The sequence below is a fragment of the Hemitrygon akajei genome, chromosome 11 (assembly GCF_048418815.1).
Source record: "Hemitrygon akajei chromosome 11, sHemAka1.3, whole genome shotgun sequence".
Lineage (NCBI taxonomy): Eukaryota > Metazoa > Chordata > Chondrichthyes > Myliobatiformes > Dasyatidae > Hemitrygon > Hemitrygon akajei.
Genome location: NC_133134.1, coordinates 132,662,662 through 133,816,094, shown reverse-complemented (window position 1 = coordinate 133,816,094; position 1,153,433 = coordinate 132,662,662). Strand labels below are relative to the sequence as shown.

The 1,153,433-nt window shown below is 40.4% G+C and overlaps 1 protein-coding gene, 1 long non-coding RNA gene and 1 other non-coding gene across 4 annotated transcripts; 1 reads left to right on the top strand and 2 right to left on the bottom strand.

Annotated features, from left to right (window-relative positions):
* Positions 1-282,201: 282,201 nt before the first annotated feature.
* LOC140736017 (cadherin-4-like) lies at positions 282,202-975,709 on the bottom strand. Of its 2 annotated transcripts, XM_073061696.1 has the most exons (16): positions 975,510-975,709; positions 975,129-975,243; positions 550,890-551,119; positions 541,245-541,418; positions 415,554-415,709; positions 379,691-379,835; positions 367,137-367,309; positions 355,622-355,759; positions 339,612-339,797; positions 335,312-335,565; positions 328,243-328,385; positions 327,208-327,441; positions 314,043-314,276; positions 313,825-313,964; positions 285,085-285,249; positions 282,202-283,550 (listed from the first exon to the last, which is right to left on the bottom strand). In XM_073061696.1, exons 1-16 carry the CDS (start codon positions 975,561-975,563, stop codon positions 283,344-283,346), a joined length of 2,748 nt encoding a protein of 915 aa, XP_072917797.1. In that variant the 5' UTR covers positions 975,564-975,709; the 3' UTR covers positions 282,202-283,343. The 2 variants fall into 2 exon arrangements, with proteins under 2 accessions (XP_072917797.1, XP_072917798.1); XM_073061697.1 differs by lacking the exons at positions 975,129-975,243; positions 975,510-975,709 and adding an exon at positions 618,418-618,460.
* Positions 416,499-455,324, top strand: LOC140736018 (uncharacterized). The gene is made up of 3 exons (XR_012100862.1): positions 416,499-416,807; positions 447,762-447,910; positions 454,264-455,324. It is a non-coding gene; the product is annotated as an uncharacterized lncRNA (long non-coding RNA).
* On the bottom strand, positions 963,957-964,063 carry LOC140736399 (U6 spliceosomal RNA). The gene has a single exon (XR_012100934.1). It is a non-coding gene; the product is annotated as a U6 spliceosomal RNA (small nuclear RNA).
* Positions 975,710-1,153,433: the final 177,724 nt, after the last annotated feature.

Here is a 1,153,433-nt window from a genome sequence, read left to right as displayed (position 1 = left end):
AGAAGGGCAAATCAAAATCCCCATTTGACTGCAAAAGGCCTTCAGGAAGATTTAGCAGACTCTGGAGTGGTGGTGCACTGTTCTACTGTGCAGTGACACCTGCACAAATATAACCTTCATGGAAAGGTCATCAGAAGAAAAGCTTTCCTGTGTCCTCACCACAGAATTCAGCATCAGATGTTTGCAAAGGAACATCTAAACAAGCCTGGTGCATTTTGGAAACAAGTCCAGTGGACCAATGAAGTTAAAATAGAACTTTTTGGCCACAATGAGCAAAGGTATGTTTGCAGAAAAAAGGTGCATAATTTCATGAAAAGAACACCTCTCCCACTGTTAAGCACGGGGGTGGATCAATCATGCTTTGGGCTTATGTTGCAGCCAGCGGCACAGGGAACATTTCACTGGTAGAGAAGAATGAATTCAATTAAATACCAGCAAATTCTGGAAGCAAACATCACACCGTCTGTAAAAAAGCTGAAGATGAAAAGAGGATGGCTTCTACAACAGGATAATGATCCTAAACACACCTCAAAATCCACAATGGACTACCTCAAGAGGTGCAAGCTGAAGGTTTTGCCATGGTCCTCACAGTCCCCCGACCGAAACATCATCGAAAATCTGTGGTCAGACCTCAAAAGCGCAGTGCATGCAAGACGGCCCAAGAATCTCACAGAATTAGAAGCCTTTTGCAAGGAAGAATGGGTGAAAATCCCCCAAACAAGAATTAAAAGACTTAGCTGGTTACAGAAAGTGTTTACAAGGTGTGATACTCGCCAAAGAGGGTATTACTAAGTACTGACCATGCAGGGTACCCAAACTTTTGCTTCAGCCCCTTTTCCTTTTTTGTTACTTTGAAACTGTAAAAGATGGAAATAAAAAAGTAATCTTGCTTAAAATATTAAAAAAATGAGTCATCTTTAACTTTATGCCTTTTGGAAATCAGGTCATTTTTTACTCGCTTAGCTATTCACAGTAAAAGAAATTTTGACCAGGGGTGCCCAAACTTTTGCATGCCACTGTATATTTCCAATACAGGTTTTTACATGAAGGTGTTATCACCTGCCAAATTCCCTTACAGTTCAAGAGGCAGAAACCATTGGCAATGGACATACCATTGAAGGGCCTTGAATGAATTTCTGTTGTACTGTATATCTTGCAGATGGAACATGCCAGAATTATGTTCCCAACAACAAAGGCATATGATGGTTCAACCACAAGTGACATCAAGGAAAAGGGCCTTTTATTTTATAGGTTGGACTATATCAGGTGTGGTGTCAGTAATTACACATGCCTGAGTACAATCCCACAGGGGACCAACAAAGCAAGGGAAAACATTAAGCAATTCCCCATGGGAAGGGATCCAGACTGCAATGTGAATCATCCTGATATTGCAGTTCCCAGCAGGAAGATACTGACCAATTTCTGCACAGACCAGGAAAGAAAGATCTGCTGGTCATGTGGTTAAGCAATAAATCTGAGCAGATTGAGACACCTTAACCCAAGGAAACATTTTAAATTACCAACTTTTGTATCTTGTTCCTGTGTACCTGATTTCATGGCAATTCTGATAATGTCTATTATCTTTGATAGACTCAACCATCATAATGAACAAGAGGATTATTACAATAAAACATAGTTTTACTGTATTAAATTCAGTTAATAGCCAATCACTAGTAGTGTAATCTGTTATTAGAGACTACTGAAGGCATACAGTATTTTGCCATACGAAGTGTTTTATGAAAAGTCAGTCTCAAAACTTGACGCAGAATACCTGAAGAGAGATAATCAAAGGGTCTACTTTAATATTGTGCCAGACAGGTCAAGGCAAAGAGTCTTTCTGTCTTGGGCCATTAGCAGTAAAATAACTGGCAGTTGGAACAGATCTACCAGCTGGAGAACAGCTAGCCAGGGACCTGAGAGAGCCCAATACAAGCAGGCAGCAACCTGGAATATGTCAAAATAAATAGGGTAATGAATCACCTCAAAGTTGGTGAAGGAGCAGAGGTGCTTCATCAATCAGCTCTGCTCCACTGTCCAAAAGCAGAACTTCCTGATGGCCAAATATTTTAATTCCAATTCCCAACATGTTGGTCCATGGCCTCCTCTTGTGCCAGGATGAGGCCACCCTCAAGCTGTACTAACAACAGCTTATATTCTGTTTGGGTAGCCTCCAACTGGATGACATGAATGTCGATTTCTCCTTCTGGTAAAAAAAATCCCTCCTTCTCCACTCTTCCTCTACCTCCCACTCTGGCCTGTTATCTCTTCTCACCTGCCTATCTCTTCCACCAGGACCCCTCCACCTTTCCTTTTTTCTATGGTCCTCTCTCCTCCCCTATCAGATTCCTTCTTTTCCAGCCCATTATTTTTCCGACCCATCTGTCTTCATCTATCACCTTCCTGCTAGACTCCTTCCCCTCCCAACCACACCCCTTCTTTTTATTCTGGCCTGTTCCCCCTTCCTTTTCAGTCCTGAAGAAGGGTCTCAGCCGGAAAAGTCAGTGTTTATTCATTTCCATACATCCTCCCTGACCTGTTGCGTTCCTCCAGCCTTTTTGTGTGTTGCTTTGGATTTCCATCATCTGCAGACTTTCTTGTCTTAATCCCTTGAACTGATAATGGATTGAACCTAGAAGGTAGACAATGACAAAATGTGGCAGCAAAATCACACTATATCCCAAAATTTCTTCAGTGATATTTATCATCAGAAATGATGGCAACAATTGAATCAGCTGACATAATCAATGTGTAGAATATCAGAGGGCATAGATGTGTTGTCATGTTTATTATTGATCTTAAATGAAAAATAAAAAATAAAACAAAAAAGAACTACAATTCCACCTCTATTTGTGGTAAACCACTTTAACCCTAAATTTCAACATGAAGCTGTGACTTTGAGGTAAACCAGCATTCAGTGGGCTCTCTGCTAATCAAAAGCTGTCAGAAGGTGGAAATGGGAAATAAAAACAAAAAATTCTGGCAATACTTGACTGATCAGGAGATACCCTGCAATGAAAAAGTGTTAATATTTTCTGGATTCCTGACTTACAATTATATAATCCAGAATGAGGCACTGATGAACCAGCACCATCATACAGTAACCATTAAGGTACTAAGTGAACATATTTCCAGGATGGGTTTTACATTGCCCCTCAAAGAAAATGTAAAATCAACCTTGGCCTGGTTGATAAAGCTAAGAGAATGCTGACCAGGGTATAGGGGAGCAAGCTAACACATGCAAGCAGAATAACTGCACAGGGAGATTATTATCCAGACCCTTCAGTAATCTTTGCAGTTGAACGTGGGACAGCTTGAGTTATTTTTATGCTTCATGAACAGCATGAACAGTAGCTAGTAAAGTCTGGTTTATTGCTTCATTGTGGCTAATTAGGAAAGTAATTGACTTTTATACTGAGCTAACTGGCAGATTACATATTCAGGGCATAGGAGTACAGAGAAGAGAACATGGAGGAATAATAAGGATAGATTTCATATGTGCAAGCATAGGCTCGCAACAGGCTGTGGGTCTTATTTTTTTAACTGAGGAGGGAGTGCTTTTCCAATTAGAACTTAACACTAAGAGAAAAAGATGTTTGTGGCCTTTGGGTGAATTTGCCATTCATGCTCCTATTTAAGATTTGCGTATTTAAACAGGTTTGTCAGAGACTTGCATTGAGTTGGCCAAGTATCTTATGCTCCATGATGCTCTTCCACTCCCCACCCATTTTTTCCCAAGCAACAGACAGGAGAAAAGATGGTTAAAAAATGAATCCTATTTCAACCCAATGATTAGAGCCTGAATTGCATCACTGTTCATCCTATTTACCTACATCTTACAAGAATAGTGAGGGTTTCTTACTTGTAGACAACTAACTTTTAATTTGTACTTAAGACTGTCCAACATAATAAGAGAGAATTAATACTGCTTGGAGGTTCAATATATATGGTAAATCTATTTAATCAGTTTATCTCTGCATTCTTCCTCTGTGCCATTGAACTGTTAGTTGTCAACATTCACTTTCATCAGTTGTCCCTCTCACTGATGTAGAATGACAGGTTAGACGGTCACTTATCTTCACTACACTCTGGCAAGTCAACACAGCATTATAAATGTGAAGACTAGTGAAAATTTGATGAGCAGTATATCACCTCTACAACAAAGTATATTTAACTTCTGCTGAATGTAACTGATAGGATCTATCCCTGGTTGAGAGGCAAGAGCAGAGATTTTTGGGGTTTTGACAGCGATTGTTGCATGTACCCTCTTCTGCCATAAATGAATCACAGAGAAATTGGAGAATAGCCAAAGTTATTCCTTTGTTTAAGAAAGGCAATCGGAGCAAGTCAAGAAATTATAGGTCAGTAAGCTTTACATCAATGATAGGGAAATTGGTGGAGAAATCAAATCTTCTCACATCTGGAAAAAAAAACATAGATTTATCAGGGAAAGTCAGTGTGGCATTGTATGGGGAAAGTCAGGTGTTACAACCTTGACAGAATCTTTTTAGGAGGTGGTAAAGAGGATTGAAGAGAACATGTTAGTGGATTTTGTCTACATGAACTTTAGTAAAGCATTCAACAAAGTCTCCCATGATAGGCTGATTCAGAAGATTAAGGTATATGGGATCCATGGTGACACAGTAAATTGGATTCAAAGTTGGTTTGGCCGTAAAATACAGAGGGCAGATTTGGAGAAATGTCTTTCTGAGTGGAGGCTTATGACTGGTGATGTTCTGCATTTGTTAGGCACTTTGTTGTTTGTGATAGATATAAATGATTTAGACAAAATGCAAATGGGCTGATTATTAGGTTTACTGACAACATAAAATTACAGAACTGTGGATATGAAGAGGGTTGTCAAAGCATTCAAGAGGATATAGACCAACTGAAAATATGGGCAGAGAAGTAGCAGATGGTGTTTATTCTGGACAAGTATGAGGTGTTGCACTTTGAGGAGTCAAATGTAAGAGGGAAGAATATAATAGATGGCAAGACTAAACAGAGTAGGATATTCATAATGAACAGTAGGGCCCTGGGAAGTGTCATAGAACAGAAGACCGTGGAGTACAAGTACATAGTTATCTGAAAGTGGTCTCATAGTTAGAAGACAGCTTTTGCACACTGGCCTTCATCAGTAAGGGTACTGAATGTAGAAACTGAAATATTATGTAGTTATACAAGACACTGCGTTGAGGGAAGGTGGTGGAAGCAGATGCGATTACAAAGTTTAAGAGGCATTTAGACAAGCACATGGACAGACCTTATGCAGGTGATCTGCAGTTTAAATTGGTATCATGGTCAGCGAAGATAACAAGGGATGAAAGGCCTGTTCCTGTGTTATTTTGTATTACCTACAGTCGTGCAAATATTGTTTCATTTGAGGACATTTTTGGCAAGGTATTCTTAACTATAACTTTTCTTTATCCACACAAAACTCTTCTACCACTTTTCTTCTTATAACAATCTTCATCTTAATTTTGTACAGAGCAGGTCTGTGCAAAATCTGGCCTTCCCCAATTTGCATTCACTCCTTATCCGGATGCTGTTCCTTCACCTAGATTAAAATACCCTGGTTTGTAAATATTTCTGCCTAAACTGCATTGCTCAGCCTCTTTACAGAAAGAGTGGACACCACAGCTTTAACCATCTTTTGGCATTTGCTTCAATTTATTACATAAACAGCTGCTTGGGAGGTGAAAAAGTATCTTGTAACATACAATGTGATTAGGCTTCTCTCATCTCCATCCCATTTTTCCAAATTAAGCTGCACTCTTTCACTATTTTGTTTGCAGATTACAAAGAGCAACACAGAAAAATATTTAATCAACTTTTAGATTAAAGGGAAACATATGCCCTTTTGCAGCTTGATGTCTCAAGATTTAATCACTTAACTACCATTAATGACAATTATGAGCATCCATTATACTTAGTTGCTTTTTGGTTCTGCACCCCAGAAACACAATTTTAGATTATAAAATTACACAAAGAAGACTCCTCTATTGACAAGGTGTAAAAACTGTTGTATGTCTTTACACATTGTGATCATCAGCTATTCCTGTCTAATACAGCCCAATATCCGACACACTTAGTACTAATGAAATATCACTGCACACATTCTTTCACATACTAGAAAAGTAAAACATCTAAGCTAATGAAACTTGATCAGTAACATTATCAGGACCATGGCTGTGGCAGTCTGTGAGATCAAGGCTTGTGGGAGGGGAGGAGTAATGGGTTGGCTAGTAATTGTTGTCTTGTACTTCAGATGAGAAGCAAGTCAGAAATATGTGTTAATCTAAGCAGATTGGTGGAAGAGGATGAGACAACAGTCTGGTGGGGGATGTGGGAGATATGGACAGAGGAAAATAGTAACATAATGGGAACAGCTCTAAGTGTAATAAAATGTATGGAATGTATTTGTTTTCCTTTCAGAATATATGTATTTTATCTTAAAATAAAGCAAATTTTTGTATTCATCAACACAACTGTCATAATACTGACTGCATTAATGCACGGTAATGGTTTGAAAGGAGAAAAAAAACAATTAATTTATCTTCTGAGAATATTGACACACCAGCTCCACCTGCAGGGATAACAATAGTGTCACTTCCTAAAACCATTTTGCTTTAAGACTTCACTGCTGCTGTGTAGGATCTGGAGACAATTATTGTAGGTGTCTTCGCATTATGGGATGTTCATAGATGAATGTTTGACACACCACCTACCACAGCCCAAGCTATAAAGTAAAAGAAAAGAGAATTATTTTGGAAACCAGCCAAAACCTGCTGAAGAATACTTTAGCTATTCACCTTTTAGAAGGTGAGCATTCTGAGAAGGGACAGTTTTGATGTCCATCAGCATAGTTTAACCATAATTATTTCTTATTAAAAACATTACAGTGCAGTTATCAACCAAAGAAATTTCAGTGATTACAGTATTTAAGCAAGTAAATGAGATCTATATTTTAAACCATATTTTAACCACTCATTAAAAAATGTCTACAGTGGTGAGATCAGTGATTATATGTCACAGATTTTGCCGTTTCAGACTCTAAAGTTATCTTTCTAAGTTACTCCAAAATGTGCTACATTTTTCTGTTTAGAAAAAACCACACAGCATAAATTCAAATGGTTTTGCATACTATGCCATATCATGATTATTCTAGTCACCTTCACTTAATGCCGTTGGCTTATAACCTACAAAACAGTGAATAATTTTAACTCAATTGTATTTTCATCAGAATTATGCACTTTCTGTACTTATGTGTAAAAGATCAACAATAACAACAAACCAAAGAGAGTGATTACATATTCACTTTTTCTGTACATATATAATTAAATAATTTTTTAAAAAATGCTTTTGTTTCCTTGTGTTTCAGAAAATGAAAACCTGATTTCAAATTCCACTGTTCAGTTGTCACCTGTAATGGACCCTTAATATCGAGGAAAAAATTATTATTTTAAAATACTTCTGTTTTACACAAAAGAAGAAATTCAACCATTGTTTCAAATAGATTTTATCAACAAAATACAAAGTGAATATTACTTTTAAAATGGCAGACACTGATTAAAAACAGAAGATCAGAATGTAATCATTAAGACAGATAATGTGTAGAAATAAAAACATATCTTTCAACCATTACCATGAATTAATGCAGCCACTATGATGACAGCTATATTGATGAATTCAAAAATTAGCTTGTTTTATGTTAATGAATTTCAAACTGCATTTGAAACCAAAGATTACAAAGGGGTAGTATTTATTAGTTTGTCCAGCACTTATTCCTTTGCTCCTATACTTTAAAATCTAATTTAACTAAATTAGATTAAATGTAGACCAACACAGGCTACATTTTTCAATAATATGTCCTAACACTTCCAACAAACCTGAAGCTTACTATCTGGATTTCAATTAAACTAGACATCTACTACCTATAACATTGATGGAAAATATTTATAGGGTATGAGTGGAGAAGTTGGCAGAAAGAAAAGTAAGGGTAGATGGATGGAATAAATGATTTAGATAAGAGAAGCAGATACGGCAACCCCACAGAGCAACCTTATCTTCACTATCAACAATCGTGCTCCAATTAATTCCAAGCAAAAGTAAACTGTCTTTTCATTAAGACACTAACGATTTTAGTTTATCTGTAACGGAAAAACGAGGAAACCTAATAACAAGGAGGAACCTGTCACAACCACCTGCCTTCCCTATATTTCCATAATTTCTGGAAGGATCAGCAGGATCTTGAAGAAATACCGGATTAATACCATCCACAAACCTGTAAAGGGCTCAAATCACAGCTTATGCGGGTCAAAGGTGACCTGGGATTCAGGTCAGCTGGCGTTTAGAGGATTCTCTATGAATATGGAGCAGCTTTTATCGGCCAGACGGGATGCATAGTAGAAACCTGCTTCATGGAGCACAGGAGGTGTATCCGTTTGGGTTACCTGAAGAAATTGGCGGTAGCAGAACATTGTATTCACTAAGGGCGTAGGATTGACTTCAACAGCACAAAACTGCTGCGCCGCTTTTGGGACCACTTGGCGAAGGACACCATTGAAACAAAACTAGAGGGAATTTTTTTTTACAAAGATGAAGCTCTCGCTCTAAGTAAGAACTGGAATTGATTGTAAAAATAGTAGGACAATGGAAACTTGATTGGATGAGGACTAACCAATCAGGAGGGACAGACAATGGGGTATAAATACTACCGGACTAGACATGCCCAGGCATCATCACTGATCGAGATGGTAGAGTTGTCATCAAAATGTCAGTCAAGATCCATACCTGAACTTGGCTGGAAGCCCAAGAAGAGTTTACTCATCATGTACGCCAGGAAAGCACTAGATCCTTTTTCAGGATTTATGACATTAAAAAGTCCCGCAACTTCAGATACCTATACCAGCATTTGCTACACTCTCAAGACAAGTTTCACCATGCCAATTGCCTCTGCATCTAATGTATAACAACTACACCCTTCACAGATTTACCATGACATCAGCGAAAGTGGAACATTTGGTTATCATGATATCCAGTCATTGTGAAATAAACATAACAAGAAACATCACAATTGAGTAGACAAGCACATTAAATTTAATAGACCAATTTAATAGGCACAGTTAAAAGGAGAATCAGCAGCTTTGAGCCAATACATATAGTAAATGGTAACTTTAGTCATTGTGTGGACGAGAGTGGTTCAGTGAGTCTGAGGTTTACTGCTGATAATGGATGAGAATGAAATATATAGTTCAAGGCTAGACTCACCTATTATTCATTCCAATGAAAGCCTATTTGAGTAGTATGGGTACTGTAACTCAACAATTTCACCTGTTTCCATAGAGACCAGCTTAATCTTTGCATCCTCTATTCAGAGGCTATAAAATTCTTGACTGTAATTATCCAGCATTGAGGGCCCTTGACATTAGCTCAATTAGTAACAGCTCTTTCTTCTCTTACATATTTCACATATTCACAGTAGCACAGCAAAATTTCACTTTTAGTGCCTATAGAAGGTAAAAGGAATATCAGATTTTCTCCTACTCATTATGTTTTCTTTGTCCAATTCATTGGGCTTTTGCACTACAGTTTGGAAAAATATGTTACATATGTATTGATATGAACTTCTTGATTTTGGGCAGGTATTTATTCTTGACTGTCTTGACAGCTTTAATTTAGCTAAACAAATTCAGAAAGCAACATGTTAATTACAACCAAGGTTTGATAAGAAACATGATTCAGAAAAAAGAAAGCTGTATCTGAAGCTCTAAGGACAATTGAAAGTTGTCAAAAGAGGTAAGTGGATATTGCATATGATGCTAGCACACTGATTTTCTGTTACTTGGATAAACGTAAGAATAATTTAAAGGCACATTCTGGTCTGGGTTACATTTAGAGTCAAAGAGTCATAGAAAAGTACAGGGCAGAAACAGGCCCTGTGGCCGATCTAGTCCATGCCAAACCATTTAAACTGCTTAGTCCCATCAACCTGCACTCAGACCGTGGCCCTCCGTACTGTTACCATCCATGTACTCATCCAAACTTACCTTAAGCGTTGAAATCAAGTTCACATACACAACTTTACTGGCAGCTCATTCCATACTCTCAGGACGTTATGAATGAAGAGGTTTCCCCTCATGTTAAGCTTTTCACTTTTCACCATTAACCTATGACCTCTGGTTGTTGTCCCATCCAACTTCAGTACAAAAAGCCTGCTTGCATCTACCCTATCTATACCCTTCATAATTTTGTATACATCTATCAAATCTCCTCTCAATCTTTAATGTTCCAAGGAATAAAGTCTTAACCTATTCAATCCTTCCTTATAACTCAGATCCTCCAGATCTAGCAATATTTTATCTGTATTCTTTCAACTTTATTTACATTTTTTGTGTAGATGGATGACCAAAATTGCACGCAATGTTCCAAATTAGGCCTCAGCAACATCTTATACAACTTCAACTTAACATTCCATCTCCTGTACTCAATACTTTGATTTATGAAAGCCAATATGCCAAAAGCTTTCTTTATGACTCTATATATCTGTGATGCCACTTTGAATGAATTATGGACCTGTATTCACAGATCCCTTTGTTCTACCACACTCTTCAGTGCCCTACTGTTCACTATGCAGGTCCTGTCCTAGTTAGTCCTCCCAAAGTGCAACACCTTGCACTTGTCTGCATATTTTAGCCTTTTTTTTTCAGCTGTTCAGCATCTGCTACAAGCTCAGATGGTCTTCATCACTGTCCACTTCACCCCAAATCTTTGTATCAACCACCACAAATTTGCTGATCCAGTAAACCACATTATCATCCAGATCATTGATATAGATGATGACAATGGACCCAGCGCCAATCCCTGCAGAACTCCACTAGTCACAGGTCTCCAGTAAGAAAGGCAACCATCTATTACCACTCTCTGGCATCTCCCACAAAGCCAAGGTCTAATCAAACTTACTACCTCATCTTGAATGCCGAGAGACTGAAACTTCTTGACCAACATCCCATGCGGAACCTTATCAAATTCCTTATGAAAGTCCATGTAGATTAGACAACTTCAACTCTCTTGTTTTCTTCAACTTTCCTGGTGACTTCCTCAAATAACTCCATAAGATTGGTTAGATACAACCTACAATGCACAAAGTAGTAATGCACAGATGCAATAGAAGTGTTCCCATGCAGGTTTGATGAAGAGCTTTAAACAGCGGGAAGTTTTTCAATAGGAGTCACTTATTGGAGTACTGCGCAGACACAACTCAAGTGTTCCCGCGCGGGTCCGGTGAAGAGCTTTAAACAGTGGGAAACTTTTCGAAAGGAGTCGTTGATTGGAGTACTGTGCAAACACAACAGAAGCATTCCCACTCAGATCCGGTGAAGAGCTTTAAAAACCCAGTCACTATAAAGGGAGGTACCGCCTAACAGAGCAGTCATCATGGGAGTGGTCATAGTTGAAGTAGTCTGAGCAACAGTAGGCTATGGGTCAACAAAGTAACAGAGTGAACAGGAGCAGGCAAGGTAAGTAGGTAAGTTCATTCCTTATTTCTTATTTAAATCTTGAGAAAATAGGAGGAATGCCTACAGAGTCAGTGTTCTTTTCTGGGTGTCAGATATGGGATTTCCAGGAGACTTCCATTCTCTCCGATAGTGACATCTGCACCAGGTACGTCAAGATGCAACTCCTTAGAGACTGCACTCAGGAACTGGAGCTGCAGCTCGATGACCTTCGGCTTGTTAGGGAAAGTGAAGATAGACAGGAGCTACAGGGAGGTAGTCACTCCAAGGCTACAGGACACAGATAAATGGGTGAATGTCAAGGGAGGGAAGAGAAAACGTCAGATAGTGGAGAGCACCCCTTTGGCTGTCCCTCTCAACAATAAGTACTCCATTTTGAATTCTGTGGGGGGGGGGAGAACAATGTAACTGGGGGAAGCAACAGCAGCTGAAGAGGATGGCAGCAGTAATAGGGGACTGATAGGTGATTCTGTGGATGCAAAAAAGTAACAAGTTGATAGTTTGCCTTCCAGGTGCCAGGGTCTGTGATGTTTTTGAACACGTCCACAATATCCTGAATAGGGAGAGTTAGCAGCCAGAAGTCATAGTACATATTGGTACCAATGACATAGTAGAAAAAGGGAGGAGTCCTGAACAAAGAATACAGGGAGTTAGGAAGGAAGCTGAGAAGCAGGACCTCAAGGGTAGTAATCTCGGGATTACTGCCTGTGCCAGGGAACAGTGAAAATAGGAATAGAATGAAGCGGCAGATAAATGTGTGGCTGTAGAATTGGAGCTGGGGGCAGGGATTCAGATTTCTGGATAATTGGGACTTCTTCTGGGGTAGGTGGGACCTACACAAAAGGGACAGGTTGCATCCAAATCTGAAGGGGACCAATACACTCACAGGCAGATTTATGAGAGCTGTTAGGAGTGCTTTAAACTAATATGGCAAGGGGATGGAACCAGTATGATAGAGCTCAGGAGGAGCTAGCAGATTTACAAGTAGACAATGGATGTAACATGAATGTAAGGAAAGACAAACCAATGATTGGGTACAAATGCAGATAAAGCAAACAGTTAAATTGTACCACGGAAGCAAAATTCAAAAGGGTGAAGATTGCAGGACTGAAGGTGTTGTATTTAAATGCACGTAGCATTTGGAATAAGGTGGATAAACTTGTGGCACAATTAGAGATTGGTCAGTATAACATTGTGGGCATCACTGAGTCGTGCCTGAAAGAAGACCATTGTTGGGAACTTAAAAGCAAAGGCTATACTTTGTATTGAAAGGACAGGCAGGAAGGCATAGGCAGTGGTGTGGCTCTGTTAGTAAGAGAAAGAATTACATCTTTAGAAAGAGATGACATAGGGTCAGAGAATGTTGAATCTTTGTGGGTGGAGTTAAGAAACTGCAAGGTTGAAAAAAAAATTATGGGAATCATATATAGGCCTCCAAATAGTAGCCAAGATGTGGGGTTGAGATTGCAAAAAGAGCTGGAAAAGGCATGTAGTAAGAGTAATGACACAATTGTAATGGGGGAAATTCAATATGCAAGGGGATTGGGAAAATCAGGCTGGTGTCAGATTGCAAAAGAAAGAATTTGTTAAAGACCTACAATATGGCTTTTTAGAGCAGCTTGTGCTTGAGCCCACCCAGGGAAAGGCTATTGGGTGTTGTTTAATAACCCGGATCTTATTAGTCAGTTTAATGTAAAGGAACCCTTAGAAGGCAGTGATCATAAAATGATTGAATTCATACTGCAATTTGAGAGGGAGAAGGGTAAGTCATATGTATCAGTATCACAATGGAATAAAGGGAATTACAGAGATGTGAAAGAGGAACTTGCCCAGTTGGATTGGAAGAGGATACTGTTGGGGATGATGACAGAACAGAGATGGGTGAAGTTTCTAGGAATAGTTCACAAGGCGCAGGACAGATGTGCCTCATGGAGGGAGAAGTTCTCAAATGGCAGGGTTAGGCAACAATGGCTGACAAGGAAAGTTAAGGACTGTGTAAATGCCAAGGAAAGGGCATATAAGGTAGCAAATGCGAGTGGGAAGTTGGATGATTGGGAAGATTTTCAAATCCAACAAAAGGTGACTAAAAAAGCCATAAGATGGGAAAAGATGAAATATGAGGACAAACTGATCAATATATAGCAGGATACCAAAAGATTTTTCAGTTAAATAAAGAGTAAAAGGGAAGTGAGAGTTGATATTGAACTACTGGAAAATGATGCTGGTGAGTTAGTAATGGGGAACAAAGAAATGACGATGAACTTAATGGGTACCTTGCATTTGTCTTCACTGTGGAAAACACTATCAGTCTCAGAGAGCAGGAGGGAGTGTCATAGCTATACAAAGGAAAAAGTGCCAGGCAAACTCAAAGGTCTTAATGTGGATAAGTCATCTGGACCAGATGGACTACATCTCAATGTCCTGAAAGAGATTGCTGAAGACACAACAGATGTATTGGTCATGATCTTTCAAGAATCACTTGATTCCAGCATGTACCCAGAGTACTGGAAGATTACAAATGTTACCCCACTCTTTAAGAAGAGAGGAAAGCAAAATAAAGGAAATTATAGGACTGTTGGCTTAACCTCAGTGATTGAAAAAGTGTTGGAGTCTATTATTAAGGAAGAGGTTTCGAGGTACTTGGAGACTAATGATAAAATAAGTCAAAGTAAGCAATGATCTGTAAAGGGAAATCTTGACTGACCAATCTGTTAGAGTTCTTCGAGGAAGTAACAAGTAGGGTGGACAAAGGAGATGCTGTGGATGTCATTTATTTGGATTTTCAGAAGGCATTTGTAAGTACCACACATGAGGCTGCATAACAAGATAAAATCCCATGGCTTTACAGGAAAGATACTGGCATGGATAGAGGAATGGCTGACAGTCAGGAGGCAACGAGTGGGAGTAAAAGGGGCCTTTTGTGGTTGGCTGCTGATGACTAGAGATGTTCCTCAGGGGTCAGTATTGGGAGCACTACTTTTCACATTGTTTGTCAATGATTTGTATAATGGATTTGATGTTTGTGGCAAAGTTTGCGGATCATAAAAAAAATAGGTGGATGTGGTAGGTAGTGCTGAGGAAGCAATGCGATTGCAGCAGGACTTAGACAAATTGGAAGAATGGGCAAAAAAGTGGCAGGTGGAATACAGTGTTAGGAAATGTATAACAATGCATTTTGGGAAAAGGAACAATAGTGTGGGCTATTATCTAAATGGGAAAAGGTTCAAACCTCAGAGGTGCAGAAAGACTTTGTAGTCCTTGTGCAAGACTCCATATTGCTTGTCTATTTTTAGTTTTCACATTGTAAGTCTCAAGGCTCCACAGTACAGTGTCACTCCTATGATCATCAGATTTTCATCAACATGCATGCTAGTGCTCTTTTTGAAATTGCAACTTGACTTTTTATCTTTTGCTCTTCCCTGTGCAGTCCGTTTATTTTTGTTTGCCCAACGTGGTCATTGCATGTGTCCTATTTTGTTGCATTTTTTGCAAGTTTCAACTTTAAACCTTTATTGGTCTGGTGTTTGTGATCCCTGCTACAAAGTAACATGACTCGTTCTGCCAGACCAGTTTCTGTTTTTTCACACTCTCTTTCATTCATGACTGCAACTCAATTACACATCTGTCTGCTATTTTAAATATAAATCTTGCCTCATTTGGGATCCATTTTGAATGCTTATTTGTAAGATTCTACAAACTAAAAGATATTTCAGTGCATTATTAAGTCCATCATTCAAACTGGGAATGCTCAATGTCTTCAATTCAGCCACATAAATTGAATTGGACTCTGCTTCTGAAACCTAAAACATCCTGCAATTAGTAATGGCTTTGGCTCTAAGTGTTCTTGCATTACTTTCATGATATCAACAAAGCTCACTTCTGCTGGTTTGGTTGGAGCAATCAAACTCCTAAGCAAACTGTATCCCTTTAAACACTAAACACTCAGCAAAACTGACGTTCACTTTTCATTGGCTATTTCATTTGCTTTAAAATACTGCTCAATCTGTTCAGTATACAAAATCGAGTTACCTATCATGTAATCAAACATCAGTCTTTGCGACACACACAAAATGCTGGTGGAACGCAGTAGGTCAGGCAGCATCTATAGGGAGAAGCGCTGTCGACGTATCGGGCCAAGACCCTTTGTCAGGACTAACTGAAAGGAAAGATAGTAAGAGATTTGAAAGTAGGAGGGGGAGGGGAAAATGCAAAATGATAGGAGAAGACCGGAGGGGGTGGGGTGAAGCTAAGAGCCGGAAAAGTGATTGGCAAAAGTGATACAGAGCTAGAGAAGGGACAGTATCATGGGACGGGAGGCCTAGGGAGAAAGAAATGGGGAGGGGAGCACCAGAGGGAATTGGAGAACAGGCAGAGTGATGGGCAGAAAGAGAGAAAAAAAAGGAGGGGGGAAAAAAGCTAAATATATCAGGGATGGGGTAAGAAGGGGAGGAGGGGCATTAACGGAAGTTAGAGAAGTCAATGTTCATGCCATCAGGTTGGAGGCTACCCAGCCAGTATATAAGGTGTTGTTCCTCCAACCTGAGTGTGGTTTCATGTTGACAACAGAGGAGGCCATGGATAGACATATCAGAATGGGAATGGGACGTGGAATTAAAATGTGTGGCCACTGGGAGATCCTGCTTTCTCTGGCGGACAAAGCGTAGGTGTTCAGTGAAACGGTCTCCCAGTCTGCGTCGGGTCTCACCAATATATAAAAGGCCACACCGGGAGCACCAGACGCAGTATACCACACCAGCCGACTGACAGGTGAAGTGTCGCCTCACCTGGAAGGACTGTCTGGGGCCCTGAATGGCGGTGATACGTCGACAGTGCTTCTCCCTATAGATGCTGCCTGACCTGCTGCGTTCCACCAGCATTTTGTGTGTGTTGTTTGAATTTCCAGCATCTGCAGATTTCCTCGTGTTCGCCTTTTAAAATCAATCTTTGAAATGTAGCCAGCCATTTCTGCTCTTTTTTATGATTATAATCACCCAGTACTTACTGTTTATGAACCCATGAATTCTTCCATGTCTTGCCTATTTCTTAATCTAATGTCTTTCTTTTAGTGAAGAAAGTATGCTGCACTATTTTTTAATTTGCCCATTTCTCACTACAATTTGTTTTTAACTTGAACATCTCTCTGCACTTCAACAGGTCTCAGGTTTATTTTTTAAAATACCTCATTGCCACTGTTATGTTTTGTAACTGCAAAGCATAAAACTAATTCAAAGAAGAAGATGGGAGCCTAACAGATGTGATTCTTAGTTTGTGTTTACTTTAAGCAAGGCGCATTCATATCATGTGGTAGCATTGTGGGGTATGCAATTAACATATTTTTATATATATTATAAACAATAAAGAATGTTGAATCAAACAACACATTTCAATTATTACTGAAATATTAAACACATAAAACACCAGAATCCTGGAAAGGTACTGAGACATGGTAAGTGTTGCATTCATAGCTAGTGGTAGAGTGTGGTCACCTGGCTTAGCATTAATTTTCATTTGATAACATATACAAATCATGAGCTGTTTTGCTGCCTCAAATAAGCTACCGGTATATAAACATTGCTGTTGTTATTCAAGGATGTCAGAACATGATGGAAAGCCTGCAATAACTAAATCATTCTTGTTTCTACAAGAGGAGAGGCAAAATGGTACAAAAGCACCAGGCAATTGGCATATGATGTAATAATAACTAAATTTCCTTTGACTTCTGCAGGAGAATGGTGGAGATGGTTATAAGTGTGACATGTATTTCAGAAAACCCAAGGTAATGTTAATTTAAGTTCAGGGGCTCCTTGAATGCAATTTTCCAAAATTTTACTATTCAGGATAAAAACACCTTAACCACACCTTTATGAGCATTCAACATTACTTGGCAGTATTGTGAATACTGAGGATCTTGACATAGATTCAGAAATGTCAATTGCAAGCATTCTTTGTCTTTCCCTTCCTCTCCTTATATATAAATCTGTTTCATGTCTTCATCATTTTTCATCTTCAGAAACTTTTTTTCAAGCTTAGTTAGAGGAATAAAAAGATGGTATACATTTCTGTACTCCTGTCTGAATCTTTCTACATGACAATGGGTCTATCCCCAAGGTGTTAGCACTGTTTCTCTTTCCACTGGTCCTGCCCAATCTGCTGAGTTTTTCCAATAGTTTGCATATTATTTCATTTTAACTGTTACTTTTCCGAAATGCAGGCTTGAGTTTTCTCTTCAGCGTTTTTTGCTGGGCGTGCTTCGCGTTGAAACATAAGGTGAAGGGAATCTAGAATTAATTTTTTTAATTCCTAATGAAGCTGCCTGAATATAAAACATAATTATAAAACCACAATTGTAAACTTTCAGCATGTTTAACAAGATAATGGTGAGAATCAGTTGGGCTTTTTATGGTGTTTATTTTGTGGAATAAATGAAAATATATTACTTTTCTGGAACAGCCTGATGGAAGCTGTTTTGGTGTGGAGGTTGCAGCAGTTAAGGGTTTACCAGCAGCTGTGCAGAGGAAAATAGGAATGGGCAATGAACACCAGAATTGGCAGTGATGGCCATACTTTTAGAAAGACTCAATAAATATTGTACTTTCTGAAGGTTGACCATTTTTGTTGGTTTCTGCTGGCCATTGCTTCAAGCTGACATCACCAATGAAGTCAATGTCTTTATCATAAAAGTTCTTGTTCAGCTTAGCAAGGAATTAGTTTATTTCAATTTTTGAAAGGTTAACTTTTAAAACTTTGTTTCCTTTTAACTAATCATAAAGCAAAATGCATTGGTAATCTTCATGCGATATATTTTTCACATTGAGGGTGGGTGAGTCCTGGGCTGAACGTCCTGCTCACTTAAGGAAGGTGAAGCATCTCCCATTGCCTTTCCTTTCCAGGTGTAGTGATCACTGCAGGATCAGTTTGGCTTGCCATACAGGAGGTCACATGCATGTAGCCTCTTCTACACTACTGTGCACATAGCAACGCCTTCACCTGGTGTCCCTGTTCTCACTGAGTTTGCTATGTCATGGTGCAACTGTGTGTCCAGCAGTATAACTGGGTGGGAAGGCTGGGCTCATCAGTCTTGGCTGGCACCCAGCGTAGGTGAAGGACAATATTGGAAAGCGTATGGTCATGCACTTTGGTGGAAGAAGTAAATGGGCAGACTATTATTTAGATGGAGAGAAAATTCAAAAAGTAGAGATGCAAAGGGACTTGGGAGTCTTTGTGCAGGATACCATAAAAGTTAACCTCCAGGTTGAGTCGGTGGTGAAGAAGGAGAATGCAATTTTGATATTCATTTCTGGAGGTCTAGAGTATAAGAGCACAGATCTGATGTTGAGGCTCTATAAGGCATATGTAAGACCACACTTGGAGTATTGTGTGCAGTTTTGGGCTCCTTATTTTAGAAAGAATATACTGACATTGGAGAGGAGTCGAAGAAGATTCATGAGAATGATTCTGAGGAACGTCTGGCAGCTTTTGGGCTGTATTCCCTGGAGTTCAGGAGAATGGGGTGGGGGGATCTCATAGAAACATTCTAAATATTAAATGCCTGAACAGATTAGATATGATGAAGTTATTTCCCATGGTAGTGGAGTCTAGGAAAAGAAGGCACAACTTCAGGATTGAAGGACGTCCATTTAGAACAGAGATGTAGAGAAAATATTTCAGTCAGAGGGTGGTAAATGTATGGAATTTGTTGCCACTAGCAGTTGTGGAGGACAAGTCATTGGGTGTGTTTAAGGCAGAGATGGATAGGCTCTTGTTTGCTGAGGCATCAAAGGGTATGAGGAGAAGGGAGGCAAGTTTGGATGACTGGAAGAATTGGATCAGCCATGATTGAAAGGCAGAACAGACTCAATGGGCCAAATAGCCTACTTCTGCTCTTATATCTTATGGTCTGATGGACAACTCTGATTCCAAACCCGGGTAGATGGGACATGTTAGCCTTGCCAGGGAGTCTGTCTAGGAGAAGGAGAACTCTGATACTCAATCCACAGCTTTGTGGTCGTTGCATTCAACATAGCTCACTGTGCCCTTGTGGTATGTCCCCTGGCCTAAAGATTGGAGCTATAAACCTACGCAGTGCAGGCAGGAAAAGAGGTCCTAAAGTGATGGAGAAGGAGTAAAATGACCGGTATTAGATGACACTGGATGGTGTAGTCTCAATTCTGCATGCAGCTGACTCAGAGCCATGGATCGTCTGTCTGTTGACCTAAAGCAACAACAGCATCTGGCAGCCCTCTAAGTGACCGAACAGCCCTCTTCAGGGATAACACTGCACGGGATGGAGACAGACCTCGAAAAGGGGGTCCAAAAAAATCTTGCCTCACCACCATCTGGCTGCTTTGCCGCAGCCTATGGGCATCTCACTCATTCGGTAAGAAAAAGGAGAATAAATCAAAGAAATCAACATACTCTATCTCAAAATCGCATTCTGGAATGTACGCACAATGCAAGACTCTACAAAAGATAACTGACCTCAAAGATGCTCAGCACTTATGGCACTGAACTAGCTCGGCTGGACATTTACATCATTGCTATAAACCAAGTACAATTTGCAGGTCAAGGATCTTTGATAGAGCATGGTGCAGGCTACACTCTCTTCTGGTCAGGGAGAAGCAGTAATGAGAACAGACTCTCAGGGGTGGGCTTCATCATCCAGAATACCATCATTAATAAGTTTCAAAGCCTACCAGTCAGACAGTCAGATCAACTTATGTCCTTGCGACTCCCAGTGCAAGATAACCAATTTGTCACCCTTATATGCGTCTATGCCTCTACACTGCAAAAGCAGACCCTGCTGACGGAGAGGCATTCTGTGGAGTGCTGAAGTCCCTCCTATTGGAAATATACAAGGCAGATGAGATCCTTGTCCTAGGTGACTTCAGTGCCAAGGTGGGTAGAGATGTCAAGGTATGGCTAGGTGTCTTAGGTCATCATGGTGTCAGAAACCACAATGACAACAGGAGGATGCTCCTGGAGCCCTGCACAGAATTAGGCCTGGTGACAACAAATACGCTGTTTCAACAGAAAACCAGTGTTCAATTTGACCTGGAGGCACGCTGATCCAAACACTGGCATCTTCTGGACTACATCCTGGTGTGCCAAAAGGATTCTACACATCAGGCTCATGCCGAGCCCAAACTATACACAGACTGGCTGTCAAGCCAGCAATAAGGAAAAGGGGACCACGGTTGAAGAGACCCCAGGTGGATAAGCTCTTTAGCCTCCCAGCTGTATTTCAGATCAAGCTAAGGGAGAAACCAGACAACAAAGGCACCCAAGCACAGACTCTGACATTGGAAAGAGATGGGAACACCTGAAGACTGTCATCAAAGATACAGCTGTCAATGTAGTTGGTACTCCTCAACAAGAAAGAAGGATGGTTTGATGAAAATGACATTGAAATCTGGAACCTGCTCCAGAAGAAACACTCCTTCCAACAAGTGGTACTGTCTAGACCCGATGACCAAGTGCCCAAGGCAGAATACGCTACACCCTCCAAGCCAAACTGAGACAGATGTAAAACGATTGGTGGACTGCCCTATTAGAATGAACGCAGCACTATGCAGACACCGGCAACACTCGAGTCTTCTATAAATCTCTGCACGTAGTGTATGGTCCAACTCGTCAGATTCAAGCCCCTGTATGCTCATCCAATGGCCCCAGCCTGCTGACAGACAAAGCAACTATCATGAGGTGATGGACAGAGCACTACCAGAGCCTTTTCAGGGATAATTGTCAAGTATAAGAAACATCCATGAAATGATCCCCCAGCATAAGGTCAGGCTTAAGTCTGATTGTCTGGCAACTCTGGACGAGGTCAAAGCTGCTGTTTCCAAGCTGAAATGCCATAAAGCCCGAGGCATTGAAGGGATCCCAGCAGAAGCATACAAAATGGGTGGAGACATTCTCCTGAGCAAACTCACAAACCTGTTCACACTTTGTTGGGAGAAAGGTTCAGTCCCAAATGGTCTACGCGACGCTGTAGTTGTCTCCCTGTACAAGAACAAAAGGGAGAAATCGGATTGCTCAAACTACAGAGGAGTTACCCTGCTGTCCACCACTGGGAGGATCCTTGCCAGAAGCATCCCTACCATTGCTGAAGGCAACCTTTCAGAGAATCAGTGTGGTTTCAGAGTGAACACAGGCACATCCGACATGATCTTTGTCCTGCGCCAGATACAGGAGATGTGTTGTGAACAGAATATTGAACTGTACCTGGCATACAGTCATCCATGATGGTCTCTGGAAGATTCTGTTGAAGCTCAGCTGACCCCCTAAATTCCTTAGCATCCTGCAACAGCCCCATGAAAGTCAATGCGGTCAGGTAAAACCCAACAGTGACCTGTCTGACCCATTCACCATCAATACCAGCGTGAAACAAGGCTGTGTTTTGCCATTTTTTCCACATGAGGCTACTGTAAGTGGAAGAGACCACCTCGGAGAGCATCTACATTTGGTTCCTCACTGACAGAAATATCGTCAACATCCCCCACCTTCTCGCCTGTACAAAAACCATGCAAGAGCCCATTCTCGAGCTACTATATGTGGATGACTGTGGTCTTCTCAAGCGCACAGAGGATGCACTACAGGCTGCAGTCACTCAGTTTGCCAAGGCCACAAGGGCTTGCAAGGTAACGGCCAGTCTGAAGAAAACATTGATGCTCCATCAGAAGCCCCTTCGTGGTGTTTACAACCCAGCTCATATCATTATTGATGGCCACTCTCAGCATGGTTGAGCAGTTCACCTAGCTGGGTAGCTTCATCTCCAACGACGCTGTGGTAGCAAGGGCCATTGACAATTGACTCGCCAGAGCCAGCAGTGCCTTCAAGCACCTCCAGATGTGTGTGTGGAAGAACCTCCAACTGCGTCTGTCCACAAAAACCCAGGGGTACAGGGCTGCTGTCGACACAACACTTTGCGGCTCCAAGGCCTGCGTCTTGTACCACAAGCAAATCCGTTTGCTTGAGCACTGTCATCAGTGCTGTCTCCACTCAATCATGGGTATCACTGGCAGGATCATGTCGCCAACAACGAGGTCCTGGAGAAGGCTCAGCTTCCAAGCATTGAATCCACTAAAGCAGCTCTGCTGGTCAGGCCATGGGTCTCGCATGGGTAACTCCAGGTTACCAAAAGCAGTATTTAATGGAGAACTCTCTCAGGGCAAAAGAGATCTTGGTGCCACACATAAGAGGTACAAAGAACAACTTAAGCAGCAGCTCTGTCAGTCAGATCTTGAGGCAGCAGCTGGCTTGTGACAGAGACTGCTGAAGAATGCTGATCTACAGGGCAGCCAAGAATTTTGAGGAATCCAGAACAGTGACTACTGAAGAGAAGAGGAGACACAGGAAGGATCCTACTACCCCAGTGCTGGCATCCCAGCTGTTCCCGTGTTCCCACTGCTCCAGAGGCTGCAGATCCAGAATTGGCCTCTACAGTCATCAACAATCATTCTGTCACTCCTGATGATTCTTCTTCCCTCCTGATCTCTGCAAGCGAAGAACCAGCCATCATCATTTGTAACATGCAATGTTAAAAATATCTCACATTGATTTCTTGTTTTTTTTAAAAGAATGTGTTGACAGTTATATTTCCCTGTATAACTTTACAACTTCCTTGCAAATATGGATGTTCCAAAGTTGACAATACTGTAGATCCTCTCATATTCTGCAGAGTGCCCTCTGATGTTGTACTCCTCTGTAATATAAACATGATTTAAAGATCATATTTAATGACCAAGGGCTATGTATAATGAACAACCTCTTCTCACTGTTAATGGTGAAAAAGCCCACTTTGTGTGAACATGTTGAAGGTGCTAGAAAGCTTAGCTGAGGTGAGAAATATAAGTACATTAGGCTTCCAATTGGGAGACTAAAATTAGCCTTGCCTACAAAAATCAGGAAAAAAGTTTTCACTACTTCCTCAGCATCCACTGGAATACTATTGATTACAAACCTTTCAGACACTCTGAATGTCAGAAATACACTCAGTGACCACCTTATTAAATACCTCCTGTACCTAATAAAGTGGCCTATAAGTGTATGGTTGTGGTCTTCTTCTGCTGTAGCTCATCCACTTCAAGCAGTGACGTATTGTGCATTCAGAGATACTCTTCTACACTCCATTGATATAGCTCATGGTTATTTAAGTTGCTATCACCTTCCTGTCAGCTTGAACCTGTTGGCCATTCTCTTCTGACCGCTCTCATTAACAAGGCATTCTTGCCCAGAAAACTGCCACTCACTGGCTGTTTTTATCCATTTCACACCATTCTCTGTAAGCTATAGAGACTGTTGTGCATGAAAATCCCAGGAAATCAGCAGCTTCTGAGATATTCAAACCACCCCATCTGTCATCAACAAACATTCCATTGCCAAAGTCACTTAGATCATATTTCTTCCCCATTCTGATGTTTGTCCTTAACAAAAACTGAAACTCTTGACTACATCTAGATGCTTTTATGCATTGAATTGTGGCCCTATGATTGGCTGATTAGATATTTATATTAACAAGCGAGTGTACCTAATAAAGTGGCCACTGAGTGTACTTAGTGGCATCCAAACTCTTTCATAAACTAAAGAACCAAAAACACTTCAAATATCTAAATTAAGAAGACATTAAGAGTAAGTTAAAAATATCAGTAAGATTTTAGAATTTTTTAAATTAACAATGATTACCTAAGTCTCTCATTGCTGTGACTTTATCATAAAATCACCCAGTAAACATTTCTTACATCTTAAATTTGACAGAGAATCTTTTGGCAAAGTTGCCCGATAAACACTGGGAATATTGCCCAGTTGTCATTCATTCTTTGAACTTCCAACACGACTAAAAGGCCAAGATGAAGCAGTGGCTTGTGCTAAGTCACTGATAATAAATTCTATGGTTTTACGTTCAAATGTGTACACTGTATGCATGCAGAAAATGCAAAGCTGTTGTTTGCTTCACTGAGTAAAGAGTGCAAATGCCTTCATTGCCATTAATATTGCAAAATTTGGCATAATCTTTAATTAATTCTGCTTTAATGTGAACCAAAGGATGCAGATCAAATGAAGGCAATAATCTGCTCACTGATTACGTTCACTTCATACAAATTAAAATACTAATGAAGAGTTACTAAGTACATTATTTCACTTCTAAGCAGTTTTATTCTAATTATTAGAGTAACTATTCTTGTTTACGCAGGACTTTTTCAAACAAAAATTACAGCATAAGACAAAATTTTATTGATTAACCAATGACAATAGATTAGCAAAGTTAATATATTTATTTTAAATTCTCAAAATGACTTTCCATAATCTAATATTTTAAAACCTTTCCTAATTACAATCAGTGAGTTCAATATTTCAACTATCAATCAAGAAAAAAAGGAGCAATTTTCAATCAACTGATACCGATGATTAGGTTAGCTGATGAAAGCCTGAAGTAATAGAACTCTTTACTTCATCCCTGCTCCCCCCTCCCGGTTTCACCTTGTATTTCTTCCTCCCCACCCCCCAACTTCTAGCTCTGACTCCTCATCTTTTTTTTCTCCAATCCTGATGAAGGATCTCAGCCCAAAATGTCAACTGTAGTCTTTTCCATAGATTCTTCCTGGCCTGCTGAGTTCTTCCAGCATTTTATGTGTGCTGCTTGGATTTCCAGCCTCTGCAGATTTTCTCTTGTTAGAAATAGAGATTAACATCTTTTTTTCATTTATGTGCATCATTAATTCTTTTCTCTTATTTTCTTGAGTTTATTTCCATATCTTTTTTCTAACTGTAAAAGGACCTCAGAATAAAGGTCAATCATATCCACATTCAATAGGTGCGCAGAGTTTAGCAGATGTCAGCCAGAGTCAGAAATATCAGCTTATTTGCCTTCCTGTAACTCTAGGGTCAATTGTAAAAAATTACATTCCACTCTCCTAATTGCTGCTAATTAAACTCAGAGAAAACCAGGCTATCATCATCAACATTACTAGTCTAAATTGCTTTAAATTGAGAAAAACTATGAATCATTGGATGATTCAACCCTTGCTTGATTGCAAACTTCAACAGATGTTACAAGTGTCACAGTCAACTATTGGAGACAACCAACAAGCCTTACCTGCCATTGAAAACTCTTCAACTAGAGTTGTATTACAATTTACTCATTTACTTGTGCCAACTGTTAGTAACTTCCAGAGATGACATTTTGATTGTGTAAAATAAGCTCTCTGATGATAGTGATTTCATCTTCAGGTTAAAGTGCAAATAATATCCTGAATAATAGCTCCATAGGTTCATTATTATATAATCATGTGATTGAGTTCCTATTGGCCCAGTGAGCTCATGATAATTGCATCCCTTTTCAAGTTCCTTGTACTCTTAGGGTGTTTGCAATTTGAGCATTATGAATCACTATGGATTTGCATCATGGCAGCAGTAAAACTTAAGTATTGTTCTCTTGCTGAATGGAATTCAAAACTCCAAGAGAAGTGGAACAGGGAGAAAGAGGGCTCTAAAATTCTTCATCAGTGGGCTCTTCTCACAGAATTATACCACAATAGTGATATCCCACAAGAGAATGTTGAATTAACTTCTGGAGCGGTAGGATGTGTGATTACTTCAGTGATTTCCCCTCAGCCCCCCCCCCCCCTCCATACCATAAAAGGGGTAGTGCTGTCTTTAATAGCACCACCTGTTGGTCATCCTAAGTGCAGCGATTCAATTATTACACGGTTTAGAGTATGTAGGAGAGGTTTTGCATAGCCAGGAAGTTAGATAAGCAAGTGGGGAGTGGGGGATCCTGCATGTCCTGTAAGGAAATGCTTTTAGCATTGCTTAATGCTGGCATTCCAGAGGAGCAGATAAATGGGACCCTATCCCCGCCCGCTATGCAATCAGTAGAAACTGTTAAGAGGGAAGGGTCATTCTTCAAGTCCATGCAGATCAGGGTTCCAATTGTCCTCTGCCAGATTCCTCGCATTCCATTCAGGGTTCCCTGCTAAGGATATTGGTTAAAGTTCACCAGCAGAGGGGATCGAGGAGTGGTTAGCACCTCATTGTTGCAGGGATGGGGTAATTCGACCTGCATCCATCTTCCCTGTAAATAGTATGAATAATTTGAATGTGGTGAAATGTGAGGAGTGGCTACACATGTCAACTTGTGTGTGCGTGTGTGGTCTTGGCCACACCCAGTTTGTCTTTACTTATCAGTTGTTCTCTGATAAGTGCTATTTCTCTGTGAGAAATTAACTGTCTGTTTTAAGTTTTTGTATTTCCATACAAAGTTTTAAAAGAAATACAGCCTAGGATTTGTGGTTTGTGTTTTGTGTTCTAATGTGCATAATAAAATGATGAGGGGCATTGATTGTGTGGATAGCCAAAGGCTTCTTCCCAGTGCTGAAATGGCGAACATGAGGGGGCATTGTTTTAAGGTGCTTGGAAGTAGGTACAAGGGGAATGTCAGGGGTAAGTTTTTCACACAGAGTGGTGGGTTCATGGAATGCACTACCAGCAGCGGTGGTGTAAGTGGATACAACAGGGTCTTTTAAGAGACTCTTAGGTAGGTACACGGAGCTTTGAAAAATAGAGGGCTATGCGGTAAGGAATTCTAGGCAGTCTCTAGTGTAGGTTAGATGGTCAGCATAACATTGTGGGCCAAAGGGCTTGTAATGTGCTGTAGATTTCTATGTTCTAATCTGTTTAGTTCCATTGTTTTCATTCTTTCTAAATATCCAGTGACTGATCAGGACGAGTGCATTTGTATCTCTCTGCATAACAGAATGTCAAACTGGTGAATGCTGATTTGTGATAAGTGATAAGTCACCTGGACCAGATGGACTACACCCCAGGGTCCTGAAGAGGGTGGCTGAAGAGACTGTGGAGGCATTAGTGGAGGCATCTTTCAAGAATCACTAGATTCAGGAATGGTTCCAGAGGACTGGTAAAAGTACAAAAGTCACTCCACTCTTTAAGAAGGGAACGAGGCAGAAGAAAGGGAATTATAGGACAGTTAGCCTTACTTCAGTAGCTGGGAAAACAGCAGATGAGCTTTCGGAGAAATTAGAGGCACATGATAAAATAGGCCAAAGTAAGCATGATTTTCTTCAGGGGAAATTTTGTCTGGCAAATCTATTGGAATTTTTTGAGGAAGTATCAGGCAGGATAGGCAAAGGAGAGTTGTGTACTTGGATTTTTCAGAAGGACTTTGTCAAGGTGCTGCACATGAGGCTGTTTAACAAGATAAGAGCCCATGGTATTTCAGGAAAGATACAAGAATGAATAGAGGATTTGCTGATTGTCAGGAGACGAAGAGTGGGAAGAGAGGGGTCTTTCAGGTTCGCTGCTGATCATCATTATGTTCCACAGGGTTAGTGTTGGGATCGCTTCTTTTGAGTTATATTTCAATGATTTGGAGGATGGAATTGATGACTTAGTGGCCATTTGAAGATAGTTGGAAAGCAGGTAGAGTTGCTGAAGCAGAGAGTCTGCAGAAAGCCTCAAACAGATTAGGAGAATGGGTAAAGAAGTGGCAGATGGAATGTGGGGAAGGGAGGTATATAGTCATGCACTCTGGCAGAACAAATAGACATAGATTCTACCCTATACATCACAAGCATATCCCTCCCCACCATGGAGGTGTTGCCTCAAGAAGTCAACAGGAGAACTTGCCCCAAGAAGACGACATCTATTATCCCCACCATTCAGGTCATGCCATCTTCTTGCAGCTATCATCAAACAGGAGGTTCAAAAGCCTGAATAATAAGCCCTGGATCACTAGTCACATCAAAGGCCTCCTAAACCAGAAGAAGAGGGCCTTTAAAGATGGTGATCGGTTGGAGCTTAAAAGAGTTCAGAAGGAACTCAGAGTACAGATAAGGGAGGCAAAGGAGCAGTATAGGAGGAAGCTAGAACAAAAGCTGCAGAAAAAAAGCATGAAAGAGGTGTGGGATGGGATGAAGATCATCACCGGATGCGGTGCAAAGCGGGGGGCGAACATAAGTGGAGATGTGGAGAAAGCGAACCAGCTGAACAACTTCTTCAACAGGTTCGACAGCTCAATCTCATCCTCACCACAGAAATCCACACCAGGCTTACTTCCCTCACAGGAAAATAGCCACTCACAGGAGACCTTGCCCACGCCCAGGATTACAGCTGCACAGGTGGAAGGTCAACTGAGGAAGATCTGTACCAGCAAGGCGGCTGGACCGGATGGAGTTTCCCCACGATTACTGAGGGCCTGTGCGACTGAGCTGGGAGAACCACTACAGCGCATCTTCAACATGAGCCTGGAGCAGAGAAGAGTACCCAGACAGTGGAAAACATCCTGTATTGTCCCGGTACCGAAGAAACCACAACCAAAGGAGTTGAATGACTTCAGACCTGTTGCCTTGACGTCGCACGTTATGAAGACCATGGAGCGGCTGATAATACAGAATCTGAGGCCACAAACCAGGCACGCCCAGGATCCTCTTCAGTTTGCGTATAAGGAGAAGGTGGGAGTGGAGGATGCTATCACGTATTTGCTGCACAAATCACTCTCTCACCTAGAGGGGGTCAGTTGTGCTGTGAGGATTACATTCCTTGACTTCTCTAGTGCCTTTAACACCATCCAGCCCAAGATCTTAAGGCACAAACTAACGGAGATGGGAGTAGACTCTCACATGGTGGATTGGATAGTGGACTACTTGACAGATAGACCTCAGTATGTGCGGTTGGGAGACTGTAGGTCTGACACGGTGGTCAGCAGCACAGGAGCGCCGCAGGGAACCGTACTCTCTCCGGTCCTGTTCACCCTGTACACATCAGACTTCCAATATAACTCGGTGTCCTGCCATGTGCAGAAGTTCGCTGATGACACGGCCATAGTGGGGTGTGTCAGGAATGGACAGGAGGAGGAGTATAGGAAACTGATACAGGACTTTGTGATATGGTGCAACTCAAACTACCTGCGTCTCAATATCACCAAGACCAAGGAGATGGTGGTGGACTTTAGGAGATCTAGGCCTCATATGGAGCCAGTGATCATTAATGGAGAATGTGTGGAGCAGGTTAAGACCTACAAGTATCTGGGAGTACAGTTAGACGAGAAGCTAGACTGGACTGCCAACACAGATGCCTTGTGCAGGAAGGCACAGAGTCGACTGTACTTCCTAAGAAGGTTGGCGTCATTCAATGTCTGTAGTGAGATGCTGAAGATGTTCTATAGGTCAGTTGTGGAGAGCGCCCTCTTCTTTGTGGTGGCGTGTTGGGGAGGAAGCATTAAGAAGAGGGACGCCTCACGTCTTAATAAGCTGGTAAGGAAGGCGGGCTCTGTCGTGGGCAAAGTACTGGAGAGTTTAACATCGGTAGCTGAGCGAAGGGCGCTGAGTAGGCTACGGTCAATTATGGATAACTCTGAACATCCTCTACATAGCACCATCCAGAGACAGAGAAGCAGTTTCAGCGACAGGTTACTATCGATGCAATGCTCCTCAGACAGGATGAAGAGGTCAATACTCCCCAATGCCATTAGGCTTTACAATTCTACCGCCAGGACTTAAGAACTTTTTAAAAGCTATTATTAATGCTTTTTGAGATAGTGATTTAGATGCATATCATATTTTTTACTGAGTTAAGTATTGTATGTAATTAGTTTTGCTACAACAAGTGTATGGGACATTGGAAAAAAAGTTGAATTTCCCCATGGGGATGAATAAAGTATCTATCTATCTATCTATCTATCTATCTATCTATCTATCTATCTATCTATCTATCTATCTATCTATCTATCTATCTATCTATCTATCTATCTATCTATCTATCTATCTATCTATCTATCTATCTATCTATCTATAGAACCAACCTACCAGGTTCAAGATCAGCTACTTTACTTTAACCATTTGGCTTTTGAACCAACAGCAAAATCCTAATTATTACAGTTAAGCAACATAATGTCCACTTAGACAAAGTACACTAAAATAGACTTTGTTTCTTTCTGTTCTAATTGTGTTTTATTGTAAAAATTGTACACAATGTATATTTAATTTGTGAATGCTGCTCATCTGATGTTATGTGCCAGTAATGCTGCCACAAGTAGGTTTTTCATTGCACCTGGGCATATGACAATAAGCTGAACTTTGACTTTGAATGTCTCTCTGAAAATGAGAAACTTAGAACAAGATAAACAACAAAATAAGTAATTAATATAAAATGATTATGATGAAAAATAAAACACTTAAAGGTTAAAGACAAATGAAACATAAGATTAAAATACAATATTCCTTAAAAAGGTACGTAAATTAACTCCACGTTTGCCTCCACATCCATTGAAAATAATGGACTGCACTTGAGGCAGGATCAATAAGGTAAGACAGCACTGGCTCTCTGATCGAGAACAAATTCATGGATTGGATCTTCCATGTTTGTACAGTAAATCCTATTCTTCCACTTGACAGCTTGACAGCAGAATCTATGCCATGAGGAAAAGCTGACACCAGCAATTTGAAAAGGCGAACATTATTAGCAAATGAAATTCAGCCTGGAGTTTGCTGGAAACACACAACAATATGCACTGATCACACTCAGATTTGGGTTAGAATGCTGTCACGTAGCCCAGTGTGCAATAAAATCGCTTGCTGGTGTGAAGCTTACAGAGTGAACCATATATATGATCATAATAAATACAACAACAAGCACAACGCAGCATAAGGATGGAAAGATTCTAGTGTGATCTGAAGTCGTGCAAAACAAATGTTAAAGTGACAATAATGGAATAACCAAGAGAGATAGAATTAAGAATATGAGAATGTGGTACCGGGAAAGAGGTGCCTAAAATGATTCGTATTCTGAGCAATATCTTTATCCTTAAGTTAAGCTTATTGAGAAATAAGGAGGGGTCCAGAATTAAGTGTGCTCTTCTTCAAACTAAAGCAAAGTTTTGATTTATGCCTACATGAGACAACAGAGGAGTTAATGTTAAATATCTCATCCAAAAGAGAGCAAGACCCTTGGTGATCTGGTAGAGGTGTCGAACTGGATATTTGCCCAGTTCTCTCGTCTGGGTTTTTTATTCACCATCTGGTTGCAGGGTGCTGTTAACACAAAAACCTGATGTGGTACAGCCAAACCTGAACTCTGACACCAGGCTGTGGATTTACACCGCAGCCCTACCGAGGTGGCATTTATTTATGCGAGGGCATTGCTGAACAGGCTAGCCATCCTCCCGTGCCAGGGTGGATAGCCGTCCATTCGCAGCCCGTTGCCCTAGGACCCCCAACCTCCCATGTGACTCACTTGTCCATACATCCCTCCTGGCACTTATCCCTGAAAGCGGAACAAGTGCTGCATCTCCTCCTCCCTCACTACCATCCAGGGCCCTAAACGGTCCTTCCAGGTGAGGCGACACTTCACCTGTGCGTCTGTTGGGATAATTTACTGTGTCCGGTGCTCCTGCTGTGGCCTTCTGTACATTGGTGAGATCCAGCGTAGATTGGGAGACTGCTTTGCCAAATATCTACGCTCCATCTGCCAGAACAAGCAGGATCTCCCTGTGGCCACTCATTTTAATTCCACTTCTCATTCCCATTCCAATATCTCCACCCATGACCTCCATCTGTCATGATGAAGCCACACTTAGGATGGAGGAGCAACACCTTATATTCCGTTTGGGTAGCCTCCAACCTGATGGAATGAACATCAATTTCTCAAACTTCTGAGAATGCCTCTCCCCCACCCCTCCCCCTTCACTTTTTCCCACCCCCTTTCCCCACCCTCACTTCATCTCACTAATCAACTTCACAGCTCTATACTCCTGCCCTCCCCCTCCAGGTTTCACCTATCACCTGCTGGTTCTCTCCCCCCTCCCTCCACCTTTTAAATCTACTCCTCAGATAATAAACTGTGCCATCAACCAGCTCAGTGCCAAGGAGTTCTCTGCTCACCCCCATCCGATTCATGACCTACTGACCCGCTGTGGCTCTCCCACAACTTCCTAAAGCTGACTGACACCCACCGGCTCATTTCCCTTTGCAAACCTGCACTGGCTCCAAAGATGCACCGAGGGAACTTCCCGCAAAACAGATACGGAAGCAAAGCTGATACCTGTGAGGCGGACACTGGGATATGTAACTGCACATTCCAAATATTATCATGCAGCCACGTTCCCCTCTGAGTTGTGATGTTGTAGGGTAACAGAGGTAAAACGCAGAAACAGGATATTCAGCCCACTATACCCATGCCTATCAATGGGACCCATCGGTACTCCTCCCTTCTCCCAGAACTTAGCCCAAACTCAGCTGTGCCAAAGCTGTTCATCCTGGCACTTGATCAACGTCAGCTACCCTGGTACCAACCACTCCCTCAGACAGTGCAGTCCAAGAATTCACCAGTCTCTGATTCTCTGGACAAAGAAGGTCCCATTCAGATCCCCTCTTAACCTCTCCCTCCTTAGCCTAAATGTATCTCTCCTGTAGCCTACCTCATCTATTGCTCTCTGATAGCCCTACGTTGGGGTCAACCATGGATGTTGCATCCTAGCTATGATACACAAGCCAGGGCGGTACCATCTGCAGAGCAAGCCATTGCCCCTGCAGCAGGCTCCTCCTCTCCATGTAGCTGATAAATCTTAAGGAATGGCAGACACTGTTACAATTTGGCACCAAGAGTGTCACATGAGTAGCCAGTCAACATTGAAGTAAACGTAGGGACTTCAGGGACTCCAGCTCAGATTTTTCCTCAGGGTTTACTGCCCAAAACTTCCCCATGAGTGGGTATATCCAGAGTATTCCTTCTCCTAGATGAGCTTCCATGGTTGGCAATCCCGGTCTGCCTGAAGTAACCAGTAACCCAACCCTCCCCGTGATGACAACCTTAAGGAACCTACCATATTCATAACTTCATAAACTTCAGTCATGGCCCCTCTGAATGTTCTTTTCTCCATGGATAGAGAACTAGCTTCTCCAGTCTCTCAATATAATTGAACTATTCCATGCCAGGCAAAATCCTTCAGCACTTTCTTGAGATAGCACATCCTTCCTGTATCACTGCAACCAGAACTGCTTACAGACTAACCAAAGATTAATAAAATTGGAGCATAACATCTGCTCTTGAATTCAGTTTCTCAACCGATAGAGGATAGTGTGCTTTCCTAATTGCATGATATATTTATATTGCCATGTTCCAGTAACTTTCAAAAGTCCTTTCCTTCATCAATGCATCCACAAACCCTATATGACTGAGCTCTATTAATATTCCCAAAATGCATCACCTCACGTTTCTTCCGAGTGAACACTCTCTGCCATTTTAGTCCATTTCTTGAATGCATCATATCATTCTGAAGCTTAAGACTTCTGTACACTATCCACAACTCTGCTGATCTTTGTGTTATCTGTAACTTTTCTGATCTTGCCTTCTTTATTAACATCCGACCCATTCACATGTCTAAGACAAAGAGCAAAGATCGCAACACATGAGGAAGAATATAAGGAAGAGGCTTCCAATCACTAATCATATCACCCTGTTTCCTATCACACTTTCAACATTGTTTCCAAATTCAGAAATACAAACATGAGCAACACAAGTTGTTCCAGGGGCATTACATTCCAATAGACTTACAGAAGGTGGTACCACACAGCCTCAGTAGCAGGAATGAAATGGTGGGAGTCTCACACTCAGTAGTGGGCAAGACTGCTGCATATTTTGGGACAAACACCGCAGAGAAAATGTATAGCAATGGTCATAAAGACAACACTGAACATGCCCATATCTAACCCTGCTTTTTTTATCCCCTCACTCATCATCCCACAATCATGGGGTCTAGTATTTGAAAGGGTTTAACTTGGCACTCTGACTTGTACCCTTCTTTCATCATTCCCATGTTCTTCTGCTTTACACTTTTTTCAGTGGCCCGCAAACTTACAACTCTACAGGCTCACGAAGCACGTCAACCCAACTCTGGCGACATCCATTGACAGTATAATTTGCTAAATGCAAGTTCGATTGTTCTGCTTTAATTGCAATCATAAAATTCTGCCTAAGTTTGGAGCCTATGCACTCAAAAGAATAATGCTACGATCCTGGTTTGGCAGCCAAGTTTAAAATTCACATTTAGACTGTTCAGAAATGCTGTGGTTTGCCATCTGGATTGGCAGGTGATGTACTGGTGAGCCCTTGTGCCCATGCTTCCTTGCCTGTGGGGAAGGTGGGCCACATTTCGTGTTCCCTTTAAACTTGCCTGTTTCACGGGAATATTTATAATATTACAATGTAGCATCTAAAAAAGTGATAACAGTGTTTTGGGGCATTAATAGAAATAACACCCGAAAGTCAAGAAAGTGCTTTGTCCTGAGCATACCAGATGTGTTGCACGTTCATGTGTTGCGTGCTCCACCATAATCCGTGCATTTTTAGAACTGTACCAAAGATTTTTGCTAGTGAAATTTTGAAATCAATCAGGATCTGGTCTATTTGTCTCCATTATAAATCCGAGACACAGACTACCTTTCTTGTATACCCAGGAGAGTACAGCAGCATTGCAAAAGTTGTATCATGATATCAATCCTAATCATTTGATTAGACAGCATGCATTGGCAGTCAGAGAGGAGACACAAGGCACGATGTCAGGCAGAGGTGTTTTTTTTTTGTACTTGTATTAATGAACCACATTGTATAAGTTAGTTACCAGAAGACTGAAATGAGACAGCAGGCTAGAACAATGTCCCATTATGGAGTCCCACGATGTTAAGCAAAAGTGCTAAAGGTGGAATTGTGGAAGGCATACTTTTTCCATAATGAGCAAGCTTACAACTGAAAAATACCAATTATCTTTATTTGTCTAATGATCAGGATTTTCAATAATATCACAGGTGACTTGTTTGCAGAACTTCATACTGTTTCTATCAGCAAACAAAAAGGACCTCTATGAATAGACTTTGAACCAATATATACTTTGTTATCTGTGATCTGTGGAAGAGGGCAGTAAAATTCACAAATTTTAAAGGACAGTGTCACTATCATTATTGTGCTTTTAGCATAATTGTTTTTGAGGATGATATGGGGAAGAGGCATGTCTGCATGTGAGCATTGGTTATTGTGCAAGATCAGGGTTATTGTGAACACTGGTTATTATTTTGTATGGCTTGTGTTTCAGAACGCTTCAGGGCAGAGATTAGCCTTATGTTGCTATGGTTACAGTTGGTTCTCATTGATCATAAGAGCAAACACAGAGTTTTCCTTAACATTTACAATGAATGCAGCTTAGAGTAAAGTTTAGCTCAGTTTGTTATCTCATGTACAGATTTATTTGTGTTTCTGATGTACATTCAGTAAGTGTTGCTTCGTATCGATTTAATACAATTACCTTTTTAATATCATTGATATTTCCAAATAACACAAGGTTACCCAACTGACATGACGACTCCAGTATGATGCACTTACTTATAAATATGTAAAGCATTACGATGCTGATTTTAAGTTCTCTTTATGAGTCTGCTTAACAAGATAAACTCCTGTGGTGTTACAGGAAAGGTACTGGCATGGATAGTGGAATGGCTGACAGGCAGGTCGCAGTGAGAGGCAATAAAAGGGACCTTTTCTGCTTGGCTGCTGGTGACTAGTGGTGATCCTCAGGGGTCAGTATTGGGACTGCTACTTTTCACATTGTTTGTCAATGACTTAAATAATGGAATTGATAGCTTTCAGGCAAAGTTTGCAGATGATACAAAGATAGGTGGAGGGGTAGGTAGTGCTGAGGAAGCAATGTGATTGCATCAGGACTTAGACACTCTGTAAGAATGGGGGAATAAGTGGCAGATGGAATACAGTGTTAGGAAATGTATGATAATGCATTATGGTAAGGAACAATAGTGCTGACTATTATCTTAGTGGGGAGAAGGTTCAAACATCAAACATGCAGAGGGACTTGGAGTCCTCATGCAAGACTCCCAGAAGGTTAATTTACAGGTTGAGTCTGTGGTAAAGAAGGCAAATGCAATGTTGGCATTCATTTCAAGGGGAATAGAACATAAAAGCAAGGAGATAATACTGAGTCTTTATAAGACACTAGTCAGGCCGCAAAGAGTATTATCAACATTTTTGGGCCCCATATCTCGGAAAGGATGTATTGTCATTGAAGAGAGTTCAGAGGAGGTTCCTGAAATGAAGGAGTTAACATCTGAGGAGCATTTGGCAGCTTTATGCCTGTACTCACTATAATTTAGAAGAATGAAGGGGATCTGATTGAAACCTACACAATATTGAATGGACTAGAGAGGGTGGATGTGCAGAGAATGTTTCCTGTGGTGGGGTATCCAGAACTAAAGGGCACAGCCTTAAAACTGAGGGATGATCATTTAGAGCAAAGGGAAGGAGGATTTTTTGTTGCCAGAGAGTAGTAAATTTGTGGAATGCTGTACCACGGACTGCGGTGGAGGCCAAGTCCATGGGTATATTTAAGGCGGAAGTTGATCGTTGCTTGATTGGACAGAACATCAAAGGATATGGCAAGAAGGCAGGTGTATGGATTGAGCAAGACCCAGGATCAGCCATGAAAGAATGGGGGGGCAGACTCAATGGGCTGAATGGCCTAATCCTGCTCCTATGTCTTATGGTCTTATGACATGAGCTGTTCCTTGATGGTTTTATAAATGACTGCAATGGATCCAGCATCTTGTAAAGCCACAATTGATAGCTCTTATCCATTTGAGGTAAGGGGAGTGAGAAAAGAAACACGAGGATTTTATTTCAGATAGTTTTAAGTTAGAAGCCTAAAATATATGATCAGTTATATTCAAATTCTGTCTTAAATTAAGGTCCCTAAATAATGAGATTGATTTGAAATTTAAATTGTGCTCTACTTGCCCGGTGTTTCTTAATGAACTGCATTAGTATGTCTTGTTGATAGATATATAAGGTATCTAAGTATGTTTAATGAAATCCCATTTTGGCCCAGTAATGAAAGTGTTGGTAATGATATCTATAGTACAAACTGTCATTCCAGTGCAATTGTGTCAACAATGCATTTTTAAATAACAAACTAAGATCCCACTTACACTTCATTTTGATGTTAAAATAACCAATAATACTAGCTACAACAACTGCGCTGCTTCAAAGAATGCTATATGAGGTCATTCTTACCCTTGGCAATCAGGCTTCATGAGTCAATTTATAGTTACTATGATAATACATAGTTACTTGATAACAAACTTACTTTGAACTCTGAATCTTGTGATCTTGAATCTTTGACTTGTATATCTCGTACATCTTATTTTTAAGGTACTTGTAATGCTACTGTAGCACTGTTATTTCTTCTGCGATCAATAAAGAACCTATCTATCTACTGTTCTCGATGCACTATAAAGTGATGCATTTTTGGACATTCAGACCAGGGTAGGACCTAAAAAGTCAATTCAAAGTTCAAAGTAAGTTTGTATTAGAGGTGAATTTGTGGAACTTGTTGCCATGTGTTGCTGCGGAGGCCAGGTCATTATTTGAGGCAGAGATTGATAGGTCCTTGATTGGACATGGCATCAAAAATTACAGGGAGAAGGCCAGGAACTGGGGTTGAGGAGGAGAAAAAAAAGGATCTGCCATGATTGAATGTCAGAGCAGACTCGATGGGCCAGATGGCCTAATTTTGCTCCTATGTCTTATGGTCTTATTACCATAGTAAATATGTAGTTACAGGGAAAAAACAAGAAATAGAGTGGTGGTTGTGCATCATGTCCGATGTTAACAGGAGACCCGTGCAGGAGAGTTTTTAATGTAGAACAACTCTTGCACTGGGGAAGTTGCACTGTTTCAACCCCAGAAATCTGGGTCCAGTGGTATGAACAAGCATCACAAACTGGGGTCTTCCTTGATTGCAGTAGATGACCATCATATCTTCTGTGCTTTATCATGCCCTTTGCCCACCATGGAGCACTGCAGAACCGCCTTCCAGGCTGTTGGATCTCATTCAGCCGGTCTGTCAGAGCTGACTTTGATAACTAGGACTGGCATGTGCTTATCTCACCAGGGTACAGGGCTCACTGGCTACCTTCACCTTGTTCAGCCTGCCCATCGAAGCGGTGTGTCACAGTGTGGCTGCTGTCGCATGCAGACAGCTATTAGGAGCCACAGGTGAGAGCTGAGTGTCCGGTGGCCTTCAAAGGTGAATGAGCTGCCCCTTATTGGACATGACAAGCCCCTTCGCCCGAAGAGCTACCCCTCCCTGCACACCCTGTTCACCCCAGTTATACTATAGAATTTATTAAAAAGTACACATTAACAGACTAACTGCCAATGTTCAAAAGAAGATGAACTGTGGAAATGAAGAAAATAATATTAGGAACATGAGTTAAAGAGCATCTTTGAAAGTGAGTGTATAGGCTGTGGAATCAGTTCAGAATAGTGGTGATTGAAGTTATTCACGGCAATTCAGGAGATGATGGTTGTGGGTTAATAACTGTTCCTGAACCTCATGGTGTAGGACCTAAGGTTTCTGTACCTCCTGTGTGATGGTAGTAGAGAGCAGAGGGCACGGCTCTATGATGGGTGTCTTTGATGAATGGCGGGGCACTGACAAATATTGTGGAGCAGACGCTACTAGGAGTACAAGGCTGAAGGTGACTGTGTAAATGGACAGGATGCTGAAGAAGCATGTCAGCCTTTATCAGTCAGAGCGTCCAGCTTAGGAGTAAGGACTTTATGTCGCATTTATAGGTCGTTGGTGAGGCGGCACTTGGAGCATATTTAGTGCAGTATTGGTCACCCTGCTACATTGACAGGTTGGAGAAGGTCCAAAAGGGATTTACGAGGCTGCTGCCTGGACTAGAGGGCCTGAGTTATAGGGATAGGTTGCCATGCTGGAGCATAGGAAGATGCAAAGTAACCTCGAATAGTTTACAAAATCAAGAGGGCTGTGGATAAGATGGACAGTCACAATCTTTTCCCCAGGTTTCATCATCAACAACACTATGTGCTGCATCATGTGACATGGGCAGCCATGGTCTTCTGACCATGATTGTTCTTGGCAAATTCTTCTGTGGAAATGGTTCACCCTTGTCTTCTCCTGGACAGAGTCTTTACAAGACACGTGATCTACTCTTCTGAGATCGCCTGCCTGGTGTCAGTGGTTGCATAACCAGGATTTGAAATATGCACCCTTCACCACCTGTCCCCATGACTTCACGTGACCCCGAATTGGGGGGGGGGGGGTGGTTTGCTAAGCAGGTGTCTGCTTAAGCAAAGGTGACCTGCAAGCTAGTGGAGAGAAGGAGCATATTACACATTCTTTGGTCGAGACGTATCTCCACGGGGGTTGGGGAGTTCAAAACTAGAGAGCAGTATAAGAGCAGGTATTTAAAAGAGTCCTGAAATGTAACGTGTTTACACAGAGGGTAGTGAGTACCTGGAATGTGCTGCCAGAGGAAGTGGTCAGGAGGGGTACAATTGCAACATTTAAGAGGGATTCGGATAGGTACATGGAGGGGAAGGACTTGAGGGGTCATGAGGCAAACATGGGCAATTGGGATTAGCAGGGAGGATGCTGTGGTGAACATGAACCAGTTGGGCTGAAGGGTCTATTTCTGTGCTGTGGAACTCTATGACCAAATATTCTCCATTCAATCACAAGCAGTGAAAAATAGCCCTATTTTTGCTCATCTCTTCAGCAATTAATAATTAGGAATGTGGTTTAAATGTTAGTGGTTGCCCATAAAACTCAGCACTGGCCTGTCTTCCCTTGTTGTACTGCTAGAAACCTGATTCTAATGAGATGCCCATTCAATAACAGCTGGTGATGTCACACTAAAAGAAGTTGCCTCCTTCAATTTTAACGTTCAAATTGCTTTAACTTATGACAACAGAGAGAATGAGAGGAAGTCAAGGGGAATGGAAGTGAGGCACGAGAGGAAGGTTGGAGGAGTGGTTCATGTAAGTTGCTCACTGCCACTGTCTGAAAGATAATTGGGGGTGGGCGATACATCCATCATTCTGTGAATGATTTAGACAATTATATAAAGAGAAAGAGGTAAATAAGGTGACAAAGAAAATGAATGTAAAAAATTACTGAGTGGGAGTGGAGAGACAACATAAAATAGGAAAAGACTGATGAAGGAATAAGGGCAAAAATTAAGGTGATCAAGTTAAAAGATGCAAGTGATGACAGGAGGGCCAGACCTTTGGGATCAGAAGGGAAAGGAAGGTCATTAACAGTGTTGTTCAGCAAGTCATTCCAGAATAGAAGGGCCAAATGTGTCATATGGTGACAGCTGATTTCAAGGGGACAGAGTTTTGAAAAACAGCTGCATTTAATGCTACTGATTGTGATTGATTAGGTAGGCTAATATTATTTTTCAACAAGTCGGTGCTTTAATTATAATCCAATTGAAACTCTTAGTAACTCAAAGTTAAAGGTCTTACTTGTCAGTTAATTATGAAGTCCATTTTAAGTACTCATATCAATGTCATAATAAGCCATTGCTACAAAAACATTTTTGAGATCTGAATGTGTACCCTGCCAGTGAAGGTCTGCAGTAAAGTCAGCATCACAGCACAATCACTTAATGTCTGCTTGACTCAGTTTTGATGTTTTCACAGCTGGCGAAAGTCTTGAAACCAATGAATTGTGTAAATTGCTGAATTAGATTATCTCACTAATATTTTAATTACTTTTTTTATTTCCCTCAGCATGGTTAGTCATTTGAAGAAAACAAATTGCAGATCTTTTGAAATTTACAGACTTCACTTAATATTTCATGTTCTGTTTTAAGAACAAGTTGGTTCCCTTCAGGATGATAAATGTGAAATCATGGAGGAGGCTGACATGACTGTAATAGGCAGCGCTAAAGGCATCTGAAATCATTGAGAGCATTGCCAGGTTACATCCAGAAGTAATTAGATGGAGCTGCAAGCAGCCGGGAGACAGGCAGTCGATTTAACATAACAATGTGTTAATTACTCAGTATCTAACTTCTCTATACTTCCTACATAAATACACATTTACAATAAATTTCAAACTCCCTATGCAGCAGTGTTTTCAGTTGTTTATAAAAAGCTTTTACAAAAATAATTTCAATGATGCCAAACAGCAATTGCTGAAGGAAAGAGGAGCAGGAATGAGGGGAGGCACAGAAAACTTGAAAGAGGAAAAGAAGCTGGTAGGCAACCTAAGGAATTAATGAGGACTTGTTTCCAAGTGGAATTGACTCCCAACTGAACCAATAGTTGTGAGAGTTTAAAGGAATAGCAAAGAATCTGGACACTAGCAATGAGTAGAAGGACAAGGTGGTTGGTGAGAGGAATCCAAATGGGCTAAATGTGGGTGCCAGTCCTGGATTTGTTGGATATTGCTAGGATGAGGAGGACATTCTGTTAAAAGATGCTGAAGTCTGAAAAAGTCCTCATCGGCAACAAGAATGAGGACATAAACAAGAATTCCTGTGGGAGTGGAAACAAATAGTTTTAGTGGCATAAATTGTAAGACAATACGATATAGAAGCTGTATTAGGCCATTCAGCTCATTGAGTCTGCTATACCATTTGACAATGTCTGTTTTTTTTAAATCTCCAACTCAATTCTCCCTGAAATTTAATTTCAGGTTCAAAACTCACTTTTTGTTTAAATAAGATAACAAAACCTTGGTGAAGTAGCCTGGGTGAAATACTTTAATAACTTGTGTAACCCTGAAAACTGTTCTACCATAATATTTGACATTTACTGATTGTAAGAGCTTAAAAAACAGAACTATAATTCATATCCTGTGAGCTCATATCTCCACTTCAAGAATTCTTGAATATCAGGGTTATTCCACATTAAATAGTACAGAACTGCTCCATGGTACAATTACATTTTTAATTACATAATTATTGAGTGTAAAGCTACAGATATTAGAACTGAAGAGATATTGATTACATTATTGATCACAGTAATGTTTAAATCATGGTCCTGGGTTTTACAAGGTCATAAAAACTTCAAAAACGAATGACTTATGTATATTGTCTTCTTTCTCATTTTATCTTCATTCCCATTTAACTCATGCAAACAATTTCATTTATGTTTAAAGATTAACACAGACTTCATGACCGAAGAACACAATTATGAACCATAATGATTTAGAATAGTGGCACTAATTTAAAATGTTCCTTATGATTAATGAGATCATGTATTGATCAGGTATGGTAATTTTGCCACAAAAATGTAAAATGCCTGTTAACCTGTAGTTTATTTCTGTAAACATTAAGTGGAGATAACCACCCCATTGTCTGTATTTAGAAATTATCTGCAATATCCACCCAAGTCTTACATAGTTGTCAGTATTTGCTAGTAGGTGTCTATGTGTGGATAGAAAGTTGCTCCTCAATTCAGGAATTTAAAAAAATGAAATAGAGTTCAAGTTTAATTATCATTCAACCATACATGAATATAGCCAAATGAACAGTGTTCCGCTGGGGCCAAGGTGCAAAGCATACACAGCCCATTGAAGATAGTGAGTACACATACAGTCATGCAAAAAAAACATATAGGCCAAGCTCCTCAGTGACACGTCCCACAAATTGTTGGTGCAGTTCCCGGCAGTCTGCAGACAAACACACGCATGCAATCCAGCTTGTCATTCCACTGATCAAACTCTGGAGGGCAGTACCAATAGGAGAGGCCTGCCCCCAACCGAGCATGGACATCACCCTACACCGCTTCCGGCATCTCCTCTCCTGGACTGCAGCAGCAGGCAAGTCCGCAGCTTGAGGCCTTGTCCTCGCTTTAAAAAAAATTGTTAATTGAGTCACTGCTTAAGTTTATTTGTACTTGCCTTGGATAAGGTTGTGTAGTTCCACTGAAGCAGTTCTTCAACATCCCCCAGTAAGTACAACACAGTGTCAAAATGGCTAGTGCTGCTGCTGAATAGTAACAGCCATCAAGGTTTGATCTTGACATTAGGTGTCAAGTACGTGAACTGCACTCTTTCCCTGTGACTAGATGGTTATCTCTGGGTGCTCCAGTTTCCCTCCCCTATCCCAAAGATGTGCTTGGAGGTTAGTAATTGTTTAAAGTGTAGGTGGGTGGTTGGAGAATTGAGGGGATTGTGAGAGAAAACAGATCATAAGGAAATAAATGGGGAATTTGACTAACATGATTTCTGTCAGTGTCAATGGACTGATTTGCTTCTTAAGAAGCTGTAAGAAAATACAAAAAAATTAGAAATATATGAGAAATGCTCATTGCATAGACTATGAAACATTAGTTCTTTTGTTCAGCCTTAACCAGAAAATTACAATCTTGTCTTTTGTTACAAACTTCAATTTCAAATAAAAGTAATACAAGGAATTTTTCTGAAACCACATTCAGACACTTTACACCATTCTAGATGTGAAAAATGAAAGAATAAAACCAGCCCCAGCTAAATCCATTCAGAGCAGAGGAATATTGCTTCAATTCCTCTATAGTGCTAAATCTCTGACCTTAGCCATTTTGATGTGGGTAAGCTCAGAGTGCTGGAGACCACACCACAAGAAGTTATTGGAGATTTATATCTGTGACACTTATGTATGTCATTTAGCAATTAGTTCAGAGTTGCAGCATGACTATCTCAGCCTTCACTGTTTTGTGCCCCAGGTAGTTTGGGGTATTAAACAGAAGGAGACTTCATTTTTTTCTATAAATTGTCAGCAAGCACTCAGAGCAATGGCTTTTGCTTTGAGTATACTTCTACATAAGTACTGGATATGAGCTGTAATTTTATAGGCTATTCTGAATCATTTATTGAACTGCAGTATCTGTGTGGCCGGAACTTCTGTTTATATCAGTGTTGCAGATGACACATTCATTTAATGTAAAATTTAAATGCATTAGCAGTGAAATGTTTCAAGAAACAAAATACTAATGGAATCCATCTTCTATATGCTAAATCCAAGTGCTGAATGCTAATATAATAAATATACAAAATTATATTGTTGTCAAGATTATTTTCTATACAAAGTTAAAATTAAACAAAAACTGAATACTTTATTTTAATATTAACCTTTTCCAAACAATTTACTTTGTATATTGTATAGGGAAATTAAAGCTATCTTTGAGCAGGAAATTGAACATAAGAGTCAATGTACAAATATTATTTAACATTATATTAAGTTAGCATTCCATGTGAAAATATATACAAAATGCTGCAGGATTTCACCAGGTCAGGTAACATCTACAGGGAGCCATTAACGGTCGGGGAGAAGCCAGAATAAGAAGATGGGTGGGAGGGGAAGGATTACAAGCCTAGAGATGATAGATGAATCCAGGTGAAGTTGGGTGGGAGAGGAGTATGAAATGAAATGCTGGGATGTGATATTTGGAAGAGGTAAAGGGCTGAAGAAGAAGGAATCTGATGGTAGAGGAGAGCGGACCATAGGAGAAAGGGAAGGAGGAGAGGGACAGAGGGAAGTAAAGAGCAGTGAGAAGAAGAAAAAAGGGGAACAAGGGAGCTAGAATGGGGACCAGAAAAAGAGAGAAGGAAGGTGGAAGAAATTACCAGAAGTTAGAGAAATCTATATTCCTGTTGTCAAGTTAGAGGCTATCCAGATAAAATCTGTGGCATTCTCCTTTAATCTGAGGGTGGCTTTATCCTGGTAGTACAGGAGGCCATGGGCCAACAAACTGGAATGGGAATGGGAAGTAGAATTAAAATGAGTGACCATTGGAAAAGCCCGCCTTTTGTGATGAACAAAGAAAAGGTACTCAACGAAGGGTCCCCAAATTTGTTAGGTCTCAGAGATATAGAGGAGGCTGCACCAGGAGTACTGGATATAGTGGACAACCCTGAGAATCATGCAGGTGAAGTGTCACCTCACCTGGAAGGACTGCTTGGGGAAGTGAATGGTGATGAGGGAGGAGGTGTAGGGGTAGCAACTCTTCATTCCTCTCCATAGATGCTGCTGAGTTCCTCCAGCATTTTGTGTGCATTGCTCTGAATGTCCAGCACCTAGAGAATCTCTGGCGTTGCTGGTTGTGTTCATCTACTTTTACTGGTAATCTATAAATAAATTAACATGTAAAAATCAGGATTAGTCAATAGCTCAAGTCATAACAGTAAATCCTGAGCTGGAATTATGCCTTAGTTTTCTGATCATATTCACTCTTAACTTTATCCAGGTGTTCAAAAGTGATTTGATGCGTGTGGCATCTTTTGTACCAGATATGCACCTGGGCATTTGTGTTATTGAATGTAGTAGCAAACATTTTGACAGAATGAGGAGGACCGAGTTTTAAGCAGACATTGATGATTTATTAAAAAGATATTTGCATTTTTAAATGACAATAGAGGTATCACAGAGGTGAGAAATTGGACCAAGTCATGCTCGACCTTGCTCCTGTCATGTGGCTGCTTCCATTCCCAGCAGAGATAATTCGATGACTGCACTGATGCTACAATGGCTCTTACAGTGGTGCCAATATTAATGCCTTCGTTATTCTGTGAAGCACCACGGGTCACAAGTGACGAATAGGCTGAAAGACCATAGGACCGTAAGACATAGGAGCAGAATTAGGCCATTCAGCCCATCAAGTATGCTCCGCATATGGAACTGGAGGCTTTCAGACAACCAGTCCTATTCCCAAAGTTCAAGCACTGATAGATGATTCTGATGTGGTTACTACTACTCCCAATCACAACTTTACATTAATAGAAAGGGACTGCAACCTCTTTGTATCCAGCTGGCAGTTGACCACTAACCATCCTTTCTGATGGTTAATCCTTGGTAAGATGGCAGAAGAGACATCAGTCGGCACTCATTCTCAGAGGGCACAGGAATCTGCTGGGGTTACCTGCTGCTCAGATAACTCCTCACTCCACTCACAGCTCCAAACACATGGGCTATGAAGTTCTATAATGGCAGCCACACCTCTACCTGATGCCACAAAGGCACAACTGGAATGCCATTTCACAGCCTGCAATACCCCAGCAGTTCTTCAAAGCATTCAGCAGCCAGGATGCTTTGACTTCTTGTGAACTGCTGTCCACTGCATAATTTGACCAGTTAATATGAAAATGGATATGGAGTGAGAAGAGAACCAGCAACCAAGACAGTAGGGGTGCCTGAGCAATGCTCCCTCTAAGGTATGGGTGTGCACATATCTTTGCTTATGAGCACACAAAGGAATTTAAAATGCACACAAAAGGTTGTCACCCTCTACATCACTGGCATGTTAAGTATATTTCACAATGATGCGGACAGTGTTGACAACGTGGAGTTTGTGATGATTTGTCCGCAGATTTTAGAACTGGCTTATTTATACTATTTTTATTGAAGAAATTATTCAGTGTGCACATGTTGTTATCACTGGGCAAAAAATTGCACAGCACAAGATTTTTGTGCACACTGGTCATTACAAATTAGAGGGAACATTTGTGCCTGAGTGAAGACGATCAAAGGATCATCTGGAGGAGCTAGTAAGAGAACAATACAACAAAAGGGAAGAGCCACTCAGTCCAGACCTTCAATGACAGGAACCCCACCTTAATGAAAATGTGACATGAGCCAGTGTTTGATCTTGGATGCCTCCCCTACACCCATCCTCGCATCGCTTACAAAGTTGCAGGGTTATTTAGTCTACCACATGACTTTACACTCCACTTTGGTAATACAATCAATTACAGCCACATTTACAATGCAGTAATCCTGCAACTATCAAGTATTTCCAGGAAGTTATAGCTTTAAATGGATATTGGCTTTTGCTCCCATATCAGCTCTCAGTCTCACCCAAACGTTGCATCAGACCCTTAATTAGCATGCATGAACATGATTGAATGTCCATTTACTTTTACCATCGTCATGCCTTACAAAAATATTATGTATGCTGCCTTCACTTTACAAGTCAATACCCAGGAATTAATCTAATTGGAGTGAATATTGTCATGGCAAGTAGCTCTTCCTTCTTGAAGACTTGGCAGTGCTCATCACTGGTCTATTTAAAGACTTGCAGTTATGTATATAAAGATTATAAGACCATAAGACTTAGGAAAAGAATTAGATAATTCAGTCCAACACAGCTGCTCCACCATTCCAACATGGACGAACTATTTATTATCCCTCTCAATCCCATTCTCCTGCCTTCTCTACGTAACCTTTGACATCTGTCTAATCAAGGACTTATCAATCTCTGCTTTAAATATACTCAATGACTTCACTTTCACAGCTGTCTGTGGCAATGAATTCCACAGATACACTACCCCCTGGTTAAATAAATTCTCCCTTATCTTTGTTCTAAATGAACATCCGTCTATTCTGAGGCTGTACCCACTGTACTTAGACTTACCCACTATAGGAAACTTCCCACTCACATTCACTTTGTCTGGGCCATTCAATATTTGAATGGTTTCAATGGAATCCCCATCATTCTACTAAACTTCAGTGAGGACATGCCCAGAGTCATCAAATGCTCCTCATATGTTAACCATTCAATTCATGGAATCACTGTTGTGAACATCCTCCGGACCCTCTCCAATATCAGCACAGCTTTTCATGAATATCTTCCCCAAAACTGCACACAATACTCCAAGTATGGTCTGACCAATACCTTATAAAGCCTCAGTATTACATTCCAGCTCTTATATTCTAGTCCTGTTGAAATGAATGCTAACGTGGCATTTGCCTTCCTTACCACCGACTCAACCTTCAACTTAACCTTTAAGGAATTCTACTTGAGGACTTTCAAGTCCCTTTGCACCTCTCACTTTTGAACTTCCTTTGCATTCAGAAAAGAGTTTATGCCTTTATTTCTTCTACCAAAGCACATGACCATACATCTCCTTTCACTGTATTGCATCTGCCACTTCTATTGCCCATTCTCCCAATCTATCTAAATCCTCCTGCAGACTCCCTGATCCAGAACACTACCTGCCCCTCCACCTATCTTCATGTTGTCCACAAACTTGGCCACAAAACCATCAATTCCATCATCTCCTGTCTGCTCTGTGTATGTAATCCCCTATCACTACTGCACTTGTCTTTGCCCCTTCTCCTTCTGAGCCACAGAGAAACAGTCTGTGCTGCTTCTATCAGCAGGTCATTCCCACCTCCCTCCAACAGTATCCAAAATGGTATGCTTACAATTGAGTGGAAGAGCCACAGGGTACTCTACACTGGCTGTCTGTTCCCTTTCCCTCTCCAAACAGACACATAGGGACCCACATCCTGTAACTTAACAGTGGCTATCTTCCTATCTGTCACCTCTTTCTCCCGTATAAGCTGAAGGTCATCAAGCTGTAGCTCTATTTCCTTAATATGCTCTCTAAAGAGCTGCTGCTCCATGCATTTTGCGTGGATATAGTTAACAGGGAGACATGAGCCCCCACCCCCACCCCCAGCACTCCCATGTCTCACACAAAGAACATCTGCTAGCACTAGACCCATTTTCAGTGCATTAGACAAAGAAAGGGAAAAGTTCTCTCATTCCAACACTGGCTGCTCCAACAGTGGCCGCTCCACTCACATCTCCTTTCTTTTAATCGGCTCAATTAAATCTCATTCTGGGCAAGATTTGCTCTTTTCAACTGGCTCCTACCTTGCAATGATGTCTCCCTCTCACTCACTACTTCAAATTATGACTCACTCCAAAACATGGCTGGATATTCAGAATCAGGATAATATTAAGTACCAGCATTACTTTGTGAGATCGTAAGAACAGCTAATTACCTGGTTCTGATTCAATTAAATACTTGAACTGCAAGTTCAAGTAGTCACTGTTTCACTGACTGTGGAGATACATGCAGTTATCTCCACAGCTTCATTTAAAATTGTGGAGACATCTCCAATGATACATCCCATTTAGCAAATCACCTTAGACCAGACTTTTCAATTTGACAGCCATCCTTAGATTCCTGCACTCCCACAAAGCCTCTGTGAAAAAAAATGCATTGGAACTGTGAGGCAACACACTTCAAACAGATCTATCTTTCTCAATCCTTCAGAAATTCTTCAAAAATTTTTACAATGACAGACAGTTAAAGAGCAGGAGGGATGACACATTCTTTTGATGTTTGGCATCTGTCCTTGTAAATGCTAATCTGACACCATCCTCATTTCTGCAAAGGCCTCTCAACTCATGGCTACTGCTTCTGCTTAAGGAATTGCACTTGTCACAGTGGCACTTTGTATTAATGTAAAGGTTCTGAGGAAAGCCTGCTTGAATGATAAGTCACTCTTACATGACATTACATGAGCCTTTCAACCATCTGTATGAGTCCATTATTATTGTTAATACAAAAACATCATGCTGAAGGGAGCCTGACAGACAAAAATTAGCCAAAAGTGGCAACATTAATTTCTCAGTGGCCAGTCTCCATAAAGTAAGCTGATCTTGCAACATGGTGCCTTAAGTGGGCTTGACTGAAGAATGGACAAACACCACACACAAGAAGCGGCTCTGTGCTTTTGCAGAGCATAACAATAAAGAGCAACTTAATATCAATTTATTTTGGCTTTCACCTTGTTCTTTCTGAAACAATTGTACAAGAAATCAATGGTGTCAGCTAACTTAGAGGTAGGCATTGAGAGATGAAGTGCTTTCACAGAATAAGCTCCAAACGTAGATTCACAACAAAAGGTTTCAGCTGTTGCACCTGTGTTTGGGGGAAGCGGGCTTGGATGGGCTGCAAGGCTGAGAGCAGTACATGAGAGAGGTCGCGGGGAGATGCTGACACCTGAGAAAGGATGTTCCCACTATGCCAACAGTACCCTCATGGTACCGGACAGTCAATACTAAACCCATCTGAGCCGTGGCCACCAGAGCTTCCAGAACTCTCCCAAGACTGGCATGTAAACTTTGAATCAGTTACCTGCTTGCCGACGGTAGCACTGAAGATCTACTGGTTCACCTGACTACTTCCCTTGGAAATCTCCTACTACTGATTCAGGGTCTGTTTGGGAGTGAGCCCTCAGTGGAGGCAGAAACCTAACCTCCTCAGCTACCAAGATTCCTCAGTATTGTCACTGTTGGATACAGGAGATGGAATCATTTTCAAATGCATCTGCTAATCACTGTGCAGGGCTATGGGGTGCTTTTTGCCAGCTTCCTAACACAGCATCTGGCACTTCCAGGAATCAGAGTCATTTTTAATTAAGTTAAGCTCCCAACCAATTTTTTTTGCTCAGCTTCTTGTCGTAAACAGTAACCAGTCTTTAGTTCTTAATCTAAATTTCAAGCAACAGCCAATCTGAAGTTTAAAGGACAGCTTTGCAAGCAAACTGTGTATCTATAGAGCATAGATTGTTGGCCTACAGCACGGGGCTGGCTACACAAGAGATGCAGTGTAAAACAATGGGGTTATGTTAGTTGGACCTGTAGCGAGCTAGACAACAATGGCTAAATCATTTAGTTCAAGAAAGTTTGCAGACCGGACTGATACTATCACTTACCCCAACAACTCACTAATCTATCGATATTTGGGAGATTTGTGTACTCAGAGAGTCAGCATTCACAACATTAATTTTGGGTGTCCTGGATCTCTGTCCCCAGGAGATTTTAGATCAGGTGTATGAAGTCACCAGGTAGCAAAAAACAGAATAAGAGTAGTCAAGAGACTAGTCAGAGTAGTCAAGCTTATTAGGAATGGTCAAGGAACAATAAGAATGGCAAAAATACAGAGTTACTAGAATTCATTCCTCTGCCTTTGATTTCTGTGACAGAAAACTAATTTGTCTGCAACTCATCAGTATACAGTTTCTTATTAGCTTATAGGAATTGTACCTATGTTTTGGAAATCCTTCATGTTTTAGAAAGTTTCTAATTTGGAAATCTTTTATAAAATAGAAAGCCTCTGTGTGTTTTAAATGTGTTCTAAGAATTTTATGCATCACTAAAAATAAATTGACTGTGTTTAATCTTCTTGGAAGTATCTCCACCTTGGTAGGGAGGTGGGACTCTGCTCAAATAGTGAGCATCAGCAGCTAAATTCACAATGGAGGATAACCAGGGAGGTGATCTGGCCTTTAAAGAGAAGGTGTTACAGTATGACAGTGAGGATACCCTTAGGATAGGACTTAAGATCTTCACTTGAGTTCAGAACTTCACGGACAGCAAAACCAATATCATCGCAAAAATTCGAGGTGACACATTCTTGTCTAAGAGTCTGGTCCTACTCCAAGCTTTTGGGAGTGTCCACTTACAAGCTGCTTTTAGACATATAGTGCAGAAATAGGCCCTTCTGGCTCATATCATCCATGCTGACTGACAAGCAAATCTGCTAATCCTGCTTGCCCGCATTCGAACTTGTCTGCTTTTCCTATCTCAGTACCTGTCAAAATACCTTTTAATCATTGTAATTGTACCTTTAACATGTACTACATTTCTAAATATCTTCTTACTGTAAAACTCAACCAATCCTTCTAAATCAGCATTATTGATGTTCTCAACCTCCATAGAGTCAAGATAGTCTGACAATAGCGCACTAGAGCCATGTGTCTCTCCTCATGAAATGCCATGGCTCCTCTGGGGTAGCAGCTCACTATCTTCACTGCTTTCGTTATGAAAATCAGAAAGGAAATGGAGTACAGGTTAGATCATCCTGCAGCAAATAGAGTGGAAAACATTATATCATTATTAAGCACTGCTCAAAACTGCAGTCGGATTGCTTGCAGTGTTTGCAACCTGCTTCTTCTTACAAATATTGACTTTTGGATATATTTGAAAGCGCTTGTTAAGTGTGTCAGAATAATGAGCTCCTGCTGACAGTAATGGCTCAGGGTTAACTGGCATGGTTCAAGCCAAGAATTTTCACTGAAATCACTTATGAATGTCTTAGGTTATGAGCATGTGCCTGATAACAAGCTTTAACCATCCATCCATAATGCAGTCATAGCAAGGATATTCACAGCATTCGAGCTTTGTTCTTTCTGTCAGCATGTCACAAGTTCCCTTGGTTATTGCTTCCCCATGATACTTGTATAGGAATAGTATCTGAGCAAGCACAGTGCTGCTGTTTATATTGGATTATTTACATGTTGCTCTCAAACCCAAGACATTGGAGGAATTCAGCATTTCAGGCAGCACCTGTGGAGAGAAAGGGACAGTCGGCATTTCAGGTGGGGTTCCTCATTTACCCACATTGATCCTGGATGCTCCATGATATTGATATTTGCTATTGTTTGCGATAGGCTATGGCTCAGATTTAATAATCCATTGAATGTTTCTTAACTTGTCAATGACTGGAGATGAGCTCTTTGGTTATAGTTGCATTCCCTGCCTCTGAAGACATGTGTATCAATGAGTGAGGTTGTGCTAAGCTACGATGCACAACAGCGCCTGGACAAGTACTTTTTCTCCTGGTGCCTGGAAATCACCAACTCAGCACTTCATCTAGCAAGGAGTCAACCTTCTCCACTGAGCCATGGAGGCATCTCATCATGGTGGCCTATGCCCACAATGAATTGGTGGTGCAAATGTGACATTGTGGTCTTTGCATGACTGTGGGATAGTCATGGAGGAGTGGGATTAGTGGGATGATGGTCAAAGTGACAGTTGAGAAGAATGCCTGTACTACATTGAGGTTGATGTATGTGCACATTCCGTCAAGGTGGAGTAAATTGGCAAAGAAAGTGAGGGAGGAAATCAGACATTTTGAGTGAAGCTGTTAAGGTGCTGAGAACAGTGTGACTGAAGGAGGTTCATGCTCAACATGCAGTATGAGATTCATTGTTATGAAAGTGGTGGCCAAGAACCATATGTACAGTACAAGAAGATATCTAGTGAAGTTCTGCTCGCTGGGTCAGAACTGCAGCCCACAGCTGCCTATGGCAAATTCAGGGGTGACTGGTTCATAATGCTCAGCAGCTGCATGCTGACATTTTTCAACTAGAAACTGCCTTCTGCTAGCTGATACCCTGTGGTGAACTACATATACCTGTCTGGACTGCTCCTGTGACTCCTCCCACAGACCCCTGTATAAAGGCGATTGAGGCCCGAGCTCGGCCTCATTCTCCAGGATGTAGTGTAGTTCATTCTTCCAGTCAATAAAAGCCGATACCTCGCTTCTTACGTCTCAGAGTGAGTTATTGATGGTGCATCATACCCATTCAATGTCATCTGTAGTACAGAACATAGGCGTTGCCATCTATGATCTCCCTGAGGAACTGCTTTCTAACAACAGCCCACAAACAGGTTGGCGATACTTCACTCTAATCAAACCTGGCCTAGCTTACATCCAGAATTTAAGAACATAGAACAGTATAGCATCATACGGGCCCTTTGCCCCATCATGCTGTCCCAAACAAACATTTATTGGGGAAGTGGGAGCAAACTGAAAGATAAAGGGAAATGAACTTAGTATTATTAACGAAGGAGTCCAATAGCCCATGAGACACTGGCTGGCATGGCTTTGCCTTATATACAGGTCAACAACAACACCACCCATCCTATTTCCCCCCCATCCCTGCTTTGTACCAACCCCACCATCACCACCAAACACACACAAACACAGGGGAAAGTATAGGATAAGAGAGTGTAGTGTAGTGTAGTGTAATATAGGATAGTATAAACAATGGCTTGTCAGGGTTGTCAGCATTCATGAATAGACTGAAAATACTTTTTTAAGGAAAAACTAATTTAACACAAAACTGAAATTATTCTACATTAAAAGGAATTAGTGATCTGCATCATAGTTATTCAGTTGCAGGTATACCTCATAATTGTGGAAGAAGGAATATTTAACCCTGTAAGTCCGTGGACAGTTTTAGAAATGTGTACCCAGCTGTTTCACTGTAGTATCTATAAATCACAGGGTATCCTTTACACATAAATGCTGGAGTTGGAATTTTCTGTTCTATAAATGGGTTTACTCATTTTTTATTTTATTTATATATATCTTCTTGTAGTAACAGTATTAGATCACTATGAGAATAAAGTTCACACTTTTCAAATAGTCAATGCAAGTTCATATATTAAACAAGCTGACAATGTTGCTGCTCTAGAATAGAAGCTCAGATACTTGCTACATCTGTTGAGGATATTAGAGAGTATATTCATTTCTGAATAAATCAGAACAGATCGATAGAGTGACCTAGCTAACAGTGAACTAATAGGGTTCCTTTAATTTTTTTTAGCCTATCTGACACACACTCTAATTCTCATATTCCTAAATCATTCATTCAGGATGTTGCCAAACTTAATTAGTTTATTATTTCTAAACATGGGTATCAGTCATATGGTAAAATGAATACAAATGTATATTTATATATTTTATAAAAATATATTTTAATGGACAGATTTTTCTATTATATTTACGTTTGAGTTGCTTGTTTGGCTGAGACAGTGTGAGATTTAAAAAGAGCTTGGGGCCTTCCAGGACTTTTTGGCGGTGTTCTATCATCGTGAGAGTTGCTTGTTTGGCTGAGGTGGCGCAAAGTTTAAAAAGAGATCAGTGCCTTTCAGGGCTTTTCAGAGGGCTGCAATCATAATAATCCATTAAGCACTCGGCAAAGGCTAATAAAAAGAAGCAAAGTGTAAGTGGAGTGGCAATTGCTGGAGTTGACAGTGTTGGAGTGGTCAGGCTTTGGGTCATCTGACTTAGGCAAGGACAGAATCAGAATCAGGTATATTATCATCGGCAAATGTCGTGAAATTTGTTAATTTAGCAGCAGCAGTTCAATGCAATACATAATATAGAAGAAGAAAGAAAAAATAAAATAATAATAAATAAATAAATAAATAAAGCGATTACGGTATACTGAATAAATTAAAAATCATGCAAAAAAACAGAAATAATACATATTTAAAAAGTGAGGTGGTGTTCACGGGTTCAATGTCCATTTAGGAATCAGATGGCAGAGGGGAAGCAGCTGTTCCTGAATTGCTGAGTGTGTGTCTTCAGGCTTTTGTACCTCCTACCTAATGGTAACAGTGAGAAAAGGGCATGACCTGGGTGCCTAATAATGGACACTGCCTTTCTGAGACACCACTCCTTGAAGATGTCCTGGGTGCTTTGTAGGCTAGTACCCAAGATGGAGCTGACTAGATTTACAACCCTCTGCAGCTTCTTTCAGTCCTGTGCAGTTGTCCCCCCCCACCCCCCCCCCCCACATCAGGCAGTGATGCAGCCTGTCAGAATGCTCTCCATTGTACATCTATAGAAGTTTTTGAATGTATTTGTTGACATACCAAATCTCTTCAAACTCCTAATAAAGTATAGTTGCTGTCTTGCCTTCTTTATAACTGCATTGATATGTTGGGACCAGGTTAGGTCCTCAGAGATCTTGACACCCAGGAACTTGAAATTGCTCGCTCTCTCCACTTCTGATCCCTCTTTGAGGATTGGTATGTGTTCCTTCATCTTACCCTTCCTGCAATCCACAATCAGCTCTTTCATCTTACTGACATTGAGTGCCAGGTTGTTGCTGTGGCACCATTCTATTAGTTGGCATATCTCACTCCTGTACACCCTCTCGTCTCCATCTGAGATTCTACCAACAACGGTTGTATCATCAGCAGATTTATAGATGGTATTTGAGCTATGCCTAGCCACACAGTCATGGATGTAGAGAGAGTAGAGCAGTGGGCTAAGCACACACCCCTGGGGTGCACCAGTGTTGATCGTCAGCGAGGAGAAGATGTCATCACTAATCCACACAGATTTTGGACTTCCAGTTAGGAAGTCGAGGATCCAAATGAAGAAGAAGGTAAAGAAGCCCAGGTTCTGTAACTTCTCAATCTGGATTGTGGGAACGATGGTGATAAATGCTGAGCTATAGTCAATGAACCACATTCTGACATAGGTGTTTGTATTCTCTGGATGGTCTATGGCCATGTGAAGAGCCATTGAGATTGCATCTGCTGTTGATCTATTGTGGCAATAAACAAATTGTAATGGTCCAGGTCCCTGCTGAGGCAGGAGTTCAGTCTAGTCATGACCAACCTCTCAAAACATTTCATCATTGTAGATGTAAGTGCTACCGGGCAATAGTCATTAAGGCAGCTCACATTATTCTACTTAGGCACTTGTATAATTGTTGCCTTTTTGAAGCAAGTGGGAGCTTCCAACCATAGCAGTGAGAGACTGAAAATGTCCTTGAATACTCCCGCCAGTTGGTTGGCACAGGTTTTCAGAGCCTTACCAGGTACACCATTGGGACCTTCCGCCTTGCAAGAGTTCACCCTCTTTAAAGACTTGCAAACCCTGCCAGAGTTCTCGTACATCCGATGTTGCCTCCAACCTGGTTTGAAATTGTCTCTTCACCCTTGAAATAGCCCTCTGCAAATCATACCTGGTTTTCTGGTACAGACCTGGGTCACCAGACTTGAATGCCACAGATCTAGCCTTCAGCAGACAATGTGCCTCGTGGTTCATCCATGGCTTTTGGTTTGGGAATGTACAGTAAGTCTTTGCAGGCACACACCCATCCACACAGGTTTTAATGAAGTCAGTAACAACTGCAGCATACTCATCCAGGTTCGAAGATGAAACCCTGAATACAGTCCAGTCCATCGATTCAAAGCAGTCCTGTAAGCGGTCCTGTGTTTCTCTTGTTGAGGGGGAGGTTTTAAATAAGCTTCTAGTAAGCAGAAAAGCAGGATCTCCAGACTAGTAATCTCTGGATTTCTGCCTGTGCCACAAGTCAGTGAAAGTAAGAATAGGATGATTTGGCAGATGAATATGTGGCTGAGGAAGTGGTGCAGGGGGCAAGGTTTTAGATTTCTGTATCATTGGGATCTCTTCTAGGGAATGTGTGACCTATACAAAAAGAACAGGTTACACTTCAACCTGAGGGGGACCAACATGCTTGTGAGGAGGGTTTTTAGAGCTGCTGGTGAAGTTTTAAACTAATTTGGCAGGGGAATGAGAGCTGGAGTGAGAAGGCTGAGGATGGGGAAGTTGGTATAGATATGGATACAGCATGCAGTGAGACCATGAGAAAGGACAGGCAGATGATAAGGGAAAATTGCAATCAATCAATTAAGTTGAAGTTCAATATAGGGGCAAAATCAAAAAGGGTGATGAATACAGGACTGAAGATGTTGTTTTTGAATGCACACAGTATATGGAATAAGACAGATGATCTTGTAGTGCAGTTAGAGTTTGCCAGGTATGCCATTGTGTGCATTACTGAGTTGTGGCTGAAAGATCATATTTGAGAGCTTAACATCAAAGGATATGTTTTATATCTAAAGGACAGCCAGGTAGGCAGAAGGGGTGGAGCTGCTCTCTTGGTAAAGAAAAATAAAAATCAAATCCTTAGAAGGAGGCAACATGGGATTGGAAGATGTAGAATCCTTGTGGTTAGAGTTAAAAAACTGCAAGGGTAAAGAAGACCCTGATGGGAGTTATACACAGACCTCCAAACAGTAGCCAGGATGTGAGATACAAATTACAATGGGAGACAGAAAAGGCATGTAAAAAGGGCAATGTTAAGACAGACATGGAGGATTTCAATATGCAAGTAGATTGAGGAAATTAGGTTGGTGCTTGATCTTAAGAGAGGGAACTTGTAGACTCCCTATGAGATGGCTTTCAATAGCAGCTTGTAGCTGAGCATTCTAGGGTTGTTGTGTAATGAAACAGATTTGATTAGGGAGCTTATGATAAAGTAAACCTTGGGAGTCAGTAATTATACATGATAGATTTCATCCTGCTGTTTGAGAAGGAGAAGATAAAGTCAGATGTATTAGTATTCCAGTGGAGTAAAGGGAATGATGGCGACATGAGAGAGGACCGATTACAAACAAGAGAAGATCTGCAGATGTTGGAAATCTACAGTGTGTGTTTCATGAGAGAAGAGCTGGCCAAAGTTAATTGGAAGGGAACACCAATAGGGTTGTTGGTAAAACAGCAATGGCTGGAGTTTCTGGGAGAAATTTGGAAGGCAGGGGATAGATACATCCCAAAGACAAAGTTTTATTCTAATGGGAGGATGGCATAAATATTGCTAAAGGAAGTCAAAGACAACTTAAAAGGAAAAGAGAGGGCATATAATATAGCAAAATTAATGGGAAGTTAGAGGACTGGGAAACTTTTAAAGATCAAGAGAAAGCACCTGAAAAAGCCATAAGGACAGAAAACATGAAATATGAAGGGAAGATAACGAATAATATGAAAGGGATACCAGAAGTTTTTTTTTCAGATACATAAAGAGTGAAAGAGAAGTGGGGGGTATATTAGAAAGCTGAAATATGATGTTGGAGAGGTAGTAATGAGGGACAAAGAAATGATGGACAACTTATTAAGTATTTTGCATCCATCTCCACAGTGGAAGACACTAGCAGTATGCCAGGACTTTGAAACTGCTAGGGGGCAAAAGTGAATGTATTTGCTAGTAATAAGGAGGAGGTGCTCAGGAAGCTGAAAGGTCTGAAGGTAGGTAAGTCACCTGGACCAGATGGACTACACCCCAGGATTCTGAAGTTGGTAGCTAAAGGGATTGTAGAGGCATTAGTAATGATCTTACAAGAATCACTGGTTTCTGAATGGTTCCAGAGGACTGAAAATTGAAAATGTCACTCTATTATTTAAGAAGGAAGGGGGGTAGAAAAAAAGGAAATTATAGGAAGTTAGTCTGACTTCAGTGCTTGAGAAGGTGTTGGAGTCCATTATTAAGGATGAGGTGTTGAAGTAATTGGAGGCACATGATTAAATAGGTCCAAGTCAACATGTTTTTCTTCAGGCAAATTCTTACCTGACAAACTATTGGAATTCATTGAGGAGATAACAAGCAGAATAGACAAAGAGCGGTCATTGGATGTGTTTACTTGAATTTTCAGAAAGCCTTTGATAAGGTGCCACACACAAGACCACTTAACAAGATTAGAACCCATTGTATTACAGGAAAGATACTAACATTGGCTGATTGGTAGGAGGCAGAGTGGGAATAAAGGGCCTTTTCTGGTAGGCTGCCAGTGACTAGTGTTATTCCACAAGGACCATTTATTTTCATGTTAGATGTCAATGATTTGGATGAAGGAATTGGTGGCTTAGTGTCCAAGTTTGTAAATGATACAAAGAGGTTCGGGTAGTGTTGAGGAAGCAGGGAGTCTGCAGAAGAACTTATACAGATTAAGAGAATGAGCAAAGAGGTGGCAGATGGAATACACTGTTGGGGATTGTATGGTCATGCACTTTGGTAGAGGAATAAAGGCATAAAGATAGAAGGCAGAAGGAAGAAGTATTTTCTAAACAGACTGATAATTCAAAAATCAGAGGTACAAAGGGACTTGGGAGTCCTTGGTCAAGTTTCCCCAAAGGTTAACTTGCAGGTTGAGTCATGGTAAGGAAGGTAAATGCAACGTTAGCATTCATTTCAAGAGGACTAGAATACAAGAGCAAGGATGTGCTGAGGCATTATAAGGAGTTGGTCAGATAGCACTTAGAGTATTGCGAACAGTTTTGAGCCCCTTATCAAAGAAAAGATGTGTTGGCATCAGAGTAGGTCCAGAGGAGGTTCACAAGAATGGTTCCAGGAATGAATAGGTTAATATAGTGTATGAGGAGTGTTTGATGGCTCTGGATCTGGACTTGCTGGAGTTTCAAATAATGAGATGAATTCTTTTAGAAATGTATCGAATATTGAAACGCCTAGTTAGAGTGAATGTGGAGAGGATTCTTCCTTTACTTGCCGGGTCTAGGACCAGAATAGAGGGACATTCATTTAAAACAGAAATGAGGAGGTATTTCTTTAGCTAGAAGGTAGTGAATCTGTGGAATTCATTGCCACAGACCGCTGGGATGGCCAAGTCACTGGGTATATTTAAAGCAAAGGAAGATAGGCTCCTGATTAGTCTGGCTGGGCATCAAAGATTACAGGGAGAAGGTAGGAAGATTGCGTTGAGAGGGATAATCTATCAGCTATGATGGGATGGCGATGCAAACTCATTCAGCTGAATGGCCTAATACTGCACCTATGTCTTATGATTTTTATACCAGTTCTATTGTAAAGTCAGTTTTAAATGAGATGTAAATTTTTTTAGAACACAAAATGCACAACTAAGGTAACCTTTCACAGAAAATATTTCAGAATTTCACTCTCTGGGTTATATATATCTTCTCAAATATGGCAACGTTGAAAAGGATAGCACGGTAGGGTAGTGGTTAGCAGAAAACTTACAGTACAGGAAACTCAGGTTCAATTCCCGCCACTACAGGGGACCTGTTCTTCTGGGAGCTCCACTTTCCAGAACAGTCCGAAGATGTACTGATGGGTAGGTTAATTAGTCATTGTAAATTTTCCCATGATTAGGCTAGGACTAAATCAGGGGATTGCTGGGCGACGAGGCTCAAATGGCTAGAAGGGCCTATTCCACCCTGCATTTCAGACAACAATCAGCTTTAGTCCATGACAGTACGTTACCATAATCCCAAGTCCTCTAATTTTACACACCAATCTCTTATGTATGTTCTTATTAAAAGTCTTCTGAAAGATTAAATATTTCACCCTCCAATACTTAGGAGTGGATTCAGAATCCAGAGAGTGTCAGAATATGATCATTATTGCATCCACTGTTTAAGTATCAACTCAATGAGCTATGAGCCTGTTAGGCCTAAAGTATTTATAAGACCTCAATCCTATCAATTTCCCTAACACCATTTCCCTACCAATGCTGAACTCCCTCTGTCTCTTACTCTCACCCTGCTTTAGGTTCTTTAACATTACTTGTATTATTTGTATTCATTGAGAATAAAGACCCAAAAGAGTTGTTCAATTGGACTACTATTTTTTTCATTCCTCATTATTAGTTCCCCTGTTTCAATATTTGTCTTTAACAATATTTATATCATCAGATACTATGAACATTTTTTAGTTGGTTTTAATGTTTCCTACAAGCTTATTTTCTTATTCTCCTTCTCTGTTAAATAATCTCGGTCTGTCTTTGCAAAGATTTGAACAGTTCACAATTCTAAATGTTTACTTCTTTTTCAGGGAAATTTATATGCTTTCTCCATGGATATAATACTATGTCTATTTTCCCTTATTTGCATGATAGAACCAACTTTGCGTGTTCCATTTTGACAGGAATGAACCATTGTAATAATTTTCTATGTATTCTCTAAATGTTCTTCATTGATGATCCACACATCAATTCTATAAGTAATGTTCCCCAATCTATCTTACCCAATTCTCAACACATAATCCACCACTTAAATTATGATTCTCATCTCAGAATCTTAAACACAAGAGATTCTGCAAAAGCTCTGTATCCAGGGCAACCCACACAAAATGCTGGAGGAAATCAGCAGGTCAGGCACCATCTATGGAGAAAAATAAAGAATCACTTTTTTGGCTTCTTCCTCCTTCTTTCTCAGTCCTGATCAAGGGTGTCAGCTGGAAAACCTATCTCTTCATTCCTCTCGAGGGATGCTGCCTGACTTGTTGAATTCCTCCAGCAATTTGTGTGTGCATCTCAGAATCTACTACCGGTATGTCACTCACTAACTTAACCTAAGATTCAATCATATTTTGGCCACTCTTCCTCAAAGGGCTTTGCACAACAAGACTGATAACTCTTTCTCATTATACATTACCCAGTCTAGAATGTTCTGCTCTCTAGTTGGTAGTCAGTGTTGATCAGGATATGATTCAATATGTACTCTGGATTCTTCTTCTACAGGATAGCACTAACTTGACTTGCCCAGTCTATGATATGTGTAAAATAAAGTCATCAATGATATTCCAACTATATAAGTCTTAAATATTAATACATTTGCAAATGACAACACTGTTGTTGGTGAAATTTGAGATGACAATGAGGAAACGTACGAGAGTAAGCTATATTGCTTGGTTGAGTGGTGCTACAACAGCTTTGCACTCAGCATCAACAACACTATGGAATTGTTTGTTGACATCAGCAAGGGGAAGACAGGAGGACACACATTAGTCATCATTGAGGGGTCAGTGATGGAAAACAAACAGCTTTAACTTCCTGAGTGTCAACCTCAGCAAGATCCTGGCCCAGATTCAACACATTGATGCAATCATGGAGAAGACACATCAGTGGCTTTAATTCATTAGGAGCTTAAGCAGATTTGGTATGCTACCAAAGACTCTTGCAAATTTCTATACTACACAATGGAGAGTATTCTAAATGGTTGTATGCAATGTCGTCTCCAGTGCACAGATATACAAGTGGTTGCAGAGGGTTATAAATTCAGCCAACTCCATCATGAGCACAAACCTCCCTGGCATCAAAGACATCTTCAAGAGGCGATACCTCAAGAAGGCAACATCCTTCATTAAACACCTGCACCAGACACAATAGATGACCCCAGAAGGTTCACAGGTTTTTTTGCGGCCCTGTCTTGAGGTGGGGGAGGAGGTAAATGGGCAGGTGTAGCACTTTGGCCAATTGCTGGGATAAGTGCTACATCTGCCCACTCACCTCCCCCTTCCCACCTCCATTCAGGGCTCCAAAGAGTTCTTCCTGGTGAGGCAACATTTTGCCTGCAAATCTGCTGGAGTTGTCTATCGTATCCGGTGCTTCCGATGCAGCCTCCTCTACGTTGGTGAGACCCATTGTAAATTGGGACACTAGTTCATTGAGCACCTCCACTCTATTGGCCAAAAGCAGAAGTTCCCAGTGGCCAAGCATATTTAATCCAATTTCCATTCCAATTCCGACATAGCCTTCTCTTGTGCTGCAATGAGGCCACCCTCAGGGTGCAGGAGCAATACCTTATATTCCACTGGGTAGCCTCCAACCTGATGACAAGTAAAACAAATTTCCTTCCCCCTCCCCTCCTCTTCTATTCCCCATTCTGACCTATTACCTCTTCTCAACTGCTTATCACATCCTCCTGGACCACCCCCTTCCTCTTTCCCTTTCTCCCATGGTCAACTCTCCTTTCCTAACAGATTTCTTCCTCTCCAGCTCTTTCCCTTTCCTACCCATCTGGATTCACCTATCCTCCTTCCCTTCTCCCCACCTTTTTATTGTATCACCTTTCCTTTTCCTTTCCAATTCTGAAAAAGGGTCTCAGCCCAAAAACATCAGCTGTTAATTCATTTCCGTAGGTGCTGTCTGACCTGCTGATTTCCTCCAGCATTTTGTGTGTGTTGCTTTGCATTTCCAGCATCTGCAAAATTTGTCATGTTTATGATCATCTCATCCAGCCTATCCTATAACCATATAACAATTACAGAACGGAAACAGGCCATCTTGGCCCTTCTAGTCCATGCTGATGTTGGAAGTAGGTTTGAAATTCCTACCTTTGATATTCTGCTTTTTAACTTATTCTCTAACTCCTTAAGTTCATCTTTCATCTTAGGAGACACCTGTACCCAGCCTCATAGCTACAATGATACGGTTTCAATCATCAGCTCCGGTTCTGTCTACATTCACCTTATGACCACATAGGTCTTCCCTGGGTGTCCCATTTCCTTCCCACATCACATCCCACTGATCAAATAAACAATCTCTTCTCATATTTTCCATATAAATGCTCTCAGAAAATAGTTACTTTACATCATGTCACTTGATATACAGATTGTGTTCCAGAGTTTGTTTTTGGGCTAGACCCAGTGCCAGATCCAAGGGGTTGGAGAAGATATTCATTGATAAGCAGGGGCATTAGCCCATCGAGTAATTTACTCTATGACATCTTGGATATCTTTGCTGTGCACATTCCACCCTAACCTTAAGTATGCATAAGCATGCTCCCCTGAAAGAGATCAAAATTAAATTATTCCAATAAGCCCTTGTCTGAACATTAACAATTCAATTTTAGAATGACTACATCATGATTTGCTGAAGCTCAATGCAGCCAGCACAAAGGATTTGAAGGAAGGACTCGATTCTAAGGTCCTGCTGCCATGAAACAGCCTTTGAGACACCTTATGAATGCACTGTTGAATGAAGAAACATGAATGACAATGTAAATAGAATGCATTGGTTTGATGGAACATGGAATATATTTATTCGAATGCACATTGAATATAAAGAAAGTCATGAATTGCTTGTACTTGTATATATTTCTATAAATAAAGTTTATATTTAAAATTAACAAATGTAAGTTAATGTACTAGACTAATTATGTACCATAAACAGGCTAAATATATCCGATCAGATGGCGCTGAGCTGAAACATCCGTCATAGTTGTTACTCAGACTTAGCTGTCTTTTAAGTTTGTAGGGACGGTTCTGGAGGCAGCAGGGGGTGGTAGGGATCAAGTTATGGTTTGGGGAAAGAGACAGTGATGCATTCCTAGAAAACATTTTATTAAACAAAATTTTATAAATTGAAAATCGGAGTTAAACCTGCTGTCGGCATTTTGATACAGTGAATTTCTATATGTAGAGCGTAGCACTCTAGTCATTAAAGTGAAAAATAGATTCTTAAATTGAAGAGACGTACCCCAAAATTCAGTGGAAATTTGGCAAAATATCATAAATCAAAATTAATGAAGTGGGAAAACCTGCATTATGTTATCTCATACGTGAAGCAGATAAAAACATTCCGTATACCCTTTGATAACCACCACTAGAGGGCATATGGCACCTATTTGTCTTTCAGAATCCAGACATCATCTGGTTCAGTCATTCCTTGTGGCTCAGACCACTGTAGTTGACATAAGTGGTAATTGAATCAACATTTGCAACTTCATATTTAAACAAAATTAAAATTCCATGCTATATTTCCCATTTGTGAATATGATGGCTGGTTTTTCACTTGTGAAGATCAGGAGGGAAGAAGGGCCCTCAGGAGTGGATGGCACAATCGTTGGTGACTGGAGAGGCCAATTCCAAATCTGAGGGCTCTTGGAAGAGAAGGGACGTAGAAACAGCTGGGACATGGATGCTCAAGTAGTAGGATCCTTCCTTCGTCTCCTCTTCTCTTCAACAATCACTCTTCTGGATTCCTCAAAATTCTTGGCTGCTCCGTAGATCCATGTTCTCCAACAGTCTCTGTCACAAGCCAGCTGCTGCCACTCATTGACCTCGATATTTGACTGAGAGAGCTGCTGTTTAAGTTGGTCTTTGTACCTCTTGCACAGGGCACCACAATCTCACTTGCCCTGAGAGAGTTGTCCGTAGAGTACTGCTTTCGGTAACCTGGAGTTGTTCAAGCGAGACATGTGGCCTGACCATACTAATACTAAGGAGCATGGATGTTGGGACTTAGCTCTGGAGTGTCTACACTTTGGTTGTTACGAGAGACAAAGATTCTGCTTAGGATTTATGGCACATGTGTGTATATATGGTATTAAATAGCCATTGAGGACAATAATTTATACTAAGCTATTGATTGTTCAAGTTGGGCAGAATAAGCAGTTCATATAAATTTGAATTAAAATTGGTGGATAAACTGAATGGCCAGTTTATTAGCTACCTCCTGTACCTAATAAAATGCCCACTGACAGTATGTTCATGGTCTTCTGCTGCTGTAGCCCATCCGCTTCAAGGTTCAATATATTGTATATTCAGATATGCTCTTTTACATACCGCTGTTGCAATGCGTGGTTATTTGAGTTACTGTCACCTTCCTGTCAGCTTGAACATTCTCTTCGAGATCTCTCATTAACAAAACGTTTTGCCCATAGAAATGCCACTCACTAGACTTTTTTTTAGTTTTCACACCTTTCTCTGCAAACTCTAGAGACTGGTGTGTGTGAAAATCCCAAGAAATCAGTCATTTCTAAGATGTCAAACCACCCCATCTGGCACCATCAATGAAAGTAACTTAGATTACATTTCTTCCCCATTCTGATGTTGTTCTGAACAACAGCTGAACCTCTTGACCCTTATACTTTTATGTATTGAGTTGTTGCCATAAGATTGGCTGATTAAATATGTTCATTAACAAGTAGACATACAGGTGTATCTATTAAAATGGCCACTGAGTTTATTTTAAAGCTCAAAGCACCAATTAATTGATGTTTAGATTGTCAAATGTGGCATGTCAGAATTTCAATTTTGGCCTATAAAGATAACAAAAGGGACTCCATCACTACTGATGTGTGATAGAAGCATTGAATATCACAGACCTTACATCCATTTTCAAGGGCTATCAAATGTTTTAAAAACTTTTTTGAACCTGTGGAATCAAAGGTGGAAACATTTAACTTTTTTATTACTATACATTGTGGAAAATATTTACACCTCAATGCCAAACATCTATTGGCAGTGAATGGATAGTAATATTATTCAATTTGTAGAAAAATTCCAATGTAAGGAAAGAAATCTTTTCTTCAAATACGTTTTATTTTTAAAATTGCTTTTTTGGAATTGGGCCGCAGATAAAAGCAGATATTTTGTTTTTAATAATTACCTTGAAAAGTTAAAGATGATCTTTCTGCTTAAACTTGAGTCCTTTGCACTGATGCCTCTCCCATGATTATACTTGGTTTGCTGTCCCAGGACCTTTCTCAATGACAGTGAAGGAACATGATAGATGTCAGGTCAGGAGGAGAGTGTGAATGTGAGCTTGTTATTCTTTTCCTTTGTTGGAATAGCTAAGAGGTTTGCAGGAGCAAGCTATTTATTGCGTGACATTAATACATTTCGTATCAAGAACATGTTTACATCGATATACAGAGATCAATGTGATTGTAAGTTAGCAACCTATTCAATGGCATCATACATTGCACCATGAATCACAAGTAAAATTCATAAGATCTGATAATCATTCAAACTTGCAGAATGTAATCTCCTATTCCAGTATGGCTAATAAATATATATCCATATATGTAGATATATTTAATAAGAAAAACTTCTCAGAAAGTGCTGTATCTCTTGGGTATATCAAAATGGAGCAGAATTTCACAGCATGACAGGTTCCTTCAGGTGGAGAATTGTAAGGAATTAATTACTTTCAGATAAATAAAATGAAACCTGAAGGAAACTGGCTTTGCACTTGACATTGTTGCTTATCTGTAAGTAAACCTTACAAGACACACTTGAATAAATTTATATTCCATATGTGGAGCAATGAAAAATATCAAGAAATCCCAAAATCAACCACCTAGAATGATTGCATTAGCTGCTGGCTGTTGTACTGAAGACCTGCACTCAAGTACTAGCCATGCCTCTTACCAAGATGTTCCAGTACAGTTACTGTACACACTTAACACTGTGTAATGTTGTTCACAAAAATAACAGGAATAATCTAGTTATTGTCCAATCAGTAAAGTAATAGGAGCTATTTTTTAATTTATTGAAATACAGCGTGCAGTAGGCCCTTCTGGTTCTTCAAGCCACAGAGGTATAGCAACCTATGATTTAACCCTAGCTTCATCATGGGATAATTTACAATGAATAATTAATCTACCAAATTGTATTTCTTTGGACTCTGGGAGAAAATCAGAGCACCCGAAGGAAACCCATGTGGTTACGGGGAGAACTTACATTCAGCAGTGGGAATGGAACCCAGGTTGCTAATACTGCAAAGCGATGTGCTAACCGCTATGCTACCTGTATTGTTAACAGTGCTACACAAAAATCTCCTCACGAGTGCTCAGTTCGGGTTTAGTCAAGATTATTTTCATTCAAATCTCATGAGAGAAAATGGATAAAGGAAATGAATTGTAGAGATGAGGGGAGAGTGACTACCCTTGACATCATGGCAACATTTAACCAAGTGCAGCATAAAAGAGCCCTGTTAAAATCAAAGTCCTCAAGACAAAACAATACAATAATTGGAGTCATCCCTTGCACAGTTGAAGTCAATCATCTTAGTCCCAGGGCATCACAGTAGGATCTTTTCAGGATCATGTCCAGCCCCATATTACCTTCAGCAATGACCTTCTTTCCATTATAGGGCAAGAAGAGGAAAGTATTGCACAATATTTAGTTTCAAACATGAGTCCTTAGCAAATGAAGCAGTCTGTAGCAGAACCAGATAACATTCAATATTGGCAAAACATTCAGACATGGGTTGATCAATCACACATAACATTGCTGCACAGACAGAGGGGACAGCCAGCACGTTTTCCTCTGGTGATCAATATCCATTAATAGTTCAATAGTTCCACCTAATATTCAAGAAATGTATGCAGTATACATCCTGAAATTCTTTTTCTTTGCAGCCATCCACAGAAACAGTAGAATGGCCCAAAGTATGAGTAACAGTTAAAATGTTAGAACCCCAATGCCCTCTTGACTCCCTCCTCCCATGCACAAAGCAACGACCCTCCCCAACCCCTACCTCTTCAACAAAAAAGCATCAGCACCCTCCACCCACCAAGCATGCAATAGTAAGACCATGATCTGCAGAACAACAAAAACAAATCATTCACCCAACAACTTGACATGCCACATACTCTCTCTCTCTCTCTCTCCCTAATAAAGGGAAAAAGAGGTGTTCCCTTTCACAGCAAGACAAAGTAACTCACTGATTTACAGGGTTAAAAGTCTGTTGCATCGCTTTTTTTCTGAGTTCTGTGACCCAAGAATCAGCAACAATATTTCACCCACCAACAGGAGAGAGCACAATTCACCAAGTAAACAGTTTCCGACAGTTGATCCATTGTTCCCAATGTTCCGTTCTCTGCCATGACGCTTCAGTTGCCAACACCGACCCATTATCAGCCAGTCCACAGGCTTGTGAAACCTTATAATCCTGGAGGTGCACTCGTTTTCTAGGCTACATCCTTGGGATATCGAAAAGCAGCTGGCCGTGAGCAGGTCCCTCCATGGCGACGAACCAAAGCCTGACTGTAACTCCAGGTCAGGGTCTTCCACCGAAACCCTTCCACCCTGAAAAGGAAAAGGAGAGACGTCAAAGATAGAAACTAAAATGTTTTAGTAGATGAGCATGAAGGAGTTGCAATTTAACATAGTTAACATTGGAACATAGCTGATCAAGGAGCATTTGTGGAGGCAGTTCAGTTCAAGGTCTCTGCATAAGCACTGATTGTGTAGAGGGGAGACAGTCAGTATAAAGAGATGAGAGAGAGGAGTGAGGAAGGGGTTGGTAGATGTTAGGTAGCAACAAATAAGGAGAAAAGGAAAGTAGGCAGAGTCAGCACTAGACTGTTTTTCTAACATAAGTAATATTAGCAGCACTTGAGATACATTTGCCATAGCTCTGAAGTGTTAACATAAGGCAGTTTATCTTTATTTGGGTCAGTTCAGTAACAGAATTTTAGTAGATGTTGGCACACAATTTCATGGACTACAGAGAGAAACTTCTTTAAATGCTATTAACATGTAGCATCAACTGTAAATCTGTCTTCCTCTATAGTGTTTGAATTATATGGCATTCAGTTGAAAATTGTTTCCCCCTTAGCCTGTAGCCAGGCAGACAGAATATCATCCTTATCTGTATTATCTGCAGACATGAAAGCTCCTTTTTTAGATCAATAGACATTTGTGAATAATCTTGTGAATTGACTGATAGTGTCAGACAGTTCAAGAATAATTATTTCATGAGCAATTCTCAGCATAATTGATTCAGTAATAGAGGTTTACTTGTGCAGACTGACCAGGTTAATTCTTAAGATATTACTTTCTCCAAGGTAGTTATATAAATTCATATTAGAAGTCCCTTGTTTCCTATAGTTAAAATGGTTGCTTCATCCTGCAATTTTGCAATCAAGAAACACCACATTTCAGTTAAACCAGTGTGTTGATATGAACCACAGTTTCAGCTTTTACTATTACTGTATAACTCCCATTAGCACGGGGAATAGTGCAAATATTAGCAGATGAACAAGTCACTCCTTTGTACAATTGCTAAATGTTATTTTAATCCAAATATTGGCCAGTTTATTTTAAATGAGATATGAAAATAGGAGTAATGGCACTGAGATGTACTAAACATTCATCTGAAGTCAGCAGCACGTAAGCTGGATACAAGTTAAAGGAGATCCACTTCAAGTCAGGTGGTAGAATGGAAAATTGGCCCCTGTAGGAGAAGAAGCAAATTCTAGATCATATCAAATGTCTTTAGATTATGTATAACGTGCTTTATTCCAACAAGTACTCAGGGTTGAATTCTGCATTGATTTGCAAAAGCAGCTTCTGCTGAGATCTGAAGTGGTAGCGAGAAGCACTCAATTCCTCAGCTCTGCTGTTTCTGTAGAATGTCAGATATATTGGGTGGAACATGTTAAATTCTGATCAATATCCCACTAATTCACCAGGGTGTTCGATGCTTAGAGCAAAAGGAGTTAACTTTCTCTGTGACATGCAGGGACAGGAGCAGGGGCAAAAAACAATATCAAGTCAGTGATTAGTTTAACACTGAATCCTCATTAAATATCCCAGACATCTCCTCCCCATCAGTGGCAGAGAAGAGGTTGTGACTGGGCCAGCTGGACATAGCTGATACTGAGAAACTACCAGTCCATAAAGATTTAAATAAATACAAAGCTGAAAGACCTGCATATAAATTCTGATCTCTCAGAATGTTTCAATTGAAAAACCCTGGTGCACTGAAATGATTTTGATTCAGGAATACAATAGAAATAAACCTCGTTTACATGGATATTTGGGCAACATTACATTTAATTTTAGTAAAATGGTCAAACCAGTCCCACACGTAAAGAATACTGAAGGCAGTCATTTTTGTGTTGTAATCATTGAAGCAGATGACATATTAACATTGATTTTCCCCTTGTATGTTACAGCATAACACTGCTACTTAATGAACTAAATTATTATAAAATTTTGGCATTCAAGCAGCAAAGCATTATTCAACATGGTTTGGCTCTGATTTTGTAACAACACAATTACTGCCCTTCATTATTTTGTCACAACACATTCAGAATAAGTAAGGTTAACTGGAATATGTAAATAAAAGTAAGCATAAAGGCTAATAAGTACAACAATAATTGCATAAATCTATTGTCATGATGCTGAACATACATTTTTCATAAGGCAGCACATAAACTGTTATTTGCCGCAATACCTAAGATAATTTCTGAAGCCAAATCACAATGTGCCCATTCAGCATAATTGAACAGTTTGTGTTTATTGAATGCCAATGAAGTAAAAATGCAAAGTATGACCCAAACTGACAAACATTGGAAATACTCAGCAGGTCAGACACCAATGTGTAACAAAAATCTGAATTAACTTTTTAAGTCAAATATATATTCCCAGAATGGCAGAAGAGAGATAGTTTTAAATTGCAAAGAGGATTGGGGAGGAATTCTCTATCATTAACCTATCAGCCCGGATGCATTGATCAATAGGTTATTGCCATAACAACACTTGTCTCACTTTATCGGAGGTATTCCTTTTTCCTATCATTTCTTTTGCCATACACTTTACAACCTAAAACTAACTTGTTTCCTCCCTTTTCCAGACATAATGGTGCCTTTAATCCAACAAATGTTCTGATTTGAAACATAATCTCTATTTTTCTTCCCACAGATGCTATCTGTCTTATTGAGTATTTCCAGAATGTTCTGATTTATATCTGCACTATTTCTATTTAACGTGGTTTTTAACCAGAGACATTTGCAATCGACATGGTACCATCCGATTACCAGTTGCACTGCAAAAATATACTTAAGTAGGAAAATTGGAGTTGCCAGTGATGATGCTATGGATATACATTTAAAACACAAAATAACAGAGGTTCTTTCTAGCCCAACTCTACTTAGTGAAAACCAGTGCAAGGAGAAGATTTTGAGTGAGGGACACACATGCAAATATTTCTGTTTGAGAATTATTGTGCATTTTGGATTTTCTTAGGATTTTGATTCTCATTTGTTCAAGCTTAGCATAGAAAAAATGGTCACAGCCTGAAACGTCGACAATACTCTTTTCCATAAATGCTGCCTGGCCTGCTGAGTTCCTCCAGCGTTTTGTGTGTGTTACGTGACAAAGCTGACTATTTTGCCCATTCCCAACTACTCCCAAGCTGTAGAGACCATTAAGGAAAAACCTAGCTGGGGTATCTGGTGTGGGCTCGGAGGACAGGTTTGTTTTCCTGAAAGATATTAGTGAAGTAGATACAACAAGCCTCTGGCCTCCATTATGGTGGAAAGTTTTAAATACAGATTGATTTTTTAAAAACTTGAATTTTAACTCCCTAGATGCCATGGTGTGATATACACGTTTCTCTTCAGATCAGTAGTCCAGAATGCTGAGTGCTGGTTTGATATTTAACCTCTACTGTATTGAAATTGGAGAATTGTTGTTGATCTTGTCATCTTAATCTTTGTTCATCCTGAGTACTGTAAACCATTTTTATCATGGAGGTAATTGTTACTTGATTCCTTGAAGTTTTTATAGCAGGGGGTGGTAATAGGGACAGGCTCCCACTACCTATTAAATGGCATGTGCCTCAAATAGCCCAGAAGAACCAACTTCACCTCCTGACCTTCACATGTGGCTTAGTGAAGAAGCCAGGCAGAACTGTTTTTACTGACAGGAGAAGGGGCAAAGGGGTGATGAGATTGCAAAGGGAGTTGGAAAAGGCATGTAGTAAGGTAATGTCACAATTGTAATGAGGGACTTCAAATATGCAAAGGGATTGGGAAAATCAGGCTGGTGTCGGATCACAGGAGAGGGAATTTGTTGAATACCTATGAAATGGCTTTTTAGGGGACCGTGTGCTTGAGCCTGCTCGGGGAAAAGCTATCTAAGAATGGGTGTTGTGTAATAATCCAGATCTTGTTAGCTTAATGTGAAGGAACCTTTAGGAGGCAACAATCAACATGATTGAATTCATACTTCAATTTGAGAGGGAGAAGCATAACTCACATGTATCATTATTGCAATGGAATAAAGGGATTAGAAGCACAAGAGAGGAGTTTGCCCAGTTGGATTGAAGGAGGATACTGGCGGGGATGACAGCCAAGCAGAAATGGCTGAAGTTTCTACGAATAGTTCCCAAGGAGCAGGATAGATATGTTCCCCAGAGGAAGAAGTTCTCAAGTGACAGGGGTAGGCAACCGTAGCTGACAAAGGAAGTTAAGGACTGTGTAAATGCCACATAAAGGGCATAAAAAGTAGCAAAAGCAAATGGGAAGTTGGATGATTGGGAAGCCTTTACAATCCAACAAAAGGCAACTAAGAAGCTATAAGAAAGGAAAAGATGAGATATGAGGACAGACAAGCCAATGATATAAAGCTGGATACCAGAAGTTTTTTCAGTTATACGAAGAGCGAAAGGGAGGTGAGAGTTGATGTTAGACCACTGGAAAATGATGCTGCTGAGATAGTAATGGGGGACAAAGAAATGGCAGATGAACTTGATGGGTAATTTGCATCAGTCTTCACTGTGGAAGACATTAGCAGTGTGTAAGAGGTCCAGGAGTGTCAGGCAGCAAGAGTGATTGCCATTACTATTACAGAGGAAAAAGTTGTAGGCATACTCAAAGTTCTTAAGGTGGATAAGTCACCTGCACCAGATGGTCTACAACCCAGAGCCCTGAGACAGGTTGCTGAAGAGAGGATTCATTGTCATGATGTTTCAAGATTCACTTGATTCTGGCATGGTCCCAGAGGACTGGAAGATTGCAAATGTCACTTCACTCTTTAAGAAGGGAGGAAGGCAAAATAAAGGAAATTATGGGGAAATTAGCCTATCCTCAGTTGTTGGGAAAGTGTGCAGTCAGTTATTAAGATGAGATTTCAAGGCATTTGGAGATTAGTAACAAAATAAGACAAAGTCAGCATGGTTTCAGTAAAGGGAAATTTTGTCCGACATATCTGTTAAGTGTTCTTCGAGGAAGTAACAGAAAGGGTGAACAAAGGAGAGGCAGTGAAACATAGAAACATAGAAAGCATACAGCACAATACAGGCCCTTTGGCCCACAAAGCTGTACCGAACATGTCCCTACCTTAGAACTGCCTAGACTTTACCCATAGCCCTCTATTTTTCTAAGCTCCATATACCTACCCAAAAGTCCCTTAAAAGATCCTATTACATCGGCCTCCACCACCACTGCCGGCAGACAATTCCACGCACTCACCACTCTCAGCGTAAAAAAACTTACCCCTGATATCTCCTCTGTACCAGCATCCAAGCTCTTTAAAACTATGCCCTCTCATGCTAGCCATTTTCAACCCTGGGGAAAAGCCTCTGACTATCCTCTCATTATCTTGTATACCTCTGTCAAGTCACCTCTCATCATCCATCTCTCCAAGGAGAAAAGGCCAACCTATTCTCATAAGGCATACTCCCCAATCCAGGCAACATCCTTTTAAATCTCCGCTGCACTCTTTCCATGGTTTCCACGTCCTTCAATGTCAGTGGATGACATTTACTTGGATTTTCAGAAGGCATTTGATAAGGTGCCACACATGAGGCTGCTTAGCAAGATAAAATCCTATGCCATTACAAGAATGATATTAGCACGGTACAGGACAGGCTGACAGGCAGGAGGCAGTAAGTGGGAACAAAAGGGACCTTTTCTGGCTAGTTGCCGGTGACTGGCGTGTTCCTCAGGGGTCAGCATCGGGAATGCTGCTTTTCACATTGTTTGGCAATGATTTGGATAATAGAATTGCTGGCTTTGTGGCAACGTTTGCAGATGATATGAAGAGAGGTGGAGGGGTAGGTAGTGCTGAGGAAGCATTGCGATTGCAGCAGGGCTTAGACACACTGGAAGAATGGGCAAATAAGTGGCAGATGGAATACAGTGTTGGGAACTGTAAAATAATATATTTTGGTAAAAGGAACAATAGAGCAGACTATTATCTAAATAGGGAGACGGTTCAAACATCACCTGTTCAGTTGGACTTAGGGGTCCTCATGCAAGACTCCCAGAAGGTTAACTTACAGGTTGAGTCTGTGGTAAAAAAGGCAAATGCAATGTTGGCATTTATTTCAAGGGGAATAGAATATAAAAGCAAGGAAATAATGCTAGGTCTTTATAAAACACTAGTCAGGCTGTACTTGGAGTATTGCCAAAAGTTTTGGGACACAAATCTCAGAATGCACGTGTTGTCATTGAAGAGAGTCCAGAGGTGTTTCATGAGGATAATTCTGGGAATGAAGGGGTTAACATATGAGGAGCATTTGGCAGCTTTGGGCCTGTACTCACTACAATTTAGAAAAATGTGAGGAGATCTCATTGAAACCTACCGAATGTGGAAAGGACTAGATAGGGTGGATGTGGAGAGAATGTTTCCTATAGTGGGGGTATCTTGAACTAGAGGGAACAGCCTCAGAATTGAGGGGGCTTTCAGAAGAAAGCAAGGAAGAGCTTTAAAGATGGTGCTGTTTTGGAGGGGGTTGGCTGGGAGAAGGTGGACGAAGTACAACTATAGATTTTGTTATGATCCTGCAGGAAGAGAGAAGGAGGAAGGAGAGCGTCTAAGACAACACAATTTCTATACTAAAGAATCAAGATGTGAGTCCTGGGGAAAAAAAATGTATATACATTATCAGTCAACCAGAAAGCAGCAATTGTGCAGAAAGAAAAAATAAATGAAAACAGGACCAGATATTCTGTTCTGAAGATGTATGTCGTTTTCAATCTGAAATTGTCTAGTGATACGCGAGAATGATGAGCACATTGTCTTAAATGGTGAATAAATATGCAGAATTAATGCAGAAATCACATGCCAGCTCCTCCCTTATAGCTTAAGTATGTTATCAACACCCATCTCTCCCTTCCACTCGGCAAGCTTGATCATATTCCAAGGGGTTGCTTCAGGCATTTGCATAGATAATTATTTATAGATGACAGGGCAGGAAATATGGAAATATTCTTGGTACTGACACAGAGGGTTGGTATTGGACCTGTATAGTAAAGACTAAATAGTATCTATTTCCTCTTACTCTGAAGCAAAGGAATTATTAAAGGATACAATGGTATAGTATCTTGCAATTCTTATCTATTTACATCTACACCGGCACCATATTTGAATCTTTTACAGTGATATCCTTGCTGTTGTTGTATGCACGATCAAGTGAGCAGCAGATTGATTAAACAAAGTGCCTAATCAGCTATCAGTAATTTTCCTTTAAGCAGAACGGACACTTTCCTCTCCAGTGTTCTTCACGCAAAGTTTTAAATTTGGTAGGTTCTCATTAACTATCTGGGTGCACATTATCCATGCCTGTCTGCTCATTTACTGGGTGTTACTGATTAAAAGTCCTAGTACGCACTCTGAGCCCTGCAGCTAAGCAGAAAACTTCTATCACTCTATTCTGGCTTCAGAATCAGAATCAGAATTAAGTATATATCATGACATTTGTTGTTTTGCAGCAGCAGGAGAAAGCAATACATAATAATAATGTAAAACTATAAGTTGCAATAAGAAATATATATAAAAATAAATTGAGTAGTAATGCAAAAGAGAGCAAAACAGAAAAATAAATAGTGAGGTAATGTACGTGGGTTCATTGTCCATTCAGAAATTCATAGTGGAGAGGAAGAAAATGTTCCTGAAATGTTGATGTACATTTTCAGGCTTCTCTACCTCCTCCTTGATGATAGCAATAAGTAGAGGGTACGTCCTGGGAGATGGTGCTCCTTAATAATGGATGCTGCCAATTTGAAGCAATGTCTTTTGAAGATACCCTGAATGGTGGCAAAGCTGGTGCCCATTATGGAGCTGGCTGAGTTTACAACTTTCTGCAGCTTTTTCCAATTCTGTGAGTGGCCCCTCCATACCATATGGTGATGCAACCTGTTAGAATGCTCTCCACGGTACATCTGTAGAAAGTTGCGAGTGTCCTTAATGACATTCCAATCTCCTCAAACACCTGATGAAATATATCTGCTGTCATGTCTTCCTTGTAATCGCATCAATATGTTGGACCCAGGATAGATCCTCAAAGATGCTGACATGCAGAAACTTGAAAATACTCAACCTTTCCACCACTGATACCTCAATGAGGACTGCTGTATGTTCACTTGACTTCCCTGTCCTGAAGTCCACAATCAATTCCTTGGTCTCACTGACACTGGGGGCAAAGTGGTTGCTGTGACACAACTCAACCAGCTGACCTCTCTCTCTCCTGTATGGCACCTTGCCACCATCTGCGATTCTGCCAACATAGCTGTGTCATTGGCAAATTTATAGATGGTGTTTGAGCTGTGCCTACCACACATTCATGGGTGTAGAGAAGTACCCATTGAAAACTATCGTTTCAATAATTTCAAATTATGCTCTTGATCTTTTCAATTATTTCAAGCTCCCTGGCCCTGAGCATCTTATTTTCATGACAGGTGCCCAGTCCCTATACATGTCCATACCCCACCAGGAAGGCCTCAACGCTGTAGTTTCTTTCTGGACATCAGATCCAAACAGTTCCCCTCTACCACCACTCTCCTCCATCCAGCAGAACTTGTCCTCACTGTCAATAATTTCTTCTTTGGTTCCTCCCACCTCTTTCAAACAAAAGTTGTAGCCATGGGCACTCGCATGGATGCCCGCTCTGCCTGTCTTTTTGTCAGTTATGTGGAACAGTCTATGTTCCAAGCCTACAATAGTGTCACTCCCCAAATTCTCCTATGCTACATTCATGACTGCATTGGTGCTGCTTCTTGCACCCATGCTGAGCTCGTTGACTTCATCAACTTTGCCTCCAACTTCCACCCTGCCTTCAGATTTACTTGGTCCAATTTTGACACGTCACTCCCCTTTCTTGATCTCTCTGCTTCTATTTCTGAAGACAGCTTATCTACTGATATCTATTATAAACCCACTGACCCTCACAGCTACCTGAACTATACCTCTTCTATACTCTGTTACTTGAAAAAAGTGCCATCCTCTTCTCTCATTTCCTACATCTCCATTGCATCTGCACTCAGGATGAGGCTATTCATTCCAGAACTAATAAGATGTTCTCCTTCTTCAAAGAAAGGGATGTTTCAGCTGTTTCAGAAAGGACAGGGAGGGAGGCAGAAGAGGTGGGGGGGGGGTGGCACTGTTGATCAGAGATAGTGTCATGGCTGCAGAAAAGGTGGACGTCATGGAGGGATTGTCTATGGAGTCTCTATAGGTGGAGGTTAGGAATAGGAAGGGGTCAATAAATCTACCGGGTGTTTTTTATAGGCTGCCAAATAGTAACAAGCATATCGAGGAGCAGATAGGGAAACAGATCCTGGAAAGGTGTGATAATAACAAAGTTGTTGTGGTGGGAGATTTTAATTTCCCAAGTATCGATTGGCATCTCCCTAGAGCAAGTGAAGTTTGTTAGGTGTGTTCAGGAAGGTTTCTTGACAGAATATGTAGATAAGCCTACAAGAGGAGAGACTGTAATTGATTTGGAATTGAGAAATGAACTTGGTCAGTTTTCATATCTCTCAGTCGGAGAGCATTTTGGAGATAGTGATCATAATTCTGTCTCCTTTACAATAGCACTGGAGAGAGATAGGAACAGACAAGTTAGAAAAGCATTTAATTGGAGTAAGGGGATTTATGGGGCTACCAGGCAGGAACTTGGAAGCTTAAATTGAGATGTTCTCAGGGAAAGGTACGGAAGAAATGTGCCAAATGTTCAGGGGATATTTGTGTGGAGTTCTGCGTAGGTATATTCCAATGAGACAGAGAAGTTATCGTAGGGTACCGGAACCATGGTGTACAAAGGCTGTAATAAATCTAGTCAAGAAGAAAAGAAAAGCTTACAAAAGGTTCAGAAAGCTATGTAATGTTAGAGATCTAGAAGATTATAAGGCTAACAGGAAGGAGCTTAAGAAGGAAATCAGGAGAGCCAGAAGGGGCCATGAGAAGGCCTTGGTGGACAGGATTAAGGAAAATCACATGGCATTCTACAAGTATGTGAACAGCAAGAGGATAAGCCATGAAAGAATAGGATCTATCAAGTGTGACAGTGGGAAAGTGTGTATGGAACCAGAGGAAAGAAAAGAGGTACTTAATGAATACTTTACTTCAATATTCACTATGGGAAAGGATCTTGGTGATTGTAGTGATGACTTGCAGCAGACTGAAAAGCTTGAGCATGTATATATTAAGAAAAAGGATGTGCTGGAGCTTTTGGAAAGCATCAAGTTGGATAAGTCACCAGGACTGGAAGAGATGTACCCCAGGCTACTGTGGGAGGCGAGGGAGGAGATTGCTGAGCCTCTGGCAATGATCTTTGCATCATCAATGGGGATGGGAGAGGTTCTGGAGGATTGGAGGGCTGCGGATGTTGTTCCCTTATTCAACAAAGGGAGTAGAGATAGCCCAGGAAATTATAGACCAGTAAGTCTTACTTCAGTGGTTGGTTAAGTTGATGGAGAAAATCCTGAGAGGCAGGATTTATGAACATTTGGAGAGGTATAATATGATTAGCAATAGTCAGCATAGCTTTGTCAAGGGCAGGTCGTGCCTTACGAGCCAGATTGAATTCATCCTTCCCCATTGATCTCCCTCCTGGCACATCCTTGCAAGTGGAACGTGTGCCACTCCTGCCCCTACACCTCCCTCTCTACTATTCAGGGCCCCAACCAGTCCTTTCAGTGAGGCAACACTTCACCTGTGAATCTGTTGGAGTCATCTACTATATCCAGGGCTCCCAGTGTGGCTTCCTGAATATCGGTGAGACTAGATGTACAAAGATCACTTGGTCAAGCACCTACACTCCATCTGTCAGAAAAAGTGGGATCTCCCAGTGGCCACCCATTTTAATTCCACCCCCTATTACCATTCCAATATGTCAGTCAATAGCCTCTACTGTCACAATGAGGTCAGAGGAGCAACACTTTATATTCAGTCTGGTTAGCCTCCAACCTAATGGCATGAACATCGATTTCTCGAACTTCCATTAATGCCCCCCCCCCAACATTCCTCATTATCTTATCCCTCTCTCACTTTATGTCCTTACCTGACGATCACTTCCCTCAGGTGGTCCTCCCCCTTTTCTTTCTTCCATGGCTTCCTGTCCTCTCCTATCAGATTTCTCCATCTCCAGCCCTGTATCTCTTTCACCAATCAGCTTTCCAACTCTTAACTTTATCCCCCCTGGATTCACCTATCATCCTGTGTTTCTTCCTACCCTCCCCCACCTTTTAACTATGACTCCTCATCTTCTTTTCTCCAGTCCTGCTGAAGGATCTTGGCCCAAAACGTCGACTGTACTCTTTTCCATGGATGCTACCTGGCCTGCTGAGTTCCTCCAGCATTTTGTGTGTTGCTTGGATTTCCAGTATCTGCAGATGTTCTCTTGACCATAATGAGCAATCATTCCTTACACACACTCCTCTAATGTTGGTTCTGTTGTGGGATGATGCTTTATGAATTCTTTGCTAAGATTATATCTTTAAGAAATACTACAAATTTGGGAAATATGATATTTAATTACTTTAGTGCCCAAAGAAGAACAGTGTTAACTGAGCAACTGATATCACACTTTGGAATAAGCATTGATGAACTTGGAGCTTGTTAATTATTAAAAAAGTATTAGGGAGATTGCAAGTCCTTGTAAATATTGAAGTCATAAATATTAATAAACTTTTGAGGAAGCTTTCTGTTGATTGGTCCATTGCTTTACGGAATTGCCTCCACCTAAAATCATCAGACTCACTACTTTAACAAGTTAGGGACTATGAAGAATTAGAAGGTATCAGAAATAATTTTGAATATTACAATGAAAATAAAGATTTGGAGGATGCAATCGTCGATGGCACCGTATGAAGGCAGTCCATTATCTGTGCCGATTTTGTTAAATGCATACACTGGATGAATTCCTCTATAGATTATTATTAGGAATTAATAAACAGCTTTGTAGTACTGTAGTAGTATTGATAGTGTTCTAATTTGTTCCTTATTTTATTTAAATATATAATTTGTTACTCTTCCGGTTTAACTCCTGGATTAAGATGGCGCCACCGAAGAATTGCAACAGCTTCCTTGTGATTCGGAAGCAAAGGAATTCAATTTAAAATATTATTAATGACATCTTTTTTAGTAAAGTATGGTAAACTTTCACCACAAACAATGAAGACGCAAGTGAGGGCAAAGCAAATTTGAGAGATATGCCCTGCTGGTGCGCTGCAAAATCAACACAGTTGGAGTTGGAGCCGTGCTGGTTGGAGTGGACGATTCAGAGGGGTGGAGGAGTTCTGGTGCCAGTCTGACTTACCTGGGTGCGAGGGTGGATCGCTCTAAGTTGCAAGCCAATTTGGAGAGGTCAAGTACGGCTTCTTCAGTAGCAAAATCCAGGACCAAAGCAAATCGCTGGGTGACATCTCTAGGATCAGAACGATGCACTGTGGTGAGGCCCGGGTCCTAATGTGAAGTACAATAAGCTGTTTGGTTAATCTAAATGTTGGCCCATATAGACTGTCAAGGCAGAGTATTGAGAGTCGGGTGAGGTTGGATTGCTGCAAGTGCCGAACCAATTTGGAGAGTTTGAGAACAAATGCTCCAGCAGCGAAACCTAAGTCCGGAGAGGTTTGCCGTGGTGGAGCCTGGTTCCGAGTGTGAGGTTCGGACAATTTAAGTACTGGCCCAGATAGTCTGGGGGCTCTTCTCTCTGTGATGCTAATGCTGTGAGACTACTTCCATCTACTGTGCTTCATGTCTGCAAACTTTGCAGCAATGCGCTCTGCCAATATGACGAACTGAATACCAAGGCTTCGGGCCTACTTCAAGCTGGTCCCAGAATTTGGATCTGAGTACTCAGTTTGGTTCAGATTGCTGATGTTGTTGGTCACTTCTATTGTTTGCATGCTTTACTATGTTTTTTTTTCTTTCTCTGTGGGCACTGGGGTTTGGTCATTTTTTTACATTGAGTTCTTTCAGATTCCTTGCTTTGTGACCGCCTGCTAAGCAAAGAAATCTCAAGATTGTATAATTTAAACATTTGTTGATAATAAATGCACTTCGAATCTTCCGATCTCAGTTTATCTTTTTTATACCTCGTTAACTATTTCTGTGAAATTTCGGCTAATTGGGCCAAAATGTACTGGTCCCAATGTGCCCAATTAATTAGAATCCACTGCGTACAATAATTCACATTCCTTTTAGTTTCCAATCTACTGTATTCAAACATATATAATAGACCTGTAATACCAGTAAATTCAATTTGAAATGCTTGGTAACAATAATATAATTAAATGACATTGCATCATAGAAAGGACCAGGTTATTGCTGCATCATCTGTTGACTCCATTCCTGATGTATGTCAATCAGAGGGGGAAATTGTGCATGGATTGGACGCTGCTTTGGTCATTACAGTGTAAACTATTGCAAGCAAAGAGAAGGGCATAGATATCATAAATAAAATGACTTCATTTTCATTTCAGCATGAGCCCACTGGAGAAAATTGAGTGCAATTAAAAATAATTTATTAACTATCTCATGAATCTAAATGGAAAGGTTGGTGCTAATTTGGCAGCCAAAGAGAAGAAAAAATTTCTAGGATTTTGAGCATTTGGATGGACTAATTATGAACTGACAGTATAACTGCCAAGATTGTGAGAATTTATAGCAAAGCAGAGAAACCTTAGTATGCATGTACACAAATCCTTAAAGGTGGCAGGGTGTGTTGATTAAGTGGTTATTGAACTACATAGATTATGAGTTTATAAATATAAAATATGAAAGCAAGGAGATCATAGGTGAACTCTATAAATCACTGATTATGTCTCAGCCACAATTTTTGGATATTCCAGGACACCTCACTTCAGGATAAATGTAATTGTCATTGAAATGCTATATCAGAAGTACCTTAGAATGGAAACACCTGAAAAATGTCCCAATAGATGGTGAGAGGTTTCAATAGAGTGGACAAAGGAAAATTGTTTATTTTGATGAATGCATCAATAAGCAATCATTATCGATTTCAAATTATTGTCAAAAGATATAGAAGGGAATTCTGAACAATTATTTTTCCTCAAAGGTTTGTTGGAATCTCAAGTGTTGTGCTTGAAAATATAATGGAATCTGCTGATATGAATTTAAATGGCATTTGCTGAGGTGCATGGCAATGAGGACATTAGAGGGCTACAGTGAAAAGATTGGGGTGAGGAAGGATATGAATGAACTAAGTGTAAGCTTGTGGTGTTTCAACGTCACATCAAAACAAAAGGCTGAACAGTTTTCTGCTCTGCAAAGTTCAACAATTTCACAGTGATGAGCATGAAGGTCACCTATTACATGAAATGTGCAGGTGATTTAACTGCCTTCTGGTCCACTGTCAAACCCTGGAAATACGTAAGCAGATTTTTGAGGAATTTTCACTTAAGATTCTGTTTGGGGCCGTCAAGGTAGTGTAGCAGTTAGCGTAACACTATTACAACACCAGCAACCCACGTTTAATTCCCACCATTTCCTGTAAGGACTTTGTATGTTCTCCTCGTGACTGTGTGGATTTCCTTCAGGTGATCCGGGTTGCTTCCACATTCCAAAGATGTATGAGTTAGGAGGTTGTTTGATCTCATGGATGTAACTGGGAGGCGTCAGGCCATTGGATGGGAAAGAGCTGCTACCACACTGAAAGTCTTTGAGTCTCCAAAAATCTAAAGTGAATTTGAGGAAGAGCAGTAAGAGATACAAGAAAAACTACCACACACCTGATCTCATGAAGACTTTGTAATGAACACAAATGTTTCCATGAAATAAAGCAGATTCAACAGTCAATTACATATGTCTATCTGATGGCTTACATCAGATGCTTGATGGGTGAACAAGAATAATTTTGAGAGTGGGAAATAATTCTCCTTATCATATAATACACAATTAACATAAAGATGTAAAATACCATGGAGTGCCTTAGACGTTTTCTGATTTGTAAAGTATAATATCAAGCTTTTTATGAACCACATTTACATTTTAGTGTGCAATTTTGCATGGAGAATGATAACATTTAAAATCTTGAACTCATGATTCAAATGAAACTTTTTGAATGCCATATTTTATTTGTAGCAACTAAGTACAAACTGGTGACTGGGTCTCCAGACAGTTTGCATGGAAGCAAAATAATTCTGCTTATTTCATCATTGTGTGAAGAAGTCAGCAAAAAAGATATTGCCAATTACTGAAAAAATATTGGAGAAAAATCTATTTATAAATTTTATATTTATTTGAAACATAAGCTAAAAACACCTTCACTGTGCAATAGTCACAACCTATTAATCCAAAGGCTTGGGCAACTTAAAGATGTTCAAATCATATTACGATAGTTATGATACTTAGTTTAACATTATTATTCTAGATTTTTTTCTAATCTTGCTAATGATGACCAAAGGCTACAGGGAAGTCATAAAGCAACACACACAAAATGCTGGAAGAACTCAGCAGGTCAGGCAGCATCCATGGAAATGAAAAAAAACAGTTGTAATTTTGGGACCCTTTGTCAGGACTGGAAAGGAAGGGGGAAGATGCCAGAATAAAAAGGTGGGGCGAAGGGAAGGAGGAGGAAGGTGAATCAGATGGGTTGGAAAAGTAAAGGGCTGGAGAGGATGAATCTGATAGGAGGGGAGATTTGACCATAGGAGAAAGGGAAGGAGGAGGGGACCCAGGAGGAGGTGAGAAGAGGTAACAGGCCAGAATGAGGAATAGAAGCAGAGGAAAAGGTGAGGGAAACTGTTTTTAAACCGGATGGAGAAATCGATATTCATGCTAATGGGTTGGAGGCTACTCAAACTGTATATAAGGTGTTGCTCCTCCACCCTAAGGGTGACTTCATCTTGGCACAAGAAACCATGGAACGTAAATGGGAATAGGAAATAAAATGTTGGGCCACCAGGAAGTTCTGCTTTTGGTGGATGGAGCAGGGGTGCTTGCCGAAGTGGTCTTCCAATTTACAACAGGTTTCACCGGTGCGGAGGAGGCTGCAGTGGGAGAACCAAACACAATAGGTGACCCCAGCAGATTCAGTGAAGTGTTGCCTCACCTGGAAGGTCTGGGGCCCTGAAAGGAAGAAAGGGAGAAGGTGTATGGGCAGGTGTAGCAATTAGGCCACATGCAGGGATTCCTACCCAGAATATGTAATTCTATATCTGAAGCAATATATTTGACTCCTAAACATCCCCTGAAGTGGCCAAGCAAGCTCATCATCAACTATACCATAGAAACCAAATAAAGCTAAGGTTTATTTAAGCAGAACGGTAAAACCAGAATTACAAATATTGTTTAATAGATATACTGTTTAAAAGAACTGCTGAAAATTTCTTATATTTCACCATTTTTTAGTTTAATGAAAATGAGAACACGAGAGTTTTGAAATGAGAATAATCCTGTGCATGAATGATGAGCACCATTTAATGTCAATATGTTAGCTAATATGCTGTGAAGCTGAACGGTGATGGGGTACAGAAAAAAACAGATGCATTGTTCTGTTCACCACTGAATTCAGTAAAACATATTGAAATAATGACCAAAACAAACCCCTGTATTGACCTCAGTGAACAGCTATCAATTCCTTATTGAGATTTGCTGATTTGCCTTAATCCACTGTTGTAGAGAAGCAAAAGTATGTCATTATTCCATTTGTGCTCTTCCCTTACGTTATAGCAAGTGCCTCAGTGTTTGGTTCCTCTTTTCAAAGTGTTACAGAACATTTGGTGATCAAACTAAATAAACAAAAAAATCTTTACGTGTACAAACTAACATGTTTCAACGAATTCTTGCACTTTGTATAGGACCATTGGTGAAACTAATCTGAAAAACTGTTAAACCATTTCTTGTCAGGTGGGTAGATCCAGTTATGCAAATTGTACACAGCGGCCATTTGCACATGCTCAGATACTCCTGCCGTTATTTCTGGGTGGTTAGTGACCACCAGGAAGTTGGTTTTGGCAAGGTGGTTATTTAGCTGGTGTTGATTGCAAACCTGACGATGCTATAGGTCACACAGATTTTGTTTCTTCCATAACCAGCAGAAATTGAAATTTGTCGGGGAAAGCCCATGATCTTTGGTGTTCACTCACACAAAAAAAAAGCAAGGATCACATTGTATCACAATGTATTGTCTCATTGATATTCTGCACACAACACCATTCTCATTGGCTGGAATCCTGCATGATATTTCACTGAACCCTCCTGCACTGATTACAGATCTTAAACCCTCAGGACTAAATTGCTTGCTGTTATTACTAGCCCTTTGATCAGCCTAACAGTGTCTTGGGGCTACTGGAGTCAGTTGGGACAGTTCAGTGATGGAGTTCAACTAAAAACAACAGGAAGTATGATGTCCCACTTCCCTAAATTTTCACTCACCTACGCAGCAACATTTTCTGTTTCTGTACTGTGCTTATGAGAGGAAGAACTCTTGTAGTTATGACTCGCGTCCCAGCAGTCAGAATGACATTGATACAGTTGGCTATAAACCTATCATACATCCCCTGTCGTGTGTTGCCAAGGTTCTATCTTTGTACATGATCTCATGTGATGATTGCTATAGGTGCTAAGTTTCACTTATTTTTGTCCAACTTTGCCAAGTTTTTCGGACAATTAGATTGAGTGTTAATTAACTTAGTGTGCCAAAGGATTGTGAAATTTAATTTCTTAGCAATAATTCTTTCGAATGTCCGCACCTTAGTCACTGGAACTAAGTTGTTGAGGAGAGTAGAACAGTCACCCCCTACTATACAATTTGTCTAGCCAGGCTGGTCATAGGTGAATTTTTGGACAGTGCTATCTTTTTCAACGACCTTTAATAGAAAGAAGAATCTGTTAACACAGAGCTTTTTGGAAGTTGGGAGATTGGAACTGAGTACTTTGACTTGTGGATAGTAGTCACCTTTGTAAAGTAGGAAATACGGCAGCCCCTGAAAGATTAACATTATTCAGGTGACTTGACCTAACCCACCAGCTCTTCCCTGAGAGATCTTTTATAACTTTCTGAGAGAGAATATAAGCTACAATTTAATGAGAAATGAAACAACAGATGGCAACACTGAGAGTGCCGTATTGACTGTGTACACTGTTGAATTATCTGCCTGGATTTTTCAACTAAATCTTTGAAGTAAATCCTGAACTTAGAACCTTCTGAAATATAGAAAAGGTAGTTAGTAGTTGGCACTCAGAGTTGTCATGTTAAGTTTAATGTTCATTATTTCCTAAAGACATTGGGGGAGGGCAATTAGTCCGTTGTTGTTGCAGGCATTTATAAGAAAAGCACAGAAATATAATAGAATATACAAAAACACATATATAAACACTGTCGAACAACCCATGTGCAAAAAAAGTCTGTAAATCATAGAACCAATTCAGAGTTGTGGTGAGTGAGGTTATCCAAGCCATTTCTGGAGGGTAGTGTTACGTACCCCATAACTGGGTCACTTACCAGCAAAGATAGAGAAGTCCGTTGAAGTCTGATGGTACTATTTTTAACAGTATTTATTGATGAAATACACAAAAATAATATCAATGCAAACATACAGATAATATACGTCGTCAATACTAAATCTAAAAGCGCGGGTATAATAATAATCAATAAGAAATAGCACTATCATTGTCTAGGGGATAATGTATTGTCCGATGGAAATATAAAAGTCACTTTAGTTCATTCAAGCTGCCGGCTGCAGCCTTTGGTTGGAGTCAAGAGAGAGTTAAACTTGCCCATTCCTTTTATGATGTCAATCCTTCGAGAGTTGGTGGGGGCTGATTTCTCCTTTGGGTTAGCTAAAGCCGTTCTTCCATGGCAAAACCCACCAATTCCGAGGCAAATGGAAAAGGACGCTCGTGGACCTTCCACCGGCTTTCGCTATTTCGCTGTTACAGGATTTCTAGCATTTCTTCTGGTGCGTCTAAAGGGGCTGTTCCCCAGACCCTCTTTTATCCTGACTCACAGGGTCTCAGATGTCAATCAGGTTGGGATGATGCAATCCCTCCACCAACCCCCCCTCGGTTCATTGCCTGGGGGCTTCGATGAATCGTACAGTACTCAATACACAATTCCGTCTCCAAGAGGTAATGGCCGTTATCCGTGGCTTTGTCTCTCGGAGGCCCAGGACACATTCCAAACATTGAGGAATCTGCGTGTCTCTCTCGCATTTCCTGGGTCTCCTGACCCGAATCAATAGCGATCCTGCGATTCTCAGAAAGGAGGGGGCCACAGGCGTAACAGTAGTAAGTGATGGTATAGGACTTCAGGCTTCTATACCTTCTTCTCAGTTGGTAGTAGCGAGAAGAGAACATGGCTGGAGGCCTTTGATGATGGATGCTGCTTTCTTGTGGCAGCACTTCATGTAAATATACTCAATGGGAGGGAGTGCGGTTGCCACATTCTTGGATCATTCTTTGTTTGGAATCTCTCCCTTAGCCTTACCACCATGGTGGTACTATATGAGTGGAAGCTTAGAGCAGCATTCACTCTTGAGTTCATTTGAACATTCAAGCCTCTCCACTAAGATAAGGCAATAATCTCTGGAGAGGCCAAGGAGTGATGGGACAACACACATACCAAACTTATTGTACAAGCCTTTGAAATCAGTACTGTGATATGAAGGCATAGTGGCCCAGAAGGTGTTCCAGTTTCTCCTGTATTCCTCCCTAAAGAGTTTTGTATAGGGTCTGATCTGAGTCCTAGATGTAAAAGTCATATCAGAATCTCAAGGTTGACAAATGTTCGATTGAAAATGCAGACCAAGATAAACAGGGTTATGCAATTGAATTTAGATGTTAGTATATTGTAATTAGTATACTTCTTTCTTATTGCAGTAAACAAGCAATGTTATGTGCTACATTTTCTGCCCATTGACTACGAATGGGTAGAAAATCAGAACATATCACAATCATCAAAAGCCATCATTGTTCATTGCATGAAAATCTGATTGCATTTCAGTTTGACTCTGTGGGAGATATTTGGTTATTGCAATATTCCATCTGCTTGGAGACAGAAACAAAGATTAAAGAAAGAATAATGTGAGTACTTGCTGTATTTTCACAATTATTGCAAGAAATCCATTTGTTCCAACATTTTTGTTTAAAAGAAGCAAGATGTCATGTGGGAGATGGAAAAAAGAAAGAGACAAGCACTCCATTCTCTTTAGAAAATCTCAGTGAACCACTGATAAGGCAATACTTCTAAAAGTCATTTTCTCTTCTTTTGTACATTTAATTAAACCTGAAAGAAATTATTGTCATGTGGTGCATTTATCTGGAGAAGGATATTTTTCAGCATAATTCCCACAACTCAAAATCAGAAATACTAATATAAGCAGGCACAGCCACACTTTGCAATGTTATCCATAGTACATGAGCAGCTGCAGAAGGTAACCTAATGGTGAACTGCTGTTCTAACGATAAATATCAGGATTCTGGGAATTATCATAGAATTATAATTAAAAGTTTGTCATACATGCATATAAAAATAGAAATAATAAATTATAGATTTTCCAACAAATAGCTAATTAGAAATTCACATATGCCTAATTGTACTTTTTGATTAATAAATAACAGACATTAATGCAAATCACAGAGAGTCTGAATCTGTTTATGCAAAGCCAAAAAAAAAATGGTGCTATCTTGTTGAAGATGGGCTTAAACCATAACAGATCAACCCAATATACTTTTGTAGGTGCCAGTACTTAACTGAAAATTTGCCACTGCATTTCTTAGTAGGAATTTTATTCTCCATAGCACTTATTAACTCTTGTAACTCTCCACATAATGATGTCAATTTTGGTGCAATATGTAAAATTCCTCTACAGTGAGATTTTCAACCATACCAGACCAATGCAAAAGTTCTTTCTTAATACCTACTTTTTTCCCTGTAAGTACGCTATGGAAAGGACCAGCACTCAAACTGCATTCACTGAGATGAATAACATCTTAATAAAAATAAAAACCTGCAATTATGCCTTGACTGCTTTGCCCATGGAGTCTTCTAGGTTTCCTAGCCTCAAGATCATTCTAGACTGCTACTGATTTTTCCTGCCAATCTGATAGTTTTCAGCTCATTACCAAATTAGGAAGGTCATTAAAGTCAAGTCAAGTAAAGTTAAGTCAAATTTATTTGTAAAGCACATTTAAAACCAACCCATGTTGACCAAAGTGCTGTACAAACCATAACAGGTAGCTAAAATCACAAATACAAGAAACACAGATATAAACAAGGCACTCAGCTTACAGGCACAAAATAAACAACAATGAGCCTAGGCACAAGCCAAAAATCAAATATTCAAACGCTCCAGACCGAATATCTACTTTCCCTTCATCCCAAAGTTACAGTCATATTATTCACTATGGCAATTGCATACATTATGAGCTTCCCCAAAGTGTAACATTCATTGACTGCACATGTCCCTCACAAAGGCATTCCCTAGCACTCTCTTCTTAGAAAAACATGACCATAACTTTAGAGGGACCCCACTGTACCCTTGCACAAAGAACATGCCTCCTGTGGACACTGTCGCTCAGTAGCCTGTTCATGTTCTTTCAATACTCTCAGCATAGTCTTTCCCCATCAATCTCCTATCATTCTTTATTTTTGTAATTTATTTTTTATTGAAGTTTATCATCAAACAAACATTTCCATAAGATGTATTTCAGATACTGTACGTATATATCATATATTCATATTTGCATTAAATCTCCACATAATAATTATCTGAGGTATACACTTATAGAAAGGAGAGGAGAGAAAGAACAACCAAAGTAAGAAAACTATGTACAAAATAGGGAGTGATCTTTTTTTTTTACAACATATTCATTGACTTGTGAGAATAAAATCAGGCCTATGAGGTGTTATGTAGTTAAACCATTTTTTCCCAATATGAATCAAATTGTTCCAGCTTATGATTAACAGATGCTGTTATCCTCTCCATTTTGTAAATGTCCATTGTAATTTCCATCCATGTATTTAAAGTTGGGCTCTCCTGTAATAACAATTTCCTGGTAAGGGCCTTTTTACCAGCCACCAGCAGTATATTTATTAAACATTTATCTCTTTTCAACCATTCTTGAGGTATATACCCTCCTGAATGGATGTCAGTTACTGTTGGTGTATATTCTTTTAAGACTTAGCTTCAAAGAATGAAGTTGCGGGGGCATATTCTGGCAAGTGCAGGAACCTATGACATCAATTAGGGAACATTGCATTTAAATTGATTGTGTCACTTCCAGCATAATGTTACATGAAGAAACCTGACAATATTGTTTCATTAATCTAGGAACTGAAGCTCTTACACTTTTTACGTTTTCACAAACATTAGGATGAATGACAATTTTGTCTTAATGACAAAAAACAGTGTGAAGCTAATTCTTAATAGTTGTCCCATGGTAAGGCAAAATACATATCAGCACTTTTGGCTACAGGGAAGTGTTGCTACTGAAGGATAGATGTTGAAATTATGGGGGGAAAAAAAGCGGAAGGAGGATTGCACCCAGAGCATTGAAAGACCATGAGCAGGCAAGTGAAGGGTAGTGCCTGGAAGAGACACGTCCTTTGTGCAATTGTTAGAATGTATCACTGCAGCTGCTAATTGTTTGAAGGTTATTAATTGTGCTTTACCTACTTGGTTACTGCTTATTGATGTTCTGTGAAAAGACCCAATTGAAACTTCATCAACATCAAGGGAAAAGCAAAGATGTCAGAATGGTCAGTTTCACAAATCAAATGGTCACTGCACCGAAGAAAATGAGCCTAGCCAATGAAAAGCAACCATGTAACCATAACATTAGCGAAGAACAGGCGTAGACCCAGAGCATCAAAATGGAGGGCTCATCATGTTTAACAATTACAATGATCAGAATAAAGGGCCACTTACAACTGCTAGACAAAATGTAGAAACTGCTCAAGGATGTTGTATGCCTGTGAACCTCAAGCCCGAATGCGAATTTAAGCAGAAGTAAGCACTGTGCTGTGTTACACTAAATGGTGCAAGATCTTTTTTTAAGTAAATGCAGACATAAACTATGTTTACCTTTGTTCTAGGTTAGCTATTTTTTGCTAAGATTTATGAATAGGAACAGAGTAGTCATGCCTGTGGCTAGTCAGCACTTTTCCTGGAACAACAGTCACAGGCTATAAATCGTAAAGTCAAATGTAGTGGCCAATGTTATAAATGGGCTATAAATCATATCCCACTGGCTTCAAAGTACATTCTATTTGTACAATTTGTTCAAGTCTACAATTTTTTTGATAAATGTAATGGTGTACTGTGTCCCTTTGTGTTTTGGATCCGAAACACTTGGAGGCAACATGAGCTGAAACAGCGTCCTGAAGATGTCAAGAATTTCAAATGAATTTTAAAAGAAAAATTCAAATCATTGTTGTAATATGCCCACCTAGAATCTGGACCTCACAATGGTGTATTTTTCTGCACTGTGCAGTGAAATTTGATTTTCCTTTTGAGTACATTTGCAGGTTGCAAAAACAGTGTCATTCTCAGCAAAGTAATTGGTCATTTAGATTTGATTCAACATTTAAGGTTACAGTAATTATGACCTTTGCCACTGCGACATGGATGGAGTGACATTGCAGTGATCATTTAGAGTTCCTGCAGCTGAAACTTGGTTTCTGTTTCAGAACAAGTAATGATCACAAAGAATTATGTTTCATGGCATCCTATTCACTAAAGCAGCATTATTTAAATGGCAATGTAGCCACTTGACACTCTCCTCTGTTCTCTGCTGTGGTGCTGAAGTGGCTGATAGGCTATTTATTGTGCTGATTCAATGCCTCAATGACTTCTTGTTCTCCCCTTATTACCCCTTTACCATGAATATCATTGCTGTGGTCTTATTGGGCCCAATGCATGAATTGAGCTATATGGTAGTCATCTAAAGTAGTGCAGGTATGCCAGGAGCAAGGAATGGAAGGTAATTTAACTTCCATTGATATTATCTGTCAAGAGTTATGGATCCCCCATCTCTCTGAATAGCAATGCATCAGAGTCAAAGCTTTTTTTTTGTATCAATGGTGACAGAGTATGGGTTTCATTGGTATTCATCCTAAGGTCCTCTGATTGTTGAGGACTTGCTGTACATCTCCGCTTCGTTGCTGGTGGTCATCTCCCGATTGCAGGTAAGTAGTAAGATTGGCTTTCTGCATCCAAACTAGATTAGCCTAGGAGGCAAACCCAATCCAATTGGATGCAGCCCATTAACGGCTGCCAGTCATTTTCTCAAACGGTGTGATGACCTCTGGAATGTCATAGAGAATGAGAGTCCTGAAGAAGGTTTTAGCCCAAAACATCAACTGTTTACCCTTTTCCATAATGCTGCCTGGCCTGCTGAGCTCCTCAACATTTTGTGTGTGTTACTTTGGATTCCCAGCATCTGCAGATCTTCTCATGTTCATAGACAATTACAGTTTTTTTCCAGCCTGTTTCCCAGCAGTTGGGGCTGGAAATTTTCCAGTCTGCATGGTTATGGCAAATGTCTGTTGTGTGCAATCCTATCCTGTAAAACATGAATTTTCTACCCATTTCCCTTCAGTTCTTGCTGTATCCAAGCAAAGACAGCTTCATTACCCGAGCTGCTGCAAACAGAATCAGATACTGTGTAATTATTACCTCATCTGACCTTACAATAAAGCACTTGAAAATGATTGGGCAGAGAACACTACCCTGAGGATCTTCTGCAGTGAAATCCTTGCACTGACATGATTGATGTTCGACAACAATAACCAGTTTCCTTTGTGCTAGGTAGGAATCCAACCACTGGGGAGTTTTTCTCCTGATTTTTATTGAATTTAGTGTCACTTAGATAATTTGATTCTGCACTCAGTCAAAGGGAGTCGAAGTCAAGTCTTGTCATTCTTATCTCACTTCTGGAGTTTGGTTCCTCTGCCCATGCTTGACCTGCTACTTTAATGACGTCCGGATGTGAGTGGACTTTAATAAACTCAAACTAAGCATCCATGAATAGGTTATTGTTGAGTGACTATTGGTTGATAGGATTGTTTTGGACACCTTTCTCCACTGTCGATGATTGAAAATAGACTGATGAAACAGTAATTAGATTTGCCATAACATGCCTGGATAACTTTGCTGAGTTGATGCCAAATTGTGACTGCTTGACAAGGGATGCATCCAGCTTGGGAGCAGCAGTTCGTAGCACTGCACACAGGGTATTATCAGAGCCTCAAATCTTTGTGGCTTCTAATATTTTTATTCTTTTCTGTATAAAAAGAAAGTGCATTGTATTGCCTGAAGATGGATATCAACGACAGTGGAGCTCTCAAGAAAAGATAAATTCTTCTTCCTAGCTTCTCATTGGCTGTTTTGAATATCTCTCACATTCACTACACTGACCCCCACAGATTTGCTTAATTCCCAAATGCATCAATTAAAAAAAAGCCCTCAGCATAAAACTTCCTATTTCTGTTTCCATGATCTTTACGTGAAGTTGAATTCTAGTGGAGACACAAGAAACCGCAGATGCTGGAATCTGGAGTAACAAGCAAGACGCTGAAGGAATCTCCTCCATGGATGCTGCCTTACATGTCGAATTTCCCCAGCATCTTGTCTGTTGATTGAATTCCAGTGTGTTGGGTAGATATTCCATGTTGAACTAAAAGCAGAATGCTTGAGATCGAAGTTACATTTGAGTACAAATAAAGTACGTTTATTACCAAAGTATGGATACATTATACAACCCCGAGATTCAGCTCCTTACAGGCAGACACAAAACAAGAAACTCAAATAAACCCATTAAAAAACTCAACAAACACCCAGTGTGAAGAGAGGATTAAAAACAAATCGTGGAAACAATAGAAGTAAGCAAATAGCATTTAGAACAAAAGTGAGTCCTCAGGCACAAAGCCTGGAGCAGCTGGAGCAAACCCACAGCCATAGCTGATTGGCTGAAGAAGATCGACAAATCCAGACTTCCCGGTAAATTCAAGAACTCTCTGTACCAATATAGCCTTCTGCTCAGGCTCCTCTGGCTCTTCACACTTTACAAGTTCCCCATGACTGCCGTAGAGGGCTGATGCACCATCAATAACTCTCGGAGACGGGAGGCAAACGATAGGCTTTTATTAGCTGCAGAAGTGACCACAACATCTCGGAGTCTGAGGGAGGAGCAGTGCCTCCAATCGCCTTTATACAGGGGTCTGTGGGAGGAGCCACAGGAGCAGTCAGCAGAGGGGCATCTCCAGACAGGTATACATAGTTTATTGCATTCACCCCCCCTTTGTTTTAAAAGAGAGTCCCCATGGGGTGAAGTTTCTGACAAGTATATTTACAGGTTAAGTCTATCAGGTGGTCGAATCTGTCGCTGCGATCTACGTAGCACCGGTGGTGATTGCACCGGTGACGGTGGTTGTGCTGGCTCCGGCCTGACTTGAGGTGCCAGCCCATTAGACGTCACTAATCCCTCATGCGTGTGTGTGGCGCCCGGTATGGGAGTGTCATGAGGAGTCTGTGTAGGGCTTGGCGTGTACGGTGTCTCGTGGGTATATACATTGGTGGGTACGGGGTTCATAGTCACCATGGAGTGTTCGGGGTAGGGGTCTGGTGCTCCTGTGGGTGCCAGGGTGCAGATGGAGACCGTGTCCTCCCGCCCATCAGGTAAGACCATGTAGGCATACTGGGGGTTCGCATGAAGTAGGTGAACCCTCTCGACCACTGGGGAGTATTTATTGCTCCTCACATGTTTCCGGAGCAGCACTGGCCCTGGGGATGTCAGCCAAGCCGGTAGGGTGATCCCAGTGGCAGACTTCCTGGGAAAAGAAAAGAGTCACTCATGAGGGGTGGCATTGGTGGACGTGCATAACAGGGAGCGGATGGAGTGGAGTGCCTCGGGGAGGACCTTCTGCCAGCGAGAGACCGGCAGTCCCTTTGACTTAAGGGCTAAAAGTGTGGCTTTCCACACAGTGGCATTCTCCCTCTCCACCTGTCCATTCCCCTGGGGATGATAGCTCGTGGTCCTACTAGTAGCAATGCCCCTAGCCAGCAGGTATTGGCGCAGCTCATCACTCATAAAGGAGGACCCTCTATCATTGTGGATATAGCAGGGATATCCGAATAGAGAGAAGAGCTGGCGCAGGGCTTTTATGATGGACGTGGCAGTGGTATCGGGGCAGGGGATGACAAAGGGGAACCGCGAGTACTCGTCGATTATGTTGAGAAAGTAGGCATTGCGGTCGGTGGAGGGAAGGGGACCCTTAAAGTCAACACTCAGTCGCTCAAAGGGGCGGGTGGCCTTGATAAATCATTGTGCCTTTTCAGGACGGTAGAAGTGTGGTTTGCACTCAGCACAGACTTGACAGTCCCTGGTCATCGTCCTGATTTCCTCAAGGGAGTAAGGCAGGTTCTGGGCTTTCACAAAATGGTAAAGTCGGGTGACCCCCGGGTGTCAAAGCTCTGCATGGAGGGTGTATAGCCGGTCGAGCTGTGCGCTGGCACACGCTCCCCGGGATAGGGCATCAGGGGGCTCATTGAGCCTTCCAGGCTGGTACAGGATATCATAGTTGTAGGTGGAGAGTTCTATTCTCCACCTGAAAATATTATCATTTTTGGTTTTGCCCTGCTGTTGGTTGCTGACCATAAATGTAACTGAGCGCTGGTTGGTCAGCAAGGTGAACCTTTTGCCGGCGAGATAGTGCCTCCAGTGCCTAATAGTTTCCACTATGGCCTGGGCTTCTTTCTCCACCGCGGAGTGCCGAATTTCAGGGCCCTGAAGGGTATGAGAGAAGAATGCTACCGGCCTTCCTGCCTGATTGTGGGTAGCAGCCAGCGCAAAGTTGGAGGCGTCACTCTCTACTTGGAAGGGAATGGTCTCGTCCACTGCATGCATCGTTGCTTTGGCAATGTCCCCTTTAATGCGGCTGAAGGCCGCGCGGGCCTCGGATGAGAGGGGAAATGCGGTGGACATGACCAGGAGGGCGGGCCTTGTCTGCGTAGTGAGGGACCCATTGGGCGTAATAGGAAAAGAAGCTCAGGCACCTTTTGAAGGCTCTGAACGTGGTGGGAAGAGGGAGTTCCAACAGGGGGCGCATATGGTCAGGGTCAGGGACAATGACCCCGTTCTCCACGACATACCCAAGGGTAGCGAGTCGGATGGTTCCGAACACACACTTGTCCCTGTTATAGGTGAGGTTAAGAGCTTTGGCCGCTTGGAAAAATCATTGGAGGTTGGTGTCGTGATCCTGCCAGTCGTGACCGCAGATGGTAATGTTATCCAGATATGGGAACGCGGCCTTCAGTTGGCACTGGTCCACCATCCGGTCTATTTCCCTCTGGAAGACAGAGACACCATTCGTGACACTGAAGGGGACGCGCAGGAAGTGATAGAGCCTGCCGCCCACTTCGAAGGCAGTGTAGGGGCGGTCCTCTGGGCGGATGGGGAGCTGATGGTAAGCGGATTTCAGGTCTATGGTCGAGTACACCTTGTACTGAGCTATCTGATTGACCATATCCACGATGCGGGGTAAGGAGTACACGTCAAGCTGCGTGAACCTATTGATGGTCTGGCTATAGACCACGACCATCCTACTTTTCTGCCCGGTCCGAACAACGACCACCAGGGCCCTCCAAGGACTTGTGTTTGGCTCAATGATTCCCTCCCTGAGCAGCCGCTGCACCTCCGACTGAATGAAGGCCCTGTCCCCCGCGCTGTACCTCCTGCTTTTAGTTGCCACAGGTTTACAGTCGGGGGTTAGGTTGGCGAACAGCGGTGGGGGAGGGATCTTGAGGGTGGAGAGACTGCAAGTGGTGTCAGTAGCGCAGCTGTCGGCATGGTGCTGGGTGGGATGTGCGAGTCGGTGTGTGTGTGTGGTCAGTAGCGGGGTTTATGACGAAGTCCTACAAAACTGAGGATTCCTGACAGTGAGTGGTAGGAGGGGCCCGTCATATGCCATAGTCACACTTTCGAGGTGACTCTGGAAGTCCAGCCCCAATAGCACAGGGGCACACAGTTGAGGCATGACCAGTAGAGCAAAGTCCCGATATTCTGTGCCCTGCACCACCAATGTTGCTACACAACCCACCCAGATGTCTGTGGAATGCGATCCAGAAGCCATGGTGACCTTCTGGCTTACTGGCTGTGTCACGAGTCCGCAGCGTTGCACTGTGTCCGGGTGAATAAAACTCTCAGTGCTGCCCATGTCAAACAGGCAGATAGTCCTGTGCCCCTCCACCAGGATGTCCATCATTCACCTTGCAAGCTGGTGTGGAGCGCTTTGCTCGAGGGTCATGGAGGCCAGAGTTGCATCGCCATCTAGGTGCCTGGTAAGCACCCATGGGTCGGAGGCTTGGCAAGGTGGCACCGATAAAGATGGCCGCCCCCATGCTTCGCACGCGGCGGGCAGCCAAGATGGCAGTGACCAAGATGGCCGCCCCCATGCCTCACACATGGCGCTGCTCAACCCCGCTCGTGGTTTGGACTTACAGGCCTTGGCGAAGTGGCCCTTCTTTTCGCAGCTGGAGCAGGTAGCTTCTCGGGCCGGGCAGCGTTTTCGGGGGTGCTATTCGAGTCCGCAGAAGTAACACTGCACGGACTTGCGACTGGCAGCAGCCGTGGTCGATACGCTGGGTAGCGGGGACTTCACGGACTTGCAACTGGCAGCAGCCAAGGTCAATTTGCCGGCGGGTTGCGGGGTCTACAGCGTCCACGGGGTCAGCGGGGATCGCAAGCCTGGACAGCGTCAGCATCGTGCAGAGCGGCCTCCAGCATGTCGGCCAGCTCGATCGCCAAATGTAAGGTAAGATCAGCGTCTTCCAGCAGCCGCTGGTGCACGTACACTGTCCTGATCCCCGTGACGAAGGCGTCTCGTACCAGGAGCTCCGCATGCTGTTCCACCGTCAGTCCCCTGCAGTCGCAGGCCCGCACAAGTGTCTGTAAGGCCCGGACAAACTCAGTGCTCGACTCTCTGGCCTGCTGCCCCCATGTCGCTAAGCGATGTCTTGTGTAGACGGTGTCTTTTGAGGGTGTCCAGTGCCCCTTGGTAAGTCGGCAGGTCCCTGATCAGGGAGTAGACCCGCGGACTGACCCTGGAGAGGAGAATTGTGTGCATTGTTGCCCGCTCGGTTACACGAATCTCCTCCAGGTACGATTGGAAGCATGCAAGCCAGAGTTCAAAAGCGATGCTGGCTTCCGGAGATTGAGGGTCAATATCTAATCTGTCGGGTCGTAAAATGCTCTACATGTTTTAAAATTGCTGCTAATAAAATTGATGCACCATCAATAACTCTCGGAGACGAGAGGCAAACGATAGGCTTTTATTAGCAGCAGAAGTGACCACAACATCTTGGAGACTGAGGGAGGAGCAGTACTTCCAATCGCCTTTATACAGGGCTCTGTGGGAGGAGCCACAGGAGCAGTCAGCAGAGGGGCATGTCCAGACAGGTGTACACATAGTTTACTACAGTAGAGGGCATCAAGAGGAAAACTAACAAGCACCGGCGGAGATGGTTAGGAGCTCCCCCAAGCTTCTCTTCAGTGGGCCTCTGTATTCGATCCGGGCAGCTGCAGCTTCCCCTGTCATCTGTTGTGGAGGAATTCAAGGTGGCTAAATGCAGAGCCTTATTAAGCTTGAGAAATTCCAATGATGACCTGGTAAAGCAAGCAGGCGTTACAACCCGATCTGGGCAGCCAATGCAGCAGTAGAGCAGGCAGTGTTCTCTGAAGCTGCGAGATTTCATCAGTAACCCCTGCATCGAGCGGCAAGGCCTCGGCTCAGTTCACTTCCAGCAGTGGGAAAACGCAAGTATAAGGAACAGGCAGATCCATGAGGAAGAGAAGCAGATGTCAAAGGCAGTGTAACAAGTGTCCCAGGGTGCCTGAACAAAATGGGATCTGTCCAAGGGCAAGGTCTCATGGGCAGAGTTATGGAGACTGGAGCCCTTCCGTATTTCTTTCCTCTTGCACTCTGTGTATGACACCCTTCCTTCGCAATTACATCTGTACACATGGGGGATGAGAGAGGACCCGAACTGTAAGCTCTGTGGTCAGAAGGGGACACTGGCTCATATACTGTCCAGGTGTAAAACAGCTCTAATTCAAGGACGGTGCCATGATAAGGTGCTGCTGGCTCTTGCTGACACACGAGAGCGAGAGAGATGCAAGAAGGGGACGGCCGGCACAGATTTGAGGATGGCCATCACCTTCATCAAAGAGGGAGCCAGGCCTTTCGTAACCAAACAACCAAAGCTAAATCTGCTGCTAACAGCCAGGTCCTGGGAGATGAGGGTCGATGTGGGAAGGAGGCTGCAGTTCCCGGAGGTGGTGCACACAACCCTCTACCCGGACATTGTATTATGGTCAACTGAAGACTGGAAAATAACTCTGGTTGAGCTGACAGTGCCGTGGGAAGAGGGATGGGAAGAGGCCCACGAGAGAAAAGCCTTGAAGTACCAGCCCTTAGTGCAGGAGTGCAAAGACAAGGGATGGCAGGCATGGTTGTTCCCTGTGAAGATTGACTGCAGAGGTTTCCCAGCCAAATCAGCATGGCGGTTGTTGTCTGCTCTGGGCCTGGATGAAAGGAGCAAAAAACAAGCAGCTCGTAGGATGGGGGAAGAGGCAGAACGAGCCTCTTGTTGGATTTGGAGCAGGCGAGAGGAGGGAAGCTGGAAGCCAGGAGCAGATGGGCAGTGACTTGGCCACCACTGCCAGCCCACCAACTGGAGAGTGTTGTGGTTAAGGTTCGAAACACTCTGTGAAGGTTGGGAACCACCTGATGACATCTGCTCCTGGCTGAAGGCTACGGTTACCTCATAAGGTATCTGGAGAATGCGCCCTAACAGGTGTATGTAATAAGCAGTTCAGAACATAGTGGAGTAAGTATCATGGATGCTTCCTCCAATACATCAGATAATGCCAGCTATCAATGGAAAAATGTAGAAAGAGAGCTAATATTTTAGATTGAAGACACTTTGTCTTCATTTTCTGTTTTATTTAAGGCCAGAAGAGCTTATTCTATGCTGTATTTCAATAAATCAATCAATCAATAAGTAGATAGATGGATAGATTTCCAGTGTCTGCAATGCTTTCTGATCTTTATACAGTGCTTTTGGGTTTTCATATTTTACAAGATGGAATTAACAAGCAAGAGAAGAGACACAATTTGTGCAGCAGGTTTAAAAAAATAAGCTTCTGCCTTTTTCCTCTGTTTTGCCAGTTTCAACGTCACAACAGATGGCCAGCTTAATTTCTCATGAGGCTGATGCCTTTAAGCAACGTTGAGCTTGGGCAAAACCTTAAAATGGATGAGCGGCAAGTAAGTTTACAAGTACAAGTCAGTTAAAAATTGCAGTCCAGTGGTACAGTTAGCATAATGCCATGACAGCACCAGCAAACCAGGTTCAATTCTGCTGCTGTCTGTAAGGAGTTTGGACATTTTTCTGTTAACTGCGTGGGTCTCCTGTATGTGATCTGGCTTCCTCCCACATTCCGAAGGTGTGGGGGTAGTAGGTTCATTGAGTACATGGGTGTAATTGGGGATCACATGCTGGCGGTGCTGGAAGCATCTCTGTGCAGCATCTCTCATAAAGCCAATTATGGTTTAGAATTCCAATCACAGCCAATAAATGTAGCTGTTGACTGTATGGAAAAGAGTGAATGAATGCTGAAGTCATTACACAATCATTCCTGTGTCATTTCTCCAGGTCGATTGCATTTTGCATTAAAAGAATTGGAAGAAAATTGCTACTAGGAAATCACTTCCCACAATGAAGACCAGTAAATAAGCTTTATTGTTTTTGTCATTTTGTTGTCAGTTTGACAGCAAGCTCAACATTACTTGAAGTAAAAGGCCAATACCTTTAAGGAAAACAGCGAGCAGCAGGAAACTACTGGAAAAACTTTTTAAAAAGAATAACAAAGCTATCGACCGAGTTCCTAAACCTCTGTACTGTGATTTGTACCCTTGTCATGCCTCTTAGTTGAAACATGTCCAGCATATAATTATCCTGATTCTTCTAGAACTTGCAAGCTAATTGGGCATCAGTGAGACGGGAGTGCAGCTTCATTGCAGCATTCACGTAAGTCACTGGTTGTGGGAGGTGGGGGGGGGGTCTTTGAGGAGAGGTAGATAGTGATGGCCTGCAGGATTGATGTGGGAAAGATAAGGAGAACAGTGTTACAGAAGGACGGTGAATGCTGCAAAGCTAAATTAGTAGTAGTGTCCAGGAGGCACTGCAGACAAATGGTGTGTGTTGTGCTGCGGTGTTTATTTTCTCCTCCAGCTATTGTCATGATATATTTATATCATGCCCTGTTGGCTCTCATGAAAGAGAACTAAGCATGACATCAGCAGGTTTTCTCCTTACAGTGGTGTAAATGATTCATGGAAACATAGAAAACAGACCTTCCGTTGAGTAGTACAATCTTTCATATAGGCTTTATGGCAAAATTCTTTCAGAAAAATGATTACAAAGGTGGACACCTACTGCACACTTCTTTCTAGATGCCTGAAATATTGGTGTTCAAAGGTGTACATTGCATCTCCAGTCTTTGTCACCGTAATTTTCAATGGCACATGAATATCATATGCTATTCATATGCATCCAGAGCTTCATAAAATATGCAAGACCTGCTTTGGCACTCATTAAAAGTGACAAAGGAGTACTGTGGTGAGAACTAGCTTCAGGCAGGTCCACTTTTAGTCAAAAATTTGTCTCTTGTTTCTCTTCAACACCACCATCCTCCAACCCCATCATTATGAACCACAATGTTCTAAATTTGTCTCCAGCAGCCTATCGTGGACACTCCTAATTTCCCAACCGGAACGTGCGGTTTTCCCACATCGCAAATGATACCCTGACGTTCTCCTCTCATCCGCTTCTAGGGTTCTGTGCCCCTATACTCCAGAGTCTATATGTCCATCAACATGCATTCCACAATTACAGAGCTAATAACAGAGATACCTTTGAGGACAGTAAGCACACATGGCCTCTTCTATCGCATGTTACAATTTGGGCATGTGTGTATGAAAAGTTTTGGGGACAGTGATCTTCCTGCAATACCCACTATAGAAGTGTTCACAGGTAGCGAAGAATTTAGGGACCAGAGGAAGTTACTCAACTTAGTAAGTCCATGATAGTGGTTAATCCTACTTTCCAGCCCTTGTTTTCAAGTGTTCATCCATTTGCTTTTTAAATATTATGATGATTTTGTCTTTGCAAACTTTTCATGCATTGAGTTCAAGATTCACACTACTTGTGGAGTGAAATAAAAGATCTCAACTTAACTCTATTCCTACTATGAATCATCTGAGATCAGTGACACTCCTATTCAATCTGCCTATCAGAACCTCAGATCTCCCTCAGCCATTGCTGTTCAAAGAAATTTAACTATTCTCTCTTCATAACATTCTCACATATCTCTCTGACGCAATGACTCATCAAATTTAGGTTGCGTATTTGACATAAAACTCTGCCATGGACAGTCCCAAGCCTGGCCATGAAAGGAGGAGATTTGGGCATGGGGGGGGGGGGGTGAGAGCTAGCAACCCAATCCCTTATAAGCCCAAAGCTACGGAAATGCCGATAGAAGCTCCTAAGACATCATCCCTGGGATAGGCATGATCTTCACCAATATGTATGAGACGATCAAGTCAAGTCAAGTCACTTTTTATTGTCATTTCGACCATAACTGCTGGTACAGTACATAGTAAAAATGAGACAATGTTTTCATGACCATATTGTTACATGACACAGTACAAAAACTAGACTGAACTACGTAAAAAACAACACAGAAAAAAACTGTACTAGACTACAGACCTACCCAGGACTGCATAAAGTGCACAAAACAGTGCAGGCATTACAATAAATAATAAACAAGACAATAGGATCAACCTTCTATTGACCCAGAACAGAGGACTCTGGTGAATGTTGTTGGTGGCCTAAACCGCTGCAGGGATGATAGGCTTAAGAAGAAGTGTTTGATATAGTAATATTCAAAATTAGAAACTTAGGCTATGAACGTGTATATGTTTTCATCTGATTTCTTCACCTTTTTATTCCGCTGCACAAATTGATTTCAATAAGTCAACAAACCATTTAAGGGAATAAATATATTTGTTCATTCCAAACATTTTCCAGCCTTGTTCGAAGTAGTTGCGAAGATTAAAGTGAAGCCCACTTGGTCATTCTCATAAACTGTGTGACCAAGGAAGGCAGCAAGATAGAAAATTGCTATTTCTAAAAAAATAAAAATCCCAATTTAGATGATAAACAGTTTGTTGAAGGACAGAGTTCAACATGGGAACATGAAAAGCAAATAGACTTCAGTCATTTATTTTTATCAAGTCACTGGAAGTCACAGTATGTGCAATTCATTTTCCCCATAGATCTTTGAGTTTTACACATATCATAATCATCCCCATTCATTTAATCAAAGTCTTCCAATCTCAGGCCAAACAATTTTTCTGAAATTTCCATATTTCTGGATTCCCACTGCATGTGGCTTGCATTGTCCTTCACTCCAAGACTCTCTCTAGTTCATTAACGTCTCTACAAGCATAGCAGATGTTGTGCTTCGTCATTTTTAACTGACAACAAATATGTGTTGTAGAGCAACATGGAAGATCATTTCCTTTCAGCAGTCAAGGCATGAAATGACAGAACTATGAGGTGTCAGCTCTGGGCTTAAACTTGTAACAATATACTTGTGAGACAAGAGTACTTGCTTCTGGCCTGCTGTCGGCTAGCATTTTCAAATCCAGGTCAAACATATGAAGAAAGCAGAGACAAAAACACATCCATCCAGTGTATGCGGAGTACACTGCTTAATTGGTCCAAATGGAAGGCGGGTGTTAGAATGTGCAAAGTAGTTGTAAGAAAGGACCACCAAAGGCCAGAGGGCTATGGATTTGGTATGATGGACTCCAAATAGTGTTCTTTCTAAGTGGAGTCGTAGAAGAAATCAGAGGTGGAATGGAGAAGAGGAGGTATGGGTGAAGAGTGATACAACAAATATTGATGGGCTAAATGAGTCAACGTCAAGATTATAGAGGTAAGTGGTGCCACTGATGATTGAAAGAGGAGTGAAGGAGGGCCATGACCCTAGAGGAGATGGCAAACAAAGTTACTGATGATAAGATTTCACTCAGTGTAGATGGTGACAAAGAAAAGCAAGAAAGATAACTCAGTGAGAACCTCAACACTAGACTAAGATAAGGTGACTGTATATCTCACTTTTACCAGAACAGGCCCACATTTAAACTATAATGTGAATGTCCTGACTTTTTACAAGAAGTGGCAAATTGTTCAGTATTTTTGTGATTACTACTGTCTATTGCACTTCACAGTATACTGTAACTTACAAAATTACTATGTTCCTGAAACAAACACAGCAATAAGCATGGGTAGTGCAATACTACGTAAATAATAAAATCCTGTTGGGCTTATAATAAATAATTTTGCTGCATGTCATGAAGCATCTCAACATATAGGTGCCATGATATGTACTGGGAATGCCAGGACTCAAGTATGAAGGTAAAAACAACTCAGATGTAAACATTATGCATAAGAATTCCAACAGAACATCAGTGTTCAAGGAACACCATGAGACATAATATTCTCAAAACTAGGACCCTGCCACTAATGCTAATCAGGTGTCCCCTTAAATAATACAAGTAGCATGGAATTCCCAAGCGTATCAAAATAATCTTAACAAGTTGAAAGAAAAGCACCAGGAGACCACGTTACTGAGAATGAGTCGCTCAACAAAAACACAAGGAAATCTAAACGATTAATGACTCTTCTTAAACTGCATTTAACCAACTCTGGTGCACTAAAACCCTTGGAGCCCAGCACTCTCCAGTTCCCTGTACAGGCCCGAGGAGCTCATTATAGTAGCCTCCTCCTTTGGCTGGCACCTGATGTCCCAGAGAGAACTGAAAACCTAGATCCGGGGACGACTGGACCTGAGGTCAAGGGGAATCTCAAGGGACATGGAGAAGTCTAGAGGGACCTGGAAAACCTCGAGAGGGACTTGGCAAGCTTCAAGAGGAACTTGTAAACTGCAAGTGGGATAGCATTGAAGGAACTTTTAAGCATTGAATAAAGCTTAGAACCATTGAATAAACCTTGGAAATCTGGGGGGCCATGGGAAAGATGGAGTGCTATGGGGAATCTGGAAAATCTTGTTGACTTTGAGAACCTTATGACATTGAGTATGTTGACGACCTTGAAAACCTTGAGAACTTGAATGCTTCAACTTAGATGCTTAGACCTGAAAAAAGCCTGCATATACACTAGAGAAGCTCGGAACATGAGAAACATAAAATGGGGACTTGAGAATGGATTGCATTCAGACCTAAAGCTAACCCACGTCAAAATGCCACTATAAAACCTCCTCTGGGTACATTACTTGGCAGCGTCCTTCTGTCACAATGTGCACTGGCAATCTCAGGACCCAAATGTGAAGGAAAGACAGACTTCAAAGTAGAGACAGTGACCAGAGTTTATTCATAACAATTCCAACAGAACTTTGGGGGCTCAGCCATGCAACACCAATGGACATAACATTCTCAGAACTAGGACCTTGTGATTAGAGCTAATCATGTATTCACTTATGTAACTAGGTGGCCACTGAATATAATCTTTTATTGTTAAAGTGCACTTATGAATTCATCCTAGTAATGCTAAAATAGCTGCCTGTGCCCTTAAGAGAAAGCAGTGACGTCATTATGCATATGTGGAGTCAAAAGAAGTGTTGCAAGGTTCTAGACAGAACATTGAGTATGGTGAAGAAAGGTGAATAGTATTTGATAATATCCATGCAAGTTCATTTATACTGGTTTGTAAATCTGGAATATTAGTAATTTAACATGATTTACACGTGGATGCTTTAGATTTTCATGAGTAAGATATTGACGCTGGATAACGTGGTTGTGCAAATTTCCTTATCAGCCTAGTAGGTTAGTCTTTCTAGTAATTTAACTACAAGGCAATATACTGTGAAAGTTTATTTTTGTATTACGTTGTTGTTTCATGACTGAATGTGAACGTGTTAATCCCTGTTAACATAGCGTGAGCGAGGAGAACTCGTTTCAGGGTCTATCCTATATGTGTTTGGGAGTTACACACGTGTGCCAAAGTGAGTATACCTCTTAGTTACGATGAGATGTATTTCTTTGATATTGTGTATAACACACAGGTTTGGTGGGGTTCTAATGTCATTTGCATTGTTGTTTTTAGAATTGCCGCTACCGTACTGGTTTTGTATATTTTGTTTTATTTATCTTCATACTACATATGTAATAAGTGTGTGGACTGAAAGTAAACTGAGATTATAACAACAGGAACTCTGTCTTTTTTAAGTCCATTTTGTCATTTTTATTTTGATACCCTCTTTCTGCATTAAAACATCTAAAACATTTTAAAGAAGTTAAAGACCCAAAAAAGTATTTGCTGTCCTGCGCGTGTATTTTTTTCCAGACTACAAAACTTATATAACACAAGTGACATTGAATCCTTGTGCCTACCAAAACAAACTAAACAGGTTTAAATAGAGATCACCAGGAGTCGGGTAATCTCTAAAGAACAGGCTTTTGAGCAAAGCACAAGGAACTCTAAATGATAAATGACTCTTATTAAACTACAACTAACCAATACAAGTGTTCTTGAAACCACAGAGCCCAACACTCTCCAGCTCCCTGCACAGGCCCAAAGAGCTCATTGTAATAGAAGAGAGACTGAAAATCTGACTTAGTGGCGCAATATTAAGAATCTCATACTCAATGTCGGCAAGACCAAGGATCTAATTATTGACTTCAGAAAGAGGAGCCAGAGATCCATGAGCCAGTCCTCAGCAAGAGGTCAGAGGTGGAGAGGGTCTGCAATGTAAATTCTTCAGTGTTATTATTACGGAGGATCTGTCCTGGGCCCAGCATGTAAGTGCAATTACAAAGAAATCACAGCAGAGCTTTTACTTCCTTAGGAGTTTGCAAAGATTCGGCTTGACATCTAAAACTTTGACGAACTTCTGTAGATGTGTGATAAAGAGTATACTGACTAACTGCATCACAGCCTGGTATAGAAACACCAATGCCACTGAACAGAAAATCCTCCTAAAAAGTAGTGGATAAAGCCCAGTCAATTATGTGTAAAGCCCACCCTACATGCTTTCTTTTCACTGCTGCCATTAGGAAGAAAGTACAGGAGCCTCAGGACTTATACCATCAGGTTTAGGTACAGTTATTACCTCTCAACCATCAGTGCCTCAAACCAAAGAGGATAGCTTCACTCAGCTTCACTTGCCCCATCACTGAAATGTCCTCCCAACCAATGGATTCACTTTCGAGACTGTTCATTTCTTGCGCTTAATATTTATTGCTTATTTATTTATTATTATTATTATTATTATTATTAATCATATAATTTCTTTCTCTTTGTATTTACCCAGTCTGTTGTCTTTTGCACACTGGTTGAATGCCCAAGTCGGTGCGGTTTTTCATTGATACTGTTATGGTTATCTTTCTATTATGGATTTATAAATATGCCCACAAGAAAATAAATATGTCTGTAAATGGTGATATATATAGATGTACTTCGATAATGAAATTACTTTAAACTTTGAACTTCGAACATTCATTGCACTCAACAATTGTGCTCACACCACATTAAGCTTCAGGCAATGCAAACTTTATTACATTGCAGGCATGTCACGAAAGTGTGCCGCTCCTTTTAACAATAACCTTCAAAAAGAATTCAAGTTTTTGAAGAAAGACCAGTTAGTTGCAGACAACAGTGCAATTTGTTGGCTATGTCAAGGACATATTGCAATCTCTCTAGTGGTAGCTGAAGTGGTGTTGTTCAGCACTTTGAACAAAGAATCATAAGGACACTGAACAAATTGCATACAGTCCCAAGGGATTCATTTTTTTATAAAGAGCAAAATACAGAAGATGATCATGAGTGAGAGGCTATTTTCTCACTATTCTGTGCACCATTATTTAGTGATTTTAAATTGCAGTTCATTAAAAGAACTTCATTGATCGAAATTTTCATTCACGTGGACAAAATTTAAAGTAATCATCTGGAAGATATTGGCACCATAGCTAACTCCATATCTACTGTCTGATTTAACAGAGAGTTCACTTATCATACTTAGTTTGGATGCATTAAATAAAGCAGATTACAAGATGTTTCCAGTTCGGGTGTTTTATTTTTTCCTAATGACCAAGATGAAAACAACAATCATGAATTTTATTGCTCTACAAAGTGAAACATTTGACTTACAATGCAAGTTTCTTCAGTAACTGATTGAGAAAAAATATCTCAGTGAAAAGCTTGTTCGATCTTGTGCAGATATAACAAATAAAAATCATAGTGGTGCTGAGCAAGCTGGTAAAAGCAATGAATAGGCAAAATTGCAATCAAACAAGAAAGAGATGTTTGGCATTGCTTGTGGTCCTCACATTGTTCATAACTGGCTTTGCTGTAAAAGTTTATGTCTTTACTTTTCAATGGTGCTCAGCTTGAGAGTTTCAAGTTCTTAGGAGTGAATATCAAGTAGACAGCATTGCCATGAAAATTCACCAATACTTCTACTTCCTCAGGAAGCTAACGAAATGTGGCATGTCTCCATCAACACTTACAAATTTTTTATCACTGCTCTATACAAAACATATATCTGGATGCATTTTGGCTTGATATGGAAAGCTGCTCTGCCTGTGATCAGAAAAAAATTGCAAAGCATTGTGGACATAGCTCGGCACATCATGGTAATCAGCCTCCCCTCCATGGACTCCATCTATACTTCTCACTGCCTCAGTAAAGCAGCCAGGATAATCAAAGATCCTATTCTCTCAGACATTCTCTCTTTGCTTCTTTCCCATTGGGCTGATGATGCAAAAGCCTGAAAGCACACAGCACTAGACTCAAGGATAGCTTCTACCCCATTGTTATAAGACTATTGAATGGCTCCCTCGTATGATAAGATGGACTCTTGACCTCACAATCTCCCCCATTATGATCTTGCACCTTTTTGTCCTGCCTATGCTGCTCTTTCTCTAGCTGTTCCACTTTATTCTGCATGCTATTATTGTTTACCTTGTTCAAATTCAGTGCATTGTGATGAATTGAATTGATCTCCATGAACAGTATGCAACTCAAGCCTTTCACTGTACCTCAGTACACGGGACAACAATAAACGAATTCCAATAAACTAATTCCAATTACACTGTAAGATTTCTGTCAATTTATGCACCTAGAGCATTGTAAAATCGTTGGTACACTGGAGAACATGAGAGCATGGGTGCCAGCGCTTGGCCCAACGCTGGACGGAATTATTTTTATCTTTGAAGGACTAATAACATATTTTCTATTGGAAGAAAACTGCTCAACAATATTGATAAACATCTTTTACTGCTTTTGTGCCTAACAGAAGCTTAATTTTGCTGACGAATAAATATTTTTTCCAGGAAAACATGGAAAATAACTATTTTTTGACTGTGGGTTCACTGCTAATCCATGCTCTTCAAGTAAGCATGGCAAGAAAGCTAGAGAAAACCTTGTCCCAGCAGATACTAAGATACTCTGGCAACTTCTGCAACAAATAGAGTGTGCTGGATCTACTCAATTTCAGCATTCCAGAGAAGCAAAATTAATATTTTACTTTGGGCACTTTTCATCAGAACAGTTTGAACTGAAGCAATAACTCCATTTGTCTTTCTACAGACACTATGACCTGCTCGCAACATTTTCTATTTTTATTTCAAATTTCCACCACATGCAGATTTTTGATACTCTTGTAATGTTTACTTGGGAATGTGAAAATTAGTGAAGGGCAACTTTGCAATGCAGCAGAGAAGTTTTATTCAGCAGCTGTAAGTTAGCTGGATCTAGCAAAAGCAATCTTTCAGTACAAATGAATTAAGAGAATCTTGCAAAGAAGAATGCAAGAATGGAATGACATCACCTTGCCACTTGCCTCCCAAGCTTTATTAGATCAAGGTAAATCTATCCGATGAATAGAGAAACACCAAACCAATTATCTCCTTGCTAATGTCAGATTATGAAAGTAAAGAAGTCCTGGATTCTGAAAGGTGGCACTATGTTTTACAAGAGCTGCACAGAAATGCTGTGGAATGCTCAATTCTAACACAATCACTTGAGTCCATAACACCTCATTGAATGAGTTTCATCATTAGGTGAACAATCTAGTCACTTGAAAGGTTGCATTTCTCTGCTACTACAAGTAAAAAAATTTTTGTACATGTAAATACATGTCTTGGTTCCAAAATCTTTAGTAATCCATAAAACGGTTAGACATAGGAGCAGAATTAGGCCATTTGGCCCATCAAGTCTGCTCTGCCATTCAATCATGACTGATCCTTTTGGTTTCCTCATCAGCTCCACTGCCCTGTAACCTCTGATGCCATGGCCAATCAAGGACATATCAATCTCTGCCTTTAATACACCCAATGACCTGGTCTCTACAGCTGCCTATGGTAACAAAATCCTCAAATTTACCAGCCTCTGGCTAAAGAAATTTCTATGCACCTCTGTTTTAACTAGATGCCCCTCTATCCTCAGGCTGTGCCTTCTTGTCCTAGACTTCTCTACGATGGGAAATTTCTTTTCCACATCTATTCTGTTTAGCCCTTTCAACATTTGAAAGGTTTCAATGAGATCCCCCTCATCATGAAAAATTCCAGTGAGTATGGCACAGAGATATCAAACGTTCCTCATATGATAACCCTTTCATTCCCAGAACCATCCTCGTGAACCTCCTCTGAACCCTCTCCAATGCCAGCACATATTTTCTTAGATGAGGAGCCCAAAACTGTTCACAATACTCAAGGTGAGGCCTCACCAGTGCCTTATAAAGCCTCAGCATCACATTCTTGCTCTTGTATTCTTGAACCCTTGAAATGAAAGCTAACATCGCATTTGCCTTCCTCATCTCTGACTCAACTTGCAAGTTAAACTTTAGGGTGTTCTGCACAAGAACTCTCAAGTCCCTTTGCATCTCAGACTTTTGGATTTTCTTCCCATTTAGAAAATAGTCGACACATTTATTTCTTCAACTAAAGTGCATGACCATGCATTTTCCACATTGTATTTCAATTGCCACTTTCTTGCTCATTTTCCTAATCTAAGTCCTTCAACAACCTTCCTGTTTCCTCAACACTATTTGCTCCTCCACCAATCTTCATATCATCTGCAAACTTGGCAACAAAGCCATCTATTCCATCATCTAAATCATTGAGATACAGCAGAAAAAGAAGCAGTCCCAACACCGACTCCTGCAGAACAACATGAGTCACTGGCGGCCAACCAGAAAAGGATCCGTTTATTCCCCCTCACTGCCTCCAAACCATCACCAATGCTCTAACAACGCTAGTAACTTTTTTGTAATAACATGGGCTCTTAACTTGGTAGGCAGCCTCATGTGCGGCACCTTGTCTAAGGCCTTCTGAAATCCAAATATACAACATCCACTACAAATTTTCCCTTAAGGAAACCATGCTGAATTTGTTCTATCTTTCCTTGTGTCAGCAAGTACTCCATAACCTCATCCTTAACAATTTACTCCAACATACACTGAGGTCAGCCTAATTAGTCCAAAATTTCCTTTCTGCTGCCTCCCTCCTTTCTTAAACAGTAAAGAGATTTTCCAGTCCTCCCAAACCATGCCAGAGTCCAGTAATTCTTGAGAGATCATTACTAATGTCTCTAAAATCTATAACGCTACCTTTTTCAGAACCCTAGGGTGCAGTTCATCTAGACCAGGTGACAAATGTACCATTAGGTCTTTCTACTTTTTGAGCACCTTCTCTCTTGTAACAGTAACTGCACTCATTTCTCTTCCATAAGACCATAAAATATAGGAGCAAAGTAGGCCATTCGGCCCATTGAGTCTGATCCACCATTCAATCATGGGCTGATCCAATTCTTCCAGTCATTCTCACCCACCTGCCTTCTCCCCATACCCTTTGATGTCCTGGCTAATTAAGAACCAATCCATCACTGCATTAAATGCACCCAATGACTTGGACTCCACAGCCACTCTTGGCAACAAATTCCACAGATTTACCACCCTCTGACTGAAGTGATTTCTCCACATCTCTGTTCTAAATGCACATCCTTCAATCCTGAAGTTGTGCCCTCTTGTCCTGGACTCCCCTACCATGGGAAATAACTTTGCCATATCGATTCTCTTCAGGCATTTTAACATTTGGAATGTTTCAATTAGATCCCCCCTCATTCTCCTGAACTCCAGGGAATACAACCCAAGAGCTGCCAGATGTTCCTCATATAGTAACCCTTTCACTCCTGGAATCATTCTCGTGAACCTTGTGTGCCTAAAACTGCACACAATACTTCAAGTATAGTCTCACGAGTGCCTTATACAGCCTCAACATCACATCCCTGCTCTCATATTCTATACCTCTAGAAATGAATGCCAACATTGCATTCACCTATTGCAGCACCGATTCAACCTGGAGGGTAACCTTTAGGATATCCTGCTCAAGGACTCCCAAGTCCCTTTGCATCTCTGCATTTTGAATTCTCTCCCCATCTAAATAATAGTCTGCCTGTTATTTCTTCCACTAAAGTGCATGACCATACACTTTCCAACGTTGTATTTCATTTGCCTCTCTTTTGTCCATGCCCCAAAACTTTCTAAGTCTCTCTGCAGGCAACACACACAAAATGCTGGTAGAACACAGCAGGTCAGGCAGCATCTATAAGGAGAAGCACTGTCGACATTTCGGGCCGAGACCCTTCGTCAGGACTAACTGAAAGGAAAGATAGTAAGAGATTTGAAAGTAGTGGGGGGCGGGGGAAATGGGAAATGATAGGAGAAGACCGGAGGGGGTGGGATGAAGCTAAGAGCTGGAAAGGTGATTGGTGAAAGTGATACAGAGCTAGAGAAGGGAAAGGATCATGGGACGGGAGGCCTTGGGAGAAAGAAAGGGGGAGGGGGGGGAAGCACCAGAGGGAGACGGAGAACAGGCAAACAACTAAATATGTCAGGGATGGGGTAAGAAGGGGAGGAGGGGCATTAACGGAAGTTAGAGAAGTCAATGTTCATGCCATCAGGTTGGAGGCTACCCAGCCGGTATATAAGTTATTGTTCCTCCAACCTGAGTTTGGATTCATTTTGACAGTAGAGGAGGCCATGAATAGACATATAGAATGGGAATGGGATGTGGAATTAAAATGTGTGGCCACTGGGAGATCCTGCTTTCTCTGGCGGACCGAGCGTAGATGTTCAGCAAAACGATCTCCCAGTCTGCGTCGGGTCTCACCAATATATAAAAGGCCACACCGGGAGCACCGGACACAGTATACCACACCAGCCGACTCACAGGTGAAGTGTCGCCTCACCTGGAAGGACTGTCTGGGGCCCTGAATCACCTTTCTAGCTCTTAGCTTCATCCCACCCCCTCCGGTCTTCTCCTATCATTTTGCATTTCCCCCTCCCCCCCACTACTTTCAAATCTCTTTCTATCTTTCCTTTCAGTTAGTCCTGACGAAGGGTCTTGGCCCGAAACGTCGACAGTGCTTCTCCTCATAGATGCTGCCTGGCCTGCTGTGTTCCACCAGCATTTTGTGTGTGTTGTTTGAATTTCCAGCATCTGCAGATTTCCTTGTGTTCTCTCTGCAGGCTCTCTGTTTCCTCAACACTACCCTCTCCTCCACTTATCTTTGTATCGTCGGCAAAGTTAGCTACAAATCTATTAATCCCATAGTCCAAATCATTGACATACATCGTAAAAAGTAGCGGTCCCAACACCAGCCCCTGTGGAACTCCACTGGTAACCAGCAGCCAGCTGGAATAGGATCCCTTTATCCCCACTCTCTGTTTTTTGCCGATCAACCATTGCTCCACCCATGCTAGTAACTTCCCTATAATTCTATGGGCAGTTATCTTGCTAAGCAGCCTCATGTGCAGTACCTTGTCAAAGGCCTTCTGAAAATCCAAGTACACCACATCTACTGCACCTCCTTTGTCTACCCTGCTTGAAATCTCCTCAAAATATTGCAGTAGGTTAGTCAGGCAAGACTTTCTTTTCAGGAAACCATGCTGGCTCTGGCCTATCTTGTCATGTGCCTCCAGGTACTCTGTAATCTCATCCCTAACAATCAATTCCAACAACTTCCCAACCACTGATGTCAGGCTAACAGGTCTATCGTTTCCTTTCTGCTGCCTCCCACCCTTCTTAAATAGCGGAGTGACATTTGCAGTTTTCCAGTCATCCAGTACAATGCCGGAATCTATCGATTCTTGAAAGATCATCATTAATGCCTCTGCTATCTCTCCAGCTATTTCCTTCAGAACCTGAAGGTACATTCCATCAGGTCCAGGAGATTTATCCACCCTCAGACCATTAAGCTTCCTGAGCACCTTCTCTGTCATAATATTCACTGCACATACTTCACTTCTGACATTCTTGAATATCTGGTGTACTGCAGATGTCTTTGACTGTGAAGACTGATGGAAAATACGCATTCAGATCTTCTGCAATCTCTGTGTCTCTCATTATAATATCTCCAGCGTCATTTTCTATTTGTCCTATATCTACCCTCAACTCTCTTTTACCCATTATATACTTTTAAAAAAGCTTTTAATATCTTCTTTGATATTAGTTGCAGGCTTCCTTTCATAATTCATCTTTTCCTTTTCAATGACCTTCTTAGTTTTCTTCTGCAAGTTTTTAAAAGCTTCCTAGTCCTCTATCGTCCCACTAGCTTTGGCTTCCTTGTATGCCCTCTCTTTTGCTTTTACTTTGGCTCTGACTTCACTTGTCAGCTACGGTAGTGTTCTTCTTCCATTCGAAAATTTCTTCTTATTTGGAATATATTGTCTTGCACTTCCCTCATTTTTCACTGAAACTCCAGCCATTGTTGCTCTGCAGTCCTTCCTGCTACTGTCCCTTTCCAGTCAACCTTGGCCAGTTTCCCTCTCATGCCATTGTAACTTCCTTTATTCCACTGAAATATCGATGCATTGGAATTTAGTTTCTCCTTCCCAAATTTCAAAGTGAACTCGATCATATTGTGATCACTGTTCCCTAAGGGATCTTTAACCTTAAGCTCTCTTATCACCTCTAGATCATTGCACAACACCCAACCCAGCACATCCCGTACCTTGGCACCTGGAAGGCAACACACCAAGTGGGTACCTCTATCAGGCTGACAGAACCCTATGACTACCTCATTCCTCATCATCTTCTCTCCCTTTTGGACCATGGAACTCGGCTCGGTTCCAGAGACCCGATCGCCGTGGTCGTCCTCTGTCAGATCTGCTCCCTCAACAGCATCCAAACGAGATAATGATTACTGAGGTGGATGGCCACGGGGTGCTCTCTACTATCTGAGCTCTTCCCTTTGCTTTCCTAACGGTCACCCACTTGTCTAACTCCTGCAGCCTCGGGGTGACTAACTCCCTGTAGCTCCTATCTATCTCCTGCTCACTCTCCCTAATAAGCTGTAGGTCTTCAAGTGACAGCTCCAAATCAAAAGCATGGTCTTTCAGAATCACCTGGCACAGATGTGGCTATATGGGAGACTGGAAGATTCCCAGGACTCCCATATCTGACACCCAGAGCAAAGCACAAACCCTACAGACATGCTGTCTATTCCTCAAAAAATGAAATTCACTTACTGACTTAACTCGCTGAAGCCTGAATGAGTCAAAGCCCTACCACTCTGACTCAGACCACTTCATCAGTGACCACTCCTTTGATGACCGCTCTGCTAGGCAATGTCTTCCTTTTATGCCTGAACCTTCCTTGTTCCCCAACATGCTGTTGGTGCTCTGGTTATAGCTGAGTTCCAGTGAAGCTTTCCCCTTTTAAACTTCACTCCCAGACCTGTGCACCGCCTCCTCTCTCTTAGCTCTCAAACTCACGATTGGTGTGCTGGTTACAGCCAAGTTCCTGCAAAGCTTTCCCCTTATAAACTTCGTTCCCGGATCTGTGTGCCACCTCCTCTCTCGTAGCTCTCCAACTCACGATTGGTGTGCCGGTTATCTCTTCCCTCAATCCCTTCAACACCTGGCACACAGCTAGTGTCTTCCTAAGTGAAAACTGTTACAAAATGTTCATTTAGTTCATCGTCCATCTCCTTGTCCCCCATTATTATTTCTCCAGCTTCATTTTCTAGTGGTCCTATATCCACTCTTATCTCTCTTTTATTTTTTATATACTTGAAAATGATTTTTTTATCCATCTTGATATTGTCTGCTAGCTTGCTTTCATATTTCATCTATTCTCTCCTAATGATTTTTAAATTGCTTTCTGTAGGTTTTTTAAAGCTTCCCAGTCCTCTATCTGCCCACTAATTTTTGCTTTGAGGTTTTCTCTCTTTTTGGCTTTTTTAAAAAAAAAATTTTTTCTCTACAAACAACAAAAAAAAACAGCACATCCACAAAAATCACGACCATAACAAAATCTCTTTGGCTTTTAAATTAGCTTTGACGTCCCTTGTCAGCCACTGTTGTTCTATTTTGCCGTTTGAATATTTTTTCATTTTTGGAATATATTTATCCTGCACCTTCCTCATTTTTCCCAGAAACTCAAGCCATTGTTGCTCTGCTGTCATGCCTGCCAGCATGTCCTTCCAATTTACTTTGGCAAATTCCTTTCTCATACCACTGTAATTTATTTTACTCCACTGCAGTATTGCTATGTCAGTCTTTACTTTCTCCATAATAAGTTTCAAGTTGAACTCAATCATATTGTGATCATTATTTCCTAAGATTTCCTTTACCTTAAGCTCCCTAATCACCTCCAGTTCACTACATTACAACCAATCCAGTATAACCGATCCCCAAGTAGGCTCAATGACAAATTGCTCTAAAAATCCATCTCATAGACATGCAACAAATTCACTCCCTTGAAATCCATTACCAATCTGATTTTCCCAACCTACGTGCATGTTATCATAACATTGCCCTTTTGACTCGCCTTTTCTATTTCCTGGTGTAATCTGTAGTCCACATCCCAGCTACTGTTTGGAGGCCTGTATATAGCTGCCATCAGGGTCCTTTTACCCTTGTGGTTTCTTATCTCATCCCACGAGGATTCAATGACTTCCAGTCTTATGTCACATCTTTTTAATGATTTGATGCCATTCTTTACCAACAGAGCCACACCAACACCTCTGCCGACCTTCCTATTCCTCCAGTACCATGTATAACCTTTGACATTCACACCAACTACAACCATCCTTCAGCCACGATTCAGTGATGGCCACAACATCATACCTGACAATCTGTAAAAGTGCAACAAGATCATCCACCTTATTTATACTCAGTGCACTGAGATATAACACTGAGTACTGTATTTGCTACTCTTTTTGATTCTGCATTCCTAATGCACTGAAACTCACCCTGTTGGCTGGAGTTTTGTCTTACCATCTGCCTACCTGACAGTCTGGCTGTATGCTATCTTTGCTTTTTTACCATCCATCCCTATTCTGAGTCCCTTCACTCAGATTCCATCCCCCTGCCAAATTGGTTTAAACTCTCCCCAATGGCTCTAAGACTAAAAATGAGCAAATTGGTCCCCCTTGGGTTCAGGTGCAACCCATCCCTTTTGTACAGCTCATACCTCCCCCCACAAGAGATCCCAAATATCCAAGAGCCTGAAGCACTGTCCTCTGCACCAGCTTCAAAGCCACGCATTTATCTGCCTAATCATCCTGTTTCTGCCCTCACTGGTACATGGCACAGGTGGCAATCCAGAAATTACTACCCTGGACGTCATGCTTCTCAGCTCTCCAACTAGCTCTCTAAATTCTCTCTTCCTGACCTCTTTACTTTTCCTTCCTATGTCATTGATACGTGGCTGCTCTCCCTCCGCCTCCAAAATGCTGTGGACATGATCTGAGACATCCCTGACCTTGGCATTTGGGTGGCAACATACCATCCGGGTGTCCTGTTCACATCCACAGAATCTTCTGTCATTTCCTCTGACTATTGAGTCCCCTATCACTACAGCTCCCCTCTTCTCCCCCTTTCCCTTTTGCACCATGGAATGCTGCTCAGTGCAGGTAACCTGGTCTCTGCGGCATTCCCTGGAGATGTCATCTCCACAACGGCATACTTATTCTGAGGCCACAGGGGTGCTAGGACTAACTGCCTATGCACCTTCCATTCCTTCTGCTGACAGTCACCCAGCTATCCACTTCCTGCAACTTAGGGTTGATCAGTTCTCTGTAACCCTGATCGATGACCTCCTCACTCTCCCATACACGCTGAAGGCCATTCTGCTGCTGCTCCAGATCTTCAAGGAGCTGCAGCTGGATGCACTTCATGCAGACCCTGCGAGACTCTGGGTCTCCCATGACTCCAACATCTGGCATGACGAACACACAATGGTCATTTAGGTACCCCTGACACAGTCAGAAAAAAGGGAAACTTAACAGAAACTTCCTGAAGCTCCCTTTGAGTCAAAGCCTGACACTCCCACTCTCACCATTGGTCCACTCCCAACAACAGCCACTCCAACAATCGCCATTCCTCTTGTCCCTTCTGTACTTTTATTTAACCCTCTCTGCCCTGCTCCTGCCACTGACTGGGCCGCTGGAATGGCACTGAACGCCCACAAAGCTCTCCTCTTTAAATGAACATTCTGATCTGCGAGTAACCTCCTCACAGTGCAATGCTCCCATTGCTGATTGGGCCACAGATATATACCTGGACCTCATTAGATAGTTGTTTTAAAAGAAAACTAAATGATGTACAGGAAGCACTGCATGGCAGATGATACAGCCATGAGGGGGCCAGAAATTTCTAAAGAGCCACAGCTGCTTATTTACAATTATTGTTATTTTATACTTGTTATTAGTAAGCATTATTAATGTTGTAATGCATAGTGATAATTGACAGAAATTTTTCAGTTTAGTAGTTTGATGCTGGACTTGTGCTTCTTCATACAGTCACTTAATGGAATTAGGAAGATAATTGGTGGGGTAGGGGAGAAAAGGTTTGGGGTTCAGTGTGTTTCAGTTATCAGAAGGCTATGTCACACGAGAAAATTGTCAGCTGTCACCTAGACTTTGGCAAGTGGTGGGAAGTGAGGATTTTGAAACAAAGCTGAGAGTATTGGAAAAAAATACTGAGATTTTTGAAAGAGGGGGAGGTAGAGAGACAGAGCAAGATTTAAGATTTAAGATTGTTTATTATCATTCTTCAGTACATGAGTATAAAGGAGAATGAAATGATTGTTACTCCGGATCTGATGCAGCACGTAAGACTAGCTTATATACATAAACTGATTGTATGAACATAAGTGAGCTAGGTGTAGAATTATCTAAGTGTAAGGTGACTGACAGAAAATGATAAACTGATGCTCTTGGCAAGGGAAATTATTTTCGGTAGAAGAGGGTATATGAGAACACAGTAAGACAGTAACTATGTCAGTGCCGGTATGAGGAGTGCAATGTTACTGTAAAGTGGCAATGAATGGGGGTAACTCAGTAAAAAGAATAATACCTAACTCATGATAGTCAGGACAATAACCCTAACCCATGGCAGTCTATGCACTTGCCAGTCTCTGTGTAAAAATCCTACCTCTGATATTTTCTCCGATACTTCCCTCTAATCACTTTAAAATATACCCTCTTGTATTAGCCATTTCCATCTGGGAAAAATGTTCCTGGATGTCCACTCTATCTATATCTCCTCATCATTTTGTTCACCTCTATCGTCACCTCGCATCTGCTATTGCTCCAAAGAGAATAGCCCTAGCTTGCTCAACCTATCCTCTTAAAATCTGTTCTCTAATCCAGACAGCATCAACTTTGCACACTCTCTAAAGCTTCCACATCCTTCCTATAATGAGGTGACCAGATATGAACACAATACTCCTAGTGTAGTCTAACAGGAGTTTTATAGAGCTCTAATATTACATCAGTTTCCTTAAACTCATTCCCTTGACTAACAAAGGACTTGACCACCCCATCAACTTGCTTGTCGTGGGATCGATGGACATCTCATCCCATGTCTTGGCATTCCTTAGATTCAAGAATGAAATAAATGCTTATGCAGTTCGAGGAATTTAAGAGCTCACAACAATTCTCCTTTGTTCAATGCATATTGTATCTGGAAATGATACTAACAATGGTCTTGCTGAAGGTTAAATCTTTTACTGTGAATGTCCATCTCTAAAGATTGTGCATTTTAACTAAAGCTTCAACAAACATCAAGTAAAGACACAATGTGGAGATCTGTAAACGATTTACTTTTATCCAGTAAACAAACACATCATTCCACTTCACTGGTGAATTGACCTGATGAAGACATCACAATCTAATCTATATGAGTATCATATTGTTACAATGGACTAAGTTTCACTCATCAATGTTTTTTTAAAATCAGGTTATTACTGTCAGTAGCAATTTAAATGATGACTTGGACTGAATAGTGACTGGAATTATAGCTTCACTTCCCAATGCAGTTAACTGTCGATTCCAGTTTAATACATAGGAGCTGGATGTAAAATCAGCTGTGATTAAATTGTTTGAGATACCTGATGAGTTCTTTGTTATGTAGCATATAGTGGTTTAGGATTAGGCAGTCCCTGATGATTGGTTGTCAAATTACAATCCTTTTACAATGGGAAATGTCAAACAATGTAAGTGCATTGATGTGTGCGGTGTCCAAGTGAACAAATGCATCTTTAGTTGTATTTGTCATGGTAATGTTGTAGGCTACAGAAAATGCAACAAAGTTCTAGTTTCTTAATCAATTTTGCTACCTTTCAGATCCTTAATAATTAAATGATGATTTTAATCCTTTGCTGGTTCATTACACAAGAGAAAAGCTATGAGGAATAATATGGTGAATTTGTTGATGAATATAATGAGCATTGAGTTTCTTTTGTTTAATAACTGAATTTAAATTCATATCTCACTCTGTTGTTAATATTGTTGAATTTGATGAGGGAGCTGTTGAGGTTCAGCAGCATACGTGGCAAATGGAGGAGAATGTTAAATATTTGCATGCAGTACACTAACACAATGGGGATTGGAGTTGGTGGTTGTGGAGGGTAGGGCACCATGTCTCTGTCCACCAATGGGCAAACCCATTTTTGAAGTTTTATTTTGTCTCTAATTGTGATCGTCCTCTACTACATTTATTGAGAATATAACAGTAACAGAGTCTGATTATCTGCAAATTACTGATTCAGATGTAGCGGTAAATAAAAGATCCAAAATCCAACAGAACAATTGCTGCCTGCCCGCGACTGTATAGACTTGTTATAATTGCACAACTCGCCCACAACTCCAATGATTGCTTCAAAGAGTTGAATTCCTTATTCCGATCCTTTATTAGCTATTAACAATCATACATCTGCAAAGATATAAGCTCCGCCGGCCCCAAGCTACAAACTGACACAAAAATAACCATGAATATAAAACTTTTTCTCTTCACGTTTACCATGCCCCCAATAACATGACTAGTTACCGTAATACACATAATAAACACACAACACAGAATGCATGGTTCCTACAACACATATTTGCAGATTCCCGTAATTTATTTATAAGTGATCAATGGTACACAGAAAATCGAGTGTAATTTGAATATGAAGTGCCATAAAATTCTGAAAGTAAATAGTAGATGGGACTTTGTCTTCAACAAGCAAAGTAAGAGTACTGCCTTGGATAGAACAGTATGTACATTCAGGAGTTTATGGGTGAAATAAAAGTACTGGCATAATGACACCAGAAATATCACAGTAATTGGTCTGCATCTTTGAATGTTTGATTAATAATGAGTAATAAACATACTAAATAACACAGAAATAAAATAGTTGCTGCTTCACCCTCAGAGAAGTACCTTGATATATGCCTTGTTAAACTTTCCCTTCACACACAATTTCAAGAAAGCTAGAACAAATAAATATTCTTAACTAATCCATGTTGGCGTATATATTCTTTTCTTTCATGCGTCAGACTTATATGTGAAATGATTGGGTTGTGTTTACTCAGGTTCGTATGCATCACGCAGATGGTTGTTGGCTTTATTACTAGTCTAGATGTCTAATACTTCCAGGATAAAGGCTGCAAATTCTTTGAAAGAGTATTATGATTGAAGACCGGCTAGTTTGATGGTGCTTCCAGATTTGGGAAGATTTAGCTCTACTGTGGATACTCGGATTTCTCATACTTAACAGCTCCCGTTGTTTCTATAAGTCTCTGCTTTATGGGATTCATATGTATATCTGCAAGAAATTGTTTCTTTTAGTAAATCTGTTTTTGAAAACTTGCAGACTTCTTCAATCTTCTGAAAACATGGCAAAGCTTTCATTTGGTAGGAGAAAGCCAGGTATGATGAAATAAGATGTTATTTTTCATAATTATATGTAGGGAATGATAGCTTCAAAATATAAGTAGGAAATGTTAGAAGCACTTCCCACATAAGGGAGTATCTATGAGAGAGAAATAGAATTACGTGATAGATCAAAGACCTGTCGTGGGAACTGGAAACATTTAGAAATAAAACATGATTTAATTTGCAGATAGGGGAGGAAGGCAGAGTGAGGAACAAAAGGAAGGATTTGTGATAGAGTGGAAGGAAGAAAATATTATATGGCACAAAGGATGAGGCTGTAAGATGAAGGGCGGATAATGCAGTAGTTAGGACTGTGAGAATTAATTAAAACAGAACAACTTACCTCAATATATGATCCAAAATAAAAGAACATAACATGGTTTCTCACATTAGTGAATCACCTTACTTGACAATATATCATATCACAATTTAGGTTAAGCAGTTTTAACCTTGGTGGAATCCTTCTCAATTTGAATTTCTGTAGGTATTCGCTTACAGCTCAGGATGTATTTGAACATGGGTCAAATACTTCCCAATATTTTGGATGTAAGGTATTTTTGCAGCAGCATCGTCTTGCTTATTCAAAGACTATGGAAAGCACCAAGAAAACCATTTCTATTCATATAATTAAGTTTATAGTTTCACTCAAATAATAAATTACCTTTTAAGTACATATTTAAATAATTCTTTACTCCAATCAAATCTCATAGAAAAGCATCAAAAAATGTAAATGTTATATTTTTGCATTATTTTTGGTTCAGGAAACTGTTGGAGGATTCAGATAATACGTGTTTGAGATGACTGTCAGTAGCCACATTATTAGGTACACCTGCTCGTTAATACAAACATATAATCAGCCAATTATGTTGCAGCAACTCCATACAAAAATGTATACAGACATGGTCAAACAATTCAGTTATCATTCAGACCAAACACCAGAATGAGGAAGAAATGTGATCTAAGTAACTTTAACTATAGGATCATTGATGATGCCAGACAGGGTGGTCTGAGTATCTAGAAACTGCTGATCTCCTGGGATTTTCTTCAGAGTATACAGCGAAAGGTGCAAAAAAAAAACATCCAGTGGCCACCAGTTCTGTTGGTGCAAGTACCTTGTTGGTGAGAAAGGTCAGAGAAGAATGGCCAGTCTGATTCAAGTGAGCAGGAGACAACAGTAATTCAAATAACACCAGTGGTGTGCAGCAGAACATTGAAGTAGATAGGCTACAACAACTGAAGACCACGAGCGTACAGAAATACCCTCAATGGCCACTCTATTAGGTACCTCCTGTACCTAATAAACTGGCCAATATGTGTATGTCTCCTGTAATCCAGAACAGAGCCCACCTCAAATTCAGCCATTGAGCTGAAGGACACAGATGATGTTTGAATTGACCTCTAAGCCGTCACTTACTGAAACATGAGAGAATTGGCCTCACACTTAACCTTGCAAAAACAAGCATTCACCATCAATTTGTCCCTGCTGTACATGTCCTGATAATGAAGAGCATTGGTGATAGACTGTACACTGAAATTCACCAGTGTCTTCAGTGTAGATACACGTTGTTTAGCCATCAAAGAAAAAGCTTGATGAAGATAAAAACTCAACCTCTTTATAAAGCTCATGGTTTACCAGCTCCTAAATGTTTCTGAATCAAAGGTAACCTATAGCAGGCACCTTAAGTTGCTGGAGGGATATCACTGCCAACTTCAGAAGGAGAAGCAAACTGATGTCAACATCCTCCCCCAGGTCAATATACCAAGCACTGAGGCCACAGTTACAACGTTCGCTTCAACAGACAGGATAATCAAATACCAGACCACCAAAACATTGTTCAGAGCCCTCTCATGGCGAGAGATCACTAGCTGACCAGGAAGAATGATTTAAGGATGTGGTCAACATCCACGTTTAAGAGAATCCCAAGCCTATGAATGGCAAAAGTCCTTTATCAGATGCACACACAAGCCGAGCGTTAATGAAAGAAAAAGCATACGACTGCCCACATCATCTACCATCAAGCAGCATAGCCTCAAATGTAGCAAAGTCTGCAGCCACCTTGGAACCACTTCTTGGGAGGAAATCTTTGACATTGGTCAGGAAAAGGAAAAGTTATTTTGAGGATTTTGATGCACTTCATTTCATTTTTATTTTGTTATATATTTATCGTGGAGTATATTAAGTCCTAAAGAAGGGCCTCGGCCTTAAACGTTGACTGTTCATTCATTCCCATGGATGCTGCCTGACCTGCTGAGGTCTACCACTATTTTGTGTGTGTTGCTCTGGATATACAGCATCTGCAGAATTTCTTGTATTTGTGCAGAATTAGACTATTTGGTTCATCACCTAACCACATGGCTCACTACCAAAGCAACTCCAGTTCCATCCACTGACCCTGAAAAAATTATCCGCAATATATTTATCCAATTCCTCCTTGAAGGCCATAATGGATGTGCCTCCACATCTACAGGCAGTGTATTCCAGATTCCAACCACACGTTGTATTTAGAAGTTTTCCCTTATGTCATTCTAAATTCTGTTTCCCTTTATTCAGCATCAATGATCCCTTTACTGAGAGAAATCCACCACAATTCACTCTAATGCACTTGTCTCACAAAGTATCCATGTATCAAAGCTTCCCTCAGTCATTCTCTTCCCCAAAATAAGATAGTCACAGACTCCCTAATACCCCACCTCAGGAAGCATTCTCAAAAATCTCCAGCACCTACACATCCCAGAGCCGAACACAACACTCTAAATTAGGCTGGACTGATGTTTTATAGAAGTCCAGCAGGACTCCCTGCCTTTATATACACTATTTGATGAAGTTCAGCATTGTGCATGCCTTAACAATTGCATTCACTCCCTTTAGGTAGTATGTGCTCACATTCCCTACATATCTCAACACAATTTAGAAGTCTTTTTTATTCTACATTGATTCTTCTCATTCTTCCTATCAAAGAGCATCGCCTCAAATGTCTCTGCATTAAACTTCACCCCCCAGCTTGTTGTATCTTTCTCTATTCTGTTACAGCCTTCCCCACACTAAACAGTGCTACCAATTTACTTTTGCTATCTGAAAGCTTAGAAATTGTGGCTTTCACCCCCAAGTTCAGACCATTAATATGTATATTAAAGCAAAAATATTTTAAATTTAAACTTTAAAATACTTTCTTTAAAGTTAGGTTTTTGCTATCTTTAAATATCAAGGATGTTTAAAACTTACTAAAATAACACATCTGGAGAAGCCCAATCTCTGCTCCTTCAATGGTTGTCAGTACATTTGCGAATGCAGACTCTACACTCAGCCACCTGGGGGCACGTTATCATCCAAACTAAGCTACTGGACTCTGAGATGTGGAGGGCCAGTGAAAGGCCATCTCCACCTGGCTCATACGTTTTTGACATATAGCTACCCTAGGATGCAACCTGAGGTCCAGCATGAGCCAAAACCATGTTAAAATGATGAAATTCTGCCATGGTAAATTGTGAGTTATTCCATCTTTGCTCTTTATCTCTGTGAATAGATTTTCAAAGAAAGAAACAGATTTAACTCTGAGATATACTTTCATTTATTAACTACTTTTATTTTGGATCAAGGAAATTTTAAGTAAGTTCTGTGTTTTATTTGCCAAACTGAGCAATCTGGACAAATATAAATTCTGGTTACATTTATTTTCCAGTGCCTGCAGTTAATTATAACAGTATCTTGGCATTTTCTCTGGAAAACCAAAGATCACACAGTCATCTCTTGAAAAAACACGTGAAAAAAAAACTTTTCAGGAATGGAACAAATTGTTCTTTGACAGAATTAACCTCTCCTTCAAAGACCATTTTCCATGATAAAAATAGCTCCAAATCATTTTGAAATTGTGAGAAACTAACAGGTGCTGTGCTCTATTATTCTGATTGCAACAGAGATGATGGGCCTCAGCACCATTCATTAGAACAGACTAGCCTCAGTTGGATTACTCGGACAGTAGCCTACCAATCTGTGCACAATGGGTTTTTCCTTTCATCCCATTTCTTTCTCTCCTAAAGGCATGGCCTGTTGCTGAGACAATCCTAGTCACTGGCACCACATTCCAAAGGCTACTTTTAATGGTCAGTGAGGACTGCTGAGCTTTTTAACTGCAGATCATTCGCACCCAGCCCTCATATCCAGCCCACATAATGTTCACACTCAAGAGTATCTGGCTACTGAATAACTGCAGGCAGACTTTTAAAAGAACTCTGAGCTACTGTGTATATAAAATTATAGTTAATAATGTGAAGCACTGAAATTGTGTTAGAACTTGTAAAAAAATGTTTACACAAAAAGGATAATATAGATTTTTATCCCAGGGGCATGATACCATCGTGATATAATTGTGCAGCCTTAGCTACACCAACAGTTCAGGTAGTTAGAGAGATTGTCTAACCCGAGTCACCTATTACAGCAGTCTTTACCCTCCAGCGCCTGACACAGTGTGATGCTGGGCAAAAGGCTCAGCTGGGCCCCTGCCTGCACTCATTCCCTACCCTTGTCTCTGGGCTTTAAGTTAATTGGCACCACAATTAATCTATTGCCACTCTGCAGTGCCACTCCTGCTGGCAGGGCTGTGGTATGAGGAGCAGGTCACTGGTAATGAGGTAAACCTGGGCTTCAGGTCAGTCCTAAGAACTCACAGATGGTTGCTTAACAGCTAGCTATTGAACTATTTTAAAATGCCATTGACAATCAGATAGTTTACAAAAGCCAACTAGACTAAGTTATTAACTAAAACATAAATAAAAAACTTTAAAAAACCAAATTCCTGAAACTACTAGACATTATTGAAGCATAAAGTAAATCAAAGAAGCCTCCTACTTTTATAATGACACAGAGGAACATTCAAACATTCCTCCTCTCCTTCCTTCCAGTGAGTTTTTGAGATAATGGGAGTTGAATGGAGCACCCAAAGAAAATACATGGTCAAAGAGAGAGCAGGCAAACCCCACCCAGGATTAGAACCGAACACATGTCGCTGAAGCATTGAGGGAGCAGCACAAACTAATGCAGACTTGGACTTCACATTTTCAAGGTCAGCAACTCCTTTCTGTGCCTGCATCCCGTCAGACTCAGCACGTCCATGCCCCGTGGCCAAGCTCTGAGCTGAGATCAATACTGGAGCAGAATACCAAACGTGCTGGCCTCTGCCTCTGATTTCAATGGTTCAATGTTCAGGCATGAACTGGGCTGCTCCAAGGACATTGTATGGAACTGGTGGCTCAAAGAGAGTATGCTTCCACCCAGTGCACTTAGTGGTACATAGGTGATTGTCTTTAAACACCAGAATATGACACAGTGATATGACATAGAAATCTATTGATTCAGGGTTTGACTTAGAATCACTCAAACCCATGTCTGTATCCTTAGAGTAAAACGGAGCTGTACACAGGCCAAGGCCCTTACCTTCAAGTTCATCAAGGAACTCAGTGAGCAGAATAGAAAACAAATGTCACAGATGTTCCCATTTTGTTCCACTTTGAGAATAAAACTGTTCAGATCACTGATAACGCTGCAGTTTGCATTTCAATGAGCTTCAGTGTCAGTGTGCTATAAAGCTGTCACATCAGCCAAGGCAAAAGAACTCTGATCAACTGTTATTTACCGTATATTTATGGAATACATCAATATCTTGATGTGAAACTACATTGAAAGGAAATGGCAGATATTAAGTATCTGTAATAATGCTTTTACTTAACCATAAATCCTTATTGTAAACAAGCGGATAAAGATAAGGATTTGTATTTGCAGTGCAAAGTCTCTTCGCCAAGGTGTCACTATTCATCTCCCGTGCAGTTCAGATTAGTGTGTCAGATTGATCAAAATTCTCCTAACTGTGGGCAAACTCAGTGAGCATCTGCACTGATGGAATGGTGTCAGCTTTGTTGCAATGATGGCACTTTCAGATTCAATGCAGGAGACTGTGGTTTCAAGCCCTACTGGACAGTCAAATGGAAAATCTACACAAACACTCCATTGCCATGTTTCCTGCCCTGTTACTGCTAATTTTAGCAAGACTATTAAAATAATTGGTCCGGGTGTCTGCATGAAACTGATAGGAATTCAAATTGCTGTGTGGAACGGGCTCCTACACCATCAAGAACAACCAGACCTAAAATGAATGAGTGACGTAAATTATGTACAAATCAAAGTACTAATGTAAAATAATTTTTAATTTTTTTTCCTCACGGGTGAGAATCACCATTAAACTGAAGGGGGTTTGCAATCCTGCTCCCGGTCTGAGTGTAACAGATAAAGTGTCTCGACTCAAGCAGTCCACTGCTCATTTCCCTCCATAGATGCTGCTTGATCCATTGAACTCATCCAGAATTGTGTGTTTCCGATAAGAGCAACAAGACAGGATTCAGTCATTGGATTCCTTGTGAAATACAGTGTCAGAGTAGACTTACAAAACAGACTGATTCAGAAGCTACATTGGAGAAAAAAAATAACAAATAAATGAAATATATACAATGCAAGAGGACACAGAAAACCTTGCAGAAATTGTGGTGGAGTAAAGATCTAGAATAAATGAAGAGCTCATGGAATTTTCAATCAGTAAAAATACAGTACTGGAAAAATATTGGACTAAATGATAATAAATCCATACAACCTGATGATCCAAGGCTTTGATTATTTATTTTTTGTATTATTAAGAGCAGGAGTCTCCAAACCTGGAGTCCCTGGTCCTGTGTCTGTGCTCAACTACATATGTATTAAATAAGAGCATGGACATGGAAGATGGCTTTAACTGGTGTATTCATTTGCAGCAAGAACGAGAGAACAATGTACATGCATAGGCATCAGTGCATGCACAGACAACAGATCAATACATAGTGCTGGGATGTGGGTCATTGTTCTAAAGGAAATAGATCCATACATTACACTTACTCCCCTTTAGATTAATGCAACATAAAACTGTACGTGTACAAAACATTCGATTTCTCTTTCGTAGACCCATATTCCAAATAAACATGCTTTCACAATAACAGTCCATAACTATCTTCGCTGTTCTATAGTTAAGTTAAAAGTTAAAGTCTGTCCCGAGCCTTATAAGCCGATCAGGCCGGTGCTTATGCCAGTTTCAGTGGTGTGAAGCAACTGAGAGTACAAGACTTTCTCCGCCCCACCCCCCCACCGGATAGGATGTCAGTCTATCGCGAGGTTAACCCCCAGCATTTGCCGGTACCCATTTTCAGCTGGATGGACTGGAGCAGTGTGTGGTTAAGTGCCTTGCTCGAGGACACAACACGTTGCCTCATGACCTTCAGATAGCTAGACCAACGCCTTAACCACTTGGCCACATGCCGCATGGTTCTAAAGGTTCAGTCTTTTGGGTCACACTATGTTTCTTTCAGGATATCGCCTCAGGACCTGTGGAGTGGCATCAGGATTGGTAAGTGTCTTGGGTAAGATAACATTCTCAGATTCTTGTGTCACATTGGTGTCAGTGATATCATTGGTGCCGAGTGACCGCGATGTGTCCGTCTTGTTGGATGCAGTCGACTCAGGTGTGATCTTCGGTTGAGCATCCAGTCTCTGGTCCACATGACGTCTCCGTGTCTGATTTCCAACATCCACTGTGTACGTCAGTGGTCCATTTCCTGTAGCCATCCTATTGGGTGCCCACTTGTCTTCTGGGTAATCATGCACAAGGACTCCTTGTCCAATCTTGAAACTCATTACGGCTTCATTGGTGGAACTGTGCATTCTGCACTTCCCTCCATAGATCTGGGTTCAGGAGATCTATGAGCGATCTCAGATTCCTGTTCATGAAGAGTATCGCAGGTATCACATGAACAGAGTTCCGATACGCAAAAAGGAAGTTGTCCACCTTGTGCTGTAGAGAAATGTCCTCTTTGTTCATCACTTTAATCGACTTCTTGAATGTTTAGATAAACCTTTCAGCTAACCCCTTTGTTGCTGGGTGGTGAGGAGCTGACTTGAAGTTTCTGATGCCATTTTTCTTCATGAACAGTCAGAATTCTTCTGACGTCTATTGTAGTCTGTTGTCACATATAATTTGTTCTGGTAAGCCAATCTCAAAGCCATGTGGTACACGGAGCTTAAAAAAATAGAGGGCTATGTGGTAGGGTAATTCTAAGCAGTTTCTTGAGTAAGTTACATGGTCAGCACAGCATTGTGGGCCGAAGGGCCTGTAATGTGCTGTAGATTTTTATATTCTATGTTCTGTCTTCTAGTGAAGATAGTCCTCAGAACGGAGACAGTCTTTGCTGAGGTAATTGACCTTGTTGGTATAACCTCCAGCCACTTCGAATGAGCATCACACAGCAATCAGAAACATGGAGTCTATGAATGGTCCAGCAAAGTCAATGTGTACTCTTTGCCATGGTGATGACGGCCACTACCATGAGTGTAACGGTGCCTCTGGAGGTGCAATTTGAATTTTTTGACATCCTGAACAGCTTTTGGCCAAGTCTCCAACCTGTTTATTTATTTCCTTCTCAAATATCTTCTGATTAGCATTAAGCAGCTGTGACAGCCTTTGGTTAGTGCTACTCTTTGGGTTACGGTTGCCTGTTGATGCCACACTGAGAGCTTTGATTGAGCATCAGTCTAGTTGGATTTTTCACACCATTCACTTCGAAAAGTATAGGCCCTCCACTTTTCAATACATAAAACACTAACTGCCTCCATATGTCAACGTCACTTTCAGTTTGCCTTTGGGAGACACTTTTTCACCTGTGTAGGTCTTTAGCATCACTGAGGTCTTCTCTAATGGTACCTTAGAAAACAATCTGTTGTAGTCAGCCTCTGGTCTGAATCCAGCTCATTTTTCAGTTTTACACTGGACGCATCTATTGTGATCCAGCTGATTTTGTGATCTGCTTCAGTTATACATGCAGTTCTAGGCATGACAGTTCGCCATTGTCAGGCTCTATGTTGCCTCATTCTGTTTTACATTCGGTGTATGTACTTGCTTAGTTTTGTGTTTGAGACTTTTCACTCAGTTCTACTTTGTCTGCCCTGTACATTCTCTGTGACCTCGTCTGTGACACTTCCTGCAGACATTTTCTTTGAACCAATAGTCGTTTGCATCATGGGAAGATTTGCCACATTGATAACACCTTTGGCTTTTTGCACCATTCAGGGACATTTTGTGCATTTTGCACTCTAACCTCTTTTTCTGTAGATCTGCTGCATCCCTTGCTGCACTCTCTTAACAATATTGCAATGGTCAATGCCTGTTCTAAGATTCAGTCCCTTTCTTCCAGTAGCCTCATTTGACTGCTTTGACTATGCATGCCACATACGAGACTGCTCCTTAATGCATCAGAAGTCCATATCAAAAGTCATAGTACTAGGACATTTTGCACCATTCTGCAATGTATTCAGAAATGCTTTGATCCTTTGACTGGATCCTTTCGTAAAATCAAAATCTCAGCTATTGCCAGTGGCTTAGGGCTCAAGCGATTTTGTAAAATTGTAACAGTTTTGTTGAATGACTTGTTTGCTTGCTTTTCAGGGGTTACAAAAGACAGTACCAGTACCTCCTTGCACTCATTATACCAAGATGTGTAGGAGCTTTCTTTTGTTCCTCTGCATTGCTCACTTTACAATGAAGTTCAAACCTTTTGATATACAACTCCCTGCCTTCATTAGCGCTATCAAATTTGTCAACTTTCCTGACTGAAGCCATCACCACATTGTTTTCACTTTAAATTCAGTGCAACTTTCACTACGCATTTGTTAGCATCTGTGACGATCTTCTCGCGCTGCTTAACTCCCGCTGTATCATCCTGTAACTGTCTGTGCAGTTCATGATGTTCTCTGACATTCAAGTTTGTACTCATCAGCAACTTGTTGTGCCTGTGCACAACTACATCTACATTAAATAAAAGCACAGACGCAGGAGACGGCTTTAACTGGTACATTAACATTGCAGCGAGAGTTTTTGAATAGTAGAATAAATAAAGTATATCTGAACTTTCAGAAGATCAGTAAAAATAAAGCATAGGATGTTATTAAACAACATTATGGTAAATGGTATAGGAGATGATGTACTACCATGGATTAGAACAAAGATAGTGATCCATTATATTCACCTGACCCTCCACCAACCATTGTGTTTAATGTATTATCTTTTACAATTTCAATCAGCTCCAACATGACCCATTACCTGTCGTATCTTTGCTTCCTATCCACTTTCTGAATTTCACAGAGACTCTTCACTCATGACTTCTGTATTTGCTCCTCTTCCATCTCCACTGTCTGCCTCATAACAGCTTCCCTTACACTGGAGAAGACACAGCATTAGTCCATTCACCTCTTCCCTTCCCCCCAACTAGGAACCCAAAACATCATTTCCTGTGAAGCAGCAATTCACTTGTACCTTTCCCAATGTCATTTTATGATTTGGTATTCACAGTGTGATCCTCCTCTACAATGGAGAAAGTAAAAGCAGATTTGATAAATACTCTACAGATCACCTGCTCTCACTCTCATGCTTTCTGTTGCATGTCATTTGAATTCTCAATTCCACTCTCATTCCAATCTATCTATATGTATCCATAGTGAGGCTAAATATAAATTCGAGGAATGGCATCTTACATTCCATCCGTACAATAATTCAAAGATTCAGAGTACAGTTATGATTGAAGCATGTACGTGGCATACAACCCTGTGATTCTGTCTTCCCACCGACAGCCAAGAAAATAAAGAAAGCCAGGGAAATCGTTCAAAGAAAAACATCAAACCCCTAATGAGCAAAAAAGAACAGGTTGAACAAGCAGCAAAAAAAAAAGTGAAAGACAAAGAATATAAACATCAAACCATTAAGTCCAGGGAACTGTCAAGGAATGTTCACATTCAGCTCAGTTCAGTTCAATCTTGCGTTGTGCCATTCATTGACTGTAGGACACAGAGCCAGTCAGCCCTGATCGAATTTGCGCAAAATAGCAATGAAAGCAAAGAGCAATCAGAACCATAAAATCATCATATACTGTGAACTACAGAGTCCCATCCACAGACCGCATCAATTAAACCTTGCCGAAGACCCAAGCGTGTGGCTACAGCAACGAGAGACCAATCAAACACAGGAACCTTCCTCTGGGAGAGGCAAGCAAGAGCAAGGCAGTCCATTTTAATCAGCGAGATCAGTGAGAAATGCACTCAGTCATGGACTCATGTTCAGCCTCCAGGCTTCTTGGCCTCCACACTCTTCTCTCGGACCCTCACCAAACTCCCTCAGGGACAGCAAAGTGCTCAATCTGCCCGAAAACACATCATCAAACTGTATATGATTCAGCTCCAATAGCAGCTGAATCATATTTGAAAGAAGAAGTAAAGGAAGGAAAATAAGTAAGTTTGTGAATTGTCTGAAGGATGTTGCCTTTGGTTGCATTGCTCATTGGTGCCATCTTCTCCAACAGTTCAGTTTACTACTTGTTGCTGAATTATACCCGCAGAATGTTCACACCGGCAACTATTGCATAATTTTATCCTTTATTCTCATTGTCAATGTAAGCTGCAACTATTTTGTCCTTGCTTTTATTGCCACACCTAAGATTTTCAGCTGTGCTCAGAACATTAACGTGGGCATGGAGTGGCCTCACAACGATCATATTACAGGGAGAATACAAAGGGTGAGAACCTAACAACTGATCCATGCAGGTTTCATAAGGAACTACGTTCTCATCCACACTTAAAGTCATAAATGAAGCAATTCCAATGATCAAACATAATGTCCATTAACCTAGCAATCATCACTCTTTTGAGAGGTGGGCATCAAAAGGAAACCCACATTACCACAGCAAGGACAATTAAAAATGTAAACAAATAACACACAGCAGATCAATTGCATAGTTCCTGAAGGTGAGCACACAGCCATGGGGCCAGTTCAGTGATAAGGCAAGTAAAGCTGATCCAGGAAATCGATGGTGGGTGACAGCCACAAAGCCAATTCAGCACTGAGGCAAGTAAACTTTAGAGTAGTGAGTTGAACAAAAGCCCATCCTTTGCCTTTGGCCTTGATGCCTTGATATTTTTAATCTGGCTTGGTGCTTAAATCAGCCAAACATTGGCTCATTTTTCACTTTTGGGCCCAGGGCTCTGCCACTTCGCCAAGTCTGCTCCAGCAATGGGCACCATGGCCCTACCTGGATTCTCACTGAATCCTTCAGGATACCCCAGAAGTTAGTTCAAAAGCACAGCTCTCAAAGGGAAATTACAGGCTGGGATTGCAGTGACCATAGTCCAAACCCCAGAAGAAGTTTAATTAATAGAATAGTTATTAGTTTTAGTTGCCAGTAAAGCATAAGTCATGCCAGCACCATCTTTACCAGATCCATGTAATCCAATACAGTACTTTAATCCACGTGATATTGTCAGTTGGTGCCACCTTAACATGGCAGTCACTCTGTAACCATTATTGATTTCAAGAAAGTTATTCAACTTAAAGTGAGTCCATTCTGTAAAGAGGAGGCAGAAAGTCCAAATTCCTTCTCAGTCTCAGCCAGACTTTGAAACAAAGTCAAATACAGAGGGAAAACGGTCTGAATTAAATGCCAATATAATCAAGCACTGGAACAATATGAATATAGCTCCTTACTCTCCATATATGGCCTTCCGTTTTCAAGGCAAGGCTGCACTTGCTGCATCTTGTACTAATTATCTCAGAGACCGAATACCAACATGGCAGGCATCTCTTTCCATATGTAAACCTGACAGCTACTCAACAAATAGCCCAATTAAATACATGTGCAGTCAAGTACACTAATGTATATTTAGGTTCCAAACAAATTACTTAAAGGATCCTTAAGACCCTTCATCATCTGTTATTGATTCAATGGACTTTCCACATAGTTGGTTCAAACGCTCATCAGTTCACCAGAAACGAAGAAAAAAACTTTGAACCATCATGGCTTTATTTGGCATTGTAGTTATATTTTTAATACAGCTGCCAATTTGTCACACAAATCTCTACAACTGCAAACCCAAAATAATAGCTCAATACACATTCGGATCCAAGTGCACTTTTAACCATTTGGAATAGAAGCACAGCATTAGAGCTTTGAAACAATGTTCTTCTTCAAAGTACAACGAGTTTTGAATGACAGAGCTTTTAAAAGTATAACATGAAATATTAAGATCTCTGGTATAATGCAGACACCTCCCTCCAGAGCCACCTTATCATTCTGGATCCTTTACTTTATCTTTTGTTTCCCCTACTGCCCTCCCTCCCTTCACCTTCACCTTCCTCCCATTATTCCATGATCTACTGTCCTCTCCTATAGATTCCTTTTTTAAGCCTTTGCCTCTTCCATCCAGCTTCTCAAATCATACACTTTACCTCCCCTCCCCTAACTTCACTGTGCACCCCTTGACCAAAGTAAAATTATCATCAAAGTACACATAGGACACCACATACAATCCTGAGGTTCATTTTCTTGTGGGCATACTCAATAAACCAATAATTGAATAATAACCATACAGAATCAGTGAAAGATTGCACCAACTTGGCATTCACCCGCTGTGCAAAGACAACAAACATGGCAAAGGCAAATGAAAGAAATAACAATAATAATAATAATAATAAAAAATAAGCAATAAATATCAAGTAAATGAGATGAGGTGTCCTTCAAAGTGAGTCTGTAGGTTGTGGGAACATTTCCATGATGGGCCAAGTGAAGTTGAGTGAAATTATTCCCTTTGGTTCAAGAGCCTGAAGGTTGAAGGGTAATAACTATTCCTGAATCTGATGGTGTGAGTCCTTAGGCTTCTGTACCTTCTTCCCAATGGCACATGTGGAAAGAGAACATGTCCTGGTTGGTGGGGTCCCTGATTAGGATGCTGCTGTCCTGTGACAGCATTATGAGAAGATATACTCAATGGTGTGATGGACTGGGCTGTATCCAATACATTTTGTAGGATTTTGCATTCTAAGGAAGTAGAGGCACTGCCGTGCTTTCTTTGTAATTGCACTTATGTGCTGGGCACAGTACAGGTCCTCTGAAATGATAACACAGAAGAATTTAAAGTTACTGACCCTCTCTGCCTCTGATCCTCCAATGAGTAGTGGCCATTGGACCTCTGGTTTCCTCTTCCTGAAGTCAATCATCAGCTGCTTGGTCTCACAGATATTGCATAAGATGTGGTGACACCACTCAGCCAGATTTCAAACTCCCTCCTATATGCTGATTCATCACTCACCTTTGATTTGACCTATGACAGTGGTGTTATCAGCAAACTTGAATATGGCATTGGAGCTGTGTTTAGCATACACTTATAAGTGTAAAGCAAGTAGAGTAGGGAGCTAAGCACCCAGCCATGTGGTGCACCTGTGCTGATGGAGATTGTGGAAGAGATATTGTTGCCGACCCAAACTGACTGGTGTCTGCAACTGAGGAAATTGAAGATCCAATTGCACAAGGGATTACTGAGACCAAGGTCTTGAAGTGTATTGATTAGTTATGAGGAGATGATAGTATTGAATTCTGAGCATTAGATGATAAAGAGCACCTTGATGTTTGCATCTTTGTAGTCCTGATATTCCAGAGTTGAGTATAGTTGCTGTGGACCAGTTGCTCTGGTATGCAAATTGGATTGGATCCAAATCACTTCTCAAGCAAGAATTGATATGTTTCATCACCAGCCTCTCAAAACACTTCATCACTGTGGATATCAGAGCAACTAGCTGACTGTGCTTGACGTAGGTTATCACGCTCTTCTCGGGCACTGGTATAACTTAAGCCAGCTTGAAGCAGGTGGGTACCTCAGACTGTCAAAGTGAGAAATTAAAGATCTCAGCGAACACTCCAGCCAATTGACCAGCACTGGTCTCTAGTACTTGGCCAGATACCCCATCTTGAAGTGAAGTCCTGTTGTTGCCAATATCAATTGATTTACCTTCATCAGAGAATTTCAAGCCCTGCACAACTGTTGAGCATCCTTCATTGATTCAAGGTTGGTCCGGAATTGCCACTCCACTCATGAGATAGTTTTCTGGAGATCATACTTCCTTGGTTGCTAGACTTGAATACCTCTGATCTGCTCCTCAGCCAATTGTGGATCTCATGGTTCATTCAGGGCTTCTGGTCAGGGAAGACTCTGGATGATTTTGTGGGGACACACTTGTCTACAACTGTTTTTGTAAAGTCCATGACAACCATGGTGTATTCATTCAGATCCACAGTTGAGTCATTGAACACAACCCAGCCCATTGACTCGAAGCAATCCCCTAACCGCTACTCTGCTTCCCGCAGCCTTCCTTTCATTGTTCTAATCTCTGGAGCTTTGGCCTCGGTCTGTATGCTGGTCAGAGAGGGGCAGCCAAGTGATTAGATTTAACAAAATAAGGTCTGGGCATGGAACGGTAGGCATACCTTATCTTAGTATAACAGTGGTCAAGTAGATTGGGACGTCTCATGCCACAGGTTATATGCTGATTGTAATTAGGTAAGGTTTAATTCAAAAAGCCTGGTTGAAGTTTATGATTTGAAATGTATCCAGATGGACTGTTTCTTGTTTAAAGACAATATCATGCACTATCTCAAGCACTTGATTATAGTCTGCTGTTGGTGGTACGTAAACTGCGGTCATATGTAAGCATGTAGCTACGTACCTCCAAGTAATTAACACCCTTCACTGAACAGATTAATGCTGGTGCTGATGTATACATCTGTCTTTAAAAACTAGTTATCTCAGCTGTGTGGCTAAGCATTGGCTGCTGTGAGAAACAGCATGGAATTATATATGGAAGCTCTATCATTTTAATTTTCAAACTGCTACACAGTACTGTGACCTTTTTACACGTTCTAAAATCTTAACCCCGAGGAAACAATGCTCAGAAATTTCTACCTCACTATCATGTACACCATGTCAATTAACCAACTTTTCTCCATCTTCCCCTTTCGAAACCTCACGCCGTGATGCCTAATCCTTGGAATAATGGTGGTAAATCCTTTTTGTTTTCTCCCTGGATGTACTTCATACCTAATTTTGTGCTCTGACCATATTCATACAATATAATTTCCTCGCTGTGTATTCTGTGTTTTATTCAATAGATCCCAAGGTCCTGTTTGCTTCACTAATCACTCCACAGCATAAACGAAAGTGAAAAACACTGCAAATTCTGAAACTCAGAAATAAAACAAAAGATGCAAAAAAATACCCAGCAGTGCACATCGTACTAATGGAGACAGAAATAGAGTTTACACTTGAGATCACTGAAACTTAATTATAATTTGAGGCAACTTAAGCAGCATTTCTCTTATTAATCCACTGTCACCTCAAGAAAGAAATCAATCAATTTAGTCAAATATGATTTGCCTTTATCAAATCCATTCTGGCTTTCCTTTATGAGCTCCAATGTCTCCAAGTGCTGACCCTGTTTTCCCAAAATATTCTTTCTTAAATCCTCTTCACAACGGAATTTAAGTTCAATAGCCTAAAGTGGTATGTCTGACCTTACAGTCTGATGGTAATGAATCAGCATATAGGAGGGAGATTGAAAATCTGATTCAGTGGGGCCACATCAGCAACTGCTCACTCAATGTCAGCCAAACCAAAGAGCTGATTATTGACTAAAGGAGGAAGAAACTGGGAGGTCTATGAGCCAGTGCTCATTAGAGCATTGGAGGTGGAGGGGGTCAATAACTTAAAATACCTGGGCATTATCAAGTCAAAAGATCATTTTAACGAAAGCACAACAATACTTCTCCTTCCTTAGAAGTTTCCACAGAAAAAGCGTGTCATTTAAAATTTTGACAAGATTCCATAGATGCAGGGAGGAGAGGACCTGACTAGCATCATATCATAGTATTTAAAAGCTGTGATCAAGAGAAGAACCTACAAAAAGTGGTGGATGCAGCACAGTCCCTCACAGGAAAAGCCCTCCCTACCATTCAACACATCAACAAGGAAGTTTGCCACAAGAAAGCAGTATCGTTCTTCAAGGACCTCTGCCCACTCTTCCCCCCCCCCCCACCCACCATCCAGGCCATGCTCTCTTCCCACTGCTACTATCAGGATAGAAGCATGGGAGCCTTAGGTCACACCATCAGATGCAGGAACAGTTATTAACCTTCGAACATCAGGCTCCTGATCCAGCATGGACATCTTTTCTCACTACAATACTGAACTGATCATTGAACATAATCTATGGACTCATTTTCAAGGACTCTGCAACTCATGTTCTCAGTATTATTTATTTACTTATTCATTTCATTACTATTATTATATTTTTTTTTTTCTCAGCTCTAGCTGGTAAAACCGAAGGTACGGTCATAGCCAAGCACACACTTTTCTCAACTGCTAGGAGTTGTTGGACCATTCTAGTGTGTTTACTATTGTGATTTTCTAGAGATTTGCATAAATATTGCTGTGTAGGCCTAATTGTTCAATATTATTGTGTAATGACTTTGGGATGATACCATTTGTAGATATCGTTATTGGGACAATGTTCATGTTCCATAGCATTTCAATTTCCTCTTTTAGTTGAGTATATTTCTTCTGTTTTTCAGTTATTGATTTCTGTATGTTATCAGTGTTTGGAATGACTATATCTATTAAGTAAGTTGTTCCTATTTTTTTTATCTTGTAATATATCTAGACGGTTATTATGCATTGCTCTGACTGTAATAATGAATTGATCATAATATCATTTATAGGACTCTGACTCTAAAATTGGATCTGGCTTGTATTTATTAGAAGGTATGGTATATTTTATGAGTTTCTGTTTTAAAGCAAGAGTTTAGTGAATGATGTTTACCACTTGATTGTGCCTGTGTAAGTAACCAGATTGAGTTAAACTACTACAGGATCCTGTAATGTGTTGGATTGTTTCTGGTTCCTCGTGGCATTTTCTGTGTTTATTGTCTTGAAATTGTTGGTATTTTATTATGCATTTTTGAGAATTTTTTTGTGTTAACCATCCAGTTCTGCATTGCCACAAGGAATCCCGCTGTCTCAGTAGTGCAGCAGTGCAGTACTTTACACCAACAGTGATCTGCAGTCGTGGTTCAATTCCTGCTGCTGTCTGTAAGGGATTCGGACATTCTCCCCATCACTGTGTGCGCTTCCACCAGGTGCTCCAATTTCCTCCCACATTCCTCCCACGTGAGGGTTAGTAATTTGTGGGTATACTATGTTAGCTTCAGAAGCATGGTGACACCTACGGGCTGCCCCCAGCATATCCTTGGACTGTGTTGGTCATTAACACAAACAATGCATTTCATTGCATGCTTCCAAGTTTCGATATACATGTGACAAATAAATCTACTCTCTAACCTCCTGATCAACATGCACCCCATCCTTAATGAACACTACCTTGTCTTCAATTATAGTTTTGGCAGCATTCTCTTCCATGGAAAAATTAATGCAACATCTTCATTTAGTATTCCACCTATGCCTTCTGCTTTTATCTCAAGAACAATCACTTTAATCCCCAAAAGGGCTTTAACCATTTTCTTCCTACCCACTTACTATATCCTGGTTAACCCCATCTGTACCAGATGCAGTAATTCAGATCGATGGGTTTGCTATTCACCGTCAGGATAGATCTATAGAATCTCTCAAAAGCAAAGGTGGAGGAGTACGCCTCATGATCAACTCTTCGTGGTCCAAATATGTTAGTGCAGTCCCAATTCTGCTCACCAGACCTGGAATATCAAGCAGTTAAGTGCCGTCCTTTTTACCCACCACAAAAGATTTCTGGGATCATTTTGGTAGTGGTATGCATTCCCCCTCAGGTCAATGTCAATCAGGCTTTAGATGATCTGAGCAATGGGATCAACATGCACAAAACAGTGCACCCTAATACCTTCACCATCATTTTGGGGGATTTTAACCAGGCCAGTCTGAAAAAATCACTAAGCAATTACTATCATATCACTTGCAAAACCAGATGAAACAATACAATGGACCGCTGTTACACCACCATCAAGAATGCCTACCATGCTATTCCACGGCCTCACTTCGGGAAGTCTGATCACCTGGCTGTTCCTCTACTCCCTGAGCATAGGCAGAGACTGAAGACTGCAGCACCAGCAGTGAGGACCAAGAAGGTATGGACAAGGAAGCACAGGAGCACCAACAGGACTGCTTTGATTTGGTGGACTGGACTGTATTCAGGGATTCATCTTCGAATCTGGTTAAGTATGCTGCAGTTGTTACCAAATTCATTAAAACCTCTGTGGATGAGTGTGTGCCTACAAAGACTTACTATACTTTCCCAAACCAAAGCCACGAATGAACCAAGAGGTATGTCGTATGCTGCAGGACGGATCTGTGGCATCCCAGGCCTGTACCAAAAGCCAGGTATGATTTGCGGAGGGCTATCTCAAGGGCGAACAGCCAGTTTCTAACAAGTCTGGAGGCTACATCAGAAGTACGACAACTCTGACAGGGTTTGCTTCCTACAAAGGGAATCCCAAAAGCATGAATGGCAGCGATGCTTCACTACCAGATGAACTCAGCACCTTCTATGCTGGATTTGAAACAGTGAATGTCACTACAGCTGTGAAGATCCCTGCTGCACCTGATCACCCTGTGATTTCTGTCTCAGAGGTTGATGTTGGGCTGTCTTTAAAGAGGGTGAACCTTTGCAAGGCGGAAGGTCCTGATGGAGTACCTGGTAAGGCTCTGAAAACCTGTGCCAACCAATTGGCAGGAGTATTCAAAGACATTTTCAACCTCTCACTGCTACGGGCGGAAATTCCCACTTGCTTCAAAAAGGCAACAATTATCCCAGTGCCTAAGAAGAATGACGTGAGCTGCTTAATGACTATTGCCCGGTAGCACTCACATCTACAGTGATGAAATGCTTTGAGAGGTTGGTCATGACTAGACTGAACTCCTGCCTCAGCAAGGACCTGGACCCATTGCAATTTGCCTTTCACCACAATAGGTCAATGGCAGATGCAATTTCAATGGCTCTACACACGACTTTAGACCACCTGGACAACACAAACACCTATGTCAGGACGCTGTTCATCGACTATAGCTCAGCATTTAATACCATCATTTCCACAATCCTGATTAAGAAGTTTCAGAATGTAGGCCTCTGTACCTCCCTCTGTAATTGGATCCTCAACATCCCAACTGGAAGACCACAATCTGTGTGGATGGATGATAATATATCCTTGTCACTGATGATCAACACTGGTGCACCACAGGGGCTTGTGCTTAGCCCATGGCTCCGCTATCTATATACTCATGACTGTGTGGCTAGGCTCAGTTCAAATACCATCTATAAATTTCCTGATGATACAACCATTGGTGGTAGAATTTCAGGTGGTGATGAGAGGGTGTACAGGAGTGAGATATACCAACTACTGGAGTGGTGTCACAGCAACAACCTGGCACTCAACATCAGTAAAACAAAAGAGCTGATTGTGGACTTCAGGGAGGATAAGTCGAAGGAACCCATACCAATCCTCATAGAGGGATCAGAAGTGGAGAGAATGAGCAGCTTCAAGTTCCTGGGTGTCAAGATCTCTAAGGATCTAACCTGGTCCCAGTATAGTGATGTAGTCATAAAGAAGGCAAGATAGCAACTATTCTTCATTAGGAGTTTGAAGAGATTTGGCATGTCAACAAATACACTCAAAAACTTCTATAGATGTACCATGGAAAGCATTCTGACAGGCTGCATCACTGTCTGGTATGGGGGGGCTACTGCACAGGACCGATAGAAACTGCAGAGGGTTGTGAATTTAGTTGGCTCTATCTTGGGGGGGAGGGGGGGGAATGTGTGTGTGTGTGTGTGTGTGTGTGCGTGCGTGCGTGTGTGTGTGTGCGCGCGCACCCTTAACTCCTGGTGGAGACATCAGGGTGCCTTCATGACAAGCTTTTTGCACCAATCTTTCTGGTGATTGCTCATTGTACGGCATCTGAAACCTGGCGGAGCCCATCCCTCCAGGTTTTTGGAGCCGGCTGGATTCGGACTCAGAAGCCTTCGCTCCGAAGTCCAGCGCTGATGCCACTACGCCACTAGCCTACAAAGTACCCAGGACATCTTCAAGGAATCATGTCTCAGAGACCTCCAGCACCCAGGGCATGTCCTTTTCTCACTTTTACCATCAGGTAGGAGGTACAGAAGCCTGAAGGCACACACTCAGTGATTCAGGAACAGCTTCTTCCACTCTGCCATACAATTTCTAAATGGACATTGAACCCATCAACATTACCTCACTTTTTTAATATATATTATTTCTGTTTCTTTCACAATCGTTAATCTATATTAATGTACATATACTGCAATTGATTTATTTATTTTATTTTATTTTTTTCTTCTTCTTCTATATTATGCATTGCATTGAACTGCTGCTGCTAAGGTAACAAATTTCTTATGCCGGTGATAATAAACCTGATTCTGATTCAGATTCTGATATATATACAGGAAGACTTGAGGAGTTTTTTTATACCAGCTTCCACAACCTTCTTATATCATCTGTTTGCTCTTCTTATCTTAACTTATTATTATTGATAAATTTATATATTATTATTTCCTAATTTATCAAATTCTGCTTGGTTTAGATTGAAAACATCCACTTTACATGCAAAATACTTTCCTTTTTGTTTTCTTTAATCAGGTTTGCTGAAGCTGTTGCCGTCCAAGGACCTTCAGCTTTGCTTCTCTTCGCATTTTCCCTGTAGTGAACCTACCTAGACTGGCAATGAAATATCTGCTTTTTGAAGGCTCCCATTGTTTCATACCAGTTTTAGCAAATACATTTGGTTTCATTGCATCCTAGCCAGGTTCCTTTTCATCTCATTGAAGTTGCCCTTCTTCCAATTTCGAAATTGTTCCCCAGATTTGTCCTTGGTGTTGCCCGTTATTAATTTGAATCTTAAAGTCTGATTATCTCTCCTCCTTAAATGTTCTCCCTCTGACTTGTGATCTATTTGGTCTATTTCAGTCTCGAACCAGATTCAACAATGCCTACTTCCTCAGTGGGTCTGAAACATGGAGTTAGAGGTCCTTGAACACATTTCAGGAAGGATAGATTCATTTCCTCTATTGCAATGTTTTTTCAATCAAAATTGTGATCATTGGAATCACCTAGTATTACACCTCACAGTTCTTTTATACCTCTGCAATTTGACTAATTTTACCCACTATATCCCTTCTTCTGTCGCTCTTTCATGCACTGCTTCTTGGCCTTAAAAACTAACGATAGCATAATAGCATGTTTTTCAATCACTGACAGCTGTTTTAACCAAATGGAGTCTGTGCTATACTTGTCAAGGATATTCAGTCTCTCTCAACTATATCTTTCTTAAGTAATGTTGCCGCTCCATGTCATTTAATTCCTTACCCACCTTTTATGAATACCTTGGTGCTTGCAGCATTAATTTTGCAGTCCTGTCATTTCTTTTCTTTTTGATCCATGTTTCACTTATCAGAATTACGTTGTAATTCCACAGGACTTGTACTTGCGCTCTCACTGCAGTTTGTACTGCTCTACTCTCTCTATACCCATGACTGTGTGGCTAGGCACAGCTCAAATGCTGTCTATAAATTTGCTGATGATATAACCATTATTGATAGAATCTTACAGAGTGAAGAGAGGGCGTACCGGAGCGAGATATACCAACTAATTGAGTGGTGTCACAGAAATAACCTTGCACTGTACAATAAGACCAAACAACCTATTGCAGACTTCAGAAAGGGTAAGACGAGGGAGCACACACCAGTCCTCAGAGAGGGATCAGAAGTGTAAAGAGCGAGCAGTTTCAAGTTTCTGGGTGTAATTATCTCTGAGGACCTAATCCGGACCCAACATATTGATGCAGCTATAAAAGAGGCAAGACAGCGGCTATATTTCATCAGCAGTTTTAGGAGAATTGGTATGTCACCAAAACACTCGCCAATTTCTATAGATGTAGCATGAAGAGCATTCTAACGGACTGCTTCACCACCTGGTATGGGGTGCTCCTGCGGAGGGTTGTAAACTTCGTTAACTCCATGATGCACCATCAATAACTCTCGGAGACGGGAGGTGAACGATAGGCTTTTATTAGCAGCAAAAAGGGAGCACGAATCTCGGAGACTGAGGGAGGAGCAGTGCCCCAATCGCCTTTATACAGGGGTCTGTGGGAGGAGCCACAGTAACATTCAGCAGAGGGGCGTGTCCAGACAGGTATACATAGTTTACCGCATTCACCCCCCCTTTGTTTTAAAAGAGAATCCCCATGGGGCGAAGTTTCATACAAGTATATTTACAGGTCAAGTCTATCAGGCGGTCGAGTCTGTCTCTGCGATCTACGTAGCACCGGTGGTGATTGCACCGGTGATGGTGGTTGTGCTGGCTCCAGCCTGACTTGAGGTGCCAGCCCGTTAGACGTCAGTAAACCGTCATGCGTGTGCGTGGCGCCCGGTATGGGAGTGTCGTGAGGAGTCTGTGTAGGGCTTGGCGTGCGCGGTGTCTCGTGGGTATATACATCGGTGGGTACGGGGTTCATAGTCACCGTGGAGTGTTCGGAGTAGGGGTCTGGTGCTCCTGCGGGTGCCAGGTCACGGACAGAGACTGTGTCCTCCAGCCCATCAGGTAAGACCACGTAGGCATACTGGGAGTTCACATGAAGTAGGTGAACCCTCTCGACCATCGGGGAGTATTTATTGCTCCTCACATGTCTCCGGAGCAGCACTGGCCCTGGGGATGTCAGCCAAGCCGGTAGGGTGGTCCCAGTGGCAGACTTCCTAGGAAAAGAAAAGAGTCGCTCATGAGGGGTGGCATTGGTGGACGTGCATAACAGGGAGCGGATAGAGTGGAGTGCCTCGGGGAGGACCCCCTGCCAGCGAGAGACCGGCAATCCCTTTGACCTAAGGGCTAAGAGTGTGGCCTTCCGCACAGTGGCATTCTTGCTCTCCACCTGTCCATTTCCCTGGGGTTTATAGCTTGTGGTCCTACTAGTAGCAATACCCTGAGCCAGCAGGTATTGGCGCAGCTCGTCACTCATAAACGAGGACCCTCTATCACTGTGGATATAGCAGGGGTATCCAAACAGAGTGAAGAGCTGGCGCAGGGCTTTTATGACGGATGTGGCAGTGGTATCGGGGCAGGGGATGACAAAGGGGAACTGCGAGTACTCGTCGATTATGTTAAGAAAGTACACATTGCGGTTGGTGGAGGGAAGGGGGCCCTTAAAGTCAACACTCAGTCGCTCAAAGGGGCGGGTGGCCTTGATAAGTTGTGCCTTTTCAGGACGGTAGAAGTGCGGTTTGCACTCAGCGCAGACTTGGCAGTCCCTGGTCATTGTCCTGATGTCCTCCAGGGAGTAAGGCAGGTTCCGGGCTTTCACAAAATGGTAAAGTTGGGTGACCCCTGGGTGGCAAAGCTCTGCATTGAGGGCGTATAGCCGGTCGAGCTGCACGCTGGCACACACTCCCCGTCATAGGGCATCAGGGGGCTCATTGAGCCTTCCAGACCCGTACAGGATGTCATAGTTGTAGGTGGAGAGTTCTATTCTCCACCTCAAAATTTTATCATTTTTGATTTTGCCCCACTGTTGGTTGCTAAACATGAACGCAACTGAGCGCTGGTCGGTCAGCAAGGTGAACCGTTTGCCGGCGAGATAGTGCCTCCAGTGCCTAATAGCTTCCACTATGGCCTGGGCTTCTTTCTCCACCGCGGAGTGCCAAATTTCAGGGCCTTGAAGGGTACGAGAGAAGAATGCTACCGGCCTTCCTGCCTGATTGAGGGTAGCAGCCAGCGCGAAGTCGGAGGCGTCACTCTCTACGTGGAAGGGAATGGTCTCGTCCACCGCATGCATCGTCGCTTTGGCAATGTCCCCTTTAATGCGGCTGAAGGCCGCGTGGGTCTCGGCTGAGAGGGGAAATGTGGTAGACTTGACCAGGGGGCGGGCCTTGTCTGCGTAGTGAGGGATCCATTGGGCGTAATAGGAAAAGAAGCCCAGGCACCATTTGAGGGCTCTGACGGTGTTGGGAAGAGGAAGTTCCAACAGGGGGTGCATACCTGACAGGTCGGTGTCAGGGCCAATGACTCCGTTCTCCACGACATACCCAAGGATAGCAAGTTGGGTGATTCCGAACACACACTTGTCCCTGTTTTAGGTGAGGTTAAGAGCTTTGGCCGCTTGAAAAAATCGTTGGAGGTTGGTGTCGTGATCCTGCCAGTCTTGACCGCAGATGGTGATGTTATCCAGATATGGGAACGTGGCCTTCAGTTGGCACTGGACCATCCGGTCCATTTCCATCTGGAAGACAGAGACACCATTCGTGACACCGAAGGGGACGCGCAGGAAGTGATAGAGCCTGCCGCCCGCCTCCAAGATGTTGTAGGGGCAGTCCTCCGGGCGGATGTGGAGCTGATGGTAAGTGGATTTTAGGTCTATGGTCGAGTACACCTTGTACTGAGCTATCTAATTGACCATATCCGAGATGCGGGGTAGGGGGTACGCGTCAAGCTGCGTGAACCTATTGATGGTCTGGCTATAGTCCATGACCATCCTATTTTTCTGCCCGGTCCGAACAACAACCACCTGGGCCCTCCAAGGACTTGTGCTTGGCTCAATGATCCCCTCCCTGAGTAGCCGCTGCATCTCCGACTTAATGAAGGCCCTGTCCCCCGTGCTGTACCTCCTGCTTTTAGTTGCCACAGGTTTACAGTCGGGGGTCAGATTGGAGAACAGCGGTGGGGGAGGGATCTTGAGGGTGGAGAGACTGCAAGTGGTGTCTGTAGCACGGCTGTAGGTATAGTGTTGGGTGGGATGTGCGGGTTGGTGTGTGTGTGTGGTCAGTAGCGGGGTATATGACGAAGTCCCACAAAACTGAGGATTCCTGACAGTGATTGGTGGGAGGGGCCCGTCATACTCCATTGTCACACTTTTCAGGTGGCTCTGGAAGTCGAGCCTCAATAGCACAGGGGCACACAGTTGAGGTATGACCAGTAACGCAAAGTCCCGATATTCTGTGCTCTGCACCACCAGTGTCGCTACTCAACCCCCCTGGATGTCTGTGGAATGCGACACAGAAGCCATGGTGACCCTCTGGCTTACCAGCTGTGTCACGAGTCCGCAGCGTTGCACTGTGTCCGGGAGAATAAAACTCTCAGTGCTGCCCGTGTCAAACAGGCAGCTAGTCCTGTGCCCCTCCACCAGGATGTCCATCATTGACCTTGCGAGCTAGTGTAAAGCACTTTGGTCGAGGGTCACGGAGGCCAGAGTTGAATCGCCGTCTCGGTGCCCGGTAAGCACCTGTGGGTCGGAGGCGGTGTGAGGTGGCGCCGACAAAGATGGCCGCCCCCCTGTTTCACACACGGCGGGCAGGCAAGATGGCGGCAACCAAGATGGCCGCCCCATGCCTCGCACGCGGCGGGCAGGCAAGATGGCGGCGACCAAGATGGCGACCCCCATGCCTCGCACGCAGCGCTGCTCGACCCCACTCGTGGTTTGGACTTACAGGCCTTGGCGAAGTGGCCCTGCTTGCCACATCTGGAGCAGGTAGGTTCTCAGACCGGGCAGCGTTTTCGGGGGTGCTTTTCGAGTCCGCAGAAGTAACACTGCGCGGACTTGTGACTGGCAGCAGCCGAGGTCGATTCGCCGGCGGTTTGCGGGGTCTGTAGCATCCATAAGGCCGGCGGGAGATCGCGTACCTGTACAGCGTCAGCGTTGTGCAGAGCGGCCTCCAGCGTTTCGGCCAGCTCGATCGCCGAATGTAAGGTAAGATCGGCGTGTTCCAGCAGCCGCTGGCGCATGTACACTGACCTAATCCCCGTTAAGAAGGCATCTCTTACTAGCAGCTCCACATGCTGTTCCGCCGTCAGTCCCCTGCAGTCGCAGGCCTGCACGAGTGTCTGTAGGGCACGGACAAACTAAGCGCTCGACTCTCCGGCCCGCTACCGCCATGTCGCTAAGCAATGTCTTGCGTAGACGGTGTTCACCGGCCGCCAGTTTTGCCTTTTGAGGGCATCCAGCGCACCCCGGTAGTCCGTTTGGTCTCTGATCATGGAGTAGACCCTTGCACTGACTCTGGAGAGGAGAACCCTGCGCTTTGTGGCAGGGTCGGTCACATGAATCTCCTCCAGGTACGATTCGAAGCATGTTAGCCAGAGTTCGAAAGTGTCGCCAGCTTCCTGGGATTGTGGGTCGAGATCCAATCAGCCTGGTCGTAAAATGCTTTCCATGTTTTGAAATTGCTGCTAATAAAATTGATGCACCATCAATAACTCTCGGAGACTGGAAGTGAACGATAGGCTTTTATTAGCAGCAAAAGGGAGCACAGCATCTCGGAGACTGAGGGAGGAGCAGTGCCTCCAATCGCCTTTATACAGGGGTCTGTGGGAGGAGCCACAGGAACAGTCAACAGAGGGGCGTGTCCAGACAGGTGTACATAGTTTACCACACTCCATTATGGGCACTAGCCTCTGAAGTATCTAGGATACCTTCAAGGAGCGGTGCCTCAAAAAAGGTGACGTGCATCACTAAGGACTCATATCTCCCAGGTCATGCCCTCTGTTCATTGCTCCCATCAGAAAGGCACACACTCTGTGATTCAGAACAGCTTCTTTCCCTGATTTATTACCATAATTTTGTTTTTTTCTCTGTATTATTGTGCATTGCATTATACTGCTGCTGTAAATTCAACAAGTTTCATGACATATGCCAGTGAAATTAAACCTGATTCTGATTCTGATTAACATGTATGGATTCTAAACTATTAGATAAAACCCAGGTTAAAGTATTCTTTTCATAACTGACATTACAATATTTGAGTTTTGAACAACATATACAATTGTGTGGTGCCTGAATTATCCAGAGGATTCTCAACTTTGATGCTTAAATAGACCTTAGTCACCTGGAATTTGGATTTTCTTCATATGTATCCAATGAGCAGCATGCACCAAATGAACTCTCCATTATAGTCATCCATGTAACCCAGGAAACTGGTTGGGATGTTGGGTATTGGGTTTCAGTATTTTATGTTGCAAGACAAAGCACTTTTTCTGGTTGCACCAAAGTTCCATTCAGAACATTTTTGCTTCTTTTGTGGTTCAGATTTGTAAATGAAAAATGTAAGTGACAAACAATCCTATTTTATTTCGAAATAGCCTCTGACAGCATCAAGTAACCATGCTTCTTGCCCAGCTGTGGGCCTGCCGGAAAATTGAAGCGGCTATGTACTGTGTGATGAACACTGGCTAATGTCCAACTGTCATCTTCAAACCTTCAGGCAAGCAATGGCCATCTGGCACAAGTAAATCTGTGCGTGCTGATGAAGGAACTCAAAGCTAGGACAAGCATATATATTTGTTTCTTTGTTGATCTCAGAGTGAGTTAGTTATTTAGATCATTAAGCTCCACATCCCACCAGCAGAGGCCACTGTTGCAGTAGTGACAGAAGATTCAGAAAGAAATCAAATCTGACCTACTTCAGGAATTATCCTACAGATATTAGTATTAAACAAGGAATGAAATAAGAGAAGAATTTTTATTTGTGACTTTCATTGAAATTACAACCTGAAAAGACAACGCATGCCAATTTGGGAATTGAGTACACCATTATGTGCCACCTGAAGTTCAAGCACAAAATGTAAGCAGTCAGGAATTATTCTATCATAAAAGCCACCTACAGAGTGGGAGCTGTAGTCTGTCTTTAAGTACAGAACATGCTGTTCTCTCTGACTCTATATATGTATTCAAAATGTGAGTCTATTGGACATGATAGTCATGCTGCATGCCTGTTTTGCAATAATGTAATATTGTTCAAACAATGTTTTATCAGACTAGAGCATTCATTCTGCACCAACAAATAAAATACTCAACGTGTAAGCAGTTTTAAGTGTGCTGCCTTTCAAATAAGCCATTGTCTCTTTTGATTATCTACATACAATATACCTAAACGGCAGTAAATCCTGGAAATACTCCGCAGTTCAGTCAGTACCACTGGAGAGATAAGAGTTGGTTCTTCCAGTCTGAGTCTTCATTAGAGTTGAGGTCTGAGGAGTGGTTATTGATCTGAATTATTGGCTAAGCTTCATGCTGCATAGCTGCTGCCTGCTGTGTACTTCCTGAATTTTGTGTTTTTATGTCATATTTCCAGAATCATCAGACTTCTTGTTTTTCCAACGTATACTCAGTGGCCACTTTATTAGGTACACATCTACACCTGCTTGTTAATACAAGTACTTCATCAACCAATTGTGTAACAGCAACTCAATACATAAAATTAAGGCTTCAGAATGGGGAAGAAATGTGATCTAAGTGACTGTGGCATGGTTGTAGGTGCCAGACAGGGTGGTTTAAGTATCACAGAAACTGCTGATCTCCTGGGATTTTCATGCACACATCTAGAGTTTACAGAGAATGGTGTGAAAAACAAGTCAAAAAATTTAGCGAGTGGCAGCAGCATGGTGAAAACATCTTAATGAGAGTGGTCAAATGAGAATGGTCAGACTGCTTTAAGCTGACAGGAAGTTGACAGTGATTCAACTAACCATATATTGAAAGAGTGGTGTGCAGAGGAGCATCTCTGAATGGACACATCGAACCTTGAAGTGGATTGGCTACTGCAGCAGAAGACCACACACATACACTCAGTGCATTTGTGAACTCATTAAAAGGAGAGAATATCTCAGTACAAGGGACAAAATATTTCCACAGACAATATTACACAGCAATACAAACATCTCATATTGACTAAACCTGGAGCAAGTTTAGTCAACCCTATATTGAAGAAACCTGGATTAAAGTTGACAGGCACTACAGAATAATTAACTAGCCTTTCTGCTGAAAGTATTAACATAAAGAAGAAATACTTTCAGAGCAGGGGTTCCGAACCTTTTTTATGTCATGAACCAGTAACATTAAACAAGGGGTCTATGGACCTCAATTTAGAAACTCTGTGAGGAAAGACATGCTATAAACTTAAGAATAAAAAGTATTTATGAATAATTCAGAAACATAACTTTTGAAATGACATATCTATTATTGAAGTTCTACAAATAACTTACCCTGTAATCAGAACGAGAATGTCTCAGATTGCATTTATATAGCTACTAAGACATTATTATAATTTTAAACTGAAGAATATGGTTGTGAAATCATTAGGATTGGAACTAGCAGTTTTTTAATCCCACCCATGCTTAAGTTATGTCATAGGTACTGCTGCAAGAGCATCATAGTAGAGAGTTAATGCTTGCAGATATTAATTGAATACTCCTTTGTTTTGGGAGTACTCTTAGGTTAATACATCACAAAGCCACCCAAGGGTGAGACACAAAGCATTGCAGTGCATACAATTGTACACCATCGCTCCCCAGATCAGATCAGATCAGATCTGGCACTAAAATTTAAATCCTGTCCCTCACCCACCTCAGCCAGCCATCCTATTCACTCTTGAACATGCTTGGTCAGTTTAGACTTTAAATGACACAAATTTTGCATTGATGATAAAATTACAATGTAAGTCATTGTCCTCTAAGTCACAGAAGTGTCACACAGACAAATTGGCCATTCAACCAATTGTCCTAATCCTGTAGGTCCTTTCCAATTCCATGTACCTTAGCACCCTTTACTTTAATAACCTATTTAAACTGTTCTTAAACTAATTTCATGCTTTCTTTAACACCATGCCTTTAGCCTTCTCCAAAGGGTTCCAATATAGGTCATTTGGACATTGTACACAGAACACATTTTAAAAATGAATGCAGACAGAATGGATGTAATTAAACAGGGAGACATAAGAGTCGTGTACATAGTCGTTGGGAAGTGTGAATACGGGAAGCTAAAGTTATTTTTAAAAAGGTCAAAAGATTAGTATAAGTATCAGGAACAGTGTAAGTAATATTAAATAAAATTATATTGGTTCAGTGTTAGAAAATTCTTGTAAGTTTGGAGTAAATATAAAGCATAATCAACCGAAGTTGTATCACCTAGCAGATTAAAGAATACAAGCTTCCCAACTGCTCATTAATTAGGACTGATTTCACCTTGCCTGGCATCTTTCCCTCATGGAGCCAGGTAGGTTGGCGTCCGTCAAAAATAGAATGGAACATTGGAGACCTGCTGAGCTGAGAAAGTAGAATCAAACCTGCTACAGGCTTGGCTCCAATTTCTGCTTGAAAGGTGTGTATTCTTAATGTAACTCAGCATCAACTTACTATCTCCTCCTGAACAAAAGTAATTAGCTGCTCCATAGACAACTAGTAAACATAGATTTTTAACTGTTGTTAAGAAGGCAGAACAGAACGAGCAGATTTAATATGAGCAAAGGTTGAACCATCTCGTTTCAGATCTGCAATTTAGATAAGTGATTTGCTTAGTACATACAAGATCCTGGAACACCTCGGTAGGATGCATTTGAAGAGAATGCTTCCTCCTTTAGGACAATTGTTTACAGGGCTCTCATTTTAGGTTGAGTGAGACAGAATGTTTTCACTCAGCAGATCAAGAGTTTTGGAAACACAAGGCATGCAGAATGTGGAATCTGGAGCAACAAACAATCTGCCAGAAGCACTCAGCGAGTCGAGTAGCATCTGTGAGAGGAAGGGAACTGCTGATGTTTTGGATTGAAACCCTGCATTAGGACTCCTTACAGTCTTGGAAGTCCATTCCTCAGAGAACAGTATTTTTAATGTCAAATTAGACCACTCAAATAAACTTTACAACTTATCAAGTATCAAAGAATTCACTACTGAGGTAATAAATTAGATCACCTATAATCCTAAATGGCTCAAGACTTTATAAAAACAGTTGTAGATGAGAGTGTTTCCACAAAATCATTCAGAGTGTTCCACAACTAGAAGCCATTGATGTACCATGAGACCTGCAGTGGCATTGAAGTCTGGTGACCAGGAAAGTTACAAGAGGTCCAGGTATAATCTCTGAAAAGCCATCTCATGGGCAGTCTACCAGTTCCAGCCTAAACTTGAATCAACGAAGAATGCTCGACAGTTATGGCAGAGCTTGGATGCTATCACCACTTATGAAGTTGAATCAAGCGACATAGGTGACAACAGGGCTTTGCTTCCAGATGACTTTAATGCCTTCTGTATTCACTTTGACAGTCAAAACATGGAGGAATCATCACGAACTCCCCAGTCACCGATGATCCTATGATCTCAGTCGCTAAGGCTGACATGCAAGCAGACTTTAGGTGGGTGAACTCATGAAAAACATTTAGCCCATATGGAGTACCTGGCCAAGTACTAAAGACCTGTGCTGATCAACTGGCTGGAGGGTTCACTGAGATCATTAACCTCCTGCTTCAAGCAGGCTTTACTTACACCAGTGCCTAAGAAAAATGTGGTAAACTGCCTCATTGATTATCATGCAGTAGCACTTACATCCACAGTCATGAAGTGTTTTGAGATGTTGGTGATGAAACATATCAATTCCTGCTTGAGAAGAGAATTGAATCTGCTCCAATATGCCTACTGGTGCAACAGGTCCACAGCAGATTCCATTTCATTGGCTCTTCACTTAAACCTGGAACATCTATGCAGCAAAGATGCACACAACAGAACTCTGAACTATAAACTACAGTTTGGCATTCAATATCATCATCCCCTCAAAACTAATCAATAAGGTTCAAGACCTTGGCCTCAATACCTCCTTGGTGCAATTGGATCCTTGATTCAGTTCAGATTGGCAGCCACATTTCCTACAGCACAGATACACATAAGGCTGTTTGCTTAGCCCCCTACTCTGTCTACTTTATTCGTGGTTAAGCACAGCTCCAATGTCATATTCAAGTTTGCTGTTGACATCACTGTCATAGGCTGAATCAAAGGTGGTAATGAATCAGCATATAGGAGGAAGATTGAAAATCTGGCTGAGTGGTTTCATAATAACAATCTCTTACTCAATGTCAGCAAAACCAAGGAGCATATTATTGACTTCAGAAGGAGGAAGCCAGAAGTTCACGAGCCAGTCATCATTGGAGGATCAGAGGTGAAGGTCAGCAACTTTAAATTCCTTGGTGTTATAATTTTTGAGGACCTTTTCTGAGTCCAGTACATACAGTAAATACAATTATGGAGAAAGCACAGCGGTGTCTCTACCTCCTTAGGAGTTTCTGAAGGTTTGACTTGATATCAAAAACTTTGGCAAACTTCTATAGATGTGTGGTGGAGAGTATATTGACTGGCTGCATTGCAATTTGGTATGGGAACAACAATGCCCTTGAATGGGAAATGCTACAAAATTAGCAGATACAGCCCAGACCATCAGGGGTAAAGTCCTCCCCACCATTGAGTACATTACATGGAGTGTTATTTCAGGAAAGCAGCATCCATCACCAGGGACACCACCACCCAGATCATGCTCTCTTCTCACTGCTGCCATCCCAAAGAAAGCACAGGGGCCTCAGGACTTACACCACCAAATTCAGGAATAGTTATTATCCCTCAAATAACAGGCTCATGAACCAAAGGGGATAACTTCACTCATTCACTTTCCCCGTCAATGAAATGTTCCCACAACTTATGGACTCACTTTCAAGGACTTTTCAGCTCATGTTCTTGATATTTATTGATTGTTTATTTATTATTAATATTTCTTTCTTCTTTTTTTATTTGCAGAGCTTGTGTCTTTTGCACACTGCTTGAACATCTAAGTTAGCGTGGTCTCTCATTGATTCAATTATGGTTGTGATTCTATTGAGTGGCCTGCAATAAAATGAATCTCAGGTTGTATATGGTGATGTATACAGTATGTATTTTGATAATAAATTTACTTTGAACTTTGAAGTCTTGAATAGCCTACACCTGCTCTTAATACATAAAATAATTCCATATTCTACATTCTGTTGATCTTTGAGTGCAGAGTATGGACACATACTTTCGGTCATAAACTTCTGTAAGTAGCAATTACAAGAGCACAGTATTATTGTGTTTTTCAGCAAGATTACAAAGATAACAATTCTATGTTAGGCAAAGATGACAGTTTTCTCATTCTCACCTTGTGGGCTCAGAATCTTCTGTTAAGACATCTATCTGCAGTCTTGATGAAGAGGTCTAGTCTGCTTAATTGGAAAGTACTATCCACCTTGATAGTTTAAATGTTTCAGCTGAGTCTTGGGTGCAACACTAGGCTTATTTTTCATTAACTACTTTATCCAACTCCCAATGAGAATATGAATGGATCAGGAGAAAAACAAAACAAAAGCAAAGATCTGTTTTACTATCATGATTTTGTATTTTTATCAGGAGAAACAAAGACTTTTTCATTCTAAAAATCAATCATATTTGAATTAAGTGATTCATAATTATTTCAAAAAGGAAATACTGTATTTCTGGAAACCTATTGACCACAGGTTTAATGCAATCAGCCTGAAATGCCTAACCTTGTTTCTGTTTCTGCACTGCAGCCTGACCTGCTATAATTATATGAAAATTTCCTGATGTACTTCATCTTACATATAGAATATTTTTTCTTCCTTTTTGGTCCCTTCTGGAAATCTTTCACCAATCTATATTGTAGAAGCTCCATCAAGATCAAGAGAGGGAACTGGGTGCTTCTCAACACAGGTTAGCCATCCTTTACGTAAAGGCTAAATACACACATTTACAGCAACCAAGTGAACATGAGGTTGAGAGGGAGTGAGGAAGTATGAGTGAGTTAGTGAGAGGGAGAGGGACAGGGAGAAAGGAAGGGAGAAGGAGAGAGAGGGAGGGGAGGGAGTGATAGTGAAAGTGAGAGAGATTGACTTATTAGATATACTTTACATTACTGAAGAGGAATATGAGAAAGTATTTTAGTCAATAATCTCATGACTAATAAACTTAATAGCTCATAGTCAGAAAAGCCAAAACGAGATGAGTTTTACTATGCATAAAAACACATTAAAATGTAATTGTAAATTTCCAAATGTACACTTAAGCCAGATCCAAGAACAAGATTCTATTGAATCAATTTTAAATACTTTGTTAAAATTAATATAAATTAATAATCCAATATTTTAATGTATTAAACTTGAATAGGCTGTTCTGAATTTAAACATATGAAGTAAAGCCATCAGTGTTGCTCCAATTGCTGTAGAGAATGTCCACAGGAACTCTTAATTTTAAAGTGTAACAAATAATTAAAACTGAAACTGACTCATTCATTCACACTTTCTGAATTTTTCAAACCCATTGGAATTTCCACAGAAAAGCATTATGCTCTTTTATTTCCCATAACTGTGCATTTTACTGTAGCCAATGAATTTACGTCTAGGTTTATTTGGAGCCGAGTATCAGTAGCAGATACAAGCAACCCCCCACCCAACTCTCCCATCAAGTTGTTGTCAGCACACAAGGCACTGGGCAAGAATATGGTTTTATTATTTATAAACCTATCTGTTCTGATCCACAGGGGTTACAATATTAATGTACAGCGAAGTGCATCGTTTGAAAGCAGGCATGCAATTTACCAGGCAAGTGTCAATGCCTGGTGCCTGGAGATGGTGTAGTATATAGAAAAGGATTTGAAGGAATTTAATCTTAAATCAGCTTGTACATGACACAGTAGGTGCTCAAATTAACATTGCTGTGAAACCAACCTAAATTCTAATATATCAATTTTAATGAAGGGATTTTATATGAAATCTTAATCTATCTCTTTGATTTCCTAATGTTGACAATCTACTATGTTCCCTGCATGTTTGCTGTTATTTTTGAGACAGGAAATAAGCATTAATTAAAAATATTCTGACTGCCATACAATCAGAAAATTAATATTGCTATGAGCACAAGATCCCATTAATAGATCAGAAATTACAGAATAAAAGATGCTATATCACCCTTCTCCATATTTTTAAATATTTTTCTCTTCATGTTTTTACATGTAATCCACTCTGAAATTCAGTGATGATAGCTTCCAATCATTTACAGAAATGCATTCTGTATTGAATAATTCCTCATATTATTTTCTTAACCGTTTCCTGTATGATTTTAATTTGAGCGCTTCATACTGTTTAATTGGCCAGTGGAAATAACCTTCTACCACATGAAGCCTTTCCAATATTTTGAAATAGAATTTGTTGCTCAAATAACAGTAAGTTTAACAGCTGCATTGCATAGAAATAATTTTAAAATTAAAGAAATGTGACGAGATGTTTTGAGATGACTATTACTCCTAATCTTTGCATCATTCGGCAATATGCAAACTTATCAGTTTGAATTGAGAAGAGGTAACTAAGACCTTCAGCCATCTCAACCAGTTAATAAGATCATGGCTGATTTAATTATAAACTCACCACTGTGTCCTATCTACCCTGGAGTAACCACTCCCATGTTGTTTATCAAGTATTTGTATACTTCTATTTTCAATTATTTCAAAACCTTCCTTTCCACCTCCTTCGAAAAAGAGTGTCCCAAATGCATAATCCTTTAAAAGAAGAAATATCACTACATCTCCACCTTAAAAAGTCAATGCCCTATTTTATAACCCCCTAGTTATAATTCATTTGCAATCGGAAAAAAGTCTCTCTCCATCTACCAAATCAAACCTTCACAGGATTTTATCAGCCCCTTTTAAATCATTAAAGCTCAAGGGAATAATTTTTAAGACTGGCCAACATTCTGTCATAAGACAACCTGTCTATTCCAGGTATTAATCTAGTAAACTTCCTTTGATTCCAATGCACTTACATCCTTTCTAAAATAAAGAAAACCATGCTATACACTCCATATATAGTCCCATCAATTTCCTACATTACTGAAGCTTTACCTCCCTATTTCTGTATTAAATTCAACTAGCATTAAACAATTACATTCTGTTGGCCTTCCATTCCTCAATACTAATTTTGGTGAATCATACATTGGGACAACAGACCCTTCTGCATCTTAGAGCTCTGCAATCTCTCATTATTTATATAAAAAATTTGTTGCCAGAATGTTTAATTACATGATTTAATTGATCATATTCTATTTGATATGTCATTGCCACTTATTTGACATACTAATACCACATTGTAGCTTTCTTATGTCCTCTATCCTTACTCTCTATCACATTCTGTGAGGATCAAGAGATCTCTGAATTTGAGAATGTTAAAAAAAAGCATTGAGCATGCCATGGGTAAAAATTGCTTTTGTTTAGTAACATAAGAAGAGTTAATGTTGAGATTTTTTTCCTGCAATGCTATTCAAATTCTTCTTCAGAGAGAATAACTGAAACTGGAAAATTTAATTCTAGTAGGAAGTAAATTGACCTTGGATATTCCAAGAACTTATCAGTTAACTTATTTTCCACTGTCATATTGATTCCCATCACTCCAATGTGTAATCCAGTCTTTCTTTCCCAGCCTACTCCTTTCCTTCTATGTGATTTAGTTGTCATTGATTCCACTCCATCCTGCACATTAGTAAATCTCACTGATTAAGCAAAACCACTCCTCCATCAATCACAGAGTTCTCAGAACCCTTGTTCATTGTGCTGCTCTGCTTTCAACTCCCACCTTCACCAACTTACAAAACAAAAACAAGAAGAAAAATAAAATATTAATGGGACACACAATATAGCCTGCTCCATGGATTCTGTGTCGTAACTTTCTCTGCTCTGCTGAATATTATCACCATTTTTCAATTCTCTCTTCTCAACCACATCCATGCCTCCTTGGTATTTATGTTGCCAGATTTGTGCCGCAATGAAACTCGTGCTTGCTTTGCCAAGACACAGTTGCTGGCAATAATTCTACTAGGATATGTGTTCATATCTCACTTTGCAGCAGTCTATCTTCCATTAGGAATTCCTTTCATGGCTGCATGAATTGAGATGTGCTGTGCATAAAGCCCGAAGCAGGTTCAAAGTAATTGCTTCTTTCCCACCGTTCACACAATGTAATTCTCAGAACAGAAGGAAACTTCACCAACTTTTCATCACATGAATATGTGGTGACATGGACCGAAACTATTAGATTAGGATTTGCAGACTATTTTTATAAAGATGTTCAACTGGTGAAAAGGAAGCATGAAGGGCTTTGAGTTAGTAGCAAGGCTGCATGCGAATTCGTAACAACCAATAAATGTTCTAAAAAATCTTTTGGAGGAGGGGTGGGTGAGATACAATGAACTTCTCTTACAGCTCTTCTTTAGACTTGAGAATAAGACACTGGATGGACTAAATCAGATAGTATTGAAAAGAAACTTGGAGATTGTGATTAGTGTTTAATTATTACTTGTTAATTGCTATGTAGAAAACATGCCATTGATGTGGTGCAAGTTTATTTGAACTTTTTCTTGTCAGACTAGGACCAACTGCTTTTCTGAAGCATACTAGCAAGGAGCAAATATTATGGGTGACTGACATCCATTAAAGATAGCCTGCACATCTTAAACGGAAAAATATTTACACAAAATATAAGAAGCATCTAGTCAAGTACTTGAACTGACAAGGCAGAGAAATCGATGGGCCCAATGGAATTCAAAACTCAAAATACTGAGTACAGGAAATAGGTTGTTATGTCAAATTTGTATAGGACGTTGGTGAGGCCTAATCTGGAGTATGGTGTGCAATTCTGATTACTTACCTATAAGAAAAATGTTAGTAAGATTGAAAGGGTGCAGAGAAGAGTTACAAGGATGTTGCTGGAACTTGAGGTTTTAAGTTATAGGGAAAGGTTGAATAGATTAGGACTTTATTCCCTAGAGCATAGGAGAATGAAGGGAGATTTGATAGATGCATACAAATTGTGAGATGTATAGCTAGGGTCAAGGCAAGCAGGCATTTTTCTCTGAGGTTAGGTGAGACTAGAACTAGAGGTCATAAGTGAAGGGTGAGAGGTGAAAAGTTTGAGGGGAACATAGGGAGGAAACTTCAATCAATTCTTCACAAAGGGTTTGCTGCAGAGGAATGCAACAGTTGGCATGGATGCAGTGGGTTCATTCTGGTGCTGTAAGACACTCATTGAGAAGTACCATATGGCTGGAGGAGGTGCTAGTAGGTATGGAGTAACTGAATTAGTCCAGTAACAATAAAAAAACTGTTTCCAAGGTAGCTCTGTTGAAACATAGTGCCATTTTGCGTGAAGCAAACACCTGGTGCTCCCATTGTGGCCTCCTGTATATCAGTGAGACCCGACATAGATTTGGAAATCACTTAGCTGAGCACCTACACTCCTTCCGCCAAGAAAAAAAGGATCTGCCAATGGCTACTCATTTTAATTCCACTTCCCATTCCCATTCTGATATGTCTATCCATTGCCTCAGTCCAGGCCACACTTAGGCTGGACGAACATCACCTTATATTCCATAAGGTAGCTTCCAACCTGATGGCATGAACATCGATTTCTTGAGCTTCAATTAATGTCCAATGTCCCCCAAACCCCATCTCCTTCACCATTTCCCATCCCCTTTCCCCTCTCTCACCTTATCACCTTGCCTGTCCATCTCATGCCCACCTCCTCCCTCTGGTGCTTCTCCTCCATTTTCCTTCTCCCATGGCCTTCAATCTCTTTCACCAATCAACTTCCCAGCTCTTTACTTCAACCCTCCCCCTCCAGGTTTCTCCTATCACCTTGACCCCACTCTCCCCTCTCCCTACCTTTATTTCTCCGGTCCTTCTGAAGGGTCTCGGCCCGAAGCATCAACTGTACTCTTTTCCATAGATGCTACCTGGCCTGCTGAGTTCCTCCAGCATTTTGTGTGTGTTTGTCCCTGGTGCTTTTTGGTATCCTGAAGATTTCAGTGAACTGACTCTTGAGAATACATTACGGCAGAGTACTGGCTCTCCTTTCACAGAAGGCGATAGTTAAATCTTGGTATTCCTGTGGAAGTTTGGTGAGGTTAAGAGTTTCCTCCATCTCCAAGGACAGAGGTTGCAACCAGGTGGTCCCCAACTCAGCAATGGCTGCCAGGTGAGGTGAGGGTTGAGAGTGGAGAGACAGGGGTACCATAAGATGAGAGGAGTGCTGAGAGCACAGGCCATTGGTGGGCTCTGACCATCCCAGGCCACAACAGGCAACATGTAGATATGGAAGATGTCATAAATCATCTCTGAGTGTCCACAGGTTGTGCAATGGCCTCACTAAAGTGATCCAAGTTACCAAATGTAGGTTCAAAGACCATATCTCACCATTAGGCACTTTTCATTTCATCATTGGTTTAATGGCATGTGCTAATAAGCATGACTCATACCTAACTTTCACAAGCCCTGCATATTCTGTACGGTTGCAAAGCTCACACTCAAACTGTAGAGCCGCCACACACTGTCACCTGTCCAAGCGTGCTACTTACACCCCCTAATGCATTTCCTCTTCTGCTTCAAGATAAAGCTGCAAATGACTGGAGGATTAAGAATCTAATCTGAGCAGAACACACATACTGCTATGTCCTAATGCCCATCCAGGAGAGAACATGTTCATAAATGGATTAGGAAATGCAAAAACTATGACCAGATGTTGGATAAAATACCAGCCTAATCCTTCCGTTTGCAACTCACTTCCTGCTCAATACATAGTCTTATTTGTTTTACAAACCACGGATGGTGGAAATTTGTTATGGCATAAGTGATTTTTCAATCCTCTCCTTATTAATGCCTTGCCTTCGAATCTCTCTCCTGTCTTAAATCCAGGAACTCCAGCAAGGTTGTGGTGGGGGGGGGGCGGGGTGGAATATAAGAGGATAGTATGTAAAAACACCATGCCTTAATTTTACAGATGTCATCACTGGCTCAGAGGTAGAATTTGAATTTTGTGAATTACAACGGATGAGAGAATAGTGCATCTTATAGTTTACCCTTGATTCAGTCCTTGAATAAGTTCTGGTAGTTCTGGTTCGGACTCAGATAATGATTCCACGGGCAGGGCTATAGAGGAAGAAGATGGTGTGCACATTGTAATGATGCATTGGTAAGCCTTACAAAGACTGAATTCCATCGCAGAGGCGTCTGATATGTGGTTTTGTGCATAATTTGGAACCTATGCCTTCCAGCATGGCAGTAGCAATGCTATTAACACATTAAAGCATCAGTCACCTACTCAGCATTTGAAAACTGCAGGGATGCTTATATTACAGCCACACAAACTCAATTTTTTGTCATGTAAATTCAGTTTCCATCATGACTATGAATTATGATGTTGAAAGGGCTTGTAAAATCTAATGCATTTCAGCTACTATAAAACTGTGGAGGCAATGGCAGAGGCCTGTCACCCTACCTGAAGATAGCATTCCCATTACCATTGACATCACTGTCAGTGTTGTGCTGTTGCTCGTTAGCCCCCACCTCTGACAAAGGTGGTGTATTTCGTAGTTCCTTATTCTAGACCCAGATCTAATCAATGTCAGAAGACAAGCTTTTTGATTATGCTCTGGCATCATTACTTGACTTCAGAAACCAAAAAGTCATGATTTCATTCATCACTTTGGAAATTCCATTCTGCTTCTTCGTCTTCTGTACCTCGGCCACTCATGTTATTGCTGGTGAGCAGAGATGCTCTCATTATTTCACTGCTTCACATCAAGAACTTTGATTGCCATTCTGCTGAGGCTGAGGTGTTTTTAAAGTGGTCCAACTGGCAAAAGCAGTATTTGATAAGGCCAGAGGCTTACTGTTTTATGTTTCATGCAGCAGTATGAAACATATTTTGTTATATTTTGTTATATGCATGCTGTGCACCTGTAGGTTGTACATGATATTGTCAGCATAAATATCCTTGCTGTACTATAACTACCCTTTGGTTAGTCTCTTGGCACAGTTGTATGGATCAAATTTGTGTCATACATTGATCGGCATGATCCCACCTTCTTTGGATATTCACAGCAACATTTGCTGCAATTACTCTCAAAGATATAACATCTGATAACATTTATCCCCAAGTACACATGCCTTCTCTGAGTCCCATGTCAGGTTGTAAGGACATTTGTACATTTAATGATTTCAATGGTCTTAATTTTTTTCCTGTAGTTGACACGCATTGGAAAAGCAGCCGCAGATTACTTGCTGGGATGATTAACAGATTATTTGCGGTTATTTCAGAATTCATATCAGAACTAAGAAATAAATAAGTGGTTAAAACAAATATGGCAACTTGTGAAGAATATACCCAAATTGTATATGAGATATACATTTGTTTGAAATATAATTTTGATGCAAGATTTCTAGTCCTCTGGACATAATTTAACAGAATTTCTTTTAAATGCTTGAGTGATGGCTCAATAGTAATTATAACAATTGAAACTTTCTTGTGTCTATAATTATATCAGCTATCCACATGAGAGATGATATTTGAAGTTACTCTGGATATCGCCTAATGAGATGGATACATATAATCTAAAAAGTAGAAGAGCTTTGATTTCTGCCCAGACTGATAGGAGATCTACTGCAGGTTAAATAGTCAGAGAGAGTGGAAATTCATCAAGCTTTGTCAAGTAGATCAACATGTTTATCAAGGTGAAAGAATGTTGCTTCAAATTCCAGAGAATAAGGACTTACAGTGTATTTGTGAGGCCAGGAGGCAGAAAAAAAAATCAGGCCCAGTGGTTCTAGGCATAATTTATAACAGAAGCATAGTTTATTATTTGGACAATTGGAAAAACATTTTTATTATAATAACAATGTATGGTATTTTCTTTTCATAAAGGAGTCATTTCATTTGCTTTGAGCCATTAACGTGGGTAATTGGAAGCCACTTAATTCTTAATTCACTGCTATTGGAGAGTGGATGATTTTCTTTAAAGATGCATGTGGAAAATTTACATTATTGATGGGCAATACTGAGGTAGTCAGCTGTATTTAGAATCTCTTATTAGTTGTTCAGTCAAGGATGAACAAATCAACCATTGTTCTCATTTTATCACATTTCTTTGTATTGGCAGAATTTAGGAAGTAGACATCGAATCTCCTTTACAGGAAAATATTGCTGTATTAGTATGAATTAATTCTGAGATATCTATGCATCACATGTATTTAATAACACTTTCCCTATGTGTAATAACTTTAAAGATGAACAAGTACTTTTTATGCATGCAAATTTATTTTAAGTTGGTTATTGCCTGTTAATGACTTTTCATCAGAGCTTCTTATTAGGAAGCAAAATATATGCCCAGGCCAATTCTGTCAGTTTCCTGCCACTTGAATTAAGCTAAATTATACTTGGAGAATTTTGTGTGAATAAATTAGCTGTTTGGGATGCCAGCATCGTGCAGCACACATCCAGATACTGCTGTATGTTCAAGAACATTTCAAAAACTTATTTATTTTACATTTCCAATACTCTGCACTTGTCCTTTACATATTGTAGTAAAGTATTATCTTCTTTAAACATATGCTAGTAGCATATTGATAACTTTACTTCCGTTAGCTCTCATAATATAATAAAAATAATGAATTGAAGGATAATAAAATATACCCACGATTCACAATTGATTCTAATGAGAAGTTTGAACAATTGTCTGAAAGAGAAAAGCCTGCAAAATCTCAAAATAAGTATGTACATAAAACTTGCCTAGTCCTATTGAGTTATATTAGATTTTGTAAAACATTGGATGAATGTCTTTAAGGTCAAAATGACAATCTATCTCTTTCTGATCTTGTAGCATGTGGGGGCCTGTTAGTGGGTAATGTCTGTGAGTGTCTTTACAAGGTAAACGCTGTAGGTCTGTTAATGTCTATAGAATGTTTATCGTAGTTGGATTCTTAGCTGGAATCTTTCTTAATCCCAGACACCATTAATGTGAGGATGTCAGTTAATGACTAGATATCTGCTGGTCACTTTGAAAGCTAGTTTGATGGATTATTTCTTAGAGTTTGCATTTGAGCTTATTGTTTATGTGTGTAGACATTAATAATAGGGTATTTCATTAAACAATGTATTTAAATTCTAGTATTTCAAAGAGAAGGTGTGGCTTCCAATCATTCTGATGTTTTCTTTGACGTTTGCCAGCTTCAGTACATTTATGTTTCTCAACCAATTCTAATGCAGGAAATTTCTATTTCCTACTATCAGTTGTTTCCTATTCTTTTGGGTTTGTGCTTGACAAGTTAAAATATTATTCCCAGAAGTCAATTTATACTGGAATTAAACGTACAGGATTAATATCTAGTTGGAAATGCAGCAGCTTATATCATTAATATAAAATACATTTAATGCTCGGCACACACTTTGCACTGTAAAGCAAGAGTCTCATTTAATTATAGGGTTATTTTTGTACCTAAGAATGTAAACTCATGTCAAATGCTTATTAGGAGTATAAAGACTATGTTCCCTCCTCTCTTATTAATTATCGTGTTACACTAATCACAAAATAATACGGTACCTTAAAACTTCATCTTAATCTAGTTCAGTTCTAAATCTATTTTAAACGAAGAGACTATAAATCTGTTTATGCTGGCCTCGTGTAAATGACTATCAATTAGAAATTACAAATAACTGGGGTGATGGAATGATGCAATCATCCCAGTATTTTGTGCCGCAAAGTACCTCACAGATTCTGTATAAGAAAATAACATACATCTTTGCTCACAGACACGGAAAATAAAATTTGTTATTTCGTCAAAACAAAATGAATCTTATATATTGATTATATGACATTAACAACTCAAATTTATGAAGGAAGAGGTACATATTCAGATCAGTGTGAGAGCGATAGGAAAAGAAAGGAAATTAGAAGCATAAAATATTTGTTGAACGCTTTGGTTTATTTTTAATTAATTTTCAAGCTGAATATAAATAGCTTCAAAATATTTTCCATTAGGTAGGATGGTGAAAATAATTTATCAACTTGTAGGCAATCATTTTAATGTATTTTATAGGAATTAATGGAATTTGAAATGAATTATTGAATGTATGCTATACTTCACCAGATTAACATTGGTCTTCCTTGTGCTTTGTGAGTAGGTTTTCAACTGGCTACATTTGTATCTTTTAACTCCAAATGTTAGATCATTCAGCTTTGGACTTCACTTACAATGTAATTCATTTAGTCAGAATGTAAGGCTGTCAAAGAATCCTGAATCAGAGCACCAAAGAGGCCCCCCAAGAGTACTGAATGCATTCAGACCAACGACCTGGTCAATAGACGAACTACAAACTTCATGTAAATCTATGGAAAGGGCTTCACCACAGTCAGCTTAAAGAACTATACATAGGCACTTCTTGCGAGAAAGCTGATAGGCTTTTGCAGGGAAGTTAAGTTTGGAAATAAATACATCAGTGATAAACCCTACAGTGCACAGAACCAAGGAAAGCCACATTTTATACTTCTGCTCAAATTATTTTGCAAGGATGCAAGAGGGATTTTAATGGTTTTGTTTAAAATAGCTATAATAGTCTCCATTTAGCAGGATATTTATTTTTTTAAATCTATGCATATTTTGGGAGAGCGCTATTGAGTAATTTTTATATCCCAATATAAATTGTAATTAAGGAGTAGTATGAAATAATAAATGGGAAAGAAAAAGTGAAAGGGGAAATATTAAGGGATATAATGCCTTTGAAAGTAGATAAACCACCAGGGAAATATGAACTTTATCCAGGCTTTTGAATTATGTATATAAAACAAGGGTGAAAAAATAATGTAAGTTCCGATAATCACTTTGCAATCTTCTTAGGCTACAGAATTGGTGTTGGAAAACAGAGGACCACTAATATTCTACTGTTGTTGATAATGAAAGGAAGAGTTGGAAAACTTGAGTGTAGGTCATTTGGCTTAACTTTCTTGGAAAAAGTTCTGTTTGACAATATTAAATGTCATTCTGGAAGTTAAGCCAGCATGTTAAAGGAAAAGTATGTTTGAATAATGTAATCAGATTATTTTATGAATGTGACAACCATGGTTGACAGGGGCAGTTCTGTGCTGATTAATCAATATGGATTTTCTCACTTGATAGGGTAGATATCAAAGTAGTAACAAAATGGATTAAAGGAATACTGACAATTGGGTCCAAAGCTGGTTCAATGTCAGGAAGCATGAGGTAATAATTTAGTGATGATTGAGTGATGAAAAGGGTATTGAAGTAATATTCTTCAAATTTCAGGTCTGCGGTAGACCATAAAACCATGAGATATAGGAGCAGAATTGGGCCATTTGGCCCATCAAGTCTGCTCTGCCATTCCAGCATGGCTGATTTATTGTCCCGCTCAACCCCATTCTCCTGCATTCTGCCTGTAACCTTTGACTCCCTTACTAATCAAGAATCTATCAACTTCCACTTTATATATACCCAATGACTTGACCACCACAGTTGTCTGTGACAAGGAATTCAACAAACCACCCCCTTCTGTCTATAAAATGCTTCCTCATCATTGTCCTAAAGGGACATCCTTTTATTCTGAAGCTGTACCCTCTGGTCTTTGATTCCTCCAATATAGAAACATCTACTCCATGTCCACTCTATCTACTCCTTCCAATATCCAATAGGTTTCAAAGAGATCTGCCCTCATTCTTCTAAACTCCAAAGCCATCAAACGCTCCTCATATATTAACCCTTTCATTCCTGGTCTCAATGTCATGAACTTTCTCTGCTGAAACCTCTCCAATGCCAGCACATCCTTTCTTAGATAAGGGGCCCAAGACCGCTCACAATACTCCAAGATCAATACCTTAAGAAGCCTCAGCATTATATCCTTACTTTCATATTCTAGTCCCATCAACATGTCACTCCATTTTTCAAGGGAGGGAGGCTGAAGAAGGGAAATTATAGGCAGGTTAGCCTGATCTCAGTAGTTGGGAAGATGTTGGAGCAATTGTTAAGGATGTGGTTTTGGGGTACTTGGAGGTACATGACAAAGTAGGCCAAATAAGCATGGTTTCCTTAAGGGAAAATCTTGCCTCACATTTCTGTTGGGATTTTTTGAAGATATAGCAAGCAAAGAAGAATCAGTGGATGTTGTGTACTTGGATTTTCAGAAGGCTTTTGACAAGGTGTCATATGTGAGGCTGCTAAATGTGATAAGAACACCAAGGAATTACAGAAAAGATAATTGCATGGATAGAACAATGGCTGACTGACGCAAGGCAAAGAGTGGAAATAAAGGGATCCTTTTCAATTTGGCTGCCTATGATTACTGGTGACTCACAGAGATCTTTCTTTTTCACACTGTATGTCAACACTTTGGATGGTGAAATTGATGGCTTAATGTCCATGTTTGTAGATAATCCAAAGAAAGTAGAAAGTGCAGACTGCAGAAGGATTTAGACAGATTAGAAAAATGGGCAAAGAAGTGGCAGATGGAATGCAGTGCTGGAAATGTGTGGTCATGCACTTTGATAGAAGGAATAAAAGCATAGACTATATTCAAAACGGGGAGAAAATTCAAAAATCCAAGGTGTAAAGGGATGTGGGAGTCCTCATGCAGGATTCCCTAAAGTTTAATTTGCAGGTTGAATCGGTGATGAGGACAGCAAATATAATGCTAGCGTTCACTTCGAGAGGATTAGAATATAAAAGCAAGGATGTAATGCTGAGGCTGTAAAAGGCACTGCTGGGGCCTCACTTGCAGTATGGTGAGTAGTTTTGGGAACTTATTTAAGAATGGATGTGCTGACATTGAAGAGGATTCGGAGGAAGTTTACGAGAATGATTCCAAAAAGAATTCTACCATCAGGCAGGAGACAATGATGCATAAAAACAAGAATGGTCAGGATGAGAAACACTTTCTTCCCCCAGGCCATTAGGCTTCTGAACACTCTGCCACATCGTATTTGAAGTGTCACTGGTCAATCTGTTCCATACCTTATAATACTTAATATTAATGCACTTTAGTTTGTTACTTATGTGTGATTCTTCTGTAGATTTTATCCTTACCTTCATAAGTTATCATGTGATTTTTGTACTACTGCGCTTTACACCCTGGTTCGGAGAAATGTTGTCTCGTTTCTATATACATTAGATAGTTATATATGTTATATACATGTATATAGTTAAAGACAATAAACTTAACTTGATTTGAATGGGTTATTATAAGAGCTGCATTTGAAGGCTCTAGGCCTGTACTCACTGGAATTTATGTGAATGAGGGGGGATCTGAATCAAACCTATCAGATGTTGGAAGTCCTATATAGAGTGGATGTGAAGAGGATGTTTTCTTTGGTGGGAGTGTCGAGGACCAGAGGGCACAGCCACAGAAGACCAGAGCAGGGTGGCAATAAAGAGATCCAGAGCAGGCAGAAGACCACCCCGCTCTGGTCTTCTGCCCGCTCTGGATCTCTTTATTGCCACCCCGCTCTGGTCTTCTGCCTGCTCTGGATCTCTTTATTGCCACCCCGCTCTGGTCTTCTGCCCGCTCTGGATCTCTTTATTGCTAATTGCCGACGGGACATCAACCGTCTCGACTTCACCACACCCTGTTCCAATTCCAACCTCACTCCTTCCGAACGCTCTGCTCACCGCTCCCTCCACACCAATCCCAACCTCACTATAAAACCTGCTGATAAGGGGGGAGCTGTTGTTGTCTGGTGTACTGACCTCTACCTGGCCGAGGCACAGCAACAACTCTCTGATACCTCCTCTTATTTAACCCTTGATCATGACCCCACTAAGGAGCACCAGGCCATTGTCTCCTATACCATCACCAACCTTATTAGCTCTGGGGATCTCCCATCCACTGCCACCAACCTCATAGTTCCCACACCCCGCACTTCCCGTTTCTACCTCCTACCCAAGATCCACAAACCTGCCTGTCCAGATAGACCTATTGTCTCAGCTTGCTCCTGCCCCACCGAAAATCATTTCTGCATACCTTGACACTGTCTTATCCCCCCTTGTTCAATCTCTTCCCACCTATGTTTGTATATCTACTATAAGCCTACAGACTCTCACAGCTACCTGGACTATTCCTCTTCCCACCATGTCTCTTGCAAAAAGGCTATCCCCTTCTCACAATTCCTCCATCTCCGCCACATCTGCTCTCAGGATGAGGCTTTTCATTCCAGGACGAAGGAGATGTCTTCCTTTTTTTAAACAAAGGGGCTTCCCTTCGTCCACCATCAAATCTGCTCTCAAACGCATCTCTCCCATTTCCCGCATATCTGCCCTCACCCCATCCACCCGCCACCCCACTTGGGATAGGGGTCCCCTTGTCCTTACCTACCACCCCACCAGCTTCCAGGTCCAACGTATAATTCTCCGTAACTTCCGCCACCTCCAATGGGATCCCACTACCAAACACATTTTTCCCTCCCCCCCCCCTTCTGCTTTTCGCAGGGATCGCAGGGATCGCTCCCTACGCGACTCCCTTGTCCACTCGTCCCCCCCATCCCTTCCCACTGATCTCCCTCCTGGCACTTATCCTTGTAAACGGAACAAGTGCTACACCTGCCCTTACACTTCCTCCCTCACCACCATTCAGGGCCCCAGACAGTCCTTCCAGGTGAGGCAACACTTCACCTGTGAGTCGGCTGGTGTGGTATACTGCGTCCGGTGCTCCCGGTGTGGCCTTTTATATATTGGTGAGACCCGACGCAGACTGGGAGACCGTTTTGCTGAACACCTACGCTCGGTCCACCAGAAAAAGCAGGATCTCCCAGTGGCCACACGTTTTAATTCCACGTCCCATTCCCATTCTGATATGTCTATCCATGGCCTTCTCTATTGTCAAAATGAACCCAAACCCAGGTTGGAGGAACAACAACACCTTGTATACCGGCTGGGTAGCCTCCAACCTGATGGCATGAACATTGACTTCTCTAACTTCTGTTAATGCCCCTCCTCCCCTTCTTACCCCATCCCTGACATATTTAGTTGTTTGCCTGTTCTCCATCTCCCTCTGGTGCTCCCCCCCCCCCTTTCTTTCTCCTGAGGCCTCCTGTCCCATGATCCTTCCCCTTCTCCAGCTCTGTATCACTTTCGCCAATCACCTTTCCAGCTCTTAGCTTCATCCCACCCCCTCCGGTCTTCTCCTATCATTTCGCATTTCCCCCTCCCCCCACTACTTTTAAATCTCTTACTATCTTTCCTTTCAGTTAGTCCTGATGAAGGGTCTCGGCCTGAAACGTCGACAGTGCTTCTCCTTATAGATGCTGCCTGGCCTGCTGTGTTCCACCAGCATTTTGTGTGTGTTGTTGTATAATTTATTTCTAGTTTTTTTCAAACAAATACTGCTTATATGTGCAAATCTGCTGCTGGAAGTAAATTTCTCATTGCACCTATGCATACATGTACCAGTGCATATGACAATAAACCTGACTTCAGGGTTGATCAGTCAAGCCAGCATCCTGAAGGATGAAGAGACAACAGTGTGTTGTGCATGCCAGTATATTATTGCACATTTTATCTACGCTGTCATGGCTAAGGAAATAACCCAGTGATCCTCTTCAGTAAACCAATTATTTCTCCTATTCAACCGCATTTGTGGGCAAAGTCAGAGGAAATACTCTGGCTGAGGGACTTCTTTGTCTTTCCTTAAAATTGTGTCATTTGCATTGACACTGAGGAAAGAGAAAGCTGTCATACATAGGCAGCAGGGAAGGGGAATTGGCATGACAGAAAAGCAAAGCACCTCATCCTCACAAAACTATCTGTTGCAGATCCATTACTCAAATAGAGAATCAGTGTCGATCACCTCACAGACTCTGTGAAAATATTTTGGCTTCACACTAAGAAAATCGTCTTTCGTTGTCCTGCCACTGTTCAATAGTTTTGATTCAGAATAAGTCCCAGAAGCCAAAAACTGGGCATCTGCGAGGAACTGTGAATCATCATCAGAGCAGAATCATAGTCAGAATATTCCTTACCTTTCCATTGCCATACACCAAAAGACTAGCCCCAGTTCAATGTGCAATACAGAATAATATTGAATGAGTGTTAAGTATATCTTCAAGTGCAATGTTAATCTTGAGAAATTTCAACATAGGATTGTTTGCACGAGCCTGCGTGCTTAGCATTGTGCCATAGGCGGAGCTGTGTAAATTCACAGCTAAAGAGCTTGCTCAGAGTTCTTCAGTCCTCTAAAAGGATGTGGTGCAATAGAGAGAGTTTAAAGGAGGTTCATGAAAATGATTCCTGGATTGAAAGGCTTGTCATATGAAGAGTTTGATGCCTCTGGGTCTGTACTCACTGGAATTCATTAGAATGAGGGGGGATCTCATTGAAATCTATTGAATATTGAAAGGCCTCAACAGAATGAATGTGCAGAGGATGTTTCTCATAATGGGGAAATCTAAGACCAGAGGACACAGCCTCAGAATAGAGGAATATCCTTTTAGAATGGAAAAAAGGAGGAACTTCCTTGATTGGTCAGGGCACGAAGGGATATGGGGAGAAGGCAGGAGGTTGGTGTAGAGATGGAACTATATCAGCCATGATGAAAGGCCAGAGCAGAGTTGATGCAACAAGTAGCCTAATTATGTTCCTATATAGAAACATAGAAAACCTTCAGCACAATACAGGCCCTTTGGCCCATAATACAATGCCAAACATGTACTGTTTTTAGAAATTACCTAGGGTTACCCATAGCCCTCGATTTTTCTAAGCTCCATGTACATATCCAGGAGTTTCTTCAAAGACCCTATTGTATCCGCCTCCACCACAGTCACCAGCAGCCCATTCCACACACTCACCACACTCTGAATGAAAGACTTACTCCTGACATCTCCTCTGTACCTACTTCCAAGCAACTTAAAACTGTTCCCTCTCGTGTTAGCCATTTCAGCCCTGGGTCAAAGCCTCTGACTATCCACACGATCAATGCCTCTATTCATCTTATACACCTCTATCAGGTCACTTTTCATCCTCCATTGCTATGGCACAATGGCTCGCAGGCTCGTGCAAACAATCCTATGTTGCAATTTCTCAAGATTAACATTGCACTTGAAGATATACTTAACACTCATTCAATATTATTCTGTATTGCACATTGAACTGGAACTAGTCTTTTGGTGTATGGCAATGGAAAGGTAAGGAATATTCTGACAATGAGAAAGGGCCAAGTTCATTCAACCTATTCTCATAAGGCATGCCCCCCAATCCAGGCAATATCCTTGTAAATCTCCTCTGCACTCCTTCTATAGTTTCCACATCCTTCATGTAATGAAGTGACCAGAACTGAACACACTACTCCAAGTGGGGTCTGACCAGGGTTCTATACAGCTGTAACATTACTTCTTAGTTCTTGAACTCAATTCCACAATTGACGAAGGCCAATGCACCATATGCCTTGTTAACCATGCGGTCAACCTGAGCAGCTGCTTTGAGCATCCTATGGACTCAGACCCCAAGATCCCTCTGATCCTCCACACTGCCAAGAGTCTTACCATTAATACTATATTCTGCCATCATACTTGATCTACCAAAATGAACCACTTCACACTTACCTGGGTTGAACTCAATCTGCCACTTCTCAGCCCAGTTTTGCATCCTATCAATGTCCCACTGTAACCTCTGACAGCCCTCCACACTATCCACAACACCCCCAATCTTAGTGTCATCAGTAAACTTACTAACCCATCCCTCCACTTCCTCATCCAGGTCATTTATAAAAATCACAAAGAGTAAGGGTCCCAGAACAGATCCCTGAGGCACTCCACTGGTGACCGACCTCCATGCAGAATATGACCCGTCTACAACCACTCTTTGCCTTCTGTGGGCAAGCCAGTTCTGGATCCACAAAGCAATGGCCCCTTGGATCCCGTGCCTCCTTACTTTCTCAATAAGCCTTGCATGGGGTACCTTATCAAATGCCTTGCTGAAATCCATATACACAACATCTGCTGCTCTGCCTTCAGCAATGTGTTTAGTCACAGCCACAAAAAATTCAATCAGAATATATCTTATGGTCTGATATTCTTAAATCCAGCCTTAAATAGTAATGAATGAATAACGAGGGCTATTTTAAGAGTGAATAATTATATTGATCTTAACATTTAAAAGCTCAGCATAACATTGAGGGTCAAGAAGGCTGTATTGTGCTGAGCTATAACGTTCTAGGACTGGAAGATTGGAAATATCACTTCATTCTATAAGAATGGTGGAAGACAAAAGAAAGGTAATTATTGGCTGGTTAGCCTAACCTCAGGGGTTGGGAAAATGTTGGAGTTCATCATTAAGGATGAGGTTTCACGGTACTTGGAGGCTAATGATAAAATCATTTGAAGTCAGCCTGGTTTCTCTAAAGGGAAATCTTGCCTGAGAAATCTGTTAAGAGTTCTTTGAGTAAGTTACAAGCAGGCTGGATAAAGGAGTGGCAATGGATGTCACTTACTTGGATTTTCAGGAGGCATTTGATAAGGTGCCAAACATGAGGCTGTTTAACAAGATAAAATCCTATGGTGTTAAAGAAAATATACTGGCACGGATAGAGGAATGGCTGCCTGGCAAGAGGCAGCAAGTGGGAATAAAAGGGACTTTTTCTGGTAGGCTGCCAGTGACTAGTGGTGTTCCTTAGGGGTCAGTATTAGGACTGCTACTTTTCACATTGTTTGTCAGTGATTTAGATAATGGAATTCATGGCTTTGTGGCAAAGTTTGTGGATGATAAGAAGATAGATGGAGGGGTAGGTAGTGCCGAGGAAGCATTGCGATTGTAGAAAAACTTAGACAAATTCAAACAATGGGCAAAAAAGTGGCAGATAGAATACAATGTTGGGAAATGGATGATAAAGCAACAAAAGGAACAAAAGGAACAAAAGTGCAGACTGTTACCTCAGTAGGGAGAAAATTCAAACATCAGAGGTGCAAAGGGACTTAGGAGTCATCGTGCAAGACTCCCGAAAGGTTAATTCACAGGTTGTATCTGTGGTAATGAAGGCAAATGCAATGTTGCCATTCATTTCAAGGGGATAGAATGTAAAAACAAGGAGGTAGTGCTGGGGCTTTACAAGACACTAGTCAGGCCACACTTGGACTATTATCAACAGTTTTGGGCCCCAAGTCTCAGAAAGGTTGTGTTGTCATTGGAGAGAGTCCAGAGGAAGTTCATGAGGATGATTGAAGGAATGATGGGGTTAACATATGAGGAGCGTTTGGCAGCTTTGGGCCTGTACTCACTGGTACTTAGAAGAATTCGGGGGGTGGGAGGGTCTCATTGAAACCTACTGAATGTTGGAAGTTCTAGATAAGGTGGATGTGGAGAGGATATTTCCTATTGTGGGTGTGTCCAGAAATCAAGGGTACAGCCTCAAAATTGAGGGATAACCCCTTAGAACAAAGTTAAGAAGGAATTGGTTTAGTCAGAGAGTAGTGAATCTGTGGAAAGTTCTGCCACAGACTGCTGTGGAGGCCAGTACTAAGAATAGTAGTGTAAAAACAGAAATAAAAAAGTGAGGTAGTGTTCATGGGTTCCAATGTCTATTAAGAAATCAGATGGCATAGAGGAAGATGCTGTTCCTGAATCGCTGAGTGTGTGCCTTCAGGCTTCTGTGCCTCCTTCCTGATGGTAACAGTGAGAAGAGGGCATGTCCTGGATACTGGTGGTCCTTATTAATGGGCACCACCTTTCTGAGGCACTGCTCCTTTAAGATGTCTTGGATACTACGGAGGATAGTGCCCATGTTGGAACTAACTAATTTTACAACTTTCTGTAGCTTTTGTCAATCCTGTGCAGTACCAGGCAGTGATGCAGCCTGTCAGAATGCTTTCCACAATACATCTGTAGAAGTTGAGCATTTTAGCTGAAAAACCAAATCTCTTCAAACTACTGATAAAATATAGCTGCTGTCTTGCCTTCTTTATAGCTGCATTGATATGTTGGGACCAGATATATGGACACCCAGGATCTTGAAGTTGCTCTCTCTTTCCATGTCTGATCTCTGTATGAGGATTGGTTCTTGTTCCTTCGTCTTACCCTTTCTGAAGTCCACAATCATGTCTTTTACCTTATTAATGTTGAATGCTAGGTTGTTCCTGCAACAACACTAAACTAACCGGTATGTCTCACTCCTGTATGCCCTCTAATCTCCTTCTGAAATTCTGCCAACAATGGTTGTATTATCAGCAAATTTATAAATGGCATTTGAGCTATGCCTAGCCACACAGTCCTGGGTGTAGAGAGAGTAGAGCACACTCTTCAATTGCTTTAGTTTACTTCTTATGACATTAAGACTAGATAGAGCATGCTACATGTGCAAAGGCTATGGGACACAATAATATTCTGGCTCAGTGTAGTCTAAAGCCATCTACACAAGCGAGAATAATATTAGCTTTTATGATAACTTCTAAATGCACATCTGGTAAAAAAAAAGGATACATCCAATTTTTGCATTTGCAATCCAATCAATCAAATCTACATAGGCAATATTTCGGAAGTTATTGAAGCACTTGCTAATAACTCCCCATTGAAGTTTAACTTCATTACCAACAGATGTATTTGGCTTCATCTCTCACCATAACTATGTGCAAAATTGGACAAAGGAACTGAATTCCAGAAGTGAGATGAGGTGAAGAAAATCATTACATTATGGCATTTGACTGAATATGGCATTGTAAACATACAATTGAAGTAAGTAGTAATCAAAGAGAAAATTTACCACTGATTCAAGCCATTAGTAGCTCAGAGATTACTTTAGTTATTGAAGACCAATCATTGCAGACTGATGTGAGAGCTCCTGAGAAGATTATACTTGGTCTAAATTCTACAGTTAATTCAGCACCACTCATCTAACCACAGGCCAGAAATCGACACGCTTCCATATAATGGTTCCTGGTGCCACATCTTTACCATATTGGTTGCTCAACTAACTCTGGATCAAAGTTGATGACCTGGAATCTGTCCCTCAAACACAGCAACACAACAGTGAGAGTGAGAGATGCCTTGATGCTCTTTCAAAAGGCAGTCACAACCTTTGGATTAACTTCAGATTCAGTCTGTAGTCAGGGATAAGAGGCATGACCGTGAGTGAGGCAGGTAGGAGGATTCAAGAGATAGTGCTGGAGGAGCCTCAACCCTTGAGCTTCTCCAACGTCTGAGATTCTTGCTCCCTGTGCAGATGGGAATGAGGGATGCAGGAACATTGAGCAACTAAACCATGACACCATGGTTCAAGAAGCCATTCAAGACGTGAGAGAGAAGAGAAATGTAGTTGTAATTGGGGACCGCACAGTTAGAGGAAAAGACACAGTTCTCTGTTGCAAAGAGGATTGAGGGTCTCAAAGGTTGTATTGCCTGCCTGATGCTGAGGTAACTTGAGCAGCTAGGGGCTAAATTAAAGTGCCAAAACAAAAAAGTAATAACCTTTGGATTAACACACAAGAAATTCTAGAAAAAAATTAACAAGTCAGGCAGCACCTATGGAGAGGCAACATTTTGGGACAAGAACCTTCATCAGGACCAGAAGTGTCTCAGCCTTCAACATCTTCTGTTTATTCCTCTCCATAGATGCTGTCTGACTTGCTGAATTCTTGCAACATTTTGCTCAAGATTTGCCGGTATCTGCACAATCTCCAATGTTTATAATAACTGGGTTGTTACCTGAGCCATGTACAACTTAGCACATGGTTTATAATATGAGAGAGCTAAATGAGTGTCTCTAAGTTTAGTGTGGCTGATATCGAGTGACATTGGCACCAGTGTTGGAGAAGGAAGGGTCTGTTCGAATGGGATGGGCTCCACCTGAATCAAGTGGGACTAGGATTCTGGTGAATTGTGTAACTAGGGCTGTGGATAAAGCTTTAAATTAAATAGTGAGGTGGGGGGAAGGGTCAACAACTTGGAAAAGTATGGATAATATAAAAGGGGGGAAGAGTGCAGGAGAAGTTACTGAAGTTCCCAGAAAAAAAACAGAGAAGTTCAGAAAGGGATAAGAATTTAATTTCAAGCAATGTGGAGAGAAAATTGAGAAGGGTGGTGAATACAGGACCAAAAGTGTTATATTTGAATGCACAGAGCATACAGAACACTGTAGATAAGACGAGCTTATTGCACAGCTAGAAATTGGTAGCTATGACATTATGGGCATCACAGAGCTGTGGTTGAAAGAAGCTCACAGCTGGGAGCTACAGATCTTATCAAAATGGCAGGCAGGTGGGCAAAGGTGGTGGGGAGGCTCTGTTGGTAAAAATTGAACAGATGTAGAATCCTTTCAGGTAAAGTTAAGAAACTACAAGGGAAAAAAGACCCTTGTGGGATTATACACAGAAACAATTTGTAGAATGACAACAGATGGCTTTTTAGAGCAGCTTGTGGTTTAGAGCACTAGAGAAAAAGTAATTCTGCTTTTGGTGTTGTGCAATGAACCAGATTTATTTAGGGAGCTTAAGGTTAAGGAACCCTTAGTGATGATAACATGAAACAATTTACCCTGCAGTTTGAGAGAGAGAAGCTAAAGTCAGATGTATTATTACAGTTGGATGAAGGGAATTACAGAGGCATGAGAAAGAAACTTGATTGGAAAGGGACACCAGCACAGATGATGATAGAGAAGCAATGGCTGGAATTTCTGAAGGTAATTCAGAAGACTCTAAATCAGTTTATCTCAATGAAGAAGGAGGAGAATGAGGCAAGTCAGACAGATAAAGGAAGTCAAAGACAGCATAAAAGCAAAAGAGAAGGCATATAATACAACAAAAATGAGTGGGAAGCTCAATGATCGTGAAGCCTTTAAAAATTAACGGAAGGCCACTAAAAAAAAAAATCAGGAGAGAAGGGATGAAATGAAGGTAGGCTAGCCAATAATATAAATATAATAATAATAATATCTGATTCATTGCACAACACCAAAAGCAGAATTGCTTTTTCTCTGGAGGTCTAAACCACAAACTGCTCTAAAAGTGAATATATTAGTCAGATATACTAAGAAAAAAGGAATAGTGAGTGGATGCCAGCCACTGGAAAATAATGCTAGAGAGGTAATAACTGGGAACAATTAAATGGCGGACGAATTGAATATGTAATTTGTATCATTCTTCACTGTGGAGAACACCAGTAATGTGCCAGAAATTCTAGAGAGTCAGGGGTCAGAACTGAGTGTAGTTCTATTACTAAGAACAATCATGGAAAGCTGAAAATTCTGAATATAGATAAGAAATCTAACAATTTCTAGATATCAGAGGAATCAACTTACATAGGGAAAAGGTAAGAAGAGAGAGAGTTTCTGGAGTAAAAGGCCTTTTTTGATCATGGTGAGTGTTGGAGTAGACAGGGGGCTGAATAGCCTAATTTTGCTTGTATTTCTAAGATATTTTGTTATCTTCTCAGATAATGAAACAATGTGTCCATCTAAAGCCAGCTCTAAAAATATTCAGGCATTGATTGACAATTAACAAGCAGAATTTAATCTTTCCAGCAAAGCAGACTGTGGTTGTGGTATGTAACACCTGTAGGATGTTTTGAATTAACTGAGGAAGGCTTATTTGACGGGTGTCTCGTAAGTCTGTCACTTTTGTCACCTGAGTGGATAAAAGCAATATAAGAAGACCACATGTCAGTTTAATTCAGCTGACAGATGACTGAGAAATGTGTCACTGATTATTCAGTGCTGGAGAATCAAAATCCTAAACACCGCCACCCCCCCCACCCCACCCTGGCTGACCGGTTACATCACAGCCTGGTATGAGAGGCTCCAATGCACAAATTCACAAGAGGCCTCAGAAGGTTGTAGACTCCGCCAACCCAATCATGGGGCACATTTCTCACTACCATCAAGGACACCTTCAACAGGCAATGCCTCAAGAAAGTGACATCCATCGTCAAAGATTCTCATCATCCAGGATGTGCCCTCCTCGTATTACTATGAATGAGGAGCAGGTACTGGTGCCAGAAGGGCCACACTCAACAATTCAGACAAAGCTTCTTCCCCTTTGTCATTGGGTTTCTGAATAGTCAATGAAACCATAAACATTACTTTGTTACTCCTTTTTTCACACCATTTACTTATTTGTAATTTTATGTATTTTCTGTATACTGTTGCTGCAAAACCACAAATGTTGTGTCATCTAAAGCAGTAATAATAAGTCTGATTCTGATTCTGTGAGGAGACTTTACCACCAGGATTGGAGGTGTTAAAGTTTGTGATCTGTCACCATTTTTTTTTTGGAAGGTAATTGGATGTTGCCCTGATGTTGTAGTCATTGGTGGTGGATAGAGAGAGTAAAAAAAGAACAAATTCCAATCCGATGTGAAATTACAGCAAAATGGAACCAGCCCGTACAGGATGTCATAGTGTTGCTGCCTCATAGCCACAGGTTCAATCCAGTACTAACCTTTTGGCACTGGAACATTCTTCTTGTGACATGTGAATATTCCAGTTTCCTCTCACTTCCCAAAGGCATTAGTGTTGGTAGTTAATTGGCTAAGTTAAATTATTCTCCGGTTGGTAGAAGGAGTAAGGTGGCAGGAAAGCGACTAGTTTATAGAGAAATAAATGAGGTTTTTGGATTTTTTTGTAGGCTGACAGAGGCTGAATGGATTGAATGACCTGTTTCAGAATCAGAATCAAAATCATGTTTAATATCACTGGCATATTTCGTGAAATTTGTTAGTTTGTGGCAGAAGTACATTGCAATGCTTAAATAAAATCTATTAATGTATATATAAAAATTATATTAAATAGGTAGTGCAAAAATTATGAAGTAGTGTCCATGAGGGCTTACTATCCATTCAGAAATCTGATGGTGGAGGGGAAGAAGCTATTCTGGAAACATTGAGGGTATGTCTTCAGGCTCCTGTACCTCTTCCTTCTTCCAATGAGAAGAGGCCATGTCCTGGGTGAGGGGGCCATTAATGCTGGTTTCCTCCTTTTTGAGGCATTGCCTTTTGAAAATGTCCTTATTGCTGGGGAGGCTAGTGCCCATGGTGGTATTGGCTGAGTTTACAACATTCTGCAGCTTTTTCCTGATCCCGTGCAGTGACCCCTCCATGCCAAATGGTAATGCAACCTGGTAGAATGTTCTCCACGGTAAATTTGTAGAGATTTGCGAGAGGCTTTAGTGACATACCAAGTCTCATATATAGTTACTGTCATTCCTTCTTTGGACCTTTGAAAATATTGATACCCAGGAACTTGAAATTGGTCACCCTTTCCACTTCTGATCCCTCAACGAGGACTGCTGTGTGTTCCCTTGACTTCCCTTCCTGAAGTCCACAATCAATTCCTTGGCCTTACTGATCTTGAGTGCAAGTTGTTGTTGTTGTTGCAGCATCTCTCAGCCAGCTGATCTGTCTCACTCCTGTACACCTTCTTGTCATCATCTGAAATTCTTCCAGCAATAGTTGAGTCATCAGCAAATTTATAGATGGTGTTTAAGCTGTGCCTAGCCATAATGTTGTGGGAGTAGACAGAGTAGAGTGGTAGGCTAAACACGCATCCCGGAGGTGAACCAGTGTTGATTGTCAGTGAGGAGGAGATGTTATTTCCAATCCGCACTGGCTGTGGTCTCCCGATGAGGAAGTTAGGGACCCTGTTGTAGAGGGAGGTACAGAGTCCAGGTTTTAGAGCTTGATGATTAAAACTGAGGGTATACTTGTGTTGAATGCTGAGCTGTAATCAATAAACTGCAGTCTGATGTAGGTATTGGGAATGTCGAGGTGATCCAAGGTCAAGTGAAGAGCCTGTGACATTGCATCTGCTGTTGTCCTATTATGGTAATAGGCAAATTGCAGCTGGTTCAGGTCTTTGCTTAGGCAAGAGTTTGTTATGGCCACGACCAACCTCTTAAAGAACTTCATCGCAGAATATATGAGTGCAACTGGGCGATAATTGTAGAGGGAGATCGGCCTGCTCTTCTTGGCACTGGTGTGATTGTCATCCTTTTGAAACAGATATGAACCTACTGAATGGTTATTGGATCCATGAACATCACCTAACTTTCTGTTTTTGCTCTATTTTCAATTTAACTATTTAATACACCTATATATTTTTACCCTATATTATCATGTATTCCATTGTATTGCTGCCACTAAGTTAACAAATTTCACAACATATGCCGGTGATATTAAACCTGATTCTGATCCTGAACCTCCCACTGCAGCACTGAGATTGAAGATGTCCTTGTGCACTCCTGCCAATTGGTTGGCACTAGTTTTCAGTGTTCTATCAGATACACCATCAGGGCTGATGCCTGGCGAGGGTTCATCCTCTTAAAAGATGTTCTGACGTTGGCTTCTGAGATGGAGATCTCAAGGTCACCAGATGCAGCAGGTTGTCGCACAGGTTCCGATGATGTAACAAGATATGAGAATGTAAGTGTCAACTTCTCTAAAATAACACACACAAGAAATTCTGAAGATGCTCAAAATCTAAAGCAACACACACAAAATGCTGGAGGAAATCAGCAGGTCAGACAGCATCAATAGGAATAAATAAACAGTGTTTCGGGTTCTAAGATGAAAGTTTTAAATATCTATTTGTTAAATATATGGGTTATGGCCAAAGGAAAATTCACTGTGGTTGGTTAGCTCTTTATTACAACAGTGTTTATTAGGTGCATCAAAAACCTAACTTACAAAAATTAGTGAAAATTGGAAAAAAACTGCCAATATTTACAAAAAGATAACACAATGATAGTTCCATTTTTATACTTGGTCAGTGTGAACTCCTGGCAACCCTGAACTTTCTCCCCCAGCTAGGGACTAGGACATACCATCTGTAATTACCGACAAAATTAACTTCAGACATGTCAGAGGCTCTTTCCCAGGGCTGCAATGGCTAGCACGAGGGCATAGTTTTAAGGTGCTTGGAAGCAGGTACAGAGGAGATGTCAGGAGTTAGTTATTTACACAGAGAGTGGTGAGTGTGTGGAATGGGCTGCTGGCGATGGTGGTGGAGGCGGATATGATAGGGTCTTTTAAGAGACTCCTGGATAGGTACATGGAGCTTAGAATAATAGGGGGCTATGGGTAAGCCTTAGCAGTTCTTAGGTAAGAACATGTTCAACACAACTTTGTGGGCTGAAGGGCCTGTATTATGCTGTAGGTTTTCTATGTTTCTATCCCAACAATGAAATTACAATCATATTACAAAATAAACAGAATTATCTACCTTAAATACAGTATTCAAACAAAATATACACATTTACACATCCCCATGTTTGAAGAAATGGAATATTCCATTGTATATGACAGGAAAGGCACCATAAAGCTAACCCAAGTGATTAAGCTTGGCTTAGGACCCATCTTGAGAACATACGAAGTGCGTACACTCCACGCAACAACAGCAGAAGGGTGGCAATGTTTTTGTGTGTGTAAATACACATATAAGAAGGGCATTTACTGAGTGTCCTCTGTCGCACTATTATACAGTACAATTTATTAAAGTTTCATAATGTCCAATTGGACACTGACTTTCTCTATTTGCCTTTTGGCTACCATCATTGACTGAAATATCAGCTGCCTCAATTTCACAGCTGGAATATCCTTGCTTCAGTTCCTTTCCCTATCCATGTCACTGTCTTCATTTAAGACTATCCCTCTTAACGCATCACTCTATGGTCAATTATCCCCTGAATCCTTTTTGAATACTTTCTTACTTCAAGCAATTATAGAAATACAAGATAAAGTTTATCAAAAGTGGAGAAGTATAATAAGCAGTTAAATTTCTAGCAGTAATCGCTGCGACAGATAGCCTAAACTTTTTGTTCCACTCTATCTTGCATCAGCTCAAGTATCATTGATGTTCTTAACATCAGTTCTGGTAAAGTCCTTTGAAGTGAGAAAATGCTTTTACATCTGAGTTTTTGTGAAATTGCAGTTGTCAGCAAAGTTTATGTAGGCGAAAGAATGTTAATTATATTGCAGTAGAAAATAAAGCAGTAATTAAATGCATGTACCAGTAGCTAAGACGTGACAAAAAGAAAATCAATGTTTATAACCAAAACTCAAAACTTCAACATGCTTCGGACAAGCCAACTTCTAAATGCTGAATATAAACACAAGAGATTCTGCAGATGCTGGAAATTTTGAACAACCTGCACACAAAATGCTGGAGGAATTCTGAAAGCCAAACAGCATCTATGGAGGGGAATAAACAGTCAATTTTTTTTGGGCTGAGACTTGATGAACAGTCTTGACTCTAAAAGTTGAATAATTATTCCCCTCCATAGATGCTACCTGATTTGCTGAGTTTCTCCAGTATTCTGTGTGTGTTTCTAAAGGCTGAGCTTGTGTATTTTTATTGCTAAGACATAGGATATAGAAGATGCAAAAAAAAGACTTAATATTCAAATCTCCAAGAGACTCCTAGTGTTTGGGTTTCCCATCAAAACTAAACAAAATCAGATTAACTTAAAGTGAAATGCTGCACGTAAAAAAAAAACAAGTAGTTTTTAATGCATGCATATCCAGCTGTCTCACAGCATGTATTCTGTATGGCAACAAAGTCCTCCATCATCATACAAATTCAGTGGAGTCATTTTCACGGTCCATTTATTGAATTAAATCTGTAGTTGCACCCACGACTGGGTTTGAGTGATTTTCTAAATGTAAAAAAATTGTAATGTTGATAAGATCCAAGAAGTAAAGTATTAATCAAATTTGTAACAAGCTCAAAATGGGAATGTGGGAACTATGTAAATTTTATTCAAGGCCAAGTTGCTTAATTGAGGAGGAAGACTTGCAGCACCAGTAAACATTTGTAATTGTCATTCAATTATAGTTTGAGTATTATCACGCATTGTGTTATGACAGAGGAGTCTTATAAAACTAGAAGATGATTGTCAGGGAAATGTTTGGGTAGATGGACAGTAATTTTTTATATGAAGATCATTGATAATATGTGATAATGTTTTGCTCTAATATCTGCACATTGCCATAACTTAGTGTCTCTGGATTTACAAAGGGAGACCTTAAACCATTGAATTCCTCAAAAATTAATGAAACCCATCAACCAATCAGAGGACAAGGATTTCTGCACTGGAAGAGCAATGCATATTATTGATTTGTTTTACTGGTCTCCCTCCTTTCCATTTATTACAGATTTTGAAAAATTAATCACTGTTAGATGAGGAGCTGTCATTTGTGAGAAGAAAAAAAGACTTCACACTGCTTTGTATTAATTGAGAGCAATGGGCAATCATTTTCTCTGAATGATAACAACAGTCTGCAGAGCAAAAGAAATAAATCAAAAATGGATGCTTACTGGCATATATATGAACTTGCAGAGGTCCCTACCTAAAGACGGTCTAGTTGTTTCCTCTCCCATATCCACACTGCAAATACTCTGAGTCATTCTTTTGTGTTGGTGCTTTTCAAGTTATTGGAATAGACTATTGGAACACTGGCCTGTACTTCTTATTACGATGCAAACATTAACCCAATATTGTACATTATTAAGGAAATCTGTTACATTTCTTAAATTGTATTAATCCTGAGAAGTCCACATCAGCCAATTGTTATTGTCAGCAGTAACAGATATTTTTAATTCTTTATACTAATTTCTTCTTGCAATATATTCTCTGCATCTGCAATCCGTGGCCAAGTCCTGACACCAGCTTTTATTCCAAGGCTGCAATTATCTTTACCAAATGAAAAACAACTACAATGAATCATCATACCGTTTAAGACAGATTGGATGATAATTACTATTTACTGATGAATTCTCTTGAAAACTGTTTGGCACAATGTTTATTCCAAACGGTGGCTGGCTCTGCTGGCAGCTGAGATAAATGTGAGAATTTAAAGAACAATTAAGCTACAACAGTGGAATCTAAATGAAGACACTTCAAGTATGAACAGAAATCTTCTGCTTATAAAATAAATCCCACTTTTTTCTACAGTGCTAAGAAACTAATTTTTCTGAAGCCAGATTGAGGAGGTTCACAGGACAATGATGCATTCCTTCTTTTAGGAACTTAGAACAGGTCTTTTATTCTTAATGCCTATGTTTAAATGTCCATTTGATCCTCAAAAGATATGCAAAATATATAATAATTTATTAAAGCAAGGAAATTAAAATGTTTTGCAATAAACTACACCGTTTTTTTATTTTTGTTATAGACCAAGATTCCATATTAAGCAGCTGTAAAGTAAATGATGCTTGTACAATTCCTTATGACCTACCAGGCAAAATGAAAGAATCAGGAACAAATATAAAACATAGCTTTCAATTAAGATGTGCCTTTGAGTATGATGTGTGCTACTCCATTTTTTATTTTATATGTTAACTTGATGCTATCATAGGAAGCCTTAGGTATTACTTGTTCTGTAGCTACTTACAAAATTGATGAAAAATACACGTTATGAGAGGAAACATATGTTTAAAATTAACCGGGCAATTGTTTGCATAAAGAAATGCTTTTAAATGTCTTATATCTGAAGAAACAGAATCCAAATATTATAAAACTAAACATCAGAGGCTGAGTTATCCAAAAACTGAAAAAATGTTCTTCAATCACAAAACTGTATTGTGTGGGTGCCATATTTTTGATGTGCAAAATTGATTCCCATATTTTGTTACTGTGTTCATGCACATTTATGAATTAATAGACAGAAGTTATTTGTTGAGTAAATTAGTATGGATATAGATATGCCAGACAGAAATAGTGAGAACATTTTGCTCACTCTGATCTTGAAGAATTCAACTAACATTTAATGAGCTGCAAAGAGTGTTAATAAAATGTGATTGAACCGTGAAGTTTGGGAGTACCTGACTCCTGAGCAGAGTTGCTGATTTGAACGAAGGTTTTGAAGATACCTGAGCTTATGGTCACAGAAGACAGAAAACTCAACTTTAAGCTGACACTTTCTTATTGCTTGGTATCTTATATGACCATAATCTGTGGTGATTTGGCAGATTTGGGTGTTGTACCATGGAGAACATTAACATTCTGCCAGGCTGCATCACTGTCTGGTAAGTGGGGGGTGGTGGGCTACTGCACAGGATCAAAAGAAGCTGCAGAAGGTTCTACTTGGGCACTAGCCTACAAAGTACCCATGGCATCTTTAGGGAGCCCTGTCTTAGAAAGGCAGCATCCATTATTAAAGACCTCTAGCACCGAGAAAATGACCTTTTCTCACTGTAAGAGATACAGAAGCCTGAAGGCACACTCAGCTTCTTCACTTCTACCATCCAATTCGTAAATCGACTTTAAAGCTTTGGACACTACCTCAATTTTTTTTAAAATACTGTATTTCTGTTTCTGCACATTTTTAAATAATCTATTCAATATACATAATTGATTTGTTTTTTTATTATTATGTTTTATTTTATTTATTATTATCTTTCTCTCTCTGCTAGATTATGTATCACATTGAACTGCTGCTGAATTAGTTAACAAATTTCACGTCACCTGCTGGTGATAATAAACCTGATTCTGATTTAATTTCTGGCCTTATTAGTACATTAGAAATGGACTATGTAGATTTTTAACTGTTCTATTTGTGTTTTGTCCTTCCACTTTCTCAGGCTGTACAAGCTGTTTTTCAGAAATCCCATGGGTCCTGTTTAACATACCTTCATTCAACTCATAGCACCCATTTAATTTGATAGTATTCTAAACCAGAATCATTGCAATATCCACATTGTCAAACAGTTCAAACTCTGTTAGCATTAAATAAAAATACCTCATTTGCCACATGGAAGTCTCTAAATTGTGTTGAAATTGGTCTATGAAATGATAAACTAAGCTGTATTCAAATCTATTTACTGTTATTGGATGAACATAATTTAATGAAAGGTCAAATGTATCTAAGACACAAGGAGAGGTTGTGGAAAGCTAAGTTTGTCTACCAAAATGAAGATCGACAGCAGATGACTTTGAGGTATTCATGATATCTTTAAAACTAAAAGGGAAACTTTTTACTATTATGGTAATGCAAGTGCTCACAGTTGTTTTTGTGCAAAGTATCCAAACACTGCTTTATAAGATGTATCACTCAACCACTAGATTCAAGGAAATTGCATTTTGTCTGCCATACCAATGATGCGCAGTTGACCTGCTTGAAGTCACTGCATTTGCTTTGTAGGCCTAAGCAAAAATTACATCAGAAAGTTAGAACTCATCTGAGGTGATCCAAGGTAACTGCTTCTTGACATTTAAGGCTCCAACATCATCATTTCATTCTAGATTCAGTCAAAAGACCTTTTTATTTTCACTATCAAAAACCTTTTGTAGAACATTCTGGATCCAGGGGACCAGATTTTTGTTTCCTTTCATGTGACATTAACAGCTGGATAAAAGCCTAAAAGGGCCTATGAGACAGGAGGAGCCGAGCAAAGTTTTTTTACTAAGTATATCACTGTTCAAATATATATTATACATCACAGATGAACCATGACAGGGACATTGAAAAGGGGTCTGACACTGTAAATGAAGTCATAGTGGGCATTGGCTACCCATAAATTGATGGGAGAAAGGGCTAGAATGGAAATGTTTGGACGGGGGTAGAAAACAGTTCAGAGAATTGCAGGGATAGAAATGGATGAGACCATGAGGGGTTTCAAAATGAGAATGCCTATTTTAAATTAGAATTATTCAATTAGAGTTGTTAAATATCAGTGAGAAATATGGTAAGGGGAAATAAACAGTAGCATATTAGAAATAATTTAGGTTGGGTTTAAGAATATAAAAGGTCAAGAAAGACATCAAATATCAAGGATCAAGGATGAACTTTATTCACCATATACATTTGCATGTATTAGGAATTTGCTGCATTTTTCAGGGCGCAACATGCAATAAAAACAACAACATTCAAAATTTATAACGAATACAGAATTAACTTGCATCATACACTGGGGTGCTCTCTTCAATTACCTGATGAGGTAACTTTAGCCTTTGGCCAGGAGCAGATGTCGCCAGGTGGGGCCCAACCTTTTGACCCTTAACCATTATACTCTCTAGTTGGTGGGTCAGCAGTGGTGGCCAAGTCACTGCCCATCTGCTCCTGACTTCCAGCTCAACTCCTCTCACCTGCTCCACATCCAGCAAGAGGCTCTTTCTGCTTCCTCCCCCATCCTGTGAGCTGCTTGGTTCCTGCTCTTTTCATCACAGCTCAGTGCAGACAGCAGCCTCCATGCTGATCCTGCTGGGAACCCTCTACAGCCGATCTCTATGGGGAATAGCCACGTCTGTCATCCTTTGTCTCTGCACTCCTGGACTAAAGACTGGTACTACAGGGCCTTCCTCTCATGAGCCTTCTTGCATCTTCCCTCCCATGGTACTGTGAGCTCCACCAGGCTGACTGTCCTGTTTTTTTTCTGGACCACTGTATGATGTTGGTCAAAGTGTGGTTTGTGCCACCTCTGAGAACTGCAGCTTCCTCCCCACATCGACCCTCATCTCCCATGATTTGGCTGTTTACAGCAGATTGGATATGACTGGCATGGCTTTCTCCTTTATGAAAATAACTGCCCTGTTTGCCTTTCAGCCAGCTAGTCTCTTCTTACACCTCTCCCACTCCAGTGTGTCAGCAAGGGACAGCAGGACCTTTTCGTAGACCACCTATACCATCCTTGGGTTAAAGCTGATTTCTATGCTGACTGTATGTGTGCCAGTGAACTGCACTGACCACAAAGCTTGCAGTTAGGGTCCTTTCTCAGCCCTCATGTATGCAGATGTGATGGTGCAGGGAGAGTGCCATACACGGACCGCAGGAGGAAAGAAATGCAGAAGGGCTCATGTCTTCAAATCTCTGCCCAAGTGATCTTGCACTTGGGAAGATCCCATTTCATCCATGCACCCTGTGACCCCAACTCCACTGGCTTCGATACCCACCTTGTGGTTCCATACCTCTGCTGGGACCATGTCTCGCCTATCCCTTGAACTGGCACTCCCCCATCATTGGAAGTGTGCGGAGCCGGGGCCTTGCCGTTCCAGGCATGGGTTGTTGATGACGTCTCTCAGTTACAGGGAGCTCACTACCAGGTCTATGGCAGAGCTGGCGGCTCACTTTCAGTCTGATCTTGTTGTGCCTCCTGCCAGTTTATTAGCATGTCATTGGAGCCCCTCTGTGTTAAACCAACTCTACACTTTATCACCTCAAAATGCTCCGCAGCCGATGACAATATGAGCTGTAGCTGGCCTGATCTTATGTAGAACCCCACTGAAGAAAAACTTGGGGGAATCCCCAGCTACCTCTGCAGGTCCTTGTTGACTTTCCTCTCAATGCCTTCTACAGTGGCCATGGGGGAACTCACACATCGTGAAACGCCAAAGCAACCTTGGTAGAAGACTATGTTGCTACAGTCATGTCTTAAATTTATCAGAGAGTCCAGTAATCTTCTTCAGCCACTCTTCAGTCTGCTTTACTGTGTCTGTGATGTTGGCAGTGTGGGTCATTGCTGCATTAAACCACTTTCCAAGACACCCTACTGGGTTGTCCTCTGGGAATAGAGTGACTTTTCCTGTACTTGAAGACTGAACTTGCTAGTAGCCTAACCCTCATTGATCACCATGGTTTGAAGATCATCCTACCCCAGGCAGCTATATTGTCCAGGGTTTCCAGTACCTATCTTGCTGGATATGAGTTACAGTGGTAACTGTGATGTCATCCATGAACCCCACATTGCTGGTTGTTAGACACCGGGCTCCAACACTGTCCCTGCACTCCTGGATAAAGGACTGGTACTTCAGGGCCTTCCTCTTGTGAGCCTCCTCGCATCCTTCCTCCCATGGTACTGTGAACTCCACCAGGATGACTTTCTTGTCTTCAGCGGACCACAGTACGTTGTCTGGTTGAAGTGTGGTTTGCACCACCTCCGGGAACTGCAGCTTCCTCCCCACATCAACCCTCATCCCCAGTGATTTAGGGCTCTTTGATATGACTAGAGTGATATTACACCCTTTCGGAAAATGGTGTTAGTAGGATGAGTAGCGTCTGCAATTAATTTTTTCTGCCTGTTTCTTTGCTCTAGACAGATCGAAGTTCTACAGAGATGGCGGAATGCAGCCAATTATCTTTTTTGCTGTCCTGGGAGCTCAGTGTAGTTTTCACATATGTTGCACCAAACCAGACAGTAATGGTGGATATGAGGATGATCTCTATGATGGGAGTGTAGAACTGCTCAGTATGTACCTGGGAAGATGGAAATCTACCAACTGCCACAAGGAGTACTTCCTCTGCCAAGCTTTCTAGTGAATGAAGGAGATATGATTCTCCCACAGGAAGTTCTGTGAAATAGTGATGCCCAGGAACCTGAATGCTGAAATGCTGAACTGTAGAGTTGTTGATAATCAGTGGGGGTGGAGAGGAGACTCATTTTTCCTGAAGGCAACGTGAATTTCCATGGTTTTGAGGTAGCTCAGCTCCAAGCTCCAAGTTCTTGTGATTGCACCACAACTGTGTTTACTTCCTGGTGGGACTTGGATTTGTCGCCTCTGATGATTAGTGCAAAGACAGTGGTATCATCCTCAAACTTTATCAATTTATCTGATGGATCACTGCATTACTCTAACAGTCAGGTAACACTGGAAATGTCCAGTCAGGAAGAGACAACACAAAGAATGAGGGATTCAACAACAATTGAGTTTCTAGAGACGTAGAGAAAGGCAATGAGATACCAGTGTTGCAATCAATACTTTGACACAAGGGCTACAAAAGTTTGAAATCAGAGGCAATACTCAGTACTTTTTGCCAAAGCAATACTTCTGTTCTTGTTTATGGGCAGAAAAATAAACACTATCATTGACAATTTGTACGATAAGGACCCAGCAATGCCAATCAGTGTTTTTGTTTTTGAGTTTACTGTATATCCAAAGTTCAAGAAATTAATCTTTTTAAGATTAAAAAACTCAGGAAAATATGTATACAAGAGATTCTGCGGTTGCTGGAAATCCAGATAAACATACACTAAATGCTGAAGAAACACAGCATCTATGGAAAGGAATGAACAGTCAAAGTTTCGGGCTGAAACTCTTCATTCAGGTCTCCCAGCGACTGTTCATTCTTAACTGACTTGTGGAGTTCCTCAGGAAAATACGTATCTCTTGGTCTCACTTCTCCCTTTAAGATAGTTGAAAAAATGAGTGATAAGTAATGCTAGTAATGAGCTACCTGCTTTTCCACTTGCACATGGAAAGAGTAAAGACTTATCTTTTGCAGGTCTCTAAGTGCTGAGTTGTTGACGTTTACTGTTTCAGTTCTCATTAATGAGGCTATGCACAATGAGAGGGCTTTGAAAATCACTATCTATCCGAAACAAGTCACATCCATTAAACACCTGATTAAAGATAACAGCAATGGTCCTCAGAACTTGAAATATGTCAGGATGCTTTGAATAGTTGTGAATGCCCTGACGTTTGAAAATATTAAAAATATAAATCAAATTAAAAGCAATTGAAACATCTTAAAAGCACTTAAAATGAAGCATCACTTCTTACCAATTAATATTATTAAAACAAATTCAACAAATTGAAAACTTTACTTGGGTAAATTTACTCTCCCCTCCCTTCCAGCCATTTATCTCTATCCAATTGAATATATTTACTATTTCTGAGCAAAATTTTATCAGATTTAGTGAGAAGATTCGATTCTGCAAAGCAAATGCTGGGGGATCTTAGCAAATTAGTACTACATCATCGGTTTCCATGTGAAGCTCAATATCAAAGTGCAGCTGCAAAATCATTTTGGAGCTCAACAGCAAGCTTTGAGCTGCATGTTAGTAATAAACTTCTGATGCCTGCAGTTTTGCGCTAAGCTGCATGCATTCCCTGGTATGGTTCCGCTCAATAAAGATCTTCTACTGATTTACTCTTTAGCTGAAGTTTGAATGCGTAATAGAAGCATAGAAAACCTACAGCACAATGCAGGTCCTTCAGCCCACAATGCTGTGCTGAACATGTACTTACTTTAGAAATTACTCAGAGTTACCCATATCCCCCTATTTTCCTAAGCTCGATGTACCAATCCAACCACCTCGTTAAAGACCCTATTGCATACGCCTCCACCACCATCGCTGGCAGTACATTCCACACACTCACCACTCTCTGCGTAAAAAACTTACCCTGACATCTCCTCTGTACCTATTTCCAAGCACCTTAAAACTGTGCCCTCTCGTGTTAGTCATTTCAGGCCTGGAGAGAAGCCTCTGACTATCCACACGATCAATGCCTCTCAACATCTTATACACCTCTATCAGGTCACCTCTCATCCTTCATCCCTCCAAGGAGAAAAAGCCAAGTTCACTCAACCTATTCTCATAAGGCAAGTGCCTTAGGGACTGGATTAGGGAATTAAAATCTCCCATCACAACAATCCTGTTATTATTGCACTGTTCCAGAATCTGTCTTCCTATCTGCTCCTTGATGTCCCTATTACTATTGGATGGTCTATAAAGAAACACCCCTTCTTTAGAAGGAGTTATTGACCCCTTCTTGTTTCTAACTTCTATCCACAGAGACTCAGTAGACTATTCATCCATGACTTCCCCCTTTTCTGCAGCCGTGACACTATCTCTAATCAGCAGTGCCACGCCCCCATCTCTTTTGACCCCCTCCTTGTCCTTTCTGAAACATCTAAAGCCTAAGGCCTGGCATACTAAGTAGACATTCCTGCCCCTGAACCATCCAAGTTTCTGCAATTGCCACAGCATCATAGCTCCAAGTATTGATCCACGTTCTAAGCTCATCAACTTTGTTCATGTTATTCCTTGCATTAAAATAGACACATCTCAAACCATCAGTCTGAGCGCATCCCTTCTTTATCACCTGCTATCCCCTCCTCACACTGCCAAAAAGCTTTCTCCATTTGTAAGCCAAGTGCCTCTTCCTCTGTTTCTTCCGTTAGGTTCCCACGCCCTAGCAATTCTGGTTTAAACTCTCCCCAATACTCTTAGAAAACCTCCCTGCTAGGATATTGGTCCCCTCAGATTCAAGTGCAACCCATCCTTATTGTACAGGTCACGCCTGGCCCAAAAGAGGTCCCAATGATCCAGAAATCTGAATCCTTGCCTCCTGCTCCAATCTCTCAGCCACACATTTATCCTCCACCTCACTCTATTCCTATACTCACTGTCACATGGCACAGGCAGTAATCCCGAGATTACTACCATTGTGGTCCTGCTTCTCAACTTCCTTCCTAACTCCCTGTAGTCTGCTTTCAGGACCTCCTCCCTTCTCCTACGTATGTTGTTGGTACCAATATGTATCAGGACCTCTGGCTGTTCTCCTTCCCACATATAACCATATAACAATTACAGCACGGATACAAGCCATCTCAGCTCTTCTAGTCCGTGCCGAACGCTTACTCTCACCTAATCCCACTGACCCGCACTCAGCCCATAACCCTCCATTTGTCATGGTCCTGGCTGGCATTTCCCACCTTTTTCCTTTCCTCCCTAATTGGTCCTAAATCCCTACACTTGATTCCCAATCTTTCCCAATTCCTCTCAATCACCAGCACCTGGTTTCCATTAGCCACCCGAGGATAAGACCCCAACAGGCCAGTCAGCCCTTGTCAGATTGTTGGTCGACTTTCAGAAAGAGAGGAACCTTGCTCCAAGTCTTTAACCCCGTATCTGTTCATGAATCAAGCCTCCCTAGTCCTGACTCAGCCTGGTCTCGATTCTATGCTCGCTACGGAGATTCTGCCTCCTGATCCTGCCTCCGTGTCAGCGTCCTGCACTTGGGTTCGTTCTTCCTGCCACATCCCTTGTAACACCATTCCTTTCCTGTCCATATACCTATCCAATTTTGCTTTAAATGACAATACCAAACCTGCCTCTACCACTTCTACTGGAAGCTCGTTCCACACAGCTACTACTCTTTGAGTAAAGAAATTCCCCCCCGTGTCACTCTTAAACTTTTGCCCCCAACTCTCAACTTATGTCCTCTTGGTTGAATCTCCCCTACTTGCAATGTAAAAAGCCAATCCACGTCAACTCTATCTATCCCCCTCATAATTTTAAATACCTCTATCAAGTCCCCCCTCAACCTTCTACACTCCAAAGAATAAAGACCTAACTTGTTCAATCTTTCCCTGTAACTTAGGTGCTGAAACCCAGGTAACATTCTAGTAAATCTTCTCTGTACTCTCTCTATTTTGTTGACATCTTTCCTATAATTCGGTGACCAGAACTGTACACAATACTCCAAATTCGGCCTTACCAATACCTTGTACAATTTTTACATCCCAAGTCCTACACTCAATGCTCTAATTCATAAAGGCCAACATACCAAAAGCTTTCTTCACCACCCTATCCACATGAGATTCCACCTTCAGGGAACTATGCACCATTATTCCTAGATCACTCTGTTCTACTGCATTCTTCAATGCCCTACCATTTACCATGTATGCCCTATTTAGATTATTCCTACCAAAATGTAGCACCTCACATTTATCAGCATTAAACTCCATCTGCCATTGCTCAGCCCACTCTTCTAACTGGCCTAAATCACTCTGCAAACTTTGAAAACCTACTTCATTATCCACAACGCCACCTACCTTAGTAACATCTGCATACTTACTAATCCAATTTACCACGCCATCATCCAGATCATTAATGTATATGACAAACAACATTGGACCCAGTACAGATCCCTGAGGCACACCACTAGTCACCAGCCTCCAACCTGACAAACAGTTATCCACCACTACTCTCTGGCATCTCCCATCCAGCCACTGTTGAATCCATTTTACTACTTCAATATTAATACCTAACGATTGAACCTTCCTAACTAACCTTCCGTGCAGAACCTTGTCAAAGGCCTTACTGAAGTCCATATAGACAACATCCGCTGCTTTACCCTCGTCAACTTTCCTCGTAACATCTTCAAAAAATTCAATAAGATTTGTCAAACATGACCTTCCATGCACAAATCCATGCCGACTATTCCTAATCAGACCCTGTCTATCCAGATAATTATATATACCATCTCTAAGAATACTTTCTATTAATTTACCCACCACTGATGTCAAACTGACAGGCCTATAATTGCTAGGTTTACTCTTAGAACCCTTTTTAAACAATGGAACCAAATGAGCAATGCGCCAGTCCTCCGGCACCAATCCCGTTTCTAATAACATTTGAAATATTTCTGTCAGAGCCCCTGCTATTTCTACACTAACCTCTCTCAAGTTCCTAGGGAATATCCTGTCAGGACCCAGAGATTTATCCACTTTTATATTCCTTAAAAGCCCCAGTACTTCGTCCTCTTCAATTGTCATATTTTCCATAACTTCCCTACTTGTTTCCCTTACCTTACACAATTCAATATCCTTCTCCTTAATGAATACCAAAGAAAAGAAATTGTTCAAAATCTCCCCCATCTCTTTTGGCTCCACACATAGCTGTCCACTCTGATTCTCTAAGGGACCAATTATATCTCTCACTATCCTTTTGCTATTAATATAACTGTAGAAACCCTTTGGATTTATTTTCACCTTACTTGCCAAAGCAACCTCGTATCTTCTTTTAGCTTTTCTAATTTCTTTGTTAAGATTCTTCTTACATTCTTTATATTCCTCGAGCACCTCATTTACTCCATGCTGCCTATATTTATTGTAGATATCTCTCTTTCTCCTAACCAAGTTTCCAATATCCCTTGAAACCATGGCTCTCTCAAACTTTTAACCTTTCCTTTCTAACTAACAGGAACATAAAGATTCTGTACCCTCAAAATTTCACCTTTAAATGACCGCCATTTCTCTATTACATCCTTCCCATAACACAAATTGTCCCAATCCACTCCTTCTAGATCCTTTCGTATCACCTCAAAGTTAGCCTTTCTCCAATCAAAAATCTCAACCCTGGGTCCAGTCCTATCCTTCTCCATAATTATATTGAAACTAATGGCATTGTGATCACTGGACCCGAAGTGTTCCCCAACACATACCTCTGTCACCTGACCTATTTCATTCCCTAACAGAAGATCCAACGCTGCCCCTTCTCTAGTTGGTACCTCTACGTATTGCTGCAAAAAACTATCCTGCATACATTTTACAAACTCCAAACCATCCATCCCTTTTACAGTATGGGCTTCCCAGACTATGTGTGGAAAATTAAAATCTCCTACAATCACAACCCTGTGCTTCCTACAAATATCTGCTATCTCCTTGCAAATTTGCTCCTCCAATTCTCGCTCCCCATTAGGTGGTCTATAATACACCCCTATAAGTGTTACTACACATTTCCCATTCCTCAATTCCACCCAAATAGCCTCCCTAGATAAGCCCTCAAATCTATCCTGCCAGAGCACCACTGTAATATTTTCTTTGACAAGCAACTCAACACTTCCCCTTCTTGTCCCTCCGATTCTATCACACCTGAAGCAATGAAATCCAAGAATATTTAGTTGCCAATCACACCCCTCCTACAACCATGTTTCACTAATAGCTACAACATCATATTTCCAGGTATCAATCCATGCTCTAAGCTCATCCACCTTTCTTACAATGCTCCTAGCATTAAAATAAATGCATTTAAGAAATTCTCCACCTCTTCCTCTCTGTTTATCTCTAACAGCACAAAGAACTTTATTGTCTTCTTTTTCTTCCTTCTCCCATTCATCTGTTCTACACTTTGGTTCCCCCTCCCCCCTCATATCTAGTTTAAATCCACTGGAGCCTCTCTAGCAAACCTACCTGCAATAATATTTGTCCCCCTCCAGTTCAGATGTAAACTGTCCCGCCGGAACAGGTCCCACCTTCCCTGGAAAACTGCCCAATTATCTATAAATCTGAAGCCCTCCCTCCTGCACCATGTCTTCAGCCACATGTTGATCTGCACTATCTTACTATTTCTAAACCCACCTGCACGTGGCATTAGTAGCAATCCTGAGATTGCTATCCTGGAGGTCCTGCCCTTTAACTTGGCACCTAGCTCCCTAAACTCACCTTTCAGGACCTCCTCACTCTTCCTACCCACGTCATTGGACCTTACATGGACCACGACATCCTTCTGCTCACCCTGCTTTCACCCTCTTGAGAATACTGAGAACTCGATCCAAGATATCGGGGACCCTGGCACCAGGGAGGCAACAGACCATCCGGGATTCTCGATCTCTTCCACAGAACCTCCTATCTGTCCCCCTAACTATTGAATCCGCTTTCACTACTGCTCTCCTCTTTTCCCTCCTTCCCTTCTGAGCTGAGGGTCCAGTCTCGGTGCCAGAGATGCAACCACTGCAACTTGTCCCTGGTAGGTCGTCCCCACCAACAGTATCCAAAACGGTATACTTGTTGATGGGAACAGCCACAGGGATGCTCTGCTTTTCCTGTCTATTCCCCTTCCCTCTCCTGACAGTCACGCAACTATCTGTCTCCTGACTCTTAGGGGTGACTATCTCCCTGAAACTCCTGTCTATGTCTGCCTCTGCCTCCCAAATGATCCGAAGTTCATCCAGCTCTAGCTCCCTAACAAGGTTTCTCAGGAGCTGCAGCTGGATGCACCTTTGGCAGGAGTAGTCATATCAGGATATCTTGGACATGATCAGAAACATTCTGGACCCTGGCACCTGGCAGGCAAACTACCGTCTGTGTTTCTTTCCTGCATCCACAGAATTGCCTGTCTGACCCCCTAACTATAGAGTCCCCTATCACTGCTGCCATCCTCTTCCTTTCCCTACCCTTCTGAGCCACAGGGCCAGATTCTGTGCCAGAGGCACGGCCACTGTCGCTTCCCCCAGGTAGGTCATCGCCCCCAACAATACTCAAACAGGAGTACTTATTGCTAAGAGTGACAGTGACAGGAGTACTCTCTAGTATCTGACTCTTGCCCTTCCCTCTCCTGACTGTTACCCACTTATCTGACTCCCAAGGCCTTGGTGTGACTACCTGCCTATAGCTCCTATCTATCACCTCCTCACTTTCCCTGACCAGACGAAGGTCATCGAACTGCCTCTCCAATTCCCTAACCCGGTCCCTATGGAGACGTAGCTCGATGCACCTGAGGCAGATGTGGCTATCCAGGAGGCTGGGAGTCTCCCGGACATCCCACATCTGACAACCAGTACAGAACACCAGCACCCAGTTAATGATACTCTCAACTATGAAGCAGACTGTGTGTGCTCATGGCCAAATCCAGAACCTAACTATAAACAATAGCTTCTGACAATAGGCCTTTCCATGGCCTGGTGCTATCATGCCTTTCTAAACACAACAGCTGCACCTTGTGAAGATCAAACAGATGCAAGCAAACTTCCAACTAGCATTGTGTAGCTTCTGATCATAAACAGAATCCAATCTTCAGTTCACGAAATGAAACTGGAACATTGTAATCAGCTGGAAGTTAAACACACAGCTTTGTAGTATGCCCTATTCATAGAATCCTCTCTTACTGCTCAAGAGGTGCAGTATAAGACAAAGAGTTATTTAACTTGGGTATTGGCTGCTAAACTCACTATGGAGAATAAACAAGGAAGTAAACTGGTCTTTGAAGATTGGGTAGTTACAGTACATTCTCCCTTTAGTGAAAGTGCTTGCGGCTATTGATATCCAATACGGTTTAATGCTTTTGTTTCAGTTTAGAACTTCATGGTCAGCAAACCCAATACCATTACAGTTCCTATCTCATGTAGTCAAGTTATTACAAAAGTATTATTTTAGTAAGAATTATTATTTAGCAGTAGTCCAACTTAGATGACTCTCAACAAATGCTACGGCATCCCAACTAGCACTTCCTAGCTTATAGTAGTGGGGCAGGCAGCTGCTGGTTGATATTATGAATGTGTTAAACAGAAATCTGGGAAAGTGCCCTGATTACTCATCAAAATGAACATGATGAATCTCTTACTCTTCAAGTCAGAGACTGGAACCATGAAGGGATTGAACATAGGGTAAGATGCAGATTAGACAGACCCAACCCTGCTGTACGACCTGCACAATTTGTACCAGATCCCAACAATATGGCAATAATTCATGCCTGGAGACAACAAATAGGCCTTTTTCTAGATGGAAACCAAGCTCCCAGGTGGGGACCACATGTTTGTGTGACAGAACCTGGTGACCGATATATTAATTCCAATGTATGGGGATATCGTGTATTCTTTCCAGGCACATAGGAAGTAGCACCCACACCTGTAAACCTTAGAGGTATTAATGAAGCCCATAGAACAGACGCTTGGTTACATGCACTGGAATTAATAAAAACGATTGGCTGTAGTCAGTAAAGGAAGAAAACTTGGACAGGTTCCTTCATAAAGAACCGCTGCAGCTTCCCCAGTACAAATTCCCATCAAGTTCTTGGACCTTTGATTATTCAGAGTTTATAGGCAGAATGAGCCGTGCTCTAATTAATGCCAAAGGAATTCTGAAGTGGTTGCTTCAGAATGCTGAATTTACTTACGCCTGTTTGATCGAGTGGCAGCTGCTGTGTTTAGAAAGCGAGATTGGCAAAACATGAGACTTCCTGACCCAAGAAGTGCATATCCATCGCAAGTTAACAGTTTTAAAATAGTGTTACTGCTTTGTCAGGATTTACTGATGGTATGTTAAAATGAAACTCTTCTGCTTGCTCAGGATAATCATAAAAAAAGGAGTTTGGATTTCCCTATTCAAAATATGATCCTTGTAAAAGTAGTCAGGCCCTAACCATTAGTTCACATAAATGAATATTCCAACCAGGGATTTTGATCAATTTAACTGAGAATTTTTATTTGTGAATCACATGCTCTTTTTTCACAGTAGAGCCCAAAAACAGGGAAATTGTAAAGCATGAAAAATTAAAAATTAAAAAATTGAAATATCAGCAGTTCAAAAATATGCATCTTCCTTTGCTCAGTATTTATTTGAACCACCTCTCGCAGCTATTATGGCCAGTAGTCTTTTTGGAAAAGTCTCTATAAGCTTTGCACCATGTGATGGAGCAAGGTTTGCCCATTCCTTGCAAAATTGCTCAAGCTATACCAGGTTTGTTGGGGAGCAGCGGTGGACAGCCATCTTGAGGTCTTGCCAGATATGTTTGATTGGGTTAAGGTCAGGACTCTGACTGGGCCACTCAAGGATATCAATTTTCTTTATATGAAGCCACCCCATGGTTGCTCTGTCAGTGTGCATTTGGTCATTGTCCTGCTGAAAGACAAGCTTCCTCCCCAGTTTAAGCTTTCTGGGAGAGGAAAGCAGGTTTTTATCCAGCATCTTTCTGTATTTTGCAGCATTCATCAATCCTTACTTGATTTCATGTCCCTGCTGCTGAAAAGCATCCCCATAGTATGGTGCTACCTCTATCACACTTTACAGCAGGGATGGTGTCACTTGGCTGTTGTTCAATATTAGATATACACCACACATACCACTTAGTGTTGAGGCCAAAATGTTCCATTTTAGTCTCATTCAACCACAAGACCTTCTTCTACATCTTTACTGTATCTTCTAAGTGATGCTTTGCAGTCTTTACAGACAAGGATATGCTTTTTTTTTAGCCAGAGATCCTACCTTGCGACTCTTCCATAGTGCAAGGCTGTAGAGATTGTGGAGCCATGAACTTCATCTCCAGTTGCAGCCATTGACTTGTGCAGCTCCCTCAGAGTGACTGTTGGCATCACAGTAGCCTTTCTAATAAGTGCTATTCTTCTTTGTGCGACTCAGTTTAGAGGGGCAGTCTGACTTGGGCAGTGTGGTTGTGGTTTCACGATGGGCTGCACTGAGCTCTGAGGTAAGTTCAGTCTCTTGCCCACATTTGTGCTTCTCTATTATCAAATCCCTGACTTGCCTTCTTTTGTCTTCATTTCGGATTGGTCTGTTGAAAATCTACCGTACTGTTGGATCTTACAGAGAGAGGAGGCATTTATTCTTAAAAATTAACTGAAAACAGATGATCCTCCAATTTACTACATCGACAAATTGGGTGACTTGGTAAGGTAATATACAATATTGCTTCTGAGGTAAGTTAGCATAGTAACTACAAAGGAGATGAATACTTTTTCAGACTCACAATTTTGATTTTGTCATTTTGATTAAATTGTTCAACAGGTCTTGGAATTTTTCTTTTGATTTGATATGCATAATGTTCTGCAAATTAGCTCAAAAATCCTACTTCAATACCCGGTATCTTCTGATTAGAAAATGAAACAGTAAAATGTGAAAACAGTTGAGGGGATTGAATATATTTTCAAGGCACAGTATGCCCCTCATTCAATCCTGTTAAATGTAGGTTCACATTGTTTTTTTGTTTCAGTTATTTCAGAGAAGTGATTGCCATACTTGCTCTTATAATCACAGTTCCTACATTTCAAAATTAATTAATTGTCGACAAAATGCTTTGAGATTTTTGATGTCCTGTATAAATGAGCCTTCATTTTTGACAGGATCTATTGTCAGGGTACAGCTAAGAAGAATTGGCTTTATAAGAGGAAATTAACTCTTCTTTGTCCATTTGGAACATTGCAAATTATATTTTATTGTGATGACAACAGCACTGATACAATCTGAAGAATTGCAAATGGAGGAGAAAAGGAAAACATTTGCGGGTAAGTAACGGAGGTTTTTAATAAAAATAGCAATTTACTATGTGTGTGCACTCAATCCTCTGGAGGGCAAAGATGTTGCTGCTCAGTACAAATTCATAAACGAGGTTGTGCTGACTTGTCTTTCCTTTGTAATTTGTAAGTAAATACATGGTTTCCTGAAGATACCGGTGATTTATTGCTTATAAGATAACAGTATATCTTTATTTTAAATGAAAGAGCATTTTGCATTTCATGGTAGTATTAGTAACAGCACTGCTGACTATATAAATCATTTCAGTTCTAATGAACTGTCAGCATTAAAACTAGTCTGAAGTACTATGATACCAGCAAAACACTATTTTCCAAAGTAGTACTGTAAATATTGCAGGTATGTATTCAAGTTTATTAAACTATAGTTCTGGAAATGTTATTATGCAGTCAGAAGGATTACTGAGAAGACAATAGCAAATTTTTAAAAAAAGAGACCAGTAAATATTCAAACTGACAGATGCCAATTTTATTCTGGGTCAGTGTCCCATTCAAAATAATGAAGTATGCTATTTTTTTTCAGAGAAGGAAAGTTATTATTCATTAAACAGCAAGATACTACAAATGAACATGTCAAAAAAATGTTCAAGTTGAGAACAGATGGATACATTTGCAGAGAAAATAGGTAAAAAATGCTTTATGTTTGTATTGTATTTTTTTCAAAAAATTGAATATCTGTTTTCTTTGTCCTCAGTTTGTCCCAGCACCAGAACTGTTTTTCTCCTTCATTAACAAAATTGTGACTTATGGAGCATGAAAATGGATTGATGGATCTGTTGTGTAAAATGTTTTGAATCTCAGTGGTAAAAGGTCTGCACTTTCTAAGTTCAAGCACCTGAACACACCGTCCAATATCTAATTTTAATTTGTGACAACTAGGGATTATATATGAGTATGAGTTACATATGCCCTCAAAAGAACCTTCTATTTGAAGATCAAAATACTTGTGAGCACCTTTTTCTTTATTTGTATGGGTTACAAACAACTACTTTGTTTTCCTTTAGAGAGCATATCCAGTTAGATGCTAGAAGTGGAACTGGGGCCAGTTCTGCTCTCTGAGTATCCACACAAAATTAATGAAAATTCTGGAGCACCTTTGGCAAGTTGGGAGTCCCATCAGAATTTTCTTCCTAACGTCAGACAATTCTGCATTTTTTAAGATTATTCCCAGGCATCTGTCAGGAGAATTTTACTGAGAATACAAGAAATGTTTCCACTTATTATGACCAAAAAACTCTGTACATATCTAACAGAAACATTCACAATGATTGTTTTGGAACCCTTTAATGTTAAAAATAAATGTCTTGTCATATATACAATAATCAATGTCAGCAACTGAAGGATGTATTGAATGATGAAATTTCATCTCTCTTTGCTAACAGGAGATCTCAGGAATGACAGAGGAAAGCATGAAGTCATGGGAGCAGTTCCCAGTGCCTGCAGGGAAATGTTGATTGTTAGCCTAGCTCTCAAAGCACAGTCACCTCTGGCACCGACTTACAGCTGAGCCAACAATTGCACCAATTCTTTTACCAGAGGTAGAGATGATTGTACCAATTTGCAGTCAAAGCTTGAAAGGAGATTTCCATGCTGATATTTAATTAGCAATATAACACTGGGAGAAAATGGCAACTTCCATCAACAAAATGAATTTCAATGTGCCAATTTTCAGCTCAGTACTGACAGAATGTCTCCCGGGATAAGTTTTATTTTACAGACTTGGAGGTTTTGTTTCAGCTTTTCAATGCTTTTTTTTCCAAGCATATATATTCTCAAAGGCGTCTCTGAGCTAAAGCATGTTTTTGTGCATTGGGAACGTGTCATTTGATAGAATGCTTCTTTTATTTTGCTGCAATTTCTTTGTTTCCTTCGGCATCTGATAGATAGGGAGTCCAACCTTCTTTGGGGATGTCTTGCAAATCCTTGACAAAGATGACAGTTATTTACATTGTGATCAGTTTATAAGTATTTTACACATCATGCCTATCAATCATTGATAACAGACTTTGACATCTTTTACAATTCTTAAACCCTTTCACAGATTTTCACAAAAGGCATAAAATTAAATATTGATTATAGGTTTTAGCATCCATATTCGGCATTCTTTGAATATTTCTTTTTTTTTGGAAAAGCACCCTAGTGAATTGCAGTGAAAAAAAAATCCATTGTCAAAGGCCCCGTTTTGAGGATAATATTGCTCATAGCTTTTTATGGATCAGCAGATTTACACAAGGTACAGTTATGTGTTTGCATCAGTACCTGGTGTGGTGACTCCAATATGCTGGATTGAAAGAGGCTGCAGAGGATTGCTGACCCAACTAGCCCCATGACGGGCACAGGTCTCCCCATCATCTAGGACAGTGGTGAGGAAGGCAAATGCAATGTTGGCATTCATTTCAAAAGGACTAGAATACAAAAGCAGGGATCTGATGTTGAGACTTTATAAGGCACTGGTGAAGCCTTACCTTGATTATTGTGAACAGTTTTGGGCTCCACATCTAAGAAACAATGTGCTGGTATTGGAGAGGGTTCAGAGGAGGTTCACAAGGATGATTCCAGGAATGAAAGGATTATCATATGAGGAACGTTTGATGACTTTGGGTCTGTACTCACTGGAATCTATGTTTGTAGAAGGATGGGGGATGATCTCATTGAAATCATTCAAATGTTGGAAGGCCAAGACAGAGTAGATGTGGAAAGGTTGTTTCCCATGGTGGGGGAGTCTAGGTTGAGAGGGCACAGCCTCAGGATAGAGGGGTGTCCATTTAAAACAGAGATATGGAGAAATTTCTTTAGCCAGAAGGTGGTGAATTTGTGGTATTTGTTATCACAGACAGCTGTGGAGGCCAGGTCATTGGGTGTATTTAAGGAGGAGGTTGATTGGACATGGCATCGAAGGTTACAGGGAGAAGGCTGGATAATAGAGCTGTGGAGAGGATAGCGTATCAGCCATGATTGAATTGCAGTGCAGACTCGATGGGCCAAATGGCCTAATTCTGCTCCTATGTCTTATGGTCCTATGGTCTTTTCAAGAGGCAGTGACTCAAAAAGGAGACATCCTTTAATGTAATTCACAGTTTTCTTTTTTCCCTCTATTATCATGTATTGCATTGTACTGCTGCTGCGAAGTTAACAAATTTCACGATATCAAACCCGATTCTGATTCTGAACATTACCTCACTATTCCTCTTTTGCACTCTTTATTTATTTAATTTTTGGAACTTCCAACTTTTAGTATATTTGTATGTTTTGCATTGCACTGCTGCTACATAACAACACATTTCATGACATACAGTATGCCGGTGATAATAAACCTGGTTCCGATTCTGATTGCATTGCACATTGCCTAAACAACTTTTCAACAATCAGCTTTACTATTTACAAGCAATGATCTTGTGATATTGCTGTACTTTCAGGATATTTTTGGAAAAACTGAAATAATGGCCAGTTACTTAACAGCTGATGTAAATAGACTAGTTCAAGGCACCAATGGTCCAGATTTTGTAATGATGTATCAAAAATGGTGTAGTGTACAGTTATGATACTGTGAAACAAACATAACTTTGTAATTCACAAAAATGCACACACTAATATCCTGAAATTGCTATCTACCCTCCTCTCCCCTCCACCCTGTGTCAGTTTCCCAATTATCTTGAAGCCAGTTTATTGCCCTTATACCTAGTGAGTTACTTTATGGTATTCATCAGCATGACCTTCAGAAAGCAGGGATTTGAAGAGAATTTCTAGTCTTCACAAACCATTCTTTCTGCAAAATACACTCAAGACATTATAGTTATTGCATTGGGTATAACCTGAGGCTTTACCAGATCATAAAGTTATAATTATTGCTGTACAACCTCTCGAGCACCAAAGTGCTAACTTACTTAGTGGGAATTATAATTCTATTAAAATAATTCAAATAATCTATATTAAAACAATAAGGTAGTTAGTTTATAGCATTTTTAATTTTTTAATGTTATAAGTTATTAAAATTTACACAAGAAATTTATGTCTTTCTTTACAATTATAAAGTTATCCCACCTGTACATGCATAGTCTGTACTTAGAGTCATCAAGATAGGATATTACACAAAGAAGTCACCATGCCACTTATGTGACCTCTTTGAACAACATGCACTTCAAATGTTTGAAGGACTGTTACACAGAACCCCATCCCTCTGCAACAGCATGATCTTAGATTTCAGTCCATTCTCACAAAGTGCTTGCATTGGCAGCACCAAGCAATCAATGCATCCCTCTGCACACACTCCATTGGCTGGAGATGTGCCAGGCAGCAACATTCATTTGCAGACATCTCGTTGTTGCGGAAGATCAATTCTCTGGCATTTTTCACTGAATGAATGATCTTCCAGCAGTACTTGATTATGTCTCAGTGTCTGCCATTGGGAACAGTCTGCAGAGTCTCCTTACCATGGACTGCACTAAATGATATGGCTCATTGTCTGCACACATCACTGAGCTACACAACTGCTCCATTCTTACCTTGTACACATTTATGAAGAAACTTAGGTATAACTCTTCTGGACATGATCAACAAGGTTCTGCATGATGCCAGGGTCACGTAGAAGGGAAGGACAACTCCTTTCCAAGAAAACTGGTGAGAAAGCTACATCATACCTTCTCACATATTAAGCTTTATATTTTTCTCCATTATTCTGAATGATAAGAGTCATAGAGCTATACGACATGAAAACAGGTCATTCTACTCATCAACTAGTCCCATTTGCCTGCACTTGGCCCATATCAGTCTAACTTTACAGTCAATATAACTATCCAAAAGCCTATTAGATGTAATAGTACCCACCTTTATCACGTCATCTGATAGTTCATTTCATATACTCACAATCCACAGGTTTCAGGCAATTTATTCATTTTCTTAAGAAAAGCGAGAGATTATAAATATTTGTAAGTCCACATGTTCTTGTACGTGATGTTTTTTATTTGTATAAAACATTTTTAAATAGATACCTAATCTTAACAATATTAAATATCTATTTGAGTTTCAAAGACACAATGATAGCTTTGACAGCCAATTAGCCTTAGATGTGGCTTAACCAGACGCCAGGACATCTCTGTGAGAACTAAAACTGAAATACATTGCACAGGCTTAAACCCTCTTCAGTCAGGCAGTTTTCGCTGGGGGATTTACTCAAGATAAGTACAGGGTTAGCAGCCAGATGACCAACCAGATGAAGGAGCTGGTTCATTTCTTTCTGGTTATCCTGGGCCTGTCTGTATTTCATCATTCATTTTCATTTTCTGTACACATTTTCTTCGTTACAGCTCTCTGTAAAATGGTTAATATTTTGATTATGGTTTATGGTCTATGCTTTCTGTGAGAATTCTTCAAGGTGGATAACTCAGGTGGCTTGGAGGCATCGCTGATCACTGCCTCCCCAAAAAGTGAAGCCCAGCACCAACCAACAGTGATAAGCAGAAAGTCTATGATCGGATTCAGATAGGCCTTAATGAATTTTTTTTTTTCAGGACAGTGGTAAGTGTAATGGCAATGCTAGAAAGACCAGGCAATGTGCTTATAACACCACTTTCTTTTAGAGTAGTTTCATGGGCTGACTGGCCTCTTTGTGTGCTACAACTCTATGAAATCAGTAGCATGATTGCACATGATCCTATAAAACAAGGAGAAAATCCCTGTCATTTATAGAGGCACTATATTCTAAATTTTAATGTTAACCATCTATTCAGCACTATTCAGTCCAATAGGTATACTGAATAATTTGCAAATGCTATCTGGCCCATTTGATTATTCAATCTCACTCAGGATGCACCTTTTAAATATTCAGAAGGGTGAATCTACAAGTCACCCCAAAAATGATTAAAATATGAATTATTAAATGAACCAAGATTGAGAATCTTCCATTTTATCAACATTTAATCTTTGTATAATTGGAGTTTCATCATAAGCTCAACTAATTTAAAAAAAGGCTAAATTAATCTTGTTGCTTTCCCATTTACAGGTCTCAGCCTTCAATACCTCTTGCTCTCCATCGCGTTCATTCACTACTCCCAAAGCTCTGATCCAGGATTATTTCACTGTTGCTGTTCTCAGGCCCCTTTCCCATCTCCCGCCCTGATCTCTTACTTCCACATTGCATCCTTTACCTTTGATTTTTCTGTCTTACTTCTGATCTCTAGCCATTGATCCTTTCACATCTCTAGATAAAGAAGAGTTAGACTAATGCCAAATGAGGTCAGAATTTTTCATTCTGTGTAAATGAAATTTGTCTTTCATTCTCCACCAAAGCTATTTAGCCTAGTGATTACAAATGATGATAACAAGTTGATAGAGTCCTTGTAGATAATAACAAATAAAAAAAGCAGCAAGGCAAACATTGAGGAGAATTTTAACATGTAGGGATCAGGTAAGTCAAGCTAGTAGCATGTGAAATATTCTGCAGTTCATTTTTTGCCCTTGTTTTACTGACCATTGAGTTCAACAGAAGTGAAGGCTTAATTCTGCCTTCAGGAGTACTCAGTTGAAGAGAAGTATCTCTTAATGCCCTAACGTATCAGCCTCCACCACATCCCCAGCAGTGCTTTCCAGATGCCTACTCTGTGTGACAAACCTACCCATTGCATCTTCTCTAAACTTTCCTCCACTCACCTCAAAATGGCATCCTCTGGAATTAGCTATTGCTGCCTTGGGAAAATGTGCTGGCTGTCCACTTTATCTATACCTGATATTACCTCACATATCGCTATCAAATGACCTCTCATCCCCCTTAACTACTCATTAATGCTTCCTCATAAGACATGCTCTCTTTTCCAGGCAGCTCTCTGTATCTTCCGCAATGTTTCCACATCCTTAACAGTAATGAGGCAATCAGTACTGAATGCAGAACTCCAAGTGTGGTCTAACCAGAATTTTATAGAGTTGTAAGATTACCTCACAGCTCTCAAACTCAATGTGCCTTCCTAACAACTTGCATAACAACTTTAAAGGATCTGTAGACTTGCATCCCAAGATCTTTCTGTTCCTCCACACTGTATTCTGTCTTCAGGTTCAACCATTCAAGGTGCATCAGTTCACACTTTTCCAGATTGAACTCCATCTGCCACTTCTCAGCAGAGCTCTGCATCCTGTTTATATCCCACTGTAACCTACGGCAACTTTCTACACAATCCACAAAAGCAATAACTGATGGAGATGTGCGGTTAAGCCCAAATGCTGAGAAAGAGACAAGATGAAGCAGCTCAACCCATTCACTGGCTTTTACTAGGAACTGTGTAGAAATAAAGGAAAAGCAATAAATGCGAGGCAACAGGGCCACTAATTAAAACTTCCAAACTAAAGCTAACATCGATACAGCGGCTCAGACGTAATAGCTTAATACTAAATAAATGCCACTCTTTAGCAGTGTCAGTCGAAACAGTAGCCTTCTCACCTGGAACCAAGACAACATGAAGGAGGGAAAGTTGATGTTGCTCTTCTTCTGGTCAAGTCTTGACAAGAGTGGAATGAGAAGAATGGAGTGAGATGTAGGCCTCCGTTAGTCTCGATAGACCATGGATTTTCACCTTGGAAAGTTTCCAGGGTGCAAGCCTGGGCAAGGCTTTTTTTTATTGAAGACCAGCAGTTGCCCAAGCTGCAAGTCTCCCCTCTCCATGCTACCAATGTTGTCCAAGGGAAGGGCATTAGGGAGTGGAATACCACCACCATGAAACACCAATTGGCTGGAACATGCAAACTCATGACTGTGATTGCCAAATCCATTCCACAGCCGCCATAGCAAAGTCCTCGATTGTGAGGGGGACCCCTCCCTGGGTGCACCTCCCAAGATACCAGAGACCTGTGCCTGCTAGTAGTCCCAGTTGAGAGATTTGTCCAGGACGTCATGGGCTGAAATCCAAGAACATTCCTCAGGGCCATACCCCTCCTAATCCATGAGATACTGGAGCCTTCCCCACACCTGGTGAGATGGCAGGAGCCACTGTACAGAATAGATCAGGGACCCATCCACCAAGAGGGAATGAGGGGTAAGGGTGATTATAGCAAAGGTGGAAGTAGTCACTGGCTTGAGATGGGAAACAAGGAACACTGGGTGAATCTTCATTGATGATGGTAGGCACAATCTATATGAGACCTTATTGATAGCCTTCTCCACTAGAAATGGTCCCTCATGGCATGGAGCAAACTTGCAGCTCTCAGCTGTCAAGGGAAGATCCCTAGATGCCGACCACACTTTCTCCCCTGATTTGAGAGTCCTCACCTGTCAACGATGCCAATCAGCCTGCTGGGCATGTTGTTTCTGAGCACGGAGCAGGGAACCCTTGGACCATCTCCACGTGCAGTTGTAACTGTTCAGCAGCAGGAAACCCCAAGTCAATCTCATGGTCAGGGAAGAAAGTGGCTGGAATTCCTCTGAAACTCAATATTAGACATGCCAGTGGAGGATGACTGGAGCTTATTGTGGGCAATCTCTGACCAAACCAATTGGGAGCTCAAGGACATGGCGTTAGAAGAGACAAAGATGGCGTAGGGTTGTCTCCTGCTCCAGATTCAGTCTCTCAGTCTTACCATTGGATTGGGTGTGGAAACCAGATGAGAGGATGGCTGTGGCTCCCATAAGAGAACAGAAGGCCTTCCAAAGACGGGATGTGAATTGTAGCCCTTGATCAGACACTATATTTTGAGGGAAGCTATGCAGCCTAAACATGTGCTGAACCATGAGGTTACAGTCTCACAAGCTGACAGGAGATTAAGGAGGGTAATGAACTGAGCACCCTAAGAGAATGGTAGTCTTTCCATCAAACAAGGGCACATACTGATGAAATCCACTGAGAGGTGGGATCAGGGGTAGTGGGGTACTGGCATCAGGCAGAGCAGACCAGCAGAGTTCTGAGGTGCTATCTTGTTCTGGGCACAATTGGGACAGGCAGAGCCAGAGTTGCGGACATCAGGGACATAGATGTCCTTCAAAATTGTGTCTTGATAATTTCCAGGACACTGAATTCCTGGATGGCCAACCAGATGGGAGGAGTGACCCCATTCCAACACTCTGAGGTGCCCCATTGCAGGAATAAGCAAGTGGTTGGGAGTTCCACCACCTGGGCCTGGATTTGACTGTTGGGCATTTCTCACCTTTGTCTCTATTCCACAAATTGCCAGAGCAGCAGAACAAAAATGAGAAAGTATCAGCTTAGGATCGGCATTGTGTTCAGGCATGTTGAACTGCTACAGTCACCTCTGCCAACACAGCTTCAGCCGACTCTAACTTATCTCCTATCTGCCCAATGAATGTCAGGACCAAGGACAGCTGTTCTATCTCTGCTGGGTCTATTTTCTTTGATCAAGGCTTGCCACCAGGGGGTACAGTTATAACACAGCGCTGAGAGAGACAGACACTGAAGTAGATCAACAGTTCACTGACCTTTGATAGGAACTGTGCAGGAATAATAGAAAATCAATAAGCATTACACCAACTGGCCCATTAGCTAAAACTTTCAAACTAAAGCTAATGCCAAAGCAATGGCTTGGCAATAGAAGATTAATGCTAAATAAATATCACTCCTTAACAATGTCAGTATAAATGGTAGTTTCCTCTCCTGGAAGCAGGATAATGGTATGCAGGGAGTGTTGATGTTGCTGTGCTTTCGATTAAGTCTGGATAAGAATGAAACAAGTAGAAGGGAGTTAAATACTACCACAATGAAACACTAATTGGCTGGAACATGCATACTCACAAACGTGATTGTTCCACAGCCTACATGTGAGGGCACGCAGACCCCACAGCAGAGTCTAAGACTGTGACAATACTCTTTATCTTCCTGTGGCTTCTGATAGTTATCATACCCATCCACTGCAGATGAAGCAGCCTCCTTGTGAAGGTAGTCCTAGAGAGAGATGCAAATTACAATTCATAAGTAGCCATCTCCACATCAGAACATTTTAAAACTTAAATTCGCTTCTAGTTTTGCCTCAAAGTTTTCCAAGAGGCTTTCCATGAACAAAGCCGTTTATGGAGTTAAACAAGAAAATCGTTGTGAAATTGATGACTCGATTGACAACTGATTGAAATGTTTGTCGATCCTTCGGCTTCTCAGATCCACTGTATTCCTTCCTTGCTTTCATGGGCACAATCCTAATACCTCAAGAAGTCTGTGATACTAACAGCATTTCTGTTATGGTTAACAAACTATCTATATTGGAATTGGTAGATTTCTGCTCCTGCCTTTGGTTAAAGGCAGATGTCTGAATCGAGAGAGTTGCTTCCCATTGCAACATAACATATGCCACATTTATTTCCAAGTTATTCGTAAACACCACAACTCCTTTAAATTCTGGGCCATAGAATAGATGGACCACCGTTTCTCATTTGTTTGCCAATGACTTAGTCATTATCTCCCACCTCTGTCAAAGTTATAGAAAATCATTGCTTTCAAGGGTAGACTGTGCAATGCAGGACTTTAAGTATTCTTCTCATATTCACTGGGAAAAAAACTTTGCACTTCCTTAGATTAGAGTGGAATAATAACTCAATATTAATGCAGTTTGAAGAAGTAAAGGAGAAGGTAAAGCACTATAGCCTCAAAGAACAAAGAGAATCAGAAACAAAAATAAATTCAATCAATAGCTCCAATGCATCGACACATAGTGTGGCATGCAAAATAAGTTGTAAAATAAATGTCTGGAAATTCAATTATATGGCACATTCTTCTCAGCATCATTTATTTTAAAATAGATGTTTTCAAGAGTCTAACATCACAACTATGATTTCTGGGTTGGTTTGTATCATTGAGAAAATTTGACCAGATAGTTGTTCCCTTACCGTCCAATACAATTCCACATTAGGTGCCATGGGATGAAACATAAACATTCAGAAGTGGCAGAAAGAGTTGGCCATTCAGCCCTTTGTGCCCACCGTGCCACTCAATGTAATTACAGTGGATAATCTCTCCTGTACCCCACGGTATCTTTCATGTGTGGAAGTCTATCTACTTTGCTATTAAACATCGAGAATATGGCCCCCAAAGACTAATACGTTAGAAAATTCGCCACCTTATGACTGAGGAAATTTCTCCTCCTCTCGGTCTTTACGGCCACAGACCAATTATGAAAACAGCTGATGCCCGACTACATCTATACACCTTTAAGGGTACTACAGTCCCTGGGCTAAAGTCTTTCACTTACTAACTAAGAGTTAAAAATATTACAAACATAAATATTTTTAAGACTTTTCAAATAAATGGAAAATATAAACATTTTAAAGCTAAAAACACAAAATGCTGGCAGAACTCAGCAGGCCAGACAGCATCTATGGGAGGAGGTAGTGATGACGTTTCGGGCCGAAACCCTTCATCAGGAGTGAAGTAACCAAGTAACCAAGTTACTTCACTCCTGATGAAGGGTTTCGGCCCGAAACGTCGTCACTACCTCCTCCCATAGATGCTGTCTGGCCTGCTGAGTTCTGCCAGCATTTTGTGTTTTTATTTATTTCCAGCATCTGCAGATTCACTCGTGTTAACATTTTAAGCTAGTTTTCCCATTATTAACCAATGATATTTTTATATTTATACCTACAGTTAAGAAGATACTTTAATGCAAAACTTACCATTTATATTCTGTTTATTCTATTGTTATGTTTTTTAATCTGAAGACAGTAGGAAGGTTAATCAGAAAATTTAACAAATATATCTGTTTTGATAATGCTGCAAAATAGTGGAATAAATGAGGGAAGCTTGGGGAGCTTTTTTTGACATGTCTTCTCTCTTGCATGAACGTGCACAGTCTCGACAATCGTTATTGCTTGTTTTCCTTCAGATTGAAAAAGATCTCTATCTGTATCAGCAAATTCAATGTCCACTAGTAAATATACAGTAACAGTTTTAAGGATTATTGAAATTCTGGGGTATATAGAGAGTGGATTCCTAATGGGAAATGAGCCGGGAGCAACTAGAGCAAGTCAAGCTGTTCAAAGGAGGCAGAGGAATAAAGAGCTCTCAACAGTAGGCCATTTCACCATGGTTAGGAAGCAATTCTCACACCTGATTCTTAACGAGGAGTGAAATGTGAAATATCTATTCCTTCATGCCATTGTAACACCATCATAGCATTTGAAACCTGAAGGAGAAGAAAGGGAGCAACAGAGTGTTAGAAATGTGTGATATAAGGTCGTAATAACCGATTATAAAAATAGTTCAATTCATTGTTAACTCCTGAAAGCTGCAATATGCCAAATCAGAAAATGAGGTGACTTGCTCAAACTGAGGTGACTTGAGAAGTCTTCATAGTTTTGATATGAAGAGGACGTGTGAGAATTTAAATGATGGTCTCTATTTAAAAATAAAAAGACATTGGTCTTAGACAAGACATTTTTTTCCTCTAAAGGTCTTTGGAATTCTACTTCAAAGGATGGTGGAATCAAAGCATTTGAATATTGTTGAAGCAGAGGTAGATAGATACTAGATAAGCAAGTGACTGAAAGGCCACTAAATGCAGAATTAAATCTGCAGTTAGGTTAGTCATGGTTTCATTAAATGCTGGAACAGGGCTGAGTTCCAAGTGACATATTCCTGATCCTAATTCTATTGTATGGTAAGTACACATGATATTGTTTTAATTACAATAATATTAGATCAACAGTCTTAGTGAGTACAGAATGTACAGTGAAACATTCTCTAAATATGCTACAAAATATCTGTTTCTATTTATTAACTTTGTATATGGTTAAAATAACAATGAATCTATTATTACTCTTTAATGGGCTTTCAAAATTTCCTTTTACCTGCGCTTTCTCATTCTTTTAGTTTTTAGTTATTGTCAGATATATATAAAAGAACAATTTGTTTCCACTTCTTCTACCTATTGCTTTATTCAATCTTTCTTCCATGTTATTATTTCATTTTCTATTGTTCATGATGTAATATTGAATCAACAATTCTAATGTGCATTTCCTGATACAGAATCTGAATTGCACAATCGGATTTGTTATGGGGATGAATGGATACAACCTCTCCTCACAGAAGTTTCAGATCCGTGGAGTATTTTTGTCAGTCTATGAAGTGTTCTAGTCACTTGCAGTTCCAATGTAGAACTCACAGAAGACCTGTGGGTCAAACACAAGTATGATAAATGGCTGGCTCCTTTGTTTACAGCTGACTTCAAAAGCAAAGCATTAAGGCTCTGAGTACTGTTGTTCATGAAAACAATTCTTTATGAAGGTAGTTCCAGCCTGACAGACAGCAGATTCTCAAAGAGATGACTGTCTGGACATGGGCATTGAATCAAACATTTATCATAAAATGGTTTGTAATATATATCTCAGTAGTTTGACAACAAAATACTCTCCACAGATTTAAAAATACATTTTCATATGATCACAGTAGATGAAAGTTTATTGTCAACAATTCCAATTTTAATTTTAATTTTTAAAATCAGTTTTTTATTTGTCCAGTTTATAGATGTCTAAAACAATTTGGGATAAGCTAAAAAAAAATGAGTACTGAGGGAACCTTAAAATGTCCTCCTTCGGAAAAAGACCTGAGAAAGGATCAAATTTTCCAATATGATATAAATATTATTGGGAGAAAGGAACACAGTGCAACCAGATGAAATCATCTGGGAGCTGGATCAGGAGGGAAATGATCGATTCATCAGTGGGTGCTGACTACTTCCCACTACTGATGATATTCAGTTAATAGAAGCTGTCTTTAAAGCCTATTACTATTATAGGCTTCAGTTCCTCTGATAGCAATAGTATCTGGAATAATCTTGTCATATCTGACATAGTGAATGTCACTGGCATACAGTGCAACAAAAGAAATCATGATTATAATTATAATTCCTTGACCTTTATTTAACACCTTGTTCTGCATTCTATTATTGTTCTCCCCTGTACTATGTCAATTCACTGGTGTGATGAAATCATCTACATAGATGGCATGCAAAACAGAATTTTCCACTGTACTTCAGTACATGTTAGTGCAATGCTATTACAGCTCGGGGTATCAGAGTATGGAGTTCAATTCCGGCGTACTCCGGAAGGAGCTCCTCTACATCCTCCCTGTGGTTTTCCTGAGTACTCCAGTTTCTTCCCACAGACCAAAGACATAACTAGTAGGATTGCTGGGGCAGTGCACCTCAAAGAGCCATTAGAGCCAGTTCCATGCTGTATCCCTAAATAAAATCAAATAAATATAACAATTTACTTGTCTGTTTTATTTTTCAAAATGCCAGTGCTGTACTGGAAAATGGATCAGCTCCAACTCAGTTTTCTTAGCCTGAAATTATATACCTCTGATGTGCCTCTTCTTTTACCTCTTATATACCTTTCATTATAATGTGCCTCTGAAAACTGCTTTCAATAAACTTTAAGGTAGTTCTTGTAGTGCTGGTGGGTTCTAATGATAATAATCTCTAAGAGGCACCAGGAACAATATATGTGCTGTATTTCAGACTTAAATAACTAACATGCATTTACACCACACATGATAATATCATAATTTGACATACTAAAGCAATTTACTTATATGCTTACATATTAATATACCATGTTAATATATTATCCGAGGAAATATTTTCTCAACAGAGGAAATAACAATTGTCAACTTTACTAAGAGCTCAATATTTGTTTTCTCCTTACATACCCCTACTCTGATTTCAAATAAACGCTGGGCAATTTCCAGTTAATAGAGAAATATATGACCACCCAGCTATTCCAGGTTATGTGTCTATTGGTGATAAAACAAAACACTATAATAATAATAATAATAATAATCCAGGCATTGCTGTTTGAAGGAAATTATCCAATGTGGGCTCTTTATCAAACATAGAAGACATTGATCTGAAGTTGCCGCTTAATTTACAATATTCTACCACAGAATTGTAATTCTAGTTGCCATAGAAATACAAAGAACTAGGAATGCACTGTAGGTTTTTGCCTGGTTAAAAAAATGCACTTAAGATCTTGTGCATAAATCTTAAATAAGTAGCTTTGTGTGAAATTAAATAGAGGGAACTACACAGAAATCTTAACAATTATGTATAGACTAAGCAAATCTAATTTGGAAACAGATTATTTTAATATAAATGTGAAGGATCTGAAAGTGTGCAAAAGGAAAATTGTCCTTGGAATGGGCAAAATTTGCAAAGGAGTGCTCTCACCTTCCAGTCACTTGGGTGACTGGTAGTGTATCAATCAAGTTTTTCGGGAGATCTATTTTGTCCTGCAGGAGTCAGACCACATATTACAGCATACTTAATTCAGTTTCACAATTAAACCATGTGAGATTTGATCTCATGTCATTTGAGCCATTTGTTTATTTCTTTAACCACTACGCCTTCATATTCAAGATGCAAAGGAAAATATCACATTTTTTCTTGGGTTTTCTTGGGTTAGGGTTTGTTGAGGTATCTTTCAGGAGATATGAGATGGGTGAGTGGCCAGTTAAAACAAATGACAACCAGTCTGGAACAAGGATTGCTGCATGAATACACATCATCTTCTGTAGAGAGAGCTATCTCTCAATATTGTTTAGGGTGTCTGAGTTCTCAACATAAGTGTTTCAATATGCAGAAATAGACAATAGACAGTAGGTGCAGGAGTAGGCCATTCGGCCCTTCTAGCCAGCACCGCCATTCACTGTGATCATGGCTGATTATACACAATCAGTACCCCGTTCCTGCCCTCTCCCCATATCCCTTGACCCTGCTATCTATAAGAGCTCTATCTAACTCTCTCTTGAATGCATCCAGAGACTTGGCCTCCATTGCCTTCTGGGGCAGAGCATTCCACATATCCACTACTCTCTGGGTGAAAAAGTTTTTCTGCATCTCGGTTCTAAATGGCCTACCCCTTATTCTTAAACTGTGGCCTCTAGTTCTGGACTCACCCATCAGCGGGAACATGCCTCCTGCCTCCAGTGTGTCCAATCCCTTAATAATCTTATAGGTTTCAATCAGATCCCCTCTCATCCTTCTAAATTCCAGTGTATACAAGCCCAGTCGCTCCAATCTTTCAACATATGACAGTCCCGCCATTCCGGGAATTAACCTTGTGAACCTATGCTGCACTCCCTCAATAGCAAGAATGTCCTTCCTCAAATTTGGAGACCAAAACTGCACACAATACTCCAGGTGGGGTCTCACCAGGGCCCTGTACAGCTGCAGAAGGACCTCTTTACTCCTATACTCAATTCCTCTTGTTATAAAGGCCAGCATGCCATTAGATTTCTTCACTGCCTGCTGTACCTTCATTTGGACACTGCTCCTATTATACAGATATAATCCTAAGCAACACACAAAATGCTAGAGGAACTCAGCAAGTCAGAGATCACCTATGGAAATGAATAAACAGTCATCATTTCAGGTCAAGACATTTCTCCAGGACAGGAACGGAAGGGGGAAGACCAACAGAATAAAAAAAAGGTGGGGGAAGGGGAAAGAGTATAGCTAGACGGTGACAGGAGAAGCCAGGTTGTAGGAAAGGTAAAGGGCTGGAGAGGAAGGAATCTAATAGGAGTGGAAAGGGGACCACAGGAGAAGGGGAACAAGGAGGGGACCCAGGGAGAGGTGATTGGCAGGTGAGAAGAGATAAGGGGCCAGAGCGGGGAACAGAAAAAGAGGGGAGGGAGAGAGAATTTTTTTTACTGGAAGGAGAAATCAATATTCATGCCATCAGGTTGGAGGCTACACAGGTAGAATATAAGATGTTGCTCTTCCACCCTGAGTGTGCCCTCATCATGGCACAAGAGGATGCCATGGACTGATATGTTAGAACAGGAAAGGAGATAGGAATTATAAGGGTTGACGACCATGAAGTTCTGCTTTTGGCAAATGGAGCAGAAGTGCCTGATGAAGCAGATTCCAATTTATGATGTGTTGTGCGGAGTCCGAAGTGAACCTCAGAGTATATTCGGACTCAGTAAGCGGGAGGCTCTCCTGGAAGAACTGTTTGGGACCTGTAATGGATATAAGGGAGGAGGTGAATGGGCACGTGGTTTAGCACTTGGCCACTTGCAGAGTTAATTGCCAGGAGGGTGATTAGTCAGGAGGGATGAATGGACAAGGGGACAAAGGAGGGAGCAACCTCTGCAGAAAGTGGAGAAGGGAGGGAGGTAAAGATATGTTTGGTGGTAGAATCCCTTTGGAGAAGGTGGAAGTTGCAAAGAACTATGTGTTGGATGTGGAGGTCATGGGGTAAGGAATAAGAGGCTGTATCACTGTTACAGTGGTGGGAAGATGGGGTGAGCTTGGATGTTTGGGAAATGAAGGATATGTAGGGTGAGAACAGCAGCAATGATGGAGGAAGGGAAACCCCATTCTTTGAAGAAGGAGGATATCTCTGATGACCTGAAAAGGAAAGCCACATCCTGACAACAGATGCAGTGGAGACAAAGGAACTGAGAAAAGTGAGCAGCATTTTTACAGGAGACAGAGTGGAAAGAGTTAAGATAACTATGGGAATTGGTAGGCTTTTTAAAATGGCGGTTGACCGTTTGTCCCCAGAAATGGAGACAGAGAGATTGAGAAAAAGGAGGGAGGGGTCAGAAAAAGACCAAGTGAATTTAAGGGTAGGGTGGAAGTTGGAGACAAAGTTGATGAAATTGCAGAGCTCAGCATGGGTACATGAAGCAGCAGCAATGTAGCAGAGGAAGAATTGAGGAGGATTACTGGTGAAGGTTTGGAACATGGACTGTTCTATATAGCTAACAAAAAAGCAGGCATAACTGGGGCCCATGTGGATGCCCATGACTATCCCTCAAATCTGGAGAAAGTCATTGGAGCCAAAGGAGAAATTGCTGAGGATGAGGACCAATTCTCCCAGAAGGAGGAGGGTGGTGGTGGAGGGAAACTGATTGGTTCTTTTATTGAGAAAGAATAAGAAAGCTATAAAACCAATTTGATGGGCACAAGAGGTGTATAGGGACTGGACATCCATGGTGAAAAGGAGGTGGTCAAAGCCAGGGAAATGAAAGTTACTGAGAAGATTGAGAGCATGAGAAATGCCATGGTTGTAGATGGGGAAAGACTGAACCAAAGCAGACAGAATGGAATTGAGTTATGATATATTATGACATATATATATTAAAGCCAGCTTCAACTTCAACATCTTGGGTGCTCCATAGAATTATATCTATGGAGCACCCAAGATGTTGAAGTTGAAGCTGGCTTTAATCACCTGCTGATCTCTCTGTGCTTAAAAAGTATAATATTTTGATGTACTTGAGTGCAGTGAGAGTAATCCAAGATTCTTTCTTCCAGAATGACTGCTTGTCAGGCTGAATAATGAACTTTTAAGTCTCCAGCTACAGTCATAATATCAGAATCCACAATTCACACTCAGCAATAAGAAAGGTGGCTAGGATATCTATTGATGCTGCAGAGAACTTTAATATGTTTCCTGTACTAATGAAACAACATCTGAATGAATATTCTATGAATCTGATGTCTAGAGCTATGCCTCTACAATAATTAAACCTGCCCAAACCATATATTAAATGATCCAGTGTTGTAGAGTCAATATTGAAGCAGATCTATGAACCGATGGGAAATGATAATGAAATAACTACCTAATAACATGAAAATAATTACTATTTCAATACAAACTAAATTTCACAAATATGTGTTTAGCCTCTATCAAAATACCTACATGCTGGTAAACCATGATTCTTCATTGCAAACACAAAACAGACCATTTCAAGAATTTTCAGTCAAATTGCTTTATGATTGTTAATAAGCTAAGAATCATAGTAGTATTATGGTAAATGGCTGTCTTCATTCTATTTAATTGCAGAAAGGATGATACAAAACACAACAACATTTATTCCAATAGTGTTGTCATCAACATGAAGATTTTCTGCAAAAAGAAGGAAAAAACTGCAGCAAACAGAGAACTTTCAGAAAAGGTTAAGGAACCAATTGAGGGATCAGATCGAAGTGAAGATTAGTTATAGCACATTTGAAAAGGTGGGAGGAATTTGCAAGACAGAGGCAACTAGAAAGGAAATTGCAAAAACCAGACAGGTGGAGGCTGATATTGCAGATGATGAGAAGTCCAGTGTTGGTATGTATGAAGCAAGTTAAAATCCCATAAATGGCATGAACATCCCGTGTTCTGGATCTTAGGTTTCAATGAGACTGCAATGAAGCTGGAATGAAGCTTGGAACAACTATGAAACACTATGTTGTACAAAAATCACTCTGTCTTCACTCAAAATATATTTACATAAAACCGTTGCAATTTCATATTGGAAAATGTAGAAAACTTGGACTGTCAAAACATCGAGAGATCCAATAGAGATACTCAGAGATTTCCTGCAATGGGTTAAGTATTGTTAGCTGCCAAATTAATATAATTATAGACAAAAAGGTTTCCATACAGCAGTTAACAAATTTCTTCCTTTGCATTTAACAATGACAGATGTTCAAAGTAACACTAACAGATGAAAATGTAGAAAACATTGACAATCTTCATGTAATAAAGTTCCATAAAACTGAATTTTGAAACTTTAAAGGATGATTCAAAAACATGTTTTGGTGCAATTTCAACCCTGTTAGTTACTGTGGATTTATGAATAAAAGATTATGTTTGGTTCTCTACAATGCATTGATTCATAATGATTCAGCCATGAGTGGAGTGTGTGCCTTCAGGCTTCTGGACTTCTTTCCTGATCGTAGTAATGAGAGCAAGGCATCACCTGGGTGGTGGGGATCCTTAATGATGGACACCACCTTGCTGAGGCATTACTTCTTGAAAATATCCTGGATACTATGGAGGCTAGTGCCCATGATTAGCTAAGTTCACAACTCTCTGCAATTTACTTTGATTCTCTACAGTAGTTGCTCCACCCACTACCCCCCCCCCCCCCCCATATCAGAGGGTGATGCAGTCAGCTATGGCACATCTGTAGAAATTTGCAAGTGTCTTTGGTAATATACCAAATCTCCTCAAACTCCTAATGAAGTATAGCCACTGCTGTGCCTTCTTTGCAGCTGCATCAATATGTTGGGCTTAGGATTGGTGCTCAGAGATGGCCTAATTCTGCTCCTATGTCTTATGGTCTTGCGGAGTGGGTGTTAAATCTTTTTTTTCAAACTTGGTTCCTTTGATTTAATGAAACAATATTTCAGAAGGAGGATTCAATTGACATGTTATCATATTGATTTTTTAATTATGTTTCCTTCTGATGTACTAGGTAACATACAGTATAATAATCAAAAGATCAAGTCAATATGAGCCACAAATATTTACTGAGGCCAGGAATGGAAAAATCTTCAGGAAACTCAATAAAGTAAAATAAAATAATTTCATGAAATGTTTCAAAATATTCATGAAATGTTGAATGAGCAATGCCAAGGGAAATATATTGCTTTATATTATGTGCTTGTACCTTTGAGCTGGAAACCAAATATTGCAACAAAAAAAAACTATGAGAGAAACCTACAATGGAAATCAAGAATCAAAAAGCTAAATATTTTCATAAACTTTACACTTTAACTTATTCAGAATCAGTCACACTAAACTTAAAAAAATGTGAAATGATTCATCAGAAGTAACAAAAATTCTGTATACCACTAAAGCAGGGGTTTCCAGTCTGGGTCCCATGGACCCCCTGGTTTACAGTGGGCTCCATGGCATAAGAAAGTTTGAGAACCCTTCAATTATTCTTGAAATACAAGGGGTGATTGATAAATTCATGGCCTATGGTAGAAGGCGTCAATTTTAGAGAACCTAGCACATTTATTTTTCCTACATTTACACACTTAGTCTGGCGGTCGTGGAGCATACTGATGCCTTCTTTGTAGAAGTCGGTGTCTTGGACCTACAGAAGTGGTCCACAGTGTGGGGTGATTGATAAGTTCGTGGCCTAAGGTAGAAGGAGATGAGTTATTAACTTCAAACTTTCTGCATAATCACTCAAAGAGCTGAACTGCACGTGCGTGTAACGAGAGCTGTATAACTCATCTCCTTCTATCTTAGGCCACAAACCTATCAATCACCCTTGCTGTGGACCACCTGGAGGTCCAAGACGCTCTCGTTACAAGCACATGCAGTTCAACTCTTTGAGTGATAATGCAGAAAGTTTGTAGTTAATAGCTCATCTCTTTCTACCTAAGGCCACGAACTTATCAATCACCCCTACTGTGGACCACTTCTACAAGGAAGTGATCCGTATGCTCCACGACCGCTGGACTAAGTGTGTGCATTGGGGGGGGGGGGGAGGAAACTATATTGAAAAATAAATGTGCTAGGTTTTCTAAAATTGCGTCTTTCTACCTCAGGCCACAAACTTATCAATCGCCTCTCGTAATATACAATTAAGTTGTTTTGTGTTTGCAACACACACAAAATGCTGGAGGAACTCAGCAGGCCAGGCAACATCTATGGAAAAAAGTAGTTGATGTTTCAGACTGAAACCCTTCGGCAGGGCTGGAGAAAAAAAGCTGAGGAGTAGATTTAAAAGTTGGGTGTGGGGAGAGAGAAACACAAGGTGATAGGAGAAACCTGGAAGAGGAGGGATGAAGTAAAAGCTGGGAAGTTACTTGGTAAAAGAGACAGAAGGCCATGGAAGAAAGGAAAAGGGGAGATGAGCAGCAAAGGGAGACAATAGGCAGACAAGGCGGTAAGGTGAGAGAGGGAAAGGGAGATGAGAAATGTTGAAGGGAGGGTGGGGGGCATTACCAGAAGTTTGAGAAATCAATGTTCATGCCATCAGGTTGGAGGTTGTGTTTGCAAGACAGTAAAACAAATCAATATTATTAATCAGTAGCTTTTCTACTGTGTAATAAGATGAAAAGGCTTTATTCTTGCTAAACAGACTAATGGTGTTTCTTTATTTCACTTATTCAGTCAATCCATGTTTGATACTTTCGGAACTGATAGACACAGATGTGTAACAGTCTCAGATGTGATGGATGTTTTCTAAGTACGATGCTGTGTATCAAACCATTCTAGATTCAATCAAAACTTTTAATTACAAAGCTACATAATAGCGAGCAATTTGAGAGAAACAATCCTGTCTTAACATTCAAATAATAGTTATAAATTACACGATCCTTAGCCCCATTATCCATGGTATTGTGTAAGAAAATAAAAATGAGTCAGAATTGTAAAACAGATTAATTATGTTGTTTTATTTCCCTCTTGCAAATGTATTTGCATTTTTGATATATTTGGAACTAAATGATATTCCAAAACTGTAAGTTGCTTAAGATATGATATACACTCTCTAAGTTTGATATAGTGCATTAAATCCTCTCTAGATACAATTAAAAGTTCTAATACTATAGTTGGATACTAGCAAGCAATTTTAGAACATAATCCATTCTCAATGTTTAAAAGATTGTAATTGCACAAGCTGTAGTCTCATTATTTATATTGTACCTGAACATTATCATTAGTTTATAACTGTGTAACTCGCTCTTGGATATCTATAAAAGATGCAAACAGGGAAGCAATGGCATACAAAAGCAAACACACACAGCGCTCACAGAAACACTGACAATTATGCAGCAATTGTAACAGATTAACTGAATAGGCTGAAGATTATATAGCTTTCAATGCTTCATTTGTACATTATTCTGGTTATAACAAACATTCCATGCTAATTAAAACATGAGCAGTTGCCAAGTAGTTTGATCAACTCAGAGGTACCTGTTCCAACATAAAATTGATGAGCAGTCATTATAATCATGATAATTGGCCATCTTTGGATTTCTACAAAGTAGTGCAATTCCAATACTGTAATAGGTTAATTATCCTGTTAATAATCTATATTTATTAAAAAGTATCAATACAAAGAAAGAACAGGATTTTGGTTGCAGTCATTAATTTAGCACTGATAGATGGAATTCCTGTCCAGGTTGCCAGAATTCTATTTTGCTTAACATTATTACGCTCAGCACAGTAACAACAGACCAGCTTTGCCTATGCCATTCACATTCAGGTTTGTCATACACCAGTGTGCTTTTGTCTTGATGGAACATAGAAATCACCAATGCCCTGTGTGACCATCAAATCTGCAAAAATGCTTCCTCCTTTATTAAATACTCTGTGGGAAAAACTGATGAATACAAGTAAAATATATGTACTAAATGTAATAAAAATCCTGAGAGTAGTTAAGTAATGGTGTCATTAAATTACTGCCTTTGTCGTGTTGGGAGAGGGATGGTAAAACAGCAGTAAAAACGTATCAAATATTCAATAACCATGTAGGTATGTTCTCACCCCTACTGAAAGGAAAGTAAAAAATATAAAGTGACTATGGGTTTTTGCATGGCACTAAAACCAGAAAACAACATGAATTCATTTTTATTTTATCTTTTTTTTTGGTCTTATAATTGGGTTCTTTTGGGTTTCTTGATTTGTAGCCACCATTGAGCAAGCAAGTCACCAGATTGTATAATTTATACATTCTCTGAAAATAAATGAATCTTGAATTACAGCATAACAATGGTCTGCTCCCATTGTTATAACTGCACATCAGAACAAGCATATTTTATATGAATGGCTAAAATTTCACTAAAATCAACAGAAAGGTTAATTTGATGAAACATAAAAAAAATTCTTGACCCACTACATCTGTTTTATTAAATTATTCACTTTGATTGTGAAACATCCTCAGTGCACTTAATGTCACATCATTCTATGAATTCTAATGTTTTAGATTTACCCAAAACCAAATCTAATATCTTTAATTCTACCTCACAAGCTTGGAGCATGTAGCATAAGAAAGAACAGCTACTCATTTCAATGATGGCATACATCAACATTAATTTATTATGGATTTTGGTGAAAATGTAATTTCCATCCACCAGTTTTAATTTCTGCTTCTAATGCAATCACTGTGTCATGTTTGATCATACCATATTGAAGCTTTTCTGAACACATCCTGCTTAGGATCCCAGAGTAAATTTAATGACTAGTTTGTATCAATTAAAGAGTAGGTGAAATAGTAACAGGGTTGATGAAATGGGGGTAGATACTTCACTTTTACAACAGGGCCATGATTCCCTCACTCCTTCTTCACTTGCCAGCACAAAGGCTCCCACACTCCCTGTCCACTTGATGAGGCCCCAGCCCTGCCTGTCCCTAGTTCAGGCCTTTTTTAAGCCTACATGTTTTTTTTGGCTGTGCTGAACTGAATCTGCAGATACTAGAAACTGGAGCAAAACTTGCCGACCTGCTGAGTCTCCACAGCAGATTGCATGTTGCTCAGTTGAACCTGACCCTGTTCCTTTTCCTATAGCACAAGAAAAGTACTGGAGGAACTTAGACCATAAGACCATAAGACATAGGAGCAGAATTAGACCATTTAGCCCATTGAGTCTGCTCTGCCATTTCATCACGGCTGATCCATTTTCCCTCTCAGCCCCAGTCTCTTGCCTTCTCCCTGTATCCCTTTATGCCCTTACTAATCTAGAATGTATCAACCTCTGCCTTAACTATACCCAATGTTTTGGCCTCCACAGCTATCTGTCGTAATAGGTTGCAAAGATTCACCGCACTCTGGCTGAAGAAATTCCTCTCCATCTCTGTTCTAAGTGAACATCCCTCCATTTTGAGGCTGTATCCTCCGGTCTTAGAATGCTCCGTCATTGGAAACATCCACTTCACATCTACTCTATCATGTCTTTGAATGTATGGTTTCAATGAGACCTCCTTCATTTTTCTGTATTCCAGAGAGAACAGGCCCTGAGCCATCAATCACTCCTCATATGATTGGCCTTTCAATCTCGGAATCATTTTCGTGAACCTCCTTTGAAGCGTCTCCAATCTCAGCATATCCTTGCTTAAATAGGGATCCCAAAACTGTTTACATGATGTTCACCAATGCCTTATAAAGCCTCATCATTATATCCAAGCCTTTCCAGACTTCTCAAAATGAATGCTAACATTGCATTTGCCTTCCTCACCACCGACTCATCCTCAATATTATCTTTCAGGGAATACTTTACAAGGACTCCCAAGTCCCTTTGCTATGAGGGGTGATTGAAAAGTTTGTGGCCTAAGGTAGAAGGAGTTGATTTTAGAAAACCTAGCACATATATTTTTCAACATAGTCCCCTCATACATTTACACACTTAGTCCAGCAGTCATGGAGCATACAGATCTTGGACCTCCAGAAAGTCCACAGCAGGAGTGATTGATAAGTCTGTAGCCTAAGGTAGAAGGAGATGAGTTATTAACTTCAAACTTTCTGCATTATCACTCAAAGAGTTGAACTGCATGTGAATGTAACGAGAGCTGTATAACTCATCTCCTTCTACCTTAGGCCACAAACTTATCAATCAGCCCTCGTACTTAGATTTTTGGATCTCATCTCCTTTTAGAAAATTGTCTATGATTTTATTTCTTCTACCGAAGTGCATAATAATACACTTCCCAACGCTGACTTAGAAAGTCAAGCAGTATCTATTGAACAAAGTAAGCAGTCGTTCTTTTGGTTGGCTGCTTATTTCCCTCCATAGACACTTGTACAACTAAAAATTTCCAGTATCAGCAGAATCTCATGGCTTTCTGTTTCCTGAAACCCTTTTTAAATTTACCAGTTTGAAGGTGTAATATTCAAATAAAAATGAGTATTAAAATCAATCAAAATAGTGTATTAGTAAAATAATTTCTGATAGTCCAGTACAGACTATGATGCTGTTACATGAACAGTTTTCCTGGACCACAGGTCACAATTTGAAGCTATTTATTTTAAACTTGATAATTCCAAACTTCTATAAACATAATTAATGGACACAAATACTTTTGAAAAAAATACTAATGACCATAAAAGGAAATCAAATCTATATTTTGAATCTCTAAACGGGCAGTAGATTTCAACATTTCAATAGGAATTTTTCTCAGGAGACTACCTTATCCATTTTGCTCTATGTTTGCATAATAATTTAGAAAATGTCTGACAATAGGCTGCAAATGATCAAGTATTTCTTAATTCTGATTGTGCCCCACTGATGGAAAAGTACAGAAACATATTGGGGCAGATTTTCACTAAATTTCAATCCACATTCTTAGGTCAGGATCAAGATCAATCTGGGATAAATTGAATACAGTTCCTCCAAGTGCCATGCCAGCTCTCCATGGGATAGCATTGTGTATAATTATTCCGAAAACAGTGCTGATGCATATGTTTCTTCTTGCTTTGTTTAAGAGTACGGAAAAGAAGAGTAAATGAATGGACAGTAAGTCAAAAGAGCAGATGGAACCTTTAATCTGGTGACTGCTTAGATTGCACTGCCTCTAAATAGCTTTCAGAATGATTAACCTCAGCCAGATCTGATTCAGCACTCACATCGCTTTGTTTATATTGGCAATTCGATTAGTTTTAAGCACATTTTGGGTCAGTTCTGACCTCCAATTGACAGCACAAATGGGTTTGCAGCCTTATTATGTGCTTTGCAGTTTTTCACTCAAATTATGTTATGCTTAACTTACAACTTCTTGCTCTGTAAGAGATAGAAACATTGAAGCAATTTTCCTAAGAACCTATAATATCTTAACTTGATTGAGTGAAATTTATATGCATATTTATTTCACATTGACTGATATTCTGGGAGCTAAGAGGTGGAGGGTGAATCTTCATATTTTACAGCGGTTGTGAATTGACTGCCTCTCTCATACCCTCTCCAATTTTCTTTTTGTGTCACAAATGCAAAGGATTCTGAAGCACAGTCTATATTTAACTTGCCACTACCTACACTCAATGGCAACTTTATTGGGTACCTACTATACCTAATAAAGTGGCCACTGACTGCATGTTCATGGGCTTCTACCCATCCACTTCAAAGTTCAATGTATTGTACATTCAGAGATAATCTTCTGCACACATGTGGTTATTTGAGTTCCTGTCAGCTTGGACCAGTCTGGCTATTTTACTCTGACCTTTCGCATTAACAAGGAATTTGCTTGCAAAAAACTGCTGCTCACTGGCTCCTTTTTGTTGCTCACATTATTCTCTGTAAACTCGAGAGACGGTTGTGCATGACAATCTCAGATCAGCAGTTTCTGAGATACTCAAACCACCCAGTCTGGCCCCAACAAAACATCTGTGGAATGCTCTGCCACAGACTGTGATGGAGACCAGGTTTGGGGGTGCGTTTAAGGTGAAAGTTGATAGTTTCCTGATCAGTGAGGGCATCAAAGGATATGGCGAGAAGGCAGGCGTATGGGGTTGAGTGGGATCCGGGATCACCCATGATGGAATTACAGAGCAGAATCAATGGTGTGAATGGCCTAATTTTGCTCCTATGTCTTATGGTCTTACAGTCTTCTTCCATAGTCAAAATCACTTAAAGCATATTTCTTCCCCATCCTGATGCATGATCTGAATGACTGAGCCTCTTGACCATGTCTGCATGCTTTTATGATTTGAGCTGCTGCCCAATGATTGGGAGATTAGGTATTTTCTATTAACAAGCAGGTATACAGGTGCACCAAATAAAGTGACCACTGCGTATATTTTATTCCCTTCCAAAACTTTATTTCATCTTCCTGATGCTTTTAGTGCAAGCTGTCTTGAATCTTGAGTCTGTTCAGAGCAATATGATGTCCACAATTATGTCATTCACATATAATTTGTTACTCCTTCCAGTTATGGCACAGGTGAAACGTTATTTTGTGATGCAGTCCTTGTTGAGCAGCACAAATGCCTAACTAGTAAAGGTACTGCTGCACAGCTCCAGTGATCTAGTGTTGTCTGTGTGGAGTTTACACCTACCCCAAAAGACCATGAGACATAGGAGCAGAATTAGGCCATTTGGCCCATCCAGTCTGCTCCACCATTCAATCATGGCTGATCCTTTTTTCCCCTCCTCAGCCCCACTCCCCGTAATCTTTGATGCCATGTTCAATAAACACCCTATCAAGCTCCTCCCTACGTATACCAAATGACCTGACTTCCATAGCTGCCTGTGGTAACAAATGCCACAAATTCACCACCCTCTGGCTAAAGAAAATTCTCTTTATCAAAAACAAAGTAAATGACACTATTGACCAAAAGAACCTGGAAATGGATGCTTATATGAGAGTGGAGTAGTACCTATTCCAAAGTGGATAAATAACATTTCACCTGTTCTCTCCATATTTTGCAGTAGCCACAACTAGCCTGGATTGCACATATCACATTTCTTTTCTTAGCTACAGTATGATCACTTTATGTTTCAGGTATCTATGTTCAACTTTAAGGTGACTATCTCTGCTGTTCTGATGTTCCCATATTGTGAAGTAGGGAAAACTTTATACTTTGTAAAGTGTATTGGAATGAATTGATAAAATGCTAAAGCATCTCTTTTCCTTTCAGTCTGACCATTATTTTCTTTGCTCACAACCAATTCTTTCCCTCATGCTATTACTGAATTTCACAGGGTATAATTAAAGCCAGACTTAATTAATCTAAAAATGTTTGCATTTCTTCTTCGCAGAACCTCAATGCCCCCTACACTCCACCAACAGCCCCCAAGTGAGTGCACACACGCACCCGCACACACACACACACATTCCAGACAGGTAGGGAACAGCTTGCTTAGCCTTTCTCTGGAGGCTAATTTACAAATCATTGCAAACTTTCTGAATGTAGCAGGAAGAATTAATTAAACTAGAGACTGATTTTACCAGACAGAGATTTACCCATGTGGAACTGCGTTCCTGTTATTTGGCAGCTTCCTTGAAATTTATGTGGATTTCTTTTCATAATGGTGAATTTCTAAAATATGCTCAGCGTGCACTCTGATACTATAGGGATTGACAGACTGCCACATGTGAAGGTGAAAATGAATAAAATGAATGGCTTACACCACAAGGCAGCAATTCAACTACTATCTAAATAAGTGTTGGACACATCTTGCTTTTGGATTTCTAATGAAGAAGATGATCAGGCTTGGATATTTCTTCATGGTTCCATTGTGAAACTTTACAGCATCTGCTGAACTGAGATATGGAAAAAGGTAGTTATAGTGCTGAGCTTTCTACTTCAATGATGTACATTTCTTGCAGTAGATAGTTCATTTGATTAGTAACCCAGAGGTCTGGTCTCATGATCCGGAGACATGAGTATACTTCTCTTTAAAGTAGGCCTTCCATTGGTCAGGGTCAGCCATGGATGTTACGTCCTAGCTGCCTAGCCAGTATACTGCCAGTATGAGTACGTGACTAGACAGTAAGCCAGGGAATTATGATATGGTGAGCAAGCTGTTGCCCATTTAGCTCGCTCCTCCATCTCCACACAAATCATGAATCAAAAGGAACAACAGAGACCAAAACAGTTTGGCACCAGTGGCACCACAGGAGTTGCCAGTCAGCATTACACTCAATATAGGACTGCCTTAGGGACTCCAGCTCTGAATATTTCCTCAGGATTTAATCCTGAAGCCTTTCCCAAGAGTGGGTATAGCTACAAGGCAGCGAAAGTTTGCGATCAGAGTCCTTCTTCTCATCCCAGATGAGCTGTCAGCTACGGCTGATGAGCCCCATCAGCCCAGAGCGACTGGTTTTAAGGCGCCAGCAAACAACCTTTGCCCCTTCTCTTGTCAATAGAACGTGTTTCATTAGGCTTCCTAGCTAAGCTACACATGAAGGTCAGGAGCTGGACTTGGTTGTCAGTGGCTATTTGAGATACACAGCATTAAGAGCATTTAATAGGTAGTGGGAGCTTAATCCCACTACCCCCCCCCCCCCCACCCCACCAGCTATGACAACCTGAAGGAACTTCTTCATATTGTGTACAGTTCTGGTCACCGAATTATAGGAAAGATGTCAACAAAATAGACAGAGTACAGAGAAGATTTACTAGAATGTTACCTGGGTTTCAGCACCTAAGTTACAGGGAAAGACTGAACAAGTCAGGTCTTTATTCTTTGGAGTGTAGGAGATTGAGGGGGGACTTGATAGAGGTATTTAAAATTATGAGGGGGATAGATAGAGTTGACGTGGATTGGCTTTTTCCATTGCGAGTAGGGGAGATTCAAACAAGAGGACATAAGTTGAGAGTTGGGGGCAAAAGTTTAAGAGTGACACGGGGGGGGGGGGGAATTTCTTTACTCAAAGAGTAGTAGCTGTGTGGAACGAGCTTCCAGTAGAAGTGGTAGAGGCAGGTTCGGTATTGTCATTTAAAGTATAATTGGATTGGTACATTGACAGGAAAGGAATGGAGGGTTATGGGCTGAGTGCGGGCCAGTGGGACTAGGTGAGAGTAAGCGTTTGGCACGGACTGGAAGGGCCAAGATGGCCTGTTTCCGTGCTGTAATTGTTATATGGTTATATTACCTCAGGTATTTATATCCAATTTAGCAAATTCATGAAACAAAAAGCTAGATGCTGTTATGGTGACCATAATAATATGGCCTTTTGTGACTACAGTCCCACAGCACATGATTGACTTAAGTCCCCTCCGAGATAGCCAAAGAAACTGCACAGGGTAGCTGAGTCTTCATCAGATTTGCACAGATTTCATGCAGATGAGGCTCTCGAATAGATGGGCCTCACTCAGACAGCTCAATTCAATTTTACTGTCTCATGATGATCACTCTAATCTCTCTGCCATTATCTCCTGAACCATTAATCATCTCCCCATCCTCTGATTGTCTCTCTGAACCATTCCTCAATAGACCTCAGAACTAAACTTCCCTAGCTGCTTCCACCCAAACCTGATCATCTCCTCTTTTTGCCTCGCCCCATCCACAATCCTATTTCCAAATCACTTTTTCAGTGATTTCTACCCTCTGAAATGCAAGAAAATCATGATCACAAGAAAATACTTTTTTTTACTGCTTTTGTTTGGCCTGCAGGCAATTCCTGGCATCTTCTACAGGAATGAATATTCCATTTTGGGAGGCTGTGCATAAAACTGTCATGGATCATCTGTCTAATACCCCTTACACACATTGTTAGATACATACAATTTCTAGACCACAAACTAGTTTAGTGCCCATTTCCTATCACCTGGATCTGTACAAGATAAACAGCCTATCAATCATATTAGACCTATGATTACTTTAGATACCTCAATGATATCTTTTCACAGTTAGTGCTTTTCTAGAGCAAGAAGTCACCATATTATTTTCCTTGGAATGCAGTAGGCCAGGCAGCATCTATAGGAAGAAGTACAGTCGATGTTTCGGGTCGAGACCCTTCGTCAGGACTAACTGAAAGAACAGATAGTAAGAGATTTGAAATTGGGAGGGGGAGGGGGAGATCTGAAATTATAGGAGAAGACAGGAGGGGGAGGGATGAAGCTAAGAGCTGGAAAGTTGATTGGCAAAAGGGATACAGAGCTGGAGAAGGGAGAGGATCATGGGATGGGAGGTCTAGGGAGAAAGTAAGGGGGAGGGGAGCACCAGAGGAAGATGGAGAGCAGGCAGGGAGTGATTGTGAGAGGGACAGAGAGAGAAAAAAGAAAGAAAAAAGGGGAAATAAATAAATAGATAGATAGATAGATGGATAGGTAGATAGATAGATAAATAAGGGATGGGGTAAGAAGGGAAGGAGGGGCATTAACGGAAGTTAGAGAAATCAATGTTCATGCCATCAGGTTGGAGGCTACCCAGCCAGTATATAAGGTGTTGTTCCTCCAACCTGAGTGTGGTTTCATTTTGACAGTAGAGGAGGCCATGGATAGACATATCAGAATGGGAATGAGACATGGAATTAAAATGAGTGGCTACTGGGAGATCCTGCTTCCTCTGGCAGCCCAGCCAAGAGCGTAGGTGTTCAGCGAAATGCTCTCCCAGTCTGCATCGGGTCTCATCAATATATAAAAGGCCGCACCGGGAGCACCGGACACAGTATACCACACCAGCTGACTCACAGGTGAAGTGTCGCCTCGCCTGGAAGGACTGTCTGGGGCCCTGAATGGTGGTGAGGGAGGAAGTGTAAGGGCAGGTGTAGCACTTGTTCCGCTTACAAGGATAAGTGCCAGGAGGGAGATCGGTGGGAAGGGATGGGGGGGACGAATGGACAAGGGAGTTGCATAGGGAGCAATTCCTGTGGAAACCAGAATGGGGGGGGTGGGAGGGAAAGATATGCTTGGTGGTGGGATCCCGTTGGAGGTGGTGGAAGTTACGGAGAATTATATGTTGGACCTGGAGGCTGGTGGGGTGGTAGTTGAGGACAAGGGGTACCCTATCCCTAGTGTTGTGGTGAGCGGATGGGATGAGGGCAGATGTATGGGAAATTGGAGAGATGCGTTTGAGAGCAGAGTTGATGGTGGAAGAAGGGAAGCCCCTTTCTTTAAAAAAGGATGTCATCTCCTTCCTCCTGGAATGAAAAGCCTCATCCTGAGAGCAGATGCAGCGGAGACGGAGGAATTGAGAGAAGGGGATGACATTTTTGCAAGAGACAGGGTGGGAAGAGGAATAGTCCAGATAGCTGTGGGAGTCCATAGTCTTATAGTAGACATCAGTAGATAAGCTGTCTCCAGAGATAGAGACACAAAGATCAAGAAAGGGGAGCGAGGTGTCAGAAATGGACCAGATAAATTTGAGGGCATGGTGAAAGTTGAAGGCAAAGTTAATGAAGTCAATGAGCTCAGCATGCGTGCAGTTGTCGATGTAGCGAAGGAAAAGAGGGGGATGGATACCCTAATAGAGTTGGAACATGGACTGTTCCACAAAGCCAACAAAAAGGCAGGCATAGCTGGGACCCATATGGGTGCTCATGGCTACACCTTTAGTTTGGAGGAAGTGAGAGGAGCCAAAGGAAAAATTATTAAGAGTAAGGATTAATTCCACTAGATGGAGGAGAGTGGTGGTAGAGGGGAACTGGTTAGGTCTGGAATCCAAAAAGAAGTGGAGAGCTTTGGGACCTTTGGGAGATGGAGGTATATAGGGACTGGACATCCATGGTGAAAATAAGGCAGTGGGGGCCAGGGAACTTAAAATCATTGAAAATATTCAGAGCCTGAGAAGTGTCACGAACATAGGTGGGAAGGGATTGAATGAGGGGGAGATAAACTGACGAAGGGTCTTGGCCCGAAACGTCGACTGTACTTCTTCCTATAGAAGCTGCCTGGCCTGCTGCATTCCACCAGCATTTTCTGTGTGTTGCTTGAACTTCCAGCATCTGCAGATTTCCTCATGTTTATATTATTGTCCTTTGGTAGTTTGCAAAGGTTTTTACACTGGCTGTCATATCACACTGTTTTTCTGTGCACCCACCAAATCACGAGATTGAAAATAAACTCAATATGCCATTTGGTTCACCTGAGTATAGCAAGCTTGTTATTTATGCTATCTCATTATCCTAACAATGAATGCATGCATTTTATTTGCTGATCATGACTTTGTAGCAACTTTGTGAGCCTTCATTGATTTAGACACTCTGAAACTTTGATCTTTCTCCCTCTCAAATCCTTGAGACATCAAACCAGCACATAAGCTGTACTCTTTTCCCACCACTGCACTATCTTATTGAAAGGATTTGTTGTATGCAAAAACATCCATTCATCACATACAAATCTGCAGTTAAATACAATTTTCATATCTGAACTCATAACACCCACAGAGAACTCTGTATTATCTACAAATATTTACATAGGAAGGTTTAACTAGGTTGGCAGTGGCATGGGACTCTGAGCAGGAGCAAGTTATGGGATAAAGTCATAGCTAGTGAGACCAAGTTGAATAATCAGAATGGCCAGGGACACAGTAAAAGCAGGAAAGGAATATTCAGTTAAACTGCATTTATTTCAATTCTCTGTGTTCAGCAGATAAAAAAGACAAATGCTAAGTGTGGTTTGGATCTGAGGACTGGGTCGTTATAGCCATACAGACACAAGGCTGTCAGAAGGGTAGGACAAGCAGCCCAGTATTCCAGGATACTGATGCTACAGGTATAATCAAGGTAGAGCTAAGCAAGGAGGGGCTGTAGCCTTTATTATAAGGGAGAACATAACACCGGTACTTAGAGATGATACTCCTGGGGAATCATTCAGTGAAATATTGACCCAAAATGTTAAGGACTGGACGAGGTGGAATTTGTGAACTGTGCCCAGGAAAGATAAATCAAGAGCCCTTCTAGGGAAGAAGAGGGAAGAACCCTCTTCTTAGGGTTTGACATAGGGCAAGTAACTGAGTGGCAGTCAATGAGCACTTTGGTAGGGATGACCATAAATCTAGTAGTTGTAAGATGGAGGTAGGAAAGGATAGGTAAGGACTGCAGGTTAGGCTCCTAAACCAGAGCAGGGTTAACTTTGGGGGAATTAGCAAAAGTAGAATGGGAGAAACTCATCCTGTTAGGAGGAAGAGTAAACTTGGTCTGTTTGGGAATGGATGCTAATGAGAGTCACTGAAGCTCTAGTCAAGAAAAAAAAGAAAGCATATATCAGAATTAGGAGCTCAGGAAAGAGTGAATCATTTGATGACTATAAAATAATTAAGAATATGGTTACATGGGAAATCAGGAGGGCAAAGAGGGGTTATGAAATGGATGTGGGTGGTAAGTTTAAGGACAATCCCTAGAGATTCCATGGCATTATCAACAGTAAAAGATGGCTAGGGAGAGAGTAATTCCCCCTCATGGAAGCCTACAGGGCTGCCCATGCCTTGTGCTTCAAGAAATCGGTGGGATTTTTAATAAACATTTTTCTTTGATGTTTACTAAGGAGAAATTCATGGTTGTTCAAAAGATAAGGGAATCATGTGAAGATGATTTGGAAAACATGCATAATACCATGGAGCACGAGTGAATCTGCAGATGCTGGAAATAAATAAAAACACAAAATGCTGGCAGAACTCAGCAGGCCAGACAGCATCTATGGGAGGAGGTAGTGATGATGTTTTGGGCCGAAACCCTTCATCACCCTGCTGAGTTCTGCCAGCATTTTGTGTTTTTATAATACCATGGAGAAGGGGTTTGCAGCCCATTATGGTGAGAAATTCACAGAGCCTAAATGAGTGAACCCTAAATTCATGAGAGAACAGAGAGGAAACTGAAGACAGTTTCTGAGATACGTGCTTTATCATTAGCCACAGGTGATGTCCCGACCAACTGAAATGTGGATAACGTTGTTTCATTCTTTAAAAAGGACAACCCAGGAAACTACAGTATGGTCAGCCTGGTATCAGTTGTGGGAAAGTAACTATGTAAAAAAGATTTAGAAGGGATAGGAAGGTAAGTAGAGGAGCTGGCATGGCTCTACTGGTAAAGAATGGCATCAAATCATGATAAAGGTGTGACATGGGATCAGAAGTTATTGAATCCTTGTGGGTTGAGTTGAGAAACCGCAAGGGTAAAGGGACCTTGATGGCAGTTATGTACAGGTCTCCAAACAGCAGTTGGGATGTAGACTACAGATTACAACGGGAAATAGAAAAGATGTGTCAAAAGGGCAGTGTTATGACAGTCATGTGAGATTTTAACATGCAGGTAGATTGGGAAAATCAGGTGGGAAATGGATCTCCAAAAGAGTCAATTTGCTGAATGCCTGCGAGGTGGCTTTTTAGAAAAGTTTGTTGAACCTTCTAGGGATTAGCTATACCAGACTGGGTGCTATGTAATGAGCTGGAAGTGATTAAGGAGCTTAAGGTAAAAGAACCAGTAGGAGACAGTGATCACAATATGATTGAGTTCAACTTGAAATTTGATAGGGAGAAAGTAAAGTCTGACATAACAGGTATTTCAGTGGAGTAAAGGAAATTACAGTGGTGTGAGAGGGGAGCTGGCCAAAGTAAATTGGAAGGAGCTGTGGCAGGGATGGCAGCAGAGCAGCAATGGCTTGAGTTTCTTGGGAAAATGAAGATGGTGCAGGCTAGATGTATTCCAAAAACAAAAACTCATATGGAAAAATAGTACAACTGTGAGTGACAAGGGAAGTCCAAGCTAATGTAAAAGCAAAAGAGAAGGCATACAACAAAGCAACAATTAGCGAGATGATAGAGGATTGGCAAGTTTTTAAAAACCTACAGGAAGCAACTAAAAGAATCAACAGGAGGGAAAAGATGAAATATGTAAGCAAACTAGCAAATAATATCAAGGACGATAGGTACAGCTTTTTCAAGTATATAAAAGAGACGAGAGAGGACACAGGACTTACGGATGAGGTTATGGAGTACTTGGTGACACAGAACAAGACAGGACAAAGTCAGCATTGTTTCCCTAAGGGAAAATATTTCCTGATGAACCTGTTAGAATTCTTTGAGGAGATTAAAAGTAGGATAGATAAAGGGGATGTAGTGGATGTTGTATATTTGGATTTCCAGAAGGCCTTTGATAAGGTGCCACATATGAGGCTGTTTACCAAGTTACAGGAAAGTTTTAGCATGGTTAGAACATTGACTGATTTGTAGGAGGCATTGAGTGGGAATAAAAAGATTCTTTTCTGGTTGGCTGCCAGTGTCTAATGGTGTTCCACAAGGGTCGGAGTTGGGACCGCTTCTTTTTATGCTGTATATCAATGATTTAGATGATTGAATTGATGGCTTGGTTGCAGGTTTGCAGATGATATGAAGATTGGTGAAGGGGTAGGTAGTGTTGAGGAAACAGGAAGACTGCAGTGGGATTTAGACAGATTAGGAGAATAGGCAAGAAGGTGGCAAATGAAATACAAAGTTGGAAAATGCATGCTCATACATTTAGAAGAAATAAACATGCAGACTATTTTCAAAATTATTTTCTAATACAAAAACCTGAGAATCAAAGGAACTTGGGAATCCTTTTGTAGGACACTGTAAACAGTATCTTGCAGGTTGAGTCAGTGGTGAGGGCGGCACATGCAATACATGAGGCTTTCCAAGTCACTGGTGAGACCTCACCTTGAATTTGTGAACAGCTTTGGGCTCCTTAGCTAAAAAAGATGTGCTGTCATTGGAGAGGTTCAGAGAAGATTCACAAGATTGATTCTGGGAATGAAAAGGTTTTCATATGAGGAATGTTTGATGGCTCTGTGCCTGTACCCACTGGAGTTTAGAAGGATGAGGGGGATCTCATTGGAACCTTTTGAACATTGAAAGGCCTTGACAGAGTAGATGTGGAAAGGATATTTCCCATGGTGAAGGAGTCTAGCACAAGAGGACAGCTTCGGGATAGAGGGGTGTACATTTAAAACAAAGATGCGGAGAAATTTCTTGAACCAGGTGGTGGTGAATTTGTGGAATATTTTCCCACAGGCAGCTGTGGAGACCAAGTCTTTGGGTATATTTAAGGCAGAGATAGATATGTTCTTGATTGGACATGGTATCAAAGGTTGCAGGGAGAAGGCTGGGGAGTGGGGTGAGGAGGAAAGAAAGGATCAGCCATGATTGAATGGCCTAATTCTGCTCCTGTGGCTTATGGTCTAATGGTCTTATAAACTCTGACTGAGGAGTCAGAATAGCTTTGTACATGGAAAGTCATGCTTAGCCAATCTTTTACATTTTCTATGAAGTAATGAGAAAGGTAGTTGAGAGTAGGGCAGTGGATGATGTCTATTTGGACTTTACAGGGCCTTCACCAAGCTGGTCTGGTTAGGCATGGTTAGGTAGCATGGAACCCAGGGAGAGCCAGTTAGATGGATCAGAGCTTTGTTCAGAGGTAGGCTGTGCTGCAGGAGTTGGTGTTTGGCTATTTGTTCTTTATATTAATGATTTGGATGTGAATGCACAAGGCTTGATCTATAAATTTGCAGATTACACAAAAATTAGAAGGCATTGTTGATAGTGAAGTGTTATGCCCGCAGCCCCCTCCTTTGTGAGAATTGCAAGAGCACTCTTGGGTTGGGTCAGGGGACCCAGGAAATGAGAGAGAGACGTGAAAAATGCCTCGTTCCCCGGCGATGTAAAATCACGGGACATATCCATTGTTTCTTGGAGACACATTTGTGGATTGCGATCCTATGCTACGTGACAGCCTTCGGGCAAAGTGGGCTGGGTGACGGGGAGAGATTGCATCATCACCTCAACCTGATTGACATCTACAACCCTGCAAGTCAGGATAAAAGAGGGGCTGTAGGAACAGCCCCCTCAGACGCACCAGAAGAAACGCTAGTGATCCCGTAATAGCGGGAAGCCATTTGAAGGAAGCCACGTGCGTTTGATTCCTTTGCCTGGGAGCCGGTGGCTGGTACCACGGAAAACGATTTTTGAACTAACAACGGGGAACCAACTACCCCAACTCAACGGATTGGCCTCATACAGGACACAGGCAAGTTTAAGACTGTCTCTCTCTACAACCCAAAAAGCTGCATCTTGAATGACAATTGACTTTTATTTTTCCATCGGACAATACAGTATCCCCTAGACAAACGATAGAGCTATTTCTTATTGATGATTATGATTATACCCGCGCTTTTAGATTGAGTATTGACGACGTATATTATCTGCATGTTTGTATTAATCTTATTTTTGTGCCCCTTTATAAATAAAGACTTTTAAAAATAGTACCATCAGACTTCAACGGACCTCTCTATCTTTGCTGGTAAGTGACCCAGTTACGGGGTACGTAACAACTTGGGGTTCTCATCCTGGATTTGATACCAAATTGGGAGGCCAGTGAATCGGGCTTGTAAGTCCAAACTTGGATCTGGTACGTGGGTAGCCAGATGGGAAACCAGCAAAGATGGACATGGATGAATTTATAGAAAACCCGACTCTGGAGGCGCTAGAGGCGGCCACCAAATCAGACTTGGTAAATTTGGCGAAGGGGTTAAACCTCGCAGAGGTGAGGTTGTCAATGAAAAAGCAGGAGGAGCGAAGGGCCATAACTCAGTATTACATCGAGAAGAATGTGTTTGCAGCTGAGGTATTGGAAAATATCCCCGAAAAGGTACCAGCTAGTGGGACGGCTCAGTTAGAGTTGGAGAAATTAAGGTTGGAACATGAAATTAAGTTAAAGCAGCTGGAAGCAGCTGAGTGAGAGAGAGAGAGAGAGAGAGAGAGAGAGAGAGAGAGAGAGAGAGAGAGAGAGAGAGAGAGAGAGAGAAAGGGCCGACAAACAAAGGGAGCATGCACTCCAGCTAAAGGAGTAAGAGGTGAAACGGGATCATGAGATCCAGCTAAACGCGTTAGAGGTGAAAAGGGAGCAGGAAAGAGCTGAGAAGCAAAGAGAGCATGAACTTCAGTTAAAAGAGCTGGAAGCAGCCGAGAAGGAGAAGCAAAGGGCCGAGAAGGAGAGGGAGGCAGAGAGACAGAGGAAACATGACTTGGAGATGGAGAAGTTAAAGCAAGAGCAATGAGGTCAGGGGTCAGACCGAGAGGAGCGGTTTGATGTTAGTCGGGCGTTGAGGTTAGTACCCCCGTTCGAGGAGACGGATGTTGATAGTTATTTCTTGCTTTTTGAAAAGGTGGCAGTGAATCAGAGGTGGCCCAGAGCACAGTGGGTGGCGTTGTTACAAAGTGTGTTAAAAGGGAAGGCACAGCGGGCATATGCGGCATTGTCCATGGAGGAGGAAGAGGAGGAGAATTATGACAAAGTAAAGGCGGCCATTCTCCGAGGTTACGAGCTAGTACCTGAAGCGTATAGACAAAAGTTCAGAAATTTACGGAAAGGGTGGAATCAGACGTATACCGAGTTTGCCCATGAGAAGGGTGTGCTCTTGGACAGTTGGTGCACCGCAGAAATAGTGGACGAGGATTATGGGCATCTCAGGGAATTAATTTTGATTGAGGAATTTAAAGGTTGTGTTCCGGAGGAGATCCGGATGTATTTGAATGAGAAGCCGAATAAGTCCATCTCAGAATTTGCTAGATTCACAGATGAATATGCCCTAACCCACAAGGCAAAGTTTTCCTTGAATAAAAGTTCCCCGAGAGACCGTGGGAACGATCGAGAAAGTCCGCCGGCTGAGGCAGAGGTCCCGCCGGGAGCTAGTGGAAAGGTTGAGGGGGAAAGGCCAGACGGCCAGAGATTTCCGGGCTTGAACTGTTTTAATTGTGGGAAGAGTGGGCATGTTGCGTCTCGGTGCTTTGCTCCGAGGAGGGAGACAGGAAAAGGGAAAGCAGCAGTCCCTATTGGATGTGCCATGGTAATCAGTAAATCGACAAGAGAGCCCTGGGTAGACAGAGTACGAGAAGGGTCTGAGACTTGTCTGTCACACGGGACCGCATCTTTGAGGAAGGGGGACCCACCAATTCCCGTACGAATCTGGAGAGGCACAGGGGCTGAGCTGTCATTGATCAGCCGTAAGGTACTCGAGGTTAGTCGAAAAACGGGTATGGTAGTGGTGAAGGGAATAAATAAAAGGATAGAAATGGTGCCCTTACATAAGGTCATTATGGATTGTGAGCTGGTGTCTGGACCAGTTGAAATAGGGGTGCCATCAGAATTCCCGAGAACTGACGCGGACGTCCTTCTTGGTAACGATTTAGCGGGGGGTAAGGTTTGGGCAGCCATGACGCTGATAAAACAGCCTGTGAGTGTTGAGGCTCCGTCCCTAGCTTCCAAGAGCTATCCCGCATGTGCAGTCACTCGCAGCCTGTCGAGAGCGGCAGCTGACAACGAGAGCAGTTTAAATCTGGCCAGTTTCGATTTGGCCGAGACGTTTTTACCGACCCTGTGCGACGAGGGTTTAGAGGGTGGTAAAACGAAGAGTAGTAAAGTGAAAGAGGGTAAGGGAGAGGAGGTAGAACTGCCCTTAGTGAGGAGCAAGGTTCTAGAGGCAGAAAATAAAGATGAGGAACCGTTAGAGCGGTTAAGAGGTCCAGAGTTGGACATGGATGATCTGTCTAGTGTGGCAGACCTGTTTGACGAAGTTGAAAATTCTAAAGGTGTTCCTGACATTGAAATGAGGGCAGTCCTAGATGAAAAGGGTGCCCTTGCCTTGAAGAAGTCTGCTGGGTTGGCAGATGAGGTTCTTTCACCCGCGGGGTTGAGTTTACTCCGGAAGGGAGTTGCCCAGAGAGTAACTGGGAGGATCAGGGGAATTTAGAATTTGAAAAGGGTACGGGCATTGAAGGCCTGGAAGAGGTCAATGTCCCGTTGGAGTGTGTCCAAGATGGGGATGCACATGGTGCTGAACATAGTAACGGAGCTCAGAAAAAGTCTGAGGTATCTGATTCAGCTGAACGAGACGGCCGTCCTTTTGGGTCAGATAGACTGGGTTCAGTGAAGAAAGGGTTAACCTTGGTAATAGGGGGAAGTGAGAGTTCCCAGGTGTTTGTGTTCGAAGGTGTGGTGAAACTTAATGCGGAGCTCAAAAATGGGGAGATAAATATTATTATTGAAGGAAACGGAAAATCTGTAGTTCCCAAATCGAATGAAGAAATTTTAAACCCGGCAGATCGCTTACAGATTAAGCCGGGAGATAGCGGAGCCCTCCACGCTATTGTTATTCCAGAATGTGGTGTGAAGAGGCAGAATTTTAAATGCTGCCTGAGCAAAAGGTTCGAACTGAAAACCATTAGCCTGAAGGGTCCTGACGAGCGGGCTAGCCAGCTGTGTAACATTAAAGAATTGGGTGGAAATTCACAAGATGGTCTAATTTCGGGACACGGTGTTGAGAGAATAACCCCTATGAAAGAGGCAGGCGGGAGTTTACCTCGCCAAATTACCCAAGTTCCCCACGTAGGAACGCACCGGAAAAGGGGCGACTGTTAATGGGGGGGACACGCCATTTTTAAATAGCCCAGCCGGTTGCATGGGATTTCGACAAAGCATGTGAATAATAAAGACAACCCCCTGGAAGCCTGCCTGTTAAGTTTGAAAACGACCGAAAGACTAGTCTTCACATAAACTTTTGAAAATGCACGTAAGCTAAGATCACAACTCCTTAGTTTTGTGCTGAAAAAAAAAATAGCTGGTTATTAAATTGAAGTCTGATGCTACAAGACTTTAGTGAGGTACAAGATGTTAAAATATTAAAGGAAGTGACACTGTAATCATTAACTGTTTGGATGCTGAATTGAATGTATCACTGTATTACTCTGTAGAAAAGAAAAACTTTGGTATTGTGTTAGCTTCCCCAATCCTGTAAGACTCTGTACTACTTCGTTTTTAACCGCTGGTAAAAACGCTTTGAAGAGGGGAGGTGTTATGCCCACAGCCCCCTCCTTTGTGAGAATTGCAAGAACACTCTTGGGTTGGGTCAGGGGACCCAGGAAATGAGAGAGAGACATGGAAAATGCCTCGTTCCCCGGCGATGTAAAATCACGGGACATAACCATTGTTTCTTGGAGACACATTTGTGGATTGCGATCCTATGCTACGTGACAGCCTTCGGGCAAAGTGGGCTGGATGACGGGGAGAGATTGCATCATCACCTCAACCTGATTGACATCTACAACCCTGCAAGTCAGGATAAAAGAGGGGCTGTAGGAACAGCCCCCTCAGACGCACCAGAAGAAACGCTAGCGATCCCGTAATAGTGGTAAGCCATTTGAAGGAAGCCACGTGCGTTCGGTTCCCTTGCCTGGGAGCCGGTGGCCGGTACCACGGAAAACGATTTTTGAACTAACAACGGGGAACCAACTCCCTCGACTCAACAGATTGGCCTCATACAGGACAAGGGCAAGTTTAAGACTGTCTCTCTCTACAACCCAAAAAGCTGCATCTTGAATGACAATTGACTTTTATTTTTCCATCGGACAATACAGTACCCCCTAGACAAACGATAGAGCTATTTCTTATTGATGATTATGATTATACCCGCGCTTGTAGATTGAGTATTGATGACGTATATTATCTGAATGTTTGTATTAATCTTATTTTTGTGCCCCTTTATAAATAAAGACTTTTAAAAATAGTACAGATTACGGAAAGGGATAGACTTCAACGGACCTCTCTATCTTTGCTGGTAAGTGATCCAGTTACGGGTTACGTAACAGAAGGAGGTTATCATAGATACAAGGGGATCTTGATTAAAGTTCAAAGTAAATTTATTACTAAAGTACACCAAATGCAATCCTGAGATTAATTTTCCTGCAGGCATTCACAGCAAATAGAAGAAACAGAACAGAATCAATGAACGATCGTAACCAACAAGGCAGGCAAACAATCAATTTGCAAAAGACAACAACCTGTGCAAATACAAAAAGGAAAAGAGGAAATAATAATAATGATAATAAATAAATAAACAATAAAATCGAGAACATCAGATAACGAGCTCTTGAAAGTGAATGCATAGGTTATAGAAATAGATCAGTGATGGGGTGAGTGAAGTCATCCCCTCTGGTTCAAGAGCCTAATGGTTAATGGGTAATAACTATTCCTAAAGCTGGTAGTATGGGTTTAGAGGCTCCTGTACCTTTTTCCTTATGGCAGCAGTGAGAACACAGCATGATCTGGATACTGGGGGGCCCTGATGATGGATGCTGCTTTCTTGCGACAGCGATCGTTGATGTGCTCGTTGGTGGGGACAGTATTTCCCGTGATGCACTGTGCTGTATCCACTAAAGTTTGTATGATTTTCCATTCAAAGGTATTAGTGTTTTGTTACGGATTCAAGCAACAATAAATATATGAGTTAGGCAGGGGTTTTTATAACAAATAACACGTTTATAAAACACTGAAAGCAAACCCCCCAAAAGTAAACAAATCACTAACGTAACCAGAAATCAGCTGCTGTGCGGCAGCTTAAACAGTTCTTAAAGCAATGAAGCTTAAACAGTTCTTAAAGCGATGTTGCAAAAACAGTTCTTCAAAGTAGTATTGCAAAAGTTCAAAATGCTCACAGACCATTTAAGGGAGAGACTTTTTAAGACGATTTAAGTTCTCTTTCACGTCGTGATGCTTCTCCCAAATCGAACTTTTCCCACAAAGAATTTTACGAAGGTGAAATGAAATGGTTTAAAGGCACTGACCTTTCCTTTACAACACTGTTCCCAATCCTTTCTGCTATTTCACAGGGATTAACACGAGAACAGTCAACGAATTCCTTCCGAATAAGGATCAAACAAGGTCGAACCTGTTTCACCGTCGAAATCAATTCTCCTCGATCTTTTAACTCCCGAACTCTGATCTTCACTCTCCACTGATTCTCAACTAGCAGTATTATAAAGAAACTGCTGGCAATGACCTTTTAAACTTTAGGCATTAGATAAAACTTCATCTTTCAACTAAACTGCGTCATAACATTAAATCACGCAGTGGCATGAAGTCAACTTGACAAATCCAGCCACGAACTGCCCCTCCTCACAGGGAGGGGTCCTCCTTTTATACACTGTAAAAAAAACCTGTCACATGACCTCTACTGGTGGGAAAATGACATCATTCCACCATCACAAGACCATTACCTCAAGTCCAGTATAGCTTCAACTCCAGTCACGTGACAAGGGTACGTAACAGTTTCCATACTAGACTGTGATGCAACCAGTCAATACACTCTCCACCACACATCTACAGAAGTTTGTAAGAGTCGTAGGTGTCATGCTGAATCTTTAAAAACTTCTAAGAAAGTAAAGATGTTTTCTTTGTAATTGTACTTACACACTGAATCCAGGACAAATCCTCTGAAATGATAACACTGGAGGAATTTTAAGTTGCTGCCACTCTCCATCTCCTATCCACTATTGAAGACTGGCTCATGGACCTTTGGTTTCCTCCTTCTGAAGTCAATAATCAGCTCTTTGGTCTTGCTGACACTGAGTAAGAGCTTGTAGCCATGCCACCACCCAGCCAGATTTTCAGTCTCCCTCTTTCACATATGCTGGTTTGTCACCTCCTTTGATTTGGCCTACAACAGAGGTGTTGTCAGCAAACTTAATTATGCAATTGGAGCTGTGCTAAGACGCATGGTCATAATTAAAAAGTGAGTAGAGCAGGGGGTTAAGGACACAGCCGTATGGTGCACCTGCACTGACGATGATTGTGGCAGAAATGTTGTTGCCAATCCAAACTGACTGCATCCTGCAAGTGAGGAAATCGAGGACCCAATTACACAGGGAGGTATTGATGCCAATGTCTTGAAGCTTTTTGATTAGTTTTGAGGGGATGATGGTACTGAATGTTGAGATGTAGTCAATGAAGAGCATCCTGATGAATGCATCTTCACTATCCAGGGTTGAGTGAAGAGCCAATGAAATTGCGTCTGCTTTGACCTGTTGTGACAGCAGGCAGATTAGAGTGGATCCATGTCACTTTTCAGGCAGGAATTGGTATGTTTCATCACCACCTTCTCAAGGCACTTCATCACAGTAGATGTAAGCACTACCGGGTGATTGCCATTGAGGCAGGTTACCACATTCCTCTGCCGCACTGGTACACTAGAAACTCATGTGAAATGGGCATCTCAGACTGCCAAAGTGAGAGGTTAAAGATATTGGTGATCACTCCAGCCAGTTGATCAGTACAGCTCTTTAATATTTGCCCAGACGCCCCATCTCAGCCAGATGCTTCTGTTATGAAAATCAGTTAAGAAAATGGGCCAAGGAGTGGTAAATGGACTTCATTACAGATTGAGGTGATGCATTTTGGAAAGTCAAATCAACAGAGACCTTATATTATGAATGGTAGTGTGTGATGTAACATAATTGAACAGAGGCTCTTAGGAGGACAAGTGCTTAAAACACCATGACAAGTAGGGCAGTGAAAAATGGGGCTTAGCATGTTAGGTTTCATCATTCTGGGGTTTGAGAATAGGAGCTGGGACACTTGGAGTTCTGTGTAAAGTTTTAGTCACCCTGCCTTGGGAAAGATGTGGTCAGACTGGAAAGAATGCAGTGAAGGTGTATGAGGATGTTGACAGGACTAAAGGGTCTGAGTTTTTGGAAGAGCTTGGCTAGACTAGGTCTTTATTCCTTGAAATATCGTGTAGGAGAAGGAGGAGAGACCTTATAGAAATATTCAAAATTATGAGAGGCATAGATAAGGTGGACAGTAACAGTCTTTTCCAGATCTACAGGGTATAGATTAAAGCTGAGAGGGGAAAGATTTAAAAGGGACCTGGGGCAACCTTTTCACACAGAGGGTAGTGAGGACAGTATGTGGAACAAGCCAGGAGAAGAAGTGATTAAGGCAGGTACAATATTATGATTTAAGAAACATTTGGATTGGTACATAGAGGGGAGAGGTTTAGAGGGATATGGGCTGAACGCAGGAAACTTGGGCTGGCTGTGTGGGCACCATCCTGCATCACTCTATTTCCTTTGACATCTTTAACCAACTCTTCACTCCATAAATAAATAGTTGACAGTTGTTGTGGAGTAACAAGTACTGGAGGAAGTATGTATGTTTTCATCAAGGGTTAGTCTGAGGAAGATTCTCTGACTGAGATTCTGAAAGACTTCTGATAAGATGGTGGCATATTTGGAAGCAGCAGCTCTCTGGGGCCAACCAAAGGTATTATTGTCTTTTATAATCATCTTTTTTATGATCGCAGGACAATACTGGATATTAAGAACTTCAGATACTGCAGGTCAACACCAACAGTGAGCTGCTCATTAGTGGAAGAGCTGGACGTGGTGCAGACCCTGCTTGCTACAGAAAGGCATCAGAGTCAATGTGCAAGGGCGGTGTGCAGTCTCACAGCGAGCAATTGTCTTGGACTCAATCACAAGTCTCTGTTAGATACTGACAATGTAAAATGCTGCAAGTCAATTTCCCTTGTTTATTGGTGAAGCAGATGGCAGGGGAGCGGTGTGGCCTCGGTTCTAACGAGGACTAGGCCTCAAGCCATGGGCATGTCTCTTGCAGCAGTCCAGGAGAAAAGACACCCGAAGCATTGGAGCAGTGTCTCCATGCTGGGCTGGGGGAATGTCCCCTTCTGTCAGTGCTGCCCTCCACTGTTCAATCAGTGGAACGACAAGCTGGATTGTGTGCATGTGTGCATCATTCATCTGCGGACTGCTGCGAATTGCTCGTTCTTGCTGATAACACCCATGCCCATCAATTTGCAGGGAATGACACTCAGTGACTAGAGCTACAAATGTATATAGATTAGATTATGAGGACACTCAATACTCATTTATTGTCAGTTAGTAATGAATGCATGAAGAAATGATGCAATGTTCCTCCAGTATGATATCACAGAAACACAAGACAGACCAAGACTAACTGACAAAAAACACATAATTAAAACATACAGTTACAACAGTGCAAAGCAATACTGTAATTTGATAAAGTGCAGACCATGGGCACGGTAAAAAAAAGTCTCATAGCCCATCATCTCACGCAGACGGTAGAAGGAAGAAAAACTCTTCCTGCCATGAACTTCCAGCGCCGCAAACTTGCCAATGCAGCACCCTGCAAGCACCTGACCACAGCGACTCTGAGTCCGTCCGAAAACTTCGAGCCTCCGACCAGCCCTCCAACACCGAGCACCATCTCTGCCGAGCGCTTCGACCCCGGCCCTGGCCACCAAGCAACAGGCAAAACCGAGGATTCAGGGCCTTCCTCCCCGAGATTTCTTGATCGCACAGTAGCAGCGGCAGCAAGACAGGCATTTCAAAAGTTTCACCAAATGTTCCTCCATGCTTCTCACGTCCGTCTCCATCAAATCAGGATTGTACACGGTATCCTACTTGACAGATTACAGATATTCATCCCGGAGTGGCCACTGTGCGCTGTGTCGCGCCACCATCTACTTTTTTTTTGTGTGATGGCATGTTTATTTGCTACCATATATGTGCTAAATGTACCTTGTGCTGGGTATGACTGTTGGTACAGTGCTCTGGACCTTGGCCTCAGGGCAATGCTGTTTCATTTGGCTGTATTCATATATGGTTGAATGATAACTAAACTTGAACGTGAACTTGAAAGTATGCAAAGTGTGTCCTAAGGAGACGATGTGACTTAGTAGACTCCGTTTAGAAAACTTGGGACTTTTTTAATCAGATGGGTTTAGTACTTTGAAAGATAAACTTCAGTCATATCGACTTGATATATAACCACTAGTCCTAAGCTGGAATACCATAAAATGAAGTTTTATTAGAGGATTTGTCTTCAATTTGTCAGAACCTCACTTGAGTTGCTTTAGTTTCTCCCAGAGGAATGATAACAGCCAATCTGGTTGCTTTGGAAAATCAGAAAGTGTGTAGATACCTAACGTTGTCATTGGAAAATGTGTAAAATGGATGTATGTAGTTCTTTACTATTAGTAAAATTACTCTCTCTCTCTCTGCATTGGTACTTACTAACTGGGGAGGATGAAGGTGTGCAAATAAATTCTCAAAATAACCAAAATAATCTCAAAATATTCTCTCACATGTATTGACTGTTAAGAAAATCTATTGAAGAAATGTTGTGAAACTACTGTGTATACTGCATAGCTGTGGCATTTGGAACACGCTTGATGGTGTTTTGAAAAAAATAATTGATATGTCGGCCTTTTCATATTTTAGTTTGGATCTTTTTCTGTGTTAGAATTGTAACAGGCTGAAGAAAATGTGTTCCTTTACAATCTGGTGGCATTGCAGAGGTAAGGGGCAGCAGTGGCTCATAAACCGGTTGTCTCTGTTGCTCAGTATGAAGAGTGAATCAACCGAATCAACCAAAACTCACAGCACTGCCATTGCCCGTGTCTTTGAAAGTGCTCTGCACTGAAACCATCTACACTGTATTATAATGGCTGACCTATTCTACTCTCAAAGATCAGTCTATTGAAATGCATTCTTTTCAGATAAGCCATTAAAACTGCTACTTTGAAGTGTGCGCACCAAAGATCAGTGCTCCTGACAGTTTCCCAGTGAATTCAAACAGTCTTGTAATCATCCTAAGTGAAAAATATGAAGTGGTGTCAGGCATCATTTGATGAACTGCAAGGTTTTTGTATTAAATAACAAAATCTTAGCAGACACAGGAAGGCAAGGGTGCCTCATGACATTTTCTACATCCTGTCAGCAGAGGAGAATATGTGTGGAGGCGAGGTTTTCTTACTCACTGTGATTATGGCTGGGATTTTAATTGCTACTGAGTTACTAGTGGGAAATCTAGCTGATAAGCTCTTAGTCTGTTCCACCAGCACGACAAAACCGGATTGATTACATTGAAGTCCAGTTAAGCTCATTCCCCTACAAAATAAAACATTAATCAATCTTGCCCTAAAAAGCAATTAAATTGTTATTTACTTTCGTATTTTATTTTAAATTTAAGCCAACCAAGTGAGTTATTGGTAGCCATGAATGCAGGTAACTCAGTTCAGATATCAGTCTTGAACAGGGGTTCCGAATGTTTTTATGCCATGGACCAATACTATGAAGCAAGGGTCAATGAAGCAACCTGGACCCCAGGTTGGGAATGCCTGGTCTGGAAGGATAGCATTATTGAAATTAAAATGGATTACTCTTGAAGATAGATCACAATGCACAATTTGTTGGCATGTCAACAAATACACTCAAAAACTTCCATAGTTGTACCGTGAAGAACATTCTGTCAGGCTGCATCACTGTCTGGTATGGAGGGGCTACTGCACAGGACCGAAAGAAGCTGCAGAAGGTTGTAAAGTACCCAGGACGTCTTTAGTGATGTCTCAGAAAGGCAGTGTCCATTTTTAAGGACCTCCAGCACCCAGGGCATGCCCTTTTCTCACTGTTACCATCAGGCAGGAGGTACAGAAGCCTGAAGGCACACACTCAGCGATTCAGGAACAGCTTCTTCCCTTCTGCCAGCCAATTCCTAAATGGACATTGAATCTTTGGACACTACCTCACTTTTTTTAATATACAGTATTTCTGTTTTTGCACATTTAAAAAAAAATTATTCAATACTGTATACGTAATTTATTTACTTGTTTATTTATTATGTTTTATTTAACTTATTTTTTTCTCTCTCTGCTAGATTATGTATTGCATTGAACTGCTGCTGCTAAGTTAACAAATTTCACGTTACATACTGGTGATAATAAACCTGATTCTGATTATAGCCATATAACAATTACAGCACGGAAACAGGCCAGCTTGGCCCTTCTAGTCCATGCCGAATGCTTAATCTTACCTATTCCCACCAACCTGCACTCAGCCCATAACCCTCCATTCCTTTCCTGTCTATATACCTATCCAATTTTTTTTCAATGACAATATTGAACCCGCCTCTACTACTTCTACTGGAAGTTCGTTCCACACAGCTACCACTCTCTGAGTAAAGAAGTTCCCCCTTGAGTTACCCCTAAACTTTTGCCCCCTAATTCTCAACTCATGTCCTCTTGTTTGAATCTCCCCTACTCTCAATGGAAAAAAGCCTATCCACGTCAACTCTATCTATCCCCCTCATAATTTCAAATACCTCTATCAAGACCCTCCGCAACCTTCTATGTTCAAAGAATAAAGATCTAACTTGTTCAACCTTTCTCTGTAACTTAGGTGCTGAAACCCAGGTAACATTCTAGTAAATCTCCTCTGTACTCCCTCTATTTTGTTGACATCTTTCCTAGAATTCCGTGACCAGAACCTTACACAATTCTGATTCTGGTTCATGCTGCTGGTTCTATTAATAGCAGCACATCAACTTTGAGTAGCCTTCTAATTCATATGATTGTAGCATTTAGTAAATGTTATCTGCTCAGTTGCGAGCTTGCAAGCTACAAAAGTTTCCGGTTAGCCATGATGTGAAGCAACGGAAGACCCACCACATATCTCAAAACTCAGTTTGCCCAGTACTGCAGGGCTCCTTCTCAATAGCACAGCAAGTGGAAAGACTTCCTTGAAGCAAACTTCTGGTACATTGTAAGTGCCTTACCTGCATGTGAGTTTGCATCAGCCTCAAGCCATTCCACCACTAGCTGACATGGTCACTCAATGTTCAGCCTTTAGTTGTGGTGATCAAATTTAGATGGCAGAGCAGTTTCCCACCGAGATTCTGGGCACCATCCAGTGCTTTTTGTCATTGAAATTGAAGACCCAGTTGGTTGAAATATACATCAAGATCATCGTTTGGTGCTCAAGAGTGACATTTACTCTATCATTTTATCCCGTACTTTCAGAAAGCTTGCAATCTCTCTTAAATCATGTGCTTACTTCATGTATTATTTTGGATAAGAGGAAGCAAAAGATATTTATCTCTCTATGGACAGAAAGCAAAAAAAAAACAGGAGACATAGGAGCAGAATTAGACCATTTGACCCTTTGAGGCTGCTCTGCTATTCCATCATGGCTGACTTATTATCCCTTTCAATCCTATTCTCCCGCCTTCTCCCTGTAACTTTTGACACCTTTCCTAATCAAGAACCTAAAAACCTCCACTTTAAATATACCCACAACCACTTTAAATATAACTTGGACTCCACTTTAAATATAACTTGGACTACACAGCCAATTACAGCAATGAATTACACAGATTTATCAACCTCTAGCTAAAGAAATTAATTCTCATCTCTGTTCTAAAGGGACATCCTTGTATCCTGACACTGTACTCTGATCCTAGACTCTCCCACTATAGGAATCTTTGATGCCATTACTAATTAAAAAAACCTGTCGAATTTCAATATTCAATAGGGTTCAATGAGATCCTGCCTCATTCTTCTAAACTCCAGTGAGTACAGGCCCAGAGCCAAAAAGGTTTATCACTTTCACTGACTTTTACCTTACATAGGGGTTGCATTTGTAATTACAGCAAGTGGCAATTTTCACTAAGAGCATTCTTATTGAAGTTGATACATTCCTGAAAAGGTTCCCCACTCTCAGGTAGGACTTTAGCTCCTTGAAGTCCTCAGGTAACAGTGATCTCTACCTGTGGACCATTCTACAATGGTCCTCCTTATCATTCCCTAATCATTTTGTACTCCATGTGGATACACCTATACAGGAAAGAAATTAAAGTGATGTCAGGCCCAATTGCACCTGTACAAATCACACCATGCCAGTCGGTGGTGTAGTGGCAACAGCACTGGACTTTGAAGCAAATGGTCCTGAGTTCGAATCCCAGCCAGTTCCTTGCACATTTTCCATTTGTGCTGAGTTGAGCATTGAGCTAGCAGCTTGGCCTCATAAAAATCATGTGTGAAAGGGAGCAACAACAGAAGTCTCACCATGCTCTGTAACTTTAGCAGTACGTCAGAAAAAAATCTGCAGCTGATAGGGGGTTGAATGCTTTGCGGTTCAGTTGTTGAGCATTACAATGGATGTTCTGGCATCAGATCAGTTTTGTATGTTGATTATTATCCCAATCTGCTTGCTCTGTAAACTTCCAGTGAAAACATGTGCTTTTACTCTCACAATGCAACGTTATGCAACTTGCGCAAACAATGCACACTGCATTAAACACCATTTTGGAGTGATGCAATATCAGGTATGCCCCGAATTAACACACCACCAAAGCAAATTTTGCACTCATACATTTTGTACTTCTTCCCGCCACCATCCATTGAAAAAATACCCCATCTACTTTGTGGAAATTTCATTTTGTAATTCAAAAAAAAATTACAATTGTTGTCACCACTTCAGTTCCATGGCAAATTACCCCACATCTTGAGGATCTGCACAGAAGTTTCTCCCTGTCAAGGATCGTTTGAGTCTGATAAGAGAGGTAGGAAGACCTGGAGTGGATCGATTCCTCGTGGTGCACAATGGCTCACCAGAGTTTACATTTCTCAAGATCCCTACACACTTGATGGAGGAAGTTGCGGGAGTGACTATTTTGTTTCTTTTTTGCAGTACTGATTGCAGGCTAGGAGAGACAAGCCTGTAACCACACCCATGAATTTCCCTCATCAATTCAGTATTCCCTGTCATAACACATCCGTGGGTCATTGATCAGTCTATGACAATGATCAACTGTGGACCAAAATCATCTAGGGTCAGAGACCAGAATGACACCCGACATTAGAGGTTGATACTTAAGTTTAGGCACACAAACAGAAGATCCTATACTTTGTAGGTTTTAGTCTCTGCTGCTTAATTAATATTTCATGCACTCTACGTGGTCACAGAAAGCAGTCTGAGCCATTGGGGCTATGCTGATCTTAGGATTTTCTGCTGTACAGCAAGACTTACTGTGAAACATTCATCATCATTATTGCTAGAATGCACGTTAACAACCCTGGTTTGCACCGTTTATATTGGATCCATTTGATACATTTTGCTGGAGGTCTACTTTTGTTCAGGAAAGCTAAGCTGTTGAATATATGAGTACCACTCTCCAGGTTACTGAGATAGGAAGTAACATTGCTATTGGCACATACTTACTCTTTTAGCTCAGATGCTTTTGATCCATTGGTAAACAATGGCTTGTAATTTCACTCAGTATCCGAGCAATTATTGTTGTGATAAACAGCAGGGAGAAAAGAAGAGGGAAAATATGATTAAACAATTCAAACATTTCTGGCTGTTTACCAGACTACTTGCCTATCACACCTCCCTCACCCCTCCCCCCCCCCCCACACCCTATCACCCTCCATCCTTTGCTCTATCTCTTACCTCTTTATATACTGGCTTTCTCCCTTCTTTTTTTCCAGCCACGATGAAGGATTCTGAAGGCACAGCATCAACTCTACATCCTAAAGAGATTGAAGCAAGTGAGGCTCCCTCCACCCTCCTTAAATGGATTCTATAGGAGCACCATTGAGAGCATCCTGACAAAGCTGCTCTCCATCTGGTATGGGAGCAACCAATCATTCGATTGGAAGACCCTACAGAGGACAGTGAAAATGGCTGAGAGAATCATGGTGGTCTCCCTACCATCCATTGGGAACATTATCAGGAGTGATGCATGCACAGGGCCCTTAGTATTAACAAGGATCTCACCCATCCATCCACTATTCCCTTTGACTTTCTACCATCAGGCGGGAGATTCCAATTCATAAAAACATGAATGGTCAGGATGGGAAACAGTTTATTCCCTCAATTCATTAGGGTTCTGAACTTCCTGCCACATTACATTCGAAGTGTCACAAGTTAATCTGTTCTGTGCCTTATGATATTTAATTTATGCACTTAATTTCATTTATTTATGCACAATTCATCTGCAGATTTTATCCTTACTTTCCTAAGTTATTGTGTGTTATACGTATGTGTGTTATTTATACTATTGTGCTTTATACCCTGGTTCAGAGAAACAGTGTCTCATTTGATGGAATACATGTATATGCTTAAATGAAAATAAACTTGACTTGACTTGAAACATCGATTGTTCATTTCCCTCCATTGATGCTACCTGACCCACTGAGTTCATCCAGTTTTGTCTGCGTTAGCCTTGATCTTCTTCTTTTCAGAACGAGGCTCTGTAACATAGTGATTGACATTGGCCTAACGTTAACATGGCTTCAGTTATTGAGTTAGCATTATTGACTGATAATGTTCATTAGAACCAGGATTATTCCAATGAAATGTCACCAGCCTAAAACATTAACTTTCTCCCTCCACAGAGACTGCCTCATTTGCTGAGCATTTCCGACTTCTTTATTTTGTTTTATTTTGGATTTCTGGAAGCTGCCATTTCATTTTTGATTTTCATTTAAAGTCCGGGTGATATAAACAGGGTGGTGGTGTTTCAGGCATGGTTCCTAGCATTCAGGGGAATTCTTAACTCTAGTCTATGTCCATATGCAAACCAGTGCCTGGGGCTCAGCAGAGCAGGGAAGAATCCCGTGTGGGCCGCAGAAAGAGCTAGTTCCATTCCTGATGGGAGGGATGAAGAGGAGTGTCATCGTCATCTCTGACCCAGCCGCTTCTGGTCTAATGATAGCAGACTGAGCACCATGGGGGTCTGATCACAGGGAAACAAAACTGATGGGGCAGTTTAGGAGTACAGTCAGAGTTTTGCATCGCCTGGTCTACATTCAGTACTGCTAAAAGAATTATCCTTATCAGCCATGCCAGTGCAAACTAACCTGGGATGTTTGTTCATCCAATGTTTTTTATGCTATGGACCCCTACCATTAACTGAGGTGTCCATGGACGCCAGGTTGGGAACCCCTGATCCAAAGGAGATTGGATGACATCACAGTGCTCTTTTTAAGGGCTGTGCCATTCAGATAATTACTGGCACTGTTACCACAGCCTCTGCTCGTCTGATAGTAGTTACTTGTCAGAGACAAGATTCCTGTTAGTGTTAGCAGTTCCAGGGTAGACACTGATTTACTAAGTCCAATGGAATAGAATGTTCCAGATTACATCGTTAAAATGATAACACAATTGGAGTGATGGGACCAACCTCAAATTTTCACCCATTTTAATGAAGCTTGAGACAGACTTAGACGCAGCTCATAATTAAGCTCAGGACTCACAGGTACGCCACTGATTACTGAGCATTTGGCCTGAGCCACTGGGACCAACTAACTTCCTTTGAATTAGATGCAGTAGATTTAGAGCGATGGGCCAAAAGAGCTGCCGAGAAGAAACACAGCAGGTGATTAAAATTTGGAACAGACTATCAGAAAGGATGGTGAGATCACTACCTTGAAAAAAAAGCGCTGGAGAGTTATGGAGAAAACGGAAATTTAGAAATAAGTTTGATAGCTTTTTCAGAAAGCCAAACAAACATTTCAAGCTTTTTGTATGATTCCATTACTGTGAAACAACCTAGTAGAACTATAGACTGTAAGGTATTCATCAGGAGCTATGATGCACAAAAACTTAAATAAAATGCACACCTTTGTTTTTAATTGTCTGCAAAGTAACCTAACCCTGGAATCAAAAACATTTTTAGAGTTCATCATTAAATACTGAAGTAAAACCCTTTAAAGTTTCAGTTAAAGGAGTAAATTTATAAAATCAAATCCTATTTTACTGTAAATGCCAACATCTTTATATAAACATGCATTGCTGCAATGTTTAATCACCATGCTCTCAATTAATAACTTCTTGAATTCCACCTGTAAAATGTCTTTCACAATGCCTATTTACAAGTCAATGCATCTTTTATGATTAGAAAATTCTCTCTGCCATACAAATGCCAAATTTACAAGGTTGCTACATTTTATCATCAGGCATGTCATCATATCTCTGTTTTATAATTTTAAGTTAAATATGGAAATAAGAAAATTTATTTTTGTAATAAACAATACAGCACTCAAATGAATTGTCTGACACTAAAATATTAGAACTATGTAATTGTTCCAGGTTAAAGAAAAACATTAAAATTATAGGACAGATGTTCTGCCATCCTGGCTGTGAAGGTAAACAACCAAAGTAAAAGATAATATTACAGTAAGGAGATAGATCTGGTAGATCTCACAATAAAATTATGGATGAAGAAAGACAATTTATCTGCAAGGTGCATGATGACATCATTGCAATGAGCTGTTGAAGAATTTTCTGGTGGTTATTCCATTCACAAACAATGTATAAGAACTTTTGGCAAATCTATTTAGAGACCAGGAGTATCTAACAAAATTTCAGAGAATGTGGCTTGCAGTTGACAGTTGTCAATACTGACTACTGGAATCCCGGGGTAGCTATAGAATGCTTGACAGCCTCATCAGAACAACAATGTAGGAACTGAAATTGGAAGAGTATATTGAAAGAACTAATGACAGAGGAAAGTTGGAATTCAGTCAATTAAGAGCTGCCCTGTTTGTCTGCAATTAATAAATCCCATTCCAGGAGGAGATACAACCATAGATAAGACCATAAGACATAGAAACAGAATTAAGCCATTCCACCATTCAATCATGACTGATTTATTTTCCCTCTCATCCCCATTCTCCAGCCATATCCCTGTAAACTTTGTCATCCTTACTAATCAAGAACCCATCAACCTCCACTTTAAATATATACAATAACTTGGCCCTCACAGTCATCTGTAGTGAGAATTCCCAACCTTTTTATGCCATGGACCAATATCATTAAGCAAGAGGTCCATGGACACACTCCAATGCTAGTATACCCTTCTTTAGATAAGGGGGCCTAAATTGTTCACAATATTCCAACTGTGGTCTGACCAATGCCTTATAGTCTCAGAAATACAACCTTGCTTTTATATTCTGGTCCTCTCAAAATGAACGCTAACATTACATTTGCCTTACTCAGTATCAACTCAACCTACAAGTTGATCTTTAGTAAATCCCCCACTAGGAATTCCAAGTCCCTTAGCACTTCTGATTTCTGAATTTTCTGCCTATTTAGAAAATAGTCTGTACCTTTATTCCTTCTACCAATGCACACAAACTTATACTTTCCTACACTGCATTCCATCTGCTACTTCCTTCCTCACTTTCATAATCTGTCCAAGTTCTTCTAGAAACTTCCTGCTTTCACACTACCTGCCCCTCACCCTATCTTTGTATCATCTGCAACTGTGGCAACAGAGCCATCAATTTCAGCACAAACAAGAGAAAATCTGCAGATGATGTAAATCCAAGAAACACACACAAAATGCAGAAGGATCTCAGCAGGCCAGCAGCATCTATGGAAAAGAGTACAGTAGAGTTAAGACCGTAAGACCATCAGACATAGGAGCAGAATTAGGCCATTCAGCCCATCGAGTCTGCTCTGCCATTCCAGCATAGCTGATCCTGGATCCCACCCAACCCTATACACCTGCCTTTTTGCCATGTCCTTTGATGCCCTGACTAATCAAGCCATTTGAATTTGCCTAGCACTTTTTCCTTTGTAACAGCAATGACGCTCACTTCTGCTTCCTGACATTAATGGACCTCTGGCACACTGATAGTGTCTTCCATGGTGAAGGCAGTTGCAAAGTACTCATTACATTCATCTGCCATTTCTTTGTCCCACATTACTACCTCACCAGCATCATTTTCCAGTGGTCCAATATCAACTCTCACTTCCTTTTTATTCTTCATATAACTGGAAAAAAAATTGGTATCCTGCTTTATATAATTGGCAGGTGTCCCTCATATTTCATTTTTTCCCTTCTAATAGCTTTTCTAGTTGCCTTTTGTTGGATTTTAAAAGCTTCCCAATCATCCAACTTCCCAGTCACTTTTGCTACCTTATATGTCCTTTCCTTGGCTTTTATGCAGTCCCTGACTTCCTTTGTCAGCCACCATTGACTACCCCTGCCATTTGAGAACTTCTTCCTCTGTGGGACATACCCTGCACCTTATAAACTATTCCCAGAAACTTCAGCCTCTTCTGCTCTGTCTTCAAACCCTGCCAGTGTCCCCCTCCAATCTACCTGGGCAAGCTCCTCTCTCATGTCTCCATAATTCCCTTTATTCCATTGCAATACTGATACATGTGAGTTATGCTTCTCCCTTTCAAATTGCAGTATGAATTCAATCAAATTATGATCACACAACACACACAAAATGCTGGTGGAACACAGCAGGCCAGGCAGCATCTATAGGGAGAAGCACTGTCGACATTTCGGGCTGAGACCCTTCGTCAGGACGAAGGGTCTCTGCCTGAAATGTCGACAGTACTTCTCCTTATAGATGCTGCCTGGCCTGCTGTGTTCCTCCAGCATCTTGTGTGTGCTGTTTGAATTTCCAGCATCTGCAGATTTCCTCGTGTTTGCAAATTATGATCACTGCCTCTTAAGGGTTCCTTGACATTAAGCTTCCTAATAAGATAGGGATTATTACACAACACACAATCTAAGATAGCCTTTCCCCAAGTAGGCTCAAGCAAAAGCTGCTCTAAAAAGCTATTTTGTATGCATTCAATGAATTCCATCTCAAGCAATCCAACACCAACCTGATTTTCCCAATCCCCTTGCATATTGGAGTCCTCCATTACAATTGTGTCATTAGCTTTTTTACATGCCTTTTCCAGCTCCTTTCACAATCTCAACCCCACATCTTGGCATCCATTTGGAGGCCTATATATGACTCCCATGAAGGTTTTATTAACCTTGTAGTTTTTGAACTCCACCCACAAAGATTTAACATTCACTGACCTTATGTCACCACTTTCTAAAGATGTAGTTCCATCTCTTATCAAAAGAGCAACACCACTGCTTATGCCTTCCTGCCTGTCCTTTTGAAAGAAAGTATACCCTTTGATGTTAAGGTCCCAACTATGGCTTTCTTTCAGCCATGACTCAGTGATGCCTACAACGTCATACTGATCAATCTCTAATTGCGCCATGAGTTTGTCCACATTATTCCAAATGCTGCACGCATTTAAATATAGCACCTTCAGTCCTGCATTTTTGTCCCTTTGCATTTTGCCTCTGTAGCACAATGTAACACTTTGCTTTGTACCCAATTAATAGCTTGTCTTTCCTTACATTCATGTTACACCCATCATGTTCTTGTAAACCTGCTCGCTCATTTTCAGCTCTATCATACTGGTTCCCATCTCCCTGTTATATTAGTTTAACTCCCAACAGGTCTAGTAAACCTACCCACAAGAATATTGGTCCCCCTTAGATTCAAATGCAACCTGCCCCTTTTGTACAAGTCCCACCTGCCCCAGTAGAGCTCCCAATTAGGAACTGTAAGTGTAAAATACCCTGATAGGAGTTATATAGAGACCACCCCCCCCCCCCAACATTAACCAGGATGTGGGCAACAAATTACAATGAGAGATAAATAATGCATGTCAAAAGGGAAATGTTAATTTTGACAGAGGGAATTTTAATATGCAGGTAGATTGGGAAATTCAGTTTGGTGCTGATTTTGGATCCCAAGAGAGAGAATTTGTCAAATGCCATTGAGCTGGCTTCTTAGAGCAGCCACTGGTTAAGCCCAGTAGGAAATCAACTATTCTGAATGGGTTTTGTGCAATGAACTGGGTTTGATTTAGGAGCTAAAGGTGAAGGAACCCTTAGGAGGCAGTGATTTTAATATGATAGAGCAACACACACAAAATACTGGAGAAATTCAGCAAGCCAAGCAATAACATCAACTGTACTTTTTTCCATAAATGCTTCCTCCAGAATTTTGTGTGTGTTGCTCGGATTTTCAGTATCTGCAGATTTTCTGTTGTATATAATATGATAGAATTCATCCTGAAATTTGAGAGGGAGAAACTAAAGTCAGATATATCAGTATTACAGTGGAGTAAAGGGAACTACAGTGGCATGATTAAGAAACTGGCCAAAGTTGATTGGAAGGGGACACTAGCAGGAAGGATGACAAAGCAGCAATGGCAGGAGCTTCTGAGAGCAATTTGGAAGCCACAGGATAGATACATCCCAAAGAGAAGAAGTTTTCGAAAGCCAACATGACACAACAGTGGCTAACAAGGGAAGTCAAAGGCAACAAAAAAGCATAAGATTGGTCATATAATAGAGCAAAAAATTAGTGGAAAGTTAGAGGATTGGGAAGCTTTTAAAAACCAATAGAAGGAAACTAAAAAAAAAGCCATTGGGAGCGAAGAGATGAAATATGAATGTAAGTCGGCCAATAATATTGAAGAAGAAATTCAAAAGTATTTTCAGATATATAGAGAGCAAAAGCGAGGTGAGAATAGTTATTGGACAACTGGAAAATGATACTGGAGAGGTAGGAATGTGGGACATGGAAATGGCAGGCAATGTATTTTACATCAGTCTTCACTGCAGAAGACATTAGTAATATGCTGGAATTTCGAAAGAGTCAGGAGGCAGAGGTGAATGTAGTTGCTATTATAACAGAGAAGGTGCTAAAAGGTCTGAAGGTAGATAAGTCACCTGGACCAGAGGGACGACACATTAGGGTTCTAAAAGAGATAGCTGAAGAGATTGTGGAGGCATTAGCAATGCTCTTTCAAAAAACACAAGATTCTGGCGTGGTTCCAGAGGACTGGAAAATTGAAAAGGTTACTCCATTCTTCAAGAAGAGGGAGGCAGAAAAAGGGAATTTTTAGCCTAACCTCAATGGTTCAGAAGATATCAGAGTCAATTGTGAAGGATGAGATTTTGAGGTACTTGGAGGCACATGATAAAATGTGCCAAAGTCAGTAGGATGTTGTTAGGGAAAACTCACGCCTGAAAAACCTATTGGAGTTCTTTGAGGAAATGACAAGCAGGATAGACAAAAAAGAATCAATGATAGTTATATATTTAGATTTTCAAAAAACCTTTGATAAGGAGCCACACATGAGGCTGCTTAACAAGTATAAGAGCCCATTGTATTACAGGAAAGAAACTAGCTTGGAAAGAGAATTTGTTGACTGGCTGGATGCAATAAATAGGAATAAAGGGACCCTTTTTTGATTGGTGACTAGTGACATTCCATAGCGGTTAGTGTTGGGACTGTTTCTTTTTACATTGTATGTCAATGATTTGGACGAATGAATAACAATATAACCATATAACAATTTCAGCAGGGAAACAGGCCATCTCGGCCCTTCTAGTCCATGCCGAACGCTTACTCTCACCTAGTCCCACTGACCTGTACTCAGCCCATATCGGTGGCTTTGTAGCCAAGTTTGCAGATGGTACCAAGATAGATAGGGGCAGGTAGTGCTGAGGAAATATAAAAACAAGGATGAAATGCTGAGGCCATAAAAGGCTCTGGTAAGACTTCACTTGGATAATTGTGAGCAGTTTTGGGCTCCTTATCTTCGAAAGGATGTGTTGACATTGGAGAGGTTCAAAGGAGGTTCAAGAAAATGATCCTGGGAATGGAAGGCTTACCATATAAGGAGCATTTGATAGCTCTGGGCATGTGCCCACTGGAATTTAGAAGAACAAGGAGGGATCTCATTGAATCCTATTGAACCTCTGAGGACCTAACCTGGTCCCAAAATATTGATGCAGTTATAAAGAAGGCAAGACAGTGATGATACTTCATAAGGAGTTTAAAGAAATTTGGAATGTCAACAAATACACTCAAAACCTTCTATAGATGTAGTGTGGAGCACATTCTGACAGGCTGCATCACTTTCTAGTATGGGAGGGAGGGTTACTGCACAGGACCAAAAGAAGCTGCAGAGGGTTGTAAATTTAGTCGGCTCCATCTTGGGTACTAGCCTACAGAGTACGCAAGACACCTTCAGGGAGCGGTGTCTCAGAAAGGCAGCATCCATTATTAAGGACCACCAGCACCCAGGGCATGCCCTTTTCTCACTGTTACCATCAGGTAGGAGGTACAGAAGCCTGAAGGCACACACTCAGTGATTCAGGAACAGCTTCTTCCCCTCTGTCGTCCAATTCCTAAATGAACCCATTGAACCCATGAACACTACCTCACCTTTTTATAGTATACAGTAGTTCTGTTTGTGGCACATTTTTAAAATCTATTCAATATACATATACTGTAATTGATTGATTGGTTTATTGATTTATTTATTTATTATTATTGTTGTTATTTTATTTGTTATTATTTTGTTTTCTCTTCTATATTATGCATTACATTGAACTGCTGCTGCTAAGTTAACAAATTTCACGTCACATGCCGGTGATAATAAACCTGATTCTGATTCGGACAATCCTGGAGATCCTGTCCTTTAACTTAGCACCTAACTCCCTGAAACTCCCATGCAGAATCTCATCTCTCATGCTACCCATGTCATTTGTTCCTACGTGGACCATGACTTCTGGCTATTCACCCTCTCACTTAAGAATGATGAGGACTTGATCCGAGATACACCAGATCTTGGCACCCGAGAGGTAACATACCATCTGGAAATCTTGTCACCCACAGAACCTCCTGTCTATTCCCATAGATAACGAATCCCCTATCACCACAGCGTGTCTCTTCTCTAAGAAACCATCTCATTGGCATGTGACAAATTTTCTTTTTTGTGATCCAAAGGTTAATTTGCAGGTTGAGTCTGTGGTTAGGAAGGCAAATGCAATGTTAGCATTCATTTAAAGACAACTAGACTGTAATAGCAAGGCTGTAATGCTATGATTTTATGAAGCACTGGTGAGGCCTTACTTTCAGCATTGTGTGCAGTTTTGGGGCCCTTATCTTAGAAAGAATGTGCTGAAACTGGAGAGTTTCAAAGGAGGTTCATGAAAATGATTCCAAGACTGAATAGCTTGTCATATGCAGTGCATTTGATGGCTCTGGGCCTGTATTCACTAGAATTCAAAGAATGAGAGGTGACCTCATTGAAACCTATCAAATGGTGAAAGGCCAAAGGACACAGCCTTAAAATAAAGGGGAGTCATTTTAGAAGGAAGATAAAAAGCACTTTCTTTGGCCAGAGAGTGGTGAATCTGTGGAATTCTTTGCCATGGGCATCTGTGGTGGCCAAGTCTTTATGTATATTTAAGGCAGAGGTTGATAAATTCTTGATTGGTCAGGGCAGGGAGGGTTACGGGGAGATGGTGGGAGATTGGGGTTGAGAGGAAATTTGAATCAGCCATGAAGAAATGTTGGAGCAGACTCGATGGGCCAAATGGCTTGACTCTGCTCCTACATCTTATGAGAGGTTGGTCGGGAAGATTCAGTCACTTGGCATTCAAAATGAGGTAGCAAATTGGATTAAACATTGTCTTTGTGATAGAAGCCAGAGGATGGTAAAAGACTGCAGGTTTGTGACTCGTGGAGTGTTGTTGGGTCCGGTGCTGTGTCTTTTGCTGTTTGTCATCTATATCAAAGACCTGGATGATAATGTGTGTAGGAGCCATGTATCGGTTCTCTATTTGCTTTGTATTTAGTGTTGTGCGCTTATTATGTTTATCACGGTCACTAGTCACATTAGTGGAGGGAATAAGTTACGTATATTGCCTATTTCGTGACAATTTGTAACTTGGGATTGGCAGAGGTCATATCTTTGCTGACCACTTAATATCACTGAGATAAAGTTCAATAATGCTTAATTGTATGTTTGCTAATTGCTGATAAAAAATCCAAATAAAGGATTTGATTCTGAAACAATTATTTCATTGCAACTGAGTGTGCATCATGCAAGTATAACAACCTCATGGCAGTCACAGGCCTGCAGAAATTGTTTTGATTTTATTTTGGATTAGTTTTGCCTCTACATTTTGTCAGTTATACCAAACGAATGTCAGCATTTGGATGTGTCCGAGAAATTAGAAGAACTGCAGCTCGATTCATGCTGTGTGTTTTGAATTTGAAACACAGTTTTGAATGATTAAATGTTGCCATGTCCAACTGGACTGGACTGGAAGACAGTGTATTGGTGTTTGCCTGATTGCTGAAAAGGCAGAAGAGTTGAAGTATTGCTTCCATTGTGGAAAAGCTGAATTGCACCTGCTGTTGTTTGTGCACTTTGAAGACAAAATGAGTTCAGCTGGAAAAAGGGACTTTGAAGAGAGAAATTAAGCAATCATGTGATGTTGGGGTAAATGAAAATACTTACGAAGACAAAGAACATAAAACATAGAGTAGTACAGCACAGTACAGGCACTTCAGCCCACAATGTTGTGCTGACCCTTAAACCCTGCCTCCCATATATCCCCCCCCCCCCACACCTTAACTTCCTCCATATACCTATCCAGAAGTCTCTTAAATTTCACTAGTGTATCTGCCTCCACCACAGACTCAGGTAGTGCATTCCACGCACCAACCACTCTCTGAGTAAAAAACCTTCCTCTAATATCCCCCTTGAACTTCCCACCTCTTACCTTAAAGCCATGTCCTCTTGTATTGAGCAGTGGTGCCCTGGGGAAGAGGCACTGGCTTCCCACCTTCCCTGGAACAAGGCCCAATTTTCCAGAAACATGAAGCCCTCCCTCCTGTACCAACTCCTTAGCCAACATATTCAGCTGCAACATCTTCCTATTTCTAGCCTCACTAGCTCATGGCACTGGTAGCAATCCTGAGATTGCAACCCTGGAGGTCCTGTCCTTCAACTTTGCACGTAACTCCCTAAACTCTCTTTGCAGGACCTCCTCCTTCTTCCCATCCACGTCATTGGTCCCGACATGGACCACAACATCTGGCTGCTCACCCTCCCTCTTGAGAATACTGAGACCTTGATCTGAGATAACGTGGACCCTGGAACCAGGGAGGCAACAGACCATCTGGGATTCTCAATCTCTCCCACAGAACCTCTTATCTGTCCCCCTAACTATCAAATCCCTTATCACTACTGCTCTCCTCTTTTCCCTCCTTCCCTTTTGAGCTGAGGGTCCAGTCTTGGTGTCAGAGATGCGACCACTGCAACTTGTCCCTGGTAGGTCGTCCCCACCAACAATATCCAAAACAGTATACTTATTGTTGATGGGTACAGCCACAGGGGTGCTCTGCTCTTCCTGTCTATTCCTCTTCCCTCTTCTGACAGTCACCCAGCTGCCTGTCTCCAGACTTTTAGGGGTGACTATCTCCCTGAAACTCCTATTTCTGCCTCTGCCTCACGAATGATCCAAAGTTCATCCAGCTCCAGCTCCAGTTCCCTAACTCAGTTTGTCAGGAGCTGCAGCTGGATGCACCTTTTGTAGGTGCAGTCATCAGGGACAATTGTGCTCGCTCTGACTTCCCACATACCTCAAACGGAGCACCTGACTGTCCTAACTGCGGCCTCCATTACCTACTTCTAAGCTAATTAGATTAATTAAAGGAGTTTACCCAGCCTTACCTCACGGGGAGCAAGCTCGACCACAGCCTCTGCTCGCTGAAGCCCCTCGAGCCAAAGCCTTCCTACTCTGTCTCCTACTACTCCATTGCCTGCTCCTCCAACGCCCACTCTGTTAATCTGCTCGCCTTTTGAACTCTCCTGAAGTCTCTCAGGCCGACCTTCACACACTTGCTCAGTCATGCCCCGTTCAAACATATATGAAGATATATACACACACACACACACACACACATATATATATATATAAACATAAACATATATGTGTGTGTGTGTGTTTGTGTATATATATGAACATATATAAAGTTGAAGACAGCGTTTCTAAAGTGCATGCAGAGCAGTTCTATGGTGAGACTTCCTATCACGACAGGGAACAGAGAAAATACAGCATACTCAACGTCAAGATGGATACATTTGAAGAACAAATGACTATGAGACATGAGCTTGAACTTCAAGTGGTAGTTCACTCTCATCTTGCACCAAGGAGGTGCTCTGAACCTATGTCATATCCAATAGCATAAGCTGTTTCTGAAACCATTAATTTACCGTGGGATGACACTCATGCTTCAGATGATAAAAGGTTTAAATGCCACGCCAGAAGCTGTAAGGACACAAAGAGAATAACAAGCATTGCACTTCTGCCCCAGAGATAGAGTCATATCCTTGATGGTGATCAATTGCAGTATCATTTAACTATGAGGGCTTTCAAGGACAGCATTGAAGGTAAGAGTGACGATTTTGGTGACCATCTCTATTTTTTTGAGCAGTACACTGGAGGTTACCCTAGAGAGTTTGTCAAAAGTTGCAAGTGAGCCAACGCATTGGAAGGAAATCTGAGGGCCAATGCTTTACTACAGGAACATTTTGGTGATAAGCAGATACTCGTTCCAGCCCCCTTGGAAAAGGCTCTTTCTTGGCAGCATATTAAATTGGAAGACGTGAAAGCTCTTCAAGACTACAGTCTAGAAGCTGTTGCGATGTCATGGACGTGCAGGGCATACATGAGTTAAACATGCCTGCTAATATGAAGGTTGTTGTAAAAAAATTTCCCGATGAACTTAGAAAAGAATGGAGTTTGGCAGTGTGGGAACTGCAAGAAAGGCACAGCCATAAGGTTAATTTCTCTGACATTGTTGACTCTATTGAAAAACAAATAAAGATTGTTACACACCCAGTGTTTGGGAAAGCATGCAAGGCTGCATTGCTGGCAGTACATAAAGGTGTGAAGAAAACTGGATCACAAATTCGTTCTCAAGCTAAAGGAAGTAGCTTTGCCACTACTGTGGCTACTGTGGAAAGTGAAGCTGAAACTGAGCCTGCAATTGATAAAAATGTTGGAAATTCAAAACTAGCCATTATTGAAGCAGTGAGTACCACCCTCGTATCTTATGGAGGCTGGAAATCATGATTGTAAACTTCCTATAATTTCAGTTCAGGTGAAGTCTAAGAAGAGTAACATGGTTACTTATGATTCCTAGATCAGGGAAATACAACAGTGTCTGTACAGAGAGCCTCATGAACAAGCTCAACCCAACAGGAAAGAGGGCATGCATTCTCTTTTGCATGATGGGTCAAGAGAAGGTCACGTGTAGCTATATCATTTCAGGATTGGAGGTGGCTGGCTTAGGTAGTGAAAACTGTTGTTAACTCCCTGACATATGCACACAGGAATGTATGCTTGTCCACAAAGGAAACATTCCGCATCAGAGAGATCTTCAGAAAAGGTCTCGTCTATAGAATGTTTATTTGCCAAAAACTGAGTTGCTGATAGGGGTGAATGTGCCTAAGGCATTGGAGATGTTGCAAGCGATTCACATTGTTGATGATAGACCCTATGCAATCAGAACAATGTGGGGTTGGACTGTTAATCGGCCATTGAGAGGAGAGCATGCTGGTGAAAGAGACTATGCTCGGCCAGAGCTGACAGGTAATGGGACTTCAGCTTGGATGAGATAGATAGATAGATAGATAGATAGATACTTTATTCATCCCCATGGGGAAATTCAACATTTTTTTTCCAATGTCCCATACACTTGTTGTAGCAAAAACTCATTACATACAATACTTAACTCAGTAATAATATGATATGCATCTAAATCACTAACTCAAAAAGCATTAATAATAGCTTTAAAAAAGTTCTTAAGTCCTGGCAGTTGAATTGTAAAGCCTAATGGCATTGGGGAGTATTGACCTCTTCATCCTGTCTGAGGAGCATTGCATCGACAGTAACCTGTTGCTGAAACTGCTTCTCTGTCTCTGGATGGTGCTATGTAGAGGATGTTCAGGGTTTTCCATAATTGACCGTAGCCTACTCAGCGCCCTTCGCTCAGCTACCGATGTTAAACTCTCCAGTACTTTGCCCACGACAGAGCCCGCCTTCCTTACCAGCTTATTAAGACGTGAGGCGTCCTTCTTCTTAATGCTTCCTCCCCAACACGCCACCACAAAGAAGAGGGCGCTCTCAACAACTGACCTATAGAACATCTTCAGCATCTCACTGCAGACATTGAATGACGCCAACCTGCTAAGGAAGTACAGTCGACTCTGTGCCTTCCTGCACAAGGCATCTGTGTTGGCAGTCCAGTCTAGCTTCTCGTCTAACTGTACTCCCAGATACTTGTAGGTCTTAACCTGCTCCACACATTCTCCATTAATGATCACTGGCTCCATATGAGGCCTAGATCTCCTAAAGTCCACCACCATCTCCTTGGTCTTGGTGACATTGAGACGCAGGTAGTTTGAGTTGCACCATATCACAAAGTCCTGTATCAGTTTCCTATACTCCTCCTCCTGTCCATTCCTGACACACCCCACTATGGCCGTGTCATCAGCGAACTTCTGCACATGGCAGGACTCCGAGTTATATTGGAAGTCAGATGTGTACAGGGTGAACAGGACCGGAGAGAGTACGGTTCCCTGTGGCGCTCCTGTGCTGCTGACCACCGTGTCAGACCTACAGTCTCCCAACCGCACATACTGAGGTCTATCTGTCAAGTAGTCCACTATCCAATCCACCATGTGAGAGTCTACTCCCATCTCCGTTAGTTTTGGTAGCAGTGATTCAACACAGATTTTCCTGAACATAGACAACCTGGTTTGGCAGGAGAAGAGCACAGTCCATGACAGACTGCTTACCAAATGAGGACATGTGTGTAAATGTTGAGATGTCATGTCTTCTGCATCTTTATAGCATTTTGTATTTATTGTCCCATAATAGTTAGGGGCTGGAATGTAGGAGCCATGTATCTGTTCTGCTTTTGCTTTGCATTCCGTGTTGCACGTTTATTATGCTTATTAAGGTAACTAGTAATACTTGTGGGGGCATGTTAAAAGCAAAAGGAACAAGTTACACCTTCTTGCTTATTTTGTGGCAGTTTGTAGCTTGGGACTGGTGGAGGGCATATCTTTGCTGACTTAATATTGCAGAGATAACATTCAATAATGCTTAATTATATGCTTGCTAATTGCTAATAAAGGATCCAAACAAAGGATTCGACTCTTTGGAACAATAATTCCATTGGAGCTGAGGGTGCATCATGCAAGTATAATAACCCAGTGGTGGTCACAGGCTAGCGGCAATTGTTTTGTTTTGATATTGGATTAGTTTTGCCATTGTAATGTGGATAACTGGATCAGCAAATTTGCAGATGACAACAAGATTGGTGTGTAGTGGACAGCGAGGAAGACTATTAAGAGTTTGCAGTGTGATTTGGGCCAGCTGGAAAATGGCAGATGGAATTTAATGCAAATAAGTGTGATGAGTTGCACTTCAGAAGGACCAGCCCGGGTAGGTCTCACACAGTGAACGGGCACAGCACTGTGAATGGGTGCAGTAAAAGAAAAGGATCTGGGATTATAGGTCCATAATTAATTGGAAGTGGCAACACAGATAGATATGATCGTAAGGAAAGTCTTCATAAATCGAAGTACTGAGTACAGGAGATGGGATGTTATGTTGAAGTCGTATAAGATGTTGCTGAGGCCTAATTTTGAGTATTGTGTGCTGTTTTGGACACCTACCTACAGGAAAGATGTAAATAAGGTTGTAAGAGTACAGAGAAAATTTACAAGGATGTTATCGGGACTGGAGGACCTGACGTATAGAGAAAGTTTGAATATGTTAGGACTTTATTTTCTGGAACATAGAAGGTTGAGGGGAGATTCGATAGAGGTATACAAAACTATGAGGGGTATAGATGAGTAAATGCAAGAGAGCTTTTCCAACTGAGGTTGGGTGGGTGAGACTATAACTAAAGGTTGTGGGTTATTCGAATTTATTTAAATCTTACAATCATCCCACAATGTGAGGGTGAACGGTAAAATGTTTAAGGGAAACATGAGGGGGGAGCATCTTCACTCAGCCGGCTGTGAGAGTGTGAAGCGATTTGCCAGTGCAGGGGTGGTGCATGCAAGCTCAAGTTCAAAGTTTAAGAGAAGTTTGAATAGGTATATGAATAGTAGGGGTATGGAGGGCTATAGACTGGGGGCAGGTTGATGGGACTGGGCGGATGTATGGTTCAGCATGGACTAGATAGGCTGACGAGCCTGTTTCTGTGCTGTACTTGGGGGCTGCATTTCTGTACTGGTCACATGTAACTTTCGTAGTCTTCCTCGCCATAAACACAAATGCCATTCAGGTAATCGTAACTTTGGCACATTGTGTAATCCTTCACACTTCCTTGCTGTAGCTAACACTGTGCATTAACAGTCTTCTTATTGATTTTATACTTCAGACTACACTGCTGTTATTTTTATGCACCTTTATTATTGAGACAAATAAACTTGGAGTTTTCTAAGTGTTATTTCATCATGTCCCTGCAGGTGATATTCCAGCATAAGTTACAGAGAGGTCTACAGAGCAAGAAATTTGAACAATATAATGATTTGGATTATTTTGTTATTGGTTTCTATGATTTAACAATAACCCATTTTTGTTTTCCAGTAAATAAGTAATTCACAATGCAACACAGGCACAACAGAGCACATGAAATGAATGAGTGACAAGCACAATAGGCCCAGCGGGTTCTGGTGTAACCACAGCATACAATGGTAAATGCCAATACTAAACCTCTTACTCACAGCCCAGCTGCCATACAATCCAAGCAGTACGGTACCAATGCTTGCTTAGAATCTTGATTTTGCTGCCAAGTACAGAAAAATTTACACATATATTGGAAACAGTAATTGCTAAAATATTTTGATGAGCTTGCAAGTAAAATACTGTAAGAGTCCAATGATGTCAAATGCAAATGATTTAATATGACCCAAGTATCGACTGGGGCAAACTTCAGCTTGTGACAGTAATAAATAGCATATACAAACTGCTTTTCCAAATACCCTTGTTTATTGGGTACTTCAGAGTATTTATAAATCATGAAAAACTGCTGAATAAATGCAACTTCTTTCTTTACGTGACAGCAGCTTGAAAGAACCTAATTTAGTAAACTTTTGATCAGGGTGCCAGCTGCAGTCAAAACTGATGTGAATTCTGCCACACAAATAATGATGAACTCTGAATGGGAAAGCTAAAGTATAGCAACAAGACAAATGCACAAGGGAAGGATTTAGAGTCATGGAGTACTACTGCATAGAAACAGGCCCTATGAAAATAGTCCATGGAAATCTATTATCCTGCCTAGTCCCAACAACCTGCAATCAGACCATAACCCTCCCATATAGGGTTATAGAATTGAATACAGTGCAGAATCGACCTTTCTGGCCCTTTGAGCCACGCTGCCCAGCAATCCACCAATTTAATCCTAGCCTAAACACAGGACAATTTACAAAGGTCAATTAGCCTACTAACTGGCACCATTGACTGTGTTGCCACCCACAGCTCCAATCTGTTAATGAAATTTGCTGACAATACTACACTGATTGGCCTAATCTCAAATAATAATGAGGCAACCTCTCCCTCAATGTCACAAAAACAAAGGAGCTGGTTGTGGATTCCAGGAGGAATGGAGTAATGGAGACAGGCTTATTGACATCAATGAATCCGGGGTTGAGAGTGTGAACAGCTTTAAGTTCCTCGGCATGCATACTGGCTGTGTGGTGGAAAAGACACAATAGTGCCTCTTTCACCTTAGATGGTTGAAGAAGTTTGGTATGAACCCCCAAGTTCTAAGAACTTTCTACAGGGGCACAATTGAGAACATTCTGATTGGTTACATCACTGCCTGGTTGTGGTGAACTACATATACCTGTCTGGACACGCCCCTCTGCTGACTGCTCCTGTGGCTCCTCCCACAGACCCCTGTATAAAGGGGGTTGGAGGCACTGCTCCCCCCTCAGTCTCCAGGATGTTGTGTGGTCATTTCTTGCAGCTAATAAAAGCCTTTCTTTAGCCTCCCGTCTCCGAGAGTTATTGATGGTGCATCACTGGTATAGGAACTGTACTTCCCTCAATTGCAGGGCTCTGCAGAGAGTGATGTGGACAGCCCAGTGCCTCTGTGGGTGTGAACTTCTCACTATTCAGGACATTTACAAAGACAGGTGTGTAAAAAGGACCGAAAGGATCATTGGGGACCTGAGTCATCCCAATCACAAACTGTTCCAGCTGCCACCATCCAGGAAACAGTACCGCAGCATGAAAGCCAGGACCAACAGGCTCCGGGACAGCTTCACTGAACATTTAGATGGAGACATAAAGATTTTTACTCCTCGTGTATATGAAGGATGTAAGTAATAAAGTCAATTCAATTCAATTTATTACAATGTGGAACCTTGCACATTCAGCTCCCAACGACAACCATCTTTCAGCCATTATTCAGTGGTGCCCTCATCATACCCGACAACGTGTAAAAGTGCAACAACATCATCCACCTGACGTACCAAAATGCTGGATGAACTCAGCAGGCCGGGCAGCATCTGTTAAAAGAAGCAGTCAACTTTTCGGGTCGAGACCCTTCATCAGGGTACTTCGTGTTAACATCATCCACCTTATTTCTTGCACTCTACACATTGAGATATAACACATAATGTACAATACTTCTACCCTTTTTGATTCTGCATCCTATACTCAACCTGCTGGCTGCAATTTTGGCCTGTCATCTCCCTGCTCTTCCTGACAGTCTGACTCCAAGCTAACTAAAACACAAAGTGCACTGCAGATGTTGTGGTCAAATCAAGACGTACAAAAAGACGTACATCCAGCTTTTTTGTACGTCCAAGCTATCTTTGCTTTTTTACCATCTGTCTAATCCTGAGTCCCTTCACTCCAGTTCCTATCCCCCTGCCAAATTAGTTTAAACCCTCCCCAATGATTTGAACAACCTACCTGCAAGAGTATTGGTCCCCTTGGATTTAGGTGCAACCCATCCCTTTTGTACAGGTCACACCTCCCCCAGAAGAGATCCCAATGATCCAAGAACCTGAAGTCCTGCCCCCTGAATCAGCTTCTCACCCACACATTTATCTGCTAAATTATCCTGTTTCAACCCTCACTGGCACATGGCACAGTAGTAATCTAGAATTACTACCCTGAAGGTCCTGCCTCTCAGCTAGCTCTTAAATTCTCTCTTCAGGATCTCTTTGCTTTTTCTTCCTATGTCATTGGCACCAATATGCACCAAGACATCTTGCTGTTCTTCCTCGCCTTCCAAAATGCTAAGGACGAAATTTGAGACATCTCTGACCCTAGAACTTGGGAGGCAACATACCATCCGGGTGTCATCTTTACGTCCACAGAATCTCCTGTCTGTTGCTCTGACTATTGAGTCTCCTATTCCTACTGCTCCCCTCTTCTCCCTCTTTCCCTTCTGTACCACTGACCTGGTCTCCCCTGGGAGGTCATCCCCCACAATAGTATCCAAAGTAGCATACTTATAATTGAGGGGAATAGCCACAGAAGTGCTCTGCCCTAACTGCCTCATCACCATTCCATTGCTTCTGCTGACAATCACCCAGCTACCCACTTCTTGCAAGTTAGGAGTGACTGCCTCCTTGTAACTCCAATCGATGATCTCCTCACTCTTCCGTACAAGTGAATGGTCATCCAGCTACCATGACAACATGGTGGCTGCTGAAAGAATGACATTCGAAGATTAGTAGATAATTATAGGAGGTACTGCAAATGACAGTGAATTAAAGTAGATGGAATGTATAAAGGGCAATTGGAAAGGCTATAATCAGAAAAATAAGGGGAAGCATACAAAGAAAAATGACATCAAGAATTTGAACCTTTGGTCCTTCCTGAAAAGTTAAGGTGGTGTAGCAATGAGAATCCATTCTTGTACTCTCATTCAATATTAAAATGAATTGCCAATATATTAATATCTGTTGCATGATTAAAAGGGTACTCACACTTGCAAGGGTGAAATTTAACTTTGGGATGAATTTAATGCACAAGTAAAACGAGGCCCCTGACTAACAGGCCAATTACTGTTTAATTAAAAGTGATGGCAAAGAAACAAGATGTAAATATTTAAGCATGCAGTCATACCACATCCTAAATTTCTGGCAAATTACGGTCTCTAAATATCATACGCATAATTACTTAGAATTAATGATCCAATAGTTATTGTTTCAATGTGTTGCAGCAGTCACGTCTCAGTGTAAATCCTTCTCTTGTTACAGCTGACACCATGATGACAATTGTTGCTGGATTTACTCTTCAGTGAAATGTCACTGGAATGTTTTAGACAGTTTATCACTGATGGTCCCCAGCGATGTGCGAGTGGAAAATCAAATGCCCTGCTCTACTGATCCCCAATCCATATTTGCCACAGAGAAGGGGAAACTCAGCCATGCTTTTATTTTTAAATCAAGCCTTGTAAGATTGTGCTGTATCAGTGTTAAAACTGATTAATCTGAGTTTGTAATGAATGTCCATTGTAACCTCCCACACCTCATCCATCACCAACAAAAAAATCTATTCCTTCTCAATAAAATAACAAGCTACATTAATAATTGATAATATTTGTCAAGCATGTATTATCCATTGGCCAGTATTAAAGCATGGTATTATTTATATTAATCAAATGAATTATTAAGTGTTAAAGTAATCTAAATTTGAATGTCCTTTTGCATTCTTACATTCTCTGTTTTCTGGTGCAGTGTATGCTTTAATCCAAATCAGAAAGTACACTATTCCTCATTTAACATTAGATCAGTTTTGAGCACCTGAAGTGACCCTTGTTTATGCATAAAAATGTATAGCATAAAATTAAATTAAAATTGATGTACGTTTAATCTCAGTTGCTTCCTATCTGCATTTATTTTTACAAAATTAGCTGTGTTTAGTTTACTGAAATAAATTAAGAAAATGGAAAGAAAAAGACAAATTTTCTGCTTCATGCTTTGCCTATATGCTTCATAATTGATTAGAGCTTCACTTTATTATATATCTTTGAATTTATTGTGTGGAATGCTTCACTAAATATTCAATTTTTTTCTTGAATGGATATAATTTAATATCGGAAATACTGCATACGTCTTAATTTTAGAAGCTTCTTTCTTTCTGAAAATAGATTAAAGCAAATGAAACAAAAAGAGTTTGTTTAGCTTCACAATACTGAGGTAGGACTGGTTGGGTTTTGGAGATGCAGCCAAACTGAACACAACAACTGTATAAAATGTTTCCTGAGCATTGGTTCAAATTCCTCTCAAGACATGAGCTGTACAAGCTGTCACTTGCCCTGCAGTGCTGAGTTACTACTGCATTATTGCAGTTTTGCATTTCAGACACTCTGTCCATCTGTGGCTGCCTTGATTATTCAAATGAATGCAGATATAAACCTATTGCAATTATTTTAAAGTGCCAACATTTGTGCCTCAACCAACACCAAAGGTTGTGACTGGCTATTCAGCTCATTGCGGTTTGTGAGAGTGGTCTGTTTTATTGGGAGAATAATAACTAAGTGACGACATTCAGAAGAAACTAATTGACTGCGAAGCTTTTGACACATCATTCCAGATCTGCTATGATGTGCTATCAACATAAGTCTCGATCAAACAATGCAACAAAAAGATTTCTTCCTCACTTATCCTACTGATATTTGCGTGGCCTTGCTATGTATGTAATATCCACTGTACTTACACAAAATCAGTCCGTGCACTCCAAAGAAATCCAATATTCGTAAAACCCTTTAAGACACTTTGCAGAAAGAGAACTATATAAATATAGATTTCTCAGAGACATTCTTTCAACGAAAGTATATTTTTACCCATAAATGACTTTAGATGCAGCAGAGCTAGGAAATGACAATCTTTGCCAGAATTTCTGATATGGTTTGATCCTCCTGAGCTATCCAATCACTGCTGAATATAAATTATATCTGACAGTTCATCACACTTTTGCAGGGATCCACAGTAAAGGCTACTCCTTCATAATATTAATAGCAGAATAAATCCTGCTGAGCTGCAAAACCAAGATTACCCTTTAAATCAGTTTGATATGAACTAAGAATATACAATAATTCTCCCTACAATCAAACAGTTTGTTTGATTAAAAGCAAATTAAATTAGTATTCACTTAGGGCTTCTGATCTTATTTTGACTGGTTTCTGTTACTGTCTTCTCAGACTATTTAGTGTTTTTTTAAAGTTTTTGTTACTATTTAGTGTTTGGTATTGTCATTTAAATTAAAATTGGTTAGGTATATGGACAGGAAAGGAATGGAGGGTTATGGGCTGAGTGCGGGCCAGTGGAACTAGGTGAGAGTAAGTGTTCGGCACGGACTAGAAGGGCCGAGATGGCCTGTTTCCGTGCTGTAATTGTTATATGGTTATATTCAGGTGATAACATTATTTATATTCTGGTAAAGCAAGAACATATTTTTAAAACACAACTCAGCTACATGAACCACAGTTATGCATTCCCTGAAATTACCTGCTAATTTAGTTGATCTAAGTATGGTCGGGTGTTATTTAAAAACTAAAATTAGAATTTAAATGCAAGTCATTAAAATAATTATGCAGTGTCATTTTGACTATATTATTTTAAATGGAATTAAGTAAATCGATAAATGCGGCCGTCACATTTCCTTTGACCCTCACCAATAAAAAGCAGCATAGCTTGGTACTGCGACTGCTCTGCCCATGGCTGCAAGACGCTGCAGAGAACTGTGGACACGGCTCAGCACATCACAGAGACCAATCTCCCCTCATGGACTCCGCGCACACTTCTTGCTGCCTCGGTAAAGCAGCCAGCAATATCAAAGACTACACCACCATGGACAATATTTCTTCTTCTCATTCCACCCCCACCACTCTGCCATCTGGCAGAAGACAGAAAAGCACATACAGAAGGCTCAAGAACAGCTTCTAAATCACTGTTATGAAACAATTGAAGGGTTCCTTAGTACATTAAAATTAACTCTTGACCTCACAATCTACCTTGCACCTCCCTACCTGCTCTGCACATTCTCTATACTGTAACACTTTATTTTGCACTCTGGTCTTGTTTTACCTTGCACTACATTAATGAACTGTTGTAATGAATTGATCAAGCCGGACAAGTTCTTCACTGCACCTCAGTGATGTGACAAAAGTAACAAATAACCAAGAACTTCAAGAGAAAGTTCAGTTTTCTGTTTGTCCTTTAATAAGCAAATTGAATAAGCAAACCAAACGTATGTTTTCTTAATTAGAGTTCTCCTTCAACACTAACTTTATTTCTGTCATTTTCTTCATTAAGTTTGTGGACCGCTAGTATTAACAATGAATAATTTTACAGAGTATAATGTATATTAATGATGGTTCTATAAAACCATATCATGGAGCTATTTGTACATAACCATCTACGTTGCCCAATGTGCTGACCTTGAAAAAGAATGAAAGAAAAATAATATGAATTTATTCCTTGGTGTTATCATTTCAGAGGACCAGTCTTGGGCCCAGCACTTAAGTGCAACCATGAAGGAAGCATGGCAGAGCCTCTACTTCCATAGAAGTCTGCGAAGATCAGCATGACATCTAAAACTTAGACAAACTTCCATAGGTGTGTGGTGGAGAGCATATTGACTGGCTACATCATAGCCTGGTATGGAAATACCAGTGCTCTTGAATGGAAAATTCTACAAAAAGTACTGGATAAAGCCCAGTCCACCATTTATAAAGGCTTTCCTTCCATTGAGTGCATCTACATGGAGCGCTGTTTCAGGAAAGCAGCATCAATCATTAAGGGCCCCCACCACCTAGTTCATACTCTCTTCTCACTGTAGCCAGCAGTATGAAGGTACAGGAGCCTCGTGACTCACACCACCAGGTTCTGGAACAGTTATTACCCCTCAACCTTAAAGCTCTTGAACCAGAGGGGATAACTTCACTCAACTTCACTTGCCCCATCACTGAACTGCTCCCTCAGCTATGAAATCACTTTCAAGGACTCTTCATCTCATGTTGTGGATATTTATTGATTATTATTATTAATTTTTTTCTTTTTGTATTTGGCTTTTGCACGCTGATTGTCTGCCCTGTTGATGCAGTTTTTCATTGATTCTATTATGGTTATTGGATTTATTGAATTTGCACATAAGAAAATGAATCTCAGGGTTATATATGGTGACATATATGTACTTCGATAGTAAATTTACTTTGTATTTATTGAGGACACATGAGTTTTGATTAACACACTTAATCCAGCTTTCATAGTGTTGTGCCATTGAAAGTAGTTCAATCTTTTTGATTATTAATACAGTATTAACTTTCCCCTAAAATAGCCAACACTGAAAGCAACTGAGAGCAAGCCAGTATTTTAAAAGGGGAACTTTATTTATAACACTGAGGGGCCAGGAGCAAATGCACCAGTTCTGCTCTGGTACACAATAAATTTGCAAAGCTGTTACTCAGTTTAACCATAACTGCAGTGGCACTAGAAACACGCATTCAAAACTTTGACTACCTTCCCTTTTTTTTGGTACAAAATGGTACAAACAACGATACAAAATATTTGTGCTGTTGACCATTACAAAAAAAGTTTCCTCTAACTGTGCAATGATTTGTGTTGAAATGTTGAACACACAACACGAGAAGAAATCATTCTTTGAAACAACCACAGCCATGCGAGCTTCAATATAAAACAACATGCAAAAAAATAAAAAAATGCTCCAATTATACATATAACATTAATTGGGTGATGTTTGCTTCAAGCTCTGCAACATTATGTACACAGTACAGTGAGAAATCAAACGGATATCAATGTTAAAGAAAATTAATTTACGTTAATTTGACGTCATTCTACTTCAAGATGTTAAAAGAAAACAACCTTAATACTAATGAAGACTAACCAGTCCTTCTGAATGACCTTTCTTTTCCTTATCTTTACACTGCTCGACAAATAGACTTCCAATGTTAAGCTCTATACAACATATACAATGCGATTAGCCACCCACCTGCTCAGTTTTAAACATGGTTGTTAATAAACATGTTTCTGTACAGTTTTTTTTTTAATGTATTTTACACCGATAGTTTAAAAGGCAAAAAGGAAAATCGGTCCTTTAACCAGAGTGGAAATAAATTGATTCTTTCATTTTCTCTATGTAGCCAGTATTGGACCAGGGATCGATAGATGATTGAATTTTAATCACTCCTGAGATTGAGGGAATCCGATAAAATGTACCAAAAAGGCACTTTAAAAACAGTGCTTCTGTACTAAGAAATTCAAGTTAATAAAGAGCTCCTTTCCTCTTTAGTTGTAAAGCAAATGTTGAGCGATATTCCTGCTGACTGACCAAAAATATGCAGCAAAGACAACAAGCATTCATGCTAACAGCTCATGTTCTAAAATAAAAAAAACCTAACACACCACTAAAATGTTATGGTCAGCAAGGAATATTAATGAAAAAGCTGCCTCTTTTGTACAGTTCCTTCAAATTCTGGTGCACAGAGTACTGTTAGTCAACTTCTCCACCACCATACATATCTGCTAACTTCTTGAATCGTGGCCCCCAGTCATTAAGATAATCATAATCGTGGTCACCAGAGCTGGATGAGTTCAGGGAGCTGACTGATCCTGCAGTTGAACCACTTCCTTCATAATCAAATACCAGCAGGGAATCATAGGGTGGTGCTGTTGGGTCATTATCCGCCGCTCTGAGACCCTGTAAAGACAAAGAACAGAATATCGTTAAAGCATTCCCTGATGATATTGAAGACAGGAGCTAAATTTTAAAAATACAATCATTGCAAAGTGGTTGGCTTTAAGGTCACATCTACAAAAATCTGATCACAACTTTTTCTCTACGAAAGTAATTAGGATGCATGAACAAGTGACACCACAGGCACAAAGAATTGGGGAGATTGTTCAAGGATGTACAAAAGAATTTGTATTTCTTGTAACGATATGAAGTAGCTGCAACTTCAGCCTCCTGAACTCTTGCATTGGTCATTTCAAATAGCCCAGGAATGAGTCTTTTCGGTAATCATCAGGTTTCAAAATTCAAATTTCTTCCCTTAGTTTCTAGCATCAGGGATGATTAATGTGGCTGGCATCCAATACCGTTTGCTGAGGAATTCCCAAGTTAAAACAAGTTATAGAAGAATAACTTAAAAATGAAGATAAGAATCCCAGTGTACAATAGTTAAATTACTGGACAAGAAATTCAGACGTCGGACGAACAATCTCAGGGAACAGAGTTCAAATTCCACCATTGCAGTTATAGAAATTCAGTTTAATTAATAATCTGATTATGAACCATGATGAATAATAATGGCAAGAACTACCATAATAAGCATCGTACTAGTGCCCTTTGGGAGAGGAAATGGCGCCATCCAGACACGGTCCTCTCGATATGCCATTCCAAGTACACCTGCATGATTGACTGAATTGGCCTAGCAAGCCACTCACTTGTACCACATTAGCTATACTTGGACTGCAGTAGTTCAGAAAGGTGACTCACCACTATCACCTCAGGGCCATTCGAGATGGGAAATAAATGCTGGCCATCCACTAGTGGCCAGACTCAGAAGATAAAAGTACAGCCTTGAAACTCAAGTTCTGGACTATTTGCCTGATGTTGGGTTTAAAATTTTCAGTAACAGACAAATTATAAATTATTAATCCACCTCATACCTGAGACGAATTGGTGCAATATTAATGTCTAATTCTTTGTACCTTCAAATGTGTATATTTACGGTAATTTGCAGTTACCATCTTTTCAGCAATGTCATTAGTAATAATGGTGGAATATACAACTGAATATTCAAAAAACAACTAAACTAGAAACAAGACCTGTTGGGAATATTCAGAAGGCCAAGCAGCACCTGTGGAGAGGGAAAAGGTCTGACCTGTTGAATATTTCCAGCATTTGCTGTCATTTGCATTTTAGAAATCTCCAACATTCCATAATCCAACTATTTGGAAATCACCATGGTTTGGCATCTGGATAATTAGGTGATGCTTCCCACATTCCATTCCAGTTGAGCCAGGCCCTGATTTCCACATTCTTCTGATCTCCCTTCAAACTTACTTGGCTCACTTACTGGATAATTCGCAATACTGAAAGAAATGAGTTAAAAATGCACTGGCGTATTAAAAACATCCAGTGGTCTGGAAATGCACCAACCAAGTGCCAAGTATATTACCTTATCAGTTCAACAACAATAGATATCAGTCTGGTATTCCCCACTTATTACCTCATTAATAAAGTCTCCAATATCTCCAGGATGTGGAATTGTTGGGCGCAGTGGATACTGTGGCTCAGCACCAATCGGCCGTTCATCAACTCTTCTGATCCCTGGTGTCTTTGCCAAAACAGAATCTAGAGCATCTGGTTGTTGAAGCTGGCTCAAGTCATAATCCTGCAGAACAGAAACCTAGGCTTTAGACCATGTCTCTCTCAGATCACAATCAAAATGAAACATTCATTCAAACTACTGCTCCCGGCAATTTTAAATATTTATTAAACAAAAGACTCACAATTTATCAATAACAAACTATATTTCAGAAGTAAGCAATTAAGTTCATGTGAAACTATGAAGGGATGTCAAGGATGTGGAAACAATCAGAGATAATGTGCTATGGTATGATACTTTTGCTGTCAGGTTCATCTGTCATTTAGTTTCAGAGGCTTATTCAAAATTGTCAGTTACAGCTGATTGTTTAGATAAATACAGAACTCACATCGTTAACATATAAAATGCTGGAGGAACTCAGCAGGTCAGGCAACATCTATGGAGGGGAAAAATCTATGGTGTTTCAGGCTGAGACCGTTCATCAATACTGGGTTGGATGGGGAAGAAGCCAGAATAAGAAAATGGTGGGAGTGGAAGGAATACAAGCTGATTATTATGTCAAGCAAGGTGAGGGTGAAGGTGGGTGGATGGGGGAGGTGGGGGATGAAGTGAGAAGCTGAGAGGTGATTGGTGGGGAAGGTAAAGGGCTGAAGAAAGAGGAATCTGATAGGACAGGGCAGTGGAGCAAGGGCAAAAATGAAGGAGGATGCACATGAGAGGAAGATGATGTGCAGGTGAGGAGGAGGGAAGGGGACAGAGGGGAGCCAGAGTGGAAAATAGAAAAAGAGAGAAAGGGTGGGGGGAAGGAATTATAGGAAGTTGAAGAAACCAAAGTTCATGCCATCAGGTTGGTCACTGCCCAGATGGAATATGAGGTGTTGCTCTCCTGCCTGAAGCTGGCCTTGTTGTAGCAGTAGAGGAGGCCAAGGACCAACATATCAGAATGGGAATGGGAAGTAGAATTGAAATGGGTGGCCACCACTTGGAATTTCCTGGTAGCCACCCATTTTAATTAATAGGTAGGATAGAGCGTCAAGTGCTGTGAACTAATGGTCTTCATCTATGACATCATTCATAAATTCACAAAAATGTGCACAAATTCACAGAATTTCTCCACTTCCAAAAATGATATTTCATTAGTGATGTTTAAAAATTTACAGACATGCCAATAATAATGAGCATGGATTGATATAGAAACATGGACTTTGGAAATGGAATGCCTCCCTATAGCGTTATGAAATCCAGATTTAGCTATGGCTAAACAAGTAATCTATAAAGGCTCAGGGCAACTTTCTCATTTTATGTAGGCATATGCCAGCTTCTGTACAGCTTTCACAATCTTTCCCAAATACTTGCCACCTCCAAGTATGTACACACATATATGTAGTGGCCACTTTATAAGGTACACCTGTACAACTGCTTATTACTGCAAATATCTAATCAGTCAATCATGTCACAGCAACTCAATGCATAAAAGCAAGAGGTTCAGTTGTTATTCAGACCAAACATCAGAATGTGGAAGAAATGTGATTGAAATGGCTTTGACCGTGGAATGATTGTTGATCTTGGATGAGATGGCTTTAGTGTCGCAGAAAATGCTGCTCATCTGGGATTTTCATGCATAACAGTCGAAAGAGTTTACAAAGAATGGTGCAAAAAAACAAAAAAAATCCAATGAGCTGCAGTTCTGTGGATGAAAACACCCTGCCAATGGAAAAGGTCTGAGAAGAATGGCCAGACAGGTTCAGGCCGACAGGAATGTGCCAGTACCTCAAATAACCACACATTACAACGGTGTACAGAAGCACATCTCAGAGTGCACAACATATAGATGGGCTACAATAGCAGAAGACCACAAACATAATATTTCAAATACTCTCCAGTACCTGGACTCCCTTCAGAATTGCTCCTTAAATATTAGATGGCTTCTTTCTTCTTAACAAAATATCAAAACATTGTATGCTTTTGCTTTAAGTTTACCTGTCACATGTACGCCCATTTCCAGCTGTTTTCAAGGCCTCCTCACTGTACATTTCCAACCTTTGTGCCATCTGCAATTTTTGAGAAGTGTCCTAAGCATTGAAATGTCAGGAAGAGTGTGGTCTCAGCCCTGAATCCCATGGAACACTTCCAGCTAACATCAATCAGTATGATTAATAACCATTCACCACAATTGTTCTATTGGTTTCTGTGACAAAGCTGAATGTTTATCAATGTTGCTATTATGCTTAACAGTCCATGGACTATAATCTTCTTGATGAATTACAGTTACCACTTAGCAAATAGAACATAGAACAATACATCACAGTACAGGTTTTTGACCCATGATGTTGTCAACCTCTTAACCTAATCTAAGATCAATATAATCCTTCCCTCTTACTGAGTCCTCCATTTTTCTCTCATCCATGTGCCTATCTAAGAGTTCCTTAAATGTTGTTAATTCATCTGCCTCTACCATTTCCCCTGGCAGAGCATTCCATCCACTTACCACTGTGTAAAAAACTTAGCTCTGACAGCCCCTCTATACTTTGCTTAATCACCTTAAAACTATGCCCCCTCATATCTGCCTTTTCCACCTTGGAAAAAAGTGTCTGGCCATACACTCAATCTACACTCATATCATCTTGAATACCTCTATCAGGTCACCTGTCAGCCTTCTTTGCTCTGGCAGTTTATCCTCGTGAACATGCTGTCTAATCCAAGCAGCATCCTGATAGATCTCCTCTGCAACCTCTCTAAAGCTTCTACATCCTTCTTATAATGATGCAACCAGAGTGAATACCATATTCCAAGTGTGATCTAACCAGGGTTTTGAATGCCTGCATACACTACATCAACTACATCACCCAGTTCAGCACTCTCTGAGAATTTCAATTATAGCTATATAAATGCCTACCTGTTCCTTTAATTAAAGAAACCCTACAAATATACCATGCTCTTCCCATTTTCTCCTTGACAGCCACTAATCCTTTGGTGCTAGCAGCTGTTTGGGTTGTAGGGTAACCACCAGCTAAAATACGTTATCTATACAGCATCCAAACTTGCAGATGCACACAAACCAGTGTCTACCTCCTGCATGGCACTGAATTTTCTCACTGACCAAATTCCCAGGTTGGCTCTCTTTTCAAGTTCAAACTGCCAGGCCATTCTCATTAGTGAATAACAAATACTACTACTGCTCTGCAACAAGTCCAAAAGCAGCAAGGGTATTGTTTAATCAAAAATATAACATTTTTCAATAAATCTGTCCTTCATGAAGAAAAAGGAATACAATCCACTAAAGCAATAATGCTGTGAACAGTGGCACACAAGCAGCCTGGCAGCTCGTTTGAATCCTTATCTAATTTGTTTTTTTTGAGTTCAGAATGTTTTGCTGACTTTTCTCAGCCCATATTCTACAGTTGCCCAGGGCTAATATCACCCTTAAAGTACTTAAATAGCTCAGGAAGTAATCAAGCCAGGTTGTTAATAGTGGTTGTCAACTCTCATACTACGTTGGGGGCTGCTCTAGGAATTCTCAGCACCAAGCCCTTTGACATATATCTGTGTGAATTATACATTCTCACATCCTCTTTAGAAAAGCCTTCAAGGAACTTTTGAGATGAGCAAAGTGGAACTGAAGGATGAGCATGCCTTTTTCCCCTCTGGGTTGCACACATTTAATAGCTTTATTTAGGAAGAGGGAAAGAAAGCTGGCTGTAGAAATATGATATGACAGAATTTTTATAGGCGAAATTACCTCGCCTCAACTTGCCTGCTGAGATTTGTTAAGAAGAATTATAAGATCTAGTAGCACCTAAGGATTGGAGGCATACTAGGCCTGGAAATAAGATGAGCATGGCTTTTGTATTGAAAGTGCCTAATGAGACTCAAATAATTATAATTTCACACTCAGATAATCAGTCACTTCTGGAATATTAAGCTAATAATCAAAACCAGATGCTAACAAATCCCTGGGTGTGGAATTTACTTAGTGCTCAAGTTCATCTTGACCACTCTTAACACAATGAATCGCAAAGAATAAAACTCACAGCAATGCAAATATCTTCAAGCCCCAGTAATACTGCAAAGAATAAAATGGAACAAATCCTGCAGCATCATTATTGGAAATATATTAAAACCAGGATCAAATGTCATCAAAATGGCTAATATAAATTTAGTTTCACTGTGATACAATGGACCGCAGATGGAATTTTTTTGGCTGTTTGGGTTCAAACTGACTAAAGTTCCTTATTTTTTTTCACAGCTGCAAGGATGAACTATTGCTCTGAGTAGGAAATTTTTTACATTACCTGAAAACTGTGTGGTATAGGTTTTTCTTTGATAATATGTAAACTATGAATACTTAGAATGAAAACCGAAAAATCACATATTTAGGATTTTATTTATTAATTGAAGGGTATAATGAAAAACAACACAACAAAGAAAATCCTTCATTTATTGTAAACTTTATCCTGTCTGTCTTCATTACAAATCAATTTGCTATAAACATTGTCCGGACTAATTTTGCATCTAGGTGAAAAATACTTCATAACTTTCATTAGATCATCCAAGTGTTTCACTTTGGGACAGTTTCTGAATTTACATTTAATTGAATTCATAAGACTGAAACCACATTCATAGACAGCACTGGAAGCTTGAAATGTTGCAACATTGGCAGTTCTTCAAATTCTTTGTCTCTAAGCACAGAGTTCAATACATCAGTGAATGTCTAAATTACACCAGTGTTAGCTTTCTCAGAAATGACAAATTTGAAATCACTGTATTGCTGTGATAGTTTTGAGGCAATGCTTTTGTCATAAATTAAAGAAAATTTCAGCGGCACGGCAACAAAGGCTATGTGCGTGGGAGCATTTCAGTTACTGTACAGTTGTTACATCGTTCCCAGGTGATGTCAGCCCAGCACTATTAATAACCCTTTTAAGTTCAGACACTATAAATTTAACATCCAAGCAAGGACTGGAACATTCTTTTTTCTCAGCAATTTGAGGATTCCTTGCAAACCTGTTTTCTTCTAAGACCTCTCTTATGTAGTTTTAACTAATAACTCTGCTTTTTCAGAGTCAGTAGCTATAACCTTCTCCCCACCATACAAAACCTGTAATGCATCAAGTTCTCTAACTTCCCTCATTTTCTGTATCATACCCCAAACTTGCCCTACTTGGATCTCTTTCTCAATGCTATCACAGTACATTCGCCAATACATTTTGTTTGCCCTTCTCACTACTTTTCTAAATGTAGCTTGAACTATATGAATAGGAGTAACATGGCTTAACCCTCCTAAAAGCGCTATTCCACTCCTTCACAGCTCTTTTACATTCATCCATACACTAGGGAACACCTTTCTTATTATTATCTCCCAATGATCTGAGAATTGATTTCTTAGCTATTAAGTTGAGTACATAACATAAGGTATTATTACTCAACTCATTATTCTCCAAAATCAAATGATCAGGAAATGTACTTTCACATAAATCATCAAATACATCCCAATTTGCCTCTTTGAAAAAGTGTCTTGAGATATGAGCACCTTTCCTCTGATATGTAACTATTTCCATTGTACAGACAATGGGGAAATGATCACTCCCCACTGTTGTATCATTATACAGTTCTCAGTTATACACTTACACATTCTTGCTATATCCTCAGATACCAGCATGAGGTCTATAGCAAAAGAAGTGATGTGAAATAGTTATCCTTGTACTCCTACCATCATTCAAATACACTAAACACTTTTCTTCCTTCAGGTCTTCCACCAACATCCCATTCACATTTGTGTCATTCCTACCACACACATAGTACTAAGAGCATTAAAATACCCACACCATATGACTTCATTTTTCCCCATTTCCACCCACGATTTCCAGTATTTCACATTTCATAGAACACTGGAGCAGAATTAGGCCATTCAGCTCATCATCTCTTCCGCCATTGCATCATGGCGAACCCATATCACTCTCAAACCCATTCTTCTGCCTTCTCCCTGTCACCATTCACTGTAATACTGTACCATGGGCTCTTATCTTGATAAGCAGCCTCATATGTGTGCACCTTATCGAAGGCCTTTTGAAAGCCCAAGCACAGAACATCTACCTATTCTCCTTTGTCTATCCTGCTTGTTATTTTCTCAAAGAATTCCAACAGATTTGTCAGGCAAGAGTTTCCCTTAACGAAACCATGCTGACTTTGGCCCATTTTATCATGTGCCTCCAAGTACCCTAAAACCTCAATTGACTCCAGCATCTTCCCAATCACTGAGGTCAGTCAAATTGGCCTATAATTTCTATTGTTCTGTCTCCCTACCTATTCAGTTCATCTGCCATTTCCTTGTTCCCCTTAACTACCACTCCAGTGTCATTTTCCAGTGGTCCAATATCTACTTCTGCCTCTCTTTTACTCTTTATATATCTGAAACTACCCCTGATATCCCAGTCATCTACCTTCCCACTCATTTTGCTCAATTATATGTTCTCTCTTTTCCTTCTATGTTGGCTTTGACCTCCCATGTCAGCCACAATCGTATCATCTCATCTTTAGAATACTACTACTTCTTTGGTATGTATCTATCTTGTGGCTTCTGATTGCTTCCAGAAACTCCAGCCATTGCTGTTCTGCCATCATCCTGCTAGTGCCCCCTTCCGATCAAATTTGGCCAGCTCCTTTTCCATGCCTCTGTAATTTCCTTTACTCCACGGTAATACTGGTACATCTGAATTTAGCTTCTCTTTCTCAAATTGCAGGGTGAATTCTATTATATTATGATCATTGTCTCCTAAGGATTCTTTTTCCTTAAGCTCCCTAATCAAATTGTTCATTACGCAACACCCAATCCAGAACAGCTGATTCCAAGTGGGCTCAGGCACAAGTTGCTATAAAAAGCCATCTCATAAGTATGCTATGAATTCGGCACCAACCTGATTTTTCCAATCTACCTACATGTCATAAATTGCCCTTTTAACATGCATCAGTGTCTTTTTATTCTTGCCTGTCCTTTTGATACAATGCATATTCTTGGATGTTAAGCTCCCAAATATAATCTTTCAGCCATGACTCAGTGATGACCACAACATCATACTTTCCAATCTCTAACTGTGCTACAAGATCAACTACCTTATTCTGTATACTGTGTGCATTCAAACATAACATCTTCAGTCCTGTATTGATCACTCTTTTCAATTTTGTCCACCTTTTTACACTGCAGCTACAGTTTTGCCCTATCATTTGCCCTGACAGTATATCAGGTGTTAACCTTTCACAAAGGTTATAAAAAATTATTATCTGTACTTTACTAAACTTTTCTCAAATGTCGATCACTATTGACTCATAAACAACTCCAATTTCCACAACTCTATGTGCTGTCCCATTTTTGACAAAGGTAGCCAATCCTCCTCAATTACCCATTTTCCCATTGCTTCTTACATCAGCATAACCTTGTATCTTAAAACTTAGACAAGGTTTCAACCAGGTTTCCTGTACACATATAACATCAGGTGTAATTGGTATATCTTCAAGAACATTCTTAATTTCCTTACCATTTGCTAACAGGCTTCTAACATGCCATTGTATGATTAAACAAACCATTAGCAATCCTCCTTTGAAATCTAAATATTACTTGCTCCTTGTATGCATCATTAGTAACTTTGCGTTAAGTTTTTTTATCTTTAGATGTTTCTCTGTGGCTTTTAATATTTTTTTCTGTCCTACTTTTAGTTTGTGGTGTACATCTGCCATGAAAGTGCCAATCTTTAGTTTATCAACAAAACATTTGTTAAACAATCATGCACTTTACATACTGTCTTCAGTCTATCTGTATTCTGGATATTAATAGGTCATATTGACACTGTCTTCTGTACTTTCTGTAGTGCCTCTGCATATGATATGTTAATTTCTGTCCAAACACACTGCAATTCCACAGCTTCCTATATACAGGACACCCTGCATAAGCAGAGCTATGTTCTCCTCCAGAGTTGCTACATTTTAGTCTAATGCCTATGACACAATTGCCATAATCATGTTCTCCACTACATCTACCAGACTGCACACAGCTGCATTATGGCCAAACCTCTGGCATGGAAAACATCTCAGATACAGTGGCACATCAATTCACATCATATAACTCATAACCTAAATTAACCACATCTGGAAACTTCTTTCCATCAACTTTAATCAACACCAATAAGTTATCTGTTCTTAGTCCACCACAAAACCTTTTTAAACGTTTAGCATCCACAACTTTACACCTGAATTAATTATTTGTAACTTGGTCCATGGATACATCTAGAGGCACTCCATTGGTTACTGCTCAAAGCCACCGTCATTCAATATATTTTTTTGGTGCTAATTTCCTTCCTTTCCAATATTAAATGCCAAAGCTTTCTCACATTGCTTGCTATCTTCACAACATTCTAAGAGTGCCCTTTCTCTTAAATTGTATGCCCACAATAACTCCTAATGCCTTTTTCAAATCCTTAGTTAGTCTATTTGGATTGATATCAGAAACTGGTCCACACTCCAAAGTCAACTAAAGAAAGTCGTCTGTTAATAGAAGCCCACAATCCCCAAAACTGCAGGAAACCATTGACCATCTACTCGCCACTCTCAACCAACTCTCTGTCTCAATACCACAACCCCACACCAGTCAACCTCCTGTCTTGGAACCCCAGATTTTGGTGGCCAATTGCTCCAATGGATCCTCAACCCAATTCTGCAACTTCCTGCTCCAGTGTACCTGACACTTCGAGCTCCAGCCATCTCTGTCTTTATGGACCGAGCCTAAATTGCCTTTGTCATTTCTCTCTTGACAGGGTGAGCTCTGACCTGGGCTGCCACCAACTGGGACAATAAAGCTATCAATTGAAATAAATATGAAGATGTTACTGCTGAGCTGCATTGGGTTTTTCACCATCTGTGAAGTGGGTGGAGGACAGCGGATTGGATGCTTTGCCTGCGTAAAGCCTCATAGTCAGTGCTAGATACATCATGCAATTCAGGACTTTCATGGCAGAGTGCAGTGGGAATGCAGGAGCCTGCAGGCCCACCACCATCACGGCCTCTAGGAACTCTACTCAGGAATTGTCCACTGACCCCTAGAGCCTTATCACTCTGGCTCTGTGAATTGACAAGCATCTTACGGAACCACCCTCCAAGTCATCAGCCAAAACCACTGATCCGTTCTCAGATCCATTTCAGGTTGCAGGACCCTCATCATCAATACCTCCATAACCAACGTGGGTAGGGAAATCTCCCTTAATCCCCCAAGAGTTAGAGCATTGGTGGAGAAACATCTTTTGCACATACTGTAGGGTCGCCGATCACCCACATATCAAATGCCCACTGTGTTTTGAGAAACAGCACCAGAAGGTAGAGACAAGAAGCTTTCTGTCTAGTAAGCTCCCTGGATTTTCTGCGACACCAGTTCTGGTGACCACCTTGATCACAAATGAACATCTGTTTGTCGCTGTCTGCCCTAAATATGCCCAGTCCAATGCCTCCAACCAGCATCCCTCTGAGCTCTCCTGCCAGTCCCTCAACTGAGGGTTCCATATCACCAAGGATTTCATCACAGGTTTGTCTCTTTCTGCTGGGGCAATTACATGATGGTGGTGGACCGGTTCTCCAAGTTGGCCCACTACCACCTTTGGAAGCTACTGAGACGGCAGACCTGGTTCTCCCACATATAGTTTGCTTCTCAGATTCCATCAGGAAATTGTGTCAGATCAGGGCCCACATTTTGTCTCTCACTTTTGTTAGCCTTCTGCTCCCTCCTCCACACCTTGATCAGTTTGTCCTCTGGCTATCATGCGCTGATGAATGGGCAGTTGGAAAGTGCCAATCAGCAAGTGATGAAGCTTCTCTGCCTCTAACCCTTCCATGTGGAAGAAGTACCTGCTCTGGAACGAACTGACCTACAATCTGCAAACCTCCTCTGCCACAGGCATGTCACCGTTCGAACTGTTTCATGGCTACCCATTGTTTACTACAGAGGAGCCAATGGTGAAAATTCCATCCATCAGGGCCCCAGTTCACCGATGCTAGAAAACTTGGAAGAGGACATGGAGGGCCATTCTAGCTGCTGCCTGCGCCTACTGTCACCATGCCAACCACCGATGGCACCATTAGTCTGGGAACCATGTCTGGCTACCCACCCTATACCTGCCTCTGCAAGATCTCACCCTATTTCTTAGGTCCATTTAAGATTTCCCATCAATCAACCCAGTCACTTACCAGCCATAGCTCCCAGTGTCCTTCAGGATCACGCCTACCTTCCATGTTTCCTGCTTCAAGCCCGTTGTCCATGGACCACTCAATCCACCTGAAACTGCACCTCGGAACCAGGGATAGTGGAAGGTGGTCTAGTGTACATGGTTTGCTGGTTGATGGATTCATATCGTCGTGGACAGGATGTGCAGTGGATAGGTGATTGGGAAGGGTACAGCCTGGAGAAGAGGTCCTGTTTCATCTTGAATCCTTCATTCATCGAAGAGTTCCACCAGACCCATCCTGATGGCCCTGGGTCATTGGGTGCCTGCCATGGAGGGCTTTATGCTTTCAGGTCTGCACGGGCAGGCACTTCCCAGTCTCCACCCAGCCAATAGAAGTCACCTGCCACTCATTTCCAACTGCGGCCCATTTAAATCCAGCTCCCATCCACCGAACCAGTCAGCTTCAACTAGACTTCTAGTCTTCAGTTACCTTGTTGCTTTGTCATGTAAGTATCTGTTCTCTCATATTTTCTAGCCCCTTGTGGCCTGTTATTTTGCAATTTAAGGCCATAAGATATAGCAGCAGAATTAGGCTATTTGGCTTATTGAGTCTGCTCTGCCATTTCATCATACCTGATCCATACTCCCTCTTAGCCCCAATCATCTGACTTTTCCCCGTGAACCTTCATGCCCTGACCAATCAAGTATCTATCAGCCACTGCCTTCAATATACATAAAGACTTTGCCTCCAAGTCTTCCTGCTGGTGCAGGAAAGCGTAGATCTTGTTGACCTGAGAACTCTCTTATCCCCCAATCTTTAAGGTCACCAAAGACCTCAGAAAATTTCTACAGATGCACAGTGGAAAGCATTCTGACTAGTTGCCTGGTATGGTGCTCCAATGGTATGGTCAAAAGAGGATTGTAGACAGAGCCAGCACCAACATTGACACTAACTTCCCCAGCATTAAAGACATCTTCACAAGTTACTGCCCCAAGAAGCCAGCATACATCATTAAGGATGCTCAACCTGGACATGTCTCTTCTCATTACCTCCATCAGGGAGGAGGTACAGGAACCTGACAACCCACGCACAACTTTTTTAGGAGCAGCTTCTTCCCCTTTGCTATCAGATTTCTGAAAGTCCATGAATACTATCTTGCTGTTCTTCTTATGTACTGTATATTTATTTCTTATTGTTAATAATTTTATATCTCTGCTACCACAAATAACAAATTTCATGAGATATATCAGTGATAATAAACCTGATTCTGATTCACAGGACTAACTGAATCACCCTTTCAAACACAAGCAAGAGAATCCAAGAAGCTACTTTGTGCACTGCAACACACGATGTAATTTAATGAATTAATCCAAATAGTGTAGTGCTTTTTGCCTCAGTAGGTCACATCAGGAATTCAGCCAAGAATGCCATCATGCCTGATTTGAAGTTCACTTAATTTACTAGCAATTAATTTAGGCAAAATACTATGCAAATTACATTGGTATCCAAGCCAAATTTCTACTTAATAGGTTAGTCTTGCAAAATTCTGAACTAGAAAGAAAAATGATAAAATTCAGTCCACATTGCTAACTTCTAAATAAAAGAATTGGACCATAATCTTCGTGCAATGTATTTCATGCACAAGTAAAGTGGCCACTTGTAGGACCACAGCAAACAGTGATTCTATCATTCCCACGAAGCTGTGATTATCAGTAAGAAGCACCAGCTGGGAGAGATAAGAAGCCAGTGGTTAATGCTTTTAATCTAGCACGAATAAATTGTGAGGTGTATTTCTCCACATTTGCGTTAATTTTTTGATATGACTTTCCTGTCCTTTAGTAGTATCAAGAGAACAGCCCTGATACCAGCTAGGATCTCTAGCTAAACCAAAAACCCCCTCAATAGGCACTTGCAGGTCACTTTGTGACTGTAGCTACCTCTATTGCACTGAAACCAAAGGCCTTTTGGATAATTTTCTGGTACAGTTCAGGTGGCGGCGATTCCAATTATAAATTGAACTACCTCGTACATAATGTCCAACTTTAAAACATGATCCGAACCATTCCATTTCTTGGTCATTGTTATTTATTGTTTGACTGAGAATTCCAATAAGTTCAGCCTGCAATAATAACCAACAGCTCCAAAATAAAGATGTGCATTTAATTCTAGTCTAACAGCAAGTGGAAAACATGCAGTACATGTGATGTGTACATGTACATTTTGTCACTAACATATCATACACAAATACAGATCATTAAAAATAAACATCACGAACTTATGTATTTCAATAATTTAAACCTTCCAAAATTAATTTCTTTTTTTTCAGGACAGCACCGGATCCTGCCTAAACCAAACAATATGCAATTTGCAATATATTTTTTATATGCTAAAGCAAATATTGTATACAATATAATAAAATTGTTCTGTATGCATTTAAATCAATCTGTGGAAGGTTACTTTCCTCTGGGCCGTTCACCAATCTACCTCTGATATGACTGTCACCTAGCAAACGTCATCTCCCAAACACATCTGTCCTCCCATCAACTGATCTTCTAATCCTACTGGGAAATACTTACTACCAACCTGCTGACATCAATAAACTCAAATAACAATCTCTTGTGATGGTTAATCAAACCACAGATACTTGATTCCATCTTCTGTCACCTGTTCCACTTACACAACTGAAATTCCTCTCCACATATTGATCCAACTAATACCTTGCAGCAAACTATTAACCCTACTTAATCCATTCTTCCTATAACATACACTGCTGTAACATCTCCATGTGGCTTAAATAATATTGACTGCATAGTATAATTCTTAGTGGTATCTCTCTAGGTATAGATTGATGCAGTACTTACTGTTGACGCTGCAAGTAATGGATCTGGAGTAACAATCAGTTGCAATGACTTACGATGAAAACTAACAACAGGGATGCATCAGATCTGGAGTAACAATCATTCTCCTTTATACTTGTGTACTGAAGAATGGCAATAAATGTTCCTGAATCCTGAATATTAGGCACAACCAAAAGAAATCTCTCTCATTCTTACACACACTGTCTCCTTCATTGTCACCCTTTCATTACTCTTAGTCTTTTTACTTAATCATACAATTTCTTAGTTAAACTTACCTGCTATTCCCTAGGACATAATACACAGTACCAAAAGTGCTGCTTAATGGAACTGTGATGCTGGGGATTGGGGATGCTTTGGAACAAGAGGAAGGCATGGTGAGGGACGAATGGAGGCTGACTATCACTGAGCCATACAGCAGGGAAACGGGCTCCTCAGTCCACCATGGCTATGCCAACCATTATGCTCAGTTACACTGATCATACCTGCCTGCATTCATCCCATTTCCTTCTTCACCTTGTTCACTCACGTTTCCATCCGGACGATTCTTGAATGTTGCTCCCTCTTCTGACAGCTCCTTTCAGATCCCAATTACATTTTGTGTGAAAGATTTACCCTCCCCCTGATCCCCTTTAAACCATTTAACTTTAATCTTGACCCTATCATCTCTAGTTTTAAACATCCTGCCACAGGAAACAGACCCTGGCTATCTGTCCAATGTATTGTAAATCTTCTCTGTATTCTCTCTAGCTTAATGACATCCTTAAAAAAATGTGCCAATCAGAATAATTTGCCAACCATGGACTAACTGATTTACTAATTGATTAATTAAATCAATTACAGTTTTTATCTTAAATAGATTTAAAATAGTGCAGAAATTGTAGGATATATATAAAAAAGTGAGGTAGTGTTCATGGGTTCAATGTCCATTTAGGGATTGTATGGCAGAGGGGAAGAAGCTGTTCCTGAGTCGCCGAGTGTGCACTTTCAGGCTTTTGTATCTTCTTCCTGACAGTCACATTGAGAGGAGGGCATGCCCTGTGTGATGGGGCATCCTTAATAATGGACGTTGCTTTTCTGAGGCACCACTCCCTGAAGGTGTCTTGGATACGATGAAGACTAGTATCCAAGATGGAGCTGGAGCTGACTAATTTTACAACTTACAGTAGCTTCTTTCAGTTCTCTGCAGTAGCCACCCTGCTCCCATTCCTGCGCCGCCCCATACCAGACAGTGATGCAGCCTGTCAGAATGCTCTCCATGGTACATCTGTAGAAGTTTTTGAGTGTTTTAGGTGATAACCAAAGTGATGTATTCCCAAAATATATTACTTTGTACTCGTCTGGGTTAAATTTTCAATCATCACCACCAACTTTCCCAGTTATCTATAGTCATTGTAACATTAGAAAACCTTCTTCACTGTCCACTATACCAACAATTTTGGTGCCATCTGCAATCTTATGAACCATCCCACATCCATTCTCATCCAAATCATTAACATATATGACAAAGCTCCCAGCCCCAATCCCTGCTTCACATCATAGGCTCCCATTCTGAAAATCAAAACTTCATTCCGTCCACTGCCTCCTACCCGCAAGCCAATTTTATATCCAATTTGCTTGTTCTTTTTAGATCCCCTGTGATCTATCCTTTCAGACCAGCATACCAGTCAGGACCTTGACAAAGACCTTGCTGGTCCATGTAAACAACATCAGTCCTCTTGGTTACTGCTTTAAAAATCTCATTCAAATTTATGAGAGATGATTTCCCACAGGCAAAGTATGTAAACTACCCTGAAACAATTCTTGCCTTTCTAAATGTAATAATATCCTGTCCCTCAGAATCCTTTTCAATAATCTTCCCACCTCTAATATAAGGCTCATCAGCCTATTGTTCCTGAGCTTATCCCTGCTTTCTTTCCAAATGAAGACATGACATTAGCTATCATAAGGCTAAGACTCTAACACTACAGACCTGCCTCCTACCATGAATTTAGGCCCACGTGTACTGTGGAATCTTGAAGGAAATCTTCTGGATCTAAAAGAGCTTAATAGAGTTCTGAAGAGAAGTTACTCTGTACATTCTGTAGTCGTATTTCCTTAGCTCTGATTAAAATAAAACCTTTCAATGTGATAGATAAAAAGAAGATTGGTTAAGGCTGTAAAACTCGATGAAGAGGCCCATAATTAACCAGTTTCATCACACCATGTGGTGGATCCCATTGAACAAGAATGGCATTTTGAATCAAAACAGCACTGAAGGAATTTTGACGAAGAATGTATATGCTGCACTTCATGTGTCGGGGAGGTAATGACCATTGGAAGATGGACAATAGTGGAAGAGGCAGTTACACCATGAATGAAGCTCAGAGCCCTGATGAGTTGGTGAACAGGGTGTAACCAAAATGAAAGGATTCTTATACATGAATCATTTAATCATCAGAGATAATCTGAAGTGAGACTCAGCAGGAGTCAAATCTGCAAAATGGATGTCAAACCTGACAAATTTTGTGGGAATATAACGATGTCCTGGTTACAACTACTATCTAAGTAAGTTCTATATTCTCTTTGGTGAGATGTGTGAGTACGCTGACAGCTAACCAATAAGGATGTGGAATAGAATTGTTTCAATACTTGGAATCAATTGAAATAAGGAGACAGTCACAGCAGAGCCTGTGATGCATTATTTCAATGAAACTGGCACTGGAAGAAGAGGCCTCAGAAGAGAAGCAATAAACTTGTAGAACATCAGCGAATGGCATATGTAATCAAAACACTAATAGAGGCAGAAATGTACTACACACAGATTGAGAAGGAGCTGCATGCTATGATCCTTGGTCTGGAGATCTACAGAGTACAAATGAACTCTATATGAGCATAGTGATCACAAGCCTCTCAAAGTGGTTGCTGTGAATCCTTTCCACACAAAAAGCTTGTGAGGATTCAGTCAAACAATGCAAAGTCATTGTTGTTCAAGCACAATTTGCTGAAGCTATTTAAAGGACACAAGGGATGATGTGGATAATGAGTTCGATATGATAAACTTGACAAGACATGCCATTGAAGAAGGGGCAATCAGGCAAAGTGACATGATGCAGTAGAGAAAGGGGTAAAATGGAGGAGAAGCAACACACACAACAATGTGAGAGGAACTCAGCAGGCCAGGCTTTTCCACAGATGCTGCCTGGCCTGCTGAGTTCCTCCAGTATTTTGAGTGTGATGCTCGGATTTCCAGCATCTACAGATTTTCTCTTGTTTGAAAATGGAAGAGACATGGAATGAGGTGGAAATTATTCTCAGATTATACTTCCAAATGAATGATGAATTGAACACTTACAGTGACATGATCTTCAAAAAAGAGTGGACAAACTACAAAATAACATTACAAGATCTGTTCCCTCCTCATATCTGTTGTCCCTCAGAGTCAGGAGAAAATTCTACTAGTCAGGACGAAAGGGGAGCTGAAGGGCCAGGTATAGAAAGGTGAGACTACAAAGAACCAAAGGAAAAGCTTTACTCTCATCCGGTCCCAGGCAGACCAGGACCCAAAGCCAGATCAGATCTGCTACAACTTCAACTGAAAATGTATCTAGTTGCAGAAGTCTGATTTTCAAGATTCTTACTAGGTAACTTTTTAGAAACCATTCATTCGTTGACAGTTATTTGGAAGCTTCACGAGCACTTTGTCAGACTTAGCACTCCTCAGCAGCACATCATACGTTCATGCTCTGTAAGGAAAAACACAACAGTCTCTGATTGCAGGAGTTCAAACTGGAGAAGTGCAGTAATTCACTTTTGAAAGTAGAATTCATGGTTAATGGCATGATTCATAGGAGTGTGGAGGAACAGAGGGATCTTTGGATATAAGTCCATAGATCCCTCAAAGTTGCCGCACAAGTTGTTAAGGTGTTTAAGAAGGTGGATGGCGTGTTGGCCTTCATTAGGTGTGGGATGGGGGGGGAGGCAGGTGGGATTGAGTTCAAGAGCTGCAAGGTAATGTTACAGCCCTATAAAACCCAGGTTAGAACACACATTGAATATTGTGTTCAGTTCTGGTTGCCTCATTATAAGGATATAGAAGCTTCAAAAAAGGGTGCAGAGGTGATTTACCAGGATGCAGGCTGGTTTATATAACATCGTGAAGATAGGTTTGCACAAGCTAGGGGCTTTTCTACTTAAGTGAAGGAGAATAAGCGGTGAGTTAACAGAGGTATACAAGATGATCAGAGGCATAAATGGAGTGGATAGTCGGAGACTTTCCCAGGCAGGAAGTGGCTAATACTAGGGGACATAACTTTAATGTGATTTGAGGAAAGAATAAAGAGGGATATCAGAAGTAAGTTGGCATTTACATTGAGTGGTGAGTGTGTGAAATGACGCCCTAGAGGTTTTGAACAGAAACAAGTACAGTAGGAGCACAAGAAACTCTTAGACATGTGGATGAATGTAAAATGGAGGTTGTCTATTCATTGTGGGCCAAGGGGTCTGTACTGTGCTATAGTGGTTTTATGTTCTATTACCTTGCTGTGAAGTCTTCCGTACATTGAACCATGTACTATTCTTCCGCCTTTGTTCTAATTTGCTATAATTGTCCTTGAACTTTTAAGTAGCCCACTTCTAGAGTACTGCATTCAGGTCTGGTCGTTCCATTATAGGAATAATGTTGATACGTTGGAGAGGGTGCTCTGGAGTTTTACCAGAATGCTGCCTGGCTTAAAGAGCATATGCTGTAAGGTGAGGTTGGACAAACTTGAATTGTTTAACTGGAGTGGCAGAAGCTGAGACAAACAGACAGACAGACAGACAGACATACTTTATTGATCCCGAGGGAAATTGGGTTTCGTTGATGGGAGATCTGATAGAGGTTTATGAGATTAAAAGAGGCATAGACAGAGAAGACAGCCAGTACTCTTCTCCCAGAGCCAAAATATCTAACAGCAGAGGGTATACATTAAAGGTGACACTTGACACTACAGGCACTCAGTGGGCACTTTATTAGATACCTCCTGTATCTAATAAAATGGCCATTGAGTGTATGTTCATCATCTTCTGCTACTGTAGCTCATACTCTTCAAAGTTCAACTTGTGTGTTCAGAGATGGTCTTCTGCACACCACTGTTGTAATGCATGGTTATTTGAGTTACCATCACCATCCTGTCAGTTTGAACCAGTCTGGCTATTCTTCTCAGACCTCGCTCATTAACAAGGCATTTTTACCCACAGAACTGCTGGATTTTTTTTTTCTCTGTAAACTCTGCAGATTGTTGTGTATGAAAGTCCCAGGAGATCAGCAGTTTCTGAGTTACTCAAACGACTCAGTTTTGCACCAACAATCATTCCATAGTCTAAGTCATTTAGATCACATTTCTTCCTCATTCTGATGTTCAGTCTGAACAACATCACACTGAGTTGTTGCCACATGATTGGCTGATAAGCAGGTGTACATGTGTACCTAATAAAGTGGGCACTGATTATATTCTAGCACCATTAATAAAAGCAATTTGACTGTAACTCATTTCTCACTTACAGATACATGCTATTAACTGGAAATTAATTAACTATGATGAGCCAGAGGAATAAATTAGATAAGTATATTGATGGAAGGGAAAAAAGTACTTGGAGTTATTAATTAAATATGATTGAAATCCACACCTAATTGCTGATCTCACTCCACGGAGAAGTGCAACGAAGAGGAAGGCATGCAGTCCAAGTTTTACTAATTGGCGCTTCATCGTAGGGAAATTCACAACATCCAGGTTTGAGCTTGGAGCTATGAAAATGCCCTAATTGTGCCTTTGATTCAAAAACACAGGGTGTTAATTGGAGAGAGAAAATTTAGCTTCATATGGTGAGCGGGTCATTTAACAACAGTATTTAGCAGCTGTTTTACATAAACAAGCGGGAGAGATGACATCACTAATTTTAATTTAAATCATGGAATTTGCAATATCCTCCTCCTCTCCTACCCATTGTTCAGGCCATCAGAATTGTTCTAACTCTTGCTGATCCAGCTGTAACATCTGTATCCGTATGATTGACCATAATTCTCAATCCCATATTGTCACTTGGAAAGCTAATCAACTCAGCTATTCTTGGCAACTTTCTCTTCCATATCTACAGATGTCTTTGGAAGACGGTCACTGACTGCGATTTTCATACAATTTCACCCTGTTCTTCTAAATCACTGCCACTTTTTAAATGTCCCTATTGCCTTTCTGATGTCAAGTTGCTACAACAATGTTAATTTCCGTCCCATCAAATAGTGTGATGACCAAATTCATTTTATTTGCTCCCAATGAAAGGCTTTAATTTCCTGCCGCACAGGCAATACCCGAATTGAAGTCCACAATTCTTGCATTTGATTTGAATCATAACTTCTGACAGTACACACTCCTATCACTGAGACATAGTCACACCAATCAGATCAATTCCAATTATCTCCCAGCCAGGTTTCCATCTTCATGCATCAACACATCCAAAATTCTACTCCCAATATTCTAGTTTGCATTCTAATTGATCTTTATATCACTATCCTTGTTCTATTCTTTGCCCTACCTGTTAGAACTGTTCACAATAGATTATACCTAATTCCATTGTTGAATTTTAGCCCACAAATTGTACTCCGAGTACATCAATTCTCCATTCTTCTCCATGCCGATGATGCCATCTTGCCCCGAAACTTTGGAATTTTGTTTCTTAATTCCTCTTCCCCCACTAAATTAATCACAGGTTTTACAATTTTTTAATCCATATTTCTTTGATCAAGCATTTGATCACCATCCCTAGTATCTCCTATGGTTCAGAATCTATACTTTTCCTCAAGCAGTGATGGAAAATGCTTATACATTGTATTTATTGAATGCATTTTGCTCAAAAAATACAAGACACAATACAAGATAATCAAATGAATTGATAGATGAACAATAGATTCTTCAATCTTAGTCAATCAATTCACTATTCCCTGTCGTCTTATGCTTATGAAGAAATGAACCTTGCTCTTTTCATTTACATCAGTCTATATTGCTCCTCAAGCAGATATAATTAAAAATGCTCACAAGATAGTACTATTTATTTTCTGCAGAATGTTTTTCCTGCTAGACAATGCCAATTCTAAGGGCTCACATTGGCATATTTTTCAGAAAACCACAGTTGTCTATATTTTCGTCAAGGCAATAAATGAGGCAACTAATAACCGATCTTACCCTGGGAAAAAAAAATTACATCTTTCTGCAAAAGTTCTTTGTATTATCTGTATCCGTAATAAAAGACATGCATAATTCGAGATAAAAAATTATCCTATTTCTCAAAGGTTGTTTGCCATTTTAATTTTAGTATTACATCTTTCAATGCTCAACAATGGCTCTATTTTTAGTAATTATCATCACAGGGTCAAAAAACTACCCCATTAAGACTAATGAATGCAGTTAGGAATCAGAAACAGAATCAGATTCATCCCTCACCCCCCAGGCTATTAGGCTTCAGAACTCCCTGGCCCATCATATTCAAAATGTCACTGGTTAATATGTCCAGTAACTTACAATATTTAATATTAATGCACTTCAGTTTGTTATTTATGTGTGAATCTTCTGCAGGTTTTATCCTTGTCTTTATAAATGATTGTGTGTTATTTGTACCACTGTGCTTTACACCCTGGTTTGAAGAAACATTGCCTCATTTCTATATATGTTTTATGGTTATATACATTATATATACATCTATATAGTTAAATGTCAATAAATTTGACTTGATTTGATATCTCTGTCATATGTTGTGAAATTTGTTGTTTGGCGCCTTCAGTACATTGCAATAGATAATATTAAAAAACTATAAATTAGAATAAGAAATTAAGAAAGCAAAAAAATGGTGAGGTCTTGCACATGGTTTCATTGTCTGAAATTTGATGAGAGAGAGGAGAAGAAACTGAAATGAAGTGGGCGTGACTTCAGGCTCCTGAACCTCCTCCTTGATGCTGGGGAATCCAGTGCCCATGATGAAGATAGCTGAGTTTACAACATTCTGTAGTATTTTCTCCATTCCTGTGCAGAGGCCCTTCTGTACCAGATGGTGAAGCAACCAGTTAGAATGCTCTCTATTAGCTCTAGAAATTTATGAAGGCCTTCAGTGACATACCATGCCTCCCCAAACTACTAAGGAAATATAAGGTTGTGCCTTCCTTCTAACTGCATCAATATGCTGGACCCAGGATAGACCTTCAGCAATGTTGATACCCAGGAACTTGAAACTGCTCACCCTTTCCACTGCTGTTTGCTCGATAAGGACTGGTGTGTGTTCCCTCGGCTTCCTGAATCAATTCTTTAGTCTTATTGACATTGGATTCGAGGTTGTTTTAGCAGCACCACTGCCAAAGGTATATCAGCATAAGATATATATCTGATACACCTTAGTCCTGTACGCCTCCTTGTCACTATATCTGAAATTCGGCCAACAATAGCTGTAATATCAGCAAATTTATAGATGTCATTTGTGCTGTGCCTAGCCACACAGTCATGGCTGTAGAGAGAGTAGAGCAGTGGTTAAGCATGCACCTTTGAGGAACAGCAGTGTTGACTGTCAGTGAGGAGGAGTTGCATGTATATCTATCGCTTTGCACCAAAACCCAAAAGCAGTAAATCTAAACCTCTTCTCTCTGCCCACCTGAGCAAAGATCCATGAGATGTCCTTAAATTTTACCATCTCTGATAAGAAGTTTTATTAGCCTCAGATTGCTGTGTTACTTCATCTCTTTATTAAGCAGAAATACATCATTACAACCTATAATTTCTCTGAAAACCTCCAACATAAAAGGATGTTTAACAGATTGCTATCAGAACATCTACACTTTCAACATTTATTATCATTATCAATATCTCAAGGTATCCCACTGGGACCAGCTGGCTTTTCTACTTTAAGTACTATCAACCTTTTATTTAACTTGAACTATTTCATCCAATTCAATTTTTGTTTGAATTTTGAAACTTTAATTTACAGAGATCAGTAAACTTTTCTTTCCAGAAAGCATTATAGATTATTACACACTCACTCATCCAGTTAATAAAGGAAAAGGAAAGCAGTCACAGTGTATAATTCCACCGACTTGCTCCGTCCTTCTGGCCAAACTGAAATACACTCAGTGGTCACTTTATTAGTTACAGGAGCAGAATCTGGAATGGTCTCCTGCTCTGTAACCCATCCACTTTAAGGTTACTGTTGTAATGTGTGGTTATTTGATTTACTCTCACTTTCCTATCAGCTTGAGGAAGTCTGGCCATTCTCCCTGACCTCTCTCATTTACAGGGCATTTTTGCCACACATTACTGCTGCTCACTGGATATTATTCTGCTTTCACATAATTCTCTGTGAATCCTAGAGATGTACTGTGTTAAAATCTCAGAGATCAGTGTTTTGGAGATACTCAAACCACCCTGTCTGGCACCAATAATCCATCAACAGTCAAAGCCACTTAGATCACATACAGTATCTTCCCCATTCAGATGTTTGGTCTGAACAACACACAAACATTTTGACCCATTGTTTTAATGCATTGAGTTGCTGCCATATGATTGGCTGATTAGATACTTGTATTAATGAGCAGTTGTACAGGTGTACCTAATAAAATGGCCATTGAGTTTACATCTGCACTGGATACACTCTCTGCTTCACCTGACTTGAGTTTAATTACATTTTTGTGATACTTTCGTATAATAGTACCCAAATGCACCAGGAGCACAGGCACACAACATGCAAGTTGGAAATGTCTGATTTCACACTTTCCCTTCTCTCAGCAATAACTATCTGCAATGTACAAATTGCTTTGGCAAAGTAGATATATTTGTTTTTGAAGTTATAGTGCCAAAACCTTTCAAATTAAATCATGACAGCATTAGCACCTTTGGCAAGAGAGATTCAGTACTTTTCCCCTGCAAATTGTTGAACTACATTGTTACTAATTTTGTACTCAAGTTGGAAAGCAAAAGAACAAAACTAACACTTCAGAGTTACACTCGTTCAGTATTGTCTTTGTCATTTTGCATGATATGGGGTCACTGGTAAAGAGAGCATTTATTGCCTATTCACACCCTTGAGAATGTGATAGTAAGCTAATGTAGTCACTCTGGTGAACACTATACCATTGGGTAGAGATTTCTAAAAATTAGGCCAAATAATGATGAAGGATTTGTGATAGTTTATTAGTTACAGGAGCGGAATCTGGAATGGCCTCCTGCTGCTGTAACCCATCCAGTTTAAGGTTACTGTTGTAACGTGTTGTTATTTGATTTACTGTCGCCTTCCTGTCAGGGTTTCCTCACTTCCTTCCAAGTGAGGATATAATAAGAGTTGAAGAAGAGCCTGTGGGTGCTGGAGTTCCCAGGTGAGAATCCCTCCTCATCTCTCTTCATTGGAAAGGGCAAGAGCTTGGATGGTGCTATTTGAGTAGCCAAGGAGAGTTACTGCAATGTATTTTGTGTATGGCACACAATGCTGCTACCCTATGCCAATAGTAGAGAGAATTAAATTTCTGGGTGATGCATGAAGTGCCAGTCGGGTTGCTTTACCCTGCATGGTGTCAAACTTCCTGAGTGCAATTGGTACTGCACTAATGTAAGGGGATGGAAACTATTCCGTCACACTTCAGACTTGTATAAAGGGTTTAGAGTAAAGAGGAGAGTCATTCACCACTGGAACCGTGGTTGCTGACCTGCATTTGAAGCTACAGGGTTTACATCCCTAATCCATATGAGTCCCTGATCAATGCTGAATCTCAGGATGCCGTTACTGGGGCACCAGGTAACACCATTGAATGTCAAGGGTTGGTTGTTAAATCATGTCTCAAAGGAGGTGATGGTACCTGATAATTCTGTGGTGGAAATGTTGACTGCCGCTCATCAGCCCATGCCTGTAAATAGTCTTGGTCTTGTTAGATGCGGAAATGAACTACTCCTTTTTCTGAGGAGTTCTAAAAGGAATTTAGTATTACTCAATCATCAGCAAACAGGCTCACTTTTGTCTTTACAAAGCAGCTGAAGGGGATTGGACTGAGGATTCTACCCTGTCAAATCCCTGCAATGATGCTCTGGGTTTAGGATGGTTGACCGCAAACAATCACAGCCACCTTCTATAGTGTTAGATGCAGTTTTTTCCTCTTACTGTCCATTGATTTCATTTTTTCCAGGGTACTTTGATGCAACAGTTACTCACAAGCTACCTTGATGCTAAGGGCAGTCACTTCCATCTCAACTCTAGAATTCAGCTCTTTGGCCCATGATTGGACACAAGCAATGATGAGATTTGTAGTGCAATAATCTTGGCAAAAGCTAAGCAGGGCATTAGTAAATGCACTGCACTAGAACTGGGGCACAATGTCAACCAATACGAGTATTGCAACACCTGTAATATTGTTGTTAAATAGTTTGCTATTGCATAAATTTCCATATTTGTTGTACACTATTTCTTTCTAAATTAGCAGTTATTTTACCAAACTTGTTTTCTTTTGAGTTTTTTATTTCTTTCTGTAATTGGTTGTCAATAAAGTGAAATGAACTTTTCATGGAATTGTTTACTTCCTGACATAACGTGACAACATAGCTGCTATTGTGCCTAGTTCAGTTGAGCTTCTGATTAAGTGTGCTACCCAGGATGTTGATAGCAGGTTTGTCTAATGAATATCAAAGGTAGGTGGTTAGACTCGTTATTGTTTGAGTTGGTAACTGTTTTACACTCAGGAGCTGCAAGTGTTACATGTCACTTATCAGACCATACCTGTGTTTGTATAAAGTTTTGGTTTATATATAATGAGCTGATTCCCCAGATATACATATGACCTTGCATCAAGCCTTCATTATCTCTGACAGGAAATCACATCAGTTGGTTCATTAAAAAAGCCCAAAAATAATGCAGGCATGCTCTGGCTTTACCAATTAGTCAATGCTGATGTTTCACTGATTTCCTTGATGATCCTACGATGCACAAATGATGCTGTAAAAAAAATCCTTTGAAGCCTAAGCTTTTGACATATTGGGAAGAAACCAAAATAAGTCATCATTCCTTAATATTTCAACAGACTTCTGATTCCTGTGCTTCTGCTTAGAGCAGCATGTTACACTCTTACGGCCCCAACCAATATGAAAAAACTAAAATAAACACACAGAATAAAACATTCGGGAAAAAGTAGTTATTATTAATAATGTAGAGCAAGGATTAAGCAAACTAACTTCTAGCAGAGCTGGTTTCCTCACTCTCTCTCTCAGCACATTAGTATTAGTGGAACGAAACCAATTTGTATTTGTACTATCTTTAAAAATTTAATTCAGAAAGTTTCCACTCAGTTATCAAAACTCAAGAGTGTATTTCATCCCAAAAGCTTGGAGTCTACAATATAATTGTATAGTAACAAGAACTTAGAGTTTGCTCCATCACACTCATAATTATGAATAATAAATAGGATTAGCATAAATCTATGGCTTAACAATGTTTGTGACTGAAAATAGATCAAGCTGTGGCTACATCGTGTCAAGGTGGGGTGGTTTGATGAAAAGGATAATGTTTACTCCAATCTTTAGCAAAATTTCAAATGGACGTGTAAAATACTCTATTGAACTTTTTAAACTTCTCTTCATTTACAGAATAGTTACAACAGAGTAGGACAATGTTTGGTTCATTGAGTCATTTCTAACCATTACTAGAGCAACTCCATTGGTTCCAATCCCCTAGTCTATCCTCACTAGTTTGCAAGTCAATCCTCCTCAAGTGCCAAACCATTTCCTTTTAGAAGACTGATTGTATTTGTACAACTACCATAACTGGCAGTGGTCTAAATCCTAATAACTCTCTTTCTCACATCTCCCTTTGTATATATTGCCCAAAGTTATAAATATGTGTTTCTGGTGTTATTGTAAAGAGTTTCACTCAATTTACCAGTCATAATCTTGTACACTTCTGTCAAATCTCTTCTCAATTTTCTCTGCTCCAATAAGAACAAGGCCAACTTTTCCAATCTAAGCTTACAGCTAAATGCCACATCCCTGCCATTTTCCACCCATATTGCTAAGATGCACAAGTTGGCAGTTTAATTGGCCACTGTAAATTACCTTGAGTGTACAGATGATTGGAAGATTCTGAGTTGGTGGTGAGTGGCCTAAGAGGCTGCTTCAGTGAGTCTCTATGAACTTTAGAGTAATAACAATCCCCATTACCATTCTACCAAGTGTGCACACTTCTGTAAGTTCTTTGTAGGTTTGCTTTGTCTTTCTTACATTCATTACTGTGCAACCTTTTGAATAGTGTCAAAATTTTGACAGATTTCTTTGTGCTTCTCAATCGTAACCAATGAAATCTATACGCTGACTGCTCAATTCTCTTCCTTCAAAACAGTACCTTTCTTGATTAGTATTGTCACTTTCACAATGATCTATAACAGAAAGCTTAACTAAGTTTTAGAATGTATTCCCATTTTTTCAGAGATGTCTGAAAGTGGCACACTGTGGAAAATGAACCCAATGTTCAGTCCTCTTTATCACAATAATCTGACCAGGAAGCCAGTTCCAGAGAGTATTAGATTTTAAAAATCTATAGAATTTTGAATACGTTTTGTATTAATTACCAAATGACTGTGAAGTTTCACTCAGATAGAAATTATACTGTACATTTTAGAAATTATAGTCACTCTTGTTGTGATCACAACACCCTGTTGAATATTGGTGCTGTGGAATGCTGCAGGTCCAATTCAATGGTTTATTGGCGAACGGTGGTAGAGCTGCAGGGCCTCAGTCATTTTATTTACTTAATTATTTATTTTTATTTAGATAAAGCACAGAATAGGCCCTTTTGTCCCTTCAAGCCATGCTGCCCAGCAATTCCACGAATTTAACCTAGCCTAATAACAGTACAGTTTACAATGACCATTTAGCCTACCAATCAGTATGTCTTTGGACTATGGCAGAAAACCACAGCATCCAGAGGAAAGCCATGAAGTCATGGAGAGAACGTGCAAATTCCTTACAGACAGCAGTGGGAATTGAACCGGGTTGCTGGTACTGTAAAGCATTGTGCTAACTACTATGCTACCATGCCACCCCATAGCAAGGACTAAGCCTTGAGCTACAGTGTCACCTGCTTGCAGCTGCTCGGGGGGGTGTCGGAGTCAGGCACTCCACCAGAGTGCTGGAGGCGGTGCCCATGCTGGAGTCAGTAGTACCCTCCCAGTGTTCACTCGGAAGATGACAAGCTATATTTTGTTTGACCGTAGACTGCTGCAATATTCATAGACTCAGGGACTTGGACTATATATTTTTTGTGTGACTGTATTTTATTCCTATCTTATATGTGCTATATGTGCCTTATGCTATGTATGACTGTTGTTATTATGTTTTGCACCTTGGCTCCAGAGTAACGCTGTTTTGCTTGGCTATATTCATGGGTATTCATGTATGGTTGAATGACAATAAACCTTGAACTTGAGCTTAAACTTGGTACATGTGTATTGCACAGTCCATTCTTAATTTCTTGTAAACATAATGCACTGACACAATCCAACAGCAGTGATTATAAACAGAACTTGAGAACATGTTATCAATAGATCCAGAACTCTGTTACATGCAACACTTACTTTAGAATTAACAGAAGCTGTAACTGCTCCAGCGAATAATTCGTACAATACGATTAGTGCAACCACAAAATTAACACTTTTGCTCTCAGGTTGCTTCTTGGATTTTTATTTAGAAAAGAGTTTTAAAAGTTAATTAAAAATAACAAAAATAACAAATGTACTCAAAACAATTGAAAGCTATTTAGTAAAACAGCATTAAAATTGAAAAATAATTAAAACTTACCTTGCTCCCATGGAGACACTTGCCTCCATTTAGTTAGATCTGACCTGCTGCAAATTGATTCTCTATCCTAAGTTTGAAAGTGAACTCTGTGACTGGACAATGAGGAAGTGAATGGCAGAAAATAGCTGGAAAAATACTAGCTCATGCTGTTTGAAATTTCAGGATTTATGCATTTTCAAAAAGCAAAGATGGAGATTCAAAACTTGCTGGGACTTACATGATTTTTTGCCACAACATCTGGGGCAATGATTATAAAGCTCAACCTGGTTACTTTTCCTACATGATGATACCATGCTGAAATAATTTCTAACGTATCATGAAGGATCCTTTTGCAGTTGTAGTGCTTCATTGTTCTTATTAGATGATAAAATCTAATCTAGCATCTATTCTCCTTCAGTAACACTATTGCCAAGGTCAAATGTAGGAGAAGTGCTGAACACTGCACAATCATTTACTTCAGTAAACTTTTTATTTATATGGATCTTTAAACAAAATCAATGAACTGGAGAAAACAAAATTGCACTTGTATCACAGAAGATGATATACTGCAACAAAAGTGCATTAGTCCTTTTGACTTCCTACCTCTGCAGTACAGATCTTAAGTCAGTGTTCTATCAGAGGTACACTGAATTTTTGTGAACTGCAACATTTTCTCTTTCAGAAGCACATCAAATCTTCTATCATATAAATTTGCCCAGAATGAACTTCGTTTATGTAGTTCATATATTGTATAGTAGAATAATGTTCAAATGCAGTCTTACCTGATCCTCTTCTCCACCACCCTCCTCGTCGTATTTCAGAATGTTGTCCCTGACATCGTCCTCTGGGTCAATTAGAAGTTGTTTTGTTTGTCGTTCCTTATCCCTGCGTTTCATCCATATCACAAATAGCAAGACGAGAACTGAAGGAACAAGTATTACATTGTCAGTAGGACACACAGAGACTTTAATCGTTGTTTAATTCTACCTTCATTACTTACTTAACAAAATGATGATGCATAGGAGGATTGCTATAATGGCTCCTGTACCCAATCCAGCTGCTGCAATAGCCCCAATGGCTGTACAGTCTCCATGCTCATCACAAGGGCACACTTTCACTTTAATAACAGTGGTGCTTGATAATGGAGGGTTGCCAGAATCTGTGACTATGATTGGAACATCATAGACACCAGCGATCAGGAATCCAATCCTCAAACTGAGCTGTGCAGAGTCCCCTGATAAATACAAAGAGAGGAAATTAATAGGAATTTTGTACATCGTAAACAACTCAATGAGCTCTTTCACAACTAAAAAAAGGCAGGAATAATCTCACAGTGATTGTAAATCTGAAGGATGAAACATCTACAATTAACATAAAATATCTACATGGAAAAACATCCTTCATTGATGAGAAAGAACAAATGAAGCTCTCAATTGTGCAACAAGTACTTTACAGAATAAGCCAATACCAGAACCTTAGTGCATCCTTTAATTTAAGTGCTATGATAATGATTATTCTAACAATGTACACTTGCTTGTACTGTCAACCTATAGGTTAAATTAAGGTTTTCACTTTGGTAAAATACTTTATGATTCATATAATCTCATTTTTTAAACTGCTTATACAATAATACATTTACAGTGCACTATACTGGTGCTATCATATTATCTACTGTTCAGTTTTGAAAAAGATAGTGCGTTGACAGTTGTACACGCCTGTGATAATTTCATGACTGAATTCACCATAAGATTGAAACCAATCAATAAAGACAGTTTGACTAAATGTTGCTGCTTTATGCTGGTTTATGGTTCAAATCCTTAGATGTCAACATCACTGAAGATCTATCCTGGGCTCAACATATTGACGCAATTATGAAGAAGGCACATCAGAACCTTAGGAGGTATTGCATTATGAATTTGAGGAGATTCAGAGTGTCACAATAGAGTCCAACAAGTTTCTACAAATAGTCTGTGGAGAGCATTCTGACTGCTTGTATCACGTCTGGTATGGAGGTACCAGGACTGGAAATAGCTACAGAGCTCCATCAGGGGTACTAGCCTCCCCACCACTGAGGACACCTTTGAAAGGCAATGCCTAAAAAAAATGGTATCCATCTTGAAGGACCCTCACCATCCAGGACATATACTCTTCTCATTGCTACCATCAGAGAGGAGGAACAGCAGCTTGAAGACATGCACTCAGCATTTTAGGAACAGACTTTTCCCTGCCACCATCAGATTTCTGAACAGACCATAAACCCATGAACACTACTTCACTCATTGTTCTCTTTTTGCACTACTTGTTTATTTTTTATATTTCTTATTGTAACTTACAGCATTTATTATTATGTATTGTACTTCACTGCTGCTGCAAAACAACAAATTTCACAACATATGTTAGGGATAATAAACCTGATTCTATTTCTGGTATACCAGCCTTTCAATCACGTATCATATTCTCCAGGCACAATTACTTCTATTATTTTTTATAGGGATACCAACAAATACTGTAGGCAATTGTCATTTCACAAAGTGTAATGGTGCAGGGACACCAAACACCAATTGTTACTGTGTTTTCATGTGCAGACATAAATTCCAAGTAGAAAATGATGATATAAACTATAAACTAAAATTTTTGCGATCTTCAACCGGTATGGATATTGTATTTTCTGCGCTGAGAAACATAGCTAGAAAGTTCATTCTTGAAATTGAGAAATTTTAGTGTTTCACTGAACTTGAATCCATCAAACTGATTTCTACCCAGAAAGGTAAATTAATAATGCATGCAGTAGCAATTTATATATACACAAATTACATTCATTATTCAAAGGAATGTCATTAATTCAAACAAAACATATGTTTCAAATTGGGGAAAAAGTATATTTACTGTTTGAAAATAGCAACAATACCATTGCTTGGTTACCAGGGAAGCAATTCTTTCCAAGTGCATATTGTTTGGATGAGCCTACAGGGACACAATGAGTAATGCAGCACAAAGCAGAGCCCTTTGTTCATCCTGTCCTGCTGACAATTAAGTACCCACGTATCCTTAGTCCATTTGCAGGCACCTGTCCTGTAGCATTCTATTCTTTCACAATTCAAGTGCTCACCTTGATACATCTTATATGTTGTGAAAAACTCGATCACTGACATCCCCTTAGGCGGTGCATTCCAGATTTTCTCAAACAAGAGAAAATCTGCAGATGCTGGAAAACCAAGCAACACACACAAAATGTTGGAGGAACTCAGCAGGCCAGGCAGCATCTATAGAGAAAAAGCACAGTCGATGTTTTGGGCCGAGAGCCTTCAGCAGGACTGGAGGAAAAAAAAGATGAGGAGTAGATTTAAAAGGTGCGGGAGGGGAGACAGAAATACAAGGTGAAAGGTGAACTGGGTGGAGGAGGGTAAGCTGGGAAGTTGATTGGTGCAAGAGATACAGGGCTAGAGAAGGGGAAGTCTGATAGGAGAGGACAGAAGGCCATGGAAGAAAGAAAAGCAGGGAGCAGCGCCAGAGGGAAGCGATGGGCAGGCAAGAAGTTAAGTTGAGAGATGGAAAAGGGGATAGGGAATGGTGTAGTGGAAGTTTGAGAAATTGATGTTCATGCCATCAGGTTGGAGGCTACCCAGACAGAATATAAGGTGCAGTTCGTCCCACCTGGGTGGGGCCTCATCGTGCCAGTAGAGGAGGTCATGGATTGATATATTGGAATGGGAATGGGAAATGGAATTAAATTGGGTAGCCACTGGGAGATCCTGATTCTTCTGGTGGATGGAGCGTAGGTGCTTGTTGAAGTGGTCTTGCAATCTTCATTGGGTATCTCCGATATACAGGAGCCACACTAGAAGCACTGGATACAGTATATGACCCCAACAGACTCACAGATGAAGTGTTGTCTCAACTGGAAGGACTTTCTGGGGCCATGAATGGTAGTGAGGGAGGAGGTGTAGGGGCAGTGTAGCTCTTGTTCTGCTTGCAAGGATAAGTTTAACAAAGGAGATGTCCTCCTTTTTCAAAGAAAGGGGTGTTCCTTCCTCCACCATCAAAGCAACCTCCACCACATCTCTTCCATCTTACACACATCTACTCTTACCCCATCTTCCAGCCACCCTACCAGGGATAGGGTTTGTCCTGTCTTCACCTACCACCCTATCTGCCTCTGCGTCCAGCACATAATTCTCTGGAACTTCCACCATCTCCAATAAGATCCCACCACCAAGCACATTTTTCCCTCATCCCCACTTTCTGCTTTCCACAGGGATCGCTCCCTATGCGACTCCCTTGTCCATTCGTCCTTCCCCACTGACCTCCCTCCTGGTGCTTATCCTTGCAAGCAGAAGTCCAGGAAAATTACTGGTGTATCTCCTTTGCAACCTCTTTGGAGCAATCATATCCTTCCTATTCTTTGAAAAGTTTATCAGAACACTCATCAACACAGTCTTACAGGCAAAGCCACTAGCTACCCATCAGTCCTGCCGAAGGGTTTTGGCCTGAAACCTCGACTGTACTTTTTTCCAAAGATGCTGCCTGGCCTGCTGAATTCTTCCAGCATTTTGTGTGTGTTTCTCGGATTTCCAGCATCTGCAGATTTTCTCCTGTTTATCCATCTTCCTTGTATGCTGACTCCTCTACTCTTCACTACAGCGTTGCGGAGCTAACTGGAATATCACACTGTGCATCACCTTCCTCTTGTGTGAAAATGCACACTGTTCCATCAATCTTACCTCTTCTATAAAATTCGCATTATTTGTTGCCCCAGTTGTCCCATTACAATATTTACCCTCTCTTCCTGTGGTATATTCAGTTGATATAGTCTTTATTATTTCATTTTCCATCTTTACTCACAAATGCTCTTCCTATCAGCTGTCTCAGTTTAAAGATTAAGCTCCAGACTTACTGGACTGCATGAAAATAGTGTCATGAAAATAGAAATCTAGCATCTCTGAACCCCTCAACCTAATCCCCTACTACCATCACCATATGCAAGAACCTATGCTTGTTATTCTTGAGTAACACACACAAGATGCTGGAGGAACTCAACAGTTCAGGTAGCAACTATGCAGAGGAATAAAGACTTGATGTTACGGGCCAAAACTTTTTATTAGAACTGGAAAGGAAGAAAGAGGCTCGATTAAGAAATGGGTGTAGAGGAAGGATTCCGAGTTGACAGGTGAGAAGTGAAGTCATGTGCATGGGAAGGTGGGTGGGTGGGGGAGGGGATGTGAAGTGATAATCTAAGGGGTCATTGGTGGAAAGGGTAAAGAGCTGAAGAAGACAGAATCTGACAAGAAACAAGAGTAAATCATTGGAGAAAAGGAAGGAGGGAGATGATAGGCAGGTGCGAAAATGAGGGGAGTCAAAGTGTGGAAAAGAAAAAGAGAAAAGGGGGGGAGAAATTACTGGAAGTGAGAGAAATCAATGTTCTTGCCATCAGTTTGAAGGCTAACCCAGACTTTTTTGTATTGGTATGAATTCAGGGCATCTATCCAATTGCCATGGAACACAATGAAAAGCAGCCCTGATGAATAGTATTGACTCAATCTTGAATGTAGGCTATCCCTTTGCCTCCACGCATGCTGCTCGACTCAATGAGTTTCTCCAGCAGGTTGTCCTTTTATTCAGCTTCCTTTGCTGCTGCTGCATCCTTCCTTTCTCTTAATCACAAAAATTATTCCAGACAAGTTCACCTTGTTTGTCTCCCTTTTCCCAAAGGGTACACTATCTTTTTCACAAATGCATGTTCCTGCTGTATTCTCATCAACTGGTTGCATTGAAGCTAATCTCATAACTTTCCTGCTGAATGACATTATAGAGATCCCAGACACCGACTCCCTTCATTTCAAACCTACCATTATCAGATCCACATAAAAACACTTGCATCTGTCCTTGTAGACCAACATTCAATGTCTAACAAACCATCTTCCAACATTTCTTTGTTCAGGTTAATTATACTGTCTTTACTTAATATTTACAGCTTATATCAAACCACCAGAAATGGATCTTTCTTTCCAATTCTGCAGCAAATTATTTGCACATTCACATCTTTCTGACAGCTTTCCACCTTCCATGAAAAAAAAAATCTGCATCAGGTTCTGTAATGGCCTCTCGACTACTGCAGCTTCAGCCCATCAGTTGCAGATAACTTTACCTCTGCATTTCTAACTTCCAAAATGAAATATTCAAATGTTCTCATGCAGTACTTCCTCCAACCACTTCCTACAAACCTCCACCACATCACATTTATGCTGTTCATGTCTAATCCCTAAGATTGTTGGAGGGGCAGGTAGTGTTGAGGAAACAGGTAGAATGCAGACGACTTTGGCAGATTAGGAGAATGGGCAAGAAAGTGGCAAATGGAGTACAATACTGGAAAATGTATGGTCATGCACTGTGATAGTAGAAATAAATGTGCAGACTATTTTCTAAATGGGGAGAAAATCCAGGAATCTGAGATGCAGAGGGACTTGGGAGTCCATGTGCAGAACATTCTGGAGGTTAACTTACAGGTTGAGTCAGTGGTGAGGAAGACAAATGCTACATTAACATTCATTTCAAGGGGTCTAGAATACAAGAGCAAGGAGGTGATGCTGAGGCTTTACAAGGCCTCACCTTGAATATTGTGAAGAGTTTTGGGCCCCACATCTTAGTAAAGATGTGCTGGCATGGAGAGGGTCCAGGGGAGGTTCACAAGGATGATTCCAGGAATGAAAGTGTTATCATACGAGGAATGTTTGATGGCTCTAGGTCTGTACTCAGTGGAATTCAGAAGAATGAGAGGGAATCTCATTGAAACCTTTCGAATGTTGAAAGGCCTAGACAGAGTAGATGTGGTAAGGGTGTTTCTCATGGTGGGAGAGCCTAGGACAAGAGGGCACAGCCTCAGGATAGAGGGGCGCCCTTTCAAAACAGAGATCCAGGAAAATTTGTCTTTAGCCAGAGGTTGGTGAATTTGTGGAATTTGTTGCCACATGCAGCTGTGGAGGCCAAGTTGTTGGGTGTATTAAGGTAGAGATTGATGGGTTCTTGTATGGACATGGCATCAAAGGTTATGGGGAGAAGGCCAAGAACTAGGGTTGAGGAGGAGACAGGAGAAAAGGTGCAGCCATGACTGAATGGTGGAGCAGACTTGATGGGTCAGATGGCTTAATTCTGCTCCTGTGTCTAATGGTCTATGACCCAGTCGCCTAAAGCCTTTCTCTTTGCTGAGATAGGTTCCTGTTCGCCAATTTTTTTTTAGGAATTCTGACTTGGGTTTTTAATAGTCTTTCTCACATTGCTATTTTACATTAATATAGGGATCTACTGAGCCTACGTGCTCTCATCTAACAGTCTGACAATGACTGGATCTATTTCATCCAAAGATGCTTCAATCTTTTTTTAAATTCCTGTTTACAATATTGGTTCAAATAATACAAATAAATATTAAAATGCACAGTGCCTCAAAAATATTCAGCCACCGATCTTTTTTACACATAAACAACCAGGGATTTTGATCAATTTAACTGAGAATTTTTATTTATAAATCACATTCTCGGTTTTTCAGAGTGGTACCCAAAAAATAGAGAAAATTGTAAAGCATGAAAAACTAAAAATTCAAAAACTGAAGTGTCAGCAGTTCAGAATTATCCATCCCCCTTTGCTCACTACTTAGTTGAGGCACCTCTCACAGCTAGTACAGCCAGTCGTTTTTTTTTTGGTTAAGTGTCTATGAGCTTTGCACAGTGATGGAGCAAGCTTTGTCCATTCCTCCTTGCAAAGCTGCTCAACCTGTGCCAGGTTAATTGGGGTGTGAACAGCAATCTTGAGTTCTTGCCAGAGATGTTCAATTGGATTAAGGTCAGGATTCTGACTGGGCCCCTCAAGGACATCAGTTTTCTTCATTTGAAGCCACTCCATGTGCCAGTGTGCATTGGGTCATTGTCCTGCTGAACGATGAACGTCCTCCCCAGTTTAAGCTTTCTGGCAGAGGCTAGCAGGTTTTTATTCAATATCTCTCTATTTAGCAGCACTCATCTTCACATCAATCCTGACCAGATTTTCAGACCCTGCTGCTGAAAGGCACCCCACAGCAGGATGCTACCTCCACCACAGTAGAACTGGTGTTACTAGGCTGATGCTCAATATTAGATTTATGCCACACGTACCATTTAGTATTGTGGCCAAAATGTTCCATTTTAGTCTCATGGAACCACAATTCTTTAGTGGCAAGTGTAATTTTTTTATTTTAGCCAGGGCTTCTTCTTTGCGCTCTTCCTTAAATATCCTTATTGTGCAAGGCCATAGAGATTGTGGAGCCATGAACTTCATCTCCAGTTGCAGGCACTGACTCCTGCAGTTCACTCAGAGTGACTATTACCGTCACAGTAGCCTCTCTCACAAGTGCCATTCTTCTCTGGCGACTAAATTTAGAGTAGCGGCCTGACCAAGGCAGTCTGGATGTGCATTCATATTTTTTCCACTTTCCACAATGGCCTGCACTGAGCTTTGAGATATATTGAATGACTTTCAGGTGATCTTGTACCCTTCCCCAGATTTGTGCTTCTCTATTATCATTTCCCTGATTGGCATTCAATGTGCTCGTCTTTATTTTGGTTTTGTCTGTTGAAAATTTACCATATTGTTGGAGGTATTTATTCCTATTTATTCATTGAAAATAGGTGACCCTCCAAGTTTCTACATCAGTGAATTGGGTGAGTTGGTAAGGTAATATCCAGAATTGCTCCTGAGGAAAGTTGGCATAGTAATTACAACAGAGATGAATACTTTTTCAGCCTTACAATTTTGGTTTTTAATATCTAGTAAATTGTTGACAGGCTTTGAAATGTTTCTTTTGATTCAACATGATGCACAATGTTTTGCAGTTCGTCTCAAAAAAAAATCCTACTTCAATATATTTCAAATTTTAGAAAACGAGACAGTAAACAGTGAAAATAGTTGTGGGGGTTGAATACTTTTTCAAGACACTGTACATTTTGGAGCTAAGATTATGACAGCAACATTTCGATGAAATAAGATACATCCTCATTTTTCTTTTAAATTCAGAAACCATAATAGTCATCAGTTAAATAAAAGTTCATGAGGAGATTGCTGGTGGCTCAGCAAATCTGAGTTTATAATCCATGTGATGGATGGCAATCAGAAAACTGTATACTCTTGTGGAAATTGGATGAAAAGTAGTTTACTGCAGAGTTTTTTATCCTCTGACCCAAGTTCACTTTCATAAACTTGATGAAAGTCTATTTTCTCTAACACCCAGCAGCTTATTGAGATGAATAGTGGCTTGCTGGAACTCAGTAAATATAATCCACAACGGAAAGTTCTGCTTAAATTCAGCACATACAAAACTTATTCAAGATGCAATGCAGAGGTCAGGAAGAAACACATCTTGAGACATGAAGAAAATATGCTTGTTCAGCATAGATGCTCAAAGATTGGGGATTAGCTGTAGCATCAAAATAATGTGCTTGGATTTTGGCACTGCATTTATCATGGTTACCACTTACCCAGGACTTTTCAATACTGTCAGCAAGTAGGAAACAGAACAAATATCAATTGCTAACACTACTTTGCAGTCCATCTGAGGCACAACCCCATCAAATCTTTCAAAAGGAAACACAAAAACAATGGCTATACAGAAACATGTAAACTTAAAGTAAGTACTGAAAGGTACCACTATTTTTTTTTCATTTGGGTCTAAGACACACCAGCAGAAGCTCCAGATCTATTTGTTAATTCAAATTCATTTGTTAAATCCTGCTACAAACGTTGTATTAACCATGTTTAACGTTCAAAGTAAATTTATTATCAAAGTTCATATATTTCACTATATACAACCCTGAGATTCATTTTCTTCCAGGCATTTGCAGTAATTACAAAGAAACAAAACAGAATCAACGAAGAAATGCAAACAACAAGATGGACAAGCAACTCATGCAAACGACAACAAACTGTGCAAATCAAAGAGAAAAATAAACTAAATTATAGTAATAAATACATAAGCAATAAATATTGAGAACATGAAATGAAAAGTTCTTGAAACTGAGTCCATAGGTAATGGAAATAGTTCAGTGTTGGGTGAATGAAGTTATCCCCACTGGTTCACGAGCCTGATGGTTAAGGGGTAATAACTATTCCTGAACTTGGTGGTGTGGGTCTGGAGGCTCCAGTATCTTCTTACTGATGTCAGCAGTCAGAAAATAGCATGGCCTGGATGGTGGGAGTCCTTGATGATGGATGCTGCTTGCTTGTGACGGCACTCCTTGCAGATATGCTCAATGGTGGGGAGGGTTTTGCCCATGAAGTACTGTACACAGTACTTTTTCTAGATTTCCTGTTCAAGGGCATTGCTGTTTTCATATGTGTCATGAATCAACCAGTCAATATATTCTCCATCACACATCTGCAGAAGTTTGCCAAAGCTTTAACCTTAGCTGAATCTTAGTAACATCTAAAAACGTAGAGGCACAGTAATGGCACTTACATGCTTGACCCAGGACAGATCCTCTGAAATAATAATGATGATGACCCTCTCCAGCTCTGACTACCTGATGAGAACTGGCTTAGGGACCTTCGATTTCCTCCTTTTATAGTCAATAATCAGCTCTTTCATTTTGCTGACATTGAATGAGAGGTTATTGTTATGGCACCATTCAGCCAGATTTTCACTCTCCATCCTACAGGGCCTTGTAATGGTGTTCAGCCTCCAGTCCTTTGTTCACTTAAATGAGTATTACAAACAGGGATTTTGGCCAATTTAACTGAGAATTTTTATTTGGGAATTAAATGTTTCTTTTTTCACAGTAAAACCCAAAAACCAGGAAAATTATAAATCATGAAAATCTAAAAATACAAAAGCTGAAATGTCAGCAGTTCAAAACTATTCATCCCCCTTTACTCAGTTGAATCACCTCTTGCAGCTATTACAGCTAGTAGTCTTTTTGGAAAAGTCTCTATTTGTTTTGCACAATGTGATAGAGCAAGATTTTCCCAGTCTTTCTTGCAAAATTGCTCAAGCTGTATCAAGTTAATTAGGGACCAACAGTGGACTGCAATTCTGAGGTCTTGCCAGAGATGTTCAGTTGGGTTCAGGTCAGGACTCTGACTGGGCCACTCAAGGACATCAATTTTCTTCATATGAAGCCACTCTGTGGTTGCTCTGGCTGTGTGCACTAGGTCATTGTCCTGCTGAAAGACAAACTTTTTCCCCAGGTTAAGCATTCTTGTAGGGGCTAGCAGGTTTTTATTCAGCATCTCTTTGTATTTAGCAGCATTGATCTTCCTACCAATCCTGACCAGATTTACAGTCCCTGCTGCTGAAAAGCATCCCTGCAGCATGATACTACCTCCAACATAGAGTAGGGATGGTGTTACCTGACCGATGTGCAGTATTAGGCTTACACTGCATGTTCTGCTTAATGTTAAGGCCAAATAATTCCATCTGACCACAAAACCTTGTTCCGCATCTTTAGATGATCTTCTAAATGCCACTTTGCCAAGTCTTTATGGGCAAGGATACGCTGTTTTTTAGCCAGGGCTTCTTCCTTGCTACTCTTCCATAAATATGCAAAATAGTTGTGGGCGCACATTACTTTTTTAAGGCACTGTATTTCCTGATTCATTGCCAACTTTGATTTGGCCAATGACAGCAAATTAATTATGTCACTGGAGCTGTGCTTAGCCTCAGTCATAAATATGAAGCAGGTACAGCATGTGGCTAAGCACACAGCATGGTGAAGTTAATGGTGATTGTAGAATCTGAATCAGAATCAGTTTTAATATTACCAGATATGCCGTGAAATTTGTTGTAATGTGGCAGTGCAGTTTTGTTCAAGGGTTCAATGCCCAAATCAGAAATCTGATGGCAGAGAGGAAGAAGCTATTCCTGAATCATTAAGTGTGTGCCTTCAGACTCCTATACCTCCTCCTTGATGCTTGCAATGAAGTAGATTTTTTTGCCGATCTGAACTGACTAGGATCTGCAAGTGAGGAAATCAAGGATCCAGTTGCACAGGGAGGTATTGAGGCCTAGGTTTTGAAGCTTATTGATTAGTTTTGAGGCGATGATAGAACTGAATGCAGAACTGCAGTCAATAAAGAACATCCTGATGTATGCTTCTTCACTGCCCAAATATTCCAGGGTTGAAGAAGAGCCAATAAAATTGCATCTGCTGTAGACTGTTGAAACTTTTGCATGCTAATACGGACAAAAATTGCACCTATTTGAGGAAACTTTCCCCACGTGGATTATAGAACTCATCCGGTCCTTTTAACAATTACTGAAATATTTGTTCCATTGTCCTTGCTGAGTAACTTGTTCCTCAGTTCTATTTCCCTTCTATAAAAGGCAAGCTATCAAATCTTCCTGTTTCCATTAGCTTTATTTAACTAATTTCTTGGAATAATGTTCTTGACACAAAACTGGTCTTGTAGCCGAGTTGTGTACATCAAGAGTCTTTTCCTTCCTCTGCACTTCTATCATCCTCTTTTACACTTCAGTAATCTCACAGGGTAATTTCTGAGAGTTTAATTTTTCAGAAACTGTTTCAGGTTGAAGACACTGATTGCATTCAATGTAACATGTAAGAGTCATTACATTTGAAGGTGACATATGTATTCTCCTCCACTAAATTGTATTAATTGTACTACTTAGTTGGGAAAAATAGTCTTTCAGGAGCAAAGCAACTTAACCCATAATGACTGGTTAATTTTGCAGTATGTAAGAACCAAAAAAAACCACAAATGATGACACAGTGATTGCCACTGCCTTGAGATTAAGATCAAGGAATTTAATCGAAGGAATGAGTATGAAGTAAGATTTCTGTTATTTACTATGTATAGAGGAAATTAGAACAATCTTATAAACTCACAAATGACTTCACCTTCTCTTCAAGAAAATTTAACATTAGTGTTATGCTCATATGTAGCTCAACATTTTTTGAATTATGTTCGCTCTCTAAGCTATCCATGTATACTATAGGTGTGCGAATTAGGCCAATAGAACATTATCACATAAGCAATTTATCTCACGATGGAGGTAGCCTAGCTGTCAATGTTCAATAAACTAAAACAAAGACTTAGCAGTTCAGGCAGCATCTGTGGGGAGAGAAAAACACACACACATTCACACACAAACACACACACACACACACACACACTCACTCACTCACTCACTCTAGGAATCATGGAAAAGTGGTCTGGTGCCTGTGGCTCTGGATATAAATCGTTCTTCAGCAAAGCTCCTCACACTCCTGAGCATACAGTGGGCTACACTGGTGCACAGTTGTATTGATTTATGAGACTCCTGTGTCACTGGAAGGGTGGCACACATCCCCAGATCCCCTTAAGGATATTGAAGTGAGTCACCATCCTGAGTTGCTACAGTTGCAGACCCTCCTACGATGCTGTTGGATAGGAAATTCTTGGGTTTAGGCTAGGCAATAAACAGAACCATAATAGAGTTTCATTGTAAATTCCCTGTCTGCTATAGTAGTGGTTTGAAGTTCATCTCTGGAATGTTAGGATAGTTCTTTATGTTTTTAGAATTTAATCCCGACGCTATCATTACTTTACCTCCATAGATTTTCAATCTGTGAGAGTGACCCTTGGCAGGAAGTCAGTCTACGGATGAGTCAAAGACACACAGAGCAGGCTCTGCAGACCACTGAGTCCATAACTGACATCAAGCAAACATTCTATGTCCCTCCTCTTTTGTTCTCCCCACATTCCCATTAACCCCTTCTAGATCCTCCCACTCACATACAAATACAAACCTTTGGGAGGTGAGGTGAAACTGGTTCAATGGGGATTTCTGCCAGCTCAAACAGCAGAGGTCAGGATTGAACCTGGGTTACTAGAGTTACAAGACAGCTGCTCAGCCAGATGTGCCACTGTGCTGCCCTTGGTATTGAGGCATAAGACTGCACTTTCACACACAAAGTAAGAAAAACTTCTAAAATACATCACTCCCAGGGAGCTATGATGAGAAGCATGAGAGCAGAAGATTGCATTAATAAAGAAAAATTGTTACAATAATATTGTAAAAACACTACCCTTATTTTAATTTCTACTTTGACCATGAATTTTAATCCTATTGTGTTTACCTTTACTTTGATCTGGAGTGTGATATTCAGTATCAGAATTAATCAAAAATCTCCAGGCCTACAGCTTACCGTTTAATCGTGTAATTGTCCAGTTCCGCTTGACACCTGGTGGTCTATTAGTCAGTTCAAACACAAATGGGTCCGTATTTGGATCTCTGTCAGCATCCCCTGCTGTAATGTTTATTGCATTTGGATTTGGCTTTTCACAGATTTGGGTCTCTTTGGGAATCAGCTCTGGTGCGTTATCATTAACATCAATAAGATAAATCTGAATGGTGCCAGTTCCACTTGCTGCAGGATTGCCTGAATGAAGACAAACACCCATTAATTTTTTAAAATGGAGATGTTGATTCACCAGACTTTGTCACAAGTATTCTAGCCTGAGCTCCACTACTAGAATAAATTTTATGTGCAAGTTGGTCTCTGAGCATGGATGGATGTGTGGTGACTGCAAATAGGTCAAGCATCATAAATAAATGGAAAGCAATACAGACAATTTTAAGTTTTGTTTAAGACTCTATTTATCATGTTCTCATGAAAACATTTTTATCTCAGATGCTGACTGGGACATTTTGCATTAATATTGTAATTATACTACAACTGTGTTACATAACTTCACATTGCTACAGTCTTGGTGTAAAAGGACCAGAACACGACCAAACGAAACTGCTTGGTGAACAAGTCCCCTCCAGTTTGCTTTATGTAATTTCGACCTTCGCACCTCAGTTAGATTCCAAACTTGAACATCAGGTCTATCCACCCTTAATTTAAAGTGGCATTGTCCCAAACTCAGTGAAACTTCTAACGTTTCTCTAGAATGCCATTGGCAGAAGAATAGCAGGCTATGATACAATTTCAATGATCAGTTAAGAAAAAAAAGAGTAATAAAATAAATGGCCAGTCAATTTCACTCACTCATGACTTTCTAGGAAATAACTGACCTGAGGGAAATCCTGCAAGCACATTATAGTTAGCATATTACATCCCAGCACTTCTATGGTTTGAGATAGAAGAGAACTAAAGTCACTTGACTGAAAAGACAGACGGACAAGATACTGATAAGCTATACATTGCATTATAACACAGAAGGATGTCAAGACCTACCATTGTCAGCTGCCAGGAATGTTGCTTCATAAATATTATTTTTTACATAGATGGATTCTCTATCCAGGATGGCTGTAGTTGTGATCTGACCAGTTGTGGTATTAATGTTCAGCCAGTTTGCAGGATCTGACAATTCAGAATATCTAAAAAAAGGCAGTAACTATTAATACAGATTTTAACCAGCAGATAGGAAAGCTAGAGGCCCATTTATCTGAGCACAAATGAAACAGCTTTATTAACAACAAAGTCACATGCGAAAAGCCTGCTATAAACAAGACACTTTTATCATTAGCCTCATTCATCTAGTTGCAAATATGATTCTTCTACATGAAACATTCAAAAATTTCCACACCACCCGCTCTTGCTGATAGAGATTGGAGATTTTCACCAAGTAGATTCTCTGCTCTCACTACCTTCAGTGCTTCATCGAGTAATGTTCAACTAAGAACAATCCATCAGATGAGAGATTTCAATAGGTCCATCCTTGCTCATTTTTGATGTGAATTTCATGAAGTCTAGAGCCAACACTAAAATCTCTCACATCTACCCCATTTGCCTTGCAAGTAGATTATTGGAGTAGATTATAGTAGGCTATAATAGTAATAGTATTAATAGTATTAATAGTAGGCTAGCCACAATCCTAAACAATATTGCCATTGGAAGAAACATATTTGGCGTGTCGGCTATTAGACATGATTCAAAGGCTAGGACTGTGCTAGGCTGTTGCTTGACTAATTTAAGGCAATGTCTTAAACTGATCACCAGATGTTAGTGAGATCAATTTGGAAAACTTGACTGGCCTGCAGCTGAACCTGCATAATGAATGATAGTGGTGGTGAATTTAAATAAGCTGAAGAAAAGTAATATTTTATGAAGGCAGGAAAATTGAAAAGCCAGACTACACTAACTTGCAGAACAAATAGAAGAGATTCAGTGCGTTATATCATCTATATCACAACATGATTGACATTGGGATCAAAATTAGTGAAATGGGACTGAGGCTGGAAATTTGGGCTATGTAAGACAGAAAATGAAGCTGGAAAGGTAAGCCAGACAAATAAACAGTAAAATCCAGGCTCAGGTGTGCTGAGACCTCCAGTTGTGCACTGTCTGGTTTCTCTTGATCCTAATCCTGTCCTGAAAAGTTTGCAGTCTATATAGAGCCATGGACACTCAAAAGAACAACCTTTGCAGTGTTCCCTCAATACGCATATTCATTTCTTGACATTTTTTCACCCTAATATTCACTTATACATGACGTTTAATTTATGAAGAACATTTGTGCCACTATTCTGATTGTTTTTGCCCTGGTAACATTAGTAGAATCAATGGAATTACTGATGATAAATCTCCTCTTTTGAGTATTTCAATAAAATGATGAAGTGTCAGGTTGGTTATTGGACAAACACTCTATCCCCAATAACTGATTGCAGTTTAAACATGGAAACATGGAATCAGCAGAATCTGTCAGATATTCAGCATGTCTGATAGGTTACATGCAAAAATTCACCTTTGTGGGTCCTAGTGGATGAAGGAAGATGGTCATTGTGGTCTTTAATCTATCTATTTCTCCCCCACTTTTCTCAAGCCCTGCAACTTATTTTCAGCTAGATCGAGCAGCTTGAGGTTTTTCAACATTCAGTAAGTTCAGAGCCTTTGAGTTGACTGTTATGGGTGACTAGGTGTGTTGTTATCAACGCTCAGCTATTAAATAAAAATGAATCATATCTTTCAGCATAGCTTCTAGGTCTGTGGCCCCATTCATCCCTATGGCTTCTCATCTGCAATTCAAAAATATCCCTCAAGTGGCTATTTCACTGGAAGAATTTCTTTGCCAGGCACTAGCTGACTTGTGCTCGAATTGTATCTCTTAACAATTGAACATAAAAGAGCAATAACCAGAGCCATAAAGAAATAGATGTCTGAGAAATTACAGGAGTTTGCAACTGAGACTGGAAATGAGAGGAGTTTATATGGTAATCAATACAGCCATTGGAAGAAACACATTTGGGATCATTAAACATTAAAAGCAATAAAAGAAAATAAATATAGATGAAAGATAATACATTGTGCAGAGAAGGAATACTCAAACAGACAGATGGGCTCATCCATGGTCATGAACCAATGTTGTAAACATTTATGTTTTAATGAAAGTCTTACTGCTTTCAAGTTGAATTAATTTATTGGTTACTCTAATCATGCTTTCCAGCATATCTGTTTAAGGATGAATGCATTTCATCCAAATAGAATGTAACACACAAATGGAACAAAACAGGCATAGGTTATAAATAAAAAAAACTAATTACTGTAATAAATCAGCTCTAAGCATCCCCTTTGCCAACACCTAATCTCCTCAGAATAAATACTATCAGATTTGAAAATCTACACGTACATTTAGGTTTCTTCGCAATTTTTGGGGGGGCTCATTTTGCGCAAGCATGCTAGTACCATAGTAGATCAACTTAAAACTATTTGCAAACAAACTTGCAGCAGAATTTTAAATCCTGGACTAAAATACAACTTAATTGATAATATAAAATGCTGGAGGAACTCAGCAGGCAAAGGAGCATCTAGTAAAAGAGTACAGTGGATGTTTCAGGAAATGCTGCTAAAGGTTTTTGGCCCGAAATGTCGACAGCACCCTTTTCCTAGATGCTGCCTGGCCTGCTGAGTTCCCTAAGTATTTTATGTGTGCTGCTCTGGATTTCCAGCATCGGCAGATTTTCTCTTGTTTGTTAATGGATATATGTAGCATATCTATTGGGATCTCAATTCCAAATGTTACTCTGTTCATTTCTCCTATTAGATACAAACTTGCTGCGTATTTTCAGATATAAAACCCTTTTCTGGTGTTTTTTTTAATACATAGATTGAGATTGTGTAAAAAGGAGCCACTCTTGTTTAACTACAGATCTTAAACCAAAAGTAAAAAATAATAAATAAGTCTTAACCATTATACGTATTAAGTTCAACAGGTTTCTGGTACAAAGCCTCAATGTCACAAACAAAACAGACCAAATATCTTTGTTAACGATGGATGTTCCAAAAATGCACTCAGTCTCGGAAACTTTAAGGAATTGGTCCAACATTACAACAGCCAGCATTTTCTAAACATTGAATTCATTTTTATACATGTCAAGGCTGTATACATGCCAAATTTCACATTTGAAATGAATAAGTTTTCAAAGCATGTTGAACCAATTCAACCGTATCCTACAGATTTTTCATTCAGGATATTAGCTGCAAAAATTGCTATTACAAAGTTCAGGGAGTGATTTCAGCTGTAAAATTGACATTTTCTGTGCTTTTATTCCAGCAATCATAAGCTTCAAGAGCAAGTTGCATTATTCAATCAGCAAAGTACTGCGTGCTTTAAAAAACAACCAAGTTAGTGAGAATCTGGGAAGCTTAAGGAGCAAATATTATTGAAATTTGACATGAACCAAGCTGGTTTGAAGGAGCAACTTCAGTTAAGATCCAGGACCTTCACTGTTGATTCAACTCCTATACATAATCAATGGACTGTACTTAATTATTGCACGGTGGTTATGCTACTGGATGACCAGCCAGAAGTCTGGGCCAATGATCCACATACTGGAGTTCTTACTCTTACCATGCCATCTGGTGAGTTTGAATATTAATAGTTATGTTTCTTTAAAAAGCTGATCTTAGCAGGTAAGCACGTGGAAAAATAAAACATCTAGTCCTTCAGAGAAGGAGATCTCTCATCCTTACCCAAGATGGCTAATATGTGATTTAGAACCATCAATGCGGTTAACTGTTAATGTCTCCACAATTCAAGGGCATCATGAAATGAACAATAAATACTGACATTCTCAACAACATACACATCGTCTATCAGTACTTATACTATAAGCCTCTGGAATTTATTTCCCAAACCTTTCTATCTTCACACCCAAAAAAACACTCCCATACTCTAACTACTTAAATTATACCTCAATATCTCCCTTTTCATTTCTCTTCCTTATTATTGTTTTTTTTTTCAATTGCTACTCAGCTTTCCATCTTTACAAATGATTTAGACACACCTTTGTGTGAGTAACTCTGCATATTATGTGTTGCTGCCGTCACAACAGTTTCAGGTGCCTTGAGCTAATTAACGAATGATATTCCCCATGATTAGGACCCAAACCAATATTGAATTGTATCTAAAAATAATTTAAAATTACTTAGCAATGTGTTGACACGAATAGAGTGCAAATGTATTGTGGTATGAAATAGTACACAATAGACTAAAGCAGGGCTGTCAGTTGCTATTAGGAATAATCTTAAACCACTAGTTAGTAATCTGGAAACAGGAATGCATTACAAAATTCAAAATTTAGATGGGTTGAGAATGTTCTAAATTGTAGTTGGAGCTCACAACGTAGGCCCTCTTGACTGGAGGATCAATGGAAATTAATAATCAACTCTTCTGCCACATTGCCCCACACCTCCACAGCCCCAAGCACTTGTGAGGAAAGCAATTTTAAAATGAATTAATTACAAAAGGAAATGTAAAGAATAGGGCATAGAAAGGGACAGGAATTTACTATAGTATCAGCACATATGGGGTGGGGTGGGCTGAATAATGTGTTTCTGTGTTGTAGAATTGTTGACTTCAGAAGCTTAAGGTAACTCTTGCAGACTGACAGGAGTCTTTTTTATTGGAATCTGCACACATATTGACTCTTCAATGTTTTGCATTTATAATACTGTACACTTCATGGAAAACACCATTTTTTGGTTCTCCTGATCCCATCTTTTTTGAAGGGCTTAAAGGCCATAATGGGGGCATGGATGAAATATCAAAGTAAGCTAGCCAACAATATCAAGAAGGATACTGGAAGTTTTTTTTCACATATATAAAGAGTAAAAGACAGTCAAGAGTAGATATTGGACCACTGGGAAATTAAGCTGGACAGGTGGTAACGGAGGACAAAGAAATGACAGATGAATTGAATAAGTATTTTGCATCAGCCTTCGCTGTGGAAGAGAGGAGCAGTATGTGGGAAGTTCAGGAGTGTCAGAGGGCAGAAGTGAGTGTAGTTGCCGAAAGAAGGTGCTTGGAAACTGAAAGGTAGATAAGTCACCTGGACCAGATGGACCACACCCCAGGCTTCTGAAGGGGGTAGCTGATGAGACTGTGCAGTCATTACTAATGATCTTTCAAGAATCACTAGATTATGGAATGGTTCTGGAGTACTGGAAAATTGCTGATGTCATTCCACTCTTCAAGAAGGAAGGAAGGCAAAAGAAAGGAAATTACAGGTTTGTTAGCCTGACCTCAGTGGTTAGGAAGATGTTGGATTCAGTTGTTTAAAATCTACTTTCGGGGCACTTGGAGGCACATGGTAATAAAGGCCAAAGTCAGCATAGTTTCCTTAAGGGAAAATCTTGCTTGACAAATCCATTGGAATTTGTTGAAGAAATAACAAGCAGGGTAGATAAGGGAGAATTGATGGATGTTGTGTACATGAATTTTCAGAAGGCCTTTAACAAGGTACTGCACATGAGGCTGTTTTACAAGGTAAGAGCTCATGATATTACAGGAAAGATACTAGCGTAGATAGAACATCGGCTGATTGGCAAGAGGCATAGATTAGGAATAAATGGAGCATTTTCTGATTGGCTGTCAGTGTCTAGTGGTGTTCCACAGGGGTTGGTGTGGGACCACTTCTATTGATGTTGTATGTCAATGATTTGGATGACAGAATTGATGGCTTTGTGACAAAGTTTGCAGATGATACAAAGATAGGTGGAGGGGCAGGTAGTGTTGAGGAAGCAGGAAGGCTGCAGAAGGACTTGGACAGATTAGGAGAATGGGAAAAGAAATGGGAAATGGAGTACATTGTCAGGAAGTGTACGGTCATTCACTTTGGTCGAAGGAATAAAAGCGTAGACCATTCTCTGAACAGCAAGAAATTCAAAATTCAGACATACAAAGGGATTTGGGAGTCCTTGGGCAGGATTACTTGAAGGTTAATTTGCAGATTGAGTTGGGTGAGGAAGGCAAATTCAATATTGACATTCATTTCCAGAGGACTAGAACACAAAAGCAAGAATGTAATGCTGAATCTTTATAAGGCACTGGTGATGCCTCACTTGGACTATGGTGAGCAGCTTTTGGCCCCATATTTAAGAAAGAATGTGCTGACATTGGAGAGGGTTGAAAGGAGTTTCAGGAGAATGATTCCTGGAACAAAAAGTTTATCATATGAGGAGCGATAGATATCTCTGAGCTTATACTTGCTGGAATTTAGAAGAATGAGGGGGGAATCTCATTAAAAGTTATTGAATGTTGAACAGCTTTGATAGAGTGGATGTAGAGAAGATGTATCCTATTCCGGGGAGTCTAAGACCAGAGGTCCCAGCATCAGACTAGATGTACGTCCATTTAGAATGAAGACGAAGGGGAATTTTTTTAGGCAGTTGGTGGTAAGTCTGTGGAATTCATTACTTACTTCATTACTTGTACTTAAGGCAGAGGTTGATAGGTTCTTGATCAGTGAGGGTGTGAAAGGTTACGGGGAAAAGGCAGGAAAATGGAGTTGATAAGGAAATGGATCAGCTATGACGAAATGGTGGAGCAAACTCGATGGGCCAAATGGCCTAATTCTGCTCCTATGACATACGGTCTTTTGGTTTCAGGTCTTTTGGAAGCAGCAAATAATTCTCTGCGCTTTTCCTATGTCTGACAAAATGGCTTGCCAAACAACTGGAGAAATATTTTAATTTGCCAAAATGCTTTTGAGATGGCCATATTGTTTCAACGACAGTCACTTGCTCTGAAATTTGCTTTCAGCAAAAAATTAATAAAAGTGAATTTCAGAACCAATGTACAACAACACTGCTGTCTGACTGAGGTTGAATATCTCACTGCTAAAATTTAAGCAATACATATAATTTGAGATAGTGACTCAGTGGTACACCCCTCCTAATTATTATTTCTATGAAATGCAAATTTATTATCAATTACTTTACAATATTGCCAAAAGCTAAAATGTCTTTTTTTTAGGACAGTGATGGAATGAAAAATGAAATTAATTTTTATGGTTGGTTTTCTTACCGTATCACCTGCTGCATAAAACGATCAGGATCCTGAGCTGCAAATGTTGTGAGCAGTGTGCCCACAGGCATCTCCTCCTCCTGCCTGACTAGTTTGGGATTGGGAATGAAAAAGGGTGCCTCGTTGACATCCGTGACAGAGATTGCAACCGTTGCTGTACTCTGGAGTGAGGACTGTATTCCAGCTGCCAGTGGAGCTTGATTCATTACCACCACAGTCAGTACAAAGGCTCTGTTTATTTCATAATCCACTGGCTGAAAAACACAAAATTCAGTGGGTTTGACTATATATCTAATTCTCAGCATCATTTCTGCTCTGGGGAATAAACAAAATCAAATTCCATACAGCAGGAAGATTGAGCAAATTAACAGTGCCTAACTGCAAGCCTTGTGGTCCGTGGGGTTCAACGGCAGGATGCAAAACAGCTTTAATACGAGGACAGTATAGGTGGCATCAAGACAAGGTCCTGTATCCCTTGCTGACACACTGGAGTGGGAGAGGTGTAAAAAGAGACCAGCTGGCAGAGAGGCAATCAGGACAGTCATTTTCATCAAGGAGAGGGCCATGCCAGTAAAATCAAAGAGGCCTAAATCCAATCTGCTCTAAACTGCCAAATAATAGGAGATAAGGATTGATGTGGGGAGGAAGCTGCAGTTTCTGGAGGTGGTGCTAACCACATTCCAACAAGACATCATACTGTGGTCCACCAAAGACAAGAAAATCATCCTGGTGGAACTCATAGTAGCTTGAGAGGAAGGATGCAAGGAGGTTCACGAGACGAAGGCCCAGAAATACCAATCCTTAGTCCAGGAGTGCAGGGACAAATTATGGCAGATGTGGCTATTCCCGGTAGAGATCGGCTGTAGAGGGTTCCCAGCAAGGTCAGCATGGAGGCTGCTGTCTGTGCTGGACCTTGATGAAAAGAGCAAGAACCAAGCAGCTCACAGGATGGGGGAGGAAGCAGAAAGAGCCTCTTGCTGGATGTGGAGCAGGTGAGAGGAGTTGATCTGGAAGTCAGGAGCAGAGGGACAGTGACTTGGCCACCACTGCTGACCCGCCAACTGGAGAGTGTAGTGGTTAAGAGTCAAAACACTCTATGAAGGTTGGGCACCACCTGATGACACCAAGGGGTATGGTTACCTCATCAGGTAACTGAACAGAGCACCCCAGTGAATGGCGCAATGCCTATTTGATAAGCAATGTAATTTTCCTTGAGTTTAGAGTTGGGATGGTTAAGCCTCAATTGTAAAAAGATAGCCATTATTTCAATAACAATATTTGCAATTCTTATTATTCGCAACACAAAGTTCAGAATTCAAGTGCTATCATAGTCAATTCTTGTTTTAGGATTTGGAGTTACCTGTGTTCGAGGAGGGGAATACAGGTAATTGCAATAATGAAGACAGATACTGAATAGGGCCGCATGCTATATCATAATGCAGCATATCACAAGAATGCTTGTTATGAAAAAATACAGTTTTGTTCCAGAAAAGAAAAATAAATCCTTCTTTCAGCTGTCATTGTCTACCCTTCTAATTGGCGATGAAATTCTGCAAATGGCACCAATGAATAACTTGATTATCTGCAGTCTTTTGTGAGTGTCGTCAACAGTGACTCTTAACACACAGGTGAAAGAAAATCAATTGCCACCATGTTTCTGATCTAGCTGATCTGCCCTCAATTTGTACAATTTTGTATTCAATCTCATTCAATAAAATGATCCATTTTTTCTATGTTTGAGGTTAAAAATCAGGTGAGCACAAAGGAACTTAGTGTTGCAGCTTATTATTTTAGTGGCTATTAGCAACTCAGTCATTATAACCAATGTTCTAATTTTACTCTGAAAGAACCCATGAAATGTAGCTATGCACATTTTGTTTTTTAGTTCATGTGGAAATAATAGATGTTTCAAATTAACATAAAATAACATAACTAGTAATTGCAAAGCTTATTTTGACACATATTATAGCAGGTTCATTTAAACCAAAATTCATTTAAGACTTATTTTGAAGTAGTTCTAATGCAAGGTAAAATGTGAGTTTCAGATAAATTAATGAAATAAAGTTGTCGAACAAAGTCATTTACTTTACATACAGAAGCTGATGCAAAATTTGAATAAAGAAACATAATCTCCCTTTGATAGAGCAAACTCAGAATCAGATTTAATATCACTGGCATATGTCTGAAATCTGTTAACCTTACAGTAGCAGTTCAATGAAATACATGATAAATACAGAGGAAAAAAACTGTGACATTAAGTATATATATGTTTATTAAATAGTTAAAATAAGCAGTGGAAATTAACAGAAACAAAAAAGTAGTGAGGTAGTGTTCATGGGTTCAATGTCCATTTAGGAATTGGATGGCAGAGGGGCAGAAGCTGTTCCTGAATCACTTCTTCCTGATGGTAACAGTGTGGAAAGGGAATTTCCTGGCTGGTGGGGATCCTTAATGATGCATGCCACCTTCCTAAGGCACACAAATTGTGTGTGTGTGTAAACTATCTTTTTTAAATCTCTCCCTCTTCTTATTCAAGCCTGATAATTAACATTTCAACATCTCTGTAGTTAAATTAATTAAATACAGTTGGTTTTAAAATGACCATGTTTAAAACTGTTCTTGGCACTCGGAATGTGTTCACAGGATGAGTGTACTAATAAAGGGAGTCATTAGAGCATTTTATGAAGAGTGACGCATTTCTGATACGGCTGCAGTAGAGGGAACCTGGTACATACTCCTGCTGTCCTGACTACTGCTTGCTGCTGTGCCATGGATTGAGGCAAATCCACCAATGATTTACCTTGTGGCTTGGTGTGGAGAGGCTGCTTGTGAGGGCTTGTGTAGTCTGGGCTGGGACAAGTGGTGTTGCCTCTCAAGGCTGAGATATGGTGTGCAGGGCTGCACCGTGGCCAGTTTGGTGAGTACAGCAACTTCTGGGTACTGCCACAGATTCCAGTGTCTCTCATTAGCTCTTGTTGAAGCTGTTGCTTCCTTCTCCTGGTTTGCCTGTGATGCTTCTCCCAAGTGTAGAGATTCCATTATTGTGAAAACAAAATCTCAGTGGTGGAGAGACCAGAGAGACTAGGTGGTATGTTTGCAAATGATCAGCCACTAACAGTCCTAACAATGGCCCACATTCACCAGGTCATCCAAAGTGGAGCCCCGAGCCTTACATTCAGTGCTGAGCTGACGCACTACTCACTACAGCCTGCACAATACCAATCTCTTCACACGGTGCCACTGGTGACTTATTCCCGGAGGAACACCACTGCAGGGCAGGGATTCATCCCAGTATCTCAGCACTGGAGCACACAGCTCCAATGGATGTCTTCATTACAGCAGGGTTATGCTTACCCATGAGTGTTTGGTCTGGAGGGCCACCACACTCTACTAAAAGCACTGGGGTACGAGGGTAGCTCTCCTTTCAAAATTGTTGTGCAATAATAATCAAAAAAACTAAGAGGAACTGAGATACTAACAAAATGGCAGCAATAATCTGTGGATCACTTACAGAAACTTGGTTTATAAGATTAATAGACATAAGGTACAAAGCATTGTTGAATTACTTAGCAGTTTAGAAAACATACGTATTAAATGAAGATGCCAAGACAAAATCTAGTGGTGCAAGTGTGCATAATCAGGAAATTTACAGATAATTCAGACCAACAAGATGAGAGAATTATAAATTATACTTCAAGCAACTGATTATGATGACATTTATTTAATATTTTGAAATGAAGAATTGGCTATTAATAAGATATACAACATTGATATGCTGCTTCTTGATAGGGCTTTTCCAATACATTTGAACAGCACAAAGTCTGTTGAGCAAAAATTGAGAGCTCAAATTTCCATGCTTTAAATAAATCCAGTGCTCCAAAGCTCTTAATGAACAAATTGTATTAAATATTTCACTTTCAAGCATACAAACTCGTGCTTTTTGTGTGAAATATTGCTTAATGGGTTCAGGAACTGTAGCTTTATTCCTCAGCTGCAGTGTTTGGTCTAAAGTATATGCAATATACATGCCAGAAAATTTCACACCAGTTGTTGGATGGCTTAACTCCTGCATTTTCTCATAATCCTACAGGGCATACTGGACAATTAGCCTCGTGTTAAATTTGAACTAACTGTCAAAACTTTCAAACACAACCACCCATGAGTAATGCCACAAGAGATGCATTTGTAAGCAAACATTTTCTGAAGTGTTCAAAGTGTAAATCACTGATTATTTCAAAAGTGGTTGTGAATACTTTGAATAAATATAACCTCAACAACTGAATTAAGGGTTACAACTTACCTTTACTACAATAACCATGCCATCACTTGTGGCTGGATCCGTCTTAACAACAAAATGACCAGCAGGGTCACCACTGACTATGCGGTATACAGCATTCCAATTTGAAGTGTGTGGCTGGTCTCGATCAATGACAGTCAAGTTAGCAACAATGACTTCTATTTTGTTCTCTTGGACTTCTCCATAGTACTGGAAATAAAGAAAAGAAGGCACAAAGGAAGACACATTGCTTTACATATTAAGTAGATTAGAATATTCTGAAGACTGAAACATAGTCTACCTTCAATTATATTACAATAGAAATTTGATGAATGCAGTCACACAATTGATTATTATACTTTATATTAAACCATTAAAAACCAATTTTTGGTTATTCTGATGAAGATGCAAGGGTAAATGGTTTCATCTGCAATATGAAAACAGTGCAATTACATTTGGGTGTCCAACTTTCCAAAAGGAGTACCAATCAACTATGTAGTTTAACAAATTAAAACAACAATGCTGCTGACAAAGCCACTTACTAGACTCAACAGTGCATAATTGGAAAACCATACTTTGCTCATTGATAACCAAATTATTTTGCTTTTCCACTCCTTAGTAGCAACTGTGTGAAAATGATTTTTAATTATATTTAACAGTTCATGTATTTCCCTAAATTGTAGTTAAATTTAAATAATGATTGTATCTTTTAGGTATCTGATAATACATTATGAAATAATAGGTATGTGATTAGTTCTTCAAGATACAGTTGAAACTAAAATTAATTAAATCAAAATGACAGATATTGATTGAATATTTTCCATCTGCTTTCACGGATGATAAAACTTCAATGGCACATGAGAATTCAAAAAGAAATAAGTGATTAAACAGATGTTTAGGAAGTGTTAATTCCCAGGATGAGGAAAACTTCAAATGCCACAATTAAATAATTGTGGCAAAGGAAACCCAGCTTCCCCTAGAGCTGTTAATTTAATGTTAGTTATAGCAAAGTCACAGACATTTATTATGGGAGACAGAATGAGAACTTGAACATGAATAGTGGAATCTGTGATCTTGGGCATTCTTTTGCTAATATGATAGCAAGATCAGAGATTCTAAGGCTGGGGGCAGCATAGCGGTGGAAGTTCTGGACAAATAAAATCTGAAGTGCCACTACCACCATATTAACCTTATCCAGACAATCCCCACATCAGATTTAATCAATGATCCTCACTTTAAATATAGCATTATAGAAAAGTAGTCAAAGCCAAAGTAAGTTTATTATCAAAGTAGGTATACGTTGCCATATACTACCCTGTGATTCATTTCTTGTAGGCATTTACAGGAAAATAAATACTATTGAATTCATGAAAAGCTATACATAAATGAAGATTGACAATCAATGTGCAAAAACAAACAAAAAAGCACTGAAACATGAGTTGTAGAGTCCTTGAAAGTGTGTGTGTAGTTTGTGGAATCAGTTCAGAGTTGTGGTGATGCAAGTGATCCATGCTGGTTCAGTACCTTGATGGCTGTAATGTAATAACTGTTCTGGAAGCTGATGTGGGATCTAAGGCTCCTGTACCTCCTACCTGATGGTACTACCATGGCCTGGATGATGGGGATTCTTGATGATGGATCCTGCTTCCTGTGACACTGCTCTACTTGAGTGTGCTTAACAGTAGAAAGGGCTTTTGCCTGTGACGGACTTCTTTATTACAGTGTCGCCAGATCTTCCTCTTATATGCCCAATCCCCAATATGGGGAACAATCGCGGCCAGAATAATACTTGAGTGCCAGTGGATCTAGCGTCAGTAAACAAAGGAAGGGGTCCTCATGAAAAAAATCTCTCTAGCTTTTATCTCTGTTTCTGTTGAGGCACAGTGAAAACTACAGCTCTTTCCAGTTTGAAAAAAAAAACTTCTTCATGTTTAAACTTCAACTTCCTCTTTGATAGTTACCTAAATCTGCATCATTCTGGCTCAGGAGAGTCAACTATAGGTTTGACCTGCAAGCTTACCAGATATGCAAGTTATCCCAGTGCCATATCACTTGACTGAAGGAAAACTCTCCACCTTGACTAAAATAGTTTCCATCTAAGGACGTTCCATTTATAGTTTTGTACATTTGGTACAGCCTCAGAAATCCCACGAAGGTACTTAATTACTTCTTTGCATTAACTTCCCCATCTCATAAACGCATAAGAAATATAATCTGTTAGGGTCAGATGTTTTCTTGTACTTGCTCTCCATTCAGTGACCTCTTATATGATCATGGCCTCAGCACCACCTTTTCACACATTCATGATAATTCTCAACTACGCTCAAAAATCCTTCCAGTGCAGCCTTGAATGTAATCAATGACTTCATTTCCACATCTCCCTGGAGTAAAAAATTTCAGAGAGGCATGATCTCTGATAGGATAAATTTCTTCTCAACTGCATCTTAAATGGGTGTCCTCTTCTTCTGACACTAATTTCCCATGACTGGAACATTTTCTTAGAATCTCTGTTGCCAAGCATCCTCAGAAACTTCTGTGTTTTGGTAAGATTGCATCTCATTCTTCTAATTTCCAACAAGTAATGACCCAACCTGTTCAATTTTCTCTCATGAGGTAATCTAGTCAGCATTCTCAGCAAATGCAAAACTTAAATAAGAAGACAAAACTTCCTGCAGAAATCCAGCTGCAGTCTCACTGAATTCATGAACAGCTGTTACTTGACCTCACCTCACTTTTGTACTCTATCCCTTTGAAATGAAGACTAACATTACTTTTGCTTCAATAATTACTTGCTGTATCTACTCACTGATTTCTTGTGCTTCCTGTAAAATGAGACTCTGATCTCTGATCTCTCTGTATAGTAGCATTTAAGTCTGCTTCCATTTAAATAATATTCTTCTTTTCTATTCTGCAGGAATCAGTAGCTTCTTATTTCCCACATTATATTCATTTACCAAACGTCTTCCCTTCTTTATGACCTTTTCACAATGTTCTTTCTGGTGTATCTTTGTACCATGAACAAATTTAACTATAGTATGCTTTGTCTCTGTCACGGTCAATACAGCTTATAAGTAGTTAAAGCCCTCATCATATGACAATCTCAAGAAAACAGAATTACTTCAAATGGTCTTACTTGATTTCACCAATGCCTTTGACTCCACTGGTTGGAGGTACTGTGGCACACCCTTCTCAAGATGATTTTCTGGCTATCCTCAAAATGACATCTCCATTTCATGCATTTTATGTACGAATTTCCTGTTAAGATGGCGCTATTCAATGCGTGTGACAGTTCTCTGGTAGTTAAAAAGTTTAGAAATCCGACTAAAAACATCACTGAAATCATCCTTCCTGAGGAAATCTGACTAAAATCATCACTGAAATCACCTTTCCTGAGGTAAATTGTGTTAAATTATTGCCACAAATAGTGAAGAGTCACTGTCTCTGGAATTCTCATCCACCAAGAGATCAGACACCTGAGTTGGTTCATTGCCCAACACCATATCCAGCATCACCTCTCCTTCAGTCAGCATCTCCCCATACTGTGTCAAGAATTCTTCCTGGACACACAGAACAAATCCACCCAATCTAAACCTTTTCCACTAAGGAGGTGCTAATCAATATTAGGGAAGATAGGTGGAGCAGCAGGTAATTTTGAGGAAGTAGAGATGCAGCAGAAGGACTTGGGCAGATTAGGAGAACGGGCAGAGAAATGGCAGATGGAATACAGGGTTGGTAGGTGTATGGTTGTGCACTTTGGTAGAAGAAATGAAAGGGTTGTCTATTTTCCAAATGGAGAGGAAATTTAAAAAACTGAGTCATAAATGGTCTTGTGAATATTTGTGCAGGATTCCTTAAAGGTTAATTTGTAGGTTGAGTCTGTGGTAAGGAAGGCAAATGTGATGTTAACATTCATTTCAAGAAGACTAGAATATAAAAGAAATGTTGAGACTTTATAAAGCCCTCATTTGGACTATTGTGAGCAGGTTTGGGCCCTTTATCTCAGAAAGGATGTGCTGAAACTGGAGAGGTTCAAAGGAGCTTCATGAAAATGATTCCAGCATTGAATGGATTGTCATATGAAGAGGGTTTGATGGCTCTGGGCCTGTATTCACTAGAATTCAGAAGAATGAGGGTGACCTCATTGAAACCTATTGAATAGTGTAAGTCCTTGAAAGAGTGGATGTGGTGAGTATGTTTCCTATGGTGGGAGAGTCTAAGACCAGAGGACATAGAGTCAGAGTAGAGGAGTGTCCTTTTAGAACAGAGATGAGGAGAAAATATCTTTAGCCAGAGAAAGTTGAATCTGTGAAATTCGTTGCCACCGGCAGCTGTGGAGACCAAGTCTGCATGGATACTTAAGGCAGAGGTTGACAGATTCTTGATTTGTCAGGGCATGAAGGGATACAGGGAGAAGGCAGGAGATTGGAGCTGAAAGGACAACTGGATCAGCCATGATGAAATGGCGGAGCAGACTTGATGGGCCAAATGGCGTAATTCTGCTCCTATGTCTTATGGTCTAAGTTGAAGTCACCCATGATAACAACCCTGTTACTTTTGCACCTTTCTAATTCCTGATGCCTCCTGATCTGTTCCTCAGTGTCTGTTCTTATTGTGGGTCTATAGAATAGCCCCAATAAAGACATTTCTCCCTCTTGTTTCTGACTTCCACCTGCACTGACTCAGTAGAAAATCCCTCTTCAACGTTTTCTCTCTCTGCAGCTCTGATACTATCCTGATCAGCATTACCACTCTCCCACCTCTTTTACTTCCTTCCCTGTCCCTTTGACATATCTACAGCTTGGAACATTCAGCAGCCATTCCTGCCCTTGAGACAGCCAAAACTACGTAATGGCCTTCAAACCCTTCAAAGTGGAGAAAGAGCTTTTGGAGTAGAACTGAGGACAATGAGTCCATACAGCAAGAGGCCCAGTGCAAGCTGCAGAAGGAAAAGGCCACCTCACATGTTACCTAGTCCCTTGCCCTATCTGCCTCATATATTAAACTGTCAACACTTCCTTCATATGCCACCTCAGTTCCCATAAACATGGCAAGCAAAAAACTGATCTTCAATAATGAGGGATTGCTGAAGAACAACAAGATAAGAAATGATTGAGACACCATCATTGATCCCTGTTATACAACTCTATGGATTTCCCTCCTGAAATTGTAGAATTCTCAATATACAGGCATCTAGCTGTGGTGTGCTAATAACTTACACCTAAACAAGAGCATTTACTCTTAATATGACACTTTAACTGAAAGCTTTTTGGCAATCAGTATCTCCTACATCGGCTGGTTCCCCTTCATTCACTCAGCCTGTTAAATCCTTGAAGAATTCTAATAAATCTGTCAAACTTGATTTCTCTTTACTGAAAACATGTTGACTATGTTTAATTCTAAACAGTCCATTCCCACTTCCTTTGTAAAGGATTCCAGCATACTTCCACTGGTGTATGTTATTTAGCTGGCTTCTAACCTTCTGCTTTCTGTCTCACTTCTTGAATGAAGGTGCTACATCGACAGTTTCACAGAAGACTTTCACAGAATTCTGGAATATCACAACCAATGCATCTAGTATATGTATTGGGAGGCATGGTAGTATAGGAGTTAGGGCAGCACTATTAAAGCGCCAGTGACCCAGGTTTAATTCCACTATTGTCTATAAAGAGTTTATATGTTTTCCTCATGACTGCATGGGTTTCCTTTAGCACTCTGGTTTCCTCCCACATTCCAAAGATGTGTGGGTTAGTGGGTTAATTGAGTGGCACATGGCCATTGGTTTGGAAAAGTCTGTTACCGTGCTGTATTTCTGAATTTATTTATTTATTTATTTATTTGTTCATTCATTTAAATAAATAGAGAGAGAGAGAGAGGGAGAGAGAGGGAGGAAATAAATAAATAGATAGATAGATAGATAGATAGATAGATAGATAGATAGATAGATAGATAGATAGATAGATAGATAGATAGATAGATAGATAAATAGATAGATAGATAGATAGATAGATAGATAGATAAATAAATAAATAAATAAATAAATAAATAAATCTGATTCCTTTCACATAGGAAAACACTGGCCATTAAGTCCAAGGCATGTCAGTATTTAGTTACATTGTTTATCCAAGTTTATCCATGTACACCCAGGTGCAACATCAACATTAACATATTCAACTTCAGTGAACATCAACTTGGTCAACCATCTCACAAGATCACAAGACAAAGGAGCAGAAGCAGACCATTCGGCCCATCGAGTCTGCTCTGCCACTCCACCATGAGCTAAGCTATTCTCCCATCTAGTTCCAATTTCCGGCTTTTTTCCTATATCCCTTAATACCCTGACTAATTAGATACCTGTCAATCTCCTCCTTAAAAACCCTCAATGACTGGGCCTCCACAGCTGTATGTGGCAACGAAATCCATAAATCCACGACCCTCTGGCTAAAAAAATTTCTCCTCATCTCTGTTTTAAATGGGTAACTTCTAATTCTAAGACTGTGACCTCTTGTCCTGGACTCACCCACCAAGGGAAACAGCCTTTCCACATCTACTCTGTCCAACCCTTTCAACATTCGAAATGTTTCTATGAGATCCCCTCTCATTCTTATATACTCTGACGAATACAATCCAAGAGCCGATAAACGCTCCTCATATGTTAGTCCCTGCATTCCAGAAATCATCCTCGTGAATCTTCTCTGAACTCTCTCCAACATCAGCACAGCCTTTCTAAGATAGGGGGCCCAAAACTGCATACAGTATTCCAAATGGGGTATCACCAGTGCCCCATACAGCCTCATCAACACCTCCTTACTCTTATACACTATTCCTCTCGAAATGAATGCCAACATAGCATTCACTTTCCTTACTGCCGATCCAACCTGGTGGTTAACCTTTAGGGTATCCTGCACTAGGACCCCCAAGTCCCTTTGCACTTCTGAATTTTGAATTTTTTCCCCATCTAGATAATAATCTGCCAGATTGTTTCTTCTTCTAAACATTATATCTCATCTGCCATTTCTTTGCCCACTCTCCTAAACTGACCAAGTCTCTCTGCAACCTTTCCATTTCTTCAACACTTCCTGCTCCTCCACCTGTCTTGGTGTCATCCGCAAACTTAGCCACAAAACCATTTAATCCACAATCTAAATCATCGATATATAGTGTAAAAAGAAGAGGCCCCAACACCGACCCCTGTGGAACACCACTAATAACCGGCAACCAACCAGAATAGGATCCCTGTATTCCCACTCTTTGCTTTCTGCCTATCAGCCAATGCTCCACGCATTCCAATATCCTTCCTGTAATTCTATGGGCCCTCATCTTATTAAGTAGCCTCTTATGCGGCACCTTATCAAAGGTCGTTTGAAAATCCAAATACACAACATCCACAGCCTCTCCCTTGTCAATTTTATTCGAGATTACCTCAAAAAATTCCAGTAGGTTGGTGAGGCAGGATCTTCCCTTCATGAACTCATACTGGCTTGGGCCTATTTTGTCATGCACCTCAAGGTAATTCATAATCTCATCCTTGAGGATCAACTCCAATAATTTTCCAACTACCGATGTCAGACTAATAGGTCTGTATTTTCTTTTTGCTGCCTCCCCCCTTTCTTAAACAACGGAACTACATTTGTGATCTTCCAGTCTTCTGGAACCGTGCCAGAGTCTACTGATTCCTGGAAGATTATTTCCAATGCCTCCACAATCTCCAAAGCCACCTCCTTCCGAACCTGTGGATGCACTTCATCCAGTCCGGGAGACTTATCTATCCTTCGTCCATTTAGCTTCTCAAGCACTTTCTCTCTAGTAATCTTGACTGTACATGAGACCTCTGGCTATCAGGTGTGTTGCTAATGTCTTCCACTGTGAAAACTGATGCAAAATACTCATTTAGTTCCTCTGCCATCTCTTTGTTACCCATTATAATTTCTCCAGCATCCTTTTCAACAGGTCCTATATCTACCTGTGTCACTCTTTTACTCTTCATATATTTAAAAAAACTCTTACTGTCCTTTTTTATGTTAATTGCCAATTTCCTTTCATAATTCATCTTTTCTTTCCTAATGACTTTCTTAGTTTCCTTCTGTAATTTTAAAAAATTCATCCAGTCCTCAGCTTTCCCACTAATTTTTGCTTCCTTGTACACTGCCTCTTTTGCTTTTATTTTAGTCCTAACTTCTCTTATTAGCCACATTTGTGTCATTTTTCCTTTTATGATTTTCTTTTTTCTTGGAATATATTTTTCCTGCAATTTCCTTATTTCTTGTAAGAATTTCATCCAATTCTGCTCTACTGTCCCTCCATTCAGCTTACTTTTCCAGTCAACTTCGGCCAGTTCCTCTCTCATACCACTGTAATTTCCTTTGTTCCACTGAAATATTGATACACCTGATACCAGCTTCTCCTTTTCAAATTTGAAACTGAACTCGATCATATTATGATCACTACTCCCAAGGGGTTCCATTACCTCTATCTCTCTAATCACCTCAGGCTCATTACACAGCACCCAATCCAAAACAGCTGATCCCCTGGTGGGATTATGGACAAGCTGCTCCAGAAAGCAATCCTGTAGGCATTCTACAAACTCCCTCTCCTGAGATCCAGTATCTTCCTGCCTTTCCCAGTCCACTTTCATATTAAAATCTCCCATAATTATCTTGATATTTTCCTTCTGACATGCTTTTTCTATTTCCAGCTGTAACTTGTGGTCCACATCCTGGCTGCTGTTTGGAGGCCTGTATATAACTGCTATTAGTCTCTTTTTACCCTTGCCATTTCTTAACTCGACCCATAGGGATTCTACTTCTTCTGATCCTATGTCCCTTCTTTCTTGGTTGTTAATTCAGCGAGCTTGAGGACCTTGTTAGCTCATGTCAGAACAACAGTTTCATAGATCATTGCTCACCTTTTGACCCAATGCAGTTACACTACAAAGGAAATTCTACCTTCTACTCTTACTCCATTTCAATAAGCAAACAGTTCTTCAATATTCAAAGTTAAATGTTCAAAGTTCTAAGTAAATTTATTACCAAAGTACACATATGTCATCATATACAACCCTAGGTTTTGACTACAACGGGGTGAGGGAGGAGTTGGCTAATGGGGATTGGGAGCACAGGCTATTTGGTAGGACAGTTAAGGAACAGTGGAATACTTTCAAAGAGATTTTTCACAGTGCTCAACAAAAGTATATTCCAAGAGAAAGTAAGGACAGTAAGTGTGGGGAGAGCCAGCCTTGGATAACTAAGGAAATAAAAGGTAGTGTCAAATTAAAAGCTTGTTTACAAAGTTGTAAAGAGTAATGGAAGACAGGAGGATTGGGAAAATTAAAAAGCAACAGAGAACAACTAAACAAGAAATAAGGAAAGGGAAGATAGAGTATGAAAGTAAATTAGCGTGAAATATAAAAACAGATAGCAAAAGTTCTTCTAAATATATAAAGTGGAAGAGAGTGGCTAAAGTCAATGTAGGCCCTTGGAAGTCGAGAAGGGGAAATTGATATTGGGTGATAAGGAAATGGCTGAAGCATTGAACGACTATTTTGTGTCACTGTTCACGGTGGAGAATACATCTAATATGCCAAAGAAGGATGTTATGGACGAAATGGGAGGTGAGGACCTCGATAAAATCACTGTCACTAAGGAGATAGTGATGAGCAAACTAGAGGGCCTGAAGGTAGATAAGTCCCCTGGCCCTGATGGGACGCATCCCAGGGTGCTGAAGGAATCGGTGTTGGTAATCATTTAACAAAACTCTCTAGACTCTGGGCAGGTCCTGGCGGTTTGGAAGACAGCAAATGTCATGCCAATTTTTTTAAAAGGCTGTAGGCAAAAGACGGGCAACCATAAGCCAGTTAGCTTAACATCTGTAGTCGGGAAAATGTTTGAAGCTGTTATTAAGGAAGAAATAGCGAAACATTTAGAAAGGAGTGGTTCCATTAGACAGATGCAGCATGGATTCAGAAAGGGCAGGTCCTGTTTGACAAACTTATCGGAGTTCTTTGAGGACATAATGAGTGCAGTGGATAGAGGGAAACAGGTGGATGTCATATACTTGGATTTCCAGAAGGCATTTGATAAGGTGCCGCACAAGACACTTATAAATAAGATATGGATGCATGGTGTCAGAGGAAGTGTATTGGCATGGATAGTGGATTGGTTAACCAACAGAAGGCAGAAAATTGGTATAAATGGGTGTTTCTCTGGTTGGCAGTCATGGTGAGTGGGGTGCCGCAGGGACTGGTGCTGGGCCCGCAGCTGTTTACCATTTACGTTGATGATTTAGAAGAGGGGACTGAGTGTAGCATAGCAAAATTTGTTGATGACACTAAACTGAGTGGAAAAGCAAATTGTACAGAGGATGTGGGGAGTCTGCAGAGGGATACAGATAGGTTAAGTGATTGGACCAAGGTCTGGCAGATGGAATACAACGTTGGTAAATGCGAGATCATCCACTTTGGAAAGAACAATAGAAGAGCAGATTATAATTTAAATGGTGAAAAATTGCAGCATGCTGTTGTGCAGAGGGACTTGGGAGTGCTTGTTCATGAATCACAAAAAGTTGGCTTGCAGGTACAATTGGTTATTAAGAAGGCAAATGGAATGTGCACCTTCATTGCTAGAGGGATTGAATTCAAGAGCAGGGAGGTTATGCTGCAACTATACAGGGTACTTGAGGCCACACCCGGAGTACTGTGAGCAGTTCTGCTCTGCATACTTGAGGAAGGATATACTGGCTTCAGAGGCAGTGCGGAGGAGGTTCACCAGGTTGATACCAGGGATGAAGGGGTTAACCTATGAGAAGAGATTGGAGTTGCCTGGGACTATACTCTTTGGAGCTTAGAAGAATGAGAAGGGATCTTATAGAAACATACAAAACTTTGAAAGGGATAGATAAAATAGAAGTAGGAAAGTTGTTTCCATTGGTAGGTGAGACTAGAACTAGGGGACATTGCCTCAAGATTCAGGGGAGAATATTTAGGACAGAGATGAGGAGAAACTGTTTTTCCAGAGAGTGGTGAATCTGTGGAATTCTCCGCCCAGGGAAGCTGTTGAGACTTCCTCACTAAATATATTTAAGATACAATTAGTTAGGTTTTTACATAATAAGGGAATTAAGGGTTATTGAGAAAAGGCAGGTAGATAGAGATGAGTTTACTGACAGATCAACCATGATCTTATTGAATGGCGGGGCAGGCTCGATGGGCCGGATGGCCTACTCCTGCTCCTATTTCTTATTATTATGTTCTCTTGTGGATATACAAAGTAAATCCAAGAAGCATAATAGAATCAGTGAAAGACCACACCCAACAGAGCAGACAAACAGCCAATGTGCAAAGGACAACAAACTGCAAATACAGAAAGAATAAGAGTACATAAATAATTAACAAATATTGAGAACCTGAGCAGAAGAGTCCTTGAAAGCGAGTCCATTGTTTGTGGGAACAGTTCAGTGATGGGGCGAGTGAAGTTGAGTAAGTTATCTATTCTGGTTCAAGAGCCTGATGGTTGAGGGTTATTAACTGTTTCTGAACCTGGTGATGTGGGTACTTTCTTCCTGATGGCATTAGTGAGAAGAGAGCATGTCCAAGTGGTTGGGGGTCCTTGATGATGGATGCTGCTTTCTTTTAACAGTGCTCTGTGTCGATGTGCTCAACGGAGGAAAGGGCTTTACCCGTGATTGTCTGGGCCATATCCACTATTTTGTAGGATTTTCAATTCAAAGGCATTGGTGTTTCTATACTAGGCCATGAGGCAACAAGTCAATATACACTCCACCAAACATCGGTAGAATTTTCCCAAAGTTTTGGATGACATGCCAAATCTTTGCAAACTTCTAAGGAAATAGAGGTGCTGCCATGCTTTCTTCATAATTGCACCTATGTTCTGGATCCAGGGAAGATCCACTGTAATGACAACACTGAGGAATTTAATGTTGCTGACCCTCTCCACCTCTGATCCCTCGACAGGGATTGGCTCATGGACCTCTAGTTTCCTCCTCCTGAAGTCAAGAATCAGTGCCATGGTCTTGCTGACAATGAGTGAGAGGTTGCTTTTGAGGCACAACACAACCAGATTTTCAATCTACCTCCCATATGGTGATTTGTCACCAGCTTTGATTCGACTAATAACAGTGGTGTCGACAGCAAACTTAAATATGACATTGGAGCTGTGCCTTGCCTCACAGTCGTAAATATAAAGCTAGCAGAGCAGGGGGTTAAGCACGTAGACTTGTGATGCACCAGCACTGATGGAGATTGTGGTGGAGATGCTGTGGCCGATCCAAACTGAGCATGGTCTGCAAGTGAGGAAACTGAAGATCCAATTGCACAAGGAAGTATTACAGCCAAGGTCTTGAAGCTCATTGATTATTTTTGAGGGGATATAGTGTTGAAAGCCAAACTGTAGTCAATAAAGTGCATTCTGATGTATGCACCTTTGCTGTCCAGATGTTCCAGAGATGAGTGAAGAGCCAGTGAAACGGCACCTGCTGTGGACCTGTTGTGCCGGAGGGCAAATTGGAACAGATCCAAGTTGCCTGTCATTATTGTGTGTTATTCAGTGGTACAATTTGCATATGGAACTTCTGCAATGCAAAGCAATTTCTAGGAATTCAGAAGCTTCTAAGATTGGTGCCTGAAGCTTCAAATCCTATTTCTCTAATGATCACTGGCTTAATTTCATATAGTTAAATCAGAATTCATCAATGTATGGTTATTGAAATCATTTAGTTTCAAGGTAGGATATTGTTACAATTAGGCAGCTCATAAAAATACCGCATGATACTTTCAGGACATCTTAACCTTTACTTTCACTTAATCATATTACAGCTGAAGAACAAGGTTCACATCTTTAAAAGAATTTAACAACCTTATTCATATTCTCTCCACAACTGCTGTGTATAAATGCATAACATTATTTTAGTTCTCCAGTTAGAGTCTGTGGTTATTTTGCACACTTTGGATCAAATAAGGATTACTCCAGTTCTATACTATTAATCTTCAAAGTAATGAATTTTCTGTATAAAAAAATCTAATTTTTCTGATATCTACAAGCAAGATGCAAAAATTAAAATGAATAATTTATGAGCAATGAGAAAGTGACAAAGTAATATTTCATGTGGTCTATTTGATTGTATCATTGCTCTCCAGAATCAGAATCAGACTTTAATCGGCAAGTACCTATGCACATACAAGGAATTTACCTCCGGCAGATGTTGTCTCTCTGCTCATAACAATAATAATGATAAATATAAATGAAAATATAGATTATACATACAGGTAGTGCAATCCAAGTAATAGTTAGCCGACAGTTAACCGGCAGTTAACTGTTCAGCAAAGTGACCGCTGTAGGGAAAAAACTTCTCCAGTGCCTATTAGTCTTAGTCTGGAGGGATCTGAAGCGCCTACCAGACGAAAGTAGATCAAACAGTCTGTGCGCAGGATGGGAGGAGTCCTTTATGATGTTCCCCGCCCTCTTCTTCAACCTGGAAGATTTCAGGTCCACAATAGAGGGCAGGGAGGCTCCAAAGATGCGCTCGGCAGTCCTCACTGTGCGCTGTAGTCTGGTTCTATCCTGCTTGGTGGCGGCTCCAAACCACACAATGATGGAGGTGCACAGGACAGACTCAATGACTGCAGTGTAGAACTGCAGCAGCAATTCCTGAGGCAGACCGTATTTCCTCAAGAGCCGCAGGAAATACATCCGCTGCTGGGCCTTCTTCAGGATGGAGCTGATGTTCTGCTCCCACTTCAGATCCTGAGAGATGGTGGTTCCCAGGATCAATACTGAATGGAGATGTACTGAATAGTTGAAATCATTCTCAAAATTGTTATAGGAAGCTAGGAAGTGGATTCCTTTTTTTTGATTCAGTATTTTTTAATGGGCTAAAATATAAAGTTAATAAAAATTAATTAAATTACACCAGGAACATCATTATAATCTATAGGGATTGACATGGACTTTTCTGACAGGTTCTAATGAAACCTCCAGGTGGAACTGACAAAACAGCTGGTGGAAACAACACACAAACACCTTTCAAATTTTGTAAAAGTATAAAGCGTGCTACATGTCTGGAACATCACTGATTTTACTTTTGGAGTCTATTAACTACTCTGTTTAACACACAACTGCTGTATCTTAGAGCATTACAACCAACATCCAAGATGGATATCTAGAGATTGGATTCATGGGTATTCTACGACTGTTTTGTAATATCTGTGCCCATTTCTCACCCATTGAGAAACTGGACTATTCCAGTCACAATTCTCCTTAACACTGGCTTCATTTCTGAACTCCTGCTCACAGATTCCTAAGTTCTGGGCCCAAAATTGACACTGATTGTGGTGTCTTGAAGCTACCATATTCAAGAGGAGATGTTCTTACTAACCATCAAATTCATGACTTTTGTGACTTCAAACTTGGGAACGGGCTGCATCCTTTTAAAGGACCAAATTGCCCAAAGTCTATTCATTCTAATTTACTTATTTTTTTAACTCTGAGTAGAGCAACTTTACTAAGCAAGCATTTTTAGCTATATTCATTTTTTTGCAAAGGAAGCATGTTTCATCTGTGTGTTTATTCCCTTTTCCTGCCAAGCGCTATAAGTTCTATTAGATTTAAAAATGAGTGATCAGCACATTGTTTGATAGTCCATAACTAGTGGTCATTGCAAAGCTTGAGATTTATCACAGTAAATGTTAAAAGCATTTGAGATAAAGTCAGGAACATATTTTTATATAGAGTCCAATTACTGCATCAGGCAGATCATTCTCAGATGGAAGAAGAAAGGGATGTGAAAGAAAGAAAAGATGCAGTATGGCTTGACTAGAATTAATCTTCTTCATCAAGTCAACTATCAGAGATGTACTTTCAAATTAAGGAAGATCCTCTTGAAATTTTCTTTCTATCTTCAATCATTCTCAGATAATTTTCCTTTTCAAAAACCACTCTAGTTTCTAGTGGAGTGCTCCTGCCTTGTGAAATTTCTCAGCACCTATATCTTGTTATATTTAATACCTTGTTAATAAGGGAATAATTTTCTGTGTAATCAAACCTTTTAGTTTTCCTTACATACAACTTGCAGTCCTTTCCTTGCCTCTCTTCCTCAGAGCAACAGAACAAAATCAAATCACTGATTCCAGCAGTATTTCAATAATCAATATTACGGACAGAGGCAAATTTAAATTATTTTCTAGATAAACGTTCAAGATGAAGTGAAGTGCAATGTTTAATCTCATTTTAAAATGGATAATCATAATGCCTATCTTTGCACAGAATAAATAATGAAGAGTTAATTGAAAAACTAACAGTTCCTGGGGGATACCCCATAAAACAAACAGTTTGATATTTTAATGAATTCCCAAGCTATGATTTCCAACAGCAAATTTACTTTCTCGGCATTCCCAATATACTGGACGTGATAAGTTCACTTAGAATTTTGTGCTAACTTATTTTAAAATCTTGCATTTCCAATTATAACTGAAAATGTTTTTACAATCTTTAACTTTAGCAACATCATTATTATTGCTTCCCGAATACAAGAACATTCCCTTGCATTGTTTGGTGAACCTTTTGTGGAAGCAGCTTGCTCCAAAACTTGTCACTTAATCACTGTATCTAGTTACTGGCAGGTCGATGAGTTATCCAGATGGTCTCTTCTTTATGCATTCTCCCCACTGAGGAAACACCATGATTCAAGTCTACATCAAACCCTTAAGATTAAAAGCTCTAATCATGTGAACATTCATACTTACTGGGCTACTACCCATAAAATAATTCAAATAGAATCTATTAAGAATACTATTTTGGATTGTAAAATGAATCATCTAACTCTAAGGAATGCACTTTCAATCTATATTTGTTACTCAATTGAAAATATAGCAACACAGTCTACTACACTGCTTTATTCAAAGAAAATCCTTTGTCCATATGATTGCTAAACTTCAAACAAAAAGGTAATGGTAATGACACATATTTAAAAGTTAAAGACAAAAAATGAATGGCAGGCACTTATATGGATAGGCACTTAATACTCACTGTGGCAGCAGTAAATTCTGGAGGATTATCATTCACATCAGTGACAATTATGAGTGCAGTGGCTGTGTTAGAAAGCCCATAGTTGAGATTTCCATCCATATCAGTGGCTTGGATAGTAATTGTGTATCGTGGGACTTTCTGAAAGGTAAGGACAGAGACTTTGATTAGGGAACCAGGATACAGATGGAGTGGCAAAAGGATTACAAAAAGTGGAAGTGGACAGTCATGTTGAAGAGAATTGTTTACTAGCTTATAGGAGAGTAAGCCGAAAGGAGATTGGGCTGATGGGATTGCTCTGCTGGGAGCTGACGTGTATTTGACAGACTGAACATTTGAATCCCTGATGCAGGAAGCCAACCAGAAAGGTTGACAATCCATTCCCCAGCCACCCCTCCCTGCCCACAGGTGCTGCTCGACCGATTGAGTTCCTCCATTGCAGTGCCTGCTGCTCCATATTCCAGCATCTGCAGTCTCCTGAGTCTCCTTCCTTTTATTCAGTCTTGCTGCTTACTTTCAAGCATATTAAATATAGACATTTTATCATCCCACTGCATAATGTTAACTCAGTCCAGGTGCAATACTATGTCAAGTCTGAGATTTTGCCATACAAATAAAACATTTCAGGGAAGATGAAGAAATCACATCACACAACACTCCAGATAAAGTATATTTATTTTAAATGCTGTTAAGTAAGCACATGGAATAACTATTTTGAAAATGTGACTGTATTGGAGAGGATGTACAGGTGTTTTCTGAAGATCTAGCCAATTAACTGAAGAAAATTAGGTAAGGCAGTGTTATTTGAAACAGAGGAAGACTTAATTAAGTTGCATAAAATTCTAAGAGGTGTAGTTATGTAATGGAAACCTATTCCGTTAGAGTACAAATAAACATATAGTTTGGATTTAAAGTAACTGGCAGAAAGATTAGAGGGGAGAATGGGAAAAACTTTTTTATCCAAGTATGATATGGGGTCTAAGGACATGCTGCCTTAATGGACAGAACAACTAGAACATTCAGCACATTAAAACAGGTCTGTGTAATTGAATTACTGTGAGCTGCATGTTTATAAACCTTAGAACTGGTAGCTTCCTTCTGAATGGTGCAAAGCAATAGACTAAATGGCCTCCTTAACCACAATTTTACTATGATTCAGTGAAATGGCGAATCCACAAATGGCAATGCGATTACTGAACTGAAATCGGATTACAACATTTTTATATATATTAATTGTCGAACAATGAATGGCATATTGAGATTTGGAATACATTAAAGAAGAGTTATCAGACAGATGTGTACCTGGAACTCAATGCATAATGTCAATTGATTTCAGCTTTGCCAGTTAATTGATTTTTCCTCAAATGAAGCATAATGAGAAACATTTCCAGGTCCTTTTACATCTCTCAGAAGTTTCAACTGAGCATTTTCTGTGTGAATCACCCTTAAATCCCAAGCATCATTTCTATAGTAGAAATGCCCATAAACACATACTACTCTATCCTGGGGCACTTAAGGAAAGTTGAAATACCATAATCAGACTGCTGTGGCTATATCAAGGAAGCTGAAACCACACAGTTTGGCTTCCTACATAAATGTAGGAGAAACCCAGAACCTAGAACCACTCACTCTTCCAACCCTCCTGTCCCTTGACCTGCACTCTCCCAAAACATCATGGCCGCTGTGGTTCCTGATCCCTCTCCCTCACTCCAGGACAGTGCTCTTTTGATATCTTCTCCAGTCTGTACTCACTGTAGCCCTTCAACCAATTGTAATATCTTTCAGGGAGCACTGGAACTTTAGGTAGTCATTCTTTCTGTGTGGTATATATTTTTATTAAGTTGAAAGTTAGACCGAGCCCTGACCTAACACGTCAAGGTCATCTGCAATCATGACCATTTTCCCCCACCATCCTAGATAGGCATTTTGATGAGTTCATCTGGGAGTCTGCTGATGACATTCAGATAACCTTGATTTCATAAAATCACCTGAGAAACCTGACCCAAATTCTCATCCTTATTCCAACTGTGAAGTTAAAGAAACTCCATTGAATTGAGTTATCATGCAGTCTATAGTTATGCATTTGACCCTGCATTTAATTTGATACACAGCTACCAGAACAGGAAAATGCAGTGACATCATAATACATTGAACATACCCATGCACAGATCCAATTCAAATTGGAAGAAAAGTAATGAGTGTTCATCTTACAACCTTGGTAAATGAGTCCCTAAGTGCATAGACATTTCTGTGCACAGCACATTTCTGCAATTTGGAAAAGACGATGATAAGTCACAAACTCAATAGATACCACCCAATTTTAAGAGGGTAAAGTGAGATGAGATTTACCAGAAGATGTTGCTTTCTGTTTGGCATTGCTGCCTGCCACACCTCCAACAGTGCCCTTAGGCGGGGACCACCACTCCTTGATGCTCCACTTCCTTAGCCCTGGTACCTCTCCAGGTGGTAAAGCAGTGGCAAGGCCATGCCCTACATCTTCCAATAGAGTTGGTCAGTCCCCCAATTTCTGTCCTTCCTCCTCAGCCACAGTCAAATGCTGCCCTTTTCTGCCTCTTCAGCCAACTCATAGGTGGCCCACCTGAGCCTCACTTAAGTCACCACCATATCACGGAGTAACCTTGTTGCCAATGCACCAATGAGGACTTGGCGACCTACTCCACAGGGTAGCTGATAGTCCTCCAGCCAGTTCATCAAAACTTGGAAAATTGTTCAAGCACTTGACATGCAGGGTGCTGAGAGAATCCTTACACTCAGCTGGCAGGTCTAAGTACATCAGACTTTTCTGCTTGTGGGCAATCTCCACTCCTTCCTCTCATGGTATGAATCTAAAACTAACAGCTTCAGTGTCAGGAGGAATGATGTAATTTTATCTTGTATGCTGTTTGCTGATGACTTATTTCCCAGCATTTTTGAAAGAGGTGGCTTCAGAGAAAGTAGATCTTCTGACGGAGATTCTGTGACTATCTCTATGGATTTCAGTGGAGTTTTCAGTAGAAGTGGTAAGGCAAAACCAGTGGAGATGTTGTATTTGGATTTCTGGAAAGCTTTCAATAAGATTATGCATAGGAGGTTAATTAATAAAGCTAGAATACATGGAAGTGGTATAAGCTGAGAATTGGTTATTCATCAGAATGAGTGGGAATAAGTGCATCTTTCTTAGATTCACAGGCTGTGACAAGTCGGGGACAGCAGGAATCGGTGCACAATTTATATCAGTGACTTGGCTGCCGGTACAAAATGTCACATTTCCAAGTTTCTAATAATAGCAAACCAGATGGAATTGTGAGTGTGAGGAGGAAGGCTCTTCAAATGAACATGGATGAGCATACAGTCGAACAGAACACCATTAGTCTATGATGCTGTGCTGATCTTGATACCAATTTATATTAAATTTCCTTTTCCTGTGTATCATCCATATCCTTCAACTCCCCTTATATTCATGTGTTTGTCTAAAAGCTTCACCAAACTGCCCCTGTCAACCTGTCAATACTGTCCCTGGTAACCTGTTCAGGCACCTACCACTCTGTGTAAACAAACCTGTGCCTCATATCAACTTTAAACTTCCCCCACCCCAACCTTAATAACACAACTTCTTGCCTTTGGCAGTTCTACCCTGGGGAAACAATTCTGACTGTCTATGCTATCTATGCTTCTCAAATTTGAAAAAAAAACCTCTATTAGTTTTCCCCTCAACATTTGTCACTCTAAGTTTGTCCCAAGTTTGTCCAACCTTGCTTTATGGCTCATTTCCTCTCATCCTGGTAAAGCTCTTCAGTTTCCACATCCCTCCTGTAATGGGGCTAGGTGAATGGACTAGAATACTGCAGGTGGAATATAATGTGTAAAAAAGATATGCACATTCCCTGTAATGCACATATCATTCATCATCATTTAATAAATGATGGGGAGTTAAGTGGTGTGGATATCCAAAGGACAATGTGTGTATTTGCACACAAGTCACTGACGGCCAACAGATAGCTGCAGCAAGTGAATAGGATAACAAATGTTGGGCCAGTCTTTAGAAGAGTTTGATTACAGATACAAGGAAGCCTCACTACAGCTCGACAGTGCTTTGGTAGGATTGCACCTGGAGTATTATTACAGCTTCGATTTCCTTACCCAGGAAAAGACGTACTTGCCTTGGAGGCAGCATAGCAAAGATTTAATTGACTGATTCCACGGTTAGTGGGATAAGGAATTGGGTAAACTAGGATTACATTCTTTACAATTTAAAAGGATAAGATGACAGTTCATCAAAACTTGGAAAATTGTTCAGGCACTTGACATGCAGGGTGCTGAGAGAATACTTTCCTTGCTTGAGGAGTTTAGGATAAAGGCGCAGATTTATCATAATGGTATGCCATTTGGGACAGAGATGCAGAAAAAATTCTCATGAACATTTGGAATTCACTAACCTATCAAAAATATAGGAGCTATAGAAACAGTGACTATATTCAAGCAAAAATGGGGAGAGTGCTGGAAATAAGCATTAAGGTGTAAGATTGGCCATGACTTTGATGAATAGCATAACAGCTCAAGGAGCCTTGTGGCTTACCCCAGCACTTGTCTTACATTCATTAAATTTGGGTTGACAATGAAGAGCTGCTTCATTATTTTGAAGAAATACTGACAGCTATCAAGTATAAGAGTGCCTCAATAGTCAATGTGATAGTTTCTAGAAATTCATTCAGAAATCCACTTATGTTGGTGTAAGTCAGGCCCTCATGGATCTTAAAATAATGTGCTCCCATTAATAGAGTTCAAAGAGCACTGCTCACGAATTCACTGGCCACATAGTTTTTTCTTCAGTCATTGTTGCATGACCCCTATAAATGTAGCAACTGGATCAGCACTCAGATATGATGAGGAAAAAAGTGACATTTTAATGTGATTCACGTTGCAGTGAGCTTCTCAGGACATACTTATCCTGTTATGGCACACCACTCATGTTAACTGCAGCTGGAAATTTTAATTGACGTGAATAACATAATTAGACATATATGAGCTGATTATAAAAGTTTTCTTCATAATGAACAGTTAATAATATCAAGACTTTTTTTTTAGTCTTTTAAAGGACATCTCTCATTTCAACTGAACTGCTTTCATGAAAACTATGAAGATTTTTGTTTGGGGCATGTATCTTCATGTACTTAAATTGTCCAGATTAATTAAGGTAAGTTTTTATCTACAGGTATCATTTGGTCTTGAATATCAAGCAAGGGCATGAATATGGGCAGAATGTTAACATGCTAAAAATGTGTATCTTGCCAGAGTCGTCTCATCCTCACTGTGTTCTCAGTTTTTCTGTGATGCATGTAGGAAGGATAACAAGAGATAAGGCAAGAATTTTCTGTTTTAAGCAATGGTTAAATATGCATTAAAATTTTGAATAAAAAAATGCTCGTGAACTAATACCAGATGAAAAAATTTATTCTAATGTATGACAGATGTCAAGTGATATTTTGGACTTTGGAAGCCATTTGGCAAGACTCTAGGAAAGGGCTAAGAACTAAGGAAATCCAAAACAAATTTAAAGTGGATGTACTAAATTGGTAACTGATCAAACCTACTTCCCTCTAGTCTCTTCCTTCAAATTCCTATAATTTTTATACTTATTAGAAGAAGTGACAAATGCACACATGGCAGTGAGGAAAATTACCCTATTTCAAAGCACATAACATTATCCCCATAGGAAGGCCTAGAAATCAAGTCTCTGCCTTGTCATATAATAAGAAAAGTTACAACTTAAGGGAAAACCCGATGCAAAATGCAACAAAATCAGTCTTGATGAAAGGTCTCTGTCCAAAATCTCAACTGTTTATTTTGCTCCATGGATGCTGCCCGACTTGCTGAGCTCCTCCCGCATTTTGTGTGTACTGCTCAAGATTTCCAGCATCTGAAGAACCTCCTGTGTCTCTGATGCAGCAACATCTGTTGTGCTCAGGAAGTTGTGGATATAAGGATTAGCTGCTAAATTACTGGTAAATTATTTGCTACTTTAGTGCTGTACTGATGGAGCAGACTGATTAATTGGGTCTGAAGCAGAAGCCGACAAGGGTGATTAGTGGTTGGGGGTGAATACAGTAAGGAAGAGAGGGGATTGACAGAATCACACAGAACACAACACCTAAATTTGAAATCATTTCTGCTTTTAATTGTTTCCAACATGAGTTCACTTAACACTGCAATGTAAACACAGTAGATGCTTCTCACCTGTTCTAATGAAAGAATCAGAATCAGAATCAGAATCAGGTTTATTATCACCGGCATGTGACGTGCAATTTATTAACTTAGCAGCAGCAGTTCAAGGCAATACATAATCTAGCAGAAAAAAACATAATAATAATAGTAAATAAAATTTAAAAAATAATAAATAAACAAGTAAATCAATTATGTATATTGAATATAAAAAATGTGCAAAAACAGAAATATTGTATATTAAAAAGAAGTGAGGTAGTGTCCAAAGATTCAATGTCCATTCAGCAATCGGATGACAGAGGGAAAGAAGCTGTTCCTGAATCGCTGAGTGTGTGCCTTCAGGCTTCTGTACCTCCTACCTGATGGTAACAGTGAGGAAAGGGCATGACCTGGTGCTGGAGGTCCTTAATAATGGACGCTTCCTTCCCGAGACACCGCTCCCTAAAGATGTCCTGGGTACTTTGTAGTCTAGTACCCAAGATGGAGCTGACTAGATTTACAACCTTCTGTAACTTCTTTAGGTCCTGTGCAGTAGCTCCTCCATACCAGACAGTGACACAGCCTGTCAGAATGCTCTCCATGTATAACTATATAAGTTTTTGAGCGTATTTGTTGACATACCAAATCTCTTCAAACTCCTAATAAAATATTGCTGCTGTCCATCCTTCCTTATAACCACATTGGTATGCTGGGACCAGGTTCGATCCTCAGAGATCTTGACACCCAGGAACTTGAAGCTGCTCACTCTCTCCGCTTCTGATCCCACCGTGAGGTTTGGTATGTGTTCCTTCACCTTACCCTCCTGAAGTCCACAGTCAGCTCTTTTGTCATACTGACGTTGAGTATCAGGTTGCTGCTGTGGTACCACTCCACCAGTTGGCATATCTCACTCCTGTACGCCCTCTCATCACCACCTGAGATTCTACCAATCAGCAGCAAAGTTATAGATGGTATTTGAGCTATACCTAGCTTCACAGTCATGTGTATACAGAGAGTAGAGCAGTGGGCTAAGCACACGCCCCTGAGGTGTGCCAGTGGTGATTGTCAGCGAGGAGTATATGCTATCACCAGTCCGCACAGATTGTGGTCTTCCGGTTAGGAAGTCAAGGATCCAATTGCAGAGGGAGGTATAGAAGCCCAGGTTCTGCTACTTCTCAATCAGGATTGTAGGAATGATGGTATTAAATGATGAGCTATGGTCGATGAACAGCATCCTGACGTAGGTGTTTGTGTTGTCCATGTGGAGAGCCATGGAGATTGCGTCTTCCGTTGACCTATTGTGGCGATAGGCAAGTTGCAATGGGTCCAGGTCCTTGCTGAGGCAGGAGTTCAGTCTAGTCATGATCAATCTCTCAAGGCATTTCATCACTGTTGTTGTGAGTGCTACTGGATGATAGTCATTAAGACAGCTCACGTTATTCTTCTTAGAACAGTAAGTGCTGCAGTTTTGGAAGATGTCATCAAACTCAGTCATGTGCTGGCAATCCGAATTTGTGAACGTCCCTGTCTGAACTCTGTAAGAGTATGACTGTATTTGGGACCCATGATATTGTTGGGGCCTGCCTTACACTGAGAAAAAAATGAACAGCATAACTAAATTTGTTGACAAGAGGGTCGATATTTTATTTTCTAAATGTATAGTCACTCTAAATTGCTCACTTAGCTCATCAATGTTCTGAATTTTAAGACTGGACGCGTTGAAGTAATGATTACCTCATCAAGAGAGAATGAGCCACCAGTCGTTGGAACACCAATGGACGGACACTCCTACAGAAAGAGCTGGCTGCATGACATAGGTAATAGTTTTACGGGCACAGACCAAATCTATTACTTAGAAGTTATCCTGAAAGAAACTGATCATCACTGAAAGCAACTCAAGTAAGCCAAGCCATAACATTGATCCAATTTCTCTGTTTAATCATACAACAAAATGCAGGTGGATCACTTTTTGGTACATAACAGACCGTGTTTGTCCCAGACACAAGAAAATGCCGGCCTTGGCTCACATTACCATTGCTGATGCTGAGTCAGAAAGTCGTTGGTTCAAAGCCTGGCTCAAAGTCATTCAACCTAGATTGACTGACTCAGTTCCTTTGGAAGAAATGCAGCATTTTAAAAGGAGTCATTAAATTCTACAATGTGTTGGGAGTAATAGTCATTCTGGTCTGATGACAAAGCAGTACATGGTTCATAAATTTGTGAAGTGCACTCTTTCAACTCTATTAATCGGAGTGCATTTTCTGATCCTTACAATACTGTTGGGCACGCTGCTCCAATTTTGCATTCATTAATTTGAAATGCATCTTTCTATTACATTTCAGCTGTGTTCCCCCTACAAGAAGCAGGTATCAGCACAGGCAGGATGAAACACACATTCACAATGTCAACCTTCCATAAGTTATCCAGGAAATGCATTGACCCGCATCAGCAGCCTTTTACATCCATCCCACAAAACGCTGAATTTACACGGTAATCCAGCTGAGATATTGACAGCATCAGACAGAATTCCTGAAGTGATATCATGCAATATGATTTTACTACATAAGGAAGATTGTGGGCTACGTCCCAAAGGATTTGTCTTGGATACCATCCAATTTCATAGTTCAACCTAATTTCAAAAAAGGAAGTCAATGTGACACACACTCCTAACGGAAGCTCTCTAATGAGAAGAACAAGATTAGAATATCAGCCCATAAGCACAGAGCAGTAACTTAAGTAATTCTTGTAAAATTCTAGGGGACACAGACCAATAATTTTGCAAAGCAATCTGTCAGTGTGGGGTGAATCCACTTATGTTGATTTCCACCCACTTAGTGTTAACAGTATACACTTCATTGTGCTGTTCACAGTTATCTCAGTAATAACAAGTGCTGGCAACAGAATCCTGGAGTTCTAGTCTATCAGCTGGAAAAGCAAATTTGAGATATAAAGTCTTTTTCACAGGATTACTAAGGACAATATTTGTGCAGACAACATCTTAGCATGCAAAGGCTGCAGGAATTTAGCCATTTCTATTTACCTTTTCACTTATGCATAGGATGTAGTCAGCAATTGTAACACTTAGGAGGAATCTTAGCAACAGTTATGTTTTCATCTGCTAGCTGTCCATTGTCCATACAGGTGGTGGACACTAAGGTTTAGATATGGTTGGAGAAACTTTAGGAAGATGTGGCTCAGTTTCCAAGTAAACAACCATAGTCAGATGTAATGCCCCGGATAAGATAATCTCCCATGAACTTTATCACTATTTTGCATTTTCAGGCTGAGATACTTGTCTAATTGAATCAAAGGGAAAAGGATAAAATAACTCTGCTTACACCTCCCATATGAACAGTCATGAAAGGATGCTGAAATCTGAGCTAATTGGGATATATATCAAACATTTTTTCAAATTTCAGAATATGGTCTCTCTGACATTGAAAGGTGCAGCCGAGGCACTTGTACAAAGACTAATGAGCGATGCTAATACTGATTACGGTAGCCCACTACTCATTCATTTCTTTGGCTAGAAGCTTGACTAGTTTGGAGCTTATTCAGTCCTACAGTCTCTACTCCAGCATATCAGACATTCTCACAAAATGTGGAGGTACTCAACTGGTCAGGCAGCATCTGTGGTCGGAAATAGACAGTTGATATTGTGGGTTGATATCCTTTATCTGGACTAAAAGATCAGAATCAGAATCAGGTTTAATATTACTTGCATATGTTGTGGAATTTGTTGTTTTTCAGCAGCAGTTCAGTGCAATATACAATATATAAAAAACTATAAATTCCAATAAAAGCTACATATAAAAATTACATTAAATAAGCAGTGCAAAAAGAAGATGAAACATAGCCAGTGTCAAAAGGATGAAGGAAGGGATGGAGCAAACGCTGACAAGCAATAGGTAGATCCAGATGAAGAGGTGTGGGTGATGAGCTGATGGAGAAGGGGAGGCTGGGGATAGAACCAGGAGCTGGGAGCTGATAGGTTGAAATGACAGAGGACTAAAGTGACACTTCCACCTATCATCCAGCTTCTGGCACTGTTCTTCACCTGGATCCACCTGCAATCCAGTCCCCTCAAGAGATGCTACTAGGCATGTTAAGCTCCTCCAACGTTTTGTGTGTTGCTCCAGATTCCGGTGTCTACAGCCTCTTGCATCTCCATTATCAGACCTTATGCTGGTCAGCGACAATTGTATGAAGGAAATGGAAGATACTGCCAGCTCTACCATTAACATTATGATTGGATCCTAGCCTTCTACTAAAATGTTGCTTGGTTGGTTGGAGGGAGTTAGCTGAACCAGCCCACCCTAATAGAAATATATTTATCAGTACAGAAAGAAACCTTAAAGTTTCCATCAGGCATCAGGCATACTTAGTAATTGGGAGTGTAGTGATGGAAAATGAACTTCAGTGTCATTGGACACCTATTAGGAAAAAACATAACCATCTCAATTGTTTCTTACATACATACAGTATATCTATACACACAATGTCAAAATGGTTGTTGTGATGCATCTAGTGTGGTAGTGTAGTGGGTAGTGCTTGTCGCTCTCACTTTCAGCTTCCACCACTGGCTCGCATTCTTGTGCAAAGGAGAGCTGAATATGTACGTCTCTCCCTGCCAGTACATAGCCTCTCCTTACAGCAAGCCTCATGTAGCGCCACCTCGCTGGCGACACACGGAAACTGAACTCCTTTTGGACTCAGGCTGAACTACAGAGGATGGGGAGGAGGTCTGGCCCCTGCACACATAGCTTGCAGGCCCACTGGTGTGTACACACCCTGGTGCTCGTGAACCAGATCTCCAACCATGGGTAAATAACTCCATTGCCTTGTGGGCAGCCTCAGGAGAGCCAAAGGCTATGGGAGACTCTAAGGTGGCTGGACGTCATTGAATATCCTTCCGGCAGCTCCTGCAGTCAAGCTGGTGTCAAACATATTGCTTCATGAGCTTTGCTTTGGAACAATGGTGAGCCCAAGAGGGGGATCTTGATGAATGGGCATCTCAGGATCTCCATACCTTTCCCTCAGGCTTGTGATGATGATCGTCATCAACCCTTTGTCCATCAAGACAGACAGATGACAATCACCAACCATCTATACACACATATATTAAAGACAATGGAATGTATTTCAGAGACAGAGGGTTAGAATTAGCGTCTCATCGTGGTGTATGTAACAGTACTAAATGGTAATGAATTTTCATCCACTCTAATCAGTCCCTTTAATCACAAAAGAATAATCACACCATTGCATTAAAATTAACAAATCAAAAATCTGATTTTAAAAGCTATGAAGTTAAAAAACTCACCTCTCGATCAAGTCCAGCAGCTACGGTAACGATATCTCCATTCTCACTGTTGATAGTGAACATATTTGGTGAAGGGCTCACTGGTGACTGAGACAAGATCCGATATCTCACCATACCATTTGCTGTGGTTGGGTCGTCTGCATCGTTGGCAGTTATTGTCATTACATATGACCCTAACAATAAACAGCACACAAGTAATGTTACAATAATTCAACTTCCATCTGATAAGCATAAAATGGCAAGTTATGGCAGAGGTTGTTCAGGTTTATCTGAAGAGAAATAGTATTGAACTTTCAACTCAATTTGCTATGAAATCAGTAAATAAAAACTCGTGTTTTCAGTTCCACATAAAGAATATATAACAAAGCACAAATTAATTTTGAGAATAAAACTTCTTTTTGCACTATAAAGAATCGCTAGACAATTGAAACATATATGTAGGCAACAATTTCTCCATCTGAAATAGAATGGAGTAAAGAACATCTCTCCAATGTTCCGAATCACCTCTCCAATAAAGAAGCCGTAAACTGGATGGAGTATATTCTATGTAGAATGATGCTTGTTTTTGCAGTAATATTAGTATTCTTGGAACTGCTTATCCTCGTTTTAATTTGATGATCTGATGAAGCAACATCTCTTTTTTTCCCCAGATGTGCAAAAATTGCTTTCACAAAGAGTGTTATCATTGACTTGGGGAGGGCATTAGGATTCAAAGCTGAGTCATGCCATTTAGAGCCATTACACTCTTTTCAAATGCAAGCTTCACTCTTTAGATGTTAGGCCTTTGTGGCTAATGGTTAATTTGTACTAAACAAGATCAATATGTACAGCCTCGAGTGGAAGTAATACATAATATTGACTGAGAAGGTGGGATCAATCTAGATTTAAAGGGCCAAGTGGGTCCCTTAAAATTGCGTCACTAGAGCACTCTACTGGTGCCCCCCCTCCCCCCCACCTGTCAGCTTTCATTAGCCAATGTTCATATATTCACTATAATAGAATTTGTAGAGCTGGGCATACTTTCAGTGCAGGCCTTGAAAGATATCATAGGAATTAAGTTTTCCTTTCTGCTACATACAGAATGTTAGAACATACATATTCTCATTTGGATAAAGGAGCTAATTCAAGACTCAAGATTGTTTCGTGTCATCTCCTACCTACAAGTGTAAAGGAGAATGAAATAACTGTTACTCCAGGTCTGATGCATCACAAAACAAAACACAAAAGGGAAGATAAACACAATAAATAAATATATATACATAAGATAACTTCCATACATTGATTGCATGTCCATAAAGTGATGCTAGGCTGTACATAAGGAGACTAATAGGAAATAATAAAGTACTGATAGAGGTGTCAATCAGCCTTACTGATTGAGAAAAGTAACTCTTTTTGAATCTGGTGGTCTTGGCGTGGATGCTATGCAGCTTCCTCAGTGATGGAAGTGGGACTAACAGTCCATGAGCAGGATGAATGGGATTCTTCACAGATCCTTCTGGATCATTGGGTTTTCTTCATGGGAAGATATATGCATACAAAAAGGACAAGTTACGCTTGTACTCAAGGGGACCAATATCTTTATGGGCAGGTTTGCTAGAGCTTTTGAGGAGAGTTTAAACTAAGCTGGCAGGGAGATGGGAACTGGAGTTATAGGGCTGGGGATGGAGCAGTTGGTATCTAAGTCAATGCAGTGTGCAGTGAGACTGCAAAGAGGGATAGGCAGATGATAGGGCAAAATTGCAGTCTGAGGAATGAGTTGAAATGCAACATGGGAACAAAATCGAAAATGGTGATAAATACAGGACTGAAGGTGTTATACTTGAATGCACAGAGTATATGGAATAAGATAGATGATCTTGTAGCGCAGTTCGAGATTGGCACAAGTGACATTGTGGGCATCACTGAGATTGTGTTGGTATCCTTAAGGGGAAATCTTGTCTGAAAAATCTGTTGGAATACTTCAAGAAAGTAACAGGCAAGATAGACAAAGGTGAGTTCGTGGATGTTGTCTTCCTGGATTTTCAGAAGGCCCAGGGCAAAGTGCTGCAAATAAGGCTTTTTAACAAGATAGAGCCCATGGCATTACAGGAAAGATACTAGCATGGACAGAGCATTTGCTGATTGCTAAGAGGAAAAGAGCCAGAATAAAGGGGGCCTATTCTTGATGGCTGCCAGTGACCAGTGGTACTCTGCAGTGGCCAGTATTGAAACAACTTCTTTTCATTTTATATGCCAATGATTTGGCTGATGGAATTGATGGCTTGTGGCCAAGTTTGGAGATGATACAAAATTAAGTGTAGGGGTAGGTAGTATTGAGGAAGCAGGGATCGTGGACAGATTGGGAGAATGGGCAAAGAAGTGGCAGATGGAATATAGTGTAGGGAAGTGGATGGTCATGCAATTTGGTAGAAGGAATAAAGGGATGGATTATTTTATAAATGGAAAGACAATTCAAAAACATAGAGGCGCAAAGAGACTTGGAAGTCCTTGTTTGAGATTCCCTATAGGTTAATATGCAGGTTGAGTCGGTGGTAATGAAGAATATAAGAACAAGAATGCTATGCTGGGGCTTTATAAGGCATTGGTCAGACCATACCTGGAGTATTGTGAGCAGTTTTGGGGCCTCTATCTAGGAAAGATGTGCTAGCATTAGAGAGAGTCCACAGGACTTTCACGATAATGATTCCAGGAGTTAAAGGGTTAACATGTGAGGAGCGTTTGATGGCTCTTGGCCTGTACTTGCTGGAGTTTAGAAGAATGAAGGGGGATCTCATTGAAACCTATTGAATATTGAAAGGCCTAGAGAGACTGAATGTAGAGATGTTGCTTTCTGGAGTAGGTGAGAGCACAGCCTCAGAGTAGAGGGGCATCCATTTAAAACAGGGATGAGAAAGAATTTCATTCTAAACATGAGAAAGTCTGCAGATACTGGAGATCCAATACAAAACACGCAAAATGCTGGAGGAACTCAGCAGATCAGATAGCATCAATGGAAGTGAATAAACAGTTGATGTTTCAGTTCCTCCAGCATTTTGTGTGTGCTGCTTATGAATTTATTTAGCCAGAAGGTGATGAATCTGTGGAATTCATCGCCACGGACGGGGGAGGAGGCCAAGTCACTGAGTATATTTAAAGCAGAGATTGATATGTTCCTGGCTGGTCAGGGTGTCAAATGCTATGGACAGAAGAAGGGAGAATGGCATTCAGAGGGATAATAAGTCAACCATGAGAGAATGGCAGAGAAAACTTGATGGGTGGTGTGGCCTAATTCTGCTCCTATTATGTATTATGGTCTTATGTTATTGGCCCTTTTCCAGCATGTTTCGGTATATTTGTCCTTGGTGGCAGATAGGCTGATGCCGGTGATGCATTGGGCAGTTATGCCTAACTATTGTAGAACCTTCATCTCCGCTGCAGTGCCGTTTCAGTGATGAGCAATGATGCAGCTTGTCAGCATGGTGTCTACTGTGCATCTGGAGAATGCCATGAACATGGATGTGCGAAGTCCAGCTATACACATTTGAAACCACAAAGCCCCAACCTAAGATTTTTCTTATTATATTTTTAGGATTGATGCCTGATAGTTTAGGTTCTGAAAACCATATTTTTGAAGAAAATAATGAAAGTCAATGGAATTATAGACTACAGCAGAAGATAACTGCAACAAGTAATTTGTGGTATTCATTTTTTCCAATAAAGTAACGGCAAGTTATTTGATTCACAAACTCTTGTCATTGCTCACATGCACACACTGTGGCTGCATTAAAAGGAGATATCAACTGTTCAAATAGGTCTTCAAAATTACTTCTACGAACAACTTTAACCTTGTTACTTCATATGAATCAGTATTGTAGGCCCTGAAGTGTTAATTACATAGCCTTTAAATCACTATTCAATTATGAAACTAATTCAAGTTCGTAATTGGCTTTCCACTCAAATTAGTGGGGCCAAAAATTTAAACCTTTTAATTTCATGTGAATTTTAAGTACCAAGCTGCATCCATGCATTAGTCCATGTTATTATTTTCTCAAGAGGACATTGCATAAACAGCAAAAAGTATTGCACATTCAGAAAAATAGAAAAAAGTAATGATGAATGGTAATAATGAAAAAATATTGTTAAATTACCAGCTAATATGTGTCCAAAACCTACAAATAAAGTTCTCTCATTAATGTTAAACCATGTCCAGATAAAAAATAATATTACATTGAAAACATCTTGCTTTGGGACCTCATTCATTCTCTTCCCTTTGATTTTGTTAGTCCCTTGCCTATGTACTGAGTAGTGAACTTTGCCTCAAAATTTGCAGGGAAAGAACTGGTGATGTACCATGAAAAAAATCTTAATAATGCAATATTAGGTGCCATGGTAGCATAGTGGTTAGCGCGACGCTATTACAGGTCGGGGCATTCTGGAGTTGGGAGTTCAATTCCAGTGCTATTCTGTAAGGAGTCTCCGTAAGTCTTCCCTATGGAATACATAGGGTTTCCACCCACGGTCCAAAGACTTACTGGGTAGGTTGTAGTAAATTGTCCCATGATTAGGTTAGGGTTAATCAGGTTTGTTGAGGGTTGTTGGGGCAGCATGGTTCGAAAGACCAGAAGGGTCAACTTTGCACTGTATCGCTAAAATAAAATAAAAGTAAACTACTAATGTGGAACTGTCAGCAGTTATTTGGTGAGACTTGGCAGTTCTTCTGTCAGAACTGAAGCAGAATTTAATTTCACTTATTTTAGCTTCAGTTTTGATGTGGCATAGTCAGGTCAAGATGACCCCACTTGCCCCAAAGATTCTTTAACAGTTCAGTCAAATCATGGATTGAATATGAAGGATACATCCTTGCTACAAGTGATATTAAAGGAGGGAAATTGTCTATGGATGCTAAGATGTATAAATTGATCAAAACTTTGCTGGCTCCAGCCAAAGTAGGTGACAAGCCATCAAAGATAAAACTAAATTGGGGAAAATCAGGAGCATGAAGAAACTGCATCAATTGTATTTAACAAGTACCCAGAGGTATTTTGTAATGAATCTGACAGAAATACAGAGTATGAAAATCAAGATTCACCTGAAGGAGATATGATTACCTGTGGCATAATGTTGAGCAATATTATTATTAATGCTGATGAGTTCATAAAAAAATAAAAACGGCTTTCTGCAGAGAGCTTCACGTTAACTGCTGAATCATGAGTATTGTTTTTACTTCAGGTTTGAATATATTAACAATGATGAAGATAAATATATTTCCTGTATCTTTCAACCTCCTATTGGCATTGCAGTTTTAACACCATGTTGCCCCTGTAGTGCTCACCAATAGGTGGCCCCAAGACCACATTGACTATGATCAATTCATAACAGTCACACCAATGTCACAGCCAGAAATGCTCACTATTTCCCAAAGGGCATGACTCAATTGTGATTTATTACAGGTTCAAACAATTTTCAATTACCACACTCTCCTGAAAGAAGTAATTCTACATGATTGAATTTTGGAAGAATACTTCGTTAACAGAAAAAAAAAACTTATTTTGCAAATATTCTTTAAACATATTCTTTATGGCTTCATGCTATTTTGTAACTCATTCTGGGATTATCAAAAATGAAAACTTAATTATATCATTATGGAGACACAAGAGGCTGTAAAATGCTAGAATCCAAAATAATGCTCAACGCACTTGAGGAACCTAGCAAGGCAGGCAACATTTACAGAAAGAAATGGACAGTCGAGACCCATCATCTTGATAGAAATACAGAGGGGAGATAGCCAGTATAAAATGCTGGGGAGAAAGGGTGAAGCAAGAGCTGCCAGGTGATAGGTGGATCCAGCTGGGATGGGTGCAGGATACATAGATGAGTGCAGGAAGGATGGAAGAGGCAGGGAGATGATAGGTGTAAGTGACAATGGCTGGACATGATGAAATCTGACTGGAGAGGATGATGGAGCATGGAACAAAATGAATGCTGGTGGAGGGGAATTGGTAGGAGTTTGTGGGTGATAGGCAGAGGATATTGAGAGAGCCCTCATCTGCATTTTCTTTATTTCCCTCTCTTCGGCCCTCAGCTTATCCCCCATCCAAGCAGAACAGGGATAGATGTCCCCTAAGTCTTCATCTACCATTCACCAGCCTATACATCCAACACAGCATTCTTCACAACTTACACCACCTGAAATGGGATCCTATCATCAGGCACAATTTTCCTCCTCTCCCCTCTCTGTTCTCCACCGGGATAAATTTCTCTGCAACATCTTGTCCACTCATCCTCCTGCTTCCCCAGGCATTTGCCTCCATATCTGTACAAAGTGTTAAAGCTGCTCTAAACAGCCCTTCCAGCTGAGGCAGTCATTTGCATGAGAATCTATCAGTGTTACTGCTGCATTCAGCGTTCCCATTGTGGCTTCTTCTGTAGTGGTGAGACTGAATGCAGGTTGGTGGTCTGCTTAGTTGAGCACTGTCACTCCATTCTCCATGCCACCCAGGATCTCCAGATGGCCAGCTATTCCAATTCCGCCGCTCATTCACGCATTGTCCATGGCCTCCTCCTTTGCCAGGTCACAGCCAAATGAAAAGCAGAGGAACAAATCCTGATATTCTGCCTGGCCACTCTTCAACCTGGCAGTAAGAACATCGAGTTTTCAAACATCTGTTCCTTTTCCCCTACTTTCCTTTTTTCTCTCCTCCTGAGATCCAACTGGCCCATCAGCCTATGCCTTTCCCTTTCCCTCTCTTCTCCTCCACATACTCCTCTCACTGGTTCCCCTCCCATCTTCTTCACTTTATTCCATGGCCATCCATCCACTCCTGTCAGATTCCAACATCTTCAGCCCTTTGTCATTTCCTTCTAGCACCTTTCAGCTTCTGAGATTATCCCTCCTTCATCTGCCTACCATTGTCCCCTCACCTCAATCTACTTATCACCTGCTAGCTCTTGCTCCACCCTTTCCCCCCAGCTTTTATACATGCTATAAACCCTCTTTCTTTTAGTCCAGATGAAAGGAATTAGTCCAAAATGCCAACTGTCCATTTCGCTCCATAGAAGCTGCCTGACATGCTGAGTTCCTTCAGTGCTTTGTGTGTTACTCTACAGTATACCATCACAAAAATTGACTCCATTGAAAGAAGTGTTTTTTTAATACACAAAAGATAGGTTACAACATTCTAGGACTAATTGGGATACGCATCAACCAATTCTTAAACCCATCATCGCTGCTCAGGATACTGCTATTAATAGAGGCAGGGTACATAACACTGGTGATTCACTCAACATTTAATCAACAACTTGTTCTGAAGAGTGTCCTCAAATGAATTTTTACTTATAACAGCATTTAAGCTGGGAGCTTACCTTAATGAGTCCGTCCTAAATCTAGCTGATTGCTCAAAACAACAAATACTCTTTAAAAATTCACATTCACTAATAACATGCTGATTATAAAGTTTCTGTTCCATTGATAGACACAATAATGACACAAAAATCTATAGTCTGAGTTCTGAGGTTCTAATGAAGATAAAATGAAAGCCCAATTGTACAAATGAATGAAGACATTGGCAGCTAAAATGTGTTCATAAATTTGAAATAATAAAATTGATTTGACCAGCAAAAGTTTTTAGCTTATAAGATTAAACCAAGATGTTTCAACATTGCACATTATTTACATAATGACTTATCATTGCATCAAGTGAGACATTCAATAATTTTAAGAGGCATCATCGGCAGTATGTCTGTCTAGAATAGGGGTTCATTCCTATCCTGGGGTCCACGAACCCCTCGCATAATGATAAGTGTCCATGGCATAAAAATGTTGGGATTGCCTGGTCTAGCAGCATTCTTTTGAAATGAGAACTGTTCTAGGCGATTAAATTCATAAAGTTCAATCTAAGATTACTGCTTTTCAAGTAATCCCTAGCCACCAGAGACTAAATGTTGATAGGGTTTTATGATTAGCCACACAAGAAGCTATCCGGTTGGTTTCTCTACAAGCCCAGTCACTCTGGATGTTTGTTAATTCCGTGTCCTATTCTTTAGTTGGGTCCAAGCTCATACTGATTCCATGACTCTGCTTTCTAAAACAGAGCACAAATTAATTAAAAGTTTATCTGGTTGCATGAAGATTGACATATTGCTATTGACATATTTGTCACAGGCATTCAAACTTGTTTGATTTACTGTCATGAAGAGGTCAGTCAAGGGAGATAAAAAAACAGGAATGAAAAAGGGAGGGGACTACTTACGGCCAGTCAGTCAATAAAAACAGACCAGTGAAGGAGGCACAGAGAAAATGGAGCATCAGAGATGAAAGCCGGAGGAGAATCATTTAAGCAGAATCATATAATCAAAGTTGCTTTTGAGTAAAAATTGGCTTTTATATTGTTTAAAAGTGTGAGCTATATTTATAGCAGTAGTGGACTCCAATTAATTTGAACAAAATTAAAGTATTTGCTCATCCCCTCCCCAATTTTGCAACAGTAAGGGCCAAAGGGAGTTGCTTCATTTGCATCTAATTGTGTATAAATATTTAAAAAGTAATTTTAGTAATGACTCCAAAAGGAAATTAACCACCACTTGAACAAGCAATTGAAGAACCCTCATTTGGTGCTTATTTTAAAACTCTAGGAAATGTTGATGTATCTCAGGGAAAAAACTATTTGATAAAACAAAAACTGAAATAAATCAATTGCAAGATAAAAGAAAATACTGTGGCCATGCAACTCATTAAACTGCATTGAATTTCACATGAGCTTGTGATTCTACACACTGTTTTGGTGCCTCATCTGTAAATTAGATCAAATTAATGGTGTCGAGTGCTTGAGAATTAATTGTTATGGAAAACTTGATTCACAATGTGAAAATTTATTCTGTTGGTAAACTTCTATATACTGTGATTCTTAAACAAGAAGTGACTTCAATGCCTCTTTGGAAGCTGCACACTACTTTAAAGGGCTCAAAATACAATTACGCTGCAAGAGAAGATAGATAAAATTTGTGTTGTTAAAATAAACAAAATTACTGCTCAACATTCATGTATCTTTAATTTAAACCAGATTTAACACTACAAATTTAACACCCTTCCATCAGCTTACAAAGGTACATTTCAGGCAATTAAAAGCACATTTGCTTATATTAGCTAATTTATCTTTTGCTGTAACTGCAGAAACTGTTCTACAAATAAAATAAAAAGGAAGAAAAAAAGAATGCTCTTGGCAAAACTAGACATTGATTTGCCTAATGTGATCCCATGATTTATGCCTCTTGATAAGACCTGTTTAGGATTTGGATCAGGGCTACGATTAATCTTACAGAATTAACTTTATTCCACCACCTAGATGGGCCGCAGGTATTCTTATAGGGATCATTCACTCAACCTTTTTGAAGAAATTGAAACTACAAGCAGGTAACAATACTTTAATCACACCATAAAAGTGAATCAGACTGCAAGCTGACATCCCTCTCTCTGCACTGGAAACATGCATTGAGTTATTTGATTCAGAATGGAAATTTTAGCAAGATCAGGATCCTCAGAGCTCACAGATCAAAAATTCATTACACATAACCCTAACCAAAATCAATGTTGTGAACAGAGGGTTAACCAGAGGAGAACAGGCAAAAATTCCTGTATGCATTAGCAGATTTAATTCTCCCTAACACCTTCTTTCAATATAAAACAGCCCAAAATAACACCAATTGTGATGCAATGTGCAAAATTTGTCTTTGCTGAAGGATTATCATTTTCATGCTGAAAACAGCTCTGTTGATATGGTGCTGTTAATGGTCTAAAGTCCAAATTAATTTTTTTTATCCCCAGTGAGTTCTGTGACCTATTGCAAGTCTAAATATACCTTCACCCAGACTTGGCTACCCATGTAGGTTAAAGCTATGATTATTCTCAGCTTCCTAGCCTTAGGATCATAGCAGAATGCTATTTCTGACCTTCACAGCAACTCATTAGTGCATCTGGGTGTTCACTCAAACTTCATACTCAAGAAAGGGAGACTTCATCTAATTTTCTTTCTGTGCACAGGAGCAGGCAAAGTGGGAATGGAAATCTACCACTCATACCCATTTGCCAAGTACAAGCATTCAGAAACTGTACGCATGCTTTTACCAAGACCTGCTTCCTGATTTCTTGTCAGGAGAAACTTCAACCATCACTTGCACAGAGAACATGTCTTCCACTGGCAAAATGCTTGACCAACCCATGCTGGTACCTCTGAAACCCTGGCCGCATTCTCCTATAACGCTCCATCACTGCAACATGATTCGACTACCACACCATGTTGGTTTGTTTCAACATCCCTTTAAAAGAATGGCTGAAGAGGCTGCACCATATGAGTTACAAGATGACGCATGAAAACTGGAATGCATGAAAAAGGAATGATGTGCTAAGCAAAGAAAATCCAATAACACCAGCAATTGAAATTATTTTGCAACCTTCACAAATTGCATTAGGATAATCTATAACACAGCCTTAATATCATAAAGTGGCACAGAAAAAAAATCTAGATTAGATCTTCAATTGAAAACATATAGAAGTCGATTCTCTATAGGAAGTTTCCCAACTGAATGTGGAGCTGAATATCAAAAAAATACATAAAGTATAATATAATTAGTATAATATTCAGTGTTTTACTTGTAATAATGTTTTCAGTAAGCAAGCTCCTAAATGAGGAAATCAGCAAGAAAATCAGATGAAGAAAATCTGATTTGGAAACAGAAAGTACTGATAGACTCAGAGGGTCAGGCAGAATCTGTACAGTTAACATATTGGGTCTGAAGGATCATGACCAACATTTATCCAGCTTTTCTGTTTTCTTTTATTTTTACATTTCTAATAACATTATATGGTTAATTAATAATTAACTATTAGTATGGTTATATTGTATGGTTAATTAATAATAATATGGTATATTAATAACAATTATATGGTTATATGGTTAATGGAGTGCACAACTATGGAATAAGTAAGTAGCCATGTAATGAAAGGCCTCAAAGTGGGAACCATTGGTACGTTTTCTCTTTTAGATGGTACTGGAACCAGGAATATAAATATAAAACCATAGCTAATTTCCTATAGGTAATCTCGAACAATCCTTTATTCAGAATGGAATAGACAGGGTAAGTCATACTTTCAGAATGTCTGAAATGCATTCAAAGGAAAACTAGATAATGAAGCTTAAAAGGACATTGCTAAGAGTAGGTGAAGTGGGGGTAGGCATAGAAAGAAGTTAGAACAAGGCTTGAGCATTGCAGACCAATCAGATGGCTTATAGACTCTAAATAAGATTCAGGATTGTTTATTGTCATTCTTCAATACACGAGAGCAAAGGAGAACAAAATGATTGTTACTCCGGATCCAATGCAGCATTAAAAAAAACACAATAAGCATGAAGATCACAATTTTTAAAAAAAGAAAAGGAAACACAATAAATGAAAAAGCAATTCTATAAAAATAAATATACCAACACATGAATTTACACATACAGTAAATCAAGATAAATAAAGTCTTTGGATTTATTTAAAGGTGCTAAAATCCATAAGTAAGTTGTTTCATTATTCCATGTTCGCTGAACACCTATGCCCTGCCTGCTAGAGAATGCAGGATCTCCAATGGCAACACAATTTAATTCCACGTCCCATTCCCATCCTGATATGTCTATCCATGACCTCCTCTACTGTCAAGATGAAGCCACACTCAGGTTGGAGGAACAACACCTTATTTTCCATCCAGGTAGCGTCCAACTTGACGGCATTAACATTGATTTCTCTAACTTCCGTTAATGTCCCCCTCCCCTTCTTACCTCCCTTATTTATCTATCTATCTATTTTCTTTTTTTCTCTTTTCTCTCTCTGTCCCTCTCACAATAACTCCTTGCCTGCTTGCCATCTTCCTCTGGTGCTCCCCTCCCCCTCTTTCTCCCTAGGCCTCCCATCCCATGATCCTCTCCCTCCGCAGCTGTGTATCACTTTTGCCAATCAACTTTCCAGGTTTTAGCTTCATCTCTTCCCGTCCTGTCTTCTCCTATCATTTCGGATCTACCCCCTCCTCTGCCACTTTCAAATCTCTTACTATCTCTTCTTTCAGTTAGTCCTGACGAAGGGTCTCGACCCGAAACCTCGACTGTACTTCTTCCTATAGATGCTGCCTGGCCTGCTGCGTTCCACCAGCATTTTGTGTGTGTTGCTTGAATTTCCAGCATCTGCAGATTTCCTCATGTTTCCATGGTAAATATTAACTGTTTTACAGTTTCTTTCCTATTTTTGCAGTTTAAAACTGCTTGTTTCACACAATGAGGGAGAGAGCTATTTCTATTTTTTTATTGAAATTGATCTTAAACATCTAGTATTTTAAGTAGTAAGTTAATCTTGATCATTTGGAGTAAGTTATATTTCTTCCCAAAGTCAAGTAAATAAGTGAAAGTGGTAAAAATCAAGTGCAAACATAGGGTAGATAAAAAAAGGCTGTCACCTGGATAGTTAATATTTAAAGCCTTTCAGACAATGATGACAAATTATGCAAAGAGCAGTGGATCATAGCTTAGTTAAAGTATTTCTCCTTTTACCTGGCTTTGATCCTTCAGCCACGCTCCCATTATATACATGGTTCACAAACTCTGGTCTGTTATCATTCATATCAATAACATTGATGTAAAGGTCAATTGGGTTTTCCACCTTGTTTCCATTCATGTCAACTGCATGTGCTCTCAGCTGTAAACATAGAAACCAAGATATGGTCAAAACTATTTATGTAACTTGTACAGCTGAACAAATCCCAAAAGACCATTTCACACAAGAGGTACCAAACATCATGAATCAGTGATGGATGTTATTATCTATTATAAGCCTCACAGGGAATGTCCTGAAACCACATTTGACAATACGCAAGAAGAATCACAATAGCCTTTTTCAGTGTGAGAACTGTTATGGATTTACACTACTTCTTGATAACCTGGTCTGAATGAGATATATAGATAAGTGGAACTGAGAAAGACTGTCCAGTAAAATCACATTCAGCCTTCATAGCAACATGCAAATGATTATGAATCAATTCCAAGTTTTTCACATGCACTTGTCTCTTCCTCCTTCATATCATGAACTTAGTGTCCGCATGATTTTTATGCTTTGAGGTCTGAATACATATTTTCTTCCCCACAATATTCTAAAGACCAACAACACTTTTATTAGACTCTTTAACCAGGAAATGGCACCGTAGAAGTTCCCCTTATTACCAGATGGATATGGAACCATAGATTCTCTCAGGAGTATTAGAACTGATGTTAAAGTATTTGAGCAATCCAGTTTAATGAACTGGATTAATCAATTTAGTGTACTAAGTGCATAGTATAATGCTAGGAAGAAATGAAGAATTTGTTGGAAAGTTCATGGAAAATAACAATATACAACCAACTCAAACCATAGCACTGATGACAGATTATTTGGCATTTATCTGCATTATTCAGTGAAACTGACAGAAACCAACATTTTCCACGTGTATATTTTATCAAACAAATCACAAAGTTATAGTCAGTAATTCAGTGCATATCCATAAATGGCGGAGCTTGTTCTTTTTGGGGTGTGATTATTTCTCTATCTGGTATGTTTTTCCTGGCATTAAATGCTTCTAAATTACTTTAACCATGGTGTAATATGCAAAATAATAGACAATTAGATTTTCAACCTTGTTAATCTAAAACAAAAGGCCATTCTTATTTCTTCACAGAACTTCAAAGGTTTTCTAACCCTGACTCCCCTTAAGTAGGACAAACACTTAAGCTGCTTACTTTCTCCTCATTGAGATTTGTGTCCAACTAGGAACTCAAATATAATTTTAATTTGTTCAATGCTTTACCCATGAAGGTCATGATCACGTAAGTTCTTAGAGGAGCATGCATGCTTGTGGTAACTACTGGCACTGAAAATATTTGTTGTAATTGGAACAGTGCCACCTGGTGTGCAGAAGATGGCTCAATAATAGAAGCATCCCTTTACCTACTTGCACACATTCAACCCCTCATGAAGAGCCAGGCATTCATCTTAGTGGATCAATCAAATGGTGCCACAATGCTGATTTACTTTTCCTTCAGTCCAAATTGAGCATGGTCGTTTGTCTGTATTGCAGCCTATTCTAATACATAGACAGTACTAAGCAACAGTCTTGGGCACCCTACATATTTTTTAAAATACACTTTGTTTTAGATGTTGATGTTTTGGTTTCTACATTTGTGTGTCAGTAAAAAAAGGAGCAAAGTTTAGATTTCTAAACATTCATTTTCAAAAAAAAGATGTTACAGAGAACTTTTGTAATTTGATAAAGAAAGTAACATATTAAGTTATAGACCACTCTTCACATAAAAACTTAATTACTTTGTGAGAAAAAAGCCCAGTGCATGATTAAACAAAGATAACAAACAGTTGCTAATGATCAATGACATAATCAGTTGACTGAACTGAACTGATTAACTGAAACAGAAATGGATGGAAAAGGAATCAAACTGGGCAGAGGACAACCAAACTAGAAGATGAGGCTGTGGCTGATGTGACAGTTTTAACCTTCAAATCATCAACCCTTACACCATGGCAAGAGTGAGTATAGCAACAAGAAACAAGGTAGTCATCCTGCATCAGCAAGGTCTTATCTAAGCAGTAATGTTGTGATGGATAGGAGTTTCAAGCTTTCCTGAAGAAGCATAAAGAAATGGGAAAGACTGAGGACCAGAAACTGATTGCAACAGATGAGAGACACATCAAACTGGTGCCCTTTCTAAATCAGAAGGAGTCCAGCACTGTTATCAGCTCTGAACCCACAGAAACCACTGGAACTTAATCACACTTCGCTACAGTCTGCAGAGGTCTTGTCTGAAGTCATCTTATGAAAGAGTTGCTGCTTTTCCTCTGAAATGAGGAATTTCTCTGATTCCTCTGAAATGAAAACAACGTTACCTCCGCACAAAAACACAAGGACCAGAGTACTGAACAACAAGTGCTCTGGTCTGACAAGTCAAAATTTGAAATTTTTGGCTCAAACAGGAGGCAGTTTATCCATAAAAGAGTTGAAGACACTACATGAATTGGAGTCTACAGCCAGCAGTGAAGCACAGTGGAGGTACCCTGCAGGTATGGTGCTGCATTTTTGCAGATGAAATTGGTGATCAGGTCAAAATTAATAGAATCCTCAAAGCTGAGAAGTACAAGCAGACTCTCACCCATCATGCAATACCACCAGGGAGGCGCCTGAACAGTCCCAAATTCATTCTGGGGTAGGACAATGTCCCCAAGCACACGGCCAAGGTCATAAAGAACTATCTTCAGTGAAATGGAAAACAAAGAGTTTGGCAAAATATGATATGGCCTCTACGGAGCCCTGGTGTCAATTATCATTGAGACTGTCTGGGGAGACAAAACCAAGCAAGATAGCCAAAGTTTGCAGAACTGTGGCAAGTTGTTCAAGATTCTTGGAACAACCAACCAGTCAATGTTCTTAACAGTGCACCTATTAGAATTGATGCAGTTTAAAGGGCAAAGGTTAATCACACCAAAAATTGATTTGGTTTAGATTTTTTTTACTGTTATTTACTGCTCTCTATAGTATTTTATTGGTACTTAAAAACTTTCAATTTTATTATTTTTGAAAGCATCTTTGTTTTACATAATTTTGTTACATGTGCCTAAGACCTTTGCACAGTATTAGACAAGCAGAAACTAGCTTTGTTCCACAGTGATCTTCTTGAAAATTGCTTGCCACAAGAATCATGAGGGTCTCAGTAGATTCCTCCACAAATGGAAAATCATTTTGCAGACACTGCTATCCTAAGAGGTCTCGATTGATCAAAAATGCCTCCTGGGGACACAGCCTGTCTGAGGGGTCCAAGTCCCAGAGCATATCAAAGTGACATATTTGGACAACGATTTAAGAGCCGGGCCAGATTGAAAGGATCAAGGTGTCAGGGCCGAAGGTGAGCGATGGGCTGGTTTAGCTCACTGCTCCCTAAATTTTACTTGGCTCTGCCTTGAACTGAGGCTGTGGCTTCATGTCTGTGGACAGGCTCTCTTTCGTGGACGTCAGTTCTGAATGCTATTTGCTTGCTTTTATTGTTTGCATGATTTGTGTTTTTTTTCCTCTGCACATTGGGTGTTTGATAGTCTTTTTTTAATAAGTTCTTCTGGGTTTCTTTATTTTGTGGCTGCCCGTATGGAGACGAATCTCAAGGTTATATAATGTACACATCACATACTTTGATAACAAATATACTTGGAACTTTGGACCCCCCTTAAACTTTCCACACTCCTCTCATTGGTTAAATAGTTCCATTTACTATCGAAGAATGTATACAATATACAACCTGATGGTGCTAAATGGCAACTCCTTTGCTTGTGTCTTCAGAAACAGCTCTATTTCCATCTTTAATATCTCTATTTTTCACTTTCAAGGTTCTTTTGAAGACCCTGACCCGGAGTTACACGCTGACTTCAGTTCTTTGCGGGAATGGGACCCACTCTCCGGGTTTCATGACTGGCCATTATCCGACATGCCAAGGGCTCGGCCTAAGAGTTCGGCTCGCCTTTGGACGCCTGGGATCTCAGGGCTCTGGAGATGGGCGGATCCAGGGTGGGTGTCCTGACAGACCGTGTGTCGTGGAAGCTGGAAGATCTTTGGCTGTGTGCCCAGAGACCTGAGATCTGTAGGCACAGAGCTTGGAAAAAGTGATGCAATGGACTTTTAACATCGTAAATCAGTGAATTGTTTGTTATGTATCCCCTCTCGCTGTGAAAACGGAAACATCTCTTTCTCCCTTATTAGGGACAGAGAGAATCTGTGGTATGTCGAATACTGGATGAACGTGTAGTCTTTGGGGTACTGCAAGTCTGTGTCTTTGCTGTTGCTTTTGCTGCATGTTTGAGTGTTTGGTGGTGGGTGCCAATGCTTTTTTTTGTCTATTGTCTATTAGATAGATAGATAGATAGATAGATACTTTATTCATCCCCATGGGGAAATTCAACTTTTTTCCAATGTCCCATACACTTGTTGTAGCAAAACTAATTATATACAATACTTAACTCAGTAAAAAATATGATATGCATCTAAATCACTATCTCAAAAAGCATTGATAATAGCTTTTAAAAAGTTCTTAAGTCCTGGCGGTAGAATTGTAAAGCCTAATGGCATTGGGGAGTATTGACCTCTATCATCATCAGCATCCTCCATCCACCAAGCAAGCAATAGCAAACCCCCCAGGAAAAACCATGATCTGTAGTGCAACAATAGCTAATCGTTCACCCCAACAATTTGACATACCACAGGTTCTGTCTCTACCCCCCCCCCCCCACCCAATAAAGGGACAGAAAAGTGTCTGTCACGCAGCAAGAGGGCAGATTAACAAGACAAAAAAAAAAACTCGCTGATTTATGGTCTTCTGCATTTTTTTTCCACGTTCTCCAACTCAAGAATCAGCAACAAACTCTCCCCCACCAACGAGAGAGAGGGAGAGAGCGAGAGAGAGAGAGATAGATAGATAGATAGATCCGAGTACAGTGCCTTCCGACAGTTGATCTGCTGTTCCCGTTATTCCATTTTCTCCTACAACAATTCAGCTAGCGGTACCAGCTTTGAATTGGCTTATCCACGGGACTGCAAAGCCTTGGAACCCTGAAGGCACACTTGTCTTCTAGGCTGATTCCTTGGGATATCAGAAAGCAGCTGGTTGGCGAGCCGCGGGAGGGGATCCCATTGCTGCAAGGAACCGAAGTTTGAGTATAGCTCTAGGTCAGGGTCTTTGACAGAACCCCATTCACCTTGAAAAGGAAAAAGGGTGTCATTATAGGTAGCAGTTAAGCTGTTAACGCAGATGAATGAGCTCAAAGAAGTCACTATCTAGTGCCATCGTAGCTTTGATACATCATCCATTCATTAAGTAGCAAAATTCCTCTGCACCAAAGAAGTATTGCTTAGATTGTGATATGTCCCATTAGTAAGTGGCTGCAAAAATTGTACCTATACGATGACAGCTGTAAGAACCTGCAAAACACCGAAAGGGGTAAAGCCACACTGAAACTGAAAACAACACACACAAAATGCTGGTGGAACGCAGCAGGCCAGGCAGCATCTATAGGAAGAAGTACAGCTGACGTTTCAGGCCGAGACCCTTTGTCAGGACTGAAATTGAAAATGTCTATTTTAATACTGCATTTCACAGGGTAATCCAATAACACAATGTGAACCTTTCAAATGATATTGATACAACTTTCACCTGCAGCACCAGGGACACACGCACTGCTGTTTGAGTAACGAAAGATATGCAGAGCAATTGCTAAGCTTTGGTTCAAGAACAGGTATGTGGAATTATGTCAAAGATCATCCATGAGTTTATGTAATAATAGAACTCTTCCGAGTGGGCTAAGTGGACTACTATGCCCAATGGTCACTTTATTATGTACCCCCTATACCCAAGTAGGTTGTCTCTGAGTGTATGCTCACGGTCTGCTGCTGTAGCCCATCCATTTCAAGGTTTGACATGTTGTGCACTCGGAAATGCTCTTCTCCACACCACCGTTGTTACACGTGGTTATTTGAGTTACTGACACCTTCCTATCAGCTTGTACCAATCTGGCCATTACCCTCTCCTCTCTCATTAACAAGGCATTTTTGCCCACAGAAATCCACCCATTGGATTTTATTTGTGTTTTTCACACCATTTATGTAAACTCCAAAGACTGTTGTGGTGAAAATCCCAAGAAATTAGCAGTTTCTGAGACACTCAGATCACCCCATCTGGCAACAATTATTCCACTATCAAAGTCACTTAGATCACATTTCCTCCCTATTTTGTCGTTTGGTCTGAACAACAACTGAACCTCTTGAGTATATCTACATACTTTTATGCAGAGAGTTGCTGCCACGTGATTGGCTGGTATTTGCATTATCGAGGTGTGTAGGTGGACCTATTAAAATAGCCACTGAGTGTATATGCAAAAGGTGCAAAGCTGCAAGAAGATGATCAATGTGACAGATCATTAAAGTAGGAATGTATTCAACCGAGACACAATTTGTGTGTTCTATTCAGGTGCTATACATTGAGGTTGCACACTGAAAGAACATTGTGCTCGTTGCACAATGCTGGTACCATTTGAAAAACTTTGGCTGAACAAAAGTCACAGCCTCCAAGGTGCATGGAGACAAAATAGCAACTCCAGGGTACTGTCACTTGGATTTTGGGTTTTTACAATTCTGCTCCTACTTTGCTACCTGAACCAGTTAAAATGCAGTGGAAATGATTGTCAATGCACTGCATTAGTACAATGACAAAGTCATTGAAATTAAAGATAGCTTTGAGATTTCATACTAGTGTAGTTTAAGGTGGTAATCCTGACACTTTTCAGCATTTCTTTATAGACCACATTATTTGTTGCCTTCTCTAGGGGAATAAAGGGTAATAACTAGCATAAGCTCAAGGCCTTAATATTGTACAATTTCTTAAAATTCTATACTTATTTAATGAATTCAAAGGCTGTTTTGAATGGTATGCAGAGTTGTGATGACTGCCAGTCAATTACGTAGCTGACATACAATCACTTCTGTACGTACCTCAAAATGCAAAGTATTTTGCAAGAACCTTTCTTTAATTACTTATGGATACTATTTCATTCTCTATTTGTGTGTGTGTGTTCAATATTTGTTTTGCAATTAGTCTAATTTTTAAAATATTAATTAAAATTTTCTTCCTGCACTATTATATGAAAGTCCTTTAACCTGAATGGCTCATCATCCATTAAGCTTCACAAATCCTGGAAGTGCTGTTGCCTGTAGATTTTGGACCTTTGTTTGCACGTGTCAGTGCAGCTTCAGCAGCATTTCCCTGCCAAAGGGGAAGGGGGAACAAAAATAGAGCAAGGACAAGGCGCACAAGGTGGATTTGCCCGGACTTTCTTGAAACCTGCTCAATGATGCAAAGAAACTGAAGCAAGACAAAGTGACCACAGATAAAATGCTATAAACTATAAACAGTATAAAGGAATATTGCTACAAACTTTATGAAATTCTCACTGAGCTTTCTTAACTTCTTTTAAACACAAGACTGTTTATGTGTGACTAGCTCTCACCAAACCATCCCCACAGAAAGTAAAGCTTTTCTTAACTTAAGTCTTAGAATATTAAGTTATAAAAGTGACATGTCAGTATTTATTGATGAATTGGATATTGTACTTGAAATATGCAGACAAAGAGGAGAGAAAGTTGTTTTATTTTTATTTAAAGATACAGCAGGGTAATTTTAGGGGTCATTCTGGCATATGAAAATATGGATGGCATAATTATGGATTAACTAAATTGAGAACCAGTTTCAAGAATTTTTGTGTACAATTTAACTTCCAACTGATACTTTTTAGTTAATCCACTATAATGCTATTCATCATTATATAACCCCAGAAATATCCCTAAGAGTATCTAACCCTCTGGCCCAGTGATCCCCACTGCACAATTACACCTATGTGAGCCTACTAACCCATGCATCATTGGAATATGAGAGGAAACCCACACAGTCTTGGGGAGAACATACAACCTCCTGACAGACAATGGTGGATCTGAACCTGGGTTGCTGGTGCTACATTGGTGCAACTCTAACTATCACACTAGTAAAAACTTTTAGTTACTGGAGCCAGAAAGCAAGCATTCAGATTCCCAGGAATCCAGAGGATTATCTGTCATCACACAAACACTACAACCAGAAATAGTTTATTTTTAAATTGGACAATCAAGCTAATCATCCCCAAATTAGATTAGATTAGATTGGATTCAATTTTATTGTCACTGTGCCGAGTACAGATACAAAGCCAAATGAAATCCAGTTAGCATCTAAGCAAAAATGCAAAGAATAGTGTTATTTACAAAATAACTGCAATTAAAAAGTAAGTTCTACAGCACACAAATATAAACGTACTGAGACAGTACAATATGGGTGCAATACTGTTTAGCGCTGTGATGTGAGGTTCAGCAGGGTCACAGCCTCAGGGAAGAAGCTCTTCCTGAGCCTGCTGGTGCGGGAGCGGAGGCTCCTGTAGCGCCTCCAGATGGGAGGAGAGTAAAAAGTCCATGGTTAGGGTGAGATGCATCCTTGACAATGCTTTTTGCCTTGCCCAGGCAGTGTTTATGGTAGATGTTCTCAATGGTGGGCAATTGGGTGTCGATAATCCGCTGGGCAGTTTTCGCCACACGCTGGAGTGCTTTGCGGTCCGATACGGGACAAATACCATACCACACTGAGATGCAGTTGGTGAGTATGCTCCCAATGGTACAGTGGTAAAAATCCGTCAGTTTCCTGGGTCAGAGGTGAGCTTTCTTGATGCTCTGCAGGAAATAAAGGCACTGTTGCACCTTTTTGATCTGGATAGAGGAGTTCGGGGGCCAGGCGAGATCATCAGAAATGCGGACACCAAGGAATTTGAAGCTTGATACACTCTCCACTACAACGCCATTGATGTAGATGGGGGCCTGAGTGTGGCTCCTAGCATGCCTGAAGTCCACAAAGATCTTCTTGGTCTTCTGGGTGTTAGGGGCCAGGTTGTTGTCGGCACACCATGCGGCCAGGTACCGGACCTCGTCCCTGTAGGCCATCTCGTCATCCCCTCTGATCAGGCCAACCACCATAATCAACCACGAACTTGATTATGGAGTTAAAACCATGTACAGGAACACAGTCATAGGTGAAAAGGGAGTGCAGAAGAGGGCTCAGCACACAGCCTTGAGGCACACTGGTGTTCAGAGTTAGAGTGGAGGAGGAGAGCTCGTCTAATTTAACAGATTGAGGTCTGTTAGTCAGAAAGTCCAAGGTCCAATTGCAGAGGGATGAGCTGATACCAAGCAGGCGAAGTTTGGTGATCAGCTTGGAGGGAGTCACAGTATTGAATGCCGAACAAAAGTCAATGAATAGCATTCTGACGTAAGAGTTGGGGCTGTCCAGGTGGGTCAGGGCAGAGTGAAGTGCCGTGGAGATGGCGTTCTCTGTTGACCTGTTGGTGCGATAGGCAAATTGATGGGGGTCCAGGATAGTGGGCAGACAGGATTTCAGATGTGGTAGAACCGGTTTCTCAAAGCACTTTACAGTGATGGGGGTGAGTGCAACTGGGCGGAAGTCATTTAGGCCCGTGGAAGTGGAATGTTTTGGCACTGGCACGATGGTGGTGATCTTGAAGCTTGTGTGGTCAACTGCCTGGGCCAGGGACAGATTGAAAATGTCCGTGAAGACCCCGGCCAACTGCCCTGCACAGACTCTGAGAACACGGCCAGGTATTCCATTTTATTGGAAATTATTGAACAAAGGTAAATATTGCACTGACAAATATATATGTTTATGCTTATCTTAGAGATGGTGGCCTAAAAATGGGGCTTATTCTTGCTCTCTATAACACTATGGTCAATATTTTTAAATGCCATTATATGCAGAATACAATTCAGCAATGTCGACAATTATTTTAATTCATTCAGCATTCCCTGCCTCTTACTTTGTTCATGAATAGCAATGAAAAGGGTACTTCCAAACTGAGAAGCAAGTCAATAAATTTATTTTCAAGGAAAAAGCAGTGTCATAATCTAAATACTGTACAATATTTTTGAAAGATAATCAGTATATAAAAACAATTAAATTTTCAGTCTAATAGTATTCAGAAATACTCTTAAATAATGTGATACAACTCATAACATCCTTCAAAACATATATGAGACACATGCCTCACAATTGCTACTTATTTAATCGTAAGATCTTTGCTTCATGAATACATCTCATGCATTGCACTGGCCCTGCAAAGACTGAGCTCATTGGTTCTGAATTTTCTGGAGAAATGCTGGTATTTCTCCACATTACTGACAATGATCAGAGCTTGAGCTCAAGGAGGTGTGAAAGCAAATCTCCAAAATCATTGATAGGTCTTCATTATTGTCATTCCATATGCATTCTGAGGTGCAACTTCAACTTCTCACAGTCTTTCAGCATCTGTGTAGGGAAATACGCCTCTTAAACTAAGCCGGGCTACACCTCGATCAGATTTAGCAACCGCATGTGTTTCAACAGTAAGGAACAATTCTGAAGGAATGCCTAGTAAAGTAATTTTGAATACTTTTAGTTAATTGAATGAGCACAAATTTACGGCTTCTAAAAGTTATCTTGTTTTCTGATCATAAATACTTTTTTTTATTCTTTTAACAGTACAACTAAAGTTGAAAGTTTGTTCAATATGTATGATTGTAGGAAACATTCACAAGCATTCAAACATGGATAAATTTGACAGCTGATAATCCCAGGAGTGCGGCAAAACCAACCAGTAAAGCACTTGTGTGTGAAGTTTCCCGATTACATTAAACAGCCCATTGCTCTGCCAAGCCTTTGTTTCCATTGGACATTTGAAGTGTGGACTAATAGGTAGGAGAGTGGCTTGTGTGGGAGGTTTGCTGCTCAATGTAAGTTCAGTGCCTTTATACACCATTTACATTATAAAGATATTATTGCCTACCATTATTGTATATTCAAAGCAATAAATTACCTAATAATATTAGCAATCCCAACAGTGTGTAAAATGTATTAATCATACTGCAGGTTTAGCTGAAAAATAAATGACCCTCGTTTTGTTGGTGCAGCGTTCTCTGAGCACCACATTCTCTCAGGCTTTTCTCTTCAATTACTCCCACCTATCAACTGGCACTTGAGAAGCTAAGGTGTTATTCCAATTGCAAACAAACTGCGACAAATATGTAAATTTATGCAAATAAATTCTTAAAATGATTCCTTTTCTGTATCATCTCCCAGCAGAAGTACCTAACTTCATTAAGTTTTTCCACTTGTGCACACATTTCGAGATATTAACGTTTTCACAGTCCAAACACATTTTCCACTGTTAGTCAGGTAGGATAAGTTTGAACACACCTGCCGTTTTGCATCCTTTGGCATTTTGTTAAATTTCACAATGACTGAGCTACTGACAAGAAGCATTCAATGTAGATAGAGATTTTATAAAATCTCTACATTTGCAGCATAGCATTTTCCCTAAAAGCTAAAAGTCTGGACATTTGGGGTGCATATTATTGCTTCAACACCGTGTACAATATACTGAAGGAAATGAAACCAAGTACTGATAGCAGAATCCATCTGATTTCATTTTCATTTAAATTAATGAAGGAAATGTGATAATTCAGAACTAAGCACCTGATCCTTGATAACTTTGTGCAATGACAAGGCTGTGCTTAATGCCAGGCAAAGGCCAGCATGGTATCCTATTGGTTAGGAAAATGATTTGCAGTGCAGGCGACCTGGGTTCAATTTCAGCCACGTGGAAAGAGTTTGTACATTCTCCCCATGACTGCATGGGTTTCCTCCCGCATCCAAAGACCTACTGGTTGGTAGGTCATTGGGAATTGTCCTGTGATTAGGCTAGGATTAAATCAAGGGATTGCTGGGCAGCATGTCTCGAAGGGTCAGGAGGGTTAAGCGAATTTTTTTTTCCTAATTATCTATTATCATCCATCAGCTTTTTTCTTCGGTAGTTGGTAGGGGGTTGACTTTTTTTATATAAAAAATTTTCTTTTATGATGTATGACCTATCTTTAAATTTTTGATTACAGAGTGGTATACCTTTATGTGATATGCTATAACATTTTGATCAATTTTATTACAATATATGAATGTACACAATTTATGTTGAGATGTATCTATGTGTTGCACTCTGTAAATCTTGTTTTTCTTCTGAATAAAAGTATTGTAAAAAGAAAGGAGGGCTATCCAAAGCTGCATCTCAATAAATACATTTAAAAAGTAAATGAAAATAAACCTCTTTCTGCCTACTGCTCAGAAGGAACTCCAAGTACATAAAGTGCAGACAATCAATACATATATTTTTGAAATGTCCCAGTACCTAAAGTACCAACTGTTTTCTCTTAAAAGCACAGTAAATGAAATAACTTCTTCACTAACACAGAACTCTTCAAGGCATCAATGAACAACCTGTGATGTACAGCAGTGATCAGCTGTGATCTCTTAGATCCAGTGGACACCGTTATCACAAACATCTACTGTACATGGCACTTTGCCATAGAAAAGCAGCATCCATCATCAAAGATCCCCACCACCCAGACCATGCTCTTTTCTCGCTGCTGCCATCCAGCAGAACGTACAAGTGCCTCAGGGCTCGCACCATCAGATTCAAGAACAGTTACTACCCCTCAACTATCAGGCTCTTTAACAAAAGAGTATAACTACATTCATCTATTGAGATGTTTCCACAACCAATAATCTCATTTTATGGATGCTTTACCTTGTTATTTTATGCTCTTGTTATTTATTGCTATTCATTTACATTTGCATTTGCCCAGTTTGTTGTCTTCTATGCTTTTGCTCTCTCATTGATCCTGTTTACAGTTACTACTCTATAGACTTGCTGAGTATGCTGACAGGAAAAAGAATCTCAAGGTTGTATGAGGTGACATGTATGTACTCTGATAATAAATTTTACTTTAAACTTTGAACATCCTCATTATGTGCAATGTCATATGAAGTGGATGATCATGGTCTTCCATTTGTCTTTAATATGAGAAGTTCTAATAAGCTCTTTAAAACCTTTGTCTGTCCATCTCTTGATGTAACCCATGAATGTCATGCGCTGTTGACCATGGCTTTTTCTTCCATCAGTTTTTCCCATCACTACAAAATATCTGAGTTTGCCTTTACTCACTAAATGTCCCAAAAATTCCAGCTGCCATTTCCTGATTGATGATATCAGCTCTCTTCCTACTCTGGTTGTTTGCAACACTTCCTCCTTTGTTACTCTGTCCTTCATTAGATTTCCATCATTCATCTCAAAATCCACATCTCTGCAGCTTCATATTTCCTTCATTTTGCTTTGATATTGTCCAACATTTGCTTCCATTTGTTACTGTGGAATGAACTGAGCACTACAAATTCAGAATTGTACTCAGAAAAATTGTATCTTGTATCTTATTCAAATGCTCAAATGTGCATTTAGCATTCCCAAACATCCTAATTTCAACATCAGCTGATAGGGAATATGATAACACCTGCCGATCACCTAAGTAATCAATCTTCAGTGTTTGTTTAATTGATTCATTGCCCACTTTCAGTCTGCATTTGTGTATTTCTTTCTCCTTTGTGACAATTATACGTTTGGTCTTGCACTTAATGGTCAATCCTCTCTTTGCACTTTCTTTGATGAATTTATCTAATCTTTCCTGGAGCTTCTCTTTAGAAGTAGCTATCAGTACTCCGTTGTCTGCGTATTGTCAGTTCAAATTGTATCATGCCTGGAATACTGCTAATTTCTATTAGAATCTTCTCACTATGAAGGTTGAATAGGTCCGGTGAGAAAACACAACCCTGTCTGACTCCCCTCTTAATCTGCACAAAATCATTCATTTCATTTCCAACTCTCAATCCTGCTCTTTGATCCCAATATAAATTTCTGATAATTCTGATATCTTTCCCATCAACATCTAAGTGCAGAAGGATTTTTATAAGCTCCCTCCAAGTCTCACTTTATCAAAAGCTTTGGTATAATTGATGAAACATAGGTATAGGTCTTTCTGGATTTCTATGTCATGTTCACAAATCTTTCTAAGGGTGGAGATTGCATTTTCCATTCCACTACCTTCAGTGAAGCTGCACTGCTCTTGTAGAATCTCAGAGTTCATGCTTTTTCTTGCTCTCATCATGATGAGTCATAGCATGACATTCACAACATGACTCATCAAACTAATTGTGTGGTGTAACTCACATTCATTTGTCCAGTGAACAGGCTGTCCAAAATTTAAATGATCTTTAACTCAATGGAGTGAACAGTCCACACACGGCAGTACATTTGAAGGTCATAAAGTCAGTTGGATCCTGGTTATTTTGAGATCCAAAGGTCCTTCAGAAGTCAAAAATGAGGCATAAAACTTGGTGGTTACATCCGTTTATTAAGTGAAAACAAAAAGAAAGACGACAAAGAACAAAGCAGTTTTAGTCACCTTGTACTAAAAACTAGCTCAAACTAGAAAGAGAACAAGACAGATTCAGTGGTATGATACTGCTGTAGGAAACTAAGAAGCTTCTAGAAAAACGCAAAATCCACTACACTACACTTACTGGAAAATTCACTGAACAATTACATTTATTTTGGGTGATTATCTAAAAATACAAGCAGGCACAGGAGAATTTAACCTACAAGAAAAATAACAATTTTACACTCTAATCCAATGCAGAAACGGAACATCTGGTCCAAGTCATCCAAAGTCTTCCCACAGCAACCATGGCAACTTTGGAAAACCTCAAAGAGTGAATACATTCGTCAGAGAGTTGCAGATAGAATGCAGGTCTTTGTTCCGCTCTTCAGGTGGTTGAGTACAAGACCCATCCTCCCATGTCATCTGATCAGCCACAAACACAAGCAATATTTGCATAATGCAGCTTGAGCTCTACCAACTTGCCCCTGCTGCCCCACACTCTCCAGTGAAGGGAGACAAAAAATTCATGGTCTATGGGCTGTGGTGATTTGAGTCATTCAGTAAGTACCAGAGTAATGGACTGCTTACAACTCAAGGTACTGCAAAAATACCTTCAATGCTCTATCTTAAAATCTTCAAATTCCTGAGGTAAGCATATCAATGCCAACATGCCCAATATTGAGACCCTACTTCCACCCATTCAGCTGTGGAGGTTAGGTCACATTGCTAACATGCCAAAACTAATGCACTGTTCCTAGCTCTGTACTGGGAGGAGATAGGCAGACAAAACTAACACTTCAAGGATGTGCTCAAGGCCTCAGTGTTCCCACAGGCTTTTAGAAATCTCTAGCCCATGATCAAATGCCAGGAGGGTATTTGGAATGGTACGGGAGTATGTATGCAGCAGAAGAAAATAACTACTTTTAAAAAAACAACTTATTTACCATTCTCATCCGCCATTTAAACTACCCCATCTAAGAAAGTATGTGATCTCCATGCTAGCCTCAATTGCCACCTCAGTACTCAAAAAAACTGGAGTGAAGGCAAATTCCCCTTGATTCCAAGCAATGGCTTAATAATTATAATAATAAAGTACATACAGTATGTTTGCTTCTTCCCCTAGATGTCCAATCTCCACTCATTTCTCACAACCCTATCTCACTGCTGAGTGGTCAGCCATGGCATTAGTCACTGCTCTAGGAGTGAAGTGCATCAAACAGCATCATCACTGTGTCATCCATCAATTGAATAAAAAGTTCCGGTTGGCTCCAGCAAGCTCTAAGCTTTGCAAGCGACGTGAGCAACCTGCAGACAGCTCTGAGGTTTCCAGTGCTTGCAGAATTCATTTTAAGGATTTCTTTAAATTGTTTTATGCATGCAATATGGATGATAATCAATTCACTGTTAGGGTCAGATGTGCTCCTTTGCCTCTGCCATCTATTTCAGATGGAGAACAGGCTTTCCTCCTGAAGCTTGTCATTTAACTTAATAAAACACTTCCTTAAGGTGCCAGTAGGTTTCAAGGACATGATGACTGAAGTGATTGCAACAAAGGCACTATTGAGTCTGTCTCTGATGTGCAAAAATGCTGTCAAAGAAGCATCAAAGCTCGATTAGCACATTTACTGCCTAGCCCCCAACATGTCCAGACTAAAAGGAAAACCTCATTCATACTATTCTGTCAGAAAATGTGTTTTATTTATGTAATTATATTCATTGTAGCTCCATTTTTGTCTTTTAAAAGCTTTTAAAATATTGTGAGTATTAAACTTTAATGTTAATTGAAAAGGATATTTTGAAGAAATGTCTTTCCATATATGAATGGAAAAATCTAATTCTATTATTTTTCAGAAGCTTTCTTGTAGCTTAGCTTGTCACTACACCACTCTGCGTTTGCAAATCAAAAGCCAAAAGGTGTAATAGGATGTCACATCGTCTTAGTGTTTACAATTTGCAAAAGGGTTTCATTCTGTCATGGAAATGGTTGTTTGTTATGTGCCGTGTCATGACGTAGGTGATCATGGTCTTTGATCACGGAATATAATCAGTTTTTCTGTGTTGTTTGGGCTTCATTTCTATTAACAAATGAGCTTTGTAAACAAGGTAAACAGCTTAATTGTGTTGAAATAGAAGACTGTTCTGAGCATATTCGTCAAGATAATTTGATAGAAGGTTGGTGTCACTTGAAGTAATCAGATGAGATGCCTCCACCAAACTGGCCAGCTGATGTTACTCACTGGTCAGGTCCCGAAGGTGGGATGAACCTCTGTTTCATAAGTGAAATTTTCCAAAGGCAATTCACTGGCAGTAGCACTAGCAGCACTGAGTTGGTTCACCCGGTTTGCGAGCTACACATGTGCCTTAATGCATAAAGAAAATTAAGGAGGTGCCACCCCCCTAACCTCCTTCTGGCTCCCTTCCTCCCAATAAACCCTATCATCCATGTTCCCCCTCCTCCACTGTGCTGACCTCGTACCTCCCAACCCCACCAGCTCAATGTTGCCAGTGGTAGAGAAATCCACTGGTTCACAGCAACAATGAACAGCCCTTAAGATATCACAGTGGCATCGAACTATTAAGTGTTCAGTGTTGCAGTGAGCTCTGTCACCAAGTGGCACAGTAGGCTAGTAAAAAGAGCCATCCAAACAACTTACAGATGGAACAGACTATAAGAACTGGCTTATAGACCTTCAGAGTATTTCACCCATGAGAACAGAGATAGATTCTACCATAATAATCACTGCCTGAAACCTACTCTTTATTCTTAGGAATGGTTTCTTAGAGTTGTCCTAGCCAGGGAGGTGTGGGGGGGGGGGGGGTGGGGGTAGTGGGGATAAGTTCCTATAACCTACTAAATGCTTCCATAAGTCAAGGAGCAGACTTAGGCCATTCAGCCCATCAAGTCTTCTCTGCCATTCTATCATTGTTGATTTGTTATCCCTCTCAACAACATTCTCCTGCCTTCTCCACGTAATGTTTGATGCCCTTACTAATCAAGAACCTATCAACCTCCGCTTTAAATATACTCAATGACTTATTCTCCACAGCTAATGTGGTGATGAATTCCACAGATTCACTGCCCACTGGCTGAAAGAAGTACTCAGCAAGTACAGGCCCAGAGTCATCATATGCTCCTCGTATGTTAACTGTTTCATTCCCAGAATCATTTTTGTGAACTTCCCCTGGAGCCTCTTCAATGCCAACACATCCTCTCTTAGATTATCAGCCCAAAACTGTTTGTGATACTCCAAATGTGGCTACATCCTTGCTCCAAAATTATAAACCTCTTGAAATGAATGCTAATGTTGCATTTCTTACCACTGACTGAACCTACAAGTTAACCTTTAGGGAATCCTGCAAATATAACTGTGTAACAATTACAGCACGGAAATAGGCCATCTCGGCCCTTCTGGTCCGTGCCGAATGCTTACTCTCACCTAGTCCCACCGACCTGCACTCAGCCCATAACACTCCATTCCTTTCCTGTCCACATACCTATCCAATTTTTTTAAAATAACAAAATCAAACCTGTCTCTACCACTTCTACTGGAAGCTTGTTCCACACAGCTACCACTCTCTGAGTAAAGAGGTTCCCCCTCATGTCACCCCTAAACTTTTGCCCCTTATCTCTCAACTCATGTCCTCTTGGTTGAATCTCCCCTACTTTCAATGGAAAAAGTCTATCCACGTCAACTCTATCTATCCCCCTCATAATTATAAATACCTCTATCAAGTCCCCCCCTCAACCTGCTACGCTCCAAAGAATAAAGACCTAACTTGTTCAACCTTTCTCTGTAACTTAAGTGCTGAAACCCAGGTAACATTCTAGTAAATCTCCTCTGTACTCTTTCTAATTTGTTGACATCTTTCCTATAATTCGGTGACCACAACTGTACACAATACTCCAAATTTGGCCTCACCAATGCCTTGTACAATTTTAACATTACATCGCAACTCCTATACTCAATGCTCTGATTTGTAAAGGCCAGCATACCAAAAGCTTTCTTCACCACCCTATCCACATGAGATTCCACCTTCAGGGAACTATGCACCATTATTCCTAGATCACTCTGTTCTACTGCATTCCTCAATGCCCTACCATTTACCATGTATGTCCTATTTTGATTATTCCTACCAAAATGTAGCACCTCACACTTATCAGCATTAAACTCCATCTGCCATCTTTCAGCCCACTCTTCTAACTGGCCTAAACCTCTCTGCAAGCTTTGAAAACCTACTTCATTATCCACAACACCACCTATCTTAGTATCATCTGCATACTTACTAATCCAATTTACCACCCCATCATCCAGATCATTAATGTATATGACAAACAACACTGGACCCCTGAAGCACAACACAGTACAGATCCCTGAAGCACACCACTAGTCACCAGCCTCCAACCTGACAAACAGTTATCCACCACTACTCTCTGGCATCTCCCATCCAGCCACTGTTGAATCCATTTTACTACTTCAATATTAATACCTAACGATTGAACCTTCCTAGCTAACCTTCCATATGGAACCTTGTCAAAGGCCTTACTGAAATCCATACAGACAACATCCACTGCTTTACCCTTGTCAACTTTCCTAGTAACCTCGTCAAAAAATTCAATAAGATTTGTCAAACATGACTCCCAAATGGACTCCCAAGTTGCTTTGCACAGCTGCTTTTTATTTTTTTTTCCCCAGTTTATTCTTTCTTCCAATGTGCATGACCATACATTTTCCTGCACTGTATTCCACCTGCTACTTCTTTGCCCATTCTTCCAATATGTCTAAATCCTTTTGCAGACTCACTGTTTCCTTTACATTACTTGTCCCTCCACCTATCTTGATATCATCCGCAAACTTGGCCGCAAAGCAATAAATTTCATCTCTGAAATCATTGACATATGACATGAAAAGTAGCAGTCCCAACACTGACCACCACAAAAATCAATTTATTATCTATCAATCTCTTCAGCTACCCCTTTCAGAACCTTGGAGTGTAGTTCGCCTGGTGCAGGTGACTTATCTACCTTCAGGCCTTTCAGCTTCCCAAGCACCTTCTCCTTAGTATTAGCAACAGCACTCACATCTGCTCCCTGACACTTGGATTTCTTGCATTCTTCTAGTGTCTTCCATAGTGAAGACCATTGCAAAATACTTGTTAAATTTGAACTCCATTACTACCTCACCAGCGTCATTTTCAGTGGTCCAATATCCATTCTTTCCTTGCTTTTACTCTTAATAAATTGCTTGGTATACTCTTTTATGTTATGGGCTTGCTTACCTTCATATTTCATCTTTTCTATCCTTATGGCTTTTAGTTGCCTTCTGTTGGTTTTTAAAAGCCTCCTAAATCATCTACCTTTCCACTAATTTGTGCTATATTATATGCCTTCTCATTTACATTTATGCTGTCTTTGCCTTTCCTTGCCAGCCATGGTTGCCTGGTGCACAATAGCACAACAGGCCTCCTACCAATCTTTTGGCATAGATCTTTATAAATCAGTAGTCCACATCAGTTTCAAGTGGGCATTATGACATCTGAAGGCCATCAGCTTTTAATATTGATTAGGTAGTGAAATGTACTCAAAGTTTAACTTCACTTAAAATCTTGAAAGAGCTAATCAAATTGACTTTATTGATTTCAGAGAATTATGCCTCCAAATTTTGTTGGTGAGTACCAATGGTTCAATATAAAACATGCCTGGGACTTCAACACATGTACAGATGAATAATTCAATTCTGAAATTACAGACAGATTCAGAACTCTGTGGAAAAAAGTTCTCAGGTACTGTGTCAAGTTAGAATTGGTGCAGGTTCTAAGACTCATTGGTTTCAATGAGGAATGTCAGGGGGCATTGAGGAAGAGAGGTTCCCTTTCTCCACTAATGCTTTTCATTTTATTTCATGGTTTTACTGCTGAGCTTTCTTCCCTCTATCATCCATTCAGATGATGACTTCTAGGTCCTTCTCACTATAGGATTCAATTATTTTTTTCTCATTGCCCTTCTGGTGTTAATTTAAATTTATTCCTTCCAGTTGTTGATCTCTCAAAGGGAAATAGGGTCTTCCTATTCACATCATCAAGGTTACTTCTAATTTCATGCACCTTAATTAAATTTCCATTCACCTTCCTTTTCACCAAAGAAATCAACCCAGCCCATCCTTTATTTCTTACTGGTAAAATTCTTCAATTGTGCAAATAAATACTTTGGACCCACTGAACACAATAATGTTTCCTATCTTGCACTGTGTCCAAAACTCCATGCAATATTCTAAACATCTAATGCTACATAAAGTGATAGGATGGCTAGAGAGAAAGGATCTAATGCTTTCCCAGCATATATGATGAATAAAGTCTTCTTGGGCTTTCATCCAGGTACAAGTATCTATTATAACTGACGTTTCGATAACATACTCATTGTTTTCAGGGAGTTCGTTTGTGGTAGGATGCTTTTAAGCTTCTATGTTCATACTTTCTGTGTTTCAACTAATAAATTATCTTTGATGTCTTTTCTACCACCCCATATTATCTTCAGTGATCTCAGGACATATGTATGTAACAAAATCCCTGTTCCTTCATGCTTTCAGTATCTTACCAGTTATTATGTATTCTCTTGACTTACTTCCAACCTTCATGCCCACCCACTAAAAGACGTGACATTACATTTCTCCAGCTTGAGTCTCACTTCTCTTTTTTGCCTATCTGACTGTATATCTTATGCATTCAGAAACCCATATAAAATGCTGGAGAAACTCAGCAGGCTAGGTAGCATTTTTGGAAAGGAATAAAGTGTCGACGTTTTGGGCCAAGATCCTTCACCTGTGATGGATATTCACTTCCCAAGGACCGAAATGCTTATCACTAAACTTCACGCTCTAGCACTGCGGTATGACCTTTCCAAAGGGTTAGAATTGTTGGTGATAAAATTAAACATTTAACAAGTATTCTTTGTTCAGCTTTTTTTTATATAAACAAGAACGAGTCATTAGTTCTTAATTTAAATTGCAAACAGCAAAAAGTTCAAAGTTTGCAATGTCACAGCTTTGCAAAGTAAATAACTAGAAGATTTGCCTCCATTAGCCAAATACAAGACAATGGGGTTATGTCACATCAAGCATGGTAACAAGTTGGGACGTTTGTGAACTCAGTGAGCCAGCACTCACAGCATTAATTGTGAATGTTTGGGATCTCTGTCATTAGAAGCTTTTAAGACCATCTGAGTTATTTTGTTCCAGCAACGGTAACTGGAAAACATCACATGCTTATGATGTCATCTATTAGAAAATAGTATAAATGCCATCACAGTTTTGGGAATCATAAGGAATGACAACAGAAAGATGAACTAGAATTAATTCTTCGACCTTGGATCCCTGTAACGGATGACTCTTTTGCCTGCAAATCATTAATATGCTCTACTAGTTCATAAGAATTATACCTCTGGAAATCCTTCGAGGCTTATCAAACTTTTGTAATTCAGAAATCCCTTATAAGTTAGAAATCCTCTGTGAGTGTTCAATGTTTGTTAAGAAATATTTGTCTGAATTTTAATATGTATCATTAAAAAAAAAATAACAGTTTAAACTACTTCATTAGCTGGATGTGCTTCCTCCTTGATAGCAAGGGGGAACCCAACACTTAAACCTGACAGCATAGGCTAGACAGAGAAGTAAGCTACTCCCTGTACAGTAGGCAGATGCAGTATAATCTCCCTACAGTGAGAGCACACGTAGATATCTATATTGGATTGGGATAAAATCTTTAGGGCTTTGTGAACAGGGAACACATCACCATCATACATCAGAACTGGAAAGGAGGAGGGAAGAAGCCAGAATCCTAAGGTGGTGGTTGAGGAGAAGGAGGAGTACAAGCTAGAAGATGATAGGTGAAGCCAGGTGACGGGGAAGGTAGGAGGGTGGGGGAAGGGGGATGAAGCGAGAAGCTGAGAAATGATGGTAGAAAAGGTAAAGGGCTGAAGAAGAAGGAATCTGATAGGAAAGGAGAGTGGACAATCAGAGAAAGAGGAGGAGGAGGAGGGACACTAGAGTGAAGTGATAGCCAGGTGAGGGAAAGAGAAGAGGCAAGCGGGGTGCCAGAATGGGAAATGAAAAAAAGAAATTAGTGGGGGGGGGGGGGAGAAATTACTGGACATTAGAGAAATTGAAGTCCAGACCTTCCCTTAGTTTGTAGCATTCTTCCTCACCATTAACCATGAAATCAAGAACTCACTTGCAAGCCTCTTAATCATTATTACATGATCAAAAAATCAAGCAATCTAGACCAAGGGTATGCAACACACCATCAAAAATAGCTCTTCAGTCACAAATTGCTACTTCGCTAATTTTGAATCTATTCTGCCACCCCACTGGCCAAAATGGGACATAGTCAAAATACATTACACTTTCCTTCTCAACCTTTCTTGTTAGTTCTTCTTTTAAAGTTCCTGATGATTACCCTTAATATTACCTTGCCTTTTGAAATGACAAATAATATCCTTCATAAATGTGGCTGTCAATTTGCCCACATCCAAGATTAGGATAATTGTCCTGAAATTAGTAAGGACTCTCTTTCAACATCTTTAATGAGATTACAATGCAATGTCAAAACTGCACCATCAGCGTGGCTGTAGCCAGGAAGGATTGAAATACCGGTGATCGGAGTCTCTGTTACTTCCCCTTGCTTCTACCATCAGTCAAGGACATACTTTGAACATACCTGGCAAAGCACCTAATTTTGAAAAATGTTAAAGTAATATTTCCTCTCATTCTTCTACTTGGTGTGTATTTTGATTACTATTTCTATCACTAACTGTTAGCTGTAATTCTATATATCTCAGATGGCTCACTATATTTATCTCATCCAGTTTCAGTCTATTTTTCCATATTGACGTGCCTGTATCATTCCTCTCTTCCATGAAATTATATTCAATTTTATTACAGTGCTCTCCCTGACACTCAAGAAGCCGCACAAAATCAGTAACCTTCTTCCAATAAAAATAAATGTTAAGATATTAAACTTACAGTTAATATAATTTTCTAGATATTGCACCATTAATGTTATTTGAGTGAGTGGCAAAAATAAGGTTTTGTTGATTTTTTTTCTGCCAGGCATATGCTGTATTGATCTGTGCATGCCTTTTAATTTAAGTAGATTACACACACATGAAAAGTTTGCCCTTCAAGTCAGTCCATAAAATACTTGATTAATTGTCAAAAAATCTGGCAAGGCAAATGCTGATCCAGCAATATGCCTGAACATTAAAAGCCAAAATAAGGTCATGGCCAAGAATTTGAAGAATTTTTAACAAATGCAGAGTAAAAGCATATGGGCACCATTGCTCCTTTTAGATCTAAATTAGGATTTGCTACTGAGTCAAATCATAGACATTTGGCTTTATTTATTAGGACTTGTGATGGAACTGAAGCATACGTGTATGCCAGGTAGAGATTCCTACACGATGAAACCTAGAAGCAGGTGGTCATGGTGGAACTGACAGTTCCTTAGGAGGACTGGATTGAGAAGCATTTGAGTATAACTAAGCCAAATGCCATGGGCTGGCAGGGAAATGCCAGAGACAGAGTTAGAGGGCACAATGTGAGTCTATAGCAGTGGAATGTCAGAGGTTTTGCTGGTTGCTTGACGTGCAGAACCTACTCTCTCCTTGGCCTTATGGGGGCTGCAAGGAAAACGGCCATCGCTAAAGCTGCTGAGTGAGCCTCCAGGTGGCTGTGGATCAAGAGGTGTGGACTGTGGATCAGGGTGCTGGGACACAAGCTAGGGTCTGATCAACCCTGAATGGGTCACCTGGGCAAGAGTGTCTGATGTTGAAAGACCCAAAACATCTGATGACCACAGGTTATACCACGGATGACGTGTCCCAGCACGTACTAGGGGCAGGTACTAGAGAGTACCCCAGTGGCTGTACCCCTTGACAATAAGTACTCATGTTTGAGTACTGTTGGGGGGGACAGCCTACCTGGAGGAAGTGACAGTGGCCGGGCCTCCGGCACAGAGGACGGCCCTGTAGCTCAGAAGGGTAGGGATAGAAGAAAGAGGACCATAGTAATAGGGGACTCGATAGTCAGGGGTTCAGACAGGCGGTTCTGTGGAGGTGATCGGGAGTCCCGGATGGTAGTTTGCCTCCCTGGTGCCAGGGTCCGGGACGTTTCTGATCGCGTCCAAGATATCCTGAAGTGGGAGGGTGAGGAGCCAGAGGTCGTGGTACATGTAGGTACCAATGACATAGGTAGGAAAGGGGAAGAGGTCCTGAAACGAGAGTATAGGGAGTTAGGAAGGCAGTTAAGAAGAAGGACCGCAAAGGTAGTAATCTCGGGATTACTGCCTGTGCCACGCGACAGTGAGAGTAGGAATGGAATTAGGTGGAGGATGAATGCGTGGTTGAGGGATTGGAGCAGGGGGCAGGGATTCAAGTTTCTGGATCATTGGGACCTCTTCTGGGGCAGGCGTGACCTGTTCAAGAAGGACGGGTTACACTTGAATCCTGGGGGGACCAATATCCTAGCGGGGAGGTTTGCTAGGGCTACGGGGCAGACTTTAAACTAGTAAGATGGGGGGGCGGAAATCAATTTGAGGAAACTATGGGAGAGGAGGTTAGTTCACCAATAGAGCAAGTAAGTAGACCGTGTGTGAGGGAGGACAGGCAGGTGATGGAGGAGGGATGCGCTCAGCCCGAAGTTGTAGGGGAGAAGAAAGAAAAGGATAATAAATTTGAATGCATTGCTAGGGATGAAAAGAGAGGAGGAGGTGGAGAGTATCTTAAATGTATCTATTTTAATGCTAGGAGCATTGTAAGAAAGGTGGATGAGCTTAAAGTGTGGATTGATACCTGGAATTATGATGTTGTAGCTATTAGTGAAACATGGTTGCAGGAAGGGTGTGATTGGCAACTAAATATTCCTGGATTTAGTTGCTTCAGGTGTGATAGAGTAGGAGGGGCCAGAGGAGGAGGTGTTGCATTGCTTGTCCGAGAAAATCTTATGGCGGTGCTTTGGAAGGATAGATTACAGAGCTCCTCTAGGGAGGCTATTTGGGTGGAATTGAGGAATGGGAAAGGTGTAGTAACACTGATAGGAGTGTATTATAGGCCACCTAATGGGGAGCGTGAGTTGGAAGAGCAAATGTGTAAGGAGATAGCAGATATTTGTAGTAAACACAAGGTGGTGATTGTGGGAGATTTTAATTTTCCACACATAGATTGGGAAGCTCATTCTGTAAAAGGGCTGGATGGTTTAGAGTTTGTGAAATGTGTGCAGGATAGCTTTTTGCAACAATACATAGAAGTACCGACTAGAGATGGGACAGTGTTGGATCTCCTGTTAGGGAATGCGATAGGTCAGCTGACAGATGTATGTGTTGGGGAGCACTTCGGGTCCAGTGATCACAATAGCATTAGCTTCAATATAATTATGGAGAAGGACAGGACTGGACCTAGAGTTGAGATTTTTGATTGGAGAAAGGCTAACTTTGAGGAGATGCGCAGGGATTTAGAGAGAGTGGAATGGGTCAAGTTGTTTTATGGGAAGGATGTAATAGAGAAATGGAGGTCATTTAAGGGTGAAATTATGAGGGTACAGAATCTTTATGTTCCTGTTCGGTTGAAAGGAAAGGTTAAAGGTTTGAAAGCGCCATGGTTTTCAAGGGATATTAGAAACTTGGTTCGAAAAAAGAGGGATGTCTACAATAGATATAGGCAGCATGGAGTAAAGGAATTGCTCGAGGAATATAAAGAATGTAAAAGGAAACTTAAGAAAGAGATTAGAAAAGCTAAAAGAAGTTACGAGTTTGGTTTGGCAAATAAGGTGGAAGTAAATCCGAAAGGCTTCTACAGTTATATTAAAAGCAAGAGGATAGTGAGGGATAAAATTGGTCCCTTAGAGAATCAGGGTGGTCAGCTATGTGTGGAGCCGAGGGAGATGGGAGAGATTTTGAACGATTTCTTCTCTTCGGTATTCACTAAGGAGAAGGATATTGAATGGTGTAAGGTGTGGGAAACAAGTAAGGAAGTTATGGAACCTATGACAATTAAAGAGGTGGAAGTACTGGCGCTTTTAAGAAATTTAAAAGTGGATAAATCTCCAGGTCCTGACCGGATATTCCCCAGGACCTTGAGGGAAGTTTGTGTAGAGATAGCAGGAGCTCTGACGGAGATCTTTCAGATGTCATTAGAAACAGGGATTGTGCCGGAGGATTGGCGTATTGCTCATGTGGTTCCATTGTTTAAAAAGGGTTCTAGAAGTAAGCCTGGCAATTATAGACCTGTCAGTTTGACATCAGTGGTGGGTAAATTAATGGAAAGTATTCTTAGAGATAGTATTTATAATTATCTGGATAGACAGGATCTGATTAGGAGTAGCCAGCATGGATTTGTGCGTGGAAGGTCATGTTTGACAAACCTTATTGAATTTTTTGAAGTAGTTACGAGGAATGTTGACGAGGGTAAGGCAGTGGATGTAGTCTATATGGACTTCAGCAAGGCCTTTGACAAAGTTCCACATGGAAGGTTAGTTAAGAAGGTTCAGTCGTTAGGTATTAATGCTGGAGTAATAAAATGGATTCAACAGTGGCTAGATGGGAGATGCCAGAGAGTAGTGGTGGATAATTGTTTATCGGGATGGAGGCCGGTGACTAGCGGGGTGCCTCAGGGATCTGTTTTGGGCCCAATGTTGTTTGTAATATACATAAATGATCTGGATGATGGGGTGGTAAATTGGATTAGTAAGTATGCTGATGATACTAAGGTAGGAGGTGTTGTGGATAATGAGGTGGGTTTTCAAAGCTTGCAGGGAGATTTATGCCGGTTAGAAGAATGGGCTGAACGTTGGCAGATGGAGTTTAATGCTGAGAAGTGTGAGGTTCTACATTTTGGCAGGAATAATCCAAATAGAACATACAGGGTAAATGGTAGGGCATTGAGGAATGCAGTGGAACAGAGAGATCTAGGAATAACAGTGCATAGTTCCCTGAAGGTGGAGTCTCATGTAGATAGGGTGGTGAAGAAGGCTTTTGGAATGCTGGCCTTTATAAATCAGAGCATTGAGTACAGAAGTTGGGATGTAATGTTAAAATTGTACAAGGCATTGGTAAGGCCAAATTTGGAATATTGTGTACAGTTCTGGTCACCGAATTATAGGAAAGATATCAATAAATTAGAGAGAGTGCAGAGACGATTTACTAGGATGTTACCTGGGTTTCAGCACTTAAGTTACAGAGAAAGGTTGAACAAGTTAGGTCTCTATTCATTGGAGCGTAGAAGGTTGAGGGGGGATTTGATCGAGGTATTTAAAATGTTGAGAGGGATAGATAGAGTTGACGTGAATAGGCTGTTTCCATTGAGAGTAGGGGAGATTCAAACGAGAGGACATGATTTGAGAGTTAGGGGGCAAAAGTTTAAGGGAAACACGAGGGGGTATTTCTTTACTCAGAGAGTGATAGCTGTGTGGAATGAGCTTCCTGTAGAAGTAGTAGAGGCCAGTTCAGTTGTGTCATTTAAGGTAAAATTGGATAGGTATATGGATAGGAAAGGAGTGGAGGGTTATGGGCTGAGTGCGGGTAGGTGGGACTAGGTGAGATTAAGAGTTCGGCACGGACTAGGAGGGCCGGAATGGCCTGTTTCCGTGCTGTGATTGTTATATATGGTTATATGGTTATATGGTTATCCGAGGATGTACGTATCTCTGCATCAACATCAAATCCAGATGGCTAACCGAGCCTTTCTAGCTCGCTGGAAGTGCAGAAGGTATTTGTCAATGTCAAGGCCAGGGCAATGGCTCCAGTATCAGTTGGCACCCACTTCATTCCTTAGGAGAGACCATTTCAAGCGTTGTACACAATCATTATTCTTTCATACATACACATTGCATTATATCAGAGCTGAATGGCAAACATTCCTAGAATGTGTAATCATTACAGCATGAAAATGGATCATACTCCACACTCACTTGTTCAAAGAGACCTGGTTGTACTTTTCCTCTATCCATTCATTCCACTTTCCTTCTACAACTAGACCCTTCACAGAAATTACTAATTCTGGTCATGTATTCCATCATATCTCAGTACATTCAGTAAGATTCAACTATATTCACAAGGCAGCCTAAATGTATTGCCACATGCAACACTCATACAGAAAACTAACAATGCGACCATTTTTAAAAATCTAACTCCATTAGTCCAAAGATTGCACTAGTTTCAAAATAAAAGGCTGGAAACTGAATTGCATGGCACCCATGATGCAAAATTCAAACTTACTCAAAGTTGGTCTCACTCATGATCAGACCAGGCACTTCTGATTGTGTTCCCCATTACCATGTCACTCCTTTCCCAGCCACCAAATGGCGCCACTGGTTGCAATTCACTAGTTTCTACTCGTACCAACATGAATTAGAGGATAAAGGTCCACATAACAGCCAACATGGAGCAGTCTCTATAGAAAAAGGCGGCTACGTTTCATTTTCCTTGCTACATAAGAGGAAGATTGCCTGACACCTGAGCATTACCTGGTCAATTTGGAACAAGCAGTGGGCTGTTTATGTAGAAAATGCCTCGAGAGTGACACCACCAGCAAGACTGAACAACTCAAGGCATCATGATGGCAATGGTTGTCCACTTAATATTGATCAGGACCCATATTAGTGAAGAGCCTACCTCCAGTGATGCATCTTACCTCAGTCTCTCTGACAAACCATCTATTAAAAGACTTAGATTACCTAAGCCAATATGAATGAGGTGTGTGATACTCACAGAGAGGATCTCTCTCCATAAAGCTGAGCCTGGACTGGCTCCTTCATCAATGAAAAATGCTTATTCTCTCTTAGGTTCCTCTCCACTGGTTCTTCCACAGAGATGACAGAAAATCTTTGCTGCATCTACCAATCTGGGGGGTAACAGAGGTACCGCATTCTTTGAAAAGTGATTACATTTTCTATTATTTCAGTGAGGTGTGGCACAGGTGGCGTTACAAGCAGCTGATTTACCAAACCAATTCATGGGTGAATTCAAACATTGATGTTGAAAGAGGAAGACAACGATGACTCTTTGTGCTCCAGTGGCTGCCTGATGAGAGCTTGGCTGCTGATATAGAATATGGATTCTAATATTGACAGGGAAATCAGTCTAACACTGCTTTCCAGTAATTAACCTGCTATAACCATCCAGCGCCATCAGAATGGCTGTAGTACCAAGGTCCTTGGGAAGAGGACAGGGGATTTGAAACACGTTCAGGATGGCAGTGAAGGACCTCAGCAATGGGAACCCCTTCACCAGAGGCCTCTTCGTCAAGAAGGTCCTACTGGAGCCCTGTATGCTTGAGGCAAATGACATCTACTGCCTCCAGGAGTCTCCAGGAAGCAAGTACTTTGACACTATATCCAATTACCAGCAAGATGGCAGATGATGCTACAGGAGGAGGGGAATGAGGCTCTTCTGTCAATGCTGAAGACAAAACAACTTTTCACCCTCCTCTGTCAGAAGGGCCTTGTGTTAATGGTGCACATGTTTAAAACTTGTGGCACTGTTGTGGATGTACTCACCTTCCTGGCCCATTATTTGACGGAGTAGGTTTGCGTGGACATCAAGGAGTGTTTGGAATCTTGACTGGCAAGCTCCAGTAGAAGGCCAAGCTAAGGCTGGGCTTTGATGGTGCCATCATCTACCCTCCTTCAGTGTTTGCTATTGGAGAAAACTGTGGAGGCATGGTACGTGAAAGACATCCCAGATGGTGTCAGAACTGCAACAATCCAGGACACACGGCAGTCCGAATGCACTGCACTCATTTGCAAGAACTGTAAGCATGATGACCAAGGACTGCAGGGAAAACAGAAGTTGCAACCTGCATGTAAAGGCAGGCCCAAAACATGCCTGTACCTATGCACAGGCAATATGAGGGGGAGCTAGCATAGTCACTTCCCAGAGGAACATGAACACACCCCTGACCAGTACGGAGGCACCGTTGAGATTGAGACTGAGACCAGGACTGAGGTAAGGATAATTGTCTTAGGCTCCAGCCACAAGCTCCCAGTCTCCTCCTCAAGAGGAGGAATCAATTGAAGAGGGAGTGTGAAAGGGACAAGAAGGGGAATGGCTGGTGGTGAAGAAAAAGAGGCCTCAGAAGTCATACCCAAAAGACAAGGGGCTATGGAGAGTAAAATAAATAGGAAGAAAGAAGCCATGTAAATGATGTCAGCAACCTCTCCCTGCTGGAGGATGAAGCAAATATGCGAAGCTGAAGACGTAGGCATAAGAAGCACTAAAATGGAGGCCACCAGACCAAGGCAAAGAGAAGGGGAGCCTATGGACAAATAAAGCATGAAAGAAATTCAGGCTGCAACCCCTCCGTTCTGGGACACTGAAACAGCACAACATCCAATATTCCCCAGGTCCAGGAGGCTAGGAGTTGCACAAAGACCTTTGATCTCTGGCTCTGGATGTTTGGGAGCAGCACAGAAGCTATCAGCACCCAGCTCCAGGAGAGGGGGCCCAGCATGTTGTCTGGGGCATCCCTGTTCCATGAGATGGAGAGAACAAACCAGTCAGAGCCAGAGGTTGGATCAGGAACAAAGCCTAATCTTCCTCCTAGTGCCAAACACTGGGGAAGACAAACTCATGGAACCTGAGTGCCCAAGCTGTTAGGATATGAATCAGCTGTATTATCACTGATATATGTTGCAAAATTGGTTATATTTTGGAAGCAGTACAGTATAAGACATAAAAATTATGAAAAGTTACTAAAATAAATGAATAATGAGAAAGAGGAATTGCAAGGTAGTGTTCCTGGACAATTCAGAAATCTGATGGCAGAGGGGAAGAAATTGTTTCTCAATCATTGAGTGAGGATCTTCAGACTCCTGTACCTCCTGTTCAATGGGAGCAATGAGAAGAGAGCATGTCCCAGATGGTGGTGGTTCTTGACGATGGATACTGCCTTCCTGAGGACCACCTACTGGGGATGGGGATGTCCTCAGTGGTGGTGGGGGTTGTGGCCTGAGTCTACAACCTGCTGCAGCCTCTTTCGATCCTGTGCCACCTGAGATTCTGATGTCATTGGTGAATTTACAGATGGTTTTGAGCCGAGCATTACGATCATGTGTGTAGAGAGATTAGGGCTGTGGGCTAAGCATGCATTGTTGCAGTTCACCCGTGCTGCTTGTCAGTGAGGAGGAGGAGGTATTATTTCTGATCCAGACTGAATGTGGTCTCTCAATGAGGAAGTCAAGAATCTAGCTGCAGAGGGAGATACAGAGATCTAGGTGTGGAAGCTCTCTGATAAGTATTGAGGGGATGATGGCATTAAACATCAAGCTGTAATTGATAAACAGTAGCCTAATGAACGTATTGCTGAGGTTCAGGTGCTTGAAAGCTGAGGGTAGAGCCAGTGAGACTGTGCCTACTGTAGACCTCGTGTGGTGGTCCAGGTCCTTGTTCAAGCAGGATTTTTTCCTAGCCATGACCAGCCTCTCAAAGCAGGGGGTAATTGTACTTGAGGCAGCACACCATGCTCTTCTTGGGCATTTGTCTAACTGAAACCCTTCTGAAGCAGGTGGGAACCTCTGAATGCAGCAGTATAAATTTAAAGATGTCCTTGAGTTCTCCAACCAGTTGGTTGGCACAGGTTTTCAGTTCACTGCCAGGTACACCATCGGGTAGTTTTTTCCTTGCAAGAGTTCACCCTGCAGAACCAGAGCTCCTAACCATTAACAGAGGGGCCCACTGACCCCAGGTTGGGACCCTCTAATCCAGAAGGATGCTCTGAGATAGCAATCACAGGGTCAATGAATGCTGCAGAGATTCACACAGTTGTACTTTCATTCTTCCTCTCAAAGTGTGCATAAAAAGGCAGTGAGCTCATCAAGCAGCAATTCCTGTGGCTGAGGCAATGAGGGCTCAGGCTGATTGACAATGGACTGTATTTCTGAACTCAGTTAGCTAAAGAAATAAAACAGTGCTGTTGGCTTCCCATGAGTACAGCAGCCATTGACTGCCCTGTTGTGTCCTCAAGGACTCCTGTTATTAAACCAGACCTTTATATTGATGGGAATTGTGTCCATTCTCTCAATGCACAAGTTGCTGCAGATTGTGGATGACCCAATGACTCCTTTATCATCAGCGGGTTTGCACTGCTGACATGCTCAACAACAATGAAAGATCAAAATTCAAATAAATATATTTATTACCGAAGTATATATAATGATACCATATACCACCTTGCAATTCATTTTCTTGCACGCGTTTACAGGAAAAATATAACTACAATTGAATTTTACATTATGGTATTCATAAACAAAGGCTGCGAAACGACCAATGTGAAAAAGCACAACAACACACACAAAATGGTGGTGGAACACAGCAGGCCAGGCAGCACCTATAGGGAGAAGCGCTGTCAACGTTTCGGGCCAAGACCCTTCGGCAGTTCTCCCTATAGATGCTGCCTGGCTTGCTGCGTTCCACCACCATTTTGTGTGTGTTGCTTGAATTTCCAGCATCTGCAGATTTCCTCGTGTTTGCTGAAAAAGCACAAGCTGTGCAAATATAAATACTGTAATACTAACAACATAAGTTGTAAAGAGACCTTGAAAGCAAGTCAAAAGGTCATGGAATCAGTTCAGTGTTGAAGTAAGTAATGTTATCCATGTAGGTTCAAGAGCCTGATGTTACCAATCCTTAACCTGGTGGTGTGGGACTTAAGGCTCCTGTACCTCCTGCCTGATGGCAGTAGCAAGAAGAGACCATGGCCTGGATGGTGGAGTCACTGATGATGGATACTGCTTTCTTCTGGCAGCTCTCCATGTAAGTGGACTCAGTGGTGGGGAGGGATGGACTGAGCTGTATCCACCACTGTCTGTCACCCTTTATGTTCCTAGATATTGACGTTTCCATACCAGGCCATGTAGCTACCAATTAGGACATGTTCCACTGTGAATCTATACTAGTTTGTAAAAGTTTTTGGTGACATGATGAATCTATACAAACTTTTAAGGAAAGAGAAGTATTGAGACTTCTTTGCAATGACTCTTATGCACTGATCCCAGGACAGATCCTCTGATATGTTAATACAATTGAAATTAAAGCATCTGACCCTCTCCACCTCTACTCTGCTAACGGCGATTGTCTCGTGGACCTCCGGTTTTTCCTTTTGTAGTTGAGAACCAGCTCTTTGATTTTGCTGACATTGAGTTGAGGTTGTATTTGAAGTATCACTCAAACAGACTTTCAATTTCCCTCCTATTTGTTGAATCGTCACCACTTTTGATTTGGCCAACAAGAGCGGTGTCATCAGCCAACTTAGATATAATAATGGAGCTGTACTTAGCTGCACAATCATAAGTATTAAGTGAGTTGAGCAGAGGGCTAAGCACACAGCCTTGTGGTGTACCTGGCCTGATGTTGTCACTCTAATTACACAGGGTGTACCGAGGTCCAGGTCTTGGAGCTTAGTGATGAGTTTTGAGTGGATGATAATATTTGATTGCTGCATGTGGACAATAAAGAACATCCCAACATATGTATCATCACTGACTGGGTGTTCCAGAGTTGAGTGAGCAGTGAATGAAATAACATCTGCTGTGGACTGGGTTGTAGCAGTTGGCAAACTGGAATGGATCCAAGTTACTCCTCAGGTAGGAGCTGATATGCTTCATAAACAGCCTCTCAAAGTGCTTCATCAGAATCAGAATCAGGCTTATTATCACCGGCAGTAAATATAAGTGTTACCAATAATAGCCATTATGGCAGGTTACTACCTTCTTCTTGGGCTTCTGTATGATTGATGCCTGCATGAAGTCGATGGTTACCTAGGACAACTGAAGTGAAAAGCTGAAGATATCTGTAAATACTCCAGCCAGCTGAATAGCACAGGTCTTCAGTACTCAGCTAGGTACACAACCTGAGCCAGACGCTTTCCACGAGTTCAGCCTCCTGAAGGATGACTTCACATCAGCATCAGAGACTGAGATCACAGGGGCTGTGGGAAAGTGTGAAGGTGCCTCCATGTTCTGTCATTTAAAGTGAGCATAAAAGGTGCTAATTTCATTTGGGAGTGAAAATTCGTTGCCGTTTACATTGCTTTGTTTTGCAGGGTGATGGCAATCAAACCCTAGCACAGTTGTCGAGCATCCCTCTGTAATTCAAGATTAGTCTGGAATTGCCATTAGTGCCCATAGAAAGGGTAGTAGAGGAGAAATATGTCCATCTCCCTCTGTGGTTAGATACGCCTATTCACACACCAACCAATGTGCCTGAGCAGAGATACATTGAGAAATACGCGAGTACTAAAATGGTTTTGGGAGAGGCCACATATCTCCTCAAGATGAGACTTCCTTGCCTACATTGGGCCAGGAGTGTGCTGGAGTAACTGCCCGGCAAACACAAATATTTCACTGTGTGCTTAATTAAGCACAATTTAGCAAATCAAAGAACCAGAAGACCTGACCTTCAGGGTCACAAGTCAGGGCCAAAGCATAGCAGGAACCAAGGGTGGCTTGCAGGGGTCTGTCTGCTCAGCTTTCACATCCTCCTCTCCCAGATGAGGGAAGCATCGTTAACACATACCATATGAATTTCCTTTAGAGACTATTTTTTTTCCAGACGCAACCCACATAACCATTTTAAATAGAAGCCTAGTGATTGTCTTCTCACTCCTGAAGGTTGTTACACTGAAGCATTAACTCCGTTTCTCTCTCCACGGATGCTTCCTGACCTGCTGAGTGTTTCAGACTTCCAGCAGCAGTTTTCCTCTGAATTTTCACGATGTGTGTACAAAGAAACATTGCTCATATGGGGAGCTCAGGTGATGCTTTAAAACCCTTACAGTGGTGTGTAGATCACTCTGCTGTACTCTGTGAGGACATAAAATTTTATTAAACATTGCTCCTTTGTGGAGGAATATCAATCAGGGAGCCATCTTTTGAAAATATCTTCCATATACTTCTTAAAGTGGGCTTGGTCTCCAACACCTATTTCTTCCCAATCCCCCAGTGCACACCTTCCTCCCACGATACATCTCAGATTAGGATATACATGTGCTCTTGAAATAATATTGGGAGTGTCTCCTTCTTGCCAGAAGCACCTCTAAAGTCAATGTTTAGAGGCCACCATGTTGTACGTTACTTTCAGAGCTGACAAAGTTCACTGATTGCTATACTTCAAACTATTGAAAGTTGCACTGAATTGAATTTGGGAATTATATAACTGCCACTGGTTTCCGGGCATATTTTATCACTATACTCTCTCGCACTAAACCTTGGATATTTTTGTGATATTTTTTGAGGGGAACCTTTTTGGCACCAACTTTAAATGCAGCACTCTTTAATTACACCAAAAATTCTTGACAGTACTCCAAAATTAACATGTTTTCTAGACGAATTACCAGTTCCAATGGAACGTGTCAAATTTTTCAGCTTTTAGTCAATAAATACAAAAAAAGCCAAAGGAAGAGTGTGGTCTCTTACATGAAACGATGCAATGTCCTCACGATCCAGGGGTCTTTTGACGTGCATCTTACCAGCAACCTGATCAATACCAAAGACCTCCATAGGTGGCTGATCTGCTCCAGGTCCAGTGATGCTGTATCGGATCTGGATCTCCCTGTCTTTATCTGACCGAATCTGAAATCGAAACCCATTGAGAGGTGTCAAGACTTAATAAAAAAGATCTTTTTATGGTGTAATTAAAAGACTATACAAGACTGTAGTAAGTGGATTCATTTCGCTGAACGGCAACTTCCAATACACTTCCTAATACATGTCATGGAATAACATAAGATGGAACAAAGGTTAATTCTGACAAACTTGGTGAAACATGAAATAAACTGAATTGAATTTACTTTGAACTTTGAAGTATATAATAGAAAATTGACCAAAGCATTAAGCAGTTGCTCTTCACTTTTATATTCCAAGCTGTGTGTACACATTGATAGATAATATCAAACAGGTTATAGTTTATTATTTTGTTTTATTTAGAGATACAGCACGGTAATAGGACCTTTTGGCCCAATGAGTCCAGGCCAGCCATGTGATGAATTTAACTACTGTAGATTCCGGACTACAGAGCGCACCTGATTTTAAGCCGCTGGCACTAATTTTAGAAATAAAATCATTTTTTTAAATGTAAAGGCCGCACCGGATTTTAGGCCGCACCGGATTTTCGGCCGCAGGTGTCCCACGTTGTAATATGAGATATTTACACAGAAAGATATTACACGTGAGGATTTTTTTAACTTTTAATTAAATCCATATGGTAACAAAAACAAATACATATTGCAAATGCTTTTTTTCGAACCGTGCCCGTACGCGGCTACTTTTAAATATACGTTGCGTATACTTCTTTACTGAACAACATTCCAATATTTCCTAACGACTGGTAAAAAATATATATACTGCAGCCTACCAGGAAAAGTTATTGATACCTTTAACTTAAAAGCAGATTTCGCTCGGATCCAAAGCCGCTCGCGGAATCCGCTCCCCCCCTCCTTTCCGTTTCATCGCAAACGGCATTTAAAAGCAGATTTCGCTCGGATCCAAAGCCGCTCGCGGAATCCGCTCCCCCCTCCTTTCCGTTTCATCGCAAACGGCATTTTCCCACAAGACGCCGCGAAACCGGGTGTGACGTCATAGCATCCCGCGATGTAGTACAGAAAACAAATATAGTTTAAACTAAGTAGGGTAGGTAGCACAATGCTTCGAGTGTTTTCCATGTTGATGAGGGTGAGTACAAATGACTGATTTACAATAATTTAATTGTGAAAGTGCGCTTGATTTATCGTACAATTTCATTGGACCTCTGTGAACTACTCATCAATTTTATTGGTCTACTGTTACGAGGCAAAATGTTTACGAGGCGGCATGAAAAAAACCTTGCATTAGCCGCTTTGGATTATTGGCCGCAAAGTTCAAAGCTGTTCAAAATGTGGGAAAAAAGTAGCGGCTTAAAATCCGGAATCTACGGTACTAACCTGTACATTTTTGGAATGGGAAGAAACCAGAGCACCTGGAGGAATCCCACGCAGGCGTGGATTCATGCGTGAATGAACTCCTTAGAGACGGTGACAGGAATAGAATCCAGGCGGCTGACACTATAATGGCATTCCACTAACTGCTATGCCAACATGCTGCCCAAAACATTTCACTTCTTAAGTTCTTGCACTTAGCATGATTAAAATCTCCATCATGAACAGAACATAAAATATGGATAAATGAAAAGAAAGCAAAAGGTTAACTATTATTTTGTCAGAATTAATATCCAGATAGAGTACTGCTATTTTAGCTTTCGTCTCCAGCAACAATATAAAGCAGCAGTATAAACTGCCCACTGGGTTGAATAAAATGGGCATTAATGGGTTTAAGATGGTCTATAAAGTCTGTTATAAGGTCATTCTGTTCTGTAAATGCTTCCATAGAGTCTGCTCAAGAAATTCTCGCATTTTTATACAAAAGATTTTAAAATTAAATTGTCCAATGTTGTTTTATGTGGCATTAAGCAAATGAAGATCAATTCCTCCCAGAAGGAAAGGCAATAAGATTATCTCCATACCCCTCTGCCTCTTCAAGCTGCTTCTTAAAACCACCATTTTGACCAAGAATTTGGCTCTAAAATTCCCTTGTGTTACTCTTAGTTGAATTAGTTTTGATAACACACCTGCAGAGGAACTTACAGTGGTTTAGTATATAATGATGAGACAGAAATGCGAGATTGTTGGTGCAGTTCAGTCTCTCTTTGTTTGCTATCAGATAGACAAGTGCTAGTTCTTACATATATATTCTTCAGTAAGTAGCAAGACAATATGCTCTGTGCACACATGTACTTGCACATATGACAATAAACTCAACTTTAGACTTTAAAATGGTTTTCTCAATGACTGCACTCTTTTGAAAAATCACTTTCCTAACCTCAATCTCTGAGAGTCACTGTCAGAAAACTACTGAGGCTGGTCGTGCATACTTGTCTTCTGATTAAATTATCAAGACTCCCAACATATTAGCCCACCTGCTTGACTGAATTGTTGCAATAAGCTTGACATTTAAAAGTGCATCTGGCAGGCTACACCATCTTGTGGGAGATGCCAGAGTAAGGACCTCCTTCAAGGAGCAGTTCTTGCAACATTATTTTAAATCTTTGCATAAATGGTCTATCAGCGATGCAAGCATTAACAATACATTTAACAGTTAAGCATGTGCTCCGTAAATTCGGTCACACACTTTATTTTCCTTGATGCAATGAGATACCATAGCAACTATTTACTAATGGTTTTGCATCACTCCAGAAATTTAACAGAGTAATTCACAGCATGCATCAAATGCAAATTCTGCATCAAGTGATGCTATATCCTTTGCAATGCTCCAATTGCAACATTGTGGGAGATATTAATCCATGTTGGTTCAGGAACGATACTCTGTCACTCCTACAACTGCCTTATTTTCAATGCACAGTGTCACAGTGGGAGCATAAAATCAAACATAAATACACAGTCCAGGACTCGAGCTGTGCTGATGAAAGTGTTGATCAGTTTGAGAAGACCATCATGAAGTAAAACACCACACCTATGCGATGTCAGCAATAAAGTTCCCAATTAAGCTTTCAGCACCTTGATCCGTTTGAAAATAGTGATACATTTATTTTCACCAATACAATTCTGATATTTATAGCAACCGTCATTTCATTTTAAACAAATAAATTCCTCTATTCCTTATCCCTAAAGTGTGTGCTCTTCGGCAAAATGGGAAGCACTCTCACCCTGAATCAGGAGGTCAGGGATTTAAGTTCAGCTTGTGAGATTTCACCAGAAGAATTTCACCAGCACTTCATTGCAACACTGAGGGAGTGTGACACAGTTAGAAGAGTCATCCTTCAGGCAGGACAGTGAACCAGGATCTGAATACTCACCTAGCGGGACATAAAATCTTTGGAAATAGTCTGAAAACGAGCATGGGAGCTATCTGCAATGCTGGCCAATGTTTATCTCTCAAAAAAAAACATTACGGAAAATAATCATTTTGTTTGTCCCTGGAGATTGCTGTTTAAATACTGTCCGACAGCAATATCTTCAAACATAATTCATTGAGAGGTTCCTAAAATGATGTTATATAAATGTGTTATCTTAATATTTACCTGTGTAATAAGGTGTAATAAGATCCCTAGCTGTAGGTCGATAGCCCCTCTGCCTAATGGGGAGCCTTGAGAGAGACGAAGGCAACGGGAGTAAACCTAGACAGAAAGTGGAGCCCCTAAGACAGCTGGACATCCTTCTGGCAGCTCCTGCGGTCAAGGGGGTGCCACACGTATTTCTTTGCTTTCTCTTGGACTATACCGGTGAGGCTGAGAGGGGATCTTGACGACAGGGCATTCCAAAATCTCCATACCCTCCGCCCAGGCTTGTGCCCCAGACGGGTGCCACTATCACCCCATTGTCCCTCGCGACAAGTGGATGCCATCATCATCATCAATAAGGTGCAATTACTTCAAAACTAGTCCAGAGCTTCAGGAATATTACTACATTCTAACTGAATTCAGCTGTGTGCATTGTGATTTCTATGTAGAACTTGATTCTTCTGAGTTTTGTTCAATGTTTTAAATATCAGACAAATATAATAAAATATTCAGTGTCACACTGCCATGAGGGATCTGCAGTGCTAAAAGACATCTAAAGCATGTTGGCAATGTCATTTACACTTCCAGCTTTCTGCCATTATAGCACTTTATTTCCCATTGAAACAAACATTTCTATGCAGCTGTTGCTAAGCTCTAATGATTTTATGTGGTTTCCAATAAAATCCAAATCATTTTTAAAGGACCCATTAAAATTAATCCCAGGAGTCCTGTGTGTCTGCACTTTCTGGCAGTGTAATACAATCCCCAAGCTGATTCTATACAAGATCAAGTCTTTCCATCAATTCAATTGTTTCAAGATTCAAGAATGTAAATAACTCCACAAATAAGATTAATTTTCACGGCAAAGTAAAAGGACATAATCTGTAATATTTCATGTCTGAAACTAGCCTAGAACACAGTCAAAACAAGATGATATATAATGCTCCAGTCTGAGACCTTGGTGACTCCTCCAGTACAGCAGACTGTACAGTTCAATCAGACATTCACCCCACTTTGACAAGGAGATGATTTGCAAAATGTTGCGGGGACCTGTAGCTGTCCAGTTATATTAAAAATGCACTTTGTGAAGACGGAAAAGGGGTGGAGTGGCACTTCATCATCCACCCCGCACAGCAAGCCAAAGTAAAGGGTCATTTGCAGACTGAGAATAGGAATCATGTTTAATATCACTTGCATATGTCATGAAATTCGTTGTTTTGCAGCAACAATACATTGCAATACATAATAATAAAAAACTATAAATTAAAATAAGTATATGTAAAAAAATAAAATGTATTTAATTAAGTAGTGCAAAAAGAGAGGGAGAAATATACTGAGGTAGCGTTACAAACAAGAGAAAATCTGCAGATGCTGGAAGTCAAAGTAATACACGCAAACTGTTGGAGGAACACAGCAGGCCAGGCAGTATCTATGGACAAAAGTAAACAGCTGACATTCAGAAATTTTATGGCAGAGGGGAAGAGGCTGTTCCTGAAACAAAATGAGTGTGTGCCTTCAGGCTCCTGTACCTCCTCTTTGAATGTAGCAATGCGAAGAACGCATGTCTTGGGTGAATGGGGTCCTAAATGACAGGTGCCACGTTTTTGAGGCATCACCTTTTAAAGCTGTTCTGGATGCCGGGGAGCCTAGTGCCCATGATAGGCAGCCATTGAGGCAGTGAGTTAGGAGTGGCAACCTATATGCCTGGCAGCAAAAATCATTACCCAGAGAATTTGCAGTGGGGTGGAGGGTGTAGTGAGGGCTCAATGAGGCAAAAGGTGAATAAAACTTGAACATAAATATCTACAAAAAATTGGTGCAGGTTTTTATTTCTTACTTGCTCCCTTATTCCGTCTGCAGTTTTTTATCAGTCTATCAAATAATTGGAAGAGTTTTCTACATAGTAAACTAGATTCCTTTATATGTTAAAATAAAAGGCATACCTTACTGTTTAGGACATTCAATCCTTGCAAACGACTCATTTTCAGACTTCTACAAGTTAACAAAATTCACTACAATTATGTTTTTTAAGTGCTCTCATGAAAGAGCTAATGGATTCATTTTAAGACTCATTGTGCACATGAAGTGCCACCAAGGGTCCATTTAATATAAGCTTTCAAGAAGAGCTTATTTTAATGTCTGTGAGGAAAAAAAACTTTGGTATTGTAACATTAAAGCTGTATTGTCACATGCCAATGGTCTTGTGACTTCTTGTTCATTCTCTGAAATGTTGCAATGGATTTTAATTTCCCAGCTGCTGAAGATCATTTCCAATAAGCCATTAAAACACGAGGAAATCTGCAGATGCTGGAAATTCAAACAACAACACACACAAAATGCTGGTGCAACACAGCAGGCCAGGCAGCATCTATAGGGAGAAGCACTGTCGACGTTTCGGGCCGAGACCCTTTGTCAGAACGAACTGAAAGGAAAGATATTAAGAGATTTGAAAGTAGTGGGGGGAGGGGGAAATGGGAAATGATAGGAGAAGACCGGAGGGGGTGGGATGAAGCTAAGAGCAATGAGAAGGGGTCACATCCTGGGTGATGAGGGTCTTTAATGACTTTTTTGAGGCATCGCCTTTCGAAGGTGTCCTTGATGCTGTGGAGACAGATGCCCATGATGGAGCTGGCTGAGTTTACAACTTTCTGCAGCTTTTTCCAGTTCTGTGTAGTGGCCCATCCATACCAGATGGTGTATTTGCCAGTTAGAATTCTCTCCATGGTACAGCTTTAGAAATCTGCGAGTGTCTTTGGTCTGCACGTTCTTATACATTGAGTTGCCTCCACATGATTGATTAGATATTTGCATTAACAAGCAGGTGTACAGGTGTACCTAATAAAGTGGCCACCTGGTGTAAAACATTCAAATGTGCTAGCTTGAAATTATTGCAGATAAGGATGCAATTTAACCAATCATTTTCCAAGCTTCAAGGATAGAGGCTAGGTGATTTCGGTACCTTCTGTATGTGTTTCAGACTGCCAAACCTGCACTGTTGTGTTCTACTAATGACAATAATGTTAGGGAGAAAATGCGAGACAGCAGAAATGTACCAAGTGTCAAATAACAACATGGATGTTCTAAGACTTCCACAAGTGGATAGAAAGTAAAACACCCCTAAGAAAACTCATTCCCCTGTGCGGCTTGTGCAAGAAAACCACTTAGAGTAATTTAGCTAGTACTGCATTACAAATATACCTTCACTCTCTCTGGTACCAGATGACAAAAGAACAGCACAGACATACCTAGTGGATAATTGAATGAGCTAAGTGGACATAACGGCGTAGGGGAATAAGATAATATCTCGCACCATATGTCTGTTTCTACGCACCAATGATTGTCAGCCTCATAGGTGTGAAAATCTAATTTAAAAGGTAATCTTGCTTCTTGATGATGATGGACAGGCCTGCGCAGCATTTATCTTAAGATCCAAGTGTAGCCCACTTGGTTACTGATCGATCATTAAAATCACACTAACAACAATCTGGGTATTTTCTTCTTTTTAAATTGCCTTATAGGTTAAGACCAATGCCTAAGGTTAATCCTGCCCCCCCCCCCAAAGTAGACATTATCAAAGTCAAAAGTCAAAGCTAAGTTTATTGTCATATGCACAAGCATATGCATGCAAAAGCTTATTTATGGCAGCTTCACTGCCATATAACATCATATAAGCAGTGCTCACGAGAAAAAAGGAAAATATAAATTATACAAAATGCTGACAAGAAAATCCAATTTTTTGCCAAGAACAGTTTCTGTGGGTGACCACTTCCTCCTCTTAATGGCGTTTCTGTCAATCCTGAGTGGATGTCAGGCAGAGAGCCTGGAAACATGGTCAGGGAGTGCAGTGCTTCTTGAATACAGATTATTCACTGCCCATGTTGGATAATGAATATTAATAACTGAAAAACGAATAAAAAATGAACGGAAGTAAGTTGACATGTTAGCATCAGAAATATTGGTCTCATTTTGTCTGCCCTAAATTTCAGTTTGTTACAGATGATAACATTTGCCGATCTTAGAATGACCCACTAGCACCACTACCCCACTCATGACACCCTGACAAAATGAACATATTGACTCAATGTAGACATCCAGTAGATTTCTGAACAGCATAAATTGATGCACATTAAGGATCCCATTGGGTTTAGTGACAATATTCCTTCTTCTCGTATTAGGATGTTGTGATTCTTGGCTCATAGTTTGGTGATCCCAAAGGATCACATCTGTGAAAACACAAGTTACTTTATTCCCATCTGTTGGCATCTTATATTGTACCAATTTCATATTAAATTAAAACTCAAGACCAAAACAGAACATGTCATCCTCTGTAGAAATGAGTAAAAAAACTTATTTTTTCAATGGTGCTCCCTAAGATTCTATTTCTTCCACAAGAAGGAATATGTTTTTGACATGCACCCTGTCAAGACTCCTTGCACATTTCAATCAAGTTACCTGACATTATTGTAAGCCACAGCAGGGTAAAACCTAGCTTGTGCTACTGACTGAGTGAGGAGGACAAACTTCCTTCTTTAAAAGATGCAAATGAACCAGAAAGCTGAATTCAGTATAGCAGTTTCACAATCACAAGAACAGAAGCCATGGTTTCCTTCCAGATTTATTTAATCAACTGCATTTAATTTTCTATGTGGCACAGGAGGACTAAAATTGATAACTCTAGCTCTCTGAATTGTTAATGTCACCTTCTTCTGATATTAGACAAGAAAAGGCATGGAGGGGTTAAGAAATGCGGTGAAGAGGTGGAGTTAGATGCCTTCACTGTGTAGGGGAAGGCCGAATCATGCTTCTCAAGAAGTTTTCAAGGAAAAGATACATAAAAAAGAGAGCAGGGACCACAATCATGCTTTGCAAACAATAGAGGAATTGATGAACAACACAATGTTGAAGAGACTGAGTAGATGCAGCGAGGTAAGAATCAACCAATAGAAGAGAGACATCCTTCTTAATAAATCATTAACAAATGCTCCAACAGATTTATGAAATCTGTGAAATAAATGTACCTGGAAGTGTCTGCAGGACAGAAATACCGAGGACCTTCTGCAAATATATGATGTGTAAATACGCTTCAGATCTATTGATCATGATGCTATTTTTATGGTGCAAAGCCATTGTGCAAGTATTTTCTCTTCTTTAAGCTGCTTTCCTTCCATTTTGTTCCTTAACTATTAATGTTCTTGTGGCTTTCTTACAAAATGGTGCACTGCCTTTATATGTGTACCTTATTTTTCTACGTTTGTGTCCAGCGGAAAACCATTCAATCAGCTGTTCCTGTCTGTCTGTAACAGTGCCCAGCAATTGAACCGTTAAAGATTAGACTAAAATTCTTTCAGTGGAAGTAACTTAGAATTTTACTTTTCTGGCTCTTGGTGATTTCCAGCAAAATTAAATTAAGTGCTGTGCTGTAGCCTTACAGAAGTTTTAAATAGTGGTTGTGTGTTATCTGTGCTCTCCTGATTGAATATTGGCATTCCATTTTGTTGTAAGTAATTGGAGTGAAGAAATGGAAATTGACTTACAAAATGCTGAGCTGAAGAGCAAGGAGAGTCCGAGGAGAATTGGAGAAATGTGCCAGTTTGAGTGGGGCCAAGGGCGGAGAGACTGCCAGAGTGGCACTAGAAGAGTGGGAAGAAGATGTTGAGCTACCTGATGCATTGTGACAAGTATATAAGCAAATTTCAAACCATTTAATAATCAGATTGAGAGTACCAATTTATAACCTAAATAACCAGCAATTTCTTCACAATAAATAAGGGAAATCCTGAATTTTCTGTCACAATTTCCCATCAAATGACTTAGTAAAAGCACAAGCTAGTAATCAGAGCAACTATGTAAGTATGGGACCGTGAAGCGCAGGAGCAGAATTAGCTCCTTTGGCTCATCAAGTCTGCTCCACTGTTTGATCATGGCTGATTTAGTTTTCCTCTCAACCCCATTCCCCTGCCTTCTCCCATAATTTCTGATGCCCTTACAAATCAAGAACCTACCAACCTCCACTTTAAATATACCCAGTAACCTGACCTCCACAGCTGAATTCTACAGATTCACCACCTTCTGACTAAAGAAAAACCTCCTATATTCTAGAGGGATGTCCTTCTATTCTGAGGCTGCCTTTTTCCCACTATTGAAAGGCCTAGATGGAGTGGAAGTGGAGAGGATGTTCTCTATAGAAACATTCTGGACATCTAAGCTGATGTCTAATCCAGTTTGCTTGAATGCCAAGTGACTGAACCTCCTTGACCAACCTCTCAACTAAAACCTAGTCAAAGGTCTTGCTAAAGCCCTTGTAGACAATGTCCACTGACTTGCCTTCAACAACTTTCCTGTCAACATCCTCAAAAAACTCTATAAGATTGGTTAGACACAACCTACCATGCACAAAGCCATGTTGACTATCCCTAATCAGTCCCTGTCTGTCCAAATACTTATATATATCCAGTCCCTCAGAATACCTTCCAATAACTTTCCCACTAATGATATCAGGCACACCGGCCTATATATTCCTGGCTTAATCTTGGAGTCTTTCTTAAATAACGGAATGACTTTAGCTACCATCCAATCCTCCAGCACTTCATCTGTGATTAAGAATGTTTTAAATATCTCTGCTAAGTCCCCTGCAATTTCTGCACTGGTCTCTCACAGCAGTCAAGATTCAAGATTCTTTTTTTTTTAAATCAAAGAATGTATATATTTTACAGCCTTGAGATTTGCTTGCTCATAGCTAGCCACAAAGCAAGAAATCCAGAAGGACAGAGTTTTAAAAAAAAGAATAAAAATAAAAATAAAAGATCAACACTAAATGTGCAAGAGAAAGAAAAAAAAATCATACGAACAACTGAAGTGAACAATAACAACATTCCAAACGAACATTAATTCCTCAGATCCAAACTCTGGGGTAGGTCCAGACCTTTGCTTATCAGTTCATCATATTAGCAGGTGTGCAGTACAGCAGCCGGGGCATTTTTCATTGCACCAGCGCCATGGAGATGACCATTGTAGATGGTGAGTGAGATCATTTCTCGCTGTGATCAGCACCTTGTCATTTCAGACTATCTGGGCCAGCATTAAAATTGACTTGAAGAGAGGAATGAAGATCCTCTGACCTGGAGAGAGGAATGAAGATCGCAGAGACTGATCAAAACTGGTTCTTATCTCTGATCTGGGCTGGTGTTATCTAAACAGCTTACCTCACAGTAGGACTTGGCTGCACTGAAAGGCTCCGGGCCTAGTCCTCGCCACCCAGTGCCTTGCTCCGGGCCCAGATTCCACTGCACAGCCCAAAGCCACTCTTAAGCTCTTCAGATCAGCTCGGTGCCCACAGCAATAGAACCTCACACCTGGGTCAGTTGAACGAGTATTGGAATTTCTCTACCTGTCCCCCAGCTTCTCCTTTTGGTGCCCAGAGTGATCCAAACTCACTTCCGTGCCAGCAGTTTGGGCATCGGAACTCCATCTGCAACACAACACCCTGGTTCATCCTCTGGACTCTCCTCGTCATCGCTTACCCCTTCACTGTTTCTGACGATAACTTAACACAACATACCACAGAAAAGGTATTTTTAGCGCTGTTTTTAGTCAGATTTCTGATCTTTTTGACTACAAGAAGCTGTCTCACATGTTCGCTAGCACCATCTTAACTGTAAGTTAAGACTTGAATCTTGAATCTTAAATACAGAGGCAAAAAAAAAAATCCATTTAAGATCTCCCCCATCTCCTTTAGCTCCACACTTAGATTACTATTCTGATCTTCCAGCGGATCAATTTTGTCCCTTGCTATCTTTTTGCTCTTAATATATCTGTATAAGTACTTAGGTTCTCCCTCTGCCAGTCAATCAATCTCTTTCCATGCTAGTATTTGAACCTGCTTATTTCCTGTTAACATCATGTTACCTGAAAATAAATTGTTAATCCTTTCTGGACTTTCTTTCTTGTTCTTTATTCTGGACAGTTCAGTAACCTCTCAAACACTCCCATTTCATTTTTACTTTTCTCATACGTTTCCAACTGTTTAACTCACTTCCTTACCAAGGCAACTAAGCAATCAATAAGAGGAGAAAAGATGAAATATGAATGTAAGCTAGACAATAACATAAAAGAGAATTCCAAAAGTTTTTACAAATACACTGAATAAAGAGAGACAAAAGTGGCTATCAGTCCATTGGAAAATGACCCTGGAGAGGTAGTGGGGGGGGGGGGGGGGGAGAACAAAGAATTGGCAGACAAATTTAATGAGTATTTGCATTAGTCCTCACTGTGGAAGACAAAAGCGTATGCCAGAAATGGAGAAATGATAGAGTGTCAGGGGAAAGACTTGAGTACAGTTGCTATTACTAAGAAGAAGGTGCTTGGGATTTTGAAAGGTCGAAAGGTAGATAAGTCTCCTGATCAGACAGACAACACCCCAGGGTTCTGGAAGAGGAAGCTGAAAAGATTGTGAAGGCATTAGTAATGAGCTTTCAAGAATCACTAAATTCTGGAATGGCTCCGGAGGACTGGAAAATTGCAAATGTCACTCCACACTTTGCGAAGGGAGGGAGGTAAAAGACAGGAAATTATAGGCCAGTTAGCCTGTTATTAGTGGTTGGGAACATGTTGAAGTCCATTATTAAGGATGAGATTTCAGGGAACATGGAGGCACATGATAAAATAGGCCAAAGGCAGCATGGTTTCCTTAAGGGGAAATGTTGAAATTCTTTGAGGAAATAACAGGCAGGATAGGCAAAGGAGAGTCAATGGAAGCTGCTGACCTGGATTTTCAGAAGGCATTTCAAAAAATGCCATGTATATGTCCCATGAATTCAAAACTTCTGCTCCCACACCAATTTTACCTCAAAGATCTTATTAACCCAGTGTCAATCTACACATGCTGAAGTTTTACCCTTTCAGTTCAGTGTTTTAACTTAGTCTCTAGTGGTTCAAATTCGCACAGCAGAACTCCTTTCTTTTCTTCTTCCTACGTTGTTGGTACCTATGTGGTCCACAACAACTAGATCTTTCCCCTCATGCTGCAAATTCCCCTGCAGGTCAAATGAAATGTCCTGAACATGGGCAGAAAGTCCTGACAGGCCTGCTTGCTTTGCTTGCAAACAGCTCCTGCGATCTCAATCTTAAAACGTACCTCACAAAAATCACGGCCTAATGAAGGATCTCAGCCCAAAACATCGACTGTTTACACTTTTCCAGAGATGCAGCCTGACCTGCTGAGTTCCTCCAGCATTTTCTGTGTGTGTTGCTTTGGATTTCCAGCATCTGCAGATTTTCTTGCGTATATGTGAAAACATATGTCCATCCTTCTGTCATCTCTTGCACTCATCCAGAGATACCTGAATGCTTTGCTGCATTTGCATCACCCATGCAATGAAAGCATGTCAATTATTGTCCTCAACTTTATGAAGTTCTAACCATCAGCTTTTCTGTAACACTCTGAAGGCTCTGGCATTAAATTCCCTTCTGCTTCTTCTCAGACCTCATGGTACCGGTGATTGAAGTGATACTGTGGGCATCAAATGCAATGAAGCTTTCTCATTAGTCTCCTCCCCCTATTCGTCACTCTCTAGCTTTCTTCTCAGAGCCTGTGCCAGCCTGCATAATTCAATGTCTAATTGAATAGTTTTCAAACCAACTATAGCTTTATATGTGTGGTGGGGCAGAGATAGACTTTAGCAAAGGAGTTGTAAGGTGCTTCTTCCCTCCACTAGCCTGCAGGTCACCCTTGGGCAAGGTGTAGCACCTGCATGGCCCTCGGATCAGTGTCACATGAAGCCATGGGGGCAGTTGCTGAATGGTCGTATGAACAGCTGGTGCATATCACAAATCCTGGTTATGTGACCAACGATGTCAGGTAGGCAATCTCTGAATAGCGTTGATAATGGCTGGGGTTACCTGCCCTGTAAAGATACTGCCCAGAAGAAGACAGTGGTAAATCACTTCTGCAGAAAAATCTGCCAAGAACAATCATGGAAAGACCATAATTGTTCACGTTAAATGACAAGGCACATTACTATTTCAAGTATGTTTTTGAGTAATTATGTACTTTTACAGGAAGTATTGAATTTAACGTGAGAGGCAAGTGCAGCAATATTTTTGCACCATCAAGGCATGAAGTCCAATTTCTCAGCTCATGTTTGCATTTGCAGTAAGAATCAAGATCTGATATCTATCAATACTAAGGAATAGCTGTTCAATTCAAAAGAAACTTCAAAATACATTTGTGTGTAAAAAACTGTGTAAAACAGTGGTGAGAATATTGAAAATTAAAATCAAAGTGTGATAATGAGGTAAACAATGTTGGCACATTTAAATGGAAGCTAGATAAACACAAGAAACAAATTGAAGATAATCTTGACTGGCATGGTTAGATTAAAGGGGTTGGAAACACATCCTGAAAGAAGCATGAAGACCATGCAAGATCATTTCAAGTTCAAGTTTAATTGTCATTTAACCATACACGGATACCCATGTAAACAGTCAAACAAAACAGTTGCTCCAGGGTCAAGGTGCAAAACATACTACCACTAGTTACTCACAGCACAAGGCAGAAAGAGCAGCAATAAAACACATAACTATTGTCCAGTCCTTGAGTCCGTGAATGTTGCAGCAGTCTGCAGTCGAACACAATAGAGTTTTTCCTCTGCTGAGCAAACATCAGAGGGCAGCAATGACCCCAGCACAAATGCTGCACTGCAGCACCTCCAGTGGAGAGCAACCGCGCCAAGGCCTCTCTCCCAGGTGGATGACTGGGGCCTAGTCCTCGCTATGACTGAGACCACACAGCTGCCCCACCATTTGCTAATAAATTAGTGACTGGACTTGCAGCATTCCACATTACCAATGTCCAACAGGGCCTTGCGATCACCAGAAAACTGACTAAGACAATTACTCACTGTTAAACTGCACACCGCCTTCTTGCCTCTCTGACGCAGGCAGCAGCATGACCTGCACCAAGTCCAGTTCCTTCAGTTTCTCTGCCAACGAGTAACTTGTTGATGGGGTAGAGCTGCAGTCCTCAATGTCCAGCAGGGTCTTGCGAATGTAACAATAATGTTTTTAAAAATAATAAAATCTTTGGTTCGCACCATAGGAGCCGCTGTATCTGAGCTCGTCGCCATCTTACCAGAAGATGGTAACTTTTTACTTAAGATAAACAAACTGTTTCTGCATTGCAAATTTTGAAGGGAAGACTGCATAGCTGGGGGCTGGGGGAGATCAAAGTGTCTCTGCCAGGAGACTAGTGTTTCTGTCTTTCCTACAAACTAAGAGTTGACCTCACAGACTGCAAAATTTTCCTTTGCCAAGAACCATACCAAAACCAGTCACCTTAATTACATGCTTGGCTTTCGTCAGATTGTGAGTGTATAACTACTTCTGGGTCCAATGGACTAATCCTTGACTAGGCAGGAGGGGTTTTCTGATGGGAAACTGGGGAGCTTGGGCAGATGGAAGCACTTGTTCTTAGGTCAGTCCTCTTTTCAGCTTCCCACATTTCCAGAGAAATCTGGCCAACCAGAGTTACACTTCAAAGCAAATTTAATGAGAAATTCTCAGCCTTGGTAAAGTAGTTAATTTTTAAATTAGCTCATGAGAGAGGATTAGCTTTTTAATAAGTGTCCTACCGATACTGGACTTGGCAGTCGGCAGATTTCAGTCAAGTTGGGATTGTGTTTAATTTTTTGTGCAAACTCAACCTGCCCATTTTAAATTTCATTCCCCAATGACAATGTGATTACATTCTCAAGTATTATGAGCTTTTGTCCCAGTATCCATGGAGTCTAACTGCATAAGTTTATATCAAGGGATGTTTTAACTCAGTCCATTTTTGATGATTTTTATTAGTAGCTCTATATTAAACTTTTATGAACAACCATCTTAAAAAATGCAGTGTGGCTCTCTTTCAAAGATCAGATTCAACCCTCAGAATTCATTGTCTGATTCATTGATCTGGATATTTCACACCTACATCAGCCAAATTATTGACAATGTAAGTACATATTTGTGAATGTGTATCTAAATTGGTGTGGATTGGTGTGATTCTGCTGGACAGAAGAGTCAGATGGTGTGCCTACTTTGTTGCAATTAAAACATTTACTGTTGCAGTTAAAACCCCCCCCCCAAGTTACTGATGTTTAAGTCACAGAAAATTGCCCTTACAGAATTCACAAATGATATACTAAAAAATTTGAGATGCGAGAGTCACTCTCATAGAATGTGAATGAAATGTAAATAAATCAATATTTTTTAAACACCCATTTCCTGGCAAATGCAGATAATGAAGTCTCACATCATGGAAAATTATGATATTAAGCACTTTCTAAGAAAGCAACACACTCCTATCGTAACACAGGGTTATTTATATTCTGAACCCAGAGCTGAATGTGTCAACATGTTCTAGAAACATATAAACATAGGGAACCTACAGCACAATACAGGTCCTTCAGCCCAGGAACTTGTGCTGAACATGTCTCTACCTTAGAAATTACTAGGCTTACCTATAGCCCTCTATTTTACTAAGTTCCATGTCTTAAAAGACCCTATCATATCCGCCTCCACCACTGTTGCTGGCAGCCTATTCCACGCAGTCACCACTCTGAGTAAAAAAACTTAACCTTGATATCTTCACTGTACCTACTTCCCAACAACCTTAAACCTGTGTCCTCTTGTGGCAATCTTTTCAGCCCTGGGAAAAAGCCTCTAACTATCCACACAATCACTGCCTCTCATCATCTTATACACCTCTATCAGGTCACCACTCATCCTCCTTCGCTCCATGGAGAAAAGGCAGATTTCACTCAACCAATTCTCATTAGGCATGCTTGCCAGTCCAGGCAACATCTTTGTAATCTCCTCTGCATCCCTTCTATAGTTTCTACATCCTTCCTGTAGTGAGGCAGCCAGAACTGAGCACAGTACTCCAAGTGGGGTCTGACTAGAGTCCTATATAGCTGCAGTATTACCTCTTGGCTACTAAATTTAATTCCATGATTGATGAAGGCCAATACACCATTTGCCTTCTTAACCACAGAGTCAACCTGTGTAGCTGCTTTGAGTGTCCTAGGGACTCAGACCCCAGGATCCCTCTGATCCTCTGCACTGCCAAGAGTCTTACCATTAATACTATATTCTGCCATCATATTTGACCTACCAAAATGAACCACCTCACACTTATCTGAGTTGAATGCCATCTGCCACTTCTCAGCCCAGTTTTGCATCCTATCAATGTCCCACTGTAACCTCTGACAGCCCTCCACACCATCCACAACTCCCCCAATCTTAGTGTCATCAGCAAACTTACTAACCCATCCCTCCACTTCCTCATCCAGGTCATTTATAAAAATCACAAAGAGTAAGGGTCCCAGAAGAGTAAGGTGTCCCTGAGGCACTCCACTGGTGACCGACCTCCATGCAGAATATGACCCATCTACAACCACACTTTGCCTTCTGTGGGCAAGCCGGATCCTGATCCACAAAGCAATGTCCCCTTGGATCCCATGCCTCCTTACTTTCTCAATAAACCTTGCATGGGGTACCTTATCAAATGTCCTGCTGAAATCCATATACACTACATCTACTGCTCTTCCTTCATCAATGTGTTTAGTCACATCCTCAAAAAATTCAATCAGGCTCGTAAGGCACGACCTGCCCTTGACAAAGCCATGCTGACCACACCTAATCATATTATACCTCTCTAAATGTTCATAAATTCTGCCTCTCAGGATCTTCTCCATCAACTTACCAACAACTGAGGTAAGACTCACTGGTCTATAATTTCCTGGGCTATTTCTACTCCCTTTCTTGAATAAAGGAACAACATCCGCAACCCTCCAATCCTCTGGAACCTCTCCGGAACTGATGATGCAAAGATCATCGCCAGAGGCTCAGCAATCTCCTCCCTCGCCTCCCACAGTAGCCTGGGGTACATCTCATCTAGTTCCGGCGACTTATCCAACTTGATGCTTTCCAAAAGCTCCAGCACATCCTCTTTCTTAATATCTACATGCTCAAGCTTTTCAGTCTGCTGCAAGTCATCACTACAATCACCAAGATCCTTTTCCATAGTGAAGACCGAAGTAAAGTATTCATTAAGTGCCTCTGCTATTACCTCCGGTTCCATACATAGTTTCCCACTGCCACACTTGATACGTCCTATTCTTTCATGTCTTATCCTATCACTCTTCACATACTTGTAGAATGCCTTGGGGTTTTCCTTAATCCTGCCCGCCAAGGCCTTCTCATGGCCCCTCCTGGTTCTCCTAATTTCCTTTTTAAGCTCCTTCCTATTAGCCTTATAATCTTCTTGATCTCTAACATTACCTAGTTCTCTGAACCTTTTCTAAGCTTTTCTTTTCTTCTTGACTAGAAGCTTTGCAATTAATTCACTTCCCTTTAATATATTTATTCAATATTATAATGCATTAGTGAAAATGCTGCAAATTGCCAACAAGAACATACTTTCTGGTAGTTCTTATTTGGGATTATTGAAGAAAATTGAAAATTTGTGTCTGGTTAGTTTCAGAGTGTCTCCATCGCATCAAAAATGTGTTTTTATTTTGCATGGCGACAAACGAAAGCAACATTGCATTAGTTGCATCAGTACTGGACCAAGTTCAGCAACATTCCTTATGAATAACTTTAGATCACATGGTTACCACACTATTAGGATCAGGAATGACCATGCCCCAAACCATTTAACGTATCTACTATATGTTCCTTAGATGATCAATATCATAATTTGTGGAGAAGTGGGTTGCCATGCAAGCCCAAAATCATGTGCTATGTGAATGTTAAAAAAAAATATTTGTTTCAGTGAATGGAGTAAAAGCAAATGCAAGATGACAAATCTTTGTGCACCACTCAAAGCTATGAGCTCTCAGCCCATCGAGTCCGCCATTTATGGCTGATCCTGGATCCCATTCAACATCATACATCTGCACTCTCACCATATCCCTTGATGCCCCAACCAATCAGGAAACTATCAACTTCTGATTTGAAACTACAGATGAACTCGGCCTCCACTGCAGTATGTGGTAGAGTATTCCACAGATTCACCACTCCTTGACTGAAAAAAATCCTCTTTACTTCTGTTCAAAAGGGTCACCACTCAATTTTGATGCTGTGCCCTCTAGTTCTGGATACCCCCACCAGAGGAAATATCCTCTCCGTAGCCATCTTATCGAGTCCTTTCAACATTCGGTAAGTTTCAATGAGATCCCCGCTCATTCTTCTAAATTCCAGTGAGTGCAGGCCCAAAGCTGCCAAACACTCCTCATATGTTAATCCCCTTCACTCCTGGAATCATCCTTGTGAAGTTCCTCTGAATACTCTCCAATGGCAATACATCTTTTCTGAGATAAGGGGATCAAAGCTGTTGACAATACTCCAAGTGCAGACTGACTAGTGTCTTATAAACCTGCCACATTATCTCCTTGTTTTTATATTTTATTCCCCTTGAAATAAAAGCCAACATTGCATTTGCCTTCTTTCCCACAGACTCAACCAGTGATTTAACCTTCTGGAGGTCTGGCATAAGGACTCCTAACTCCCTCTGCACCTCTGATGTTTGAATTTTCACCCCATTTAGATAAAAGTCTGCACTAGTGTTCCTTTGACCATATGCATTACTGTACATTTCCCAACACTGCAGTAGACTGGATTGGAGGAGGATACTGGCGGGGATGACGGCAGGACAGGGGTAGCTGAAGCTTCTGTGAATAGTTCACAAGGCACAGGATAGATAGGTCCCACAGAAAAGGTTCTCAAATGGCAGTTCTAGGCAACTGAGGCTGACAAGGGAAGTTAGGGACTGCATAAAAGCCTAGGAAAGAGCATATAAAGTAGCAAAAGTGAGTGGGAAGTTGGGTGATTGGAAAGTTTTCAAATCCAACTAAAGGCAATGAAAAAAGCTATAAGAAGGAAAAAGATTAAATATGAGGGCAAACTAGCTGATAATATAAAGCAGGACACTAAAAGTTTTTTCAGTTACATAAAGAATTAAAGAGAGGTGAGAGTTGATATTGGACCACTGGAAAATGATGCTGGTAGTAATAGGGAACAAAGAAATGGCAAGTGAACTTAGTAATTACTTTGCATTATTCTTCATTGTGGAAGACGTTCGCAGTATGCCAGTGGTCTGTATCCTTCAACAGGAATGTTGCTGAACTTGGTCAGGTACTGATGCAACTAATGCAATGTTGCTTTCGTTTATCACCATGCAAAAGAAAAACACATTTTTGATGCGATGGGGACACTCTGAAACTAACCAGATGCGAATTTTCAATTTTCTTCAATAATCCCAATTTAGAACTACCAGAAATTATGTTCTTGTTGGCAATTTGCAGCATTTTCACTAATGCATTATAATATTGAATAAATATTTTATATTAAAGGGAAGTGAATTATTTGCAAAGTTTTTCTTCTAATCAATAAGAAAAGAAAACCTTGGAAAAGGTTCAGAGAGCTAGGCAATGTTAAAGATCTAGGAGATTATAAGGCTAATAGGAAGGAGTTTAAGAAGGATATTAGGAGAACCAGAAGGGGCCATGAGAAGGCCTTGGCGGGCAGGATTAAGGAAAACCCCAAGGCATTCTACAAGTATGTGAAGAGTAAGAGGATAAGACATGAAAGAATAGGACCTATCAAGTGTGACAGTGGGAAAGTGTGTATGGAAACGGAGGAAATAGCAGAGGTACTTAATGAATACTTTACTTCAGTATTCACTATGGAAAAGGATCTTGGTGATTGCAGTGATGACACCCGCAATCCACCTGGGCAAGCTCCTCTCTCATGTCTCTGTAACTCCCTGCATTCCATTCGACACTGATACTTGTGTCTTACACTTCTCCCTCTGAAATTGGAGTATGAATCCAATCATAGTATGATCACTGACTCCTAAGGGTTCCTTTACGTTAAGCTGACTAATAAGATCTGGGTTATGACACAACATTCAATCTAAGATAGCCTTTCCCTTAGTAGTATTGCGCGCAAGCTGCTCTAAAAAGCCATCTTGTAGGCATTCAACAAATTCCATCTATTGCGATCTGACACCAACCTGATTTTCCCAATTCCTTTGCATATTGAAGTCCCCCATTACAATTGTGCCATTACCCTTATTACATGCCTTTTCCAGTTCCTTTTGTAATTTCAACCCTACTTGGCTGCTATTTGGAGGCCTATATACCATTCCCATAATGTTTATTTTACCTTGCAGTTTCTTAGCTCCACCCACACAAATTCAATATTTTCTAACTCTATGTCACCTCTTTTTAAAGATGTAATTCCATCTCCTACCAAATGCAACCATCTCTTTTGTACAGGTCACCAGCCCTAGAAGAGGTCCCAATGATACAGAAATCTGAATCTCTGCCCCTGCTCCAATTCTTCAGCCACACACTTAACCACCTATTTATTCCTATCCTCACTGCCGTGTGGCACAGGCAGCAATCCTGAGATTACTACCCTTGAAGGTTTGTTCAGGATAACCTCAGGGCATGGTCAAAGTAACTGGAAGAATGATGCCACATATTCTGCTTGGAAAGCTTACAATGCAAAGGCATGCACATTGAATTTTCCAGTTTTAGATAACCCACCTCCCCGTGTTTGTTTCTCCCTTTCACCAAGTTCTCTCTCCCTTTGTTCACATTTTCCATCCTTCACCCCCCTTGTCCCATATGCCAATCATTCCCCTCATCATCTGGTTCCATCCTCTTCTGTCCCACCCCTCCATTGCACTTCCTTGTCTTCAGTCCTGATGCAGAGTTTTAGCTCAAAATGTCAACACTTCCCTTTCGGCCTCCACTAATGCATGATCTTCTGAGTCCATTCAAGTAATTAATTTTTGCTCCAGATTCCAGCATCTGCAGTATCTTGTTTTTCTCAGCCATAGATGCCTTGCTTAAAGAGTTTGTGCTAAAACTGGTAGATTAATTTACTTTGAAGCTGTTAGAAATAGATGTCCACTAAGAGTGGGACAAGGAGCCAAGAGCAGAATGAAACAATTAGTGAGGACATTGCTTCATTAAAGAACCTAATGGAGTGGAGAATAACAAGACTAAGTGAATAAGTAGCTGAAATAAATTATCGTTTCTTAAAAAATGTATTTGGAGAAAGTATTGACAGTAAAAACTAATAAATTCCTGGAACTGCTGATGTACATTGCAAGATTTTGAAAGGAGAGATATGGGAATAATAAGTTATCATCTTCCAAACTTTCAGATTCTGAAATGATTCATACACACTGAAAGGTAGCAAAAGAACTTAAAATGGAGGGAACTGCAGATAGCTTGGTATCAGTTATAGAGAAAATGCTGAAAAGCATTATTTGAATGAGATAACAATGCGACTAGAAAACAATAAAAGGATCAGGCAGACAACATTGAATTATGAGAGGAAAACCTGACTGAGATTTTCTGAGAATATAATGAGCAGAATAGATAAGGTGGATGTTGGATACTTAGATTTTATTCAGAAGCTAATAAGGTACAGAAAAGATTATTAAATAACACCAAGGATCAGTGTAACGTACTGCAGTAGATTTGGGAATTGATTACTAGTACAAAAAACAGGAATAGATGGGTAATTTTTACACTGGGAGTCTATCACCAAAGAGCAAGAAGCATGACAGACGGAATATTTCAGAGAATTACTGAATAGACCACCATCAAATGAAAAACCTGACATACAAGAGACAGCAGAGAACCTGAACATCAACACAGATCTACCCAAGGAAAAAAGAGATTGTTGCTGTGGTTAAATCATTAAAGATCAGCAATGCTCGAGGATATGACAATTTGAATGTCGAACTGTTCAAAGCTGAACCTAAAGTTGCACAGTCATCCTGCAACCACTGTTTACTATAATCTGGGAATGGGGACAAGTATCCAAGAACTGGACAAAGGGAATTATTGTTAGGATCCCTAAGAAATGAGCACAAAGTGACTGCAACAACTGGCTTGATAGCACACTTTTGTCAGTGCCCAGCAAGATTTTCACCAAAGTCATTGTCCAACAGATTACAAATACTGTTGATGTGTGCTTCAGGGAAAAGCAAGCTGGCTTGAGGAGAAATAGAGTCTGGGTTGACCAGATCTTCACGCTATGTAACATTATAGAACAGTGCATAGAGTCACAGAGACAACTGTGTGCGAATTTGGAGGACTTTGAAAAGGCTGTTGATAGCATTCACAGGGAGAGTCTCTGGTGAATTCTCAGATCATATGGGATCCCTTCCAAAAGTGGCCAGCTTATACAGAGTTTCAACAATAATTGCACTTGCACAGTTGGGGACAGCAATTTGAGCTTTGAAGTCAAGACAGGAGTCAAGAAGGCTTCGTAATGTTGGGGATATTATTTAACCTGGTGATTGACTGAGTTATGAGCGAAAAGTTAAGCAGAGGGACATTAGGTGGGCTCTATTCTCTGCTTTAGAAGACCATGACTTTACAGATGAACGCACATTACTATCACATACACACCAGCACATGCAAGAGAAACCTCAGCGCCTGTGTACCCATGGTGGAGATGAGTCAGCCAGAGAAACACTGAGACCATGACCCTCAGTGAAGAGTCTCCTCCTCCCATCAAGGCATATGGCGTTGACTTACCCAGTATCAGCAGATTCGCCTACATGGATGACATCATTCAGCGGAATGGTGGGGCCAAGGACAACATCCAGTGCAGACTCAGCAAAGCTAGAAATATCTTAAAATCAATGAACAATCAGGGATCAACCAACTACAGCAGACACACCAAGCTGAAGTGGTACCAGAACTGTGTTCTGTTCACACTCTTGTACAGGTCAGAATACTGGCACATGACAGAGAACTGGCACATGACAGAGAACAACCTTGCCAAATTGTTGTTATTCTACACCTTGAGCCTCTGGAAGACCATCCATTTTTTCTGGTGAAACAACCTGGTTTCCTTGGCTGCAAAAGTCTAGGGAACACAACCTCTGGCTGTGCCAAACTCCTGAGATTGAGATGTGCTTGATCCCACCCCAAACCCCGGTTTGTGTGGATGCTGTGTCATTTTCTGCCCTATTATAAATTAATGCCATGAAATAACAGACAGTATACTGCATACTATTAAAGGAATTACATTTATGAATCTTAACTGAAGGGTTAGTAAAGAATAACAAAAGAAAAGGCCCAATTCTAATTAAACAATCAAATGTGCAAAAGTTGGAGCTCATCTTGAACTACTCTGTCACTCATACGCTGGGCCCTCGGTCAACTTGAAAGCACACACCATCTTCTAAACGTCCTCACAATCCATCTCGAACAAGCAGGTCTTGCAACATATCATGTGGTACGACCGGTTTTCCCCAGTGTCTGCTCTCTTCATCTCCTCTCGAACAAAAGCCCTAAGCCCAACCTTAGTACCCCTCACCTGAGAAACCTCCCCTTAATCTGACCATCCTAATAGGATGGCACACATTCCTCTTCATCTCTTATCTTCAACAGTAACCCAAACAAGCATGGAAACAGAACAGACTGCTCTTACAGAGCTGCCAAAATTAAATACATACAGTATAACAATAAAAATATGAACCAGGGCTTACACTAGCCTGGAAAGATCTCCGATCACATCATACTTCTTCAGTGTCACCAAGAGGACATGGCTATAATCACCATGAGGAAATGTTGGAGATAGATCGGATACATGATAAGAGAGGTCAACAACTGCATCATAAAGCCAGCACTTGACTGGACCCCTGAAGTGCTGTGGAAACATTGGAGAACAAAGACAATTTACTGCAATACCACAGAGGCTGAAATGAGGACCACGTGTGGGCACAATAGGGAAGGTAGCCAAGGACAGGCAGAGATGGGGGACATTCATTGCTGCTCTAAACGCCAGTGGCCTAGCAGGCAGTAACTAAGTCTTTTATCATCAATGAAGTGCCTTAGGGATCAGTATTGGAATTCCATCTGCTATCATTCTAATCTATATCATTGGTTCGGATAAAAGGACTAACATAACAAGTCATTGATAATGAAAAATTGAGTAGTAAAGCGAGTTGTGAGAAGGATGCAGAGGGGATTCAGGACAAATATAGCCTAAATATAGGGGTGAGAACATGGCGTGGAATATAATGTACGGTCATCCACATCAATGCAAAAAATAGAGGTACAGAGTAGTTTTAATATTTTAAGATCAACCAAGGTGTCCTTGCACAATGATAAAAAAAAAATATCCTAGTACAGGAAGAGATTGGGAAGACAAATACCATGACACTCATTATTGTAGAGGATTTCATCACCAAAATAAATACAGCTTACTATAATTACATGGGTGATTGGTGCAATATTGAATGGAATATTGAAGGAGGTTTTGTCTCCCTATAGAGGGAAGGATATACTTGTAATAGAGGGAAAGCAGATTGACCTACGAGGAAATGTTAAACTCATTAAATGTTAAATAACTAATTTTTGGTTCAGAACGCTGTTGTGGATCACTTCAATTGTTTGCATGATTTTTTTTCTTTTCCTTGTGCATCAAGTGTTGATCTTATTTTTTTCTTTAATTGGGTTCTTTCAGGTTTCTTGTTTTGTGGCTACCTATGAGCAAGTAAATCTCAAGGTTGTATAATTTATACATTCTTTGATAATAAACGAATCTTGAATCTCAAGCTAATTAGATAATATCTAGAAGAATGAGCCGCAATCCTATTGCATCATACAATCTTTGCCAGACTTTATAGGGTAGGACAATTTTTCCTTGGTTGTGATATCAAGAACCAAGTTAAAGGATCAAAGTAGAGGGTCAGCCATTCAAGATTTAAATGAGAAGTTATTTCCTCAGCCAGAGATAACATATCAGTTGTAACTTTATTGAAGGTAGAGTATGCATAAGGGACAAATGGTCTTTCCCACTTCTACTTCTGATGTTCTATTCCTTGTATTGTAATTGTAATACTTTTTCGATGATGCCTTTGCTACAAGGTTTGTGTAAGAACTGGTTAGTGAAAGAATTTTGTTGAGAATGCAAAATCTAACATTCAAACTTGCAAATAAGGTTGCTGTGCTGATGAAGATGGCACTCAAGAATGGCAGAGAATGTTATCCACTATGTCTGTTTGACATATCTACATTCTGCAGTTAGGACACTGCATGTCAAAGCATGGTGGTGAGTGCAAATCAGTCACTGCCTTTCAAGTCAATGGACCACTCATCAGACTTGTCGGTTTAGAAATGTCACGTGTCAGTTTACAAAAGTTTAGGTTTCAACAAATGAAGGTCCAAGGCTAAGTCAGGACTGAAAGTCATTTTAGCGGCAATTTGAAACAACCACAGAATGGAGGGCATCCCAGTTTGGAAATTCTTTCAATCAACAAGTAACTATGAGTCTATTGTATCAATACCACTGTTATGATCCCAGCCCCTTCCTTTGTGAGAATCGCCAGAGCCCTAGTGAAGGGGGGGGGTCAATGACCCAAGAGAAGAGAAAGATACGTGCGGTGTCCCTCGTTTCACGGCGAGGCAAAGCTGGCGACTGTGGTCATTGTCTCGTGGAGACACCTTTGTGAATTGGGAACTGTACTACATGTATGCCCTCAGGGCAACGTGGGTGGAGAGACGGAGAGAGATTGCATCATCCCAACCTGATTGACATCTGAGACCCCGTGAGTTCAGATAAAAGAGGGGTTGTAAAGACGGCCCCCCAGACGCACCAGAAGACACGCTAGAAATCCTGCGACAGCGTTTTAATAGCAACAGCCGGTGGTGGGGTTCGTGTGCGTCTTTTCCTTGCCTGGGATTGGCGACCTCACCACGAAAGAACGGCTTAGCTACAGGGGAGGCCACAAGTGAGCGTCCATTCCCCAACGAGACTCCGACGAATTGAACTCCTAAGGGTTGGAAAAACCCGCCGGGTAACTGTTTCATTTAATCTCTATCTCTCTCTCTTTAATAAAGTGCACCAACGCGACACCACAAAAGACGGCAGCTGGTGGAACTGCAGTGACCGCAAGAGACTTTCAGATGTACAGCGGACAATATATACATTACCCCTAGACAACGATAGAGTTTATTTCTTATTGATTATTACTATACCTGCACTTTAGATTGAGTATTGACGACTTATGTTATCTGAATGTTTGTATTAACCTTACTTTTGTGCCCCTTTATAAATAAAAACATTTGAAAATGGTACCATCAGACTTCAGCGGACCTCTCTATCTTTGCTGGTAAGTGATCCAGTTACGGGATACGTAACACCACCAACAGACAAAATGCTGATCAAAAATCCTGCTGCAGCCTGTTCAGGAATGAGTCAAGACAGTTAGTAAGTTTAGTCAGAAATGTTGATGGATATACTGCAAACCAGTATTGGTGGCATTAGGAGTGCAAACTCCAATACAATTTCTAACAAGTGTATCATTGTAGCAAATTATGAAAAAGTTTTCTGCACTGACACTTCAATGTCATGCTATTTCAATGATATCATGATATTTTAAAGATAGTTATAATGGTATAGCTACGCACAATATCCACAACTGTATCTGAATAGCTGGAAAGATGGCTATTACAAGCCTTGGCCATTTCCATGTACTTGAAATCATCAACTGGGAAAGAAAATTGATAGACTAAAACAAAATGGAATGCTTGTGACAATCACATGAGTAAACAGAACACATCAATAGTGGTTGTAGCAAAGGCAGACAAAGTGATTCTGGAAAATACAGTCTCAATTAAACAACTTGTATTTGATAAAACCTACCCTGTAACTATTTTCAAGTGTTTGTACTATTACAGTTATTGACAAAACCGGACAGCATCCTGTCAACATACAACTGAGTATCAACATTGAACCAACAGCCAACACATACACAGGGATTTACTTATTCACAGAATTATCCTATGGAATCACGCCCTCACCTAACATTTCCCAAGCCGAGGTGGATAATATCTTGTAAGGAAAGGATCTTGACTTTTGATTACCACAAGCACAAAAGATGATGATTATAATAACCTTAGGAGATTACATGAGCACATTGGAAGCTGAAATATGGCAAATGCATGTCTTGGTAATATACTTTAGTTTGGAGTTGTATGCCATGGCTTATAACCTGTAATTGAAAAAGTAGAGACCATCAAACAATGTACCACAGCCAGGAAATATAATAAGAGCTAAGATCACACCTAGAGAAGATGCATCTTAGTATCTTGTCACATTGTTCAAATAATTGCATCACTTGTTGAAGAAGGAAATTAAATGAATGTGGAGCAAAGAACAATGAAGTGCAGATGATAAAGAAAAACTAATTAAATGTTGTCTCCTTATGCATTACTGTACTGTGCCTGAGTAGAAGCCAGCATGTGCTGCCTGCAGATATGACGCAGAGGCAGTAATAAGTAGGATATTGGGCAAAAGAAGAACTTTTTTTAAAATTTCTTGCACAAACTTAGAGTCTCCACATGACAGGCCAATGCTGGATTTGAAAATGTGGTATGGACTTTCAACATAATTCATGAAGATTTTCCTGCATCAAAATTACTAGCCAAGACACAGAAAGACCCACTGTTGAAAAGGGTTTATGAGCAGGCAGAATCAGAATCAGGCTTGTTATCACTGACACATGTCATGTAATTTGTTATTTTGCAGCAGCAGTGCATAAAAAAATTACTATGTTACAATAAGAAATAATTAAATAGGGCAAAAAGAGGTCAAAATGTGCATGCATTCATGGACAATTCAGAAATCTGATGGCAGAGAGGAAAAAAGCTGTTCCCAAATTGCTGAGTGTGCTTCCTCAGGCTCCTGTACCTCCTCCCTCATCAGCCAAATGCAATTCTCTATGCCTGCTCGTCACCACCTGAGATTCAGCCAATGACAGTTGAGTCATCGGCAAACTTATAGATGGCATTGAAAGGGTAGACAGAATTTCAATGTAAAGGAGAGAAACTGAAAGCACTTCATAATGAATGGACTGTCACGATTTACCTGAACGCTTTGTTTCTGACAATGGATCCCAGGTTCAATTCAATTGCAAACTTTATTAAATAGCATGATAGCAAGCACATTGAAACAATCATATATCATTCTGCTTCAAACAAAAGAGCGAAGAAATCATTCAAAATAGTGGCAGCAGAGAGGCACAGCAGGAAGGGCTGACACTCACAGCTTTATTAACCCATTCAATCTTGACTTCCAGAGCTGCCAGCTGGAGTTTTTACCTTACACTTGTGACTGAATGGGTTTCCTCTGGGCGCTCTGTTTTCATCCTAAAGATGTGCAGTTTAGTAAGCCAATGCAAATTGCCTCTCGTACGCACAGTAGATGAGTGGTAGTGATAGAGGGGAAGACAAGCAGGTTAAAACCAGGATTAATGTAATTAGATACTTGGAGATCTTTGTGGACTTCATGGATTGAAGGGCCTGTTTCAACACTGCGTGACTCAGTAACTCAGCACGGAAATTCTCTGGCCACTTTCTTGCACAACAGCTCTGCATGGTATTCACCTTGAGCACACTTACTGAAGAGACGATCAAGGTAATTTTTTTGAACTTTACTCAACCAAACTTGGTTTCTGGCTCTGAAGAAGCAGATTCAACAAGTTCAAAATGACAATCATCAGACATTTCACAGAATGACCACAGCCTGCTCATGGCTCACCTTGCAAGCCAAACAAACAGAAATAGGAATCACTGTAGAGGTTGTAAACCACAAGGATTCAGTTGAAATTGAAGACAAATCAAAAATGTCCATGCACTGTATATTAATTGAGTAACAGGCACAAAATACTGGAAGAACTCAGCATATCAGACAGCATCTATGGAGGGGAAATGATAATTGGACATTTTGAGCTGAAAACTTTCATCTGGACTGGAAAGAAAGAGGGCAAAAGCCAGAATAAGAAGACGAATAAAAGTGGAAGGAGTACCAACTGGCAGGTGATAGGTGAGACCAGATGAGGGGAAAGGTGGGTGGGTGGTTTCTTTCCACAGCCAAACATCCCAAAGAATGATTCAACATAAAACCTGTAAGAAAGACTCCAAATAAAATGATTCTTTACTAGAATGTAATTTCTATTCATTACACATAATTATGTTACTTGTACCTCACTATATAAAAAACAAAAATGAATAAAGATAGAAATATCACTCTTTTAAAATGAATGTTGGCTGGTGGGGCGCAGCACAATTTGTGGATAGACATTCTTCGTGCATGTACTCCTGTGGATAAACTGCACTGTAATTAAAATTGGTCATGGCAGGCATGTGACTTGTTTGCTTTGTAATAATATAACACTCCATTTGAAACAGAAGCTTAAAGCATTAATATGTACATTTGGCAATTCTGCCTCACAAATAACCAAATGCCTTTCAGATGAGCATTCTCAGTTTTAATACATTGGAGAAGACTGTCTAGTGCTTAAAAACATGATGCAATTAATAGTTTCAAATAACCTCAAACTGTTTACTACCATGTAGTCCTTACTTCCACCTAGAAAGTGTTCAAATTTCAAAAACAGAATTTCGTGATATCCTGTCACGGCTGTCACATTTTATTCAATAAGTGGAGATATTATTCTTAATTGGTCTAAAACTGACATGCAGTGCTCCACAGCAGTGCCCAGACTGCATCATTTTAACTTGTACTAATTAGGGCAAAGAAAAACATCAAAAAGGTAATGCACAGCAGAGCTCAGCATGTAGCAGCCCCAGGGAGTTTTAATTGTGACCTCTCACACCTACACTATGTACTAAACCAGCTGGCAATCCAGATGTTCGTTGTCAGGTAAGGAGTGACTGGTACTTAGGTTAATTTCTCACTGCAATTTTGTTTGAACTTCAATTTTATTTTTGCTTTTCTTGGATATGATTACAGTAACTTGAATCTGGTTTTAATTAGTAACCCGAGGTCTAAATTTTAAGTTGTAGGAAGTGGATGAATATGGAATGTAAACATTTCACTCCCATTATAACCACATAAAATGCTCAGAGCCCTCAGCTGTTAAACAGCTCAAAAACATTCAGGATTCATAATTAACAATAGTTTCCTTCAGCATATTTTCCCAAACAGAGAAAAATTCTATCTAATGCATCAGAGTATTATAAACACCAGGGTATTGGCTTTGTGCTGTAACAAGATAAACTGGAATTGCATTAACATTCATGATGTCCACGCCAGGACCACTGAAAAACTGTGCTGAATATTCAATATGGCCCTATTTTGTATTTTAACAAAATCATTTGTTGTTAGGCAAAACTTTGATGGTAGACTTTGTTCTGGCATATTTTGCAGTTAGGGTATATGACAAGTATTAACTTCAGCAACCAATCTTCAGACATGAACATGGATTGTAGATTAAGTTTAAAATGCAACCCTGAACAATAATTTCCTGGAGTTATGGACACCAGCTGATTGAAAACCAAACAACACTAATCAACATTAATTTTGGTGTCTGCAGTGTCAGGAGAAGAAGCAGGTGTGGAAATAATAAGTAATTCAAAGGAAGCATTGTAGATATCTCATTACTATAGAATTGTCCTGCTGTTACCTTTGTTCTTTAGCATATAAGATTGGGTAGAAGTGGCCTCTTCCTCCAAGAGTGTCTCATTTGTTGAATAAAACACTGCTGTAGCCATTAGCTTCAGTGGCTCTCCGGCAACTTTGTTCACATTACAACAACTTAAACTGGCCACAGAGCTAAATATTAGTATCATGAAAATATCGTTCAGCAATTCATAAGACTTCAAGGGTAATAGCATAAAAAATTCCAATGGCACTGCAGAAATAATTACTGACATTTTATGGACCTAAGCCTAATGTCAAGTGGTAAAACTTAATGCTAGGTGTCAGGTTATTGGCACCCTATTTAATCCTCAGTAGTGCCTATCTGTGACAACATATGCATCTAGAACTCCATTCAGTCCTTCTCCACCTTAGCTCAAATTCACTGAAACCCTCATCCCCGTCCTCATCTACTCCAATGCCCATTTGCCACGATCAGTCAAACTCAGCCAAAACCAATGGTGATAAAGCTGCTCTGGGTGATTTCACACCCCTTGGACATGGTACAAGATAAGTGCATCGTTGGACCAGTACGAAGCCACATTGTAACTTGTCTAAGGCAATCTGTTGAATTTGCATTGGTGGAATGACTTTTCAACTGAAATGAAGTTTTAACTCTAAAACAAATACTGTTCCTCCTACCTGCCTAACATCATAACTTAACATCATTAATTCTCTTAATAAAGGAAACTTGCCCAAATTGCTTTATGGAATAATAATAATAATAATCTTCTGTATTTAACTGACAGAATTTCAAAATATTCACTCTAATTCAGAGAACTTAGAATCTAAAAGGTAGAAGAGTGGAGACATAGGAGACTGCAAGAACCTGAAACCTGGAACAATCTCAGAATCAGAATTATTATCACTGACTTATATGTTGTGAATTTTGTTTTAAGTGGTAGCAGTCCAGTGCAAAGAAATATTATTTATTAAGATAATAATATCCACTGGAGTAACTGAGCATGAAAGGAATTGCTGAACCTTTTGGGTCCCGATGCAGGGTTTCAACCCAAAACTTAACCATTCTTCCTTCATGCCCACCACAGATACTGTTCCTCCAGTAGACTGATTATTGCTTGTAAATGAAGAATGATGTTTACCAGGATACATTTTGGGATAACTGCCGAGATGATGCCGAACGCAAACTGCAGGAGCAACATCTTATATTCTGGCCTGGGTGATCTACAACTCATCGGTATGAATTTTGAATTTTCCGACTTTAAGTAAACACACCCACTTTTATTTTCTTTTACCCTTCCCTCTTTACCTTTCCCTTCCCTTCTCCATTTGATCCACTGACCGTCCTTCTCATCCTTCCCCCAGCCCCCCCATTCACTCATCTTTGTCCTTCTTCCCCCTCCTCTAACAATCATCTTCACACACAGAATTCTCCATGCAGACTGTGTGTTACTTTTCAGATTCATGACTGATTATAGCCAATAGATCATTCTGGAAATTCCTTTTACAAGTTATTACAATTAAAAAAAAGTTTTCAGAGAACATTCTGAATAACCAGGTCTTCAAAAAGGGTTGTTAGCAATTTCAACTTAGAGCGTCTTCCACAATGAAGTTCAATTGGTGACTTTTATTCTAAGCCAAACTTTAATTTTTTTAAAATGAATAGCTCGCAGACACTGGATATCTCCATCACTAAGAGATATTTGATATTGATATCCTCATCCTCTGTTCTTGAAGGGTGTAATCCAGACTGTATTGGAGAACCATCTGAAATCTGAGTGACCACAGTTAAAATCCACTTTGAACATGTTAATGTCTTCCATTCCTCCTGTTAGCACCATCTAGTGGGAATTTTCTATCTCAGTGCACATTATGTTGAGCTAGCCAGAGATCAACAGCTTCATACAGCTGCTGGCACATTGAAAGATAATCATTATGAATACAGGGATTTAAACAAAGCCTCCCAAATGGCATTGATCACTTGACTGAATTTATAAAGGAACATTGAAATATGACATTGTTCAAGAATTATCATACACAAATTTCTGGTACAGAAAGCTATTTTAGGAGATTCCAGCTCTTTTTTTTGTAAAACGCAGAGTGAAATCAAGTAACACTCAAAAATCTTTTCAGCAGGGATGTAGGATCACCTCTCTAAATGAATTAGATTAATTAGTTCAAAAGGCATAGTATCTGATTAACTCATACCATGACAAAACCACCTTCTGTAATGGAATTTGAACAAATCACTTAATCACTATGTTCCCAAGATTATACTTGACCCAGAACACACCAAGGGAGGTGAATCACGCAGAGAACTGCGATGTTTTTCAGAACAATGAAAATAGTTTTACATCTGCTGCTGGTTTGAAGACATGTTTACTCAAGAGCTTTGTTATTTGATTAGCATTTTCATCAGAATAGTGACTGGGATTAATCCTGCATAAAATAAATGAGCAAATTCTATCTGAAAGCAGTTTGAAAGGGGAATGGATACGTTAGAGATATTTGGTCACCATTTCACTTTCAAAAACTTGACTGCTTTGTTGTGGAACTCCTTGAGTAGCTTTCCTCTGAAACTATAGTGCAGGAGACAAATGGAAGAAGATGATAAGAGATTGATCAACAGATTCCTTTTATTTGTATAAAAACATCAATGTCTTTAATATCAATCTTCCTAGAAAAGTTTCATGAATGGAAATAGAACTATTATTGCACTTCAATACTTTCACTCCCAAAACTGCAGATTAAGCAATGCAGATCATTGCCTGAAGCATTTTGAAAATCCTGATTTGTCAGTGAAATTATTTTGGAATACTTGGCTAGAGGAAATTGGGGCTGATAATGGATTTTGAACATGAACTTTAATACCCTTTGTGGCATCTTCTGAGTGTTGTAATTCCTTACCAAAGAGGAATTTCAGACTAGACTCCAAGGCCAAGTCAAAACAATATGCTCTGCAAATGTTAATGTAAAAAAAAACTTTGAACTATTTTCCCCTTTGTATTAGAGGCTGGTGTGTATAAAGAAACTGAGGTGGTTTAACATTAGTCTTAGTGATAAAGTGCAGTTGGAGGGATTTTACTGAGAAATAGAGCAACCTCTTTCTCGGAACTGATTATTACGAAACTTGTAGGGACAGTTTAATTTCATTAGGTAGAATTCACCCGGACAGTTAAGTTTAAGTTTGCCACATATGTTATGTGTTACGTTGTATGTTATGATGTTTGGGGGGGAGTGAGGTTTTAGGGATACACACACACACACACACACACACATATATATAGATATCTACAAAGTCCCTATTTGTGTGCTGTGAGAATAAAGTTTACGTTAGAAGTAATTACACTTGCATCAATTTTTGTCGGCACTCCTATATTGGTCTCCACATTCTGTGAAAACTGGGGGGGGGGGGGGGGGCAGGTGGCGTCCGTGTGGCGATTATTGCCACCTCAACGATGGCACGAACCCTGACCAATACACAATCCCACACATCCAGATTTTCACTGTCTGCCTGGCTGGGAAAATTATTTTCTCAAAGGGGGACCTTGTTCCCAGTTATCACCATGTCCCTGTCCACCCTAGTGACATTCCTAAAACTGCTGTTATTACATCGTTTGGTTTGTTTGAGTTCCCTCACATGCCTTTTGGGCTGAAGAACGTGGCCCAGACATTTCAGCGCCTCGTGGACAGTGTTGTCAGGGATTTGTCATTCCTGTTTGTTTCCCTAGATGACATTTTGGCAGCCAGCTCTACTAGGGACGAATATCTCTTGTGCTTGAGAACCCTTTTCGAACACCTTAGTCAGCATGGTCTTATCGTCAACCCAGCAAAGTGCCAGTTTGGACTATCCATGGTCAATTTCCTTGGACACAGTATAAATGCAGCAGGGGCAGATCGCCTGCTGGCTAAAGTTGAAGTCATTAAATGCTTCCCTCAGCCAGTCACCATCAAGGTCCTGCAGAGGTTTTAAGGCATGGTTAACTTTTATCACCATTTTGTCTCCAAACCCTCTCAGCACATGCACCCCCTCTGTGAGGCGCTTCAGAGCCAAGCAAGTGGCCAAGCAGATCATGGACGGTTTGAAGGAAAGGGCCAAGGTGTTCCGAGGTGTTATTTAATGCAACGCTGTTGGCACATACCCTTGCAGCCACGTCGGACTACACAGTCGGCACCCGTACGTGAGCAGTTAGTCAACGGCACTTGGCTGCCTTTTCCCTTTTGTCGCTGTCACCTTTGCCCCTGCTAGCACAAGTACAGCACATTCGACTGTGAATTTTTCTCGGTTCTACTTGGCAATGCGGCATTTTCGTTTTCTCCTAGAGGCCCGTCCATTTACAGCTTTTGTGGATCATAAGCCCCTAGCATTCGTAATGGCTAAGGTCTCTGACCCTTGGTATGCTTGACAGCAGCGCCATCTTCCTTTTATTTCAGAGTTCACTACGAACGTCCAGCATGAAACAGAGAAGAATAACCTCATAGTTGACTGCCCTTCCTGGTCCTTCGCTGGTGCTGTCCATTTGGGCCTGGATGGCAGCAGACCAGAGCGTGCAGGCGCTGCGTTCGGCAGACACAGGGTTGAAATTGGTGGACGTTGCTTTTGGTGACAGTGGCATTTCACTACTGTGTGATGTGTCAACAGGGTGACCCAGTCCGGTTCTGCCAGCAAGCTGGCGGTGGTGCATTTTCAATGTGGTCCGTGGGCTTTCTCACCCAGGCTGGAGGGCATCGCAGAAACTGGTGACAGAAAAGTTTGTGTGGCATGGGCTTAAGGAGGGTGTCAGGGATTGGGCTAGTGCTTGCTCGGTGTGTCAACATGCGAAAGTGCAGCAACACGCCAAGGCTCCTTTAACTCCCTTTGAGGTCCCTGAGCGGTGAAGGTGGATTTGGTTGCACCATTTCCCCCTGTTACGCAGGTTTACTCAGCTCCTCACCATCATTGATAGGACCACATGTTGGACAGAGGCAGTGCTGCTGTTGTCCATTTCAACCACAGAGGCACGAGGATTACTCGGTTCGGCATCCCACCGGATATCTCTTCACACCAAGGGATGCAGTTCATATCCAACCCGTGACCTGGGGGTCAAACTGCGACGGACCATGGCTTATCACCCTCAGGACAATGGTCTGTGCGAGCGGTTCCCCCATTCAATGAAAGTTTTACAGCACCAGCGTTCGGGGTTCAATTCCTGCTGCTACCTGTAAGGAGTTTTAACATTCTCCCCATAACCCTGTAGGTATCCTCTTGTTCCAGTTTCCTCCAATGTTCCAAAAACATACAGGTTTGGGTTAGTAAGTTCTGGGCTGTGTTACTTAGGTGTCAAAAGCATGGTGACACTTGCCAGCTGCCCCCAGCACATGCTTGGACAGTGTTGATCGTTGATGCAAAACAACACATTTCATGGAACATAGAATAGTACAGCACAGTACAAGCCCTTCGGCCCACAATGTTGTGCAGACCCTTAAACCCTGCCTCCCATATAACCCCCCCCAACCTTAAATTCCTCCATATACCTGTCTAGTAGTCTCTTAAACTTCACTAGCATATCTTTCGTGTATATTTCATGTATGTTTCACTCTTTCGATGTACATTTGACAAATAAAGCTAACTCTAGTCCTAATTTTGTGAACATCGTGGGAGTCAAAATTGCCCAGAAATACTGTTCCTACAATGGCACAGAGAGTGGATATCCTATTGGGTGTGATGTACCTCCTGATTTCCCCTAAGTCTTTACAATAGCTACGAGGAACAAGTCAAGGGTATGACTTCAAAGAAACTTGATACCATGTATGCACAAGAAAATCCTCCTGTCATCCACTCTCAGCACTAGTTCCCCTCCACCATGTTTGTTCTGTGGTTGCAGGATATTCTGTCCACACTCTGTAATGGAGCAGCGTGCTTCAACAGTGCTTTCCATACTGCTGAGCTTCCACTGCTAATCAGGGCAGCAGGTGGATGGGATTATCACCACATGCAATCTGCATATAGTCCAGTCTTGAATATAGATCACCATTCATTCATCACTGGATCGAAGTCCTGAAATTTACCGGTAAGAAGTGTATTCAATTGACTTGTACTGAATCAGAACCAGAACTCCATCACCTCACAAAAGGCAACCAGGAGTTTCTACGGATGTACTATGGAGATCATTCTAATTGGCTGCGTCACTGCCTGGTTTGTGGGAGACTATTGCACAGGACTGAAATAAGTTGCAGAGATTCATAAATTTAGTTAGTTCCATCCTGGTATCCAGGACATCTTCAAAGGAGTGATGCCTCAAAAAGGCGGCATCCATCGTTAAGGACTCCCATCACCCAGGTCACGCCCTGTTCTCATTGCTACCATCAGGAAGGAGGTACAGAAGCCTGAAGACACACACTCAACTCATCAGTAATAGCTTCCTCCCTTCTGCCATCTGATTTCTGATTGGACATTGAAACCATTAACTACCCCTCTACATTTTTATTTCTATTTTTGAATTACTTATTTAATTTAACTATTTTATATATATTATTATGTATTGCATTGTACTGCTGCTGCAAAGACAACAAATTTCATGACATTTGCAGGTGATATTACACTTGATTCTGATAAATGCAGGTCTTGTCTGTTACAGCCAAGCCCTTTTAAAGAAATAAAAGAAAAGGCCAGATTTTAAATACAGTCCATAAATATTGAAGTTCAAGGTTAAGCACAAATACACAGACAGGTGCAATGATGCAGCAGCATCACAACATGTTGCCCTACAGAAACAACATTCACAAGAAACATATCATATAAAAATTATAAATTAAAGAACATAATTAGAACAAAAATACAGAAGTCCATTAAAATGTAAAAGTGATCAAAGTGTTACTAAACTGAGGTACTGATTAGGGTTGTGCAAGTTGTTTCAAGGACTGAATGGTTGAAGGGAAGTACATAGCTGTTTTTGAACATGGTGGTGAGGGACTTCAGACTTCTGGGTCCTGTGCCCCATGCCCATCGTCTAGATGTTAGGAATCTTCGATGTCAGAACTTTAATGATTATTGTCGAACCACTTTGGTACCTCTATACTTTTTTACATTTTACATTTTTAAAAATGTAAAATAGTTCAACATTTTTGCATTAGATTATACAGAGAATATCATTTAGACTGAGAAACCCGAGGAGTGTGGTCTGAAGTTCCACTTCAATGAGGAATCAGTATGCTCTCAGAAATGACGAAAAAGGGCATTAAAATTCAATCGAACCGAATATTAGTTATTTAATATAACACAAGAAGAATGATCTGCGTCATAACCTGAGAGTTTCAAGTATTATGGCTTCTGTGGAATACTTTAATAGATTTCATGACCCTTGAAAGTTTACTCACTTTGTGTTGATAGTTAATCAGAATAAGATTTATGAAGGTGTATATATTATGGTTGTTTAGAGTTTCTACTAAAACACTATAATGCCAAGTTCCATTATTAATTATTAACAATTGTCCTGTGATTATGATAAACTGAATTGCATGATGATCAGTTACAGAGATTTTAAAAATTGCTCCTTCCCCACAGAAACCCTTCCTAAATTAAACCCCTCTTCTTCCTTATTTTCCCTGCAGGTCCTTCCCTCACCTGTGTTACAAGTACAAGGTCAAAGGTTTTCTTCAGTCCAAGTGAGATTACTGAGGTCAGCTAAATAACATGGCAAAGATCTTACGAGGGGTGATTGATAAGTTTGTGGCTGAATGTAGAAGGAGATGAGTTATTAACTTCAGACTTCCTGCATTTTCACTCAAAGAGTTGAACTGCACGTGCGTGTAACGAGACCTGTATAACTTATCTCCTTCTACCTTAGGCCACAAACTTATCAATCACCCTTGCTGTGGACCATCTGGAGGTCCAAGACGCTCTCGTTACGTGCACATGCAGTTCAACTCTTTGAGTGATAATGCAGAAAGTTTGAAGTTAATAACTCATCTCCTTTTACATTAGACCACGAACTTATCAATCACCCCTGCTGTGGACCACTTCTACAAAGAAGGGATCCGTATGCTCCATGACCGCTGGACTAAATGTGTACATGTAAGAGGGGACTATGTTTAAAAAATAAATGTGCTAGGTTTTCTAAAATTTCCTCTTTCTACCTTAGGCCACAAACTTATCAATCACCCCACGTTGGAAGAGGTTCCTATCAGTCTTATATACTTTTGATTCCATTTATCACAATACTGTGGAGATACAGTTACCATATTGAGAGATCTTTGTGCATGTTCTGTTTTACGGACAAAATCAATTTAAAAGACATCTGTAAAAACAGAACACATTCATTATCCGGATATTGCCTATTTCTGAAAATCCAGAATTATTTTTTGCCATGGTATAACATTTTTATTTAAGGAAAAACATTTGACAATTTTAATAAATGGGACGGAATTTTCACTTTCCTTCCTGCTTACTTTTCCTTTATGGATCAAAAATTAATCACATTTCTACCATCTTGTCGGCCATATTACCAAAAAGAAAGTAGCAGCAGTCCCTACCTCTGCCACCCACTCTCAACTGTACTGTTTGTTACTTATCAGTCATTGACAATTGCTGAATGATTATATATCAAATCAAATAAAGTTTAAATATCATTCAAACCATAGATAAACATACAGCTGAACATTCTTCTGGGGCCAAAGTGCAAAACATTCAAAATAACAAACAAACATTCAAAAATAGCACCATAAATTCAAAATACCGAGCAAAGAAGTATATTCACTCGAGCAACAATGTCCAGCAATTGATGGTACAGTCTCCCAACAGTGTACAGCTGCACGCAATCCAGCCTGTCATTCCAGCACTCAACCACAGGAGGGCAGTACTACAGGAGAGGCCAGGCTCCAGCCGAGCTCAACCATGCTGTAGCATTTCTGTGTCTCTCACTCGGTCTGCAGCAGCAGACACACCTGAGGCTTGAGTCCTAGTTCTCACTAAAGCTGAGGTTACACAGCTCCCATGTCGACCATCCCTCCACCAGACAATGATAACAGGCTTGCGGCGACTTATCACTGTCCATCAGAGTCTTGCGATCGCAAGTGAAATGTCCTAGAGTAGACAATCTCCCATGGTTATAGCGCACCAGCTCCGATGCTTCACAGTAGCGGGCAGCAACACAGTCTGCAGCCAAGTTAGCTCCTCTGTACCTAAACTGGCTTCTCCAATATCCCACTGGCTGCTCCGATATCCCGACCAGCTCCTTTGACACCTCGGCTGACCCATTCACCATCTCGGTCGACACCTCAGGTGGCTGTGCTGCTGACACTAGATCAGCTCGGTGATGGAGTCGCCCTGCAGTACCCAATGTTCTTGGAGCAGAGTTGTCTTTGGATCATAGAAAAAATTGCAAAGAGAAAAGCACCTTTGGTTTGGCCCCTGAAAGGCCACTACATTCGCACGTACCACAATCTTACCAGAAATATAATATAGAAGGCCACTCATTACTATTTGGATTAGTTCTGAGACTGTACTTAAAAAAAACTCATAGGAAAACAGAGCATCAACTGCATCCATGTGCAGAACCTCGAGTAGGTCAAAAAACTAAAGAACCACAGAATTAAAATTCATTTCTGAACTTAGACACTGCTGAATAACAAGAGAAAAAAAGTAAGGTTGCAAACCTTCTTTAAGTGTATGTTAATATATTAAATTTTTAAAATATACACTACAGTGATAGCAAACTAAATTTGACTCTACACGTAGAACTATTATCATTATTACATCAGAATCATATGTCCTGTTGGAGTAGTTACCATAATTTTAATGAGCTTAAATATCCTTTTGCCTAAAGCTACCAATTTTGTTGAATTTTAGGGAGCTTCAGGAAGCTGGAAAAAACAAATATATTTTATTCTGTTTTTAAAATTCACTATTTTGTGCGCTATTAAGTGTCTACCTTTTATCTGACAGCAGGTTTACTTGAGAGAAGACAATTAGATGGTAATTGCTTTTCATCTTGGATGCTCAATGGTTTGAAAAGACAGTCATCATCAATAATTTTCCCAAGAGCAGAACATCCATTCAAACCATGAAAGATTATCATCAGTCCCTCTGAAGGAGACTACGTTTCTTAACTAAACCTAGGGAACACAAGTCGCAGTTCAATGAAGTTACCATCGAGACAATCAGAAGATTATAGATTCCAGCCACCGCTGGGAATTGGCGTCAGATTCCTGACTAAAACTTTGGTGCAGTTCTGCTGGGGTGCTGCAGTGCCGAAGAGCAGAATCTTTTGATACAGTATTAGTGAGACCCCATCTGTTGTCTCAGCTAAGTCCTGATTTGTGTCTATCCCAATAATGCTACTAAAATCAATGCTGTCCATTAGACTCAGTCCTGTCGTCTGCATTTATCTGAATTACTCCAGCAATGACATTTGACTGAAACATCCTGATTCCAGGAAATGTTGCTATGTAAATGAACATTATTCTTGTAAACATGATTTCTGGGGCTTACAAAAACACATTTCCATCCAAACATCCCCATACATATCAGCTAGCATGAAAAAGTGTTTACATATGTACCCTTGGATGGAGCCTGCGGCATGGAGCAGGTTTCCTCTACTAGCCAATTTCATTAGTCTGTTACGTCTCTACAGATGATCAATATATCGGAGTGGGGGATAGGAGTTTGAGGGAGGGTAAAGGGATGGCAGCTGGGAGAGGATTACAAAGTGAAGGAAACAGGAGATCAAATGGAGTGGAAGAAACACTGTAGATTGTGAGGGAACCAAGGGATGAGGTCGGGAGTTGTGGAGGGAAATTGTGAGGCAAACATAATATGAGAATAAAGGCCGGGCAGATGAGAGGTAGAAGATAGGATTTTTTTTTTTTGGTCAGCCTTTAAAAACCTGAAGCAATTCTCATTCCCGTACCAAGCACATCCCCTGGACACAAGTGGGCACAAATTGATTTTTCTGAAAGCTAAACAGCATGAAATTTGGTTAACATTACATTGACATTCTTTCATCAGCCTTGCAAACGTTGAATCCAAACCTGAAATTCACTATCCAACCAGCTCTTGTCACTTTCAATGTCACATCAGCTCCAACAGCTCTCACCCAGAAATCCTTGTTTTCCAGAGAGCTGGTGAGGATTATCAAAGCATGCTAAAGTTTGCATGCTATATCACATTACCGTAGATTCCGTACTACAGAGCGCACCTGATTAAAAGCCGCAGGCTCTAATTTTAGAAAGAAAATCAATTTTGTACTTGTACAAGCCGCACCGGATTTTAAGCCGCAGGTGTCCCACGTTGTAATATGAGATATTTACACAGAAAGATATTACACGTGAGGATTTTTTAACTTTTAATTAAATCCGTATGGTAACATAAACAAATACATATTGCAAATGCTTTTTTTCGAACCGTGACTGTAACACGGCTACTTTTAAATATACATACGTATCGGTAACACACAAATTACGTTGCGTATACTTTTTTACTGAACAGTGCACGAACAACATTCCAATATCTCCTAACGACTGGTAAAAAAATATATACTGCAGCCTACCAGGAAAAGTTATTGATCGCCTTTAACTTAAAAGCAGCGTTCTCGCGCGGGTCTAATGTGCTCCCCCCCCCACCTTTCCGTTTATCGCAAACCGGTATTTTCCCAGAAGACGCGGCGAAACCGGATGTGACGTCATAGCATCCCGGGATGTAGTACAGAAAACAAATATACTTAAAACACTTCTAACTTTAACTAGAAAATATTAACAAATGAATTACTAAGCAAAAATATTATAAACTAAATAACTGCCATAAAGGCAGCACAATGCTTTTCTTCGAGTGTTTTCCATGTTGATGAGGGTGAGTACAAATGACTGATTTACAATAATTTAATTGTGAAAGTGCGCTTGATTTATCGTACAATTTCATTGGACCTCTGTGAACTACTCATCAATTTTATTGGTCTACTGTTACGAGGCAAAATGTTTTTGGCGGCATGAAAAAAAAACATGCATTAGCCGCACCGTAGTAAAGGCCGCAGTGTTCAAAGCTGTTCAAAGCGTGGGAAAAAAGTAGCGGCTTATAATCCGGAATCTACGGTACTTGACTTCACACCACCCATTAAACAATGTAGACCTGACAAAAATATTTGCGCTACCTGCATTGCCTCAAATAGTCACCAAACTGCATTGGTCAAAATCAGCCTGAGGCAAATGCTTCAAGTACCCTGCATATCCATTTATTGGGTCACACTTTTTTGATGGGACATAAGAAAGCACAAGATTAACCATGGAACTATCAATGGTATGCAGGCATTGCCTTAAAGAACAGGAGCTCGTTCCGATTGATTACCTTCATGATTTGAAAGAAAACTCATGCAGCTGCAATCAAAAACAGATTTCTGGAAATGCTCAGCAACTCAAGGGAAATTTATGGAAAAATCCCTTTTGATAGTAGATCGCTGAACCAAAACCTGAATTCTGCTCCTCTCCTCAGGAGTGCTGAATGAATTGCTAAATATTTATAATATTTTCTGTAGGAACACTTAACTGTTTGTTATAAGAAGGTCAAATGGAAACCCACCAATGCAAATCAGAGATATCCTGCTTGTCTAGTTATCTCCCATATAAATAAGTGGGCAACATTATGCTGCTTGCACTGGAGCAGTGTGACTTATAGAGGGAGAAGTTGTAATTCATGGGTTTTCAACACCTCTTGTGATAATTGCTCATACTTCCCCAGTGGAGTGGAAATGATTTTTCAGGCAAGGGATAACTCCAATAATTATAGGTCAGTTAACCTAAAATAAATAATGGTGAATCTTTGAGAGTTAATAACCTAGGACAAAATGAATTGGCATTTTAAAAATATAGGCCAATAATTGAAAGTCAATGTAGACACGTGAAAGACAAATCATGTCTGACTAACGTAATCGAGATCTTTGAAGAAGTAATGGAGAGGGTTGATTAGGGTCATGTGGTTGATGAGAATATGTACTTTCAAAAGATATTTCTTTGATAAAATACCACATAATAGACTCATTAGGAAAATTAATGCCACTACATTAAAAGGCTGCTTGGCCATGGAACAGAAATCAGAGAGGAGTGGTGAACAGCCAATTTTCACTCTAGTGGCAAGTGTGGAATAATATTTATTGGGGGAGGGGAGTTAAGCATTTGGACTTAAAAACCTGGACCTGTGCATAAAAAGGGATAATTACAGCATTTGTATATGACAACAAACTTGCAAATATTGCAATAAGTATAGAGGAAGAAGGAAAATGACTCCAGTTGAGTATTCACAATGATGAAACAGCCAAATTTGTTAAGAGTTAATATTTGATACACACAGGTGTAAAATAATTTTTGAGAGAGAATACAGAATAAATATTCTAATTTGAAGAAAGTTCAAGAAAAATGAACATAGCACAGTCTTCGAGGGTGGCAGTGATCCTTAGCTTTAATGACACAGGCATCAAGTGTAAATGCTCTGCCTTTAATGTTCTGCCTTTCAAAAGCATTGTTGTGGCTCCAGATATAGTACTGCATTCATTTCTAGACATTACTCATTATAGAGGATGTCTGGGTCACAGAGAAAATACAGAGGAGATTTAATTGAATTGTGCTAAAGATGAAAAACTTCAGTTAAATGGGCAGACTGAAGAGACTGGATTTGTTCACCTTGGTGAAAGTCAAAGAAAAAATCGAGAGATGTAAAAGTCTCTTAAGTGTTTTGATAGAATAAATCAGTTACTTGTGGTGGATCACTCAGTAATCACAAACTTCAGGAAACTGGCAAAACTTGAGGTGAAATGCACTTTGAAAAATGTACTTTGAACTTGACATGTTATGCAAGGAGTTGGTAATGTGCTGATGGGTCTGAAGTAAATTTCTTTATTGGTTTCATCAAGGAAATTATTAAATAGGTGAAACTCTTAGTTGACTATAAGGAAAAGATGGGCACACTAATTATTGTCTACCCCTTTCAAAAAGCTGAAATGAACATTGTAGATTGAATAGCCATTTTTCTTTTACAGAAGAGTGCTGCTACTCATTCAAAAAGTGAATTCCAGATTGAACCCTACATGTGAAAACATTCACCCTATTTCCCCTCCAGCTTCCTTACTGAGCTACATTTTGCACACCTTGATGTGTCCCTTGCCTCAGATTCACTCCTACACGATTCCTGCATCCAGGGTAACCTAATGTAACTATGCAGGTCTAGCGAAGTTCCAGACCTAGGAACAGTGACTATCACAGGAGGTACAACGATCGTGGGTGGCAAGCAGGCCCATGAGTTTGAGCCTGAGGTCTGACCCAGAATTATTCTGACAACCTTTTAACATCTCATTCTGTCAAAGGCCTTTTTAGCTATTTCTAAATGCCATGCATAATCAATTACATTTAAAAGCAGTTGAAGTAAATTTAAATGACAGAAAGGTTACAAATTAATAAACTGCATTATATATATACACACGTACACACACTGGCACACATACATACACATAGTATATATACACATTGTATATTTAAGGTGCATTTGACTGACAAACTATAGCCTGATTTATGTACTAGGATAAATAAAACCACTTAGCTTCATTTGTATTTCCATTCACATCAGAAACCCTATATTCAAATGAATCGGTGGGGGCAACATGTTATGCCAGTCTCAGTTTAGCATGATGAATTTAGTGCCGAATTCAGCTACAGAGCAGGATATGAGATGTATTGCTGTCTGACCTTCAGTGGATTCATGATAACTTTGCATTGGCAGAAATTAAATTTCTCTCTTAAAATTTTGGCTTTACCAATCACTTCACAAAGTTGAATAGTTCCATTTCATTCTGATCTTAGTAAACCACCTTGATATTTGCTTCCAGGCTTGAGCATTTTCCCATGGTGACACAATTTGTCAATTGAAATTTTTTAAGTTTTAGCATTATTTTAATTGATTATTTCAATTCACAAAACTCAGGATCCCATGGGTTCTCCTAACTAAATTACCAATTTGCTTTCCCGTCTTGAAAGATTTTTGAATATGTATTTCCAAATACCTATTCTTGCATTCCTTGATCTGTGTTTGGGCCCCTTACCTAAGAAAGAATTTTCTGGCATTGGAGATGGTCCAGAGGAGGTTCATGAGAATGATTCTGGGAATGAAGCAGTTAACGTTAAAGAGCGTTTGATGGCTCTGGGCCTGTACTCACTGGAGTTTAGAAGAATGGGGGGGGGGGGGGGAATCTTTTTCAAATCTATTGAATACTGTAAAGGCCTAAATAGAGTGGACATGGGGAAGATGTTTCTAATAGTGGGAGAGTCTAGGAAGTGCCAAATGGATGATTCAACTGTGCCTTCATTCCAGTCCACTCTACCTCAGAAGGTGGCTTCCAGTCAATCTGACAAGTGGCTAGGTATAGGCAATGTAGAGGTTGGTTCTGACAAGATCCCTATTATAATGCTGTAAACCTGACCTCCAGTACTAGCCTCTCCCCTTGTCATATATTCCCAGCCCAGCATACAGTCTGCATCTGATGAAGGGTAAAAATTACCCAGTTAAGTCTTCATTCGTATCATAAGAGAAATCCAATTTATTCAATAACTGCTTTGTCAACTTACTTTCAAGCACTAACTAGGCAATGGAACTGCTATTGGCAATGCTTTCTGGCAGCACTTACTCACCAACAACCTACTGTCTGATAATGCTGTTAAAGTTCGATCAAGAGCATTTCAACTCTGTTCCACACATGAACAGAGCTGAATACAACAGGGAGGTTGAGAATGGCTTGTTGACACTGTTGCAGCACTTAGACCAGGAGTTACATGAAATGGATCATAACGTTACCAGGAACGAGGATGGAAATCTCTGTTTTTTGTCAGACCCAGCATAAAATAAAATAGTTACGGCTGATGGAGGTTAATCACCTTGGTTCTAGCTGGTACAAAGCTGCAGGAGAATCTCATACCAGTGCTTGACCCTTTAATTGCTTCAACCAATGACTTTTTCTTCACTGTTGTTGCATTTATAGTTAGTTGTGACTATTGCTGTCATTTTATTTAATAGGATTTATTATTGTCATGTCCAGTTTAATAGTTTAATGCGAGCAAGGAATTTCATGGCAGCCTGGAATATATGACAATAATTTGAATCTAAGGTGGTAACAGTTAAAGATTATTGTAATTTTCAATTCCATCTGCTGTTCCTTAGAGCACAATACAGTTAGTATGCCCATGTGTAGCAAGATTTTTACTGTTGTGCTGCGCTAACTCCAGTTGCTGTTTGCCACGTGAAGTATTCCTTGCCACACTTGTTGGCTTCTGAATGAGTTGATTAGTTCTGAGCGACTCATCTGCCGCCAACATGCTTGATGTTTACCATTATTGTACTCCCAGGAGATGGTAACAGTTGTTGTGACATCTCATACACTAATCGGAATCAAGCCTAGGCAAAAAGTGGAAAATGATATCAGCAGCACACAAGCAGGACACAATAACTACCAAGAGGCTGTTGGTATCTCCTCATGAAATTCAAAGGCACTACCATCACCATCATTAAATAAATTATTATGCTGCAGTGGAACAACCTGCCCTACTTCCTTTCACAGCACTTTTCTAACTAAATTCCAGAGCACCAGTATTGAATCTGGACCCTGGAACACTTGGCATTCCCTGAAATGAACCCCAAGAGTGCTGTCCACTCAACGGACAAAGCCTCTAGAGAACAGTACATTCTCTGAATTTAGCACATGGGTACCATGTATTCTGTATACTTAGTCCCTGGGAGAACTGTATGTGATTTGATGAGGGTCCCTCGGGTGTTGTGCCTTCTATGAAATGTCACTGAACACAGCCCCTGGAAGAGTGCATCAGTGTACGGTTATCAGAGGAAGTCAAGTTGTGGAAGGTGAAGAAAGGTAAACACTAATGTAATGTCCAGGCGGAGATGATTTACAGATAGTGAGAAGTCAGTCCAGAAAAGACAGCCTTTGAAGAGAGCTCTTTGAAGAGTGTAACTTCTCTTTCCACAGCAGGAAACGGGAGACATTTGGCATATCAAGTCAAAATAAATATTCAGATGAGGGCCTCTAGGGTGACACTTACTATTGGTCAATTACTTTACTATTTCTGAAGTACTATTGGCCTTTAACGTGGAGATTCTATTGACTATTAATACTTGTATTATTGTAGTGTGGCGATTGGTGACTGATTATGCAAATTAAGAATGTGAAGAGACACAAGACTGCCAATTGGTCAGTATCAGGATTCAACTAGACTATTCTGTACAGAACTAGCAATGTTTATTGTTTGAGCTTCAGAACGGTGTGGTGACAGGGGCTATTCCGTTTTCCTTGTGCACACTTAAGTAAAATGTGGCTGAGGAAAGCATGTGAATTTTTAGAGTCCAGTTAATCGGCATTGGCAATATGGTCAGAAAACTCTGTGACACCATTACATCTATTTTATATGATACAAGTGCCATATACAATGAATTCCCTACTGTTAGAAAGAATCACCTTTACTTAACACTCCCATGCCCTGCAAGAATTGTGGCAATTAAAATTTCTCTGGTTTCCAGCAGTTTTCACCTCAGGATACTTTATAATTGGTGGTGATAATCACAGAAGTTAAAAATAATCTGTGCTGCACCTTTATAAGCAGGATTATAAAACCTATTTAAACTCCTGTGGCTGCAAAGACAAGTGGTTAAAGCAGAAAATAAAGCCTCAACAATGAATCGCCAAAATATAGAGTAAGTTCACCTTGCGTAGGTTTGATGGCTCAGATCAAAAAGAGGAAGCAAGAAATCAAACAACACACACAAAATGCTGGTGGAACACAGCAGGCCAGGGAGCATCTATAAGGAGAAGCATTGTCGACGTTTCGGGCCGAGACCCTTCATCAGGACTAACTGAAAGGAGAGATACTAAGAGACTTTCAAATCTCTTAGTATCTCTCCTTTCAGTTAGTCCTGATGAAGGGTCTCGGCCCGAAACGTCGACAGTGCTTCTCCTTATATATGCTCCCTGGCCTGCTGTGTTCCACCAGCATTTTGTGTGTGCTGTTTGAATTTCCAGCATCTGCAGATTTCCTCGTGCTTGAGCAAGAAATCAAAATGTTATATTGGCTTCTGAAACGGCAACACTCATTTTCAAAATGGCGCAGACATGTATTTAATGAAAAAATCAAAGGTCGCATTTTGTACAGCTGGAGCTGACTCTCTGCCCTATGAACAGCTATATACAGGCAGTAAAAGATCAATTTCTGTTCCATAACTTACAGATGAGGTTTTCCGGGTTCACACCCCATTAGAGTGCTCAGTTATCTCTTCAAGCTGTGTACTGGAGTGGTTTTATGGATAAACGTCTAGAGCACGGGTTTGCCTGGAGAGGTGTCTAAAAAATCTTTTACCACAATTTCACCATTTGGAGGGTTTACCAATTGAAATCAGGACAGAGATTACTTATTTCAAGGGTTCTCAAGGAAGGGTATGTAGACATTACGTACGTTGAATATAGTGGAAATCACAAATACAACTGCATTGCTATGTGTTTGTATACTGTATTTGCTCAATATTGGCAGAGAGTTGGAGGAATTTACTTCCACATGAACAGCTCAACAGTAAAGCAGGAAAATGCCACCCAGACTACTATGGCCATAGAATAATATTATTCCAATATGTCCACATCAATTTATGCTGAAGAGAAAATTATCAGTTCAATTTGCTTATTGATGTGTACTCAAAATGGATTATGATCGGATAAGTCAGGACTGTAGAATCTACCATCAAAAAGCAGAAATGGATCCTTTCCTTGGTGTGAAATTCTGGCAGAATTGTAGAATCAGGATCAAGTTTATTATAACTGACAAATGTGCTGAAAGTTGATGTTGTGTGGTAGCAGTACAGAGTAAGACATAAGCATTATTATAATAAATAAATGATGCAGAAGAGAAGTAATGAGGCAGTGTTGATGGACCGTTCATGATGAAAGGGAAGAACCTGTTGCTCACATACAGCGTGTGAGTCTTCAGCCTCCAGTACGTTCTACCCAATGGTCATAACAAAAAGATGCATGTCCCAGGTGGTAAGGGTCCTTAATGATGGATGCTGCCATCTTGAGGGATTGCTTCTGAGGATGACTTCAATGATGGGGAGGGTCGCACCCATATTTGTGCTCGCAGAGATACAACCCCCTGTAGCATTTTCAATACTGCAAATTAGAATTTGAATATAAGGTGGTGATGCAACCTGTCAGAAAGCTCTCCATTGTAGATCTGTGGAAATTTGCAGGTGTCCGTAATGACATACTCCAGTAAATCTCCTGAAACTCCATATGAAGTGAAGCCACTGCAGGCCTTCTTCATCTGACACCATATTTACTTGACAGCCTTGTGATGTGTTAGTATCAACAATTTTTTGATTTGTCCACAACATCCTGGGTCAGTAAAAATATCTGCGTACATGCTAAGAAAGGTCTCAGAGGACAAAGTGCTCCAGGGATACTCTAGCTTCATGATGAAGGTGGCAAAGAGTGGAATTAAAGGGGGCCTTTTTCAGTCAGCTGCCAGTGACCAGTGGTCTTTCTCAGGGGTCAGTGTTGGGACCGCTTCTTTTCACATAATATATCAAGAATTGGATTATGGAATTGATGGCATTATGGCCAGGTTTGCAGATGCTACGAAGAAAGGTGAAGGGCAAATAGTGTTGAGGAGGCAGGAAGTCTGCAGAAGTACTTAGACAGATGAGGAGAAGGGACAAAGCAGTAGCAGATAGTGTTGGGAAGTGTATGGTCATGCAGTTTGGTAAAAAGAATAAAGGCATAGACTATTTTCTAAATGGGAAGAAAATTAAGAAATCAGAGGTGCAAAGAGACTTGGAAGAGCTCATGCAGGATTCCCTAAAGGTTAACTTGCAGGTTGAATTGGTGCTAGGAAGGCAAATACAATGGCAGCATTCATTTGAGAGAACTGGAATATAAAAGCAAGGCGTAATGCTGAGGCTTTATGAGGCATTGTTCAGCGTGCACTTGGAGCATTGTGAGCAATAATGGGCTCCTTATCTTAGAAGGATGTGCTGGCATCAGAGAGGGTCCAGGGGAGGTTTGTGAGAATGGTTCTGGGAATTAAAGAGTTAATGCATGAGGAGCATTTGGTGGCTCTGGATCTGTAGTCACTGGAGTTGAGAATGGGGGCATCTTATTGAAACCTGTCAAATGTTGAAAGGTCTAGATAGAGCGGATGTTTCCTATAGTGGGACAGTCTAGAATTAGAGGACACAGTCTCAAAATAGAGGGACCTCTCTTTACAACAGAGATGAGGAGGAATTTCTTTAGCCAGAGGGTGGCGATTCTGTGGAATTCATTTCCGCAGATTGCTGGGGAAGCCAAATCAATGGTATATTTAAAGTAGAGGTTGCTAGGCTCTTAAGTAGTAAGGGAATCACAGGTTACAGGCAGAAGGCAAAAAACTAGGTTTGAGAGTGATAACAAACTCAGCCATGATGGAATGGTGGAGCAGATTCGATGGGCTGAATGACCCTAATTCTGCTATGTCTTATGATCTTATAGATCTTTTCTTAACTAGCTTTTTCTTTAAATACTATGCCAAACTACACTTTTCATCAGGTTTTACTCTGGCAGAGCTGTTAATGTATCAGTGTCATCACACAAGGTTGAGCTTGGTGTGATCTAACTTTGAGAGGCAACAGCTGAAACAAAAGACAAATGTTTCTAGGGGAATGTTTAAGTCATCAGACAAATATGCAAGCATAAGACTCATATAGTGATGTACTGTGTGTATTAACACTGAACATAGAACAGTACAGAATGGGAATTGGCCCTACGGTCTACCATGCCCATGCTGACCACAAAGCCAAGTTAAATTAATGCCATCTGCCTGGATACAGCACATCCCTCAATTTCCTGCCAGTCCCTGAGTCTATCTGAATACCTTTTACACACGGTTATTGTATCTGTTTCCACCACCTCCAACTCTTTGTGTAAAAAACTTGTCTCTCACATCTCCTTTAAGTTATGCCCTCTGGTATTTGACATTTCCACCCAAGGAAAAGTTCTCTGACTATCTACCCTGCCTATGCTTCCCATCAGCTAACAAGATTAGCTTTATTTGTCACACGTAAATCAAAACGTCAAAACATACAATGAAATCCATCATTTGCTTCAATGACCAACACGGTTCAAGGATGTACCAGGGTAGCCTGCAAGTGTCACCATGCTTCTGGTGCCAACATGTCATGCCCATAACATACCAACTTTTACTAATCCGCATGTCTTTGGAATGTGGACAGAAACCAGAACACCTGGAGGAAATCTGGTCACTGGGAGAATGTTCAACCTTCTTAGACAGTGATAGGAATTGAACCCAGATCTCTGGCGCTATCTATGTGTTACACTAACCACTACACCATCGTGTTAGTATTTCTATCAGGTCACAGCTCAGCCTCTGATGCTCTAAACAAAACAATCCAAGTTTTCTCAATTTCTCCTTATAGATAATACTTTCTAATCTATGCAACATCTTTGATAAATGTCTTCTGTAGCCTGAGTGCTATCTGATCTCACTGCCATCATGGTGGATTACACTGGTGTGCCTACTCTTGTATGAATGCTGTTCAACTTTCCAACCTACAAACTCTGCACCATTACATTTGGTGGTGGCAAAGCCTTTGTAGCAACGATAGTACAGAACAAGGAGAATTTCAATGACTCTGCAGGAGATAAAATCGTCAGAATGAAAGATCAGTGCTTCCCAAATAAAATGTTGCTTCTGAAATAGAGGCAAGACTGAGTTCTTTGTGAAAGCACTTGAAAGACATCCTGATTTGCAGTCTACAATGGGTTAGCTCTAATTAAATTGCTCAAGACAGGAGCAAGACTGGCAGACTTCCCAATCTCACAGTGTGGCTGACTCTGTGCCCAAGGATAACGTGACCTAAAGATGAACGATGCAACAACTTCATCATCACGGCCAGTGTCGGTGAACTGAGAGTGAAAGAGAGGCAGATCAGATGACACAGTCGAAACCAGAAAGCTGGTGTTTCAATCTCAAGTTTCAAACAGCAGGTGTGCTACTTTTGTTTTTGAATTTGCAGCTTTAGATTAGATGTTCATGACAGTTGCAGTGCAAAGAGCAGTTGCTATCATAGAATTTGTAGTGTATTTATCTAAATTAGTTTTTATTTTTCTCTTCCATGCCTCAAAAATGTGATTTACTAATAAATAAGTATCACTTACAAGCTTATTCAAGCTTGGCCTCTTAGATTTTACAACTTAAATAGTAATCTCTTTTCACCAAGAAGAAAGGAATTAAATCATAAGTTTGAGATGTTTAAGTCTTCTCCAAATCTTAAACGCTATCTTGGCTGACACTTCAATCCAGCACCAAGCCAGTGCTGCATTGTAACAGGTTTCACATTTTGATCAGACTTTAATGCAGTGCCTTATCTGCTTGTAAAGGTCTGTAACAATAATTCAGAGAAGGCATTTATCCGATATCATGAGAACTTTTCCATCAAGCAACACAACCAAACAATGTTGAATGCATGGTAGAACAGCAAGTCAGCAAAACATGTCACTGATAGGATGCAGACCTAATTAACAATTATTTTTAAAAATTGTATTTAGAGACAGATGAAAAATAAGATTCAGCCACTTCTGTGGAGGGAGAGATAAAAAAGGGGCAATGCTCTCAAATGTCTAAATTTGATATAAAGTACCATGGGGAGTGAGATGAAATGCTGTTCCTCAAACTTAGGTCAGGTACTTTGGAGCAATGTAGGAGATCAAGAAGAGAGGTGCCAGAGTGAGAGTTGGATAGTGAATATGTGAAAGATGACTGCTTTATGGCATCTCCATTCTATCTTGATGATTGAATGGAGATGATCATTGAATTCAATAAACAAAACTGAATGAAGTGTATGTGAATTGCTGTTTCACCTAGACAGACATCTTGGGTCTCTGGACCATGAGAAGCTAACCAGTAAAAGGACAAGTGATGTAGCTGCCAGGAGAGATCCACATCAAAGTGCATGACCATACTCTTACTGACACTATATTCCATCTGCCACTTCTTTGCCTATTGTCCTGATCTGTCTAAGTTGTTGCTGCTTCCTTAACACTACCTGCACCTCCACCTATATTTGTATCATCTGAAAACTTGACCATTAAGCCATCAAATCCATCATCCAAATCATTGACATAACACATAAAAAGAAGTGGCCCCAAAACTGACCTCTGAAGAAAACCACCAGTCAGCTGCAGCCAATCAGAGAAGGTTCCCTTTATTCCCATTCTTTGTCTCCCGTAATTTTGCCAATGGTTTATCCATGCTGGTACCTTTCCTGTAACACCATGGGCTCTTACCTTGCCAAGCTGCCTCTTGTATGGCATCTTGTCAAAGGCCTTCTCAAAGTCCAAGTACACAACATCCACTGACTCTCCTTTGTCTTTGCTGCTTGTTATTTCCTCAAAGAATTCCAACAGATTTCTCAGGCATGAATTGTCATCCTTAACAATCTACTCCAACATCTTCCCAATCACTGAGATCAGGCTAATTGGCCTATAAGTTCCCCTTATCTGCTTCCTTTTCTTCTTGAAGAGTGGAGTGGCATTTTCAATTTCCCAGGCCTCTGGAATAATTCCACAATCCAGTGATTCTTGAAAGATCATTACTAATGCCTCGACAATCTCTTCAGCCACCTCTTTCAGAACCCTGGGGTGTAGTCCATCTGGTCCAGGTGACTCATCTACCTTCAGATCTTTCAGCTTCCCAAGCACCTTCTTCTAAGGAATAACAACTGAACTCTCATCTGTCCCATGACACTCTTCAATTTCCAGCATACTGCATGTGACTTCCACACAATACATACTTCTGCAAAATACATATTTAGTTCATCTGCCATTTCCTTGTCCACAATTACTATCTCTCCTGCATCATTTTCCATTGATCTAATATCTACTCTTTTACTCTTTATATACAGTATCTGTATATAAAGTAACTTTTGGTATCCTCTTTGACATTGTTGGCTAGTTTACCTTCATATCTTATCATTTCCCTCCTTATGGCTTTTTTGTGCCATCTGTAGGTTTTTAAAAGCTTCACAATCTTCTAACTTCCCACTGCTTTTTGCTCTATTATATGCTCAGTCTTTTGCTTTTATGTTGACTTTGATTTTCCTTGTCAGCCACTGTTGCCTCATCCTCTCTTAGAGATACTTCTTCATCTTTGGGCTATATCCTTCTGCGGCTTCCAAATGTCCCCCAGAAATACTAGCCATTGCAATTCTGCCATCATCCTTGCTATTGCCCCCTTCCAATCAACTTTGGCCAGCTTCTCCCTCTCATATTGCAGGGTGAATTTTATCATATTATGATCACTGCCTCCTAAGGGTTCCTTTACTGTAAGCTCCCTAATCAGATCTGGTTCATTGCACAACACTCAGTCCAGAATAGCTGGTACCTTAGTGTGCGCAACCACAAGCTGCTCAAAAAAGACATCTCATAGGCACTCTACAAATTCTCCCTGTCGGAAACCAAAATTAGCACCAACATGATTTTCCCAAACTACCTGCCGATTGAAATCTCCCATGACTATGGTAACGTTGCCCTTTGACATACCTTTTCCACCTCCCTTTGTAATTTGTAGCCCAAATCCTGGTTACTGTTCAGAGGCCTGTATAAAACTCGTGTAAGGGGTTCTTCTTTGTGAGGGGTTTTTTCCTTTCTTTTTTTTGTTACTGCGTATGTTAATCAAAATGGCTTCTTTGTTTTGTTAAAAGTAGGAATGCTTCTTTGTTATGATAAGTGCTTTCTCTCACAGTTTGTTTGGGTTAAAATTACTGATCATGAGAATTGTATTCGTTTGTTAGCCAATTGTGATTAATGTTATTCTTTCTTCTGGGTCTGTAAGCTATTGTTGGCGGGCATTTTGAGGAGCCGGTGCGAGGGGGAGAGAGAGAGGACGCGATGCTGTAAACAGGGTGACGGAGTGGGGGAGTCCGAGGCCAGGATTGTCGGCAAGGAGAGGAGATGGAGACAGACGTGCCGGGGGTGCTTGGTTGATCAGTTCAGGTGGTCCGGAGCTGTGAGGCGAGGAGTTCGGAGGGGATCGAATGGTAGCCAGAAGACTTTGTTAACTGAGCTCCAACGGTTGTGCACGAAGTGGTTTGGACTTTGATAAGTTTGGCACCTTTTCTTTATTTTCTTTTCCTTCATATATACTGTATCTGTATTAATCAGTTCTAGTAAGATCTGTAAAGTGTAATCCTTTAATCGCATATGGTGTACTGTCTGTTATTTGGCGAGGTGGGGACATCACACAGCATCCATACAAGCTGATTATTCAGTTTGGCGGGGCCGAAGGCTACTCCCCCTAGATGAGAGCGAGCTGAGCGAGCCAGAGGCTAGCCAGGGGGTTACATTGTGGGGTGCTCGTCTGGGATTGAACTTTAGTGGGAGCAGTGTGATCGCCCTCTTCAAGTTATGCATGCTGCGTGGATGGAATGCTGGTGTGCCTCTGCTAGTGTGCGATTGCTGGTTATCACTGCATGCACGTTGGGTAGGGTGGCTGTTGGTAGCCCGGAGGTCGTTATTCGAGTTCAAACTAGCGCTAACGAAATGGTGATGGGATCATGGTCTGTCCATTCGGTTAGGAGAGTGAGGAATGACACTCTAAATGAATGACCATCGACATTCTAAATGAATGAAGTGGAAAACCTGAAAGTTGACCTGGAAGAAGTCATTAGGAAGAAAAAGCTAGAGTAAAAGTGCAGTGAATAGTGAACTGGAGGCAGACCAATCTTTCACTGCTGCTTTTCAGGTCGGGGTGGAAGAAGCTGTTGGAGTAACTGCGTCCAAGATTGAGATGGCCGGGATGCGTGAGTCAGAACTGCTGAGCCTGTGGTGAGAGTTGGAGGGGCCAGAGAAGAAGCTGATGTCTCGATTGCAGGAGGTTGAAGAGGCTGCAGGAGCAGTCCAGGCCATGAGTTTCTGTTTGGAGAAGATCAAACCGCAGCTACCGATCGCAGAAATGAGGAAGAATACGGATTCGAAGGGTGATGTGCTGGATGAGTGGTACATGCTGCCTTTTGTTAACTTCCCCTTGATTGAGGAAGAGACCTTTAGCCCTTCTCCCACTGAGTCAGGTGTAGTGGGGAGGGTTAGCTGTGGGCAGCAGGGGGCTCCGATTTGCAGTGGGGGCATGAGTGAGAGGTTGAGAGAGGAGTTGGCAAGCAGATCCGAGGTATCCCCAGTTGTATGAGCAATGTCACTGTTTGTGCCTGGGTTAGGGTGTGTGTTGGCAAGAAGGGTGGTGAGTTATTTAGTAGTCATGAGGACATGACTAAATTTGCTGGGGGGAGAGTGTAAGGGGTTCTTCTTTGTGAGGGGGTTTTTTCTTTCTTTTTTTGTTACTGCATATGTTAATCAAAATGGCTTCTTTGTTTTGTTAAAAGTAGGAATGCTTTTTGTTATGATAAGTGCTTTCTCTCGCAGTTTGTTTGGGTTAAAATTACTGATAACGAGAATTATATTCGTTTGTTAACCAATTGGGATTAATGTTATTCTTTCTTCTGGGTCTGCAAATTATTGTTGGCGGGCATTTTGAGGAGCCAGCGCGAGGGGGAGAGAGAGAGAGGACGCGATGCTGTAAACAGGGTGACGGAGTGGGGGAGTCCGAGGCCAGGATTGTCGGCAAGGAGAGGAGATGGAGACAGACGTGCCGGGGGTGCTTGGTTGATGACTTCGGGTGGTCCTGAGCTGCGAGGCGAGGAGTTCGGAGGGGATCGAATGGCGGCCAGAAGACTTTGTTAATTGAGCTCCAACGGTTGTGCACGAAGTGGTTTGGACTTTGATAAGTTTGGCGCCTTTTCTTTATTTTCTTTTCCTTCATATATACTGTATTGTTATTAATCACTTAGTTCTAGTAAGATCTATAAAGTGTAACCCTTTAATCACATATGGTGTACTGTCTGTTCTTTGGCAAGGTGGGGACATCACACAGCATCCACACCAGCTGATTACCCAGTTTGGTGGGGCCGAAGGCTGCTCCCCCAGACGAGAACGAGCTGAGCGAGCCTGAGGCGACCCAGGGGGTTACACTCACATCAGCGTTTTTCTACCCTTGCAGTTCCTCAACTCCACCCACAATGATTCTATGTCTTCCAATCCTATGTCACCTCTTTCTAAGGTCTTGATTTCATTTTTACCTATAGAGCCACACAACCCCTCTGCCTGCCTACCTGTCTTTTTGATACAGTGTGCATCATTGGATATTAAGCTCCCAACTATAATATTCTTTCGGCCACGACACAGTAGTACAAATTGCAACATCATACCTGCAGATCTCTAACTGTACTACAAAATAATTTGCCTTTTTTCGTATTCTGCGTGTATTCAAATATAACACCTTCAGTCCTGTATTCACCTTTCTTTTTGATTTTGGTCCACCGACTGCAATTTTGCCCTATCTTTCCTGACAGCTTCACTACACCCAGCCTCTGCTTCTATACCAACTGCCCTATTCTCTGCCCTGTCGCTCAGTTCCCCACCCCAATGCCAAATTATTTTAAACACTCCCACAAGGGTATTGGTGCCCCTCAGGTTTGTTGTAACCCATCCCTTTTGAACAGGTCATACCTTCTCCAGAAAAGAACCTAATGATTCAGAAAACTGAAACCCTGTCCCTGTACCAGTTGTTCAGCCTGGCAATCATCTGCCAGATCATCCTATTCTTACACTCACAGGCACGTGGCACAGGCAGCAATCCAGAGATTACTACCCTGGAGGTCCTGCTTTTCAGCTTTCTATCTAGCTTGCTAAATTCTCTCTTCAAGACCATCTCCCCTACTTTTCCCACCTATGTCATTGGTGCCAAAATGTACCAAGACTTCTGGCTGCCCACCCTCCCCCTTTAGAATGCTCTGGATCCAATTCAAGACATCCCTGACCCTGATGTCTGAGAAGCAATGTACAAACCAAGTGTCTCTACTATTTCCACAGCTTCTAGTGTCTACTTCTCTAACTATGGAATCCCTTATCACTACTGCAGTTCTCTTCTTCCCCACTTTCCTTCTGAGCCACAGTGCCAGACTCAATGCCAGAGATTCAGTCACTGCCACTTCCCCTCGTAGGTTGTCTTCCCCAACAGTATCGCAAACGGTGTATTTATTATTGAGGAGAACAGCTACGGGGTACACCGCACTGACTGCCCATTTCCTTTCCCTCTCCTGACAGTCACCCAGGTACCTGCCTCCTGCATCTTAGGGGTGGCTACCTCTGTGTAGCTCCTATCTATCACCTCCTCAGTTTCCTATATATCATGGCCCAATGGGAGATATGATGAGGTTACCGAGACCTGATGTTTGGCATCTATGAGACAGAAATCAGTTCTCCAAACCTCAACAGTATGGCCTCATTACTGGAATTGAGAACACAATCAGAATTGATCCTTAGAGTGAGGAGTGCAGAAAGTTTAATAAGATATCTGTTAGAATGTGCATGGGTAATGGAAAAAAATAAGATGGTCAACACTGTATCAACAATGAGTAAATCATGAGAGGGCAGGATCTTGGAAAGTGGGATCAGTTGGCTTAGGAATTCAGAAGATGGAAGGAAGAGTCCATGGTCTGTGATGAGGAATCCCAACCAAACAAATGGTTAATCATGTGTTCTGCTATTGTGGGACCTTGTTAACTGCCAATGAGTTAATTGACAATGGATCTCTATGGGCATCCTAAGGATATCAGAGGTGCTGTTTTCTTCTTTGCAGAGGACATTTGGTACTAACAGTTGGCCACATATTCTCCCGTGTCAATGTAGAGACTTCAGATTTAAGCTATTTTATTAACCAATTGAAGTGATATTATTTCCCAGAAATGCTGCTTTAAAATAGAGTGTTGAATGATTAATTCAGAATGGTGTTTCACAGCATAATTAGGTTAGTGCTTTCTTCAGTCTTAGACGAGCACTACATCTCAAAGCAGAGCTTGATGAAAGTAACAAAGGAAGAGCATGAATGAGCTTGTGATAATGAAATATTAGGTGAGTGTTGGACAAGAGTAGCCATTGTTCAGTAAAATCAACTAAGGAATTGCTGATTCAATTGAAGATAACTATCTCCTGTTCTCTACAAGCATGCTATAAACAAAGTCACATAAGTAAATTGAAACTGTAGAGAAACAAAGCAGTGTGAATCATCTGGCTGGTTTCAATTTAGAAGCAACATCTTAGAAATTCTCACAATGAATCTACTTTCTTTAGATGAATCCACAATTATATGCAGCCTGGCTCAACATTATGAATCATCCTTAGTTTGATTACATGCTTTTAAAGGTTTTTAGAGGATCCTATTACTTGTTCTTGCCTTTCTTCCCCTGCAGTACACATAATTGCCTCAAACACCGTTCACAGTGAGATTCTGAAAACCGCAAACCTCTTACAAACTGAAAGCTGCTCTCCAACTGGTCAGACAGCATCTATGGAGAAGAATAAACAGTCAATGTTTCAAGCCGAGACCCTATATCAGGACTAGAAAGAAAGGGAGGACAATCCAGAATAAGGGAAGGGGAAGGACGACAAGCTGATGAGTGATAGGTGAAACCAGATGGGGGAAGGTGGGAGGGTGTGGAAGGGAGATGAGGTAAGAAGCTAGGAGGTGGTAGGAGGAAGAGGTAAAGAAGTTGAAAAAGAAAGAATCTGATAGGAGAGGACAGTAAACCATGGGAGAAAGGGAAGGGGGAGACACACCAGCAGGAGATTGATGGGTAGTTTAGGAGAACAGAAGAGGGAAGCTGCAATGGAGAATGGAAAAAAAAATGAAGCGAAAGGGGGAGAAAGTATCCCTTTTATTCCTTTTCTGCTCCTAAATAAATCACTGCTATTGTCTAAAACCCAGGTTTCTTAACAGACATTCATTGATATTGGTTTCTTAAGGTTGTCACAGCAGGGGTTGGTAATGGGGACAAACTCCCACTACCTATTAAATGCTTCCACGGTGTGTGTTTCAAATAGCCTCTGACAACTAAGTCCAGCTCCTGGCCTCGTGTGGCTCAGCTACTAAGCCCAGTGGAACCATTTACATTAACAGGAGAAGGGGCAAAGGTGGGTTAGTGGAACATTAAAACCACTGGCAGATGGGGCTCATCAGCTCATCAGATGGTAGCTCATCTAGAAGAAGGTAAACTCTGATCTCAAACCTCCAATGTCTAGCAGCTATACCCACTGATGGGGAAGACTTCAGGAGTAAGCCCAAAGGGAAAAGTCTGGAGTTGGAGGCCCTAAGTCATTCCTACATAGAGTTCAAAGCTGACTGGCAACTCCTGCGACACTGCTGGTACCAAACTGTACCTGTCTCTGCGATTCCTTTGGATTCATCAGATGTGTGGAGAAGTGGAGCTTGCTACATGGGCAACAGCTTGCTCTCCATATCGTGCTGCTCTGGCGTGCATATCTAGACAGCTAGGATGCAACATCCTTAGCTGACTCCATCCAATGGAGGCCTCATCATTGACATTGCATGGTGGTGTTCTGAAAGCTGGAGAGATCAATTCTAACGCTTGACTGTTAATTTGCCTGACTACGTGAGCAAAGCAAAGGGTTTCAGGTCTGGTATTCTGTAACATCACTGTCTCGAGTTTAGGTTTTCCTCATGCTCTGTTAAGTCATTATTAATTAATCACAGTATTCAAGCAATTAAAAGAAGGTGGAGAGGGCTTCAATATTATTTGTTGGTAAAGAGTTATATAGTTTCTTCACAAAATTATTTCAAGAGTAGAACGGAATGCTGGTTTGCAGCATTTATGTGCTACAAGGAAGAGTAAAATCAAGATATATGCACTAATTGAACAATTTACTTTTATACTCAGTCCAGGAAATACAAAACAAAGATTACAAGAATGCCAGAGTGGCATAGCTAGCAGAATTGCTGCCCTCGCCAGCAGTCCTGACTGCTGGTGCGTCTGCATGGTGTTTGCAAATTCTCCCTGCGACAGTCTGGGTTTCCCCTGGATGCACTGATTTCTTCCCACTTCACAAGAGTTTGTGGGTTGGAATTAATCAGAACATAGAAGAGTACAGCAGAGGAACCGGCCATTCAGCCCACAATTTTGTTCCGACTCAGCTAGAAAGCAAATCAAAAACACCCAGACACTAACCCCTCCTACCTGCATATCCCTCCATCTTCCTTACATCCATGTGCCTATCCAAGCATCTCTTAAAAGCCTCAAATGCATTTGCCTTTACTACCACACCAGGCAGCGCAACCATGACTCTCTGAATAAAGAACTTAACTCTCGAACCTATCCCCCTCACCTTCAAAAATGCCCACTGGTTTTAGATATTTCAACCCTGGAAACAGATACTCCCTGTCCACTCTATCTATGCCTCTTCTAATCTTGTAAACCTCTCTCTGATCTTCTCTCAGTCTCTGGTGCTCCAGAGAAAACAAGTCCAGTTTATCCAGCCTCTCATTTTAGCACATGCCCTCTAAACCAGGCAGCATCCTGGCAAACCGCTTCTGCACCCTTTCCAAAGTCTTAACATACTTTTTTTTTTTCTTTAAATTTTTTTAATTAGTTTTTCAAAACATTTTACAAAATTAAAAACCCCAAATCCCAATGAGGAGCATTAATACAGAGCAAGGTTAAGCATACAATATCAATATGCTACAGAGGAAGAGAATTTAACAAAAAAGCACCTAAATTAAAGACAAGTGAGCTTAGTGTCCTCCCCAAACCCCACAACACAAGAAAAAAACACAACAATTCCAGACCAACCACCACACAATATAGAGAGTATAAGTCCGGACAGTCAAACTCCCAGACTGTGAATACGCTTAGCAACAGAGGATAATAATGCCTACTACCAGAAAAGAAAGGGAGCTGAAAGCAAGGGACCGAAAAGAAAAAAAAAACCCTAGTCAAGAGGAAGGTTATGAAAGTACTCGATAAAAGGCCCCCAGATCTTATGGAACTTTAAATCCGAATTGAGAACTGAATAATGAACGAATATGAGTTTCTTGGAGGAAAGCAATGTCAGCTTTGAGTTGTTTAATATGTGAGAATACCTTCCTCCTTTTAACAGGGTGGTTCAGTCCCTTTACATTCCAGCTCACGAATTTAAGTGCAGTAGCCATTATCAATTACTAATGCATAAAAGGCAGCAGGCATATAAAAAATCAAGCGGTACAATAGCAGTCTGGGAGCAGAGATGTAAACATAGATTTGTAAGGTCAAAATATAAACATGTCCTAAACAATAAAGAAATGTTGGAACTGGAAAATCCACCCCACCCACACAACCCAAAACTAGATGGCTACCAAAACAAGTAGCTAGCTCTACCAAAGAAATTAACCCAAATACAACTTCCAGATCTGTGTCATTGACAGCAGTTCCGTATAAATGCTATAACAAACAGTAACTAGTTTATGCACTAGGAAACATAACTACAGATTAGAACACCTTCTGCCGAGATATACAACTTAATACAGAGAAAATCGGAAGAAAACCAAAACTAATCTACCCGCGAAATATTATAGAAGGATAAAGTAAGAGAAAGGGGAAAAAAAAGGTAAGAAGGAAAAAGAAAAAAAAGAGGAAGGGGAAAATTGTAAATTCAAGACGAGTATTTATCAACCGTTTACCGAGAAGGGAGAAAAAAACATTCAGAGAATGGAAAAAAAAGGGGGTGAAGAAAAGAAAAAGATAAAATAAATAAGTATTTAAAACAGAGGAAAAATAAATCAGCAGTTGAACTGTGAACCGACAAACAGGGAGGCCTTCACTAAAGACTTCAAACCTCCAAAACAAGTTAGATTTAGTTGTAGAACTCTGTAGGTAAAGTTATACAGAGGTGAAAATAGATTACACACACACCAAATCCCGGGAGAGATCGTCAACAGCCTTTAGAGTTTCAGTGAATAATGTCTGAGTGATTCAAGTGAATTCCGAGTCCGAGAAAGTAATTTTACTACGAGGAGTACTTATCCACCATTTTAGGAAGTCCGATCAGATTCCGAAGATGACTGGATAGCCAGAAGACTTGCCACAAACGCTTCGGCTTCCCTCGCTGATTTGAACCACTTGAATTCCCCGGTATTAAACTTGATTCTTAGGTCAGCAAGATTACGAAAGGAAGGTTTGAAACCACGATCAAAAAGCACTTTCATTATGCCTTTATACTCAGCGCGCATCTTTAAAGTCTGGGGTGCAAAATCTTCCACAAAGTGAATGGTTGTATCCTGGAAAGAAAAAGAGCCTCTGCGACGTGCCTCCACAATCAGACTGTGTTTTACCTGGTATTGATGGAAACACAAGATTACTGGTCGCGGACGGGTGCCCAGAATTCCGGGGGGGGACATTAACTCTGAGTGCCCGTTCGAGCTCGGGCGGGTTTGGAAGCAGATCCTTCCCGAATATCTCACAGAGAAACTCGGCGAAAAACTTCACGGTTGACCCCTTCCCTTCTCAGTTGCCTCTGGTAATCCCAGAATTCTGATGTTGCAGCGTCTGCTGCGATTTTCGAGGTCCACCATTTTGGAAAGAAGTTTATTAGATTTTTCCTCTAAGCTGGAACAGAGAGTCTCCAAGTATTGAACCCGACTTTCTAAAGCTTCAGAAGTCGAATCGATGCGAGATAAGTGTTCAGCATGTTTGTCCACTTTATCGTTGATCCGATCCAGTTTGTCTTCTAACTGTTTGAAAGCGGTTTTAATTTCCTTTAAGATTTCGTCTCGGAGATTTGCAAGCGCCTCCATCGTCACACCTGACGAAGTCGTAGTTTCTTTTCTCCCGGATTTAGAACTCTTGCTAGACATTGTAGGTTAGATATATTCACAGGCAAGTAAGAGATACCGAAATAATTCCTATCTAAGCTTTATAAAATGGAGACATTTAGTGCAAAGGTAGTGACAGTAACGGAACAAAAGTTCGGAGCAGCTAAGCAATCGCCAACTTACCGGAAGTCCCATTAACATACTTTCTATAGTGGGGCGAAGAGAACTGCATGCAATACATCAGATGTGGCCTAACCAGAGTTTTAAAAAGTTACAACATAACCTCTTGACTTTTGAACTCAGTGCCTTGACTAATAAAAGCAAGCATTCCATAGGCCTTCTTAAGCATCTTATCGACCTTATCAAGCTGTGAACTTGGATGTCAAGATCTCTCTGCTCAGCAACACGGTGAAGGATCTTTCCTTTAGTGTACTGTCTCCTTGCCTTTGCCCACCATGGTGCAACACCTCACATTTATCTGTCACCTGTCAGTTCTCTGCCCATACCTGCAATTGAGCTATATTGCACTGTATTCTTTGCCAGTCTTCTACACTACCCACAACTCCACCAATGTTGGTATCATCCACAACCTTACTAATCCACCCATCTACATTTTCACCCCTCTACATTACAGACAGCAGAGGTCCCAGCACAGATCCCTGTGGAACTCCACTAATTACAGACTTACAGCTTGAATAAGTCCTTTCGAACACTACGCTCTATCTTCTATGCACAACCCAGTTCTGAATCCAAACAGCCAATTTGCCCTGGACCCCATGCATCTTAAACTTCTAGATTAGCCTCCCATGAGGGGCTTTGTCAAACACCTTACTAAAGTCCAGGTAGGCAACATCCACTGCCCTACCCTCATCTATTTCTTTCACCACATTTTCAAAAGTCTCAATCAAATTGGTACGGCATGACTTTCCCACACAAACCCATGCTGACTCTCCATAATTAGTCAATGGGTTTCCAAATGCTCATGCATCCTATACCTATGTCTTTTCTCCAGCAATTCCCTTACAACTGATGTGAGACTCACCAGTCTATAGTTCCCAGAATTTTCTCTCGTTCCCTTCTTAAGTAGAGGTACAACATTAGCCACTCGTCAGTCCTCTGGGACCTTGGCTAGGAGGACACAAAGACATTGGTCAAGGCCCCAGCAATCTCATCTTTTGCCTCCTTCAATAACCTGGGGTAAAACCCTTCAGACCCTGAGGACCTATCCACCTTAATACTCATTAGGAGGCCAAACACTTTCCCTTTGTTGACTTCCGAACACCCTAACGTATTTATACACTCAGATCTGGTTCTCCAGAACCCATTCCTTGGTAAATACTGAAGTAAGGTACTCATTAAGTACCTCACTCACGTTCTTTGCATCCAAGTAAATGCTCCCCCTTTACCCCTGAATGGTCTTGCCCTCTCCCGAGTTAAAACTATAAATTGCTCCTAGTGTGTAGATGAACAGTTCATTTTTTTTTTTAGGTGGGTGTGGGACTTAGTAGGTAGTTGGAGAGAATAAAATTAGATAAGTGCAAGCTGGTATCAGAAAATTAAAAAAACAAACTGCAGTTGCAGGATATCTGAATTAATTAGAGAATGTTGGAAAATAGCAGGTCAAGCAGTTTCTGTGAAAAGGGTAACAGGTTAGCTGAAAAGATGTTTAGACAAAATGTCTCTATTTGCATAAATGGATTCTTGACACACCAGAAGGCCTGCTTCTGGTGCTGTGTAATGCAATGACACTATGACCACAGGGAAGTAACCAAAGAAATACTTGTTGCTAAAAATGATATTTATCAAGGAAACATAAATCAATCAGTTAAGCATCTGTAATCTGAAGATTTGTGAAAGCATATTAATGACAGAAGTAACCAGAATCCAGGAATACAGCAATCATTGATGGCCAATTAAATATTCCAATAGGGCTATCCTTAAAAATAATCAGTAACACTTAATTCTTTAAATAGAATGAGCATACCAAGGTAACCAATATAAGTAATTTACCCAGCTTGATGAAGGCCTTTGAAAGGTCTTACCTATTGATCAAAAATAAGTCCACAGCAAAGAGAGTTAGAGGACATGTAGCAGAATAGGTAGCTGTCTGCATTCATCATTAGGCTGAAGGTAGGACAGAAGATAACCACTTAGTAGATCAGAAAGAAAAAAGGGCAAAGGTGATCGTAGAAAGATCAGTACTTGGACGACTTTTGTCCAAAATCTGTATTAATAATTGACGGTGGAATCAAATCTCTGAATTCAGGCAGCACCAAATTTGGAAGGAAGGAACAAGTCACAGTACTGGTTAATATTGATGAGAACAGCAACGAACAACAAAGCATTAACAGATTAGCAAAACAGTGATATATCTGGAAAATAAATTTTGACATACAATCATATGATAGCATATTTTGGTGAGAAAAATGAGAACATAGTACTGAAGTTGGAAAATTAGTATCTAATTGTGTCGGAGGAACAGAGAGATGTTAGAACAAATTCACAAATCAGAAAAAAATTGGAGCAGGTTAATTAGAAAATAAAATTATATGAAGCATGTGTTTATTTTCAGAGATTTTAAACTGAAAAATAATAACATTCAATAACCACAAAATGCTGGTGGAACACAGCAGGCCAGGCAGCATCGATAGGGAGAAGCGCTGTCGACATTTCGGGCCGAGATCCTTCGTCAGGACTGACTGCCTGCTGTGTTCCACCAGCATTTTGTGTGTGTTGTTGTTTGAATTTCCAGCATCTACAGATTTCCTCTTGTTTGAACATTCAATAAAACCTTTTTTAGATGATTTTGGAATACTGTCTACCATTTGACGGTAATTTAAATTCAGTTGATTAAATAAATCAGAGATGCTGATTGCCAGATTATCATTTAGACCCACCTGATTTATTAATATTCTGAAAGGGAGAAAATCCTCCATCTTTAACTTGTCTGCTTATATGTGTACTGCCTTGCAAAAGTCTTCAGCCCCCACAACTGTTTTCACATTTTACAGTCTCATTTTCCAAATTTGAAATAAGTTGAAGTAAGATTTTTTGAGCTAATCTATCGAATTTTGTTCATCATGTCAAATTCCAAAACCTGTCAACAATTTACTAAAATTTAAAAACCAAAATTGTGAAGCTGAAAATGTTTTCATCCCCGAAGCTAACTTCATTACCTTATGAACTCACCCAATTTATTGATGTAGAAAATTGAAGGGATCACCTGTTTTCAATGAATTTATAAGAATAAAGCACTAGATCCTTTTTCATAAGAATAAAGATTCCCTCTCTCTGTAAGGTCCAACTGTATGGTAGATTTTCAACATACCAAATCAAAATGAAGACAAGAGTGCATTCAAGACAAGTCAAGGAAATAATAATAGAGAACACAAATCTGGGGAACAGTACAAGACCATTTCAAAGGCACTGAACATACCTCTGTGCTCAGTGCAGTCCATCCTAAAAAAGTGGAAAAAATATGAAACCACAGCCACACTGCCTAGGTCAGGCCACCCCTCTAAACTTTGTTGCCAGAGAAGAAGGCACTTGTAAGAGAGGCTACTGTGACACCAACGATCACGCAAAGTGACCTGCAGAAGTCAGTGGCTGCAACTAGATATAGTGGTCCTAGCTACACAATCTCTAAGGCCTTGCACAAGAAGGGTATTTATAGAAGAATGGCAAGGCAGAATCCCTGGCTAAATTTTAAAAAAACATACTCCTGCCCATAAAGACTATGCAAAGTGTCATTTAGAAGATAAAGTTGTCAAAGAAATCTTTTGGTCAGCTGAGAATAAAGTGGAACTTTTTGGCCTCAACACTAATCGGTATATATAGATAGATAGATAGATACTTTATTCATCCCCATGGGGAAATTCAACATTTTTTCCAATGTCCCATACACTTGCAGCAAAACTAATTACATACAATACTTAACGCAGTAAAAATATGATTGCATCTAAATCACTCTCTCAAAAAGCATTAATAATAGCTTTTAAAAAGTTCTTAAGTAGTTTACTTAAATACATTAAATACAATCAACCCCGGCACTTTAACATATCTTACTCCTGGCGGTTGAATTGTAAAGCCTAATAGCATTGGGGAGTATTGACCTCTTCATCCTGTCTGAGGAACATTGCATCGATAGCAACCTGTCGCTGAAACTGCTTCTCTGTCTCTGGATGGTGCTATGTAGAGGATGTTCAGGGTTTTCCATAATTGACCGTAGCCTACTCAGCGCCCTTCGCTCAGCTACCGATGTTATACTGTCCAGTACTTTGCCCATGACAGAGCCCGCCTTCCTTACCAGCTTATTAAGACGTGAGGCGTCCCTCTTCTTAATGCTGCCTCCCCAACACGCCACCACAAAGAAGAGGGCGCTCTCCACAACTGACCTATAGAACATCTTCAGCATCTCACTACAGACATTGAATGACGCCAACCTTCTAAGGAAGTACAGTCGACTCTGGCATATGGCATAAATCTAACATTGTACATTAGCCAGGTAACACCATCCCTACTGTAAAGTATGGTGGAGGTAGCATTGTGCTATAAGGATGCTTTTCAGCAGCAGGGGCTGGAAATCTGGTCAGGATTGATGGGAAGATGAATGCTGCTACATACATATAGATAAAAACCTGCAAATCTCTGGCAGAAAGCTTAAACTGGAGAGGAAGCTAATCTTTCAGCAGAACAACAATGCAAACCACACTGCCAGAGCAACCATGGAGTGGCTTCAAATGAAGAAAATTGATGTCCTTGTGGTGACCCAGTCAGAGTCCTGACCTTAACCCAGTTGAACGTCTCTGGTAAGACCTCAAGATTATTGTCCAATGCTGTTCTCCAACTAACCTGGCACAGCTTGAGCAATTTTGAAGGAGGAATGGGCAAAGTTTGAACGATCACATTGTGAAAAGTTAATAGAGACTTCTCTAAGAAGACCAATGGCTGTAATAACTGTGAGACAAGGTTCAATTTAGTACTGAGCAAAGGGGGATGAAGAATTTTGAACCACTGACACTTCAGTTTTTGAATTTTTAGTTTTTCATGCTTTAAGATTTTCCTTCTTTTTTGGATCTACTGTAAAAAAAAAGTGGGGAAATTCTCAGTTAAATTGATCAAAATCCCTGGATTTTACAAAAACAACTATAATTGTAATTAAAGAGCCCTTAAAAGTGAGTCTCTAGGTCATAGAATTATTTTTTGAAAAATCCTTCTCACCAGCTGACAAGGACATAAAACAGAATTGTGATGGCATCACGTCAGATGTGTGACAATGAAACATACAGGAGAACTTCAGTAAGTCAAGCATCATGTATCAGCAGAGGTGAAGGCATCAGTACTAAGAATGCAGAGGGAAAAGGAGATGAAAGAGGGAAGAATGAAGCATGGACTGCCCAGTGGTAAGCCCAGCCCATCACAGGTAAAGTCTTCCCCCACCGTTGAACACATCTAATGAAGCATTATCACAGGAAAGCAGCATCCAGCATCAGACACCCCCACTACAGCGGACATGCACGTTTCTCACTGCTGCCATCAGGAAAAATGCACAGGAGACTCAGGACTTACTCCACCAAGTTCAGGAACAGCTAATTACCCCTCAGCCATCAAGCTCTTGAACCAAAGGGGATCACTTCATTTGCCCCATCATTGAAATTTTCCCACACCTCTGGACTCACTTTCAAGCTCTCTTCATCTCATATTCTCGATGTTTATTGCTTATTTATTTATTATTATTATTATTATTATTCCTTTAATTTTGCATTTGCACAGCTTGCTATCTTTTGCACACTGGTTGAATGTCCAAGTTGAAGCAGTCTTTCATTTATTCTATTATCGTAATTATTCTATTATGGATTTATTGAGTATGCCCACAAGAAAATGAATCTCAGTGTTGTATATGGTGACATATGTGCATTTTGATAATAAATTTACAATTAACTTTATTATCAAAGTACATGTATGTCAATAGATACAATCCTGAGATTAATTTTCTTGCCGATAATCACAATAAATACAAGAAACACAATAGAATCAATGAAAGACCACACCAAATAGGACGAACAACAACCAATATCACAAAATAAACAAGCTTTGAAATTATGAAAAGAAAGAAAAAATGAAATAATAATAACATAACGTATATGATTTGAAATTATATGCTCCATCAGTTAATTAATTCAAAGAGTAGAACTACTGTAGTTTTGAATGAAATAAACATGAACTTTGGACCGGATAAATGCAGAACATTAAACATAAAGAAAAGTGCAGAAAAAACTAATGGAATACAAAACAGCAGCAGGATACAATACGACTGATGGATGCATATGAAACTTGTAAGTATCTGGGATATCAACAAGTAGAGAAAATAGATCGTAATGTGATAAAGGAAAACTTTTGACAGAATTTACTTCAAGGCTGAAGAAAATCTGCCAAACAGAGCTCAACAGCAAAAAATATAACAAAGGCAATAAATACTTTCACTATAACTATATTAATGTATTCTTTTGGCATACTGATGCACCATCAATAACTCTCGGAGACAGGAGGCGAACGATAGGCTTTTATTAGCAGCAAAACGGAACACGGCATCTCGGAGACTGAGGGGGGAGCAGTGCCTCCAATCGCCTTTATACAGGGGTCTGTGGGAGGAGCCACAGGAGCAGTCAGCAGAGGGGCGTGTCCAGACAGGTATACATAGTTTATCGCATTCACCCCCCCCCTTTGTTTTAAAAGAGAGTCCCCACAGGGAGAAGTTTCTTACAAGTATATTTACAGGTTAAGTCTATCAGGCGGTCGAGTCTGTCGCTGCGATCTATGTAGCACCGGCTGAGATTGCACAGGTGCCGGTGGTGATTGCACCGGTGATGGTGGTTGTGCTGGCTCCGGCCTGACTTGAGGTAACAGCACTTTAGGCATCAGTAATCCCTCATGCGTGTGCGTGACGCCCGGTATGGGAGTGTCGTGAGGGGTCTGTGTAGGGCTTGGTGTGTGCTTTGTCTCGTGGGTATATACATTGGTGGGTATGGGGTTCATAGTCACCGTGGAGTGTTCGGGGTAGGGGTCTGGTGCTCCTGTGGGTGCCAGGTCGCGGCCGGAGACCGTGTCCTCCCGCCCATCAGGTAAGACCACGTAGGCATACTGAGTTCGCATGAAGTAGGTGAACCCTCTCAACCATTGGGGAGGATTTATTGTTCCTCACATGTTTCCAGAGCAGCACTGGCCCTGGGGATGTCAGCCAAGCCGGTAGGGTGGTCCCATTGGCAGACTTCCTGGGAAAAGAAAAGAGTCGCTCATGAGGGGTGGCATTGGTGGACATGCATAACGGAGCGGATGGAGTGAAGTGCCTCGGGGAGGACCTCCTGCCAGCGAGAGACCGGCAACCCCTTTGACCTAAGGGCTAAGAGTGTGGCCTTCCACACAGTGGCATTCTCCCTCTCCACCTGTCCATTCCCCTGGGGATTATAGCTTGTGGTCCTACTAGTAGCAATACCCCTAGCCAGCAGGTACTGGTGCAGCTTGTCACTAATAAACAAAAACCCTCTATCACTGTGGATATAGCAGGGATATCCGAACAGAGTGAAGAGCTGGCGCAGGGCTTTTATGACTGACGTGGCAGTGGTATCGGGGCAGGGGATGGCAAAGGGGAACCGCGAGTACTCGTCGATTATGTTGAGAAAATAGACATTGCGGTCGGCGGAGGGAAGGGGGCCCTTAAAGTCGACACTCAGTCGCTCAAAGGGGCGGGTGACCTTGATAAGTCATGCCTTTTCAGGACGGTAGAAGTGCGGTTTGCACTCAGCGCAGACTTGGCAGTCCCTGGTCATCGTCCTGATTTCCTCAAGGGAGTAGGGCAGGTTCCGGGCTTTCACAAAATGGTAAAGTTGGGTGACCCCCGGGTGGCAAAGATCTGCATGGAGGGCGTATAGCTGGTCGAGCTGCGCGCTGGCACATGCTCCCCGTGATAGGGCATCAGGGGGCTCATTGAGCCTTCCAGGCCGGTACAGGATATCATAGTTGTAGGTGGAGAGTTCTATTCTCCACCTCAAATTTTATCATTTTTGATTTTGCCCCGCTGTTGGTTGCTGAACATGAACGCAACTGAGTGCTGGTTGGTCAGCAAGGTGAACCTTTTGCTGGTGAGATAGTGCCTCCAGTGCCTAATAGCTTCCACTATGGCCTGGGCTTCTTTCTCCACCGTGGAGTGCCGAATTTCAGGGCCCTGAAGGGTACGAGAAAAGAATGCTACTGGCCTTCCTGCCTGATTGAGGGTAGCAGCCAGTGAGAAGTCGGAGGCGTCACTCTCTACGTGGAAGGGAATGGTCTCGTCCACCGCATGCATCGTTGCTTTGGCAATGTCCCCTTTAATGCGGCTGAAAGCTGCGCAGGCCTCGGCTGAGCGGGGAAATGCGGTGGACTTGACCAGGAGGATGGGCCTTGTCTGCGTAGTGAGGGACCCATTGGGCGTAATAGGAAAAGAAGCCCAGGCACTGTTTGAGGGCTCTGAGGGTGGTGGGAAGAGGGAGTTCCAACGGGGGTGCATATGGTTGGGGTCAGGGTCAATGACCCCGTTCTCCACGACATACCCAAGGATAGCAAGTCGGGTGGTTCCAAACACACACTTGTCCCTGTTATAGGTAAGGTTAAAAGCTTTGGCCACTTGGAAAAATCGTTGGAGGTTGGTGTCGTGATCCTGCCAGTCGTGAGCGCAGATGGTGATGTTATCCAGATATGGGAACGTGGCCTTCAGTTGGCACTAGTCCACCATCCGGTCCATTTCCCTTTGGAAGACAGAGACACCATTCGTGACACCGAAGGGGACGCGCAGGAAGTGATAGAGCCTGCCGCCCACCTCGAAGGCGGTGTAGGGGCGGTCCTCCGGGCGGATGGGGAGCTGATGGTAAGCGGATTTCAGGTCTATGGTCTAATACACCTTGTACTGAGCTATCTGATTGACCATATACGCGATGCGGGGTAGGGGGTACGCGTCAAGCTGCGTGAACCTATTGATGGTCTGGCTATAGTCCACGACCATCCTATTTTTCTGCCCAGTCCAAACAATGACCACCTGGGCCCTCCAAGGACTTGTGCTTGGCTCAATGATCCCCTCCCTGAGCAGCCGCTGCACCTCCGACTGAATGAAGGCCCTGTACCTGCCACAGGTTTACAGTCGGGGGTCAGGTTGGCGAACAGCGGTGGGGGAGGGATCTTGAGGGTGGAGAGGCTGCAAGTGGTGTCAGTAGCGCGGCTGTTGGCATGGTGCTGGGTGGGATGTGCGGGTCGGTGTGTGTGTGTGGTCAGTAGCAGGGTATGTGACGAAACCCCACAAAACTGAGGATTTCTGACAGTGATTGGTGGGTGGGGCCCATCATTCTCCATTGTCACAATTTTCAGGTGGCTCTGGAAGTCCAGCCCCAATAGCACAGGGGCACACAGTTGAGGCATGACCAGTAACGCAAAGTCCCGATATTCTGTGCCCTGCACCACCAATGTCGCTACACAACCCCCCTGGATGTCTGTGGAATGCGACCCAGAAGCCATGGTGACCATCTGGCTTACCGGCCGTGTCACGAGTCCACAGCGTTGCACTGTGTCCGGGTGAATAAAACTCTCAGTGCTGCCCGTGTAAAACAGGCAGCTAGTCCTGTGCCCCTCCACCAGGATGTCCATCATTGACCTTGCAAGCTGGTGTGGAGCACTTTGATCGAGGGTCATGGAGGCCAGAGTTGCATCGCCATCTTGGTGCCCGGTAAGCACCCGTGGGTCAGAGGTGGGGCGAGGTGGCGGTGACCAAGATGGCTGCCCCCATGCCTCGCACATGGCGCTGCTCGACCCCGCTCATGGTTTGGACTTACAGACCTTGACGAAATGGTCCTTCTTTCCACAGCTGGAGCAGGTAGCTTCTCAAGCCGGGCAGCGTTTTCGGGGGTGCTTTTCGAGTCCGCAGAAGTAACACTGCGCGGACTTGTGACTGGCAGCAGCCATGGTCGATTCGCTGGCGGGTTGCGGGGTTTGCAGTGTTCATGGGTCCGGCGGGAGATCGCGCACCTGGACAGCGTCAGCATCGTGCAGAGCGGCCTCCAGCGTGTCAGCCAGCTCGATCGCCGAATGTAAGGTAAGATCGGTGCATTCCAGCAGCCGCTGGTGCATGTACACTGACCTGATCCCCGTAACGAAGGTGTCTTGTACCAGGAGCTCCGCATGCTGTTCCGCCGTCAGTCCCCTGCAGTCACAGGCCCGCACGAGTGTCTGTAGGGCCCGGACAAACTCAGCACTCGACTCTCCGGCCCGCTGTCGCCACGTCGCTAAGCGATGTCTTGCGTAGACGGTGTTCACCGGCTGCAGGTATTGTCTTTTGAGGGTGTCCAGTGTCCCTTGGTAGGTCGGCAGGTCCCTGATCAGGGAGTAGACCCGCGGACTGACCCTGAAGAGGAGAATTTTGTGCATCGTTGCCCGCTCGGTTACACGAATCTCCTTCACGTACGATTGGAAGCATGCTAGCCAGAGTTCAAAAGCGATGCTGGCTTCCGGAGATTGAGGATCAATATTCAATCTGTTGGGTCGTAAAATGCTCTCCATGTTTTAAAATTGCTGCTAATAAAATTGATGCACCATCAATAACTCTCGGAGACGGGAGGTGAACGATAGGCTTTTATTAGCAGCAAAACGGAGCACAGCATCTCGAAGACTGAGGGAGGAGCCACAGGAGCAGTCAGCAGAGGGGCGTGTCCAGACAGGTATACATAGTTTACCACACATACTATCTTAGCCTGAACTGATCTAGAAAATTTACAAAGAAAAATAAGAACTGGGATGACAAATTTCAGAAAATATTTTGTACATTTGAATACACTCTGGCGACCCACTTTCTGCGCAGGTGAACCGGCTCACAAATAGCCAGCGCACGGGAGGAGATTTTGGCAATGCACCTCTGATGTCATTTCCGCCCGGAGAGGGCGGGCGCTAGGGATTAAATGCTAGCGCCGCGAAGTTTGAATAAACTAGTCTCGAAACGACTTACCGACTGTGTGTCGTTATTTCAGTGCTGTGTGTAGCACATCGCTACACTGGTGACCCCGATGGTCCAAACGGGATTTGGACCAAAGATGACCGACTCTTCATCTGTTCACGCAGTTTCGCTAAAACTGCCAACTTTCTGGACGCTGCGACCACGCGTGTGGTTTAGCCAAGCAGAAGCCCAGTTCCAGATTCGGCAGATATCTTCTGATTCCACTTGTTACTATCACGTGGTGAGCGCCCTTGACCAGGAGACGGCCGCCCAGGTTGCGGATTTCATACAGTTGCCCCCGGAAGAAGGCAAATATGAAGCATTCAAAGCGCTGCTCATTGGGACCTTTGGCCTCTCACGGATACCCGCCTGCTTCACCTGGATGGTTTGGGAGACAGACTGCCGTCAGCATTGATGAACGAGATGCTGTCCCTGGCTGACAGACACAAGCCCTGCCTCATGTTCAAGCAAGCGTTCCTAGAGCAACTGCCCGAGGACATACATCTGCTGCTGGCCGACGCGGATTTCAGCGACCCCCGGAAGATGGCCCCCCGGGCAGACGTGCTGTGGAAAGCCAAGACAGAGAGCATGGCATCCGTCGGTCAGATTACCAGGCCACGCGCCCAACAGCGGACCAGACCAGGCCCGGCAGCGGGGCGCACACAACACAGAGGCAGGAGTGAGGAGGCCAGTGAACAGTGGTGTTTCTACCATCAGCAGTGGGGCACAAAAGCCCGCTGTTGTCGCCCGCCCTGCCAGGGCCAGCTGCCGCTAATGACTATGACGGCTGGCCACCAGGACAGCCTCTTGTACATCTGGCACAAACAGTCGGGACGCCGCTTCTTGGTCGACACCGGAGCGGAAATCAGCGTCTTGCGCCCGACGGGGTACAACACCCGTAACAGGAAGCCAAGACCCACCCTAAGGGCCGCAAACAGCAGCACAATACGGACCTACAGCACCCGCAGTTTGGCACCAGCCGGTTCATGTGGAACTTCACACTGGCCGCCGTGGCCCAACCACTCCTGGGGGCGGACTTCTTGCGAGCTCATAGCCTGCTGGTCGACTTGCAAGGGAAAAGACTGTTACATGCCGAGACTTTCCAGATGTTTTCCCCTGGTGAAGCCAAGTTGCCGGCCCCACACCTGGACTCCATCACGCTGTCAGACAACAAATTCACCAGAATCCTGGCGGACTTCCCATCGATTCTGGCACTGCAGTTCACGGCAGCCATGCCCAGACACGGGGTTCAGCACCATATCCCGACCAATGGACCACCCCTCTGCACCCGTGCATGAAGGATCCCCCCAGAAAAGCTCCACCTGGCGAAGGAGGAGTTCAAGAGGATGGAGGAATTGGGGATCGTACGGAGGTGCGACAGCCCATGGGCCTCCCCCCTGCACATGGTGCCCAAAGCAGCTGGGAGTTGGAAACCATGCGGCGACTACCGCAGATTGAATGAGGCTATCACTCCAGATCTCTACCCCGTGCCGCACATACAGGACTTTGCAGCAAACCTGCACGGGTCGAGAATCTTTTCCAAAGTAGACCTCGTCCGGGGATACCATCAAATCCCGGTGCACCCTGAAGACATCCCCAAAACAGCACTTATCACCACGTTCGGCCTGTTCGAGTTCCTCCGAATGCCGTTCGGCCTGAAGAATGCCGTGCAGATGTTCCAGCGGCTAATGGATGCAGTGGGACATGACCTGGACTTTGCATTCATCTATTTGGACGACATCCTTATAGCCAGCAGTAGTCGCCAGGAGCATCTGTCCCACCTCCGCCAGCTCTACTCCCGCCTGAGTGATTTCAGCCTCACGAACAACCCGGCCAAATGCCAGTTTGGTCTTGATACCATCGACTTCCTGGGCCACAGGATTACCAAAGACAGGGCAACAGCTCTGTCCGCCAAGATAGACGCGATCCGCCACTTTGCCCGGCCCAACACGGTCAAAGGCCTGCAGGAGTTCGTTGGTATGGTGAACTTCTACCACCGTTTCCTCCCCTCAGCAGCCCGTATCATGCGCCCTTTGTACACCTTGATGTCAGGTAAAGGCAAGGACATTACTTGGGACGAGGAGGCCGTGGCCGCTTTTGTTAAAGCCAAGGAAGCCTTGGCAGATGCCGCGATGCTGGTGCACCCCAGAACGGATGTTCTGACCGCCCTCACGGTGGACACATCCGACACAGCGGTCGGTGGGGTGCTGGAGCAGCTCATCGAGGGGCACTGGCAACCCCTAGCATTCTTCAGCAAGCACCTACAACCACCCGAACTCAAGTACATTGCGTTCAATCGGGAGCTGTTGGCACTGTATCTGGCGATCCAGCATTTCAGGTACTTCTTAGAAGGCAGGCTGTTCACCACGTTCACGGACCACAAACCATTGACCTTCATGTTCACGAAGGTGTCCGATCCCTGGTCGGCTCGCCAGCAATGACATCTGTCCTACATCTCCGAGTACACGACGGACATCCAGCATGTCTCGGAAAAGGACAACATCGTGGCGGACGCACTCTCCAGACCAGCTGTCCAGGCCCTGTCCCTGGGGGTGGACTATGCAGCACTGGCAGAGGCACAGCAGGCAGACGACGAGATGCCCAGCTACAGGACCGCAGTTTTGGGTTTGCAGCTGCAGGACTTTCTCGTAGGCCCAGGTGAGAGGACCCTCCTGTGCGACGTGGCTACCGGCCAACCTCGCCCCATTGTCCTGGCAGCCTGGAGGCTGCGCGTTTTCGACTCCATACACGGTTTGGGACACCCATCTATCAGGACAACCATCCGGCTGTTCTCCAGCAAGTTCACGTGGCACGGACTTCGCAAGCAGGTCAGAGAATGGGCCAGAATGTGCGCCCGTGCAAGTATATGCCAAACAGCCAAGGTGCAGTGGCACACTAAAGCCCCGCCGCAGCAGTTCGAACCCACCCACCGGAGGTTCGACCACATTCATGTGGATGTCGTGGGCCCCCTACCAGTGTCCCGAGGAGCACGGTACCTCCTAACTATGGTAGACCGGTTCACGAGGGGGCCAGAGGCTGTCTCGCTCACCGACACATCTGCCGATTCCTGCACCCGAGCACTGATTGCAACCTGGGTAGCATGCTTCGGGGTACCGGCCCACATTACCTCCGACAGAGGCACCCAGTTCACCTCCAGCCTGTTGGGAGGCTGTGGCCAGCCTGTTGGGAACGCAGCTACACCACACTACTGCCTACCATCCACAGTCGAACGGACTAGTGGAACGCTTCCACCGTCACTTGAAGTCGGCTCTCATGGCCCGCCTGAGAGGACCTAACTGGGTGGACGAGCTTCCCTGGATCCTGCTTGGAATTCGCACAGCACCCAAAGAGGATCTGCACGCCTCGTCGGCCGAGTTGGTGTACAGCGCACCCCTGGCCGTCCCAGGAGAGTTCATACCAGTCCCAAGGGGGCAAGAGGAAGAACCCGCAGCAGTCCTGGACAGACTATGCAAAAGGCTTGGCAACCTGGCCCCCGTACCGACTTCACAGCACGGACGGACCCCGACCCATGTACCCAAAGACCTGCAGAACTGTAAGTTTGTGTTTGTATGAAGAGGCGGACACCGGGCACCGCTACAGCGGCCGTATGAGGGGCCGTTCAAGGTGATCAACAACAACAGGTCCACGTACGTTCTGGACATCGGGGGGAAAGAGGAGTTTTTCATGGTGGACCGACTCAAACCAGCCCATGTGGACTTGGTGCAGCCGGTCAAGGTTCAGGCACCACGGCGCAGAGGCAGACCTCCCAAACAGAGGCTGATCCAGACTGTGGATTTTGGGGGGTGTATCGCCGGTTCTGGGGGGGGGGGGGGGGAAGGGTTATGTGGCGACCCACTTTCTGCACAGGCGAACCGGCTCGCAAATAGCCAGCGCACGGGGGGAGACTTTGGTAATGCACCTCTGACGTCATTTCCGCCCGGAGAGGGCGGGCGCTAGGGATTAAATGCCAGCGCCACGAAGTTTGAATAAACTAGTCTCGAAACGACTTACCGACTGCGTGTCGTTATTTCAGCGCTGTGTGTAGCACATCGCTACAGCACCTTGATTAACACTACCTAGTACAGAAGGGGAAAGAGGAATAACTGACATTAAAACTCTATACAACATTCAGATAAACCTTCTCAGGATATACATTCATCAATGAGAACAGGAATCAGCGCTCCATGCAAGTATATGCAATTCCAGTAACATACACCACTAAACTTAAATGAGGCCACAACCCAGAAAAATGAAGGTATTACCACTATTGAAGAACAAGTTAACCAATAGAAGAGCATGACCCTCCATGAAAGGCATCCCCATGACCTAACCATCCCCATGACCTAACCATCCCCATGACCTAACCATCCCCATGACCTAAGCATCCCCATGACCTAAGCAGACTAGATGTTGACAAGGAAGCGTCAAACGCCTGGCTCAGAGTTGGAGACCTCTTCCCAGAAACAGAAGCAAGAGAATATCCGCAGGTGCTGGAAATCCAAGCAATAAGAGCAAAATGCTGGAGGAACTCAGCAAGCCAGGCAGCATTTAAGGAAAAAAGTACAGTCGACATTTCGGGCTGAAATCCTTGGGCAGGACTGGAGAAAGGAAGCTGAGGAGTAGATTTGGAAGGTGTGGGGAGGGGAGAGAGAAATGCTAGGCTTCAAGTTCCCAGGAGTGAACATCACCAAACACCTGTCCTGATCCAACCATGTAGATGTCATAGCCAGCAGCACCTCGAAGTCCTTAGTAGGCTAAAGAAATTTGGCACGTTCTGGTTAACCATTACCATTTTTATCGATGCACTGTTGAAAGCATCCTATCCAGATGCATAACTGCTTGGCATGGCAACTGCTCTGCACATGACCACAAGGAACTGCAGAGAGTTGTGGCTACAGCTCAGCACTTCACACAAAACAGGTTCCTCTCCATGGACTCTGCTTCTTGCGGCCTCATAATCAAAGAACTCGTCACTCTTGAAAATTCTCTCTTCTCTTCTATTGGGCAAAAGATTCAAAGTACATTTAAAGTGCATATGCAGTATACAGTCCAGAGATTCGTCCTCCGTTCAAAGAAAACATCAAACACCCAACATGCAAAACAAAAGAATAAGTCGTGCAAATAGCAATAAGCATGTGAATGACACACAGAATATCAAACTGCAGAGTCCTCAGAATGGTCTAGGAATGTTCAGCTTTGTTCAAGCTAGCATTGTGTCATACTTACTGCAGGTTGCAGAGCTAGACCACACTAAAGCTGATGAAACCAGACAAAATAGCAAAACAAAAAGTGATCAGAATTCAGAAACATGTCTAGCATGAACCATAGAATCTGCCAAAAATGAGTCAAACCTTGCAGTATAGAACTCAAGACTCTTGTATCTTCTTCTGGCAGGAGCAAGCAAGGGGGAGAAGGTAGACAGGTAAAACACAGGCAGACGGCCCTGAACACCCACTTGTTTTCCATTCTTGCTACTATCGAAATCAATCTTGCTCAACATTTTAATCAGCAAGAAGTAATGGAGCCGATCATGGTTTCACACTCCACTTTTAGGCCATATACTCCACTCTGAACCTTGCCAAACTCCCCCAGAAACAGAGAAAGTGCCAGATCACTCAGTCGGCCCAAAAATACATCATCAAAATGTAGATTACAGGTTCCAATCACACACAATGTAGTTGTAGAAAAGTATTTGAAGGAAGAAGTAGCCTTGTAATCTATTAGCAGGACATCGCCCGCCACTGGTCAGATTGGTCGCTAGCCAACATGACCAGTGTTCTTGAAGATACAAAAGCCTGAAAACATGTACCACCAGTCTCAAGAACAGCCTCTACAGTACTGCAAAAAGACGATGAAATGGTTCACTAGGTTAGATAAGGTGGATTCTTGACCTCACAATCTACCTCACTGTGATCTTGCAATCTATTATTATTTGTTGTTCACTTGTTATTTATTCTTTCACACTTTGTGGCACATCGGGAGTCATTTTTTGCCATTTCCGTAGCATTTGACTGTTCTTCATGAGACGCAGTTGCAACCCATCACGGATGGAAAGCATGCAAGGGGCCGGGTGGATTTGAACTACGGACCAGTCGCTTTGCAGTCTGGTGCTACACCACCCACCAGCACAACTTATTGTTTACCTGCACTACATTTCCTCTGTAGCTGTTACAATGCATTCTGCGCTGTTATTCTTTTACCTTGGTGTGGTAAACTATGTATACCTGTCTGGACATGCCCCTCTGCCGACTGCTCCTGTGGCTCCTCCCACAGACCCCTGTATAAAGGTGATTGGGGCACTGCTCCTCCCTCAGTCTCCAACATGTCGTGCTCCCTTTTTGCTGTTAATAAAAGCCTATCGTTCACTTCCAGTCTCCTAGAGTTATTGATGGTACATCACTTGGTCTACCTCAATGGTCTGTGTAATACTTTGAACTGTATGAAGAGTATGCAAGACAAACTTTTGACTCTTTCTCAGTACACATGACAATAATAAACCAATACCAAGATCAGTAAGGCTTTCTAAATGCTTTCATTCCGAAATGCACCTGACATTTTCAGACATCTTTACAGAGGAAATTTTTGGACATGAACTTCCCAAGACCATTATTGGTTCTAATTCAGTACTTCGATTATTGGGAAGATCACTGCAGTCAGTTGAGAAGCAATGTCTAACTGCATATATATGGGTGGCCAACAACGCTGTCAGATCTATTCTACAATGATGATGTATAGTGCCACAATTTCTGATACCAAGATTGCAAAAATCAGACTTTGTGGTTCCTCATTTAGTTGGAGGATATTTCTGTTTTTCATCACTGCATGGTGTATAAGCAGTGTGACAGTGGAGGGGCTGAGGGAGGTAACAAGACAGTAGAGTTAAGCATCACTGTTCACTGGAACAAATGCTCTATCAAATAATGTCACTTAGAGGAAGCATAGCATTTCAAAGACAGATGAGCTAAGGAACAAGCATTGGAGGTCTCCAGAGATTATGGTGTGGAACTGTTCGTGATTGTATGTGATTCTCTGCCTTTACTTGGATATAGATTAGAACAGCTTTATTTGTCACATGTACATCAAAACACAGTGAAATATGTTGCTTAATCAATACAGTTAGTGATATGCTGTGAGCCTTACAGCATATCACTGACTGCAGCATGCCAACAACTTACTGACCCTAACCCATAAAGTCTATTGGACTGAGTAAAGAAACTGGAGCAACCAGAGGAAAAGCACGTAGTAACTGGAATAATGTACAAACTCCTTACAGACAGCAACAGGAACTGAATCCCAATCTTCCGACTGCTGGCACTGTAAAGTGTTACGCTAACTGCTATGCTACCATGCCGCTCACGTATGCATGAATAGAGCACTACAGTTCAGCATCAGGACTCAATTAGGAAGAGCATTTACTTAGACAAGCTATGAGAAGTCTTGTTTCATCACTGGGAAGTTATCCCAGCAAAGATCACTAGCTTCAAGGAAGAACAACTGGCTATTAAAATATTCCTAATGTAACTTGCATACTTCGTCGGTAAAGACAGAAGTGCTGCATTTGCTATATTTTCTAGTGACATGGCAGGTGATCATTTGCTCCCTCAAATCCATGCCAGCTCTTGAGGCTTTCCTTTCAGTCCAATTTTCCGACTATTTCTCCCACGTGTCCAGTTCCAATCTTCACCTGCATTAGGGGCCAGTCACAGTATCCGTTTAACATACAATCATGATTTTTGGGATATGAGGGAAATAGGATCCATACCTCACAGGAAGGACATATATGCTCCAAAAAGACAGCATCAGAGATCAGGACAAGTCCGGATTTCTGGAACTCTGAAGCAGCAGTGGTATTCACTGACACTCTTGTGTGAACAGGTTTACATTCCAAGTCATTCTCAGGAATCATAAATAGTTGTGATTTGCTAACTTCAAAAACTCTCTAAAGCAAGCCCTCCACATCTTATATTCAGCCATTCCTTACACAATTCTATGAGAAAATTCAATTCCAAGAAAATCAAGAACTGCCTCAAGTCAGCCCAGATCATAGGAATGCATGAGATTCAAGAATCTCCAGCAGAGATCATCTAAGTTTGAAACTTGCCAACAGAATCCTTTCTCTGTACAGCCAGACTAAGAATAATACTAAATATGGTCACTTTTGCTCACTTAGCTTGCTGAGAACTTGCTTCCAGGATTTGCTAACCCGTATGCGAGTGTTCAGTGCTGGAAGGGAATCAATTCAAAGCATTTTTTCATTGGGCATTCCTCTGCAATTTTGATACATTTATACAAGATTAGCTACTTTATGAAATGGCTTGCGATGCACCACATCTATTTTCTTCTATTGGCATGCTAGCACATTAGGGTGAGTTTCTGAAACTACTCTCATGGGTTCATTTGAAGCATTGTAGCCTCAATCAATCCATTCAACTTGCATAAAAGTACATTGCGCTCTTTAGATTAAGACCTTACGTCCACAGTAACTTCATCCAACACAAAAAGCAACATATGGCCTGGAAGAGTATCAGCTCTCAGAGCCAGCAGGTTGTCCATGTAGCCTTGCCCTAGGCTTAACTGTTTCCCTTTACCTTACTTTTTGTTGGAGCTTATTTTCTTTAGACAAAGGAGAAGTCTGAACATTTATACTTCGTGTGCACTTCTGTCTTCAGCCTGAGGCAAAAACATCATTTACTTTGAAGCGTTTATGAATCAGAATTTGGCGTTAGTGATCTTACTTCCTACGCATCACTGTTTAATGCCTCATCATTTTGCTTGCATCTTCAGCGTTTTTGATGCCATTGAAACACCTCTTCATGGTTCTGAAATTCTGAATAGAGAACTTCAAAGATGGAATACTAAAGTATGGATAACAGCTTGCTGTGGAGGAAAGTAGAATAACATAATGTTTAGGTCAACAACTAAATCAAAGAATCATACAATATGGAAACAGACCATTCATCACAACTTGTCCACACCAACCAGTGACATCCTTCTGCATTAACTCCACACACCTAATACTTGAACCATTTTCCTCTGTGTCTATACTACTCTTCCCAACTGCAGTTAGCAACTCAGATTTAACTTCTCCAATGGGCAGTGAGAGTTATGTACCATTCTAGCTACTTACCAGTCCCTGGGTGAAGAATGACCTCCACCACTGCCCTCTAAATCTCTTCCCCTTACTCTAAGCTGTCACTACATTCAGATATGGCCCAAATGCGGAGCGGGAGACACTGAAGCAGTTCAATAGTTCACAGACTTTAATGCAAACAGAGTTAGAGAGAAAAGAAAACAATAAATGCTAGGCCAAACAGGGCCATTAACGGAAACTCTCAAATGGAAAATTAACACCGCGGCTGAAAGGAATAACTAAATATCAAATGAATACTCCTAGTCTTCAGAGTTAGTTGACTCAACAGTCCAATTTCTCAGGCAAGGCCAAATACAAGCAGGCAGTGAAACGTTGCTGTGCTTAGCTTAAGTTTGAAAAAACGCTACAATGAAAAGAATGAAATTAAATACCATCACAATATAAGACCTTATTCCCTGGAGCGTAGAAGAATGAGGGGAGATTTGATAGAGGTATATAAAATTATGATGGGTATAGATAAAGTGAATGCAAGCAGGCTTTTTCCACTGAGAGAAGAAAACCAGAGGACATGGGTTAAGGGTGAAGGGAGAAAAGTTTAAAGGGAACATTAGGGGGGGCTTCTTCACACAGGGAGTGGTGGGAGTGTTGAATGAGCTGCCAGATGAAGTGGTAAATGCGGGTTCACTTTTAACATTTAAGAAAAACTTGGACAGGTATATGGATGAGAGGGGTATGGAGGGATGTGCTCCAGGTGCAGGTCAGTGGGACTAGGCAGAAAAATGGTTCAGCACAGCCAAGAAAGGCCAAAGGGCCTGTTTCTGTGCTGTAATGTTCTGTGGTTCTAATAAAATAATAATTAGCTGACACGTGTATATTCACGAGCAAAATTACTGTATCTACTGCACTGTTAAATCCATGGTTGTGACACTAAACTATAACTTCTAAGTTTCATCTACCTCTGATAGGAACAGAGGATTCTTACAGTTGACTTTATCAATTTCATGTGGCTTAATCATATCCTCTACTAATCTCCTCCACTCCAGGGAGAAAGTACCTAGCTTCTCCAGTCTCTTTTCAGAAATGTACTACTCCACCCCAGCCAACATCCTCATTATTGAATTAATGCGATCGTTGACTAATAGTGTATTGCCTCCTCCCTATTTACTTTAACCTCTCTCTTGTCTGAATATTTTATAACCTGGAATATTGAGCTACTCGTCCTATCCATTCTTCAACCATATCTCAGTGATGGCAAAAATGTTGTATATCCTTTTGCTAATTAAAACTTTGAATTCACATACTTAACTAGTAATACTACTTGCATTAAAATGCAATGGATTCCGGTTAATGAGTCATCGGTTAACAGGGGAAACCACTTATTTGGGACAACTCTTAAACAACAAAAACTAATCAAGAAAATAGCCAGGATGTCCTTCATTTATTTGGGATCTATGCAGCTTAATTGGGACAGGAAATTGTTGCCAAACAGTTTCTAACTAACACCAGTCGCAAGCACTTCTTTGACGTTGGGCACTATACCCGTGCTCACAGTGAACGGTTTTTTAATAAGCGTCAGTGGCAAGTATTTGTGTTCAGAGAGCAATTATTTTTGTCACGGAGAGTTGGCAAGAAATAAGCAGAAAGACAATTCAGAGCTCTGGTTTCAGGTATTCAGCCTTGGAGATGCCAGAAATGGCTGGGAGTGAAAATGAAACCATCTCACTTCTTCAGCAAGTGAGGAACTACCAAGAATTTGAAGGTATTGAAAATCATCTTGAATGTTACAATGAAAATGAAGATTTGGAGTGTGCAAAAGTTTCTAATTAGCATCAGTTGTGTGAACTTCTGTTGCTGTTAGACACTACATTGTGCTTAGAGTGAACAGTTTTTAAATAGCATCAGATTCATTTGCTTATGTTTTGTTATTCAATTGTGTCGGCCAACGCTAAACTAAAAAGCAGTGGTTGTTGACACTACTTCATGTAGGAAGACAACATAGGCAGTCCACTATCTGCACTAGGTGTCTATACTGATTTTGTTCATTTACAGTCAATAAAAAGAATATAACACTGCACACTGAATTAATTTCTCCATTGATAAATATTAGGAACTAAAATACAGTTTCATAGTACTGTTGTAACATTGGCAGTATCTTAACTTGTTCTGTATTTCAGTTAAATACATAATTTGTAATTCAGTTAAATAATGGTCTTTTATAAACCATTTTCATGAAACCAGATAATTGAGGCAGCAACTTAATTAGGCCAAAATGTACTGATCCCAATGTGTCCCAAATAATCAGAAACCACTGTAGATGCAATTTAGCTTTGAATTTCCTTGATGTTCTTTCTGACTACTGGATTTAATAGCTTTATCTCCTCTAGGTGTTTGTACCTCTTATCTCAGGCCCCTCCCTCGCCATGTCACCCACTCCACGCTCCTCAGCACGAACAAAACTCAGCCAAGTTATCGGTCTTCTTTGTTTTGCTCTGCTTGAGATTGTGGTAAACATTATGCTTACTAGTTACGTACGCTTTACAGTTCCTGCTTCTACAATCTCATCATGAAAAGACACCACACAATTGGGAAGAGAGAAAACGTAAAGGTTGGTGCTGAAAATTGCTGAAGGTTATATAAGATATAGGTTGGGATATGAAATGGAAAGAAAGGCTTAGATCTCACAGGGGCACCCTGCCAAGTTTTCTCCTTCAGATTTGCCTGACCTACTATGAATTTCCAGTAATGGGCTCTTTTTATTCAAGTGGATTTGTTTCTACTGTTATGACGATAAGACATAGGAGCAAAATGAGGCCATTCAGCCCCTTGTCTGTCTGCCATTCCATCATGGCTGATCCCAGATCCCACTCAACCCCTTCCCACCACATCCTTTGATGTCCTGACTGATCAGGGAGCGATGAACTCCTGCCTTAAATGTACCCACGGACTTGGCCTCCACTGCAGTCTGTGGTAGAGCATTCAACAGATTCACTACTCTCTGGCTAAAAAAATTCTTCCTTACCACTATTCTAAAGGGTCACCCCTCAATTTTGAGGCTGTTCCCTCTAGTTCTGGATACCCTCATCATGGGAAACATCCTCTCCACATCTACCCTATCTAGACCTTTCAACATTTGGTAGGTTACAATGAGATCCCCCCCCCCCCCCCCGTATTCCTCTAAGTACCAGTGAGTACAGGTTCAAAGCTGCCAAACGCTCCTCATATATTAACACCTTCATCCTCGTGAACCTCCTCGGGACTCTCTCCAATGACGACACATCCTTTCTGAGATATGGGGCCCAAAACTATTGATGATACTCTAAGTGTGGCCTGACTGGTGCCTTATAAAGTCTCTATACTGTTAATTAACTGTAAAAGATACAAACTGTAAACTCAATAAATATGGCACAAACATCTCAAAAAAGTTTTACATTCCACAGCAAAATCTGAACAGCAAAGTAAATAACATTAAATTTAGTTACCTTGTCACATTCCAAAACATTGATCACACATTATTTTCAAAACATATTAATGAAAGTGTGCAGGCAGCAATCACAGTCATTTCATATCAGTTCAAGCACCAGAAATGCATGAAGATTGAATCGTGAAATAAATGCTTCTGCTAGTGGTTATTCAGGGAATTTAGAAGGTATTTCTGAATAATGCTATACATATTGCAACTCATTAAACATTTTTTTTTCAGAACTGAACTGTCAGCTTTGACTACGTGCTTACGGCTTGGGAGTTTTGTTTGAACACAATGTCCTTTTTGATGATAACAATACTGCAAGCAATCAAAGCAGATGTGATAATTTAGAAGAGGAACATTCAGTAGTATACAATTTATGAATTGCTGATTTAATCGTTGGACTTATAAGTTTGACCTTTTTGTGCCTATAATCCAAAGTCATAAAATATTTTGAGGAAAAGCAGTGGAATAATAAAGCAACTTAAAAGTTTAAGGTAAAGTACAGTAGCCAAAAACATATTAATGCCATATCTAGAACCAGCCAAGCAATCACGGATTAGCCTTTAGCTGCGCTTCAGTCAAGACAAGATAAATTAAAGATCAAAGTTCAAGTTCAAAGTAAATTTATTATCAAGGTACGTATATCATCTACAACCTTGAGATTCATTTTCTTGCAGGTGGCCACAATACAAAGAAAAACACAATGGAACCTATTAAAAAAACTCACACAACAAGGAGTGTCAAGCACTCAATGTGTGAAAAAAAGAACAAATCATGCAAACATTGAAGAAGTAAACAAACAAGACGCAGGACATGAAGCAGAGGCTCCCCAAAAGTCAGTCCACAGCCTTGGAGCCAGTTCAGCGTTGCAGCTGCTCAGGAGCCCGATGGCTGCATGCCGCAGCTGTGGAGCCAGTTCAGCATTGCAGCTGCTCAGGAGCCCGATGGCTGGATGCCGCAGCTGTGGAGCCAGTTCAGCATTGCAGCTGCTCAGGAGCCCGATGGCTGCATGCTGCAGCTGTGGAGCCAGTTCAGCGTTGCAGCTGCTCAGGAGCCCGATGGCTGCATGCCGCAGCTGTGGAGCCAGTTCAGCGTTGCAGCTGCTCAGGAGCCCGATGGCTGCATGCTGCAGCTGTGGAGCCAGTTCAGTGTTGCAGCTGCTCAAGAGCCCGATGGCTGCATGCCGCAGCTGTGGAGCCAGTTCAGCATTGCAGCTGCTCAGGAGCCCGATGGCTGCATGCCGCAGCTGTGGAGCCAGTTCAGCATTGCAGCTGCTCAGGAGCCCGATGGCTGCATGCCGCAGCTGTGGAGCCAGTTCAGCATTGCAGCTGCTCAGGAGCCCGATGGCTGCATGCCGCAGCCGTGGAGCCAGTTCAGCATTGCAGCTGCTCAGGAGCCCGATGGCTGCATGACCCAGCTGTAGAGCCAGTTCAGGGCTGAGGCGTGTGCTGAGAGCTGCAGGCCAGAGCTGTAGTGTTTGTTCAGTGCCGAAGTGAGTAAACCTCCCGGCATAGTGAGCCAAATACTGCTTCATCCTTCATGCTCAGCCTTGACGCATTGTCTTTTTAGTCTGGCCTAACTCGGCCGAACGTCGGTTCGTTTCTCGGTCTCGAGCCAGGCCCCACCACGTCAATCCGGCCCCAAGTCTGCTGCAGCAATGGCCGTACCTGTATGCTTGAGAGTCCAGTTCACTGAATCTTTCAGGATACTGCAAAAATGCCAGGTCATACAGAAGGCTCCAAAGCATAACTCCCAGAGGGAAATTACAGGCTGTGGATTGCAGTGATCATAGCTCAGGCCCTGAAAATTAATAAATCCTGCTGTGTGTGTACTGTATAGCACAGTACAAGGCTCTCCTGTGTCTATTTATGATTAAACAGCCTGATAATATACATAGCTTTAGTTCAGAATACAACAAATGTGGACGTGATAGACCATACTAAAGAACAAGTCATCAGCTTTGGGGCAGGACAGCAGAAAAGAAGAATGAATATTAACAAAATTTAACATTTACATTTCCTGTGGAAAGTATGTTCCTTTTCTCATCTTTATTTTCTCTAGAAAGGAATAAATGGACATGAAATTCCTGTACTTATCATTGTTCTTAATTTCTATACTGTGGCTATTGACATTATCTGCAACAGCACTGTTTCTTCAGTTTTTGACATCATTTTCTCCTGCGCCCATCTCTGAGCTCAGCCAGCATGTTCAAGCAAAGCTAACTTCCATCTACAGAGATGAATGGTTGCTTATCTCAACCAGGTATTACCATTTATACTGATCGGCCAGCCGTGTTCTGAGCGCACTTCTATTTTGATTACTCCCGCACAATAATACTAAGTAATGGATTAACTCTTTATGAGGATTAACTCAACCAGAGTATGTCCAGTGATCTGGGAAGGAAAACAGAAACATAAACCATTTGTTCAGCTTCCTTCCAATGACTTTCAAAGAAATAACTCAGCAGAATAGGTTATTTAACTTACTAATTAGTGCACTGTGATTTATATGTGTTAAGGAGCATTTCAAATGAAGTTAAAATTCATTGTGAATGTTATTTAATAGATATTTTACATTCAAAGATGGGAAATTACTCATGGGGACAAGTATGATTTTACAGTATCTAGCTTTTATAGCAATGTTTCACTGCTGATTCTCTGAGTCACATTGATTAGATAGAGGCAGAAAGTTGAACATCTGATCACATAGAAGCAGTTCCTGCAGACTAGGGGAATGTACGTAGCCCCGGAGAATAGCTACAGCAGACCTGAAACATGCAACTACACCTTGAACCTGTTTCAGCTCCACGCTTGTCAGTGACTCTTCAAACGGAGCAGCAACACTCTTGACAGAAATTCATCGCCATTCACAGCTTAGGTGCAAACAGAACGACAGAACAGCCTTGAATGGAGGCCAGCATACTTAAGTCAGAGAAAGGCATTTCATTTTTTTCCTTCTTGGGATCTGATTGACACTGGTGGAGCTGCATTTATTGTCAATCCCTCTTGTCCAAGGAGATGGCTACGAACCTTGTCCATGTGGTGATGATGCCATCATTTGTGGAAATGACCCCATGAAGATAAAGGATATGCACAAGCTAAAATACTGTGAGACTTAGGAGTGCATTTGGAGAATACTGATGCTGTATTTTCTTTGCTGTTTTATCCCTCTCTGTAATTAAAACTGCAAAGAGGCCAGATGTACATGATCTTAACTTGAAATTGCATACTGCTACTTCGTTGTGGTTTTTAAAGTGATTCTACAATTAATACTATCAAAGGAGATAGCATCATTAGGTAATTATGTATATGATGACTGAATTACCACCTGTCACAGAGGATTTAGTTTGGATAAAGCACCTGTAAAAGATCAATTCCTAGTTTCAGTAAGAAGCAGAGGGATTTAAAAATAAAAGTCAGAACAGTGCAATGAAGTCCTGAACCAGGTGTCTGGAATGACGAACTTATGCATAGCTTTTTCTGGTTGAACATGAATCAATTTGTTTTCAGTATTGTCTTATACTTAGCATCCACTTAGGTGGTTGATGGCAGTGAAGACAAATTGATATAATACATATTAAAAAGACATTTTCAATGCAAGGAAATAAATCACAGCAGAAGAATGTCCAACCTGTTTATTTAAATTGGAACCACCTGGAGATGATCACTTTCTAAACTGTCCTTTTCTGCGTGGGGATTGATCAGGTACTGGACTACAGGAGCCTTGCACAGTTGTGACAGGGGTGAAACGTGTACCCTGTGAACATTCGAGCAGATGATAATTGAAAACACACAAATGTAATCTGCAAGCAAAATGCTGCAGTTATTGGAAACATTAATCAGAAGCGGGGAATGTTGAAAATACAAGTCAGGCAGTATCTATGGTATGAGAAACAGAGCTATCTTTTTAGGTCAATGGCCTTAAGTAACTACACTACCAACAACTTTTTTATATATATATTTTTTTAGGACAACAGAGTGGAACAGGCAGTTTGAGGCGCACCTCTCTGCAACCCCTAGTTTAATGCTAGCCTAATTATGGGACAATTTATAATGTTAATTCACCTACTAACTGGTACATCTTTGGACTGTGCAAGGAAACTGGAGATCCCAGAGAAAACCCACAGACAAGGGAGAACAGACAAGCTCCTTACAGAGGACGCTGGAATTGAACTCCTAACTCTGACGCCCTGAGCAGTAATAGCTTCACACTAACTGCTGCGCCACTGTGGTGCCCCATGAAACAGTTGGATCAAAAGGTCCTTTTCAATGCTGCATGACAGAGCAACTTAAAGTCTGCGCAGCAAATGCAGATGTACAAATGCAAGCTTGTTAAACAAAAACTTCTGTTGTGTTGAAACAGTACTCTGAGTAAAACAAGGGAAGCACTTAGATAACTGTGCTCTGTCTTATTCTTTCAACAGTTCCAAGGAGCTCCCCACACACTCATGAAAGGAATTTGCTAAATTATTTCAGACTTGCATACAACAAGCAGAGTGCACAGAGTTTTAAATATTATAATCACTTCTTAAAAATTTCAAAAACTTCTAAGGAATATTGAAAACTACATTTCCTTTTAAATTTCTAAAGAATGCTCTCTGAATTGTTGGTACAGTTTATTAGATTGGACAATAGTATTACTTTAAAGTGACCAGAAAATGCAAGATTAATTAAGCATGGTCAGTGATATGTAAATTCAAATGAAACCAAAAGCTCAAATTTGGTTTTCTAAATTCGAACTACAAACCAACTTGAAAGGAAAGTGCAACCATTCTCAAATCTACATAGCTTCAGAGACTCACTGGAGCAGATGCATCATGTATGCAAAGCACAGGGGGGGGTGCTGTGCTTCAGTAATTCATCAGTAAAGAACATGGGGGGTTTCGCTTCCATCTGTATACTCACTTTGCTGGAAAGTTAACCAAGGAACAGCAATAAAGCATCAAAGCTCTAAAATGTTGATGAGTCTAATTTACCAGCATGATGGAGTGAAACAATGATTGCATAACTTGGCACATTTCCTCTGACACATTCATGGCAAGAATCTTCACGTTCCCAGATTCTGTGTCTCTTCCACCTCAAAATCTATTGTGACCATTTTCATCTCTTCTCATGTTTCTCTACTAGAACTCTTTGCTGACTTCTTTCATCATCTCTTTTATCTGTTAATTGGTCCATTCTTGTCTCTTTAACTTTCCTTGCAACTGCATCCTCTTAATTTTCTGCAGCTCCTCACAGGCTGAGAAGCTGTTCATCTTCCAGCTCAGACAGAGGTAATGATCCTGGAATACTGGGCCTGCATTTGCTGAATCCTGCCCATTGTGAAGTAAGTGAACTGCATGCAGAAATCTCAGTTGCACTCTGACACCTAAATGAGGCAGCGTGCCCAGATGTAAACCTGTCTTCAGATGGCAAAATACAAGAGTCACAGCAAATTCACAATACCAAAGGGTGTCAGTTAACCCATGGAGCCTATGCTGGCACAGAAGAGCTACCCAATGTTTTACCACCTCTGGAACCTGGTGTTATCAAAACCATGACTTTTCATGGATACACCTAAGTAACATCTAACTGTGAAAAAGGTTTCAGTCTCTAACACTGATTTAGACAGAATTTCTGACTATCTTCATGGCCCCTCTGTCCACTGAGTGAAACAGCAACACTCTATATTATAAACTATTTATTTATTGAGATACAGTGCAGAATAGGCCCTTCCAGCCCTCTGCACCATGCCACCCAGTAACCCCGATTTAGTCCTAGCCTAATCACGGGACAATTCCAGAGGACTGGAAAATTGCAAATAACACTCCACTCTCCAAAAAGGAAAGGAGGCAAATGGGAGCACACTATAGGCCAGGTAATCTGGCCTCAGTAGCTGAGAAGGTGTTAGGGTCAATTGTTAAGGTTGTTGTTTCGAAGACTTCATTTATTTAGTTTTTGAGATACAATGTGGAATAGACCCTTTAGCCCTATGAGCCGTGTCAAAGAGCAAGGCTCGATTTAACCCAAGCCTAATCACGGAACAATTTACAATGACCAATTAACCTTCCAACCGGTAGGTCTTTGCACTGTGGGAGGAAACTGGAGCACCTGGAGGAAACCTACTTGATCACAGGGAGAATGTATAAACTCCTTATAGACAGTGGGTGGGATCTGAACCCTGTCTGACTGTACTGCAAAGCGTTGCGATAACCACTATGCTACTGTGCTGCCCTGCTTTTCCGCTGGCAATAACTTGAAGTCTGTGTTATCTGGTTAATATCCTCTACATTAAAGGAATTGGCTCTTCCTGTTTATCTAGGTGCTTGATAAATTTTATACACATCAATCAAATCACCAGCAAGCCTTCCCTTATCCAATCTTTTCTCATTTTTAGATCCCAGTAATATTACAACTTAAAGCAGCCCCACACTAAATGCTGGAGGAACTCATCAGGCCAAGCAGCATCTATGGAAAAGAGTAAACAGTATACGTTTTGGGCAGAGAGCCTTCAGCAGGACTGATGAAGTACCGTCGAAGGGTCTAGGTCCGAAAGGACAGCTGTTTACTTTTTTGCATAGATGCTGCCTGGCCTGCTGAGTTCCTCCAGTATTTTGTGTGTGTTGCTCGGATTTCCAGCATCTGCAGATTTTCTCGTGTTTGGTACATTACAAGCTCTCAAGTTCATTACACCTTCCTGCAGCAATGACATAAACGACTTCTAGTACATGAATTACAATGTAATTATTTTTGTCAAATGGCCTTTGACGTATGGGGGAGGGGCCCTCGTTCATACTTGGCCTTACCTCAGGCCAGCAAGTTGTCAGCATGTTCCAGAGTCGGAGTTCTGTTCAGGCAGGAGGAATGAGTTCTGATGATCCCCTGCGCTCATGAACAATTGAGCCAAGAGTTTGAGGCCTAGGGTTTGGGGTCCCGTCATCAGCAAGTTCAGAGTTCAGAGGCTAGTGTCCTATGATCAATGCCAAGGATTGTGGCCCAAGGTCAAATTGGAAGTCAAAACATCAAGGCCGATTGGCTAGAGCTGGGTCTGTGAATCTCTGTGAATCTGCTGGGGAAGAAGCAGCACCATCGTCTACTGGCACAACTCTGAGTCCACTGGGGGCTGGAGGCATGTCCTGGGGTTAAAGGATCATGTATGTGTGGCTGGGAGGGAGGAACTGTTGTTTTATTGCTTGTTGTGTTCTTGTCGAGCATTCTGGGCATGCTATGTTGACATTGGTATGTGTGGCAACACTTGCAGGCTGTCCCCAGCACACACTCTCAAAAGTGTTGATTGTTAATGCAAACAATGCATTTCACTGTGTGTTTTGATGGACATGTGATAAATAAAGTTGAATTTTGAAAAATCTCGATCTTGGTTTTAATTCACACTTATGGTGTCTGCAAATTTTTAATTTACACTGCGTCTAACTAGCTCTGCAGACAGGTCTAACATGACTCCTGCTCTTACTTTCTCCAGGAAAGCCACTCGTGTGCCTGTTCAGACTGCCATCGAGTCACAGAGTAATGTAGCACAGAAACTGGCCCTTTAGCCCAATTGGTCCACACTGACCACTGCATTCTCCTTGCTAGTCCTCCAGCCACCCGCTTTTGGTCCATAACCCTCCAAACCATAACCTTTCCATGTGTCTACTGAAATATCTCTTAAATGCTGCATTCGTATCTGCCTTGAACTCTTCCACTAGCAATTTGCTTCAGGTAGTCACTGCGCTCTGTGTAAAGAAGTTACCTCACAGATCTCTTTTAAATCTCTCCCCTCTTACCTTGTTTCTGTGGCCTTTAGCTTTGGAACCAATGATGAATTTATAATCTTACGCTCCAAGAACCTATTGTTCATTCAGAATCAGAATCAAGTTTAATACCATTTTTTAACTAATTTTTTATGCGTTTCTACAGTACAACTACAAAAATAACCCACCAACAAAATGATTAATACAGTGCAAAACAAACGTATCCAATATATAATTCATAACAATAAAGAAAAAAACACCCAAAGTAAAATCATTTAAAGTTAGTATCCTCCCCACCCTCCCACTACAAAACTCCAGGTCAACAATATGTAAAAGAAAAATTAATCGGAGTGTTCGACCCCACAGAGCTGTAGATGTATATATAAAAGAAAGTATAATGCCTACTACCAAAACTATAATGTAATTCCCATCAAAAAGAAACTGTAAAACTTACAGAAAAAAAGCTGACAGTAAGGGATTGTGGTACATAAAAAAAGAATAAACTTAATCTAAAGAGGAGTTATGAAAGTATTTAAGAAAAGGTCCCCACACCTTATGAAAGTTTATGTCTGAATTGAGAAATGAATAATGAATCTTTTCAAGGTCTAAACAGGATATAATATCACTAAGAGTTTAATATTATTGGCACATCATGAAATTTGTTGTTTTGTGGCAGCAGTACATTGCGATATGTAATAATAAGAACTATAAATTATAATAATAAATAGATACTAAAAATCAATTAAATATGTAGTGAAAAGGAGAGCAAAAATAGTGAGGTAGTTTCCAGATTTCATTGTCCAGAATCAGGTTTAATATCACTGGTATATGTTGTGAAAGATGTCATGAAATTAGAAATCTGATGACAGATGGGAAGAAGCTGCTCCTGAAACATTGAGTGTGTGTCTTCAGGCTCGCGTACCCCCTCGCTGATGGTAGCAATGAGAAAAGGACACGTCCTGGGTGATGAGGTTCCTTGATAATGGATGCTGCCTTTTTGAGGCATCACCTTTTGAAAGTGTCCTCTGTGCTAGGAAGGCTAGTGTCCATAATGGAACTGACTGAGTTTATAATTTTCTTCAGCTTCTTCCAATCCTGTGCTTGGCCCCTCCATACCAGACGGTGATGCAACCAGTTAGTATGGCACATCTGAATAAACCTGCAGGAGTCCTTGGACACATACAGTAGGAAGTCTCCTCAAACTCCAAATGAAATAAAGCCACTGTCGTACTTTCTTTGTAATTGCAGCAGGTCCAGGTACATGTTTATCTGGGAGTTGACTGTAACCTTGTTTCAGCTTCATCACAGTGGACGTGAGTGTAACTGGGTGATAGTTGCTGAGGCAGCTCACCCGGCTCTTCTCACCCTTTTAAAGCGGGTGGGAACCTCCTATTGCAGCAGTGAGAGCTTGAAGATGTCCTTGAACAGACCAACCAGTTAGTTGGCACAGGTTTTCTTTGCCCTACCAGGGGCACCATCCGGGACTGACACCTTGCGAGGGTTAACCTTTGAAAGATGTTCAGACATAGGCCTCTAAAACAGAGATCACAGGGTCATCAGCTGCTGCAGGGATTAGCAAAGGTGTAGTTTTATTTTCCCTTTCAAAGCCTGCATAAAACGTGTTGAGTTCATCTGGGAGCGAAGCATCACAGCCATTCATGGTGTTAGGTTTCACCTTGCAGGGTTAGATTTAACCCTGCTAGAGCTAAGGTGCATCTGGTTCCATTTCTAACTGCAACTGGAATTGCAATTTTGCTCTAATATGGCCTTCCATAGGCTGTATCTGTACTTCTTGTATGATTCTGGATCAGCAGTCTTGAATGCCACAGATCTATCCCTCAGCAGACTACAAATTCATCCATGGCTTTAGGTTTGGGTATGTCCGATATGTTCTCGAATGCACACACTCATCCACAGAGGTCATGATGAAATAAATGACAATGGTGGTGTATTCATTCAGATTCAAAGACGAATTCCTAAATATTGTCCAGTCCACCAAGTCAAAGCAGTTCTGCAAATGCTTCTCTATCTTCCTTGACCATACTCATCTTGGTCCTCACCACTGGTGCTGTGGTCTTTAGTCTTTAACTGCATGCTGAGAACAGAAATACGGTCAGGTGGTTGGACTTCCCAAAGTGGGACGTGGGATGGCACAGTAAGTGTTCTTGATGGTGGTATAACAGTGGTTAAGTGTGTTGGTTCCTCTGGTTACGCAGGTAGTATGCTGATGGTAGTTGTTCAGACACTTCATCAAGCTGGCTCGGTTGAAATCCCCCACAATGCTCCTTCATGACTGCTGATTCTCGTGTTCAGCTCCTCCAGTGCCTGTTTTACGGAGGCTTGAGGTAGAATGTATGTCACGACCAGGGTAATGGCGGAAACTCCCTTGGCAGACTTGACCACTTGATGTTCCAGGTCAAGTAAGAAGGATAGTGACAGAGCTGCCACATCTGTGTACCGTGATGAGTTAATCATAAAGCATCCTCCTCCCCCTCTACCTTTAAAAGACTCACTTATTCTGTCTTTGAGGAGGATGTTGAAGCCATTGGGCTGCAGCATTCTGTCTGAAATGCTGGGGGTGAGCAATGTTTCTATGCAGCAGTATCTGCTCTCCCTCTGGTACTGGAATCTTGCTCTGAGGTCTCAGAGACTACGCTCACCAGTCCTAGGGCTCTGCGTTTCAATTATACCTGCAGACCAGCTCACCTTCTGTGCTACCATTTTCTTAAAGGGGAAATGCACTCACAACCTGAATCTACAGTCCAGGATCTGCTGATTTGGAGCGTTGATAGATTTTGTAAACGTTTTAAAATGATGTGTCTTATTGAAGTCCCCACAGCTGTGACTGTGGATTCACATCTCTTCCCATCCCCCAGAATGTCCCTCACACACTTTGACAGAAGGCAGCAGAGTTTTGTCTCCCGGCAAAGCCATCATGGACAAGTCTCTGAATGCTTTTGACATTCAGTTACCTGCTTCACCGTTTAATTTGATTTTAATTTATTTTAAAAAGTAATTAGAAGTAAGAGTAAATGGCGCTAATTCATTCATCATTAAACACCTCTTCTTGTTATCACCATCAAGGAGAAGGTACAGGAGCCTGAAGACCCATACTCAATGATTTAGAAACAGGTTCTTTCCCTCTACCGGCAAATAGCGGAATGGTCCATGAACCCATGAACACTATCCCATTATTTACCCTTTGTGCTATTTATGTATTTATTTGTATCTTATAGTGATTTTACAGTATGCTTCATGCTGTACAGCTGCCATAAAACAACAAAATTCAGTGATAGTAAACTTGATTTTGATTGGTTGTTTAACTATCTTCATCTTGACACAGAAGAACAAAAGAAAATAGGAGCAAGAGTTGGCCATTAGACCATTAAAGTCTGCCTCATTATTTCTTATGACCCAATGGCACCCTCAAGTCCTTTTCTGTGCTTTTTCTCATACACATCTATCCTTTGAACTATCAAGTATTTATTAACCTCCCCTTAAAGAATTCTAATGATCCAGTTTCCACCGCCCACCATGATGGAGAAGGCCATAGATTCACCACTTGCTGTGAGGAGGAGGACAGGCAACATCTAGTGAGGATTTCTCCAGAGTTTGCAGATTCTATTTCAGATATGCATCATTTTTGTTTCATTCTTTTGAACTTTATATATCCTTGCCTTGCCTCTTCTCGCTTCTGATGTGGAGAGGTAGTAGAAAAGTTTTAAATTGCCAAAATAGCATGAGCAAAGACGTTCCTCTCTACAGCAGCCTCATGGGTGAATACGTTCATATTTCAGTGACAAAAAGACCAGAACTAATAAAAACAAACTGGGTGACTCTGCATCTATTTCCTATTATACCAACCACAGCTTAGATTTTCCAATTCACATTATTTGGAACACTCTGAACTCATTCAAAATGAATAGGTTACTGGAAGCATGAAGACAACTGCAGAAACCAGGCCAGTGAGATTTCAGAAGCAAGGTTGAAACAAAGTGGTTTCTGTTTTTATATCAAAGATTTAAAGATTGAATCTACATTTTTAGACCCTTGATATATATTTTAAAAATGTATACTGCTGCTTTCTGTCAATCATTCACTGAATCTTTTCTGCATGAGTTACTCACTCTGGTATCTGGAACAAGGCTTCCTGCTCTTGCTGATGTGGACACAGAAGAACAATAACTCTTTATATTAAAAAGGAATTTCAGCATCTTTCGGATCGCAGCAAAACAAGACATTTTAGCATGTCAGCAAACATAAACTCTGAACTCCTATCTGGAGCCATTCTGAATATTTTCAGCAAAAGCAGATAAATAAATCCATTTTGATCTACTATTTGCAACAATATATCCTGATCAATTAGGAATGAACCTAATACAAGTAAGGTTTGTACTTGGACTGATATTCATGGACACAAGAGCACTGTTCTAATGTACTAAAAGTCCAAATGATGGCAACATTAGTTTATACAGAAAAAGTTAATGTTTTCTGATGAAAATCTTCAAAAAAAAACTGCAAAATAGATGGAGGTATGGCATATCGTAATATGCAGGAGTGGAACCAGGAGGAGAATGAGTAGGGAATAATCGGGATTGCTAATAGACTTGAAGGAAGATAGATTAAAAGTAAAACAAAGTTGACATTAAGATATACAAAAGGCAAAATGAATGAGATCTGGAGGAAGTATTAATGGAAACCATGGACTAATTTTCTGCAGTTGCTAGTTAAGTGTTGAAAGCTGATGTACCGATGAAGAGATGTTCCCCAAGTTTCTTTGCAAGTATGCAGGAAAGGGTGGGTGAAAAAATAGAAACCATCCTTGTGGACTGAATGGAATGCAAAGTGGTCACATTTTCTTTGCTTTTTCACTACTCTTTGGAGAAGACAATATAATTGCTTAATTACCTGCATTATTTAATATTTCCCATTGTTTTAGGGACATAAAGTTTTTTTTAAAGCAGGTGTTGCATCTGCTGCATTTTGAACAGGAAAGGGAGGTGGTATTTAGAAATTAATTGATGAGTGGCCCAGAAGATTGGAAAGCAATGAGTCCACTGAGTATGGTGAAGATGTCCTGAAAACCAATGAAGATATAAAGTCACAGAGTTACTGGTTCACAGCACAGAAACAAGCTCCTCAGCTCACCAAGCCCATGCTAACCATTCATTTACATCAATACTATGTTTATTAGTTGAAGCTGGTGGTAAGGTGAGTTAAAAAGAGGAAGACTACTGTGCTTGTGGCAAGAAGTTGGTAGTATCATCAGAAAAGCAACTAATAAACAGTTTGGTTATTACCCTCAATGAGGAATGCAATTAGGATAAAAAAGCAGGAAAAGTGGGATAGAAATGTTGGAGATTACAGAGCCTTTACAGGAAAGATGACAATGGGCTGTGGCTGATTTAGTTGGTACTACAGTATTTTGCCAGAAATTACAGCTAGAAGTTGAGGGAAAGAAAGACTGAAGATGGGTCAGAAAGTGAAGCATGTGAACTCAAAGGACAGTTAATGCAACAGTTCTCTGGCTTTATAGCAAAAAATGCAAAATAATGATCAAATTAAACCACTGTCACATTATCAATATTTGCTCTGTTTTTACTGTTTATTTATCCACAATGTTTGGCACATTAGCCTTCAATAATCAAAATATTGAGTACAGGAGATGGGAGGTTATGTTGCAGTTGTACAAGATGGTGCTGAGGCCTAACTTGGAACATTATGTACAGTTTTAGTCACCTACCTACAAGAAAGATGTAAATAAGGTTGAAATAATACAGAGAAAATTTACAAGGATGTTGTTGGGACCGAGCTATAAGGAGAGATTGAATAGGTTAGGACTTAATTCCTTGCAATGTAGTAGACTGAGGGGAGATTTGAAAGAGGTATACAAAATTATGAGGGATATAGATAGGGTAAATGAAAGCAGATTTTTTCCACTGAGGTTGGGTGGGATTACAACTAGAGGTCATGGGTTAAGGGTGAAATGTGAAAAGCTTAAGGGGAACGTGAACTGAAACTTCTTCACTCAGAGGGTTGCAAAAGTGTGAAATGAACTGCTAGTGCAAGTGATGCATGCAAGTTCAATTTCAATGTTTAAGATAAAGTTTGGATTGACACATGGGTGGTAGGGGCATGGAGGTCAAATCCTGCTGCAAGTTGATGGGAGTAGGTAGCTTAAATGGTTCAGCATGGACTAGATGGGCTGAAGAGCCTGCTTCTGTGTTTCACTTTTCTATGACCCTATGTCAATATTTCTAGGGCTGTAACTGACCTAGATAATATCAGTCAGGAAACTGAATGTATCACAGCCCCAGCTAAAACTTTTTCAAACAGAAATAAATGAAGCTCCAATTGCAGAGCTTCCTGAGAGCACATCTTCCAGACAGAAGTACTTACCTGAAATCTTCCATTGTGTACTAATAATAACCATTTCCCACTATAGCACCATCTTCTGGCCTTTGTGTGTATCTATATTCAAATATATTTTTTTAAAGAATGCTTCAGTTCCAAGACTTCATTTAGCCATGTCAAAACTCTGGCCATCGCAGATCAGCCTGTAAATTTTGGTTTATTTATTTCTGGTTAACCAAGATTACGACATGTTGTTTCCTTCACTTTCAGTATACTAGCATTGATAATGACAACAACTAACTTCTCATCTTCGTCCTGTACTTCCTGCTGTATAGAGTAGTATTTGAAAAATTGGCATTTGCCCAATGTGCAGCAGGTTTGCCAAAATGAAGGCAACATGACAGCTTTCTAGTGAGCATTGAAGAATCAAAGGCTCTAAAAATAAAAGAACATTCATTTGCCATGTGAAAACTACACAAATTAAAAATACTAGAGTATAAAAGACAAACTGATTTGGAAGGGTTTTGTTTAGGTTTAATTGGCATTTTCTTTGCCAATGTATTAAAGATTTTCCCACAGAATTGCAAATCACCCAGTAGAATACTTATCAGTTTGCATGATAATGTCATGACTGGCATGCATCATAATCCAGTTAGTTAGTATGTCAGTCCAGTCCTAACTCTGTATTCTTAATGCAAGAATAATGTGATGTTGTCAATTTTCTGAAATTGGACTAGATGGGAGACATATGCTGCTGAATAACATAATTCAAATTTCACAAATGTTGTGAAGAATTACAATGAGCACTGTCTATACAGTGGCTGAGACTCAGCATATTCATTTTGCATTCTTGTGCAGTTATGGACAGAAGAGGGGGCAACGCCTTTCCATTCATGATTTGCAAGAGCAGAATTCATCCTCTATCATTCACACTAAAATCTGATGTGTTGACATATGATTGCTGAGCTCTGCTTCTGAAATGTAGCTACACAGCTGTACATTTCCACAATGTCATCTTTCATGCTGGCCTGCTGCACTTATTAGGATCTCCAGATCAAACATTACAGTGTTGTAAGCAAAAGTTACATTTGTTTACATTCCAATCAGTAGCATTTTAAATGGATGTGAAGTCAGAAATACACAGGCCAAACTATAGAAAACCAAGAGACATTATTGGCATTAAGGAATTCAGTATGGGAGAGAGAATGAGTAGCTTGGAATTTCTCTAATGCGGAAAAACTTGCACCAGAATGGCTGCCCCTTTGATTTTGTGATGGCTTGGAAGGTATTTTTTCTCTCTCTCTCTCTCACACACAAACACACAGAAGAAGTGGTAGGATAGACTGTGCAATGTGCACTTCATATCTCAGATATATGATTGGGTGCTTTATGGTTTTTAAAAGTCAATACCTGGTGCAACTAGTAAAATGGTGAGATACCCACCCAAATCATGCCTAGAAAGAAGGTACAAGACCCTACCTGCAAATGGAATTTATATCTCATTCTATTGGTGTCTTCAATTTTAAACAGCATTTTTATGCTGTTGAGGACTAGCCTTTTGACTTTCTTATATTCTATTATTCTGTTCCAATCAATGCACTTCCTTCAACATTCATTAATTGTATTATTGAAGATCCCATCCATCTAACCATCAGGCAGGAGACTGTGATGAATAAAAGCAAGAATGATTAGGATGAGAAACAGTTTCTTCCCCCAGGTCATCTAAATTCCCTGAATACTCCACATCGTATTCAAAGTGCCACTGGTTAAACTGTTCCTTACCTTACCAAATCTAATATTAATGCACTTTAGTGTTTATAATATAATGTTACTTATGTATGATTCATCTGTAGATTTTATCCTTACCTTCATAAGTTATGTGTTATGTGTACTACTGTGCTTTACATCCTGCTCTGAAGAAATGTTGTCCTGATTTCTATATACATTATATGGTTATATACTTTACATACTGTACATGTAGTCATGTCAAATGTGGGTTCTGAGCCCAGTGACATCCATGAGCTCTATACACAGGTAATTACATTAACATTACCAAAAGTAGAGAAACACACACCAATTTTGTGATTAATTTTGCTTATCTATTGTGTTACATGGGGTGGAGATAAGTCTTGACATAAGCAAGTGTAAGGCAGTCCTACCCTCCACTAACCCTGCAGGTCACCCTTGGGAAAGGTGTAGCACCTGCTTAGCAACACCCTCCCCCCCCCCCCCACCCAGAATCAAGGTCATATGAAGCCATGGGAGCAGGTGGTGGATGGTTGAATGAGCAGCTGGTGCATATCACAAATCCTGCTTATTAAAGAATACATCTTGTAAAATCACCGCCCAGAAGAAGGCAATGAAAACCTCTTCTGTAGAAAAATTTGTCAAGAACAATCATGGTCATAATGTCTGTGCATGCCCACATGGTTGTGCTACACGGATATTATCCAGCCATACAAATCGGGAATAAATATGGAAATTCAGCCCCTCAAGCCTGATTGTCCACTTTTGTGCTCATTTCCCATAAACCTTGCTTACTTTGCTGATTAGTAATGAATCCTAGCCATAAATATGCACAGGATCTCAGCTCCCTGAACACTCTGCAGCAAAGAATTTCACAGACTTAACATACTTAGGCAAGAATTTCTTCTTCATCTCAGTCTTAAATGGCTCTCCCCTTATTTTGAGACCTTTCTCAGGTTCAGGAATCTTTCTTATCTAAAACCCATTTTTTTAGATATCTACAAATTAGAAATTTTTTATATAATGAACTAAAGTCTTTTTCGAAAGAATGTCCATTGGACATTACAGAAAGAATTTTAGCTCTTAATCCTTGTCAAAAGGGTCTTGTTGCTATCATTTATAATATGATTATGAATCTACAACCAGATATATCTGAAAAAATTAAGAAGGAATGGCAGGAAGAACTGCATTGCCCTATTTCTACTGAGCAATGGGAAAAAATTTTATTATTGGTAAACTCATCCTCTATATGTGCTAAACATACTCTAATACAATTTAAGGTCGTACACAGAGCTCATATGTCTAAAGATAAACTTGCTCGATTTTACTCGTATGTTAATTCAACCTGTGATAGATGTCATTCTGATATAGCTTCGTTGACTCATATGTTTTGGTCCTGTCCTTGCTTACATAACTATTGGAAAGATATTTTTAATATTATTTCAAGAGTTTTAAATATTAATCTCCAACCACACCCTTTTACTGCAATTTTTGGCCTACCAATGATGGATAATAAGTGTTTATCCGCTTCATTCCAACGAATGATTGCATTTATTACACTAATGGCTAGAAGATCCATTTTACTGAATTGGAAAGAAGCCAATCCTCCAACAGTATCTCAGTGGTTTTCCCAAACTATTTCCTGTTTAAGTTTAGAAAAAATTAGAAGTGTGGTTTTCGATCCTTCAGTTAAATTTGAGGAAACTTGGAGACCATTTATCCAGCATTTTCATATGAATTATACGGTCTGATCCTGAACCTTATTGTCACTATCCTGAATTGTGTGGATGGAGGTTGGGAGTCATAGGCACTACTGTATATATATAACATTATGCGATTGCCCATGTTGGTTAGTTTTCTTTTTCTATTTAGTTGTTGTTTTTTTTTGTTTTGGGGGGGGTTTTTCTTAATCATTTATATTATTATATGAGTTTGAGAGATTCTATGTATGGATCAATATATATTTGAATGTTTATCAATCTATTATGTACTCTCAAATGTCTTGTAACAATATTTTTCTTCTGTTTTTTTTCAAAAAACTAATAAAAAAGATTTGAAAAGAAAAGAAAAGGAATCTTTCATGAGAGGAGATATCTGCTCAGCACTTGGATTGTCGAACCCCTAAGTATTCTTGTAAATTCTTCTAAACCCTAATGATTAGAGTTCTAAGCTATTGAATCTTTTCTTTGGGGACAATCCTTTCTCACCTTGGGTCATTCTAGTGAACTTTCTCTGAACTGCCTCTAATGAAATTAACAAAATTGTTCACAGTGGTCAAGAGGTGCTCTCAGTAAAAATTTGCTACTTTTCCACTCAAACACTTTGAAATAAGGGTTAGCATTATAACAAGCGTTCACCCGGAGCCACAAATCACCTTGTAAGGTTGTTATTCTTTGTGTTTAAATAATTCCATGTTCTTTAGTTCATCTTCTCTAAAATCCCATTTTCCCACATTATATTCTTTGTTCCAACATTTTACCCACTCACATAACCTATCAATATCTCTCTGTAAACCTTAAACACAAGAGTTTCGCTGATGCTGGAAATCCAGAACAACACACACAACATTCTAGAGGAACTTGGAAGGTCGAGCAACATCTCCGGAAATGAATAAAAGTTCGATGTTTTGGGTCGAGACACTTCATCATGATTGAAAAGGAAGGGAGAAGACGCCAGAATAAGAAGAGGGGGGAATTGGAAGTTGTACAAGCTAGAAGGATGATAGGTAAAACAGCTGGGTGGGGGAGAAGGATGAAGTAAGAAGCTGGGAGGTGATAGGTAGAAAAGGTAAAGGACTAGAGAAGAAGGACTCTAATAGGAAAGGAGAGTGGATCATTGTAGAAAAGGAAAGGGTAAGGGCACCTAATCTTGTTTTCTGAGGCACCTTGTTCAATCCCTTCTGGAAATCCAAGGTCAAGATATTTGTTCCATCAACTTTAGTTGAGATTTTCTGAAGAAACTCAAATGATTTTTGACACAGATAATTTCCTTCTCATGAAGCAATGCTCACTCTGCTTGATGAGATTATAATTTTCCAAATGTGTTGCTATTACTTCCTTAGTTACAGTTTCTAACATTTTTCCAACGTATGTGTTAAGGTGATCAGCCCACTTTTGCCCTGTTCCCTTTTTTTGAGTAAGACTGCCACTTTGGCAATTTTCCAATCATTTGGCCCCTCACCAGGACCTATGGAAGATTATTACTAGAAGATTACAATAATTCCATCCATTATTTTAGTCATCACTTCTTTTAGGATCCTTGTATGCAGGCCATCTGGGCCAGCGAACTTATCAGCCGTCAGCCCCATCAGGTTTCTTAATACAATTTCTCCAGAGATGATGGTATTTAATTCCTCCCAGCATTATTCAGCATAATGCAATCTTCACATGATGTGATAGATTTTTGACCCAAATATACAAAGAATCACCAGGGATGAAGATATTAAGGAGTGATCTGATTGATGATATTATTATAAAGGAATATCATGGTTAATCATATTAGACAGCTTCCAATTTTGTAAATACAGTAGCAAAACCTGCAACAGATGGATAATTGGTTACCACTCTCTGCCCGGTTGGCAGGCTATCACAAATTAAACCTTGTTCTTCTCCGTTCCAGGAGAGACATGAAAGAGTTTTGATTATGTGGCAAGTCAGCCTTCAATTATCTCTCATGACTGGCTCAGAAACAAAAGAATTAGAGAGCCAATAGGCAGAAGGCATTTTAAATACTGCTGATTCCAGTTTAAAGCAAGAGAACATAGATAGCAGAAATCTAACAAAGAATTTCAAATGCGATTACACAAGGATAAAATATAAACTAAGTTATAGATAATAGTTAATTAAATGTTCTCACATTTGAATATTATAGTGATTGATTCTGAACATAACTCAGAAGCCATCTTCAGACAAGAGGGCAAGAGAATCACAGGTACAGTACTGTGCAAAAGTCTTGTTGCACATATATATAGCAAGTCTGCTTAAGACTTTTACACAGTACTGTAATAATTTTATGTATTATACTGTACTACTGCCACAAAAAAAATGTTTGAAATCAAATGACCTTGTCTGGCATCTCAGCATTGGGGTCTGCACCCATACCATCCCCTGGCCTGGCACTCCTTCTCTGCCACCTGTCCCACCCCTCCTGTGGCACACCACGCTTGCCATTCCCAACATCCTTTGCTTCCGCCAGATTTACAAACTCACTCTGTGCTTCATGTTGACAAATACAGTACCGTGCAAAAGTCTTAGGCACATATATATGCGCCTAAGTCTTTTGCACAGTACTGTAGGTCTCTAGATGGAGAAGGGAGAAAGAAAAAGATGGGTATGAAGGGGGAATACATGGTGGAATAAAGGGGGAACCATCTGGAGAGGAGGGAGTAGTGGCAGCAGCCAACAGTGAGGCAGGGTTTGGAGCAATCTCATGAAACCGTACGTTACTGATCACTTCGCAGAAACCTCCATCACAACTCCTGGCTCTACCCCCTCCCATCAGTAAAACAGACCAACCAGAGATAGAACACAAAACAGTATATGCTTCCACCTCTTCCATGACAGTGGATTCCAGATGGTGACACTGTGGTATACAGAGAGGAGGCAATAGTCCTTGGGTTTCCCATTACTGATTTGGAATTCATGGTATCAGCTTAAGGATCCATCTCCTGATTTTCACTCTTCAAATGAACAATGCTACCAAGGAGTAAGGATGCAGATTTATGTGGATCATAGATTTGAATGTTCACTATCAAAGCAGGCTTGTTAGTGCTACTATTGATGAAGCTGGTCAAATCCTGAAGGACACAGGTCATAAATCCGGTCCACAGAGTGCAGTGACTGAACCAACATGAGAGATAAAGCCACTCAACCTTATCCTCAACAAGTGGCAGATACATGATGGCACTGTTCATTCTAGCTTCATTCTGAGGGCACGCTCACCAGGTTGTAAAGCCATTGTAATAAATCGAGCAAACTGGGTTAAGTCAAAGCTGATCAGGCAGCTAGAAACTGGGCATCAACAATTAACTATGCAGCTGAATGGACAAGATATCACCACAAACCTCAGTGTTATGATGAGAGACATATTACACTCTATCATCTCTATAAATCTGTATTAAACCCTGCTTCCAAGAGGAGTATACAAAACTAAGTCGGGGCTGCACTGGGCAGAACTAAAAAAAAAATGAGGTGATAACTTTGTAAAGTTGCAACAGAAGACTGGATGTACACGAAAACATAAAATAAAACAACACAAATAACTCAGAGCTGTATGATGGTTTCACCAGCATATCAGATCCAAGCTTTTCCGTCTGTTCCACACCCAGCCATAAATGGTGGTGACAATTGAACAGCTAACAGTGGGGGAAGAGGCCTCAAGAACATCTCTATTATGAGCAATGATAAGTCCAAGATATCATTTGCCAGAATAAGATCGCCCCAGAGAACAATGGTGACATCCTCAGGTGACATCTTTCAGATAGCAAATCTTTCCAATTATTTCAATTTTTCTAAGCCTGTTGCTTGTTCTTTTTGTCTTGTTTGTGCCACAGAAACCGCTGGAGCCTGTGACATACGGTTTGAATCTCAGTCGAAGGATCCAGTGCTGTGCTGTGTCCGGACAGCTACCTCATGGAGACCAGAGACAGGGGAGGGCGGGCCGAAAAGGTCCAAGAATACAAGCTGACTAGTGGTGAAGACCAGAGACAAGGCACGGGGTCATGAACAACTCCATTCTGAAGCGGCAAGGTGAATGCGAAGAGATGGTCAGCAGCTGGATCAACCTGGCTCTATGATGTTTGGACCTGGGTCAGCAGTCACTCTTTACAAAAAGACTGAGTTCGTGCAGTTGCTCTGCTAGTATGCAGACTAAAAGACGTTTCCTAGGTTCTGAGATTTGTATGATTATTAGACTGTACTTTATATTGGTTTCCTTCAGATTTTTGGTATTTTCTTTCTTGAAGACAACTGGTGGGTAAGTGATCTGTTAATGTTTTTGTGTGTCGATGGGTTGGGGTTTGGTGCTACCGTCACTTGTTTTCTGTGAGTGAGGGGGTCAGGGATTGTTATCGTGGCTGTTTTTTTGCTGCGGGTGAGGGGTTGGGGAATTTTGGGGTCTGCGAGTTTTGCTTCTTTTCTTTTTCATGCCAGTTGGGGGGCAGTTGATGTCTTTTCTTTCATCAACATTCATGGTGCTTCTCTATGTAATGGCTATCTGAAGTAGATAAATATCAGAGTTGTAACATACATGCATACTCTGACAATGAAATGAACCTTTGAACCTTTAGCATGTAAGTGCTAATGATAAGGTTGAAGCATTCACAACCACAAACAGCCAGAAGTGTTGAACAGATGATACCTCTCACCTTCCTCCTGACATCACCATAATCACAGAAGACAGTCTTCAACCAATGTGGTTTACTCCAAATGTCGTCAAAAAATTTGGTGAGAGGACTGGTCATCAAAGGTTATGGGAATCAGACAACATTCTACTGCAATGCTGAAGAGCTGCACTAAAGAAATAAACAAAATATTCTGCAAATGCTGGAAACCCAGAGCAAAACACACAAAATGCTGGAGGAACTATGGAGAGGAATAAGCATTTGATGTTTTAGGTTGAAACCCTCCATCAGGTCTGGAAATGAAGAAGGAAGAAGCCAGAACAGGAGGGTGGAGGGGGGGAAGGAGAAGGAGTACAAGCTGGCATGTGAGGTGGAAGGTGGATGTGTTGGGGGGGGGGGGGGTAATGAAGTAAGATGGGAGATGATAGTTGGCTGAAGAAGGAATGAAGGGTCTCAGCCTGAAATGTTGAAAGTGTATTGCTCTCCATAGATGCTGCCTGCCCTGCTGAGTTACTCCAGCATTTTGTGTTTATTGCATGAAAGAACTAGTTGTGCTTCCTACCAAGCTGTTCCGATACAGTTCCGACACTGTCATGAAGCTGACAATGTGTAAGTTGCTCAGGTATCTTGTTTACAAAGATCCAATCTAGATAATTACTGCCCTTTCTGTCAACTCTCAATTATTACAAGGTTTTAGGATGATTGAGTGGCTCTCTTATAAGATAAGATTGACACTTGACCTCACAATCTACCTCACTACGATGTTGCACCTTACATTTTACCTGGCTGCACTGTGCTTTCTCGGTAACTCTAACACTATTACTGCACCTTTTTTTTTTTAACTTTGTACTACCTCAGTGCACTGTTGTAATGGATTATTTTTGCATATCATTCCTATACTGTATCTAAGTAGAGTGAATGCAGTGTTTTCACTCCATCTAAGTACATACGCCAATAATAACCCAATTTTCCTCAGGAATTTAAGCACTCTATGCGTGGATCCACACATCAAGTCCCAGACAACATTTAGGCATGAGCTGATAACTAACATTCTCACTGCACAAATGGTAGGAAGTGACAATCTCCAACAAGAGACAGTGCGACCAAAGATAATTAGCTGCATTGCCATCAATATCCTGGAGGTCATCACTGAACAAACACTTAACTAACTAGCCACATAAATACTGATGCTAAACACAGGTTAGAGACAGGATTATTCACCTTATGACATCACTAGGCCTTTCCACCATCGAAAACTAACATCCAGAGCAAAATGGAATGCCTGGATGAACACTACTCCAGTAACGCTCAAAAAATATCCAAAGGAACTCCCCCCCCCCCCCCCACCACTGAACTGGCAAGCCATCCAGCACCCTTCACACTCATTCCCTGCACCATCTGTGCACATTGACTAGAGTGTCCACTATCCACACAGGCTACTCCCAACAACACATCCCAGCCTGTGACTTCTATGACCAAGAAGAGCAAGGGCAACAGGTGCAGCGGAACACCACCATTGGATTTGGAAAAGTATAAGCAATCCTTCACCAATTGGTTTAACACTATATCCAGTAGCCCAGAAGGAGGACCAGAAAAACTGTAACCATTTCAGGCAGTGGCTCATCACCTCCTTCAAGAAAGTAATTAAGCACGGGCAATAAATGTTGACCTTGCTGTCGATAGCCAGATCCTGAGTAAAGTGTGCAGAAGGGAAGGGGTCATTGCTACTTAGTAAAGCTTGTGTTTTGTTCTTCATTAGAGATCTTGACATTCAAGGACACTTTTATTCAGAAGCCCGAAGCTGTGCTGACACACTGGAGCTGGTGGTGAACTTCATCACTGGCGTGTGCCTTCACTGGGTTGGAGCTCCTGAGATATTTGAGATTTTAAAATGGAGATGAGGACAAATTTCTTTAGCCAGAGAGTGGTGAATCTGTGGAATTTGTTGCCACAGGCAGCTGTGGAGGCCAACCCTTTACGTATATTTAAGACAGAGGTTGATAAATTCTTGATTGGTCAGGGCATGAAGAGATACGGGTGGGTGAGGGGAGACTGGAGATTGGGGCTGAGAGGAAAAATGGATCAGCCATGATGAAATGGTAGAACAGAATTGATGGACCAAATGGCATAATTATGCTCCTATATCTTATATGAAAACTAGTCTATATTTTCAGGGTGGTTTAGTCTTATCTTGTTTTGGCTGTTGCATCGTGCAGCTAGGACAGGCTGGGAGATGATCCTTGTATTGTAGATGTTTCATTTAAAACCCTTCCTCATGTACACTTCAGTGAACAAACTGAAGGTTCATAGAGAGACACAGCATGGAAATAGGTTCTTTGGCTCACTGAATCTTGACAACAATCAACAACCATTTGCACTATTCCTATGATAGATCTATTGCTTTATCTCACCTTATTCTCATGAAGTGCACCCCAGATTCTACCACCATCCTAAATTTCAGGGAAAACGTACAGCAGCCAACTAACCTACCAGCTTGTATGTTTATGGGATATGGAACGAAACCAGAGTGCCCACAGGAAACTCATGCATTCACAGGGAGCCTGTGAAAACTTAACACACATAGGCCCTGAGGCCCGTTGCAAACCATCTCTGTGGCACGATGAGGTAGAGCTCCACTAGGTTTGGAGCTTGGCATCTAAATGTGCCAAATAATAAATGGTGTCTTTATTCTGAGGTTCTGTAGTGGAGGTTACTAAAATTCAACAGTTTCCCGATCATCCTGTAGTGTAATTGCCTCCTATAGGGAGCTTATTTGACATTAGGTACATTATTGCACAGAAATTGATTGAGAGGATTGGAGATATGACACTGGGTTTGGATGAGTGGTGGATCTAATGACTCTCCTCAACCCCTTTTGCCTGAGTCATAAGTTTTTTTTCTAGAATTAAAGAGCTACAGAAGAGGGCCTTTAGCCTTCTGGGAACCTGCATCAATAATCAAGCTCTCATCTACATTCATCCTCCATTAATCGCACTTTCTTCTCCCTACATCCCAGATTTTCAACTCACCTATTCACTAAGGGTATTTTACTGTGGTCAATCAACCTATTACTCTGCACATCTTTGGGATGTGGGAGGAAACCCGGAGTAGCCAGTGGTAATGCATACGGTCACAGGCAGAATGTGCAAACTCCACACATGCAGCACTAGATGTCAGGACTAAACGTAAGCTGCTGCAGCAGCGAGTCAACAGCTTTGCTACCTGTATGTATCACTTCTTCTCAAGCCTTTCTGGTATAGCTACAACACTGACATTGAACCGATAATTGCCCAGATATATCCTGTGCACTAAGTGGAAACAAATTCATTATCAGTCCATCAGTCTATCTCAATTATCATCAAAGTGTTACAAGGTTTCATCCAAAGTTCCATCAAATGACACTTCAACACTGATAACCCACTCACTGATAGTCAGTTTCATTTCCATCAAGAACACCTCCACACCTCATAACAACATTAGTCTAAACATGGGCAAATGCTGAATCCCAGAGTTGATACAAGACTAAATGTCTTTTATCAGACGGAACTACTTTAATACTGTGATATCGAAGTCAATCTGAAGACAATGGGAATACAGAGGAAAACTTCAATTCAGCACATTGCATCCAGTACTCACCATATTGGGAAATACTGACAGGCAACCAGCATCACAAGGTCACTTTGGAGACTGAGAGATAGTATTCTATAAGGTATCCTGCACATTGCACAAAAACTGCCTTACAGAACATCTTCTTTCGGTCTCCAAAGTGACCCTGTGTTGCTTGTTGCCTGCCATTTTAATTTTTTATCTCATTGTACTCTGATTTCTCTGCCTTTGACATCTAATATTGGTCCAATGATGCTCAGCATAAGTTTGAGGAACTGCAGCCCAGTTTCCAACTGGGCACTTCATGACGCTTAGCAATTAATATTGAAGTTAACACTTTGAAATAAACCTAACCTCTCACCTTTTCTTCCCCACCATCAGATATGGTTGGATATTTTTTAATTCAATTTGTTATGTACCAAGTTATTTCTGTGTCATCTTGTTCAAACAGCCAGATTTTAAACTAATTGTTACCCTGACATTCTGTTCATTGTGTCCACCAAGCTCTGCAATTTAAAATGGGTTACTTGTATTAATGATTTAAATCTAAAAATACAACAAAGAATCCTGCAGACCATACTGAAGTTGATCATATAGTTGACAGTAAGGAGAGAAAGTTTCAATTGCAGGGCAACACAGATGGTCTGCTCATTTGGGTAGAAAAATGGCAATGGAATTTAGTTCAGGGAAATGACAGAAGTGTATTTGGAGAGATGTAACATGGTAACTGAAGAGATCACAATCTGGATGATGCTAAGAGATTTGTCAGAACAAAAAGAACTTGGAACACATGTGCATAGATTCTTAAAGGTAGCAAGTCAAAAAACAAGGAGAATAATTCTATGATCTCCAAGAATAGAGACTGACTTCCAAAGACAGGTGAACTACAGGAATTACCAAGTCCCTGCGGCTAACCTGCTTCAACATCACTCTGAGCTCTCTTGCTTTGCTGCTGATCTCAAAATCTAGAGTGGCAGTGGAAAGCTCAATCCTCATTTTAGAAAATATTTTTTGAAAATTTCTGAAAAAGATCACAATAGTTTCAAGGTTAAATCCCTTCTCACAATACATCAGAAAATCCACTGCTATAAGAAGTCAGACTTTTCAATTGGATAAAGCAGTTTGCTTGCTGTCTGAACTTGGAATTCCAAGGTAAAATTACTTGCAACTGGTTGCATAATGAGAATTGAGTTAAGGCATAGGATATGAGGCTAGACCTTTGGTTTCCAATATAACGCGAATATGTAACAACTCAAAAGGCAAGTGTCAATTTATTTTACCAGCACATCTTAAAAATGCACTTACTGTCGTACTCATATATTCAGATATAAATACCAGATTAGAAGTACAGCTCATGAACATCAGTAAAAAGAATTATGTCTTATAATAAGTTCCACTAGTTCCAACAGCAAAGAAGTCAATCCTCAAAGCTACAAATGCTAAAATGTTTTATACTGAAGTTAATTTATTGCTTTAGATGAAGAAATCAGTTTGGGGACAGTATAAACCTTGAACAAAATTTAAAAGGTGCATCTAAATGTATTTTAAGTAATTTAACTAGAATTATCTTACCTCATGTATTACAACTCTTCCTGATCTTGGATTAACATGATCCATTACATCAATTAATTTTAGACATGCTCCTCATATTCAGCTCTTCCCTTGAGCTTAGTCAGTGGTGCTGTTCTGATAAGGGTAAGTGTGAAAATCACTTACTCTCCCTTTGCAACAACCCTAATGGCTCCCATTTTTACCAAGCCAGTTTGATATTTGATGCAAGAAATGTAAATAATCTATTCAGAATTTAATTTCTACAGGAGATTAATTATGTAGCTATTTGCTGTCAGAACTCAAGTATGTTAGCAGTTTGGGGATTCACTTTATTGATTTTGGAATTCAGTGTAGTCTGAGCATCAAATCATGTATTTTAATTAATTTCATAGCCTGAAACAGGCAATATAAAGGCAAACTAAGACTATTTTTCCAATAATACACTTCTGCAGAGTACAATGATATTACTGATAGTAACAATTACTCATGTTATTACCTGAAGATAGAAATGATTAGTAAAATAAAAACATCACATCAATATTTACTTATTTTGATCTCCTGCACTGTTTATTAATATCAGCTGGGATATTGCAGCCATGATAAATATCCCATTATCAAACATTATATGAATAACATACCTAAAATAAACTCATGATTGATTAAATAACACCAAACTTCTCTTGGGATCTGCGTGATGTTTTATGGCCTTTTAGCTGACATCACTGGTAACACTTGCTCGATGCATTCCCATCAGTTTCCCTTTAAGAAGATGACCTTCCAAAGAATTCATTGGGTTAGAGTACCCATTTGTGTTGCACGGAACGGACGAACCAAACGCAGGAGATAGCGTTAGGATGTAGACGAGGGCGTGAGCATAGCTGGAGCCGAACGGGAGACAAAGAGCAGGCAGTACTTATTTTGACACGGAAAGACAATTACACAGGTAAATCTCGGTACTGAAGTAAAACTTAGAATACACACTCCTAAGCGGCCGGGAATGTGAACTACCACACTGGCTAAAAAAACGATCTGGCGATGAGTGGATCCAAAGCTGGGATATTTATGCTTCAGGTTTAGATGAGAATCAGGTGTGTTGCAATGAAAGGGAATTAGCAGAATATGGGGAATTAACGGTCGGGATCGTGACAGTAACCCCCCCCCACTCAATGGGAGCCTCCAGGCGAACCACCAGGCTTGCTCAGATTGTCGCGAATGAAGGAGCGGGGAATCCAGGTGCACTCCTCAAGACCGTATCCCTCCTAATCGACGAGGTACTGCAAACCCCTGCCTCGGCGGTGCACATCCAGTATTTGCTGGACGGTATAAGCTCGGTAATCGTCGATGACCCGGGTGGGTGGAGGAGGCTCAGCAGGAGGGCACAAAGGGCTGACAGACACAGGTTTCAGTTGGGAGAAGTGGAACGTGGGATGAATGCGCATGGATCTGGGTAGTTCGAATTTGACCACCAAGGGGTTGATGATGCTCTCGATTTCAAATGGTCTGATGTAATGAGTTTCTTGGATTCAGTTTTGAGGGGGATGTCTCTTGAAGAAAGCCAAACCTTCTGACCAGGCTGATAGTTGGGTGCTGGAATTCGGTGGTGATCAGCGATCCTCCGGTTGCGGTAAGCGGAGTGGAGCAGGGCCGAGTGTGCATCCTTCCAGACCTTACGGCACCGGCAGAGATGGGCCTGACCTGATGTCGTCTTCGTGGGCAGGAAACGGAGGGGGTTGATAGCCTAGGGAACATTCGAAAGGGGACATACCGGTGGCGGCGCTGACCAGGGAGTTGTGGATATACTCCACCCAAGTGAGATGGGTGCTCCGGGATGACGGGTTACTGGCGGAAATGCAGCGCAGTGCTGCTTCCAAATCCTGATTTGCTCGCTCCGTCTGACCGTTAGTCTGGGGATGGAAACCGGAAGCCAGACTTACTGAAGCTCTGAGGGCTTGACAGAAGGATTTCCAGACTTAGGGGATGAATTGGTTCCCCGGTCAGACACAATGTCAGAGGGGATTCCATGAAGGTGGAAGACATGTTGTACAAGGAGGTCGGCTGTTTCACGGGCTGTAGGGAGTTTGGGGAGGGCTATGAAGTGACCAGCTTTGGAGAAACAGTCCACCACGGTGAATACAGCTGTGTTACCATGTGAAGGGGGTAGTCCAGTGACGAAATACAGAGCAATATGGGATCAAGGGCGGCCAGGGACAGGTAGGGGATGAAGCAGCCCAGCAGGTGGCCGATGGGAGGCTTTTCCGTGGGCACACACAGTACAGGCAGAGACGAGGGAGCGAGTGTCAGCATCCATGGTGGGCCACCAGAAATGTCACTTCAGACAGAGTTCGATCGATTACAGGATGGCTGGTAAACCGGGAAGTATGCCCCCACTGGAGAACCTGAGATTGAATGGAATCAGGCACGAAGAGGCGATTGGGGGGGTCCATCACCTGGGTCAGGTTGAGTCCGTTGGGCCTCTTTAACTATGGACTTGATCTCCCAGGTGAGGGCAGCCGTAGCACAGGATGGTGGAAGGATGGTATCAGGGTTGTAAAAGGGTCCTCCTCAGAGACGTATTGACTGGAGACAGCATCTGGTTTCACGTTCTTGGAACCAATACGGTAGGTGAGGGTGAAATTGAAATGGCCAAAGAACAGTGTCCAACGGGCTTAGCGGGAGTTAAGGCATTTAGCTGTCTGGATGTATGCCAGGTTCTTATGGTCCGTCCAGACGATGAATGGGTGTTCTGCTCCCTCCAGCCGGTGCCTTCACTCCTCCAAGGTGAGTTTGATGGCCAGCAACTCCCAGTTCCCAACGTCGTATTTCCGTTTGGCGGGGGATGGACGGCGAGAGAAGTCGGTACAGGGATGGAGCTTTTGGTCTGGGACGGAGCGTTGGGAGAGGACTGCTCCCACCCCAGAGTCGGAGGCATCTACTTCCATAATGAACTGGCAAGAGAGATCAGGGTGGACCAGGATGGGAGTGGAGGTGAAATGCCTCTTAGGCTCCGAGAAGGCTGAGTCTGCTTCCGGGGTCCAGTGGAAGGGGGTTGTGGGAGAGGTGAGCTGAGTAAGTGGCACTGCCACCGGGTTGTAGACCCTGATGAAGCGACGGTAGAAGTTTACAAACCCCAGAAATCGTTGGAGTTGTTTGAGTGTTGTGGGTTTTGGCCACTCCGCCACTGCGCGGATCTTTCTAGGATCTGCCCTCACCTGCCCGGTCTCAGTGATGTACCCCAGGAAACTGACAGAACAGGCATGGAACTCACACTTCTCTGCCTTAACAAATAGCTTGTTCTCCAAAAGCCTCTGAAGAACCTGGCGGACATGGTGGGTGTGTTCCTGGAGATTACGGGAGAAGATTAGGATGTCGTCCAAATAAACAAAAACAAAATGGTTAATAAAGTCCCTAAGGACATCGTTGACCAGAGCCTGGAACACTGTGGGAGAATTGGTCAGGCTGAAAGGCATCACCAGGTATTCGAAATGACTGAGGGAGGTGTTAAAAGCTGTCTTCCATTCATCTCCCTCCCTTATCCTGACAAGGTGATAGGCACTCCGCAAGCCCAATTTAGAGAAAACTGTGGCTCCATGAAGGGGTGTGAATGCTGAATTGATCAGGGGCAGGGGATACTTATTCTCTATGGTAACGTTGTTCAGGCCACGGTAGTCGATGCAGGGGCGCAGTGAGCCATCTTTCTTCCCCACTAAGAAGAAACCTGCGCCTACAGGGGAAGATGAGGGTCGGATAATGCCAGCTGAGAGGAAGTCATTTACGTACGTCTCCATAGCTTCTCTTTCTGGTTGGGACAGGTTGTACAGCTGAATGGTGGGTAGTGAGGCTCCAGGGACAGGGTCAATTGTGCAATTGTAAGGGCAATGTGGAGGCAGAGAAAGGGCCCGTTGCTTGCTAAACACTTCTCCCAGATCGTGAAATTCTACAGGATCCATGGACAAGTCAGGGGGCTCAGAGGCGGACGTGGTCGCAGTGACCTCCACTGCGGGAAGGGCTGATTGCAGGCAGGAGGAATGGCAGAACAAGCTCCAGCTGACCATCTTTCCGGTGGGCCAGTTGATGTGGGGGTTATGACAGCTTAACCACGGGTGGCCCAGAACTATAGGGGCTTGAGGAGAGGAAATTAACTTGAATCGTACCTGTTCCTGATGGTTTCTGGAGAGAAGGAGAAGCAGGGGTTCTGTGCAGTGCGTGACTCGGGCGAGTCTACCATCCAGTGCACGGGCGTCTAGGGGGTACACAGAGGCTCACAAGGAATTCCAGCTTGGAAGGCTAAGTTTTCATTCATGAAGTTTCCCTCTGTGCTGGAGTCCACTAATTCTAGCTGAGGCAAGGACTGTTGGTTGTAACACAGAGTGGCTTGAAGCTGCACCCAGGTTCGGGGGGTGAAAGGGAAGGTGGTCTGGCTCACCAATGTCCCCCCTGCTGCTGGTGAGTCTTCCCTTTTAGGCCGAAAGGGACAGGTGGAAAGGGAGCGGCCAGACTGGCTGCAATATAAACACTCACCCGCTCTCATTCTCTGGAGTCGTTCAGCTGGAAAAAGGCAGTTCTGTCCCAGTTCCACGGGTTCCTCTCCCGGGCGGTGGAAAAGGCAGGGCTGGGAGCTACTCGGGGTGCAGAAACAGGAGAGAGGCTTGCTCTGGTGGGAGGTGGCAATGAGTGCTGAGAAGTGGCCAAAGACAGCGGATGACCAGTTCTTTCTCTATGGTGTTCTTGGAGGCGATCGTCCAACCTGGTGGCCAGGGAGATCAGGGAGTCCCGGCTGTCGGTGTTGTCTCTCGCCGCCAACTCGTCCTTCACCAGGTCACTGAGTCCATTCCGAAAACCCCCCTGGAGTGACTCATCGTTCCACCCCGAGTCGGCCGCTAACGTCTGCAACTCCACGGAATATTCAGCAGCACTGCGGGAGCCCTGGCGGAGAATGAGTAGACACTTGGTGGCATCTTTACCATGGACGGGGTGGTCAAAGATCTTCCTCATCTCCGCGATAAAAGTGGCAAAAGAAGAGCAGATATCCGGTTGATTGCCCCAAACTGCTGTGGCCCAGGCTAATGCACGTCCCTGCAACAACCCCATGATATAAGCAATCTTTGACTTATCTGTGGAGTAAGTTGATGACTGCTGTTCAAGCACCAGAGAGCACTGAAGGAGGAAGGCCCAGCACTTCCCCAAATCTCCAGAGTAGTGCTCCGGCTCAGGTACACGAGGCTCTCTGGGCGGGGGTGTTGGTGACACGTGGGGGGTTGCTGCTACAGGCTGGGCTGGCTAGGTGGGGTTCCAGGAGTGGGTTGAGTGATAGGAGTGGAGACACAGTTCACCTGGTTACCGATCCGTGTGACGTGAGCAGACAGGGAACGGAGGTTCTCCAGGACCTCCCGGAGGAGTTGGTCGTGCTGTCCCAGTGGAGTACCCTGGCTAGCGAGGGCTTTTTGAAGGGTGTTTGTGTCCGCTGGGTCCAGGTGGCCAAATCGTTCTGTTGCAAAGAACGAGCAAACCCAAACGCAGGACACTGGCACGGAGATAGAGTTAGGATGTAGACGAGGGCGTGAGCGTGGCTGGAGCTGAATAGGAGACAAACAGCAGGCAGTATTTACCTTAACACGCAGAGACAGAGTTACACAGGTAAACCTCGGTTCTGAAGTAAAACTTAGAATACACAATCCTAAGCGGCCAGGAACGTGAATTACCACACTGGCTAAAACAACAATCTGGCGATGAGTGGATGCAAAGCCGGGATACTTATGCTGCAGGTTTAGATGAGAATCAGGTGTGCTGCCATCAAAGGGAATTAGCAGAATATGGGAAATTAATGGTCAGGACCGCGACAATTTTACTCTGATACCATTACATAAAGCAAAGTCACCTCGCGCCATGAGAAGTTATTTTACATGGCGGTTCTGGATTGCCAAGACTTTAGGGAATGCATGTTGGACAACACCGAATGAGTTTATGTAGTGTGCTTTTTTATACAGCCACAATTTCAGAACATTTCAAAAATCTTTGTCATAACATAATCTATAACCCTACAAACCTTACTCAATCAGCAGTCAATCAAATTCCCTTTTGAATTCCTCAGCTAGGGAACAGATGACAGAGGTTTATTGCAGGATTCTCGAGAGTAGTGGAATTAAATGAGAAAATGCTGTACAGTTCACTGAGCAAGAGTTTCCCATGAGACCACGTTTCACTTATACTGTTGTGAGTGGGGCTGAATAAAGTACCTTCACAAGTCAATAAAGAAATTACTCCGTCTATTTAATCTTCTGATTGATATCAGCAACTTTAGGTAATCAGGATGTACTACACAATAATCCGAACACATTTTCAATTTCTATCTTCCACAGAAATTTTCCAGTGAATGCCCAAAGACAAGTACGTGAAAAATATCTTTACTGCCTTCTTTGTTGCAGGGGAAGCTCTTCAGAATTTGTTTTGAAGGGAATGAAAATAGTGGGAGGTGAAGAAAAATTAGCTTTTTTCTCTCTCTCTCTAATTGGTGTACCTAAACACTAAAAGGAGACTGTGCTTGTGATTGTATAAATTATTCTAGAATCAAGGTTAGAAGTGATACTGAAAGAGCCAAATTATCACCATAGGCTAGGGTTACCAACATAATTGTTTTTTGGGTGTAATCAAGCAGGTGGCACTGAAGATGACCCCAGCATATGACAGGAAATGGGGCTAGAGAAGCCAGGGTGAAAACTCGTTTGCGCAAATAAAATCTCAACCAAAATAACACTAGATATTTTATGCATTTTGTCAAATTCTTCATCTTCATCACTGCTCAAATTTCCTGTGTTCTCCGTTTCTTTCCTCTCTGCCTTTTCCTCACCTGTTCATTTTTTCACTACTTATCTTCATCATCCCTTTATTTTACTGATATTTTATTTATCCTTCCACAATCCAAAGAGGAGACAAGTAGTGCTAAATGTTCAGCAGGTCAAACACCCCTACTCTTCTGTCCACTGAAAGGTCCTTCTCTAAAGTGATTGCCAGCTCAGAGGGAATAAAATCACACCCAAAAGGTTAACCTGTCATCTCTTTGAAGAGTCAATCGATCTGCTATGCATTGGTAGTTCTATTTCTGGAAGTCATTGACTTTTTTCTTTTTCTATAGGTTTCAGGCCATAACCACCTGAATAATATGTTAAATCCTGCATCTGTACTTCAATAAAACTGCTGCCAAATTTTACAATGAAAATACGCAATCCAGTACAAGGTTAAAGATAAGCAGTCAATTTGTTGTGGGCAGTTCACAACCTATATCTGGTCATTTTTGCAGTACAATGACTCCAGGAAATTTAGAAGACTGAAAGGATACAGTGCACATTGCAGCTTACATGAAGAACAATTTTCCACGTGTTCATTACATACCACAAAAACTACTTTGTATGCAGAAATAAATGTCAAAGTTGGCCTCAGATGCGCTGCAGCACACAGAAGCTGTAGAAGTAGTAATGACAACAAAAGGACTGGCTTTCAAGCAATTGGTAAAGGTGCAACAAAATGCAGGGACATTAGAGGCAGCTCCAAACAAGATGGCTGAGCATTTTCAAGTGACAGTCAAGTTAAGCAACAGATACACAGTTCCCAAGTGGAATGTCCTGCATGGGATGTTAGAGCAAACCAAATACTGTGGGTAGCAAAGCTCAAACTATGTAAAAATCTATAAATTAGAACACAAAGAATTAACATTCTGGGGGCTAATTAATAAAGTTAGGGTATATGGAATGGTGTGCACAAAGTGGAGCAGAAATGCCTTGGCTCCTGCATGGCCTAAAACCAAAATAATTACAAATAAAATATTTGGCCTAGAATGTAAGATGAACTCAGTGGAATTCCAGATCTGGCATTCCATCTAACTGATGATTTCCCCAGCATAATGAATTCCATCAAGACTGACACATTCAGAAGGCATACAAGCCCAGGACTTACTATACATCAATTTGAATAGCCAAATGTCAGTGAGACCTTTTGGAATTGTTGTCCACAACCAATGAAATTCGGCTCAAAGACAAGTAAATTGACCAATATTACTGCTTTCAACTGGCTTCTTTCCCAGTATTGAGGGCATAAACTTGTGACACAATAATTTCTCTCAATAATTTAAAAAAACTGCCTACACTTAGCAGGACTGGTGAAATAATTCCAGCACCCAGAAAGAAGCAAAACCAAAATATGTCTCAAATATTGTGTGCACGAGGTCTCTTATTTTTAATCCCTTCCACCCTATGCTATTGTGTGTTCGGCTGAATTTAATTATTCTGGTGAGTATTCAGATTAGGTAAAACAGATACATGCTTCTGAACAGGTAGGGAACCAAGACAACTCTGTCTCTCATGAGCACAAACCTAGCCTTAAAACGGCTCCATTCCAGGATAACTTGGAAAATGAGATTTTGCTGTATTAAGATGAAAGTGCTGTCTATAAGGTATTGAATCTCTTAAAGATAGTCATTTTGACTGAAAGCAAAATGAAAACATCAAACAAATTTATTTCATTTCCTGCAATTTCACTTCATTAACTTGAATTAAAGAATACAAATTGTTACGGATTCAGCAACAACAAATATATAAGTGAGGAAGGGTTTTTATAACAAATAAAACATTTATTAAACACTGAAAAACAAACCCCCAAAAAGTAACAAACGACTAACGCAACCGGAAATCAGCTGCTGTGCGGCAGCTTAAATAGTTCTTAAAGGAATAAAGCGAAAACAGTTCTTAAAGTGATGTTGCAAAAACAGTTCTTCAAAGTAGTACTGCAAAAGTTCAAAATGCTTACAGTCCATTAAAGGAGAGACTTTTTAGACGATTTAAATTCTCTTTCACGTCGTGTTGCTGCGGTTCCCAGTCGAACTATACTTTTCCCGGAGAATTTACGAAGATGAAAATGAAACAGCTTAAAGGCACTGACCTTTCCTTTACAAAACTGTATCCAACCCTTTCCGCTATTATTCGCAGGGATTAACATGGGGACAGTCAACAAGTTCCTTCTGAATGAGGATCAAACAAGGTCAAACCTGTTTCACCATCGAAATTGACTTTCCTCGAACTTTTAGCTCCTGAACTCCGATCTTCACTCTCCACTGATTTTTAACTGGCAGTATTATAAAGAAACTGCCGGCAATGACCTTCTAAACTTTAGGCATTAGATAAAACTCCACCTTTCAACCAAACTGTGTCATAATATTGGCCCACGCAGTGGCATGGAGTCAAAATGGCAAATCCAGCCACGAACTGCCCCTCCTCACAGGGAGGGGTCCTCCTTTTATACCCTGTAAAAAAAAACTGTCACATGACCTCTACTGGCGGGAAAATGATGTCACTCCACCATTGCAAGACCATTACCTTAAGCCCAGTATAGCTTCAACACCACTGTCACGTGACAAATACAAGATACCCACGGGTACGTAACAAAATTAATTCTGTGGAAAAGACTGTCAACTCTGTCTATTTTTTTCCATTTGAAAGGCACAAATAGATCATAACTGTTGGTCAGTGATCCTTCTCGGATTAAACTAACATAGGTATATACCTAAACAGCAAAAAATCATAAGCAAGCTCAAGTATTTAATATTGATTTTCCTTTTTGAAGCTTATAGTTAATATTGGCTGATTAATAGCAGCAAAGACTAAAAGATGCTGAATGGATTAACTGGATTTATATTTCAGGTAACTAGAAAGACTTGTTTGCTAGAAAATGTTATCATGCTGCACCATTGACACTTGTAATGTATCCAGGTAGGGCACATCAGACAAAATACAAAATAAGAAGGAATCCTTAACTCAATTTGGTTGCAATTATTTCTCTAAAATTTGACTTTACAGCATTATGCTTAGAAATTGCCTCTTTCCAATGACAAAGGAACATGTATTGTTACAAGGTGCATAATGGAAACACTAATTCTTTGACGTTACTTACTCGAACCAGCTGGACAGGAAAAGGACCTCGAGAATTTTCTGGCACATTTATTGGAGGAATGACCCAGTCCCTCTTTTGTCGTCTTAGCCCATTGGAGATTTGTGGTTGGCGCCATGGAAACAGTGTATTATCCAGCTGTTGTGAAGACTCAGGAAGGACATTTTTCTTCTGACTCTGTTCATAAAATAAAATAGAAAACTCTTCAACTTTGACTTTCAGGAATCAATTGTTCAGGTGGCCCTGATCATCAGCTTAACTCAATGCAAATTCACATGTGTAAACCAATCAAAATATTCTAGTCCAATAGTTCGATTCAATTTATTAGCTCCTGTCCAATTTAACCAACACATGTGTATGAGATTATCCCATAAAATCAGCTTGACTATTGGAACATTTACACATCTGTAATCATGACATTGGATTTTGACAATAAATCTGCACTAAAAAGCACAGCCTTTTCCAAAACTCACTGATTCTGTATATCTTGTAAATATATTATTTACTCATATTGTGGTCAAAACACCACATTAATTATGTGACCCAGTAAACTGAACAAGGAAGAACACAACTTATTTACAAGTCATGGTCAGGATCTTACTCTCCAGTCTATTCCCACCCAATTGTGATCCTTTGGAAAATGTGATAACAGAATTTGGTTTTGTATCCAGAAGTGCCATAGTCTTCTGAGTCTGGTAATTACTTTATTCAGCACTACTGCTCATTGGTTAATAATCATAAATTATACATCAGCAGTGCTGTCAGCTTTTAAAGAAGCTCTGTTTAATTGCACTGTATTAATCTAAGCTATTTTCCCTAACTAAATTGGAAAAACATAAAACACGTCTCCAAATCAACTAGAACTGCAAGTGCATAAAGAAAAATCAACATCTGTGGCTTCCTTCAATGTTATTACAAAGTGCAAGATAAGCTTGAGGAACAGTACCTCACTTTCTATCTTCTTAAGATATCTGTCTATATTTTTTAAGACTCAGTATCAAGTTTAACGTAAGGTTAAAACACTTTGAAGACATGAGAGACTGCAGATGCTGGAGTCTGGTGCAATACCAAAACAAAAGAGGAAGTTAGTAGGACAGACATCATCTAAAGAGGGAAATGGAACAGTTTTTGGATCAAGATTCTTCATCTGGGCTGGTCCTGATGATGGGACTTGACCTGATATCTCAATGGTTCATTCCTTTCTAGATGCCGCCTGTCCCACAGTGTAACACATTTATATCAAAAACCGGCCAATTCTACACTAGGTCATCCATCTGTAACACTGAGTCAGTTTTTCTCTCTCCACTGATATGGTTTGATTTGCAGAGCATTTCCTGAAGTTCTACATTTCATAATTTTTACATTCCTTTGTTACCCTCCCTTTTATTGTTCTTATTTATTTGGTGGGTGCATTATATAGCTGGTGTAGTGGGTGCCAGGAGAAACTATTTGCTGCACATGCAGAAGGGAAATAATGGCCTTGGATGTTGGGACTTATGTGTTTGTTCTGAGTGGCACCATTGGCGTTAACAGTCTGGATAACCTCCAGTGTTGTAAAGAATATTGAGTAATAATCTACCAACTAGATGATTCCATCAGTAGCTTGTCACCATGGCAACTCTGGGTCACTCAATCAGAGGTAATTTCTTTTTTCTATTCATTCCCCTATTACCTTCTCTACAACATTAGAGCAACATAGAACAGTCTTCTGGATTTCCTGGAATATAACAGCACATTACAGGCCCTTCCATCCACGATATTGTGCTGTCTTTTAAACTACTCTCAGATCAATGTAACCCTTTCCTCGAACACGTTTCCTAGCTTTTCCAGTCCTGATGAAAGGTCTCTGACCTCAACTATTCACTCAAGTCTTTCAACAGGTGCTGCTTGACCTACTCTACCCTATCAGCATTTTCTGGCTTTTTTTATATTTCAGATTTCTAGCATATCTTGTTCTTCAATTTTCAAAACTATTCCTACATTTGTCCTTTTAAGAGTGGAGCCCTTTGACATTGTAAAACTATTCAATATATAAACAATGAAGAGGAACAGAAAATGTGTAACTGCAAAGGAAGTTCAGATCATTGTTAACAATTTTTAGCCTTTTATTTGACTAAAATATGAATTTCAACTTTTTCAAAATTTTTGCTTTTGTTTTGGTTTCTTTAACAGAAGTAAACAGCCAATCAACATACATGTCAATCTATTGGTTCTTATAGTGCATGCAGTGGCGTGTTAAGAATGATAGGACATCATAGTACTTTCTTGCCCTGAGTCCCTTCTCAAAGATAGTTGCCCTGAAGGCAGATATGTTTTTAATAACCAAATCCTTCTGGCAATTCCATCAAAGGTTGACATATGCTTCTGTCAGCACAGACCTTGTGAAAATTCTGCAATCATTCAAATGGCTTTAGCATGGATGAATGGTTCCAATTTGACTAGAATAAAGAGATCCTTCTGCTTCTGGAGTTAGATTCTTGCAATTTCCATGCAACTAGATGACATTTTAAATGGAATAATAATTTTACAAACAAATTTCACAACAAATAGATAAATATTGATAAGCTGTATAAAGGAGTATTCTGGAGTTATGTGAATACAGCAGACAGTAATTCAAACAAGAACTAGGCTTTATTTCTTAGTATAAATGTTAGTAATTTCAGGAAGCTTGCAATTAGCCTTCAGTTTTTTTGTACATTGCAAGCTGTAAATTGAAGGTAAAAGTACAGAGTGCTCCACAGACTAAGAGATTGCAAATGCAAGAGCCAAATTTTTTTTTAAATGTTGTGTTAATTGGCTTGCATCAAACCAGGCAACCTGGGCTGATGTATTTGCACTATTGCGACTGAGTCCAAGCTGGCAGACCAGATGGATGGTCACATGGCTACAGGTATAGGCAATCAATTGATTTTGTGTACTTATGATATTTGTATACTCAGAAACAGTCCTGACAATATTAATTTTGGGTGTCTGGGATTTCTGCTCTCAGAAGCTTTTAGACTTCTTATCTTAATTACTTTGTGTCAAAGCTGTTTAAATATTCAGAGGGATCTGTCACTGTAGATATATAATTCAAAGGATGCATTGCCAGCCCAAAATATTGAAGGAAAGAAACTCATTGTAGCCATTGAAATTGTATTGTCTTAGCTATTGTTAGTATTGATCTTAAGGGTATAAAAATGTGATATACCTTAGGGTTTGGGGGCCTCTACCAAGAGTGTCTCTGGAATGGTGCTTGCTTATGATCAATAATAAATTCCTCTGTATCACCAGCTTCAGTGTCTCTCCAGTGACCTTGATCACAGTCACAACATTTGGGGGCTCATCTGGGATATGTTTCTGACCCACTGGTGGCCAGTGACTTAAGATGTCTAAGGTGGTACCCATGCTCAGATCTGTTCAGGTCAATGACCACAAGATCAGGAAGTATCAACGAATATGGGGGAGAGCTGACCTGGTAGATATTTAAATGTGGTTCATGTGTGCATGTGTATTTGGATAAGGGACAAACTATAAGCCCCTTTTGCATTGGCGTAGCTTGGTAAACAGGGCCACCAGGTGCAAAAGGTGGACACCGATCATTCAGGACATCAGAAGGGTGCATTTATACTGGTTTAGTGGAACTGTATAGTAATCTACTTGTTTGTGAGTGTGTTTGTGTGTTTTAGAATATGTTTGAAACTTTAAGGTAACAGACCTTTATATGGAAAGGACTCTAATAGGCATCATGAGTACAACAGCACATAAATGGAAGATTACAAAGTACATACTCTCTGGTTTAAGTATGTACTGTTTACTTGTTATTCATCCTTAAGTTTGGGAATTAGTGTGGAGATATTTGAAGGAGAGTTTATACTCAGATATATCTGTTGGGATATATATACCTCCATTGAGGTCAATCAATTCAGGTCGAGAATCATGATAACCACCATCCATAAGGTCTTTTCCCTCAGGAAGAAGCAGAACATTCAAGTTGCTTGTGGGAGTTCAGAATTCTGCCACAAGCTCAAAGAGATGATTGAGATTCACCAGATGCACCCCAAAGATATACATCTGTTGGTTAAAATTAAATGCCTGAGGAATATGTGGGATTGTATGGCCCAGGGAGTATGGAACGGTACACGGGCAACTACTGGGAATGCCACAAATGAAGAGAGATATTGGTTCTTCAAGGGGGAAGTGAGGCAGTGACAATAATGTTAGTGGTTCACAGAGCTGATGAACTGCCATGGATCATGAACCTGCAGAGCATTAACAGTGAGCATATGAGGAGTACTCAGGGTTGGGACAACCCAGTGAGGGATGATCCAGCCTTCCTAAAAGTGTTGAAGGAAGGCCTGAGCTCAGCCCACCAGGACGTTTTAGATTTGGGGATAGCAGTGGGCTTGACCTACTGCTATTGACACTATCAGCCATGATAATACAGAGGAGGGGAAAGAAACATTGGAAAGAGGCTCTAGTGGACATAGCTTTTATGAAGATGCAGAGAATTTGCCTTGTATGCCAGCAATCAGGACACCTAACAAGGAACTGTCAGACTTAATATAGAATGGTAAGGGAGATAACTTGCTACAGCTGTGACCTATCGGGCCATAGTTGGAAGCAGGGTCCTAAAGAAGGAGGAAGATGTGAGAGTCATTCACCAAAGCAGGCAAAAACCACAACAGCACATTCTCTGTCTGATTTGACCACTGAGCAGATTATCGAGCTAGTGAGGTACAGCATCCAGGTCAGGCCTGGATGAAACAGCTTCCATTGTGAGTACTGGTAACCCATGCTTGAACACAAAGGGTTTATTACGGGGCCAGCAATGTAAAGTATTAGTGGACATAGAGTCATTAGTATCGATAATTGATCTACCCTTGACCACAAATGGAGAAGCAATTTACATCAACAGTGCAGGGGGTAAAACAATGAGGGCAGAAAGAAGTGAGCCTCTAGTTCAGAGATTAAGGGAGAGCAGCATCCTGTGGATTTTTGTGTGTGCCCAAACAACAAGGTGCTATGCTGTGGATAGATACTCTGAATAAGATAGGTGCTCTCATAGACTCAGTGGAGAGAGAAACAACGTGGACAAGATAGAGAGAGCAAACTTACGGCTCACAGAAAGAGAGCAGTCCCAAACAGGGGTAGAATACAGTAAAATGATCATGAATCATGTCAGAAAATGATCAGGAATCATGTCATGAAAAGCACAATGAAGAGCTGTTAGAAGTATCCCAGCTGCTTGCAGAGGTAGCAGCAATTAAAGACTCACCAGAAAAGACAGAGTAAGAAACAAAAGGGAATAAGTGGACAGGTCACGGGGCAAAGAGAGAAAATGAACATGAGTCAACAGAAATTGCAAGTGTGGAGGAAGAAACTACTGGAGCCAACTTAGTAAGACTAAATGGAGATGGGAAGGACCACTGCAATCAGAGCAAATCAGCCGCAAACTATTGCTCATCAGAGAGAGGCTGAGGGAGAGAAGATTGACCTCCCACAGCCAGGTGACCAAGTCATGGTAAGGGAGCTGGCTGAAAAGGCCGGGGTCACTCCCAGCTGGCTAGGACCACAGTTGGTGCTTCTGACAAATGACATCTGTGTTTGTGTACAGACCTGGCGAGGCAGCCAATGGAAACACTGGATGCAGGTTAAACTATATAACTTGTTTTATTATCATTGACACAGTCAGAAGAAGGGCTCAAGTCCACCAGTAACACTGTCATACAGAAATCTTAGTGATGAATACCAGCTTCATGTGTCACCTCTGACCACACGTAATGGGAGTAGACACACAGATGAAAGAGAATGGATACACAAATGCAGAAGACGGGTGGGGGGGGTGCATAGAGAAAGGATGTCATCGATCTCTGAATAAAGTTTAAAGTTAATGGTAATGAAACCCCTGGTTTTGTTGATACAGGGTCCTGCTCCGGGCCGAATCCTATATCCTCTTCTCTTCTGTGTCTTCCCTCTTCATCTCCTCTCAAACAAAAGGCCCAAGCCCCACTTTAGTGTCTCTCACCAGAGAAACCTTCCCTTAATTTGACCATTCTAATTGGATGGTACATATTCCTCCTCATCTCTTAACTTCAACAATAACCCAAACAGGCTGAAAACACAACAGGCTGCTCTTACAGAACTGCTAAATTAAATACATACAGCATAACAGTGAAACTATGAACTGGGGAATTACAGTAAATATACTTTTTAATGAAGGCTGGTTCTTAGAACCATAGAACCATAGAAAATTACAGCACAGAAACAGGCCTTTTGGCCCTTCTTGGCTGTGCCAAACCATTTTTCTGCCTAGTCCCACTGACCTGCACCTGGCCCATATCCTTCCATATACCTCTCATCCATGTACCTGTCCAAGTTTTTTTGAAATGTTAAATGTCTTGGAGGAAGATGGTTAGTTGTATAGATCAGAAAAGATATTGGGGAAAAATAGATGCGAAGGCAGAGACATCAGTTTCCACAACCTTGACGGCAAGGCACACCAAGAAAGAGAGGAAACCACACACAGCAGTGGAAGGCTGCCACCCCAGCAGAATGGGAAGTGGGCACAAATAAGATGGCCCCTTTCAATGGTAGGTCAGAGATTGAAAGGACAATCTGGGAAGAAGTGCTACCGGGGTAGGGTCCTTGTTGCTATTTGAATAATGATCACCTAAACCTTCCTGGATATGGTTCTAAAAGACTGATTTTTTAAATCATTTTGATAAATCTTCTGTCATGACATGGGATATGAACTGTTGCCTGTGAACCTAAAACAAAGTTACCTTACTGTGACCCGCCCACAAAGTAACTATTGACAGACTCTACTGATAGTTTTAACTATTTCAGATTAAAAGTAACGTAAGGCAATGTAATCAAATTTCTGGAACATTTTAGTGCCGTCTCTGCACAAAATTGTAGATAACCAATTAGGGATGATAGGTGGTATAGATGTAGATACACATAGGTTAGTAATTGTGAAAGGATCTGAAGTGAAGGGCATTTTCCCTGCCCACTTAATCAGAAACTCTTTAAAATTTGACCTTCCTGGGACAGATTTCTGTCCAGGGGCCAAGAAGAGGGTATGTTAGTGAGTATTCTTGATTTATGTGAATATTGCAGATGTTAATTCAGACAAGAACCAGGCTTCAGTTCTTAGTGCAAATGTTAATAATTCAGGAAGCTTGCAATTAACCTTCATTTATTTTTGTAAACTGCAAACAGCCCATTGAAATTAAAAACTCCACAGACTAAGAAACTGCATATGCAAGAGCCCAATGTTGAAACAATGGGATTGTGTTAATTGGCCTGCATCAAACCAGGCAACATGGGCTATGTCATTTGCACCACTGTGACAGAGTTCAAGCTGACAGAACAGACAGATGTTGTCACTTAACACATCAAACACAGACTATCAATAGTTTTATGTAATTATGATATTTGTGTACTCAGAGATAGCCCTGACAACATCAATTCTGGGTGTCTGGGATTTCTGCCCCCAGAAGCTTTTGGACTATTTGTGTGTATTAATTTGTGACAAAGATGTTTAACCAGTAAGAAGAGCCTGTCACTGTAGGTATGTAATTCAAAGAAGCATTGACAACCCAAAATATTGAAATAAAAAATAACATTGTAACTATTGAAATTGTATTGAATCAGCTGCTGTTGCCTTTGATCTAAAGGGTACCAAAATGAGATGTCCCTTTGGGTTTGCGAGCCTCTAACAAGAGTGTCTCCAGAATGATGCCTGCTTGTTGTGATGAATGAATAAAACCAGCTTCAGCATCTCTCCAGTGACTTCGATCACAGTCACAACAAATAGAATATACCTTTGGAAGACACACAACCTACGTAGTTCTCAACTGCTTCATGTTTTCAAATGAAGAATGCACATGGTGCAATGAAAACTAATGCTATAGCTCAGCTTCAATTAACTGTGTGGGATCTGTAAATAACTGGAACAAAATATCAGCGTTTCAATGGTTCCATCTAATATCAGAGAATGTATACAGTATACAATCTGAAACCCTTACTCTGTGCAGACATCCAGGAAGTAGAAAAAAATCCCCAAAGAATGAATGACAGAGAAAGTTAGAGCCCCGCCCACACACACACACAAGCAGTAAACAAATGGAACAAAAGATAGCTGGACAAATAGGGTGGTGCCAATGAACAGAAAGTGGAATCCTCATATCAAAACCATCCCAAGCTGCCATACACTGGTAGCTAGAGCCTAAATATCACTGGGACAGGAGTGATAGCCCTCTCTCTCTCTCCAGCTAGTGAGGGAGAGAGCCTGTTTGAGATGTCGAGGTGTTGGGGATGGACAGCAATTTTCGATGGACTCCAGATCATGGTCTCTGGTGGCTTTCCTATTGCTTGCACAGAGGGGTGGTGGGGGAGCGGTGATGCTTTTGCTGCAGCAAGTGGGGGGGGGGGGGGAGGTGGTGTTGATGTTTTTGCTGCTACTTGTGCGTGGGAAGGGGACGGGTGCTTTGGGGTTCCAACTTTTTCTCTCAATCAGTCTTTGGATTGTTTTATTTTTTTCCTGGATGTCTGCAAAGTGTAAGGATTTCGGGTTGTATATTAAATGAAAGTCAACCTAGGGTCAATATTCCAAAATGATCCAACGTTCTTAGCCCAGCCCATATATGGCATAATTTCTGAAAGTCCTTGACTTAATATAATAATTTCAAACCACACACAATATTTAGCTGATCAATAAAATTCTAGAAAAGTGAATTACAACAATGGAATCAGAAGTTAAAATTTCAAGAAAGATTTTGCTTAGTGTTCCTTTTAAGAGCACGGGGGAAAGGTAAATTAATTAATGGATATTATTTTGAATCATTTATTAAACTTGGAGCACTGAGAGCTGGGAATAATATGTATGTGTCATCAAAGCGCCTGGTAACAACACACAATTGGAGAAGGGTTCACCAGCAACCAGAAACTTAACTGACCAGGCCTAGCAAAGTCTGTGATGATAAGAGCTGTCAGATACTCAGTAATCTGTGGTAAACAATTCACATTTTGACTCTTTAAAGTATTTCCTGTGTCTGCAAAGCATAAGCCAAAAGGGCATTAGAACATGCCTCATTCTACTGGGTGGGATGCAGCTCAACAGAATCCAAGATAAACAGGCCAGTTTAATTGGCACCACCTTAACCTTCATTTCCTCTTCACAAGCGCAACATGCTTGCTGCCAGACTGGCAAACAATATTGCAAATGAAACAACTTAGTCATATAATTTTATTAACCCCCAACCCCTGACTGTAAAAAGAGCAGGGGCAGTACTTGAATGGGAACTTTAAAGATACAAGTTCCCTTTATCGCCAAGCCACAATCCATCTGGACATGAACATATTGACATTCTTCATCACAATGGGCCAAACTCCTGGTGATCCCTATGTAACATCAGCAAGCAGGCACCTTCACCACACCGGTTCAAAATCTGATCATTCAATACAGGCTTCAATGTAATCAGGGGATACAATTAGAGTGCACCAGCAGCAGAAACCCAACTGGCAGCAATTTGCATTTTAAAAGTCTCAGATATTACTTAAGATGTTATTCAACACACTCTATCAAAATCAATTTACATTCTCTCATTTTCAAATATTTGATCAGGTTCTTCGAATAGTCTTCAGAATGGATAAAATGAATACCTTTTTTACATTGTGAACAGAGTCTTCCCCTGCTTTCACAAGTAGTTTGATCACTGCTTCCCACTTTGCTTGAGTCCTAACTTTGCGTGCAGTCACGATGAACATCACTTGTTTTGTGGGGACCTGCATTGATCGAGCTGCATTCAGGGTGCCATCTTTCTCCACTTTGAAGTCAGGGTTACTACTTTCATACTGAATCTCTTGATTCCCAGCACAGTCATCAAATTCCACTAGAAAAGAGGGGAAAAAACAGATAAGGTGATGTGAAGTGATAGGCAGCCAGCAAGAAAGGCAATCAAACACATGTTAGAGATGTTTAATTTCAAGCGGTAAATTGTCAATCTTAAAATACCTATCAAGGAAATAATCTAATATCCTTTACTGAAATGCATTTGACCTTTCAGGAAGACTGTTGTATTTTATCTCTTTCCCCTGAGAACCTACTAGAAGCATCCCTTATTTTTTTAAATACATTCACAGCAGGCCATCAATTCACGGAAATAGCCTTCATCTATGTTCCTAGTGCAAAGAATGCTGAATACATTTCTCAGACCTCAGTCCATTTTATCTTCACATTTTCCCTCAAGTATATGAGGAGCATGAAAGAAGCCTCCCAGTCAGTTAAGAAAAGGTGCTTCCATTTATTGTTCAAATTAGCAAAGATGAATGAAATAGACGAAGAATGCCTTCCCATTCCAAAAATAATTAAAGATGACTTGTTAAATGTTCTCGGGAGGGATTGTTATAAATTCACCTCTAATCTGGTGTTCTCAATGTAATATGACAACTAATTTATAGGAGCTTTCATCTCTAATAGATATTTTTGGATTAACCCTGTATATGGTTAATTACAGTACTATAAGATGAGAATCACAAATATAGTCCCATCTCTAATGCAGCTATATTTTATCCACTTTCTACTAATCAAATAGAAATGACTACTGGAAATAATAGAACGAGATAAGACATGACACTGAAGTGATACAATTAGTTGACCACAAGTCACTGTTGTTACATAGGAAGACTATTCTTTTTTGTGGCATAAGTGAATTAATGGAACAGTGATCACTTACATATGAAGAATGCAGTCGCCGCTGTGCCAGCATGGAAATGAGCTGAATCTTTAAATTATGCATTTAGTTTGACAAAACAGACATTTGAAGATCTCACTTTGATCACTTTTAATAGCCATGGGCAACATTTTAGCAATATTGACCATATAATATTGAAATATTTGTATTATCACATTAAAAGTTTCAATCTTTATTTCAATATGTAACCAAATCTTCTTTCTAGCAGATTTGACTATTCCTCTGCTCTTCAATCCTGATATTTCTTGTCCTGAGCTATCTTTCAACTTCTCAGCCTCAAATTCACTTTTTCTATTTGAAAATGTGTGCATTCTTTCCATATGTATAGGTAGACCCTCTTCTAAACATTACTTCCCTCATATTAGTCTTTTCTGAAGTTACAAATGTTGATATTTGCTTTCATTATATTCTGAAGTTGTGGGAGTAAATGGATCATGATTGTCTATGTGTGTCCCTTTCTCTACTATACATCTACATAGGGAAAATTCTCAGAGCGACCTACTTCATCTTGATGAATCTCCTGACTAAACCTAGGACAACTCCAAGCCTTAACAACAAGATGCAGTAGCATACATTTTATGAATGCTACAACTATATATGGACTCTGAGTTAAGTTACAATTCACAACAGTGTGCTTTCTTTTTAAATCACTAGTTGTGTTATATTTGATGGGTCTTTTCTTACTTGTTAACTCAGAAGCTCTCAGAAGTTCTGTTAAATCTAACTCTTGTTCTTCTTCACATCAATGATCTGGTCCACTCATTAACCATTCCAATCAAATATTTTGCTGATGCTCCTCCGTTAAAACTGCACATCCTGAGAAGTTGAGAGTCTTTAATAACCTACCTACTGGCTGACCCATGCTGTTGTTTCCTGTGTGTCTTTCAGTACAGAATGAATAAACCTGCTTTCCTTCAATTCCCCAGAGATTCCTTTCCTAAATCAAATCTGTTTTGATCAGTCTGACCTACAAGTACTGCATCTCACCTTTGATAGCCTCACCCTGAATCTTGATCCAAAAATTCATCTGGTCTCAATATCTATCTGCTCTGGACAAAAATAGTACCACAGTTTGTTCATCACAACAGATGCATCCAAGATGCTTGGCTTCTGCTTCCTTGCCATACAATTTTTTCCCTTCATTATTCCCCTATAAAGTCTGAACCTTCATTAAGCTCTGTAATGTTCTCTTGTAATCCTGACAGGATACAAAGCGAAATTTGTCATTTGATGGACAGTCTCTCTTTTGCCTGCAAGCTTCCTCTCTTTGCCGTAACCTTTCTGCCTGTCTCTGTTGATTGATACCACTGTGGTCAATGTGGCACTGAACATTTCTCTGGCATTTCAGCTTGGCTCTAAATGCATAATCCTCTACCTACTTTCACATCCTATATTCACACTGTGCTGAAATCAAAACTAATTACATCAACTCTGACTCATTCATTCCCGAGATCTCAAACATCGAAATATTATGTATTGACATCTGCCTTCACCTCCACCAATAAACTTCAGATTTTTAAAACCAATAGCTTGCTAAGATTTAATCATTCTATATTATTTTTCTTATTTTCTCCATTCTCATTTTATCACCAGTATCACATACACACATGCCTCAACAATTTATCCTACCAACTGGTACACTATACATCCTGGAAAGCCGATATACTAAGTCAAATAATGCTCAGAGAGTGTTTTGTAAAATAAATACACCTTACATTCAAATGTGCAATGGTCAGCTGAACTTAGATTGATCAAATCTCCAGGTTTTCAGGCTTTATCCATTTAAACAAGCAATGAAGCAGAAAATTCAGTTTTGAAGCATTGTTTTCTCTCATGTACCCATAAACCAGAGATCACTACTAGAAACAAAATTTTACTTCTAAACCTCAATAAATCAATTCTAAAGCAATAAAGTACCATTTAAATTAACCTATTTATTTCCTCCAATTATGTTACTTTCAGAAGTTTATACATCATGATAAGGTTTCATTATTAGTGACTAAATGGTATATTTGAATAAGGTGTTGAAAAGCACACAGTACAACACCTGAACCATTCAGACATTGGCTAACCTTGTACATGACCATCCCTCTTTCCATTCATTTGAATCAACATAAATTAATTATAACTAAAAAATAATGATAACTAAAAATCGGTCCCATTAATATTCCAATAATTTTCTGCAGATGTTGGTCAAAAAGGTCACCTGAAAATGTGTAATGTCAGGACTGGGGTAGAGACAGTGGGTGTGGTGCTACTACTTTTATTAGTGTCAATCTATTTTATGTATTCTTTTAAGTTCTGCTATTCCGTCCCAATTCATCACAATTACAATTCATTTCTATCTTTAGATTTCTCATTCTGCTTAAATTCCTCTCTCCTTTGCAGTCCTTCAGACTCTGAAAACTTTAGTGCTAAACTGTTTCTCTTCCTGATTTTCAAGTATTCCACGCATGTGCAATGTCTCTGAGCTTATGTATATGATCATTTGATCACTCAGCTATTTTTGATTATTATAATCTCACCAGTATTCCTTGTAATTTCTATTGCTTGTGTTCCTTCAGAACTCCTAGCAATATAAGTGAATGACAATTCTACAGACCATTTGCAACAGACTTGCTTTCAGCCACATAATCATTGTTGCTTATCTCACTCTATTCAAAAGAAATATAATGGGATGGGTTTTGCTCACTGCCAGCACTACTCCAGCACCTCCACTTACTCTATGTGACACTGCCAGTGTTCACTCCCTGACGCTCACCATGATTCAACCAACCATCGTCCTCACTGATGTGACTGTTTCATAGTGATATACAGGTTGCACCATGGCCTCAAGTGACATTCAAATATAGAGAAGACTGCCTAAAAGTGATACTTAAAGTACTTTTAAATAATAAAAAAAGTTACAAAGTACACTTATAAGATAGAAATTAATTAAAATGTTAAAAATACAAAATCACATTCACATTTGCTTCTAATCAATTGAATTGCAGAGCACATCCTGGACTTGGCTGGTGTAAAGTTGAAGGTTATTACATTCTGGTCTTGCTCTTGCTGCTTGTCCCAGCAAGGGCAGATACGAAGTTCTCCAGCTCATTCTCAGTTTGCACATGGCCATGCGGAGGCATGAACAGACCAGCACACTGCAGCATACCGATCTTAGACCACCAGAAAGTGTCCACAGTAGGGGTAGTTGATAAGTTCGTGGCCTAAGGCAGAAGGAGATGAGTTATACAGCTCTCGTTACATGCACATGCAGTTCAACTGTGAGTGATTATGCAGAAAGTTATAAGTTAATAACTCATTGGGGTGATTGATATGTTTGTGGCCTAAGGTAGAAGGAGATGAGTTATTAACTTCAAACTTTTTGCATAATCACTCAAAGGGTTGACCTGCACGTGCATGTAACAAGAGCTGTATAACTCATCTCCTTCTACCTTAGGCCATGAACTTATCAATCACCCCTGCTGTGAACACTTTCTGGAGGTCAAAGATCCGTATGCTCCATGACCGCTGGACTAAGTGTGTAACTGCAGGAGGGACTGTGTTGAAAAATAAATGTGCTGGGTTTTCTAAAATTGACTCCTTCTACCTTAGGCCACGAACTTATCAATCACCCCTCATATATTCCCTATTTGAGCAAGCCAGGATATTAATTGGTTGTTTTTAGCACTTCATCTATCCAACAATAATCAATGCACTTCAAAGTAACATGGTAAGTACGAAGCACATTGAGAGATTTCGGGCCACTGTAGTTATCTGCTATTTCATTTGAATTTCTTCCTTTTCACGGGGGTTACAGAGAAGGCTCTTTGCTACATTAGCCACAGGATTTAGGTGCTGTTATTGAGGAAGGCAATTACCGTACATCCCTGATGGCTCTTCAGGAAGTGGGAAGATAGTGTATCCTTGAAGATCTGAAGCATAAGTTTCCAAATATCAATCGAGCAGTATTGAATTGCCCAACTTAACTGTTGCAGCTTGTATCATGCTAAGATTCATAGCAGTGTGCACTGGATAGACAAATAGCCTTTTCTGAAAATAAGAGTGAATCAGATTTACAAATATGATTACTATGATAGTGGACCTCACAAGGCGATCAACGTGAATCATACAAGTAACACTTTGGCTAATAAAGATTAAAAGCACAACCAGCCTTCTCTTTTACACTTACTCTATGCGGTACTGTGAATGAGAATGGAGCTTTTGTTAGATGTTCAACTGAAGATTGCTATTTCATGAACTCTTGTGACAGAACAGCCAAGATTAATTCGATCTCTTGAATGTCAAATTGCTTAGCTTCAAAATCAGAATCAGAATCAGGTTTAATATTACTAGCATATGTTGTGAAATTTGTTGTTTTGTGGTAGAAGTACAATGCAATGCATAAAAATGCTATCATTACAATAAGAAAAAAAAGAGAATGCAAAAAGAGAGCAAAAATAGTGAGGTAGTGTTCCTCGGTTCATTGTCCATTCAGAAATCTGATGGTGAGGGAAAGAAATTGCTCCTAAACACTAAGTGTGTGTCTTCAGGCTCCTATACCTCTTCTTTGCTGGTAGTAATATGGAAAGAGCATGTCTTGGGTGAAGTGAGTGTTTAATGATGCCTCTTTGAGGCACCACTTTTTGAGGATGTCCTCGATGCTGGGGAATCTAATGCCCATGATGGAGCTGACTGAGGTTGCAACCCTCTGCAGTTTCTACCAATCGTGTGCATGGCCCTTCCATACCAGATGGTGATGCAACTAGTTTGAATGATCTCCAAGATACACTGTAGAAATTTGCTGGACTCTTTGGTGACAGACCAAATCTCCTCAAACTAATGAAATATAGCTGCTGTCATACCTTTTTCATAATTGCATCAATATGTTGGGCCCAAGACAAGATATTAGAGATGTTGACACCCAGGAACTTAAAACTTCTCATTTGTTCCATTTCTGACCCCTTGATGTGTGGAGGAATACTGGTGTGTATTCCTTCAACTTCTCCTTCAGGAAGTCCACAATCAATTCCTTGGACGTACTGACATTGAGAGCAAGGTTGTTGTTGTGACATCATGTACTGCTTGCTGTGTCTGCTACTTGGGATTGTGATACATGTTCTCTAGGATAGCCCCTCAAAGCATAATCAATTCAATTCTGATGGCCAAACATACTTCAAAGAAACTAGCTGAGTTCCAAAAAAAGTTCAGAATCTATCCTGTTTAGTTTAATGATGGTGATCCAGAATATGATGGAAATTCTCTTCAGTGTGATAATGGGACATCACAAGACATTACAGAGGTATAAAGAGAGGTATATAAACAACAGACAGATTCAGAAGATGAAGTAGGCTTCGTCCTTTGTCTTGGATCTATCATCATGTGTTACACCTTGTCTACTCAAACAGTGACAATATTACTAAACTACTGAGTGATACACATTGAAATGTCCTGCAAGAGTATCCCCATGCCATTGGTGAGGTTTCCAATAAGCGTTCAATATGTAGTACTGAAAGAAGCAGTCAATCATTATCAGTAGATTTCTTTGTTCAGACGTGGGCTGGTACATTGTGGTCTTGTCATGTTAAGCATTTCTAAGGCCACTGACTTACAGTATATCACATTGTCAGTGGGTCTGCTGATAGAGCCGGACATATCATGGGATAACAATGGGGATTAAGCCTAGCATGTTGTCTGAAACATCTAATTTAATGGAATTACAGTGTTTCTTCATTCTGATTAGGGGACATCCTTCCCAACTTGCAGAGAAGGATGGAATTCTTGCTATAACCAGAATCCTTTAACTAAAAGTGGTTGAGTCCAGCATTTATTTTTTTGAATCTCCTTTGAAAAGCTTTATCATTTTATTCCTTCTAGCACCAAATAGACTCAAATCCTAATATGCATATTCACTAATTATTCAGAATAGTTAAACATTGTAAAACTGAATTGAGAAGATAACAAGCTCATTTAAGTGCACCAAAACTTTATGTTTAATATTAGGTTCATCTTACAAAATACATTCTCTTCCCATTGATCCAGGTTGTAGTGAACACTCATACATAGAATGTTAAACACCATCATTGCTAATATAGATATTTGACAATGAAATAAGAATTATGAAGCAAAGGTTTTTAAAACAAACACAAGAGCTTTGTTAATTTAATCTGCCCACTAAAAGAAAATGAGCCTTGCTATTTTGGCTGACTGCTTCTTTTCAAAATCAACTCAATGACCTTGAATTTCTGTGTACAGATTTCCAATTACCTTCCTGAATGCACTGCAGTACCCTTGACTTAAAAGAGGAAGAGCTTGAGCTTGGAGAAATAACATTTTTCTATTGTAAAGGTTGACCATGTAGCTGGAGATGTCCATTTTGTAATTTCCTCTGCAGCCTTGGTGCTTTATATAAATCAATTTTGAAAAACAACTTCTCATAACGTTGCTATCGATAGCTAAATTATTGATTGATTAACCATTTCACTATCTAAAAACTCAAATTACTACCGCAAATCAGATTTGGCAATTATCCAAAATTCTTTCATGCTTATTTAAGAAAACACATTTATAAAAACACAGCTTCAAAGCTTTACAATGGTTAAGTGTTGACTATTTGATTGTATCCTTCAAGAAATGTGAAAAGCATTTCCCCACACAAATTTCCAAATTTGAAGTTACAGTTTTAAAGTACAAAATACACAAGCAGTTTTTATTCTGTTTTATTTTAGAAAGCTTTCACTACTGTGGGAAACCAGACTCTGGGCAGGATAAAATCGTTCATTATTCATTCACTTGAAAAACAAGCCCTTCCTTCATAAAAGTATTTGAATATTCAGATAATTGCCTGTACATCATTTTAATGCAATCTGAATGTGGCCCAGAATAAGGTGGCAAGCCAAAAGCTATGCGGCGGCCATACTAAATGCACCCTTGTCAAGTACAGTATGTAGTAACATCAGTATCAATTTACACATATTTTTTTTGTTGACGGTATTTTGTTCTCATTTTATATTTCTCTGCATGAATTTAGCTCGATATTACATAAGTAACCAACCTTCTGCTACAAAGTTTCCAATTCAGTTATTTCTGTACCCTTTTGACTAGAGCAATCTTGCAAGAAACACGGACATTCTGATTTATTTGAAGATAATTTCCTTTCTTCTGCTCCAACACTGTGATCTTGATGATCGAAGGAAGACATGACTGACAAGACAATGGCATTCCAACTGATTTGCTGCACAGTGCTTGAATGTTCTTTACCACAGAGCTGACCTTGATCACAAAAACATGCACACATTCTTGAGACAGTAGTAAGAGCATGATGCTTATTTAAAGATTTTTATGTGTGCTTCCATGCTGGAGTTCTGCATGGTTATTTGGGGAAATGATAATTTAAGAAAACAGTATTAAGTAAATATTTTAGCTTTTAAAAAGTGGACAAGATACCAGAAGACAGTGTTAAATTCTGTACAGCAAGAAATGAACACTAATTAGGGGACTGGAAAGGGAGAAAATTGGCAGAAGAATGAGAAAAATGAAAAGACACAAAATTGTCTAAATATTGGCCATCACTAATTATAATGAGGACACCAAAGAATACATATGAGAAAGATTATACTCAAAGCCAATGCCTGCAAATATTAAGCAGCAGCTGTCTGCATTACTCAGTGGAATACAGAAAATGATCGACCTACAAATACCCATCTTTTTTGGAAAATAATATGGAATTGGAGGTAAAAACATGATTAAATTATCTGCCCAGCAACAAAATCCAATAATAAGGTGGAAAAACAAATAAACAAAAGATGACACATAACTAAAGTATACTAGATATCTGAAACAAAAAAAATCTCGAAATAGGACACTCAAAGCTGTTATGCAGGTTCACTTTGTGGTTAAGAAGACATATGATGCACTGGCATTCATCAGTCGTGGGACTGAGTTTAAGATCTGGCTGGAGGGTGCTGACTCTGTTCTTCAGCACCAATTCCAGCACACAGACTGGAGAGCGTTTGCTGCCCGTGACACCACAGACTCAGATTAACATTGACTTATATGCCAACTCTGTCCTTGAGCACATCAACAAGTGTGTGGATAGAGTGACATCACAAAAACAAATAGAAGTTTTCCCCAATCAGAAACCACGGATGAACAGAGAGGTTCGCCTCCTGCTCAAAGCCAGAGATTCAGCCTTCAGGTCTGGAGACCGGGAGGCTTACAGCTCAGCCAGGGCCAAGCTGAGGAGGGGAATCTCTCAGGCTAAACACACATACATCAGAGAATCGAGAAGCATTTCAACTCCTCGGACCCCCGATGCATGTGGCATGGCATACAGGTCATTACAGACTTCAAACCACCCAGTACTGTGCCCTCTTCCAGCTCTGCTTCCCTCCCTGATGAGCTCAATTACTTCTATGCTCGCTTTAACCGAGAGAACAAGGAGGTCACCCTCAAAGCGGATCTCCCACCTGGTGAACTGCCTCTCTCACTTTCCACCTCCGATATTTGCGCCACCCTGAGCAGGGTGAATGTACGGAAGGCAGCTGGTCCGGATGGAATACCTGGCCGTGTGCTCAGAGTCTGTGCAGGGCAGTTGGCTGGGGTCTTCACGGACATTTTCAATCTGTCCCTGGCCCAGGCAGTTGACCCCACAAGCTTCAAGATTGCCACCATCGTGCCAGTGCCAAAGCATTCCACTGCCACGGGCCTGAATGACTTCCACCCAGTTGCACTCGCCCCCATCATTGCAAAGTGCTTTGAGAGACCGGTTCTATCACATCTGAAATCCTGTCTGCCCACTACCCTGGACCCCCATCAATTTGCCTATCGCACCAACAGGTCAACAGAGGACGCCATCTCCACAGCACTTCACTCTGCCCTGACCCACCTGGACAGCCCCAACTCTTACGTCAGAATGCTGTTCATTGACTTTAGTTCGGCATTCAATACTGTGACTCCCTCCAAGCTGATCACCAGACTTCACCAGCTTGGTATCAGCTCATCCCTCTGCAATTGGACTTTGGACTTTCTGACTAACAATGCAATGCAGTTAAAATAAATGAGACAACGTTCCTCCAGAATGATATTACAAAAGCATATGACAAAACAGACTACACCAGGAAATCCACATAACGTTTGGCAATCCCCAATCCAGAGTCCGGAGAGGCTGCTGCGTATTAATATTGCGCTACTGTCTTAGCGCATTCCCCGGAAAGGAGCTCCAAATGCACCAGACAAACAAGACCAAAAACTAAAGCTACAAGACCTGCACAAAACCATATAGTTACAACATAAAGTTACAACAATGCAAACAATAGCATAATTGATTTTTTTTTAAAAACAGACCATGGGCACAGTAAAAATAGTCCAAAGACGTTAAAGGACTATAAGTTCAAAAGAAATCACCACACAGTTTCCACAAGTCCCCAGGGTCCCAACAGACTCGCCATCCCACAGTGGCGGCATAAGGGAATACCCCTGCTATGGACTTCCACGGCACCGCCCTAATCAGCCTCGCAAATGCAGCACACAATGAAAGCTCCGTCGAAACCAGCCTTGCAGACACAGCACTCACTGAAAGCGACCTGACCGCAGCGGACTCCGAGTCCGTCGAACCTCCGAGCCGACTACCATCCCCTCCGGCACAGCTTCTCCGAGCACCATCCTCTGCTGAGCGTATTAAGACGCCACCGCCAATGGCCATCGGCAACGCGACCCCGAGGACTGGGGACCTGTTCTTCCCAGCAGAGTCCCGGACCTCACAGCAGCAGCAGCAACAAAGAAGGTCTTCCTGGAGATTTCTTGATGTTCAGATATTGATCAGTTCCATCATGGCCTGGTATGGAAACATCAATACCCTTGAATGGAAGTGGCTAAAAAAGTAGTGGATACGGCCCAGTCCATCATGGACATAGCAACTGAGCACATTTACATGGAGCGCTGTTGCAGGAAAACAGCATCGATCAGCAAGGACCACCACCATCTAGGCCATGCTCTCTTCTTACTGCTGCCATTAGGAAGGATGTACAGGAGCCTCAAGACCTACACCACCAGGTTCAGTATCATTTAATACTCCTCAACCATCAGGATATGGAGCCAGATGGTAATAACTTTACTCAACTTCATTCAACCCAATACTGAACTGTTCCTACAACCTCTGGATTCACTTTCAAGAATCTCATGTTCTTGGTATTGATTGCTTATTTATCTATCTATCTATCTATCTATTTATTATTACTATTATTATTATTATTTTCTTCTTGTTTTTGCACAGTTTGATATCTTTTGAACATTTTTGGGTGTGGTCTTTCATTGAATTGATAGTGTTTCTTGTATTTACCTGGAATGCCCACAAAAAATTAATCTCAAGGTTCCATATAGTGACATATATGTACTTAGATAATAAATTTACTTTGAACTTTGAGGTCCCTTGGAAAGTGAGAAAGAGGAATGACCTATTTTGGAAAAACTATTTTGTGTTGGTCTTCCTGGGGTAGGATACATCTAATTCACCAAAGAGAGGTGTTATGGGTGTGATGTGAGGTAGGACCTTGTTACAATTGTGGTCACAAAAGATGAAAAAATGATGAAAAAACTACTGAAAAAAATAGTGAAATTTATAGTAGATCTTTCTTTTGATAATTTACCGAAACTCTGTTGAGACTGGGCAGGTCCCAATGGATTGGAAAACAGCAAATGTCACACCTTGATAAAAAAAAATGTAAGCAAAAAAGCAGGTAACTATAGCCAGTTAGCTTAGTGTCTGAGTCAGGAATGTAGGTGCTCAGTGAAGCAGCCTCCCAATCTATGCCTCACTGATATACAGAAGGCCACACTAGGACCAGCTGATAGATTGCTTTGCTGAGCAGCTACGCTCTGTGCTCCAGAAAACATGAGATCTCCCAGTAGCCACTCACTTCAATTCTATTTTCCATTCCCATTCCAACATGTCAGTCCATGGCCTCCTCTACTGCTGTGATGAGGCCACACTCAGGTTGGAGGAACAACACTTTATATTCCAACTGGGTAGCCTCCAACCTGATGGCATGAACATCGATTTCTCGAACTTCCAGTAATGCCCTACACCATCCACCCTTCAGCATTCCCTATCCCCTTTCCCCTCTCTCACCTTATCTCTGTACCTGCCCATGACCTCCCTGGGGTTCTTCTCACATTTCTCTTTCTTCCATGGTATTCTACCCTCTCCTATCAGATTCCCCTTTGCCCAATCCTTTATCTCTTTCACCTATCTGCTTCCCGGATCTTTGCCTCACCCCTTCCCCTCTCCTAGCTTCACCTATCACCTTGCACTTTTTCTTCCCTTCCCCTCGCCTTCTTGCTCTAAATTCTTATCTTTTATTTCAGTCTTAATGAAGGATCTCAGCCTGAAAAGTCGACTGTTTTGCTCCTTTCCATAGATGCTGAGTTCATACAGCAGATGGTGTGGTGCTGGGATATCCAGATTCTGCAGATCTCCTCATCCTGATGAAAGATATACTGGCTTTGGAAGTGGTGCAGGGGAGTTCAGCTGGTTGATTCCAGAGATGAGGGATTTTGCCTATGCGGAGAGATGAGTCACTTGGGATCATACATGCTGGAATTCAAAAGAATGAGGAGGGAATCTTATAGAAATATTTTTTAAAATTATGAAAGGGGTAGATTAAATGGAGGCAAGAAAGTTTTTCCACTGGTAAGTGAGATGATAACCAGGCGACATACCGGCAAGGTTCATGGGAATAGATTTAGGAGGGAGATGAGGAGAAACCGCTTTTCTCAAAGTAGTGAGTCTGTGGAATTCTCTGCCCAGAACACAGTCGAGGCAACCTAATTAAATATACTTAAAACACAGTTAGACAGATCTTTGCATTGCAGGGGAATTAAGGGTTATGGGGGAAAGGTAGGTAGATGGACCTGAGTCCACGGCCAGATCAGCCATGATCTTATTAGATGGCAGAACAGGCTTAACCAGCCAGATAGTGTGCTCCTGCTCCTATTTCTCATGTTCTTGTGTACAATTGAATTTACATTTGTTACTTCTCTTACATGGAACCTGCTGTGCTATTTTTCTCTGAGGATAAAAGGCCACCATGAACATCTACTAATGTATCCGTTTGTAGATGCATACATAGGGGTTTCAGAAGATGGGCTGAGTCTTGTACCAAGAAGTGAAATGAACTTGGCATGCTGCCAGAATCCATTCCTTGATTCCAAATACAATGCAAAGAGGTCTTTGTTAAGATATTCTTAGATGCCAGTAAGTATCCAGGAGTTGAAAAAGTCTATACAAATTATTAATAGAGTTTTAATTCAAATTATCACTAATATCAGAGAATGCAATACATATTGGCCATTCAGCCCACTGAGATGGTTTCATTTCAATTATAACACTGTTCAACCTTAAGCTCATTAATTTGTTGTTGATCAGTATTCCTTGACAGCCTTGCATAAAATCATTCTCCGGCTTAAAAATTTGGGAGATGAATTTCTGCCACTCCCCACCATCTCAAAAAGCCACATCTTGACAAAGTGCTTAAGAGTTTTTTTTTATTTGCGTACAGTATAGAACTATTGGTGCAAAGACTGCTGAGAATTTAAATGCTACAGGTTTTTTTTAATTGATGGTATATACTGTAGCTATTGCTGTACCATTTGTACAACAGTCAAAGATTTCGTCTAAAAAGCTGTCAGTGACAAATAAAACTGTTAGATTTTAGCTCCAAAATGTACAAATGTTTGGCGCTCTGATGCAAGCATGTGCAAAACATAGAAAGTCCAAACATCTGCACAACTGTCAAGTCTGTTGTGCCCTAAATCAGAAATGAAGCTCGAAGTTCTGTAGTTCCCCAGCACTGCGCTATCCCTGGAGAGGACCAAGAGCACAAGCACGAACTGTCTTGTGGAGAAGACCAGAGACAAGGCACAGGGTCATGCCAACTCCATTTCAAAGCATCAAGGAAGATTGAAGCATTGGGATGAACGTGGAGGAGGTCAGCGGCAGCTCTCTACAAAGGCCACAGGGTTGACGGTGGTTGGTAGCCAACTTGGCGAAGTTCAGACCTGGCTTGCTGGTCGCTCTTCACGAAGGACTGAGTATGCGCGGCTGCTATCCTCGATGCTGACAGAAGGAAGTTTCAAAATTCTGAGATTTATGTGAATATTAGACTAATTTATATTGGTCTTCAACTTTCTGTGCTTTTTTTCTTGTTGGCGATTGGCGGGTGAGCAATATGTTACTTTTTGGGGATTTGGGGTCAGATGTTCTTGGTGTTTTTCTGTCTGGATGATCTGATAGGTTTTGTGTGTGAGGCAGAGATCGGGGGTTTGATGCTATTATCACTATTCTTTTTTATAGGGGGGCTATCTGTGAGTTGTTTGTGCGAGGGAGGGGTGAGTATTTGGAGTTTGTGAATTTTGTTTCTTTTTCTTTTTGTGCGGGAGGAGTTGATGTCTTTTCGTTCAACCACTCCCATGATTTTTCTTTTTTCATGACTATCTGGTTAAGATGAATATCAGAGCTGTATAGTACATGCATACTTTGACAATAAAATGAACCTTCGAACCTTATGTTAGATTTTTTATATCAAAGATGACTTGTCCCATTCATTGAATCCATTTGCCTAAATGGACAAAATGGCGATGAGAAGGGTAGGCAAGTTTGAGGTAATTTATATATCTTTTGATTTGATTAAATGGAAATGATTTTCAAAATTTCAAAGGTCAATGTCAATATATTATCTAAGTACATATATGTCACTATAAACAACCCTGAGATTCATTTTCTTGCAAACATAATCAATAAATCCATATTAGTATAAGAATTGTGACAGAATCAATGAAAGACCACACCAACAAGCATTCAACCAGTGTGTAAAAGACAACAAACTGTGCAAATGTAATAGAAATAATAATAATAATAAATAAATTAGCAATAAAAATAGAGAACATGAGATAAAGAGTTCTTGAAAGTTTATCCATAGGTTGTGGGAACATTTCAATGACGGGGCAATTGAAGTTGCATGAAGTTATCTCCTCTGGTTCAAGAGCCTGATGGTTGAGGGGAAATAACTGAAACCCCACTTGGAGTACTGTGCTCAATTCCGGTCGCCTCACTATACGAAGGACATGGAAACCATAGAAAGGTTGCAGAGGAGAATTACAAGGATGTTGTCTGGATTGGGGTGCATGCCTTATCAGAATAGGTTGAGTGAACTCAGCCGTTTCTCCTTGGAGTGACGGAGGATGAAAGGTGACCTGATGGAGATGTACAAGATAATAAGAGGCAATGCGAGGCATTGTAGATAGTCAGAGGCTTTTCCCCAGTGCTGAAATGGCTAGCACAAGAGGGCACAGTATTAAGGTGCTAGAAAGTAGGTCCAGAGGAGATGTCAGGGGTAAGTATTTTTATGCAAAGAGTGGTGAGTGTGTGGAATGGGCTGCTGGCGGCAGAAACGATAGGGTCTTTTAAGAGACTCCTGGATGGCTACATGGAGCTTAGAAAGATATAGGTAGTTCTAAGATAGGGACATGTTTGACACAGCTTTGTGGGCTGAAGGTCCTGTACTGTGCTGCAGGTTTTCTATGTTTTTATGTTTCTACTGGATGATAGTCATTACTCATCTTAGACACCGGTATAGTTGAAACCTGCTTGAAGCAAGTAGGTACCTCAGGCAGCCAAAGCGAGAGGTTAAAGATCTAGGTGAACATTCCAGACAGTTGATCAGAGCAGGTCCTTAGTACCTAGCCAGGTACCCCACTTAGGCCAGATGCTTTTTACAGGTTCACAGTCTTGAAGGTAGCTCACACTCTGGCCTCAGAGACTGAATTCACAGGATCATCAGGGGCTGTGGGAGTTTGTGATGGCTCCTCCGTATTTTGTTAGTCAAAGTGAGCTTAGAAGGCATTGAGCTCATCAGGAAGTGAAGCACTGCTGTCACCTATGTCACTTGATATAACTTCCTAATTTAAATTTCCTAGCTTTTTGATGTTTCCTTTTTCTTTAAAAATTAGAGCTTATAAAATCTATTCATAACAGTTTTTTTATGATTGGAAAAGAAACATTTTTGAACATCAGAGTTCTTTGAGAGTTGATTGTAGCTCAATTCTCAAAACATTTTGATGTGTTTTTAATCATGGAAATTTGCTGATAAGATCAGAGCTAGATTCTTTGTTAAGTACACAACAGCAGACCTGATTTATGTAAGGGCAGGTTTTATAGGGAAATGATCAGTGTCTTCAGGCAACCTTGAGAAAATTTTCTTTTTGTTGGAAGTGAATTTTGCTGCTACGATGAGAATCTTTTTATCCATTCCTAAGCATTCTTGAAAAGATGGTGTGGACTTCAACTGAAACAATTTGATGTGCCACAATCTTCAGGAAACAAAGTTGTCAAGTAGTACAGGGTTGAGGTGTAGGATTAACATTCTCATGAAATTATGCCTAAATTCCCATCTGTTTGAGATTAACACTTTCAAAGCACTGGCCCAATCTACCATAAAGCAGTATTGGAACGAACACAGAGAACATTTCTGATGGGATAAGTTATTCACACATACTTGCTACCAAAACAGATTGCTGGCACTGGAAAAATCCAGGCTACATGGTCACAGCAGACTTGAAGGAAGAACATAACTGTTTTACTTAGACAACTTCTATTATTCAAGTTATTCATTGCCTCATACATCAGGCTTCTGTCATCACAGTTTGACCTCTCAATGTCCACTTTGCCCTTGCTTCTTCAATTAATAATAATTACAACAATCTGATATCAAGCATGTCCAGCATTCAGTGACATGTTTGCACTATATGTCACTGCTAAACCTAAGAGCAGACAGCAGAAGAGACCCTTGAACTCAGTGTTCAGAGTGTTCCACTTGAAGCCCACTTATCTCTTGAAATTGTATATTCTCTGAAAAGATCAAATCAAAATTTGAGCACCAGCTTTAGTTTGGTGCACAAGTTCGGTGTCAGGGCAATAGGATGAATGTCAAGTCCACTTGGCCTTGCAGCGGTGAGAAGTGAGCCAGACAGAAGCTCTGCTGAGACATAAATTGCAGATTGGGACTGAGGTTAAGATAAGAGAAATGAAGGACACTGAAACCAAGTACCTAGTCTCATGCTCAGCAAGTTTAGTGAGCCATTAACTGTAACACTGTTTCTCGCATAAATACAACTAATAATGAATATATTGGAAATATTTCTATAGATATTAGGGTGACCTTTAGGAGCCTAAACAACAATCCAAGTTAATGCACACAAAACTGAATCTTATGTGCCTTCTAGTAATTAGTTACTGTCGGTACACCGAACACATGATATTTTATGCATCCTTTCAAGGTGCATAAATCCCATTAGGCAGCTTTAAACTTAACTCAGCACACCACTGCCCTTACTACGTTCAGCTCACATCATAATGATCAATAGGAAATAAATATAGTATCAAAGGCATCCCTCAAATGTGTTGCCATTTTTATAGTCAGCAAAGAAATAAGTCAATTTAAGTGCTGCAACAGAGAAGGTATATTGACAATAGTTGTATGTTTTTAATCTTGGGAGTTAATATAGAATTTATCAAAATACTGGGCTAACCTGGGCGCCCACATATTTATTTGTTCTCAATAACAGAGTCATTGATCATTAGATCAGTCAATTCAGAAGACACTACGTTTACTAACTTACTTGGTACACCATGGAGTCGTATACAAAGTCAAGGATTTGGAAAAACTTTTTAACTTGCCAGAATGTACCAGAAAAAGTCCAGCAATCTCATAAAGAACCCCAAACATGAGGAAATCTGCAGATGCTGGAAATTCAAGCAACACACACAAAAAATGCTGGTGGAACACAGCAGGCCAGGCAGCATCTATTGGGAGAAGCGTTGTCGACGTTTCGGGCTGAGACCCTTCATCAGGACCTGTTGATGCGGTCTGGCCTGCTGCGTTCCATCAGCATTTTTCATGAAGAACCCCGCAACCTTGAATCTTGAACTTGTGTTAACACAATGAATGATTTGCTCATCTGGACATACTCATCTCTCAACATGAGGGTATCAAAAGCCCAAGTAACCACAGCCCAACAAGATGACAATGGCCTTGAAATTCAATCACACTCTGCACAGCATTGCCAAGTATTGATTGTGCATGATGGGGAAAATTATTTGCATATGATATGACAATGCACAGCAGTGAAATTAAACACTGCGTAGCATATATTTCATACTCCTGTTATGAAACGAGAGTGTAGACATGATCTGAAAAACTAAACTGTGGGAAATTAACTGGAAATGGAAGGATGAAGACCTGTGCAAACACGTTCAATATATTCACCCAGGATACTGTTCCAGAAAATTGCCTTTATAAAGCCAATTATGGATTTGTAAAGGAAATCATAAAACTGAAGATTGTGGATATCTAAAATTAAAACAGACAAAGCTGTAAATACTCTGTTATCTTTCTCCACTCTTAGGAATTATTCTGGAGATATGTGAATATAGCAGATACTAATGCAAGCAAAAACCAGCCTTCAGTTCTATTGTAAATGTAAGTCCAGGAAGCTTGCAATTAACCTTCAGATCTTATTGTAAATTGCAAGCAGTAAATTGAAGTTAAAAGCAGACTGCTCCATAGACTATGAGATTGCATATGCAAGAGCCAAGCATTAAGACAATGGGGTTGTGTTAATTGGCCTGCCTCAAACCAGGCAACCTGGCTAATTTATTTACACTATTGTGACTTGAGTGCAAGCTTGCAGACCAGACAGATGTTGTCACTTAGCATATCAAACATGGTCACAGGTATAGGCAATCAATAGTTTTTGTGTACTTAGCATACTGGTGTACTCAGAGACAACCCTGACAACATTAATTTTGGGTACCCGGCTCTCTGTTACGAAAAGGTTTTAGAATATTTGGGCTAATTAGTTTCTTCCAAAGTCATTCGGATCTTCAGAAGGGTCTTAACAATTACAACGTGCTTCCACTATATGTCTCAAAGGAACTATTGTCAACCCAAAGAATTGAAGTAAATGATGTCATGGTAATTATTGAAATTGCATTGAACCCCCGCTGTTGCTTTTGATCTTAAGGGTATAAAAATGTGATGTACCTTTGGGTTTGTGAGCCTCTACTGAGAGTGTGTCCAGAATGATACCTGCTTGTTGTGATGCATAAAGACTTTTATATCATCAGTTTCAGTGTTTCTCCAGCAACTTACTTCATAGTCACAACATTTGGGGGTTTGTCTGGAAAGTGTTCAGGAGCCAGTAATTAAAGCAGCGTCAGGGGGTGAAGTTTTTTTCTTAACTAGCACCCAAACTTAGATCTGTTCGGGTCAATGATCGTGGGATCATGAAGTATCAAATAAGGCAGTGAAGGACTGAACTGGTAGATATCAAGGTGTGGTGTGCGTGCATGCATGTGTGTTTGTGTAAGGGACCAGCTATCAGTGAGTTTTGTGTAGCTTGGTGAAACAGGGCCGCCAGTTGGGAAAGGTGGTTACTAAGCATTCAGGATGTCAGAAAGGTGCATATATGCTTGTTCAGGAGAACTTTATAGCAGCATACTTGCTTGTGAGTGTGTTTGTGGGTTTTACAATAAGTCTGAAACTTTGGGGTAGCAGACATTTATATGGAAAGGAATACAACAGGCATCGTGAATACAGCAGCACATTCGTGGAAGATTGCAGAATACATACTCTGTGGTTTTAAGTAGGTACTGTTTAATTTTTATCCATCTTTTACATTTTGTATCGTGTCGGGATATTTGAAGGAGAGGTTATACCCAGATATATCTGCTGTTGAGGTCAGACAATGTCAGGTTGAGAATCCTGACAATCCGAGCCATTCCTTTGCCCTTGATTGCAACCATTCACAAGCCTTTCTTCTCCAGGGAAAAGCACAGCATTTCGGCTGAGCTCCCTCACATAAAGTCACTTGTGGGAATTCAGAATTTTGGCACAAGGGCAAAGAAATGACTGAGCTTCACATGATGACCCCAAAAGATATACACATGTCAGTAAAGAAATGCCCTCAGAACATGGGGACAGTATGACTTCAGGAGTGCAGGATGCAGTGTGGGCAACTACTGTGAATGCCAGGGAATGAAGAGCAATATCGCTGCTTCAAGGGGGAAGTGAGGAAGTGACTGGGAGGGAGGTGAGAGTAACTGGAATACGATAGTGCCAGTAGTTCAGAGAACTGATGAGCCTGTGATGGATTTTGCAGACCATAAATATCAAACGTATGAAGAGTATTCAGGGATGGATAGTCCAGGGAGGAATGATCCAGTCCTCCTGAAAATGCTGAAGGAAGGCCTGAGCTCAGCCCACCAGGAAACTTTAGATTTGGGGATAGCGGTGGGATTGACCTCCTCTGCGATAGTATCGTGGGCCAGGGAGATAGACCGCAGGAGGGAGAAGAGGTGACTATAGCTGCTGTTCAGATGTAGACAACTTTCTTAGTGTGCCAGCAACCAGGGCACCTGACAAGGGAGTTCCAGAACAGACGTGGAAAGGTGAAGGAAATGATTCGTTACAGCTGAGAACTCTCAGGCTATATTTGGAGGCAGTGTCCTAAAAAAGGAGGAAGGTGTGAAAGTCGCTCACCAAATTAGGCCGAAGCCACTGCAGCACCCTCCCCTCTGTCTGATTTCTACTGCCAGATTATGCAGACAGTGAGGACAACACTCTAATCATACAAACAGATGGCGCCAGCCTCCATCTTGAGCACTGATCACCCACAGATGTACTTTAAGGGCTTATTATGGAGCTGGCAATGTGAAATGTTAGTGGACACAGGGTTGTCCGTATCGATAACTGATTTTCCCTTACCCCAATATTGGGGAGGTGATTTACATTACAAGCACCAAGGCTGGAACAATGAGGGCAGACAGAAGTGAAACTCAGGTAATTGAGGTTGGGAATCCTGTAGATTTCTAGGTGTGCCTAAACAATGAGAGGACAGTCGTATGCCCTGGGATAGAGAGACTAAGTAAGACAGGCGGTTGCTCTCATAGGTTCAGGAAAAGGAGAAATAACGTGGACAGGACAGAGACAGGAAAGATGTGTGATCCCCAGAACAGACAGCAGGGCTCACAGAGAAACAGCAGCTCCAAGCAGGGGTAGGATATGGGATGATGATCGTGAAACATATCAGGAGGTCCCAAGGGTAGGGACAAACACAGTGAAGAACTGTTCGAAGTAGTGCAGCTGTCTACAGAGGTAGCAGCAATTAAAGTAAAGAAGCACAAGAATGGGGAGTGTAAGGAGCAGGCAGGGAATGAATGTGCAGGTCACAGGGCAAAGGAAGCAACTGAAGAAAATTAGATGACAGATATTGGAAGTGTACAGAAAGAAACTACTAGAGGCAATTTAGTAAGATTACATGGAGATGTCAAGGACCTCCGTAACCAGGGTAACACACTGAGGGACTGAACGAAACAGCAGCAACAAATTGTTGATTAGAGAGAGCCAGAGGGAGAGCAGACATCCCACAGTTGGGTGAGCAAGTCATGGAACGGGAGCAGCCTGAAAAGAGAGGAGGATAGAACCACAGAGGGTGCTCTGCATAAATGACATGTGATTGTGCACAGGCCTGGCGAGGCAGCCAGTGGAAACACTGGGCTCAGGTTAAACCATACGACTCACTTCCTCACCACCCTCACGGACAGAACAAGGGATCAAGTCCACCCATTAATAGTGTCATTACAGAAACCCTGAGTGATGAACAACAGCCTGCTGTGTCACATCTGACCACACCAGATGAAAGAGAATGGATGGAATACACAAATGCAGAAGAGGAAAGGGGAGAGGGAGAGGGAGAGGGGGGAGGGGGAGGGGGAGAGGGAGAGTGGGAAGTGGGGGGAGAGAAAGGACTGAGAGAAGAGAGGGAGAGGGGAGGAAGAGAGAGGGAGAGAGAGAGGTGAGAGAGAGAGGAGAGAGAGGGAAAAGGGAAGAGAGTGGGGGAGAGAGAGGGGAGAGAGGGAGAATGGAGGAGCGGGGAGAGTGGAAGAGAGAGGGGAGAGAGTGAGGCGGGTGTATGTTTGGGAGTATTTTGGAGTTATGTGAATAGCAGATATTAATTCAAACAAGAACCAGGATTCGTTTCTTATTGTAAATGTAAATAATTCAGGAAGTTAGCAATTAGCATTCAGTTTTTTGTAAATTTCAAGCAGCAAATTGAAGTTAAAAACACAGGCTGCTCCACAGACTAAGAGATTGCATATGCAAGAGCCAAGCATTGAAAAATTGGGGTTGTGTTAATCAGCCTGCATCAAACCATGCAACATGGGCTAAATTATTTGCACTATTGTGACTTGAGTGCATGTTGGCAGGCCAGAATGCCATTGTTACTTAATGGGGTCACAGGTATAGGCAATCAATAGTTTTTATGTACTTTACTTATATTTGAGTACTCAGAGACAGCCCTGACAACATTAATTTCGGGTGTCTGGCTCTCTGTCATCAAAAGGTTTTAAAATAATTGTGATACAACAACACACACAAAATGCTGGGAGAACACAGCAGGCTAGGCAGCATCTATAGGGAGAAGCGATGTCGACGTTTCAGGCCGAGACCCTTCGTCAGGACTAACCAAAAGGAAAGATAGTAAGAGATTTGAAAGTAGAGGGGGGAGGGGGAAATGCGAAATGATAGGAGTAGACCGGAGGGGGTGGGATGAAGCTAAGAGCTAGAAAGATGATTGGTGTAAGTGATACAGAGCTGGAGAAGGGAAAGGATCATGGGACGGGAGGCCTCAGGAGAAAGAAAGGGGGGGGGGGGAAGCACCAGAGGGAGATGGAGAACAGGCAAACAACTAAATATGTCAGGGATGGGGTAAGAAGGGGAGGAGAGGCATTAACGTAAGTTAGAGAAGTCAATGTTCATGCCATCAGGTTGGAGGCTACCCAGCCGGTATATAAGGTGTTGTTCCTCCAACCTGAGTTTGGATTCATTTTGACAATAGAGGAGGCCATGGATAGACAGATCAGAATTAATTAGTTTCTACCACAAGTGTTTGGACCTAAAGAGGTGTCTTATCAATTACAATGTGCTTCAACTAGTGTCTTAAAGGAACCATTTGTCAACTCAAGTAAACAATGCCATTGTAACTATTGAAATTGTATTGGATCACCTGCTGTTAACTTCGATTTTAAGGGTATTAAAATGTGATGGACTTCAGAGTTTGAGAGCCTCTGTCAAGAGCGTCTGTTGTGATGAATAAAGACTTCTATATCACTGACTTCAGTGTCTCTTTGTTCGCAGTCACAACACTCACATATGCTGCCTGATTTCATGTGTGTCAGGCATTTACTGTTTTCCTTAGAGTATTCTAAAGGATGGACCAGGCAACTAACTGCAAGATTGAGGTCGGATTACTTCATTCCTGGTTGTACAAATGGGTCAGCGTGCATGAGTGTCTCTGACATTGCTACCTACCAGGATCTACCCTTTAGAAAGCTCTATTTTCCACTAGTTATGAACATTTCTAGTTGTATTTGGGCCATCATTGTTAGTTTGTGTGTTCCATTTCAACTGTATTACTTGAAGCAGTAGTTCCAAATCAGAACTGACAAGGCATGAGTTTATACAGCTAAAGTGTACTTTGTACACTCTCAAAATTATGTTCAGAGATTCTGCATACAAGGTGAACATTTTCACTCAGTCCTGGAAGAAATCAGCACATTTAACTAGCACAGTCTGTTTTAACATACATTTCTCAATACTACACAATTTTGAACCAAAGGTTCACAGATAAATAGGAAAAAGTATGGCACATATTTAGTAGATGTTTGTTAAATTCTAACTTGTTATTGTTTTGTTATAGAAGAAAAATATTGTAGCTTTCACCAATGCTAATTTAATCAGAATTATATATATTTTCCTACAGTCTGCAAAAAGTGAGAACTAAGGCAACCAGGCACATGAAAATTTAGTGAACAAGACGAGGCAACAGTGCTCTTCCTCAAATCAGGGCAAATAATTATAAAATTAACAGCAAATGAGAAGAAAAACAAAAGTAAGTCACAGTGTGTAAATTTGGTGCCAAATCAGGCACAGAAAGGAAGGCAGAAAAAGATATTGATTTAAAACTGTGACATTTGAGTATAAATTACTGCCAATTATGTTTGATTTTCTGATAGTGAAAAAAACAGCCAGTTTAAAGAAACAGATGCAAAGGAGCCAACAGTTAAGGGCAAAGCATATAAAAAAAACCCAAAAAAATGTATTGTTTTCCATTTCAATAATATCCACTTGATTTTTGACATTTGAAGCAAATTTTAAGTCTCTTGTATTTGAAAGATTAATAATTCTACTTTGAGTCTATCTGCATATTATTTTTATTAATTTATTTGTTGTGGGCAGAGCTGTCATTTACGATCCATCCCTTAAAGGCCTTGTTCTGGGAATAGCCAGCCCAAGTGCAGCAAATATCTTTCACTAAAAAATATTAGTGAATTAGATAGGTTCTTACAACTACCCAGTACTTTTAAGGTAATTTCCTTCAGAATGCTCTTTTAATTGAATATAATTTGGAACTCCTTAGCAATAGTTGAGACCACTGGTTAACTAACCCCAAAATAATATTCTATTATCTCCTTAGGTGGTCACAATATGAGATGAGGCTTGAGATTTTTTACCATGCAGACATCCATTCATCCAGTGGAAGGTGGAATATCACCTACCTAGATCAATCTACACAGGTCACACCACACATCCAAAGGGTTTTGTGAGATGTTGCAGGGGTGGGGGTGTGGAAGGGGGGCATAGAATGAAGGGAAGCAATAAATTAATGGGATTCACCACGTACCTGAATGTTTCATGTGAGGTTGGAGGAAGGGACTGCAGTATAACAAATTAAATCAGTAGGAATTTAATCACAGGATTCTGCAGAGAGTGGTGTGGACAGCCCAGCGCATCTGCAGTTGTGAACTTCCAATGATTCAGGACATTTACAAAGACATGTTTGGAAAAAGGGCCCGAAGAATCATTGGGGACCCTAGTCACCCCAACCACAATCTATTCCAGCTGCTACCATCCGGGAAACAGCACCACAGCATAAAAGCCAGGACCAACAGGCTTCATTTACCAGGCCATCAGACTGCTTAACTTATGCTGATTTGAGTGCATTTCCATGTTATGTTAACTATTCTATTTATTATAAATTATTATCAATCACTATGATTGCACATCGCACATTTAGACGGAGACATAATGCAAAGATGTTCACTCCTCTTGTACATGAAGAATGTAAGAAATAAATTCAATTCAACTCAACACCTGTTCTCCTCCTAGCTACAGGATTAGCGTTAGTATATGTTTCTCAAGTTCAAACTGCAACCAAGTGTCAAGGCCACTACAAGTGAAGCTTAAAGACCATAAGAAATAGGAGCAAAGTTAGGCCAATTGGCTGATCCATTCCCCTCTCACTCACACTCATTAAGAGTGTATCCTGCAGGGTATGTTGCAACACCCAAACAGGAGATTGTGGATTGGCTTTCTTGCTTGATCTGCTTAATACATTTGGTAGCACTGTTGTGGCAATCAGAAGCTTCTATTTTCCAGACCTTGTTTAGGGGTCAAGCACATAATCCAGTCTAACGCATGACTGTGACACCGAGGGACTGCTTCTGATCACAATCCAGCAACCTGCGTTGGATGTGAACAGCAAGATTGGGCTCCTGGAGTCAAACAACTTGCTGACATTCACACACGAATAATAGTTATTTTGATAGGATCAGTGGGTGACTAGTAACTATGGAGCCATACCACGGAAAGTAGTTAATGCCTTTAGCTGTGAAGGAGAGAGGAGAGAAGAGCAAGGAGAATACATCTTTTTTCCAAAATTCTTTTATCTCCTGTAAATTCATATTTACATTTAATGATCATTTCTTTTTAATTAGATTAGTATTGGAAAATTAGCAACAAAAACATTGCAAGTTTCACTTCCTTCTTATTTTTGTAACAGCATTACAGCATTCTGAAATCACCAGCCTTTGTTATAATGGTTTATTTATTTAGAACAAAGGCATCTGACCTTGTATGCATATGGATACACGATATCAAGAGGAAGAGAAAAATTAGAAGCACAAGGTGATGATGCAGTAGAAATAGAATTCCTGGAGGACCCGACCGATCTGGAACTGCTGAGAGCAGCAATCTTTCTTGAATGTGCAATTTTATCCAAGTAAAATAAAGCCACAGCACAACATATATGGTTTATAATACAGGAATTTTAGAGATTTTAATTATTCACACTTAAAATTGGCCTATGGCTTAACATTTTATTTTTGTCTTACTTATTTAAACCTGAAGCCCTCTAGGAAATTTAATGACAAAGATAAAGGATTAAAAAAAAACCTTTGTTTCTTTCACGTAAATAATTGTACAGGGTCCTTATTGGGAGCCCAAGCAATACAACAGCAAGTATCCTGGTCTACTGTTTAAAGACAATTAGCAACATTTTCATTCAACACGGGCTAATTGCTCAGTGTTGACATTATGTGTCATGGCAGAATGCAGACTTAAACCACACTGGGTATACACGGTTTCTCAAATCTTCCCTCCAAAATGTTAAAGACAGGACTACTAACAACATCATCAGACTTCTTGTTACTCTCCTCCTAAGGTAGCAACTAAAGGAAATTTCATACATGCTTCAAGAACATGTTAAAACTTTTGCAAGAGGAACTTTTTAAATCTAAAATCTGAGCTTGTAAATTAACCATCACCATCCCCTCCCCTCAAAAATGTGGCTTTTCCTTAAAAAGCTATTTTCAATACTTTTGATTCATTCCACTTCTAACTTGTTTATTTTCACCATCATTCCTGGTGTTTCTTATTGACCTATGTGTTCCTTATTTTATCCCTTTACTATCTCTCCGATCACATAGTCTCCAACAATAACCACATCTTAACCAACCTGGTTTCATAATCTGCTTGTTCTTGCATGCGGCAAACTTCGGTTTCCCAATGATTTGGGGCTGACTTTTGGCATTATTGCAAGAATAACACAGAACTTTGTTGGTAAACAATAATGACTTTTATTTCCTATTTAATGGTTGTATCATTTGCCTAACTTATCTCTGGATTGTAACAATGTGCTCAGAAAGCTCGAAAAGCCAAAACCGTCTGTGAAGAAAGAACCCTTCAATAAACCAGAGGCTCTTTGTCTCAGCTGTTGTTGCCTTACACCTTGCAATTTGATGCAAGTTAAAAGACAAGACGCAGAACTGCTAAAGTGGAAGATAGTCAATACAGGCAGTCTAGTTCCAGTTCCAGTCCAGTTATAATAGCAAATTCAATAGTTACAACAGAAAATGGAAGTCTTTCAATTCACACACTGAAAGAATGGAGATGGTTTTGAGTGCAAGTGGAGGGTGATGCTTAACACAAACTTGTATGGAAATAGAAAAAAGTAATTTTAGAGGAAGTAGGACCAAATATTTGCATGATATTGGCAAACTTACTTGCCAAGACAATTGATGCTCTATTTCACAAAGTAATCGAAAAACTACAAAATCACTTCAACTGAGCATCAGAGATTATGCCAAGTTACAAGTTTGGAACTCAATCAAACCTCAAGAGGCATTATTAGTAATCTTATACTCATTCTAAAAAGATGTTGTAGCATTGCAACTTTGGTACATTTCAGAAACAAGAGCATCAGTGGATTAACAGTTGGGTGGATTCAGTTCTGATTACATAAAGGTTTAGTATTTGATATCATAACTCCTACTATTGGAATACATGTCATGTTATTCCTACTTTTCTCTGTTGGTCAAAATATTTTCTTTAATACAGTCGACTTTCACTAATCCGACTACCTGTAATCCGGTTCCTTCGATAATCCAGCATTGATTTCAAATTTTCCGCGCAACTGTAATTTCAAATTTCCCGGGCCACCATACCAATCTGCGCATTGCTTTGGTTGCGCTAGATCTGTTCATGTGTTGGCGCGCTCTTGTAAACACAGATAGGCGATTCCTGCTTGTTTTCCTGCAATTATGGCCCCAGTGAGTAAAGGAAATGCACCTTGTGCTGTGAAGCGAAAAGACCGCACATTATCCATTAAAGATAAGGTTGAACTCTTGAAAAAGCTGGACAGTGGTGTATCGGTGAAAAGCTGTGGAACATTGGAACATTGCCCACAGTGTACGATATAAAGAAACAGAAAGAAAAACTGCTACTTTTTTTTGCTGATAGTGGCTCAAAGAAACAGATGTGCATAAGAAAAACAATGAAAGACGGAAGAAGTTCGGAACTAGATAAAGTGCTGATAACATGGTTTAATCTTCCTGTAAGTGAAGGTGTTGAACTATCTAGAGATATGATGGAGGAACAAGCAAAAGTGTTTCATGAAGCACTAAGACTAGATTATGAGTGTGACTATAGTGAAGGCTGGGTTTATTGGTTTAAGCAGCGTCATGGCTTACAGTTTCATGCAGTGTGTGGTGAAAAACATTCAGCAGACAAGGAAGCAGCAGCAGAGTTTGTTGACGAGTTTGCCGTTAGTCTCTGATGAAAAATTAAGCCCCGACCAGGTGTACAATGTTGTGCCAGTTTCAACACCGGTGCCTAATGCTTCACTCATTTTCCAAGATGAAGATGTTGATGATCCTGACAACCCCACACTTGCAGACATGTAACTTTGCCTGAAGGTATATTAAATGCCTCACTTTCGAAGCAGAAACGCTCAACTTTTCTGTACAAATTGATTCCTGCACATTTACCTGTACCCTTTATTTTATCTGGCCTGTACAGTATATTGCTTTATTAAAATTTCACTTGCTACTCATTTAATATTTCTGTTTCATTATTATCTAACTTGTACTGATATACATGATATTTTAAAGGTATGATGAGGCGGTTAGCTATTGCTTAATGTGATCCTTTTGTAATTCGGCATTTTCACTAATCGGGCATTCCTCAGGTCACAATGGTGCCGGATTAGTGAAGGTCGACCTGTATCAACATTTACATGCAAAATTTCTATGTGTATGGAAATAATCTAAAAGGATGAAGAATAATTTTGGCCAACTCAAAACAATAGCACAAACACGTTATAGATTCAAATGTCAGGAGGAATCTCTGACTTTGATTCCAGGTCACACAAGCTTCAAAGGCTCAAAAAGCAAGAGAGGCTACAATCAATCCAATGAAAGTCACTCAGCACAGGTGTGTAAATTCAGAGCAGTAAATCATATGACATAATACTCTGAGGGGAGATGACCTGACTACAACCAGCTTTACATAAACAACATCAGCACTTATTAAAAATTCAGCCCAACAGCCAAACGGCCTCTCTGTATTTTTCATGCAGGATTGGGCCTGGGAGTTAGCGACAACCAGATCTGACTCTTCGCCTTTGCAAGTCAACGATTTTAATGGGAATCACTAAATCATGACTGAGGTGGGGACTTAGATCTTCTTCTAGTATACCACATGGTATCAGAGTATTCAGAATGTAATGAGATGCATACCTATTAGATATGGCCCCTGTGGCTAAAGGGATCAGGGGGTATGGAGAGAAAGCAGGTACAGGGTTCTGAGTTGGATGATCAGCCATGATCATACTGAATGGCAGTGCAGGCTCGAAGGGCCGAATGGCCTACTCCTGCACCTATTTTCTATGTTTCTATTCCTTTTTACTTTGCTTTGTTCTATAAACTACAATGGGGCGCACTCACCATGCTGCAGAATCACTGTAGAAAGAAATGAATGAAGATTTTGTCTAGAAGTTCAATAGTATATCTTGGATTTATTGATCAATTTAGTTTTCCTCAAGAGTGAAATAACATAATGACCATATTCAAGATTCAAGATTATTATGTCATTTCTAGTACACAAGTGTAAAGGAGAATGAAATAATAGTTATTCTGGATTTGATACAGCAGAAAAATAAGATAAAGAGCAAAATAATTTTAAAAACAAAATAAATATAAATACATATGATAGCTTATATAGATAGATTGATTGTATGTCAATAAAGTGGAGAGGAGTGCCTACATTAACTGACTGACAGGAAATGATAAATTAGTAGGGGGGTGGTGGTGTGGCAGGGTGAGTTAGAGGGTGGAGGTATCCAAGCCACATTGATTCATTCTGGAAATTTGACCTTTTGTAACCCAATATAATTTCTACCCCATATGAGCACTGGATAACACAATTCCATCTTTAATGCTCATTTTATGGCCCTGCAGGGAAACTTACACTGAGTTGCCTCAGATGGGATCATCACTGAACACTTGATTACAACCACATTTAGGTAGAATAGCGTGCACTGGGACCTTGGGAAGGTGCCTCTCAATGAGTGTTGATTATACAGCCTCCTCCTTTCTAGCCCACAGTAAACCTATTCCATTGATCTAGCATCCAGTGTTTAATCCCTTTCCATGCCCATTGAGCCTAACACAAACACCAAGGCCTTTGGGACCCTATCAACCACCCTCTGACCTTCCTGAATTGCCAAGGCTATCTGAGAATCTGATATCCAGCTCCCCACAGTCACTTAATTAATGCTCAACCCAAAGTCTCGATTTTTCTCAGTTGCGAGCTAACCTTCTCCTCTTCAGCCCAATCCCAGTCTGCAGCTGGTTGGGCATAGGTAACTTCAGACTTCAGGCAGAACTGATGTTATACTTAGGGACTAATCATCAAAACAGGTCTATGAGCCTTGCTGCAATGCTAGTCTATAGTATCTAATTGGATAATTTTATGTATGTCTTAACTTGTAATTAAAATTATAATATACATATTTGTTTGAAGAGCATAGTAATGCACTTGAGTTTTTATGGAGCAGACAATTTGCTCCATTAAGAAATGGCTGAGATTTGTCTTCAGAGAGATGGCTCTTGATAAGACCATAAGACATACGAGCAGACTTAGGCCATTCAGCCTATCATGGCTGATCCCAGATCTCCCTCAACTCCATACACCTGTCTTCTCACCATATCCTTTGATGCCCTGACCGATCAGGGAACTATCAACTTCCTCCTCAAATATACCCACAGACTTGGCCTCCACCACATCTGTGATAGAGCATTCCTCAATTTTACTACTCTCTAGCTAAAAGAAAAATTCCTCTGTACCTCTGTTCTAAAGGCTCGTCCCTCAATTTTGACGCTGCACCCTCTAGTTCCAGATACCCCCACCATAGGAAACATCCTCTCCCCATCTACCCTATCAGTAGATTTCAATGAGATCTCCCACACTCTTCTAAATTCTACTGAGTACAGGTCCAAAGCTGCCAAATGCTCCACAGATGTTAAATCCTTCATTCCCAGAATCACCCTTGTCAACCTCCTCTGGGCTCTCTCCAATGACGACTCATCCTTTCTGAGATATGTGGCCTAAAACTGTTGACAATACTCCAAGTGCGACCTGACTAGTGTTTTATAAAGCCTCAGCATTATCTCCCTGCTTTATGTTTTATTCCCCTTGAAATAAATGCCCACATCGCATTTGCCTTCTTTACCACAGACTCAACCTGTAAATTAACTTTCACGAGGACTCCAAAGTCCAAATATACTTCTGATGTTTGAACCTTCTCCCCATTTAGATAATAGCTTGCACTATTGTTTGTTTTACCAAAATGCATTATCTATATATTTCCAAATACTGTATTCCATCTGCCACTTTTTTTTACCCATTCTTCCAATTTGTCTAAGTCCTGCTGCAATCACATTGCTTCCTCAGCACTACCTACCCCTCCACCTATCTTTGTATCATCTGCAAACTTTGCCACAAAGCCATCAATTCCATTATCCAAATCATTGACATACAATGTTAAAAGTAGTGCTCCCAGCACTGACCCGTGGAACATCACTAGTCACCAGCAGCCCAACCAGAAAAGGTCCACCCACTGCCTCCTGCCTGTTAGCCATTCCTTTATCCATGCCATGCAAATTTCCTATCTATCTTTCCTGTAACACCATAGGATTTTATCTTGCTGAGCAGCCTCGTGTGTGGCACCATATCAAATGCCTTCTGAAGATCCAAGTAAATGTCCCTCTCTTGTGATCTGACACCAACCTGATTTCCCCAGTCGCCTTGCATATTGAAGTCCTCCATTACAATTGTGTCATTAACCATATTACATGCTTTATCCATGTTCCTTTGCAATCTCAACCTCACATCTTAGCTACTATTTGGAGATCTATATTTGATTCCCACAATGTTCTTTTTTACCCTGCAGTTTCTCAACTCTGCCCACAAAGATTCGACGTTCTCTGACCTTATGTCACCTTTCTAAAAATGTAATTCCATCTCTTACTAAAAGAGCCACACCTCCGCCTATGCCTCCCTGCCTGTCCTTTTGATACAAAGTATATCCTTTGATGTTAAACTCCCAACTATGGCCTTCTTTCAGTCACAACTCAGAGATGCCCACAATGTCATACCGACCAGTCTCTAATTGTGACATGAGTTCGTCCAACTTATTCCAAATGCTCCACCAATTTAAGTACAGCACCTTCAATCCTGCATTCTTCACCTTTTTGAATTTTGCCTCTGTGGTACAATTTAACTCCGTCTAATGTCTGACAATAATATTTTTTAAATCATCGTGAAAACTGGTCTCAAAAAGTCCACCTTTTACAGAGAGATTGGTGCTTAGATTTGAAGTGTGATGCTCAACTTACATTATTAAGAATTAAGCTTCTAGCCTAAAATCAGTATAGCTCCTAAATAGCCTTGCCTCTCCTGCATATAACTGCACAATCGGTAAATTTTTAGTCTGATTTTCAAGCTATAGTACTCAAATTTCTCTGGAGTTTTCTAAAATTCAATGTGTATGTAATCCTTAGCAGGCTTTACAGAGTTTTCTAAGAGTGCCTCTATCTTTCATGCACAAAGTTGTCCCCTTGGACACCCAGAATCATTTCTTGAACATCCCCAAGATGTATTTTGTACATAATTGGCCAGGAATATCAAAGATTCTGCTCTGAGAATTCAGCCACACGTCGTGAGAGAGCTACGCTAATAAGGGAGTTGCAGTTTTGTTATTTTTCCAAGCTGCAGCCCTTTCTAATTCAAGATTCATGATAAGATCTCTCAACTGGAAAAAAGTGCAGTGAGAATGGATACTAAACATGCATTCTGCACACGGGTCCATGCTGCTTAATTGCAATCACTGGAGCCAGACAGATGAATTGTGCTCAAGTGGCTGCTCAGAATAAAATAAATCCTGTCCATGAATGCTCATAACTTTCAATACGCCTGGTATTTCTGATTTTTCCTTTTGTGTGTTGTAGCAATTTTACAAACAAAAGAAACTCAAAACTACACTCAGCTTCTCTTTAGAAAATTAAGTGCATTAAGCAACTTCATTTAACCCTGTAATTGTAGCAATGGTTGCACTTAATGAGTTGTTAGTTTTCCTCCAGACTGATGGCTGCAATGCAAATATCATGAAGTTCAAAGTGCACTTATGTTACCATTTACGGCCTTGAAATTCATTTTCTTGAAGGCATTTACAGGAAAAATTACAATAGAATTTCATGAAAAACTATGCATTAACAGGGGCAAATAATGGCAAACATCAACATGCTAAAAAAGACAAGCTTCAACTAAAAATGATAAATCACACATTCTTTCCATTCCCTATTCTGTCTTCATCAGTTTTTCCCTTCACTTCATCCATTCTCTGCTGTAAAATCCTTTTGCCCATCATGCTTTAAACTGGCTTTAGATATTGGCAGTCTATTCCAGAAATTGCCTGCAGTTGTTTTATTTCTGAAACTGTGTAAGTTAAATACCTAGCTTAGCATATTTTCCTCCTGGACATACTGTCGTGTTTGCTCACCCCATTTCCCGTCAGTCCTATTCCTCTTCTTCAGGGTTCCCACAATCTGCTCACAAACTTTTAATAAGCAAATGAAGGGAAGGTATTTTGCCACTTATCTCCCTTTTTCTCACTCCTGACAAATTTTCCACAATCCTCCTTCTCTTTTTTCCACCCCATACCCAAATATAACTAAATGAAATAAAGGCTAAAGATTGCTTTTATATTTTAATTCTGCTTATTGGAGTGATAGCAACCAACTTCAAGATAGGCTCTTCGGAAAATTGACAACTATTTATTGGTAGCTTGTAAAAGAACTCGGGCTTTATTTTCTCCTCTCATGTTAACTTATTCTGTAGGATTGTACACACAAAAAACTCCCACCTGACTCACCTGATAATAAGCCATTTGCTAGACATGCTCTTTGCTGTCCTGAAATATACTAGGCATTAAAAAAGCAGAACATCAATTTATATTTGCACTTCGATCCTTTTGCTTTCTCCTTTACCCCAACTTCCTTCTCAAGTGGATCTGTAGATCAGTAAATCTTTGCCATTTACAATTCCTTTGCCTTCTCTCTGCCATTCCAAATGCATCCAAATGCCTTGCCTGCCATATTTTCTCTGTTGGCAGCATGTCAGAAAAATTATTGACTAAGACAATTAATAGTTTTGGAAAGCAACACAAAGCCCTGGACTGCATCAGAAACTGAAACTGGCATCAATTGAAAAAATAGTTTACAGGTTCCATATGCATTTATCTGGAGCTGAACTTCTCTGGAGGGTATATTTTCTTAAACATACAAATCCTTCATTGACAAATTCGGCTTCTAGTTTCCAGACATCCAAGGCACAGTGGGAAGAGGTCCAGAAATTTACTTTAATTTACATTGAAATATAGAGATAAAAGTAAGAACTGTAAACCCAAAATTTCTTCTTGCAGCACTCTGACCAAAAAATGAATAGTATTTTGTTCCCCATTTCCATTCAAGTGGAGATACTGCTTTTTGATATTGGTTTATTAGTTCCACAAGTACCAAGATACAGTAAAAAAGTTATTTGCTTGCATGCCATTCAAACAGATCATTCCATACGTATCTTATCAGGACCTTTACAATTCAACTTGAATGTGGACAATAACTGAAGTTAAAAAGAGGTCCAGTACATTGTGAGACAATAGGGTCTGCAACATTCCAAAATACACCATGGTGCTTTTCAGCAGTTTTAATGAACAAGACTTAAAATAGAGAGGGACGATTACATACAAATGCTTGGTCAGAGATAGGTTTTAAAACACAGCTTTAAGGGGAAAACAAAAGGTAAAACATAGATTCAGGAATGGTTGTGCCTTGACACTTAAAGCATAACAGCAGAACTGCTGCGATTAAAATAGCGACTGTTTAAGGGACCAAAAGTATAGGAGAGCATAGAGAAGGAGGGGGGCTTCGGCAGCACAGAAGCTCAGGGTGTGCCAGGATGTATGGTTACATAGCTATGTTAGGATCAGACATGGCAACATCATTACGAACACGAGGAAATCTGCGGATGCTGGAAATTCAAGCAACACAGAAAATGCTGGTGGAACGCAGCAGGCCAGGCAGCATCTATAGGGAGAAGCGCTGTCGACGTTTTGGGCCGAGACCCTTCATCAGGACTAAATGAAAGGAAAGACAGTAAGAGAAGTTACTGTCTTTCCTTTCATTTAGTCCTAACAAAGGGTCGCGCCCTGAAACGTCGACAGCGCTTCTCCTTATAGATGCTGTCTTTCATTATGAACAGCCTGGTTTAACTTCAGTTAGGCCATTCGTGCGATACAGCTTGTGGCAGAGATCTGGAGATTGGACAAGCAATCTGAAAATTTCATAAGATGAAACTGAGAACAAGAAATTATTCATTTGGTCAAGAGTGACAAATAGATTTAATGACCTTTCTTCTGCAGAGATGTTCCGATGAGAGATTAGTGACCTGAAATGTAAAATATTTCTATCTATTGATACAGGCCAACTCAAACATTACCAGAATTATGTTTATATTTCAGATTTCCAACATGTGTAATTTATGCTTACAGAGGATTTCATCATTAAGAAGGAAGTGCCATGTTTCACAGGTGGTGGTGAACTGGATCTGTAAAGATATCAGTGTAGATACTGCAAATGAAGCTGTTTTCAATACTGTTACTGATGGATAACAGGCATTGGGAAGAGCAAAGCCAAGGTTGCAGGATATCAAAGGGTAAAGGTATAGAAAGGGAGAGCATTGCAACTCATTATTTGAACTGCCAGTGAACATGAAAGGATAGAAACTAAAATGTGCAGACTGTCAGAGGAACAACTTTGAAAGAAAGTTAGTTTTTCCCTTCCTCAACCCAATCACTCCGGTTTCCATCCCCCTGCCAAATTAGTTTAAATTCTCCCTAATGTACCAGCTAGTGAAGCTCGTGAAGGTACGTTGATCAGATCTGAATGGTTTATTGTCATTTACGCCAGACTGCAATGAAATTCCACGCTCCTCTGAAGCTCACAGAGTAAACAGTATACATGATAATAACAACAATTAAAACAATGATGAGCACAAGACAACAGAAGCAAAGAATGTAGCGTATTCTAAAATACTAAAATGACAATGAGAATTAAATAATAGATTTAAGAGTCTGAGAACGTGACAACAGGACTGGGGAAGGAATGTAAAAGCTCAAAGTACAAAATTATTACCAGAGAACATACATATCACTATATACAACCCAGAGATTCATTTTCTGTGGGCACACTTCACAAATCTATAAAACAGTAACTGTAAGCTGTAAACATCAGGAACTGTTTACTGTAAATAAAGGGTGCAAATCCAGATATAAATAAATAGTAATAAATAATGAGTATGAAGTAACAATATAACAGAATCAAATGAGTGTAGTTATCCCTTATTGTTCAAGAGCCTGATGGTTGAAGGGTAGTAACTGTTCTTGAAACTGGTGGTGTGAGTCCTGAGGCACCTGTACCTTCTACATGATGGCAGCAGCGAGAAAAGAGCATGGTCTGGGTGGTGAGGATCCCTGATGATGGATGCTTCTTTTCTATGGCAGCATTTCATGTAGATGTGCACAGTGGTTGGGAGGGATTTACTCATGAGGTACAGGGCCAAATCCCCTATCTTTTGTAGGATTTTGATTAGCTTTTGCAGAAACAAGTAGTGATTATTTTTGAAATCTGATAGCAGTTTTGATACAGACCTTCTTAAGTCTGGTCAGTCAAAGAGAGAAAAGGGAATGGTCAGGGTGGCGAGCATCCTTGACATAGCATTTATTGTTGCAAGAGCAAAGTCACTGGAGAGCCACAGTTGGTGGATATGACAATTTGTGTGTGTGTCTTTCTTATTTATAATTTATATTAAGCATTGCATGGCAAAACAACAAATTTTGAGAACGGGAGACACACACACACACACACACACACACACACACACACACACACACACACACACACACACACACACACACACACACACACACACACACACACACACACACACACACACACACACACACACACACACACACCAACCCAACATTACCCAACAGTTTTTGTGCTAAGGCTCCAAGGACAAATGCATTTTTACGATTCTTCCACAATGCTTCCTATACACATAAGCTACACACACCCCTCTTTGCACCCACACCACAGACACTCAAGTAACAAATTCAAATCAACACTGTCTGGTCTTCCAAATAATTGTGGTATCTTCCAATTAGCTTGGTTCACAGTCCTTAGTAACCCATTGTTCAGAGATGTGTTTTCGATTTAATCCACAATTCGTATTAAAATGGGAAGAGTAGTGGCTGAAGTCAGTTGATATATGTGCTAACCCTCAAAAAACTGCTCCAACAGTGTTAACCTTTCTGAAGATGGAGTCATGAAGTTTATCACGTAGATAGACTAGATGGAAGCAACAAGCACGTGATGAATGAGAGGGATGGGTTATCTTTGTATAGACAAGTACTTCATTAACTAAATTCAGTAAAAGGTATTTTGCAATTGTAATATTGGGGAGCTGCGTATCTAAACAGATTAAAACAAGGGATTCCTGAATAAAATAAGCATGGAGTATGAAGGTGACAGCGCAATTAGTATCTTTGGAGCACAATGGGAAGTTGGAAGTAAGGCATTGGTTACCAAGTCAGAACCAGTACTTGAGATTTGGAAGAGAGCCAGGGATAGAGTAGACAAGGAGGAAGAAAAAGGATGAGGCAAGAAAGTAACTTAAGGGAAAGAAAAATGAATGAGCTGGAGACAAATAAGATGAACATGGAAGGATATCAAGAAAACAGGAAAAGATGCAAGCTCAAGTTGGTTCCAAATCTTTTCCTTAGTGGACAAATAGGAGGAGGGCAGTAACAAGGTCCTGACTGATTAGCCTCAATGTTATTCTGAGGATGGTGGTTATGGATTCTTGGCAAAATTTCTAATCTTTTTCTACATGAATTTTGCACTTATGGCATGTAATTGGAGGAGTATGTGCAATCTACATGCCAATTATACAGTATAGTGAACCATATTTGCTAGAATGTAATTAGAGCAGCTGGAAAGAGAGCAACTTGCTGAAATAACTGAACTCAGAATAAAATAGGTTTTGTTTGTAAAGGAGATAACTAGAGAATAGCCAATAACAAGGAGTTAAACAAAGATTTAAATAGCCAAGCAAAATGAAAATTGACTGCTCAGTTAATGTTCACATCAGCAACAGATTTAATATAATTTGTAGACTTCTCCATAGAACAGCAGAAGAATACTAAGGTAGGTTATAATGATAATTGTTTTTACAGGAAAAAAATAGACATTTTCCAACAATGCAACAGAAACAGTAAACATCTTTTACCTTTCTGTTCATGTGGAACATTTTTTTGACATTTCTGCAGTTTCTACTTGCTTTCGATAAATTTCAAACTGAGGAATCCAATTTGAATTCTTTTCCCAGTTCAGACAGCACTTTTGAAACAGCTGGCTCATCACTGAAAATAACCCAAATGGTCGTTGGCTCATAAAATTGTGACACATCTGACAATCATCTCACTGCTGCAATCAATACTGTAGCCTCTGCTGGTGAAAGCTGGGTAGAGCCATCTGTCAATTAGCACAAAGTGGGATTGTTACAATGATATGAGTCACATAGGTAAGTAAAAAGAAAAGCCTCTCAAGTCCCAAATTGGTTAGATTACCATCACCTCCTTAATTCTGTGAACACAGATATAATGCTCTTCTAAGTTCATGGATCTTTTATTATTTTTACCAATTCTTTTTTAGTTTTACACAGACCTTTTCCATAAGTGTATTTACAGAACTAATAATAATCCCTTTATTATTATTCTACTAATATATTTTTAAACTACAGTCAGAGTATAACTGGATTTATAGATAACCAATACAATGAGCTATAGAAAAATATTTGATCACATCAGATGCAGGTGCACTAAAGTGAAGTGCTGGCAAATACATTTGTTTATAAGCAGCGGAGGTCAATAACACTGAGAAATCACAGACAAGAGGAAATCTGTACACAACTGAAAACCTGATCTTTAACGACCTTGCATTAAAAGTTCCTCTGGAGTATTAGATACTTCAAAGTAATTTTAACACAATGTCAAATGAGATTTCCAACAAACGCAGGGAGATGAATAGAGGATATTAATTTGATATGGTCAATTGATATGCACATTCATTTCACCAATATTTGGCAAGCTGTCCATCATATAATCAATACAATTGGTGTTCATTTGAATGCAATGTTCAAGTTACATTATGGATTTCAGATCTGGATACGCTTCTAGTGATATTCATATTTTACTTTACTCGCATGGTGCTGCTAAAAAACAATCTTTTACAAGTAATAGCTGCTCTTACATCATAATGTTCTAGTTTAAGTATCTATAAAACTATGTAAAAACACTAATACGCTTAAATTTATGTAACTATTGATTAACTCTGGTAAATGCAAAGAAAGCACATACTTAAGGGTTTTCTTACAAATTTCTTTCATTATAAGTAAAATTTGGATGAAAAATTTTAAATATAACTTAAATGCTCTGCCGTGAATTCAAATGCCCTTGCTAAAAAAAAAAGCCATTAATATCAACAGTGACTGGAGGCTACTGATTAGGAGGCAAATGGGAAGGTAAGTTATAGTTGATTATATACAACAATTTTATTTACAAGTGCTTCTGAATGCCAAACTTACAGTGTCAAAACCGCCAGCAGGGATTGGCCAGCTACTGGGGGATGGGATTCCTCACTGGGTTATGAAGTACTCGATGCTGTTCAAGCCATAGTGCCAGAGTGTTTTGGCAAGTTTGGTGTTCCACAACCAAACCAGGTAAACACAAGCATGAATGACTCGGTGTCCCAATAGTTCTTCAGATACTTTCCTCATGGAACTAATTGAAGTTAGCATGGCTTCAGCTCAGGCTCTAAATAAATACATCTTATGATATCAATTTACTTCTTTAAAGTGGTCAACTGCCCAGATCAGTAATGTTCCAACAATGACAAAGCACACTGAAACATATCATTTATCTCTTCAACATGAAAAATACATCACATGTACTAATCTACTGGAGGCCACCACTGTCCCATCAGGTAACAGAAGTGAAATATGACTCCAACTACTTAACTTGGATATTTATTTTATTTCCTTCACTTAATACGATGGACACACTTAACAGGGTCAACTCCTTTCCCCATCTTATAATGCCAGACTCCGAACCACTTTGAATTAGTATCTCCAAATGACAATTAACTAATGTTAGACTTTATATTTCTTACTTCTGAGTCTGCTCTTATGGCACACAAAGAGGATTGGGAAATAATTTATCTTACCATAAACATTACTACATATCTTTGAAAAAAAGTTAAATTTCAACAATAACAGAAAAAGTTAAACTATTAAATTAATAAATAATTTTTTAACAAATTTAAAATGAGCAAATGATAATTCAAGATTACACAACCATAGTAGCTAGAAAAGTAATTCACAAACTATGTCGATAACGAATATTAAATAAGCATGAAATTAAAACTCGGATTTTAATATCTATACAACGAGCACTACAGCGGTAGAAAGACTGCCTTTTTTTTCTCTTTAAACTTTTAATTGCTGGTTCAAAGCTGGTTGAATATTAGCACTGTTTGAACAAAGCTTTATCAGGAACACACTAAATAATAATGATGTGGATACTTAAAGACTCTAGATCCTATTAATATCAACTAATTGATTGATTAGACCTTGCATTGAAAAATATTAAATATTTCATCAAATTAAACAAAATTAATGTTCTGCTTAAAAACAACATCGGAACAGACAGATCCCAGTCTTACCTCAGGCAAAGTAGAAAGAGAAACAGATAATATGAGCATGTTTAAGATAGGTCCAACTGAATGTCACCAATTTCACAAACAGGTCAAGGTTGCCTAATGAGATCTCATTTCTGAATTGTGTCACAAGAGATCTATTTAAGTACAGTACAGCTATCAGCAAATGATTTATGTTTTATTTTCCATAAAAAAAAATTCTTGTGATCTAGCCATGCAAAAGAAGCACGGACACATACCACAGGTTATAGCCTGCCATAGTGTTCCAATTTGGAAACAGGACAAAAGGCAAGAGCTGTGGAAGAAGATGAAGTTTAATTCTACTTCCCATTCCGAAATGTCATTCCAAGGCCTCCTCTAAAGCCGCGATGAGGCCACACTCAGGTGCAACACATTATATTCTGTCTGGGTAGCCTCCAAACAAATGGCATGAAAATCGATTTCTCTAACTTCTAGGAATTGCCCCCCACCCTCTCCTTCACCATTCCCCATTCCTGTTTCCCTCTTTCTCTTCATCTCCTTAGCTGTCCATCATCTCCCTCTGGTGCCCCTCCCCCTTCCTTTTATCTGCTTTCTCTTTTCCATAGATGCTGCCTGGCCTCCTGAGTTCCTCCAACATTTTGTGTGTGCTGCAAGACCTGTGGAGTTGGTTGGGTTGGTAGGGGTGGGGGGGTCAACTTAGATCATGCAGCTGTATAGGACCAAATGTATAAGAGATTGCAAATCAAGAGAGTGGACTACATTTCATTTCCCTGCACCTTATGTATGGAGAACAGATTGTCCTCCCAAGTGCATCAAATCTTGGGCAACCTGACCATCCACAGCATTTAATCTCAGATATGAATGGAGGTTTATTTCAACTGGTTTGACTATGCACCATTACCCCACTGACAGGTTCTAAGGAAGTGGTTGCTGTTCTCTATTATTGTGTTTCTCAGTGTTCCTAAAAGTATCCTCAAAGTCTCTGTTTGACACATCAGGATAAAGATGGCTGAACCGCAGTTATACTTGTTCCAAATGTTCCCTTCGTCGTGGATGACTACTGCCCATATTACGCCGATGGAATGCTCCTCAGATACCAAATTATTTGGCCACAAGAAACTCAACATATCCAAATAAAGTCATTTACTTGCCTGCTTTCAATCACCAAACACTCACCCTCTCTATAGCTAAAGTAGTGCTACAACAGCACCTTTAAAAAATTAAAGGCAATTAATTATCTCCAAAGTTATCTCAATAGCATCATCCTAACTCAAAACTTTTTATTACTTAGAGCAGCAGGCTGCAGGAACACACCAGCACTCCAGATTTCCTTCCAAGCTGCACACTACCTGATCTGAATATCACCATTCCTTCATGATGACTTAGTTTAAATTCTGGAACTTACTCATCAAGTGCACTTTCACAAAAGCAATGTACAGTTCACAGTTATTTCACTGGAAATTATGGAGGAGCAATAAATATTGAACATGCTTACCAAGGCCTCACCCAACGAACTTAAAAATATAAGAACCTTCATATAATAATTGAAAAATGCACATTCCTGGGAAACACTTTTTAGTTTTAATATACTAAGTTTTAAAAAATGTACTGACATTAACAACAAATTAAAGAGGAATTTTTCACCTCACTGGCAATCAGGATATCAAAGCTTGTATTTCTTTTGAATTCATTCAGCAGTATTTGCCTTTATATTAGAATTCACTGCCACAGATACTATAGTGAAATATGCTCAATTTGCTTTTGTTTTGGGTCCATGAGTCTAATCACACTTGAGGTCTGGCTGATGTGTTTCTCGCTGAGACAGAACAGAGAGCAATCAAAGACAAGGTCTCCAGTGGCAGATCCTGAGGCCCAACCCCCCAGGATGCCTCGATATCCTTTTGATAACTTGCTTCTCTCAGAGGCCTTTGAACAGCTTTTAAACATATAAAACATGCTCAGATTATTTTAAATAATTAAAAAATATAAAAATGTATTAAGGATATCATAGGGAGATCAGGAAACCTTGACTGATACTGAGCCTCTGGTCAGGAAAAAGAAACAAGCAAACATTGCATTCAGGAAACTGGATACAAATGAATCCCTTGATGAACAGAACAAATTTAAGAGCAAGCTTATGAGGGAAATCAAGACGGGAAAAAGAGGACATGAGATGGATTCGATGGGCAATATTAAAGGTAATTCCAAGAGGCTCTTCAGTTACATTAAGTTAAAGGATGATATTAGGTTCTGTTAAAAACCATCAGGCCTACCTATGTATAAAATTAAGGGAGAAGGCCAAGATCGTTAATGGCTATTTCACCTCTAAAAATATCATGAACCCCAGAGAAATGAGGTTTATAAATAGTGAGATCTTGGATCATAAGTACTTACAAGGAAGGAGGTATTGCAACCTTGAAGCACAATAATATGGGCAAATCCTCAGGGACTGACCAAGCAGACTCCACAGCTTAAGGGATTCAGGGAAGGAGGTCAGGAAGACCCTTGCAAAGATATTTGCCTCATTGTTAGTCACTAGCAAAGTTCCACAAGACTGGAGGATGGCTAATGTCCACTGTTCAAGATGAGCAAATTGAAAGCCAGGGAACTCCAAGCCAATGAGCCTGACCTCACTTGAAGAGAAAATCTGAGGAAATTCAGAGTAACAAGATTGGCCATCAGTTAGATATTCAAGGCCTGATCAGGAAAAGTCAGTATGGTGTTGTGCTTGGGAGATCACATCTGATTAATCTTTTGGCTTTTTCCAAACAGATAAGCAAGGGGATAGATGGAGGTAGAGAGTGGATGTTGTACAGAGACTTTAGTTGAGCCTTTGACAAGGTCTCATATGAAAGGCTGATCTGAAAGATTAGATGTCATGGAAATCAGGTAGAACTCGCTAAATGGGTTTAGAATTAGCTGAATGATAGGGTCATGTTTGAAGCACAGGATGATACAGTGTAGGGAAGCGTATGGTCATGCATTTTTGTAGAAAGAACAAGGTATACACTATTTCTAAATAGGGAACAAATTCCGAAATCAGATGTGTAAAGGAACTTGTGAGTCCTCATGCAGGATTCCCTAAAGGTTAACTTGCAGGTTGGATCGGTGGTAAGGAAGGCAAAAGCAATGTTAGCATTTGTTTTGAGATGACGTGTATATAAAAGCAAGGATATAATGCTGTGGCTTTAAAAATCAGTGGTCAGACCACACTTGGAGTATTGCAAGTGATTCTGGACCATTATCTAAGAAAGGTGTTAGCACTGAAGAGGTCAAGAGGTTCACAAGAATGATATTAGGAATGAAAGGGTTCATGTATGAGGAGCGATTGATGGCTCTGGACCTGTAGTCACTGGGGGTTAGAAGAATGAAGGAGGATCTCATGGAAACCTATTGAATATTTAAAGGCCTGGACAGAGTGGACGTGAAGAGGATGTATCCTACAGTTGGGGACCTTAGGACCAGAGAGCACAGATTCAGAATAGAAGGATGCCCATTTAAATGAGGAAGAATTTCTTTAGCCAGAGGGAGGTGAATCCATGAAATTCAATGCTACAGACAAATGTGGAGGGCAATTAATTGGGTATATTTAAAATGGCAGTTGATAGGCTTTTGACCAGTAAAAGAGTCAAAAGTTACAGGGTGAATGCAGAAGAACAGAGTTGAGAAAGATAATAAATCAGCCAAGATTGAATGGCGGACCTGACTCGATCCAATGAGCCAAATGGCCTAATTCTGCTCCTATGTCTTATAGTTGAAGGCCAATTCTCTGACTGGAGGCCTGTGAGTCATGAGATGCCCCAGGGGTAAGACTTGGAACTCTGTTATTCATTATCTAATATACATGCCATGCTTAGCAAGTTTGATGAAACTAAATTAGGAAGTCTTATTGATAGTGAAGCAAGTTACAATAAACTGCAAAGAGAACTTAATTTTATTGAGATACAGCACAGAATACGTCATTCCGGCCCTTCGAGCTGTGCTGCCCAGCAATCCCCCAATTTAATCCTAGCTTAATCACGGGTCATTTTACAATAAGTGATCAACCTACCAACCGGTACGTCTTTGGACTGTGGGAGGAAACCGGGACACCAGGAGGGAACCCACATGGTCACAGGGAGAACGTCCAAACTCCTTACAGTCATTGGTGGGAATTTGATTAGTTAAGAAAATGGGCAGAGGAGTAGCTAATGGATTTCATATATTGACACAGTTTCTGAAAGGATCTGAAAAAATACCGGATTAATACCATCCACAAAACTGTAAGGAAGTTCAAGTCACAGCTCATGCGAGTCAAAGGTGATCTTAAACATAGGTTGGCTGGCATTTACAGGATTCCCTGCAAATGCAGAGCAGCATTTATCGGCCAGATGGGACGCATGCTGGAAACCTGCAACAAGGAGCACAGGAGGTGTACCTGTTTGGGTTACCCGAAGAAATCGACAGTAGCAGAACTCTGCATTCGCAATGGCTTTGGGATTGACTTTGATGGCACAAAACTACTGTGCCACACCAATGGCTTTTGGGACTGCCTGGTAAAGGAAGCCATTGAAAAAAAACTAGAATAGGAGAAGGCCTGAGTTTATTCTCACAAATCAATGAATCTGGTGTAAAAAAAAGATCACTCCCTGCTTGTACATAGTTCTTTCCCTTTGCTTGTTTTTTCTTTCCACTCTTTTCTATAAGTGTATACCCCAGTTAAATACTTTGAGATTTTGTGATATATATGATTATATGATATATATGTACAATGTCTGAAATACATCTTATGGAAATGTTTGTTTGATGAACTTCAATAAAAAAAATTACAAGAAAAAAAACTAGAAGAATTTTAACAAAACCGAAGGTCTCACTCTAAGTAAGAACTAGAATTCAATTGTAAACAAGGTAGGAGAGCGGAAACCTGATTGGAAGAGGACTACCCAATCAGGAGAGAAGGAATACAGAGGTATAAATATCACCACATTAGACTTGCCCAGGCATCAACCCTGAAGAAGATGGCAGAGTCTGTCACTGAAACGTCAGTTATAATCGATACCTGTACCCAGCTGGAAGCCTGAAAAAAGTTTATTCGAATGGCTTACAACTGAGGTAAGTGTAAGGTGATTAATTTTGGACAGTCAAACCAGGAGATAACTTACATGATGAGTGGAAAGGTCCTGACAACTAGTGTACAGTTTGCTGAAAGTGGCCATATAAGTAGACGAGCAATGGGAAAAGCATTTAGAAAGGTATCCTCTTGGCACAGAGGGTGGTGAATGTCTGGAATGAGCTGATCGAGGAAGTGACGGAGTTAAGTACAATTGCAGCACTTAGAAACACAGAAACATGGAAAACCTGCAGCAAAATACAGGGCCTTTGGTCCACAAAGTTATGCCAAACGTGTCCTTATCATAGAAATTACCTAGGGTTACCCATAGCCCTCTATTTTTGTGAGCTCCATGTACCTGTCCAAGAGTCTCTTAAAGGACCCTATTGTATCCACTTCCACCACCGTCCCTCTCGTGCTAGCCATTTTAGCACGAAGAAGGCTCTGACTATCCACATGATCAATGCCTCTCATCATCTTATACACCTCTATCAGGTCACCTCTCATCCTCCGTTGCTTCAAGGAAAAACGGCTGAATTCACTCAACTTATTCTCATAAAGCATGTTCCCTAATCCATGCAACATCCTTGTAAATCTCCTCTGCACCCTTTCTATGGTTTCCACATCCTTCCTGTAGTGAGGAGACCAGAACAGAGCACACTGCTCCAAGTAGGGTCTGACCAGGGTCCTATAGAGCTGCAACATCACCTCTCAGCTCCTAAACTCAATCCCACGATTGATGAAGGCCAATGCACCATATGCTCTCTTAACCACAGAGTCAACCTGCGCAGCAGCTTTGAGTGTCCTATTGACTCAGACCCCAAGATCCCTCTGATCCTCCACACTGCCAGCCTTACCATTAATACTATATTCTGCCATCATATTTGACCTACCATAATGAACCACCTCACACTTATCTGGGTTGAACTCCATCTGCCACTTCTCAGTCCAGTTTTGCATCCTATCAATGTCCCACTGTAACCTCTGACAGCCCTCCACACTGTCCACAACACCTCCAACCTTTGTGTCATCAGCAAATTTACTAACCCATCCTTCCACTTTCTCATCCAGGTCATTTATAAAAATCATGAAGAGAAGGGGTCCCAGAACAGATCCCTGAGGCAAACCACTGGTCACTGACCTCCATGCAGAACATGACCTGTCTACAACCACTCCTTGCCTTCTGTGGGCAAGCCAGTTCCGGATACCAAAGCAACGTCCAATTGGATCCTTTGTCTCCTTACTTTCTTAATAAGCCTTACATGGGGTACCTTATCAAATGCCTTGCTAAAATCCATATACACGACATCTATGGCTCTACCTTCATCAATGTGTTTAGTCACTTCCTCAAAACATTCAATCAGGCTCATAAGGCATGACCTGCCTTTCACAAAGCTATGCTGACTATTCCTAATCATATTATGCCTCTCTAAATCTTCATAGATCCTGCCTCTCAGGATCTTCTCCATCAACTTACCAACCACTGAAGTAAGACTCACTGGTCTATAATTTCCAGGGCTATTGCTACTCCCTTTTTTGAATAATGGAACAACATCCATAACATAGAAACATAGAAAATAGGTGCAGGAGTAGGCCATTCGCCCCTTCGAGCCTGCACCACCATTCAGTATGATCATGGCTGATTATCCAACTCAGAACCCTGTACCTGCTTTCTCTCCATACCCCCGATCCCTTTAGCCACAAGGGCCATATCTAACTTCCTCTTAAATATAGCCAATGAACCGGCCTCAACTGTTTCCTGAGGCAGAGAATTCCACAGATTCACCACTCTCTGTGTGAAGAAGTTTTTCCTCATCTCGGTCCTAAAAGGATTCCCCTTTATTCTTAACCTTCCAATCCTTCGGAACCTCTTCCATCCCCATTGATGATGCAAAGATCATCGCCAGAGGCTCAGCAATCTCCTCCCTTGTCTCCCACAGTAGCCTGGGGTACATCCCATCTGGTCCTGGTGACTTATCCAACTTGATGCTTTCTAAAAGCTCCAGCACATCCTCTTTCACAATATCTACATGCTCAAGCTTTTCAGTCCTCTGTAAGTCATCCCTACAATCACCAAGATCCTTTATGTAGTGAATACTGAAGCAAAGCACTCATTAAATACCTCTGCTATCTCCTCCGGTTCCATACACACTTTTCCACTGTCACACATTTGGATAGGTACATGGAGGTGAAGGGGCTTGGAGGGTTTACATATATATAAAATTATAATTTATATTTGTTATTACTATGTATTACAATGTACTATTTGTGAAAAATAACAAATTTCATGTCATATGCCAGTGTTATTAAACATGACCCTGATTCTGAAAATCAATAAACCACTTACATTGTATTTAATGAGATCTGTGACACTATTCAAATTGTTAGGGTACAAGGGACTGAAATCATGTTTGCATAATTTAACTAGCGGGGCATGGGATAAAGAAACAAATGAATAATAGTAAATTAAACAGAATCAAGACTTTAAAGCAAAATATTGTAAATATAGTGCTACATGTAACTAAATAAAGGAAGGTCAGCTGTTAATGTCGACAATGGCTTCCTTCATCTGATAAATGGCCTAGAGATGTAAATGAAGAATGGAATTCTATCACTGCTCCATGTGACCTTTCACTGTCTTTCTCTATCTGTCCCCATCAATCTTTCATCCCAAACTGAGGGGGTTAGATGCAAAGTGTACCATTTTAAACTCCTGGTTCACATCCCATTTCATTGCAGAATCTTTTACTCAGTCTTAGCAGGAAACCGCCCTGGCTTCGCTAGCATTAGCAGGCGTCTGTGGTACAACCAGTTCAGAGCCTTTACTCGATCTCAGCAGGAATCCGCCCTCACCTGGCCAACATTAGCAGCTATCTCTGGTACAACAAGTTCAGAGCCTTTACTAATAAGACATAATTAAAGTGCAAAATTCATATGTTCAAACAGTATCTCATACTCTTATTCACTCCTTCACAACTGCCCAAATAATGTCTATTAAAATAGTGGGCTCAAGCGTGGCAATGATTGGATGAGTATCACAATGAACCAACTTTAATGAAGCTTATTGGGTGTTGTTCAGTGGATTAAAATTAAGTGTAAAAACTTGAATGTTCCAGAACATGGGGTTAAAATATAAGTGTTATCAATAGACCTTTACTGAAGCAAGAAATTCAATCTGTTAATAAAATTAATGGCATCATTCATGATATGTTGTACAGTTGTACTTTATACTTTCACTAGAAAGGAGACAGGTTCTTCAATGTAGAGTTGCAATGTTATTGAGGCTACCACAATCTGTAACAAAAAAACTGTTGCAGTTAACACCATGCTAAAGTCAACTTACTGACAATACCTGCAAATTAATTCAATTGCAATGCTTTTGGATTAGGGCTCATACCACCAGTTAAGAAATGTTTAGAATCCTCATAGTGTGTTAGTCTCTTCATCTTATTAAGAATTTATGTCATAAGTCATAATTGTCTCATTCAATGTAATTCTCAGTCAGCTGTAGCATATGAAATTCAATGCAACCAAACAATTATTTCCTCATGTTTGTGAAACAATTATTTTGTTGTCAACCAGAATGTTTATAAAGTGCTTGAAAATTAATAACACGGACCTGTATTAGTATAAAATTAGGAAAGAACTGTTAAACTGTGATAATGCATTATAAATTGAAACCCAAGTTTTAAGCATCTTTTATTGAAAATATGAAAAGTGAATTATTGAAGTTAAATGGGACAAACACTCATGAATGTTCTTTTACCTAGTTCCAGTGGGTGGGAACAATAATTAGCCAACACGCCCACATACAGCAGGTTCATAGTTACTCTCCACTTTGCCTTCACTGAGCTGTTTCATTTTATCCAAATCTTATCATACAGATGGACACTCACTTACACTGTTTTAGTCATCAGTTATCACAGGGTCAGCTTGTCCTGTCATTTAATATTTATGAGAGTGTGGCAAAATTATGAAGTCAACATTTTAAAATTATCGACAATAATTATAGAAGAATAACAATAGAGCAGCAAGGCTTACTTTGTTGAAGGGATGGGGAGGAGAAGATTGTTGAAATGTTCTTTCTCTCTCTGTGATATCCACAGTTCTAGTCAAAAGGGGGCCCTTTTATAACCCCATTATGATAGAAAAGAAAAGCTCAGAGGACCATACTCAACTGACAGATAATGTGCCAATGAAGCCAGTTTGAAGTAGTTACCCATGTCTTTTCCTGCTGTTACTATTCACCCATGTCCACAGCTTCGTATTTATCTTGCGTATTGCTTGACACACATAAAAAGCAGTTTGGTCTGAGTAAGACTGCTGAATTTTAAAAATCAATACAATACAGCTCATGTACTCTGGTGGTATTCGACTAGATTCCTTAGAATCCTTTTCCTTCCATATAGACTTTGACCAGATTCAAATCAATTCCTGTGGATGCCTAATTATTGAGGCTGTTGCAAAACGAAGTGATGTGGATTGCAAATTCACTTGTCTGGTGTTTAACTCTTAAGCCCACTTTCAAACCTTACACATTTTCAACAGATCACACATGCTCAACATTATTTTAAAGTTAATTTTCCAATTATTTTGTTTAACGAAATACCAAAATAAAGTATTACTGCAGTAGGAAATTCTTATTCACATTCTGACCATTTTCTCAAATACTCTAAACAAAACCATGTCAGCAGGATGCTCTGTCAACTACTTATTAATCACCAAAAGCTCCCTGACAGTTGTTATATGATAGAAAACACTCATCCCATAACCATTTAAGCAGGATCGCCTAAAGAAAATATCATGGCAAAATCTATTGCCGTCATTATCACATCTACAAGACAAACCTTATTGCGAACAACCGAATTAAGTAATATATTTTACAGGAGTGTCAGATTCAATTCCATTTGAAATACAGTCTGAGATGTTTGAGACAATGTTTTAGCTGAGAAGAATTCGGGTCACTCTTCAAAATTCATCCTGTCCACAAGCTTATTTAACTAATTTAGATTTAGTACTATATGAATGGACGAATGTACTTCTTCCTTAATAATTCTGAATTCCTGATGCCATATTTCACAATTTCTGTACAACTAAATAAATGATTATGTTCACTTTTATAATGGAAATCCCCAAAATTTATCAGCAAATCAAGTGATCGGGTTTCACTAATACACATTTTTTTTTTGGAAATCATATTACACCATCTGTGCTCTTTCTCCAACTAATCATTTATCTTATGTTTTAATCAAAGGAGTGAAAATATTATGCATTTCGCAGTAATGTGATTGGATTTACTAATCAGCTGCCTTTTGTGTTAATGCTCAGATCCATGTTTCTCCCAAAAGTTTAGGTTTATAGTTGATATCATGCTGGGCACTGAGCTGAATTCAGAATACATGGTCTGAGCGTACACACAGAACTTAATTTCCCTCGATACATCAGTTTCATTAATTTGGTCAGATTATACTAATCTTTTACTTAGCTTTATTCTGCTGGAAAGTGATATCTTGCAGCCTGGTACTGCTTTGGAACTGCAAGGCTACACTGCAAGTGAGATGGCAAAAAACATTCTAAAAGACAACTCAGAAAGGAGGCTTATTACTCTGATCTCTCCAATAGCCGCTCTGTAACACAACACAGCATTGGCATTTGCTTAGAAATTAAATCACATAGCACAATATTTAGTGTGGGCTATGCAATGGAAAATGGCTTCAATGGACAAAACGTGATCAAAAATCAGGAACCTAGTGTGATTCGTGATACCTTAAGATCTCAGGTCAAGTTTCTCCTATAACCTGTAATGCATGGTGGACCAAGAGCATGTATGGTGGATTCCAACTTCATGCAACACACATCTGAATCGTATGCTTGGGATTTTCCATTCACTTCAAAGTGACCCATCTCCTCTGTGCACCATTCCTACAGAAACAGGCTTCCACAATGCCCATGAATCCTGTTTCTATGTAATTCAACTAGGACTTTCAGGCATGTTTTTTCAGTCTACCACTGGGATCCTGATCTCACATTAGTAACTGTCTATACTATTCATTTACTTCCCCCTCTGTCAGCAAATTTTGAAGATTATGACCAAGTCAGCTGAAGTTTCCTGGAGAATTGATGAATGTGAGGCAAGATCAAGGAAGATACATTTATGAACTGAAATATACTGGAGGATAATTAAAAGAAACTCATTCCATTCCAGTCTGCCCTGTGATTTGAACTGCTATTACATTTCATTTATTTGGGACACTATGCTACTTAATTGGGACAGGAGATTGTTGCTGAGCAGTTTCAAGCTAGCGTCAGTCACGTGACGTGAACTTATGTGACCATTAGACACTACACCATGCCTGGAGCACTTTTTTAAAATAGCATCAGTTGCTCATGTTTGTATTAAAAAATCAGCGATTTTTGTCACTAATACTTGGCAGGAAGTAATTAGTAAGACAATTTAGAACTGTTTTGTGCAGTGCAGTTTCAAGTATTCAGGCTTAGAGATGCCAGAACCAACCAGGAGTGAAAATCAAACTATTTCAACAAGTTAGAAACTATGAAGAATTTGAAGGTATTGTTACGTACCCGTGACACGTGACAGTGGTACCCTTGTCACGTGACTGGGGTTGAAGTTATACTGGACTTGAGGTAATGGTCTTGTGATGGTGGAGTGATGTCATTTTCCCGCCAGTAGAGGTCATGTGACAGGTTTTTTTTACAGGGTATAAGAGGAGGACCCACCCTGTGGGGAGGGGCAGTTCGTGGCTGGATTTGCCAAGCTGACTTCATGCCACTGCGTGATTTAATGTGATGACGCAGTTTAGTTGGAAAAACCCTTGCCTAACTCATATATATTTATTGTTGCCTGAATACGTAACAGTATTGACAATCAAGTGTTACAATGAAAATGAAGATTTGGAGGTGCTATCATCAGCAGCATTGTATAAAGGCACTCTGTTATCCACACTAAGTACCTAAGTTGATCTTGTTCATTTACAGTCAATCAAAAGAATACAGCAGCATACACAGAATTAATTTCTCTATGGATAACTATTAGGAACAAATACATAGTTTTATAATACTATAGAAGTGTTCTAATTTGTTCTGTATTTCATTGACATATATAATTTGTTGCTCAGTTACATGGCACTTGGTCTTTTTTTTAAAATGTTTTAATTATTTCCATGAAATTTCAGCTCATTGAGGCTGTCGCTTAAATGGGCTAAAATGTACCGGTCCTGATACGTCCCAATTAACCAAAATCCACTGTACTTATATATCCTGACTGCTTTGTAACAGAAAACATATTCCCTTAACCCCTTTGTTAATCTGTTAATGGCTTATTCTTTGCTGTTGTGCAGATTCCATCAAAAACAAATTGCCAAACTCTCAGGAAAACAAATCTTGGAGGAAGTCAGCAGCAAGACACAAATAATTGGATCTGCATTGGGTAAATTACTTTACATATTACTTTAGAACTATGATTTCCCCTACAGGGTATGCAGCGTTTGGGAAACTTAACTGTGGCTGTTGCAAAACAGAGGGGGAAAAACACACTAATGCCTGCAGTACAAGAATTACTCTTCAAACATATAATACCAGCTTTACTTTACAGGTTTAGGAAAAATGAATCAAATCTGGTAAAGTACGTTCATTCAATAATCCTGAACAAAGGTCTCAGCTCTTCTCTAAGCAGTTTTGCAATACAATGTAATTTAACTTTATTCCAAATGATGTTAAAAGAAAATTGAACCATGCATTCAAAGCCTTTAAAACCTCTTAATCCTGTCAGCATGATTGTAGCCTTACTTCAGTGAAATAAACACAAGCTTACAATTTATTCCACGCACCTTGTAAGTGCAAAGACTGAGGAAATATTCTATGCTTAAATAATCCTATTTAAATTTGTTTTCTTATCTCACTTCTTTTCTTGTCTCATAGACCTTTCTTTTGGATTATTATTCTAGGAGTGTGCATGCTTTTTACAGAGGGCATCAAAATCAGGCATGATTAAGTTCACTTGCAATGACCCCATTTCCCTATTTCAGCAGCAATCCTCCAATCTTAGCCACTGCTATTTTTTCCAAGATTGCAGGTGCTGGTAATGATTTTGCAATTGCCTCCTTGTTTGTCTGCCACTCCCAATCACTTTGTGTAATCACTCTTTTGTCATTTCATCTCTCAGTCAATCTCACGCGGTATCTTTTGTTCCGATTCTTACCAGTCCACCCACCACCCCGGACTTCCAACATTTTTTACCTGCTTAAAACCTATCACGAGAAAGATGATAATATTGAGACACATTAAATTCTGAGGTAGCTTCATAGTGCATGTGCTAAGAGGATGTGTCTCCTTGTCAGAATCTAGAGCTAGGAGGCATATTTTTAAAATGCAGAGTCGCCACTTACAATAACAAGAAAGAACTGTTTTGCTAAAATGACAGCGAACTTTTGAAATTATCTGTTCCTGAGAGCCAAGGAGGTATAGGGAAGAAAATGAAGTTGAACCTAAGATCAAATCAGCTTTGTCTTATGGAACTATGGAGAAGGCAAAAGGTGACATAGGGCTTATTATTGAAACTTTTCAAAACACTCAATAGACTGCACTTGGAGTACTATGTCCATCCCTGGTTGCACACTATAAGGAGGAGGCACAGAAGACTGAAGATGCTGGAATCTGGAGCAACACACAAAGTGCTGGAGGAATTAAACTGATCAGGTGGCATCAGACAACTGATAAAAAAAGACTTGCTTTCCCTGCAATAAAGGAGTTTGGGGGGGGGGTGGTGGGGGCTGACCTGACAGAAATATATATGCTTATGAGAGAAAAGCATAGGGTAGATAGTCAAACTCTTCCTCCCATGATGAAACAAGACATTTGAAATAGCATCTGAATGGAAAGAATTTTTTCTTAAGCAAAATATGATTGATACTGGACAGGCAAAAGAGCATGGATGTAAAAGCATTGCCTGTTTCTGTACTGTGCCATTGTATTTCTTCTGTTCTTCAAAGCTTTAATTCACATTCTTAAAGCATTGGTTCACAAGGGGAACTTTAAATTCCAAGGTAAGACACATCTGGTTAGATATAGTGGAAGTCAGAATTGAACACCCTGAGGAGGCACTAAAATGATATGGCTACCAACCAAAATACAGGACATTATCTCAATTTCTGATCTAATCAGTAAGATTTGACAATTTGGATAGGGACTGCACCTTTAAGTTAGATTCAAGACAGTTTTCATTTTCTTATTAAAACCTACAATTCCATTATGCCCATAAGGGTTCAAAGTACACAAATACAGTGTCAAACATGCATTGTTACTGCTATGTACCTAATGATTGCTATGCTCAGGCTCACAGCATGTACAGAACATGTAGCAGTCTGTGACGCAAGTGGAAATACCAATCATATTCTGGCACAATATCTGTCTTCTTGTGTAGAGTAAACGCGGTACGTGACAGAAAGTACAGTCCAACACTGCAGCTTAGTTCTTCCCATTCATGTATCTTTTTCTTAAACTTCACTTAGTGCTCTCATTCAATGGGTAAGTTCTTTCAACAGATCACCCACTCATTATGGAACCCATAATTTCTATCTACATTGCTCTCAATATATAATTTATTTGCTATTCACTTCTGAAGGGAGGAATGATCACTCTGCCAGCTTACTGCTTCAAGGATGGAAGTCAAAATATTTCCACAGCCAATTTCAAAGACAAAAATATTTCACCAAAAGCTACCTCATCCTATTTCCCAGCATATAACATTGTAAACTGTGTCGGCGCTGCCTAAATACAGTATGTGATAACTTCTTTAAAAGCTATTAACAATAACTTTGTCACACACTTTATAATCAAATCATCTTAACATGTAATCACAGGAAAGAAACAAAATCCATTTTCTGAAACAAATGAAACAGTCTGTTACTGCTTGCTTTCTCTCCTCACATCTGTCAGAGAAGGCAACAAGTGTGACACCTTCGATTAACTGGAGAGACAGTGATGTTTCTTGAAAGTGATAGCAATGAGAGAACGTCTGGTTTTGGAGATTATAAACTCAAGGACTGAGGAAGAAAAGGAAGGGCAAATAAATTCTCTTCCAGACTGGATAATGCTGCTGACCATGATCCATTTTGATGAAACAGGGTGAGGGGAGATGGGGGGTGAGAATTGCATTTCCACAAAGGTCGAGTTATGGGAAAATTTCTGGAATTTTCAACTTCATTCTAATGAATTAAAGTGTCAGAACTTTCAATCTGCCCTGACAGTAGGCTGGATTTTCCTGCAAGGAGCTTTGAAATATTCATTAAGTACATAGAAACAGGTCATTTGATCCCTTAAACATGACCTGCATTCAATGTGATTTTAGTTGTTGCATATACCCATCTTGGTCCCATATCACTTCACATCTTGCTTAACCAAAACCCAGTCTGAGAATTAATATTTTAACAATTAATTGACAGCAACTGCCCTTTTGAGAAATGAATCCCACATCTCTTACTACTCTTTGCATAGTGTTTTCTACCTGAGACAACTTGTGCTAAGAATTAAATCTATGTTCCCCAACCAATAGATTAAGTTCACAAATTTCCTACTCCCCGATTCCTTTAATATACAGTACTAAAGCATAACATATAAGCATTTTAATCAAGTCATCCCAGAGAAATTACCACAATTTGCGCAATATCTTCCGTAATTTATTCCCAGAAATCCAGGCGTCTATCAGTAAACTATACCCCTGTCAAGATTAATATATCCTTTCTAAAAATGTACTCTAAAACAGTTCACCATTTTCTGGTTTGGCCTTTTATAACTGCTCTACAGCCCATATTCTATATGCCTACATAAGAAGAATTTTTGAACCTTTTCTCCACGCATCCATCAGATTCTATTGGAGTACACTGACACCCCAATCTCTTTGAACATTTACCATTTCTAGCTCGACACAATTCAAAATCTCCACCAATCTAATTCTTTATGACCAAGATAACCTCATACTTGGTTGCATTGAAATTGTTTTTGCAATGGTTTTGCTCATTTCCTTAATCTCCCAATCTCTATTTGGAATTTTATGTTTGATATGCATTCTTATAATTCTGCCCATACATGCACAATCAGCAGTTTCAAATGTGGCTCACTATCCACTTATCCAAGTCATTTATAAAAAACAATGAGACAGATTGTGCTGACTTTTGCCTGCAAGACATTCAGCTGTTGGAAATAGTCAGATCACTTTGCCAGTGGAAATGCAATAAACAACAGCAGTGGCAGAGCATAGCCTTGCTGAGATTCCTCCATGTAATCTGCACGCAAATCCTGTACCAAGCACATCTAGCACAGAGTTCAAGACAGGATTTTTTTCTTTGTAATTATGAATTTATCACTGTTTTAACTTTAGTTAGCATTTTGAATTCAAATAACATGTTTTTATATTATGGAAGATCACAACCTTGTCGTGCTTTGGAGTTTTGCTGGGCTCAATGACCATGTAGCGATGTACCACATACAGAGCTAGAGACGACACGCAGTCGGTAAGTCGTTTCGAGACTAGTTTATTCAAATTACGCGGCGCTGGCATTTAATCCCTAGCGCCCGCCCTCTCCGGGTGGAAATGATGTCAGAGGTGCATTACCAACGTCTCTCCCCGCGCGCTGGCTATTTGTGAGCTGGTTCACCTGCGCAGAAAGTGGGTCGCCACATAACCCCCCCCCCCAGAACCAGCGATACACCCCCCAATGTCCACAGTCTGGATAAGCCTCTGTTTGGAAGGTCTGCCTCTGCGCCGCGGTGCCTGAACCTTGACCGGCTGCGCCAAGTCCACATGGGCTGGTTTGAGTCGGTCCACCGTGAAAACCTCCTCTTTCTCCCCAATGTCCAGAACATACATGGACCCGTTGTTGTTGATCACCTTGATCGGCCCCTCGTACGGACGCTGTAGCGGTGCCCGGTGTCCGCCCCTTCGTACAAACACAAACTTACAGTCCTGCAGGTCTTTGGGTACATGGGTCGGGGTCCGTCCGTGCTGTGAAGTCGGCATGGGGACCAAGTTGCTGAGCCTTTCGCGTAGTCTGTCCAGGACTGCTGCGGGTTCTTCCTCTTGCCCCCTTGGAGTTGGTATGAACTCTCCCGGGACGGCCAGGGGTGCGCCGTACACGCCGATGAGGCGTGCAGATCCTCTTTGGGTGCTGTGCGAATTCCAAGCCGGACCCAGGGAAGCTCGTCTACCCAGTTAGGTCCTCTCAGGCGGGCCATGAGAGCCGACTTCAAGTGACGGTGGAAGCGTTCCACTAGTCCATTCGACTGTGGGTGGTAGGCAGTAGTGTGGTGTAGCTGTGTTCCCAACAGGCTGGCCACAGCCGACCACAGGCTGGAGGTGAACTGGGCGCCTCTGTCAGAGGTAATGTGGGCCAGTACCCCGAAGCGTGCTACCCAGGTTGCAATCAGTGCTCGGGCGCAGGAATCGGCAGATGTGTCGGTGAGCGGGACCGCCTCTGGCCACCTCGTGAACCGGTCTACCATAGTTAGGAGGTACCGTGCTCCTCGGGACACTGGTAGGGGGCCCACGATATCCACACGAATGTGGTCAAACCTCCGGTGGGTGGGTTCGAACTGCTGTGGCGGGACTTTAGTGTGCCGCTGCATCTTGGCTGTTTGGCACTGCGCGCACGTTCTGGCCCATTCACTGACCTGCTTGTGAAGTCCGTGCCACGCGAACTTGCTGGAGACCAGCCGGACGGTTGTCCTGATAGATGGGTGTGCCAAACCGTGTATGGAGTCGAAAACTCACCGCCTCCAGGCTGCCGGGCCGATGGGGCGAGGTTGGTCGGTAGCCACGTCGCACAGGAGGGTCCTCTCACCTGGGCCTACGAGAAAATCCTGCAGCTGCAAACCCGAGACTGCGGTCCTGTAGCTGGGCATCTCGTCGTCTGCCTGCTGTGCCTCCACCAGTGCTGCATAGTCCACCCCCAGGGACAGGGCCTGGACAGCTGGTCTGGAGAGAGCATCCGCTACGACGTTGTCCTTTCCCGAGACATGCTGGATGTCCGTCGTGTACTCGGAGATGTAGGACAGATGTCGCTGCTGGCGAGCCAACCAGGGATCGGACACCTTTGTGAATGCGAAGGTCAACGGTTTGTGGTCCGTGAACGCGGTGAATGGCCTGCCTTCTAAGAAGTACCTGAAATGCCGGATTGCCAGATACAGTGCCAACAGCTCCAGGTCAAAAGCACTGTACTTGAGTTCCGTTGGTCGTAGGTGCTTGCTGAAGAACGCCAAGGGTTGCCAGCACCCCTCGATGAGCTGCTCCAGCACCCCACCGACTGCTGTGTCAGATGCATCCACCGTGAGTGCGGTCAGAACGTCCATTCTGGGGTGCACCAGCATCGCGGCATCTGCCAAGGCTTCCTTGGCTTTAATGAAAGCGGCCGCGGCCTCCTCGTCCCAAGTAATGTCCCTGCATTTACCCGACATCAGGGTGTACAAAGGGTGCATGATACAGGCTGCTGAGGGGAGGAAACTGGCATTTGGCCGGGTTGATCGTGAGGCCGAAATCACTCAGGCGGGAGTAGAGCTGGCAGAGGTGGGACAGATGCTCCTGGTGACTACTGCCAGCAATAAGGATGTCATCCAAATAGATAAACGCAAAGTCCAGGTCGAGTCCCATTAGCCGCTGGAACGTCTGTGCAGCATTCTTCAGGCCGAATGGCATTCGGAGGAACTCGAACAGGCCGAACGGGGTGATGAGTGCTGTTTTGGGGATGTCTTCAGGGTGCACCGGGATTTGATGGTATCCCCAGACGAGGTCTACTTTGGAAAATATTCTTGCCCCGTGCAGGTTTGCTCAAAGTCCTGTATGTGTGGCACAGGGTAGCAGTCTGGAGTTGTAGCCTCGTTCAGTCTGCGGTAGTCGCCGCATGGTCTCCAACCCCCGGCTGCTTTGGGCACCATGTGCAGGGGGGAGGCCCATGGGCTGTCCGACCTCCGTACGATCCCCAATTCCTCCATCCTCTTGAACTCCTCCTTTGCCAGGCGGAGCTTTTCCGGGGGGGAGCCTTTGTGCGTGGGCGTGGAGGGGTGGTCCCTGGGTCGGAATATGGTGCTGTACCCCTTGTCTGGGCAGCGTCCAGAAAGTCGGCAGTTTTAGCGAAACTGCGTGAACAAATGAAGAGTTGGTCATCTTTGGTCCAATCCCATTTGGACCGTCGGGGTCACCAATGTAGCGATGTGCTACATACAGAGCTAGAGACAACACGCAGTCGGTAAGTTGTTTCGAGACTAGTTTATACAAACTTCGCGGTGCTGGTATTTAATCCCTAGCACCCGTCCTCTCCGGGCGGAAATGACGTCAGAAGTGCATTTACCAACGTCTCTCCCCGCGCGCGCTGGCTATCTGTGAGCCGGTTCGCCTGCGCAGAAAGTGGGTCGCCACAACCAGAGGGTTATGCAGGCTGGAGTCAGGGATTTATTCTTTGACTCTTGGTAGGGTTACCCATGCCAAACAGGTCAAAAGGTGGAGATCAGAATAAGAGTGGTCTACTGTTCTTCCAGGTTCGAGGGTTCCCCTCAGGGCTAACAACCCTGACTGTGAAAACAAAACTGTTACTGAAACAGCAATAATGAATCCTTCTACATCTGAGGTTGGCCAAGGACAGACAGAGATGGAGGACCTTCATTGCTGCCCTAAATGCCAGTGGCATAACAGGCAGTAAGGTAGTAATATTATGTATTCCATTTTTAATAGTGTTTGATAATATATTTGAATGACCAGAGTATGTAAACAACTATTAAAATCAATTAGACCGTTTACAGCTGGTAAAGACCTACCTCCAGCTTTGCTGACTGTCAAATGCTAGCGATTACAATTCAGTAGTAAAATGAATATCCTGTCTGAGGCCCTGCTCATGGATATCAGGGTTTGGAAGATCAGCAAACTAGCCCTTCCCCATCCAATCTAGTTAACTGTAGGGTACTCTGCAAGCATCACTTGAAACCCCATTCACATGCACTGAGATAGATCTATTCGAAAGCTGACAGCACAGATTAAGACAAAGGAAACTGTCCACTGAACCTCTACTAGTTTAACTCAGAGTTTCTGCAGTGTAACCCATTGAAATGATCAGGAATAAACAGCTAACTTAAATATACCGTAATTAGCAGACATTTTTTATTTCGTGTAATTCAGTTAGTTACAAATTAATTTAGACTGTTTAACAGCATGTGCATGAGCATGCTGGCATGTTTTACCACTTTAATGTAAAAGAGAAAATATACTTTTTTTAACAGATTGTGTGTTTTTGAATATTTGGAGCTTTGGGGCTTCACCTGTTGCCAAAGTCATTCTGGAGAAGGCCATATGCTTAGAATCCCAAAGGGCATCAAGTCATCAGCTGGGAGCTGGCCTTCCAAGGGAAGACTTTCCAGGGCTGCATAGATAGAAACAGTAGGAGTCAGGCAGGCAACTGGTGAGTCGCGTGAGTGGAAGATTTGGCCCGTGATGTTTAAAAACAAATTTGCCGTTTTCATTGCACCTGATTATTGTCATTTATGCTCTGAGTATGAAGTTACCAAAACATTATCAGCATGTTATTTTGCTATCACATCACCAAAAGTGAATTCTAACTGCATGGGTTTACTACATTCAAATTGCAACAAAAAAAGTCCCATCATCCCATCGCTTTAACTTTGGTGATGCTGCTCAACTTGTACAAATAGAACAACACAACAAAGAAAAGCCTTTCGATCAATACATCAAGAAAACAATTGCAAACTTGATTTGACGATCTAAATCCAATACCTGAAGCTGATAAAAATCCCAAGATTATGGCATGCAGAAATAGGATACCAAGCAAGGAAGTTATCCCAAAAATAGTCACAGCACATTTTACTTCAGCAGTACTCCTGGAAGGCCTCAACGTACTGAGTGATGTGAAATCCAATGCCAATATTTGCAATTTTAATTTAAAAGATCTTAAATTGCTTGACATCAGGGAATAGGTTTATATTTATGTCTATGAAGATTATAAGCATTAAGACACGTATCTATCCCATCTCTGGAATCATTTTGAGCAAAGTACAAACTGTCAATGCCAGAAATCCGAAATCAAAACAGAAAATGTGGTAGACAAGTTCAGTAACAGTTATTACCCCTTAAACATCAGGCTCTTGCAAAAGAGGGGATAACTTCATTCAACTTCACTCATCCCATCATTGAACTGTTCCCACAACCTATGGACTCACTTTCAAGGACTCTTCAGTTCATGATCTCAGTATCTATTGCTTATTTATTTACTTTTTATAATATTGTATTTGCAGTTTGTTGCCTTTTGCACGTTGGTTGTCTATCCCTGTTGGGTGCGGACTTTCATTCATTCTGTTGTGTTTCTTGGATTTACTGTGTATGCCCACCAGAAATTAATTTTAGGGTTGTATATGATGACATACAAATTCTTTGACAATAAATGTACTTTGATCTTAGAGTTTTGAATTGAGAAAGAGAGGGAAAGAGAAGTAATACCTCAGGTCAAGGACGCTTTATTAGAACAGGAAAAGTGAGAAACCAAACATGCTTTAGTTTGTGTGAATAGAGTGCAGAGTGGGTGGTGATGCAAGTGGAGAAAACAGATTATTTGTTTAAACATGGGCCAAAGTTATCAAGGTAACAATTATTTTAATTATGACTTTGATTACATAAGATGGAAAGACTGATGGCAAAAAAACCAGGAGATGATGAACTATTCTTTGATTTCAGCAAACAGTATCATACAACATGTTTATTCTGACCACATTGGCAGCCTTGAGCTTCCACTTGCCTTTCACTTTAATGCTCAATCTTTCTGATCTCTATCTCTGGCTGCTAACATTGCTCCAATAATGCCCAACATAACTTGAGAGCTTTACCTAATCATCCAGCTGGTCACACTACAGAGCTTGGAACTTAATACTGAATTTAATTAGATCAAGACACCACACCTTTTTGCTTTCCACAGATTTTGCTGTTCCTTTCTTTATCAAGTTGTTTCATTTTCCTTCTGGAATTGATCTTTAGATGTCAACATTATAGTTACTGTTACTTAGGTGGCAATGGTCACCCTATCACAGGCATTTTCATTGCTTTCTTCAACCCTCCCATCTCTGCAACTTAAAACACATTTACTTTCTCGCCTGACTTTTCATTCTTTACAGATGCTGGCTGACCTACTGAGGCACTCACATTTTTTTTTATTATTATGTGGAATTATTCTACTTTGTCCCAATTTCAGAACTTGAAGGGACTCCCTTAGACTAAGGAGTTTGTATGTTCTGTCCTCCAGGTGTTCCGTTTTCCTCCCACAGTCCAAAGATTTACCAGTTGGCAGGTTAATTGGTCACTGTAAATTGCCCCATGATTAGGCTAGGATTAAATTGCGGTATTGCTAGTTGGTGTGGCTCGAAGGCCACGTTGTGTCTCAATAAAATTTTAGAAAATTTTAAAACTGCAGGAAGTTTCTGAGAAACTACTTCTACAAAGGACTGAGAAGTAATGAGCAGATCCTGTTGCCATGCTAAATTGTGGACCAACAAGTTCTCCCAGAAGACTAGTATGCATTTCTAGTATTAGATAGGGGATGATGTTTCATTAAAGCCACAAGAACAGTTTGAAAATTGGAAAAAACTTTGCAAATGTTTCCTTCATATTTGATTAAACAGATTCCTTACGCCAGAGCTAGATACCTGTACAGTCTAATTTCATTTTTTCAAAAAAGTGATCAAAAATCAGAATGACACACATTCTGAGAAAAACTCATGTAGCTTAAAAGACTGTTAAGCGTACAATGATTCAAAAGCCTGGCATGACACTGTTAGACACAGATAATTGCCCAATTCACTTAGCACTCTCATGCTCCAAAATTTCTCATTTCCTATGTGGCAGCAATGATGAGCCCATAGTACAAATCCATAACTGCACCTCAAGAATGACCTAAAATTGATTCTGATCCTTACAGCTTCAGCATTTCTATACTGAGCTGTCAAAGAAGCAGCTACAACACCAACGACTTCCATTTGCAAAGTGTTTATGAGTTCGGAAAATTGGCGAGGTTCACGTACATTTTGTGAGCAATATCTCATATGAGGGATTCCATAAAGCTCGCAAACACTGGAAACTATTAAAAAATACATCTGAAACAGCAAGTTCATCAGTCCCCAGAAAATGTACTCATCTCGGCAGCCCCTCATGATAAATCTGCAATGGGGTTGAAAATACAATGTCTGCACCACACCATCAGTTCCTGGCTGCATGAATTTTGCTCATTTGATTCCACCAAATTTCATACTTTTCCCACTAAGTATTCTCAAAAACTGTTGAAGTCTTATGTGAAGTTCAAAGCTTGATAATATAATTAAGTATAATTATAGCTTAAGTATAATTGAGACTAAATGAAATCCATCAACTATTAGAGAAAAACACTCATTTTATTTTTGCATGTACCACATACTGGGGAAACAAATGCAGCAGATGTCTGTCCCTCTTGTTTCTCCTGCCTTTGGGGTCCTCCTTATGCGATGAATGAAGCATTTCTAAAGGCATTGCGCTAGCCAGCATTAACCACCCAGGACCCTTCAGGCTAGGAGACGAAGAGATAACAAGAGCAGCCCTTGATGTGGTGTTCATCCAAAAGTCCATGGATCACTGCTAATCATATTAAATTACTTCAGAATAATCGTAGTGCATTCTTCGATCAGTCTGTCACTCTTCCACTTTCTACATTGAGGGTTCTTGGAACTGGAGGAGGGTGCGGTCGGATTGTTGGTGTCAGGCTCTTGGATTTTGGAGCAGCATTCACTGTTCTTTTTAACCCCGTCTACATAGGATAGCATTAAGCCAGACAAAATACTATCTACTCCTCAGAATATCATCCTCTTGAGATCGTAAAACAAGTTTAGAGTTCCTTATTTGGGTCCAGTGTTGCTGTGAAGTGGGCAAAAAAGGTTTAATAACTTATCTCATCTAATTTTTGCATCACAATTTATTCATCTGCAGTGAAAGTCACTCATTTCTAGGATTGAGTTTTATTGTACTATTTTAAGGTCTTATAATAAGATCCATTTCTATGGCAAAATAATTCATTAACTTCACAATGAAGTTCCCTACACAAAATTATTTTACTTCATTTCTCATCCGTAGCATAAAAGCCAGGACAAACAGGCTCTGGGATAGCTTCTCCCACCAGGCCATCAGACTGATTAGTTGACGCTGATACAATTGTATTTCTAGGCTGTATTGACTGTCCTGTTGTACATACTATTTATTACAAATTACTATAAATTGCACATTGCACATTTAGATGGAGAAGCAATGTAAAGATTTTTACTCCTCACGTATGTGAAGGATGAAAGTAATAAAGTCAATTCAATTCAAATCATAGGAAATGCAAATTTATGGTGGTTTTCAACCAGGAGCAGAAGATACCACTTTCTACTGTACATCTTTCAAGCAGTAAAACAGATGATTCCTGCAAGTACTGTGGTCAACAGTTACTTTGCCCCTTGAATTATCAAATAGTTCAAAAAATGTACACAGGAAGAATCCTAAGTGATTTGAAAAGATTACTGTTGTTTTTGCAGAAAATATCCTTTCACATATATTTAGTGCACAAGGTATCTCCTTTATTCTGTTATATCATGGAGGAAAACATGAGATAAAGTTAACTTCAGCAATTCTTGAGTAGAGGTACTCCTCCTGACCTTCCTTTTCACCTCATCTATTCGCTCGTCCAACCACTGCCCTCATTATCACCATCCCCTCTGAATTTCCTTTTCTTGTTCTCAAATTATCAGTCTTCATGCTCCCTCAATCTTACCACAATCGTTTCCAACCCCACATGATGTTTAACTTAACTTTATCCACATATGCATTTTCTCTGATTGGGAATCTTCACACAGAACATTGTTGACCCTTTCCCCTGTGTTTGGACTTATTCTGAACTTGACTTTGTTATTGTCTCTTTGCAATTACATCAGTGACACCAATCAGCCACCTTGACTGTTTCCAGTTTCCTGATTTCCTGGCTTATTTTTATCCGGAACATTCATCTCCCTACCCCTCCATCCAAGACCAGGACATCAAGAGTTTGCCGCCCTTGCCATGTGTGTACTGCACTGATCCAAACCCAGGCCCAATGTCTCCATTCCACCACCATCTTCCTTTGCTTGGCTGAGCTTGTTCCCACATTGAACGATGTTTCCTACAGCTTCACCCACTTCCTGTCACTGTGCAAATCCGCCTCAATCGAACTGATCACTGTCTTTTCGAGGCATTGGTGTGAAAAATCTAGTTTCAGTCTTACTTTTATTCCTATACATTGGAACTACTTTCTTTTCTCAGAATTGAGTATTGAGTGAATAATTAATTAGAATCATCCTTTCTAGTTTACACCAACCTGGAACATTTACACAATTTCTCACACACCAGATGCTTCTCGACCAACTGAGTATTAAAGAAAAGCACTCGACAGGTCTTCTGATCATTTGCAACACACACACAATACTGGAGGAGCTCCAGGCAGCAGCTATGGAAAAGAGTAAACTGTCAGCATTTCGAGTTGAGACCCATCTTCAGGTCTCAGTCCGAAATGTCGGCTGTTTACTCTTTTCCAAAGATGGGGGGGGGGGGGGGTGTGTGTGTGTGTGTGTGTGTGTGTGTGTGTGTGTGTGTGTGTGTGTGTGTGTGTGTGTGTGTGTGTGTGTGTGTGTGTTAGTTACTTGGATTTCCAGCACATTTGTGATACTCCTGATCATTTGCTTGCTCAAGCCAAGCACACCGCAGGATAAATATTCAGAGTCATTCCTACAATATACATATTGATAGAACCTTGATTCAAACCTTCTACAGTAAACAGGTTTATTAATTTATAGTATATAGATTACACCACTTTGAACCAATGAAAAATTCAAAGGTGGAGGACCAATTCTTTGCTGATATCCTTGTCAAGAGATCAATCAATTTCACGAAGTTACACATGTATTATCAAAATGCAGGCTCTGGAATGACAGAAAGTACTTCAGTAAGAAGTATCTGCAGCAACAATCAAGAAGATTGAATTCCTTTTTTTCTCTCCCTCATATACACACACACATTACATTTATTTAAAATTATATAGACACAATTTGCTTTTGTTTCAGAGCTAGTGAATGGCTTGGCTTAGTCCTACTTTTCTCAGCACTGCATGCACATCTTTTAAGATGCAAGTCTTACCTTACTTTCACTTGTCAATGATTACTCACCCTTGAGCAATTGCAGCCCTCTGATTTTCAGCTGAATGCTATTCTTCAGAATTACATAATATTGTCATAAAAGACCTGATTATCACAACCAAACTTGATCCTGCTTTTGTCCCAGAGGTGTCTGCACACTTGCCTGTTTATTTCACTAAAGAACAGTAACCTTCGCCAATTTACCTCTCAGCTGAACAGGAGCTCCAAGGATAAGTGTTCCTGTAATGTTTATATCATTGCTTCAGCTCAGTAAGGCAACTAACTAGGGACTGGACCTGCAACCTTCCTGTTCAGCCTGGTTAAGGTCACTCAATTGTTGCACTGACCCACTAAGCCATCAAGCATCTTGAAAACTCAAAGTTGTAAAAATCTTTACCAGCAAGTTTATTCCATTTCCTGCATGAAGAATTTCCTGATATGTCCAAAATTTATTCTTCACTGGTTTAATGTGCATATTCCAATGAATTCAAATGAATTGAAACTATTACTCTCTCTGATTCTGCACTCCACTAAAAGGGTAATATTTATGTGGATTATGATATTCCCACAAATCACTCCAAGATAACACCTCACTAGAGACACTTAGATAATCATATAACCAGACAACAATCTCAATTTACCATTTTAGTAATCTAGACAAAGAGAAAGCATGTGTCTGGCTCAGACAAATAGGAAAGAAAGATGGTTTGGGCACAGTTCCAAAAGCAGGACTCATGGGAAGAACAAGCCATGTTTAGAAATGCAATAATCAAAAGGTAGGAATAGAAAATTGTCCAGCCTCCAGCTAGATGCCTACAAATGAACACTGAAGAAGTTAAAAAGGTTAGATCTTTTGATTAGACAAGACCCACATGAACAATGTGATCATCAGATAAAAGATTACAGGACTTCCAGTCAGTTGAAAAGAAACAATTCACAAACAAAGCACAATACAGACATTATAAATATTGTTACACTACCATTGCTCAGGGGGGAGCATTACATTAATCCTGTGTAAATGTCATCTGTCCACTTTATTAACCCAAGTGTGATACCCTGAGGAGTCTCTATTTAGGATTAATATAGATGTAAATTAGAGAACAGCCTTGTGTGAAGGAATCTAGTAAATATATTTGACAGAGAATCTTATCGAAATGAAATAAAGATAAGGCCACTTGACATTGTTTTAAGAAATACTGTGCCACTTTTGGACTCAGTTAAAGCAGTAACGTGAAACAAACTTTGCAGAAGACATTTCTTGCAATGTGACCATGCCTGCAAGGCCAACATTTATTACCTATCTTTAACTGTCCTCAAGGAGTGGTCAAGAACTACAAATCCTACTTGTGAAGCTATTCCTACAGTGCTGCTGGTGGTAGTGTTTAAGGATTTAAAACCCGTGGCGACGAAAGAGCAGCAATTTATTTTCAAGTCGGGATGATGTATGGCTTGAACAGCACACACACACACACACACGATGGTTCACCCATGCACTTGAAGCCCCTTGTAGTCCTTGGTGGGGGAAGTCATACATTCAGATGGTGTGAGCAGACTATCCCTATTGAGAAAGGCACGGCATGTTCACACACATTGCTGCCACTGCACTTGATCCCTGAGCTAATGTATGTGTAGGATGGCAAATGTGATTCCAATCAAACAGGCTGCTATGTTCGACATGGTTTTGAACTCACAGAGTTATTAGCATTGCATTCATCCAAGTAAATTCAGAGTTTTCCATCTTGTTTTTGATCTGTGCTTTGTAGATGACAGAAAGTCTACATGGTGCCAAAAGGTGAGTCACTCATAGGATACCCAGTCTTTGATCTGTCCTTACAGTTATGACATCTTTTAGGCTATTTCAGCTAAGTGTCTGGTCAATGATGAATCACAGAATGTTAAAATTGGGTGATTCAACACTGACAAGTCCATTGAATGTCAAGAGACAATAATCAGTCCTTGTCCCTTTGAAGATGGACATTTTTCCATTGTGACATAAATACTACACTTAGCTGCATATGCCCACTTGCTGTATCGGTCTTGCTGCATGTAAGCATAAAGTGAAAGATAATAAAGATTAGCTTTATTTGTCACATGTACATCGGAACATCCAATGAAGTATGTCGTTTGTGCCAATGTCCAACATTGTCCAAATATGTGCTGGAGGCAGCCCGCAAGTGTCGCCGTACACCCAACATAGAACGCTCACATCTCAGTAACCCTTACTGCTCCATACATCCTTTGGAATGTGGGAGGAAACTGGAGCACACAGAGGAAGCCCACACAGTCATAGGAAGAATGTACAAACGCCTTACCAACAGAGGCGAGAATTGAACCCTAATTGCTGCCACTGTAAAACGTTACTCTAGCCACTATGTTACCATGCTGTCGCGCTTCATTTGCAAAAGGAATCAATTATTGCAAAATAATCAAACATTCTTACGTGATAGAAGGAAGGTAACTGCTGAAGCAGCTTAGCATGCTTCAGATACTGCCCTGGGGAACATCCATAGTGATGACCTGGGGCTGGGATGATTGGTCAGAGTTGAGGTAGCAGGGCCCAGGTTAGAGGGCAAGGAACAAGCAGAGGTTTAACCAATTTAAGTGCAATAGTCAGGTATGGGTCAAATCAAGGCAGATCTCAGGTCCGAAAGCAGATTGAAGCAGCAGTGCCTGAGTCTGACAGCAGGGATCTGTTGTGTATTTAATATTTCAGTAATATTTGAGTAATCCTGTATATATATTCATTGATTAAACATTCTTGTTTGTCTAAATAATTCATTACAAATTATATGTATAAATACTTGAATTGCATACATCATCATGCTACAATGTGATACATGTGAAGAGAAAAGTTAGACTCACTTCTCTTGGCTCTCTTGTTTACCTTTGAATTAGTTTAATGTTTTGAACCTACAAAACCCAAAAGTGGCAATGAGGTATTTTAAAGTATAGCCTGAGATAGCTACTGACCTGTTGAAGTGCAATGTGATGGTCAAGTTTTAAAAAGGCAGCGTAACACATGTTCTTTGTAAGGGAAGACATGACTGAGTTTTAAAAAGGCAGAACAGGCTTTTCAGAATCATGTCGGGCTGACTAAAATAAATGAACTGCATAGGGAAGAGAAAAGGATAAAAACTCAAGTTGCAGATTCAGAAAGAGCATGAATCTGCATGCTTTTGATGAAAAATCTGATAATGACAGTTTCATAGGACTATGTAGCCTTGAGATTTACAATGTGAAAACTCACAACAGAAAAGCAACATGGCTTACACCAGAAGTGAGCAGCAAATTAATTAAAGTGAAATTGGACACTGACTCAGATGTTTCAGTCACTCTGCAAAATGAGTTGGAACGGTACTTCAAAGATACTAAACTGAAATCTGCAGATATCCAAGTAAGAACTGTTACTAGAGAAAAGATCGTACCTGTGGAAATGATATTAATGATAGGAAGTCCCAGAACCTGAGATTTTTTTCCACAGTCACAAGTCTCACCTGCCAAGCAAAGGAATCCCCCTTGTCAGAAAGACATAATCCTGCAAGAGTAAGAAAGCCCCCGCAGCGATTAAATCTTTAGGCCTGAATGGAACAAATGAAGCATTGAATATACTGTGAATGTCTGTATAGTGGATATATTATATAGTAAACTGTGTATATAGTTATATAGTTGAGATGCATCCTATATTGAGTTGGAGTTTGTAGCTAAGCAGGGAAGAGTATTGTGTATTCAATATTTCAGTAATATTTGAGTGTGTGTGTATATATATATATAGATTCATGTTCTTCTTTGTTTAAGTAATTCATTATGGGTTATCTTTAAATACGTGAATTGCATATGTCATTACACTACCACGATACATGCGTGCCTCACTTAAAGTAAAGAACGAAGGTAGACTCACTTCTACCAGCAAAGTTACAAAACATAACAGGATCGATCAGTTGTTTGGCTAATTTAAATGTGGGCCAGATTGAAGAGGTCAGGGTATTGTGGCCAGGTGTTCAGCTCGCTACTCTGTAAGGTTTATTTGTCTCTGCGCTGAACTGAGGCTATGGCCTGTAACTAACTGGCTTCATGAATTTCAGTTCTAAATGTTATTTGCACAATTTATTTTTTCTTCTGTACATTGGGTATTTGACAGTATTTTTAAATGGTTTCTATTGGGTTTCTATTGTGTGTCAATGCGAGGAGCATTCGTGACAAGTTATTAATTATTGATTAATAATTATTAATTAGTTATTAATGAATATGATATAGTTGGGATCACAGAGACATGGCTCCAGGGTGACCAAGGATGGGAGCTCAACATCCAGGGATATTCAATATTCAGGAGGGATAGACAGGAAAGAAAAGGAGGTGGGGTAGCATTGCTGATTAGAGAGGAGATTAATGCAATAGAAAGGAAGGACATTAGCCTGGAGGATGTGGAATCGATATGGGTAGAGCTGCATAACACTAAGGGGCAGAAAACGCTGGTGGGAGTTGTGTACAGGCCACCTAACAGTAGTAGTGAGGTTGGGGATGGCATTAAACAGGAAATTAGAAATGCGTGCAATAAAGGAACAGTAGTTATAATGGGTGACTTCAATCTACATATAGATTGGGCGAACCAAATTGGTAAGGGTGCTGAGGAAGAGGATTTCTTGATGTATGCGGGATGGTTTTCTGAACCAATATGTCGAGGAACCAACTAGAGAGCAGGCCATTCTAGATTGGGTATTGAGCACTGAGGAAGGGTTAGTTAGCAATCTTGTCGTGCGAGGCCCCTTTGGTAAGAGTGACCATAATAAGGTGGAATTCTTCATTAAGATGGAGAGTGACATAGTTAATTCAGAAACAAAGGTTCTGAACTTAAAGAAGGGTAACTTTGAAGGTATGAGACGTGAATTAGCTGAGATAGACTGGCAAATGATACTTAAAGGGTTGACGGTGGATATGCAATGGCAAGCATTTAAAGATCACATGGATGAACTACAACAATTGTTCATCCCAGTTTGGCAAAAGAATAAACCAGGGAAGGTAGTGACCCATGGCTGACAAGGGAAATTAGGGATAGTATCAAGTCCAAAGAAGAAACATATAAATTAGCAAACAAAAGCGGCACACCTGAGGACTGGGAGAAACTCAGAGACCAGCAGAGGAGGACAAAGGACCTAATTAGGAAAGGGAAAAAAGATTATGAGAGAAAACTGGCAGGGAACATAAAAACTGACTGTAAAAGCTTTTATAGATATGTGAAAAGAAAAAGATTGGTCAAGACAAATGTAGGTCCTTTACAGTCAGAAACAGGTGAATTGATCATAGGGAACAAAGACATGGCAGACCAGTTGACTAACTACTTTGGTTCTGTCTTCACTAAGGAGGACATAAATAATCTTCCGGAAATAGTAAGGGACCGAGGGTCTAGTGAAATGGAGGAACTGAGGGAAATACATGTTAATAGGGAAGTGGTGTTAGGTAAATTGAAGGGATTAAAGGCAGATAATTCCCCAGGGCCAGATGGTCTGCATCCCAGAGTGCTTAAGGAAGTAGCCCAAGAAATAGTGGATACATTAGTGATAATTTTTCAAACCTCCTTAGATTCTGGATTAGTTCCTGAGGATTGGAGGGTGGCTAATGTAACCCCACTTTTTAAAAAAGGAGGGAGAGAGAAACCGGGGAATTGTAGACCGGTTAGTCTGACATCAGTGGTGGGGAAAATGCTAGAGTCGGTTATCAAAGATGTGATAACAGCACATTTGGAAAGAGTTGAAATCATCGGACAAAGTCAGCATGGATTTGTGAAAGGAAAATCATGTCTGACGAATCTTAAATAATTTTTTGAAGATGTAACTAGTAGAGTGGATAGGGGAGAGCCAGTGGATGTGGTATATTTGGATTTTCAAAAGGCTTTTGACAAGGTCCCACACAGGAGATTAGTGTGCAAACTTAAAGCACACGGTATTGGGGGTATGGTATTGATGTGGATAGAGAATTGGTTGGCAGACAGGAAGCAAAGAGTGGGAGTAAACGGGACCTTTTCAGAATGGCAGGCAGTGACCAGTGGGGTTCCGCAAGGCTCAGTGCTGGGACCCCAGTTGTTTACAATATATATTAATGATTTAGACGAGGGAATTAAATGCAGCATCTCCAAGCTTGCGGATGACACAAAGCTGGGCGGCGGTGTTAGCTGTGAAGAGGATGCTAAAAGGATGCAGGGTGACTTGGATAGGTTAGGTGAGTGGGCAAATTCATGGCAGATGCAATTTAATCTGGATAAATGTGAGGTTATCCACTTTGGTTGCAAGAACAGGAAAACAGATTATTATCTGAACGGTGGCCAATTAGGAAAAGGGGAGGTGCAACGAGACCTGGGTGTCATTGTACACCAGTCATTGAAGGTGGGCATGCAGGTACAGCAGGCGGTGAAAAAGGCAAATGGTATGTTGGCATTCATAGCAAAAGGATTTGAGTACAGGAGCAGGGAGGTTCTACTGCAGTTGTACAAGGCCTTGGTGAGACCGCACCTAGAATATTGTGTGCAGTTTTGGTCCTCTAATCTGAGGAAAGACATTCTTGCCATAGAAGGAGTACAGAGAAGGTTCACCAGATTGATTCCTGGGATGGCAGGACTTTCATATGAAGAAAGACTGGATTGACTAGGCTTATACTCACTGGAATTTAGAAGATTGAGGGGGTATCTTATTAAAACGTATAAAATTCTAAAGGGATTGGACAGGCTAGATGCAGGAAGATTGTTTCTGATGTTGGGGAAGTCCAGAACGAGGGGTCACAGTTTAAGGATAAAGGGGAAGCCTTTTAGGACCGAGATGAGGAAAAACTTCTTCACACAGAGAGTGGTGAATCTGTGGAATTCTCTGTCACAGGGAACAGTTGAGGTCAGTTCATTGGCTATATTTAAGAGGCAGTTAGATATGGCACTTGCGGCTAAAGGGATCGGGGGTATGGAGAGAAAGCAGGTACAGGGTTCTGAGTTGGATGATCAGCCATGATCATACTGAATGGCAGTGCAAGCTCGAAGGGCTGAATGGCCTACTCCTGCACCTATTTTCTATGTTTCTATGTTTCTTTTATGTCTGCCTGTAAGAAGACAAATCTCAAGGTTGTATGTATCATACATACTTTGATAATAAATGTACTTTTGAATTTACTTTTTAACTGATTGCAATTTGAAGCAACTGAATTTAGCAGAAATCACTGTTTATAGGGTACTCAAAATCATACTTCAGAGGGACCCTAAGTTTGGACTAAAAGACAAGCTTCAGTAACAACCCATGGTGAAACTATTGGATTGTTGCAACATAAACTTCCAATTTATTGAATCCCTTAAGGGAAGAAAATCTGTCTGTCTTATCCAGTCTGGAGTAACGATGACTCAAAACCACTAATCAGCTTACCTCTTGGCTATCTTTTCTGTTTAGGGGCAATTAGGGAATGAGCTGCCAGAAGATGCAGGGATATCCACATTCTATGAACAATAAAAACAAACTGAGACTGAGTAATAGTTTCCATAGAATAGAAACATTGGCAAAAATGATATCAGATATACATCCCGTTTTCTCTTTTTTTCCCATCTAGGAAGAACGTCCTTCATGTATCACCTCAGCATTTTGGTTGTGAGCAGTTACTTGTGGTGCTAAGCATCTAAGTACCAGTTAACAGCAAGACAAATAATAGTTGATCATAACAAGACCATCGATAAAGGGAGAACCTCAGTCACATTCAGGATTAAAAAGCATTAATGAAATTAAGTGTTCTTTTTACAAAGTTTGAAAAATAAATATGAAGGAAATAACTGGTCTCCAGAATGAATGGAAAGGTCAAATTAAAATAGGGATGCAACAAACTGGGAAAAAAAAACCTTCCAGTTAGCATGTAATTGCAAAGAAAGGTTAAAAGCATTATTAAAGGTGAGCATCTTTATCTAACGTTCCTTCTCACACTTTAGGAATAGAGTAGTGCAACTCAGCGGAAAATAGGCAATACGCCAGAGTAGATCAATATTGCAAACATTTCTAGGTTTCTCAGCATCAGTCAGGAAATGTCCCACAACATTTTGGCAGAGTTTTCATTCCCCCCAGCACTCTTATCTGGCACAGAACTGATCCAGGTTATGTCAACTTTCAAACAACTCCTAAAATATCATCCTCAGGATATTCCACACCACTGGCTTGTATAAACAGTTTTTACTAAACTAAACAATTTCTCACTAAACAATGCTACTTAAAGGATAACCCTGCACTGGCCTTGAGCCTTGACTTCCTCATCGGGAGACAACAGTCAGTGAGGATTGGTAATAACATTTCCTCCTCATGGACAATCTGCACAGTTGCACCTCAAGGATGCCTGCTCAGCTCACTGTTCTAGCCTCTCTACATTCAGACTGTGGGTGTAGCGCAATTGCCAATTATGCTTTCGTAGATGACACACCTATTGTTGGCAGAATTTCAGATGATATAGAGAAGGGTTACGGGAATGAGATTGTTCAGCTAGTTGACAAATGTATGACAAATACAACCTTGCACTCAACATCAGCAAGACCAAGAATTGATGTGGATTTCAGGAATTGGAAGTGAAATAGTCACATGTTAGCCCTTACTGAGGGATCAGCAATGGAAAATGTGAGCAGCTTCAAATTCCTGGGCATCAGCATCTCAGAGGATCTATCCTGGGCCCAACACACTGATGCAATCATGAAGAAGGCATGCCAGCAGCTCTACTTTGTTAGGACTTTCAGAAGATCTGGTATCTCACCAAATACTCTTGAAAATTTATATAGATGTTCTGTGGAAAACATTCTGATTGGTTACATCTCATCCTTGGATGGAGCCTCCAATGCACAGAAGGTAGAGGGTCATAGACCCTGCCAACTCTATTAGGGTCACAACTCTCTTCACCTTTGACAACACCTTTAAGAGGGGGTACGTCAGGAAGAGGGCATCAATCATTAAGGATCCTTGCCTTCTGGGACATGCCCTTTTGTCATTACTATCATCAGGAATGAGATACTGGAATGCAAAGATCCACATTCAACAATTCAGAAACTACTTTGCTGCTGCCATTACATTTCTGAACAGTCCATGTATATATGAACACTGCCTCATTATTCTGTTTTATTGTGCAATATTTATTTTTGTAATTTATAGCAATTTTACATCTTTGCACAGTACTGCTACCACAAAGCAAATTTCACATAGCATAATTCAGTAATAACGATTCTGATTTGGATAAGGTCTATGGTCTGTCACAAGCTCACATGCAGCCTCACCCATGAACCTTGATTGGTTTGTCCATGGAGACAAGGCCACAGTTCGTCTCAGCTTCCTCACCCACACACCATTTTATTCTACTGCTGATAATCCCTGCTATTTCTCAAAATTTGCTGCATTAAGGATGTCACTCAATCTCCACTATCAAGGAAAGTGGTGCACCTAATAACAGAACTGGGATACTACTGGATGAGCTAACTGTGTGAGACAATGAGGCATTGGTAATGGCACTGTACAATTTATCAAAACTGGAAAAGAATATGAAGAGATTCTCTTTTGTAAAATATTAAAAACAAATATCAGTAAGAATCAATCTATGATGAGCTCAAAATGTATATTGAGGATGAATGTATTCCGATTAGGAACATGATTTCTTGTGCGACAGATGGAGCACGACAGGTCGCCATGCTGGTTTTGTGGCAATTAGGAAAAAAAAAATCCAAGTCTGTTTGAAATCCATTGTGTAATTTATCATCAACATCTCATAGCCAAAACTCTCACATTTTTCAAGGATGTCTCTTGTAATATCTGCTATCAACAAAATTAAAGTTTATGCATTAAATAAAAAAATTCGCCATGAAGAGTTTTGAACACTTGCTTCTTCACACTGAAGTGCGCTGGCTGTCAAAAGGCAGCTGCTTAAAACATTTCTTTGATCTTTTTGACACTATGGTTGAATTTTTTGTGCAAAGTCGATAAGAGCTTGGGAAACAAGATTGAACTTCTCAGAATCAGAATCAGGTTTATTATCACCGGCATGTGACGTGAAATTTGTTAACTTAGCAGCAGCAGTTCAATGCTATACATAATCTAGCAGAGAGAGAAACAAATAGTAATAAATAAAATAAAACATAATAAATAAACAAGTAAATCAATCACATATATTGAATAGATTTTTTCAAATGTGCAAAAAAAATACTGTATATTAAATAAGTGTCCAAAGCTTCAATGTCCATTTAGGAATTGGATGGCAGAGGGGAGGAATCTGTTCCTGAATCACTGAGTGTGTGCCTTCAGGCTTCTGTACCTCCTGCCTGATGGTAACAGTGAGAAAAGGGCATGCCTTGGGTGCTGGAGGTCCTTAATAATGGATGCTGCATTTATGAGATACCACTCCCTAAAGATATCCTGGATACTTTGTAGGCTAGTGTCCAAGATGGAGCTGACTAGATTTACAAACTTCTGCAGCTTCTTTCGGTCCTGTGCAGTAGCCCCCCATACCAGGCAGTGATGCAGCCTGTCAGAATGCTCTCCATGGTATAACTATAGGCGTTTTTGAGTGTATTTGTTGACATGCCAAAGCTCTTCAAACTCCTAATGAATTATAGCTGCTGCCTTGCCTTCTTTATAACTACATTGATATGTTGGGACCAGGTTAGATCCTCAGAGACCTTGACACCCAGGAATTTGAAGCTGCACACTCTCTCCACTTCTGATTCCTCTATGAGGATTGGTATGTGTTCCTTCATCTTCCCCTTCCTGAAGTTCACAATCAGCTCTTTCGTCTTACTCACGTTGAGCGCCAGATTTTTGCTGAGGCACCAATCCAGTAGTTGGCGTACTGTACGCCCTCTCATCACCACCTGAGATTCTCCCAACAATTGTTGTATTGTCAGCAAGTTTGCATATGGTACTTGAACTATGCCTAGCCACACAGTCACTTGTATACAGAGAGTAGAGCAGTGGGCTAAGCACACACCCGAGGTGCACCAGTATTGATCGTCAGCGAGGAGGATATGTTATCACCAATCCACACAGACTGTGGTCTTCCAGTTAGGAAGTCGAGGATCCTATTGCAGAGTGAGGTACAGAGGCCCAGGTTCAGCAACATATTAATCAGGATTGAGGGAATTATGGTATTAAATACTGAGCTATAGTCAATGAACAGCATCCTGACGTAGGTGTTTATGTTGTCTAGGTGGTCTAAAGCCATGTGGAGAGCCATTAAGATTGCGTCTACCATTGACCTATTGTGGTGAAAGGCAAATTGCAATGTGTCCAGGTCCTTGCTGAGGCAGGAGTTCAGTCTAGTCATAACCAACCTCTCAAAGCATTTCATCACTGTCAGTGTGAGTGCTACCGGGTGATAGTCATTAAGGCAGCCTTCATTATTCTTCTTTGGCACTGGTATAATTGTTGCCTTTTTGAAGCAAGTGGCTTATCTACATGAAGATGTGGCATACCTAGCCGATCTGTATGACAAAATGAGCATTCTAAATATGACAGTGTAGGGTGAAAAATTCAATTTAATCCAGGCAAAAATGCAGTGCAGTGGAAATATGTAAGTAAAATATTGGGAGAAGAATGTTCTCACAGTTTACCTACATGAAAAGTATGGCATTCTCTTTCACAGACAGTGATTTTCAAGATTAATGCTGACACCTGTAATCACTGAAGATGGATTTTCAGAATCAATTGAAGAATTTGAGTGAACTGGTAATTCTGGACTGGGTAAGTAACCAGTTACTGTGGGTGGAAGTTCCCACTTGCTTCAAAAAGGCAACAATTATACAAGTGCCTAAGAAGAATAATGAATAATGTGAGCTGCCTTAATGACTATCGCCTGGTACTACTCACATCTACAGTGATGAAATGCTTTGAGAGGTTAGTCATGGCTAGACTGAACTCCAGCCTCAGCAATGACCAGGACCCACTGCAATTTGCCTATCGCCACAATAGGCAGATGCAATCTCAATGGCTCTTCATGGCTTTAGAACAGCAGGACAATATGTCAGGGTGCTGTTCATTCACTATAGCTCAGCACATAACACCATCATTCCCACAATCCTGATTGAGAAGTTACAGAACCTGGGCCTCTGTACCTCCCTCTGCAATTGGATCCTAGACTTCCTAACCAGAAAACCACAATCTGTGTGGATTGGTGATCATATCTCCTCTTTGCTGGCAAACAACATTGGTGCACCTCAGGGTTGTGTACTTAGCCCACTGCTCTACTCTCTACATACACATGACTGTGTGGCTAGGTATACCTCAAATACCATCTATAAATTTGCCGATGATACAACAATTGCTGGTAGAATCTCAGGATCTCAAGAGGACAGACCGCCAACTAGCGGAGTGGTGTTGCAGCAACAACCTTGCATTCAACATTAGTAAAACAAAAGAGCTGATTGTGGACTTCAGGAAGGGTAAGATGAAGGAACACATACCAATCCTCATAGACGGATCAGAAGTGGAGAGAGTGAGCAGTTTCAAGTTCCTGAGCGTCACTGTCTCTGAGGATCTAAGCTGGTCCCAACATGTCGATGCAGTTATAAAGAAGGCAAGACAGCAACTATACTTCATTAGGAGTTTGAAGAGATTTATGTCCACAAATACATCTATAGATGTACCCTGGAGAGCATTCTGAAGGCTGCATCACTGTCTGGTATGGTGGGGGGAAGGGCTACTGCACAGGATCAAAAGAAGCTGTAAAGAATTGTAAATTTAGACAGCTCCATCTTGAGTACTAGCCTACAAAGTACCCAGGACATCTTCAAGGAATGGTGTCTCAGAAAGGCAGCATCCATTATTTAGGACTTCCAGCACTGAGAGCATGTCCTTTTCTCACAGTTACCATCAGGTAGGGGGTACAGAAGCCTGAAGGCACACACTCAGCAATTCAGAAACAGCTTCTTCCCCTCTGCCACCCAATTCCTAAATGGACATTGAACCTGTTATTAGTGCCTCACTTTTTAAATATATATTTCTGCTTTTGCACAATTTTTAATTTATTCAATATATGTACACTGCAGTTTATTTATTTATTCATGTATTTATTTTTAATTACTTCTTTTCTTCTCCTATATTATGCATTGCATTGAACTACTGCTGCTAAGTTAACAAATTTCATGACACATGCCGGTGATAATAAACCTGATTCTGATTCTTTGCAAGGAGAAAAACCAGGAAGAGAGCTTGCAAGAAGAAATCATCAAAATTCAGAATGATGAAGAAGCAAAAATGTTTTTCAAAAACCCCAGCTTTTGTGGTATGTGGCCACACTGTCATACAAAGCTTCCTGGTCTTTGGAGTCGAGCCAATCTGCTCTTCATTGCATTTCCATCATTCTACCTTGTTGATAGAGACTTCCATGCAGTGAACCACATACTCACAAGAAACAGAAACTGCTTGGACATTGTTATGTATGGGGACTTAAGGCTTTTGCTGTCACAACGTGAACTAGATATTTCAACTCTTGCTAAAAACCATCAAGCTCAAGGATCACTTTAACGTCAAAGCTGCTGTAGAGCACACAGGTACCATGCAAGCTAGGTGTAAAGGCAAATAAAAATTTAAAGCAGTATCATTTTTCTCATGTGAGATATATTTTTACACTATTGGGGTGCTGGAAAGTATACTGTGCCTAAGAGTGGCAATGGCAAGTATGAAGCTGCTTCAGCAACAGCGTTAGCAAGTATGAAAGTGCTTTAGGAGGACATCGGGCTAAAAAACATTTGGAAACACTGCACTGTAGTGTGATCCTGTAGCAGTTTAACTCAATCTGATTACTTACACAGGTGCAATCAAGTGGTAAACATCATCTACCAAAATCTTGCTTTAAGATATAAATTCATAAAATACATCACACCATACTATATACAGTACACAAGCCTGATCCAGTTTCAGAGACAGTCCTACGACTAACCCATTATTACAGATAAGAGAATCCATAATACAATAAATATCTAGATATAATATTACAGGATAAACAAGCAAGAACAGCTGACTTGATAGATATAGCCATTCCAAACACAAAAAACATATGAAGTTCAATAAGTGAAACACATCAGAACTATGCTGAATTAATCCCCTGATGAGAATTGGCTCATGGAGCTTTCATCCTCTTGAAATCAATAATCAACTCCTTAGTTTTGCTGACATCGGGTGAGAGGTTATTGTTCTGGCATCATACAGGCAGATTTTCATTTTCCCTCCAATATGCTGATTCATCACCACCTTTGGTCCGACCAAGGAGGTGTCATCAGCAAATATGAATAAGGCATTGGACCTGTGCTTAGCCTCACTGTCGTAAGTATAAAGCGAGTAGAATAGAAGGCTAAGCACTGTGGTAAACCTGTGCTGATGGAGATTGTGGAGCAGCTGTTGTTGCCAATCTGAACACACTGGGGTCTGTAAGTGAGGAAATCAAGGATCCAGTGCACAAAGAGGGATTGAGGCCAAGACCTTCAAGCTTATTGATTACTTTTTCAGGAATGATAGTATTGAATGCCGGCTTGTAGTCAATAAAGAGCATCCTAATGTAAGCATCTTCATTCTCCAGATGTTCCAGGGCTGATTGAAGGGCCATTGAATTGGCATCTGCTGTTGACCTGTTGTGACGGTAGGCAAATTGGAGTGAATCCAATTCACTTCTCAGGCAGGAGTTGATATGCTTCAACACCAGCCTCCCAAAGTGTTTCATCACTGTGGATGCAAGTGCAAATGCATGATATTTATTGAGGCAGGTTACCATGTTCTTCTTAGGTACTGGTATAACTGAAGCCTGTTTGAAGCAGCTGAGCACCTCTGTCTGCCAAAACGAGATGTTAAAGATACGGCGAACATTCCAGCCAGTTGATTGAGTACTTGGCCAGGTACCCCATCTGGGCTGGATGCTTTCCGTGGGTTCACCCTCATGACAAATCCGCTCAAGTCAGCTTCAGAGACTGAAGTCACAGGGTCGTAGGTGGCTGTGAGAGTTCATTAAGTTACCACCGTGTTTTGATGACCAAAGTGAACATAGAAGGCATTGAACTCATCAGGGGGCAAAGCCTTTGTTGTCACCTTACGTCACTTGGTTTCACTTTTTCGGAGGTAATAACATTCAAGCCCTGCCAGAGCTGTCAAACATCCTTAAGTGTTTCAAGTTTGGTCCAGAATTGCCACTTCACACATGTAATGGTTTTCTGGAGATTGTACCTGGACCTTTTGTAATTTACTTGGTCGCCAGACATGAATACCATTGACCTGGCCCTCAGTAGATTGTGACTATCATGGTTCATTGAGGGTTTCTGGTTGGAGCAGATGCTGAATGATATTGTGGGGACACACTCTTCTATGCCTGTTTTTTATAAAGTCCATGACAACCATGGTGTATTCATTCAGATCCACAGATGTGTTCTTGAACACGGCCCAGTCCACTGACTCCAAGCAATCCTGTGGCTGCTTGTCTGTCTCCAGCAACCACCTCTTTGTTGTCCTTATCTCTGAAGCCTTGCTCTTCAGTTTCTGCCTGTATGCAGGTAGGAGAAGAACAGCCAAGTGATCAGACTTCCCAAAATGAGATCTAGACATGGAACGGTAAACATTCCTATTGGTAGTATAGCAGTGGTCCAGTGTATTGAGACCCCTGGTGCTACACGTGATATGTTGATAATAGCTGGACAAATATTTCTTCAAATAAGCCTGATTGAAGTCTCTGATGATGATCAGAAGGCTTTGTGCTTGCAACTGAGGCTGTCTGTATCCCTCTTGCATAAAGTTCATGCCTTCCTTGGATACAGTTCTTCATCAGCTTGTCCTGCTCTGTCTTACCCTTGAGAACTCTCTCCTACTTCACATTTATCATGGCAACATCTATTTAGTAAACAGCTGGAAGAGTGCTGATTATGTTGCAAAATGTCCCTTCAAGGGCTGGTGGCCAAATTCACAGCTGCCATGCCATGAGAACGTATAATAAATCAAAACAATAACATGCACAGAAACTAACACAGTGTGGCACTACACACAGGAACTTGATGGATCTTTTCTGCAAGCCACACAATTGAAGGTTGTTCTGTTTATGGGACCTTCAAATACAGTGCTACAGTGACAAATCATGTTATTTTAACTACATTAAAATATAGTAATGCAATTTTCAGGCTGTTAGAAGAAATGAGAACTCTGGAGGTTAAAGTTAAAAGTGAAATTGCAAATGAATTACTATCAGAGTATTTAAACTTGTGCAAGCGAATGCAAGAAATGGAGAGGATGCACATATTTACATGATTAAAACTGCATAACTGCACTCTAATTTTCATACCACATCAACAAAAGTCACCTGCAATTATAAGTATCCCACAGTGGCTGAACATTTGAATTAATCTAACATTCTGAAACACCTAGCACAGAGGATTACTTTCTAAATGTTTGCAGTGAACCTGGAGTACTACCTCTCAACAGAAATTAGAAGTTGGCAAGGCAGAATTACTTGATAAGTGGATGGGGACCGTGTGAACATGTTATCTCGAACTGACGGACTAGAAAGTCCTGCAGGCAAAAATAACAAAGGGTAACTTTTGGGTGTTGATTCCCATCATTCTGAGCTACTCGGGGCTCTTGCAGTTATCTGGGGCATCTTTGGTGCTAGAGCACATTCCTCCATTCAGAACATTCTCTCAATTGTATCTCCACTCATTGTTTAATTTTATTTCCACAGCTCTTTTCTTGGACCTACATCATTCTCTTTCTGTGCAGGTTGGTAAGGATATCAAGTTGAAATTTATTGTCATTTCAACCGTATATACGAATGCTAACAAACGAAACAACGCTCCTCCAGACTAAGGTGCACCATGCAGTACTTATAACTCATAGCACAGGAAGGGAAATTGCCATAAATACATTTTAAAAACTTTTACAACACATGTTAAAAAGTAAATCGCTTAACGCTACTGGCACTTCATACATGGTGAAACCTGGGTGGTTTAGGGGGTTCAGTAGTCTTATTGCCTGGGGGAAGAAGCTGTTTCCCATCCTAACCATTCTTGTCCTAATGTTACGGTACCTCCTGCCTGATGGCAGGGAGTCAAAGAGGTTGTTGGACCAATGGGAAGTTTCATTGACAATGCCAAGGTCCCTCTATATGCAGCACTCCTGGTAAGTATCTCAAACGGGTGGAATAGAGACCCTGGTGATCCTCTCTGCAGCCCTTACATTCTTTTGTAAGTCTTGCGGTATGATACTTTGCATTTCCCGTACCAGACGGTGGGGCAGCTGGTCAGGACATGCTCAAGGATGCCCCTGTAAAAACTGGGCATTAAACGAATGTGGGAGGGGGGGAGGCTCGCTCATCTCAATCTCCTCAGAAAGTGGAGATTCTATTGTGACGAAAGAGGTTGTGCTGAGGGACCAAGTGAAATTGTCTGTTATGTGCACTCCCAGACACTTGTGTTTCTCCAAAGAGGAGCTGTGATCAATCTGCACCTTCCTAAAACCCACAATCTCTGAGATTGAGACTCAAGTTGTTGTGCTCACTTCACTTCAGCTGCTCTCTCTACCTCCTCTCCGTATGTTATCGCATCAGCGTTATTGATGAAGCCTACAATTGTTGCATCATCAGCAAACTTGATGAATTGGTTTGAACTGGAACTAGCAGTACAGTCGTCAACAGTAGCAGGCTGAGCACGCAACCCTGTGGGCACCGGTGCTCATTGTGACGGAGTTAGTGATGGTGCTGCCAACAAGGACTGATTGTCTTTCTGCCAAGAAGTCCAAAATCCTATTACAGAGAGAGGCAGTGAGACCCAACAAGGACAGTTTACCCACCAGCTTCTGAGGGACGAACATATTAAATGCTTTTGTCTACATGTTTTGTTTATATGCCATTTTTTTGTGAATGTGTGGAATTTCACAACAACACAATCATTAGCATCACAATAAAAAATTTGATGCATTCCTCCCTGAAGAAACCACCCACTGATTATCACCACACTAGTAACAAACCAACAAACGGATAAGATCTAATGGTTTTAAGCTGCCGTAGGTAAAATAATAAAGGAATTTGTTGGCAAATGCTTAAAAAGAGGAAGTTCCCACTTGACACACTACACAAGGATTGTTACAGAAAATATTTCCTACCAAATGCACAGATCATCCCTGTGCGACAGGAGAAAACACATCATAGTACAATAGTCTTTGTTTTATTACTTTGTACATTTTTGTTGCACAGTATTCCACATTATTGCACATTGGTAAATTATTACTGTATATATTATTAGTTAATATTATTATATATTATTACTGTTAAGTGTGTTTTTAAATGTTGCTGCTGTAACAAAATAATTTCCCACTCAGGATCAATAAAGTACTTATTATTATTATTATTACTATCATCATTTGAGAAGGTTATTGATGAACATATTACACAATCTCTGATCCAGCAATATACAAATATTTTTTTGGAGTTCTATATAAAGAGTTCTAGTTAAGCCTTTAAGTAATGCCTTTGAAATTCAAAGTTTAAAATGGGACTAGGTAAGAAGTTGGAATTTTAAAAAAGTAGATGTGAAAGATGGCAAGCTTTTAAAGGAAATTATTTTTATGCTATCCTCTAATGACTATTACACATTTTGAACAGGGTTAAATAGTGATCTTTGGCCATTAAAAGTAAGATTGAAGCATGTACACAAGTTGCTCCTGGCAGCTGTGACAGAGAAATTCTCTTGTCAAGCAAACAAGGAATTTCCTGAAAATGAAGAAGTGTACTCAAAAGAGATAGAACACCACTGACATCTCAATGGATCTGGAATAGATAAGCAAATTAGATACATTTCATTTTAACACCCATAAAAGAATTACAGAACATGTAGGTTATAACTAGGTTAATTGTAGGTCATAAACTAGCTTGGTATGTTAATTGGTCATTGTAAATTGTCCCGTGATTCGGCTAAGATAAAATGGGGGCGGTACAGCTTGAAGTACCAGAAGGGCCTATTCTGCAGGGTATCTCAATAAATAAAGTATATTAGTAACTAGAGAATGAATTTGGGGACCTTCTAGTAACTGCTAATTACAATACCTGGTAAGAGTGGGCTCCCTCACCTCTGCCCCTCTGGCCCTCAGGGCTGTGTCCTAAGCCCATTCCTTTACTTCCTGGATACCTATGACTGTGTCACCACCCACAGCTCCAATCTGCTAATTAAATTTGCAGATGATACTACATTGATTGGCCTTATCTCAAATAATAACAAGGCAGCCTACAGAGAAGAAGTCATCACCTTGACATAGCAGTGTCAAGCAGACAACCTCTCCCTTAATGTCACAAAAACAAAGGAGCTGGTTGTGGACTACAGGAGGAATGGAGACAGGCTAACCCCTGTTGACATCAATGGATTTGGGGTTAAGAGGGCGAACAGCTTTAAGTTCCTCGGTATACACATCACCAAGGACCTCACTTGGCCTGTACACACTGGCCGTGTGGTGTAAAAAGCACTTTCAACTCAGACAGTTGAAGAAGTTCTGCATGAGTCCCCAAATCCTAAGGACTTTCTACAGGCATATTATTGAGAGCATCCGACTGGCTGTATCACTGCCTGGTATGGGAACTGTACCTCCCTCAATCGCAGGACTCTGCAGAGAGTGGTGTGGACAGCCCAGCACATCTGCAGATGTGGACTTCCCACTATTCAGAACATTTACAGCAACAGGTGTGTAAAAAGGGCCCAAGTCACCCCAACCACAACTGTTCCAGCTGCTACCATCCTGGAAATGCTATCACAGCATTAAAGCCAGGACCAACAGGCTCTGGGACAGCTTCTTCCACCAGGCCATCAGACTGATTAATTCACGCTGACACAATTGTATTTCTAAGCTATATTGACTGATCTGTTGCATATCTTACTGAACATAATATTTATTACAAATTACTACAATTTACACACTGCACATTCAGATGTAGACGTAATGTAAAGATTTTTACTCCTCATGTAGGTGAAGGATGTAAGAAATAAAGTCAATTCAATTCACTGTAACAACACTGCTATAACCATCAATTCAAATATTAAGATACTTAATTAACATCAAAAAGGGTTAAGCTTCCAAGTACAGATTGGAGTCAAACTACAACTATCACGGCTCAGGAAAATTTCCCCTTCTTTCAGAGAAGATGATAAACCAGATCCAACATGTGATTCTGGAAACAAATATGAACTTGGGAATTCGGCAGGAAACAGCGTCTCAGGAGAACCACATGCCTAGTGGGGAGAGTGAAGGCCCAAGACACCCATTAAACATATGCTGGGAACACTACAAACAAAACCCAACAACAAATCTGTGAACAATGTCTGTTTTTTTACCAGAAGATATTTTAAAAATGGGGACAGATCTGCCAATAACTGGCAAGCAGCCTAATGTTGCCAACAGCATGCCATCTGGAGTATGTCTCCTTTCCCAGCCCACCCCTGGATGTGATCGTCTGATCGGAAGCAAGACCTCAGGCTGACTCATGGAGGACGCATCCTAAAGTAACATCCCTGACAGCCAGCAAGTCCCTGCTCCATGGCTCTCTATCTCTCTTGCTTCACTGGGTCACTCCTAAGAACAAGCTATTTGATGCCGTATCCTGTTCCAGTGGGCAGTGGCATATGGACGTACTGTTATGACCTCAGCCCCCTCCTTTGTGAGAATCGCAAGAGAGAGAGAGAGAGAGCCTTACGGTTTGGAATATGGGCTGGTCGCTCAACAAGACAAAAGCCTTGGACATAGCCATTGTCTTGGGAGACACCTTTGTGGAATAAGGAACTGGCCTACGTGCAGACCCTCAGGGCAAGGTGAGATGGGTGATGGGGGAAAGATTGCCTCGCCCCCCCCCCCCACCCTGATGGACATCGACAACCCTGCCAGTCCAGATAAAAGGTGGGCTGCCAAGGCGGGGCCTCAGACGCACCAAGGAGACACCCGAAGAAGACACGATAGTGCTTCCCATCGGAGCGGGAAGCCACGTGCGTTAGATTCCGGATCGGGAGTCTGTGGCTGGAACCAAAGGACAAACCGTTTTAACTAACAACAGGGATTTGCTTCGCAAAGACGACGGGCAAGTGTTCCTTCTCTCTCTATCCAACACGTGAAATGTCAGCGGTTCCCGAAACGGGGAAGCCTGCAGACTTTGAGTGACTCTTATACCCAATTGGACTCAGTATCCCCTAGACAACGATAGAGCTCATTTTTGATTGATTGTTACTACACCTGTGCTTTAGATTGAGTTTTGACGATGTATATGATCTGAATGTTTTGTATTAACCATACGTTTGTGCCCCTTTATAAATAAAAATGTTTGAAAATAGTAGCACCAGGCTTCAGCGGACCTATCTATCTTTGCTGGTAAGTCACCCGGTTACTGGGGAATGTAACAGTACGAGCCCAGCAGCTCTGGGAGACAGCTCACCCAAGCAGCCTAGCCTGGGTGAAGATCTGGGAAGTGACAACTGAACAGCCAGGCCTGGGAGAAACTGGGAGCCGAGGCTCAGACACAGAAGCCTGGATCAGCCTTTGGACGGTGGCTCGGACAGATAGCTCAGCCAGGAGAATCCCGAAAGGTGGCTTAAAGTAGTGCTAGGCCTAGGTGAGACTACAGATGATGGCTGGGACACATGGTATAGCTCAGCTTGAGGGTGCTGACTCAGACAAACATGCCTGGCTCAGGGTCACAGCCCAGCCTAGAAGTGGTTGTGAACACTAACTTGGGAATATTTAATTGTTCCCTGCTTCTTGCCAGAGAGCTCACTTCCTCTCATTCCATTCAGCATTCTAGGTCAAGAGTGCCTGGGTTACCAGCATCAGAGGCCAACTACTGACACAAAGTTTGGGAGATACCACTGGTTCACTGAATTCTGTGGACATCAAAGACATCTGTTGGAACAATCTGAGGCCAGTTAGGAGAAAGGCGAGGGCAATCCTATGGCGGTACAGGGCAGATACTAGCATGGATAGAGGACGGGCTGGCAGGCAGGAGGAAGCGAGTGGGAATAAAAGGGGTATTTTCTGCTTGGCTGCCAGTGACTAGTGGCATTCCTCAGGGGTCAGTATTGGGACCGCTACTTTTCATATTGTTTGTCAGTGGTTTGGATAATGGAATTGATGGTTTTGTGGCAAAGTCCATGCATCATACAAAGATAGGTTAAGGGTAGGTAGTGCTGAGGAAGCAATGCAATTGCAGCAGGACTTAGACAAATTGGAAGAATGGACAAAAAACTGGCAGATGGAAGACAGTGTTGGGAAATGTATGATAATACATTTTGGTAAAAGGAACAATAGTACAGACTATTATCTAAATGGGGTAAAGGTTCAAACATTGAGGTGCAGAGGGACTTAGGAATCATCGTGCAAGACTCCCAGAAGGTTAATTTACAGGTTGAGTCTGTGGTAAAGAAGGCAAATGCAATGTTGACATTTATTTCAAGGGGAATAGATTATAAAAGCAAGGGGATAATGCTGAGGCTTTAAAAGACACTAGTCAGGTTTCACTTGGAGTATTGTCAACAGTTTTGTGCACCATATCTCAAGAAGGATGTGTTGACACTTTATAGAGTCCAGAGAAGGTTCATGAGGATGATTCCAGGAGTGAAGAGGTTAACATATAAGGAGCATTTGGCAGCTTTGGGCCTGTACTCACTGGAATTTAGAAGAATGCGGGGAGATCACATTGAAACCTACTGAATGTTGAAAGGACCAGATAGGGTGAATGTGGAGAGGATGTTTCCTATGATGACAATATCCACAACTAGCGGGCATAGCCTCAAAATTGAGGGACGACCTTTTAGAAGGAGATAAGAAGGATTTTTTTTGCCAGCATGTAATGAATCTACGGAATGCTCTGCCACAGTGAAGGCCAAGTCCATGCATATATTTAAGGCAGAAGATGATCGTTTCCTGATTGGTCAGGGCTTCAAAGTTCATGGGGAGAAGGCAGATGTATGGGATTGAGAAGGGTTCTGATATCAGCCCAGATGGAATGGTGGAGTAGATTTGATGGACTGAATGGCCTACTTCTGCTCCAATGTCTTATGGACACCAAGCTGTTAGTTTATCATCTTCAGATATGAAAATATGGTTGATGCAACATTTATTTCTTTAATTGCCAGCAATGCTGTTTGAATGTTGTCAAAGTGTAGCAGACTGCAGGTGACAAACTCCATGTAGTGTGCTTTCACATGGAGTAAAATATGCCACAATGATGAATCCGCACACATACATTCTTCATCTGTATTTTTTAAAAAATAGTTTATGAACAGAAATTATAAATGAATCCAGTTCCAAAGAACATAGAACAAAGAACAGTACAGCACAGTACAGGCCCTTCCGCCCACAATGTTGTGCCAACCCTCAAACTCTACCTCCCATATAACCACCTACCTTAAATTCCTCCATATACCTGACTAGTAGTCTTTTAAACTTCATTAGTGTATCTGCCTCCACCACTGACTCAGGCAGTGCATTCCATGCACCAACCACTCTCTGAGTGAAAAACCTTCCTCTAATATCCCCCTTGAACTTCCCTCCCCTTACCTTAAAGACATGTCCTCTGGTACTGAGCAGTGATGCCCTGGGGAAGAGGTGCTGGCTGTCCACTCTGTCTATTCCTCTTAATATCTTGTACACCTCTATCATGTCTCCTGTCATCCTCCTTCTCTCCAAAGAGTAAAGCCCTAGCTCCCTTAATCTCTGATCATAATCCATACTCTCTTAACCAGGCAGCATCCTGGTAAATCTCCTCTGTACCCTTTCCAATGCTTCCACATCCTTCCTATACTGAGGTGACCAGAACTGGACACAGTATTCCAAATGTGGCCTAACTAGAGTTTTATAGAGCTGCATCATTACCTCCCGTCTCTTAAACTCTATCCCTCGACTTATGAAAGCTAACACCCCATAAGCTTTCTTAACTACTCTATCTACCTGTGAGGCAACTTTCAGGGATCTGTGGACATGTACCCACAGATCCCTCTGCTCCTCCACACTACCAAGTATCCTGCCATTTACTTTATACTCTGCCTTGGAGTTTGTCCTTCCAAAGTGTACCACCTCACAGTTCTCCGGGTTGAACTCCATCTGCCACTTCACAGCCCACTTCTGCATCCTATCAATGTCTCTCTGCAATCTTTGACAATCCTCTACACTATCTACAACACCACCAACCTTTGTGTCATCTGCAAATTTGCCAACCCACCCTTCTAACCCCACATCCAGGTCGTTAATAAAAATCACAAAAAGTAGAGGTCCCAGAACAGATCCTTGTGGGACACCACTAGTCACAACCCCCCAATCTGAATGTACTCCCTCCACCACAACCCTCTGCCTTCTAGAGGCAAGCCAATTCTGAATCCACCTGGCCAAACTTCCCTGGATCTACACATTTTGCCTGCTGTGGATTAAAGCAGCTCATGATTTGAACCAACCAAGTGTTAAGTTGATCCGATTTATGAGATTGAAGAACAAGGCCATAAAAAAGGAATTTAAGTCAGGAGCAGAAGGGAGTCGCTTTGAGCACTCCCAGGTCTTGCTGACTGGGTGTGAGCCAGCTTACAGACAAGGCATCTGGCCACTTAACAGGCTGATTGACCCCCCCCCCCCAAAAAAAAACTAAATATCTGCCGTGGAGAGGAATACATGAAAATGGGGTTATTAGCCAAATGAAATAATGTTCATATGTTCCGAGCACTGAATCAAAAGCATTTCTGCTACAGTCAAGCTGAAGCTGCAGTAATAATACACAGCAGGTAGTAGCTTATTTACATGATTATACCCAGATCCTGACTCTTGAAGCTAGCAGAGAGAGCTCTGTGTATACTGTTTCATGACAAGTTTCATGACATATGTGAGCAATGATAAACCCGATTCTGAGAGTGGGAAGGGGGCAGGGAGAGGGAATCTTGGTTGGGAAAAGGGGAAGGGAGAGTGTCGAGAGTGGGAAACACTACAAAGACATCCAGTACTTTTCAGTAAACCAATTGTTTGGAAACAAATTACATTGTCTGGTGTCTCAGGGCTGTGAGTGTCTGTACCCATGCGGCACTGTTTCTCTGCCGCCTGTCCCACACTTCTCCTGCGGCACTCCACTCTCACCATTCCCAGCATTCTCTGCTCCTGCCAGATTTAAAAACTCACTCTCTGCTCCACATTGACAAGTACAGCACTGTGTAAACGTCTTTGGCACCTAACTATGTATACGTGCCTAAGACTTTTGCATATGGTACTGTATGTGCAAACACAGAAGCACTGAACTGACATAGATTTTCAGAAGAGCAGCACAAGTACTTCCTGAAATCACAGGAAGAAATTATGCCCAATTGTCCTTCAAAAAACCTCGACAGACCACCAGGCGCTCATTGTAGTTTGGCAGTTGATGGTTGGCCTTAACTCAGTGATGCAAAGAGCCTGTTTCTGTGCTATCCTCTCCGAGTCTCTGGTAGTATTCAGCCTCAGCCCTGCTTCAGCACTGGTGCCTGTGTCAGAAACATCTACATTTGTCCCACTCCGGAGACTTGTCATCATTGCAGTTTGATGAGATACCAGGTGGATTGATGCACAAATGGAGCATCTGGGTTCCACACGGGGCTCCACCTCCAATCCCATTGCAACATTCTGAAGAGCAGTGTTGTAGCCGTCTGATATTTACCACATAACCAATGCCACAGGGTGACTCAATGGTCATATTGTTCACTTGCAATGTACACAGTCATTGTGTGCATCTGGTTACTTTGTTTCCTATAGCAGTTGTTACCATACAAAAGCATTTATTTAGTTGTAGTGTACTCTGAGATGTAAAGACACTACTTAAAGGTAAGTCCAGCTCTCCCATACTATCCATTGTCTTTACTTGTGTTGTATCCCAAATTATTGCAAATGCTCATTTATTCTTTTTTGGTTCTGTTTCTTCTATAATCCTCTCAGGTTAGAAAGTTGCATTTACACTATACAAATCTGTTATTGGTGAACAGACACTTCCCAGCTAGGCAGAGTAAACATACCATTCACAGATTGATTGAATTGTGCAAACAGCCAAAACAAATTGCTCTGGTATTATTTTGTAGGGGTGGATGGGATGGGGTATATTATTCATCCTTTCTTTAGCACTGAAAAATAAACAAATCCTTCTTTTCTCATTAAGTTACTCTAAATAGAACCTCACCTCATATCCATTGTGGATTTCCCAGTTCTACACTGGAAAGGTGTGGTAATTGAAATTTCACCTGCACAAGTGAGAGGGTTTTACAAATAAATTTCCTTTGAAGACATTTGATGGGTTTTCCATTTGAATGCTGCCATTTCTGAGTATATGTGCCATGACGTTTTGGAACTCCCACAAGAATACAGAATCGTCAAAGTTCATGTCTGAACTCCAGCAGGTATAGTCTTATCCTGAGTCTTGCGATTAAGCTTTTACTTGGTGACACTCCCAAACATTTACAATGCGTAATCTACTCTCTAAACTTGTGGTAAATTAGACTCAGTCCAGACTTTTTTGGAGACTATAGGAAAGTGGGAAAAAGGGCAAGGAAAATGTAAATTCCTTTCTTTTCTTTTTTTTAAATGTGTGGCTTAGAAATACTTATCAATAATTAAAGTTATTATTTATTATTTAATTCATTTTAATAGTTTTTAGGAGAGACATAAGAGACTGCAAATGCTGGAATCCAGAGTAACAACAATCTGCTGGAGTAATTTAACAGGTTGAACAGCAACTGTGGGGTGGGGGTGAGGGTGGGAGAAAGCATTTTCAATGTTCTAATAATTTACAAATTTTTTGAATGTCAAAGACATTCTGAAACATTAAAATCCTGATTGTTGTTTAAATTGGGAAAGCCCTTTTTGGGAGCGTGAGGCAGACCATGATCTGACCCACAGAAGACATAATTTTTTTCCTCAGACGTGCTTCTTCTGCTGAGTATCTTACCTATAGACTACAGGAACCTTCAGAGGCAGGAAAGTTCAGGGGCATGACGTATGCAGTCTAGAAAATTCCAGGTGTAGATCAGGAACAAAGAAACAGACTTTGCTAATGTCATATTACAATCTGGCCATGGACTGCACTCCTCTCAAACTTTGGAAGAAAGATGTCTCAAGATTTATAGTATTATTTTGCATGCATTATATACACCTATAGATAAGAAAGAACAGAAATTGCTTGAGAATATACATAATCAAAGACATTTTATAAGGTATTGAAAGGAGAGAAATAGTGATCTCCATTTTTGACATACAACTACCTAACAGCAACAAAATAAATTTTCTGCAAAAATGCATGCTCCAAAATCAGAAATGTTCTCAAAATATCCAGAAATAAACTAAAAATGGTGAATAAAAGTACATATTTACAGAATGAAAATCAAAGCTTGTCACTGAAGAGTATTCAACCTGAAATTAACTGTTTTTCTTTTCACAAACTGTAATCTGACCAGCTGAGTATTTTCAGCACAATTTTATTTCATATTTATTACACATCTGTAATAAATTCTAAATGCTTTATATTTTTAAAGTCAATTAAAGTCTTTTAAATTAATCTATGGTCTTCCATATATTCTCAATGACATTTGTTCTCTACTTGTACAGAGTGTTTCAGTCCTATTTCAAGAAAATGAATCTCAATTGTGTAGTGTGACATTTAAAGGATGTTTCCCATTATACCATTAAATTCAAATGTCAGACAAACAAATACTATTTCATTCCTAAAGAAAGGCACCAAAGAGGACCGAGGATTTTAAAGAATTGGAAGCAGTGGTCAAAGAAGAGAAGACTTCAAAGACAGAAAGTAGTGAAAGGAGGAATGCACTAGTGGTCACGAAATAATTCATCAAGATTAGAAACATAGAAACATAGAAATTAAGTGCAGGAGTAGGCCATTCGGACCTTCGAGCCTGCACCACCATTCAGTATGATCACGGCTGATCATCCAACTCAGAACCCTGTACCTGCTTTCTCTCCATACCCCCAATCCCTTTAGCCACAAGGGCCATATCTAAATTCCTCTTAAATATAGCCAATGAACCGGCCTCACCTGTTTCCTGTGGCAGAGAATTCCACAGATTCACCACTCTCTGTGTGAAGAAGTTTTTCCTCATCTCGGTCCTAAAAGGCTTCCCCTTTATCCTTAAACTGTGACCCCTCGTTCTGCACTTCGCCAACATCTGAAACAATCTTCCTGCATCTAGCCTGTCCAATCCCTTTAGAATTTTATACGTTTCAATAAAATTCCCCCTCAGTCTTCTAAATTCCAGTGTGTATAAGCCTAGTCGATCCAATCTTTCTTCATATGAAAGTCCTGCCATCTCAGGAATCAATCTGGTGAACCTTCTCTGTACTCCCTCTATGGCAAGAATGTCTTTCCTCAGATTAGGGGACCAAAACTGCACACAATATTCTAGGTGCGGTCTCACCAAGGCCTTGTACAACTGCAGTAGAACCTCCCTGCTCCTGTACTCAAATCCTTTTGCTATGAATGCCAACATACCATTTGCCTTTTTCAACGCCTGCTGTACCTGCATGCCCACCTTCAATGACTGTGCAGGAGTTCCTCTAGAAAATGTCAATGGACTGGCTAATTTCACTTCATTTCTCAATTACCAATTGTTCCTAGATAATAAATGGGTTCTTTTATGCAGGCGTCCTTAAGACAATTTTGTCCATTAGTCAAACATTATACAAAAATTGTTGATTCACTAACCACACTTCCAGAATATTGTGTTACGAACCCCGTAACTGGGTCACTTACCAGCAAAGATAGAGAGGTCCGCTGAAATCTGATGGTACTATTTTTAAACGTTTTTATTTATAAAGGGGCACAAAAATAAGGTTAATACAAACATTCAGATAATATACGTCGTCAATACTCAATCTAAAGCGCGGGTATAGTAATAATCAACAATAAGAAGTAGCTCTATCGTTTGTCTAGGGCATATATGTCAAACTCAAGGACCGCGGGCCAAATCCGGCCCGCGGTGGAATTATCTTTGGCCCGCGAGATAATATCTAATTACTATTAAAGCTGGCCCCAGTAATCGAAGCGCCTATGGCGTATGATATGGCTAATGCTGAGTTTATTCAGGTACCAGGTTTTCAGGGTTTTTAGTGTTTATTCGGCAGTCTTGCTCGGCAGTCTTCTTCATAAGAAACGGAATTTGTAAAGTGAAACACTTTGTAGTTATAGCAGAGACTGAGACACATGAGAGCAGCCTGAAAAAACGGAGGCAATGAAAGCTGCATTTCGCACGCGTCCGACTGATCCGGCCCGCATGAAGCTGCATTTCGCTCAATCCGGCCCGTGACATAAAATGAGTTTGACACCCCTGGTCTAGGGGTAAAACTATTGTCCGATGGAAATATCAAAGTCTCGGAAGTTCATACAGGCTTTTAGCCTTTCAGGGACCGCTGGGGTCTCACGTGTTGGAGAGTTTGGACTCAACTTGTTGAATCAGGAACGTGGGTTCCCCGTTGTCATTTCGAAGTCTTTTTCGGGGTTATCAGTCACTTGTTCCCCAAGCTAGGGGAACCGAATCACACATGGCTCCAGAACAGCTTCCCGTCCTCATGGGAGCGATGAGCGATGGTCTCTCCTTCTGGTGCGGCGCTGGGGTACTGCCTCCTGCAGTCTCCTTTTTATCATGACTGGCAGATTTGTAAATGTCAATCAAGGTAGGGTGATACAATCCCCACCCCACATTGCCCGAGGGTGTCCATGTCCCTGATAGCTGGCACGTACTATAGAGTTGCAATTCACACAGGTGTCTCTAAGAACAATGGTCAAATCCATTGCATTGTTTCTCATTTCCTGGGTCCAAGACCCGAATTAATAGCGATCTTGCGATTCTCCGGAAGGAGGGGGCTGGTCCCGCACCCTTCGGCCCCTCAGAGCTGTGGTACATTCATAACAATTGTAATAAAAGGTATTAAAATAACATAAGACTGCCAAAAAAGAACAATTACTAAAAATGGGGAGGAAGAGGTTGAGAGAGGAAACTAGTTATGCGTCCATTAGGAATGAAATATTTGTGTGTCAGACTTTTGAATCTAATAGTATGAGGTGTGACTGGTAAGTTCGTGGCCTAAGATAGGAGGAGTCTATTTTAGAAAACCTAGCACATTTATTTTTCAACATAGTCCCCCTGCTACATTTACACACTTAGTCCAGCGGTCGTGGAGCATATGGATCTTTGACCTTCAGAAAGTGTCCACAACAGGGATGATTGACATGTCCGTGGCCTAAGGTAGTAGGAGATGAGTTATACAGCTCTCTTTACATGCACATGCAGAAAGTTAGAAGTTAGTAACTCATCAGGGGTGATTGATAAGCTTGTGGCCTAAGGTAGAAGGAAATGAGTTATTAACTTCAAACTTTCTGCCTAATCACTCAAAGAGTTGACCTGCATGTGCATGTAATGTCAGCTGCATAATTCATCTCCTTCAACCTTAGGTCACAAACTTATCAATCATCCATCTGTGGACACTTTCTGGCGGTCCAAGATCCGTATGCTCCGTGACTGCTGGACTAAGTGTGTAAATGTAGGAGGGGACTATGTTGAAAAATAAATGTGCTAGGTTTGCTACCTTAGGCTATGAATATATCAATCACCCCTTGTATATAGGTGATTATTTGTACCTGGGTATGTCCATAAAAGGCTGGGCAATCTTTACCCAGGGATGGCCTATATGCTCCCACCACTATAATTTCACAGCTGGTGTTGTACATTAATGATCCCTTAGTATTCTCATTCCATAACTTTTCTATTTTCACGTTAAGACTTGAATAAACACACAGTTTTCAACTGATTTGGGAGATAGACAGCAAGGTTTAAGAAGGATAGATAGGCCAGGGAACTGCAGTCTGCCAAGTGTAACTTCAGTTGTAGGAAAGTTACTGGAGGAAATTCTAAGGAACAAGATCCACCTCCACTTGGATAGTCAAGGCCTGATTAGGATGAGTAAACATGGTTTTGTGCAAGGGATTTATCTCTGAAAAGTCTTTTAGAATTTTTCAAAGAGGCAACTTAGGGAATAGATGTACGTAAGGCAGTGATATTGCTTTTTTTGCTCTATAGTAAGGTCCCACACAAAGCAGGATGATCTGGAAGTTTAGACCACACTGGATTCAGAGGGAGCTGGTAAGGTGGATTCTGAATAGACTCAACGATAAGAAGCCAAGTGGGATGGTTGAAGCTGTTCTTTTCTGTGAGTGAGGTGCTCAGGGATTGTTATTGTCTTTATTTTTCTGCAGGTGAGGGGGTCAGGGACTGTAATTGTCGCAGTTTTTTCCTGTGATTGGGGATTGTTACTGTTGCTGCTTTTTCAGCAGGGGGATTTTGGGGTCTGCGAGTTTTGTTTCTTTTCTTTTTCCTGCTGGGAGGAGGTGAGTTGATGTATTTTCTCTCATCATCTCCATGGTCTTTCTGTATTTCATGGCTGCCTGGAGAAGACAAACATCAGAGTTGTATTGTACATGTATACCTTGACAATAAAATGAACCTTTGAACTGTTTTGAACCTTTGAAGGTCAATCTTTCAACTAGTTGATAATAAAGCAGGTTGTAATGAATTGCAAAGAGATTTTGACATTTTAAGGAGATAGACTGAAGAATGGCAAATATTTTTCAACTTAAGATACTCTAAATGTGTGAGGTGAAGCATTTTGAACATTCAAACAAGAGTAGGACCTATATTGTGAACTTCAGGACATTGATGATTGCTATGGAACAGAAGGACCCTTGTATATTCTATCCTCAAAAGTGTAAAAGCAGCCAGTTGTAGAAATGTGTATCGTCTTCCATAACACAATATCCTTATTTGGACTGAATTTCTAGATGTTCATATATCCTGCCATTGAGCAGATCATCAGAAAAAGAAATGCACATTTCAAGGAAATGTCCATTATCTCTTGAGATCAAGACAGACTGTCCTTGAGATTGCAGGAAGTATTCCATCAAGAATGTGTGCAGTTCACTAAGTAAGTCAATTTCATTTCAAAGCCACAGCCTAATACATTAATTATTCCTTTCCCATTGCATTCATGTTCTATAAATGCCCTGCACACAGACAAATTGAAATTTCAGTGAGAGAGAGAACAGGCATTAACATTGCAATCTTTAACAAATGGAAAAGAGACTACACCATAGATCCTCTCTGTATCAAATGGCATTGATGTAAATCTTTTCATCTTCTAATAAATTAGGATTCTTTGTAGTTTGTAAATAAATGAATGCAACAACTGCACACAATGGAAGTAACAGAATACCTGCGAATCTTCAAGACATCAATGATCAAGTACAACTCTGCCAACAATAGCTTCAATTTCACCTCTTATTCCAAGTCTTGGCCAGACAGCTACTATTTTTGCAATTACCCAACTTGATCTTTAAATCCAATTTAACTTTAATAATGCAGTCACAAAATGTTGGAGGAACTCAGCAGGCCAGGCAGCATCTATGGAAAAGAGCGAACAGTCAACATTTTGGGCCAAGACCTTTCATCAGTCCTGCTGAGTTCCTCCAGCATTTTGTGCATGTTGCTTGGATTTCCAGCATCTGCAGATTTTCTCTTGTCAATAATACAGTATTATTATTCACAGGAGTAAATCAATTCACTGCCAAATCATCTTGACTAACTATGGCAGTGTTCCTACTAAAAACAGAACTTGCTTTCTGAAGAATCCACTTTTGCAGGTTACCTTATGTTCAGCTGTAATGTGCACACACATTACAGTTCAAGAATGCCTGCATCCTACTCATAACTCATCAGTTTAGTGTAACTATGATCTTCTTACCTGAAAGATGACCACAAGCGGAATGTGAAATATCACATCAGACTTAGCATCAGAGCAAAACCAATGTTGTTTCCACTGAAAGGCTGCTGGATCAATATTACTTACTAGCACTGATCTAATTGCTGGGATCCAAACAGTAGGATAGAAGAATGGAAAAATGATGATAATCATGCAGGATTCAAATTAATGGATCGAAATGTTCACAAAAAATGTTTTTGCCATTGCTCATATTTGCATTGTTTAGCCCAAGTTTTAAAAGTCTTTTAATGTAATAGGAGTCTAATAACTAGATGAATGTTCCCCCCTCACACACAGGGTTATTAACACATATAGCATTTTACCACTTTTAGCCACTAAAGCAAAATAAATTAACAAGTTCCACTCTGCCCTCAAATTTACCTGGTCCATTACTAACACCCTCCTTCCTTTCTTAATCTCTGTCTCTATCTCTGGAGACAGCTTATCCACTGATGTCTATTATAAACCTATGGACTCTCACAGCTACCTGAACTATACTTCTTCTCACACTTTTACTTGTAAAAATGCCATCCCCTTCTCTCAATCCCTCCGTCTCCACCACATCCGCTCTCAGGATGAGGCTTTTCATTCCAGAATGAAGGAGGTTCCTCCTTTTTCAAAGAAAAACATTTCCCTTCCTTCAAAAACAACGATGCGCTCAACTACATCTCTTCCATTTTGCACACGTCTGCCCTCATCCCTCCATCCGCCACCTCACTAGGGATAGGGTTCCTTTTCTCCTCATCTACCACCCCACCAGCCTCCGCATCCAGCACATTATTCTCCGCAACTTCTACCACCTCCAATGAGATCCCACCACCAAGCACATCTTTCCCTCCCCCTACACTTCCTCCCTCACTACCATTCAGGGCACCAAACAGTCCTTCCAGGTGAGACGACACTTCACCTGTGGGTCTGTTGTGGTCATCTACTGCGTCCGGTGCTCCTGGTGTAGCCTCTTGTGTTTCAATGAGACCCAATGTAGAATGGGAGACCACTTCGCCGACCACCGATGCTTTGTCCACCAGAATAAGCGAGATCTCCCAGTGGCCACCCATTTTAATTCCCCTTCCCATTCCAACATGTCAATCTACGGCCTCCTCTACTGTCATGATGAGGCCACACTCAGGTTGGAGGAGCAATACCTTATATTCCATCAGAGTAGCCTCCAACCTGATGGCATGAACATCGATTTCTCGAACTTCCAGTAATGCCCCATGTCCCCCACCTCCTTCACCGCTTCCCATCTCCTTTGCCCCTCTCTCACATTATCTCCTCGCCTGCCATTGCCTGATGCTCCTCCCCCCTTTTCTTTCTCCCATGGCCTCCTGTCCTCCACTGTTAGATATCCCCTTCTCTAGCCTTGTATTTCTTTAACCAATTAACTTCCCAACTCTTTACTTCACCCCTCTCCCTTCTCAGTTTCACCTATCACCTTGTGTTTCTCCCTTCCCTCCCCAACTTCTAATTCCGACTCCTCACCTTTTTTTCCTCTAGTCCTGCTGAAGGGTCTCAGTCCAAATATCAACTGCACTCTTTTCCATAGATGCTGCCTGGCCTATTGAGTTCCTCCAGCATTTTGTGTGTGCAATGAGTAAAACAGAATTGAATAGGAAGGATATAGCAATAGTCAAGGTAATACTTTGAGATGAATAGCTGCAGATGATTGTACAAAAATAATGAGCATTTATAAAGCAGCTACAGGACTTTAAAACTAATGAGCTACTTGGAATTACAGTCACAAGATCAAACAAACAGCAGTCATGACATGCCCAGGCAGTCCAGTTGAGTGAATTAATTTGAGGTGACTGAATATTGGTAGGAATTCTCCTTTGCCAGATAGCATCACAAGATCTTTTACAATCACTTCAAAGAAAACACAAATATTCCTTTAACATCTCATCATAAAGACAGTACTTCCAACAATGCAACTATCAATTATATTATGTGTTCATTACAAAGAGGTGGGATAGATGAACCCTTTCTTTATATGAACAGTTCTTATTAAAGGGAGAAAAATGATTCCATTGTCAAAGCATAAACTTGTTTACCCACATTATGTTGCAAAAAGATCAACAAAGGGCATGGCAGTAATAAATGTAAGTTTCAAAATACTAAGAAAATATGTTTCTTCGTTTTTGGAAAATGTGAGAAGTTGGAGGTGATTAGAAATTGCAATTCACATTGTACACCAAAACATATAAAATGACTTTCAATGTGCTCATCAACAGTGGCCCATCAACTCTTCACTGTCAAGACAGGAATCAAACAGGTCTGTATCTTTGCATCCACCCTATTTGCCATCTTTCCCCTCATTGAGCAAGACCTGCCACAGGGAATCCCAGGCATGTATACAATGGACAGAAGGCTTTTCAACCATGATCTGTTCACGGCCTAGAACAAAGTCAGCACCACACCCTCACTGAGTGTTAGCATGCTGATGACAACGCCGTCACAGCCCTGTCTGAAGAAGAGCTGCAATGTATCTTGAATGCCTTTACTAAAGTATAAAAAGGGCTCTGGGTCGTGACTTGAATAGAAAAAGAAAGTCACAAGGCCCAACAGTTGATTATGCAACCTTCCATAGAAGTTGACGATATCACCTTTGAAAATGTAGACCAGTTTCCTGAATTTGGCAGCATTCTTTCCTCACAAGCAGACATCAACTCGGGTCAACCACCACCTGAGTAGTGCTAGTGGAGCCAATGCAAAATCAAGGAAAAGAGTCTTTTAAGTCCGAGCTCTACAGGCCCAAACAAATCTCTTGGTCTATAAAACAGTCATCCTCCCTACATTACTGTATGGAGCTGAATCATGAACCACCTACAACAGACACTGGAACAATTTTTTTAGGTATCTATTAGTCTCATGTGACCATGGATTTGAGCCTTGGAAGGCTTCCAGGGTGCAGGCCTGGGCAGGGTTGTATGGGAGACCAGCAGTTGCCCAAGTTGCAAGCCCTCCCCTCTCCATGCCACCTATGTTGTCCAAGGGAAGGGCACTAGGACCCAAGCAGCTTGGCAGCGGGGTCGTTGCAGAGCAATGTGTGGTTAAGTGCCTTGCCCAAGGACACAACACGCGGCCTCAGACAAGGCTTGAACCAGTGACCTTCAGATCACTAGACCAATGCCTTATCCACTAGGCCATGCGCCAACCCTAGAACAATATCATCAAAGATTCTAACAAAAGATTTTGAGAATCATCTGGAAGGACAGATGTACTAACACCAGTATACTGGAGGAGGCCAACATGAACAGCATTTCCATCGCAATAAAGCAACACCATCTCTAATGCATAGGTCATGTCATTCGGATACCCAACTTGCCTCTCTGCAAACAGGCCCTTTACTCCCAGTCAGTGAACCCCTGGTGGGCAAAGAAAATGCTTCAAAGATAGCAACAAAATCAACCTGAAGAAATTCAACATTACATCTAAAAACTGGGAAGACAATGCACTCGATAGATACAACCAGAGTAAATCTGTTCAAGGGGGAGCTGCACCACGAGATGGACCTCCGCTGTGCCGCAGAGAACAAGCAACAGGTGCAAAAGTAGAGACTAAGCAACCAAAAGATTGAGTCACAAACACAGTCAGTCCTTACTCTTGCCCACACTGAGCCAGAATATGTGGATCCTGGTCAGCCCTCTACCACCACCTGATTACCCATCAATAGACAGCACCTCAGGAGAACATCATACTCAACTCGAGGGATTGCACTACCTCTACTCATCAACAGGATCATATTTGGGCTGCACTCTTCGCACACCTAACACAGCAGTTAGCACTGTAACTCAGAATGTGCACAGAATTAACATACTATTCCATACTACACACTGGGTTATCCAGGTTTTTTAAAGAAATCATTTGCCAGTTCTACTTTACTCAGTGGGATATCTACAATGATATATTGTTCCAAAACAATGGTGGATCATTGTCTCTTTAAACCTCTCAATCTCTAGGGCATATTAAATCAAACTAATGATCTGCAATGTACTATCAAAGCTAATTTAAAGCAGTGTTTTAAACAGCAAAAAAGAATTGGCCATTAAATAAAAAGGATTCATTTCCAGAACAAGAAAGTACTTCCCGAGGACCAGTTTCTCATACATATTTCAAAACACAAGCACTTCTCTTTTCAATAAAATTTTAGAATTAAAAGGGGAAAAAAAGTCTTATTTGACATTTCATGGGAAGTGTAAATTGTAGAGAATTGGACCAGGGAAAAAAATAAGGAAGAAAAAACTGAAATGTCTACTGCTGATGTAACCTGCATTGTTTAAAAAGGTCAGCATCTGCCATATAATCATGAAAAATATTAAAAACACTCAGAGAATATATTGACACTCGTGCATCTCATAGGCAATCATGACTTTCGCATATAAAACGATGACTATTTCATCTCAATCTTTTCATCTTGAGAGACTGAATCAACACAAAGTTAATGTCAGATTCATTTTATTCAGGACTTTTATATGCCTTGATTTTAACAGCCCTTGTACAAGTAAAGGTCACTGAAAATACTCCAGGGTTGAAAGGAGTTATGTTCTGTATCATAAAAGATCTTCTTTGACTAGAAGAGTGTGGTTGAGTGGGGGTGGGGATGCATGAAGGTAAAAGAGTACTTCCTTATATAATTAACCAATCCAAACATTCTTGGGGTTCCGTAGTTTGACTGTTTGGGGAGAACTTCAAATACCATCAATGAAAGTTTATCTGATTAAACACAGTCAGACAATGCTGCAGTGTTCCAGAATTTAGAAACATGCCTCGGCTCCCGTATCATTGCTAAATTACTTTTGCTGAAGGTTCACACTGCTGGACAAATAAACTGGAGAAAGAGACAGTTTCATATTGGAGAGGAAGAACAATGCTTTGGCTACACAAGTCAGCAATGCTTCATGTTCCCAAAAGGCAAAACTGGTACTAAATGTTTCATGAACTACCCAAGCTGGCCAGGCATGAGAAGTCAAAGTTCACATGCTTATATCATGGAGCCTGATTCAAGAACACAATGGCCAGTACATTCATCCATTCCTCACCAAGGCATCAACAATCAAGCAGTGATTTGCAAAATTGGGATTTTGCAGAATATTAGGGAGATAATGCTAGTTGCTCTCAATTTATTCAATAGTCATAGACAGCTGTGTTGTGGTGTATTAACAATTTGTAAAAATATTAGATGAAAGTCTGAACAACTCCTAGGATACTTTATCTCTGTGAGCTTGCAGCCATATACTGTGTCCGTACAAGCTAAACACTGTAGGTTTGTTAAATATTTGCTAATAGCAACTGGATTCTTTCTGGCCTCAGGCACAGTGGCATCAAGATGTATGTCAATGAACGCATGAGTTGTTGTAATGAAAGAAACCATGCTAAGATAATGGTATGAGAACAAAAGATCAAATAGTTTGCCTGTCTCTGTTGTCTCACTATGCATGTGGATTGAACTCCTATTTATTGAAGTACCTTTCACTTGGTTCTTGGGACTCCACCTAGACTGAGGGTTCGCGATTGGTGCCTTGGTTGGACCCAAGCTGATTTAACGAGCTGGTATTAGGAGATCCCCTGACAACAGCAACAATCAAGTGGTGTGTGAGCCTTGAAATCCTTTTGGGAAATTTTATAACTTAGTATTTAGTGTGGTTTATTTGTGCTTTCTGTTTTATGATAATAAATTAGGTTTAAGGTACTTTGTTGTGCTTGTCCATTTACTACCGCATTTCCTGGACATGCTAATTGTTTGGGCCTTTTGGCTCTGATCAACCCAGCCCATTACAGCAGCCAATACTGGAAAATTCAGTTGCAATCTTCATAATGAATCGTGCTTGGTTGACTCATCACAACAGCTGCAATTCAAGTACCTAGATTTATGCATTTACTATAAAGAGGCAAAAATAAGCATCAATTTGCTAAAAAAAGGTTTTAAAGCAATGGCTTTTCCATTCAATTGCATCTAATTGGTTCCACAATGAGCACTCTTTTATGCTACAATATACTGTAGAAAAATTGCAAAAACATCGAGCATGAATTTTTTTTTAGACCTCCAGCATTCAATGGCAGTTGAAATCAGGAATGTAAGAGAGCAAACCACTTACATGGCAATTCAAAAAAAATGATTGTTTAGTTCTATCACTGCTGGTAGAGTGACTTTGAATACAACTGTTTCAACCACAGGTCCTGTCAACTCAGGCAGCAGATATAAAAGTGTCCTTTTTTTAATCATATCTGTAGATCTGTAATGAGCTTTGTCCAGTCCCAAGCCAGTCCCCAACGGATGAGAGCCCACAGCTATCCATAATGTGGCACTAATTAGGCAATTTCTCAAAGACCATTAGTGAAACTACTGCGAGAAACGAAAATGTCACACTGACAAAGCCAGCAAGAATTGCTTTGATTTTTTAAGATAAGGCAGAGTGCTGAGGCAGACTGCACGTGCTATAAAATGCTCTAATGCACTCATTTTATCTGAGTCATTGATTAAACTATTCCGATCACAAGGCAGATAGAAAAGCTCCCAATCAGCCACAAACAACCAACAGTTGAAACCATCGAAATCACATTACTCACTTTTCTCTAACTCAATAATCAAAAAAAAGCTATTATCACTAAAATAATCAATCATAATGTTCTCTTTGCTCCGACAGTTTCATCATCACACCCACTTGCACAAAGACCCTGAACACCACTAAAATGAAAGCTAAAGAAGATACCAAAACAAAGTCACTGTTATTTATAAATGCAGTTAATTAAATGTAAAAGTAAATTTCCAATTGTTGTCCTGTATTTTAGGTCCTGCAGTAGTTAAATACAGGGTTTCAATAGGAAATTATACCTGTGTACTGGCAGTGCTGATCCTTAATGGATAAGACTACAAATTAATGGAAGAGCGAAGGCGAGGTGGTGTTGGGGATGTGGGTGAGGGAACACAGAACAAGGTGGCAGGGGGAGGAACTGAGAGATAGACAGACACAGATAGATAGGGGAGGGGGGGGAGGTGGAGGAGGGGGATGGGGAGGAGGAGAGATAGATAGACTTTGTTGATGCCGAAGGAAATTACAGTGTCACAGTAGCATTACAAGTATACAGATATAAATATTAGAAGAGAAGTAGAATTAATAAAAAAATAAGTTACCATGAACAGTCTAACAGGAGGGGGGATCATTCTATGGAAAAAAAGAGAATTTAAGGGGGGGGGGGGCAGAGAGAGAGAGAGAGAATGAGATAGAGCATGTGAGAGGTAGGTTGAGAAAGGGGAGAAAATGAAAGTGGGGAGGAGAAGATCGATAATGTTAAAAGCGAGGGAGAGTTTAGTTCAAGAGTGTAAAAAGGGAACTCAAAGAGATAAAAATACAGAATTAAAGTGAAAGAGAAAATGAAAGAAACAGACAGCAGATCTACAATAGTTTAAAATAGCAACCCATGGACAGAAAATCTTCAAACAATGGAAGAAAACAAAGATTTTTTTTCAACAATTCAAGTTGGGAGGCATTTCCAAAATGTCCTGAAAGAAAGCAGCACCAAGACAGGACTGTAATGCAAACTTTCAAAGCCATGGGCGTCTCAGAGTATGTAACAGGCAAAGGAGGGCATTGAAAAAATTACTGCTGTAATATAGAAAACATGGTAGTGGAACAAAGAAAGAGGATGTCAGTTTAAGGTGAGAGGAAGGAGTTTGAAAGGTCTTCTGAGGGGAAAGTTTTCTTTTAAATTCTCAGAGTAGTTGATATTTGAAATCTGCTGCCGGAGGAGATGGTGGAGTCAGACACAATTACTACATTTAAAGGACATTTAGGAATACAGTTAAATATGCAAGACAGAGAAGGATACATTCATAAACCAATCACATAGTATTGGAGCAGATGGGAAAAATTGTCAACAGAAAGGTGATTTCTGTGGTGCAACAGATCATGACTTTAAGTATGCACACAATGTGCTCCAATAAGTAGGAATGCAATCATGCTGATCCACTTTTATACGGTCAGTTGAGGGATAAACATCAACTAGGAGGGCTGAGTTAACCTATAATGTTCCTCAAAATCACATCACAAGATCTTATGCATCCATAGAAAAAATTGGCAGAGTCTCAGTTTAGCGCTTCACAGAGAGACCAACTTCTGACATTGTTCACGCCAGCTTTCATGTTGTAACTCACAACTCCTGCAAGAACTACCACAGTCACTGGCTAAGCAATTATTGACAAGATGGCGCCAGAAGGATGTCGAAGAGTTGGGAAGGACTTTTTTTTTGATGGACTCTAGATCATGGTCTCTTTGAGGGCTTTGCTATCCTTGCATAGCAGGTGGTGGAGGTGCTGATGCTCCTGCTGAGGTGGGCGGGTGGAGGGAGAGGGTCGATGCCTTTGCTGCAGTTTGTGCGTGATGGGGGGGCATTGCGGTTCTATTGTATTTTCTGTCATTCATTCTTTGGGGCTTTTCTTCTGTGGATGTCTACAAAAAGTAAGAATTTCAGGTTGTATACCCTATACATTCTCTGATATTAAATTGAACCGTTGACCATTGAGGAATGAGAAGCATAATGACAAATACACCATCAGAAAATCTCATTTCTGCATCACTTAACGATATAATGAGCCACACACAAGTTGTTTACTGTGTTCCTAAAATGGGTATCTAACATTGAGGGAGACATGGAATATTCAAGGTTCCAGGGTAATCTATTGGAAGGCCAGGAGAAGGATGATATCTGCAAGAAATGTAATTAGTGGCAAAAACTTAAACTAGATTAATATAGAAACTGCTCAAAATCTTTGAAGGAAGTATGAAAGAAGGTGCTTTGATGTTTCATCCTAAAATCACTGCATTGGGATAACAGATTTTCCATTATAACCTAAAAACCTGCATAAAACCAATAAACTGGATTGCCTGTGTGTCAAAGACTAATCACATTTTAACGGCGAGGTCCACTATCTTAACAGAACGCACAAATACCTTTCATCAACCTCACATCTGAACAATAGCAGCAGCAACTTAACCCCACACATTGTAAAGAAAGGCACAATAGAAGCTGCAAATGCCAAAATCGAAGCAAAAAGAACCAAAATGGTTGTGGAACGCAGCAGGTCAAGCAGCAGAATAGAGGAAAGGGAGGGTCGATGTTTCGGGTCAAGACCCTGCTTGAGAATTTTATAAAGTCACCAGAACATTAGAATGAAGGGAACTTGATTTTACTGAGTTGGCAGACTTTGGTTTTGCTGATCTACGTGGGCTGTGAGATCAGGTATCAAGACTTCATGTGTGAGAATCACAGCAGGCTACATCCTGTCATAGTCAATTTGAGAGACAAAAATGTGGATTGCAGGCAATTGTAGAAAGTGTCGAGGAACCATTTAGAACAGCATCAGTGTACAATGTTATAAAGATAGCAGTATTTGATGAGAATTTCTGATAACATTTAACAGATGGCCTGCAGCTTTAAGAACACATTTTGAAGAGAAATCAAGGCATATTTCTAGACTTACTTTTATTCTCTTCACACACCGAAAAAATGCAACAAACTACTGCCGGTCAGCCTCACGTTGCCCAACTGGTGTAAATAATTCATGAGCTTTCTGCCTGGATTTTCCTTAGGAATTTAGCATGAAGCCTTGATGTACTCTCCTTTTTTACTTCGATTCAGTTTGATTTTGACTAAAGCCTTTCATCACTAATTCTTTCTGCACCATGCAGAGTCAGGTTTCATGGAATTTGAGTTCAAGATGTTGCATAATTAAACTATCACTTGCAGAATTTCAGATATTTAATCCAGCCTGCCAAATAAGCACAATATCAAAGGGGGTTGGAAATGAGAATGTTGCTGTTTTACTCTAAGCAAAATATTTGGACTGTGGTGAATACTTTCAGACCGAAACATATTGAATTCTGAGCCTCAGATTCTTTAATAAATAGCCAGGCACCAATAAAGTTGTAGCAGATAACATAAATTAATTAATGCATTATTTTGAGGAAGCTTTCAAAGCTTCGTCATTTCTTCTTGGCATGGTGCAAGGAAATGCCACCATTTCTGCAGTACATGGAACATGCAAACTGTTAGCAAGCGTCAAAAATGCTGAATACATTAAACAGCTTCTGCAAATCTTTCTCTTCAACTCAGGTAAAACATCACTATGGTGAACACGAAGAGATGTGTTCTCTGGAGGCTAAATGGATTCTGTACGGAGGGAAGCAGAACTGGTGTTTCCCAGTCTCTACAGTTGCTACCTGACCTACGAGACCACCATTTTTGGTTGCATTTATTTTAGCTTTGCAGAGTCTTCATTGCTGTTTTTTGATTTGGTGTAAAACAGAGACTGAATCTTGATTGGGTTGGTTGGCAGAAACTAGAGTGGGAGTAAGATCAGGAGTGGAATGTGAACTATGTTGTGTTCAAATGCCATTTTGTCAGTCCCAATGCTTTCAAACAATCTGATTTTGACAAGACTCACATTCATTCTAAATTTCATGTCAGTTCCACACTGGAAATGAAAATTTAAGTCTTACCCTTATCCACACAAATAGACTTGTATTACTAAAGCTGTGGATTTTGTGGCAAAAACACATTATTTTCAAGCTTTCCCTCCTACACAACACTGTAGTTCATTTTTCCATGGGTTTTGATACTGTGCTCCTGTTAGTACAGACAACATGAAACTTACATATTCAACTACCCAACCAGTGGTTTTTAAAGCTATCAATGAAACCTTTTTGAAGAAGTTAATTCATTAAAGACATCCTTTGTCAGAATGAGAAATGGATATTTACCTACTCATCCACCATCTTCCTTTCTACCACCTATCACCTTGAAGGTGGCCATGATTTGTTTTTTTCTCTCTCTACTACCTATTTTTTCCTTTACCTTACATTCTCAGGTCTTCCTGCTAGTACTACAGATACCCTGGTGAATTCCCTCTTACAAATTAAACTGAAATAAACATAAGTAAATCGATGCAAATAATGGAATAAACCCATAAGACATAGGAGCAGAATTAGGCTATTCAGTCCATCGAGTGAACTCAGCCATTTCATCATGGCTGATCCCAGATCCCATTCAACCCCATACACTTGCCCTCTCAGCATATCCTTTGATGCCCTGACCAATCAGGAATCTATCAAGTTCGACTTTAAATATATCCGTGGATTGGCCTCAACTGCAGTCTGTGGCAGAGCATTCCACAGATTCACTACGCTTGGCTAAAAAAAAACCCTCCTTATTTCTGTACTAAAATGTCACCCCACAATTTTGAGGATGTGCCTTGTAGTTCTGGATACCCCCACCAGAGGAAATATCCTCTCCACATTCACCCTATCTAGACCTTTCCACATTCAATAGGTTTCAATGAGATGCCCCCGCATTCTTCTAAATTCCAGTGAGCACATGCCCAGAGTTGACAAATGCTCATCATTCATTCCTGGAATCATCCTTGTGAACCTCCTCTGGACTCTCACCAACGACAATACATACTTTCAGAAATAAGGGGCCCAAAACTTTGACAATACTCCAAGGGCAGCCTGACTAGTGTCTTATAAAGCTTCAGTATTATCCCCTTGTTTTTATATCCTACACCCCTTGAAATAAATGCCAACACTGTATTTGCCATTTTTATCACAGACTCAATCCATGAATTAATCTTCTGGAAGTCTTGCACGAGGACTCCTAAATCTATCTGCATTTCTGGTGTTTGAATTTTCTCCCCATTTAAATAATAGTCCGCACTATTGTTCCTTTTAACGAAATGCATTATCATACATTTCCCAACACTGTATTCCCAATATCGGCCACTTTTTTGCCCATTCTTCCAATTTGTCCAAGTCCTATTGCAATGGCATTAGCACTACCTATTAGCACTCAGCACTACTTACTCCTCCACCTACCTTCATCTACAAACATTGCCACAAAAGCTATCAAGTCTATTATCTAAGTCACTGACAAACAATGTGAAAAGTAGCGATCCCAATACTGACACCTGAGGAATACCATTAGTCACTGGCATCCAACCAAAAAATACCCCTTTTATTCTCACTCACTGCCTTCTGTCTGTCAGCTATTCCCCTATCCATGCCAGTATATTTCCTGTAATGCCATAAGATTTTATCTTGTTAAAGAACCTTATGTGAGGCACCTTATCAAATGCTTTCTAAAAGTCTAAGTAAATGTCATCCACTACCTCTCCTTTGTCCACCCTGCTTATTATTTCTTCAAGGAATTCCAATTGATTGGTCAGGTAAGATTTCCCTTTACTGAAACCATGTTGACTTTGACTTATTTTATCATTAGTCTCCAAGTACCCTGAAAAATCATTTTTAATAATGGACTCCAACACCTTCCCAACCACTGAGGTGAGGTTAACTGGCCTATAATTTCCTCTCTTTCTTCTTAAAGAGAGATGTGACATTTACAATTTTCCTATCCTCCGGGACAATGCCAGAGTCAAGTGATTCTTGAAAGGTCATGATCAATGCAACCTCTCTCAGGAGTCTGAGATGTAGTCCATCTGGTCCAGGTGACTTATCCACCTTAATACCTTTGAGTTGCCAGCACTTTTTCCTTTGTAATAGCAATGGCACTGACTCCTGCTCACTGACACTCAAGAACATCTGGCACACTGCTAGTGCCTTCTAGTAAAGACTAAAGCAAAGTACTTATTAAGTTCATCTGCCATTTCTTTGTCCCCCCTAACTAACTTATCAGCATCATTTTCCACTGGTCCAATATCAACTCTCAGTTCCCTTTCATTCTTTATTTAACTGGAAAAAAAACTTTAAGTATCCTGTTTTATATTATTGTCCAGTTTGCCCTCATATTCCATCTTTTCCCTTTTTATAGCTTTTGTAGTTGCCTTTTTTGGATTTTAAAAACTTCCCAGTCATCCTACTTCCCACTCACTTTTGCTCCATTATATGCCCTTTCCTTGGCTTTTATGGAATCCTTAACTTCCTTTGTCAGCTACTGTTTCATACCCCTCTCATTTGAGAACTTCTTCTGGGACATAACCATCCTACATCTTGTGAACTATTCCCAGAACATTCAGCTACCTCTGTTCTGCTGTCATTCCCACCAGTATCCCCCTCCAATCCACCTGTGCAAGCTCCTCTCTCATTCCTCTGTAATTCCCTTTATTCCATTGTGATACTGATACATCTGACTTATGCATCTCCCTCTCAAATTGCAGTATGTATTCAATCTATTACTATCACCGCTTCCTAAGGGTTCCTTTATGTTACGCTCCCTAATAAGATCTGGGTTATCACACAACACCCGATCTAAGATAGCTTTTCCACAAGCAGGCTTGAGCACAAGCTGCTCTAAAAAAACATATTGCAGGCATTCAACATATTCCCTCTCTTTCAACCTGTCACCAACTTGATTTTCCCAATCTCCTTGCATATTGAAGTTCCCCATTGCAACTGTGACATTCCCCTTATTGCGTGCCTTTTCCAGCTCCCTTTGCTATCTCAACCCCATATCTTGGCTACTATTTGGAGGCCTATATATGATGTTTTTTTTTACCTTGCAGTTTCTTACCTCCACCCGCAGAGATGGAACATTCTCTGACCCACCATCCAGAGACAGAGAAGCAGTTTCAGCGACAGGTTACTATCGATGCAATGCTCCTCAGACAGGATGAAGAGGTCAATACTCCCCAATGCCATTAGGCTTTACAATTCTACCGCCAGGACTTAAGAACTTTTTAAAGCTATTATTAATGCTTTTTGAGATGGTGATTTAGATGCATATCATATTTTTTTTACTGAGTTAAGTATTGTATGTAATTAGTTTTGCTACAACAAGTGTATGGGACATTGGAAAAAAGTTGAATTTCCCCATGGGGATGAATAAAGTATCTATCTATCTATCTATCTTTCTAAAGATGTAATTCCAACTCTTACCAGCAGAGCCGCATCACCACCAATGCCTTCCTGCCTGTCCTTTCAATGCAAAGTATATCCTTTGATGTTAAACCTTCCTTCAGCCACAACTTATGGAATACTCTTATTCTTTCTAGCATAAAGCTAGCTCAACTTTCTTTGTCAGTATCAACTAACCTCAGAATGGCAATGTAAACATTGTCCTGGTGGTACAACACACAAATCAGGCTAGGAATGCCAGTCATTGGTAGAGTTTTATTTTTCAAGTCAGATAATGCCAAGACCTTTTTTTTTTAAAGAAAACACTGAAACAACATGAGATATTATTTTTAAGCCAATAAGGTAGTGCAAATAATATTTCTTTTCCAGGCATCTAACTGGTCAATTCCAACTTTTATTGTTTATTCCTCATTGCATGATTCCATTATGATTATTTCAGTCATGATTAGTAATCTGAATTTTACTCCTATCACTACCAAAGTAGGATTTGAACTCAAGTTTCTGGACTGTTAGTCTGTGCTTTGGGGTTATTAGTGTGGTATTTTCACAATTACACCACCACAATATCCATATTAGGACATTACTGAGACACAAGTGCTGCAGTATTCAGCTGTGTTGCTTCTAACTAGGCTCATGGTATCAGCTTCATTTGCTGGTTTACACTGCAGAGCACAACCCACTGAAACAAAACATGGCCACACATCTCCCCTGACAACCCCACTATCCCCAACCCCCCCCCCCCCTTCTCATCCCACCCTAAGTTTGTGTAATGGGCTTTGTCAATAAAATGTGGAAGGTCTTCCTTTATGTTCATGGTTGTATCACAGAAAATCCCCTTATTTGGCCACTATTTTTCATATGCAGTAATGTATAGCCTATCCATGTGCAACTTACTGAAATTATTGCCACAAAAGATATCAGAGCAATTCTGACATTTATGTATTTGGAAATATCCTCATTTTAAACAATTAAATTGCATGTGGATCATGGGAAAGAGCACAAGGTCTGTCAGGAAGAAGGCTGGAAGTTATTGTGCACAAGTTCCTGAAAGTCCGTGATAAGTGCTGCAAGGATATTATACAGACAAATAAGGCTGTCAGGATGTATTGTCTAAACAATTAAAACATAAAAGAGATGAGGATATGGTTCACTTTAACAGAAAAGTAATTAGTGACTGACATCCAGTGATATGCATTTATTTTGATATAGAACATATGGCAATGAACCTTTAAATTTGACTTAACATTTAAATTGACATTATTTCTCTACAACATGAGAGCTAAAGGCAGTAACAGAAATAATTGATTTTTTTCACTGTCTGTGTCTAAAAATTCTTCTTTGAAATATATATAGTAGCTAGATGAATTGAACATTCTTTGAAACCATCCTCTCCTTTGCATTTTCACAGTACCGGAAGCCAGAAGAAAGATCTTCACTGTGAAATATAACACCTTTTCTGAAAGAAGCTGAAGTGAACCACTCAACAGACTTGTAGGGATTTGTTTGAACTTTATTCTTCCCTCCTTTCTTAATGGCATACACTTGGTCACTCTGTGCGGTTGCTTGCAAAAGCTAATTAAGTTTGGACATTCTTTATGCAAGCTAGAAATTCAAAACTAAAGCTGGTATGGCCAAGCTTTGACAGAATCATTTTAATAGTAATGAGGAGCTGAATCCCAGGTTGGCATCCTCCACCTGGGACAAAGAGATCACTTAAGGAGCCACAAGGGGGATCACTTGGTATCATTAGCCCACAACTCTTCTCTTTCACATGCCTCCATTTCTATCAGAGTCAATTAGGAAGCTCTGAATACATACTTAACATTCTTTTGACTTTTTAAAATTTCCTTTTGCTATGTGTGTTTTTCACATTTTTTGTCCTTTTCATGAATCATTGAATTCAATGCTCCATCATTTTAAGTTATTGTAGACAGATACCCAGAAATGTTGGGAACTATTGGGAAAAGCAGCATAATGGGAGTGGAATGGGACTAGATTGTTTGTTGGACCAGTGTAAAGCTTGGCGTAGAAAGGGAAAAGCCAGCAAACTAAATATCAGGGGAGGAAGACGAATGCAGAACAACTGAAATGATTGCCCATCAATCAAAGGAAACCAATGTAACATCATCAAAAATAGTATTGATTCTGGTTCAACATTTTAGACCTGGCTGTTAAGACATTCTTCATTACTTGAGAGGCAACAAGGGAACACTATTGTTAGAACAAATTGTTATGTTTTAAATAAAATAGGGAAAATGATCATGTATAATTTTGGGTAGTTGACTCTTCTGGCTGTACAAACCATTCTCTTTGAGCTGCCAAGAGTGCAGAAGCCTTTACTGACCAAGCCACACTTGTATATCAACAGCTGGACGCTTACAAATCTCAAAGCCTGTTTTCCCTTGTGCATAATATTCAGTTAACATGTGAAGTGCACAGTCAGATTTTAACTTCATGCTGTTTTAGTCTTCTGTTGCATCTGGCCTTCCTTGTTCCGCAGCAAGAGAGCATTGAAAACTAATACACAATGTGAAACAGAGCATCAAAGACCGAGCTCATCTCTCTGCGAGATAAACCATCCTTGTTATCTCCGTCTTTGCTGTTGCCTCCGGTCGGAGTTACACGCAGCTCAGGCTGCTTGGTAGTACTTCACAATTCTCTTCCTGTCTTTGATGTTATAACTCTTATTATTTAAAAATCTAAAAGTTATTTAATTTATTACAGACATTTTAAACATTCCTCCTAGCATTATACTGCATTTTAAAGATATTGCACCAAATGTGAGGTGAAGCTGACCAAGTATTTATGATGGAAAATTTTTAAAGCAATTTCTGGATTAATACTGCACTAAAATATGCACTGTTACTTAACAAAATCCTTCAGGGTATTGCATGTAAATGAACACATTAGGTAGACTTAATTCCATCTGTTTTAGTTATTTTCTGATCTCTGCCAGCTATAAAGATTTTCTAACATTTCCCCCCAAGTTGATACCTGTGTACAAGACAGTGCCTCTAGAGTCTACAGAACTTAGCTTTCATGTGCATACTTCCATTGGCAGAGGATTCTGAGCAGACAGGAATTCTTTGAAGTCTATTTATAATCCCAGACAATACAGTTACATTTATTGGGAGAAGGCAAGAGAATGGGGTTGAGATTTAATAAATCAGCCACGATGGAATGACGAAATAGACTGGATGGACCAAATGACCTATTTCTGCTCCAATGTCTCAAGCTATGGATAGACTATGATTGATATATTACTATGATTGCACATTACACATTTAGATGGAGACATAACATAAATATTATTACTCTTCATGTATGTGAAAGATGTAAGAAATAAAGTCAATTCAATTCATAGTCTTATGATCATATTAAAGATCATCTTTACATCGGTAATTTATGCAGTACATTGCTTTCAGTTTTTAATGATATTGAAAACCAAAGTTCTTTAAATTTAAGAATAGTGTTTGTTAAGAGGCTGAATACCAGGTATAATTTTTTTTTAAATTCCTCTACTCTCCACATTTCTGTAAAGACTGCTTATGACTGACCTTTAATACAACCTGAGGTAAGTGCACATTTTAAAACTAAACCTTAGGCTGAAGATGAGAAAGGAAACAGCTCAAAAGCACCAAGCAAATAACAGTTTTATTTTGCTCATTTCTGTTGTGTTCTCTTTAGATAGAACATTAAGTCTGAGTAGTGACACTTAAATACAGAATATCTGCTTTTTCCTTTCCATCAAACACTGGCAGAAGATTATTTGGGCAGAGGAATATTTTCAGTAAAATACATAGAAATGCTCAGTCTTTGTAGCTAATTGTGACAGATCATATGTTCCTCTGCTCAATCCTTTGTTTTTTATTCTCCTCTAATTCCATTGACTTTTAGACTGGATCCATATCTTGTATGATGTTCTGGTAACTGACAGCTTGCATCTCATTAGGCTTGTGTCCTCTTTGAGTGTTTCTCTCACCCTCCCTCTTCCCTTTCACTACATTACCCCTGTGCAAAGCTGTCAATCAATATCAAACTTTGAGCAGAACCTCAGCAATAGATCACCTGGCTTTTGGATGTGCATGGAAAAATGACTGCGTAACGGCTTTGTAGAGTTGTCAATAATTTAGCAGCAACCCTTTTGTTTATGGCCATTGCTGCCCTCTTTGAACACTGGTTTCCCTTGGTGTTTGAGGTATATCGTGGATACATGGAAATGAGTTGCAGCATCATAACCAATGCAAAGGAGAGCAGCTACTGCAAAAATCGGGATTTGCAATCTTACTTTGGATACATTATTAAATGAAAAGTATGGGCTGAATTTAAATTGGTTTTTTTTTCTCTATTATGCTCATCCTGCATTAGCCTGTCAAAAAAAATCTCAACCAACATATTTTTTCAGAACAAGGCTCTCTTGATCTCAGTGGCTGCAGGTAGTATTTGTTTACTGTTAAATTCAAGGTCACCCTTTGCAAATGGAGAAAGAAACAGAAATTTTGGAAGAACTACCCTCCTGGTCAAGGGAGAATCCTTGATATGGTAAATTCAATATGATTTATGGAACAAGTGATACTAAGAGTTTGTAATTGCTTTTTTGTGTTAGTTATTGAAACTGAAGGTTCATATGGCTATGCAACATAGATTTTAATCCTTTTCTCAATATTCACCCATATTGAATGTACTTTCTTTCGTGTCTTTGATCCAATAATTACATTCAAATCAAGGTGGCATCCATCATTCAGGGACCCCATCCCCCAAGACATGCCTTCTTCTCATTGCTACCATCAGGGAGGAGGTACAGGAGGCTGAAGGCACATACTCGATGATTCAGGAATAGCTCCCTTCCCTCTGCTGTCAGATTTCTGAATGGACATTGAAACGATGAGCATTACCTCTCTACCCTTTTTTCCTCTTTTTGCACTACTATTTAATTTAACTTTTAAAAAACATATATGTACTTCAGAGTGTGATTTACAGTTTTTAATATGTTAGGTGGCAAGATGGAGATACGTCTCTACCAAAGGAGGTGTAAGGCTGTCCTTCTCCCCACTAGCCTGCAGATCACCCTTAGGCAAGGTGGAGTACCTGCTTAGCCCCCCAATCAAGGTCACAAGAAGCCATGGGAGCAGGTGTGGATGGTCATTTGAGCAGCTGGTGTATATCACAAGACATGGTTATGCGACCTCTGATGCCAGGCAATATCTGAAGATTATTGATAATATCTGGGGACTCCCATCTTGGGGGGACAGTGCCCAGAAGAAGGCAATGGCAAACCACTTCAAACCACTTCCAACATAATAAGACACAACACATAATGATAATGATTATTATGTATTGCAATGTGTAGGCCTCCACTAGTCTCAATAGACCATGGAGTTTTCAGGGGTTTTTTTGGCATTAGGACTCATACAGCTTGGCACCGGTGTCGTCACAGAGCTATGTATGGTTAAGTGCCTTGCTCAAGGACACATACGCAGTCTCAGCCAAGGCTCGAACTAGCAACCTTCAGATAACTAGATGAATGCCTTAACCACTTGGCCACGCGCCAACACACTGCAATGTACTGTTGCCATATAATGACAAATTTCATGACATATGCCTGTGCTATTAAACCTGATTCTCATTCTGAAATCTGCTGGTTTTTGTTGCAAAGCTGCAATGGTAAATAAAAATCAGATTGAGTGAAATGGAAAAATGGACTAAGTGAATAGAACCAGAACTGAGAAAGCAATAGATAATGATAGGTTTCAGATTATGTTCCTAATAGGGGAGACTTTTGAGGTTGTTAGGCTTCTAGGCCATTTAATAATCTAATGAATAAAGAAAGAAATGTACAGGAGAATGTTCTTGAGAGAATACAAACTTATGTTTAAGAAAAAGCTTTGAAAATTATTATCTATTGAAGCACTTCAAGTGCTACTACTAGCAAAATGAGAGAAACCTTTATTGTTCACTGAATGTGTTGTAAGAAATGGAGAAGGAGGAAAGAGTTAAAGAACAAAAGAGGTCTTCAGAAATATATAATTCTTTAATGAGATGTGTTTATACAAGGCCTACCCTGAATGCATGAAGGAACAAAATATATTTGCATTTATATAATGCTAACGTTGGCCTTGGATATGTCTAAGTTAGCTTGACACAAATGTCAATAAATAGTATATGTTCCAGAACAAAATTTGACTTTTATGTATTTCAAGCAGAAATGCTGGCAGAAGAGGTGGGGACATGAGGAGGACGTAGCCATTGGCAGTATTTGGAAGTGTTGATCCTAGAGCAATTGCAAAAAGGATGACAACAGAAAATGGAGAAGATTCTCCATTCTAACTGCAATCCCTGAAGTAATGTGGAATCAAGCAGATGCATACACCTGCACGAAATGAGGTATGATGGTGCTCAGTTATCTTCAATGTCATGTTCTGTACTGACAAAGGAATTGCCACTGGGCCTCAAGCAACTCCAGAATTTCAGAAAAGGCAGATTTGTTCTGCATACAGTAAAATATGCTATATATCAAAATCTAGATGTTCTCTCTTCTTTCTCTCTTCAATTAATCCATTGCCTTCTTCTATATTCCTAAATTATCTTAAATAATGTTTTGTAACTGCTCAGTTCCATCCCTTCATAATCTTAAGGTTCTCTTATTAAATCAATTGCTGCTCATTAGAGTTTGATGCATTGTTTTGTATTCAGGCACCTTTCCACCAGGCTTTCTTCTAGTGAATGTATGCAGCATTATGCTTTTTACTTCAAAATTTTCCTGTAATACATAAAGCCAAAACCTCTCATTACTTCACATACTTTTAATAGGGTTTTATTTTTTTCTTCGAAGATCATCACCTTGTCTGGTGTAGGCTTGTGAGTTCCTGAGATCCCAAGAGTGATGCAATTTGAAATTTAGCCATCTAATGCTTAGTTAGTGGTAAGATCAAGGGGGAATTTCAGCCAAACAGCAATTCAACCAGGACCTTAATGGTAGAGCTGGCAGAAGATGATGACAGATCATAATGGCAGTGAAGTTGGAGGAAGACTACCACAATGAAGGGTCACCAGTCGCCCTGCGCCCAAGAACTGCCAAGGACTTTATGGTGGCTGCCTGCATATCAGCCTCCACATATTAAACAAAGTCACACACAGGTTTTCTCCATTAAGGGAATCCTCCTACATGGATCTCAGATTGGCCTCTACAGCCATCAGAAGACCAACCAACAGTCAACATCTTGGAAAAACATCATCTCAGCTTGAGTGATCACATAATTACATAGGTTTCTATTTGATTCAAAAAATTATGATCTCCTCTAATATTCACTCCATAAAATTAGGCCCAGAAACTACATTAATCAGCTTTTATTTAATGTACCAGCTATGCAAAAATAGTCTTACTCCAGAATAGATCTCAGGTGCAGTTACTTCCTGGTGAGTTCACACCAAAGGAAAAGTGAACAGGGCACTCTGCTGCACTCTTCACATGCTTAATGTTAATCCAGCATGAGACATGCATGGCATGATGACACCATTCAAATGGCACCACTTTCAACTTTACCAAAAGCCAAAGGCTTTTGTCATGCATACAAGTGCATGTATGCACAAGTCTAATGAAAATCTTACTAGTAGCTGCATTGCAGGCACATTACATCATATAAACAGCATTCTCAAGAAATTCAAATTAAACTTAAATTATACACAATTGCAGTTTATAAGGTCTAAGTCAAGGAATGGATTCGGTACAGTAAGGTGCACACCACATTATATTTTTGCTTTTAGCCCTATTTTAAAGTGAAACTTCATTGACATTGGGACGCCAGAAATGGGAGAGCTTCAAAACTCACTGCAGTCTTCTTCAATACACGCTAAAGTCCAAAAGTAATAGGATTAGCTCTGCCAACATATGCATTCATTGGATGTCTTAGTGATGACACCATTGGCAGTGGTTTATTAGCAACGTTTCTGTGCCAGACACTGCAGGGACTGAAGGAGCTGCCATACCAGTGTTGCTTATTTCTGCTGAATGAAGGGTGTGATTTGCCTTAACTGAAGAAGAGTTTGAAACGTGCTTGATGTTCAAAGTGATTTACAACATCAAAAATAAATGCAAGAATGAAAACTCTTAATATCTGGGTTTGCACTGTAATCTCTGCTACTTTCCCCATTTCACAACTGTGAGCTTTGATGTTCTGCTGATTTATCACACTGACTCCTCTGTGGCTGCAGTCTGACCGCTTACTTTCCTTTCAGTCAATACAGGTAACTTTTATAACCCATGAGAGACTTCAGCCCAAGATAAGCAGATTTCCGATTGCTCCTTCCACCCATTTGATGCCTGGAATGGCAGGCAGCACACTGCTGCAGAGGCCACAGTGAAAGGTGATTTGATGACCTTGTGACCAGTGACCTCAACATCCTGACCCATACAATATCAACTCTTTAAAGGACTTGAACCAATTCACCTCCAATGGCAAAGCAGCTAACAGATTCTGAGTCACATCCATCTAGTTCCTGCTTTTCAGACTTCCCAGGCGAAGAGTTGGATAAGTGGAGGTAATACACATCACTGTTTCTGCACTCAAGAGAGATATTTAGAGGAGGTTCATAAGGATTATTCCAGGAATGAAAGCACTACCATTTGATGAAAGTTTGATAGCTCTGATGTACGCATTGGAATTTAAAAGAATGTGGAGGATCTCACCGAAACCTTTCAAATGTTGAAAGAGTAGATGTGGAACGGATGTTTCCCATGGAGGGGGAGTCTAGGACAAGAGGGCACAGCCTCAGGATAGAGAGGTGTCCATTTAAAACAGAGATGCAGAGAAATTTCTTTAGCCAGAGAGTAGTGAATTTGTGGAATTTACTCCCACAGGTAGCTGTGGAGGCCAGGTCATAGGGTGCATTTAAGGCAGAACTCGATAGGTTCTTGATTGGATACAGCATCAAAGGTTATGGGGAGATGGACAGGGAGTGGGGCTGAGGAGGGGGAAAGGATGAGTCATGATTGAATGGCAGAGCACACTGAATGGGCCAAATGGCCTAATTCTGCTCCTATTTCTTTTGATCTTATGGTCTTATGTTCCCACATGCCATACCTCTTCCTATTTAGAGTTTCTCCCTATGCATGACATCACCCTGCCATGCAAGGCAGTCACTCTGCTACTCTTTTCATTCATGGAGAACAGTTAGTCACCCACTGATAGTACGCCTTTGCCCCTGTCGAAGTGTGGGAGTTACATGGTCGTCTGCTTAGACAGCAACTAGCTGCTCATAGGTGGCATCTTACTCCTCACATAGAACTCCTGATGTTCTTGGAACTTCAAGCTGTCCAAATGCGATAGGACACCAGACCTTAAACAGAAACTATGTGCATTAAAAAGAACGTGTGGCCTCTGCCTTTACTTCCTCAGCAGTTCACACCTAAACAATAGGTGCTTTATAACAGAATTGGCATTTTTCTTCAATGAAGAATTGTGCATGCTCTCTTGATCTAGGGGTCATGGCCCTATACAACATCCTGCTAGAGCATGAACTGGACTCCAGCAATCTCATCCTTTCCTCCTTTAGTGAAACGAGCTTAACAGCACACACATCACCTGATTGCATTTCCCCAGTCAGCCTTGTGATGAAATTCCCAACCATAGGCCTCTGTCCTCTGTGGCAATATTGATGCCTCTTCCAACAAGTTCCCACACAGATTCCCTACACCTAACTAAAATCTGCTTGTGCATCTTCCCATGTCCCTGTAACCGAACCCATTCTTCCCTTCCAGTGCCTATCTCAGAGGTAGGGCTGTGAGACAATAAATGAAACAAAGTCTGTATTCTTCATCATTTCTCCGTACAATCCCGTTCCACCTTCTCTTAATCCATGTTATCTTCTTTATAGGGAGTGGAATACAAATGGTCTATTATGACACCCAACAGAGACAAAAGTTACACTGAAATCTCCTTTAGGACAATCAGTAATGAGTGATTTTAGTGTTCATTAAATCATAGAGGATATATTGTCCATATCACTTGTGAGCATCCAATGTCAATATATTCATAGTTGCTCTTTAGGTGATTTGAGGCAAGACAGCCCCTTCTCCCCATGGATTGCAGGAAAGTCTCACTTTGGACCTGCAATTGCCCTGCCTCACCCACTTCTCACTAGTTTTGGCTAAATCGATGTGATGAACGACATTGCATTACCTTTGGAACTTGACTGTTGCACTGCTGATGTAGGGAGTAGAATTACAATGAAGGGATCAGGTTAAAGAGGCATGGATACAGTAATGCTTTATGATTAATAGCATACTTATGCAACGGAGTGTGCAACTGAGCACCTGTGCCAAGCTCAATGTTAGAGTCTAGACTATCATTGTGGAAGGGTAACACACACTAGTCCTCATAAAGGGATCAGAAGTGGAAAGAGTGAGCAGCTTCAAGTTCCAGCGTATCATAGAAACATAGAAAGCCTACAACACAATACAGGCCCCTTGGCCCACAATGCTGTGCCAAACATGTATTACTTTGAAATTACTTAAGGTTACACATAGCCCTCTATTTTTCTAAGCTCCATGTACCTATCCAGGAGTCTCTTAAATGACCCTATCAGATCGACTTTCAGCACCGTTGCTGGCAGCCCATTCCATGCACTCACCACTCTCTGCATAAAAAACTTATCCCTGAGATCTCTGTATCTATTCCAAGCACCTTAAAACTGTGCCCTCTCATGTTAGCCATTTCAGCCCTGGGAAAAAAGCCTCTGACTATCCACATGATCAATGCCTCTCATCATCTTATACACCTCGATCAGGTCACCTCTCATCCTCTGATGCTCCAAGGAGAAAAGGCCAAGTTCACTCAACCTATTCTTGTAAATCTCCTCTGCACCCTTTCTATGGCTTCCACATCCTTCCTGTAGTGAGGTGACAAGAAATGAGCGTGGTACTCCAAGTGGGGTCTGACCAGGGTCCTATATAGCTGTATCATTACCTCTCGGCTCCTAAAGTCAATACCAGTGTTGATGAAGGCCAATGCACTGTATGCCTTCTTAACCACAGAGTCAAAATGTGCAGCATCTTTTGAGTGTCCTGTGGACTCAGACCCCAAGATCTTTCTGATTCTGCCAAGAGTCCTACCATTAGTACTATATTTTGCCATCATACTTGACCTATCAAAATAAACCACCTCACACTTACCTGGGTTGGATCCCATCTGCCACTTCTCAGCCCAGTTTTGCATCCTATCAATGTCCCCCTGTAACCTCGGACAGCCCTCCACGCTATCCACAGCACCCCCAACCTTTGTGTCATCAGCAAATTTACTAACCCATCCCTCCACTTCCTCATCCAGGTCATTTACAAAAATCACGACCAGATCAGAACAGATCCCTGAGACACACTTCTGGTCATCAACTTCCATGCAGAATACAACCGTGTACAACCACTCGTTGCTTTCTGTGAGCAAGCCAGTTCTGGATCCACGAAGCAATGTCTCCTTGGATCCCATGCCTCCTTACTTTCTTAATAAGCCTTGCATGGGGTACCTTATCAAATGCCTTGCTGAAATCCATACACACTACATCACCTGCTCTACCTTCATCAATGTGTTTCGTCAAATCCTCAAAAATTCAATCAGGCTCATAAGGCACAACCTGCCTTTGACAAAGCCATACTCACTATTCCTAATCATATTATGCCTTCTCAAATGTTCATAGATCCTGCCTCTCAGGATCTTCTCCATCAACTTACCAACCACTGAAGTAAGACTCACTGGTCTATAATTTCCTGGGCTAACTCTCTTCCCTTTCTTGAATAAGGGAACAACATCTGCAAAACTTCCAATGCTCCGGAACCTCTCCCATCATCATTGAAGATGCAAAGATCATTGCCAGAGGTTCAGCAATCTCCTCCCTTGCCTCCAACAGTAGCCTGGGGTATATCTCATCTAGTTGCAGAGACTTATCCAACTTGATGCTTTCAAAAAGCTCCAGAACATCCTCTTTCTAAATGTCTATATGCTCAAGCTTTTCATTCTGCTGTAAGTCATTCCTACAATCGCCAAGATCCACTTCTGTAGTGAATACTAAAGCAAAGTATTCATTAAGTATCTCTGCTATCTCCTCCAGTTCCATACACAATTTTCCACTGTCACACTTGATTGGTCCTATTCTCTTACATCTTATCCTCTTGCTCTTCACATACTTGTAGAATGCCTTGGGGGGTTTCCTTAATCCTGCTGGCCAAGGCCTTCTCATGGCCCCTTCTGGCTCCCTTAATTTCATTCTTAAACTGCATCCTGCTAGCCTCATAATCTTCTAGATCTCTATCATTACCTAATTTTTTGAACCTTTTGTAAGCTTTTCTTATCTTCTTGACTAGATTTTCAACAGCCTTTGTACACCATGGTTCCTGTACCCTACCATCTTTTCCCTGTCTCACTGGAATATACCAATGCAGAACGCCACGCAAATATCCTCTGAACATTTGCCACATTTCTGCCGTATATTTCCATGAGAACATCTGTTCCCAATTTATGCTTCCAAGTTCCTGCCTAGTAGCTTCATATTTCCCCTTACTCCAGTTAAACGTTTTCCAAGCTTGTCTGTTCCTATCTCTCTTCAATGCCATGGTAAAGGAGATAGAATTGTGATCACTATCTTCAAAATGCTCTCCCAATGAGAGACCTGACACCTGGCCAGATTCATTTCCCAATACCAGATCAAGTACAGCCTCTCCTCTCCTCTTGTAGCCTTATTTACATTTTGTGTCAGAAAACCTTCCTGAATACACCTGACAAACTCAACCCCATCTAAACCCTTCAGTCTAGGGAGATGCCAATCAATATTTGGGAAATTAATATTTCCCATCATGACAACCCTGTTATTATTACACCTTTCCAGAATCTGTCTCCCTATCTGCTCCTTGATGTCCCCGTTACTATTGGGTGGTCTATAAAAAACATCCAGTGAGTTATTGGCCCCTTCCTGTTTCTACCTTCCACCCACAGAGACTCAGTAGACAATCCCTCAATGACTTCCACCTTTTCTGCAGTCATAACACTATCTCTGATCAGCAGTGACATGCCCCCACTTCTTTTGCCTCCCTCCCTGTCCTTTCTGAAACATCTAAAGCCTGCCACTCTAAGTAACCATTACTGCCCCTGAGCATCTAAGTCTCTGTAATGGCCACAACATTATAGCTCCAAGTACTGATCCAAGCTCTAAGCTCATCTGCTTTATTCATAATACTCCTCGCATTAAAATAGACACATCTCAAACCATCGGTCTGAGCACATCCCTTCTCTATCACTTGCCTATCCTCTCTCTCGCACTGTCTCCAAGCTTTCTCTATTTGTGAGCCACCAGTCCCTTCCTCTGTCTCTTCAGTTTGGTTCCCACCCCCCAGTAATTCTAGTTTAAACTCTCCCCAATAGCCTTAGCAAACCTGTCTGCCAGGATATTCGTTCCCCTCAGATTCAAGTGCAACCCATCTTTTTTGTACAGGTCACGCCTGCCCCAAAAGAGGTCCCAATGATCCAGAAATCTAAATCTCTGTCCCCTGCTCCAATCCCTCAGCCACACATATATCCTCCATCTCACTCTACTCCTATACTCACTGTCACGTGGCAGAGGCAGTAATCCCGAGATTACTACTTTGGAGGTCCTGCTTCTCAACTTCCTTCCTATCACCCTGTCGTCTGTTTTCAGGACCTCCTCCCTTTTCCTACCTATGTCGTTGGTACCAATATGTATCATGACCTCTGGTCGTGGAGGAGATTTATATGTCACTAAAAACACTCACAAATTTCTACAAATGTACCATGGAGAGCATTCTAACTGGCTGCATTACTGTCTGGTATTGGGGCACCACTGTTCAGGATCGAAGTAAGCTGTAAACTTATTTATCTCGATCATGGGCACTAGCCGCTGTAGTATGCAGGACATCTTCAATGAGCGATGCCTCCAAAAGGCAGCTCCCATCATTAAGGACCCCCATCACTCAGGACAAGCTTTGTTCTCATTGCTGCCATCAGGAAAAGGGTACAAAAGCCTGAAGGCACACACTCAATAATTCAGGAAGAGGTTCTCCCCCTCTGCCATCTGATTTCTGAACCAATGAGCACTACATTACCAGTTTTTTAATTTCTATTTTTGCCCTACTTATTTAACTATTTAATATATATACACTTACTGTAATTCAGAGGTTTTTTTCTCTATTATTATGTATTGCATTGTACTGCTGCCGCAAATACAACAAATTTCACAACATATGCCAATGACATTAAATTTGATTCTGAGCTCATCTTGACCTATCTAGTAAGGTCATGAAATTTCTTGCATTATTGTGATATTCTAAATAATGGATTAGTCTATCCCTGCCATGTTTTGTTATGATCATCTGACAACAGCCCTGATAGATCTCTTGCAACATCACACACTGTCTCTCCAATCCCACCTGACATGCAAAATACCACTCCTGGCCTTGATATTTAGCATCAGGTCTTCAAAATGACATTCTGTAAGCCTATGAACCTGTACCCTCTTCCCTTATTCTCCCCCATAGTAGTTACTGTCTGAGTTGTTGGTAGCTGACCGCTGTGAAGAATATCCCTAAACGGCTGACACCCTTTACTGAACCCTCTGAAATTGTACTCAGTTGAATGAATTCCTGTGGGGAAAACCTCAAGTCCCATTTTAGAACATGTTTCTGTTTTTAAAGCAGCCCAATACCATGTATTATTTTGCCCACTTTCATAGGATTTAGAACATAGAATATTGCAGCCCATTACAGTCCCTTCAGCCCATGATACTGTGCTGACCTTTTAACCTAACCTAAGATCAATCTACTCCTTCCTTCCTACATAGCCCCCCACCTTTATATCATCAATTTGCCTGTCCAACAGTTTCTTAAATGCCCCTAACATATCTCCCTCCACCATCACCAAACTGGTAGTGCGTTCCAAACGCATATCACTAATCTGACAAATCTGCTAGAGTTCTTCGAAGAAGTAACAAACAGCGTGGACAAAGGAGAGGCAGTAGATGTCATTTACTTGGATTTTCAGAAGGCATTTGATAAGATGCCACACATGAGGCTGTTTAACAAAATAAAACCCTATGGCATTACAGGAAAAATACTGGCATGGATAGAGGAATGGCTGACAGCAGGAGGCAGTAAGTGGAAATAAAGGGGGACTTTTCTGGTTGGCTGCCAGTGACTAGCAGTGTTCCTAGGGGGTCAGTATTGGGACCGCTACTTTACCCATCTTCTGTCAGTGATTTAGATAATGGAATTGATGGCTTTGTGGCAAAGTTTGCAGATGATACAAAGATAGGTGGAGGGGTAAGCAGTGCTGAGGAAGCAATAAGATTGCAAATTGGAAGAATGGGCAAAGAATTGGCAGATGGTATCCAGTCCACGAGTTCCCCATGCTCGAAATCAACCAACCGCAAATCGAGAAAACCCGCAAGTGCTCTTCCAGCACTCGTTTTTCAAGCATTGTTCGCTCGCTACTTTGTTCCTGTGAAAAAATGGCTCCTAAAAAGCAATTACGTGGTCAAAGCAATTTCTCAAAGGCTAAGAGGGAACGTAAAGTGCTATCTCTCGCCAAGAAAGTAGAAATATTAGATCTTTTGAAAAGTGGCATGTCGCATTCCTAAGTGGGCCATTAGGTCGGTAAGAACGAATCGAACATTTGCACAATAAAGCAGAAAGAAGCTGAAATTCGTGGAAGTGTTAATGCTGCCCTTACAGCGGCAAAAATGGTCTCTCTGGTTCGTGCTAAAGTGCTTGCGAAGACTGAGAAAGCATTAATTGAGTGGCTAGAGGACATGTCACAGAAGCATATCCCTGTCGATGGCCAAATTATACGTGAAAAAGCTCTTCGTCTCTATGAACCCTACTGTGACAGCGTTGATGAGAGCAAGAGTAAAGAGTTTAAGGCTAGTAAGGGATGGCTGGCTGGCTGGCTATGTAAAGCGCTACCGCCTCAAGAACGTAAAGCTCACGGGAGAATCGGCATCGGTTCTTTTGCTGCTTGTGTTGTGAGCGAGAGGAACATGTACAGTTTTTTTTCTTGTCAATATTCCCTAAACAAAACAATGTAACAACTATTTACATAGCATTTCCATTGTATTAGGTGTAATAAATTCTGTAATCTAGTGATGATTAAAAGTTTTACTCCTTGTTTGATCATTGTTCATTTGTTGCTTGTGTTGTGAGCGACAGGAACATGTAGTTTTTTTCCTTGTCAATGTTCCTTAAACATTACAGTATAACAACTTTTTACATATAATCTACATTGTATTAGGTATTACAAGTAATCTAGAGATAATTTAAAGTATACGGGAGGATGTGTGTAGGGTATATACAAATACTACGTCATTTTATATAAGAGACTCGAGCATCCGTGTTTTTTGGTATCCGTGGGAGGTCCTGGAACCAATCCCTCCCGGATAAGGGGGGCCGACTGTATAGCATTGGGAAATTATAATAATGCATTCTGGGAAAAGAAACAAAAGCACAGACTATTATACAGATGGGGAGAAAATGCAAACATCAGAGGTACAGAGGGACTTAGGAGTCCTCATTCAAGATTCCCAAAAGGTTAATTTACAAGTTGAAGCTATGGTAAAAATGGCAAATGCAAAGTTGGCATGCATTTCAAAGGGAATAGAACATAAGAGCAAGGGGATAATGCTGACCCTTTATAAGACACTAGTCAGGCTGCACTTGGAGTACTGTCAACAGTTTTGGCCCCCATATCTCAGAAAGGATGTGAGGGTGATTTTCTTTTGTGAGAGAGTAGTGACTCTGAGGAATGCTCTGCCACAGACAGTGAAAATTGATAGTTTCCTGATTGGTCAGGGCTTCAAAGTTTATGGGGAGAAGGCAGGTGTATGGGGTTGAGTGGGATCTGGGATCAGCCATGATGGAATGGTGAAGCAGACTCAATGGGCTGAATGGCCTAATTGTGCTCCTATGTCTTATGGTCTTATCACTCTCTCTAAAAAAATCTTAAGACTTCTGACATCCCCAATATACTTTCCTCCAATCACATTAAAATTATGACCCCCCCTTATATTAGCCATTTCCACCTTGGGGAAAAGGCTCTGGCTATCCACTTAATCCATGTCTTCTGCAGGACACCAATTCCCAGCCAATGTGAAATATGTGTAACTCCACAAAAAAAGTGGAATGCAATACAACTTATGGGATTGAATTGATTTATATATAATTTTTCAATGGTCACATTCGCTTTAAACGTTATGAACCGGAGGCCCAAAACATACTTGTTTATTCCACATTGCCCAAATTTGTTTCTCCCTCGCCCCCCATGGATGTAAAAACAACCATCAAACCTCTTCAAACACGAGAAAACCTGCAGATGTTGGAAATCCAAAGCAACATACACAAAATGCTCGAGGAGTTCATCAGGTCAGGCAGCATCTATGGAAATGAATAAACAGTCGACTTTTCAGGCCAAACACTTCCTCAGGACTCCCTACCTCCCTACTTTGAATGTAAATGCTTGCTACTTTATTTTCTGAATAACCATTGGTGGCTTTCTTCAGCCCTCTTGTCTGTTTATATATTTATTCTGTCAGTAATTTTCAATGATTTGTAAATATGACTTCCTAAACTTTCATTAGAATGTAAGCACTAACATATATTTTAAATGTTTACTGGTTTAATTTAGCTCTCCCACTATTCTGTGATGTCTTTTAAAGAGGAAAATCTGTATTTAAAGCATCAGTTCGAATGGAGCTCATGTCAATTAGCAGACAACTGCAAAAGAGAAACAATCCATTGGAGAGATGCTGAGCAAAAGAGGGGATTTGCAGAAATTAAAGGGAATTAGGTGAATGCACTTAGACTGCACAAAAGGGAGAAATCTCGCAACAAGCTTAGAAACCCAATGAATAATATGTAAATTTACATTTTAATTTTAAAACAATCCTAATAAGAATGCAAGATTCAATGAGGAGGCTTGCAGACACAATGGAGGATTGGTTGGAGTTGTGAGATTAATGGGCTATTACCATGTGTACATTTTAAGTCGACATCATTTGGGAATGCTTCAAGGTGGATTCTCCACCTAGCAACAGCAGTAGTTAGTGAACTGTAAGTGAAGGTTCCAAATAGGTCTTTGATCAGAGTGGATATCCACTTCAGATGAATATTCATGCACGTTAATGAATACTGAACTGAGGAACAAAGCCATTTTCACAAAATGATCACAACAAAATTGTGCAAAGCAAACTCAATTTGATTGAGAATATTTTCCAAGCAATGTAAGTAACAATCAGTGTTCTGCATTCTTCTCCCTGTACCACTTTCGCCAGTGTCTCCAAGGGGGAAAGAGATTTTGTTTCTACTAATAGAGCACCTACTCATTCATTACCGCTTAATAATTCAATGTTGTTCAATGCACTTCTGGAGACAACATAATGGACTTTGACAGTATATCCTGTTTTCATCTCTGAAGTGGAAACAATGCCCATTCTAAATTCAGTTCCTTTCTGCCACTTTGTTTTTAAAGTTGCTGCACATTCGCAGCTTCAAAACTTTTGTCTTGTTGTCTATACTGAAGTTAATATTCATAAATTCCGTGTTTTGACAATCTCAGCATTCAATTACTGGCACAGTGCTACTACTGAGATTTTCCAGTTATCCATACTGTCAAATCACTGTCCTGCAACCATCACAGAAACTCAAAGATGATAGCATGAGTCATAATGATATCTTAATAACCACACTTTGAATTCCATAGGTTCTTCATGCTATTTATACAATATCAGCTTGACTCTATGGAGCATTGCTCTGTATTTCTACCAATTTATATTCTTTATGTAGAAAGGATAGTGAGTGCAGAAGGGAAAAAAAGAGTAATTGATTTTGGAACATCAAGGACACAAAGAAGTTATCTCTTTAAACAACAAAATTACTCACTTCTAAACCTGATCCAGAAGTAGTTTCTTCTCCATTTCAGGTTCACAAGCAAGAGCAAATTCTTGCTGCTTCTGTGTAAGTGGTCAAGGGGCTTGCAAAACTTGTTTTTAATGATAAATTTGGATAAATTTTGTGACAAAATTTTTCAAATTGAATGTCTCATTTTCCTTCAGTTGGCTGTGGTCCTTCCTTAAACCACACCTAGCCCCCCTACCCCAAGATCCAATCTACCCATAAGTTCTTTGCTTAAACTATGATGAAAGGTCAAAGATGAAATTTAATTGATAGGTATATTGCTAATATAGGGTTCTTGGAATCGGGTAGAACATAGAACAGTAAAGCGCACACAGACTTGTCAGCCCACCATGTTGTGCTGATCTTTTAACATACTCCAAGATCAATCTAATGCTTCTCTCCCCATTGGCCCTCCATTTTTCATTCATTCATGTGCTTATCAAGAGTCTCTTACATGTTCCCAATGTGTCTGCCTCCGTCCCCTGGCAATGCGTTCCACACACCCATATTTCTGTGTGTAAAAAAAACCTGCCTCCAATTGACATCACCTGAAAAGTATGTCCTCCGATACTGACCATTTCTGCCCTGGAAATAAGGCACTCGTCATCTTCTCTTATCACTTGATACATCTCAATCAAGTTACCTCTCATCCTCCTTTGTTCCAAAGAGAAAAGCCCCAGCTCTTTGGCGCAAAGTAGTAGGGTGAGAATTCAAGTTCAAGTTTATTATTATTTAACCATATTCATGTCAACCACCAAACAAAAGAACATGTGCCCCAAGTTGCACAAGCCAATACATATATCTCACACAGAACACATAAGGTAATATTACCACAAATAAATTAACAAATAATAAAGTGCACTTATGAAGCAAGTTAAATATTAAATACCACTGCTCTTCATATGTGATAGAAATAACTTGGTATAGTCATTTAACATGATTAGCAGAATTTTTGAGTAATGTCCTAAACATTTATTTTACTATGGCAGTAATGTTCAGTTTCAGTTCCATTTCCTTCAGTCTAGCTACTCTCACTTTGTCCCATTATTTCCATCTTATTCTGACATTTCCAGTCCTTCAAATTATATTGCACAGTTTCTCTTGTTTTGGCAAAAGGAATACAAAAATTACATTTAATGGGCGCTGTCCAGGAAGAAACTGCCTATCGTTCCCATCAGGACTAAACTCTTGAGGAAAGGTACTTTTAAAAGGAAAATGTTTTCTGTTCAGCAGTTTTTTTTGTATCAAACTAAATGAAACAATATTTTGGTTTTGAGTCAGAAAGTAAACATTAATACAATATCAATCTTTAAAAGTATATACAGTATTTCAAAGACTCTAAAAAATTTCTATAGAGGTAATGGTGGAGAGCATTCTAACTGGCTGCATGACAGCCTGTTTGGGAAGCTCCAATGCACAGGACTGCAAGAGGCTCTGGAAGTTTGTAGACTCAGCTTGCTCCATAAAGATAATAACACTTCCCACCATCATGGACGTCTTGCAGAAGTGATACCTCAAGAAGGCAGCATCCATCACCAAGGACGCTAATCATCTAGTACATGTCCTCTTCTTGTTACTACCATTGGGGTGGAGGTACAGGAGGCTGAAGATCCACACAAAACAATTCAGGAACAGCTTCTTCCCCTTCACCACCAGATTTCTGAATGGTTTGTGAACTCATGAGCATTACTGAGTTGCTCCTTTTTTAAAAAAAAAACACAATATTCTGGCCTTCTTGTCTACTCCATGATTAAACTAATCCTTCCCTCCTACATAGCCTCCATTATTCTTTCATCTGTGTAAAGATCTAAAAGTCCCTCAGATGTCCCCAGTACATCAGCCCCAACCAGCACTCTCAGTGGTGTGCATTTCAGGCACCTCTAGGTAGAAGAAATTATCTCTGATATCTCCCCTAAACTTTCCTCCACTCACCTTAAAAGGGCATACTCTGATGAATTTATTTTGCATTATTTTTGTACTTTATAGTAATTTTATGCTGTTACACTAAAATGCTGCAGCAAAACAACACATTTCACCCCATACACATCAGTAATAATAAATGTGATTTTGATTTTGATGTCCGGCTACAACATGTACATGATCTGGATGGAATAAAAACTCACAACTGACCTATTGTTCCAACTTAATTTCCTCTTCCCTCACAGACAATTAGGAGCAACATCTGATGAGTTTGTTGATTTCAGAAAGTATGAAAATTTCCGACATGATGCACTTACTGATTCAAGATTCAAAATTCTAGTACTTCTATTATCAAAGAATGGATAAATTATACAACCTTGAGATTTGCTTGCTCACAGGTGGCCACAAGGCAAGAAACACAAAAGAACCCAATTAATGAAAAAAAAGACCAACGCTCGATGTGCAAAAGAGAAAAAATACAAATCATGCAAACAATTGAAGCGAACAACATTCCAAACCAAAATTGAGTCTTCAGATCCAAATCCCCGAGCAGCCTGGAGTACCGGAATCAGAATCAGGTTTATTATCACCGGCATGTGACGGGAAATTGGTTAACTTAGCAGCAGCAGTTCAATGCAATACATAATCTAGCAGAGGAAAAAATTATAATAATAATTAAAATAAAATAAATAATAATAAACAAAATAAATCAATTACAGTATACGTATGTTGAATAGATTTTAAAACATGCAATAACAGAAATATTGCATATTAAAAAAAAGTGAGGTAGTGTCCATTTCAATGTCCATTTAGGAATGAGATGGCAGAGGGGAAGAAGCTGTTTCTGAATTGTTGAATGTGTGCCTTCAGGCTTCTGTATCTCCTACCTGATGGTAACAGTGAGAAAAGGGCATTCCCAGACTGCTGGAGGTCCTTAATAATGGAAGCTGGCTTTCTGAGACACCGCTCGCTGAAGATGCCCTGGGTACTTTGTAGGCTAGTATCCAAGATGGAGCTGACTAGATTTACAACCTTCTGCAGCTTCTTTTGGTCCTGTGCAGTAGCCCCTCCATACCTGTCAGAATGCTCTCCATGGTAAAACTATAGAAGTTTTTGAGTATATTTGTTGACATGCCAAATCTCTTCAAACTCCTAATAACGACACATATTTTCTTTTTCATATACTTTTATTCTGTAACTATTTGAAAACACAATAAAAAAAGTTTATTAAAAAAACTCCTAATAACGTATAGTCGTAGTCTTGCCTTCTTTATAACTACACCAGTATGTTGGGACCAGGTTAGATCCTCAGAGATCCTGACACCCAGGGACTTGAAACTGCCCACTCTCTCCACTTCTGATCCCTCTATGAGGATTGGTATGTGTTCCTTCATCTTACCTTTCCTGAAGTCCACAATCAGCTCTTTTGTCTTACTGACGTTGAGTGCCAGGTTGTTGCTGTGACACCACTCTACTAGTTGGCATTTCTCACTCCTGTACACCCTCTCATCACCACTGGAGATTTTACCAACAATGGTTGTATTGTCAGCAAATTTATAGATGGTATCTGAGCTATGCCTAGCCACACAGTCATGGGTATAGAGAGAGTAGAGCAGTGGGCTAAGCACACACCCCTGAGGTGTGCCAGTGTTGATTGTCAGCGAGAAGGATATGTTATCACCAATCATCACAGATTGTGGTCTTCCGGTTAGGAAGTAGGCCCAAAGTCTCATTTATCAGTTCATCAAAGTCAGCACAGGAACCGGGTCTTACACCTGGTAAATACACTACTATTCAAGTTATTCATGGCCACCTTCAGTTCCACTGTATGATGGAATGCAGTCATTCGCAAAGGAAACTGCAACAACAACGGTTGGGCCAAGAAAACCACAGTAGCTGGTGCAGTGGATAACCTGCTGGATAAGTAATGTAACAGACATCCCACCTCTCCTGGAAGTTCCGGGAGTCTCCGGCATATTGACAGCGGCTCCCTGACACCTGAAAATTATATACAGTATCCAGGAAATCGATTTTTTGAGAGAGCGCGCGCGCGTGTGTGTGTGAGAGAGAGAGACATGGCAGAGTGTTCCAAAAAAAGAAAATATAAAACGTACTTCACCCCAGACTAAAGTCTACCCCTGTCTAATAGGGGTCAAAAATAATAACAGCGTTGCCTGCTGTACTGTTTGCAACAGTGACTTTTCTATTGCCCATGGTGGGTTAAATGACTGTAAAAGACACGTTGAGGTGAGTTTAACAGGTGTCATTTGTTCATTAGCATAGCTAATGTTATTTAAACTAACTGGCTAGCTGCTAAGGAGCTACTCTATTGCAGACAGCCCACCTCTCCCGGGAGTCTCTCGCAAGTTGACGGTGCTACCCTCCCTGAAATGAGTTTTTGCAGGGTGGGATGTCTGAAGTAATTTAGAGGCTAGGACCAATAATCCAAAGACAAAGTCTTGTTATTAATAACTATCCAATGATCAATTAATCATAAATAGAGACACAGGAGAGTACAGATACTGGAATCTGGATTTTAAAAACACGGTCGATATTTGTACCAGAACTCAGAGTGTACAGTAGAGGAGAGGTAGCCTGTGTACAGTGGTGAGTAAATCAGGAGCTGGTGAGTAATGTGTGTAACTAGTCAGGGTATGAGGAGCAAACTGAGCTAGATGGAGGATAGAGAAGTGAAACCGATTCAAGAAATTCAGCAGATACTGGGTATGCTCCCCACCTCCTGCTCTTTAATCCACTGTCCTCTCCCATCAGATTCATTCTTATTTACCTCTTACACCCATTATTCCTCAGCTTCTCACATCATCACCCCTCCCCCACCTGATCTCACCTCCAACCTTAACCACCCCCCCACCCCCACTTCCCCCCATCTTCTTATTCTGGCTTCTGACCCCATCCATTACAGTCGTAATGTAGAGTTTCAGCATGACCTGCTGAGTTCTTTCAGCATTTTGTGTGTGTTAGAGGATGGAGCGTTTTGGAGGCAGAGAACGATGGGTGGAAACAGAGTACAAAAATTGACCAGATGAGGTCATGTGGGGAGATGAGTCATGGAAGAGAAAAACAGAGCTTTAAAGGTAATGAGTGGAACCAGATGGCAGAATTAGTCCAGAGAGAACTAAGCCAAGGGATAGATAGATGTACAGGTAGCAGATGGAAAGACGGTGGTAGAACTTAATCAATTTATGGAAGGTGGGGATGGGGAATGAAAAAGGTGAACAAAAGAAGAGAGAATCTAGGTGGACAGGATGGAGTTGGAAGGACACAGTGGGTGTAGATTTCCTGAACTTGGGAAAAGAAGGTTTATATCATTGAATTGTAAACTACTCAGGTAGAATATGAGATATTGTTCCTTTAGTTTGCTTTTGGCCTGCCCAAGTGGAGAAGGTCAAGGCAAGACAGGGTTAGTCTTGGAAAGGAGAACAGAAACGAAATGTAATAAAATGGTCATTGTGCACAGAGCACAGGGGCTCAACAAAAAGGCCACCTAATTAATATTTGGTTTGGGAATGCACAGGAAGCCTTATTAAGAGCTCCAAATAAAATAGACGAGGTATATCCTATTTAGAAAGCATTTTTAATAACAATGCATTAAAAATGATCCGTCATCATTTTTAGAACAATTAGAGTAAGTCAACTATTGCCATCTGTAAATTGCAAGCATATCACAAATAACCATATCAGAACAAATAAGGAATGCAGATCCAACCAGCTGAAATAAAACCAGTGTAAACTACTGCAGTTTTAGACACAATGTTCTATTTTCTGATTTAATATTTAGTTATACAACTAACTTGAAAGTCTCTGCAGAGTGGTCACTCTGCAATTGTTTATTTTCCAGGGTACAAGAGACTACATCAGGAAAACTGAATTTAATATACAGTGGATTCGGTGAATTGGGCAGCCACTTATTTTGATTTTCCAGCATCTGCAGATTTCCTCGTGGTAGCCACTTATTTGGGACAACTCTTAAAGAACAAAAACTAATGTAGAAAATAGCTGGATTCCCCACCATGCCGCTTAATTGGGATGGAAGGCTGTTGCCAAACAGGTTCTAATAAGCATCAGTTGCACGCACTTGTGTGGCCATTAGACACTACAGCATGCTTTGAGTGAACAGTTTTTGAGTAGCATCAATTGTGTGTGTTCAAAAAGCAGTGATTTTTGTTACTGATAGTTGGCGAGAAATAAGACAGACAATGAAGAACTGTTTTGATCACTGCAGTTTCAAGCATTCAGGCTTGGAAATGACAGAAATGGCCAGGAGTGAAAATGAAACTATTCACTACTTCGACAAGTTAGGAACTGCAAAGAATTTGAAGGAATTTAACAATCTTCTTGAATGTTATGATGAAAATGAAGTTTTGGAAGATGCAAATGTTGAAAGCATTGTATGAAGACAATCCATTATCTACACTAGGTGTCTACACTGATTTTGTTCATTTACAGTCAATAAAAAGAACACAGCAGCATACACTGTATGAGTTCCTGTGTCGACAGCTATTAAGAACTAAGACAGTTTTTTAATACTGTAGTAGTATTGTTAGTCTTCTAAATTGTTATGTATTTCATTTAAATATATAATTTGTAACTCAGTTAAACAATAATATATAATTTTTTATATAAATGTTTAACTATTTCCATGAAACTTCAACTAATTAGGGCAACTGCTTATTTGGCCCAAAATGCACTGGTCCTAAAGAGCTCCAGTTAACCAAATCCACTGTATTAAGTTGGGAGAGGAGCAAGAGATAAGCTGCTTCATCCGAAAGATGTGTCTGCACCCCTGGAAGGGAGGAAATAAGAAGTAGGTTTGCTTCTCCTGACGTTATGTGGAATAGTCCTAACCTTCAGACCATAGCACTTCCCATGTAACAGCAGGAGGTGCAACATCTTCCTTTTACCTCACCATTTCCAAATTTCCTCGGACCCAAACTCTGTCCAGGTGGAACAGCAAATCACTTGCATTCCTTCCAATCTAATATTTTGCATTCAGATGTCATCTCCTGTAGAGAAAGCAAACACAGGCAGGGTCTCTGCTTGGCAGAATACTTCTATTTAATCCACAAGGACAACTTTAATTGACTATCTCACTCTGGGTGCCATCACTGATTTCTACACCACACCAACAAAACCCAATGCATGTGAAAATAGCTCATTTTCTTCCATCCAAGTACAATTCAGCCCTCGAAACCCAATACTGAATTTCACAACTTTTTTTTCTGTTTATATCAGATATAGGCATTTCTGATACAAATGCACCCATCTTTATTCCCCCTCCCCTCAGGTGCTGTCTGGTTTCAGAGTCCATTTGTTTCAAACTTCCAGCAGCTGTGTTGTTGACTCCTCACAGTTCCAGCACCTTGTCATTTAGAATTGCTTTTATGGGCAATTGTGATCTGCACCTTACCACAGAGATTTATTCCTGTTCTCTCCAAATCTCCCTCTCTACAATGTAGATCTCAGTTGTTTTCTCTCCTCCCCAATTCTAATGAACGGTCATCAACCTGAAACATTCAACCTATTTCTCGCTCCATAGGTGACACGTAGGCCGCTGAATACTTTCTGCAATTTGTATTTGTATTTTAGATTACCAGCACCTGGACATTTTCAATTTACTGTTTAAAAAAAGAATGTTTTGGAGAATCATAAAGCTATGTGGCATGAAAATAGGCCCCTTAGCCCAGTTTAACCATGCTGACCAAATTTGTGGCACATATTTACTGTGTTCTATCCACAGATCTGTCCAAATGCCTTTTAAACATAATAATTGCACCCATTCCCCCGGCATCTTGTTCCATGTATATACTACCTTTCATGTGGAAAATTTAGCCCTCAGGTCAATATCAGAGCTTTCCATCTCACCTTAAACCTATGTTTGCCTCTACTTGGGAAACAGACTGTGGCTATTAACTTTATTTATGCCCCTCATTTACAAAACTCTAAAAGGTCACCCTTAGCCTCTTACACACCTAGCCTATCCAACACCACCCCCCTTTATTTCTTGCACCTTCCAGTCCTGGTAACTTATTCATATTCTTTTTTGGATGATTTCCAGTTTAAAAACACCATTTCACTAGTAGGGTGAGCAGAACTATAGGTAGTGCTCCAATGTCTTGTAAAGCTGGAACACAATGTCCCAGCTCTTGTACTTAATAATCTGAATGATAGAGGCAAGCATGCTATATGCATTCTTCATGATCCTGTCAATCCGTGTTACCATTTTCAAAGAAATGCTGTCTACACCAGCACTACCAGGGCTGTTTTATCTGATTCTACGCAAACGCAACACCTATTCTGATGATATCTGAAGGATACCATTACAATTACCAGAGGTTCTTTGTTTATTTTCATTTGGAAAAGTACTTGTTAAATTAACCATGATAATACAGATACATAAATATTGTGAATCTCAGATGATTTTCTTCCAAATCAGCCAGTTTCCTTGAAAGGGACTGTGATCCAATATTCTAACACTGTTGAAAAACCTGAATGTGTTTGGTCCTTGGAACAGTTCTATCCATCACATACTCTTATCAGCTGATTCCCAATATCATGACAAGACAAATTAGCTTGGACCTATCAAATTGATTCCACGAAGAACTGTTGTGAAAGCAACTGTCTTTACTAAAACACAACATTTCTATAAAGAAAGTTAACTTACGGCAAATTTGTCAATTAACTATGATCAGGAAATTCTATTTGAAAACAAATGGATCATAAAGGTCAGCTGGGGATTATTTTTGTGTTAAATGCATCTGTTTCTCATCCTCCACCTGTCTCTAGTCCATAGTAATTGCATCTAGGATTCTGTTGTCAGAACACTGAATTTATGAATATAGAATAAGTTTGGCATGAAAAGAAAATTTATTTCAAAATATCTTTATGACAATACTTGAAAAGTGAATTGAAATACAGAGATACAAGTGAATTTACAATAAGTCATCCATGTTTCCACACTAGAATAAGCCAAGAGATTGTGGCAAGGCTCAGCAACTTGTCACTGACTGCTTTGGAGTTACTCAGTAAACCCGACAAAAAACAGTAATGCATGTTACCTGATAGTCTTGCAGGTCCCACAGTAAGTAGTCACAATTACAACACACCATCAGGCAATTTGATATGCTCACTTCTGATGAATATTCAGTAAAGCAAGCAACCAAATTCTAATAACATTATAATAATCTGAAATCTCTACAAAATAACAAAAGGAAAGGCATAATCAGCTCCATTTATCCGTTAAACTTTCTGCAAGTATCTGACACAGTGGAATTGAATCAATGAAATTCTGTAATGGACCTCTGCTGAACCAATAATCCATGTGCTGGCAAATACATATTTACTGAAGTCTGACAGACTGAGTGAGGTGGAACCTAGTGGAACAAATAGTATCTCTGGTGGATCTATTTTCTTTGGATTATACAATTGCAGAATGAAATTGTACATCCTTTAGGTCCACGGCTACTGGTCACAAAGTCATTTCATTTCTTGAGTTACATGCTCTGGAAGACAGAAAAGTAGAACAAACTTCACTGACACTGTAATCATTCTTGGATCACAAGCAGGAACTCAAGAAATGCAGCTACGATCTTTGCAAAGTCATCAAAGCATATATAGGAGCAGAAGTAGGCCATTCAGCCCATTGAGTCTGCTCTGCCATTCAATTATGGGCTGATCCAATTCTTCCAGTCATCCCACTCCTCTGCTTTCACCCCATACCCTTTGATGTCCTGATTACCGTAGATGTCGGATTATAAACCGCTACTTTTTTCCCACATTTTGAACAGCTTTGAACACTGCGGCCTTTACTACGGTGCGGCTAATGCATGATTTTTTTTCATGCCGCCAAAAACATTTTGCCTCGTAACAGTAGACCAATAAAATTGATGAGTAGTTCACAGAGGTCCAATGAAATTGTACGATAAATCAAGCGCACTTTCACAATTAAATTATTGTAAATCAGTCATTTGTACTCACCCTCATCAACATGGAAAACACTCGAAGAAAAGCATTGTGCTGCCTTTATGGCAGTTATTTAGTTTATAATATTTTCGCTTAGTAATTCATTTTCTAGTTAAAGTTAGAAGAGTTTTAACTATATTTGTTTTCTGTACTACATCGCGGGATGCTATGACGTCACACCCGGTTTCGCCGCGTCTTGTGGGATACCGGTTTGCGATAAACGGGAAGGAGGGGGCGAGCGGCATTAGATCTGAGCGAACGCTGCTTTTAAGTTAAAGGCGATCAATAACTTTTCCTGGTAGGCTGCAGTATATATATTTTTTACCAGTCGTTAGGAGATATTGGAATGTTGTTCAGTAAAAAAGTATACGCAACGTATATTTAAAAGTAGCCGCGTTACAGGCACGGTTCGAAAAAAAGCATTTGCAATATGTATTTGTTTATGTTACCATATGGATTTAATTAAAAGTTAAAAAATCCTCACGTGTAATATCTTTCTGTGTAAATATCTCATATTACAACGTGGGACACCTGCGGCCGAAAATCCGGTGCGGCCTGTACAAGTACAAAATTGATTTTCTTTCTAAAATTAGAGCCAGCGGCTTTTAATCAGGTGCGCTCTGTAGTGCGAAATCTACGGTAATCAAGAACGTATCTCTGCCTTAAATACACCCAATGACTTGGCCTCTACAGCTGCCCGTCGCAACAAATTCCACAGATTTACCACCCTCTGACTAAAGTAATTTTTCTCAGTTCTAAAAGGAAGTCCTTCAATCTTGAAGTCATGCCCTCTTGTCCTAGAATCCCCTACCATGGGAAATAACTTTGCCATATCTAATCTGTTCAGGCCTTTTAACATTTGGAATGTTTCTATGAGATCCACCCCCTCCCATTCTTCTGAACTCCAGGGAATACAGCCCAAGAGCTACCAAACGTTCCTCATATGGTAACCCTTTCATTCCTGGAATAATTCTCGTGAATCTTCTCTGAACCCTCTGCAATGTCAGTATATCATTTCTAAAATAAGGAGCCCAAAACTGCAGACAATACTCCAAGTGTGGTCTCATGAGTGCCTGATAGATCATCAACATCACATCCCTGCTCTTATATTCTATTCCTCTAGAAACGAATGTCAACATTGCATTCGCCTTCTTCACAACTGACTCAACCTGCAGGGTAACCTTTAGGGTATCTTGCACAAGGACTCCCAAGTCCCTTTGCATCTCTGCATTTTGAATTCTCACCCCATCTAAATAATAATCTTCCTGTTTATGACTTCCACCAAAGTGCATGCCCATATACTTTCCAGCATTGTATTTCATTTGCCACTTCTTTGCCCATTCCCCTAAACTATTTAAGTCTCTGCAGGCTCTCAGTTTCCTCAACACTAATGGCTCCTCCACCTATCTTTGTATCATCGGCAAATTTAACCACAAATCGATTAATACCATAGTCAAAATCATTGACATACATCATAAAAAGTAGCGGTCCCAACACTAACCCCTGTGGAACTCCACTGGGAACCAGCAACCAACCAGAATAGGATCCCTTTATTCCCACTCTCAGTTTTCTGCCGACCAGCCAATGGCCCACCCATGCTAGTAACTCCCCTGTAATTCCATGAGCTCTCATCTTGCTAAGCAGCTTCATGTGCAGCCCCTTGTCAAAAGCCTTCTGAAAATCCAAGTACACCATGTCCACTGCATCTCCTTTGTCTACCCTGCTTTTAATTTCCTCAAAGAATTGCAGTAGGTTAGTCAGGCAGGATTTTCCTTTCAGGAAACCATGCTGGGTTTGGCCTGTCTTGTAGTGTGCCTCCAGGTACTCTGTAATCTCACCCCTAACAATCAATCCCAACAATTTCCCAACCACTGATGTCAGGCTAACAGGTCCATAATTTCTTTTCTGCTGCCTCTCACCCTTCTTAAATAGCGGAGTAACACTTGCAATTTTCCAGTCATCTGGTACAATGCCAGACACAACTCTCCACCAACAACACACACAGCTTAAGGCAAGGCCTGCACACCATCGCAGGCTTCAAAGCTAAATGTAATGTGGCTGCCAACATAGCTGCATCTCTCCAAGATGAGCTAAATCTTTTTTTACGCTCGCTTTGATGTTGCCAACACTGAGCTCCCAGGGAGAGCTGCCGCTGTGACCTGCGCCCTGGTCGTCTCTGAGGCTGAAGTACACATGGGCTTCCAGTGAGTGGACAGCCACAAGGCTGCAGGACCAGACGTCATCCCAGGGCGGGTACTCAGAATGTACACAGCACAATTGGCACATATGTTTACAGACATTTTTAACCTCTCCCTCTTCCACTGTACAGTGCCCTCCTGCTTCAAAACATCCACCATTGTTCTAAAAAGACCAAGGTAACATGTCTGAATGACTAGTGTCCTGTTGCACTCAACTCAATAATAAGTAAATGCTTTGAGAGGCTGGTCAAGTACCACATCCGCAGCATGTTACCACCCACACTGGACCCCTACAATTCGCTTACCGACACAACCGATCGACAGATGAGGCAATAGCCACTGCTCTACATACTGACTTTACACATTTGGAGAAGAAGGATGCTTATGTGAGAATGCTGTTCTTGGACTACAGTTCAGCATTCAACACCATAATTCTCTCTAGGCTCAACAAGAAGCTCAGAGACCTCGGCCTTCATCCTCACTTATGCAGCTGGATCCTGGACTTCCTTTCAAGTGGTAAGAGTGGGCTCCTTCACGTCTGCCCTTCTTGCCCTCAGGGCTGTGTCCTAAGCCCCTTACTTTACTCTCTGTACACCCATGACTGTGCTGCCACCCACTACTCTAATCTGCTAATTAAATATGCAGATGTTTCTATATTGATTGGCCTAATATCAAATAATAATGAGGCAGCCTACAGAGAAGAAGTCATCACCCTGACACAGTTGTGTCAAGAAAACAACCTCTCCCTCAATGTCACAAAAACAAAGGAGCTGGTTGTGGACTACAGGAGGAATGGAGACAGGCTAACCCTATTGACATCAATGAATCTGGGGTTGAGAGGGTGAACAGCTTCAAGTTCCTCAGTATACACATCACCGAGGACCTCACTTAGTCTGTATACACCAGCTGTGTGGTGAAAAAAGCACAACAGTGCCTCTTTCACCTCAGACGGTTGAAGAAGTTTGGGATGGGTTCCCAAATCCTACTTCTACGGGGCACAATTGAGAGCATCCTGACTGCCTGGTGCAGGACTCTGCAGGGAGTCATGCGGACAGCCCTGCGCATCTGGGGATGTGAACTTCTCACTATTCAGGACATTTACAGCAACAAGTGCATAAAAAAGGCCCAAAGGATCATTGGGGACCTGAGTCACCCCAACCACAAACTGCTCCAGCTGCTACCATCCAGGAGACGGTACCGCAGCATAAAAGCCAGGACCAACAGGCTCCGGGGACAGCTTCTTCCACCAGGTCATCAGACAGACTACATAATTCATGCTGACACAACTGTATTTTGAAGCTATACTGACTGTTCTGTTGCATATATTATTGCACATAATATTTACAAATTACTATAATTTGCACATTCGAACAAAGACGTAACATGAAGGTTTTTACTCTTCATGTATATGAAGGATGTAAGAAATAAAGTCAGTTCAATTCAATTCAATAAAGGATGGTTTATGTGCCGAACGCCAAAAGAGTATCATGTTCCAAGCCAGTGAAGTATTTACATTTTCCAATAATGACCATTCTGCAGCCTCAATCAGATTAGGAATCGTGTGCCAGTTAGTATCAAAATAAAAGCCTTCATCTGATGAACACAAGTAGGCCCTAAAATTAAAGGTAATAATCTTCTTACAACTGGCCAAACATGTAACAGCAGGCACAGACAAATTGTCTTTAGAGCAACTTTGCATTTTCTTAAAACAGCACACTGCATTCTTGTTTTCTTTTAACGATCTTTATGTACTTAATGTACAGGATGATCTGTCTGGGTGGTATGCAAACAAAAGTTATTCATTGTATCTCTCGCACATGTGATGATAATAAACCAAGATATGCTTGGATAATGTCATTATCATTTTATAAATTTTTGTAAACAATGTTATTGGAAAACTAACAGGATGCACAGGCTACTTCCTCGCTCAATTTTTAGCCTCACTTCTGATGTATGTTATTATAGTACTATTGAAATTGTGAGAGTTTAGAGTAAAACTGGCCTCTGTATCTCTTATTCCCAGACACAAAAGGATGGCTTGAACAATGCTGATGAGTGCAGCAGTTTTTACCCCAAAGTGCAGTTCCCTGAAGTAATCACCTTTTGATACCCATTGAAGCTCAAGTAGAAGGCAAAGCGAAAATTTAAAAAAATAGTATAGCTCTGTTGACAGTCTCCGTATCAAATTGTTATTTAATCAACTTTTTTTTAAATGACATCTACTTCAGATGAAAAACAAACTCATTCCCACCACCTCCTGGAGAATTCATCCTCCAGGAGATACTCTTAATAAAAATGAGATGACAAAATTGTTCCACTCAAACTATAAAAAAATGATGCCAAGCAAACAAAAAAAAAGTTATTTTCATTGCATTGCAGGCCATACACGATAGCTCACCTCCCACTAATCCTATCACTCAGAAACTTAAATGTGAAAAATAACAAATACGCTGAAATTGGTTTATTTTAGCCAGTCACAAACAAGAGAAAGTCTGCAGACGATGGAAATCCAAGCAACACACAAAAAATGTTGGAGGAACTCAGCAGGCCAAGCGGCATCTATGGAAAAGAGTATAATCAACGTTTCAGGCCAAGACCCTTCAGCAGTCCTGATGAAGGTTCTTGGCCCAAAACGTTAACCATATTCTTTTCCATAGATGCTGCCTGGCCTGCTGAGTTCCTCCAGCATTTTGTGTGTGTTGCTTACTTTGACCAGTATTATTCAACAATTGGTGTGCAACAGGGATCAGTGCTGGGTGGGTCCGTTGTCATTTGTCATCTACATCAACAATCTGGATGATAATGAGGTCAACTGGATCTGCAAATTTACGGATGACACCAAGACAGGGGGTGGAGTGGACAGTGTGGAAAACTATCAAAACTTGCATTAGGATCTGGAACAGCTGGAAAAATGGGCTGAAAAATGGTAGATGGAACTTAATGCAAACGAACGTGAGGTGTTTGGGAGGACAAACCAGGGATTTACACATTAAATTGTAGGGCACTGAGGAGTGTGGTACAACAGAGGGATATAGAAATATCAATCCATAAGTCCTTGAAAGTGGGGCCACAGTTGGATAGGATTGTAAAGAAAGCTTTTGGCACAATGCCCTTCATAGATCAAAGTACTGAGTACAGAAGATGGTATGTTATGTTGAAGTTGTATGAGATGTTTCTGAGACCTAATTTGGAGTATCTGTGCATTTCTGGCCACCTACCTATAAGGAAGATATCAATAAGACTGAAAATTTACAAGGCTGTTGCTGGATCATGAAGACCTGAGTTATTGGGAAGGGTTGAATAGGTTTGTATATGGTGACATATACATGCTTTGATAACACATTGTACTTTGAGCTTTATTCACTGGCATATATGGGAATGAGGGGAGATTTGTTAGAGGTTTGTAAAATTATGAGTGGTGTTGCTTGGGTAAATGCAAGCAGTATTTTTCCACTGAAGTTGCATGATACCAGAATTAGAGATCATAGATTAAAATGTGAAATCTATTTTTTTTATTTATTGAGAATATGCGCTTCCTGCCCTTCAAGCCACTCCACCCAGCAATCTCTCAATTTAATACTAGCCTAATCACTGGGCAATTAACAATGACCAATTAAACTACCACCGTGAGGAAACCCAGGCAGTCACGGGTAGAATGAGCAACTCCTTTCAGGCAGCAGCGGGAATTGAACCTGTATCACTGGTACTGTAAAGTGTTTGTGCTAACCATTATTCTACCGTGCTGCCCTTTATTTAAGGGGAATACAAGGTGGAAGTTCCTCACTCTGAGAATTGTGAGAGTGCAGAAGTGGTGGATGCGGGTTCAATTTCAACATTTGAGGGAAGGTTTATTTAATATGTAGAGGGGAGGTGAATGGAGGGCTCTGGTCCAAGTGCAGGTCAACGGGACTAGGCAGAATAATAGTTTGGCATGGACTAGATGGGTTGAAGGGCCTCAATGACCATGACAACCTATCAAAAACTGACTGACATCTTTATATTTCAAAGAGTTTGGATTTAATGTAGCTTCTGGGAAATTAGAAGGAACACTTTCTCTTTTTGGATAACACGGATTTCTTAGGAACACAATAACCTGAAGAAAGAGCAGACATTTCTCAAATTCCATGCAGGCAGTAGATACTGACTCATTCAAGAAATTATGTACAGTGTTCCATCAGTTAAAATTGACAGGATTACTCAGTGCTATTCAGATGAGTAATCCCCATTGTTTAAAGTGTTATAGCTCTCAGCTGACAGTTTTATTACCCAACGTTGATTTTACATAAGGTCTTGGTACATAATGTATCTGAGAGCCACTGGGCACCTTCACATGGATTTAGTTGAAAACACTGGCTACATTTTTGGCTTGGCTCCCTACGCAGTGAGCGGAGTGGATAATTTTGTCTTTTATGGAACTTGGACACAGTTTATTGAAAATAAGTACGCAAGAAAAAAACTACGCAGCAAGTGAATATGAAAATCTATAGCACAACATTTCGTACTGTAGGGTGCAAGTCATATATTCAGTAGAATTGTATTTATTTTTTTAAATGATCTTATTTTTTGCTGATAGGTATAATGCTTGTATCAAGAACCTTCAGCTAATGTTAAGTTTGAGATAACAAGTTAAAAGGCTCTTTGCAAGAGAACATTATTTCAAGTTATATTAGATATATAAACATACATTATAAAAATCAAATATCCAAAGTATCTTCATCCTTCTTAATTTTACTTTCTTCACAAAAGAAGTTGCTTATACCTGAACAGACTTGAATGCAACAAATAAAATGTTGGTATGGCAAATGATACTGTATGCAATATATCAGTGTCATATGTATTGCTACACTTGGTCTCCAGTGATTCAATCACACTGGCCAAAAGCCGTGGATGAGCCAGGAGGTACATCGTCTGCTGAGGGCTAGATCTGTGGCATTTAAATTTAGTGACTCAGGTCTGTACAAGCAAACCAGGTATGACTTGCTAGTTCAAGATCAAAGAGACAATTCTGAGTGAGGTTGGAGGCGACATCAAACGCACTTCAACTCTGGCATGAATTTGCAAGACATTGCTTCCTACGTAGTGAAACCCAATAGCATGAATGGCAGTGATGCTTCACTACCAGATGAGCATATTGTCCTCTATGCTTGCTTTGAAAGGAAGAATATAACTACATCTGTGAAGGTCACTGCCGAACCCAGAGACCCTGCGATCTCTGTCTTGGAGGTCGGAGTTAGGCTACCTCTCAGGAGGGTGAACCCTCATAAGTTGCAAGGCCATTAGCACTCATATCTACGGTGATGAAATGCTTTGAGAGGTTGGTTATGGCTAGAATGAATTGTGCCTCAGCAAGAAGCTGGACCCACTGCCTATTGACACAATATGTCTACAGCAGATGCAAAATCAATGGCTCTCCACACGGCCTTAGATCACCTGGACAATACAAACACCTACGTCAAGATGCTGCTTGTTGAATGTATCTCAACATTCAAGCATACAGAGATGCGAGATATACCACCTAGTTGAGTGGTATCAGAGCAAAAACCTGGCATTCAATGTCAGTAAGAAGAAAGAGCTAACTGTGGACCTCAAGAAGGGTAAGACGAGGGAACACATACCAATCCTCAAAGAGGGATCAGAAGTGGAGAGCGTGAGCAGTTTCAAGTTCCTGGGTGCCAAAATCTCTGAGAACCTACCTGATCCCAACATATTGATGCACTTATAAAGAAGGCAAGGCAGCGACTATACTTCATTTGGAGTTTGAAGAGATTTGCTATGTCACCAAAAACACTCAAAAGTTTCTACATATGTACCGTGGAGAGCTTTCTGACAGGCTGCATAACTGTCTGGTATGGGGGGGGGGGAGGTGCTTCTGCACAAGACCAAAAGAAGCTGCAGAGGATTGTAAATTTAGTCAGCTCCATCTTGGGTACTAGCCTACAAAGTACCCAGGACATCTTCAAGGAAAGGTGTCTCAGAAAAGGCAGCATCCATTCCAGTACCCAGGGCATGCCCTTTTTTTACTATGCCCATCAGGTAAGAGGTACAGAAACCTGAAGGCACACACTCAGCGGTTCAGGAACTGCTTCTTCCCATCTGCTATCGGATTCCTAAATGAACAGTGAATCTTTGGACACTACTTCACTAATATTCAGTATTTCTGCTTTTGCACATTTTTAATATATGTAATTGGTTTACTTGTTTATTTGTTATTATTTTTATTTTATTTATTATTTTTTCTTCTCTGCTAGATTATGTACTACATTGAACTACTACTGCTAAGTTAACAAATTTCATGTCACATGCCAGTGATAATAAACCTGATTCTGATAATAATCCAACTTAAAAAAAACCATTCCATATAAATGTTGAAAAGGTAGATTTAATTTTGCAAGGATCTGCTCTGTTCAAAGACACAAGAAACAGAGCATAATTTACAAAATCTAATGCAAATCAGAGCAAAACTAGCTTATGGACCAGGGCAGGTGCAATTTCTTTGTAAATATACCAAAATTAATGCGGATATGAGCATGTAATACAATTGATCTTCTCTCATTTTCCATTTATGGTAACAGAAATGTCTGAAGCAACCAAAAACAACACCAAGTTCAAGCAGCTCCCTGAAGAGGGATCAGCAGTTACCATGGGGACTTGGTGCACGAATGGCTTTATTATCAGCTGTGGCCAAACATCCAGAGATTTCATTGCTAACAGATTCAGAAAGCTAGCTAATCACAATGCTCCAGGACTTTCAATTGCACCATTGATCTAAACATTTAATACATAACTGCAAGATCTTAAAATACAAATTACAGTATTAAAAAACACATGGCTTAACAAATTTATCTAAAGAGTGTATATTTAGAGAATGATAATAATTCTCCCAATTCAGACATTTATCTCTGCATATTTCTTTGGTGTCTGCAGGTCTGGTGTTAATCAACTGCTGTGTGAGAATGGTTGGGAGCAAAGGTTAATGAAGTGGTCTTGTATTAAATGTGGAGCATGGAAAGGACAAAGGAAAAAGAGTGAGGTAAGGGTGGAGGGCTTCTGGGTACAGGGTCATGTTATATATTGGCTTCTAATAAATTGCTGATTTATTGGCAAGTCATTGATCAGTGGGCACGTGATTAGAACATTGTTACATTATCAGAAGATCTGATATGGCACAAGAAGAATGGTGAATAGTCTTAAGAGAGCTGGTAATTGAGTAACAAAGGGTGCCTTACTGAAGTCATCTTTCTAGGCACCAAGCTGGGGCATGCTCAGGAGCCTTCTTTTTATTTAGACAATTGCAGAGCAAACACTGCTACAAAACATTGACCAGGTTTCTGAGTGAGAAATGACGGAACCACCTTGGTACAATGATATCCAATCACTTCCGGCAACAGACTGGCAAGCACTGCACTAGTAATGATATCATTTTGCATGTGCTCAACAATGAATAAGATTTGTAAGTACAAATCACCAAGGAGAGCAACTGGTCAAATTTCTGGAGAGAAGTAATTCAACAAGAAAACTCCCTAATCTCATTGCATGTAGTAAGTAGGAGGATGAGTATACCACTTGGCCCTTTGAGCCCTTGCTTTTCTTTTAATGCCATCACACTCTGGGGAACATCCATCTTGCCATGCAAGTCACTTATAAAAGGCAGCATTACATGATTAAATTTCTAGGCATTTGGCTCTTAATGCATACACCTTTCAAAAAAAACCTGTACTTGTAATTTTTCTTTGTGAGTACTGAATATTATTTCAGCAGATAGTTGTATTTTAGTTCCATGAGCTGTGAAGAAATTTTTACAATTGTAGTAACATGTCTTATAAAATAGGCTGTTAACATACACTTGACCAGTCCTTACATTAATTTTTTGCCTATTTCTTTAAAAAAAAGTAACTTCATTTTGTACTAGTGAAACGTTTCAAGTATGAGGAAAGCAATTATTTATTTTTAAATTATTTAAATATATTTAATCCATTGCAATTCAATTCACCAACTAAAGGAGAAACTGCTAAGCAGAAATGCAGGAGATAATCATTGTTCTTCTGATTTTCTTTGGCACCACTGATAGATTAGGTTAGACATTTTATTCATGCATGGTTTAAAATGTGATTATTTATGTTGAAGTACTACAATTTAAACTACAGAATAGAAAATTGTTAATTAACATGTACAAAGTAAGGGTGCAGATCAATCGCTACAGCTTCTGGATGAACTATTGCAAACACTTGGAGGCCAAAAGAACTGTTGTAGCATTGCGCATGTAGCTCCTATTTTAAAAAGGCTCATTCCCCCATGGAGCACACTGATCGGCCACAACAGTTTGTCCAAGCAAAATCCATAAATAAAATAGAAGCAGGATTACAAAATGTAATAAGCAACATTATTTCATTCCTATGTTCCATTTATGGTGAAGACACAAATGAATCCTCACTGCTGTTCAAGATATTGTGGAAAGACCCAATGGCCTCTTTCCCAATCAATGCACACTGTGGAACACCCACGTATCCTATCTGTAATTCCATTCAGAAAGAATTTGATTCTGTAAACAGTTGGTAGAGCAACAACATTCTAAGCATCATTCATGATCGGAAATAACCCTGTTTTTAGCTTAAGACAGAAGCTGCTGTTGTATCAGGGCAGTGCATTTACAAGATGCTCCCTTAGCAATCCTTCCCAACTTCACATCCTTCAGAGGGAGATGTGGAACCTTCTAGAAAATACTATCAATAAAAACATTTCACTATTATTGCCCTTAATTCACCAACATGGCCAAAGCAAGTGTCTGACAAACTTCATCCTTTCCACCAATCTCCTCACTAAATGCAGTCAACAAAATTAATCCACACTGAACAAATCTGCAGAGTACAATAGCTACAAGCTAGTTACACAGACAGAAACGCAGGCTGAATATCAATAAGCTCCGACACTGCATTCTCAGAAAACTTCACACTATATATGAAGAAACACCCTGTTCACTGGTGGTGCACAAGGAAAGAAGGCACGAAGAAAAAACACTGAAAGCACAAGGCAGTTCAACTTGCTTCCAACAGATTCTATTACTTCTGTAGTATCGCTAAAAAAAATAGAATAAATTCACAGTATTTCTTGTAACCCTGGAAATATGATGGCAGAGAACACTACACTTCAATTGACTGTTCATTTATCCTAGCTTGCAGGAATTACTTTGAATTACATTTATGGAAAATATATATTCAATGATTGTGCCTAGAAATTCATTCCCAGTCAGTAAGCTAAATATGCTACATTGCCAATAATTCAATCCACTAAAATCAATGAAAATGATACTCAGTGACTTTGTGCAATGCACTGAAACTAGTTTATAAGTGTTTAATGTTACCGACAAAAGATCACACTCCAAGACATTGGAGGCTTCAATGAACATTCATGAATACCTGTTAATGAACAATGGCTGCGATTGGGAGGCGGGGAGAAACTCACAATAACCTACTTGACAGTCCCAGTCTGTTCTACAAAAGACAAGTGGGTTCCATTTTGGCGCCTTAGAGCAATAATGTCTTGCAGCAAATGGAAATGTTCTTCAGAGATTTCCATATATTATCTACCTGTATTGGTAACTATAATTTTCTTTTCATTTCATTTGCAAAATTCTGAAGGATGTAGGTCATAGTCACACAGGCATGATTTGACAGCGAGTAGATAGCCCCAAATGCATAGCTGATTCCTCTGCTTGCTGTTGCCCATTATCTATGCTTTGGAGAACATATTTTCTATAATAAAAACTGTTTGCAGAGTTTGTCCCTTGCAATTACCACGTGGCTGGAAGACTGAAAAGCTTGGTTGCCAAAATCAATATGAAGCTAGCATTAAGCTTCCTCAGATTGCACTATTCACCTTGTGTAGGACATTTGATACATCCTGTGGGATATTCAGCACTACAGCAAATGTCAGGTTGACTCAGCAGTAGCACACTCACCTGAGTTGGAAGGTTCAAGACCAATCCAAATCTTGAGTACATAATCCACGCTGACAATTCACTGCAATCATTTGGAACAACTTTAAATTGATGTGTTTATGGTGTGGAAAAATGCAAAAAGATCCCATAGAATAGCTCAAAGTAATCCAGGATGACTACCTGTGAGCTGTCAATAGCCATCCCTAAACAATATCTCGAACTCAGATTAATTGATCTTTGTTCTTTACATCATCTTTCTTTTGCAGATTGTCTACCACATTTGTATCTGTAGCAAAAGTAATTGCACATCAAGCTGGGAAGCCTGTGGGACATTCTAAAAGGAAATGTATTCTAGGCTATATAAACACCCTAATGCTAAAAGGCAACACGAGTGAATCTGCAGATGCTGGAAATAAATAAAAAACACAGAATGTTGGCAGAACTCAGCAGGCCAGACAGCATCTATGGGAGGACCTCCTCCCATAGATGCTGTCTGCCCTGCTGAGTTCTGCCAGCATTTTGTGTTTTTTACTCTAATGATCAATATACATTTTCATAGCTGGCAAAATGTGCTCATTCACTTTCTTTTCCATATTTCTATATATCCGCCAATTTTTATTTATTAAAATCAATATGTCTGGTGATGGTGGAAATGGACAGGTCAATGGGTGACTGGTCAGTATTTTGTGGATCAGGGATGTTTCTCCTCTTCATACAAAAATTTCCCTATGTAGATACACCAGACTATTTTTCTAGATGTTTCCAAAAGTTCCTTTTAAGAGTTATTGGTTAGTCTGATTATTGCATGCCTATATGTCACCAAACTGCATTGATCCTTCGAAGTGCGAAGTAAATTTATTATCAAAGTACATAGATGTCACCACACACAACCCTGAAATTTGTTTTCAGTGCCCAAGACCTTAATTTATGATGAGGAACCACCTCCCACCAACATGGCACAAGAATTCTGGGAAGCCATTTATAGAACCACTTGAAAATTAAATTGGATACTTACGAGGGGTGATTGATAAGTTTGTGGCCTAAGGTAGGAGGAGTCGATCTTAGAAAACCTAGCACATTTATTTTTCAACATAGTCCCCTCCCACATTTACACATTTAGTCCAGCGATCATGGAGCATACGGATCTTGGACCGCCAGAAAGTGTCCACAGATGGGTGATTGATAAGTTTGTGTCCTAAGGTAAAAGGAGATGAGTTATTAACTTCAAACTTCCTGCATAATCACTCAAAGAGTTGACCTGCATGTACACGTAATGAGAGCTGTATAACTCATCTCCTTCTACCTTACGCTACAAACTTATCAATCACCCCTCGTGTTAGGAATCAAAGGGTTGCTTGTTGTTGAAAACGATCTCTATGCAATAAATCTTTTTAATATACAGGTTGTGGATTCCTTTAAAATGTACATTGAAGTAGAATTCTTTGGTGTTAGACCTCCGCTCAGAAGATCATTGCTCAGTCTTTTGGCTGAGGAGAATTTAACTTCACATTCATCTGAGTACAAATAGACTTCTCCTCAAAGCATTCTAATAACTAGAAAGCTTTTAGAAAAGTGGAGTAAGCTCAAAATGATTGGTAATGGAGACTGAAATAATGCCACTTTTCTGGAAGGAATAGTACATGCAATGCAGTTTTCATTTTCAAGTCATTTTATCATAAGATACACAACTATTATTAATACAAGAGATTTTGCAGATGCTAGAAATCCAGGGCAACACAGAATGCTGGAGTAACTCAGCAGGTTAAGCACCATGTATGGAAAGTAATAAATAGTCGACTGAGACTCTTTGTCAGGACTGGAAAGGGGAAAGAAGCCAAAATAAGAAGCTGGGGTGAAGGGAAGGAGAGACAATAGGGGAAACTAGGTGAGGGGGAAGATGTGTGGACGGAGAATAGGGCTGAAGCGAGAAGCAGGGAGGTAATAGGTGTAAGAGGTAAAGGGCTGAAGAAGTCAAAAAGGAGAGGAGAGTGGACAATGGGGAAAAGGAATAAAGGAGGGGTAATAAAGAGAGGTGACAGGCAGTTGAGGTTAATAGAAAGGTAAGAGATGAGCTAGAATGGTAAATTGAAAATGAGAGAAGATGGAGACGGAGAGAAACTACTGGAAGTTGGAGAAATCGATGTTCATGTCATCAGGTTGGACGCTACCCAGAAAGACAATGAGGTGTTGCTGCCCCAGTCTAAGAGTGGCCTCATCATGGCAGTAAAGGGTACCATCGACCTGTATGCCGGAATGTGAAGTAGAATTAAAATGCGCGGTCACCAGAAAAGCCCACCTTCCGTGTTAAGTGTTTGATGAAGTAGTCCCCCAATCTACATCAGGTCTCACCAACATAGAGGAGGCCACAGCAGAAGCATCAGATACAACACACAACCGCCAACAGCCTTGCAAGTGAAGTGTTACCTCACCTGGAAGGACTATTTGGGGCTCTGTATGGTTGTGAGGGAGAAAATGTAGAGATAGGTGCAGCACTTGTTCTGTTTTCAGAGGAAATAAAACGAGGCAGATCAGTGGGGAGGACAAATGAAAACAGAGTCATGTAGAGAGCAATCCCTGTGGAACGTGGAGAGAGGGGCAAGGAAAAGATTTGTTTAATGTAGGATCCTGCTGAAGATGGCAAAAGTTATAGAGAATGATGCAATGGACCATCCTGGTAAACCATTTGTCTCTGCCTGCTCTTACCCCACTGAACTCATGTTCTTATTCCTTGGCTCTATTTTATCCCCCTTGGTTCAATCCCTTCCCACCTACATCTGCAGAACTTCTCATGCTCTCGATCTCCTCACTAATTTTCAATTCCCTGGCCCTGACCACCTTATTTTCACCATGGATGTCCAGTCCCTATACACTCTATCCCTCATCAAGATGGCCTTAAAGCTCTCCACATATTTCTCAATAAAAGAACCAATCAGTTCTCCTCCTTACCACCCTCCTCTATTTGGCATAACTTCAACAATTTCAACACCTTCAACAATTTCTCCTTCAGCTCCTCCCACTTTCTCCAAACTCAAGGGGTAGACATGGGCAAATGCATGGGCCCCAGTTAATTCTGCCTTTTCATTAGTACATAGAACAGACCATTTTCCAAGGCTTCCCCCAGTAATCCTCCCCAACTCTTCCTCTGCTACATTGATGACTGCATTGGTATTGCTTCCTGCATTCATGCTGAGTTAATCAATTTCATCAACTTCACCTCTTACATCCACCCTGCCCTTACATTCACTTGGTCTATTTCTGACACCTCCATCCCCTTTTCTGATCTCTATGTCCATCTTTGAAGGCAAAATGTCGACCAACATATTTTATAATTCTACAGATTCCCTCAGCTATATCCCTCTTTCCACCCTATCATCTGTAAAAATGCTATTCCCTTTTCTCACTTGCTTCTTCCTCACCATAACTGTTCCTAGGATGCAGAATTCCTTTCCAGGACATCAGAGATCTCACCGTTCTTTAAAGAACAGGGTTTCCATTGCCACCATTGATGCTGCCCTCACCTGCATCTCCTTCATTTCCTGTACATCCACACTCACCCCATCTTAACAATGATAGAGCTGCTCTTGTTCTTACCTACCACCCCATGAGCCTCCACCTCCAACACATTATTCTCTGCATCTTCCACCTTCTCCAAAGGGATCCTATCACCAAACATATTTTTACTTTCCTCCCAGTCTCCGCTTTCTACAGGAATCACTCCCTCCATGACTCCCTTGACCATTTGTTCCTCCCCACTAATCTCCCTCCATGGACTTATCCCTTCTACACCTGCCCATACACCTCCTCCCCATCTCAATTCAGGGCCCCAAACAGTCCTTCCAGGTGAGGAATCTATTGTACCCAGTACTCCTGACGTAGCCTCCCGTCCATTGGTGAGACATGTCAGAATTCTTTGAGGACTTCCACTACATCTGTCAAAAATGGAACTTCCCGTGGTCAAACATTTTAATTCCCATTCTGACACATTGGTCCATGACCTCCTCTTGTGCCATGTTGAGGCCACCCTCAGGGTGGAGGCACACACCTTATATTCCACCTAGGTAGTCTCCAACCTGATGACATGAATATCAATTACTCCTTCCAATTAAAAAAAATCCCTTCTCCTTCCCTCTTCTTCTATTCCCCACTCTGGCCTCTTACCTCTTCTCACCTGCCTCTCACCTCCCCTGGTGTCCCTCCACCTTCCCCTTCTCCTATGGTCCACTCTACTCTCCAATCACATTCCTTCTTCTCCGGCCCTTTACCTTTCCTACCAACCTGGCTTCACTTAATATCTTCTAGCTATCCTCCTTCCCCACCCTCACCTTTTTTATTCTGGCATCTTCCCCCTTGTTTTCCAGTCCTGAGAAGGGTCTCGGCCTGTGCCTGTTCATTTCCTTGTCTGCTGCTTGAGTTCCTCCAGCATTTTGGGTTTGTTGCAGCGAATAATATGCTCGATGTGGAGGTTCATAGGGTGGTAGTTAAGGACAAGTAGAACACTGTTATTGGTCTGGAAGATGGGCTGTGAAATGGAAGAGATACAGGTGAGGGCAGCATTGATAGTAGAACGAGGGAAACCCCACTCTTTAAAGATGGGGGAAATCTCAAATATTCTAGAATGGAAAGCATCATCCTGATAACAGGTGCAATGGAGATGGAGCAGCTAAGAAAGTGGGAATAGCATTTTTAAAAGTGAAAGGGTGGGAAGACTTATGATTAAGCTAGCCATGACAGTCTGGTGGTCATCAGTAGATAGGCTGACTCCAGGGATGGAGACAGAGAGATCAAGAACAAGGAGAGAGGTGTCTGAGATGGACTGAGTGAACTTGAGGGTGGGGTGGAAGCTGGAGATAAAGTTGATGAACTCAGCACAAGTGCAGGAAGCAGCACCAATGCAATCGCTGGTGTAGCGCAGAAAGAATTGGGGAACGTTCCCAGTGTAGCCTTGGAATATGGACTGCTCCACATAGCCGAAGAAAAGACAGGCATTGTTCTATTTGTATGCAACTGAGGCACAATGCTAGCGTTGCAGTGGGAGACTAACATTAAGTATTTTTGAATGTCAGTTCAGTATTTCCCTCTGTAGATACAAATGGAAGACCCAACACAAGATAAAGAGTAAACTTCACTCTGAGGGTCAGAGATATATAGTTTATATTGCTTGATCTTAAAGGACATCTTGTTTCAGCACACTGTCATCAAAAGAGTATATCTGGCCACAAGGGCTGATCCATCTGCACTCAACAATCTACAAAGTTGATCGATAGCAAAATTTTACCAGAAATATCTGCAAAAGCTTTTGAACTTAACTGTTCATCGAATGCCACTCCCTCGTGGGAGGCGGGGACTGGCCTGTTGATTAAGGAGTATTGCAGCTGCTCCCACTAACCTCCATTTTGCTGTTGATGTCACTGCGCTGGTGGGGTTTAAATCTAGCATACAGCAACCATGCAGTTTCTTTTTCTCTCGGGTCACCCTGGACCATGTAGATGAAGGTACCATGGAAACGATAAATAGTTAGGGATAAACGATAAACAGAAGGCCCGTGCACACAATTTAGAAAAGTATTTGCCAATATATGTATGTTTAGTGTTTGTTTTGTCCTGCCACTTTGGGTGCTCCATTTGTATAAATATCTGTAACTGAATTTAGCTTGAAAGGTTATTGAATGCCATTGTCTTGTATCTTAGGGGGTTTAGCTAAGTACTTGTTTAACTTAGATGTTTGGTTGAGTGCTTCACCGTCTGTCTTGTAAATAAATTGTTACTGTGCTTACTCGCAGTCAGTGTCTTCTGTCACATTTACCAACACCATGAATCTGCTTTCCCACAACAGTACCTCAGCTAAGGACTTTACCTCATCTGGAAGCTGCTTCAAAAAAATGTGTACTTATTTACAATTTCTCAGGGTGAGGCTAGGTCTCAAGGAAAAAGAGAGCAAGTGGATCAGAAGTAGCTCAGACCTTGTTTTTCTTTCTTTACTTTCCAACATGGAGAAATAAAATTAGATTTTTCATGCCTTACTGGAAACAGCAAATCTCTGAAACCTTGTTATCCATTGTAGAAGTGACAAATAATGCTAGCTGTCAGCATATAGCTGAATGGAAGACACTGGTGTCTGTTGCTGCATATCTGAAGTTCTCTTCACCCAGCACAGTTTTCCATCTGCCAGGCAACATAAAGAATCATAACGTTTTTATGTGATAGACTGAGAGACTTATAACAAGTCATGTTGATAGCAAAAAGATAATAGAAAGATGCATCAAAACATTGCCCTGTAAGCACCTAAGATAATTCATGGGGACAGGGAGATTTCAGTCTGGACAAGCTTCTCAGTTTCCAGCTCTATGCATTGTGGCTTGAGTTAAGCTTAAGTTTGACACCATTACTACTCTAGTCCAATCGGACTCTTGATTTGAGCTACATACAAAAATACTGTATCTGCTTTCACAGCACACCAGGAATTCATACAAAGTAGGAAGGACTGTCACTGCAAAACATAACCAGGCAACAAGTTCAGAAGCCAAGAGCATTTTTGGGAAGGATTGGATGAGCCAAAGAGCTGAAAAAGCTATGAGGGTGTGAATGTGGGAGGTAAAGCTGATCATTAAATGGGTTAGTTAGGGGTTTAAAAGTAATTTTTAAAAAAACAGTTGTGTGAAGAGGAGAGGCTAACAGGTACAACAGGTTATTGAGAAGGCAAATGAAATGTTAGCCTTCATTGCTAAAGGGTTTGAATTAAGAGCAGGGAGGTGATGCTGCAACTATACAGGGTATTGGTGAGGCCACACCTGGAGTACTGTGTGCAGTTCTGGTCTCCATACTTGAGGAAGGATATACTGGCCTTGGAGGCAGTGCAGAGGAGGTTCACCAGGTTGATTCCAGGGAAGAAGGGGTTAACCTATGAGGAGAGATTGAGTCGCCTGGGACTATAACTCTCTGGAGTTCAGAAGAATGAGAGGGGATCTTATAGAAACATACAGAATTTTGAAAGGGATAGATAAGATAGAAGTAGGAAAGTTGTTTCCATTGGTAGGTGAGACTAGAACTAGGGGACATTGCCTCAAGATTCAGGGGAGAAGATTTAGGACGGAGATGAGGAGAAACTGTTTTTCCCAGAGAGTGGTGGATCTGTGGAATTCTCTGCCCAGGGAAGCAGTTGAGGCTTCTTCACTAAATACATTTAAGAAACAGTTAGTTAGGTTTTTACATAGTAAGGGAATTAAGGGTAATGGGGAAAAGGCAGGTAGATGGAGCTGAGTTTACGGACAGATCAGTCATGATCTTACTGAATGGCAGGGCAGGCTCGATGGGCCGGATGGCCTACTCCTGCTCCTACTTCTAAAGTTCTTATGTAATCTCAGGATAGACAATATCTCTGTGAATTACTGAGGCAAAGACTATATGGAATATTGTCATCACAGATGAGAGATAAAGCTTGCTTCAGTAGTCCTTCAACATATAGAATAATACTCTATGCATAAAGGTTTTTCGGGATAGCCTCAGTATTTCCCAGAACCAAATTATTGTATAAAGCCAGTTTGAAACTACACTAAATGTCTGCAGACTGCCCTCATGTCACAACTAGTCTTGCTTTTAGAGTTAGCAGATGAAAGAATATGAATATTTGAACAGTTGTAAAGGAAACAGGAACATTCATCTTGTATTTGCATCCTGTTACAGGTTAAATAAGGGACTTGAGCATCTGCCTTTTTTGGATCCACGGGGTGGGGGGGGGGGGGGGGTCCCGGAACCAATCACCCGCAGATAAGGAGGGCTGACTGTATAGTTGATTTTAGAAATCTGACACAAATCAAAGACATAATGAAGTATTTGAGAAGCCAGGCTATACTCAGAACAGCAGGGTTAGCCTTCCCTCAGAAAAGGAATAGCAGAATGGTGATGTCATTGTACTTGGCTTCTATAATCCATGCAACACATACAGTATGCGGGAGGAACATCAGTAGGCCAGGTAGCACCTACAGAAAAGAGTAAACAATTGACGTTTCAGGCTAAGACCCTGCATCAGGATTTCTATTTCCCATTTTCAAAATTTGCTATGTCTTCTAAAGATATATCCTGTAGAATAGACTGGAAGCAAACATTTCAACCCACAGCACAAATGTACAGAATCAGAATCAGAATCAGGTTTATTATCACCAGTATGTGACGTGAAATTTGTTAACCTAGCAGCAGCAGTTCAATGTAATACATGATCTAGCAGAGAGAGAAAATATATAATAAAATAAAACATAATAATAAATAAACAAATAAACCAATTATGTATATTGAATAGATTATTTAAAAAGTGCAAAACTAGAAATACTGTATATTAAAAAAGTGAGGCAGTGTCCAAAGCTTCAATGTCCATGTAGGAATCAGATGGCAGTGGGGAAGAAGCTGTTCCTGAATCACTGAGTGTGTGCCTTCAGGCCTCTGTATCTTCTGCCTGATGGTAACAGTGAGAAAAGGGCATGCCCTGGGTGCTGGAGTTCCTTAATAACGAACTTTGCCTTTCTGAGACACTGCTCCCTAAAGATATCCTGGATACTTCGTAGGCTAGTGCCCAAGATGGAGCTGACTAGATTTACAACCTTCTGCAGCTTCTTTCAGTCCTGTGCAGTAGCCCCTCCATACCAGACAGTAATGCAGCCTGTCAGAATGCTCTCCACGGTACACTATAGAAGTTTTTGAGTGTATTTGTTGACATACCAAATCTCTTCAAACTCCTAATAAAGTATAGCCACTGTCTTGCCTTCTTTATGACTGCATCAATATGTTGGGACCAGGTTAGATCCTCAGAGATCCTCAGTACAAATAACTGGGACTGATCTGGACAGGATGAAAAGGACCAAATAAATGAGTCACAGAACAAAAGTTCTGACAAGATCTTCAGAACATTAAGGAAATACCTTAAACGGAAATCAAATCAGCAGATCTGCAGATGAAAGTTTCAAAGCTAAAGACAGGGACCAAGTGTGTGCATAACAAAAGCAATTCAGAGCAACACATACAAAATGCTGGAGGAACTCAGTAGATCAAGCAGCATTATAGAATTGAATAAATAGTTGACGTTTTGGGCCGAGACCCTTCTTCAGTACTGAGAAGGGGAAGATACCAGAATAAAAAGATCAGGTGGGGAGGGGAAGGAGGTTAGCTGGAAGGAGCTTTAAAATGGCTAACAAAGTCCAAGAATCAATAGAAAGAATAAGAAAGTCCCGGCTCGCTAACAACTGTAGCATAAAGGGGGAAGTTGGAAGTTCCTCTGACTAGCTCACAAACTGGATATACTTAACCCAAGCCCAGAAGAAGTTTCAGCTCAGAAAAATTCTCAGCTGTTATTGAGCTGAAATCACCAAAGGATACAAAAAACTGAGCAGATTTTTAGGGTTTATCCGATATGAATTTATTTCTCACATGTCAGAAGATACGATAAACTTGACTGAAGTGTGAAAAAATGCCAACTACTCATGGTTACATTCCATGAAAGACTATATATTTATTGGGGTGTGAATTGAGATAAGCCTGTTACACTATAACTGGGAAAGAACCCATCATCTTATAGCAATGTTCATGGGAGCAGACCGAGTATAAGATGGCAAACCCATGGCACTTGCAGCTTCCTGCCACTACCTGTAAGGAGTTTGTACATTCTCCCCGTGCCAGCGTGGACTTCCTCCCACATTTGGTTGGGAGGTTAATTGGTCATTGTAAATTGTCCTGTGATTAGGTTAGGATTAAATTGGGGGATTGCTGGGCAGCGTGGCCCGTATGGCTATAGGGGCCTACTCCATGCTGTATGTCAATAAATAAATAATAAGACACACGGGTTGTAAAAAATGAGTCATGCTGATGTAGCTGTCTTGCTGTGAGCAATCATATATGGATGCAAAAGTTTTCATTCTTATCTTTACAAGTAATATGTGATCATTGACTTCTGGAGCAAATTTATATTTTATAACGTAGTTAGCACAATCAAGCTTACTATGATTGCTCTTGAGGGTTTAAAGTTACAACTTTTGTCTGAAATACCAATCAGAAAAAGAAATACTTGTTGATAGTTTACCTTGACAGTCCTCATGAAAAAAAAGATGGGAGACATAAATCTACACATTTACTCAGTAAATGCGACACCAACAAAACTGAATAAGTTCAGAGACCAATAAAGGCAACAAATTATGCTAGTTTTCTCAATAAGTGATTTGAGATAACGTAAAAAGAGGAAGCAAATACAACTCCCAGCAAAATATATTGACATCCCACTTAAGGATGGTGTTCTACTGGCTGGGTCTGAATGACTATAACAAAAAGACGCAAGGATTATTACTCTGCAGAGGTTACAGAGAAATGAACCCTGTGATGTAAATCAACGACATATATACTGTATTGACATCTACAAAGAACAGATCATTTGGTGAAGACTGTATGCAGAAAGATTAGAAATGTAAGAGAAAGAGAAGATGATGGCGTACTGGGATACAGTGGAAATGATTTATTCAAAACTAAAAAAAAACACTATCTCGGTTGTAGATTATTAGTCTAAATCCCCATTCATCAGAAGGATGAAGGGTTTGAGCCACAGTGATTTAAATCCTATCTACAGAATAAGGGATTACTGAGCAATTTGAGTGATGGATGGAACCTATTCTAACTTTTGAAAATTTTGAGAGTTTGCATAATGTTGCAATTTTATTATTATTATCTCATTTCCAAGCCACAACAGAAGAACAAACAAGTCCAAACAGTCAATGGGGTCCCTTCATCACTCCAGAGGCATAAAGGTTGAACCAAGCCTTGCCTCAATGTCACTCTGTAACATACCTCTTAAGACTGACTTAAGACCACCAGTCAAGCTACTGAATGGCAGACGAGTCCAAGGTAACTCTGCAGACAAATCCTGCTCTCTGTAAGGCCAAGCTATAATGCAAGACAACAACTGACTCACACACACACATCATAAAAGGAAGCCAACATCACAATAACAAGAGTGGATAAGGTGCCAAGCAAAGCATAAGACGGGATCTGAAACAACATCCCAGGATCTAGTTCAAGCTATGGATGAACCTGCGTTGTATGTCACCTAGATCAGCACAGTCCAACAAATATGATATAACCAGTTGCTGACCTAGACAGTAGCCACACCTGCAGGAGGAGTGTAACGAACTACACCTACATTGACACGGTCAGGTGGCTTTAAAGCTAATTTACAGACCACCTACACGGAAAGTTACCAATATTCAACAGCGCAACATGCCTCAGGAGAATCATAAACATCCAAGCTGTGAGAAGAGGGCTATGATGATTGATCTCTCGTTCTCTATTATTAAAAAATCATTTGCAAAATCTATGATGTATAGGGCCACAGAATGTCCAGGTACATAACCAAAATCTTTGGAAATGTTAAGCTGTCAAAACAACATTTAGCCAAAATCCATTTGAATAATTCTTTAACATGGAATGATCAGAATTGCTTCATTTAAAAAAAAGTGTACCACAAAGATTGGATTCTTTACTGAATAACAGCAACATAGTTAACTCAGGCTTTCAAATATTGATTAAAAGAAGGAGGGAAGGGTGGCAAGTGATAGAAGTTTTGAAATTATATTTTTCCACCTGAAATATGACTCCATTGGAATTAATGATGTCCTACTTTATGAGCAATTCCACTGCAACTTTGTAGAGATGCTTCTAGCATTTTGCCATCTCTTACTTACATTGCAATTACCATGTCAAAATCGAATCAAAACCAATGAAAGTATCAGGGAGACAATGACAGGGTTGGCAGTTTGGAATGAATTCTGATTTGCTCAGGCCAGGAAAGGGTGGGAAACTTGGTACAAGATCAAAGGAGAAATTAAAATTACAGATGATAAAAGCAAGTGATGGTTAACCTCAGTCCTAAGTATTGTAGTTGAGGAATACGATGTGGCGAATACCTAGAAGTCACTGGACCACCAGTGAATTTATGGTGGGCTCAGTTCACAGTATAAAAGAGGTGAGAGAGAGAGCATCATAGTCTTAATCTTTAAATTTGCAGTAAACTTTCAATTTCAAGTAACGGCTTATTTTCAATATGGTATTCTGCTAACATTTATTATTAGACTCTTGGACAACTGATAGTGGTTCAGTCAACAGCCCTTGTTCAATTTTGACAGGTTGAATATGGGGATGACGTTTCCGCTTACAGAAAAATCTGCAACCAGCTGACACTACTTAAAAATAAGAGATTGCTCATTCAAGTCAAATAAAAAAATGAGGTAAATTCCTTCCATCAGAGCTTTGAAATATATTAAAGACAGACACAGATAAATTTGTGATAATCAAAAGGTGAAAATTACTGGGGAATGCATTGCCAGATTAGCCTTGACCTTATTGAGCCAGATGGCAGCCTCCAGCTACTAATTTGTATGCTCTTATGATCATAAATATAGGTAAGCAATGGAAAGACATCAGTCCCACTGGTCTACTTTGCAAAATTGATAAAACACAACGAATACTTTAACAAGAGTGACAGATACCACATCATCAGCATATTGTACCAGGTCATTTCAAAGAAGGATAATTATATTGTGCTCTACAAAATGGAGGAACAATACCTGACCACCTGGGTAACATCAGGAATGATTTGGGAGCATTATAGCTGAATTTATTTCTTAAAAAATATAGATTGCTGAAGTTAAATTTTAAGAAAACAGACCAGGAAAAGGGATATCTTATTATTGTAAGAATGAATATAAAACTTTATTTCATTAGATGCATCTATTCTCACTTGCTATTTATTTGTTTTTCAGAATGTGGGTTTTGTTGCAAAAGACATATTACTCATCTCGAGCTGTCCTTGAGAGGTTGGAAACAGGCTGCTTCAATCCATGTGTTGAAGGTATTTCTATCGCTGATGAATATGGACTTTCAGGATTTAGCCACAGTAATGACAAAAGACCATCAGTCTACTTCCTCATCAGGGCATTGAATGGCTTAGAGAGATCTGCAGCTTGTCATGCTTCGATGCACCTCCTGCCTTTGTTCTTCTTGGCTGCTGACGTATCAAGTGCTGTTGGATTCGTCCAGAAGATGAGTTGCAGAGTATTTTGTGAACGCTAGACATTAGAGTCAAGGGCATCTCAAGTCAAGTCAAGTCAAGTCAACTTTTATTGTCATTTCGACCATAACTGCTGGTACAGTGCATAGTAAAAATGAGACAATGTTTTTCAGGACCATGGTTTACATGACACAGTACAAAAAACTAGACTGAACTACGTAAAAAAAAAGAAAACACAGAGAAAGCTACACTAGACTACAGACCTACACTGGACTGCATAAAGTGCACAAAAACAGTGCAGGCATTACAATAAATAATAAACAGGACAGTTGGGCAAGGTGTCAGTCCAGGCTTCGGGTATTGAGGAGTCTGATAGCTTGGGGGAAGAAACTGTTACTTAGTTTGGTCATGAGAGCCCAAATGCTTCAGAGGCTTTTCCCAGACGGCAGGAGGGAGAAGAGATTGTATGAGGGGTGCATGGGGTCCTTCATAATGCTGTTTCCTTTGTGGATGCAGCGTGTAGTGTAAATGTTCGTGATGGCAGGAAGAGGTACCCCGATGATCTTCTCAGCTGACCTCACTATCCGCTGCAGGGTCTTGCGATCCGAGATGGTGCAATTTCCGAACCAGGCAGTGATACAGCTGCTCAGGATGCTCTCAATACAATCCCTGTAGAATGTGATGAGGATGGGGGGTGGGAGATGGACTTTCCTCAGCCTTCGCAAAAAGTAGAGACGCTGCTGGGCTTTCTTTGCTATGGAAGCTGGTGTTGAGGGACCAGGTGAGATTCTCCATCAGGTGAACACCAAAAAATTTGGTGCTGTTCACGATCTCTACCGAGGAGTTGTTGATGTTCAGCGGGGAGTGGTCGCTCCGTGACCTCCTGAAGTCAACAACCATCTCTTTTGTTTTGTTCACATTCAGAGACAGTTTGTTGGCTCTGCACCAGTCCGTTAGCTGCTGCACCTCCTCGCTGTAAGCTGACTCGTCGTTCTTGCTGATGAGACCCACCACGGTCGTGTCATCGGTGAATTTGATGATATGGTTTGAGCTGTGTGTTGCAGCACAGTCGTGGGTCAGCAGAGTGAACAGCAGTGGACTGAGCACACAGCCCTGGGGAGCCCCCGTGCTCAATGTGATGGTGTTGGAGATACTGCTCCCGATCCAGACTGACTGAGGTCTCCCAGTCAGGAAGTCTAGGATCCAGTTGCAGAGGGAGGTGTTCAGGCCCAGTAGGCTCAGCTTCCAATCAGTTTCTGAGGGGTGATTGTGTTGAATGCTGAACTGAAGTCTATGAACAGCATCTGAACGTATGTGTATTTTTTGTCCAGGTGGGTTAGGGCCAGGTGGAGGGTGGTGGCAATAATGTCATCTGTTGAGCAGTTGGGACGGTACACAAACTGCAGGGGGTCCAGTGAGGGGGGCAGCAGGGTCTTGATATGCCTCATGACGAGCCTCTCGAAACACTTCATGATGATGGATGTAAGTGCAAAAGGACGGTAGTCATTTAGGCAAATCTGTGACGGTGGGTGAAATCAATGATAGCCGTATCACTGAATGTCATGTTGTTGGACACTGCCTCTGCTGGCACTTCTGAAGTATGAATGCTACTTTCCACTTGCTGGCTAACTGTCCTCTGGGCCTTGCTGCATGCAGGCATGCACTGCTTCAGTTACTGAGGAAATGAGAATGAAATTGAACACTATGGCAATTATCAGCAAACATTCCCACTTCTGATGCTATGATGAAATACATAAATGGATAAAGAAGTTGAGGCTGTTTAGGGTTTGGAAATGCCTCCCCACCAAGGCACTCCTGTAGTGGTGCCCTGGAACTGTGATGACCCACTTTGAAATATCACAATTATCTTCCGTTGTACGACTTTTGAAGATTTCCTCACTGGTGGGAAGGCTTGTGCCCATCATGGAGCTGGCTGAGCCTATAATGTTCTCTTTCTGACTCTAAAGTATGGACTCCAAACCAAAATAATTTTCAGCACGAGTATAGCTTCAATTAATCATACATGGCTAAGTGTTTGCATCCTTCCCGAAGACAATGAACAGTCAAGGGCAAGCAGGCTTATTTTCTGCCTGGGAATGGGTGTAGCAGAAATGTGGAAAACTTTATAATTAAATTTGAAGGCATTAGTTTATAGAACATAGAGTTCACAGGAGAGATATTTGTCCTGCTGACATCTGCCAGTGGAAAAGTGACAACAGCCACAGTTTTCATGTTCAAACTTCACATTTTAGGACGATGGGTGCTTCCAATGTCACACAAAAATATGTGAAGGTTGAAGTCAGCTGGATGCAGATGTTCAATAACATTTCATGTTAAACTGCCCATTCACCAGCTTCTGTCAGGTGAAACGTGTTAAAAAAAAACACCAGCCAGACAGTAGAACGATGCATTGGCCAGGACAATAACCTTGCTTATTGAACTTGGAAACGTGAAGACAAAAGAACTAATTGAGAACACTTCAGGGTCAAAACAAGCACAGCAACACAATGTTGGGGCCTCACGGCATTTCTGAAATTTATTGCTCAATTCATTGATCAATGGTGGTCGGAACATAATCTTACTAATGTCGATGCTGTCTTCTTCTCGGTGCCAATATTAACAAAATGTTGATTAAATCTGGTTGCTTCATGGTCCCAGAAGAGGTACGAAAATCTGATTACAAGTTCAGCATTTTTAGTTAATTTAAAACATTGCTGCATTAAATTAAACTAAATAAAAATAACAAAACCAAAAAAAAGAGTCTTAGCACTGTTTTTGAAAAATAGGTCAGTACAAGTTCAGAGTGTGTGGTTTAGAAAGGAATCTTTTATTCACTGCCACCATACCCCACAAAAAGAACATTGTTTTTCAGTCCGAGTCATTAGTTCCAGCTCGACCAAATGCCACAATTTGATATTGTGCTCCACGCTATTTCTCTTCTGTCTTGATTACATGGTTCTGAGCTTTATAAAATGCTCCGACTCAAACCTGCTCCAATTTATGTAACCCAGCCTGCTTTTTCTCCCAGCAGCTGTCAAATTGTTGCCCAAACTTGGCTTACATGCATTTACCTCTCTCCAGCAAAATTGTTCTGTTGCCATCATACAATTCATCTTCCTCACAATTGTCACGAACATGCTTAAGTACATGGTGCTGTGAAGCACTGGGGCATCAGCAAGCAAGAAGTAAAGGGAAATAGCAAGGCCTGGGCTCAAATTATAAAACAACCTCCCGCCTCTCCGTCCTTTTGGCAATTTAATACACATGTTGACTAGGGGAAAGCTATTCGTTGAAGATGCCAGATAATCAAGAAAGTTTACCTACCCTGCATCACAACCCACCATCACGATGAAAGTTAGAACAAAGGAAATAATTGGCTAAAAATTCCTCTGGAGATAATTCATATAGTAACTGACAATGTGGAGATTTAGTGCCAACTTACGGACCGTTTATTTTACAGATGCAGAATTCAATGCGAATGTTCTGCAGGTCAGTGGGGGGGGGGGGGGGGGAAGAGTGTTAATGCTTCAATTCAATGACATTTCATTACACCTTGCAACAGATTTTTGTCCAGATTTTCTGCATCTGCAACATTCTGCTTTCAGATCAGTTTCTTTTAGATCATACTGGTTAGGTTTAGTAAATTGCGGGCATGATACATTGGTGCCGAAAACATGGCCACACTTGCAGGCTGCCTCCAGCACAATCCTCACAGCGTGCCTGCTTGTCTTCGACACACGTAATGCATTTCACTGTATGTCATTCTTTGAAATAGCAAGTAAGAGAGCAACATCATAGCAGGGCAGGAGACATCCGAAAAGAACGAGTTTCACCTGGAATGGCGCATTCTTTGAACTAGCAACTAAGAGAACGACATTGTAGCAGGGCAGGAGGCTTAGCAGAGAAGTATAAAGTCAGGCAAGGGATAGTGACAGAAGACTCGGTAGTTAAGAGGATGGAAAGGAGATTCTGTGGTCACAACAGAGACACCAGAATGATGTTTTGCCTCCCAAGTGCTTCAGAGCAGCTGCAGAAAATTCTCAAAAGAGAGGGTGAGCAGCCATAGGTCGTGGTGCATATTGGTACCAGTGACATAGGTAGAAAGGGGGAAGGAGTCCTCCAGAGCGAGCATAGGGAGTGAGGAAAGAGGTCAAATAGCAAAAACCCCAAGTTTGTAATCTCTGGATTACTCCCGATGCCACATAGAAATCAATGAATTGCTAAAGAATTGGCGCAGAGGGCAGGGTTTCAGGTTCTTCGATCATCGGAACTTCTTCAGGAGTGACCTGTACAAGAGGGATGGATTGCATCTAAATTGGAGGGGAACTCCTGGCCAGAAGGTTCACTTGTGCTACATGGGAGAGTTTAACCGAGTTCAGCAGGGGGATGGGAACCAAAGCAGCAGGTCAGAATGTGGAGGGACAGAGAGGAGGGTAGATGTCAGGGCCTGACAGGAGCACAGTAATAGATGCAATAGAATGGATAGTTTGAATTGCATGTATTTTAATGCAAGGAGCATTATGGGTAAAGGTGATGAATTTAAGAGCATGGATCAGTACTTGGAACTATGATGTTGTGGCCATTACAGAGAGATTTGGTTGAGAGAGAGAGACAGGAATATGTGCTTAAATGTCTCACGGTTTTGATGTTTTAAAGAAGATAGATAGCGAAGAAATTAAAAGTGGGGGAGGAGTGTTGCAATACTAATCAGGGACAATATTACAGCTCCACTCAGAGGGGACATAATGGCACCATGATAGCGTAGCAGTTAGCACGATGCTATTACAGCTTGAGGCGTCAAAGTTCAGAGTTCAATTCCAGCATCATCTGTAGGTCATCTATAGGAACACTGTGTAGGCATAAGGGATGAGTTTAGTTGGATATTTTATTATTAATATATTTTGTTTAGCACAACATTGTGAGAAGAAGGACCTGTTCCTGTGCTGTACCGTTCTATGTTCTGTCTCACAGCACATGTAGATCTAACAGTGTAGATGTCCAGAGAAAGGGGCTTGTGCTGCATTCTACAAATTAGAGGCCATTTCCAGATAAATTCATGCCAAGAACTGGACTTTCCCCCATGAGGTGGCACACATTGGTACATTCGGCATTTTCTCAGCATCAGGCACAGACCGAGTAACATCACTTGTTCTACAGAGCACATTTTAGCCTATAAAAACTCCACACAATGACAATCTCAGAAGCAGAACAATGATCTCAGCTAGACCTACTTTTTTTTTGCTGTTTAACAGGACATGCTAGTGACCTTGGAGCACCTCACAGTGCAACTGCAGAGACAGTGGGCCGGGAGGCAGCATATTGTTCATCTATGCACAGATGTTCACAGATGTTCTACTTGCACCAGTGTGGAGACAAATGTTGCAAGCTCCAGTTTTTAAAGTCTGTAAACCTGTGGGATAGACCTTGGCCATGTTCTTATCCTTGAACTGTTCTCTCCACAGGAAGTCCATGTGACATTAACTCTCAACTTCCTGGCATGAATATCATTCCAGGTACCTGTATATCCAAGCCACATTAAAAAAAAAAGCTCACTATGCTGGATGATGCACTCATAAAATAAAATTAATCTGTGGAAAATGGGGCATCATGGGCACTAAGTTTGCCAACACTGCAGGCTTTCCATGATTATGGCAGTCATTGGCTACAAGGTTTAAATTAACAACCAGACCTATTTACTGATAGAATAGTTGCCCATTCTTTCAGTATCCAGCTGATCGTGGTGCATGAGGATTTTTCGATGGTGAACACCACAGCTCCTGCCAGTTTCCATGACGATTTTATTGTGAGAGTGCAAACCACCATCCAACATTGCCTGAAGGATAAATCCTGGGAAAAAAGAAGCATTCTCTGCTTATATGGCTTCTGACACTTCCTCACATTCTAACTGTACATGCTGAGAGATCCAGAGACAGCCATGCAAGCACCAGAAGAGTTTTGGAGAATTTCTCAAAATGAGACTTCATTAAGATTTCAGTATTTGCATCAGTCCACAGGCAGGCTACAGTATAATCCCACCTAATAGGGAGAATTCCTTCAGATATTCTGCAAACCATAGATAATAGCCATTATGGATACTTGGAACCTGCAGGGAAATGGTGGGAAGCAGAACAGAAGGATAACGAAGGATTCCAGGAGCTATTCCAGCTTTACATTAATAGCCTCATTCACCAATGGAGTGCAACAAAAAATGGCCAATTTGTTCAGTATGGATAAGATGGGCCAACAGGCCTGGATCTGTGTTGTATGACTCTGCAACTCTATAAATGTTTCTACCAAGCAGTTCACGAAATCATGCAACCCAATGCAAAAGAAAAGTTACCTTCTCCATAGTCTAACCATAACCAACACAGTCCATATTCATCTGGGAAGCCCAGATGTCACACAATATTCCATCGCATGCTGTTTTGAAGGTCTATCACAATAAATGCATCCCTAACCTAATTACTTAAATACATGTGCGAAATGCTGTATTCTTTGCTGAATACACCTCATTCAAAGAACTCTTGGCTCCACTTATATTGCACTTTTCTCAAAAGAAATTCATTTTAGGGTGGGTGAAATAAGCAGAAGTGAAGAGTCTGAATGCATCAGACTACTGATCCGACACTGAGGAGGGATACTTATCATTGTAATGAATGCAATTATATGTAATAATATACATTGCAATATATTAATCCAATTATCTAGGAGTTGCACTAAGGGTTAATAAAGTGCACACTCATTTCAGTGATAGGTAACCCCCATGGAACTGCAGATATAGATCCTTTAAATCTAACGTCCCAATGAACAAGTGAAGGTTAACAGCTGAGAGAACTCACTCAGCTCACACTAGATCTGATCAGTGTAAAATGACGCTTTCTGCCCATGCAGGCAATTTTAATTAAGCTACTATTATCTACCTCCTGCTGATTTCAATCCCACACATAAAGGGCTTCCTTGAGATTGGGCAAAATAAAGCAAAAATGTTATTTCATCCTGTGACCTTGCTCATATTACCTGGCTGCCTGGAGAAGCCTTCTATAAGATTGCCATTATACACACTGTAAGTGAAAATCAGGCATGGGGAGAAGAATCTCAGCTTCCAATTGGCAATCATACTCAATCATTCCCAAAATTACTTTGCAACTATGGCACAAATCAACTTGTTTCACCAACATGTGCTCTACTGCAGTGAGACAATCATTTTTATTGGAAAAACATCAACGTCCATCAAGAAAGTTTTGAGCAAGCTGTCATGAAATGCACGAGGCTATCAACCTTGCAATGCATCTGTGTTGCACAATGAATGGTGTGACTTACCTTTGTGCACTGAAGGATGAATGTACTCTCAATCAGAGCACATTAATCAGCTGGGATAGCTCAGGCAACTTAACAACAATGACAGTGCTATTCAATTAATTTATAATGAGGTTACAAAAAGAAAATATTGAAATTGCGAAATTGTATAGTTTGTCTACCTGAACAGGTGAGCATGACATCCTCACCCAAATTCAGTGTCAATTCTGTGGTTGCTGTGTAACTACACCTCTTCATTCCAATCTACAAATACATCACCAATGACCTACAATGAGCTCTTTTCCTGGATGAAGTATTCCTTGAATGTTGTCCATAGTCAATCAAAGGTGGAGTTTGCAGTGATTGAAGATGAGGCATCAGTGAAAGGTCTTCATGGGTGGTGAATTGATAATCTTATAATGAGAAGAGGTCAGCCTCATGGATCTGCAGATTAGACCATTCGTCAGGGGACTAGGCACACAATGGCGCCAAAACCACTCTACCAACATTTCAATCTTACTAGCCTCAAGATCTACAAGCTGGGAAAGGGGAGCATTCCTGTAGCCAGAGGTTAACAATCTGCTCTCTACTTACATCAGACACTGAGGTGGCACATCAATGTCCATGTTTTCTTTGCGGCAGAGGAAGAATTCCAGCTAGGTCAACATTTAAGTAGCTTCTGTCTATGCCTCCAATACAGTAACAACCTCAAGCAGACCACTAGGATGGCCATGTAGCTGAGCCTCTGTGAGGTGCACATTACCTCCAAAGTGGAGATCAACACCTCTGTGTTTCACATATCCTACTGGAAAAGCACAAAGATGGCACCATCTACAATCCTTTATATTTCATGCATTCATCCAGGCAGGCTTGACATTGTAATACAAATCTCTGCACATCCACATTGTACTTCCAATCCAAGTCCTCCAGGTTAGTGCAGGTGCACCTACCCATCCTCCAGCAGGCCCTCGCACCAGATTTGAATCAGACCCTAGCACCTTGTGCCGAGTCTGTCCCTTCTTAGTCCATCTTATTTTGCATATCCCTTGAAGCAACAGTCTCTGAACAGATGCCCTTCTCCTATCTACCTCCTTTCCTGTTCTTCTGTGAACTGCTGCTTCTCCTGCTCTCTATAGTGTTCTGGTGACTGAGAAGCAGAAGCCCTCTCCTCTTACTCAGCAAAAATAGAACTGAAGATAGTTGGACATAACTGGTTCCCTATCAGCTTTATGGTGATTCAGTGCAAGATCTTCACTGCAGATCAATTCAAAAAGCCCACTGCAACCACAATGAAATACAATTAGATTTTCATATAGCCTCTGGTGCAAGCAAGGTGCATTGTCATTGTCTACCTTTAAGAGTTGTCACGCTTTTCTGAGAGCTGCACAGAAAAGTATAGGCAACTCCTCTGAAATTTGTGTGGTTGCATCAGGACCTGGGTAGGTTACATCTTATACATCACAAATTACCGCACACACATTTGGACAATGTTCTAGTGCATCAAAAATAGACGCAATTCAACTGCTAGGCAATAAATTCTCTACAAATCTTTGCTTCTTTTGCCCCTTGAGGGATTCTGATTCAGTTGGAAGTGCTGAATTTATATTCTTTTCTTTGTTCAACCTTTCCTTTCCACATCTACAAGTCGATGGTGGAGGTGCAGAAGCTGCAAATGTTTGGCCAAATTCATTTATCTGGTCCATCGATTTCTGTACTTCTCACAATTGCTGCTGGCAAGAGTTTAAAATTAATTTATGGTCAGTTTAGTCCAAGTTTGTTTAAAATACAGTCTTTATTACGCAAAATATATTAAAGCAGCCCATGTTTCCTTCATACAAATATTTTTCTTATCCTGCTGCATGCAGATGTTGCTTATCCATCTCCAGTCTTGACTAATTATGACTGTAGAACAATCACTGGAATACAGTAAACAGCACAGTAGCATAGTGGTTAGCACAACGCTTTACAGTACCAGTTCAATTTACCCTGCTGCCTGTAAGCAGCTTGTACATTCTCCCCGTTTCCCCTGGGTGCTGCGTCTTCTCCCACAGTCAAAAGACCTACCAGTTCGTGGGTTAACTGATCATTGTAAATTGTCCTGTGATTAGACCAGGGTTAAAATCAGTGTATCGCTGGGCAGTGCGGTTCGAAGGGCCTAAAGAGCCTATTCTGCACTGTGTAACAATAATTAAAAAATAAATATATTTTAGACATTACAGTGCCTTCTACTTTGCAGTAAAGATATTTTTGTAATTTTGGTCTTGATTTCTACTGTCTGAATTATCTTTCAGGTCTTACAGCCTTGTGTATGAATATTAGCAAATCATATCATAACGGACACAAATGGCAAACAAAAGAATTTCACAAGCATATTAAACATTCATCAACTAATACTTACATAGGATTATTTTATATCCAAGATTAAAGCAATAGCTCTGTTAGATTCTCATTGGACAGTTAGAAGTCACCAGGTCACTTGCAGACCTGGTGTGAACCAGTGTATTTCACATGGAATCCTGCAACAGGTCAGTTAGTTGATGACACTTTGGAATTTTGTATACATCACTTTTTTAATGGAAAGTATATGAAACAAGGTGCCTTTGAATATTGTGTCTTCAGAGAAGTACATAGTCACAGAAACCGTACATAAAGAGTTCCAAGAAGATTTATGCAAATGCTGCAGGGACTTGAGGGCCTGAGTTATTGGTAGAAGTTGGGCATGCTAGGACTTTATTTGTTGAACTGTTAGATATGTTGGAAATTGTATAAAATCATTAGGAATATGGATAGGGTGAATGCACATCACTGTTTTCCCAAGGTAAGGGGAATCAAAAATTAGAGGGCATAGGTTTAAGGTGAGGGAAAAGACATAAAAGGAGGCTGAGGGACAATGGCTTCTCACAGAAGATGTTGGGTACATGGTAGTAGTGATTAGTAATACATTGAAGTAGTGGTTAAGGTAGAAACAATAACAACATTTCAAGCTATGGATCAAATGCAGGCAATGGGAATAGCTTAGATGAGTATCTTAGTCAGCAAGGACAGACTGGGCCACAGGCCCCGTTTCCATTTTAAATGAATGACCTATGCCACTGACTACTGAACCTCAGACCTCTCAAACAATCCCATCAGCATCCAGTATACCAGGTGAAAACTGCCCACCAACCTCGAGTTACCATGTTATGACCAAGTGTATTCAAAATCAAATTCAATTTATCATCAGGTACTTATACAGTATGTCATCATACATGACCATGAGATTCAGTTTGTTGCAAGCATTCACAATAGAACAGAGAAATAAAACAGAATCATTGAAAATCAATGCCTGCATGAAAATCAGTGATTCTATGCCAAATTCATCTATTTTTGATTTAAGCTGCATGTTTTGGGATTTTATTAACATTGCAAACACGCATCAACCAAAATCACAAAATACTAACTGTGGTCTGTTCAATATTTTATACAAATCTACCACTGACTCTATGCTCGTGTACGACTTCCCTTTGAAGAAACACTGCATTTTCAGATCAATTTGTAATAGACTTCCAGAATCTGTTAAAAAACATGTAGGTTAGCTGAATTCTCTCAGTAAATGCTCGATAAGTGAGTTTCCTTCCTTTCTCTCCCCACTGTGGTATTGTGCTGAGTGCAGACTATTTTTTCTGCATTATCCTAGGATTTATTTTTTTTAAATCACATTTTGTCTACTGCCAGAGTAATTCCTCAGAGTTCTGGACATAGTGATACAATTCAGCAACAGTGAAACTGATAGAAAGTCTAGCTTCAAGGTTCAAAGGCTGGCCAGCCAAGTAATTTCAGAGCAATTGTGCTTTTTGTTTGAATTTTCCATTAAAAATACATTAGGGTTCTATCATCTGTAAGAAGGCACTTGGGCCAATAGGACTGGGTGTGTTAAAATCAAAATAACACTTGAACTAAATTAAAATCAGGAGAGAAATTGACAATTTTCACTCATACTCCCCAAAACACACAGACAGTTGTGTAAATTATAAAACAGGCAATTTACCTGCTTTTCTCAAAATGTGCTCCTGAGCAGTCACTTTGCAGTAAAGGCACATTAAAGGAAGTTGGGCTCGAAACTGTCCAGTGCCTGAAGAGAATGGTTAAGATGGCACAGCTCTGGTTAAGGTTTATGAGGTGAAGTGTTGGTTTTGATCATGGTCTATCGTAGGAAGATTATACTAAACACAGGCTAAGCAGCAAAGAAATTCATTTGAGCTGTGGATCACTTGGTTGAGCAGGAAGACTTTTTGTCTGGATTCAGAGACTGTTGACCTCATCCATAAGTGGATAATGCAAATGAAGTTACTCCTGGAAATTTGCTCCAGCTCTTCCACAAGCCGCAGTTGCTCAGAGACTCATGGTCCTGTGCAGTAATATCAAGCAACAAACAATCCATGCTTTTTACAATGCTTATACAAAATTCTTCTACAGTGGATCCCAGTTACCTCTCGCACCAAAGCAAACTTTAAATGGATTGCTGAGACACATCTGGCATTAACGGACCTGAACATATCTGGTGCGATGCCAGTAAGCCAAGACTTCCAATGCTGTTATACTTTAATTAAAGTGGTTTGCTCTATGTTTGCTCCCATCCCACCTCCTCTGCCCTGTTGCTGATGTTCTCAGGGTCTTCAATTGCCCACCTGGCCAAACCCCAATTGAGAGCTGACTAAGCAAATGCAACCAAGAGGCCAAGACTGCTAATAATTGCAGAGAGTTGTGAACACAGTCCAGTCCATCAGGCAAACCAGCCTCTCCTCCATTGACTGCCTACACTTTCCACTACTTCAGAAATGCAGCTTTTACCAAATCAAAGACCTTCCTACCTCAGTTATTCTTTCCTCCACCCATTCCCTTCAAGCAGAAGATATAAAAGCTTGAGATCATGAACCACTGGACCCAATAGCTTCTATTTCTCAGTTAGCAGACACTTGAATGGACTTCTCATATGCTGCAAAATGAGCTACTGAACTACCAATCTATCTCAACATGATACTTGCAATTTATTTGTCTACTTGTATTGCACACTCTCGGTAACTAGGCCATAAGACCAAAAGACATGGAGCAGAATTAGGGCTTTTGGTCCAGTGGGTCTGCTCCTCTATTTCATCGTGGCTGATCCATTTCCCATTCAGCTCCATTCACCTGCCTTCTCCCTGTAACCTATCAACCTCCACCTTAAATGCTCCCAATGACCTGGTCTCCACAGCTGCTTGTGACAATGAATTCCACATATTCACCACTTTCTGTGCTTGCTGGTCCTGGACTCCCCCACTGTAGGAAACATCCTCCCTATATCCACACTATCCAGACCTTTCAATATTCAATGAGTTTCAGTGAGATCCCCCCCACACCCATTCTTCTAAACTCCCGTGAGTACAGACACAGAGCCATCAAACGCTCCTCATATGCTAACCCTTTCATTCCCAGAAGCTTTCTTGTGAACCTCCTCTGGACCATCTCCAACGCCAGCACATCTTTTCTTAGATAATGGGCCCAAAACTGCTCACAATACATGAAGTGTGGTCTGACCAATCCTTGCATCATATTCAAGTCCTCTCGAAATGACTGCTAACATTGCATTTGCATTCCTTACCACTAACTCAACCTGCAATTGAACTTCTAGGGAACCCTGCACAAGTCTCCTAAGTCCCTTGAAATTTTGAATTTTCTCCCCGTTTAGAAAATTGTCCACGTTTTTAGTCCTTCAACCAAAGTTCATGACCATACACTTTCCGACACTGTAGTCCATCAGCTACTTCTTCGCCTATTCTCCTAATCTGCTTAAATTCTTCTGCAGCTTCCCTGCTTCCTCAACACGACCTGCCCCTCCACCTATCTTCATACCGTTTACAAATTTGGCCACAGAGCCATCAATTCCATCATCCAATTCACTGACATAAAATGTAAAACGAAGCGATCCCAATACTGACCCTGCGGAACACCACTAGTCACCAGCAGCCAATCAGAAATGGCTTCTTTCATTCCCACTCTTTGTTCGTGCCAATCAGCCAATGCTCTATCCAAGTAATTACCTTGTCTGTAATACTACTAATACTACATTGACTCAGGCCTAGGGGGCTGGCGTCCGGCATGATGATGGACTGTCCACTCCTCCCTCTCCCTCATCAGTGTGTTCAGTTCATCTACATTAGCTGCGCCACTATCTTCTAGGAACGTGTTGACCATAGTCTTGGGAGGGTGCCCAGGGTTCATCCTCCCATGCTTGGGCTCCCATTTGATGACTAGGCTGTAGGTAGTTCAGGGTGGCGTAGACAGTGCCCCACCAGTTGCAGTCTTCTCGCCTCGATTGTCTATAACACCATGAGCTCTTATCTTGCTAAATAGCCTCATGCGTGGCACCTTGGAAAATGTCTTCTGAAAATCCAAGTACACAACATCTATTGATTCTCCTTTGTCTATCCTGCTTGTTACTTCCTCAAACAATTCCAACAGATTTTGTTAGGCAAGATTTTTCCTTAAATGAACCATGCTGACTTTGACCTATTTTACCATGTGCCTCCAAGTACCCTGAAAGCCCATCCTTAACAAATGAATTCAAAATCTTCCCAACCACTGAGCTTGGCTAACTGGCCTATAATTTCCTGTCTTGAGTGTCCCTCCCTTCTTGAAGAGTGGAGTGACACTTGCAATGTTTCAGTCCGCAGGAACCTTGCCAGAATCCAATGATTCTTGACTGTACTTCCTAAGAAGGTTGGCGTCATTCAATGTCTGTAGTGAGATGCTGAAGATGTTCTATAGGTCAGTTGTGGAGAGCGCCCTCTTCTTTGTGGTGGCGTGTTGGGGAGGAAGCATTAAGAAGAGGGACGCCTCACGTCTTAATAAGCTGGTAAGGAAGGCGGGCTCTGTCGTGGGCAAAGTACTGGAGAGTTTAACATCGGTAGCTGAGCGAAGGGCGCTGAGTAGGCTACGGTCAATTATGGATAACTCTGAACATCCTCTACATAGCACCATCCAGAGACAGAGAAGCAGTTTCAGCGACAGGTTACTATCGATGCAATGCTCCTCAGACAGGATGAAGAGGTCAATACTCCCCAATGCCATTAGGCTTTACAATTCTACCGCCAGGACTTAAGAACTTTTTAAAAGCTATTATTAATGCTTTTTGAGATAGTGATTTAGATGTATATCATATTTTTTTTTATTGAGTTAAGTATTGTATGTAATTAGTTTTGCTACAACAAGTGTATGGGACATTGGAAAAAAGTTGAATTTCCCCATGGGGATGAATAAAGTATCTATCTATCTATCTATCTATCTATCAAATCATAACTAATGCCACCACAATCTCTTCAATGACCTCTCTCAGAACCTTGGGTATACTCGATCTGGTCAAGGTGACTTACCTCCCTTTAGACCTTTCAGCTTCCAAACACCTTTTCCCTGGTAATAGCAACTGCACTCACATCTGTCCCCAACGCTCTCGAACTTCAGCATACTGCTAACATCTTCCACAGTGAACATTGATGCAAAATACTTATTCAGTTCATCTGACATTTCCTTGTCCATCATTTTCCAGCAGTCTTTCATCTACTCTCTCCTCTCTTTTATTCTTTATATATCTATATCTGAAAAGAGAACTTTTGGTATCCTCTTTGATATCGTTGGCTAGCTCACCTTCATATTTCATCTTTTCCCTCCTTATGGCTTTTTAGTTGCCTTCTGTTGTTTTTTTTTAAAAAAAGCTTCCTAATCATCTAACTTTCCAGTAATTTTTGCTTTGTTATATGTCCTCTCTATTGCTTTATGTTGCCTTTGACTTCCCTTGTCAGCCACAGTTGTGCTGTTCTACCTTTGGATGTATCTATCCTGTACCTTCTGAATTGTTCCCAGATACTCCAGCCACTGCTGTTTTCCTGTCATCCCTGCTTGTATCTCTTTCCAATCAACTTTTGCCAGCCCTCCTCCCATGCCTCAGTAATCCCCTTTACTCCACTGCTATACAGATGCATCTGACTTCAGCTTCGCCCTCAAAAATTGCAAGGTTGAATTTGATCATATTATGACCACTGCTCCGAAGCTCCCTAATCAAATCTGGTTCATTAAATTACACCCAATCCAGAATAACTGATCCCTTAGTTGGCTCAACGACAAGCTCCTCTAAAAAGCCACTTCACAGGCATTCTACAAATACTTTCTTTTGGGATCCAAAATCAGCATCAACCTGATTTTCCAAAGCATATTGAAATCCCCAGTGGCTATTGTGATATTGCCCTTTTGACATGTATTTCTATCTTCCATTATAGCCTACATCCTGGCTACTTTCAGAGGCCTGTATATAACTCACATCACTGTCTTTTTACATCTGTAGTTCCTTAATTCTACCCACAACAATTGTATATCTTTTGATCGTATGTTAGCTCTTTGTAGGGATGTGATTTCATTTGTTAACAACGGAACAGTGTCCCTCCCACCCCCCGCCTAGCTGCCTATCCTTTTGATTCAATGTGTATCCTTGGATGTTAAGCTCAATCTGCTTTCAGCCACGACTCAGTGATGCCCACGGTGTCATACCAGCCAATCTCTATCTGCTCTACAAGACAATCTACCTTATTCTGTATACTGGGTGCATTCGAATATAACGCCTTCAGACCTGTATCAATCACTCTTCGCAATTTTGACCCGTTACATTGCAAATCATCCCACGGACTGCAATTTTACCCTATCATCTGTCTATCCTTCCTCTTATTCTCTCTACATACTGCCTCTGCTTGCATATCAACTCCCCCATCCTCAGCCCCACGACTGTTCTCCATACCCTTGCCAAATTAGTTTAACTCCCCCTAGCAAACCTGCCCATAAAGATAGTCCAAACTCGAGGAAATCTGCAGATGCTGGAAATTCCAGCAACACACACAAAATGCTGGTGGAACACAGCAGGTCAGGCAGCATCTATAGGGAGAAGCACTGTTGACGTTTCGGGCCGAGACCCTTCATCACTTTGTGCATAAAGATAGTCCCCTTGGGTTCAGGTGTAACCTGTCCCTTTTGTACAGGTCATACCTTCCCCAGAAGAGATCCCAATGATCCAGAAATCTGACTCCCTGCTCCCTGCACCAATTCCATGCCTATGCATTCATCTGCCCAATCATCCTATTCTTACCTTCACTGCACATGGCACAGACAGCAAGCCAGAGATTGCTACCCTGGAGGTTGTGCTATTCAGCTTTCTACCCAGCTCCCTAAATTTTCTCTTCAGGATCTCCTTCCATTTCCTACCTGTGTCATTGTTGCAAATACGTACCAAGACTTTGGATTGCTCCCTCCCCCTTTAGAATGCCATAGACACAATCCAAGATGTCTGTGAACTTGCCACCTAGGAGGCAACATACCATCTGGGTGTCTGAACTGCATCCACAGAATCTCCTATCTAACAATGGAATCCCCTACCACTACTGCAGTCCTCTTCTCCCCACTTCCCTGCTGAATCACAGAGCCAGACTCAGTGCCAAAGACACAGTTGCTGCGGGTTCCCTCTGGTAGTTCATTCGCAACAATATCCAAAGCAGTATACTTATCATCGAGGGGATAGGCCACAGGGTTACTCTGCACTGGCCGTCTATTTCCTCTCCTGACAGTCACACAGGTACCTGTCTCCTGCAGCTTAGGGCTGATTACTCTCTATAGCTCCTGTCTATCACCTCCTCAGTTTCCCGTATGAACCAAAGATCACTGAGCTGGAGCAGATGAGGTTATCTGGGAGGCTGAAGTCCTTACTGAATTCTCACATCTCACACAAAGAACACAATACAAACCATGGAGCCGTGCTCACTGCTCTAGCTTTACACTAACAGACAAAGAATAATGAAGAAGAAATTTACCAGATAGGTACCTCACCCTCTCTAACACTGGTCCACTCACACAATGGCCATTATGCTTGTACCCACCTTACTTTTATTTGCCCTTGCTAGTGAATCGCTATTAGATTGGGCCACTGGAAAATGCTGAAATTTTAAATCTCAGTCATGGATCTGTGAGTTGCCTTCTCTCTCACTCCTGATTCAATTGGGCCACCAGAAAAAACTAATAATTGCAAGACTATATTCTGTACTCAGTTTTCTTTTTACTACTTGGATGTAATTATGTAAGGCATAATCTTTCTGGATGCCATGTACTGTATCTCAGTACATGTGACTACAATATACTACCTACCAATACCAAAATTTCTAAACTACAAACTGCAGAAAATGAATTGGCAGCACAATCCAATTTTTAGGTCAATGTTTTTAACATACTTGCAACTATTTACAGAAAACTCAAGGTATACCAAAGGAAACTTAGCTTATTCATAACTCCATTGTGTTGTTTGGAATTCCTTTTGAGACAACTTGAATTTTAATCCTTGGCATTATTAAAAATGATCTTGCATAGACTCCAGTACTTGTAAGCCATAAATGAACCATGTAGACAACTTTAAACACAGAACATATTGTATTGACCCCGCATACTGAGGTGCAGCTGACAAAATGAAAAGGGCATTTGTCCACATAAATTACAATTGTCAAAAACAACCAAGATGTTCTTTCTGCATTAAAGATAAACAGAGTTTTTTGTTTGACTGAACTCTTTCTTTAACATAATCCCCTGCAATTTCTCATGACAAATAATTACACTGTACAGCATACAGGGCAGCAATTTCATATTCATGATATGCTCCTTTTATACTTAACTAGACGATAATTTGTTTTGGCATTTTAACTATGCACAATAAGGTTGGTGGGTAAGCAACTCAGGAGACATGGCACAGTACACGATACTTTCACGGAAATGCTTTTGTAAACAGTTTATTATAGCTGTTCATAACAACAGTTAGGAGGAGCATGAGAATTTATTTGTTCACAAGCACAAGAAAAAATAGCTATTAAATTATTGTTACAGAAAAACCCTAGGGCTGCATACCTACCACAACACCTTGTAGTTCAACATATTTTGCTAACAACTCTTTTGGACCAGGTTTTAGCTTATATATTCCTTGCAGAACTTGCCTTTTCTTCCATGGAATACCAGGGGACATGGCAGTCTTGATAACATTAATTCACATAGTCAACTGCTGATGTGAATTCACAGTTTCATTGGAAAGCAACCAGATCAAATTAAAAGCTATCACATACAATAGCAACCCATCCATAATCATCCTCAGTTCTGCCATGGTTGGAAAAGCAGCATGCACAACCAACTTTTGTTCTAAGCCGCCTGTTGTGAAATTAAGTTAATATTTATCCAGTTTAAGTCAGAGTCACATAGCATGAAAGCAGGTATTTCAGCCCATCTCAACGTGCCGATTAAGGTACATGCGAAGCAAATCACATTTGCCTGGGTTTGGTCTTTGTCCATCTAAATCTATCCTATCCACTACCTGTCTAACTGTGTTTTAATATTGTAACTGTACCTACTTCTGCACCTTCCTCTGGCACCTCATTTCATATAACCACCACCCTCTGTGTGGAAAAGCTTATCCCTAAGGTCCCTTTAAAATCTTTCCCCTCACCGTAAACCCATGTTTTCCAGTTTTAGAAAGTCCTACCCTGGAAAAAGGCTGAGATCATTCACCTTATCTTTGCCAGTCATGATCACTCTTCAACCTCATATGCTCCAGGGAAAATAGCCCTGGTCTATTCAATCTCTCCTTACAACCCAAGCTGTCCAGACCCAGCAACATCCTTGTGTATCTTTTCGCAAAAGTTTCAGCTTAATGACATCTTTCCTATAGCTGGGCAACCAGAACTGCACTTAATACTTCAAGAGCAGGCTCATCAGGCTCTTTTATAACTGTAACATGAATCCCAACTCTTGTAATTAATGCCCTGATGGATGAATGCAATTGTGCCAAAGTCCTTCTTTACTACCCTGTCTACCTGTGTCTCTACATTCAGGGAATTATGAATTTGTACCACTATATTCTATAATACTCTCCAGGATCCATCCGTACACTGTGATTTAACTTCCATATATGCATCCCTGTGAATTTGCATGAATTAAATTCCATCCATTATTCCCTCACCCATTTCTGAGATTTTTCGATGCCCTGTAGTTATCTTAGTTAGCCGCCTTCGCTATCCACACTACCAATTTTGGTGTCATTCACCATGGTTTAATTTCCAAAAATGCAACAATCTGCACTTGTCTGAATTAAATTCCATCTACCATTCCTTCTCCTACTTTCATAGTTGTTCAAAATCAAATTGTGATCTTTGATAACTTTCTTTACTGTCCAGGATACCACCAATTTTGGTGCTATCCACAAACTCGGCTACCATGCCACTTGCATTCCCATTGAAATCACTAATATAGATGACAAACAACAGTGGACTTAACACAAGTGCCTAGCTCAACCTGGATCTCATGGGATCTAACCGTCCAAACCAGCCTACTACACAGGGCCTTGTAAGAGATACATACCATCAATCCTCTCAGTCATCTCTTCAAAAAAGTTAAATACTTGACACAAGGTTCCCTATGCACTCAGTCCTTGCTTTTCTGAATGTTGGTAGATTCTATCCCTCAGAATATTCTTTTTTAACTTGCAGCCCTTCTTAAATAAAGACAGAACATTAGCCACCCTCCAGTCTTCTGGTACCCCACCCTTGGCTTATGATGATGCAACTATCATTTTCAGGGCCCCTGAAATTCCCTCCAGATTCCCACAATGCCCAAGGTTAACTTCCATAGCCTTACAGTGTTTTGAGCCTTATGCACTGTAAACTTTTGGTTCTTGCAGCAATTCTGCAATGGGGTGCAATGGTGTAAGACATTTTCAACACTGAGCAGAAAAAGAACAACAAAACCCACAGAACACCTTGTCACTATTTACTGTAAATGCGCAGTTTTATTTAAAACCTAACATTCAACCCAGGGAGCCAATTGTCCAGAATGAACACCAGCCTTTAGTAGCAACCTTTACTGTAATGGATTCTTATAGAGTCAGCATTTAACAGCATGCAAACAGGCCCTTTGGCCCAGAAGGTCTATGACAACCAAGATGTGTACTGTGCTCTAGAGCTTTCCTCTGGAAACTCTGAAAGAATCGCAGAGGCTCCAGACCATTAGCGTTTTATTTATCTCATAGCAGCAAAATCAAAATTGACATTGCTGTCATCAACACTACACTGTAATAGCAGCACTGAATTGATACATGAAATTAGTTGTTTGTTTGCTTATTTGTTGGGATAAAGTGCAGAACAGGCCCTTCCAGACCTTCAAGTCGAGCCACCCAGCCCGATTTAACCCTTACCAAATCACAGGACAATTTACAATGACCAATTAACCTACCTACTGGTATGTTTTTGGACTGTGTGAGGAAACCAGAGCACCCAGAGGAAACTCACATGGTCACGTGAACAACGTACAAACTCCTTACAGACAATGGTGGGAAATGAACCCGGGTCTCTGGTACTGTAAAGCATTGTGTTAACCATTACGGTATCGTGCCAATCTATTGATGTTTAAAGATAAACTACAGGGTATCAGAAATACTAGTGTAATGCCCTGGTTAGGATTTCCACTGCTATGCTCTGTGGTAGTTTATATTAGCAGTTTTCTGTAAAAACAGTGTGCCATGCTGGAAAGTGTGTTTTAGCCTTGGGTAAGATAAAAACCCATGTTGTGCAGCTTAGAAATGTGTGTCAGCCAATCAGGCTTGGGTTGTGAGAGAAGGTTCTAGAGAGCTGTGGGGAAGAGTTTTCTGAAGGGCAATAGTATGGTTTGGGGTCTTTTAGCGAGAGCTGTGGAGCGGGACATAAACAAAGATGCTAAAGAATGCCCTTGAAAGGAGAGACCCCTTGCAAGAAGTGCTCTGTGCAGATGAATGGGGGGAGGGGGAGAGAGAGAGAAGAAGAGAGAGAAGAAGAAGAGAAGGAGAGAGAGAGAGAGAGAGAGCGGAGAAGGAGAGAGAGGAGAAGGAGAGAGAGAGAGGAGAAGGAGAGAGAGAGAGGAGAAGGAGAGAGAGAGGAGAAGGAAAGAGAGAGGAGAGAGAGATTGGAGAGAGAGGAGAGAGGAGAGAGAGGGGAGAGAGAGAGGAGAGAGAGGGGAGAGAGAGAGGAGAGAGAGGGGAGAGAGAGAGGAGAGAGAGAGAGAGAAAGAGAGTGTTTTGTCTTTGGGGGGGGGGATTCAAAAATGTGGCGTGTGTTTTCACACTGACCAAGGGTCCGGTGCACATGTAAGAGATACACCCTTGACTACTTCAATATGAGCTCCAAAGTTACGTGCACATTAAACTGGTTGAACTATAATGGACCCTTGTCTTTTCTTTCCTTTCCTATTAACTACTTTAAAACTGAAATTGGTCTATACGCTTTATAATTTTATGTAATGTACCATCTGTTATTTCTTGTGACCAATAATTGTGTATAGACAGTATTTATACACTTTGAGGTTTCTTTAATCAGAGCGTCACAACGTTCCTGTTTGGTTGAACCCCTAAGTGCACCAACCACAGACATACTGTTTATGAAAGGTGGCCTTCTCACTGCTAAGTCACATGGCTGTTAGCCAAGTTAGCTATCGAGCCAAGTTTGTATACAAGCCCAATGAGAGGGTTACACCAGCAATCATTAATATTCAGTCATTTTTAAAAGACATTCATGAAAAATTACTTGGCAAACTACTTTTGATTTAACACGTAACATATAATGATAGAACATCTACACATGGCATTTTTTTTGTCAAACATTTTGGTTTTAGAGTGAAAGAGAGATATGTGCATGAAGAATGTGCCCTTGTAAATTGACATCAAGGAAGAGGAGCCATTCTACAACTCAGCATTCACCAGTTTGCATTATGCAGCTTAAGTTAGAATTTATAGCCACAATGGAAATGAGGCATTAAAACCATTCAATACATATTCAGCATAAACAGTGTTGCATAAAGATGTGCAAACCCAGCATTTTTGTTGTTCCTCAAAGACAACTTCCTGCTAACTTGCTAAACAACTTTTCTTTGATTACAAATCAATGCTGAAACCTCAAAATAGAGGAAAAATTGAAAGCTGTTATTCCATTGACATAGATAATACAACTAGACAGGGGAAACCTGCTTAATTATTGTCTGAGGTTGTCAATTCCCTACAAGGATATTGGATTGCAGAGTATTGCCAGCTCTTCATACTCAAATTACAGCTAGGTTTATCAGTCTGTGTAAAGGCTGCCAGGAACTCATGCCAGAATCACACAAACTCAGAGAACAATGTACATTCACATTGCTCATTTCATTCTACATAACCATGGGTTCCACTAACATTAATGCATACCAGATGCTGAAGCATTTTTGACCATCTCTGTATTTGAAGATGAGGGCAATACTTTTGGCTCTTGGTGGTCATTACTTCACATTTTAGGCCAAAACATGCCTGTCAGTCCAGTGGCAAGTATATATGGCTCATTTTAATTTTATTGGTTCTAGTTGTTTGTTCAATTAGAAGTAATTAAAAACTTATGAACAAACACATGAAATAATACCAGTGCTGCCCAGGAAAAGAGTCACAAGCTCCACACTGACATCAGCCATTCTAAATGCTTTAATTATTTCTTGGAGCAAACTCCCTACAGTGAAACAAAGGCACAATGAGAGGAACAAGATATGGCTATACAAGCAGCACAGCACATTACCCACAAGTCTCATTTACATGTATAATTTACATAAAATTCTGCATTTTAATTGCTTACTTGGAATTTTATGCAAATAGGCTCCACGAGGAGGAGCTTAGCGGGACCAGTTATTTCCCACTCTTGGTGCCTATCTTAACTCAGCATTTTCTTATGCACGAGCTATCATGTCTCTAGAAGCACCTCAATGTATATTCTCTAGGAATCTACTATAAAATTAAACCCATTCACTGATGCAAACATGAATTATGCCATGTTATATCAATTGCGTCACAGGATTTACTAGCATTCTAGGGATGAGGCAATTCGGTTACATGGATAATCTGAAGAACCTGGGGTCCTTCTTGGGGCACAAGTGATTGCAAAGCGATCAGATAGAAGTATTTAAAAACAGAAAGAAACAAAAAAGGGGGATGGGGAGGGAAGAGGGTTAAAAACAACATGCCAGAGAAGATGACCAGCAGAAGGATCAATAGAAAAAGGAGAAAAGCAGAAGCAAACGCAAGCACATCCTCATCATATATTGATTAGCTGTGAGTGCAAATGCCTAACCATCTGTCCCTCCTCCTCTCTCCCAAACCATCCCTTTTACACTTCGCTCTCCCAGTTTTTTTGAGACTGCAAGTAACCGCACCTATTGCATGACTGTTGTGAACCATCTTAATTGTCACCTCAAGAGCTTCCAAGGAAACAGAGCTCTTTAGCCTTCTGAAGACACACTGCCCAGCTGATGTGTGGTTTATTTACACAAAACAAATGCAAGCAGTTCTGGAGACTGCTTGAATAACTTTGAACACATCTTATATTTAAAAGAAATAAAAAGGGTTGATGAAATATGTGCATTCCTTAAAATATTCATGTGATAATTGTGGGAAAAAACACATAGCTATGTAACTATGAAAATATTAAGATTTCAGACTGGTAAAATGAGCCAATTAAAATTTGTCTAAAATGCTACCAATGTTTCATCACTTTTTAAAAAAAAATGAGGCTATTTATCACCTCTAGTCAATGCAGGCTCTATGTAAGAGGATCACAGCTCATGGTTTGTCTGCAACCATGTATAGTCTCCTTGCAAATACTATTCCTTTCCCTATCAAACATCATGGTGGAATCTGCCTCCACTATTCACACCCAAACTCTGCCCCGATTGGAAAAGCTTCAACCCCAGCAGTGCATTCCAGATTCTAACCACTCAGATACTGTATGCGAGCAGACAGCAAATAGAATGGAGACTGTCTTAAGATACATGGGCATGCAGGCAGTTGACACGTGTTAGATGGATTATAATGTGTATATTGATGGTAATATAAATTGAAGATGTAACAGCAAATGCGTATCAGACAACTCTTTTCAGGGTGCCACGTGCAGAAGCTGGAAGGGAACAAAGGTCTGGAAATGGGCTCTCATTATACTCGAAAAATATTGATTCAACATTCGGCAGTAATCAGAAAGATGAGTGAGGCAGAAGGATAGATCTGGGGGGCATTAGATCAGAAGTGTGAACAAATGAGATTGACATTTTAGTGACCAATATGAAGCCTATACTTCCCAGTTATCTTGTGCCATTTTCCTCAGAAACATTTAATGCCCAGCCTTGGTGGGAGATAAATAGGAAAATAAATTATTTCTATTGCGTAAAATGGCTTAAGTGGGAAATATCTTTAAAAGAACAAGATATTGGCACCACTTAGACTTGTACCACTCTGACAATGATACAGGGTAAGAGAACACAGGGTAGAAATATGCTTGTGGTAACATGTGCTAGTCATGAAGTATTATTTATGGATAGCGCATATAGTCCTGCCGAAGAATTTTGGCCTGAAACGTTGACTGTACTTTTTTCCATAGACGCTGGCTGGCCTGCTGATTTCATCCAGCATTTTGTGTGTGTTGCTTTCTGCAGATTTTCTCTTGTGAGTATTATTTATGCCAGTTGTACAGTGCTTCAGGAGTTAGGATTCACTGAAGTCCATGTCATAGAATATTGGAGCAAATGAACAAGTATTAGAGCAAATGTGTATTGAGTATACCCATTGCACCGCACATACAGGATACATTACTGTGAGCATATTCCAACCAGAAGTACAAAATGCACAAGCTGTCAGAAAAACAGGGGGCAGAGTAGATAAAAATCTCCACCAAAGGAGGGTTAAGGCACTCCTTCTCTCCGCTAGCCTGCAGGTCATCCTTGGGCAAGCTGTACCACTTGCTTAGCCTCCCGATCAGGGTCACATGAAGCCATGGGAGCAGATGGTCGATGGTCGGATGAGTAGCTGGTGTCCATCACAAGTCCTGGTTACACAGCCACAGACACCAGGCAATCTCCTAAGGGCATTGTTAATGGCTTAGGTCACCCATATTGTAAAGACATTAGCCAGAAGAAGGTAATAGCAAGCCACTTCTGTAGGAAAAATTTGCCAAGGACAATTGTGGACAGTGACTATGTTCATACACGTCACATAAATATGATGATGTTAGAAAAACAAATGGTTAATAAATGGAGCAGTTTCAGTAAGTATAATTTATTCACAATGAACTGATACCTTTCTGAAGGCAGATGAGTAGAGACTGAAGACTCTGGAGGCTACAAGAGATCTGCTTGCTTCCTTGCCACCACACAACCCAAGCCTCTCCCCGGATCAACACGCACTACATTCCAAGGAAGCAAGCACTGTGGTGAAATCTGCCTGGATGGTATCAAAGCCACAAAGTATGCCAGGCAAAGAACAAATACGCTGCCAATTCACTATCACTTGTTTTGCAATCCCAACCAACTCATACAGAGGTCACCAGGTGGTGCAGCTGGCAAGATGCAGCAAACCACATTCGACGATCTTAATATTGCAGCTCACTACCTAAACTGGGCTCAGTTTGATTATTTGGAAAGACCGAAAAGTCTTGCTGAGAAAATGACTTTAAGCTGACTTATGACAATAAACAGGAAAAACGTGCATCTTGGACAGTCTGATTTTTGTCTTCCATCTTCTGTTGCAGTCTGATTTGTGTCTGTCCTAGGCAAAAAGAGACAGAACATACACAGAAGAACATTAATTAGAAAGGATAAAGTAGTCTGCATCTTGTCTCAGGTTGCCTCTCGCTTTTCTGGAGCTGTGATTTAATTTTGTAAATAAACATTAATATGTTGTCACCCATTGGCAAAACATCAGAATTTTGAGCAATCTTAATCCTTCAGGTATGATCGAACTTACATGGAACATCAGCCATTTTCTTTTTAACTTCTTTGTGCATACAAGCAATAAAGCAACTGGCACCATTAGCTTTGAAAACCATGGACATGAGTCAATTTCTGATTTGTCTCAAGCCCAGATCACTACATAACTGGACTGGCAATTCAGTTCAGCACAGGAGCATGCAGTGTATTTGAACAAATATGACAGCTGACATTTAATATTGCAGAAGAGATTGAAACTTGATTATCTTACATCGGAGTGGAAAATGCTTTTACATGCTCAATCTTCACCAGAATTTGATAGGAACATATTTGGTATTTGAAAGCTATTGTCCTTCCAATAAAATAAATTCCATCAGAAATAATAAACATATCTTTACCAATCTCCAGCCACACTGTTTTCTTAGTCAAGGCAATGAGTTAATGGCATCACGATCATCATGTACTACATTTGTCCCATTCCCTCTTCCATATTCTTAATGTTACAAGTTGTAATCTGTGCCCTCTAAGTAGACTAAAATAAATAAACAAAGCAATGCAAATTAAAGAAGAGAAATACCATTGTTTATATACAAGTTAGCTGTTTAAACTAAAGAGAATGGACTGTGAGACCAAAAGTGCAAATATTTGCTGTTCCTCCTTGGTTGTGTGCAAGAATCTCAACAAGATGCTGGTAAGCTTCTTTGCTTTCAAAGCAATTCATAAAGAATAGATTAATTTGATCTGTAGTCACTTTGTAATGTAAACACAGTAGCCAAAAATGAAACTGACACGAGATGCAGATGCCCGAAGGAACCTCACAGCAAGTGATATGCCCAAGTGTAGTCAGTATTGCAATGAAGGGTCATGATGAAGCTCCCTTGAGCACAAAAGTGACATTGCCTAGATAATCTGATTTAGTGTATTTTTGTTTTGCTGATTGTACAACCTATATTAGCTTAGATACTGAGGAATAACTCCTCTATGCTTTTAAAAAATGCAAGGGTAGCATTGAATTTCACCTCTGAGGGCCAGAGAAGCCTTGGTTTAATTTTTTATGTCATTACAGAGATGTGTTGTTGGAAGTAACAGTCTGGATTTTTATCCTGCAACTTTTGAGATGGAGCACAAAATGTAGTTGCTGCGGCCTTTCATTGATTCTGTTATGAATTTATTGAGCATGCCTGCAAGAACATTAATCTCAGAGTTGTATATGGTTTATTGGTGATGCATTGAGTTCAAAAGTCAGGAGGTTATGTTACAACTCTATAAAATTCTGGTTAGGCCAGATCTGGAGTATTGCACACAGTTGTGGTCACCCCACTGTAGGAAGGATGTTGACGCTTTGGAGAGGATGCAGAAGAGGGCATGTGCTATATCACTGGATAAACTTGGATTGGTTCTCTGAAGTCTCAGAGGCTGAGGGGAGGTCTGAGAGAAGTTTACAAGATTGTGAAAGGCAGAGATAGAGTGGACAAAGCGTACCTGTTTCCCCAAGGTTGAAATGAAATGTCTAATGCCAGAGGCCATGCACTGAAGGTGAGGGGGAGGTAGGTTCAAAGGGGATGTGAGGGGTAACTTTTTTTACTCAGTGAGTCGTGGATGCCCAGAATGTGCTGCCTGGTATGGTGGTAGAGGCAAATACATTAAAGGTTTTTAGGAGTCATTTTGATAGGCAAATGAATGTAAGGAAGATGGAGGGGTATGGACATGGTCTTGGTAGGAGGGGTAAGTGTTTTGGTGTTTTTGATTTGCTTTTTAGGTGGTTTGGTGCAACATTGTGGGCTGAATGGCCTATTCCTGTGCTGTATTCTTCTATGTTCTATACATGTACTTCAATGATAAATTTATTTTTAACTTTTGAACCTTGTATAATGACTGAGAATGACAATATGCCTGCTAACTAGACAAGACTAGTAGTATAAAATAGGCAATATTCATTAACAAACTGATGGTATTAATTTCTTAAACCGGCTGGGATTGGTATATTCTAATATCTGCTTGATGCACTTCATTCACCACAGTAACATCCAATCTTGATGATACAGTTGTTCAGTTAGGGCTTGCACCTTGACGTTTTAGATGCAGCATCTTCATTTAGAGAGCCAAGTATAGCAATATTCAGTAAGATCCTACTTACATTTCCTCGATCGTCTGTTTATACCATGAAACAAACAAAATTTTCAGAAAATAATTAAAAGAAGTATTTGAATTCAAGAGTAGAGAACAGTAGAGCACAGGAATACATTATCTGGGCTGACCATGACGCCAATTCAAACTTCACATCTACTTGCATGTGGTCTATATCCCTTAATGAAATCCCAATCCAACTGACATCCCTGATAACAGATCTCAGACTCAAGATGGTTAATTCTCTTTCAACAAATGCTTCATGATCTGCTGAGTTTCCGGTATTTTCTATTTTTATAATAACTTTTCCAGGCTCTACTTTGTGAGCCTCATTAAACATCGTTCAAAACCACTTACTTCAAGTTGCACACAAGAAAAAAATTGTTGATTCCTTTTTTTCACAACACCAGGCATTCCATCCTACCAACCAAATGCAGGATGCAAGAGCGATGCCACGGGTTGTACCTCCAACTCTAACCAGGTCAACAAATCTGTGGGCCAATCAATCTCAAGCCGAAACAGATAAATGAGATGCTGCACAATCAAGTTATGACAGTTCTTTGTTTTCTTTAATTAACATCCAATTATTTTAATTGGATCTTTGCATTGATGCAGAAAAATGTCTATCTGAAAGCAATTTGCCCCCTACATCTATAAATATATCCAAAATTACTCACATTCTGCTTCCATTTTCCAAACCATTCTGATATTAATTATAACCTATGTTATTACTAGTCTTATTAATAAGAAAGCACTCAGGGCTAAAAACACATAATGAATTGACACCAAGGGAAAGGAATTTTTCCACCACTGTTGCTCTTCAAAATGCCTCTGGTCAACTGACACAATGGAAATTAATTTTGGATGAGGGATACTATCTCGATACATTAATACACTGTATATCCAAGCTATATAATAGAGAGCAAATTTCTAAACCTTATTTAAATATTATGATACAATGTATTTTAATAGTCTGTACAGAATAGATGCAACATCGTAACCCATTTTACTCCATGACATCAATGCCAAATTTTTTTTTAAAACTCTCACTCTATTATAGCTCTGTAACTTAACAGAGAAATGTTTATCAAGATCAGAAACCAGTTCGGCTACTGGAACGGCAAGGGCTGTTTTAAAGACCTCAAAATTTTCAGTACAATGGATTCCAGTTATTGGGATACATCAGGACCCGCATATTTTGCCCAATTAAGCAGCTGCCCCAATAAGCCACTGTTACATGGAAATAGTTAAATAGGTATAAAAAAGAAACAGTTACTGTTTAACTGAGTAACAAATTATGCATATAGATGAAAAACAGAACAAATTAGAACACTATCAATGCTACTACAGTACTGTAAAACTGTCTATAGTTCCTAATAGTTATTGATTGAGGAATTCATGTAGTATACAGTGCCATGTTCTGTTGATGGACTGTAAATGAACAACATCAGCACAGACATCTAGTGCAGATAATGGACTGACCATACAATCCTCTTGATGATTCCATCCTACAACTCTTCATTTTCATTGTAACAATCAAGGTGATTGTCAATACCTTCAAATTCTTCATAGTCCCTAACTTGTTGAAGTAGTGAATTTTTTTCATTTTCATTCCTGGCCATTCCTAGCATCTCCAAGGCTGAATGTTTGAAACCACAGTGAGCAAAACAGTTCTAATTTGTCCTTCTGCTTATTTCTCAATAACTATCAGTAACAAAAACCATTGCTTTTTGAGCACAAATACATGCAACTGACGCTATTTAAAAACTGTTCGCTCTAAGCACAATGCAGTGTCTAGCATTCACTCAGGTACACACAACCAATGTTAGTTAGAAACTGTTCAGCTTCCTGTCCCAATTAAGTGGCATGCTGTCTCAAATTTAACTGGAATCCACAGAAAATGCTGGAGGAACTCAGTAGGCCAGGCAGGATCTATGGAAAAGAGTACAGTCCACATTTTGGGCCAAGAAGCTTCGTCAGGACTGTCAAAGGGTCTCAGCCTGAAACGTCAACTATACTCTTTTCCATAGATGCTACCTGGCCTGCTGAGTTCCACCAGCATTTTGTTTGTGTTGCTCCAGCATCTTCAGATTTTCTCTTGTTTGTGATTGGAATCCACTGCATTTCGTACTTACTGTGCCCTGATTTTGTGCACTATTGGTCTGGATATCTTGGCACATTTCCCACCCCCAGCCCACCCCTGGAGCCTGAAAGTGATGCATCTCAATTTGGTACCTAGTTTTACAGATGTCTTCTAGCTTCAAAGTTCAAAGTAAACTTTATTATCAGAGTACATACATGCAACCCAGAGATTCATTTTCCTACAGGCATATTCAGCAAATCTATAGAATAGTAACTAAAACAGGATCAATTAAAGATCAAATAGACAGCAGAAGACAACAAACTGTGAAAATGTGGATATAAATAAATAGCAATGAAATAAAATAACAAGATAAAGAGTTCTTAAGAGTGAGATCATTGGTTGTGGGATCGTCTTAATGGATGAGCAAGTGAGTGTCGTTATCCCCTTTTGCTCAAGAGCCTGATGGTTGAGAGGTAGTAACTGTTCTTGAAGCTGCCGATGTGAATCCGGAAGCTCTTGTACCTTCAGATGGCAGCAGCAAGAAAAGAGCATGCCTGGGTGGTGAGGATCTCTGACGATGGATTCCACTTTCCTACCACAGCTTTTAAGGTAGATGTACTCGGTGATTGGGAGGGCTTTACCAGTGATGTTCCGGGCTGAATACACTATCTTTTGTAGGATTTTCTGTTCAAAGGCATCGGTGTTTCCATACCAGGCCATGCCGCAGCCAGACAATACTCACCATTACACGTCTAAAGAAGTTTGTCAAAGTTTTAGATGTCATGCCAAATCTTCACAGACTCCTAAGGAAGTAGAGGCACTGTCATGATTTCTTTGCAGCTGCCCTTGTGTGCTGCATCCAGGACAGATTTTCTGAAATAGGAACATCCAGAAATTTAAAGTTGTTGACCCTCTCCACCTCTGAACCTTTGATGAGAACTGGCTCATGGATCTCTGGTTTCCCTCTCTTGAAGTCTACAATCAGTTCCTTGTTCGTGCTGACATTGTGTGAGAGGTTGTTGTTCTAACACTCCTCAGCCAAATTTTCAATCTCCCTCCTATACGAGGATTCATCACCACCTTCGATTCGGCAGCGGTATCAACAGCAAACTTGAATATGGCATCAGAGCTGTGCTTAGCCACACAGTCATAAGTGTAAAGTGAGTAGGGCTGTTGGCTAAGCACACAACCCTGTGGTGCACCTGTACTGATAGAGATCATGGAGCTGATGTTGCCAATCCCAAATGATTGGGTTCTACCAGTGAGGAAATCCAGGAAACCAATTGCACACACTGCTGAAGCGAGAGGTAGGATTTAAGAGTAGGATTTCAATTTAGTCTAGGCACAAAAAGTGCTTTCCATTTCTGCATTGAAGGATTAATACCGCCTGATTTAACAGTGGTTTAAGAAACTGAAATAAATGTGTGATTTTACTAGATAATTTCATTGCTCCATTCACACAAATGGCACAAAACAAAGTTACAAGTAATCATAATACTTATTATAAACACAATACTGTGATAAGCATTATGAATAGCATACACGGATGCTGGAGGAACTCAGCAAGTTAAGTAGCATCTATGGAGAGGAAAAAAATGAGTCGACATTCCAGGCCGAGGCCCTTCATCAGTCCTGACCTGCTGAGTTACTCCAGCATTTTGTGTTTGTTACTCATAACTCTTATTACAGTTAGTTCCAGTTCACTCTCAACTACAATCATTTTATTTTATTCATACAAGTTATTGAATCTATGGAGATGCAGGTTAGAGATACACTTCCAAAAAACATTTGGATTTCTACGCACATCAATTGCGTTGTCTAGTTCAAGGTGTGTACACACACACACACACACACACACACACACACACACACACACACACACACACACACACACACACACACACACACACACACACACACACACACACACACACACACACACTTTGGAAGCCAACTCATAGCTCTATTTGTTCCAAACAACCTCCATTTTCCTTTACATGAGATGGCTAGCAAAATGTCACCTTGCATCTTTACTTGGAGCACTTACTGGTTGCTAAGCAATGACCTAGCAACCTTCAATAGATTCCAGAGAGATGCTAATGATACAAATGCATCACTTTAGGGCTTTTGTTGTCTGACAACTAAGTAATCTTTGGTGACAGTAAACGTGTTAAGAACCGTTCAGGCTACAGTAGTCTAACTGTACAACAGTCTAGGGACACAGGCTACAGATACAGAATATGAGATGGCGTTTAAAAAAATGTTGCTCATAAACAAGAGAAAATCTGCGGATGATGGAAATCCAAGTAACACACACAAAATGCTGGAGGAACTCAGCAAGCCAGGCAGTGTCTATGGAAAAGAGTACAATTGACTTTTCAGCCAGAGACCCTTCAGCGGGACTGGAAAAAAAGATGATGATTTAAAAGGGTGGGGGAAAGGGAGGTAGAAACAACAGGTGATAGTAAAACTGGCAGGGGGAGGTGTGAAGCAACGAGCTAGGAAATTGATTGGGGAAAGAGATACAGGGCTGGAGAAGCAGGAATCTAATAGGAGAGGACAGAAGGCCATGGAAGAAAGAAAGGGGGGAAGAAGCAACAGAGGGAGGTGATGGACAGGAAAGGAGATAAGGTGAGAGAGGGAATAGGGGATGTGGAATGGTGAAGGGCCGGGGGGGGGGGGGGTGCAACACCGGAAGTTCGAGAAATCAATGTTCATGCCATCAAGTTGGAGGCTATCCAGACGGGATATAAGGTGTTATTCCTCCAATCTGAGTGTGGCCTCACTGTGACAGTACAGCTACCCATGGGTTGACATATCGGAATGGAAATGGGAATGGAAAGTGGAATTAAAATGGTGGCCACTGGGATCCCGCTCCTTCTGGGTGACGGATTGTAGGTGCTCGGCAAAGCGGTCTCCTGATCTATGTCAGGTCTCACCGATATACCGGAGGCCATACTGAGAGCACCAGACACAGTACATGACCCCAACAGGCTCACAGGTGAAGTGTTGCCTCACCTGGAAGGATTGAGGGAGGAGGTGTAGAGGCAGGTGTTGTGCTTGTTCTGCTTGTAAGGATAAGTACCAGGATGGAGAACAGTGGATGGGGGTTGGGGGAACAGCACAAATGGACAAAGGAGTCATGTAGGAAGCAATCACTGCAGAAAGCAGAAGGTAGGGGGGAGGGAAAATGTGCTTGCTGGTGGGATCCTGCTGGAGATGGTGGAAGCAACATTGAATTACGTGCTGGATGCGGAAGCTGGTGGAGTGAAACTGAGGACAAGAGGAACCTATCCTATCCCTGGTAGCGAGGATGGGGTGAGAGCAAACATACGTGAAATAAACAAGATGCAGTTGGGGACAGCATTGATGGTGGAGGAAGGAAAGCTCCTTTCTTTGAAAAAAGGACAACTCCTTTGTTCTGGAATGAAAAGCCTCATCCTCAGAGCGGAAGCGGCGGAGACGGAGGAATTGTTCATAAGCATGTTCTTTCTCATTCCTTTTCACATCTTTTGCATATATGTATATTGTAACCGGAGAGCTCAGTGGAGGGTAGCTTCCTAGTGCACTTGGGACCATACACAGGAAACCTGCCAGTTACAACAATGGAGTTAATTATTTGGTAATGTTTACAACGTAGCTGCTGTTGCTTTGCTGACATTTGCCTTATGCAAGATTCAAAGCCCTAGGCAGCAGGGTGAATTTCTCACTCACCCTCCAGCAGCCAATTCACTAGGATATGATGTAAATCAAAAGTGACCATGGATCTGTGTAGAACTAGCACTGTATACTGTATGCCCAAGGAAGCTGATCCAAAAATTGAAGCCATGGCTTCTCTTGGAAAAGCTGCCATCTTACTAGAAAATCCCTACTTCAGTACAAGTTCATTCTCTTGTTCAGCAGAGGGTTAAACCCCTGAAACGTCAACTTCAAGCACCATTTCAGTTCTATATTTTTAGCTGAAATTACTTCCACTCCACTATCAATCTCACTGTATATGTTACTGGAAATGTTCTGGCAACTTCATGTCATATTAGATACAGGAGCCAGACTTGCTGTTTCATTAACCTTTTTGTCATGACCTTTAAGCTCTGCTATCTTTCAATATTGTGTTCAAATATAAGCTCTGGAGCTTAGTTGCCATGATTGTAATTGGAATAAAAATCCTACCCTGCAAAAGGCCATTAATAGATTCTTCACTTCAAGGAGAGGAGTATCGTGCATACAGAAAATATTCCTAATTCATTCTTTAAACTGTCCAGCAGTTCCAGTTATATTTGATAAGGGGAATGAAAATATTGGTTACTGCAGTGTACACTCAGCAAGAGTTTGTTAGCCTGGGTTCTAATTTTTAAAGGAGACCTTACTATTATATACCAAAATGTATTGATTGCTTCATCTCCTTATTTTTAAATTATTTCAAGGAGATACAGAGCAGAATAGGCCCTTCTGGCCCTTTGATCCGCATTGCCAACAACCCACCAGTTTAGCCCTAGCCTAATCATTGGACAACTTACAATGACCAATGACCTGCTAACTGGTGGGTTAGGGCTGTGGGAGAAAATCAGGGCACCTGGAAGAAACACACTCATTCCACGGGGAGGACTCCTTACAAAGGGTGCCAGAATTGAACTCTGAGCATGGACACCCTGAACTGTAATACTGTAGCGTCATGTTAATCACTACACCACCACGGCACCATAGAAGCATGTTCATTATTTGCCAAATGCCACCTCTGGTGTTTTCTCTAGGAAACACTTCATTCTAATTTAATCCTTTGCCTAGTTGACCCAAATACACTTAAAGCAAAGGCATATTTTACAGGCAATAATTTTCCTTACAAGTTGAACATCAAATTGCATTGATTTTTAAGACCCTTTTAAGACACAGTTGACCATGTCAACCATCCTAAAGTTAATCCACAATGAACAAAATTCTTTCCTTAGCTTTGCTATTAGTTTCAAACAAGTCTGGGGAAATTACACTTCCTGCATACGAGCAATCTTCCATTAACAACGCACACAAAATACTGATATATGAAGGCAAAGATACCTGGATTTCAAGATAGCTTTAGGAATATTATCCAAAACTATTAAATGTTTTTATCATGATCCTTCATGTTTCCTTTGCTATTTTAAAAAAAATTCTATCACTGTGTGTTCTCTTTGAGGCCCACATATCCAAAAATTAATTTGCACTGTGTCCAGACAAATCCACATAAGACACAGGGACCTCAAAACCAGGAGAATCTGCAGTCAGCACTCCAGAACTTGTACACATCTCCACAGCCGAGAGAACAATTACATAAGAAGATCCTTATAGTAATAGCTTTAAAGTGACAGTCATTGATTGTTACATAAATTTGTCAAGTGCATCCAGAAATGCTTTCTCAAGCGATCTGCAGACAGCCCTGCTAGACAAGGACAATACATTACCACCTATTGGAAAACGAGGTGGGGAAAATGACTGAAGTATCAGAGTGGGTGCGCATTAGGACCTGTTGCCATAATACCTGTTTTGATAGAGTGGTAGAAGAAGATTGAAGTGGTCTACAAATTAAAGTCATGAACTGGAGCAAGGCTAATTTTGATGGCATTGGACAGGACCTTGGGAAAAGTTGAGTGGGGAAGTTACTGAAGAATATACTAAGAGACAGAATCTATTTTGTATTTGGAAATGCAAGGACAGATTAGAGATAGTCAGCAAGGCCTTGTGCCTGGAAGACTGTGTCTCATGAATATTATTGAGTTTTTTTTTAAAGAGATAACTAAAATGATTGATAAGGCTGGAGGAGGTGATTCATGTCTACATGGATTTAGCAAAGCTTCTGACAGGGCCCTATATGGTAGCCTGATCTGGAAGGTTGGATAGTATGGGATCCAGTGTGAGATAGACATTTGATTATGAAGATCGTTTGATGGATAAAGGGCGCAATGGTGGGCTGTTTTTCAGATTGAAGGTCTATGACTAGCAATGTGCAGCAGAGATCAGCATAGGATCCCCTGTTGTTTGTTAATTTGGTGAAGGTAGCATGATCAGTAAGTCTGCAGTTGACATCAGGTTTGGTGATGTGATGGACAGTGAAGTAAGTGTCTAAGGTTACAAAAGGGTATAGATCATCTGCAGAAATGGGGTTGGGAATAACAGATGGAATATGGAATACAACTCAGTCAAGTGCGAAGCAATGTATTTTGGAAATTTAACCAGGGTAGGAAATGCACAGTGGGGCCTAGGCAATGTTGTAGAACAGAGAGATATAGTTCACTGACTATGGTAACACAGGTCAACAAAGTGGTGAAGAAGGTATCTAGTACACGTGCCTTCATTGGATAGGGGACTGAATACAAGAACTGGTACAAGATGTTGGTAAGTTCACAAGGATGAGGCTTGAGTTATAAGCAGAGAGTGAATAGGGTGGGTCTGTTTTCCTGCAGCAAAGGAGGACAAGGTGGGATCTCAAATGTTTATAAACCTAGGTGGGGCATGGCATAGGAGGATGGTCACTGTCTTTTTTCTGAGTGATAGAGGAGTCTAAAACCTAAGAGCATGGGTTTAGGGTAACAAGGGAATATTTAAAGAGACGCATGGGGCAGGTTTTACTGCACAGAGGGTGGAAGGTATATGGAATGGGCTGCTGGGGAAGTGGTAAAGACATATTCAATTGCAGCTTTTAAGAGACATTTGAACAGGAAGGTCAAAGTATGAAAGACTTAGAGAGAAATAAGGGTCAAACGTAGGCAAATGGAACCAGCTCAGATTGGCACCTTGGTTGGCATGGGCATGTTGGTACAAAGTGTACCTTTCATTAGATCTGTATCACACGCACAACCAATGACTGGGGTGAACCTTGCTGCCTGTGGCAGTCGGTGTTGAAATGAACTCAGGACATTCAGTTATTCAGCTGGAAATCATTATTTCCATATTTCTTCAGAACATAGAAGGTTACTAGGAAAGTTGACGAGGGTAAAGCAGTGGATGTTGTCTATATGGACTTCAGTAAGGCCTTTAACAAGGTTCCACACAGAAGGTTAGTTAGGAAGGTTCAATCATTAGGTATTAATATTGAAGTAGTAAAATGGATTCAACAGTGGCTAGATGGGAGATGCCAGAGAGTAGTGGTGGATAAATGTTTGTCAGGTTGGAGGCCAGTGACTAGTGGTGTGCCTCAGGGATCTGTACTGGGTCCAATATTGTTTGTCATATAGTTTAATGATCTGGATGACGGGGTGGTAAATCGGATTAGTAAGTATGCAGATGATACTAAAGTAGGTGGCGTTGTGGATAATGAAGTAGGTTTTCAAAGCTTGCAGAGAGATTTAGGCCAGTTAGAAGCGTGGGCTGAAAGATGGCAGATGGAGTTTAATGCTGATAAGTGTGGGGTGCTACAATTTGGTAGGAATAATCCAAATAGGACATACATGGTAAATGGTAGGGCATTGAAGAATGCAGTAGAACAGAGTGATCTAGAATAATGGTGCATAGTTCCCTGAAGGTGGAATCTCACGTGGATAGGGTGGTGAAGAAAGCTTTTGGTATGCTGGCCTTTATAAATCAGAGTATTGAGTATAGGAGTTGGGATGTAATGTTAAAATTATACAAGGCATTGGTAAGGCCGAATTTGGAGTATTGTGTACAGTTCTGGTCACCGAATTATAGGAAAGATATCAACAAAATAGAGAGAGTACAGAAAAGATTTACTAGAATGTTACCTGGGTTTCAGCACCTAAGTTACAGGGAAAGGTTGAACAAGTCAGGTCTTTATTCTTTGGAGCGTAGAAGGTTGAGGGGGGACTTGATAGAGGTATTTAAAATAATGAGGGGGATAGATCGAGTTGTTGTGGATAGGCTTTTCCCATTGAGAGTAGGGGAGATTGAAACAAGAGGACATGAGTTGAGAGTTAGGGGGCAAAAGTTTAAGGGTAACACGAGGGGGAATTTCTTTACTCAGAGAGTGGTAGCTGTGTGGAACGAGCTTCCAGTAGAAATGGTAGAGGCAGGTTCGGTATTGTCATTTAAAGTAAAATTGGATAGGTATATGGACAGGAAAGGAATGGAGGGTTATGGGCTGAGTGCGGGCCAGTGGGACTAGGTGAGTGTAAGCGTCGGCACAGATTAGAAGGGCCGAGATGGCCTGTTTCTGTGCTGTAATTGTTATATGGTTAAAATGACATGGACAGGAGGAGGAGTATAGGAAACTGATACAGGACTTTGTGATATGGTGCAACTCAAACTACCTGCGTCTCAATATCACCAAGACCAAGGAGATGGTGGTGGACTTTAGGAGATCTAGGCCTCATATGGAGCCAGTGATCATTAATGGAGAATGTGTGGAGCAGGTTAAGACCTACAAGTATCTGGGAGTACAGTTAGACGAGAAGCTAGACTGGACTGCCAACACAGATGCCTTGTGCAGGAAGGCACAGAGGCGACTGTACTTCCTAAGAAGGTTGGCGTCATTCAATGTCTGTGGTGAGATGCTGAAGATGTTCTATAGGTCAGTTGTGGAGAGCGCCCTCTTCTTTGTGGTGGCGTGTTGGGGAGGAAGCATTAAGTAGAGGGACGCCTCACGTCTTAATAAGCTGGTAAGGAAGGCGGGCTCTGTCGTGGGCAAAGTACTGGAGAGTTTAACATCTGTAGCTGAGCGAAGGGCGCTGAGTAGGCTACGGTCAATTATGGATAACTCTGAACATCCTCTACATAGCACCATCCAGAGACAGAGAAGCAGTTTCAGCGACAGGTTACTATCGATGCAATGCTCCTCAGACAGGATGAAGAGGTCAATACTCCCCAATGCCATTAGGCTTTACAATTCTACCGCCAGGACTTAAGAACTTTTTAAAAGCTATTATTAATGCTTTTGAGATAGTGATTTAGATGCATATCATATTTTTTACTGAGTTAAGTATTGTATGTAATTAGTTTTGCTACAACAAGTGTATGGGACATTGGAAAAAAGTTGGAATTTCCCCATGGGGATGAATAAAGTATCTATCTATCTATCTAAAAGGAAAGGTGAAGTCCCATAAGCTCATTCTTCTCTAGATCAATTTGAATTGTTCCTGTACAATGATAAACCTGCTGATGTAAACTGCTCATGTCAAATGAATCGTTCTGTCATTTGACAAGATGTCTCACACTTGGCACTGCGACAAATACAAACAATCTTCCTACAATTAAAGTAATTGTGGGAAAACCAGTGCTGCCTTCAAAATCTAACACTATATTGTTTGAAATCACTATGGTAAATTTAAGCTTAATGTTACTTAAGAATGCACAAGAATGGTTTTCTAAAAAAATTACCTCGTATTATCGGAGGGCAACAAAATGACAAAAATATTTTTTTTCTGGGCAAAGAGCACAAAATAATGCTTTTCTTAGCAAAATGGATTAAGCTCGAAGTTCAAAGTAAATTTATTATCAAAGTACATATATGTCACCATATACAACCCTGACATTCATTTTCTTGAGGGCATACACATTAAATCCAAGAAACACAATATAATTAATGAAAGACTGGGTACCCAATAGGATGGATAAACAACCATGTGCAAAAGATAAGAATCTGTGGCAATATGAAAGAGAAATATATATTAATAATAATAGTAAATACATAAGCAATAAATATTGAGAACATCAGATGAAGAGTCCTTGAAAGTGAGTCCATAGGTTGTGAGAACATTTCAGTGATGGGGTGAGAGAAATTCAGTGAAGTTATCTCCTCTGGTTAAAGAGCCTGATGGTTGAGGGGTAATAACTGTTCCTAAGTCTGGTGGTGTTGTCCCTGAGGCTCCTCTACCTTCTTTCTGATGGCAGTAATGATAAAAGAGCATGGCCTGGGTGGTAGGGGTCCTTGATGTGGATACTGCTTTCCTGCATCAGCACTCCATGCAGATGTGCTCAATTGTGGGCAGGACCTTACCCGTGATGGCCTGAGCTGTATTCACCAGTTTTTTGTAGGATTTTCCATTCAAGGGCATTGGTGCTTCCAAACCCGGCCATGGTGCAACCAATCAATAACTCTCTGAAGTTTGTCAATGTTTTAGACGTCATGCTAAATCTTCACAAACTTCTAAAGAAGTAGAGGCACTGCCGTGCTTTCTATGTAATTGCACTAACATGCTGGGCCCAGGACAGAATGTCTGAATTGATAACACCGAGGAACTTAAAGTTGCTGACACTTCACCTCTGATGAGGACTGGTTCATGGACCTCCAGTTTCCCCCTCCTGAAGTCAATAATCAGCTCTTTGATCTTGCTGATATTGAATGAGAGGTTGCTGTAGCACCACTCAGCCAGATTTTCACTCTTCTTCCTATATGCAGATTCATCAGCACCTTTGTGTTGTCAGCAAAATTAAATATGTCATTGGAGCTGTGCTTAGCTGCACAGTCATAAGTGCAAAGCGAGTAGAGCAGGGTCTAAGCTCACAGCCTTATGGTATACCTGTGCTGATGGAGATTGTAGAGGAGATGTTTTTCCGAATCCGAAATGACTGGATCCGCAAGTGAGGAAATTGAGGAACCAATTGCACAAGGAGGTATTGACACCAAGGTCTTGGAGCTTACTAATTCATTTTGAGGGGATAATGGTTTTGAATTCTGAGTTGTAGTCGATAAAGAGCATCCTGATGCATGCCTCTTTGCTGTCCAGACGCTCCAGAGTTGAGTGAAGATCCAATGAAAAGGCACCTGCTGTGAACCCTTTGCACAGGTGGACAAATTATAGCCAAGTCATTTCTCTGGCAGGAGTTGATATATTTGATCAACAGCCTCTCAAAACACTTCATCACTGTGGATGTAACTGCTACTGGACGATAGTCACTGAGGCAGATTACCATGTTTATCTCAGGTATAACCGAACCCTGTTTGAAGCAGGTAGATACCTCAGGCTGCCAAAGTGAGAGGTTAAAGTTTTCTGTGAAACGTATCTGTGAACACTGTGGCCAGTTGATCAGCACAGGTCTTTAGTGTAGTCAAGTACCCCATCTGGGCCAGATGTTTTCCGTGGGTTCATGGAAGGATGCTCTCACATCTGCCTCAGAGACTGAAATCACAGGGTCATTGGGGGCTGTGGGAATTCATGAAGGTTCCTCTATGTTTTGGCAGTCAAAGGTAGAGAATCTTGTCACAGCATTTAGTTGAAAATCATGTTGGATGTCCATCCTGCTGTGTTTACTTCTGGGACACCGTGAAGTGAGGGGGAAATACTTAAATCGCCAGTATGATTAACAACAGTCCAAGTACTAGCACTAGTGCAGACTTCTGAGTGTTTCCTGGTTTTGAATTATACATGAGGTGTACAGAAACGCGACTAACATCTAGCATGAGTTTTAACAGTCACTTGTACAGGCAGTGAATAAAGCATAGTCCCAGTGGTGACCATTATAGACAGGGTTCACCATAGTATACTTTGCTGCCAAGTAACCTTTGACCCAGTGCTAATCTCTGATCAGCCACCATCTGTTCAGCATAACTTCAAAGCGCAAGTACCTTCAGTAAACTGGAAGTGACCCAATGGCTAAACACACTGTACACTGTAGGTTTCAGAATACTGATGGCCATTAATTCTGTCAGTATTAATACTGAACTGTATTTCAAGTATCTGTCTAAAAACAACAGTCTGTAAATCAGTAAGACACTTCCCACCATATCTGACCTTGATAAATGAATGCCATTCAGGCCAGCAATTCAGTATTTACATCTTCCTCATACGTGGTGAGAGTCCCTATAATGGGGCTAGACTTCTAGACAAAGAGATTATAAAACCAAAGCAAAAATGTTATTGTTGGGTTTGTTCAGTCCCAATGCCAGTTCTTGCAGGCATTTGTTGAAAACAGATCCTTTCATTCACAGAAGTTGACACCGAAGTAACGGTGCAGGTACTGAGGGATCTCTCGCAGCTGTTGAGTAATTGGGGAGTGACTGAAATGATGCACAGTTTCTTTAACCCTTTGCCCTCATTAGCTGTAGTGCCCTCTAGTGGTTTGTGTGCAGTTTAGCTAATTTCTGAAGGTTGTAATTACAATGATTAAGTCGCTCCAGCAATTACAGTATATTGAAAGTGATGGAGAAGGGAATTGCATAGATTCAATTTTTCCTCTACTTTTAAAGATGGCAATGGTGAATCAAGCACAGTGTAGTTGTGCATGGAGTATTAATTATATTCTGCCATCAAGTCCTGTGATGTAAAATCAAGTTCATGTAATCATTCTATAACAAAAAATATTGCACATTATTTGTACTAAGACAGAGGTAGCGCATTACAATAAAATTTGAATACAATTGATTTTGTGGAATAAATGTTGCTAAGGTAATCCAAACATCTTTTGGCCATAATAAAAAGCAGAATGTCAGAAACATCAGTGTGACATCAGTGAAACATCTAGCCACAAGCTGACTGAATGCTCCAGAAAAATTGACAACATTTCTAAACAAAGAGCACTGGTCCACTGTGTCCAGCTAAATCAAGAGTTTCAATCAGTTTCTCAGTAGTGATAACCAGAACTGCATCTGTACATGATATTCTACCAGCTGATAATGAGCAATGCAGTTATGCACTACTTCTCTCTGCCAAATCAGAAAGAATCAGAAATCAGATTTATCATCACTGACATATGTCATGGAATTTGTTGTGTTGTGGCAGTGGTAAAGAGCAAAACATAAAAGAAAAGGTTACAATGTTCTGACAATAATCAGGGATGTAGAAGAACATTTTGGATCTCCGACTCTCCAATCCCTTCCTCCCGGAGTGATTTGGAAACAGTATTAATTTCAAAATCAAGTTATTACTGGGCGCGGTTTAGTGAACATATGGATAATTAGCAAATAAGATTTGACGTAAGGATACCAGAGATATGGATGATGAGGTTTAGAACACAGAAGGCTGACCAGGATGTTTTAAAGTCACCACACTCAGAAGGAGCAAAGACACAGATTCCATAGCCTTTGCCAAAGATTCAGTGGATGCAGCAATGGCAGCTGTCTAACATTCTTCAAATTCTGCAGCAATCACAAGAAGTGGAAGGTATTTTCTGCAGCGCTGTCATTCAAAAAAGGAAGGCAAGACAGAACAAGGTACGAAACAAATCAGTTAGCTTGACATCTGTTAGCAGAAAATATTGACACCTATTAATAAAGCACAAGTAACAAAGTAATTAATAATACGACAAGGCTGAGTTAGTATGTTTAAGATGAAAGGAACATAGGTTTGGTGAATGCAATAAGAGTTTAAAGTTGTACTTAACAGAGTGGATGGGAGTGAGGGGGGTGGAATGCAATGTTGTGGGTCATCTGGTTTTCCAAAACACATCTGATGAACCACCACATATAGAGTGTCAAATAAAAGCTCCTGGTTTTGAAGGCATTAATACTCTGGACTAGTCATTTAAGACCGAAGGGAGGGAGGATCAAAAGGCTCCGTCCCCGGTTAGAGCCTAACCCATGCCCACCACAGAACCATGCTTCAGGTCTCTGAAGTTTATTTAATGCAGGTATTAAATTTAATTAATTAATTGTTATTACATTGAACAACAGTAGATGTCCATTCTCAGTCACCTGAACAGCTGGAGATCCCCAGACTTTCATTAGGTATCTCTAGCTGTTCCAGTGACTGAGAAAGGACATGGACTGTTATCCATTGCAATAATTAAATTACTGTAAGTCCCCAACGTTCAGCCCATCAGTAGAAGTTTCAGATAGGAATCCAGAATGGAGAAGACCCATGGAAGTGAGATGAAGAAATTCATGAGACAGTCTCCATGCAGTAGAAGTTTGACTGAAAAATGCTCTTTATCCACAAGCAATTCCTAGCTGGAAGGCTCAAACCAGCAGAAACAGATGTTACCAATATCTTGAATTTGTTTTCTTTTTCTGAAATCTAATGCAAAAAGAAAACATTTGATCTTCAAAATTTTGAGGACTGTAACAAGGGGAAAAAAACTGGGGATCTCTACCTGTTCAGGTGACTGAGAAAGGACACTGACTGTTATTCAATGCAATAATTAACAAACCTTCATTTACATAATGGTTTTCACATCTCTTTCTAAACAGCTAAAGCACTTCATGATCAGTGAAGTACTTTTAACATGTAGCTACTGCAATCTAGGAAACATAACACACAGCAATCGCCAGCAAACAGCAATGTAATAGCAATCAGATATCCAGCTTTTGGAAATGATGATTGGAAAACAGGAATAGCATACTGCTCTTCAATATGGAACCACAAGAGGAGGTAGGCCTCAGTACAATATTTCATCCACAAAAATAACACCACCAACAGCGCGACACACCAGAGGTTAATCTGAAACAACAATCAGATTTAACTGGTGACAGAAAGAGTGCAGATTTGATAAAGCAAGCAGCAAATTAGGACAAGTGCCAAGAAGAAAATCAAAGGCATAAAAATGGAATGGGTTAAGGAGCAAAGCAAATACCCAGAATCTGTTAAAAAGAACAGCTGGAAGTTATTGGGAGAGAGATTTCTGAATCAGGGTGGCTTTGGTGGCCATTTTCATTCACGCTTATTGTGTGAGTTCAAATCAAAGCTTTCATAATGGTCCAGGAGAATAGCTTTACTGTGTTCACAGCACAGAATATTGCCCCTTCCTTTTCTGCTTTATTTCACTTCCTATTTTAGAGTGAAGAACAAAGATGTCAGTGCACTTTTTTTTAGAAAACCAAGAATTCGCCTTTTCTGATTGTATTTCTCTTCATTTCTGCAGAGGCCTTGGACATTCAAAGCACACGTTGTTTGCTTTATAAAATAGAGACTAAATCTGCCAAAGTTGATACAGCAGCGTGACATCCCATTCTGTAAATTAAACTAGATATAGACAGCTGCCAGTGCACTAAGTATCAAATATTCTGTATGTGCTCCTTGTAAATCATTTGTAACTTAGGCTCTTGATATAGCAAGAAATCCAACACAATTAAATGCAGCAAAACTAGCTAAAGGATTGTTATAAAGCAACTTCTGTCTTATGAAGTAATATGGAAGAAATATTTTAATTTAATAGCTTGTGAGCCAAAGCGCAGGGAACAATGAAAAAAACATTCATGCATTCTTGTTACTGGGCAATTCCATGTTTCAAATCTAAAGTTTCATTCAGAAAACAGCACGTATTTGCGAAGTCATTACAATTTATCGCACACTTAGCAATTGGGATTCTGGGCATCGCTAGCCATATGCCAGCACAGATTTCTTTTCGGGGCTAAGTCAATTTAGTGACTAACCCAGAGCAAGTATAATGGGAAATCAGCTACATTTATACATTAATAGATAAACCAGAGTTTTTGAATTTTGAATAGAAAATTGCAGGCCAGGAAGGTGGCAAGGGAACTCACTAACAGAAATGAATGCACCTAGAAAGGCAAGTTCTTCTTGTGGCATCTGAAGACTTTTCTGCTTGCAATGTTCATTAAAAATTTCCAGTCTCATTCCAACAAACAATCCGCTGGAGGAATTCAGAAGGTCAGGCCGCAACAACCCACTGAGTTCCTCCAGCAGATTGTTTGTTGCTCTAGATCCCAGAATGTGCAGTCTCTTTTGTCTCCAATTGCATTCCAACTTATTTCAGCCCACTCATGTCTCTGATACCAGATATGTCTTTGAAAAGTAGTGGGATTCAAAATGAATGCATCGTACATGAATCTGATCCTTTCAACATGGGCCAGAATTCAGCCTTACATTAGTCCGACTAAAATGACCCAAGGCTACAATGTTGTAGAGTTTAAAAAGTACTATTTTTTAAATTGTGCAAATCTCATTAAACTAACCAAAAGTCTTCAGAATTAGTCTTAGATGCTTCATGCTGAGATGCAAAGAAAAGTTATTATGCAACAGGAAAGTGAAGATGGCAAGAAATAATGATAAAGATTTACAATTGCTGCCGAAAGGGCTCGCTGATAGATACCTGATTTAATCAAGCTTTACTTCCCCTTCACAATAAGTCAACATGCTGAAGCTCTAGGCCTGTTTCTGTGATTTACAGCTCAATGCCATCAGGTAAACATTGGGCACTTCCTCAAAGGCTTAATCTGAACTAAACACATGCCCATGTATTTGCTGCATGGGTGATGACAGGGTGATGAAGATGTTTTTGATGTGCCGGCCATCATAAGTCAGGGAATTCACTATAAAAGTTGAGTGGTTATGATTTCAAATTCATAGGTGTCAAGATCTCTGAGGAACTAACCTGGTTGCAACATATTGATGCAGCAATAAAGAAGGCAAGGCAATAGCTATATTAGGAATTTGTAGAGAGTTGGTTTGTCACCTAAAACTTCTATCGATGTATCGTGGAGACCATTCTGACAGGTTGTATCACTCTCTGGTATGGGGATGGTGAGGCATCTGCACAGGACCAAAAGATGCTACAGAAAACTGTAAAATTAGTCAGCTCCATCTTGGGTACCAGTCTCTGTAGTATCCAAGGCATCTTCAGGAGCGGTGCCTCAGAAAGGCAGTGTCAATTATTACGAACTCTCATCACCCAGGGCATGCCCTCTTCTCATTGTTACCATCAGGAAGGAGGTACAGAAGCCTGAAGGCACACTCTCAGCAATTCAGGAACAGCTTCTTCCCCTCTGCCATTTGATTATTAGATGGGCATTGAATCCATGAACACTACTTCAGTTATTTTTGATATATATTATTTGTTTTTGCACTGTTTTTAATCTATTTAATATACATGTTACACTTACTGTAATTGATTTACTTTTTTTTTCTATTGTTTGTACTGCTGCTGCTAAGTGAACACATTTCACGATACATGCTGGTGATAATAAACCTGATGGGTTGTATAGATGTTGGCGAGACCACATTTGGCAGATTGTGTTCAGCTTTGGTCATCCTGTTTGAGGAAATATATTATTGAACTATAGGGAGTGCAGAAAAGACTTACAATGATGCTGCCAGGACTTGATGGTCTGAATTATAGGGAGAAGTTGGAGAGTTTAGGAGTTTATTGCTTGGAGTGCGGGATATGAAGATGCGGGGCTGTAGAAAATCACAAGCTACTCAGAATGGGTGAATGCATTCAGTCTTTTTTCCGCAGATTTGGGCTATCACGAACCAGATGGTATAGTTTTAACTTAAGAGAGGAAAGATTTAAGAAAAACTTAAGGGGCATTTAAAAAATGTCTTTTATTATAAAAAGGATGGTACTTATGCAGAATTAACTGCCAGAGGAACTGTTTGAGACAGGTAAAATAATAACCTTAAAAGAGAGTTGGATATGTACTTGAATTGGAAAGATTTTCCAAATGCTGGCAAATGGGATTAGCTTGGATGGGACATCTGGATCAACATGGATCAGTTGTCTTGAAGGGTCTGTTTCTATGCTGTACGACTAGGATTCTAAATATTAGGCAATATTTACTACTTTAATTGAGCTCAGGGTTTGCTACAACTGCAGGGGTGTTTCAGTTGCTCCTGGACTGTTCATTTCAGATGATTTTTTTTGAGGAGATTAGCTCATCCTGAAACCCGCCTCAGCTACTTGTTTTCAGGACTCTGAATCCGCCAGACCCACGTTCAGCTCAGCAGTGGCAGCATCAGAGAATCCCTTTGAAACGTATCAGACCGATCGCGAGAATGCGGCAAGTTAGCGTGCATGCGGCCAATTCATTGCATGCTGAATTGATTGGGCATCCTACATGCAGAGGGCTCTATCCTTTGGTGCGGACTTTATGTCTTTAATCTCGGTGGCCTTGGTTCGTAGCTCTGAAAAGGTAAGCTGCCCAGTGTGTACCATTACTAGCATGACCCAGGAAAAATGTGTAATCATGCTATTTTGTTGTCATTCTCACTACGCGTATTCATAACAAGAACGGCCACTCTACTCCAAGCACCCAGTCCATTGTGGGCCGCAGCTTTGGCAAAATCAACCACTGGAACCTGGCCACAATGGAAGAGAACCTTCCAGAACTACATTGAACTCTCAACAATTTGAACACTGGCAGCAAAGCTGGAGAAAGCAATGAAACTCAAGCTGCTCCACATGCACTTGTGAGAACTTGGGTAGAAATATGTCTCTGCTCTGCACCTACAGAATGAATCTGAACTGACAGGCATGCTTGAGGCTCTGGACAATGTCTGGGGGATGGACGGCAATGCCTTTTTGGCACGCTTCATGTTCTTACAGCTATAACAGATCCTGATGAGAACATGGATGATTTCATCACAAGACTGGCCCCAGCCGTGCAGGAATGCAAGTACTTAGATATTCTTCCAAGCAAATTCAAGGAAGCTATGTTTATCCAAGCACTGTTTGATGGAGTCCAAGATGGACACACGACAGCCTCCTGTCTGAAAGGCTCAATTTGTCTTGAGACAAAACATGCCCCACTGTTCCCACCAGGAGGCAGTCAAAAGTTCCGTGTGTATATTTAAGGTGGAAGTTTAATGATTCTTGATGGGTCAGGAGGTCAAAGGATATGGTGAGAAGGCAGGTGTGTGGGGTTGTGTGGAATCTGGGATCAGCCGTGATGGAATAGCAGAGCAGACTCGATGAGCCAAATGGCCTAATTCTGTTCCTATGTCTTATGGTCTAATGGTCTATGAGAGGCCTTACACAGATTCAGACAAACCCATTCCCACTGATTCAGGCAGTCTTGGGGCAAAAGTCCCTCCCAAAAATGTCAATGTTTGCTGTGGATACCAATCTGCAACCTACCATCTCCAGAGATCACGTAAACTTGCCATCGCTGTGGTGGAAGTCATACCCAGTGGTCCAATTGCAAGCATCAAAAGACAGTCTGTCAGTTCTGTCAGAGGGTAGGGCACCTCGAGAAAATACACTTTGCTAAGTAACGTGCAATGAGAAAACAGCAGAATTCAACAATCCGCTCAACATAAGGAGACAGCTGAAGCAAAGAAGTGGACACTAATTTTCCAAACGCAGGACATGGGCCACCGAAAGAAGCCTCCTTACTTGGTTATTGTTAGTAAGGGTGAATTGACATCTCATGTCCTGATTCCACAAAGTGAGTCAGTCAAAAGATTTTGCATAATCTTATATGAATCATATATTGAGTTAGTATTGGGTTTACTGTCCATGACGTTCTGAACTCAAACAACAATCTTAAGCCCTATCTGACATGGATAGCTACAGGTTCCCTCACTAAAGGGGGCTTATACTGTAGCCATCTGCTCCTCAAAGACTGGTTCTTTTCCATGTTAATCCTCCAAGGTGCATTTAGCTGCCAATACCCACTATTTGAGTGGTAGGTCCTCCCCCCAGCAAGGAGGAGATAGTGCCTATTAACAAAGTAGTTTAAACACAATTCAAACATGAGAAAATCTACAGATGCTGGAAATTCAAGCAACACACACAAAATGCTGGAGGAACGCAGCAGGCCAGGCAGTATCTATAGGAAGAAGCACTGTCGACATTTCAGGCCGAGACCCTTCGTCAGGACTAACTGAAAGAAAAGATAGTAAGAGATTTGAAAGTAGGAGGGGGAGGGGGAAATCTGAAACGATAGGAGAAGACAGGAGGGGGAAGGGTGAAGCTAAGAGCTGGAAAGGTGATTGGCAAAAGGGATACAGAGCTGGAGAGGGGAAAAGATCATGGGAAGGTAGACCTAGGGAGAAAAAAGGGGGAAGGGGAGCACCAGAGGGAGATGGAGAACAGGCAAAGTGTGATTCTGAGAGGGGCAGAGAGAGAGAGAGAAAAAAGGAGGGTGAATAAATAAATAAATAAGGGATGGGGTAAGAAGGGGAGGAGGGGCATTAACGTAAGTTAGAGAGATCAATGTTCATGCCATCAGGTTGGAGGCTACCTAGACAGAATATAAGGTGTTGTTCCTCCAAGCTGACTGTGGCTTCATCTTGACAGTAGAGGAGGCTATGGATAGACATATCAGAATGGGAATGGGACGTGGAATTAAAATGTGTGGCCACTGGGAGATCCTGCTTACTCTGGTAGATAGAGCATAGGTGTTCAGCAAAACGGTCTCCCAGTCTGCGCTGGGTCTCATCAATATATAAAAGGCCACACCGGGAGCACTGGACGCAGTATACCACACCATCCGACTCACAGTGAAGTGTTGCCTCACCTGGAAGGACTGTCTGGGGCCCTGAATGGTGGTGAGGGAGGAAGTGTAAGGGCAGGTGTAGCACTTGTTCCGCCTACAAGGATAAGTGCCAGGAGGGAGATCGTTGGGAAGGGATGGGGGGGGGGGGGGGGGGGTGACAAATGGTCAAGGGAGTCAGATAGGGAGCGATCACTGCAGAAAGCAGAAAGGCGGGGGAGAGGGAAAGATGTGCTTGGTAGTGAGATCCCGTTGGAGGTGGCGGAAGTTACAGAAAATTATATGTTCGGAGGCTGGTGGGGTGGTAGATGAGGACAAGGGGAACCCTATCCCGAGTGGGGTGGTGGGCGGATGGGATGAGAGCAGAATGTGCATGAAATGGGAGGGATGCGTTTGAGAACAGAGTTGATGGTGGAGGTACAATTCACTTATTTTTAGTGATAGTTTAAATTTAGATAAAGTTCTTTAATCAGATTCAAAATGCACAGAGGATTTCAATTATAAAAGACTTCCAAATTGCAGACACTAAGGATTTCCAAAACACAGGTGCAATTCCTATATGCTAAAAAGACATACCAATAAGCTGCAGACAAACTTGTCACAGAAACTGAATGTAGAGGAATGGATTCTAATCACCGGCTTCTTTATTGTTCCTTGACTATTCCGAACAAACCTGGCCATTCTCTAATTAACATTTTTAACTGATTTTTGCTAGTTGGTGTCTTCACGTGCATGTGATGTTTGTCAGTTACATTTGTCAGGCCAGGCGAATTCATCGTTTAATTAGGCTGAAGCAAACCCCATTGGTTCATCTCGATTAAATAATGAGCCAACAAGACACTATTGTTCACTTGTTTAAGACAAGTGAGCAATGAATATTGTTTGGAAGTTTAACTTACTCAAAAACTTGGACACTTGGAAGAGTCCGCTGCTGTGTTAGAAAGCTGAGTTTGGCGGGAAGGCCCCTCAAGCCACGGACAGTGAATATCCATCACAACATAACCAGGAATAACCACTTGGCTTGTATGGCTGTCGTTGTCTGTCACTCCAGAGACAAGCTCCTCTCCGTGAAAAGGAATCAGTATGATGCCTAATTCCAGTACAAGAAATTCCAACAATATTTACGTATTTCCAAATAAGTATGAAGGCAGTCATGTTAGTCAGCTCACCAGCATCCAGTATCACAACCCATCTTCACTTGGACAAATCTCTGAAATTGGCATATTTCCCACAGAAATTTCATCAAAGAGAAACAAAACAATGTAAAGGGATAGATCTGGCTAATTAAGGAAGTTAAAACTTTTTAAATAAAGATGAAGCTCTTCAAACAGTGGAAGGAGGAGCTGCAGATTGGACAAAAGGGTGAAAATACAAGGAATGAATCTCCTGGTGCTTTCATCACTCACAAGCAGTCGATCCAGCAATTCATTTAACAGGTCAAGGAGCTAAGATTGAAATAATTCTCTCATCAACATGAACTGGCAAGTGCACAATTCAATATAGCTTTAAATATACATGGTCTGCCGAGGGAGCAAACTTGATAAACACAGAAAGAGGTGGTGGAACTCAGACAGACATACTTTATTGATCCCGAGGGAAACTGGGTTTCGTTACAGTCGCGCCAACCAAAAATAGTGTAGAAATATAGCAATATAAAACCATAAATAATTACATAATAATAAGTAAATTATGCCAAGTGGAAATAAGTCCAGGACCAGCCTATTGGTTCAGGGTGTCTGACACTCCAAGGGAGGAGTTGTAAAGTTTGATGGCCACAGGTAGGAATGACTTCCTATGATGCTCAGTGTTGCATCTCGGTAGAATGAGTCTCTGGCTGAATGTACTCCTGTGCCTAACCAGTACATTATGGAGTGGATGGGAGACTCAGCAGGTAAGGCAGCATTTACAGAGGGAAATGGCCAATGTCTTGGGTCAAGACCCTTCATCTGAACTTTTTCCAACATCTGCAGTCCCTCATTTCTCCTTGATTTAGGGCTAGGCTGAAATTTCATGTTATTTTACTTACTGAGTACCTTTAACATAACAGTTAAGTTGTAAGGCATTTCACAGGAAAGCTATAAAATAACAAGAGAACAACAGACCATACTCTTCACTTGGAGTACGGTGAACAGTTCTGGGCCCCTTATCAAAGAAAGGATGCGCTGACATTGGAGAGGATTGAAAGGAAGTTCATGAGAATGATTCAGGGACTGAAAGACGTGTCATATAAAGAGTGTTTGATGGTTCTGGGCTTGTCCTCACTGGAATTCAGAAGGATGAGGGGTCTCCTCATTGAACCCTAATGACCACTGAACAGCCTCAATAGAGTGTATATGGAGGGAACATTTCTTATGGTGGGGGAGACTAGGACCAGAGGACCAAGCCCCAGATTAGAGGGGCATCCCTTCAAATGGAGATGAGGAGGAATTTTCTTTAGCCAGATAGTGGTGAATCTGTGGAATCCGTTGCCATTGGCAGCTGTGGCATTGGGTATAGTTAAAACAGAGGCTGAAAGCTTCTTGATTAGTTGGAGCATGAACAGATACAGGGAAAAGGCAGAAGATTGGGGCTGAGAGAGAAAATGTATCAGCTATGATGAAATGCTGAAACAGACTCGATGGACCAAATAGCCTAATTCTGCTCCTATATCTTACGGTCTTATGATGCCATTGTAGAAATCCTGAACCCTGTCAAAATTATGTTTGAAAAGCTGGGGAAAAAAGTGCTTGGGAAGAAATTCCAGTACTTGAAACCTAGGCAGTTCAAGTAATGGTTGGCACACTGGGGCTGTGCAAGAATCCAAGACTGTAGGTAAACAATTATTTCGGAGGGTTTCTAGATTGAAAATGATGAGAAACATAGGGAAAGATGTGCTACAAAAGAAATCATAAACAGTATCAATGATAAGAACATTAAAATTAAAACCTTGATCAACCAGCAGTCAACAGAAGATGGAACAAGTAGACTAGTAGGTGACTAGGAATGGGTGAGAGGTAGGACAGGAGCACAGGTCTGCAACACACAGAATTTATAGAACAAGAGAGGACAGTCAAGAATGACTAAAAATGTTGAGTCAGGAAAACAATAAAGGCATGCAACATTTTTTTTCCTGTAAAAACTGAAAATTGACATTCAACCTCAGCAATGATATACATAATACCCGAGTCACATAACAAATGAATGTATAAACATAATTCCATAAAATTACCTCTAAACCTCCGAAGACAGTAACATTTTATATTTTTGTCCTAAAACTCAATCAAGGTCATAATCTAGTATTTATTCTTCCCCAGCCTGCCTGAAGTAGAAATGAATGGGGATTAATACTTCTTGCAATGTCATAATTTCTACAATGTTATGAGATTGTTGGAGAGGATCATTGTTAAAAAATATTTATTAGGAAGTAAATCAGTCAGTAGCTTAGAACTATATTATATTTTAGCCATTGGCCAAATCTTTTTTGCTTCCTGGAATTAAATACCAAATACCAGATGATTAGAGCAAGATATAAATTGATTAATTCCCTCCCTCAAGTCCACAATTGATGAAATATTTCTGTCAGTATCGTGCCTGTACTTTTATAACCCCTATGATCTGGTAAGTAGCCACACTGAAAGAAAATGCAACAAATAATTCCATGAAGAAGCCTCTATCACAGCAATAACAACTATTTATTTCTCTTTTTCCCTTTTACACTCTACTCTGAAGCTCAAGGAACTATTACGCACTGACACACTGCACAAGAAAGCTGCAGCAACACGACCATAAAAATGCATTTCCTACTAAATCATCATAGAATTATGATGCACAACGTCACCATTTTTGCAAACTTACTTTGCCACACTTGGTGTGTGAGATGTTACCTTATGTATAAGGAGAGATTTCCAGTTTTCTACTCCATCATCTGCTCAGTGAACAGAAACATAAAGCAGTCGTCCAGACAGCCAATGCACTTTTTTTATTTTGTCACTGTCTAGACATGTAATTTTATACAAGAAAGCAAGGAAATAAAATACTAAATTATTGGGGAAAAAACATTTAACATCTTCACATCAAAGTAACTGAGGAAACTTCAGCAATGTTTTTAAAATAACAGAAACCAATAAATTTGAAGGAATTAGGGCTGGAGTGGGATACAGGATGAAAAGATAGGAAAGATGCAAAATGATCTGGTCACTTTCCTTTGGACCGTAGCCCTTTCAAAACAGGAAAAATGGGACATGTCTGCTGTTATACCAATTGAAATCATGCTGCTGAAAGATGTGCTTTTTTTGTAAAATTAAAAGCCATTATTAAAAAGAAACAGAGGCATTATACATAATCAAAACATGAAGGCCCAAAGTTACTAAAAAGCAGCATCTTGCTGAACACCTTTAAAACTCTGTTTGCTTTGGAAATCATTCCACTCTCAGGCTCCTAGTGGGTTTTGCAACATTTCCCATTTATATATTAATTGCTCACTGAACTTGCAGAAGCAACATTTAGCTGATAATTAACTGTGCAAGTACCTTTTAATTGAGGAGATTTGCGCTCCTGCAATGCCAATCATCATCTCCAGATCACAAACAAACAGGAGTACTGTCATTCCTTCTGTTGGGAATTTTATTTTAACTTCTCTTTATTCTCCTATTAATTTATTATATTACTGTTTTTTTCTCAGACTATCTCATCTTACTTCATCCTTCTCTTTTACTGCTCTATTTATTTCTGAATCCCTAGATCTCAGTTGGTAAGGAGATAGACATTCATTCTCCAAAGATGCCCCATTACCCTGAGAACGCTATCATCAGCTCACAGCTCGAGTGCTCAAAGGTCAAACAATTTTTCAAGTTTATGGAGAAATTATTATGAATGGGGGACTCTAAGAGATACCTTACTCTGGCACAATCTTGGCCAATAATGATTACCTTTGCTTTGCGAGCCATCATCTATGTTTTTTTTAAAAAATGTCTCTTCTCTCATCACAAAACCTAAACTCTTATTCAAAGTTCAAAGTAATATTTATTATCAGGGTATATATATATATATATATATATGTCACCACATACAACCCTGAGATTCTTTTTTGCAGGCATACTCAGCAAATCTATAGAACAGTAACTGTAAACGGAATCACTTAAATATCAAATAGAGGGTAGAATACAACAAACTGGGCAAATGTAAATATAGATAAATAGCAATAAATAAGGAGAGTATGAAATAGCAAGTTAAAGTGTCCTTAAAGTCAGATCATTGGTTGTGGGAACACCAGAAATAGAATTGAGTGTAGTTATCCTCTTTTGTTCAAAAGCCTGAAGGTCCAGGGTTAATAACTGATCTTGAACCTGGTGGTGTGAGTCCTGAGGTACTTCTACCTCTTGGCAGCAGCAAGAAAATTAAATGGCCTAGGTGGTGAGAATCTTTGATGACAAATACTGTTTTTCTGTGACAATGTTTCATGTAGATGTGTTCAATGGTTGGAAGGGCTTTATTTGTGAGATACTGGGCCGATTCTACTACTATTTGTAGTATTTTCCACTCAAAGGCAATGGTGTTCTCATACCAGGCCGTAATGCAGCCAGTCAATACACTTTCCACCAGACATCTAAAGAGGTTCATCAAGGTTTTTAATGACGTGCCAAATCTCCACAGACTCCTAAGGAAGTCGAGGCACTGTTGTGCTTTCTTTGCAATTACATTTACATCATGATTCTGAGGGATACTGACTTTCAATGATTAAATCTTGACCATCATCTAGTAAAAACTTAGAAGCCTAGTTCAGATATTTTATCATTTTGGTCACAGCTTCCAATACAGATTCAACTTCATCTATAGTCAAGGAAATGAGTCAAGACCAACATATTGTAAATTCAGGCTGGTAGGTTTCTTCATGTCATTGAAGTCCACTCTGTGTGTTCAAGTGGAGAGATAGCAACAGGCAACGGACAGTTTAATTTATTGGTGTCTTATTTTGTGACAGAAAACTTACAGCTTCATTACAGCTGATTCTCCACTTAGGCTTAACTGGACACTGCACTCAAAGACATTGAGCTCTGAACACCCAGGCAAATGCTAATCTATTATTGCAAAACGTGTAATGGGAAAGAAGTTGAACAGATCAGTGTGGAGTTGTTCCACTGTGAGTCAACACTGTATGTAACACAATGTAATCCTTAAAGAAGCACAGAAGAGCAGAATCATCCCCTCCCCCATTTATATTTGGAAAACATGGCTGCCTTTTGCCTTTATGAATGAGCCACTGGACGAGAAGAAAAAGAAAATGGAATCATGTGATGCCCTTCACTTCACTCATGTGGAGAGCCCTGCAGTGTCCGCAGAAATTTCTGAACAATACACAGAGCAATTGACTGGATATCAAAGGGCTGTGTGCACATAGGAATACAGGAAATGTATAGCTGGCCATTTCAGAAAAGCCACACAAAAAAAATTGCACAGCCTCATATGACAAACCACCTAAGGGGAGGAAACTGCATGATCAGGCATAGCTACTAATCAAAATTTAAAAGTTATGTAATTCTCTAGTATTTAAAATCTTCATTCAATGGAAAACCTTTCTCTTCATTTAAGAAATAGTAACTTTATTGTTCAGTATTTCTGATATATTGACATATAAGTTATGGATTTCACTTTGAAGTGGTCACTAACAGATGCAAATACATACCTACATTCAAACAATCAACTCATCTCAGTTATTCATATAAACAGGATTAGTATCCTTTACTGAATATTTTTTATGGTCAGTGTATAATTTCAATTCTATCTCGATTCTATTCAAGTGAAACTCAGCAGTGCTTTCTGCCCAGATAAGTCAAATTACAGTGGATTATGAACTAAACATTTATTTACCACAGGGTGTCTTAGACCTTCAGGTACTAATAGTTCCAAAAGTGGATTTTATTTCTTCTCATGCTAATAGCACTAGCAAACCTTGGGAGGTGAAGGCAACTGGCTGGGTCTGTCTTCCACAATCAGTGTAAGCTGAACGATTCTTTTCCTACAGGACAAATGGGTCATCTTGTCACACAATGCTAGGAAGCACTGAAATCTCTGATGACTTGTCAAACTCTGATGTAGCTGTCAATGGTCCCTCCATCCAGACAATGAGCCATGCCATGTCAAATGAATTTCAATAGCAGTCATGAAAGGAAAACCCTCTAGTCGTGTCCAACAACACAACCATCACTGTGACAACATGTAGCAAGGAGCTGCTATTCACTGAAGCTGAACCAGTCCCTCCCTTTTAGAGGGCAGATTATGCTAATATTATTGATCATATGAGTTCTAGCTGAAGAACATGTACACAGGACAAAAGGTACAAACATTCCCATATTTCCAGTTCACTTTCTTTTGATCATAGGGTTTTTGCCTGAACTGGAAATCATTCAGCACATTGATAATATGGGAATTCAGGAGCAACAACCTATGGATTAAAGAGGGCACTCTGCACCTGCAGTACTGAGTGGCCAAGGTCAACTTCCTGTGAGATTTAAACATCTCTCACTCTCCAAAGAAAAATACAAAGACTTGTTAGTGTACTTTATGTCCAATTTAGAGACATTTCATCAAGGCAAATTTCTTGTAAATAAGAGACAGAAACCATATACGTGAATGTTTCCAAAATTCTCACTTGCCCATCAAGCTGGACCAACAATTGTGTAACATAATTTTTTTTTGTTCCAATCCACTTTGGGTTTCCTTCCCCACTCCATTTGCCAATAAATTTTGCAAATCTTATTCCCTTTTCTCATTCAAATGGAAAATAAAACCATTAACTTTATTTAAAATCCCGCCCTTTCCATGTTCCACGTCCAGCTCTTCCACTGTTACACTTCACAAAGCCAAATCCTGCACACAGAGCATGGTACTTGGCCCCTCAGCCTACCATCAGTGCACCAGCTACCAAACTCCCAACCAAATGCATCAGGCAGAAGTGATTTTATAGTATTTTTTTCAAAATCTAGTAAATGCAAAATACTTCATTTTGCATGGTAAATAATATAAAATGCTGGAATTACTTTGTGGAATAGGGAGAAATTCCATACAGTGAGTCAAGAGAGAGAGTCAAAAAGCTCAGTTAATCTTTCATTGGAATTGTCTTTCATCAGCTAGCTTAAATTTAAACTGAAGGGAGATCGAAAATCTGGCTGAGTGTGCCACAACAACAACCTCTCACTCTATATCAGTAAGATCAACGAGCTGATTATTCACTTCAGAAGGAGGAAACCGAAGATCAGGAGATCAGAGGTGGAGAGGGTCAGCAACTTTAAATTCCTCAGTGTTATCATTTCAGAGGATCTGTCCTGGGCTCAGCAAGTAAGTGCCATTACAAAGAAAGCACAGCAGCAGCTCTACTTCCTTAGAAGTTTGTAAAGATTCAACATGGCATCTAAAACATATACAAACTTCTATCGTCGTGTGGTGAAGAGTATATTGACTGGTTACATCATGGCCTGGTATGGAAACACCAATACCCTTGAATGGAAAATCCTGCAAAAAGTAGTGGATATGATCCAGTCCATCATAAGTAAATCCTTCCTCACCACTAAGCACATCTACATGGAGCACTGTCGCAGGAAAGCAGGATCCATTATCAGGAACCCCTACCACCCAGGTCATGCTCCCTTCTCCTTGCTGCCATCGGGAAGAAGGTTTCCATTGTTCCCACAACCTGTGGACTTACTTTCAAGGAATCTTCATCTCATATCCTATATACTTATTGCTTTTTTTTTACTTATTACTTATTTACTGAGTATGCCCACAAGAAAGCAAATCTCTGGGTTGTATATGGTGAGATAGGCTTATTTAAAGAGATAGGATGATAAATTTACTTTGTACTTGTACTTTGTAATGCACTGTATTTATGGCTTACCTCCTCGTCACTGCTACTCTGGTATGGAGTTTTATGATGGATGACTGCTTTACAAAACATCTTCACTCACTTTACAAGCATGGCCCTGAGCTTCTAGTCATCCATTTTCTCCACTCTTTCCTCTGTCCTTTCCTTTCTACATGTTGTGAGCAGAGCTCATAGCAAGCACCAAGCATAAAAATCATTTTGGGTTTGAGATAAACTACACCAGAGTCACCACTGGTCAGGCACCAGTTCTGCCAATTCTATGCCTCCTCTCCAACTCCTGGCCTTCTTGTGTGGCTTAGTCTCTAAACTAAACCCGGCGGAATTGTTTCTACTGACAGAAGGGGCAAAGGTGGCTCCTGGCACCTTAAAACCAGTGCTTCGGGTAGATGGAGCTCGTCAGCCTGGGAAGGCAGTCCATCTAAGAGAGGGAAAACTCTGATTTCAAACATCCACTGCCTTTCAGCCATACCCACTCATGGGAAAGGCTTTGGGAGTAAACCCTGAGGAAAAATCCGGAGCTGGAGTCGCTAAGGCAGTCCAACATTGCCTTCAACCTCGTTCTGGCAACTCCTGCGACGACACTGGTACCAAGCTGTATCAGCCCTTGGACAACATCAGTGTCGTGGAGAAGGGAGACTTGCTGCAAGTCCAGTCAAGTCACTTTTATTGTCATTTCGACTATAACTGCTATGTACAAAAATGAGACAATGTTTTTCAGGACCTTGGTGTTACATGACACAGTACAAAAACTAGACTGAACTACGTAAAAACAACAACACAGAGAAAGCTATACTGGACTACACAGGACTGCATAAAGTGCACAAAAACAGTGCAGGCATTACTATAAATAATAAACAGGACAATAGGGCAAGGTGTCAGTCCAGGCTTCGGGTATTGAGGAGTCTGATAGCTTGGGGGTAGAAACTGTTATAGTCTGGTCGTGAGAGCCCGAATGCTTCGGAGCCTTTTCCCAGATGGCAGGAGGGAGAACAGATTGTATGGGGGGGGGGGGGGTGCATGGGGTCCTTCAAAATGCTGTTTCCTTTGCAGATGCAGTGTGTAGTGTAAATGTCCGTGATGGCGGGAAGAGAGACCCCGATGATCTTCTCAGCTGACCTCACTATCCACTGCAGGGTCTTGCGATCTGAGATGGTGCAATTTCCGAACCAGACAGTGATGCAGCTGCTCAGGATGCTCTCAATACAACCCCTGTAGAATGTGATGAGAATGGGGGGTGGGAGATGGACTTTCCTCAGCCTTCACAGAAAGTAGAGATGCTGCTGGGCTTTCTTTGCTATGGAGCTGGTGTTGAGGGATCAGGTGAGATTCTCCATCAGGTGAACACCAGGAAATTTGGTGCATGGGCAACTGCTGGTCTTCCATACAACTTTGCCCAGGCCTGCACCCGTGGAAACCATTCCAGGCGCAGATCCATGGTCTCACGAGACTAATGGATGCCATCATGCCTCCTCTGGAGTTGCCTTTTGTTTCTCAACTTGCTCTACAGTCCATTTCTCTTGCATTACAACAACACTTCTTTTCATCATGAATTCTTCTAATAGTCACAACTTCAGATATATTCTTTCCCATTTCTCTTGCATATTTAAAACTGTCATCAAATATCGTTTCTGGTAACAGGGCATCAGTAGAATGCAAGATACGTATATCATATTTTCAGTGTGTGTTTTTGATTTCCACCACCCAACCTGCTGTGCTTTCATTGCATGAATTCTTCATTGTCCAGTTGTTAAAACAACTCTTGTTTTCATTTTGCATCATGCTAGGGAACATAGCACAGTCCCTTATCTGAAAATCAATAACCTGAAGTTCTACTCTGTTCTCTCACAGGATTTCCATCTTGCTTTGTTCCCTTTCCGTGATGACCTTTTCCCTAGTTGTCTTTGATAAGGAATTGACCAAACGTGGATTCTAACTTGTGGTCTACACTTCCAGTTTATTCTTTGCTGCATTAAATACTCTGACAGGTAGTTTTCCATTTCCTTTCAAACCAGTATCACAAACTCTACGCCTACTATATTCCAAAACCCCTCTGGATCTTACTCAACCTGCATGTTCCTGAGATTACATCTCTCCCTTCTTAAACACCCTCCCCTGCCATGTTTCCATTATCCCTCTGATCTTCACCTCTCTAACCCCCACCCCAAAATTCTTTACCACATTCTCATTCTGTGGCTTCCTGTCCTGTCCCAGCTTGAGGAACGGCACCTCGTCCTTCATTTGAGCAAGTTGCAGCCATCTTTACTCCAGGAAGAATTCCACAACTTCAGGGACCTTGACTTTGCATTTGTTTCAGGAATAATCTGTGCTGTTATCTCAGCTTTTTTTCCCTGTCTGGAAGTGAAGAATACGGCCAGCCTGACCTGCTGGGCAGGTTCTTCCGCACTGCAGTTGGCAATTCCCATTCTCTTCCAGCCATGTTATCGACTTTAAACTGCTTCCATTGACCAGGTAACCTTGTCCACAACCTATCCATGTGTTTTGCCCTATCAGAGACCTCACTTCTCACCGACATTTTCTGTGTACTTACAAGGGCATTTCAGGTAAGAGCAGAAAAGGTTAAAGGGGATGCGTGAGGCAAGCTGCCGAGGATCGTGATGGAAGCAGATACGATAGTGACACCTAAGAGGCTTTATACATAGACATTAATATGCAGAGAATAGAGGGTTTGGATCACGTACGGGCAGAAGAGATTTGGCATCATGTTCAGCACAGACATAGTGAGGCAAAGCGACTTATGCTTCTCTTGTCCAATTTTCAGTTCTGACAAGGAGTCACTGACTCACTTTCTCGTACCACATATGTGGTCTGACCTGCTGATTGCCTCCAGCATTTTGTGTTTTCATTTCAGTTCCTTACGTGCTCTTCTTGACCCCAGCCTTATGAGCAGCTCTTCAGTAATGAAGAACTATGATAATGAACCTCTCTGATAGTAATCTGTTGATAATGTGACCTTTCTATGCATTGTGCTGCTCTAGATCAGCTGTCACCTTTCTGCACCATTGGGCAATACAGAACATTTTATTTGCATAGTGCGTGATAGTGCAAACTGGAAGTGCCTTAGGCATTTGGAGCCTACTCAAACCTCAATTATAATGAAAACACCCTTATTGCACATGGAGCAATGAACTCTGCATACTTTTCCATTTTGTTGATCATTGTTCAGAAGGTCATAAGTCTTTTATTCAAAAACAAAATGATTGGGCACTTTTAGGATACAAACTCTCATCTATATTGTGTCTTCGGACTAAGAAAGCTAATAATAGACCTTTATGAACAGCTTAGCATGAAGTCTCAACATCTTTCTGCGAGCTGAAATCAGCGTGAGAGGTCGCTTGTTGCTGATGGAGCGCGAAGTTTAAAAAGAGCTCAGGAATTTCAGCTTTCTTTCTGTAGGATGAAATCAGCGCAGAGCCAATAAAGACGAGGAAGACGTGGCCATTGTGTGGGTGCAGATTTGTTAGAGTGCTCTGTCTTTGGCTCAGCTAGCTTGGGCAAGCACAGGCAGAAGTTGTTCTAAGTAAGGACGGAAGTTTCTAGTAGGTGTTTTTCCTGTTAGTATACAGCTTGTGCACTGAGAATAAATCTGGAGGTGGTGGTATGTTCCTTGAGATGTAGGAAGTTTGGGAGATATACAATCTCTCTGGTAACTACATCTGCACGAAGTGCATTGAGCTGCAGCTGGATAACTTTCGGCTCATACAGAAGAATAAGAAAGTGATAGGAGCTACAGGGAGGGAGCTAATTTGCAGGAGGGGGTTCCCTGGGAGACTGTCGGAGAGAGAAAGGGAATAGGCAGCCAGTGCAGAGTATCTCTCTGGCCCTTCCCCTCAATGATACGTATATCGCTTTGGAGACTGTTGGGGATGGGGTGGCCACAGCAATCAGATCCCTGGCACTGAGTCTGGCTCTGTGGCTCAGAAAGGAGAGGGGGAGAAGATCAGTGCAGTAGTGATAGGGGATCCCATATTTAGAGGAGGAGAATGCAGACTCTGTGGATGTGAAAAGGATACTTGGATGGTACGTGTTGCTTTGACCACAGCTTCTGCAGTGTGCTTTGTGTTTACTTGGATGGTGTGATGCCACACAGGTACCAGGGTCAGGGATATCTCAGATCAGGTCCATGGCATTCTAAAGGGGGAGGGTGATCATGGTACAAATCGGTACCAACAACATAAGGAGGAAAAGAGAGGGGATCCTGAAGAGAGAAAATTGAGAGGGAGTTAGGTAGCAATCTCTGTATTGTTGCTTGTGCCACATTCTAGTGAGAGTAACAATAGGATGATTTGGCAGAAGAATGCCAAGTTTCAGATTTCTTCTGGAGAATGTATGACCTGTACAAAAAGGACAGGTTACACTGAACACAAGATGACCACTATCCTCGCAGGCAGGGTTGCTAGAGATGTGGGGAAGGGTTTAAATTAATTTGGCAAGGGAATGGGAAGCGGAGTGATAGGGCTGAGGATGGGGCAGTTGGTGTACAACTAGGTGCAGTGTGTAATGAGGCTGTGAAGAAGAACAAGCAGATGACAGGGCAAAATTGAAGTCGGTGCATTGACTTAACAGGGGACCAAAATACAGGGCTGAAGGTGTTTGAATGTACGAGATGTACAGAGTAAGGTAGATGATTAGAGATTGGTAGGTATGGTGCTGTGGGCATCTCTGAGTCATGGTTAAAAGAAGATCATAGTTGGGAACTTAACATCCAAGGATACACTTTATATCAAAAGAAGTGGCAGGTAGGCAAAACGGATGGTGTGGCTTTATTGGGAAAAAAAGGAAATCAAATCGTCAGAAAGCTCGGAATAAAGTGAATTTGGAGAGTATGTTTTCTATAGAGGGTGAGTCTAAGACCAGATGGCACAACCTCAGAATTGAAGGACATTCATTTAGAACAGAAACAAGAAAACTTTTCTTTAGCCAGAGAATAATGAATCTGTGAAACTCATTGCCACAGGCGGCTGTGCAGGCCAAGTCAATGGGTATATTTGAGGCCAAGTTTGATAGGTTCTTGATTAATCAGGGCTTCAAAGATTATGGGGGAAAAACAGAAGAATGGGGTTGAGGGGGATAATAAATCAGCCAGAATGGCATGGTGGGGCAAACTCAATGGGCCTAATTCTGCTCCTGCATCTTATGGGTTGGTTTTAATGCTCAATAAATCCATCATCAGTGCCTGTTATTTGTTTGTACATTGTTGACGGGAGTCAGGGTGGGAGGTCGGCATGGAATTCGCGTTCAAGAAATGTAAGCACGTCTCCAGTGGCCCTGGAGGAGAGCTGATGAAGTATTTTACATGGTGTTTACACCTTAGATATTCTATGCTTAAATTAGCACTTTGATTCAGTAGGAAGCACAACCTGTGCTGTACATTTTCTGTGAGTTTTGACTTATTGAAAGCTAAGAAATAGCGCTTCAAAATTTTTGACCCATGTTTCCTTTCTTAGTCACCAGTGGAAGGACTTAATAAAGAGGATCAAAGCCAGGCACTCCTGTGAGTGGTTGTGGCCAAGCACCTCTTCCTGCAGTGGTAATTACTCTGAAATGAAAGGCAACCTCAGGTATTGATTTTGTTGTCCTGTATGTACCTGCACTCTCAACCACTACAACCATGAACAAAGGTACAAGTTTATGCAGTGAACCAGTTCTATAAACCACGCCAGTTTTTTTTTTAGCAAGACTGAGAATACTGACTACTGGACTAGAAGGAGGTCAGCAAAGCCCTGAATTCCGCCCCACTCACTCTCATTTCCCAGTGTGGCAAATCCAGAAAAGAGGGACTTGCCTGCAACTTGAATTTAAAACCTTATTCACAGCATTTATTATCGGTAGCTCTGGTGTAGAAGACACCAGGTGGTCACAGTTTCCATAACAATCTGCAGTGTGTTATCAAGAAAATGCAGCTTGTGAATTCCTCCATAACAGCCCCTTCAACTGCTCTATATTTAATTAAAATGAATCTGGGCTGCATTTGGAATTCAGAATATACCATATAAATTACAGATTTTTCTTTGCTAATTTAGTCAGTGTGCCTTTCCCCACTTGAATTGTTTGCGAAGAGTTCAGTCAATTAAGGTGGTGACAAATATAAGTCTTCACCCTGCTTGGACAATTCTTGGTAATTGACAATTTGGCAATATTCTGTATTTTAACATTCAACATGCACCTATAACTCCAGCTACTTTGTTTTGGACCTCTTACTATATTAAATTGTTTTTTGATCAACAGTAAATAAGCCTTTTATACCAGTGGATGACAGAAAAAGTGGCATAAATTTATTGTGATAAAACACACAAACGTATTGATGCAAACGCAGCTTCCAGGTAAAAAGCCACTCAACATCAATTATGTACGGTAATGTGGATTATTAAACTGTCAAAGTAAAATAAATCTGGTGCAGCAATGATACAAGATTTACCTCGTCAACATATACACATATTGAAATGCATTTTAGACAGATGCTTGCAGCAAAACTTGAAGATTAGCACTCCCGCCCACCATCTTTCCATCAACCCACCCCCTCTTTCGCAGAAATAGTGACAAAAACAGAACCGCATATAATATTAGTTTAGAAAAATAGATGGCTTAAATATTTTTCAATAATTCCCAATCATGTATTCACTTAACATAAGTAATGCAGAAAGGCTTAAAGTCACACCTCCATCAGGGCATAAAAATCGTTGAATAATTCAAGATTTTCTGACTTTCCTTCTGAAAACACGATTTTCCTTGCCAGTGTAAGTGTTCCTTATAGCTATGGAGGTGCAATCAAATATGCAGATGCAACTTCATCTCAAGAGAAAGCCTTCTTATCTGCCTCTATCATATTAACTGAGTGAAACTTTTACTAATAATTGTTATGGGGAACCTTAACTTTATTTTCTTTCAAGATTATATTCATTGACACTTCAATGAACTCATGCGATTATTGGATCTGTATAATTAATGCTTTCCTGCTTAGATATACTGAAAAAAAGGGCAAACAAGATGAACTGATTCTTTATTTACTGGTTTTAAACTCAAGATCTGAAGGCATCCCCAAAGAGAGAGACATTTATTAGATGATCTGCTGAGGTATAGATACAAGAAAGCCCATTATTTAGCTAATCTTAGTTTATCTAGCAGTACTGGCAGTACAATTGGTCTTAAAGGTCCTTTGGGAGAATGGTGAAAAGAAACTGAACTGAGTTTCCATTCCTGATTATTGGGCAGCAACTGTGATTGGAAGTGCATGCCTGTGGGGTTCGGTCAAAGACAGAATGAAGCTTTGCTCCAACATTGCCAAGGAAAGAAAAGCCATTTGAAGGATTATAATGTCAGCAGTCAAAATGGAATGTGTGGTGTCATATCCAAGTAAGGAGGAGGGAAAGGGAAGGATTGGCAACCATGAGTTATTGATAAAAGTAAATAAGTGTTCAGCGAATGAGAAGTGCCATTTGAAAAGAAAACAGAATTCAACAGAAATGTTGACAAAAAAACGTGGATGTTAATTTTGAAAAAATACAAGACTCTTTTTGTCAATGGTTTCTAACATTCCTATCAACAATTCATCAGGATTGATGAAGGGTCTTGGCCCAAAATGTCAACTGTACTGTTTTCCATGGATGCTGCCTGGCCTGCTAAGTTCCTCCAGCATTTTGTGGTTGTTGCTTGGATTTCCAGCATTTGCAGAATGTCCCTTGTTTGTGAACTAACCTTCCTTTTGTGGGTTTTTATGTGCAATTGGAAGCTAAAAAAAAGACTGCACTACTTCCTTTAACTATTCTGCACTCTTGCACTGCTTAATGATAGCCAAGCAGAATTATCCGAAGCGATTCTCCACAAGGATAATCAGGATATATATTAAAGTGCCTGTTCCACTTTTCAAGTACCACTGCTATCCAGCAAATCCCATTTGAACATTACTTCTTCCAACAGAATTTGGTGCATTTTAAGCCACAACAAAAATAATGATAATCTTGTGTTTTTTTTTAAATCCTGTATCACTTAGGCCTCCTTCTTAGTGCCAAACAGTCAACAATACAAAACAGTTTAAATTCATTTCAATAGGGGGGAAATGAATAAATACAATAGTAACTTCACTCAATTTGATAATTTTGATTTCAAAACCATTCCAATCTGGAAGAAAGCTCAGTAAATAAACAATGCATTCGCTGACAAATGGAAACAGTGCCAATCATGAATAGCGATTCCCAACATTCAGGTAAAAGCCAAAAGGCAGCGACTTCCAATCAATCCCGGCCAAAAGTCAGGCAGAATTTCCTTGAGTGGATCCAAAAAGACTAACATCTTAAAACTGTTGATCTGATTTAGGAAACTAAAGAGGAGTTAAAGCAGATCTGCCAATCTCTTATCTAGGCCATAATTTTTAGATAAGCATTTAAATCAAAATTTGAAAAGGAATATGAAATTTCTAACTTGGAACAGAGATCAAGGAGTATTGTATCTACAATGATGAAAAGGCATGATTAGAAGCAGATTCAAATGTAAAAATAAATTTTAAGCGCTTCAGGGAAGAAAGATGGAGGGAGATGTTTATTTATCAGTGGAAATGCAACAAAGAAAATCAGTGATAACTTCCATGCTGTTAATGATGACAGGAATGCCAGGAACATTGTTGCTCGCTTCAATTGTTTACATGATTTGTACTTTTTTTTCTCTTGTGTATTGAGGGTTGGTCTGTAATTTTTTTCTTCTTTAATTGGGTTCTTTCAGGTTTCTTGCTTTGTAGCTACCTGTGAGCAAACAAATCTCAAGATTGTATAATTTATTCCTTCTTTGATAATAAATATACTTGAATCTTGAATTGTGCATTGCCAAAATATTTAAGGACATAAGGCTGATACATTTAGGTTTATGAAATTAGGTCCATAGTTACTTATACAACTAGTGAACCAATATATTACAATTAGTTCCTATACTTCCAGGCCTCATTCTGTAGAGTGCTAGCCGATATTATTTAAGGAAAAATTAAAAAGGCAAATAAGACATTTGTTGGAAGTTAATTTTGATTAAAAGTAACATGGAAACATTAAATATCATAACAAATTTCAAAATGATAGATAGATACTTCATTGATCCCAAAGGAAATTACAGTGTCACAGTAGCATTACAAGTGCACAGATATAAATATTTGAAGAGAAGTAGAAAGAATAAAAAATAAGTTACCACAAACAGTCTAACAGGAGGGAGTCATCACTTCCCTGGCTATAGGTTGACTCATTGGCCAAGGGTAAGAATGATCTCATATAGTGCTCTCTGGAGCAGTGCAGTTGTCTTAGTCTATTACTAAAAGTGCTCCTCTGTTCAGCCAAGGTGGCATGCAGAGGGTGAGAAACATTGTCCAGAATGGCTAGGATTTTCTGTAGGATCCTTTCTTCTACCACAACCTCCAGTGTGTCCAGTCTGATGCCTTAAAAAGAGCCAGCTTTTCCAACCAGTTTATTAAGCCTGTTGACATCACCTATGTTGATGCCATTGCCCAACATACCACCACATAGAAGACTGTACTGGCAACAGACTGGTAGAACATGTGGAGGAGAGTTCTGCATACTCCAAAGGACCTCAGTCTCCTCAGGAAGTAGAGCTGACTCTGGCGCTTCTTGTACACAACCTCTGTGTTGGTGCTCCACTCAAGTCTGTCATCTAGGTGCACCCCAGGTACTTGCAGGTCCTCACCACATTCATATCCTCTTCATCAATAGTAACAGGGAGCAGTGCAGGCTTAGTCTTCCTAAAGTCATTCACCATCTTTGTCTTAGAAACGTTGAGCTGAAGATGATTCAGTTTGTACTACTTGACAAAATCCTCCACTAGGGCCCTGTTTTCATCGTCCCTTTATACATCCAACTATTGCTGAGCCATCAGAGAATTTCTGCAGATGACATGACTTCGCAATTTGTATAGCACCATATGTTTGTAAGAAAGAGCAGATTTTGAAGACCTGAAATTGATGACACACAATAATAGTGTATTTACTTTCCATCTTAAATAACTTCAGCAGTTACTATTATTTAACATTAAGTTCTGGCAACAACACACAGATACACATTGCTGACTCAGTAGGAAGCAATACAACCTCTGGTTATTTTTGGCTGATAAAAACAATAGTCAAATATCAGATATTGCTGAGAAGTCATTTTTCTTCTATCAGTTCAACAACCTTCTGTCTTATGATTAATTTGTTACTGGCACTTTTTCTTGGCCCGACTTATACTTGGGATGCTACAAAAAAAATGTTTTAAACAATACTGCGTACTGTATGTATCAAGGTTCCGTGGTTACCAAACACAAAATCTCTTGAGAGTGCATGTAAGGAACAAGGAGAGTAACATAGTCTTGAGTCATTTTGTCAGTTGGACTTGGACAGTTCATCTACAGACAGAAGATATGGCCATCTCTGCTTCAGGCAACATTAATTATTGCTGTTTTGCCAATACCGCAGTATTACTGTGTAGTCACCATTGAGATCCCTCTCTGGAATAAGTCTGTCTGCTGCAGCAGTGCTGCTTCATTCAAATCACTATATACAGGGCTGTAAACAATGTTGCCATTATTAGACCATGCCAATAAAATGTACAGGGAATTTGGGACAAGCTTTCTAGTAAAAAACTCATACGCCACTCAATATCTAGCTATGATCCACTGACATCCCAAAGCTCGTATTATATAAAATACAAGCTTCTGGAGAAAGATACAATACAATAAAATGGCACCCAGCATTCAAAGTTATCTTCCCCAAAGCTTTATTTTATATATACTGTATATAAAATTGAACCAAGAGCATTTCAAAATAACATCACATTGTGTCCCTTTATAATAAAGGTACAATTTCAATGGCAACCAGTATAGCTGTAACTAAGGTCATTAAAGCACTATAACCTTGCTATTTATATGCAGAGGTTGTAAGATTTGATCCATTTACCGAATAATATATACGCTGCCAAGGAAGATTCTGCAACACAGGACAAGATCTTTCTCAGTTGTGGAATTCTATTTGCAGTCTGGATTTTTAGCTTCAAGTAAAAGATCAGCTTTTTTAAAAATATAATAACAAACTATAATAAAGGGGAGATTTTAGTATACCACAACACTTTCCAGAGAAGAAGTTAGGATTTTGAAAATCCTCTTGCTACCCATGAATAATTGACAAGAATGCCTTGCCCCAAAATATATTTTATTGCATCACTGCTTTACGAAGTGAAGTCATCTTTAAAAAAAAACAAGACAAAAAATGTCAAGTGATTCCTAATCTCAGTTTGGCTGCCTGTCTGTTACATTCATTTTGTAAAATAATTCTATATAGCAGTCAAATTATCTTACAGTGCTTTTGCTGAACCAAAGAGCGGAAAGCTTCTTTAACCTTGTGACTAAATGTTGTGATAAGATCCATCTGTGGAAGCATAGTGTGTAAATTTATTTAAATGGTTTTCTGTTCACTGGCCCTCACACAAGGGATTCAGCCTTTACTCCCGAACCCCCACCCCTACAAACACACACATGTATGCAGCATGAATAACACAAGCAAATGTACACATTTACAGAAGATATTAAAGTGTCCATTTTGATATAACTAAAGAAAGTAATAATTTGAACCATAGATCTGACTTACAGAAAAACAAGGAAGTGATTAAAAGGTGGTAATATAATTGAAGGAGTTTGGGGTAGACCAAATTAGTCAGAAGCCAAACGATTGAAATTCTACACGTGCAGGTATTTGACTTTGGATCATTCTTTATTAGGCATATATATGTGCTATCAAAAAAGAATACTTATAAAATGCCGGCAATGATGCTTGCGAACCTCAGTGAAAAATGTTTCAAAACTATGAACAGATGCTTGAAAATATGTAACATGACTGCTGAATATGACCATAAACTTGCCCAGTGATTGAGAGGACACTTAAAAACAGTGAACTGACTTAGGTCAGGCCTCAACCCACTAAAGGTTTTTTATTAAAAAATGGATCCACCCAGTCTTAAGCTTATAGTCTCTTTTACAAGTGATGTTAAATGTGAAAATGTTTTACTGGCCATATTAAAACTATCAATAAGAGATTACATATGCAAGGATTACTTAGTGAAATACATGGCAGAGCATACTGAATATGTTTGGTTGATAAGAAAAAAATATTTAAATGAAAATAATGAGTGGATAAAATGAATCTCAAGGATACAACATTGATTGAAAGTGTTTCTTTATCATATTGCTATAAATTTCCAAATCAATTTTTAATCAGGCATGTATTGTGGGTTTGACTCAGGTTTTGTTCCAATAAACTTTTATCCCCACCTCCCCCCTCCAAATGAAGACAGTTAATGCTTCATTTCCCTGGTGCAGATGAAAACATTAGATCTGGAGGATAAAATATTGGAAAAAATCCAGATCTCTTATGAAAGTGTAAATACTTCAAAATTTGGACAATGTCAGCATTATATTTTGCGTGTTAAGACCATAAGACATAGGAGTAGAATAAGGCCATTTGGCCCATGAAGTCTGTTCTGCCATTGATCATGGCTGATTTATTTTCTCTCTCAACCCCAATGAATATACTCTTCCTTCTGCATACCCACTTCAGACCAATTTATTTGTAGTTCATAACTCCTGCCTTAATGAGATAGCGCAGTCAGATTCTCCAAGGGAATGTGCAGGGCTTCATATCATGTCCACAGTTTTAATTGCACAAGTGAGCATGTTTTACTGTGGTATCAAAGCCTTTTCCTGAACATCAGGGGAAAAAAGGAAAACTGAACTTGGCAGTTTTAAATGTCATCAATATCTGGTGCTTATATGTGGAAAACAGACACTACCATACACACTTCTTCCCAGTCCTTACAGCAAAATTGAAGCCTAGAGGCTTGCTAAAGAAAAAAAAGTCATGGTTTTAATTACTCACAGGTACATCTTTATTGTGCTTTACATTCATAGATAGGAACTAGAACAAAAGTGTTTAATTTATTCAGAGCAATAGTAGTGCAATCTCTTGAGTTGAGTATGGTGGGTCCTCAGGTGGCTACAGAGGCTGACCTGGGATCCACATATTCTGGGGCAGTCTGGACACGAGTAAGTGGCGGCTGTAGTTAGTGTCTGATCTTTCGGTTGTGCATTCTCTCCTTTTGCTGCTGCCACTTGTTCTCTGTGGCACTGCTGCGGTCACTCTCATTTGCACAGCTCCCTCTTGAACAGATTTCCTCCAGGTATATGTATTAAGAGCAATGTCTTCCCAGTTTTTAGAGGTAATGTTGAATTTCCTCATGCTGATTTTGATGTTTTCTTTGAAGTGTTTCCTTTACCCACCGGGGGTTCACTGATCTTCCTTCGACTGGGAGTAAACGCTCTGTTTGCGGGGAGGTGAGTTGGGCATCCAAATGGCATGACCTATGCATGAGAGATGGTGTTGCTTTATTGTGGTGGAAGTGCTGTTCAGGTTGCCCTCTTCCAGGACACTGGTGTTTCTGCTTCCAGCTAATCCTCAAAATCTTTTGTAAGGTTCATTGCTGGTTTTGTTCCAGGGCTTCCAGGTATCTACAGTAGATCCATGATTCAGCTCCATATGGTAATGAGGGGAAAAAAATCTGCACTACAGACCAAAAGTTTTGTTGGGACCTGTAGGTTGTGGTCTTCAAAGACATTTTTCTTAACCTTGCATGGGCTCCTCTAGCACTACTCTGGCACTGGATTATTTCTGAGTCGATGTCTACCTTTGAGGCGAGAATGTTGCAAAGGTAGGGAAAGTGGTCCACATTTTCAAGAGCCATATCATCAGCATTTATAGAGGGCTGGATAAATAGCTGGTTGGGTAGTGTCTGATGTAGAACCTGTGCCTTTTTTTCTATTCAAGAAAATACCCAGGGCTCTATATATGTTGGCAAAGGCTTTCAGGATACGTTGGAGGTCTTCTTCAGAGTGTGCTGTGATGACATTGTCACCCACATGCTCGAGGCTCATAATAACGGTGGTGCTGACCTCGTTCTTGGCCTGGAAATGATTGAGGTTGAAAAGCCTGTTGTTCATTCCACACATGATTGGGATTCCCTGTTGCAGGTCTTGGCCAATGAAGTGAAGGGTGCCAGCAACAAAGATTGTAAATGCAATGGGTGCAATGATACAGCCCTGCTTGATTCCTGCCTTGACAGAGAAGGGCTCTGATTCATCACCACTATTGCTGAGTACTGTGGCTGATGTCCAGTGTGCAGTATCCTCAGGATTTGCAAGTACTCTACTCTTCAGGACAGCCATGTATTGATAGTATACTCCAGAGAATCTGTCACTCCACTGTATCAAAGATCTTTGTCAAATCTATGAAAGTACAAGGGTTCCCTTTGTTCACAGCACTTTTCCTATAATTGGCATGCTGTGGAAATCTTGTCTGCAATACCTCTAGATGGGCAGAAACCACACTGTGATTCAGGGAGTACTTCAATTTGTGGAAAGAGTCAGTTGACAAACACTTTGCCTGTTGTTGATAGGAGGGAGATTCTCTGCAATTGCCACAATCTGCCTTGTCTCTCTTCTTGACTATTACAGCATCCCTGAGCTCTGAGAGCATTTGTTCATTTTTCCAGATCTTCAGCAGCAAGGTACGTAAGTGGTGCAGGAGTGCTGCTCCACCTTCCTTAAGGATCTCTGTTGGGGTCACATCAGGAGCAGTGACATTCTTGCTTTTCAGGCTCCTGATGGTATCATGGACCTCTTGCATACTGTAGGCTCCCTCATGCCTTCTCTCAGAGGTCTCCAGAAACTTGGTTAGTAACCTCTGGTTCAGCAGTGCTGTCACTGTTAAGAAGTTCTTAACAGTACTCTTTCCATTGATCATTGATATCCAGGGTTTTCTCAGTCCAGCAAGAATTCTTTAGTTCCCTCACCCTGCACTGGATATCTGCCTTGCCTCTGGAGTAAGCTTCTCTTTTGGCCTTGCACCAATGTCATTCTGCCAGGTTCAAAAGCTTTTCTTCTCCTGGCTATAAGTTGTTCTACCTCCTATTATCATGAAACCAATCCTGATGTTTTCTGGACTTCTACCTAAGGATGTTTTTGCAGGTATCATGGATGGTGGATTTAAGCAGACCAGAGTGTTCTTCGATATCCTTCTGATATTCCCATTGGAGCTTTTCCCCAAACAAGTTCTAAGGTGAGTTGGGTGACGGTGTCAAGCAGGCTCTCAAGTTTTAGTCTTGGCCTGGTCTGCTTCTTAAGAAACCTCCTCTTTTGCATGAGTCTGACGGACATGGAGCAGCGAATCAAGCGATGATCTGTCCAGCTGGACAGAATTTATTCATTACTTTTTCAAAAGACATTTAGCCTCTACCTGAATAATAATCATCGGTGCAACAATTCAGGCAAGCAGTTTAGCACAACTTTCTAGGCATTTGAGCCATTCCCCAAGTTTAAATTTTAAACAATTAAAATAATGGCATGTGCTTTGTGATCTTATGCTTGTGTGCTCATTATGTATGCAACTTTACATGTTTAAACTAAAACACATTTTTCTTTATATTAATATCTTAATTCTTAACGTTTCAAAAAATGGAGTAACAGCAAAACACCAAGGATGTAATTGATGTTCTGCTTCTACCATTAGGCATTGGCTTGTTTATTATAAAGCTTCAGACACGAATACAATTAGGGCTCAAGGGAGTGTTACTACCGCAAGACCACAATCGGAGCACAGAGATCGGAGTATGGAGTAACATGCTTCAGGCTAATTTAAACAAATCAAGCCCATTACATTAGTTGGAGACATGGGTTGGATTTTTTCCCCCCACCGAAGGACCACTGGGATTAGGAGTCACTATGTCAAGGATTGCAAGCAGGAGCCCAGTTCCTACCCTTGTGTCATGCATGATATTTAGGCTCCAAGACATTGAATTGTTCTTCTGCAGCATCTTTCGATAATTAATACAGGTAGTATAGTCCGGCTACATTTACTAAAGCAGCAGAACTATTTTGTCTTCATGTGCTTCTGTTGCCATTTTTCACTCTTCTGTGCTGTTTTTTTTAAAACAAAAAGAATGCTCTCTCATTTGATTTAACCTGGTTTTGCATAAATATGGTTAACATATTTCAGAGATTTTTTGAACAATTCAACCTATACTTCATTTAAAGTGGTTAGTTTTTATTTTCTCAATCACTTCTAATTAAATATTTTGCAATGTAAAGAGTGATTGAATTTTCAATTGTCCACGATCTTCAAATACTCGAAAATGTATTGACCACATTTCTCAAATGTACAAATGGGTCATTACTGAAAGGCCAAAATAGCCAATAAAGAATTGTATGATTAATTTATATATTAAACACAACCCAAAAAATACACATTTAATATTCCTATATTTATCAAAAACCTCAATTTTTATGAATGAGAATGATTTTTATTTGAACTTTTATCCATCTGCATTTTAACACTACAATCCACAATGACAGAAGTACCATATGGTTACATTAATGTGTAAGAAAAATAATAAAATGCTTTAACCGTTCCAAAACAAAAAGCAGATCCTAGTGATGTGAAAATAAAAACTAATATTTTATGCAAATCTGCACATAGTTCAAACTGAGAGCTGCATCACAATACCTTCTCTAAACATTGTGGGTCATCAGAGTAAATGTATTGGCAAAAACAGGAAATCATATTTTCTTATGACATAGAATGCTATTCAGACCACTGAGTCTGTACGCATGCTCAGAGCAATTCACTTCACTTGTTATTTGCCTGCAAGTCATTCTCATTGATTTCATCTGTCTATTCAGGAATATCCTTTAGTAACCAATTAAACTGTCATCCGCACATCCATGTGAGGTAGCTACAGTCCATGGGAAAATCACACATAGTAACCAGGAGAATATGCAAAATTCACATTGACTACATTGGAGATCATATTGAAACCTGGATTGGTGGGGTCAAATTAACCTCTGTGTCACTGTGCTGGAAGTAACAGTGCAGAGCCAATATTAACTGTACCCACATATCTGCATCACACCATCATCATAAATCAACAATAAATCACTGCAATTCAGGAATGGAAGAAACAGGAAACTACACAAAAGGTACAAAGAATGGCCAACAACAGTTAATAATAAAGATCTAACCACCAATTTACTATATGGATCAAAAATGGAACATAAGAGATAGAAAGAGGAATAGTCAATTTGATCCTCACAATTGTGCTACCATTCAGTGATATCAGCTGATCGTTTTCATCTGCACCACTGTTTTTTGCCTAACTTCATGTCCTTTGATGCCTTAATAGCTGAAAACCTATCCCTCTCTCCAGCTGTAGTTGGCTTTCTGCCCATCCTTGCCATTCTTGAACTGGGTGTGGAGTACTGGACAAAATGCCAGTCAGCTTTGTTGTTGAGAAGCTAATAGGTAAAGTGCCTATAGTCAGTGTAAGTCATCAAGATTCTGACCTGAGCCATAGTCGCCACAATGGAGTAACGAACATGTACTCTTGTTCTTTCTTCCAAAGGTCACAGAGGAAGCTATGCAATTAATAACCTTAAGGATATAGATGGTTCAGTAGCACCCTCAAAGCTCAACATATTAAGCACTTTCAAATCCCCCATTGCTGAACTAGGTGATTTGAAAGCCATAAAGACATTGGCTCCCAAAGCTGTGTGTCCTCATATCTCAGGTAAGGTAAATGGGCAATCTGGGCTACACATTTAATCAGGATGAGCAAACAAAGGTTAGATTTTCCTTTGTGGCAAAGAAATCTCCTGGAAGTGGTGGTTCACTAGCCAAGAGGCACAGTGGTCTGTGGGTCTATACTGGCCTCCTGGCTATGTCAAACCAGCAGCTTCAGAAGAACGAGCATCATCACTCTCAATGACAAGCAGAAGAGAAAAGAAATGTAGGCCTGTAATTTGTCATCAATTTCACTGCTTAACAAGGATTACAATATTCTGGAAAATCAAATCAATTCTACAATGTAGCAGATACACTATACTTAGTATGCAATTGACAGATCAACTGCCCAACACTACCGAGTGACATAATTCTATGTGTGAGACAGAGAATGAAAACTTGTTTGGACCACGACAACAGTTTTGACAGAATATCACACGTGTACATGATGGATGCATTCTCCAAAATGAGATTAGGAAAGAAATCCACAATTATATACTACTGCTCCACAATGACATCAGTAGTGCAGTCCACCCAAATGGATGTGAAACAAAACCCTTCCTAATCAAATCTGGACAGAAGGCCTCTTCTGCCTTGCTTGTGTGTACTTTACTGAGTCCACCACAAAGGATGTAGATATAAAATGGCTAAAAAACACTCAGCTCAAAGCCTCCCAGTGCATTAGCAAGACTGCCTTCTTCCTCCTAGACTGCAGAGTAATGAGTATCTGGACTCAGGGCCAGATGGATTCAGACAGCAAAAGTGGAGATGTGTTTGTTATCAATTGGTCCAATCAACCCATTGTATCTCCGGTATCAGGTCTGATTACCTCAAGGCGCTGTGGATGGAGTATGTACCAAAATTAAGTGGATGGTACAGCTTAGCCAAGATCAAGTGGATGTCAGAATTCGTAGCCCACTTCAATTCTGATGACAGGAGGCTGACCATCAAGTGCAAGGTGCTCTTGGTATTATTTACATTGTGTAGGCATAGCTTGTGCACAGCAGCTGAATTGGATGTTGTCCATTTTATCTACAGATTGAAAATGAATCATTTCTGCAGAGATACAAGTGGTGCAGTTATGACAAAGGCTCAAAGGGGATAAAGCCAAGGTCCTCCCGACCATCATCTAAGTGGCTAGATCATATGTTAAAAACAACTATATTTTCTCAATGATGTAAAGAAAAATCCATGACATGAAACTCCACAAGTAATTTGGATGGTTTCACTTGTACGGATAATGGCAACATACAAATTCCTATTTGCTATTGTCACCAATAAGGTTCATTTTAGAAAATTCTAAAGCACACCTCACTGCAGATCTACGTTGAGCTCAGTAAGTGAGCCGAGTGGCAGTTTCATCTGTCAGTGAGCATATCTTGGGCATATGTTGGCACTGCTCTGGAACTCACTCAACTGACAGCATCGAATGCTGACAGTTCCCACGAGAACCACTGGCTGCAGCCGCAAAATAGCTCACATTAATTTCTTTTGGCACGTTCAGTTTTTCAATAGCCGAAGCACTAACAACAGGCCAGAAAATTTGTATTTATTATTTCACACAAAAATAATTAGAATGACTACATACAATTATTTGCTGGAAATGCTAGTAATAATACTTTTAATTGGGTGTCTGTGCCCACAATAAGAAACTTCGGCCTACAGTTGAAGTACACGCAGAGCCTCACTTCCAACTGCTGAAGAGGGACGGGTTGGACATTGAGGCTCCCAGCATGCCCCTTGCTAACTGACAGAAAACTAGACTGGTCACTAACGGGCCATGACACTATCTGGTATTTGTCTGCACCAGCTTCTTTTGGATGTGAGCATGGAGCAAAACACCAAAGGCATTTTAGTACGGGAAGCAGCCAAGAAGAAAATTGTTTAGAACATCAAATGAAGATAAAGCCCAGTTAACTTTACAAAGTACTTTTCAATGGATAAAAGTTAATCCGTGTGTTTTCTTACAATGTAGGAAAAGACCGTTTTTAGCCCATCGAGCCTATGCAATGTTCAAAGAAATCCCTTTGGTCCCATTCACCATTTTATTTCTCTGTAACCCATTCTCTTTCACATACTATCAACTTACAAGCCCATTTCACCTGGCACCCACTTGCTCTAGGAGCAATCTGTAGAAATCAATTATCCTGCCGGAATGAATGCAATACCGATTTGATGATGACTTCAAGTGCTACCTGTGTGGAGTTTGCACTGTTTTGCCCTGTGAACGCGTTTCCTCTCACAGCCCAAGTATGTGTGGGTTTGTGGCCATTGTAAGTTGCTCATAGTGTGTTGGCGAGTAGTAAAATCTGGGGTATGGTTGTTGGGAATGTGTAGAGAATAAAATGGGATTAGTAGTAGGACTGATGTAAATGGAAACATGATAGTCGGTACAAACTAGTTAGGTCAAAAGATCTGTCTCCATGCTGTACAACTCTACAACCTACTTTTTTTACCTCAAAAATTTTTTTTTTACAATTTCTTTCACTGGAAGTGTCTAGCTAGAGCCCTTTGTATAAAAGGCAATCCTCTGACTCATTGAGAGAAACAATGTTAGAGATCGTGTTTGAAACAAAACACTAAACTTACAGAAGCAGTTCAAATATTTTGCCCTATGCAGTAACTGGTTGGAATTAGAAGACAGACCTTTCATGTTTCTCACCAAAACTCCTCACCGATTGGGCAGTGGGTCAAATTAATAAAGTTTTCATTCAGTTGCTGTCTGATTTCAAATGGCAGGGACAGACATATGTCAGTCATATCATTTCAAATCCAAAGTCTAAACTCATTGACTTGTTCTAGTACTAGCATCTTAACATGTTTTCATTTGGTTCACTTGTTTTTTTTCTTAAATACTTTCCAACCCATTTATGTCCTGGCCACATCATGTTACTGTTCTCTGACTAAATGGGTAAGAAATTAACTGGCTTTTAAAGGCTGATTTATACTTGTGTGTCGCATCTACGCCATAGGTATTGCGTACCCAAGGCTGTAGGGTGACGTGCACCTCTCCAGACAAGTTACTCACGCATCGAGGCAACACAGACCTCAACAACTGTGATTGGTCCGCTTGGTAGCATCACATTTCCTCCTACGCATTTCTGGTTGCTTCTTCTCCGCAACGTCTGTAGGCTGTGCGTACACTGATGTGAAATAGATTAACCAAATCGTAAAATCTACCTGCTGACATGCGAAAATGTTTGAAATGCATTTCCTCGTCCATGTCTCTCACGAAGAAACTCACAGTGGCATAGAAACCCCACCGCCAACTACTGTTATGTCGCACACCAAAGCATGCTCACTATGGCGTAGAGCGACACAGAAGTGAAAATCAGGGTTACAGCATAGGTGGCAGCATAGCCCGTACGCACGAGTATAAATCAGCCTCAAGTCTCAGAGCAGAATCAACTATTGCCAAATGATTTTCATGTTATTCTTATTTTGCTGATCTCCATTTTAGCATTTCCTTGATACGTTTACACTTCTAAGTGAAGAGAGTTTTATAGAGTGGATTGAATGCTTCTTTCTGGAAGCTTAGGGAAGTGAAAAACATTTCCTATGAATTAGTCAAGATTTTCACAAGGTCTTCGAGCCCAGATTTTCAAGTATTTAAATGGAACCCATTTATAAAACTATTCAATTATAAAGAAAAGCTTATGGCTGGAAATGTGTAGTGTATATTACGAAAAAAGAGATGCCTTTCGTACCTTTGCTATGCTACAACCAGCACATGCACAAAATATTTTCCCCAAGATTCACACAAGCAAAGACTCAGAACTATCTGGCCTTTTTATGACAGAAAGAGCAGAGAGTAGCTAGATACAAGGTATTATTGTGGTACTAATGCACAAACAATATAACTCAGTGGTCTTTTAGTCTGTACACTGTGCTCACACACAACTGCATGACCAAACACCCGAGTAATCACATTGTCAAGTTTGCTAATGACACAACATCACCAAAAACGATGAGATGGCTTGCAGAGAGGAATTGGAAGAGCTCAAGGCCTGGCGCCAAGTAAACAACCTCTTTCCCAATGTGAACAAAGCAAAGGATGGTCATCAACTTCAGAACTCGCACCATTCACACCCCTCTTTACATTGACAGCACAGCAGTGGAAACTGAGCAGTTTCAAACTCCTGGGAGTGCACCTCTCACACAACCTCTCAGTCTGCAAATTCAAAAAGCTCACCAAAGCCTCTACTTTGTGAGAAGGCTTTAAGGGGATGGACTATGCACAACAATACTCATGTCCTTCTGGAGATGTGCAGTACAGAGTATCTTAACACTGCACAGAAAATGCACTGCAGTGTAAAGGAAGACTCTACAATGGTCTGTCAAAACTGCCTAACGCCTCACCAGCACCAGTCTACCTGCTATTAAGAACATAGATACAGAAAGGTGGCAAAAAAGGCCAGCAACATCATGAAGGATCCCATTTACCTGCTCATTGACTACTTGTCCCACTCCCATCAGGGAGGGGACTACAAAGCATCCACACCACTAGCTGACTCAAAACCCATTGTTTTCCCCAAACAGTAAAGCTGATAAACACCTCCACCCACTAATCCACCCCACCATAACTACATTATCATTTGCTGTCAAAGTCACCTTGTGTACAGACTCTCCTGTGCCTACTGTCACTTCATGAATGTTCAGTCCATCCAGTATGTATATAAGCTATGTATTGTTTGTTTCTTTTTTTATTATTGGGTTCTTTATCTTGTGTGTTTTTTTTGTGCTAAATCAAATTAGAAGTAAAAATCTTCTCACTCTCCTTTACACTCGTGCACTAGAAATTACCGTAGATTCCGGACTACAGAGCGCACCTGATTAAAAGCCGCTGGCTCTAATTTTAGAAATAAAATCAATTTTTTAATTATACAGGCCGCATCGGATTTTAGGCCGCACCGAATTTCCGGCGGACCGGATTTTCGGCGCACTGGATTTCCGGCGGACCGGATTTTCGGTGCACTGGATTTCCGGCGCACCGGATTTTCGGCCGCTTGTAATATGAGATATTTACACAGAAAGATATTACACGTGTTGGGCTTCAAATTCTGCCCTGTGTTTGTTTTGGAAGAGAGACAACCAACACCGGATTACAGTGCAGCGTGGCTTTATTGCAGAACGCGTTTTGCCTTCCCCTTACATTCTGCTCTTATTTATACTCCTTTTTCCCCCAAACCAAACCCTCGCTACACATATTTGGTAAGGCTAAACTTTGTTATACCTACCGGTATTTGGTAACATCGGACACTTGTGTCCTTATTGGCCCGATACCATTCACACACGAGTTTTACTGTTTTTTTGTTTACTGAATCGCTAGCAGTTTCGGTGCAGCGGAATCCTCAGTTTCGCTCCCTCCCTCCCTTGTACTGCTCTCTAATATCACGTGAGCCATTCCTGACCTGAAGCGGCAGTCCCAAATTAAATCTCCACCGTCTCACCATCGATTCATGTATGCCAAGATTACGCGCAGCAGCTCGATTTCCTTGTTCAACCGCCAGATTGATTGCCTTTAACTTAAAAGCTGCATCATATGCTTTTCTTCGAGTGTTTTCCATGTTGATGAGGGTGAGTACAAATGGCTGATTTACAATAATTTGTGAAGTGCGCTTGATTTATCGTACAATTTCATTGGACCTCTGTGAACTACTCATCAATTTTATTGGTCTACTGTTACGAGGCAAAATGTTTTGGCGGCATGGGAAAAAACCTTCTATTAGCCGCACCTTATTATAAGCCGCTATGTTCAATGCTGTTCAAAGCATGGGAAAAAAGTAGCGGCTTATAATCCGACATCTACGGTACATTAAACAATGTTGAATCCTAAATCTTGAATCTTTGAATGAACGTTGGCTGTCAAAGAGAGCTACTGCCAAGAAAAGACAAAATATGGCTGTGCAAAGCAGGGCAATGTAAATTCACATCTGTATAACATCACTTTATATCACTACGTCAGCTTTTTACACTGTTAACTTTTGGCTAATGCCTTTGTTAATGACAATCCCCTTCCTGGTATCTTTGAAATTCACACTTGGGTATATCCTTTTTCATGACAATCTGATAATTTCACATTAATGTTTCTCCTGATTTTGTTTGACTATCTGAGTCCTTCACAGCAGTCTCATATTTTCCTGATTGGGGATTGTGTTTCCATTTACTCTCCAGTCTTGTAAAAATAAGTTGTGGAATCTAATTGAATGGGGATTTGACCAGATGCTCGATTATTCACCAAGATTCTAGATTACTAATCCAACATATATATACATAAGAACATAAGAGATAGGAGCAGGAGTAGGCCAATCGGCCCCTCAAGCCTGCTCCGCCATTCAACAAGATCATGGCTGATCCAATCTTAACTCTAGTTTTCACCGAATCCCACAAGGCAACAGTGCCAACCAACAGGGCACCATGCCGCCCATTTTATTTTATTATTCATCCCGCCCAAACCCATGTGATCACCCGGGGAAAAAAAACAAAGTTGCCAATTGAGGAGAAAAAATCTGGAAAATTCCTCTCCAACCCATCCAGGCTATCGAAAACTGGTCCAGGAGATCACATGGCTGATCTAAACCTAGCCTCATGTCCACTTACCTGCTCGCTCACCGTATCCCCTAATGCCATTTTTATCCAGGAAAATGTCTATCTCCGTTTTGAATTTATTGAGTGTAGTAGCTTCCACAGCTCTCTGGGGCAGTAAATTCCACAGCCCCACTACCCTCTGAGTGAAGAAATTTCTCCGCATCTCAGTCCTGGAACGGTATCCCCTTATTTTAAGATTATGCCCCCTAGTCCTAGTTTCACCCATCATTGGGAACATTCTCCCCGCATCCACCCGATCAAGCCCCTTCACAATCTTATATGGTTCAATAAGATCGCCTCTCATTCAATAACACAAAGTCTCAAAGTAATTTTGTCAAAATTTCTTTATCCTGCAAAAAACACCTTGCTCATTTCATTGGCTCACATGTGGTAACAGATGATGCTTAACTCAGAAATATTCCAGTAGAAACCATCCAAGCTACTAACCAAAACTTACTGCATTGAAGATAACTTCCAAAACCTTCCCGGGGCTACTGTAAAGGATAAGAATGCTTGCTAGTTGCAAACACTTATGCTTTATAAATGCTAAACTCAAAATAAAAAACAATGCTTCAGACTGGCTGTAACATCGAAATAGTGACTGTTGTCTCCCCTGTGGCCGTGGAAGGAGTGATATCTATCTCTCACTTGTAAATGAGAGAGAGCATCTATGGGATGTTGAAATGTTGGAGTACACAGTTAGTTTTTGATGTACTGTAGATAGAGGTTTTGCTTTAGTTTGGATGGCGGGCGGTGGGAATGACAATAGACAATAGGTGCAGGAGTAGGCCATTCGGCCCTTCTAGCCAGCACCACCATTCACTGTGATCATGGCTGATCATACACAATCAGTACCCCATTCCTGCCCTCTCCCCATATCCCTTAATCCCGCTATCTATAAGAGCTCTATCTAACTCTCTCTTGAATGCATCCAGAGACTTGGCCTCCACTGCCTTCTGGGGCAGAGCATTCCACATATCCACCACTCTCTGGGTGAAAAAGTTTTTCTGCATCTCAGTTCTAAATGGCCTACCCCTTATTCTTAAACTGTGGCCTCTAGTTCTGGACTCACCCATCAGCGGGAACATGCTTCCTGCCTCCAGCGTGTCCAATCCCTTAATAATCTTATATGTCTCAATCAGATCCCCTCTCATCCTTCTAAATTCCAGTGTATACAAGCCAAGTCGCTCCAATCTTTCAACATATGACAGTCCCGCCATTCCGGGAATTAACCTTGTGAACCTATGCTGCACTCCCTCAATAGCAAGAATGTCCTTCCTCAAATTTGGAGACCAAAACTGCACACAATACTCCAGGTGGGGTCTCACCAGGGCCCTGTACAGCTGCAGAAGGACCTCTTTACTCCTATACTCAATTCCTCTTGTTATAAAGGCCAGCATGCCATTAGCTTTCTTCACTGCCTGCTGTACCTGCATGCTTGCTTTCATTGACTGATGTACAAGAACACCTAGATCCCGTTGTACTTCCCCTTTTCCGAACTTGACTCCATTTAGATAGTAATCTACCTTCCTGTTCTTGCCACCAAAGTGGATAACCTCACATTTATCCACATTAAACTGCATTTGCCATACATTTGCCCACTCACCCAACCTGTCCAAGTCACCCTGCATTCTCATAACATCTTCCTGACATTTCACACTGCCACCCAGCTTCGTGTCATATGCCGATGCTTTATGCTAGAATAGGTGAGGGGAGTGGGTGGTTGATGCTGCTCGTGCATGGTAGAGTAACAGGAGGCTTTGGGGTTCTTATGATTTTTTTCTGTCACTCATTCTTTGGGGTTTTTTCTCCTGCTTCAAGGAAGTTTGTGGAGAATAAGAATTTCAGGCACATTATATACATTCTCTAGTATTAAATGGAACTTTTAACTGTTGAAATATTGATAAATCAGTCACAACAATGAAGTAAGGTGAGGTAGGAGTGAGTGTGGTGGTAGAAATTAAGCACAAGAGAGAGGGCATTAGAAGAGGAGAAGCCCATTCAGGCCGTCAAGCCTGCAAGTCCATTCAATGTGATCATAGCTGATCTGCTGAGGTCTTCATCTCTCTCCCTTTCCTCTGTGCCAGAACCCCACAGCATCCGATCTTTTAAATGTTTCTGCTTTATCTATGAGGGACATTCAATTGACATAGCAATCACATAAGATATTAAAACTAACATTTTCTTTGTAAAATAAATTAATATGGCTTACTTTTTATATTTATTATCTCCACTACCCACATTTTGTTTATTCCATTCCTCAGTTTTATAATTCATGAAATATGCATTTTTCCTCTTTATAAGCAGTAGAAATCTGCAGAGTATTTAGTGTTTTATGTTTGACAGCAAAAGGCATAGAAGATTATGCATCAGAGATAGAGTCATCTCTGGGTCTGCTTTTCCAGCAAGTCATTTTGCTGTGAAATGCCTTGTGATATCCTAAGAAACAAGGCAAATGAAATCTTCTGATTTATACACCATACATTTTGTAGAAGAGTTTCAAAACACTACAATAACCAAATATATCAAATGTATCCTGTAGGTGCCAGTATATTTTCATTTAATATTTTATACTAGAATAGCATTGATTACTGTTTTGTTTCTTCTCAGATGAGTTGGATTAGGTCTACATAATGAGTTAGACCTCTTAAGATATCGTACACATCCTTCCTGGTTACAAATATCCAATTTATGTACACCCTTTAGGAAGACTAGCAAGTTGGATTTGCCAGCTGCTGCAGGCATCTCCTGCCATGTGGAAACTTGTGTTTGCAGCAAAATCTGAATAGTTAAGTTAAAAGCCCTGGTTTAACTACACAGTGCTCTTGGTTGTCCAAAGCAAGCGATTTGGGTTACAGACAGTTCTCAAGAATGTAAATGTTGTCACAGCTAAGGACATGGGAACACTGAATAAAACTCAGCAGCCAGAGACCACCCTTGCAAATAAAAGTGGGAGGTTGATAGTACTTTTAAAAAAGATCATGTAACTTTTTTTTGGGCTGATCTCACTGCACACCTATTCTACACTTGTTGGATTCACTCAAGTCCAAGAAAATCGTACACAAAGTAACAAAGCAACAATTAATCACAACCGAATAGGTTTTGCTCTCATGTATAGAAAGTTTAATTGGTGCAAGTTAAAGATTTGGACTCTTGGGTTTATGATGAGTTCTAGTTATCATCTTTTGTTTTTGTTTCTACTTTTGGGTGATTTTTGAATTGGGGCAGCTTGCAGATTATGAACACTGAGCTGAGCTATACTGAAATATGCCTTTTGATTTTGTATTTGATCTTTTTTGTTGCCATTTGCATGTTTTTTGGCACTGGGGTGGCGGAGTTTGACATTTGATGTTTAGTTTTGGACAGATTGGTTTCACCATTCTTCTTTCGTGACTGTCTGTGGGGAAGACAAACGTAAAAGTTGTAACTGCATGCACACTTTGATAAATAAATGTACTTAGAACTTTGAACTATTTTCCAATTTTGTTTCTTCCACAGCCTTTGGAATTTTTCTGCTGTTGTTTCATTAAGCTTCCTGAAAGCCTTTTCCTCAGTTGGCCTCCACTTCTGGAATCTGGCTCTTTTCCAGATAGGCATTTTACTTTGAATACAGCACCCTCTTAGAAAAGGAATCTGGAGCCTTTGTGAGGTTGCTAGGAAATGCACTATCTAATTACGTTTAAGAATCCTCACTGAAGGAGAAAGGGACGTGGGACAGAAATAGTGCAATTTGTCCTTGATTATTACTGCTATACACATGCAAATGTCAGAACGGGGAAGAAACGTGATCCAAGTGACTTTGACCGTGGAATGATTGTTGGTGCCAAACAGGGTGGTTAGAATCCCGGAGAAACTGATGATCTCCTATGATTTTCACATTCAATAGTCTCCAGTCTAAAGTTTACAGAGAATGGTGCAAAAAAAAACCCAACAAAAACATCCACTGAGGGCAATCTGTGGATGAAAACATCTTGCTAATGAGGGAGTCCGAGGAGAATGGCCAGACTGGTTCAAACTGGTTCAAGTAACCATATGTCACAAAAGTGGTGTGCGGAAGAGCATCTTTGAATGCACAACATGGGGAATGTTGAATTTGATGGGCTACGGCAGTAGATCACACCGAGTTCCACTCCAGCACATAAAGAGGACACTGAGTCCATATAATCCATCAGTTTTAAAATATCTTACACATCCTCCCTGGTTTTCAATATCCATTTTATGTACGCCCTTTAGGAAGACTAGCAAGTTGGATTTGCCAGCTGCTGCAGGCATCTTCTGCCATGTGGAAACTCGGTTTGCGGCAAAATCTGAAAAGTTAAGTTAAAAGCCTTGGTTTAACTATACAGTGAGAAACGATGTCGACATTTCGGGCCGAGACCCTTCGTCAGGACTAACCGAAAGGAAAGATAGTAAGAGATTTGAAAGTAGAGGGGGGAGGGGGAAATGCAAAATGATAGTAGACCGGAGGGGGTGGGATGAAGCTAAGAGCTGGAAAGGTGATTGGCGAAAGTGATACAGAGCTGGAGAAGGGAAAGGATCATGGGACGGGAGGCCTCAGGAGAAAGAATGAAGGGCGGGGGGAAGCACTAGAGGGAGATGGAGAGCAGGCAAACAACTAAATAAGTCAGGGATGGGTTAAGAAGGGGAGGAGGGGCATTAACGGAAGTTAGAGAAGTCAATGTTCATGCCATCAGGTTGGAGGCTACCCAGCCGGTATATAAGGTGTTGTTCCTCCAACCTGAGTTTGTCAGAAACTCCTCTATTGTCAAAATGAATCCAAACTCAGGTTGGAGGAACAACACCTTATATACCGGCTGGGTAGCCTCCAACCTGATGGCATGAACATTGACTTCTCTAACTTCCGTTAATGCCCCTCCTCCCCTTCTTAACCCATCCCTGACTTATTTAGTTGTTTGCCTGTTCTCCATCTCCCTCTGGTGCTTCCCCCCCCCCCCCCCCCCCCCCGTTCTTTGTTCTTTCTCCTGAGGCCTCCCGTCCCATGATCCTTTCTCTTCTCCAGCTCTGTATCACTTTCACCAATCACGTGTCCAGCTCTTAGCTTCATCCCACCCCCTCCGGTCTACTCCTATCATTTCTCATTTCCCCCTCCCCCCTCTACTTTCAAATCTCTTACTATCTTTCCTTTTGGTTAATCCTGACGAAGGGTCTCGGCCCGAAACATCGACCGCTTCTCCCTATAAGATGCTGCCTAGCCTGCTGTGTTCTACCAGCATTTTGTGTGTGTTGTTGTTTGAATTTCCAGCATCTGCAGATTTCCTCGTGTTAACTATACAGTACTCTTGGCTGTCCCAAGCAAACTGTTTGGGTTACAGATCCCAGGAATGCAAATGTTGTCTTTCCCATGTCTTTAGTTATGACATGGGAACACTGAATGAAATCCATCAGCCAGAGATCACCCTTGGAAATTAAAGTGGGAGGTTGATTTTTAAAAGAGGGAGGATTTGGGCAGTGTAGACTGGGAACACAGGCTATATCGTGGGACAGTAGAGGAACAGTGGAAGACTTTCAAAGAGATTGTTCACGGTACTCAACGAAAGTATATTCCAGTTAAAAGCAAGGGTGGGGAGAGCCAGCCTTAGATAACGAAGGAAATAAAATAAGGCATCAAACTAAAAGCTCATGCAAATTCTTCAAAAGTAGTGGGAAGCTGGAAGACTAGGAAAACTTTAAACAGCAACGAAGTACCATTAAGCAAACAATAAAGGGAAGCTAGATTATGAAAATAAACTAGCACAAAATATAAAAACAGATAGCAAAGTTTTTATAATTCTATGAAGCGGAAAAGGGTGGCTAAAGTGAATGTAAGTCCCTTGGAGGATGAGAAGGAGGAATTGATATTGGGTAATGAGGAAATGGCTGAAGCTTTGAATGACTATTTTGTGTCGGTCTTCACAGTGGAACTCACACCCAACATCCTAAAGAGAGATGCTATTGATGCAACCCCAAGTGAGGACCTCGATACAATAGCTATCACTAAGGAGGTAGTGCTAAGCAAACTTGTAGGCCTGAAGATAGGCAAGTCTCCTGGTCCTGATGGAATGCATCCCAGGATACTGAAAGAAATAACGTAAGTTTATAGTAGAGGCTTTGGTGATGATTTACCAAAATTCTCTGGACTTTGGGCAGGTCCAGACAGATTGGAAGATGCTGAATGTCACACCACTGTTCAAAAAAGGATGTAGGCAAAAAGCTGGTAACTATAGGCCAGTTAGTTTAACATCTGTAGTTGGGAAAATGCTTGAAGCTCTCATTAAATAAGAAATAGCATGGTATCTGGAAAGAAATCGATCCATCAAGCAGATGTAGCATGGATTCAGCAAAAGCAGGTCCTGTTTGACAAGTTTACTGGAGGATATAACAAGCGCAATGGATAGAGGGGAGCAGATGGACGTTATTTACTTAGATTTCCAGAAGGAGTTCGATAAGGTGCCACATAAAAGGCTTATCCATAAGATAAGGATGCATAGAGTTGGGGGTGATGTATTAGCATGGATAGAGAATTGATTAACCAATAGAAAGCAGAGAATTGGGATACATGGGTGTTTCTCTGGTTGGCAATCAATGGTGAGAGGTGTGCTGCACGGGTCAGTGCTGGGCCCACAAATATTCACGATATACATTAACAATTTGGAAGAGGGAACTGAGTGTAGTGTATCTAAGTTTGCTGATGATACTAAATTGAGTGGGAAAGCAAATTGTGCAGAGGATACAGTGAGTCTGCAGAGAGATATAGATAGGTTAAGTGAGTGGGCAAGGGTCTGGCCGATGGAGTACAATGTTGGTAAATGCGAAGTCATCTACTTTGGAAGGAAAAATGAAAGAACAGATTATTATTTGAATGGTAAAAAATTGCAGCATGCTGCTGTGCAGAGGGACTTGGGAGTGCTTGTGCATGAATCACAAAAGGTTGGTTTGCAGGTGCAGCAGGCTATCAAGAAGGAAAATGAAATGTTGGCCTTCATTCCCAGAGAGATCGAATGTAAGAGTAGGGAGGTTATGCTGTTACTGTACAGGGTACTGTTGAGGCCACACCTGGAGTACTGCGTGCAGTTCTGGTCTCCTTACTTAAGGAAGGATATACTGACTTTGGAGGTGTTGCAGAGGAGTTCACCAGCTTGATTCCATAGGGGGTTAGACTATGAGGAGAGACTGCGTTGCCTGGGACTGTACTGGCTGGAATTCAGAAGAATGAGAGGAGATCTTAGAGAAACATATACAGTTCTGACAGGGTTATGTAAGATAGAGGCTGGAAAGTTGTTTCCACTGGTAGGTGAGACTAGAACTAGGGGACATAGCCTCAAGATTCAGGCAAGTAGATTCAGGGTGGAGATGAGGAGGAACTGCTTTTCCCCTAAAGTGGTGAATCTGTGGAATTCTCTGCCCAATGAAGCAGTGAAGGCTATCTCAGTAAATATGCTTAAGATAAGGTTGGATAGATTTTTACCTGGTAGGAGAATTAAGGGTTATGGAGAAAAAGAAGGTGGGCAGAGGTGAGTCCATGACCAGATCAGCCATCATCTTATTGAATAGTGGAGCAGGCTCGATGGGCCAAATGGCCTACTCCTGCTCCTATTTCTTACATTCTTATCAGTTGTACAGAGCTCCCAATATTGTCCCAATGAAGTCAGTGGAGCCAAATGAATACAACCAGAAGCTGATGTACTCAGATTTGATCCTGGCCAAATGACATTTTATTTCCTTCCAGAGGCATTAAACTAGCCAAGTATTACGTATAGTCATAAAGTATAGTCATATAGTACAATAATGGAGAAGAAAATGGATTATAATAAACATAACTTCCACTTCCCAAAAAAAAAATCAATAGTAACTAAAAATGAAAGGCCATAGCTGTAAATGTTATACATCCCAAGCTGTTTGGCAATAAGACATATTATCATTAAAATATTCAAAATCTCTGAAGCACAGGTCCAAGCAGTTTTTCTTCATGATTCAGAGTAACTGATGTGGAAGTACTGCAAGTTCACAGCTTTTATGCATTTTGAAACCAAACAACAACCATTGTTTGTTTAGGAGTAGGCTACTTCCTGATTTCCAAGTTTAATATTCACTTAACAAAACTTACCAAGACTTCATCAAGAGTCTGAGGATTTTTTGGTATTTGACCAGACATGCACATTTCTACAGATGTAGAATGGATGGCATTCTGACCGCTTGCGTCACAGCCTGGTATAGCACAGGATGGCATTAGGGTGCAGAGCATTGTACCTTCAGCCAGCTTCATCATACGCACAACCCTCCTCACCATCTGGGACAGGCACTCTTTTCAGTTCTGTAGAGACTGTTATAGTTTGAAATTGATTTATCAAATCAATAACGGATTATAGGCAAAACTAAAACTAAATGTAAGCAAACCAAAGAGCTACAAAAAGTAAAAAAAAACATGTTTTAGAAATATTTAGCAGCACAGGCAGTAGCTCTGGAGAGAGAAAATAAATTTTCACATCAGTCACCTTCTTTAGAAATGTTCATGAGGCATTGTGATGTATAGCACATAAACAGGCTGTACACCACTGTAGACATGCTAACCTTCCTACCTAACTACACTAATTCCATTTGTCTACACCAGGTCTATATTCTTTCTATATCTTGCCTTTTTATGTGCTCATCAAAATATATCATAAACAGTGGTTCTATCTAACACCACTTCCTCCCCTGCAAAACATTCCCAATACAAACTTCACTCTCTAAATAAAAAAACTTCAAGTTTCTCTGTCCACACATGCTGACTGACCTCATGCGTCGTCTGCTATTGCTTCGTATTTCCAGTATCTGCATTTTTATTTTTGCCTTTATTAAAAATACTTTAGGGTTTACAATTGAATGCAGAAATCCCCAAAATAGTCTCACACACAAAAAGCTCTGACAGAAACTGTCAAATGATCAAAACAAAATCTTAACAAAATTAGGCACTGAAAATATTGAAACCAAAATATGAAACATCAAGGACAAAACATTGTTTCTTTATTCAGTCCTGGTAATTCAGAAAGAACACTTCTTCCTTTGAGTGTGTAGAATTTTAATGAGGTGGCTTGAGCAATCACAAACAGCTGAAAAACATTACAAATAAACATCACAGAAAATTTGTAATCCTATGCAGGAGGAGCTTAAATAATGAATGTTTCATCACACAGGAACTGTTGTAAATTTGTAGCTAAGGCATATAATGGTTACATATAAATGGATATTTAATGAAGGATACACTGAATCTGTAGATTATTGTGGACTCTAGCTGCAAAAACAAACAAGCAAAAAAAATAATTGATTTCTCAGAAGATCTGTGGCTCATCTGATGTACTTCAAAGAGATATATTGGTGGGCTATGCAGACAGTTCTTGCCTCCACAACAAACATAATGGATGCTTGGCTGAACCATAAATAAATCTTCATATTATTCAACATGAAAATTGCAATCCACTTTGAACAAAACGAGGAGATTACCTGTTTCCATAACATAGCTACATTCTGTATTTATGATGTAATTAAATTCACAAGAACAGAGCAAAAATTTACAAAGTGACTTATTTCCTGGTCCCTATTGCCAAGTAATTATTGTTTCTCTTTTCCTAGCCTCTTAATAATCTGATGCATAACTGTTTAGCCTCAGGTCCTATTTCTTAAAACAAAAATCCACCACAAGTGGAAATTGCAATACGAAATGTTGGAATCAAAAAGGAACAAGGGCCTTTGGATTTGCAGTGCTGTCATTTCATCGTTTTCTATTAACACAAACATTTCTGTTAAAGTGAACCCTCAGGGATTAACCAAACGAATGTTGAGGCCGCATTCCCTGAAAATAAGTACTGCAGCTTCTAAAACAATTTGACTTTTGATTTGAAAGCATGTGTCAGTTTTTATAGCATTCCAATGAGGAACTAATTCAATTATATTTGTGTTGTTTAATCAGCTTATGTCTCTAACACCTAATTTGCAGCTAGTTGCAATTACCATTTATGTCTATTTTCTACCTTGATTTATAATTTTGGAATCCAAAATACCTACCTCAATTTAACTGAGACATCATATTTAAGACTGAAAGAGCTCATTAGTCAGCTTATAATCATTTGCTAAAAAGCCTCTAAATTAAGTTTTGGTGGTTTTTGTTTTGCAGGAGAGAGGTGACCAAGGAAATTTCAGAGTATCTTCATATTTAAACAGGAATTTTTGAACACCATAGTAGTAGAACATTCTACTTCTAATTAAAAAGGAAAATATTCTGTGCAGCAGCTTTAGTTCTGATCTCAAGTTCATCTGGTTGAGTGCCTCAAGACATGATAACTGCAAACTAACTCCTCGACATCAATTAACTTATAAACTGCCTGATTAATTGATTAATCAGTAGTTCGATCAATACAAAAGTTTGCATTTCTACCTCAAACTTAACACATTCTTAAAAGTAGAATAAAGAGACTGGGAGACAAGAAAATAAAAACAAGTCACACACACAAAATGCTGGTGGAATGCAGCAGGCCAGGCAGCATCTATAAGGAGAAGCGCTATCGACGTTTCGGGCCGAGACCCTTCGTCAGGCCTAACAGGAATAAAAACAGGTTGATAGTTTTTAAAAAACGTTATCAGGCAAATAAAGTCATAAGTTCTGGTCACACTTAGAAACAAATGAAAAATACAAAACTTTCAATTATTTATCATTACAGAGTATATGGTAGTGGAGCTCATGCATTTAAGGTGAGAAGGGGTAATTTCAAAGGTGTTGCAAGGGGCAAGTTTTCTTACACAGAGAGTGCTTGGTGCCTGGAATGCATTGCTTTGGGCTTTGCTCGAGGTAGATAGATGAGGGAATATAGAGAGGCAAATAAATGTGAGGAAAGTAGGATATGTTTAGGCATAAGGAATGAGCTTCACTGGCCATTTGATTACTCATTTATTTGATCAGCACAACATTATGGGCAAAAGGGCCTGTTGTACTGTTCTATGTTCTACTGTTGTTAACATAATGGTATTACAGTGCCAGCCAACTGGATTTCATTCTGCTGCACTCTGTAAGGAGTCTGTATGTTCTCCCTGTGACCGCGTGGGTTTTCTCCGGGTGCTCCAGTTTCCTCTCATGTTCCTAAGATTAGTAAATTAATCGATCACATAGGTGTCATCGGGCAGCGTGGGTGTGTTGGGCTGCAAAGGCCTGTTACTGTGCTGTATCTCCAAATTTTAAAATAAAAAATAAATACATTTTATATCTAAATCCAGGAGATGACAATATTTCATTGTACGTTCAGTTCCTTTACCAAATGGAATTACTGATTTTTGGTTTCTGGAAAGATCCACATCAGGTGGATTACTATGAATGATAACATGACAGAGGGGATGAGAATAATTATTTTCCATGAGTATGGAAGGGAGTGTTGGGGAAGAAGGTTACTGGGGTTGGAAGGGGAATGGTACACATGAAGACACATGGAAAGCAATGTTGGTTCTAAAAAAATGGAAATAAGGAGGCATGTCCAGAGACAGAGTGAAAAAGGAGAGGAGGAATAAAGATGAGGTAACATTAATCTGCGCCAGGGTGAAGGGCAGGGCTGCAAAGATACTGGTGTAAGGTAAAGATTCTACAATGGGTCCAGTAAACATGTAAATGATAACAGCAGAGTCAATCACACTTACTGCTCAAACAAAAATGGAAGCTCAAAGATTCTGAAGGATAAATAGAAGCATAGAAAACCTACAACACAATACAAGCCCTTCGACCCACAATGCTGTGCCAAACATGTAATTACTTTAGAAATTACTTACAGTTACCCATAGCCCTCTATTTTTCTAGGCTCCATCAAAGAGTCTCTTAAAATACCCTATTGTACATTAAGAGTATGTGGGGGACCAGGAAGGGCCAAAAGAAGGGAGTTGGAAGAAGTATGTGAGAAGGAAAGGAAGGTAAAGATAAGAACGAACAGACCTTGCTAGAAAGTTGAGATGAACTGAACGCAAATAGTACTGTTGGGTAGAATAGATTAAAATTACTTCTATAATCCACAATTTCCAATTGAGAATGCTCATTGTTAGATTATGGATGAAGACCAATAATTTTTGAATTGGAATTTCTTATTATTGTCACAGATACTGAGTTACAGTGCAGACTAGTCTTGCATGCTGTGCATTACATAGTACATCGAGTAGAAAAAGGTAAAACAGTAACACAATGTAGCATAAAGTATAACAGCTACAGAGTAAGTGCAGTGCAGGTAAACAATACGGTGCAAGGAGATAATGAGGTAGATTGTGGCGTTATTGTACTAGAGAACCATTCAATAGTCTAACAATAGTGGGGTAGAAGCTGTCTTCGAGCCTGGTGATAATGTGCTTTCAAGATTTTGTATTTTCTGTCTGATGGAAGAGGAGAGAAGAGAAAATGTCTGGGTTGGGTGGGAACAGTGATTATTTTGACTGCTTTATGAAGGCAGCGGTAAGTACAGGCAGAGCCCACGGAGGGAATACTGCTTCCTGTGATGTGTTCACAACACTCAGTGGTTTCTCGCAGTCATTTGCAGAGCAGAGTCCAAACAAAGCCATGATACATCCACACAGCACGCCTTTTTTGGTGCATTGATAAAAATCATTTAGGGTTGACAGGGACATGCCATTTTGCTTTAGACGCCTGAGGAAGTAGAGTTGTTGATGAGCAAAATATTAATTGGTACATTTATTCCAAAGCAAGTTCACATACATGTCTCCTAAAGTGGAGATATGAGAACTTAAAGCATTATAAAATGTATTGTATCAAATGGCTCCAGTGTTATCAGCACGTCAAAACCCTTACAATTTAGCACTAATTCCATTTGCACCAATATAAGATGACACTTTATTCCATAGTCAAAAAATGTTATCTATTACCAGTCAAATCAATGGGCCGGCACAGTAGCACAGTGGTTAGCAATGCACTCTGCAGTACAGATGACCTGGGTTCAATTCTTACTGCTGCCTGTAAGAAGTTTGTATATTGTCCCCGCGAATGTGTGTGTTTCCTCTGGTTTCCCACACAGTCCAAAGACATACCAGTTGGTAGGTTAGTTGGTCACTGTAAATTGTCCTGTGATTAGGCTAGGATTAACTCGAGGGTTACTGGGCAGAATGGCTCAAGGGACCAGAAGGGTCTATTCCACTCAGTATCTCAATAAGCAAATAAATAAAATGAATTAATAAATTGAGCCCAATTACATCCTCTGGAAAGTACAAGCATTTTGAGTTCAAGGAAAAGGAAATGCTGGGTTACAGTGTAATTTATATAGTAAGCAAACCCAATATACAGCCAACACAATGTGCAACACTGCATAAACAAAACATATTTAAGATGAAAAATATAAAATATATTCCACAAAAATGTTAAGTTTCTGCTGCATTAAAGGGGATGAAAGCAGAAAAATTGCTTCCAGATATTTCACAGACAAGATTTACTCCAGAAGCACCACAGTAAGCACATTACAGTACTACAGGGAAGATTTTCTTTTAGAAAGGGAACATCTGTCTTGTTGCTGGTTCACAACATGACCAGTGTTATGAAACAACAAAGCCGTAACCTGTATTATTAATAGTTTCTTAGCCTGCAGTTCATTATGGAGAGGAATGGCTGTGTGGGTGTTGCAGGTGATATTGACTGTGCAAGGCTTTAAGCTGCCAGTGTAGCTTGATTCCCTAGCTGCCGGAGATGAAAGGGGAACTAGTGGCTAGCCTGTTCCTCTGCATAAATACAAGTTAAATGAGCGGTGCCTCTCATACATTTCCATATGGATCTGACGTGAAGTTGACATTGGTGCTACAAGTTTCCACATATAGATGCCAGGTTTTATTTCTTCTACCTGGAATATAGACAGATACAAAAATGCAATGCTCGGCTACCCTCATAGGCAATGACAGAATCAAAACACTTTGTTTCCTAATTCTCATCTCAGAAGACTCAAATTCACCTTGCTAAAATCCTCATGAGCATTTTGACCAATAACACTCTCTCAGCTTTTTTTTCTGCAAGCATCACGGAGAAAACAAGATGACTCATTCCATTTATGAGCATTTAGAGGAGAAGGTTCTCCTTTTCCTTGGGGTGGGGTATTAGCAATAATGAAGAAATACAAGATCATATTGGAAGGCTCACAGTCCCCAAGAGACCCCACTGATTTTCTGACTCAAAGCCTCATGCATATGGATGGCAAGCCTGCCCTAGTCTCTTCCGTTTCTTTCTACAGTACTGGATTTCTCAAATGCCCAGGTTATACTTAAAATTCCATCTGCCATGATCAGCAGCACAGTGATTTTAAAACATAGACACATTTCTGGTGTTTGTGGGAAAGACCCACAAAGTCCAAATTAAAAAGCCAGGAATGAAATACAGAAGCAGAAAGTTAATGTACTGTGTGATCTCACTGTCATTATTAATACATGACAACTAGGCAGAGTAGACACTGCAGGAAAACAGTGGTCATGATTAGATAGTATCATCCTGCAGGAGCAGTGGAGAAAATTAAGCACACATTGTCATTGTTGACTTAGATTTATCTTTGGGGAAATGATTATGAAAAAAGTCTTGTGTGAGGACTTCCCTCCTTCACCTTCCCTCTCCCGCCAACAGTTTTGCATGTTTATTCAAAAAGCTTTACCTTTACATTTAATCCCTTAGCAGGACAAGTGCAGTATTTTCTTTCAAATGGCCTGTTCCAGTTGTGACAGTATATTCACACTGGGTATACTATACACATACTAACTAGCTATTTATCATTAAAGATGTTAATGTCTCCATGGCACCGGGTCCCATGCATAGCCAGATCACTGAACGTCTCAAAACACTAGCTGTCAAAAATGTTAGATTACCCACTCGAGGCACCATTCTCCTCAACCTTCCAGTTCACTTCCAGATACTGCAGAAGCTTCCATCATTGCACTGGGGGATAAAGGTGGGGCAGGCATCTAGAGACCCAATAAAAAGCTTTGTACTCTGCACAGTGATTTCATGCTGTGCCCTTCACCACTCTGCTGTGTGCAAGGTCGCATGCTGAGCTCTGGGCTTAATGCTCTTCCTTCAGGCAAAGAATTGGACCCCAAGAAACAACTGTAGTGGAAATTATAGTTCCCATCAGCAGCGAGTCAAAGAGAAGTGTGGAGGATGCTGTCCAGACGTCAGAATGGAAAGAAAAACAGATCAGGACAGATACAATTGGCTCAATTAAGAGTCCTGACATGATTCACTTCATCTTTATTTATTTACACAGCACAGTGTAGGCTCTTCTGGCCCTTCAAGCTTCGCCACCCAGCAATCCCACAATTTAATCATAGATGCTGTGCTGACCACAGCTTCTGCAGTGTAGCTTGTGTTTATTAATCATAGCCTAATCATCAGACAACTTACAGTGACCAATTACTCTGCCAACTTCTATGCCTCTGGAATGTGGGAGGAAACTGGAGCACCCAGAGGAAACCCACGCGGTCACAGGGAGAACGTACAAACTCCTTACAGGCAGCTGTGGGAATTGAACCCAGATCTCCGGTATAGCAAAACATTGTACCAACCACTATGCTACCATGCCACCCCATTTCTCCTCTATTTGTTCCCTGCATGCTCCCCACCCCACAAACTATGGGTTGGCGTACCACACAGGGACGAATAAGATCAAATATCTTGGAATGAGCCACCTCTCTGTCCAAGTTGAACTCCGCTCCTGATGCTTTTGTTCTTTCCTTGCCATTTCCGCTAGACAACTGGTAGCACATTCCTCCCCCTCTCCCACATACAAACTCAAACCAATGTCCTTATGACAGGAATTAAGATCCTCCTTCCATCCCCTCCCCCCTACTCCAAAAGACTGCAGTTTAACCTGGGCGCCTGACAATAACTGGCATAACATCAGCCTGATAGGGAACCTATTTCCTCAGCTGCTCTATTGATTTAGTGATAAAGCACTGCGGCTCAGCAAAGATAAACTAAGGTAATTTTACAAGCCTAGACGCTGGAGAGCAATGGTTCTTACGGGTATGAAATGGCTTTACAATACAAATTTAAATTAAAATCACACACCTTTTATTTATCCTGTAGGTTAGAATGGTTTACAGAAATAAAAAGCAACCATATTTATGTATGTGTTTTTCCTCAATGTTTATGTTATTCTACATGAAAACTTTTATTATAAGGATTTATCTATAACCTACTGCAATTTTCAACTGCAAGTTAAAGGTATTTTTAAGTTCTTCATCATAACCTCAACAATAAATCATATGACAGTACCTGATCATATTCTCAAGCCATGTGACAGCATATCCACAGGGCTATTCTTACGTTCCTTAAACACAGACAATGTACGATTAGAACAACCACTTTTGACAATTCATTCATAAGGAGAGATTTGAATGCAGCAATATGGAATAATATTCAAACGCAGATCCTTGCTACCAGAAATAGCATACTTAGGACTTAGTCATTTACTCAAATTTCTGAAATTCTAGCAAACTGTATTTCATTATATACCATCTTGTTTAATAAAATTTCAAAGAATAATTCAGATTTACAAGAAAATGCAGTTTAGTAGGAATCCATACTTCTAACAAATTGCTGTTTTGGTCACCAGCATAAACAATGGTATAGCTGAAAATTATAACATACAGCTTCATTTTCAGTGGTACAACTTAAGTTCAATATCGTAAATTCTCTTTGTTATTTTTTGCAGAACTCTGTGCTTTTATTCCACAAAGCATCATACTATTTAAAAATTGATTTCAAAGCTAGGATGCCATTAACCCTAAAAGTCTTGCAAAATAAAAGGAGCCAGACAGCAAGGTCTGTTGCACTATCTGTAAATAATGTAATAACCTCCAAGTTAATGCTGGAAATTTTGCATACGCATTAGAGAAGAAAAATAATCAGATGTGCATCAAGATCAGTTAATGTATTTTGACACATGGCAATTAGAGCTTCTGGCCCAGATATTAATTAAACAATTTTAAACTTTTATTTATTGTTCAGTTTGAAATATTAGGCAGCGTTACACTAGAATTAAATAGGCCAATTATTTGAATCCTCCTGATACAAAGTACAGAACAATCCATTGTTCTGCAATGGTAGCTACTACTACTCCACCCATCTCCAAAACAGCAGTTAATGGTTGTCTAAAAGAATTAAACTCAGCATATTATTATCATACGAAAAGAAAATGGAGAAGGCAATCAAGCTCTCCGAACACACTCCACTATTCAATATGATGGCTTTAGCCAATCCAGACCTCAGTGCCACTTTCCTGCTCTCTTCCATTGCTCCTCGACTGCTGAGTACTTCAAATATTAGCCAATACCCATCTTGAATATATTTGATGGATTAAAGAATTTCAAAGGACCGCAGAGAGCTCCGATATAAGACTCCAACCACTGGCTCCTGTTCCTGACTTCATTTACTGCCTGGCCTCTAATTCCCCTTCATCCCTGTCCCTGAGCAATAAGATGCCCCATAACTCCCCGCCTGGTCCCAAAACCATCATGTCGAAACTAAAAGACAACCAAGACTGAGCCACAACCTTGATGGGTATCACAGCTCCACCATAAAAATGACTGTTGTTGCTCAAATGTAGATAAATTCAAATTTTATTGGTAGGAAGAGGGTAGGAGGATGAAAGTATTACACTATTAAGAGATTGTTCAACATGGACAAAGGATTTTAAATATTTGATCCTCTTTCCAATTAAGGCATGACACATGACTAACAGATAACAGTATAAAAAGCATTGTCACAGAATCCATTTTTCAAAAAAGAACCTGTAAAGGTTTTTAATTATGTAATAATATGTACATATCATATCACTATTCCTTAAAGGTAAGCAATATGGACAAATGATTTAGTTGCATCATTAAGCTTATAACATACTAATTCAGAGTTCCAATTTTAAGTGAATAGTATTTACATTACTTAATTTTCCAAAGCATTTGATTAAGAATCTTGTATTGTACCAGAATTGCAGGAAGGATAATGATACTAAGAAGGATATGATATTATTACTGTCTTGCTGAAGTACCTTTTTTGAAGTGGGCAGGGAAGTAGGTCTGGACAGATATCAGACGTTTTTGTGTCAACCCACATATTTCTGAACCAGAGTGGGTAACTTCACTCACCCCAAAACAGAACTGATTCCATAACCAATGAACTCACTTTAAAGGACTCTAAAACTCATGTTCTCAATATTTGTTTGCTTATTGATTGATTGGGTGCCCCTCCCATTTTTGTATTTGCACAATGGTTGTTTGTCCAGCTTTGTGTGCAGTTTTCATTGATTCTATTGTGTTTCTTTGTATTTATGTGATTGTCCACAAGAAAATGAATCACTGAGCAGTATATGGTGATATATATGCAGTTTAATAATAAATTTCAAAGGGGCACCACAGTAGTGTAGCAGTTAGAGTGACTCCATTACAGCTCGGGGCAACGGAGTTCCTATTTCACTCCTGGTATCCCCATGGAATGCATCGGGTTTTTCCATGTACTCCGGTTTCCTCCCACAATCCAAAGACATGGCAGTTAGGAGGTTATTTGGTCATTGTAAAATGTTGCACAACTAGGGTAGGGTTAATTTGGGGGTTGCTGGGCAGCATGGTTTGAAGGGCTGAAAGGGCCACGCTGTATCTCTAAAAAAAAAAATAAAATTTTAAAAATGATTTTTTTCTCTGTATTTGCCACCTGATTTGCTGAGCACCCTCAGCCATTTCTACTTCTAATTGAAAAGATCAACCCACTTGATTGTTGTTTGTCAACTATTCTCCACACCACTGAAAGACTTCTCTTCTACATATAGATGCCCTGTGTGAATATGCAGAATTCAAAACTATTCCAAATTAAAATATATTAAATCAAAAAATATTTCTGAATGCTGCATTAAAACAAAGTTAGTTAAATATTTTTACAAATCCTCATACAAATAAATCTAATAATTACATCAGCTACACAAAAGTATAAAGGACTTGTAAACTTAATTTTGCTATTTTGAAAATAATACCAGCCAAAAAGACATTTTACTCTATTTATGCAGTAATTTGTTTATCTACTAAACTGAAAACATATGGATTCTATTGTCCAGTACCAATCTTAGTATAACAGCCTGTTTACTAACAATCATTTGCATAAAAATAACATTTACTTTATTTCCACACTCATCTCTTCATTCAATCAAACAAAAACTTCTTGATGGACAAAGAGATGGTTACCTAGGAATTTCATCCTATCAATGCTTGTCAACATAAGTTATGAGATATGTTGAAGAGATTTATTCTCAGATGTCCCAGTGTTTTTGCCTTTCTTATCAATGCTACCATATTTGTAAACTTTACCTCCAATTTCTGCATGTTCATATTATCTTTGTACAGTACTATAACAGCAATCCATCCAATCATTGCATAGGTTTCTTGTATAAGGAAGCAAAATCTTTATGTTGAGCAGCCTTAGCTTATAATCCCAGTGCAAAAAATTGCACTTCCAACAACGCAACACTCCCCGAGTACCAAAGAAGACTGCGCATCATAAGACAATAAGATATAGGAGCAGAAGTAGGCCATTCAGCCTATCGAGTCTGCTCCACCATTCAATCATGGGCTGATCCACTTCGTCCATCATCCCCACTCCCCTGCTTTCACCCTATGATGCCCTGACTAATCAAGAATCTATCTATCTCTGCCTTAAATACACCCAATGACTTGGCTTCCACTGCCGCTCGTGGCAACAAATTCCACAGATTTACCACCCTCTGACTCAAGTAGTTTCTTCGCATCTCAGTTCTTTTTTTAATGAGTTCCTAGACTACAGCAGAAAAAAAAACCCACCAACAAAACAAACGTGTCTAATATACAATTCATAACAATACAGAAAAAGCACCCAAAATGAAATCATATAAAGTTAGTATCCCCCCACCCTCCTTCTAGAAAACTCCAAGCCAACCATTACAATGTAAAAAGTTAATCCGAGCTTTCATCACCACAGAGCTGTAAATATATTAAAAAAGTATAATGCCTACTACCAACATCTCAGTTCTAAAAGGACATCCTCCAATCCTGAAGTCATGCCCTCTTGTCCTAGAATCCCCTACCACAGGAAATACCTTTGCCATATCTAATCTCTTCAGGCCTCTTAACATTCAGAATGTTTCTATGAGATCCCTCCTCATTCTCCTGAACTCCAGGGAATACAGCCCAAGAGCTGCCAGACGTTCCTCATACAGTAACCCTTTCATTCCTGGAATCATTCTCATGAATCTTCTCTGAACCCTCTCCAATGTCAGTATATCCTTTCTAAGGAGCCCAGAACTGCACACAATACTCCAAGTGTGGTATCACAAGTGTCTTATAGAGCCTCAACATCACATCCCTGCTCTTACATTCTATACCTCTAGAAATGAATGCCAACATTGCATTCACCTTCTTCACAACTGACTCAACCTGGAGGTTAACCAATTTGGGATTAGTGTTCTACTTTCAATAAAAAACTTACAAACACTGAACTAAGAAGGAAATGTAGATATTCAAATGCCTGACACAGGATTATTTTCACTTGCGTTCATTAATGTCATGGCGTAATGGCAGAAACAAGCATCTTGATATCATAAAGGGAACATTAGGCTTTCCACCAACTTTGAGAAAAATCTACTTTTAAAAACATACTTTGAACTGGAGCACTGAAAAAATCGTTTACCATGCTTTACAGAAGTGACCTTCGGTGTGCAAGAATATCCCTGGCCTTCCGATCTGGGCAGTTCTAACTCTGTTATTGCTCTAACCTTAAGGGAAATAATATACCAGTACACCTTTCAGTTTCCAGTCAATATATGTACACAGTGATATTCTCCCGGAAATTCCAGGTTTTATTAAATTTTATATAAATAATATAGTACCTTCAAGCACTGCCTTGAGCTCTACTCAAAATGCATTAGTGAACTGATTACTCATGCACTCAGTATTTAACTGTATATGATTTAAATGAGTCTCCTGAGTCAGGATTTAAACAGACACTTACAATTCAAAATTTCTACCGTTAAAGAAGAAAAAAATTACAATGGAACAATCTTTCATGCCCTATTTCCTCACAAGTGATAAGTGAAAAACAGCAAAATATATATAAATGTTTAAGGAAAAAAAATGCACTCAATCTGATTCCAGCTCAGAAATCACAAGATATTTGGTCTGCTTACAATACTCCATGGCTGTGAGTATGTGTATTTCAGGTCACTGCACAAGTTAAATGAATAACCTCACAAATGCAGAAATAATGCAAACCAAGATGGGTCCAATTTCCTTGTGGCCACACTCCAAAGTGAAATATAATCATAAACTGCCCTCTGTGCTTTACACATGTGCCCTATCCATGACTGAGAATTTAGGACAAGCAGTCATCCGGTACTTGTGTTCATTACAGTGCAGCTGTACTTGCCATTAACAAACAGGTCTGCACCTATATTATCCAGCATGACACTTAGATTAGAATGGACCCTATGACATCACACAAAAATAGTTTTTAAAAAGTTTCAGAAAAGCCATTTAAAATTGAATTGTTTCAATTCTCTTAACATGGTTGAAGCTGCTTAAGGTTTTAAACAAGTGCATTCTTTTCCCTGAGAAGTCATTTATTCTATTCCTGCAGAAATGTTAAGATTTGCTATTATAATTACAACATTGTCAGTGCTCACAGTTGCCACTGAGTTAATCTGACAACAACATGTGCAGTTAAACATGGAAATTCGTAAGTCGCTGGCAGTTTTAAAGCACCGCTCGACAAGGTGTATTCCTACACCCTTTCTTAAACCAAAGTCGTCAATGTGATTTGAGCTAAAATGAAAATCTTGTGTGCTCTTCCTTCTGTAGTACAATGAAATATCACATTACTGTATTAAGGGCACTCTAAGCCTGCTGAGTTCTTTTAGCATTCTGTGTGCTGCTAAGCCACAATTACCGAAGCACTATCTTAGCACCAAAATGTTAGTTTTATAAATGTGATTATTCTCTCCAAACAATGATAGAAAACAAATAAAACTTTTTTTGTTAATCATTGGATACATTTATTTCAGCTTCTACCTTAATTACATGTGCATGTTCCAATCTCAGCACATAGAACAATACAGCATAGTACAGGCTCTTCAGCCCACAATGTTGTGCCAACCTTTTAGCCCACTTCAAGATCAATCTAACTCTTCCCTCCCACACATTAAAAAACATCTGTCTCTGACATCCCTCCTGTACTCTGCTCCAAACACCTTCAAGTTTTGCCCCCTTGTATTCGCCATCTCCACTCTGAGGAAAAAGTCTCTGGCTGTGCATTCAATCTATGCCTTTTATCATCTTGTACACCTTGATCAAACCACCTCTCAAATCTCTCGAAAGAGAAGAATCTTAGCTTACTCAACCCAACTCATAAGACTTGCTTTCTAATCCAGGCAGCATCTTGGAAAATCTCCTCTGCACCGTGTCTAAAGGTTCCAAATCCTTCTTAGTAATAAGGTGACCAGAAATAAAAAACAAAATTGCAAGTGTGATTTAACCAGGGTTTTGAGCCATGCACTCCAACAGGTGAATAGGGCAGCTCAGCACATCACTGGGACTCAACTACCAGACTTGGAGACACTCTCAATGCCTCAGCACGCTCATAACATCATTAAAGACCCATCCCATCCTGTACACTGCTCAATCTCCTGCTATCTGATAGGAGATACAGAAATATATTAGCCAAGACAGTTAGACTGAAAAACAACTTCTTCCAAAGGGCTGTTGTGCAGCTGAATAATGCTACACTCCGGTTTGCCAATGGCCTTTGAGGTCTGTGGATGATCAAAGTCACTTGTTGCATGTAAATATAGGAATTTTCTTTTTAATTAAGCAGTGCTGTATGCATTGTAAATATCTGTTTTGTGCAGACTGGCATAGCACTGCAATCTCATTTCTTGAGCAATGACAATGAAGTTCTATTCTATTATAGAGCTGCTGCAACATTACCTCATGTCTCCTGAATTCAATCCCCTGACTAAAGGTTAACACACGACACAACTATACCGCCAACACACTGTATGCCTTCTTAACCATCTTAAACTTCATTTTAAATGAGCTAAAATTGTAATTTAGAGCATGCTTCCTGTCTTTATACAACAGATTTTCTCAGTGTGACTGGTTGCAGAATCCACTTGGTGATTTCATGATAAATCTCCTGCAGATGAAGTCAAACCAAAAGCCACAGTGAAAAAGAATAAAGTCAGAGAACCCACTATATCTTTGTGGGGCACTTTTTTTTTTCATGGTCAGGTGCCAATGCAACCTTTTCATGGCTAGCTTATAATGTTTTGTTAGACTTGATAGATCATTACATTTATTGCAAGCATAAGAAATAGCAAGTTATAACAGCCATTATTCATTTCAAGGTACCTTGATTAGGCCACCTGCTTCTCAAATCACAACTGTTTTCTCACAACAGAATGCCTTGCTAGCTCAGTTCAGAGGAGAGTTACGATTTGATCTTGCAGCTTTGGGACTGGATTTATATCCTCAGGAGATTGAGTAAGGCGGCAGAATAATCCTCCAAAAACTTGAGGGTTTTCCTACTAAAAAAACCCACTGAAGCTAGAAATTTAGAACAAAAGCAGAAATGCTGGAAGTACTCTGACATCAGTGGTGGGTAAATTTAAGTGACAGGAACTACCAACACTTGGAGAGGCAGGGTCTGACGCAGAATGGTCAGCAGGGCTTGGGAAGTGCTTGGGCAGTCATGTCTGACAAATCTCTCGGAACTCTGAGGAGAAAACATAAGGTTGATGAGGGTAGGGCAGTGAATCTTGTCTCTATGGACTTCAGCAAGGCCTTTGACAATGTCTCTTAATGGCAGGTAGGTCTGGAAGATTAGATCACATGGGATCCGGGGTAAGAGTTGATTGGATACATAATTGCTTCAGTGCTAGGAATGAATAGTGATAGTTAAGGATTATTTCTCAGACTGAAGACCTGTGTCTAGTGATATGCTACAAGGGTTGGTACTGGGACCTTTGTGCTTCTAATTTATATAAATTATTTAGATTTAAATGTGCATGGTATGGCTCCTAAGTTTACAGATGATAATAAAATAGCTGGTGTTGTAGACAGTGTAGTCGGCTATATTAATAAAAAATCTTCAGGGTGATCTTGATCAGTTAGGTATGTGGACTGAGGACTAACAAATAGTTTTCAATCCGGACAAATGTTAGATATTGCATCTTAGGAGATCAAACTAGGGTAAGTCTGATATACCAAATGGTTAGGCCTTGAGGAGTGTTGTGGAACAGAGCGAATGAGGAGAGTAAATAATAGTTCACTGAAAGAAGCATCTCACGTAGATGAGGTAGTGAAGGTGTGTGGCTCATTAGCCTTCATCAGTCAGGGCTCTGAATATAGTAGTTAAGAAGTTATATTGCAGTTATATGAGACGTTAGTGAGGCATCACTTGAAGTATAGTGTACAACTTTGGTCTGTTACAGGAAAGATGTTATTAAACTAGAAAGACTGCAGTAAAGATTTACCAGGATATTGCCTAGAGTTAGGGGCGGTGATAGGAGGTCAGGTCATACACACCAGGACTTTATTCATTGGAAGGCAAGAGATTAAGGGGTGATCTGACAACGGTATAGAAGATCATGAAGGGCACAAAGTGAAAACACATGGTCTTTTACCCATGGAATAGGTTCTAAAAACACGGCAGAAATACAGAGGTGAAAGGTTTAAAAAGAGGCACTGGGCATTTCCCTCACATAGAAAGTGATGCGTATTTGGAAGTATGTGGAAAGGAGGCTTTTAGAGGGCTATGAGCCAAATGCTGCAGATGGGACTAGCTCACTGGGCAAAAGAGTCAGCATAGACAAGTTGGGTTGAAGGGCTTGTTCCCAGGCTCTGGGTCCTACTCAGCCAGCACCTGTGGGAAGGTAAACTGTCACATTTTCAGCTCAGAGACCCTTTCTCAGAAGGAACAGAAGCAGCTTATAAAGTTGCAGGAAGGGTGGTGGGCAATGTTCCCTCTAATTTTTAGTAGTCAGTGTGAGCAAAAATCTTATGTTATGCAATTTTTTTTCCTGTGACAAAAGTATGTGCACAGTGAATGCACACATGGCACAGTTTATGTAGGTTTACAAAATATTTGACATAAAACTGCACAGAATAACAACAAAATAACAAACATATTTAAGTCACTCAGTTATTTTTTCCTCTCTCCTGTCTTTGGCATTTACCCATTCTTAGTAAACTCTATCTAGACTAATAGAACTTCCATCCAATTGATAGCTTTTGATTCTCATTAACATATCCAAATGACATTCACCTAAACGGTTTCTCAGCTTGTTTTTGAGTTGATTCATTAGGCTAAAACCTCGCTCACAGTCCACACTAGACGCAAGAAAGGTTCCCCCAATGTCCATCAACTGTGCAAGGTCGCAAAACTGTTCATTTTGAAGTACAAATGCCACCATTTGAGCAAAGTTTGAAATCAGTTTGGATTTAATTTTTTCTTGCATGAAAAATTTGAAATCATTGAACTGTCTAACTATTACAGTATTTTCAGCTAAAAAAATCATGATATTTTACACATAAGGCATTAACTTGTTCATCGCCAAATGAGAAGTTTACGATATGAACACTGTCTGCCAAAGATGGCTGCGGCCGTGATGCAGCTGTACAAACCGGAACAGGAAAGGTGCAATGACGTAAATTAGTGACGTGCATTGTGGTATTTGAAACACCGACTAGTTAACAGAAACATTTAGCTAAAAGATTATTTTCAATAAGTATAATTATTAATTACTGCATTATTTTAGGTAACTAACCTTTTGTGCGATGGTTGAAAAACGTGTGCGCGCGCACAGCTTAGAGGGAACAAAGGTGGTGGGCATTTCTCTATCGGGTTAAAACTTGGGTAAATTGTAGATCTTGTCAATGAGTGAGCACAGTTGTTGTTGATTGGGAACACAGACAAAAGTGAACAGGAATTGTGAAGTGTGGAGGAGAAAAGCAATGCCACCAGGTCAGGCTGAGCATGTCCTCCTCTCCCAGAGGCAAGAGAAAGAAGAAAAGCAGCTGAGCTAATAGTACAGACTGATGATGGATACAGACCATGTACTGTGCTGTAGTACTATTTGACAATGTTGCAATCATGTTGTGAGGGTCCCAGCTTTTTAATTCCATGTTTATAAAATAGAATGCAGATTCTGACACAGTCATAACTGAATCTGAATGGCATGCTCTGCATTATTGGTTTAGGTCTCTAGATTAGCAGTTTGGGAACAGAGCCACAATGCTTTCATATCTTTTAAGTTTGGCCTCGTCAAGTACCTTATTGAAAAGATTTCGACTATTCCTATTGGATGGAAAAGGAACTTGGTTAAAGGTTACAGAGAAAACGCCAAGTGTAAACACATGGGATAAAGATTGCCAAGAGTCTGGCTACCATTATTCCCACATACAGAAAGTGTCAAACCAAAGCACAAAGAAACAGTGACAGTATCAAATTGTAGTCAAGGAAAACGTAGAAGAATGTGGAGAAAAAAAACAAATCAAACTTGTGAAAAGGACAGCAGTGAAAAGGCATTGCAGTGGCACAGCCAAGAATTGCTGCTTTGCTGAGGCCAAAACCCAAGTTCAAGTCTGACCTGTGTGCTGGTTGTAGGGAGTTTCTATGTTCTCCTTGTGAGTGCAAGGGTTTCCTCTCAGTGCTCTTGCTTCCTCCTACATGCCAATGATGAGCAGATTGGAAGGTTCATTAGCCACTGTAAATTGCCCCTAGAATGCCAGTGAATGGGGAGGGGGGTGGTGTGGGCATGGACGTTCATAAGAATAAGGGTTAATGTAAATTGGTCTTCATGGTCAGTACAGGCTTGTCGAGGCTGTGCTGAATATCCTCATGTTTACATGGAGTCTAACACCAGGAGGTGGGGGAGTGGGCAAGATGGGGAAAACAGAAGAGGAAAACAACCAGGAAGTGAATTTTGCAAACAGTGAAGACACAGAAAGAATTAACCTAGGGCTTAACCCATATGTAGATAAGCTGATGATTAATGACAGTGCCAAAATGTTGATGCACATGTCAATAATTCTGTAAAATATTCTAAAGAATCACTTTAATACATCCAGCTCATGAATATTAAAAATATAAACAATAAGGTCAATGATATTATTGAAAATAAATGAGGCCTTCCTTGATTTGCCATTTATAGCCATCATAAATCGGAGGAGCTAGATATGAAATGTATCCAATTCTTCAGCTCATTAGCTTATGGAAACTCTCCAAAACTCCACGACCAGTCCTTGGCCACACAGGAAGTGAGATAGTTTTACACACTTCTGTGAAGCAGGGCACAGAAACAGCAGAAAGGAACATGCAGGTGACTAACACACCACAGTTTCTCCATAAACCTGCCCAAAAAACCTGATCCATCATCTCAAAAGCATTGATGAATCAATAGAAAAAATAGCATTAAAACATTTGTACTGGGAATAGAAAAGGGAAATTAGACCTTTTTTATCACACACACACACTTCTTCAACAGAGTGAAGAATCCTTGGTCATAAACTATTGATGTTGGAAGTACTAGCTGGAGCACAGGCCTTCTGTGCTGCCATAGAAAGAAAGAAAATCAGACACAATTGAAGACGAGATTTTAATGCCTCAAGATCATCTTAGTTTTTCAGATTGAAATTATGCTGGGATATACATCATACTGTCAAATCTTAATTCTGAAATTTCATTAGGAATGAAGTCAATCATGTAAAGTGCTTCTTCATATACTACAATAGCAACATGCAGTCGTGTAGAGAAATGGAGCTGATTGATTCCCGCTAATTCTTTATTTCAGGCACGCTGCTAGAGAGAGAGAGGCCAAACAAGTGAGAGATCTTGGGGAAAGTGTGTGGATGTGAAGTGGATAGTGAGAGAGTTATTACTACTGCCCTCAACTAGTCAACTGAAGAGAAGCAATGGCAAGCCTGCAACAGAGCTGACAACAAAAAAGAAATAAACATTTTTATATGGTCTATTTTACAGCAACATTTACAAACTGAATTTAATACAGCGAAACAGAGTGCAGTGAATAGCTGCTTATTTCAGTATCTTATTCGGGAATACTTCTGCAATCTTTACTTATGTACACAGAGATACTTGTGGCTAGTGAAAAGCGCTTCTGAAGTTGTATTAGCACATAATATCTATACAATGAGAGAAGAAACACAAATACAAACTGAATAGTTAAAAGATTAACCACATCAATACACACACCAGAATACGCCAGCACCAACTCAGCCAGCAGAGCTTCTGTGCTTGATAGCGCTACAGGCAAAGGAGCACATTTATGTTGCTCTTTTCCTGCACCTCAGCCATCTAATGAAGTAAAGACATTTTGACTGGAAACAATATTGTTTGAAATTGCATGGACTGATACATTTTGAGAATCATTATATTCACTTAAGCTGTACAATGCAGTTGCTGCCCCTGGAGCCCATGCTGCTCCCAGGTGTTTGGCATTTGTCAACCATCACAGGCCCTCTTAAACAGCTGCGACATGGTTCAGCACCCAGTGTTCAAAGGAAACAAATTGTATAGCCCATTAGATCCTCATAAAAATAATATAACCAAATGAAACAGCAGGCAGTAAAATAAAAGTGAGGCAAAAAACCAGAAAATGTTACTGTAAAAAGATATAAAAATAAGACATTCAAGTTTTGTAAAGATAATTGCATTAGATTTCTACCTCCAGATCCAGGCGACTTCAATTAAAACATTTCAACCAAGACACTGAAGGTAGTTTTCTTTCCAGTGATTACAGTTCAAAGGATATTTCACTTCTGCCTTAAAGAGGCTCCCTTTCCAATTTACCCATGGGAAGTAGCTGAAATCTCCAGATCTGGTAACACCAATAACGTGGATGTGAGATGGCAATTCTAGATACCCACTAGTCAGAGCAGGTGCTGTTAAGTTGGAACAAGTAAATACATGATTCTAAGACTTCAAAATCAAAGTAGGAGGGAAAGACAAAGTTGAATTCTTCTACTTCAACGGTGTGAAGGTCAGGTTGTTATGGCACTGAAAGGCCAGAATACTGTGCACATAAACAGATTACTAAGGACATAAAGAAATTACAGGACTGAAGGACACAAGAACATCTGTAGCACATTCTGACTAGAAAGGAAAATAAGTTACAAAATTAAATGAGGCAACTGAGTTTCAAACCAGAGGAAGCCAATCGAAATAGCCTCACAAAGACTTGTTAATTTGGGGGCTGCATATTCTGTCAACAATTGTTTTGGTCATGGACCTGCTACTTAGAAATACAGTACCACCAAAAGGCCAAAGCATTAGGTGCCTTTGAAATTTCCTTGCACAGACAAAACAAAACACTCACTGGAGAGACAGAACCAAGTGTGGCACCACGAAGTACAAACTATAACCAGCCAGGACGGTTACAGATTAATGGGCCAAATGAGCTTCATTTCTTTCTATATTTGCATTGCTGCGTTGAAATGCCATCTCTAGTCCTTTATTTCCAACATAAAACTGTAGAGAGGCGATAAATACAAATTACATTTATTTGCATTTACTCCAATATGTCCTATCAACTTCAAGTAAAACACTCATATCAATCCACATCTCCAGACAATTCCTCCATCTTGATGGGCGGTCATACCAGCAAGAACTGAAATGAGACTTAAACTAAATTTCAACAAACTAGACTAAAAATAATGCTTTTCATTTTATATGAATTTTAAGTAACTATTTACAGGAAGAAAGGGAAATTAATTCAGAAAAATTGCAGTTTTATATCACTCCATTAGGTCAAAGGGAACGTAATATATTTAGATTAAATATAATGGCCTAAAAAATTAGATTTATGCTGGACCTTGGCAATATCACACTTATGCTAACGTCAACAACCTTGATAGCTGACTGTTAACACTTTACATGAAGTTCCAGAGAAGGATTATCTTCTTGGACCCACTGGTCAGGGTCGGCCATGGATTTGCATTCTAGCTGTCGATAGGCGAGCCAGTATGCAAGCCATGTCACTGTAATATAGAAAACAAGCTGCTGCCCATACTACAGACTCCCCACTCCACACAGTGGATGAATCCAATGGAACGGCAGAGACCGATACAGTTTCATACCAGCAGCGTCGCAAAAGTTGTCAGTCAGCATTGAACTCAATGTAGGACTGTCTTAGAGACTCCAGCTCCAGATTTTTCCTCTGGGTTTACTCCCAAAGTCGTTTTCATGAATGGGTATAAATGAGCTGCCAACATGGCTGACAAATACCATCTATCTGGAGTGACCAGTTTTAAGGCAACAGTAACTTACCTTTGCCCTTTCTCCTGCCAGTAGAAATGGTTCATAAACCACATGTGAAAGCCAGGAACTGAACATGGTTGTCAGAGGCTATTTGAGATGCACACCATTGGGAGCATTTAATAGGTAGTGGGAGCTTTCCCCTCTACACCCTCTCGACTATGCCAACCTTAAGGAACAAAAATATTATCCCAATACTGCGAAGAAATGATTTCATGGACTTTAGCCAAGTAACAATGGTAAATGACAAGGAAAGGAACCAGGTGCTTTTAAAGAGATCCAACACAGTTGTAACTCTTGTCAATAGCAAAAATTTAAAGTTTAAAATGTTGGGAAAGAAACATTGTCAAATTGTTCCAAATCATCTAATGGATAGCACAGTCTCAAAGCCCAGTGGTGGAGTGGTGCCTTTAAGGTGCTGGATGAGATAGGGCTTTATCCTACCTGGGATAATAATTGATCAGCAACTGGAAAGTATTCCATCTGTTCAGCACCCTGCCACTAAATATGCTGCTGCAGAGAAGTCAATAAAACTAATGTTGTTTAATGTAAAGGGCAGTGTTTGCAATGCTCCTTGTTGGAGATGTTCATTGTCGATCATCTTATCATCCCAAGCCTGATAGATGTCCAAGTCACGTCTCATGCTAACAAGGTTCATTTCATTGCTTAGAGATTAAAGTGGAACTCACCCAGTCTTTCTCAACTGCTGGAACTATGGGCTGACATTCCAATCTTCCATTCCTCACAATTCCTCTTGCTCTCTAACTGGCTTCATGATCAACAGTTCCAATGCAAATATCGTAACCCTTCCGCAGATTCCACCTCTCTTCCAGCAAATAGCTAAAGCTGCTCTCAGTCTTTGGATGTTAGTTGCACGGGAGTTGCATTACAAATTTGTCCTCATTTCTGCAATGGAAAGACCTATGCCCAGCTCTGTGAAATTATCCACCTCTACCTCCACCCAATCAACCAGCCACTGAATATCAAAGGTTTAGCTAGCCCTCCAAACATGATTATTCAATTTCCCCTTGGGTAATTCATCTATCCTCTCAACTCTGTAAACTTCAGCTCATTCAAAAGACTGATGTATGCATCTTCCCTTGTATCAAGTCTCATATCCTGGCCAGTATATTCATTGGCTTTCTGCCCACAATGGAGCTTCTTACCCATACTGTGAACTATTTAAAAGGATGCCTATATTTTATCAACCTTCCTTGGGTTTACATCCCTGTTCCACCCCTAACAGCACCACCTATATTATCATGGTCTCCAAGTCTGTAATTTCTTGTAAAACCCACCTCCATCCATTCTGCGTTCCTTTTTCAGCTGGGCCGACAGCCGTTAAACCCACGTTCTAAAAGTAGAGGTGAGCAAGTTAATTGATAATCTTTAGGGTCAAGTAACACAGCTAAAGACAGAAAACTGAAAGTGTAAAGCTGTGTACCAATAAAAGTTTTGTGTAAATCATATCAACTAGAAACTGCTCTATAAAAAAATTCAAATCAAATTCCAATAGTTTTGGTTTGAAAACCATAAATCTTTGGGTAGTGACATTCCTTCACCTTGTTGTACAAGGAGTGTCAAAACATTCAGTTTTCTCAATGTTTATATTTTTTGGCCAAATTCCAAAGTTTGTCCCATTCATTAAAATATAATTTTTAGTAGTCAGACTGAATTACATTCAAAGAAGTGACTATTTTGCATATCTTGAAGTACACCAGGCTCTACAGCATGAGAAATGACTGGTTAAGAATCTGACAACTGCAGTCGTCCATTGCATCCCCCTCCTCTCGCTCCAATCACAGGGCTGCAGCATTGATTCAGAACACAGCAACCCATGAAAAATAGCACCATTTTTGTCGATGTCACTGGAACCACTGGCAATTTTAGCTTTTGCTGGATGCACACAAAGGTTGATAAGGCACTACATCCTGCCATGCTCAGCAGGTTTTTCATTTCCTCTTGCAATTACACATCAAACTGTTTTAGCTTCACAAGCTTCTCCACTTTAAATGGCCTCAAGGCCCAAACATTGCCAAGCGCTCTGATGAAATTTCTCCAGAGCACATTTCAAAATTAAGTATAAAAGCCTCACAATTTCAAGTTACTGATTTCTTCCAATGTAGTGCAAGGACAGCAAGAAAATATTTTATTGGCTTCTTAAACCAATTCACCAAAATAAGACTTTTAAAACTGAATAATTCATTCAAATTAATCTTCAAGTCATGGCATAAGCTTAAGGGCAGTAGGTGTGGGTGAGGGTGACAAACAAGATTATTTGAATTCAGCCCAAGTTTGTGGTCTGTCAGGACTAGGGTAATATGTCAAATTTAAGACAGCTTCTCTGTGAAAAAAACAAAGTTAACAGTTCTGCAGATGAACTTGCATGCCTCATTTATTTGATGTAACTTTGGTAATGATCAATTTCGAGCAAGAATCCCAGGTTGCACTAATTAGTTTGCATAAATCTCTATTAGTGCCATTAAAATAGAAGTTTTTTCCTGAATTTGCACATGTATTCATTTCTATGTTTTGTTCAGCTATTTACTGCAGGAAAACACAGTGAGTCTTTGACATCTTGTTTCATTTAAGCCTTCAGCCTTTCCTTAGAAAATAGGTAATCATGGAATCTGAATGCCAGTTCTGAGATTTCAAACATCAAACACTAAGTGCTGAGCATTAATTCAATATAGACAACCCTACACAAGGAAGATGGTTTGTATCTTTTTTTTTTGTGAAACCACATTAGGCTTCTGTCATTAAAATCACATTTGGAAAAGGCTTGATGAAATGTCAGTCAAAGATCAGCCAAGAAATGTTAATGAATTAATTGCATGGATCCATGTAATCATGATCATAAGGAATGCAAATTCTGCAAAAACATTAATGCCATCTCTGCTTACTACTTCACCATTTTGGCAATGTCTTAAGAGGGATCCTTGCACAATGATAATATTAACTGTATACTTTCCAGGTCAATTGCCTTTTTGCTGCAGGACACAGCTGGAATGCAAATAAAACACTAGAACACTAGAATACTACAGCGCAGTACAGGCCCTTCAGCTCTCAATGTTATGCCAATCCATATATTCCTTAAAAAAAGTACTAAACCCACACTACCCCATAACCCTCTATTTTTCTTTCATCCGTGTGCCTGTCCAAGAGGTTCTTAAATACCCCTAAAGTTTTAGCCTCCACCACCATCCCTGACAAGTCATTCCAGTACCCACAACCCTCTGTGTAAAAAACTTACCCCTGATGTCTCCCCTAAACTTCCCTCCCTTAACTTTGTACATATGCCCTCTGGTGTTTGCTATTTGTGCCCTGGGAAACAGGTGCTGGCTATCCACCCTATCTATGCCTCTCATAATCTTGTAGACCTCCATCAAGACCAGAACTGAACACAATACTCTAAATGCGGTCTCACCAGAGATTTGTAGAGTTGCAACCTCTCTACTCTTGATCTCAATCCCCCTATTAATGAAGCTTAGCATCCCATAGGCCTTCTTAACTACCCTATCAACCTACTCAGCGACCTTGAGGAATGTAAGGATTTGAACCCGAAGGTCCCTTTGTTCATCCACACTCTTAAGTAATTGACCATTAATCCTGTACTCAGCCTTCTGGTTTGCCCTTCCAAAATGCATGACCTCACACTTATCTCGATTGAACTCCATCTGCCACTTTTCTTCCCAACTCTGCATCCTGTCTATATCCTCTTGTAACCTTTGACAACCACATCCACAGCTCCTCCAATCTTCATGTCATCCACAGACTTACTCACCCATCCTTCCGCCTCTTCATTCAGGTCATTTATAAAAATCACAAAGAGCGGGGGTCCCAGGCACTCCACTAGACACCGACCTCTAGGCAGAATACTTTCCCTCCACTACTACCCTCTGCTTTCTTCCTGTAAGCTAATTTTTTTATCCAAACAGCCAAGGTTCCACTGATCCCATGCCTCATGACTTTCTGGATGAGTCTCTCGTGGGGGACCTTGTCAAATGCCTTTCTAAAATCCATATAGACCACATCTACCACCCTACCCTCATCAATTTCTTTTAGGCTTTGACTTTGACTTTGACAAAGCCATGTTGACTATCCTTGAGTAGAATGTACTTCTCCAAATGCTCGTAGATCCTATCCTTAAGAATCCTTTCCAATAGTTTGCAGACCACTGACGTAAGAATCACCAGTCTATAGTTCCCAGGATTCTCCCTATTACCTTTTTTAAACAGGGAACTACATTTGCTATTCTCCAACCCTCCGACACCTCCCCTGCAGCCAAAGAGGATTCAAAGATCATAGCTACTGCTCCAGTGATCTCTTCTCTCACTTCCCACAGCAACCTGGGGTGTATCATGTCCGGCCCTGGGGACTTAACAATCTTGATGTTTTTAAGATCCAACACTTCTTCTTCCTTAATCTCCACATCGTCCAGCACACAGGCCTGTTCTATTTTGATCTTACCCTGATCAAGGTCCTTTTCACTTTTGAATATTGAAGCAAAGTATTCATTTAGAACCTCCCCAACCTCCTCTGCCTCCAGGCACATGTTGCCTTCTTTATACTTTAGCGGCCCCACCTTCATTCTTCTCATCCTCCTGTTCTTCACATACGCATAGAACGCCTTGGGGTTCTCCTTAATCCTACAAGCCTTCTCATGCCCCCTTTGAGCTCTCCTAAGTCCTTTCTTTAGCTCCTTCCTGGCTACCCTATATTTCTCATGAGCCCCTCCTGCTTCCTGCTTCTTTATATCTAACATATGCTTCCCTCTTCCTCTTGACGAGTTGCCTCGCATGTTTCGTCAGTCTCGGTTCCCTTTTCCTACCATTTTTTCCTTGTCTCAGTGGGACAAACCTATCCTGAACCCAGCACATGTGGTCTCTAAACTTCCTCCACATTACTTCTGTGCTTTCACCCTTGAACATCTGTTTCCAATTTACTCTCGCTAGTTCCTGCCTCATCCCTTCATAGTTAGCCCTTCCCCAGTTAAACACTTTCCCATTTTGTCTGATTTTATCCCTTTCCATAGCTATGCTGAAGCTAAGGGAGTTGTGGTCACTCTCACCAAAATGCTCCCCCACCAAGGGGTCTGTCACCTGACCAGGTTCATTACCCAGAACTAGACCCAGTATAGCCTCTCCTCTTGTCAGCCGGTCCACATACTGTGTCAGGAATCCTTCTTGAACACACCTGACAAATTCAGGCCCATCTATCCCCCTTGCACTCAGGAGGTGCCAGTCAATATGAGGGAAGTTGAAATCACCCATAACTACTACCCCTGTATTTCCTGCACCATTCTAAAATCTGCCTGCTTATCTGCTAATTGCAGATTAGCCCCGAGGGCTAATTGGGGGCCCATAGACTACTTCCAGCACAGTGATTGATCCCTTCCTATTTCTGACTTCCACCCACACCAACTCAGTGGACACTCCCTCTGCAGCATCCTCCCTTTCTATAGTATTGATACTAACCCTAACCAGTAATGCTTCTCTCCCCCCCACCCCCTTTGCTACCTCCCATCCTATTCCTTTTAAGACAACTAAACCCCAGTACCTGCATCAACCAATCCTGCCCTTCCTCCAACCAAGTTTCAGTAACAGCCACAACATCGTAGTTCCACGTACTGATCCATGCTCTAAGTTCATCCTCTTTATTCCTAATACTCCTAACATTGAAATAAACATTTCATCCCCTTAACTGGCTACATTTATGTTTTGTCCCCTGCCTGTCCTTCCTCACCAACTCAGAACACATAGCATCATGCCATTGTCCTTCTACCCTAATCTGTGCACTTACATTCTGCTTCCCACCCCCCTGCCAAACTAGTTTAAACCCTCCCCAACAGCTTTAGCAAACCTGCCCACCAGGATATTGGTCCCTTTCCAGTTCAGGTGCAGCCTGTCCTTTTTGTACAGGTCAGACCTTCTCCAGAAGAGATCCCAATGATCCAGAAATCTGAACCCCTGCCCTCTGCACCAACTCTTCAGCCACACATTCATCTGCCATAACTTCCTGTTCCTACCCGCTCTGTCTCGTGGCACAGGCAGCAATCCCGAAATTACCACCCTTGAGGTCCTCCTTTTCAACTTCTTTCCTAACTCCCTATATTCCTTCTTCAGGACCTCATCCCTATTCCTATTTATGTCATTGGTCCCCACGTGGACCACAACATCTGGCTGCTCACCCTCTGTCCTGAGAATACAAAGAACTCGATCCAAGATATCGCGGACCCTGGCACCAGGGAGGCAACAGACCATCCAGGATTCTTGATCTCTCTGACAGAACCTTTCATCTGTCCCCCTAACTATCCAATCCCCTATCACTACTGCTCTCCTCTTTTCCCTCCTTCCTTTCTGAGCTGAGGGTCCAGTCTCGGTGCCAGAGAGATGTTCCATAATAAATTACTCAGCAAACACTGGTTGGAATACATTGGTCAATTGAAAGGTCATAGACTGGAAATGTTCATTCCATTTCCCTTTCCAAGGACGTTGAATGACTTCCATTTTTGGACTGTACTCTTAGCACAAGCGTAAATAGGAGAAAGTCAGCAGATGCTGGAAATCCAGAGCAACACATACAAAATGCTGGAAGAAGGTGAGTCAGCAACATCTATGTAAATTAATAGGTCGCTGACATCTCAAGCTGAGGCACTTTTACAGGCCTCTTAGCTTAATACAATAAGACATAGGAACAGAATTAGGCCACTCAGACCATCAAGTCTGCTGCGCCATTCCATCATGTCTGATCCCAGATCCCACTCTACCCCATACACCTGTCTTCTCACCATATTCTTTGATGTCCTGACCAATCAGGAAACAATCAATGTCCAGTTTAAATATACCCACCGACTTGGTCTCCACTGCTATCAGTGGCAGAGCATACCACAGTTTCATTACACTCTAGCTGAAAAAAAATCCTCCTTACCTCTGTTCTAAAAGGTTGTCCCTCAATTTGAGACTGTGCCCTCTAGTTCTGGATACCCCCACCATTATAAACATCCTCTCCACATCCACCCTATCTAGTCCTTTCAACATTTAGTAGGCTTCACTGAGATCCCCAAGCATTCTTCTAAATTCCAGTGAGTACTGGCCCAAAACTGCCAAACGCTCCTCATATGTTAATCCCTTCATTCCTGGAATCATCCTCGTGAACCTCCTCTGGACTCTCTCCAATGTCAACACATTCTTTCTGAGATATGGGGCCCCAAACTGTGGACAATACTCCAGTGCTGCCTGACTAGTGTCTTATGAACCTCAGCATTATCTCCTTATTCTATTCCCCTTGAAATAAATGCCAACATTGCATTTGCCTTCTTTACCACAGGCTCATCTGTAAACTAACCTTCTGAGAGTCTTGCATGAGGACTCCCAAGTCTATCGGCACCTCTGATGTTTGATTTTTCTCCCCATTTTGATAATATTCTGCACTATTGTTCCTTTTACCAAAATACATTTCCCAAACTGTATTCCATCTGCCATATTTTTGTCCATTCTTCCAATTTGTCCAAGTCCTGCTACAATTGCATTGCTTCCTCAGCACTACCAACTCCTTGTCAAATGCCTTCTGAAAAGCCAAGTAGATGACATCCACTGTCTCTCCTTTGTCCACCCTGCTTAGTTTACTTGGATGTTACACACTCGAAGAACTCAAACAGATTTGTCAGGCAAGATTTCCCTTTACAGAAACCATACTGACTTTAACTTATTTTATTATTAGTTTCCAAATACCCCAAAACCTTATCTTGATAATAGATTCCAATACTTTCCCAACCACTGCGTATAGGGTAACTGATCTATAATTTCCTTGCTTTTGCCTTCTTCCCTTCTTAAAAAGTGGAGTGACATTTGCAAACTTCCAGTCCTCTAGGACCAAGCCAGAATCAAGTAAATCTTGAAAGATTATGATCAATGCATCCGTTATCTCTTCAGCAACCTCTCTCAGGTCTCTGGAATGTAGTCCTTCTGGTCCAGGTGGCTTATCCACCTTAAGACCTTTCAGTTTTCCCAGCACTATTTCCTTTGTAATCACAATGACACTCACTCTTGCTCCTTGACACTCACAGACCCCGGAACACTGCTCGTGTCTTCCACAATAAAGACTGATACGAAGTACCCATTAAGTTCACCTGCCATTTCTTTGTGCCCCATGACTACTTCACCAGCATCATTTTCCAGTGGTCTAATATCATCTCTCACTTCCATTTTATTCTTTGTATAACTGAAAAAAACTTTTTGTATCCTGCATATTACCAGCTAGTTTGCCCTCAAATTCCATCTTTTCCCTTCTAATGGCTTTTTTAGTTGCCTTTTGTCAGATTTTATAAGCTTCCCAAACATTTAGCTTCCCATTCACTTTTGCTTCCTTATATGCCCTCTCCTTGGTTTTTATGTAGTCCTTAACTTCCCTTGTCAGCCACAGTTACCTACCCCTGCCATTTAAGAACTTCTTCCTCTGTGGGACACATCTGTCCTGCGCCTTGTGAACTATTCCCAGAAACTTCAGCCACTTCTGCTCTGCTATTATTCTCCAATCCACCTGGACAAGCTTCTCTTTCATGCCTCTGTAATTCCTTTTATTCCATTGTGATGCTGATACACGTGACTTATGTGTCTCCCTCTCAAATTGCAGTATGAATTCAATCATATTATGCTCACTGCCTCCTAAGGGTGCCTTCACATTAAGCTCCCTTATAAGATCTGGGTTATGCACAACACCCAATCTAAGACAGCCTTGAGCATAAGCTGCTCAAAAAAAGCCACCTCATAGGTAATCAACAAATTCCCTCTCTTGTGATCCAACACCAACCTGATTTTCCCAAAGCCCTTGCATACTGAAGTCCCCCATTACAATTGTGTCATTACCCATATTACATGCCTTTTCCAGCTTCCTTTCCAATCTCAACCCCACATCTTGGCTACTATTTAGAGGCCTATATATGATTCCCATAATGTTTTTTTTCACCCTTGCAGTTTCTTAACTTCACTCACAAAGGTTCAATTCTCTGACCTTATGTCACCTCTCTCTAAAGATGTAATTCAATCTCTTACCAATAGAGCCACACCACCGCCTATGCCTTCTTGCCTGTCCTTTTGTTACAAAGTATATCCTTTGATGTTAAACTCCCAACTATGGTCTTCTTCAGCCACGACCGAGTGAATCCCACAACATCATACCAACCAATCTCCAAATGAGCTACAAGTTCATCCACCTTTTACCGAATGCAACACACGCTTAAGTACAGCACCTTCAGTCCTACGTTCTTTGCCCCTTTTGAATTTTGCATCTGTGGTACAATTTAGCTCTTTGCTCTGTCTGCATTTGAAACCTTTGTCCTTCCTTACATTCATGTTAAAGCCATCATCTCCTTGTAAACTTGCTGGGTTATACTCAGCACCATCATATTGGTTAGAATGTCCCTACATATTAGTTTAAACCACTCCCAACAGCTGTAGTAAACCTGCCAGCAAGAATATCGGTCCCCCTCGGATTCAAGTGCAACCCGTCCCTTTTGTACACATCATACCTGCTTCAGAAGAGGTCCCAATTATCCAGAAATCTGAATCCCTGTCCCCTGATCCAATTGTTCAACCAAACATTTATCTGCCACCTCATTCTATTCCTATCCTTACTGTTGCGTGGCACAGGCAACAAACCTAAGATTACTTCCCTTGAGGTCCTGTTTCTCAGCTTCCTTCCTAACTCCCCATATTCTGCTTTCAGGACCTCCTCCCTTTTTCTACCTATGTCATTCATACCAATATGTACCATGACTCCTGGCTACCTACCTTCCCTTTTGAGGATATAGTGGACATGTTCAGAAACATCTTGGACCCTGGCACCTTGGAGGCAAACTAATATCCATGTTTCTTTATCATGTCCACAATAAGCATAAACTAATCTTCATCCAAGTATCATTGGCAACCAAGATGTTTTTACATCCTGACCTGGATCGGCACTGGGAAGAAAAGTAGGAAGAGCAATCACTCCTGCATTATGCTTATCACTGTTCTCCACAAAAAAATCTTCAACTAAAGGCAGCAAAGCAGGAGAAAATGACCCGCACATAGTTTTGTGCTGATGTGCAAAAGAACAGGTGGAACTCAGGATCCCACAGGAAAACGATTTCAAAAGAGCAATTATCATTCCTAAAACCTCTCCAACTAATTTTAAAATAAAATTAAAGAAAAAACTAGCAGAACTCATTGATGCAGGAAAAAAAAAAACAAACACACACAAAGTTTGAGCACAGAGGCATGGTTTGGGTGGGGGAAGAAATAAAATAGGAGCTCATGCCCAAAGAGGATTACATAGGCAGTTTGGGTTGCGTGACAAGGGGAGTGGGTGAGTCATCCTGTATAAAGATGGAATCAGGATTGTTGTGTATTTAATATTTCAATAATGTTTGAGTAAATTTGTATGTATATTGGTTGATTAAGCATTCCTGTTTCTTTAAATAATTCATTATGAGTTATATGTATATATACATGAACTGCATATGTCATCATGCTACCATGTGATAAGTATGCACCTTTTTTACAGTAAACTCGGTTAGACCCATATTTTGGACTCCTGTATCTTCCTGTGAATTATTTCAATGATTTGTAGTTATAAATCATAACAAACATTAAAACTGTGGCACTCCCGGGGGTGGGGGGGCGGGAACATAGTCAACAGCCCACCCCAGCATTCCTAATGACCAGCACTATTTAATATCCTTGTGTTAAAATGCTTCTTGTGGGATTACGGTGGGATGCTCAAGTTCTTTTATTGTTACATCTTAGGCTGGGTTATACAATTTTACATATGTGTGTTTATGGGTCACCCTGACTGTAACCACGGTGTGTGGTAATCTCTCCCCCTGTCTGTATGAGACTGAGCTGTCCTCTCCCTGGGTCATAGTGCCCAGTATGTTTTTATATTTATCACAATAAAAATGGTTATTGAGTTAAATGAGCTTCCTTGTTTGTCATTATGGACCAAATACTCACCACAATATTCTTAAGCTGGAAAACTGATATGAATGGGCAGACAATCGATGTTCCAGCTAAAGAATGAAAGAGCGATTTTACTCCCCAAAATCAGCTCTGACAAACAAGACCATAAGACAGATTAGGCCATTTGGCCCATTGAGTCTGCTCCATCATTCCATCATAGTTGAATTATTAAACCCTCTCAATCCCATTCTCCATAACCTTTGATGACTTGACTGATCAAAAATCCTATCAACTGCCACCTTAAATACATCCAGTGACCACAGCTGTCTGTGGCAATGAATTCAATTCCACAGATTCACCACTGTCTTGCTAAAGAAATTCCTCTTCATCTCTGTTACAAATGAACATCCTTCTATTCTGAGGCTGTGCACTCTGGTCCTAGAATCCCCCACTATTGGAAACATCCTCTCCAGATCCACTCTATCTTGGCCTTTAAATATTTGATATATTTCAATGAAATTCCTTCCCCCCCCTTTCTTCTAAACACCAGAGATTACGGACCCAGATCCATTAAACACTCCTCATTAACTGTTTCATTCCTGAAATCCTTCTTGGAAACCCCCTCTGTACCCTCACCAATGCCAGCACACCTTTTCTTAAATAAGGGGCCCAAAAACTGCTCATAATACTCCATGTGGTCTGAACAACACATTACAAAGCCTTATAGTCCTCTTGATATGAAAGCTACCATTGCATTTACCTTCTCTGCCAATGACCCAACCTGCAAGTTCATGTTTAAGGACTCCTAAGTCCCATTCCACCTCTGATTTCTGTATTTTCTCCCAATATACAATATAATTTATGCTTTTATTCCTTCTACCAAAGTGCATGACCATACACTTTCCTACACTATATTACATCTGCCATTTCTTTACCCATTCTGCTAAGCTGTTTAAGTCCTTCTGCAGGCTCCCTGCTTCCTCCAAGCTACATGTCACTCCATCTATCTTCGTAACTTCCACAAAGTTAGTCATCAGCCATCAATTCCGTCATCCAAATCATTGATATATAACGAAAAACTTGCAATCCCAACACCGACCCTTGTGGAACACCGTTAGTCACCAGCAGACAACCAGAAAAGGCCCCCTTTATTCCCTCTGTTCGCCTCCTGCCAGTCAGCCAATCTTCTATCCATACCAGTACCATTCCTGTAATACCATCTGACTTTTTATTTTGTAAACTGCCTCATGTATGGCACCTTGTCAATGACCTTCTGAAAATTCAGGCATCCAACATCTACTGACTATCCTTTGTCTATCCTGCCTGTTATTTTGCCAAATAATTCCAACAGATTTGTCATGCAAGACTCCCCCTTAAGAAAACCATGTCGTCTTTGGTCTATTTTATCACGTAACTCCAAGTATCCTGAAACCTCATACTTATTAATGAACTCCAACATCTTCCTAACCACTAAAGTCAGACTAATTGGTCTAATATTTCCCTGCCTTTTGCCTCCCTCCTTTTTTAAAATGTGCAGTGACATTTGTAATTTTCCAATCCTCCGAAACCATTCCAGAACCTAGTGATTTTTGAAAGATCACTCCTATTGCCTCCACAATTTTTTCACTTACATCTTACAGAATCCTGCAGTGTAGTCCATCTGGTACAGGTGAATTATCTACCTTCAGGCTTTTCAGCTTCCCAAGCAACCTCTCCTAACTAATAACGACAGTCATTTCTGCCCCAACAATCTTGAATTTCTGGCATACTGCTGGTGTCTTCCACAGTGAAGACTGACACAAAATACTTATCATGTTCGGCCAGCATGCCTTTGTCCCCCATTACTACCTCTCCAGCATCATCTTCCAGTGGTCCGATATCTACTCTTGCCTGTTTTAAGTTTTTTATATCTGAAAAAACTTTGTGTCTTCTTTTATATTATTGGCTAGCTTATCTTCTCATTTTATCTTTTCTCTCTATATGGCTTTTTTAGTGGCCATTTTTTTAAAGCTTCCCAATCCTTTAACATTCCTCTAATTTTTATTGTTGGATTATTTCTGAACTGTACATCAGCACATAGCTGTTTGTGAAAGTGGAGAGTTATAAATTCAGCACATTAATCAGAAAATGAGGGAAAACAGCAAGTAATTACATTAATATGCTGAAAGACACTGTGACTTTGGAGAGCCCAAGAACACACACAAGGTATAGTTGTGTCTAGATTACAGTCTAAAGGTCAATGGAATCCTGTCTTAGCAGTTAGGTACAAAGAGTCCCACATTACATGACTCTTGGATGGCAACATGTATGCAGACAGCAGCCAAGAAAGCAAAGGAAGTCTGTCCTTTGGCAGCTACAAATGTAACAGTGGCCTACAATGCAAGAATCCCTAAGATCTGGTCCAGCAACAGAGTCAGCATTATTTGAGTACAAGTGATATAAGTCAGAGCTATAGATCTATCAGCACTCATTGATCACACAATTGTTCTTCAACAAAGCCAAGCACTATTCATGCCAGAAGAACAAAAACAGAGCAGACAGCTGTAAATCAAAACACAAGACAACAGGTAAGAGCTCTGTTTGTAACACAACTCAGCGCAGATGAAATGGGTTTCTCATTTTTTAAAGGTGAAAATAAGTTTTTTGAAACTTGCAAATTATTATAACCATTGCTGAATTTGCTTTCTATGACATCTAAGGTAACACCATGCTATAATGTGAGGCAATAAGACTTTAAAGGTCATGATTCTGACTGATGACATGTCATTAATGATACAGATTTCTGGAGCTAGAGGTTGCTCTATAATGAGTATGATACCTGTGACAAGAGCATCAGTCACTTGCATGTTGTAAGGAACATGGTCCACCTCAAAGTTTAAATAGAAGCATTGCATGGATTGCAAATAGAAGATCACCTGGATTCTTCAATGCACAATGTCCTTTGCCGGCCAGTCACATGAAACAGCAGGGCAATGAACTGTTCCCAACAGAGTCAACATCCACTGAAGAGGGCCTGGGGCAATTTAAAATTAATTGGAATGTCATTTTCAGCAGGAAAACATATTACATTTTTTAGAATATGATAACATCTTCAAAGATAATTACATAGGCACTATCCTGAGATGAGGAAGATGAAGATGGCACCCTTTACCAACTTGTCCAAATAGAGGGGCGTCCTTTTAGAACAGAGATAAGGAGGAATTTCTTCAGCCAGAGAGTGATGAATCTGCGGAATTCTTTGCCAGAGGCAGCTGTGGAGACCAAGTCTTTATGTATATTTAAGGCAGAGATTGATAGATTCTTGATTAATCAGGGCCTGAAGGGATACGGGTGAAGGCAGGTGGAAAATTGAATCAGCCATGATGAAATGGTGGAGCAAACTCGATGGGCCAAATGGCGTAATTCAGCTCCTATATCTTATGGTCTTTTGGGTCTTCGGGCTTGATTATCCACATAGTGAGATCTAAGTTTTCCTTTTACATTGGAGTTCTACGTATTTGTACACAGCTTGACATGGATGATGACAAAAATACCTTATACCCTGATATACTGTACATTCAGGATCCTCCTTTAATGTTAAGCACTACATAAGAGTCAGTCCACTCTATTTCCCAAAGCTTTGTTGAGGATCCCTACAACCCATCTCTTTCAAAATCTCTTTGACCCACTTCCAACAGGAAGGAGTTACAGAAGCTTCAGGACGAATACTTCCAGACCGGGTATCAGATTCTCCCCCTCAGGCGAATACCCTGCCACCACCAAGGTCTCATCACTAGAGCAGTGAACTGTTCACTGTTTAATTGTGCTGCACTTTACTACATGCATTTTGAATTATATTTTATTAACTTATTTATAGAATCAGAATCAGGTTTATTATCACTGGTGTGAAATTTGTTAAATAGTATAATATCTTGGTTTGTGTGCTGTGTATGTTGTGTGGATGCACCATGGTCCAGAGGAACGCTGTTTCGATTCATTGTATATATGTACACTCAGATGACAATAAACTTGAACTTGAACTTCTACTGATCCACCACCAGCAGCACAGGATAGGCCTGGCCCTCGGCCCACTATGTTGGGCCAAAAGATTATAAACAATTCATAAAATCAAGATGTTCTCCTAAGAGCTACAGTTAGAAACCATAATTGATACCTTTTGCAAAATGTACAGAAGCAACTCCACTAAAGTAAAGGTAGCAATATCATTACACCAAATGAAGAATAAGAAATAGAATTGGACTGATGCACAAAAGAAAGCAATTAATCAATGTAATCGCAGGGTGCTCCACAAATCTCTACCAGTTCATTACACACATTGAAATCCTCCAATCCAGCATGAAATGTTTCACTTTAACAGTATTGGCACCATTAGCGCATGTGTTATGTATGACGGTCAGGAATTTTTACAGCATTTGTTCTGCATACACTTAACAAAGGTGAAAGCAGCCATGTGCAATTAAGAACGAAGTGGAAGCAATTATCATCAACACAAAGTTATGCTATCAGTTCCTATTGAACAGCCCTTGTTCTTAGAGATCACAACCATAATAAAGGTCCTAAAGCAATGATTCCTCATTAGCAAATTACCAGGATGCAATGGTGGGCAGTTTTGCTGTTGCAGTGTGATGTCAAAATGAATGCTGTTTATCAATGCAAAATGTAATTGATGGTCTGTCTTGTATATAGGTCATTGGAGACTCCATCTTCCTCTCTCCCCAACTTCACTGAACATCCCAACTCTCCCCTCTCCACTGACACTACCAGTCCCACCTCCCCAATCCCAGCTCTTATCTGTACCGGGTCTTCACCATCCCCTCCAACTTTCCCTTCTCTGAGGTAGAACATTCTGTCCTCAGTAAGGGCTTCAACTTTGTCCCCCTACGCCCACACCTCAGTGAGTTCCGTGACACTGAGCTCTTCTTCCGCATCTCCATCCCATGCCTACTTCTTTGGCAAGAACTTTCCAGTCTGTACTGATGACCACTTTTCCCATCTTCAACCCTCCTTCTCTTCCTGGACACCACACTCTGGACTTTTGCCTGCTCTGGCTCATTTTATTGCCAACTGCCAATGGGACATCAACCATCTCAACTTCACCTCTCCTCTCTCCAATTCCCTCACTCCTTCCAAACACTCTGCATCAATTTCTCAAACTTACAGTAATGCACCCCCTTTCCATTCCCCATTTTCCCCCCCTCTCACCTCATCTCTTTCCCTGGTGCTCCCCCTTTTCTTTCTTTCATGGTCTTCTGTCTTCTCCTATCAGATTCCCCCTTCTCCAATCAACTTTCCAGCTCTTTATTTCATCCCTCCTGATTTCACCTATCACTTTGTGTTTCTTCCTCCTCTACACCCACCTCTAACTCTGACTCCTCATCCTTTTTTCTCCAGTCCTGATGAAGGGTCTCGGCCCAAAAGTTCGACTGTGCTCTCTTCCATAGACTCTGCCTGGCCTGCCGAGTTCTTCCAGTATTTTGTGTGTGTTGCTTGGATTGTTTTGATACCGCGTTGATTTTTACACTGCAACTTGTACATAGAACAGTGCAGCACATTACAGGCCCTTCGGCCCACAATGTTGTGCCAACCCTCAAACTCTGCCTCCCATATAACCCCCCACCTTAAATTCCTCCATATACCTGTCTAGTAGTCTCTTAAACTTCACTAGTGTATCTGCCTCCACCACTGACTCAGGCAGTGCATTCCATGCACCAACCACTCTCTGAGTAAAAAAACTTCCTCTAATATCCCCCTTGAACTTCCTACCCCTTACCTTAAAGCCATGTCCTCTTGTATTAAGCAGTGGTGCCCTGGGGAAGAGGTGCTGGCTGTCCACTCTGTCTATTCCTCTTAATATCTTGTACACCTCTATCATGTCTCCTCTCATCCTCCTTCTCTCCAAAGAGTAAAGCCCTAACTCCCTTAATCTCTGATCATAATCCATACTCTCTAAACCAGGCAGCATCCTGGTAAATCTCCTCTGTACCCTTTCCAATGCTTCCACATCCTTCCTATAGTGAGGCGACCAGAACTGGACACAGTACTCCAAGTGTGGCCTAACTAGAGTTTTATACAGCTGCATCATTACATCGCGTCTCTTAAACTCTATCCCTCGACTTATGAAAGCTAACACTCCATAAGCTTTCTTAACTAGCCTATCTACCTGTGAGGCAACTTTCAGGGATCTGTGGACATGTACCCCCAGATCCCTCTGCTCCTCCACACTATCAAGTATCCTGCCATTTACTTTGTACTCTGCCTTGGAGTTTGTCCTTCCAAAGTGTACCACCTCACACTTCTCTGGGTTGAACTCCATCTGCCACTTCTCAGCCCACTTCTGCATCCTATCAATGTCTCTCTGCAATCTTCGACAATCCTCTACACCAGGGGTGTCAAACTCATTTTAGGTCACGGGCCAGATTGAGCAAAATGCAGCTTCATGCGGGCCGGATCAGTCGGATGCGTGCAAACGCAGCTTTCGTTGCCTCCGTTTTTTCAGCCTGCTCTCATGTGTCTCAGTCTCTGCTATAACTACAAAGTGTTCCACTTTACAAATTCCGTTTCTTATGAAGAAGACTGCCGAATAAACACTAAAAACCCTGAAAACCTGGTACTTGAATAAACTCAGCATTAGCCATATCATACGCCATAGGCGCTTCGATTACTGGGGCCAGCTTTAATAGTAATTAGATATTATCTCGCGGGCCAAAGATAATTCCACCGCGGGCCTTGAGTTTGACATATATGCTCTACACTATCTACAACACCACCAACCTTTGTGTCTTCTGCAAACTTGCCAACCCACCCTTCTACCCCTACATCCAAGTCGTTAATAAAAATCACAAAAATTAGAGGTCCCAGAACAGATCCTTGTGGGACACCACTAGTCACAACCCTCCAATCTGAATGTACTCCCTCCACCACAACCCACTGCCTTCTGCAGGCAAGCCAATTCTGAATCCACCCTGGCCAAACTTCCCTGGATCCCGTGCCTTCTGACTTTCTGAATAAGCCTACCATGTGGAACCTTGTCAAAAGCTTTACAAAAATCCATGTAGATCACATCCACTGCAATACCCTCATCTATATGCCTGGTCACCTCCTCAAAGAACTCTATCAGGCTTGTTAGGCATGATCTGCCCTTTAGAAAGCCATGCTAACTGTCCCTGATCAGACCATGATTCTCTACATGCCCATAGATCCTATCCCTAAGAATCTTTTCCAACAGCTTTCCCACCACAGACGTAAAGCTCACTGGTCTATAATTACCTGGACTATCCCTACTACCTTTTTTGAACAAGGGGACAACATTCGCCTCCCTCCAATCCTCCGGTACCATTCCCGTGGACAACAAGGATATAAAGGTCCTAGCCAGAGGTTCAGCAATCTCTTCCCTCACCTCGTGGAGCAGCCTGGGGAATACTCCATCAGGCCCCGGGGACTTATCTGTCCTAATGTATTTTAACAACTCCAACACCTCCTCTCCCTTAATATCAACGTGCTCCAGAACATCAACCTCACTCATATTGTCCTCACCATCATCAAGTTCCCTCTCAGTGGTGAATACCGAAGAGAAGTATTCATTGAGGACCTCGCTCACTTCTACAGCTTCCAGGCACATCTTCCCACTTTTATCTCTAATCGGTCCTACCTTCACTCCTGTCATCCTTTTGTTCTTCACATAATTGAAGAATGCCTTAGGGTTTTCCTTTACTCTACTCGCCAAGGCCTTCTCATGCCCCCTTCTTGCTCTTCTCAGCCCCTTCTTAAGCTCCTTTCTTGATACCCTATATTCCTCAATAGACCCATCTGATCCTTGCTTCCTAAACCTCATGAATGCCGCCTTCTTCCACCTGACTAGATTTTCCACCTCACTTGAGCCCCATGATTCCTTCACCCTACCATTCTTTATCTTCCTCACCAGGACAAATTTATCCCTAACATCCTGCAAGAGATCCTTAAACATTGACCACATGCCCATAGTACATTTCCCTGCAAAAACATCATCCCAATTCACACCCGCAAGTTCTAGCCTTATAGTCTCATAATTTTCCTGTCCTCTCTGATTGTATCCTTTTCCATGATAATGCTAAAGGCCAGGGAGCGGTGATCACTGTCCCCCCAAATGCTCCCCCACTGAGAGATCTATGACCTGACCCGGTTTGTTACCTAACGCTAGATCTAGTATGGCATTCCCCCTAGTCTTGTGATGAGGTCTTCCCAATTAGAGCAACACAGATGGCTCAGGCAACTCAACAAGCACAATTACTAATGCATGTCAACCAAATACACTTTAAGATAATGGCCCAGCACGGACAAGTGTCCAACTCAGGACTTACAGACCAATTGAAGAAAAAAATAAAGATATACCTATTGGAGTACAAGGCAATGCTTTGAAGTAACTTGAAATAATTTCAACTGGATATTAAAATAACCAAACCAGCAAACATATTCAATTCTCTGCAAAAGGGCTGTAGTGATATAGTCCAAAAAAAGCTATGTTGTTTCTAATAGAAATAATAAGTGTTCAATTGATTGACCCAAAAGCAAGTATCATACATGACTACATGAAGGTACTTCCGCATTGTCACAGAGTCAAGAGTTGTATAGCACAGAATACAGGCCCTTTGGGCCGATGTGTAAAATTGAATCCTGAGAGCTACACAACAGCAGATCAGGCCGGGAAGTTGCAAGTTTTTCATTTCAAGGAACCAGAACATTGTCAAAAGGAGATAGGGTGAGGCTGCATGTGTAATCTTACTTTTGAAGACAGTTATCAGTAAGTTTTTCAAATGTATTGTATGCTAATAAGTAAATTACTTGCACTAGATGTTGGGTGTTTTGCTATTAGACTAAAGTACACATCCTTCACATGGGTTTCCCAGTGACATTACTGTGTCTAAGCACAGTTTAGGAACCATCTCCTACAGAGGAGGGACCAACTGGAAAGGCGAAAAACTCAATAAAAAGAAACTACCAGACTGGAATTGTTAATAAACAAGGACATTGAAGAGCAAGCTGAGCAGAGCAGAATCAAGGTATGAATATAAATTTGCGAACACAGGTTTGTCGACCAAACATTGGATGGTGTGGAGGAAACTGCAAAGAAAGTAAATATTTATTTTTCTCTCTGAAAGGTATAAAAAATGTAAGATTAAAACCTCAGATTTAAAGAAACAGTTGTGAATAGTGGTATTTCGACAAAATAATGAAGGAGCAATAGTTTCTAAAGGAAGTAGTTTAATGTAATCCTGTTGTCATGCATGAAATATCTTTCATAAGTAATACAATTTCAGCAAAAGTACTAGTTTTAGGGGCAACAGCAGGTGCCAAGGAATATATTATGCATGGAATCACAGACTGAAGGTTGGGAACAAAAGCTGCAGCAGGAAATGTTTAAGACCACAGCTGACAGTGGGGCTCAGTATGGGACTACCTGCCTTGTTTTGTGGAAGGAGAAGGGGGTGGAGAAAGTGTGAGAAAATGAAGCCCTATTTCTCTATCAAGGCTCCTAGTAATGGATGTATTGGTAGGTCAGAAATTTGGTGATTTCGCATTCAGTTCCAAGGGCTGTTGATGGATTAGAGGACAAGACTGGGTGGAGACAATTACCCAAAGGATTAAAAAGTACATTACAGTCGGCCCTCCTTATCCGCAGGGGATTGGTTCTGGGACCCCTCGCGGATACCAAAATTCGCAGATGCTCAAGTCCCTTATTTAACCTGGCTCAATGCAGTGGACCTTAGGACCCAGCAGAACCCCAGACCTTATTTAACGTGTCTCAGTGCGGTGGACATTAGGCACCAGAGCTCTGAATGTGCAGTGTTTTCGTTCACGAAAATAATCACGATCACAATTGAAAATAAAGTGGAAATAATAAAGCGATTGGAAAGAATTGGAAAAGCGTCAGGCTACGTCGGTCAACGATCGGAAAAATTTTAGAGGATAAAGTGAGAAAGGCTCTGCCCCGATGAAAGCTACAATTATTACTAAGCAACGCAGTGGTTTAATTTTTGGGTTTTGGGGGATTGGGTTTTTGATCCTCCACATCAACCCAGCACAGTGGACAGCACACTCGGGAGCAATCTTCCGTTCCCGAGCCCGGCACTGAAACATACGTTCTTAAGTGTTTTATATGCATAGAAAGGTAAAATATATACTATATACTAAGACAAACGTTTGACTAACTGACACTAAATAATACCGGATGTACCTGTTCCAACTTACTTAGTAAGAGAACTTCTGACATTTTTCGATCCCGATGCACGATAACCCACGCACATCCTCCCGTATACTTTAAATCATCTCTAGATTACTTATAATACCTAATACAATGTAAATGCTATGTAAAATGGTTGTTATACTGCATTGTTTAGGGAATAATGACAAGAAAAAATAGTCGGTATATGCTCGAACAACAAGTGCTGAAAGAGCACTTCCGGGTTTTCGCGATTCGCAGTTGGTTGAATTCGCACATGCGGAATCCGCGGATGAGGGCCGACTCTACATATATTTGCAAGGAATGTTAGAGTGAATTTTGGGTTTAGCACATTTACATTTAGCAAATAACTTTGGCTACCAATCTTCACATCTGAATATATACTGTGGATTTAATTTGGAGTGCAGCTCTGAACAATGGGCTCGTAAAAGTCATGAATCCCTGACCAGACAATGCTGATTAAAATTCAGTTGCATGTCTGGGGTATGGGTGTGAATCAGGAGATGTGAAGTTTGTGTGTAGTTTCAAAGAGAGCATTGTCCATACTTTGTAAATGTGGATGTGTCCTTTGATGTCTCACACATAAAATATCAAGCCGCAAGCTGGGCCAGTGGAACCAAAAGCATCTCCATTAGATGCTTGCTGTACCTTGTTTTGTATCTAGCAGTATTTTTCTCTGATGACATTATTCATGCAACAAAAGGGGCCAAATATAGGGCCACACTATTATAAAAATCATTTCTGCTAAGTATCCAAATTATCTGTTTTTTGTATTAGAGAGACTAATTTCGTGAGCAATGCTCAGAAGTCAGATCTGATGTAAAGTGTTTCTCATGTGCAAAGTACATAATTGAATTTCCATTGTTTTGCTAAAAAAGAACAGATGATGGTGATTGCATTTTACTCCGGAGGAAAAGGGATTTTCCTCTGTAACGCAATAAAAGGCATTATAACAGTGAATTTCACGGCATATGCACGCAAAGACACACTTAACAGGATAAATAAGGGGCAACCAGTAAATGCAGTATATCTGGGTTTTCAAACTGCAAATTGTTTCTAGAAAGTTTTCTTATTAAAAGGCATTTCATATTATCATGAAATTATAGGCTGACTTACTATTGTAAAGTTCAAAATTGTACATTTATATTGTATGTTAAATATACTATTTCTTTTGATATATAATGAAATACATTTTACACTATTAAGTTGTATGATTATATGTTGCAGGGGTAGTTAGCTACATGTAGTATGAAGTACCTTTGTTGAAATAATTATTTTTTACATTAACTAAACCATCCAGTCATGTACAATGTTAATATTTCTTGTATGGTAATCTAAATGACTTAGGTTATTGCCTTTCATTCCCCAAAATATACTTACATACACTTCAATCAAAAGAATCAACATTTTCTTAGTTAATTATTTTTCATCAGTGCTGAAGGAACCAAATATCCCAAGATGGAATAAAACAAACAACAAATGCTGAAATTCTTAGCAGAACAGTTGCAGAAAGAGTATTCAGGTTTTGAGTCAGAATGAAGACTCTTAAACCAGAAACACTGGTTCTGTTTCTCTTCTATCTGCTCTATTCACATTTTGCGGAATGTTATGATTTTATTTCTGGTTTCTGACATCTGTATTCATTTGATTTTCAGCACAAGATGGGCGAGTAGGTTTTAAATATCTGTGGCCATACAGAATATAGTTTTGCTCAAAGGCCACAAGCATAAATATCAGACCCATTTTTCTCCACTGATTCTATCTATTATTTCCAGCACTTCAGTTGTTGTGGTAGACCCAGATGATGTAACCTGCCCACATTTTTAAGTGGCATTGGAGCACTCTGAACACGGTAGAGAATAAACTTACTCAATCCATTTCATCGCTACTGCCATCCTGATACCCTCCACAACTTCTGGTAAGATGGTGGCAGTTGGTCACAGTAGCCTCTTTGGGTCCAGAAAATGCTACAAATGTGTGTTTTAAATGTTTTTCTTGTGATTGCAAGATTCTATTCGACATAGGTAATATAAAATACTGCAAGTCAGATTGATTGGAGAGTCCGATGGCGGGGGGACTGCGTGGCCTCACTTGTTGCACAGAACAGGCCCTCTTGCTGCAGTATTGTCTGCTACACCCACCCAGGGGAAGAGGTGGTGGGGGTGGTGTGGGAGAGGTCAGAGATGCAGCGAATGCGCTGGAATCCATGCTGGGCTGGGGGCTGGACCTCCCATTGGTACTGCTCTCCAGTGTTCGCTCCCCAGAAGACAAGCTGGATCATCAGCGGCCGACCCAGCACGATACAAGCTGATTTGCCTGCTCCTGCAGTTGACCCAGCATGACAGAATTTGATTTGCCTTCATCTGCAGATGACCCAGTACGCAATGAGGAACTGCAACTGCATACTTGACCTTACAGAAATGAGGCTCTATAGTCAGGCACCATCAATCTTGAGGCCATGCCACTCAGGGCCCAGTGCTAATATTATTTTTGTGAGTATATGTACTATTGTAAGTGTATGTGCATTGCTCTGTGTGTGACTCTATGCATTGTGTTTTTCACCTTGGTACCACAGGAACGCTGTTTCATTTAGCTGTGTACATGTATATGGCTGAATGACAATTAAACTTGAAACTTAACTTGAACAAGAGATCACAATATTCTCATAATGGTGTCCAAACATGGCTTGCAATATTTTTCTGTTAATAGAAAAGAAATATTTTCATGCTGATTAACTACCAATAACATGGGACTGAATAATGGGAGGCCAAATCTCCTGTCCTTGCAAAATTGCAGATAAAAAGGCATGCTAATCGTTATTCAAAATTCATAAAATTCTTTCAATTGTGAAGCAAAAGTGACAGCTACTGGAACGCTCATTAATTTTGTGTCCCCTTGATATCACATTTTGATTTGGTTAATTCTTCACACCCTTCATTATTCTACTATTGTCAGACATTATTGCATTAAAGCACTGGATAAATTTCACGCTTTCAACTTTCCTGGAAAAATGGTCAATGGCTCCGAAACAGCTTACTGAAAATGAGAATTCTGCATAGCCTGCTGATGAAATATATGCTTTGAACTAATGAATTGTAACATATAACATTCTTTTGCATTCAGCACAAGTTTTTAATGCAGCCCATCTTTCTCACCAAGGAAGCCAAAGATCCAAACATCAGCTGTAAATTATCATTGATGTGTTGCTTGTCACTTGACTTGTCACTTTCAGGATATATGTCACTGTACTGAATACTGGCAAATAAGTCCTCAAATAAGTTATATTGGAATGGCACATAATTGTTTCAACAAATTTTGCAAAATTATTTTTAGCTTTGAAGATTCTGAAGGACAAAAACTACCAAAGTTATTCCACTGATAACTCCATGGAAGAACAGTCAGAAAATAAAACTGCAATACAGATGTTTTTAAAAATATGCACCACAGGATTGGGGTTACAAATTCAAATAAGTCAAATAATTTTATGTAAATTGTAGCATTTTTAATCCTTTCTAATCAGGAGAAGGTTTATCTCCTGCTGGGCAGTTTCAGCATATGATTGACTGTGTCCTTGTCTACAACTTAGCATGTTTCAACTTTCCTCACCCAATTCCTGATAATTTACAATTTCAGAAGTTGTCCGAGCAGACAGAACAAGTTTTGACAAAATTATCTTTTCCATACAAATAAACCTAATTGCCTAGATATTCTGCAAATAAAATAGGTAAGGTTGCTAACTGAAAAACAAAATATATTCAGAAGTCTCATGAAAGGTTCAATAAATACTGATTCTCTGGTTAACATCAATATAAACGCAACCTAAAATTGATGCACTATTTTCAATTTGTCAGGAATAATGGGTGCATCTAACTCACTTATCTCATTATTGCAGAGATAGATAGCTACTTAAAGGCTTACCACTGGTAGATGGGAATACAGAATTAATATTGCAATCAGATCAAGCATAACCTTATTAAAAGGTAGAGTGGGTTCAAGGGGCCAAGCACACCTAAACTATAATTATTTGTTAATTCCATTGTCCACACAAGGCTTAGCCTTCCTAATGGAAGAACTCTCATTTTCAGCACTCAAGACTTCCTATCTTCTCATTTAAATATACATTGGTTACTTTTTTTTATTATTTTATATCTGCATAAATTAAACTGTGCTTGCCACCCATTAGCCCAAAATCCTGACACATTACTGTTTCATGACAAAGCCGCAACAATAGCCAAGAGAGATTTTTAAAAATGTGGTCATGTGCTGAATCTCTAGTAACCCAAGGGACAAAATAACATGCTTTATATGAAAGCACATTCAATTTTTCTTTGAGAGTCATCAATAGTGGCATCAGCACTGGACTTCAAGGCAGACGGTCCTAAGTTCTAATCCAGCCAGGTCCCAACCTGGGCAGCAGCAGCATCTGCACGGAAGAAAGGCCTGGCAACCTACTTGGGTATCTTGCCACAAAACCCTATGGATAACTACACTATCTCAAGAGTTGACGATGATTCAACTGCACTCAATAACAACACCGTTTTGGAACCTTGGAATTTGAAATTTCAGATGCTCCTAGCACGTGCTACATACATTGCCAACCAACAGTCCATACAGAGGTGTTTTAAAATTAAGTTACACTGGTTCCCAGCAGGACCTCAATGCATAGTTTATAGCTGCCTGATCATTGCCATGCTGACCACTGGAACACCAATCAATGCAAAGAGCACTCTCTCCATGGCAACCACAGTAGACCAGTAGAAAAAGCTGCCACAAAGTTGAGAAAGCCTATCGTCTCAAGGTTTATCTGAATTGAATTGACTTTATTTCTTACATCTTTCACATACATGAGTCAATATAGCTTAGAAATACAATTGTGTCAGCGTGAATTAATCAGTCTATTGGCCTGGTGAAAGAAGCTGTCCCAGAGCCTGTTAGTCCTGGCTTTAATGCTGCAGTACCATTTTTCGATGGTAGCAGCTAGAACAGTTTGTAGTTGGGATGATTCAGGTCCCTAGTAATCCTTCGGGCTCTTTTTATGCACATGCTGCTGTAAATGTCCTTAATAGTGGGAAGTTCAGATCCACAAATCTTCAGTGTCCCTAGATGACACCTACATAATAAATTTCCATACTCCAAGGATCATTTGGCACTGTGAGATGCCATCTGATAGAAGACCAGTGATTGCAATGTGCAGCTCAGATTCAACGTCAGAACAGATGCAATCAGTGAAAGGAGCTCCAGTCAACTATCTATACTGACCATTGTAAAGCAGGACTTTGATGTGTCTATGTGGATCCTTCAGCCAATGCCCTAAACCTGGTGCAACATATTCCTGGCCATCTAATGTGAGGAAACAGACTTTCCTTCAACCTGTGTTGAAGTAAATGTACACTGCACATGTGATCAGATCTATGTCCAATAGCAGCCATGTGAAGGGGCACCAGAAACAGAAATAACTGGGTCCACTTCCCAATAGCTGCATATCAACACAGGAGCTAACACAACTAGCATAAAACATGCACAATATGTTGAAAAACTCAACCCATGTGCCTATATTTGTTTATAAATCATGGTCTGCAACCACATGCTGGTGGTGCATCACAACCCTTATTTACACCTAGCAATGCATTTGTTTGCAAGCAGTACAAAAAGCTATGCATTTACACTGGCTTTGTTCATTTTATTTTGAAAGTCAATCAAGGGATAGAGATATCACTGCCCCAAATAGGAATAGTCAAGTCAACTATGTGGATTGCTTTGGAATCACATATAACCAGAGAGTGTATGGATGTAAGATGGAATTTTGTAATAATCCAGCACATTAATGGTTACTGTAGCACAGATTTGTTTTTTAACTTCACAAAAGAATATGCACAAATTTAAAAAACTCATCACAAGCATGTTCCTTCAGGAGCAATTCATTTAGCTTAAAGAGCTGGAAATTAAATAAATGCAGTGCCAAATTCAGTCTTATCAAATTTCCTCTGTTGTCATAATTTGTTACTGGCTAATTTTGTATCTGGTGTACCCTGACCTGCTTTGATGGGAATTGCTAGTTAAATTAATAAGAAACATTTTCCATTTCCATCAGATCCGTGCATTTTCCAGAACACACTCTGCACTAACATCCCTTCTCTTGAAATGCATTATCCTAGCTGAGTACCAAATCAGTTAACACAGCAGTCTGGTAGAAAAGAAATTGGATAAATGGAGGACTAATTCACTTGACATTTCCAAAGAACTGTGGGTGCAAATCCCTTCTGTTTTGGAAATTAATATGAACCACCAAGGCAAAAATAGGATGAAAAAGCATCTTGGGTTTCTTCAAAAATATCAAATTTAATAGCAGAGGAAAATATCATTAATGTGTGCAGAAAAAAAACCATGGAGAAAAACATGAAATTCTTCCCTAGCAGAACATTGCTAGGTAATGGAAAGCATCTGTTTTGAAGCTCTGACTTATTTGTTTGTAGCAGAGCGTTACAAATGTAATGCCGTCATTGAGAGTGGCGACATCGCTGACTGTTGCTGCAAAGTCTGGTCTAAAAGCTTGGTTCAGATTCCCTTTAAGTTATTTAATGCAGAGGAGATGATCAGTTAAGTCCAGCACAGGAAGTAGCAGGAATGCCATATCTAATGAGTTGCCAATGAGAACAGTCATGAATCTTGACAGGGTTCTGTCAACACACCAGTGAAGCTGCCGCCTTGCACCTGTGTTTCTTATCAACTGCAGTTGTCACATTTAATGTATTCTGCAGGTACTACAACTAACCATCAATTGTTCCCATTTTTCTGCAATAAAGAAATAGAAAGGGCACCACTTTATCTAAATAACATTGTCACATTTTATTGGAAAGAACTGGTGTTTAATGTCCCACAGTGGCAGAGAGCAAAGCACAGACTACATAAACCATTTCTCACAAGTGAAACACTGAAAACACCGTTACTAATGTGCACAACAGCGCAGGTTTCTGAGTCAAGGCTTGTATTCCCATTTTATCTTCTGCCATCACTCCAACAGGTTTTATTTTTTTATTTTTTTTGTGAACTAAAACAGACGGCCATGGAACGTTTTGCAAGACTGCATTATCAATGGTGCTCAAAACGAACTCATACCAAATACAGTAAATACTTTGAGTTGTTTTTTGTTTACTTTTTATTTTGAAAAGAGCTCATTTAGTTGAAAATCTGTCACATGGCATTAAAATCATTGTGCATCAGGAAGACTGCCTCAGTCCACCAGTTCTTCCCTGAAGCTGCCAACTCTTTGTTTGGGATACGGTTTCACAGATCCTAGTTACACCTCATCAGCTTGTACAAAAGATCATCATTTCCGAGGGCTTTGATTGTTAGTGTCAGACTGTCAGATTGCCTGTGAAAGATGGTTTTACAGCTAAGTTCAATTCTGTTCATGTCTACAGCTTCCTTCATGGGCAGAATATGCAAGTCAGACCTAAAAATTTAGCCAATCTTGGCCGTTGTCAAGCTACACACAAACATGGCCCTATTCAAAGGCCAAACTTAGGAGACATTAACAACTGGACCCCCAAAATTGCGTAAATGTTTAATTTTTGACACATAACTTTAAAAATAATATCCAGATTGAATGGATGATTGAATTAATTAAATTAATTTTTTAAATAGCTTACATATGCTGCAGATACACTATCAAGTACATATGGAGTTGGTCTCAAATTAGACAGACATACTTACTTTATTGATCCCAAGGGAAATTGGGTTTTGTTACAGTTGCACCAACCAAGAATAGTGTAGAAATACAACAATATAAAACCATAAATAATTAAATAATAAATAAATAAATAATGCCGTGGAAATTAGTCCAGGGCCAGCCTATTGGCTCAGGGTGTCTGACACTCTGAGGGAGGAGTTGTAAAGTTTGATGGCCACAGGCAGGAATGACTTCCTATGATGCTCAGTGTTGCATCTCAATGAAACAAGTCTCTGGCTGAATGTACTCCTGTGCCTAACCAGTACATTATGAAGTGGATGGGAGACATTGTCCAAGATGGCATGCAACTTGGACAGCATCCTCTTTTCAGACACCACCGTCAGAGAGTAAAACAAAAATACCTCAAAATGCTGTTGCTGTAAGGGGAGGAAAAAAATCTCTAATCCACAACCCAGATGCAATGCAAACATACAAACTCTGATTAAAAATGAGAGTGTGAGTGTTTTGACAGAAATAGATGAAGACCATGGAAAGAAATAAGACATACAGCAGCAATAAGACAAGGAAGGCAGCAAAGAAGGAATAAGCCAACAACATGCACACCTAAGGGTCAAGAAGCATGTGGGTTCACACCGCAGACAGAAAGAGAGAAAGGACACATGGCTGTCATCACAAAGGAAAGATTGCACTGATGCTTACATCAGAGAGAAAAAGGACATGGGTTGATATACAGAGGCCACATGCTCCAGGCACAAAAAGTACACAGGAAAATGCAGAGTATAAACATACATTGATGCATGCATTAGAGCAAGAACAGTGGATGCACACACCAACAGGAAATAGCATGAGGATATACTGTATGCGGCAGAGAGGAGAACTTCCAACTGAAGCATGCATCAGACACAGCCATACATGGACAGGCATGTTTTCAAAAGGGGGAATCAAAAAAGAATGCAGAACTGCATATATCAGAGGGAAAGCAGGAGTGAATCAATTCCAAGTTGTTCGACAAATTGAACCATCAGACCGTTGGTTTATCAGATAAAAAGCCAATCACGTTCATTCATTTTGCCTATCTCCAAACTAAAATTCCAGTGCTGTCCTATCAACAATACTAGCAGATGCACAAGTGTAGCCACTTATGACAGAGTGAATGTCACTGAAGATATACAGACATTCTGCCAGCATTTCCCACCAGTAAGCAGGTTACAGCGAGGGGAAGTCATTACTTTAATATTCAACATCATTGGAACTAACACTTCACCTCTTGTTAGCCCTATTGAAAGTTTAACACATCTCATTTTGGCATGGGACTAACTAAATCAATTAAATAATTGATGAAGCCCCATATGCAAGACAATCTAACCAAAACTTGCAAGAAAATGACTTGCAAGATATACAAAAATACCCCTGAAAGCCCACTATCTAAAAATTAGAAAAGAACTTTTACACAGTGTAGGCTAAATGTACTTTAAATATTAAATACAGTCTGCATTGTGAAATAGAATATTAGAACATGGGCTCACACAAACTGGTCTTTCTGAAGTCGGGCAGATATTCACGTGTACCTCCCCCACCTTTATATGGTACCTGGTGCTCTTAATGTGGCCTCTTCTGTATCACCAAGATCATTTTGCAAAGCACCTACAGTCTGCAACAACCATTTTGTGCTTCTGGTCACAAGTTATTACAACTCTCTTTCCCATTTCCACACTGATCTGACTTCTGCATTCCCCATTGGCAGAAGCCAAGTGCAAGTAAGAAGAATGTCACTTCACAGTCTGTCTGGGTACCTATAACCCAATGGAATGAACAGAGTTCTCCAAGTTCAGGTAACCTACACCCTGCATTCTTTTCCCCTTTTCCTACACCAATCAGTCTATCAAGGTTCTCTCTCCTTTTCTACACCTTTTACTCCCCCCTCCAACATTACCTAAATTTGTTACCATTCCCGCATCTGTTCCTCACCTACACAACTACCTATTCCCTTGGCCTACTTTTCCTTATTCCTTCGGTTCCATCTGCCTGCCATCCCTCCTTACATCTCTCCACCAATCACCACCCAGTCTTTGCCCTCACCTGGTTCCACTTGTCACAACAGCATCGTGGTTAGCACATTGCTTGACAGTGCCAGCAATGACCAATTAGGGTTCAATTCCCGCCACTGTCCACAAGGAATTTATGCATTCTCTCACTTGCGGGCTGCCCCCAACACAATATTTAGACTGCATTGATCATTAACACAAATGGCACATTTCACTATGTTTCGATGTACATGTGACAAATAAAGTCTGTATCTCTCTTTAACTCACCCATTCCACTCACCTCTTTCTGATGAAGCAGTGGAGGCTACCTCACTAAACATACTTAAGACAAGGTTGGATAGATTTTTGCATCATAGGGGAATTAAGGGTTATGGGGAGAAGGCAGGTAGGTGGAGATGAGTCCATGGCCAGATCAGCCATGATTTTATTGAATGGTAGAACAGGCTCGACAGGCCAGATGGCCTACTCCTGCTCCTATTTCTTATGTTCTTATGCTGGATACCTTTCTGCTACACTCCCAGCCTTTGTACAGGGGTTTAATCTGAAAGACCTGATATTCCTTTGCCTTCACAAATGCTTCATGATCCCTTGAGTTCCTATTCTTGTAGTTCCTTTTAACTAGATTACAGCATTATCAGTCTCATGTCTCCAACGTTGGGATATAAATATACCTATACTTGAGTAGTGTGTGTGTCACACTGTCTAAATATCTTCATTTTTGTTATATGTTGTAATATTTCTAATCACTGCATGTTTAAGCACTTGTTTATTATTTTTGGCATTAGCTGACTTCATCTTGAATGCTGATGGCAATTTCACCAGTGGAAAGGAATTGATGCTTTGAATACAAACTGAAGAACTAATAATCATGCATGGATTCAGCATGGATTTGTGAAGGGAAAATCATACTTGACTAATCTTCTGGAGTTTTTTGAGGATGTAACTATGAAAATGGACAAGGCAGAGCCAGAGGATGTAGTGTACCTGGACTTCCAGAAAGCTTTTGATAAAGTCCCACATAGGAGATTAGTGGGCAAAATTAGGGCACATGGTATTGGGGGCAGAGTACTGACATGGATTGAAAATTGGCTGGCTGACAGGAAACAAAGAGTAGCGATTAACGGGTCCCTTTCGGAATGGCAGGCTGTGACCAGTGGGGTACCGCAAGGTTCGGTGCTGGGACCGCAGCTGTTTACAATATACATTAATGATTTAGATGAAGAGATTAAAAGTAACATTAGCAAATTTGCTGATGACACAAAGCTGGGTGGTAGTGTGAAATGTCAGGAGGATGTTATAAGAATGCAGGGTGACTTGGACAGGTTGGGTGAGTGGGCAAATGTATGGCAGATGCAGTTTAATGTGGACAAATGTGAGTTTATCCACTTTGGTGGCAAGAACAGGAAGGCAGATTACTATCTAAATGGAGTCAAGTTAGGAAAAGGGGAAGTACAATGAGATCTAGGTGTTCTTGTACATCAGTCAATGAAAATAAGCATGCAGGTACAGCAGGCAGTGAAGAAAGCTAATGGCATGCTGGCCTTTATAACAAGAGGAATTGAGTATAGGAGTAAAGAGGTCCTTCTGCAGCTGTACAGGGCCCTGGTGAGACCCCACCTGGAGCACTGTGTGCAGTTTTGGTCTCCAAATTTGAGGAAGGACATTCTTGCTATTGAGGGAGTGCAGCGTAGGTTCACAAGGTTAATTCCTGGAATGGCGGGACTGTCATATGTTGAAAGATTGGAGCGATTGGGCTTGTATACACTGGAATTTAGAAGGGGGGGGGATCTGATTGAAACATATAAGATTATTAAGGGATTGGACACACTGGAGGCAAGAAGCATCTTCCTGCTGATGGGTGAGTCCAGAACTAGAGGCCACAGTTTAAGAATAAGGGGTAGGCCATTTAGAACAGAGGTGTGGAAAAACGTTTTCACCCAGAGAGTGGTGGATATGTGGAATGCTCTGTCCCAGAAGGCAGTGGAGGCCAAGTCTCTGGATGCATTCAAGAGAGAGTTAGATAGAGCTCTTATAGATAGCGGGGTCAAGGGATATGGGGAGAGGGCAGGAACGGGGTACTGATTGTGTATGATCAGCCATGATCATAGTGAATGGCGGTGCTGGCCAGAAGGGCCGAATGGCCTACTCCTGCACCTACTGTCTATTGTCTATTGATTGCAGTGGAACATCAATTTTCTGCTTACTTGCTACCAGTCATGATTTCTCCGTGGAATGGTTTTGTTGAAGACAAGTCCCTCAGATACACAAGCAGAATTAGACCATGGAGTCTTCTCTGCCATTCAGCCATGGCAGATTTTGTTCAAACCCATTCTCCCACTTTCTCCATGTAACTCTTTACCCCTTACCATCAAGGACCCACAGTGCTGTGCAAAAGTCTTAGGTACACACATATAGCTAGGGTGCCCAGTGCTGTAGTAATTTTATGTATTAACTGGACTGCTACCACAAAAGAATTCATGACATATGTTTGGGATGATAAACCGGATTTTGATATGAGTCTCTATTGTGGACTGACGAATGGCAAGGAGAGGGGAATCATGATTAGGAAAAAGGGAAAGGGAGAGGGTAATCAGCGGGAAGCACCAGAGAGACATTCTATAATGATCAATAAACCAGATATTTGGAATCAAGTGACCTTGCCTGGGTGTGTCTCCACCTGCACCACCCCCACCCCTGGCACTCCTCTGCCACCTGTCCTACACCCCTCCTGTGGCACTCCACCCTCGCCATTCCAAACATCCTTTGTTACAGATTTACAAATCTGCTCTGCGTTGACAAATACAGCACTGTTCAAAACTCTTAGGCAACCTCGCTATACAAGACCTTTGCACAGTACTGTATCTGTGTCTTAAATACAACCAATGACACAGCCTCTACATCCTTTTGTGGCAACAAATTTCATAGATTCACCACCATCCAGCTGAAGAAATTCCTTCACATCTCAGTTCTAAAGGAATGCTCCTTTATTCTGAGCAACACACACATGCCATTGGTTCCTAGACCCTTCTACTAATTGGAACATCCTCTCCATAATCCCTCTATCCAGGCCTCTCAGTATCTGGCAGTTTCAATCAGATCCCCCTTCATCCTTCTGAACTTAATCAAGTACAGGCCCTGGTATCAAGTGCTTCTCATTCCTGAAAACATTCTTGTAAACCTCTTCTAGACCCTCTCTAGGACCAGCATAGCCATCCTTCAATGTGGGGTTCAAAATTGCTCACAATATTCCAAATATGGTCTGGCCACTGCTTTGTAATGCCTCAGCAGTACATCCTTACTTTTATATCCTAGTCCTCTTGAAATGAGTGCTGACACTGCATCTGCTTTCTTTACTACCGACTCAACCTGAAAGTTAACTTTGAGGGTTTCTTTAACTTCTAGACGTTCTCCCCATTTAGAAAGTGTTTTTCTAAGCGCATTTAGTCTACACTTCGATTCTTCCTACCAAAGTCCACAATTCTACACTTCCCTACTCTGCATTCCATCTGCCATACCTTTATCAACGTTCCCAACCTATCCAGTCCTTTTGCAGACTCCCTGCCTCTGTAACACTACCTATCCCTCCATCCAACCTGTATTTTCTACAAAACTGGCTACAATGCCATCAGTTGCTTCATCCACACAATTAATGTATCAAGTGAAAAATTGCAGTCACAACACTAACCCCTAGGAAACTCCATAGTCACTGGCAGCCATTCTGATAAAGGACACCTTTATCTCCACTCCCTGACTTGTCAGTCGGCCAATGGACTCGGTGTATATTTCCCCTTGTTCATGCATTTTGTTTAATGTCATTTGTGTATAAAACTTATATTATTTGGATTACATTGACTGGTGTATCAGATTTGGACTTCTGTTTTAACCATTTGGCATATTCAAATTGAGCAAAGGAAGAGTCTCATGTAAATGAAGGCTTCAGTTTAATAGTCTGTCTTTATTCAGTTTAATTAACCATATAACCATATAACAATCACAGCACGGAAACAGGCCATTCCGGCCCTCCTAGTCCGTGCCGAAACTCTTAATCTCACCTAGTCCCACCTACCCGCACTCAGCCCATAACCCTCCACTCCTTTCCTATCCATATACCTATCCAATTTTACCTTAAATGACACAACTGATCTGGCCTCTACTACTTCTACAGGAAGCTCATTCCACACAGCTATCACTCTCTGAGTAAAGAAATACCCCCTCGTGTTTCCCTTAAACTTTTGCCCCCTAACTCTCAAATCATGTCCTCTCGTTTGAATCTCCCCTACTCTCAATGGAAACAGCCTATTCACGTCAACTCTATCTATCCCTCTCAACATTTTAAATACCTCGATCAAATCCCCCCTCAACCTTCTACGCTCCAATGAATAGAGACCTAACTTGTTCAACCTTTCTCTGTAACTTAAGTGCTGAAACCCTGGTAACATCCTAGTAAATCGTCTCTGCACTCTCTCTAATTTATTGATATCTTTCCTATAATTCGGTGACCAGAACTGTACACAATATTCCAAATTTGGCCTTACCAATGCCTTGTACAATTTTAACATTACATCCCTACTTCTGTACTCAATGCTCTGATTTATAAAGGCCAGCGTTCCAAAAGCCTTCTTCACCACCCTATCTACATGAGACTCCACCTTCAGGGAACTATGCACTGTTATTCCTAGATCTCTCTGTTCCACTGCATTCCTCAATGCCCTACCATTTACCCTGTATGTTCTATTTGGATTATTCCTGCCAAAATGTAGAACCTCACACTTCTCAGCATTAAACTCCATCTGCCAACGTTCAGCCCATTCTTCTAACCGGCATAAATCTCCCTGCAAGCTTTGAAAACCCACCTCATTATCCACAACACCTCCTACCTTAGTATCATCAGCATACTTACTAATCCAATTTACCACCCCATCATCCAGATCATTTATGTATATTACAAACAACATTGGGCCCAAAACAGATCCCTGAGGCACCCCGCTAGTCACCGGCCTCCATCCCGATAAACAATTATCCACCACTACTCTCTGGCATCTCCCATCTAGCCACTGTTGAATCCATTTTATTACTCCAGCACTAATACCTAACGACTGAACCTTCTTAACTAACCTTCCATGTGGAACTTTGTCAAAGGCCTTGCTGAAGTCCATATAGACTACATCCACTGCCTTACCCTCGTCAACATTCCTCGTAACTACTTCAAAAAATTCAATAAGGTTTGTCAAACATGACCTTCCACGCACAAATCCATGCTGGCTACTCCTAATCAGATCCTGTCTATCCAGATAATTATAAATACTATCTCTAAGAATACTTTCCATTAATTTACCCACCACTGATGTCAAACTGACAGGTCTATAATTGCCAGGCTTACTTCTAGAACCCTTTTTAAACAATGGAACCACATGAGCAATACGCCAATCCTCCGGCACAATCCCTGTTTCTAATGACATCTGAAAGATCTCCGTCAGAGCTCCTGCTATCTCTACACAAACTTCCCTCAAGGTCCTGGGGAATATCCGGTCAGGACCCGGAGATTTATCCACTTTTAAATTTCTTAAAAATTTTAAATTGCCTGAATAAAGACAGAACAATTCCTCACCACCAATTCCTCATAAATAAAACCTGAAGCCAAAACCAAAGTGATGGTTTATAACAAGCACCTGGTGTTCTGTGCAAGTATGTTCCATTGAGGCGGGTAAAGGATGGTAGGGTAAAAGTACCATGGTGTACAATACATGTAGAAAATCTAGATCAGAAGAAAAGAAGAGCTTGCAAAAGGTTCAAGATGATAGGTACTGTTAGAGGTCCAGAAAATTACAAGGTTGCCAAGAAGGAGCCTAAGAATGAGATTAGGAGAGCTAGAAGGGGCCATGAGAAGGCCTTGGCAAGTAGAATTAGGAAAACTCCAAGACATTCTACAAGTATGTGAAGAGCAAGAGGATGAGCCATGTGAGAATAGGACCAATCAGGTGTGAGAGTGGAAACGTGTGCATGGAGTTGGAGGAGGTAGTGGAGGTACTTAATGAATATTTTGCTTCAGTATTCACCAAGGAATAGGACCTTAGCAATTGTAGGGATGACTTACAGCAGACTGAAACACTTGAGCATACAGACATTAAGAAAGTGGATGTGCTGGAGCTTTTGAAAAACATTAAGTTAGATAGGTCACTGGGTTCAGATGTGATAAACCCCAGGTAATGTGAGAAGCAAGGGAAGAGATTGCTGAGTGTTTGGCGATGATTTTTACATCATCAATAGGGAAGAGAGAAGTACCAGAGGATTGGAGGGCTGCAAATGTTGTTCACTTGTTCAAGAAAGGGTGTAGAGATAACCAAGGAAATTATAGACCAGTGAGTTTGACTTCAATGGTGGGCAAGTAGTTGGAGAAGAATCTGAGAGGCAGGATTTATGAGCATTTGGAGAGACATAATCTGAATAGGGAGAGTTAGCATGGCTTTGTCAAGGGCAGGTCATGCCTTACAAACCTGACAGAATTCTTTGAGGTTGTAACAAAACACATTGATGAAGGCAGAGCAGTGGTTGTAGTGTTTATAGATTTTAGTAAGGCATTTGATAAGGTCCCCTATCAAGGCTTATTCGGAAAGTAGGGAGGCATGGGATCCAAGGAGACCTTGCTTTGTGGATCCAGAATTGTCTTGCCCGCAGAAAGCAAAAGATGGTTGTGGATGGTTCATATTCTGCATGGAGGTTGGTGATGAATGGTGTTCCACAGAGATCTGTTCTAAGATCCTTCCTCTTTGTGATTTTTATAAATGATTTGGATGAGGAAGTAGAAGGGTGGGTTAGTAAGTTTGCTGATTACACAAAAGTTGGGGATGTGAAAGGTTAAAGGTTTGAAAGCGCCATGGTTTTCAAGGGATATTAGAAACTTGGTTCGAAAAAAGAGGGATGTCTACAATAGATATAGGCAGCATGGAGTAAAGGAATTGCTCGAGGAATATAAAGAATGTAAAAGGAAACTTAAGAAAGAGATTAGAAAAGCTAAAAGAAGTTACGAGTTTGGTTTGGCAAATAAGGTGGAAGTAAATCCGAAAGGCTTCTACAGTTATATTAAAAGCAAGAGGATAGTGAGGGATAAAATTGGTCCCTTAGAGAATCAGGGTGGTCAGCTATGTGTGGAGCCGAGGGAGATGGGAGAGATTTTGAACGATTTCTTCTCTTCGGTATTCACTAAGGAGAAGGATATTGAATGGTGTAAGGTGTGGGAAACAAGGAAGTTATGGAATCTATGACAATTAAAGAGGTGGAAGTATTGGCGCGTTTAAGAAATTTAAAAGTGGATAAATCTCTGGGTCCTGACAGGATATTCCCCAGGACCTTGAGGGAAGTTTGTGTAGAGATAGATCTCCGTCAGAGCTCCTGCTTTCAGATGTCATTAGAGACAGGGATTGTACCGGAGGATTGGCATATTGTTCATGTGGTTCCATTGTTTAAAAAGGGTTCTAGAAGTAAGCCTGGAAATTATAGACCTGTCAGTTTGACATCAGTGGTGGGTAAATTAATGGAAAGTATTCTTAGAGATAGTATTTATAATTATCTGGATAGACAGGATCTGATTAGGAGTAGCCAGCATGGATTTGTGCATGGTAGGTCATATTTGACAAACCTTATTGAACTTTTTGAAGTAGTTACGAGGAATGTTGACGAGGGTAAAGCAGTGGATGTAGTCTATATGGACTTCAGCAAGGCCTTTGACAAAGTTCCATATGGAAGGTTAGTTAAGAAGGTTCAGTCGTTAGGTATTAATGCTGGAGTAATAAAATGGATTCAACAGTGGCTAGATGGGAGATGCCAGAGAGTAGTGGTGGATAATTGTTTATCGGGATGGAGGCCGGTGACTAGCGGGGTGCCTCAGGGATCTGTTTTGGGCCCAATGTTGTTTGTAATATACATAAATGATCTGGATGATGGGGTGGTAAATTGGATTAGTAAGTATGCTGATGATACTAAGGTAGGAGGTGCTGTGGATAATGAGGTGGGCTTTCAAAGCTTGCAGGTAGATTTATGCCGGTTAGAAGAATGGGCTGAACGTTGGCAAATGGAGTTTAATGCTGAGAAGTGTGAGGTTCTACATTTTGGCAGGAATAATCCAAATAGAACATACAGGGTAAATGGTAGGGCATGGAGGAATGCAGTGGAACAGAGAGATCTAGGAATAACAGTGCATAGTTCCCTGAAGGTGGAATCTCATGTAGATAGGGTGGTGAAGAAGGCTTTTGGAATGCTGGCCTTTATAAATCAGAGCATTGAGTACAGAAGTTGGGATGTAATGTTAAAATTGTACAAGGCATTGGTAAGGCCAAATTTGGAATATTGTGTACAGTTCTTGTCACCGAATTATAGGAAAGATATCAATAAATTAGAGAGAGTGCAGAGAAGATTTTCTAGGATGTTACCTGGGTTTCAGCACTTAAGTTACAGAGAAAGGTTGAACAAGTTAGGTCTCTATTCATTGCAGCGTAGAAGGTTGAGGGGGGATTTGATCGAGGTATTTAAAATGTTGAGAGGGATAGATAGAGTTGACGTGAATAGGCTGTTTCCATTGAGAGTAGGGGAGATTCAAACGAGAGGACATGATTTGAGATTTAGGGGGCAAAAGTTTAAGGGAAACACGAGGCGGTATTTCTTTACTCAGAGAGTGATAGCTGTGTGGAATGAGCTTCCTGTAGAAGTAGTAGAGGCCAGTTCAGTTGTGTCATTTAAGGTAAAATTGGATAGGTATATGGACAGGAAAGGAGTGGAGGGTTATGGGCTGAGTGCGGGTAGTTGGGACTAGGTGAGATTAAGAGTTCGGCACGGACTAGGAGGGCCGGAATGGCCTGTTTCCGTGCTGTGATTGTTATATGGTTATGGAAAGTCTGGAGGGTTGTCAGAGGTTACAGCGTGACATCAATAGCATGCAGAACTGGACTGAGAAGTGGCAGATGGAGTTCAACCCAGTTAAGTGTGAAGTGGTTCAGAATGTAATATTAATAGTAGACTCTTGGTAGTGTGGAGGATGAGAGTGATCTTGGCGTCCATGTCCACAGGACACTCGAAGTTGCTGCACAGGTTGACAGTGTTGTTAAGAAGGCATATGAAGCATTGGCCTTCATCAACTGTGGGAGTGAGTTCAAGAGCCATGAGGTAATGTTACAGCAATAGAAGACCTTAATTAGACCCCACTTGGAGTACTGTGCTCAGTTCTGGTCACCTCACTACAGGAAGGATGTGGATACTATAGAGAGAGTGCAGAACAGATTTACATGGATGTTGCCTGGATTGGGGAGCATGCCTTATGAGAATAGGTTGCGTGAGCTTGGCCTTTTCTCCTTGAAGCGACGGATAATGAGATGTAACCTGATAGAGGTGTATAAAGTGATGAGAGACACTGATTGTGTGGCTAGCCAGAGATTTTTTCCAGGGCTGAAGTGGGTAACTTGAGAGGGCATAGTTTTAAGGTGCTTGGAAGCAGGTCCAGGGGGATGTGTCACAAATCCTGTGACAAGTTGAAAAGGACCAACAGAAATGGAACACACCTGGAGGCAGGTTTACTATAAATTAAGACTATATTTATTACGAAAGCGAGAGCGAGAGCGCGTGTGTGCGTGCGTGGAAAAAGATTATAGTCCCAGAGTTAGATATCAGTCTTACGGTGTCAGGTAAATTTGAGCAGTTCAGTTCACATTGTGTTGTGTCGAGTTGAATTGATGGAGAGAGAGACAGTTAATTGAGTTGATGTTTACGTTGGCAGCTTTAGTTATTCTTGCTTCCAAAGTCTTTAGAGTTACTTTGTGTGAACCCCACACAGACAGACGTGGACAGAGCCCCTTCTAGGGAACGGTCTACTAACCCACGGCACGGGTTCACCACTAGCAAACCCCCACAGGCAAGCTCTTACCTGCACTGGTAATCATGGGTCGAAATTAATCGGTCCGTGGCCTCCACCCTCGTGGTGGTCTTAAACTCCACCAGTGGTTTCTCGGGAAGATTCCGCACTTCTCCCTTGTCGTGTCTCCTCTGTCGTTATCAGACCAAAAGCCTCAACTTTTTATAATCCATTTGAAATTCCAGCCGTCCGTTAGCTCAACCGCTCTGAGCTGCTACCATGGTGACTTTCCTGCTCGTGTCTCAGCTGGCGTCATACTCGCTCTCTCTCAAGGTCACAATTAAAAGTGTTATCAAAACCAAGTCAGAGTCCTCTGTCTTTTAATTGCCTCCTTGTCCATTAGACTGCTGAATTTTCTAGCAGTTTCTCACCTGCGTGACAGATGTCAGAGGCAAGTTTTGCACACAGAGAATGTTGGGTACAAGGAATGCACTGCCAGTGATGTTGGTAAAGGCAGACACAATAGAGTCTTTTAAGAGACTCTTAGATAGGTACATGGAGCTCAGAAAAATATGGGGCTATGTGGTAGGGAAATCCTAGGTAGTTTCTACAACAGGTTACATGGTTGGCACAATATTGTGGGCCGAAGAGCCTGTAATATGCGAAAGATTTCTATGTTCAATGTTCTAAGCACAGGAGTAGATAACAAATTTAGAACACTGTGGCTGGGCTCTTTTCTCAAAATCCTAATGGGTTTTGACTTCAAAGCAAAGATATTTAAACATACAAAACCCCTAACTATTGGGTCAGAACATAATAATCACATATAATAAATTGAATAAATAATATTTTAAATTATAATTACATTCATGACTAAGGTCAGACCTTTAATGTATGTAAATCTAATGAGACCTGGACAAAAAGCATTTGAAGGCCATGTGCTTCACTGGGGTACCTTGACCACAAGGTTAAAATGTCTTCATTAAGCAATGTTACTGTGTACAATGGACAATCATGACAAAAATGATTAATGCTTGAACACAGTGTCCACTCAAGCAGAATAGCAATAAAGATATTAATTTGTGAAAACATTAAAGCATGTGCAATAAGATAGATTTTCAACTACCACGAGAGCACTATAACCAATTGTAGCACATTATGCTATTTATTCATTGTATTAAATGAAACCAATGAGATTTGGAACATCTCGCAGTCACCAAGCACGTTGATGATGCATCTATGCTTGCAATGGGTTCAGTTATGTAGCTTTAGTATTTTAAATCCACAGGGAAAAAAGCCATTCAGCCCAACTGATTCATGTTTAATAGATCCTCCCATTTATCTTTACATAATATACAGTAAATCAATATCAATGATTATTATTGCAGTATGGTGCTTGCCTTCTTTTAGACTAAATGGATCTAGGCTTTTGACTTATTCATTTTTCATGTAGACCATAAGACATGGGAGCAGAATTAGGACATTTGTCTCATCAAATCTGCACAACTCCTCTCAAACCCATTCTCCTGCTTTCTCCATGAAAGCTTTGATGACCTTACTAATCAAGAACATATCAACTTCAACTTTAAATATACCCAAAGACTTGGCCTCTACAGCTATCTGTCGTAATGAATTCCAAATTCATCACCCTCTGGTACAGTGAGCATTTCGGCCTGGTTTTTGATAATGGGCTTGAATTCTAAATTCTGCAGATGAATTCAAATACCAAGACTTCTGAGCTTTCAAATCAGAGATTGAGCAGAGACCCTATTTGTTTTCTCCCACACCTCCAGGTGGATCTATATGAATGTATGATAAGACCTAACTAAAACAGATCAAACATTAAGCAAAGACCCTATCCGTTTCCTCCTCCATCCTCAGGAGGATGTAAGTGATTGTAAGATAAGACCTAAATAAAACAGAGTGTTTGTATTAATCTCTCCTGGTATTCTAGGCAGCTATCCTTTCTCATATAATATCACCAAAAGCAAAACTTCCTTTGTTTCTTTGCATTTTGAAGATGAACGGGCTCACTTACTAAATAACTGGCTAGGGGAAGAAATGCATTTATGGGTGCTGGCATTAAAATACAGAATATACTGTCACTGTAGCAACACTTTGTACATGGCTCCATTAAATTCAAAAGAACCAAAATTTCATAAGTGGAGAATATGACATGTAGCTCCTATTGTAGATGACATTTATTACAAGCAACTGTGTTTGAATTTCTATCTTTAAGTTGATATAATCATTTAAGATTCAAGCAAGGCTCCAGTCTTATGTACTATATTATCACTTTTTGTGAAAACAGATGAAAGCATGCATCTTCATTAAACATCTTATTTGAAAATAATAATTTAAATGACATTGAACACTCCTGAACGAATTGCCACTGAAATCTAATGCTCTCAGGTTGAAAGCATAAGCTGTAGTTGTCTCTGAAAGCAAATAGATTGATAGAGCTGCAATGTATGACAACTTTGAAATCAGAATGATTTAATTCTTGTAGTTCAAGCATGAATATTTATACCAAGTTGGAGCACATTTTATGGAGAGCAGCGCAAGCTTTTTTTGGCTAAACAAAAAAGAAAACAAGAAGTGCTAGACTCATTTATTTCCTTCAGAACACTTGACAATTGTGAATTCAAACAGGGAAACAAGGTGCCAACAGCAATCCGCAATTATAATATGATTACATAAGCATTCTTACTCATTGGGTGAAACTGGAATAAGTTCATTCACACTCATTTTTGTGGCACTGCAAATGACTTTAAGATTTCAAAATTGCATCAATAATGATTCTTTATCCAAACCATAATTCATAAAGAAAACTTATTTACAAGAATAAACTGAGCAGTGCCTTTCCATTCTTACATTCATAGCCTCTACGTTCAGTAGTGTTCAATTACATTCCTCCAAGGGCATCTTGATGTGCTGACAAACCAACAGGTTTTGAGCACCCATAAAATATAGGAGCAGAATTTGGCCATTTGACCCATCTAGTCTGCTCCGCCATTCGGATCATGGCTCCCCAGCCTTTTCCTTATAACCTTTGATGCCGTGTCCAATCAAAAACTTGTCAAGCTCGGCCTTAAATACACCCAATGTCCTGGCCTCCACAGCTGCTTGTGGTAACAAATTCCTCAAATTCACCACCCTCTGGCTAAAGAAATTTCTCCACGTCTGTTTTAAATGGACACCCCTCTATCCTGAGGCTGTACCCTCTTATCCTAGACTCTCCCACCATGGGAAATATGCTTTGCACATCTACACTGTCTAGGCCTTTCAACATTCAAAAAGTTTCAGTAAGATTCTCCTTCAGCCTTCTAAATTCCAGCGAATACAGACCCAGAGCCATCAAACATTCCTCATACGATAACCCTTTCATTCCCAGAATCATCTTTGTGAATCTCCTCTGAACCTTCTCCAAAGTCAGTACATCTTTTCTCAGATGAGGACCCCTAAACTGTTCACAATACTCAAGTTGAGCCCTCAGCAGTCCCTCATAAAGCTTCAGCATCACATTCCTGTTCTTGTACTCTAGACCTCATAAAATTAATGTTAATATTGCAATTGCCTTCCTCATCACTGACTCAACCTGCAAGTTAACTTTTAGGGTGTTCACCACAAGGACTCCCAAGTGCCTTTATAGGGCAGATTTTTGGATTTTCTTCCCGTTTAGAAAATTTTCTGTACATTTATATCTTCTACCAAAGTGCATGACATGCATCTTCCAACATTGTATTTCATTTCCCACTTTCTTGCCTATTCTCCTAATCTGTCTAAATCCTTCTGCCTACCTGTTTCCTCAACACTACCTGCCCCTCCACCAATCTTTGTATCATCAGCAAACTTGGTAACAAAGCTATCCATATCATCTAAACCACTGATATACATCTATAGAGGCGGTTCCAACACTGACCCCTGCGAAACACCACTAGTCACTGACAGCCAACCGGAAAAGGTTCCTTTTATTCCCACTCATTGCCTCCTACCAACCAGCCAATGGTTTAACCATGCCAATAATTTTCCTGTAATACCATGGGCTCGCTCTTAACTTGGTAATCAGTCTTATGTGTGGCACCTTGTCAAAGGCCTTCTGAAATCCAAATATACAACATCAACTGCATCCCCTTTATCTCTCATACTTGTAATCTCTTCCAAGAATTCCAACAGGTTTGTCAGGCAATATTTTCCCTTAAGGAAACCTTGCTGACTTTGTCCTAGCAAGAACATCGAGGATTGTGAAGCTTTTAAAAACCTACATAGCAACTAAATGAATCATTAGGAGGGAAAAGATGAAATATGAAAGTAAGTCTGATTTTCTTCCTTTCTTAAAGAGTGGAGTGACATTTGCAATTTTCCAGTCCTCCAGAATCATGCTAGAGTCAAATGATTCATGAAAGGTTCATGTAGTCCAGATGATTTATGTACCAATAGATCTTTCAGCTTTTTGAGCACTTTCTCATATGTAATAGTAACTGCACTTATTTCTCAAACCTAATGCCTTCAAACTCTGGCACACTGCTAGTGTCTTCCACAGTGAAGGCTGACACAAAATACTCATTTAGTTCATCTGCCATCTCCTTGTCTACTGTTATTATTTTTCATGCTTGATTTTCTAGCTGTCCTATATTCATTCTCATCTCTCTTATTTTTAAACATACTTGAAAAAGCTTTTACTATTCACTTTGATATTGTTTGCTAGCTTGCTTTCATATTTCATCTTTTCCCTCCTAATGATTCATTTAGTTGCTATATGTAGTGTAGTGTTCTCGCTCAGGTGTAAGAGAACGCTGAACTAAACACAGAGGTAAACCGTAGTCAATGAAAACAGGATCACAGTAAGATTAACCGTTTACTGTTCACTCTTCCACATTAACGTATGGTGAAAACTGTTGATAAAACAATACAAAATTTGTACAGTATTTGTTTCCTTCTTGATATCACATTTACATCGTAAATACTTGCAAAAGTAAACTACAACTACATTACATTAAAATGCAGCATACAGTCAGAATCTACCTACGCCATTGACTGCTTTAAATACACTTCAACTCAAACTATCCGCAACTCTTTAACTAACGAAAACATAAACCTTATCAACCGTCATTACTTTTAACAGAATCAGCGTTAACATTTTAATTCAACATATCGATTATCTCATGAACTTACGGCGTTGCTTCACTATGTTTCTAGTGCATAGAAGGACAACTTTTCTTGCGCTGATCTTGCACATGTGAGCCCCCTCCTTCCCGTTTCTCCAAACTGGTATTTTCCTACAAGACGCGGCGAAACCGGATGTGACGTCATCGCATGCCGCAATATATCACAGACAACGAATTTACTTTAAACAATCCTAACTTTAACTAAAAAATGCTAACAAACGAATTACTAAAACGAAAATATTATAAACTAAACAAATGCCATAAAGGCAACACATATAGGTTTTTAAAAGTTTCACAATCCTCGATGTTCCTGCTAATTTTTGCTTTGTTGTATGCCCTCACTTATGCTTTTACATTAGCATAAGAGCTACAGTTACATTTATACAGCCACATTTGTACTATTTCAACATTTGAGTATTTCTTCATCTTTGGAATACATCTATCCTGCACTTTCCTCATTCCTCCCAGAAATGCACGCCATTGCTACTCTGCTGTCATCCCTACCAGCATCTTCTTCCAATTTACTTTGGCCAACTCCTCTCTCATACCACTGTAATTGCCTTTACTCCACTGAAATACAGGCAGCCTTTACTTTCTCCTTATCAAATATCAATTTGAACTCAATCATATTGTAATCACTGCCTCCTAAGTGTTCTTTTACCTTAAGCTCCCTAATCACCTCTGGCTCATTACATAAAATCCAATCCAGTATAGCTGATCCCCTAGTAGGCTAAATGACAAGCTGCTCTAAAAGCCATCTCATCAGCATTCAACAAACTCACTCTCTTGAGATCCATTACCAACCTGATTTTTCCTATCGACCTGCATGTTGAAATCTCCCATGACTATCATAACGTTGCCCTTTTGTCACACCACCAAGACCATCTTTCACTGAGTTAGTGATGTGTCAGCAGCACTTGATGTCCATCTCTCTGGGAACAGCCCAAAGATCAGAGACCTTTGTCAGGCAGCTGCCTGGGATGAATTGTAACACAAGCCCTTGCATTTTTCTCCACATCCTCTTTGCAAACCCACAGCCTACAAAGAGCTGAGTGATTATCTCATACCCACCAGTCCTCTTGGGGGTAGTGTGGTAAAAGCTGATGTGCTAAACAAGCAGTAGGAAGGATCTGATTGGGAGGGCATAGTTCTAAAAAGCTGACCTGTCAATTATCTTTTGAGAGAAATCGTTTAAATTTAAGAGACCGGCGGAAGAAGACCTGAGAGCTTGAGCGGGATTATAAAACAAAACAATTCTGTGATGAACACTGGTCTCAGATCATTGAGAGCTTTATAAACAAGAAACAGAACTTTAAAAATCAGTTCTCAAAGGTTAGGAAGGGAGTGATATGCTCCCTCCTCTTGGTTTTAGTTAAAATTCTTAGTGGTGCTCTGAATGATCTGATGTTCATCAATAGATTGCTTTGGAAGGCCAGTAAAAAGTGCATTGCAATAATTTAGTCTATTCAATATAAAAGTGTGAATTACATTTTCAGCATCATTACATGACAGAAACGGGTGTTTCTTTGCAAGATTTTCAGCATCATTTTGTGATAGAAACAGGTGTACCTTTGCAAGAATTCTTAAGTGTTGAAATACTGCTCTGGTCACTTTCTTTTTGTGGGATTTAAAATTCAAATCTGAATCAATGATAATACCCTGGCTTGTTACTTCTGGGAAGCCAAGTTCCTAAACTTATCAAGAAGTTTATCTCTTTTAGCTTTGGGTCAACTGAAAGGATTTGCTTTGTATCTTGACTTAGTTTCAGGAAATTATTGATCATCCATTGGCTTTTCTTTTTTTACATTCATACCAGAAGGGTCAGAGTAGATAGGGTTTTATCATCATTAAGCTCAACCAAGCTAATACAATTGTGTATCATCTGCATAACTCTGAAAATCAGGTATATATCCTCTAATGAGGACTCCTAAGGTTTGCATGTACAAGTGTAGGGGACCAAGATAGCTTCCCTGAACAACAGCAAAAATATATGTCTTTTGTCTGTCTTGGTCTCTAAGACAGACAAAAAAATTGCTCTCTAAGAGTTATCAGTGAAACCAATTAAGGGCACTACCAGAGAGGCCAAGCTAATTCTCAATGTGATGTGGGAAAAAGTTGTGGACCATTGTATCAAAGACATCAATTAGATTAGATCTAGGAAAATAGAGCTGAGACCCTGTTGGCATTAGTGCTGAGCCTAAGGTCAGTGACAATTTTGGTAAGGGCCATCTCCATGCTGTGGTTTGCTAATAAATCCTTACTGAAACTTTTCTGGAATATTGTTCTCATTCAGAAGTTTGTTAAATCAGTTGAAAATTACTTTCTCAAGAATCTTGCCTGGGAAAGTAAGATTTGATATCGGCCTGTAGTTAGTTAGTACCTCACTATCAAGGTTTGATTGTACACACTAATTACTCATAGTCAATGGAGAATTCATGGTCTTTGTCCTTGGAAGACAGTATTTAAAACAAAAACAAAACAAACTTTATTCATAGATGTTTTCACTGAAATCTGCCTCCCACTGTACATATTGGATCCTCAGAGCTGGGTACATCAGCCAAGGCTCTCAAGATGACCATGGCAATCAACTTATCTCCTTCAAATTCAGTTAGAGATATTTTCAGTACTCTGGCTCACTACTGTTGTGATTACTTGGATACTATCTTCGACCACATACAGATAGGCGTTCTACTGACCAGTGGGTAAAATTAGCTACCTGGTTGAATAGCTGGCAATGTTTATGAGCTGTGAGATGTGGATGCAAGATACCCCAAAATTGCTCCAATTGTTCTGGGTATTGGATAACGTGCACCCATTGGCTTTCTGTAGCTTGTATAATTGTAATTCTCACTTACATGATTTGCAGATGACAGATCCAACTTCAACCTGCAGAACACCCTTACCCACTTTTCCCTAACCATGCATTAGCAGATAATGGAGCATGTACTCCAGATATCATCTCTGGCAGCCTAGCTCCTGCCCAGTGGGCTGATCAGTCAAGTTTTTTTGATTCTTCACCTGCAATGTCATTTCCCAATTGGCTCCGAGTTTGAACTGGTGTACCAGCTGTTCCTTATCATTGTTCTTGTTGAACTGCTCAGACATGTTGTAATTGCCTGGCATCTGAACAAAGACACAAAGGCCCATGTTTTGTTGCTGGAAGACAAAGAGAAAGCAAGGTACACCCATGGCCATTAGCAGCTGGTCACTCCAGGATGAGGAAGTGAACTAATGAAAAAAGAAACATAATGACAAAAAACTGGTGTCACCTTCATTTTACCTCTGGCTGTGGCCTCAGTGGCAGTCATCTATATTTTGGCCAGCTCCAATACCTCCATGGGGGGGGGGGTAAGGACAAGGTGTATTTTTGTTCTCTCTGGTTGGTTCTATTTGCATTTATTTGGTTGCACACAGCCTTCTCCAGGACAAGGTGGGGGGGAAAGGAGGGGGGAGGGTTAGCAGCCAGAGGTCATAGTGCACATTAGCACCAATGACATAGGTAGAAAGAGGGAAAAATCCTGCACAGTGAGTTAGGGAAGAAGCTGAAGAGCTGGACAGCCAAGATAGCAATCTCTGGTTTATTCACAGTACAAACTGTGAATGGGCAGGAATTGGATGATAGTACAGATGGATGAATGGCTGAGGAAGTCATGCAAGGCTGAGCAAGGAGATCAAACCAAAGTGAGAAGGCTGAGGATGGGGCATTTGGTATACAAGTTGATGCAGTGTGTAGTGAGTTTGTGAAGAAGGACAGGCAGATTCTAAAACGGTGATGAATACAATTCTAGAAGTGTTATATTTGAATGCACACAGTATACGAAAGGTAGACGATCTTGTAGTACAGTTAGAGATTGGCAGTTATGACATTGAGGGCATTGTTGAAAGAAGATCATATGAGAACTCAACATCCAAGAATACACATTGTATCAAAAGGACAGGGAGGTGGGCAGGTGGGTTGGGATGGGTCTGTAGGTAAAAACTGTAATCAAGTACTTAGTAAGACACAAAATAGGATCAAAAGATGTAGAAGCCTTGTAGGTAGAGTTAATCTGCAAGGACAGAAATACCCTGATGGAAAATATATACAGGTCCTGAACAGTAGCCAGGATGTTGGCCATAAATTACAACAGGAGATAGAAAAGGCATGTAAAAAGGGCAATGTTATGATAGTCCTGGGGGATTCAATGTACCAGTAGATAGGTCGGTGCTGGATCCTAAGCCCACATTTAATTAGGGAGCTTAAGGTAAAGGAACCCCTTAGGAGGTAGTGATCATTATACAATAGAATTCATCCTGTAGTTTGACAGGGAGAAACTGAAGTCAGATGTATCAGTTTTACAGCGGAGGAAAGGGAATTAGAGGCATGAGAGAGGAGCTGGCCACAGTTGATTGGAAGGGGACACTATCAGTAAAGATGGGGGAACAACATTGGCTAGAGTTTATGGGGGTAATTTAGAAGGTGCAGGATAGATACAACCCAAAGATGAAGTAATATTCCAAAGGAAGGATGATACAACTGTGGCTGACAAGGAAATTCAAAGATCACAAAAAAGCAAAAGGGAGAACATATAATAGATCAAAAATTATTGGGAAGGTAGAAAATAAGGAAGCTTGTAAAATCGAAGGGAATTTAAAAAAAGTATAAAGAGAGAAAAGATGAAATATGAAAGTAAGCTAGCTAATAAGACAAAAAAGTGGATACAAAATACATTTAAAGAGTAAAAGAGAGAAGAGAGTGGATATCAGACCTTTGCAAAATGATGCTTGAGAGATAGTAATGGGGGGGGGGGACAAAGAAATGGTGGACATACTTATTAAGTATATTGCATCAGTCTTCACTGTGAAAGACACTAGAAGAATGTCAGAAATGAAAGGGTCTCAAGGGGCAGAAGCAAGTTTCATTGCTATTACTAAGGAGGAGATGCTTGGGAAGTGAAAAACATGATGAGATAAGTCATCTTGGGCTGTATTCCCTGGAGTTCAGAATGAGAGCAGATCTCATAGAAACATTCGGAATGTTAAATGGCCTGAACAGATTAGATATGGCAAAGTTATTTCCCATGGTAGGGGAGTCTAGAACAAGAGAGCACAACTCCAGGATTGAAGGACGTCCACTTAGAACTGAGATGCGGAAAAGTTACTTTAGTCAGAGGGTGGTAAATCTGTGGAATTTGTAGCCATGAGTGGCTGTGGAGGCAAAGTCATTGGGTGTATTTAAAAAAAGAGTTAGACAAGTTCTTGATCAGTCAGGGCAGCAAAGGGTATGGGGAGAAGGCAGGGGTGTGGTGATGACTGGAAGAACTGGATCTGCGCATGATTGAATGCTGGTGCAGACTCAATAGGCCAAATGCTCCTATATCTTATGGTCTTATGATTGCACCCCAGGGTTCTGAAAGAGGTAGCTGAAGAGATTGTAAAGGCATTAGTAATGATCATTCTAGAATCACTACATTCTGGAATGTTTCCTGAGGACTAACAAATTGTAAATGTCACTTCACTCTAAGAAGAGAAGAAGGCAGTAGAACAGAAGTTATAGGCCAGCTAACCGGACATCAGCTTTGGGAAAGACTATTATTAAGGATGAAGTTTCAGGGTACTTGTGAGTGTGTGATAAAGTAGGCCAAAGTCAACTGGTGTCCTTAAGGGAAATCTTGCCTGTCAAATCTGTTGGAACTCTAAGTAGGTAACAGGCAGGATAGATAAAGGAGAATCAATGGATGTTGCTTACTTGAACTTTAAGAAGGCCTTTGATATGCTGGCACACGAGGCTGTTTAACAAGATAAGAGCCTATGGTATTACAGCAAGGGACTAGCATGGTTAGAACATTGGCTGACTGGCAGGAGGCAACGAGTCAGAAAAAGGGGCCTATTCTGGTTGTCTGCCGGAGACTATTGGTGTTCCACAGGGGTCAGTTCTGGGACAACTTCTTTTCACATTAAATATGGATGACAGAATTGATGGCTTTGTCACCAACTTTGCAGATGATACAAAGGTAGGTGGAGTGGCAGGTATTCTTGAGGAAGCAGGGTGTTTGCAGAAGGAGTTGGACAGATTGGGAGAATGGGTGAGGAAGTGGCAGATGAAATGTATTGTAGGGAAATGTATGATCATGCATTTTGTTAAAAAGAATAAACACAGACCATTTTCTAAACAGGCAGAAACTTCAAAAATTAGAGGTGCAATGTCATTTGGGAGTTCTTGTGCAGGGTTCCATAAAGGTCAACTTGCAGGTTGAGTTTGTGGTAAGGAAGGCAAATGCAATGTTAGTATTCATTTTACTAGGACTTGAATTTAGAGCAGGAGTGTGATGCTGAGTCTTTATGAGACGTTGGTCAGACCACACTTGGAATATTGTGATAAATTTTGGGTCTCTTTTCTAAGATATGTTGGCATTGGACAAAGTTCTCAGAGAATGCTCACAAGGATAATTCCAGAAATGAAAGTATTAACATATCAAGAGTCAATCACAAACGAGAGAAAATCTGCAGATGCTGGAAATCCAAGCAACATACGCAAAACACAGGAGGATCTCAGCAGGTCAGGCAGCATCTGAAAAAAAATACAGTTGATATTTTGGGTCGAGAGCCTTCAGCAGGAATTCCAGTGGTTGTTCAAGGGTTTCAGCCTGAAATGTCGACTGTACTCTTTTCCATAGATGCTGCCCGGCCTGCTGAGTTCCTCCAGCATTGTGTGTGTGTATCTAAAGTGTTTCCTGGCTCTGGCCCTGTACTCACTGGAGTTCAGAAGAACGAGGGGGATCTGACTGAAACCTATCGAGTATTGAGAGGCTGAAATAGAGTGGATGAGGAGAGGATGTTTCATCTTGTGGGGTATTTAGAAACAGAGGGCACAGCCTCAGAACAGAGGGATGTCCACTTAGAACAAAGATGAGAAGGGATTTATTCAGCCAGAAGCCTATGGAATTCATTGACACCGATGGCTGTGGAGGTCAAGTTGTTGAATATATTTAAAGCTGGTTAGGGCATCTTAGGTTACAGAGAGAAGACCGAGGAAAGGGGTTGAGAGGGATAATAAATCAGCCATTATGGAATGTCAGAGCAGCCTCGAGGGGCCAAATGGCCTAATTCTGCTCCAATGTCTTATGATCCAGAAGTTGAAGACAGTAAAGCTTCCCGGCAATTCTTTTGGACAATATGGCAACCTTGAACAACTACCCAGCATGCATGAGTTGCTAAATGGGCATTTGTGTTTGACAGAAGAGTTAAATGTGAAAGTGAAGTAAAGCAATCAGTTGTGAGGTTTGAATACTAATTCGTACCCAGCAATGGATGAGAGGGTGGTTTAATCCAGCTCTTTCCATTTTGTCATATTGTTTAGTATGAGAACAGAAGAGGCTTTCTGATTATGACACTCATGCAAAGTCTTTAAATCTCTTGCAGCAAGGCACCCAGATCCTCAGGGCTCTGCTCCAGAACCAGCTTATCACTTCTATCAACTTAGAATGCCTCCTGAGAATACAAGACATCGTGACCCCTTATCTTCTCCATCAAGACTGCCAGAGCTTCAGAGTCTACTTACCTCCATAATGCATTGAGCCATTTCTTAGGTCAGATTCAATTCCTAACGACTCTGGCCACAAGCTAGTTATAACTGATCCTAGTTTGCAGCTTACTTGTGCAGCGGGCCAGTTAAAACCATGATGAACTGTCACAACCATGGATTCAGCAGCGCTCGTGAATATGCACATGTCAGCTAATTATTATTTCCTGGTGATCGTATTTAACTCTATTCATTCCATCATAGTGTTTTTCGAGACTTGGATCCAGGACACAACAATGTTTTGCTGCCCGCTTGTATTCCACCTTGCCTGAGAAATTGGACTCTCAGGTCAACTGACCATGAAGACTAGCAGTATTCATTTTACTCTTAATTGTTCTTTTCAGCTGCAGTGTAGGCTTCATTTTCCATTTGAGAGTTTTAGCTAACAGCCCTATTTGGACCGGTGTTTATTGTTTTCTTTTCCCTTTAACACTGTTTGCATTAAAGTCTGTGAAATATTGACCCACTTCAGCGCCTCTCACTCTGCACTTGGGTCATGTCCGAACCAGGTGACATGAGCAATCAATGGACAAAGGAATTATTAATGTATAGGTGGCATTAAAACATGTGTTGCCTGCATTGCTTTCACAGTTTATCCATCCATCATACTCTCTTCATTTATTCAAGAGCTACAGAGCTAAGCTCCAAGCATATGAAATTAACCCTACTACAGCGGAGACAACAGACTAGAAACTCATCTTTTGTATTCATTAAGCATGTAATAGTAATGCATGCAGGCTGAACTCCATTTCGGAAACTGACCCATTGAGACCAATGGAACCAAATTTCAAAAGCAGATTTCAATGCATGCAAGATACCATGTAATGGTACAAGGTATCTTTAAATTTTGCTGATTTCTTAATCTATTTAATTAAATTGAATGCCATTTTGGTAACTAGCAAAAGGTTTTGGCAAAAAATAAAGTTTGAGATCAACTCCCATACAAAACAAATGATGATGCTTCAATAAAAATGTACTGCACTTTTCCTGACCCATTCAATTATCTTACACCATTTTACATTAGATTTTCAGAATGAAAGCATAATTTTGCAATTTCAGTAGTAGCTGCTGTCATCCTGAATGTCTCTGTACTATATCAGATTGTTACAGAAAATCGACTGCTACATAACAGATTTCCCATTATTTATAGTGCAGTCAAATATGTAAAAAGCTGACTTCCAAATTTAACTATTTATGCAGAAACCATGTAATGACAGATATTTAATTGAAATCTTAAAATAACTTACATGGATTGTGAAAACAAAGGCCCATTATTTTGTTAGAAGAACAAACTGCATGTTATTTTGCCAAATTTTTAATAGTAATGGAAGCCGAGTTTCAGAATGAATTTTATCTTTTTAATAGAATATTGAATATAGACAGCAGGCAAAAGGAATTTATTATTTTGAGTTGTCTTTTCTATCTCTAGCAATTGTGCAATAAAGAAATAATCACTAATTCAATGTCAATGAAAGACCAATGACTGTTGTATGTTCCAACAGTACTGTCAACAATATGGTGTTTATACTGTATTTAGAGATTATATTCATCAGCATCTTATACATGGTGAAAAAAAATCAACAAAAGGTTCCAATATGCTCTCAAAGAACAAAGTTTCCTTCAGAACTTTAAGTCCCAGCTACATTTGCTGCTGATAACATAATCTGAATACTAATGACACAATTAAGTTTGCTTCAGTAAGTAATTACAAACTTTCCCACATCAGATTTACTGCCCTATAAAGGTAATTCTGTGAAATGTTAAAAGCTCCATAGCAGAGTTCACATTGGACTTTGGAACAACTAACGGACAAGTTAGAAGTTAGCACTCACTGAAGTGATAAATGTTTTTATTTGTCTCTTTTCCTTTCTTTAAGTCAACTGCAGCCTGGCATTCAGAAATTTAATATCTGACCCTGTTTACGTGACACTGTTAACTGACAAGTTGGCATAACTCAGAAGACATCCTCAAGAGGCAGAGTCTCAAGAAAGCGTCATCCAGCATTAAAGGCTCTCAACATCCAGGCCACGACCTCTTCTCATTACCACCATTGGGGAAGAGATTCATGAACATGAAGACCCATATTCTGTTTTAAGTACAGCTTCTTCCTATCCACCACCAAATTTCTGAATGGTCCACGAATACTACCTCCTCACGTCTTTTGCACTTATTTAGTTTGTAACTTAGTTTTTTTTTTTAAATGGTTTTTAAAAAAAAAATTATACTGCTGCAAAACAACAAATTTCATGACATACAGTATGTCAATGCTAATTAACCTGATTCTAACCTAGGAGAGTCAAGTTGGGGGTGGGAATAGATGAGATGCTTCCAGTTAAGATAATCCTGCAAATACTAAGTAGACTGTATGAATTTGATAAACTAGCCTCAGAATGTTGTCTTGCCCTCTGTGCCGATAACCTTTAACTAGTTTAACAAATGTCTGTCCGTAAGCCTTTCAATATTGCTCTGTGAAGTAAGTGATACCCAGAGGACCAGTATGAAGAGAATTCAGGCATTCCAAAAATCAGTGTGCAGATTCTCTAGTAGTTTCTGTTATGGGATAATTGAATATGGAGGTGTCTGTATGTACTGGGTGTCCAGCTATACAGGAGAACCACTCAATTATTAAATCCCTCATATTTCACATTAAATTTTGCACAGCTAATCATGAATTCAATCTGAGGACCATAAAATATATACCTAGAAAGGGGAGGGAGCAAAAGACACAGGGATGCTTTCATATATTTTGATAAATTACAACCATGTAAAGACCTTCAGTGAACATCAATGACTTGTTGAGGTGTCTACAACACATTCTGACTTCAATTTTCACCTGCACTCCATATGTCCATAGGGCATAGGAGTAAAATAAAGTCATTCAGCCCATCAAGTCTGATTCACCATTTCATCATGGCAGATTTACTAGCCCTCTCAACCTCATTCTTCTGCCTTCTCCCCTCCACTCACATAAGTAGCACACAATATTTTTACCGATACTTAATGGAAAAATATAGCAAATTGGGCCATCTGTTCAATATTCTTCATTTTACACAATAAAAAGCCTAACTGTACCCCAAACCATTCCACAACCCTTTCCATATATTCTGCATGCTAAATTTGTTTGTGCACATATAAGCATCCCTACTTATCATGACAATATCTGAAAGGTCTAAAAGCAACCAATACTATTTCTAATAAACCCCACACAGAGCTGAAGCACCACCAGAAAGCAGCATTCAGAGATGGGGCGGATGTCAGATCCCACTCTGGCAACCGAACAGAAAAAGTCTCAGCTGATTTACAGCAGCAGGTTACCACAATGCACTTCTTTTAGAACAACATTTTCTCTCAGTGAAGCGACATTCTTAGTAACAAGTATCCTACCAGAATAAAGTTGAGGAAAATAGAGCACTGTCTGCTGACATTCTGCACTAGCAGCACAGAACTTTACACAATAGAAGGCTGAGATCTGATCTATTGTGTCTTTGCCAACTCCGGAGGAGTTATCTATCTGGTGTTGCTTACCACCATTCCTGAATAACTTTCTATTCCTTTTCAAATATTAACTTGATAAATTGAAGGAATTATGTATTCCGCTTGCACCACTCTCACAGCTAGGACATCCTTGGTCTTCACAAACCCTTACATAAAAGAATTATAACCTCCCACTTCATTTTGATAAATGGTTTTGAAGTAATATCTAGTTTCAGACTCTGCAGCAAGTAGGACAAGTTTTTTTTTCCCCACCAATTAACCTCATTAAAAATAATCAAAATTGTGAACAGCACTATCAGTCTCTTCAGAAGCAAATGTAAGGTTATGAAAAATGCACCAGATTCACCATCAAAGATTCATCCTAGTGTTATTTTAAACAAATATTTTCATTCTCCTTTCCATGACACAGACCTAAAAGGTAAAGCAGCCAAAACTAGCTGTAAATATTTGGACTGACCCAATCAGTAACATGTAAAGGGTTGGCATATGTTCTTTTTCAGCATGAAATCCATTTTTAAGAAGCAAATCAGGGTCCAAAGATTTTCACACATCTTTATAATTTTGTTCTCCCTAGAAAAGACTTCAGATATGCTAACATTTAGTACACATCATCCACTCAGAATATATCACTCAACAATTCCCTACATTAAAAATCTACTTGTCAGAAATTATATTGTACCCCATAAAGGCACGCAGATCCATGTTCAGTTAGATTTACTACTGATTACTTTCAGTATTTAAACTAATTTTGTGACTACATTGTCACAATGCCCTCAGCAAGCATGCAGTAAATTCACTAAATAAACACCATTGCAAAGTTTATTTTTCACTCCATGGACCTTACCTGCCCTTGGTACATTTAAAAATGTTTTATCTGGATTTTATTATATAGGGCATATGGATTATATAAAATGAGCTGCTGAAGGTGTGCTTGAGGCACGTACAACAGCATAATTTAAGAAGTCCTGAAGAAGTGTTTCAGTCTGAACCGTCGACTGTTTACTCTTTTCCATAGATGCTGCCTGACCTGCCGAGTTCCACCAGAGTTTGTGTGTGTTGCTTTGGATTTTCAGCATCTGCAAATTTTCTTGTGTTTGTAATTTAAGCAGCACTTGGATAGGTACATTGTTGGTCAGCACATAGAGGGATAGGAGCTGAATGCAAGAAATTGGGACAACCTGATTGGCATGTACTGGTTGGATTGAAAGGCCTATATAAATGTTGCATTGCTCTATGGCTAGGACTTCATGCAGCTTCTGTATTCACTTGATGTGTTAAAATTTCTCTGCCCTAACTACATCTAATATATCAGGGCACTTGGTCCCTCAAAAAAATCAACTAAAAAGAAATAAACTTTGTGAATACCTACCATGTTAAGACAACTTAATAGGGTACACATGCAGTCAGTGCCCACTTTAGTAGGTACACCTGCTCATTAATGCAAATATCTAATCAGCTAATCATAAAAGCATGTCAACATGGTCAAGAAGTTCAGTTGTTGTTGGGACCAAATGTGATCTAAGTGACTCTGACCGTGGAATGATTGATTGTTGATCCCAAATAGGGTGGATCGTGCATCTCAGAAACTGCTGATCTTCCTGGGATTTTCACACACAACAATCTCTAGAGTTTATAGTGAATGGTGCAAAAGAAAAAACAAAAAAAAATCCAGTGAGCAGCAGTTCTGTGGATAAAAATGCCTTGTTAATGAGAGAGAACAGAGGAGAATGGCCAGACTGACAGGAAGGCAACAGTAACTCAAATTATCATGTATTACAACAGTGGTGTGCTGAATGCACAACATGTTGAACCTTGAAGTGAAGGGGCTCCAGCAGTAGAAGACTACGGACATACACTCAATCGCCTCTTTCTTAGATTACAGGAGATACCTTATCAACTGGCCTCTGAGTATGTTATATCCCATTCTGACCTTCACTTCCATAATCTTCAATGAAACTGACTTTCACAAGCAGACTACAAAGTAGAGTTACTACAATGCTCAGGCATTTTAGCACATTCAATGACAAATATTTTATTTCTACAAATGTTTCTGCAGTTTCGAATGAGACTTCTAAAAAAATTCAGTATGGTAAAAGTAATAATGTTCAGTGAACACTGATCAAATTCCCAACATATTCATTAACCTTTTTAAACTGACTTCATTCCCATTGACAGTCAGATGGGCTTAAATGCTGTCAACCAGCTGTTTGGTCCACAAAGAACATACAGCTAGCAACTGAGTACAGGTTGGTAGAACAACACCTCATAATCCATCAGGTAGCCTCCAAACTGATGGCATGAACATTGATCTCCCCAACTTCCAGAAATGATCCCCTGCCTCTTCCCTCTTCAATTCCCTAACTCTGACTCCTATCTTAACTTGTCTCTTCTCCTCACCTGCCTGTCACGTCTCCCTGGTGTGCCACCTCCTTCTCTTTGTCCCATGATCTACTCTCCTTTCTTATCAGATTTCTTCTTCTCCAACACCTTACCTTTTCTACTAATCATCTCCCAGCTTCTTACTTCATCCCCTCTTCCTCTCGCACCTAGCTTCACTCCTCACTTTCTTGCTTGTACTTTTTCCCTTCCCCCACCTTCTTATTCTGGCTTCTTTTGCCTTTATTTCCAGTCCTGATGAATGTTTATTCATTTCTATATATGCTGCCGAGTTCCTCCAGCATTTTGTGTGTGCTGCTGAGCATATAGTCATGTGCTCCAGGCTTCAAGGCCTGCGCACTGCAACACAGAAAAAGTTGGGAGCGTTCTGGAGGTCAGATATGCAGAAACTGAACTCTTGCCTTGCTGCTGGGCTAATTAAAACCAGGAGCCTTCTGTAAGTTGCTGAGTAAATGAGCACGACGTATTTCACATCTACGTTGAACAGTGAAGTCCGGAAGCATTGCTCCACAGTCTTCTACCTGTCTTTCGCTATTTATAAAGTGTCAAACCTACCAGATGCTATTGGATTGCAAAACTCTGCTCAGAAATATTCTTCAAGCACTCCCTGTAGTTGAAATAAATAATTAGTTTGATTCCACCGAAAAAAGAAAATGAAAGAAAGGAAGTCCTTTGTCATGACCAATGGTGTGGTAGCACCACAAACCACTTTTTTAAAAAAAGAAAAAAAGTCAAAACAGGCTTGTGGATTCTTAGGATCAATCTTCATAGATGTTGTTTGTTAACATTACAAGAAAATTGTCATCTTGGAAAGCACGGGACAACAGATTTTCCTTCTAGATATGAGGTGCCACACATCCTACAGGTGGCAACATTGTTATAGAGAGAGCAAGGGAAGTCTTTATACATGATTTTTTAAGGAAAGGGGAAATTTACTCCTACAGCAAACAGGTGGATCATACAAGAGGGGCAACCCCAAGGCATCTGATTTTAATGGTCAGGGTAAATTAGCATGCATTTGCTTGCTGGTTTCAAAATGAGAGGGGGAATAAGCAGAAGCAGCTGATATGTGGAAGCCATCCACTGATACCTGGTATAGGAACAGTCGGGATTTAGTGTGGAGAAGGTTTACCACTTCAACCACAATGCAGAGTAATCATCCCAACAGTAAAAAAAAATTGAAGAGTCCTGTTGCTGATCTGGCCATTTCCTTGCTAATTGGGGGTATTGCTGTGGGCTCTGGTGAAAGCTTCCAACCTCTGAAAGATCAGGCAGGTTAATGAAATTTCCACTCCGATGCATTCAGACAAGGATGTTAGGACATACAGAGCTCATATTAAAAAAAGACATTTGAGACCATCTCCACAAATAGCTTGAGGTAGTCCAGGAATCAGTTCTTCTGCTTAACATGATGGCAGGTTTACAGCTGGCAAGTGGTTACAAGAGAAGTAAACTTCTGTGCAACTTAACATCAAATTCATGTGCACCAACTGAAAACGATGCTTCCTATCATGTGACCGTCAAAGGAAATTCAAAAGCTGAAGTCTTTTCACCATTAGCATCTTTCATATTAAACCAATAGCAATTCATTCACAACATATTATGTATGTATCTTGCAATTGTGATTTATATATTCATAATCAATAAGCTAACTTTCTTTTATTTCTCAAAATAAATTAATAATCAATATTTGAACAGCAGTCTGTAAAGCAATCATTGTGGGATTCAGCCACCCGAAGCATAACTTTCCAATATTTGCCCTAGCAGTGGTTTTCCCCTTCCTTCCTGTGGCAGTACAAGAAATGGTTGACATCACAGGCATGGCTTTGGCTACAACTCAGATTACACCACCCTGTAGTGAGGGGCCTTGGCGGCATTTTCATCGGCCATCATTATGTATTGCTGAGACTTCATCTTGCTCAGTTAGCCAAATGACCATTCAGTTGAAAGAGGGCATTTTCAATGGAAGCTTAGCTTTAAATTACAGGTCTTCAATGATAATGGGTTAGGAACCAAGAGTGAAATAACTACAGCCTGCTCATCCAGTCCGAGATCTTTATCTTGGCGGAGAATCAATTTTTAACCGATATCCACACAAAATGATGGTGGAACACAGCAGGCCAGGCAGCATCTATAAGGAGAAGCACTGTCGACGTTTTGGGCTGAGACCCTTCGTCAGGACTGATGAAGGGTCTCGGCCCGAAACGTCGACAGTGCTTCTCCGTATAGATGCTGCCTGGCCTGCTGTGTTCCACCAGCATTGTGTGGGTTGTTTGAATTTCCAGCATCTGCAGATTTCCTCGTGTTTGCTCTGAACCAATACCTATGCTTGTTGATACCAATGGATCTCTTCCCTTTCTACACAATATTTTTCAGGGGTTTCAAATTTAATTTAATACCTCACATTCGTTGAGAAACTCATCTCAACACACTTTTTTGTCTTGCTCCATGTTCCAAGTGTTTTCCTAGTATTCTCTTTGGTTGAATACACTCATTCATTTCCATCTTCCTCATCAAGCACTCTCATTGTAACCATTTTGCTGTTTGACCATTTTGGGAATTTATCATCAATATAGCTTGTGGGGGGGGGGGGGGGAAGTAATCCTATTTACAATCAATCTGCGTATGAGCATTAAATAACCTGGCTTTTGAAAACAGCAGGTAACATTAAAAATCAGACACAAGAATACCAACATTATGCACTTGGAGAAAAGCAAAGATTTTAAATAAAACTAGCACTTACCACTAATGACAGACCTCAGAGATAAATAGATTTTATAATTGTGTAATTCAGATGTTCAATAGTACACAAATGAAATATGAATATCAATTATGGTAAGACTGCTATTAAGGTTTGAAGAACTTACTCCAGCTTTTCCCCTTTCATTTTATATCCTATTATGACTAGATTTTTTAAGAAATGTTAAAATGTCATTTTTCTAATCAAAGCTCAGGCAGGAACCTTGTCAGCTAAATATTTTAACTTTCACGTGTAATTTTTGGATGGTGGCAGAGAACAGCAGTATTGGATAGAGAGGCAAGAAAGGAAACAAAAATCACTGCATGCAAGCAAGGCCTGCAGTACGAATTGTAGGAGTAAAATGTAAAAGTTTTGCAGTGTCAATAGAAAACTTATACACAGCATGCAGTTTGACGCAACAGTGATTGACAGGAATTCATAAGTTTTCACTCTTTCCAAAATGATCTCACCAGGTTTTTGACTCTTCCTGTTGAATTAACAGTGGGTCATCTTGGCAATGTGTACTTCTGTAATTGGTTTCTGTGGAATACTGCTCAAAACGGGCTGAGCTGCCAAATGAAGGAATGAAAGATTTCAAAGGATTTGGAAGGCAATAAGCAACCAAATGGGAGCTGGTGGGAAAGCAAGTGGCTGTGGCAGCCAGCCAGCCGAGCTCAGGTGCTACAGCATTTATTCACCATGCCATTCTTTCCTGTATGCAAACTCTGAACGAAGACAGTAGTGCAGACCCAACATTACCAACAGCAGCTTGCAACTCTTTACCCAACATCCGCTATTATCCACTACCCATCACTATCTCCAGCAAAATCAAAATATCCATTTGCAGGAAATCTATTAAAAAAATGCAGGAAATGTTGGAATACACAATAGGTTGTTGATTCCTGTAAGAGTGATAAAGACAAAAGTGTATGTATGTGATCCTTCAATGGACCACATTTTAAATGTTTCCACTGCCATCACAAGGCTGTCTTCCTCTCTTTATGTACAGTATGTGTGTGCGTGTGTCTTTCTCAGCTTACTGAGTACAATGTCAGGTAACTAACGGAGGGAATAATGGAAGCAGAGTATAAGGAACATTGGAACATTCAAGGAACATTGTTACCTATGCAAAATCCTATTGGCAAATCCAAGACTGTACACTGCATTTGGAAGTTTGTACAGAATATGGTCGATTTCATTTAAGAAATATGGATTGGAAAGTAGCAAAAGTGATACTACTATTTATGAAAGGAGAGGGTGGTGGAGAAACAAGAAGAGAAATGACTAATCTGTTAAACAAATATCAGTAGAGGCAAAATGTTGGAATGTATAATGAAAAATGTAGTTTTAGGACACTGAAAATAAAAAAATTGAGAAAAGTCAGCATGCATGGAAGTACTCCACTGCTAAGCAATAGCTGCAAAGTCAATGTTTCAGATCAATGGTCTTCCATCAAAACTTGGAAGATTAAAATTAGTATGCTTTGAATTGCAAAGAAACAGGAGGGTGAGGAAAACAAAGGAAATTTCTGGTATAGGCTGAAGACAGAGAGACTGAATGGCATGTGCAAGTGATACCAGCTCAGAAGAGAAGCTACAGGCTGTGTAATCTCATCTAATCTACCTGAAGGTTATAGTGTAAAAGAGATTAATGGGATGGAGGACAGAAGGTACTCCAATTGCTGATAACCTGAAATAAAGGGAACTTGAAAATACTGAACAAGACACAAAACAGGTATAGAGAGAAAACAAATTTAACATCACCAAGTGGTGACCCTGATTGGGTATCAGTTCTGACACAACCACAAAGTTTTTGTATTCGGTGTCAGATCTCAAAGGCTATAATGTTCCCTGATTAAAGATGAGGGATTGTTCCAAGTTTTAATAGGGCTTTCTTGGAATGGTGTGGGAGGCCAGAGGACAGAAGGGGTGGGATGTAGGAACAGGTTAGAAATTAAGTCACCCTTTAGATCTGCAAATCAGTTATCCAGCCTTTGTTTCTTCAACTGAGAACATATCATAAGTATAGAGCATAATGCTTTAACTTGAAGGAAGTGTTAAGTGCTAATGCCTCTTGTTTGAATCCCTGTAAAGTGGGAAGAGGTGAGGGGAAAGCGGTTGCATTTTCCATGGTTACATGCAAAAGGGAGAAGTGGTGATCCTGGAGGGGAAGGACAGAAGTAGACACTGCTGGTGAAATTGTGGGGGAAGATGGGAGAAATTATTTCCAGTTAATTGTGGAGATTCGTAGGCTGGAATGCAAGGATAAACGGAACCTAACTTTGCACAGTATGGGAAGAGAAAGGCTAAGGATCAAAATGCTGGAAATGAAATAGAGGGTCAGTATGATTCAGCAGAGTAATAGACCCTGCAATCCACCATACCCATCTTGGCAATCAAGTACACATCTGAAGTAAGCTCATTGCTTATTTCCTCAAACAATTCCAACAGATTTAGAGTCAGAGAGTTAGAAAACTACAGCACAGAAACATGTCCTTTGGCAATCTGCCCATGCCAAGACTATTAAGCTGCCTACACCCATCAACCTGCAGCTGGATCAAAGCCCTCCATAGTCCTCCCATCCATGTACTTATCCAAACATATCTTAAATGTTGAAATCAAAATCACATTCACCACTTGAGCTGGCAGCTCATTCCACACTCTCATCACCCTCTGAGTGAAGAAGTTTTGTCTCAATTTCCCCTTAAACGTTTCACCTTTCAGCCTTACTGCATGACCTCTAGTCTCACCTAATCTTGGTGAAATGCCTGCTTGCATTCACCCTATCTATAGCCCTCAATTTTATATACCTTTATCAAATCTCCCCTCAGTCTTTTTTTATTCTAGGAATTAAATTTCCAACCTATTCAATATTTCCTAAACCCAGGTCCTCCAGTCCCAGCAGCATCCTTGTAAATTTTCTTTGTACTCTTTCAATCTTATTAAGAACATTCCTGTAGATAGGTGACCAAAACTGCACACAATACTTCAAATTAGGACACACCAACATTTTATATATCTTCAATGTATCATCCCAATGCCTGTACTCAGTATTTTAATCTAAGGCCAATATGTTGAAAGCTTTCATTACATCCCTATCTACCTGTGATGCCACTTGCAAGGAATTAGGGACCTGTATTCCCAGATCTCTTTGTTCTACTGCACTCCTCAGTGTCCTACCTCTCACAGTGCAAGACCTACCCCAGCTGGTCTTCCCAAAGTACATCACCTCATACTTGTCTGCATTAAATTCCATCTGCAATTTTTCAGCTAGTCCAGATCCCACTGTAAGCTCTGTTAGTCTTCCTCATTGTGCACTAAATCCATCTTGGTGTCATCCACAAATTTGCTGGTCCAATTAACCACAATAGCATCCAGATCATTGACATAGATGACAAACAAGAAGGGACTTAGCACCAGTCCCTGCAGCACTCCAGTAGTCACAGACCTCCAGTCAGAGAGGTAATCATCCACTACCACTCTCTGGCTTCTTCCACAAAGCCAATGTCTAATCCAATTTACTACCTCATCTTGCCTGTCAAGCAACTGTATTTTCTTGACCAACCTCCCATGCAGGACCCTGTGAATTGCTTTGCTGAAGTTCACGTAGACAACATTCACTTCCTTGCCTTCAATGTTCCTGGTAACTTACTCGATAAACTCTATAAGATTGGTTAAACACGGCCCATCACGCACAATGCCATGCTGACTACCCCTCATCAGTCCCTATCTAAACAAATATCCAGTCCCTTAGTATAGTTCCAATAACTTTCCCACTATTGATGTCAGGTTCACTGGCCTATAATTTCCTGGTTTAATCTTAAAGCCTTTCTTAAACAATGGAACAACACTAGCTATCCTCCAATCATCCTGCACCTCACCCATCGCTAAGAATGATTTAAATACTTCTGCTAGAGCCCCTGCAATTTCTGCACTTACTTCCCACAGGCTCTCAGGGAATACTTTGTCAGGCCCAGGGAATGTGTCCAACCAAATTTTCCTCAAGAGAGCAAACACCTCCTCCTCTGTAATCTGCATCAGGTTCATGATCTCTGTGCTGCTTTGCCTCACATCTGTAGACTGTGTCCCAAGTAAATATAGATGCAAAAGATCTATTTAAGATCTCCCCCATCTCTTTTGGCTCCATGAAGACTACTATTGTGATCTTCCAGAAGATCAATTTTGTTCCTTGCAATCCTTTTGCTCTTAACATATCTGAAAAAACCCTTAGGATTCTCCTGTAGCAACCGCATGCCTTCTTTTAGCTCCTCCCCCAGCCCCAATTTCTTTCAAGTATTCTCCTGCATTTCTTATATTCTCCAAATACTTCATTTATCTCTACTTGCCCATACTTGCTATGCAACTCCATTTTTCCTTAGCCACGGCCTCAATATTTCTCAAAAATCAAGGTTCCCTAAACCTGTTATCCCTGCCTTCTATTCTGACAGGCACATGCAAGCTTTGTACTCTCACTTCTGAAGGTCTCCCACATACCAAATACACCTGTGCCAGAAAATAGCATGTCCCAATCCATACTTGCTAGATGTTTTCCGCTACCATCAAAATTGGCCTTTCTCCAATTTAGAATCTCAACCCGAGGACCAGACCCATTCTTTTCCCCAATTACCTTGAAACTAATGGCATTATAATCACTTGATGCGGCATTCCCCAACATAAACTTCTGTCACCTGACCTTGTCTCATTCTTTGATAGGAAATCAAGTATTACCAACTTTCTTTTTAGGACTTCTATGTACTGATTAAGGAAACTTTCCTGAAAACATTTGACAAACTCTACCCCATTCAGTCATTTTATAGAATGGGAGTCCCAATCAATGTGAAAAGTTAAAATCACCAATTACTACACCTAATGTTTCTTGCAACAGTCTGTGATCTCTCTACAAATTTGCTCCTCTAACGAATAAATTCTTCTTCGGCTTCAAGCTGGGTACCAGTATTGATTATAAGCAATGTTTGAATGTCAAATTCTGTCATCCTCTTCAGGGATGAAGCCTGGGTAACTCTAGTCCAGTGATATTTATATCCCTGTAGTTCATCCCTTCTGATTGGGTTCGTCCTCATCCAAACAGGTTTCCACTTTCCCAACCTGCTTACAAACGAATTCCAGTTCTTACTTCAATTTTATTAAAATTATTTTCCTCTAGTTTTATTGCAATGGCTTCCTTTACCAGGTGGTCCCAAAGATCATTATGCAGCACAGTAGTTTTATGCCATTAGAGCCAATCTCATGGCCATTGTGAATGCTGTGTTCTGCTACCACCGATTTCTCTGGGTTACCCAAATAGATACACCTCCTGTGCTCCTTGATGCAGGATTCCACTGGGCGTCCAGTCTGGCCAATATATGCAGCTCCACATTCAAAGGAAATCCTGCTAATGCCAGCCTACCTAACTCCCAGGTCACCTTTGACACACATAAACTATGACTTACGCTTCCTTACGGTTTTGTGGATGGTATTAATCCAGTATTTCTGTCTTGTTTTTGATCCTCTAACTCCTGCAGACTGCTATAATATAACCCAATTAACATGGTCATACCTTTTTTCATTCCTCAGTTCAACTCAGATTCGCACAAAATGAGTTCTCCCGTCTGTCCTGACGTAGCACTGCCGTAACATTTTCCCCGATCTCCATTCCCATTTGATCTCTCTCGCTTTGTCATATCTAAAACAATGGAACCCCGATATATTGAACTGCTCGTCCTGCCCCTCCTGTAACATGTCTCACTAATGCCTACAATATCATAATTCCATGTGTTGATCCATGCCCTGAGCTCAATTGCCTTTCCTACAATACTTCTTGCATTAAAAATATTACTGAACGTTAGTCGCACCGTACTCAAGCATTTGATTCCTGGCCTTTGTCTGAGGTCTTAACAACATCTGGTTCCACAACCACTCCACTAACTATGCTGGCACTCTTGTTCCGATACCCCTCACCACGCAGTACAGGTACTAACAAACCTTCCTGCTTGGATATTAGTCTCCTTCCAGCTCAGCTGCAAAATGCCTCTTCTGTACAGGTCTCAACTTCCCTGGAATAGTCCAATCATCCAAAAATCTGGAGACTGCGCCCCCCTCTCCCCCCATACAACTCCTTATCCACTTGTTAAACTGTATGATCTTCCTGGTTCTGGCCTCACTAGCATGTGACATGGGTAGCAATCCTGAGATCATAACGCAGGAGGTCCTGTCCTTTAACTTAGCAGCTAACTCACTGTGCAGTACCCTGAGACCACATCCCTCACAATCGATTTCAACATCTTCCCAACTACTGAGATCAGACTAGCCAGCCTATAATTTCCTATCTTCCACCTCACTCCCTTCTTGAAGATGGGAGTGACATTTGCAATTTTCCAGTCCTCAGAAACAATGCCAGAATCAATTCATTCTTGAAAGATCATTGCTATTGCCTCCACAATCTCTTCAGCTACTTCTTTCAGAACCCTGGTGTGTAGTCCATCTGGTCTAGTTCACTTATCTACCTTCAGATCTTTCTGTTTCCCAAACACCTTCTCCCTAGTCATAGCAAATACACTCACTTCTGCCCCTGACACACTCCAATTTCCAGCACACTCCTAGCATCTTCCACAGTGAAGATTGAAGCAAAATACATATTCAGTTCATCCGCCAATCCTTTACCGCCCATTACTACGTCTCCACCATCATTTTCCAACTGTCTGATATCTACTCTCTCCTCTGTTATTCTTTACTTATCTCAAAAATGTATTCTCTTTGATATTAATAAGCAAGCTTACCTTCATATTTCATCTTTTCCTTCCTTATGGTATTTTTAGTTGCCTTCTGTTGGTTTTTAAAAGTTCCCAATCCTCTACCTTGCCTCTAATTTTTCCTCAATTATATGCCCTCTCTTTTGCTTTTATGCTCTCTATGACTTACCTTGTCAGCAACAGTTTTGTAATCCTGCCTTTAGAATACTACTACTTCTTTGGGATTCAGCTGTCCTGCACCTTCCGAATTGCTCACACAAACTCCAGCCAATCTGCTCTGCCATTATCCTTGCTACTACCCCTGTGCAATCAATGGTGACAAGTTCCTCCCTCATGCCTCTGTAATTTCCAATACAATGTAATACTGAAACATCTGACTTTAGCCTGTCCCTCTCAAATTACAGGCTGAATTCTATCATTATTACTGTGTTGCCTTTAAGGCATTTGTTTAGTTTATTATATTTTCGCTTTAGTAATTCGTTTGTTATCGTTTTCTAGTTAAAGTTAAGGTTGTTTAAAGTAAATTCGTTGCCTGTGATATATCGCGGCATGCGATGACGTCACACCCGGTTACGCCGCGTCTTGTGGGAAAATACCGGTTTGGAGAAACGGGAAGGAGGGGGCTTATATGTGTGCAGGATCAGCGCGAGAGAAGTTTTCTTTCTACGCACTAGAAACATTAGAGAAGCAACACCGTAAGTTCATGAGATAATCGATACGTTGAATTAAAAATGTTAACGCTGATTCTGTTAAAAGTAATGACGGTTGATAAAGTTTATGTTTTTTGTTATTTAAAGAGTTGTGGATAGTTTGTGTTGAAGTGTATTTAAAGCCAGTCAATAGCGTAGGTAGATTCTGACTGTATGTTGCACTTTAATGTAATATAGTTGTAGTTTTACTTTTGCAAGTATTTATGATGTAAATGTGATGTCAAGGAGGAAACAAATACTGTATATATTTTGTATTGTTTTATCAACAGTTTTCACCATACGTTAATGTGGAAGAGTGAACAGTAAACGGTTAATCTTACTGGGACCGCCTCATTGACTGGTTTATACTTGGTGTTTAGTTCAGAGTTCTTTTACACCTGTGCGAGAACACTGCAATTACGATCACAGCCTCCTTAGGGTTCCTTTACTTTAAGCTCTTCAGTTAAATCCAATACATTGCATAACACTCCATCCAGAATGGCTGGGCTCAACCAGAAGCTGCTCTAAAAAGCCATCTCACAGGCATTCTACAAATTCTCTCTCCTGTGATCCAGTATCAATCTTTTGAAATGTCTTTTCTAATTCCATTGTAATTTGTAGCCCGCATCCTGGTTACTGTTAGAATGCCTGTATATCATCAAGTCCTTGAACCCTTGAAGTTCCTTAGCTTTACCCACAAGGATTCTGCATCTCCGATCCTATGTCACCTCTTTCTAAGGACTGGATTTTTTTTTTTTTTTTTGCTACACCACCACCTCTACCTACCTGCCTGTCTGTTCAATACAAATTATATCCTTGGATGTTATGTTTCCAACTATAACCTTCTTTCAGCCACAATTCAGTGACACCCGTAACTGCCAATCTCTAACGGTGCTACAATATAACACTTTCAGTCCTGTATTTCTCACCCTTTTTAATTTAGTCCCCATTTTGCACTGCAACTCATCCCATTTACTACAGATTTTTTCCAATCATCTGGCTGTCTTTCCTACCAGTCTCACTACACATTGTCTCTGCTTGTAAACCTACAGCCCTATCTTCAACAGCTGTATCACTCCAGTTCCCATCTCCTGCCAGATTAGTTTAAACCCTCCCCAATCGCTCAAGCAAACCTGCCCACAAACGTGTTGGCCTCGCTTGGGATCAGGTGTAGCCCATCATTTTGAACAGGTCATACCTTCCCCAGAAGAGATCCCAATGATCCAGAGATCTGAAACTGCACCAATTCCTCAGCCACGCATTCATCTGCCAATTTGCTCTATTCTTACTGTCTCTGGCATGTGGCACAGACAACAATCCAGAAATTGCTACTTTGGAGGTCCTGCTTTTCAGTCTTCTACCTTGCTTCCTAATTTAGTAAAGATGCCACTGAGTGTATATTGTCTTGTCATAAACATCACTTCCATAGGCTTTGTCCTGTCCATGCCTTCTCTACCTGCTCTGCAACTTAAAAGCAACTTTTCTATCTCACTAACTTTTAGAGTCTTTATCCCAAACTATTAGCACTGTTCATCCTTCCCCAGATGTCGTGCAACCTACTGAGTGGTCCCAACCCCATCTTATTTTCTCAAATTTCAGACTTCCAGCATTTCCTGCTTTCGTTTGACTCTCATGGGGAAGAGAAAATTACAGTCTGGGAAGAAAAACTTCTGGGAAATACATGAGTGGAAAGCATTCTCATCAGAATAAATACAACAGAACTGGAGAAATTCGGAGAATGGAATCAGATCCTTTCAGAGAAAGTGGGAGGAGATGAAGTCACAATGACTCAGCAGACTGTAGAAAGGATATTATTTGTTAATGCTCCCCATAAGATGGAAATAATGTCAAGAATCAGAAGAGTCAAAAATGGACCATATGAAAATAAGAGCTGGATGGATATTAACAGCGAAGATGGAAGCCTGTCCATTCTGTACAAGTTCAGAAACCAGCATCATAGTCATCAACATGAGAGCAGACAGAAGAGCAGAGAGAGAAGACCCGATTAAGAGTGCTCCCTATACCCCTTAGGGAGATGCGTATAGTTTGGACCCATGTGTGCAAACATATTTTTACTTTGGCAAGCCAGAGACTGAATAAATAGAGTTGAAAGCGAAATTGCTCAAAGTGAGAGCAAATTTATCCAGACAAAAGGATGTGTAAAGAAAATAGCAAATAGCTCTCAGGACATGTTGCTGTGAGCCAGAGATGTAGAGGAAACTAGACATCCATGGTGAAAGTGAGCTGGCTGAGACCAGGAATCTGTCAAAGTGGAAAAGTGATCAGAGGTATCACAAAGGAAAGGAGAAATGTTAAAGCAGGAAGAAGCAAGCTCGACAAGAAGTAAGAGCAGATTAGAAGCAATTACTTGATGAAGTGCAATCTGCTTCTCGATTTTGAAGGAGATAAAATCAGCCAAGTAGGTTAGAGGGGTCATGAAGCTAAAGGGAAGATCTAAAAGAAACCTCAAACTTCACCTTCTGTGTGTTCAAAGTGTTTAATTGGCTGTATGAGATGGGCAAGTCTGGTACTAAAATCTTCAGCTAGGGTGGAAAGGAATGCAGTATTTTGATTGTAGAGTAAGAAGCCCCGTGAACAAATGACGAAGATTTTAATTTAAATTATAATACAAACCTTTACTGTACTTTTACAGAACAAATTGGTAAATTTGTACTGTTTTAATAATTAAAATTTAATTCATAAAGCAATGAATATTTTAAAATCAATAATGAGTAGGTGGTTGGATCAAAAATCCAGACAGATAGAGTCTCTCTGCTTCATAAGAGCTGTAAAATAATTTCAAGCAAATTATGTTGTCAAACACAAAAAACATCATTCATAATTCCCTGCATTTTAAATGAGAAAATCATTATGGTTTCATGTTGATATTGTTTGGAAGCAATTGCAACAGAAATAATGATAATATTAGATATGGTGACAAGTACCTATTTACATGTGGTTAAAACATGTTTCAGACATGGATTGTCTTAAGCTATTCAGATATTCAAGCAAGACATTCTCGGGCAGCCACTACAGAGGGGAATAAACCACAATATGTTAGGCAAGACCTTTAATTAGGGCTGGAAAGGGAGCAGAAGCCAAATTTGCGGGACTTGTGAAGGATCTCGGTCCGAAAAACCGACTGTTTACTCCTCTCCATAGACGCTACCCGACTTGCTGAGTTCCTCCAGCATTTTGTGAGGTTTGCTCAAGGTTTCCAGCATCTTCAGAATCTTGTGTTTATACTTTAGATATTCACTCTGGCTTTTCTTATAAAAGCTGTGTAAGATGAAAAGTACTCAAAGCTTTTTAACGATTTAAGGAACTACTAAGGATAAATTAGGCCTTGAGGACAATCTTCAGATTTACTTTAGCTTCAAATATTTCAAATTGCAATAACAGGACATGGTTTAGACTAGCTATTGATGAATGAGTCAAGTCCTCTAGAATTTAATATTCCCATCTCCACTTGAACAATGAATAGATTACTCATGCAACAGACACATCAGAATGTCTCACTGAGGGAATGGTTGTTAATTATGGTGCCGACTTTATACTTACTACAGCACTACTTGAGTAAGTTCCAAATTCTAGAGGGCTTTCAGGGGACTTCTATTTTACGGGAAATGTGAATTGGCCTGCCCTCTACAACCGTAGAGAGTCTTGTTACTATTCCCATTTCCTTGCTGTAGGATAACACTTGCTTCATTACTTTGCTCTGCATTGATCACAAGGGATTGAAAGGTCATCCAGGGAGCTTTAACTAAATTCTTTGTGATGTCAGCACAAAGTGGCAAATGAAGCATGCAGCACATATTTGATCCAAGCATACTTTCACCATTACACAACAAGGCAATAAAATTTCTATCTTTTTCCTTAATTAAAGTTCTGCTTTTCACTATAATAGAATACAAAGATTTAAATTATCATATCTGCAAAGAAATTTTCCCCCATGATTTACGTCTTCTTCCCTGATCAGATAAAATGGGCCTACTATCCATCCTATTGGTTTAAAGACTTCTTATTTTCTCCTATAAAAAAAGTACAGTAAACCACCAGGTTGAGACAACCAGAATGAATTCTCATTATCAGTTGCAGTTTGCATGAAAGATTTTTTTAATGTTGATAATCAGCTTTTATAGTGGTGGTTGACATCACACCTAGTTTGAGATTTAAATTATGTCCAACATAAGCTACTGTTTATATCAGAATTCCTTTTTCTTCCCAAAATGCAGATCGTCTGTCTGCATGATACTTTAGAAACATACCATTTACTTGGGTGAATTAGGGATAAGAATAAGCTGATAGAAGTACATGCTTTGTTTAAGTGTTACTGAGAAGTAAGCTAAAATGCTTTGTTTTATAAAGAATTCATTAGCAGAACTTTCAGATTCTGAGTGTGGCTATTCAAAAGCTGTTTTCCTTGTCTAGAAAGTCTAAAAGTAAAGTGGCAGACTATCAAGACAAGGGAGTGTTACTTAGGACTGACATGAAGAGAAATCTCTTTATATTGAGGGTTTGAATGTTAGTGCTGGTGCTTTACTACCTTAAAACAGTGGTTGTTCAGTCATTTGATACTTTCAGAACAAAAACAGGTTGATTTTTAGAAATAGGAAAATCAAATGTTAAAACAAATTGGAGGCAGCCGTGAGCTTGCTGAATGGCAGACCAGGCTTCAGGTACTGGAAGACTTAGCCACACTTTTATATTCTAAATATTATGCATTAGACACTGTTGCTAAATATCACAAAATAAGCAAAGCATTCAGCACAGGTTGAAAACTGTGAACTTGATTATAATAGGAAGTTACATTGTCCTGCGACTGATAAAAGCTAGGTTAATACTGATGAAGAAAACAGCCCTTTCCTGGGTAAAGAAATTCAATGAAAAAGAGTGCTGACAGTGTATGCTCCACAGAATTGCTCAGGACAGACTTGAAATAGCCCATAATGTATAACTTCTTGGGTTCTGTCACTCTTGCACCAGAATTAGACTGCAAAAGCAGAAACAGTCTTCAATAGTGCAGAATATCTACAACAAATTACTTTTTCCATCAATTAACCACATTAATTGCCAATGAACTATTGGATGAAAAGGGTCAACTCAAAGAGAAAAAAAATCAAAAAGTGACAAATTTACAGTTTTAAGCCATCACAAACTAAAACATTAACACATGCATTCTTAACAGGGCTAGAATTTAACTGAAACCTCTAATACAATGTTCAAACAAAAATAAGTTGTGCATTCCTCTGAAATCTCACTACACAAAAACATTTAACTGCAGCACATAGCTCACAAATGCATCAGATTTTCCTCTCAACTCCTAACCAATAGGTGACTTCACTCCTTCAACGGTCCACTCAGTGTGTCTAACTGATCCACTACGGCCATTAATGTGACAACATAGTTGTTTAGACTGCAGCTACATTATCGTGCAGCTGTGCTGAGATGAAACCATTGAGCCACAGTGAATTTTCACTTTCAGCAAGTCAGTTTTCAAGTGGGTGTGGAAAGTGAGGAAAAAATAAACCATATGTGCACCAGAAGGTTTACAATACCATGTCAAATTGAGCTGACCATGGCTATCTACTTCTTGATCAAGTTATCTATGCTTTTCATGAATCAAATTAAAGCTGATTCTTCCAATTGTTTTCAGTCTTCTAGATGCTCACTTTGTTTGCAACCACTTATGGCAGACAACCATGGCAAATGTGTGCAGAGATTAAAAGCACATCAGTTTACTACAGCCTTTCCTTTATAAAATCTCTAGAATGATTTACTAATCAACTACTTCTAAAGCACAAAAACCTAACAATTGTGCCCTTATGGTGGTTTCTTGCAATTCTTAGAACAGTCGTTTTTCCATTCCAGGAGAATAATTAATTTTGCACAAGGCCATAGGAAAATTATGTTTCATGGTAAAGATTCATTAGCACTCTTGCCAGGCACATAAAAAGGTCTCAACATAAACTAATCAAGATTTTCAGCCAAAAACTTTCACTTGGCAGAACATGTACAGTATTTAACTTTCAAATATTTCTGTAATCTTGTTTTGGGAACACAAAAGTCATAATATATGACACAGCTAGTATGCTTCAGTGACTACAAATGCTAGCCAAAGCAGCCTTTTCTCAAAGTTGCAGAATTGTTGGTTTAAACAGTATACCAGGATTTGAGTACAATCACCATAGACCTAAGGAAATACGGTACCAACAGAAATTCTGGACTATTGGTCTGTTTTTCCATAGGTTTTAAATATCTCAAAATTAAATATTAAATGCTTAAATTCATCAGCCCTAAAAATCCAACTAAAAATAAGTCAGATTTTGGGATATTCCATAAATTTTCTTAACATTTTACTAGGTCTTAGCTACTTCGAATTGGCTTCCTGTGTAACTTTGAATTGATTTTAACATTCCATTATTTGTTGTAAAGCTCTCAATGGTCTGAGACCACAGTACATCACAGAATCACTTTCATTTTATAATTCTGCTCAAGCTTTCACAGCTTCTTCCACTGGTCTCTTAAAATTTAAATAGTTGCCCTCAAAAGACAATTGGCAGGTCAGCTGTTTTGAACTACACTCCTAACTTTGGAACTCAATACCAAAAATTATAAGGGATGCAGACTCAGTTGACACTTGTGAACACCAGTTCAAAAGCTATTTATTTAACCTTGGTTTTAACTAACATCTTTTTGTCTTTAATTTTTATGTTTGCACTTTATGCATTTTAAAGCACTTTGAACTACGCCGTCTGGATGAAAAGGGCTTTACAAGTAAGTTATTATTACTACAACAATGAAATAACTCCATATACAAAGTTTATTTCCTGTTACTGTTCAATTAGAACCAAAACAGGAAAATATTATTCTATGATGTGTTAATTCACTAGATGATAGTTGGAAGCAAGAATAGTAACACTTAAAAACCATGTCAACTTCAAATGCAGAAGTTACAAACATAACTTTTAAAGCACACACCATTGGGCTAAAGGACAGCTTCTACCCCACAACTGCAAGACTACTGGACTTTTGACCTCACAATCCACTTTATGGTCATGCACCTTATTGTCTGCTGGCACACTGTATTCTACATTCTATTATTGTGTTCCCTTGTACTATCGCAATGCACAGTTGTAATGAAATGAATGGATAGACAACAAGCAAAACAAAGTTTATCCCCCTATCTTGGTACATGTGACAATAATAAACCAAGAAAATACCAAAAATAAATTAAATTCAAATAAATATTAGGAAAGCAAAATGAATCAAAAACTGTGCCCTAAATGTTATGCTTAAAGACGAGCACGCTCTTGAAAGTACCAAAAGAAACTGGACAAATGTTTTATACAACCGAGCATGATTCTGCATCAAACTATGAGAAAGCTGCACTTGCAACATGTAATAGACACTGATGTATCCAATATTTTAGTAATATTGCAAATAAATTATTTGATTAAGCATTCTTTGTTGTTTACATAATTCTTTGAGTTATATGTAAGAAGTATGTGAATGGCATATGTTATTACACCACCACATCATATGTGAGTGCTTCACTAAAGAAAAACTAAACACGAGTATCCCTGGCTCTTGTACTTTTCTTTTGATTAGTTTCTAGAGTTACGAAACAGAACAGATACTGTGAAAAACTACTGTACAAGTGGAAAAACATCTGATTAGAGCTAGAGGTTACAGGCTCACATCTCGTGATGAACTCAAATTCATAAGGAATGATGACATTTCATCAAAATCCAAAGGAGCCATATTCAGCTAAGATGCTGAATCAAAGCCCATTTGCCACTTTTAAAATGGTAGCCACGCACACACTGTCTTCTGACCAACATTAAAGAACATTTCAACAAAGAGTAGATCTACTCTGCCATCCAGTGAGATAACGATTGATCTTCTACCTCAAAATCTACTTTCACATCAATCCCCACAGTCCTTTGGTCTTCAAAAATTTATTGATCTCAACCTTTAATACAACCGAGCATCCATAGTTACTACAATAGAGGACAGCAGAGGTTGCAAATGAAGACGTTTTCTTATTTTACTATGAAATGACTATTTATTCTAAGATGAACCCTGCTCCACCCCATTATAGATTCACCAACCTTACACCAGTTTCCCTGCAACCCCATTTTCCTGAAAAAGTACATTATCTGTTATTAGCACCTGAAAAACTCCATTATCTATTATTATCATAGAATTGTTAACACTGCAAAAAGAAACTACTCAGCCCATAGTGGCTCTGTATAAGTAATGCATTGCTCATAGAAGTCCTGATGAAAGAAGAAAGATGACTAAGCAGCAGTCGGGCAGAGTTGCTTTCTGCAACCTCGTCCACCCATAAAAATGTTATTGAAGCCTAAGAGTAACATTATCAGCATATATTATTGTGTGACAGGCTTTAATATAACAGTCTAAGCTTCTAACTGTCTGCCTGTGTGTGGGCTGAATAGTTGCCTTTTGCCTATATCACAATCTTTCCACCTGGATGCAGAGTAGCTTTCAAAAGCGTTAGAGGCTCAAACCCGAGCAACCAGGAATCCATGAGGTAGATCTGGATTTGATGATGCACCATTCTATCCAGATGTATCAGTGCTTAAAACTGCACCGTTTGCAGTGAATTATGAATGCAGCCTGTCTATTGTGCAAACCAGTCTCTTCTCTAAAGACTCAAAAAAACAACCATCATAAACAGAAACCCCTCCCATAAGACAAAGGAGCAGAATTAGGCCATTAAACAGATCGAGTCTACTCTGCCATTCATTACGGCTGATTCCAGACCCTTCTCAATCCCATACACCTGCCTTCTCGCCATGTCCTTTGATGCCCTGACCAATCAGGAAACTACCAACTTCCACCTTAAATATTCCACAGTCTTCACCTCCACTGCAGTCTGTGACAGAGCATTCCACAGATTCACCACTCTGGCTAAAAAAGTTCCTCCTTACTTCTGTTCTAAAAGGTCATCCCTCAATTTTAAGGTTCTACTCTCTAGTTCTGGTGGGATACCCCCACCAGAAGAAACACCCTCTCCACATCCCATCTTTTCTAGTTCTTTCAACATCGGTAGGTTTTAATGAAATCCACCCCCCCCGCCAACAACCCCGCATTCCTCTAAATTCCAGTGAGCACAGGCCCAAGGCTGCCAAAAGCTCCTCATATATTAACCTGTTCATTCCCGGAAATCATCATCATAAACCTCCTTTGGACTCTCTACAATGACAACACATCCTTTCTGAGATATAGAGCCCAAAACTGTTTGACAACATTCCAAGTTGGGCCTGACTAGTGTCTTATAACACTTCTGCACTATCTCATTCTGATTATATTCTATTCCCCTTGAAATAAATGCCACCATTGCATTTGCCCTCTTTACCACAGACTCAACCTGTAAATTAAATTTCTGGGAGTCTTGCACAAGGACTCGAAAATCTCTCTGCATCTCTGATGTTTGAACCTTCTCCCCATTTAGATAATAGTCCGCACTATTGTTCCTTTTACTAAAGTGCATTTCCATATATTTCCCAGCACTGTATTCCATCTGCCACTTATTTGCCCATTCTTCCAATCTGTCCAAGTCCTGCTACAATCGCCTTGCTTCCTCAGTTCTACCTACACCTCCAGCAATCTTCGCATCATCCGCAACCTTTGCAACAAAGCCAATTTCACTATCCAAATCACTGACAAACATTGTAAAAAGTAGCAGTCCCAATACTAACCCAAGAAACACAGCTAGTCACTGGTAGCCAACCAGAAAAGGCCCCCTTATTCCCATTTGTTGCCTCCTAGCTGTCAGCCATTCCTCTATCTATGCCAGTATCTTTCCTGTATTGCCACTGGATTTTATCTTGTTAAACAGACTTATCAAATGCCTTCTGAAAATTCAAGAAAATGGCATCCACTGCCACTCCATTGTCCACCTGACTTGTTACTTCCTCAAATAACCCCAACAGATTTGTCAAGAAAGATTTCTCTTTACATGCTGACATTGACTTATTTTATCATTGGTCTCCAAGTACCTCAAAACCTCATCCTTAATAATAGACTCCAACACTTTCCCAACCCCTGAAGTTAGCTTAACAGGCCTATAATTTCCTTCCTTTTGCCTTTCGCCCTTATTAAAGAGTGGAGTGACATTTGCTATCTTCCAGTCCTCCAGGACCCTGCCAGGATCAAGTAATTCTTGAAAGATTATGATCAATGCATCTGTTATCTCTTCAGCAACCTCTCTCAGGACTCTGAGATGTAATCCATCTGGTCCAGGTGATTCATCCACCTTAATACCTTTCAGTTTGCCTAGCACCTTTTCCCTTGTAATTGCAATGGCACTCACTCCTGCTCCCTGACATTCACGGACCTCTGGCACACTGCTAGTATGTTCCACAGTGAAGACTGATGCAAAGTACCCATTAAGTTCATCTGCCATTTCCTTGTCCCCATCACTACCTCATCAGCATCATTTTCCAGTGGTCCAATATTAACTCTCACCTCCCTTTTACTCTTTATATGATTCAGCCTTTAACTTTTTTAGTTGCCTTTTGTTGGATTTTAAAAGCTTCCCAGTCATCCAACTTCCCATTCACTTCTGTTCCCGTATTTGCCCTTTCCCTGGCTTTTATGAAGTCCTTAACGTCCCTTGTCAGCCATAGTTGCTTACCCCTGCCATTTGAGACAACTTTTTCTTTGGGACATATCTATCCTGGGCCTTGTGAATTATTCCCAGAAACTTAAGCCTCCTCTGCTCTGTCATCATCCCTTCAGCATCCTCCTCCAATCCACCTGGGTAAGCTCCTCTCTCATGCCTCTGTAATTCCCTTGACTCCACTGCGATACTGATACATCTGACATGCTTCTCCCTCTCAAATTGCAGTATGAATTCAATCATATTATGATTACTGCCTCCTAAATGTTCCTTTAAATTAAACTCCCTAATAAAATCTGTTTTTTTTTAAAAAAAACACAACACCCAATCTAAGATAACCTTTCCCCGAGTAGGCTCAAGCATAAGCTGCTTTAAAAAACCAACTTGTAAATATTGAACAAATTCCCTCTCTTTCGATCTGTCACCAACCTGATTTTCCCAATCTGCTTGTATATTGAAGTCTCCCATTACAATTGTGTCATTACCTTTATTACATTCCCATTCCAGCTCCCTTTGCAATCTCAACCCCACTTCTTGGATACTTTTTGAAGGCCTATATGAATCGCATAATAGTTTTTTCACCCTTGCAATGTCTTAACTCCACCCACAACAATTCAGCATTCTCTAACCCAATGTCACCTCCCACCCATCATTCTCTCAGTTATAAAGTCATACAGCACAGAAACAGGCCCTCAGGCCCAACTCATCCACACTGACCAAGATGTCAATATAAGCTGGTCCCATTTGCCTGTGTTGGACCCTCTAAACATTTCCTGTGTACCTGTCCAACTATTTTTAAATACATGCCTCAATCACATCCTCTGGTAGCACATGCCAAATACTGACCATTCTCTGGGTGAAACAATTGCTTCAGATAGCTTTAAATCTCTCCCATTTCACATTAAACTTATGCCCTCTTGTTTTTGATTCCCTAAACCAAAGAAACAAACAGTACATTCGGCCTATCTATGCCCCTTATGATTTTATACAGCTCAAAGGTTACCATTTATTCTCCTATATTCCAGTAAAAATAAACCCAACATGCCCAATGTCTTGCCATAACTTTGCCTGTGAATTCCCTAGTAAATCTCCTCTGCATTCTTTTCAGCTTAATGGCTTCATTCCAATAGCAAGGTAAGCAGCAGTGAACGCAATATTCCAGTTGTAGCTTCACCAACATTTCATACAACTGCAACATTACACCCCAATGTCTATATTCAACGCCCTGAATGATAAAATGTCCTCTGTGCCAAAAGCCTTTTCACCATCCTGCCTACCTAAGGGGCCACTTTCAGGGACCAATGTACTTGTACTCAAAGGTCCTTCTGCTCTAAAACATTCCACAGGGCCCCATCAGTGACTCTCAAAGTCCTATCTGGATTTCTCTTTCCAAAATGGAATACCTCATGCTTATCTAGATTTAAACTCAATCTGCCATTCCCTGGCCCACTTACCCAGCTGAAAAAGGTCCCTCTGTAAATCCCGAGTACCATCTTCACTATCAACACCAACATCTGTTTTGGTGTTATCTGTAAACTTGCTAACCATACTTTATATATTCTCACCCAAATCATTGATACAGATTACAAATAGAAAATGGACTAACACCAAGCTTTGGGGAACACTAGTTACAGGTCACCACAAATCAAACTTCCGTAATTTCCTTCTGCTTCCAACAATCATGCCAATTCAGTATCTTTCCCCGGACCCTATGTAATCAAACTTTCTAGAGCAGCCTACAACATGGAACCTTGAAGTTCTTACTGAAGTTCATATAGACTGTCGACCATCCAGCCATCAATGGTTTTGTTGGTTAATTCTTCAAAAAATGAAAACAATGTAATCACATTTAAGATGCCAACTCTCATTCATTTGCCCTCCGTCAGGCAAAAGCTTGAGGGCAAGAACTACTAGACTAAAAGAGAGCTTTGTTGCACTGTTATCTATCCTGAACAGATCTCGCGTATGCCAAGGTGAACTCTTGACTTTCCAGTCTGCCTTGTCAAGGCCCTTGTACTTTTTCGGAAATAACATTAGATTCTGCATGGTTTTCACTTCACTTCCTTGATATAATTATGAATGGCATGGTCTGTCTGGATGGCAGGCAAAGCAAAACTATTTCACTATATCTTAGCACATGCGACAACAATACACTAATACCAAACTTTAGCAATTATCTTATTAATATCTTGGGAATCAGAGCAAGCCATAAAACTGGCGAATCAAAAGAGGGCTAAATTACAATACAGCTTCAAGAATACAATGCTCGAGTGGAAAGAAAGAGAGGGAACAAGGGCACAATCACATGAAAATCTAACTCACTCCAATTCACAGTCGTGAAATTTAACAACACACGTTAGAAATACCCTGGTAACAAGTCCCAGGTGTATCTATTAACCACACAAACACTGCACTGGTTCAGGACGGTGGTTCTCTACCTCCAGTAGGCCAATGAGGAGCTAGTCTTGCCATTGACAACAGTAGACATGTTTACCACAGAGAGAAATTAACATTTAATATAAGTTAATTTACTTCCACCCACTTCAAAGCACTAAAATCTCAGTGGAGATAAATAGTGGATAGGAGGAACAGGAATGAGAATAATGAGTAGTCCTCCAGTGGAACAGATATGATTTTTCCAGTATGAAGAGTTCTACAAATTATTGCCAAACAACACACACACACACTTTCATGTGGATTCAGGATCAACATTATGTTGCATTCTGGTGAGAAATATGTTGAACACACTGTTCAGTGCAAGTGCTAAAAGTAAGTTTTAAATGCTCAAGTGGGTGGAGAGAGCAACAGTCAAATTTTGAGAAGGTTGATATTTTATTTGAACATTTATTCCTTTGAAAGACCAGGTTCTACTAGCTCACCCGCCATTTTAGCATAGAATTTGAAAACTTCAGATAACGTTGGCTTTACAATTTGCATCAGAACCATTTCATTGTAATTAAAACATAATCCTTTCTTCAATGATGCCACATGATCTGATAAAAAAAATCACCTTTTTATTTCAGATTTTCCACATCCATTACAACGTACTTCTTCAATTTTTATCTCATAGCTCCAGCACTGTTTTCCTTTCCTTTTCTGTCTCCCTCTGACAGGTCATCTCTCATTACCAAGCCTCTGCCACTTTCTCTCAGCCCACACTGCCACTACTTGTACCAGAGTCTCTTGGCTCTCCAGAATATCATTCTGCCTGCCCTTCAAAACTTTTTTGACCTGAAAACACTAACATTTTACTGCATACCAACTACTTTCAGTGCTTCTAGCATTCAGTTTTTATTCTTCTTGCTTTCACATTGCCATGAGAATTAAAACAACTAAATTCAACAGCGGGTGAGTATATAATCCAATACAGGCAGAAACAAGATAAGAAATTCCCATGTAATGCTTTAATAAGCCATAACTATGGCTCAAGACTTAAAAATTTCATATAATGAAACAAAGACCATATCTGATCAAGTAGCTACCTGGGACCTACTGCTTGTAAGGGAATACTTGGCTGTTCATTGTTGCAAGCTTTTGATGTGCTACAACCTATAACAGCTGTTTCTCTTACTCATTTACCTCATCAACTAGTTTAACCCCCATTGTTATGTGTACTGAGATTCTATCCTGTAAACTAGATGCTTGGAGAGGAAAGGGTGGGTGGTGGTGCTGGTATGGGGAGTGGGAGACATGGAAAGACATCGGGGCAGAGAGTAAACTTCAAATAAATGACTAAAATAGCTATACTACAAGTAATATCAGCTCTCAGTGTTTCTTTCAATTATTGGTTACCACCACAGTAGGTTCAATTTTTGAACAGTGCTATCATCGTAAACAAAAATATATTGCTATAGAATTTACTGGAAAACAGACATGTCACAATATAAAACAATATGCAGGGGTCCACTGAATTCATAAAGAGAGGGAAAATACAGAATGCACACCTGTCAATAAAAGCTCTGATCTCAGCACAAATGCAGGTGAGATTAGTTCTATTGATGGCTAAACATCAAAACTCTGCTTAAGAAGAACTTCTGAAAGATAATTCACAGTAGCTCTTTGAAGATTCAGTCAATATTTTAGAGCGATGAGTTGCCTAAAGGTTTAATGATATTTTGACTGTCTGAAAATTTTATATTATTTGCTGACATTAATATTTAAAATTCACCATTACGTACTTCTATCATCCAATGTCCATAGCATCTCAGGATTTTGCATTTCCATTTCCCTTTCCCCATCCACATCACTCAGCTGCGAGTCCAGATGATTACTCTCTCCTAATGTGAGTGTCACCATGACCTCTTCCAACAGCTGATATTTTTCATACATTAAAAAAAGACAAAATCCCTGCATATTATTTAAACAGACAGTAATACTAAAAACTCTCACTAAAAAATGTGATCTTCAAATGACTTGAGTCCTGCAAGATCAGAGGGAAAGATATATGATGATATGTGAGATTAGTGCAGTATGGCGATATGGGAGAAAACACTGTCACCTTTGCCCATTAATGCTCATTGTTAATGTTCACTGAATTCACGATTGAAGTTTATTTATCACATGTACATCGAAATCTACAGTCAAACACGCTGTTTGCATTAATGACCAACACACCGGAAGTGTGCTGCTGTGAACGTTGCAGTAAGACAAGGGCTAAAGAGCATACCCAGGTGAAGATGACTGGCAGTGTGTAGTCAAACCCAGACAAGCGAGACCTTTGAAGTGAGACCACCAGAGCCGATTTTGCTTACTGCACACAGATGGGTGAGAATGTAGGCAGTGTGTGACAAACCTAGAAAAGCATAGCTTCATTTTATACATTAGGAGATGCTGGAGCCGGACAAGGTAGGAATAACAGAAGGATATGAAATGTCTCCAACAACTAAGAGACGATTGCTTTACTAACATCAAAGTATCATCAGTTGTCAGCTTCTAGTTTCTATTGACTTTTAATGTCTCTATTGTGAATAACGATTGATCTTGCAAGTAAGGATTTCAAACATATACCATTTACTAAATTGTCAATATTCAGAACCGATAAGCCAATTCTGTATAAAAATAGCAGTTTTCTGTTCAGTCTTCAGAACAGTATGGTGACAGGAGTTGTGGTATTCTCCTTGAGCACAAGTAAAATAAATTACGTTCGAGTCAAAAGTATCTGTGCTCTGGGCCCATTTGTTTTAGTTATTTCATTAACGGCAACAACACTAGAGGCTGCAGGGGCAACTCACAAATGTCACCACACATTCCAGGGCCAACATAGCATGCCCACAATGCTTGGCAGAACAACACAGAACACAAAACAATAAAACTGAACTCAACCAGCAACAAAATAGCAACAGCAAAGCATGCCCAGTTCTGCTCTCCAACCCACACACATACAAAGTCCTCTACCCCAAACAGGAGGCCTTCTTTGGCTACCATGCCACAGCAAACTCAGACTTAGGCTTACAGGCACTGGGACCTTGACTTCCCCAACAGACTTCCAAAGATTCACAGATTCAGGGCTCGGCCAATGGGCCTCAACTTCCAGACTTCAGATGTCACCCTCGTGCCTCGATCCTCAGCATCGACCTGAGGACCCACCAATTACCAAACACTAGGCCTCAAATTTGCTGATGACGAGACCTTGACTACTAGGCCTTGAACTCTGGTTCATCTTCTTCATGAACCCAAGAATCATAGGACCTGGCTCCTCCTGGCCACATGGTACTTCAACTCCGGAACCTGCTGACAACTCGCTGGGGCCAGCGGGGGGTGGGGGGTGGTTATCACCAGGCCTCTCCCACACTGGTTTGCTGCTCCAACATGCAGTTTGACAGCCCAATGTCCCAAGTCTCAGTCAATGGCCTTCAAATGCAGAACAGCCAGCCTTCTAATTCTCCTACAACCCTGCTGCTGAATCCTAACCTGCTAACCTGATCCTCAACTCTCCTGTCCTCAAAACAATCCTACAAATCTAATAAGCAGCTAAAAAAAAATTAAATCTGAGTCGCAACCTCAAAGATCATAGCTTGGCGCCATCTTGTACTCCCTCTGGAGAAATATTTAGTAAACCAACTTGCACATAGCAATCTCCTACAAATAAAAATTTAGTAATGACCAAGTAATCGGTTGGAGATATGGATTGAGGAATCAGTATAGGGCAGAACATGCTGCTCATCTTCAAAATAAGGCCAAACATTTTACCTCCAAGATGAGGCAGGATCTTAGTTAACCCGTTGCTTAAAGACAGACTCACCAACTACGCTACATTTCCCCCAGTCCTCCATTGGAGACCCCATCATCCCAAGAGCCTGGTTTTTGTAATACAAGCATCTGGATCAAAAAATAAAGATGTTTACAACCGAGTCATTACTGAAATTGCTCCATTGCTCAACAACCAAAGGTTTAGCTTTGTAAAGAGTGTTATGCCGTTGGCCCCCTCCTTTGTGAAAATCGCAAGAACTCTAGTTAAGGGGGGTCAACTGACCCAAGAGAGAGAGACGTGCGAAAGACCACGTTCTTCCAAGAAGCAGAATAAAAGTGACTTTGACTATTGTCTCATGGAGACCACCTGAAAAGCCCTCGGGCAAAGTGGGCTGGTTGAGAGAGAGATCGCATTACCTGCAACTTGATTGACACCTGCGATCTCGTGAAGAAGTATAAAGGCGGGTCTGAGGGGAGGACCCTCAGATGCACCAAGGAAACACACGAAGGAGAAACGCTAGAAATCCTGCGACAGCGTTTTAATAGCTACAGCCGGTGGTGGGGTTCGTGTGCGTCCTTCCCTTGCCTGGGATTGGCGACTTCACCACGGAAGACGGCCTAGCTACAGGGGAAGCCACAGATGAGAGTCCATTCCCCCAACGAGACTTCCGACTACCTCCTACAGGTTGGAAAACCTGTCGGGTAAATGCTTCATGTTCTCTGTCTTTCTAACTAAACGTGCACCAACGCGACACTTCCGCCGACAACTAAGTGAAACTGCCGTGATCTAAAAGACTTTTAGCTATCCAGTGAACGATATAAAATCTACATTACCCCTAGACGACGATCGAGCTTGTGTTTTGAATGATTATTATTACACCGGTGTTTTAGATTGAGTTTTGATGATCTGAATGTTTTGTATTAACCATACGTTTGTGCCCTTGTTGAATAAAACGGTTGAAAATAGTAGCATCCGACTCAGCTGATCCATCTATCTTTGCTGGTAAGTTACCTGGTTACGGAGTTTTCGTAACAAGAGGAAAAAGGATCACAGCACCAAGCTCTATAATATGGGATACAGTGGAAAATATGAAGCTGCTTGAGTAAGCAGAAGTTGGCACAGAAATGGAAGAAAGACATTATGTAAAGAATGCAGGATGGTTTTGATCATCCAAATGAAATGAAGAAATATCTAACAAGTGACTAAGAAGCAAGTTGGTAGAAAGCATCCTGGAAGTATTTTACTTGAAGGAAATGAGCCTTCCTGCAGATATGGTATTCCTTGCAATACAATACACAAGGATAGCACGTATCTAGTAAATAGTGTTAATTAGACAAACTGAAAGAGGATATAAAATAAGTACTTGTTTAAAAAAGATAAACTGTTAACAGGTCTAAAATTGGACAGGGAATTCAAATAAAGGAATAAATTAACTTGATCTGAGAGCTTCAAAAGTGAAAGCAACAGGAAATACAGGAGTTGCTAGAAGGGATTCTGGTATTAATAATGTAAAATTACTAATCTTAGGCTAAAAACAAAGAAAACTTGAGAAATTGACAATGAATTTTTGTCACATTTTCCAGAGTTACAGCTTGACAGCAAGGATCAGGGCAGAAAAGATGGAATAATTGGAGTCTCATTGGTGTTGAAACATTGTGAAATGCCAGTGGAATCATTGGGTTCTGACAACACACAACTTGAAAAGTTTAATTTGCTGAAGGTCGGAACGCAAGTTCTTGAAATAGAGTGGGTGCACAATTGTATTGACACTTGTAATAAGATGACTCCATGAACTATTCCTTCCAAGCACGATTGCCCAAGAGGTTAAATTATCTTCAGCCAGAAGTGCTCAATAGATAATCCACTGCTGCATTTCCAAGGTCTCCACCATCGTGATTCACATTGGTAACATGATGGAAAGAAAGAAACCTATTTGTCATGATATCAAACAGCTGTGTGCACTGAATATTTTAAACACATTGGGATCTAACAACATCCTGGCTGCAGTGAAGATGTGCTCCATATTTAATGTTGCTTTACACCTACCTATTTATGAAAACTGAATATTGCCAGTGAAAATCGCCCTGCGTATCCTGCTTACTACAAATTCAAATCACAGCTCACTCATTCACTGTTCAAGCCAGTGAAGTGGTTAAGGCATTGTCAGTAGAGCTATCAAACAGCATTGACCTCAAACCTACTGACTGATGATCAATTGAGGCTTTATCAGGTCTAGCTTGTAGTGGTAGTAAATACTATTACTCCTATGCCACTCAGTTAGCCCCTCCCACATGGGAGGAGTTCACATACAATACAAGCAAGGGGAATCAATAAAGTTTAGTTGACTATCCTGCATGCTGGCATCCTGGTGTGCTCTGCACTATCCATCAATATCGAACAACATCCCTCAGGTCCAAACCTTATAACATCCTCAGTCCAAATGTGGGCAGCAATGAATCTTATTGGTCAATGAAAGACTCTTATTTAATAGGAGCTGACATAGACTTATTGGAGTGAATGGCATTCTTCATTACTGTAATAGTTCTAAAACAACATTTGACCGAAGAGATTGCAGAAACATAGGAAGACCTAATTCAGTCAGAATCTGGAATACTAAAAAAACATACTACTGTTCACTCCCATTTTCAGTCACATCTAGCTCAAGAGGAAGATGGATGAAGTTGTTGGAAGCTAACATCTGAGCTCCAGGTCATCTCGGTAAGAGTCCATCAATAACTTTCCCGCCAACTCACGTCCAAAATAAGAGCATTCACTGATGACTGAAGTGTTTCATTCCATTTATAATCTTCTCACTGATAGAACACTACATCCAGATGCAGCAAGACTTGAACAAGGTAGAAGCTCAGTTGAAAAATAGCAGGTAACAGTAATACGAGTGCAAGACAATGATCATCTCCAACAAGCTGGTGTCTAATCACCTCCCAATAACATTCAAGTAGTATACATGGTTAGCAATCCCCAATATAACATCTTGTAGGTCACTGTTGATAAGCAACGTTAACTGGCTTCAAACACGAGGTTGAAACTAGGGCTTACTTCCCGGTTTGTGAATTGCAGATGGCAGGTAGTGAAGCTTTTATTTGCCTCTCCACAAAACAAGTCACGCTAAAACAGTGCACTTGTCTGGTCCTTCAGCACAATACTGTGGCTGCAGTGTATAAAAACTCAAATACAGAAATTAACTCCAGCAAACTGCTAAGGCAATAAAAACAATACAAGATATCTAGAAATATTTCCATTCAAAGCCCTAATATAGAAACATAATCACCATTTCTTTTTCATGCCCGGGTCATTATTCCACTGTTCCCTCTGTGCCTGGATTAGGGAAGAAACTGCTGCAGTAAAAGACAGACACTCTGCATTGCCCTTTTCAGACCAATAAGGAGTTCACCATAAAAGCTGATGGTGACAATATCCCCAACCAAAGAATGAACAATTCGATTCAGTAGGATGACTTGGAAAAATTTCACACTTTCAAGTTCTCTCCTCCTCTATCAAATCACAGCATCTTCTACACAGTAGCTCCATGCAGTCATTGTCCATGATATTTATATTAAGTTGGCACTGAATATATTAAAATTATCTTGCTAGCTTTTCACTTCAATGTAGAAAGCTAACATTGGTGTTTTAAACTTGGAATTGAATAAGTAACCAAAACAATGTCATTTGTTTTCGCAGTCACAGATCATCATACATTATTTGAAAACCACTTAACTAGATTACAAAAGAAGAACAAGAAACATTAAAATAGTGTGGATGGGAACTGCATGGGGAAATTTAACTCAAATGAATTGACATTGTGTGAGACTGCATTTATCCAAATGAGCTGGGCCTAACAGAAACCTCTGAATCTGTCAATCGCAGTTATCTATTACAAAGTGGAACCTACAGCAATACAAACATGATTTGCAACTTCTACAAAGACTGATCTCAACTTTCAGACAATTGCGGTGTGCTGTGAAACTAATATGAACTGACTGACCATTCACAACTAATAAATTCAGTTCTCTTCCTCCACATGTTCTGCATGACTGAGAACAATCTTCATCTAAAGAAATTGTAGACTCAATTACAAATGCCACTACTCAGAAGTTCCAGTCAAGTTATTGTTTTCAAAAAGAAGTCATCAAAATGAGCAAGAGTTGAACACTGAATATCTTTAATTATTCTAATGTATCGCCGATCAATCCAACATAAAACAGCAGGAAATCATTTCTGAATGCATGCTATCCCCAACTAACCCGGCTCTCCAAGAGTCAGTGTTTAAAGATGCCAAATAATTACAATCCTGAACCTGAAGAAATTTGGTTCCATTTCCCTGTGGATTGACAGCTTCAGACAAGGAGTTTTCTAATTATGAAAACTAATATTACTTGCAGTGAAAATACATACCTTACTCTGAAGGTAGGACTGAATAAGTAGATGTGTGAAATAATGCAATGCATGGTAAAATGCAGCACACACTTACACCAGTATATTGCAGTACAAGTGAGGAAGGGAAAACAACAACCAGCTGATTTATTGCTTAGACTTCATCCACCACATGTTCAGAAGTGAGGATGATTACGCAAAGTTTAATTCTACCTTCAGGTCCTCAGTAAATGAAGATAGCTGCACATGCACCAAGACTGGCCAACAGTCAGGCACAGGCTAATAACACTGATGTTGTAGATATGACAGACAATTCAAGAGTGATTAACCACTAAGTCGTTGCAATCAAAATTGTAAGACCTCAGTCTCCCTGTCAGGAACTTGTTAGAAGAGTGACCACCAATGATCTAAAGCTTAATTGGATCAGCTACAAAAATATGATGGCTAGGCATCCAAAGGCACGTGCCTCACCTTCAGCCTGTGAAAGGACAGGATTACAGTATTCCCTACTTAACTGGAGCCTTCTGGAAAAAACTATCAATAAAACTTCACCAACACCCAGGACAAAACTCCCATTCCACTGACCTAAATCATCTTTGTTCAGTAACATCATACTGTAATTGCAATGCCTGCCACCAACAAAATGCACAAGTACACCAGAACAGCAATAGGGCAGTTGTGGGCAACAGAAATATAGGAATGTCACTGCTTCTGCCTCATTTTAAGAGGTTTATATCACTATTGATCCAAATCTTGAATCTCCCTTTACTGTCAAACTGAATAAACATCCCAGAATATCCATCCAACTACACTGCAGGGGCAACTTAACTAGAAGGACTGAAGCAGTTGAAGTTGTTAATTCACTATCATCAACTGAAATTAGGGATCGTCAATAAGTTCTGGCCTTGTCATTAGCGTTTACATCCTGAAGAATGAATTTAAGATTAAAAGAAAACACAAAATACAAAGGCAAGGCTGTATCTCTAAACAGTCATTAAGGATATATGGTTCATTCCCAACAGAAATCAATGAAGAAACAGGATGGGAGGAAGATAGTTTAAAAAAAAACGCTCTTACCTTACTGAAAATCTAACTGCAGATCATTACAGATTAACATACAAAATGATTCCCATTACATATTAACATTCTTGAATGATTAAGCAGTAATCTCTGAAGCACACCTTTAACATCTGGTTTCAGTTGTCCCTGGTGGGTTTCTGTTGCCAGATTAAGTAATAAACTTCTATTTTGCACATGCTATTTTGAGAGCAGTGTCTTCAACTTCCAAAATGTGTCAAGTATCTTCACCATGGATAGTCAAGTATCTCCCTAAACTTCATTAAAATTACTGTTCCCTGTGGTTGAGAATTCCATGCTCCAAGAACATTTTGTTTTACTTTATCCTCAGTTTTAAATGTTTTATCATAATCCACTTCAACAACCAGAGGAAATAGCTTTTCCTTTTGCAAGCAGATGAAGTCCATATTTAATTAACTCAAATAAACTCCCTCTTAGCTTTGAGTTTTATTCCCAGCATCTCATCTCATGCCTACTCTGTTCCATCCATATTGTAATGACCAAGGTGTCTGCATCCTTATAATAATTAGAAATCAAAATTGCATGCAATCCTAGGATTTGTAGTGCTTTAAAATTGCATAGCTATGACTATTCACCCACCAAAGACTTACTTGGAATAAACTGGGCATTATACACATTCCCAGTCAAGACATCCCACCTGACCCTCTTAACAAGCTTGAGCTGAGGAATACAGACACAGGCAGGTATCAGAGCTCATGTTTTGGATGGGGTGGAGGTTGGATAGGCAGGGACCAGTACATCATCCTTGTAGGGGCGAATGTGGGGATACTGATACACTATAATAGAGGAGTGGAGAGAATATAATCCACTAAGCCCAATTCAGCACTGTAGTTTTAATGTCATACTGTCCTAGGGGGAACCATTGGAAACCTTTACACAACTTGATTCAAGTCCACTTGCAAGGTTCCCAAAGCTGCTGAATGGTAAGTTGTATCATCATGTTCACCTATCACATGGAAACATTGGAGTGTTTTAACTGCGCAGACAGATCGACTAAATGACTGCTTCATGAGGTAGATTTTCCATGATTTTTCACCACAGACCTCTTCAGCTCCCACAAGTATCAAGTGATTAGACGTTGGTTTAGGACTCAATCTACTCCCACCCCTGTTGGATTATGGTCTACATTGTCATTTTTTTTCATGTAGTTTAACTTGATGCTTACTTATATGTTTGAATAATCAACTGCTTTTGTGTAATGTTCAGTAATTTGCAGTGGAGCCGGTCCTGTATTTTTTTTGTACCTTCTTTGCCTGCAGCTTGTGTCGCACCATAAATCAAACTGTCTCAGAGGCTGTTCTTATCAAAGGAATTTTCTTATCTGTCTACCTTTGAGCTAGTTTTCATTATAAAGATGACCACATCTTTTTGTCTCCTTTCATTTTATTTCTCACTTCAGCAGAGAGAGTTAGTTACTGTTATTTCTTTGTTATGAAGACCTAATAAAAATTTCTGTAACCACAAGATTTTTTGCCTCAATGCAGACTTCCAAAAAAACTTCTGGACAATATCATACTTGAATCCAACACCCTTCTCAGTAGATTCTGCAACTGAAAGCTAATTTGGTTTTCTCTTTCCAGATTCTAAAAAAGGTATTCAATCTTCCCATTGTTGCTGCATGACTGAGAGCATTCTACTATTTTCTGCTTTTGTTACCATTCACCCAACCGTTTTCTGCCACATTTATACAGAACTTCTTACTACTCTGAAACTTCCCAAACATATTTCACTTGTTAGTAAAACTGTGCTCTCAGTGCCCAAATTATTTTCACACTTTTCAAACAGACTAAAAACTATCCGTTAACCTACCGGTACTTTCTACCCTTGCCACACATTATCTTTTACACCACATGTAAGTAGTTCAACTATTCTTCCATTAAATCTATTGGCTGGATACCGTTTGACACCCCGAATACAATCAGCTGTTATCTGCTCAATTATTTCTTCCTACTCAGAAGGAGACAAGATTGACAATAGTAGAATAATATAAATCAGGTTGCCAAGAGAACAGAATTGGAGAGGTGTAGTGATTTAAGGATTGTAGGATTGACATTGGCCATTAGACTTTATATGTGAGCCTTTGACATTGAAATATAGAGATAATACTTCATATGGGAATAATTCAGATTAAAGCAGTTGCTGAAATGCAACCCCCACCACCAAGTTTGGAATAAAACACACATATGTGGATACGATAGAAACAAGAATAGTAACCCAGATTCTGAACCAACCATTCAAAAGTCAGAATTCAAACCCCACCAAGTCAGCTGTAGAAATTCAAATGTCAGGTACATATCCTGGCATATAGAAATAAAACTAGTTGTTAAATACCAAAGGCTACAAAATTGCAGGATCCATATAAAAGTTCTTCCAATTCACCAATGCTCTTTAAGGGTTGAAATGTGCTGTCTTTACAGTCTTTGTGCCTGCCATATGCAAAACTCCAGATGGACATCCACATGATTGACTTCTCAATACCTTCTGAAATGAACTGGTAGCTAAGTGAATGCTGGGCATGTCAATGATGCCTAGATCCTTAAGTGAATATATAAAATGTACCTCTAGGTCTTTAACAATTACAAATTGGAACAAAGTTGTTTAACAGACATTATTTCTGTTTTCAAATTCCACCAGGTCTCCTGCAAAGAAGAAATATAGACAAATGTGAGTTCTCTTATGTATTTATACCTTTGACCAGGACGTAGATGAGAAGAAATTTCGTCACCCACATGGAAGGGAGCCTGCGTAATTTACTACTGATGATAATCACGGGGACTCAATTGCTTGGTATGTTCAATATGGGTTGATTTCCTTTGTATCCCAAAATCTAAAGGCATTAGATTTGGTTCAAGTAAGATAAGCTATTCTTATTTAATTGTGGAGTAGCTAAATGGATTACTTCTGCTTCAATGTTCACATAAGCACTTTGTCCGCTTTGTCTCTCCTGCTTTCTTCAGTATTCTAATCTCTCCTTTTGCCACAGTACAAATTTCTTAATTTTATTTCCATAAACCATAAAATGGAGCATAACATGCTTTTCTCATCCACCTCCTCTCTCCTGCCTTGTCAGTCCATCCTGTCCCCAAAAGATATGAAAATACACCCGAGGAGAGTTACATTACACCTTTAACAGTTTCTGGGAAGTTTGCTGGTATTCTTAATTTTCATAAGCTAAAGCTGGAAGCAAAAAAAAAAAAAAAAAGTGCTGATCCTAAGGGAGGGAGCAGCTCTTGGTATGGTGCACATCAATGCAATCTCTGCTTCCAAGTCTGTACACTGTTGTGCCAAAGTTCAAGTTGTTAAAAGTCAACCCAAGTACAGGTTATATCAACTGGGCTAAAGACAAAGGCATGGTTGGAGCTCCACCAGATACTTTATGGTTAATGTACCCATAACTGGAGTCAACTGGGCAGGGCCAGTAAAAACAAAGTGAAAACACAAAACCTAATGACATGCTTGTTACTTTCATTGCAGTTTTATTTTTAATTTCTTAAACTCCATATTTGTCAAGTTCTGCTCCAAAGTACAAATGGTGCCCATTTGCAATTATTTCCCTCTAACTCCATCCCCAATGTAACAATGGAACTATAAAATAAATCAATCTGGCTTCTATAAAATGCCAACCTATTCATTGATTATGTTGTAATATTATAATTAGGTTGTTTAAACTTCTATACATAATTGATGCTTCAAATGTTGAAAATCGATTTTCAAATTCCATTTTGACATGCAGGGCCAACAATGATACAAATATGCAAGTCTACATGAGTTAAAATGCAAAAGAATTCAATCCTGTTCTCTTACCTTAACAAATATTTGTACCTAGCAAAGAAGACCTTATAGTGCTAGCTAGTCAGCATACTCTCAAATGATCAACTGGGATGCAGATTAAACTGATTTAAGTTTTGCATTAATGCCACATTTACACTAAAGGTTGAAAATATTGGCAGTTTTAGTGGGATGGAGGATGTTTAATATGACTGCAGAACATTCAGCTCGATATATTAACAGAAAGTGTCAGACCATTTACTTAAAGCAACCTTCTGGTGAAATAATGGATACATTCCTAGATTATACCCTTTAAGAGCATCATAATGACATGGATTAGCATGATAGGTCTCTCTCCATCTGCTACCCAAGAAACAACTGAGGCTTAATCTCAATTGAATATTGCACAGTACACTCATTGGCAAAAGATCTGTAACAAAGACAAATCCCACCCCCACCCAAAAGACCCACATCATTACTTAATTAAAAACTTCAGAAACTTGGAGAACAATTTATAGACTTAATTAAAAGGAAGTAATCATTTACAAGGACAGCACCTGGTAAAACTAGTAAGGTCGCTGCTTCTCCACATCAGACACCCAGGTTCAACTCCAACCTCAGCTACCATCCTTGTGATTGCCTGGGTTTCTTACCACAATCAAAATGTGTGGAGATTAGCAGTTTAAATGGCCACTGTAAATTGCCTCTAGTGTGTAGGTGTATGGTGAAATTGGGAAAGGGTTGGGAGTGGGAAGGGTTGATGAGAAAGTGGTGAGAATAAAATAAATGTGATTAATGATCAGATTAGTGAAAATAGTGGCTGATGGTCTGCTTGCCACAGTTGCCTGAAAAGCCTGTTTCTTTGTTCTCTCTAACACCTCATTTCATAATCCCCGACAAAATGGACAAGTGGTTTTAAAGATTTAAAGTGGTTTTAAAGAAAACAGCAATGACTGGTTTCTGAAATAACCCTATATCACTACTTCTGAAACTGTCTTGCTAGTTACTGAAAGCAACACCATTATTCCAGAAAAGAAAAGAGAAATAAGAAACCATAGCCCAATTAGCAGGAAGTTGCTGGAATCAGTTCTGGTACCAAGTTAACTAAAGTCTATGGAGTATTATGAAAGTGAATGCCATTATTTCAGGATGAGATGAATAGAGTAGATATGAGTAAAACAATAAACATAGTATATTTGGAAGTTCAGAAATCATTTGTCACCCAACATCTATGAAAGGGATTAAACAGTCAACATTTTGGGCCAAAATACCTCAATGGGACAGTCATTAACATGAGAAAATCTACAGGTGCAGTAAGACACTCATGATTAAAGGGTCTCAGCTTGAAATATTGATTACTTATTCAATTCCAAAGATGCTACTTCTCCTGCTGACTTCCTCCAGCATTTTGTGTGGGCTGTTCTGGATTTCCAGCACTGGCAGAATCTTTTATGTTTATGATTTTCTAAAGTCAACTTACAAGTAGCTGATATAATGAAACAGGGATAATGTATTAGCATGGATTTGCATGATTGTGTGAAAAATTGTCAACTTGAAGCTCGTTTCACAACTAGCTGTGTTTCAGAGATATGGATAAGTTACCTTTGGTTCATTTGTTCAAGTCATTAGCATCATGTAAAATGGCTGTGGGCACCATCATAGATCCTTTTATCACCCCATGAAGAACATCTGGGAAACACTGATTGAATATTACTTACCATGTATTTTTAAAGAGAAATTTTTGATCACATGAAAGAATGGAAAGTGCTAAAAATATTCAGCAGGTCAGTTCTGCTTTTCTTCACTCAACTCTGCTTCTCTTTCCGTGATGCTACATACCTCGGTAAATATGTATTCTAGCATTTTAAAAAAGAACTCTTAAATAGAACAGTAATCAGTTGTATTTAAATAGTCTTTCCCAGATATTATACATCAGATGCTAAGAGGATCCATAATGACCAAACAGCCATTTATTATCAATTGCAACAATAATACCAATGTAAGATAGAGTCACAGACCAGCCATCAGCTATACCAGGAATCTATGTCATAACAGGCTGCAAAATTAACTGGGCTGCATGTCATAATATTGTTGCCTGATGAGGTTAACATATTGTATGCAAGTTCTGAACAGCAAGTATTGTTATGTCACAAAGCTCCCCAACAGTATCTAACAGTCACTGTTGCAGATGCAAGATCAGTATTCCAGAGAGATAACCTATGAAAACCACTTGGCCCAGACTGGTGCCCCTAGCCTTGTCCTCAGATCCTGTGCAGATCAGCAGGTGGGGGTATCTGCCGATATTTAGAATCTTTTCCTGCTACAACCTGACCTTCACATCTGGTATCATGCCAGCACCCAAGAAAAACAAAACAATGTGCCTAAATGATTATAGCCTAGTGGCTCTAATATCTGTCATCATGAAGTGCTTTGAGAAGCTGGTAATGGTACACATTAACTTCAGCCTCCCAGTCAACTTCGATCAACTGCAATTCACCTACTTCCAAAAACAGGTCTACTTCAGATCAAGTCAAGCCACTTTTATTGTCATTTCGACCTGCTGGTACAGTACACAGTAAAAATGAGACAACGTTTTTCAGGACCATGGTTTTACCTGACACAGTACAAAAACTAGACTGAACTATGTAAAAAAAAACAGAGAAAGCCACACTAGACTACAGACCTACACAGGACTGCATAAAGTGCACAAAAACAGTGCAGGCATTACAATAAATAATAAATAGGACAGTAGGGCAAGGTGTCAGTCCAGGCTTCGGGTATTGAGGAGTCTGATAGCTTGGGGAAGAAACTGTTACATAGTCTGGTTGTGAGAGCCCAAATGCTACGGAGCCTTTTCCCAGACGGCAGGAGGGAGAAGAGATTGTATGAGGGGTGCATGGGGACCTTCATAATGCTGTTTCCTTTGCGGATGCAGCATGTAGTGTAAATGTTCGTGATGGCAGGAAGAGAGACCCCGATGATCTTCTCAGCTGACCTCACTATCCGCTGCAGGGCCTTGCGATCTGTGATGGTACAATTTCCAAACCAGGCAGTGATGCAGCTGCTCAGATGCCATCTCCCTGGCCCTTCTGAACAGATCCCTGGCATGATAAGGTGAACTCTTTACCTTATATTAAACCTTATATGGCCTTATACTTATTTCTTTGCTGCACTACACATTTTTCATAATTGCAACACTTCATTCAGTATTGTTATAATGTAGTGAACTGATCTTCATTAATGGCATGCAAAACTAATTTTTCATTGGACCTTGGAACATGTGACAATAACAAAGCAGTTTACCAATTAAGTTACCAGTTTGCTTAGATGAATGCTATCAGCATAACACACCCATGCCTGACAAAACTCAGATAGCTGCAAAAACGAGCTGCAAGAATGGCACAAAGGGATGCGAACAGGTCAAGTGAGTGGCTGGGCAAAGTGGTGACAGATGGCAATTTAAATTAAGGAATGAAAGAGACTATTGATCTTGGCAAGACCAGACCATTTCTAAAAGCAATGAGAAATACTCAGGATTCCGGTGTGCAGTGCACGTTCAGAGTGCACTGATAATGCAAAATTTAACATTTGGATACAGCATTCTATCAGAAAGTTTTTTTGTAATAAAGGGCAATGTAAGAAAACAATGAAGACTTGCCACAATTATCACAGTACAAATCTGAAGAATGGACTAGTGCATGCAGAACAACATGTCTGTTTCTGGAATGTGGAAAGGGGGCATTTCTGAATGCAGTAGCCTTTGCTCGGTAGAAGAATTTGAAGTGAACATTTTGAAAATGAGTCTCTGAAAGGGATTAAAATATTTCCCGGAAGTGTAAAAGTTGGAACCAAAAGGTAGGGTGTTAGGATAAGCCAACTACAACTTCTAAAGGCTAAGCATCTTTGCAGTTGTCTGTTCCAGAACACTGAGATGCCAAGTTGGTCTGCATCTCTTTCTACGATGAGATATACTCTCAATGGCCACTTCATTGGGTACACCTCTACTCTCACTAATACACATATTTAATTAGCCAATCGTGTGGCAGCAACTCAGTGCATGAAAGTATGCAGACACGGTCAAGAGATTCTGTTGTTCAGACCATACTTCAAAATGGGGAAATAATGTGACCAAAGTGACTCTGACTGTGAAATGATGATTGGTGCCAGACTGAGTGGTTTGAGTATCTCTGAAACTGCTGATCTCCTGGGATTTTCACACACACAGTCCCTACGGTTTACAGAAAATCGTGTAAAAAGTAAAAGCAATCCAGTGAGCTGCAGTTCTGTGGGTAAAAGTGCCTTGTTAATGAGAGAGATCAAAGGAGAATGGCCAGACTGATTCAAACTGACAGGAAGGCGAAAACTAAATACACGCTACAACAATGGTGTGCAGAAGAGCACTGCTGAATGAACACATCAAACCCTGAAGTGGATGGGCTATTGCACCAGAATACTGGTTTCCACTCCTGTACTCAATAAAGTGGCCACTGAGCGTATACATTTTGGATACTCTGGGAAATCACAAGGATGGTTCTGAGGTTGGAGTTGAACCTGGGTGTCTGATGTGGAGAAGCAGCGACTTGACTAGTTCTACCAGGTGCTGTCCTTGTAAATGATTACTTCCTTTTAATTAAGTCTATAAATTGTTTGCAGGATTCTTTATTGATATATCAAGTATCTTAAAACTTCCAGTGAAATATATCCACTACCGCATCTTTGTAATTACATCAATATGTTGCGCCAAGGATAGATGATCAGAGATACGGATACCGAGGAACTTGAAACTGCTCATCTTTCCACCACAGATCCCCAACAAGGACTGGTTTGTGTTCCCTCAGCTTCCTCTTCCTGAAGTCCACAATCAATTTCTTGGTCTTACTGACGTTGAGTGCAAAGTTGTTGTTGTGACCCCACTCAACCAGCTGATATATCTCGTTCCTGTGCATCTCCTCGTCATGATCTGAAATTTTGCCAACAATAATGGTGTCATCTGCAAATTTATAGATGCCATTTGGCTGTGCCTTGCCTTGTGGTTATAGAGAGAGTAGAGCAGTGGGCTAAGCACACATCCTTGAGGTTGTGCTAGTGTTGATTGCTAGTGAGATGTTATTTCTGATCTGCAAAGACTGTGCTCTCCCAGTGGCGAAGTCAACGATCTAGTTGCAGAGGGAGGTACAGAGGCATAGGTTTTGTAGTTGGCAATGAGAATTGAGGGTACGATGGTGTTGAATGTTGGCCTGTAATCAATAAGCAGCAGTTTGAGATAGGTATTGCTACTGCCCAGGTGATCCAAGGCCAACTAGACAGTCAGTGAAATTGCATCTACTGTAGAACTATTGCATCGACAAGCAAGATGCAGTGTGCCCAGATCCTTGCAGAGGCAGGGGTTGATCCTGGCCATGATCAACCTCTCAAAAGCCTTCATCACAGTAGATATTCATGGCACTGACAAAAGTTATTAAGGCAGCTTACCCTGTTCTTCTTCTGCACTGGCAGGGTTGTTGCCCTTTTGAAGCAGGTGAGAACATCCTCTGACGGCAGCAGTAAGAGAGTGAAGATGTCATTGAAAACTCGCATCAGTTGGTTAGCACAAAGTTTCAGTGCCCTACCAGGTACCCCATCAAGGCCTGATGCTTTGCAAGGATTCACTCTCTTGAAAACTGTTCTGATGTTGACCTCCGAGTCACAGATCATGGTCACCAGATGCTGCAGGAATTCACACAGAGGTAGCTTTACTCTCCCTTTCAAAGTGTGCATAAGAGATGTTGAGCTCATCTGAGAGTGAAGCATCACAGCCATTCATGATGCTAGGTTTCACCTTTTAGGGAATAATAGCCTTCAAACTCTGCCAGAGCTGACGTGTAACTGATCTGTCTCTAACTTCAATTGGAATTGTTTTTCACTCTTAAAATAGCCTCCTCTAGGTTGTGCCTGGGCTTCTTGTATAGTTCTGGATCACCAGTTCTAAACACCATAGATCTAGCCCCCAGCTGACTACTAATCTGTTTCATCAATGAATCTTGGTTTAGGTATGTCCGGTATGTTCCCGAAGGCACATACTCATCCACACAGATCCTGATGAAATCGGTGACAACTGCAGCATTTTCATTCAGATGCAAAGATGAATCCCTGAATAGTGTCCAGTCCACTGACTCAAAGCAGTCCTGTAAGTAGTCCTCAGCCTCCCTTGACCATACCTTCCTGGTCCTCACCATTGGTACTGCAGACTTTAGTCTCTGCCTATATGCCAGGAGTAGAAGTAAAACACAAGATAGCAGGAGCTGTAGTAGGATACTAGTCCTCTCAGTCAATGACTGAGTAGATATACGATCATGTTTGATCCATGCTGGCCACGGCAGTTCCCCATAACCCTCAATTCCTTTGACTTGCAAACATTAAGTGAAAGAGGGAAGTGGATAATTCAATGAAATAGGCTGTTGGTAATCTAGAATTCCTTAAAGCAAGCAACTGAAGTGGAAATAACAGATATCACTAATGTGGTGCACATATTTGCAAAGCAAGATTTTTAATCTAAAGTAACCATGTTTTTTTGAAAAAGATTGTCACGCTTTAAGTTAAAATTCATTTACATTCTAACATTACGTGACATCTTTCTGATACATTGAGTTAAAAATCAATAAACAGCAGATGTTGAACAAATTTGGAACCAACTTTACAGACTTTTAGATTATTCTGCCTATCCACAGTTCTGAAGTTACCATCCATTTATTCTCATTTGACATCAGCAGAACATATGCAAGATGAGATGAAACAACCATTTGTCAACAAAGCAATAATTATTTGAAATAGTAATTCATTGTTACAAATAACATATCATATGAACATGGAAGGCACCACTTGTCTTTGTCACATTATATAGACCAATATATATTAAAATTTGTCATATGTAATGCTAAAGTTAATGATGAGAATCAAAAATTTTACAGTACAAAATAATCAATCATTTACTTGTAGTTCAATAAGCGTTATTATAAGTTGGACATCTTAGAATGGTTACCATGTTTCTGGAAACATTGTGGTCTTTTCAATCGAAAATGCATTGTTGGAACTTCCAGCCTGCAGTGCTGGTCTTTCTTCGTTTTTTCATGGAAAGCTCCCAAGTCTAGCACTTTTGCTGGCTTAAAACAGTGATGGCATCTTCTACCATGCTGGCAGCTCTGTGTTGGGCTGGAAAGCATAGGATGTTCAGTGGGAAGCACACCCTCCTGTGGAGCTTCCAGCTGTCAGATCCACTGAGCCTGCACCAGGTTAAAGCTGAGCAGCATATACTGTATATAGAGCATAGCCTTTTTGAACAACAAAGATATTTACAAATGTAATTTAGTTACAGCTTCAACAAACAGAGAATCAGAGGAAGGGTCTTCCCAACTCCAGTATTTCTAGGACTTGAGCTACTCACTTGTGCTCAGAGTCCTTATCTTTGCTATGCTGCTTGAGGAATATTTGCGCTGCTTTGGGACTATCAGTAATACTATTACACTGGAAGCAAAAGTTTGTTCCAAGGTCAGGCAACTTTGATGTCAGAAGTAGTCCTGATCCAATGAATGAAATGAGTTGATTGCCTCTAATTTCATAACTGAAATCAAAATGCAGCTTTGGAAATGAATGGGATTGAAAGGGTGAGACAAAACAAGCATGCATGAGATGATCTTAATCCCTATTCTGGCCCTATTTTCTTTTGATAATTGTAAACCCAAGAAGCTAGTTGATTGCAGCATTGGAAATGAAAATGAAGTGTTATTACACAAATGTTAGATTAAAACAAATGATTATAGCTACTATCATTTACAATAAAGATCTGTAATAATTTCAGCCAATGAACATTATTAAGACAGGGTTATGAAGTGCAGGAGGAATTACTGCTAATGCAGCTTTACGAGTCCTACAGGATCAATTTGCAGCACAGTTTTCAATTGTTAGAGCCAAATCTAAAATTAATACACTAGTGAGTTTTACTTTTGTGCTCCCGCATACTTACCCAAAAGGTATATTTGAAGAATTTAAAAGGCAACCTTCATTTAATATTTTAAGCCTCTAGCGAAAATCAAAGTTTCCCTTTGAAACAACATCAAAGCTTTAGTTTGAAAGATTAAACACTTCTAAGTTTTCAATCAGGTGATCAAGTCACAAAACAATACTTTAATTCAACCATGGGTCAACTTTAAAGATCTTGTAAATAAGCAGCAAATTTTATAATCAAAACATCCCAAATGGTATTATTTTCCAAATATATAAAAAAAAGTTGGTGGTATTGCAATCACAACAGCCAATTTACACACAGCATGATCCCACAAATGGTTCAAGTAGGAAGGAGACCTCATCAGCTGCCTTACACAATAGAAACACTGTCACGGAAGCAAACATGACAGCCATTCTGTACAGTATACAAGTGCGGATGAACAATTATTTTTTTGTTGATTCATAGAGGGAGGTTTGGGCACAATGACAATTTTTGTTTTCACCATTGTACTCAAAAAAAAACAGTCCCATACAAAACCTACTACCAAGATGTTAAAAACCAGGAAAACTATACATTCTGCATTCTCCCACCAAGAATCTTTTAATAATCTATCTGGATATTTCTACATTAAAATAAGCTATTGGTAATAACTGCTACAGTTAAAGAAAAAACTCGTGCAGTCACACAACATTAAATGTCAAACATAGATCACTAATGAAAAATTGTAACTAGACTGGCCAGATAATTGCACAGAATATTGTTGTTCAAATCGGTTTCTGCAATAATCGCATGAAGTGACAGGGGTTTGCCAGTCACTTCCTAGTCCAAGATCAGCTGCATTTGTTCAATGCCAGTTTTGAAAAATTGGACTACTTCCAGAGACACAGTGTTAGTGTAATTCCCTGTTGTTACCACATAGTCTTTCTGCAATAGAAGTTTTAATTACAACTTAGGTTGGCTCCAGACATTTCTGAAATTCTAATATGCATAATTAAAGCAACACAATAATTAAAGATAGAATTGCATTCACAAAATACTGTTCCATCATCTCTGGACTGTTAATTCACTAATATCCCAATGCACAATGAAAAAGATTAAAAATGAAAATATACGACTCATGTCAGGATGGAGGAAAAGACTGGGCGACCAATACTTTTATATAATCCTTCAAACACTCAAAAGAAAATAATAATTGCACATGACAAATGATCAATAGAATTCATGTATTCCAATCTAATCTTTGTTGCATATGCATGCTTGTCTCAATTGATCTACTAATGTAAACAGTCTGGGTGCCAATCTGCCTAAGTACAGCTCGCCAGCTATGAAAGACAGTACAATCTTATAACACAATTGAGATACAATACTAATGGTGACTGTTTGTAATCATAACATCAATGCTGACATACAAAAAAACAGCACTAAATTACTGCTTTCCTTTTCCAAAACACTGTGGTAAATATTGTGCTGTTGAATTTTTCCTTGTTATTAAAAACACTGTCTTTACATTTCAGGCATTCTCATTACAATGTAGCACCTCTGGTTTATGGATTGAACATGTCTACAAAGTGTAACACGAAATTACCCTTTTCCTTTAAATTTTGAAAGTGAGCAGGACTGGGCAAGAGAGGCAGAGTCTAATGTGAAGATTTGACTGGGTTACAGCACACTCAAGAGCACTGGCTTTCAGTTGCCAAGTACACATGCTACAGAATGATGACATCTTTCTTCACTCCTAATGGAAAGGCTTCAATCTAGGCTTAGCATTTTGCTGGCAATATTCAAGCATTTGCCCCCTCTAGTCTTTTAAACTAACAAGTAGGCATCATTGATCAATTCAATTCTCTCATGATCTTCTCTTTGTGACATCGATTATTACTGATATCTAATATCCTGACAGACAGGAGTAGGAAACCGAAGGTCCGTGAGCCAGTCCACTTTGGCCGGGGGGGGGGGGGGGGGGGGGGGAGGGGTGGAAGAGAAATCAGAGGTGGACAGGGTTCAGGGACTTTAAATTCCTCAGTGCTATCATTTCAGAGGATCTGTCTTGGGCCCAGCAAGTAAGAGCCATTACGAAGAAAGCACGGTTGTGCCTCTACTTTCTTAGAAGTTTGCGAAAATTCGACATGTCATTTAAAACTCTGACAAATTTCTATAAGTGTGTGGTCAGGCATTGCGGCCTGGTATGGAAGCATAAAGTAGTGGATATGACTTAGTCCATCATAGATAAACCCTCCCCAACATTGAGCACATCTACAAGGAGAGCTGTCACTGGAAAGCGGCATCCATCATCAAGGGTCCTTGCCACCCACGTCATGCTCTCATCTCACTGCTGCCATCAGGAAGCTGATACAGGAGCCTGAGGACCCACACCACCAGTTTCAGGAACAGTTATTACCCCTGAACCATCAGGCCCTTTAATCTGAGAGGTTAACTTCACTCGCTCCATCACTGAACTGTTTCCCAACCTATGGACTCACTTTCAAAGGCTCTGATGCACCATCAATAACTCACTCTGAGACGTAAAAGCGAGGTATCGGCTTTTATTGACTGGAAGAAGGAAAGAGCAGTGAGTGACCACCACACTACATCCTGGAGACTGAGAGGCCGGGTTCAGACCTCCATCACCTTTATACAAGGGTCTGTGGGAGGAGCCACAGGAGCAGTCATCAGGGGACGTGTCCAGACAGGTATATGTAGTTCACCACAGGCTCATCATTTCATGTTCTCCATAATTATTGCTTTCCCCCCCCCCCTCTTTTGTATTTGCAGTTTGTTGTCCTTTGCACATTGGCTGTTTGTCCTGTTGGGTGCGGTCTTCCATTGAATCTATTGTGTTCCTTAGATCTACTGTGTTTATTCGCAAGGCGGCAAATTTCAGGGTTGCAGATGGTGACATCTATTTACTTGGAAAATAAATAGACTTTGAACTTGGACTGCCTCCCAAAACTGTCTCTTCCACATCATGTAAAGTACCACATTTTGCTTATGTTCAAAATTCTTGAGATCATTGTAAACATTTTTATTTATCATCTTTTGTGACAGGCCATAAAGGAAAAATAATTGAGCATGGAAGATCAGAGTGTGGTAACCAGATGCTTTTTGTTGGGCTTTGGTTGTAGTTGTCAAATTAATTCTCCTCAGTGAATTGATGTGATTTTGATCATCTTATTTCATGTTACTGTTTCATTTCAAAAGCCACAATTCATGAAAAAAGGTCATCAAGCCATTCATTGCAGATGACCAACTTTTACCCCCACTTGTGCCAACCTTCCAATCAGCTGAAAACTTTTATCAACAAAGTGCAGTGGTTAATAATCTTGCATGTATATAGCCTATCAAAGTTCAATGTTCAAAGGTCAAAGGAAATTTAATATTGATGTATATGTTACCATATTGTTACCAGGCATTGTTACCAATATGTTACCATATTTTCTTGCAGGCATTCATAGTAGATACAAATAAACACCATAGAATCAATAGACAATAGGTGCAGGAGTAGGCCATTCAGCCCTTCTAGCCAGCACCACCATTCACTGTGATCATGGCCGATCATACACAATCAGTACCCCGTTCCTGCCCTCTCCCCATATCCCTTGACCCCGCTATCTACAAGAGCTCTATCTAACTCTCTCAAATGCATCCAGAGACTTGGCCTCCACTGCCTTCCGGGGCAGAGCATTCCACATATCCACCACTCTCTGGGTGAAAAAGTTTTTCTGCATCTCTGTTCTAAATGGCCTACCCCTTATTCTTAAACTGTGGCCTCTAGTTCTGAACTCACCCATCAGCAGGAACATGCTTCAAATCAAAGCTACACACAAAAACAAACTGTACAATAAATAATACTGAGAACACAAGTGGTAGAGTTCTTGAAAGTGAGTGCATAGGTTGTAGAATGAGTTCAATGTGAGGTGAGTGAAGTTACTCACTCAGATTCAGGAGCCTGATAGGTGAAGTGTAATAACTGTTCCTGAACCTGGTGGTGTGGAACCAAATACTTCGTATCTTCTTCCTGATAGCAGCAGTGAGAAAAGAGCATGGCGTGGATAGTGAGGATCCTTGATAATTGATGCTGCTGTGCTCCTTGTAGATATGCTGAATGGTAGGGCTGGGTTGGGCTGCATCCACTACTTTTTGTAAGTATTTCCATTCATGAGGTACCAGGTCGTGAAGCAACTAGTCAGGATACTCTCCATTCTGCATAAATAGAAGTTAGTCAAAATTTTAGATAACGTGCTGAATCTGCACAAATTTCTAAGAAAGTAGATGCCTTTTTTGGAATGACACTTTCTCTACCCCTCACGATAAAGTAGTTGCCAAATTTTGAATTTACTGAAGGCCCAGTTGTGCAATATTAAACTGTGTATGGGATTGCCAAACTACCAGGACTCCTGGAATCATAGGGAATCTAAGCTTAATTTGCAGACACAGCTGTAAGACATGTGAGGCAAAAATCAGTAAGACATTCATGATGAGCTTTATTCACTTTCCGCAAACCATTTTCTTTTAGTAAGATTATTGCCAGCCTGCGACATAACCTCTTTTTCCCAATTGCTCTCCCCAGGAGTGCATGCAGCCATTGATAAGTCAATTAAGTTAGTGAACAAATATTCAAAGTCCTGGACTACTGATCCATAGACATGGATTCCAACTATGGATGTTAGTAAATTGAAACTCCAACTACCAAATAAAACAGATTAAAAGCTGATGTCTTTAATTATGTTTAAGAAGGGACAAGGTGACAAAAACTGATTGTGTTGACAAAATTGTTAGCCAGTCCAGATTATTTACAACTTTGGTTCAATTATAGGTGGTTAATTCTCAGCTTCCCTCTAGGCATAATGGGGAGATAGTGATGGATAGTAAATATTGGCTGGGCCAAACATTTTCAAATCCTGATGTGGTAAATGAAATGATCCAGTTATGGCCTGCATCTGACAAGGGGCCTTTGAACCGAAATGTTCACTGCTTCTCTTTCTACAGATGTTGTCTGATCTACCCTTTCTAGTATTTTATTACAATGTACAATACTTCATTCCTTTCAAATCTATTCAATTCTCTCTTGCTCTTCTTTGGACTGACCTGGCTAGAAGACAGTATTTTAGGAAGAACATGCATTTGGCAGATAAACCAAGTGCACCATGGATATAAATATCACAAGGAAGACCACTTATGATTTGCCAATAACCTGCTCCGGGCAAATGAGGCCGTCAACCTGATGCAACAATTGATATGAAATTGACTGTTTATACTTGGGAACAGAACTTTGATAATTCCCAAGTGAAAGATGATTGTAATAGTTGTCCATTTTTGTAAAACGATTTTCTAAACAAAATGGCTAAATTGACTGCAATTGTTTTGCAGATCACTATGATAATGATGCAATTCAGAAGTCCTGCAGGAAACAATGCAAGTAAACATATAATAATACAAGTAAGGAGGTGTTGCATTGACATTTTTCATAAGAGAAACCTTGAACATTTGATTGTGCTTGAACACTTACATCAAATGCATCAGAGTGCATGAATGATCAGAATTTAATTGCTAGAAGCACAAATCTGTCCTGGTGTAGGTAAACACAAAAAAATAGAATTAGGAATGGGCTATTTCTGCTCCATGAATCATGCCTTCTACATCATTCAATAAGATCACAGTTGATCTTTTACTTTAGTGCCATTTGCTTATACTGACTACATCTCTATTGATTCCTATAATATCCCAAAATCTTTCTATCTACAAATCCATAGCTCCCTGTAAGTAGCAACACTAGAGGATAAGCTGGCACAGGTGGCATACAGCATACTTGCTTTCTTAAATACATTGGGTATATAAGTTGGGAAATATGATGTTTAAGACCTCAGTTGAGCCACATTTTGACCACTGTGCTAAGCAGTTGCCACAGGTAGGAAAGACATGGTGACTTTAGACAGCCTACAGAAAGGGGTCACCAGGATGTCACTTAGATTGGAATATATTAGCTTTGATGGAAGCCTGGACAAACTTGGATTGCTTTCTCTCTAGTGTTGGAGGCTGAGAGGCAACTCTGTGAAATGAGCAACATAAATAGGGAAGATAGGAACTTTCCTTCCCACCAACAAACCGCCCACACCCAGGTGGAAATGTTAAGTACAAGAGGGTAAAATGTTCAAGATGAGGTGGGAAAGACTGAAGGAAATTTATGCTGTTACAGGAAGCAGAGAGGATTGCAACTTTTAAGAGGCACGTAAATGGAGGGGTACAGAGCATATACAGACAGATGGGATTAGCTTAGACTGGCATCTTGATGGGCCAAAGAGCTTGCTCCTGTCCTGAATTGCTCCAGGTTCTATGTTCCAAAGATACTGGGCAATTGAGCCTCCAATACCATGCTGGGAAGAGAACTGCCTGGATTCGCTATTGTCCAAGTAGAGAAATTTCTTCTCATCTCTGTTCTGAATGGCCATTCACATAATTTGAGGTGGTGGCTCCTGGTCCAAGATAATCAGACGAGCATAAACATCAGCCTTGCATTTTTCTTGATAAGCCCAATATGTGTTTCAATAGAGATGTCTCATTCTTCCAAACAACAGAAGTTTACAAGTCACAAACCCACCCATCTAGTAAACAACAGCAACTCAATGTAGTGAAGGCACATTATTATTCCAATGGCTAGACAGTGCAATTGACTAGTTTTCTGAATTACCATATATTCCATCTTGGAATCAACCAAAATAGCAGCTTCCACTGCATCACAATCTGGAAACTGCCCAGCTCCCAAGTGTAGCCGTGCCAGCTTAAACTACTGCTCTCGCTAATGTGCATAAACAGCATTCCAAAGGGGGTTTTAGACTAAGTGGTGCAGCAATCTATCTTTCTGATTATTGCAACTGATGTGACACTGGTCCAGAGTGGCAGCAACTCAGAAGATATGGCTTGGAATGCTTATGAGATATTAAATAGACATTGAGCAATGATTGGCAATAGCAACAATGAGAAAGCAAAGTGGCCTTCTCTTTATTTTTAATTCACTGTCTGAAGATTGGCTTTGTTGGTGAGTTAGGCTTAATATGGTGGCAAGAAATTCGCTTTCTTGTCCTGCTGCAGTGTTTTTGTAGCACAAGGTATCTTTTATTAAAAAAATGCACTCAGTTTTTAGGACCATGGCATTGAAGGCAAGAGCAGTAATTGCAGGTTTTATGGAATATGCCCATTATGATTCTGCCAGTGGACTTCAAACAATTGATACAGTACATTCAGGGACTGAAAGCCCTTTGTTCCTGAGGATAGGGTTCATGTGTGGAGCCCTTGCCATGTGGGCCCTGTATTACACCATGAATCAATGGGAAGCGTACCATCTCTGAACACTGGCACACCCAATCCACTTGCTACTATTTATCAACAGGAAAATGAATTTTCTACTGTATCCAAATTCTCCTTAAGATCTTTATGCAGGAAATGGGAAACTGGAGGACTGGGAAGCTTTTAAAGAGCTACAGAAAATAACAAAAAAGGCAAAACGCCAAGAAAAAATGAGGTACGAAGGTAAACTAGCCAAGAATATAAAGGAGGATAGTAAAAGCTTCTTTAGGTATGTGAATAGCAAAAAAATAGTTAAGACCAAAATTGGGCCATTGAAGACAGAAACGGGTGAATTTATTATGGGGCACAAGGAAATGGCAGATGAGTAGAACAGGTACTTTGGATCTGTCTTCACTAGGGAAGACACAAACAATCTCCCAGATGTAATAGTGGCCAAAGGAACTAGGGTAAAGGATGAACTGAAGGAAATTTATATTAGGCAAGAAACGGTGTTGGATAGACTGTTGAGTCTGAAGGCTGATAAGTCCCCGGGACCTGATGGTCTGCATCCCAGGGTACTTAAAGAGGTGGCTCTAGAAATCATGGATGCATTGGTAATCATTTTCCAATGTTCTATAGATTCAGGAACAGTTCCTGCTGATTGGAGGGTGGCTAATGTTGTCCCACTTTTCAAGAAAGGAGCGAGAGAGAAAACAGGGTTATAGACCGGTTAGCCTGGTGGGAAAGATGCTGGAGTCAATTATAAAAGAGGAAATTACGACACATGTGGATAGCAGTAGAAGGATCAGTCCGAGTCAGCATGGATTTATGAAGGGAAAATCATGCTTGACTAATCTTCTGGAGTTTTTTGAGGATGTAACTATGAAAATGGACAAGGGAGAGCCAGTGGATGTAGTGTACCTGGACTTCCAGAAAGCTTTTGATAAAGTCCCACATAGGAGATTAGTGGGCAAAATTAGGGCACATGGTATTGGGAGCAGAGTACTGGCATGGATTGAAAATTGGCTGGCTGACAGGAAACAAAGAGTAGCGATTAACGGGTCCCTTTCGGAATGGCAGGCTGTAACCAGTGGGTTACCACAAGGTTCGGTGCTGGGACCGCAGCTGTTTACAATATACATTAATGATTTAGATGAAGGGATTAAAAGTAACTTTAGCAAATTTGCTGATGTCACAAAGCTGGGTGGCAGTGTGAAATGTCAGGAGGATATTATGAGAATGCAGGGTGACTTGGACAGGTTGGGCAAGTGGGCAAACGTATGGCAGATGCAGTTTAATGTGGATAAATGTGAGGTTATCCACTTTGGTGGCAAGAACAGGATGGCAGATTACTATCTAAATGGAGTCAAGTTAGGAAAAGGGGAAGTACAACGAGATCTAGGTGTTCTTGTACATCAGTCAATGAAAGCAAGCATGCAGGTACAGCAGGCAGTGAAGAAAGCTAATGGCATGCTGGCTTTTATAACAAGAGGAATTGAGTATAGGAGTAAAGAGGTCCTTCTGCAGCTGTACAGGGCCCTGGTGAGACCCCACCTAGAGTATTATGTGCAGTTTTGGTCTCCAAATTTGAGGAAGGACATTCTTGCTATTGAGGGAGTGCAGCATAGGTTCACAAGGTTAATTCCCGGAATGGCGGGACTGTCATATGTTGAAAGATTGGAGCGACTGGGCTTGTATACACAGGAATTTAGAAGGATGAGAGGGGATCTGATTGAAACATAAGATTATTAAGGGATTAGACACACTAGAGGCAGGAAGCATGTTTCCGCTGATGGGTGAGTCCAGAACTAGAGGCCACATTTTAAGAATAAGGGGTAGGCCATTTAGAACAGAGATGCGGAAAAACTTTTCCACCCAGAGAGTGGTGGATATGTTGAATGCTCTGCCCCAGAAGGCAGTGGAGGCCAAGTCTCTGCATGCATTTGAGAGAGTTAGATAGAGCTCTTATAGATAGCGGGGTCAAGGGATATGGGGAGAGGGCAGGAACGGGGTACTGATTGTGTATGATCAGCCATGATCACAGTGAATGGCGGTGCTGGCTAGAAGGGCCAAATGGCCTACTCCTACTGTCTATTGTCAATAGTGGGTCGAAAACTAGGACACGTAGCAGTTATCTACAACGACTGCTTTATTGACTTAGTGGCCTCTTGATAAGCACTATGAAATCCTCTGGCAAGAAGGGATATATTCAAGTTATGGCTGTGTGACTGGAGCTAGATTTGTAACAGGCTGAGACCCACAAAGAATGTAAGTAGCCAAATGCAATATCTCAAGACAAGAGTCTTATAGCACAAGCTCCATTGGCCTAAGCCCTTTCAGCCTGACGAGAAGCCACTTAAGAGTTAGAGCACTAAGGCAAAGAATTAGACCCTTCAGTGTATCTAGTCCCTGCCACCCTGGTCTTGTGTCAAGCCCCATCTACCTGCATCCAGAGAACAGCCCTCCATGTGCCTATGCAAACTTCTCTTAAAAGTTAAAATTGACCTTGCATGTAACATTTCCACTGGATGTTTATTTAATATCTTCATCATCTGAGTGAAGTCATTTCCCCTCAAAAACTTTACCTTTCAGTGTAAAATTATGACCTCTAGTTCTGGTCTCACTCAACCCAAAGGGTAAAAAAGCCTGCATGCATGCACACAATCTTTACCCCTCAATTGTGTGTATCTCTATAATATGCTCTTGCATTCCAGGGAATTAAGTCCTAACCTGTTCAATCTTTTCCTGTAACTCAGGTCTTTATGTCCTATCAACATCACTGTAAGTTGTTTTTTTTTGTCTGCACTCTTTCAAGATGACCAGAAAGCCCATAATACTCCTAATTTGGCCTCACTGACATCTTATACAACTTAAACATAACATCACCACTAATGTATTCAATGCCCTGATTTATAAAGGCCAGTGTGCCAGAAACTCTCTTTACAACCCTGTCTACCCGTGAAGCCACTTTCAAACACTTTTGGATCTGTATTCCCAGGTCCCTTTGTTCTGCCACACACTGTGCAAGTCTTAACCTGGTTTGTCCTACAAAAGTGCAGTGCCTTACACTTGCCTATTATCTAACTGCAATTTTTCATTCCATTTTCCCAGCTGGTCCTAAGGTTTGATAGCCTTCCTCACTATCCATTACACTCCCAATCTTGGTGTCAGCCACAAATTTGCTGATCCAATTTACCACAGGTAGATGACCAACAACAATAGATGAAGGACTGATCCCTAAGGCATAACACTAGTCACAGGCTTCCAATCAGTGAGTCAATGATTGACTACCACTCGCTGACCTCGCCCACTAAGCCAATGTCAAATCCAGTTATATATAGTTTAAAGGCCATAAGACATAGGAGCTGAAGTGGGCCATTTGGCCATTGAGTCTGCTCCTGCATTCCATCATGGCTATTTTATTACTCCTCTCAATTCCATCCTCCTGCCTTCACCCTGTAACCTTTGACACCCCTACTAATGAAGAACCTATCAACTTCCACTTTAAGTAGACCCAATGACTTGGCCTCCATAGCCATCTGTGGCAACAAATTTCACAGATTCATGATTCTCTTGCTAAAGCAATTTCTCCTCATCTCTTTTCTAATGGAACATCCTTCTATTCTGAGGCTATGTCCATCCTTGCCCTAGACTGCCCAGTTATAGGCCACATCCATCCTATCTAGGCATTTCAGTATTCAGTAGTCTTAATGAGATATTACTTTGTACTTCTCATGAACCACCTCTAGACCCTCTTGTAATGGCATTTGGTTTGCTGATCACAATGTTCTAAATTCAAACAAAGATCTTAAGCATTACATCTCTAGGGGATCAGCTATTCTGGAATGGGAGTTGTGCAATTAACTAGACCCCTGTGACTAGTGGTGTTTCCCGGAGTCTGTGTTGGGAACGTTTCTTTTTACGTTACATGTCAATGATTTGGATGTTGGACTTGATGGTTTCGTTGCAATATTTGCAGACAATATGATAGGTGGAGAGGCAGATAGTTTTGAGGAAGTAGAGGCAACAGAAGGACTTAGATTAGGAGAATGGGCAAAGAAATGGCAGATGGACATCAGTGTCAAGAAGTGTATGGTCATGCACTTTGGCAGAAGAAATGACAGTTGACTATTTTCTAAATGGAGAGAAAATACAAAAAACTAAGTAGTAAAGGAACTTGGGAGTCTCTGCGCAGACTAAAGGTTACTTTGTGGGTTGATTCTGTGGTAAGGAAGATAATGTGATGTTAGCATTCAGTTCAAGAGGACTTGAATATAAAAACATGTATGTAATTTTGAGACTTTATAAAGCACTGGTGAGGTCTCAGTTGGAGGATTGTGAGCCCCTTATCTTAGAAAAGATGTACTGCAACTGGAGAGTGTTCAAAGGAGGTTCACATAAATGATTCCAGGATTGAATAGCATGGCATAGGAAGAGTGTTTGATTGCTCTGGGCCTGTATTCACTAGAATTCAGAAGAAAGAGGGATGATCTCATTGAAACCTTTTGACTGGTGAAAGGCCTTGAAAGAGTGGATGTGGACAGTCTAAGACCAGAGGACACAGCCTCAGAATGGAGGGGAATCCTTTTAGAGTGGAGATGAGGAAGGAATTTCTTTAGCCAGTGAGAGGGGAAACTGTGGAATTCTTTGCCACAGACAGGTGTGGAAGCCAAATCTTTGGGTACACTTAAGGCAGAGGTTGATAGTTAGGGCATGAAAAGATACAGGGAGATGGCAGGAGATTGGGGCCGAGAGGAAAATTAGATCAATCATGATGAAATGGCTGAGCAGATTCGATGGGGCAAACAGCCTAATTCTGTTCCTATAACTTATGGTCTTATCTGAAATAAATAGCCATGAAGACACACACACTAAATGATGGTTATACTGTAGTTACCCAACATTCAAAGACTAGTTTACTTCCCTCTTTATTCTCCAGTGTGTTTAGCTGCAAATACCCACTATTCATACATTGAGTCCCTCCAAGATACTTTCAGCTAACAATGTAGTTTAAAACACAGATCAATTATTTTCAGTGGTACACATTTAAATCCAAACATTCTTAAAACATATTTAAACAGAGGATTTGTATCTTAAACAGTTCCAAATTACAAACCATCTCTAAAACAAAGGGTTTCCAAAACACAGGTAGTTTCTATAAACTAAGGCATACCACGATGCAGACAAACAAATCAAAGCCAGCGGAAAAGATTCCTGTTCACCTCATTTTACCTTCATGCTTGTTGATGTTCCTTACCCCTTTCCTAATAAGCTTAACCTGTTCTCTACAGTTACCCTTTCTTTGTTGTTTGGATGCCTTTACACATACATTTTCTCAGCTACTCTTTTTACACAAGAGATCTCAAAGGCTCTTATAAACACAATTCCCAGCTTTATACAATTAATGCTGTGAAAATAACTTCTGAGTATATAAACCTTCCAACTACAAACATATCAGTTATTGATACTATCCATCTGGGCAAGCTTTCTTGAACTAAAACAACTTAGCTAGTGTGCTTATTTTAAAATAGACTGAATTAAATAACCCATCATCTAATACTGCACCTCTTGAGCAGCAATAAACCAGATGTAGTGACCAACAACTGACTTTCTACAGTGCTTGCTATATACAGAACTGTGCTATAGAGTGTTTTGTTTTAACATCAAACTGATTACCGCTTGCCTTTTGCATTTTAAGAACAAAAGACCGATTTCTGTTAATGACCAAAAAGTAAACAATTAATTAAACTGGAAGTTTAACTTACACTATTTGATTTTACAAGTGGCCGCTGCTGTGTTTAGAAGTCTGATCCTGGCAAAAACACGAGGACCCTTGGCCCGGGAAGCGAATATCCATCACACTCTCCAACATCAGCACATCCTTTCTGAGAAAAGGGGGCTAAACCTGCTCACAATATACCAAGTGCATTCTGACCAATGCCTTCTGAAGCCTCAGCATTACACTCGTTTCTAATAGTCTAGTTATTTTGAAATAAAGGCCAACATTACGTTTGCCTTCCTTACCACCTACTAAAACCTGCAAGCTAACTTTTGCAGGGGTTCCCAACCTGGTTGCTTAATGGTATTGGTCCATGTATATAAAAGGTTGGCAACCCTTGTTTTAGGGTATCTTTGTGCAGGATTCCCAAGTCCCTTTGTACCTCCGATGTCTGAATTTGCTCCCCATTTATATAATAGTCTACAACATTACTCCTTCCATCCAGTTGACTACTTCATCCAGAATGTTAAGCAACCTGACCTAATCTAACCTTTTGGAGCTGTTTCCTACATGGGACTTTGACAAAGCCCTTGCTAAAGTCTACATTGATAACATTACTAGCCTTTCCTTCATAAAACTTCCTCATAATCTCCTCAACAAACTCTAAGGTTTGTTGCACATGACATGACATGACATGGTTACTGTCCCCAATCAGAACCTGTCTATCCAAATACTTATTAATCCTGCCTCTTAAAATACCTTCCAATAATTTACCCAGGACTGACATCAGGGTCATTGGCCTATTATATCCTAGCTTAGTTTTCAAGCTTTTCGAGCAGCATAGTTAATGGAACAGTATTAACTATGTTGAGCTATGCCTCTAGAATCGCAACCACAGGTAAGGTCATTTAAAATAATTTATATTAAATTTTTATTAGCTATTTAGTACAATATAAATGACTTATGGGGGGCATAATTTTAAAGTAACTGGGGAAAGTACAGAGGCAAGTTTTTTAAAAAAAAACACAAAGTGGTGGGTGCCTATATGGATTGCTGGGGTGTGGGTAAAGACAGATACTTTATGGACTTTTAAGATACACGGATGGTTATGTGCTATGTAGGAGAGAAGGGTCAGATTAATTGTGAAGTATGTTAAAAGGTCAGCACATTATGGGGTAATGTGCCTCTACTATGCTATAATGTTCTACATTAAATATCTTTGCCAGGGTCCCTGAAATTTCTGCATCTGCCTCCACAAAGTCCATTGTGAAAACCTCATCATGACCCTAATTTGTCTCAAGACAGCATGTTCCTCTTCCATAATCCAGACACAGTCCAGACCTCACTACACTTGTGCCTCCATTCTATAGTCTGTGTCTGCCTCCCAAATAAATAGATGCAAAAAAATTAATTTAAGATTTCATCCATCTTTTTCAGCTCCTTGCATAGATGACCATTCTGAACTGCCAGAGGACCAGCTTTGCCTCATGCTATTCATTTGCTCTTAATACAGCTACAGAGGCTTGGGATTATCTTTCACCTTAACCCTTACCCTAAAGCAAACTCAACTCCACTTTCAGCTCTCCTGATTTCTCTCTTAAAATGTTCTCTTGCATTTCTTATACTCATTTGATCTTAACGGCTTTTTCCTGATCCAGCAGTCTCATTCCCCTGTCCATCTCTCCTCTTGCAATAACAGAGTCTGAGATTTCAAAGCTCTCATGTTTGGTGTCTGAGTAGAACTGATCATCTTAGACTTACCAAATAGATTGAGATAAACATTCTGCAGCATCATGCTCTGGAACCAATTCATTTCCCATTAAATATCCAGTGAATTTACACCTAATTGTGTAAGCCTTTAGGCTGCGCAGGAGAGAGGCAGAGTTTGGGAAGGTGCATGGGTATCAATAAGGTTCTTTCTGTGCACAACACATGCACAATGATAGACATACTTATAGAGGCCCATCATCAGATCAGTGGTAGGAGGACTGTCCCAACTTCCACAGCAATTCAATTTCACAACACCCAAAGCATGCCCAAAACATTGCAGTCTTGTTGTGGTAAAAGCAACTTCGGAGATAGCAAGACACTCGGCACCATTTATAGAACACAGTTTTTGAATAGACACAGCAGTACTTTATTTTGTCAAAACCAAATGGCTTGGGAGATTGTGGAATGCCATAATCATGTTTTCAGTTTGAGGTAAAGATAATGAGTACGAGGTAGATACCCCACCCAGTAAAATGATAAGTGACAGCTGCCAGAACAAAGTTATAGAATAGTTACTGTGCAGAAACCCATAAAACCCATGAGTTTATACTGGCTTCTTGAGGATAAATCTAGGAATGTTTTTCTTCTGCTCTTTTCCTTGGCCCTGAATAATTCTCTCGTAGATCTATACAACTTACTTCTGAAAAATCACTGACCGTTTCCAACATTCCAATGTAGTAGGTTCCAGTAATTAAATTCAAATTATAAATTGCCATTGTTTAGCAATAGGTTTGCAGCTGGTTTTCACTATAGAACTCCATAATCTCCAACATTCTAGACACAAATCTGCTAAAATGCCATCTACAAAGTAATTTACAAAAATATCAGTAGAGGCTTTGAATTTTACTCAAGCAGAACACAGCATATGAAAGTGATGAGATTTCATTGTAAGGCAATTATTTTAAGACACTCTTCAATAATTTGTTTGCAAGACTAAACAAAAACAATTTCAGTATCAGCAATTGCGAAGCATGCGTCTCAATTCCCACTCAAGTTTGGCCACTGAATAACTGGAGGGAAAAGAAACCTAACACAGCCAGTATTTTTTTTTCTAAATTAATTTGTAAATATAAAAGAATTACCCCTTTAATAACAGAAAAGCATAGAGATTTTTTCCAGCCATAAAGTGAAAGCAAACCAATTTTTAAAATATACAGACGTGCTACAAAATGCTTCATTTTAATTACAATAAGACTCATCATTAAGAGTTTAACACTTCACCAGTTTCCTTGCAGCTACACTTTATTCATGATATTTCAGTACTGGCCAATTATTGCACAGATCCATTGAAAGTGCTGCCTGAGGTATCTGACATTGGCTATCAATTGAAAGGAATTACCCATCATATCCATAAAGCAGTAAAAAAAGTTAAGAAAAATAATTGGTTATTCTTAACTGATACATTATGATACAATGAAGTGAGGAAGTGGAGGTCCGAAACAAAGTGAACAATTGCGTATAATGCATTTCAAGCTTCTGATTTGTGAAGCTTATTTTTAAATCATTTCACTAGAATGATCATGATGTCCTAATGACTATAGACCTGGTGAACTAAGGCATGGCTCAATACCAAATCTAAATACACGCGAATGAAAAAGCTAGCATAGCTGTCGGCAGCTTCACTGAAGAAACAAATGGACCATGACAAGTGAAAGAGTTTTACTACCTCCTAAGAAATACTTACCAGATTGATTATTCCCAAAATGTTTTGCTGCCATGTGTACTGGCAAAATATTGACCTTTAAATGAAGTGATTCCCACCACACCCCCCCCCCACCCAAACACAATAGACCCATTTAGAAAAATTGCCCCAGGATCAGTTTGCACTTCAGCTTAACCTGCAAATATCACATTATCGACAACATATAACAAAATCAAAACCTGGACTGTATTTCCCAGCCAGTTAAAATAGATGATAGATGCACTAGCAGACAGGACACACACACACACACACACACTGCTTAGATAAAGCAGCTAATTTCTCTCACCCTATTGTCACAAAAACGAAGTTTGAAAATGAACAAGGCAATGTGCTTCAAAGAGCAAGTCCAGCAAATGTTACCTCCTACATTGTCTTTTCCAATTAAGTTATTCATTAAGAACAACACACAAGCACATGACCTAGCACTGACAGGCTAACAGAACCTGCCCAACATAAATAAAACCAATCAAAATGGAAATTAATGTAACCTCTAGGTTCTGGATTAGCCTGCAGCAATAACCATACTTGAGTGTGGGTACTTCTACATTACAGCAGAAGCTTCCGTTTTGGCCTTGCGCTAGCCCTAAACAAATTTATGGCAAAGCATTTTGATTTAACATGCCATCACCATCAATATCAAGTTGTAGATGGCTGTTAATGAAGGCTTCATGAATAAATTATATACATTCAGAATGCACACAGAGGTACAATTTAATTTCCCTCTATCTAAACAGATAAATCATCCAAGAGGACCACAATCTTGTCATGGTTTGCAGGCTTGTGTGCCTTAATGACCTGATGAGCTATGCTGGCTGGAGTCAGGTATTTAGGCTTTGGCTTTTGGTAGGGTCTCCCATGTCAAACAGGTCAAAGGGTAGAGAACATACTAAGAGTGGTCCACTGGTTCAAGTGTTGAGGTCAGGGCTGATAACTGTCTGGCAAAACAAAATTATTACGGAAACAATGAAGATTTCTTCTACGTTTGAACACACCCAGAGATGAAGGACCTTCACTGTGGCCCTAAACACCAGTGGCATGAAAGGCAGTGGAAAAAAAAACACACACACACACACAGATATATGAGGCAATTTATTTGTCCATACTGGAACACTGGTGAAACCAGTCTCAACTTGGTAATATCCCACTGGGAATGTTGCCCCTTAACCAACCAGCTGATAACTGATATCAGCATGCAGGTTGTGAACATCTGGCTTAATGCACAGCCCATATATATGGATGAGCTTTGGGGAGATTAGCAAGATGGATTTCCAGGCTCCGGGTGGGAGCTCTGATCATGGCTACATTTCTGACCTGCGAACTGTTTGGGTTACGAATTGTTCACAGGAACTGCAGTAACTGGGGAGGACCTGTGCTGCCTATATTGTTTCAAGAAACCACTACCATTGATAAACACCTCATTTACAAACACTGAAATAGAGGAGACGAATCCTTTCCAGCACTGAATCACTGCTGGAACTTCCACTACAGTGGCAAATGCAACCAAGAATTTAAATCTACACTATGATCAAAACATTAAAATACATTTCAAAAACTTTCAAGCCCAGGAATATTGGAAGTTGCTCTTTGTCCTTTTTATGTTCGTAGCAATTCAGCTCTTGAATCAAGTCACTGGTTTAAATGGGTGAACCAAGAACAAAAGGACATGTTGTATTGGAAAAGGAAAATTACCAAATTAAACAAATTTGGTTCTCTTTCCCCTCCAATTTAGGTTTCTGTGCATCATTTTGCCATTTTGATAGAAGTGTCCAAGACACTTATCTTCAGCTATCCTTACACGCTGCTTCCAAGCTTATTTCTCTTTTCACTTTCATTATTTACTATCTTTCATATCTCTCCAGTGTCAATCCCACTTCTGTTGTACACAAAGTGCAAATCATCACCATTGAAGTGATTCATTACTATAAAATGCATTATTGTATATCCTAGCTCAAGGCTTAATAGGGAACAGCTCTACTGAAAGAATTTCAAAGAATATGCAGGACAAAATAGCAAAATCTTTGAGGTACAGTATAGCATACAAGCTACACCACTGAACTGTAAACATGCCATCATACTTAATACAGGGATTGACATTAATTGGCCAGAATTCAAATTGGAAACACGTAATTGTGCTCATGAAGTCATTTAACATGGGATTCCTTGTTCATCATTGTACCAAAGGATTCAAAGCAGCATGCCTTCACCTTCTCCAATGGATTTGTCAGAACTACATGTGTAAATGATTCTAAATCTCCCATTTCAAACCATGTGTTTTTCAGATTATGCTATCTCTAAGCACACAGACAAACAAGTACTATCCAGAGCTTTCATAAACATAATTTTCCATTGTCCTGTATTATAATCCAAATATACAGGCAAAGCCCCTGAGTTTACAGGCATAGACGCTATCATTCGTGCCCACTGTTCCTTACAGATAGAGGCCAAATATAAAAAGGCAATGCTTATAAATTATTTGTACACATTCAAAGTGTTGAAACTATTCTTAGATTCTCAATTGCTTAAAGATCTCCAGCTGATATTAATACATAGTACTGTATTTCAAACCTTATTATTTTTAGAAATGTTGCTTTCAATGGCCAGCATGTTACAGCCCCAGTTTTGGTTAGTATGAACTGCTTTTGCTTTTAAGTAGATCAGTTTAATTCATAGAATGCTCATACGGAGTTTCCCTGATTTGACAGCAGAGCAACCCAGGACAAAGGCAGATATCTTTCAGGCTCTATTGCTGTCAAATCCAATGCCATGTAGGTTTTTGTGCGGGTGACAGAACAACACTTTTGAAAACAAACCAAAAGCTGCCAAACTGCATAAATGGAAAATTTAAAAAGGGAAAACTTCCTTCCCTGAAAGAACATTGGGAAACAGTTCCATTCTGATAAGTATAGAATGTTTCATGATTTCTGTAAACTCATCATTTAATTCACATCACTTGATAAGACTGCAAGCAAATATCAGTCTACTATTTGTCAATCAAAGCAATATCCACAACGTACTAACATCAGTGTGAAGCAGCCTTTGAATGATTCCCCTAGAAACTGGATGTACTAAGAAGTGTTAAGCAGCCGCATTGTCAAACCACCTTTTAAAAAAATTATTTAGATTCAAAAATGGATTTACCACTTAAATATCCTTTCACAATTCTGCGTAGAAAACCAGAAACATAAAACTTCAACAACTATTAATGCAATTAGCACCACAGACTGTTCATATTCACAATGCCAAACAAATATTATGAAATTAGTGAAAATATTTTGGAAGTACAAAAGTGACCAGTGAGTGCACATTTATGGAGGGATTCTGTTAAAACTGCTGGAATCAAAATATGGAAGACAAACACACAAATCCGCACCCATCTTCTTCATTCACAAAAACTTCCTTAAAGTTAAAATCTTAGGAAGTGCTCCCCTGAAATAGCAGAATGCACACACAACTGCATTACAAAACCAAAACAAAAATTATTTTATGACTGAATGAATTCCTTGACAAGTTTTATGCAAAAAGTATGTCTTTCATCATTCCACACTAGCTTATAGAGAAAACAATAGAATCTTGACAGGAGCAGCCTGCTATCATGAAATGTGAGAATTTTTGGGATTCTCAAAAATTCACCCACAAGTCTAGCAGTGAACCAGGATTACAGGAATTTCAGTAACTTGTAAGGTAGTCACCACTTGTAATTTTATTTTTACGATGAAACAGTCAACAAATCTTCACATTGTGAATACACACAACTTAATAATCTTGATAAATTGCTTGTCACTGGCCACATTACTGCAGTCCTCTGTGCATCAGCTCTTTGAAGCAGTTACTGGAAACACAGATCATCTCCATCACCAGAGCTACCAGTGAACGACAAGAATTTCCGATTTACAGTCAATCTGATCACAAGGAGTTCACTGAGCTCCCAACCAGAAGCCCACAGAAATCAAGGGGATAAACATGTAAATCTTCAATGAACATTTCACCCAGTTTTAATTCACATTTATCTTTCACCAAACAATAAAGAGGCAAAACGTAAAAACCTACTTTGCACTGAATGACTGACAACCTCCAAACACCCAGATTGAATTAGAATGGGCTCCCACATTTTATTCACAACAGGTGAAACAAAAACTGTGGTTTATTGGCATGTACAAATATTAGAGTCCATGAAACTTAATGTTGGTACACAATAATTGTTAATCTGCAATAAAGGTGTTTACATCCTTTCTGAAAAGCTGAATGCCTTCTGGAATTACCACAATACAATTCTTATTAGTTATATTATTGTGGCATGTCTTCACAATACAAAGGAGAGCTGGAAGATAACTTTTAAAGAGCAATGAATCTATAAACTTGTTGGTAAGGAAAACCAACAGGAGTTCAAAAGCTCTGAACTCAGTAACCAGCAGAATAGAGAATCCATAAACCAGCATAACAATCTGCAGTGCCCAGTAGCATGTAACATGGAACAACGGGATACTTAGAGAATTAGCACTGGAGAGTAAGACATCTGCACTATAGTGTTTGCTGTGCAACAGCATTGCTTGTTAACAAGGGATGAAGAAATGTTCAAACCAGACAGGATACAGAATACATAAATGTACAATTTGGTATGGGAGGTTTTTTTTCCATGATGTATATGGTAAGAAGAACATTTTAGAAAAAATGTTCAAAGTAAATTATTTAAGTACGTATATACTACCCTGAAATTCATTGTCTTCACAATGAATATACTCTAAATCCAAAAAACATAATATCATTAAAACAGTCCACCCAACAGGATGGGCAGACAACCAATGTGCAAAAGACAAAAATTGTGCAGATACAAAAGGAAATGATAATAAATAAATACATGAATACGTAGTACAAAGGGTGATTGATAAGTTCATTGCCTAAGGTAGAAGGAGTCAATTTTAGAAAACTAGCACATTTATTTTTCAACATACTTACACACTTAGTCCAGCGGTCATGGAGTATATGGATCTTGGACCTCCAGAAAGTGTCCACAGATGGGTGATTGATAACTCCTTCTACCTTAGGCCATGAACTTAAGTTATGCAGTTCCAATTACATGCATATGCTGGTCAACCCTTTGAATGATAATGCAGAAAGTTTGAAGTTAATAACTCATCTCCTACCATAGGCCACGAACTTATCAATCACATGAGAAGAAGTCCTTCAAAGTCCTTATCTGTGATGCATTGGGTCATATCCACAATGTTTTGCAGGATTTTCCATTCAAGGGATTTGCTGCTTCCATACTAGGCCATGATGCAAAGTGTCAATACACTCTCCACCACACATCTATGAAAATTTGTCCAAGTTTTAGATGCTATGCCTAGGCTTTGCAAGCTCCTAAGCAAATATAGCTGCTGCTGTGCCTTTATTTGTAAATGCACTTACATGTCGGGCTCAGGACAGATCCTCCGAAATTTTAATATCAAGGTATTTAAAGTTGCTTGAAGAAGTTGCTCTTCACCTCTGATCTCCCCATGAGGACCGGATCAAACCTCCAGTTTCTTCCTCCTGAAGTCAATAATCAACTCCTTGGCTTTGCTGATATTGAGTGAAAGTTTGTTACCGTGGCACTGCTCAGCTAGATTTTCAATTCCTCCCCCCCCACCACCTTTGATTCCGCCAATGACAGCAAACTTGAATGTGGCATTGGAGCTGTGCTTAGCCACACAGGCATAAGTATAAAGTAAGTAGAGCACGGGGCTAAGCACACAGCCTTGAGGTGTATCTGCACTGACAGAGATTGGGGAGGAGATGTTGTTGCCAATACAAACTGACTGGCGTCTGCAAGTGACAAAACAAGGTTCCAATTACACAGGGAGGTATTGTTGCCAATGACTTGAAGCTTAATGATTAGTTTTGAGGGGATGATGGTATTGAATACTGAGCTGTAGTCAACAAGGAGTGACCTGATCTGTGCACCTTTGCTGTCCGGTGTTCCAAGGTTGAGTGAAGAGCCAATGAAATTGCATCTGCTGTGGACCTATAGTGCCAGCAGGCAAAATGGATCAGATCCAAGTTGCTTCTTGTGCAGGAGTTTATACGCTTCATCACCAACCTCTCAAACCAATCTGACACTTTGGATGCAAGTGCTACTGGATGATTGTCACTGAGGCAGATTACCACATTCTTCTTCAGCACAGGTATAATTGAAGCATGTGTGTACCTCAAACTGCCGAAGTGAGAGGTTGAAGATCTCAGTGAACACTCCAGCCAGTTGATCCCCACAGGTCTTCAGTGCTCAGCCAGGGACTCCATCTGGGCTAGATGCTTTCTATGGGTTCACCCTCCTGAGGACGCTGTCACGTCAGCCACAAACTGAAATCACACGGTCATTGGGGGCTATGGGAGTTCCTGAAGGTTACTCCATGTTTTGATAAGCAACATGAGTACAGAAGGTATTGAGTTCATCTGGAACCGAAGCCCTATTATCATCTATGTCGCCGGTTTACTTTATAGGAGGTGACACCGTTAAAGCCCTACCATTAAAGCCCACCATTAAAGTTTAATCCAGAACTGACACTCCGCCTGCGAGATGGCTTTCCGGAGATCATACCTGGACTCTTGCATGTTACTTGGTCAGCAGAAATAAGTCCTCAGCAGACTGCAGATCTCAGGGTTCATCCAGGGCGTCTGGTTGGGGAAGACTGAATGATTTTGTGGAGACGCATTTGCCTATGACTGTTTTTATAATGTCTATGACAACTGTAGTGCATTCATTCAGATCATCTGACAAGTCCTTGAAAACAGCCCAGTCTACAAACTTGATGCAATCCTATTTTCCAGTTTAACATGATGAAAATGCAAAGATATTGACTACTCATAATACATGTTAACCATCCCTTATCTGAAATGCTTGTTTCAGACTTTATAAATATATAATGAGATAGCCATTAGTTCCGATTCTGAATTTATGTGCGACCGATAAGCAGTCTCTGTTAATCACACTCGTTCACAGTTACTTGTTCATTACACATATGTACTTCACAGTAAAAAATGAGTACATACTATTAATATAATGAACATATAATGTGAGCAGGGTAACAAAAAACAGCTCAGCAGCATTGGGAGAATACCTGAATCAGCTGTTGAACAACAAACTGCGGCAGGCTCTCACTCTCCACTTACTAGGCCATGCTTCAATTAAAAGGTTACAGTTCTCTGTATCTACTTCTATGTTTTTATGCAAGATGTAAAAACAATCAGCATTGTACCCTTGTTCTGAAGTTTAATTTTCATTATCGACAATATTAGCAAACTCAAATGATTTTCTCTGCCTTTGCGTGACTTTAAAAATGTATTGCTTTGCCTTTTCTTAAGTTTCTGCAACCAGGCTGCTGAACTTTCACACACAAAATGCTGGAGGGACTCAGCAGGCCAGGCAGCATCTAGGAAAAGAGTACAGCCGCTGTTTCGGGCCAAAACCCTTCGGCAGGTCTAGAGAAAAAATGCTGAGGAGTAGATTTAAAAGGTGGGGGGGAAGGGGGAGAGAAACACCAGGTGATAGGTGAAACCTGGAGGGGAAGGGATGAAGTAAAGAGCTGGGAAGTTGATTGGTGAAAGAGACAGAAGGTCATGGAAGAAAAGTGGGGAGGAGCACCAGAGGGAGGCAATGAGCAGGCAACGAGATAAGGTGAGAGAGGGAAAAGGGGATGGGAAATGGTGAATGGGGAGGGAAGGGGTTGAGAGCCTTTACCAGAAGTTTGAGAAATTGATGTTCATACCATCAGGTTGGAGACTACCCAGATGGAAAATAAGGTGTTGTTACTCCAACCTAAGTGTGGCCTCATCATGACAGTGGAGGAAGCCATGGATAGACATATTGGAATGGGAATGGGAAGTGGAATAAAATGGGTGGCCACTGGGAGATCCCACTTGTTCTGGTGAACAGAGCTTGGTGAAGCAGTCTCCCAATCTTCATTGGGTCTCACCAATATACAGGAGGCCACACCAGGATGACTGGGCACAATATATGACCCCAAACAGACTCACAGGTGAAGAGTCACCTCAGCTGGAAGGACTGTTTGGGGCCCTGAATGGTAGTGAGGGAGGATTGTGTAGGGGCAGGTGTAGCATTTGTTCCACTTGCAAGAATATGTGCCAAGAGTCAGATCAGCAGGGACAGACAAATGAACAAGGGAGCTGTGTAGGGAGCAATCCCTGCGAAAAGTGGGAAGTGGGATGGGGGGGGCGAGTGAAAGATGTGCTTAGTGGTGGGATCCCGTTGGAGGTAATAGTTTCCCACACAGTTACCTTCAAATTTCAGTTCATCATGATAGATCTTCACTTGTTTCATGATCATCATATCATTAAGTGACATATGTTCACTCCAATGTCGACGAATCAACTCTTTCAATACATGATCAAGATATTCATTTTTTGTTTTAGACAATTTTTTCTATTTTGAATGAATTTCTGGTCATTGCATATGTGAGGTTACTTGTGAGAATTATCTGTGGTGCATAGAGACCCACGCATTGCTTGGGAGCTTTCCCAGCACCTTGTGGATTTTCCATTTCAGACTTCATGTCAGTGCTCAAAACAGAAGTAGATTGCAGATGTTTTGAGATTTTGGAATTTCAGTTAAGGGGTACTTAACCTGTAATAAGGTGATGGTTTTATTAATGGAGATAGGTCTTGGAGTTTATTCTCATGCTTACTAATCCGGCAGTTTTACAGAAAGCCAGAGATTTTGTTTTTTACCAAGATAGTGCAGATACTGGTAGGAGGATTACTTCAATCCACAGACATTTGAAATGGACAAGCATTAAAAGTTTGGCACAATGAATCAAAAAGCTGAATTCACTGTTGGTGAATCACTCCTGTTGCATTAAAGGATTTATCAAGGCACTGCAACTTCGGTGAATTCTTAAACAGTGCACTGTGGGATGGATTGGATGTTTCTGAATAACAAGCGGATCAAGCCCAAATTGTTAAGTATAAAGAGTGTTATGTTGCACATCATTTGCAGAATTTAATGGAAATTGCTTTGAAATTTAACCAACATCTCTGTCCAGCACTTACAGTCAGCAGCGAAGTCACAACTTCCCAGGCAAGCTTTGCATTACATTCACTCAGACAGAAAAATGTCTTTGCTCCTGATGCACAGGCCCCATTGACTGCCTACCTGCTTATTTAAAAGACAGCAAAGTACCTTGAACATCAGCAGATAGACAAAGCAAAAGGCACACAAAGCCAAGGCTGTGAAAACAAGGTAAACAAAGCAAGCCCATCACAGAGGGAAAGCTTTTCCAGAAGGAAAACAGAAATAGAACCTACCCAAGATTAATTGAAACAGTCAATGCAAGGCTTAGAATGTCTGTGCCATGTGTTCAAACAGCAGGAAATTTTAAAAAAACAGATTTTAAAGTCATTGTGAAGATCAACAAATTAAAAGAAATGCCTCTAACATCAGATTGTTCTGTCAAAGATCGAGTTCTATGACAGAGGACACATTTGGTCTCAACATATTCTGGCAAAATACTAAACATGATGCTAGGTCAAACAAAAACACCTTGTAATAAATGGTTAATTGGAACAACCAACAGTAGGAACCAGCAAGCAGCAAGGATTGGCTGAAGAACTAAAGATCAATTGGAGGGCTAAACATTTAACTGAATACGAACAGTTCCCAGTACTGGCATCAACATCCTTTCCAAAGGATTAATGAAAGCCAATTTGTTCAATGCAAGACTTGTCACATGTTTGGAATCATTTAAATATGGAGGATGAAATTAAACATTACCTCATAATAAATACACACAAGGCTCTGGAATCTCTTGTACTACATTGCAGTGCAGCACCAATTACCAAAAATGTTCCATTCAACAGAGGCAAAAAGCTTCAAGGCACAAAATGTTGTAAATGGTGAAGACTATTAACCTTACATCATTATAAAACTCAGTTAAAAATACTTCTGTTTAGTGAGAAATTGTCAATCACGGATTGGTGGTTGACAATAATAGCACACAATATGTCAAGGTCAAAGCTGAAGCCATTGTACAAGACAAGAAAATGCACAATATTCAGATATTTGTTGGGGGAATTCTGTTCTATATAACTCATGATTCTTACCAAGTCTGGCGACTGTGCTCAAATCACTGCGACAGCAGCACAAGATGAGAAAAAACAGATGGTGGATCAGAGAGCATGTGACTTTATGCAAATGCATCGTCCTTCAAACATTACAACACATTGGGATATTAAAGTTTGTGTGTGACATTTCAAACTGCAAAGTGAGCACTGTTATCAGTCACATCAAGGGTTCTGACTAGAAGAAAGTTAGGATTTGCCTCTCACACTTCAGAAGTGAATCAGACCTGTCTATTGGGGGGGAAAAAAGCTTTTGTGAACAAAATAAAGAATGATCATCTCTTATCACTTTTTTTTAAAAAGGAAAGACCTTGCAGTCTAGTCACAGATCAATCACAACTACCACAGTGCCAAGATGGGCGATTTTCTTCAAATATAACAACATTCCGCAATGCTCTTCAAGCAAGACACAATTGCTAGTACCATATCCAGATTGTCACACAAGATTGAGGTGTGTAGTGAAAATAAAACTTAAACCTGACAGGTTATTCCAAGCACAACTACATGAATTCTGAGAAACAACGTATTAGTAAACATAATGGCAATGTTCACTAAGTGACTGCAGAAGAAGAAACTAGAATAGAATGGAGAATCTCATGAACTAGGTACAGAAGTAACCACAGAAAGAAGAACAAGCTGACAACATTGAATAAAGATGTCACAAGATTTGCTAAGTAAAGAAATAACTGTCAGATATCCAACACAAAATCTAAATGTTTATGAAAAGTTAACAACCTGAATTTATAGTTGCTGTGTTTGAGCAAATGGGAAGACTATTTCAAAGTTCAAATTTCAAAGACTAATTCAAATAAATAAAATGTTGACATGTAAACATCTTTCAGCAGAATATGAGAATTAGCAGAGATCAACAACATCTGCAATATGAAGTCATCCCAAGTCACTCTGAAAAGTCCAAATTTATTCCTGACATTATTTTTTTATTTTTTTTTAAATATGGAACGCTTCACGAATTTGCGTGTCATCCTTGAGCAGGGGCCATGCTAATCTTCTCTGTATCGTTCCAATTTTAGTATATGTGCTGCTGAAGCGAGCACATCCTGACATAATTTATGACAAGTTTATTCCAGGACTTGATACAGAACTGACCATTTCGCAGAGTAACAAGTGAATTGAATTCAGGTATCACATTCCCTTCAGGACTAGAGACTACCACAACACAACAAACAGCCAAATACTTTAGGAATATACAAACACTTAAATAATTAACAGGATAACTTGGTAACTTTTGTATTTAAGGAAGAATATTAGTTTTTCAAAGAATATTAGTCTACAAGTAAATCACTATAAGCCGTTGTTTGCTCTTAGTCAGCATCATCTGAAGAGCCCCATATTTCAGCAGGTTTTCAAGTTCAACTGTTGAATCATTCACAATAAAGCATTTACCTCTGGATGATTCCTTGTACACAATCACTATTTTACAAGTGCCCTCCAAGTTTATTTCCTCCTTTTACTTTGGGATCAACTGAAGAAAGATGCAAAATATTAAGTGTTATGCTTCAGTTGATCAGCATTCACAATATTACTCAGACAACCAAAGAACCCAAACCAACCCTTTTTTTTGGGTTGGTTCCCAAGGAAATCGAAATCCTTTGAATTGTGGAATCAAGTTCTTCATCAGCAAAAATCCCAAAGTAATTGGAAAAGGAAATCTACAGCTTGTGTTGATCACTGATAAACAATCAGCTTGCATGATCTCTGCATTTGGTTTCTGACAATGGCCAGCTGCAATATAAACCAAAACATCACAAAACAGAAGATCGACAAGGATGAAAGAGAGCACCAGCACCATAAAATGTCACATAATAACAATGTTATCCAGTCATTTATATTTAGCTTGATAAAATGAAACATATCAAACAAACTGCATTTCAACGTAATTACACAGAATGTCAAATTCACAGTTATTTTACATATTAGTTAGAATTAGTTCCAATCCCACAGTTATGAGAGAATAAATGTGCCCACAATATTGGTAAATTAAAGATTTTGTTACAGTACCAGCCCAAATTTGTCATAAATTTTCTCTTTAAGATTTTCTTCATATTATTGTTAGCACATCACAAATCTGCAGTTGTAAAAGCTCACCTTCAACACCCCAAAGAGGAAAAAATCCATCTTTCTTCCATAGCTTTGAACAAACATATGAACAGCTCCCATCTGCTGCCTTAACGATAAAGTTGACACTATAAACCCATCACATTTAGTGACTTTACAATTTCACACCACTTATCTCATGGCTTTATAGGCAAGAAGTCAGCAAATATCCTTTGCAATTTGAAATTATGTAACAATGATGTAAAAAAATGTCTTCATTTGTTCTGTTACATTTTCCTTTATGACATTGGAGATCTATTGGGATTTCTAGCTACTTAAAGCAGCACTGACCTGAACTTTTACACTTCCCTTTAAATTCCAGGAAGGGTGAAGAATGCCATTATGAAAGTTCAATTAATCATAAAGCTAACAACCTAGATACACATTTGAATAAAGATCTTCTTTCATATCTCCAAATCATTACCAAACTTTAAGTAGAGTGGCTCATATAGAAATTATGTTCAACACAGCTGAAAAGAAGCTTGGTGACACTTCCTATTGTATCTGACAACCTACATAGCTTAAAGTAACCCAAAAACATGGGGGATGGCAAAGGCTTACTTCAGCAAAAGAAGAAAATCAACAATTACATGTTGATTGTTGATCAACATGTAATCAACAATTACATCAAATCAACAATCATGTTCAATTACATTGTATGGTCAAGCTCAAAACAATTGTTTGGAAACATTTCATTCTTTCTTTAAATAAATCAGAGGGAGAGTAGAGATTGCAATGAATCTACTCTGTACTTGAAAACAAATTGCAGGATTCACATCTAGCAGGCATTCAGCAGCTCAGGTTCCAACGTCATTGAAGTAGTGCAAGAAGTTACTTAGTAACAGCAAGTGAAAAATTCGGCTACAGTACAGAGAATGAAATAGGGAGCTTTGTGACCATCTCTCGTTAAAAGTCTCCAAAGTTCACAAAAATATGTAACTAGAATCATTACAAATTCTCAAAATTCTCCAAGGTATGTGTTTCTCTAAATCAAGTTTCTAGAACAGTTCTAATTATAATCCACCATCATATGCTCATGGATATAAAACAGCATTGTCCTCCATACCTCTTCACCACAGTGTCCTCTAATGCATGACTGAAAATAAAACTTACTTATTTAACAAAGACATTCTTGTGTGGTGCATCGGGAAATTTAATTCGTTAAGCATCTTTAAATAGCCTTTAATGTACATTATTCTCCTATCAACTTTCTAAAAACACTCCTGGATGCATGGTAAAACTCCTTCCGGCTGCTATCCTCTCTCCAGTCACTCATCCCCACAGCATAATGATTAAAGCTTACCACGGCTTTTCTTTTGGTCATTTCTGCTGCCTTCTGGGTCTCCCACTGGGAAAGGCTGCCCGTTCAAAAGTCAACATTATAACTAAAATACATTTGCAATGACAAGGCTTAGTCTCATTTCAATAAAACCTCTTGTGTTTTACAGAGAGCACATTTCAGGCAAGCTGGAGAACACAGAAAAGAGAAAAAAAATGTCAGAAGGGAATCAGGCAGTGACCCATGTAAATTTGAACTTGCTCAGCAAGTGGCTCCTACCCAAAGAGGGGAGAAATAAAAAGATTAAAAATTCCCATTAGTTATTATGGTACATTATTAACTATACAAGAAATAAATGCTTGGATATCTGTTTTTTTTTTAAAAAACAGTTTGATCCATCAGGTAATACATTTCGCTGACTCAAAACATGAAGATAGTAATATATGCTCATGGACTTGTAAATTGGATTTAGGGTGGACTTCTGCAGCAAGTTTATTCAGATACACAGAGCACTAAGTGCACTGGAAGAGCAACAAAATTTAAAGAATCCTGTTGAGATTTTTCCAATCGTATTTTCACCTATTTGAAGTTCAGTTTTGCTGAAACTAGCACAATCCCAATGGAAATGCACCACAAAACAATGCGCCACATTGTTACACAATGATAAACACATGGGCCACAGAAATATGGAGACCTATGTGGGAGGGAAAGGTTAGACTGATTTTAGAGTAGGTTAAAAGGTTGGCAAAACATTGTGGGCCGAAGAGCCTGTACATTGCTGTAAAATTCTATGTAAACAGACCCATCACTCATATTATCCTTGAGCTTTGCTAGGAGTGAAGCAAAAAAACAATTTGAGATACATTAGGCTTCATTTCACAAACAAATTGATTGATTGCTTTGCTTTCCAGTCAGTTCATTGAAATAAAACTGAAATTATTTGACCTACAGATCTTTGTAACCATGAATATATTTTAAGCATTCATAAAATGCTTTCTTTAAAATCATAAATATTTCATTCTCTTCATCAAGTCATAAAATTGCCCACAACCATCTGGAGCCAGCTGGATAAACCACTAAATCTCTCCTATCTAGTTATGTTCATATATTTGTAGGCCTGCATCAGTAATAAAAAAGTTAAAAGAAAAATCCATACAAGGCTTTGGTTGTCATTGGCCGGGCCAACACAAACTGCTGCAGAGAAGTGGCAAAGCCAAAAGTTTGGGCAAGTGCAGTAGTTATGCAGTAAAGAGTGTGTTGGTGGGGAGTTCTAGGATACACTGATACATTTCCAAGGAGTTAAAGGAAAGGAATTGCATGTGGCAATGTTCCCTCGTGCCTGCTGCACAGAAGAGGTTATAGGTTTGGGGAGATGCCGGTAACAGTGCTTTGGTGAGTTACTGTAGTGCATCCTATAATTTCATTTAGAAAACATGGACATTCTGCAGTGTGAACTGAATGGAAGCATCTGACAGATTTTTAAAAAATTTATACACACCCCTAAAGCACTCTCAGACCATGCTTGGTGTATTTTCACATACAGTACACTGCTCACTTTGATAATGTTTCCCACTGCAAAAGAACAAGCCTCCAGTTCCCAGCAAAAAAAAGTCTTTTTGGCTCCTCAAATAGGTTGCTGCATTAATTAGCAGCAGATGTGACAGTTCTATGCCATGACTGTCATCCAATAGGAAGCAAGACTGAAATGCTGCAACCAATTTTTAAGACTCAAATAAATATTTTCCATCTGTAATTTTACCATTAAATGATAAATTTAATGAAACAGGCCTTTTAGCCCAACTTAAATTTCAATCTAAGATACTACGAGGGGTGATTGATAAGTTTGTGGCCGAAGGTAGAAGGAGTCAATTTCAGAAAACCTAGCACATTTATTTTTCCTACATTTACACACTTAGTCCAGCGGTCATGGAGCATACTGATGCCTTCTTTGTAGAAGTTGGCGTCTTGGACTTCCAGAAGTGGTCCACAGCATAGGGTGGTTGGTAAGTTCGTGGCCTAAGGTAGAAGGTTATTAACCATCTCCTTCTACCTTAGGCCACAAACTTATCAATCACCCCTGCTGTGTGCCACTTCACCCCTGCTGTGGGCCACTTCCACAAAGAAGGGATCTGTATGCTTCATGACCACTGGACTAAGTGTGTACATGTAGGAGGGGACTATGTTGAAAAATAAATGTGCTAGGTTTTCTAAAATTGACTCCTTCTACCTTAGGCCACAAACATCAATCAACCCTCCTATTTGCTGGTGTTTAGCCAATATCACTCCAAAATGTCCATGTCCATGCATCTGTTAAGATTTATTAAAATTCTTAATATACATAGCCCCCTGGAAACTCAGTCCACATATGGACCATCTTCTGGGTAAAAAATATTGTCCCTTGGGGCCTGATTAAATCTCTCCAATATCAGCCTAATGATATGTCACGTAGTTCTTGATTTCCTTACCCCAGGATAATATGTGCATTCACACACCATCTATGGCCCTCATGATTTTATACACTTTTGTAATATCACCCCTCATTCTTCTGCACTCCAATGAGTAATGTTCCAAACTGCTTAAGCCTTCACCATAGCTCAGGCCCAACCTCAAATCTTCTCAGCACTCTTTTCCCCTTAACAGCAAGGTGTGCATGTTTCAAGTTAAAGTTGTTGGTGTCTCAAAGAATGGTGTAACAAAGTGTAGATCTTTGAATGGAATGAGGTAAAGGTTTATATTACAAAATTTCTAGGAATCAGACACTTTAGTATTAATTTAAATGTAACGTAGACAGCCTGAAGCAGATGCAAGCAAGAATGATGGTAGAAGTTGAAAACAAGTACCACCAACAGATACGTCAAAATGAAATTCCCAGGTTTCTCTGACACCTGGTCATTGATGAGAAATAGGAAATTATTAAGAACAAATTTTAGGGCGAAAAGTGGAAAGAATCAGGTAATTAAAATTGCCACATACAGCACAGCACCCAGAATCACCAAATAAAAGATGTTACATTTCAATTCAGGCAAGTACATAAACCACTCTGCAAAAAAAATGCCCGAGAGCTGGAAATACAACCACCACCTCAGGCTTTAGCTTTCAAATCCATCCTCAGCAGGCTCAAGATTTCTTCTTCTAGCTGATATACGCACAAAGAGCAAGTAAAAATGTACAAAAGAAAGGAACTTCAGCCCTCAGAAGGTTTATAAGCCTTCCATATATGAAAGCATTAAGTATAGATTGTTAGGGGCTGAATAGGACATTTTCTTAAAGCTGTGAGATGCAGATTTAAACCCCCAACTTTGTAGAGACTTACTTCTTTATTAAATGTAAAACTCTAGCCTATATAAAGCAATGAAACCCACTGGGGAGATCCTACCACTGATGATCACATTCTGCAACCAGTAAGAATTACAAATCATATTCTATTGAATTTATTATTCCAATTCAACAGAGTGTGTGTAGACTAACATTCAAACACAGGCTTAAATGAGACAAAACTAATGGATTTATTTAAAATGTGAACTGCACTGATTCTGTAATCCTTACCTCTGCAGTATCTATAGCATAACTTAAAAGGAAGATGTAACACTGAAGAATTAGTATGAGCAAAATCCCAAGGCATCAATTACGTCAAGAACCTTAGAAATCATATAACTTGCTCTTAAGTGGCTATATGTTGTGAACTGCTCTGTTTGATAAAATGAAGAAAAATGTTGCCTAATTAACAGATTAACTATGCCACTGAGACAAAAGAACATAAAATTTTCAAACAGTGCAAACTATTGACTATATTTCCTCACCACTTCTTTTTTTGTTGCATACTACAGTGTAATCAGGTAATTGTGCAGATGAGGTTACAGTTCAAGTTTCTGCTAAAAATAATTTACATAATTAAAAACTCTTCCATGTGCCAGCAAAATAGGAATAATTGCATGTAATTATTTTGTTCACATTAGAAATATCGGGCTGGAGAACTCTGCACCGCCTAGAGTTAATACTGATTGCCCACACCCATTTATACTGACTTTACCCATAGCAAGCTAGCCTCACTCTGGCCCCCTCTGAAAAAAGTTTTCTAAATGAATTGATGGCTAGCAATTTTAAAATATCTTATCTATACAACAGTATCTGAAAATGTAAATATTCTCAAAATGACCACGTTGAAGTACCAATTAAAACATATGGAAACTGAAGAAAAAATGTAAATATTTTCCCAGATTCTAGTGACCCTATTCAAAAGAATAGGACAGTCGTTAATGAAACAGTCCTCCATGCAGAAAAGCTAAGGAATCGATATAAAGTACATCTCACCCCTGCACTTAGTGAGTCACTATCCTGCCATTCAGCTAAATGGCAAACCCAACTGTGGTGTAAGTAGTCAGATGTGCTGTCATTTCATCTTTAGAAAGTATCAGACTCGTGCACGTTACTGTGCACAACTGTAGATTTGACATTTCCTGAGGAACAAACAGTGCCTTCCCATTACTCTGCTGTATTTAAGAATGGCAAGATGGTAAAGGTTCTGTGATGATGTTGAAAGCAGATTTATTATCAAAATGCATTTTCAGCGAGGATGCCCTGTTTTCCATCTACTAGGAACTAGATATGCCAAAGTCTTTAAACTGCTGAGCCAATTATTTCCATTGGTAAACAGATTTAGTGAATTAAATACTTAATATGAAAAAAACTTTTAAGATGATAGTTGCAGAAGCACTAGTAAACACACCCAAACCCTTGGCCTCTGTACCTCAATCTGCAACTGGATCCTTGACTTACTCACCAGGAGACCACAATCCGTACAGATTGGAAATAACATCTCCTCCTCCTCCTCCTCACTGATAATCAATATCACTGCACATCAAGGATGTGGAAAGAAAACTGCAGAAAGTTATAAAATTTTCCAGTTCCAACATGGGCACAGGCCTCCTCAGCATCTAGGACATCGTCAAGAAAAAAAGGTGGCATCCATCATTATGAACCTACATCACCCAGGACATGCCCTCTTCTCATTGCTACCATCAATGAGGTACAGGAACCTGAAGACATACACTCAGTGTTTCAGGAACAGCTACTTCCCCTCCGCCATCAGAGGGGAAGAACACTACCTCACTATCATTTCCTCTCTTTTAATAACTAACACTATAATTTAATTTTCTTTCTTATATATACTTATTGAAATTTATAGTTTATTATAAATTGCAATGTACCACTGCTGCAAAGCAACAAATTTCACAAATGCCAGTAATATTAAATCTGATTCTGATATCAGAAAAAAAGAATGCAACTTGAAGACCCTTCCTCAACCAATGAGAAATTGGTGGAAGCTCAGTTTAGACAAAAGAATTGGACTGGCTAAGGATGCAATTTGATGTCGACAAACAGAATTTCTGGCCCCTCCTGCAGTATAAATGAGATTAGAAAATACATACAGGTGTTTTGGTTTATAGCTTGTTAATCCAACAGATATCTTACATAATACATTTTAAGCAAAATAATTTCAATTATTGATAAAGTATTACAAAGCTACATTCAGAGATAACAAATGGAAATTCATGAGCTCTGAGTATTGATGATCTCATCTTAGAAATAGTGAGACATTTTAACATGGGTTTCTTTTAATTAAAATCCTTGCAATGATTTAAGTGACAAAAAACAATTGTTGTTTTAAATTATCTAGTCTGCATGCATGAATAATGTTGAAGCTGTATTTGCACATACACAGACCATCTGTGACCAATATATTTCAGTAACAAATCAAATGCATGGTTCATGAAACAAGGATTAAAGAAAAACCTCATCTTTGAATAGAGTGATTTAAAAAAAGAAAAGCAATCCGAAAGCATCCGCTTAGGTGTCAATAGGTTTCAGGAACAGCAATGAGTATTTATTTTTGTTAATATTCCAATTCTTTCATGCAAATATTCCTTTTTAGCTCAATTCCATAAATCCCATTTATCAGTGTATCAATTACTGGTCTCTATTAGCTGATGTCAACTTCTCACTTCCCTTGACATTTCACACCTATGCAATACTCCAGTAAAGTCAAGATGCTGCTAGCTACCGTGTACCAGCAATGTCATACACTCTTCACTGGGCACACCTCACTCAGGCGATGCTGAAAAACATGCTAGGGATTAAGTGGATCAATGATCAGAATCAGAATTAATATCCACCAGCATATGTCGTGATGTTTGTTGTTGTGCAGCAGCAGTACATTGCTGCTGCACAATGATGGAACCATCTGCTAAAATTATCAATTCAAATTGGTTTCCACTCAATAAATGTTATTTTTCTTAACTTCTTTCATCTTCAACATAGGTGATAGCAGCTGAATAAAGGAGAGGTTTAAAATTAAGTCTATTTAGTTAATAAGTTAAAAGTTAGACTTAATTGGATTTAATTACAGCAAGTTAAGAATTTCAAACTGCAAAAACAAGATAAGAGAATGCAAAGAAATAAAGTCAAAGGGGGCAAGCCTTTTTTTTTTAATTTAAATTTATCCTAAAGATCATAATTAAATAAATTTTAGTCAGAAAATTGTGCTACTGTAACTTGTCATGGGAATGAGTCTGTAATTAGTGAGTACTTTAGTATTAGGGGCTACAAAATTGTTAACCGCAATATTGACTAGTTTTAGTAATTCGGTTGAAATTCTTAAGGTCAAAAATGTGGATTTGTTCATCTGCAAGGAACTTCAATTATTTGGTAAAGTTGAAATAGATAACACAAGAACAGCTATAGCAGCAGTGCAAACCTACTAATACTTCAGATGTTGTGCAATTATATTGGATGCCAACAAACAAGTTACATACTTTAGTCACACCCTAACCACCACTGATCACTAAACAAACTGCATTTCAACATCTATGTAAAATATAGAATTCTAGTTTACTGCCTTACATATTCTTCTGATACTTGAACATGTTTCTTGTATGATATAAAACTAAATAACTTATTTTTGTTTCATTCCTTCATCCGGTAAATACATGTAGTTTCACACTGCTGAAGCTTTAAGAACATCTGGTATGAATATTTACTGTATATTACACAGCAATGTATAGTCCAAGTTCTAGCATATCAATTTAAAATATGCATTCAGTTTCCTGAAAAAAAATTATGCCATTAAAATTTTAATGTCAACTACATTGGAAAGCAAAAGGGGCATGTTCTGTTTCGGTCTTACAGTCTAAATCTCCAGCACTGAAACGGGCTGCAGAATTAATTGATTAGTTTATTACTGCGATACCATGCAATTGACTCCAATAGTATTATACCATACAAATATTTTGAAACATTAATTTACATCTCACAAAATTTGTACCTTCTTCTGAAACATATTCGATTTTAGACAAAATTTTCAATGTATCTATTGGTAGAGAACTTTTAACAGACTACACTGCATTCCATACAAAACTGCTTAGAATGTTACTCCACTGGTGCGTTTTCAAACGTATTTTCCCCACTATCCCTCCATCACTCCATCCATAGTAAAGAAAAACGCCGGCTTGTTTTTGTCAACGTAACAGTACCATTCCAAAAGGATTCCCCCCCCCCCCTCTAAAATAACTAGTATGCCCGGGATTCATCAAAACAGTATTCTTTCAAAGTATCCGCCTTTTCTGAAAGGATACTATCATCTACGTAGAGAAAATGCCTGTTCGAGTCATTCACACTGCAGCCATAATTAAAAACCATCAATAACTCCTTCAATAATTCTCCTCCTGGAACCAAGTCTACCCCCGTTGGACTACGAAACTGCAATGGGCAGAGTTAGCCAGGCGAGACCTGGCTAGCTTATTTCCGATCCATCTCCTAAATCATTATCAGAAATGTCGTATTTCCTTACACGTTGCTCTAATTGATGACCAAAAAAAGATCAAAGTTAAAATAAAGTCACAAAATGTAATAAACGCGTTCTATGGTTTCACTACTCAGAAATGCAGGCACGTGTAATAAAAATTTCAACCCTTATCCACCGTTTCAATCCGCAATGGCTTCCCCATTGTAATTACAAATCCTCCCAGCACCAAACAAAATATCGGGAGGAATTCCAGTGATACAAGGTAGTGGGCAAGCAATTAATTTGGACGCATGCGGTATAATAGTACCAACCCAGCTCTTAGCACATCCCTTCACAACAGCCATCTCTCTCCCACATCACTGCACAAATACTTGTCAGGTTTCAAAGTTTGAAGGGTGTAAACTGTGACACCACATTCACACAAGGACGCAGACTGGGGACTAAGCGAAATTTCTTTAAACAATGAATTCTTCCATTCAATGTCATTGGACAGCTTTCAAACTCACTTAGAACCACAGTCCGGGAAAGGGGCGGAGGGTGTAAACCGAAATATACCAGAACCATTAAATTCATCCACGAACAAGAAGAAATAACTAGCGGTCCTACAAGGCAGGAGTCGGTTCCGCAGATCTCCGGTCAGTATCGGACTGGTAGGGTAGATAGACCTTATTTGCAGTATTTTGGATCAGTCCAAACACAAACCCACACCATCTCCCCAGAAACTAAAAGTAGACAATGAAAGTTTTATTACAGCTAATGAGTCGCACGGGATGATGGTGAGGAGTTAATGTTCCCAATGATCAGGGTAATTGCGGTTCCTCCAATCTCCCCACCAAAGTCAGGAGGGATGAATGTTTCCTCCTCCGTGCAGGGCGCAGCTTGCCTGGAGATAGAGGATCCCGTTGGAGCATCTCACTGTTCTTACCTTTAAGGAAACTCTGGCCTTCAGAAATACTCCTGGAAATAATCGCTGCATATACATCTTCGGAAAATCCAGTTTTACAGGAGGATATTCCTCGTTCAGCATCCACCGCTGTTGCCTGAGATGATCAAGCACAAAATACCCCATTCAAACTTATTGCTGGTTAAAACTATTCGGACCAAGGGCAGGTTTTTAAAAAATGAAAGGGGAGAAAACGAGCATAGAACATAATGTAAAAAAAAATCGGGAAGACTGCAATGTAAACTAACATGCAGAAAAAGAAATACGTCCGATGAAGCAGTGCTTTAACGATAACTGCGGTTCGCGAGCTCCATACAACCAAATACATTTATCACAAGCAATTAACAAGAATTATTTCCTCACCCGATCAGAGCAAATAAGCAGCGCGATCGGAAGGATGGCAGCGGAGACTAGCATTTTGTTCAGTGTAAACCCCCTCCCCCTACATTAAAAAAAAGTCGGGCAAAGTTTAAATTAAAATAAAAGCCCTCTTTGGTGCTGGTGTCAGCTCCTCATCCAGCAGCGGTTGCGAGCTGAGTCGGCGCCGCTGGCTCCCTCTCCCTGTCTCTCTGCACTGGGCTCTTCTCTTGTGTCTGTGTCAATTTCACGCTGCAGGTGCGCGGCGCGCTCCACCACCACCTCCTCCTCCCGGCCGTCGGCGCGTCAGCAGTCCCGCCCATCGAGGGTAAGGGGGGGGGGGAGCGGTACTGGTGGGGTTATGACAAAGCGAAGATTAGCCCCCCGAAGGATTTACATGACAATGCAGCTATCAGCCACCCACAATACGGCCGTTTGAAATCACTGCATTCCCCAGTATTCCGACAACAGAAGTGATCCCACATCAGAAGCCTCTCGCTAATACCACCACTCTTTAATATTGAATCATTTCTACAGTACTGCATATTGCTACAGAATGCCTAAAACATGTTTGTGTGATTTATAATATGATATGAACTACGTACTGTATATTGATACATTCTATTCTGAAGGGCAAATGTTTTAAGGTGAGAGTGGAAAGATTTAAAAGCGGCCCTAGGGGCAACTCATTCACACAGAAGTGGTGAGTGTGTGGAATGAACTGCCAGAGGAAATAGTAGAGGTGGTTTAAAACTCATTGATGTGCATAGGTAGGAAACGTTTGAGATATGGACCAAAGAGAGGCAAATGAGCTTAGATAGACACTAGAAAGACTACAGATGCTGGAAATCTGAAGTAACAATAAAATAAATGAACAGTTGATGTTTTGGACCCAGACCCTTCATCAGCTTTAAATGAAGAGGACAGAAACCAAAAGGTAAGTGAGTCCAGGAGAGAGGAGTAGGTTTAAATAATGTAAATTATGCAAATTACACAAGAATGGAAAAAAAATGCTAATTGGTTAAAATGGCCATAGTGTTGCTCTACTGAGGTAGTGATGAAGGTTGTGCAGATTGGTTCAATAACCAAAGCTATTTTTGAACCTGATGATGTGTATCTTCATGCTTCTGCTCCGTCTGCCCCATGGTGGCTGCAAGGAGATGGCAGAGCCCAGATGGTGAGGATCTTTGATATGCACCTCCTGTAGATAAATTTGATGCTGGGGAGGGATGTGCCTCTGATCTGCTGGGCTGTGTAGATTATTCCTTAAGCTTCCTACTTCCCAGTGCATTCACTTTGCTGCACAGGACCATGATGCAGCTGGCCAGAATACTTTCAATAGTACATCTGTATAAGTTTGTAGCTATTCAATGACACGCTGAACCTCCTTAACCTTCTAAGAAAGTAAAGACGCGGGCACACTTTTCTTGGGGTGACATACATTGCGGTGTCCGGGATGGGTCATAAGCATCAGAATCAGGTTTATTATCACTGCGTTGTTAAGTACTGCCAGTATAATGCAGACATACAGTAAGATTACTATGAATTATAAAATTAAATAGAAACATAGAAACCCTACAGCACAATACAGGCCCTTCGGCCCACAAAGTTGTGCCGAACATGTCCCTACCTTAGAAATTACTAGGCTTACCTATAGCCCTCTATTTTACTAAGCTCCATGTACCTATCTAAAAGTCTCTTAAAAGACCCAATCGTATCTGCCTCCACCACCATTGCTGACAGCCCATTCTATGCACTCACCACTCTCTGAGTAAAAAAACTTAGCCCTGACATCGCCTCTGTACCTACTCCCCAGCACCTTAAACCTGTGTCTTCTTGTGGCAACCATTTCAGCCCTGGGAAAATGCCTCTGACTATCCACACGATCAATGCCTCTCATCATCTTATACACCTCTATCAGGTCACCTCTCATCCTCTGATGCTCCAAGGAAAAAAGGCCGAGTTCACTCAACCTGTTTTCATCCAGGCAACATCCTCGTAAATCTCCTCTGCACCCTTTCTATGGCTTCCACATCCTTCCTGTAGTGAGGTGACCAGAACTGAGCACAGTACTCCAAGTGGGATCTGACCGGGGTCCTATATAGCTGCAACATTACTCTCGGCTCCTAAATTCAATCCCACGATTGATGAAGGCCAATACACCATACACCTTCTTAACCACAGAGTCAACCTGCGCAGATGCTTTGAGTGTCCTATGGACTCGGACCCCAAGATCCCTCTGATCCTCCACACTGTCAAGAGGCTTACCATTAATACTATATTCTGCTGTCATATTTGACCTACCAAAATGAACCACTTCACACTTATCTGGGTTGAACTCCATCTTTCACTTCTCAGCCCAGTTTTGCATCCTATCAATGTCCCGCTGTAACCTCTGACAGCCCTCCACACTATCCACAATACCTCCAAACTTACTAACCCATCCCTCCACTTCCTCATCTAGGTCATTTATAAAAATCATGAAGAATAAAGGTCCTAGAACAGATCCCTGAGGCACTCCACTGGTGACTGACTTCCATGCAGAATGTGACCCTTCTACAACCACTCTTTGCCTTCAGAAGGCAAGCCAGTTCTGGATCCACAAAGCAATGTCTCCTTGGATCCCATGCCTCTTTACTTTCTCAATGAGCCTTGCATGGGGTACTTTATCAAATGCCTTGCTGAAATCCATATACACTACATCTACTGCTCTTCCTTCATCAATGTGTTTAGTCACATCTTCAAAAAATTAGATCAGGCTCGTAAGGCATGACTTGCCCTTGACAAAGCCATGCTGACTACTCCTAATCATATTATACCTCTCCAAAAATTCATAACTCCTGCCTCTCAGGATCTTCTCCATCAACTTACCAACCACTGAGGTAAGACTCACTGGTCTATAATTTCCTGGGCTATCTCTACTCCCTTTCTTGAATAAAGGAACAACAGTCGCAACCCTCCAATCCTCCAGAACTTCTCCCGTCCCCATTGTTAATGCAAAAATCATCGCCAGAGGCTCAGCAATCTCCTTCCTCATCTCCCACAGTAGCCTGGGGTACATCAAGGGGGTACTACAAGGAGCTAGATAGGTATCTTATGGATAGGGGAATCAAGGGATATGGGGACAAGGCAGGAACCAGGTATTGATAGTAGATAATCAGCCATGATCTCAAAATGGTGGTGCAGGCTCGAAGGGCTGAATGGTCTACTTCTGCACCTATTGTCTATTGTATCTCATCCAGTCCTGGCGATCTATCCAACTTGATGCATTCCAAAAGCTCTAGCACATCCTCTTTCTTAATATCTACATGCTCAAGCATGGCAGTCTGCTGCAAGTCATCACTACAATCACCAAGATCCTTTTCCATAGTGAATACTGAAGTAAAGTATTCATTAAGTACCTCTGCTATTTCCTCCAGTTCCACACACACTTTCCCACTATCACACTTGATAGGTCCGATTCTTTCACGTCTTATCCTCTTGCTCTTCACATACTTGTAGAATGCCTTGGGGTTTTCCTTAATCCTGCTCACCAAGGCCTTCTCATGGTCCCTTCTGGCTCTCCTAATTTCCTTCTTAAGCTCCTTTCTATTAGCCTTATAAACTTCTAGATCTCTAACATTACCTAGCTCTGTAAACCTTTTGTAAGCTTTTCTTCTTGACTAGATTTATTACAACCTTTGTGCACCATGGTACCTGAACCCTACCATAACTTCCCTGTCTCATTGGAACATACCTATACAGAACTCCACACATAGATCTACTGAATATTTGCCACATTTCTTCCGTATTTTTCCCTGAGAACATTTGTTTCCAATTTAAGCCTCCAATTTCCTGCCTGATAACCTCATAATTCCCCTTACTCCAATTAAATGCTTTTCGAACTTGTCTGTTTTTATCTCTTTCCAATGCTACTGTAAAGGAGACAGAATTATGATAACTATCTCCAGAATGCTCTCGCACTGAGAGATCTGACACCTGACCAAGTTCATTTCCCAATACCAGATCAAGTACAGCCTCTCCTCTTGTAGGCTTATCTACATATTGTGTCAAGAAACCTTCCTGAACACACCTAACTAACTTCACCACATCTAAACCCCTTGCTCTCTGGAGATGCCAATCGATATTTGGGAAAATAAAATCTCCCATCACGGCAACTCTGTTATTATTACACCTTTCCTGGATCTGTTTCCCTATCTGCTCCTCAATATCCCTGTTACTCTTGGGTGGCCTATAAAAAATACCCAGTAAAGTTATTGACCCCTTTCTGTTCCTAACCTCCACCCACAGAGACTCCGTAGACAATGGCGTCCACCTTTTCTGCAGCCGTGACACTATCTCTGAACAACAATGCCACACCCCCACCTCTTTTGCCTCCCTCCCTTGTCCTTTCTGAAACATCTAAAACCCGGCACTTGAAGTAACCATTCCTGTCCCTGAGCCATCCAAGTCTCTGTAATGGCCACCACATCATACCTCCAAGTACTGATCCACGCTCTAAGCTCATCTGCTTTGTTCACAACACTCCTTGCGTTAAAATAGACATATCTCAAACCTTCGATCTGAGTGTGTCCCTTCTCTATCACCTGCCTATCCTCGCTGTTGCACTGTCTACAAGCTTTCTCTATTTGTGAGCCAACCTCCTCTTCCCCAGTCTCTTCAGTTTGGTTCCCAACCGCCAACAACACTCTGCAGCTTGCTGTGATCCTATTCATTGGAGCCTCCTTACCAGACAATGATGCAACCAGTCAGATTACTCCCCACTGTACATCTATAGAAGTTTACAAGAGTGCTTAAAGACATATCAAATCTCCTCAAATTCATAATGAAATAGAATATCTGGCATGCCTTCTTCATGATTGATGATTGCATCAATGTGCTGGGCCTAGGACAGATCCATTGAGATGCGGACACCCAGGACCTTGAAGCCACTCACCCTTTCCACTGCTGACTCCTCAATGAAGAATTGTGTGTTTTCCTGACTTCCCTCTACTGACGCCCACAATCAATCCTTTGGTCTTGCAGACATTGAGTGCAAGGTTGTTGTTGCAATCTCACTTTTGCATGACTCATCATCACCATCTGAGATCCTACCAACCACCCGTGAATTATAGATGGCATCAAATTTATGCCCAGCTATGCAGTCATAAGTGCAGAGAGAGTAGAGCAGTGGGCTAAGCATGCATTGGATTATCAGTGAGGAGGAGGTGAGATCAATGATCTGTCCTGACTGTAGTCTCCCATTGAAGGTCCAGTGAGGGATCCAGTTGCAGAGGGAAACGCAGAGGCCCAAGTTTAGAAATATGGTGATTCATACTGAAGGTATAATGGTTTTGAATGCCAAGCTATAATCAATAAACAACAGACTAACATATTTTGCTGTTGTTTAGGTGCTTCAAAGCAGAGTGAAAATCCAGTTAAGATGCATCCACCTGTTTTGGCAGTAGATGAGTTACTGCAGGTCGAGATCATCGCTTAGGTAGCAGTTAATTCAAAGATTCCAAACATTCAAAGTACATTTATTATCAAAGAATGTATCAATTATACACCTTGAGATTTGTTTGCTTAGAGACAGTTACAAAGCAAGAAACCCAAAGAACCCAATTAAAAAAAAAGAAAAATAATAACCACTGCACAGAGAAAGAGGAGAAAAGGCACACACACGTACATTATGCAAACAATAGAATAAACAACAACATTTCAAACTAGATTGATTCCCTAGATCCACTCCCCAGAGTAGCTGGAGTAGGCCCAAGCCTGAATTTCAGTTCAATTCTAGCCATATACAAACTTTCAAAGCACTTCAGAATGGTAGCTGTTCATGCTACTGCGCAATGGTTGTTGAGACATGTAACACCATGGGAACGGTTTCACTGTTAATGTAATGGTTTTTCTGTAGAAGCAGTGTTTGGGTTACGGCTAGAGATAACAGGGGTTTTGGAGTATGCTCCTTCCAATGAAGGGAGTGTTTTTTTCATGTTGTGTGCCTGTGAACAAGATGATCTGGGTCTGTTGTTCGGCAGAAGATGAAGAGAGAAAGGAGAAGGAGAAGTCGTAGACACCGGAAAGGAGTGGACTTGGAGTGGGGCTGCGAGTCGATGAAGCCTGGGGAAATCGATGGAGGATCAGCGAAAGAGAAGCCGTGAGCAACAAATGTGCACATTAAAATGGGCCCTTTTCTTTTTGTTTTACTTTACTAAACATTTAGTCAAATTAACAATTATAAAGCTAAATCGTTTAATTTGCATATGGTGTACTTTCTGTTATTTTGTGGTACTGATTTGTAACAGGGTAACACATCATGCAACATCCACACAAACAGGAAATTTTGCACCTCAGTCTCATACATTTGATGGGGCCAGAGATTGCCCTTCCTAGACTTAAAGAACAGACAGAACCTGAGTGTTACAGACAGCACACCTACTTCTATTTCTATCGCAAATTCTTCTGCAAGAACCAGCCTGTTGGATGAAATGAACTAAAATCAGACTGCTGATTCAACCAATGTTGACGGCTGAAGGTCACCTAAACCTTTGAAGCTGCAAGGTTACTAAATGTACAGATTACAAAGGCAACAATTAGGCAGAAACATCCTATTTGTACTCGTGGATGGATGATCTCAGAACCATGTGAATATCAGAAGGAGCATTCAACAGTCATTTTCGAAGACACAAAGAAACATATATATACAGTATATATAAAACGGAAAATCAGGGACAGAAACAGCAATAACTCAACATCAGTTGTTGCAAAATGAGAATCATGAGCTTAGAGTTCAAAGAAGAGCAGTTGCTCTCAGAATGAAAGTAGTTTTTGTTTCAGTTCCTCAGCTCAATTAATAGCTACAGTGATTCTAGAAAGTTTGTGAACTCTGCAGAATTTTCTTTATTTCTGCATAAGTATGACCAAAAATGTGATCAGATTTTCACTTAAGTCCTAAAACTAGATAAAGAGAACTCATTTAAAAAAATAATGCAAAAACATTATACTTGTTCATTTATTTTTTGAGAAAACGTATCCAATATTACATGTATGTGTTTGAAAAAGTATGTGTATCTTTGCTTTCAATAACTTGTGTGACCTCCTCGTACAGCAATAACTTCAATTAAACTTTTCCAGTAACTGTTAATCAGTCCTGCACATCAGATTGAAGGAATTTTAGGCTATTCCTAAAATTGCAGCAGAGAAGCCAGAGAAGCCCCAAAGCATGATGCTCCTTCGACCATGCTTCACAATTGGGATGAGGTTTTGGTGCTGGTGTGCCCTTTATCCTTCAAATATAACAATGTGCATTTCAGCCAAGAAGGTTAGCCTTGGTCTCATCTGTCCATAGACCATTGTTGCAGAAAAGTTGTAGAACATCCAGGCAGCCTTTTGCAAACTTGAAATGTGCAGCAATGTTTTTATTGGAGAATACTGGTTTCCTCCATGGAGTCCTTCCATGAACACCATTCTTGTTCATTGTTTTTCTTATAGTGGACAGATGAACAGAGACTTTAGCAAATTCAAGAGATTTCTGCAGCTCTTTTGCTGTTACCCTTGGGTTCTTTTTCAACTCCTTCAGCATTGCTCATTGTGCTTTTGGTGTAATCTTTGGAGGATGCCCACTCCTAGGAAGAGTAGCAATGGTAATGAGTTTCCTGCATTTGTAGACAATTCCTCTTTTTGTGGAATGATGAACACTCAGGTCTTTAGAAATACTTTTGTAGCCTTTTCTAGCTTCATGCATCTCTACAAATCTTCTTCTAAGCTTCGCTGAAAGTTGTTTTGATCGATGCATGGTGCACATGGTGCTCTTCTTGAGAAGAGCAGGCCCTGCCAGTAATCTGAATTTGAGTGTCTTTTTATAGAGTAGGGCATCTCTACTACCCACACCTCCAGATTCATTGCATTGATGGGAACTCCTGACTCCAAATAGCTTTTGAGGAAGGCATTATCCCAGAGGTTCACATACTTTTTCCAACAGGTACATGTAATAATGGATCATTTTTCTCAATAAAAATATGAACAAGTGTAATGCTTTTTGTGTTATTTGGTTTCTCTTTAATTGGTTTTAGGACTTGCTTGAAGATCTGATCACATTTTAAGCCATATTTATGCAGAAGTAGAGAAAATTCTACAGGGTTCACAAACTTTCAAACTTTTTAAATGTCTAAAGGCATCTTCTAAAAATGCTTCTAGGTTGTGAAAGTGTAATATGGTAGCATGACAGCGTTGCAGTTAATGTAATACTGCATAGTGCCAGCAATTAGCAATCAGGATTCATTCCCACTGCTGTCTGTAAGGAGTTTGTATGTTTGTACTCACCAACTACTCTATTTAAATTAAAGGAGAAAAGTGCACTACCCAGGGGAAACTCCATCTTGGTCTCTGCCCTGTCACAAACATCCCTTCCACACTTTACTATTCTCTGCAAATTTAAACGTGTTAGATTTTAAAATTTTCCTCATCCTGATGAATAGTCATCCATTTGAACATTAGCTTTGTTTCTCCCTATGCAGCTGCCCTGTGATATACTGATTATTTCCAGCTCTTTATGTCCTTACTGCTGACTCCAACATCTGCACTTTTTTGGTCTTTAGGCATGAATTTCAAGACTACTTTGTATATATTCAGTTCTTTGAAAAATCAATGGATTGGAGGGTGTCATGATTTTTTAATGATGTGATAGCAATATAGAGAATCTTGAAGAACTACAGGCAAATTGAACAGAAAATCAAGAAAATATGTGATAATTCAACTGCAGTTAAGTATGTGGTATTGACAATGACATTCCTTTGGCTCAGTGTTGGGACTTCTGTTGACTGTGTATTATATACAGTAAATGATTTGGATGATAATGTAACAAGACTGATCAATATGTTTGCAAATGACACAACTTTTTTCAGAGATTTGGATAGTGAGGACAGATCCAGCAGGATACAGACCAGCTGGACATGTGTGCAGAGAAATAAGACTTGGGGTTTAACCTAGACAAGTATGAGGTGTTTCACTTTGGAAGGTCAAGTTCAAAAGGAAAGTATACAGTAATTGCTAGGACTATCAGGAGCATTGATATAGAGAGGAATCATTGGGTTCAGCTACTCTCTGAAAGTGGCTGTACAATATGATAGGACGATAAAGAAAGTTTATGGAACACCTGCCTTCATTGGCCAGGATGTTGAACATAATAGAGAGAATTCATGTTGTAGAAATAGAAAACTTCCATGAAGCCACATTTGCAGTGCTGTATACAGATCTGGTTGTCACATTATAGGCAAAATGTGGAGGTTTTGGACAGGGTACAGAAAAGATTCATCAGAAGGTAGCCTGTATTGGAGAATATTAGTTGTAAGGAGAGGTCTGGCAAACTTGGATGGTTTCCTCTGGAGCATAGAAGATTGAGGGGACCTGATAGAAGTATAAAATTATTGGAAGTATAGATAGGTTAGATAGTAGGAATTCCTCTCCCAGGGTCAAAGATGTCAAATGCAAGAGTGCATAGTTTTAAGGTGGGAGGTGGAAAGTTTAGGGATTTATGAGGCAATTTTTTTACACTGAGAGTGATCGGTGCCTGGAACATCCTGCCAGACATGGTGGAAGTAGGTACAATAACAATGTTTAAGAGGCATTTTGACAAGCACACGAATGAACAGGCAGGGAATAGAGAGATATAGTTCATGTGCAGGCAGATGCGATCAGATTGGACTGGCATCATGATAAGTACAGATATCAGAATCAGAATCAGGTTTAACATCACGGGCATCTATCATTAAATTTGTTAATTTTGCGGCAGTGGTACAATGCAATATATGATAGAAAAAACTCAATTACAGTAGATATATATATGTATATAAATAAGTAGTGCAAAAACAGAAATGAAAATGTAGTGAGGTAGTGTTCATGGTTTCAATGTCCATTCAGAAATTGGATGGCAGAGGGAAAGAAGCTGTTCCTGAATTACTGATTGTGTGCCTTCAGGCTTCTGTACCTCCTTCCTAATGGTAGCAAGAGAAGAGGGCATGTCCTGGGTGGTGGGGGTCTTTAATGATGGACATCACCATTTTGAGGCACTGCTCCTTGAAGATGTCTTGGATGCTATAGAGGCTAATGCCCACGATGGAGCTGACTAATTTTACAGCTCTCTGCAGCTTACTACAATCCCGTGCAGTAACAGAACCGACTTGCCCCCCCACCCCCCCCCCACCCCGCCATGCCAGACAGTGATGCAGCCGGTCAGAATGCTCTCCACGGTACATCCGTAGACATTTTCGAGTGTTTTAGATGACATTCCAAATCTCCTCAAACTTTTAATGAAATATAGCCTTCTTTATAGCTGCATCTTGGATTGATCAGGTTGCCAATCTAAGATAATCTATCATCCATGTTAACGATACTTACAGAATATCCTTCAAAGGATTTCTTAATATTGTTAGACCTTAAGGGCATTCACTTTGGAATCCAATGAAGTTTATCATGAAAACCCTGAAATTGATTTAAATAAGTAGGTTAAATATAATCAGATGTGAAAGGACAGGTACAGGCCAGTGCAGGATATCAGTACGAAGTAAACTGGTGGAACCAGTGCAAATAGTTTATATTGGCAATGTTAGCAAAGCAAATTCACTAATAAGAACTTTAAGTAAGTGTAATCCCCAAATATAATACAAAGCATTTCACTACAAATATTGCTGTTTTCAATCTTCCTATTCATTTCACAACTTTCACATTCAAGTTTCCTAATATAGAGTTTAAGTCCGCATTGAGAACAGGAGAGCATCAATCACTCTTTCTAGCAAAGGCATGGAATAGAGGCAGGGTAAATCTCTGGCTGCTCTGCACAAACAATCAACCTTAACTATTCACCCTTGAACGCAGAGCCCTTATAAAACAATGTGAATTTTCTCATTTTCCATGCTATCCATCTTCATAACATTTCTGAGAATGGCTGAAAATTTTTATGACAAATTTTTGGCAACTGTAGTCAGTTTTGTTCTTTGGATTTATACCCATGCAACTAGATCAATACTTCCCAACATCACTTGAAATAAAACTAATGTGGGTCATCAGGCTTCTCTTCCAAAAGAGGCTCACATCCCAACTCCAAAATTAAAGTGAAACTCCAGTAGAAGAGTGATATATATTTTAGCTATGGTAACATATTGCCTGCAGCAGTGTCATTGTAAAATTGTACATCAGTGCATCTTACAATGGGAAATATAATACCAAGCTGTAAGTAAAAACTTAGGAAGCAACATGGAAGAGAGAGATTTGGAAATAGTCTGTGATATTCAAAAAGAAATCCAGGGAAAATATTGAAACAACTGGAAGTTCAGCCTTTGATAAGTAGATTTCATAAAAATGAATTTAGGATGAATGTGGAAATAAGAATATCTTGGAAAATAATGAATTGCAGATACTGAAAAACAGAAATAAAGCTAGAAAATACTGGGAAACACTCACTAAGTGAGGTGGCATTTATGGAGAGAGCAAAGAAAGGAGGTGTGCACACCATGGTAGAGTAGAAGGCAGCATGACACTATTACAGTTCAGGGCGTCAGAATTTGGAGTTCAAATCCAGCACGATCTGTAAGGAGTTTGTACGTTCTGCCCATGACCACATGGGTTTCCTCCAGGTGCTCCAGTTTCCTACACATTCCAGAGACGTACAGTTAGTAGGTTAATTAGCCACTGTAGATTGTCCAATAGGTGGCTTGAAGCGGTGTGGCTTGTTGGACAAATGGGCCTTCTCCACACTGTGACTCTAAATAAACAAATAGAATTAATGGCCCTTCAGCGGCACTAATGAGTAGTTTGAAACCAATTGTGCTTGGCACAGGATATTGATGGGGCTGAACTGGGTAACTTCCCATGAAAACTACATTAGGTCATAGAATTCTTAATTAGCTAAATTTTATGTTGGTGAGGATGACATGTGATTTAAAAAAATCCTTACATAAAGGGGTTCTAAAATAAGAGGACAGATTATAAAAAGAATAAAATATTAAGCTATCGATGTTCCTGCTGATGACAGTGTCTCAAAAAAAGGGGGACGGTAAAGGACTGAATGTTAATGGTTTATTGAGGGGAAACGACTGAATGTAAACTAAATATAAAACATCATGGTATAATGTCTATGAAGGAAATTAAAATCATCTGTAATAGCTTTATTGTTTGGGGCTGTTTTCAGTTTTTCCTACACTCTGCTGTTGTACTCTTCATCTAAGTTCAAGAAGCCAGAATATTGTAAGTGAAGCAATGGTACTGAAGTTGATTTATTAGGTCTGACCTCATTACAAAACCTTCAAGCCTAGCACCAGTTCTCCTTTTGAAATTGGACTCCTTAATATATTATACCCATAATTATTTAATCATCAGTGCTTTTTGACTATTTTGACTATTCCAATGAAAATCTGCACACTTTTTGACAAGTTCCAGTCACTTTTCAAGGGTTTCTACAGATTTCCTGCCCTGTAATTGTAGTTTTGTAGCTTGTGCACAATCTATGACCTATTTGCTTATGCATGATCTTATCTCCAAGAACAAAGAAAAGGAGGGACTATGTTTAAGTCCCCAGATCTCATGATTTGCACTTCCATTACAAGAGTAATTTAGAAACCAATCAAATTGGCTTACCCACTTTCATTAGCAGCTACTACTCAAAGAATTTCCTTATATTGGAATGTACAGACTGAAGAAGCTTTCAAGAGATATTGCTGGAGATCCAGGAGAGTTTTTGAAGCAATTTTTCTTTTGGTTTTGCATGCATTAAACTGGGCTTGCATTTGACAGCCTGAGGGCTTCTAATACCACTGGAATTATTTTCCCTCTACTCACAAAAAGTGACTTGGACCGCAGGGAATGTGATTCACAGTAAGGGTTTCCTTGTATGTAACCTTAATGGAGAATGATGTAGACTAGTGCAGTATGGAGCAAAGGAAAGTGATACACCAAAGAAGGAGCCTGTGCCCTCAATAAATTGTTCCCATCCCCATACAAATTCAATGATACCAGTGAAAATTTCTGTGTTAGAGTGAACAAAGGGGCTTTACCATTACTACTTGAAGATCTGTATATCTGCAACAGTGCTTGTGGGTGTGAAATTGATGACCCCACTCAGCTTTTCTGCCAGAGGTTCATTTTAAATCAAGCAGCAGATTCGTGCAATACCAGTCAGAATAATGCCCAAGAATTCATCCAGGTTAACATTCAAAATCTAGCCATGTGATCAAATCACTTTACATCATTCCAAACTTAACATTTTGTGGAATAGTTTTAAATTGTAGCTATTAAATCTACTACTATATTCTGTCCATTACTAAGTTTCGTTCTCCTACCACCATTGTGCCTGATATATACGGTACATAACATTATCAATCCCAGTGATTCAATTTACAGTATGAATATTTGTGTCCAAACCATGAAAATGTTAATAGATCTAAACCTCCTTATGCCTGTAATCTTTCCCAAGACATTTTATAAGTATATGAGGAGAAAGAGAATATACTGGAAGCATCTGTAGGAGGAAAGGAAATTTCTATGTTGCAGATTGAAACCTTGCACCAGTCCTGATGCAGGGGTTTGATCTGAAATTTCAACAATGACATGACTTTGACTTGAAAGGATATTGTATCCTTTTAATTCTATTGTGTTTCTCCTCAGTCCATTGTTGGCAACAACGCCTTGAGCTGTGTAGATTCCAGTTTCTGGAATTCCTTGTCCGACCCTTTCAATCTTTCAAATTCAGCGATTAAAACAATCTCTTTAATGGATTTCAGTCTTCCTTTATGATATCTCCTTTGGTTTGCAATCCATTCTTGGTCGATTATGCTTCTGTGAAGTGCCTCTATATTTTTTCCTAAGTTAAAGGTACTACTTAATTGTGGCCATGGGAAAGGTTGAGCAAAGTCAATGCAAATGCTCCGAAGTAAGTAGAAAGTCAATACAGGCTGAGAGTGTTATTTAGTCTGCTTAAAGATGATTAAGAGAGGGAGGAACTTAAGGACTATAAGTCTAAGAGTTGCTTTGTAATTTCTCAAACTTTTTCCAATATTTCATTGGATTATGAATGAATAGTACTTCCATTATTTTCAAGTTTCACTACATTTTCACTACTTAGTTTGATTACCTTATTAAACAGATAGCTTTTCACTTTATTTATTTTATCAAAAACATGTAGTTTCTTTCCACAGTCCAAAGACGTACCAGTTGGTAGGTTAATTGGTCATTTTGACTTGTCCCATGATTAAACTGGGATTAAATCAGGGCAATGCTGGGCAGCATTGCTTAATGGGCTGGAAGAGCCAGCCTATTAAATAGATAGATAAATAAATTAATAGATAAATAGGTGGATAGATAGATAATATCAAGAGCAGTAAATAAATAATAAATAATAGACAGGCAGATAAATAAATAAAAATACGTAGATATATAGATGGATAGAGAGATAGATAGATTACTGCTGAGACATTTCATTGGAATCATCCTTCATTTCTAATTTAGAGGAAGAACTTGCGCTTAGAGCCATAAAGAAGAAGAATAAAAGCTGCAATCAATAATTTGGGATCAGAAGCAGGAATGGTATTTAAAGGAGCAGTTTGGAAATACTGGTGTTTAAATACCTAAGGATCAAGCTGAAAGAGATATAGGGGTGCTAGTAGATCTGATGCAAAACATGTCAAGATAATGCAGAGTAGCAAACAATAAGCTCAATAGGAGGTTGAGTTACACAGTCAAAACAGTTTGAAAGAAAAACTTCCATCAGGGCATCCCAAAATGTCTTACAGATGATTTCTTTTGAATAGTGTAGTCTAGGAAATGCAACAGCAAATTTGTAAACATGACCTTCCCCTAAACAGTAGACCGATATATCAGGAAAATACATTCTTTTGTGTAATGCCAATGAGGTACTAAGTAGCAGCTAGGACACCAGAAATAGCTGCAGTCTTCTTCAAAAGAACTCCCTGCGATCTTACCTTTCTACATGAGATCGTGGATATCTTGTCAGTTGAACACCTCATGTAGAAAGCACTCTCTGAAGGTGAGACCAGACTGTCAGCCTGGGTGTTTGTTGAGTAGCTGTACTGAAAGTAATGATCAAATCTCATTGTTGTCTGGTTAGGCTGCTCCATGATTACAGCATGCTCTGCTCTCATTCATCTCTTACTATTTATATCTCTTCCAGCCAAATCAGCTGCAATTAGTAAGCTTGCACCACGTCTCTCAGCAGCACCATCTCCACCTCTTCTGTCATTCAGACTTTCTTGGACTACACCCTACTCCAAAAATTCCCTTTGCTCTCTCTACCCTTCCACTTGCTCTGCAACCTAAAGCATGTTTGATTTCTAACCACCTCTTGCTTTGAGGAATGGCTACTGACCTTAAATATTAACTCCATTTTTCATCATAGTTGTTGCCTGCTGTGTTGAGTATTTCTAAGCTCCTGTCTTTATTTCAGAATTGCAGTATCTGCTTAATGTTTTGGTTTACAATTATAGCATTCCAAATCCCCCCCACCCCCACACCCACCCCCCAGCTGCCGAGCAACAGAGATGGACAGAAATGTGGAACAATGCAGAAAAGACTCACAAGATCACCAGTGGATAGGCACTTGAAGTTTAATCCCGAACAACAAACAATCTGTTGGAGGAATTCAGCAGGTTGAGCTGCATCTGTGTGGGAAGAGGAATTTTTTGACATTATGCCCTCCTTTCACAGATGTAACTCAGACTGCCAGATTACTCCAGCAGATTGTTGCTCCAGATTCTAGCAAATGCAGTCAGATTGGAGGATCAGAGGTGGAGAAGATGAGCAAATTTAAATCCCTAGATGTCATTAATTTGGAGGACCTGTCCTCGGACCAGCACATAAGTGCAATTATGGAAAAGTATGACAGCGTCTCTACCTCCTTAGGAGTTTTCAGAGATTCAGCATGACATTTAAAAATTTGACTAAGTGCCTTAGGTGTATAGTGAAGAGTATATTGACTGGCTTCATCAAGCCTGCTGCAGTAACCTTGAACAGAAAATCTTACAAAAAGTGGTGGATACAGCCCAGACGATCAAGGGTCAAACCCTCCCAACCATTGAGTACATCTGTATGAAACGTTGTTGCAGGAAAGCAGCATCCATCATCAGGGACCTCCATCACCCACAACATGCTCTCTTCTTACTGCTGCCATCAGGAAGAAGGTACAAGAGCCTCAGGACTTGCACCACCAGGTTCAGGAACAGTTACTACCCCTTAACCATGAGGCTCTGAACCAAAGGGGATAACTTTACTTAACTTCACTTGCTCCATCATTGAAATGTTCCTGCAACCAATAGACTCACTTTCAAGGACTCTTCATTTCATGTTCTTGATATTTATTATTTAGTTATTTATTATTATTTCTTCTTTTCCATTTGTACAGTTTGTTGTCTTCTGCAAGCTAGTTGGGCAGTCTTTCATTGATTCTGTTATTATTCTATAGATTTATTGATTATACCCACAGGAAAATAAATGGCAGGGTTGTATATGGTGCTATATATATATATATATATATATATATATATATATACATATATACTTCAATAATAAAATTGACCTTGAACTTTGTGCCTCCTGAAGTAAACTCCTAAATGGTTAAACAAATTTATAAAAGTCAACTGCCAAACATTATTTCAGTGGACAGCATTAGAATTTGATGAACTTGTAGTATGAACCAGTAAATAGTTAGTTGTTTTAACATTGATGACTGCAGATTTCTCTAGGAAAAGCCAACAATGCATGAACCGAGGAGGTAAAATATTCTGGAAACTTAAAAGGCAATTGGATTTCACATTTCTGAGATGGTTGCATTGTGATACATGAAGTAACATGGACTGAGTGGCTTTTCCAGCTGGAATCATGTTGTGGTCTTGTGAAAAATAATGTACATTATTGTGTAGTAATAGAATAACACACTTAGAGATTCGAAAATGCTTTTTTCTCTTCTTTTCTGAACCCCAGAGCACAGCTATGCGTTTTCTCTGGTTTGTAAGGAATAACGAAAGTATTAACTAACTTACCCCTACTAAATTAACCATATTCATTGTTACGCCTGTGCCCCAACTCTGAGGGGCCGAAGGGTCCAAAGCAGCCCCCTCCTTTTTGAGAATCGCAAGATCACTATTAATTCGGGTCAGGAGACCCAGGAAATGAGAGAAAGACACGCAGAATCCACAAAGGGGTTTGGAATGTCCTGGCCCCTCAGCGATACAAAGCCACGGGAAACGGCCATTGTCTCTTGGAGACGGAATTGTGTATTGAGTACTATGCTATTTATTTGAAGACCTCAGGGAATGACCAAAAGTGGGCTGGTTGAGGGGTGGCATCCTCCCAACCTGATTGACATCTGAGACCCTGTGAGTCAGGATAAAAGAGGGTCTGGGGAACAGCCCCTTTAGACGCACCAGAAGAAACACTAGAAATCCCGTAATAGCGTAATAGCGACAGCCGGTGGAAAGCCCACGTGCGTCCTTTTCCATTTGCCTCGGAATTGGTGGGCCTTACCACAGAAGAACGGCTTTAGCTAAAACAAAGGAGAAATCAGCCCCAACGACTCTCGAAGGATTGACATCATAAAAGGAATGGGCAAGTTTTAAACTCTCTCTCTTGACTCCAACCAAAGGCTGCAGCCTGCATGAACTTGAGTGACTTTTATATTTCTATCAGACAATACATTATCCCCTAGACAACGATAGAGCTTATTTCTTAGTGATTATTATTATACCCGCGCTTTTAGACTTAGTAGTGACGACGTATATTATCTGTATGTTTGCATTGATATTTTTTTTGTATTTTTATCAATAAATACTGTTAAAAATAGTACCATCAGACTTCAACGGACCTCTCTATCTTTGCTGGTAAGTGACCCAGTTACGGGGTACGTAACATCATGAATAAACATGGTATTTACTAAGGGTACTATGGATGCTCAGCTATTCAAGAAATTGCATATAAAAGGTTTGTTTAATCATACCTTAAGTTTGATAAAGATATATCAAAATACAAAACAATTACACCAAATATAGTGAGATCGCAAATGATTTGGAAGATATTGCCAACATACTATTGGTATTAGGTAGTGGGGTATATAGGTGGAAGGAGCAATACAGTTACCATTAGTAATCAGAGCCTACCCCACCATCCTTTTAAATTTGACCATCCAACCATAGCGTTCTCAAACAGCATCAACCTGGCAAGTAGACCTGACAGCCTCTAAATATGAAGTGTATCAGGTGCAGTGGAGAGTGCAATTATCATGGCAGCCCAAATGTACACCCACAGCATCAGAAAGCCTATAATTTACAATGTACTTCAGTGAGTATGCACATTGCTAATAAGTGATGGACCAATGTTGCTAAGCTGTTAGCTTTAAAATACACCTTGAAAATACAATATCAATCAAATTTTACAGCACACTAATTTTCATGCAGTGTAATTATTATTGATGCCTGAACTGTGGCCTTGTCATTTATTTATCTAACAAAAACACTTCATTCATAAGCGTAAGAAACTGGCAACCTTCTCTATCAAGTGCTTGTGTGTGCTCATCAACTCAAAATTGATCGAGTCATGTTATGGTTAACTATTAAGAGTTGTGATTGATATTTTGGGGCTATATGAATGAATCTGTCACAATTTCATACATAACTTGTTACTGATAATGTTAAGACAGATAGCATGCATTTTGTTAACAGCTGGCAGGGGAATTTATTTGTCTTACACTTATTGTTGAAATTAATAAAATGATTTTCACAAGGTGGTTAAAGGACAAAATCATAGGTCAGATCTTTGCAACAAGTAAATTACTGCAGATTAGGATCTAACATTTCATAATGATCTATTAATTAGACACACACTTAAAGATAAAGATCTTGTAATATTTGATCCTACCTTATTGTGTATTTTCTCAGATTTACGCTGCAAGTTCAAAAAAATATATTAGCTGAAGTTTCTTGTGCAACTGAATCTTAAAGTGGTTCTACTTCCAGTGCAGTGTTCTGTTTGCTGGGAGTATAGATTGGAGAGTCACATAAGGTCTGCATTTCAGATCAATAAGGCTAATACTTCCCATCCTTCCTTCTGCCTGCAACTGGTAAACTTCTCTCCTAATTGAAAGGACTAGGTCCATCACTTCCATTCTCTGATGTGCTCCCATTGCCGATCTTGATCTGCCCCAGTACCTACTACATGCATCCTGTTTTTGATTTTCCCTTCCCAGCAAATTGAAGGCTCCATTTCTTTCCAGCTGAGTTCTAATTGTGTCTGTAGCTATAGGTCACCTGAGAAAGGCCTTGGGAAAAGAATTCTTGGTGACAGCAACATGAGTAACACCACCATACTGTTGCAGGACTCATCTTCGAGAGCTTTTGGTTGCATGTCATTTTAATTCTTCTTTCCAATCCCCCACTGACCTGTCTTTCCTTAACTTTCCAAACCTAAAGCCACCATGTGCAAGATGATAAAGGTTCCAATGATCAGGATATTTTACGATTATCATACCATGATTCAAAAGCATTCTAGATAGCATATGGAGAATCAGAATTACTATCACTGATGTGCATCATGGAATTTGTTGTTTAATGGCACAATAGAGTGCAATACATAAAAATATTTTAACTAATAATAATAATAATTATTATTATTATTTGATCTAATATCTGGTCAAACATGGTAATGCACAATCAAGAAGCAAGCTGGATTAAGGAGGTAAAAGAACACACACACACACACACATACAATTGAAGAAATGCAAATACCTGAAGTTACAATGGATATGCTGAAAGAGGTTATAAAAATACCCAAAACTGGAAAAGTACCAGTAGTGATAACATTCATAATTATTGGCATAAAAAATACTTGCCTTCATCTGTACCTATTGACAATTTTCTTCAAAAAAATCAACAATTTTCTTAAAAATCCTGAAAAAGTGACTGAATTTTTGACAGAAGGTAGAACATATCTTTTACCTAAAGGGGAAAATCACAAAAGGTCCATCAAAATATCATCCTATTACTTGTTTACAAATGATATATATACAATTGTAATATCATGTATCACCAAATTAATCACCACTCACTTAGATAGCCAAAATATACTTACAGAAGAACAGAAAGGATGCCCTAAGGGTATGAAAGGATGTAAAGAACAATTGATAATAAATTTCCGTAATTCTAAATCAAACCTGGTGGAAAAGTATAAATCTTTCTAATTGCTATATTGACTATAACAAGGCATTTGACTCTATCCCATGCTCATTGTTAGTAGAAGTTTTTAATATATATAAACTACACCCAATACTTGTGAAATTCCTTCAGCATCTGATGAAGCACTGGCATACTATAATTACCTTATCTATTATAAAACCAAGAAAGAGCAACGACTATTATTTAAATAAACCAAGACATTTTCCAAGGCTACTCTTCATGCCCACGATGGTTCCATCTAGCTTTAAACCCACTCTCTAATTTACTGAATGAGACGAAAATTGGATGTCAAATCAGAAACAACAAAATTAGTTATACCTTAGCATACCTTCTATACATGGATGATGTGAAATTATATGCTCCTTCATCAGTAAAGCTAAAGCAATTAATTCAAAAAGTAGAACTACTGTATTTTTAAAGATATGAACATGAACTTTAGACTGAATAAATGCAGAACATTAAACACGAAGAAAGGTGCAATAGAGCTAATAGAATACAAAGCAGAGAGATAGGATACAATACGATCAATAGATGTATCAAAACATACAAGTATCTGGAATATCAACAAGCAAAGAAAATAGATCATAGGAAAATAGATAAAGGAAAAATATTTGACAGAATTTACTTCAAGGCTTAAGAAAAACAGAGCTCAACAGCAAAAATATAACAAAAGCAATTAACATTTTCAGTATATCTATACTAACATATTCTTTTGGCATAATATCTTGGTCCGAAACCAATCTGGAAATTTACAAAGAAAAATAGGAAACTATACGACAAATTTCAGAAAACATTATGTAAATTATGTATACTAAGATTAACAGTACCAAGGACAAGATGGGAAAGAGGAATAACAGAGATTAAAAGTCAGATAAAACTTCCGAGGATATACTTTCATCAATGTAAACAGGATTAAGCACTCCATACAAGCATATGCAAGTCTGATAAGAAGTACACATCACTAAACTTAAATAAGAGCACAACCCAGAAAAAATGAAGAAATTATCACTACTGAAGAAAAAAATTAACCGATGTATTTCCCTCCATGAAAGACATTCTCATGATTTGAGCAGACTAGATGTTGTCAAGGAAGCGCAGAATGCCTGGTTCAGAGTTGGGGACCACTTCCCAGAAACAGAGGGGTTCCTTGTGGCAATACAGGACCAGCTGGTTAACACAAAAAATATCAAAAATACATAATAAGTGACCAACAAATTCAAGATGATAAATGTAAAAAATGCCAAGGAAAACCAGAAACAATTTAACACATTATGGGTTCCTGTAGCAGTTAACACAATCTAATTACTTGCACAAGCACAATTAAGTGGTAAACATCCTTCACCAAAATCTTGCTTTAAAATACAAACTTATAAAAGGAATCACACCTTACTATAAGTACAAACCTGATCCAGTTTTCGAGTCAGAGTCGCACAAATTATATCATAACCAATCCATTATTACAGTTGGGATTATCTATAATCATCATCCAGATATAATAGTACAGGATAAACAAGCAAGAACAGTTTACTTAATAGATATAGCCATTTCAAACACATAATGTACAGAAATAAATACGTAAAAAAACATCTGAAATATGCTGAATTAAAAGAGGAAATTGAAAGACTATGGAATATGAATTGGGTATTAATTGTCCCAATAGTATTATCTACAACTGGCATAAAACCTAAAGGCACTACACAATAGCATTAAACAATTAGGCCTACACAACAATATCTATGTAAATCTTCAGAAAACCGAATACTAAGCATCACTAGAATAGTCCGAGGGTTCCAGCAATTGACAAATGAGCGTGCTTGACTATGCTTGCACCTCAGGTTTTACCAGCTTGAGCTGAGAAAAGTTGTTTTAATAATAATAATAACCATAGCTTACCATAAGTACAAGCCTGATCCAGCTTTAGAGTCAGAGTCACACAAATTATGTAACAACCGATCTGTTATTACAGATGGGATGTTGCATAATAACCATTCAGCTATAATAATTCATGATGATCTAGGAAGAACAACTTACTTAATAGATATAGCCCTTCCAAACACACTTAACATACAGAAATCAATAACTGAAAAACACTACAAATATGCTGACTTAATAGCAGAAATTGAATATCTATGGAACAGGAAATACATTATCCCAATTGTAATATATACAACTGGTGTCATCCCACAGATATTGCACAATAACTTTAAATAATTAGGCCTACACAGCAATATTTATGTAAATCTTTGGAAAGCCACAATACTAAACACCACTGGAATAATCCAAAAGTTCTTGGCAATTGAGAAGTGAGTGTGCTTGGCTAAGCCTGTATCTCTGGTTTTACCAGCTTGAGCTGAGAAAAATAAAATGCAATAATAAATAGTGTAAAAAGAGAGCAAAGTAGTGAGAAAAATAGTTCATGGATCATTCAGAAATCTGATGGTGCAAGGCAAGAAAAGCAATTCCTAAATTCCTAAAGCAATTCCGAGTGAGCACCTTTGGGTTCCTATACCTCCTCCCTGTCCTGGATTCTGGGAGTTCTTCATGGTGGAATGCCGCCTTTTTAGTGCATCACATTTTGAAGATGCCCTTGATTATGGAGCATCTAGTCCCCATGATGGAGTTGTCTGTATTTACAAGTCTCTGCAGTTTTTCCAATTCTGTGCACTTGCGCCTCCATACTAGAAGACGATGGTTAGAATGCTTTCCATGGTACATCTGTAGAAATTTGTTAGAGTCTTTGGTGACATACAAAATTTCTGCAAACTTCTAATGAAATATAGCCACTGGTGTGCCTTCTTTGTAATTTCATGAGTATGTTGGGCCCAAGAAAGAAAGGACATAAAAATCACACAGTGTCCACTTTAACTTTCTCAAGGCAAGTCAAGAGATGCTAAGTGTTTAAATATTGAAGGTTAAGATCAACAGATAACACATCTGGAGTACAAGAAGCTTAGTGGTAGATGAAAATACACTTCAGACACTTGAACAGAAGACCTGTTAATATGTTCTCTATACTCTACCTGCTATTATGTATAGTGCCTCTGTTTATTATGTTTTTATGTTCTTATAATACACAACCGAGCGCATGAGGAGAGACTCAAAACATTCAAGAGGTTTTCTGCTGGAAGGCTGAAGGCTATGGAAAAATTAACTGAGAATTTTAAAATCAGGAAGGGTTTGATCAGATGTAAAATAAGAATAATTCTTTAACACAGGAGATTCTGTGGATGCTGGAAATCTTGAACAACACACAAAAACTGCTGGAGGAACTCAAGTGAGGCAGCTTCTATGGAGAGGAATAAACAGTCAACATTTTGGTCCAAGTCCTTTTGAATAAAGACCCCTTCTTTTAATAATTTGTTTACTTGGGAAGTTGGTCTCTTCAAACAGAGAACTGTGAGAGTAGGAGAAAAAGGTTTGAGACAGTGGTCTTGCATCTTTTAAAGGAAAGGGGTTAAGTATTCAATATAGGCACAGGTATTTCCCATGGAATTTTTTATGATTCTTTTTTGAAAGATCTGGTATAATTAACAGGCAAAGTATCCTCTAGTGCAATAGACATTCCATGTAATGTAACTGAATCCATTTGGTGTACATTGTTGAAATTCTGAAATCTGTATTGTAAACTGTTTATTACATCAGTGTTGCTGATTATATGGAACAAACCAAATGAAATAATTGATGGTAATGCTTTCTTGTGACCTGTCAACCTTTCAGTATTCTGAGAAAAGAGATAAATGATACCAGATTTGCCCTGCTTTGCTGATAATAATTGAGAAGTGGTTTAATCAATGTAATTGGGAGTAGTTTCTGAAAGGTGACTCGAGCTTCATGCAGAATATGCTAAAAATAGAGTTTTGGGAACTTGTTTTCTGCCTGAACTCGCATGTATGCAAATTTTCAGATTAATTGCAAGACTATTTTTCTTCAACCTAATAACTTCTGAGAGCACACAGGATGCATGAGAGGGATCTCTAATCACTTTTGTCTGGTTTAAGTTCTTGCTGCTCTTGAGAGCATAAAAAAATCACATTGAAGAATAAGACAATCACATCAACCATGTCTCTCATGTTGCATAGGTTGCATTTTGCCAGCTGTTCCAATGACTATCAATTCTGATGTTCAGTCGTAGCTCAATGACAAGTACAGAAGAACATGCCAGGAGCATTAACAGGTATACCTAAAGCAGAGGTGCCAGCTGAATGAAGCTGTGCATTAAACAGGGAAAGACAGAGCCAAACTGTCTCATGATAATGATATCAAAGTTCAATTGTACCGGTACCCCCATCCTCCCAAGTTTTGAATGGTAATGGACAGTTCAACTAACAAAAGGAGGGGACCTTGATTGAAATCATCTCTGTGTGGTTACAGCTCTAGAGTGCCATGATACCATGCTTGGTCAAAGGATGCCATAACATCCAGGGCAACAGAATCAAGTTTAATATCACTGGCATAGAGCCTGCTACCTGCCGGCATGAACATCCAACTCACAGACCTCCATTGATACTCCTGCCCCCCCTGTACCCCCATCCCTATCTATTATTTCAGTCTGGTTCTCTTTCTCTCTCTTTTATCCCCCCTCACTATAATCTCCCCCAGCCCTACCCTTCTTTCTCTTTTATTTCCCATAATTCTCCACCTTCCCCCTAGCCCATTTCCCTCCAACCTATCACTTCCTAGCTCTCTACTTTATCCCTCCCCCCAGTTCTTATCCCCCCTTGACTTATCCCCCCCCCCATGTTACTTCACTCCTGATGAAGGGTTTCGGCCCGAAACGTCGTCACTACCTCCTCCCATAGATGCTGTCTGGCCTCTGAGTTCTGCCAGCATTTTGTGTTTTTATTTATTTCCAGCATCTGCAGATTCACTCATGTTATGAAATTCGTTGTTTTGCATCAGAAGTACATTGCAATACATAATTTTAAAAAACTACAAATTACACTATGTATGTACAAAAAATTGAATTAAATTAAATATATAGTGCAAAATGAGAGGAACAATAGTGATGTAATGCTTATGGGCTTACTGTCCATTCAGAAATCTGATGATGGAGGGGAAGAAACTGTTCCTGAAAAGTTAAATGTGTGTCTTCAGGTTCCTCTATCTCCTCCTTGATGGTAGTGATCAGGAGAGGACACGTCCTGGATGATAGTTGTTCTTATGATGGATGCAATCATATTGAGGCATTGCCTTTTGGAGGTGTCCTCTAAGCTGGGAGGCTAGTGTCCATGATGGAGCTGGCTGAGTTTACAACCTGCAGTTGTCCTGACTCTATGCAGTTGTCCCTCCATACCAGACAGTGACAACCAGTTAGTGATTTGGTGATATACCAATTCTCCTCAAACTCCTAATGAATTATAGCCACTGTCATACCTTCTTTGCAATTTCATCAATATGTTGGACCTAGGATAGATCGTCAGAAATGTTGACACCCAGGGACTTGAAACTGCTCACCCTTTCCACTGCTGATCCCTCAATGAGGACTGGTATGTGTTTCCTCAACTTCCTCTTCCAGAAGCCCACAATCAATTCCTTGGTCATAATGACATTGAGAGCAAGATTGTTGTTGTGATATTACTCAACCAGCTGATCTATCTTGCTCTTTACATCTCCTCGTCACCATCTGAAATTATACCAACAATACTAGTGTTGTCGGCAAATTTATAGATGGCGTTTGAGCAGTGTCTAGCCACATAATTGTGGGTGTAGAGAGAGTACAGCAGTGGGCTAACTACGCTTCATTGAGGTGTGCCAGTGCTGGATGTCAGCAAGGAGAAGATGTTATTTCCAATAGCACAGACTATGGTCTCCCAGTGAGGAAGTCAGGATCCAGTTGCAGAGTAAGGTGCAGATGCTCAGGTTTTGGATTAAAACTGTGCGTATGATGGTGTTTAATGCTGAGCTGTAATCAATAAACAACAGTCTGACATACATAGGTATTACTATTGTCCAGGTGATCCAAGGCTGAGTGGAGAGGCCTATTGTGGTTACAGGTAAATTGCAGTGTGTCCAGGTCTTTGCTGAGACAGGAATTGATTCTAGACATGACCAAACTCTCAAATCACTCTATCACAGTAGATGTGAGTGCCAAAGGGTGACAGTTGTTGTGGTAGTACACCCTGCTCTTCTTAGGCACTGACATGATTTGTTCTGCTTTTTAAGAACATAAGATATCTGGGCAATTTTCCACATAGTTGGGTAGATCTGTGATATAACTGCACTGGAACTGTTCTGGCCAGATGTCACTTCCTTCTGTTAGCTTTTTTCGCATGTCTACTACCTTTTATAACAGGGTATACTAGGATTTCAGAGCTTTGGACTGAGCCATTGGTTATGAGACTGTCTAGCTTGGTCCATTCCTTCTCATGACTGTAGTCCAGTGTTGCCACTTCATTATGTTGCTGCCTCGGATCCTGGCAGAACAATTCTACAGTCCTTATTGAGGCACAGAATATATTCAAGGCTGAGGAATGATATTCAGTCCCTTGCGAGGGAGGACATAAAATCTGGGGATGTAGAGTCAGTATGGATAGAACTGCGAAATTCTAAGGGTAGAAAGACCCTAATGGGAGTTATCTACAGGCCCCCAAACAGCAGTCTGGATGTAGGGTGTAAGTCGAATGAAGAGTTAAAATTGGCATGTCACAAAGGTAAAGATACAGTTGTCATGGGGGATTTCAACATGCAGGTAGACTGAGAGAATCAGAATGGTACTGGACCCCAAGAAAGGGAGTTTGTGGAGTGCCACCAAGATGGATTCTTAGAACAGCTTGTACTGGAGCCTACCAGGGAGAAGGCAATTCTAGATTTAGTGTTGTGCAATGAACTGGATTTGATCAGGGACCTCGAGGTAAAGGAACCATTAGGAGGTTGTGACCATAATATGATATATTTTAACCTACAATTTGAGAAGGAGAAGGGAAAATCGGCTGTGTCAGTATTACAGTTGAACAAAGGAAACTATGGAACTATGAGAGAGGAGCTGGCCAAAATTCAATGGAACAATACCCTAGCAGGGAAGACAGTGGAACAAAAATGGCAGGTATTTCTGGGAATAATGCAGAAGGTGCAGGATCGGTTCATTCCAAAGAGGAAGAAAGATCCTAAGGGGAGTAAGGGGCGGCCGTGGCTGATGAGGGAAGTAAAGGGCAGTATAAAAATAAAAGAGAAGAAGTATAACATAGCAAAGATGAGCGGGAAACCGGTGGACTGGGAAGCTTTTAAAGAGCAACAGAAGATAACAAAAAAAGCAATACGCCAAGAAAAAACGAGGTACGAAGGTAAACTAGCCAAGAATATAAAGGAGGATAGTAAAAGCTTCTTTAGGTATGTGAATAGCAAAAAAATAGTTAAGACCAAAATTGGGCCATTGAAGACAGAAACGGGTGAATTTATTATGGGGAACAAGGAAATGGCAGACGAGTTGAACAGGTACTTTGGATCTGTCTTCACTAGGGAAGACACAAACAATCTCCCAGATGTAATAGTGGCCAAAGGAACTAGGGTAAAGGATGAACTGAAGGAGATTTATATTTGGCAAGAAACAGTGTTGGATAGACTGTTGAGTCTGAAGGCTGATAAGTCCCCGGGACCTGATGGTCTGCAACCCAGGGTACTTAAAGAGGTGGCTCTAGAAATCATGGACGCATTGGTAATCATTTTCCAATATTCTATAGATTCAGGAACAGTTCCTGCTGATTGGAGGGTGGCTAATGTTGTCCCACTTTTCAAGAAAGGAGGGAGAGAGAAAACAGGGAATTATAGACCGGTTAGCCTGACGTCAGTGGTGGGAAAGATGCTGGAGTCAATTATAAAAGAGGAAATTACGACACATTTGGATAGCAGTAGAAGGATCAGCCTGAGTCAGCATGGATTTATGAAGGGAAAATCATGCTTGACTAATCTTCTGGAGTTTTTTGAGGATGTAACTATGAAAATGGACAAGGCAGAGCCGTGGATGTAGTGTACCTGGACTTCCAGAAAGCTTCTGATAAAGTCCCACATAGGAGATTAGTGGGCAAAATTAGGGCACATGGTATTGGGGGCAGAGTACCGGCATAGATTGAAAATTGGCTGGCTGACAGGAAACAAAGAGTAGCGATTAACGGGTCCCTTTCGGAATGGCAGGCTGTGACCAATGGGGTACCGCAAGGTTCGGTGCTGGGACCGCAGCTGTTTACAATATACATTAATGACTTAGATGATGGGATTAAAAGTAACATTAGCAAATTTGCTGATGACACAAAGCTTGGTGGCCGTGTGAAATGTCAGGAGGATGTTATGAGAATGCAGGGTGACTTGGACAGGTTGGGTGAGTGGGCAAATGTATGGCAGATGCAGTTTAATGTGGATAAATGTGAGGTTATCCACTTTGGTGGCAAGAACAGGATGGCAGATTACTATCTAAATGGAGTCAAGTTAGGAAAAGGGGAAGTACAACGAGATCTAGGTGTTCTTGTACATCAGTCAATGAAAGCAAGCATGCAGGTACAGCAGGCAGTGAAGAAAGCTAATGGCATGCTGGCTTTTATAACAAGAGGAATTGAGTATAGGAGTAAAGAGGTCCTTCTGCAGCTGTACAGGGCCCTGGTGAGACCCCACCTGGAGCATTGTGTGCAGTTTTGGTCTCCAAATTTGAGGAAGGACATTCTTGCTATTGAGGGAGTGCAGCATAGGTTCACAAGGTTAATTCCTGGAATGGCGGGACTGTCATATGTTGAAAGATTCGAGCGACTGGGCTTGTATACACTGGAATTTAGAAGGGGGGGGATCTGATTGAAACATATAAGATTATTAAGGGATTGGACACACTGGAGGCAAGAAGCATCTTCCTGCTGATGGATGAGTCCAGAACTAGAGGCCACAGTTTAAGAATAAGGGGTTGGCCATTTAGAACAGAGGTGCGGAAAAACTTTTTCACCCAGAGAGTGGTGGATATGTGGAATGCTCTGCCCCAGAAGGCAGTGGAGGCCAAGTCTCTGGATGCATTCAAGAGAGAGTTAGATAGAGCTCTTATAGATAGCGGGGTCAAGGGATATGGGGAGAGGGCAGGAATAGGGTACTGATTGTGTATGATCAGCCATGATCACAGTGAATGGCTGTGCTGGCTAGAAGGGCCAAATGGCCTACTCCTGTACCTACTGTCTATTGTCTGTTGAAGTAGACAAATCTGGAATCTGCAGAAAAGTCAAAATTTAGGGGGAGCAGAGAAGAGAATGGAGCTGGCCAAATCAGATCACATTTTGCAGAGTAGTGGAACAGGCATGAATGGCTATGTGGCCTTCTTCTTCCACTTCTTATCTTTGGTTATGAGGAATGATCAGTTAAGGTGGATTTTGGCTGCATTGTAAAATTAATTTACTACAATGAAATTGAAAGATTAGAGAATATGTTGATAAATCCATCTTTGTTATTATAGCCAACTACTGCAATAATGTGGCTGCATTAAAAGGTTGAAAGATAAAGGATGAAAAGAGCATTGGATTAATGCTCATATTATTTAACAGCAGTTAGTTCTTAACTTGGTGTCATGTTGTTTTGTTCCCAGACTAGAATGTAGATGCTGCTGAGCTTTGAGAGGATCTGAAAAGGCTCTTTATATGATGGTACTCTGGACTGGGGAGGTGGGGGGGGGGGGGAGAGATCTCTTATATAATGCCTTCAAGAGAGTATTTAGAGAGTTTTTGAATGATTAAACAGCATGGAAATAGTTGCTATCACACAGGTCCAGCAAAAAGATGGTCTAGAAGTGCAGTCTGCTCTGCAAACCAATTGCATAATGGTAAACCAGAGTATTATTGTCATATGTAACTCAGTATAGTGAGGAACTGTTTTAGAGCCATCCGCAGAGAATATTTGTCAACAACAGTACATCAAAGTAGTAGAAGTAAAAAGCTGAAATATAATGCGGAACATAGTGTTACAGTTACAGAGAAAGTGCAGTGCAGGAAGACCATACGATGAATGGTTACAATGAGGTAGATTGTGAGGTCAAGAATTCAACTTACCATAGATGAGGTTCCATTCAGTAGTCTTATAACAGCAAGGCAGAAGCTGTCATTGAATACTAGCGCACCTCAGGGGTGTGAGCTTAGCCCACTGATCTACTCTCTGTATACACATGACAGCGTGGCTAGGCATAGCTCATACCATCTATAAATTTGCTGATGATACAACCATTGTTGGTAGAATCTCAGGTGGTGACGAAAGGGTGAACAGGAGTGAGATATGCCAACTAGTGGAGTGGTGCCGTAGCAACAACCTGGCACTCAATGTCTGTAAGACAAAAGAACTGATTGTGAACTTCAGGAAGGGTAAGACAAAGGAACACATGCCAATCCTCATATCTCTGAGGATCTAACATATCAATGTAGTTATAAAGAAGGTAAGACAGCGGCTATACTTTATTAGGAGTTTGGAGAGATTTGGCATGTCAACAAATACACTCAAAAACTTCTATAGATATACCATGGAGAGCATTCTGACAGGCTGCATCACTGTCTGGTATGAAGGGGCTACTGCACAGGTCCTAAAGAAGCTGCAGAAGGTTTTAAGTCTAGACAGCTCCATCTTAGGTACTAGCCTACAAAGTACCCAGGACATCTTTAGGGAGCAGTGTCTCAGAAAGGCAACGTTCATTATTAAGGACCTCCAGCACCCAGGGCATGCCCTTTTCTCACTGTTACCATCAGGTAGGAGGTACTAAAGCATGAAGGCAGACACTCAGCAAATCAGGAACAGCTTCTTCCCCTCTGCCATCCAAATCCTCAATGGACATTGAATCTTTGGTCACAAACTCACTTAAAAAAAAACAATATTTTTATTTTTGCACATTTTTAAATTTATTCAATATACACAATTGATTTACTTGTTTATTATTATATATTTTTTCTCTGCTAGATTATTTATTACATTGATCTGCTGCTGCTAAGTTAACAAATTTCATGTCACATGACAGTGATAATAAACCTGATTCTGATTCTGACTGATGGGAGGGAGAGAAAATAAAATGTCTGGACTGGGAGGGGTCTTTAATTGCATAAGATGTAAAGATGGACATTTTCAAATTGTAAAGTTTTATCAGAGGACTGAGAAAGATGCATGATTTCCTGTGACAGACACTGATATGGCAATATGGACTTGAATTTTTGATTTTGGTCACAAGGAGCTACAGGATGAAATGGTATAGTAAGAATTTCACTTCTTTTTGAAAAGGCTATCTATTAGTTGGACTCTGCTGTGCTTTGTCCATAGATTTGTATTTTATCTTATTTATTTTTAGATACAGTATAACCAGAATTTCCCTCCTTTATTTCACATTTGCAGTATTTCCCATTTGTACCATTGTGTAGAAATGGCTCCCCATATTTCACCATTGCCCCCCCCCCCAGTTCACTTACTAACAATCTAGTTATTCTTCCAAGTTTTCAATCACCTCCAAATTTTGATATCGTTCTCTGATGCTTTTATTTAAAATTCATCTAGTTTCTTTCAAATATCCTGTTGTGCTTTGCTCATAATCAATGACCCCATAACTCAGAAAGTAAGTCCAGTTTCCTTGGGTTGCAGGAAGTGTTGCAAAGACGTGGCTGGAGATGAACCCAAGTGCAGGACACAGGCGCTGAGGCAGAGTCATTAGGCATTAGCACCACTGCAAATGGAGAGCCGGTATCTCGGAGAGTCTTTACACAGAGACAAGGTTCACTTGGAGAATCCAGGAGACAATGCAGAACTTAGAACTGACAGGCCTAAATAACCATGAAACAAGGTTACTCATACAAGAGTTGACCAATGAACTGGCAGCTCCTTGTTGTGATGACAGGGTTTTTATCCTGCATTTACAGATTGAAGGCAGGTGTGTGTAATTAATGGCACTGGGAATGACTGGAAATTAGATGAGGGGATTGAAGCCCAATTACTGAGGCAATAGCAAGGTGGGGAATTGCCAGACTGGACCATGACAGGAAGCTTCTTTTGCATGAACATTGGACATGGCTTGAAGATTAAAGATGATTCTGGTCTCCGGGAAGAATCAACAAAGCTGTTTAAGAAAAATTCATCTATGGAGATAGGAAGAATACTGACTAGAGAATCGAACCACCTTTGTAATTCAAATATGGAAGAACTGTTTAAGTATCTGCATGAAAGTGATTTTCACAGTTCAGTTGCATGGGTAAAAACAAATGCCTGATATTAATTTGAGAACATGAACTAGATGGACACTGTAACAAATGGAAGACCAGAAGTAAACACATTTTGTATGTAAGTAGCTTTTTCATTTTACCATTATCAATTTAGATCACAATCTGCATGACATAGCCTCAGCTAATGTATCTAAAGGTGTATGCAGGCTGAAGCAGTTAAAGTTACCATGAGGAGACCAAATCATAATTCAATGGAATGGACAAAGGCAAAGACTGTAGAGATACCGGAAGGAGATGCTGATCGTTAGATCTGAGAGGACAATTCTGCTTCAGACAGAAAAAAACATGTGTTTGGAGATTGTCAATAAGTTCATCTTTGGAAATCCAATGGCATGACTGCAGATACAATGCAGCAGGGTAAAAAAAATGAGGGGGATAAGCCATTGCCCATGTCTTGATGTACATATCACACCATCCCTTCACTATTTCTCCATATACTACAAGACAAGGTCAATCGTGACCCAACATTAATTTATAGACGTAGCCATTATCAATGGCTCATGACCCCACCTATCCATTATTAACAAGCAACATTGCCTTATGTAATATCAAACCTTCAAGAAGTACACTCTATTTGTGACACATATGTGAATATGCATGAACTCAGTGCAAATATCTGTGCACTTGTAATGCTACTGTGACACTCTAATTTCCTTTGGAATCAATAAAGTATCTATCTATTTATCTACCTATCTACTCATATGCAAAGTTGTCTCTTTTACATTCATCCAAAAGTGAGCACAAAACACAAGAGACTATCCAGCTCTCTTTTAATTGATATCTGCAGAGGATTGAATACTGACTGAGCAGATGTTTGGATATTGAAGATGGGAAAATAGAACCTCCCAGTTACTTGATGAAAGAATTAAATATTTTAAGTACCAACATGAATTTTGACATTCATGCTGAACTAATGACAACTTAGAATGAAAAGTAATCATTTGCAATGTAAGTTCAATATTCTTTGTTTCGATTAATTATTTTATCTCTTGTCATCACTGTGAAGTTGTCATGTCAACCACATTAGATGGATGCAGTCCAAGCACCAGAACATGTGGTCATGTTAGAAAGATGATTGTGGTTATAGATGACTCACATTCTGAATGGGAGACAGATAGTTTTCTCATCATCTGGAGACAGGCAGGGTAGTCCATTCTCTACTGTTGTGCATGTGTGCTGCACAGAAATTCATCAGGAAGGGAAGAAGTATAAGAGAGTTGATGTTGGCATGCAATGGAGGCACATAAGTCAAAACCTCCCTGTACATGGATGTTTTTATCATCTTCACTTGGGTCAGTGGTCAGTTTGCATTTGATCATCATCTCCAACCAGTTTGGATTGTCATTGGAGGCCAGAGTAAATCATAGGAAAAGTAAGGCCATGCTGTTTGACTACAGGACCCTTCACCATCAGGTCTGACAACTTGAAGGTGCTGGGATCGGGTTTGGAGAGACTGAGCTGTGTAACAAGAATTGGCTGGAATGGATTGTGATGGTAAAACAAAAAATAGATCAGTGAGAACAGCACGCTCTGTTAATAACTGGGACGAACTGATGAACTTGGTTATCAGGTGCAGTATGCTCTCTGGTCTACTGCACTTGGCACAGGTGTGGCCTCTTTCCCACTCCACTGCCTTGTTAATCAACCTGGACCACTTTCAGTTTCTAAAGGGATCCAAGATGAAGTGAGTCCAATGGGTCATGCTGAACAAGTCCTCAGAGAATGGGTGAAAAATATATCCTCTATTGCCTTCATCCTGATGACCACTTTTGTGTATGGCTGTGTCAGGTGCTGTGTGGACCCAAAATATGTGGGCACCAATTGTCAAGGTTTACCTGTCCCTGGTGATGCTGAAGATAGACCTATCCCCATTACCACACGATATCCCTCTCAGCTAGATGATGTTCTATCACTTGTCCTATGTGGAAGAGTACTTCCAAGTAAATACATTTGACCACAGTCCATCAGGCAGTGTTCAGCATGGAACACACTGAAGTCACGATGGGACAGGAACACCCTGGATATGGGGGCCAGGTTCCTTAGCAGACTATCCAAACCATCCAGTGAATGCCTCATCACCAGATCTCACCCACAATAACACTTTGCTCTGCTGGCAATGACAGGGGCCCTCCCTCAACAGCTGAGTTATCCCCAGGATCTGTGTAACAGAGGACTCTCTAACTGTCAGCCTGTTCCCAGGGGCACGCACTGAGACAGACATCAGATATTACTGGAAGGTCATCAACTCAGTGAATGACAAACTTTGGTTGGCCTGAAACATTTTGGTCTTCCAGCACAGCAAAATGTCGGTAAGGCAACGGTATTTTCCAGTCTGCAGGAGTACGTATTGAGGGATGCACTGATGCACCAATGATAGGTCTCTGCGGGGAAGGAGCATAGTCTAACCTCACACGAAGGGTCAGAATTAGGTGCAGAAGCCCCTAGAACAATGTAAAGTGTGCATCGGGCCCAGGAAGCCATGTGAGTGGCATAGTGCTATATTTAATATTGAATGTATCAACCATGAATGCATAAGTTTTTGCACTATTTCTTTCTTTCTTTGTATCTAATATTATTTGAATAAAGTAACACACACAAAATGCTGGAAGAACTCAGCAGGCCAGGCAGAATCAATGGAAATGAGTAAGCAGTCAACATTTTGGGCCGAGACCTGTCATCAGGACTGGAAAAAAAGAGATGAGGTCAGATTAAGAGGGAAGGAGGAAATACAAGGTGGTAGGTAATAAGTGAAACCAGGAGAGGAGGGGGGGCTGAAGTAAAGAGCTGGGAAGTTGATTGGTGAAAGTGATAAAGGGTTGGAGCAGGGGGAATAGGATTGGAGAGGACAGGGCATGGAAGAAAGGGAAGGGGAGGAGCACCAGAGGGAGGTGATGGGCAGATAAGGAGATAAGGTAAGAGAGGGAAATGGGACTGGGAAATGGTGAAGTGGGGACAATTACCAGAAGTTTGAGAAATCAGTGTTCATGCCATCAAGCTGGAGGCTACCCAAGTGAAATATAAGGTGTTGCTGCTCCAACCTGAGTGAGATACATTGCAGCAGTAGAGGTGACCGTGAACTGAAATGTCGGAATGGAAATGAGAAGTAGAATTGAAATGGGTGGTGTTACGTTCCCAGTAACCGGGTGACTTACCAGCAAAGATAGAGAGGTCCGCTGAAGCCTGATGATACTATTTTCAAACGTTTTATTTATAAAGGGGCACAAACGTATGGTTAATACAAAACATTCAGATCATATACATCGTCAAAACTCAATCTAAAGCACAGGTATAGTAATAATCAATCAAAAATAAGCTCTATCGTTGTCTAGGGGATACTGAGTCCAATGGAATATAAGAGTCACTCAAAGTCTGCAGGCTTCCCCGTTTCGGGAACCGCTGGCATTTCACGTGTTGGAGAGAGAGAGAAGGAACACTTGCCCGTCGTCTTTGCGAAGCAAATCCCTGTTGTTAGTTAAAACAATTTTTCCTTTTGGTTTCAGCCACAGACTCCCGGTCCGGAATCTAACGCACGTGGCTTCCTTCAGAATGGCTTCCCGCTCCGACGGGAAGCACTATCGTGTCTTCTTCGTGTGTCTCCTTGGTGTGTCTGAGGCCCCGCCTCGGAAGCCCCCCTTTTATCTGGACTGGCAGGGTTGTAGATGTCAATCAGGGTGGGGGTGAGGCAATCTTTCCCCCATCACCCAGCCCAAGTTGCCCTGAGGGTTTGCACATAGTCCAGTCCCTTATTCCACAAAGGTGTCTCCCAAGACAATGGCTATGTCCAAGGCTTTTGTCTGGCTGAGCGGCCAGCCCACATTCCAAACCGTAAGGCTGCTCTCTCTCTCTCTTGCGATTCTCACAAAGGAGGGGGCTGGGGTCATGACAGTGGCCACTCGGAGATCCCACTTTTTCTGGCAGGTGGAATGTAGGTGCTTGGTGAAGTGGTCTCCCAATCTACGCTAGGTCTCACCAATATAAAAGAGGTCACACCGAGAGCACCGGATACAGTAGATCACCTCAATAGACTCATAGGTGAAGTGTCGCCTCACCTGGAAGGACTGTTTGAGGCCCTGAATGGTATTGAGGGAGGAGCTTTTCCACTTGATTTCCAGCATTTGTAGATTTTCTCTTGTTTACTATGAATAAAGTCTATTATTGAAATATATAGGCGGCTCATGTTTCATGACTGTGCAAGACTGGAATCTGGAATCAATGGTGCGTCCTTATCAGAGAAAACAGGATTCTTAAAATCTATTCAGTTGGACACAGAGATATTGATGCATGGAATGGATCTTCATGTGTAATGCCTTGGCAACCAAGCTCAGCACATAGGGAGCTACTGAAGCGGACAATTTCAAGGCCCTTGGAATGATGTTCTCACACAAGGAAGAGATGGCCAGTTGCCTGGATCATCAAATGAAGCAACTATTTTAGTGCATGGAACTTGAAACCTTCAAAGGTAGCTTGCATCGTAAATATGTTGAAAAATACCATAGTGATCTTATTCAATGCATTGAAGCTTATGACTCATAGTTCTCCATATTAAATACAGCATTGCCAGCTTTATGAAATGATTCATCTATTTCATGAACCTGTTCATGATGGCTCAGAGTCAATTTCCGTCTTCAACATAGTCCGTTTATTTAGTTGATGCTGGTGGATTAGAAGAAAATCCTAACATCATAAAGCACTGAAGATATGCAGGCACTGTAGTTTGGATGCTGGAAGCCTGAAATAAAAACATCAAGATGCAGGAGACACCAAGGCAGAACCTGAGGAGAGATAACCAATTTTTTGTCCTCAAATATTAATAGACTGCATGTGGAATTTCTGATATTCTCAAACTGCATTCTTACCCACTTCCAACCTAGGAACTCAATGGGGTGGATGAGAGGTGACAAAATGTCTCTCATGAGGTATCTAACCACAAGTGGGCAAGGCACAGGAAAGCTGGACGTTCATAGGTGATTACAGACATGGATGTCACTTTCTGAAGCTGCCTCTGGGCCTTAAGGTGTTGCAATGTTTCTTTAGATATTCTCAATGTTGCCTTCTTTTCAAGGAATAATTGGTGATATCTTTTACCACATTTCTGGAGTTGCAATCGGAGTCTTCATTAGAGACAAGAATCCTTCATCAATAGGTTATTGAACCACAATATTATGCTCTTGGCAATGGTTATAACTGTCATTCCTGTGGCTGTGTCATAGTGTTATAGAATCAGACAACACAGAAGCAGGCCTTAGTAAGCATCCATGTTGACTAAACTCATCCATTTGCACATATTTGGCCCATATCCCTCTAAACCTTTCCTATCCTTGTCTTGCCCTAATGTATTCAAATATTATTCATGTATCTACCTCAATTACTTCATCTGTTTGCTCATTCCATATATAGACCACCTTCTGAGTGAAAAAGTTGCCCAAGTGTTTCCTATTAAATCTCTTCCTCACCGTAAACTGTTCCCTTCAGTTCTTGATTCACCAAATCTGGTTAAAAGGCTATATGCATTCACCCTATCCATGCCCTGTAATGATCTTACCTCTCCCTTGATGTCCAAAAAACAGAAGAGCTGATTGTGAGTTACAGGCTCACCCCAATCAAAATCAATAGGCCTGCAGTTGAGAGTGTGAGTAGTTTCAAGTTTCTCCATATACACATCACTGATGATCTCACCAGGACTATACTCAACGGCTTTGTGGCAAAAATAGCACAACAGTATCTCTTCCACCTCAGGCGACTGAAGAAGTTCAGCATGGGCCACCAGATCCTCAACACTTTCTACAGAGGCACCAGTGAGAGCATCCTGACTGGCTGTGTCACTGCCTGGTATGGGAACTGCACCAACCTTCATCGCTGAGCACTGCAGAGAGTGGTAAGGGCAGCCCAGTGCATCTGAGGATGTGAACTTTCCTCCATTGAGGACACTTATAACAGCAGGGGCAGAAAGAAGGCCTGGAAGATAATTAGGGACACCAGTCACCCCAACCATAAACTGTTGCAGCTGCTTCCGTCTGGCAAATGGTACCGCAGCATTAAAGCCATGACCCATAGACTGCAGGACAGTTTCTTTCTACGAACCATTAAACTTTTAAATTCACATGTCTGTACGTTGTGATGGAGTCATAATGCAAAGATTTTTACTGCCTCACGTTGTGGGATGGATGTAAAATTTAAATAAATTCTAATTTATATACTTCTATAAGGTCATCACTAATTCTCTTATGCTTCAATGAATAAAGCCCCAACTTTCTCAACATCTCCCCATACCTCAGTGTCTCCAGTCCTGGCAACAACATTCTCATAAATCTCCTCTATACTCTTTCTAGCTTAGTGACACTTATCCTATAGCAGAGTAACCAATGCTGAACACAATATTCCAAATACAGCTTCACCAATGTCTTTTTCATACAATTGCAACATAACATCCCAACTTCTGTACCCAGTAACATACACAAAATGCTGGAGGAACTTAGCAGTTCAGTCACAGGCCTCCAGTATGAGAAGTAATCTTCCACTATCACTCTCTGCTTGCTACCATCAAGCCAATCCAATTGTCAGCTTTCCCTGCATCCCATACAGTCTAACTTCCCATAGCAGCCTACCATACAGAACCTGATCAAAGGACTAACTGAAGTCCATATTACTTCTTCAAAAAGCTCATTCAAATACATAAACCATGATCTCTTACACATAATGGCAAGCTGACTATCCCTAATCAACTCCTGTCTTTCCAAATGAATGTATATCTTTTCCCTTAGAATGCCACCAATAAATCAGCTACCTCAGATGTTAGGTTAACTGATCTATAATTTCTAATAACCTGAGCAAGTGTAACGAATACACCTTCCTAACGATAAGCCAAGCCTGCCTATTAGGCTGGCTTCCAGATATAGTAGCAGGGTGCGAGCTGCAAGCAGGGACAGCATACACTGAACAGCATGGCCAAGTTGCAGGAATTGTGTACAGGAACACTTATGCAGAGTAAGGATTGGACACTCCCAAGTCCAAATGGGAAGCACCCAAGAAGGCAGTGGAGAATGACAGAGCGAAGATCCTGTGGAACTTCCAAATACCGACTGATAAGCAGGTACTGGCCAACCAACCAGACATAGTAATACTGGACAAGGAACAGAAGAAAGCAATAGTAATAGATGTGGCAATCCCGAATGACAGTAACATCAGGAAGAAAGAATACGAGAAGCTGGAGAAATGTCAGGGTTTGAAAGAGCAAATAAAATGGATGTGGAAGTTTAAAGTCAGAGTAATCCCGGTGGTGATCAAAGTACTTGGAGCTGTGACATCTGGACTAGGAGAGTGGTTCCAACAAATCCCAAGAACAACATCTGAGATCTGGGTCCAGAAGATCACATTACTAGGAACAGCAAGGATACTACACTGAACCCTCAATCTCCAAGGCCCCTGGTAGAGGATCCAAGATTGAGGGAAAAATATACATGCACACCACCCATAAGGATGAATAAAAAATTATATATAATTTTGCCTTTCTCTCTCAAGATAGTCACTGACCATTTGAGTACATGAAGGTGAAATACTGAAGATACATCGCGAAACAGGCAGCACCATGGACAAAAAAGCGGTCAAGCAGCTTCAGGTCAAAGACCATTTCTCAGAAATGGAAAAGTGAAAAATCAAGCATGTTATAAGTTTCAGAAAGGGGAAGATTTGAAGAGAAAGTCAGTGATAAAATCTGTGACAGGGTGTCTAGCTGACACAATTGCATTTGGAGTCACCTGAGTAAGGGAAATGAATGCTTGTTAATCATCACTGATCTGTCTGAATGCACACAGGCAGAGGAAGATGAATGAGGGCATTGGGAAAGTTAGAAAACCAAAATGTACAGCCATTCCTGGAAATCTGAAATCGAATGCCAAAAATGCTCAGTGGATCAGGTTGCATCTGCAGTTCTCTGCTTTGCAACATCAGTCAAAAACAGACAGGATGAAGAATCAGCTAACTTTTTTGATGACTAATCAGCTGTGCATTTTCTTACTTTACTTGTTTAGATTTCCTATGCAAGAATTGTATCATTGTGTTATTTTCTTTCTATTATCAATTTTGCCTCTGTGAACTACAGCTGCTTTTGAATTTAATGTTTCCATTCTGTAAACTTTGCAAACATTAATTTGTTGCATCTCAAACATTATCACCAGCCAGAATGTAATAGAACATGTAAAGTGCCACATTTTCATTCATTATTTTGCAAAACTCAAGTAAATTATGGCATATACCAGTAACTTTCCCTTCCTAAAATTTAAAGGTGACTACTTTGCTTAAAAAGCACCTTATTACCCATATAAAAAATGTGCGTGGTGTCATAAAAACTATGAAATCAAGTTGTTTGTTCACTGAGGTAAATTGACAGAGTTTGGAGATTGAATGCTAAACCATGTTAGACTACACAAAGTCATTGAATAAACCCAGAAACAAGAGAAAACCTGAGATGCTGGAAATCCAAACACACACAAAATGCTGGAGGATCTCCACAGGCCAGACAGCGTCTATGGAAAAGAGTACAGTTGATGTTTTGGGCTGAGACTCTTCATCAGGACTAGAGAGAAAGAAATGAGGAGTCAGATTTAGAAGGTGGGAGAAAGGGGGTGGAAGAACCACAAGGTGATAGGTGAAACTGGGAGGGGCGGAGGAGGGAAGTAAAGAAGTGAGAAGTTGATTGGTGAAACAGGTACAGGGCTGGTGAAGGGGGAATCTGATAGGAGAGGACAGACAACCATGGAAGAAAGAAAATGGGGAGGAGCACCAGAGGGAAGTGATGGGCAGGTAGGGAGATAAGTGAGAGAGAGAAAAGGGAATGGGGATTGGTGAAGGTGGGGGTGTTAACAGAAGTTCGAGAAATCAATATTCATGCCATCAAATTGAAGGCTACCCAGATGGAATATAGGGTGTTGCTCCTCTAACCTAAGTGTGGCCTCATTGCGACAGTAGATGAGTCCATGGATTGACATGTCAGAATGGAAATGGGAATGGGAAGTGGAATTAAAAAGGGTGGCCATTGGGAGATCCTGCTTTTTCTGGCGGATGGAGCGTAGGTGCTTGACGAAGTGGTCTCCCAGACTGTGTTGGGTCTTTCCTATATATAGGAGGCCACACCGGGAATACTGGATACAGTAGATGACTCCAGCTGACTCACAGGTCATCTCATCTGAAAGGACTGTTTGTGGCCCTGAATGGTAGTGAAGGTGGAGGTTTAGGGGCAGGTGTCGCACTTGTTCTGCTTGCAAGGATCAGTGCCAGGAGGGAAAGGAGTGGGGAGGGACAATTTGTCAAGGGAGTCACTTAGGGAGCGATCCCTGGTGGAAATTGGAAAGTGGGACGGGAGGGAAAACTGTGAAAGAATGAGATAGGATAAACTTAGTGTGCTATTGGTTGACATAGATAGGTATTTTTCTGTAATAATCTGCATTTTACCTATTTTGTTTGTCAGCTGGAGATTACATATCTTTAAAAAAATGGGAAACTAATCCTATCCTTACCAAAAACTCCAAAATAGTCTGGTTACATCACTACCAACTGTGCTGCACCAACTCCTTAACACGCTTAGTGACAAATCAATTAGACAGGCAAGTTCGCAATTTATCTTAGTAACAACTTCCTGTACTAAGCCTGAAGAGAGTGTTTGACGCTTATGCAAAACAATGTTCCCATGTCCAACAGAACGTGTGAGGTGTTTTGTTCTGGTCCACAGACCAGAACCAGACACCTCAGAAACCTGCTGGTAGTGACATATGTTTTAAATGCACCTTGTTTTATTAATCTGAGGGAAAACTCTCGCAGTATGATGCCATGATCTGAATTTAGTTTACTAGCCAAGTGTAAACCGCCTTCTGTTATTCGTTGGCTAATGTGCTCTCAGTCAGTGTTTTCTGTCATTTGTAAATATTAAGGAATTAAGTGGGTGTAAGAGCAGAGCATTGTTGGGACCTTTGATTAAAAAACTTCACCAACTAAGAGACTGAATGAAAGATGGGATCACACAAGAGATTTGTTTCACCACCTTTAACATGCTTACATTTTCTTACAGGATTTTCTACATTCATTTGACTATTATTTTTACTCAGCAACTGCAAAAGAAACTATCTGTGTTGTACTTTTGGCATGGAGGCAAGTTTAGAGAAATTCTTCAACACATTTTTTCAGTATTTTGTGTTTATTTTGGGGAAGAAGGCACCGTGACAGTCAGTATCAGAGGAATCTGGTAATGGAGATTTTCCTGAACGTTTTCCATCGCTATTATCTTCTCCTAAGGTCTTCTCCCTCCATGATCCCTGCTCCATCAGTTTGCCTCAATCCGTGTGCCACTCTCAATTCTACTAGCCAGGGCTATTGCAAGAGAAATGCACCAGTGTGAGGAGTCAGTATGGTTGTGGAGGCAAATATGATAGGGTCTTTCAAGAGACTCCTGGATAGGTACATGGAGCTTAGAAAAATAGAAGGCTATGGGAAACCCTAGGTAATTTCTAAAGTAAGTACATGTTCAGCACAGCATTGTGGACTGAAGGGCCTGTATTGAGCCATAGGTTTTCTATGTTTCTATCTGAACATCATTACCTGAGGATGTCTCCAACTTGAACCCACATTGAAAGCACCAAATATTTGTAAAACTGCAAAGACATCAATAAGGAATCAACAAGCAATGGACATATAATTAGTTATTGATCCTTTTGAAGAGTGCTGGTGGGGTTTCCTTCTAACTGTTAACCTTTGTTCATCTGTACATGATTAAAGGAGTAAATTAGCCAGACAGTGTGTTTTAAATTGGCAGTACTGGCGTCAGATCAGCCATAATCTTTGTCCCCAGGCTCACTAGTAGTTCTTTAGCCTTGCCTAGCCATGGTGCATGGTATCAGGTGAAGTTATTGCAGGACATTTAAAAAAAAAGTTGGAAGATTTGAGCCTCTGTTCGGCAGAGTTCTTATCAATCCCCAATCACTTCCCATCACAAGCTCTGCTCTCTTCATGTCCACGGATTTCTCGCTCTTCATACAGACTTACCTTGCCCTAGCTACCCCCACTTGATGCCAAAGATTGCCTGAGAGCTTGCCATTCTGTATCTTTCTCCTCCTCTGGCCAGCTACTGAGACTGGCAGGCAGATGACTTCCTGCTTTGAAATGAAGTGCCCAAGGCTATTCATCCATCTATTCAGAATATTACTTCCATTTTAAATTATTTTCATCCAGCTGATTTCCTTGTTCCAAATTTTCCTGCTTAAAGCATAAAACAGGTATTTGCAGGTGGATTACCTCTTGCCTCTAAGATGCCTGAGTGAATGTCAAGCCTCAGATGTGGGTCCCACACCAGTGCACCGAACTGGCTATCAGTTGGTGCCGTTTACTGAGTGGCACCCATCTCACTAATTCATACCAACACTAGAGTAAATATGGTGTTGGATGACCTTGTGCCAGTTTCAGACTGCAACTGCCCTACTTAAACTAAAATCAACACCCCTGTACAGATTTTGAATCTAAATATTGCAGTCCACCTACTGTTGTGCTGGCTATACTCTTGCTTTGCTCTCTCTGTGGTTTCAGTTTGCACACTTTCAGCTCGGGCAGCCTTTCCATTTAGAATCATTGTCAAATGAAAGCTTCCACGGTCTTCTGAAAGGCAATAATATGTCACCCTGAGAAATGATTCATATTATCAGTAAACTTACTCTAAAAATACACTATTTTCTTTGCTTAATTACTTCTTTTAATCTCTTAGCTTCTTCTGCTGCTCAAAGTGTGTTGTTTTAGCACACATGATACTCCTCTGCAGAACCATTATAGAGGTATATATTTTTGGCTAACTTTAAGCAGGGATCATTGGATAATACTCAAGAACTCAAAAAGACCCTGATAATGATATTCAGATATTAGGATACTCAGAACAACTGGAGTAACTGAATTCATTTAACTCCTGATCCAATCTTATCATTGTTATGAGTCAGCTACTGAGTGAGCTACTCGGGATTCTGAATTACAATGTTTTTTTTTAAAAAAACAAATAATTAGGCTAAAGTGGAATTAACAGAATACTCACTGGGGAAACATCTGAATGCAAAATTTATTCCAGTAATCACAAACATCTTAATGACTTATTTACAATTTTGTCAGGCACTCTTCCTAAATTGCTGAATAAAATCCATGTTCTGTCATTCCCCATGGAATTTTCTGCATACACTTGTGCACAACAGCAACGCTTGCTTCAGGTTCTTTACTAATCAATTCACAGAAAACTTGCATTTCATAAAATATCAGTTGTGACTGACCAAATCTTAAACTTCAGTGTTAATCATTGAGCTATGAAGTATTAAGCACAAATTCAAGCATTGTAGCATTATACAAATTTTCCTTCTGAATTGTAACATTTTACCACACTTACCATTTTCTGTTAACTACAATTATTTAATCAAACGTGTTCTTAAGCATGTTAACCCAAGTTACAGTAGTGAGGTTCAGAGTACATTGATGCAGCAGCAAGCCCCTACATGGCAGAAATTTACACTGCATCATTGCAAGTCATTCGCAGGACCACAAGTGAACAGCTAGAGATGCAGCACATCCTGTCAGGCCTACACATGCAAATACCTCCCAGCATCTACCCAGTAAACAGGAGTTACATGCCACTCAGTTCCAACTCATCACCTGCAGCCTCTTTAAACTCAACTCTCAATCCCCGAATGTGTTCACTCATATGAACCAGCTAGCCTCAACCAGTTGCTCCAAGCCTTCTGCTACCTTGTTGCCTTGTCGTGTTCAGTACAGTTCTCTCTTCTTTTGTGGTTCCTTGTGGTTTGTTACTTTGGAGTTTATTATTAAATTTATCGCTCCCTGCTCTGTGCTTGGATCAAGCCTCCTCTGCAGTTTCTGAGCCCAAACTTAAAACAAAAAGCAATTTGGTAATAACCATTCACTAAACATGGAAGTGTTATGTGACCACTGTTTCATACTGTGGGTGTCACTTTAAAAACACCTGAATGAGGCAGGACTATGATGTCAGTGTAACAAGCTGTGACAGACCACTGAGACTTTCAGAAGGTGAGAGGGAGAGGGAGAGGGAGAGAGAGAGAGAGAGAGAGAGAGAGAGAGAGAGAGAGAGAGAAGAGAGAGAGAGAGTGTGTGTGTGTGTGTGTGTGTGTGTGTGTGTGTGTGTGTGTGTGTGTGTGTGTGTGTTTGGACTGCAAACCGCTGGAAGTACTTTGCTGCAACAATGGGTAAAGTCTGATACTTTCCCATGCCCAAGATTGGGTTGATTAAAGGCACATGGTGCACATTGGATGTGTGACTGTCACTTCGTATGATCCATACGTGGATTTTGTTTGAGTATCCTGTGGCAACCATTTTTGTTAACCCTTACCTGGATTTGGGTGTGCTATGTGGTAACCACTTGTGTGAAGGGATATTCTGTGACTGTCACCTTGTGATGTTTACACGTGGATTTCAGAACGACTCGACAGATAAGATCTTCGGTGACTGTAACTTCATTTACCCAGTGTGGAACTTGTGGAATTCTTTGTAATTGCCTCGTCTCTACATTTTAAAGTGGATTTACAAATCTCTCCCTTCATTTATTCTGTGGATTACTGGACATTTTCTAGTTTACCATCTTAAGACTTTAAGAACTGTTCCTAAGCTTGACTGTTTGGGAGACACACACACACACATATATATCTATACACACACACACACACAAAAAATTAACTTCTGTTCATTTTATTTAATTTTCTATATTATGAGTAGATACTAATAAAGATAGAGGTTTTAACATCAAAACCCGATTCATTTTCAGATCTATTGCTGCTGGTACATAACAGAAGCACCAGGAAAAACTAAATCATTTATTTCCTATGATAATAATTGTTATTCTTTTCTGTAATGTATGTGTGGAGCAGACTTGACCTCTTCCATTTAAAATATTTATGCAAATATTTTCTCATTTTCACATCGTTTTATTCAAAGTGACACACAAAATGCTGGAAGAACTCATTAGGATAGGCAGTATCCATGGAAAAAAATGACAATCGACATTTCGGACTGAGATCTTTTTAAGCAAAATTGCACTCAGAGGATGGGCCATGAAATTGGACCAAGTAGCATTAGTTTCACACTTCCAGCAGCAATTTAATTGCCTGCAATTTCATTAATTAATTGCAAACTTATTTTTAACACCATACAGTAGGAAAGACAGTTATACTGAGTGTAGAAAGGTTTAACATGGATGTTGCCTGGAATGGAGGACTGAGTTATCAGGAGATATTGGATAGGCCGGGTTTATTTGCCTGGATAGCAGGAGACTGAGAGGTGATGTGACAGGAGTATGTAATGTTATGAGAATGATAGATAGGAAAGATGGGCAGCATTTGTTTCCAGTGGTAGGGGTGCATAAAACTAGAAGGCATAGGTTTATGGTAAAAGGAAAAAGGTTTAGAGAGGCTGTGAGGGGTAAAATTTTCAGACAAAGAATAGATGGTATCTCAAATGAGTTGCTTGAAAAGGTAACAACCTTTAAGAGGCATACAGACAAGTGTATAAATGAGCAGGGCATAGAAAATATGCAGGCAGGTGAGATTAGAGCAGATGGATATGATATTTGGCAATGTCATAGGGGCTGAAGTGTCTGATTCTATGTTGTACAACTTACTGACAATGGCAGGTTCCACTCAACAAAGTCACTAGCATGGTGAAATTAGCTCAGTGAAAGAATTTATCTTTATTAGTTACACCTGTACACTTCTTTGTTAATGCAAATATCTAATTAGCCAATCATGTGGCAGCAAATCAATGCATAAAAAAGCATGCAGACATGGCCAAGAGGTTCAGTTGCTGTTCAGAGCAGACTTCAGATTGGGGAAGAAATGTGCTCACAGTGAGTTTGACCATTGGTGCCAGTTGGGGTGGTTTGAGTATCTCAGAAACTGATGATCTCCTGGGACACAACTGTCTCTAGAGTTTACAGATCATGGTGAGGAAACAAAAGAAAACATCAGGTGACCAGCAGTTCTGTGTTTAAAACACATTGTCAATGAGAAAGGTCAGAGGAAAATGGACAGACTGGTTCGAGGTGACAAGAAGGTGGCAGTAACTCGAATAACCATGCATTACAACAGTTAAAAAGAAATAACGAGATAAGGTTGAGAATTAAGTGGAAGTATCATAGAATATAAAACTGTCCAGCTTTGGAACAGGCCTTCATGCCTGGCACATCTCCCTTAAACTTTCACCATTTCCTTAAATGCATGTCCTCTAGTACTTGACACTTCTTCCCTGGAATCCAGAAGAATCAGGGGAGACCTCATTGAAACCTATGGAATGGTGAAAGAACTTGACCTTGTGGAGAAGATGTTTCCTATGGTGAGAGAGTCTAAGAACAGAGGACACAGCCTGAGAATAGAGAGGTGTCCTTTTAGAATGGAGACGAGGAGGCATTGCTTTAGCCAGAGAGTGGTGAATCTAAGGAATTTGTTGCCACAGACAGCTGATGAATCCAACTTTTTATGTACAGCATATTTAAGGCAGAGGTTGATAGATTCTTTTTTTGTCAGGGCTTGAAGAGATATGGGGAAAAGACAGGAGTTTGAGGCTGAGAGGAAAAGTGGATCAGCCATGATGAAATGGTGGAGCAGACTCAATGGGCTAAATGGCCTAATTCTGCTCCTATGTCCTATGGTCTTAAAATGATTTTGGCTGTCTCTCCCACCTAAGACTTCCAGAATCTTATAAACTTCAATTAGATCTCCCCTTTGCCTCCAACACTCCAGAGAAAACAAACTGAGTTTGTCTATCTTCTAAGAGCTCATAGCCTCTAATCCAGGCAGTACCTGGTAAAATGTTTCTGCCCCTTTCTAAAGCTTCCAGATCCTTCTGTAATGGAGTAAGCATACAATAGTCCAAATACAATCTAACAAAGATTTTAGACAACTGCAAGATGACTTCCTTAGTCTTCTCATCACTGGAATCCATTTCAGCAGAGATCTAGGGGATTTGGAGGTCATTCTTCCAGTTCTTTATCAGGGAAAGGAGAAGGACTAGAAGATGATCTAGATATGTCAGGAAGGACAGGATATTGGGTGGGGCGGGGGTGTGGAGGAGTGAGTGTCTCTGACAACGAGAGTCAATTTTGTCATCATATTCAAGGAAAACTTCTACATTTTACAGCAGTAGAGTTTTCTGTTTTCCAAAGAGGACTTCAGGCTTATTTGTCACATAGATGGGGCAAAGGTGGTCAAAGGAACGGTGCCACTGAACTTCCATGCCCCACCCATTCCATATTATAAGATAATCTGACTAATGGGAGATTTTAGTGGCTTTCTACTGAGGGGGTGCAGAAATCACATCCTTATCAATGGAAAATGGATAACAAGTAAGGTGACTACAGGGTTTCTCCGGGAGGGCTGGATTTTCTGTGGTCCAAAACATCGATGTTCTCACCCTTATTGCACTGAGCAACATTTGGAGATGTTCTAGTGCAGCAAGTGATATCACATCTCCACCCTGGTGAGAATGTACTGCTGCCAATACCCAGCCAATGGGGGGGGGGGGTGGATTTGCAATAATGAAATAATTATTTGATCATTGGCTTAGCTCATTGCTTTCCAGACACCTCGCCTGACCAAAGTGTGGCTATTTGGGGACAATGGCTCTCCACTTAATACTCAGAGACATTGGAAGCTTTAGACAAAAGGCAGACAACATAGAGATGCCACACTATCATCAGCACAGTGGTGAATGGAAATGGATGTTTGATCTCTTGATCATCCATTCTGTTGTGGTCTTTGCACTGTATCTGACTACCTGTATTATATTTTTCTCTCTGAGTGCAACACTATATTCTGCATTCTGTTTTCTCTTCATAAACTCAATGTAATTAAGTGTTCCATGGTCTATCTGGATGGCACACAAAATAAAAAATTATTTTTACTGTATCATGGTACATGTGACAATATTAACCTAATACCAATACGAGGATTCACGAGCGCTTCCATTCAGAGAGAAGGTGATCATTCAAATTTTGAAGCAAATCAGGTCTACAGGGGTGTCAAAGAAAAGTACGGATTTAGTATCAAATCTGGAGTCTGCTGCTGTATCATCTACTAACTAGTGTTTATGTAGGTTCAGGACTTGCCAGCACTTAAGTTAAGGAGGAATATGAAGGGGAGAGAGGTTATGGAGAAAAAGGAGGAGAAATGGAAAGAGGTGATATGGAGGGCCATGCAGTAAGGAACAAACTCAATATATTAAGACACCAAGACTGGGACAAATTCCATTTGTAGGTTGATTACAAATTTCACATCACATGCCGGTGATAATAAACCTGATTCTGATGAGGAATATACCAATGAGTCTATACAAATCCAGGCATTGACCACCACCAATAAGAAAGACAGTAAACTTTTTGTCTTCATGTTTGCTTTGCCAAATCCCCCATGGGCATGTGCATTGTTCATATCCTTACCTGAAATAACTTACAGTCACCATGGCTACAAACCAGGTGAGAGTTCTGGCATGCAGTGATAGGGGATGAAACTGAAGATTCCCATCTACATGATAGCAGTATATTCCCATTTGCCCCAATGAGTGCAGTTCTGTTGGTGCTTACGAAGCTTTATATTATGTGGGAGAATGCAGGCAATTTGACTGTAATCCCATTTGTCACCCTGTGCACACCCTCTGCCAGTTGATCTTCGCACTTTACTACTGGTGATTGTGGATGTGGTTTGTACCATCTGCAAAACATCCCACAGTAATTTACCAAGGTGTTTTTTTTTTGACTGCCCTTTGCAAACTCAGGTGCTTGATCACTTCAGAAGATAAGAGCAATAAATGCTTGGGACAATCTGACATCTCCTGCAACTTTGACGAGTATCACAGAAGTATATATGTCCCCTTTTCTTCATGGCAGGAGTCAAACCTTGCAAGCCAATAACAATAAAGGGACAGTGACATTCTTCCACATGAGGATATTTTTAATTTGGCCAGGAAACCAGAGCTGTAGGCATACCCATGCACATACTGCTCTTGCCTCTGTAGGTGGTAGCACTTGTAAGTTTTAGGGTGTTGTCAGGGTAACCTAAACAATACACCTGCAGTGCCTTTTGTACATGTTACATAGTGTATCTGTCTTGTTTCTGTTCAGGCAAGGCTTCCCAAAGGTTTACAGTGAACTCTCGAAAATGAGGAAGAGATATGCACTAGACATTTACAACCCACAAAATTGCATGTCATGCACAAGGTCTAATGCAATCAGTGGTGCAGTATGATATTCATGTGCAACTACAACAGATCTAAAGAACTCAAGACAATCATGCCTTGCTGTTGCAGTGGGAATTTTTCAATGCCATGCAACTTCTCTATCTTGGTGTTTCCTAAACTGACCTCATATACTTGATGTCAAATAACAAGACTCCACCAACTTATCAGCATACAGCACAACATTAAATTGACAACATCCCTAGGTATGTCCTTAATTACTCCACTGTCTGCAGTGAAAAAAAAATCCACAACAAAACCTAAAGCAAGTGCAGTTGCTATAATATTGTTTATGAACAATAACTGAAGTTTTAAGGTTGCTATTTCCTTAAGGATCTAGGAGTGAAATAATGTTTATGAAAGTTCAGGGAGAAGCCACTGAATCCTCAGAGAGCATACCATATATATTCCTTACAGGTAATGAAGGTAGTATGGTAAAAAAAAAAGCCACAGTAATCAGAAAAGACAAGATCCCTGTCTCTCAGTGGTGTCAGTCGAGGAAACTCGCAATCGATTCTAATGAGTTAAGATGTAGCCCAAAGAATGAAGGTGAAATATAGTCTGTGCAAAATGATCATGGGAAAGATCACGCTCTTAATTGTGTGAGCAGCAGAGAGCAAAAGGTCTAACCAAATTTTAACTGGGTTTGTTGGAAATTTCAGAGCTACAACAAAGTGGGGAAGCCCTTCAGTCATCCATTGAAAGGACTGAGATGCTTTCTCAAGTGAATAATGTTATTAAAACACAGGGCAAGGGCAAACGTGATAAAGGCTATAAGAGAACACAATAGAGTTAATCTTGATATTTCAGTGATATTTGGGAATATCCTTGAACAATTAATATCCCATTTTTGCAAAGTGATGACAAAGTTCAAAGCCACATTGACCAACACTATAGGAGAGGGATGAGTTGCGGGTCCACAGTCTGAAGTTATAAAGGTAATTGTCACATTATTAATGTGATCACATAGTAGTTCTGAAATGACTGTTGGGGCATTGTAACACTGTGCATTTCTGGATTATATACTGAGAGATAGGTCTGTGTATAGACTTCAAGATATAAAAACTGTCTTAATTACTGAAGTTGCAATATCCAACCTTTAGATGGGAATGCAGAGTATCATTTAAAATGCAAAGAAGCTTTGGCCAATGCAGGTAGCTTGGAGCATTCATTCATTATGTGCCATGTCATATGACGTGAGCGATCATTATTCTTGGCAAATGAATTGACAGAAGTGGTTTGCCATTGCCTTCTTCTGGGCAGTGTCTTTACAAGACGGGTGACCTCAACCATTATCAATACTCTTCAGAGATTGTCTGCTTGGCGTTAGTCGTCACATAGCCAGAACTTGTGAAATGCACCAGCTGTTCATCCTACCGACTGCCACCTGCTTTCATGGCTTCATGATTGGAGGGTTAAGTAGGTGCTATACTTTGTCCAAGGGTGACCTGCAGGCTAGTGGGGGGAAAGAGACGTAGCTCCACCCCTCCACCCAAAGACATGGACCAATGGCAGGAACAAAAATGGGAGGCTTCAACATCGTCTGAGTCTTGTGAACACAAATGACAAAAGAAAATACAGCTCTTATGGGAAATCTTCTGGAGTTGCTATGGGAACCATTCAGTTCAAACCTGTTGGTTTTAGAGCTGCAAAATACTCTAATTGTCAGATCCAAGGGTACTCAGCCTCTGTGTGGAAGGCTGGGAAGAATACAGTGAAGATGACAATGATAAGAAAAAAATAGGAAGGAGGTTTACATAACATTAATGAGCAATATAAAGGACACTGTTTGAATGTAATCTATATTGATGGCAGTGATAATGAAAATAACAGTAATAGCTTGAAAATTAAAGTAATAATTATTAATCATGAATATTGACACAGGTAGACTGTAATATAACGAAAAGGGATATTTATAGCAAGTCAGAAGTGAGAAGCTATAATCAGAAGATAAATTCAGGAAGCTCTTTAAAATTAACAACATTAGACCCTGAGAAGATTAGGACAGATGGAATGAGCATGGTTTAATAAAGGGCAGAATGCAAGATTTTTGATTTTTGATTCTCATGCCTGATTATGTTAAACTTGCTAGACAGAGATTGCTGGAAGAGTCAACGGTAGATGAGGAAAACATTCAGTGTAAATACATAATAACCACTTGTGGGCAGGCGACAGCAAAAAAAAATATATTTAAGCATTCAGACATGGGCATTGAGAGATGTAAAGTTCATATCCAATAAAACCAGATGTCAGGCCAATTTATAATAAACCCCAATCTTTGCCCTGGGGACTGAAAATGCAGGAAAGTATGAAATATTGGTGAAAGAGACACAGAGTAAGTGGACAATGCTCATTCTAATATCCTGGACACAGATGAAGCTTTATCACACAGCTCTGCAGAGCTGAATGCGACAAGCAATAATCTTTGTCTACGCTCCAAGATTTATCCATCAAGTTGGATGGAGTAAAGACCTGCATACAACTTTACCTGAATTCAGCTGAATGAAATGAGAAAGATCAAGCATTTCTTGACCATTAATATTGAGAAGTGATTGCATTTCCTATTTAAAATTAACCTCTAGGGTAACTTTTTATTTATTTAGAGATACAGTGTGTAACAGGCCCTTGCAGCCCAATGAGACGCTCCATCCAGCAGCCTACTTACTGATCACTACCCTAATCACAGGACAATTTACAATGACCAATTAACTTACGAAACGGTAAGATTTTGGAACATGGGAGGAAATGGAGCACCTGGAGTAAACCCATATGGTCATGGAGAGAATACCACAAGCTCCTTATAGACAGCTGCAGAATTGAACTCCAAACTTCGGAACACTGCGAGTTGTAATAGCTTCACGATAACAACTACAATTCCATGGCTGGGCACCAAAATTATTCCAAGTGTCTGTCAATATAATTCTGCACATAGGTGTCCAGTAATATTTATGCAACCAATGTAATTTCTGTTGCATCAGCTAAAGAGGACGCAAACATTCAAATAATCCATGAAGTACTTAGAAGTATAATGTCAAGCTGAAACAATGCAATTATACTTCCATTCTGCTGGAGGCAATTTGCTCTAGCCTGCAAGTAGAAGAAAGGGGCTGCAGTCAGTGGAAGAAAACATTGAGATTATCATCATAAACTGGAAATTGGAAAATGTTTTTAGATACTTTACCAGTTTCCTGCCAAATAAAGCTACAGTGTTGACGTCACTTCACCAACTACTAAAGGAGTGGTCATTCATAAGACCATAAGAGAATAAGACTATTTAATGATATACACCATGATTAATAAATCTGATTCTGATCCTGATTCTTATGATATCCAGAATGCTTTCTAATCATAAGACTGTAAGATATAGAAGCCAAATTAGGCCATTTGGCCCATCGAGTCTGCTCCATCATTTCATTGTTGATGATCCAATTTTCCTCTCAGCCTGAGTCCCCAGCCTTTTCCCTGTATCTTTTCATACCCTGACCAGTCAAGAATCTATCAACCTTTGCCTTAAATATACATAAAGGCTTGGCCTTGACAGCTGCCTGTGGCAAAGAATTCCATAGACTTACCACTCTGGCTAAAGAAATTCCTTCTCGTCTCCGTTCTACAAGGATGCCCCTCTACTCCTCTATTCTGAGGCTGTGTCCTCTGGTTTTAGACTCTCCCACCATAGGAATCATCCTCTCCACATCCACTCCATCAAAGCCTTCACCAGTTGACAGGTTTCAATGAGGTTACTGCTCATTGTTCTGAATTCCAGTGAATACAGGCCCAGAGCCATCTAACGGTCTTCATATGATAAACTGTTCAATCCTGGAATCATTTTGTGAACATCCTTTGAACCCTCTCCAGTTTCAGCACATCCTTTCTTAGAAAAGGGGCCCAAGACTTCTCACAGTACTCCAAGTGAGGCCTCACCATTGCTTTATAAACTCTCACTGTTATATACTTGCTTTGATATATTAGTCCTCTAGAAATGAATGCTAACTTTGCATTTGCCTTCTTTACCACAGACCCAGCCTGCAAATTAACCTCTAGGGAATCCTTCCCAAGGACACCCAAGTTTATGCCTCATATTTTTTTTGTATTTACCGTAGATTCCGGACTACAGAGCGCACCTGATTAAAAGCCACTGGCTCTAATTTTAGAAATAAAATCAATTTTTTAATTGTAAAGGCCGCACCGGATTTTAGGCCGCACCGGATTTTCGGCCGCAGGTGTCCCACGTTGTAATATGAGATATTTACACAGAAAGATATTACACGTGAGGATTTTTTAACTTTTAATTAAATCCATATGGTAACAAAAACAAATACATATTGCAAATGCTTTTTTTCGAACCGTGCCCGTAACGTGGCTACTTTTAAATATACGTTGCGTATACTTCTTTACTGAACAACATTCCAATATCTCCTAACGACTGGTAAAAAATATATATACTGCAGCCTACCAGGAAAAGTTATTGATTGCCTTTAACTTAAAAGCAGCGTTTCGCTCCGCCGCTCGACCCCCACCTTTCCGTTTATTCGCAAACGGCGTTTTCCCACAAGACACCGCGAAACCGGGTGTGACGTCATAGCATCCCGCAATGTAGTACAGAAAACAAATATAGTTAAAACTCTTCTAACTTTAACTAGAAAATGAATTACTAAGCGAAAATATTATAAACTAAATAACTGCCATAAGGCAGCACAATGCTTCGAGTGTTTTCCATGTTGATGAGGGTGAGTACAAATGACTGATTTACAATAATTTAATTGTGAAAGTGCGCTTGATTTATCGTACAATTTCATTGGACCTCTGTGAACTACTCATCAATTTTATTGGTCTACTGTTATGAGGCAAAATGTTTACGAGGCGGCATGAAAAAAATCATGTATTAGCCGCTCCGTTTTAAAGGCCGCAAAGTTCAAAGCTGTTCAAAATGTGGGAAAAAAGTAGCGGCTTAAAATCCGGAATCTATGGTACTCTCCATTTAGAAAATACTCTTTTATTTTTTTGACCCAAGGGCATGGCCAAACACTTCCCAACACTATATTCCATTTGCCACTTCGTTGTCCAATCTGCTAATCTGTCTAAGTCCTTCTTTAGCCTCATTACTTCTTCAAAACTACCTGTCCCTCCACCTGTGTTTCTATCATCTGCAAACATTGCAACAAAGCCATCAATTCCATCATCCAAATCATTGACATATAACGTAAAAAGAATCAGTCCAAACACAGGTTATGTGGAAAACCATTAGCCACTGGACACAACAAGAAAAGGCTCACTTTATTCCCACGGTATGCCTCCTGCCAATCAACCACAGTCTTATCCATGCGAGTAATATCATGGGCTCATAGCTTATTAAGCAGGCTCATGTGTGGCACCTTGCCTTAGGCCTTCTGAAAATCCAAGTACACAACATTCACTGATTCTTTTGTCTATCCTGCTTATTAATTCTTCAAATAATTCCAAAAGATTTATCAGGCAAGATTTTCCCTTGTAGAAACCATGCTGACTATGCCCTGTTTTATCATGTGCCTCAAGTACCTTGAGACCTCATCCTTAATAATCAACTCAAATATCTTCCCAACCACTGAGGTCAGACTAACAGGCCTATAGTTTACTTTCTTCTGCCTCTATTCCTTCCTGAAGACTAAAGAGTTTGCTATTTTCCAGTCTTGTGGAACCATTCCAGAATCTAGTGATTCTTGAAAGATCATTACTAATGCCTCCACAATCTCTTTCAGGACCTTGGGTGTACACCATCTGTTCCTGGTGATTTATCTACCTTCAGACCATTCAGTTTGGCCACAAACCTTCTAGAAACTTAGAAATCCTACAACACAATACAGGCCCTTCCACCCAAAATGCTGTGCCAAACATGTCCTTACCTTAGAAATTACCTAGGGTTACCCATAGTTCTCTATTTTTCTAAGCTCCATGTACCTGTCCAGGAGTCTCTTAAAAGACCATATTGTATGTACTTCCACCACAGGTATCACTCTGGCTCCCATCCCCCCGCAACTCTAGTTTAAACTGTACCATGCAGCATTAACAAACCTTCCTGCTAGGGTATTAGTCCCTTTCTAGTTCAGGTTCCATCTTCTGTGGAAGACAGCTAAATGATCCAAAAATCTCCTACACCAACTCTTTAGCCACACATTAAATTATATAATCTTCCTAGTTCTGGTGCTAGGGTCCACAATATCTCAGATCAAGTTATCGATATTCTCAGCAAATGACAATCCCACTGTACTATTCGTACAATTTAATTGAAAATGTGGTATACTCCTTTCTCAGATTTAAAAAAAATCAGTATTTTAATATAGTTACTTCAGGCATCACCATTCAAAATCTTACATTGGAGAATGCATACATAATGTCAGTATTTATTAAGAGTTTGATACCATTTGGTAATCATGAGAAAATAAATTAACATCAATCTTGGAACTGCAGGTCAAGTCCATATACATTCATGCAGACTAAATATATGTATATTGTATAGCTACTGTAATGTATATTGACCTACTGTATGCAAACGTAGAGGAGGCATATAGTGCATCCCCACTGCCTTCATTGGGGAAAGCTGATCACAACCTGGTTTTGTTACAGCCCAGATATAAATCAATTGTGATGAGGCATCCCACTACCACACGCTCTTTTAGGAAGTGGACTCCTGAAGCTGAACAGGCCCTGAGAGACTGCTTCGGTACTACTAACTGGGATGTACTGCAAGGGGGGCTCTGTGGGGGCGTTGAGGAGGTCACTGAATGCACAATGGACTATATTAACTTTTGTGTGGATGCAGTTGTCCCTGTTAGAACTGTTCGCTGCTATCCCAATAATAAGCCCTGGATCACTAGTCACATCAAAGGCCTCCTAAACCAGAAGAAGAGGGCCTTTAAAGATGGTGATCGGTTGGAGCTTAAAAGAGTTCAGAAGGAACTCAGAGTACAGATGAGGGGGGCAAAGGTGCAGTATAGAAGGAAGCTAGAACAAAAGCTGCAGAAAAAAAGCATGAAGGAGGTGTGGGATGGGATGAAGATCATCACCGGATGCGGTGTAAAGCGGAGGGCGAACATAAGTGGAGATGTGGAGAAAGCGAACCAGCTGAACAACTTCTTCAACAGGTTTGACAGCTCAATCTCATCCTCACCGCAGAAATCCACACCAGGCTTACTTCCCTCACAGGAAAATAGCCACTCACAGGAGACCTTGCCCACACCCAGAATTACGGCTGCACAGGTGGAAGGTCAACTGAGGAAGATCTGTACCAGCAAGGCGGCTGGACCGGATGGAGTTTCCCCACGATTACTGAGGGCCTGTGCTACTGAGCTGGGAGAACCACTACAGCGCATCTTCAACATGAGCCTGGAGCAGAGAAGAGTACCCAGACAGTGGAAGACATCCTGTATTGTCCCGGTACCGAAGAAACCACAACCAAAGGAGTTGAATGACTTCAGACCTGTTGCCTTGACGTCGCACGTGATGAAGACCATGGAGCGGCTGATAATACAGAATCTGAGGCCACAAACCAGGCACGCCCAGGATCCTCTTCAGTTTGCATATAAGGAGAAGGTGGGAGTGGAGGATGCTATCACGTATTTGCTGCACAAATCACTCTCTCACCTGGATGGGGTCAGTTGTGCTGTGAGGATTACATTCCTTGACTTCTCTAGTGCCTTTAACACCATCCAGCCCAAGATCTTAAGGCACAAACTAACGGAGATGGGAGTAGACTCTCACATGGTGGATTGGATAGTGGACTACTTGACAGATAGACCTCAGTATGTGCAGTTGGGAGACTGTAGGTCTGACACGGTGGTCAGCAGCACAGGGGCACCACAGGGAACCATACTCTCTCCGGTCCTGTTCACCCTGTACACATCAGACTTCCAATATAACTCAGAGTCCTGCCATGTGCAGAAGTTCGCTGATGACATGGCCATAGTGGGGTGTGTCAGGAATGGACAGGAGGAGGAGTATAGGAAACTGATACAGGACTTTGTGATATGGTGCAACTCAAACTACCTGCGTCTCAATATCACCAAGACCAAGGAGATGGTGGTGGACTTTAGGAGATCTAGGCCTCATATGGAGCCAGTGATCATTAATGGAGAATGTGTGGAGCAGGTTAAGACCTACAAGTATCTGGGAGTACAGTTAGACGAGAAGCTTGACTGGACTGCCAACACAGATGCCTTGTGCAGGAAGGCACAGAGTCGAATGTACTTCCTAAGAAGGTTGGCGTCATTCAATGTCTGTAGTGAGATGCTGAAGATGTTCTATAGGTCAGTTGTGGAGAGCGCCCTCTTCTTTGTGGTGGCGTGTTGGGGAGGAAGCATTAAGAAGAGGGACGCCTCACGTCTTAATAAGCTGGTAAGGAAGGCGGGCTCTGTCGTGGGCAAAGTACTGGAGAGTTTAACATCGGTAGCTGAGCGAAGGGCGCTGAGTAGGCTACGGTCAATTATGGATAACTCTGAACATCCTCTACATAGTACCATCCAGAGACAGAGAAGCAGTTTCAGTGACAGGTTACTATCGATGCAATTCTCCTCAGACAGGATGAAGAGGTCAATACTCCCCAATGCCATCAGGCTTTACAATTCTACCGCCAGGACTTAAGAACTTTTTAAAAGCTATTATTAATGCTTTTTGAGATGGTGATTTAGATGCATATCATATTTTTTTACTGAGTTAAGTATTGTATGTAAGTAGTTTTGCTACAACAAGTGTATGGGACATTGGAAAAAAAGTTGAATTTCCCCATGGGGATGAATAAAGTATCTATCTATCTATCTATCTATCTATCTATCTATCTATCTAGCTTTGATTGTTTTCAGCATAAGGAAAAGAGCAGGGGTGAGCAAAATGGTCGCCTGATCCTGCTCGTGTTCAACACAATCACATCTGAATTTTGACTTCAGCTTGGCTTTTCTGCCCAATGCCTGATTCCACAGGATTCCAAAATTCTGTCACTCAACTTGAAGAAATTTTACAATAAAGCATCCATCTATGATCACCTCAGGTAGAAAATGTTAAAGGTTCATATAATTTTACTCAAGAAGATCTCCTGAACTTTATTTTAAATATCTGACCATTTATCATGAGGTGATGCCCACTCTGTGTAGACTTCACAGCCAAAAGAAACCAACCTGCTCAGCATTCACCTTGTCCACCCCTTTGGAACTGTATTTGTTTCAGTGAAATCATATTTCAGTTGTGTAAATAAAGAGAATCTAAACTCAGTCTATTCAGCAGCTTTATTGTTGTCCAGATTAAAATTTGATTTCGACCAATGTTCTGGGAAATTTGGACTGATCTTTAAACGATTTATGATCATTGAAAGATATTATGAAAATTGTTTTGTGATGGCAGTACAGAGTGAGATATAAAAATTACTATAAGTTTCAATAAATAAATAAATACTTCAAAGGACCCTCGCTCCTCCTCCTGCTGCGACAGTCCCGTGATCTACCGGCTTGATCCTTTATATATTTATCATAACATTTTGGTCATTTAGGCACTGCCTTCATATTGATCATATCCAAATCTTGTCTGTGGTGTTTTTACATTACCCTAGTCTCAATTTTTAGGCACTACAATGTGCCCCCATTTTATTTAGTAGAAGTAATTAATTCAAACGTTTTATGATGAAACACCTTTATGCTTTCAGGTAGAACTATAGGTCCATTCATCACATTGCTTTCATACATTTACTTCAAATTTGGGAAATTTTGTGTAGGTCTGGGCCATGGCGGTGATAGATAGGATATAAAGAGGTATAGTTACATACAAGGTGCAGGACACAGGAAACTGGGTGACAGTTGAGAAAGGGAACTAGGTTAAGGAGCCAGTGCAGAGTACCCGTGTGGCCACCCCCTCAACAACAGGTATATCACTTTGGATACTGTCAGGGGATGGGGTGGGGGGGGGGGGAATGACCGAACAGGGGAAAGTCACAGTGGTCAGGTCTCTGGCACTAAATCTGCCTCTGACTCACAGGAGGCATACTGTGGTGGTAGGGGATTTGTATAGACAGAAATCAAAAGTTTGTATGTGATAGAAATGTTCTCAGGTGCATCTATTTCAATGCAAGGAATGTTGTAGGTAAGGCAGATGAGCTTAGGGTGTGGATTGCCACGTGGGATTATGACATTATTGCTATTAGTGAGACTTGGTTGCAGGAGGGGCAGGACTGGCAGCTTAATGTTCTGGGGTTCCGTTGTTTCAGATGTGATAGAGGGGGGAGGGATGAAAGAGGAAGGAGTGGCATTATTAGTCAAGGAAAATATCACAGCTGTGTGTAGACAGAACAGCCCGGAGGGCTTGTCTACAGAAGCCATATGGGTGGAACTGAGGAACGGGAAAGGTGTGATCAGACTAATAGGGTTGTATTTTAGTCCGCCCAATAGTCAGAGAGAATTGGAGGAGAAAATCTGTAGGGAGATAGCAGACTGATGTAATAAACAGGAAGTTGTAATAGTAGGGGATTTTAACTTTCCACATATTCACTGGGACTCCCACACTGTGAAAGGGCTAGATGGCGTGGAGTTTGTCAAATGTGTTCAGCAAAGTTTTCTAAATCAATGTATAGAGGTACCTATGAGAGAGGAGGCAATACTTGATCTCCTATTAGGGAACCAGACAGGTCAGGTGACGGAAGTATGTGTAGGCAAACATTTTGGGTTCAGTGACTGTAATGTATTTAGTTTCAAGTTAATTATGGATAAGATAGATAGATAGATAGATAGATAGATAGATAGATAGATAGATAGATAGATAGATAGATAGATAGATAGATAGATACTTTATTCATCCCCATGGGGAAATTCAACTTTTTTCCAATGTCCCATACACCTGTTGTAGCAAAACTAATTACATACAATACTTAACTCAGTAAAAAAATATGATATGCATCTAAATCACTATCTCAAAAAGCATTAATAATAGCTTTTAAAAAGTTCTTAAGTCCTGGCGGTAGAATTGTAAAGCCTAATGGCATTGGGGAGTATAGTTCTGGTCCTTGAGTTGAGGTTCTAAATTGGAGAAGGGCTAATTTTGTGGAAATCAGAAAGGATCTAGGAAGAGTGGATTGGGATAAGTTGTTTTTTGGCAAGGATGTGTTCAGTAAGGGGAAGGCCTTCAAAGGTAAAATTTTGAGAATGCAGAATTTGCATGTTCCTGTCAGGATTAAAGGCAAAGTTAACAGGCATGGGGAACCTTGGTTTTCAAGGGATATTGGTGATCTGGTTAAGAAAAAGAGAGAGGTGGATAGCAGGTGTAGGGAACAAGGAGCAAATGAGGTACTTGAAGAGTATAGGAAATGTAAGAAAGTTCTAAAACAAGAAACCAGGAAGGCAAGAAGAAGACATGAGGTTCCTTTGACAGATAATGTGAAGGTAAACCCGAAGGGCTTCTACAAGTATATTAAGGATTATAAAGGACAAAATTGGTCGTCTATGTGTGGAGCCTCACGAGATGGGGGAGATCATAAACAGTTTTTTTGCATCAGTATTTACTCAAGGAACTGGCATTGTGTACATGGTAGGAAGGGGAATAAGCAGTAGTGTCATAGAACATACAGAGATTAAAGAGGAGGTGCTTGCTGCCTTACAGCGAATAAAGGGAAATAAATCCCCTGGGCCTGACATGATATTTCCTTGGACCTTGAGAGAGACTAGTGTAGAAATTCCAGGGGCCCTGGCAGAAATATTTAAAATGTCCTTAGCCACGGGTGCGGTGCTGGAGGAATGGAGGGTAGCTCATGTTGTTCCATTGTTTAAAAAAGGCTCTAAAAGTAATCTAGGTAATTACAGGCCAGTGAGCCTGACATCAGTAGTAGGTAAATTATTGGAAGGTGTTCTGAGAGATCAGATATACAAGTATTTGGACAGCCAAGGGCTGATTAAGAATAGTCAGCATGGCTTTGTGCGTGTAGATCGTGTTTAACGAATCTTGTAGAGTTTTTTGAGGAGGTTACCAAGAAAGTAGATGAAGGAAAGGCTGGGATGTTGTCTACATGGACTTTAGTAAGGCCTTTGACAAGGTCCCACATGGGAGGTTAGTTCAGAAGGTTCAGACACTAGGTATCCATGGAGAGGTTGTAAACTGGATTCAGAACTGGCTGTGTGGGAGAAGACAGAAAGTGGTAATGGATGATTGCTTCTCAGACTGGAGGCCAGCGACAGGTGGTGTGCCTCAGGGATCTGTGTTGTGACCATTGTTGTTTGTTGTCTATATCAATGATCTAGATAATAATGTGGTAAATTGGATCAGCAAGTTTGCTGATGACACTAAGATTGGAGGCGTTGTGGACAGCGAGGAAGGCTTTCACAGCTTGCAGAGAAATCTGGACCAACTGGAAAAATGGGCCAGAAAATGGCAGATGGAATTTAATACAGACAAGTGTGAGGTATTGCATTTTGGAAGGACAAATCAAGGTAGGACAAGCACAGTAAAATGGTAGGGCACTGAGGAGTGCAGAGGAACAAAGGGATCTGGGATTTCAAATACATAATTCCCTGAAAGTGGCGTCACAGGTAGACAGGGTTGTAAGGAAGGCTTTTGGCATCCTGGCATTCATAAATCAAAGTATTGGGTATAGGAGTTGGGATGTTATGGTGAGGTTGTATAAGACATTGGTGAGGTCAAATTTGGAGTATTGTGTACAGTTCTGGTCACCAAACTATGACAGACAGACAGACATACTTTATTGATCCCGAGGGAAACTGGGTTTCGTTACAGCTGCACCAACCAAGAATAGTGTAGAAATGCAGCTATATAAAACCATAAATAATTAAATAATATTAAGTCAATCATGCCAAGTGGAAGTAAGTCCAGGACCAGACTATTGGTTCAGGGTGTCTGACACTCCGAGGGAGGAGTTGTAAAGTTTGATGGCCACAGGCAGGAACGACTTCCTATGACACTCAGTGTTACATCTCGGTGGAATGAGTCTCTGGCTGAATGTACTCCTGTGCCTAACTAGTACATTATGGAGTGGATGGGAGTCATTGTCCAAGATGGCATGTAACTTGGACAGTATCCTCTTTCCAGACACCACCGTCAGAGAGTCCAGTTCTACCCCAACAACATCACTGGCCTTACGAATGAGTTAGTTGATTCTGTTGGTGTCTGCTACCCTCAGCCTGCTGCCCCAGCACACAACAGCAAACATGATAGCACTGGCCACCACAGACTTGTAGAACATCCTCAGCATTGTCCGGCAGATGTTAAAGGACCTCAGTCTCCTCAGGAAATAGAGATGGCTCTGACCCTTCTTGTAGACAGCCTCAGTGTTCTTTGACCAGTCCAGTTTATTGCCAATTCATATCCCCAGGTATCTGTAATCCTCCACCATGTCAACAGTGACCCCTTGGATGGAAACAGGGGTCACCGGTGCCTTAGCCCTCCTCAGGTCCACCACCAGCTCCTTAGTCTTTTTCACATTAAGCTGCAGATGATTCTGCTCGCACCATGTGACAAAGTTTCCCACCGTAGCCCTGTACTCAGCCTCATCTCCCTTGCTGATGCATCCAACTATGGCAGAGTCATCAGAAAACCTCTGAAGATGGCAAAACTCTGTGTAGTAGTTGAAGTCTGAGGTGTAGATGGTGAAGCGAAAGGGAGACAGGACAGTCCCCTGTGGAGCCCCAGTGCTGCTGACCACTGTCTGACACACAGTATAGGAAGGATATTAGTAAGATTGAAAGAGTGCAGAGTAGATTTACTAGGATGTTGCTGGGTCTTCAGGAGTTGAGCTACAGGGAAAGGTTGAACTGGTTAGGACTTTTTTCCTTGGCGTGTAGAAGAATGAGGGGGGATTTGATATAAGTTTACAAAATTATGAGGCGTATCGACAGAGTAAATGAAAGTAGGCTCTCTCCACTTAAATGAAGAGGGATAAATACGAGAGAACATGGCTTTAGGGTGAAAGGGGCAAGGTTTAGGGGGAACTTCTTCACTCAGAGAGTGGTGGGAGTGTGGAACGAGCTGCCATCTGATGTGGTAAATGTGGGCTTACTCTTAAGTTTAAAGAATAAATTGTATAGATACATGGATGGGAGAGGTCTGGAGGGTTATGGACTGGGTGCAGGTCAATGGGACTAGTGGAATAAAGTTTTGGCACAGACTAGAAGGGCAGAATGGCCTGTTTTCTGTGCTGTACTGTTCTATGGTTCTATATAAAGGAAATGTGGACACAATCAACATTAGTAATAAAGTGGCCAGCAAAGCTGTTCCAACAAAACAGGCTTGTTGTTCAATCAACCATTGTGAAAGGAATGGCCCATGTTTTTGGTATGAATTTCACATCATTTGAAGAGGCTCAAAGTAAAATGTGTAGTTGCATTTGCTCCTATAAATTGTATTCCCTGGAGTTCAGGAGAATAAGGGGAGATCTCATAGAAACATGTTGAATGTTAAAAGGCCTGAACAGATTAGATATGGCAAAGTTACGTTCCATGGTAGGGGGTTCTAGGACAAGAGGGCATGACTTCAGGATTGAAGGACGTCCATTTAGAACTGAGATGCAGAGAAGTTTCTTTAGTCCGAGGTTGGTAAATCTGTCAAATTTGTTGCCACGAGCGGCTGTGGAGGCCAAGTCATTGGGCGCATTTAAGGCAAAGATAGTTAGGTTCTTGATTAGCCAGGGCATCAAAGGATATGGGGAGAGGCAGGGGAGTGAGGATGACTGGAAGAATTGGATCAGCCCATGACTGAATGGCGGAGAAGACTCGATGGGCCGAAAGGCCTACTTCTGCTCCTATATCTGATGTTCTTATGGTCTTAAATTTTGTAATTCAGGGATGAAGGTCCATCTTTGCCATACGCAGTCTGATTTCAGCTGAGATAATTGCTTGCAGTTCAGCCTATCATTTCAAGCCATATTTGGATGAAATAAATTAGATTCATTTCTCCATTTCTCCTTGCTACTCAACTTCCAAAATGGATGTGGAGAGGTCAGTGTGCACATCTAAGGAAGTGCAGACGGAATTGATTATGGACAGTCAATCAAATGTAATGAAAACATCAATATATAACATTCTTTCAGAGCTCTAGAACCACGTTCACTCAACAGCAGGATATCCTCCTGCTGAAATTTTAATGAACAGGATAATCAAAACAACATTGAATCTTGTTACTCTAATTTAGAGCAGAACCGGAGACCAGGAAATGGAAAAAGTAAATTAAGTTGCAAAGAAAATCTGTACTAGAACTCACATACATAAAGACATGTGAAACAGGAGGAGAACTAGAACAAAGAGCCCCTTAATTCTGCTCTGCCATTACTTTCTAGTTTAAATGTGTACTACCATAAATATATTCAATAATTCAGTCTCTTAGAAAACATGAATTTCAGGACGTTGAGCATAGAGTGTCCCTCTCATCTACATCTTAAAGGCGAGAACCATTGTCTTAAAACTATGCCTCTGGTTCCAAGTTCTCAGCACAAATCTGTCAATTCCACTCAAGATCACTTTTCATTCTTTAAAATTCTGTTGAGTATAAGCATATAAGATATTGCGGCCATTACAGAGACGGCTGAGATAGGGACAGGAATGGGTGCTCAAAGTTCCAGTTTTTCAACATTTCAGAAATGATAGAGGGAGCTAAAAGTGTGTGTGTAAGGGTGGTGGGGGGGGGTGGATTTCAATACTAATCAGGGACAATATCTTAGCTCCACTTAGAGAGACATGATGGAGGGCTCATCTATTGAGTTTAGATGAATAGAAATCAAAAATATGTAAGGGTTCAGTCATTCTGATGGAATTGTACTACAGAACCCCCACCCCCACCCCAATAACCACCAGGATATTAAGGGACAGATAAGCAGGCAGATTAAGGAAAAGTGTGAAAAAATAAGGTTGTTATTGTCATGTACCATTTAGCTAGGTCTTCTAATTAGAAGAGACAAAAAAAAACAACCAACTTGGAGTGGATCAAATTATATGTATGTTTATTACTTGCAAGGGATGACTACCTCTGTACATAAAGCTATCAGTAAATAGCTTCAATCTTACAGCTCAAAACAGATCACTTTTATAAATTTACAGTGTCTAGTAATTCATCAATGTCATGTCTTTGAGGTCATTCCATCCCTTTATTGCATTCCTGTCTTACCTTGCATCCATCTTGAATGAGTTACATTTGTATTTGAGGCTTCTACCCCGGCATCTGTGTCCTGTTTTTCTCAGCTTTCAATCATATAATAATAAAACATCCCCTGCTATAAATCACATACCTTTTTATGCTTCACATCAAATCATATCAGCAAACCAGCAAAGCACTCTTGAATCACACAGGTTCCATTTTGTCACATTACATTTTCAAAAGTTATAAATTCATATAGACTTCAGGGCTAGAGATTTATTTCTACATTCTCTCCTTTCTGTCATTTCATGACAACACCATAATCTTAAAAAAACACAACTGTTAAGGAAAGAATACAGTAATCAAAGTGATTTCAGACATTCATGTAGTGATATAGTCTCAGAGCTTTTGTCAAACAAAATCCTCTTTTCCTAGTCTGCACCAACAGGTACCCATTTTCAATATAATTTACTTCTTCATCCTACTACACTACACAAAAATAGCAAAAGAATAACAGCTATATCTATGATACCAATGGCTATTCTGTAATGTAGAATATTCGCCCACCATCCTCTCAGCATCCCAGATGGCCACCATCCTCTTAGAGTGTTATAATTGTGTAACTGATCTCCCACTTTCTTAATCTTTTCAGTGGCTTCTTGGGTATGATCCTCCAAATGAGTTGTGCCTTCTGATTCATCTGGTATGTAAGTGCCACATTCTTGTCCAATCAGGGCACACGTGCCTCCTTTCTTAGATAAAACGAAGTCCAAAGCCATTCGGTTTGCAATGTCACTGTACAGACCGCAATCAATTCTGCTGACGATTTAGATATTGCATATTGGGTTTGATCAAGAGCATATGAGGTTTCATTTGCTAACTTTTCCAATGCTGATACCATGTTTAATCAGTCCCATGTCATTTTACCAGTTCTGTAGGTGTGGAATGCTATCATCCAGAATCTTTCAGCTTCTGTAATACCTTGTTTCTTCTTTCTCATCCAATATTCCTCATGTTTCAAATCATACACATGATGCATGATGTACGTATCCTAAGTATCAACATCCCAATCATTTAACTGGGAGTTAACTGGAAGGTTGAACAAGTTAGGTCTTTATTCTTTGGAGCGTAGAAGGTTGAGGGGGAGCTTGATAGAGGTACTTAAAATTATAAGGGGGATAGATAGAGTTGACGTGGATAGGCTTTTTCCATTGAGAGTAGGGGAGATTCAAACAAGAGGACATGTTGAGAATTAAGGGGCAAAAGTTTAGGGGTAACACGAGGGGGAACTTCTTTACTCAGAGAGTGGTAGCTGTGTGGAACGAGCTTCCAGTAGAAGTGGTAGAGGCAGGTTTGATATTGTCATTTAAAAAAAAAATTGGAAAGGTATATGGACAGGAAAGGAATGGAGGGTTATGGGCTGAGTGCAGGTCGGTGGGACTAGGTGAGAATAAGCATTCGGCATGGACCAGAAGGGCTGAGATGGCCTGTTTCTGTGCTGTAGTTGTTATATGGAACCAAGAGCATGCCTGGTCACCACAGATCCCATAGTGCCCATCTGATATATTGTGGACCTAAGCATTTCCCTGCATTTGATCTTGATTGGTCTTACATTTACTCTTTCCCATCCTTGGGACACACCCATTTCTACATTTGCCAGGACAGTCATCCAGCAGTTGGAGACATTAGTCCTGTTTGTATCTTTGTAAGTCATTTATAAGAAAGCATTCAAGGCAGGTACACCTGTCAGAGAAAGGACAAGGGCTAATCCAACTGCTATCACTGGGACTCTCGGTGGTTTTATTTTTCTGCTCCATTAGGCACCCTCTTACACTGAGAGGTGTGAATCCATGATGGCTTTTCTCCAACCTTGATGGCTTATATGATTGACAGCAATAATAATACCTGAAATAGTCCTTCAAATTGAGGTTCCAAACAGTTCCTTCTTTTAAATGTCTGTACTAACACATAATCTCCAGGCTTGATGTCATGGCACTTAGTGTTTGCTGCAGGTTGCTGGGCTTTCTTTACCTGTTGATGATATTTCTAGTGCTTTTTGTTAGGGCAATACAATAGTTCACCTTACCCCCATCCAGGTTATGTATGTCCTTCTGTTTAACTCCCAGTGGCACATCAAATAGCAAGCACAAAGGCCATCCTATTAAGATTTCAAGTCAGGACAGGCCAGTGATTCTATTAGCAGTGGCTCAAATAGTCATCAGAACCAAAAGCAGCACCTGTTTCCACTTTAGACCAGTTTTCTCACATATTTTGCTAAGTTATTTCTTAATTGTCGTGTTTATCCTTCCCACTAGTCCTGCAGACTGAGAATGGTAGCTTCTTCCACCTTCTACGGACTCTACCCCAGGTTTTCCAGTATTCTTCTTCAAAGCTTTCAAAGGTACATTTAATGTCAGAAATGTATACAATGTACATCCTGGAATACTTTTTTTCACAATCATCCATGAAAACAGAGGAGTGCCCCAAAGAATGAATGACAGTTAAATGATAGAACCCCAAATTCCCCTCAGCTCCTCCCCCCATGTGTAAGCAGCAGCAAAACAAATATCCCTCCCTCTGCCACCAGCAAAAAAAGTGCATCAGCACCCACCACTGAGCACTCAAGCGTGCAGCAAAGCAACAGCAAAGACACAGACTTGCAGTACCCCAAAGACAACTCATTCACCCAGTATTCGACATACCACAGGTTCTCTCTCTCCCTAATAAGGGAGAAAGAGATGTCTCCATTTCACAGTAAGAGGGGAGACATAACAAACAACTTGCTGATTTACAGTGTTAAAAGTCCATTACATCGCTTTTCCGAGCTCTGTGCCCAAAGAACATGGATCTCTGGGCACACAGCTAGCAGCCAGCTTGCTGCTTTCGATCTTCCACCTCTCACGACACACCGATTTCCTGACAGGATACTCACTTTCAGTCAGGCCGTCTCCAGAGCTACAAGATCCCAGAACTCCGAGGGTGAGCTAATCTCTTAGGCCGATCCTTGGCACATTGAATAACGGCCAGTCATGAAACCCTGATAGCGGGACCCATTCCCACAAAGAACCAAAGTCAGCGTGTAACTCCAGGTTAGGGTATTCAAAAGAACCCTGAAAGGGAAAAATAGAGATATTAAAGATGGAAGTAGAGCTGTTTCCGAAGATGCAAGCAAAGGAGTATTGTCTCCTCCTAAGCTCCTCCTTCTTGACATGTTCTAAAGTTCTTTGACCATTGATTTCAGACTTTTTATCTCCTTTCTTTTGATAACCACCACGGTAAGGTGGGGTGCTCAGTGGTCTTGATCCTGGACCATCCATTAGTCGTCGGGTGGTAGCAATGTTTCTGACACTACTCCTGAATCCGCATCATAAATCTTGGAGGTACTTACTTCCTTTCCTACAAAGGGGCTCAGTTTCCTCCCTATTTGCTGGTTGCTCTTGTCTGAGTTGGAACATGCTGTACAGTGCAAGTTATAGTGCCATATATTTTAACAGATATCAGAAAAATATTGCAGTAACTCCCCTGCAATTGCAGATGCTGCTTTGTAAAAGTATTGTAAACTATGGGATAAATGAGTAGCTGTTATTTGCCACTTAGGCAGCAGAGGCTTTCTTGATGAAAACTAATAATATAGCCACAATGGCCCTCTGGCATTCATACATTTAGCCCCTCTGATGTGCATTTTGCACAGCAAATCTCAATGGGAAATTATGGCAGCATTGGGCAAGAAATAGGGGAGTTAATTGGGAACAGGTGTTTTTGAGTAAGTCCACATCCAACGTGTGGAGGGTGTCTAAAGTCAAATTACACAGAGTACAGGACAGGTATGTTCCAGTCAGTAGGAAGGACAGGGATGACAAGGTAAGGGAAACTTGGATGATGAGGGAAGTGATGAATTTAGTCAAGAAGGAAAAGGAAATGTATGTAAAGCTTAGGAGGCTAGAATCAAACAGAGTACCGTAGATTCCGGATTTTAAGCCGCTACTTTTTTCCCACATTTTGAACAGCTTTGAACTTTGCGGCCTTTAATCCGGAGCGGCTAATACATGATTTTTTTCATGCCGCCTCGTAAACATTTTGCCTCATAACAGTAGACCAATAAAATTGATGAGTAGTTCACAGAGGTCCAATGAAATTGTACGATAAATCAAGCGCACTTTCACAATTAAATTATTGTAAATCAGTCATTTGTACTCACCCTCATCAACATGGAAAACACTCGAAGCATTGTGCTGCCTTATGGCAGTTATTTAGTTTATAATATTTTCGCTTAGTAATTCATTTTCTAGTTAAAGTTAGAAGAGTTTTAACTATATTTGTTTTCTGTACTACATTGCGGGATGCTATGACGTCACACCCGGTTTCGCGGTGTCTTGTGGGAAAACGCCGTTTGCGAATAAACGGAAAGGTGGGGGTCGAGCGGCGGAGCGAAACGCTGCTTTTAAGTTAAAGGCAATCAATAACTTTTCCTGGTAGGCTGCAGTATATATATTTTTTACCAGTCGTTAGGAGATATTGGAATGTTGTTCAGTAAAGAAGTATACGCAACGTATATTTAAAAGTAGCCGCGTTACGGGCACGGTTCGAAAAAAAGCATTTGCAATATGTATTTGTTTTTGTTACCATATGGATTTAATTAAAAGTTAAAAAAATCCTCACGTGTAATATCTTTCTGTGTAAATATCTCATATTACAACGTGGGACACCTGCGGCCGAAAATCCGGTGCGGCCTAAAATCCGGTGCGGCCTTTACAATTAAAAAATTGATTTTATTTCTAAAATTAGAGCCAGCGGCTTTTAATCAGGTGCGCTCTGTAGTCCGGAATCTACGGTAATTAAGAATTACAATGAAGCTAGAAAAGAAATCAAAAGGAAATTAGAAAAGCCAGGAGGGGCCATGAAAAGTAGGATTAACGAGAATCCCAAGGCATTCTATACATACAAGAGAATGACTAGGGAGAGGGTGGGACCACTCAAGGATAAAGGGGAGAACATTTGCCTAGATGTGAAGGATGTGGGTGATATTCTTAATGAGTACTTTAAATTAATATTTACCAAAGAGCAGAATGTGGAGGACAGGGAGATCTGAGCCAAGAGTATTATTACTAGAGGGCATTTTGAAGTAGAGGAGGAAGTAGTGTTGTGTCTCTTAAAGAACATTAAGGTGGATAAGTCTCCAGGACCTGATGGGATATACCCCAGGTTATTGAGAGAGGCAAGTGAAGAGACCAATATCTGTGTCCTCTATAGCCATACGCAAAGTCCCAGAGGACTGGCAAGTAGCTAATTTTGTTCCATTGTTCAAGAAGGGATCTAGGGATAATCCTGGAAACTAAAGACAAGTGTGTCTTGTGTCAGTGGTAGGGAAGTTACTGAAGAGAATTCTTAAGGATAGATTGATGATCATTGGGAAAAGCATGGCCTAATTAGGGAGAGCCAGCATAGCATTGTGTGGGCCAAGCTGTGCCTTGCTAACTTGATTGAGTTTTTTGATGAGGTGACAAGGGTGATTGATGAAGGTAATGCTGTGGATGTTGTCTACATAGAGTTTAGTAAGGGGTTTCACAAGGTTCCTCATAGGAGGCTCATCCAGAAGATTAAGATGTCTAGGGTCACTGGTGAATTGGCCATTTGAATTCAGAAATGGCTTGTCCATAGAAGAAAAAGGCAAGTGGTTGAAGGGACTTGTGCTATCTGAGATCTGTGATTAGTGGTGTTCTGCAGGGATATGTACTGCTGTCTGTGATGTATACAGTGGGTACAATAGTTGCCTAGTGGTTAGCACAATGTTATAACAGCTTGGGGCATCAGAGTTCAGAGTTCAATTGCAGTGTCCTCTGTAAGAAAGTTTGATTGTGCTTACCATGTGTGTGTGGGTTTCCTCCGGGTGCTGTGCTTTCCTCACACAATCCAAAGATGTGCCAGTTTGTATTTAATTGGTCATTATAAATTGTGCAGTGATGAGGCTAGGGTTGAACAGGTGTGTTGCTGGGTTGGAAGGGCCTGTTCTGCACCTAGTTCCCAAATAAATAAATATATAAATGACCTGAATAAAAATGGAGATGGATAGGTTAGTAAGTTTGCAGATGATATGGAGATTGGTGGTGTTTATAAATAGCATAAATGACTGCCGAACAATACAACAGGATCGGCAGTTGAAATGGGCAGGGAAATGGCAGATGGAGTTTAACCCTGCCAAGTGTGAAGTGTTGCAACCATTAACAGTGTTGATGAGCAGAGAGGTCTTGGGGTCCAAGTTCATAGCTCTTTGAAAGTTGCTACACTGGTTGATAGGATGGTTAAGAAGGAATATGGCTTCCTTTTATTAGTCAAGACACTGAGTTTGAAGATCAGGAAGTTATGTTGCAGCTTTATAAAACTCTGGTTAGGTCACTTCTGGATTAGTCCATGCAGTTCTGGTTGCTCCATTATAGGAAGGACTTCAAGGCTTTGAAGAGGGTGCAGAAGAGGTTTACCAGGATGTTGCCTGGATTAGAAGGCATGTGCTATGAAAAGTTGGAGAAACTTGGGTTGTTTTCTGTGGAGTGGCAGAGGCTGAGAGGAGATCTGCTGGAGGTTTATAAGATTATGAGTGGCATGGACAGAGTGGACAGGAAAATCTTTTTGCTAGGGTTGAAATGTCTGACACCAAAGGGCATGCATTTAAGGGGAGGGGGATAATTTGAAAGGAGATGGGGAAGTTTTTTAATTACACAGAATTGTGGGTGCTTGGAATGCACTATCTGGGGTGATAGCAGAGGCAGATACGTTAGGGACTTTTACCAGGCATTTAGACAGCACATGAATGTGAGGAAAATTGAAAGATATGGACATTGTATAGGCATAAGGGATTAGTTTAGTTGGCCATTTGATTATTAATTTATTTGGTTCCTCACAACATTGTGGGCCAAAGCCCCTGTACCTATACTGCACTGTTCTATGTTCTATGTTCTAACACTAAGGCTATAAGACCCTAAGATATAGAAGCAGAATTAGGCCAGTTGGCCCATTGACTCTGCTTTGCTATTCAATCATGGCTGATTATTTTTCAACCCCTTTGTTCCACCTTCTACCCATAAACCTTAACCCCTCTTACCTATCAGGAACCTATCAATTCCTGCCTGAAGTACAACAAAGACTCCTCCCCCCCCCCCCCCCCCACAAATCTCTGTGGCAATGAATTCTACACATTCACTACCTCGAATATTATTCAAGTTGTCCTGAGGAATCAACAAAATGAAACTACTCTGTAAGTATATCCTTTGTCAAATAAGGACAGTAAAATGGTATGCTGGACTCCAAATGCAGATCTCCTGCTTTCCCATAAAACTAAAGCAAAACTTCCTAGTTTTATAATCCAAATCTTTTGCAATAAAACCTGTATGCGATGTTGTTGTGCTTCATTAACCAGAATCCTCAGATCTTTTTGTACTGAAACATTTTGTAGTCTCACTCCATTTAAATCGTAATTTGCTTCATCATCCTTCAGAAATATGAGTTTCTCATCTTGGTACTCCATCTGCCAATTGCTTACCTATTCATTTAACCCGGTTCTTTCCATCCTTTGCACAAATTGCAAGCTACTTACTTTTGTATCATCAACAAATCTGGCTGTGGATGAGTTTCTTGAACCAAGTCACTAATATACACCCAGTAGCTACTTTATTAGGTACATCAGTACACCTGCTCATTAATACAAATATCTAATCATGTGACAGCAACTCAATGCATAAAACTATGCAGACATGGTTTAAAGAGATTCACTTGTTATTCAGACCAAACATTAGAATGGGGAAGAAATGTGATCTAAGTGACTTTGACCATGGAATGATTGTTGGTACCAGATGGAGTGGTTTGAATATCTCCAGAATTGCTGATCACCTGGGATTTTCATGCAAAACGATCTCTAGTGTTTACAGAGAATGGTGTGAAAAACAAAATTCATCCACAGGGGTGGCAGTTCTGTCGGCAAAAATACCTTGCTAATGAGAGAGGTCAAGGGAGAATGGCCGGACTGGTTCAAGCTAACAGGAAGGCGACAGTAACACAATAAAACGTGTTATAACATTGGTGTGCAGAAGAGCATCTCTAAACACTCAACGGCAGAAGATCACAGGTATACACTTTATTAGGTACAGGAGGTAGCTAATAAAGTGGACACTGAGTGTAAATTGCAAATAGTTGAGGCCACAGGACTGACCCCTATCACAATCCATGAATTACTGATTGTCAATCTGAACATGATCTGTTTAACCTGAGTCTCTGTTCTCTGTTAGTTACCCAATACCCTATCCGTGCCAAATGTTAGCTGTACTGCCTGTATCTTATGCAAAAGCCTTACACAAGTTCTGATGAAGGGTATCAGTCTAAAAGGTCAACTGATACCCCCCCCCCCCCATAGATGCTGCCTAACCTATGGAATTCCTCCAGCAATTCGTGTCTTGTTTTGGATTTCCAGCATCTGCCAAATGTCTTGTGTTTATACCTTATAAAAATGCTGTGTTGAAATCCAAATGCATCATGTCTACTGGTTCTCCTTAATGAATCTTAGTTGTTAAATACTCAAAACCTTCCTTTCATAAAATATACAGGGACCTCCAGGCACATCAAGAGTACAGTGATTAGACAGTTGAGAAATTAGGACATTTATCAAATGAAAATTAACAACAGTTTCTGCAAGGTCAGCATTGACTAATTACCCTGAAAGCATGGGATCTAAGATGCTTAGGTGCAAATCTACAATTAGTCAAGAAGACTTGACTTTTGATATTGCAGGTGAAAACTAAGGTAAGTTGGGCGATACTCCAACAACATCTTGGGAACCCATGAAATCAACAACATTGTCACTGTCAGCAAAGCAATATTCACCATTGCACAGGCAAACAGTGTCTATTTATTGTCTGATAGTCCCTGATGTCCCTAATGTGCACCAGAGGCACCAGTAAGTATATAACTGGGTTGTCCAGATGGCTGCATGCTTACGGGCATGAAGTACACTGCTATCTACTTACCTGGTATGATAAATGAAATGGTTATACAAAAAATGGTTTGATAAAAAGTTTGGAATTTCAAGAGATTGAAATATATTTCAGTTAAATACTTCACAGCCAAAAACTGATTAATTATGAATGAATTAGCATTTAAATTTCCAATTTAAAATTAGTAAGGTGCAAAAAAATTCACTCTGTACTAATTAATGTTAACATGACACATATTTCTGTCTACTCATAGCAATTGCAGACTTCTACTAAGCTACATCATTACATTATCCAGAAATGTATACCTTAAATTTGAATCAAAGGTACTTATCTTCAACTGTCTGCACTGCTTTCTTGTGTTCTTCATACAATTGTTCTTCAAACTTCATGACAGCAGGCGTGGGAATTCAAACTTTGCACACATGATTGTCAGTGACATCACTGCAGATGTCCCTGTACTCATGCAAACAGCTAGAGTTCTGTCAAATGTAAAAGAGATCATTAAGAAACATGAAAGAAGATGCAAATAATTGAAAATGCAGAGGAGATAATAGAATCAATGGGAATGTTGCAATTATTCAGCAGCACAATAACAAATAATTATATTTGTGGGATGTCAGCTGATTCATTAATTGCTTTTAAAAGATGCTACTCATAACAACCATTTAATTTACTTAAAAGTTGCAGAATTGTGAATACTGCTGTCAAACATTCTTATTATTGGAAGATTTAGTCTGAAGACAGTCTTATACAGTAGGTAAACATAGAAACATAGAAAATAGGTGCAGGAGTAGGCCATTTGGCCCTTCGAGCCTGCACCGCCATTCAGTATGATCATGGCTGATCATCCAACTCAGAACCCTGTACCTGCTTTCTCTCCATACCCCCTGATCCCTTTAGCCACAAGGGCCATATCTAACTTCCTCTTAAATATAGCTAATGAACCGGCCTCAACTGTTTCCTGTGGCAGAGAATTCCACAGATTCACCACTCTCTGTGTGAAGAAGTTTTTCCTCATCTTGGTCCTAAAAGGCTTCCCCTTTATCCTTAAACTGTGACCCCTTGTTCTGGACTTCCCCAACATCAGAAACAATCTTCCTGCATCTAGCCTGTCCAATCCCTTTAGAATTTTATACATTTCAATAAGATCCCCCCTCAATCTTCTAAATTCCAGTGAGTATAAGCCTAGTCGATCCAGTCTTTCTTCATATGAAAGTCCTGCCATCCCAGGAATCAATCTGGTGAACCTTCTCTGTACTCCCTCTATGGCAAGAATGTCTTTCCTCAGATTAGGGTACCAAAACTGCACACAATATTCTAGGTGCGGTCTCACCAAGGCCTTGTACAACTGCAGTAGAACCTCCCTGCTCCTGTACTCAAATCCTTTTGCTATGAATGCCAACATACCATTTGCCTTTTTCACCGCCTGCTATACCTGCATGCCCACCTTCAATGACTGGTGTACAATGACACCCAGGTCTTGTTGCATCTCCCCTTTTCCTAATCGGCCACCGTTCAGATAATAATCTGTTTTCCTGTTCTTGCAACCAAAGTGGATAACCTCACATTTATCCACATTAAATTGCATCTGCCATGAATTTGCCCATTCACCTAACCTATCCAAGTCACCCTGCATCCTCTTAGCATCCTCCTCACAGCTAACACCGCTGCCCAGCTTCATGTCATCCACAAACTTGGAGATGCTGCATTTAATTCCCTCGTCAAAATCATTAATATATATTGTAAACAACTGGGGTCCCAGCACTGAGCCTTGCGGTACCCCACTAGTCACTGCCTGCCATTCTGAAAAGGTCCCGTTTACTCCCACTCTTTGCTTCCTGTCTGCCAACCAATTTTCTATCCACATCAATACCATACCCCCAATACTGTGTGCTTTAAGTTTGCACACTAATCTCCTGTGTGGGACCTTGTCAAAAGCCTTTTGAAAATCTAAATATACCACATCTACTGGCTCTCCCCTATCCACTCTACTAGTTACATCTTCAAAAAATTCTATAAGATTCGTCAGACATGATTTTCCTTTCACAAATCCATGCTGACTTTGTCCGATGATCTCACCTCTTTCCAAATGTGCTGTTATCACATCTTTGATAACTGACTCTAGCATTTTCCCCACCACTGATGTCAGACTAACCGGTCTATAATTCCCCGGTTTCTCTCTCCCTCATTTTTTAAAAAGTGGGGTTACATTAGCCACCCTCCAATCCTCAGGAACTAATCCAGAATCTAAGGAGTTTTGAAAAATTATCACTAATGCATCCACTATTTCTTGGGTTACTTCCTTAAGCACTCTGGGATGCAGACCATCTGGCCCTGGGGATTTATCTGCCTTTAATCCCTTCAATTTACCTAACACCACTTCCCTACTAACATGTATTTCCCTCAGTTCCTCCATCTCACTAGACCCTCGGTCCCTTACTATTTCCGGAAGATTATTTATGTCCTCCATAGTGAAGACAGAACCAAAGTAGTTATTAAGGTAGATTGGTGTAACATCTTGAGGGCATGTTCGACTATCCATCAAGGGAACAGCTTTGTAATTAATATCAATTCACATCTATCACCCTGTCTGGCACCAACAATCATTCCATGGTCAAAATCACTTCAATCACATTTCTCCCCTCATTTTGATGTTTGGTCTGAACAACTAAACTTCTTGGCCATCTCTGTATGTTTCTTTGCATTGAGTTGTTGCCACATAATTGACTGTTTAGATATTTACATTGATAAGCAGGTAAACAGCTCTACCTAATTTAGTAGCCACGGAATGTATACTGTATCATGCTAAATGCCGCTAAATAAAATCTTGCCAGTTTGTTTCATATATTTTCAATTTTTTGAAGGTCAAATCCCATCTTAATGTAAATATTTAATCTTTTTATTCAGTTTCTGAAACAAGGAGACTTCATAGTTTTTAGCAGTTTTGTTCTGAGATTGAAGATAATAGCCCAAAATGTATGTTACTGGCTTGGTTGCTTGTTAAACACATCACCCAATGAAAAAGGATCTTGAAGCTTCCTTGGCATATATGACAAATAAACTCTTCTCTGGCTTCCTGCCAGGTAACAGTGTCAATTTTAACCGACGTTTTGATGACAAACCCTGACAAGTTCATCAGGGATAATGCCTCTGCATATCTAGTCTGGTGGTATTTATATTCCTGTCGTCCATCCCTCCTGATTGGTCAGTCCTCATGCAATCAGATTTCCGCTTTCCCACCTTGTTTACAATTGAATTCCAGTTCTTACTTAGAGTGAGACCATTGTGTTTGTTAAAATTCTTTTCTTTTAGTTGTATTTCAATGTCTTCCTTCACCATCAGCATGGCACAGTAGTTTTGTGCCATCAATGTCAATCCTATGGCCATGGTGAATGCAATGTTCTGCTGCTACTGATTTCTCCAGGTAACCACCTCCTGTGCTTTTTGATGCGGGTTTCCAACCATGCATCCTGTCAGAATGTGTTATTGAAATGTCAGTTAAAATCAATACCTGTACCTGGCTGGAAACCCAAGAACAGTTTATGTATCACCCAATATACATATCCTTTTATATCACGCAGAGAAAAGGCTATTGTAGGTCTGTGTTACTTCTTGAGCTAATTTCTGTCCAACCCATCATAACTCCTTAGTAGGGATAAGCTAAATTTTTGCTTATCCTTCCAAGAAATGACCAACTTTTTTATTATTTTGACTGGGTTGTGCAATCAGCTGAGGCCACTTGTATCCATAAAAGATAAATTATTAACAAATGGAAATATGTTGAAAATCCAATTTATGATATACATGTAAATTTTATTCACCCGAATTTATTCTTTGAAATGGAATAGAGTGAAAATATCAGTGCATTTGTTGTTTATAGTCGCTTTAAATTGTAACATCACACTTTGCTATGAAATTTAACAAGCCTGTTTCTCTGCACAAATGCATTGTTTATTTGGCAGAGGAATGACATGTGAGATATGAATTTTGAATTAGTTCTTTTCATTGTCAATTCACAAATGCTTGCATCTATGATTTTAAGACATATATAGATGGTGGCACCTTCACTCATATCCAAAATTATAAGTTGAGACACACAAACAAAGCATGAGTATGGATGGGAGATGTGCATAAAATCCACCCCACACTGCCTTTTAATTTTAAATCAATTAAAACTAGGAAGCAGACATTCAGAACCAGAAGAAAGGCTCTCAATAAAATACTTTCACCCTCTAATTTATGCTATCCTTAACACTAGGAAGCAGGATTTCCCAGGATTTGGGAAAAATAGCAGTTGCAGAGATATAATGGGGATTATTGGGATTGTATAGGTAAGTTCTTTTCCATCATTCATGCGTTCGGAAGTACTACTGCATTCAGATCCCAGCCCTCTAAAATGTTTCCCTCCCCTATATCAGCTAAACTGGGGCACTTTTGTGATTTCAATAACCTCCCTTGTTTGAAATTCCCTTTACCTAATATCCCTTCAGCCAAGTAGATAAACTAAACCTGCAGGCATTCTTAGATACCTAATTAATTTCACTGCATTGAACTGAAATTCCATTCGTCATCCATTGATCTGAAACACCAACTTGATACTCTTCAAGGACAAACTTTCTTCCACATTGTCAACTATCCCCCTTCTGCCACATCCCTGATGTCTTCAACATAACTTTAATATCTCTCTAATATCTACATCACCCCTAATATCTGATTAGATATTTGCATTTTCCAACAGATGTGAGGTATACTTAATAAAGTGGCCACAGTGTGCACATCCAAGGAGAATAAACTAAATAAAAAGAATACTCCGTTCTAAATCTGATGAGCAGCAGCTGTGATTCCATGGAAATTATAATTTGCATCATCTTCAGTGATAACTGTGGTGAACTAGATATACCTGTCTGACTGCTCCTGTGGCTCCTCCCAAGACCCTGCTGACTACCCCTGTGGCTCCTCCCACAGACCCCTGTATAAAGGCGACTGTGGCCTGCTGCTCTCCCTCATTTTCCCCAGGATGTAGTGTTGTCCTTCAGTCAATAAAAGCCGATAATCTCACTTCCTAAGTCTCGGCGTGAGTTATTGATGGTGCATCAATAACATTTTCACTCTACAGCACTTCTACTCATTCTCACTGCTCCTTCAAGTATCCTGCCTCCCGAAACAAGCACACACAAACACACGTGTATGCAAGACACTTTAAGCCTTATTGCTATTGTTGGAAAAATCAGTATGGAATTCTTCCTTATTCATACAGATAGTATAGGCTCAGTGGCCACTTTATTTGGTACCTCCTGATTATATGTTATGGTCTTCTGCTGCTGTAGCCCATCCGCATCAAGCTTTGTGTGTTTGCATTTAGAGATGGTCTACTTCACACCACTGTTGTAACATGGGGTTATTTGAGTTACTGTCATCTTCCTGTCAGCTTGAACCAATTTAGCCATTCTCCTCTGACCGCTGTCATTCACAAACCATTTTCACTCACAGAACTGTGGCTCACTCACTGGATTTTTTTTGGCTTTTGCATCATTCTATGTAACCTCTAGGACTGTTGTGTGAGAAAACCGTGGCCAATCATAGATAGGGATCCATTAGCAAGTGAAAAATAAAAAATAAGGCAGGAGCAAGTGGAGTAGCCATGGTTGGGGTGGACAGATTTAGAGTGGGGATTTTAAAGCTTCAGTAAGGAGAGGCTTGATTGAGAGAAGTTGAAAACCCGCAGGTAGATTTTTTTTCAATTTGTTGTTTCCTTCCTGATAATTACACAGATAGAGCAACAGGGATGCCAGGCAGAACAGTTGAAAGCTCCTCTTGCGGGATGTCGAAAGGCAGAAAGACCTCAGACATGAGAAATTTTGCAGAAGCAAGAAATCCAAAGCAACACACACACAAAATTCTGGAGGAACTCAGCAGGCCAGGCAGCATCAATGGAAAAGTGTAAATAGTTGACTTATCAGGCTGGGACCCATCATCTGGACTGGAAAGGAAGGGGGACAAAGTCAGAATAAGGTGTGTGAGGGGAGGAAGAGGTAAAAGGTGACAGATTAGAAGTGAAACTGGGAGAAGGGAAGGGGGTGAAGTAAAGAGCTGGGAAATTAATTGGTGAAAGATAAATGGCTGGAGAAGGTGGGGACTAATAGGTGGGGACTGAAGAGCATGGAAGAAAGGGAAGGAGGGAGGAGCACCAAAGGGAGGTGATGGACAGGTAAGAAGAGAAAGTGTGAGATGGAAAGAAGAAAGGGGAATAATGAAGGAGAGGAGGGAGGTGCAATTACTGGAAATTTGTGAAATTGATGTTCATGCTAACAGGTTGAAGGCTACCCAGATGGAATATAAGGTGCTGCTCCTCCAACCTGAGTATGACCTCATTGTGGCAGTAGAGGAGGCCATGGGCTAAATGAGATTGGGAAGTAGAATGGAAATGGGTGGCTACTGAGATATCTTGCTTTTTGTTGTGGACGGAGCAAAGATGAGACGGTCTCCCAATCTACAACGTTTGTAATTCAGTTCTCACTAACATAAATTAGGCCACACTGGGAACTCTGGATACAGTAGATGACCTCCACAGACTCGCAGCTGAAAAGTCACCTCACCTGGAAGGAATGTTTGAGGCCCTGAATGGTAGTGCAGGAGAAGGTGTAGGGTCAAGTGTGGCACTTGTTCCATTTGCAAGGATAAGTGCCAGGAAGAAGATCAGCAAGGAGGGATGAGTGGACAAGGGAGTCGTGTAGGGAGTGATCGCTGTGGAAACTGGAAAGTAGGAGGGAGGGGAAGATGTGCTTGGTGGTGGGAATACATTGGAGATGGTGGAAGGTATGAAGAATTATGTGCTGGATGCAGAGGCTTGTGGGGTGGTAGGTAAGGACAAGAAGAACCCTATCCCTGGTGTGCAGGCGGAAGGATGGGTGGGTGAGGGCAGATGTGTGCGAAAAGGAAGAGATGTGGGTGAGGGCAGTGTTGATGGTGGGGCTCTCAGGATGAGGCTTTTCATTCCGGAACAACTGAGATATCCTCCTTCAAAGTAAGGGGCTTCCCTTTCTCCACCATCAACATTGTCCTGCTCCTCCTTACTTTCCAGTCCTGCTGAAGTTCTTGGCCTGAAACATCGACTATTCACATTTTTCTGTAGATGCTGCCTGGTCTGCTGAGTTCAGCCCGAAAGACGTTCAGAGTCCCTGATGACTTCGCCTGTGAGAAGGACATCCAGGTGCAGCTTCTAACACTCCACGTTAAGAGTCGTATTGTATGAACTCTAATGAACTCTGGATTATTAACGCCGAGTCCCTTCATCAGAACTGTAAAGGAGAAGAAGGCTGAGTTGATGGTGAAGGAAGGGAAGCTACTTTCTTTGAAGAAGGAGGACATCTCAGTTGATATACAAGAGATATGGAAAGGAAGACACACCCAAGGTGCAGGACACGGGAAAATGGGTGACAGTCAGGAGGGTGAAAGTTGTTAAACAGCCAATGCAGAGTATCCCTGTGGATATACACATCAATAACAGTTGTACCACTTTGAATACTGTTGGGGGGGGGTGGAATTAACTAGCAGAATAAAGGTCTCTGACACTGAGTCAGGCTCTGTGGTTCAGAAAGAAAGGGAGGAGAAGAGGCGAGCTGTGGTGATAGGGGATTCACTAGTTAGGGGAACAGAAAGGAGGTTCTGTGGATGAGAACGAGATTCCTGGATGATTTGTTGCCTATTGGGTCCCAGTGTCCAGGGAGGGCCTCATATTTTTGGATTGTTGGGCTCTCTTCCAGGGAAGGTAGGACCTGCACGGTAAAGAGAGTTTGTACCTAAGCTGGGGGGGGGGTCGGGGTGGGAGCTAATATCCTAGTAAGAAATTTTGCAATACTGCACATGGTGGGGGTGCGAAGGGCATTTAACCTATGTTTGGAGAGGGATGGGAACCAGAATGCCAGAACAGATAATGGAGTTTTTGTGAAGACAGATGGTGTTAAGATCTCAAAATCATGAAGCAAAAGGTTGAGCATAGTAGGACTAATGTTCTGTGTTGCTTATATTTCAATGCAAGAAGTCTTGTAGGAAAAGCAGATGAGCTCAGGGCATGGATGAACACATGGAATTATGATATTACAGCCATTAGTGAGACTTGATTGCAAGTGGAGCAGAACTGCCAGCTCAAAATTCTGGGGTCCTGTTGTTTTAAACATGATAGAATGGGGCGTATTAAAGGGTGGCATAACTAGTCAGAGAAAATTCCTGGCGGTGCTCAGTCAGAACAGGCTGGAGAACTCATCTAGTGAGGTTTTACAAATGGAGCTGAGGAATAAGAAATGTACGATCATGGTAATGTGGCTAACACCCTGTAGTCCATGGGATTTAGAGGAACAAATTTATAGGTAGATCACAGACTATTGCAAGAAATATAAGTTTATTATAGTAAGTGATTTTAACATTCCACACATTCACTGGGACTCTCATACTGTAAAAGGACTAGATGGGATAGAGTTTGTCAAATGTATTCAGGAAAGTTTCCTTAATCAATACATGAAAGTCCCAATGAGAGAGTGTCTGGGGAGTGAGACAAGCAGGTGACAGAAGTTTGTGTAGAAGAACACTGTGCACCTAATGATCATAATGAGGCTCAAAGTAATCATGGAAAAGGATAGGTCTGCCCTCAGTTGAGATTCTAAATTGGGAAAGGCCAATTTTGATGGTATCAGAAAGAAACTGGCAAGTGTGGATTGGGACAAGTTGTTTTCTGACAAATTTGTACTTAGAAAGTGGGAGGCCTTCAAAAGTGACATTTCTGAGAGTACAAAGCTTGTATTGGCCTATCAGAATAAAAGGCAAGAATAGCAGGCTTAGGGAACCATGGTTTTCAAGAGAAATTCTGGCTGGTTAAGGACAAAAAGGAGCTGCATAGCAGGTACATATAGGTAGGTAGGAACAAATGGGGTGTGTATGGAGTATAAGAAATGCAAGGGAACACTTAAGAAAGAAATCAGGAGGACTAAAAGAAGGCATGAGGTTGCTTCAGCAGACCAAATGAAGGTGGATCTGCAGATACGTTAGCAGCAAATGGATCACAAGGAACAAAATTGGTCCTTTGGAAAATCAGAATGGTAATCCATGCATGGCGCCAAAAGAAATGGGGGAGATCTTAAATGGATGTTTTTCAACTGTAATTCCTTGGACAGACATAGAGACTATAGAAGTGAGGCAAAGCAGCAGCGAGGTCATAGACTCTTTACAGTTTACAGAGGAAGAGGTGTTTGAGTCCTGAGGCAGATCAGAGTGGAGAAATCCCTAGAGCCTGACAAGGTGTTCCCTCAGATGCTAGAGGAGACAAGTGCAGAGATTGCAGGGGCTCTAGCTGAGATATTTAAGTCATTCTTAGTGACAGATGAGATATTGGAGGGTTGGTGGATAGCAAATGATGTTCTGCTGTTTAAGAAAGGCTCTAAAAATAAACATGCAAGTTATAGGCTGATGAGCCTGACATCAGTAGTTGGAAAGTTATTGGAAGTTATTCTAAGAGATTGGATATATGAGTATTTGAATAGATATGGATTGACTAGGGGTAGTCAGTGAGGTTTCATGAATGGTAGGTTGTGTCTAACCAATAGTTTTTCAGGAAAGTCACAGAAAAGTTGATGCAGGCAAGGCAATGGATGTTGTCTGCATGAACTTCAGCAAGGCATTTGACAAGGTTATGCATGGGAGATTCTTCAGGAAGCTTCAGTCGCTTGGCGTTCGAGATGAGATAGAAAATTAGATTAGACATTAGCTTTGCTGGAGAAGCCAAAAAGTGGTTATAGTCACAAGCTGTCTGACTGGAGTCCTGTGACTAGTGGAGCGCCACCAAAATCGGTGCTGTGTCTGTTGTTGTTGGTCATGTATATCAAGGATTTGGATGATAATGTGATTAGCTGGATCAGCAAATCTGTGGATGACACTAAGATTGGCGGTATAGTGGACAGCAAGGAAGGTTGTTGCGGCTTGCAGTGGGATCTGGACCAGCTGGAAAAATGGGCTGAAAAATGGCAGATGGAATTTAATGCAGTTAAGTGTGAGATGTTGTATTTTGGAAGTGCCAGCCAGGGTAGGTCTTTCACAGTGAGTGGAAGGACACTGAAGAGAGCAGCAGAACAAAAGGGATCTGGAATATCGGTCCTTAATTCATTGAAAGTGGTGGCACAGATAGATAGGGTTGTTAAGAAAGCTTTTGGCACATTGGCCTTCATTGATCAAAATATTCAGTACAGGAGATGGGATGTTATGTTGAAGTTATATAAAATGTTGGTATAAAACATGTGCAGTTTTGGTCACCTAACTGCAGGAAATATGTCAACAGGATTAAAAGAGTACAGACAAAATTTGTTGCCATGACTGGAGGGCCTGAATTATAAGGAAAGATTGACTAGCTTACAATTTTATTTCCTAGAATGTAGAAGATTGAAGGGAGATTTGATAGAAGAATACAAAATTATTAGGGGTCCAGATAAGATAAATGCAAGCAGGCTTTTTCCACTGAGTTGGGTGGGACTATAACAAGAAGTCATGGGTTAAGGGTGACAGGTGAAAAGTTTAAGGTGAACATAGGGGAAACTTTTACACTTAGAGGGTGGTGAGAGCATGGAATGAGCTATCAGCACAAGTAGTCAATGTATTTTTGATTTCAACATTTAAAAGAAGTTTGTACAGGTACATAAAAGACAGTGGTATGGAGGGCTATGGTCCGGGTGCAGGTCAATGGGGCTAGGCAGTTTAAATGGTTTGGCACAGAGGGCTGGAGGGCCTGATTCTGGGTAGTTTTCTGTGACTCTGACTCTAAAACTCCAAGAGATCAGCAGTTTCTGAGATACTCAAACCACCCTATCTGGCACCATCATTCATTCTTCAGTCAAAGTCACTTAGATCACTTTTCTCCCATATTCCGATGCTTGGTCTGAAAGACAACTGTATCCCTTGACCACGTCTGCATGATTTCATGCATTGAGTTGCTACCACGTGATAGCTTGATTAGACAATTGCATTAACAAGCAGATGTATAGATGTACCTAAGAAAGTGGCCACTGAGTTTGTATCCAAGGAGGATAAACTAAATGCAAAATAAATACTCCAGAAAGCCAATAAATTGTCATGTAAGGGTTAGATATAAGGTTTAATCCAGCACTACATGTATTAAATATGTAGTAAGATGGGATGGAGGTGACAGCATGACATTTACAATATTCAACTATATTTGCATCAATTAGGTGAAACATAAGGGAGGAAATTAACATTAATTAAAAACAAAACTAAAAAGCAACATCATAATTATTGCTTACACTTTGACTAATACAGTAGTTTTGAAAGACTGAGTGTGTGCTCAGAACAGAATCACAGGGGAATAGATGTCAAATGATCCAGGAGAAAGCATGTCATTGTGTATTTCAAAGCATTCCCAAGAAGCCATAAAAAACGCATTCTGGTCTATTTACAAGTTTCATCTGACATTTCCTGTATAACTTTCACATGAGTTAAAAAAAGTTAATCCTGATCAAATTAAACAGTTCTAGATTGCCTTCCATTTTCATAATAAATTAAGTGTTGGAGACAAGTTAAGCCTGAACTGAAATGCTTGTGGATGCCACAGTTAAATCATTGCTCCCTTAAGGTGCTGTGCAAGAAATTCAGCCTTCTCACAGTAGACACCAATTATATACCTTCATTGGTTTGGATTTTAAAATGATAACTATCTAATATGCAGTATATGAAATACTTTCAAAATGAACCATTTTATACTTGAATAAAATAGCTTTAAGTTTATTGGAATACTGTAGGAATGGCTGCAACAACAAAAATCCTTCGTTAAATTAAGTTTGATTTTCTAATGTTCTCCAAATCTGATAATCTGAATGCTGCATCCTATTTAAGTGAATAAGAGACAACTTAAGCATATTAATTTCAAGAAAAGTATTGGGAAATAAGAAATGTGAAGGGTTTCACAGTAGATCTGCTGCCTTATGCCTCCAGCAAAGCTGGTTCAGTTTTAACTTCCATGTGTCTGTATGGACTTTGCACATTTTCCTAGTGACTGCTTCAGATTCCCAGGGGTGCTTTGCTTTCCTCCTAGATCCTAAAATGTGCATATTGATAAGTTAATTAATCACTGTGAATTGCCCATTGCCTGTACATGAGTGACAGAATCTGGTAGAGTTGATGAGTTGTAGACTCACCCAGCTCCATCATGGTCTCAACCCTCCCCACCATTGAGGATATCTTCAAGAGATGGTGCTGCAGGAAATATCCAGAACATGCTCTATCCAAATTACAAAATAAAACAAGGAGAATGTATAGGAGCCTGAAGACTCACACTCAACTATTCAGAAACAGCTTTTCTCCTCTGCCTTCAGACTGCTGAATGGTTCATAAATTCATGGATACAACCTTGTTATTTTTTTTAGTTAATCAGAGAAGCTTTGTTCAGAGTTTGGTGAGGGCTGTGTTACGTCTGAGCAGTTTAGAGGAAGATCATGAGGTTTTAGGATGTGGGTTGCTCTAAGAGTGAGGAAGATGGTCTGATAGGGATGAGTGGTAGTCTTAATGAAATATTTAAGATACTGAGGAGCTTGAATGGGTAAATGCTGGAAGAGATTTCTCCTCATGAGGAAATCTCAAAATAGGGGATATACTGTCGTTGTAAAATAAAGAAATGGGTTTTTTAGAAAGGAAAGTGTGTGCGTGTGTGTGTATGTGTGCGAGTTTATGCCAGAAAGAGGAGCACAGATTGAACTTCTCTTTGAAAGCAAGTGACATTTTGGAAATTTCTATCCCAGAAAGCAGAATCATTGAATGTATTAGAGACCAAGATGGATGAGAATTATGCTTGAATCAAGTTTTATAGAAAATATGAATGTGGAGCTGAGAGGATTAGATCAGCAGCAACAATCCTGAATGGCAGAGGAGTATGGTCTACTCCTGTTCTTTTCTGTACTTTGGTGAGACTTCATTTGAAGTCTGCGTGCAGTTTTGGTTTTTCTACCTACAAAGGAATATACAATATTGGTTTTGAAGTTGGGGCAACATCAATTCACTGGATGGATTCATGGACAGAGAGGATGCCCTACAAACAGAAATTGATTAAAATAGAGCTATATACACTGAACCTTGGATGTAATCTCATAGAATCATAGAGACATACAGCAAAGAATTAGGCCCTTCAGCCCATCAAGTCCATACTGGCCATCTACCAACCCCTTACTCTAAACCTACATTAATCTGTGCATGTTTTATTCTTCCTGCATTAAAATCATCATCTCCTCCTGGATTTTACCACTCACCTGTTCAATTATGGTTATTGAATATTTTCAGTATGGCCACAAAGAAATGAATCTCAGGGTTGTATATGGTGCCATATATGTAATTTGATTATAAATTTACTTTGAACTTTGAACCTACATACCAGGGGCAATATACGGCAGTTATTTGGTCTATAAACTCACAGGTCTTTGGGATGTGAGAGGAAAGCAGTGCACCTGGAGAAAACTCATTGCAAAGTCAGAGAGGACCAAAACACTGAAGATACAGGGCATCAAAAATAAAAAAAATAGCAACACTCAGCAGGTCAGGCAGCATCTGATGGGAGAGAAACAGATTTGACACTTCAGACTCTTTCACTAGAAAGGACTAATTCTTTTCTGTATTTCCTGCATTTCCTGATTTGATTTAAGGTTCTGTGAGAAATTGACAAGTGTCAGAAACCAATAGGCTGCCATGTCTTGCATCATGAGAGGACATGTTTTTAGGATATCATTTATTTCATTTAGAAGCTAAAACAGTTTTTTAATGCAGAATTATAAATCTGTGGAATTCCCCACCTCAGCAGGTTGTGGATATTCAGTCATTATGCACATTAAAGGCAGAAATTGATAGATTTTTGGCATAAAGGGAAAGGATTGGATGGGAAGTGGTCATGAAGACATGGAGTCTGCCACAGTGTAAGATCAATGAGCCATATGTTAGAAATTTGCTTTTCTTTTTTTTTGAATTTTCATCTTGTTTTTAGATGAGACAGCATTTGTGGAGAACCAAAGTTAAAGTCAGTGACATTTTATTTTCAGTATCCACACTCCTTTGTTTTTCTGTGGCATAAATATTGGATTCTATGCTATTGCAAAAATATTGCTTCCTTGAATTATTACACATCTTTACAGAGCTGACTTTACAGCATAAACAGATCTCAAAATACCACATGAGAGAAAGATGTCAACTTTTAACCACATTGTGGTATATTAACTCATGATTTGTAACAGTCATCAGTCAAAGTCTTTCTGTAAATGTTACAGTCCAGTTTCCAAATGATTTTACAAAATAGGGTAACATCCAATTTATACCTATTGTGTTTCAATTTATTCAATAGGACAAATTTGTCCTAGTTACATTTGTGGATCAGATGAAATATTGCCTACTCTTATTAATGATGTTATGTATCACTGCAAATGGGGGGAAACTAGTAGTATCAGAAACAACAGACAATTCATTCACTTTTTTATGTTATTCATCTTCAGAGATGCCCCAGCAAGCCACATGTATTTTTGAGAAAGGGAGCTTTTCTTGCTTCTTCTGTAAGCATAACCTCAAATGAAATTCAAGACAAAATAATGTATTTCTTCTTCCAATAGGCACAGTGCAAAGTCTGTAATAGAACACAAAGTACAAAGCATTTTCTCCATCTGCAGATGCTGAGTTCAAATTCCACGTAAAGCAGCCTAACAGCTGTGCTCAATTAGATATCAATATCAACTCATTCTAATGATAATGACATTCTGATGCGTCTGCAGTAGTGATTGAAGTGGACTTGCCATTTAAGGCATTGTGTACAATCTAGAATGAATAAACAGTCGAAAGAAATTCAGCAAGTAATAATGTTAGGCAGTTGAATTTTATTTTAAAAATGATGTTGAAATAGTAAATAATCTCTTCATGCTGGAAGTATAATATTTTTAAAAATAAAGATAAGGCAATATTTACTTGTTTATGTGAGGTTTGCAGGTCAGAAAACGGTGAATCTAATGGACCATTGCAGTACACACTATTCACTGATGCAAACCAAATTTGGTTTTGTATTGGAGCATAATACAGAATAAATTGCAAGAGAATCAGACAGAGAGACATTATTTCAAGAAAACACATTACAGTGAATACAGTTTAACAACTAAAAAGTTTACAGAAAGTTCTACTTTTAAACTTAAATTTCATGAATTTAAAGCTATTTTTAATAAAAATTTCAGGCAGTTTCATCAGATACTTGACAGTTAAAATTCTAATCAAATTCCATAGATTGAGAAGAATTCATGCTGAGTGTGCTCATGCCTATATATAGTGCTCTAATTTGTCCAGTTGGAGAGGCAATGATATAATCTTGGTCTGCCAGCTGTAGACCATTCTAACCAGTTACTAGAGACAAATATTTCACAACAAAAAAGTTAATGTACTGTAAGCTATTAGATTCCTCATTCTGCATTTTTAGTTTTCTGCTAAATTAGATATACTTTGAAAACAATTATTTCAATCACCATTCAAATTAGATATAATTTATATACAATGTTTACATTTATGGAGCTGTTGTAGCCATATGTACCTAATTATTTAGATAATGTTTTGTCATTCAGTCTTTAATCACCTTATTAGGAGCATATGACATGAAAATAAAGGTTGAAAGACATTAATGCAACAAATCTTGTATCTGATGATGACATATTACGACAGTATTTATCTTCAGTAAAATTAAGTTTCGAATAACTACAAAGTGACATGTTTAGTGGTGTTTTCTCAATAGCATATAGAAACAGGCTGGAATTTGATGGGAAATGCTATTATTTCCACAGAAGCATCAGCAGTTCTTTATGTGAATTGTCACTAACTTCAGGATTTCTTGGAAAGTACAGAAGTCTCATATCGTTGGGTAGCTCTTCACAAGCAGGACTCTTTGGAGACAGTTCAGTATCAAAGCATATGTATAATTAAATTAAATAAGTACTGCAAAAATGAGCAAAATAGAAAAAAAAAGTAGCTAGATAGTGTACATGGATTCATTGTTCATTCGGAAATCTGATGGTGGAGGGGAAGAAGTAGTTCCTAAAATGTTGAGTATATCTCTTCAGACTCCTGTACTTCCTCTTTGAAATGAATATAGCAATGAAAAGAGGTAATGGGGATCCTTAATGATGGACATAGCCTTTTTGAGGAATTGCATTTTGAAGATGTCCTGGATGCTGGGGAGGCTAGTGCCCAAGATGGAGCTGAGTGTGCAAACTTCTGAAGCTTTTTCCAATCTTCTGCAGTGGCCTGTCTAGAATGCTCTCCATGGTACATGTGTAGAAGTTTGCTGGAGTCTTAGGAGACATACTATGTGTCCTCAAACTCCTAATGAAATTTAGTCACTGCTATGCCTTCAGTGTAACTGCATCAATATGTTGGGCCCAGGCTTGGTCTTTAGAGATGCTGATAGCTAGGAATGTTAAACTTCTCACCCTTTCTACTGCTCATCCCTCAATAATGACTGGTGTGTGTTCCCTCAACTTCCCTTTCCTGAAGTCCACAATCAATTCCTTGGTCTTACTAATGTTAAGTGAAGGTTGTTATTGTAACACTATGCAACCAACTGATCTATCTCACTCCTGTGAGCCTCCTTATCACCATCTAAAATTATGGCAACAATAGCTGGGTCAACAGCAAATTTATAGATGGTGTTTGAGATGTGCCCGGCAACAAGCTCATGGGTAGTGAGAGAGTAGAGCACTAGGCTAAGCTCGATTCTTTGAGGTGCACCAGTGTTGATTGTCGGCGAGGAGGAGAGGGTATTTCTGATCCACGGTAACTGTGGTCTCCCGATGAGGAAGTCAAGGATCCAGATGCAAAGGGAGGTACAGAGGTTTTTGGAGCTTGTTGATTAGCACTGAGGGTATGATGGTATTGAATGCTGAGCTGTAATCAATAAACAGTAGCCTGACATACATTGGTATTGCTATTGTCCAGGTGATCCAAGTCTGAATGGAGAGCCAGTGAGATTGTATCTGCTGTAGACTTATTGTGTCAATAGGCAAATTGCAGTGGGCCCAGGTGTTTGCTTAGGCAGAAGTTGATTCTGGCCAAGACCAACCTCTCAAAGTACTTCACCACAGTAGACGTGTGTGCCACTGGGTGATAGCCATTGAGGCAGCTCATCCTGTTCTTCCTGGGCACTGGTATGATTGTTGCCCTTTTGAAGCAGGTGAGAACCTCTGACTGCAACAGTGCGAGAATGAAAACGTCCTTGGACACTCTCACTAGTTAGCTGGCTCCGGTTTTTAGTGTCCTACCAGGTACACCATTGGGGTCTAACATCATGTTCTGAGGTTGGCCTCTGAGATAGAGTAAACAGATGCTGCAGAAATTTGCACAGATGTAGTTTTATTCTCCCTTTCAAACTGAGCATAGAAGACATTGAGCTCACCTGGGAGTGAAGAATCACAGCCATTCATGATGTTAGGTTTCACCTTATAGGAAGTAATGGCCTGCAAACCTTGCCAGAGCTACAGTGATGAAGTACTTTACCAGGCTGGTCATGGACAGAATGAACTCCTATCTAAGCTAGCACCTGGTCCTCACCATTGGTGCTGTAGTCTTTATTCTCTGCCTGTACGTTGTTATTAGAAGTACAGCCAGATGATCAGACTTTCCAAAGTGTGGGTGTTGGATACAATAGCAAATGTTCTTGATGGTAGTATAACCAAATGAATGGAGAGAACTGGTTGGGAGTACCCAAGATAAAAATTATTTAAATTTCTCTTGAATTCAAGTGTTTATAAGTATTTGAATGTTTTAATAATTTTTTAAAAATGTTTAATTTATGTTTAACCATTTTTTGAAAGTTTCTATCAGAAGTATTCAATTTCTGATGGGTTTTACTGCAGGGTAAGTCATGAGGATTAATTATCTGGCTGCCAATGTTATTTCAATTGCTTCATTTGCAGAAAGTTTTCTACTCGCAACAACCATTCACTCTGGAAAGAAATACAATCATCAGCCACTGTTTGCCAAGTTCTGCATAAATGCTTGGGCTTGCGAAAGGGTATGAGATGATGGGGTATATGGTGACCTCTCAATGTCTGTAGATCATTCAAAAGCTGGTGTCGAACAGAAGGCTGATATTCCAAGTGAGATGTAGATCCAATGAACATTAATATGAGGGTTCAATCGAAAGGCCTGACATGGATATCTAAACAATAAATTTTGGGCAGTCCAAGTGGAGATGCTTGTCAGTGTATCTTCTTGCATTGCATAGAAGGCCATTTAGCCCTACTCTGCATAAGATGTATAAAATTTGGTGCCTGCTTTTTCCCCATTTCTCAGAATTTTCCTTTCTTTTGAAGTACATGTCCAAATACATTTCAAAAGCTACCAGGGAACCTGGTTCAACTGACCTTTTGATGACTCCTTGAAAACATACCTTCCTACTCAGCTGAGAAGAGGAGGGGAAAAAAGGGGCAATATGAGTCTTGCAAAAGCTTTAAATCCCTTAAAAGTAAGAGCCATAATCTATTATTCCTTTGTTTCAGTCCTTCATATATTCATATTCAATGCCACTCACTACATGGAACTAAAAGCTCTTCTGTGAATTCTGAATATAACTCAGCATAATCATACTAGAACAGCGGAAGTATGCAATTAACTTCAAATATGAAAGCATATGTTAACCTGATAGACATTTGATACTTTAAAAGTAGACAAAATGATTTCTTAAAACATCCTCAATAGGTAAGATAGTTCTTCAATCTCTGTTTTTATGACAGCTATCATTTCAATCTGACATAATACTGTGAAAATTGATACTTGCAGTCTTAATGATAATAAGTGAGTAATCTGTCTTGTTTCAAGTTTAGAAAATTCTGGACAAGATATTGAACAAATGATATGTAAACACGTCAAAGAACAAATCTTAATCCACTCATTTTTACACATTCGGCTGATCAATGACTTGTTCGTGATAGAAATGACAAATAGATCCATCAACCCATGACATATACTTTCATTTTCTTTTAACCTGACTGTGCAACATTAGTAACGAATGACCTTGCATGGAAACAAAACTAAAATTCATTGCATTGTGTTGAGTTGTGGTTGCTATGCTGTTGATTTACCAGCAGTTAACCAGCAGGGCAGGCAGGAAGAAAATAATAGTGGTAGTTGCATCCAGCTGAACATCAAATGGCTAAGATTCCATCTCTGAATTATTTTTGATAAAGGCCTCAACAAATGCAATGAAGTAAAATTGAAATTCAAAAGTAGAATTGGTTATTTCAAATGTTCTGGACATTGTTTTGGAAAGTGTGAGGTGAAAAATATTTTATCATTACAATTAAACTCCACAGATAGTTTAAAAAACAGCAGAACAAAAACCCAAGTAGTGGACAATACTATGAGGGATCAACAGGAATGTTTGATCATTATTTAGAATGTTTTGGATGGTGGTTAGTCCCAAATGTTTTTGAGGATGAGACAAGCTAATGTATTCATTTCCATTCTGGGCCCTACAAATTTTAGACTATCTAATTCTAGTTGCACCAAAGAAATTAGTGGAATTGTTTTACACAGAAGTTACTGAACCAACGTCAAAGCATTTCAAGAAAAAGATTCACTTCATAACCTTTCATATTTCACTTTCAGCATTGGGTGGAAGGAAAATTTCCTGCTTATGAAATCATTGCATTGAATCAATTGGCATTCCTAGATGATGTCCTCTGAGACTAACATAGAAACATAGAAAACATACAGTACAATACAGGCCCTTGGGCCCACAAAGCAGTGCCGAACATTTCCCTACCTTAGAACTACCTAGGCTTTATCCATAGCCATCTATTTTTCTAAGCTCCATGTAGCCATCCAGGAGTCTCTTAAAAGATCCTATCGTTTCTGTCTCCACCACTGCCACCGGTAGCCCATTCCATGCACTCACCACACTCTGCGTAAAAAAAACTTACCTCTGACATCTCCTCTTGTACCTACTTCCAAGCACCTTAAATCTATGCCCTCTCATGCTAGCTGATTCAGCCCTGGGGAGAAGCCTTTGACTATCCACATGATCAATGCCTCTCATTATCTTATATACCTCTCTCAAGTCACCTCTTATCCTCCGTTGCTCCAAGGAGAAAAGGCCGAGTTCACTCAACCTATTCTCATAAGGCATGCTCCCCAATCCAGGCAACATCCTTGTAAATCTACTTTGCACCCTTTTTATGGTTTCTATGTCGTTCCTATAGTGAGCCGAACAGAATTGAGCACAGTACTCCAAGTGGGGTCTGACCAGGGTCCTATATAGCTGCAACATTACTTCTTGGCTCTTAAACTCAATCCCACGATTGACAAAGGCCAATGCACTGTATGTCTTCTTAACCACAGAGTCAACCTGCGTAGCAGCTTTGTGTGTCCTATGGACTTGGACCCCAAGATCCCTCTGATCCTCCATACTGCCAAGAGTCTTAACATTAATACTATTTTCTGCCTTCATATTTGACCTACCAAAATGAACCACCTCACACTTATCTGGGTTGAACTCCATCTGCCACTTCTCAGCCCAGTTTTGTATCCTATCAATGTCATGTTGTAACCTCTGACAGCCCTCCACACCATACACAACACACCCAACCTTTGTGTCATCAGCAAATCTACTAACCCAACCTTCCACTTCCTCATCCAGGTCATTTATAAAAATCACAAAGAGAAGGGGTCCCAGAACAGATCCCTGAGGCACACCACTGGTGACTGACCTCCATGCAGAATATGACCTATTTACAACTACTCTTTGCCTTCCGTGGGCAAGCCAGTTCTGGATCCACAAAGCAACGTCCCCTTGGACCCATGCCTCCTTACTTTCTCACTAAGCCTTGCATGGGGTACCTTATCAAATGCCTTGCTGAAATCCATATACACTACATCTACGGCTCTACCTTCATCAATGTGCTTAGTCACACTACTTTATCTATGGCTTTTGAAGAAAGCTTGGTTGTTGTTAATAAAGAATTTCATTTTTATTTCAGCCTGGGTTATTGCACTGGCATTGTAACTTTTCTGTAAGAATAGGGAGAAGTTAGTATGCCATTCTGGCCCAAGCAGAGGTGCTTTTGAAGAGTCTACACAGCACTCAAAAGCAAAACAAGTGCCAAAACACGAAGTGGACCTCCATTATGCATCAGCAAACTTTGAAACATCAAAAGGATATTTCCCTACAATTGCCATATGACACAAATGTGTTTCTGTTGTTATGGAAACTGTCAACAAAGTTCCTGTAGGCTTTTTGTCAGGAATGTTGGAAAACTAAGTCGCTTGCAGAGAGTATGCAAATTTACAAAGCACACTGCTCATGCACAGTGTGTGATTGACACCAAAGAGGATACTGAACCAGAGGAAGAACAATTTGGAATATTAACTATCTACTCAAGAAAGTGGAGACAGAACCTACCTCCAGCTAGATCTGGCAGGAAAGTCAGTCAATATGCAACTGGAGACTCGGGCCTCTGAGTAACTTGTGACAGACCACATCACCAAAAGGACACTTTTGACGTGGCACTTGCAGCCATCACACATTCACTTCTGTTCATATCCAGGAGACTGAAGAGTGAGTGTGTGTGTGTGTGTGTGTGTGTGTGTGTGTGTGTGTGTGTGTGTGTGTGTGTGTGTGTGTGTGTGTGTGTGTGTGTGTGTGTGTGTGTGTGTGTGTGTGTGTGTGTGTGTGTGTGTGTGTGTGTGAGAGAGAGAGAGTCCATTTCTGGGAAGTACAGAGGCAGTAATTAATTCCTGCTCCTGGTAGTGGTGAAGGGTTGCTGGGGGAGGGGGGGGGTTGTTATTGGCAAGCATCCTAACACTATTGGCATGAAACTGGCTGGAACAGATCAAATTGAACTGGGTAAATATCTTCAGTTTAAAAATCAAAATGAATATTTCACAAGATTATTTCAGAGACAACATGTTTGGACCTTCAAGGAAAGAGAACAGATATTAGAACAAAGATTTATATGGAAACAGAACACTCCTGTTTCTCCTAAGCCTTCAACTGTTGCCAAGGCATTGAATAAAGTGCTTGAGGAAGACCTGTATGGTCTATAGACATGGCATGGTGCCACTTTTGAAGAGGAATGGCTGGCTAACTCCTTTTGTAGCCACACCGTTGCAAAACAAGGCAATGAGCCGACATGAATTCCTTTATAACACCTGAATCTTATCCAAAACAGAAGATTAGTTTGCTACTTCAGAGGGGAAAGTAAACTGGAGATATCTGTCCATACCAGCAGCTGGAGCTGGATCCAGATGTGAACATTTACCTCACCTTTAACACCCACAAAGGGCTGTTTTGATATCATCCATCGTGTGCTATGGAATGAATTTTACATCGGTGCTCCAGTTTTCTCCCACATCCTGAAGATGTGTGTGTTCTGAGGTTACTCTGCCGCTGTAAATTGCCTGTATTGTGTTAGATGAGTGGTAAGATCAGTGGGATCCAATGGGAATGGGTGGAGAACAAAATGGGAGCAGTACAGGATTAGTGTAAGGAACATTTAGTGTGGACCCGATGGCCTTCCTATATGATTCTACAATTTTCTCTTTGATTGTAATTCAAGATTGAATGTAAGTGGTTCTGTTTTCTGTTTTCCCTTTTTAGGGGATTTGTTTCCAGACAATTACACGCTATAAATATCACTTACTATTTTTCAGCCCAAGCCTGAAAGTCCTTCAAACCCTGTTGGTGATTCATTAACTGAGGACTTGCAAATGGAACAGAGCATTGTGCAATCATCAGCATATGCTCCTTATTGGATGAAAATAGAAATATAAATGGAGAAGTTCAAGTTCAGATTTATTTATCACATGTACTGTACATGGAAAAATTGAGTGAAATGTCTGATTCGCGTTAGAAATCTACACACATAGCGATGTGTTGGGGGCAGCTTATAAGTGTCACCACACATTCTGGTGCCAACAGAGCATGCCCACAACGCTTGGCAGAACAGCGCAGAACACGACAAGCAACAACACCACCAAAACAAGCCCTTTTCCTCCCTCCCACTCACACACACACACACACACACACACACACACACACACACACACAGAGTTAGGGGTAGTCAGGCTGAGAAAAATTTATTCTACAAACTTCTCTGAACATGTAATGGCAACCACTGTTATCGTTCGCAGGTGTGGCTTCAGCTTCTAGTTAATTTCTATAGATGTTACTGGTATATTAGCTTCTTGGTGCCAACTTCCGTTGAATACCTGATGCTGAGAATGAGATATGATTATCCTTTCACTACAATTCAGCTTACAGTTGAATAGTGTAGAAGGATGGCATTTGCAGAACTTATCAGGTTTGCTATATCATGATCTGAAAATTATAGTGCTTTCTTTGTATCTTGTTATGCCAGAAGCTACATCTACGGTATTGTTAAATAAAATCACATGAACACTTCTCCACAGTAAAAACTATCAGTTAGACATAAGATATGTCTGCAGTGATTTTTACAGTGTGAACTTCTATGTAAAATATATTGTTTCAAGTGATCCTTGCTTCCTTGCCTAACACAATGCACTCAATCACTTTGCCATTTGGGAAATTATCTAACCATTCTCTTTCAATGAAGTGATAATTGATCATCTTATATTCTAAGAATGCAGCTTTTGAGACAGGCAGTAGCCTCGGTGATGGTTCTCAAAAACCTCTAGTTAACTCATTTGCCAGCACTTGTTTCCACATAGAACATGGGACACTTCACCACAGTAAAGGCCCTTTGGCCCACAAACTTTTACTGAGGACTCTAATCAGTACAAATAGGCACTAAGAGTTTACATTCCATTAACCTCGTGTTGATGAATGGTGTTCAACTTTATTGCTTGTTTTCAATCCCAGATGACAATCAGGGTTTATAAATCTGAGCAGTTTATGTAGGGAGCAGTGTAGGATTTTATTTTTCAAGCTTGGATGCTCCGAGTAAAAGAATACAATGCATTGTGAAGGGTGGCGAGGTCGAGCTGAAGGAATATAAATTCAATCAGGAATCTTGGATAAAATCCCAAGCAGGTGATTGTGGACCAGATTGTGGAGCCTCTATTTCTAACAGGTTTAACAAATTCTTTGCACGCTTCGAAGCATCAAACACTACAGCAAGGGGGAGAGCCAGTCCCTTCTTACCATCTGACCAGCCGGCTCAAATCACTGATTCAGAGCAAACACGGAGGACCCTTGCCAGGGTTAACCCACGAAAAGCGGGAGGTCCCGACAACATCCCTGGACATGTGCTCAAGGAATGTGCTGGTGTATTAGCAGATGTCCTGACAGACATTTTCAACATCTCCCTTAGTCAAGCCATTGTCCCCAGATACTTCAAAACCTCCATAATCATCCCTGTAGCAAAGAAATCAGTTGTAGCCTGTCTGAATGATTACCGTCCCGTTGCCCTGACCCCCATTGTGATGAAATGTTTTGAACAGCTTGACAAGCCTCATATCACAGCCAGCATCCCCTCATCGCTGGATCCTCTACAGTTTGCTTATCATCCAAATCGCTCTACGGAGGACGCAATACCCACCACACTGCACACAGTTCTCTCTCACTTGGACAACAAAGACACTTATGCCAGAATCCTGTACATTGATTTCAGTTCAGCATTCAATACCATCATCCCGCAGAGACTAGTGGAGAAACTGTCGCTGCTTGGCCTTAACACTGCCATGTGACGCTGGATTCTGGATTTCTTGATAGAGAGACCACAGTCAGTCCGTGTTGGCAGGAATATCTCTGACTCCATCACACTGAGCACTGGATCCCCACAAGGCTGTGTGCTTAGCCCATTGCTGTTTACACTCCTAACACATGACTGTGCAGCCAGATTCAAGGAGAACCTGATCATTAAATTTGCTGATGATACCACAGTGGTGGGGCTCATCAGCAAAAATGATGAAACAATGTACAGGGAGGAGGTCAAACACCTAGAGAGCTGGTGCAGTGACAACAACTTGATGCTTAATGTCACCAAAACCAAGGAGATGATCGTCGATTTCAGACGGTCTCAGCCTGAGCACACACCCCTCAGCATCAGCGGCTCCACAGTAGAGAGAGTGGAAAACATCAAGTTCCTTGGGGTGCAGATCTCGGACAATCTCACTTGGTCTAGGAACACCACTGGGATTGTGAAATGGGACCAGCAGAGATTGCACTTTCTGAGGAAACTTAAACAAGCATCACTCCCCACTAACATCTTAACTACATTCTACAGAGGCATGGTTGAGAGTGTGCTGACCTTTTGCATCACAACCTGGTACTCCAGCTGCAGTGCTGCCGACAAAAAAGCCTTGCTGAGGGTGGTTGGGGAGCATAGAAGGTTATTGGGGTCTTCCTACCTTCTGTCCAAGACCTCTTTCAGAGTCGATGCCTCCAGAAGACACAGTACATCATTAAAGACCCCTCACACCCTCTCCATTAACTGTTTGTTCTTCTGCCATCAGGTAAACGTTACAGGACCATCAAAACTAAAACCACAAGGCTACTAAACAGCTTCCTGCCACAGGCAGTCAGACTGCTAAATAGCTGCTCTACCTGACTCTGCTTTGGACACTTTTAACTTGCACTGGACACTTGTAACTTGTTTTTAACTGACATGTGGCTGTTGTGTTTTACTATTTATTGTTATGTTTATTATTTAGTGTTGCGTTTGTTATGTTATGATTGCACTGCTCCTGGGAAACGCTGTCTCATTCTGCCCTGCAGAGCTGATGTACAGTTAGAATGACAATAAAGTTTTTGAATCTTGAATCTTGACTAAGTTCCTGTGTGAACTTCTATTATGGGTAAATCTCTGTTATCTTAACGGAATTAATGGCTGTAGTGCTTCGATAGTGTCTCTCTGATGCATTCAGACATGGAGTACAGTGAAGAGAACAAACTGTGAATGTATCTGTGGAAGGAAATGATAAGTTTAGCTTATGACAATTTACAGGGTTCTAGACCTGGAACCATGTTTGAAAGTTGTGCTGAGAGCAATGGGATTTGTTAGGAGGCTGATGAGAGGCATTATCTGTCCCTCATGGATGATCTATCCTACTCAGGCAATTCCCTTTTTCCTGCCAGCTTTTTAATCTTTCAGTAATTGGTCCTCCTGGGATCTTACCTTTGACAATTCAGAATCTTTAGATGTCAACCCTCTGAGAACTCTTAATAACTATGGAGCTCATTTTATATTTTCAATGCCAGTACAAAGCTGAATCCGAGTATGTAAATATGTACATGTTTGTTTAAATAGTCAACAGAGCTGGTACTTTATAAACATATGTACAACACTTACAAAAGAGGATTTAGGGGATTTTCTGTTTTCATGTTCTTCATTTTCAAATTGCATTTATAAAATAGATAGACAGTCCAGCATACAATTGTAACATGTTTCAACTATTTAATCATTTCCCTTGCTCTTCCCCATATGAGTCATTCAATCTACTTCAATGATTATGCTCTTATTGTTGCTCAACAGACCCTTTTCATTTTCTTCCCTTCAAGCATCTAACCATTTTCCTTCCACTTAGATACGAGACACCAACTGAGATTTGTATAAAGCATTATTGTTCAGAGATTATATGAAAGATTGCCTGAAGTTATGACCTTGATGGGCTCCAACTTGAATGGGGGTTTATATGCTTGTTACCTTACAACATTGGCATCTATCAAGTCCAGTGGAAATTTGGCTGGGGATGTGTGGCTCACAAACAGCAGGACAAATCCAGTCTGACTAATTAATACCCGGACATACAATGTACTCTCAATCATCAGCAAAGTAATGAAAGGTCTGTATAACAAACACATTTATGGCAGACTCCTGCTTCATGACTACAGCTCCACCTTAAATGCCATAATTCCAAACAAATTCATTCCAAACCCCTAGATCTCCATTTATTATTGGATCCATGTCTTCCTGATCAAATGACCCCAGTCACTAAGGATAGGCAGAAAAATTACCATCATGATTGTGCTAAACAGTGGTGCCCCACAAGGCTGCATCCTCGGTCTCTTATTTTATTCACTATGAAACCACAAAGGTCTGGCCAGATTCTGCTTTAACTCCTTCTGCAAGGTCACAGATGATGCTAATCACCTTAAGTAATGACGAGACAGAGCACTGGATGGTGAAAGCCAAGTGACATGATGCCTATTCAACATTTCCCTTAAAGTATGCAATACAAAAGATCTGGCCATTGACTTCAGGAAGCAGGGCTGAGTATTACCCATAGGGCTGAGATTGAGAACTTTGATTGCCCAAGTACAAATATTACCACAAATTTGTCCTGGTTCATTTACTCAACAATATTGCCAAGAAAGCATAATAGTGTATTTACTTCCCAAGAAGACTAAGGATAGTTGGCATATCCCCAAGTGGCCCTCATCTATATGTACAGATGCACCATAGGAAGCAAGCAATCCAGACGCATCACCACATAGTGTGCTGACTGCTGCGCCCACAGCACAAGAAATTCGAGAATTGTGAACTCTCCCTGGCCTGTTACAGAAACCATTGAATGACTCACTTCCTACCGTCTTGGGAAATCAACCAAAATAATGAAAAGACCCCTCCCACTCTGGTCATTCTTTTTCCTTCTCCTTTCCTTTGGAGAGAAGATAGAAAAGTTACACAACACATGCCACCATAATCAAGGACAATTTCTAGCCTGCTGTTGTAATGTGCATTAGCAGATCTCTTGTGCAATAACATGCACTCTTGATCTCTTCACAATGGCTCTTGCATTTTATTTGTCTACCTACTCTGCACTTTCTCTGTAATTGTATATGCTACGTTCTGTTTTTTCTTTTGTACTCGCTTGATATACCTACATTTGGAATAACCTGTCTGGATGGCATACAAAACAAAGTTTTTCACTGTACCTCAGTACCTGTGACAATGATAACCAATTACCATTTACCATTGCTAAATCTCCCAAGTGGCATCTATTCATCAATAAACTGCTCATCAAAATCCAGTTTGGGTTTCACCAGTCCTACTCTACATCAGACCTCAATACAACTTCGGACGTAGCAGTGAACCAAAATGCTGAGCAGCGGAGGTGAGGTATTTGACATGAAGGCAGCATTGAGTGTGGAATCAAGGAGCCTTGGTGAAACTGAAGTCAATACTTCAAGGAGAAGCTCTCAAAAGGTTGAAGTCACATCACACAGAAAGAAAACGGTATTGTTTGTTGGAGTCAATCTTTCCAGGCTGAGAGTGTAACTGGAGGTGTTCCTCAAGGGAGTGAGCAAGGCCTAACCATTTCAGCTCTTTCATCAAATGACGTCCTTCCAACAGAAGGATGGGGTTGGTGATGTCGGTTGATGATTACGTAGTGCTCAACTCCATTTGTAGTCCCTTGGCAAATCAAGCAGTCCACCATTCAGTCATAGGCTGGTAAGTGGCAAATAAAGTTTATGCGATGAAAGTCACAGGTAATGACCAATTCCAGCTGGAAGGAACTGGCTACCTGACTACCAATTCTTGACACTTGATGTCATTACCATTATCAGGTGTCCCACTATCAACCATCAGGCTTCCTTGTCACTTAGTTGGAACAACTACACTAATTCAGTGGCCACAGAACAGATCAGAATCAACACATAACTCACTTCCAGAAACACAAAGCCATTCCTTTGTTTACAAAGCATAATGCTTTCTTTCTGTTTCAGTGGTGTTCCAAACAACAGTAAAGAAATTTAACACAAAGTACACTGCAGATGCTGTAGTCAAAGCAACATGTACAACAAGCTGGAGGAACTCAGCAGGTCGGACAGCATCCATGGAAACAGGCAGTCAATGTTTCAGGCTGAGACCCTGGAGGGGAGGGGGCAGGGGCCCTATAAAGAAGGTGGGGGAGGGTGGGAAGGAGAAGGCTGTTAGGTGCCAGGTGAAAAATCAATAAGAGGAAAGATCAAGGGGTGGGAGAGGGGAAGCAGGGAGGGGATAGGCAGGAAAGGCGAAGAAGGAATGTAAGGGGAAAGCACTATGAGTAGTAGAAGAAGGCAGAATCATGAGAGAGGTGATAGGCAGCTGGTGGAGGAGACAAAGTGAACCTGGGATGGGGGAAGGCAGAGGGAAGGAATTACCAGAAGTTAGAGAATTCAATGTTCAGGCCAAGGGGCTGCGGACTACCTAGACGGTATATGAGGTGTTGCACCTCCACCCTGAGTTTGGCCTCATCATGGCAGTACAGGAGGCCATGTATGGACATATCCAAATGGGAATGTGAAGCAGAGTTGAAGTGGGTGGCAACCGGGAGATCCTCTCTGTTGTGGCGGACGGAGCGGAGGTGCTCGACAAAGCGGTCCCCCAATCTGCATCGGGTCTCGCCGATGTAGAGGAGGCCGCACCGTAAATTTAACACCACCCACTTGATTGACTGTCCATCTACTTCCTAGACATTATTGACCTAAACCACAGACACATAGTGGTCTCAATGTACATGTTCACCAAAATTCATTGTAGTTACATGCTTAAGTCACTATGACAGCTTCTACACCCACAATCTCTTCAAATAAGGATTAGGCACATGGGAACACAAATAATTTTGTGTTCCCCTCCTATTTATACACCATCCTAATTTGGGCAAACACTGCTACAACTAATCCCAGAACCCAGGTAGCATAAGGGTTAGCATAACACTATGTCTGTGTCAGCGTCCCAAGTTCAATTCTGCCACTGTCTATAAGGAATTTTTACATTTTCCCCTGTGACTGTGTGGGTTTCCTCTGGGTGCTTCAGATTCCTCCCACATTCCAAAGGGTTAGTGGGTTAATTGGTCACATGAGTGTAAATGTGGGTGTAGGAGCATGAGCTACTGGGCCCAAAGGCCCTGTTGTATATCTAAATAAAACATAAAAGCACTGTGCGAGTATTCAGAGCAGAACAAGCATAATGCTTCAGGAAAGCAGTTTACCTTCACCATCTCAAAGTTGATTAGTGAAGGACAATAAAAGCTGAAATTGCCAGTGATATCCAAAAAAAAGATTCATTAAACAGAGAGTTGGAAATGTTATAATCATTGCTAACTTTTGTCTTATGCCTGGAATTTAGCATATTAACTGGACTGCCATTAGAGTTGCTGCACGTGGCTGATGAAAACTGTCATCAAACCTTCTGCTCAAAATGGCTGTGAAAATCTAACTGTCATGCTCAGAATAAAGAAAGGGTAAGGTGCTAAATTTAGTTATTTTTTTATCTGTTTTCACTGTGGAAGGCACAATAAACGTAGCAGGCTTACTGTAGAACCAAGCAACTGTGAAGAACTTGAAGTGATTAATATTAGTGGAGAGAATTTATTGGAGAACTTAATGGGGCTATAATCTGATACTCTGATGGTTTTAAAAAGTGGCTGCAGAGAGTGTGAATGAATCGATAATGATTTGAAACATCCTAGAACCTGGAACAGTAACTGCAAACTGAAAATTAGCAATGTAACATTGCTATTTGAGAAAAGAGGGAATTATATAATGCTTATTTTAACATTTAATTAGGGAAACTCTTCAAGGCGTAATAATGAACTTATAAAATCTCACAGTTACAGAGTAAACATGGATTTTTGTGGTAAAAATGATAGAGAGAGAATTAGAGAGCTCAGAATATGCTGTCAGAGCAGAGTCCACTCTAACCACTAAGCATCAGTTTAACTAATCCTACAGCAATCCCATCATATTCAGCCCATTTTCAGGGCTCAAATACACTCTCATGAGAAATTCACAGTAACCAATTATCGCTCACGTCTTTGGGATGCTGGAGGAAACTTTATGCAGCTGTATGAAAATCCATGTGATCACATGGGAAAAAAGGCAAACTCCACACAAACTGCATGAAATGGCATCAGAGGTCTGAACCTGGATTGCTGGAGCTCAGCAAAAGGGTTTCACATCACATAAACTATAGGCTCAGAGGGAGTAATATATGAAGTTGCATAGGGTATTGGTTAATTGACAGAGAAGAAAGGGTAAACAGGTTGCTTTCTTATTGGTGCCATAGGGATTGATGAAAGGTTCTTGGATATTTATAACCCATGTTCTACAATTATTTACTTTGACAGGAGAAACAAAAGATAAAAGTAGGGACCTAGAATTTCATCTAGATCTTTAATGGGATAGAAATGGAACATTATTGACCTTGCCAATTGTTTTGGACCTGCTGCTGCCAAGCTCCTGAAGCGTGAGTCATTGTACACAACTGCTTTCCAGTTGTGAGTTCTACTAGAAAGCATGCAAATGATAATGTGTTGAATTTTAGCCTGTGGATTCAGGGGATGAGGAGGTTGCTTAGGGAGCCTATTGGGCCATTAATTGTGGAAGAGTGAAAGGAGAGTAGAGAGAAGCGTGATACCTAAACATCCAGGGTTCAGGATGTCGAGATAGGGAGTGCAATTAGACCTGACTGGATCACTGGTGGTAGGGATAAGAATGAGTCAATGCCGTTTACAGGGAGAGAGCAGTAAGAAAATAGATAAATTAAATAAAGATATAAGGGACTTTCTTGGGTCAGAGTCCCAGCTTTGCACTAGAGTCAACAGCACCATGAACAAATCTTTGTTCTGGGAAAAAAACAAATGACACACACTCTCTGGAATGATGTGATTTATGTTGGCAAACGTCCTGATCAACAATCCAAAGAATTGATAAATAATATCATCAGATGCACAACTGTCACAGGAATTGCATCAGGTCAACAAGGATATTTCACACTGAGATACCCAGTTGAAGTTTCAGAGTGCCACGATCCCATTAGGAAACACATACAATTGTGCAAACTTTATCTCGGGTAAAATGCTATTCTCTGTTTCAGAATTCTTAAAAATAGAACATACATCTGCATTTATAGAAAATAAAACATAGGACAGAGAATATAGAACATAGAACAGTACAGCACAGCATAGACTGTGGTCCACAATGTTATGATATTGTGCCAAAGATCAATGTTACCATTCGTTTCTGCATAGCCCTCCATTTCTTCTCAAGAGTCTAAAATTTGCTCCCTCATATTAGGTGTTTCTTTCCTGGGAAAAAGTCTCTAGCTGTCCATTCTATCTTTCACTCTTTTCATCTTATACTATTCTATCAAGTCTCCTCTCATCCTTTATTGCCTAGTAGCACTCATTGCTACAGTGATGAAATGCTTTGAGAGGTTGGTCATGACTAGACTGAACTCCTGCCTCAGCAAGGACCTGGACCCACTACAATTTGCTTATCGCAATAGGTCAACGGCAGATGCAATCTCAGTGGCTCTTCACGCAGCCTTAGACGACCTGGACAATACAAACACCTATGTCAGGATGCTTTTCATTGACTATAACTCAGCACTTAACACCATCATTCCCACAATTCTGATTGAAAAGTTACAAAACCTGAGCCTCTGTACCTTCCTTTGCATTTGGATCCTCAGCTTCCTAACCAGAAGACCACAATCTGTGTGGATTGGTGATAATATCTCCTCCTCAGTGAGTGAACACTGGTGTACCTCAGGGGTGTGTGCTTAGCCCACTGCTCTACTCTCTCTATATCCATAACTGTATGGCTAGGCATTGCTCAAATACCATCTATAAATTTGCTGATGATACAACCATTATTGGTAGAATCTCGGAGGGAGATGAGAGGGCGTACAGGAGTGAGATATGCCAACTAGTGGAGTGGTGTTGCAGCAGCAACCTTGCACTCAGCGTCAGTGAGATGAAAGAGCTGATTGTGGACTTTGGGGAGGGTAAGACAAAGGAACACATACCAATCCTCATAAAGGGATCAGTTTCCAGTTCCTGGGTGTCAAGATATCTGGGGACCTAACCTGGTCCCAACATATTGATGCAGCTACAAAGAAGGCAAAACGGCATCTATACTTCATTAGGAGTTTGAAGAGATTTGGTATGTCAACATAAACACTCAAACACTTCTATAGATGTATCTTTGACTCCATTTTGGGTACTAGCCTACAAAGTACCCAGGATGTCTTCAAGGTGTGGTGTTTCAGAAAGGCAGCATCCATTATTAAGGACCCCCAGCACCTAGGACATGCCCTTTTCTCATTTTTATCATCTGGTAGGAGGTACAGAAGCCTAAAGGCACACACTCAGTGATTCAGGAACAGCTTCTTCCCCTCTGCCATCTGATTCCTAAATGGACGTTGATCCTGTGAACACTACTTCACTTTTTAAAATATATATTATTTCTGTTTTTGCATGATTTTTAATCTATTCATTATATGTATACTGGAATCTATCTATCTATCTATTTATTTATTTATGTTTCTTCTATTTTATGTATTGCATAGAACTGCTGCTGCTAAGTTAACAAATTTCATGAGATATGTTGGTTATAATAAAACTGATTCTAATTCTGATTCTGCTGTCTCTCTCTCTGTCTTGCTGCAAGGCAAATACACTAGTTAAAGCCATCTCCCATGTGTGTGCTTTTACTTAAGTTGATCTGTAGTTGCAAAGACACAACAAATGGGCGACGAGTACAAACTTAAATATCAAAGAACACCAACCACACCGGTAGTTACGGGACAATTACGGGATGAAACAGCAAGAGGAAAGAGTTAAACATTATGGAGTAGGCTGTCACGGACGCTAACACAGGACACAGTGAAAAGTACTGAACTAGCAGATTTAAAGTGAAAATTACAAGGCAACAGTCCGGTAGGTGACGAATTTGATAGCACTAATGAAGGTTAGGAGTAGTATATTGGGAAGATTGAACTGTATTGTAAAGAGAATGACGTGGTTGAGCAAAAGAAAGACCCCACACTTCTTAGCTTAATGGGTGCGAGAACGTACAGTCTGTTACACAATTTAGTAATCCCTGAGAAGCCAGCGAGCAAGATGTTCAACAAAATTGTACAATTTAACAAAATTTCTTGTGCCCTAAACCACTGCTAATAGCTGAGAGATTTAGATTTTACAAAAGGAACCAGTTAAAGACTGAAAACATTGTCAAACTCTGTAAACTGTCTTAATACTATCACTTTACAGATGGACCTTCTGTTGAATGAAGGGACAGACTTGCACGTGGCATGCATAGTCAAAACACTCAGAAGAAGCTACTGGTAGAAAGAGACCTAACCTTAGAACAAGCAATGACCATTGTGATATTACAGACTGCAGCAAAACCACAGAAAAAGAGGTTAGAATGTGAAATGTATAAAACGTCCCTGAATGGTGCAAAAAGCCAAAAACATTATCGATATGGCAAATCCTTCCATGAAAATAATTGTTGGTTCAAAGAAAAAGTTTGCAGAAAGTATCACAGACAAGGTCACATAGAGAGCGTGTGCAAGGCAGACAAAAAGCTCATCCGAATGAAAAGTTTCAAACACAAAACTAAGCAAATGCATAAAGTGACCGAATGTGAAACAGAATCAGACAACAGAAAGTCCAACAAAGGTGAGCTGTAATGTTTAGAATTGTACAGTATTATTGAAGCAGATCACATCAAATGGATCACAATAGATGTGTCTGGTGTAAAGCTGAAAATAGAACTGGACACAGGATCAGCTTTGTCTATAATTTCAGAGGCTGACTATAACAGACTGTTTGCTAAGATACCACTCAAGAAGATCTCAGTGATGCTAAAGACTTACACAGGCAAAAAAATATCTCCCAAAGGCAAACTGAAAATGAATGTGATGTACAGAGGCCAGACGCAGCAGTTAGAGATTTATGTATTGAATAGTGGAGGGCCAGTACTTATTGGTCATGAATGGTTCGGAAAGATCCAACTAGAGTGTCACACAATCAAAGCTCTCAATGTGTCACCATTAGGCAACTGCAGCCCAAAGAGTAGCAAGAGTAGCACTAATCAGAGACTGTCACAGCTGCCTAATACTAATGAGAAGGTGTTTGAAAAGTTTATTGGTAAGCTCAAAGGCATGAAGGCCAGAATTCAATTGGATGAAACAGCAACACCAAAATTCCATAAAGCATTATGAAATAGTGCTATGAAAGCACTATGCTTTATGCACTACGGTCCAAAGTTGATGCCGAACTTCAGAGCTTGGAGGTGTCTGGAATTCTCTCCAAGGTTGAGAGGAACAATTGGGCTATGCCCATTTTCCTGGTGATCAAGAAAGGGAAGGCCAGAGCTATTCACATTGTGGGGATTTCGAGATGAGCATCAATTAGAGTTGCATACTGTGCAGTATCCCTTACCACAAATAGAAGACATTTTTTGCATTTTTGGCAAGCGGGGAGAGGTTTTTAAAGATTGACTTGTCACAAGCTTATCTGCAAATGGCGATTGAGGAGTCAAGCAAGAAGTTCCTCATGATCAACATTCACAAGGGACTGTTCCAGTATAATTGTTTTATCTTTGGTGTCACATCAGCTCCAGCAGTTTGGCAAAGAGTATTGAAACAAGTGCTCCAAAATACCCCAGGAACACATTGTTACCTTGATGACATCATTATGACTGGCAAGAATAATGAAGAGCATCTCCAAAACCTAGGTAAAATGCTTACCAGGCTGAATGCATATGGTCTTCACCCAAAGAGAGAGAAATGAAAGCTTTTCAGGAATGAAATCTCATATTGTGGACATGTCATTGACAAGCACGGCTTACATAAGTCACGTTGAAGCAGTGTTGCAGGCACCCAAACCTGAAAATGTGTCACAACACAGGTCATATTTGGGCCTGGTAAACTACTACCGTGGGTTTCCCGTAAACATCCTACAGTGCTGCACCCATTGAATGCACTGTTGCAGACAGGAGCAAAGTGGGAATGGTCAGAAAGATGTGAAAGAGCATTCAAGCAAACAAAGAGACTAATAACATCTGATGAACTGCTCACCCATTAAGACCCATCTCTGCCCATCAGACTGGCATGCGATGCATCCCCTTATGACATTGGAGCTGTTTTGTCACACATTATGAAAGAGAGATCTGAATGTCTGATTGTACTTGCTTTAAGATCACTGATGAGTGCAGAATACAACTATGCACAGATCAAATGAGAAGCCTTTAGTCTAGTATGGGGAATAAAGAAGTTCCACTACTATCTCTGTGGACAAAAGTTTACTCTAGTGACAGATTACCAGCCCCTTGTGTCCATTTTCAATCCCAGGAAGGGAATTCCAGTGATGATGCCACAACATTGGCCACTGTCCCTAGCAGTCCACTCTTATGACATAGAGTTCAAGGGTACCAAATAACACAGCAATATGCTAGGCTTGTCAATTCTTTCACTATTGGCAACTGAAAAAGAGAAGTCTCTATATTGTGACCCAGCAGAAATGTTCCACGCTGCAGTGCTGGCCCAGTTGCTGTGTAGCAAATTCTGAAAGACAAAGGGAAATAAGGAATGACCAGACATTGTCAAAGCCTATAAAATCACTATGCAAGGAGAGCCAGCTCATGGTAACCCTATGCTTCCAGAGGTCTCAGTGAGATGAGACCAACTGTCTGTACGTCAAAGAAAGCTGATGTGTGGATCTTGTGGTTCCCTCTAAATTGTGCACCGGAGTGTCAGAGGATCTGCATGAAGGACACATGAGTACAGTCAAGATGAAGAGTCTCATACAGAGTGATATGTGGTGATTGGGAATAGATAAACAGTTTGAAGACTTGGCCAAAAGCTGCTTGGGATGCCAAGAAGTTCAAAATGCACCCCTACAGGCACCATTATACCCATAGGAGTGGCCGTCATCACCATGGCAAAGAGTACATATTGACTTTGTTGAGCCATTCATGGACTCCATGTTTCTGATTGCTGGGTGATGCTCATTCAAAATGGCTTGAGGTTATACCAATGAAGTCAACCACCTCAGCAAAGCCTGTTTCCGTTCTAACTTTCCTAGCCAGAAATGGCTTACCTGAACAAATTGTGAGTGACAACCGACTACAATCCACATCAGAAGAATTCAGACTATTCACAAGGAAAAATGGCATCAAGCATTTCAAGTCAGCTCCTCACCACCCAGCAATGAATGGGTTAGCTGAAAGGTTTATCCAGCCTTCAAGAAGTCTATTAAGCTGATGGACAATGAGGACATTGCTCTACAGCACAAGGTGGATAACTTGCTTTTTGTGTATTGGAATTCTGCCCATGCGACGACACATCAAACACCAACAAAGCTATTCCTGAGCAGTAATCTGAGATCTCACATAGATCTCTTGAAACCAGGTCTATCAGCTGCAAAGTAAATCAGAAAGGAGCCTTGCAATTGGACTGTAAGTCCTGGTGCATGATTCCTGAGAAGACAATTGGACACCTGGTAGGATGGCTACAAGAACTGGACCAGTGGATGTTGGAGATCATACATGGAGACAAAATGTGGACCAGATTCTGGATGCTCAGCTGAAGAACACACCTGAGTCAACTGCATCCAACAAGACTGACACATTAGAGCCCCCGGACTTACCTCTCAGTGATGATCATGTCACTAACAGCAACGTTTCACCAGCAACCGAGAACATTGTCTTAGACAAGACACCTGCCAAACCTGATGCCAGTCCACAGGTCCAGAGGTGCTGTACTGAAAGAAACACAGCACAACCCAAAAGACTGAATCTTTAGTACAGTGAAGTTAGTTATGGACCGTTATTATGAAAGCATGTTTATTTTGAATGTGGTTTCTAAAAGGCAAATTGGATGTTTTGTACATATACAGTTTTATGTTACATTAATCTAAAAGGGGGATGTGTAATGTATGGATCTATTCTTTTAGAGTAGTGGTCGCCAACCCGTCGATTGCAACCAACTGGTTGATCTTTGAGACTTTCCTAGTAGATACCAAAAGAAATGAAAAATAAATACACAAATACTGTTGAGAGATTGTTTCTGGGTTGCAGGGATTTAGTTCCGTTCTTTCTGCTCAGTGCAAATGTGTGTAGCTCCCCCACCACACACTACAGTGTACTTCAGTGGTCCCCAACTGAAGTAACTGAAGTAAGCGAGGAAACGATATGATTTGTCGATATGAGATGATCTGTGTCAGCTGCACCTTTCCTCATTCCCTGTCACACCCACTTTGAACCTGAACGCACGCGAGGTCGTTACCCACACAAGGTCATCAGTCGCCTAAACGCAGTGACACTCTCGCGCCAGGGATCACTGGTTGGCCTTGGGTGGGCGCTGCCTCTAAACCTGTTTAGCACACTGAATGTTTGTGGGGAACCCAGTGCTAAAATATTCGCAGACGACCAAATTCGGGCTCAGGGTTTCGTAAGTAGCAGAGCAGCTACCTCACTGTGATCTACTGGAAGTTATCCCTCGAACCAAACTTTTGTCGGCCAATAGATCCTACAAGGGGGGGCAGGCACGTGCCCTGTCACACACTTCGCTCGGTCGGTTGCTCTCTCCGGACTGCGACCGCCGCGGCCCCGGCACGGGGACCTCCAGCCCTGACTTTGTCCTCTCACCCCACCCATGACCAACTGCACCTGGCCAAGACGTCTGGCGGCAGCCGGGCAGGAGGCTGTCTAATGAGGCAATGAAGCACTCAAAACTGCTTCAGCACCTTGAGAAAAAGCACCCTGCACTTAAAGACATACCTGTTGAGTTTTCTGAGCGGAAAAAAACATGAGCAAGCGCGACAGAAGCTAAGTGCTGAGAGCCACGTAAACTAAATTGAGGAATAGACTGGACATAAGGAACCTGTTTCGAGTATTGCTGTATTCTGATCGTGTTTAACACCGCCCCACCCCTGTCGGCTGGTCTGCAAGAATATTGTCAACATTAAACCAGTCCACGGTGCAAAAAAGGGTTGTGACCCCTGGTACGTACATTATTTCTACTTCCGGGATGCGGGGTTTTACTTCCAGTCTTTTCTGCCCGGTGTGCATGTGTGTCACTAACCAATTTAGTAGGATTGATCTTGCCTTTCACTAAGGCCGAGGTAGGTGATCTTGGGCTTAAAAAGGTTGGTGACCACTATTTTAGAGTAATGCCTTCCCTTAGCACTATGTATGGACTGTTGTCTATGCATGCACATTGCTCTCTCTCTCTCTCTCTCTCTCTCTCTCGTTGCAATCTGAATACACCAGTTAACACCACCTCCCACTCGCGTGCTTTTATTTAATTGATATGTACTGCAAAGGCACAGTGCTCCTAAGCTCGAAAGAGAAAAGCCACAGCCCACTCAGCCTATCCTTGTAAGAAATGCTCTCTAATCTAAAGGGGTTTAGATGGGGTGGAGTTGTCAGGTGTGTTCAGGAAGCTTTCTTGACACAATATGTAGATAAGCCTACAAGAGGAGAGGGTGTACTTGATCCGGCATTGGGAAATGAATCTGGTCAGGTGTCAGGTCTCTCAGTGGGAGAGCATTTTGGAGATCGTGATCACAATTCTATCTCCTTTACCATAGCATTGGAGAGGGATAGGCACAAACAAGTTAGGAAAGCATTTAATTGGAGTAAGGGAAAATATGAGCTTATCAGGCAGGAGATTGGAAGCATAAATTGGAAACAGATGTTCTCAGTGAAAAGTACAGAAGAAATGTGACAAATGTTCTGGGGATATTTGTGTGGAGCTCTGTATAGCTACATTCCAATGAGACAGGGAAGTTACGGTAGCGTACAGGAACCATTGTGTACAAAGGCTGTAATAAATCTAGTCAAGAAGAAAAGAAAAGCTTACAAAAGGTTCAGAGATATAGGTAAAGTTAGAGATCTAGAAGATTATAAGGCTACTAGGAAGGAGCTTAAGAAGGAAACTAGGACAGCCAGAAGGGGCCATGGGAAGGCCTTGGGGGGGGGGGGGGGGAAGGGGCAAAATTAAGGAAAATAAACATAACTAAAATGCCATAAGGGAAAAGGTGAAATATGAGGGCCAACTAGCCAATAGTATTAAGCAGGATACTGAAAGTTTTTTTCAGTTATATACAGAGTAAAAGGGAGGTGAGAATTGATATTGGACCAGTGGAAAATGATGCTGGTGATGTAGCAATGGGGGACAAAGAAATGTCAGATGAATATGTGAGGAGTGTTTGACAGCTTTGGGCCTGTAGTCAGTGGAACTTAGAACAGTGCAGGGGAGAATCTAACTGAAACCTACCAAATTTTGAAAGGACTAGATAGAGTGAATGTGGAGAGGATGTTTCCTATGGTAGGTGAGTCCAGAACCAGAGGGCACAGCCTCAAAATTGAGGGGCAACCCTTTAGAACAGAGGTAAGGAAGAATCTTTTAACCAGAGTGTAATGAATCTGTGAATTGCTCTACCATAGACATCTATGGAGGCCAGATCTGTGGGTATATTTGAAGTAAATGTTGGTAGTTTCCTCATTAGTCAAGGTCTCAAAGGTCATGGTGAGAAGGCAGGTGTATGGGGTTGAGAGGGATCTAGGATCAGCCATGATGGAATGGCAGAGCACACTTGATGGGCTGAATGGCCTAGTCCTATTCCTATGTGTTATGGTCTTCTCAGCTCAGCTCTGCATCCTATAAACGTCCCATTGTAGTATATGACAACCTTCTGCACTATTCACATCACCAACCTTTGTGCCATCTGCAAAATTATTAATACACCCTTTCACTTCCTCATCCAAGTGATAAAAATCACAAAGTGCAGGGGCCCCAGAACAGATCCCTGCAGAACACCAATGGTGACTGAACTTCAGGGAGAATGTGATTCATCAACTGCACATGCTGCCTTGCGTGAGCAAGCCAATTCCAAATCCACACATCCAAGTCTCCCTGGATCCCTTGCATCCTGACTTCCTAAATGAGCCTACCACGAGCAACCTTGTCAAACGCCTTACTAAAATCTAAATACACCACACCCACTGCCCTACCTTCATCAATTTGTTTTGTCACTCCTCAAAGATTCAGTCAGGTTTAAATGGTATGAACAAAGTCATGCTGATTATCCTTAATCAGAATATGCTTCCCCAATGCTCCTAAATCCCATGTCTAAAAATCCTTTTCATTAGTTTGCTCACCATTAACATAAGATTCATTGTTCTATCATTCCCAGAATTAAAGGAATTTCTTTACTTGAACAAATAAATAAAGTTTATCACTCTCTAGTCTTCTGGTTCTACTCCTGTGACAAATGAGAATCCAAAGACACAGCAATCTCTTCTCTCACTTCCAGTAGAGAACCAGAGCATATTCCATCTTGCCTTGAGAACTTATCTATCCTATTATTTTTCAAAAGTTGTAGCACATTCCCTTGTTAATGTTGACACATTCAAGCTTCGGATCGTTTTACACTGTCCACATATTCATCCATTTACTCTCCTAAGTACCTGCCTAATAGCATCAGAATTCACCCTCTCCAATTAAATACTTTCCAATATCATCTGCTCCCATCCATGCCCGTGGCTATGTTAACAGTCAAGGAGTTGTGGTAATTGTCTTCGAAATGCTTACCCACCAAAAGATCTGTCATCCTTCCACGTTCATTGCCTAGTACCAGATCTAGTATAGACTTCTGATCGAGTCAGCATGTCTACATATTATGTCAGGAATGTTTCCCAGACACACTTAACAAATTCTGTTCCATATAAACCTTTTGCACTAAGGAGGTGCCAATCAATACTCGGAAGGCTGAAATCACCCAAGCAACAACCCTGTTATTTTTGCACCTTTCCAAAATCTGCCTTCCTATTTGTTCCTCTCTGTCCCTTTTGATACTGAATGGTCTATAGAATGTCCCAATAATGTGATTGTTTCCTTTCTGTTTTTGACTTGCACTCACACTGACATTGTAGACAATCCCTCCACAACATCCTTCTTATCTGCAGTTGAGGTACTATTCCTGATTATCTATGCAATCCATCCCCACTTCTTTTACCTCCCTCCCAGTCCCCTTTAAAGCATTTATACTTCAACCATCATTCCTGCCCTTGTGACAACTAATGGGCACCATGCTGTAGTTCTGTGTAGATGCTCTAAATTCATCACTCTTGTCCCTAATACCTTTTGTACTAAAATAGCTTCCTCTCTACAAACCCAACATATTGAAATTATGCACTATCTGTTGTCCCTCCTTCTTCACAGTCTCTAAATGCTGAATCTACCTTTACACCAAATACTCCATCCTCTGACCCATCACTCTGATTTCCATCCCCCTGCCAAATTATAGGTCAGAACATTTTTTTAAATGTAAAAAAAACTAGTATGTATTTTTCTGCAGTTTGTTGAATCACAGTATGTAGAAAATTAATAGACAGGAACAAGATGTAATTAGGAAGATGAACGTTATGTTAGGGCCTTTATTATACAGGAGACAGACATACAAGAGTAAGAAAATCTCTCTGCAGTTGTACAGAGCTATAGTGAAACCATATCTGGAGTACAGTCTATGATACAAGTTTCCATAAGGAAAAAAAATGCAGTGGATGTAGCACAATGTAGTTTCACTAATTTGTTTTTTTGCGCTCATTTGCCCTTGGTGGAGAAATGAGTAGATTCCTTTCCTCACTGGAGTTAGGAAGAAAAGTGAGAGACCATGGTGAAACATTACACTCTGAAGGGGAGGGGCAGGGCAGATGCTAGAAGACATATATTTTAAAGAGTCAAGAACAAGGAAACTTAATCTTAGCCAGAGGGTTAGCCATTTAGAACCAAGATAATGAGAAATCTCCTTACTCAGAATGTTACAAATCTTAGGAATTCTTTATTTGCTGAAGATTTGAATAGTGCGTTGTTGTGAATTTTCAATGTGGGCTTAATATGTTTTTTGATACCAAGGGAATAAGTGAACTCTGGAAATAGCCAGGAAATAAGGATGGGAGCCATCAAGATCATAATAAATGACAGAGTAGGTTTTAGGTGCAGTGTAGTCCACTCCTGCTTCTATTTCTTAAGCCATTGTGTTGCTAGATTTTGTCCAACTCAGGCAAATGGTAAAACTAAATCAAGTACAGAATCATTAAACAATCGCTAATATGACTGTATTGGTACTATTAAAATAACATCACTGGTTCAGAATTTTCTGGTTGAAGCAGATATATTATGGCCCTCTTAATCCTTGAATACAGGCACATCATGGCTACATTTAGCAACAATTTAGCCAGATTTGCCAGATATGTATCCAGGAATGAAAGTCATAAATGGTCTTTAATATTCAAGTCAATCTCCTGATTCCATTTGCACAGAACACATGCTGGAACAGATTTACACATTGTTCAACTTTCACAAAGTGTTCTAAAGAAATAAGGCTGAACTACAACACTAACATTTATTCAGCTTTTATATTTCATGTTGTTCCAGTTTATTTTGAATTCTATCCAAAGCATAAGACTGAACAATTCTCACTTACTTCTTAGAAATGTAACTGGTTCTTTTGTGATGTGCAGTACATGGTAAAATAGAAATAATGCTAAAGACATCTATATATAGAACTGAAATACATTGAATGACAATATTACTAACACTGTAGAATAATAATTTCACCTGAAGTACAGCAGGTATATCCACTTAATTATTTTGCATTTGTAAATTAGAATTATATGGAAACATAATCTCTAGAATCGACTTTCTCAGCTACTTGTTGAGATTCTGCTAATCAAATTCAATGTCAAGGAGATGATAGTTTTAGCAGTCAAGCAAATATGAAGAAGGTGATATCAAATTCAGTGGAAGTATTAAAAAAAAATAACTTAAGCACGGTAAATTATACTTGCTCAGTAAAATAACTGACAGTTTAAGCAGCCATAAAGCTATTGGTACATATATATGGATGAGCAGAACAAAGTTTCAGAATTCTTTATTGATATATCTGTAAATCAGATTCATACTTTTGATAAGGGAGAAGGAGTGAATAATGGCTTGGAAATTTATTAATGCTTTTTTGCTCTTCTGAATGAAACAAATGCCCAAAACTTTAGGATATCTGTGGATGTGTTATCATACGCAACATTTCTGACGACTTGTATCAATTGTTGGTGCAGGAACTTTGATACTTGCAGCCATCAGACTCCCCCCCCCCCGAGTTCATGGAACTCAATTTTCAAGAGAATCTGCTGCCAGGTGAGAGTCCATTGATTTCAATGGAAATCAGTGAAGGGAAGTAGAAAGTATTTTTACTTTGAAAAATAAGCTTTGTTTTGTTTAGTAATTGTGTTTTTGTGTTCTCAATTTTAAAAGAAGTATATAAAGGTGATCAATTTGTTTTTTAATATCTTTATTTAAAGAAGATATTAAATCTGAATGTATGAAACACTGATAAACATTCAAATATAACAACAAATTTGAGTTGCAGCAAAGCTGGGTACTGCGAGCTATAAAATCTGTCAGGGGAGAATTGAGGCTGAACCTTTTCCAGTGTCCCCTTCCTGCTGGGTCATTTGGCTGGAATACAAAATATTTTGGGGCAGTCAAATATTCAGGCTCAGCGAGTGATTGATTGCCCGCTATTGCTGTTGGCAGCCTCATGTAAATATTATTTGAACTATTAAATAATTTATAGGTCCTCCTGACCATTGCCCCCTGCCCGTAATCGTCTCTCTTGGACTTCAGTTGCAGAGAGCCAGCTGCACTTGCCTGGAGCTTTCTAAACTTCAGTGGCAGGGCCTAAGTGTCAGCAGAGCTTCCGCTGGTGCATTGAGCAGACACTCACTGAAACATCACTAAAGGTTTTGGCAACTGGAAAAGCTCCATCCCCAACAATGTGTTGTAAAATGTCGAAAGAGAATTTATTTTAACGCAGTTATTGAATATTCTTTCCTACTGGAACATACCTATCCTGTACTCTAAACCGGTGGTTTTAAGCATCTCCATATGTCAGTTACCGACTTGCCCAAAACAGCTAATACATGCCCATTTAACTTTCTTTAGTTCCTGCCTAAGACTCTTGTAATTTAAATAATTAGAAGGGTTTAACTTTTAAAGAGTATGTATGTTTTTACGCTTACACAATACTGCCAACATTACAAAGTTAGTTAAAATGAATCAAATTAAATTAAAAATTACATAACTAACCCTCCCCACTGTCTTTGTAACTGGCACATGACATGACAGACAATTCCAAACTTTAAAAGTTTCACTCAGTGATACAGTATTTATGCTATACACTAAGTTTGTGACATCCATATTCTTAAATGTGAATGGGAATTTTAGAAACTCTGCCATTTAAGTGTCTAACTATCAGTGATTGCATTTAATGCCGATCTGACCATATTACATGTTTCAGATCCAAAGCTCGGTACTCTTCATTTCAATGAAGCTGACATAAAAAACCCAGTGGCTATTATTTAATGCATTTATTGTGCCAACTAGGGATACAGTTCTAAGGATTGGCCTTTAATTTAATCAGAGTGTATGGAGGCTGACAGATAGGTTAAGTTGAACTAAAGACCATCTTATTGAAGGGCAGAGCAGGCACAAGAAGCTAAATCACATGATTCTGCTCTCTCTATGTTTTCAAACTAAAGGAGGGAGGTGGTGAAAATACAAATCCAGTAATCTGAAACAATTCTGATAATACAGCAAACCATCACCATCAACCATCAAGAATAGAATAGTTCCTATGAGCTTGGTTTCCTGTGGGTGATGTGGCTGAATATGGATCAGCATAAAGAAAAGGATTTTGGGGCAAATAGAAAGACACATCTGAGGGAAATAATTTGTAAGGCTGTGAATGACAATTATTGGTTAGGGTAGGGAAAGTCCTAACAAAAGGCTTCTATTATTTTGGTGATAGGTGATTGTGCACAAAAAAAACTACAGATTTTTGACTCATTAAATCCCATGTGAAATGAAGCGAGTATGCACACTTCAGCTTTTGTTGATCAAATTCGTCCTCAGTGACCCACCACAAGGATCTTGAACCGGATGATGGACATTTGCCGCTGACTCAATGATAAAACTCACTGGCAAGACATTTCATCAAAGCAATTTTTCCAGATGACAGGAATCTTAAACTTCATAGACAAGCAGCCTTAAAGTTATTGTTGCCAGATTTTCTGAAGTATCTCTACGGTGCCACCATTAATCCCAGTAGACCAAGGGATTTTGTTTCAAAATATCCCTCAGTTTAATCTTCCTTTCCCAGGAGTTAAGGCAAACAAGGAATGGTGATAACCTGAAATATTATTAGCACCAACCCAAAAATGATTATCTTGGAAAAACAAACATCTACATCTACAAAAGAAGTAAAGCTTTCCAGGTCTATAGGAACTCCAAAACCAAGTTCCCTCACTAACACCACATCTATCCTAACAGAAAAGCAATTCAATAAAAATCTCAAACAAGAGAATATCTGCAGATGCTGGAAATCCAAGCAGCACACTCAAAATGCTGGAGGAACTCAGCAGTCCAGGCAGCATCTATGGAAAAAAAAAGTACAGTTGATGTTTTGGGTTGAAACCCTTTGGTAGGACTCAGCAGGATTCAGCGGGAATCTCTTGGCCTGAAACGTTGACTGTACTTTTTTCCACAGGTGCTGCCTGGCCTGTTGAGCTCCTCCAGCATTTTGTGGGTGTTACTCAATAAAAATCTCTTCTCTAAAGTTCTCTAAAGATGGTAGAGTCAATGTCTTTGGTAATTTTAGTGGTTCCTTAAGGATGTTATAACAGGGCTGGGGGGATTGGTAGTGGAGAAAAGCTATTATTACCTATTAAATGTTCCCATTGGCGTGCATCTCCAATAGCCTCAGATAACCAAGTCCAGCTCCTTGTCTTCATTTATGGTTTAGCTACTAAGCCTGGCAGAACTATTTCTAATCACAGGAGAAGAGGCAAAGGCAGGTTACGGGCACTGTAAAACCAGTTGCTTTGGGCAGTTGGGGCTCAGGTACCATGGTTGGCAGCTCATCTAGGGGAAGGAATACTCTGATTTTAAGCCTCAGCTGCCTTGTGGCTACACCCACTCATGGGCAAGGCTTCGAGAGTAAATCCCAAGTAAAAATCCAGAGCTAAAGCCTTTAAGGCAGTCCTATACTGAAAACAATGCTGGCTGGCAATTGTATCAGTACCAAACTGTATCAGTCTCTGCCATTCCTTTTGATTCATCAGCTGCACGGAGAAGGGGAACATGCTACATGGGCAACAGCTTGCTCTCCGTATCATACTGCCTTGGCTTGCATATCACGTAGACAGCTGGGACGTAACGTCCATAATCAACCCCAACTAACGGAGGGCCTCAAGGTAATTTTAGTGAGCTCTCTCCACTGAAAATGTGCATTTCCTGGCCGGAAAGAGCAAATCAAATTAAAGGTCTTTGAGAGCCCAACAGCACAATGAAAGTTTACCAAATGTATCAGAATGAATTCTGTTTCCCAAAAGTAAGACAGAAGATAGAGAAGCCACTAGCATGACAGTTCAACATTGAAGACAGTTACTGATCAGTCTTTTACAATTCCATTTCCAATGAACTCACTGAACTGACTCAGATCAAGACCCGCTAGAAGTTTCTGTCAAAATCAGTACGTAAGAATCCTAGTGTGAGCACCCAAAATGGCTCCAGGCTGCAGATGAAAAATGCCACTGAAGTGCTTCTACAAGCATCAAAATTAGGGGCTTCCCTGCCAACTGCTCACAGCTCAGTGAACCAGACCTTGGATTTCAGTGTCATATGTGTAGCTCCAGGTAAACATGAGACAACATCAGCAGCAAGAACATTGACAAAGTGCTGAAGCAATGTTAAATTTGTTCAAAGCAAGACCATACTTAGGAGGCAGTATGCAGCAATGGGCGGCACACCAGAAGTCTGAAGACATGCAGTGACTTCAACGGATGATGTCAATGACAGGGAACATTGTAATGTCGAGGCATTTCCAATGCTGCTATACCACTGAGATGGGGTTAGGAAAGTGTTACTTATATTATGAAAAGTTTTTCTAAAATGGAAGGAGGAAGAATACTTATTCAATGATGTAAGATACTGTATGTAAAATTGCCATGAAAAATGCTGATTGCTGATGCACGGAAAATTAAGGCACAGAATATGATTCAGCCGAAGACCAAATTCAAACAGAGAACGATAGAGAATTGGGTATTTGCAATGAGAAAAGAGATCATAGCACAGGAAGGAGCTGACTCTTCATTCTATGGTGCTGTGCTGAACCGATTAACTTGGTAATTAAATGCCCTGCCACACTAACCCCTTCTATCTGTACAATGACCTTATCCTTCCATTTCCTGAACATTCTTGGGGCTATCTAAATGCCTGTTAAATAATATTTTCATATTTGCCTCCACCACTACCCCAGGCAGTACAATCCAGGCAACCACCATTTTCTTTTGAACTTACTGTCCCTTACCTTAAACGTGTTTCCTCTTGTATTAGACATTTCAACTCTAGCTATACCTCTCATAATCTTATAAACCTCTATCAAGTCTTCCCTTAGCCTCCACTGGAGTGAGAAACAGGTTTATTCAGCCTTTCCTTGTAGCACATACTCTCTAATCCAGGCAGCATCCTTCTGTACTGTATCTAGAGCCTTGCCATCCTTCACCTAATGGGGCAAGTAGAAATTAATGCAATACTACCAATATTTCCTAACTAGAGTTCTATGAAGCGGCAACATAGTTTCCTGTGTCTTGAACTCATTTCCTTGACTAATAAAGGCAAGCATGCCATATGGCTTCCTTACCATCCTATCGACTGTGGACCTATGGATCTGGACCCCAAGATCTCTCTGCTGTTAATGGTACTCTCTTTTCATTTGATCTCCCAAAAGTACAACACTTCACCTTTGGCCAGGTTAAACTCCATTGACCATTCCTCTGCCTATACCTATGTCACTGTATCCTTTGCCAGTCCTCTACTCTATTCATATTACAAATCTTTGTACTGTCTACAGACTTACTGACCCACCCAGCTACTTTTTCCATCTAACATACAGAAATGCTGGAGGAATCCAGTTTTCAACCTGATCATTTATATATACAATACTGTGGGAAAGACTTGTAGTGTGGTAGATGTGATGTTTAATCTACAAATTATCAATTCTTACACCATGGCAAAACTGAGCACATCAACAAGACACAGGGTGTCATCCTGTGTTATCCCAAAGTATTTCCCAAGCAGAAAATTTGCAGCAGAGAGGAGTTTCAAGATGTGCTGTCCAAGCTTTTCTGAAGAAGCACAAAGAAATGGTTAGCCATGGAAACCGAGTGCAGCAGATGAGAGATATATCACACAGATGTCCCTTCCAAATTGGAGGAAGTTCATGTTGTGATCAGCTCTGAACTAGCAGAAACCACTGGAGTCCAAGAACACCCCTCTACAGTCTGGAAAAGTCTTGTCAGAAGTGGTCTTCATTGAAGAGTTGCTGCCAAAAAGCCATTCCTCTGAAGAAGGAAAAAAAAGTCAAGACACTCACCTGCACACAAATACTAAACAATGGCAGCTGGTGCTCTGGACCGGCGAATCAAAATTAGAATTTTTGGCTCAAACAGGAAGTATAAAAGAGCTGGAGAGTGCAACATGGATGAATGTCTGCAATCAACAGTGAGCATGGTGGAGGTTTCCTGCATGTTTGGGGCTGCAGTTCTGCAAATGGAGCTGGTTATTTGTTCAGAATTAATGGAATTCTCAATGCTGAGAAGTGCAAGCAGATTATCATCCATCACACAGTACCATCAGGGAGGCGTCTGATTAGTCCCAGCTTCATTCTGCAGTAAGACAATGACTCCAAACATACGATTATAAAGAGCTATCTTCAGTGAAAAGAAGAACAAGGAGCAGATGGTATTGTCTCTACAGAGTCCTGATCTCAACATCATCAAGGCTGTATGTAATTACCTAGACAGACAGGAGCAAGTGAGACAGCCATAGTCTGCATATCATGATTAGAACAACCTACCAGCTGATTTTTTTAAAAAAACTGCATGATAGTGTACGTAAGAGAATTGATGGAATTTTAAAGGTAAAGGGTGGTCACATCAAGTATTGACTTGATTTATTATTTTACTGTTTACTGCTCTTTATCATAATTGTTGATATTTAATGTTTCATTTCGTTATTTTTGAAAGCATCTTTGCTTTACAGAATTTTAAAAAAATTGCTAAAGACTTTTTTATAGTATTGTATTAAAAGAAGCAGTGATCCCAGTATAGATCCCTATAAAACGCTACTAATCATAGACCTCCACTCTAAATAAGTCACACTGACCATTATACTTTGTCTTCTATGGGCAACTCTGTTCTGAATCCAAATTGCCAATTCAGCATGGATCCCATGCATCTTTATCTACTGGATACTCCTCCCATGATGAACCTTGTCAAACACCTTACTAAGATCCATGTAGACAACATCCACAACTCTACCTTTATTAGTCATCTTCATCACCTCTTCAAAAAACTCAATCAAATGAGTAAAACTGGACTTGCCCCACACAAATCCATGCTGACTGTCTCTAATTAGGCCATGGTTGTCCAAATCAACATGTCTTCTCCAGTAACTTCCCCACCACTAATGTGAGACTCACCAATCTATAGATTCTAGTATTGTCCCCAGTTCTCTTGACTAATGGGAAAACATCAGCTACTTGGCAGTCCTCCAGGATTTTGCCTGTGCTAGAGTAGATACAAAGTTATTGGTCAAGGCCCCGGAAATATCTCAATAACCTGGGTGTATCCCATCTGACCCTGGGTACTTATCCTCCATAGTGCTCTTTAAGGAACCCAACACTGCCTCCTTTTTATCTTGAAATAACCTAGAATTTTAGTAAGCTCCATACTGATCTCCTTATCCTTCATGTCCTTCTCCTTGGTAAATACTGATTTACCATTTAGGACATCTGCCTCCAGCCATGCATTCCCCCCTATTCTCTAAAGTATCCTTACACCCTACCTCGTTTTTCTTTTGCTCTTGATCTATGTATAGAATGTCTTGGGTTTCTCTTTAAACTTTCTTTAATCCTACTTACCAAGGACTTGTCAAGGCCACTACTAACTTTTCTAATTACCATCTTGAGTTATTTTCTGGCTTCTTTATAATCTTGAAGGGTTTTGTTTGACTTTTGCTTCCTAAACTTTACATATGTTTCCTTTTCCTTCTGAACTAAATTCATTACCTCTCTTAACATCCGAAGTCCCATAACCTTGCCATTCCCATCCCTCTCCTCTTACTTGAAAATACCTAACTTGTACACTGTGCAGTTGGTTTTTAAACATCCTCCATATGTCAGATGTGGATTTGCTCAAAAACAGCTGTTTCCATTTAACTCTCCCTAGTTGCTGCCTAATATTCTTGTACTTTGCCCCTACTCAATTAAATACTGTCCTGCTAGGTCCATACTTATTATCTATAGATATCTTAAAATTTAAATTACGATTGTTGTTCCCTAACTGTTCTCTCACTGAAAGGTCAGTCACCTAGCCAGGATCATTGTTTAACACCAAGACCAGTATCTTCCCTTTCGACATATTGATTTTAGAAACACTCCTGGATGTACCTAACTAGCTCCCCAGCTAAGCCCCTTGCACTAAGGACGTCTTAGCTTATAACAACTACGGCAACCTTGTTTCCCTACCTCTCCTTAATCTGCTTGCATATCTGTGCCTCAGTGTCCCAGAGGCTGTTGTGAGCCAGTAGTATAATCTCAGAGTGATTGCATCTTCCTTACTTTGGAGTTTTACCCATGTAGATCCAGTGGAAGAGACCCTCATTATGTTCCCATTGAGTATCCTTAATTAATAGTACAGCTCCAGCCTGCCTCGTCCTTTTACCTTCTTCTGGATGTTTTCTAAATCATTGAAACTATGGAACATTAAGCATCCATGGGCATCTCTCTTTCCATCATGTTTCTGTTATGGTCTCAACATCATGTTCTGATGCCTGGTCTGAACAACTGAACCTTTTGACCATGTCTGCATGCTTTTATGCATCGTGTTGCTGCCACATGATTGGCTGATTAGATATTTGCATTAATGAGCATGTGTGCAGGTAATCCAGATACTGATCCATGCTCTAAGTTCATCAATCTTGCCTATAATGCTGCTGGCATTAAAATGCACACAGTCCAACCTGCCCATCCCATTGTGTTTGTTACCTTGCCCATGCCTATTCAAGTCAAGTCACTTTTATTGTCATTTCGACCATAACTGGTAAAAATGAGACAACGTTTTTCAGGACCATGGTGTTACATGACACAGTACAAAAACTAGACTGAACTACGTAAAAAAAAAACAACAGAGAAAGCTATACTAGACTACAGACCTACACAGGACTGCATAAAGTGCACAAAAACAGTGCAGGCATTACAATAAATAATAAACAGGACAATAGGGCAAGGTGTCAGTCCAGGCTTCGGGTATTGAGGAGTCTGATAGCTTGGGGGAAGAAACTGTTACATAGTCTGGCCGAGAGAGCCCGAATGCTTTGGAGCCTTTTCCCAGACGGCAGGAGGGAGAACAGATTGTATGAGGGGTGCATGGGGACCTTCATAATGCTGTTTCCTTTGCGGATGCAGCATGTAGTGTAAATGTCCGTGATGGTGGGAAGAGAGACCCCGATGATCTTCTCAGCTGACCTCACTATAAGCTGCAGGGTCTTGTGATCCGAGATGGTGCAATTTTCAGCAAGATCCAGAGCAAGTGGAATGGCCTGACTACTGTGGTGAATACTTTTGAGATTTTATCTCATGTTGTTTGAATATAAACTTGATGTTTATCGGTAGTTTTCACAGTACAACCTCTATCAATATGGGATAGAAACCTTCATAGAATTCAAGACAGGAATATCTTGATGATGTGTTCAGTATCTAAACACATAAATAAAATCAGATATACAATCAGTGGCCACTTTATTAGGCACACTGGCACACATGCTCATTAATGCAAATATCTAATCCGCCAATCATGTGCATAAAAGCATGCAGACATGGTCAAGAGGTTCAGTTGTTCAGACCAGGGATCAGAATTGGGAAGACATATGTTCTATGTGGCTTTGACTGTGGAATGGTTGATGGAGCCAGAAGGGGTAGTTTGAGTATCACAGAAACTGCTGATCTTCTGGAATTTTAACGCATTACAGTTGCTAGAGTTTACAGTGAATGGTGCTAGAAACAAAAATAAATAAATAAATCCAGTGAGGTGAGTGGCAGTTTTGTGGTTTAAAATGCCTTGTTAATGATGAGAGGTCAAAGGAGAATGGTCAGATTGGTTCAAGCTGACAGGAAGATGTCAGTAACTCAGATAATGCGTTACAACAGTGGTGTGCAGAAAAACATCACTGAATGCACAACATGTTGAACCTTGAAGTTTATGGGCTACAGCAGCAGAAGACCATGAACATACAGTCAATAGCTAAATTTATTAGCTGCAGGAGGTACCTAATGAAGTGGCCACTGAGTGAATTTCTTGCAGGTGTTAAATATTGCATTTCATACAAGCAGATGAATAGCAATGCATGAGCAAAGTGACGGGGTTGAAATGGGATGCAGTGGGATGAAATGGTAAGCAAGGCCACAATCTTTATAATAATCCTCAAGTCACCAAAATAGAATATGCATGATATTCTGATATGGATGTATATGCAAAATTTGCTTTGCGACGTTAAGGCAAAAGGCCAGCAAATTTAAATTTCTGCAAGCAGGCAGGATGAAGCATCTGTGCCAGGGTGTTTAGAAGGCACTGGGATTAATTTCACTGCATCCACCAATGAGTGTGAAAATTGAACCCAGGTAAGTGCCCCTGGAGAGTGCAAAGGAGCTCAGGTGAGTACAAAGGAGCTTGGGAATTGGGACCCTGGTATGTCCCAGGTAACTGAGAGCCAAGGCCCCAGTGAGTGGATCAGGAGTGAAGCAAGTATCACCAGATGTTGAACCACAAAATTTCTGAATGGTGAATTAATGCGTTATTTGAGTTTTACTATATGTTCTTCCTACTTGTGTTATCAAGGCAACTCATAAGCTTTTATGTTTCAGTTAACCTTAAGTTGTTGTTCTTCATTTTCCTTTGTTCTAATATAAAATTCCTGCCTATCCAATCATTCCTCATGGCTACGAATAAATGCTCAGTTGCTTTTTCTAACATGAAGACCTAAACGTTACTCATACTCTAAAGTGTGGCTTAAAGAAGATTTTAAACTAAATTAACAAATCCACTTGACTTTTCCATTCATACAGCTCTGGAAATGACCCTTGATTCTTTCCTGTGCCTTTGTTTATTCTTTTGCAAATTCAACCATAGGCAACAACAAAAGTTAACTTGGAGGGATTGGTGCTCCATCAATCTTTGCTTGCAAACTGTCCTCCATTCCAACAAATCAATTTGTGGACATGGAAACAATAGAGGGATGTCCATCTACTTAAGCCAGCGCTATTAGTAAGTTAGATGATCACTGAACTTCTCTGTATTTGTGTTTAATTCACTCACTTTTTCCTCATAGCTTTTGTTGCCATGACTTAATTAAAATCCAACAAATTTACTTTGAAAATTCCAGCTGACAAAAGATCTACAGCCTTTTGTGGACCAGATTTTAGTTTTGCTCAAACCCTCATCTAAAGAAAACATTACTGTCCTCTTCTTGTAACTTTTTTTTGTCAGCACCTGCATTTACCTTCATGATTTACTGCTATTCTCTGGTGCTATTTCTCTTGAACTCCTTTCATCCTCTACCAAGTGTATTTTCTCATTTTAGTTTCCTTGGCCTTATTTCTTCCTCTCATCTCCCTTGATGCGTACCATTTTCCCCCCTCTTTGTGATTTCTTCCTTCCTGGTTGCCATCTTTTCATTGTCTCACTTGCTGCACACCTCCCTTCACTTCTGCTTGCTAGTTTCTGGACTCTGTTCTTCCTTGATTCCCCTTTTTCATTTCTCCCTCTAGATTCTTCATGCTTTTTGATCAGGAAGTGTTTGGGGCACTCTGCAGCTATGAAAGGTACTAAATAACTGGAAGAAAAACAAAATGTTGGAAATGTTCAGCAGGTTAGAATATAAATGGGAAAGAGCACCAGAATTAATGCTTCAGGTCAGAGACCCTCAGTCAGAACTTGGGAAAGAGAGAAAACGTGTTGCTTTGAAGTTGTTTAAGAGCGGTGGGAGAGGGCAAAGGGCAGGCCACTGAAAGTGTGAGGTGTTATTAATGTAAATTAATTTTATTCTTTCTTTTATGTGTACTGTCTTTGCCTTTTCTTGCCCTTGTAGTAAATATGTCAGGTTTTTCTTTCCAAAATTTTCTCCCTATTTTTAACTACAGACCTGTTCCCTTACATTTCCTCACACATCAGTCAGGTTCTGGCCTTTATGTCCATCATTTCTAATATCTGCAACTCATTTTTTTTTTCAATATAATGTCTCACTCAGATCATACTGATACAGCCCAGTACTCACAGGTGAAGACCTCCTCACAATTGAGCAGATCTGCATGGAGCACTGTGATAGGAAAGCAGCATCCACCGTCAAGAGCCCCCACCACCCAGGCTCTCTTCTTGCTGCAGCCATTGGGAAGGGATCCGCTCAACCATCGGGCTCTTGGACCAGAGGGGATATGGACTCCCTTTAAGGGATACTTCATGATGTATTCTTGATATTTATTGCTCTTTTTTTTCTTTTGTATTTGCACAAAGTTGTCTTTTGCACATTGGCTGTTTGTCTTTTTCTGTGTGGTCTTTCAGTGATTCTATTGTGTTTCTTGGATTAATGGTGTATGCCCACAGAAAAAAAAAACAGATCTTAGGGTTGTGTATGAAGACTTGTGTAGTTTGATAACAAATTTAATTTGAATTTTACTGCCTGATATCTGTTGCCTTCAGCATTGGCCACCTCCCCGCCCCCAATCACCCCACACCAAAGTGCTTACCATACCGGAGATGCTGAAGTAAATTAACAAAGAGCCTCCTGATAAATAAAGACACACCTTCTAAAGTAATAGAGAATGTCCCTAAAATAGGTTCAAGCTGATGGGACAGGAATACATTCTATTTGCTCTGTTAATTTTGTTTCCAGACTAGGAAAGTGCTAAGCTATTTAATATTCTGCCTGATTTCATGCCAACCATCATCAGTTTTCTTGCGTCAGGATCTGTGCATGGATCTATCATGATTCATAAACTCAACCTGAAAAAGCCTGGGGCCATTAACTGAAGTTTAGGTCTCTGTTACACTGGCAAAGAAGGTACCAAATCATTACTTGTATACAAATACAGTTTCCATTATCTCATGGACTGCATATTATGTTGATACCATTCTGTCTCTTTTGAAATATGTCACAGTATGATAAAATAACACCAAAATATAATACAGTGCAATTAAGTCTTGTTAATTATTCCCCTCTACTGTTAACAAATGCAATTAAAAATCTATGAACTTGACATATTTTGCAAATCCCCTCAAAGGCACTGTTTCCTGTTCTGTGGGAGCTGCCCAGGGCAAATTTTGTACCTCCTGATGGCAAGGTGCACTGTTCAGAAGTAAGTAAAATAGAAATTACTGTGTGAAATTTATTTGCAAGTGTGTTGCTGTTTAAAGATCAATGGCCAGGAATGAGAAGGCAAGAAGAGGATAACATGACAATTGTTCTCTGATGGAGATCTCATCTACTGGTTGCTACCAACTTGCAAACTAAAAGGCAGAATTTCCTTGAAGTTGGCATAACTTTAATATTTGGATAACCAGCATCCTGTTTAACTTGTATCCACACACAAGCAAGATTTCTACTCACCCCTGCAAAGTTGCACTAAGAAATTTCTTCAATAAATAGCATATTAATAATGCTTACTGTATGTCTAATTTTCAATGACAAATCTCAGACTGAATAAGCACAGAGTGACAGTCATTAAAAATACTGCATTAGATGCACTAGGTTACTTGACTGCTCAATGTCTTAAGAAAGCATGTAAGTAGCTACATCCTGTGCAACGATGCTGGTTATAATTCTGAAAATATCCCACTTAATCAAATAACGCTCCAGAGTATATATTTTAGTATTCTTTTGCCAAGTTATGGATGAATATCATATAATTGCAAATTAAACAAAATTGAATCTAAAAACCAAACATTCAACTGATGATATTTCAGCATTTTTTTTCCTCAACATCTCCTCAAAGAAATGATGCTCACTTGTGTTCCTGTCGTAGTTATTCTGGAGTGTATTTATTTATATCTTCCAGACGCTTTATCTTTCTATCAGATTTTGTTTGCAGACATAATTTTCAAGGAACACAGAGAAAGGAATGTAAAAGATGAGGAAAGGTAATGAAGGTCCAAATGAATTTATATATAGGAATCAAAGGCAGCCCTGTATTAGCATATTGCACATCTTCATGCCAAAGTAATCAACAAGCAATATTTTTACCCTTGCATGTCTGGATAAATGCTGTTGTGCATCAGCAAGTTGGATGTGCTCAATGTTCAGGGCAAGTACAGCCATCATTAAGTAACCCAGTGACAGTGATGCACCAATTGGATCTGCCGACTCACTGATCTAATTGCCCATGTTCAGTCCTGATCTCAGCTGTTGTGCGTGCTTCTGTTGGCCACTCTGGTTTTCTCAAAGACATGCTGTTAGATTAATCGTCTCCTGCAAGTTGGCTCTTACAGTAGATAAATGGCAAAACAGTTGAGGTGTAGTTGATGGACCTGTGAGAGACAATTTGTAGAGCTATAAGGAAATAAAAAGAAGGGACTGGGGCTGATAGAATTTCTCTGCTGGGAACTGGCATTGACTTGATGGGCTAATGATGCCCTTCTGAGTCATGATAAGTAAGAATCATTACTCTTGGATTGATTATTTTGGCATAAATATGCATTTTACAGGTATATAGAGCAGGGATTCAGATTTGTCAACATCTTCCAGCCATGAAACCTCTCCTGCCAAGAGCAACAGAATCAGAATAATAGTCAGGTTTATTATCACCATGAAATTTAGTAGCATCAGTACAGTACAATACATTAAATATACTGTAAATGATGATTACCAGAAGATGTGGCAGTAATTCAATGCATAAATGCATACAGACATGGTGTAAAAATTCAATTGTTGTTCAGACCAAACATCAGAATGGGGAAGAAATGTGATCCAAGTGAATTTGACTGTGGAATGATTGTTGTTGTCAGACTGGGTGGTTTGAACATCTCAGAAAGTGCCGATCTCCTGGGATTTTCATGTATAACCATCTCTAGAGTTTACATAAATTGGTGCGAAGAACAAAAAAACATCAAGTCAGTGGAAGTTGTTAATGAGGTAGGTCAAAGGAGAATGGCCAGACTGGTTTAAGTTGACAGGAAGGCGACTGTAACTTAAATAATGTCACATTACAACAGTGGAGTGCACACCATGTTGATCCTAGAAATGGATGGGCTACAGCAGCAGAAGACCACAGGCATACACTCGGTGCTTACTTTATTAAGTACTGGAAGTACTTAATAAAGTGGCCACTGAGTATATAGAAAATAGTAAGTAGAGTAAAAATGGTGAGGTAGTGTTCATGGTTCCATGGACCATTCAGAAATCTGATGGAAGAGCGGAAGAAGCTGCTCCTAAAATGTTGAGCGTGTGTCTTCATTCTCCTGTAGATCCTCCCTGATGGTAGTAATGAGAAGAGGGCTTGCCCTAGGTGGTGAGTACATGCAATGATGGATGCTTCCTCTTTGAAAGTGTCCTTGATGCTGAGAAGACCAGTGCCCAAAATGAAAGATGTAAAGGCTGTATCTACAGATTTTAGACATGCTTTCCTCATTGGCCAATTCACTGCCTCTTTTCTTCTGGAACTTACCATTCAGAATATGTTCTACTCCTCCTGAGGGGACCTCCTCGCCCAACTGAGTTCATTTTTGCATCTTATCTTTTGGTAAGATGTTCATAAAAAGTATTTCATAGACACACACCAATCCAATTTGTTTGTAACAGTTGTAGAGCAACTTGTTTTCGCTATTCCCTCTCTTTCCATTAGTCTTCGCAAAACAGATCATTTATGAACAAAAAGCCTTTACCATCCTCACTCAAGGGACACACCACCTCTTATGTCAATCCAGTTGTGCTGGTCTTTGCCCCATCACAGACATCTGTTCTCTGTATCCTTCTCCCTGCCTTGAAACTCAAAACAGGTTACATCTCTGACTTTCTCAGTTGTGGTGAAAAGTCATTTACATAAAGGTTAACCTCTCTCATCAGTGATGCTGCCTGACCTGCTGAGTATTTCCAGCATTTCATATTTTTATTCCAAGGTTAATATGAAAGTTGTATCCACATGCAATAAGCCCATTTGTAGTATCCCACTCCTAATATTATAATAGGGCTACCAGTTAGCACAGATGGTTTACAAAGCTGGGTAGCTACCACATTCTGCAGATACTAGGAATGGACTCGTACCTCTGTGAACATAAAGTGTCTTTATTTCTGTGAGATACTTACAGCCCAAAATAAGGGTTCTGATGTGAAAATCAATTGAGTCATACTCATCTATCTTTCTCTGAAAAACAGTGAGTGTCTTGATTTGAATTAGGGTTCTTAAAATTCAAAAACTAAAGCAGAACTTCCTGCCGTCCAGAACTAGTATGACACTTATTTCAATCTATGCCTGAATACAAACTATGGCCTAAAAGGAAGATTCTTCTGTATTGTGGCTCAATATGGGTGACTGCTTCCTAGTGAATTACCACCGATCCACCCTCTGGTTTCAGTGAGTTTTCAACTTTTGTGTCTGCACAATGCCACATGAACATACTGAAGATCAAAATCCTTCTCTTGACTACTGATAACATATACCCTTGTTTTATCTTGTTGCTGCTTCATTTATCATATCCAGCTATTTCAAAGCTTGTGAGGTATAAATTCATTTAAAAATCTGTTTCTTGGACCATATGGAGTTCTTATCACCTGTGTCCTTGTTAACTTGGATTTGCTCCCAGTCACAAAGTTCCCACAACTTTAAAATGTTTATCCTTTGCATAATATCTCTTAATCCTGTTGCTTTTCTCTATAATCTTAATCAGTCCTACAAATGACATATACTGTTCTCATTATGAAGTCCTATAGCATCTCAAAAATGCACTAAAACAGAGACTAAATTCATTTCATAGCCAGTTCCTCCACTTAATGTTGCCAATCTTCATTAAAAAGGGACGTTTTTGCCTATTCTTTTATATCTTACTATCTACAGTACACTTTGTATTGATTAACCGTAAGGTAAAATGTTTTAGTTATTTGTTTATTTAATTTTAGATACTTTCAAGTAATTTCACTATTTTAATGCATTTCTAAATGTTTCTGGTGGCAGAGCTTTCAGAAGGGCTGAAGTCAGTGTGACTTTGTGCTACGAGTCAGTGTCGGCTCAGATTGAATGTGCTCCAGCCCATGTTACATTCCGATTGTTCATCTTATGCAGTGAGGCATCATTTTTATTCTGGACACAATTTCTAATCTACACTTAATTTTCTTTGCATGCTTGTTCTTAAAAACACTGGTCAAATCCTGTAGTTTAATCTATTCGTTTGCACAGGAATTTATTTTTATAATACTAAAAGTGGTAACTTGAGTCACTTGGCGTAACTTGACATGCTTCTGCAAAAATAGGTAGTATTCTTCAGTGGAAACAGCAGTTTTGATGAATATGTCCTACTGTGATTGTATCTGAGATGAAAAGGTCAGGTCACTCAAGAGACAGAAATCAAGACAACAAAGACCGGAGGAGAATGAAACATAATCTAAGAGTGTTTTAGTGTGATTGGGATGCAGTTAGAGGTTTGAAGCTGTCCTAAACTGACCTACTAAACTCTATGTTACTGCCAGCATGGTTTCCTAAGAGGTGTCATAAGGCCTTGCTTCCAAATAATTTTCCACAATAGTAGGGGAATCATTGAATCACATGTATTTAGGGATTGGCAGGTATGACGTTGTGGGCACCACTGAGTTTTGGCTGAAAGAAAATCATAGTTGGGAGCTTAATATCCAAGGATACACCTTGTGTAGAAAGAACAAGCAGGTAAGAAGAGGGGGTGAGGTGGATCCACTGGAAACACAATGAAATCAAATCCTTAGAAAGAGGTGACAGAGGATTGGCAGAATCCTTGTCAGTAGAGTTAAGAAACTGCAAGGATACAAAGATGATGAGAGATATATATACAGGCCTCCAAATAGTAGCTAAGACATGGGATACAAATTATAATGGGATATAGAAAGGGCATATAAAAGTGGTAATATTACAATAGTAATATGGGATTTCAATATGCAGGTAAATTGGCAAAATTACGGTTGGTGCTGGATTCCGAGAGAGAATTTATAGAATGCTTTTTCAGAGCAGCTTGAGGTTGAGCCCCCAAGGGGATCAGCTATTCTAGAGTGGGTGTTGTATAATGAACTAAATTTGATTAGAGAGCTTAAGGTAAAGGAACCCTTAGTGATCATAATATGATAGAATTCAGACTGCATTTTGAGAGGGAGAAGATAAAGTCAGAAGTATCAGTATTATAATGGAGTAAAGGGAATTATAAAGGCACGAGGGAGGAGCTGGCCAAAGTTGATTGGAAGGGGACACTAGCAGAGATGATGGCAGAACAGCAATGGCTGGAGTTTCTGCGGGCAATTCAGAAGGCACAGGATAAATACATCCCAAGGGGGTATTCTAAAGGAAGGATGAGGCAACTGTGGTAAACAAGGGAAGTCAAACACAACATAAAAACAAAAGAGAGGGCATTCAATATAGTAAAAGTTGTGGTAAGTTAGAGAATTGGGAAACCAACAGAAGGTAACTAAAAAGCCATAAGGAGAGAAAAGATGACATATGAAGGGAACCTAGTCAATAATATAAAAGAGGATAACAAAAATTTTCTCAAATATATAAGTAAAAGAGAGGTGAGAGTGGATATTAGACCTCTTGAAAATGATGCTGGAGAGGTAGTAATGGGAGACAAAGAAATGGCAGAGGTACTTAAAAAGTATTTTGTGTCAGTGCTCACTATGGAAGTCACTAGCAGTATGCCAGAAATTTGAGTGTCAGAGGGCAGAAGACAGTGTGATTGATATTACTAAGAAGGTGGTGCTTGGGAAGATGAAAGTTCTGAAAGTAGATAAATCACCTGGACCAGATGGACTACACCCCAGGGTTCTAAAAGAGATAACTGAAGAGATTGTGGAGGTATTGTTATCACCAGATTCTGGAATGGTTCTGGAGGACTGAAACATTGCAAATGTCACTCCACTCTTTAAGGAGGGAGGGAAACAGTAGAAAGGAAATTATAGCAAGTTAGCTGACTTCAGTGGTTGGGAAGATGTTCTAGTCCATTGTTATGAGGTTTTAGGGTACTAGGAGGCATATGATAAAATAGGCCAAAGTCGGATTTTTCTGAAGGGTTTAATTTGCCTGACAAATCTGTGGGAATTTTTGAGGAAATAACAGTTAAGATAGACAAAGGAGAGTCAGTGGATGTTGTTTACTTGGAATTTCAGAAGGCCTTTGACAAGCACCCTTTGTTGTCTCTGCCCCTTCCTTTACTCTGCTTTCCTCACTATCAATGCTGCCTGACCTGCTAGGTACTTTCTGTTTAATATTAAGAGCTCAGGTATCTGCAGTCTTTTTTTGTTTTGTGTCTTCCTTTAGAATCCATTTCGATTCAGTGACATACTGTAAATGCCAGCAAATGTTTTGTGCGTTAATATGCCTTTTAAACAGCATTTCTACTTATATAGAAAATAAGCTTATATAGTAAACAAGCTCAGGGGTGCAGGAAACTCAATCAAACTGTAGGAGATGATACCATCATCTAAATTCATATTTATCAAACAGAACCAAGATTGCATTTGCAGGGAAGGAACTTACAATAGGTTTAACATGGTATTAATTCTTTTGAACAATTTTAATATTGTATTGGTGCAAGTGGGCAGGCAAATTTTATTGAAGGCTCCTAAAGATCTGTAAATAAATTTTCTAATATTTTACTAGAATCACCCGTGGCACTCCATTGTTCCTCAGGTAGTTTCATTTATTACATGTCTTGATGTTCTGTTGGATTATACAGGCTTAGTCCCTTTGCTCAGATTTGTTGTATAAATCCATTATGCCCACATGCATTTGTCCACAGATGCAAGATGTTTTTCATTGGCCATGGAATAAGAAGATCGAAATGGTCTGTGTGGAAACAGGACATTGAGCAGAGTAGTCAGGAGGCACCCATCTCCTTACCACAGGCAATAGCAGTAATATTAATGAAAACGTACTATAATTTATATAATAATTGGTATACTTTAGCAGCTGCCACAGCTGTTATTTGGGGCTTGATTGTCTCAATCAAGAATGTTCATTTGGCACGCCTTTCACTGTTAATAAGCATAACAAGAGAACCTATGAACACAATTTTGCAAAGGAATGGGAGGGTGCTACTGAACAGATTCTCTACATAAAGCAATGGAACTGGTAAACAGAGGATTCGATGCATATGTTGGCAAATTTAAAAAGTACAAGAGTATCTGGCCACTTGCTCTGTTCATGGAATGGGTGTAGATTCCCTGAGAGAAAAGAATTCCACTGGAAATCTGGGAAAGGGCACAGAGCAGAGAAACAGGGCTAAGTTGAAAGAGAATCCGACATGGAACTGTTCCTGGAAATGGGGTCCGAGATATACAGTCTGAGACACTAATAAGTTTATATCATCAACACCCAGGGACAAAAGCTGTCATGAGGGAGTTATAAAAATTATCTAATCCAGAGCCTTCAAAAACTTGAGACTTACAAATTTGACATATCTAACTAAAGATGAAAATAAATGATTAGTGAATGTGTTAGCAGGTTAATGACACTACAAAAAGGTGCGACTTTTTGACAGGTACAATGGGATCACCTGGTGGGCTGGCTGGCTTAAAAAGAAAACTCAAGCAAAGCCGCTTGACAAGCTGGACTTAACACTTGAAGGCGATGCAGAATAACCTCTGGTGTGGAGATGGCATTGAAAAATGTAAAAAAGTTTTGCCCAGGTCAGGATTGGAGTCACGGGTAGTAATGCCTCTAGAAATACAAATGGTAGTGTGGTCTTTGTTACATGGATGCCACAAGTGAGTTTGGCAGGAAACCAGAGGATCTTAAGGCATAATATCTACAAATCATAAGGGAGTCCAAGGCATAGACAATATGGGTGCCAGCTGTTTCAAAATAGACTGATGTTTTAATTGCCACTTAATAGAGCATATTTTATGGTAGCATAGGTCACTGAAGAAGGCAACTATGGATGAAGATGGTAGTCCCCATTTGCTTCAGCTGCAAGGTGCTGAACATGCTATAATTTTATTTACTGCACGCTTAAGGAGTGTAAATGCAATACCTCAGTGATGGTTTGGTGTTAGTAGATTTTCTGCACTTCTGGATGTTTTGAAATTGACTTTTTTCAGAAGTTACAAAGTATTACAACAAATTTCCCAGTGAAGCAGGTAATTTGAATCAGAGCTTGGGAACTGGGACCTTGGTGAATGGAAATGGACTGTGGGAACCAGGGTCCTGGAGAGTTTACATAGACTAGACCCTCAGTAAATAGAAATGGTGAGTAGGAATTGGGGCTCAGCTGAGTGGGAAAGGTATGCATAACTGTAGCTATGGTGAATGGAACGGAATGTTGTAAACATTATCTGGTGAGCCATATGCCAAATCACTGGATATCTGAAATGTCATTTAGTTGGTGATTGGAGATTTACTGTAGTCAATCAACAGAGTAATCTAATGTATATATTACATATCTTAGTTATAACTGATGGTTTGCATGGGCATGTCTTGAAGAGAACAAGCCATATGATACATACAAATATGAATGTACTTTTAAGAACCGTGTGTACCATTTGGTTTAAATTTTGTTCCACTGTTGTTTCAGACCCTGCTGTTCGATGAATGTTGACTATATTCAATAATAAATATTTTGTTGATGTCATTATTCTTTTATAGTAGACTTGGTGAATAACAACACAGAAGAGCCTAAATATCCTTTAACAGGTAGCTAAGCTGAGGCCAAGATCTGGTCTACGATCCAAGGATGCAAGCACAGGGTTTGTTTACTGCAGTTTCAATGGACAAATAACAATAATTTCAATCAAAACTATTGTTAATAGTCAGTACAATCAAGCCCATGACATTAAATTCCCAGCATCTGTGTGGACAAATCTTGAGGCGACATTCAACACGGTTGTAGGCAATCTGCGGGAAAGAGACCATGAGTCTTTAGCCGTTGTTTTAAAAGTGAATCCAAGAGATATGATGCTGGTGAAACAGCATAACTTCTATAGCATGTTAAAGGAGAACTCTAATTTTCCTCTCAATAGCAAATGAAATAGGCACAAATAATATGTTTTATCTTCTCAATTATATCTAAAAATAAAACAGATATAGATAACACAGATACTGGAGCCCTGAAAAATAGATTTCAGTGGACATACCAGCTTCCTAGTTCTCATAAACAATCAATTGAAAAGGAAATACATTTCCTTCCGACTTCCTATATAGAAGTATTTATTTCCACTACAAGTGGCTGATTGTTACCCTATCTGTGGCACTAGTTGTTCCATCAATGTTTACAGCCTGAAGAATTTTACCTTGACATAATGGATCATGTAGAAATTGTGGTGAATCGAAGATAAGAGATTTATTTCCATAGAACTGAGAAACTATGCTAAACCTCATCATTCAGAATAGTAACCACCTGAAGTGTATTTTCTGTTCATATTTCAGATATTCAACATCTGTAGCATTTTCCAACACACAGAAAAACGCCAGTTCTCCATTGTTCACCTGATCGCCGCATTAGTCCTTTCTACTACGGATGTCTAAATACAAAGGTATGTGGATTCTATCTCATCAGTGGAGTCTCAAAGAGAAATTAACTTACTGTATCTGTATTGTATGTTATAAAATCATATGCAGTGATCAAAATATCTACCAGTACAAGAGTCCTATGACCTTCTTCAGGTACAGTTCGAAGTTCAGAGTGCATTATAAAAGTATGTATACATTATACAACCTTGAGCTACATCTCCTTATAGATGGCCACAAAACAAAGAAACCCAAAAGAACCCATAAACCTAACAGCGACTCCTTTGTTTGCATCTTCAGAAACAACTCTATTTCCATCTCAAATATCTCTATTTTTCCCTTTCAGGATTCTTTTAAAGACCCTGACCTGGAGTTACACGCTGACTTTGGTTCCTTCTGGGAATGGGATCTGCTCTCGGGGTCTTATGACTGGCCATTATTCAGTCAAGAATGCAGCCTAGAAGATTTACTTGCCTTCGGAGATTCAGGGTTTCGTGGCTCTGGAGGCAGGTGGACTCGAGGTAGGTGCCTCTACAGGAAATTGGTGTGTTGTGGGAGATGGAAGATCTCTGGCTGTGTGCCTGGAGACCCGAGTTCTTTGGGCACAGAGCTTGGAAAAAGCGACGCAACAGACTTTTAACATTGCAAGTCCGTGAGTTGTTTGTTATGTCTCCCCTCTCGCTGTGAAACAGAGACACCTCTTTTTCCCTCAATAGGGAGAACCTATGGTATGTAGAAATACTGGGTGAACAATAGTCTTTGGGGTACTGCAAGTCTGAGTCTTTGCTGTTGCTTTGCTGCACACTTGAGTGCTCGGTGGGGGGCACAGAGAGTTTTTTTTCTGGTGGGGAGGGGGGATCGTTGCTTGCTGCTGCTTAAGCTTTGGAGGGGATTGCTCGGGGGGCTTTAGGGTTCTAACATTTAACTATCATTCATTCCTTTGGGCACTCCTCTGTTTTTTTGGATGGTTGCAAAGAAAAAGAATTTCAGGATGTATATTGTATACATTTCTCTGACATTAAATATACCATTGAGACCTTTGAAACCTTTGAAAACCCAACGTGCAAAGAACAAAAACCAATCATGTAAACAATAAAAGCGAGCAAATCACATTCTGAACTGAAGTCCACAGACTCTGTCCACATACCTTTAGTTCAGTGCAGAGTGGACTAAACCTTGAGAGAGCAGCGAGCTGAACTGACCCCTTCCTCGCCTTCGGCCCCTACACGTTGACCTTTTCAATCTGGCCTGGAGCCTAAATCGTAGTCCAAACATTGGCTTTGTTTGCTTTGATTTGCTCTGGGGTCTGGGCCTTGCTGCCTAGATTTGGCCTGTATTCGAACTTTTCGATTTGATCCGGTGTTTAAATCAATCGAACCTCTTGTCTTCCTTGCTCTTGCCTTGCCTTGGTTCTGTCATCTCGAATAGTCTCCAAGCCCAAAGTGAAGTTACAGGCTACTGTTTTCATGATCATTTACCACAAAAAGAGTGATTAACAAAGTATTTAGTTGCTTTCCTTGTTTCACTGGCCACCAGCCGGAAGTCGCTGAGATTCACTAACACCATCTTAAAAAATATATAAACGTACACATATAACTGTTCAGTCCTGCAGTAAATTTGCATATGACAAATTGAACATGAAGGAGGTCCATGTTTATGTTAACTAAATCTTTGTGGAAAACTTAACTCGACCAGGTGGAAGTTAATTATTGCACTGTTGACAGACCTTTTGTTCATAAAGTCTGGAATGGAGAATTGGTCCAGAGAATGTCAAAAGGTCTAACCCAAAAAACATTACTATAACCCAGCATGAGTATAGGTATTATTTTTGTAAATAGCTACTTGAATATAATTTAATAACAAATGTATAACCCCTTACATTTTTTCAGTTATTATCACTACTGCAGGATATAAAGGAGTTCAGCAATATTGGCAAATGCATTGTGCAGACACTTCCTGATGAAAGCAAATAACATCATCTTCAGAAATAGAGAGTAAAAATAAATTCCAGAGAATGGTTAATTCATCTGCTTCAACATAAACCAATGACAAATATAGCATTGATATGCTGGCTGGTGTTCTTGTGAGTAAAACAAAACTTAGAACTTGGCATCAATATGTGTTTCTTTTCACAAGACAAAAAACCTCTCTGATACCATTTTTTGCCTTTGAAGAAACAACTCATTAGTTTTGTCAAATGGAAACTAAAAGATACAAAACAGCCAAAGTTGAGATGGATGAAAAAAACCCAAAAAAAACTCTTGCCTTTTGTTGTAGTTTGTCAGTATATGTGTGTTGATCAAGGAAGATTGATTCTACCCTGATGGGTTGTGTTTGCCAAGGCAGAGAATTGCACAAGAGATCTGTGCTTGGCCTCCAAATTTCAATCTATTGGTGATGCATTGAACTTCAGAGGCAGAGCAGAACACACCGGTAGGCTTGAATTTTAAGCCAAAAATACCGTCAGTAAAAGATGAACAGGCTTGGCCTCTTTTCTCTTGAAGAACACTATGGACATTGAACCAATGGAAGTCCTTCAAAATGGTGGTTGGGATTGATAGGCTAGATCTACAGAGATATTCCCACTTACGGAAGGTAAAAATATAAACAGTTACTAAGAATTCAGGAAAAAAATATACTAAGATGAAAGAATGCAGAAAATTGAGTCATTTAAGTTAATTGTATGGATTCTATGGAAGTGAGGGAAAGAAAGGATCAGGAAATGGAGATAGTATTAGATGAATGAGGACTAGAAAAGGCTGAAGTGCAATCTAGACGCTGGTAGAATCAATAGGGTTACATATCCTGAGTGTGAAGCAGTGGTTGGATTGTCCTGAAACCAACTCATTGTGCAGAATAGTTACCTCTGCCTACCTATCTGCATTTTTTTCTGTATATGGAGGATTGAACAAGCAGACTCTTTGTATCCAGTAACATGGTGCTGGTTCCAAAAGGCAATTGGGTCTTAGGCAGTCCAGCAGAATCAGAATCAGAATCAGGTTTATTATAACTGGCATGTGATATAAAATTTGTTAACCTAGCAGCAGCAGTTCAATGCAATACATAATATAGAAGAGAAAAAAATAAATATATTACAGTATACGTATATTGGAAAAAATGTGCAAAAAGCAGAAATACAGTATATTAAAAAAGTGAGGTAATGTCCAAGGGTTCAATGTCCATTTAGGAATCGGATGACAGAGGAGAAGATGCTGTTCCTGAATCGCTGAGTGTGTGCCTTCAGGCTTCTGTGGCTCCTACTTGATGATAACAGTGAGAAAAGGGCATGCCCTGGGTGTTGGAAGTCCTTAATAATGGACGCTGCCTTTCTGAGACACCACTCTCTGAAGATGTCCTGGGTACTTCCATATATCCTGAGTAATGCTCCTTCCCCTCCCCACCTTAGAACATTTCCACAGATTCTCTTGAGCTGTTGAATTGCAAACAACTATCAACAGTTTAAAGTGTTTCTGATGGGACATTTAATAAATATTAAAATAGACTTAAATAATTTTAGATTGAAAATACATTGATATAGTAAACCATGATTGGAACATTAAAATGGTGCAAAGTAATTATGATCTTTATAAAGCCCCATTTTAATGAACAGGATCACAGTTCTTATGCCAGCACTTTGTGGCATAAGGCTGAGTTTGTATACAGGTGCTAATGACCCCTGTTTTCAGTGAGTCACTGCTGCTCCGTTGGACCCAATACTGACTCCAGTAATGGAGCAAACAGTTAGATGTGCCACATCTGATCTTCAAGACATCTTGTACTTCTGTGGTTGGTTGAGCATGCATGTAAACCTGACACTTTCTGAGGAGTGAACAGATACTATTTAACATTATTCAGCTATGATTAGAATCTACAGTGAGTGTAAATTGGGAAATTGGTATGTTTTTCTCACATGTACTGAGGTACAACGAAAAACACACAACCCAAACAGATCAATTCATTACAACAGTGCATTACAAGCTAAAACAATAACAATGCCGAACAAAGTATTACTATTCAGAGTAAGTGCAGTACAGGTAGACAATAAAGTGCAAGGGCACACCAAGGTAGATTGTAAGGTCAAGAGTCCATCTTATCAAACTAGGGAAGAATTCAATAGTCTTAAAATAGCAAGATGGAATCTGTCTTTGAATCTGGTGGTACATGCTTTCAAGCTTTTGTGCTTCTGCCCAATGGGAGAGGGATGAGAGATAACATTTGGGATGGATGGGCTCTTTGATTTTGCTGACCGCTTTACTTGAGGCAGTAAAAAGTGCAGGCAGAGTCCTTGGAGGAGAGGCAAGTTTCAATGATGTACTGAACCGTATCTACACCTTGCTGCTGTGTTTTGCAACTATGGACAGAGTAGTTACCATACCAATCCATGATGCTTCCAGATAAGATGCTTTCCGTAGTGTATTGATAAAAATAAGGGTCAAAGTGGACATGCCAAATGTACTTAGCCTCCTGAGGAAGTAGTGAACTTTCTTGTCTATGGCATCTACATGTTTGATTGGCCTGAGGCAGGTTATTGGTGATGTTCACTCCTAGGTTCTTGAAACTCTGAACCCTCTCGACCTCAGCAATGCTGATGTTAACAGAAGCACATGCACTGATGCTGTTCCTGAAATCAATGACCAACTCTTTTGTTGACATTGAGAGAAAAGTTGCACTCTGACTCATATTTACTTGAGATATGACTCAGTCTGGTGGTATCGTCTGCAAACATGTAGATTGAGTTAGAGCAGAATCTGGTAATGCAGTTGTGAGTATACAGGGAGTAGAGTAGGAGACTGAGAACACAGCTTTATGGGCACCAACGCTGAGGATAACTGTGGTAGAGCTATTGCTGCCTATGCTTATTAATTATGGTCTGTTGGTCAGGAAGTCTAGGATCCATTTACCAAGGGAGGTGTTGAGTCCTAGGTTTAGGAATCTGGTGATGAGTTTGCTTGGAATTATAGTATTGAAAACAGAGCGTAGTCTAACATAGTCTAACTTTACTGTTCCGGTGCTCTAAGAAATAAGTTTAAGACCAGGGAGATTATGTCAGCAAAAGAACTTGTATTAACTGTATTTGCTATTTTTCATAGGTCCAGAAACAAGAGAAAATTTGCAGATGCTGGAAATCTGAGCAACACATACAAAATGCTGGAGGAATTCAGCCAGCCAGGCAGTATCTATCGAAAAAAGTACTGTCGACGCTTTGGCCAAAACCCTTCAGCAGGACTGTTGAAAAAAAAACTGAGGAGTAGATTTAAAAGCTGGTGGCAGGGGAGAGAGAACCACGAAGTGATAGGTGAAACCCAGAAGGGCAGGGTTGAAGTTAAGAGCTGGGAAGTTGATTGGTGAGATAAGGTGAGAGAGGGAAAAGGGGATGGGAAACAGAGAAGGGGGTGGGGTGCAGTTGGGGGGCATTACAGGAAGTTTGAGAAACCGATGCTCATGTCATGAGTTTGGAGGCAACCCAGACGGAATATAAGGTGTTGTAAGAGTGGCCTCATCATGACAGTGGAGGAGGCCATGGATGGACATATTGGAGTGGAAACAGGAAGTATTATTAAAATGGATGGCCACTGGGAGATCCTGCTTGTCCTGGCAGACAGAGTGTAGATGTTCGGTGAAGTGGTTTCCCAATCTACAATTTCATAGGTCCAGTATGCTTTATAACTATTGAAGTGCTTTTATAAAGTGTAACCACAAAAGTAATCTAAAAAAACAATGGAACTACCTGAGCTGGTTGGGACTCACCTAGAATTCTGAGGGAAGTAAGAGGACTGGAGAGTGAGAAATGACTCTTCCATGTCCATAAAAGGAGGAGAGCAGTATTCTGTTTTAGTTGTCATATGGATAATAAAGTATCTATCTATCTATCTATATTATAAGAAGAAAGGAATTAGAGAGCAGTAAAGTTATACAAGGAAGGTTCCTGAAATTCAAGACTATAGTTACAAGAATAGAACAGAAAGACTGGGGCTTTTTAACTTTGCTTAAGGTTGAGGGGAAATTTGATAGAAGAATTTAAAATAATTCAGAGAAGGGTACAGGCAGAATGGAGAATGAAATGATGTCCCTTTGCTGGAGGGCCTGTGATCGCAGGTAAAAGTGTAAAGGAGCAGAGAATTAAGAATGAGAAACAAACTGCTGGAGGAACTCTGTGGGCCAAACAGCATCAGTAGTGGGAATACGGGAGTGTTGACATTTTAGGTTGAAGCAGGAAGTTGGAATCTGGAAGGCACAGACTGCAGATCTGGTGGAGGTGAGTTCCAGTGTGGCTTTCAGGAGAGAATTAGATAAATATTCTTTGGAGAAAAGGTTCTGGATGACCAAAGGAAAAGGTCAGTGACCTTGAATTTACCATTACGCAGAGCCATACATTAATCCATGAATGTGTAACACCTTCTAACTTTTGGGACTACTACTTAGAAATATCAATAGCTCTCAGGTCAAATGTTTTGTACACAACTGAATCTGATTGATATGAGGACAAGCATTTTTCTTCACATACCACATAGAGGCAGATAGCGTGACACAAACAGCAAAGTCCAGGGGTTAAAGACAAGAGAGGCGATGAGCAGAGCATGAAAGTTGGTGATTAAAAAGCATGAGCATGAGGTGTGGTTGCTCACCATGAGCAAAGGTGTGGCTTATGATCAGTGGTGAAGGGTAAGTTGCAGAAGAGGAGATGTTACAGAGTCTTGTCTGTTTGTGAGTGAAATGGGGAAGGAGGCATCAGTGGTCTGGGTCTGGAGATGGAGACTGAGATCGGGGTTTGAAGGATATGTTGAGTGGGTGAGTTAGTATGTGTTGCGACTTCTGGAACGGTGACTGGGATAGTAGTGTGATGTGGTAGTGAATACCATAAAAGGCCTGTAGCTGAGCTGGGTTCCAAGCACATATGTCAACTTATTCAGGAAGGACATTTTTACATTTTACAATGGCAGAGCACACAGAGCTTTTAAAGCCTAGTTTGGATCACTCAATGATACAATGATAGGGGCACTTAGAGCTACATGGATTCATTTTTTCTGCTACTGCCCTAATCAGATGTCAATTGAGAATTACGTAATTTTGTAGGTACCCGAGAAAACAGTGTTGATCCAAACATGGTTCATAACCAGAGTGCTCAGTTCACTTTCAGGACTGATGTTGTTGAATTCAAACTATCAAAATTATGTTCTGTTCCAGAAAAAAATCATTTTCATGCACATAGACATGAAAAAATAAACCTCTATCCGAGCAATCTTGAGGTTAATTCATTTTGCTGATGGTTCTGATAGATATGTTATGGCCAGGGTACGGTGAGGACTTTCCTGCACTTTAAGTAGTGCCACAGAATCTTTAACATCCTCTTGAAAGGAAAGACAGTTTAATTTTCTGTCAAAAGGTTAATGAATATGCCCTTAAGTAATACTTCATGTGTCCAAATCTGAATAAATCGCAGGAATGAACATATTTGGTATTTAATGTCACCAACATGCCAGCGGATCCCATGGTGAAGATTAAGCACAAGCATTGCCAAGAATTAACAGTGAAAGTATTGATAAACTGATAAGCGACACAGTCTGAGTCAGTTTATGGGTCATGGTACCATTACAACACCTGCCAAAGAAATGCTTGAAGCGAAGGTAAAGTAAATGATTAAGGTACTTCAAAGTTAAAGGTCATTTTGAGTTCATTATTGAGCCATGAATAATAAAAGTACTGCAGTTAGTTTCTGGAAGAGATTTTCCTATTATAATAATCACACTCTTTTACTATTTACTCTTTTACCCCATGTCGAATCCATCCTATAATATTCACACATCATTGAGAAGTCATCAATCTAGTGCTGTTGAAAACTCCTGAAATATTTCACAGTTTATTGCAATTTTGCTACTTTCCCTTCATGTCAAAGCACATTTAAGTCCTTCCAGATAAATGGATTAGAGCAAATGGATATATTTGATTCCCCAAAAGGAAGATGAGATTCTGATAAATATCCTCTCATGTTCATATTTCATTCTCATTGTTGCAATATAAAAATTCTAAAACAGAGAAAAATGACTGTGAGACTGTGTAACTTGCTATACAGAATCAATGGCAAAACAAAATGGCATTTATGTGAAGGTAATTGCCCCCTGCTATTCAGCTTTCCAAGTGTTCCAGATATTTCATATTGCTATACATGATTATTTTTAGACAAAGACTTAGACAATGCATAAAAACAGGTCATAACATTTTATTGCATGGAGAAATGTATATTGAAATTAAGAAATAAAATTTTGGCTAGTCTTTATTGTGGAGTAAGCCTATATTTTCATATCTGTCTTTTAAGAAATGGTCAACCCATTTTGTTCAATTTGGTTGAAATCCTTGAAAAGTTTTGCCCTTCATAAGGAATAAGCGCTCCTCCCTACTGCTGTGAAGTGTTTATGCTGAGTCTGGATTATATTGGTACAACAGAAAACACTGGAAATGCACTGCAGTAACATTTGCATTCAAGTAGAAGAAAAAAATGACTGGCTCATGTTACACTCTTTGTCAGAGTACCTGAGCTCACAAAACTGCAGCTCCAACTGTATGTTTTATTGTCTGATGCCAAACCAACATAAAAAAAAATTCATTCTGGTACACACAGTCTTATCACGAAGATATTAACTGAACGCTTTATTTTCTTTTATTTCTGAACACTCAATCAATGTTGCAATTATTGCTATTTTTAAGAATACAAAAGCAATAGAAGGAAGCAATTAACATACTTACAAGGATGTTGCCTGGTCTGGAGAACCTGTGTAATAAGGAAAGATTAAATATCTTAGAACTGTATTCTTTAGAATGTAGAAGATTGAAAGGTAATTTGATGAAGGTATACAAGATTATGAGGAGTACAGATAGGGTCAACGCAAGCACGCATTTTCCATCTGAAGTTGGGTGGCACTAGAACCTGAGGTCATGGCTTAAGGGAGTAAGGTGTGAAGTTTAAGGGAAACAGGAGGGGAAGCTTCTTCACTCAGAGGGTCATGAGAGTGTGGAATGATCTGCCAGTGCAAGTGGTCTGTGTGAGCTTGATTTCAATTTTTAAGAGGAGTTTGGCTGGGTACATGGGTTGTTGGCATATGGAGGGCTATGGTTCTGCTGTATATACTGTATATCTATCTTAATGTATGGAATGTAGGCAGTCTTTAAACATAAGAAGAAAGTTTTAAGTGGACACAACTGATGTGGCATTACTAATTATCACTTTGCTGTTCCAGCATCTGAAGCTTCAGATCTCTAGCCATTGTTTCTTTCTTCTCATGTTCTTTCCGTCTTCTACCCTATCTGCTGGTGTCCTCATTTGTCTAATCACATGATCAGTTTTCACCACGAGCAGCAGCTTGTTTGCATGTCTAACCCCCTTATTACCATTGAAGTCCAGAGAATTATGTTGTAACACATAAAGAGCTGATTCTTAGTTCCCTTCGCTGATCTGCTGATTCCCAGTTTCCTTCAGCACATGACAGCAACCAGCCTCCATGTGTGGACTCTGTTAACTCTTCTCGCTCTCTGAGTACAGCAGCCAGCACCATCAACAATCCTAAATACACTGGACATTTTCTCTTCTCTCCTCAGGCAGAAGGTGCAAAGCTTTATACCGCCAGGCTCAAAGGCAGCATCTATCACGCTGTTATAAGACTATTGAAAGTTTCCCCTAGTAAACTAAGATGGACTCTTGACCTCACAATCTACCTCGTTGTGATCTTGCTCCTTATTGTCCACCTGAACTGCACTTTCTTTTTATTTTAACACTTTATTCTGTACTCTGTTATTGTTTTACCTTATACTATCTCAATACATCATTATACTGACAAGATTTTCACTGTGCCTCAGTGTATGTGACAATAATACACCAATTTACCCATTTACCTAGCCTCTCAGTATCATTTGCCACCTTCCCTTCCTGAGTTCCCAGCTATTCAGAACAGCTTTTTTCACTTGCCTAATCTTCTCTTGGCTACACTCTCGCTGGGAGTTATGGTCTACTGTTTTTTGGCCAGCTCTGACATAATGAATGCAGCAGAAAAAAAGACTGTTTTTAAAAAAAATATAGTATGCTAAGCCTGTTGCCAGGTTCGATATGGCCCAAGTGCGGAGTGAGAGGCACTGAAGCAGGTCGATAGTTCACAGACTCTAATGTGAACAGTGTTAAAGGGCAAATAAACAGTAAACACTAGGCCAGATAGGGCCGTTAACTAAAACTCTCAAATGGCAAATGGCTGTGGCAGAAAGAAAATCTAAACATCAAACGAATACTGCTAGTCTTCAGAATCAGTTGACTCTAAAGTCCAATTTTCTCAGGGAAGACCGAATGCAAACAGGCAGCAAAGTGTTGATGTGCTCTGTCCAAGTCTCGACAAGCACTACAACGACAAGTATGGAGTTAAATACTATCACGATTAAATAAAAATTAGCTGACACGTGCAAATTCAGAAGTGCAATTGCCATATCTACTGCGCTGCTGAATCCGTGGTTGTGACAAAGCCTTTACTATCACATGCAACAGTGTAGTGCTTGTGTGCAATAGAACAGTTTCAGAATCTGACTTAGTATCACTGGCATGTGTCGTGAAATTTGTTAACTTTATGGCAGCAGTACAATGAAATACATGATAAATACATTTAGAGAAAAGCTGGGTTACAGTAAGTATATATATGTCTATTAAATACTTAAGTCAAAATACCTAGTATGAAAAAAGAGGTGAGGTAGTGTTTATGGGTTCAATGTCCATTTAGGAATTGGATAGCAGAGGGGAAGAAGCTGCTCCTGAATCACTAGTGTGTGCCTTCAGGCTTCTGTACCTCCTTCCCAACAGTAACAGTGAAAAGAGAGCATGTCTGGGTAGTGGGGATCCTTAATGATGGACGCCGCCTTCCAAAGGCACTGCACCTTGAAGATGTCTTGGATGCTACGGCAGGTAGTACCCATGATGGAGCTGACTAATCTTTAGTTTAGCTTGCCTATTTAAAGTCAAGATGCCACCATTTTTATAGCAACTCTTGTTTCTTCTGGATTCAAATGAGAAACAAGTTTATTTGAAAATCCTTTCATGCAAATAGATGATTCATTGAGCTGTTACAAAAGAAACAGAATTTTCATAATACATCTGTATCCACACATAACCACAAGAAACCCATGAATGAATTTCCAAATACTTGGATCAATTTCTATCAGAATTTCTCATTCAGTATTCAAAATACCATGTATTTTGTTTAACATGAAGTTGTAAATAATGCAAAGGTTGTACTGTAAAGCAAACATATTAAAGCAAATAAGATAGAAGTGAGGATAATATTGTAAATATTGTTAATAGATTTGGAAGATGAGCTAGAGATTTGTAATCAAAGCAGATTTCTTCCTCACCGTGTCCAGGAGTTATTTAACTCCAAGGAAATGTAGGCTTGAAGAAATTTTAACTCCGATCCTTATAGCGATAACCATCCAGCTTCATGTGGATAGACTGAGCTTTATAAATTAAGGGGACTGAAGATAATCTGTATGTGTTGTGTGATCTTGGAATGGAGGGGTTAGATGTTTGAAGGACTGTGTCATCAACCTTTGGAATTAGTTGCCAGATTGGAGCCTCTGCTGCAAACATTTGAAATGGAGCTGAATGATTTCCAACAATAGCTGACAATGTAGCAAAGTAAAAGGAGGTAAAATATTGGATGTTGATATTCTAGTGATGGTCATCTTTGCACATCTTTGGACTGAGAGTTAATGCTAATGAAAAAAAAATCCTGTTTTTCACTTACATTAATCTTGAAATTCTTGTTCATGAGTCAAAGGGGAAGATGATGGGTTAAATTAGATTACAATGATATGGGGCAGACTTGATGAACTTGTTTGCCTTTATCTGTAATAGTTTCCTTTGGCGTGTAATAGATTTCATAACAGTGGACAATATCTTTTGATACTCACACTCAACCTTAAAATAAACTAACATTTTGGAGCTAGACATATACAGCTTCAACAGCTTTATCTCTCTTTGTTGCTGAACTTGTTTCAGATTCTGAAGAAAATTACAATGAACATAATAATTGAGCATCTCATTGAAATGTGCACACATGGGATGATTTTGTTGGATTTTTCTTTTGTGTATTATAAAAATAGAAACGTTTATAAAACTTAAATTACTCTTGAACCCAGGTAAAAACATTAATAGAAAATGACTAATTGGAAACATGGAAACAAAATTTATAAGCTATTTTTAGGTACACAATATATTTAAACTGGTCTTCTATTGCTGACTAAATGTTTCAGTAACCAAAGATTTTTCTCATTCTTCAACTATCTGTTCTCAACTGTATTTTCCGGGAACTAATGAGTTGTTCTGGTGTATGATTCCGGTAGCCCTTTGATACTCTGTGAACATGATCAATTTTCAGATCTGAAGCTGGACAGTGAGTAATTGTGGGTTGTTTTCTTTAGGGGCTCAGATAGCGGTGGGTGGGGGGAGATGCAGCACTAACACAATCACATGAAATAGAAGCAAACAAAAAACAGGAACATGGATCAGTTTTTTCTCTTCCATTTGCTGAGAATAATAATGCTCCTACTCCTGATTTTCTTTAGTCTGAAGGAACGAGTACAAAATAACTGAGTTCCATTTCACATGTTGCCGTGCCACACATTGCACATTCACACTCCAAAGTGCAGGAAGATCCCATGAGTCAAAAGAATACATACAGTGAGGAAAAAAAATAACTGGAATAGACAATTATTTTCTGCAACTAATTAACCCTAGGTCACATTCACTGATCATGTGCCCAATGCTCCAAATTACAGAACGTTGAGCATAGCTCTGTTCAAAGCACAGGATTTATCCTAATATTCAGTCGTATATTTAGACCATGAGTGACTGTAAAATGGTAAAATGGTTCTTTTTACAGATAGTACTTTTGTTAATATTATTTACTTGTCATGCATTTAATTTTTATACTATATTGATGTTGTAAAATAGTGGAAAAAGGCACAATTCATGGGATTGGGTGTAAAGGTGTGTTCCAACTTCCATGAATAAAATACACCAACATTTGAAGAGACAATAGTACATGATTAATGTCACCATGTACTGTCATTGTTGCAACATTCAAGATGGACGATTTGATCAGATGGGGAGGAGAGGGGAGAGAAAAAAGGGGAGGAAAGGCAAGAAAATGAAGGAGGATGGAGGAAAGACAGGTTAGAAAGTGTGGAAGGAAGGAAGGAGAGAGGGAGTGCCAGCAGTTTTATCATAGAGAGATGTACTGGAGTGTATTCACATTTTCACTCAATATTCAAAGACTTGCACATTGCTGTTAATAGACAGTAATAAGGAACAGAATTGTTTTTGCTCCACCATCTCCAACAATCAGCAACCTCCACACTACCCAACCTCACTCTATCCTGCCTTTATTATCAGGTTAACTGACATATCTCAGTACAGGCTCACAGATAGAATCCTGGATCCTTTGGTTAATAAGAATCAAAATTACACAAGGCTACCCAGAGAGCTATTCATGCAGCTTCGAGTCATTAAGTGGTCACTTTAGTCTTACACTTCTGTTCCTACAGTGATTGTTACTTTAATATTTAATAAGGCTAATAAATGATTTAATTATCACTACAAATTTATTTACTTATATAGTCTGTCTAATATATCCCTATGGTTACAATAACCATTTTTTTTCAGTGAAGAATTTGGGTAGATAATGTTGTGTTGGATTCACAGTTCCTTTTTAACAAATGCTCCCGATGTAATAGTTCTTATTTCAGTAATTAAACTGCTACCATCAGGGGCGTCTGGTTGAGAAGGAGTTAGTCTTAATGCAAGAGCTGTGGTTTCTAAATTGCATTACTCACCTATAATTCTTAGCAAGAAACACTTGTCACAGCAATGCAGGTGGCCAAATTAATGAATATGAACTATTCTGACTATTCTGACCAGGAAAAAAATATATTGAGCAACATTCACAGCTAATTAAGTGAGAATGAAAGAGAGTAATGTAATGAAAAGAAAGACTTCACCACTGGGGTTTAGTTTTCCTTTAAGAATCAATAATAGTTTAAATATTTGATAACCACCACAACTTAGTATTGTAATAAGAGCTTCCTGGTAGAGATAATGCTTTAATGGAGTAATTCATTTAACACCCTCTCCTAGTATTCCAGCAGCTGCTTCAGTAATGCAATCTACCTCTGTAGAAAGTAGCCTGAAATCAAAAGATTACTGAATAAGGATGAAGTGCTCTTTTCAGTTGGAAAAACACAGTGGTCCTAAGGTCAAATGTATTTGGTGACCTCTTCTATCATTATACAAGGTTATTCTCTCTCACCAGAAAATTAGTGTGTATGTTGCAAATTGGTAACAATATAACATATCCCATGAAATGCAGTCAGTGAGTACACATTCTACAAACTAAATCATAACAGCAAATTTTTATTTCTTAAGAATCTACAAATGAAGTGAATACCAGCATGGCCAAGTTTATAACCATCATCCCACAACGTGATCAACTACATGCAGGCTCCACCCCACTTCGACAACACCAACAGATCTACTTCATCATGAGCACTACCTCACAGTTCCTCTTTTGCAATTTATTTATTTCTATTGCAACTATAGTAATTTTTATGTTTTGCACTGTACTGCTGCCACAAAAAATTCACAATACACGTCAGTGATAATACACATGATTCTGATTTTGATTAATCAGTGTTACACTCTCAATGAAACATAGAAAAAACCTACAGAATAATACAGGCTCTTCGGCTCACAACGCTGTGCCAAATGTACTTACTTTAGAAATTACTTAGGGTTACCTGTAGCCCTCTGTTTTTCTAAGCTCCACATACTTGTCCAGGAGTCTCATAAAAGACCCTATCGTATCCGCCTCCACCACCATCACCAGCAGCCCATTCCATGCACTCACCACTCTCTGCGTAAAAAAACTTATCTCCTCTGTACCTACTTCCAAGCACCTTAAAACTGTGCCCTCTTGTGTTAGCCATTTCAGCCCTGAGAAAAGGACTTCAAAGTTTTCATTGGGAGTCTGCGGTAACAGACAGGATCTCCTGGAAGTCAGCTATTTTAATCCCATTTCCCATTCCTGCACCAACATGTCAGTCCATGGCCTCCCCTCCTGCCATGTTGAGGCCAGATGCAAATTAGATATACACCATCTCATATTCCGCCTTTCCAACCTGACACCATGAATATCTATTTTTCAACTTTTGGTAACCACACCCCTCTGCCCTCCCTTTTGCTTTCCCTTATCCCACTGCCTCTATACCCCTTCGCTTTCCCCTCCCCTGGCCTCATAATCTTCCCATCACACACACATTCCTCCCTCCAGTTCTTCTCCTCACCTCCTTTTTATTCAATGGTCTGCTTTCCACTCCTATCGGATTCCTTCTTCTTCTTCCAACCATCACCTCACAGCTTCTTACATCAATCCCATGTCCCCTTCCCTTAACTGCCTATCTTCAACCTCTCATTTGGATTCACCTATCACCCACCAACTCTTGATCCTGCCCCCCCCCCCCCCCCACTGTTTTATACTGGGAGTCTTCCATTTATTTTCCATTCCTGAAGAAGGGCCTTAACATGAAACTTTTACTGGCCATTTCCTTCCATTGATGCTGTCTTACACTCTGAGCCCTGAGTTCCTCCAGAATTTTCTGTGTTGCTTCATTCTTTACTTGTTAAATTGTCTCCAATAATAGCTTGGAATCTGCATTGGCTGAGATTGACTCCTTGAGAGGCCTGCTATGGCCTCTCTCCTAGGTTATCTTATGATAGGCAAGTTAGGATACTTAGGATACACGATGGCCTAAAAGATAAACCTACTGATGAACAGCTCCAAAGACCTGAGTTTGACATTGGTCTCTGGTGCTGTCTGTGTGAACTTGGCCTTTTCTTCCTCTCACATCATGAGTTTTTCTTGGGTGCTCTGGTTTCTTGACAATTTCCAAAGATTTGCTGGTAGTTTAATCGGTGACCAAATTACTCCCAGAGTTAATGGATTGTTCTACAGCCACTTTCTATGTCATTTTCAGCTTCTATATGGGATTTATTGTCATGGGAACAGTCAGAACAAATAAGGATCTCTCCTACAAATTAAATTGAAGAATCGCTACTGAACCTGGGGAAGACAGTATATGGAATCATAGAGTGAACAAAACAGATTCACGCCTTTTATTCTGTTTCAGGATGTACCAAATCATTTTAAAGTACCTTTTCATCACTTTTGAAATAAAACTGATTGTTTATTTGATGCAAAACAATATACAGAAAGTGAAATAAAGTGAGGGGAAATGATGGATTTAAAAAGGAGAACGAGAGACAAATATAGTCTATGAAAATTGTGTCCCACTGAGCACTCCCACAATAAAACAGTTCCTCAACAGTTTCAACAAAGCACCGTACTTAGACTAGCTTATGTCTTATTTTTAGCTCTGGACTGGTAATGTGTATTTTAAATCGCATACAACCTGCTGTGAACTTTCAGAACTTGATTTGGATAATGGCTTAGTTACAGTAAATTAGTGTTTATTGTACAAATGGGAATACTGATGTTTTCTGCAGAGTCATTACCTCAGCCAATGAGTTTGAAATGCCCTAAATGTTTTCATGTTCAAGGTAAGTAAGAAATGATTTGTGATTTGGAGGTGGTTGACATAAATCAGAAATGGAGTATGAAGAAAACTTTTAAAGCTTTCAAAAAGTATGGCTTGCTGCAGATTTATTTGTTCTCCATTTAGTTCTTCCCTTTGGTTAATGGAGTCTGTCCTATTGAAAAAAAAAGCATTTGATAATTCTCCTATTCAGTCCTACAGTTTTAACAAATCTACAAGAAGCCAATTTAAGAAGCATTCACTTTATCACATTGTCTGCTGCATTTGCTCTAATAAGTGGGTAATGCTCCTTACTGAGCTATTTCCAATTGATGTTAACAGGATCTATTATACATAAAGGCAAGTGAAAGGACATCACGGCCAAAAAGCCATTTAATTCTGACAATGATGCATTCACATATTGGACTAATCCACTACCTAGCATCTCAGTCTTCTGGGAAAACAATGAGAAGAATAAAATACTGTGGTTCTTTCAAACAAAACCTAAATTTTCTCTTTATTCTTCATAGAAACTAACACAAAGCCCCAAAACAGCATGAGTGCTTGCAAGTCTTCATAATTCTCTAAAATGGTACATTGCAATTGGAAATTGTCCCTTTATTCTTGAGGTTAACACTACCTTTAAATCACAACAGAGATTTTACCTGTCTCCATCTATCAATCAATCCCTTTTTATCTGGTTCCAACTATTGCTTTCTATCAGTTACCTCACTCTCTCCTTGCAGCTCCTTTCACTGGTTACCTCCTTTATAGTCTTTCAGTCTAGTTGCGGTCTCAGTCTGGTACGCTGACTGTCCATTTCTATCTGCAGATCTGCCTGATCCACTGAGTCTTTTATCAAAACTGTCTTGCTGAAATCATCATTCTGACATGTTATCTGTTTCTACCTCCACAGATGCTGCCTGCCCTGCAGAGTACTTTTAACATACTCTGTTTTTTTTTTGCAGTTTTCTAACTTCTGCAGCATTTCCTTCAGATTATACTTAATGAAGATCATTTAGGTAATTTTAACTTAATACCTATGTGGCATTGTATACAATTATTTTCTGATTCAAATATAATTGAAAAAGGCATTGTAACTTACGCACATTTCCATTTAGAAGGCTGTTGAACGATCCCTAGTAGTATGATAAGATAGTATGATCAGGGCTCAGAAGCTACCTTGCTTTGATCTTGCACATATTGTCTGCCTACACTTCCTCTGTAACTGTAACACATCATTTTGCTAATATTTCTGTATTACCTTAATGCACTGTGTTAATGAAATGGTCTGTATGGATGGCAAGCAAAATAAAATTCTCACTGTACCTTGTTACATGTGACAATAATAAACCAACTTACCAATTTTTCTGATTCTTTTCCCACATTTCTAGAAGTGTCTTATTGACCTTTGAACCATCTCTATGACATTTAGACATACGATATCATTCCTGTTGGTGCTGTGATGACAATGCAGCATTATTTGAAAAAAATCAACAATGTTAAATCACTGTCAAATTTTCTGATTTGTTTATACAATTTTAAAGCATTATCAGGGAGAGAAGCAATGACATTCCAATGCCACCAAATTAGTGTTTATCCATTTTATTCATGCAGGTGAGTGTGTGATCAAGAAGAATGGGCAATGGAGATCAGGTTTGGTTGTAGCAAAGTGGAAGAAAGGATTAGTTTTTAGTGTGAGCAGGTTGCATGGTGTAGCTGCAGGTTCACTCTCACTAGCTCCGTAAATGATATTTTTGAGGCTTCGCTTCTAGTGAAAGCTGATTGTGCTTCAAATACGTAGTGATACTTTGTCATTCAGACACATGCAGTTGAAATCTGGAAGGGCACATTTCAGGGATTGAGCAACTTTTGACATAACTTGAGCAGGATTGATTCCAGAAATATAGAATTGGCAAAGGAGAAAATCCCTCCCCGTAGATGAGCAAACAACACAGACAACAGGCACCAAGACTTGCAATAACATGCAAAAAATGGCATCACATCACATTAATATAATGTTGAATGTCACAAAGTTTTTTTTTGATGATGCACAAAGTTCTAATCCTATATATACAGACATAGAGCAACTGAACATATTTTACACCTCTCAAAGTGTAAATGAAAATAATACAACTATTGCAATAATTCAAATTAGGTTGATAATACCATGAGATACAGTAATCGTTCACAGATAAAAAAGGTGATTGGGATGTGGATTCTGTAGAATCTAATGCTATATTTCTAAGGAAAAGTTATTTTAATACTCTGTTTAGAGAAGCCATTGTTGAATAAATGTACTGATAGCATAGAAGAACACAATGGAAAATAGTTGAAGAGATAGCTCAGAAAAATTCTGAATGTTTTAGAAATTGAGTTTGAAATCCCCAAGTTCAAAGCAACCATAGCTTGAAAGCTAGTTTTTCATCATCCAAAAACTAATTTTGCTGTTGTACAGCTGGAGAAAGTCACAGTCTACAGTAAGTTGTATCTGGGATAACAATGGAATGCCTTTATTAAGGTAAAAATCTAAAGAGTAGAAATCTTGTCTCACTATGAATAGGTTTAATTAATACTGTAAATTATTTGAAAACTTACTTAGATCATCATGCAACAACAATTTTCATCAAAAATGACTGTTATATTTGACAATATAGTTATCAGGATTATTTGATCACTTTTAAATGTTACTTTGTACATTTTTAAGTATATAAATAATATGCAAGAACAGCATAATAGAATTGACCCGGCCAATGATACATCAACAATCTGTGTCTTGTCAATCTCCAGAATTATTTCTATAAGTCAGGGAGGCTCATTGTTTCAGTTGCCCTCGACGTCGGCTAAGACTGATGATGTGATAATTAAAAGTTCTTTGGAATCATCATATTACCAGTAAGCACCAGTATGATGGATGTTAGTTGGAGGAAAATGCTGTACTGCAGCCTTTTTAAAGGAGCTGGAGAAGAACTAGAACTTCCAGAAAAATGAAAATTGTGTTCTAAATAATTTAACTCTCTTATCTTAGTGCAATGATAACGAAGCTTTGGAAAATCATATTGATCAAACCCCATCAAACCTGAAATGGTGTGAGGAAAATTCAATGTTGGAATGAAGGCATAATTCCCAAAGTCCCTTTATATTTCTTAAACAAGCGACACTCAACTATATTTCAGACAAACTATTCATGTACTGTTACTTTCTAAAATACTTATATGTAATGAATCAATCTTATTTACCTAGGGAATTTGTTCCATTCACAGAAATATTGTTACCAGAGATTAGCTTTCAATTTATCCTACTTCAAGCACTGTTATCCATACTCTCCTTTGGCTTTAACAGTCACACACTTATAGATACTGCCTCCAATGTTTCAATGGTAAACTCAATCACCTTTCTCAGACACAAGTTAGTCAAATGACAAACTCCTCTAAAGACACCTCCTTATATATCCCCTTGAGTGAGCAGGGCATGGGCGGGGCTTATACCCAAGTCATCAAACTTGAGAGCAGAATGAACTGCCTATAATACTCATGTATTATAGGGGCTAGGGGATCACTAGACGTGGAGCATGTGTGGGATCTAAATATAGGTTCTAAGAATGTAGAGACAGCTCCAATCTGTGACCACACTTTCCTAAAGATGGTTTAGCCTAAAAAATCGACCAATCAGAACAAAGCCAATTCAGACACAGCCGATCAGGATCGAGCATTAAGTCCCATCTATGCCCTGCTCACTCAAGAGGCTATATAAGGAGGTGTTGGAAGGGATTTTGTCATTTCACTAACTTGTGCCTGAGGAAGATGGTTGAATTTACTGCTGAAGTGTTATTATTAGTATCTGTAACAATGTGACTGTTAGGGCCAAAAGATCGTATAGATAGATAGTGAGTCACAAAGCTTCCATGCCCTTCACTACTTTGTTTCAGTGTTTTAGTCAACTTGCACCAAATAATCAATTCCTGTCACTTGGTGCACTGATGAATTAGTTTGTACAGATGTTGCTCCTCGGAGACTATATTATAAATACTATTAGCGATTCTTATGATTTGGAAGATAGTAGCAGGAAACTGCATTTCTCTTATCTATTATGAAATGTTGTTAGGCATTCTTCATCCTTTTTTCATTTGAGTAAAGAAGAATATACAGATAAAAATCCATTCTTCCTATGGATGAGTTCCTTTGAGAAATGGGCATCCCAAAACTCTACCATCAGAGCACAAAAAGAAAGAAAAAGAGCAAATGTCCATAAACCCTCTTCTATAACACCAGGAAATTGCTGGCTGTTATTTTAAATTGCTTTCTGCTACAAAATGCCCCCTAGCAACCCAGGAAGTCCAATTTACATGGATGAAATTATGAATGAATGGCACGGAAGTCTAGATAGTACCACTTCCAACAGATTATGTTGTTATGAGTTGTTAGTGGATTTTTACCAGTATGTGTCTGACACAATTTAAGTGGCGATGCCCCAGAATTGTTCTCCATTACTTTCTGATTCTCCATATCCCACATGTTTCAGTTTACTTGCTATGACAGTGCTGAGCGTCATCTTGTAACGTCATTGTAGTCTTTGTCATCAGTAGTCTTTCAAATCCTTTAAAGAGTTGCATTTTACATTTCTTTATTTTTAGGCAGTCCCTCAGCATCGTGGGTCACTCCTTTTTAGAACTATGGTTCTGCAGTGGTTGATGAAGTGAATGTGATATCCGAAAGCTCTGCCATAGGTATGGCAGGAGACAGTGGATATTTTAGGCAATCTGGCAGGCAGTACATTAACTCCACTATATCCTTAAGGCCTTTAAGTACCCCTAACAAATTATCTTGAGGTTCTCATTGCCATTCCTAATGTTCCTGCTCTATCGTGAAAGAGGCAGGAATTTCCATAAGGAAATGAAAAATGCAACTCTTTAAAGGATTTGAAAGACTACTCATATTTCTACAATGACATTACAAGATGACGTTCAGCACTGTCATAGTACATAAACTGCAACATGTGGGATATGCAGAAACAGGAAATCACCCATCAGTTCTAGGGGATCGCCACTTAAACTGTGTCAAACATATATTAGTACATAAATATCCACCAGAGCCTCATAGCAACTCTTGGGAGAATGTTGCTCTTTTCAAGGAGGCATAATCACATGCCATGACGGAGCTTGGTCTAGTGTCTATTTCAGGTATCTTACTATTGGCGATGTGAATATTGCCTACACATTGGAGGCAGCTGACTGCAATTCGAAGCTTGATGGTGGGGAATTGATCTGAAGAAGACACATTAGTTTACATATATTGCAAATGGATTTGGAGGAATTTGTAGAGACAGCTCTGGTGATAAATTTCTAGTATTTTGAGGTGCCTGTTGTAAGTGGGCCTTGTCTCTTAAGTATACAAAAAGGCATGGATCTTTTCTGCCCAGTAGAGTGAGGTTCATGCTGCATTTGAGGTCTGATCCCTAATACACTCTTGTCTTCTGGCAGCTAAAGGCTGTTCTGATTCATGAAAGGCAAAGGCAAATTGCATCTTCAATGTTTTCTTTCACTGAGATGTAGCTTCTCAGAAACAGAAAGGGTTCCACATTGAGGAGCTTTACATTTTGAAGCAATGTTGTATGGTGGGTCAAGATACTACAGGACCCTTGTTTGCAATGTTTAGTGTAAGGAGTATTCTCTCCTGGTTGCTCATGATGTGATTGTACTGAATGTTAGTGAAGTTGGTGTTCAATTTTGTTTGCCTTGCTAGAGGAAAGATGTTCTTGGACTGGAAGGAGTACAGGAAAGATCTACAAGAATGCTGCCAGAACTTGAAACACTAAGTTATAGAGGGAGGTTGGAAGTTTGGATATTGTTTCATGGAGCATAGACAGAGAGATTTTTTTTTTAAAAGTTGTATAAAATCATGAGAGGCAAAGAAAGGGTGAGTGCATCCAGTCTTTTTCCCAGTCTGAGGAATCAAGATTTAGAAGACATAGTTTAAGCTGAGAGATTTTAAGAGGCACTTAAAAGACAACTATTTTTTACGCATAGGGTAGTATTGAAATTGGATCAGCTGCCAGAAGAAGTGGTGAAGTGGGTACAATAATAACCTAAAATACAGTTTGACAGGTAAATAAGAAAAGTTTAGAAGGTTATAGGCCAAATTGTAACTATATGTTGTAACTATGTGGTTTTGCGTAGGTCTTGTAGCTTTAATTTTTGGTTTGTCGGGTGGTAGAGTTGGTCTCCTGACTTGGTGTGTCTGGGTAGTCTTATTTTGTCAGGGTGGGTTTGGAACTCCTTTCCAGGGATTGCCAACGTTTTGTGGATTTTTTGGTGTAGTCTGTTTTGTCGTGTGCTTTTGTGATATCATTCTGGAGGAACTTTGTTTAATTTTTTAACTGCATTGCAGTTGTGGTTTCTAAATGACAATAAACCGAAATTCAATTCAATTCAGTTCAATTCAAATGCAGGCACATAGGACTAGCTTGGAAGGGGCATCTTGGCTGGGATCGGCCAATTAATTTAAATGGCCCGATTCAGTTGTATGACTTTAGTATGGCATCACTTGGTGCCCTTGCAAGTTAGAAAATTGAGAACAGTTTGTACACAAAGGTATATTACAGATGTATAGAATAACTAAAGTCCAAATGTTGGCTCTGGTTTATTGTTTTTTGGTTCAAGGTTGATTTCACTCTGCCTTTTCATAATTGGCTTAACTTATGATCAAGTAGTTAATGACCTGGCTTCATCAAAGTTTGACAGTTGGAGAATTGTCCTTTTGCACAGCTGGAAAGATGTCAGCTAAAGCTAACATTCATTGTTGGCCTTCCTGCATAATACCAGCTAGTCTAATTTTAATTTTGATTAAAAGAAAGTTAATTGATCAGAGACAGGTTGTATGTTGTGGGCTTTGAATGATGATGACGTCAACTCAGGCCTGAGAGGCCAGCGTCGGGCACTTTCATGCCTTACAAGGCACGGAACGAAAGACTGTGTGGCGTGCCACTCCCCACACAGACATTTCGCAGTATTTTCTTTATTTTATGAGGTCAAGTTGCAAGCTCAACACTCAACCTGGCATGGATGGAAAGCATACTCGGGAACAGCCTGACTAGATTCGAACCAGGAACCTCCGTTCCGGAGTCCAGTGCTGATGTCACTGTGCCATCAGATGACTTTGAAACCAGGCATAATAGATTAACAGACATCAGTACAGGCCAGACAAACACCTGAAAAGGTAATAACTGTAAGGAGAGACACTTATGATGGCAATTAAAGGTTGTGGAGTCAATATCAACAAGGTACAAATCAGAAATGATTTGGTTGAATGGAAAAACTGATCTGAAGTGCTGAACAGTCAACTGTAATTCCTATGAGATAGAAGTCGAACTGGCTCCCTTCTTATCAAGCTTTCTTCCCAGCCTAATTTTCCTTCGTTGCCCTTTTCCAACTGATTCAATATGTAAGGTTTCCATGTTTATGCCAATATGAAATTACAATAAAAGATTACTTCACAGTACAAATTAACTATATTTTGTTTATCCTGTGTATATTTTGTGTATACCAAAAAGTTTACAATTCCTCAAAGTTAAAAGCCTTTCTGGTAGTGAAAGCAAGTTCAAAACTTTCTTGTGGGGCAGTGATGGTTTAAACCAGTAATGTATAGCCATTGTATTAATATGCTGTGCTATGTATCTGTTAGCATATGATTCAGTTGACTGCTTTTCCAACCCACACACTTAAATACATAAAATAAATGTTCACTCCCTTTTTATAGTGCATATTATTTCTTCCTTATTGCTCCCTGGGTGTGAAAGTATATATGGAATATTCACAACACTCTTTTTATACGGTGCACCTGCATCATGTTTTCTACACCACGACACAGTGTCTCAAGTGCATGAACACTGCCTTAAAGATTAATTGAGGTTAGCATTCTCTTTCACATATGAAAGGTTTATGTACATTATTGAATACTATTAAATAGAAATTGTCAAGGTCAACACACTTCATCCATTTTACCAGGAAATATTTATATTGTATTTCATTTACAATTAATATTGTAATTTTCTGAGGAGTAATCTATAGACCTCTGCTTCACATGTTGTATCAACCATGATGGATTGAAGTGATTATGATGGGGAGCAAGACTATACATTTTTTTCCACTGAAACAAAGTGATATTGCTGAAAATTTTATAAGTGTGCTTTTAGCGAATGAAAGTTCATTAGATGTACAATAAATTTTCCAATACTGATCATTACAGATTCTGAGATTACCTGGGCTATTCTCTTGGGTGTACTGGTGCTGATCTTGACAAGTATTCCAACCATGTTATTTTCAGCTGTGTGTCTTTACTGGCAAGTATCTGATTACACTCTAATAGCGTACAACCTATGAGCTTTCCTTCATGTGTGCCCTTAGCTCTTCTAATTCCTTAATTTTACTTCCACCTGAGGACTGAAGCACTTCTGTGATGTGGCCTGATACAAATTACATTGCTTATTTTAAAGGCAACAGTTAATTTCAGAGTAGGCATTAAAGCAATTTTTTTGTACTCATTCAAGAAAAGCATTAAACTATCCTTTTGTAGTTGATGTATCACTTTCTTGCATCATTTTCTCACTAATGCGTATATGTCAGCAGATATCTCAGTCTGAGGTCATTAAATTATTTCAACCGTAATAGGAGTGGTAAACCTACTTGAAAAGAAGTAATACGTTGTCTAATGTCTTGGTTATCATGGACAACAGTGACTCATTATTGTATTAAAACACTAAAGTGTAACAATGAATTAACTACAAAGATGATACTTTAATAGTAGTTCACAAGCAGTGATTGAACCAGATAATTACGGGTGAATGCCAAAGTTTGTACATTGTGAGCTTTGTCAAGAGAATCAATTGGAAAATCAGTGAAAAACTTGCCAAATCTTCAACATTACCTTGAAGTTGCCATCCCTTCAATGTAGAAGAACAAGGATACCACCAACCACTCCCTCTCCCCACCAATCTCTCAATATCATGTCTTGGAATTGTTTTACAGTTCCTGCAAAGTATGAGTCAATATCACAGAACTTCTTTCTTAGAGTAGCTGTGGAAGCACCATCACCAAGACTTCAATATTTCAAGAAGAATGAATAACAAATAGAGAGTCAGCCTGTTTTTAAATACTGAAAGCTTTTGTCTTTCCAAAGACCTGGGTGTCCTTGTTCATGAATCACTGAAAGTCATCATGCAGGCTCACTGAGCAATTAGGAAGGTTGACCTTTATTGCAATGAGGTTTTGACTATAAGCGCAGAGATGCTTTGCTCTAATTATACAGAGACCTGGTGACATCATTGCTGGAATACTGCATAAAAGAGCAAATGCAGAAAACTCTCAGCAGGTCAGTTAGTATCAGTGAAAAGAAGAGCAGAATTAATTTTTAACATTTTAAATCCTTCATCAGGACCTCTATCTCTTGACTTAATGCAGATTCTTACTCGAATATTGTATAAAGATCTGGTCTTCCTACCCGAGGAATGGGTTATTTGCAAAAGAAGAAGTGCAGCAGAAGTTTGGTCCCTGAGATTGCGGATTTGTCATTTGAGGAGAGGTGTATACTCTTTGAGCTTGGATAAATGAGAGGAGATGTCTTTGAATGTACAAGATTCTTAAGGGCTTGATAGGTTAGATGTGTTGATGATTTCCTTGCCTATGATGCTGGAACCATTAAGGCAGATGAGATAAAATTTCCTCACCCAGAAAATAGTGTTATGCTGGAATTCTCTGCCCACAAAGGCTGGAGAAGCTATTCAAGTCAGACCATAAAACATAGGAGCAGAATTAGGCCATTCAGTCCTTTGAGTCTGCTCCCTCATTTCATCATGGGAGATTTATTATCTCTCTCAACTCATTCTTTATCAATAGAGATTGACAGACTTTTAGATAGATTTTACTGGTAAGTGGTGCTGAGGTACAAAACCATCCAAAATATTTTAGAACAGTAGAGCAGAATAGCCCACTCCTGCTTCTATGTCTTGTGTTCTTACAAGGTACCATTTGGTCAAAGAAATTGGTAGTTCAAAGGGACCATGGGAATTTGTTACATGAATTTATGTGAAATAGTTTCACATTATAACTATCCATCTGGGGTTTATTTTAAGGAGAAGAGATAGATTAATAGTTGCACCATGGCCATGTCTGAAAGGGTTGCACCTGTTATTTTTTTCCTGTCCATTATCTTACCAGCAGATGTGTTGAATGCTTGGTAAGCCAGAATTTTGAAGCATGATCAAATGATCTTGCAAAAATGAACAAAGAAAACAATGCCTCTCTGTGTTCTGTACAATGCTTGCTTTAAACATACCATTTCAAATTTGACAGGTGCTTTTCTTCTTGTCCTTCATATAATGTCACGTAAGGTTGATTTGTGTGATGTTTTTCAGGTGTATCAAAGCAAGCAAGAATAAAATAAATACACAAAATTGCCCTATGCCTGTAAAGAATGTTCTGCATTTGACAAAGGAAAATCTGTCCAGGATCTTTGTGTTTCAGGAGTAGATTAAGTCGCATATTAGAAAAAAAAGGTCAACTTATTCACATTGGTATTATGTAAGGAAGCATACTGAGATAGAAAAATTTAAAGAACTGCTGTTCACTCTAAGATTATTCTGCTACTGAGAAGGGAAAATGTCTGAAGTGAACCCATAGATAAGACTGGAACCGTTCCAGGAAGTGCTAATGGGTGGTCCTTCTACAATAACCTTGAATCAAGAGTAGAAGCAGTATGGTTTATACAGAGATGATCAAAGTGCCAAGTTGTGCATGCTACTGAAAGCAAGAAAAGTATTTGTAGGAGGATTAAGGAGAGAGCACATAACACTGAAAATAGTTTACCAGCTTTCTATATGTACAGACATGTCTATCTTTATAGGGCACACTGTCAGTGTATACCAATGGACTTGGTCAATGGCCTGTTATACCTGGCAAAGTACACATACTAAAAATGTTGTTAATTCAATATACTTGCAGGTTGTAAAAGTAAACAAGTGGATGATGGATAGATTATTGATGTCATCTCCTACATTTCACAGGCGAGGGCATAAGTTAAGGTTCCTGCTATCCTATGCATTTACAAAATGATATACTTTAGATTTATGATTCAGGGATTTAGATAATATCGGACCGACTTGCAATTGTCATTTGATAGCTCTACCTCAGGTCTTCAGTGAGGGTGAGCCAGTCAACCTACATGTTTATGAGGAAAATGATAGAATATATACATGGGACACATCCACAACTCTTCCATTCTTCATTATCATTTGCACTTGAACATGAAGACAATGGATATTTGAGCGATTTAACCACAGGCTTCATGATTAACCTTGTCTGTGGTGATTGATTTACTATATTAGGTATTCAGACTGAGCTGACTCCTAATCCAAAACAACATTTAACCATTTGCAAGAGAGGTTCAGAAGATTTGTTTCAGAAACCAATTGCATAGTCAAGAAGAATCTGGTTGGAAAACAAATAGGTCAGACTTCATGGTATAATAATTAAATTAGAAGGCTTAATTCCAGAAGTCTGTGGACTGCTAACAACATCAAAATATATTAACATGCTGGCATGTTAGCATACGGGAGCTTAAATGGTAAACAAATGTGATTCTTTAGATAACATCTCAGTAGGAAACAATGAGGGTAGGGGTTGGGAATTTCCAAAGTTTCTATTTTTTTTGTTATGAAGGTCTCAAAAACAAAACAACTCAAGACAAAAATGATAACCAGGGGTTAGGGTTTTAGTGCAGGGAACACAATTTAAAATGATGGGCATTTGAGTAACATGTAAGCTTCAGTCAAATCTTCTCTTTAAAAGGTTATAGAACTGGGAAATGTTAATTGATGCTCTCCTACTTAATTATTCCAAATGCAAGTTGGTACACTTCTAGAGAAACTATTAAGAGAGCCAATTGGAGTAGAAATAATGGGTTTATTTATGAAAAAGACTAATCTTTTGGACCTGTGTTTAAGCTCTTTCAAGGTATGTAAGTCACTCAGAGGACTGCAAAAAAGTGTTAAATATTCTAAGAGAGTTTTTATAAAATATTAATGATTAGAAGTAACACATTGAATGTGATAGAGAATAAGTTACTGCAAACTAAGTGGGGATTTAAGGTTATGGGCTGAAAGCTGCCATAAACTTTATGAGTTGAATGACTTTTATTTTGTAAGAAAAAAACATGAAAATGAAATGTGTATATTCTCTACTATTATTATCAGAAAGAGGAGAATCCTTGAGCCATGTTATGAAATAGTAATGTGCAGATCTGAATAGTTCACTAGGCCTGTGCTTGCTCTTTGAAAGAGTTATCTGAATAGTACCAGTTTCCCTTCCAACGGCATACTGCCCTTTACGCTGCTGGCGATTAGGGCAGCAATGAAGATCCTCCATCTCTGTCTGTCCATACAGTTGCACACAAATATAGAAGGATTATTCACTGCTGTTTCCATAACAATTTTTTTTTACCAGTTAGGGTTGTTACCTCTGAGCTGAACCCCCGAACCTGGAGGACCAGTAGACCACTCTTAGTCTGGCCTCTACCCTTTGACATGTTTGGCATGGATGACCCTACCAAGAGCCAAAGCATACGGTCCATACATCATAGTTCTCCCAGCTCATTGAAGCAAGCAAGCCTCCAAACCCTATGATGTTTGTGGTCCTCTTGGAGGACTCTCCTTCTCATGATGTTAAAAATGTTTCTACTCCAAGTATTTATCCAATTCAATTCTGAAGCAGCAAATCTGCCTTCACTTTCCTTTAATAATGTAGATTCCAGATTGGAGCAATTAATTGATTCATTTAAGTTGTTTGTGGTTCTGTTCTCAGTTACTACTTGTATCTGCCTGTTTTGCTTAGAAATTATCTACAACTGGAAACAAATACTCGATCAAAGTCCTTGACTTTGAACACCTCTGTCAACTCTCCTCTTAACCTTGCCTGCTGGAAGAAGAACAATACCAATTCTTCTCGTGACTATGAAAATGAAAAATTACTTCCCTAGTACTATCCAATAATTTTTCTCTGCACCCTCTCTAATTTATCAAATAGATTCATTTCCCACTTATATAAAAAAATTAACAGGTCTTCAAGTCTACAGGGGGTTAACTTTAGATATCCTTGAGGGATTTTTGTTTTTGCATAGTTTAATCTCTGATATTACTGACTCTGCAGAGTTAATGGCACTGATGAATACTGGCCTAGTTTTACAGCTGCAATCTTATTGTGAATGGCCTATTTAAGAACACCTTTAATCAATCAAAAACAAAATCTGTAAAATCATCTGTTGTCACAACAGAATCTGCATATGGATTTTTTGAATTTATTTCACCGTTGAAAGGCACATCTTTTTGAATTGAACAGACCTTTATCACTTTTATAGCTAAACATATAGAATTAGATTCTTGAACTTTTTTTTAATACTCTGCTCTTTACAGTAGCAGCAAATAATTTGAAACATGACATGGGAAGTGGCCTTGCTACTGGGCAAGACCATTTTAAAACTTAAAAGTGAAAAAGGAATCCCATTCATAGGATTTTGATTGAATATGGTACAAACTATTCAATATAGCCTCTATTAACAGAATGATTTAGTTATATGGATTTTTATTGCAATAGCATCAACTCCTCATAAAGTACTGGACCATAAGATAAACCATGGGAGATATTTCTGAAATATATCAGGTGTACAGTATGGGAGTTTAATCAGTACAAAAAGCACACTGGAGATTTTGAGATGAAACCCATCAGAAAGATTGTTCAGACACTGGACAGGCTAAAGTTGGTTTTGGCTTTCTTAATTATTTATGGAGAAGCAGGAAAACTCTGCATCCAAAAATAAACATCAAGTGGCCAGGATTTTTTGGAGTAGTTTAATATATTTGTGTTTTATGTGAAGAAATGTAATTTAAAGTCCAATCTCTAAATTCAGTCTGGTCCTTGATATGCTGTTTGCCCAGTTCTCATAATTTGTTCTGGAAACTCCGTGCATATGAGATGTGTATGCCTTTGCTGTCATATGCACTTTTCATTGAAGCATCTAAGATCTGTGAATGGGGGTCACAGAAGCAGGTCTTGTTAGGAATGTTGAGGCTTGGTTTTATGTTTGCTAAATAGGATCATTCTTACTTGACCTTTTGGAGTAGAATCCAAGGTGTCACTTAGGTGGGCATTGATTTAAGGATTTTTGCTTTTATCCCTATATTCTGTATCTTCTATTGCAAATATCCATCAGGATCCTGATAGCCCCTCCAAACTCTCCTTAGCAATAGGTTTTAGCAGATGACTTTTCCAAATGCTTGATCGTGCCTATGTGCCCCATTGGCCTCTTTGAAATGTGTGAAACCTTTTACAAAAACCATTGTCATCGTCCATTCCCCTCCACATCCACCTGGTGCCATTTAAAGTCCCTCATCCTGTGAAAAATAACTTCAATATGCACCCTCTGTAATGTTGGAGCGGCCATTGCACACATTAGTATCCAAATGTGCTGCCTTTAATGCACAACCTTTCACCTCTCATGTGCAATGTTTGTCACTGTGGGAGAAGTGTTTCTCAGCCCAAAACTAGAGCAAAGCCCTTTGGGTACTGCTGCCTTTCCTGTACTGAAGAATTTCTAGGTCAAGGTGTCCCTTCCCTTTTACAAGTCATTCTCAAAGTCACCTCTCCATGATTTGACTCTTTGAAGGTGAGCTTTGTTTCAAATGCTGTAAAGTTTAGATGGGGACTGTGTACTCTGCTTCTGTCTGAAATAGTCTGCATCACTATGTAACCTGTCGAATGGCTTTGGGTGGCTTTTTAGCATTCACCACTTACTGACACCTCTTAAAGGGGACAGGTGAACTTTGTTTTTAGACAGTCTGTTTTCTTTTGTACAGAAATGGGCAGCATCCTCAATTTTGAGACTGATCTCTGCTGGTGCAAGGATATCAGTGGTAGGAAGAAGAGACTCCCCAGGAGGCTAGACAAATGTTTCACTGCACATCTGTGTTGTACCACCTGCATGCTCAAAACCTACTTCTGGCCCTTGCAGCAATTTCCACCCCTGCTTCATATCTGGTGCACTTTGCCATCAGTGGGTAGACTTTGCCAAGCTCTTACACAACCCATAACCCTCCTGCAGGATGTGCACAAATTCACACCCAGGCTTCATTGCAGACAAAGTGTGAGATACGACAGGATCTAGAGGGAGAATGATGACAGAGCAAGTGCTCAGCCAGTAAAGGAAACAGGATGTGGAGAAAGGGACATATATGGCAGATGGAGAAGCGAAAGGGCTGCACAAATTTGATCTTTGCCCACTGATCCTCCTTCCCTCTTGTTGAGGGTGTACCTACACCTCAGGGACTGCAGCGGTTCAAGAAGGCAGCTCATCACCACCTTCTCAAGGGCAACTAGGGATGGGCAATAAATACTGGCTTAGCTGGCAACACCCACATCCCATAAATGAATAAATAAAATAATTATTCTACTTCCTCCCACACTGTTTTTGCATTGTTCTATTAAATGCAGCTCACCTTTTCACTACCTGCTAATCTGTCCATGGCTGCAGAGGAGTTGCGTGAGTCTGAGGACTCTAATTAAGGAGTGGAACTAAATATTGGTTGTACTGCACTGCATTCTGGGAAGATTCTACATCATCTCAGACAAATGTGGAAATTTAACAAATATCATCTGGTGTGTTGTGTAGCATGTGGCTTTGAATTGTCACCTATTTCCAAGTAGGTCATGCTTATTTCAAAGCAAACCTCCAGGGATCCTTCAACTGACACACAGCCTAGTGAGGACTTAACTGTTAGCTGAAAAACTGACGTGATAGAGCTTCAACAGCCTAAAAAGCAATCTTTGGAGTACATTTATGTGTATTACTGACAATGATGATGTTGTAGATCCTGCTGCAAGCAGCATACAATATTGACACACCCCTGAAGAGGTACAGATTTTCTGAATGTTCTAGATCTCTGAGAGCTGCAGGTTATTTTGTGTTGGGTTTGAGCGCTTCTGCCCGCCTGCCCTCCCTACAGTGTACCTTTCCTGTTCTGCAGCTTTTCCTCCTTCTACCCCAGTAACAGTGGAATTCTAAACCAAGACCTTCATATCGTCTCGATGAGTCTATTGGCAGAAGCAGATTGTAAAGACGCAACTAAAGAGCAAACAAGATGGCATCTGGCCTTTAGATCAGAGCAGGTTCCATATTAAATTGTTGATATACCCTTGCATGTTTTTGGCAGATATGTTGATAGCTAATTTAAAAACCTGACTGAAATTTATATCTTAATGTCTACCATGACAGGTAAGATGTGATTTCCTCCTTGCTCTTTGATCATAGATTCAGCATTTTCACACTGTTGTATCCAATGATAAAAATGTAAAATGTCTATATTAATCAAAAGCTTTGAGTTTTGAGCTTTGAAATAACAAATAAAAATACAAAATCTACTGCACTTGTTAATAATGCCATTTAATTACCTTCTGGTTCATTTTCAGCGTGTTGTATTTTTGTATTACAAAAACCTGTTTAGTATTACACAAGGTTTTATAACTTCATTAGATTGCTATAGAAATTACTAAAAAAAAGGTTTCTTCTATAATGAAAAGCCAACCTCCACCTATTACCACAACTATAATGACAATCTGCTGAGACATACGAATTGCAGAAAAGTAATGATGGGATACAGGATAGTGTTAAATAATCCACATAGACAATTTAATTTGTATTACTTAACTACTAGTCATCCATTTCAAGATACAAGTTTGTTTGGAGACTGAATGTTTGGAACTTGGCACAACTCTGACTATTTTTGGATTTAGAATTTGTTGTGACATCACTTTCTACTTTAGTTTCTATTGCAACAGCACTGTTTGGTGTACATAAACACAAAGTAAAAGCAACACTCACCATTCAACTCTCAATGTGCACTTTTCCCCATGCAGAGTTTCTATTTTACTTGTCATCATCCCACCACTAGAGGGAGCTGATAACAATAGAATCATAAAAACCATTTAAGGAACCTCTCCCAACATTGATTTCAATATCACATTTTCATGGCTTTAAATCTGATTCTTTTGTCTCCTTTGGGTTAACATGGAAAGTAAAGAAAATAAAAATAAGTAAAATTTGTCTAGTGTCTAGTATGTCATGCTTGGAGGCTCATAAGCTGGTTATTGACATCATTGGACTTTAGCGGATGAGCATAATATTATTTTCTACTGGTACTAAATATCAAAGTGATTTCCTAGCACTGAGAATAACCCCATAATATTTATTCCTCCAAATATATTTAATTTGTGAAAGGTGTACAGTTGATCTGGCTATATCTGTCCACAATTAGCTTCATCTACATTGGTGGGGTAAGGGCACTGTTCAATGGTATTAAAGTAATGAGTACACTCAGTATAGCAGTCATGTTTCTGAATTTGTATATGAAAACTGACTAGTATTTATTTGGCAATGTGAAGTTGAATCCCACTAGAGCTGTCCGGATCTTCAATTCGAGCAATTAAAGTATGTGAAATGAAAGGACAAAATCAGTAATGGTAACCATGAACATACCAGATTGTGAATAAAACTTGAAGACCTTCAGAATGTTTACCCCATCTGACCTATTCCTGATTCTAAATCCAACAATGATATTGACTTATGCTGCAGTATGCCCTGGAAAACTACTCGGGTCAGAAATAATTGGGGTTAGGCAGCCAATGCCAGCCTTGCCAGTAATGCTCACCGTTCATGAACAATGAAATGCCCTCCCGAGGCAGCCTCTGCTCAGACTTTGGAAACTCAGCAAAAAACAGTTGTTTAATTGTCTAGCAACATCCCTGGAAGACCCATCCTTCCCCATATGACTGTTAGCATCATTCATTGCTTTGATATTGTTTACGTTGACTGTTCAAAGCTTAAACAAGAGATTCTGCAATTCAAGGCAATACACACAATTCTGGAGGAACTCAGCAGGTCAGGCAGCATCTATGGAAATGAATAAACAGTCGATGTTTCAGTCCAAGACTTCAGGAAGGGAAAGGAGGGGGAAGAAACCAGAGTGAAAGGGGAGGGGAGGGGAACTGGAAGGTGATAGCTGAAACCAGGTGGCTGGAGAAGAAGGAATCTGATGGGAGAGGAGAGTGAACCAAGGGGAAAGGGAAGGAGAGGCACCAGGAGAAGGAAATAGGCAGATGAGGAGAAGAGGTAAGAAGAGTGGGGAATGCAAAAGAGAAGGAGAGGGAAAATAATTACTAGAAGGAGAAATTGATGTTCCTGCCATCAGGTTGGAAGCTACCTAGAATGTGAGATGTTGTTTCCTCACACTTGGAGTGGACTCATCATAGCAGAAGAGTCGTTGTGGACAGCCATGTCTGGAGAAGAATGAGAATAGGAAATAATGGTTGGACATTGGGATTTCCACTTTTGACGGATGAAGAGGAGGTGCTTGATTAAGGAGTCCCCCAATTTATGTCTCATCAATATAAAGCAGGCTGTATTAGAAGCATCAGATACAATAGATAGTCCCAGCAGATTTGCAGGTGAATTGTTGCTTCACCTGGAAGGACTTTTTCAGGCTCTGAATGGAGATAAACTAGGAGGTGAATGGACAGGTTTAGCATTCTGTCACTTTCAGAGATATGTGCCAGGATGGAGTTTAGTTGGGAAGGACATGTGGACAAGGGAATCACAGAGGAAGCAATCCATCCAGATAGTGTAGAGTTGGGGGTGGGGTGGAGATGATGTGTTTGGTTATAGGATCCAATTGAAGATTGCAGAAGATGGGGAGTATAATATGTTAGATGCAGAGGCACATGGGGTGGTGGATAAAAACAAGAGAAGTTACCCCTGTTAAGGTGATGGAACGATGGGGTAAGCATGGATGTCTGGGAGATGGAGGAGGTGCAGGTGGAGGACAGCATCAATGGTGGAAGAGCGGAAACCTCATACTTTGAAGAATGAGACCTTGAGAGGAAAGCTTCATCTCGGAGCAGATACAGTGAAGATGAAGGAACTGAGAAAAAGGAATATCGTTTTTACAGGAGACAGGGTGAGAAGAGGTAAAGCCAAGCTAGCTGTGGGTCACCCCATCTTTTCCCTGCCTTAACAAGGATATGTTCCTCTTGTACTCGTCCATCAACCCTTGAGCCTCCACATCGGACACATCATTCTCCACAACTTCCACCATCTTCAGTGGGATTCTACCACCAAACATGACTTTACCTCTCCCCCTACTCTCTACATTCAGCAGGTATTGGTTCCTCCAAGATTCCTTTGTCCATTCATCCCTCTTGACTGAACCCCCTCCTGGCACATATCCCTGCAAGTGACAAAAATGCTGTACCTACCCATTCATCTTCTACTTTGCTTCCATTCAGGGACCCAAACAGTCCTTCCAGGTGAGGCAACACTTCACCTGTAAGTTTGCTGGGGTCAGCTATTGTATGCGGTTCTTCTGATGTAGCCTTCTCTACATTGAAGAGATTCGAACTAAATTGGGGGACCACTTTGTTGAATACCTCCATTCCATTCGCCAAAAGTGACATCACCCCTGGTGTCCAACCAATTTAATTCCTATTCCCATTACTCTTCTGACATGTCAATCCATGGCCTGCTCTTTTTGCAAGATGAGGCCACATTCAGGATGAAGGAACACATCTCGTATTCCATTTAGAACACATCAACTTGAGGGTATGAACATGGAGTTCTCCTTCTCGTAATTTCTTCCCCTCCCCCTTTCTTGTATTTCCCATTCTGGCCTCTTGCCTCTTCTCCTCACCAGCCTATCACCTCCCCGTGTGCCTCTTCTTCCCTGGTCCATTCTCCCCTCCCATCAATCCTTTCTTCTCACCTTTCTCATCCACCTAACTTCACCTATCACCTGGGTAGTCCTCCTTCATCTCTCCCTCTCCTGAAGAAGGGTTTCAGTTGGAAACATCTATTGTTCATCATTTCCATAGATGCTGCTTGACCTGCTAAG

Excerpts from the sequence above, each read along its gene's own strand:
- LOC140736017 (XM_073061696.1), bottom strand. The coding sequence starts at position 975,563 with ATGCTAGTCTCCGCTGCCATCCTTCCGATCGCGCTGCTTATTTGCTCT. Across the intron at positions 367,310-379,690 it reads GGCTGAAGGATCAAAGCCAG|GGTCATATGTAATGACAATA; the intron begins GTAAAAGGAGAA and ends GTTTATTGTTAG. Across the intron at positions 313,965-314,042 it reads ATGCATCATCATTTTGTTAA|TTCTCGTCTTGCTATTTGTG; the intron begins GTAAGTAATGAA and ends TTGTTCCTTCAG.